Genomic DNA, 1,153,433 nt, shown 5'->3' on the forward strand with positions numbered 1-1,153,433 from the left:
TGGTTTAAGTGATCATATTTAGGTGAGTAATTGGACTTTGGGAAATATTTCTGAGAACAGCTATTTTAAAACACATCACCAGCTAAGAGGTGAACCACTGGATGTCACTGTCTTTCTCCAAGTGCAAACCTCACAGGGTTTTTTGATACTATGGTAAAGTATTAAAGTAGGCAATTACTAGTTTGGACTTCTCTGATAGACATGACTTTACGTAGAAAAGGATTACTAAGAAGGCAATATGGTTAGCAATGGTTACAGACTTTTCAACCGGTAAAATAGTGAAAAAAACATTCATATTGTCTGATCTGAAGCACCCAATGTAAGGAACTTGGCTAGTCTGTATACAAAACAGTGGGACAGGTTCCTGCAGAAAGGCTGAATCCTGAACTGGACCTTACCTTGCTCCATTTCTCATTTGAGTAATCTAAAATTCAAATACAAGTACAATTCTACTTCAGTCTCTCTTGAAAACCTCTTCACATTTTCTGATTAACATATCTTTGCATATCTTCTTTTCATGAGGTTTACATTCATACTTTTTACTTACAGTCGTATCTTTTAATATCTTAGTGTTTATTCTATGTCGGGTACTATTCAAAGGAACTTTTTTATGACAGTTTTGTACTTTGCCTGTAGACTTTATTTCATTCTCTTTTATTATTCAGGGTTGAATGGGAGAAGGACTGTGTTCTGCCTGTGTAGTTCTGTGCTACTCAGCTTTCAGTAACTTCAGAGGGAAGTTTCTCTTAAAATTCTGCATAGATAGCCCATTGATGCAGGTCAAGTTAAATCTTATTTGCCTGAGCAACAAAATTCATGGAACTTGGTTTCCTGTGTATTTCTTTCATGATGGCTTGCAAGCTTTCGCTCTTGTATGTTTGGGATGTACTCTTGTACAGTTCTAGAGCTGTTTTCCTCAGCGATGGCAGGTGCTTTCTCTTACAACTTGCTGCTTGGTTTCATGGAACTTGCAGACTTGATTTTTTTACTGTTCTGCCAGCTGAGGCTGTAGTCAGTAGCTGAGGTGAGGGAAGTAAAGATGCTAGTGCTGTGGTTCTGTGAACAATTTAAGCCAGCAAAAACCTGTGCTGCACGTGAAGGACTTGCTCATTTCTCTTTCCTGTTCCTGCCTGCTTGCTGCTTCAGCAATATCAATAAAAGATTTCTGTGGCTCTTCAGTGAAATGATTTACGTTACCACTTATGGCTGGATTACTTTTAATCATAATACAGTGTCAGGTTCTGTGTAAGGGTATTGGCTTCTTTCTGATTGGATGACTGATTGTGAAGATAATGTTTTTTTCTGGATCATGCCTTTTTAAGCTGTAGCTTCACTGCTATATCATTTACACTTAATTAGATGACTTGTGAGAAATCAGAGTACAGTGCAGGTGATGGGTTTTCATATTAAGTAATCATATACCATGTAAACTTATTAGAAATTTTTCCTTTGACTTTTATATTCTAATGATGTTTTAAGTGAATTCAGGATTCAGCAATGGAAGGGCAAAGCTCTTCTATACAGGATCTTTATTGTCTGTAAATCTGAGATGTGTAGAATAGTAACTTCCCTGAGCAGTACGCCATGGTTTTTTGTGAATTGTGATATGTAAGTATTTTGTGCAAGCTGAGAAATGTTTTGTTAACTGTGGCAGAGCAGAAAATCTCTACGTGCTGTGAGGTTAAAGCTCTTTTATATGAAATCAAACTATGTCTTATCAGTTGAAGAGATTTGTTTATGGTTAAATGTTTGACATGCTAATATACTTGCTCACTCCTTTGAAGTGTAAACAGATGTGGAAGAGAGTTTTACTAAACCAAAGTTGAACCAGATTTTTGTATGAGTGAATTTCTCTGTAGATCAGACCCTCTGAGTTGAATTTGTTGAGCTGTATAGAACTGCAGGTTGTCCAGATTTCTGGAAAGATAAGCCCTTCACTCTTTCCTATTAAGGCAGGAACCCATAAAGCAAAAAATAGAATCTAGTCATGTTCTTACAGAATATTTGAAAACTGTTTATTAATTGACAAATACTTCTCCAGTAGCTAGGCAAACTACTTGCACTACAACTAAATTCCATCCAGATTTCATGGGCCCCAACAGTCAAATAGGCTGTAGTTTTATTGAAATCTAGACTGGCACCGCTGGTCTAGCTTGCGTGTTTGTTTCAGCTGATCAGTATAACACGTTATCCAGTGAGGTTTTTCCTTCTCTTCTGGGAGTAGAAGAGTATTAGACATCAAGTAAAGGGTGCTTGTCTGTGTCAAACCCATTGGAACCAAGCTGATTTAAGATATTGTTCTTACTCCATCCAGCAGTTCGTTATTATAGTAGAGATGGATTCTACAGAGGTAGAAATGATTGCTACAAATATGGTCAAAATAAGAAATGAAGAACACTACCTTAGTCTTCCTCCAGCATCTAGGATGACAGGCTCCACTAGGATAACTTCTCCTTTAAAGCATAGTATCATATTGTCTTGGGGCATTTACCTTATCTCATGAAAACCAATAGGTTTTTATACTTTAAATTTTCCAGCAAGTATGATTAGCCTTAGAGCGAGTATTGAAGTATATGACCGTTTACTTGCCATAAATGTACCTTTATTTATTACTTTAACTATATTATTCAGCATAAAATGGGGCTGGCTGCATCTTTTACCTTGCTGAGTGCAGCTTCCTCCAAGGTGCCAAACTTTGTTTTGACCACACTGGAATGAAATTCATCAGCTTTTTCATGTTTATTTGGACTTTGAACTGCTGTTCACTTGGATAAGAAGCAAAATTACATTGTTAAGCTAACACTTGCGTGCTATAAAATATCTTAATTTTAGTTGTTCCCATATACCCAGCAGAGTAATTTTTGCAAGAGAACACAATAAGGGATCAACTGGGATGTTTTACCCAAGTCTTAATTTTATAAAAGCTTCTGATTCCCAAAGGTTTCCATAAAGCCTTTTTGAATAAAGGCCCTTTCGGATATTACCAGTTCAATTAATGTTTCTAATATCTCATAAAATTTTCCATAGTTACCTTCAGCATTTTATCAACCTCTTCACTCTCAGCAAAAACTACATTCCTATCAGTAATCGGTCGTTTTTAAAATCATATTCTACTTTCTTAGTTATGAATTAATCCCTCTGCTAAGTCTTTGCACATAATCAGTACTTGACCCTTGCTTATTCTTTATCTATAGATCTCTTGATTCTGTAAATTACATGTTGACACAGAAGACTTGTATGACCTTAAATTTAGTGGAAATCTGTTCAGCCATAAAGCTTTATACACACACACACACACACACTGTTTACAGTTTATATGGGTAACTTATCTGCCACCGACTTGTTCCAAAATAAGATCTTCACAGGCTAATGTGATCTTTCTGATCTGTCTTTGGAGTTGCAGGAGCATACAGAAAAGAGGAGAAAGAGGGGAGGAAAAAAGTGTCTCTTCTGTAAAACAATTACCTTTTTTGTCATTTAAAAAATAGTATTGCATAGCAAATCTCGCTTCCAAGGGAAGTAAAGTACTTCTGTTACCTTGAAATCTGTCCAGTGATGTAAATATTACTGTTTTCTTTAGGTGCATAATGAATTAAAAAGCAAGGTTATCAAAATCAAAGATGTAAAGCTTTAATCTTTACAGACCTCAAGCAGGGTCTTTAGTACCCATCTTGTTGTGGTAAGGCATTAGCTGGTTTTTTCCATCTGCTAAGCCACAGGAATGCGGCGTTCAGATCACAGCTAACCCTTGCAGGAGGTTAACCTCCACGGGAAAGAGAGCACAAACGCCGGTATGGTGGATGCTATCTGTTCGGTTTATTAACTGCACAATTGCTTTATATACCCCTTTCTGTACATCGCGAGATCTTTAGTTCCCCGTTCTTTCCGTGCATCACGAGATCTTTTCATGTGCCTCTATTTTTCCCGTACATCACGAGATCTTCCAAGCGCCTCTCCCTACACCATCTCTTGTGAATTTAAGCTCTAACTAGTTTTTTTAGACGTTTGATAAATCCTAAAATATTGTTCTCTGAAACCAGATAGCCTTATGTCAAAAGTTATACTGAAACTGGTTTTAATCTGGAATCTGTAGTAGGAGTGTTCCCAAAAGCCGTTATGCAAAAAGTAGTGGTTACTTCTAAATGATCTCATTATTTCATTGCTATTTAATTGTGCTTCCAAAAAGTACATTTAGAAGAGACATACTTGCAACAGGCATGTACAATGAGCTACTATATTGTTGTTCTGTTGACAAGAGCTTTTGTCAACTGCTGCACTGAGGGGGTTAAGTCTTCTTTGTTTCTTTGGGTTTCGTTGGTATCATACGCTATGCTGTGCACCAACTTTGAAAACAAAAACTAATTAAAACCAGATGTAAAAGAAGAATCATAATCAATTGCCAGGTTTAGATGAAGAGATGATTCATTTGGCTGCTTGCACTACCTGACCTGGAAGCTGCTCATCGGAAAGCTCCCATCACTTCTGGGGGGGAAAGCGTGCAAGTCATGGAGTTAATTAGGGCAGACATCCATTACCTAATGCTGAGGTGGTTTATTTTACACACTTAGTAGATTTTAATATTAAGATTTTAACATCGAGAGGCATAGAGTCTTTACAGTTGACAACATTCATTTACTTAAGCAATTCACTAACAAGACAGTGTGACCTTTGAGTATTGCAATCTGTTATCTAGTTATATGCTATTCACTCTTTTTATAGCTTTGACTACAAGATTTTAAAAACCCATATTTGAGAACAAAAGTTCTTTTGAAACCCTGTGCATTTTATATCTGAATATCTGCTCTGGCTCTCTAATTTAGTATTTGTACCATATTGATGCTCAGTGACTGCAAGAAATCTGAGGCCTGAAGAAACAGACACATTTAAAAAGTTCTTCATACTTAAATTTCTAACAAGAAAATTCAGTCTGGGGGTTTTATCTATGACTTCAGTTACCTTTGCATTAAATTTTGAGCTACATCTCCATGCTATTCTCTTGATCATCATTCATTTTCTTGCTCAGTTTGGTTTCTAGCCGTTATTCTGGAAGATGGACAGCCTAATTTTATCTTTCTGAATTTAACCATATCAATATATATGATACTAAAAATAAATTCTTAGCTATGCTACGCTTGTTCTCAATTTAATGTATGCTGATGGTTCCAAGATTTTCTAATGCTGCTGATTAGCTGGACAATTAATGAAAAGTATAAAGGTGCTTGAACTTAAATTAATAAATTTCTCAGCGCAAAATGTGAAATTCTAATAAAAGAACAGCTATGAACATACATGACGTAACTGAAGTTTTTTAGCTCAAGTTCAAAGTCTTAAAAACCTTTAGAACTAGAAGAGTTACTATGCTTAGAGTTGGCTTGAATTCTGAAAGATTCATGCCTCTGGAAATACAGTGATTTAAATACAGAGATTTGACCAATTGCTCTGCTGACCACTGCTTTGGTTCCCATAGTGAGGGAATAGGATGGTTCTATAGAACCCACGACACTTTCACAAAGTTGGTACCAGGTATATTATTCCTACTTCTGTCCTGTCATATTACGCAAGTAGAGTACGCTCCCAACTAGAAGAATAACGTAAATTACCTAACTCTTAAGTAAAACTTAGGTCCTACCTTACCTAAATTTAACCACTTCCCTGATCTTAGATAATTTCTATAAGGTACTTCTGAAATTTTTAAAAAATTTTTTAATTTCTAGCACTAACCGTTTTGGCAGTCACTTCCCAGTTTGAGAAAGCAAGCCCCAATTAAGGCTTTTCCTTAGGCAAACTTTAAATGTGATGGGAGGAGTAGGAAGACTCATCCACTGAGTCAGTTGTTTACCACAGGTTTTATTTTGAGAGCGCTTGTGCTGACTCCTTATACACCTTTGGAATGATAGGGTTACTTTATTCCTACTTTTCCTTCAGGGGAATAGAATTCAATGTGCTTAATTTTTAGGCAGAAAACTGGCAAAACTTTGTGTTATTAATGCTCCTTCCAACAGAATATGAATTAAAATGAATTGGAGCGCATAGGGTTTAATCTCTTTGGCTGGCATCTTCAAACAAATGAATTGTTTGAAATAGTTACATATTGAGCACCTGCCTCTCCTCAGGAGTCCTGACAATCCCAACCTTTAGTATAGTCATTTAGATCCTGACATATCTTGGCACCAGACGATTTGTTGTTCTCTGACTTTTTTAGCCCATTATGTGCAACTAATCTCCAGCATAGAACTCGCATTGGTTCTTAGAGCTGCCTCCTCTGTCTTTGCATATAGTCATCTTGCTTCTGGAATTACAGGTGAGTGGAGCAAGTTTTAAAAGTACAATGCCGAAAGCAGGCATCAGTAGCTGTTGGACTTAAGCTTCATGAGAGACATATTTTTGTTTTTCTTGGGGATAGAACAGCTGAGGACAGGGACCTAAAACATACTTAATACAGCAGACTTGTCAGTGACAAGTGTTCAGATTATTAGCAATTAGTTTGTAGTGGAGAATGAATGACAGGAGAATTTGTATTTAAATTACCATTCATAATTTGGTATTAGGTACAGAAACTTCTGTTGCTTTAACACAGGTCACAACAGACAGGTATTTGAAATAATCAAGATGTACTTTAGTTTGTAGGCATTTGGGATATGGCTTGGAATGACCGGAATGCATGTACAGGTCTGGTATAATTTTAATACTGAGCTGGGAAATACTGAGTATAAAGCATGTATAGGCAAACCTCGTTCATATTAATATTTTTAATGGCTTGCTATTATGTATTTTTCTGAAGCACACTGTGTTTCTCAAGAATGTTGTTACCAGATGGATAGCTGCAGTTACAAAGGGAAGTGTAGATATACGCACATGCTGAAGCTCAGCTCTCTCTTGAAATTTTGCTTCATGTTTTATTTATACAAGTACTAAAGTATTGGGAATCAGTTTATACTGACAGTTTATGTACAGTCCAGATTTCACTACAATAGTTGGTTGAATGTAAGCACTAAAGGTGGGAAATTTAACTTCTAATTTTCAAGTACTCTAAAATTGAAGATTCTAAATGAAATCCAGGATTTGTGTCCTGGTCTAGTCAAAAGGTTTACTCAGGACTGATGGTGACTTTTCAGACAACGACTTTAAAAATGGGAAGTGAAATGCATATGTTTCCCAGTGAACATGTAAATAGTTACCACCTAAAGCAGCAACTCAGCTCAGAGTCTGTAATTCTACAGAAAGTGGCATGGCTCTAGTAACTAATGTTAAAGTAAAACTCTTGGGGAATTTAATAATTTGATCAAACATTCACAAATTCTTCATGTAAAATCAACTTATTTCTCAACATTAAATGTACAAACAAGGCAGAAGAAACAATATTTAATATCCAGTAGAGTTGTGCTGCCGTTTTGGGGGGTTTTGTTCTGGGTTTTTTGTTATTATTCTTCATCTCCAGTTGAAGTGTATCTTTGTCGGAAACTTGTGTGTGCTGTGCTTTTCCTTGTTTAGCTATGGAAAATAGAATCAAAGCCTGAAGTGAATATTAGATATCCTTTACTATGTGATCACATATTTGCTTTTCACATACTGAATATATAGATTGCATTAAAATATTGTGCTATTACACCGTTTAATTAATATATAGATTGCATTAAAATATTGTGCTATCACACTGTTAAATTTTCTCAGCAAATGAGCTGAATAAAACTGAAATCAAACTGCTCAGAAAGTTATCTGATATCTTTTCCTGTGGACTACATGCTATAAACAGAAATGATAGCAGTCCATCAAATGTGATCTTAGTGTCATGTCACCAAGGTATTTCTTGATCTGAAAACTTCACTATGACCTCATATCTCAGCACGCCACATGCTCAAGTGAGGAATAGGAGTACAGTTGCCACCAAAAAACAGGTTAAATTTGGAAGCAAGCAAGGCAAGCCTAATCTGAGTAATGCTCTGCTTAGCTTTTTCAAATGCAGCAGGTTGCAGAGGGAAGAATATAGGTAAAGCGTTAAGGGGCATATAGAAGTTAAATTTGTAGTAGAGCAAATGTGTTGTGGTGTTACTCCAAGGTGTACTGTGCTAAGGCATATCTTCCCTGGCATTGTCAATTGTAATTTAATGAATGCTTTGAGCTGACAGAGGTCATTTCTGGGCCTGTGCCTTTTAAACCATGAATGTACCATTAACAGAACTTGGTTTTGAAAATAGGCTTTAAACTGCCATCTAGCTTTCTTAGTTTTTGGGCGCAGAGCTGCGTCGCTCTCACCCGGGCTGTGGTGCTCCCCGCTGACGCCGTTCATTCCTGCCGTGTTGCGGGTAACGGGTGCTGGTCAGGCAGGGGGGGTCTCCCCACGGTGCTGTGGGCCCGGGGTGCTGGTACCCCCAGCTGCCCTCTGCCACGCCACAGCTGCAGGCTTTCACTATGCTGCTGATGCTTCCCACTGTTGAGACTGAGACACGTTTGCTGAGCAGTAAAAAAATCTTTCCTGAATTGTTTCCTTTTCTGCCATTCACAATGCATTCAACTAACTTGCGGGTAACGTCCAGCCACACAAGCATGAGACCCACAAAATTTCAAGCATTTGAGTTATGAAGAATTGATGCAAATTAGGGAACCATCCCATAAAGATGCTGTTTGATATTTTTTATTCAGTATTTTCTTAGAAATAAATAGGAATGCAGTGTTTCACTATTAAACATGCCAAATATTTCTACAGCTCAGTCCTCACCATTGTGAGGTGTGTGCAGAATGCAGTTGTTCATTTAACCAGCTTTGTCAAAAGAAGCTCCTATGCAAGAGAGGGAGCATTGTTAGGGATGTTAGTCTCTTCAGGTCCCATCTAAAAACAATGGGCTCCTTCAGAGACTGATTCAGACAATTTTTTATGCTATAAAAATTCTGTTTATAAGTTGCATTCATTCTCTGAATCAGTCTCTGGAGCAGCCTTTCTGCCCACAGATTATAGAAAGACAAGTACCATAACTTTTGTGGACTATCATGATTCAGGATTCTTTAATACAACTTTGAGCTGAAGGTGTCTTTCATCTTGCCCCATGTAACAGTATTGTTATCCGACTGCCATTTTGAAAAAAATGACTACATTGAATATAACACATTTGATTCTTTTAACTTATTCACTTATTGCTGAAGCCTTCAGCAATTCATTTCCACTCTTGTATATACCAGCTTGCTACCAGTTATGCCCTGACATTCTTTCAACTATTAATTGCCAATATAAGATGAGATACTGGTCTCACAGTGGTTAAATATAGGGACCACTCAATCCATACAGCCTGCTTGAAATGCAAAATTACTTTTAACATTACTTTTAACATCTGTACTGTGTATCTGATAATGACTAGTTTAGAATTTTGTGAAGAGTCAGAGGCTTTGCTTGGGCATAATAACCTTATCATCCCTACAGGATTCATCTGCAGTTTGTTATGTTTGGGCTGATTTCCTTGAATATCTGTTCAGTTCTAAATGTTTCAAAATGCAGTGATCAAGTCTGCTTACCCCAGGTTCATGTTCTGCCTTAACCTTTGTGACCAAGTTAAACTAAAACCAGAAAAGGTAGTTTGTTCATACTTGATAAAGCATTCTGGTGTTTCTCAAGGATTTATTAATGACAGATTCAACAAGGAGGATATTAGTTTTGACAGAACTTCTGCAGCTGTAAGTAATGCAAGCTTGATTTTATGTAGCTGCCCACTCTATAAACCACTTTGTGTTTGTACAGTCCATTTCATAGTTAGACCTCTCTCTCTTCCCCATGTTTTTCCTCATTAGCTACTTGATGTGCCAGAATATAGAATTAGAAATGGACACTGTTAGAAGTTTGCTATGGCAGGTAATGAAGGTTATCAATTTATGTTACAAATTAATGCATGTCATGGCATATACACAAATTCACAAAGTCAGTAATCTCAACAAATCAGTCTTAAGGACCCACTGGAACTGTTGCCTATACTTGGATCCTGGGAAAGAATCAGTGCAGTCAATCTTAGGGACGCTGGGAATGACAAATTTATATAATGACAGATAGATACAAAAGTACTCTGAGCCCAGATTTTGGTTTTTATCACTTTGAAATTCACTTGTGATGTATTAACCCTTCCCACGGGGCATGGTTCAATACTTACCTTATGTATTTGTAGGATAAAAAATGAAAATAAGTTCTTTCTTTTCATGAGTGAAGGAACATAGCATCTAGGAATTCTTGTAACTGCACTTGGAACAAGTTCACGGGGGCATCCAGAAGTACATGAAAAAGCAGTCCAAGTCATTTTCCTTCAAGTCTTGATACTATCTCAGTAGCATTGATACTATCTAGACTGGCCTTGACTTTCTTCAGCAAGTGGTAGGAGCAAGAAACTGTATAACCTCTGGCCCAAAGCATCTGAATAGGAAAGAAACGAAGGAATGTAGGATCAGATTGCTCATTAAGTAAATAGGTTGCTTGTGATTTCGACTGAATACAGGTATTTATTACTTAGCAACTCGGGAATATTTGGATGTAATTGCAGAATTGTTGTATGTTATTCAATGAATATATATTGTCAGGGAAGGAGTTGAAACTCAGGGTATGTTTACATCTTACCTTGCCTATTGTTGCACAGTAGGTTAGCCTGCACTGAGCTTTGTGCTGCTGCTATTTTAAATGAACCAATTTAAAGATGGTTTTGAAATATCTCACTGGTTTAACTACATGAATGATCTCATTGGATACACTCCAGGCATCTGCTATTGACTACTGTTAGACACAAATAGGGAGTTACATATCCTTTGGTTGATATGGCACAGCTGTAAGCTATTGCCAGGCATGAGTGAGGCACCTTAAGTTTAAAAAGAAACAAAAGAAAGACCACATGTGGTTAAATTCTAAATTTTCTTTAAGCTACCAGCAAAACTTGTGCTCCGCCACACTGCAGGAATCCTAGAGGTGAGTGAAGAAGGTACTATTGTTCATAGGTTCTGTATAGTGGGCAACACTGGAGGATTAATCAACACCCCAAGATTTCATTTTAGCTGTGTAGTTTTTAAAAAGCCTGAAAACTTTCTCTACAGAACAACACAAGTGAGTCCATTCTTGGAGTGGGAGCAGCAAATGCTGTCAGGTTCTTTTCTCCTCACAGATTTGGGCATTTAGGACTTTCTTGTGCAGTAGTAACCCATGTGCAGCCTTCAGCATTTCAAGAGCTGCTGTGCAGTGAAGCATTGGCCCTGTATTTCTAAAATTCAGGAAAACTGAGGTATTTTGTGTCCACTCATTGCACTTAAGTGACTTGGTAAGCTAAATGAGGTATTTAGGGAGCAGTTACTTGTGACTATCAGCAGCTTCTACAGCACAACCGCCAGCTCAATGCAGTAAAGTGACTTCTCTGACCCTCTGACAGTGTGGGGCCCAGCAAGCACTTTGCAATTCTTTCACGTGTAAGAATATGGATGCATAGTAGTAGTGAATGATTCCGCTGTGCCTGAAATAATGTAATGCTCATTATGGAGAACTGATCACCTCTTCTACCTTTTTTTTAAGGAAAAAAACCCAACAACACTCAAAGCTGTTGTGTGCACACGGTACATTATTTTTCAAATGGATATGTGCTACTTTTTTTTTTTTTTTTTTTCAAAAACTATATAACGCCACAAACAAGGTATTCAATACATTATAGGAAAATGTTTAGCAGGTTGCTTCTTCTGAAGGTCTAATAAAAGTAACATTAAGCTCATTAGCTGAGACTTTTGTTAATGTTTTGTGCTTTTGTCTGGAGGCTAATCTGGAAGAAGGAAAGTGAGAGGAAAAATTAAAGATTTGGGCAAACTGCAGTTATGGTGGACATATGAATTATAGCTTTAGCAGCTGTTGGCCACAGGAGAATGTGTAGCTATTGAAGTTTTTCCAGACAAATACTACTTTTAACGGATTTTTTTTTTTTTTCAATAAAATTGCATTTGGATCAAAAACTCTACAGCTTGGAAAAACTTCTTGATTAAAACAGGATGGTGCTTCACATTCTTCTTGGATGTGATGTTCCTTTGGAGACGGTGTAACTGAAAGGCAGGTCTAATTATTTCACACTTTTTTTTTTTTTTTTTTTTTTTTTTTTTTTGTAAAATCATATTGAAGTCTTGCCAAAAGATTCTGTGAATGAAGAATCCTGGTTACCAGCATCTGCAGTGTAAGCTGCTCTGCACATGGAATGGTGAAATGGAGGCTTAGCATCCTTACTTAAGGGCGGTTTAGTTTATTATCATAGTCATTAGTTTTAATTCCCTCCTCTAGATCTTTTTACTTACAGCTAGTAAATAACTTGGAATTATTCATTCATTCAAATGGATTTAAGTCAAAAAGATGTTTTCAGAAATTCTTTTCAGTGTGAGTAGCCTTCATCAAGACTGTTCTCAACAGGCCATTGACTCTAGGGCTCACTTGAAAAATTTGTTTTCATTTGACTGTATGAAGTGACTGTGCTTTATCTAATAACTTTCAATCAAAACCTTTTTTTTTTTTTTTCTGAATAAGTGTTTGTAACAATGATTTTTGGAGTGAAATTTTATGTAGAACATTTAATGTGAGGTATGTTGTGTTTGCAGTTTTTTAAAGGATAGGGTATGCAATCAAATATGCAGGATGCATCTGACGGTGAAGTATGTTTGCAGTTGACTGATGATGGGATGAAACCTGAAGGCTCAGATAAATCACAAACTATTCTTAGTCCACTTCTGCACTAGACGTTTTCTGAGAAACTTCACCCTCTATTTGAGTAAGGGTCTAGTATGCATAAGAATATACTCAAGAATGCTTATTTTAAACATGTGAAACATTGGATGACTGAGAACCTCAGTTAGGCAGAAATAATTGGCTGTGCTTTTCTTTTCTTTAGGTGTAAATGAAGTTTATGTTCATGGATTATTACGTACCAGTAATAAAAAGAAGCACATGGTATTTTATCAAGTCTTACATATATTCTTAAAAGAATCAGCTGTTAAAATCGTTAATCAAGTGATGGAGGGGAGGTGTCAAACTGAGATGATCAGCCCTTTTTACTTGCTATCAGTACATCCTCCTTTAGCAGTAAAGCATAGTGTATTCACTGAGAGCAGAAACTGGTCATTTGATTTCAGGAAACTGGAAGTGTCCACACTGAGTTTTCAGCTGTAGCTTACAGAAGTTATCAGCCTGCATAGGTCTGCGACAGGGTTCTTTAAGGATGCTGTGAGGCAGATGTGAAAAGATATAGAGGATGGCCTGAAGTCAGAATGAGAACTAAAACATCTAGGTTCAGCAAAGTTCTTGTCAAGATGGGTTGTTTCTAATCCTTAGGCATTTTGAACCACTATGTTCCATGTCACCTGTGGTGTTATTAATTCATTGGCCATTATCAATTCATATAACAGAATGAGTTGCTGTGGTATTAGAGGAAGCATACCTTAATACTTCAGGATGTGCATTTAATTGTGTATGTTCTTAATCCATATACCTGTTGCGAGGCTTTGCATCTCCCGTAGGATAAAACTGTTTTTCCCAAAGTTGTCAGTTACTTCTGGAGATCTATGCAAATATTAGTGTTTCTTTTTTGACTACCTATCTTCAGCAAGAGGCCAAGAGCCAGTGAGTTGTTTGGCACTGATGAATACCTGGCCCACCTAAGTAATGTTAGCCAAGTTCCCATCTCTGTTCAAGTAATCCTCAAAGATAAGCAGCAATTGCTTCCTAAATACACACTTTCAAGCATTTAGTCACAGTAGACAAGCTAGCATTGTCTTTGTGCATCTGATAATAATTTTAACCATAAACCAAGTGGGAAGAGAGGGTGTATCATAGATCATTCCTGAGAATATTCTACTAGAAGTGATGTCTGAGACATGTCTGACTATGACATATCATGGGGAATATGAGAAAAAGCGGTAAAGCCATAGATGTATTCTGTCACAATTGGAGACAAAAATGTAACGGGGAAAAGCTCATGTTTTGCATTACACCATGATGTGATTTCTCCTTGATCCCATGAATTGTTGTAGTTTCCAAGTAGAATGTAATTGGAAAGCATGTGGACTTCCATGTGGTGTAATTGAAAAATATGTTTCGAAAAATAAATCACTAACAGCTAGCTTTTTTAGCTGTTGCTTTGAAATTCTCTAATTGGATTATTAGCAGATGGTGCCATTTCTATTGTCTTGCCTCACAGCAGTCTTTTCTGAAAAAGGAATAAAAAAGTACTCTTTATTCCTAATTAGAGGGCTGTTTCATCTGGAAAGTGTTGCCTTTAGTAATCTGCCTCATAGCTATTGTCAAATAGTGGTAGATGAGATAATTTCACTGATTCATAGATCTTTCCTAGAGAATATGAATTGTAACTTATTTGCAGTGAAAAATAAAACTGTTACTTTGCTGTATTTTTTTCCCTGGTAAGTAAGAGGCACCACTGAGAAATGATGCCTCTCCAACATGTGTTTGTGCTGAAGATCCTTCGACTTACTCCTCTAGAAGCTGAAATGTAATATTAATTTCTTTGGGTTTGGTGAAAATGTATTGTCACAATCTGGTTTATGTACCTTAAATTTTTCCTTTTATCTACTTCACTAATAGGTGAAAGTATTCTTTCATTTGGGACATGTGTGCCACATTCAGTCAGTAAATAGCTTAATTTCTATTCTAATTTGTGTGGAGGTAAAAGTTCTGCTTGTAACTAATTGATTACCTAGTTGATGAATTTTCATGAATGCTATGTAACTAATCATTTGTTGTTTGGGTATAAATAATTAGTCCTAGCAAGTGGAGCATAACTTTGCAACAAGACTTGGGATATATCCTCAGGTGGAGAACTCAGTTTTAGTATGATGGGAGCAAACAAGCAAAAATTTAGTCCTGAAGTAGTTAACTTTAAAGGGTGTGTGAATACACAGTGTACACAGTGATCAACTTCTGCTTACTTTGCCCTTTAAGTCTTGATTTTTAACTGTTTTTTTTAAGTGGGTATATTAAGTCCATTTTCACTGTAAATGTCTAGGCGATAAGGTTTCTGTTAGAGACAGATAAGTTTACCTGTCAACTCTGGGAGGAAAATTATCCCATCCTTGGATAAACTTATGTTGTAGAATGCCACTTTTATGAAAAACTTCATTAAAGTCTTCTTGGTGGAGCAGGAGACTACTGTAACTACGATCTAGAAGAATAGAGAGGACACATAGTTGCCACTTAAGTGGCACATGAAGAGCATACTTCAAGTTTCCCCAAATCTAGAACTGTCAACTTAAATTTTCTGAATGTCAAGGTCTTTAACAGTAAAAATTGCGGGCTGAGTTAGTGTAGATGGATGGAACCTTTGGAGTCTTGACAGCATTTAGCAGTTTACTATCTGTCTTGTCTAAACCATAGCAGGATTTATATATTTTGTTTGCCTCTACCAGCACTGATGCACATGCAGCGTGCCATTATGACACTGAACAGGTTGTGGTAACTCCTCTTGCCAGTTGAAAAATATCTTGGAAGACAATGCAGCTTTTGGATGGTTCTGCTCTAGTTGTTGCTAACTAATCTGGGGACATTTTTGACACACCTATTGTAATACGAAATGTAATATGAAACAGTTAGCCTGTTTCGATTATATTTGCTGACCAAATTGGCCACCAGAGCTGTTAGACAGTAAGTGCAAATACTTGCAAAAATTTATATTTCTCAAATCTAACCATTTGTACTGTTCGCCAGATGGATATAGTGTGTAATTAGATGCACGTAGAACTCCATGCAGGGTTTGAATTTTCTGTATTGGACAGGAAAAACCTCTTTAAATCAACTATTTCTTTTTTGTATCACTTAGATGCGTTTTGCAATGAAAAAGGCAGCATTTCAAACTGCAGTTGTTTACTGAAGTAATACAAACATCTGCAAGAAAGCTGGAGAGGAAAAGTTGTAGGTAAAGTTAACCTTGATAGAAACATATCAAGCAGCTTGCCATTTGTGCTATTGACCAATAAACAATCTCTTTTAGGCTGTGTTACAACTTCCTAACCTCTGTGTCTGGGAATAGTCTCAAAAGGAAATAAATTGATTCCTTTTTCTTTAATGACTGTCCTGTGGACCATGAACTATGGAGTTCCAAAGTCAGTGATTAAATGGTAACCACTGTCTATACACTGGCGTTTACTGTAGAAAGATACGGCTGCCCTGTAACTTTTCTGGTTTGCCTTCTCTGGTGAGACCTTGCAGCAGGAGGTACAACTACTCAGAAACTTTCATACATCCTGTCTTCAGAAGCAGTGGGGTGGTGGGCCTGACCTGTACAGCCTATGCACCGTCTGAATGCTTGACTAAAAGCTTGTTAGCTACAGTGCTGAACATGGGACAAAACAGTGTTCTGAACAGTCGAGGTTCGGTAATGAAATGCCACATGAATTTACTTGAACAAGGCAGCTGGACTTAAGAGTTGGAAACCAAAGGTTTAGAACTTGGATAAAAAGGTAATTTACATTGTTGTGAGTTTTGATTGTTTGGAATGAAGAGCTATCTTACTTTTGCAGTGTCATCTGGTCACTTCTGAAAGAGACATTTATATTTCTGGTTTGGACAGCTGTGGTAGTGACATCATTGCTGCAGCATGTGTTTATACAAATTATCAGGCTTGAAACCTATTATGAGGGTTTTATGCCTTGGTTAGCTATGTCTGGTTTTAGATTTCAAGGTATGTTGTAGGCTCTCTAGGGCTGATGCTGCTTGAAGCTACAACACTGGCTGTATCTATATTGAATCCATATTGTAGATAACTGATGGTTTGGAATATTCCCTATTGTAATGGGTTAAGTAAGAAAAGTAAAAGGAAATTGTAAACTTCTGTTGAATTTCTCTGTATACACTGGCTTTGCTTAATGTGTTTCTTCTAGAGACATGCAAAAAAGGACCTGCATAAAAGCCAAAATTGTACTAGTAGGCATTAAACTGTGAATGCCACTCCAGTTGCGCTTGTATAATCCTGCCCAACAAAGCTTGTGTACACTGATTTCCAAGTGAGTGACTTTTTTTGCAGCCCTCAAGAATCCACTCTAGGCAACAGAATTAAACTGAAAATATACAGAACATACTCAGATTTTCTTTTAGAAAATGTCAAAAGAGCTTGATGGCTGAAGCACAAAAGAGAAAAGCAACCTCTTCTAGGTAGATCCAGGGGATGGGTGGTAGAAGGAAGGGATATGAACATCTGGTGTGAAGTACAAGAATAGAAGACAGCAAAGGGCAGGCTCACAGCCCGGGTAATTCAGATGTCATGCATGAGGCAGGGATTGTGGCTCAAGCAGTTGTCAGTGCAGATTGCTGTACAAGAAATCTGAGAGTTATAAACAGAGGGGGAAAGCGTCTTTTAATCATGTTTGGATTTGCCCTGGTAGTTTCCTTTTTGACTATGTGCTGTTTATTAAATCAATTAATTTATCAATTGCAGTTAGGGAAATTAGTTCGCTCAGAACAATTTATTTTACATCAGCTTTCCCATACTCCAAGGTGGGGGCTTCCCTGACATTTGATAGCCTAAAAAATTTGAAAAATAGACCTTCTTGCTGTCAAATGTAGACCGAAATTTGGGTTGGAATAATGTTTTTGTAATGATAATACAATTAGAATGTTAGTAAATCCTAAATCTCACATTTACTTCTGGAACTTTGGCTGTTACTGGTTGTGTTGGTTTAGGCCCTGACGGGACTGGAGACCACCTTGCCGTTGTCCCTCCCCCACCCTCGGACACAAGTAGGGCACAAACCCCGGGTTAAAATAAGAAGAAATTTAATACAACAGTGTGATAAACAATCTGAACAACAACAGTAGCAATGATAACAACAATAAACAGCAATAACAGTGAAGAAGACAAAAGATATACAGAGAAATACCGCAATGGATACAGACAACCCGCGCGCCTGCTTCCTGCGACCAAAGCCACAAAGGGAAGCTTCCTGACAGCATGGTATGAATAACGGGCTGGAGATCCCTTCCCCCTCTCTGCTGGGGAAACTTAACCCTATCCTAGCTGAAGCAGGACACTGATAGAAGAGCAAACCTTTTCTACAGTCTGATTCTTTGCTGAAGCTGTGTATTTCAGTAAATAGTTAAACTTTCAGTAAATAGTTAAACATCAAGAACTAGTCAAGAAAGTCAGGGCTCTCAGGGCACCAACAGGCTTTAATGGTCCAGACCAGCCTCACCTGGGACCCACACGTAACCCTGCCCGTGTGCTCAGGAGCCTCATCTAAGCTCAGCCTGGGGCCTTCAGTTCCTGCCTAACCTTTATCATAGGAGTGCCTGTCTGGCACCGCCTCTTGCAGGGACCTTGGCCCTATTCTGTAGGTAGTTTGGCTCCTGCACGGACCCCTGGCCATATACTGTAGCCTCATCTCCAGCCCTGTCTTTGGCCTTGTCTCTTTTTGCTCCTGCCTGGGCTCCCAGGCTGGACCCTGGCTCCGGAATATGCTTTTTGCATGACAGGTTCTGCTGCATTGTTTTTGACAGTAAGACTTTACCCCTGTGTGTTGGGAAATTTTTTAAACTTAAATTTTTAAAATATTTTTTAAAAGTGACATAGAAATGTTGAAAAGAAGTGGGTTTTTTTCCTGGCAAGTTCATCAAACTTCCAGAACTGCTTAACAAATTTGTGTTCATGTGATATATGGTCTATGATTAAGTTGACAGACATCAAGTTCCTGGTACATGCAGGAACTGCTTTTGCTGCAACGCCTGCGAAGTAGCCTTCCAATTTCATTAAAGGGTTAAGAAGTGGTACCAAAGCTTGTTTAACACTATGCCTAACTGATCACTAGGACTGAAGACCAGCCTAAAACCTGTTTTGTGAGCATCACTGATAATGTGTGACTGAGTTGAAATAAACTTCTCAGCATCCCAAGCTCTTCAATAGTTGTGTGTGCTGATGTAAATATATGTGTTCTTGGATCTACACATTAATTACCACCGGATGAGGGATTTCTGTTCATTTCTTAACAGCCACTGCAGCAGAAAAAAAATTATTGGTAGAAGAATAACAGAGGTTTAAGTTTCTTATATCTTTATGTTACCAAAAGCCTTAGTGAGTACAGTTTTTGGCATAAATACTGGTACTGGCATCTTATTTCACTCTGGCAGTAATTTGAACAGGAGAACAATGTTAAACTGATATAACGGTGAATGGTTTGCCAAGGTATCTGTGTCAGACCTTAGCTAGTGGGTATCTAGTCTCAGCCACTTCCTTTTCTTACTAGAATAAAATTTTCAAGTGCCTATTTTCTTCTTTATTGCTGGATTAAAACAGTTTACAAAAATACTTGATCCTTTGTATCAGGTGCCATGGGGCTCATCCTAAATCTCCCAAAGTTGTTCCATTGCCTCCACTTTCTGTAGTGGTGTCTGTGCTGGTTCAGGGCTGGTTTAGTTTCCTGGACTAGAGAAAATATAGCTAAATCAGAAGATCATTACCTAGTATGGCCCTAATACTGATACGAAGGGTAGCCAAATAGTGCACAATGATGCCTTAAGCTATTATTGCTGCATAGCTCTTCCTGTGCCATGTAGATGTACCAGTCTATGTGAATCTTCATTCTAGAATCATTAAAAATATTTTCTAAGTCTTTCACCCAGGAGCTTTCAATTATTTGAGTCCTTAATGGGATGGATTTTTTTCAAGCTATCCAAACTATAAGAGCTGAAAGAAATTGTAGTTTGTCTATGATTCACCTCAGACAAAGGCAGGTAAAGATATGGATATGTGCCTGAATGGAAAATTCTGCTGAAAGCTTATCTTCTACCTTCTCTTCTATGAAATTCTGCCAGTAGCTTAAACAATGAAAGCTTTTCTTCCAGCAATGAAGTCATAATACCATCCTCCAGCAAAAACTACTTCTTCCAGGTTCTGAAAGCAATACTCAGTAGTGTACAGCTACATTACTGAAAAGCTGGCATTGCAAAATTAAGGGGTAATAATTGATCAAGCAGTTGCCACGTCCTGAACCAAATAAAAACGTTTGTGAGCTGTTTCTGTAGCTGCCTCAATTACAAAGATCTGCAATCGTGGAGGAGGGGTTAGAGTAGAAAAGTGTGAAGGCATCATCACTAGCATCTATGCTGCTTATCACTGTTCATCTGGTATGTTTGTATGGGATACCAGATAAGTAGCTATATTTTAAAGGAAAACCTACATTGCATTCATACTGCTTAAGTAATTTATGGTGTTGAACAACCAAATATCCCACTTGCCCTGCATTCGATGCTTCTGTGTTAATTTTCACAACTGGGTCTTTTCATTGAAGTGAAATTCAGGGAAAATGTCAGCATAACTAATAACTCAGATATTGTGCTGTTGTTATATTTAACAAACTTCATTTGCCAGATCCCCAAATCAAAAAGCTGGAGTACCGTAATTGTTGAAAGGAGATGTTTAGCATTTCTGGCAAGTTCTACTTTTACTTTTTCAGAGTGTATCCTTGCTTCCTGATCATTTTTTAGTGTGATCAACTCCCATGAGACTGGAACAATTCTTGTGTAGTAAGCAAAAGCCAGTCTGGAGACAACAGGGTCTCATGTGCATCTGAACTTTTGTTTCAAGGCAAGGCCTGATAGATAGCAGTACTTATGCTTTTGAAGCTTAATCTTGCTTAATCAAAATCATGCAAGATCAGAATCTTTTTTTCAGTGCCAGAGATGCACTGACTGACAGATGTCTCTTGATCCTCTAGGGGCCTGGGTGAGTTTTTTTCTTTTTTTGTTGTTTTGTTTTCTCTCACAGACTCTTTAATCATAGCAAGTGTGACTCGGGTCTCAAACACGTAATACAGAAGTGTTCCAATGCTTATGAATTTTTAAGATCTTATCCATCTTATGAAAATGTAATTAGGTCTGCCAACTCCTGAATTTTCCTTCCTTCAAGTTTTCTTTACTGTTAGTGGGGGGTCCACAGCCATTTGCCTTTGTGTATCTGCGGAATGATCCTTTCATCAGAGTTGGTAGGTACTAGTTATGTTTCATGAGACTGAAGTCTGACCATATATATGGAAAACTAATGCCATAGTATGGGCAGGATAGTGATATAAAGCAGAGATTGTAAGGAGCAGTTTAGAGCCTGGAGAGGTAGCCTAGTGATAGTAGGGTGGAGAAAAAATGCTAAAAGTAACAAGATCATGTAAGAGGATAGCATGCATTGTACTAACATCAAAACAGGTACTTCACTCCAGAGTTGTACTAAGAATTTATCATAAATTTTTCAATTTCTGTTCCACACTGGACATGCCCAACAAATAGAGTCAAAACCACTGCAGGTACCACAATACAATTACTTGAAAAAACAACAAAAAATCAGCATCTTCTAATCACGTTACTTTTTTTTCAGGAGTGAAATTGTGCATGGAGAAAGAATTTGCAAATAGGCAACTGGGTGAGGAAATAATTCTGTGCATTATAGCTGTCTTTAAGTCTGGAAAGTTTTGCTAGCATTGCCAGAACTTTACAGACAGATTGTTCAGCAAAATTTAAAGAATAACATAGTCCTTCCAAGATTTCTTTTCCCCAGTTCTTCTGTTTCAGGCTGTGCAATAGATAACCTGCAGTTCTTTTGCAAATATTAAACACTGTGAAGGAACTATAACCTCTTTTCATCTGTTAAAATCTCGCTAGTATCTAACCTACCAGAATTGAAAAGGTTAGGGCTCTCTGCTACTACATATAGCTGTCATAACACGTGAAGTTCAGCATCATGATGGCTGGATGAATCATGTAAGGAAGAGGTCAATATAAGTTGAAATTGTTAAGACTTACTGTTAAGACTTTCAGCTACAATCTTATCATGTTGCTAAGAATCAGTAAGTTGAGCACTGTAAGAATATATTGTAAGAAATAGCAGGTTATTCATAAATGAGGGGAAGAAAATGGGGACACATTTTTATTTCCACTGGATATTATCAAAAAGGGATTATTGATACAATGCATGACACCATTATGATTAATACTTATTACAAATCAAAAGGAAAATGTTGTCATTATGTTAGTACTAATGAGAGAATCGCCAGTGGTTGTAGAATTTAAACAAAGTATGTTAACATTATTCTCTTTTAAAGATTTGATGGCACTACTGAAGTTCTCTCTTTCAACTTGACATGTTTCATGTTCCCTCTGTAGTCCAAGTTATTCCTTATTTTATTTGTATTGAGAAAACTGTTGGTGGAGAGAAGCTAGCTTTTCGTTTGAAAAAGGATGAAAATGCTACAGCTGGTTGGTTTGATTAATGTCTTGCTTCCATTCAAAATCTCTTCAGCTTCACACCATCTTTCCCCTCGTTCTCCCTAACTGTGTCTTGCAGGCAAGGTAACCCATTGCCACAAAAGCTTCTTATGGGTTTTTAAGCAGAATAAAATGAAACCTGATCAGTGATGGTGAAGGCTACTGCCTGCAAGTATTTGAGGGGAAAGAGGGAAGAGGTGTATAAATTCTACATCACATGGATCTACTCATACATTAACTTTGGCTTAAAATTATGAAAAGATTTTGACTAGACCATTCTCTGACCATTTTCCTGTAAGACTGTTGTGAGGTTGCATGGGTTTATGAGATGTAGCTATATGACCTGCTGGTCATCTATGACCTCAGATCTCAGAAAAATGACTCATTGCATTAAAAAAAAAGGACTTAATTTCATTTAAACTCAGTTTTGTGGCTAGTTGCTTCACAATGTTTGTTTTACATAATCTTTCTTCAGCTGTACTGGTGAGTTTCTAAGCTTGCTCTGATATTTCTAAGGTTATTTACCCTAATTCTGCCAATTTCTGCTGCATTGTGTATATGTATAAAAGGAGTTTTGTGGCTTAAATACTGCTGAGTCATGACAAAAACTTGGCTTCTATTAAATGGATTGCACTCTTCTTCTTGCAGCATGCCTACACTGTACTCTTGGCACTGAGGAGGAGCACGGCAAGGCAGTGGCTGTATGTGCTGAGTTGTCTGTACCAGCCAAATGATTCAAATTAAATTGCTTTGTTACAATTAGTAGAGTTACTTTGATCTGAAACTAAGCCATATTTCTAAATGGTCATATTCTTAAATTAAATTACTTTATGCAGACATTTTTTTAAACATAGGCTGATGCATCTCTTCATCCTTTGTCTTACAAAGACATAGACATTATGGCTCACTTAAAGGAGAAACTTCAGTCATGGGGTGGGTCATGGGGTAGGGAGCAGTGCTTATAACCTCTTGCCTTACATTATAGCCTCTTGCCTTACATCTTGCTGATCTTGATAATCTGAGTTTTCCTCTTACCTTGGCACGCTAGTGTGAACATCATTCAAGTGTCATTTTGATCTAAAACTAGAAAGCCACCAAGAAATCTTTGGAAACGTTTATATTGTTCATCTGTAGCTTCTGAAGGTAGAGCTGTTTTATAAAAAACAATGTTGATTGACTGAAATGTAATCAATACATAAAGATATTCAGTTGAACTTGGTAAATTAATAGTCATTAGTTCAGGTTAAAGAAGAATGGGCGTGGATAATATCAATATTCTTTAGTGATACCCAAGCAAATAGTCCAGTACACACTTGAATGATTAAGGCAAACACTCCTCTGAAGAAGCAAAGAGTACATTTTTTGTTTGGGTTTTTTAATCTTAAAGATTAGTCATCCAAATTCAGACAATTTTGTCCCAACATAAGTATTATTGTCTCTTCTCACTTTACACTAATATGTGTCTCTGCTTTCAAGTTCTCACTGACATGACACTTGTTTGGTTGGTTTGTGGTTTTTTATTAAAGTTCAGTAAGAATGAGAACCTGAAACCAACTTCCACACTGGTCAAGTTTTACCTAACAAGTTCTAACATAAATGTGAGGGAAGGAAACAGAGCTCACATCCACCTACAAACATCACGACTAACTCCTCTGTGAATGATAATCCATAAACTTCTCATTTACCAAAAGGAAAGCAAGCCTTTCAGTTGCTTTCAAGCAGCCTACATGTCAGCTTTGTTGTCAACGTGTCATCCCCTTGCTTCCCTGATTCCCTTCCTTTGTGCTGCTATGTCTGGAAAACTTGCCCATGTTGCAATAAAAGGCATGCTACACATATTTGATGCACAGCTATGCTAATGCTATCATGTGAATGACTTGTCTTCAAAATCGCTTGTCCTTAAAGGATAGTACTGGTGATATGAGATGATAAGTATCAATGTTATAATAAGCGTCAGTAATGTAGGAGCTGCTTATGCTGCAAGATGAACTTGTCACAGACAAACTTCCTACCTCTTCATAGCTACTTGGTATGCACTGGTGAATAGTTCACAGTGAATGCCTTTGGAATGACAGAACATGTAGCATGTATGTTTGAGGGTAGTTCCTACCTGCTTGGATATATGTTAACCTTGTGTGACAACAGTGATTTCATAATGAACATTAGCTTATTTGACATTGCATTACTACTTACTCAAGAAACACATCTTTCAAAATAATCTAGGCGACATAAAGCCTGTCATCTTAACTGTGCAGAACTTGTTGACAATGAACAGAAATTTAAACAAAGCACAGACTATCTCAGATCAGGATCTACAAGAAAATGTTTTTGATGGTTACCCTTTATCCAAGATGTTTTTGCCAAATACCAATTAAATTTGACAATAGAGATTACTTAATATACGATATTAGATCTCAATTTTGAACATGAAGTGCTAAGGTCATTTTGTTGTTTATTCTAGTTAACATCTGCAAATCTGTATCTGGAAAATAATCACAGAAGTTAATGTACACATTTAACTGGACTCTGTGGAGGGTTTTGACTGGGATCAATGTTACTTAATATACCAAAGTATGTTCATTTAAACTGCCATATGTTCTACTTCTCAGTTCATAGGCAAACTTGAGATAGTTAATAGCTATTTGCCTTATTTTTACTTGTCCACTAACTTCAATTTTTAAGCACACCCCCCTGCCAAAAAGAAAAAGTGCTCCACTTTAAGCTTCTTGTTTCCAGGAGAGGAGGATTGATCCCAAATTATTTGTAAACATAATTTAATCAAGGGTTGAACTTGTCTAAGGACAAAACAAAACTTAGGGTGTCGTGTTCCAATTGCACTGCTAAGAGGGCTTTAATTCCGAGAAATGTTCTCCTTTAATCTTACTTGCCTCAACATGTGTCCCATTCTTCCTCCCACTAGTTTTTTTTAACCCTGATACACATTTATATGCAATATACTAGGTTGTTAATATGTTAAAGTTCTGATGAAAGGAAATTGTGCATAAAACAATTTGTTTTGGCAGGAGTATGTGCCAAAAGTAGGCCCTTCCTTGATGTGTCAAGCAGAAATAAACACAAGAGGGAGGAAAAATGCTGGAGAAACAAATACAAATAGAGATTGGACATGGCAACACTATAAGTTTACAAATAATATCTATTACGCAAACATTAAGACTGGAAATGTAAATAAAAAGAAGTTCCCCAGATACATGAAAGTCCTCACTAGTAAGCCTTAAAATAAACCAGCAGATATGAAACTGAAGTGATGAGGTGATTGTTTCTCTTCCCAGTTTGCTTTCTCGAAAGGCCTTAATACACGTGAGAGTTCTTCACATTGCAATGGCAGCTTCAGGGATTGCTGATCCCTGTGATTATAGTCTCCCTGTCTCGATCAGCCATGCAGAAGCCTTTTGCTTTGTGGAATACTTGGAGGACATATGTTTTGTCTTGCTACTTCCTAACACATGGGTGTGCTTGCAAATCAAGCTCCATGACCTGTTGCATACATGGCTTCTTGAGAATTACTTTTATGTATTTATTAGGAGTGTCTGGTCATCTGAAGAGAAATAGCTTCCAGAAAAGATAATGTCTTGGATCACATCAGGCTCTCAGTCACCAGAACAATTAATATGCCTGCAGAAATCTTGGAGCAGGAGGTTGGCAGTGAGCTGATCACTTATTAATCTGCAGCAAGCCAGGCTGAACCATAGCCTGAAGGGGCTTTGTCTACTTCATGCTTGACAATTTTCAAGTATATTTTCAGAACTTTTGAGCCTTTTTCTAGCACAGGCTATAGCAGAAAACTGTTTCTCACCATCGCTCATCTTGCATTACAGTGCCCTAAGAACAAGGTGTCAAGGCAGCTGACCAGGTGAACTCCTAATAAAAGTCTGCTTTGAGCTGTAAATAAATCTGAATACCAATTCCAGGCCTTGAAGTGCTTACTAATTCACTATCCATTAATATAAACTATGTGAAAAACACAGAAATTACCCATAATTTAAGCACGACAGATACATAGATTATACCAATAACTGTAAGGCAGATAGTCTAGAGGATCAACAGGTTTATTTCCTTGTTTAGTGGATTAACTCTCTTTCAAGAACTAGAAAGAAAATTCTATTAGTCAGCCAATGATGAAATTGAAGTTATCCTGCAGTAGATACAGCTCTTCCATTCTGAGTTCTGGGAGGGTGCTGACTTGTATAGTGTTAGGAAATGTACTTTTTTTGTCTGAAGTATAGTAACTTCATCTTTGATAAGGATTAGTAAGTCTGGCTGAAAAAAATGGTCATAAAATGCCCATGATAATATTGCATTGGATGATCCCCATAGTCCAGTAATTGATTTGTACTGAAAGCTGCTAAAATATTATTGTATTTAATAAATAAATAAAATCCATGTTCATCTTACTTTAATTAACCCTACTGACTAGGACTACTTGAATTTTGATCTGCGGCTTTCTTGGAGTTGCTGGAATTAAAAGACTGAGAATCAGATTTCAGGGAAAACTGCTGGCCTTTGTGGTTTCTGTTAAAACTAAAACAAAAAACTAGTTTTGTCTGAAGAGACAGAATGAACACAAAACAGTTTTGAAAAACACAATGGTGTCAAATCAGAATATCTTTGTAATTTGAGCACTGAAGTTAATCTTGTGCTTAACGAAGCAGTTAGGGCTAGTGATGATGCTGGGGTTGGTGGCGTGTGTGTAACACAATTTGACGTGACTTGGCAACTGCTGGGTTTTTATGGAGCAATGTGCTGTGTCTTAGCTAATATAGACGATCAGAAGATTTGCTCATGCAGTGGTGACAGTGCTCCAGGATATGCTCAGCATTTGAATTCTTCACTTCTTTCTTTACAGTTCTCGTTCAGCGGAGAGACGAGCTCTTTACCTTCTGTGTTACTGCCAGTGAAAACAATTGAAAGAACATTGCTAAGCAAATCAAAGGGAAGATAAGCAATTTCACCATGATGATCTGTTTTCTCTGCAGAAAGATGTAGTGCATTCACCTGATGCCAGAGAGATGTAGTAAACCTTAACTGGCCAAATGAATATCCTGAAATGTATAGTGTTGTGTCCTATAGAATGTGTATTTCAAGTGATACCAACTTTTCCAGTTTTCACAGAATCACAGAGTGGTTTGGGCTGGAAAGGACCTTGAAGATCACCTAGTTCCACCCCCTGCCATGGGCAGGGACACCTTCCACCAGCCCAGGTTGCTCACAGCCCCGTCCAACCTGGCCTTGAACCCTGCCAGGGAGGGGGCAGCCACAGCTTCTCTGGGCAGCCTGTGCCAGGGCCTCACCACCCTCACAGGAAAGAATTTCTTCCTTCTCTCTAATTTAGATCTTCCCCCTTCCAGTTTAAAACCATTACCCCTTGTCCTGTCCCCACACTCCCTGATCAAGAGTCCCTCCACCTTTCCTGTAGCCCCTTTCAGTACTGGGAGGCCGCTCTAAGGTCTCCCCGGAGCCTTCTCTTCTCCAGCTGAACCCCCCAACTCTCTCAGCCTGTCCTCACAGGGGGTGCTCCAGCCCCTGAGCATCCTCGTGGCCTCCTCTGGCCCCGCTCGAGCAGGTCCGTGTGCTTCTGCTGTTGGTGCCCCCAGAGCTGGACACAGCACTGCAGGGGGGTCTCACGAGAGCGGAGCAGAGGGGGAGAATCCCCTCCCTCGCCCTGCTGCCCACACTGCTCTGGATGCAGCCCAGCACACCGTTGGCTTTCTGGGCTGTGAGTGCATGTTGCTGGCTCATAGTTTTCCATCCACTCATACCCCCAAATCCTTCTCCTTGGGGCTTCCCTCAATCCACTCCTCACCCAGCCTGGATTTGTGCTTGGGATGGCTCCGACCCATGGGCAGGACCTTGCACTTGGCCTTGCTGAAATTCATGAACAACTTTGCACGTCCCACCTCTCCAGCCTGTCCATGTCCCTCTGAATGACACACCCCTGCCCTCCAGCATGTCAACCCCACCACACAGCTCAGTGTCATTGATGAACTTGCTGAGGGTGCCTCGATCCCACTGTCCATGTCTCCAACAGAGATGTTAAACAGTGCTGGTCCCAGCACCGACCCCTGAGGATGCCACTTGTCACGCTCTTTGCTTGGACATCGAGCCACTGACCGCACCTCTTTGAGAGCGACCATCCAGCCAGTTCCTTATCCACTGAGTTGTCCATCTGTCAAATCCATGTCTCTCCAGTTTAGAGACAATGATGTCATGTGGGTAGTGTCAAATTCTTTTTACAAGTCCAGGTAGATAACGTCAGTTGCTCAAACAAATAAATGAACATGAAATTATTGTAAAACATTGAATCTTAGAAGAGAAAGTGCTAATTGCAAATGTTAAGATGAAAAAATAAATGAGGAGCCTGGCTTCTGTCTGTGCGCTGCTTGTCATATGACTGGTTTCGATTTAGCTTACTCAGGTTAAAGGAAAACCTTATGCAAAGATTGAATTTATATTTTTTAAATGCTTTGAACAGTTTTTAACTTGTATTCCAACAAGCGTGGCTTCAGCACATTAGTCTCTGGACAGACAAGTAGTCATGGTTAAGTAGCATGTGACTGCCACAGGACCATCACACATGAGAGCCTGGTTCTTTTCTCTTGTAGATAAAATTTTACAAACCAATTGCAGATGTCTAGTAGGGATTTCTTCACCTCAGTGGTCTGATGAATTTATAGAATTGAGACTGTTTCTTCCCTGAGGCCAGCAGTGTTTGGGGAGGGGGAGTGGAAAAGGGTTTTGTCTTTTGTCCTACATATCTGTTACTGAGATAGCATTTAAGCCACCACTTGTTTATGCTCTTGACAGGAATGCGTAAGATGTTCTCACCTGTATTCCTTCCAGGGTAATTACATGTTTAGGAAATGAAACAGGCTGTTTGGCTAATTTGGATGCATAGCTCCTTGGGTTATTTCTCTTTGAAAGCAACGGCTGGCTTAGATGCATTCTTACCTGGGAAATACTGGTGAAAGTCTTGTCTTGCTTTCCACTGTGTCTGTACAACATGCTAGGAATTACAACAGCAGGAACTTAATCTATGTAAAAAGTCCTGTGCATATACCAAAAAAATTTTAATTGAGCTGTTTTCATCCGGCACAAGAGGGAAACTGTGATACTCTATGGTTTTATACACATTCATATATAACATGCTAAAAGCTGTTAGCATGTCTCTCTCCCTGAAGTAAACTAAATTCAAATGCTTCAATTAGGAGATTGTAACTCCCAAGAGTAGAGCCCTCAAGGAATCTGAGGGAGGGAGACTTGCCTTCTGGGAGGTACTGTATCAACAGAAGAGATGTGAGATCAACAGGAAGAACTGCTGAAGAAAAGGGCCCCAAGGATGGATCAAGCAACCCGTAAATGTACCTTGAGCAAAGCTTTTCAGTGTGATGTTCCATTCCCACCCTCCCACCACTTCTCACTGCCAAAAATAAAGTAAAAGAGCTTTCTGGTTCAAGGTCTTATTAGAAGTGGTTTAGAACTATAAACAAAGATTGCCCTTTTTGATTTCTGCTGTGTTGAGGGAAATACAATAGTGTGCTGTAATTATAAAGAAAAGGATGGCATCAAAGATGCCAGACTCCATTATCTTCCTAGTTGGAACAATATTTAGGCCCCATAGTTTTTGGCTCACTGGGTTGAAAGTGAGATGACTCATATAAAATCTTAGCCTTAGGAGTCTTGTTCATTCTGATAATCTGTAATTTAATTAACTCAAATATCTGAAAACTAATGAAAAGCAAACAGAAATGTATTTGATTTACCACTCCTGTAACTGACTCTAATTGAGTAGAAGTAAGCTTAGTCAGTTCCATTGCAAGATGAAACAAGCTGGCTTGTGCTTTCAGAGAAGGTGGTCATTTACAGTAATGGTGAGAATCTATTAGCATGATAACAGTCCAAAGAATTATCCAGTGATGATAGTGAGAGAAAGAAAGAATGCACCTGTTAGAGCATCTGCTTTCATTTGTTTCTATTATATCTTATGGCTTTATTGGGGCTTTTACAGCAGTTAAAGTAGCTATTGACCTAAAAACTGTCAATAACTGACCAGGCAGATTTACCAGCTACAGCTGAATGGATATTCCCGTAACTGAAATCTTCAACATGCTGGGTGTTGACTTACCCAATTCCCAGGAATTTTCAGTTTCTGATGAAATTAATAGTGGTAGAGATAGGAAGTTCTAGCTATGGAAGAATGTGTTTGAATTACAGCAGTCACCGAAGTTAATGCAAGTTCGATAGAGGTCTTCCTTTTTGTTTTATTTTGAAAGCTGCTGTATTGAAAGTTCTTGATGCTGCACTGTATCTCCACACCTACAAAGGTAGCTTTCAACTATGGAAAGAAAGAGCTATAAACTTTGTACCCTGGGTTTGATAAGTTGATTTTAAATGCTCAAGAATCACTGGGAGACTGAAGTGCATGCTTTTCCATAAGTATCAAGCATAATAAAAATCTAGACAGATGATGTCACAGACAGATAGCAGTTGGATAACTGAAATCATCATACTGGCTCCAGTAGTTGCTTTTTACCTGAGAACTGGCTGTTGATCTTACCATGAGATTTTATTTTTTTTTTTTTAACCCACACCATTTTAACCTTTATTAAGCATTTAAGTATATGGAATACACACAATCTGTGCATATCTCAAGGTGTTAAAATGCACTTTGTGGGAAGTCTGACCCCTCCCCCCCCCAAAAAAAAAAAAAAAAAAAAAAAAAAAAAAAAAAGATGGGGGGAAAAAGAGAAATGCTTTTAGCAGTGGTAGAAGACAGAGGGTAAACCTTACATAATGTGTGGAAAAGGAGCACTGAAAGCCATTTCAGCAATAGTCTATTCTAATGCCTTTTGCTGCTACTTCTGTTACATAGTTTGCACCCATATAAAAACAAGGTAGACACACTGGGCTTAAAACATAGGAAGCTATCTTTGTGTCTTCTGCTGTGCACTTGAGGGATGTACATATTACAGTAGGTAAAATATTACATCTCTTAAATGAATTGTACTTCTTTAGCTTTTAATGTAAGATAGGAAGTATACTAGCTCTGATGCTAAGCCAGAGAATTGTACAAATAATGTGGACTTTTAAAGAATTACCTGCAGATGTTTCTTATGAGGTCTTAGTCCCTGCAAACCATACAACAGTCATCACTTTGCTTAGTTTTTCAAATACCAAAATGTTATCTCTTTTATGGATCCATCCACTGTAGCACTGCCAGAATGCTAATGTTGAGAATTCATTTGCAGAAGTGTTAGAAACAGTCCTGTGTCTCAGGGTTTAGCAAGCTCTTCAACATAAACAGCCCTTCTCTTTCATTATTACTGTTTATCTCCTTTGGATACACAATAAGCTGGGGCTTGGGTCCTGTTATAGAATTCCTGTACCGGAGCAAAATTTTCTCCGTTTGTTTTCTGTCCCCCTAGTTACATCATTACCAAGGTTCATTTGTATTTGTTGAACCTCTGTGCAAGCACTGATAGAGACTTTTTTCCTCCAAACATCAGTTACGCTGAAATAGATGCTGCAGATAGGAATATGAGCTGATGAAAACCAACAAACTACAGGGTAATGCAAAAATTCTTTCTGTGTTTGCTAGGGAGAGTTCATGACTCTTTTGCAGTGTTATTATCAATGCTCATCACTTTTCATGCTAAGAAACTGAGGCTTTTCAGATAAATCAAATTACAGTAGTGGTTAATTTCTTTGGCTCTGATACATTGACTTCAGAGGCTGTGTGTAGCCTTCAGAGTGTTGGAATGGAAATAAGTTGCATTGTCAGAAATTTTCTGAGCATTTTTTCTGAGCTCACCATCTATGTGGGGAAGGAGACACATTCTTTCATCTGAAAAGTCAAAAGTGGATAAAAATGTATGTAAACAGTTGAAAAATATATACCTCGCAATTTAGTTGGAATTAGAGATCATCCTTCAGTGTCCTTAACCCCTCCAAGGTACTTATCCAAGGTACATGGAGTGCTTCCTTTGTTCTTAGTTTCTATGAACTACAAGAATGGGGAAAAAATGCAAAAATTCTCCTTAGGGTAGTCATTTATAGCTTGATGATCAGGAATGTCACAGGAGAGGAGTGGTTTTATGTCATACTAAAACTCTTCAAGAACAGTAAAAATGGAGCTTTTAGCTGCAGAAATTTGAGTATAGGCTGAATATGTTTGGCAGAGTTAAGTCAAATGGACAGAATATAGGTGCTAGTCACTCTGTGGAACTTACTGATTTTCAGTAAGTCCTCCAGGATTGCTCCCCTCCTCCCCCTGTTAGTAAAGGAGTCCAAAAATAACTTGTACCAAGTCTGAGGGACAGTATGCTTCATAACATTAGTGGATATTGCACTTATTGCAGTTAATTCGTAACAGTATAGACAATTCACTTACAGTAGTTTAACATTGAAAAGTTCAGTTGTGAAGCCTTATTCCCAGAAGTCTGAAATTCCTTCAGTGATTCTTGGAATACTCTTGGTGAAATAAATCTATATTAACTCCAGAAATGGATATGTGGATCCAAGTGGCCTCAGAGCTCTGAATGCTGAGCACTTGGTTATCAGTCTTTACTGCTGTTTAGAGTAGCTGAATATTGCAGTTCACGTTGAGAAACTTGAGTTGACTCATTTGTTCTCAGCAAATCAAAACATTTACTATGTGCACTCAATAGGCTCCTAAATGTCATCCTCATGCCCCAAAATGTGCCATTGACTGCAGTGGATATCTTTGCATTACAATACAAAGGTGCATCTTTTTTAACTGTTAAGAATGAACTGATGTACACAATTATAATACAGTTAATTTCTGATGTTAAGTGCAAATAAAATGGAGCTTTATTGACCGCTTCCATTGTATTCACATAACAGAAACTTCTTTATGGAGAGACAGGGAGAGAGTTGAGCTCTTTCAGAACCTACCTTCTTGTCATGTGTGCTGACACATGTTCCTTACCCTTTCCACTTCCCAACCTAGGCACCATCTGTATATGCCCACATACTTCTAGGCTTCCACACAATATTTAACACTGGAACTTTCTGTTTAGCTGTTGCAATATGTGTTTTCATGCCTAAAACTAATAAATACATTTTATTTCTGTGAAAAATGGTGTTGATTTAGAAGCATTTTAAATTTAGTTGATGTGAATCGGAGCTTAAAAATGTTATCACAGGAAGTTCTCCTCTGTAACTAGCAGTACAATTTATGAACTGCTAAGCTTAATTTTTCATATTGAAAGGAATGAGAAACTGTAAGTCTCAACAGCTGCTGAGTTCAAGCAATTGGGTAAAATATCAAAGATTATTTTAATGTATGTTCTGTGGGCAAATATGCCCATATATCCCCATATATTTTTTTCTGAAATTGATTTTCTCAGTTACTGACCAAAATCCCATGCACACTGGTCAGTTTTCAAGGAAGGATTTAGGAACTCTGTCTGCCACATGCACTGTAATGATGATTAGAGTGTTGGCAGCTCCCGTTCAGTAGAAGTATCTGATCAAGTGATCCTCCAAGGAGTCTGCTGCTGCTGACTTTGGGCAATACCCCTGGATTTCAGCACTGAGCTCTAGCTATGCTCCTCTGCAGAAGAGTCATTTGCAATCCTCTCTTCCTTCATCACCTTCAACAAACTAGCCAGTGTTCCAGAATTTTGGCTGTGCTTCATCTTTGTGTCCATTTGTTTTCTTGCAGTCTGCCACTAATGTATAGCAGTTAATAAAATAACAAAAATGTCAGAAAGAAAAATACTGTATGAGAGAGGTAGGTAGACATCCTAGCAAAAGTTGAAAAACTAACTTGAGGAGATTCTAAAACAAACATACATAACTGCCAGCAGTGAATTGAACAAATACTAGGGAATTGGGCTATGTTATTGAAAGCTGAACTTTCTCTTTGGGCATTTCTTAGTGTATTTGAAGCACAGTCATGTTAGATGCAACCAGATATGCTCTTTCTCAACTGCCCGGAACACTGATGAGATGGGGGTGTTGTTGAAACATAAAGGGACTCGGATTTATGGAAATTGGAAAGATCCTAGTTTTCACTGAACACTGTATGTGCTGTGGTTCCTCACAAATGATGGAAGAACTGTGTCTCTGCGGATCTGAGTGCTCAGCAAAGATACTTTCACTTCACCGTTTTTTACCATGTTTAAATCAAAGTTTTCCACAACTTAGAGCATAAGAACAAATTGAATAAATGTTTTAAGCAATTTAAACCAAGTATACCATAAAAATTCCAGGTGATTTCTGACCACTGAAATTCACAAATTCTGTATCTCTTTAAGCAGAGATGGAAGATAATGGGGAAATGGCAATCTTATCTCAGGTTTTTATGGATTATTCTTATCCTGCTTCACTTTGCAAGTCTATCAGAGAAGCAACACCAACCATTTGCTCCTTCACTGTAGCTTCAGAGATACCATGGGGTTTTTATTCCAAAGACAAATGGGGTGGAGTTAAAACTTTCTGTATAATATTAAGACTGCAGAACAATTTTCTGATTGTTTTTTTTGTGGTTGAAAGCATCGGAAAAATTCACTGCAAGGCAATGAAAACTTATTTTCTGCAGAGTTATGCCCCATTCCCATACTCAGAGGTTTTAATAGCACCCCAGATGTAATTTTACATGTTTTGGGGTTGTTTTTTTAAGATGTTTATTACTTCAGTTTCTTGTGTTTTTTATCTTGACGTTTCCACCTGTATAGCAAATGGATTGCTTCTGATTTACAGATCAGCTCTCAATTTTTGTGTCTGTTATGTATATCAAGTGATACAATGTCAAAGCTACTCACAAGAAAAAATATCTTTTTCATTTGTTTTTCTGAGCATAGTATTTTTTAAATAGATGCTTAAAATGAAATTATTAGGAATTTCAAGAAAAGACTGTTTCAAATCTAATCCAAAGTATAATGAGGTCTATCATACTAATTGAAGTTCAGCAATTTTCAGGCAAAGCTAGTAAGGCTTTCTACGGTGATCTGTATTCTTCACTGGTTCATTAGTTTACAGTAGTTTTTATACAGGGGTTATACTTCTGATGCAGTTGTGTTAATTTGTATGATATCATTTCAATTATAAATGATTTTGCAAACTCACTTGGAGGTGCAAGTCACTTGATTGTTCTTCATGTTATTCAAACAAATAAAATCTGTTGGGAAACATCTGTTTCACACTAGTTCCTGCCTTTTTTTATAATGTTATGTACTGTCTCCGCAAGTGGCCTGTGTGTAGCCTCTGAGGGAGCAACTCTGCTGCCTCTGGACTATTCATATTATTTACTGAGTTCTGCAAGGGCAACTAAATATTTAAGCTTAAAGATTTACAAAGTATCATAGGAATTGAATGTGTTATGATTTCATGGTACGTGGGGTCCAATGCTTTTAATAATACATATTCAACTAAAAGTTAAGAAAAAATTGGGACTGGGTGATTGAGGATCACTACTGAGGATAGGTTGAATAAAACACAACTGTAACCACCTATGTGTTACATGTGCATCAAGAAAACAGCTCTCAGAATGCTTACTCTCTTTGGTAGCTGAGATCCTGTTCCTAAGAAGTACTTTTGTAATGAGTATTTGTTTCAGGGAAGGACATTCTTAGATTTCTTCACCAACCCTGTAACAACTTGGATAGATAGCTCCAAATCTTATTCTTTTTTAATCCTTCCAGCTTTTCAGAGTTTAGTCTGTATCAGAGCTATTACTCATAGTTGCTTACCTTCATCTGGGCATTGGTGCTATTATAAAGATCAAGACTCTGCGGTTCTGGATGTTAAGGTTAAATCTTGTCTTTCCTTTACTCTTCCAGATATACTATTACCCATAAATACTGAGGCACATAAACTGTGACTTAAATGCAACAGAGATGATAGGTAGGCTAAGAAATTACTTCAAGATAACTTGGAGGTCAAGAACAGTCTAAAATGTTTGCTGTGGGGGATCAGAAATGGTGATTTATCAGGATACAAACTGATCCAGCTTCAGTTTCTTGAGGCCTCGGTGTATCATAAATGACAACAGACACACACAGCCAAAGTCTGAAAGATGAAGCCCATTTTAGATATTATAGCTGAGATCAAACTTCTCTGTCATATGCTGTGATTATGATCTGCTCAGGGCCTCAGATGAAACTGTTAATTCCTGGGGTTTCCAGCTACTTGCATTAGTGAAAATGGACATCTGCTGTTGCAACTCTTCTCACAGCACTGTCAGATTATCTTGCATATTAAGAAAAGGAACTTGGGTAAGGTGTAGGTGCTGTCTGCTGCTTCATCCACCTTTATAACTAATGATGCTCGGTTATTACTTAAATAAGGCCATCTAGTGGTGAAATTCTAGTAGTAGCTATGTCTGCTGCAGTATTCTAAGTTTTAAAAAACTGTGGATAGATTTGCAAAGATCTACCTCGTTTTCAGTTATATTCTAGTTTGCATTAACTTTCACTTGAAATATTGATTCGGCAACAAGTGTTCAAATTTGGTATTGTTCACCCTCAGATTTAGTATAGGCTATAAATGGATGGAATTATCCAGAACCTAGAGGTTTATATATATATATATATATATATATATATATATATATATATAATAATATATGAGGCTATAAATGGAAGGAATTATCCAGAACCTAGAGGGCAAACAGGCTTTAGACTATGCAGTGGGATTAAAAAACTTCTGTAAGTCCTCTGTAATTTCCTCTGTATATATGCAAACAACTAGTTTATGGTTTATGTGTTCATCTGTTACTTCTGAAACACTCTTTTTTCTTACTTTATTCCTCATGTTCAGCAAGGGCCTCACCTGTAGCCAGGCATGAAGTATTTTAGTGATTTATTCTCTCCCTTCCTTCCTGTATGTTAGAGTTATCTACATGTATGTTCTGGTTCAGCTGAATGATGGCTTAGTCTATCCAGTGACTTTGCACAGATGAAGCAAAATAGGAGAAATACATTCTACAGCCAGAAAACTATTTTATCTGTGAAACAGAAACCATCAGTGTCACACTTCAGCGTGTGTGGTTTAAACTACCCTTCATAATCTCTGCACTAGTGATACAAAGTTGTGGAACTTCACATGCTTGTACTGTCACCAAAATCCGGGATAAAAATAACTTATCGACACCAATTTGATGTAGATAAGCAGACACTTCTTTATTGACGGCTGGACGTGTAGGGGAGTGCTCTCACCAACAACACGTGCCAGGCACCAGAATCATGCACCTTATATAGAACTCACTCATACATATTCATTAAGTCTTCATACATAAGTATACAACTTCCAAGAAATCATTAACATATTCTCCTCCTACTTCCAATTCTGCGCAGTAAAGTTTAGAAATGTCTAGAAATGGGTCTGGGGTGTAATGTGAGTAGGTGGTCCATGAGCCGGTGGTCGCGATCTCCCCCTGCCAGAATTACCTTTTGCGTAAGGACACAGTTTTCTTGGCAGGTACCTGCAAGCTGTTACGGTTACTGCCCTCAGTTCCCATTAATCCTGGACCTTGACAACTACTTGCATTCTTCTAGTCCTATACATGTATTATAAAACAGATTACAAATCACCTCATGTTTTGTTACCTAGGTTCTAACTGTTCCCATTGGACAATTATGACCAATCCCTTCGGCCTTGGTACGGGGCTGTACAGGGGATTTTAGAGTAGCAATCAGTTGCTAGATTCAAAATACAATAAATGTAAAATGATTTTTACTAAAATATCTCTTAATTTTATACTTATATTAAAATCAAACACAATTTACTTTCAGTTGTTAATAAAATCAGTAACAGTACATTATGTAAGAAGAGAAGCAGTGGGAAAGCTGGGAACTGTTTTATTCTGGGAGGTATCAACTGAGAGCATTGTCACCAAGTCACTTAGCAGAATTTGTGTGATTTATTGTTTTGCAAATAAGAAAGATCTCAAGATGCCCCTATGATGTTCTTGTTCTCTAACCTTCTGTTTCCTGGGGGTTTTGCACATGGACATAAGGTTTTAATACTTTGCAGCTCAGGACTCAAGCTTAGATATAAGTACAGGCTTGACTGAGTGAATTAATTCCTTTCTGCTCCAGTCAAACCCAGAGAAAAATATGCCTCACTTCCTGAGACAGAACCAGGAACTGCATTACCCCATACTTCTGGGAAACCTACTTCCAGCTACATTCTGCTACTCTTTACTTGCACAACTGAAATGGAGGTAGGTTAACATCTGAGCAGTAAAAAACTTCTGGGGCAGAGGGAGTTTCCAACAAGTCTCTGATAAAACCACAAATCAAATAAAATAGTGGTTGATGGAGCTTGAGATGGGTAAAAAAAAATCAGTATAGTGTATTCTTTAGCCACAGATAATATGTTGGTAGGTATCCTGTGGCATGTACCCTGTTGCTGTTGCACTGTTGTCACTATACAGACCAGTCAGTCCAGTGTTATGTTTAACTGGAGCCTACAGCTACAGGGGTCAGCTAAGAGCATGCGGCTGATGCAATATGAACATGAAAACACTTTATTTTTTAAAGGAAAACATGCTTTATTGAGGTCACATGGAAAAATGTGGGGTCTACTCTGGCTGTTCTTGGGTTTATAAATGAGCAGTTTTAATGGTGATTTGGGCCTTCAAACTTTTCTGTATGTTAATGGTGTTATAAGTCTTAAGGCTTAGAGGGGAAACAAATAATGAGTGTTGTGGAGGGTCACTGCTGTTTTCAGTAGAGTTCATCTCAGAAAGTCTCCATACAGAAGGCAAAACCAGTGTGTTGTAAAGTCATGTCAAGCACAGTGACCATGCAGTGGGGTTAACCAAATAAATTTCCTGGAGCAGGGAAGAATGACAGGTTTTGTCCAACTTGTAAGAAATGTTCATCATATCAAAGAATGGAGAACTGAACTGAGGGGAGGAAGAGTTGAAATCATTCAGGATTAAGGATTTTGCACACTCCACTCCTTTCAGTAATCTCCAGTGAGCACAAATGTGAAGTGTCACTGTTCTCTGGATGACCATCTAGTACTAAAAGCCATCCATGAGCAGTACTGTTGAAAGAGATTTTTAACAGGAGCAGAATCTCATGATAAGCTAAGAAGTTTCCCTGCAGCCAGATTTTTTAGTAGTTGAGAACTGAAAAGTACCTTTGGTGAATCAATTGAATGAAGCCCACATTACTGATTTGGTGTATGGTGATAATTCTTTGGAATTAACATGAACAGAATTTCCTGAAAGATACTTGGAGACTATCATGCAGGAAATTATGGAAGACAAACTTATTTTCCCCAGATTCTTCATGTGTTCTATTTTGTTACAGTAAATAGTTATTTGCTGTTTTCTACTTTCAGGTAACTGAGTAGTTTGGACTAATTTGTTTAACATAAGCAGCTTATTTCAAGTAAAAGTATTATTTGTTTGAACTATTAGGCTATTTTGCAACAGGATTGTAGAAGTCGCAATGGCACTTTCATCATATATGAGGGGAAATACCTGAAAGAAATAAGATGCTTTTGTACATGTCATGAAGTTAGAGTCAAAACCAGAGTAAAACAGGAATGTAGTTAAGTTGGCAGCACTTTTGTCCCTATGTGTAGCTCTATAGTGCCCTGCTATTGGCTTAGAAGAAACCACTGTTCTGGTGCCAGTGAGTGTGGTGCACATCTCATGGCTATTTACTGCCAAGTGGAGAATAAAGTGGTCAGACTCCAAGTCACACTGTGTAACAGCTGCAGGCAATTCTCTTTGTTGAGCAGAGAGCCTGATCCTATCTTAATAGAAACAGTATTTTATTTCCACATAAACATAACAAAAATACATGTTTCCTTTAAGATTCTTGTGGCAATAAACCATAGCAATTTTTTAAACTGGAATAGTAATTGTTGTGTTGGTAACAGCAATGGCTGCTGTTATCTTTTAGGTCAGACACAACTCAAGGACGACTAAAGTCACTGCGTTTATGATCCCTCATTACTTCAGGGCCACTGTCCTCACAGACATGCAGGTTCTTTAAACTGATACTGCAAAGAGTGGTAATGCGGAGTGAGCCTGCACTGCTCCACCAGCAGGAGATGTAGCTTGACAATTACAGGAGATAAATCTCTCGAGCTTTATTATAGGTGTAATCTCCTAGTTGCTGCTCAAAGCTGCTATTGACTTAAATGGATGTTTGGCACTGGTAAGAGCATCTGGGCCTGGCTTAAGATAAATGTAGCCACTGATGGCATGTTTAATAAAACCTAGCATCCACATTATCTATTCAAATACTTCTCTTGAAGATACTTAATGGTTCTGTTTAAATCTTTGCTTAGAGAAAAGATGCATTTACAGGAGACACATGTAATGGTATGACAATTACTGGAAGGCAGAGAGTGGTTTTTTCCTTACCCCCCAGCAGTGTGTAGTGTCGAATACTAGAAATACTGTCCCCCTTAGGCATACTGAAGGGTTTCTTGAAATATTTAATATTTTATTAGCTAGCATTTTTCGAGTTTGAATGATCACAGAAAGTTCAACCAGGCATCTTCTGAATGTAATTTTGTTAAAGACTTTAACTTTCTTAAATGTCTTTAAATCTGGAAGACTCCATAGATAATGGCAATGCCTTAACAGAAATAGCACCTGGTCTATTAAAATAAGTTGTTTCTATTAAAAAAAAAAAAAAAAAAAAGGTTTGGGCTTCTTAGATTTCTCTGGGAGTAGTAGTGGGAAGCAAGCTGCATCCTCTGAACTTCTGGTTCTTTTAGATGTTCTAAGTTTTTATTTATGGACTAGGGAGAGACTAACTGCTGTAATTGGAAAGTAAAATAATATGCATTCTGCTGTCATAAAATCTGCTGCTTTCCCACTAAACTGACTAATAAGATACCTCCTAGATTTTCCATTTCTCAGTTCTGGTGTGGTATAGTCGTGCTCAGTACAAATGCTATTAAATTTAAAGATATTTCATGCTATTTTCAGTGCTAAAAAATCACCATATACTTTAACAGTTTTGCTTCATGGCTTTGTAGAATTGGATCTCAGTCACTAAATCAGAGATTGCTGAGTAGTTAACAAAATGAAGAGATTATCTGAGAAATTAACTAAGTGAGGATTTATATATATTTATATTTCATGGTCTTCATCTAGCAGAGGCAAACTTACATTTGGATCTTTCACAATATCTGCTTTTAAGCATGGGTACTTACATATAATGCTGAAGACATGGTGAGTTATATAGTAAATGGGTAGAGGGACTTCTATAGAACAAGCGAGAACACAGAAATTAGTCTGAAAATGGATGTGAAGATATCCCTTGGCTTGCTTTCTGAGCAGACACATACAATCTCTCTGGTGTGCTGGATGGAAGCTATGGAGCTGTGGTTAATACAGAGCTGAATTCAAATCAGTTCTGCTGAGAGTTTGGACATGTTAGTTGGGCTCAGTGTTACATTAACTGTGGTTACACAGCTTTTGGTTGGCCCCAAGTGTAAGTTAAACTCAGCAGAAGACTGGGTACGCACTGAAATATTTTGCTCTACTGGGAATGAAATTTCTAAAGAAATTTAAGGACCTGGGACTAATTAAACAGATCGGCAAAGGTATCTAGGTGTCCATAGGGAGTTAGGTTTCTAATTAACTTTATGAATATGGAATTTCCTATACAGTAAGTTAAATGCTTTCAAGAAAACTGTATAGGTACAGTGTCTGACAACTCAGCTGCAGCATGGTGTAATTGTTTTGTATGAGAGCTGACACACTGGTTATATAGGAAGCAAAGTTATTTTAGTAAAATAGCTGTATATGAATGACATCGAACTCTGTTTCTCTGTGGAATGGCAGCCTCAATGACTAATAGATAGAACATAATAGCAAATAGCAAACAGAATTATGAGCTTTAATATTTTTGTAAATACTTTGAAAAGCAAATATAGTACTCCACTGAATATTGGTATTAGTAGCATTACTTTAGATTATCTGCTTTATTGAAGTAGAAAGTGACCAACCTTTTAATCTGTTTATATTACCCTAGCAGAAAAAGTAATATTAACTAATCTTCATCTCCATCTTTTAAATTATCCTTAAGTCAAATAGTTCAGTGCTTTTATGCATGCAGCAGTTCAGTCTTATAAATAAGGTAAATAGAAAGCAGAAATGCTTTTATGAGACTTAGCTGTAATGGTTGGAAGACCCTGAACAATGGTCAATTTAAATGGCACCAACTGAGGCCAAACAGTGTGAAACACCAAAGCAGTATTTGATCATATTTCATTTAACAGAGACCTACACAGATGAAAAGCAATGAAGTACAAGTCTTACTTAGGGTGAAAACGTTGCAGTTGAGAACTTCTCATTGACTGGAAGTTGCAAATGAAGTTATGATTGGGAAAGGAAAATCAAAGGAAAGAACTTAAACCCCAACCATGGTATAGGCAGGACTTCGTCAAATACTAATGCATCTTGTAGCTGCATAGGTGGTGCTGACTGTCTTGAAGATTACTTCACATCCAATTTTTAAGCATCTTGTGCAGAGATTGAATGCCTCAGTAAAGCAGTGTACTGATCTACTCTCAAACTGGGTATATAGGTGTGTGGTTTAAGCCCTGCCACGACCGGAGACCACATTGCTGTTGTCCCTCCCCCACCCTCAGCTGGTCAGGCTGGAAGTGAGGCACAAACCCCGGGTTAAAATAAGAAGAAATTTAATACAACAGTGTGATAAACAATCTGAACAACAACAGTAGCAATGATAACAACAATAAACAGTAATAACAGTAAACAAGACAGAAGATATACAGAGAAATACCGCAATGGTTACAGACAGCTCGCTCACGTGCTCCCTGTCACCAAAGCCACAAAGGAAAAAGTTCCCACACTCCTGCACCCAGACCTGACTTCAGTATGGTATGAATAACCCGGCTGGAGATCCCTTCCCCCTTCTCTGCTGGGGAAACCTAACCCTATCCGAGCTGAACCAGAACATAATCCACCCCTTTATTCTATACCATCTGCGTCATGTCCAGCTGCCATTTAGCAGTTAACAATAACAAAATAACAATTAACAAAGGCACAGCATAATTCACAGCATGTTCTCACCCAGAATCAAGTCCCCCTGTGGTACACGTCGGACCTCTCCATTGTCCTGCATCACCCACCAGGTACACCCAGGTCCTTGGGCAAAAGCAATCCCGTGGATGGGTTTGTCTTTACTGTTGCCTGGCGCAGGACTAAACCAGACCATTTTTCCCAATATATTCCTCATGCGCACCACAGGGACTTTATCCCCATCTACAGCACATGGAGGTTTTGACTGAGCCGGGCCAGCTTGACTGGCAGACCCTCTTGTGTTGACTAACCAGGTGGCCTTTGCTAGATGCATGTCCCAGTCTCTGAAGGTCCCACCTCCCAGTGCTTTCAATGTGGTTTTTAACAGTCCATTGTAGCGCTCGATCTTCCCAGAGGCTGGTGTGTGGTAGGGGATATGGTAGACCCACTCGATGCCATGTTCTTCTGCCCAGGCACTTATGAAGTTGTTTCGGAAGTGGGTCCCGTTGTCTGACTCAATTCTCTCTGGGGTGCCGTGTCGCCACAGGACTTGGGTTGCAAGGCCCAGGATGGTGTTCCAGGTGGTGGCATGGGGTGCTGGATAAGTTTCCAGCCATCCAGTTGTTACTTCCACCATTGTGAGCACGTGGCGCTTCCTGTGGCGGGTCTGTGGCAGTGTGATGCAGTCGATCTGCCAGGCCTCTCCATATCTATATTTCAGCCATCGCTCTCCATTTCGCTGGGGCTTCACCCACTTGGCATGCTTGATTGCAGCACACGTCTCACATCCATGGATGATCTCTGCAATGGTGTCAATGGTGAGGTCCACCCCTCGATCTCAAGCCCACCTGTATGTTGCATCTCTACCTTGGTGGCCCGAGGTCTCATGCGCCCACCGGGCTATGAACAGCTCATCTTTGCGCTGCCAGTCCAAGTCCACCTGAGCCACTCTGATCTTAGCAGCTTGGTCTGCCTGGTGGTTGTCTCGATGTTCATCAGTGGCCCGACTCTTGGGTACATGGGCATCCACATGGCGCACCTTCACAACGAGGTTTTCCACACGGGCTGCAATGTCCTGCCACACTTCAGCAGCCCAGACGGTTTTACCCTTACGTTGCCAGTTGTTCTGCTTCCATTGCTGCAGCCATTTCCACGGGGTATTCGCCACTGCCCACGAGTCGGTGTAGAGGTAGAGCCTCGGCCACTTTTCCCGCTCAGCAATATCCAAAGCAAGCTGGATGGCTTTCACCTCTGCGAACTGGCTGGATTCACCCTGTCCCTCAGCAGCTTCAGTGACCCGTCGTGTGGGACTCCACACAGCAGCCTTCCACCGTCGATGTTTTCCCCCAATACGACAAGACCCATCAGTGAACAGGGCATATCGCTTCTCCTCATCTGGCAGCTCGTTATATGGTGGGGCCTCCTTAGCACGTGTCACCTCCTGTTCTGGTGACAACCCGGAATCTTTGCTCTCTGGCCAGTTCGTAATCACCTCTAGTGTCCCTGGGCGGCTGGGGTTCCCTATTCGAGCCTGTTGTGTTATCAACGCAACCCATTTACTCCACGTGGCATCAGTTGCATGATGCGTGGAGGAGGCCTTTCCTTTGAACATCCACCCCAGCACTGGCAGTCGGGGTGCCAGGAGGAGCTGTGTTTCAGTGCCGACCACTTCTGAGGCAGCCTGAACTCCTTCGTACGCTGCCAGTATCTCCTTCTCAGTTGGTGTGTAATTAGCTTCAGAACCTTTGTATCCCCGGCTCCAAAAGCCCAGAGGTCGGCCTCGGGTCTCCCCAGGTGCTCTCTGCCAGAGTCTCCAGGTAGGGCCATTCTCCCCGTCTGCGGTGTAGAGCATGTTCTTAACCTCCCGCCCTTCCCGGACTGGCCCGAGGGCTACTGCTTGGGCAATCTCCCGTTTAATTTGTTCAAAGGATTGTTGTTGCTCAGGGCCCCATTCAAAATCGTTCTTCTTACGGATTATGTGGTAGAGAGGGCTCACAATCAGGCTGTAGTTGGGGATGTGCATCCTCCAGAACCCCACAGCGCCCAGGAAAGACTGAGTCTCCTTTTTAGAGGTTGGTGGGGCCATGGCTGTTATCTTGTTTATTACCTCCATTGGGATGTGGTGACGCCCATCTTGCTATTTTATTCCTAGGAATTGAATTTCCCTTGCAGTCCCCTTAACTTTCTTTTGCTTACTGGCAAAGCCAGCCTTCAGGAGGATTTCAATTATCTTCTTCCCTTTCTCAAAGACTTCCTCGGCTGTGTTCCCCCATACAATGATGTCATCAATGTACCGCAGGTGTTCTGGAGCCCCACCCTTCTCCAGTGCAGTATGGACCAGTCCATGGCAAATAGTGGAGCTGTGGTTCCACCCCTGGGGCAATCAATTCCAGGTGTACTGGATGCCTCTCCAAGTGAATGCAAACTGTGGCCTGCACTCTGGCGCTATAGGAATGGAGAAGAACGCGTTAGCAATGTCAGTCGTGGCGCACCACTTGGCTGCCTTCGACTCCAGTTCATACTGGAGCTCCAGCATGTCCGGCACTGCAGCACTCATTGCTGGCGTGACTTCATTCAGGCCACGGTAGTCCACAGTTAGCCTCCATTCACCATTGGGCTTTCTCACTGGCCATATAGGGCTGTTGAAGGGTGAGTGAGTTTTGCTGATCACCTTCTGGCTTTCTAGTTGACGGATCAGCTGATGGATGGGGACCAGGGAATCTCGGTTGGTGCGGTACTGCCGCCGGTGCACCGTCCTGGTAGCAATCGGCACTCGCTGCTCCTCAACCTTAAGCCACCCTACCACTGAGGGATCCTCTGAGAGGCCAGGTAAGGTGGACAACTGTCCAACCTCCTCCAGGGCAGCTACATCAAAAGCCCACCGGTACCCTTTTGGGTCTTTGAAGTTCCCTCTCCTGAGATAGTCTATGCCCAGGATGCACGGGGCATCTGGGCCAGTCACAATGGGGTGCTTATGCCAGTCCTTCCCAGTCAGGCTCACTTCAGCTTCCAGTAGGGTCAGCTGCTGGGATCCCCCTGTCACTCCGGAGATGCAGATGGATTCAACCCCACTGTAGCTCGATGGCATCAGGGTGCACTGAGCGCCAGTGTCCACCAAAGCCTTATACTCTTGTGGGTCTGATGGGCCAGGCCATCGGATCCACACTGTCCAGTAAATCCCATTATCCCTTTCCTCCACCTGGCTGGAGGCAGGGCCCCTCTAATCCTGCTCATCATCACTCACTTCTTGTGAGAATGATTTACTGGTCCCCTCAAGAGGGTCAGACATAACGTTCGCCATTCTCTTCTGCCTGGGGGATTTCTGACTGGACACTGGAGCTGCGCTTTTCTTGGAGGACTCCCCTTTTGTGATGGTCTTCCCTTTCAGCTGCTCTACTCGTGCAGCTAGGGCGGCAGTGGGCTGTCCATCCCACCTCCTCATGTTTTCTCCATGGTCGCGGAGGAAAAACCACAGGGTGCCTCGTGGTGTGTGCCTTCTGCTGCCTTTCTCTTGGGTGGGGAAACGTTTACTTCTAATGGCTGAGACATGAGCCCGTGCAGGTGGAACGTAGGACATGTCCTCTTCCATTTTCTGGACCCTCTGAGACAGTTCCTCCACAGCTGAGACCCAGGAATGTTGGGATGACGGGAGATTTCCCTCATATTGCTGGAGCTTGCCAACCACTCCATCCACTGTTAGGGTCTGTGTGTCTGTCCACCAGGACACTATTGCCAATGCTTTTGAGTGTGCTTCTGGTGCACTCTTCAGGAACTTTTGCCACATCAGGTGTGTGCAAGGGGCCTGATCTGGGTCCATGGGTGACTGCTCATCATTCAGATCACCATAGATCATCTCAAACACAGCCAGTTCCCTGAGGTTCTGGATGCCTTTCTCAATGCTGGTCCATTTGCTTAGCTGACATAAGATACCATCCTTGTAGGGGTGCCTCTCCCTTACACTGAGCAGGAGTCGCTTCCAAAGGCTGAGGATTTGAGTCTGTTTCCCTATTTCCCTATCAATGCCAGCCTTGGCCAAAGACCCCAGCTGCCCGGCCTCTCTCCCCTCCATCTCAAAAGCACCGGCTCCATTGTCCCAGCATCGGAGCAGCCAGGTGCAAATCTGCTCGCCTCCCAGGCGGCCGAAATCTCTCCGCACATTTTGCAGCTCAGTCGGGTATAGAGATGGGATGATCACCTCTGGCCCTTCCTCCTGTTCCTGTGCTGGGCCTGGCTCACCCCCATCCCCGACTTTGAGAGCTGACTTTCTGGTATATTTTGTTTTCTGTATTGGGGCGACTGACACCGGCACTGGCTGGCTCTCTGGCTCAGTCGCTGTGCTGGTGGAGGCGACTGAAACAGGTTCTGCCTGTTCCCCCGGCCCAGATTCTGTACCAGTAACTTCACTCTCAGGTTCTGTAGCCTTTTCTCCTCCCTGCGGGCAGTGGGTGGTATTAAAGAGGACACGGTAGGCATGGGCAAGTCCCCAACACATTGCAGCGATTTGTGTCTCCTGGGTTTTGCCCACTTGGTAACACACCCTTCAAGCACTCCATCAGCTTATCAGGGCTCTTCATTTGTTCAGGAGTGAAGTTCCAAAGCATTGGAGGTGCCCACTGACTCAGGCCTTTGCCCATCTTTTCCCACACCCCTTGCCACTCACTATTATCTGACCTCGGGGCAGGTTTCCGGGCACTGCTACTGTTAGAGAAGTGCCGCCTGGCCCAAAACAAGATCTGGCAGACACCCAGAAAAAATTGTGCCGCAATACACTGGCCTGAATGCCCCAAACTCCCAAAAACCGAGAGGATCTCTTCCCCTGGCTCACCCATAGAGGGGGCGAGACCCTTAACAAAAGCCCAGGCAGCAAACAGGTACCGGCCCACCCCCACAAATATCGATACGAACGCATTATAAGCAGTCAGTAGCCAGTATGACAAAACAATCCCCTTTATACATTTTCCACCAATAACAAACACCAGCACTGGGAACACACAGTGGATATAAGGAATAATCCAGCCCCACCACACAAGCAAGTGGGCCAGCATTGCAAACATTTTCTTATTACACAGTACAAATACAAACAGGAAAATTACACCCAACAGATTGCTCTAACACACTCTGGTCAGGGTCTGTCCCTTTTTAAATTCTTATTTCAACCCAATTCATGCCACACATTGGTGCGCCAAAAAGGCTGTGGTGGTTTAAGCCCTGCCGGGACCAGAGAGCACGTTGCCATTGCCCCTCCCCCACCCTCAGCTGGTCAGGCTGGAAGTGAGGCACAAACCCCGGGTTAAAATAAGAAGAAATTTAATACAACAGTGTGATAAACAATCTGAACAACAACAGTAGCAATGATAACAACAATAAACAGTAATAACAGTAAACAAGACAGAAGATATACAGAGAAATACCGCAATGGTTACAGACAGCTCGCTCATGTGCTCCCTGTCACCAAAGCCACAAAGGAAAAAGTTCCCGCACTCCCACGCCCAGACCTGAGGTCAGCATGGTATGAATAACCTGGCTGGAGATCCTTTCCCCCTTTCTGCTGGGGAAACTTAACCCTACCCTAGCTGAAGCAGGACAATAGGAGAACATTTAAACGTATTGCTTAATTTCACATGTACCAGTGCTGCTGCATGAATTGGAAGCTCAGAATTTTCACCTGCACTGTAGGTTTAGGTGTTCCCATTAAACCACCCTCAGTTTTAACCAGTGTATATGCTTAGTTATGTTGATCAAAAAGAAACAACTTCTTGGTTTCTTTGTACTATCTGGCAACTAATTTCAAATACTTCGTTATTATTATTAATTTCTATCTTAATTTCAATAGATGAATTAATTGAATTTTACTATTCTAACAGTGTTATCAGTTCTTCATATTAAATATTTATGCTTTATAAACTACTAAGAAGCTGAAATTATTTTGTAAAGACTGACAGGTTTTTGTAAGGCCTTGTCTATTTTATACCATTTCCTAGATTTCATTTTCCCATGATTATGGAAAATTATTCAGTTCTTTCTAAGGCTGGTATTAAGGGTTTCATCTGCCATGTCACAGTAGCTATATTATGTATAAGTCTCCTTACTTGCATGATGGGCAGTGTGTCATTCCAGGAAAGATGTAAATATGATACTTGAAATCTGGAAAATTATTGCCATTTGGCAAATTAGTTATTAGCGTAGTAAAATGGAACATGAAGTGTAGTAGAGATGAAGTTTCAAAAGATTACCAAAATTCTTGGGATTTGGTAGACCATGTGAATAAGTAGCTAACAATTTCACTTGTCAAGCCCAATGCAATGCTAAATAAAATGTATTTATGTTATTAAAAAATACATCAAAATCTTTGTGTTCTTTATCCAAAGGTTTTACTCATTCTCGTATTTTGCTTATGCAAAAAAGGAAATCTTGCCTCTGGGCAGTGACAAAGCTTTGTGGCAATATTCTCTGAAGTTCTGAGCCTTGAAACTTTGAACAAATGGTTGAGCCAAACTTCCATTTCAAACTTAAGTCTCAAAAAAGATTTTATGGTGATTGTAATTTATGTCAATGGTGCACTAAGAAACTTTGTGGAATGAACATTAGAACTTAAAAGTAAAACATTCATAAAGAGTAACCAAACTCAACCATTTCTGATGGCAAAACCAGGCTCCACTTAAGAGACAACAGATGTTTTTTCATCTACCATAATTTCAGTGTTTAGTAATACCCCAGGAGGAACAAACTACATGTCTAAGGTTTTGTTATCTGCCATATATGAAAAACTGCTTTGAAACTCTGCCAGGAAAATCCAAAATTAGTTTGTATAACACAGATTCCATAGGTAAAAATTACATGGGGCAGCTGTGGTCTCAGCCTTCATTTTATCCAACTTCAGTTCTACTTTTGCAGCTGGGTGTCAATGTACATACTACCACTTGGTAGGTCTCCTTCTGTGTAGTATTGTATCTGTGAAAGTTTAGCTTTTCTGAAAAAATGCAAGCACAAAAATTTTTCGTAAAAAATACAGGGGCACTTCAAATGTTGCCCAGTTTTTCTCATTTTCTCTTTGATAGTATACTCTGGATGTTAGATAACAAGACAAATAATGAATTATTGAACATTTATTAAAATCTTAATTAACTTAATCTGCCCTTATGCAATAATATTTTAAAAAAATAATTGAAGGATGTTGTAGTAGTAGAAATATAATAGCTACAAGTTACAATGTGTCATGTCATGTTCTGAAAATTACTAATAATTTTAATAATTAAATTAATCATAATTTTAAACCATAATCACACATTTCATTAATCATGGAATAGTCACCATTAGCACTCTGTTACATTTGAACATTAATTTCATGTAAAAATATTGTCAGCAACTTATGTTTCACAACAAACCTCTAAAAATGTGAAAGACCATCATTTGACATGCTACCAGTGACCAGGGTGACAAAAATTAAATCTGATGCCTTTAACATGCTTAGAGTACAAGCTTGCTTCCAATTTTCCCCTTTGATATGTTTCCTATGACCATGGTTTTCCATTAGTGTGACCTGGTCAGCTATGTATTCTTCAAGACAGGGAAAAACTCAATATAACAACAAATTTAGTCAGTCATAAGTAATTCAAGCTTTTCTGCAAGCCAGTTTAGAAAGGATCTTTTCTTTCCTGCTGGGTCTTTTGGCTGCTATACGCCAACCCAATGCAAAGAGTTGTCCAGCTGAGATGCTCTAGTGTTATTTCATTTTCGTTCCTTAAGTCAACCAGTTAAGCTAACAAGTTGTTTTGACTAAGAGGTTAACGCTTCAGAGTTAACTTTATTAACCTGCCTACTGTGACTAGAGAATTGCTGTGTGATGGCCAAATGCCACAACCATAAAGCTAGTAGCACCCCCCCCCCCAAAAAAAAAAAAAAAAAAAAAAAAAAGGTCCCTAAAGATTTTGGGCATCTCCAGTTCAGAATAGGTCTGTACTTTATGGTCAGTTTACATCACCTGGTCTACCAGGCATCAAACTAGTTTTCATGTTGGTGTTTTAGTAGGTCTGACTTGTTGCAGTTCTTTCTGTGGAACCACTGACAGTTTCTCTTTTTGTTTGTACTTCTTTTTTAGAAGTATAGTAATAAACAGGAGGGCATTAAAAGACTTTCCTTCAGGACAGGCTACTGTAATATGTAAACTCACCAGGAAATCCAGTGCAGAAATGTTTCTCTAAAAGAGGTTCTGTGTGAAGTCAGCAATACCAGACAGTAGCAAGCCTCTGCTAATAAAATGTTATGTAGATTTGGCAGGTATTTGGACTGTTTAAAACTCTTCGATAAATGCAGTTGAATATTGGTAAAACTTTAGAAGTATTGACATTTGAGTAAGGGTGATTTAATTCATTAGAACTATAATACCTTTCAGAAATGCAAATTACCATGTGGCTTATACAAAATTTGCTAAATGAGGCAAATGCAAAGACTGTTGAAGAATGCTAAATCAGCCTTAACTAAAGTTATGATGACCCTGCTAATAGAAGCTGTTCCATTGTATCACAGAGCTGGAATAGACTGGTCTATGCCTTTTCTATTTCTAAACCATTCCAAAGTTGTTTACTGTGTGTCTAAATACTGTTCCCTAGGGACAAGTAACTACTAGAAGTAATTAGTGTTTCACTACCCATATTAGAAATTTTTTCTCAACATCTGTGCTGGTTTTAGCAGACAAGAATTTCTCGCTGTAGTGGCAGCAAGAAGTAACTGCAAGTCCAGTGTTCATTCTCTCGCCACCAGGCAGAGAAGCAGCTCTTCTGTTCTTTCCTGAAATAAACACTTCTTTCTTTTTCATTTTGTAACCTTTTTGTGTACTTAAGTTTGTCCCTCCTTAACTTTTTTAACTTTAGACTACACTCCAACTCAATGAGTCTTACCTAAGTAATATTTTAATGCCTCAGCTCATTCTCTCTGCCCTTTTTGGGTGTGGTTCTCATTTATCTAATGAGCTTGACTGGACTGTATTTGAGTTTGGGTGTCTGACCGTATTTCAGAAACATCCTAGTTCCTTTGTTGTTTTCTCAAGCGTATTTTCTCAGGGTTTGTAAACCACTGTTGCCCCTAACTATTGTTCCCTTACTTTGCCTTAATTCCTGATTAATGGTCTGCAGGAATCTGGACTCATCATTTCTGATGATGAGACTATTTCTGGACTATCTGATTCATTTTGATTTTTAGTCCTTTTCTCCAGCATTCTTTCACTTAATCCCAGATGTTGCCAGCTGCACGCTTATGAGGTATATTTGGGTACATAATTGGTTGAATGACAATTAAAATAATGACCACATTGAATAATACTGGAACTATTTGGAGTTTAAAAAGATAGAAATAAATAACCTAAGAGTGTTAGTGGAGCAATATGTAGCTAGGTGACTTTTAGGGGCTGTAGGCTTAATTGCACAAGGTCAAAATCCTTAAACTGGGAGAAGAGTCCATAGGAATTACTATCCAAGGTAAGTTTCCCAAGGATATTTTGTGCCTTAGTAGTTTGCAATCTGAAGCCTGGGCTGAATCCTATTAGCTTCTTCCCTACCTTAATACAATTTATTTATCTCTAAAAATATTTTCTCTAGGAATTAAATAGTATTGCAAGAAAGCTATTTTATTTTACAGTTTACAGATTTTTATGTTTTTGAAGGTCTAGTCCACATAGTCTTACTAAGGAATGTGGAGGAGATGCTCCCTAGTAGTATGTAATTTAGCTACAATCCATGAAAGGTGAATTGTCACCATAAAATGTGATAGTAGAAGAGCAGATAAATGATTTTGAGTTTAACAGCTTTGGTTCTCTGAAATCTTTTCCCACTAACAGAATTGGTATACTTCTAGAAAAACATACATGCTTGCTTTGTTGTGACTCGTACAGCTGTTTGTGATGAGGAAAAACTTTTTCTTTTACTTCAAGCTAACGAGTTAATTACATTTTAAAAAATTATTTTCAGCCTGGATCAGTTCATGTCCTGAGGCCATAGGAAGAAGTGCTTAGAAATCAGTATATTGGTTGCTGATTAGCCTACATCTTCAAGTATAAGCAAAGTTTACCTATTTACATGTCAGTTACTTCACTGATTACAGGATAACTTGCTATTCCTCCAACTCATTTTTGTTGCTATTTGAGGATTTAGATAAGTTTTCTTCTGTTATCCTCCCAGTAGGTAAATTCCCAGAATGGAATATTGTGCTTGTACTTCTGATCCTCTTAAGGTGCCTTTTGAAAGAATTGGACTTTTCCTTATCTTTGTTGGTCAAGATGAGCAGTTTAGAATAATGATTGGTTGGGATTTTTTTTCTTGTTCAGTCCCTGTTAAGGTTTACATCTGAAATGTTATCAACCCTCACTATATATCAGTCACTGGCCCTTAAAGTATTCCCTGCCCACCATGTGTTACTGCCTAGTTTTGGTAGTGAGTGACACAATCGGTAACCTAGTCCACATTTCTCTTAAGTATCTATAAATTATTGTATGTGGACAAAATACCTTAAAAAAGGCCATAAAAAGTTTTGAAGCCTTAAATTCTTCTTGATGGATTTTTACTCTAATATTCTAATTATCTAAAACAGTCTACAAGTGTAAACATAAATATAATCCTGTCAGTTCTGACTTCCTGGGATTTTCATGAGCGTGTACTGAGAAGAGAATTGATTACTGGGTCAAATTAAAATGGGTAAGTTAGGATCAGCTGACAAAAAAAATTGAATACAGTCCATGTGGTCTTGAGCTGAGACCAAAAGAGTCAGCTATCTAGGCATACCTTCAGTTGTTTATTTAAAAAAAACCCCAACCAAACAAAACCCTCAGCTTTGTTAATCTTATTTGGTTCTACCAATTAAAAAGAATCCTAAATCAGAAAAGAGAGAAATAAAGGAGAAGATAACTCAAGAATGTCTTATTCTGTTTTCACTGAACAGTGGCCATTTCCTTTCATTTGTATGAAATCATTAGTTTAATATTTTCAGATATCTTGAATTCATTTATGAGAACATTTCAGAGACAACTTGTGACTGTAGGATGATATTGCTGCATGCAGTAGAAATACATGTACTGTTCCCTTGTATATTGAAACAGGTAACTGTCAGGGTGGACGAAAGAGGAAGGCTTGACTAACAGCTGTAAACATGAAATGCATGAAAGAATAGAGTTACTACAGAAAAGGTGGCTAAACAGTTTTGCTACTGAGCAAGAATAGCAGCATATATATCTATATATAGTGTGTTCATATCCCAAAGCAAGCCTTAAACTAAAAAGGGTAGGAAGTTAAGAAAAGCAGAGGTGTTGGAAGACCAAGGAAATTGTTGAAGCAAGCTGTCATTTATCAGGGGAAAAGGAAGCAATTGGAAAGGGATCAAAGTTTCTCAGAAACTGTTAGCCTTAAACTGTCAAAAAGCCACAGAAGAAATAGTGATTGTGAATAGTTTCAGGGTTTAATATTTTGGGATGCGTTTGTCTTTATTGACTTTGCAAATTTAATATCTTGGAATATATATAAAATCAAACTATGCTCATTTGCAGCTACTTTTGGATGTAGGCTTGCTCTATTTCTGGTACAGGAAAAGTCTCTTGGAGTTGGGAAAATGGACTGGAATTTGTGTGTACACCAGTTATAAGACACCATATTTAAGCTGAGTATACGTTAGTAGAAATCTGCTTTCTGTTAACATCTTACACTAAGAAACACTGTATCTTTTTTTTTTTTTTTCCCCCTATCCCCATAGACCATGAGTTTCCTATAGCTGCTTGGAGTAGCAGCTTATGAGCTCAAAGCTGGATAAGAGAAAGTTCTCAAAATTAGACTCCAAATTATAGTCAGAGAGGGCAATAGAAATCTTTACAACATTAAGTGATGATTATTGCTTTGTGACTATTAAGAAAAACAAAAAAGCCTACATCTATTAGAATGAGAAGTCAATTGTTCACAACATAATGTTAGGGAAAAAAATCCCAACACTGACCTCTGAATCATCACTAAGTGTTATTTAGCTGCAATACAGTAGTTAAATTCTCAAGCAGCTAATTAACAGAAACTTCCTTTTTCTGTTCAGTGAGATCTCGGATGCTACCTAGGAAAAAACAAATCAGAACTCAATTCAAGGCTTTATCTTGTTTTAGCTGGTAACTGCATGTCCCAAAATTGGGTCTTGATTGTTTTAATCAAGGTTAATTTTTTGAATTCTACAGGAAATTACTTTTGGTCCTGGTATTAAACTGTCACTGATGTGCTACTTTAGCACTCCATAAAGGAAGTAAACATTTGTCTTGAAATAACTAGTGAGAGTTTGTGAGTGCCAGCTGGCTTTTCTGGGAGTTCCTCAGAAAGGAAAGGGAGCTGGAAAGAAACAAGATTTTTTTTTTAATTTTTTTTTTTAAAAAACCAAGATGTACCAGTAACACATTCATCAGTAATTAAAGAAATGTAATGATCTGAGAACTTCACTGCTTCCCCATGTCACTGAAGCTGACAAGAACACTAGGTATCTTACAGTTATTTCCTGTTTACAGAACAAAGAGTTTAGTGACCAGTTATATTTAAATGTAAATGCTGAAACAGTGAAAAAGAAAATTGCCAGTAATGCACACAGAAAGTAGGAGTCCAAGAGGTGCTCAACTGTCCATGTTTGGTTTGTATTATTGACTAAGATGTTACCAAATGAATGATTTCATCAGTTAGTGCTAAGTGCAGGGCAGTTTGGAGGGGCTATAAATACCTCTTGCCACCTATAGTTTCTGAATTTCTGTAACATTCTGTGTTTACTTGTAATAAAGTAGAAGCAAGTCATGTTTTCCCACTTCCTGAGTGCAGTCTTATTACACACTAAAAATGAGGCAACTTGCACTCCATAATTAAAACAAAGCTGATACATGACAAAAAGCAGGTAAGAGCACAAATGCAGTTAACAGCTACATCATGAATGATGAGCTAAAACAATGCATTAGGCTGCTTTTAAAACTTGCTAGGGTATGCACTGTCAAAGAAAGTGCTTCAAGTTTCTCCAGCGGAATGTGCGAGGATGAGACACAGCCCCCACCATCAGATTATGGTTGTTGGGGACAGTGTGGGTAAACTAGTAATCATCTAGCAGGTACATCTTGGTCTATGTCACAGTAGGATTATAGAGGCATGATCATATATGATTCATAACGGTAAGGCTTGGGGTATAGGGAACTTAATTTTAATTGGAATTTGGTTTAGGAAGTTCAGATATAGTTATGTTTCAACTGCACTAGAAAAAAGGGAGGAGCAGGCAGTGATCGCTTCTCCTTGTCACTGTTAGCAAGTGTGAAACGCCGGACTAAGATCTAAGCACAGCACCTATACGGCCATTGCTTCTAATCCAGCACCCACCTTCCAAAGCTAGTCCTGGTTCTGGGAAGTGAATCAGTCGGTGAAGCTATCTGCAGATCCGTCAGACGTGATGTGAAGCAAGAGGAAGCTGTCCCTCAGGCTGCTGCACAGGCTTAGGCTGAAAACAAAATAAGGTTTCAGCCAAGTGAGCAGTGGAGATATACCTGTGGAGGGACTGTGCCAGTCAGCAATCAACTTTGCATGCAGCAGGTTCTCCGGATGTATTTTGTTAGCAGAAAATTTAGATTCTGCTGGATAAGAGTCAAATTTCATTTTTTGCTAGAAAGTAGAGACTGCCAGACACATGCACAAAAGTGGGATTTCATTAGGAAGCAGGTTGTCAGGCATCTGAATTAGGTACAAACACACAAAAAAGATATTCACAGCATGGAGAACATATCAACAGCTCTAATTGCCGTATTTTGGACCACAGTCACCACCTGTTGTATTCCCCCACTGTTAGTACCAAAGGAATTCTAGGCCCAGCATTTCTGGAGCGTCTTTCATTCCTTACTTTGATTAAGGGTACATTATTCTGATGGAATACTTGCAGATTGAAAGGACAGTAATTTATAATGTTACCAGTAGGAGCTGAATGGCTACTCACGAGCTTGAAGCAATAGCTTTTGCTGTCATTTTCCTCTACAGTCTTTTGGGTTAATTTCTCTTATCCAGACTATTATATAAACATTTTTGATGGAAACACTCATCACTTATTTAGGTGTTACGAGACATCTAAAAAAACCCCCAAATGAGCTATTTTTCCTAGTAATTAATTAGAATCTATTTAAATCTTAAAGCATTGGAAGTTTATTAAGGTTGGTGCATATCCTGCAATGTGACACGATAGCATTGGATTTACAAGCATTTGCCAGTCTATAGTAACCAACAGGTTTGAATTTTAAGCTGAAATTCCACTGTATTAGAACCCTAAAATTATAATGGGGTCCTAAAGATATACTTCAGAATTCATGTAGATGTAATTCCATATGCAAACTATCTCCATAAATGACACCAGTGAAACTATTAAATATTTATATTATATAAAATATATATCATACTTTGGCCCTGAATTTGATAAGCACACAATATATTTTTCAGTGCAGGAAGGGACAAATGTTTTTTATGAACATCTAGCCCAATTTAACTTTAAGAGTGTTCTCCAATCGCATCATTAACAAATGATCACATATTTGTTCAGTAACACAAGAAATATTATGTGTCAACAAGAAAACAGAGGAATAGCATGGGGTTTGGGGGTTTGGGGTTTTTGTTGTTTTTTTCTAGATGATAATTCTAGATGACCGGTTAAGTGTATGATGCTTAGAATTTCAGATAGATAATTATTTTGACTTAGTGTGATGTGTAGAAGCAGTTTAAGGCTAAGACATCTCCAAGATAAGAAATGTTTCCCATCCTTAGTTCTTTTTAATAACAAAACTGAAGACAGTGCAAACACGCTTCCTATTTAAACATACTTCTTGATGACTGGTTTTGAATTAGGTGTTTTAGCGGGTGAAGTCTGATACCTTAGTGGCTTAATAACTGGCTTCAAAAGGAAAGTCAAAATATTCTGACAAGTTTGTCCTCTCTATAGCAAATGTGTGTACCGTTTTCATCCTGTTAATGTGTATTTTCTGTCTGCTTCATGGGGATGTTTCTGGAATGTTTCCAAGTCTTCTCTTTCTGATATGTCTGTGGGTTGTCAGTAACAATTGTTTTAGATTTCATGTATGTATTTAAGCCTCATCAGAAATACAAGTCACGTTTTGATTATGCCAAATATTAATTTCTGACTAAAATAATTCTTATCTGAAATGGGAGGAAAAAAGTCAAGTCAGGAAGCCCATGAAGACAGAACAACAGAACTAATTTTTGGCAGCCAGCTGTTGGCCAGATCCTGGAATATGACAGTGAATTAGCAGGTCCAATTTCTGGTGGCCACAATCAGTATAAAAGGGTGCTGTATACCAGCAGATCAGAGAAGCAGGACTCTTTCAACTCTAATTAGTAGCTTTGGTTTTAAGTGTCAAAACCAGAATGTGTATTTCCCTCGATATATGGCACTAATGCCTCCTAGGGAGGTGACAGGTTGCCGTAAGTCTTTTGAGAATACAAAGTACTTTCCTGTAAAAGTACACATGCTTATAGGTTGCTGAGCTAAAAGAGCCTCTCCTCCCAGGCTTATCACAGCTGCAGGTCTTCCTTCTTGCACAATACTAATCATAGTTTTGTAGGCAGCTGTTAATATGGCATCCAGAAAAGTTGCCATAAGTTGAACTACTGAGATAACTACGGTCAAACAATAGAATAACTTAAAGAATCACAGGAGCTGTTAAAGCTCTCTTTGATTAAATTAACCTGACTCTAAATGAATTGGATAAAAGAAGAAAATAGACCAACCAACTAACCAACCAACCAAAAAAAACCTCCAACCACCTTTGGTATTAATCTTTCTTCCCTGATGGAGATCAGACTTTTTTTCAGGTACCAGTGAATACTCAGGGCATTTTACATAGTGCTGATAGCTCTGTGTGGTAAGGTTCCTGATGGTCTAGCATGTAACTTCTGGTAGACTACTTAGCTGTGTTATAACTTCAGCTCTTTGTGCTACAACTTGCACTTCACAGACTATGCTTGAGATTATTACAGCATGAACTTTTACAACTGCTCTGAAAGACTGCTCAAATCCAACAGTTTCACTGTGTATCTAGTAAGTGAAGAAAGATGGGGGGGGCAGGGGAAGGCATGGTCCAATTTTTAAGTTTATGTCAATAACTGAGCAGGAGGCCTGCTATTGCTATTGATCCAGAACAACAGTAAAACTTTCAAGAGCAAGCAAAAGCTCTCCTTTGAAGTAATTCAAAGTGGTTTAGTTGCTGTTGCCAAAGCATGAACGGTACGCAGATGAAGCTTTCAGTACAGTTCCCCACAGCCTCCTCCTAGAGAACTGATTCCTTACAGTCTAAACAAGTGGTCTGTGTGGTGGGTGGGGAACTGGCTGACAGGCCACACCCGCAGGGTGATGGTAAACAGCTCTTTTTCAAACTGGGAACCTGTCACAAGTGGGGTCCCCAGGGATCGATACTGGGCCCAGTGCTGTTTAACATCTTCATAAGTGATCTGGGTGATGGGAGCAAGTGTTCCCTGATGAAGTCTGCTGCTGATACCAAACTGAGTCAGGAAGCAGACAGTTCAGAAGGGAGAGCCACCCTGCAGGAAGACCTGGATAGACTGGAAGAGTGGGCTAACAAAAACCTCATGAATTTTAACAAGGACAAGTGTAAAGTCTTGCACCTGGGAAAACATAATCCAGGTGTGCAGCACAGGCTGGTATCTACCCAGCTGGGGAGCAGCTCTGTGGAAAGGGACCTGGGGGTCCTGGTGGACGACAAGCTCAGTATGAGTGAGCAGTGTGCTGCAGCAGCAAAGCAAGCCAACGGAACAAACTCCCCAGGGAAGTGGTGGATTCTCCAACACTGGACACTTGAGATTAGCTGGACAGGGTGCTGGGACATCTGGTCTAGAATGTGCTTCTGCCAAGAAAGGTTGGACTATGTGATCCTTGACATCCCTTCCAACCTGATATTCTATGATTCTATAATTGATTTTCCAAGTTGTAAAACATAACGTGCAGCTGGTAAACAGCTTCAGTGCTGTGTGACTGGAACATCTTTCCTCTAGTTCACTGAAGGGTAAACAGATAAACAATTTCTGGTTTATTACACTTTGGGATCTGATTTATAAGGATGTTCTTCAATATCCCTCAGTTCCAATATGTATCATGTGGCAGCAACCAAAACCAATGACAGACGGTGAGCTGTTATGATAGGTCTTTCACATGTATTAATCATTAATAAATAGCTTGTTAAATACAGGTGGATTAATTCCATGCTCAATATGCTTTCATGCTATCTAGCTACCTCAACGTTTTTCCTGTCTTCCTTAGAATTCAACACTAATAATATTATTGTCATTATTTTCAGTTAAATTCATGGTGGCAAGGCCAGTTGTAAATGAAGAAAGTAAAGCTCCATCTGCATGTCTCTGGAGGGTTCATTGCATATATTTTGAATATCAGGATAACGTATTGAAATATGTATTCAAGCAGACATGTCTTAATTTGACAGGAGTATAAATGGGCTACTAATAATCACAAGAAAAAAATGTTTTTGTTAACCTTGACATTTCCAATACCTACTCTGCCAAGTTTAATGTCAGTAAATGAAGGTCTCCTGAATAGCTAGCTCCTTCTCCTGGTAAGTTTTTCTTATAAGGATAAGTAAATACATCTGAAGACGTCAGAGCCTAGGCTGAAGGATGTGTGTGAATAATGAATGTGTAGCATGTATCTACTCTATGTTGAATTGAATGTTTTGAAAGAAAACACTTTACCATAACATTTTTATCCCCAAGAGCAGTTACCTCACGGCAATGTTTAGCCAGTACAAATGTTCATTTTCAGAATACCATTATTATGACTTGGTTTTGGTGGAGTTGCTATTACAGAAGATGTGGCCTTTATTAATATATTCAGTTAATTTTATCCTGGGCCAGGATTTGGTGCTAAAGCTGCGCCTTTCAGTAAAAGTTTTCTGTTTTTCAGCTGTAAGAATCATGTCACTCTGAAGGTCTCTCCTTATATGATAGATTTTCTTTCCAAGGTATTTGCCATGGAGAACCAATGTGCAAAACACCTGCTCTGTGCTTGTTGAATTTCTCATTCTGCATGCATACATTCCACTTCTTCACTTTGAGGCATCTCTGACCGTTTTACAAGTCTCTAACCTTATTGGTGTACTACCTAGGTAAGAAGTGAAAAGACTATTGTGCAGCTTTGATCAGGACAGATTATTTTGGTTTAAACAGCATTTACACACTAAGGCAGTTTAGCATCAGGGTTTTTTTGTATAGCATTTTTCCCCTGAACATGAAATCACATTAAGACTGTATAAAAGAGCTCTGTGTTGTCGTAACATGTGTTGCGCTTCAAGAAGAACCTGGAATGATGTAAGAAGTCATCTGTCAAACAGCTTGTGCCCATGGAGCTGTGACGTTCTTCTGACTGCAGGCTAAAGCTTTATAGATGGGATGCACACAGTAGCACAAATCATAGTCTTTACTTGTGATAGGAAGATACTGAGTTGCTTACATCTGGAAAGTACTTGCCTGTATATTGCAGCATGTTGAGCTGTTAGAGCTAACTTCTAGAAATTTCCTGTTCCAAAAATGGATTTGTAAAATCTGAATTCATGACACAGAGACTAAGTGCTTTGGGTCTGAACTGTGTTAGTATTTGTGCAGATGTAGAGGAGCTGCAGAGGCACAGTGATTCCAAAGCTCTGAGAGACAGATGGGCATGTATGTGCACACTCACACTATGAGCAATAGCTGCATAATGTGTCATAATAACTGAAATTTTATAACTACCTTAGTGGGTGATGACTAACCTTATAATTTCTAAATTCAGAGTGGAGACTCATGTACAGTGAACTGAGTCTCAAAAAGGTTTGTGGCAGTAAGGCTAAAGAATTAGCAAATGTAGGCAGAGAAGAGAAACATGCTGTTGGCAGCATATCAAATGCTGCATTCATTTCTGGATTTTGTGCTAATCAAAATGCTAGAAAGGGAAAAAGCTTGAGCTGGGAGGGACCTCTGTTGTGGTGAGAATAGCTGTTGGGGTCTCAGGATTTGAAAGGAACTGTATTTGAACAATTTTTGGGTTTTTTTCTTAAAATCAGTGAGCATTGTTGATAAGCTGTGATGGATCACTAAGTATCTGTGGAGAGGGGTGCTTGTTGCTTGCTATTATTAGTGTCTTGCCATTCCTTTCCATAAGCCTTTAAAAGCCAGCTATCATCTGCTTTGAGTCTATATAGTTTCCTGAATATTTTGGGTCTTCTAGTGTGAAGAAAAATAATCCTAAAATTCTTACATTGTATTACTGTGATGAGCACTGACCACAAACAGTCTGTACTGAGCACAATGCAACAGTCCAAAATTACCATTATCAGGGCAGTGAGTGCACAGATTCAGAAACAAGTTGATATTTCTGCTTTTCTTCTTTTTTTCTTCCCTCATCATATTGGGCAAAAAAAAATTGGTGGAAAGTGTAAAAATATCTAGTTAAGATACAGATTTATTTTCTCAAAAGTGATGCTTGCTTTTCTTTTTTTTTTTTTTTTTAATTTTACAATTACTCTAGGGGCTTTGGTTTGTACAGTGAATAAATACAACAGTAAATATTTAAAAGGTTATTTAGCGGTAGATAGTGAAAATTACATTAGACTTTTTTCCGTCCACAGAGGCTTTCAAAGCTAATCTTGACGAATGCTTAAATAACTATGCAGACTTATATTGGTTAGTGTATTAAATGGGCTAATAGTGTTCTCTGCAATTCAGCAGACATCCTAAGTGGTTGATACGCAATTCTGGAAAGCACTTTATGATGAATTAATGGTTGAAGTTTTGTTCCTTTTGTGTGTAAAAATAAATCATGTGCACAGGGAGGAATTAATTAGTTTGAGCCTAAAATTTTCAGAGTCAATATACTTATGAAGCAAGTAATTTAGATGCAATGAACTTTTAATATATTGTTCAAGGAATGATTTTGGTATTCATTATCTGAATATGAATTTATAGTAATGCATTTAATTTGACAGATGAACAGTGAGCTGGTAATGAAATGATGATAAAGAAACTGTAATGAAGTAAAATATTACTTCAATAGTTAAAAACCAAAAAAAACTACCACTCCCCACCCCCCTCACCCCCCATGAATCCACAACCCCCCCCACAACTTTTAAAAGCTTTTTTTTACTTCTTAAAAGTATTTACTTTCTGTATAAAGGCAATCTTGTGGATGAAAGAGTTCTTAATATTAATAATTTTAGAGATACTTTATGAAAATCTGTCTCCAAGAGCTGAAAAAGAAGTCAAGTAGTCAATAATTACAACCAAAATGTTTGTATTAAGCAGATCCAGAACACTTAAGAAAGATTTTTGCAATAATTCCATTGAGTGGGTCAGAAGGCCTGCTACAAAATCTGGGTATTTCTGTATCTGTATACAGAAGTAATACTCAAAGCATACATTTTAACATATTTTATCATGGTTTAATTCTTCTTAGACTGTATTTTGTAACTGCTGCTCTCTAAAAACATCCTTTGCGATTTCTTGGAGTAGTTTTATTATTGCCAGGGTGCTTGAGAACTTCAAATGAGACTTTAAAGTGTAGTAACTTTCAACAAGAAGAACAAGTCATTTCCTTGATTATAACACCAGAAACTTTAGGATTAAAAATAATCCTTACAGTTCTAATGCATATTAATTTGGAGGAGTGATTTCATGTTTATTTTACACAAAGTTCTTTCTATAAAGCTTTTTGAGGTGGGGCTAAACAAGCATTAAGATGGTTGAACAATGTTTCCAAACATTGATTATAAATTTAGTCTTCATACAGTTGCCCAGATTTACGGGGGGATTCATCCAGATCCTTCCTTCTCTAGGAGATGATGGTTAGAATAGTAAAAAGAAAACTATGAATCAATGCAATAAATCCTGAGTTTAGCCATAATGTCTCTTGTGCTTGCAGTCTAGATGATTCCTCTTTAATATTTGTGTACATACTGAATATACTGCTCTGTTTTTATCTTTCTGAGTTTTCTCCAAAGGCTAACAAGGCCTGTTATAGTATCAGAATAACATAGGTGGCAAAGGATGCATCGATGTCATCTCATACAACTCCTGTCCAGTGCAGTGGAATTAAATTACCCAGGTTATTATGGAGCAGTGTAGCACTGTGGGCCACCCACATTCCCATAGTCCTGTTCAGGTGCAAGGACATCCCAGGAAAGATCATCAGGGAGAGAGCTGTGGCCTGTATGGATGATGTGCATCGATGACCAGCTGCTCCTGTGCTGCAACTTACTGCTGTTTCATCTTCTATGAACATTCACCAATCATCTATTACTATTTCTTCATTATCTTGCAGCCTATTTTTTGTGTACAAATTACTTTGTATGCCTTGAGCACAACTTGTAAGACATGTGTGTGTTAGCACACAAACAAGTTCACCAGGTCCTTGTGCTCATTTATTATAGTGGGAGAAAACGTAACAATATTCCTGTCACCACAGCAGTGAGCTCAGCAGGCAACAACAGGGGGCTGCTTCACTGGAAACAAGCATATCGCAGGCATGCAGTTAGGCTTTCTTATCCTTTTAATTTCTTCGACATTTTCTACTGCCCCTTAATATTTCCTGCTAATTATGGTTATCTTCTTATGGAAAAACAATGCTGCAAGTTTAATTTACTACTTATAAAAGGATGTACATGAAAGAGAACAGCACTCTGCCATAAAATTAAGCTAAACTGAAGGATTTCATCTAGCATAAAAAAAAAAAAAAATTCTGTACTGTGTAAGACCTGTCTAACAGTCTTACAGTCGCTACAGCTTCAACTTCAGCAACTTTTTTGGTTTTGCATTGCTAGCAGAAGGGTTCTGTAATGGTAAACACTCGCTCTATTACAATGCTAAATTTGGATGAAAGAGATTTAACAGATGAGTAGATTTGCATAAACTGCCCAAATCAGCTATTAAGGAACCATTTCTGAAGACCTGAAAAAACACCTAGTAAATAAACAGTATTCTAAAAATATAGTATTTTCTTCTTTTGCCCAGATGTAACTTAGCAAGATACCATTGTCATGGCATTGCTTTATTCCCAAATCTGTTGACTGCCTTTAGGATTACGGAATAATCTGTGGTTTATTTCATGTTTTTGTTTATGTTGACAAATGGTTCATATAGTCAGAGGAAAACTAACCACTTGGTACTTAGCTTTGCAGCAGCATAGAATAAGGCACTGAAGTTACCTTCAGAGGTGAAAGTTCCAACTCTAACTGCACTGAATTCTGTCTTGCTCTTCTCTTGAAGCTCATCACAAGATGGCTGTCATGAAGCTGTTGAAAAAACTGTACAGATTGGTTCAGAACTGCCCTTACTGATGCTGAAAATTCATTGTGGCCCTGTGTTCTATTGTAAGACATTATTTTCAGTAACTTCTCTATCTAGATTGCAGTTGGCAAAATGTGAAAATGAGCCAGATGTTACAACACTTAAAGCCTGTTCTGGATTTCAGATGAAAAAAAAACCCCACAACTGTATCTTTCTGGATAGCTTAGGGAAAACAGATTTTCAAATACCAAAAAATGGCTTTCTGGCAGCAATGCATGGTAGCAGCATGGCTAACTTCCAGAAAATTTTTAAAAAATACAATAGTTTTAGTTCGCACATGGAGGTTTGAATGTGCATGAGGAGCCCTGTGCTGTGAGCTTTCCCTTCCACCTGGTTTTCCCTGTGTAACTGGTGTAGCCATATTTTGCCCTTTAATGTCTTCTAAGGAAAAGCATGAAGTAAAGCAGGGCATTCTAGTCACCCTATCTCTCTACAAAATGGTTCTAACAGTATGCCTTTCATTTGAGTTTTCAGAAGCCCTTTATTTTTGTCACTCAGTCCAGTCACCAATAACTGTTTCTCAGAAAATCAATCAAATCACAGACATTATAGGACGAAACAACATTGGCAACAGCGCAGAATTAAAGACCAGCTTGTTTTAGTCAGGCACTAATAAGTGTCAGCTAAGGAAAACTGCAAGGGAGCCCCTGACTACTGGGTTGAATCTTTTACTTGATAATGGCTTTAAATACACAGCTTATAAAGAAATAGCAGTGATGGTGCTGGCTGACCTTGCTACCTGAGGTACATTGGCCAAGCTTGGTGAGTGAGCATGCAGAGATGCACTGGCATCGCTGGGAGTGTCCTTCTGTCCCTCTAAATGGCAACATAGCAAGTGCCTTAGAACATGAGTGAGGATAACGGTGAGCACACAGGGAGAAAACCTGGCTGTGTCACTTGCCTGAGTGCTGTCTCAATACATAGATGCCTACAAATGGCATGTTCCCTGCTGTCTTTATGTGGACATGGTAAACTGGACACCACAAAAATGTGATGGTATTAAAATATGATGCTGGATGCTAGGCCCTGCAGAAGAGTTTGTAATCTTAACAGATCAAGCTTGCTTGACTAAAAGCATGCTTAAGAGAAAGCCATCACCATAACAGCAACCAGATTATACAGGAATTTGAATGTGTCTAGCCTAGAGCATAGTTTTGAAATTAGTGGGTATTTTGCATATATTTTAGGAATTAATGTTAGCTGAAAATTGGAAAAGTGACATGGGGAAGGTAAGTAAAGATAATATTGAGTTTTAATAATGGAAGTCAATAACATAATGTTGAAAAGGAACAGCCAGAGTTCTTGGCCTTTTATCCTTGGACAGTAATGATTTATATTCTAAGGAATAGACTTAAAGTGTAAATAACCACTAATGTCCATCATAACTATAGTCAAGGTAAATATTCCAGCTGGATATGTCATTATGATTAAAAACCAAACCCTCTTCTGTTCCATGGGCTAGCCTCTTTCCCTGTATGTTTATTCTGACTAATTATACTGAAAAGATTTCAAATCCAAAAAGCTGTGTCAAAAAAAATATCTTATGTTTGTGTGAAATTGAGAAGTGAAAAGTTTAGAATTCCAGCTGGAACTTAAAAGCTTTTATCTGACAATTGGCTAAATCTGTCTCCTGGCTGTTTTGGCTTCTAAAAATGCTACTTTAATAATTATCTTGTCAGAAAATTTCACACTAGCCAGATAAAATTGCTTGGACTGGGCTTGAGCCCAGTCAAGGTTACATATTTACAAAAGACAATTTCTGTCCTAATTCCTGAAATCCCTTACATTTTGGCACAAGGAATAGTTGTATCACAATTAAATGGTGGAGAAATCTTAATCATAAACTCAATCTGATAAAGAGTGAGCAGGAATCCAGGCTTCCTGCAGCAGCTACTTTCCACCTTCTTAGTTCATTTTATAACATGATAACAGAATAATTTTATTGTTTCCTTTTTTGTGGTCATATATTTTTTATTTTCTACTCAAGTGAAAAGCCATCTTGCTATTGTTCCCTCAAAGCTTCAACTGGTTAATGCTTGTTAGTCACTTGTCCTGATTATAGTTTCCTGCTCAATCTACTTCAGATAGTTAAATATCAAGAACAAATGGACCAGCTGGTATTTTGTACTCACCACCTGGTGCAGAATAAAGGCAAAGCTGTTATGGCACAAACAACCCTAATCCTGGAGCTGTGTAGTATCCTAGTTTGGCTGTTTATCAGTGGTGAGCTATGTTCCCTAAAACACAAAACAGTTGTGGATAAAAGTATGGGAGGCATGTGCAATGAATCCTGCGAAGTGTAACCAAAATTCCCATAGGCTAAGACAAAATGAGAGAGAAGAATAATGAAAAACCAGACTAACGATGCAAATGAAAATAATTGTTTGTAAAATTATGAATATTTGCTTGCATTTGACAGTGATTATGGAGGAATAAGGCTTTTGCCAGACAATAATCAAATTGAAACTTAAAATTCAATACTTGATTGAGCAGCACAAAATGAATTTTTGATTTTACTTTTTTAGGATTAAAATTATTTAGTGCTTAAATGATTCCATAATATCAAGGCTGCCCTCAGTCCAAGTATTCTCTCCAGTTTCCAGAGTGCTAAACAACCTTGTAATGAACCCAGAAAATCACTGGGAAATTACAACAAAACCCAAACCAAAACAAAAAAGTATATGAAGTTCCTCTCAAATAATCTGCATAAAGCCGATGCAAGACTCCTGTTATTAAAAAGTGAGTTTAATATTTAGAGCATAAAAGTAATGAGAAAAAGGTTTCTGTTTAATAAAACTATGGCTTGGAAAAATGATCTTGATAAAGTGCCCTGTGAGTCTGTGCATTGTTTTCCATATTAGCAGTTTTGCATCTATGTGATTTGGGTTTGGGGTTTTTTTGGATCACTTCTTAATTTGTGTCAGTTTGTTGTTTATACGTATATTCCATTTAAAGTAACCAGTAAATACTAATTATAACCTACTGGACTGTATTAACTATTTTCTATTTCTCTATATTTTTCTAGACAAAATCTCTATTTTTATTTTTAAACATACATGGAAACTGAAGCATGACCTTTACCAATGTAATTTCCTATCCTAGCCCTTAATTGTGAGGATGATGTTCTGGCAAAGGAGAAATTTTCTGCACAGTCTTTGGAAAAGAATTCCATCTGTGATGTGAATTTTGCTTTTCCTGGTGCTTAAAGGCATATGATTATATATGACAGCCAGTAAAGAAGGCATGAGGTCCAGTAAAGGACATTTTGAAGAAAGAGAACAATAAAGTAAATTTATTGGACTATTCCTAATGAAAGGGTAACCTACAATAGCACTAGACTTTTTAAAATGGTATATAGTGGGTATTTATTCTGAGTCATGAAACCTCAAGCTTAGAAATCATCCTGGATATAAAGCCAGGTTTTAGAGTCACTTAGGTCAAATTGGTATTTTGGCCTTCAGTGACAATTTTTTAGTAATAATGTAAAGAATTAAAAGGTTAATTGTATAAGGCCTTATTTTGTAATTTGTATTCTGTTTGTGGATTGTTGGTGAATCATAAAATAGTTCAGTACATCTTGATGAGAAAAATGAGAGAAAAAGGAATTAGATTATGAAATCCTTAGATAGTTCATATATAAAATCATGTAATTTCAGGATTTATCTACTATTTCTTCCACAGTGACAGTGAATGAGGTCATATGTGCATGAAATTAGGCCTACTAGATGCATAATAGATGCACACTATCTTTTGGAGTTCTCTGAAAGGTATTTCAAGGGTAGGGTCATGGCACAGGATGATTTGAAAGGTGTTCTACCCTATTTGGGTCCCACAGTACCGTAGGATTTGGGGACTGACTGCAACACTCCTGGGTTACTGGAGGAGTTGAACTTGGACTATCGGTTCACTTAGACGGTGAACCAATGATATGTCGTTTCTTGTAGCGTCATCTCTGTGCCAGACCTTTGCTGACAGGAGTGTCTTTTCTCTTGAGAAAATACAATTATAACAAACAGGGAGACTGGCGAATAATATGGTCAGTCTAGAAATAACTACCTTTTTTGAAAGAGGAATGCTGTTAACATCTAAGGCTTTCATTTATACTTCTAGACTGGTTTCACTCTTTTAAAATTTTGCAAGTCTGAGCAGATTATTTTTTGTGTCTGAAAGTGCAAACAAGTGTGAAGGTAACATTTTTGAGTCTTTTGTGACCATGGAGTTCATTAAATTAACAGCATTTGTCTTTCCAATTAGTAACCATATTGGATAAAGACTGCTTTCATTGCAATGAGTTTAGTAATCTTCTATAGCACAGGAGAGATTAATCTTGAAAAAGTGCAGTTTTCTTTGCTGGCTTGAAAGAAACTCTGCGAGAGAGCCTCTGTGACACAGAAAATCAGACAAACCCTTTTCCCTCTCTGTCCAGTGGGGCTGGTCAGCTCATTGTCCCAATGTTTACAGTTTCGTTGTGAAATTTCTTGGGTGGTGGTTTTTGGGTTTTGTGGGGTTTTTTGTTTTGGTTTTGTTTTTTTTTTTTTTTTTTCTGGGGTTGGGGTGAGGATTAGGAAGCCCAAACAAGCAAACAAACCACAAATGTTATGAATTAGTTATTAGATTTTCCACTTTAAAAGCTTTGCACAAAACATTTTCAGATCTTTCACTCTTTGGTTTTTCTGTCCTTTTTATACAGTATGCAGAATAGATGTTGAAGACTACTGTTAAAAATACCATTCTACAGACATCCAGATCAATATACATACAGTATATAAACACTTACAGGAAAAATTTGAAATTTTCTCTAGTACTTTGCTTTCAATTGCCATATCCATTAAAGACATCCATAAGGGAGAAAAAAAAAATTCAGATGTCAAAGTCCACAAAATGTACACATTAATGAAAATATTGCATATTTACAAAATATTTCTGGTCCTTTAATATAGATTTTAACTTAGACTGAAAATAATACCTGAAACATGCTTTGTAAAGCTCAAACTGCTATATAACCTTGTGTATATTATAAATCTTTATGAACTAGGAAATGGAGGCCAGAAAGCTGACTTGCCAAGGTCAGAGCCTGTAAGTAACACAGAAACAAAATCCAGGTTTTCTGGTTCCTGCTTTAAGCACTAGATATTTCCTTTCTGTAGTCAAGACTTTTTAAGTGTGTTGACATGATGGGGGTCTAGCTGCCTAAGCTTTACACTGAACATATTTTTAAACTTCTGACATGTATTGAAGACTTTTCAACGACAAGGGTTGGGAACTACTACATTGTGAATAGGTGAAGATGTTAACTTCTGGTGCCAGCACATGCTAAATGATATTTTACTTCTACTGCTGCATCTTTGAAGAAAAAATTCTAGGAAGCTACTTATGCTTCAAAACAAGACAGTTCTGTGTTGTCACACTGAGCTATGTGAACCATCCACAGTTGAGATAATGAAATGTTTCACATTCTGGCAATGAGCAATGCCACATTCTATGTGCAAGTGTTAATAATATTCAGACAAAATATCAAAATACAGAAGTTACTAATAACGGCTTTGAATGCTTTATTTTCTCCAAAGCTGACAAGACTTTCAGGTTAACTTTGTTCTCCAAGACAGTGTAAGGTAATAAATACTTTTTCAGTGTGAAAAAGCCTCATTTAGGGCAATAGGTTGTAATTGCCCCATCCTTCTGATTTGGGTTACAAACTGAGGAACTAGTTAAACCTTGAAAACCTCAAATATTTATTTTAGGTTATGAATGTGATAGTCTCTATCTAAAGCATTGCCTTGTCTCAAAGTATGGAGTTGCTAGCTCTTGTCCAAGAGAAGTATTCACTTCTGAACCTACTGCTCTCAAAACTTTTGCATTTAATACACTTCAATGGCTTGAGCTGGAAGCCTGTGTTTGAATTTGGTTTTCCGGGCACCTCCTCTTTTTACTTCTCAAATAACTTTTGGGGGTGAAAAAATGGTTATGACTTCTTTCTGAATGCAAAACAGTTACTCAACAGGAGCTTTTGTTTTGGATCTATGTGCAAGGAGCCTCTAAATGTAAGAAACTATGATGTTTTTTGTGTGGCAAGTTTGTATCGTTATGAAGAGTGCATCTTCAGCATATTCATCCACTAATCTTTCTCCTAAATTGTACTGAGTTTAATCATTTTCCACCATTGAAACTACTGTGCATTGTTACATATGCAACAATGACTGTTAGTATTCTGTATGCTGAAGTACAAAGAGAGAAAGCATGTTTACGCCAGAAACTGGTAATGACTTGTATATGAAAACAGTGTTTCTAGACTCTCTTAATAGTTGATGGTAAAGTGTAGCTATGGTTGTGCCCCTTTAACTAATTTCTTTTTAAACAAATGCTGGTATAGACAGCCATGAATTATGAATTTTTATGCCCCAAATTAAAAAAAAAAAAACACCCTAGACTTCCTCTAATGCAGAATATCTCAAAATTGCTTAATGTCAGATTCTGGCTGAAACAAAACAATACAAAGCTAAGGCAATACTGTTTATTGTTCCATACAGCAGTGAAGGTCATGGATTATACAGTTTGACTCACCAATCTCTCCCGTAACCATTGCTGAAACTTGCTATGCCTTGCATCAGAGTTAACACCCTCAAGCCTGATAGGATGCTGTGCTGTGGCCTCCTTAGCCTTTCATATAGTCCACAAGTATTTAAATTATTTAGATTTTCCAACTCATTCAGTACTTTCTTACAGAAGCTTATATGCCTTGGAAATAAAATTAACTGTATTGACTATTGCCTGCTACATGCAAGCTATTACAGACCTTAACTCCATAACAAAAAGTTCATCTATTAGGTAGCTTTAGTGCACTAAAAGCATGTAATGATAGGCCCTGTTTTGCATTTTTTCCCCTTTTTCTCTAGTATTTACTTAAATGCTGAGTGTAAAGCAGGAAAAGCTATAGAAAGTTGTATGTGAATGTGAACTACGCAAGACAGAGGTAACTTAATAGTTAATACTATGCAGTTGATGGAATATATGGCACAGAAAGCAGCAGAGGGGATATAATGTGGAAGGCTTGCTAGGTTGTTTCTGTTCTATGATACAAATCTAATACAAAAGAACCTAATTTAATTCACTACAATTTGAGTGGAACTACTTTTTTGCTTTCTTCATAAGCTATAATTTCAAATTCTTTAACACATTTAAGACGCTTTCAGCAGCAGTAAAGGTGCATGATCCCTTTTTGACGCCAGTCAATTAGCTCGCTTCTACTTCCCAGTTTGACTTCAACCACCTGAGCAACAGCACATTAGGAGCTAGAATAAGGAGCAGGTAAACTCCATGCCATCCATGATTAGAATTAAACTGACAGAATAAACTATTTGAATTTCAAGGACAGTTGCAATTCTGTCTCTGAATCTAAGCGAGAGCGCAAATAGATGGTTTATTTTCATTCATAATCTTCTGCATAATTACTCTGAATGGAGTGGAAGAAATCCTGTGTAAATGCTTTGCTGCTCCGAGTTACTGCTGTTTGCTGTGTGGTGAATGGCGGGATGCCAGGTGACACAGCGACATAAGCTTTCTTGTGTGGAGTCATCTTCCTTATTACCACACCTCAAAATGGGAATGGGTTTGTGACTGAAGACTGCTAATAGCTGTGGGTTTACAGTGTTTGAGGGGAATACCAGGTACGTTCAGTTGCTGGACTTCCTAATGCACCTGGTGTTTCATACCCAGGCGTAGCCTTCAGCAGTTCTTAGATCTGATGGTTGTTTTCATTTTACAGTTTGAGGATTTTAAGAGCAGCTAGTGCTTATGTCAATAATTGTGTTTAAAGACAAAGGCACGGGTGGTACATGGTTTGCTCTGCCTAACACACTCTTAATGAAAACAAGTGCTGTCTTCTTAGCTAGCCAAAATAATCGAGGTGGAAATACCTTTATAAAAGCCAATATGCGGTGTTTAATCGCTAATTAATTTTCCCCTTGAAAAGGGAGTAGAAAATCCTAGTATCTTCCTGACACCTGTGGCGATCAACGCCCGAGGGCTCAGACACCCGCACAGGGAAAACCCGGCCCGCTCAGCTCCCGCTCAGCTCCCGCTCACACCCTGCTGACACGCCGCGGAGCCACGCCCCCGCCGCGGAGCCACGCCCCCGCCGCGGAGCCACGCCCCCGCCGCGGAGCCACGCCCCCGCCGCGGAGCCACGCCCCCGCCCGCCACCCTCTGCGCACGCGCGGGGCGGCGGGGGCGCGAGGCCGGAGCCGCGCGGGCCGGGGCGCGCGCAGCCACGAGGGGGCGCCGCGAGACAGCGTCGGCTCGGCGCGGGGCGGGGCTGGCGGCGCGTGGCGCGGCGGGGCGGTGAGGCGGCGGGGCGGCAGCGGGGCTGCGCGGTCCCGCCAGAGCTGCGCGCTCCCGCCAGAGCTGCGCGCCCCCGCCGCCCAGCTTCGCGTGAGAGCCCCGCCGCGCTGCTGTCTGTGCAGTCGGGGCAGCGTGCGGCGGCGCTGCGCTGAGCTTGGTGTGCGGCGTTGCTTCCCCAGGGACCTCGAGGCCAGGCGCAGCTTGCACCTACCATGCTTAAGATGCGCACGTCAGCCTGACCGCGTGACAGAGCGTGAAGCGCTGTGGTGGATGTGCCTGAGCGCTCCTCTCAAGAGCTGTTCGGGGAGCTTTGTGTCTCAAGTGATGCCCCTCGAGGCCTGACCCCTTTGAAGTGATCGAAATCGCTCCTTTCCTCTCCACCCTCCAAGTTCTGCTGGTGACGGCCAGGCCTTGTGCTGTTGCACAGGGAGCCCTGCAGTACAGGCTCCAGTGATGGCCGCCTGTTGCCTCAACCGCAGTACCATATGTTTGGATTCCTTAAGACAGGTCTTATTTTTTGCCCATAAACTTTCAGATTTCAGGACTTCAGCCAGCAGACCAGGCCCTGCTACAGCTCCCATCAGGCCTCTAGACAACTGACTATTGTGCATGCAAAAAGTATGAGCACTTGGGAGCCATCTGATTTACTGGACATGTGTGGGCCACATGGACAACACAACTGTGTTTCTCAGACCTGTCACACTTGGTACACAGCCTGTGCGCATGCACAACTGCCCAGCAAGTCCCTGACAAGAAATATGGTGACGTTATGTGTACACACCACATAATTTATCTTGAAATTACAACACTTGTGCTTGCTTGTTTTGTGGGGGCGGTGTTTGAATTCCAAAATTGTCTAGAGAAGTGGTTTTCTTTCACTCACCTCTCCCCAAGCAGCTGCCATGTTCTTCTGTTTCTGCCTACCCTGCCTTTCCCTTGCTCCCAGAACTGAGCTCTCTTGCAGACTGTAAGTGGCACCAAGGGTACTAGTGCAAGGTGGAGGTAGGGGTGGAGTTGGTGAGGATATTGGTAGCGGGTTCAAGAGAGAAGGCAACTCCAGAACTGCTTCGGTGACAGCACTGCTTGAATGTAAACGTACCCTGAACACCTGTTTAGTAAATGTTCTTCCATACTAAGAGAAAAAAGCAAAACTACTTTTTCTTACTTGCAAACAAATAGATTAAGTAAAAATATTTATGTATTAAATAGTTTCCAAATTGATGCAAAGTTGTTCTAAATACGGTGAACCACTCACGTTCTAAGAGAAATGACTGTATTTCTTATTGCAGAAGCAGCAGGCAAGATTCAAATCCCTGCTGAGTAGACAGCACACCTTTGATAATAATCTTGTTTGTAAGGAGTTCTACATATATGGAAGTGTTGTAGTTTCTAATACTTCAGGAAATAGTATGGATAAAAACCATCAAGCTTTAGATAGCTTTATAAAAATAATGTAGTTGTTTAAATAAGTATAAATACAAATAAGAAACCCTTTACAGGTTTAGATTACTCCATAATCTGTTGTTTTGTGCAGTTTTGTGTAACACATGCTGTGCTGACCTCTGCCAACTCCATACTAATGGATGAATAGTGACCCGTTTGCCAGCTTCCAGCCATTGCCAGGAGCCAGAAGCTATAGTAGATGTGTGAAAGAAAAAGAGCAGAGTCAACACTCTGCTTCACTGTGGTGTTTCTCGAGAATATGTGACCATCTTCTTTTAAGAAATATTTTAACTGGAATGTAGGATGACATGCCTCTTAGTTTTTATCAGAATTAAATGTGTTTCAAGGGTAGTCTGGACTTGCGGCTCATCTATTTTTCTGCCATTTTGTTTGGTTCACTTGTCCTTTTCAGGGAAATTTTGTTGTGAGGGATTAGCAGTGAAGCATGGAAAATGCTGACTCCATGGATAACACTGTTGAAGGGGTTTTAGGGTGTTTTTCCAGCATTTCTTAGAATTTGAAGTTCATCATAGCTAAACATTAGTAACTTAAAAAAACCCAAACCATCAGGCTATGATGCTTGCATTACCTGTAATCATATTTATGTAGTATCCAACAGCTTCTGTACTTCCATCCTGAGGTGAGGGGTGTGTGCCTCCCCATATGGCCATTTCTGTAGCTAGGAAGATGCTTGCTAATAAACTGGAACAGGAAAAAAGCCTTTCTTTGGAATGATGTCTGGCTGCCAAGGAAAGTTAGGTTCCAACAAAAGTATTTTCCCTGCTTGAATGAGCTGAGGATGTATACCTTCAGTCTGCATGGAGGAGACTTCAGAGCTTTCAGAGTACTTTGTCTTGCTAAGCAGTGTAATTTCTGTCTTGTCTGGCCTGAGCCAGCTGTTCCTTGTTGGAGAGCTGATCTCTTGTAGCCTAACACTTGATTGAGGGTGCTTGCCTCAGAATAGATAGCGATGAGTGTCACTGACATGCCTGGAGCTGTCCGTGCTTTGGCCCTCTCAAGAGGCTAAAGGAGGGGGATACGGTTCAAGCTCCTACAGTTATCACTGCTGCTCTGGTACTGTAAGGCTGGAGAGGGGTTTGTTGTGGCTTTGCCCCTTACTTGATCTGTTCATGCTGGAGGTTAAAGTGATCTTCCTCTGCCTTTAGCTCCAGGAAAGGAGAGGTTCATTTGGGGATCCAAACAGAATTACACACACCTTCCCAAATTCTTGTTTCTGTAGATTTGGGAGAGGTGGGAGTACAGCATTTTCTAATCTTTTCTGAAGCAGCATAAAGCAGCCACTTAAAGGGGTGACAGCTGAGTCCCTCTGCATTTTCAAACCTTGTGTCATTTGTCACTGAGCCTTCTCACATGGGACACTGCTATATAAGGACCACTGAACGGAGATTTGAGTCTAGTCGCCTAAGCGGTTCAGACTTAACTCTTCATCAAAGTGCTTTCTATATAAAGATTAAATTTCTTATGTAAATAATTCACTATAAAATTAGAAGATTTATTGCTTTTTCAGACAGAGACCAGGAGAGGTGAAGGTTAACTTGTGGTCTTGCATGTGCTCTTTGGCAAATTTATCTTCTCAGGGAAATGCTGTAGAGCATTACCTCTTTGCTTGTTCAGAGGGTGGTAGATACGTAGCTGCTTTGCTGGCTGTAAGGGGGAACATTTCACTGCTTTGGGCACAACCAACTATCAAGGTGGGCAGGAGTGCCTCAGGTAATTACAAATTTCAGTCATCAAACCACGAAGCAAAAGTTCCCAGAAATGAACAGGTATTTAAGAGGTGCTACTGCACCCTGGGATGCCATGTCTGTATCTCACAGTGAACATCTTTCAGTTGTTTTTGTACAAGTCCTTCACTTAAAATACTAAATTTTTATGTTCATGGAAAAAAGTTGAGAACACATTTTGAGCTCACCCTGAGAACTTGAGTCCTAATGTAACTCAGCCCTGTCAAATCTTTGGCGGGGTTGTGAGGGTTTCCGGGTAAAGCTGCCCATCATCCTTGCTGAGTGGTGAAAAGGAGAACTTCTCCCTGCCTGCAGGAACAGAGCCTGGATTGCATGGTCAGGGACCGGGGGGTTGTGATGTAGGTGAAGAACAGATTATCTGTGTTCCCAAGTATGTTACGCATGAATGTGACTTTTGAACTATCTTTAAAGTGTGCAAGCCAAGGAACGAGGTATTTTGGAACAGATGGGTTCTGATAAGGTGCACGCACCAGCTTTGCTGTGGGTCAGGAGGTCGCTGTAGGTGCACGGAGGTGTGCTCCAGGGAGAACCTCCCCGTTAACGGCCTGAGACCTTAGAAAAATGTCTTCTTGGGTGTCTCGCGATTTTCCAAGTAACCTCTAAGCACTATCAGATTTTCAGTGTGTGCTGCTCCTATTTTTGGTGCTTTTTCAGTACAGTCTAGGTGAGGCGTTCCGAGCCTGAACCTACATCGGATCAGAACGGACTCACCCGCGAAGGCAGCCGGCGTTGCCGTATCTCCACAGACGCCGGTGAAGTTCAGCTTCGCACCGGCGCCTCCGGGGGCATCGGCGGCGGCTCCGGGGCGCCGCGCCCGGGTCTCGGGCCGGGCAGGGGGCTCGGCCGGCCCGTCCTTCCCCGCGGGAGCCCCGGCGGAGGAGGGTGACCGTCCCCCCGCCGCCGCCAGAGGGTACTCGGGGAGAGCAAACGCGGGAGACAAAAGGCGGCGAATTCCCCTCCGGGGGGAAACCCGAGACGGTTTCAGGCAGCGCCGGGCGGCGGTTCCCGCGCCGCAGCCCGCACATTCCTCACCGAAACCCGACCCGGGGCCGGGCTCGCCCCGACCGTGGGACCCGCGTCCCCCCGGCGCGGCAGGGAAGGGCGAGGGGCGGGCGTGGGTTGCGGGGAAGGGGCTGCGGGGCGCGGCGGGGGCCGGCGCGGCCCCAAACTTCCACCCTCCCAAAGTTCGGCGGCGGGTGACGTCACGGCCCCGCAGCCAATGGGCGCCGCGGGTGCTATTTTGGGAGGGGGAGGGGCGCCCCGCGCCGCGGGCGCTCGCCCGGCGGCCGTGCCGAGCCGAGCCGTGCCGAGCCGAGCCGTGCCCACTGCGCGGGGAGCGGGCGGGCAGCGCTCCGCTCCGCCGACAGCACCGCTCCGCCGCCCCTCCCGCGCCCGCGGCGGCGGCGGCAGCAGCAGTCGAGCGGCGGGAGGGAGCGCCCCGGCAGAGCGCGGCGGGGCCCCCGCGCCCCCGGTTACCTGCCCGGCCCAGGTGGGGCGATGCGGAGCGGAGGAGGCGGCGTCGGAGGTTGCCGCCGCTTCTGATGGATGTTTTGTGTGCGCTTACCCCCGCTCCCGGTTTCCCTTTCATCTGAGGACGCATCTGGCTCCGGTTCTGTTAAACTCTCTGCCTTCTGGTATCGCTCGCAGATAACAGCAAGAAGCCTGCGCCCGAGAGGCAATCCCCCACCTTCCTCCACCTAGCGTAACCTTCGCCGCCGCCTTTGAAGGTTTCTGCTGCTCCGGCGATGACGGCAGTGGTGGGCTCCCTTGGGCTGTACTAAGAGCCTCTTGTTTTCTTTTCCCTTTCTTCTTAGAGGCATTTCATCTTTAAGGGCCGGCTGCTTGCGCACACTTTTATACCCACCGAAGTGATCGAGAAACCATGTTGTCTGGTGGAAGAAGTGCGTGTCTGTGCCTTGGAATGCTCTTGAGCTTTTGGAGCTCCGCGAGTTGGATGCCTGTTGGAGGATGCCCGCATAAATGCACATGTATTGCTTCCAACGTGGATTGTCATGGACTGGGACTCAAAACTGTACCGAGGGATATTCCCAGGAATGCAGAGAGACTGTAAGTAAACATCGTTAAGGGCTCACAAGTACTTGTAGAAACACCAGGGATGAGTTTCTCCCCACCTGTCTATCAGTGCAGAGTACATACTAACGGTAGTTTCGGTAATCAAACACGGATTAATGTTTTCAGGAGGGAAGGGGAGGAGCTTTTCAGAAGTTACAGCTATCCTGCTGCTGTTCTTGCTTAAAAAAAAAAAAAAAAAAATCTGTTTCAGAGCTTGGCGAGTTTTACCGTCTCAGTTACCATCTGATTGGGCTTTGCACTGACTTGCTTGTAATGCAGTTTAGAGCCGTACCTGGAGTGCTCCCAGCGAGAATCATTGTCAGTGCAAACACCAATTTAATATGCAATTAGAAACCTGGATGTTGTCACCTGGTGACTGGTAGCAGCGTCTCCTTACTCTCTCAGCACGGTGACTTCATCACCATGGAAAAATCGACTGCTGCCATAAACTGCTACAAAGGGATAAGAATTCACGTTAAAGCAGCCTCTCATTTTTGTCTTAAACTGCTCTGGGGAAGCTGGTTGTTTAATTTTTAATCGACTGCAGGGTTTTCGGTAGTGGTGTGGTGTTGCGGGGTGCTTCCAGCCACAGCACGGGAGAGCGGAGCGAGCGTGTTCGTAGTCTTCTGGATCCCAAGTTCTCACTGCTGTTTTCCTTGACTCTTTTTACTTGCTCGATAAGTTTCTCCGGAGAAAGCTAGAAGCGAGCTCGAGCTCTCGGGAGCGGCGGTGGCCGCGGCTGGTTCAGAGGCCGGGCGCGGCTCTGCGCGGGGTCCGCGGGCACCTCGGCCCAGCGCCCCTAGTTAGTTGTGCCTCATGTGGATGAGCTGCTAACTTAAAGTGGTTCGGGGTTTGTAAGCAAACACTGGGGATCGCATGGCCTGACTTCCTAGTCTGTTTCCTTCTGGGTCACAGAGTTGGGGAAACGTCAAACTCTCAAGCAATTTTTTTCCTCCGAGGGAGGAAGCTGGATGAGGTTCCTAAGCAAACAAAGTTTTTGTGCGTAGGGTTCTCTTAAAGGCTAAGTTCTGTCCCAGAATGAACTTTTATAGCATCCTTGAATGTTTCTAAATGCTTTTCGTAGTGCTGAGAGCTCTGAAATAATAGCAATATGCAGATTTCTTACTACACTCTCCTACCCTCTGTAATATTTTGTGGCCATATCAGCCTTTCTTTTAACCCCAGCTGGGTGAGCAATAGTTTTTGGATGTCAGTGTTACAGAAAGCTCAACTTCTGTGCATGAACCTCTGTACTCTCTAGAACTGATGGGTAGCATCCTGGCAGTTTAGAGACAAAAAATAACCAACCCCGGAACAACTAACCCCACAACAAACTACTACCACAGTAGTATACCAAACCAGTCAGAGTAAGTGTGTGTGATAGCATAAATGCTTTGTATGCCTCATTGGTGAGGTGTGTGTCCATGGTTTTAAGAGTCAAAGGCTACAATTAAACTTCGAAATTTCAGGTTAAGATGATTCACAAATGCAAAGTTCATTGGCAACCTGAGAATAATTTAAAAATGGTAATTTGTTATTGCCTAAGTTTTAGGGGGACTGAATTAATTTTGTTACTAAGTTTCATTTATGAGAATGTAGTTAATAGAGATGTCAACTTTCCTTGCCTTCTGTAAGAAGCCAAGCCAAAAAAGTAAGTTTATTTGCCTTAGTATGTTAAGAAGAATGAAGGAGAGTGTAATCACTGTGCTCTTGGTCCTGATAATCTTTGGTGTTATTTACAGATAAAAATTTTAGATTAATGACTTCACGAAGAACAGTAGTAGCTTTTTCACAGTATTCAGTTTGAATTATTAACCTCAGAGACAGACTACTGATAAATATGAAATGTAGCTGTGTTGGATGTTTGGTTTTGAAAACAATGTATTATTGTAGCATTCAGTGGCTGAAACCTTGTGGAAATAGTGTACAGAGGATCACATAGTAACACAGTATTCCATATTTCTAAATACTGTCTTTGCTTTTTATTCTGTAGTCTATCACAAGCCTTTCACTGTTGTCTTCATTACAACTGTGTTTTAAAGCCTGCATCAATTATTTCAAATCTAGATTTCTACTAATTGCACTAACTTGAATTTTCTAATGTAAGCAGTAGAGAGAAAAAGACTCTATATTCCTCTGAGTCTGAATTCTGCTCATAGGTGAAACATCAGTCAGCCACCAGATGTAGCAGAGTATCTCGTTTTTCTCTGTGGTCCATGGTAACCTGTAGCTATGACCTAACACTGGGTTGAAGTGTAGTCTTTAACTAGTTTAACTCATAAAAAACCCTAAATTGATTGTATCTGAAATGACAAGGATATTTTTAATCTCAGAAATCTTTATATGTTGGGAAAATAATTTTAACATGTTTTTTGATGGCCACACACCAAGTGACTTTTTAGACACTTATGCCAGGGAAAGGTCTTCACTTCCTTCTGCATTCTCTTGAGCTAAAAATTCATCGTACCTCTTCAGGTTGGAAACTTTTTACTTTTAATTAATAAGAGATCTAATGGCATCACTTAAAATATTTTGCCACTAAGCTTTTAGAGTTATGTTTGTACAAATGTTACAGATTGCTTGGGCTAGTGGAGCCAAGTTAAATATTATTGTGTTAATATGGAAACTCCAGGAAAACAGAATCTTGGCGGGGGGGGGTGGAATCTCATATTGAGTTCTGCTAAATGAACTAGTGATCATCTTCTGAGATCCCAAGAAATGGATGTCTCCAGAGCTTTGTTTACTGATTCTTTATAAGAAATGCGATGCGTGCTGTCTTTTATTTTTTGAACACTTTGAAGATGTGTTTTTCATAAAGAGCTGTAGTTGTGATTTCTGTCTTGAGGGGAATCCACAAATTAACCAGTGATCACAGAAACAGAGTTGTAAAACTATTCTAAACTTTTTTTTTTACAAAGATTCATCTTTAATTGTAGCTTTACAAATATAGCAAGTAGTATTAGGTTTGTATTGCAGTTTACCTTCTTATTATGTTCTATGATAGTCTTCTAGTTGTGTGGCATAGATTGAAGCTTTTGCTTAGTTACATTTTGTGAAGAGCTAAAAAGAGGTGAATGTTGTATGCTACTGCACAAAAAAATGATTCAGTTTGGAGAAAGTAAGCGTTGGTTGCTTCCCCGAGTAACTTCCATTTGCATGTGTTCTCTAGAAGGAACCCTCAGAACAGCCATCATCTCATACAGGAAGTGAGAGACATGAAATTAGGCCTGGGACTTCTCCCCAAATTACAAGATATGATGCTCCACAGAGAACCTTGTACATGAGCAGGGTGATATGACAAGCCCCAAGGTCAGCTATTAGTATTTACTGATCCTTTCCACATTGCTAAGTAACTTAACTTCCTACCAGAAAAAGACCTTTTGTGTTGGGGAAAAAAACTAATATTAGTTAACTTTTGGGGGTGGGCACAGGGGTTCTTTTATTTAAACTATGCAACAGACAGGAGGTTTTGTGCCAGTAAAGGAAGCAGAAGTTAGGATTTAGAAATTAAGAATGTGTAAATACATCCATAAAAATCTTGAATCTTTTACTTTCTGAAAAGCTCCTTAGGATTGCTTCATGAAACTCCTCTAATCAGACTTATGTGAATCTCTATTTATGTAATTTTCTTTAGTGAAAATCTTTTCTATATATGTAAAATGCTATACCTGTGGCTTTTTATAGCACTTAATGATGATAGTCAAATTGAGTTTGAAATGATTTGTAAATGCAGTGAGCAGATCAAAGCCACCTGCTTGACAGTTGTGTTCTTCAGTTCCATAAGGAACAAGTGATATGGAGAAATGTTCAGAAGTCTTCTGGGTCAGTATCTGCTTTCTGTTTGAATATGAATCATGAACCTTCGTGTTTTTCCTTCCATTCATGTCACTTCCCTGTCTGTTAGCAGCACATTATATATGTGTAAAAGTTTCTTTGGAGAATTTAGCCATGTTTGAGTTACGGATGAATTTATACTTGGTGGCTTGGAATCTTGTTTAATTGATAGCTTGCCTGTGTTTAATTGTTGTTTTGTTTTGACTTGTACTTTGAAGGATTCTTTACCTTGCTGAATTGATAAAGCTTGCAAGGCTAATCTGTTCTGTGCTTTGTCTGAGTAGCTAAATTGAGTGTGTCCACATTTAGGTGCAATTTAGAAGCTTAGTCATCTGCTTACTCTGGAGTTTTCATGTGGTCTGGGGTTTCTGTTATACAAATATATTATTATGGTGTTTTTGGCCTAGGTGCATGCAGCTGCTGAAGTTGCACTGGCTTGTAATAAGTCTTCAACTTCCTCAATTTTGTCTCCAAATTAAATCTAAGCTCCTGTCTTGAATGCTTCCATATTACTGCACAACGCAATGTTAAACACATGCAAATATAATTATACTGACTCTTACACTGACATTTTGTGTTTCTAGAATTCTTCCCACTAGGATTACCACTCATTTGTTTGTGTAGTAATACTCTTCAAAACCTTGCATGGAGCTTTCCTCATCCTCCCTGTCCTAGGTCAAGTGTCAATAAGTAAATATACGTGACTTCAACTTCGAAGAGCTTTCTCTCAGAGATACTGATCCTGGGAAAACTTGACCGAGTTGTTTAATTTGAATACTTCCTATTACTAACAACGCTGACTACTTGTGTTTGACTCGACATTGACATGCACTTGTATAGGATCAGAGTCTTGCTATATTAAATTCGTTACCTGGTTTTGAAGTGATGGAAACAGGAAGGAGGATGATATTAGCTATTCTAATTTGGTAGCTACAGAAGCGAATAGTGGCCATTGCCATGTTGTCTGTGTTCACTTGCACAAATTTGGATTAGATTCTGAGATCAAAGGGACCAGACTACTGCAGAATTTTTTAATGTGTTGCTCTGAGACTATTCACTGTTTTCATATTCTTACTTTCACAGCTGAGTATTGATTCGTGCAAAAGAACTAGGTGAAAGGAAAGTTGCCCCTCTAAAGAACATCTGTTGCCTTTTAGGAAGCCCTAAAATACAGATGATGAGTATTGCTTTTTCCCCGCTGGAATTTGTGTGTGTATGAGTTCGGGGAAGTATATACTGAAGTCAGCATAGCTTACCTATATAGACAGATTGTGAAGACATAAATAAGTAAATCCTAATAATCTTTTATTTGTACCCTGTATAAAAATCCTTCTGTTGTACGCTGTCACTTCTAAGTTGATTGCTATGAACTCCTTTGACCTTCATAGTGAGGTACTATCAGTAATCTTCTGGAATGTCACTGCCAAACATTTTTCATGCTTTTTTTTTTTTTTTTTTTTTTTTTTTTTTTTTTTAGTTCAAGCATTTTCAGTTATGTTTAAAACAAAGATAACCTGTCCTGCATGGACATTAACATCTGATACAGTTTGTTGACTGCATTTCGGTAGTATCTAAGTTATTCCTCAGCTTTCACAGAGTAGAAAGAAAATGGTTTTCCCACAGAAATCACACAAGATGCTTGGGGAGTTATAAGGGTGATAGGGGAAAAGCAATTGGCTCTAATAAGGAAATTCAGTGAGTAAATTTCAGCTATTTTAAGTTAGGAATTGAGCTTGTTTACTGGAGGGACTGTTCAGAAGACATACCAGGATGTGTTCCCTCCCAGGAACTAGTTGCTCAAATGACTCAAAGCTTAATTTTTCTAGAACTCCTGATACAGTTCTTGAGGTGCCCACAGTGCTTTATTTCCCTTGGCTGCCTGTTGTTGCCACTGATCTTTTAAAATGAATAGTTTTTTGTCTGTTGGCGGTCTAGTGCGATCCATTTTTCCTTGATTAGACGATTTAATTATTTCTGAACAAAAATGGAGAAGAGAAGCCATTGGTTAATATTGTAGATATGTTGGCTTATGCTTGATCCCCTAGAAATTAATGGAAAATCATTTTGCTTCAAGTTCAAAGTTGAAATGGGCCAGGATCCGTTCCTAGTCACAACTGTGTTGCTCTGTTTTCCATGTATTACGCCTGCTAAGGATGCTGTAATGTTCAGACAAATTTTCTAAAGACTGAACTTGAATTGAGCTCTTTCACCTTTTGACTGGGGATTGCAGTTGACCACTCAAGTAATTTTTCAAGCAAATGAAATAATTTAATTTGTGGCTTTTTCAAAAAACTATATCTAAATATATCACTCCCCCCCCCAAGTAATTCCTGGTTTCTCTTATCTTTTTAGTTTTTCCTTACTTGGCTCTTTTTCTCTAAATTTGAACCTTCAAAGTATAACTACATCTTGTTACTGAAGTAACACACGTAGCTCTTTCCAATTCAGAATGATTGCGAACTTCAAAGTTCTAGAGCCTCTCTTTTGTCTTCAAAGGTGCCTCCAGCCTTACAAGGTACTGCACTGTAGCAAGCTCCTTGTGATTAAAAGGATGTTTCTTCCTTTCGAAGTTAACCTGAAAGACTCAAATGCCTAATATGAAATGCAGGTCTGCTGCTGGGCTTGACGCTTCACTGTGTCTCCTAATACTATGACTACTGAATTATTTCAAATGTTGTGTTAACATCAGGAAGAGCTTGTGGAATGTTCTTCATAAGTGACTTAGTACCTTTTAGTTCTTTCACTTGTTTGATCTCTGCAACTACAGACAGATAGTGGATCAGGTAAAGAATTTCTGTGGCTCAGTATTGAAACTCGTTTCAGCAGTGGCTGATCTGTGGCTGGGGAGAGGTGTGACTGAGCAAGTATTCTTCTCCGGTGCTAGCAGAATATGCATTTAGTTTTAAGTAGAGCCAGCTTTCTGGTGGAGTCTTGATGATGGCAGCTGTAGGAATCAACACGCATATCCTCTGTCTTGTAGTTCCACAGCTCTCTAAAGGGGCTCCTCTTTGCCTCTTTGGTTTATTTCTTGCTCCCGCAAGACAAAGTGGTGGTGTTTGTCCTCTTCAAGTTGAGACAAGGCAAATTTCTAACTTCAGGTGAGGAACGAAGGCAGAAGTCAAGATAACTTTGAGGGGAAAAAAGCTAAAGTGAGCTTCAGATGGTAAAGCTTTCTGGAGAAAAAGAATGTTGGTGATATCAAGGAGAATGACTAGAAGTAACATGTGGCAAAGATTTCTTCAGGTGACTGTCCATCCCTATGTTCCTGCTACAGGAACATGTAGATGACCAGTGGTGTTCAGAAAATGTTATCAGGATAGATAAATTTCATGCCTTGTCCTCTTGTGAAGTCCTTGAAATATGCTGGTAGAATGTATCCTTGGCTCCTTTAAGCTCCTTGGGTGACAGGGAGTTTCTAATAATTCTTGTTGATTCAAGTGCACTATTACAATGTTACATGGATTTTGGGTTGGGGCTGCTGTTGTCACTCCTATCCCTTTTATGTTCATTAATGGGTTTTGCTTGTTAGTGTAAGGCTGTATCAGTTTGACTTTTTTGTTGGTTTTTAAGTAATTTTCAGGATAAGAATGGGCTGGGTTCTAGTGATTGCAACAAGGCTTAAGCTATTCAGTTTTCAGTGTTGTTAAAGTCTTTTCTCCAGAGATATGTAATGCTCTATTTTCAAATCTGTTTTCAGTGTTGTCCAGTCAAATGTATTAAGATCCTGCCCGGCTCTCATCGGTGACAAGAGCTACTTCTTCCCCATTGAGAAATGGCCTTGTAACTATCTGACAGTATTTCTAGTGGTACTAAACATATAAAAGATTTGTTTACCTATTTGCATAAGGAGAACAGGTCTGTGATCTTGTAGTCAGAGTAGATTTTAGATGAGTTGAGGGCGATCTTCGTAGGAAAGAGAGTTTAAGAGGCTGATCCTTATCTCTCTGCCAGTTATTTTCAGCTCTTTTTTTTTTTCTTACCCCAACTGAATCTGGTCTGTCAGTTGTCTCTGTCAGAATAAATTTGTCTTGTATTTCGGTTTTACACCATCTGTTTGACTGCAATGTATGTTTTTAATCCTATGATTGATAGATTTCTGGAGCTTTTAATTAGGTTTTTACCTTTTTGTCTGTGATTTCCTTCTCTTTGTGAGACCTTAATTTAATTTTGGCCCTCAGGTGGAAATAATTTTAACTGATGCCTGTATTTTTTCCTTTTCTGTCACTGATGAGGGGAGCATTTTCAATAACCATCAGTTCAGATAAAATGAAGAAGAAAACTTTGTGTTTTAAAGCTAGTCTGTCTTAGGTTTCCATCAAGCAATCTGCAGAACCTATCTGAAATTTACTTCTAAATTGATTTCAGAATTTATATTGCTCACCAACTCACTTTTTACCTATGCTTTCCTGAAAACTTGCAGTACTGGTGCAGAAATTATGTTGAAGGGACCTCTTCGGAGAGCCCTCTGTGCTTCCTGCAGGGAGGTCAGTATGACTGCCCACCTACTTCACTTGCGTGGTGAAGAATCAGCTTTGTGGAAGTAGTATCAGCTTACTCATGAAGACCCTCAAACACATATTAAATGTATTTAGAGTCCAAGCAACACTGAGAATTTTGGGAGATAACATTCTTATCACAGATACCTGGCTAGCTGCTGCGTGAACCTGTGTTCATTCCAGTCTGAGGCGCAAGGCTTTTAGCAGTGATGCTATATTTAGGAGTTTAATTGGAGAGACTTCAACCCTCTTCTGCTGTGTGGGGTTACTCAAGTGACATTATGTTGTGGCAGTACATATGGGAAATAACCCAAGAGAACACGACAAATCAGTTGCCTGTAATTTTTCAGAAGGTTTTCTCCACGTACCTTCACAGTTGTTCCTGTCTACACAGACAGAAGATTGGTGGTTCTGTTTCAGCCAGGGCTCCGTGTAAGTGGAGGGATGAAGTGCTCTGGTGGTTAATAATTTGGAGATCAGTAACCCATTTTAACAGCCTGTGAACATGCTTGTAGAAGGTGGAGGGGGTATGGTCATGAACTCCATTTCTGATAGATTTTTTTTTTTTTAATTATTTTTTTTCCTTCCATGTTGATGCTCTTGCTTGGGAGGAGCTGTTCTTATTTAAAAAAAAAAAAAAGGTTGCTTTGCAAAATTTCAAATTTACTGCAATTTTCATGATATCAGTTAAAAATATGTAATCCAAGTTAGGCTACTTCATAGTGGAGTACAGTGCCTGCTGTAGTGATGATCAGTGTTGTTGCATCTGCTTGTCTTCATCCCTTTGCTCTTTTTGTCTTTGCTGAAAGCCCTTTGGCACTTGCTTGTTTGTACGGTGCTTAAGATGAAGAAATCTTGAGCTATTGTAAAGGTGCTCCTAGGCATGAAAACAAACGGTAATAAATTTCATGTTAGTGAATCTGAAGTTCTGACTTGCAAAATAACAGCACTATAAAACACAGGTTTTAATGTCTGGCTTCAACCTCTTTTTTCCACGAGCTAGATTCTGTCAAGGTTGGCTGCTTCACTGGGGCAGTAGAGTGGAGGGGAAGGGTATGTGAATGAACATTCTCATGAAATGTTTCAAAAGATAAGCATTTAACTATTACAGAAATAACATGCTGAAAGCAGAGGCATAGGTGCATTCTTGTGCATACTAATGGCGGACTAATTCTCAATCTTTGTTTTTTCAGTTGGTCTTCCTTTATTCCTGGCTGGTAAGGAATGTGTTAGTTAACTTGTACAGAAGAAATGTATTAGCAGATTGTAAGGTGTTACTGGTGCAGGTTGTTATGGTACCCTTAATAAATAACCTTTGATAGTTTCAAGAGATATAGGCAGTGAGTTGTGAGCTTTATGCACTTTCTCGGGTCATAGTAAAATGAAAAGCTTTAAGTCAGCTCAGCCAAACTGTCCTACTGTATTGTTTTCACTGACATTTTCTCTGGGCATGCAGTGGTGAATAATGAGCAATCCTTCAGATATTTTAGCAGCTTTTAAGTCTGAAGTATTTGGTTGTCTGTCTGGCAAAAATGGTTATTAGCATTAGCAGCAGATATTACGTAGTACTGACCTAATACAAAAACTTGGCTTGGAAAAGCTTTTTCCACAAACAACTTGCCCCAAAGTAGAAAAGGTTCAAGTTGTTAACTTCAGTTTTCCTTTAGAGATTCCAAAAAAACTCATCCTAAAATGAAAGACATTTCCCTTGAATTTTGTAAATATGTTCCTTGGGATATGCTGTCTTGTCAAAGGATGATCAAAAAAATTCTCAGTTGTTACCCAGACTTCTATGTAAGAGTATAATTTAGCTTTACATTAATGATTCCCCCCCCCCCCCCCTTACAATAAGAAAATAGCAAAGAACACATAATCCTTGATTGTCTATTTCTTCTGCTTTAGAATATAATAAGTAGCATGTAAAGCTCATAAGCTCATAACAAATGTGGTCACATGACATCAAGCCTATTGGAGTTAATCACTGCATGTTTGTGTACTGGTCATCCACAGATACAGGGACACTAATGTTTTAATTAAACAGTTGTAGTCTTTAAATATGACTCAGAAATTTTAGCAAGAAAACACTGCATCCTGGAAGTAGTTCAAATGTTTTGTGCCTTCTGTTAGTCATAAAGTATATTTTGCCTCGACTTTAGTGGGACCCTAACATATATATTTTCCTCAAATTTATCTTTTGTTTGTCTGATGGTTTTGTTTAGACTGGGGGGGCATTATGTTAAATACATTTTTTGAAATGCTGGTTTTAGGAAAAACTTGGGTGAAACATCTTTGCTTGGTGAGGGTGGCAGTGGTTACTGTATCATTTAGTGAGGTGGGAACTTCTGGGTCACAAGCTTCTCTGAAATAGTTGTAGAGTGATGAGAAGAGGCTAGTCATCTCATCTTGAAGTGGTAGAGGTTGTGTTTTAAGAATATAGCTGGGGAGCAAAAAGAAGAACTCGTAAGGAAATCATACAGGGAAGCAATTGTGCATTTCTAAAATGTCTAAATAAATGTAGTAGGAAGGAAAGCTGGAGACAAGAATCAAGTGGTGAAACAAGACACAGAAGTAAAATTCTTGAGCAAAGAAAACTAGTTTTCCAGAAATTGAAGTATTGCGAAACAAAGCCCTGAGACAAAGGCTGGTTCTTCAGAATGAGATGAAAACACACATCTGGATATAAGTTTCTCAGATAAGAAAGTCAAAGTATAAGAATCAGCCCAATGAACCTTTGGAGTTGTGAATTTTAATAGAGAACATATGAAAAGGCAGCAAAATATATCAATCAAAAATGTTTTATGGATTTTTTTGGGTTGTTTGGTGGTTTTTTTGCTTTGTTTTTTGGTTGGTTGGGGTTTTTTTTTGTTGTTTGGTGTTTTTTGTTGTTTTCGTTTTTGTTTTTTTTCCCTGGGAAGTTCTTTAGCTGCTTGCTTATGAAGTTTCTTAGAAGTTGAAAATGAATTATTCCCAGTTGGTGTTAACTTCATTTTATAGCATAGATATTTTCCAAGGCTGTTCTTCCATAGTTCTTAGATATATAATAGGCGTAGTGCAAAGTGGTTCTATGAGCATGAGTAGTTTCAGTAACTTGAAATATCAAATATGTGTGCCAAGTCTCATTCAGGAGAACTTGAGTTTTGTGTTTATTTAGCAAACATATTGAAATCAATTCAACTTTACTCCAGCAACTACAGTTGAAAACAAGTTGGAGGAGGACAAGGTGGGACAGAGAAGATGGGAATCTAAATGAGTGAAGAAAATTGCATGTGACATCTGGATGCTAACTTGGTTAAATCCAAGCTATCCACAGCTTGCTTCAGAATTTCATTTTACATATTAAAAAACCTGTCCTACATCTTTTATTGGAACTTCTTGGGTTAATCTGCTCCTTAGTGTCTATGGTAGACATGTACACTCAGTGTGGTGGTACTTGGATGGGATAGAGTTGGTGAAACTGGATACTTGTTAAATTAAAAAAAAGCCCTCCTGAACAACAACACCAAAAACCAAACACAGAGACATCTATTACCTTTTCAGGGAAAGATCTCCTGGGAAGAATTTCTAGTTTGTGCACGTTTGAATGTGAGCAAGGAGATGAAATCAAGGCTTGGTTTTCATGTCAGGCTTCACTAAAATAATGTTTTGGTTGGTAGAACTTTTTTCCAAGTCATCAAGAATTACAGCAGTCAGAAGCAGGAATTTCATGTCCTAAACATCAAATTGTTTGTATTAGTGAAGAGCACCTAAACAACAGTTTCTTCACAGCATTACATTCAGTCATGTACCACATAGTAAAGTGAAATACAGACTTAAATGCAAACATCAGATATTGTCTCTGTGGAATAAAGCAGTGTGAATTTTCCTGAAGTTTACATGCAGTGGTGTTTTTTCCCCTGGTGAGCTGCTTGTGCTTGGTTCTGTACAGAATTAAAAAACCTGAAACTGACAAAAAAGTGTGGAGAAGAGTCAGGGCAAAAAACCAATCTAATGAAAAATAGTAATTTTTTCCGTCCTTGTTTCTTACTATTTATTGCTTTCTCTTCTAGAAGTCCTTAATTAACATTAAATTGTCATTAAACACACTGAAAAAAATTGCTGAAATTTGGGGAATATATAAGTGTTTGCTGTAAATTGTAGTAATGACATTAACTCTGAAGAATGCTCATACTTAGAAGATTTTTCTGAAGTTATCACGGTTATTATGGGTTATATTTTACATTGATTTACAAGGTATACCTATTTGAGATAGTGAATGCAAATTCATTTGGGTAACCTTTAAAAGTCCAGAAGTGATGAAGACTGAAGTGCAGGCATGTATCTATTCATATCCTGATGAGAGTATCCGTTTGATAGTTGAGTGAAAATATGGCCAAAAGAATGTTTGACACTGCCAGATTTCTACCTGTATAACTGCTTGTTCTTCATTGGAACAGCACTGGACCGATGCAACCACCTAATGTCTATACAGTGTGTTGGATATGAAAGATGAGCTACAGATATAGGAGTTTAGTAGGAATAGTTAAAGAAGATCAAGAATTTAAAAGAAATAAGTAAAAAATGAAGTTTTTATACATGCAGATGTTAATTTTTTATTTTTACTATGAATGAAAGTGATACTTGAGCTAGTATGACATATTACTGTACTTCTTTCTCTATAATATGTACAGTCCTGGCTTTGTATTTCTTCACGTTTCTGTAGCAACTGTATTTTAAAGTATTTTCTGTAGTTATCTTAGTGCTTCATATTTAAAGCTTTCTACTAACCCTTCTCATCCCCTCAAAACAAAAACCAACAAACAAACGCTTTACCCTTTTCTTTGTAGAAAATATAGAATTGTAGAATCTTTAAGGTTGGAAGGTACTTCAGGAGGTCTCCTAGTCTGGCCTCTGCTTGGAGCAGGGTCAGCATGGAATTCAGACCAGGTTACACAGGAATTTGTCCAGTTGGGTCTTGAAAACAACTGCACCTTTATGCAACCTGTTCCATAGTTTGACTGTCCAGATAGTAACAAGTTGTTATTTTTTCTTTTTATAAAACAACCAGAATCACTTGTATTTGAATTTATAATCATTGTATCTCTTCTGCCACATACCTCGTTAAAGACTCTCGTTCCATTTTCAGAGCAAACCCTCTGTAGGTATTGGAAGACTGCTCTTCAGTCACTCAAAGCCTGCCCTTCTCCAGACTAAGTAAGCTAATCTTCCTCAGACTTGTCATATGTAGTCAAGTCCCTTGATCATTTCAGTGGTATTTTACTGGACTGGCACAAGTTTATTAGTAGCATCTTCCTTGGACTGAGATGCCCGAAACTGGACACAGTATTCCCCATATAGTTGAGAATGACACTGTTCTTACTTAATCCAGAGATGGTTTTTTTAGCGTAGAAGGCATTCAGGTTGGCCAAGCACAATTTAACTTTGGTAATTCTATTAGTTAATTTCAGTCATCATCTCTTTTGTGTGCCCAGAAGTCACTTGTAAAAGTATTTGCACTGACTTTTCGAGGAACCAAAATGAGGCTGAAGCTGACCAGCCTGCACTTCACCATATACTTCAGCAGTGTGCCCAGGTGGCCAAGAAGGCCAATGGCATCCTGGCTTGTGTCAGCAATAGCGTGGCCAGCAGGGACAGGGAAGGGATCTCGCCCCTTGGTGCTGGTGAGGCCGCACCTCGATTCCTGTGTTCAGTTTTGGGCCCCTCACTACAAAAAGGACATTGAATGACTCGAACATGTCCAGAGAAGGGCTACAAAGCTGCTCAAGGGTCTGGAACACATACCCTGTGAGGAGCGGCTGAGGGAACTGGGATTGTTTAGTCTGGAGAAGAGGAGGCTGAGGGGAGACCTTATCACCCTCTACAACTACCTGAAAGGAAGCTGCAGAGAGCTGGGGATGAGCCTCTTTAGCCTGGTAGAAAGCGACAGGACAAGAGGGAATGGCCTCAAGTTGCGCCAGGGAAAGATCAGACTAGATTTAGGAAGCATTTCTTTACAGAAGGTGGTGTTGGGCGTTGGAATGGGCTGCCCAGGGAGGGGGTGGAGTCCCCATCCCTGGAGGTGTTCAAGAGTAGGATCAATCTAGAGCTTAAGGATATGCTGCAGGTGGGAACTGTGCTAGGAGAATGGTTGGACTAGATGATCTCCAGGGTCTTTTCCAACCTAGATGATTCTAAAAAAAACAACAACAACAAAAAAATTCAACTTTTCTGAAGACAAATGTAGTATATAACTGTATCAGAGATGTCACAGCAAGGCTGCACTTTATCAGCCATCTCTCTCTGCACCAACAGATGCATCCTGTCTGTTTCCACTGGCTTGTATGGGTCAGGATTTCTTAGGAGATGTTTGACAATCATCTGCCACTATTGGCTGTTCCTCTCCTTCTTGAAGCTTGTCTTTAGGCACAAAGACTTGGGAGACTGTGTCAGTGAAGACTGAAAGCAAAGAAGGCATTGAGCACCTCAGTCTGTCACTAAACTATCATATCTTCCTTGTTCTTTTATAGCTAATGTACTGCTAGGAGCTTTTCTTGATGACTCTTGCCAGTTTGAACTCTAGCTGAGCTTTGCCTTTCCCAATACCATCACCTAATGTTTGAGCAATGTTTCTGTGCTCCTGTGTACCAGGAGTACAGAAACTCTTCTGCCCTGGAACTCACTCGTGAGATGCCTGTTTAGCCAAGGTGGTGTTCTGATACACCTGCTTATATTCCTCAGTATCTGGATGGAGTGTTCTTGTGCTAAGGTTATTCTAGACTACCTCTCACAAGATGTCCCCCATCAATCCCCTCAATTCTGAAATACTTCAGAATTCTGCAAAACTGAATTCTGTTCTCCTGAAGTTCAGGGTCTATGCTGTGCTATTTACCCTCTTCGCACCCCTCAGCATTTTTAATGTCATTGTTTCATGATCACTAAACTCAAGGATTCTACTGAATACCTCACCTCCAACCACTTCATCATTTGCGAGTAGCAGATCATGAAAACTTAACCCATGGTTGGCCCATCCAGCATCTATTTTAGGAAGCTATGACACCCTCTGGAAACTTCCTGACTTGTTTGACTGTCCCTGTGCTGCCTTTCCAGCAAATGTCAGGGAGATTCAAATTCCTTATAAAAACCAAGGTCTGTGATCTGAGGCTTCCTCCCATTGCTCTAAGAGGAGTGTTGTTCTGAGTGGGGTGGTTGGTAAGAACTCCTACCATAATGCCACCTTCACTGATCTCTCCTCTGATCCAGACCTGCCTGCTCAGTGGAACCTGTGCCCAGTCCGTAGAGGAGCTCCAGACATTTGAAGTGTTCCTTCACATGAAGGGCAGCCTCTCCTCCTCCTCCTCCTCCTCCTCCTTGCCTGTCTTAACCGAAAATCTTGTATTCAGCCATCACCAAACATATGTATGACTTTAAGAGCTATCCCACCATGTTAGTTATTCCAATGGTGGTGTAATTTTGCACCTGTAGGCAAAACATCAGCTCTTCCTGCTTATCAAACAAGCTTTGTATTTGTGTACTGGCACATGAGCTTGTGCCAGTATAACCTCTCGACCTCTTTTATTCTGCCTGCCTGTTATCTATCACAAGGACACAGATGACACTACTAAGCGAGACCTGGAGCACTTCAAGAGTAATTGCAAAACTTTGGGGACGAAGGTGAAGGGCATGGGAGTGTAAAAGGTACTGGCAGAACATTATACTGCCAGCATAGCATTTCCTTTATATATGATAAAATCTGAAAACTATAATAATTAGTCAGGAGTTCCTGCATGCTGGGACAAACATGTATTTCCTTGGAAGAAACAGAGTACTTGAATTATGGTGCTCTCTGCACGTCTTGGGTACAACTTTCAGTAGCAATCCTCTCAATGGGGAATTCAGCTACTGCACAAGTTGCAAAAGGTAGGGTTTTTTTTTCTTGGTGTTTTAACACCTATAGTTTGCCAAGTAATTTTTCTTGTTTTTATAAGGATGAGGACAGAAGTGTGTTGCCTGCAAGCAGTTCTAGATCATTTGAGCACTTAATGTGGGTTATTAACCAAGCGCTACTGTAATGGGCTTAAGAATGGATAGCTTATTTGCAAAATTAGGGTATTTACCCTCTAAGATCAGTTCTTTCATTGTTCAGATAGAAAGAATACAGTCTGAGTCATACCTGAAAGCCTTCTGTAATCAGAAGGAACAATCTAATTTTTTTGAATTAAAAGGTGTATCGTGTAGGTGTGTTACAAAAGTATGATGGACTGCAGCACAGAATTTGTACATTCCAGCTATTGTGTGGCTATTTAATTACTATTTAAATTATTCTGGAGACTGAAATTATTCAGTGTCATACATGTGGTGCTGTCCAACAACAACAACAACCATTATTAAAATGTTGGTTTGTAAGTTTATTGTTATTCTGATTTAACATGGATAGCAAACAATGTAAAAACTACTGGATCCTGGTACTGCTGTGTTGGTATGCTCTGTGCAGTAGTCATTACTGAAGCTATGCAGATTATTTCTGAATCCTTTCAACAACTGGTGGTTATGGCAGGGCTGCTTTTTTTCCCCTCTACTAATGTTCTTCCACATGTGACTTGATCTTACTGCAAATCAGAGAAGGGGGTCTGCATTCTACCTGCTAGGTAGTTGTAGACTGCCATAAGATCTCCCCTTAACCTCTTATTTAAGTTCAACAAGCCCAGCTCCCCCAGCCTCTGTTAGTATGTCACATGCCACAGTTTCCTGATAGTCTTATCAGGATAGTGGCCCTTTACTTCTCTCCCCAGTGTATCAGTGCCTGCCTTGTGCTGGAGAGCCTGAAACTGGATACAGTACTGCAGGCAAACTGTCACACATCCTGAATACAAGAGATCAGTCAACTCCTGGCTATACTCTTGGTAGTACAGTCTGGTCAAGGGTGGCCTTCACTACTGCTGATGTTTTGTGGTCCAAAGGGACTCCAAGGTCCTCTTCTGCAAAGCAACTCCCTGGTCAGGCAGTGCACCACCTGTAGCTGTTACATGGGCTTATTTTCTCTTAGATGGAGGACTTTTGTTGTTGTTGTTGTTGTTTATGTGTTTCCTATTCAACTAGAGGATGCAAAATGTTCAGAGAATATCAGTAAAAAAAAACCAACCCCCAAATCTCATGCTCCTTTGCAGTCAGCTGTTTGCTTTAAGGAGGAAGAAATAACTTTAAAAGTCTCATATAGATATGGAATGTATAAAATTTTTAAAATGTACTAATTTTTAAGTAAAACTATTTCAGCTATACACAATTTAGAATTTTTTTTTTCTTTTTCTTTACAAGTGATATTCTTAATTGCCCAAGTGATTTGGAAACTAATGGAATTTGTATTTCATAAAATCCTGTCCCAGAACTTTATTTCCTGCATTGCAGAAGTTGAGATGGAAATATGTTAATTCAAAGATATGCAGATTGTGCTGCCAGAGAGCTTCAGGGTACTGTTATAATCGAGTAGTTTGTCACAGTAGCGTTGAAGTTCTTGGATTGAAGGCATAAGAGGATTGCCCATTGCTTCCTATAGGGAATTATAGTCATTTAAGGTTAAGAGGCTAGTAGCAGTCCATGCCTATTAAAGTCAAATTAACTCCCTAGCAGAAATCCTGGAAATGGTTGAAATAGTAAAACAGATACTGGGTGTGTAAAGACTGCAGAGGGTAGCCAAAAGCTGCTCTATGGATACGTTCACACATGGGAATGGATTTTTCTCCTTTTAATGGTTATGGTTGTTAGAGTGTTCGCACAGTAAGAACAGAAGTACTCGTAAAAGACCAGAGGGCTTTACTGACAAACCTTTTGCTCCAATCCTGCAGGTTGCTTTCATAAAAATCAAGAAGGTACTCCTCATGGCTTTACACTTCTGGAGTCCAATAGGTATTCAAGTGAATGGCTAACTTATCTGTGAAAATGCATGTTTCCTTCAGCTCAGGTGTTGTGTGTGTTCATGGTTACCTTGAGTAGTGATTGGGGGCTGGGGAAACAAATAAAGCAAGAAAATTTTAAAGGGAAGACTCTGCTGTTATTCTAGCAGGTGGTTTGGATCAACCAAGTCCTTTAGCAGTGTAATGGCAAAACAATAAAAGCCTCGTTTCCCAAGAAGGCGTGCTGCTTGAGTTATTTAGAATTGGCCTAATGAAGAATATCAGTAACTCTTGAGAACCAGGAATCCGAATTCAGTTGTTACCACGTGAATTTTAGCTCCCACATTTTGAACATTACTGCCCAGTTGATTTATCATTTGAAATAAATTCTTTGGAATGTATTATAAATTAATCATAACAACGAATGTGTGCTATATCCTCAAAACAGTTGCTCTTAAATTTGTGGGTGAAATTATTTTTCTTCTGTTCTTCATCAACTTTTGGCAGTTCTGTCAATCGTGTCCTAGCTGAGAACTCAATTTGTTTTGATGTGAGATCTAGATGGTGTATTGGATCCCAACCTGTTAGGTTCTTAGGGAAGAAGAGAGGTTTTTATTAACTGCTAAGTGCATTGTTTGGTGTGACACAAATTTTATACATCCCTTGTTGGAAAATATCAAAAAATGAGACGAAGAGAAATGTAGCTTACACTGGGTGTTAGTTTAATCGAGATGCTTTTCAGATTATTTTGTTTTGTGCTGATTTGTTTGTCCCAGGTATGACACAAATGCGTATAGGTTTGAGCCTGGTATATGGTAGTCACTTCGAAAACTTATCAGGAACAGAAACTAAATTTTGTGTTTGAGATTTTATGACTAGAAATACATACTTTTAAAGCAGTTGGACAGGAAAGAACCCTAGTGCTGCATAATTTAGGTAAAATCTGTCTCTTGAAATGTATGGCAGTTAATTTTTCTTAAAAATTAAGGTATGCAGTTTCTCTACTGATCTCACTGACTTCTTAGTTTATTAATATTCAAGTCATCAGATGTTTGTTCATTTATGAAGTTGCAACTGGTGCTTTAGAGTCCCTTCTCCTTAGATAACAGGTTATTTTCACTTTGTATGTATTTTAATTTTGTGTAATATCTTCTTAGGTCAAAGACAAATGGATTAATACATATTTTATGAAATACTACCCATCTAGGATGTTTTTGTCATTGAGGTGCAAAATCCGTACTGCTGTGAAATTATTGGACATCAGAGATGATCTTCAGTTTTGTTGTTAGGAATGCCACTGTATTTGCCAGCTTGGCATCTGAGAGTTCTCTGAAAGGGAAGGAAATTTTGTTGCTCCAGAACTCTTACTGACAGTGAATGGTTTTAACCAAATGAAATAACTATGTTTCTTCTAGAAAGAGAACTAAATTTAAGTAACTTCTGACGGAAAGCTAACAGGCTTACACCTGGAGTCTGGTGGTTGTCCAGATCACAATTTGTTCTAACTTTAAAAAATGCATTAAGTAGAAGCTTGTCTTAAAGCAAATAAACCACTTGTGATAAGACCGAGAGACTTTTGTTTGCCTGTGAACTTGTACAGTGCCCATACTGCACAGATTTAAAACCCAACCAAAACCGTTAGGGAGTTGTACTGAGAGCTAACTGTTTTTAAGGCTTTAGTAAGGGCTTTGACTTTGGCTTCTATGTGCCTAGAAGAGTATAACTATGCAACTAGAGTTAGCTCCAAAATGGACAGCTGATTTAAAAAAACCCACTGTAGTCTTGGAAGAGTTTGAGGAGTTAAGTTAGGGATTCACCTGGGTATGATCAAGACTCACAGCTATGATGAGGGCCCAAACTTTGGATTATCTTGGAGACTACAATGCATAGGGGGTTCAGCAGGTAGCAAAATGACATCTGAGTGATCGGAACTTGCTACAATCTAGTAGTGTTGTTCTGAATTTTTGCATCCTTGTATATAAATGGATTTGAATTTTGTGTAAGGATTTTTTATTTATATGCAAGTATTGAATTATTGATTTTAAGACTGTTGCAAGACTTCAGCATCTGATTGCCTTTGTTACTGGCTTTTGTAAGAGTTGTAATGTTTATTGTGGTGGTGGTGTGTTGCCAAATGCAATGCTGATTGCTTTTATTGGAGAAGTATAGGCTTAGGGCTAAGATGTGTGTGTATTTGCCAAAGTACGTGAGTCTAGAAGACAGAAGCACGTAGTGCTAAGTGGCAAGTGGATTTACTTGTCGAGCCATAAACTTAATCTCCACAACTCTTCCTTGAACTATATAGAGAACAGTGTCTGGATGTTTTGGAAGAGTTGAGTATCTGAGCAGAGTAGTTATTAACTGAAATTTAACTAATGTAACAGAAGAAATTTGTGCCCTCTTAGTGCTGTTTGATGCTGCATAATGGTGTGCTCCAGAGATGTTGATGCTTCAAAACATTTAAAAGTCTGTCTTAAGTACACTAGATTGTCTTCAGTGAAGAATGAAAGATGAAGCAATTCAGAAGAATTGCTATGAAGCAGGATTTGCTCCGGTTGCTCAAAGCATCCCTGTTTGTAATAAGTGCGTACATTGTGTGACTTAGTCTTCAACATCTACAAAATATGTATTGAATTAAATTCTTATTAGAACATAGCAGGACATGTTTATGAGTAAACCTCCTCTTAACAGTTCGTCTGAACTCGCTTCTATGATGTCTTGTACCATTCTGGTACAATTTGTGTTTCTATTCCCACTGAAATAATACCTTCCATGTCTGTTTTGTTAAAGTTGCCACTACACCTACATTGTCCTTAACATGTTTTAGGCTTAAAAAAGAAAAAAAAAAAGACAGGAGGGACCTAATACCAAAAGCTGTACTAAAGCTGGTATAGATGACAGTATCAGTTTCTTTTTCAGTTAGTGGTTATCGGCTTTGCTGCTGAGACAACAGAAGGGACCTGTATTGCTTAAGGTAGTTTTCTTCTCTGTTCTTTGACGATGGGACAGTATTATCAGAATGTGAAATGGCAAAGAGTACTAGCTGGGCTAGTGCATACATAGAGTGAGATAGATGTGTTGAGTAAGATCTAAGAGTCACATGGCCCCACATACTATGCAAAATGCTGTAATTCTGCATGGTAAGGATTTTGTGTAGAATGTATGTATCTGTGCACAGGTATTTGTGGAAGCTAAATGTGTTTTAAATTCACCTTTGCAGTATAATTTCCCCTATGTCTTTGACCCAAACAATTTCTTTTCAAAGCTATATTGGCTTCCAACAGTTCTTATGAACACTGATGTTTTTGAAATCCAACCAAGATTAGATGTTAAGGTTTAGCTTTTTGTAGTTGAAACCCACTAGTGAGCCCATAATCAGCTGCCAAACTTTGTAAAGGAAACATAAAATATTATGTTGCCCACAAATACCAGCTGTAAACCACTAATGTCTGCATTAGTTCAGTAACTTCAGTCACAAAGTTTAATTGACAAATGGGGTAACCTGTGGCAATCTGCTGCTTTGCAGCAGCCTTAGACCTCATGTGAACAGGAGGAGGAAGTGTTACATAGTAGTTTATCAAGGTTTTAGTCTGTTTTTCTTCAAATGGCAGATAAGCGTGGAGGGAGGGCATGCTGGAGCAGGCGAATGTTCAGAAGGTAAAGCCCTTTTAAAATGGGGACAGAAGCAGCAGTTATAAGTCAAATCCTAAATGGTTTAAGGAAAGTGACCTTCATGAAGAATGGTTCTCTTAAAGTTGGAACAGTGTCCAAATAAATTTACTTACAGAAATGGAAATCTTCGACTTGGATGCTACCTTCAGAAGGGACTAACAGTGATTGATATAATGTATACAATATAGGCTGTGCCAATCTGCATGAGTAGAGGAAACGGCAATCTCAAGATACGTATTGATCAAGGAATGCTAAAGTCTTTCAGAATAGGGAGCTGCAGATTTCACCAGGGGAAGAATGTTGAATAGCAGGAGTGCTTGGGGCTGAAAGTAAAGAGGAGTGGAGCCGATGTGTGGGCTTGGTCTCACAGACTGGGTGGGAGGGGTGGTGTGGTGGAGAGGTTGCGGTCTGTATGACAGGAATGCAGTTCTGCATACTCTTGTTCAAGCTGAGCAAAACTGAGAATTAAGTCTTATAAAAATGGACAAAAAGTAGGGCCAATGCCACTGTGTTGCTCCGTATACCTTAGCAGGAGAATTTGGACCAGCCTAAGGTTGGTCCTTATATCTCAGACCTTTTCTGAGATACAGGCAAGTGAAAACTTCTGAAGAAATTACATGAATAGCAGATGGGAAACAACATGCAAGTAAAACACAAGCTATTTATACGTTGCTTAGTCCAGACTTAATTCTTTCCAGTGCTTCTTGCAATCAGGTCATACTGGCGCACTAGTTAATGATGCACCAGGGTGGAAGAACTGAACTGAGAACAGAAGAGGAAATTAAGCTGGAAAATCTGAAAAATGTAGGCAGTGATTCAAAGGTATTCTTGGAGAAAAGCACGATTCGATCAACAGGATTAAGGCAAATGGAAGAGAATAGCTGGTACATGCACTGAAAGTGCCCTGTAGTTGTTTTGTAGGTTTTTTTCTTTAATGGACCTTTTAAAAATATAGTTGACATGGGCCAAGCAAGGATGCTGTCTGTTTTGTTCATATAGCTGAAATGTAGGGATTTTTTTTTCCCCTTGTCTCCTTACTGCTATCCTTAGTTCCCATCTGTGCTAAAGAAAAGGGTTTCCTGACAGAAGAATGTGTTTCTTCCATTATTTAAGTATGCCCTGTGCTAAGATGCATAAAGTAACTCTTAAAAGTTTATTCTATCTGTTTTTAAACCATTTTATGACTTAAAAATTTTATTAGTGTTATTTTGACATGTATCAATAACCATCAGAAATAGATTTCAATGTTACACTACAGCACAGAAATGTGTTTTATATCTCTTGTACTGCTTCAGTCCTGTTAATGTCTTTATTATACCTTAGAAAGATTCACTGTAAGATTGATGGAAATGCTTGAAAAAGACATGCAAAAAATATTATGTATTCTGTGCTTATATGGCTTCTATTTTTAATGGCAGAATTCAGTAAAAAGTTTTCATTATGGACAATGTGTAGAATTATTGGTCCAAGTTTTAGGGTTTGGTTTCTTTTAAATAGTCCTTAATCTGTTCGTTCTTCCTGTTGTCTATGGCAAATTAAGTTGCTGCGGAAAAGGTGACAATCCTAAATTGTAGCTGCTCTGTCCCTGGCATGAATCCTGTACAGGTATAGGCTGGGGTTTTTATCAGTATGAACTATGATTTTAATCGTTGTCATTGGAGACTTCTAAGTACCAGACTACCCTCAGTTATGAAGTGGCTCATACTGTATTGAGTTTAGTTCTTTGTGTTGGTTGCTTTTTTTTTTTTTTTTAGCTTTTCAGTTCCAGTAATACCAGTATGTTAAAATGACGTGAAAAGGAGCTTAATTCTATATCTGTTTGCATCTGACATTTAGGGAACACATGAGAAAACAATCATGTATGTTTAGGAATATGAAGAGTTATTTTTTTCAGATGAATGAGTACAGTTACCAGTACTTATCTAAATATTTACTTTTTGATAAGTGGAGGACAGTGTTCATATTAGGAAAAAAGTTTTATTTTCAAGGTTAGAAGCATATGGGGAAGTTAGATACACTAAAAATATGTTCTGTTTCTTCTCTGAATATTGAAAATGTACCTTTTAACGAGCTCTAAGTTCAAAATATGTAATTGCCTTTAATTTGGCAATGCGGTTCACACTAGAAAAATGAAATTTGTTACCATGACAATTGCTTTTCATTTAATGCCTTAGATGAATATTACTTCATGTCAGCAGAAAAAAATTATCTTGATTCAAATGAAATAATAATTCAACACTCATATTTCTTAGTAGTACTTCTATCCTACTTAATAGGATCTCATGTAAGGTGAAAAAAGACTGGCTCAAGTAGCTGTCATATTGGAAGGCTTGAATGGAACTGTATGTATGACAGAAAATTACTGGAAATTGTGCCAGACAGGAGCACTTTTCCCGCTCTGTAGGATGGTGAAAGAATGACTGCAAATGATTGAACTGTTCTGAATACTTCAAGAGCTTTTGCATTTTGTTTGCAGTATTACTTGCTAGGCACGTAGAAGGCATCCTAGACAGCCATCTATGCAGCATTTTTCAGAACACAAACGTGATATTTGAGGCATTCCTGGAAGTTCTGATTTCTTCCTTGAATTCCTTTTTGTACCTATAGAAATAATCAACTTGAAACAGCACTTCAGAACACCCATTTGATTTTCAGAAATTTTCAGAGTCAAGGTTTGTATGGGTGTTAGATGTTTGCCAAATGTACTCAAAATAATACTGTAATCTTGATTTTTGTCATTGAATTTTATGAGAAATAGGAGAGAAATTAAACCTTCTAAATATGAAAGAGATGTACCTCAGTGCACATTAATACAGGAACTATAGTAAAAATTAATTGCATAGTAAAAGCCTCTACTTACTGCTGTGGATTTTTGATCTCATATTCTCTTTCAGAGAATGAATATTTCGCCTCATGACTAATTTTTCATATTAGATTGTTTTCAGTTGATGGCAACAGACAATAACACTTGTCAGAACGTATTGTTTATAATCTCATGATCTTTAGAAAAATACTGAATGCTTTTTTGTCATGAAAACTGTTACCCCAAAGCCTTGTATTTTTCATATTTAGCAGCTTTTGGTAGACATAAAGTGTGACTCAGAAGAAAAAAGTTTACTCCAATATTAGAAAACTTATTTTTCATAAAAGACTTCTTGTATTTAGGGAAATGACACTCAGAACAAATTTGTGGTGGCATGGTGGAGAGTAGATCTAGTTTTATTAATTGTAAGCTTGGTGCATGTTTCTTCTTATGTTAAAATAAGGATGGCTGAAGACCAGGAAGAAAGACTAGCTGTTAGTCTTGTCCCCGTTGGTTAGCACCAGGTCAGGTAGAACAATCAGGACAGGAAAAAAACCAACAACCAAACCTCAAGCAACAAGACATGCTCAAGTGGGAGAACTTCAGGGGTGCCTAGCAAAGGCAAGTCTAGAGGAGAGAAAATAGCAACCAGGACCTATAGCACCAGCAGGTATTTGGTATGCTCTTTAGAAACGAAATGACAGAAAGACTTTATGATGGGAAATTCTGAGAGTTATTCTTGATGCGTGGTGACTCTAAAGGCACCACAGTTCTTGTATGGAGAGCTGTCCTTAAGTGTAGGATCTTGCAAGAAGGATTAGTTTATAATTTCCTTTATTTTTAATTTGACTCAACTTTGAATTAAATAGATTTTGTCTCAAACTAGTGCTTTATTTTGATGTCTGTTCTATTAAGATAGAAGTTTAGACATGAAATTCTGTATTTTTGGTGGGCTCACTCCAAAGAAAAGCTGCAGGAAAGTGGGCAGCTCAAGGTCTGGTTACAGTGGGTTTTCCCTACTGTAGAAAAGATGCCAATTACTTACTAATTTTCCATCTAGAGCATAAATTAGCATGGACTGAAGCAGAGTGCAGGAGGTAATATTTTCATGTGACCGCATGAACAAAATGTCGGCACATGACAGGGGTGTTAGGAAATTGGGTTTAAAGACAGAAAGTAGGAATTTGCAAAGGTTGAACACACATGGGAAACAGGTCAGTGTGATTAACAGTATCTTCTGAAAAATAAGCATTTCCATAAAGCTGGGATCAGGAGGCTGTCCAGTTAGGATGCTTGAAAAAACACCATAAACTGTTCTCTAACTTAGCAAATCTTCCAGTTATCTCGGTAGGACCATGCTTAGGAGTCACCAAAGTCAGTCAGTTCTCTTTTCAAGCTCTATATTGCCGAAGTGTCTGTGGCAGATTAGACTCACTTGGGTTTAGAATAACTCCAGAGTTTGATTTAAATTTTGGGGCCAAGTGCTTTGGTTCAGCTGAATTATACCAATTGGGTCTCAAAGATACTTTGTATTTTACAAGATTGTAGTTTTGAGGGAGAAAGAAGCATGTAGTGAGTACTAATACTAGGTATAAAAATGGAAGAAACCGCTTGTACAAGAGCAGAGGAAGAGGAGGCAAAATGTGTCAGGATTGAAGACTTGCTTTTTGCAATTTGTATAGAAACTTTAGCTGGTACAGTTTGAGTTGCTGGTAGATACTCCAGTGATGGAGGTACTTTCTGCTAACAGAGTCAGTTATAGTGTCTGAATACTGGTTTGTTTTTCTTCTGCAGGGATCTAGAGAAAAATAATATCACAAGAATCACGAAGACGGATTTCACAGGACTGAAGAATCTCCGTGTCTTGTGAGTATAGCACAAAACTTGTCTCTCTTTAAAAGACTATTTTAGGGTGCTAGTACTAAGAATCTCCATAATTCTAGAGATCAAATGCTAGTAATTTTTGTACATTTTTCACTTATTACTATTCTTTTAACCAAGGCAACTGGAACAATCTGTGATGTGAAACAGTAAATTTCAGTTTCATGCTGAAGTCTGAATATCATAGCTGTTTTAATTGTTTGTATCTTATGGCTTTTATTAAATACTGTGGTAAAAGTTTTGGTCCACTTTATAATCACTTCTGCAGAAATCAATTATACTGACACTAGCAAATAGGACTTTCAGATTTTGTTTACTTTAAGATACAGTCCCATTGATAACACTTTCACAGAAGATTAAGTGGAAGTTGATTACGGATAGCTGTAGAAGTTGTACACAAGGAAACCTTGGATTTTTTTTTTTGGTCTAATATGAAGTAACAAAAAAAATTTAGGTGGTGTTGTCTCTTGATCTGAAATTATCAGTCAGGAGCTTAACTATACTTCTAAACAGTCATTGAACATCAGAAGGGGAAATAGCAGTCTACAGCATCTGTCATTCTTTATTTCCTTTTTTTTTTTTTCTATGAACCTCAAATGACACCACTAATTTAGCAATGAAAATTAGGACTACTTCATAGATACTTATTGTAGTTATACATAGCCTTTTCTTTTTTCCGTAAGAAAATAATCTTGAATTAAAAGAACAAGACATAGATTTTGAAGCTATTTCAGTCATTTCAGGAAAAGTTGGAGGTTCCTTCTATTTAAAAATTCATATTTTCCTTTGAAATTTCTCTAACAGTTTTTCTGAATTACATCAAGTAGTTTAGAACCCCTTCACGTCAACACAGAAGCAGACAGAGATACTGATGCCCCTGTCAGAAATACTGTAGGGATCTGGTATTTGCTTTGTGGAAATTAACTCAGTTGCATTATTTTTATATGTAAAATCATATATATAGCTTTAAGTATTTGGGCATGTATTGGAGAGGGGGAGAAAGCCAGATGAGAGAGAAAAGGTATTTTTTTAAATAATGTACTGAATTTGTTGAGGCTAAGCTCTTAGGTTCTTAGCAGTGGTCTCAGTGGAGGTCTCATTTAGAGAAACTGTTGGTTTCTGCCTTCACTGGGCTTGTGTTCGGGCACCAAGTGCTGCTGTAGCAGTGCAAATTCACAAGTGGCTCAGTGCAGTGTTATCGGGGACATCATATGTGCATGTGTGTAGATCTATATGTTTAAAAGTAGTGGCTAAGATGTTTCAGAAATTTTCAATAAAAACATGAAATATATTAATTTGTTAACAGTAACCAATGGATAAAATTCAAATTTCTACTTTTACTTAAAAATTAGAATCTAAATCTGTTAATCAAATGCCATTTACGTAATAGTGACTACATTCTGTGTGTATGTGCCATTTAGTTCACTAGCAGTGTTTTACTAAACTGAGCTTAATTCCAACTTTTAGTGACCAAGACAAAAACCTAATCTTGACCTGGTCCCAGCACTGACAGAGGCAGGTTGGTTTTACTTCTCTGAGGCTTTCTTTTGAAACAAACAGCTATCAGAAGTTAAACACACAAGTAATCTCACCAGCACCTCTGAAAATTCCTTCCTGTAATTCTGAAGATTGCCCTCGGCAGTTGATGTTTTCCTATGAGTATCTTCTAACATAAGCCCTTAAAACTGCAACTGTTGAACTGGTAGTTATTTAGTGACAATTCAATCAATTAATTAATTGAATCCTGCCAATGAAAAGGCAAGTCTTCTGCTACCTTAACACTTTTGCACAAGTTATGATATACTAAGAAACATTTCAAATCTACTGACTTTTCATTCTTGTGGTGTTTCTCTCATCTCTAGAAGTGGAGTCATTACATTTCCTTGGCTCCCATCCCAACTGTCAATACTACTTTGAAAGTCTATTAAAACACATGTACTATACTACCATTAATGTCGGTAGTTGTTTTGGTTTGGTTGGTTTTTTATGGTGTCAGACATTGCCTAATGCTGCTGCAGTCACTTATACTGAATGCCCTTAACAATAAGCACGATGTGCAACTGCCATATTTACATGAATTTTTTGTTCTGTGTTCATTACAGGTTCATGTAACATGTTTGCTTACCCTTTGAGTAGTGTGATGTTTGCCACAGTAGTAATTAGGAATAAAACCAGAATACACCTATTAAAAAAAAAAAAGTTGTTTTTGTCTTCCAATGTATGAAGACCATCTGAAACCCAAGACTTAACGTTTCATTGTCTGTTAATATACCCATTTTTGTTCGTTTTTGTGTATTTCCCTATTCTACATGTTCCTGTCATATCTGGTATCTGTTTGTGGTTTTTTGTATTTTAGTTTGTGCAGCTTTTTTTATTTTCTGCACTTTAGCTCTCTAGAGGTCCTTCAGATTTTTCTTATTTTTTCTTTTGCTTTCTCTTGTGGTCTCTTCATAATTCTGGCTGTTCTGCATTACTGACAGTCTATTTTTTCCTCTTTTTTTTTTCTCTTTTCTTTTCCTTCCCATGTGTGATGGGGTTATAGTGGGAAGCACAGAAATATGAAACCTGCCCCAGAGTTCCTAGAGAGGTTGTTTAGTCCTGTTTTCAGACATCAGAATAAGGACAACAAACAAGTAATCTGGAAACTGGTAGAACAGTACAAGAGGAAGAAAGCTTTCAGACTCAAACTGGTAGAACAGTACAAGAGGAAAAAAGCTTTCAGACTCAAACTAACATACATGAAAAATACTCCTTTGTGCACCTTTTCCTTTTATCCCTTATACCTTCATCTTTTTTCCTTTTCCTCATGCAATTTTTCCTTACCTTCCTTTTAGGAACATGCCCCTCTGGTTCACTTGTATGGGTTTTTTAATTTTATTTTTTCATCTTCATATGTGGTCTTAGCTGTGGAATACTCTCTTCTTGTCTTCTCAACTGCTATCCAGTTGAACAACTCTGAATAACCTCATAGATGCTTGTGGATGAGTGCAGAGGAGTGGCTGTTGAGAAGAGGCAAGAACAGTGCTTTTTCACTAGTTCTTCCTTTCTGTGTTTTAGCTAAAGCCACATAAAATGTTCAGAGAGCTTAGATTTAGTCTGTGCACCTGAGTGCTCTTGCAGAAGCAGAAAAGGGATGTGTGCCGGGAGGTAGCACTGAGAGAGGGAAAAGGTTGGCTTAAATGGGACTATTGGATTCTCTATTCCTCAGCTTCCACTTTACCTATAAAGAACATTTCTGCTTGTAAATGAAAAATCATTTCCTGCACAGGGTAAATCAAAGAGAAGTCAGTCTCCACTGCTTGTAACTTATCCTTGTTTCAGTCTCAGGGATTGAAGGAAAGCAGGGTCAGACACAGTGGTAACGGGACTTTTCCCCTGGGTTTTTGCACCCAGTTGTACAGCAGCTCTGTATAGTCGTCACACGTTGCTGCCATGGCTGTATTTCTGGAGGGATCAGACCCATTTGGAGTGCTTACAAAGGGTTTACTCTGGAGCAAGCCTGAAATCTGCACAACAAAAAAAAAATACATCCATGTTCAGTGGGTTCCTGCTACAGGCTGAAGGAGCCAATCATCTCAGTTACACTAAGAGTAATATACTAAAGATGTAACAACCGTCCTCTAGACCAACACTATGAGCATTGTGGTTATGAAAGGTTAGGAACACAAATGTTTACCAAATCTGAAGGTCAGGAGGCAATTTTTGAGTCAGTTTCCTGTTAGTGACCAAGAGAAACTGCTGTTCTGTCCATACTTTTTTCATAATCTCTAATTATTACTGTTATTGGTACTTATGTGAAACTCAATTTTGTAGCATGTGTGAAGAGAAGTGGGGAAGCTCTGTTGTCTTAAAATTAACTGGTATTTCTGGAATTGCAGACACTTGGAAGAAAATCAGATTAGTGTGATAGAACGTGGAGCATTTCAGGATCTAAAACAACTTGAACGGCTGTAAGTATCTCTATTTATATGCCTATGGAAAATCAACAGTTTTTCTACCTCACGTAGAATGGTCATTCATATTTCATGAATGGTCATTCATATTTCATGATTACACAATGAATTTCTTTAAGAAAAAGAGAGAGATGAATACCTGCCTAAATTAAAGCATGCTCTTAAACATGGTTGGATTTATATTACGTGACAGCTAATACTTGAAATAAAATGTGGAATTGCTTGCCAAGAAAATAGAACTGTTGGTGACACCAACATAACATTCTCAAAAGGACGTTATCTGGGCAACTCTTAAAACTGATACGTAGCTGAGGAAAGATTTGTTAATAATAATTTCATATTTTATATATATTATATATTTGTATTTATTTAGATCTATAAAAACCTATGCTAATGGAATTTGAAGTTGTCTCTTGAGAACCACAGTATTTCTAAAACTGCCTTTAGAATTAATTTTCTGATTATCTTAATTTCCTTTAAAGTTGTGTAATGCTGCTGATACCAGTTGATTCCATGCAAGATGCAGTAGAGAAAAGACTGTAGATTTCCTTTGCTTTTGATAGCGATTACATATTTTCTTTTTTCAAAAAAGTGAATATACAAGGTCTCTAAATCCAGAATCTGATTAATAGGAAGCTACTGGCCCAACAAGAGTATAAACTTAAATATCAAAAAGTACAAAAATAATGGTATATCCAGGTGCTACTCTTAGTTGGGTTTAGTGTTTAGCATTATCGTGAAGCGAGGTTAATTTTGTCTGTTTATGATGGGAGCAAAACAAAATCTCTGTAATAATGAAATATTTATGGGAATTTTTCTTTGTTAGAGGTGGGTGACTAGAAAAAATGTCATGCTGGTTTGGAATGCCTGTTTGTTAAATGAAGGAGCAGGTTTTTTAATGCTTAATTGTTAACTTGGCTATCTGCAAGACATTTGTTGTAGGACTTGGTATTTTCAAATGGATATTTTCTGAAACAGCTTTCAAGAGTTAAGTTCCCGCTAGCAATTGTTCAAGAGAAGTCTGGAGTATTGAGCATATGCTGTTCTAAAACTGTTTCAAATGATTTTGGGATTAGATTTGCATTTACGTTGTTTAACTAGTGTGTTGAAATTTTTAAATTAATTCACTCGGGGTTTTTTGTCTTGAATTACAAAGCTCCTTTCATGGCAATAAGGGCGATTAAGTGTTAAATACGGATTACAACTCATTTTTACCTATATTTAATTAGAAAGCACTCTCAGGATCAGAGTTTTGCAATAGCTGATTTATTTCACATTTCTTGGGCAGTAAATAACCAACTTAAGATTCCAAAATTAAGCATAGCCTGATATTGTAGAAAACAGTGTCATCTTAGCGTATTGTTTTTTCTGTAGAGCCTGCTCTGTTAGGAAATGGGAATAATGTATTTTGTGAAACCAGAAGTTAGGAAATATGATACCTTTAATAGTGTCTATTTAAGTGTGTGATGTTTGAAAGTTTTTTTTTTTTTTTTTTTCCCCGGTGCAAATTCTTAACTTGGCCTGTTGACCATACTGCATCTCTGCTTCTCTTTTAGGATTGCCTGTCATTAAAATATTTCCTAAATGAATGTAGTATGAAAGAGAGGCCTGGAAACTTGCAACTTTTTTGGTATTTTAGCTTAAATCATTTTTAGGACAAAACTATAAATCTGTTTTTTTTTTTTTTTCATTTTGCTATGAGTCAGTAGGCTTTGGAGAATGAACTGTGGAAAGTTTGGCATAACTTATAAAGGCTAAATTGCAACATTTTAGGTAGTATTAAAGCTTTTTTATTAAGTATTGTCAAACATTGCAAAATGTTAATGAAGAAAGTATGCTGGTTGAATATTAAAAAAACTGGCTGTTTTCCATTTAATTTCTTTCAAATAACAAATAAAAATTGCTTATATTGCTTCGATTTTGGAATAAAGTTCTTTTTTGATCTATTGAAGTCGATGCAAAAGTAATCATTACCTTCTTTTTAAACAAAGCAGCTGCATTGGGTCAGACTTTAAAAAACAAGAGTGATTTCTATTTCTGGCAAAATACCATATATAAAGGTCTTTCATTCAAAGTAACAGTGGAAGTATATTGTTCCACTCCCCGCCCCCTCCCCGGGGTAATCATTCAAAGGGCATAGCATCAGGTGAATATTATTTTAGCTCAATGTATTTTCACTTGTCTGGATATTGAAGCAAATCCATCATTATTAACTGAGTGAATTAGCAGAATTTTGTTTGAAATGTCTTGCATAACAGTCGAAGTAAACTTTAAATAAAATATCTGTAGAGCTGTTAGCCACTGCTGCCAGAAGCACCATGATGATGGCATTCCAGTTATTTGGATTTTATTCTAATTTATTTTTTTTGAGAGAGATTAATGATCACAATACCAATGGAGCATCTAAAGGCATTATTTAGGTATAGGGCAGGATATTGTCAAAATTTTGTATTAGCTTAATGAAGTTTGGCAAGTATCAGTTGAAGGAAGCACATAATGCAAGAAACGACAGAGTACAAATTTGAGAAATTATGTGGAAAGTAGAAGCCACTTCTTATTCTGGCGTATTTATATTCAGCTTTCCAAATATGCAGGAATTTTGACCACTGCGTCTTAGCAAAATTCAGTGGCTTTAGTATAAGTTGTTCTGCCAAGTCCTAAGATTCAGAATTTTTGAGTGACCAGTGGTACTCACTATAGTGCAAAAACCAGAAATGCATCACTTATTCCGATGAGTTTCTATAGTTTATTCTACAACATAAAGATTAGTGGTGAGGTAGCTGACCACAGAAAGTCGAGCAGTTAAGAGACAAGAATAGATATAATCAGTGCATACAGCTTACTACCTTCTATATACTTGTTGCTGAGCCTCAGACAAACCAACAGTGACTTGTAAGTCTGAGGTGCCAGAAGGACTGTGGTACATCTCCTCTCAGGCTTGGTGCTTTTCCCAGATGTCTCTCGCTATCTTCTTTCCTTGAGCTCTGAAGTGCTTCTTTGCAAAAAATACTAATTGATGCTGAGTGATAGACTTTGAACAGATGCATATATCTGTCCTGCAATAAGTGTTTAAGAAGCTATGGAAATGTGCTGCTGAAGCTTGAAAGTCAGCTATAAATTTTGATAGTCCGCTCTCCTTGCCAGTAGCAGGGTAACAATTTTAGAACAACACCTGCTCCTGTTGGTGTACAGAAGGTTTACGAAATTGTAGTTTTTTATTTCTAGTTCCCTTCTGCAGTTTTTTCCTAATAGTTAACTTGAAAAGGTCTGACCTTGATCCTGTTTCCTGGTTTTGTTTTCTGTGGTTTGAAGTAGTGTGCATATGCCCATACAAACACAGTGCTATACAAGCACAATATGTTACACCCAAATTTATTTTGGATTTTAGCATGTCAGCTGTATGCTTTGCTATTAACACAGTGTATGATTTTAAGAGGAAATGATTATGAAGTTTCATGTGCAAAGAGGAGCAAGAAGAAAGGCGTACTGGTGGGCCTAAAAGATGAACTGAAGTTTCTTCCAGAGCCAGATGTATGTCACACATTTATGTGAAAAATGAGGCGGGATATAAGACACCAACTGATCCTGACTTTTCCACGGCCAACTGCCAGAAATTGTCACGTAGCTGTATTATCTTCAAAAGACTGGACTTTGGCTGATGGCTGTTCTTTCTACTCAAATTAGTGTCTTTAGCTAACATAAAAGATCTCAACATCTGAAAACACTAAAAATATGTTTTTGTTGTTTAAAGGAGGGGGGAAAAAATGTATAAGCATGGCCAAATCAACTCTCTTCGAAGTTGGGAAAAATAATTAGCTTTAAAAAAAAAAAAAAAAGAAGAAAAATCTAGAATCCAGTTTTTAACCCTAGCATATATATGTATGGTTTTGGGTTTGTGCGTGCTAAAACAGAGGTCAAAATGGAAATTGTAGTTGACCTTTTAACTGCAGGGATGCTCCTGTGCATTGAGTCTTTGTAAGCAGCTTCCTAAATGCTTGATTAAGGTATTAAAGTATATTTATTTGGCCTAGTGTACTGTAAAATTGCTATTAGTGACCAAAGATGCTAAGGAGAAGAATAAATTTTTATGTGATGCTTCACAATCTGGATTTCATAAATTGAGATTGAACAGGCTTTAAATAAATCATGTAATACAAAAAGCATCTTCCATAATTAACATGCTGAGTGGAAAGATTGCTAAGTGCTTCAGAGTAGCGGACAAAACAATAAAAGCATTGGACAGTTCTTTGCTGTTGTAAACAAAAGCTTATTGCAAATCTTTGGTAGCATGGACAAAAATCTATAGTGTTTATACAAGGCTTGCAGCGTGTGCAGTTGAAATGTTTTTCTGGAACTGCATACACTACACATATTTATGAAGCCATATGGATTTGTAAATATGTAAGGCAGTTTGAATGTAACCTTTCAGAAAAGAGCTTCATTGTTTTGTGTCTCCATTTCCCCATGACGTTATGGATAACTTATCTAATTGGAAATCAGTGCTCATAAAATGCTTATCTGGAAATGCTGGAGAACAAAGACATGCTAAAATGGATTTAGAGCTGTGGTCTGATATTTAATCAATTTTTTATTACTTGCATACTTCCCTATTCCTTTAACTGCCATGCATAAATTGGTGTAGTACCAGGTTTGCTACCAAGCTCCCCAGGAACAGGCAATGTTTTAGGAGTGAGCAATGATAGAGCCTTTGGTCTGTATTCTGCTACCAAGACAGCTCTTTATGCTGGCCTTTCTGCTCTAAGGAGGTTGTGAATGGTAAACTGGGGCCTCTAAAGGCATCGTGAAGTTCTGGTGTCTTTGCATTTCAGAGGGATGGATTTCTTTGCATTCATGCTAAAGATGATAGCATCCACCATTGACTCCTGAGGAACTGGGTGTAGCATATATAAAAACTTGTGCTAATCTTTCATATTGGGCCAAATTACTGCTGCAACAATCCACCATCAATAGGGTAAAATGACCTGTGCTGTCTAGTCCCAGATCACAGTCTCTGTGTCAGTGACGTCAGCTTTTATAAATGGGGGAAACCAGTTTCTAACAGAGTTTGCAAAACTTAACCACTCTTTGTGGGAGCTGGCAAAGAATATAAAAAAAACTCAAATTGATTGTGACACTTTGAGGTGTGTTCTTGGGAGTCTGTGTCTTTCAATACACTACACTTGTTCTCCTGATTTGAAGAACAGACTAGTACTTTGTTCTTGTGCTGCCTGCAACTGTGAGCTAGCAGTATGAAGCTCCTTGCTGCATTGGCTGATAACCAACATCAATAAATATTCCTTGTAGTCAGTATTTAATTAATATTGTTAATAATGTTTTCCCCCTATCTTCTGTGAAAATATTCCAGTTTAAGAAAAAAAACAAAGACCAAAAGTAATCCCATAACCAACATCTGAAAAAGCAGTCTCTTTTACTTAGTACTTTCAAGAAAAGTTTAGCATTGCCTTTCAAACGAGTGTCTGTGTGACTGTTAACACTGAGAAGTCCAACATGATGAGCTAGAATTGTTTTGTGTGTGAGTATCTGAAGGGGTGCTAATTGATTTTATTCCTGGATGCCAATGGCACAATCATGGAGAACAGAGCATGCTGTACTGCAGAATCTTCGTAGTATTTGAGTCACTTAATTTCTTTTTACTCTCCAGTTTGGGGTTTGGCCAAGGTTTCCCTCTCAGACAGTCTCTCTGAGAAATACATGGGGAAATGATGAATTTATTTTGAGTGGCTATTTGGTTTCATTTGCATGGATATAGCCTTATTACTTTCTTCAAACTGTGTTTTTGTGTTGTTTCGGTGTGTAGGTCTTCCCTTTCAGGTGGCCATAATGTAGTTTTTACTGCTTGGGCAAGGACCACATTATTGTAAGTACTTCATCTGAATATAATTTATGAACCCTGATAGCAGTAGAATAGCAGCAACACTCTCAAATAGCAGCTTTCAAAGTTCACGAGTTCCTTCATCAACTTAATGCACAAAACAAGTTCCACAGTTTGATCCTGATTCTGACTCAGAACCAGAAGTTTAGAGGAAGAGTAAATCTTTTCTGTCATTTGTACTCTGAAGGAGAGTGCACTTACTTTCTCTAGAGAGTACAGGAAATCATATTCCCTGTCTCTACCTTTTTTTTCTTGGTCTCAGAGAATGGTTATCCCAAAGTGACATCATGGGAGCTGTGTTTGAGTTCTAGTTCATGCTTGGCAGAAGCCAAGCCAAAGCTCTTTGATTTCCACTGTCCATGCAAAGAAAAAAAATTCAGTCCCTAAATGTTCATGTATTGAGGCTGTGTGCAAATTAATCAGTCACAGTGATATGCTGCATCTTCCTGTGGTATCGTGCAGTTCTCTGGGCACGAGAGGTGCCGCCTTGGGTTTCTTTTCTGAGCCTGGATTACTACAGGTTTTCCTGCTCTCTGTCATTACTTCTGCTTTCTCATTATTCCACCATGCTTATTGCACTGTGCAGTGCTAGCCTGAGTGCTGTGATATACTACCTTGAGTTGTCTTTTCATGTTTTGTAAAACCAGGGTGATTTGCTGTTCCCCACACAGCCAGCATCTTACCACAGAGCTGTTCTGCTGTCTTTTGTGTATAGCTAGGTCAGAGCTAGTCTACACCAATGCTTTTCCTTTTTTCTAAGGTGAAAGTGTTTCTGCCTGCTCATGGGCTGGGTATCATCTTCACTTTAAAATGTGATATTTATGACTTGTTCTTGGAGCTGACAGTCTCTTCTCTGAATACAATCTTCGAGCTCTCCATGAAATCTTCCCAGTTATACCAGTTGTCCAAACCATAGGTATCATTTCCAGCCAGATGAAACGTTTTGGAACTGACTTGTCTCATTTGATTGGCTGAACTCTGAGCCAAGACCTCAAGCCTTGTCCCTTCTTTCTGAAAAAGCAACTGGTATGAATTTGTCTCTCGTGCTGTTGGAGTTATCTGTAAAATAACCTGGATGGTAAAAATTACTCTGTTAGCAGAGTGGCTGAGACCCAAGCCACTCCATCTCTCATCACCCTTATATATCCTTCCAGAAAACTGCTTCATGGGCAGTTTTAATCCAGATGCTCACTCTGAGTAGTTGTAGAAGCACCTTATGAGCTTGAGTGACTGCGAGATAATACAGTATGTGCAGTTCAGGGTTGAAGAGGGAAATGGGGAGAGGAGGAGGAATAGGGAAATCCTAAAATGTTGGACCTCGTAAAAGACTAAAATAGAAGTTCACAAATGGTCATCACAAGGCTGACTGTGTTCAGGAAAGAGATATCAATTGAGAGCCACTAAATATGCAAAATCTTCATCCAGTGAAGCAATCTAGCTGGAAAAGGTTGAAAGCTATCAAAGCTGGTAGAGGAGTATCATCATTCTTGCCCTATGATTATGCCTCTGTATATATCCGTGTATTGGCACTGTTGGGAACAGGATGTTGGTCTAGGTGGGCTGTAAGTCATTTCTAGTACTGGATATTCTCTGATTTTTCTTCTGTTGCAAAAAACTAAACCGCTTCTTTAGCATCTCTTCCAAACCTTATTGTGCGTCTATTGAACTAGGTGCCTATAATTTAGATATTAGCGATCTTTTAATGGAGAGAACTAACACTTCAGAAAGTTCCGCTGCTTTTTCATCTCTGGAGCAGAGGTGTTTAATGGACCAGCTGCCCTTCACCCCACAAAGCAGCTCACGCTGGATATCTGACTTTAAGGGAGTGCTGTCAAGTCACCAATAAGTAATCCCTGTTTCCTCTTAAGACTTGTCTAAAAAAACCTAGGCAAAATCAGTAGCTTCCCTGAGAAATATGAATGATAATGAGAAGGTAAAATAATAGGTACAAATTTTAGTCAAGAGTGTGATGGAAACTGCTCTACAAGATGCAAATTGTGGATTACCTGATGTTGATACCTCAGTTTACATTTAAAGTCACGTAGGACAAAAACAGTTGCAAGAACATGGTAGTTCTTGATATATATATGTATGGTGTGTCTGTGTGTTTACAAATAAAAAGCAAAATAGTAAAGTAGATACTGAGTGTGAATAGCACACTTCAGTAAATCATTGAGGATGAATGTAAGTACTACATCTTATCGAGTCACATCTGCTCAAGCTGACGACTCACCTTTATTAATTCTTGGAAGGAAAGAAGGAAGCTCATTAATTTTGTATTGCTTTTGATTCAGCTTTATGTGCTGCTCTTGGCTCCAGCAGCCAAAGTAAATGTTCCCAAGATATGGCTCACATACTTTACTTATCTGTCAGTGCTGTACACTGGCTACTCATGAAGATTTCCCTGAAATATATTTTTCTTAAACTACTTAATTGTCAGTAATTTAATAATTTAACTTTAGTTATTGGTGTAAATGGCATACCAGTTATGGTCAGGATGGTCAGGAAAGACTCTTTTTTTAAAAGAATATAGAATATCTCTCTTTTCACACAATTCAGATATACAGTTAATATAAAATTGTTGTGAGGGGAAGGGAATTCACAACTAATAGTCCAAAAAGTTGTTCTTGCTGGAAAGGAATGTTGTGTAAGATCTCCACTACATACATTTCCATATAGAGTCAAACTTATCACAAGAGTTAAAAACTGAAATTCATGTATGGCCTATTTCATGCAGATACCCAGTTCATATAGTGAATAAGGTATGCTATCATTTATACTAAATTTTCAGGAAAATGTTACTTTATTTTGGATACAGTAGAATGATACTGTCCAGTAACAAGAAATAATTTTTCATATGTAGAGTGAGTAGTAAATGCACATCCCGAAATGAAGTCCACTTAAAGTTTTTAGATCATATTAATATTTTGGAAGTCCAAAATACATGAATTTCCTTTTGCATTTCGTTTATTTTTTAAAATCTAGTTAAATTTTCAGTTTTAGCCTTTCCTTGAGATTGTGCTGCTGTTAAGTGTTACCCGGTAGTCCAGCTGTGTGGGATGTTGATTGCTGTGGCCCTGGCCCATTAAAGCTTTGTAACAACTAGCTGTTGGCCAATTCAGATGCCAGTGCAGCTTTCTTAAAAAGGTGTGCCACTGGGCTGAGGTATCATTATAACTTTGAAACTAAAAAATTCACAGAATTCACAGAATTTTTCAGAAAGACAAAATAGAAAGTTTTTTTGGGGGGGCAAACAACTAAAATCCTAAGAATATATATTATGTTCAAGGTTAGAACTTTATATTATGTAATATAATTGTACAGTAGGATGAGCATGAAATATATACATGCTTCTGTAATGCCTGTGTCTCGGTATCTTAAGATTAATTAATGTTTACTTGTTCATGTCAATAGGGGCTCCAGGTAGAACTTGGTTTTTGGGGGAGACACAGTGGTTCAAGTATAAGTATAGATCACTAATGTAGTAAGACTGTGGAAAAAATAATAAGCATGATACAACTTGTAGAAGCAAGACCTGGTAATTCTGAGAGGCACCCAGTCTGCATTTTGTCTATGCAGAAATTTAGTGTCCTGTTTAGTGTCTTAATAAAGCTGGCTGCATTTCTATTTCAAAGTATTTAAGTAGTTTAAGCCATATTGTGAAAAGGTCAGATAATTTTTAGAAACATCATTGGAAACATAACTCTTCTAGAAGAGTAAGGATAAGCTTTAAAAAAAAATTTGAGGCTTTTTTTTAGGCATATTTTGTCATTCTGTGGGCGCTGCATACTTAAAAAACAGTAATGCTTAGCCTTTTTTTCTGTGACCATGGTATTACCTTGGGTGAGACATCTACAATTTGAACTTTGATATTAGTTTTTTGCCTTATTTTAAAGCATATAACTTTAGCTTTTATTGAAATATGTGTAATTGTCTTTGTACACAGATGAAGCATTGTTTGATGTGCATACACATTATGAGCTTGGAAATAGTTTATGTTTTTTATGATCATTTGAGAAGACAGTAAAAATTGCCTTGTCCTTCTTTTATTACCCTATTAAAAATATGGCAAACTGTCGGTTTGCCACAAAATTCTGTGACTGTTGCATTTGAAGTTTCAGGACTCAAAGTAATTGCAGATTAATTAAAGAAAGAAATCCACAGTGAACTTGGTAAAACTTGCTCCATGTCTATCAACAGTAGATTTGATAATGTGTGTGTCCTTGCTGTCATGGTTTGAGCTCAGAGGACAACTGAGCACCACTCAGCTGCTCACTCTTCCCTTCCCCCCTGTGCTGGGAAGCAGAAAATTAAGCAAAGGCTTGGGATTTGAGGTAAGGACAGAGAGGGATGTCTCATCTGTTATGGTCAGGGGCAAAAGATGGACTCCTTAGGGGAAGGAAAAAAAGAACATGGGTATAATACAGACTGTTAACAGTAAGACCATGTAACAGATGGAGTAGGACCATGATAGAAGCATTACCACATCCTCAGAACACCCCCCCCATCCCTCTCTCCTTCCCAGGCTGAGCTTTGCTCCTGCTCTCTCTGCCTACTCCTCCCGCAGCGGCACAGGGGGCAGGGAATGGGGCTGCAGTCAGTCCTGCTGCTTCTTCCCCCTCGGGGCAGGGCAGGGGACCTGGCATTCCTCCCCTGCCCTGGCGCAGCCCCCCTCTCTCAGGAGAGGGTCCTCCACAACCCAGCTCCAGCACGACCCACTCCCACGGGCGTGTGGTCACCCCCGCGCGTTGCAATCCACAGCAGCGGGGCCTTCTTCCCACGGGGTCCCGGCCTCTCCCGGCGTGGGGCCCCCCCAGGCTGCAAATGGGTCTCTGCTCCACCACAGACCCCTGGGGGTGTCAGGGGGCGGCCCTGTCCTCTTGCCACGGGATGTACAGGGGAGTCTCTGCTCCGGCGACCTCCCCTCCTCCTCCTCCCTTCCACTGGCCTCAGCGTTCACACAGATGTTCTCCTTGCGACTCTTCCTCACAACTCCCACCACTCCTCTCAGGTTCCCTTCTTAAATATGTTATCACAGAGGCGCAGCTAATTGACCCGGCCTTGGTGCAAAGGCGGGTCCGACTTGGAGCCTGGGGAGCTTCAAGAAGCTTCTCCCAGGGGGCCACCGCTGTAGCCCCTTCCCCTGCTAACAGAAAAAACCCACCACTCAAACTAGGACACTTGCACATCGTATAGGCACTTCTTTTGGAACTGTGTTGATGTGACTAGCACAAACATACTTAAATGGTGGAAATTGCATGTTTTGCCTTCTACTGTTAATAAGTACTTTGCATAAATATTGTGCATGCAATTTGGAGATAAAATGGAAGGAATGGGTAAAAAGGAACAAGTGTATGTTTTGATCAACTGATGGTTTGTAAGGCCCCTGCTATCTGCTGCTGCTTTGTGTTTCTATTGGACCATCTTTATTTAGCAAAAAATTTCCTAAGCCTGTAGTAGTGATAAACTAGTTCAAAGATTAATCCCTCCCACTCTCTTGTCCATAAGTCAAGTGAGCAAGAACAATCTTTCTCTGTGCTTATTTTTACAGGACTGTTGCTGGAATAATTTTTTTAATGATACAGTAGCTATCACTTTCTTATCCTTTGGGGACTGTTCAGTGAGCAGAGCAGTTATGAGAAACCACTTAAAATGATTCTTTGAAGATATGTGGGTTTGCAGATGTGTAGTGGTTGTATCTTCTAACTGGGTATATTCATTTAGGAAAATAATAGTGCCTGATAATTGTGTTTGTGTACTGTGGCCTCCTAGAGGGCACTAATATCCTCAGACTTCATAGTTTACTAGGTATGTCTGTAGCACGTAATTATATGGTTACATGTTACTCAGTCATTGCTGGACAGCCAAATTTTTTTTGTTATTGCTGATGCAAGAGTGAGCCTTTTATTTCCTTTGTAAACATTAAAACAAAAAAAAAAATTGGCACTTTTCTGAAGGAAGCCATTAGCAGCTCTGTCAATAGGTCTGCACAGGAGGAATCCAAACACAAGAAAAGTGCAAGAGAGGCAAAGGGCAGCTACCAAGAAAGCAGGATGCATGCTTCAGTGAATTGGATTTGGTTTGCATTAGTACATCTGACCAGGGCTACAAAACAAAGAGGTTTATTTTAACAACATGAAAATAAACGAGCCTGATTTCATCAAAAACATTTTCATAGTAGGTCACTGACCTATAAGAACTCATGGAAAAACAAATTCGGGTCTCATTTATGTAGACAAGAGGTTCTGTAACCTCAGGATTCTTAAGCTTCTGAAAGCTACGGTTACAAAGCCAATGGAATAATGACACTTCCACTACAATGTAACAGTAATTCAGTTGGAATAGCTGCTGAGCATTGAACATTACACCAGAGTTTTTAAACATTATTCTTTTCTGTGGCTTGCTTGTTTGATTTTTAGCAGGTTTTTTTTTATAGCTCATGAAGATTTATGAGAGTATTTGCTTACGCAAAACACTTAAGTATTTAGCAGTCATTTCTCCAGGATCTGTAGGAAATACTTAAAGATATGTGTTAACGTTGGGTAAGAACTGCTGCAGCGCTGGTCTGAAATAATTTCGATGAACTTTGTTTATCTTAAAAAATTCGATCAAAAGGGTTTTGCTTCTTTGAGCTTCCTCATATTAGAAGGATTATACTGCTTGCCATCTTAGAAATGCTATGAATTATTGGCTGTGTTTCATGCTGTCAAACATTAGCAATCCTTAGATAATCTTGTTCTTAAGTGAAATTATGATGAATTCCAAGTACTTAACATCTTTTTTGAGAACCTGTGAATATGTAGCTCTTGAAGCTTTTCCGTCCTTGTTCAGACCAGTACAGTCTTGATCTTGATTTTCACCTGGCACAACTCCATTTTAAATGTGTCTATTGAGATGGAGTTCACCTGAAGCTGCAGTCTTCCATATAGAACAGAAAAAACTATGTTGGCTTATAGTTAACTTAATGCTAGTATTATGTTCTTAGTTGCTTGGAGATGATCTCTTCTCTAGACCTTTCTCTTTGTGTCAAGGTGTTACAGTATGAGGATTGCAGGAAGAGGAGAGGATTCTAGGGTTCATGCTGATGTTATGGATATTATGTACACTTTTAAAATTTTGGTTTTGATAATTGAGTGTGCTAGGTGTATTAGGAATTCAGGAGAAATGGGAACTGCTAGATACTGAAGCACTTCAGAAGAACTGACCCTTCTATTTCATAAGTTGCTGGGAAAGTGGATCAGAGGTAATTATAACAGAAATTGGGTGCACTTAATTTTTAGATGCGAGCTTCTTTAATGACGATGCATTTTTGTGGCTGGTTACCCCTTGTCGTTTCCTAGCGAGAAAATGTCCATTGAATGAGTTGTAATAGGTAATTCCCACATGCTTATGATAAAGCAATTACAAGAGCTGCTTTTTTTGTTCTCAAATTTAAGTCAAGTGCACAGTGTGCTCTTTGTTCCACTTAATTTTTTCCTTATATTCATTCTGTTAGCTTTGGAGGGTGCATCCTTTGTTAAGTATCCAGTTTGATTTCAGGCAGGAGATGATTCTGTTAGTCTTCCTTTTTTAATAGCTCTGTTTGGCATATAGCCCCTGGGAGGAAAGAGTAACCCATTGCCACAGAAGCATTCTTTACTATATATGGAGAGGCGTGGTGAGCCGGGCTGGTATCGAGTTATTAAAACAGATCAAATAGAAACAGTGTTCTACTTATTCTGGTAAAAATTGCAATAGTAGTTGTACTTGCAAGTTTTCTTGCTAATTATTCACAGCTATTTCTGACTTCTGGAAATGGTTAGTTTGATTAATATAAACTTTTAAGACTTGTCAGCAGGGGCAACATGGCTTGGAGATGTGCATGCTAAAATTCACTTTTTGCTTTCTTCATAGGGTTTCAGCCCTGACCTGGAGAGCTTACTCTCTGGTGTAAGAAAACGTTTTCACCATGTCTATTTATATCACTCTCACTGTCTTTATAAAAAATGAAGTATTAGAAATGGTGGACATTTAAGGATACTGCAATAGATTATTTCTGTTCCTTGGATAGAGTCCTATTGTTTTCACATAGTCTGTGGAGGAATAATGATCAGGTAACTACGCTTTTTCTCATTCTGTATTAGGGTCTTGAAGATACAAAAATTGGAAGTTTTTGTGTGAATTCCTAAATTTTTTTTTAGCTTTTAAATAAGACAACTTAGTAAATGCAGAAACTGAGAAGTAGGCAGCTTCTGCAGAGACTGTCTCTATGTTTGAGGGTTTATTGATCAAGTCTTTTTGAATTTATTTGAATGATAGTTAAGAGAAATTGTAAATTCTTGTACACTAAAGGCTAATAAAGGCAGATACAAGCTACACTCCTGCATGAATGTAACAAATTGGTTTTAATAAATATACTGTTGAGTTAAGAAATAGTCCATGTACTTTTGCTTGCTAATTCTGGTTTTACAGAACTCTATTGCTGTTGACATTGTCATTAATAAATGCCTTCTGGTACTTAGGTTTCTCTATTCCCTTGAGTTGAGTTGGTGCTAATGCTTCTGTCCATTTCTCTATGATGTAGGACATCTCTAAGACACATGTGCATGTTATTAGACCTTTTTTGCTTTTTCATGTTGGCTTTGTGAAAATTTTTATATTTAAACCTGTTCCTCATGCTTTTTTTTTGTCTATATTCCTAGTTCATTCCTAGCCAGAGGACATCTGTGTATGCTTATATACTGGCTCTATCCTCCATCTTAATGTCTTTTTTTTTTTATGTGAAGGGGTCCTAAAAAAAAAGGAAGTATTCTTACACTGAAAAATAAAAAGTGTTACAGAGCTACCAGTTCAAATGCTGCTTCTTTGTACAAAGAAATGTAGTCTGTTTCTGACAGAGGGTAGATAATCTTTTTCACTCTAATGAGAAGTTACTAATAAAGGTTATTACTTCTGACAGCTTTGAAAATGTGAACTAGGACCACCCAGTCTGTTATGTTTGTAATAAGGAATCTCTAAGTTGTAGCTATTGTAAACAGTTTTCCTTCAAAAAACAGTCCCTTAGCGACATAAAGGGGCATCTCTCACGGTTTTTGGAAGAGCTTCTGTACTAATACATCACATAAACAAAGAAGTTAATTTATTCCACACCATAATCCTGTAATATGGTTGTACTGAGCTTCCTTATAGCGACCTTACTGAAATTCCATTATATGTTGTCTGGCTTTATTTCCTAGTGTAGTAATATAAAGAGGTGCTGACAAAGTAATGGACAAGGTTGACTTTTTAAACGGGTGCTGTATCTTGACTTTTCTCCCTTACGAAAAGGAAGTGATACAAAGCAAAGGAAGAAGTTACATTAATGACAGCGACATATTTCTTGATGCTAATAGGATTTTCTGGTGAAGCCATTGAATGTGCTCCTGCTTTACTGCTTCCCAAGTCAGTGATGTTTAAAAGAGAAAACTTAGTAACTCCTTAGAGTTCAATAACTCCTGTCTTTCTGTCTAAGTCTCCTGTTATGCATTAATTCATTTTTATTGCTTCTTGGTTATGCCCAAGCTTGTGATGTAACTGCTTCCCCCTTAAAGTCAGTCATAGAAACTACTTCAACTACATCATGTTCCCTGAAGCTGTTCTCCAAGGACAATGCCATAGAGCTCTTAATAACAAAGGAGAAAAAGCTAGCTTGTTTATTGGCAAAAATGAGACCCAGATGTTCTGAGTGTGAAACAAAATAAATGACCAAATTGGGGAGTGAACCCAGAGTTACTTGGATAATTTCTGGATGTTAAAGGCTGGAGTACCAGGACTACTGCCTTAAAGCTATCTGTTTTAAAAATTTAGAAGCACTGTTATTTTGAATTTTTGTTGGAGAACAAGTTGTATAATAGGTAGCAATGCAAACATATATGTTAAAACAAACTTGAAAGTTGTTGAACTTGTGTGGAAAGGAACAGAGTACTACTTACTTCATGACAAACATGCAGTAGTTTGGTTTGGTAGTAAAGCTGTCAATACTCAGTAGAAAAGCAGACACAGAATTTGGAGGCCAATGGGTATCACACACATTCATAGGGTTAAAACTAGATAATTACTATCCTCAAAGAGACAATAATAAAACTGGCAGTTTATATCCTAGCCTGTGTATCAGTTTAAATTTCTGGGTGGAATGTGTTCGGTAATATACAAGAATGGTATTAGTACATATAATACTGCAAGTCATTTTAAATGGAAAGCAAAGATTTATATGAGAGCTTTTTGTTGTGAGATCTTCTAGTAGAAGCCAAGCCCTTCCCTTTTTCTTCTATAGCCATGTAAATTTGGTGATTTTTTACTCATGCTTTGAATTGATTTGCTGTTCGCAGGAAGCATGTTTCATTGATGTTATGGTATACAAAATTTTCAAACCAAGTCAGTAGCATAATGAGAAATTAAATTGCCTTGGAAAATAGCACAATTTCCCAAGTTTGAATAAATAACACTTGCATTGCTTTTACATTGGGCTTTTATATTGATTACATACTCCATTGGAAGGAGTGGAGTACCTCCTGGGGGCTTTGAAGAGAGCGTGGAGGAAATTTCTCATGTGGTTAGTGGGGATCCCCTCACTGTAACTGCAGAAAAGGAGTTTTGGGTTTCCTTGGTTTGCTTCTTAGAGTAAAACGGTTCTGCAGCTGTGAGAACAAAGAATGAAGCTGAAAATACCGCTTCTAAAAATACTGGATTCAATTGCATTTGGTATGATCTGTTAATGTTGCTACTTTGTCAGACTCACACTAGGCATGTATTTGTACACCTTGTGTGTAAATAAATGAGAGAAGTCACTATGAAAATACCTTAAATCTACCTGTGCTATGTTGCAAATTATAAAAAAATATATTCACTCACAGAGAAATAGTGATGTGTGAGCTGAAAAAAAATCAGGGAGTGTAGTTGCATTCAACCCTTTACAAATCAATTGTGTAAGGAATGCATAGGTCTGTGAGATTTAAAATGTTCTTTCACCTGTTTATTTAACTTCTGAACCCTGAAATTCTTCTGAACTTTTTGAAGTCTTCTAATGGTGATACAAGCCTTGGGAAGGAAGGTGTATTTTGCATTACAGTGTAATAAGGGCATTACACTGTGTGATTGTTGAAATTGTCTTCTCCTTCATAACTTGTTGTAGCAAAGAATCAGGTTTTTCTTGGAAAAAAGATTAAAATGGTTGCAAGCTGAGCAAGTTAAATGCTTTAATATGTGTGGCTGAAGAGGTAGATAAAACACCCAGTAATTTTACAATAATGCAAACTGTCTCCTATGGTGGAAAGTGTAAAGACCTGGGAAGTTGCTGTTCCAGTATGTGTCTTGTTATTTCCCATCTATACTGACCATGTCTCTGACATAGATTAGATATAGCTCCTGTTTGCTTTTCTTGTGAGTGGAACTCCATGGGACAACAGTACCCAAACTGGATATGACCCTTCCAATTGTGTAAACATGAAGAACACGGCTGAAGTCAGTACCCCAAAGACAGTTTCTCCTCCAAGAAAACATGGCCTCTGGCTTGAAAACAACTTGAAAATTTACCTATCAAAATTGAAGTTCTTTTCTTGGCTTCTGGATAACTTCTGGATGAGTAAAGGAATAAACCAGAAATATAGTAAAGGTAAAAATAACCCTTTTAAAATGTAGGTCTCTTCTCTCTTTATTTTGTAGAGTGGTCCTGATAAAGGTCTTCAGTCTGCCTCCAGGCTGGTAGCGTTGGCTCTTTCCAAGCTCCAGTGGTTCTTTCTTACTCTTTTCTTTAGTAGTCAGGGGAATCTTAACAGTTAAATTTCTCTCCTATCCCAGCTTCAGACAGAGGAAGAAATAGTATTAGCCTGGTTGGAGCCAGGAAGGCAGGAATTTCACAGTTAATAACTTCTCCTTGTTTTTTTAAGGGCCCTTGATAGTCCATGATTGACATTGATGTTGTTTCCCTCTATCCCTTTGCCTTCAGGACATAGGAGCCCCCAAATGGGCAGTAGGCCGTGGGAGGAAGGGGAGAAACTGGTGCTTGTTATGTATATGAGCAAAATATTTTTGAGAGGTGAGAGGGAGTGTTTGTCCTTTGTTGAAACAGTTTTTGAAACTGTGTGGCTGCGTTAAAGAAAACAATAATAAACTGGAGAACGGTGTTGCATGTGTACCTCTTGTGACTTCTAAAGGTCACAGATTTCTATAAATCTGCAATTTAGGCCATCGGAATCATAAGAATATGCAGTTTGTAACACGATAAAGCTGTGAAGTATAGACATTTAAGGCATCAGCATCCAGTATAACTAGGAGGGGCAAAAGACCTTACTTGGAGGCATGTGAGACTGTTGGAGTTGGGACACAAGGGCTTTTGCTGAGATAAAATGAGAAGGAAATAAAGTTCATAGAGTTGTTTACGCAGATACATGGACATGCCTGTATACACGCGTACACATACACCTATCTCTTGATTGCAGCTGTAGTTACGAATCTTTTACTTTGCTTCTTGATGTTCAAATGGTCTTTTTATGCCTTACGTTGAGAACACACTGAATTTGTGCAACAGGCAAACTTCACAGTCTAAGAGACTTTGTGGAAGTGCTTTGAATAGAGGCTTAAAATCTACACTTGTATTGTTGAGTATAAATTAAAATTTCTAGTAGTGAGTTTAAACTCTTTCCTGATGAAACTGAACAGAAAAAAAAAAAGTAGCAAAAGACAGAAGTTTAATGGCCATACCAGATCAAACCCAAAGTATGAGTAAGCCAGTATCATGTCTTCAGTTGAAACTCTCTTAAGGAAGAGCAAATGAAGAAAAATCAAAAATATAAATTATATTGTGGCAGAGATCACTGGTGTCATTAGTTGGGTCATTGTAATTGATATTAATGTTTTTTCTTGTTTGTCTTCCATTCCTTCTAGCAACTAATAATACACAATCAGTTGTTATGTAATTTAACTGCATGTTGTGTGGGAAAATTAATTCCATTTGTTTTTTGAAGCCACCATCAACAACATTTGATGCTTCAAAGTTTTTTCTTGTATGACAAAAGATGAGAACAACTGTTTCTTACCACCTTCCGTTGCTTCACTGTACAGACCTTTTAGCATTTTCTTCCTCAGCTGTTGTCCTTGTGGGGAGTCTGCCTACTAAATTGTTCACATATGGAAGCTGCTCTGTAGATCCTTGCCATCTTTCTCCAAACCTTATGGAATCCTTTTTGAGGTGGAAATTCCGAGAGTTTTCAGTCTTCAACATGCGAATACACTATAGATATACCCAGAGCAATAATCATGTTATCATTACTCTTATAATGTGACGCTTGCTTTACGAATGGCTACAGAGCAGTGAGTTGATGTTTCATAGGTCTACTTCCTGAGAAGTGATTTTCAGGTTAGAGACTGCTGTTGTATGCATGAACTTAGAAGTATCTTTCCTTGCATATCTGTTACTTTTTACCTGCAATGTGTGTCATATTGCCATTCGGGCACTGAAGACCCTTAGTTCTTTCTGGACTTTGTAATCAGCCTTCATATTGCCAACAAATTGTGTTATCTCCTACACCACCACCTTTTTGGGTCACTTATGAGTACCCTCATAGAACTCCTTTTTTATTTCTGATGCTGACCTTCCTACTCTTTCCAGTTCCAACCACAGTTGATACTTGTATTACAGTCTTCGGCAGATCTAAATATTAGCTGAGTAAAAAATTCAGATCACTCCGGAGAAGTAGAGTTAAGAGGTTAGAAAACAGAGGAAGGGTTAAAAATAGTTGATTTGGTGTGCCTGAGTCCAATTTGCAGCCCAGCTCCTGTAAAAATCTTGAGTGAATTTAGCTGCTATATACAGTCTCTACCAATGCTGTGGAAGACTCTGGCTGTCCTTGAGGAAAACCACACAAATTTCTTGGCTTTTAATGCTTTAAAATGTTTTTATTTATTTTCTGATTTCTTGGTGTGTGGTTGTTTGTTTGTTTTGTTTTTTTTTTCCCCCCTATTTTTAAGTAGTTTAGTACTGTTTCAGAAAAGTAGCCCTTTTAACCAGGCTGTTAACAGCTGGTGAATCTTTTTCAGTGCATAGCTCACCAGTTTTTTAAAGGTCTATTTAGTTATCTTCTAAATAAGGTAAGGTATCATTGTATTTGCTTTTTTCATGGCTTATTTTATTTTACATTTGCCTTGAAAATAATGTCATGTAATATCCAGACTAATAGATAACAATTAACCTGAGGTATATATCTATCAAAATATTGCTGACATGTCTTGCTGTCTGCAGTGTTGAAGGAAGAAATTACTAATTATTTTCTTAAAAACTCATGGTCACATCTAGTAAGCATGAAGTCGTATTACATAAATGTATCACAACTGTTGTGGTGGGCAGAGATATTATGCCTGTACAGGATGTTACGAACGTTATTAGATTTAATGTTAAACATTGTATGGAAGTAAGTGCTCCTGCAGTACCCCAGTACTTCATACTGTGAAGTTTTAACTGTATCCCTGTTGTAAGGTGATTAGAGGAGTTGAACCACTTATATGTCTGGTTCTATATGAGGGATTTTAAGAGGATGAAACCACGTTGTATCCAAACATAGTTAAACTCTAGATAAACTTAGACCCTGGATGGACTTGTTGAGTTGACAAAGCAATCTTAGTTGCTAGAAGTGTGCCACTGAGTTATTAATATAATAATCTCAGAAGAAACTGTAGTTTACTTCCGTAGTGAATTCCTGTGTACAGAAATACAGGTTTTTAACCTCTACCATTTACAGCTCCCTAAACATCTTCTAACAGAAGCATAGGTGAATCTACAGTTGGGCCTAGCCAGGGGACATTGTGCTATTGTGGTGGTCTTACGTGGATGCTTTGGGGGTGATGTATGGACTCCTGGAAGCCCACTGCTTACATGTTGAGAGCTATTGTGGGGAGTTGGTGGTTGGTCAGCTTTTATGGGTCACTTATGGGGACTTGAGGAGCAGACTAACAGAATGTGCAAAGTTCTATTTCCCAAGCGTAGTGGTTAAAGTAATCTGGAAAATGGAGTTGTGTATGGAGATTGTTGACTGTACAGTTAGCCTGTGCCTGTTAGACTTAAGAGGTTTGACTCAATGCAGGTATTGCCAGAGCTGATATGACGCCTGGAGATCATCTCTGCAGCGTTCTTCAGCTTCCAGGAGATTTTATTAGTCTGGACTCCATGCTGTGCACATCCAGAGTTGCTTCTGATCCAGCACTGGAGCTAATCTGTGGCATTAGATGATTATGCATCATTCTGCCCAGTGCTCTGAATTCCTGGAATAGTTTGCAGGTCTTATTAGCTGTAAAACATCCAGTGCAAAATGATTCAGAGACTGAACAGCTGCATTCTCATACAGCGCTCCCAGGTCAAATAACCTGGACCAGATCTTGTCTGGCTCTGCGCTCCAGATTCCTTCCTTCCTCTGGGTGAACCTCGGTGGTGGTATGGTGATGGTTGGTGCTATGTGTCTGCACGCATGTGCATGCACATGTGCTGGTTGCATGGTGGATGTGTTTCTAACATGAGAGGACAGATCAAAGTTTTTAGCTGTAGCATGCTATGAGTCCCAGGTGGCTTTCTCAGTTTGTACAGTGCAAAGGATTTGGTGTGACAATTAAAATTTGACTTGATTTTGCTCATGGGGAAATGTAAATATTTTCTTTAATTCTAGTTTACAGTTGAGATTAACAAAACTGACGTGTCATTCCATCATGATGTAGCTAATTGCAGTTGCAAAAATGGCTTGGCTTTTAAATTCAATTTGCAGATATCATGCCTTGATGTTATTTCTATTTTAAGTTACTAATTTAAAAACAGGAATATCTGTATTTGTTAATACAGTGCAGTCACAAGAACAGTGTCCACAAAATCATTTTATAAGATTTTGACTCATTCTATTTGTGAACTTTTGGCAGACCATTTTTATTTTATTGTAATAATATATGACTACACCTTTTCCAAGGTATTTGTTATAAAACCAGAAGTACAGTTGTAACTAGAATTAAACACGTGACAGGATTAAGAGTTAGGCAGTAACATGATGGTGAAAGGCCGCTCATAGGTAAGAGGCTTAGGCAAGCATAGGGAGTTTCTAAATCACTCTTTGGGTCTTTCCGTGTGTGAAGGGGCTGCTGCACAACAGATTCCTGAACATGTGCTCAGCCTGTGCTTTGAAGTTCCCCTTGGGAACAGCTACATCAGAGCTTGCCCTGCCCTGTGCTGGCATTCCTAATGTTTGCTTCACCTTGCACTTGAAGTTTCCTTATTTGTCTTAGAGCTTACTGATAGATGAGGATAAACTGAAGTTCTTGTCAAATGGGGTGTTAGGAACTATTCCACTACATGTCATTCGTGCTTGGCACTTTTCTGTCAAACTGGAGGAAATGGCACTTATAAATGGCCATTCAGAACATTTGCTTTTTTCATTAAATAATTTTTAAACACTTCTGTGTCTCTTTTATAGGACTTAAAAACATCCTGTCTTGTACTTTGATACATCTGTATTGAGAACTTTCTTAATGGACTTTCTCTAAAGCCCAGGAAGAGAAATAAGAAGTGTAATTGGGATTTTTTTCCTAGGCTATTGGTGGCTTTCTGGCACATAATAAATATAAGCATGTTAAATGTATCCTACATCAAGTATGTCTAAATTTATATGAGGTGATCTAGTGTTATATTTAGGTGAGTATTGCAGTAGAAGTTACTTAAAAACAGTAGGTGATGATCAAGAGAAACAAAACTCTGTTCATTCCCAGAGTTCTCCTGAGAATCAGCTATGGATAAAATTACTTTTGGCAGAAATTCCAACTTGAAGTAAATAAGGGATGTTTGGAGAGTCTTACACCTTGAACCAAGACATCAATAGCCATGGACTCCTCAGATGTTTGTTGTTGCCTTAGATTTCTGATTGACACAGAAGTACTGTGTTCTTACAGTATTTTGAGGACAGTATCCTGTGCAGTACAGTGTGGGAGCACTAACCTGTACTGATGGGTTATTTTGAAACTCGAACTTACCTGAGTTAAGGCAAAGGAAGAATGTAATTAAGTTATTCATCTTGATAGATGGATTTGACTTGCTATAAACTCACTATAAAAAGACCAACACATTATTTATAACAATATAATGTTAAAAATATTAAGTAAGTTTAGACCAATATGAAATCTTCAGTGCAAGTGAACAGCAGGTCAAATTTGTGAGTTTTTCAAAAGCATCCTTGCGGGGACTTTACTTCATATGATGTTTGAAAGAAAATTAGTACTGAGGTAATCTGAAGATGAAATCTTAAAATGCATAGGACAATTTAAAAGCGACTGAGAACTTGGTCCGTTATCCATCTCATGTAAGGCAGTGTTGGCCTATACAAATAATAGGAAATCCATTAAAATATTTGATCTTTAGGATTAATTTGATAATAGAGAATAAATTTTGATGTTGGCTTCCCGCCATCCCTCCCCCCAGTAAGTGGTTTGTGTCTCTGCAAATTGTAAATGTTTGACTTCTCAAACATTGACTTGCAAAACTTCTAACCTTGAAAATACAATTTTTCTATTACTACTTACATTTTCTTATCTGCTTGTTGATGTGGAACCTCCTATTCTAGAAAATTATTAAGATTTTGCTTAGTTTCTGTGGCTTAAAAATATTAAGCATAAACTCAGCATTTGTAAAATCCTTGCAAGTAGAGATAAGAATATATTCTTAAACATATTCCTTAGACGGTGCTTTGAGAAGTCAGATGACTTTGGATTGACAGTGGATAATTGTATGTACATTGTGGGAGCTGAAATGATGATGAGACACCGTAATAAACATTAGACAACTGTGTGGACTAGATGCATTTAATTGGCAGTCTTTTTTTATTCTGATTGATAAATAAGTTCAACATGTTTAGTGTTTCACAGGAACTGGTGGTAGTCTTGATGAATGAGGATGGAACCAAGAAGTATTAAGCCCTGTATTATCCTAAGGAATTTTTTTCATTTTATTTCATCCTTCTAAGTAGATCAGCTGTTCTAGAATATCAACATGCTTAACTGAAAACATGAATTTGGTGAGGATTAAGTAGCATATTACTGTCAACCTTAAATTAAACAGACTATGATTAAGTTTAATTGGGTATAAAAGTGTGAAATTTCACATGGGTAAGGGAATCCAGTTTAAAATCTTCCTATGTACTTTCCCAAATGCAAACTAGTGCTTGGTATATCTCATGTATTTATTTAGTGTTTCATTTACTGCTCTGTTCATTTATCTCAGAAATGTAATTGGGTAGTTGGTAAAAGCACTGTGAAATAACCAGGTTTTGTTTCTGCTTCAGTTAGCATGTGGCATGCGTAATGCATAACGTTTAGGCTCTGTAAGCAAGCCTGCAAAAGCAGCCTTTGATCTGTTCTAGGTGTCAGAAAGAGAAGTTAATATTCCCCTTTTCTCCATCATTCCTTTATCTTGCAAGACATGCTCATATGGATGCCATATGAAAACTGCCATATGAAAAATCCACAACGTTAGTTTGATCTCCGAGGAAAGCCTTTCAATTCAAAAAAATTCTTCAGTTTGGATAGTGAAATTACTCGGTGTGCAAGAAGACTGGAAACCAGATCCTGGGTGCTAAGTATCAGTAGGTTTCTGAAAGTTCCAGGTGTCATCTTAGATCAGAATTTTAGCAAAAGTAGATATTTTAACAAAGGTAACTTTTAAGGTGGATTGGAAACAAAGGAGGCATATATACAGGCTTATATATGAACATATATGAGATGTCAGCTTCCCGTTTAGAACAGTGGAGTTGTATGTAATTAATTTACATCAACTTCATTGTGTAAATAACGTTCATTAGGAGAGTGAGAGCAAGCAACTGCTTTTATTGTCAGTTAGACAATAAAAAAAGGGATTGTAGGGTAAGATTGTTTCTTAGAAGTAAAACTGCTGTTAGAATTTGCAGGGCTGTCACACATTTTACAAAGGAGAGGAGGTTTAGGCTTTTTATAGCTACTAGGCTAGAGTACCTTCTAACAGTCGATTTCTTACAAATTGTGGTCCTCGGTGTAAAACTTCACAGGGAGTGAGTAAAGTGGACTAATGTATGAACATTGAGCTGTTCTCTAAAATGTTTCTGGAAGAATCTGTTAAGATTCTATTTCAAATCACCATATAGTTTTCAGGTTACTTGTATGTTCATATGTTCTACAACACTGCTCATATTTTCAAAGTGAGGTTTTAAGGAAATTCTTTATATATATATATATATCTATCTTGTGTGTATACTGTAAAAATAATAGCTAATCTGGAAATAATCTTAGTTGGTCAAGTTACTTAATTTTATTGTGCCTAGATTTTTAGAAGGAGAGAGAAAATCCAGATACCACCCACTAACTGTTCCTCAGAACGTGCGATCTGGCATGATTTACTGTTAGTAGGCATCCAGAGGAAAATGAAAAAAATATATTTGTGTACTCATCCATATTAAAACATTCAAACTTGGTGGTGACTGTCACTTGACTTCCTACCTCAAGAATGTAGGCAGGTGGCTTACAGATGGCATGATCTCCTTGGCTCGTGTGTGAATAACATACACAATCCATTGTATGCTGAGCTCATAGCATGAGGTTTAATACAACGGGACTCTTGTGTGTTTATGCATAACAGAATAAGCTTCTTAAATTGGAAGATAATCTAATTTTTTTTTTTTTATTCTAATTGTAACTGTTTAGGCGTCTGAACAAGAATAAGTTGCAAGTTCTTCCAGAGCTGCTTTTTCAGAGCACACAGAAGTTAACTAGATTGTAAGTATAATCCGATTTATGTTTCTATTGTCTGTTCTTTATTATGCAGATTTGCATGGTTGTATTTTGACTGAAGTGAGAGGTTTAATTTTTGTATATTAGAACTGCTGTAACTGTTCTTAAGAGATGTGTTATGTTTTCATGTGTGTAGTTGTAATTCAGTAAAGCGAAAATATTAGAGGGAAGAGAAGCCACAAAATTTTCTTTCCCTCATATATGCACCATGATGACTTCGAGGTGAATTGTTTGCAACTCCCTATGTAGAGTTATAGAAACCATGAAATGTGGCAACTTCTGATATCCAGTATAGTCTAGATACCAGCAAAGAGAGATTGCATACTCTTATTTAAAAATTAGCATGTTGACATAATTCAGATAGTTATAACTTTTTTAGTTTTGAAAATGATCTTTTGAACTAACTGCATTGCCAGGTAGACCAGCAAAGTTATGGCTCCTGCCTTGTCAGTCAGGAAGATGAGCAAATACGGAGAAGTATAGAATTTTTCATCTCCTTCAAATATAAGAACTATGTTAGATGATGTTTAGGTGGCATCAAGACCAGTTTGAACAGCAAGAGAAGACTAACATGAGCTTGTCATTATTTTCTGTGGTGGTGGTGGGAGGGATCGTGATGTTAGCACAATGACTGGATGATTTATAAAATATATATTTTTAAAAAACTGAATAGAAATAAAATGGATGAGCAGGCGCCTGCACAGTTACTATCAAGAAAAGAATCATCTGCCTTTTAAAGGAGTAGCCAAAAACCATTTGAAATTGCTTTCTAGATCATGCAAAAGTTAAACTCATGATCCAGACTGTCCTTTTGAAAGATGTGCTATATTGTAAAACTGTCTTTTTAACGTTTGAGTTTGTTTATGGAAGACCAGATAGTAAGACTTATGATTTGACTAGTGAAATTGTAAAGTTACTGCAGTATGGTTGAAAAGCTGCTACACCCATGTGGAGCTTTTATAATTGTTTTAATATCTCTGTATGCAACCAAACAAACCATTTAGACAGTGCAGTAAATTTTTCTTCCTGTGGAAATTTAAAGCATGTGGTGATGGTGAATATTAATTTGGAATCAGTTGATTATTTAAAAAAGTAGAGTCTTTGCTGATGTTTTAGAAGCAGACAAGTTGGACAGTGAGTGATACTGATACAGGTTTGGCAAATTTATGTAATAAATGTGGTTTTGTCCAAACTTGCTCATAAAAACCTGTAAAAGTGAATTACATTGTTCTGGAGATTAAATATGTAAAAAAATAATTATAAACTATAGCTGTCTTTTAGTCTTAAAATCTATTGAAATATCTTTGTTGGACTTGTTTTTGCAAGCTTTGTTGTAGCTTTTCAATGCATTAAAAATATTTGCTCAATGGATTTGCTAGGGCTGAGTAATTTCCTTGTATTTCCTAATGTTCTTTGCATGCTTTTGAAATGTTGTGTCTTGAAACTTCTCTGGAGTATAAAGCATGAGCTGGTACTTACTTGCAGATACCCTCATCTGGTCTCCAGAAGATACCAGTTGTATTTATTTTGTAGAAGAGTCACTTCATGTAGGTTGGTTGTCTAAGGAAATGGTGATGCTTTCAAGATAAATTTTTTTACGGAGTTTACATGTATCCACTAATGCAAATTCCAGTTTAACGTGTTGAAACAGCTCTGTGAGTGCTTTCATTGTATGTGGCTATCATAGGCTGAAAGGAACTTTCGGGTAATTTGTGGTTTTGAGGGAAGGTTGTGTGTGTTGATAACTTGTGTGCATCTGACTTAAGGAACCTTGCGCAGAGAAACTAAGTGGAAATAATTGAGTCTTTTCAATACCAGAGTGTGTATTTTCTAGTAGATCATGTAATCATGATACATTATAGTCCTTAACACAAGGGTAATAATTCTGCTTTTAGAATATAAAGATTGTAAGAAAATTACATAAAATAGAGTGATTAATATGAACGCTGTATGCTGTAATGCCTCCCAACGGATGCTGTTGAAACATTTGTCTTTATTCACTGACATTCGTTCAGAGTCTTGCTTACTGTTTAATAGTGCTTTAGATAGATCACTTTAGCACTGTTTGTCAGTTGAAACTTGCTTTTTCTTTTGAAGATATAAGTGTTATATAAATATAGTGTATATTTTAGGTAAATAAATCTTAGCTAAGTGAACTGTTATGGTTCCAAACAGTTTGGTTGTATGTTTTTCAGTGATGGGATATGAATGAGAAATTTGCTACCTACTAGAATTTGTAAAAATACACACACATATACATATGGGGTGGGGTTTTTTTATACTTTGAGGAAAAACAGAAGTTAGTTTTTCTATTGGTAGTAGTAGATTTCAGAGTTGTTCTTTCTCACTTCTGTTGTGACTTGTCTTAAATCCAGCAGTGCCAGTCTACTTTGTTCACAACTGGCTGTCTGGGTAAAACGCTTCAGTGAAGAGGCATGATGCTTGCATTCCTCTCCTGCAGCTGCTCTGACCTAGCCTTTTGAGAATAAAGCATGGCTGAGAAAGTGATGAAAGGGAATAAAATAAGTGAAGCAGAAATTGATAAAAGAAGGACTGTTACGTGGGTGATGTAGATTCTGTTAAATTTATGAAGAGTGAATTAAAATGAGCATTTAAAAATGTAGATAATACTGATCTTAATTTTAATTTTCCATAGTACAGCTATATTATTTCTGCTGCCATATTTTCAAACTGTTGATTCTGGGCTATGAAGCTATTAGTCAATTATTTTATTTTTTTTTTTTTTAGTAGTTATAATCCTGTTAAACTAGAAAGTCTAAAATAGAATATTTTAATTGTGTGACTTGCTACAGCTCAAATAATGCAAAATTGTAAGACCTAAATATTGCCATGCAGTATGTTCAAAATGTAAAATTTGATTTTATTAATTGAAAACTAAGAGCTCAGTCTTGTCCACATAGCAAATACAGATGAAATCACCAGAGATTCTTGTAGGTGCTCTCTTTACATAGTGAGCCATAACAGACTACAACTTTGTTAATGAAGGTTCAAAGTAATTTTTTTAAAAAAATATAAAACTAAACACAAAGGTGACATTTGAAGTTTGATAACTTGATAATAGTGTGAAAATTGGGCATATTTATTAACATTAGTAGAATTTGATCGAGATGGAGTGACTGATCTGCTTAAACATGCAGGAATTTTGTGTGCTGGAGGGTTTCAGGAAGACCTGTTAATGTTTCAGTAATAGTTAAAGGTTGCAAAACAAATGTGAAGACTTTTCTCAGTGTTCTGTCAGCTGGGCTGAAACCCGCACTGTGAGTTTAGTGGAGGAAAAAAAAATTTTATGTAGTTCAGTATCGGCAGAATCTGTTCAGGTTTGTTGCTGCTGGAAATTAAGATGTAGAACATTGTTTCCTGTCAGTGTTGTACTTGAAAACCTAGAGAACAAACCTGTTTGGCGATGTTGGGTTCTTCTCTTATTTCAGATGCACTCCGTTTGCATATTTTGGGACAGCGATGCTCTTGTCCCTGGAGATTTCCTTGTTTGTCATCATAGCATACACACTTCAGGGCACTGCGCATTTTCACTGAAAATGCAGTCTTTCTGATAAAATCAAATAAAATTTGATTTAGACTGCTACTCAGATTCTAAATACTTATGCAGTTAATCACTGAAACTGCCTTTTTTCTCTTAGCCTCACCCAAAATGCCACACTAGAGGATATCCTTGCATCTTTTACAGTCCTGCTTTTAGACTTCGTTGTCACATCTGGTTGATATTAGAAGCAGGTGTATATATATATATATATATATATGGGAATAAACCTTAGATGGAATGTGAAACGTCCCACAAAATTAGTTTCTTATAAGATTTTTGAACCTTTTCTTCTAGAAAAAGCGTCTTTGAGACTCATGGCTTTTGTTTGCTTTAGTTTAGGTAAGAGGTTTAAGTTGGATGGTGAAAGAACCCTTGATGGCAATTGCATTCTCTAGTGGAAATGTTTGCTGTTGTTCCACTGCCTTGATTTCCTAGGTTTCAAAGCTTCTTAAATGTTTTATTTGGGATAAATAATTAAGTGTCTAATAATTCAAACTTAAGGCACTTTTAATGAGAAAAGTGTATCAAGAAAAAGGCACTTTTAATAAATCAAGGACTGGAAACAAGAAATATATTTTTGCATAGTTTTAGATATTAATTACTAATATGTAGCCATGAAGAAAAGGTAATATTAATCTTAATACAAGTGATTAAATGCACAGAAAAAGTATAGTAAACCAAAACATGTAATATAACAGCTATAAAAACAGGTTTTAGTTCCAAGGTAAGTATTTCCTCATATACAAAGCAACTTGTGAAATTTATTGGCAAAGTTTGTAAACACAGGTTTGTGCGTGCTGGAATCATGAGTTTCCTTTGTGTGCACAGCTGGTATATAAAATGATCATAGCGCATCTGCTTTTCACAAAGGACCAAGTATGCTAGTGGCCTATGAGAAACTTAAAATATCTTTTAAACAAAAGGGGGAAACAGCCCCCCTGCCCTCCAACATGTAAGAATGTATTTGTTTCAGTGTTGAAACTTCCATACATAAAGCCAGCTGCTAAGTACTCAAGGTAAAGTTCCCTTTTGTGGATGAAAAAAAACAACTTAGAAGTGCTCTAAACTATAGTTTTGCAATGAGAATTAAGACCTCCACCAAATTTATAGCCATGAAACATTAGTTGGGTCTATTCACTTTTAATGAACTTAGTTGTCACTTGACAAAACAAACCAGGCTCTGGAAACTTAAAGACGCTGAAATCCAATACCAGAAGTATCCCTTAGACTCTAAAATTAAGTGGTTTTTTTTTTTTAGGGTAGTATCAGAATCTAGAAGTCAGACTACAGCTGAACATTGTAGTGTGAGAGCAGAGCCCTGGGATCCTGAACTCAGCTGGAACCAGTTCATGGCTGTGCATGCATAACACCTTTTGAAATCTCAGGGGTTGTAAACTTTGCAGTTATGCATGTTCCAATATTTTATTGTTTTCATCTAGAATTATTTCCAAAGGAGATTAAAGTAGAAAGATCAACAGAAAGGAGATGTTGTAGACAAATTATTTGTTTTAATGGAATGAGACAGCCTCTTCATATCAGAAATAGCCATTGTATAATGTGTTGCTTGTTGTTAACACAGTATAAGTGTTTGTAGCACAGTGAAATTTGTCAATAAAATTGGACTAGCGGGACTGCTTTATTTCTTGTATAGTGGAATATTTTGAAAAGTGATTATGATGGATGGATGGTAACAGCAGGTAAGTACTTGTAGCATGCAGTACCAGTTATGTGAGTAGTCTTAAAAAGGCACAATACTCGTTTCTAACAGAATTGTGACATGGTTGAGGTTGGAAGGCACTGCTGGAAGTTGTCTTACCCAACCAACTCCCTGCGCAAGCAGGGTCAGCTCGAGCAGGCCGGTGCTGATGTCCTAATGGCTTTCAAATATAAGAATAGTGGTTCCCCAGCCTCCCTGTACAACCTGCACCAGTCTCGGTCACCTTCACAGGACAAAAGTTCTTTTTTTATGTTCAGGCAGAAACAGGAAGATGTTTTGTTGCATACATGTACAATATGTCATGCCAAAAAACTTGTATAGTTAAGAAAACGGAATTTTAGGCAGAGAAAAACATTTTCCAGTAAATACATTATGAACAAAGCTGAGGTGCTGTTACTTGATTTCTTTAGAGTGAGATCATGCAGCTTCAGTCACAAAAAGATTTTTATATTAAGTCTTATAGTTTCCTATTGATGTATGTATCTCTTAATTGTAAATTAATGTTTCCCAGGGTAACGTTAGTGGCAGTCACGGAGAGTCACTGTCTATTAGTAATTATGTTTTGCTTTTTAAAGCACTACTCAAGACATTAATTAGGTAGTACTTAACTGAAACAGATTGGAAAGGGAAACGTATCACTTCACTGTTCAAAGACAGAATAAGAAAGAATGAAATGGTGAAAAGGTGCTATGTAGCTAACTTCTAAAATGATACAGGGAGTCTTGTGCTCAACCCTCTACATCACGCTGTTCCTTTAGGTTCTCAGGAATTGTCTGGCATCTGCCTTCATATAGAACTGCTGCTTTGGGAAGGATGAAGGAGAATAATATGTGGAATTCTGTTAATATGCATTGATCCACTGTCATTTGTTATTAAATTTAAATTGTCTTTTATCTGTTTTACTTTTAATATGTTTTCTTCCTGAAAAACATGTACCTTCTATTTTGTTGATAATTTACTTAAAACACCGATATGGATCTCATCTGCTTTTTATAACCACAGCTATGCATTGTATTAGATCATCTTAAGTTTTCTAGTTTAGTATGCAGTAAATGCATGTTAGTGGCTAATAAGTTATGTATATAACAGTCAAATGAATATAAGTATGATACTTGTAGGAGCACCAGTAAAAATTGAGTATTTGTTTGACCTTCATTGTTAATTTTTAAAGGTGTAGATTAGAAGCAAGAAAGTGCACACATGCAAACACAAACAAACCACACCAAATGTTTCTGAAGACTTTTCAGGCAAAGTTTTATAAGTTTTAGTGGCTTTAATACCTCAATTCCTCAATTTTTCTTCTCAAGCTAGGTGTTAAAACTGCATTAAAACTGCCTGGAAATAATGGTTTATCGTGTAATTTTATGCTGTGAAGGTGCTGCTAAGTGTGTATTATTGTGTCAACGTGCATACTTCAAACCAATTTTAATGATAGATTTATTAGACGCTAAAAATCTATAAAATCTGTTTGTTTGTAATATCTGCTTTTAGTTTTATCCTTACACATTACTATTTGCCATCCCTTTTGTTGATTTGTCTGCTTCCTTCTGATGTTAGAGTTTGTGCAGTGTGTATGTTTGATTTTGTGCAAGTAGTTTGATTAGATAATTCCTAGTAGGAGTAGCTGAAACTACCTAGTTACTGTTTCACTTACGAAGCTGACCCTTGGTAAACTTAAATATAAAGATGTACTTAACTTCTAGATTCACTGTGCAGTATTATGTCACTCTCTTGCACACGGTGCCTGCAGTCAGAAGTTGGCGTGGGTAAGTCAGTGTCTCCTGGTCTGAATTTGACAAGTGTAGTGTGTATTAGATTTTTCCAACGTCTGCTTTCCTTTGAGTGCATTTATAGCAAAGATGTTTATTGTAGCTAGGAGGTTATTTCACATGTGTATGATTTGCCACGAATTTGCTGCTGAAAGCCTTACTAGAACTGTCACTTGTAAACCCTCCTTTCCAGCCTGGTCCTCAGCAAGCTCCAAGTATCAAATCATGACTCTTGATCAAATTCAGAGTTTTTTATCTCATTGATGTCATCAGAAGCTGCGTTTAGAAAAGCAACCAGTTCATAAAGTTTCTTAGTGTCCCCTTTATTTGTCTGTTTGTTCTCTTTCTAGAAAGACAGATTGCTGGTGTGGAGCTCTATTATCATTTCACATTAAAGCAGGATCCTGACAATTCAATTGTTACATGAGTTTGACTTAATGGTGTTGCCATGACAAAACAGCACAGGATTGTAACAGTGTGTTTTTGTGGTTTTATCCACATCCAATAATTGTAGTTTTACTGTGTATAGATCACAGCAGGTCTTTTTAGAAGACAGTAAATAATTACAGTAAGTGTTTGCTGGTCTCTAGGGTGCTTTTCTGGCTTGAGAAAGATGTGCATTAGGTCAGAGGCTTGTGCTGGAGATAGCTGGGTGACATTTACACCATTTATCAAGCTGAAGTCACTTTATATCTTCTTTTTGGCTCTGGTTGTAAATAATGTATGTAGCATTTTTTAAAAATACAAATTCACAAGTTTTCTTTGGAGAGTCTAAGGATTTTTTGCTGTCTAAATTAGTGCAGAAGATCAATTTTAAAAAATATGAATAAAACATTTTTTTTATTGTTGTGAGAGTAGAAAACAAATGAAGACATGTCAAAAAGACAGAAGGCTCCCTCCTCAATGCTACTTTTTCCCCTGTGTGAAGTTGGTTATTTAAAATTACACTGTGCAGATGTCTTGTTTCCCCTCTTAGGGGAAGCAGGCATGATTGGAGAAGAAAGGGCACTCTTTGTGAAAATTATTTCTGGGTTTTAGTGGCATCTTTCTTTTAAGAAGACATCTATTGCCAACTTCTGTGATCAGGTCATCTTATTACTAAGCTATTTTAGTTAGCTTGTGGCAAAGGATTATATATTTCCAGAAGAAATACCACACATGCAGATTAAGTGTACGTCTGCTTTGGAAGTAAGTTGTTTTACTCTGTTAGCTGAGTAACCACTGCCTTCAATTTTCACTATTTTTTTCTTGTGCTATTAGAAAGGTGACGTGGTCTTTCGGTTCGTGTTCAGCTCTGGAAGTCGGGAAGCTCCCAATTTGTGAGATCAATTTGCCACTAAGTTATTTGGTAGCCTTAACCATGTTGTTGGGTGTCAGTTTCCTAAATGTAGGGTTTTTTAAAAGCACTTTCAAACATATTCTAGTTTCAAATCACGTGTCTTAGAGATAACATATTAGAAGTTGTTATTATGCTGTTATAGCCTGCTCAACACAATCCTGAACTGGAAAATGTTTATTTTATTAACACCGATAGCAACCATGTAAACTTACTAAGTCCAGCCCAGGACTTTACATCAACAGGACTGTTGTACATAGTTTCTGATGGTTCTTAAAATTCTTCTTATTCTTAGTATCAAAAAAAGCATATTGATAAAATTCAGTATGTAGTAACTTCATCCATTTAGACATTAATTCTCATCAGAGGTCATTCTTTTCTCCGTAACCCAGGATATTTAAGAACATCCTGGAGATATTTAGCAAAATCAGGCTTTTCTGAACTGCCAGACTGTTTTGCTGCTTTCAGTGAGCTACAGCAAAGACAATTTGATCAGGACTCCATGGTTAGTCATCACCTAGATAGTTGGAGACATGGTTTCTGAGGGTGGTCGTGTATGCTCTGCCAATTCTGAATTGCATCCTTTTTCAGGCTTCACCTTCTTTGTTTAGAGTGACAAGTTAAAACTGGGGGGAAAAATAGTGACTCAACTTCTTGTTATGATGGCTTTCACATGAGTAAGAGCTATTACAGAGTTCTCAAATTACAGTAATTGTGGGTGGGCATTATTGGCTTCCCGTTTTCCTACATTAGTCTCCAGAACTTTGGTCATTTGCTTCTGTTAGCACCAGTCCATGATGTTGTAGCTCCCTACAGTGTTGTATTCTGGTTCTTTTGGCTTGATTTGTGGTGGTGGTGAGGCTGGGGAGGCATTGTTACTGGTGGCCTATGTGGATATGTCTGTTGAAGTCGTGACTGCTTTTGTTGAACTCTGAAGATTGCGTAGCTGTGTAGACTGCAGTCAGAGAATAGCTAGCTTATATCTGCAAGTAGATTATAGGTATGCTGACCTGATGGTTTATAGGTAGTTTCTTTTCTGGAAACTGAATAACCCCGTTAATCTGACTGTGTGCTCTGTGTTTCTCAGTCAGATTTACTGCATCTGCTTTGTTAACATGGCTTTTTGGCCTCGCTGCTAGATCTGCTCTGCAAATGTCGGCACATCATGGTGTACTTGCACATAATTTAGTACTAAATCCATATTGCTTTTCTTGTTGAAAAACTTCCTTTTAATTGGTTAATAAATATGTGAATCTTTTTTGCCCTTTCCCCATTGGCTGTATGTTGAAAGGAGCTAAAAAGTGTTTTGCTGAATGCTCAGTTTAGTAAATGGTCCAGAGCTGCTAGAGTGCTGTTAGAATAAGCAGTGGCAAATTCACTTATAAATTTGCATTACTGCAACAAGGAGACAATACAGAATAAGTATAACTTTTTTTTTTTGGGGGGGGGGGGGGGAAGCGGGGGTGAAAAGGAGATTAGAGTAGGAATGTTTAGCATTGTTTTCACATTTGAGGTTGTTTCCTTACACAAGGTGAATGTAGGAACAGATTGAACTGGTGACCTGAAGCACAGACATCTTATCTTTACAACAGGAAAATTAAAATAATGATAATGTAAGTATTTCCATTGCTTTCCATAATAGGCTGTCATCTGGAGGTTAACGATTAGTTTACGTTTGTTGTTTTGTAAAAGTCCTTTCAAATACTTTGGAAATAAGTTGCAAATAATGGTGTGTGAGTGGCTAATGGAAGTAAGGGATATGATCATTGTTCTGGAGTTCTGTTTCATAGCAGCAGAACTCAGCTTCACCTGCAGAGATTTATTGTGTTTCAGAGTGCCCCCTGAATTAAGGTTTTTGTGGGTAAAATGATGCAAGACCAAATTGTTTTAATTCTCATTTGGTTTTCTTCTTGAGGTCTGCAATGTGTACAATGGGAAGTTTAAGTTAGGCTTTCTGGAACTTTTCAGTGTGTTTCACAGGGGTAATAGGGCATGCCTGTTTGAAGTTTTTCAGACACTTAAAGGTCACCAAAATGAATACAGCTATTACTTCTAAATGCACTACGTTTGCTTTTGAAATACAGTCATAAATGATCCAGGGTTTCATTATGATTCAAATCTCCTTTGGTTGAGAGAAGCCATGGGATTGTAGCCTGAGGCATACGTGTGCCTATCAAAAGGGTCAATGTGGAGCTGAACCAGGAGGTAGTTGATGCACAATCTGAGGCAGTTACATGCAGTCTTGTAGAACTTAAGAGAGTAGAAACTATTTATGAAACAACATAACTTGTGCAAGTCATTAAATGCTATGGCGCTACAAGAATAGATTGGCAAGGGTGGTTTTGTTATCTTACTTCTCTAAGACAAGGATGTCTAAGACAAGGTATGCCTTTGAGCTGCTTTTATTTCTTAACTCACTGTAACATACTGAAAGCAAAGGCTTATAGCACCTTGTGTTATAAAAAGTCTGTGAGCTGATTTTTAATGTTTCCATTACATAATATTTGGAGCTCAGTAAGATTATTCAAATCTACAGTAATCACTACTGTTGAAGTTTGAGATTTTCTAAATGAAAATGCAAATACTATTGAGAAAATTGAACAAAGCGTATTTGGAATTAAGTACTTATGCTTTGCTCTGTTAAGCTCCCGGATGGGCTGTTACTAGAGATATGTCTAGGAAAGATTTTCTTCAGGAAACAGCTGATACGAATTTACTTCATTCCTATTGATATATGAAGGAATTTTTAGTTTAATGTTATGAGTAGTTTATGTGCAAAGTACAATGTCAATGCTTAGTGAACTGGAAAAATGTTGAAAAATAAGGCATTCAATATGAAAGCAAATATTATGTCTATACTGTTAGATTCTTTTGTTGAGAGAATAATCTTGAATCCTACCACACAATAATGTGAATAGAGCTTCCAATTGCATTAGTTCTGATAATCATCACTAAGTCAGTCCTGCCTCAACATCTTTTTCTGTACCACTGGAAGTGAAGAAGGTCGCTGAGTGCACTAGGATGTTACTAATCTCTGAGCCCTAAGCTGTTTTTTTTTACCAGTAGTGTATGCATATAGTAACTGTATCTTTGAAACTATTAGAATGGCATTTTTGCCTTTTTTCTTCAGTCACTTGTACTCATACCATCCTATTCCACTTTTTCCCAATAATTGTTTGATTAACCCCATGCCTTACATTCCCTTATCGAGAGTGGAGCTGATGGGATATTGTGCTAAGTTTTTGTTAGCACTTGAGCTTTTCCTCTAGAAGTGGCAGCTGTTCCAATGTCTGTTCTTGGTTTTATCTGATCTGGGTACTTGTTGGTCAGTAGGAGGTACTTAACTTAAACAACTTCCCTTCCTTTACTCTAGAGGCCTCATATTTTTACTTACGTGTCTGCCAATGACTACACTTGAATACCAATCCCAGGATTCTGCCTTGCAGTAAGACTGGCTACAACGTAAATCTAGCAATGACATTTTACTGGGTTTATTGAGAGGACATAGTGTCACATCTGTGCCTGAGCAAGAGTGTTGTCCCAGAAGGCAATACTCACCTAAAGGAATTATTATCTATTGAAGCTCCATCGTTCTTTTTTTGGTATTCGTTATGTGACTAGTAAATGCATGTGTGTGGTACAGCGTTTCCATTTCTACTAGTCCTTTCTATAATGAGAACACAATTAGACTAACACTGCTCAGATAGACTGTTTAGTTTTGACTTTCAAGGCAACAGTTGTCAAGTATTTTGATAAGGTGTAATTTATATGCATTGGTAATTACAAGCTCCAGAGGGACCATAGCAATAATGGTATTTTTTTTCCTGACATGACAGGAAACAAATTTCCCATAGGCCTGGGGAATGCAGCATGTCACTTGCCCCAGTTGGTGGTGAACTTCAAAAGAAAACAGAGTTTCTTTTTACTGGCCTCGGGTTTTCAGTATTTTATCTTCAAAACTGGTATTTCACTTGCTTGAAGGGAATTATTTTTCTTCATTGCTTGTTACTCTTTTTCCCAAATGGCATAGCTAGTTTTTAGAAACTCTTGCAGCTGCAGCTTATTCCAGCTCCTATTTAATAAGGTAAACCAATTTCATTGTGTTTAAATAAGTGCATGAACAAAGAACCAATCACTAGATTGTCTGGCCTGTGGGTACCAATGGTTTATAACAGGCCTTGTGTCTGATGTCAAACTTTGTGAAAATATGAGCTAGATTGTTTTAAACTTTGTAGTTAAAGTTTGTAAATTGTGTATGTAAATAAATAAAATTTATGGAAAGTGTAAATGATATGCCTTTAAAAGTTGAGACTTACTTGTTACTAGTCTGGTTTTTTATATCTCTTAATCAACTTCGTAGAGTCCTTCCATTCAAATTAATGACATGAAAAGGGGAAAAGGATTTCTCTCTTCCTGTAAGACACACTGAGTGTACCAAGATGTATGGAAAAGTGAGCACTTATGACTCTAGCATGACTCTATAGCTTTGTCCTGAAAATGAGAAAAGTTCAGTTAGTAGAGAATTTCTATAGCTTTATTTTTTGTGTGTGTGTCAGGTTGGAAGGAAGAATGCCAAAGGTGGTGTTTAGGCTTTCAGCCTCACGTCGCCCTTACATAAGGTAACCTGAAAGGATAACACAATTAGAAATTGTAGGGAAGCAATTTTTATTTGTGAAAATTTCAGATGTACATGCTAAAAGAAGCTCTTTCAGTTACCAGTGAGTATTCAAATGCTAGAAGAATGCTAAGGGTGCTAGAGGTATTGGTGACTACATTGAAAATTTCTGCTGAGTTAAATAGCTGGTGGCAATACTTATGTATAACTTTAAACTGTGCTTTTTGAATTATGCAACGGTTAGATACTCGACTGATTTTTTTTATTTTTTATCTTTTTAAACTTTTCATGGAACACAGCTGACTTAATTTGTGCATGTTGTGGGGATTAGTTATGGAAATAGAGGTGGTGGCTTGTCTTGAATGAGCAGTCACTGTGTTGTTTAGGGTTTTTTCCTCACTATTGTGCCTAATTTTTAAGGATTTCATATTTAATGTTACATTGGTAAGCTCATTTGTTTGTTTCTTCTGTAGAAAAGGATTTTTCTGGTTTTCTTGCTGTCACTTAAGAAAGAATGGAGCATATTAATCTCATCTAACTTTGAAGCTGGCTGTGCTTTGAGTGGGGAATTTGGACCATATGACCTCCAGAAGTCCCCTACAACCTGAAATATTCTGTGGTTAAATATATTATTTATAGTATTTAATGCTAGGGTTTGGAAGCTTTTAGCCGGTCTAAGGTTTGGCAATTACTATGGATGGGATACTAGACTGTGTTTTTTGATTTTTCTTCCCCCCCCCTCTGAATTAAAGATTAAATGTAGTAGACAGGATTTTTGTGGGTGCTGGAAGATACTGTGCCTAAGAGGTGCAAGATTGCGCTCATCACCAGGATCTTGGGGGAGTGTGAGATGAGGGTTCTCAACTCCCACAAAATTTGAAAGTCAACAGGAGCCAGAATTGATGAACTGCTGCTAAAGAAAGCAATTTTTAGCTATCTCCTACCCTAAATTGCACTGTTCAGATCTGCTTGTAATGTTGCCTTTGGTATCCTTTTCAGCGATAGGATGTGCCTTGGTGTTCAGTATTTTTACATTTTTTATCTTGTAACATCTCATTGTGGGAGAAAGTTATTTGCTCTATTACTTTCCTGAATGTGACATGATTCTGCTGTGCTTAAAACCCCTTTGTAAAACCAGAATGATTTACACAGTAGGCTGTGTTAGGATTATTATGTAACATATGCACATGGGTGCTTCCCAGTTTCTCCTAGAAAATTTTTAAAAAAAGAGAAAAGGGAGTTGATTATAGAGGGCTCATATCATGCCCTCAGTTTTCCTTTCTGAGAGCCTTTTCAAAGTGGACTTGGCATGGAGGCTTGAAGTGTTCCTATGGGGGCAGACATTTCCAGGGTTTTTTTTATGGAAGACCCATGTTTTCCTGCCTTGTAGAGGAGGAAAAGTCATGAGATCCCCAGAAGGATGTGTTTGGGATTGGTGCTGCTCATACAATTTGTAGCCTCTCTTGTGGGTCTTGCAGTAAAGATGGCAGCTGCAAGTTGGCTACCAGCCCGTTTCAGTTCCTGGCCACAGTCTGAGTGCTCATGGCTGTATCAGTAACATGAGTATGCAGTTTTTTTTAAGAACACACATCACTGATTCTGCAAAGATTTTCAGTTCTGCTCTGTGCCATTTTTGTGTATGTATCTAATGGTAAAATTTGAAAGAAGGGGAAAATTGGTCTCACCCTCACAATATCGAAGAACATAGCTTTTGAATGTAAGTGATATTAACATAGTTTCAGGTTGCAGCTACAGAAATAGGATTGTTCTCTTTCTGATCTTAATCTGATGATCTTAATTTTCAAATTTATTTCCAAACAGCCTCTTGGGTAATGTTACTACAATGTCAGCAGTCTATCTAAGTTACATAAAAATCCCAACTATTTTAAAAGGATGGTTAAAAGGAGATGTTATCTTAAAATCCCCTGTATTATGCTGAATTTCAGACATGTTTTAAGCTACTAGAAAATCATGCCTATGTCACAAGTGGCACTGGTAAGTGAATTAAAAGATGAGAAGATTCAAATAGGCCCAAACTATATATAAAATGAGATGGTGAAATGGCTGAACTGGGATGACCCTGTGGAGACAAATACTGTTGAGTCTGTAATCTTTAATATCATTTGTGCTTATTTAGAAATATAAAGCATATTCCTTGATGTTTTGGAGATAAAGACATTATTTCCACTGTGCATATTTTGAAACCTGTGGTGAAGCTACAGCTAAGGAAAATATAACACTGTTTCTTGCATTGATTATCAGTTCATCTGATACTGAAGGGAATGACTTCTTGGTAGTGCTTCCAGAAAGACTCAACTTCAAGTTAGTTACTCAACTTAATTCAGTTACTGAATTACAGACTTTTACTTAAATATGTAAATCAAAAGATTTTTTTTTTCTCAAGAATTTTTTTGGGAAAAAAAGTACTACTTAGAGAGTTTATGTGAGAGTCATGTGTATATAAAAATCATAAAAAATATTCCAAAACTTTGAACATTTGTGTCATATGGATTTAATAATTAGTTTACAGTTCTGTCAGCTGAAGAAATGAGTTATGCTGCTTAGACTGGTACATCAGTGACAGGTAGTACGTGAATTAATTGTTAACTGTCTGAATCAGACGAGTACTTGGATTTTAGGAAGGTTCATTTTTGAAGAAAAAATTAAATATCTGAAATGGTTTTCTGTTTAAAATTTTTTTTGGTAATAAAAAACAAAGTCAATTTGTGAATTGAATAAAATCATATTATTTAATGTCTCCTCCTTTTACATATTCATGGACTGAAGTTAGGCTTCACCTCACAGCCCTGTAGCTTTCCTCCCCACAAACAGAAATGGATAATTGTCAGGATGGTTGAAAGCTGTGTTGCTTTGCTTTTCTTTAGGGCATATATGTGAACTGCCTTCTTTGGTTTGTTGTGGTGGTTTTCTTTAAACAAAAAACCAAACAAAAATAGAGGTTTAAATTGGTCTACTGTACTTAAAAAATTTTTGCTTACTTTTTATGTTTTCCTGTAACAGAAGTCAATGTCCCTATTTTAGACCTGGGTTAGATCTTAGACAAGTTGTTTTATTGTCAGTATATGAATGACTAGCTATTGAAAATAAAGTGTTGATATTTCAGAAACCAGTCAATGTTAATTTTATCTTAAATAATTCCAGATAGAATAATTATCTTTATTTCTTAAATAGTTCTTTACTTGGTTGCTTGGAAGGAGTGGCAAATAATTGTGTCCTTATTTTACCAAGTAACTTTTCATGATTCTATGCATCTCAGTTTTTAGCATGTACCTATGATACCTTACTGAAAATAGTACATTTAAGTATTACTTAGTATTTCGTAGGGTGATACATATAATGTAAGAGAAAATGTAGAAATGGCATTTGAATTGCAATGCTATTATTTATTTTGAATTACCCCTAGTGCACTCCAGTATTTGAATAAAAGGATGGATAAGTGTATTTTTTGTTCATTGTCAACTATTATCGCTTTATTGAAAAATACATTTAGAGACTTCTTAAGGGATTTTGGGCTCTCTTTGGCAGGACTTTATGCAGGTATGAAAAAACGGTTAGCTTTTATTTTGCTTGTGCCTGAATATTAGAGGACAAAAGGAACCATCTGTGTATTGAAAACAGTAGCCAGAATCAGGGTCTGACAGCCTGGAAGAGGCAATCACAGGAGGATCTCGCGGCAGTGATTTACTTCTAGTATTGCAGTTCTGGTGTCTTCAAACTAAATAATAGCCAGAAGGAGCCAGGTCAAGGACCTGCTGGATTTCTGAGTAGGAGGCACTGTGTAGTGCAAATTTGCATTATTACTGATCTGGGATAGCATCTGCTGATTTACTGCAGCTCCTCGCTTGTGGGTCATGCTGTAAACGAATACAAAAGCATGCCTTACTTAACTTCTTGAAATAAAAAATAGCAAAAAAATGTATCATTATAAAACTTTGAAAGACATGTAGTCCTTTTGAAGCTTTTCCTAACAAACTGTTAAAAACCCACAAACAAAAACCCAAACCTCAGAAAATTTGAAAAGAAAAAAAAGTTTTTACACATCTTGGAGTCCATGTTCTAAATATACCTAGTTACAAAGAGCCAGAAGAGCAGCTGGGGCTTAAATGCTACCATTGTGCAGAGGTACATTTATATTTGCATATTTGATTGCATATTGTTGCACTGAATTTGATTTAGGTGTCTGCACAGTCCATCTACTGTAAATCCACATGTTGTTCTGCTTGGCATTTCTAACTGTGTTAGTTAACTTGGGAAAACAAAAATCTTTCATGGAAAAACTATTTATTTAGAGACTACCAGTTGAATGCTTGGACTGATTTTTTTTTTTTTTTTTTTAATGTCATGTAGGTAAATATTAATTATCAGGTAATAAGGCAAGGAATTACAAGATAAGGGTGAAGAATTTTGGAATGTGGTGAGCAAGACTCAATGTCCTGATTGGAATTTTCAGTTGTTGAAGTAAGGGCATTATTTAAATGGCTTGTGTTCTCAAGAGTTGGATGACATTTTTAATTGAGTAACTTGTGCAGATTAGTTTACTGTTCGATGGTATTGGTGTAATGAGTTTGGGGTTTGAGTTTTTTTTAGGTAGCCAATGATGTTTTTGTGATGGTTATTTCACATATGCTTATATTTTACTGACCCTCTTAGTAGTTCCTTTTTCCATCACTGATGTTGAATGCTGTGCTGATGCTGTGTTGCTGTTGGAAACCATTTCTTAGTATGAACAATCAGACTGGTTTTTAAGAAAATGTAATGCTTAGTGAAAGCGGTGTGTAGTGCAAACACATTATAAATATGCACACATATGTAGATTTCATTAATGTGTTACAATAATGCTACCGTTTGCCTTGGGACTGTTACATTATTGGGATATTACATAAACTGCTAACTCTTGAGATACTTGGGTGTTTTCAAATGAAAGCTTTCATAGGCTTAAAAATTGCTGCTTCTGGTTTTTTAATGGGAACATTAGGAAAACCAGACAGTACGTGAGTTGTCTTAAATTGCTGAAGAATAATTAAATTTTAAGAAGACTGAATTGTGATCATTCTTGTTCCTAAAGTACTGATTTTTTTTTTCATTAGTTGTAAATCTTAATTTTTTACAGTGTTTAAGTACTCTTTTGGTGTGTAGACAGGAAACAAAGGGTTTAGCTGTGCCTTGCCTTGAAGAGTCATGGAATTTTTGTCAAACGCTATGAACTTAAAATGGTGAAACCTTGAATGAGTCATCAAAGCAACTTCAATTTTTGTTGTAATGTTCTTCAGAGCTAGTAGTACTGTCCACTTTTTGTGACATAATAGAAAGACATAGATCAGAAATTGTCTTGTATCTTTCCCATGGTTCTTGGTATTAATAGAAAATAATAAAATGGAGCCATTTTTGTGCATCACTGAAGAGAATGTGTGATAGGTTAAGTGAGCCTGTCTGTTGAATAGAAACAGGCATTAGGTTTATTAAATTGAGAGAGAAATTTTAAACAATTCATTGAAGTATGTGCACAGGGTCTATCTTTTATATTTAAGTTTTAAAATAAAATGTTTGGTTTCCTTTTAAACTGTTTGTCAGATAAGAGCACCTGCTACTTCTGCTGTAATATTGCAGTTTGAAAACCAGGTCTGGAGAAGCTGCTTCCCCGTGGGGTGTTTCTCTCCTGATTGGGGGTCAGGAGTAAGTGTGGAGGGTTGGCACCCTGCCCCGGCGGCCAGAGGCGCCTGTGCTGGTGCGGCGGGGAGCCCAGGGGATGGGCGTTGGGATCGACAGCCTAAGGATATAGCAAATAGTTTCAGTATGGCCTGGCTAGTGAAGTTGAGAGGGCAAGTTTTGGAGAATTTCAGCTATGTCATGGGAAATGGCCACAGCCAGACTTCTGATTAGCAGTAGAGTGCAAATCCTTTGGGTCATTGCCAGGGTTCAGGAGGGCAAAACACTGCTGGGCTATCAAATTGTTGCCATACTTTGTTGAAAACAGAAGGGAAAAAAAAAAAAACAAAACAAAACAGCAGAAAACCAGGTTACTTTTCTGGTGTCAAGCGTGCCATCATTTTAGTGCTGCTGACATGCATATCCTAAGCAATGCACAGGGACAAAAAAGGGCTGGAACAAGGGCATTTAGATACTGTAGATATTGAGGAAATCTGAAAAGTTTATAGCTACTCAGCTGCTTTTTTCTTTGGATTAAAAAGAGTTCTCTCATGAATCAGCACTGATTTTTGTCTTATAAAATGTACCTACAGCAAGGGTAGTTTTCAGGTGTTAGTGATCCCAGAATGGTTTTAAACTGATTTTTCTGAATCTTGAAAAAAATCATGTGGCATATTGAGGGAGTAGGGAAAAGTATTTTACCAAAGTTGGGGGTTTTTGGTTGGGTTTTGTTTTTTTTACAAATATCAAAAGTATACTCTGTAGGACACTAATTATGACTGTAGGCTAAAAGCAAAGTAGAAAAAGGAAACTACACTCAATACATTAAAATGCATTGAATTTTTCTTGTGTGAGGCAAGCTGTTGTAAATACCTGCTATATTGGTCAGACATGCTGTGAGTGTGATTTGTGAGTGCACTCAAGCAGAAGTTTCCTGGTTCTGGGACACTGCAGTTTTCCAAGTCAAACCTTTTTATTCATTCACCTCAGTTAAGTAAACAGAGGCATTTTATTTTGCACTTCTGTGGTTGCTTCCCAAACCACAGTGCCATGGGTCTGGAACAGCTCTTGCAAAGGTGTAAGTGGAGTGGGGTTGCGCCACTGGGCCCTGAGACAGGTGGTGGCTGACCACAGCTCTTGCACAGTCAAAACCATTTACCCCTCATGCCACTTCTCCAAAACTTCTGAATTACTCCAGAGACAGGCTGTCGGTTGACTTGGTTGTACCAGCTTGTTGTGCCAAAGGAACCCCCAGTGTGAGGTGTTAGACAGGCCCTTTCTCCATCACTTCCCTGAGACACATGGGTGCTTTCTGTTAAGCATTCCGAAGAGATACCAGAGCTGTAGATTCACTGGCATTCTTCCTATCTGAAGTTCTAGTGTAAATGGCTGTCTTGGTGCTGCCCTTGCTGTCAGCCGGCCCACTGAGCGATGTGCTGGCTTGTGGTGGCTGTGGCTACTGAAAATCAGGTGCCCACTTGCTCCTCTGCGTGGCTACCAGAGGGAGGAGTTGGGTAGGGGGAGTGAAGTCCTTTTGCCTGGGTTAACTCTTAACTCACCCAGCCTTGTCTCCCAGTCACATGTGCAGGTACTCCTAGCATGCCAGCAGTTGAAATGGTGAAGGCTGATTATGCCAGAACTGCAGCTGAAAGAAATGCTGATCAAGCTGTTTCCAAACAGCCTGTGTGTTAGCCCTTCCATCATACTGTGATTTATTTTCTGATGACTGGACTTCATTTATTTATTTCTTGTTCACTCCCCTCGCAATACTAATGACATTTCCAGTTGATCTTTCTGATTTTTCATTTCCTTACATGTTTCAACTTTCAATAAATACCATTCCATATTCTTCACTGATGTGAAAGTTACAGAAACCTCACCCTAAAAGTGAGTCTCTGCAATTTACATGTCAGTAATTATATTTTGTTGTACTAATCTGATTGTTTGAATTAATCTATCCAGCCTATTTTGTCAGTAATTGCAGAGCACTTACTGGTTAGTGTTTCAAGAATAATACTGTGAATGAGCAGAGGTTTGCAGACTTCTGTACCAAATGCTGTCTAGATCTTGGGAGTCCTTTCCCTCGTCAAGCTGTCCTTTCCCCACTTCTCTGCACAGAGTGATGAGAAGCAGCAGTATTGGCCATGACTCATGACACAGAGCTTAGTATCTGCTGTGGAAGCTCAGAATTCTGTTTGCCACAGCCCCAGCTTTAAACGAGGGATTATTTGCTGACCAGCTGAGCTGTTACATGGAGCAGGAAGCATTTGGCTGGAGGACACACTTCTCAGTCTTCACAGTGATAATACTGATGCATTTGCGTTGCTTAAAAAAACCAAACCTGTGAAAGTTTAAGTAATATATAAAAAGTATTTGGAATGAAACTGTGTTGATTTTCATATAATATTTTTGCAAGGTTACATTGACATAATACCAGTAGTCTAGCAGGCTGTTGTTCGTGGTTGAGATTCATGTGTTGTCTCATCAAACGATGAATTTCCTAAATGAGAATTTTTTCACTGAGAAGTAGCTAAACTAGAAGTTGAAGTAATAGCCAGGACCTGCAGTGAAATACATCTGAGTCTCTGGTTTGGTGGGAGGCTCTGGATTTTGGGCATGTCTCATTCCTAAAGGATGAGTAGAACCGATAAGCATAAAATGCAGATCTGTTCCGTATTGTCACCAATGTCGTCCGTGGTGGACTCTGTTTGCATAGAGTGATATGCAGGATCTGAAAGGTATTTCAGAAGAAATCTTAACATCTTAATAGAGGGATTAAGAGGTCACCACAAGAACAGAATACTGGAGTTAGAGGATGAGGCAGAGCTATGCTGTGGTGATGAGTATGTTCCAGTGTAACCAATGAAATATGCTGGTGCTTCTGGCAAATTTTTAGGGGTGACAACCTTCAAAGAATGGAGAGGTAACAGAGCTGCCTGGCAATATATATTAATAGCTCCAGGTCTTCTGCATTCTTAAAACAAGACGAAAGCATAAAAATGCCCAGATGTGTAAAACAGATTTGTAGTTTAAATGTATGAATACCGTAATGATTGACACACACAATGACTTTGAAGTATGTTTTTAATTACATTGTTTTCATGTAGTACTGTGTGTGAAATATTTTGATCTCACATAGGAAGAAGAGTTAGGTCTATAACAACTGCGTGAATGGTGTGAGAGAGCTTTTCAGTATATTTCTGTGCCTGGAAAAACTGGCATGTTGTTCCCTGTCATCAACTCAGACGCGAAAAGGAAATGTACAACTGCTGAAAGTTGTGCAAAGAATATGGTAAGAAATCTTCCGTCTTTGAAGATCTCCATATGTAGAGTACTCATGCATGTTTTGAGGATGACTTGGTTCTTGGGATCCCTGAAGGTATTGAGGAGGAATGAGAAAATGCATGTAGCAGGCTTGTCTTTGGCAGAAAACAAACCATAAAGCAAATACATAAATGTAGTAACTTACTGTCCCTGTCAAAATTCAGCACAGTTATAAAACTGTCCGACTGCATGTTGTAATCTGTGTGGTCTGTCTTCTGGCAATTAACATACTGGAAGTGTAGAAGCTGATGTTCCAGAAATTTATCTGTAAAGAACTGTCTTAATTCCTGATGGGCGAGGCTTGTGTTGTCAGAGATCAGATCACGTTGTTCTAATAGCATAGCCTAACTGTTTTTCCTATTGGCTGTCTCCTTAAAGTGGGGCTAAATTTCCAGACTAGTGTGTCTCCAAAGTAATGAGATTACTGAAGTTCAGTTGCTGGAGGGAGAGGTGTGCTTGAGGAACTATTTGATGTGAAAATACGTGGCTCGAAACTAGTGAGAAGTTTCAAAAGGGAGAATGGGAAAGAGTGGCTGTAGCTCACACAGAGAGATAGGCTATAAATTGCACCCTTAATGAAAATGCATGCTGGGCTCACAACTAGACCTATAGAAAACAGATAGCGTACTGCTTGAAACTAAGAAAAATCTGCTTCTGTTTAAATACAGTCCTACTTCACTGCAGCTGCCTTGCTGTAACTGTAGCTGCACCGTGCAGTCCTTCCGAGTCCTCTGCTCAGCAGCTTGTTGTCAGCGTCCGTCAGACTCCGCGTGGAAACCCTGCTGCTTTATGGCACATTCATTCCCAATACTCACAATTTCTAATCACTTGGAAACATACACAGCTTCTTGTTGCAGTTCATGACCTACTTCCATATCAAACCCGATAAAGATAATTTTCAATAGCAGTTGCTGCGGATCCTGAGAGCTGTTTTGCATGTGTGGCTTCGAGGAAGTACGCTGAAGCACAGGGCAGTGTGTGATGAAGAGATTCCCCCCCTTTCCCTCCAAGACAACAATATTAAAGATGGAAAGAGGGATCTGAAAAAGAGAGGCTGGAGTCAGCTGCCATTCTGAGATTGGTGGAACAGGACTGTTGAATGAGCATGGAGAAAAGACTGCAATGGTGAGAGAATTAGTGATTTGCACCTGGACAATGTTCATAAGTGCTGGACAAATCAATTTGTAAGGGAAATGTGTTTCTGGAAACAGCATGCACTAGATACTTTTTTTTTTTTTTTTGACATTTACTTGTTTTCTAACCTTGCCTTGATTTTTCTGGGACTTATTTGTTGCTGGTTTTTGCTTTGCACCTTACTCCTTAGGACACAGTTATTTGGTTTCTGTGTAGGTTTTCTGTATTGTTACTGAAACAAGGCAGCCAAGGCTGCCAAATCAGAGCTGCTATCCAAGTAATAGCCAACAGAAAGGGGGGAGCCATTGGTAAGAGCTACTGGGGGGTTGGTATGTAAGTGCCTTTGCCTGCACTTTTATATCATGAATTGCTAGGTAGTTACGTGGGTTTTCAGTGGCTTTATTCTAAACTAACTTGAGCTGTTAGACATGCAGATCAGAGCCTAAATGGTACTTAGCTACAGTGCTTCTGGTGAAGATCTGCTGTTTTGCCACAAAACAGATGGAGCTTTACTAAGGTGTTCATAAAAGTTCTGGGGATGACTTTGACAGACAAGATCAGGAGGAGAATTTAGCACTCATATGGCTCTAAGCTGTCCCATGAAATTCTAACCAGAATTTTCTCTTTCCGGTAATTAAAAAGATTTCCTGAGAATGGGGACTGTGAATATTGAATTCAGAGAAAAGTCTGCCGCTTTTTTAGTAACAAGACATAATCGAACATAGTATTTAATTTACATTAATGTTTTCTGAGTGGTACTTGGGCTGTAGGAAAAGCAAAAGACTATACCAATCCAGGTAGAAATTTTCAGTGGAGTTAATTTGAATTTTCCTTTGATGTAGAGCATAGCGTAGGCCTAGTGGTGAAATGCACTTAAGGTTTTAGTCTTCTGTTCAGACATAGAGAATTCAGTAGCGAGTAAAAATTTGCAAAGAACTGAATAGAATAATATCTAATCCCACTAAGTGATCCTGGTTTTGTAGGAAAGGTTTTTATATAAAGTATATACACTTACAAAACATATAAAATACGTTTTTAATGAGATAATTGACTAAGTTTTGGAAAATAAATTAATTCTACATTAAATAATAAACTAAAATAAATTAATTCTAGATTATTTCTAGGTTTGATTTTATTGATGTAGACTACTAACTCTTATGTCGGTTAGTCTTAACTGATTTATTCTTTGAAAATCTCTTCACACTAGTATTTGGAGATCAAGGTCATATCTGTCTTCATGGAGTGCATTTCTTGCTATAGGAATGAAGACAGTGCAGGTACCATAGAACATAGACATAACAATAACAACAAAATAGCATGCCTGGTTTAAAACCAGAAGTTCATTTTACAATCACATTTTCAGTGTTTATATATAGATACAGTATTAGAGCTTAAGCTCGCTTTCTGGTTCAAGTATGATGTGCTTGCACTCGCACCATACCTTATACGGGTGGTGTACACTGGTCTAGTGCTAACGGTTGTGGAGACAGATAATGTGCACAAGTCCTAGTCTTAGCCAGTCTCTGATGTTTGGTCTGAGAGAAGCCAAGCTGAGTTAAGGTCCTCATTTCAAGCTTTGGAAATCTTTTGGCTACCTTTAAATAAAATGCATGAGTTTGTCAGTTCCTTGACACTTTAGGTATTTTTTTTTTCTTCTAAGTTGACTTCTTGCAAGCAAAGATAGGCTTGTGATCCAATGTCCTATGTCTCAGTAAATGTTCTGTGAAATTAGAGTTTAGTAAGCTCATAGTTTTCTTTGTCTGTTTTGATGTGTTTGGGTAATGAGAATGAGCCACGTGATGATCAGTCTACATGGGGAAAATCTGGTGAAGCAGAACTGTTCCAGCAGATGAGAAAATACTTGTCAGAACATGTAAAATTAAACTAACTGGCAGTATTGGTTAAGTGTGGGACAAATCTTTGGAAATATATGGTGAGTTTGGATGATGAATAATACTGAGCAAGAGGGGTGGATTTTGTGTAGAACTTCCCTTGCCTGGGTTTGGCTGGTAGGACTGACTGCATGCATGCAGATGATTGGGAGGTCCTGTGGGAGCGTTTTCATCTTAGTTACGTTTCATGGCTGTGGTTGCAACATTTAGGGCCAGGATTTTAGTCTTTAAATGGTATATGGTACTCCTTTAAGCTCCACAACTCAAGTATGGAGTGAGGTAGTGACTTCTCAGTGGAGACTGACTGGATGTGTCTGAAGTACTTCTCGAGTCATGTTAGCCTGTTTGTGAAGAGCGCTTTAAAACCTTGATCTTTGCAAAATCATGGACAGGTAGACGGGAATTTGTTTTAACAGACTGATTAAAGCATTAACCTTTGTTGCTTTGGAAATTTAAAATAACTTTAGCGTTTTTTAAACTGCAAAACTAAAATAAAGAAATACTTATATAATGTTAGAAGTGTTAGAATATTGGTTATTAACAGCTTAGAGAGAACCTGTTTTATAAACATTCTCAAATATGAATGGGAAAATGTGAAAATCTGTAAGTGATAAAAAAAGTGCTAATCTATCATGGAGACTGTTCTTACTTTTAAGATGTAAGGTATAAGGCTTTGTCTTTCAAAAGTAAGAAATATGTCTATTGTTTCAATTTGGTATATAAGGGTTAGTTCTGCTTTTTCCATTCTAAGTGTTGTTTATCTTGACTTTGACTTGGTTGTAATATGTGTGTGTTTGTTTTTCCTAATGTTTAGTTTGAACATTGAGATAAAGCTTACATTGACTGTACCACAGAAATGCTGTGCGTGAAGGTGTGCAGTTACCATAGTATCTCACTTCTGGGTTGGGGACTGTGCAACATGTATTTTGACTGCTTAATCTTTAAGTAATCTGTGGCCAGATAAATTTACATATTTACTTCATATTATTTGGAGTAAAGCTATTTTCATGCGTCTATTATATGAATTCTACAGAATATATATAGATCTGTATCAAACAGATTCTGTATACAATGTGTTACTTGATCTGATTTTTTTTTTTTTTCCCCCCCAAAATGATTTTTTAACTGTAATTTCATCTGCTGGAAGAATACATTGGTAATCACTGTATTTTTAGATACAGACTGTATGATAGAAAGCCTGTTAGCTTGATGCAAAAAGAGATTATGCAGAGAAATAGAAAAGTAAATATAAACTTTAAAAGGAGATTAAATCTCGGACATGCTTAGTCATTTAGGAGGAGGACTGCTCATCAGCTTTACTTCAGAATGGATTTACGCTATTAGTGAACTTGTGATGCAAAAGGCTTCAGTCAGTCTTTAAATAGAAAAGAGCATACAGCTGTTTCTTAGGGTTTTTTTTGTTTTGTTTTTTTTTTTTTTTTCTTCTAAAAAGACAGACTTTAAAGCCTAGTTCTGCAGCTTCCCCCTTGTCTGCAGAATTATCAGAGGGACAGATAAGAAAGAGTTTTCTCTGTGCCACTTATCAGTGACCCACACTTCTGTGTAACCCACACTTAACTTATATGCCCTTTTTAAATAGCTGACAGATTGTATTCATGCTGAAATTAAAATGGGAACCTGTACAAGTTATGTACAGTTACAGAATATTTCTGCATATGCCTACAGGCAATGAAGTCTTTGCCTTTGCCAGCTGAACAATGAGAATAAATGAGCTTGTCCTATTAAGTATGGAACAAATGCTTACAGTTGCGTAGAAAAACGAGTATTGTTCAAAGCCAGCAAAGAAGTGCAGAGATGGGTGTAAAATAGTGGCATCCAGGGGTAGTTAAAGTGGAGACCAGTAAGTTAATGACCATTCCTCAGAGGTGAGTAGGGATGTGGAGCCATGTAATGTAAATATTCTGAATACTTGCTGTTGGAAACCTATGTATGTTTTTCTTCTGGGCTTTTTAAAATCCAGTTAGCCAAATAACCCAAACAATCTTCTTGTACTTATTTAGGCAGGAAGCCAGCTGTTAAATTTGCCTATATTAACTCTCTGAGAATTTAGAAGAATAAATATTCTATGTACTTTTCATTCTCTTGAAGTACAAAGTATGTTAAAAACTAATCCCCTTTAAGTGTTAAGTTAGCCTTACTTTTGTCTATAGATCAACAATTTCTAATTGAAAAACTGCCTCATTACAGGATGATTAATTTAGCAGCTCAGAGCAAATCAATGGTAATTGTAACCTTCAGACAAAAGTGCCTGATTACATGTAATTATTTTGTGTGTAAAGATGCACAAACTTTTGCTCATGATGGAGAGCAGAAAAAAAAAAGTGTATTTTGCCTAGACTATTTTTAAAAGCTCTTGGTTCAGTGCATCTTCTTTCCCTGTACAAAAGCTGCTACTTCTGTCATCTTCATGAAAATCTTTCCCAAGTAGAGAGAGTAGAGGTATTTATGTGGAAGGTAAATGTGGTGCTCAAGCTGTTTATTTTTGTGTGCTCCAGAATCTGCTGAAGGACAGGATTTGTTTGTGCTGCCTCTTTGCGTCTGGTGGGGAAGGGGATAAAAAAAGAAGTTCCGAAGTCTGAGGTTGGCATTTGAGAAGTCACAATGTTTCAATCTTAACAGAATTGCTAAAAAGGGGGTGGCTGATTCCGTGAAGTGAAACTTGTTACTTTTGGCTGCATAATCACAGGTATTAACTACAGCTACTTGCTTAATGCGGGGCAGCTGTGTAACCTACACGTACAGTCGTAGTCAAGAAATCCGCTGCAGTTTATAAGCTACAGAACACAGGCACGTTAGAAATCCTGTTTCAAATATAAGAAGTAGCATAGTAGAGAACAGATAAACTGCAGATGCAATAAGTCTTTATCAAAGATTTATTAAATGAACAAGAAAGCAGTTGAAAAAACTTTGTAAAATAATACCCGTTAAGCTAAATATAAGCTTCTTGGTTCAGGTATGGGTAATTTCTGCAAATAAACAGCTGTTTTGCTTATCAGCAGGAGGTGCTGTCATTTAAATAAACTTTTTTCTTTTTTTTTTCCCCCCCATGAAAGATGGCTCCTGCTGCTTGTTTGATAGGCTTACAGGTATAGCACAGTAGTGAGACAATTGCCAGGTTCTTACTCAATTAGCAGAAATAGCAGAGTGCCCACCAGCTTGCTGTTCTCAGTTCTCCTCTGTATCAGGTGGAAGAGTTGCTGGCCATGACTTAATGGCATTCAGGGTTTGGAAAGATTAGGAATGTCCTAGCAAACAAAATGCTAGGAGTAGGTTTTTTGGTGAGAGAAACGCACTTTTTTTTGTTTGCTGTCATACCCGCATTTAGCCAGAGTTTTAGCTGCTGATGTACTGAGCTATGCAGACAAGGTCCATTAAGAAAATTGGGACCTTTCTGTATAACCTCACACAAGCTGGAATGAAAACCATCCACTTTAGCTGATTGTATTCAATTGACGTTAGTTGTTGGGTGTTATGACACCTAAAACATTGACGTATAAAACCCCCTTGTCCTTGGATAAAGCACGAAGAACAATTTATAGTGTGTAACTGTTTGAGCAATCTTTATCTGCTATTATCAGGCAATGGGTATATTTTTAATTTATTGAGTTTGCGTTTTGTTGAATTATTTGTTTGGTTAGAGTGTTGTGAATATTTCAAAAGCTGTGTCTGTGACATTTGACAGACCTGAATTGTCAAGTCAGATATATGTCAGGAATAGCACAGAAGTAATTTTTACATTTCTAAATGCTTGTCAATATTTGTGACCTGTCTTTGTTTCTAAAAAATACAATTATTATAGAATTCAATTAAGTAATTAATAAGATTAGTTCTCAGCTATTCAAAAAGATTTTGCAGGGTCAATTCAGCCATAATGAAAAAAAATCTTCCTTTTACACAAGTTATTACTGAAATTCAAAAACTGACACTAATTCAAAGATGAACTCGTGTATAGGTTTGAGTTGAGAGAAAGTCCCCTTGAAAATTAGGTAGTGAGAATCTGGCTCTGAGAAACTAACTCCTGCATTTAGGAAATAGATAGGAGTGGTAACTAGGCCATTACCTGAATTGAGCACTTGTTTGTAACTAAATTTCGTAATTCCAGTGAAGACTAATTTTTGGTGATTTGTTTTTGGGTTGGGTTTTATTTTTTTTTGTTTGTTTCACAAATAGAATTTGATAACACAGACCTACTTTTGTGTTTTGTAGAATCCTTTTTTGTAAACGGAGAACTTGCAATTTTATTTTTTTTTCTTCCCTCAAAGTATTAGTCATCACTTAAATATTTTAGGTCTGTAAGGTGGAGACTGACCTTCAGGCAATGAGATCTAGAAATACAGCAGTGGGTTTAGAACGTTTGGATAGATGAAAGATGGTGCTTTCCTATGACAGCAGGTTGCATACTGACACTTTTTTCCATGTAGTGCAAGTTCTGGCTATCTGACATGCGCAACAGGACTTGAGTTGAACTCATTTCTGTGTGTTGAACTATTGCTTGGCTGCTTGCTGAGTTATGTGATATTCTGTACTCAATACATGAATAGTTTCAATAACTGCCTTTTCTTTCCTCAGAGGACTGTGAATGTAATACTGTCATTTGCTATCTTTGAAATTTAAATTCTAATTGAGTGAACAAAAATATAGAAGTACTTTGAGGTTTTTTCACTTCACAGTACATTATCCATAAAAGAGTAGAAGGGAGAAAAAGGTAAGGGAGAAAATGATAAATAGATGAATTATATTAGGTTTGTATGCATCCTTTTTGAAATGAAAGTTAGTAATTTGCAAAAGGCTGTTCTTAACCCTTAGAAATAATGCAATAGGGATAGAAGTGGCTAGTGACTTCTCTTATTCAGTATTGTGTTTACAACAGTGAATTAAAATAATTAAAAAACCCAAACAAACCCCAACACAAAGCAAAACAAAACTCCTCACCAAAACCAAAATCCCACAATGGAAAATAATCTCGTAATGACTCTCTGTCATCCAAGCCGTGTGCTGCATGTATTTTCCTAGTATTTTTTAAAAATCTTGCCTATTATATTTATGGATGCTGCAATTTAAGAACACTTAAGAATCTGTGCATTGGTTGGTCTTTAAATCCCCAATACAAGTTTTTGGAAATTAACTATGAGCTATGAAAGTGCATAAGGATGACAAAGTTTCATCTTTCTTTATTCTCCTTCCTTTTTCAAGAGTCATACAATTAACTCCGTGAAGATTCTGAATCTTGATGGAGTTTTAAAATGAATGGAAATCCAGTGTTTGTGAGTACTTGCAAAGAGATTTTGAAAACACTGTGGAACTTCAGCATGTGGATTTTGCCAACTGCAAATCCCCTTCAACAATTTAGTTGAACTCAAATACCTACAACTTCACAAACCTATTCAAAGACATTTGACAGTTAAGTGCTGACAAGAGACCTCTCTTGATTTCTCCTAGACTTTGTATTACATAGTACACAATGGCTTGGGTTTTTTCCAAGTATTACCTGCACTCGTAGAAGGGTACTGTCCAAAGAGAAAAGATAAATACTGAGTAACTAAAATGAACACAAATGAGTGGTGTTGCCTCTGTGTCATAGAGACATGGCAGACTTGGAAGAAGAGTTTGTCTCCCATTTGGAGTTTAGTGTCTGCTCTTCAAGACTTTGCTTATTTGTCCTGATTGTCATAGGAACGGCTTCTGCCAAATCCTTGTCAATTTTAATAATAAAAAACACAGTAAGAGAATATTTGAAAAACATAATGTTACAAATGGTCTTTGAGGGGATAGCAGTAGACTTTTTAACTTCTACTTAAGAAATTTAAGAATGAAGTATTGTTCTCTGCAGGAAAAAATGTTTCTCGCTTTTAGGCTTTTTTATGTTAATGTGTAAGAACCACTACTAAAGAAAATGGTCTTGCAAGCTTTTACTCACATGCGTTGTGATTATTTTGGCATCACAATGACTTACTTGTAACCATGATCTCTTTGATTTGCTTTGCTGATGCATTGTTAGGATGTTCTCAGATGAGCTGTGATTGCATTTGCATGTTTTCTTAGTCTGAATTATTGAAGATAAAATGATTGCATCAGCACCACCGTTTGCACACAGTTAGTAAAGCTGACATGCTCTTTAATGGAAATACCTATATTTAAAAAATCCAAACAAGCAAACTAGAACAAAACCTGCAGACAATGGATCTTTACATAATAATAATACTATTATTATATTTATAGTTAGGTTAATCATGTTTTATTTATAGTACGTTTTTAAGGGAAGTGCTCAAGTTGATAAGTAAGAGGTTTGAAGGAGTCCCAGAGTTTGTCTGTATATGTGGGTCCGTAGAGGCTGTATGTAGTGTTGATATATAGTTTCGTAATGTGCAGGAAATGTCATTTCACTCGGTGTTGTACGATCAGTGGTATAAGGCATTTCACTCACTGTAGCATGATGAGTCAAATAACTATCTAACAAGATCTGCTTCTTGGTACCTCTGCAGAGATGAAATAAAGTCCGAATTCAATGTAAGAATAATACAGTAAAAAATACCTGGAGATGAGAATTAATTTTACTAAAAGAAGTTCATATGTTTAATTTTTAAAGGAATATTTGCTGTGGATAGTTCAATGAATTAATGTTTTCCATATTCTACATTAAAAAAAAAAAAAGCCCCCAGTATGTGTGTTTTAAAGCAGTTTCTTGACAAGGGCTAGTCCCATTTCTGTCATTAACGAAGGATAATGTCTGGAGTGGCAAGTGTCCAGAATAAGCAATCCACTATAAAGGCATATTTACTTCAGTCAGAGAATTTGAGCTGTGGTTAAAATACCAATATTAGCTTAAGAAACTATTTGGCAGAGAGAGAGTCCAAAACACAACTGGTTACCTTGCTTTGCATGTGTGTGTTTAGGTGCTTTTCACTGGTCATCACAAAGTCAGTTTTAAGCATATGGATATATCTTAATTTCTTCAGTCTGCAAGTACTATGTGCGGCTCTAAAGAAGAGGTTTCTTAACAATAATTTTTGCACAGCCCTGGTGTTTAGTGTCTGGTTTATACGCAGTTAGTTTGTACTGCTGTTGTAATTGCCTTATAGATGAAGCTGGGTGAGTGAGGAGGAAGCTGACTTTCATGCCTTTAACAGCACGTGGTTTAGCAATTCCTTCCTGTAATATGAAATCGTTTGAGCAGGCTGTATCATAGAGGTATATACCATGGCACATTCTGAGCATTGGTGACTCTCTGTAACACTCCGATGATTGTGGGTTTCCTGTAAATTCAAGGCTATGACATGAACGGTTTTCTGGAAGAATTCTTTGCCTTTTATGAATGTGCTTGTGTAACCAGTTTCAAGCCATCAACACTCCTTCACACCCTTTCCCCATGTAGATATTTAAAAATGAAAAGTCAGTCTTGAAGTGGGAGGCTTAAGAACCTTTGTGGGTTATTGAAAATGAATGAATATATATGGGGCCTAAGCATGGGTCAGATAGGAAGCCTAATTTCAAATGACTCTTCTGGGAATATCATTCTGGAGGGGAACAGTGCTCTTGATTCAGCTAAGTCACGTTCACTGTCAGCAGTGCTTATTTTCTATAGATGTATTTAAAATTATTTCAATATTTTAGCCAGGTTTTACCTTGGTTACTCAGCTACAAGAGTGTTTATGCATCTTCCATTACAGTAGACTTGAAGTAATTACTTCGTGTTCTGCAATCAGAGCATTTTCTTTCTTCTACAGAAACTGACTGTTTTGACACATCCTGTGATATTTTCTAATTAAAATTTCATAAAATACAAGAATTTTCTCTTGTAAATAGTTTATATAGTCTGATGCAGGCAACATAAGAGTAATTGGAAATGAGCTTTAACAATGCAGGATGCATGAGTGTCATGTGTCAGTTCTCACATTGTAATTCTCAAGAGTTGATTCTGTGGTGAAAAGTCAGGAAAGGTTAATCTTTTCTTAAATGAGATTAAGACTAGGTAGCAACATGATTCAGATTCCAAATATAATTAGTGATAAATACATAAAATGCAGAGTTATGTGCTTTGACTGTGACGAAGAATAAGATTATTTTTTAAAAGTAGAATTGGTGCACATTTGGAATATATTCTGATACAGAAATGGTTTCAGTAAAGTTAAAAATGGGTAAATGCTAATTTGATCACATTTAGCAATAATTAATAAATTTTTCATTTTTTAGGGGTGGATCTTGAAGTTTGGGATGTGTGAGGTTTTTTTGTTTGTTTTTTCTTGAGTGTAAGGATTTCAGATACTGACTAATTTCAAGACCATTGGTACTTAGTGCATCTTCTGTGAAGATAAGGATGGTTATAGTAGTATTTCTTGTTAATTACAGGTATTGGTATGAAATACTTTAGGCTTAAATGTTAGAAAGTTCTCGAATGGCTTGGAGGGAAGAATGATTTAATAATGCAAGAAGGAGGGTATTTGGAACAATATCGAGATGAGCAGATTTTCTTTGTATTTTCCATTTCTATATAGAGAAATACCCCAATCTTTTTTCAATGCAGAAGATTTTGGGTAAACAGATTACATTATTAATTTATTAAGTTTAGAAGTTTATTTGCCTTTTTCATATACTGTTACCTCTCTTTAGGTGATCCTAATAATTGGATACATATTATTACAGTGTTATCTTGACTTGATTATTTTGTGATAATTGGCTCTGGCATTTTCTAGATTCATCCTTCCCAAAGCATTTTGAAAGATTTTGTATTCATAATAAACATCCTATCTGAGAAACTGATAATAAAGGTCTGTTATAAGTAGGAATTAAAAATGTCAATTTGTTTGAACAGCTTGTGTTGTTTTAGTACAAATTGTTTGGTGAGTACACAAGGCTCCAGTTCCATCTGAATGGCACTAAATTATGCTGAACTAATTATATTCTTGCTTTTTATAACCTGACATTTAATTACAGAAATTAAATTCTATGTGCACACCTCACCCCATGAGTGCATGACATGTAGCTCTCCTTCCTTTAGCCAGCTTTCACCTGATTTATCTTCCCATCACCTTCTCATTTGCAATAAAAATGTATTTCCATGACAGCTTTTACCTGAGATGCTGCCTTAAAGTTGCAGATACGTAGTGTAAACAACTGACGTAGATGATGTGTTTTTAAATTACTTTTAAGAGTGAGTATATCAGTCTTAACTGAAAGGGTTGAATTCTTTTCAATAAATTATAATTTGACCTTTTTTTGTTCTCCATGGAAACCATCCTTTTATTAATGCTACCATTCTCCAGCAGCTATTATGAATCCGTAAGCAGGTATTAAACAAAAAATAATCCCCCACAAACACTCCCCCCCCCTTCCCTCAAAGAATATTATTTATATATTGTGTTCTAAATTGTATTTTCAAGTTTGAAAATTCGGATGAAGCATTACATGAATGGTAAATGTATCAGCTGAAACCTTTACCTAAAGCAAGGGCTAGTACGGTGGAGTGGAGCAGTCCGCTAGCAGAGCATTGCTGCGATCATAAAACTTTATGTCACTTTGGCATCCAAACCTGTGAGAGGCAATGCATTACACTGCATAAAGGGCTACTGCCAAATGCTCACAATAAAAAAATCTGTGAGGCATGATTCTTTACAGCTTGACGCTGGTAGCTCTAGAACTGCTTGCTGGGGCTTGCCCCTGCCTTGAGTTCCCACGTGAATAGCGGCTCTGCCTGACTTCCACCTGCGAGGAGCAGTTAAGGGATGAACACTCCAGGACATCCCTGCACAAGAATGAAGCCAGGGCACAACTGTCTAAACGCATGTGATATGATTATGGATTTTTCTTAAGGCTAAAAGAAGGTACTGCTGAGAAATTTTTCATTTTGCTGACAGCTGCTGTGTTCAAGGATTTTTCACTTCAATGTGTGGGGCTGGTTCGTGCCATGCTCCAAGGGTTTACTGCCCGCACAGAGGGAGCCCAGCTCACCTGGGACTGCGAAAGGCACTTTCAGGCAATTCTGAAAGGGGGTGGGAATTATTGCTCAGCACCTTTTCCTAAAGACTCAAAGTGTTTTTAAAGCCAAAAAGCTTCACAGCATAGAAGAAAAATAGCCAACATACTGAGTTTAATGTATATCACACTCAAGTGTGTTAAAATAGAACCGTGTTGTCAGAAGACAAGTTTAAACGTTCAAAACATTACATGTTGTGTACTGGTTTAAACCGTCGTAATCTCTGGCCTGAAAAACCTCTCAGAAAATTAAAGCTCCTAATCTTTGTTATTATGTTGAGTTTTCCTTTGCAATATTTCAGATTAAATATTCTAGCTACAACAAAGCCATAAAGTATATGTGGAGATCTGTGTGGCACATGATGACGTCCTCTGTTTCTACCCAGAGTCATTTTACAATATGATCATAATCTTGTCATGTAAGTATTTCCTGACTTCCCTGATTAGATCTTTTGTCTTTGTTTTTCTGGTTGATGCTGTGTGCTTTTGGAGATGTCTCAGACACTCTGGTAGTCTTTAAACTACTCTCATTATGTAATCATACAAAAAAGGTGATTTGTTGTTTTGTGATTGTAAAGCTAGTCAGAGGATAAATTTAGTATTTTTTGTGAGATACTGATGCTGAAAAAAGCTACTGATGTTCTCTAGCTTTGTGCTAGAGTTGTAGTTGTGGATGAAGTAATTGATGAGAGAATGTATATTGGCATTTCCTCAGGTGTGCATAGTATGTGCAACTTGCTTTTCCAGTGTAGCTCTCCTTTCCTTAATGGTTACATATAAACTAACATAGGAAGTCTGACCTTCAAGTGCCACGCAAACTACATAAAACCAATGTCTGATCTTGAGTCAGTTACTCTGCCACTGAAAGAGTATGTTTTCCTCCTTTGTTGTGATCATTTCAGATCAGTGTCAAAGGGAGTCTAAAACTGATGTTCATGAGAAAGTAGAAATTTGCTTCAGGTTTCTGCTATTTAAGGCATGGGGAGACGGAATAGATTTTTTTTTTTTTCCGAAGTGCTAGTAATTTTGGAGTGAAAAACATTAATGAGGACTGAGTTGTTGGTCTAATCAACTGACCTGTTATTTGTAAATGAAGAAGTAATAAAATTGTCAGAATCATGAGCTATATGTGGTTGTCAGTCAACACATCAGCACATGGTTAGTTAGAAGATGCTGCTCCCGAGTAGAGCTGTAGGTGTCACAGCTATTGCTGTAGGGCATTAGCAGTTGGTTGCAGAGAAGTGAAAACAGAACCTGTGATTTGGATAAAAGCTGAAGCATTTTAGTCTGTTTTAAGTGTTCTTTTATTTCAGAGAAAACCTTTTGACACAGGAGCTGGTCTATTCAAAATCATTCTAATTATGGTCGTTCTGAGGCAAAACACCAGAAGGGATGGAGGGATTTTTTTTTTAATGCTGCTGTAGAATTAACAGCTTTTCCTTTTTGTCTGTTACTTCGAAGAAAACGTACTGTGATCTAACGTAATATATTGCCAATTAAAAACCCGAAACAACTCTGTATCGTGTCAGTGAGTACTTTGGCCAGACATAGTTGTAGAAGACTGTACTATGTCAAAATGTGACTCTTTGGAGTGTATAAAATAATTGAGTGTTTTTCAAGCCTTTTATTTTTAGATAAATAAAAAGGATTCAAGATCTTTTACATTTTGGAATGACTATTGTGCTCTCAGAAGTGAGAAGCCAGTAAAGCACTAGTGTCAAAAGTCTGTTGGCATTAGGTGTAGCAAGTTAGAGAATAACCTGAAAGGTACGGTGTCAGCAAAACCAGAGCAAAGTAATTATGGGCATGGTGAGTTTAATTTGTAACATGCATTGATTAGAACACCTCAACCTGAGGCACAGTGATCTTTTAATTGAGCTGCTCTCTTCCATGTTTACCACTGTTCTTCACATAGGTGTAAAAGACGATGAAGCCTTTTTGTACTTTGCTGATTGGATTGAAGTTCATTTGACAACACTGTACTGTGCAACACAAAACATCAAGAGGTCCTTGAGGTACTGGCATGGGAGCGAAATGTCAAAAGGCAATGATGTTGGGATAGAGGAGTTGAACGTGCTGAGAAAGGCCTCTGTAGCAAGAGAAACAGTTTGTTGAGGGCAACCTTGAGAGCAGCTGAGCACTCAGCGGTATGATTTGATGGTTGCAGGAAACTGGTGGTACACTTGCATAGCTGTCTAGTTAAGTTGTGAAAAAAGCTGAAAGGTGAAGATGGCAATGTATGTTCCTGAAGTGCTGGCTTCTAAATTGTACTATAATTTCTGAGAAGGTACACGTTTAGCTATTGATGAGTTTGTGAAATCAGTGAGGTACTTGTGTACTTGTGTACCTGACTTCATTGCTCCATTCCTCTTGGATATTACAAGGTTCTGTTTCATGTGACTGCTGAAATTCTGCAGAAGAAAAAATGTTCTGCATTTTTGCATAAGACCAACGAAAAAAGTGTAAAATTAGGTGATATTTTGCAGGCAGGTATGAATTTGAGCCACCTATGGTCTAAGCATGGCATGGTGGTTGTCCTGAGCATTGCACTGACTGTACAACTTCTGTAATGGACTTGTTTAAATAGTGATAATTAATTAGTAGCTGTAATTGCATCTACAAATATCACATGCATGTGCCTTTAAAATGTTCTCTAGCTGATTAATCCACTTTATATCAACAAATTATCATGTTTAAGATGAAGTTTAGTGTCTTTTGTGATCGTATTGCTAGGAAGACCTTAGTGATACTGTCTTCAGGTTATTTTCTTACACATGACTTCCAGTATGCCTGTTGCTTGGGATCAAAGTATGGACTATCATTTTAAATCAAAGAAACTGGTAAATAATGAGTGAAGTACTGACTAGCAGAGAAATAGCATAAGTTTAACTAATTTATGAATTTCATTTGATTATAAAGTCTCCTAAAAAACCCCCAAACAAACCCCAAAACCTGCGACATTTGAAAGTCAATAGTATGCTATAACTGTAATCAAATTGAGAATCTGTGTTCTCCTTTTCTGTTCTATGGTCTAGCTTTTAATAAGAGACTCTTACTTTTTTTTTTTCCTCTAATAAGAATGTTTTCTTGTGTTAAAGATTGGTTGTGGGGGATTAGATGACTAGAGCCCTTCAGTTCAAGTTACAAAGCATACAAGGCTGTTCAATAATGGCATTTCCTGGAGCTGCTGCCTGCAGTTGATGAAGAGGTTGCTGTAGACTGGGAAGGACCCTTGAAAACGAGTATCTTGAAATGGTGGCAGTTCAGTGCTGTGTATTGGGAGGGGACTAGCAGAGAATGCTATCTGTTGCAGAGATATGGTGGTTTTATTTTACTGTTTCTAAGGAAAATGTATCCATGCAGTTATAAAATCTCACTGCTGACTTCGAAGGATCATGCCCTTCTTATGTCAGAAACTTCAATTAATATTACAAAAATGAGTGAGAGATGCTAAAAACTTCTCCCAGATATGCTGGGGTACTCGAGAGATAATGGTAATACAGCAGAGCTCTGAGTGAGTTGACATAGCGCAGGAGGGCTTCTGTGCTTAGTATAATGTTAGTAGTGTTACTTCTGTGCACAGGATATCCCAGTTCTGAAGTTACTAAGTTACTATTGAAGTAAGGTTGTGCCAAAAAGCCTTATTCTAAACATTTGCAGCAATTTGAATATAAACTAAATTATTGCAGTATATAGTGTTTTATTTTGTTTGTAACAAGTTTTTCAAGAAATTTGATAAAACTTATGAAAATATTATAGATACTGCTTTTGACAATAATGTGTCCTTAATTCAAAACCAAAATCAGGTTATTTAGGTATGTTCAAGTCAATAGAAATCTTAGCATAATTCCAACAATAGTTAAAAATACCAAGTATAGTCGGTCTGACTTTTGAAAAATAAATGTTCTTTGCCTTACAGCAGAAGGTTTTTAAGTAAGTATCTGTTTGCATTGTTATCACATCAAGAATTTGTAGGCTAAACGTTTTAGCAATAGAGCCCGACTTGGTGCTTAAATGTAGAAGTGCATGATACAGTGTAGTAGTAGATGTAAGTACCAAATCGTACTCCAAGAGGCAGGTGAGAGCAGGGCAGAGGTGAGGATTAAATGCACAGAGTTCTTAATGCTGAAGTTGAAGGAGTTGGTCAAAAGGCCAGGGAAGGTGAAGGATGCCTTGGTAAAAGTTAAGTGGTGAGAGAAACTGCAAAGTGTGCATGAACAAAGAAACAAAGGGACAGAAGTCATTGTTAAAGAGGTCTAGCTAGAGCTGACTATCTGCTTCCTTTTTTTTTTTTTTTTATTAGCTTAGAGGTTTGCAATGGAGTATGTCATCTCTTCTTTTTTTTTTTTAGGAAATAATTTTTGTGAATGAAGTAATGTTTATTGTTGTTATTTGGGTTTGTAAATGTGAGTATACCTCAAATTGGTTCAGAAAATAGACAGAATGCTGAGTGCTTGATCGCTTTTCTTGCCACGGCTTCAAAAAGTCTACTTCTTTTTCTTTAGATCACCGAGACTACCAACTAATTCACTTTGATATCTTTCAAATATCAAACATCCAAAGTATTTTTATTAAATCAAACATACACTTTTCTTATTATTAAACATTTTTATGGTTCTTTAAGTTTCAGAAATTTAAGAATATTGCACTGAATGAGAAAACCTAAGTTTAAATGCTATAAGATAAAAATGTTAGCCACAAAAAGAAACAGTGATACTTTGTGCTCAAGTAGTTTTTACTTGGGATGATTAAATTATGCTATTTAAAAGTGTCAAGGTTTTAGCCTGAAAATGTTTGAAGTATTTCATAACTGAAAGGTGCAGTATCAAAGCATAGGAACAGGATTCAGAGGACATCTCTTTGTGGAGAAAACATGTTTCAGGGTGACTTTTAAAAGCTCAGATGCTAAGAGATAAGAAATGTAACAGAATACATCTTACACGAGAATAACTGTCTCCCAAGAAACACCATTCAGGCTCTGAATGCTTTTTAGTTTTATGGTGCATGAGACCCTGAGGTGCTATTTAACCATCTTTATTTCAATTTATGTATATGCCATGCTGTTGCAGTTCACCCAGATCCCACTTAACTAAACCCTAAGGTGCTGCAGCTGTATGTTTTGTTGATCATGACGAGTAAATTGTATGCCAGGGGCAGAGACCAGTGCAGCACCAGTTTGCAAGCTCTTGTAGCACTATTCATTCTGTCATCCTTGAACTAGTAATGTCTTCAGTTACAGAAGGAGGTAGAATGAAGAATAATCCAGTTCTTATTTACAGGCAGGAAAAGCTGTTCAGAAACATAGCTCACTCTCTCTATGGGAGTAGCTTTACTCTGATCATCTGAGGAGAAAAACATTGTCACACATGTGATCTCAAAGCAGTGATCTACACTTTCTGTTATCCTGCCACTAGTTGTGGCTAATCTGTGATAATTAATAAATAAAAACCCTAAAGATTTAGAATTAAATTCAACTAAATTAATAAAAATTAGTAGACTAAGAAGAAATTAAATCAAGTTGGATCTAATTGGGGTTCAAGAGGAGGAAAAAGTACTTCTCTTCCAGATGACCAACTGAAGCCTTAGAGCATGACATTTTGTTTTAGCCATTGTGTAAGTGTAGGTGAGCAAGTGCTGACAGCTACTTGTAATGCTGAACATTTAACTGTATTGTGCTTCCCCATAGGGCTATTATATGTTAAATAATGGTTTCTGGGTGCTACAAACAAATTGCTGTTCCTGTAGCAATCTTTTAGTATGCAAGAGGAGTATTTACATTTTTATCTTTTTGATCAAATGGAAGAATTAGCTGATTTACGTGGTTGGTAAAATCAACGATATAAAGAAGTCCTCTTCGGTGCCATCTGTTTATATAAACACATCTCAAAGTTGTGTGTCGTCACCCCTCCGCTTTTTTTTTTTTTTTTTTTTAAAAAGCAGGTGTTTATTTTGAAATAGCTAACTTTAGATAGCAGTCCCACTGCAAATGTTAAGGAAAATCATTAAAAAAAAATTAAATCTAGTTCTGTGTTGTGTTCTTTCATACTTTTTGAGAGGCTCTTCCTGCTAGTAATATTGGTGCAGTGATATACTCTAAGGAACCTTGCTGCAGGCTTACATTTAAATGATGATCATTAAAATCCATTACAACACTTAAGGTTGGAAGGGTTTTCTCATGTGGTCTTCGTTTACTCTGAATGCTACTTTGATGCTTTTGAATGTGAAGTGGTAGAAGAAAGCATACAAATCCAAATTTCACTTTACAGGTAGACAGATAGCATGTTGCAGGAAAACTCCTTTGATAAATGTTCTCTACCATGATTTAACTCTGTCATTTTGGGGGAATATTTTATTCTTTGAGGCCGTATGCCTCATGCGCTCTCTCTCCTTTTTTTTTTTTTTTTTTTTTTTAACATGCTATATACCAGTCATCGGATTGTATTCTAGGTGCTGGTTTTACTTTCATTACATGGCAACATGCTTTCTCCATTTATCTTGTTAAGCACTGTTACAGACTGTGAAGAAAGGCTGCTCATGCAAAAACTATGCTGAAGTGCAAATCTGGACACATTCAGAAAGCTGCTGGATTCATTTTGCTCGAGCTTTCAATTGATTTTAAGGTATGAAAACCTGGGCTTTTATCCAACTGGCCAGACCTATTACAACATCTGCTTTTGCAGATATTACACCTTTCTGTGGATCTGCTACTAATATATTTAAGGTATTCACAGACACTGTTGTGATAGGCTCTGTTTTGGCTGTCATTAGTGATGAGGCAGTGGGAAAGCTGACCAGTTAAATTGGATGTGGTGAGGCAAGATGTGGCTGCAATTTATTATAAAGCCCAAAAGAAAAGGCTGTTTTAGTTCCTGTTAAGGATAAATGTCATTAACATAGAGACGCAAGTAGAGAAATTAATTTCCATGTTTCTGTTATATTAGGTTAAACTGATGCTGTTTTACATAAAACAAGTAATGTTTACTAATGAATATGTAAGAATAAAATGTTTTATGATAAAACCCAGGAAGTTAGCCTCTGATTGATATTTAGTTCTTCATTATAGGTCCTCAGGGGAAAAATTCAAACTCTGATTTTGGGCATGTAGATTTCTTCTTGGGCTTCCCACCTTAAAGTTTCGAATGTGGCAGCCTAAGAGGATCCAATTCTGAAGCTATGCTTATAGGTCTGTATGTTATGTGTGCTTTAACAAGGAGGTTACGGTGAATATCATTCTCCCTGGTTTCTTTTCACTTGCCTCATAGTCTCTGCACCAAAATGGTGCCTACTGGAACATTTCAAGGAAAGTACATTTAGACTGATTCCTCTGTAGATAGACATGTGGTTCACATGGTTGCATAATAAAATGTTTTCTTCCAAGGAGTTTTACAGCTGGTAATATAAAGCTATCTTCAAAACATAGCTCTGGTTTATTTGTGTGCAAAATCCCTGTGGAATGAGACTCTGCCCAGCAGGAAAATGTGTGCCAGTTCAGAGATTGGATGCTTGAAACTTTAAGTCATTCAGCGAGCAGCAGGAGAAAGAAACCTACAGGAGACTGGTGCTATTTGGTGACTGATCAACTTGTGTCCAAAGATGAGGTTTCCTGAGATGTTGGCTTGAGTGTGAGAAAGCTACTTGCATACATGGCCACCTTTCCTTTTGGTTTCTCATTTCTGCTAGGTTGGAGCTCTCATCTTTTTGTCGATACACTTGATTGTGGGTCTTACTGAAGTTTTCTGTGTTGTTGATAGACTGTTTTGCAGAACCCAGAAAAGGCTATCAGTCTGATTCTGAGTCCTGTCAGTCTGATTCTGTGAATTAAAGCCGAATCCCCCCGCCCCTCGGTCATACTGGCCCAGCTGAGGCAGTGCTAAGCTGTGGTGCATGGGCAGGAGAAAGCATGAGTGTTCCCTAAGCTCTCTGTGTTTTCTAAGCTGTGCTTAGGAAAGTTCTTTTTGACAATTGGACCACTACCTTCCCTGTGCCCGTGCAATATTTACCGGAGTACCTGATGAATTGCAACTAGAAACTGACTTTACTGTTCCCTTGATAAAATAATAATGAAGCCTACACTTATCTAGTTTACAGCACAGTTCCACAAATGGCAGTGCTGGTACAAGTCCCAGACATTATACCTTGCTGCAAGGGCTGAAACAACCAGTGGAAAACAACGACAAAAGTCCAGTAGAATTTGCCTTGTGTAATGGTTGTGATTTCTCTTGATTTGTTTGAACAGAGTGACTTGGTCAGGTGAAGCCCTTCAGTGGCATGATAAATTTGTCCATCTGTGAGAGCAATGAAGTATGGTGCAGGGAGACTAGCTCCCAGGTGTAGCGAGAGAGGACAGCAAAAAACCAGCAAAAAAGTAAAAGGAATAGCTACTTGCAGTAATTCTTGCCAATTGAATAAAATGCATTTCAAGGAATGAAATCATAGGGAGATTCTAAAATAAGTTTATGAAAAAACTCAACATATTGTCTGTTTGAATTAATATTTAACAAATTATCAGATTATTCTTTTCTCAAGTTTTAAACTGCATGGTTTAAATAGAAAGAAACTGGAAATGCAGACTTTTAAGTTGTATGAAATCAGAGTGCTGTTAAATAGCCTGCACTGAAGGGTCAGTTCTAAGCCAGTGCGCAGCATGCATTTTATCAGTGAACTCTCTGGACTGGAAAGGGTAATAACTGGATGATTATGTAGAAATGAACACGATATATATCAGTTTGAAATAGATGCAAGAGTGATAGGCTTATTAACTGTGGTTTATCAGGCAAACCAAAACTCATACTCTAGTGAGTTGAATTTGTACCATCTAAAATAGCATCCAGTATTAAATACAGACTTAGCAGCAGAGGCCCAAGGTGGCCCATGCTTTGTTGATTTACAGACGTTAACCCCAAATGAGTAAATTAGTTAGCTTGTGCATCTGCAACACCAGTGTGCGTTTTGGTGTGTATGCAGTCAAGCATGATTTGCAGTCTTCCTCAGGTACACACAGACACCTTTGAAAAAGGGGAGTCATAGCATCAGGCCATGCACATGAAGAGCTGAATCACTCCCAAATATGATGAGGTACTTTTGAATTATTTTTTTTTCTTTTGAGAAGAGAGCATTTAGCAAAATGGAGAACACTTAAACTCACACTACAAATAGTTTTGAAAATTACTGCTGTGAGTGGATGGACAATAATTGTGATAGACTTTTGTCAGATTTGGCAAAATGAAATACTCTATGAAATGGGCTTTATTTCACCAACATTTTTTAGCTTCAGAAAGGAATGTTGCTGGACACTTCAGTATTGACACTTGCCTGTGTTTTGACATTCTTATCAGCTGTGTGCTGTTTGGAGGGTTGTTTGCTTTCAAATGGTGTTGCTTTTTGAAGGGGTTTTCTAGTTTAAATGTCCTAAAACTTTGGTTTATAAGAATTTTGGAGGATCTCAAAATATACAGGTTTCACATTTAAACATAAGTTAGTTTTAAGATATTCAAACCCTTTTCTAAATAGAATATCTGCCACAAAATTTCATGATATATCTTCCCCTGTATAATGTGGTTAGCCACCAAGCTAACTCTGCGATTGACAATAGCATGCTGCAAGTGGATTTGAGTAAAATGTAATGTTCTAGAATTGAAATTCCTGTCTTTGAGGTGCATTTTATTTGTGCACATTGACACTTTTCCAGCTAAACTACTATGAACTCTTTAACAATTAATGACTTCTAAAAAGAAGTTCCTTTAGTATTATGCATGTGAAATTATCATAATTTAACATCTATAAATGCTTAAAAATTACTCTTAAAAAAGGAAGATGTTAAAACTTTTCGGAGGAGTGATTGATTAATTAGGAGCATGTATTGTTTTTCACATATGCAGATTTCTTTGAATTTTAGTCTATTCTCTAAACTTTGAGAAAAGCAGGTCTGTTAAATGAGTTTAAGAAACTGATTCCAGGCCTGATTTCTTCAAGCAAGGGATTGGTATGGGAGGAATGCAGTTGTCCTGCATTCTGTGGCCTGGAAGCCATGTGAGGATTATACAGTCAGAGGATGCTGCTTTTTTTTTTTTTTCCCCCCCCCCCCTTTAAATGTTTGTGCACTTATCATTTGGCTTTATGATTAATATGGGGAGAAGTTATTTACTTGCAAATATTAATTTGCTCAGTGCAGTGTTAGTTGATGCCGATGTTTGTGGTTTGCTATGTTAATGGCATGTTTGTGTAAATTCTCATAGCCTTAAATTTCTCTTAAGATTTGTTTCGTTCATCCAAAGCTATGATAATGAACAAAATCTCATTAGAACAACCAATATCTAAGGGGAATCTCTAGGAACCCTAGTTTTTTGCAAAAGTGGGCAGTAAAACATTAGCCAGGTTGTGCTATTGCATTTTGCAAAGGTTACTTACCAAAGAAAGGAAGATGAGTTTTGTGTGCATGTGAGATTTGAGTCTGAAGAAAAGAAGCTCCTCAAAATACTACATTGAACGCTAAAGCAGTCGTCTTTTAATTTCAGTGGTTGCAATAATAACCATGTAAAGAGCATAAAATAGGCAGTCTGAGTTAAGCAGGGAAAATTGTGGGGTGAGATCTCTGCTTCTGTAATCAAAGCATGTAATAGAGCTCGATTGTACACAAATTTATACTTATGACAGCCTTCATTTTGTGTTCTATTTAAGAGGATCTCTGTATCTGAAAATGAGTAACAGGCTAGCCCAAAATAAAACAAACTTCAGATGTGACGCTGTTTTGTAATGCATTCCACAACCAGCCTAATCAGAAGCTATAAATCAATAGGAAAATAGGACATGCCACTAATTAGTTAGCAGAAGGTTCTACCAATCCACTTTCAGCACAGACCCATGTCAGAAAATCTCCCACTTGTTGAAGGCATCTTTTCAACTTCACTGTGTAAAAGACAGATCTGTTCTGAAGAAGTATGTAAATGGTATGAAATTTGGTTCTAACTTGAATAAACCAACATATCAGTAACTGAAATCAAATGTTTGTAAAAGTGTCTCTGGGATAAATCTAATCCAGTCTGATTTCTATTAACTGATTTGTTTTGCAATTTAATGGCTGTCAAATTTGGCCCCGAATGTCAAAATCATATTTAGCCAATGTCATTGCCAAGGCAATCAAACAAGCAGTGTTCTTGGTAAATAAAATTTGGCAGAATATTCACTAGTGCATGTTGTGGCTTAAGCCAGCTCCATTCTATGTATTTCACACATCTGTGTGAATTCTTTAATACATATTACCTTTTATAAAATAAGCATATTGTAGTTAATGATTGCCAAGTTTTATGAAAATTGAAATGTCACCTAGAGTTCAGCTCTGCAGCATGTCGAATGGAGTCCCAAATACCTGCTCTGGTTTTATGCTTGAAAGCATACGTAGGATTTGTAGATGCCAAATATAAATGTAATATTGAAGAATCTACAAAGTAAACAATCCTTTTATTTCACAACTGTTATTTAATTGAAATCTTGTTTTTCTGTGGTATTTTAGTATCTGTGTCTAGCTGTTAATTAGAACTTTTGACATGCGCTGCTGCAGGGGTGATCGTTGAAGAAAATATTTTAGTCTTTCACTTTATAAACACAATTTATGTCTTTCCAGTTTAGATATTTGCATAGAAACTGCTATTCTGATGTACATTCTTTCTGAATTGCTTCATAAGTATTTTAGGTTGTTCCACAAGAATTAATATGTGCAATCTACATAAGAAAACTGATGCGTATGATGAAAAAAATCTGTTGAATGAATGATTTTTTTGGAAAGACCAATCATTAGGAGAAGTAGTAGAAAGTTCTGTGAGAAGTGAATTAATATTAGCATATAATTATCCCTTTTTTTCCTTTTTCTTTTTCTTTTTTTTTTTTTCAGATACAAACATTTAAAATATTCTTCTTTTAGCTCTGTACTGCAAGATTTTTGTTTTGGGGAAGAAGAGTGCACATTGCATCCAAACTTACACAATGTTTTTGAGAAGATGACAGCATCATGCAATACAGGAGAGAGTATCTGTGAAACAGATTGGCATCTGAGTTTTATCTTTACTGATCCTGAGTTCTCCAAGAATTTAGCTGTGTCAAAGAAAGGACATTTCTTAATACTCAATGGAGCCTGAAACTTGTAAAGTAACTGGGTCATTAGAAATCTAACTTTAAGAATATGTGGAGACAGTGTCAAAATGCATTGGAAAATTTTTAAGTTTGCCATTTGGGCTTTTAAAGGTCATGAAAGTTGTCTCTTATGTAATGTCAGGACTATGGATTAAAACCAAACATTCTCACCCAACCCAACAGAAACAAACAAACCAACCCACCAAAAAACTCAAAATCCAACCCAAACCTCAAATCCATGCTAGTGGACTGGCTAGCTCCTCACTCTCCAGTGAACATAGATGTCATTCCAAAAAGCAGAGATAATAGCTTGATTCTTTAATAAGTAATGCGGGTATTTTACTTTCTATTTTACTTTGCTATTTTACTTGCCTGAATGCAACAAAAGATCTTCAGTCAGACATGACTGCAGCACTCTGAAAATCTGTCATGTATTAAAATAATGATTTTTTTTTTTTTTTTTTAAATATGTGAGTTGGAGGTTCTACAACTCCAGGAAGGAAAGTAATTGGTTCAGCAAAAGCCTCTTGCATTTTATTTTTTTTTTTCACTTGTTCCTGCTTAGTCCACCTTCGCTGGCTTCCCTGACACTAGAAGTTGGAGATACGTTCTCCTCTCGTGACTTAGCCGCATGACTTACGGACTGCATCAGCAGGTAGTTCTGGAGTGCTCCTAGTTATTTTTAGAAGTTCTGTGTAAAAGATGTAAAATACTATAAAGTAGGCACTGACATAGAACGTAGTTTGTGTCAGTATATGTTGGTCAGTGTATGCTATTAAGCATTTGAAGTCAGGTGTGCCATCTAAAATGCCCTAGCAGTATGACAGGAGAGGACAGATCCCCATGCAGTCTCACATGCTTATGCTGAGTTCTGCCCCATTCAGTGTCAGTTTAAGTAAAATGCTTGCCCAAGGTATGTAAAAAAAAAGAATCTCCATGCTTGTTTTCCTATAAGTGAGGATTCTTTGAGTGTTTTTGTTCTGCTTTTGATAAAATCATTCTTCAGTTTGTGTAATTGTTATGCAACCCAGGCTTTTGTAAATGGGTTTTGTTTATTATAGGGAAGAAGACAGATGTTTCTTGTAAGCACTTTTTTCAGTGCTCTGTAACACAAAAACACAAAGTTTTTTACTTGGTGCTGTAATCCATGAATAGTTATTCTGTTTATAACTTTGTGCTCTGGTTACTTCACCAGTTGCTTGGACTATTCATTGAGAAAATAAAGAAATAGATACTGTCATTACTGTGAGTGGTGCTCAGGAGTTAGCATAGTGCTATTAGAAACATCTACAGTGACTCCTGAAAGACATCCTGAAGGAGTTTCAACTGCTGCCTTTGGTATGCTCTTGGATATTAATTACTCTCTGCCATTGTTGGTTACTTTATCCTAGAAAACGTAGGAATCATGAATCTTGAGTTGCAAAAATGAAAAAGGATAAATTATGCAGCTGGTTTTCAGAAGAAAAAAAAATTCACAGATGTCTCTTGCAGTATTTGACACCAATATTGCTGAGAGAATGATGAGGGTATTGCAGTGCATCCCTAAAGTGCTGTTACAGGCCTCCTGTCCCCTTCCCATTGAGCCTGTTCTGCTGTCAAGCCTGTTGCACAGACAGTGAGTTGAGTTGCTAAATGTGTACTTGGAGTTGTTAGAGCTGCTTTGGATGGGACAAAGACAATCCTAATCTAGTGAAGTAACCTCTCCACCTAAAATAGGCGATATTTTGGGGTGGATGAAGTTCCCCTAACTGCTTAACTGGGAGAATTTGACTGTAAAATTGCCATATTGCTCTTCTAAAGAGTGCCGGGAGCAGTGGTTGCCAGTTGTTGTGTCAGTGCCTTAATCCGAGTTTTTAATCTCTGTACATCTGGGAGGTGCCCATTTGTTTTTAGTCTCCTTTCCAGGTGGTTAAGCAAGGAACCAAAGCTCCCTGTGATCAGAAACCACACATACGAAAAAGGCTGCAAACATTGAGAGTTTGTTCCCTGGATTGTTCAATGACCAAGCAAGGGTTGTTAGAGGCAAAAACTATTTCTGACATAACAAGGGTATAATTTGGAGGAATAAACTCTTGCTATGTGTTCTAGCCATCTTCTTAAATGCAATTTGATGTTTCCCTTAAATATGAAATGAGATCTTAAGTTCTGGCAGAAGATTAATACTATATTCTTCTAAACAACATCAGATACATATGCATCCCTGGATGCGGTAACACTCAGATTTCCTCCCAAAAATTTCTTCTTAGCAAGCAAATATACGGAGTAGGAAGTGAAAATATCTTCCAGTGATAGATTCCTGACATCTTTCTTGCTACTAGTGCAAAAAACAAATGATCTGCAATCACTGCATTTCATGCTCATACTGTGGTGAACATTTAAGGCAGTGATGCTTTAAGTAACTTCTAGGGGATAAAGAAGAAAAAAGATCCCATATGGTACTGTAAAAAAAAAAAAAAAAGTCTTAAGAACATAGCATCGGAAGGTGTGGAGAGGTGTATTTGGGATTATGAATATAACTTTAAAATATAAAAATAAATAAAACTAGTAACTAGAAATGAAGTGAGAATGTGATCGATTTATCAATCTTATTATAGATTCTGTAATTGCTCAGAATATGATTGATATATTGAAAGTATGTCACAGAACGGGCAGATAGTTTGCTTCGTATTGGTAGTTGTTTCTACTTTCATAGTATTAATTTTAAGCAGTTTAGCGTATCTGTACATTTTGTTTCATCTGTGGTTTTATCACTTCTAATTATTCTGTACAGAAGCAAATCAGCAAAAGACTCAAAGCAAAGAAAAAATTGTAACTCTGTAGAACTGTATAAATTAACCTGTGATAATTGCCCGCTGAAATTTATTGACGTATTTTAGTTGGATTAAGTGTATTTGATATAGCTGACAGTTCTTTTCAGATATTTTGGGAAAGAGAGGATAATTTCTTGAATAATGCAGAGACACCTGCATAACATAAAAGTGAACTTGGTCAAGATTGTCAGGATCTGAAAGCTTAATACGTTTGATTCAGGCTGCCACGCCATCAGCGTTAGAGGTACAGTGTACCAGCGGTGCAGAAATGTTCTGTGTAACACCCCAAACTGTGTAGTCGTATTTCAATGCTTTTAACGTGAAATACATTCAGATGCATTACTTATTATTATTCTGAGGGTGCTCAGCTGGAGTTAAATTCTAAGTTATTATGGACAAGAAGGATGCCTCTTATAAGGCGAAAGTTACCTCCAGCTCTTTGTTAAACTTTCCTTCCAGATAACTATTACTGGTTGTCTAGAAGGAATCCTGGCTGGCATGTCAGTCTGCTTCACAGAGGATCTTACTGCAGTGGGTTGGTAACTGTACATCGGTTTGTTTGCAGCTATCCAGGAGCTAATAAAAACCAGAGTCTGTCTGCTTACCTGCAGCCTCTCTTCAGACCACCTGTGTCAAGCTACTCTAAATTCTTCTTGACAGATTGCTAGGATATGTGTTCATTTTCCATGTATGCTATTTTGCTTCACTTGACTCTAGAGCCAAAGTTGTCCAGCTAGCATTCAGCACTCCTTTTTTGCCTCCTGAAGTGTCATAAAAAGGAAATTTATCATTTGGCTGAGTATTCAGTTATGGAATTTCCGATACTCAGTTACTCATTTTTAATAAAAATTTTAAGAAACGTTTGAACTTAAATCCTCTTGGAGTGAAGGAACAGTTTCTTGGCTCTTAGGTTCTGCAGTCAAGTTGAAAGGCCAGACTTCTGAAATAAATTAAATCAGTGATTTTTTTTTTTGTGTTTTTTTTTTTTTTTTAAATTCATGGACATGTAAATACCTGTGCTGAAATAACTTTGAGGGCCAGTCTAATATGAACTGCCAGTCTTTAAGAACTTTCCCACTGCTTATCTTCACATTTTTATTGAGAAAACAGAGATCATACTTTGAATTGTTGATTTGCCAACATTTGTCTTCAAGCAGTCGAACATAAGTGTCTGTGAGGAATATTTTAAACAACAAAAATCATACAGGGTAGCAATAGACTGCATTGTATTCAACAGTGACTGTGGTTCAGCATTCATCCTGAGATCTTTCATGATCAAGGACCCTGTACTTCTGAATAAGAGAGCTCCAGTGTGCTACAGTAGCAAAGATGTTGACTACAGTCTGCCCTTTGGATTATATCCAGACTTTTAAGATATATGGGATTAGTCTGGAGCTTTTTGAAGGTCAGGACCAAGATTCTGAGCTTCATTCCCAATTCTCTATGAAGGGAATTATCAACTGTAGGACATTGTAATTTTTTCTTTTCTCTTTTTTAGAACAACCCAGTGGTAGGACCAATGAGGATTTGATATTGCTTTGTTCTAGTTTTAGGTTGCATTTAATATGCTAAGGGCAAGCAAAGAAGACAAAATATCTTCTAAGTGTACTACTAGAGAGGTTATTGCGTGGGTCTATGTTTTGTGGAGTGATGCAGCACAGTATGTAGACATATAATGTGTGGTTCTATTTAACTAAAATGAAAAACCCCCATCTTCTGAGGGACATCTTGCCCATGGTAAGTCCAGAGATCTTTCCCTGAAGGAACAGAAGAGGAATGATTGAGAATATCACATCTCTTCAAGACATGTGCTAGCACAAATTTCTGAGATATGTCATGTTTCATAGCAGCTGGAGTTGGTTTTGTTTTTTTCACAGAATATTTCTGTGCTCTTTCCATCTTTATTCTGCTTTTTCTTAATGTTCTCTTCATGTCCCCCTTACAGAATGCAAGTACAGTGAAAGTTAGAATTTAGTTTTCAAAACTACTATATTCAATTGAGTATAAAATTAGGAAGACTTTTTAGCAACTATATTATGAAGTACAACATAGTACAGATTCTGTCCCTTTTAAATGTACTAAGTACAATTGGGAACTTATTTCCACAGATAAATACAGATATCTGATTGAAATCTGCGTGCAAGAGACTTTTAGTTCAACATTAATAGATTTAATAAATGCTTGAAACTTAATGAAAGTGTAATTTCTCACAGCTTTAAAAAAGTTTTTTTTGAAAAGTAAAAATTGTGCAGTGGATGAATAAATAAATAAGATTATTTTAGCAGTATTTAAGTTTTTAAAAAGTTAATAAGCATATTAATATATTGAATTGTTAATTTTATGTTACTTGTCTTTCAGAAATTAAAATAATTATAAGAAGCTCTTACCTATTATGTATTTTTCCCCTCATAGTGAGCCTGGTGCTACAGGAAAACACTTATGTACAGAACAGTAATTCAACAAATTGGATGTTAAAGACTGAAAAATGAATGATGGGAATTCAAAGCATCACTTACAATAGCTGAATTAAGCACAATGCAGGGTTATGTAGTAAGATTAGTGTTATTTTTGGAAGAGTATCTTGGAGAAACAGAATATGTGACAAGTTATGAAAGTCTGTCTTTTCATAATTCAGACTAGACTCTAGGATATCATAAAAATACTGAAGTGTCAGTTGTATCCTGTTCCAAAGACTGTGTACATGGGCTCATAGAAGAAAACTGTTTTTCCCCCATCTTTCTTTTACTGTTTACACCTGTCAGAACTGAACGGGTTCAGCAAAATATATATCTGAAATGTCTTTCATTGGTGTAGCTGAGCACTCCCTTCCAAAATAAATCTAAATTCATGTCTCCTGCAGAAAAGGAGGTAATATGTACACAGCTGGGTCATCTCTGGATTGCACAGTTGGCCATTGAGCTTTGGGCTGAAAACAAAAGCAAAATACAGCAGCCACTCTACCCTGTCCAAATTGCTTCCTAGATTTAGAAGGAAATATTGCTAGAAATGAGATGGGTACAAATATAGTGTTTTCTCTATGGAAAAAAAGTGCCAAACAACGAAGTATGTTGCAGCAATCTTTCTCTCTTTTTTTTGATGGGTGGCATAATGAGGGAGGAACAACACTTCTAGAAATTTCATTCATATTTCAGATGCATTTATGTATTTTTATTTTCACAGCTGTGGACTCTAGGAAGATTCATTTGCTACAAAATTGGGGAATAGTAATCTTGAAAAAACTAACAGTTCTTCAACAATGTACTCTTTAGTAATGAACCAGGAACCCAAGAGACTGGGAACATGCCTGTGTCTTGTGAGGATCTTTGGTTTCTATGGGATTCCTAGGGAAGGATTATGAACTTCCTGCTGTCAGAAGCCTGTAGTTTTATGTTGGAATAAAATCACCCCTCACCCCACCCCCTGCCCGCTGTTTTTATAACAAAATAGCAAGGTATTGGTAGGAAGTGGAGTCTAGGATCTCTTTCAAAGCTGGTTATTTGGTGTGTGTCTGTACTGTCCAGGTAGCTGTTTCCATGCATGAACTTTAATCCTGAGGATCCCTATATAACCCTGATGTTTTTTCGTTCTGTCAGTATGTGGATACGTTTATTCAGTTATGAATTGAGAAGATGTATTGTTCTAGAGAATTTTTGCTGCTTAAAATTTCTTTATAAAAACTGCTCTGAAAGGCAGACAGTCCTTTTGCAATTTCACAATCTCTTAAGCTGCTTGAAAGAATTACCAGAAATAGTGTTTCAGTTTGGCAAGATTTAAATTGTGGTACTGCCACAGAAATTTTTGATAGCTGTATTAAAGTGGCGCTATAAAATACTTATCTCCTTCCAAAACAGTAGTGAAAAGTTCGCCAAACACTGAATGGCAGTTCTTTTGCGAAGTAGTTGTTCTTTACAGTGTGTTCCTTAAAAATATATTTAAATATAGTCAGGAATTGCCAAGTGTAAATTTAGTGGTGATTAAGTGAAATCAGAAGTTATACTTTGTAAGATCTTTCAATCTCTTCTTTTGCTTTCCCTAGGCAGTGGCAGAGGTTTTTTCTAAGGTGCTAAGTTTAGTTTATAAATTAGAAATCTGCAAGGAAAGAATGCTGCTATCTGCCGTGACTCTCTGGTGTCTGGTCTTCATTCCAGACCTTATTGATGACAAAGTATGCTATGAATTTAGAAAATCTACAACCCTGTAGAGATGGCAAACTGCTATGTGGTTTACCTCCTGTGTTTGCATGCGTGTCAAGCTTGCCTCTTGACCTTTTCTCCGCCAGGTTTCTTCTGCACAGCAGAGCAGCGGCACAGGTGTGCTCTTTCAGGCAGGAATGCAGCCTTTCTGGGATATCATTTGGTAAAACTCTCCTGCTTTCCTCCCTTTGTGTTCAAAAGCATGAGTTATCTCTATTTTGATTTTTTTTTCCATTTAGCCGTGAGAGCTTATACAGTTGATAAACCTTTAAAAGACCATCTACAGACTGAAAAAGAAATTGTATGTTTGTGATTTGTTCTTGCTGAATGTAAACTTGGCTGGCTAATCAGAAATCATGCTTGTTGAAATGTGAATGAATATATACTAGCTTCATTTCAGCTTGTGCATTATCAGTCAGTGCAGTCTAACAGGTAGTAAAGCAGGGCTTAAACTATCTGAGTCTGGTGCATATTTCCTATGCGTTGTTAGCTGTGACTCCCAGACATCATGCCCTAAGGACTGTTCAATGGCTGTTGAATAATTATAGTTTTATGTACCTTGTGCTCATCTCGATTATCAAACCTATGAGGTGGTATGCATCTGCAGGTTGTGAAAAAGTTAGATGCCTCAGTGGAATGATTTATAGTTGATTAAAAATAATCGGTCTTTAATCTTAAACTGGGAAGAGAAATAGGAAGAAAAGCCATGTGTGTGCTGTTGCAGCTGGCCTAGTGCTTTATGCCCCCTTCTTCCTTGGGAACCAACCCTTTCATTTCTGTGGGATGTGCATCCCTCTTCCATTGTAGTAGCTTCAGTCACATCTTGAGGTTATTTTAAATGACTGCAAAAACTGGTTTTGTTTGTAAATGAAGTAATAGTTGAGGATACAAATGGAAGGGGGGGGGGGGGGGGGGGGGAAGCCAGGGACTAATAAACTTTGATGGCATCATAGATTTCATAGATTTTTAAACTGTGTTTTTCTTCTCTGTGGTGATTTTTTTTGGTCTTTAATAAATGAATGAGCGAAGGCCTGTTATCCTTAGCACTGTGCTGCAGCTGAGACTGTGTGTAACTTGCCTTGTGCATTGCTACATTTGTGCTCTCTTGCATTCCTTATGTTTGTGACTTCATTCGGTGTGAGTCAATACTGTTCAAACCTTTTTGATTACTCAGTTACCTTTTTTGTGTGTTACCAGTACCTCTGACAAATTTGGCTTCAGCTGCTTTCTGTGTTTCCTTCCGCCAGTAAGCTAATGGACAGCGTGCTAACTTTTGAGGATTCATGCAGCTCCCTGTCCTCACGATACCAGCTTGTGGGGGGAGGAGGCTTTCTGGATCTGTCACTTGATAAGTGCACAGTCTAGTAAGAAAGTTTCCTTCCTTACTCTAAAGCTTTATTTGTCTTATTTGTGCAAGATATTTAGTTTAGTCACCTCCCAATATAGGTGACTTGGGTGTTAGACTCCAAGTAGGTTTTAAAAAAAAAAACCCTCATTTTTTTGTCATGCACAATGATGTGAATAACTGGGATGTATATGGGATTTGGTTATGCCAGATGGTGTATCAATGCCTCTAAGAGCTGTGTAATTAATTTGTTTTGCTTCCTTCATCTCTCTTGACTAGGACAACTAGACAGCAATCACTTCACTGACAGCAGTGAGATTCAGTACTAAATGAAACTCTCCTATTAAACACCTAGGTCAGCAGGTTATTTCCACAACCCTCGACTAGTGCTTTTCTTTTCAGAAGCCAGGTAATGAGTATAGGAGAGGGAAACATCTCTGCAGAGGACCTTCTAACAGCCTTGGTGTCCCTTGTGCACTTTTAGAATTAATAAACTCTCAGCAATAATTCTGTCAATCTTGACCTGAAAACTTGTTTTTATTGCTATATAAATATGGGCTTGGTTTGGAGTTGTCATTATCTTCACTCTGAGTAATTGCCTATAGAGTTATTGAAATCCTTAAAATAGCAATTGATAACATATGGGACATGCTCCTCATTTTTTATTAACCTGAGGTGATGCCACCAAAGTAGTAATTACTTTTCTCTGGGCTGATTCTATAGAACTTGAGTCTGGAGATCTTTTCTTCTTTCACCCTCACCATCTGAATACAGGAAATAATGTTTTAAAGCTTTTAGTAAATTTAATTCTCTTGCTGCTACTTTTTAGGTTAATTTCTCTGTAGATTTGAAAACATTTCTTATCCATAGCAAGCAGTTCAATTGTATGACTTTCCACAAACTTCAGAAAAACTTTTAGGACAATATTTGTTTTTTTTCTAAAATTTTTGTATATTTTTGTCCACTAATACACCTTTGTACTATTGGAGTATTGTTCTCTACCACAAAATTAATCTGTACCATTTTTTGCTAGTCCAATGCAACCATTTTAAAATCATAATTTCTCTTACTGACATGAAATTATGTTGTTACTTTATTGACTAATTTCTGATCTGAAGATCTGCTGCTGCTAATAAAAGAAACCAGAGCTGCTGCTTTGCAAAATCTTCCAGGGTAACAGAGACAGAAGCTTAGTCCAGAAGCTCAGACAGAAGCCTGGCAATTAGTATTTAGAGCTCTCAGGTTAGTAAAATTATAGATACAGGAAATGTTCTTTTCCCTTGCTACGTTTGTTACATAATCAGTTGGCATTCTAATTTTAATGGACATTTTATGGATTTAAGATGAGGAGCATGGTGTCTGGGGCGGAGAGTTCATGGGTATCCGTGGTATAGCAGAGGAATGTGGGCCTGCCCCGTCAGAGCAGGAGGCTCCATCACACAGACTTTGTGTTCTCCAGGAGCCTGTGATATTTCAGTGGGATCTTGACAGTGTTTTGTCTTCCCTGCTGTGCATGGATTGAGTGCATATAGAGGGGTAATTAAACTTTGAACCAATAAACAGATTTGAAGGGCTGGTGCTTTGAAGAACAGGAGATTACAAGAACAATTTCCTGTTAGTTGCTTTACTTCAGATAGAGCTTGATGTGGAGGTTCAACTCTGCTAACTTAGACTGAGCCTTCTCCTAGCATCCAGCAGCAACCTGATTTCTGTGTGATGAGCAAATATCACACTTAAGTACACATTTTCATCCTGTTGTAACTAGAGTCAAATGCATCAAGCATTTTTCCGAAATTTGAGTGATTTATACTACAATGTAATCTATTCCCTTTTCCAATGATCTTTGTTTTGTTTTATGAAAGATTATGAAATAAAATTTGCCTGTGTCACATCATTAGGATTATTGCCTCTGAAGTCATAGTTAGTAGAATCCATACCCTTTCACTGTTTTATCTTCGGATAAAATTAGGAGTATATCAGTCTAAAAATACTAGAATGCAGTCCTACTTTTTGATACTAATGTAACTACTTTAATCATACAAACGAAGCCTTATACATTAAAATATTGCCTAAAAGTCACTTAGCAGGTAACATCATGATCTCTGTCAAAGCAGACGGTCTACCATCCAAAACTCATTACCTCCAATTTTCTAATACTCTTATGGTAATAGAATAATTGTACAGAAGTGATTTTCTGTATAGACAGTAAAGCACACTTTCACACATACGTACACACTGTGCCTATAGATATACCTGATAGCTGTGCACGTGTGTGCACACGCTTTGTAACAACTCTTAACTGAAAATGTCACTACTGAAGGCCAGTCTGCTCAGTGCAAATGCACTATAAATTATTTTTGGATCCGAGTGGATAATTTTTGTTTACTGTTGTGATCTTTGAGGTTATACCAAAGTTCTGTATTTTTCACTGTCAGGAAGATCATTCTCCAAGTAATAAATACATCTGTCAGAAAATTTTCTAATCTCCTTTGTGTTGTAGAAAGAAATATATTTCTATATTAACACATGCTTCCTGCTGACTTTGTAAAGGATTTTGAGGGTACAGTAAAGTTTCATAAAGAATTTATAGTTTCCTGATTTACATTTACTGTGTAGAGATAGGAATGATCTCTTTGTTTTAATGTAGCTCTATTGGCTTGTGTTCTTTTCTCTTTTACCTTCTACTAGGGGTGGGGTGGGGTGGTGTTGGTGTTGTTTTTTTTTTTTCTTCTTCTTTTTTCCAAAAAAGCAACAATATCATTAGTGAGAACTGGAGAGCAGAAGGTAAAGTTCAGAACCAGAAAATTGTTTTCTTGTATGGGACAACACCTGGCTGACCCTTTATTGTTTGAATGTGGCCTGAAATACTTTGTGGTTGAGTGTAAAACCTACCCCTGCCATTGCCCTCTGGCAATTAGCAAGTCAGCACCGAGCTTGAGATATTTTGTTTCAGAAAATGAGCAAGTGGGTGGTGGTGGCTGCAAATGTCCTTAGTATTACCCCTCTGAGAAGTAAGCAGACAGGCAGCATCAAGCAGACAAGAGTGACAACATTAGCAGGCTCAAGATTGTCCAACATGAAATGTCTTGTTCTCTAGAAGTGATTCCAGTAGTGCCCGCTTGCCAGACTGCACCTTCTGTATGCTTCATTTAAAAGATTGATTAAACTGAAAGTATCTCTTACTGCATGATTGAGATAATTATCTAGTGTCTGGGGTGGAATGAATGACTTGCATGGCTTAACCAAGTTGTTGTTTGTTTTTTTTTCTTTTTTTTTCTTCCTTTTTAATTTAAAGGCATGATGTAAACTCCTAATACCAAAAGACTTTAACATCTGACCACTTTTTTGGCTAAAAAGGCAGTTTACTGGCAACCAGTAGTAAACCTGAAGTATAACGCCTCCTTAGGTTTTATTGTGTCTCAGTATATGGGTCAAATTATGAATACTGCAGAAATATCATCCATTGCATTTGAAAATATCAGTAGGAAAAAATCAGCAGACCTAATTTAAAATTAATATATTCAAAGATCTAAATAAGAAAACTCTTTTAATAGAGCAGTGGCATCTTGGATGCTTAAACCTGTTTGGAAGTTTTAAAATAAAATTTTATTCTTTTGAACTGGCAATGGGCATTCAGATGAAGGTTTTGAGTTCTTTAGATTTTTTGCTTCTTGGGTCAGTTTGTGATTTCTGTTTGTAATTCTTCAGAGACAGCTTGTTAGTGTAATATAACTTTCTTCTTTTGTATGTATGAATGGAGGACAAAAATGCTGTTCCTTACAAGGAACAGAAACCCTGAAAAAGTGAATCACTAAATATCTAAAAACCTAAGATTTTCAAAGCCTATTATTTAAGTCTTCAGAGCCACTAACGTACTATCCACTACCTGGCTTTGGGCATAAGAAGTTTGTCTTAAAAGGAAAACAAAATTGTGAATCAGAACATGGAGATTTAGTGAAGCATCTTCTTAGCCTTTACAGTATCAGCTCTTTAACAGCTTGAAATCAAGCACAGGATTTGTAAGGCACAGAACTGGTGCCTCTTTCTGAGGGTGTGTCTAACGTACCCAGTCTATTCTTGGGTTTTGTTCTAAAGTACTTTGAAATCTTCTCTAGTGCACAAGCAGGGTGTCTGAAGATAATAATGAAACAGCAGATCTTTTAAATGACTGATCAGCTATCTAACAGAGAGAGCAAGAAGGAAATGGTCGTGGGAGGGAAGAAAGAAATCTGAATTTCACTCAGTGGTTTTTATTACCTAAGAACACTATCCCAAGCTATTTATAAAATATTAGGTTTGTATTACACAGCTGAAGGAATTCACAAAACATTAAAGCTTTGACTATAACCAGCCTGTTAGGGTTTTTCCTTTTGGTGCTCAGGAGAAATGAGGGTTGAGGGAATTGACAATGAAACATTGCAATTTTTCTGCAGGGGCATAGCTAAGAATTGATTTTTTTTTTTTTTTAAATTTTTTTTTTTTTATAATGAGGCGGAAGGGAGTGAAACCCAAACTCAAACTACAGTGTCATTACCCAGGTAAAATATATGGAATGCATTACTTAGGGAGAACTCCTTCCTTCTTGCCCCCCACCCCATCCTCGAGTCCTGCCACTCTGCAAAGGTGAACTCAGAAAAGCTGGGAAAGACGGTAGGAAAAAGCCAGAGCTGGAAACTCTGAAGAAAGGTCTTTGAAAGGGGATCATATTAATTCTGAAGGCCACACAGCATTAGGAATTTCCATAACAGTAAAAGAATTTACAACGTGCAGCCTATACATAACTAGCTCTTGCAGCCTGTAAAACTCTGCATGTTTTTCCAGTAGTGAGGCTGGTCCACTCTCCTGCAGGTATCCCTGCCTGCCTCAGACAGTGGCTGGGATGCTGCACTACTGTAGTCCTGGCAATTCAGATCCTGGAGTGCTGTGCCCTGGTAGATGTCCCTCTGTTGGTACACAGATTTGAAAATTTTCTGTTGTGAGCTGTGATAGATTAGCAAGGACAGTATGAAATCCTGACTAAATTATTTGCATGTGCACATACATCACCATGTTTCACCCTAACATAAGCCTCCTTCTGAAGCCAAGCATAGCAATGGGATCCAAGTTCACTGTTAGAATGCAGATTTTTTCCTTTTGTTCTAATGCATGGTTACTTTTTGATAACTGAGGAATGTGCTTAGTAGAAAAATGGTTTTTTTACATGTTATTGAGACATCTAAGTAATTGTAGTAGACACAATAATAAATTATACTTTACTGCATGGTGTTTCCAAGAATGAATTAAGGGCAGAAAATACCTGTGGTGAGTGTGTGTCCTTCATTTACAGAACGGAAGAAATTGCGGTCCTGATTTCAGATTTACTATGTGCCCCTCTACTCTTGATGACAATGGTAATGCCAGATGCTCAGGAGATAGGAATGCTTGACCTGGAATGTTGTAAGGGTCACACTAAGATTCACTGACATAACCAGTAATATACCCTGAAATCTTATTTCCAGAGCTCCATTTAACTTTGAGACCAAGGCCTTTTCCTCCTGTCACTACTTATTCCCAGCTGAGTGGATCCTTTTCTTCGTTAGTTCTGTCAAAGAACTCCTGCCTTTCCTCAAATGTCATGTAAGTTGTTCTGACCCTTTAGAAAAATTTCTTCTTTGTCAGCTCTACTATTAGATTTTCAGTTTACTCTTTTTGTTGGACAGGTTTGTTAGAATTCTGAAAGGACCTTCTAAATCCTTTTAATCGGTATTTGTGCTTTCTTGCTGTGCCTTGTCTACAGAAGGCTCAGCTCTTTCCCTAGAAAGTTCCAGTTGAACCAGAATATGGCAGCCAAGACAAGATACACAAGAGATCATGTTTTCTGCTGGCTGGACCCAATTCTCCCCTCTCCTAACAAAACCACCACAAGTAAATAAACAAAAGGGCATAACCCCTTGTCATACACTTCCTGTTTGAGGATGGTAGAAGAAATGATCACAGAACCATCAAGGTTGGATAAAACCTTGAAGCTCCTCCAGTCCAACCATGAACCTCACACTGACAGTTCCCAACTCCACCAGATTCCTCAGCGCTGGGTCACCTCGACTCTTAAACCCCTCCAGGGATGGGGACTCCACCACCTCCCTGGGCAGCCCATTCCAACGCCCAACAACCCCTTCTGGAAAGAAATGCTTCCTAATATCCAGTCTAAACCTGCCCTGGTGCAACTTGAGGCCATTACCTCTTGTCTGTCGCTTGTTACTTGGTTCAAGAGGCTCATCCCCAGCTCTCTGCAGCTTCCTTTCAGATAGTTGTAGAGGGCGATGAGGTCTCCCCTCAGCCTCTTCTTCTCCAGACTAAACCCCCGCAGTTCCCTCAGCTGCTCCTTGTGCTCCAGAACATGTGATCCTTCACTAGCACATGTTGGAGGTGGTAACATACTGCAGAATTATCCATCCATGGGTTTTGTTTGGTGGAAATAGGAAAGATTAGTCGCAAGTAAGTAGCTGCTCACCTTTTGATTAAGGAAACCAAAGCGTTGTTGGTTTGAACACACTATATAACATGGATAGGTCCAAAAGGAAAGCACTAATTATTCAACTCAGCAAAATACAAAGGTCACAATATTATGGAGTTCGTACTGTTCAGTTTTTTAAATGCTTTGTAGTGAGCTGTAACTCTGTGGTTTCAGAACAGAGCAGTTATTCAGGTTTGGTAACATGAAGAGAGTTTTATGAGGTTGAGTATAAGGAAGCATTTCCAAATTACGCTAGGAAGGCATATATAATTATTTCTGAGACTGTTCTCAAAAATAATTCATTTGGATTACCAGATTGATAGACAGATATGACCTTTTTTCCTAAATAACATGCTTCTGAAATAGAAGTGGTCAGTTGTTTCAGTGATTAACTCTCTGAAACCACTTAAAGGCTCTGAAATGACTTTGTATTAGGAAAAAAGTCATGCATGGGTAAGTTCCTCCCTGTTCACAAAGCTTGTTTTGGATTGCTCATATCGATAGCTTCATTAGCTTTACTGTTGATAGTAATTTGACTACAGTACATGCCAATTTGAATGATGTTGAAACTCAAAACCGTAGAGGATATAGACTGCTGAAAGCATTGAGTCAGTTTATGGGATTGAGGTGCTGGTTGTTCAAAATGTGAAAAACTGCTATGTCTGAGAACATTTGGTAAATTGGAAGACACTGGAATGATGGCTATTGTAGGTGAATATATGATCACATGAGTTAAATCAGAGGTGATATTAATATTCTCAAAATGTAATTTTTAATACTGCAGTCTTTGGGGGGTTTCTAATTGCAGAAAGACATCTTGCATATCTTTTTCTTCCCCAGTAATTTTCAAGAGAGCGTATGTCATTGTCCACAGGAAACTTGACTTCAGATATATGACTTCTCCTGTAGTAAGATTAATTAAGAACACAATAATTTTCAGTTATCCCATCCTCACATGAATTCTTCAATGGAACTAGAAACAAAAAATGAGTGATATGAGTGATAACCTGTCACATTTCCTTATGGTGCACAGGAGCGCTAAGAAATTCTATAACATGTAAAAATGATATATATAATTCCATTTCAGCTTTTGGAATGTAAGAGGAATTAAAACTATTGCCATGGAATTATCAGACTGTCTGATTTGAATCAAAGTAGGTCTTATATGCAGTTAAAAGTATGCTGGAAAGAAAAAGGGAGATAAATCTCAGTTAAGAAAAAATCTGATACCTGATCCTGCCTTTAAATGTGCTTAAGTGATGTATTCATCATGAGCATGGTCTTGCTTCTGATAGTTTTTATCCTGTGGTTTATTTTTCAGTTACTAAAGCTATTCCAGATGCTAGAAGTGTCAAACAGACAAAGCAGTGTTTCCAATCAACTTAAATTCAGATTATTGATTTAAGGGGTCAGTAGCAGCATAAAAATACATATTTAATGTGTGAACTTACATATAAAATGTTTGAGTGGCATTATTTTGGTGATGGGCAAATATTTAGCATGATTTGAATTAAAAATCCATCAGTTTTTAAGCTAAGGTAGCTAGAAGTTTTTATGAGTATTAGTTTAAAAAAAATCAGAAAGGAGTATTGATTGTCAGATTTTTGTCAAGGGATTTGGACCATAAGAACCAGTGTGTTCCCCACAAATCAGGTTTTTGGATTTCTGTTCAAGAGAAAGTAAAACATTATTTAGAGGAAACTAGGCCATGAGTGTAGTACAGGCATCACTGATGGCTATGTATTTTGTGGAAAAAGTTTTTCGCCATCACATGTGTACCTTTTCTTGCCAGGTATGTTTAGATGAAGATTATTTTCTTTTGCTTGCCTTTCCTCTTGGATTTTTTTGCCTAGTTTGTATGTTGTCAGATGTAAGGCCATTAGCATTGCTACACACTGTAATGTTAAGGTCTTTGAGGTATAAAAATAAAGTACAAAATGATGACAGTATTTATTTAGAAAAATTTATCTAATTGAACATTGTTATGTCCTGAGAATATATAGCATATGAGTGTATTTTCTACAAGTTGTCTGTGAATTAAAAGCTACAATATATGAGGTTGTCCACCTGAGGATTTATTGATATTAGATTACTTGTAAGCATTGAAGTAAAGGCCTTTGTGTAAGGAATCAACTACCATGGCCATCACAAAGTACAGCTTATACTGAAAGTATCTCTAGTGTTATGCAAAATAGTTTTGAAAATCTACTTTAACATAAGTGGTGGAAGTATTTTAACATTACTATTACTGAGACCTTAAGTCTTTCAATTACATCCCACACCTCCTTGCCACCAAAAGCTTCAGTTAGAATAAAATAAATGTCTTCAGCTTTAAAATACAGAGCTGTAAAACTTGAGTATAATGGTTGAAGACATCCCCTCCCCTCCACCACACACATGTTTAAGTCACTGTGTTGTTTCCAGAAGAGAGAAAAGAGGACTCATTCAGTGTCTTAGAATGATCTCTATTTTGTATTTGAAAAGTAAAAACTAAATTCAAAAGAATGACTTGAAATTGCAGATTAACACCTGCATCATAATTTCATGTACTATGTCAGTTCTCAAACTAAAATAGTTCAATCTGATTTTTTTGGTAAAGTTTAACGTCTGGGGTCCACACCTAACCTTTTAGGTTTAATAAAGTTCTAACCTTCTAAAAGCAGGCTTTTATCATGGACAATGCCTGGCTTCCACCAGAAAGGTGTACTTACACCTTCCAGTACAAATGTAAGATGTGTTAGGAGTCATGAGTCTTAAAATTCAAGTAGGAAGCAACTAGAATCAATATAAGTCACTGTACTGTATTCAGAAAACTTGTTTTGTGTATAGATTTCCTGGTATTTAGCTGTGTGGTCACAGGAAGATTTTTTACTCATATTTGCTGTTGCATCATTACTTACTATTCTTCTATCAAATACTTCAGCGGAGAGCATCTCTTTGGCTTACACAAATTTTAGTTGGAACTTCTACTGTTGGTATAATAAAAATTGTGACTGCTGGCAACAAACACTGAGCATGAAACACTGCAAGTTGCTGCAAAGCTGCAGCTTCTCTAATTGAATACAGAGAAATACCTGGAAGTAAGGATTTGCTTCTGTGAATAGCACAGAATTGACTCTACATGACTGCATAGATTTTTAAAACAAAAAGTTGATGTGTTTGTGGCATCAAAGATGCTGTAGTTACTCAATTCTTTTTTTATTAGAAACGAAGGAAAAGCTTAAAGATTAAAGGCTGTAAAGCAAAAGCTGATTTGTCTTTAATTAAGTTTGAAGGTGGTTAAGCACCTGTGTGAGGTTTGTTGGGTTATTTGACAGTTGCTTATTTGTAAAGTGTAAAAGAATGGCAAAATGCTAAAAGTCCCCATTAGGTGTTATGACTTTGATAGTTGCAGAAAGATGTGTCTCTTAAATTCAGTTTAAAAGAGATGTGTAAAGTGTTTATTGTGCCCTGCAATTTACTTTTTGCATTAGTGATGGTATACTGAACTTCCTTTTCCACACTGTGACTACAGTTATAATAAAAGCTTTAAATAAAACCTTTCAGTTAGTATGTGTTTTTATATGTGTAGCACAGCTTTATTCTTTGACTCCTTGGCCATGTTGCAGCTAAAGGAGCAGGGGGGGATATTTTAGAAAATGATGAATATTTCCTGAGTAAAAATGAGATGTTGTTGGGAATGTATAGAAAGACAGACTAAATCTCCTGTTTCCAGCATACTGTCAACTGGATTGAGTAATAAATTCTTCAGTCAACAGTAGTTCTACAAATGCTAGGAACAGAAATGTTAAATTGTGCCGAGAGTAAAGAGCTGAGACTTGTAAGTGAACTGAAAGGACGATGATTCATTAAAATCTGAGTGGAGTTCCACAGGTGAGAACAATATCCTCTTGTCATGTGCCCTTTCAGCACAGCACAGTAATTCATCATTCTGCTTGTTGCTGTAACCAGTGTGTAAGGAGCTATGTTTTCTTTCTGGGCATCTTTTTTTATTTTTTCTTCACATACCACCCCTTCCCCCCAGCCCAAAATAGCAGTGCAATTTTGTTCAGGTGTTTGCTTCTACTTTTCTTGTTGAATCTTCCATAAATCTTTATCTGTCAGGTCAATTACAAGTCATTACTAAAATAATTAATTATAGACTTCAGTAAAGTTAATATTGTTAAGTTGTGAACAACTGTATGCTGCTTGCATTCTTGAAATTTTGCTTCTGGCTGGCAAAGTGATAGGAATGGGCCTCTGGGGCTGGAGGAAGAGCAGCGCTGAAGTCACAGTGAAAGCGTTGGCTGAGTTCTAACTTAACCCAGTTTGGCATTTACCTTCATTGCTAGTGCAGCACAGATATTCAGCAAGTAAGCACGAGTGCAGTGTGTCATTATATACTCTTAATTACACCTCTCCTATTTTTTTTTTTTAGTCACACATAAAATAGAACAAAATCTTTTCCTGTCTTTTGTTGAAGGTTCCCTTAAAGCAAAATTTATTGTGGTTTTACAGGCACAAGGGGAGTGGTGCTTCCCGGCCTTGCTGGCAGAAACTTTCCAAGTGCACAGTTCCCCAGTTTGTGTGACCTACTAGGGAGAAAAAAAACCTCATGACTCTTCTTAAAGACTTTTAATTAGCTTTGTAATGGGTTCCCATTGACTTCCTCTGCATGAGTACTACTCCATTAGCTCATTACTATGATTTAAAGGCAGCTAATTACAATCATAGCTAAATAGTTGCATTCAGGTATTTCAGCACATTTTGATTCTTGTATTAGCAGTTTCCAGACAATGCATGTCTCGTTTATAGCCTTTTTACAAATGAAGTGATAGTAACTTAAATGTCGTCTTCTCTATAAAATAAAGCTGAAAATCGGTAATGACCTCTATAAAGAAAATAAGTGTACCAGCATTGAAAATGATGTAACGGGTATGAAATTTGTTCTTGTCCATTTCTGAATGAGGATATACTAGTCTTCTATAGCAGTTGAGATCTTCAATTTACTGGAACGAAAACCAAGAAACAAAAGTACGTGGTAGAATTAAATGTCAGTCTCTTGTCTCCCAAAGGCTGTATGGTACATAATGGCAAACCAAGGCAGAGATTAAATGACTGTATTTTCATATAATGGACAACAGATAAATCAGAAGCATTTCGGAAGTGAGCTGATAGTGTTTTTTCTTGGTGTGATTGTTACGAAGAGTTCAGTAATAGATTATTATGTTTGTAGAAGAAACATGGTAACTGAGCAAGGACTCATTTCCTGTCCGGTGGAAAAGACAAGTTTGAGGTTGCAAGAAAAGTTTTTGTTGGTATGGAGAGGAAGCTGATGTTTCATACATAAACTGTGAGATCAGGAAAAAGGGTGTCATCTTAGTTGTGGAAGAGCTGTTTCTGAAGCTTCCCCACTTGCCTGTTACTGTTCTTTCTCTGTGTGTGTGCACGTGTGCAGGCTTGCCGCCTGAAGGTCGAGATTGAGGCTCTTAAACACATTGTTCCTAAATTTTTACTCTGCAGATTTTCTGAGAATTGTTTCCATGTGAAATTTTGTAGTTTCAAGATCTGGTTGGATGTTGCTGATTACTTGAGGTTATAAGTGTTTCCCTATTCCAGCATCCCTGATGTGCCTGAAGATAATGTTATTAGGTGGGTATTGCGTGCTGGTGTTGATGTATTTTGAGTGTGTAGTTCTTTGTGATAGTGGATGTGACAGTGATTTAAATGACACTCAATCTATTTCGTACTCTCCATAATTTTGGTATGGGAGGTTTTCCAGCACAAGTATATGGTGAAAACTAAGAAGGCTTAACTTGGAAAAAACCAAACCATTGCGAACTGTGATTTGACTGAGTTATCAAAACTGTAATATTAAATACACATTCATAGCACAATTTTTTTGTACTATTCATTTATTTTGAGGCTTTGTGCTCTTGAAAAGCTAAATTTATACATGTGAATGCAATATTGCCTTAGAGTGGTATAAGGTAGGTTCATAAATCTAAAACAAACCCCTTCTAGGTTGCAAATGTGTCTTCAAATCATTCTCCATTTATGCAGAATAACAGTTGCTGTAACTGGGGTGTAGTGTGTATCCTAACACTGTACTGAAAATCACTTAGGCTTTTATACAAATTCTACAGATGACAGAGTGAGAGCAAAGGTTTATGAAGTGACTTCTCTCCTGAGTCACTAGAATTAGACTGCACCTGCAGCCCCTTGCCCCTGCTGTCACCCCAAACTACCCTGGAATGCTTCGGTGCTCCCGCGGGAGTGTTGTGATCTTCACCTCTCTCACCCTAGCCTTCCAGGCTGTGATTTACGTGGTTTACTCTGTTCAGAAACTCTCACTATAAAACACTGAAAGAACAGGACAGGGTTTTGTATTTTTGAGAAAGACATTGCGTGCTATAGTCAGCTGCAAGTTCTCACTTGAGTTCTAGTTTATAGTGTGATGATTTCAGGTAAGGAATGAGTGGTTTAGGCTCCCCATTTGGCAGTCTTTCTAACAAACTTTCAGCAAAGAATGATTGTTTTTTTTCCCCAAAAAATCATGCTGCAATGAAGTTGGTAAATAAGAAATAAGGGGGGGGGGGGGGGAATGCAAGTACTCTGGACAGTGGATGAGTTAGTCTGACTAGTGTGACAACAAGGGTATAGCTGATATTAGAACCTGAACTTCCATGTTCATTTAAGTAAGATCTTAAATGAGGAGAAGCAGGATGGTTTGTGGTGCATGTGTGTGTTTTCACCATAATAGAGGAGGCATGCAAGTTCCTTACTATTTCATGTGGGACATATGCTGCAGTTTATTTCCACTGTGGTTTATAAAGGACTGTTTTTCAAAACACGAAACTGTAATGTTGTAGAATATGCCACATGGTTTTGTATTGCAATTGTAGTACAAATGTGCACAACTTTCATTTTTAGTGTATCCATCTATCTGTGGTTGATGTAACGTGTCTCCATTTTGTGAAAAACTTAACTCCTTTACCCCATGTCACATCAACATGAAGGATAAGGTAGTCTTGGAAACTGTTCAATATGTTTTAAAAATTAAGATAATTTTAAATGAAACTTGGATAAATGATGTTTAACTAACTGAATTAATAGTGTTTATTTTCAGAGTAATACTTAGTTTTAATGTTTTTCTTTTCACTGTAGCTTATTAAACCGTATCAGCTAATTTAAAAATTGTCTATATTTTCATATATATAAATTCTTGTACACCTTTTCTTATTTTACAGAACAAGCCGAAGTTAAACCATGATTTCTTATTGCTGTACATCATTATTTATAGTTCTTTTTCTCACTCACTTTTTTTTTTTTCCTATGGCCTTCAGTGGCATATGCAATAGGCACTAAATGAATGAACACGTTGCCTTTTGGTGGTAGATAATCATTAAGAAGGTACCTCAGAGTATTTCTGGAGTTCAATTTCAAGCGATTTTTTTTAATTTTAGCATGCAGTTTTCTATTTTTTGATGAGCTATACAGCCCTGTTCTACTTAAAACACTTAAAGAATGTGGTCTGCTAAGAACAGATGGTGTCATTTAAGTTTTATACTGATTCTACTTAAACTTTTAAATGAAGTCCTTATGCTTTTATATGTTTAGTTAAGACTTACTGATTGTTAGCAAATTGAGAAAAAGTTGGTCACAACTGATTACCTGTTTAGAGACTGAAAGAGGTAATTGTCTCAATTTTTAAAACTTCGTAGTCATTAACATCATTAGTGGATTCCTGTCATCTTCCAAAGGAAACAGCGAAGTTGGTTCATAAGCTGGGAATCGTAGGTAGACTTAGGCTTTTCCAAAAGGCAGGAAGTGGTAAAACACGCATGTGGTTTTCTTTAGTTAGGAAATTAACTCTGATTCTCCACTGGTGAAGCTGATACAAATGAGAAATCACTAATATATGTGTTCTACCATGACACTGTCAAAACAGATTATTTAAAAGTACAAAAGTGGTATGTTTTTGTCAGCTGTTTCACTCCCTTTATGCAGCTACAGAAGCAATTGTTTGTATAAACTGCCTTTCACATATTTCCTGGGTTTCAAAATTACTAAAGGTTGTTCATTGTTTACACTCACTATTGGCTTGACAAGTGCAATAATTCTGTTAGTTTAACTTCTATTTAGATATCTATGAAAATTCTTTAAAAAAAAAAATCCACCAAAAAACAAACCCTCAGAATTCCTGAATATAGAACGCTAGGCGAAAAACTGTCTGCAGAGAGATGAATGAATAATCACAGTATAATACTCCATAGTATCTACATGTTCCCAAATGCAATGCAGTGTACACCCCATTATGTTCCCTGGGAGGTTACTGATAGCAAATCTTGTGATGAAAGGAAAAAGACGACTGCTTGCCGACAGTTGTTCCTGCTTTTCTGATACTGCATAGTGAGAAAGTGTTGTTGGTGTTTTGTTTTTTTTTTCTCCGTCAAAATTTAGCCATTGTGATTAAGACATTGCAATTTCTGATTTCCATGCCAGGCAGGACTTCTTGTGTGTTCCCTACTGTGTTTCAGTGGAAAGTCAGGCAATAAAGGGGACTTGACCAAACCCAATTGTCTGTACAGTGCAAGGGATAATGGAATGCTCCCATGATAATTTTTGCTGTCAGGACTCTAATCTCTGTCAGACTAAAAAGGACAGTATATCTAACTGCTGAAAATTATTTCCAAAGGGATCAGGTGCTCAATCCTTCCCATCATCATGAATTTGTATTTCAACTTCTTTCCTAACTAATAGAACTGCAGAGGAATTTAGGGGTAGTCTAAAAATGTCCTTGGTCAATGAAACGTTATATGTCAGCACAGTTCTGCATGCCCCTAAGTGTAAAGCTGCTGCCTGAAGGCTTTCTGGCTGCAAAATATGTCTGCATTATTTTTTGACAATACCGTTTGAGTACTAGTAAGGAATGCTGCTCTCAAGGTTTTTCTCCACTGTTTGTGGTAGCTTTGGATTAAAAATGCATTAGCAACACCCCTGTGTTTATACTGTGTTGCTAAATACGAACCTGTGTGTTTTGATGTGTTATCTGAGAGGCTTGCCAATTTATGTGCTTCTTGGTATTACCAAAGACTTTACAGCTATGGAGAATTTGCACCTATAGTCATAAATGTAGAGTTTATTTCAGAAAGGGGTAGGAAAAAAATGTTTTGGGTGACAGAATATGGGCCATTGCATTGCCATGGTTTTTCCAATTAAATGGTCTTTGGTTACATGAGTGTACTTAAGTACCCACCAGTATGGTGTGATTACTTGTGGATTAAACTTGGCTCAGCCTGCTAGATGGGAACTGAAGGCTCTGCTGCTAATGAAGAAGTGATTCCACTTAAGGAGATGCAGATGTGCCATGAAGTCTCTGCGAAGCAGCATGTTCAATGTTGTCTGTTTGTTTAAATAGAATATGGTCTCCTTTTGACATGTCTGAATAAACTTAATCAGCTTCAGGAAACTAATGAACTGACACTACAAGAGGGGCAGAAATACTGATTCAATCACTTAATAAGAAAAGCTTAATAATGAAATGTAGCCTTCTATTAATGCGTAAATTAAAAGCAGATGCTGAAGATGAATGAATGCATGGATTAATATTGGTTTTTGTTGTCAGAATTTATGTTGATGGGAAATGGAGGAAATGTACCCTTACAGAAATATTTTGTAGCGGTTGTTAACACCTTATATTCTTTCTAGTGCTTTACTGTTTCATGTACTGTAGTATAAATGTGTAAGCTGTTAACAGCAGGATGAACGTTCAGCAAGTTGTACAACCACCTGCTCCCATAACTGAATCATTATTTAAATTCCCCCTCCATTTCACAGGTTTAAACACTGACAGGGATTCAGATTTACAATGCAAGGCATCACACAAAACTTTCAATGCGGTACTCTCACTAGTTCTTGCATGCCATATGTATCCAGTTTGGCTGCAAGTGGATTGTACTGTAAAACAAGAAGTCCAGGGCAGTGTGTAGTAGGGTTGAGCACCAAAGGGAGGAGAAAGTAACAGTTCTTCTAGAGTAATCAGTAGTGAAGTAGGTGAAATGCATAAGAAACTCCACCCCGTGCTTGCCGCAGCAAAGTGTTTGTAGGAGCAAGAAAACTAAAGAACTTTAAGCAGTAGATAGGCTTAACCTTAATATTCTTAACCCTTCCAGTTTTCATTGTCTCCTAATCTTTGCAGCTGATACTGGTGATCTTTCCAAAATAAAGTGTTCATTACTCTTAAGGAAATATATTGTGCGTATAAGTAGTTTTACCTTTAAAGAATAATAAACATGTGAATAATTAATTGTAGGCTCATTAAAAAGCAACAGAAAAAAAACTCCACCCCTCCACCAAAAAAATCCCAGCACTCAACTGATTTAAAGTATTTCAGTTTGATAGAAAAATTATTTAAAGTTTCAAAAGACTGGAGTCAACAAACTTTTCTTGTCAACAGGTTCTTAGATAAGTGAATTTAATGTAATTTACAGTGTGTAGATACTCACCTTTGCAGCAGGTATCACTCTTTCAAGAGTTCAGCTATTTGGAGCTTCTGTTAATTTGGCTGTTTAAGCATTATCTCTGTTGAGTAGGTCCAAATTTGCTTAGTCGTTTGAGAGAGGGTATGTATTCCATGTTTGTCAGACAAATTTCTGCAGTTGAAAAGCCATAATCTGACTCAAAGAAATAAAATAGCTTTTTGGGCTGTTTTAATGACACTTATCTTAGGCTAGTTGAGATGTTTTCCTCTGTTATGATTTTAAAGTGTTCCAGATTGTTATTTTGTGTCCAGCTCAACCTGCTGTGTCTTGCTTTTTAACTAACTCATCATTGTTAAATTGGTGGGACCAGAGAACAAAAATGAAAGTAGGCAGTAAGTAAAATCTAATATTTAGTTGCACGTTGTCATGAATAACCAGGTAGAGACATGAACAGTTTGTTGTGGTTGAAGTGTAGCTAATAAAATAATGATGTGCATGCAAGAATTCTGTGACTACTTAAGCCACACTGAATTTTTTTTTTTGTTTGTTTTTTTAACCTTCTTTCAGGCCTTTGCATCTAAGTAAGGAGAAGGCATCTGGTTTTGACTGGATGATGAGTGTATCAGTAATCCGATAGCATCATTTTTCTCTGTTAGTTCCTTCTTTAGGCACAAAGTGTAATTATTGTGGTTTTGGCCAAGAAGCTTCTATAAGACATTCATGTCTTGGCTCAAAGGAATCTTAATCCTGGTATTGGAGTTAAACACTTCTCAGCAGTATTCCTATGATGCTCTAGATCAATTTTTGCCATCTATCTTTCACAGAGAAAATGTGCATGTTAAAGGGAACACAACCCTAATGTATGTTATTTCAGGCTGACTGGACTTGGAGATTATTTAGAGATAACAAACCTAGATCTCATTGTCATAGGGCAAGCATTTGTCTGATTTACTAATCCACAGGAGATGAAACACTGTCTAAGCTAGGATTTGTCAGAGCAGAACTGGATTTGCCACATGCACATGATTCTTTTTTGCCTGACAGTTCTCCAGTCTGCGTTTCCAGCAGTTGGCTTCTCTCGTACCAGGTATTGACTCCCCCAACCCTCCCAGTGTCTGTAGGAAAATCTCTGAATTTGGTGCAAAATGGCTGCTCCGTTTTCTTTGTGTTGCCTCAGCATCCTTGCAGGAGCCAAAGCCTCATTGTGGGTGCTGAAGCCATGCCTGTGAGCTCTTGAGAGTGCAGGAAGGTTATCAATTATCATCTGATGTTATGCAGGCAGATTTTATCAATTTTTGTGTTCTTTACTAAGAATTGTTAATTGAGTTTAGGATTGGAATCCTGTTATTTTGCATTTGTGGATTTGTTTCCTAGACAGACTTGAGCTGCTGCTGCTTCTGCTTTCCTTCAGTCTCTGTCTCCTACTAGCTCTCAGTGCAGTCCCAATTAGGTTTTTACGTGGAATACTGCTGTTCCTCATCACTTCTTCCTGCCGGACTCCTTGTTGGAGGCATGTGTCCAGCTTTTACTTTCAGAGGTACCTTACCCTTCCTTGAAAACTGTTTTGTCTAACTCTTGCTACCTGTCTGATGAAATTTCTGTATGTTTTCTTCTCTTTGTAGGCCACTATCACTTCAAGTTGTCTTTCTGTAAAAACTTGGTTTGTAATCTTGATGGGAGAGAAGAGGGTGTAGGAAGACTGATACTGGTGTCTTGTGGCTCGGTCTGTTGTATTCTGGACTGTCAGTTAATGTTCCTTCTTTTAGCTACTGTTAATAAGGGGTAAGGCAAAAATAATTGGGAGAAATTTTTTAATCCCAAAGGAAGAACTAAAGATGGGATTTAATGAAAAGAAAACACACAGGCTGTGAAACACTGACAGTACTTAACTGTTGATTGTTTTACTTTATTTCTAAAGCATATAGGTAACATGTTAATGCTGAGATAAAACCAGATTTTTTTAAAAAAGCAATTTAGGGCGTGTGATCTTTGTGATGCTGATGCACTGTAATCTCTAAAAATGCAAATTGTGTACACTTGAATCCCAGGTAATCCTGTACTTCACAGCTCTTCATACTTGAGCTGCTTTCTCATATATTTCAGAACAACTACAAAAATAATATTTTGGTTTAGTTGTATTGCTTTTGTTAAGATAATATTTAGAGACTCTAATGAAAAATGTAGTACTACCATCTTTATTCAATAAAAATATGGTTTGTGACTCAAGGAAAAAAATTAGGAAATAACCCCCTATGTTCTCAAAGTAAGCCTTCCTATCAGTTGCTTCAATGAGGAGGCTCTTGTTCCTTTTAGCTTTAGACCTCAATCCTGTGTTCATTTTATTGATTAAAAAGGTACTATAATGTTTTTTCAAGTTGCTCAGTTTGAATAAAATGTAGTCTTCTATTATGTGGAACCCCTGAAGAAACAAACACTGCCTGGTTATAGTGCTTAACAGCAGCAACACTTCAACTAAGGAGCATTTGGCAGTTTGCTCGCATGATGCTGGGACCAGCCCTCTTAATGTTTTTCTAGGAAATATCCCGTCCAGGTATGCTCTTTCTAAGAGACTCTGCCCTTATTCAAGTTTACAGCATTTTCTGTATGTGAAATGACTTAGAATAACTTTGCCAATTTTTAATTAAATGTTTAACGTACTTCACATTAGTGGCTGCTGGTACTGTGTGTGGATTTGCTTAATATGAAACATGGCTCATCTAATCGGGTGCTTTTCAACTATTTTTTTGTTGTTATTGTTGAGAGTCAGAATTCCTGCGCTAACTGCTTTTGTGTGATTCCTTATGTCAGTAACAGGCTCAGTTCCTCCAGAATGAAACATCAGTGCAATTATGGGCCAGAGGTGCAAATGCCCCTTGCCTTGGGAGAAACAGGCTTCATCCATCAATTAGAGGCATTTAACAGTTCCCAAGGTAATTTAAATGTTTGCAGCCAGTAATGGCAGCTAATTCTCACTCTTCCAGTCCGAAGGAGCCATGGTACTGCTCCCCCTTAAGTCTCTTCACATCTGTCCAGGTGGTCAAGACCCATAATGCTGACCTAGGCAGTCTCTGTACTATGCCCAGATGTATGTAGTTAAACCCCACTTTGCTGGAACTAGCTTGTCTTCACTGTGGGTAAAACATTCATACTTGAACCTGCTGTAATAATAAAATGCTTTCTATTGATCCTTTCTAGTTAATGTATCCAACTATAGAAACAGTTCTAAGGTTTAGATAAAAACTCCAGGTATGATACAGCTAATATTAAAATGTATATGCTGTCAAAAGAAGACATGATTTTAGTTTGAAACCATTTGTGATGGTGGAACAAAAAACTTTACCATTTTCTATAAGTTGACAAATATCCCTGCAGTTCAAACATTTCTTCTAGAGATGAATCGAAATAGCTTTTTGCTTATTAAAGTATGAAAATGATACAAAAAATATGCTATACTCATACAGATGTCATGTTTCTTTTTGTTTCATCCATGTATACTTTTATTAAAGTATTCCAAGTTCAGAAATAAAATGCCAGAACATTCCATTAGTCTTGATTTGTTTTAAGAGAAGCTTCAGAAGCCAACTGAAATTCATATTATATCTTTAATTTGTTATTTCTGAAGCTAGTAAATTTGACAGTGTATCCCATTCACCTCATCTGTACTGCTGTGCTGTGTCAAGACTACTTCCTTGGTCTCTTTTCTGTTTCTAGTTGATCTGATGTTGTTTGGAACTATTAATGTAAGGCTGTTCAAAAAAGGATCTGTTGTATTTTTTTGTTAACTTGATGCTTGAATTCTTATGGGTCTGAGACTTCACTGTCAATTTAACCCAGAATCATACAGATATTCTCAACTCCCTCAGTTTATACTGAGTTGACTTGACTTGAAGTGGGCGAGCATCATCAGTCAGCCTACCAGTATTAATCGGGAAGTAATGGGATAGACAGGAGGCCTGCATTTGAGCAAATCAAATGTAAATGGAAATTCAGTGGAGTCTGCATCTTGAAAATGTAAGTGTGAGCACAGGGGCTGATAGATGTGAAGGCATTTGATTTTCTTACCAGCATATAGAGTGCTGTTTGCATCCTGGATCCCACATTTACTGTAGGGATTTCAACATGTTCACCCTAGAGTACACTACTTGAATTTTCATACTGTGCTTGATTGTCATGCTTTGCTTTCCCTATCCCTGGGATAAAGAAAGGGTATAGGGTATAGTGTAGTGCTTTGCATGTGGTCCGATTAGAGTGAAATGCTTGAAGATTTTAAATTAGTTAGGCAAATACAAGAAAATAAATCAGCTTTCTACAGGAGGAAAAGATAATTTTTTTCTTCTTTTCTCTCAAGGAGTGCTAGCAATATCAGCCCAGCTACTTTAACTTACCATAGCACTTTCGTTAGTTGATGAAAACAGTTGTTAAACTGAAAGGGTAGAGTAAGTAGTGTGAATATTGAGACTCTTCCACATTAATTTTGTCTGAAAGTGGATTGTTTGTTGAATGCATTTTCATTTAACCAGGGAAAAATCATACCAGCTATGACAGTACTTAACGTTAATCTTGAGAAGTGTCCAACTATTTGCTTTGTTGGAAGTTTAAGACTGTAGTGAGGTGATGAAATGCAGTCAGCATAGTTATATCCTGTACATTCAATGCTGTTCATTAGCCTGTATAGGCAAGTCTCTTGGTTTGACATCTGAGTCTTCCCTTGGCAAGTGATGATTCTGTCTGTTGTTGAGGTAGTTGATGTGGGAATGTGAATAAAATTAAGCTAGATGCCCAAAGAAATACAGTGCTGTAATGTCTGGTTTACATTCAGATATTACTGTTGTGAGGACAGACTTTTTTTTTTTTTGGTAAGATATGTATAAAGTATAGCATTTCTTTTGAAGATTATAAACTTCAAAAAGTATTCAGTTGGGTGTGGTAACTAGTATTTCTATATACAAAGAAACTGAAAGTCAGGAGATAGTACGGGCTTTCAGTAGATCATGTAGTGTGTTATTCTGGCCTTAGCGCTCAGAAACTTGACATCAGGCCAGACACCATGTAATACAGGCCCGGAAACCCTTTTCTGAGGAAGACACGGTGTAACTCCTCATGGGTGTTGGGCCTGCACGGGCTCTGCCACGCTCTGTTTTCTTGTTCTTACTGAAGGTAGAACAGTTTTCAGAAAAACGTACTGACACCTTAAATTAAGCAAATAGGATGATCAAAAAAAAAGCTCAATGCCAGATCTGCTACTTTCATAAAGTGCTGATGGAAGATTAATTCCTAAGAAAAGCCTTGAGAACCCTGAATAGTCCAGTATTTGGCTGGAATGTCTTCTGCATGCATTGGATTTATCTCCCAAGGCTGCTATTCTGATACATAGTTTTTGAGAAACAGAGGACACATTGATGCATACCCCTAGTGAGCTGGGAAATTGTTAGAGTTCTCAAAGGGCAGTAAGATTTCTTTGAAATTAATTTAAAACAAGGTTTCGCTGCCGTTGGCACGTGGCTTTGAGCCTGGTAGCTTGAAAAGGCCACTTGTTCAGTTTGCTATGCAGAGTCTCACCTTCCCTTGATACCAAGTGAGCTTACTGTGGATGGAGTGACACCATCTCCTACAGGAGCAGGACTGTCCCGCTTGATGATGGGGTTGGCATTTTAGCACTGACAGATGGCAGAAACTCAGAAGGCAGGGCTGTGATTTTGAAGGGGAAATCATTGCTGTTTGTTCACTTAAGAGCTCTTTTAATAACTTCGGGCCCTGTAACGTGTTTATTTGCAGAGGGGATGACCAGCTGATATTGACAGTAAAGAATAGGATGCTCTTATTTCCTTTCCTTTTGTTAGCTTTTTCTGATGACTAACGAGGCTGACAGAAAACCTCCCACCTTGAATTGCTTAAGAAGATTTCACAAAGTCTTTGTGTAGGTCTGAGGAGGAAAAAAAAATGGTGATCTTGGTCTGTTCACCTAATTGGTTAGGCTAGGTTAAGTTTAATAGGAAGGATGATAGTATGTAGATGGCTGCAGATTTCATATGAATCTGTTAAATATGATTTGATGCATTTGTAATAACAAATAAAATACCCTGATCCTGTCTTGAGGATATTTGCTGTAGTTCAGAGTATGAAGACATTGCAATAAAACATCTGGCATTCATTTCACTCCCTAAAGGAGTAGAGGAAAGATACAAAAGCCTTTGACCAAAGGTTAATTTGCTCCCTTTTCTATTGTATTGTGTTTTAAAGGCTAAGAAAAAATTGTTTTGTGAAGCTCAAATTCAATGGTGTTTCAAAAGAAATGAAGACACCTTTTCTTACAGGTGCTTTATTTGTTTTGCTGTTGTATTGAAACAGATTTCTCAACTTCATGTGTAAGGTTATTCAGCAAGGATTGACATCTGATGTATCATACCTGTGTGCTAGTACCAAGCCACATTTTGAGGAAGGGTACAGGCAGGAGGATATTTTTCTGCAGGAATTCTTGGTGAGATCCATCCAAGAAGCTTTTCTGTGTATGGCATAATACTTAGATGTGTCTTGTTACAACACCGTGTGTATCAGACTTTGCAAATCTTGCCCTTGAAGATCAAGATAGTGTGCTGGGTGGCAGAGTGGGAGGAAGAAGACATGGTGCTAGACTGTAGATTCAGGAAAGAGAGAGATGCTTAGGATGTGACTTCTAATGGGCATCCCAAGTGATTTCTCATCCAAAGAGTAGAAAATCTTTGGGATTTTATTCCTTTTTCATCTTGTGACATATTACCACTTTTGAAACTGTGCATTGAATTTCAGCCTTAGGTGTACAATAAAAAAGCAGCTGAGCATGATTTCTCCATGGCAGAATTTTAAGACCTTAGCTTCTCTTTTTATTCTGTCTAAAAGTTGGGTCAAGGATTTCCTATAAGCTTTTCTGGGAGCCTAATTTCTCATTTTACTACTTTGATCATTTTAACATTGATTTAATTTGTAATGGCTGTTTCCTTTATTGCTAGATTGTAAGCTAAGTGTTGCCAAATTATCTTTATTTGTGTGTTAAATTGGAATTTTAGAAATGCGTTGCATTCCAATGCAGTGAAGGTTTGTCACATGCCACTGGAAGATGTTAACAGATAGCTTATTTTAAGAACTGATGGGCCTGTTGCCCTGCCTTGCCTGAATATCCCTGTGCCCCCTTAACTGCTGTGTATTGATTCCAATTAACATGACTGACATCCACCACTGAGGGTGAAGTTAATCAACTAGAGGATCTCCTGTTGTGAATTCATTTCCTCCTCTGAGCTTGTCCTGTTCAGTTGAGCATTTAAAGAGACTAAAGCAGACACTGCTCAGACATGTCCAGTCTGTGCAACAAGTCTAAGCCTTGGAAACTAAAATAAATTTTAAAAGCAATCCTGGCCAAATACAGTTGATATACTTTTAAAAGGTCAAACCAACCACCTTTTCCTTCTACTTTGGTTATTGATTACTGGAAGAAGTCATCAGACTTGGTCAGATTCCAGCAAATAAGTTTTTCAGCTAAGTAGCAACTTGAAACAATGGGAGGTTTTGTCAGGGGTGGTGGCATCAATTTTTATATTTGTGCTTTGGATATGAAACATTAATGTCTTAAAAAATTATTTTTGGGGTAGTAGAAACATAAAGGTTACCCAAGTGGAGACTTTCCTTAGTCATTAGTAGGTATGATGGACAAAATGTTTACATTCATAGACTGAAGTTGGTGACTGTAGGTGAAATGAATGAATAGCCTACCAAGTACAGAAGAGGTCTGGCAGCAGTACATGTTCAGCACATGTTCAGATTGTCTGCAACAGCCATCCCAACTTAGATCACTGCATTTGGCCCTAGCTTTAGCTATGAAAATTAGCAACCATGGGCTAAAACATCCACCTAGGTTGGCTTAAATAGTTAAGATAGAAATAGAGAGGAAATGGGAAACCTGGAATAATAAGAGTGAATTGGTATCTATCTTGATTTCCCCTGCCAATTTAGCAATTTGTAGCTGTTAGAATGTAAGCTACCATCTGGCTTCATAGATCTTTATCTCATACTAAATTACCGTGACTAGTCCAGTTCCTTACTGAAAGTTTGTAATTGTGACAAGCAGCAAATAAAGAGAAAACACTGCTGAGCCCGCAGATAAGGCTGATACTCCCCTCTGGAGGTAAAAATTGCTGGGTTTTAATAATTGCCTAGTTAAACACTTAGGAAGCTCAGCTCCTTGTATAAATTGCAAATATGTGCTATTTGTTTTTCTAACTGCGTAGCTCTAGTGTACTCAAAGCAGTGATGCTCACTACTGTAGGACCGATCTGTCAATGAGAATGCTGTTTTCAAGTGATTTTTTTTCCCTTTACCTCACTTAAGCAGTTTTCTAAATCTTCAGCCAAGTGTCACTGTATGAGCAACAAATCGAGAATATACTAATAGCCTAGTTGCCGTTGGTGTGGTTTTATGCATTTTAGATTGGTATGTTTGTTATGTTTTTGTCTTCCCATCACGACATCCACAACAGCAACAAGCACAGTAATTTTACTTGGCTTGTTTTTCCTTCTTGACCATACTTAGTATTTATACCAGGTATATATAAACTATTGTGCAAGTATCATGAGGACTACATTACACAATCTGTCTTCAAATTGAGTCTTGCTAAGTAGTTCCTCTGCTCTGTCTCCCAGTTTCTTACAAAATTGTTATAAATTATGAAAGATTTATTACCCAAAAGGCCATTTGTCTCTCACTCCTATATGAAAACTCTTGGCTGAAAAAAATAGGTTATGGAATTGTCGATTGTGTTTCAAGAGCTAGTAAAATTCAAGGTGAATTGTTTACTTGGACTAAGTGCAGTCTTGCATAAATTTGAAGTTTTGTTATTCCCCTTTCAAAACTAAAGTTAAATTGAGCAAAGACATCATTTATCTTGAAATGAGATTTATGTCTAACCTTGAATGGTTGTTGCATCACCATTCGTGAATTAAATCCTGTGGTGGGAGATAAAAGACTTTCCTCTTCCTGAATGTAGAACTCAGTGTGTGGATATTCACAGCCCATCCTGCAGAAAATATCACTGGCACTTTGGTTGCAATTGTTACTCTTAGCCACTGAGCAGTGAAGGTGTGAATCTTGAAGCATTCGAGCACTCTGTATGTTTAACTGGAAATCTTTATAGTCTAGCTGTTTATTTTCGTTTCTAGCTTATGCCATGGTATTTCACGACAGAAGAACTATCTATAGTACTCTCTATAGTAGGTTATCCAAGCAATGTATTCCATAGTAGTAGCAAATTGAGGATGGGGAGTTAGCCTTTAATTTTTCCTTTCCTTGTTATTTTTGGAGCATGACTACAGTTATTATGGCTAGCAAACTTTGATAACAGATGTTAAAATAAAGGCAGCCTTTATTGGAGCTTTCCAATCCAGACTAGCTACCAGAGAACCAGAACAAACAGGCTGATAATATTTGGAGAAGGAGCTGTTGTTTAATATGAACTTAGGAGAAAATGTCTTTATAAATTAGTAGATATTAACACACTTGTCATTTCTGAGTTTATCTCTGCATACTTATTTGAGGGCCTATATTGCAATTAAAACTATATTCTGTAAAATCTTCAGTCGCCTGTCACTGTTACATTCCTAGCATTTCACTTGTAGCTAGTTATTAGGAAATTCAGTTACCACATCTCCAAATTAGTAAGCCTGAATTTATCAAAGTAGAGGTGCCATTTTGAGTATATGCCTGTTCTATTTTAAAAACAGATGATTTTACATTGTATTGTATGGAAAACTTCAGCTTAATAGTTACTCCCTGTTAAACAACATACATAGCAGGAATTGCCATGGCAAACACTTGTTATTCTGTTCCAGAAATGTCAATGTGTTCTAAATGGAAGGAGAAAGAGACTTCTCTTTTACGATTATTATTTTGAGCAGCTGGTTGGTTTTCTTTTCTGTTTTTGGCTTGATATCAGCAGGTATAATAAATGATCTAACATTGTAACAGTAGGAAATGACATTCTGTTTACTGACTTAGATGCCACAAGCACAATCTCTCTAACTGAAAAGAGGAGTATTTTCTATGTTTTGATGAATGGGTTCAGATTTCATCTGGTTTCCCATAGTTACTGGGAAGTGATAGTGCAGTTAGTGAAGCAGCGAGGGGGGGTTGTCTTCTGTTATTTATAGGTCAAAAACTTCATCATAAAGATTTATATCAGAGTATTTCACAAATAGTAGACTCTCAGAATTGCATCTTTTAAGCAGAGTAAAAATACAGATGGTGGGATATTAAAGGAGCTGGGCAGTCCATTGTTGTGTGCCTCAGTACTAGATGTGCTTTTAAAAGAAGAGAGAAAACTGGAAAGACTTAAATCGAGTGATAGCCTTTTTTAAGCAGAGTCAGAAAACAAGGTAGATACTGTGAGGTAGTATGGTCTTATAAAATAAAGTTGCATTTCTTTATCATGTAGATTACATATAAGCCGAATCCATAGGCCAAATGTCTACATTAATCTTATTATGGTCTAGTCAGGCTGAAAAAAAATAATTCCTTTATTTCTTCCTCCAGTTAGGTATAATTGTTTTAATTTGGCTGTTTTTTTTTTTTTCTTTTTCCTTTAAATTACATTTGACCTCTTATCAGCAGAATACAAGAAGCGAGGGGGGGAGAGAAGTATGGTACTGAGAAGTACAGCTCTGACACCTTCTGATTCTTTGGTTTTCTATATGTTCTTTTGAGAAGAGGCATAGGAATTGGCTTCAGTCCTTAATTATTCTCATTCTTACATGAGCATCGTGCAGAACATGTGGCATTTGTAGGACAGGTTTCCTTCCATGTGGGGGTGAAATTGTTGCTGCTAAGGGGAGAAGTGATTTTTTCACTTTAAGCCCTACCTACCGTATTAGTTTTCTGCAGCCTATCTGAAACTGCTGAAGAGTGTATTTTGATTAAAGCTGTTGGGTATATACAGTTTATTTTGTGTGCTTCAGGTTACAGCTTTTGGCTTAGAATGGGGACTAAATGGAATCTAATGGCTTATATCAAAAGTTTAAAGAAAAATTAACATTATTATAGTTAGGCAAATCATTTGTTGGTATTATCAATCTTGCCACTTTCTGTCTTTAACAGGTTTTGCAGCCATCTTATGTCTACATTTAGATAAAATAGAACCACAAATACATAAAATGATCATAAGCATTGCATTTATAACATGCAGTTATAGCAGACAGGCACTGTGCTTGATAGACTCCTTTTAGATCATGTGTCTTTGATAACTTCTAATGCAGGGAGTCAACCCTTTGAAATAAATAGATCTTTTAAGCAATGATTTTAATAATGCAGTTGAGAACTTTTTTGTTATGTAGAACAGTTCTTCCTAGTCTTAGCTTTGACGATTAAATTCATTTTTCATGAATTCACAATGCTTCAGGCTCCTGTGAAACCTTGCTTAGCTTCAGAGGATTTTTTTTTTTTATGTGTGATGTGAATTGTGTAAAGCCTTTCCATAATCAGAAAGGTAATTTAGGCCTTTTCTGACCCCCCATTACCCCCCCCCCCCCTTTTTTTTTTTTTCTTTCCTTCCTCTGAAGAAGGAAGTTTCAATAGAGTTGGAAATTCTCCAAAGGCTCTTATACAACTGGTACATTCTGCTTTAACATAATGCAATCTTTCCACATTTTCTGTTTTTCCTTAATTAACGGGCGGATGGAAGGGGTGTTAGATTCAGTTTCACAGAAGGATTTTATGCAACCACACAAGACAGTGTGAAAAAAAGAGAAGAAACTTTTGTAGGCAATAGTATTTTTGAAAAGTTGACTGCATTCTAGCACAGTAGTTTACTCCTGCTGCATTTTATACAGTATTGCTTGAAACACTTGTGATTCAGTAATCTTGCTGTTTGTTATGGATTGCCTAAATAAGAAACTTTTCTGTGGTTTATTAAATAGGGCATTCTCTGCTATGTAATGGAATTTGGGCTGCCCCAGTCTCTAGTACTGAGAGAGTACTTTTAGTTTGGGCTGTGATGTTGCTGTACTGCAGCTTTGGATACATGCTTGTGTGAGGAGGAAAACTTCCAGCTCTTGAATTGTAGACTCTTTAGCAGACCAGGTGCAAATGTGGAAAATTCTGCAAGACATACATGCATAAATAGCTTAAAAAGTAAGGTTCTATACATATATAGTGATGCATGGCTGCAAATGTAAGGGAAATGGTTGGAGATTAGAGGCAGTAGGAGTTTGTGAAGTTAGGAAGCATCAGGAAAGGAACAGCTTGAACAAATACTAGCTTTAGAGGAGGACCAAGAAGGAGGGAAGATGAAGACTGGATGGGTGAAATTTTAGGCTGCCTGATTTTAAAAGGAGTCACTAGTTTGTAGACATTAGTTGGGGAATAGGAATACATGTCTGATAATCTTTGTGTTCAGTATAGAGCATACTGTAGCCAGTCATAAAATAAATGTTACCTAGATTACCACTTACCTCTTTCTATGCAAAGCACAAGTCTGTTAGTTGAGTAAATGGATGTTGCTAGATGTAGTTCTTCTGTGTCTATAACAGATATTTCTTCTACAGACAACTGGAAAATGTAAAACAAAAATCCCAGATGGAAGCTAGACCTGAAGGGAGACTTCTCAGTATAATCTTATTCTAGTTATTACACTTCACTTGAGTGGTTATATGAGTGAATTCAAGCTTACGGAAATCTTTGATTTCTTTGAAAGATGTTCTGGTAGTGTGGAAGGGAAATATGCTGAGCTGCAGACTACAGATTTAGTTTTCTTTAACAGAATGTCCCCCTAGTTTGTGCATCTAACTTTGTTTTAGCCTCCAAATTCAGAAGGTGAACATTTCAGGATACAGAACTGAGATAAGTGGTTGATACACCAGATGGTTTTGCTACCGTTCAGAGGGACCTCGCCATCCTAGAGAAGTAGGCCAGTGTGTTCACGAAGCTCAGCAACACCCTTCACCTGGGGGGTTACCTTGCTTGAGAAGGGTGTTGGGCTACATAGTCAGGGGTCCCTTCCAATGTCACCCGCGCCATGACTCTGGAAATTACAAGGATGCCAAACTACAAGAGAAGAGAGAGCATGTGACAAGCACAGCTTCTGAAAGGATACCATTTATTCAAATTTGAGGACGTGCAGATGTTTGGGAAATTTTTGAGAAGGGACTTCAGTATTTCCTGGTGACACAGAGATAGCAGAGACATTTTGCACTTGGGTACCCTTTGTCTTTAGTGTAGAGGGCTGTGTAGATGATTGATGGCTGTGGGATGTTGGGCAGCACAGGTTAAAAAACCTACAGCGTTTGAAAACAGATGTTTTAGTGTCATTTATAATGCACTTATTATAATGCACTTATTTGAGACTGTGAAAGGCTTGTAGTTCTGGGAGACAGAATAAGCTAATTTCTGGTTGAGAACTTTAATTGGGAGTTGTTTCTTCTGTGCTTCTTGAAGTAATTAAATAGGTCCATCCTGTCATTAGTACTCCTTACTGCCACCCTGTGATGCGTACACAAGAGTTGGGTGCTACCAGTTGTTGTTCTGCTGTTTGTGGTGTGGTAGAGTAAATACTGGCACGAAAAGAAACAGAGCTTCCTTGTGCTTTGCTGTGTTACTGCTGAGTTCTGCATGAGGGGGATGTGACTGTGGTGCCTGTTTTCAGAGGATTTTAGTGAGAGGCAGTAAAAACATAGGTATTTGTTTTCATCTTTATAAAACCATATTTTACTGTTTCGGAAAGTTCAGACAAATTATTCTCTCAACTATGAATTAAATACCAAAACATAACAGAGTGTAAAAACTCAGTTCACTTTTAATGAATATTCCTGTAAAAAATAAGTGAGACTGGGCAGAGCCATAACACTTTTCACTTCTTATCCCTTAAAAAGGGGTAACATATTGAGATCATAAGTTTTAGAGGGTCGTTCAGGATTTTTAACCCAACACCTTTCTGCAGAGCTGTGTATATCAATTAGAGGCTTCTCCCATAGGAAAGCGAGGAGCAGTGGAGATGTCCTACCAGCTGGACTACAGATGAAGAATGCACTGGGAGCTTAATCACAGTCATGCCCTACACTAAACATTCATCTTCTGTCTCAAAGAAATGACAGTGTTGAGGGAAAAGAGGTTTTGCATAGAGGGAGAGTGTAGTGTATACCTACAAAAACACAGACTGTGGCAATGTGAGGAGGACCAAACAGCTCAGTTGCAAAGAGTGGGGTTTTTTTCCCAGTTTAATTTATTTTGCAACTTGTACATATTTGTGTCATTCATCATCCATATAGCTTCCAAAATTAAGCGTTTCTGAAACTTGGATGTATTATTTTGAGACAGAAGGCTAACATTCTTATTTAGATTAACTACTGTTTTATTAAACCAATATACAGAGATGGTGGAGGTATACACAAACTAAAAGAAATGTTCTTTTTGTTGAACCAAGCTGACAGGCCATGATTACAGATAATCTATTTTTGTGAAGCAAACTGGAAATTAATATAAACAGTGTGGACCAAACCAGGCTTATGTTTTGCTTGTTTTTGATAGGAGCTGTGTGGAAGGGATGTCTCTGTAAATCAGCTCCAAGATTTATTCAGTGATGTCCTGTGAAAATAGTCCAAGTCAAGTCAGCATTCATTTCTGAAAGTGTAACATTTTACTCTTTAGACTTTTAACTTTGCAGTAGGGAATACTATAGCAGCTTGCATTAATTGTTGAATGTGATGGAGTGTACATGGTGTATAAAATCCAGTGTTCCCTGAACATCATACCAGATAACAGATAAAATTCCAAATATGTAAAGAGTGGGCAAAGTTTCTGACGACAGTATGATAAATCCTGTGGTAGTTAAAGCTAAAACAGGCTGCTAATATGCATCTGAGCTCAGGAGATATTAAACTATATATAGATTCTGCTATTCCTAACAGATTGTTGTTGAGATACCTGACACATTTTTTGATGTTACATGCATTCAGAGGAGCTGATCTTTACATAATTTCTGGTTAGTGTTAGTTATGTGAAAACATATTAAAATGAGTGGCCTAGTTAGGAAACTCTGTCACATATGCAAAAAGGCAGGTTTGAAGATTTTTGCCAAAGATGCAGAAACTCCCAATACATGGCATTCTTCTCTTTACATTTTTTAAAAAATTCAGTATGGTTGCAAACTACAGCAAGAGGGAATCTGTCATAGTGACAATCACTGGAACAGGAGCAACTGAAGTCTGTTACCTGTTCAGCTGATGCTGCCACAGCTCTCGTGGGCACTGGGAAGGAGAGCAGAAGGACTAGGGTCCTGGTAGCTAAACATCAGTCACAGGAGAAACTGTGTTCATTTTAGCAGCCTTTGGCTAAAGACTGCCCAGTGCAAACAACCTTGAGAGCATTCCTCCGACAAACTCCAAACAGATGTGTGAACACATGTATGCTGAGATCTTTTTTGAGGCCCAGCTATTTCTTGTATTTGTTAAGTTTAAAGGCAAAGAGAAAAGATGGTGCTGAGGCAGGAATTCTCTTAGACTTTATGTCCTGGATTCCAACGTGAGGATAAACTTGGATGGGGTAAGGGGGACAGGTCCTAAATGTGGACTGTTAATATGACTGATGCGGTATGTGCTTTTTCTGATATGGTTCTGTTGCTGCTGAGGGTGCACAGGTCCAACTGGTTCGTATCAAAAGAGTTGTAGAAGTGTGTAGAGATGTAGAAGAGTTGTAGAATGTGTCAGATGGGCAAACTATTTCTAACAACCTACTGGGAAACTGTAGAGTCACTTTTGCTGGAATGTTTAGCTTGTTTTGAAAAAAAAAAAAAGCGTAAATGAAAACAGGGTTATCTTATTCAAAATATTGGGCATTGTCCCTTACCTGTTTTGCTGTTAACTTTGTCTATAATTTCCAGTATTTCACAAACCATGGCTTAGTAAAGCTGAAGATTATTGTTAATATTGTCTTTAGAACAGCATATTAGGACTGTGCTTGCAGTCAAAGGATTGCTTTGGATTTTAAACACCTGAAATGTGTCTTAAGTTGACCTTCCTTTACTCTTTGTATATTTAGTTGCATGTCTTTGATAGGTGATGTAATAGGTCATATGCTGTTCAACTATTTCTGGGTCGTTATGTCTATTTATTACCTTCTAAATGCTAGCTTGGTGGTTCTGTTCTCTTTGTCAGGGGCTATTAATCATAGTACTTTAGATCTAACCTTTAGCATAGAGACAAGAATGTTCCATATTTTTCTTACTTGCAGGGAAATACTGGAGGCAAGAGCTCCTGGCCACTAGAGGAGACAGGTTACTGAAGCAGATGGAGCTTTGTTTTTCCTCGTGGGTATCTATGTCTGATAAAAAAGTTTTCAGAGAACTACTGTGATCTATTCCTTGTTTGCTCTGTACACCCATTTACAGTTTTGGGATGCATGGGCTATCCAGTTCCTTACTGAGGCTTCGCTTAGATTAACTACTCCAGTATCCTTTTCACATCTCTTATCTTTTACTCTATAGAGTGGAATAATAAAGTCATTTAACTCTTTGAGAATCACCTGACTTCTGATCACAAAATTGTATGTTCATAATGATGCAACTGTGAAGCAATTTACTGTTGAACATTTTCACAGTGTGGTTAAAGATTCATTTTCAGAGAAAAGCATCTGCAAATAATGCAGTGTAATTATGAAGCCACCAAGTAGCAGCCTACTCTGCTAATCAGCTCCAATCCTTTCCTAGAATATTACAGGAGATTTCTTTGATTTTAGCCACCACAATAACTGAAGTGCCAGAAAATGGTAGTCACAGAAGGTGTTTTTGCCAGAGAATGCTTTTGATTCACTAACACGACTTTTAAGCCAAAAAGCAGTAACTATGAACCTTGACTTTTAGAAACGATTTAAAACAGAAATTGTTCACAAATGTGTAAGATTTGGGAGCAGATGATGCTGAGGCTGGGACACGGCAATTTTTTATCCGAGTTGAACAGAGCTGCTTAAGGAAGCCAATCATAAGGAAGAGTCTTTAACAATAACCATTAAAGCTACTAGAAGGTGTCTGTGTCCAGGGGCAGGCAGCTGTGGCAAGTGCAGGGCTGGGATGCCATGCTGGCTCCTGGCATCAGCTGTCCCTTTGCTGCATGCAGCAAGTCTGCTGTGGCATGGGCTCACCAGAGAAAGGCTTAAACTTTCTCAGAGAACCTCTCTACCTCTTGTGTAGGTGCAGTCACACTCAGGTCAGCAATGTCGTGCTGGGCTTCTCCATCTCCTTAGAGCTGGTGTGTGGATATGCGGGCAGAGAGGAACTGCAGCTGTCAGCACCCCAGGGGGGTCCTGGGTCCTTTGCCTGCCTGATAAATACACCCCTCTGAGGAGACACCTGATGGTGCTCCTAAGGGTGCCTCTTCAGAGGGAAAGATGCTGACAGTGGTTTGATGGTTGACATTAAAGATCCTGAACTACTTTTGTTTACCTGACTGATGGCATTTTTGTGAAGATGCGATTCTTAACAGAAGGGGTGTTTGAGCTTGTAGTGTGTCCCGCCAGTGAACAGCTGGAGGTCTGAGGAAAAAATACTTAGCTTCCTGTTCATTTACTTTGGATTGCCATCTCTAATCTAAAGCCTTTCTTGCACCTATGTTGCCCACTGAAACAACAAGGAAGGAGTGTGAGTTGCAGTTCCATTTTCAGAGTTGGACAATTCATTGATGGGAAGAGTTTTTTCAGAAACTGGTTTAAAGGGTTGTTGAAGAGACTGTAAAATAAAAACATACCTACACAGAGACAGTACACACACACACACACTCCCTCACCCCTGTATCAGTCTGACCTGGGGAAGCTGATGTTAGATCTCGGGGCCAAGAGCAGTTTTTCCCTTGGAGCCCTGAGCCTCCCGCCCCGGTGTTGGGCCAGCCTGTGTCCCAGCGGGGTGGGGAGGCGCAGGATCACCTCCATGCGCTCAGGTGGAGCCCAGCAGAAGCTACCTGCCGATCTGCGGGGTCTGTGCATACCTCTCACAGGCAAAGGAAAACAAAAAACCAAACCAGAACTGGAAGGTGACTTGTTTAAATGCAGCCCCCAGTTCTGTGGTAGCATGTTCACTCACCACAGGAGCCTGAGACTGGGACTGTACCCGCTGCATCTCAGAACAGCCCTTTTGCTCTTACTGTGGCAAGTTAGTGTCCTGCTTAAATTCCTGCTTCCATCTTTTGTCTGGCCTGAATGCACTCATGAAATATTGCTAAGTGTGTTTTTCATGACCATTTTAACAGGAAAAAAACCCAGTTGCTTTGACATCTTGATGTGTGCAGTTAGCAGGGGGTTTGTTTGATGTTCTGTGGTAACAGCAAACTCACTGGAACTATTTTCTACTCGGTTTGTTGATGTGTTTACTTGGGTTGGAGATATACAAATGGTTTGCAGTTCCATTTGTCAGGATCAGCTAAAAGAGCGATACGTGCTCAATACAGACATTAAATCCTGCTTGGATGCACAGTTTTCTACAGAGGCAGCTCACATTATATTTGATGTTGCACTGGGTGTAACTTTGCTTCTGAGAGTATTTTCTCAGAGAAAGAAAAGCTGTGTAAAGACTTATATGACTAAGATGCCTATCTTAATATTAGGACTTTGAATGTGTGGCCTCTGGCACCCTCGGATCTTTTGTGAGAACATGTCATTTAACAGTTCAAAGCTGTGATTTTTGCTGTTTCTGAGTATTGTTCAACTGTACTTCAAGTAGCATTAAAAAGACAGTAATAAACTGAATTTATTTTGAATGACAAAAACTGTGTATAATTAAAGGAACCTGGTTTTGAGGAGGTAACCAAGAAAAAAAACACTCATGCCAAAATATCCCATGATGCTTCAAGAAAACCAAACATAAAATAAGGATTGAGTTATAACCTATTGTATCTTTAATCCCTGCTTAACATTTCAATAAAAAGAACATTACTCTATTGAGAAATTAAATGCTCTATATTTACATTTTCTTTATGAAACGAGAAGGAATGAAGTCATTCCACTGCATTCTCTTTTGCTTGACTGACATTTGATTTCACACTCTTTAGTCAACTCTTGAGTTGTATTTTCCATAATAAAAAGAGATTTGTTTTCCCTTGCATGTTTAAAATCCATTGCTTCCCTTGGATCTTCAGCCAAGAGTTGATTTTTTTTTTTTTCCCCTTTTTAATTTCTGGGGGTTTAATTTCTGTTTTGTTTGGGGGTTTTTGTTTTTGTTTTTTTTTTTTTACTTTTACAGACAACTATTTTCTGTAGGGTTTTTCTTACTTACATAGTCTCTAAAGTTGTGTCAGGCTGTACACTAAATGGAGTTTTCGAGAGCAATCGAGACTGGCATCTTTAAAGTATCAGAGCAGAAAGAGCATAAGCAGATGTTATAAAGCACTTTGATCTCTGTTATGCCAAGAAATTTGGTAGTTGTGATTTAGGCAAGGTCTCCAAGAAGCCTGTGATACATAGTTTTGAAATAGTTTGGAGTACAGACCAGCACTTACATTATCGGAATCTGGGAGGCAACTGCATTTTAGTCTGGGAACCCCCACCCAATTATTTTTTAGCCTCTTCCCCCCCCCCCCCCCCCGGTGTTTTTTCATTTGGTCCTTAAGTTGTGGAGATTTTTCACCGACTGTTTTGGATCAGAACTGGGATGGGCATGACAGTGCACAACGCAAAATTTCTACATCACAGGGCTGCTTTTTAATTTTTTTAATTTTTGTTTTAAAGACCCAAGCACTATATTGCTGAATATTAGAGCCATGCTGTTTCTTCATGTAGATGAGCGTGTTAATTCTTAAGATGTAACAAACATACAGTCTGTAACACCCTGCATTTGATGCTTGAATGATAAAGAGACCAGAAGTGAAAGCACTTAATGCTACTCTGAGCTGTTAATGCCTGTTGATATAAATGAATATTGAGGGTTCTCAGCAGTACTGAGTCCACACCACCACAGCCAAAGGCCACTCTGAACAACTTTATTTTATTCCTACTTATGTCCCAAGCCTGGAATTTGGATAGAAGCTGCTGCTGTTATTTCATAAACAATATTTTTAAAACACTTCCTTGCTTCTGATTTATTTAATCTTTGTGTCTGCTGTCTTCACAAGGGCTTCAGCAAACTGTTCTCTTAGATGATTTTAGAGTAACTTATTGATAGTTCCTCTGGTGAACCAAGAACACAATATTCTTAACCTCTTTGGAGGAACTTTATGCAGCGTAAATGATTCATAGCTCTGCAGAATCATTTCATTAATGTTTCTGTTGCAGAAAGTTACAATTCCCCTATTTTTAGAAATTGCATAAAGAAACTAAGTCTGAAGAGGTTTTCATAGAAGCCTAAAAAAAGAAGGAATAGGTTTGAAAACAATATTCATGCACTAGGAAGGATTATGTCTTTTTTCTTTTCTAAAATTAAATGCTGTGAAATATGTTGAGAATTAAGCGAGTATAAAATCTCTTCCTCTCTATTCAGGTATGTTGGTTAGACTGTAATAATCTATCCCTTTGTGTTCAGATACTTGGAGAATGCTTTAACGCATTGATACCGCTGTAGTGAATGACTTGATTTGCCTCAATGCATCAATCTTTGTAAAAATAGACAGTAGAAGGGATTCTGTGGCATGGGTTCTATTTTCATGGGGAAGGATCCCATGGTCATGCATTTTTATAGAGCTTGCATATAGAAATACAAGAACAGAGAAATGAAGTATTAGTGCTACTCTTTGGACAGGGTCCTCAGTGCAACAGAGTGGCAGAAGTGTAATAGAACAGGAGTGTGGGAAGAAGGAGCCAAAATGTTTGTCAGAGTCTATTGGAGAATCGGGGAGCATTGGGAAGAGATGCTCGAAGTACAATCAACACGAAGCCAGCTGTAAGCTGCTTATGTTTACAGCAGTCAAACAGCAGCTGAAAAAAACACCCGGTTGTTGGATTTGGATCTCTCTGCTTATTTAAATAGCATTTGGCCAGATCAGAGGCTGCTTCTCAAAAAAAGTTAAATGTAGAATATCCAAGAATCTAACTTAATAACAGTACTGTCTTCGCACGGATGAGAATACTTGCATGGCACAGAACTGCTCCTGTTAGAAATGCTGATAAAAGTATAACAGAGCTTTTATATATTTATCTTCTTACCCCTTCTTGATATTGTGAACAGAATGAGTAGGAAATAGATATGAAGGAAGTCTTGCTGTGAAATTTGTTTTTCTGCTGAGGTAGTGCGGATTACCGTCTTGGATTACTTATTTCCTGCAACATTTGAGGAAACTGGGATTTTACAACTTGTGGAGATGGTTATTCTTATCTAAGACAGCCACAAGACAGTGTGATATATATTATCATTTCCTTTCTCCCAGTCTTATTATATTTCTATAAATATATATATATATAATTCTCATAATATATATACACAACTTTCTCATTGCATATATATGTAATGCGGATTTATGTAAGAATTGAATAACTGTTGGAACATATTTTAGATTGGAAAGTACAATTTTGTTATTTGATCAATAAGGGTTAGAAGTCTGAAAAAAAATAACTGCTGTAATATTGGAGGATATTTTAGAAAACTCTAGTTGTTTCTGGGAAATAGGATAAAATGTGCTCCTAGCTTTCTTAACTGTAAGTAGAATGTGATTAATTAGAATGTTGTGTGTATTTCCGCTACTTGTAAAGGTGTCAGTGAATAACCAGCAATGCTTGCAGAAGTATAACTGTATTCTTTACCATGGAATATAAAGGAACAAAGGCTACTAAATAAAAAGGTTCCCATGACAATACACCACAAAAGTAGTGAGAACTAAAGGGCAATTGTTTGTTCTTCCTGTTTGTCTTACGTCACATGTGACCGATAAAAGTTTCTATCATTATCAATACTAAGAATTCTTCACTGTGTATAGACAAATGCTTAAGTGATGACCCCAGGTTTTTCAATGTGTCTGTACACTCAAGTGGATCCCCTGTGTGTTAGCAGTCATCAAAATGTTGTGTGCAATTGCCTAAACTTCTTTTCTCATAGAAAGAAACAAATTTATGTTAGGTTTATGGCTGGATGAGATGATCTTCAAGGTCTTTTCCAACCTAGATGATTCTGTGATTCTGTGAAATTTACCTTTTCCTCCTGCATTTCGAGTCAGAGTCCACAATTTTAAGTACTTTACTTACTTATAAGTAAGGTTTCTTTATTTTCTGTTACGTGGACATTAACAAACGTTTTCAGATTGGTATTTTCTGATTGTGTTCCTCTTGCCGAGAGGTGGTGAATGCTCTTCTTTCCTCTTTCAATTCCAGTTTTGCTTCTCACAGCCTGGGACTTCCCAGAGGTCAGCTGGAATTCTCTCATGGCGAGCCCTTACTCTGGCTCCATACTCTCTGTAAGCGTTATCTGAAATTACAGAATACAGTGCAAAGTAACTGTTTATTACAATTGGTTTTTTTAATTTTTATTTTTAGACAGTGCATAAAATGTACTTCTAAAGTGATGTTCCAGATTTTAAGAAGGTATTTTTTGATCAGTGCCTGATAAACTGGGAGCCCCAAGGTCCTGACAAGGTCAGTGAGCATCATTTTCAGTGGGCAGCTGCAAGTGCTGCAGCATCCCCAGGGTCTGCTGTCACCTAAGCAGGTTTCCAGTGCCTCTGAGACTCTGCCTGGGGCTTCAGAGGCATATCCTTGAACTCAGTGTTTTAAACCGTGAAGTCTGTAACCCGCTACATTTTTCTTTAATAAAGGCTTGTTTTATATGGCAATTTCTGAAGAGCTCCAGTCGAACGGTGTGTGTGTTGGACAGCTGGTTGAACACATACTTCTTCTGCATCAGGTTCGAGTCCTGCTTCCCCAGCTTTTCCTCTATAGCCTTACTGCAGAGGCTTTCTTTGGGGTACTTCGACTTCTTAGCCAAATGGTGTAGAGAGCTTCTAGTCTCATAAAGCAATTGCCACCTTCTCTTTCCTCCAGATATCACTTGTGAATGATACATTAGAATATGTAATTTGATATGCTTTTGACTGAAAATTGCAAGAACTAAGTGCTGAGTCTGAGTTAAGAGATGTAAATGAGTGGAAGATGCTCAGTTTCTGATTTGGTTGCCTGGAAGCATAACAGGGTAAAAAGATCTAGTTTTCTGTGAGAAATTTTCTCATCATTCAGATAACACTGTGGATTATTGCATCCCTCTGAATGTATGGCAGGACACTGGGAATACAGGCATTCAGAGCAAGGTTATATTGCAAGAGGTCAGGCACCACAAGATGATAGAGTGTTTGGCAGAACTATTGCATCTGCAATTCGCAAAGCAGTAGCATTGGGGAATGCTCACTCCTTCAGTGGGCTTTGAAATGAATCTCACCTTTTTTTTCCCCTTGCTATTTTTCTTTGATCATTTCACAGAATTTAGGATATGTGTTCTGATCTCTTAACACAAACCCTCTGCTGTTTTGGCCTTGAGTGTGAAATGGGTGTTTAATTCACATAACCCCAGTTACTCAGCCAAGCCACAATCTTTTAGTTTTCTCTCAGGCAATGCCCTGTTACCCAGCTTTCTCTAGTGGACCATATCCTCTCTTTCCCGAGCAGTGGGGTGGCAAGAACGGTAAGAAGTGTTTTGTAGGAAGTCTCATCAGTATCTTTCCCAACAGCACTCTTGCTCTTGTGCCCATGTAGGGGATCAGTGCAGAAGCTGTAGTCATTTGCTGCAGAGAACGGGATGAGTTCACCCAGTTTCCGTGGTGGGATACAGACATGTGAACCACCACACTTCAGTTGGAACCTTTGGATTTAAGTGTTGAAACAAACTTAAATCCAAATTACACAGCTTATTAGTGAGAGTCTGTAAACAGCAATTTCTCCTCTGAGCCAGTCTAATGTTGTAGGTCCCAGCTGTATCCTAGCCCCTAGTATCCCGAGTCATATTATCACTTATGATTAATAATTTTGTGTTAATCTTACCTTTAAGAAAGCAAGATTTTTTTTAAAGTATTAGTTAAGTAGCATCTAGTACCCATTTATTTCAGAGAAAAAAGCAGACTTCTGAGATTGAATCTAATGTGAACACCTCCGTGTTCAGCAAGCAAAGGAAACCCAGCCCTGTTTCATACTGCCTCTAAGTGAGAGCAGTTGCAATGAAACGAAGATACGTTATTCATTTGGAGCCCTTGTCTGAGGGAAATGTGATAATGTTGCATGGCAGCACACGTTTGGAAAGGGATATTTTGCACATGTTTGACTATCACAGTGTTCACAAGGCGTGCAGAGAACAGTGGAGACAGCAGTGAAGCGGGCGGGACAGCGCGGTTTGTCGGTGCGTGTTTGAGCCCCGACCCGCTGAGGGCAGAGGCTGTTGGCGCCCCGGCCCACCAGCGCCGTCCGTCCTGACGCCCGGGGACCTGCCAGGACCCGCGTGGGTGCTCGGCACTGCCAGGCAGCCCCCAGGGAAAACCAAAGTGAACTGACGGCTTCCCAAGGGAGGGTCTCTCTAGGGTCAGACAGCTGAGCCAGGATTTCACGATGCAACGGTTTGTGATATGTTCTGCAGCTGGATTTTTCTTTTTAAACTTTTTAGATTCTCTTTACAGTCCCAAATAATATCTGGAGTTCAGCATTCGCTCTAGTTTATGTAGCTTAGTGAAGACGTTTCATTTCTCAGATACTCAGCAGGGTGAGTGGGGCTTTGAAGACACCAGAGATGAGAAGCGTTTTTTTTGGGGGAGGGGCTTTTTAATGTTTGTAGCTTTGGGCTCCGGTGCTGGAAATGCTGCAGAATTCTTTTTTTTTTTTCTTAATTTTATCTGTGCGCCAGGCACTCATCCATGCTCTCTGCCCTGCCAAAAAGACTTCAGCATTAATGTGACAGACCACCCTGCCCGTGGGTGAGGTGTGTAATTCTTTCTCAGAGAAGAGATCTTGAGCAGAGGCTGCTTATTATGTTGAAGTGCATGCGGTTTTCTGACAGGAGTTACTTGGCAGTCCAGAGAAAATCTTAAACTCCACTGAACTTGGAAAGAGCAATACGACTTAAATGCATAGTAAAAACTGTCTGTGCTTCATGTCTTCTCCTCTGTCTCTGTATTGGAAAGTCTTGGTGATGGTGAAGAGAGATCTCCCCTTGCTTTGAAGTACATCCTTTTCGAGTGTGCTAATCCATCTGTGTCAGGAACAACCGCTGGCATTTGTGCAAGGATTTAATTTTTTTTCCTCCGTGGTTGCCTATTGAATTTATAAATGGGAATTAAGATGACTGGTATTCAAATGGAAGTAAAACCCCAAACCCAACAATTTGGAGCTGGGAATTTCTGCAGTCCATTCTCCATTTTTGCCAGTGGGTCTTGGGCGTTGCTTGTGCCACGCAACTTCTAAACCCACTTTTAAAAATTTTAAAGTATGGGTTTTTTTCAGCATCAGTATAAGTGTTGTTATGAGAGGGTTATTTTTTCATTTAGTCATTTCCATTTAAGGTCATAGATCAGAGTTTTTGAAGTCTCTTGCCCATTAAAACAAACAAACAACTTTAGGACTTTAAAACACACTTTTAATTATTGGAAATCATTAGTAATTATCTCTTCTAAGGATTTAATTCCTTTAATCAAATTTTCTACTGATAATAATGGAAAACTTTCTTCTTTTGTGGATAGCTGTTTAATGTTAAACGCTGAATATTTACTTTTTAACTTTCTGGTTTTATAATGATATAGATATTAGAACCTTGTTTGAAAAAATGTTTGATTTAGCAGGATTTTTAGACAGAATTGTGCCATTGTGCTCTGAATACTTGTGAGAAAGCAGTGACTGTTGACATTCCCTTTTCTGCCTCTCACCACGCTGCAGCCTGGTAAGAAAGGGCTTGGGGTTTGCAGCTGTGCACACGACTGCCCAGCCCCTGGAGGTGCCACTGGCCAGATGGGTCAGTGATGTTTGTGTGATGGATGTGGGGCAGCCTGGAGGGGTGGTGAGAGAAACTCACTTCACATAGGTGTAAAGTGAAGGAAGGTCCAGGGGAGGGGTCAGGCAGGTCTTCTGACTCTTCAGTACCTCAGCAGCTTCCAAGGAGTTCACAACTACTCACTTAAACACAAATAATTACGGGTGCAATTCTGGCATGTTCTTGCTAGTATTGATTTGGTAGCCTGTTATTCAGCAACTGTTACCTTTCCCAGTGTGTCTGGAAAGCAGTTTTTACATATATCTCCAAATGTTTAGAACAAAATTGCTATGTGGTGCATATACAAAACAAACAAACAATAATCTCTTTGCATTACTGGCTATCAGTAAAATTTCTCAGTAACCAGGCTACCACTCAGTCTCTCTTAAAATGAAATACTTCATGGCTTGATTAGTTTTTTGTACGTTAGAATTGTTTAGAAAGTTCTTCTCTTGCCTGCCGAGTGTTGCAATATTTTCCCGTCTCAGAGCAATAGCAGCCACGGGTAGGACTCTCTGAAACTGGCTTTTGGGGCTCAGTGTTCACAGCTTCGCTGCTGATCAGCATAGCAGCTGCCTTTGTAACACCCCAGGTTACGATACACGGAAGGCTTAAAAAGAGAGAGCTCGTGATCTAAGTGCTGTTGGATTTCAAAGCTCTTTAGAGGCAAACTTAGCAGGGAACTGAATTCTGAATCTCAAGGAGAATGATAGGAAAAACAGCTGCAGAATTTCCTAGCACTTCGTGTATAAGCACTCTTTTTTAAAATGAAAAATTACCATTTCATTGAACTGACAGAAAATTGGCTTGTCAACCACTGAAAATAAAATGTGTTTTTCCTTTATTTCTCATTCCTTTTATTTTTTTATGATTCAGTTCAATTTTCAGCTTTTCCATGTAAAAAAACCAACCCCTCCTAGAATCTTTCTTAAAATGAAAGCCAACAATTTCATGTGAATTCATGACTCCTGAAACTGAAGTTTTAAGTCATCAAATGCTGTGAGACTTGCAGTAGAATTGCTGTATGTAACCAGCAGATCTCAGTGCATGCAGTCTAGCTGTGGGCTCTTCCTACTGTTGATGAATCAATCCTAATCCATTTGAACTGTTAAAAAGCAAACAGCTTCAAGATGCATTATGAAGCCAACACTACATAGCACAGGAATTGCAATGAGTAAATAGCAAGCAGTTCAGCTTTGATGTACCTAGATATGCTTCTAGGAATCTACAACTGCCTCTGAATTCAGTGTTTAATCTACTGTCTGTGTCTGAATTTACGCAACAACTTAAATATTTGGATGTTGTATTTCAGCCATCCTGTTTTCACTGGGTTCTGAAATATACACTTCCCTCTAAAGCATTTGAGCATAAAGTGCGGTCCTGTTCTTGCCATGTTGATTGGAAAATTAATTTATAATCTGGCATAGGAATAATGATGTGTCCAGATGCAGATATCAAATACTGTTGAACTCTGGCTGCATTGTAGCAGCTCAAAACTCAAAAGTGCTGCTACGGAAATGAAAAGCATCATGTTTGGGAACAAGTTATTCCTCCCCCTCTGCCTGCCCAGATTGCGCGGTCAGCGCACGCGTCCTGCCGCATCCTCGCCGCTGCTGTGTTGCCCTGGCAACACGCCGAGGCCACCGCAGCCGCACGGTGCCCGCCGGACGGTCAGCGGGGGACGGCCACCTGGATGCTCGCACCTGGAGATGGGCAGGACGGGAGGCTGGACTGTGGCATGTCGGAGATCACGGTTTGTTACCTGTGCACCTGAAATCACAGCTTGGGCCAGCACTTCATTTCTGACCTCCTCCTCCTCCAAGCAAGCAAAACCCTGTGTTCAGCTTTGGAGTATATACATGTGGAGAAATCCTTAATAAAATACATCCCTCTATAGGGAGCTTTAGTAGTTCTTGTTTCAGAGTGGCTTTACACTTTTTAGAGAGGAGCCAGGTTATTCTGTGGTTGAAGATTTCTTGAGCAAAATTATAATCTTGTAAAGAAGCACATTTTGTGTCATGGAGCATTGTTAACCTGAGTGGATCCCCTGTGGCCATCATGAGCCATAGGCTGCTAGAGTGTCCTCACCTTGAGGCAAACCTGGGAACACCAGTCCTGATCTGTTGCCATCAAAATTAATTTCTAAGTACTTGTTTGCTGCCTTCTTCGTATTAGTATTGATGGGATTTTATACAAGCATTTCCAGAAAATGGGGTGTTGCTCTAACGCTGGGTGGTCTAACAGTGTGACATGTGATTTTTAACTCTTCCTGGGTTTACTGAAGTTGAAAAGGGTGCTATATGCTTTAAAACAATTTTGCTTACGTTAGGCAAAGCTATTGAATTTGTTATGATTCTATTGCTATACAGTGCTAAAGAATTCGAGCCAACTGCTGTGTTTGCAGAGGTGGGTATTTTATTGGTGTAGAATTTTATTAAATTTATAGAATAAATTAAATTAAAAGCTGGTAACTTCTAACATATTTACAGTATACAGATTTCATACATTGATAGTTTTGCATATTTACTTGGCAATTTGTAAAAGTAATTTACTTTGTAATTATTTCATGATTGCTAACTCTTTGGTGCCATGCCATTTTCTGTTAAGTTAAAATTTTGTTGTTGCCTTTGCGGCGCTCTGATCTTTGCAATCTTTGTACTACTTTGTATATGGTAGTACTTCATACCACTCCTCTAATCTTTGACTTTGTTCTAACTTCCTTTGCTCTACTTTTGTCCCTTTCTGACCCATCTGCATGTGACAACATAAGAGAAAAAAGATGCTCATTAAGATGTCCTTTTGCTCCACCAAGACAGAGCAGTGTATGGTCTATTTAGGTGGCCATTATTTCAACGTGTTTTTTACATAGAAATAGTGTTTTGTATGCCATAGCTACTTTCCAACCACATAAAAATATCAGGCTTTTGTCTCCAGAGTGTTCCTAGTCTATAGGATTAACAGAAGTAGAAAGGGTGTCCATGTAGTGTGTCACGTGAGTGATTCAAGCTGCATGTTATGTCTGTATTATGTTGCCTTTTGCCCGTGACAAATGCTGTTCTTCAGCCCTTAACCAATAACTCCCCTCATCTTAATTCCATGTGGATTTTTAACTTCAAATCTGGGCTGCTTTATATAGCAGCAGATTCTGATTTAAACCACAATCGATACTGGATTAGGCATTTTTTTGTGCCTGAAAAGAGAGAAGTGGTGGAAAGGCTTGCACATGTACTCTTAGGGTGAAATGAAGCTGAGATGAAAAGTGAAGTAAGGCCAGGTGGAAGTGCAGTTAAATATCCCTAGTAGCCCACGTCTTAAAAGCTCTGTTTTCTTTGTAAAGCTTTCCTGCTATTCATTCAGTTTGGGGAATGTATCCCACAGGGTTATTTATTGCAGTCACAAGTAACAGATCTGTTTGCAGCAAAAGTCTGGTTATGGCCCATGGGGTTGTGTTCTGGTCCTTGGCAGTAAAATGTTTGTATGTGCTTTTGATGAAGACGTGTCTTCCTGTGTTAGACAAATGAAGAGTGTCATTTGGGCAACCCTGGGACTTTTCAGTGCTTCTTACCTCAGATAGCATTCGTGCTCCAAACCTGTGCTGGATTATGTTTATCTGTTAGCTCACAGGGTGCTTTTTACTACTGTGACTGCTGCTTTTCTTGAAAAGAAAACTTGAACTGGTGTTGCTTGGTTTTCCTTTGGCTCTTGCTTCGTTCTTAGCCTTGTTATTCTTAAACATACTTCAGAAAACTGCTAGAAGACTTTGACAAATCTGAAATGGTTTGTGGGATTATCTGGGATGTGTACTTTAGTTAAGTATGTGAGATTTCTTCTTGCCCATTCTCTGGTAGATTCAAAAGTTATAGCTTAAACGACTGTTGGTAATGGCAATTTATAACAGCCTGTGTCCTGGAGAGTAATTTATGATGAAAAAAGCAGAGGATTTAGCAAGTCTAAAGCCTCCCTGTCTGTTGCTCTGTTTTAAGCATTGTGGGATAATCTAGCATATGCTTAGTTAGTCACTGTTTCAAATGTAGAGGTATTCTAACTTTGATACCTAATGTCTTTTGCAGACAGTTTAGATAATGTTGCTGTGTGAGAGGTGTGGTGTGTTCTTTCATTTGCCATGGCTGCAGAAGAGGAGACGGGTACCTGATGGGATTTTTTTTTTTCTGTGGAACATAGGTTACAGTTTGACTGGTTTTGTTTGGAAACACATACAGGTATCAGATTAAGTGCTGTCTTCTGTCCAGCTTTTTGGTCACTGTGAGGTGGTAGAGTGGATGTGACATCTTGGGGCTGACTTGTTATGCCGCAGTGAGCCCCGCTCTTTTCCATTTTGGTAAAACAATGTCTGGGATAGGTTTGATGTGCAGCCTGGATCCTGCCTGGCCACGCTGGGGACCTTGCTTCTGGCTGTCCTGCTGCATTTTGTCCCTGCACTGAGAGGAGCCTACGGCTAAAGGTCAAGTACTGGCATCATCGTTTGTGACTGCAGCTTTGTCTCCTGCCTTGTGTGTCCTTGCATTTCTTGCCTATCCTTAGGTGTGCTCCTTGTGCCTCCCAGTAATACTGGGTTTTGCATTGCCAGCATCTTTGCGAGGTTGACGGGGTCAGCCTCTCGGGGTGTTGCTGACTGCAGACAGGGAACTGGTTTTGCAGAAGTCATTCCTTTGATAAAATCTGAGAGGAAAGCAAATATGTTTGCATCTCTTTAGTGATCACTGCTGCTGAGAACTGTTGACCTTTACATTAGCCCAGTTTACAATATTGAAATCTCATTCCATGACTTATTGCTTTCCTTTAAATATCATTATAATGTATTAAACACAGAATTGCTGTTGTGGTGATTTGTCCCAAGATAAATTGCAAATATGATACACAGAGATTTAGTTTCCCACTTTATGAATTTGATTATTGCCTGTGCATTAGATTATTACTTTCTCTGAATGGAAGCATCTGAAATGTTTTATTATTTCTTGCACCATTTTGACAGACTTACCAATGTAGTTCAAAGAGTGAAATTTTTATTTAAGTAATACAGATAGAATGATAGAATCACAGAGTGGTTTGGGTTGGAAGGGACCTTAAAGATCATCTAATTCCACCCCCCTGCCACGGGCAGGGACACCTTCCACCAGCCCAGGTTGCTCACAGCCCCGTCCAACCTGGCCTTGAACCCTGCCAGGGAGGGGGCAGCCACAGCTTCTCTGGGCAGCCTGTGCCAGGGCCTCACCACCCTCACAGGGAAGAATTTATTTCTTCTGTCTAATCTAAATCTGCCCTCATTCAGTTTAAAAATGTTACCCTTCATTCTGTCCCTACACCCCCTGATCAAGAGTCCCTCCCCCCTTTCCCGCAGCCCCTTTCAGCCCTGGGAGGCGGCTCTAAGGTCTCCCCGGAGCCTTCTCTTCTCCAGCTGAACCCCCCAACTCTCTCAGCCTGTCCTCACAGGGGGTGCTCCAGCTTCACATCATCCTTCTCTTTGTTCAGTTTTATGTTTAATAGTCCTGCCTTCTTTCAAGTTTGTGACCAGCTTTGCCTCAGATTTAAATGTTTTGTTTTCCAGATGGTGGGAGAGTGAGAGAAAGGCTAAGGGTTTCTGAATTTAGAGGGGTCATAGGACAGAGTGAGCTGGCATGAGCAGAAGCCTTGCTAGGGCTTCCAGAGCAGCACTCCATACCAGATTCCCCATGGTTTAAGAAATTCTGGAAGGCAGTTGGATTTTTCTCAATGTCTGTGCTTTCTCATCCACCCGACAGCTTGATAGTGAGAGAAATAGAAGTTCAGTAAATAGTGTATTGGAAAAAAGATAGATAAATGTTCTCCCCTCCTCCCTCATTTTGAGGTGGAGAAATCCTTTTATTCAGTTTGGGTAATTTTGGTAACAGAGCTAGGATTGACCCGAGGTCAGGGTTATAAAGATGCTCTGATATAGTGGATGCTTCCAACTGACTCCTAATTCTATGAATTAAGTCTATTTATTAGATTTATCCACATTTTTAATTTTTATTCTTCTAGTATAAACATTCTGGTATCCTAATTTCTGTGTAATAATTCCAAGACTTTTCCTCTTGCCCGTGTTTTAATGGACTTCTTGTTAGCTTGTTTTATTGTATTCCTAATCTTATTTCAGAAGTCTTGTGGCATGAGACTTCTTTGGAAAGTTGAATGTTGAGTAAATGGCATCACTTTGTTAATTTAAATGTAATCAATAGAAAATATGCTGTAGCAGGAACACAGAAGAGCCCAACAGTTCCCTGACAGGAGCTGTAAATTTTCATATGGAATTTTGGGACACTGTGTACCAAATGCATGCTTAATATTTGACTGGAGATGGAGTCATATGAATTCTCTGAAGTCAATGATCCATTTTCAGTTAAACTTAATTTAGGTTATGTGCCTGTATGTTTTATTATTCTTGTAGAATTTTTTATTCTTTGTTTTTGCCATGACTTATATGTCATTTTAAATGAAGCTGCTGATGAGTGGAAGCTAGCTTGTAATTGGATTTGGAGAAAGGATGTTAACTTGCCTAACAACTGCAAGCATGGCTTTCACACTCATGAGTGTGAAATGCTCACAAACCAAAGGACAGAAGAGTTACTGAATTTGGCATGATGGTACAAAATGGGGTAGTACCATGGCTTTTATTTGAGATTAGCCATTGCTCTGTAGAGAAAATAAAGGACCTAATATATGGCAGCGTGTAGCTCATTGTTAGCTGCTGGAGTAGATGCATGTGGTCAGGAATTTTGATCTGCTTCTGTAATGTCAGATTACTTTTTGCCTATTTTTGACGTAGTTATTGGTTCCTCTTTAGTGACAATTGAGGAATGGGTATGGTAGGGTGACTGTAAGTATTTGCACTTGAGACAAATTACAATCTAGGAAAAAAACGTGAGTATGAGTAACATATTTCAATTGGTAATGTAGAGAGGAAAGAAATAAGAAGTTATAATGTCCATAAAAATATACAGGAAGAATGCAGGAAAAAAAAAACCTTCTTCTGGTACAGCTTTTGAGGTCTGATATCAATGGGCCTGGATAAAGCACTGTCTGAACTTACATGATATGGTTTCTCAGAGCACATTCCTTTGCAGGAGATTTCATGTCCCTAACATGTAACGGGAGCAGCAAAGGGTATCTAAAGGTACGGTCCAACCATTCCTGAATGCAGCAACTAGCAGGTGATCTTACAAATGGGAAAATGAATCAAAACAAAAGGAAGCTCTCCTGATGTGAGTTTTGCTATGTAATGAACGTGTTATGGGAACATTGTCAGTGGAAGTAACTCTGCAGATTACTTTTATCTCCATGAGTTGGTTTAGCATATGGGAAGGAAGTATGGCTGAGATCATCTCTGAATTTTTCTATTTAAAGGTGTAGATTAAATGAAATGAAGCAAATTAGCTGGTGAACTCAAGAATCACAAGCTCACAGAGCTGATATTTCTTCATTTCAAAGGTTAAAAGAAAAGCAGAAAAGCTGCAGCAGAGGTCCCAAGACTTAATTGTATGAATATAGAAAAGGCTAGAACAGAGCCACTTTAATAGGAGCAGGTGAAGTAAAGATGCTAATATTTTCTGGAAAGTTTTGTATTGAAGTTTATAGGTATTTCTGTACTGAAGAGTGCTAATATAAACTCAAAAAACCAAAGCATAGGAATATGACATTTAAATACATTCTAAAAGAATCTGTTAAGCTTGAAAATACTTCTATTTTCCCTTCTGCTTGTTCTGCCATGAATTTGGCACATTGTTTTATCTTTCTTACAACAAATCTGCCGGTTGGTGTGAAGAAAACTGAATTCTTTATTTGCTGGTCACTAACATCCTTCATAGCATAAGGCTCAACTGGCATAGATTTCCACACTGAGTCATGTATTTAGTAAACATTTAATTCAATTTGGGTATTCACCTAGGGAGGAGATTAAATGAGAGAGGTCAAGCAGCTGCTGAGTGTTGAGTAATTCAATACTTCGGACATGTTGAGATTTTAATAAACATCAAGGTAAATGGTTTGAAATTGGAGCTGGGAGTTGAGACTCCAGAAAGAAAGGGTTTGTCTTTCAGTTTTAATTGCGAAACCAAAGAGACCTCTATCCTTGAGTTTTTCAAGCTGTAGGAGGGTATAATGAGCTGTGCTCGGCTTTGATTCTGTATGTGAGAATATCCTTCAGGTACAGATTAAAAAGACAAATATCTAAAAATATTTTTTAAATCGTTGTTTTGGAGGCTGCTGACCTACTTCTTTAAAGAGCATGCAGCATAAGTAGTACATGTTCAGGATTTAAAGACTCTCTATGTTACCAAGTCAAAAGGGAAGACCAAACAAGACTTGGGTGCCATGCCTATGATATTCTTATGCCAGATTATATGTGTGTGTTATTTCTAAATTCAGCCTGTTATTTAGGTTCAGATTAATAAATACTGATTTGGACTGAAATTTCCATGTTTATTATTGCATCATTCATTTTTCTAGGCTTGAAGAATAGAATTTTGCTTTCTGGTGTCAATCCAGGATGCTGCTGCAAAGGTCATTTTCAAAATCTGTTGCTTCACATGTGACGATTTGTTTTCTGTGACAGGGAGGTGGAGTCCCTGGATGCATGTAATGCAGAAGCTGTTTGTCTTGAATTTTACAACTCATCCTCAAAACTGAGGGTGCATCCCATCATCCACTTAGCTTGCAATACAAGACTTCATCTCCTTCAGTTTTGAAGTTTTTTCCACCCTCACAGTACCCTTATATTGGGAGGGAATTGAATTCCCTGTAAACACCTAGTGACCCCTTCATTTTTGCTCCCCCACATCTGCCCTTTAAGTCCATGTTGAGTTTCCTGGTGAAAAATACATCTGCAGCTGTCTGCAAATATGCTAAAAACTGTCCCACGTCATGACCTGGGCGTGAGTCTGTTGTTTCCCTGAAAGTCCCTCAACTGTCATCTTTGTATGCATTTGATCTGAGTCTTTTTCACTTGTGGTTTGGTTAGTCTTTTGCCATCTGAATATCATCTTTGCCTCTCTTTTTAGCTGCTTGGAGGCTTGGTGTATACTTTACAATTTTTAAGCTGCAGTGATGATGGATAGCTTTGCACCTCAGATCTGAGAGATCAGAATGGTACCATAATAAAAACTGATAATTTATTCTCATTTTCCCCCACATCATGAGATTTATGTGCACTTCTAAGGTGTAACAACATCTGCCTTGTGTAACCTTCAACTGGAAAGTGAGTCTCCTTTGGTGCACAGTTGCATCTGTTTTATTCAGTTCTAGAATATTTTGTATAACTCATCCCATCTTAAAAAAAAGTTTTTGAATGTGAGGTTCCCTCTGCTATGCATTTCTTCTGCTTGTAACTCTACTGTGTAGGTGATTTGCAAGTAAGAAACATCTTAGAGGTTTGTCCTTGCTTTGTGTTACATACAAAATATAAGCAGAAAGTTAGCTTGGTTAAGTCTTCATATGTTTTGGTTTGTTAATAAAACTATTATGGCATCTCAAGAGTAGCTGTTTCAAAGAATAAAGCATTCAAAACACACTTGCCTACACTAACAAAATCTTTTTCAAGTGCTGACTTTGAAGTATTAACCTTAATTATATGTCAAAGTATGCAGTAATCAGCAAGTGATTTGAACTATTTGAACTTTGTTTTGTTTTGCTGAATCGATCCTGTTAAAATAGTGCTATCAGGAGTGATTTGTGTGGCTGAGGCTTTACTGAGCAAACAGAACCGTAAGCATTGTCCGACTGGTCAGACCAGAGATTGTTCTGGTCCAGCAAGTTGAGTGCCATGTGCTTGTGGGGCATGTGAACACTGTCCTTACCCAGCTGGTAGATTTATTGGCATCCACAAGCACGATGCTGAAGATTCTCCATACTCACAAATAGTAGCAGCAAGCTTCATTGTTTTGTTTTGGTTTTTAATTTTCATCGGTATAGTTTTTTTCCTCACAAATACTTGAATTCCTGGTTTTGAGATCTAGTAGTATTTTTTTAATTTTATCTTTGCTAGGTCTTCCAGCAAGAAGTTCCAAGCTACTATATGTGATATCAAAAAGTACATCTTTTTGGTTTCAGATGCACTTCCTGGTAATTTTATTTGACATACTCTAAATCTTTACATTGAGAAGCGGTAAAAACTTTTCTTGTTTTTTGCTTAATGCTTTGTGCAGTTTCAATATATTCACTCTTCAACTCTTTTCCAGGCTGAAAGTCTACAGTTGTCTCTGTCCTTGTTCAGAGAGTGTTCCATGTTTCTGAGCTTTCTTGTCAGGATCTTGTTTTTGGATATGCACTACATTGCACTTCTCAACTTTGATAAACGTATCTTCTACTTTATCCTTTGTCACTTTCTAGAAGGAGGCTTCCTGCAGCCCTCTGCAATTAACTTGTTTTTACAACATTGAAAAAATCTGAATCATCTGAAAACTTTGTTGTCTTGTATACTTTCTTTATTTCATGAATACAATGACGACCATCAGTGCCTTTGGAACCATACTGTGAACTCCCCGTCATTGTGAAAACTGCCCATTTATTTCCATCTTCTGTGCCTTGCTTTTTTAATATTATTAATGCACACAGAGACCCTTTCCTTTTATCCTGTGACTACTTAATCTTTGTAAATGTCTTTGGTCAAGGACATTGCAAAAAGCTTTTCAGAAATTAAAATACGCTGTAACAACAAGGTCATCTTGAATAATATACTTGTTGGCTACTTCAAATAATATTTTTAGTTTAAAGTAAGACTGAATTCAACAGTAGCCTTACTAACAGGTCTGTACTGTATTAGGTCAATATAGGTCTGGTTCATATTAATCCCAGTTAAATATGAAGATTTCAGGAGCCCGTCTTCTTTTCTCCTCTGAGTGGCTTCTGAATATTGTCTTTGTATTTGTTACATTCTCTTTGTTTTCTGCTGGAAGTCAGTAATGTTCTGTAGTTAATCATGGAGAAATTTTATGCTAGTTACAAAGAACTGAAAGCACCTGGGTAAGGTAACATGTGAAGCTTATCCCGAAGTAGCACAAAAAAAGGAAAGACATTTCTCACTTTGACAGAACTGCTGTTTGACTGACACCCATTCCAGGTGATTTTTCTATAAATTTTATCAGTTGTTGTAAAGCCTCTTCCCCTGCCTCTTTCATTTCTGACTGCTCCTCTTACTCTCGCCTAGTTTAAGGAAAAGCTCCAGGGTGGGAACTTACTGAGCTCCAGTGTAATTATTTATACTAAACTTTTCTACTGTCTTAGGGGCATATCTATTGCATCTTTATCATCTTTTTGCCCTTAATTCTCTATGGCAGTTTTCTTGCTTTTGACATCTATGAAAATAAATATATTTTTACTTTTTATACCTTTAGCAAGTTGTTCCTCAATCTGTCTTGGCTTGTCTCATTTTTTATTTATTATTGGAAAGATGGTATTTCTCTTATCTGAGATCCTTGTATGTCTTTAATCGATCCTTATGCTACTTAAAACATCTATTATTTTTAAATTTATGATACCTAAAAATGTATAGTGTCTAAAAAGGATTTCTCATCACAAAATGTAACTTATCTAAATTAGGATAATTTCTACTGCCAGTATACATATTTATATGCTTTTGATTTTGATCTGGTGCCTTGTGGTAATTTTGCGCTTATTAAATGAGTGATTAACTAGTACTTGCCTTCAGTCTGTTGCTTATTCATTTTGGCTATATACTAAATTAAGATGGTGCAGAACTACTAGCTGAAATGTCCCTTGGTCAAAGAAATTGTTTCAGTGGTTGGAAATTTCAGGACCTATTAATTTAGGATGCTTAAAATGTATAATCAATTGAAGGGTGTATAATTATCTATTTAGATAATTTCATGATCATATCTTTGTTATTTCACCAAACAGAATTATCTTAAAAATAGCTCTGTGCAACCTAGTAGTGTCTATAAAGTAATACTTATATGGGCTCTATCAGTGTGGCACATGAATATTTGAGGATCATATGCACGTAAGTGACTAGACCATGTTAGCTGCAAGTTGCAAAGCTTCTTAAAAAGATGTCTGTAAGGATCAGCTTTGTGCTATTCTGCTGCTGATCTCTAGTACCAAGATAAAATATTTTAAAGCAAATTTGAATCAAGTGCCACTGCTTCGTTCAATGCATCCTGTAGATACTTTTGCTTGAAAAATAAACCACAGAGAAGGATTTTCAGCAGTTTTTACCTTTCTCTTGATGTAGTGGATGTAAATTTTAATGAAACTCTTAACAATACTTGAGTATTCTTTTAGCTCTTCATTTAAGAGTTACCTGTTGCTGCCTTGGCTTCTAGCTACAGCTTTTCTCATTCTAGTGCTATATTATTACCTGTTGACCTTTGCTAAGGTCAGATTAGCTTGATCTTTATATCTTCGATGCTGGAGGTTATGTTTGTGTAATACACAGGTAAATGTGTCAACATTTATTTTCAGCTGTGCAAAAAGTAGTTGTTTACCTATCAAATAAATGAGGTCAGCAGTTGAGTTTCATAAGCAGTGTGTAGTTAGAATTTTCCTCTTTATTTACTGAGCTCAGTGTGTTCTCCCATCTGATGCTCAAACCAGCTCCAAGCAACATTTAAAAATAGAAAGCTGTGCTTTCCTATATTTTCATGTTTGTTTTGACCAGTAACTAAAGTACCAAAACCTGGACATGTCTAAGAGCAATAGTCATTTCCTTTTAATCTCAGGTGGGCGACTGGCTGCAGTGACACATGAAGCTGTTGTGTTGTTTTTACAATAGTCATCTCCTGCACAGACCACATGAAATGTCCTTAAAACAGATTTCTATATTTTCATTTTAGAAAGGAATGGTGTTTTCTGCTTCCTACAGGGTTACAGATCTGTCTGTGTGATCCCCTGGTGTGCATATGGCAAATATCTGCTGTGATTGCTAAAACAGTTCTATCAAGATTATTAATTGCATAATTAGAATGTATAAATAAAACTTGTCACATGACTTTGATTCTCTCCCTGAAATTTTAACATATGATGATGTGCTATGGTAGTGTGCCATAGTAAAAGCAATAATTGAACCATCAGACCACAGTTTTTCCTACTAACATATATTCTTTATATTTTTCCATGGCTTACGAGAAAATTCACAAGGGGACAGTCTCACTCTTTGCATGGCTTGCTGCTTCATACATCAGTGTCAGAATTTTAACTTAAGAGTTCGTCAACCAAGTAATATTATTGTCTATTAGCGGGTGTCTGTGGTACAGAAAAAGATAATGAACCAAAAAATAGTGGTCCAACAAGTTATGCATTTTCCAGAAATAACATGGCATGAAGATATTCTAGGGATGTTATGGCTTTGAGCTTTATTTGTGTTTCTGGTTCACTCACCGAGCTTGCACAGTAGAACACTAAGCTTTGTGTAGCGTTAGGTTTCCTAAATTATAAATGTACTGGTTTCGAACTTTAATGTGCAGCCTGTGTTATCAAGAAGGTATCAAATGGAGGCAAGAACTCAGTTACTCTTGGCCTGTGGGAGGTATAGAATCGGTACTGCTTTCTTCAGAATGAAGTCTCCCAGTGGAGGCAGAACTATGATGTCATTGGAATAAATAAGGAGGAGGGTAGCTCATGTGTTTGGTGGTGGATGGATAGAGGGTTCTCAGGAAGGACAGATGGTAAAGGAGAGTTTGCCCTTCAAGTGAAGGAAAGGCTCCAGTGTCTGGAGCTCCTCCATGGACTGGGCGAGAGGGTCATTGGGAGTGTGCAGAGGCCTGAATCAGGGGAGAGGCCATTCCTCTTTAAGCATTTCTAGGTATGTGAAAGAGGAGAAAGTGATTGGGAGTAGCCACCACAGATTCCCCAAGAGTAAATCCCACTTGGCCACCCTGACTGACTGCCTTCTGTGCTAAAGTTACTGGATCTGTGGATGAACGGTGGGAAGTAGACATAGTCCACCTTGATTTTGGCAAGTTGTGCACCCTAGGATGGCATAATGCCCTGCACAGACTGGGGACCGACCGCCTGGGGAGCACTTCTGCTGAAGAACGTGGGGGTCCTGCTGGACACAAGGCTGGATGTGTGCTGTGTGCCCAGCTGGTGGGGGAGGTTGGTACAATATTGAACAGCGTGAAGAGGAGCATAATCAGTGAATTGAGGCGATTCTTGGCCTGTATGTTATGCTTGTTAGACCAAGTGTAATACTGGGTCCAGTTTGTCCTCCTAGTACAAGAAAGGTGTTGCTAAACTAGAGAGAGGCCAGTGGAAGCCCCCAGCATGGCTGAGGCTGGAGCACTTGTCCTGGCAGGAGAAGCTGAGGGAGCCGGGCACATCCAGCCTGGAGAAGAGAGGGCTTCAGAGGCCAGACCACAGCCCGCCAGTTCCCAAAGGGCCAGAGCCAGAGACTTTATTGGGGACATGGGAGGAGAATGAGCTACAACAGGTGTGACCTGAAATGGGGGAAGATTGGAACTAAATATGGGTACAGAAAATGTCACTGTGGGGATAGTTAAGCTGGAACAGCCTGTGCAGAGAGGCAGGAGAATCCCCCAGCTTCAAGGTTTTCCAGACCAAACTGGACCTTGGAGCTGACCATGCTCTGAGCATGAGCTTGGACCTCCTGAGCTTTTAAGTCCAGCTGCAGTGATGCTCTGATACACTGCAATACACTTCTGATGTTGTGTGAGGTTTAATTTATACTGCCAGTACAGAATTCAGTGCCAATCACAGGGCTGATATGAATGAGGAGATAAGGGACACTGCACAGTAAAACCAAAACAAAACAGAAACTGTAAAACAAAGGAAAAAAAAAAAGCAGAACAGGAAAATAAAGGGAAAAAAAAGAAAAAATACAGAAAAAAATGTACAATCTGAAAAAAAAATTTTAAAAAGTGGAAGCAATTTTTTTTTTTAAATTACCACACAAATATCTGATGGCAAGTATTGAATCTGTTAATGATAATATTTCACTGTCCAATCAGTAATAAAAAATACCTTCCACTGCAATTCAGCTTGCAAGCCTCTTAGAATACCAATAGTAAATATTTAATAGTAAAGAAGTGTTATTTCTCTAAATGGTGAATGTCTGTTTTCCCCTTGTTCTGCTTCTGGGAGTAGGTGAGCTGTATTGATCTCACACCAGCTTTAAAGATGAGGACTCTTTTGGATTAAAAATGAATTTAGAATTTTTCAGTATGTAAAAGTACATTGGGGGAGGTTGTGAGAAGGAAATACTGAGTGGAAATGGAAATCATGAGAGAAATCCATGTACATTCCTACCTAAAACAGTCCTTACTTTATTTGATGGAAAATCATTGTAGTATCTGTGATTTGAGTTATAAATTTATCCTGTAAATTGCCATTCATTTTCTGAATGATTCAGTATTTGATACTTAAATCTGAAAAGATGTAATTATTTATTCTCTTTTGTCAAGTTGACAGAAAAAATTATGGTGAATGAAGTCTTGTTTTTTGTGACTTCGTATTTATTAATATTTAGAGTGGAGACCTTTGTTTTGGCCATTCACATCTGTGCCTTTAGGGAAAGATTCTTCTAAAGATCCTCTTTGACTTTGTTGCCACAGCCAGATGAGTCTAGATGCTTTAATGGATAGAGGTATAGAACAAATACAGGGAATGGTAGTTAGTCAGTGAGCAATGCAATTTTTTCTACATAATTTTTAAGTCATCTCAAAGCATTCTGTGAGGGGAAAAAGACAATCATTTGCAGAATTTTTATGCAGAAGTTCTGGCAAATAAATTAACCTTTCATACTTAAATGAGGCTATGCACTATAAAGTGGCTAGAAGCGAGTATGTATGCTGCCTTAAATGAATTCAGAATGAGATGTCTGAAATTGCAGTAATGGCAAGCAACATCTTTGCTCTTAGACCATTAAAACATTTAAATACCAGAATATTCTCTTTAGGTTAATGGACAGGTTGTGATTTATGGAGCCGCTTTTCTGATCAGTGATTTACAAGCAGCAGAGCACACTTGGGTCCAGTAGCAGGTTTTGGCTTTCCAGTCCCAGCCTCTCCCCCCAGGGTCTGCCTGGGGAAAGGCAGTATCTCCCTTACTGATGGGGTAGGAGCTGCCCCAGATCCTAGTGTCAGCTTTCACAGCCCTCAAGACAGCAGAGTTGTCTATAGCAGTGCCTCAAGCAAACTCCAGCAGCTAGTTTGCTCTCCTTTTTTAATTTTCAAGCATCTAAATATAATTCCATGTATTGTGTCTTTTAAATTTTCCGAACAATTATTTTCTACTCCCTTTGACTTTCTGCAGTGCATCTTATCCAGCTCAGCTGTGATGGCAGCACTTTCAGCAGTGTCTGTGAAAGATTTCAGTATTATGCCACTGAAGTAGCCCCTGGTCAAGTATCTGCCTAGGTGACAGTGTGGGATTCGCAAACATCTGGTAGCCTCTTCATACACTTTTAGAGAAGGCAGTTTTACAGACCTTTTTTTCCTTTATATGAGGCTTGAAGACTGAAAGCTTATAGATGATGCTAGGTTTGTTTTGGACCATCCTATAAATGCTGTGTAGTGGCCTCTGAATCTTGTTTGTACAGTGCTAGTCTTTTCAAAGACATCTAATCAGATGCAAAGACATTTGGCTGAAGCAAATTTTTTTGTATCAGTTGGTAATTTCATAGACAATAGAGTTATCATGATGAAAACCTACTTTTGTTTGGTTGTCCTGTCAAAAGATGGTCATTATTAAATCTGAAACCACAATTTCATGAACAAAGATAAAAAGTTTGAATATGAATGTATGGGGAAAAAACTATTTACAAGTACATTTCCTCTTCCTTTCCTTTCCTGCTTCCAGTAGGTCATTTGCCTTATTAAAGAGATCAGTGATTCACTGAGCATATGGCAACAAATCTGTTGAGTTGGTAATCCATGTTAAAGCAGTGGCAATTTCCAAAAGTGAGGTTCAGTGCTTTATGAGGGAAAAACTGTTGCTTTCTCCCTTCTCCAGATACTTACATCAAACTGTATCTGTACAAGAATGCTTCAGTTCATCTTGAACATTTTGAGCCTGTCTTCTTGCAGCGCTAGAGGAGTGAATACATTTAGCAAAAATCAACTCCGGCAACACATGCTTTGCTTGGAGATGAGTAATATGCTCATGGTTCAGACAGTTGTTGCAGTGAAAACGTGTTATCACTCACCCACAACAGACAAAGGTTAGGAATTGGTTTGAGCCATTGTTGCACCTGCTCTCCCATTAGTTCCAGGCATTTTTTTTTCCATCCCATTTCTGAGCAGGTTGCTCAGTTTGGTGGTGGGGAAGATGAGCCGCCTCTCCAGATAAGAGAAATGAGAATCTGTTTATGATTTCCTTTTGAAGTCAGCTCACCTAAATTGTTTAGTAACTTAAACTGGTAAACATGGGTGAGCAGCGACTGTGGTACAGGTACCACATCTTCAGATGATCACATCTTCAGACCAGGGAATACGCATTGCTCAATAGCTTCATTACACTATGTTCGCTGAAGCAGAGGTGTGTTCCAGCTGCCAGGCTGCCACATTTGTTGGTTTTTCATAGCAGTATATCAGTCTCAGCATCTCCTGTGCAGCCTGCTCTTGAGGTCTTCAGCTGGCAAATGCTGTTTATGTGAAAAGTAGTTTAGTTTTGTTTCTGGGGTATGTTTTTTAGAATAATAATAGAAAATCATTGTATGAAGCGTTTGAATTTAAGTATTATTAGAAATATGTGGTCCCTCAGAATTGGTGTGCTCTGAGGTGGGTTTCTTAAAATTTCTTTTATGAATACATATTGCAGTCTTTTAATGGTAAGCCATAAGTGCTGAACTGCAAGACACGGCTTGTACTTCGATAATCACTTTAATGAGCCTTCAGAATTGCAGAATCCTATGTTAACATCATGTGTTTGTGTGTGGTTGAAACAGTCTCAGAGTTAGAGTTGTAAAGTTGTAATTATTTCCAAGTAAAAACAGAGAAAAGCATTTGGGATACTGAGTAACGAAGCCAGAGTCAGAGTTCCTAATGTGATGACTCCCACAGTAAAGGCAGACATGACCATGTTATCACAGTCTCATACCCCTGATTTCAGAAATAATCCCCACTATCTTGCCAGGAGTGCAGCTACGAGACTGTCATCTTCCACTCCTGGCCACAGAAGGAAGAAAGAGCAAGCAAAAGCCAACCAGGTGCTTATGAGTGTTGGGGGCAGTATCTCCTGTGGTCCAAAGTCCATCCTGCTGCCAATGCTGGCTGTGGGACATACATTAGCACGATGAGATTTAGACAGAACTCTCTACGTTAGAGTAGAAAATTATAGTTTTTTTGCTAAAAGCCATTTGGTGATCCTAATTCTAATCTCACAGAAATAGTTTTCATAAAATTACATAAGATTACTTATGAATAAAGCTTTCATTTGGAAGAAAAAATGAAGCTTTAAAGCTCTAATGGATGTAAGAAGCTTGAAAACTTGAATGCTTACATGTGCCAAATTTGAAAAATAATTTGGTGAATAAGATGGTATAAAATCAATAACAAGACTTTTTCTGAGAGCTCTAACTGATCGTTTTTCAGTCCTGGGTTTGATACTGTTGAACTATTGGGTAACTATTATTATCTTTGATAAATAATGCATAAAGCCAAGTCCCATTTGTGGGACTTTGGAGATTCCTAGACCAGGATTTCACATCAGTTGCAAGATGGGATTGGGAGACTATCTAGGAGAAATATTTGCTAAACATGAATATGCAATTACCAGAACTTTTAAATGTAACTTTAATGCATTATTGTCATTTGTTTTGCACTTTATTTCTTCTCTGCATCGTTCATAAAGCTTTATCTAAAATATTGATTGCTTGGCTTGCTGTACTAATTTTGGTTTTATTTTTCTTGTGTGGGGTAAAGAGTAAAAGTGACTTAATCCTCAAAGGCTGCAAGGAATGTTGGATCTGGCACTAAGAAAGAAAACAGTTGGTTTGCAGTGGGAATGGTATGGAAGCCAAATACTTCTAATGCTTCCTAAAAGAAGAAGAATGAGGAGCTGATGCTGATGACTTGCAACTCTCAAACTTCTATCAGAAATAACTTAATAAAAGTGTTTATGTATTTTGTCAGCCATTTTTGAAATAGTTTTGTGCTGTTACTGGAATAACACATCAGCAGATTAACCCACTTTTGCACAGAGAGAACACAATTTGGCAGAGAGTAAAAACACAGATAAAATCTGTCAATAAGTGGCCTCACAATCATGAGTGCATAAGTGGGTGTAATGACACCAAGGTGTCTGTGTATAAACCTACAGTACTGCTTTATGTTCTGGATTGACAGCTGCTGTTCTTCATGCATGGTAGTGCCTCACTGTAAAATGCACATACATGCATCAGTGCAAAAAACCTATGAACATCAGTGCACCAGAACACACAGGTTCTGAGAAAATGGGGATTTTTTTAAACTCCCTCTGTGGAAGGGAACTTTAAAGTTGGGATTGGGTGAATTTGCTATACTTTCAGTTAACTTTCTATAAAATGTAGATGTTCCTATACAAAACTCATTCAGACAGCATCACAAGTCATGTGAACTAAGTTTTATATAAAATTGGACTGGTTTGCTCAAAGTTTTTATACAGTTATGGTAGGATTTGGTTTGGCTTAAACATACATTCGACATTTGCGGTAAATCTAATTGATGGTTACTGTTTTTACGGTAGATATCCCAGCATATTTTAAAGGAAAACTTAATGCTAATAATCCTTTCTAATCTCACTTTTGTACTCCTACAGTATTATGAGGATTATGATTAGGGCGCTTCCCGAAATGAATGCTTAAAGGTTGAATGGAAAGAGATCGATCCCTGCTGTTCTTGCATTATTGTTCAGGTTTCTGCACCATTGACTGTGTAATGTATTAAGTATTTTTCTCCCATAATTATGATGTTTGTATTCCTACTAGAAAAGTAATGAAAATATTTTTTAAATGTATGAAAGCCAATGATTAATGTTATCCTAGTTAAGTATTACTATGCTGTAACTGTGATAGTCTAATAATACAATTTAGGAAGCTATTACCACTGGAAAAAATGAAACTTTTGAGTTTCAGATACTTTGAAGGATAAAAGCTGTTTGGGTTTTTTCCTCAGTTCTGTCAGTTACTAAGTAAAATATTGTCTTTTTCTATAGACATGGCCTCAATGAACTGTTACTATAGGCCATAATTAGAGCTAAGATGTAATGAGCAGGCGCCTTCAAGGCAGTCGATCCTTTGATTGTCACTGTAACTTGTGATATGTGGGAAGCCTTCGGAGAGACAGCAGGCAAAGCCTGCGTAGCATGTTCCCAGCTAGGGAGGGCGTGTTTGGAAGCAGGGAAAGAGATGTATGTTTTCTGAATTGCAGATATGACAGCAATCAAAAGAAATCTATGTAGTATCTGCTTGGTCTTATTTTTTTACTGAGGAGATTCAGTGCTTATAGAAGTGGATCAACTAGTCTGTACCTTATGAAGAAGTAACTATGAAGTAGTTTATTTGCTTAAAATAGGTAAAGTTGCAGTATTTCTGTACTTTGGTGGTAAGGGATATGGATTTCATATCAAACTCCAAGGGAAGTGTAGAGCCCCTGTTAGATTTGTCTAGAAAACTGCTGGGGTTGTAGTCCCTACAGGTGCTAGTCCCTGTGTACCTTACTCCCCTCAGGCTCCTCAAGACCATGTTTTGTTGTTACTCTAACAGGCAAATAAGCTATTTTGTTGTGGTATCACAAAACAGTGCCTGCATCTCATCTCACCATGCTCCCAGGTAATAGATCTCAGAGAGGACTGCCAGCATCATCTAATCCCACTCCCTGTTCTCTGGGATCCTCCTCTGCAGGATTTCCACAGACCAAGATTAAAGAATGTATTCAAATGTATTTGCTCTCTTAAAAATGCATATATCATTAATTGCTGTCGTTTCTGCCTTCCTCCCCACTTTCATATTGCATCTGATTGTGACATATCCTTTGCCCTAGTCTAGTAAGTATTTGCCCTGTGCTACTGTCCTTTAATTGAAAGCTGTGGCAGAGTTGCTGGGAAGGGGTCGTGGACTGAGAATAGCATGTCAGTTGTGGCTAAAGGGTAAATGGCTTCACTGCTAAGAAAATCGTCCTAATGCTTTGATGTGGAGTGATGAAAATCTTTATATAACTTCTGCTTACTCTAAGGTCTTTATTTGGGACCTGAGTATTTGAATGAGACTGTAATTCAATTTAAATGAAAAGAAATTCAGATTTTCAGTTAGAAGAATAGGCCATGAACAAGGAAGGCCACTTACACAGCTCGTCAGAAGCATAGTAGTACTGTCACTGGGCTGCTATCTTTCTGCTTTCACCTTAGTCTCTTACTGGCTTGGGTCCTTTTGCTTTTTTTCCAGATCTATATCAGTTAAATTAGTGGTAACTTTTTACGAGCTATGCTTTTCTTTAAAACTTTGGTTTATTTCTTTCTTGTAATATTTTTCTTTTTTGAAGTTGTCAGACCATTACTTCGAGCAACAGATTAAAAACAAAGCAATTTTTATATGAAGCCTATGAAACCTGTTGTTTTGTTATACATGTTTTATGTCAGTGATTTACAGTAATAGCATTGAGATGAGTGTGGACTGGTGTTGGAACCAAGCAAACTGTAGATGTTAAAGTGAGGGTCAGCCCGGACTCTGAAGCATTGCTGAAAGGTAACTCCTTTGTTAACTGAGTAAGATCACAAAATCTAGGTGCTGCTATCAAAAATAGACCACAGAGCCATTCAGGTTGGAAGGGACTGTGGGGAAGTCATTGGGTCCAACCCCATTTCTCCTCTTCCTTGTACTGGTGACAGTCTCAATATCAAGACTATACTGAAAATAGCATGAGAGCTACAGCGTGAAAAAAAGAAACAAATAAAGGAATTTTACATTGTAAAAAGGAGTCACTCCTTATTATGTTCGTAATCTAGCAGTTTTGTTAAAGCGAGAGGTAGTTACAGGCTGCTATGGCTCTTTGAGTGAGGAATCTCTTCCAGAGAGTAAGTTGTGATAACTCCAGTGGAAGCGGCTTCCAGAGAGAGGTCAGGCTCCTTGGTCCGCCCAGTAGCTCAGAGGCTGACAAGGTCTTGGGTATTTACTGGTTACAGACTTGACACTAGTTCATTCCTGGAATATTAAACTTCCATATTTACTCTTGTTATACCTGGCGAGAGTCCTTAAGAAGTCCCCTGTTGGTGCTGCTTGACTCCAGTATCTTTATAGTTCCTTTCATTGATTTGACAGAGCATTCAGAGGCCTGAGGCTGGACTGAGCTTTTTTCTCTGCAGCAAAACATGAAACTAGGGAAAAAGATTCAGTCAGCTTTTCAGCTGCTTACTTTTTTTCCTAGTCACTATATGTTAATGCGCAAATTAGTGTGCACTGTACACAAAGTGGTGGTGTAAGACCCCACTGAATGTAAATCAAATGTGTCTGTCTTAAAATTTCCTAAATCTTTATAAGTGGAACAAAAATTACACCTTTGCTTTGGTATGATGAAATGGTTTCAAGATGATCTGTAGATAGTATTGGATTATGGTTTGGATATTTATTTCTACTTTCTGTAGAAAAACATGTATGTGTTATCATTATTTTTCCCTCTCCCTTGCCTAAAAGGCAGGCAAGGTTTCTGGCACTTCCTTTCTTGCATCTAATACAATTTAGGAAATGTAAATTGCAAAAGAAAGAAGATATGAAAATTAAATGACACACATGGTTCTCACGTACCTTGTGGCCCAGCTCATTTGGCAGTTCTGGTTTTTGCGGTGTGCTTTGCAGTGCTGAGTTTTTTGTGCATATTGATTTGTAAGATGAGTTGCTGATTGATTTGCACCTCTATCACTGGCTGCAAGGATGTTTACAAAGAAATGGTGTCACCTGCATTCCGTGTATTGGTTGAGAAAAAGCTAGTTGCAAGGAAGAGAGAACACACGGACTTGGTTTGTATAGGAGAAGAAATGCTCCCAACATTCACAATACTCATTCATGGTAGGAAAATATTTCTGCGTTACTTTATTTTTCCATTGATTTTGGACAGTAAAACTCAAGTATTAGTAGTGTTGATTTGGAAATAGAATAATTTGTCAATTCCTGGTTACAAAACCCACAGGAAGATGTCATTCAAATCATATTATCAGTCAAAATCCAGCCAGCTGGATTGTGTTGGCCAAGGTCAGTTTCTCTGTGTAAGAAGGAAGGGTTTGGGGTTTGGTTTTTTTTTTTGGTCCCCTTTTAAGTATTGTGAAATATGTTGAGTGAGCTTTTAACTTCTTAAAATTTTTTTTGTAACTTTTTTCTTTCTGAAGTCAAATGTAAAATTCAACAAATACTTTTCAGTTAATTCTCATCTAAACTGCTAGTTGTTTTAAATACTTCAAGTGAAGTCAAGCTGAATCTCCACTTGAACTTCAAATCTGCATTACTTGGCTGAACCTGTTGTCACCACAATTTTTTGGTTCCTTCTTCCCAGAATCTTCCAACTTTATCTCTGTTCCTGTATTCCATGTTCTCCCTGGATGGGATTTTCAGATGCAGCTGAGGAACACAGATGGCATTAAAAAATAATGGCACTTGGCTACCAAAGCATAAGAGGTTCTTTGCCAGTCCTACCATCTTCTGTTCACTGCATTTCAAGTGTTCTCCTCTATGAAATATTGCCTTCTCTCTGACTTCATGAATCTGTCTTCTTTTACCATCACTTGGAGGGGACCTCCCTCCTCCCACTCGCCTTTAAATGTGGTGTGAAGACACTGAGCATCAGAGGGATTGCAAATGCCAGCCCCTTTTGTACTTGGAGATCTTAGCTGTTCTGAGGTTTCCTATAGTCAGTATAATTTGTATGAACTCGGACTTGCACCACGGTGTCTAAACCTATAGTCACAGTGAGGATACAATGTGTTAACACCTGGAATCCTGAGTAACTGAGAACTGACTTTTGGGTCACGTTTTTATTTGAATCTTCTTACAATATTTGGTTAGCCCTGTTGGGGTTTCTTTAAGAACTAAGGAGGGAAGTGTGTGTGTGTATCTGTAACTATAGATTTAAAGGTTGTGCTAAATTACTTGGCTTGGGATAAAGATTAACTTTGTACATTTTTTGCTATTACTTTATTGTAATGCAACAAGATCATAGGAACATTGAAGTGGTAGTTCTGTCCAGCTTTGGGAGTAGGTAATATAGGGCAGTCTTTGTTAGTGCTTTTTTGCTAACTAAGCCTCTGGTGTGAAGCATATTTCAGAGCAGATAGAAAAGGCTTTAGATACTTTTTTTTTTTTAATCCTTTACAAAGGTTGCCCAGTAAAGTACAAAAAGCAGCAGCAGCCACTCCACTCTAACTTAATGACTGTTATGTAAAAATAGACCAGATCAGAGCAGTGGTTTGTCAAGCTCATCATCGTGTTTCTGCCTGTGGTCATGGTGGGTGCTTGGAGATGCACGTAAGGGCGAGCAGGAGTGCAGTGCCTACAGTCCCTGCCATGCACTGCTGGTCGCCAGCCCTTTCGTGTCCCATGCTCCTGGAGGCAGCAGGTGTCTGTCTTTATAGTTAATAATATTCCAGGAGAATTTTCTTCCATTAGTTTGACCAGTGTCCGTTTGAATTCGTGTTAAATTTTGCATCTAGATATATTTCAGCAAGAAGGTATCACAGCTTCATCATGTTTGAAGAACTGCTTCCATTGTTTATTTTTGCCCTGGCTGCCTTTGGTTTGTTAGATGGCAGCTAGTTCTCTGGATAAGCAGCAGTGAATGTTTATACCCTACCAGTCTGTGTGACACATGAATTTATAGACCTCTGTTATATCCCTTCTCAGTTGCTGCTTTTCTGTCTTAACAGTCCTGGCTCACTTTGTTGTTCTGATGCAGAAGCTCTTTCTTCTCTGTTGCTCTTCTCTGAACCTTTCTCAGATATACCAGCAGGATCTTCCCCAGTTGTTTTTCAGCTCTTTCTGTAGCAAGTATAAAAATACCAAAGGCTGCATTGAAGGTGGAAAGCATACCTGGAATTAAGGAGTAATATAATGACTTATTATTTGTGGTTTACTTTACTCCTGATAACATCTTTTTTTTTCTTTTTAAAAAATAAGATGCTATTGAGATGATGTTTCCATGGCTTTGATTATTTCATCCTAGAAAACAGAATTTTAGGTAGATAACGTCTTATCCTGACAGTATCTTGCTGTTCATTTCATTGACATTTCCAGAGTCTAATGATGCTTCTGAGGCATTCCCCAAACCGGGGTGTCCTGGAATGAGAACTTCTCTTCAAGCAGGAGCATGGATACAAAGAGAGTTTTATTCTGGTTTTGTTCTGGCATTATCTCTGAATGTTGCTTCTATACTTTGATCATCTTATGGTCCTTTAGGCTTTTTGACAGGGTTCTTGCTTTTGATAAATCAGTAAATTACTGGTTTTGAGGACTCTGTGAGTTCTTTTGCAAGTTCTAGTTTTGTGCATTTTTTAACCCCATCTAATTGTGGGTTTGCACTTAATATGTTGGAGTTCATGATCCTTCCTGTGTCATTTGGACCTTTCTGATGATTTTTGAAAAAAGGTGGGGGTTTTTTGTGTTGCCTTTTGCCATATTTTCCAGCTGTGATGGCGTTCTCTTGGTCCTTCCAAAGTTCTTTTTGATAAGTGATATTTTCTCGGAATCTTTAGTGTGGTGTCTTTAAATAGTTTCTATGCTGCCCACCACGGGCTTAGTGTGATGACTGCCTCTTTTAACTCCTTTTTAAGAGTTGAAGAAACTCTTTTTCTTACTTTCCTGCAGTTTCTGCTTTCGAAATTAAACAAAAAAAATCCACTAAGCTACATTTTTGCTGTTCCTACATGGACATTGTGTACACTACGTGTATGCTGTGGTCAATACTGCAGAGTAGTTCTTTGATGCTGGCACTTACCCAGGTACCACGCACTGCTCAGGGTTAAGTGAACTGTTGTTTTTCTGTTTGTGGGTTTCCTGACTAGCTGCAGTGAAGCTGCTGCTAATCATATCCTTGGAAGTAGGCTTTGCAATGCTTCCTGATGTGACGTTATCTAGTTTCCATGGAGGTAATGGAAGGCTCCCATTACTGTTGTGTTTTCATCCTTTGCAACATTTCTGCTTTCTTCCTGTATCTACTTACATGCTTCTATTTCTGTGCTTGCTGTTGCTACCGCTGGCACAGCAATGTCAGATATTTTTAAAAAATATTTAGAAAAACCCATGTATGAATTGAACCTCTGGTGCAACCTCTGGTTGCATTTCAAGGAGCTTTCAAAAGATATAAATTTAAGTAGGAGATGGTGCATATTAGCTAAAGCCAAATTACAGGACATAGTCATACATTTTCCCTAATATAGGAAATAGCAGAATTATCTGATAGTTCATGTCTAAACTGTGGTTGCTGCTGTGCTTCCCCAGTCTCATTCTACTTTTGTTGCATGTCCATGTACACCAAACTTTGAAAAGTTCTGTCACTGCTTGTCAATCAGCATTATCCAGCACTCTGACTGCCAGTAAGTATTTCCTGTAATAGTATCTGCAGTGGTGCTGTGGAGCACAGGCGGGCTTGGGGGAGTTCAGCCTCCTTCCTTTTCGGTCTTGTGTTGGGAGCTGTGGGTGATGTGACGGCAGGCTGGGTATGAGCCACTAAATAAGGCACATTAGAAATCTACAAGCAAGTTCATAGAAGTGCCATGTAGGAAAAACAAGGATGGGTAAGGAGATTAATGGAGGAGGAGGAGAATTTTCCCGAATGTGGTGTGGCGTAGAGCTACCTCCTGTCTGCTGGGCACCCGTGGGTGCACATGTGCAGTATGCACTGGGCAGAGCAGTTTGTACTGCACAGGATATTGTTTAATTGGCACATTATTTAATAAAGGTGATGTTTCCCCTACTTATTTGTGAAAATATTTTATATGTGTAATGCTGCATATGGATTTTGGTTCACCGTTGGTAGCATGGCTTTCTGTGGAAGCCGAGTTTACACTGCCGTGTCCTCACTCGTGTGGGAGGACAGGGGTTGATTCTGATGATCTCCCAGAGGGCTTGACACCTCTAACAGAAAATAGCCTGGAAAACAGGCTTCAGAACTGACCAGAATAATGAGAGGGCTATATCAAGAGCTTGGTTTTCTTAAGCAACAGGGGATCTACTTTTTAAATGCTAGAACTGCTGCGGAAAGTTTATTTGAGTCTGGCTTGCTAACAGCGAAAACAGTCAGTCAGGAGGGACACAGTCATGGCCAAGAGAAGGAGGTGTTTTTACTTCTGTTACTCACAGAAATATGTTGCCTTTGCTTCTGCTTTGCCTTATATTACTGCTTAGAAGATAGGAGTGGTAGTTTACTTGGCTTATTTTTCTCTGCTGTTTGCAACTCTTTCTGAAGTTGGACAAACTTCAAGAGGGACAGACTAGGAAACACAGAATCTGAACACAGGTTTTCTTCCATGGACAGATGAAGGAACTGAAGAATGTAATTTGCAATTAAAACCAGAACAAATTTACACTTTCAGTTCCTGATGAGCTCAGCTTTGTATTTAATGTTGAAATTTTCCCTTAAAAAGAAGACAAATCTAAAATTATGCTTTCCTATAGAGCCTAATTCCTTTTAACTGATTTTACAGAGCAGAGAATTCAGCCCTCTGGTGTAGCCTGGTCAGCAGGGACTGGTTGCTGCCATTACACTTGCCTGTCTTTCCCTAACAGTATGGATGGGAGGGAGCAGTAGATTGCTTTGCTAGTTAGTAAAATCCATATCATGGATCTGAAGTACAAGATCAAAGTTTTATAAGGGGGATGAGAAAACATAAGAAATAAAAGAAGCTGAAGAAGTCTGTACATACTATTTTTTATAATATGAAACCGTTTGTTGTATACTTAGGAATGTTCTTTGCATCGAATTTGTTGCAAAAATTATTTTCCTTTGCCCCACTAATATGTTAAGCTGTTTTCTCAATATAAAATTTATTTCTTTATAATGTTTTTTTCACACATTTTCTTTGTTGAGTAACTTCATAATGCTGTTAATGTAGTTTGTTTGATCTGCTGAGGTAAAAGCAAGATGGAAAAATGAGAAAGAAGGGTTGGTATTTTAATCTTTACTGCTGTGCTTTTATTAAGAAAAGCTGTTCTTGAAAGAAATTATTAGTAACACGAATTTCCTGGAAGCTCCTCTACCTTTTTTAGCTTCTTTATTCTCACTACTTTTTTTTTTTTTTAATTACTAAAGGAACTATTTGTAAACATCAGCAGCTTTTTTTCTACCCATCTAGACCTCTGTTTTTCACATATATCTGTAATAGTCCTTTCTTATTCTTCAGTCTAAGATCTTTTTCTGAAGGTATATTAGTGAATTTGGAGAGAAGAGCTATTTCTAAAGTAGCCAATATCTCCTTGTTTTATTTTTTATGTCTTTTGGAAATGAGTAAATTGTTCATCAGGGCATTCAGGAGCAGTTGCCTGGAAGAAAAGATATTAGAGGAGGAAAAAGAAGGAAAAGTAGCACTGAACGCTGCTTTTTTTTTTTTTTTTTCTGGAGCTGCATATAGCATTTCCTGGGAAATTATTTGTGTTTTCATTCTTTCTTATTTGAATGTTTAGCTGATTTAAGTGTGGAGAAATATTTAATTAGGATTAATGAAAGACCCTTTTGTATTACAAATGAATGTGCCTTCGAGCTAATTTCCTCTGTTTAAAATCCCACATTTCAAACTTTTAATTAAAAGTTCAGCAATAAGTAAAATAAATAAATAAATTTATTTATGAAAAAAAAAAAAATTAAGCTGTTATACATCTCTACATCCCTACCATCCCATTTTAGCAGAGGTAGCACAGTTGTTCCTCAGTGAGTTTTTGCTACATCTAACTTTCCTTTCAACTCCTTGGAGTCAAAATAAGGGTACTCTTACTGTTGAAATGACTATCTTGTTTTGTAAAGTTATTTCTGTAAGCCCAGTTTCCAGTTTAGAAGTCAAGTTTTGTTCATGCTGTCCTCATTGGCCATGCTTATCTCAAATAGCCATTTGGGGGGACCAAAAATTCCAGCTCTCTCCCCAACACTGTGCGCTTTTTTGAGCCAAGGAAGAGCAACACACTATCAAAGCAACAACAGTGAGTAACCATGCATTGATTTCCATTTTGCCAACCTTTACTTGTGATGATAAGAGCAATTGAGAGGGGCTGCGTCATTTACTCTGCTGGCAGGCCAGCTGAAAGTCAGATTTTTCTGTCACACAAATCTTTCCTGTTTTCTCACACATACCTTTCTCTTTATTTGACATTGAACAGCAATGAGAATTTGAGTTCCAGTGAATCCTGTATCACTGAGAAGGAATTTCAGAAGAATTTTTTTATAGTTGAAAGGGCATTCCACAGCATGTGAGCTGTGATTGTACGTATGCGCAAGCACTGTTCACAGCCTTAGTCTTCATAGGTCTCTAGAGGAATATAAGTAAGCCTCAGCAAGCTCATTTGTTAATTCTCTCCATACAAGCATTTATTTTCCCTGCCCCCTTTTCTCTTTCTTTTTTGGTTGGTAGGGAAACCCTAGGATCTATCAGTGAACTTTTGGTCTCAATAAAGCAGTTATACAGGGTTTGGGTGGAATTTCTCTGAACTTCACTAAGAGAGAGAAAATGCGGAAAATGCTTCCTCCAAGCAAAATATGAACAAAATGTTGTGATTCATTAAACTCCTTCCTATTTGCCTGCAAGTGAGAACCTTACAGTTATTCAGCTGAATAGTGCATGGCCCTGAGGGGGCAGAGCCAACAGAAAAAGAGATGGCGTTAGTCCAAAGAGCAAAATGCATGTTTTTAGGAAAATTAGGAAATTTTGCTCCAGGCACATCCCTACTTGCACAGTGAGTTTGTTATATTGGGATTTTATATTGCTGTTTACTTTGGTTTTAAATAAGAAATGCAAGCTGCTTTTTAGTGTCACATGATATCTGGAGGGCGCTCCACAGAGTAGTCCATCCGCTTTAATGGTTTCGTATGCATTTAACTTTCCTAGTTGAAGTGTTTTAAGTTACGCTGGCAGGTCCAAAGGCCAGTTACTTTGGCTGGTTTTGGAGAAAGTTGTATCAATTTCCTACTACTATGTCTTTGTTTCTGGAATACAAAATACTGGTTACGATAGCCTATAAATAATTGCATTGTTTTCACATTGTTTAATATTAGTCTAGGAACCCATTTGTATACTGTTGCTTAGAAAATTCAAATCTTCAACAATTTTAGAAGGAAAAAAGTCTTGAAGACTGATTATAGAAGTTAAGGACATGCAGTTGAGCTGCTTCCAGGAGAGGGCAGTAGTGTCATACACAGCATTGGTGGTAGCCTTCAAGCGCCAGCTGCTTGGTGAGGCATCGTAAGTTCTAGTGTCTGTATTGTCCTCGGCGTAGAGAAGAGGAGATCTGTATGGTCCTTCTCTCTGTAGGGTCCTGTTTGTTACATGCATGTGAAAACAGAAAACCAGCAGGTCCTGCCTTCCAACATAATTAAACCCTTTCAAGGGTAAGATTTGCTTGGGTGCCTTGTAGTTGTACAGAAGTGAGTGTACATTTTGTCTGCACTGTATGAGTAACTTTAATCCTAGCTAAGATGCTGGACTTGTGTTTGCGTGTTCATCTTTGTTGTAACTTGTGTAAAAGTTCTCACTGATAGAACATAGTACTAGAGGTGTTAGCTGGGTGGCAGCGTTCCCTAGAGCCGCGAGAACCTGACCTGGACACGTGCCCATTTCACAGCCTGGAGTAATTCCTGTAGGCTCTTTCTGTGCATTTATTGCATGTATGTTACTATGCAGAGTGTGTTGTTTACAGTGTATTTTTGACAGTATTTCCTTTTAAAGTTGCTGTTGTGTATTTACAAATGCAAATGCAGTTTTGTAAGTGAATTTCTTTTTGGTTTTGGCATAGTACGCTCAGGTGTCCATGTAGTTGCACAGGTCTTCTTGTATTCAGCAGAACTCTCAGAGGAGAAGGCTGTGGGAATGTCTGCCCTCTCCTGGCAAACAGGACAGCTCGTGTTGCCATGTCACTGCCAACTTAAACACCCTGGAAACTTCTTCTGCTCACTGCTTCACTTTATCTGTCCAGATGGCAAATACTGCTGAGCTGTAGCTAGTTTTCAAACCACATAGGATTTGACTGCTTGTACTCAGTGCCATTCAGAGTATTTAGGAGCTTAATATATGGAATACTTTCCAAGATTTCACATCTTACTACCTCATTGTGTATACTGTCTGTGTTATCTATTAGAGAAATAATGGAAATGACAAAATAGTTCCTTTTCCTTTTCCGTCATTTAGTTGTGGTCACAACTGCTTGAATGCAACTGCAGACTAGACTGTAATGGTAAGAGGAAACCTGGGGAATGTGACATGGGGGAGAGATAAGTGGTTAAAAAGATGAACTGTGAGCTTAATGCCTCTAAGTAGCCAACAAGAACAGGACTGTAATAACCCTTTATGTCCTCATCTTGTCCTGGTGTGAGGTCTTGGCTCAGCAGCTGGAGAACCTTGCTGGAGTACCTGTTGAGGAGGCAGTCCCAGTGAATCATGGCCTCTGAAGTAGACACTTGATACTGTGACACTCATTAACTCCTTGTTCTTCACTTTCCTTTCATGACACTGCACTTGTGAGTGAGGTGCCTCAGAGAAGAGCTGTGGCACCTTTATCTCTAGAGCCCTCCTGATAGATCAACCATAGCAGGTCCCCCTTCCTGGACACCCACTGAAAGATGTTATCTGTCTACTAACAAGAGGCACAGGATTGTGTTGGGATAAAGAAAAAAAACACCACAACCAACCAACGCAGTAACCAAGACTGGCCTTATCCTTATGTAAGGAAAGGCTGTTTCTTGAGACTGCCCTGTATTTGTTTTATATACTGTTCTCAGCTGTTTCAAAAATTAAGCTGACCACCTACAGATGTACGTGGTAAATTCCCACAATCATGCACAGAAAAACTCCTGCACATATCACCATATAGAGATTTTACAGAAAAAGTTAGAAAACCAAAGCTACTGGCTGCTGAGAGGAAATGGAAAAAGAAATACTGATGCCACATGGATCAACTCTGCATTGTGGGAAAAATGTTGACTTAGCCCCAAATGGTGAGGAGAAAAAGGCATGAACGCTCCAGGAGCTGCGGTGTCATAGGAAAGAGCTTACAGCAAACCCCAGAGAGGAAGGCAGGGGAAATCTGAGCAGCACACGGCCTGGGAAAAGCTGATCTGCTGTAGCTGGGCGCATGGCTCTTAGGTATGTGACAGAAATTTAAGCCCCTATGAGCCTGCTAGGGTCGTGAAGGAAAAACTGGGCCAACCTGTAGCTACACACAGTATATGATGGAATTTCTGTTGTCTCTCTTCGCCAGGAGACATGTGATGCACACTGTTGGCCTTATACAGCTTCTTTAAGAAACAAATTCATCCTTGTTTTTTCATCACTCCTGTGTCCACAGATGCTGTGAATGGAAGCATCTTTGAGGAGCGTCCATACTCAGGTCATCAGCTTACTCTTAGTCCCAGAAGATGGGATATTTAAACTTTTGTTTCCCTAGACAAAAATAATTGTTCAGCAAGCTGAGCTCAGAGTTTTAGAATTCCTTGCCTTGAGTACATTACAGCACCCACATCCTATTGAATCACACTGTGTGTAGGCTCTTGGCAGGAGTGACTTCACATCTGTTTTAAAATTTTTGAATCTCTCTTAATATAATAAAGATAATGTTTATGAGCCTTTAAAACTGTGGTGTGGGAAAGGGTCGGCTAACTGCTGAAAAGCTGGTGTGATGATGAAATAACAGGAATAGACATGGTCTATATTATAAAAACATGTCTGACATGAAAACAATGGCTTCTTCTAATCCTTTAAGGCTGTGACTATGGTTTGTCCTGTAGATGCTGCCTTCAACTTCATTTAACTTTGGCTTGGAAAGGGAAAGACTGTATAAATACAATAAGTTGATCTTTGGTGGGATAACTTGTGGTGCTATGCTACTATCAAAGGAAACAAGGAACCGAGAGCATAGCTGTAGGGCAACTTCTCAGCACTGCAACTGCTGTTGAGTGTGTGTCTAGACTTTGCTGATTTAGCTGTTAATCAGGTAGTGGAGATGAAGACACAAACCTAGACATTCAGTGAGGGGTGAAATGATAATTCTCAAATAATTTCAATGCAGGTTTTTGAATATAATATCTAAAATTTGTGGATGAAGTGTTATGAATTATCTATGCTGATGTGCATGAAGAAAATGTTAACTGGGTAATGCAAAACAGACAGGTATATTAGCATGCAGCTAGACTTTGTTAAAACATATGTGAAGTAATTATTTAGCTTAGCAAATGAAAACAGTTGTTTGTTCAATAACTGTTTCAACAGTTCTCCTTAACAACAAAACTTCTTTCTCTCCTATGTTACACTTTCAAGAAAATATTGGGAAAACTTAATTTATATTGATTGTCCTCTATGGATGTGCCTATTTGCTGTATTTCACTTGTCATGTGCTGCAAGGTGTCAGTAATGCTTGCTTTCTTGTGAACAAATTAAGTAACAGAGTTGGTTACACCAACACAAAAGGAAGGATTTTTGATTGAAGTCCGTGTTTGGCAAAATAAATGCCCTATACTGATGAGACATCTTTTCTAAAAAGAAGGGAAATCGTGTGTTTTTACTGGGAAGAAACATTCAGTAAAATTGTTTTAACATCCTGATACTTAATTCCAGAATCCATGTAGTTTTTCCAAAGTTGTTTTCAATACTATTTAAAGTGAGTACTGGCTGTAGCAGACTTGGCTATTGAAAATCACTGCCAGACCTCGTTTTAAAGTTTAGAACTTTTAGTCTCAGTTGCTGTCAGTTACCAGGCTGCTGAAGCAACTAAAAGCTGGATTCCAGAGTGGGTTCAGGGATGGTTCTTTACTTTCCAGTGTTTAAGAATCTCTAAAAAAATCTGAAATGTGCAGAATAATCTAATAAAATGTTTTTCTCTGCACCTGTTGGAAGATTTTGATCTCCTCCTTGTGTAAGTAGATTGGCAGATATAGTGGAAGGGTTTTTTCTGAGAGAAGTGGAACTGTTTTCACAAAATTTTAGTTATTTTCTTGCATTTTTGTCTCTGTCTTGCTCTCTGAAAAAGGTGTAACATAGATGCTTTGGTTTTAAGAAAACTGAGTCAGGAAAGCTGTGGTTTGCCAGAATGGTTTCTTTCAGGAGTATGTTTTTTAAATTACATGATATTTTTTTTTCCCCAAAGGAAAAATAAAACATGATTCTGAATATTAAAAAATGGATCATATGAACCATGAAAGTAATTTTGACACTGTGACTTCACATGCTGTGGTGTTGCTGCTCGTGAAGCGTTTTTCTCACTGTTGCACTGGCTTGGCTGTTTGTGCAACCATATATGAGTGCATATCAAGGAATAGATCTGGCATACAAAAACCCCAGGGTTTTCATTCTTTTTAAAAAACTTGTGGAACCAGAGCTGAACATGTTTTATATCAGGTGCTTTCCACAAATGTGGTCCAAGCTTGGATGATATTTTCTTAGCCTTTTGAGATGTTAAGATGGAGTGCTGTAATTATTGTAGTTGTGTAATTATTACAGAGTACTGTAATTATTATAGGCTATAAGGGGTCAAGATTTTGTTATAAACATAATGCAATTGGAAAACTTATTTGTTTATAGCAGATTATCATGAGAAGGATCTTGGATGCATTTAAGGTAAACAAACAAAGATGAATCTCTAAGGTTAGTCTGTGGCTCGGAGTCATCATTTTTCCTTGGGATTGCCCCAGTTGTTTGGTAAATTTAATGTTCTTTCATGTTATTGGCTCAATTGAAAAGTTGAGAAATGTGAAACTAGAAAGATGTTGATGTTCTGGACATAATAAATGCTATAACTCAAAGGCCAAGTCAACGTTGGATAGCAAGTCTGTTCATGTAATTACCAATAGTTTTCTGTTGGACTTGCAAGAAGTTACTTGGTTGTTTTACAGGTCAGCATCAAGTGCCATGTTCTGTTGTGTAGTTTCTAACTTATATGTGAGCATAAATGCCTCACTAATATTTCAAGAATTTTTGGAGCAAAATTTTCTGTTTAAATCATTCTTCCAAATGTATACACTTGCTACAGCCACAGTGTAAGCACCTGAATTTGGTGTCTTCAGGTCCCAACAGTGAGTTAGCAAGACCGGTGTTTGAAACACAGAATAAGCAGAACTAAATAATCATCGGCTTCTGATTCTGATAGAAAAGACACCATCTGTCTTTTCCATGCAAAACATTGCATTTATCAGGAGCAAGCTTGCTCCTTCCAGAGGGGCTCCAGTAGAGAGAGATCCGTAGCTGTCAAGTGATAAATGTTACTAATTAACAGGTGGTCTCCAACATTTGTACTCACTGCTGATCAGATGGTATATTGCCCACGTTGTGTCGTGGACCATGGTGTGCTAGAACAAGGAGGTAAAACCAACAGAAATATATCATTTTTTGCATTCAGTGATTGCAATACCCTTACTAAATAAATATTGAAATAAACCAGACACCAAAACTTCTCTGCATGGAGACCAAAACCTAACATTTTCTTGGTTCAATTCACTTAATAAATAATTCTTGGTCAACTAAGAAAGATAATTCCTTCATCTGGTTGTCATAGAAGTTTCTCTGAAGATCTATACTCCAGTCACTGACCAGAAATTTCCATTGTTTGTGGCCATCACTCATTTTCAGGCTCAAGACATGGAACACCTCCTTCAGAACGTGATGAATGGTGGTGGTGGGGAGGACTGAGTGTTACCCTCAGGGGAGCAGGGCACTCCCCTTGGCAGGACCATGGAGCAGGGCAGTCGAGCAGGCAGATGGTGCTGGCTTGAAAAGGCTGAACACAGGAACCGGTGGCTGCTCCGTTTTATTAACTTGTCATGGGCACTTCAGACTCCTATTAGATTTGGTTAAAGATGAATGCTAGCTCAACTTATCATGCAAAAATCTCAGCAAGCAATGAATGATGATACAGTCCGTTGGCTTTCCTTGGAAGAGCAGTAAAATGGATGGAGGGTCCTATTATGCATGCCTGCATTAGCAAGGAAAATAATCTCTTGAAACCTAAAAAAAAGTACATATCCTGAAAGTCTGCTGAGCCTGTCCACTGCTTGGTTTGTACTGCCTTCTGATGCTCTGTTAAATTTTAGTGAGACAAGAGTGCCATCCAAAATGAAAATAGATTATTTGGCACTATTTTCCTGCTGTATTATTAGCACGTTTTAGTTTTTCTATTGTAAAATGTGTTTCATTTATAGAATACATTGTCTATCTTTAAATAATTTCTCTACGATTAAAATGTGACATAATATCATTACAGGAGCATTTGTGTGATATTTTCATTTAAACCAAACAATTATTTATAGGACTATTTGTAAATTATAGTAGCGGCAGAAAAATCAATTAGATAATTGTTGCAAAAACTGTTACATGAATTGCACTTTATTTTTTCTTTATTTTGCTTAATGCAGTATGAGGATGACAAGAAAATCAAGTTACCTTTCTAATAGTTTCCTCTAGGACTAACAACTATATTTGTTACCGAATTCATAACATTCACAATTTCATTGGAGTACACACAGCCAAATGCAACACCTGTGAGGATTCTGAATTTATGGTCATGGCTTTCTAGAACCTTGCTGTGTTTTAATTATTTTATTTATTAGTTCTAAAATGATGAGTATTTCCAGGTTTTGGTAGCTACTAAAGGTAAAAAAAGAAGAGCTGTTTCATAATTCATTTGGATATCAGATATTTTAGCTTGTCAAAAGTGTTTGAAAGGGAACTGGAATGCTTTTAAATTTTTATTATATAAACAAATATATCTAATATATATGAAATAAATTTATAAACATACGTATAGTTTTATGGGAATAACCACATACCCCTGAATTTCCTTCCCCATCCTTCTCCTTAGTGCTAGTGCAGAATGTGTGTGTTTCTGAATGACTGAAAATGATTTGACATTCATCAGGGAACTCTGCTATTCCTAATGATATTGCGATCTCTTGGGTACATCGATATTTCTTAATCACATACTTAGGGATGGACAAACGTAAGAGGTCTGGGGGTTGTACTCTCAATTAAGATATGTGAAGAGGTCAAGTAGACCCAAATTAACGCTAATTCAGCTCTTACTGCTACACCAACTGTTCTCAATCCTAAATTGCTTCCACTCAAATCTGGCACCCAAAGACTCACATGAGCAGCTTTTCTTGATGTTATCTGCAGAAGACAGATAACACTAACTTTCTGTAAGCAACATAGCATAAATACTGTTAGCTGTTAAGTGAAGTCTTGAGTTTAAAAATCAACTTGTGAATTTAGCTACAAAAATAGACTCATCTTCAGGATGCTTTGATGCTCTGCATGATACACCCTGTATCTTGATACCTGGATATAAGGAAGAACTTGTTTTCCACACAGACAGTTGAGCGGCAGACCCCAAGCTGCCCAGAATGATTGTGCAGATTCTGTCCTTGGAGGTTTTGAAGACCAGACAGGATAAAGCCATGATCATGTCTGACCTCAGAGCTGGCCCTGGTTTAGACTAGGGGCAATCCAGACTTCCAACCGGAATTATCCTGTGACTCTAGGGTCTTGGGTGAAGAGCGGGATGTGACAGAGACCCTATTTCTGCTGTTGTTAGCAGCAGACACACAAGAAGATACTGCTCTGAAGACCCAGACATTTGTTGTGGCATAACTTTTTTTACTGGTCCAAAATAATTTTCCCCTATATTCCTTGTGATTTCATGTTATTTCTGTCCCTGTGAATAGGCTTAGTAGAAAGTCATGCAATTAACTGAGTCATCCACATTAGTCACTCCATTTTTATTGTAAGAGATTTCCTTACATTTTCCTTTGCTTATTTTGTTGTGACCCTTCCGAAATGACACATTTTCATTCTGAGAGAAACAGAGAAATGGCCAGTGAATCTAGGTTTATAATGCACTGGATTTTAAATTAGTTTCTGAACTAATTAGTTTCTGAACTCAGAAACTGATTTCTAAAGCAATCCTTCTCAGTAAGGATTTCTGCCTTGCCTTCTCAGTATGTTTGGCTTTCATTATGAAACTAAAACTCTTAATTTTTTAATCCAAACCTAGTGGGCTGATAACTTTTTTTGGATTATACTTCCAAAATAAATTTCATTTTTTCCATAAGTTGTCTACATCTGTTTTGTGAAATTTTGTTTAAAGAATTACTCAAATACACGATGATTATCTGTTCTGATTGATTGAGTCTGTGTATCAAATGCACAGGCACACAATTAGAAGGAACGCTTGCGCTGGAGATTACAACACTAGAATGGCATGTTTGAGCACTCACACGTAGCACACAAACTTTGTGCTTTATACTGTGATCATTTTGTTGAGGCAGTGCAGTATGTATTGTTTAAAACGTAACCAGTCATTTGGAATTTAAACTAGTATCTAATTAATTGATTGATTATGCTTAAAAGTAGGGAAATAACAACTCCGGGCATTACAATTCTGATTAATTTCTTTACTTGTTTGTACACTCATAATTTCTGGTGGGATTAAATGGAGAGATGTGCAAATTTGTCATATTCAGACCACATTCCTGTGTGTTAATGAGTCACCTTAAATACTTCTGCTGTAATTGCACTCACTGTTAAACTTAAAAACTGGTTTAAACTGGTTGTTACTCGGTATGTTGCAGTCTGGTACAACAGGTGAAGATCAAGAGGAGGCAGTAATATCGAGGTTTGCCTGATGAAAGGGTAGAATGAGTGATTTAAAAATGAGGTTTCGTTGGAGCGGTGGTTTGGTTTGGTTGGGGTTGGGGGGTGTTTTGTTTCCTTCTTCTTGTTTGTGTTTGCTTGGGGTGATGGGGACAGTTCCACAGAAAATCCCATTTGAGTTTTAGTGATGTTAACACGGCATCAAGTCCTCGGCTTTGTTTCAAGCACCTAATTTGAATGATAGCATAACACTACTGATACCAACACCACCCTTGAGAGCAGCCAGTCCCATGAGTGAGACCTTTCAACCTGGTTAGACTAAAGCTTTCCACAGTTTAGATAAGAATACTTCTGGCCACATCTGAACCATCATGCAGTTCTCATTTGAGGGTACAGTTTAATATAGCATAAAAATACTGGCAGTCGTGCATTGTTTATCCTGCATGTGTGAATGATCATTTAGTGTTTAATATAGAATGTATATCCTTTTAAATGCTCAGAACAGATACACTGTAGTATTCATAATGCATATCAATTAGCAGTAGATAACTCTAGTCTGTGTTATACATGAAATTAGACTTCATGAACACAGCAGTACATTCTGGTCTAAAATCTGTGGACAGACTCATTCGGATTCTGGGGTTTTGGATCGTGTCACACATGAATTTTGACTTAAGTAGTTTTAGTGTTTGTTCTCCTTTCTCCTGTCCTTGTAATCTGAGAAGTGTTGCATTAAATGATCAGTTTAGTCAAATATTTATAACACAAGGAAAAAATAGCGTTGTTTGCTTATGTTTAATGGAAATGATGATTCATTTCACAGATTCTGCCATGGAACAGAACTGGGGAATTTGGTTCTGGGAGGTACAGAGAGAGTTGGGCAGGCACTAGGACTGCTGTCCTGTTCTGTCTTTTCCTTTTATATAATTTTTTAGTATTCTACGGTCTTAGATTACTCTTTTAACTGACAAAAAGAAGTATTTCAGCCTTTTTCTTGTTCAGACAGAAATGTGTGATGCTGCTGGATACGTCTGGATAGGGATAGACCCTGTCCTTAATATGCTTCCCCCAAAAGTCCCAGTCGGGTAGCTTGCTTTAGATTTGTATTAATGTCACCTTATTTACATTAACAGTAGATGTGCTCTGAATACCCCTGCATTCTTTGGATGGAGCCTATGTGGCTTTTTCCACTGAACATAGGGCTTACTGGAGGGAATTAGAAATGTGATAAGAGGATCTTGATAAACTTACTCAGTTGATAACCCCAGCAGTGCTGGAGCTTGCTTGATGTGTGTGTGTGCCTTTTTTGTATGTCCCCGTAAAGATTTTTATGCAGATGTAAGCATCTCCTGTATATTGCATTGGGAGTAATTTACTGATGTCTCATAGATGAGTTTACTTTGTAGCCCCATATACTCTTTCACCAGATGACCTGAAGCCTGTTCTCAAAGTGATGCTTGAGTACACAGACCAGAGGGAAGCTGCATGGCTTCTATCAATAGAAAGAATCAAATATATTTTTGGTTGCTTACAAATGCATAACTGTTTGAAGGATGAATTTCCAAGGAAAAGGAAGTTGAGCATATTCATAATGGGCTATTCAGGCTTCTGGCTGGAGACCTTCAGGCTTTGCTATATGTGTATCTCCTTATTTTCATTCAGGTGCAATCAGAGCTTTTTTTTTTTTTTTCTGGAGAGTGATGTTAAGAGTTCATTGAAAATGAATTGTTGTGTAACACTCTATTTGTCTGTCATTGAAATAACACGAAATCTATTCAAGATCAATAGAAACTTTAAAAGGAAGTTATGTATTAAAACAAAACCAAAGAAAATAGAGCAGGATTTTTTGCCTTTTTTTTTTTTTTAAACCTGAACTTGGTCCACAGTGATTGTTTTAATAATAAATTTCCCTAATAAAAATTACCATGCTGTACACTGTGAAAATACAGTGATCTGAAACGGTAGGGTGCAAGTTAAGGGAGTAACCATCTTAGAGTTATTCAGTTTGAGGACAAAATAGTCTAAGCAAGGATAATTTATGGCTAGGAACGGTATCTTAACATTGGTGATATAAAGACTAGCCAAATGTGGTGTTTGTGATTCCCATGCTTTCTCCACCCAGAGTCTAAAGAGAAGTAGAAAAACCCTGAAGTAAATAAGAGAAGCATTTGCAAAGAAACAGTTGTGCAGCTCAGGACTGTACATCATCAGCGATGCAAGACGTAGCCAAGAATGGCATTTTGTAGCAGATGCTGTGAAAATCAACTGTTTTAAGTGGAGATAGCTATTTAAACATCTTATTATAGAAGTATTTGCAGGAGATCTCCAGATAAAACAATTTTTTAAAAAGTCTTTCTTAATGGTGTTGCCCTCAATTTACTAGCGAACTGATAACACACTCTGTTGGTACAACCAAGCTCTTTGCAATTTTTTCTGTGCATAAAGGTGGTGCATCACAGCTCTTCTACATGAAAACATGCAAAGGGCTGAGGTTAAGTACCTGATATAGGAGTATTTTTATAACTTACAGTTAAAGGAAGAAAATGTAAGCATTCTTACAGATTGAGTCAATGAGTTATTCTAGGGGTATTGCATAATGTACTTGTGATCTTTGTGAAATACTTGTCCTCCTTGACAATAGAATCATCTTAGAGCCCTTATAGAAATATTTCTAGCTGCACCACTCTGAAAGCACATCTTGTCTTTGCTATTTTGGTTTCATAATAGTGTGTCTCTTTCATGCAAGTAATTAATACAATTAAATTTCATGCAATTAAAGGGAGGGAAAGGGAGGATGAGGGCAAGACTGCCTTTTTCTACTGGAATTTTTGGGAATCCCTGTCTTTGCAAATAATTTCATGGAGTCTAAAGTTAGACTAAACAATGTATTAGAAATGTATCGTTGTATGGAAGATTGCTTCTGCCTTGGTAAACAAAAAGGGGATAGAGTTGCTCTTTGTTTGATGTGCCTTCTAACTTCGCATAGTACATCTAATTCATCCCAGAAAGTACTCCCATACTAACACAGCTCTTTGGAAGGTTTTTTTTAATGTCTCTATCCAAATTACAAAGTGGTTACTAGGCACACACACACACAAATACACAAAAAGAGCTCACCACCAGGCTTTCTGCTGTTGTTTAAAGCAAGCAAAACATTTATCCTGCTTTTCTCTTCTGCCTAACAATTCAGAACACAGCATGGTTTTATTAGTTGGTTGATTGCAGTTGTAAGTCCTTTCTCTTCTATCACTTCTTGCTTTTCTGTGAGGTTCATGCACTATCAAAGTCCTAGTGGGAATGAGGCCAGAGGGCAATATTGTTGGGGAGCTTTGGGGGTAGGGTCGGAGAGGGAAGGGGATTTAATACTGATAGGGAAGAGGATCTTGGGCAGCAGTTTGGGGGGAGAGTTAAAAGATTAGACAATAAATTTACTTAACAGAGAGTAATCTACTGGGACTGAACTTCATATCCTGTTTTGGGATAATATATTTCCTTCTGTGCTCTGGAATGAATCTGTCATCTCAAGTCTAATAATGAGAGGCAGAGGATTTTTAATCTCTGACCTCCTTCCATATAATTTAATAAAGGCTGGTTATTTTGTTTGGAAGCTAACTTATTAGACTTGTTCTCACTGCTCTTCTGAAAAATACAGTCCAGGATTTTGCATTTTAAGGTTTTTAAAAATATAATTGGATTTTTATTTAATTGGGTACAATAATGTACTTGCAAAGTATTTGTTATAGTCCTCGTTTCAGAGCACAGTTGTTTATCTCTTAGCATCTCTGTTGAAATGCAGAGATGAGAAGCAGAATCAGGCATGCTGCTTGCACATTCTTGGCTTCACATCGTCACCGGATTCCATCTGACTAGGGTAGACAGAGGCGGGAGACCTAAAGCTGGCGTGTGACTTTCTGTAGCAGGGAATGATTGTTATGTGGGAAGTTGAGTGGGGTTTCAAATGTGGAAACCACATGCATAATTAGCTATAAAATCACAAAAGTCGTCCTCCCGCTAACTGGCTGCTTCTCATGTGGCAATGATTACAGCTGCTGTGGACGTGCCACACCACTGACCTGACACGTTCACTTTGCCAAGCCACTCGGTCCTCTGCAATTTGTCATCAAAAGCTGTCCTCAACTCTTGTAGAGTCTGAAAATGTGCTTTGATTATAAATCAGTCTGTGGGCCTGTGAAAAGTTGTTACTCCCAAGGAACATGGTGGCAGGTCACACTGAGATCTCTCTTCTTGCTATATCTGATTAAGAAAAAGTCAGTAAAATATAGCATAGTACGCTGGCCTTCTGACTGCAAATTCAGAAACAAAATACAAAAGGAAAAAAAACCAAGCCCTTTTCTTAAAGATCTGTCTGCAATTTAGGTCTGTGTTGAGGCAGTGTTGAGGACTGGCATCTCCTAAGGACCTCTGTTCAAAGGATGTCTCCAGCAGCAGTCAAGCTCCTTCAGTGCAAACCGACCAGTCTCTGCTCATCACAGACGTGTATCTGTGATACTCAAAGCACTTCTGAGATTCTGCTTCCTACATAAGCCTGTTTATCATGCTCTTTCTATAAAAAGCCTTTTCATATAACTTATTTTTAGCTTCTGAGTTTTACTTTGTTTTTTGTATTGCAAAAGGACCAAACATAACAAAGGATGAATTTCAGATTTGTCATGGTGAATTTTAGAGACTGAATTAGAGACAGTAATGCAGACCTTGCAAGTAGCCATGCAATCAAATTCTTAGATTTCTCTCAAAAATAAATGTATAATCTTGACTGTGATTAAGAATTTATTTTTACACATTCTAGAAGCTCAAATCTAAGCAACCATCTCTTGAAACTGGTTTGAAATGGTTACTTTCTTTTTAATCTTCCAGGTTGCTGTTATCCTGTGTTCAGTTCATGTTCTAGACACTTATGTTTGCTTTGTAGATAACGCTGAGGTGTGGGAGTTTGAGTACCTTGCAGCGTGATTGCATGGTTTATGCAGTATCTTATTCAGTCCTTTTCAAAAAAAGGTGCTTTAGAAAACCTGGTCATAGCCAATACAACACATTATTCTTAGAGTTAAAATTACCAGTATTAACATAGAGAACAGTCCTTTTGTTTTGAAAACAACAGAACTCAAAATTCAGCATATTCATATGTGGGAATCCAGATGCTCATGAAGCTAGTGATGGGTTTGCCGTAGCTGGAGTGGAACTGTGCTACTTGATACTGGCTGTTCAGCCTGCGCTTTGTGTATTGGGCATGCATGAACAAGCATGGCTCTTCTGTGACTTTCTAGATTACTCTTTTGTCGTTGATATTGGATTAGTAAATTAACAAAATCTTGGCTTTAAAAATAGAATTAATTTAGGGATGTCAGTCCTCTAGGGAACATGATTAAAATGTGAATATTTTGCTATAATCACTGATTTCCATAGTAACAGCAAGTCATAGACTCATCAGATTCCCCAGTCTCTTTTATATCCTACTGTTACCTTGTTGTTGAACAGCTTTCCTCTTCAGAGCAAAACCCAATAACTCTCATTTTCCATTAGCTGTAACAGGTCCAGTAATTAGAACAGTAAATTTTGTCCAGTAAATAGAGCATGTACTTAGCTATGATACTGCTGTTTTTACAGCAGAAGAAAAATGGTGACAATGGCAGTTTTAGAACTGATACTATATTTTCTTATAATTTAAACAGCAATTATAAAAAAAAAAAAAATCTGTTTTGCTTCATCTTGATAAATTACATATTATGGATGCCTCTACTATATAGTATTCTGTCTTCAGAGAAACTTTCTTATATACAAAGTATGTTTACTCTTTCAATTTTATTGTGTAAGTGGAAGGAAAAGCAGATAGATGAAAATTGACTGTCCATGAGTGGTAATGGGAACAAAACCTTAGGTTGAAAGAAAGATGGTGGTTTTTCATTGGGAAAGGTGATTTTCTGTAGCGTAGAGACAAGAACAATGGATTAAAACATCTGGAATGTTTGGTTTATCCCCATTAATCTTGAAAAGCAATCTTGTGACTTCTGTGGATTTTTTTTTCCCCCCCTTTTTAGCACTCTGAGTCATTAGATTGTCTGCTTCATTCTACACACTAGTACATCACACTCCATAAATCTAAACAGTAACTGCTATTCTCATGAATGTAGCTATTATTTCTGGGTTTGCTGTCTGTCTGTGTGAATTCATATTCTATATTTTTCTCTTTTTATTTGAAGGTTCTAAACTTATCTGTTTGCTTAGTAACAAAGACTGAAAGCCACCTCAGTGACCTCAGGGAGGTCTGATGATTCAGTCAAAGTAGGCAGACATTTCTGAAGACTTCTTTGAACTGTTGCTAGATGGTAAATTTACTTTTCACACAATCTCTCTTTCTTGGGGGGGGGCCGGGGAAAGTGGGTTGGTGGGAGGGGACGAGGGAGAAAAAGTCACAGGTGAAATGGGAAGCAAGGCACCCTGTTTCACCGCTGCAAGTCGTCTCTCCAGGTCAGGTCCAAAGGGCTTTTAGCTGGGCTCCTGGGGCAGATGCCTTCCTAAGGTTTGCGCTTGTTCTATGAGTAAATAAATGACTTCAGTCTCCAGGACTGTCTCCAGGGCCTTTCAACAATACTATAAATTCTTATTATCCAGACAAAATCAAAACCTGTTTCTAATCGAAAAAGCAGGTATTTTGTTTCCTTTTTTTTTTTTTCTTAAATTCTTTTAAGGCAAAAGAAGTCTAGCAAAATTGCATAAAATATTAAAACCTTCAAGCAGATTTTCTTCTTCTCCCCTGCTTGGTCTTCTGTAATTAATTGGGTAACACACCAAAGCATGCTCAGTTTTTGAAGAGAGAAACAAATGTGAGTGACTCGGCATTCCTGATGCACCCTACAAATACTATGAAGAGCTTAAGAAATGTAGTTTGCAGTGTATTTTCATAAGCTAGGATGTCATTTTGGCATTAAGAGGGTTTTATTTGACTGATTCTACAGCAGGAGGGGAGAGCGAAGTGGTTTATGCTTTATGGTTTTCCCCTTACTAGGAAGTAGAAGAAGCCGGGTAGGCTGATGTCTTCCTGATGCCAGATGTCAGTTTGCAAAGACTTTCTCTGTAAAATACAGTTTTGAGCTATTCTGTTCTAAATTTTTAAGCTAGTGAAACTGTTTAAATAGCAATAAATAATTCCTCAGACTGGCCAGAACTAAAAGAGGTTGTGGGCTAAACTGAAAGTACTGGGATGGTAAATTATTTTGAATAGCTTTACAAACATTTTCTTCCAAAGTTTATATTTGTTGTATCTTGGGTGTGTTACAGCTGAAGAGGTTTTAACATTTTGATCTGTAAGTCTAGAGTTTTAAATAAATCTAAAAATCTGAGAAAGATTGATACTCATTTTGCTAGTGCCACTTGGAAAGGATTTTTTCTAGCGGTACTTAAAATCCACACACTGTAAAATAATACCTGCATTTAGAACAAGAGCTTCTCATTCCCTTTGTCCTTTTTCCTGTGCTGTCCCTGACAGTCACCTGTAAGGAGCACTTTTCTCACCAAGTCCCTTTCATAATTCTCTGGCAATGTGGAGGGATCCTAGTGTAAAAGTAAATTAAGCCTGAAAATTAGGGAGTTTTTTTCTATGCCATGAGAAATTACCACATTTGAACAGATGGCTGCTGAATATTCACTTTCTAGGAATTTAAAAAAAAAAAAAAAAAGTCTTTTCTAGAGAAATGCCTATCTTCAGCAAGGTTTTAAATGTAAAGGTAATCATCAGCTTTTACAGAGAAGTTGATCTCCTTTAGAAGGTCTTCCAGCTTCATCAGGGTAATGTATAGAGCATGACCTGAAACCATATTAAACGTAGGGTTGATTGGCTTTGTGTCAGTTCACATGTGTCTGTGGTGGTATTTGCAGTGCACTGTAAACATGATGAAATCAAAATATAATATTCAGAGTGTGATTTCTTATTTAAATTATAGAATAAATGGTTTGTGGGTTCAATACATAAACGGGGACCATTAGTTTTGTGAGCAACAACTGCTGCATGCAACAGGCTCTTTAATTCTCATGTTCTTTCTTGAACTTCTCATTGCAAGCTGAAGAGCTCTTTTGAGAACTGGGATGGAAGAAGGTAGCTGCAAGTTTTGAAAGTACAGAGATACTAACCTTAGTTTTGCTAATACTCTTAGCCATCCAGTCAATCTTAGCTTTCATCACTGATTTTTTTGCTTTCAAATATTTTATGGGACTTCTGCATGGACTTGATTTAAATTATTTTTGTTAAAACAGTAATGTTTTATAGTAATAATGGGAAATATAGTGCAGAGTGTAATTAATAACTTAGGGAAGGAAAGGACAGAGACGATGGTATGTCCAACAGTGCAAGGTGGGCAGAGAATAAACATTTTCTTGGTGCAAAAAATTTTCGATTAGGGGAAGAAAGAGGAGTAAGCACAAATAGCATGTAACAATGTAGTTGCTGTGGATGTTAGATTCTTTCAGCAGTTAGACTATTTCTGCAGTGAATATATAGTGAGCAGTGAAGCTATACTCTGTGAGAACTGCATGAAAAATACTTGTTGTAACTGTATATTTCAGTTGCTAGCATGTAAAAGATGCTTTTGGTTGCTTTAACATGGGAAAAATATACCTTTGTTTCATACTTTCACAACTACAGTCAATAAATTTCCCCGAAATAACACAGCTGAAAAACTTGATATAAAGTTTCCCATTGTGGTTCACCTTCAAGTATATAAAATATAAATTATAACCAAAGTACTACTTTTCAGCAAGTTTGGAGGATGTGATGTCTCTGCATTATAGGAAATATTGCAGTATGTCCATCTCTGTCACTCAGACTTCTCTGTGTAGTTTTATAGAGTCACAGTTGATCTGTTAAAAACTATAGTTGCTGGAAAAGTTATGAAAACATTGTCTAATATTTTACAGACGAGTTTATTTTTTTCAAGGATTTTACCTTTCATTTATCTCAGAGCCTTTCTTTAACAAACTGGGTGGTGAAAATATCGTATTACATGTGAATGATGGTACATTGGACCCAGCTTTCTTCAAAATGTGTGATGTATGAAGTAGAAGCTTGTGGGCACTGACTCATAAAAGTATAGATGTGTCCGTCATGACCTGAGCTAAGTTTCTTCTCGATGTGTTGGTGTCCCAGCAGGTGTGCTGGGGCTGAGCTTCTGTCGTTGCTGGAGAGGAAGGGGGTGGCATTCTGCTTACTAAACCCTCAATGAACCAATGCCGTAAATTGTATTGTGATGGTTTGATAAAGTGACTTCTGTAGTTAGATCTGAATCAAACATTAACTGTGAGCTTTGGTGGGATAAAGTGTCTCACGGTTGAGAGCTGGAAAAGGCAGGGTGAGGACAGGGTGTTTGTTTTATCTAGCAGAGCAAAGCTGCTTACTTCGCTGACAGAACCTAAAATAATAGAAGATGAATTTAAGTACTATTTTGCATACACATTGTTTTAAATGAATCTCATATATTTATTTGCAAGAAACATTTTTTTTTTCCCTTGGCACAGCAAACCAAATCATTATCTGTGAAATTCCACATACCGTTAATTTTTTCAGGTAGTATAGGTAGGTAAACATAGTGTTTTGTTCAGAGTGAGATTTCTAATAGCAAAATTGTATATTTATTATGATACAGACAATACAGTATACAGTTATACTGTAATCATGCATATTTAGGTGTTCTATTTACAGAAGCAAACCCAGAATATATTAGAATCATATTTTTAACACAACCAGTGGCCAAAACAGTATATGATAGTCTTTTTTTTTTTTAAATGGCTATGACAAAGGATGCATTTGGAATACCTTTCTTGACCACAACCAAAGACATTGTAGAAGCCTTAATTTGAGAGTTAGAAAAAGAAGTTTTGACTTTACACAAGTATTCTTAGACTAAAATTCTTACTGTGAATATTTGTGTGAAGAACAGATGTTAATCCAAATAAGAAAATGCCTGAAGACAAATACTAAAGAATTTATAAATGTTATTATTTGTTCTGAGATCCTAATTTTAAAGGAGATGTTCCATTTTTCACCATAGAGCCATGCACATTCTCCAGCCAAAATGATGTATGGATTAAATTTTTAATATTTGAAGTAGCTGATGAAATGCTTTCAACATTTAACGATGTCAGTGTTAAAACTATTATTTATGGAATGTAATTGGCATTTTTTTTTTCTGTTTGATAATCTGAGCATATAGAAATTAAATGTATCAGGAAATGTATTTGTTGCCAGGGCTGACAGAAACCTATTGCAATGGAACTGTTTGTTGTTGCGAATGAAAGAGTCCAGCCATTGTCAATCATGAGGTCTGAAGAAGCTGCCAATTTAAGAACATGAATACGGTGGTTTGCATTTTGGTTGTTTAGCCTCAGGAAGCAGAATTATCTGTGGAGTAAGAGCTTAAAAATACGTTGGTTTATGGCTTTCGGATTTTGTTATCTTTACTTCGCACCCTGGGTGCCAGTAGGGGCTGTGAGTAATGGGTCTGTCCAATTTCAGTAGTGGATGAAAACTGTGAGCCCTGCATTTGATCAGTTGTCCTCAGCAGTCTACAGGGCTGTACTTTAATGAGACTTCATTTGAGTTCATTACCAGGGAAGGAGCCCCAGCATTTTGCTGCCAGAAAAGAAGTGGCAATACAACAGCAAGTCAGGGTCATTCTTTCTCTAAGTAGCTGCAGGCCAGCGCTGCTCCAGAAATAGGCTGCTCTGCCCGGTAGTTGGAACTGGGCTGCTTTAATCTGCTTTCGCTCAGCAGCATCTGAAAGTGAGGAGGGCTGGTGGGGACTCGCAGGAGGATTGATGCCTGCTGTCTCTGTCTTTCTTGCTTTCTCACTGTGAAAGCAGCAAGTGCACAAGGCTCCGTGGCAGCCAAGTGATGTGGGTGCATACATCTGCACCATTAAAACTTGTTTTAAAAGGGCATCAATTCAGGTCCTGTATCCTTAAAGCAACGAGAATACAATTAGTGGAGTGGACACAGTTATTAGGCTGAAATATTCAGTGAGCAGCAGAGGGCACCATATCCTATCAACACAGCTTACTACCTGTGTGACGGGATGAATTCAGGTTTGCCTTACTACGTTTTAAGAATTGCATTATGACTTTGATCTTCAGCAGAGATTGAAGTTCAATGAACTTAATGCTTTCTACATGCTTTCCTTTAAGGCTTTTGGACCATAAACAGTATTTCAATCTTACAGTATACTGTTAAAAAGAAAATTTTAGGTGAGTAACCTGTTCCTGTATCTCCTTTTCAAAGGCTGTGGGACTCCTAGCTATGTACTCAAAGCATTTGGAAGCACAGCTGATCTGCTCTGTGATTTCAGAGGGAATAAGATTATTCAGTTATGACTTAAGATTGAAAAACCAAGAAAAACACTTTTTTTTCCCTTTTCTTTTTAACAGAGAAAGGTCAAAACAGACCAACAGGACATGACTAGGTTAATGGTTAGACTAGATGATCTTCAAGGTCCTTTCCAACCTAGTTGATTCTATGACTGTTTGCACAGTGAGGATGGTATTATTAATAGTTTCATCTTTCCAGAGTTGCTGCATGAGGAAAGGTATCAGAAAATTAATGAACTAAACTTTTCTAGAAATCACACCAGTTTCTGGCTTGCTTTTCCATAAGAATTGCAAAGAAATGTAAGTTTATTGACATTAACTCCCTCAAGAGCAAGAAAAAAGATTAATGAAAACAAATAGTTTGATTAGGAAAACAGTTATTTAATTAGTGAAATGCTCACAGGTTTTATTGGAAGGTGCCTCCCCTGCAGTGGCACAATCCTTCCTTCCCTCTCATAGGAATGTGCTCAACTCCTTACTATTCCTAAAGACCACACAAGCAATTAACTGACATAAATTACTGTTTTGGTGGAACAAAGTGTTGGAGCTTTTCTAATACAAGAAAGGAAAGAAGAGTAGGCAGTGAAGCTATCTATATCAACTGTGTTTTTCAAACTAAACAAGTTAGCTTTAATGTTTTTACCAGAGTGCATCACTCCACATACTTTCTCAAGCTTTTTATAGCTTAACTAATGATGTTCTCATTTCTTCTATAATCTGTTGCAGTCCTACACATTAGATTCACTGATGACTGTGCAGAAAACATAGAATATGATGTTGGCTGGGATTCCCTTCCCTGGAGGTACAAGACATTTGAGTTAGGTGAGAGAGGGCAAAGAGTTTGCAGTTTTTCCTGGCAGTGGTTCAGTGCATATCTGTATTTGTTGTGACTCTGAAAAAAACTCTTATTTAGTCTTTGCATGAAATGCTTCTTGCCTTTCTTTCTGGAATTGGTGAAAGTTGAGAGCTTTTTATATCCTCAGAGATTTTACATTTTTTACTTGTGTATGTCAATGTGGCAGAAAACTTTGATTAATAATACCTATGGCGGGGTAATACAAGGTCTGAGAGATTTGCAGTTTATTCAGGGAGAGCAAGATTTAGGGTATCAGTTGCTAATCTGGCTACTGCTACAGGAATAGAGCAAACTATATTTAATTCACTTTTTCTGAGGATGATATGAAAAGGAAGAAATTATTTTATATGCCAGACAAATGTGAGTATGTTACTTTGATATGTTGTCATGGAAATGTTTTAAGAGACCAAACTTAGTTAATAATACATAATGTTGTAGATAATGCATTAGTTAAATCAATGAGTTATACAGGTCAATGAACTGAAACTGGTGTTAGAAGGAACGGAACAGAAAATTAATAATTTAAGCTGTACTGTATGTATTTTCTGAAGCTGAAGATAGGCAGAAGAAAAGATAGATAAATACAGTCTGATGGATAGAAGGAAATGGAGAGAGACAGATGATTTGTGTAATTCATCCAGCTGTCACTGACAGTAAATAGGAATATCTGTTTTCTGTCCTAGATCAGCCTCCCTTGCTTATAGGTTAGCTTCTGCTCTGCCTCTTATTTCTCTCAGAAGGTTAAAGCCTCAGGAATTTAAAAAATGCCATATAAACTGGGTGTTTTTAAACAACTTCTGTTTTCAGTTGTGAGAAGTACACATTGTCATCTTCCCTTCCTTCACTGCTGTCACCTAAGGAAGTATTTTTCACCAGAGTGGCATGGACTGAAACAGGTTTTGTTGAGAGTCAAGTTTCACCATGTGGAAGAGCAGGCTGCGTCCTGGCACGGGAGGACATGCTTAATGCATGGCACATGGGCGCTGGAGGTCTAGGGCGAGATGAAGACTACAAAATTTTGCACTGTGTAACACTGGCTGTTAAGCAATCAAGTATGCGGTGTCTGTAGAGCTTCTAGACTTGTCCTAAGCCAGTTCTATTTGTTCCCTGACTGCTTTGAACAGAAATCAGTCAATGACTGAAATCTGTATACAGCTTAAGATACCAGTACATAGCCTCCCCCATTATATAAATAATGTTTAAAAAATAGTACTTGCCTACCTCCAGCAGTCAGATCATTGAAGTCTTCCCCAGTGAAACTAAATAATGATTAAAGTAACTGGAGGACCACAATATTCTTCAGAGTTTCACATGAAACATCAGTAGAGCCACATGGAGCAGGTCAGGTGCTAAATGTTACTCATCAGAAGGGGTCGGTGGAGCAGCTACAGAGTGTTAAGTCTTGCAGACCTTTTTTTATAAACTACTTGTTTAGGTAAGCACTGAGATATTTTCTGCTGTAGTCTGCACAGCAACTCTGAATACCAGAGATCAAATTAGAAACTATTTCCTGCCTTCCCAAAGGAACTAAGTTACCTATAAACCTTGTTTACCTTTAGGCCATTCATGATTAACATTTCCCTGGAAGAAAGGATTTCAGATGGCCTGAAAAGCAAATGCAGCACAGCGACACATGTGGTTATAGTATCAGTGTGAGAAGAGGGAAACAAGGAAAAAACATCTTTAATTTTGTGATTTCCCATTTGCTTTTTTTTTTGTTTGCCACTTATGTAGTAATGGAGAAATGAGAAAAGATGAATGCTGTGATTTTTAGTGGAGAATAGCAATAATAGTCAGGTTTGTACATATTTCCAGTGTATTTTTACTTTTTTCTTAACCCATGTCCTGGTTCATGTGGCAGCAGAGAACATCTATATATGTCAGTTGTTTTTTGAATGTCAGAGCATCCATAACATATGTTTTTCCAACAGGATATTTCCCCCACCCCAGGACATAATTGCCTATTCTGGACTGTAAGTTCCATCTATGGTACTACAGAGATTTTTAAATGTGGTGGTAATGTGAAAGGAAAAAGCAGGTCAGTGAGTGAGGTGGCAAAAAAAAGATCTGTTTGTTCAAAGAGAGTATCATGTAGTGTAGGTATGTAACTCCTAGACTTGAGGAGGAGGCAGTTAAACTTCAAACTTAACTCTAGCCCATGCTGTAGTAATTCACACCGCTACTGCCTGCATGGAGAGGTTTTAACCAAGAGCACCCTTTGCGTGTGTCCAGCTGCTGTGCACGCTTTCTTTCATGGTGATGTGCTGCATTGCCCTCACTTGAGGAGGACAGAGACTGCCCATGACATTTCAGCATCACTGGTCATCTTGGTTTATGAGTTTGGTATAGTGAGTCTGGCATCTTCTCTTTTGCTGTTAAGAGTATAAAAATCTTTACAGATCTGGATTTTCAAAACCAGCAAATACCTCATAACCAGTGTTATGTTAAAGACGTGATTCCGCATTTGTTTAGGATCCCAAAAAATTGTATTATTTACTAAGTGCCCACCATTTAGGTAGTTGAGATGAAGTTAATCATATCTCTCTGTACTGAATTCCAGTGACTCACTAGAAAGAAATGACATCAACAGCTCATAAGCTTGAGCGTACAGTTTAGGATCTGTTCTTGCTTATGGCTTCCCAAAAAATAGCAAAAAATCTACCAGTATTCCAGTTCACTGGGTAAAGCATATGAATAGTGAAAAAATTTTTGCTAAAGGCAAACATTTTAGATTTTGCTAGCAAGCTTGTGCAAATGGCATTAATTAAGAGCATGACCTCTGTGTCATATGACATTTATGAAATTGAAAACTAATAGACAAGGCAATTCATTTTATAAGAAATCAACACCAGTGTTTTAGAACTATTGGATAGGTTAGGTGTTCTTCAACAATAGCATCTTTACCCTTCATTCTCATATGGCTAGCCCATATAAAAAGAAAAAAATGTGAACAAGATACAAATCAGCATAGAATAAGAAATGGGATGGTGTAGTCTTTCTCATAACGAGGTGCCAGAAAATGGAAGAGACTTGATTATCTAGCAAGTGTAATTTAAAACTGTGATCATGTTTTAAATTTAGATTCTAGAAACTTTCTACAGGTGTAGCTTCGAAGTAGTATGTTTTGTAAGTAGAAATACAAGTAGTTCTGCTGAATGTTTTTCTGTCATTTGTGGTTCGTGTACATTTGTATAATGTAAAAATATCCCATGTAAACTGATAGGCCAGTGGTATCAGAACATCACTGGTTGGAATTGAATCAGTTTCTGCATGCGTTTTTTGGAAAGGTTTAAGGAATTTGAAAGTTAGTGGAAACAGCATCTGTCAACTATTATTGTAGTGTTGCTCTTCCTTGTTTAGCAAGCTGTCAAACAGTAAATTGTCAGAAAATTGAGCAAATGTATTTTTGTATACCGGCCTTGTCAAGTGGTGAAGGCCCATTTGTGTCTTTTCCTGGCAATGACATTGTAGGTTCATGTAAAAAAATCTAAGCAACCTATTACTTCACTGAAAGACATCAAGTTACGACAACTGAAAATACTTGCTTTCTGCTATAATAAATATTTAATAACTCTGCTGTAAATAAGAACCAGTTGGAAAACAGAATTTGGTAGCAGGATACTTCAGATTTCTCTGAAGTGAGCTAAATGCTCCTTTTAGCAGCTAAGCCTTTACAGATGTCAGCTGAGGAGAATAAACATCTTCATAATTTATTTATCACAAGTGAAAGCTGATTTGCTACTTGGGTATGTATATGTTACTTTCATTTAACTGTCTCTGTCATGTCTGCTTCAAAGAAAATAGTAAGCTGAGATTCTAAAATAACTTTCTTTACGGATGTGTTTCTTCCCTCAAGGTAGAGCTTATGCAGGAGAATCTAATAAAGGAAAGACAATGTCCATCTGAAAAACTTTACCAGGAAATACTCTGTTTTTCATGAATTTGCATATCATTTTGTTTATGGTAAAGTCACCACAAATACAGTAGAAAGTTAAGTTTGTATATGTGTCATCTTCAGAGATTTCAAACCCCCAATTTTAGAACTAGATGTTCTCAAGAAATTTATTCAGACCTACTGAAGAAGAGGAGTTTAGCCCCAATCTTTTGAATTGACTGTTTTACTACGTCTTTGAAAACTTTTTTTCACGATGTATGACCAAAAAGTATTTTTAAATTCTGGGATTTCAAGTGAAGATTTTATATGATCTGAAAGAAGGATCATAGGAAAGATTGCTTAAAAATTAAAGAGGTGGAGGAAGGAAAAGTCCTGAACTATTACGTACTCTCTTGTTCCCTGCTAAGATTCTGAGTTGATACTGCAGTGAAATTTTTCTTCTGAATGTAATGTTTACTTGAGGAAGATGGTGTTGAAGAAAAAATCCCCCACCTTTATTTTAGCTTTAACGTTCTTAGGATCACTCAGCTGCTAGACTGTTCTGTGTGCTGTTTGAAAAGAAGCAGAAATTGCAAGATAAGATCAACTGCTCACCTGGGGAGACTTACAAAAGTTTCATATTTGAAGCACATGTTCCAAATGCTAGTCAGGGATGGATAGCATTAAATTCCTACATCTGGCACAGAACTGCTTGCTTTTATGTTGGTTTCTTTTCTTGTTTTATTGTTTAAAAGGATAATAAAACCTCACAATAATATCTCATAATCAGTATAGCATATCTCTAGGCACCTTTTGCATGTTGTATTTGCCAAGAAGAACATACGTCGTAGTTTATTTTGCCTACAGAAATGTTGAAGGTTTGCATCTGGATCCCTTTGGAAATAAATTTATGATTTGTACCAGTATAAAAAAGGAAGAGGAAAATATTCTGCACTGGATGAATATATGGTAATTCATTTTGTCTAGGTGGTAAACAGAATTAATTATGCAAGCAAAAAATACACCTTTTGGTCTGGGTTCAGCTGCTGCATGTTGTCACAAATGTTTCAAAGCCAAGGTTCCAGTCATTTTCATTTGGCATTGGTATTTCACTGCAATAAGTTGGTTCTGAGTAAACTGAAGATGATCTAGAGAATAAACTCAAAATCCACCTTAAAATTAACATTAACTCCAACTCTTAGTTTTTCAGTGTATCTTAAAGCAAATTTGTTCTTAGGATTGTAGGGAACGCAGTAAGAGCAAGGAAAAGAGTTGAACAAAGAATGGGCAGGTGTCTTCATGAGACCTCTCTCTTCAGAATCCTTTCCAAATAATCTACTTTGTTTCTGTTAATTCCTTTTTACTCTTAAATCTAATTAAATTAAGTGTTGATGTCAAGAGATTATTTATTTTATGTGTTTTGTTTCTTACTGACAAATGTGTGTTAGCTGAGTATGTATCTAAGTAAGCATGTGTGCCCTGTTTGTACACTCCTCTCCAGACATCGGCTGTGGGCCACTGTAAGGCATGGGTATTTCAGCACACTAAAGCTTCTTCTGACTCTGTACATCCCAGGATGTTCTTATATTTCTGCTTCTGTGGCTTCTGCTCTAGATTTTTTTCACCAGTTCAAATTCCTTTATAGTTTTTGAAAGCAGCTGTTTCATTAGGAACCTGAGGGAATCGATATCCATCCACCTTTGGAAAATCCAAGTCAAAATGCTTCCAGCTGGTGGTTCTAGGGTTTTTTCTTCTCTCCAGTTATGTTAAGATGGCTGAGGTTACTTTTACCTACAGATATTCTTTAATCCTACCCTTAGTCTGATGCAGCTTCTTTTAGCTTTCTCTAAGAAAAAAGTTCTTCTGAAGGTGTCAGTACATTATCCCATGAGTGTCTAGATGGTGTTTCCAGTCAGAGGAAAGCCATGCTTTGACTGGTGATATTTGGTCACATTTACACGTTCTGATATCCTTCTTTACTGGAGCCAGAAACTGGACAGTGATTACATGGACATCTGCATCTTTTTAGGCCTATTCAGTATACGGCTAATGTAAGTGATTTCATGTGACTTGTTTTATCCAGACTTACAGCTCCGTCAGCTTGACTTAATCTTAGATGTTTTGGTCTAACCACCTAGAATAGTTGTGCAGTTTTATTTTTATTAATGCATTGTAAACTTGTCCATATTACTGTGGCTTTTTTACTCTTCCCTTATAGATGAACTGTTCTCTGAAAACATTCTATGAATATGCTGCTTTTCCTTTTTGCCATCAGCAAACTGTCATTCACTTACTAATATAATATATATACATATATATACACTAATATAACCATTTTAAGAGAGTTTGTCTTCTGCTAGTGTTGGTTCTAATCAGTTGTCTGATTCATTCTCAACTCCATGCAAATTGTTCCCATCAAATTATATTGTTAAACTTTGACAGTGCTAAATCCAGTTAATTGTTTATGGAATGTTCTATAGCAGAGTTCTAGAGACAATTCTGATAAATCAGGTTGCTATAACTAAAGCATACAGATACACTACTGCATCACTACACTGCAAAAGTCGTTAGTGTTGCTTTGAAAAGTGCTAGTCTCAGTTAAAAGGCATCAGCAAATTTAAGGGAAAACAGAAAAAATATTTTAGATCGGTTTAATTTAGAAGTTCATGCTGAAAAGTGTACAACTGAAATTTTATTTTCCTTATATTACACCTACTGATGACTGTTACGAGAGCAATAGGCTAGATATGGGATTAAAATTGTGTTAGTTAGGTAATTCACCAACTACTATATTGCAGTTTTACTCTGTTTTAGACTGCTGGCTTGAACTGTAGACTTGAGAATTTTTACATCTTTAAGGTATTTTGCTAAACAAATACTAATTTAATATTAGGAGTTACAGAATGGAAACTATATCCTATACAGTACTTACAGTACTTCAAGGACTGAATTCAATATAAAAGGCAATCTTTCATAGGAACACATCAATTGAATCCTTAAAGAAATACTTTCCTACTAAGTCTTTTGCTGTAGACAGGCATTTTCATCAAACATGCTCTGAGTAGATAATGTGAATGTCAAGGTGTGAACAAGTTTTGAAACAATGCTTTAATTTGCCACAGGAAGTTATTATGCTGACTATAATTTATGTGACTTCCTCATGCTAAATAAATTCAAAATGAAATTCAAACAAGTCATTAAGGAAATAAAGCATTGGTTTAATTCCATTGTATTCCAAGAGTGAAAACTGTTTATTTTTCTGTAGATGCTCAGGTATATCAACTTACACTGAGCTGCCAGCCAGATGCCATGAGGAATGTTTGCATATCAACCAGCCTTTCCTAGATCCCAATCTTGAATGTTCCTGTGATATTATGGATCAGAAGCTCATAATTAGGAAATCTTTCACCAAAACAATGTATGTCGTCCTTCCTGTGGCGTGGTTCCTTCAAGATCCCTGGAGAAACACATCAAGTCCAGTTTGTCTATGATACAGATCTCTACTAGTGTCTGATGTACTTGTAAAGTCTGACCTACTCGTAAAAAAAGAGCTTATGTCAGCCATCTTATTCTTGTACATTAATTTGGTGAATGTACATTCAGGACTTGTGTAAGGACTCATTGAAAGTAAGAGTGTCTAGTATATATTTTTTTAGCTTTGATTGTATTCCCATATCTGATATGTGACTTCCTCACCTAAATTTTAATTGTGCTGGATCAAACAAATAAATGTGGTTCTTTTTAAAACTTAAGGCTGAGATTTTCCCCAAAACTTCTACTCATATTGAAAATGATTGGAGAAAACCAACTTGGAGATGTCATTTGTATCTTTTAAATACTGTGTTGTCTAGTACATTAGTTAGTTTTCTTGAACTTTGCAATTTATAATCAGTGAATGCAAGAAGATTTTGTGAAGTAGAGGCCTCATTTTCATTCCACAACATACATTTGTCTTCTCAAATTGTTCACTAATGAGCAAACTGTGGTCTTGATATTGGAGAAACTTATACTTGGGAGTCCAAATCCTAGCCTATGTATCTCTGATTGAAGAATCATATATGGGAAAGGGAATATCTTTCATTCCTGATAAGTTACTTTTGTTTTAAATATTTTTCAGGGGGGATTTTTTTTTTGGTCATTCACTAGAAAACTTAAAATTGTAAATAAAGTCAGAAAACTCCCTTGTCTTGGGATTCTTGGAGGTTTGTCTCTAAAAAACAGAAGGTAAACACTCATGCCAGATAGAACTGAGCTTCCTAGAATACTTCCACACTGTTATTAACATGTTAGAATAACTTGGCAATTTTGATAGAGTTATTACATAAAAAAGAGGGTCCTCAAATGCTTTACTGATCAATGGTTAACCAGGGCTATGCCATCTGTCATAAAGAAATTTTACAGAGAAATCAAGGAGATCTTATGCCTCTGTCTATTAGGAACCAATTTGAATTGTTTCAGGAAGAGAATCCAGGGTCATTAGCTGCTGTTATGGCTGAAGCACTAATGTGTGCCTCATGCATCAGAGTTAATGATGCCTACAGTTTTGTGTTTGCATCCAAAGTGTCTTCAAAAGTTGGACTTTCTTTTTTCTTCTGTGAAACTGTCTGTTGAAAGGAGAAACTTTATGTGAGCTATTTATCTTTCTTACATATTCAGGAACTAGAGAATGATCTTGATCTTTCTCATTTAAAAAAAAAAAGTAATTCTCAAACCCACCTAATCTTATGAAGCTCAGATGAAGAACAGGAAATTTCTCAGAGCTGGTATTTTTATTTTGCTGTTAGAGACTTTTTGATGACTGGAGTATATCTTTTAGTCAATTTTCTATGACTACTCAAAGAAGAAAGCCCTGAGCTATGTTTTATTTGTCAGATATGACCAACCAAAGCAAGGGTTAAACAGAGTCCTTGAAAAATGTCAAGTTACGTAAAACCACATGCCAAGTGTTTCTAAAGTGACAGGCATGTGAGAAAACAGGTCATAAATCACTGTGTGTCTAGAAGATGAAGTCTCCAGTATTTATTATTTACGCACCATTTTGATTTGCCAGTAAGGAAGCTTCTTGTCGGGATAAATGTTGTAATTTTAGTGATAACATACTCGGAGCTGCAGCATCCACCAGTGGGGCACAGCTAAGAGAACAAGCATCCTTTTAACGTGTTTCCAGTTATGAAGGTGAGCATTTGTCTCATAGTAATTTCTTTCTTGTGGGAGACTATACATAAACCATTGAAGAAAAAAACTAAAGGAAAAGAAGTGAAAGGGAAAGGAAAGAGGACTTGATAAAGTGCCTCAAGAAAAGATGCATAGATTTTTTTCCTCATGTATTCCTTAATAGCAAGGAAGATCAAAGATTTTTTTTTTAAGAGCTTTTTAAAACAGCTTTTAAATTTATTTTCTAAAGATATCATTTCATATGCATCTATATAAAAAACATAGATATCTTTTTTGTAAGTGTATATATGTACGCATTTGAATCTAAATATCTTTATAGCTCTGGCTAGAGCCAGACAATTGAAGGCATACATAATGTGAGCCTTCTCACTATACCTCTGTCTAGACCCACACATGCTTGCCCAGTCCTCCAAATCCTTTGAGGAGAGCCTGCCAGATGGAGCAAAGTGACTCCATATATATACATCTCAATATGTAAAAAATACAGGTTTGATACATATCTAAAAGGTTTCTGAGAGGTTGGAGAATGTATTAAAGGTTTTCATGAGATCACCTGTTTGAATTTAATTTGTTGCAGATATCAGCTTTTTCACTGTAATCTGCTGATGCTGCAGATTAGCTCACTGTGCCGGTTAGTTCTGGTTTAGTCCTCTCTTGTGCTGTATCTTTCTGGCATTGGAAAAAAAAAAAGCTATTCAGGATCATAATAGTCACGGAAGAAGAGACCATTATTTTGTGATGTAAAAGTGTGTGTATCTACCAAGCATGTTCAGCAGTTGGGAAATAGTGGCTGTGTTCTCAGCATGTCTGGACAGTCTATAGAAGGTGACATTTGGGAAGCTGAAATTGTATGACACATTTTTAAAAATTTATGGTTTAAAGAAAGGCTTGAACTATCAGTGTGGAAAGTTTAGGCTTGCTTCTTTTTTTCAATGATGTTTATTCCTTTCTTCTAGTCTGTAAGATGTTGGTATGTTCCCTGGGTCAGTACACTGAACCAACACTCTGGCAGCTTGGGTTTTATCCCTAGTCTATTCTTTTCTGTTTTTCTCCTGAATGAATTGTTTTATCTGCCTGTGTTTCTGTTCATCTCATGTATAAAGTAGGAATAACGATACTGCAACTTCCATTGAAATAAAGTAGAAATTTCTTCCTGAAAATCAATAAGTAAAATCTATGTCTTGGTGAACTAAGGTGCACTCCCATTTTCTTTCTCCAAATAAGTTGTCTTGAGAATTTTCTTCTCAACTTGGATAAGATGCCCGTAGAAGTATCAGATATCTTGTCAAAATAGTAAAAAAGGTGTCTGAACTGAAGGTATTTTGTACATTTCAGAGACAAAAAATGTGGCTTTAAAAGTTTTCCGAGATGTGTGATTTCTCTGATCAGGAAGAGAAGAGATAATTTTATTCTCTGACCACATTCACAGAAGCTGTTTTCCTATATAATTTTTGCTAGCAAACACTTCTCTCTGCCATACTGCCTAATTCTACATCTCATAGACATGGATGGCTTTCTTTGAATAAGCTTTCCCAAAACACGATGTAGCAAACCCTTGGTACAGAAAATTTAGTGTTAGGGATTCATTCTTTGCCATTTCAAATATGTCTCCATTTCCATCTAGTATGGCTCCCTACTGACAGCACAATTCCCATGAACTCTGTCAAAGACGAACTGCAGCAAGTGTGAGTAGCAGAAGACAGGATGAATAGCTCCTGAGGGTGTACAACACACAGGAAGACAAAGGAGATAGCACTTCAGCTAACAGGGAAGAGGCATCATTTCTCAGCATGATAAAGTGCTTCCACAGAGCTGTAGCAGCTACGATAGCACTTACATCTGGTAACTTAGCTTTTATATAATTCCTTTGCCAGATTTTTCAGTATTTCAATGAACATATGTATGTTTATATTGGAGAAAGGAGTTTGCTTTAATGTCATCCCTTCCGAGACACACTTGGTAATAAACAACTCCAGATCACGCCTTTCATTTTTGCATCAGGAGTGAACTCAAAATGTTACGCTGAATTTCAGACTAACACTATTTATCAGTTGAGAATACACCTGGGTTTTTGAAAAAAATGTTTAACCCAGTACAAGGATTAGTGTGTGAAATTCGGGTGCCCTGAGGTTGTTATTTTCTTAATTTTACGTCCCACTGTCTTTTGATTTTTGTCACTGAAGTGATCAGAGTTGAATGAAGCTTCATGCATACAGGTTAGGGAATGTGAGGAATTGGTGCCATGTGTTTCCCATTGTGGGAACCTTTATGATATCATCGTCAAAGAACATGCTCAATATGTCTTCCAGACTTGGCTTGCTCTTTGGATTGCATGAGTGGTTGGGATTGAGTCAGTACAATATTCATATTCCCCTGGGTGCACAAATTTTAAGATATTTAAAATATTTAATCTATAAGAGGAAAGATTTCCGCACCACCACCACCACCTCCCCCCCCCCCCCCCCCCAAAAAAAAAAAAAGAACCCTTATATTCCTGATGAAAACATATACAATATCTCATTTAACATCTTAACCTCATTCCTCATTTTGCCATGAGCACTGGAAGAAACTTCCTGTTCAGTGCACCACTAATTCTTACCTATCCATCCTTAGGTACTCACAGAAAAATAATTTTTGGTCCCAGTTGCTAGAAACAGAGTCCTCCTTCTGTCAGCATATGGATAACAGCTGTCATTACCACTAGCCAGCCATGTTGTCTGGTGTCCTAGTCCTTTATGTGTCCAACTCCAGACACTAATTCAGAAAATAAGAATAAATAATCAAGGCATGTGGAACTGAGGCCAAGCTTTTTCTATTTACAACACCTGTTGCCTTTTATAGGGTTGGCACAGTTAGTCTAAGCCACAAGGCTTTCTAGATTTCATGATAACTGGGCTTTCTGAAAAGTGTCTTTGCAGTTTTTTGGGTAACTCTTACTTTTTATTTTCATTAAAATGTTAGAAGTAAAACAAAAAAATAGCACTGTACATCTACTGCAAAGCAACAGGAAAAACAGTTTGAAGGGGTCAGAACTGTGCACAGTTTTACACTGGAAGCTGAACGATTGCATTTGGCTGTAGTAATGTTAGTTCCTCCGTCTCTGATGATGCCTGTGCTGAGGCAGGAGACATTAAACACCTTACAGAGCAAACTGTCCTAACTATACTCTTCCTCTTTATTCTTTTTTTTTTTTTTTTCTCTTTTACCGATTTGAATATTCACTGCAATTCTCTTTAAATATCTCTGAGTTTTTCTTTCTGTATTTCTAAATGTTAATGTGCTCATGGGGGGGAAGCCTGGCTTCCTATTTCCTCAGTTGCTTCAAAAGTTTCACTTGATTTGTTTCTTCATTTCTCCCTTATGGAACCATGCCAGTTTAAGCTGAGATTTTTTGATGTTTCAAACAAAGCAGAGCTTGCACAGTCAGAATTTTCAGGCAAGATCAGAGTTTGGGATGAGTCCCTCTAATGCGGGGGGGTCACTGGTGTTTTGAAGCATCTGGTCTTTGGTGTTTTGAGATTGTACTGACCCAGAGCTGCTCAAGGCAGACGTGTACTGCTGTGCTTCTTTAGGTGTGGTCTTGGAAATAAGTCCCTTATGTGAGTTTTATAAGGCACACCCTAAGTGTGTTATTTTTAGATTAACTGGTAGAGCTGGATGAAGTAGATAGGCTTTGGAGAACACAGACCTTTCTTCAGGTCAGACAAATTATCCAGATTTCCTGACTGTGCTCATTGGCCTAATGAGTAATATTTTATCTGTATAGAAACTTTGTCTTATCTTTGTCCTTAAACTGTCACAAAAATTAAACCTTGTTTATTTTAGACTAGAATTTGCATCAGTTTTGTGTGTTGAAATTTAGAAAGCTATAAAGAGGAAAAAAGTTTCTAATAATCTTAATTAGAACTTTAGAATAATTTAGGCTGGAAGGGGCCCCTGGAGGTCATGAAGTCCAGTGCCCATCTAAAGCAGTCAATTATAAAAAATTTTTAAAATTTAATACTATCTCCCTTCTGCCACAGGAAAGCCATAATATTGAACCCTGAAAAATGGAACATGTTTCTTGCAAATGTATGTGTCTTGTTCTTAGCATCCAGTTCCAGGCTCTGGACTACACAGTGTCCCCCGTGTGGTATGGCTGGCTTTGCTGCCTGTGTCAGCAGAGGTGGAAAATTAGGTACTTGAGTTCCCAGTAAGGGTGATTTTATGTGCTATTAAAACAAAAATCGCTTTCTTGAGAACTGTACAGGATATAAAGGAGAAATGAGAATGCATCCTCTTGATCAGCTATATGCATATTTTTATCTCAATTTGAAATACTTTCTTGCAGAGCTGCCAATGATTTCTTATTTCTCTGTGTAAACAAAACATTATAGATAGAAAATAGAAAATACATTATGGATAAAAAGGGAGTTAATAAAAATCTTAATCAAAAATAAATTATTTTTGTTGGTTCTAAATAGAACCCCCTTTTCTGCACTTAAAATTTTTGGAGGCTATGTGACATAGCTAATCACGCAGGACTTCAATTCACTTGGGGTTTTTTTCTTCATCATTTTAGCAAGGGTACCATACAACATGTATTATATATATTGTGTATATAGTATTTATCTGTAAACATACATATTATACTCCAACCCAAAATCTATACAACAGACCTTTGAATGTTCAGTCTCTTGGTGAAATGCCTCAGCTGAAAATGAGCACAGCCATAGCTGAAGTGACTTCAGTGCAGTGCAAGACTGATAGCCTGAGCCTGTGCCCACCTCAGTGTTGCCAGGGTGGAAGGTATGCAGGTACAAGGAAGAAAACAAGGAGCTGAAGATGTTGAAGGAGTCTACAACATTTGTTGATTCAGAAGGAAAAGCTGAAAGGCTTGTTTCAGTGCAAAACTTTTTCATAGGTGCACAGTTGCCATTTTCTTAAAACATTCTTTTTTTTAAACCTTGGTACTGGAAAACAAAGTGACCACTATGCCTTATACACCTTCTTTTTCAATATATTGTGCCAAAAAGAATGTTCTTCATAGGTATCAGAGAGCCATACTAGTTTGTGGAGATAAAAGAAAAGGCTTGGAGCTGAATTCTCACCAAATAGGCATAATTATGTTGTACGTAAAGAAAAAAAAACAAACATCATTCTTTGAAATCTGTTGGGTTTTGGCAGCAAACGTCCAACTTTAGAAACCATAGATACCACCAGAGACCATGTCATTCTTATAATTTCTTTTTCTTAAAACCTGCATGTCAAAATGAAATAGAAAACACCTGCTTTTTCTGACATGTCTTTTCAAAGGCCGTGAATGCCTCTAAATGGCAGGAGTAAATAGAATGTTAGAGGTAAAACTTTGTGTAGTGCACTCCAAATGGGATTAAACGTCAACAAATCTGTGCTGAAAAAAATCTCTCCATTTGTAATTTCTTGCATTGGAATTATGAAACTTGGGAGGAAAAAAACCCCAAAAGGAGGCATTGACTGTGACATGAACACAAGGAAATGCTGTGGCTTCCCTATATGGAGTCGTCTTCTCTCCACCATTCATGACTTTCTCAAACATACCTATTTTTAGCAAATCTGTGTAAGGAACCACACCTGTGTTTTTCAGTACCCCTAGAAAAATGCGTATTACTTGACCTTTAAACAGTGTAATAGACTAGAGCAGAATGTATTAACAAAACTGTTAACCTTTTAGTTGTTAAAATTTTTTCTTAATTTATGGTCCTACTCTCCACTCTGTAAATTTTCTGTAATGGGCAACTGATGCGGGAGGTTGGCATTGAAGTCAAGTCCTTGAAAACTTGTGGCCTTGGTAACTGTTAACTTGACAGGGTACGTCTTTGTAGGAGAATGTCTTTGGAACAGGGTCCTTCTGCTTGGTATTTAGCTCACAGTGAAGTCCTTCCCCTTTACCGCAGCTCCAAACGTCCCCTCCGATATAAATACTTAGTTTTGTGATGGGATTACTGATCTCATGTGCTGATGCTATGATTTCATCCATTAACCACCAAATCCAAACTTCTCTAACAATTACAAGTCCAACCCAATGTGACAGTTCTCTTTAGACAGTACAACTGTCCCAGAAGAAAGTGTCCCGTTTTCTGTAGTCGTCTTAGAGAGCATTAGCAGGTTTTTTTTTTCCTACACTGTGGCTTTAACTAGATATCTTCTTCCTTAAAAGAATAAATATCTATTAGCTGCCTACAAGGACAGTAGACAAATAAAATTTTCCAAATTCAGATTTGTTGCCTTCTTAATAGAAACATTTCTTATGCCCTGTCCCTAACAATCCGTTTCGCAGTTATGTAATTTTCATTTTGCTCTATTTCATTTTCCTATATAAATGCTAGTGTGAAACAAATATTTTCTGAGACAGTTTAAACCATTTTAATTTTTTTATCCAGTACTAAACTATATTCTATTATGACAAATTTGATTCCTCCAGTACTAAAAAAATCCAAGACTTTGTTTTTCATTAATAACAGGAGTGAAAGATTCCCTCAGGTTTTAAAACTGTACTTAAGATAAAAATTTATTTTGTATGTTCTCAGTTAGTGTGAAAATGTGCAAATGTCACAGATTGTTAATTACTTGAAGCTAGAAACATGGAAGAAGGAAAGGAGGCTGTGTAGTTTTTCTTTGATATGGATGTGCTTCAGAGTATGGCAGCTTCCCCATAATTCAGTGCTGAATGAAGGAGGGGGTGTCTCCCTGGTGATAAATTTGTACTCTGTAGCCTGAAATTTATTTTAAGCTGTGGAAGCTGAGGTATTGGCCATAGAGTTGGTTTAGGGAAATGCTGCCAGCAAAACAGTTATCTGGGCCTGGTACTACCAGCATGATATAATTAAATATGTTGTTTGGCTAGCAGATCAGAGTGGGAGTTGGAATTAGGGTTATGAGAGTGAAGCTAGCACAGCCAAACAGTCAGGCTGTCAAATCAGCTCTTCTATTTGCATTCTTCTTTATTTAAAAGGAGAAAGGAAAAAAAAAAAAAAAAAAAAGATTTGTTCATGTTGTCATTACCTCCTGAAAGGTCTTAGAAAGTCTGACACTTCAGAGAAGAAGGTAGGAGGGCAAGACAGAGTGCAATGGCAAGACAAGATTGATCCTTGAGAGGCTCAGGGAGCGGGGGGAAACACATTAGAAATGGTAATAGGGCAAGTTAAGAAAAATGATACCAGATGTGGCTGTAATGCCAACAATCAGTAAAAAATGTAAACATATATAAAGCTGTAGTAATAAAGCTGTTACAGCTGTAATGTTTAGGATGGAAAGAAAAATGAGCTCTCTCTTTTTAACTTCAGCTATATCAGGCTCTGGCCTCTACTTATATTTATTTTTCCCCTTGTCCATTTCATCCTTTTAGAATAGTGATCCATCTTCACTAAAATTTGTTAGAGACTGTTTCCAACATTTTGTAGAAAAATAAAATTTTAAAAAAAACCTGCTAACATCTTTCACAATAAATTATTTTATTTATATTGAAGAACACTTTTGAACTCTTCATCATATTTCACAACTAATTAAATTTCTAAGTGCATGGAAGCATTTGAAAATTCATCCCGTTCAATTAAAGAAAATATAAGGCTAAAGACTAGGCTTGTGCACCCCTGCAAAATACACGTGTGTGCGTGTGCTGTTTCTCCTTCTCTACCGATTAACAGTTTCTTTATCTGCAGTGTCCACTAATGCTACTAAAGTAAATGTAGGCCACCCACGAGGCCACAAGTCTGCCAGTGAATCTTGTACCGGTGAATTTGTGGCTCCAGTGGTGTACCTGGCCAAGACTCTAAATTGCTTGTCTTCTATTCAGGATATGCAGTACTCTGCGCTTGAAAACCCTGTAACACCCATTGACAGCAGGGTGACCATTTTAAGGGCAAACCTTATTTTCTCATCAACTGCAGGAATAGGAAGTCTTTATACTTGGTTGGTTAGATGCAGCTCTACCTAACAAATGTAATTTTACAAAAGGCCATTGAATTAGTATAATCCTACTGTGTATGGAATGATCCATGCCTGCAGAAAGCTTTGTTTTTTCACTAGTTATGAATTTAGTGATTCAGTATTTAATGATTAGGGTTTGTTTTCTAGTGATCCCATGACCCTTCCTAGCTTTAATAGTGCAGTAGTGTTTGGATCATTTATTATCAATGATGGAAATTTTCAGAACTTTCAATTGTTCCCTAACCAGTAGCTTTTTGGATCTCCCTAGTAATTACAACACATCAGCCTAGCGAGTTAGTGCAGTCCTAAGACATGCTGAGAGTGACTAAAAAGTCATCTGGCTGTTGTAAGAGCTGTAAATTTTGCATGTAACAGTGCAAAAAAGTTGCCCTTTTATGGTTTGTGGGGTTGATTCACTAAGGTTGCACCACACTTCTCTTACTTTATGTGCTCTTGTATATATGATTAAAGGGAATATTTTTATTTTTTTTTTTAATAAGCTGTTTTGTAAAATTATACTCTGAGCTTACAGGGAGTGGATACATTGTAATAGTGCTTGGAATTTCCAGTCCTGATTATTATACCCTGTTTTTCAATCTTTTCCTTATTTAGCAGGAAAGCTTGTAAGATTGTTATCTGACAGATGTTGTTCCACTCAGCTTCAATATTTCATTCATGTATTCTTCCAGTCCTTATCACATCATAAATACTTCCTATCTTCTTTTTTTTCTGATTTGTTGACTGTATCCTTTATTTGCATTCAAGTGGGAAATATCCTAATGTACAGGCAAAATATTATGATTGTTTCCATCAGGAAGGAATCAGCTTTGGTTTTGGCTATATTAGCTGAGATGACTGTGTACCATTAGCATGACTGCAGCAGGATTTCATTCTTGCAGTACATGACAAGTGTTGCTGTCAAGAAGACATGAAGAGAGCAGCAAGATCATGTCTGCTTGCTTGTCTGTGTGTATGTTAGATGTCGGTTTTGTCTGTGACAGTTTGATTTGCTGCTGCAAGTAATCACGTGGTCACCATTTCTGAGATGTGCTCTTCTTCTAAGATGAAATGAGATCTGAAATTTGTGATTTATACAGGTATATCAAAACATTAATTCAAGTAGGTTTCCTTATTCTATCTTGTCTACACCGATTACATGAAACATGTTCAGTAATTCAAATTTTTGAGTCATGCTTCAGAAACAGACAGTTTTCTTATTAGTGATTTGAGATTCCTTGCTATTACTGCTTCATGCAAAATAAAATCACTAATTCTGTCTGGGAAACTTTTCAACTACCTGCATTGGTTTCTGCTTTATAACCTTATGTATAACCTTATGTATATAGAAGAGGTAGTCTTAAAACAGGAAAATGATCTTCAGGAGGAGGAGGAAAGACTTCTGCATGTAGTTGCTGCTGCAACAAGATGCACAGCATGTCAGGTACTTCCTACTGTGTGTTAGTACTGATCTTTCAGTAGCTTCCTCCTCACACTTCTCTTGCTCATATTCGCTCCTATGCCATGGCCTAGCCTTTCCCCAAGCCCTGTGTGCCATGGGCACCTGTGGTCAGGCTCACCTCCCCTCTGTGTCCAGCTCCCGTGGAGCTGAAGGGAAGAGCTGCAGCACTGTGGTTGTTGCTCTTGGAGGGGTACTCTGCTCAAATCCCTTCTGATGTCATGTAATGCACCTTGAGCAGCACCATAAACCTGCCTTGAAGTGTTGATCTCATGAGTTTGTCTAGAAAGAGTCTAGGTCTGGAGTTGCAGAATAGTGTGTTTCTGCAGAGATGTAATAGCAGAATAGTCATATAAGGGAGAGAAAAGAGGTGTTGGAGGAAAAAAAAATGTTACAGTATTATAATGAGCCACTTCTCTCAAGTGCTTGTACAAAAATATTCTCCAGAAGAGTTTGAGTTGAAAAAAGTAATGGTTCCTAAGAGCCATTTGGTATTCACTTGAAAATAGAAAAAAATTAAATGCTTTATGCAAAACCTCTGAAACAACATAGCTGTGAGCTATGGACAGCAAATTAAGTCAGAGAGAAGGAAACTGCTCTTTTCCAGTTAACTTACTACTGAGAAATAGGCTATGATTTTTGTTAATCAGATTTATAGTAACTCAGGATAAACATTTGAGATGACAATGTGTTATTGCAGGTATCTCTGCAAATCACTGCAATGCTGAAATAGTTATTTGAGATCAACAGCTTATTTTCAGAGAATTAGACCTAACCTTTAGGCCACCCATGGAGTGAAGCAACTCCAGTGACTAACTGGAACTGCTCATTCCCTCTCTTACTTCTAACATGTGTGGGGCCACAGAAGTTGCCACTGCCCCACCAGGCTGCCCAGCCTGCACCAGCCACAGCAGCACTGTGGAGGGAGGATGCTGCTGAGATTCCCACCTTCCAGGCTGCTGAAGCTGCTTCGCTTCTTCCATCACAGTGGAGGGGAGTGGGAGGGATTATTCAGTGCAGGCAGGAACCCGCTCAAGCCCTTTGCCCTGAAGATAAGAATGAATAATAAATAGTGACACTGTGGTCAGGGAGGCAGGTTGTTCAGAAGGGAGGCAAGAAGTCAAGTGTGGGAGTTGACAAACTGGTGCAGACTGGGAAGAGGGAAGAAGAAAGTGTGGGAGGTCATTTATTCCTTTGTGGAGTTCACCGTTAAGTTTGCATTTTCACTCTGTAACACAAACTACAGAGTTTTTCATGGGGAGTTTTAAATCCAAAAAAACTTTTTAAAAAATCTCATTCTTTCTTTGTAAAATCTGATTATTTTAGTCCAAAATGGTACTATAATTCCTCTCACAGCTCCTTATCTCCTTTTATAAGGAAATATAAATGTTTTCATGAAAAGAATCTTACCCCAGTAGTAAGCAAAGCTTAAAATTTGCATTACCAATCATAAGAAATACAAATATTTGCGATTTTCTTATTTTGGGTGTGAAAAGGTGCTGGGTGACCTCAGTGGCTCCTCATGGCAAGCCAATGCCACTCCATGATTGAACTCAAGACACTCAGATCCACTGGCAATAGCCAGAGCTTAACATTTCAGAAGTTAGTTACTTCTGAAAACTGAGTTAGAGCTCAGACTGGGGTGAAAGGCCCCGGGTGGGTGGTCACAGATGATGTGCTGAGCCCCCCACCAGCCGAGGAAGGGCAGTAGGCGCTGCCTCTCCCGCCTCAGTCTCCCCCAGGTGTCACTGTTGGCTCACGTGAGTGGGGTCAGACAGCTCGCCCCGTGCGTCACCCCGGGGGTACCTGTGCCAGTGGCCTAGAGGCAGGTGGTGGTAGAGAACCTGAGGCAGGGCACCTTGTCTTTTAACGTTTTTGGTCAGTATTAGTTGGTGGCCGTGGAAGTATTGCAAGCTATTTTGTTATACATTTGAAACAACTCTCTTACAAGTGTTGTTTTCCATTCCTAAACACTCTCACCAGAGAGTGAACCTCTGACAAAACAGGCGGGAAGATCAAGGAGGCATGGAGAAGTATCTGAGCCTGCGGTGGGATGCCGCATACCTGGCAGTGCCCAGGCTGTCTTTACTCTCCTGCACTGATCCCTGAAGGCGGAGCGGTGGTGTGGCAGTGCCATGCCGGGCTGTGTGCTTCCCTTCCCCAGAGCAGCACCCAGAGGCTTTGCAGCTGCTCCCATGGCTGCTGCATCCCTGCTGGTGCAGCTGGGTCCCTGCGCTGAGCTGCTCCTCCCTGGGGAGGCCCCACTGCCACCCCCTCCCCTCAAGTGCCAGACCCCGGCACGGTGCTGGCTCCCAGCCCACCCAGCACCGAGGCCATGGTGTTCCTCTCCTCCCTGGTGAGGGGACACAGCTGAGAGTAAAGGGACAAAAAGGAGGCAAGGTGAAGTGGGGGGTCCCGGGGCTGCTGAGGAACCAGAGATGGAAGAGATTGAAGAAAACATGAGGGAAGGACAAGTCTTATTGGGATACTGTGTAGTAAGCCAAAGCTGGTAAGGTAAGCTATTTGACTTATAGCTAACAAAAACGTAATGCAAATTAAATTTGTCCTAAATATGGTTTTAATTTCTGCGAGGCCACTGGTGGTGTTCTGCCAGTTGCCCTCAGGAGCGTGGGCAGGGAGGGGCCAAGGGCTGCCGTGGCCCGTTGGTGCTGGTGGGTGTCCCCTGGCTTAAACAGCGTCTGCTGCCCTAATGAAATAATTACAGAATCTCAGGCTGTTATCCAGTTACTCTGACATTTCACTATTCTTTGCCGTTAACTGGATTAAGTTCATTGTAAAAAGATTAGCTGTGGAGGAGAGCTGAGCGCCATGGTGCAGGGCCCACGCCAGGCAGGCCCGGCGGTGGGGACGGACGGCTCCTTGCCGCACCCTGCGGTGGCCGGGCGGAGAAGTCGCTCATTACACAGAACAACGCAAAGGATTTAACATCTGTGACAGTGTAGCGGAAATCTTGTGCTTCCTTGAGACAGACTTCTCTAATAAATAATTCAGGGTAGCGGAAAAGAGAAGTGTTTCTCTGACCATTTTCTCTTTGTAATTGCTGCTTATTGCCATCTACATTGCCACAGTAGTTAATGTCCATTTTCTAGAGTAACGAAACATCCTAAATCTTTCTGTATTTGAAATGTTGGAATTCATTTTACGTAAAATAGTTGGTGCGATGCTGAGCATTCTCTCTGTTTTTAAAAATAATAGACTGATTAGTAATCATTTCAGTTATTTACTTCATAGAAGGTTTGATACTTATAACACAGAGGTTTTCACTTGCATTTTTTTCCCTTTGTTTCTCTATTCTTGTTTTTTGATTTGGATTGGAAAAACATTATGAGTGACGGTTGTTATTAACCAGTCAGACTGTGCAGATTTCCATTTCCAGTTTTACATTTCATTCTCATTAACCACACTGCCACTAAATACAATTATTGCTTTGATTATTACAATTTTCCGTGCGTGGGCCTTGGTGTGTTTTCTCCACACAAAAGCCAGCATTTCCAAGGCTGACGAGAACTGCTTTCTCTAAGTACAGGAACTACAGCAACAACAACAGTAAAAAAAGAGAAGGAAAAAAAAAAGGAAGTGGGTGAAGTGGGCTTGTCAGAATTGAGAATGGAAAACAGTGTATTAAAATTGTTTTGAAACTATTTAATTCTGCTTGTCTCTTTCCTGCCAAATTGTACTCTCATTGAAGTAAATGGGATCTTTGCCACAGAATTAAATAAGGACATAATGGAACATTGCTAACGTCACTGCCCTGGCTTTTCCCCTCCCCTTCCTAAAATGGTTTTCTTTCCTTCTTTCATTTTTATTTTTTTCTTTTGATAAAAGCCGGCATAATAATTATCTGGAGCCATATTTAGTGAGTGTAATTATAGTATCTTTTTCATATGTATTTACTCTAAAATGTTAAATCTGATTTATTTTAGTTCTGAATAAGATTTACTATTCTGGAGGCAATACTAAATGATTTTTAAATTACATTAATTGTTTCAGCATCTTATAAAGTATTATACATTGTAAAAAAGGTTAATAGCTCCACACGAGATTTTTGTGCCTGTAACAGACCCAGGGTCGCCAGCCCGCAACCTTTCTCCCCAGACCTGTGCTGTAACTGGCTTTAGTTCAAAACAATGTTACATGAATGTGAAGTCTGGCTGGGGAAAAAAATGTAGAGGTTTCCTAGGTGGTAGTGTTTGAATTTGATTCACTAGCAAAAATGGCTTGTAAGCTTTCTTTTCTATGAAGTTTAGACAATTCCAAATCTTTAATTTCATGTAATTGGGGGGGGGGAGGAATTTTCTGAGTAGGTTTGAAAAGTGCTTTGTTGTTTAATTAAAACGTTTGTTACAATGAAGCCATTCCTGTTGTATCTGGTTTTTTGGTGGGTTTTTTGTTGTTTTTTTGTTGTTTTTGTTTTTTTGTTGTTGTTGTTGTTTTTTTTAAATGAGAAGGTTATCCTATTAGGAAGATCTCAGATCTATTACATTTAAGTTTTCAAGTTTCTGCTATGGAGACAGGTTTCAAGCTTAACTAAGCATAACCTTTCTAAATGGGGCTGTAGTTCAGTAGTTCAAATTTGGAATTTATAAAATATACTGTGAAAACTGCAGCTCTTACTTATGCTTTAGTAAGGCAAATTCATTTTCTGATCAAAGCCAATGAGCACTGAATTTATCCATTTCTTCTTTTTACTAGATGAACTGCTAAAACACTGAAACTGTACTTTTAACAGCTGTAATAGAATAGGCATAGGAAATAAGACATGCAGAAAGCTTTCTCTTGAAGTTTTCCCAGATTCAGCACCTAATTTTCCTTTAACTTAAACTGCTACTTTTTTCCACTTCATGCAAAATAACGATAAAGTAAAGCAGATTTTGACAAATCCTTCCTCTCAGTGCCAACCCATCGCCAATAACTGTAGTTGGTCCAAGCAGGTTACACTTGACCCTTTTGTAACTTTTTTCCTACCTTTCTCCCTACCTTTCCTCTGCCATCATCTCATGATTTCACGGGTCCTGTCTTCCCCATTTCCTAATTATGTCCGTGGAACTTGATCATTATATGAGTAATTGGAGTTCTGATACAGGCTTACAGCACGCATTACAATGTAATATGAAATGTAGACACTTCTGCTCTAAGTGGAAGTGACAGATCAGAGCTTACAAATTGCATTCATTCACTTAAGAACCGCCTGGGACCTCTAAATTGATCACATGTGTTGTATGGATTATGTAATATTAATTAGGGTGGTATCCAATAGTGCAGCTGTGGTCCTTTGATGGTTCTATTAAATCTCTGTTTTCAGGGGATTGTAATTCAGTTCTGCAAGTCTTTTATTTCAGGGGAGGAAAGCGAATATAATTCTTTCTTCACTGAAATTGAGAAGGGTTAGCATAGGTATACCTAAATTTAAGAGTGAATAAAAGAAAAACAGTAGTCGGGAGATCTCAGAATTCCAGGTACTTTTGCACCTATCCTCAACTTTTATATCTTTACAATGAACACTTTTCACCTCAAAACTATTTTCTGTTTTAATTAAAAGTAATAATGTACTTTATTGCCCTGCTACTATAGCATTAATTTTTTACATAAGCTGATGATACTTTTGTGTTTCTTGAAATATGTTGACAATTTTTACTCTGTATTTATGGCATATGTGTATAACATACAGTATTTGTGATTGATGTATGTGATCATTATTAGAGAAGGATTAAACTAAGGCATAGGTGGTACATTGCTTGTCCAAGGCAGCATTAAAAAAAGTTAAATTTTTAAGAGTAAGGTCACACCTTCCTGATTCCTATGCTCAGTCTTTTTAACTTCAACTTTTCAGCAATATTGACTTGATGTTAAAATATTTTTATGAGGATGTGAACATGCTGCAATATTTTTAGTTGCTCCTCGGCTGGATGCTTATACTGAAGCATATATGATTTTAATGTTTTGAAGTTAATTAGAATTACTCACAAACTTTGCACTAAAAGTTAATTTCTGCTAAAACTCAGAAACAGTACTGTAGGGCTGATTTAAGTTGCAGTATGAGTAGTATGTCTTCTGATTTCACACCTTTAAGCTCCAGTTTTTCTAACATAAACTAATACTGAATAGTCATAAAACAAAGGAATTAAAGGACTGTATTAACTTCCTACAAATTATGTTAAAAATTTTAAAAGTATGTTAGAGCTCTGTAGGCTAATGAGCCTGACTGGGTGTTGGCAATTTCATCTGCAGTGTGACTGATACTGGTGAATTCAGGTGTGTGACCTTTGTCCCTTCGTGTGTAATTTTCAGTTCAGAACAAGCTGCATCAGGCAGGGTGCTCACAGCACTTCCCAGGCTATTGGAGGATTAAGATTTTGGCAGTATAGTTTTACAACATGATTGATTTGTGTTGTTTTCCCTAGATATTATGTGCAAACCTTATTATTTAAGGCCTGCATAAATGCTTTATTATTAAGAAGTTTCCTGTTTTACTATGTAATGATAAATTTTTTTCTTTATGGAGCTATTTGGGATTCCTTGTTTGGTTGGTTGGTTGTTGGTTTTTTTTTATCTCAAAACATACATTGATATTCATGTTGAAATTACATGCTACAAGTAGTGTGTTCCCTTTTGTATCCTCTTTTGGAGGATTAGTAGCCCACGTTCTCTTTCTTGTCCTTTTGAGTTTTTATTCAATACTATGCTTTGAAGATTACAGCAACTTTTTATACAGGAGTTCTTTTCCTTCCAGTTACCTTCAGTATCTTTCGACCCTGAAGAGCTGCACTGCAGTCTCAGCCCACGTGCACATTGCATTTCTCCCATGTGCAGTACTAGTTATTTCCTCAAAGCAATGATGCTTTTTAAGTTTGCAAAAGCTTTGCAAAGCAAGGTTCAAAACTATCTGTATCAACCTTACTCTAGTGGCACAAAAATAATTTCCTTTTTTTTCTGTTTGTATGCCATTTCAGTTTTCAGTATATATAATATAGTTTTAGTATGTACAATATCATGACAAATGTTATTTCACTTTTTCTTTTAAAAATACACAAGAAAAAGTTGGAATGATCCCCTAGAGTGGGAAAAAGGTAAAAGTTTTCCAGTGGGTTCTCTTAATTTTCATCAAGTTCAGAGATATTTGATCACAGGATATCAGAGATGTTCCATAATGTTATAGTTGGTTGATAATCAGTTTTTTTATTAACTGTGAAATAAAAACTACACATGAATACATATGCCTTTTTCTAGGGGATTTTTGTGTTGAGAACTGGATTTATCCTTTGATGCATGTATTTATATTGTCAATCTTTGTAGCTGATACAGAAAGCTAATTTTGTTTTAAACTTTGCTGAATGCAAAAGATCCTTGTATTAGAAGGGGTACCTTGATTCTGAAGTGTGAATTGTATCACCTGCTGAATTAAATTTTAGCTGTATCACAAAAAGTAATTGGCAGTAGAAACGTTACCGTAAAAGCTGGCAGAGGAACTCTAAGACTCTTTGGCATTTTAGAAAGCAGGCATTCTTTATTGCAGTGCTGGGTGCACTGTTTTGGCTTACAGAATGAGTTCTTACCATCCTTTAGTCTTCATATTTTTCTGTATTTATTTTGGCTTGGTTATATTTTAAATATGAACAAATACCACCTTCGGCTTTTAAAAAATAACTTTTTAAAAAAGCGTCCTTGTTGAAAAGGCTTTAAAAAATAGTAATTTAAAATTCTACAGTGATATTGTTGCCAATATGAAAATATCACTTCTGCATGCAAAAACGAAGTATTACCTTATGCTTATTCAGGAGAGCAGTGTTTCTAGGAGTGTTTTTGTTCAAGGATGTACTTAATGGGTTTTATTTAATGGAGTTACTACAGCTCAGTGCTTACCCAGTCAGCTGAAAGTCTGAATTCTGTTGTTACGTCCTGAATATAAAATGTGATTTTTTTTTAATTTTATTTTTTTATAATCCTCTCTTCTGAAAAAACAGATAGTAGCGTTTATTATTCCTAAATTAAATTATAAAATGCCGCCTGGGATAACAGTATTTGGATGTCTCAAGGCTGTGGATTACAAAGCATTCAGAGCAGGATCTCTTCACTTTAATAGTAGCACATGGTTTTCCTCCTTGTTTGAAAAACAGGCTGTTGTCAGGAGGCAGCTGCAGGATGACTGTCACTCCTGCTCCAGGGCCAGGTGTTTGGTAAGAGCCTCCTCCATCCCCATGCCAAGTCATACGAATTTCTGGCGCTTTTGTGCCATGTAACCTTGTTGCTATCGTTTTGTGACTGTGTTACAGGATACTTAAGGGGAATGTAACAGCCCTGCGGCTGGGTGAGGGGCAGTTGGGTAAAGATTTAAGCCTGGAGGGAAACTTGCTCTGCTTCTCTCTGAGCCAGCAGGACACTGCAAGGAAGAGTTGGTCATCCTTAGTAGATAATGGTACAGAATTCAGTTAATTACCTCTCTACTTTTGGGTAAACTTTTCATCTCCATGAGGAATTTTAATTTCTATGAGAAACCAGACCTTTTTTTTTTTTTATTTTTTTTAAGCTATTAGGTGAACAAGCTGGATGGCAGCATTTTCCAGCTATTGGTACGCTGTATGATCTGCAAATGTGTGGAAGACTTTTTCCAGCAGTGAAGAAAGGCGTTAATGAGCAGGTCCTCCTATCTAATATGGTACTTGACCTCACAGGTTCCCAGCATAATATTACCGCAGTATTTGCATTACACCATAATGTTCTATTTTCTGTAACTTTTTTCTAGCCGAACTCATGCCTGAAATGAGTGTAGTTGTGTGCATTCGAAATCCTTCATCTTTTTTTTTTTTTTTTTTTTTCCCCCCAGCTTTTTCTTCTTTTCATTAGTAATGAAGAAATTTTATGTTCACCTCTTCCCTAAATTTCAAAGTAATGAATGAGTAGGGAATATGCCTGTTTGCAGAACGGGCATCTCTGCCTCTTGTTTCACTGTTACCCGGTGTCAGAGCCCCGCCAGCCCGTTGCTCAGGCTGCTCCGCCTCAGCCAGTTGTATGGAGAAGGTTACTTTCTGGGGAGTCATTAAAGCACGTTCTGTAACTGTTCTGTCCAATTCCATTGCTGGTTTTACTGCAGATCCCAAAGCAGCTTTGCCATAAAATCTAGTGGATACATACATATTTTAATCATCTGGCTTAATAGGGTGGCTGTTGTATTAAATATACTGCATGGCTGAATGTTTGAACCATATTGTACTGTTGGAAAATCCATCTCTAATGAGATTTCACTGCAAGTTAACAGAATGATATAAAGAAATGAAGTTAAAGGGCAATTTAACAACCTACTGTTTATATGAAGTCAAAACTTTTTTTGAAAACAAAAGACTTTTAACTTGAAATGCTGAAATCAAAGAAATGATTTAAGTAACCTTTTATAACCAAGAATTTTATTTAATCCTTTTTGGTATCTCAGCAGTTTCATTTTCATAAATTTTTCCTTTATGACTGAGCACTGCATTAAGGCATTTCATGATATTTCTGTATGAGGGACTTCTAGAGTATTTTCGGAAGAGGAAGTGTGTTGATTGTGAGGTGTCGATGGGATTTGCAGTGTATCTTCCTGGTTTGTAGAGATTTTCCTTCAAGATCACATTTTGAAGGATCCCAGAAGCATCTACGTATTTTAGAAGACAAATCTTTATTTTACTTAAAATAACAAAGAAAATTTGATAATTTGATCGATTTACTTCCAGACATTAGTTTGTATTTTTTATACCAACAGCTTCCATTCAATGTAGTTTTAAACTTTATGCATATTGAGAATAAAGTTCCACCATCCAGCATAGATTTAAAACCATAATTTTAGTACTTCAGGCATAGACAAGTTTTAGAGAATGACATAAAGTATTAAGTAATTTTTTGTGTCCCTTCCTAAAGGCAGTAAAGAGGAAATGAAACAGAAGAAACACTGTTATGCATGACAAATAGGTGAGGCAACACTATTAAATAACTAGACCACGGGTAGTTAATAAGCAAGCTACAGTGGATTTTAATATGATAAAGAAAACTATTTTATTAATATTTATTTGCTTTTCTCACTGTAACAGTTTGAGTTTTTAATCCAGGAGTTCATAGGCTGCAGATTATGCTTTACTGTATGTAATAATACCATTTGTTTTGCTGCGTCTCGTTCAGGGTCAGTTCAAATGTTTGCAAGTTTGCCGACCCATTCCTGTGCCTCCAGCTAAATGTCTGACACTGTCATTACTTACTTCTGTTCACTTGCTGAGCATGCTGGAAATGTGGTACAGGTGATTCAGTGGTGTAGCCCCTGGTAGATGTCAAGTTAGTTCTGTTACAGTAGTAAAACCTTTCTTGTGATTCTTGTAAGCCGGTTGCATTAATATGGTGAAAGCCTCATACCTTCAGCCTTTTCCTCTGATGAGTCTCTTGATTTCCTGTAGCTGATACACAGTTTGCATTAGTCAGGACAGTCAGTGCTGTATCAACAGTTTTGATGACATGTCTAAACTCCCTGCTTATACTAATCTTTCTCAAATCAGTAGTACTCAGATAAATACTGAAAAAAGAGACCAACAGTGGAGATTGCTGCTATCATTCCTTGGCTCCCTGATAGAATTTATAGTTTTCTTTGCCATGCTCTTCCTGGCATCATGCTCTGTCTTTTAATTTCCCTGAAATGACAGTACCTAAGCCCAGCATTGCTCCAAGGTGAGCTGGATTCCCTTATTGACAAATCCTACCCGTCCAAACAGTACTGTTTACCTGATGGATTCTTAGCGTACAGACAGCTAAAAAACGTCTGAGATACTGAGAAGTACTAAACTTAATGTGTCTTCTGCTTGAAGAGTCCTTGATTAGGTAGCATTGTGTAAATTACTTAATCAGATACTATACATCATGTAGCTGCTATATAGTACAATTACAATTATATTCTTTTATAATTAGATACAAAACTCCCTTTTCTTTTAAATATGTCAATGTTACACTGTCAACAGCTCTATGAAAAATTTGTAAGCTGTTTGTAAGCTGAGTGACGTTCACCTGACAAAGCTGATATCAGTGATACACAACATCCTTGGATTGGCTCCTACTGTTTCTTGTGTACATTATACCACCACAGTGCCTTTTCAGTCACCAGCTTTATTCAGGTATTTGAAAATACTTGAGAATTCAACTTCATTTTAGCAGAATTTTTCAGACTAGTTCTTCCTTTTAAGCAAAACTCAAATGGCTAGGGCACTAATGTAAGGAGTGGGACTTGCACATCAGACTTCCCTTTGACTGAGCAAGTTTTAAAGCACATCTAACACCAAGGAAAGTGCTCCACTATGAAATGACCTGCAGTCACTCTGCTTGGAGGGACTGCTCCAACCTATGTGAATATCCTAATATAGTTTAGAGATTTCTCAAGTAACACTTGCTAAAGATACATCCCAATCAAACTCCTAGTTTTCTTTGTCCCAGGAGTAATAGTGAGAAAAAAATATTAAATGTTTATGTATCAGTATATGTGGAAACAAATCCAACTTTTTCCTACGTGGACTTGTGTCACATGAAAGTACTTAAAATTATGGAGATGCTGAACCAGGCCTGCAGTAATGGATGGGTTTTCTCTTTTCATCTTTATATTAGGCAGAATCAAGCTGAGTGGAAGGGAGTGATAGCGCTGAAGAATTATGTGGCAGTTGCAAAATGATGTTTTGTGCCCTCTTCTACCCTTTGCAACGTTGCTAAATGTTAGGAAAATTCTTAAGCTGTGGATGTTGGGAAGACAGAATATTTATTGAAACTCTATGGAAATACACTTTCCACCAGACTGTAGTTAAGCTGCATTTTTTAATAATTAAACTAACAAATAGCACTTATCAACTCAGCTGCTAATTATAGTATTTATACTAAATAAAACAAATAGTATTTCTACTATAGTGACAGTATAAATGGAAGTCTTCATCTTGCAATTCGTTGTCTTTTGTAAGCTGGGATCTCCCTGTTTATGTAAATAAAATGAGTATTGCAGACTCTTCTGGTAGGATGAAATCCAGGTTTCTTGGGTACTTGAAAACTGAGACTCAAAGTGAATTCTCAAAATCCTTCCTTCTTTTTAAAACCCACGGACAGCATTACAATATAGGATTGCTGAAACATTTGAGCTTTCACTCTAACCTACACTTTAGCTTTAAACTAAATTAATTAAAGTAATTAAGATTAATAAAATCCTGAGTAAGACAGGGTGTGCAGACTCTGGACTCTTGCTTGTATCTCTAGTTGTCCAGTTTAAGGAATATTAGGAGTACTGCATGGATTCCCAAGAAATAAATGTGTGTAGTTGTATTAACAGTAACTACAATTTTGCTTCTTTTTGAGAGATTTTCTGAGCAGCACAGAATGTTCTAGATAACAGAAATGACTGTGAAGGGCAGGATATTAACGAATGCATTAAAACTGAAAGAATTGTTTGCAAACTGATTATTTTGCAAGACAGTTTTTCAACCTTTAAAAATACATCTTTTCTTTTTACCAAACTGTCAAATGCCTCTTAACATGAATATGAGCCAGCAATGTTGTGCACTCACAGCCCAGAAAGCCAACGGTGTGCTGGGCTGCATCCAGAGCAGTGTGGGCAGCAGGGCGAGGGAGGGGATTCTCCCCCTCTGCTCCGCTCTCGTGAGACCCCCCTGCAGTGCTGTGTCCAGCTCTGGGGGCACCAACAGCAGAAGCACACGGACCTGCTCGAGCGGGGCCAGAGGAGGCCACGAGGATGCTCAGGGGCTGGAGCACCCCCTGTGAGGACAGGCTGAGAGAGTTGGGGGGTTCAGCTGGAGAAGAGAAGGCTCCGGGGAGACCTTAGAGCGGCCTCCCAGGGCTGAAAGGGGCTACAGGAAAGCTGTGGAGGGACTCTTGATCAGGGGGTGTAGGGACAGGATGAAGGGTAACATTTTTAAACTGAAAGAGGGCAGATTTAGATTAGAGAGAAGGAAGAAATTCTTCCCTGTGAGGGGGGTGAGGCCCTGGCACAGGCTGCCCAGAGCAGCTGTGGCTGCCCCCTCCCTGGCAGGGTTCAAGGCCAGGTTGGACGGGGCTGTGAGCAACCTGGGCTGGTGGAAGGTGTCCCTGCCCGTGGCAGGGGGGTGGAACTAGGTGATCTTTATGGTCCCTTCCAACCCAAACCATTCTGTGATTTTATGATGAGCATTTTGTAGTGTTAAGGAGAAATCCAGGCAGGTGGAAGGTTTATTCTTTGCTTGTTAGCTAAAATGTATCCCTTGCCATGGGGGGAAGAGTGCAGGTTGTGACAAATTACATTTCTAGAAAATGTCATGAGTGGAGAGATGGCAGAAAAGTGTGGTGGCATTAAACAAAAGTTTTAGCTAATAAATGAGAAGTTATTTATGAAACTGGTATTTTTAAAATGTTGTTATATGTGAACTGTATGTTAATGCTAATGTTAAAATTGCAGTAGTGTGATTTTTATCTCATGATGCTGCTCATGGAAGTGACTTGTGTGCATGGCACACTGTAGCATGTTATATATGTGATGTTAGAGGGCCCAGGGCTTTCATGTGAGTAAAAATAGTAGCTAGCACATCTTCTGGCTTCTGTAGGATTCAAAACTCCATTGTTTTTTTGAAAATATGTCTCCTTTCAAGTGGGAAGATGAGCAGAAGACAACAATTACAATCCTTTTTTCCTAGGGGGAGCACAGAGCAGTTTTTGCATTCTTGAGAGAGACAGATTAAGGTTCTTACTGAAGAGTTTGGGAGTGCTTTCACAGATACATTATGGAAAGCATGTTTTGCCATGTAAGATTTATAATAACCACCTAAGTGTTTTGTATGATATGGGCCTGTTGGATTTCAACAGCAAATCCCAGCTATAGCAGTGACAGGCAGAGTCCTCCTCTGCTCTGAGGGTTATGTTATCATATCCAGAAGGCTGGAGGTGACACTCAGTGTGTAGAACTGGTCAAAGAGCTCTTAGGATCAGAACATCCACAAAAGGCATATATTCATCCTATCTCCCAGGCAACCCCCAGGCATGCCCCCTGTGAGGAACCCAGCCGGCCATGTGTTTCAGAGAGCCCCTGGGGAACTGCTTGTCATCTCTCAAAGTGAGCATAGATATGGAACGCCTCCCATTTCACCCTCTTCACCAAGCTCAGAAAGTAGAGCACCTCTTTATTATAACTAAGCATTCATGCTCTTTTGAACTCTGAGAAAACAGCTTTTGTTCCAGAATGGAGCTGTAGTTTTTTGCAAAATCTCCTCCATTATATGAGGTACTAAAGGAAAGAAATTAAGAGAAGTAATAAAGTAAAGTGATGATGACTGAACAAATTGTTGGGCTCTGTACTTGCTTTCCTCTCATCTTCAGGCTATTACAAAGTCAATTTAAATGGAAAAGTAAGCACATTGCCAACTGTTATGTATGTTGAGAGAAAACTGTGTGTGTATAATACAGATCACTACAAGAGTGCTTTCCAATTTATGGTGCTTTCAGGAGTGGGATGAATCTATCTTTTCCTGTGAGTGCTGCAGAAGTGCATGTCCTTGGTCAAAGAACAGCCATGTAACTACTTATATGTGTTGGTGTTGCCTGCACACTGTTTTCATTCTCTGCTTTGCCATGGTATTATAGGGAGGGAGGTTCATTTCAAGGTTCTGTTGGGTGTTTGAAATAAACTACTTTTCCAGTGTTGAGCTCACTCTGAGTTACATAGGCACTTAGGATTTTATATCCTGCTTGTCATACTTCATTGTTAAGGACTGTACTGATTCATAAGAAAAATCTGTATTACAGCACAAAAGGGGTATTAAAATAATTTAATATGTGGAGGTCAATTTTTGCCTGGCATTCCTGTCTTGTGGGACCAGGTCGCAGCAAAATCTGTTCCTGGCAACTCAGAAAATTCTGTGTTAGTAGCTGTACTAACTTACTTGCTCCTGAACTAAGATCTTTCAATGTAGGCAATATTTTTTAATTAATACAAGGGGGAGAAAACATTTGAGAAAATCGGTGTTGGATCTTTGGGAGCCAAGAATCCAATGTACTTTTCCTACTTCTGCCAGTGGTTTGGTGTGCTGTCACTGATAATTCAGCATATGTCTCCATGATTTGTGAAGAACAATTCCCATGAATGTCATAAAGTTTACTTTAATATTACTACAATATTTGAATGTCTTAAATTAGTTGCCTAGGAAGGCAAGGTATTATAATTATGGTATTTTTTCTTGCATGTCCATACACTGGAGAAATCCTGATTAACAGGCACAGTCTTGTAGTAAATAGCACTGGAGAATTGCAGAGAGAGTAGATGTGCAATAGCAGGAGTGCCAATGTAATTATATTTTGTTCTTCTGTACAGTTACTCCTAGGGGAGAAGGAAGTCAGTAATTGAAATGATTAGGTACCAATATTATTGTGGTATTAGCTGGCACACAGGCAGTACTCAAAGCTTTGTCACTTTATAGTGGAGCTTTCTATATGATTCACTCAAGGTAGAAGTATTTAGAGTAATTAAGGGAAATAAGAGCATAGCTGTTTAGGGGTAATAATGACTATAGAAGAAGTAGCAATAGTAATGATAATTTGAGACACCTGGTGACAATCTGGCCTTCTTTATTTCTGCAAGGGTATAGATACAGCCCTTGGTAGTTTTGAAAGCAACTGCGTTATTTCTCTAACTGACAGATTTTATGCAATCAAGCGCCTTATGCTTAACCTCTGGTTGTATTTGCCCTTATTTTTGACTGACCTTGAGTAAATGATTGTCATTTTATGTTCTAGCCAAAGTCCTTGAAATGTTCCTCTCCAGAAAAGGACTCAATATCGCTCTTCTGTTCCCAGAAGATTGCTGGGTACTGTGAGGGTGGAAACCATTTGCTATTACTTAATGAAAAAATGTCCTCCATAAATCACCTCTTCAAGTGGAGCCCACAGTGAAACAGCATGAGTCTTTAGCACTGCCAGCACTCTAATAGACTTATATATCCTGGGTACTCATTATTTGCTGGTTGTTAATTATAGAGTGTGTTTAAGACAGGAAATCTGGTGTGCTTCTTAAGGAAAAAGCAGCATGCCCTATCCTACTCTTTAAAGGGAGAGGGAGCAGGCAAAGACGGGGAAGGAAATGTCTTTTGTTTTAATTTAAAGGCATGGACTATATACTTCAGCTGCAGTGAAACATATCTGATGTTTTAATATATGTGTCTGGCTGAGGTCTTTTGCTTTTTAACCCTGAATATTGATGCTAAGGGATTTTAAGAGAGGGTATTGCTGGGGTGATTTGTGTGAATCTTTGGGAGAATTTGTTTGTCATTATGGTAAAAAGTCCCTTTGGGTACATGTGTGAAGGATGTCCCTGGGGGAGGAAAGCTGGAGCTTTAAGATCTTTGTGCAGCTCCCTGCTTATTAGATCAGTTAATCTAATTAAGTGGTTTACTCTGACTTCACGCAGGCATGAATCAGAAGCAATTAATCTTGAAAGTCAGTTGTATGAAATCATTATACTGGTAGTGGGAAGGTGAGGGCAAAATCCTGTGCCTGTCAAACCACCAGCTTCTGCTCTCTGCTTCAGGAGATCACTTCCACATTTTACTTCTGCATGTATGTCACTGGATAAAGTATATAAACAGCTTTACAGCAAGGATTGGCAACCCAGGTTTTCCTTCCTCCAGGCAACTCTTTTAAGTGCTGCTCCCTAGTCCTGCTTCTTTCTGATGCTGGCTTTCTGGAAAGTTTATTTTTCTTTCTGTCAGTGGCACAACTTCAAGAGGGAGGCCAAGAGAGACTGCTCTCTCTGGCATAACCACTAGTTGGATGTTAATGTCCTCTTCTGATGGGGAAAGGCAGGTTTGCAGCCCACTCAAACACAAGACAATGTCTGATCCTAGTTGCCTGCTTTCCAAGCTGTCTTACAGAAGGGAAGAGTGGAAAGCTTCATTTCCTCCTCCTTTGGCTGAAAGAATGATTGCTTCTGTTTGAAAGGGAAGACATGGAGGGTAAACATAAGGGGAAAAGAAAGATGATATGCAGCTGGAATTTGTAACCAGGCTTGGTTTTTATTTGAATGTTGTCAATAACAGTAGAAAGCCATGGATTAGTTATAAATAAGTTCACAGTGATCTTTGAAATAGCGTTACATTTAGATACCCGGCAATGGAAAACTGACTGCTCTAGTTGAGATGTTCTGTGTGAAGCTGTCATACCCATGGGAGCAGAGAAAATAATTGTTAACAACAGAGGTTTCTCTTGATTTCTTGCTAGCTAATGATCCTCATTTGTCAAAACGTGGAGAGAGAGACAGCATTCCTTTTCTCATGAAAAATCTTTTTGTATCTTAATGCCTAATAATGTATATATACATGCATTGTTCAGTGCACATTAACTCAAAATTTTATGCTATATGTTCTTGGCTCCTCTCAGATATCACTGAGAGTGGAAGGTGCTTAAAAACTAACTTTATTCTGTTGAAGTAGTCGTTGAATCCTGTCCAGTACATGTGTTTTGCCTTGCAGCAGAAAGGACCTGACATAAAACTGGTGACAGATAGTCTCTATGGACAGATTCGTGTCTTCCTGCAAGACGAGGACTGTACATAGTCAAACTGTTCTATTAGACCAGGAAATCTTCTGCAGAAGTATGGGTTATGACACAGGAGTGCTAAAGACAGTTAACTTAGTGAGTTTCTTCATATAACAGCTTTATTGTATTATAGATTTTAATAAGGCTAATTACATGCAATTTGTATCAATAATCTGTCAGGCTTTAAGACCAACAATATTAGGGGACCTGTATTAGAAGCATCTATTTCCTTAAGAATACTTGGTGTCTTTGAAGACATTCGTGTTTTGAGTTAATTGGTGTAACCCAGCCATTATATAATTTTTATTGATGTATAAATGTATATTTATATTGATAGGTTATAAACTTTATTAATAATTTTTCAGGAGGTCAGTGACTTTCCAAAGTCTTTTGTAAAGAGGCACTGGCATAGTCTGGGATTAAAGTTGAGACTTGTCTCCACCATAAGTAGTGGAAGAAAAACTTTTCAAATTACAAAGACAAAATCTAACTAAAATAGAATCTTGTTTGGAATGCACATCAGTATCTCTGAATTACAGCATGTGTTTGCTTAAGTACAGACTTGAGCAAGGTTGGTAACACAAGTGCCATACACATACTGTGCTTGTGTACTATGGTGCATTGCACTTGGCATTTTAAGAGAGTATGTTTCCTAAGGCCATACAAACTGGAAAATTGTGTCTGAAATTTATCTGGCTTTTAGAGAAGGGGATTCCCAAAGAATAGTAGGGTCACTGATAGGACACATGTGATAAATATTTCCGCAGCAATGCTTTCTTGATCTTGCTTTCTTGATCTGTAGAGTTGGATGCCTGTGTGGACATCCATACCTGACATAAACATTTATGATTAGAGGACAGCAAAGATACCATGGCCTTTAGTTGTTGGGAGAAAGTGGAGCCTCTGGTTCCATTTAAAAACACACATCCATGTTTAGCATCGGGTCAGCAGACTGGCCATTGCTCTTACCATGTCTTATGAAACTTTGCCCCAATTTTAGAGATCCTAGCATAGGAAAACTAGGTGGTGTTCCTCCCAGTAACAGAATACTATCTTCTGTAACATCCTTCCAGACAAAGCAATGAAGTATGGGCTACAGAATTGGACAGTGAGATACGTGAAAACTGGCTGAACTGCCAGGCTCTCAGCATGAAATCTGTCTGGCAGTGGTCAGCCTGGATCCAGTTATTAGCGGATCCAGTACTGTTTAACATCTGCGTTAGTGAGCTGAAAGGTGGGACAGGATGCACCCCAGCAACCTTGCAGGTGATGCAAGGACTGGTGTAATGCATCAGGAGTACTGGGTCTGGTTCTGGGTGACCCTGTACAGGAGAGACATGGACTTACAGGAGACAGTCCAACAAAGGGCCACAAAGATTATGGACTGGAGCATCTGACTTAAGAGGAGAGGCTGAGAGCTGGGACTGTTCAGCTTAGAACAGAAGGCTCAGAGGGAGATTTTTATCAGTGTATATAAATACTTGATGAGGGGATTAATGACGAGGGAGCCAGGCTCTTTTTGGCAGTGCCCAGGCCAAGGGGCACAAATTGAAATACAGAAAATTTAGCACTTTGGAAACTGAGCAACCTGTTCCTGTTGATGCTACTTTGAGAAGGGAATTTGAACTAGATGATTTCCAAAGGTTCTTCCAAACTCACCTGTGACTGAGATGATTGTTTATCCAGCTTTTTGTAATGAATGCAAGGATACTTGGTAATATTTTTATGTTCCCTTTGTATAATGCCTGTCTGTGTCTTCATCTTTCAGTGCTCTTTTTAGACAAAAACGTGTTGAGGTCATGTTGTGTCCTAAGACTGTAGTAACATGTTGCTATTCAGAGTTCATCTGTATCTCCTGCCCTGAAGGCTTGTGTTTTCAAGGAGTCTTTCTCTAAATATTTTTATTGCTTTGTGGCCTTGATGAAGAGTGGGAAGCTTGGCCTGCCAGTTCAAGAATGGTCCTTCTGTGTTCAGACAGCTGCCAGCTGTGTAACTACTGTTGATTGCCTAAGATTTCTGTAAACAAATAAATCCTGATTTTGTAGCAATTTTATGACCCTTGCTTACTCTTCACCTCAAAGTCTGTTTCCCATTAGGATGTATTCGGATCCATTGGTTAGGCTGGAATTTGTCTATTGCCTGATTCAGCACCATTAGCTTAACCTGCATAAATAATGGCAGTTTCTAACTTGGCTCATTTCAATGGGCACAGGTCTGGGAGAACTTCCCTTGAACCACCCCAGTGGCATTCCAGTAGGGGCAGTAATCTCTGACAGGACAGCAATGGTGAGCAGCACTGCTCCTCTTGAAAAAATGAACCTCACCCTGTGTCCGTCTTCACCACAACAGTAATCACTGCAGAAAAACATCTGCTTACCTGTCTCATAACTAGGTGCAGTGGCTGTGGCAAATTTATGGATGTCAGAATTGTCATAAAGTAAGCTGGAAATTTTTTGACAAACCACAAAGGAAAGGTTCTTAATGCTGAGGTTGGCAGTAGGATGTATATACTATTAATTAGTACCTCTGTATTTGTTAAGTTTCAGTGGGAGTTACTCATACCTATGCCTTTGCAATGATCTTTCATAGTACTAAAAGGCATTGCTCTAAGAAATGCTTCAGTACAGTTACTGTGGGATATCATTATGTTGTGCAAAGGAGACTGCTTAAACCTGTGAACTCCAGCTGTGACTTCAGCACATTAGTTACTGCCAGGAGGTGGTGACAGCCCGGCAAGGTTGTTGTGTGGCCAGGGCTGAGGGTCAGGGGCCACCCCTGTTTGGAAAGCTATGTCTAATAGTTGGCAATGCATAATAGTCTCGTAAAGCAATCCTTCTTATGGTGTTTGTGAAGGGACTGCTATTTGCAGTCATTTCCTGAAGGCATGCTGAAGATAAGGAGACTTGAGTAGTCAGATGGCGTAGGGAGCAGCAAAGAATAAACTCTTCTCTCCAGCGGATGCAAAATATGGGAAGGACAGACCAAGTCAGGACTTGAAAATACACTGCAGGGAGAGAAGGTGGAGAGGAGCCCCATGGCCTGCAAACCCTGCTGGAGGAAAATCTGCTGGTTTACACTGACTGTGATTCTGCCTCATTTCCATTTTACCAACTAGAGAGGAGCTTGCTTCTCATCCCAAAGCAGTATGTTACTATGTTGAAGGGTTTAGAAGAAAATTATTTGGTTTTCAATTTATTTTCTCTCTACAAAAATAGCATCTACGTAAGGATTTATTAGATAATATAATAAAGGTTTAGTAGACAATATAACCCATCTTCTTCCATTTTGCCCTGAATAAAAAAGATTGAAGAAAGCTGTCTTAACGTGTTTAGGATCCAGGCAGTGCTTTGCTATCACCACAAGGAGGCTGAAGGGTCCTTCCCATTTCCCCACACGCAGCCTTTGGAGAAGGAGCAGACACTGGTATGTCTGGTGTGGCGTATACTCCTCTCTGCAAATAGTTTCTTTAGAAAATAATTTGTCGTGTCAAGCCTGTCCTGGCAAACTCGCCACCAGCAAACAAGAAATGTGTATTTTCTAACTAAAACCATACTGAACATCAGCTAAAGTCCAGCAACTCAAGTACCGATTCTCCATTTTAAATTTTCCTCAGAACAAAAATATATCATGAATAATTACTTATTCTGTCTCCCAGTGAAGCAGAGATTAGAAACAAAGTGGTTTTTTTTTCCCATAGATTTTTCCCAAAACACACTTGAAACACTGGAAAAAATCAGTAGATATATGATAAATTGGCCACAAGCCACAGATGCAATAATCTGTGTGCCTTTCTAAAATAACTGTCTTAAGGGGAACTTTTATGTCGTTATTTCTTAGCTACTCTGGTTATCAGAATAGCTTTGCAAAGTGGCATATATCATGCTTTTATTTTAATTAAACATATCTCGAAGAAGAGCTTGTAAAAACTTAGCTAGAGGTATTTTATAGGATTTGAACTTGAGGTCGTTTTGCTCTATCCATCTCATTTGCATTCAGTAGCTTCTTCACATTCACTGTGAGCAAAGGGTTCTAGGGCAAAGGATGTCAGCATGGGTAAAGATGGTTTTTGCAAGGTAGCAGTTTCTAGTTCACTAGACTTCTTTGTAATGTAGCTTCTATATAATACTTTTTTACAGAGGAAGAGCGCCCATTTATTTTAGGAACTTTACTCCTTCATTTTCCAAAACAGGTTAATGTATTTTCTCACACATCTTTGGTCGACAAGGTGTGTCTGTATTGTTCTTCATTACATCCCCAGGCAGCCTTTTCAAACACTAAAGGATACAGTTTTGATTATGCTTAAGCCTTAATATTTCTAGAATCACCTTTTAAAATTTTTTTCTGTTTTACTCCTTAGTAGCAAAGATGCAGATGAGGAAAGTGCCCAGTTCCTAAGAATTATCTGGAAGACAGAGCTGAGGGCAGTAGTTTCAGTACAAGGTAATATTAAGTAGATTGGCACAATGGAGTTTTAGTGGAAAGAGCACGCATAAAGAGATACGTGAGAGAGTATATTAAATGGACTTGTGTCAGGATTCATTTGTTATATATACTAGGGATTTGCCTGCTTGCTACACAAGTACCCTTTATTACTGTATTAAATTTCAACATCATCTAATCCTTGGGAAGATATCTTTTTTCCTTTTGTGTGCTGCAATTTACTTTTTATTATCTTCCATCTAATATCAAAACCACAAATGATATACTTCATTATCAGTGTTGCGGTACTGCAGATTAAAAAGGTATTTTAGTGCAGTGACTTCTATATGGTGTATTCATAATTTGGCTGCTTCCCTTGGAGAAAACCAGGTAACATTTTACGGTAGGATTGTTGGCTGACGTTTGTGGTATGGATTAGCTAGGACAGAAAAGAGTGATTCCATTGGAATTTTCAAATTAATCTTCTAAACCATCTATACTGTGCTGTTATGTAGGACAAAGCCATTTCTGTTGCTAAATTATGTAATCTTTAACAGAGAAACTTCATACAAACCTTCTATTATTTTTTAAAACACTTCTTACAAAAGACAGCAAGTGATTAATGCTGAGGTATGAGCTATCTCTTCTCCATGAGATATTTCTAAGTTCGCTTAAATACAGAGAAGAGATTGTTTCTTCAAACTAGAGCACTGTGCAACCACTGCTTAATTTCACAGGGCTTCTGTGGTAATGTTGAAGGCCAAGAGATCAGCCACTCTATGGAAAAGAAGCCTCATTCTGGCAAATAGATTTTAGTTGATTTCTAAGTTTGCAAGTTAAAAAATGCATATACATATTAAAAACGTTTTGGGTGTAGTTGTACAGTACATGAGCCAAGCTTTTTGTTCCACTACAATCGCAGATATCCTTCCAACCCATATTAGTTTAGTTGGTTAGTATTATGAAATGCAAAACAAATCTGAAAAAAATTGTATTATTCTTATGCGTGAAACATGATTACAAGCGGGATGGTTCAGGAATCAAAATTCTGAATAACCCAGTGGTTCCAATATAGCGGAGCTGAATTTTTACATAAGCATAGTTACAGCTACTCTGAAATTTTACAGTGATGTGATACAATTCTTCCTGATTTGAAAAATTATTCTCCAATGATAGTGATAATTTGAACTTTCATATCATCTTTACATGTAGACCTGCAAAGTTAGTAATGGACTGTTGATTTTTCTAAATAATGATTGTTCCTTCATTAAATATGGCTGTTCCATGCTTATTTTGAGTATGTTATAGGTATGTTTTAGCCCCTCTGCAACTAATTAATCAAATGAGGTCTGTGTTTAGTGATAGCGTTCGAAATATATAGAGTTTATATATGCAATTGAATAGTGAATACTATGCTTATGTGTGCTCACACACATATATATGTTACAGGTAGAGAGGGAAGATGTGGGAGCTGGTGTTACTGAGCTGATCCAGTCCTGACCTGAATTTTAATCATCTTGTCATCATCAAATAATGTTGTAACATACAGTGGAGGGCTCATATTACTGAGTTTTGGTGATTTTGGGGCAGTTTAAATTCTGCTTGCATCTTGTAAAGCAGGAGGAAGTTACATGTTAATGGTATCATTATCTCTGGCATCCCTTTTCTGCTCTTTTCTTGCCTGTATTCAAGAATCCTCTGTAGGCCTGTTTGATTGCAAGCATTAACCACACGGCACTGTAGTTAAATGCAAAATTTTGTCCTAAGAAATGTTATGATAAAATTTTAATTAATCTTGTCATTTATTCTGATCCCTCAACAGAAAATGAATCTTATGTCTGGAATATCTACTTGGGGTATGGATTTATTTAAAGTCCCAGTGCTTCCATGTTAAAATAAATAATTTTTTACTTACTAGAGTGAAATGCATAGGTATAATGAAGGCAGCAATCAGTCTTCATGTTTAGAATCTCTCTTCAACTTGAATGTTGGACTTTTTGTACTTATTTTAATATATCTTAATTTTTCTTTCCTGTCATTACCTGATTCCATGTGAAAATTTCTTCATGTGGTTCTCTTTTTCATAATTCATTAGATTTGGCATGGCTGTTTATTGTATCAGCTTGGCATCTGGCTAATGTAGCACATTTGAAACAAACAATATGCTTGAAGAACAAGCCCCTATAAAATTAACCCTTATGGTCTAAACAGACTGGTACATATACAGTATGACTAGTTCTTGCTCTGTGAAAATTACTTAGCCAAATTAAAACATTTCTGTGTTCTCTTGTTAACCTGTTCCCCTCTGATGTATGATATGTTTAACAACATTTTCAAAACGTTTTTAAATTCAGTATTTTTACATCTTCCAGTACATTCTACTGTCAAAAGAAGTTTCTCTCTTACACTGAAGAAAAAAAAAGGGAACCAAAAAGAACTTTGCAGATCTTCAATATAAATAAAGCAGTTTTGGTCTTGTTTGGAGAAGTTGTGCTATGACTTATGTTCTAGACAAAGTTATAAATCCTTATTTAATTGCTGATGTTCTAAGTATTACCAAAACCCGTCCAACTTCTGAATGTAACGTAGAGGAATATAGTATGTTCATGCAGAAGTGATTAGTGTCATATGAAATTAAGTATTTATACGTATGATCAAAGTTGAGTAGCACAAATGTGCTAGGGCCTCTAATTCCCAACTGCTGTGTGTTCTGGAACAGGACCTCCATTACTCTCTCTGAAGCAACTGACCGCAGGATAAATAAGTATATGTAGTGACGATAATTACTTTTCTTCTTCTGTCAGAAGCACTGGAATTTGACAGATGAGCATTCAGGAACAATTCAGGATTATATTTAATTCAATGTCCATTTACAGCTTTCCTTTTCTTTGTTGTCAGCTAGTTATCACTGTGTCAAGGTAAGTCTCACACCCTGTATTGCGACCTCTGCTAGCAGATTGCTGTTTGGCCTTCAAATGGGCAAAAAGAACTATACCAGAAGTAACTTTATCCTATGGTCAGAGCATAGAAAGTTCTACAGGTGTAATCTTGTGCCCTTTTTATAAATACCTAAAGTAATGTGTCAGCAAATGAATGGCCTACAGCTGGGCATTGGTGTTTTTCCCCATGGAATTCTAGTATGTGCCTCTTTTTTGGGCGGTGTGGGTTTGTTGGGTTGGGGTTTTTTGGGTGTGGTGGGGTTGTGGGGGATGGGGTTGTTGTCTGTTTGTTGGTGGTAGTGTTGTTTTTTGGTTTTGTTTGTTGTAAACTTTTTCTAAACTTGTTTTCTGGTGTTGGTAGGATATCCCTTCTTCATTTGTCCTTGAACTGGCTGTCTGCTGTAATGGACTCATGTACTCCACCAGAAGGTCCACTGTCTAGTGCTTTCTCACTCCTCTGCTTCCCTTTTTCAGAGTTTATAGCCACCTTGTTATTAAAATACTCTTCCTTTATGAATGGAAGATCTGATAGCTACTCTATCACTTCCTGTTTGATACAAAAATTTATTTCCATATTACTTATTTTCAGTGAAGAGGAGAAAACCAATATATAGTTCTGTCCTGCCAACCTGTAACTTTGTTCAGTTCTTCCTTCTTCACCTTCTTCCGGAAAATCATCTCCTCTCTATCATAACAAAAAGTTATTAAATATTTGAGACAGCAGATTATTTTGAATGTCATCAAAATCAGTGCTTGCCAGGAGCTTGGGATGAATTTCCATGTTGCTTAGCACAGAGGATACATTGCTGTATCACTGCTGGTGCTCAAAGTCTGTCCAGTGCAGCAGCTTTCTGAGCAGAAGAGTTGTGGAGGCAGGGGAAATATTTTTGTTTGTTTGTGGGTCTTTTTGTTGATTGGTTGGTTTTTTACTTTCACTGTCAAATCATCTTTTTTCTTCTTTATCTATGAATTCAAACATGTTACTCATCCTGCCCCATGAGAATTTTGGGGTTATTCTTAATGACTTACAGCTGTTCTGTGTGAGAACACATACAAAAGAGATATATTTTTTTAATAACAAAATGCCAAAGAATGTTACGGCACTGTTATAATACCAGTACTCCCACCAGAGGCCTCATACATATGCATGATAGGAGACCACCACGTGGGAGATATACTATGAGCATGGGGGAGAGAAAATGAATATTGATAAAACATGTCACAAACTGTGAACAGCCCACAGGAAATATATAATCTCAGTGGGTACACTTAATTGAAACAGATTAAAATCTAAATCCATGCAGTTGATAATGTTTTTTATCTTGAAAGGTCAGCTGGGTTTTTGACACTCAAGTCTCACTGGAAACCTATGTAAAAGATATTGGGAAGGGTGTCTTCAATACATTTTATTTACAATGGACGTTTATGACTGGTCGTTGACCTTGAGATTCCATTAGCAGTAATGAAGGGCAGTCAGTAATGCTTTGTGCAGAGTACAGTAAATGATGCATATACACAGATGAGAACACGTCCCCCGCTCCATGCTGTGTTGGGATATACCATGGCACTGTCACTGCATCCGTAGTTCCAGTAAGATAAAAGGAAGCAGTGCTAATAACAACAGCGAGACTACTTTGGTAATATTTTTAGTTTACAGTGTGTAAGAGTTACAATTTTTCCATTCCTTTCTTGCCGCCTCTCCCTTTTCTTCCCCTTCTCATTGGTAAAACATAAGCCAACATTTCTAATTCTCTACAGAAAAGAGGACAACCTCTGTTTGCCTAATCGCATAAGGTGTTTAGTTGACCGCTGTCATAAAGAGATATTAACAAGAAACAAAACACAATAAAGTGTTTTAGAGCACCCTTACATGAAAATGTTTTAAACTCCAGTTAACTGAGAAGTTTCAGACTGGCTCTGTATGTCATTTACTATACCAGAAGCACAATGTGTTGATTCAAGGATCATCTCCAAGCTCAACTAGTCTGCCCCAGTGAGCAGGAACTCAAGCAAAGGTGGCAAGGAGGAGCAAAGTTCCTGACAAAACTCAAATGTAAAAAAGAATTATACAAGAGGTGGAAGCAGGGGAAGGTGACCAGAGAGGAATACACAGATACTGTCTGAGCCTGTGGGGATGGGACTAAGAGAGCTGTCCCTGTGGCTCTCTTCATTATTGTTCTTCTGTGGTGGGGTGCAAGGCTGGTTAGAGCCCAGAGAACTTTATAAAAAAATGAAATAAAATTCTTCATTTTATGACTTCCTCAGCCCCATTACATTATTTAGTCTCAAATGTCTATTCTAGGCTGCAGACATTCAATCAATGATAGTGGTCACTGAGAATAAAATATTGCACTCGTTATCGGTCATCATAGTTGGACTGAACCTAAGACAATTTTTTTTTCTTCCTTATTCCTATTAATATATTATTAACATGGCAGGGAGGTTTTGTATGTGCATGGTGCATTGATGCAGTGGTGTTCTTGTTGGTTTCTCATATAATGAAATATTTCTAATCAGTGTGCACCAGAACATGAAATTCCACTTACTTCAGTTTATTATAAAACCATATATGTATAGCTGCATGTACTTCAAATAATATTGACTAGATAACACTTCAGTATAATCTTCCTTGAAGGCATATAAGGACCTAACAAGCACAAGGACGTAAGCTGCTCTTAAAATATGGAGAACAGATGAAGTTGAGTTTCATATTTGAGTGACTTTTATTCATCTGCCTGCACTTGGATAATATTTGACTAGAGAAAATACCTTCAACAAAAAATTGTTTACCCTAAAATACTAGGTAAATACATAGTCCTAACAAATTCACATAAAATCATTGATTATTCTTGCCCTCCTTTCCATCCTTACGATGCAATAGTAATTTAGAATTAGATCATAATTTTTTGATAGATGACTAGAAGATTCAGAGTCACCACTGACAGCAAATTAAACCATAAAGATAGATTCACAGAATCATCCAGGTTGGAAAAGACCTTGAAGATCATCCAGTCCAACCATTGACCTAGCACTGACAGTTCCCAACTTCAACATATCCCTCAGCGCTATGTTGACTCTACTCTTGAACACCTCCAGGGATGGGGACTCCACCACTGCCCTGGGCAGCCCATTCCAACGCCCAACAACCCGTTCTGTAAAGAAATGCTTCCTAATAACCAGTCTAACCCTTCCCTGGTGCAACTTGAGGCCATTACCTCTTGTCTGTCGCTTGTTACTTGGTTCAAGAGGCTCATCCCCAGCTCTCTGCAGCTTCCTTTCAGATAGTTGTAGAGGGTGATGAGGTCTCCCCTCAGCCTCCTCTTCTCCAGACTAAATCCCCCCAGTTCCCTCAGCCGCTTCCCGTACGACCTGTGCTCCAGACCCTGCACCAGCTCCGTTGCCCTTCTCTGGACACGCTCGAGTCATTCAATGTCCTTTTTGTAGTGAGGGGCCCAAAACTGAACACAGGAATCAAGGTGCAGCCTCACCAGTGCCAAGTACAGGGGTAAGATCCCTTCCCTGTCCCTGCTGGCCACGCTATTGCTGACACAAGCCAGGATGCCATTGGCCTTCTTGGCCACCTGGGCACACTGCTGGCTCCTGTTCAGTCGGCTGTCAATCAACACCCCCAGGTCCCTCTCTGACTGGCAGCTCTCCAGTCACTCCTCCCCAAGCCTGTAGCGCTGCTGGGGGTTGTTGTGGCCCAAGGGCAGCCCCCGGCATTTGCCCTTATTGAAGCTCATGCAGTTGGCCTCAGCCCATGGCTCCAGCCTGTCCAGGTCTCTCTGCAGAGCCTCCCTGCCCTCGAGCAGATCAACACTCCCACCCAACTGGGTGTCGTCTGCAAACTGACTGAGGGTGCCCTCGATCCCCTCGTCCAGTCCAGATCATCAATAAAGATGTTAAACAGGAGTGGCCCCAAAACCCAGCCCTGGGGGACACCACTCGTGACCGAATGCCAACCAGATTTAACTCCATTCACCACAACTCTTTGGGCCCAGCCATCCAGCCAGTTTTTTACCCAGCAAAGTGTGTGCCCATCCAAGCCGCAAGCAGTCAGTTTTGCCAGGAGAATGCTGTGGGAAACAGTGTCAAAGGCATTCAGTAGGCATTCAGACTTTAGAAAGTACATGTTTACTTAATAGAGTAGGTTGCAAATAGAAAGAAGAGGTTGACTGCTGAGATATCACTGAGCTGTGGCAATGTTTGCAAAAGGGTGGAGGTTTTAAAGGTAATTTTGGATAAATCTTATTTTAAATGTAAAGTCACCTGAAAATCATCCATTTTCTTGAGAAAAGAAACTTTGCTTTTGGAAATGAGGCTTGCCAACCTTTGTCATTATATCAAGCTGAAAAAGCAATTGTGAACCCCTACAGACTCATATTTTTCCCTTTCAAAACAAAAGGGAGACAGAAAAGAAGAGCTGCCACCACCCAAGCAGCAAACTTTATCTGTCCTCTGTTCTCCAGCAGCTGCCACCAAAAAGATATTTTCCTAAGACATGGGATCATTTCTCTTTCTTTTGGAGGCTTTGTAGCATTCCTGATGTGATGTGCTGCTGCTTAAAGCACACTGTTTGTGTGCAGTAGAGCTGGATGAAGCTGCCTAAGCCTGAGCCGTCTGTAAGACAACAAATCTCAGGACCTTTAAGAACACCATCTTTAAACTAGGCCTGGAGCATATGGAAGTTTCTAGTGTTACGACTGTAGTGTGGGAGACAGCCTTGCCCTTAGAAAAAGCTCATCCTGCTTTAGTGTTGGTTGATTTATAAGCACTGTGAAAGAAAGGGTGAGAAGAATGAAAGAAGTGCAAATGCTGACCTCTTCTTCCCCACCGAAGTGGAACATGGCAGGTCAACCTGCTGTAAAGACTTTTTTTTTTTTAATTAGGTGCACTTTTTTTAATTCTTTCTTTCATGGAAGGACCTGAACCTTTTTTAATTTAGGCTTGCTGAAGTGTCTAAGGGAATCTTTTCTGCCTGTAACCATGAAAAAAAGGACTCTGGTAACCACTAGATGTATCTGTCTAGTATTTTGTAATGTCCTTATTGCATGTTGAAAAAATGATATGTTGAATTTTAAGGTACCCTGATATATACTGCTCTGATACAAGCTGAATAGTACTGGGCTTGCTCTTCTGACTCTGGTGTGAATGCTAGAGTTCCCGTCTGAAGTGGAAACTAAGAAATGCTGTCCAAGTTTTAGATGTGCTGTGCTGCTGTTGTGATGGTAAGACAGAACAGACTTCGCTTTGGCACAGGTGGGCAAGAGTATACCCGTGTTATACATGGAGAAATTCTCTAATGTGTACTGTTACCAGACCCACTAGAAGGCTGGAGCACTCTAGCATACTGGGTAATCTTTCCTTTTTCATTTGTAAGCATTAAGTCAAACCCTTATGCGTTAGACAATGACTGTGTATATCTTCATCTCATATAATCTTAGCTGATTAAAAGTATTTAGTATTACTGTTACACATTAAAAATATTTTCTCAGTTTTAGACAATATTTGTAATACGTTTTCTATTTCACCCTACCGAACACTAGTTAATTGAAAGAATGATTGAGCGTTATATGCTAACAACCTGTATAGTACTGCAGCTTTCTTTTCTGTGTAATAGCACACTTAGATTTGAAGAAACCTCTTTATTATTTTAAAAATAAATATATTCACAAGATACATATTCTCTAATTATTCTCCCTTGGCAAGTATGCTTTAATAATAATTTGGCATTTAAGTAAAATATCCCTCTTCATCTTGTAAAACTTAAAGTAATAACTAATTAAAGCAGTAGTTCTGTTTTATTTGAAGAACAGTTATTTCTTTTGGAATGTGTTGCAAGCCTAGTTTTAAAGTAAATTAACAGTGTTCTCTGTTTATAAAATTGAAGTGTTCCATTCAGAAGTCTTAATTTCAAGCTTACTGCAGCAAAGTTGTTGAGTGGTATGAGCAGTGGTGCACTGGAAAGCCAGAGAGAAAGCCGGGGAGACCTGGGGGGGCACCTTGCAAATGGAGTATCATTTTCTTTTTGAAGGAGTATTTTAATAGAGTTGGATTAGGGTTTTTTTATATATTACTGATGCTTGCAATTGTAAGTTAGAGTACTGTGAAACATCAAAGAACTGGAAGAACTTCTCCAGAAAATATTTTCTGACACTGTTGCACCAAGGACAGTGTATTTTGGTGCTACAACAAAATCTGGTTTTCTGCAGTTTGTCGTTTGAAGAGAATACTGACTTTGAGATACAGGCATAAAATATTGTAACATCTAAGTAGCTGAGTTTCATGTTGCAGTCATGTCTGCCATTTGAACTGTCAAAAAAGCCCTGTAACAACTTCTTTTAATTAAAAAAAAAAAATCCTGAGCAATTTCTTTAGTAATGAGGAAATCTGCTCATTAAGGCATTCCGGCTTTGATTTTGTAGTTTCTGTGATTTGGACTCAGCTACCCAAATCTTTGGTCTCACCAACACTGAGGAAAAAACAATCTTTCAAATGACTCAAATGATTATACCTAAGTATAATCAGTCAAACAGTTAAATAGTCTAATATGACTTTCTGATAAGGATGACTGATGGTTTGGTTCTGCATAAAGTCTTTTGATTAGATGTTTTTCTTTTCTTTGAATACATGTCCCCCTCTGTGCATCCTTTTCCAAGAAGAACACAGCATATTTTATAACAGACTTGTATAGTTGGTTTAGAACAAATACCATGAAGAAAAATTAAATTTACTCTCTCATAACCAATCAAATCCCCCCCATTATTCATAAATGTGGAACACTTCAGTAATTATCAGGGGGTTCAGCTTCACTTTATAGTATTGCTTAAGCTGAAAATAGTGACACTTTTCATTTTTAGTGGAAGAAAAACTTGGGAAATAAATGCCTACTTAAAAGTTACATATAACCTGTCAATTTGTTATATTCAGTTTCTTTGTTTCTTGGGTTTTGACGATCCCTAGGCAAGCTAAAAATTGAAGTAAATTCCGATAATCATGTAGATACTGTTGTCTCCTAATAGCAGTATATTGAAATGTCACATCTGTTGGCCATTTTTAGGTGAAATTATGTTTAGTCTTAAATGAAGTCAAAAGTAAAACTCTAATAGTTTTTATTTAAGTTTAAAATATTACCCTTGTTTCTGCAGTTTCACGAATGACCATGAGAATTGAAATTTAGGCATAAATGAAAGAGGGGAGATATTTCAAGACTGTACCATGAGATAACAAACCAATTTAATGTCATCACTGTAGACAAAGAAAAAAAAATGCAGTTCTGAATATTGATAAAAGAACACATTCATCATCATGGTCTGAGTTTTGGAAGCAGTACTTAATATAGTATATTAGAGCTTCAAGTCAACCATTAATGAAAAGAATGAACTTTTTTCCTTTATAAAGCATGAATTGCATTATATACAAATAGTATGCGAGAGTGCTGTTATTTTTTCATTCTGTAGCTGAAAGCCTCCAGCAACAGCATAGCACATAAACTGTTGCTGCTGTTGACAAATCTAATGACGCTTTGCTCTTCTGTCAATTTTGCATTTAACTAGGGGAGTATCACAAAGCTGCTCTTCATTTGCAGAGAAAGCAGATTCACCTTGAAAGTAAATAACAGTTCTAACACACTCATCTCTGATTTCTGGTTAGTTGTAAAATGGTTGCAGCTATAGACACATTCACACACCAGTTATAATGAAGAGACCCATTATGGAGAGGTCGGAGCATATAAATCAAGTGGAAAAGCTTCAACTTTTTTTTCTGTTGTAACATCTTAGTTAAGCTATCAGCTGGCTGGAATGGGTTATTTTTTCCTGAAATGTAGTTTATTAGATGTAAAATTAGGAATGTATGGTCAATTAGCATTTGGTATTTCTTTAGCCTTACCTGTTGACTCCTGCAGTAAAGGGATAAAAAGCTACACTGAAATGATTAACTGTGTTATTCAAATGTCATTGAATGCTCTAAGTGGAATAATGCCATTTCAACAGAATACAATAGGTTGTGGTTCAACTATATGGAGAAAACAGTCGGTACCCTAATCAAATAAATGATTTTCTATTTTACTAAATAATGGTACTTCGGTATATGAAAAATATTGCTATAAAGACAGCAAATTCTGCTTGTGTTAACCAACTGAAAATTAGTTCAGATCTTAAATATTTGCAAGAACAGTGAAGAGAGGTAGAATGAGACTTAAACAAATTATTTCTTCTCTTCTTTCCTGACATTTTAGCCATCAGTCTTAAGATTTTTTTTAACCTAACAAACTGATTTATATCAAGGAGTTTATTCTTCACTGTCACAGAAGATGCCACTGTGGAATTCAGCTAAAGAAATCGATTTAATGTTTTGACAAAGGAGATAAATTAGATTGGCGTTACAGAGAAACATTTAATAAGGATAAGAAATACAGTGAAATCACAATGCATGTCTCTTATTGTTGTTCAAGTGTATCATCTAAAATACTATTGGTAACTTTGGACTGGAGAAGCCAACCAGAAGTCAGATATTAGTTGACATGAAAAAGCATATAGCTGCTACGTTTCTTAGTTCTGAGTGACCATTATCAGGTCATACTTGGCTTTTAATTACAGTTTAGTAAGGGTTTTTGCAAAATCCAGTACGGATCATAGAAGGGCTGTAAAATAAATACTTCCTTGAAGAATTTGCAGGCAAAATCTCCCAGTTTGAGTATAAAATGGAGAAATCTGGAAACTACATTATGGAAAGGCTTGAGCTGGACATTAGTTTTCTAATAAAATCCAGTAAATCGTTCAGCTGAAAGGGAAGATGAAAAAAATACTAAATGCTCTTATTGTACTTGGGGTTTTTGTACATGAAGGTCCACTGGGACTATTTTTCTATCTTCAGTTTTTCCTGTATTTGTTACTAGGCAATGATAGAATCACATGTAAACTGAACTTTTTCCTAAATGTGTTTTTGGAACAGGAAAAGGCGCTTTGTGTTGTCTGGTCACCTGCAGTCTGCTGGGGGGCGTCTGCTAGCAATTACAGGGAAGACGCTTCTGTAACACTTCTCATTTGTGAATGCATGTGTATTTTTACATGTGAGTCAGGTATTTCTCACCTATAAAGGCACATATTCCTTGTTTTATACTGGAGAACTGAGTCACTGAGATAGACGATTACTTTGTCAAGGTTGCAAAAGTACATTTAGGTTGGAGCTAGGAATTATGCCAGGAAATGCAGCATCTAGTGCTTTTCTTGAACCCTTAGATGAGAATTGTCCATCCTTCTGACTGCAAGAGACATTTGTTTTGTTTCTTTTCTCAAAGGCTCCCTTGTATATTTTTGTACTTCTGAGCTGGCAACATGCGAAATTGGGATACATTGTTCTAGAGTTAGCAATACAACAGGAGTTCCGATCAATGTTACTTCAATTTGATTTTCACTGGGAAGCCAGTAAGGCCAGTGGGAACTGGGGTGGTAGCTTGTAAATGAAATAGCATCTTCTTTTTGGAGATATGTTTTAGTAATAGTGGGTTAGGTTTGTTTGTTCTTTTAAATTTATTTTATTGATGCCTGCAGTATCGTCAGAGCACTGTGTAGCATCAAAGGACTGGAAGAGCTTCTCCAAAATATATTTTCTGACAGTTCTGCACAACTTCTTCAGGTGTGGTCTTGATTTTGGAAAGTTATGTTTGACCAGAGATGGTGGATACAAAATTGAAGCAAGTCCAGGATGGGAGCTGAAGTCCCCGTTGCTGGTGGGGTAAAAAGCAATGCCTCGTAGCTTTGAGGCATTATGCTACCAGTCTTCTGATACAGAAGTCTTTATAGTAACTGCATGTCTAGATAGAAAAGTTTTGCTTCCCTTTTACTTGAAGGAAAGGTATAACAGTGAGCCTCAAAGGGGAAAAAGGCCTATAATCATTTATGTTGAAGTGCCTCTTAATTCAAATGGTGTGGTACTTAGACAAAGAATTTGATAAGAAGAATTAGAACTGGAAAAGAAAGACATTTTTAAAAGCAAAGCTATTACAGGGTTCATTACTTTATTTATATGTTCTCCAAAATCACATGAATGAAGGAAAAAAATGAGAGAAAAAAATACTGGCTTCAGTTCAGAATGTCAATTACTACTTTTTTTAATCCTCTTTTCACAATTTATTTGACATCTTGAACAGTAGCCAAAAAAGCTATTATAACTATAAAACATATTCATTGGTATAAATCTCATTAAGTTGAGCAATTTAATTAAGGTATTGACATGCTTAATTGATACGTGCAAGGAGAGACCATTTTCATATCTAATTTCCATACGTTTTCTGCTGTTAAAAAAACTAGCTTCGTAAAAATGTTATAGATTCAGCTAAGCCCTGTCATCCCAAAGGAGCACTTGCTACCATTTACCTTGATTTAGAGCCAACTACTCTTCTAAGTGGAGCTCCATTAAATGGATCTGATGTATGCCTGACTCAAACATGCGTCAGCTTCTCTTATGATCAATAGTGGAATATTTATATTAATAAAGCACCAAGTTAATTAAATAAAATAGTCTTCTGGGTAAACTTAAGATACTAGGGGATGGGCAGAGAATCAATATATTCTGCCATTTGAACATTAACTATGTGCTCGGAAATTTTATGTTACCTTAGCAAAGACGCTTGCACTGTGGAAGTCTTAGATGCACAGAAACTCCCAGTGCAGAAAGCTCCTGGGCATCCCATGCAGGATTTGCTTCTCAAATTAGAGAAAAACAAATCTGTATCTGTTTGGCTTCCATAACTCCATTCCTACAAACACATTGGAAATAATTTCTTTTGGATTGGGGCTGGACACAGTCAAGTAGGTACTTTCCTAGTTGCCTGAACCATTCCAGCCTTGCCATAGAAGCAACATGGTGAGAAACTTTCCAAGTAAGGGTTTATCAGTGATACTGAAGGGGTCATAGGTCACCTCTTTTTTTTTTTTTTTTTTTTTTTTTTTTAAGAAAATACCCTAAAGATGTAGTGTATTACATGTTTCAGACAAAAGGACAACTGTTCTTCAGCCTTTTCCAGCAGCATGGCCTGCAGCTGCTCCCATGGGCGCAGGGGCAAGTGGTGGAGTGCAGGGGCCGTGCTGCCATGCCTCTGCTGAAACCCCCTCAGACGAGGCTGGGAGAGAGGTTCCTGCGAGAGTGGGTTAATTTTGACCACTATGGAAACCTACCCCTGTTAGCAATGTAATCCTAAGTCTCAGTCACAGATTCGTATCATTATTTTGCTCTGATAAGCAAACTCTGCTGTCCTTGTGGCATTGATGTTATTTCTATAACATGCAGATGGCCTTTGAAGGAAGCAAGTTCCCTCAGGTACTGTTGCAGTGCACTGATACCACTTCATTCTACCTTTTATCTGCACTTGAAGGCTTCAGTACGATAAAGTGAAAAATGTTTCTGTAAATAATACTGCATCTTTAAAAGAATGCCTGACTTCGATAACCATAGGAGATATGTGCAAGGCAAAGAAAACCTTAATTCAATATTAATAGGTTATTCAGTCAGCTTAGAACTTGTTCTGTGTAAATATGCTACCATCTATTTAGACAGGGGCACCATGACATTACTAAAAACGCTGACACCTCTGGTCCAGAGGTGAGCGGCTGGGCACCAAAGGCCTCGGTGAAGGTGGAGAGTAGAGCATTCCTGCTCACAGGCTTCGCTGGCCGGCACTGAGCTCCTTCCTGCTCCCCCCTCACACTTCTTGGGGTTGGTTTAAAGGCAATGAGTTAAAACTGAGAGCATTAGAGCATGTTCATTTGGGCCTTCTCATGTGTAAAAACTCAGATGTGCTGGTCTGAAGAGCAGTCATTGCTGAGCATGGAGTGTTTATTGAGTGTCTCGTGACCATAACCTGGGGTCTGTATCTGAATGGAAGGTTTCAATGAGGCCATTCTTTGGTGAATTCTCTGTGAGAGATGCTGTCTACCATACAAAGTGAACCAAATCATCATGTAAACCCGCAGGGAGGTAGCATATGGGTTAATGTGTAGAACTTATTGAAATAGTCAGTACTAGTATTTCTGGGCTATTGCAGGAAAATGGCACTAATATTTTTCTGTGATGTATGATTTTGACTTGGTTAAAATATTTCTAATTACCAGGCATAGTGGAGAATCTGAAGAAATAGTCTTCTCAGACTTACAGTGAATATTGTCTTCCAGTAGCTAATATCAGCATTTCAGCGTTTACTGAAAATACTTGGTTTTGTTTCTATTTTTGTATAATCTAGAAACTTCTGAAGAATACATATATGTATGGTGTGTTTAATACTTAAAAATGTGCTTCATATATGGAAAAATATACTTTAGCTCTTGGGTAATATTAAAAATCAAAGCATGTATGTTACACGTGAAAATTCAAAATATTTAATGGATGTAAAACTATACTTCTTCTGAATTATTGTGTTTGGTAAAGTGTTGGTAATGCATCCCAACCCTACCATTTAGTATTTGTTTTGCCTTTCTTTTATATCCTTCTTATGCTCTGTGATTTAGAAAGAATGAACAAAGAGTGCAAGCTAGAAACGACATTGGAACCATATGTGTTATAGTTGTATATAATCTGTATCATAATCATATAAATTTAACAGGGTGGGATAGGTTTAGTTAGGAAACCACTTTCTGGGTCAGATATAGTTCCCCCGTATTTAGAGTTCTCTTTTCAGAAATTAACTGTTCAAAAAAAGGGAGAGTGGTTGCATCTGAGCTGGGATAAAAACAGATTCCACCATGAATTACTTTCTGGAACCAAACAAAAACCTTTGTGTATGGATTATGGATCTGTAAAGCCGAAATTGTTTTATGTTTTTTTGACTGACTTTTAGTTTCTGCCTCTTGATTGTTTTGTGTACATCTGGAAGTGATGATGTGAATAAATAATATCAGAATGTAAACTTTCCAAGTTTTATAATGAAGTTAAATTTGGTTTCTTGATAAGATAGAAATATGACACATGACATCCCCTTAGCTAATTGATTTTTCAAAAGCTTTCTGAAGCAGTTGAACAGAGGTGTCACAAATTGAAGAAACTTTTGGGATGACTGAAAGTCAAGTGTTATTGTCAGGCATAGCTTCTCCTGGAGACTCACATAGCTGTAGTGGACTTTGGAGAAAGTCATCATCATTCCTGGCAGTGATGAAATCAAATCACTCTGGAATTTGATATTCTTTGATTTGAGAGTGCTTCAAGAATGAAACAGCAATGTGTAGACTTCTCATTGCTTCCCTTTGGAGTCTGTTGTGCAAGAGGCCTTCCTCCCTCTCCCCAGTCAGCTTCTTTACATTTAATTTAATTTTCTGAGCTGACATTGTCAATCTGAAGTTCAGCAACATGCTTGACAGTGAGTCAGAAGAAAGCCGAGTTCATTTTTGGAAGTGGCTTTATGCAAATAAATCCTTGTGCAGATCACTGAAGCAAGGCATTTGCTGATGAATCAGAGTAGTGCCCTTGTTTCCTTGTCGTCTTCAGGAATAAAGCTCAGAATGTGCCACAAGAATCTTCGAGAGTTACAGTAAACAATTTATGCATGCCCACATCTCCCTGTGAGTAATTTGGGTGTTTAGGGATAAAAAATGAGATTCTATCAAAGTAGAATCTAGTGGTTTTCATAATACAATTTTTGCTTTGCTTCAGGGAATTTAACTCGACTTGTAGCTTATTCAGGCCAGGTTTGTTTGTAAGTGGCAATGAAGTCCTAGGGAGACTGTTAATTCTTGTAAAGTGTCTTGATTTTAGCTTAGTCTTCAGTAAAGTTTTAGCTCCTTGGTAGGCGATCTACCAAAGCATTAAAATAACAAAACACTCAATAGGCTGTGTGACATGATTCAGAGTTTAACTTCTATTTTAGTGGAATTTATCATTTATCTACTACTATACCTAATTTTTATTTTCTGTATTTAAAACCTATCTTCTATTTGGATGCCTTTTTCTAAAGCGTAGCACTATTGAATGATAAACTTTCTGTGTGTGGAGTGGAATGCTTGAAAGGTGCTTTGCCTATCTGGATAGTCATTGAAATAAAAGAAATAATTTGGTTGTGCTTCAGTGAATTTGTTCTTGTATGTTTGGCCAAGGTAGCAGAATGAGGTTTGGAGGTATCATTAAGCTGGTGGACCTGCTCTGAAATAATTGAGTAGCTTGTGGGTTTGTGGAGCCTACCATAAAAAGAAGCAGCTAGTATTACTTATACAGTTGCATCTTGCATTAATATCCCCAATAGAGTTAACCACTTTGTGGTATTACATCTTGGTCTAATAAATCTAGATGTCATATCCACATAGAAAAATGAATTAAAGCAACAAACCAGTCTGAAGTGTATCTTCTTACATCTGCAGTGTTTCACATGGGCTTTCAAGGACTAAACGATTCATAGCAGTAAAGATATATAAAGGTGAAGTTGTGGAAGAAAAATAGAATCTAAAATCTGAAAAAAAGAAGAAGGGTCAAGATGCTAAAATATGAAAGAAAAAAGGGACAAGATGCATAAAACTCTTTTGTCCTTTGTCTAGTGCTTCAGTACCTGTTAATGGAGTACAGACTGCTGAATATCACTGCAATAGATATTACTGGTCCAGTATTATAATTTATTTTTAAAACTTCTATTATAGCTAACACAATAGTGTGCCCCTCTTACACTGGTACACTTTTTACCACAGCATAATAGCCTCTTGATAACCAGGCCTTAGCTATAAACAGAATGTTGGTTTTCTCACTGCGGTGCATTCAAATAATTTGCAATTCATTTTTACCTCACTAGAATAAATGGAATGTCACGCTAATTGTTTTTACTATCCATGGATTCTGTATAATTTTTATTACTTTTATGTAGTCCCAGAAATGCCTACAGTGATGATGCAAACAAATTAATTGGCCTCTTTCAGGAGAATTTTGTAAAAAATAAGGCCTGGATCTTTACACATACAATTGCTACTTACACTTATGACAATGGTCTATTTTCATAGCTAAAGTACAGGATCACAGCCTGAATCAAATAAATACTATTATGACCATAGTTTTCATTCTACTATGCAGTGGTTAGCTGCACAAGAATATAACTGGTCAGGGAGGTACTTTTCTGAATATATCAGTAAAGTGCAAAAAATTATTTACTGTAAAAATATTCATCATTAACAAAAGCAGAATTAGGTCAAGAAAGTTCATTAAAGAGCAAGTATTCCTCCAGATGCTGATCAGTTATCCAGGGATGGTGCAGATTATTAGCTTGTTTCATACTTCATCATTTCACATGTCTATCTCCTAAAATAAAAACTCACCATATTTTTAAAAAGATATAACCAATAAACTGTATATATCTTTTTGCTTAGTAGTCAGGCTGGGCTTAAAACAGGCTCATTTTTGGTCTGTGGAGATTAGAGGAGGGTAATATTGCCTACTGATTTTTAGAATTTGCAGATAAATGGGGTTTCTTTCCAATACAGCTCAGACAAAAGTATGCAGCAGAAGACAGGCCAACAGTATAAAACTTGGATTTTTAAAAAAATAAGCTTAAAATAAAGGAGCCTGCATATAGCTGAATTTCCACTTTAGAAAGTATTAACATTAAGAAGCAGTGAGAGAACTTTCTGAATTCACATTGGTTTGGCAGCAAGCAAGTATTTACAAAAACAGAAAGTCACGGGGAGAATAATTTCCTTCTGCTGATATCAGTGCTTCACTCCTACCTCTTAGAGGTACGTGTTCTACTAAATAATTTTAGTGCCTCTGCGGTTATCTCACTTGGTTGGAGAAGAGTGTAATAGAAATGCGTTGTTAGAATTTGGTATTGTGTAGGAACAACATCACATTGGGATCACTTTGTTTTCTCAGTGATCCAGTAGCAAATGTGTAGTAGCACTGGATAATTCCACAGTAAGATATTTTTCTATCAGAATGAATCTCTTAAATACCTTGTCAGAATTGTGCATGCTGTTTCTCTGCTGGCAGGCCAGTCTCACCACATGCGGTAAGATTTGGTGTATAAATTGCATAAAGTGGAACAGCTAACGTATATGACTTTCAAGGGGTTTTTTTAGTCTCTTCCCACACCCTGCTAGAGTACCTTGCTCTAGTCACATACCTCCTCTTACTGTGTCTTATTGTCCCCTCAATAAAAAGGAAGGATTAATTATATTGATACCATTTTTTAAAGCACTAAAACTCTACATTAAATACTACTAATAAAGAAGCCTTATTATCATTTATTAGTCAGAAGCTTTATCTTATTTCTAGAGGGCTGCTTCTCTTCAAGTGTTTCCTCTCAGTCTACTGTCAGTTACTTTCCAATTCCTGCTCCTGGATATATACAAAGTTGAGTGTAAAGACATTGAGGTAAAATTTAATTTTTGTGCGTATGTTCCAAAAGACAAAACAGATGCTGCTTTCTAAAATGAAAACTGATCTGTCTCAAGATGGGTGTTTTTAAAATAAGAGTCTCCTAAATGCTTTCTGATCACTATTTGTTTGGCATTTTGGAAATGGCAGGAGGAGGGAGGAAGAATTGTAAAAGTCATAAAGACAAATGTTGCCTTTAATTGGGCATTGACACACAGATTATTTTTACAGTTCATTTAAAATAGTATAAACATATTTACTATTCTGGTAAGAGATATTCTGGTAGATTTAATTTTTTTCTGGTTTTGTGTTGAGTGCATTGACAGCCAAATGTTGTAGCACTTGTCTAATTTAGTGAAAGAAAGTGGGATTTGTTTTTTTTGAAGTGACTAAGAAATTTTAAAAACATTTAAACATTTAGAAATACTTCACCATGTACTGAGTGATCCCTGTCCCTGTAGCTGTGTCAGGACAGAAGTCAAGTGTGAAAGTCCATGCAGGTTGGATCCCTTGAAGGGTGATTATTAACAAATATTTTTTAATTTGACCTTGGAGAAGGTGGAAGGTGATGCTAAAATAATTATCTATTGCTGATATCTTTTTCCTCTTTGATTGCTTAGTGAACACCCATCCTTATTCTTTAAGCTCAGCCTCTGTTTAGTGTCCTGTTCTTCAGAATGAAGGTGTGTGGATGTGACTTGGTTTAATTAGACTACACGAATCTTTGAGTGAATGCTGAAGTATAGAGTTAGCATCTATCGCCTTGCAGTAAAACCAGATCAACAAAGAAATTGTGGTGTTTATCTTCTGGAGACTTAGCAGCAGTACTTGTGGAGTAGTGCGTGACTGTGTGAAAACAGCAAGGTCTGGTTTAATGGGAATTTTTGAGCTGAATTCCCTCCCTTAAAACAAATAAAACAAAACTAGAGTTTCTCAAGAGCTGCCCAGAGCATGAACTGTTAGCCAGCTGTATTATATTTACCAAAAGCACAACCACCTTGCATTGTTCAGGGTACAAAACATCTCTAGGACCTGCTCTTGTTTTGGAACTCAGGTGCTGTCAACATTTATAATTTTATTGCAGCAGTAAGTAGTAGGAAGAATTTTTTTTCCTTTTAGAAAATCAGCAGTGACACCGAGTTTCCACAGAATAATGCTATACAATACTATTGTTCTTAAGCTCTTCCTTGTTGTAGCTCATTGGCAACAAGTCTTAGCCACTTTTCCTCTTGGAGAGCTGTAACTGCTACTTTATGGTAAATACCGTATTGTACACTGAACAGAGAGAAAGGGAGAAGCTATTGCTTCACTGAGTGCTAAGGCCCCTCCTGAGTATAGAGGTGCTGATGTGAGTGTCAGACCTGCCACAGCTTGTTCTTATTACTGTTGTAGTGAACTGATTTGGTCTATGCTTTTCCCACCTGAAAGATGATAAATATCTTGAATTTATCTTGGTATGTTTACAAGGCTCAAAGGTACCAAACTGTCCTCAACAGTTCCCTTGGTTATTTGTCAATCCCTCTATAGAACAGGAAAAACTCCAATACTGAATAGTTTTGGAAATACTAGGACAATAGCTCCTAGGTAAGAATAGTATTTATCTGTTGAAAGTGTTAAATATTAATTTTAACAATTAAAAAACTGCCATGCAATTTTGGCATAGCAGGAAAAATTTGTCTTCTGTTTTTTTGCTGTAAATGAAATGCTAGCTTAATGTGATACAAAGACATTTTAAAAATATGGTTGAATATATTTACAGAGTCTGTTTTGATCTGATTTCAACGTCTGCATCCTTGAGATTGTGTGTACTGGCACTTACACCTCCAGATACGTTTACCACGCAAGTAATTTGGATCCATTTCTTGCATACCTCAAGTATGGTGATTACTCTCTTGGCCCAGTCTTCCTCACCCACTTCTGAGGCACAGCAGCCTTTGCAAGTGCGCAGTTATTGCAAAGGAGACAGATCTGCATCCTTCTGCTCTGCTTCCCGGGAGTAAGTGGCTGGAGCTGCATAGGAAGATGTGACCAGATTAACTGTAGTGTCACCTATTTCTTTGAAGGGGCATTGTATTGATGGGCAAGAATAAATTGTAGCAATTGGAAGAGCATCTGCGCTGTAGCCCTTCTGCTGCTGGTTTTATGATCCCAGTTATGCCATGCTTGAGGTTAAGTAGTGTTTGAGGCATTGCAAGTTGTTGTGGATTCTAATAGAAACTCTGGGAGACAGCAAAGCTTCCTTGGGAATGCCAAGCATTTAGTTAAAAGAAAAAGGCACTGTGAAGGTTAATATTCTGTGCTGAAATTGTTACAGATATAATTGAGAAAACTTCTTTTTTTTCCTTTCAATTTCCTTTGGTCTTTCTACCTCTTTGCATGTTACCCCGTTGTGTCTCCCTTTAGTAAGCATTGGTCACTTTGCATTGGTCACTTTGCTCGCTCTCTTCAGTGGCTGTAGAAGTCATTTTCCCTCCAGTTCTTGCTCTGTGGAAAAGCTGACTTGTATCGTTCTGCATTTGATAGACTTCCTTATCTTTTATTATGTGTTACTTAGAGATACCTGTTCTCTTTGGATTATGCTCTCTAATTTTCCCCCATCTTCAACTCCTCAGTTGTGTTATTTAATTCAGTAAAACATTGTAGGGTAGAATTTATGTGTAACATGCTGTACAAATTAAAACTAATTCTAATGAGACAAATTGCAGTGACCAGAATGTGTTAACTATGTGACCTTTTCAGAGTAGTTCAGTTTGGTTTTAGTCCGTGTGTAAAGAAATGCTGGGTTGAAGAATGTAGTCACTGAACTTTAATAGTGCACATAACCTCAAGAACTTTTTATTTGATTTTATTTTGGTAAATGCATAAGACTGAAATGTTTTTAACCCAAAAATCCTATTTGGTAAAAGAATGTAAAGAAGCTACCAACAGGCATTAATCTCATCTAATTCTCATTTTTCTCAGCTGTACATTCTGTAGCTGGAGTGAATCTAGTGGGCAAAGTACTTATTTCTTAACATTGATGACAGTTGACCCTTTCTTAAAATCAGCATCCATACCTTTTCATTAGTTTTAGTTTGCAAAGCAAGGAAGCAACAAAAACTTTCTAGTATTATTGTCTCAGGAGGAGATGCTGGGGAACAATTGGTTATTTTGCACTCAAGCTCCATATGCAGTTGAATCAACCAGGGTTTGTTTTACGGTTTTGTTATCGGCTGCTACAGAGAGAGTTGTGTGTGAGCTCTCCTTTCTTATTCCAAGAAGCAATTAAACTGTGGATAAACTAGAAGGTACTTGAAGAAATCAGGTTAGTTCTTCTGGATTTTTCCTTTATTTTAGCTGAAGATTGGTTCCATTGTGTTAATGGTTAACTCTATGTGTTTACAATTTTATTATGGGATCAACATACAGTAACATACTGGGAAAGATACATGTTTGGCTGTGAAGCATTTGCTCTTGATGACTAGTTTTTTATAGGTCTTTGCATTAAACTTCTTAGACATTAAAGGCAAGTCTAGTTCTTTATTGGATAACACTTAATGGTCATCTCTCTTCCAGCTCAGTTGAGCAAGAGAAATAAGAGTTGTGTTCAACCACAATAAATACTTCTTAATCACACCGCTTTTCAGGCAGTTCTGTGTTTAAAACTAGTATTTTTAAATTTCAGATTCTGTATACCGAAAAAGATCTGGAAAATAACTAGTAAATGCTCAGAGGTTTTTTTGTTGTTGTTTTTGAAAAAGGGAGACAACCTAAGCGTAATGCTATCAGTGTAGAATTTTTATTTTTCATAGAACATATCTTATTTTCTTATTCACTGTAGCTTTGCAAGTTGTATTTAAGTAGCTGGTTTAATGTTTTAGATCTATAGTTAAAATGAAGACTCTTATTTTATGAATGTTCATAGGGTCTGTGCTCCAATTAACTGATTTATGTCCTGTCACTGGTGAAATTAAAAAAAAGAGTCTTAATGTATTTTATTGCTATGCTAGATAGTTGAAATTTTACTTAGGATGCAATAACCAGTGTTAAAACAGGAAGCTAAAACCAGCATTGTAACAAAGACTGCAGAGGCACTTAGAAAATGTCAGCAGTTTTGGGCGGGTTTTTTTCCTTTCCAATCCTTTTATCAGTAAGGCTCTTGCAATTCACATTTGAAGATCAGGAAAGGAGTATTAGACTTGCAGAGGGAGTTAATCTGTGTCTCAAACATTCTAGTTAAATTAAAATAAAAACTAAAAAAAATTTATTGACTTGTGCCAACTTGTTTGAGTCTGAGTTAGACTAATGTGGGGTCTTCTGTGCTGTGAGGCCATGTAAGCACAGCTGCTGGATTTTGTTAGCTCCTGCATCTCTGATCTGTGCAAACTTGAAGTCAAAGTTCTCTACAATTTCTGTGGCTCCGTTTCCCCAGCTCTGAAACGAAAGAGCTGGTTCCTTAGGGGCATTCATCACACGCTGCTGGCTGTGGAAGTTGTTGGTCAAACGTATCCACTATCATTGCCTGCTGTGGTCTTCACACATTTGGTTCCTCTGTGAGCTGTTGCTGAGGCCTTTTCATGTGTGTTTCCATCAGATGGGACCCCCGTATAAGAGATGGGACACCTCCAAAAAAAAGACTGCACTTTATTGAGGCTGTGGCTAGTTGCAGAATCTCTGGGCCATTTGCACTGCTGGAAAGCTGTGTGGCTGATTGAAGTGGATGAAACTTGCCAGTATTTATCAAAATAAGAGGAAGAATGATTTAAGCTAAAAACCCTTGTTTAGCTCAACATGTCTATTTTATCAGGATGCAAATGAACGTGTTTCCATTCTTATTGAGCTTGCTGCTTTCTGTTCAGAGGAACCTTTGTGAAGGAGGATGCACTGGATGAACAAATTTTTTAGTGAGGATTTTTGGAAGTGTATGTTTCTCTAAAGCTGGAATTTTTCTGATATCCTGCTTAGGATCCATCATGCAGCCAGGCATTGGACTTGTCTTCCATTACAGAAATAGGTGACTTGAAACCTCTGTCTAAGAAATAGAAAATGTATTAATAATCACAATTTATTTTTCTTCAGAGTCATCATTTATTCTTCTTGAATAACACAATTTTTTTTGGTCTGTTGTTCTTTAAGGGTTTGTTTGGTTTTGGCCTCACATCAGTTTATCTGGTTTTCCACAGTTACTATCAGTAACTAATATTTATTTTACATACTGTCTGTAAGAGCTTCCCATTTTGTCTGTTATGAGAAGTAGGGAATGAAAAGCTGAAACTTTAAGCTAAACTATGTAGACAAGTTGCTTATTACAAGTTTTGTGAAGTTCACAGGCTGAAGCCTGAGTGGGGTTTGCTCGCTTATGAAAGATGATTAGCAAAAGTTTGTCACAGTGTTAAGCAGCAGACATGAACACTATTCCTAAGCATCTCAAAAAGGGAAGATTATCATTGTGAGAAAACAATTATGGAAAATGAAACATGCATTTGTGAATTTTCTTCCATGCTGCATCACTAATGCCGTGCAGGCTTATCAGACCACTAGAGATATTTATGAAATCAGTCCACAATCCTGGAGATTTAGAGAGGCAGTATTTTTAGCTAGAGGAGAGGGCCTAAATGGAAAATAAAATTAATACAATTTACAAGAAGATTGTCAGAGAAAAAGGATGAATTTCCTACAGTCTCCTGTATTTGCCTGACTGCAAGTGAGAGCTGAGCATAAAGCATAAAGCAAACCCATAAATTGGCCCTTTTAGACCGCAATAATATTAGAAAATAACACTTGAAAACCTAATTTGTTTTTAAACCTGATTTGAAATAATGCACAATAAAATGCCAGAGAAATGCAGCTTGAGGTGTTGGGGGGTTTAGTGTGGTTTTATTTGATCACACAATTCTACTTTTTCAGGCCCTTTTTGTTCTGTGTTGCGTGCCTCTTGCTTTCAATCTTACTAATTTTTGCCTTTCTAAGCCATTTTGTCATGCTTTTACAATTGGCCTGTAGCTGTGCTGCGCCTCACGATCATACCAGTGAGTCCCGGTCATGAAATTGATCTTTAGCATGAGACTTCCTTCTTATAGGTCTGAAATACACTGTACTTTCGACTCTTCTCCGTCCGGGTTGCCTCATCATTTGTCTGGGTTGAAGGTCTGTCTTTAAAGAACTAATATTTTGTTGCTGGTAAAAGAAAGGGGAGGTGAAGGAAGGGTCAGGGTGTGGATCAGTGTTAAACAAATTGTGAAGGTCACAAAGAATTTTAATCTGGCTTGAAAAAGAGACTTGTAGCCAGCAGCACATTTTTGTTTGTGATGGTCTGAATGGACAATTGTGGCTACTCTGAGAATTTGGTGTAGACTGCTTGACTGGTATAAATTGAATTAGTCTCATGACAAGGACATAGTCCCCTTTTTTTCCTATCTGCCTGATGGAAAGCAGAAGAAAGCCCTGCGTGACATGTCTTGACCTGCAGTGTCAATGTGGGCTTTTGTGACAGGCTCTGATTTCTGGCCTCTCATTTGATAAAGCCAATTTGGTGGAGACTAGAAAGGAGGCTTGCTGCAACACAAAATGTACTTACAGAAAAGAGTATCAGGTGGTGAGTACAGATGACTGCCATTCCATCTTAATAGTCATTAGAAAGCCAGAGTTTCTTTCTGAAAATGGAGCAAAGCCTTGGGCTTGTATAACACAGGGACACAGTCACACCAAATGATGCACTGTGTAATATCCTGTGCTGTGGTATCACTTTTTTTTGTCCTTTTCTCCAGCCATCCCCATGCCTTTTGTTTCCTCCATTTGCTTATTTCTTACATCGTCCTTTCCCATTTTTCTGCCTTCCTTTCATCATCTTACATTTTGCTCTTCCCTCCACTTTTTCCCCTAAAGTGGAGTGAAATTCCTTCCTCTTTCCATGCTGAGAGGGCACCAGCAAAGAAATCATTGTGAGTTCTGTTTTCCCTTAGGCTGAAAATATCCCAACTTCATGATTTTTGTGTCCATTTCCGTCCAATTCCTGATGCCCTCCATCCTCCCTCCACTGGCATTGGTAGTGTTGCAAACTTGGAAAATTCCAGTGGAAATATTTATAGTGCATCAAAGGAGAAAGCAACCGAATGCAGGTGGTGTAATGGAAAACTGTAACCTGAGGTGCTCATTGATCTACCCACATTCACAGTGCAGATGTAATGATTTAAATTGAAACTTTTTGTAATGTTTTAAGTACTAGAAAGAAATTTTGAATTGCTGTTGTGGATTTTTTTTATAAACAAAGTTAAAAGTTCTGTCATTCCCATTAATACACAATGCAGTGGATCAAGATCTTTTCACTGAAAATTTACAAAACTCACAAGAGAATGAATGTCATGTTTTTCCTGAATATTAATTTCAAATAAGGGTCTGTAATCTGAGCAGGGGTAGCTGAGTATTTTTGCAGTCAGTAAACAAACAGGACCATGGTGCAAAACTCTACAGCGTTGCAATTTCAAAGCATAAGATTTGGCTGCAGGTATTTTGACAGCAAATCATGGTATTGTGCCAGTGTCGTGACCACATTTGGGTGATGTTTTCTGGGAGTTCTGTCGTTTGCATCATGAATTCTGGTGGTTTTTGTTGGAGAGTCATTTCAGCTCATGCCACAGACCTCTAGAGGAGATAAAGAAAATTGGAAACGTTGTGTGGTGTAACAAATCCAGAAACATATACTTTTCCAAGCATGTGTATGTTCCCATTGTGTCATGTGGATTTGAGAAATGTCTTCTCTTTGTTAATACAACGTGTTTGGTTTTTTTTTTTTCTCCCCTTATTCAGAGACCTGAGTGAAAACCAGATAAAAGGAATCCCTAGAAAGGCCTTTCGAGGAATCATTGATGTGAAGAACTTGTAAGTGACAACTTCATTAATATTTGTTGTGAAAAACATTCTCCCTGGGTTACATTTGACTGTTACTATTTGTCTGAGCACCAGGTGGTTAGTTCTGTGCAACACAAAAGGGAGCTGTGGACCCTGCTGTGTGCAGCAGGTTATTGTCAAGGGCCTGATGTGCTTCTTTGGTCGGCATGTGTGCTGTGCAACACACCTGGGGAAATTTTCAGCACAGAACAAAGGTATACTTAAAGACTTCACCCCTCCCTGCAGTGTTGTTCTGCAAAATCCAGTGAAATCACAGTCCAAGCCTTGAAGAAAGATATGCATAGGAAAAGAACTGGTAGTTTGGGGGTGAAATTGAAATATTTCACTTAGATTAAATTTTCTGTCTCACCATGTGGGTGGGAAGTAAACATGGCAAAACGTGGCACACAGGCACAGTAGTTGAGCACAGATTTTGGAAAATTAAAAAATAATGTGGGAAATTAACTGTGCATGCTTTGAAAGTTTGTATTGAAAATAAAAATATTTTTTAAAAGCCATTAAAGAGAGAAAAGGCGGTTTTGCAGTTTGTGCTAATGAAGCTAGTTTCTCCTATCCATTTTCTATAACATACAGTCTGAAATATGTGTAAATAAGGACTTTGAGCTCTGTATTTCCACTGCTGCTAGAGGCTCTTAAATGTTATATACCAGAAATGCATTTTTGTGTGCACCCCCACACTAACACACTATTGGTATAATTAGAGTCAACACAAGGTGAATTGAAAAAGGAAATAACAGCCAGCAAGTTGGCAGAGTCAGGATTTCCTGAGAAATCTTGCAGTCACTCTCAGAACCGTTTCAGGGCCATTAGTATTAGCACTGTGTTACCACATCAGTAGCTGAAATGTGATACCCCACAGTGTTAAATATTATAAGCATAAATAGTGTGGATTTTTTGGGATTTATTCAGTGGAAGATTCAGCTAAAGGAGATCTAAAAAGAAGCACTTTAAACAGTTTCACAACATACCTGTGCTCTGTTTTAATTTCAACAACCTCTTTAGTGTCCCGACTAGATATTTTTCTATAGGTAGCATTGAAACTGTTAAGGACAGTCACTACGAGTCAAAGCATGACCACACCTGCATCCGAGGGCAAAGCACAATTCTTGTACTTTCTCAGGTGATTGCAGGGAATATCACATCACTTGGGGTTTGTGCAAGGGAGGCAGTACTGCAAAGACCAAAGCAGGACTTCTCCCAAAACTGGAAAGTGTAAACGCATGAACAACACTGTGAGATGCCCCCTGCTCTCTCTGAGCACTGTGCAAGGTAGCCTTTGGGATAGTCAGAATGTGAAGGCTTTTACATGTCATATAACATTTACAGCTGTTTCTGCAGGCGTTCAGCATACTAAGCTTGCATTTCTTCGGTGGTTTGTTACTTACTTCAGTTATTTAACAGTGACTTTAGCTTTTCAGCTTTTTTACCCAAATGTCAGCCTGTGAAAACACATCTTGAGGAGCCAGTTAAACTCATCCAGCCTGTACTTTAATGTTCCCCTTCAGTGGATGAGCATCAGAGAACCTTTGTGAGCACGTCTAGTTTTTAAGACATGGGAGAATACTAGAGGATATTGTTTATAGTGGAAAGAAGTTTGTGGATTTGCAACAGAAGCATGGCTTTTTTGTCACGTTAGCATGAACTTTACTTACATTGTGTAACCTAGAGGAACAATAGATGGTATTTTGTTTTAGAAAATCTAACTTTCCCAGATATAATTCAGTTAGCTGTCTAACTTCATTTAAAATAGCAAAGTTTACAGAGTTGATTTCACCTCCGGCAAGCTGTCAGAAAAATCACAGGCGTTCTCTGATTTATGCACCCAGTCTCAGTGCAGAGGAACCAGGGTCTCACCTTTACATGAGCCAGTATCAAGGGATGTCTGACTGGAGTGCTTACATGAACTCTATAAATGTTGGGATCTAAAGCTTTAAGAAAAAATGGTGATTGTCAAGTTAGGCAGTATCTATTTATTTTGCTGTAAAAGACGCAGTATCAGAAGTGCTTCCCCGTGGCCACTGTTTCTGTCTCAGGAATACTGAATTTATCACAGAATCATAAAATAATTCTGTTTGGAAGTGACCTCTGGAGGTCATCTAGTCTAACCTCTGGCTCAGCAGGAGCACAAAGATTAGTAGTCTAATTAATAGATTTGCTGATGTGACCCACAAGTACTGATTGTTTAGATAAATTGAAGGAGAAGCAGACTTTTCACTCAAATCTATAGTAATTTTTTCTTGGTAAGGAATGGATAAATTTTTGTACCCAGCGTGGTCAGATGACTGTTGCTTCCAGACACAGACTTTAGTGGCCTATGAGTTGCTGAGAAAAATATGACAAAATCTTGAGCCAACTTGCTGCTGAAAAAGCATTAAAATTTATGCAGCAATAAGTATAAGGGTGTGATGCAAGTTGAACCAAGTTAATATTTAAAGCTCTTAAAGCTTTAAGCAGTAAGCTTAAACATGCCAATTCCCATTCTCAGTCTAGATTTGGCAGCCAAATCGCTCCCTCCTGAGTCACAGAAATGACCATGCCAATGAGCATGAGTGTTCAAGCACCTAGAGGAAGAGAATGAATCTTTGCCTTTCAGTGCTGTTCAGCTGTTCAGACACCTGCACTGCTAATCGCTTGGTGACTCTCTTGACACATACGCGCTAACGTGATAGCAGCAGGGTTGGCCGTTTCTATGGTTATCACTTTGCAGATTTATTGTACTATCTCAGAGTTCTTCCACCTTATAAAGCATGTTTTAGAGGGATCTTGGAGATTTTTAGACATAAGAAATAAAGTTACATATTCTCCCACACTTCCTGACCCTGTCCAATTTATCTTTGAAATTCATATAAGGAAAAGCTGGCATGGAATTTTCTCTGTTTTCATGGCTTGACATTTAATATGGCCTCAAATTCTTCAAGTTTGTACATAAAGTGTCCAAATGTCATGGCAAAAATAATAACTTTATAGGTATTATAATAGGGACACAGCAAGTGCTAGACCACGTGAAAGTCTCCAGATTAATGCTGTCTTTAACAGCAGCTTGGAAAGCTTCCCGCAGGAAAAAATGCAGAGAAGATGATGCAATAGACTAAGCCAGGGCACGAATTCCTTTTGGATACAAGCTCTGAAATATGCAGCCTAAGGACTTAATATAAATTACAGTGGGGGCCATTTAGAAACTTGATGAGAGCAACCCTATCTCAGCATGGCCATAGCAGTAAGCAACACAAAATGGCAGGATGTGACCATTTGGAGCATACTGGTGTAAAACAAAAAAATTCCTGAATTTAAGGGAAGAGGTGCTGCTACATGTGCTAAATGATGAGAGTCTTTAGTGCTGCCCCTCAAGCACCAGGGCTGCAGAACTGGCTTGGTACCAATACAATTCTGGTAATTTAAAAAAAAAAATGTTAAGATGATAAGAAATAAAAAAAAGTGTTGTAGAAAGCAGTGTTTCAAGGATATATTTCCCCATGTCTTTCTTTTTAAATGGTAAAAGCTTTCTATCTTTTGTCAATCTCTTAGCAGAGCAGTGAGTCCAAGAAAATGAGCTCTCATAAGGGCTGTGCTAAAGAAGAGCTTTTAAAAGAAAGGGAGGACAGTGTTTTTGCATGAGACAAAGAGAAGCAGAGGCTGGCAAGATGAGGTTTTAAAACTTCCAAGTGGGGCAAATTTTGTTGTGTCAGTTTTCATAAGAAATGTTTTATGTTGTTTGACTGTAAAATCAAAGGAGGAATCTGCATACAATAAGTTAGTAACTCCATTTCTAATTAAAATATAGCAATAATTATGCAGTTTTAGAAAGTTTCATGAACACACCAATAATGAACTTACATGGGAATTTGGTGTAAACTGGCACTTTGAACATGTTGTAGAACAGATGCATAAATGCTATTCAGTGGTCCTAAAGAGTTGAACAAGAAAGGGCAAGAGAGGGCCAGCTTGCAGTGTACATGTGTATTTAATTTCTCTTAGTTATTACTTGGAGAACAGGAAATGTTTCTTGCAGGAATGTAGCCCCAAGTAAGCACGTTTATTTCAAGTACATGGATTTGGGTCTTGTTGAGCTTTGGACTAACTCAGCACTGTCAGCCGTGGCCTTCCATCATAAAAATATATAGAGCTGCGTCTTGGATTTCTTCACATTAACTTTGTATCACATCTTGGCATTCAGATGAGTTTTTCTCGGGTGAGGCATTCCTGCAGTTTCTGTTGAATTAGCCTACCCAGCCCACCTTATTGAGGACAGCCAGATTCCCAGAATAGGAATATGTGGAGGCTGACTCAAATAAAGATCCTGCTACAACAGCAACTGTTCTTTTAAGGCGTTGCTTGTGGTTATTGGCAGTACGCTCCCAGCTCCTTCTCCTGCCATGCTCTCTTCAGGACCGTGGAGCTGAACATAACCGAGCTGTGCATGTATCACAAAGCATTGTAGGAATGTGATTCTTGGAGGCATGATGATAGCAGACTTGTGTTGTGGGGCTCGTTCCCACATAAGAATGCACAGAACAGATTTCAAAGAATTACTCTTACTGGCAAGTTGCTGCCCTGTGTCCTTTTGCCATCTCTTGACAGAAGTTTATTCCTTTGTTTTGCAGCACTGCAGTAAGGAAGTTCAGTAGCCCAAGACCTGCCAGCAAGCAGAGATCTGTCTGAGACTAAAATTACAAGACTGTGGTTGTGTGTTTTCCTAAGCCTTTGCTCCTTTGTCACCCATTCCTGTCTTGCTCCTTTCAGACTGAAGAAAAGGCTAATTCTGAAAGCAGTGAGAGTGCAAACGTACATCTCACATATATGCAGAGTGCAGAGGCTTGGTGTCAGTGCTGCCTCCGTGGCCCACATCAGGGAGCAAGTGCTGGTGGCAGGGCAGGGTGGTAGGAACTGGCACGTGTCCATACTATCTATAGGGTTCAAGCTTTGCTTTGCATGGTCCTCTCTTTCACATCAACACCTCCCAGCCATCTTGTCTAGACTGTGCTTTTTTACAAGAAAGGTTGGACCAGGTGATCTTTGAAGTCCCTTCCAACACGATATTCTATGACTAAATGATTCACCAAAAGGAAAATAATGTAGGTGCATGGGAAGAATGACAGAGCAGCAGAGCAGAGGGAGAGCCAACCTGACAGAGTAGACACCCCGTTTGAACACCACACAGAGCTAAAGCCATGTGAAACTGCACAGTTACTGCTTTTTCTGTGAGGAGTTGCTGCCATTTCTTGTTCTTGATTCACTAGAGCTCAGTCCTGTACATATTCAGCTTCTGTCTTGTTTCCTTTTGTAAGCTTTGACTATAAGGTGGAATTCTGTAGCACTGGGATTCAGAAAAACACAAGCTAACAGATTCATCTGTCATAATAATACAGGCTTATTGCATTTCTGTCTAAATATTTCTCAGCCGCACATAAGGTAATAGCTCATATTACTAGACCTGCAAGCTGCTTTCCTTGTGTCCTGGGGCCACTTAGGAAATCGTGGGTAATATACTTCTTTATAGCCCTAAAGGTTCCTTTGGAGAAGGAATTAAGCATTCAGATTATTTTTTTTTTTAAATGCAGAAATACATTAGCACATATGTAGCACTTCTGTAAGTCAGTACATATTTATTTTCCTAGTAGTTACATTACCTGTGCAATGTAAAAAATCAGAGCTGTGCAAGTACTGTAAAATATTTTTGTGGCTATTAGTTTCAGTTTCTTATTTGTTAGATGGCTTTTCCTGGAAGATAGTCTGACTTTTTCTGCATGCATCTACTATTAGCATTGATCTATGTGACTTTTACAAAAATTAAACATCTAAATTGCACAGTCAGGTTTTGGAAGAAGCTGAACTTGCTCTTTACATTGAGAGGTATTTTCCATTCACCTACACAAAATATAAAAATGTTCCAATATCAGTTTTTATCCATCACAACCAGCACTGCAGAGCATATTTGTAATTTTTACCATTCAGCCATAGAATAGAAATAATTAAACATACCTGTCAAGTTAAAATAATGAGTAAACCCAAAGAAATAATGATTGATTTGTGTGTAGCCATTTCACTAGCAGAAAGAAAGCAAGTGATTGTGAATTATTTGCCGTACATAAATATGCAGTATATCTTAATGAAATGTTACAGTGGAAGACTTAACTCCTTTAGTCTGGGTTCTCAAGGGAAGCTATTATCCAGAGCCCTCTGAAATTCCTGGCCTTAGTTTCTTGACATTTGTGTACAGTATTCACTGTTACTATTGCAATTTGTAGTAAAATAAAAGGAGGAAGATAAACAGCTGGCCACATTTTCCACTTGTTTGGTGTAAAATCTGTAATAAGTCTACTGAAGTCAGTGGTTGGCCTCAAATAAAAGCAATGAAATGGCTAGAGAAGAATTGATTATCACATGTTGGCTTGGATATTTGCTTATGTATCTTTCAATAGACAGAACAATATGTGTCTGTATTTGATGATGTGCATTAAAGACACAGTATATTTAAATATGAATACATGAAAATTTAAAGAAAGGATAAATTGCTATTACGGAACAGACTCCAGGTTGCTTTGATCTCAGCTGGTATTTTTGAGTGTTTTCAGAGCTGGCAAAACAGGTCAGAGGTATTGAAACAGTCAGCTATTTGAAAATACTCATTAGAGATAAGCCTTTTGCACTCTTTAGGGGGTGAAAAGATCGTATTACTTCAACCTTAAAAATCTGTAAACAATTTTCCTCCTTCTTATCCATAATTCACACTGCACTGAATGTATTCCAACAGTGTATTCCTTTCTGTCTCCTGTAATTGGTATTCACTGTGATAGTGACCATAATGAATTCAAGAGATCTCTGTCACCATCACATTTGCTTTCCTAGAAATTCCCCTGTAATGCAGCATTATTATAACATTAAAATAACATGTTACCAACTTGCTACCTTCTATGGAGAAGCATCACCTGCAGTGTAAGTTAATTTTATGAATATATTAGTTTGAGCTTTTGCCATCTGTTCTACACCTTATAATAGATTCAGAAAGCATATTAACTCATTAAAAAGATATGATTGATTGAAATGCACATGCATGTTCCCAACACAATGCAGAATGTGTTTAAGGTGAGATATGCAAAACCAACCAAGCAGAGAGTCTGAGTCTTAGCAGTGGACATTTTGTGATACCATAACGTTTATTTCTTCACATCTTCAGCTGGCCTTATGCAGAGGGCCAGCACACCAAGTGACACAGAATGTGGTTCCTTCCTTTGCTTCTTGAGAGTCGCGCCTCTGCAGGGCCTGGCTGGCTCTGTGTGGCAGGTTTGCTTGGGGAACTGCTGCTGGCTATACTGCCTGAGGATGGTTAGGCATGTATTATCCCTTTGCTTTTCTGTCTTCTAGTTTATTCAGTTCTGAATCACTAACCTTTAAAATCTACCTGCCCTAATCTTTCTAAATAACTTCTCTTGTCTATCTCATAGTAAAAATCGGGGAAAAAAGCAACAAAACCTACATGCTATGCAGCCTGACTTCTGGCAGGCATGTGTAGGGAGGAAATGCATTTTTGTTAGCCCCCAGCTGAAGGTGCCTCCTTACTGCTCACCCTGTCTTTTTCCATCAGGAACAGCGTAGCTGCTGCAGCCACAGCCACAAGTAAACCTGTTAGGAATGTAGTGATTAAAACTTTAAATTTAATTCAGAAACCTCATCCTTTTAATCACAGGTTCTTCTCTGCCTACAGTGAATAGGTATTGCCTTTCTTCTTTTCGTTTGTGCTGCAGTGGGAAGGGTAGGCAACACGTACACACCATCTGTACTTCCTGACAGCCCATGGAAGTACAGCATCTCGGGCACAAGGGCGCGTGCCCTGTCTATAGGGAAGGCTGCCCTTGTATCCGTCCTCTTGCAGAAGAGCCTAGTGCAGGATGGCTCCAGGTGAACAAAATGTCTTGAATAAGGAGTTAATTCTGCATTTTTCTAGAATGTGGTACAGATAGACAGTGCCTTCTGAATAGCTCTGCTCTCTACCAGTTTATCATGATTGTCAAGAAATACTGTGTATTTCAAGTGTCATTACAACCCTGAAACTTTTGCATCTATCTCTTTTAACATCGTAAGGAGTAGTCATTATTCAAAACTACCCTCTTGGGAAGAAAGTTTTGTGGGATTTTTGCCTTGTCCACTGATGCTAAAAGATGCCGGTTCAGCAGTAATCTTGCTAGCTAGTGAGCTAATTTCAGTCTTGATAGCACATTTTTGCAAATGCTCAGCAGTAGTGTTATGTCAGCTCTTCATGTGGTGAACTACAAGGTCTGGTCCCAACCTGCAGGATATTCCTGTATTTTAGGAGAAGAGCTGATAAAGGGAAGGCTGCTTCCTTGCTTTATTCCTGAACAACCTGGGATGGTCCCATATGCATCAGGGAGCAATGGCAGAAACATGTACAGGCTAATAACCTGCAAATTCTGCAACACACATGATAAATACTGGAAAACTCCAGAACCATTTTATGAAGTATTTATATGTATGTCATATTTCGTTGTGTGGTTAGATTATACTTGCATTATTTAAACACATTTTGGTTTATGTAATCCCCCTTCCCTTGTGCCTTGCTAATAAATAAAACAGCAGCTGGACTAACCAACACAGAATGATCTTATATCTGTTGAATGTGCTAAACTACCACTTCTTCTTTACTTGAGATTGATTTCACAGATTGAAAATGCACTGGTGATTTTTTTTTTTTAATGAAAACATCTGCATTAAGTAGAGTGGATGTGTGCTCCTGTCCAGTTGCATTTCAGGAAGTATTTGTTTCATGGATGCCTGTAGTTGTGGGCTTGACTAGCCACAAGGGATCTGTCACCGACAACTCATTAAAAGCTGAACCATCACTCCTGAGAAACAGATTTCCTTACTGTAAAGGTTGCTTTCCCCTGAGTAAAATGTCAGATAAATAAAAGCTGAAATATCTCTTAAGTATGTTCTGCCTATAAAATAGAACTATATAAGCCAGCAGTATTTAGTAGTGGAGGATATATGTTTGGTGGCATTTAATATTCTTAAAATTTTCATTTTTCTGATGCAGATCAGAGCTGACTACCTCCATAATAAGGTTATACGTAATTCTGATTTACCTGATTTCTCTATTCAGTATATCCATGGCAATATGTATTGTTTTCAATGTCATTTTTTGGACAAACCGTAGATTTTTAAATATTTCTTGTAGGCGTAAGACAAACATAATTACCAATTGTTTTTCCTTTTCTGGAAATGTGTTTCAAGCATCATTTAAAGGCTGCACTTTCCTTGTTCATATGGTAAAATCTTAATGATGATAACAAGAACAATGAAATGTAACACATAGGCCTAAGTCATCCTTTCCACCTATTTCAAATTCAGTTCTGATCTTCTCAATGCTTTATATTTCGAATAATTTACTGCCCTCTCCTGCCTAAGAGTGCTTCTTCTACAGCAGCTCTGTAAGTTGGTCATCAGTGGGGGTTTTGAAGAGTGACATGGATGTGCTGTGTCCTTTCAGGAAAACATCACATCTGACAGTGATGTGAACTGTTTACACAAGAGACTGAAAAAGTTCAGTATTTGGGTGTGAAAACCCCAGGCTTGATAGTCGCTTAATATTTTTAGTAGTTTTCTGTTTGATTAGTTGAAAAAATAGTTAAAAAATAGTTTGGGGAATCTAGAGATTCCAGTTGTATGCCATTTCCTTGACTACATGTGACATTGGTGTCAATTTTTAAATGAGGCCACAGGTTTCATGTCATGTCCAGGCTTTGACAAAAGAAAACCTCACCCCTAAGTTTAAATGGGATCTGTTATCTGGGGTTTGAAATTGCTACAAAAAGTCAGGGTGACTATCGGTATTTCCAGAGATTACTTACCTGCTTATTTTGCTGATCTCCTCTCGGTGCTTTCTGGGCTCATTATTCTTTTATCCTAATAAAGCATAGATAAATTTTGATACAGCACCCATGCTGCAACACGGCTTTTGTATGGAATATAATGAATAGCAGATTTGGCCCTTTTCTGTTTTAATAGTCTTACAAAAATCTCTTTGACAGAAACAAACTCCAGAAAACACCATGATTTAAAAACAGGCTATGTGGTATTCTTACTGTCCTTTTGATATAAGACTTGATTAAAATCAGATGTGACATCAGTTGAAAAAGTATGAAAAGCAAATTTTCTTTATTTTGTACTTTTTTAGGCTAACCTATGCCTACAGTTTATATTTGTATAATTTATGTTGTCTTTTTGCTGTACCTTAATTTTGAATACATTTGTTGAAAATTTCCTGTACCATTCATCTATGATTGTCAAAAAGAGCTTTTATTCTGGGGGGGGAAAAAAAAAAAGATAGTACTGGTTTTAATTATAATTCTAAATAGCTTCATAACCACTGTGAACTCTGAATTTACATCATTTTTATGATAGCCACACCATTCCAGGTTTATTGATTTTGTCATTTGCTTCATTACATTTAATGCAAACCTTTTGTATGGAATTATTCCGGTGCTGTGCTGGGCACGGAGGGGTCAGCGTATGCAGTCTCCAGCCAAAACAGCATAGCAATATCATTTTAGTGCAGACTCCATGAATAAAGGGGAGTTGTAAATACTGTCCACCAGCAGAACAAAGTTTGTCTTGTCATCTTGACCTTTCCAGCTGGACAAAGTTAAAACCATGGCTTGAGTTATCTTTTTTTTTTTTTTTTTTTTTTCTTTTCTCTTCCCCTGTCTTTCAGCTCAGCTCTTCAGTGCGTGCAGCACATGTCTTTTAGCTAGAGAAAAAAAGGGTCTTTTGGCAGGAGACCAGGAGTTGGGCAGTGCCTGCTCGTTCCATGGCAAAGCCACGCTTTGCTGCCGGACCTGTCTGGCAGGACCAGTTCTCTGCAAAATGGAGATCTTGGTACAGCGAAGGGATCTGCAGGGAGTGCTGACCTGCTGCTCAGAATCAGTTTTGAAGAGTCAATGTGCTTTTTGGCTTTCAAAGCAGAAAGATACTCTGGGTCTCTGGAGTCTCCAGTTACTTTACTGTTTCACTGAGATTAAGTTTTGACACTTCATTTTATAAATAGGCAACAGTGTTCCTGGATTTGTGGTACCTTTTAAGGTGAATAAAACTTCCTCAGTTCTCAATTAATATTGCATCACTTTTTCTGGATAACACAATTATTATTTTTAATCTGGCTTCATTTTAAAAAAAAAGTGATGAAAACACTGGTAGAAAACAGGTAAGCAAATGAATTCTTGTTTTCTCCAGAAGGCAATGACTTAGGCTCAGAAAATAATTTCAGTAATTGTTTGGGGGACTCGATTGCCTGCACTGCTCTTCCTTGACCACAAAATAAGATGGATGACCCCCCTTCTTGACCCCACCTCAGCAAGGCTGCTGCTTGGCTATTGTGAGTCCTCAACTCAGCTGCAGCTTTCTGTGTGAAAGCAGAACTGGGTATTTAAACCAATGATGACACCGACAAAGCCTGTATAGTTTCTTGCCACGTTTAGAGCACAGAAAGGAATGATTGTGTTTCTCATTCTGTGATGCAGCGTGCTATATGGCTTTGCTATCTTGCAGTTAGGTGGCTCCATGAGATAAAGTGGCTCCACTAAAGTGACCATAGGAAAACGAAGCCACCTGCAATTCAGTTCAATCCAAAATTGTTATGCCTTGAAACGAAAACATTTTTGGAGGAAAAAAGAATTAAACTGTAATGGTATAATTGTATTTTACAGTCTTTTCATCATAAAATGGTTTTATATGAACGTATGTTCACTGTGTTTATACAGCAAGGGATGTTTTACAGTCCTTTTTAAGTGGCTAAATTGCTGCTGCATCATTTGAAAATTTCCTCAAAAGAAGCTCAGATCATGTAAATCCTACATGGATATTAAGAATGTCCTGTGGAGGATCTTCATTTTATTTTAAAAAAATCATGTTTGTACTTCCATCTGCAATGTTTTCTTCCAGTGTAAAGTAAGGATCTGACTCTTAAGTGAAACACAGAGGGAATCCTTACGCACTCAAGTATCTGTTATGAGATTAATAGAAATAGTGTAAAGTTGATTATGTAGGTGCAAACCTGAGAATGGCTTTAGTAAAATAGCTTTGTGGTAGGCAAGAATAAAACTCCTTTTGTTTAAGACCAGATGACATAGGGTGAGTGTGAGATAGCAGCATTGGAAAGGGCCTTTAGATGATGGTCTCATTTGTACAACTGATTTCTGCTACTGAATATAATTTTCATCCACTTTTTTTCCTACCAAAAGCCTGTGGGATCTAATTTTGCTTTTGTTTACACTTTGGTAGTTCCATAAATGTCAAAGAAACAAATGAGAGAATTTTATCTTCATGTGGAAGTACCCTCTGCTCCAGTCTTTTGTCTTTTTTTTCAGAGCTCCTTTTGGAGTTATTTTTCCAAATCATTGAACAGTAGTACAGTAATGCTATGATAATATGCATACACAGCTTGTCCAAGGTGCCATTTTCATGCTTAGAATTCTTCTTCCTTTCTCTTGTTTTACTAGGGAAAGTGAGGAATTCTTAATTGTTCTTCTTAAGAAACATGAGACTTTCAAAAATGATCAAGATTATTTTCCTAGATAAATGTGCCTCAATATCCTGTAAATCTGAAGTTGCTTATGAGGCAGTCATAATATGTTAACACTGGAATATAGAATGATGCTTTAAAAAAAAACCAACAACCAAAACAAACCACAAAACCCTAGAATTTAACTCGTTTAAACAGATAAGCTAATGGGCTATATAATACTGTGATGTGGCTCACAAGATTTCTTAAGGCAAATGGTTTAAATTAAGATCTCTGTAAGCAGTTCTTCCTGCATTTCCAGGTGTACAACATACAAGTCACCACATCCAGTCTACTTCTCAGTGCAGCAAAACGTTATTCCTTTTCATATACATTAAAAATGGCTTGTCTTGATGTGTGGTGGGAAATGGATCTTTCTGGTATGAATGAGAGTGATTTTTAAATTTTTTTTTTCCTTCTTCCTTCTACTTTTTTGTGACCCCTCAGTAGCCCTGTACATGTGTTTCACCCTTGAACCTGCTTTATTTTGTATTTAATTTATATGCTTTATAAGCTGAGGTCATATGCAGCATCAGCTATGGATTAGGTCCTGCTTTTAAAACCAGTCTTACAAGGAAGATGACTGCTGCAAGGAGGTCAAGTGGTTTGCCTGGAATGATTCATTGAGTAAGGGGTCTTGCAGTTATCTGAGCTGTTTTGGTGGGGGTTGTGGTGAGGTTTTTGTTCGGGTTTTAGCTCTCTGCCTTGAGCTCCCGTTGCTTTCGAAGATGTGGTGCTCTCACTTCTTGTGGAGCAGCATAATTAAGGGTTAATGTTCAGGCGGGGGGAATAAGCAGCAAGCTCTTGCCAGTAAGTTAGGCAAGCAGCACTCTCAAGAGAATGACTGAGAAGGATGGGAGGGAGAAATGTGCTGTGAAGCCAGTTGTGCAGGTATCCTCTTTACCTACTTAACAAATGATTTGTTGCTTTGATTGCAAGAAAGAAAACTTTGGGGCAGGGCTTTTCTCTGGCCATTTTGTTGAAGTGTTGTCACATTTCAGTATGAATGAGATATTTGAGATTTTGTTTAAAGGGTCAGGTAAGGTAACTGGTATGCTCTTTTGATCCAAACTCGCTGCCTAATCCTACTAGGGAGTAAAACTTTTCTTGCACATGACTGCCTTTTTGTTATGACAACCCTGGCAGAGGAAGCAGCTGGCTCTGTTATGAATATATTTATGGACTAATGTCAGGAAAAAGTACTAATAAAGAAATACCACCTAGGAAGAAAATTTCAGTCATATGGATTAAGTTAACTTCTAAGATTCTTTGTTAGTGGCTTCAGTTTTGTAAGGCTTGTAGAAGCATTATTCATTGGCTAGTAAGGAAATATGAATGACCAGTTTAGACGTGTAACTATTTATATTTAAGGAATCACAGTGTCTAAGATGACCTGAAGTTTGATATTAATTTCGCAATGAAATATTTTTCTTAAAAAAACCCCCAGCCAAACAATTTAGCAATGTGTGGAGTAAAATATTGAAGTCTATAACTTGTAGGAAATTCTGCATATAAACCTGTCTGCAATATTGCATGTTGATGTTAGATGTAAAGTAAAAATTAGTTAACAATACTAACCATATTTCTCATAATAAGCCATCTTCTATCTATATACCTTTTTTTTTTTTCTTTTTTAAATTAGGGACGTAGTTATTTCATTATGCTGTTATTACCAGTTTTAAATGGAATAATTCTTTCACATTTCTGTTCTTTAGAAGTCTTGCATTTATAGATAAACAGAGACTTTTAACTTACCTTACTCAAGTCTCCCACAAGATGGAATAAATCGCTTTGAAGGTGACCGATCGTCCTGGTTTTGAAATGTGTGTTGTTTTGGAGATTATGGTTGTCCTTTGGGTACTAGAATTTCTAAATTGTGACGTTTCAGATCCAGGGTCAAGTTATCCCTGGTCCAGCAGTTAATCTCGCCAAGCAAATAGTGATTCCAAAGGAAAGCTGAAGGAAAGACTTCAGCACCTGTTAGGTTGCTTTTAAATTCTGCCCAAGAACTAATCTTATGTAAGGATAACAGGTACCAATAGGGGTTTTGATGATATTTTTACTTTCAAGTAAAATTCAGTAATTCAGTAAAACATTAGTGCTGTTAGACATGTTTTATCTATATCTTTATAAATGTACTTTGTGACAATAGTAACATTATCAATAACTATATTGCAGTGAGTGGTGTTCAGAACTTTTGATGTAAACTCTAACTGCTGTGTGTTTTAGTTTGATCCTTTATATGTCCTGAGGCCAGGGAAGCATATTTTAATTTAGAAATGATGTAGGTTAGTGGAAGTGTTGCGTTCAGTTCCTGAAATTTTTGTAAAACCTCATTATGCTGCTGACAGCTGTGCATCCACGGGGTGGATGAATAAATATATTAAAGGGTGAGGGTCTCAAATACTACAGCAATCACATTAATGCTAAAAATGGATGGATGCCATTTGCTTTTATGAATTAAAAAAAGTAGACCTATGGTTTCATGTAGGTGGAAAGAAACCCTCCTTGGGGAATATGTGGAAGAGTTGTCACATATGCTCTGTGCCCTGTTCCTGCAGGATATATAGTAGTGCCACATTGATTTGGTAAAACATTGTTCAGAAAGTTAAAGATCTGCTAACAAAAACTGAATGGAGTGATCCAAACATATTGGATGCTTATGGTTCATATGGGTGTTCACATAGGAACATTTGTTCCAAACTGCTTGTAAACATAAATCTGCAGGATGAATTGCTGTCCTTACCCTGGGTGATAAACATTTCACAGATGACTTGAATTTGGCTGGCTTGAAAACAATAAAACAAATGGCGTTTTTGTCAACTATGATCCAGTTTGCTGTGTATTTCCAGAACACTTTTCAAAGTATTTAAAAATTGATGTAACTGCTAGGTCCCCAGATAACCAAAAGCAACATTAGTTTTGGTTCCCATTGAATGTACCAGGTCATTTATTTGCTTTCCTTTCCTTTAAAGTTCTTTTTTCTGTTTAGAAGCTAGTTATTCTTTCCTAACACTTTTTGTTCTGTAGACGTCCTGTTAAGTGTTTGGGGCTTTCATTTGTTATGTTCAGGTATTTCACTGACAGCATAGGTGAGTTTTGCAAGTGTTCCAGACCTGGTGTAGACTGGGGCAAAGGAGTGGATGGCAGAGAAGGACACGAGTCACAGAGGCATAGTTTTTGTGACATCTTCTTTATGAAATATGTATGAGATGGTTAAGTTCAGTTTGGACAACTACTGGAGGAAGAAGGATGAGTCTCCAAATTCATGTATAACTGCCCAACAAATTTTTTATGTCTATGAGTGGACTTGGGCAATGCTGGCCTGCTCAGAACTCTTGCATGAGGCTCTGAATGCAACAGAAATGAGGTTTCCTTCCCCATGGACCTTATCACATAGCACACAGGACAAGACAACACATATCTGTGAAACAAAAGTTTGCAAGTTTGGAGAAGGGTATTGGTGAAAGTTCCGCAGTTAAAGCTAAGTGTGTACAAGTGTATGGCCCAGAGCAGCCTCCAGTCAAAGGTCTTCCACAGCTCACCCCCTTCCCTACAGAAGCGATCTCCTGATTTTTTGGGGTCTTTGTGACAAAGGTGCTTTCACATCACTGGTGTCCCAGCTCCCAGGTAAGGCAGTGACCCAGCACCCTTCCCGTCCCAAGGTGTCTCTCAGACAGTCACTGCTTTTTCACTGAAGGATCTTCCCTGATTCAAAAGCGCTGGTTTCTTTTTTATACTCTTTGAGTGTTTACTGAGGGTACCCCACTTTGTAAGAGTAACAAAATAGCAGGTTTTGGTGCTTATTTGAACACTTTACCAGTCTTCGCAGATTAACAAGAGTATTATTTGCTTACTCATATATAAGTACTTACATATGTATTTATATAAGAGTAAGCAAATGTACTTGTGTATCCACATAAGTTACATGATAAGCACACAGAGAGCCCAGAGAAGTGCAGAGTACTATTTTTATGAACATAATGCAAATATAGGTATATAAAAGTGCACAGCAAGCATCCACCTTTTCATAAAAGTTTTTGTAGCATAAGTGGGTAATGCAGAAATCCGAAGCACATATTATATTATTTGTTTGAAATCACAGAGGAGAACAAGCAAATTTGGGGCAATGAAGTATAGAGTCAGAGCTGTAACCATAAGAAGTAATTCCAGTGGAAATTTGGATGTGGAACTTGAATTCATTGCCTTGAGTAGAGAGGATGAAGTTTGATGTAAATGCCTTAAAAGCTCGAAAGCTTGAGGGTGAGTTCTAATGTCTCTCCCACCCTTAGCACCAACTAATCTAAGCTTGTCTGTATGCTTATCTAGTATTGATTACAAGTCAACCACAGGACTGACTTACAAAATGAGATGTGTTGCTAAGAAATGAAAATATAAAGACTCCTAAAAACAGAGGATCAGGACATTGTGTGTGCGTTGAAACAATGACTGGAAAGCAAATCTCAAATGTTTTTATAGTATCCATTGCTGGCCTTGTTTTATATCAGTAAGAGGACAACAGCCTTAGGAGCATAGTTACATGATGTACTTGGATCTGCTGCTCTTTTTCAGTAGGCCTGTGAAGTCACGTACCTGGAAAGCAGAGAAACATATAATCAAAGTGAGGAATCAGATTTTGGAGCTGCATGTGGACCTTGGCCATTTAGGAACATTTGTGTGTTAAAAACAAAACCTCTGACTTTGATATTGCCCAGACAGGTAGGCAGTGAACAAGACAAAGCTGTAGCTAAGCCAGATGGCTTCTTGTCTTAATGTAATTGAAAACATTTATTTTTCATTGGTTATTTTTCAGTGGCAGTTTTTACAGCAGAAATTGCTAGTATAGTTTAAATTTCATGTCTCAAAGGCAAGTTGCTGTTGCCTGAACAGTGTAAAAGAAAAGGGGTAAAACCAAAGAAAAAAAACCTGGAAGCAGCTGCCCCCCCACCCCCTTTCATCATCTAGAGTGCCACTTACTCAACCTAGAATTGGAGCCCACAGCTGTGCTAAAGATGAAATGACCTGCTCTTTGGAGACCCATGGAAAAGCTTCTGAGCCTGTGCTAAGCAGGATCAGTACTGGAAACCCATGTCAGATGATTTAAAACTAAGGCAGCATCTTGAAATACATGGTGTTCTCTAACTATGCTCCAGTGACTGTGGGGATTAGTTACTATTTTAGCACTACTTGGATGTTGAGGAACGGAATACAACCATGTTTAAAAAAAAAAAAAAAAAATCACCAAAAATGGAGTACTGAGATATTCAAAACTGTTCTTTCCTCTCCAGCTTTAACTGGCCATTTTTGTTTTTTTAAAACAGTGTCATAAACCAGGATCTGATTGAAAGATTTCTTGGTGTGTTATACTATGATCCTACAGTTTGTAAGTGCAAGATAGTTGAGTATTCATCCAGTAGATACTAATTTTCTAATTTAAAAAAAAAGTCACCAAAACACAAACATCTTTACTGGTTTCCCAAATTTACCAGCCGTGTAACAAGGTTGACACTTTGCTGTGACTTTACTCACAACATTTACTCTTACACTTACACTTACTCTGGTATTATTTCCTCCTAATTTTTGTCTTAAGAGCTAGAAAACATATCTCAAGTCATTGTATGACTCTGGGCAATAGAATTAATCTAAGGTAATATGTGATTTCAAAGGGGTCAGATGTCTGGAGATCGAATGTCAAGATTCCTTTTTGCTCTGTCATCTTCCTAACAGCGTAAAAGGGGTGCTTCTGGTGTCTGGCCCTTGGGCGCGTTTACCTTCGCTTAATTGCTGAGGTCTATTGCATTTGCTCTCTGCCACAGCCTCTATCGCTTCATGTAATTTTCATGTTTGCTGAGAAAGTCTAAGCCTCTTAAAGGCATGAGAGCCCTTGTTTTCCTCTCAAAGCTGAATTTAGTAAACTATTAATAATAAAAATGTGTAAACAATGAAACACCAGAATTAATATGATTTTCGTTAAGCAACCCTGTTAAATAACCACGTTGCTTTGGTACATCCCACCCTTTATCCTGGCAGTACACATGGGCATCACTAACCCCTTCTTCCAGCCAGCTCTGGGCAGCCCTGGCTCCTGAGCTCCCACTGGCAGGAGCTGGGCACATGGGTGGTCCCAGGGAAGCCCTTTGGAGGTGTCCTCGGGCCAGCACTAATGTCACCTGTTTCCAGAATGTCTCCTGTCCAGCGCTGTGGGTAAGAACCAGCAGAGCAACAACCCTGCCTTGTTACATCCCTCTGGAGAGTTTCTTGCAGTCCTCTAGTCATGTTTTAGAAATACTGGTAGCTCCTAACAAATTGCATCTCTCTTTCACAACTGACAGCTGATACAAAGTTTGATATTAAGGGATGAAGCATTCTGTGTCTGTCTTTTTAAATTTTTGGTCCCGTAATGAATTCGTTACTACACAGAATATACAGAATAATGTCCAACGAAAAACCCCAAACCCCAGTTGCATATTGCTGTATTGATCTGCTGTAACAGCTAGCCTGTGGAGGCTTATTTGTTTTTCCTTCAAAATGAGCATGACTTATGTGCTATTAGTTCCATGTAAGCAATACCCTGATGGTACATGAGCCTGTGTAAGCACTGACCTTGCTCCCAGTACACATCCTGACGCCCGCCTCGGGCAGGAGGGCCAGCCCATGGTGCACAGTCAGCGGCGCTGCGCTCCCCGCGGAGGGGTGCCCACACAGGGAGCCTGGTCCCTGCGCTTCCTCTTCCCGTCCTAGAGCACTACACAGGCATGCTGAAGGGGAGGAAGGTGCTCACGGTTTGATGGAAATGATGGTCACAGACATGTAAACAGAGGTCACTTCCACCCATTATTGCAGGTCAGGGGTGGAAAGTAGCAGTGATCCTTTTCCACCTGCAGCAGCTACCTGGATGTTAACTTTCTGCACTTCCTCTACCTCATACTCTTTGTATATTGCAAATTTCTCCTAATTATTTAGATTAAATACCTGCATATTTTTTTCTATGTAAGTGCGTTAGTTCCAGATTTTCCACAGTTCATAGTAACATCCCTAATGATGTGATTTCTTATTAATATTCCTAATGCTATTCCCTAGTATGATTTCCTATTAATAAGGTGAATGATTAGTAACATTTTGGAATTAGGACTTTATATGGGGTATTTGATACTTGTCAACTGAAAATAAAAATAAATAAAACAAAGACTTAAGTAAGCACAAGCCTTCTGAAAATGTAAAAAACACTATAGTAAATAACTTTTATATTCTCTAACACCCATTTTATCTTCCTCATTTCTTCCCCTTTTCCCCTCTGGGGCTATGGCAGAGGAGAACAACAGATGGTTATCAGTCAAGAGTAACTAGGGAAACGGCAAAACCTGCCCCAATTGCTATGGAGACAGCCATTTCTGTGCTTGGTATGCACTATTTGTTACATCAGCAACCAGAGAGAGTTAAAAAAAAAAAAAAAAAAAAAATTGTTCTAAACTCCCTGATGTTGAAAGGAAATCTTGGGTTTGTGTGTATTTATCCTTGTGGAAAGAGGCAGGAGTAGTCTACATGTTCATTTGTCACTTAGGTTTTGCATTAAGCTAATATCATGTCTGGTTTTTGACAGCAACATTTTGAATTGTGGGTTAAAGTAATAAAAAAAATTTGAGTAAATACTTAATACTTGTGAATAGCCTGCAAAGTAATTCTTTATAAGCAACTCTTCCCCTCCAGATCAGATATCCCTCCCTCCGTATTTAACAACCTGGCAACATAGGTCGGGTATGAAAACTGAAGACAGAGAATATGACTCTGCCTAATTATTTCATGCAGATGAGCCATTTCTGCACAGTGCTTCAACTGTAGCTTTTGGCAAAGCCACATCTTCAGGAAACAAACAAAAAACAGGAATTTTGGAACACTTGTAAAAATCCCAGAGGGAGATTGCAGCTTGATCACAGAAGCTATGTCATTTGTGTTTTGCACCACTGATTTACTCCACTTGAGAATTATTTTAATGTTGAATTTTATCTATAAATTCTTTAAATTTTCTAATGTAAACAAGCTCTTACAGAATTATTTTAGTAAAGCATCAATAGAGAGTAGAAATTAAACATGAAAAATGCATTAAAATCTGCTTTGAAAAAACTTTATATTTCAATTTAATTGAATTTAGTGTTACTTCAGAGGACCATCTATTACCATTAATAGTGCTTACTTATCAATTTAAGGATAAGCACTTTAGTTTGCTATGTGAAAAATTTTACATGGATGTATTGGTGTCACTTTCCTTTGAAATGTTAACGTTCTCAAAGTTATATAAGGACTGGTTTGGAGGCTGGACAATAAATATTATAGAGTGTCTATAATTCTTACAGGTTTTTGAAGAGCTTCAGTACTAGGTTGTAAACTTTACAGGAAGGTGATGGCATAGACCCAGCAGTTTGTATTAGGAAGAAAATGGAAAAGGCTTGGGAAAAATGTTGTCCAGACTGAGGTTCTTTTGGAGTTGTAATATAACAAGATTCATTTTTTTCTAACAACAATTCGATAATAAGTCAGAGTAAATCTACCTTCCTGTGAAATGGGTATTGAAAATTCCTTTAAATACTTTAGTAATACGATACCTTTAATACAGATACTTCTAGTTAAATATGTGAGTCTTTGATTAGCAAGGAAATGATTCTTGCTTAATCTTGAATCTCTAACAATAGATATCTATAACAGCAGTAATTTCATATCCGTAAGATAGAACTTTCTTAATTATGCAACTGTTCTATCACTTTTTATGCTAAATATGTAAAATATGAGAAACAAAGGAATCTGGAAAGTATTTATTACAGTAATATTATTTAATTTAATACAGGCTTTTATTTAAATATTTAACTAGATTCTGGACAAAATACAGAAAGAGGTTGTAGTAATTAAACTACTATCACAGTATAATTAGAAACCAGATTAAAACTTGAGCTCTGCAGTGGCCTCGGTAGTGTTTGTAAATGAAAGACAAAGTCTCACTGAAACAAATGAAGTACAAAACACTGATTATATAGTTCATTAGTGTGAGATGTTTATGCTTGAAGAACCTCATCTTCATAAATATGAGTATGGCTAATTGCAGAAAAAATATTGAAAATTTTTATATATGGCATCAGGTTAGTTGCTGTACTATGAATAAACATTGCTAGTGATATAAATGTAGCGGTTTAATCATTAACTTTTAATGTTAGTAAAAGATGATATTGTTTTGGTTTTGTAAAATTCCACTTACGAATTAATTTCTTCAATGTTTTAGAACAGTTTTGGGTTTTTTAAAATTCTTAAATCTAGTAGCATGATAAGAATTATATCAGCTTTGTTGCTGAGGATTTTTATTTCTCAAATGCATTTGAAAGCTAAATATTCCTTGTTGCTGTGAGCAAAACCTCCAAACCTTGGTATTTAGAAGATGATTTCAAATCGCAAAAGAATATCAATATTGTAAATTACTATTCTTTCCAATTGTTATTTGAAATTTAACTCTCATGTATGACAGATAATGTACAAATCTAAATGGATAAGATAGAGTTATTCTCTATTAGGGAAATTGTGTTTAAAACATTTCAAGCAATGTCTTGGCCAAATCATAGACTGTCCAGTGATATAAATCTGTTGGGATGCAGTGTTATTTCTCATTTCATGGAAAGGTCATTTGTTTCAAAGTTTTTTTCTTTAAAACATCAGTTTTAAAGATGGCCAATGATGAATCAGTTGCATATAATTAGTCACATAATTTTCCTGCTTTTTAATAAAAACTTTGTTACTGAGTCATGGTAGAGTCAAATTGTCATAACAGATGTGGGGTTATGTGTTATAGCTCTACCATATGAAAGATCCTTTTTCTCCAAATAGTTTTATAAATTCTTGCATTGTTTATAAGCATTTGTCTGTGTCACACTTCACCTAAATCCCATATACCCATTCAGTATTTTCCTTGCTTGAGTGTTTTGCTCTGTTCTCTGAGATCTTCTGGAATTGCTCTTTCTATCTGTTAGTATTGTCTGGCTGCTAATTGCCTGTCACGGAGATCTTAAATCCCTGGAGCCTCTTAGGTGAGGTCAGCGTAGGTAATTCAATCACACGCTAGCTGCTGGCTTTCCCAGGCTGGGATCTCAGCTCACTGACGTTGGAGCAAGAACCCTTCTGACAACGTCACTGAGCCCTAGCCCTGTGCTTTGTGTCTAACGCATGAGAGATTTGGCATTTAACCATAACACTTGCACCCAAATAGAAGTTAGATACCTATCTAACGTTGAAAAAAATCTTGGAAGTTCAAAGTTTGATGGTGTTTATTTCTTTATGCTGTGGCTTGTAGCTCTTATAACATGCCATACATATTGTATGGCTGTTTCACACAGCTCAGTTTTTGTGGTTTCATTCATCCTTTAGCCTCTCTAAAATACAGAGGCTTACTTTTTTGTGTATGTGAGAACCCTTATTTTCTTTGGGGGCAGTTGAATCACTTGGTAGTTTTAGGTGAAGTCTGAGCTTAGTGCTGTATTCCTTCAAAAGGCAAAAGTAAAGAGAGGTAAAAAAAGTTACTTTGTCCATTTTAAAATTGCATCTTTAATCCGAGTTTGTGTTGTCTGACCTTTTCTCACCATTATATTACACCGTTACCTGTAGGACATCCTCTTTGTAATATTGAGGAGAAAAAGATCTGCTAGAAAGGGTATAAACACTGACAGATGGAGATGGCATTTAAATCTGAATAAATGCTTCTGCTGGCTGAGACCATTTTTAAAATTTACCTCTAAACCTGGAGCAGCTGATCTGTGTCTCAGGTAGCAGTGCTCCATGAGAGTGCTCCGTTCACAAGGCAGTGATGAAGAAATGAGAGCAGTGTCGCATGTTCCTTAAGGAAACGTATGTGCCACCTCTTCTGAAATACTGATTTTTTTCCTTTGTTTTTAAACTAGAATTTTGGCTTTCTCTGCATATTAGTTTTATTCAGGTAAGATGTTCTTCTCAACAAATGTTAGGCATGTCTATTCTGCACACTGAAGAACTGCACATACAGCTTATCTGCTTTGAGTATGTGAGCTGGCTGCTAGCCCACATCACAGGATTTTTATTTTGTTTTCACGGGTATAAAAGGCTGTGTTGAACGCCTGTCTTCGCCATTCTGTAAGGCTTTACCTGAAGTTTTCTCAAAACTTTTAACACATTGTCTTGGAAGGAAGATGTTGTTTAAACTCTCAAATCTCTAGTCTCTGCTTAACCACTCACCAGGTGCTGTACAGATGCAAAGAAAGAGAATTTCTATCTTTACATAGCAAAATAAATGGGAAGGTGAAGGGTCTTAAAAACAGTCATGTCAAATTTTGAGACAGCTAATAGTTCTGTTCCTTTTGAGAAGAAATTCTCATGCTTAGAGTTAAACACAGATGTGAATGTTTTGGCATGATAGATAATCAGGAGGCAAGAGCTCTGTTACAAAGAAGCATTAAATGTGTGGATGTCTCCCAGAGACTGTGCAGATACAGCTTATGGGACACGCAGAATCAGGGTGTATCTCCAATTAATATTTTCCCATTTTACTGACTGTCCTACTAAGTGCATGTCTTCTGAGCATCTAAAGGTTTCCCTTGCTGTGGTCCTGTGGATTAATCACACGGACTAAACTTGGTTGTTAGCACTAGCATGACTGGACCTATTGAAATATGATTAACATTGTCATTATGCTTTTTCAACAAAAATCAGTGGATGAGAGTAGTGTTTTTTAAAAAAAAAACAAATGCACTGCATGTGGAGCCCTTTAATCAGAAAGCTTTGTGAATAGCACACAGGGTTTATTTGCTTATTTTAGTGTATTTGGCAGAGAAATCAATATTATACTATAACTCAAATCAAAATAGGCAATATATAGTACTTCCCGTAGGAGAAGAGAGAGGTGATTCTCAAGTTGCGCCTGCTTTCTCTTCGTCATGCTAGCATGTGCCAACTTTATGCTTAATAAAGCCAACTGAAGTGTAAAGTACTTAGTCATGCAACCAGTGTTATATTTAACTCATTTAAAGTTTATTCTTCCTGAAATGCATGATCCTTTCTGTTTGAGCAATAAATTTTTAACAACCCACACAATTAAACAGGGATCTCAGAAAAAGCCACTCAGCAGCCACTGGTCCTCCCAGTAGTCAAAAATAAGTTTTTAGCATCTTTGCTAGGTGGTGGGAGAAACAAACATAAATATGCATGTATATACCTACATACATATGTATATATCCTATGCATGAACTCTTATGCTGCCGAAGAACCTATTTTGGATGATTGTACACGGCGGTATCTGTCATTAGAGGAGACATCACTGAAGTGTTGCCAAATTGAATGTTCTCCAAAGTTATGAGAGGTATGAGAAACCTTAGCTGGGCTTTATGCTTGCTAAGCTTTTAAATAGACTTTTTAGTGTGTATGTTTTTCGTGGACTTTAAATCATAAGAAATGTGATGTTCATCAAGATCAGACTACATTACAAAGGATGTTTCCCATAGTTGTCAAATATATACATATTTAAGGTGTTCAATGTTAGTAGATCAAACTCAGTCTTTAAAGAGGTGCATAAGATTATCTTTGCTCTCTCTGTTCTTTATTATTGTATAAAAAGAAATTTGTGACGTTTACTTAGACTAAAACCTAGATACAGCAAATAATTGGAAAGAAGTTGGTAAAATTATACAAATATATTATACACAGGTGTGTATATTTGCTATCTCTGCATATATATTTATTATTTTTTAATAGCAACCAGAAACTGCAATGCAGTCTTGATATCTTTGTTCATGGTACTTTACACATACAGGACAAATGGTCCCTGCCTCACCAAATCTAAAGTTTATCCTGTGTCAAGGACAGTATATAATACAGAGTCACAAGCCTGCATCTGTTTTGTTGGGTTTTTTTTATGAAATGCAGCTATTTTACTTACACTTGGGTAGGTACATAATTTTATTTGTCTAAGTGTAAAATTTAAGGGATCAGATGTCAGAAAATATAATCACTGAATTTTAAATTACAACTTACAACTTTAATTTTCTAAGCAGAAGAGACAGATGTAGCTGCACTGCTGTATCTCCATATATTGTAAAATATGTTTAAATCATGCGTATGCAGGGAGACAAATGAGAGAACTCCGCCATCCAAATATTAAATTACACATTTTGAAGCAAAATAGTGTTTTAAGTGTACATGTGTATAATGCTTTCTGTCACCGGATTGCTCTCCCTGATGCAGTTAGACAGAATCTGTATTTAGTCAGAAATATTTCAATAGAACGGGCTACCAGATGGGACCAGTAACAATGCAGAGAGGCATCGAACCACCACAGACATTTGGTGCTTAGAATAATAAAAAGACTATAAAATTAGATTAGTTGAGTCTAATTTGGAATTGGTATATTCCCTATGCACTCTCACAGCTCTTGGGCAGATAAAGCCTGGAGATTTAGTACTGTCAGGACAGAGGACTCCAACTTCCAGTAAAAGAAAAAAAGGCATTCTGGGAGGTCACGGAGGGCAGCACAGTGACCTCCAATGATTTACAGGCCTTTAGCTTAATGAAATTGTTTCAGTGACATGACGGTAAAAGCTCATAATGGATTGGATGCCCTAATGTAATGAAATTACTCCCTTCTGCCTTTAAAAAAAAAAAAAAAAAAAAAAAAAAAGGCGCAATTAATATTTACTGAGACCTGACAGGCTTCAGTGTGCGGTAGCGTGCAGCGCTGTCAGACAGCAGCGAGCAGAGCCAGAGCAGCGTGGCAGCTGAGCAGCCCTGCGCCGGGTGGCGAGCAGGCGCTGCGAGGGGGTGGAGGGACACCTCGGTGACGGGGAAGCCCCCAACCTGGCGCTCCGAGGCAGCTCTGCCCGTACCAGCCAGCCTTCATCCTCTCCCTTCCTTTCTGCAGGCAACTGGACAACAACCAGATCAGCTGCATCGAAGATGGAGCCTTCCGAGCCCTGCGCGACCTGGAGATCCTGTGAGTTGACTTGGTGCTGTGCTGGGGCGGTGGGGGGATGGCTCTCCCCGTGCTGCAGTGCTGGGCAAATCGGGGGGCTTGATATCCTTCCTTCCCACCTCAGACCCGTGGTGTAGGTAGCAAAGTGAAATCTCACACTTCCCCCAGGCTGGGGTTACTGCTAATTAAGCCACAATAGACGACTTGTCTGCTGCCGCTCCTGAGGAGCGGGGGTATTGCCGTGCTTGCTGCTGCGTGGAACAGATGGGGTTCAGCAGTATTCAAAGTGCGTCCGATGTATGCTCTGCAGCCAGAAACCTGCCCAGGTCTGCGTAATGTCGAGTAGCGGATGGGTAACAGGTTCATGGGGAACAATATCAGGAGATATCTGACAATTGCCCTAGACAAAAAGATGTTTAAAAGGTGTTTGGTATGTCAGAGGGAGGAGAGGCGGGTGTTTGGCAGGCTTGTTCAGTGCAGTCATTGGCTTTTGGGGAGGATCCTTCTCTGAGGGCTGAAATAACACCACGTTGTGCTCTTCTTGTACCACAAACTTTACACATTGGCTGTTAAAGCTGCAGCACAGACCAAAAAAAGAAAAGAAAGGTTTGACAGTGAAAGCTGACTCTAACAGAGAAAATGCACGTTAGATTTAGAGCACCGTCATCATAATGTAAAATCCACTATTGCCCAGAACTCAGTATCTGAGCAGGTCATTTGCTTATTACTAATAGTTTCTTGTTCACTTAGAGACCTTTTCTGGAATAGGTTTTGACTATATGAACTGATATAAAGCTTTCCCTGTTACCAGAAAGTTAATACTGAAATCTGAAAGTGTTAATACTTCTGAAAGCACACAGTCCTAAGCCAGAATGGAGAGGGCGTGGCAGGGGGACGACCCCTCCAAAATTCAAACATTCAGCATCTGAACTGGAGTTAATAATGCTGGTCCAGCGCTGAAACAGTATACGCTTAAATACGGCAGGGAAGGCCTGCTCAGACTGCTGAAAAGCTTGCCCTTAAATTACACGGTATGAAACAGCAAATGGTAGATGGCTAAAATTAAGCACCTGTCTCACACAGTCCTGGCACCTGGAGGTTCAGCAGACTCAAGACATGGCCTTTAGTTTCTGAGAACAAGCAAAACAGCTGGCTTTGTAGACAGTGCTGTGCCACGCATGACAGTGGTCTTGAATACACATGTGATAATACAGGGAGTTCTTCCTCAAGGGCTCTACCCACTTTGTACTGATGCTCAAAGGAGTTTTGCCATCAGTTTCAGCAGAAGCAAGTTCAGCTTTCTTAGGGACCTGGACTGGTGGCAGTGCATGTTTGTCTGCCACAGTCAGCCGAGATACCTTTGAGCCCTCACTCTCCTGGGCTGGGATATTGATACTGATCAGATAGTGTGTGTTGCTCATATTGAGCTAACAGCAGGTATCTGCAGAGTTTCTTACCTGGGAACTTACATTATCAAGAGTATTGTTTGAATTCTATATTAATAGCACTTTTCAGGAAAAGTAATGTGTTCTACTTGTCTGTCAGATTGAAAAGTCTACTGTGTAGTGAAAGAAAGGAAGAAAAGGAAAAAATCATGAACTCCTATAAAATTGAGAGGTTTTTTTTTAATGGACTGATCTTCCATATCCGCAGAGAGTGAATCAGTCCTTCACTGACAGTAGACTGTGCTATAACTTTCACTAAAATAGTCTGGGCAATAAATGGAGCCTTTTTTCTGATATTACTGAGTTCTTCAGGCTCCGAAAAAGTTGCTGGTAATGTATTCCTTCTCCCCAGGATGTAGTAAATGTTGAGTTAGTATATTTACCTCTCTGCTTTTAATTGGTTAGTTGTATGCTCATTATTTGTGGGTGGGAGAAGAGGAGGATATATAAAATACATCATAATCAGTTCTGTAATGCATTTTTAATTTTCAGTACAGACATACTGCTACAGGAAAAATCAATCTTAATTCTAAAAGATGAGAAAATAGATTGATCATATCTATTTCTAAAGGTATTTTTCTTGCAGTCACAAAATGTGAGTTTTATACTTCCAGCCTAGACTGAATTTTCTTCCAAGCTTTTCTTCAAAAAAAGTTTGAGCATTTAATCTATCAAAATAAATTTGCTTAATGCGCCAGAGAACATCATATCTTCAGTTGTAAAACAGTCATAAATGTTAAAAAATTAAAGTGATTTAAACGATCAGAGAATATTAACAAGTGAAATCAAATGTCATCCTTTCAGATTCACTATTTATTTTATAGAGATATATTTTAACCTGTAATGCAATATGTAGAAAAATTGGTAAAAATTTATCTAATTGTCTGTTTGAAGAGGTTGCAAGGGTACTAGATAATATATTTCTTCATCTTACTGAGATCTTGTGACCAGAAATGCAAACATTTACATTTCTGCGTCTTTTCTCTGCACATCCGCACATCTACAAAATTCTAAATTCTGTAGATAGGGCAGAGAACAAATGCTTAGCATTGCTAAAAAAATAGGAACACTTTCTTTAAAAGCACTTTGGTTTCTAGATTGCACTTTTCATTAACCTTGAATTCCTCAAAAAACATGAGTGCAAGGAGCCTGGTGATTTGCCAGATGTAGGAAGAGAAGGAAGTTGTGCAGTTATGCTTCAGAATGAAGAGCACTCCATGGTCCATGTTGCTTATTTCTGCTTATCTACAAGCTGTTTTCATTTGCTACTTTTTATTTTCTTTTTCTCTGTTATAAATACATTCCTGTACCAACAAATTGCACAGAGGCAGAGATCAAAACAGGACTGAAATTTGTGACTAGCTTCCATACTTGACATGGTGCAGTGCCTTGCTATCTTCAGCTGAAGCTTGGATCAGATCAAGGCACTGACTGCGGCTCCCGATACAAGCACAGTCTTGATCACTTTATGAGCTTCTGTGTTTCAGATGTCCTAAAAGGTGTCCCTGATCCTATGACCTGACCTGTGTAGACCATAATGCAGGTGCCAAGTGGTGACGCGGAGTTTTGGGTTAAAAAGATGCAAAAATGTGGAGTATAAAGTGCTTTGGTGCCTTCTGTTGATTGTCTTTCCCCCTGCAGCAAGGTGAAAGTAATGTCTGAGAAATTACATGCAGAACTGACATGCTTACTTAAATATCCTTTCTTGGTAGTTTTGCACTGGGGCTGGTTTTGTTCCTTTTTGTGTCAGATTTTCTGTATGGCTTCCCATAAAGGTTTTATTTTTAATCTGTTGGGATTTTTCTTGTTAACATACTTCCTTTCCCCCTTTTTCTAAGACAATAAAGCATATTTCAATGGGCTTGTTCTTGCAGTCCAAGACACAGTAAGGTGTGTGCAACCACTGAAACAGCAGTAAAATGTGAAAGGGGCATGTATTTATAAAGGGGTGGCAAAAGTTATTAACTAATTTATGACCTGAAAAGTTGGAGAAAATTGGTGTGAAACTTTCACTAACTAAAGCGTCATTTTCAGTAGGAGAAGGTTTTCTGTTCTGCTTAATTTTTAGTTATGCCCTGTGGCAATACCTGGCAATAACATTATTATTGAGAAATATGTATTAGTGTAGCTGAAAGTATGTTTAAAGATTATTAAAAAAAACTCACAAAAGAAAACCAAAAAAACCCCGCAAAGAATTCTTCAAGATAATTGTCCAGTATTCCTTATGGTGTGTGGCATTACATATGTAATCATATATAATCGATTGTTTCATATCCTTTGTATATTAGAAATGTTCCTATCCTTTGTATATTAGAAATTAGTCCATAGCTTTATTTCCAAATGTCCAAAACTATGAAGCATAGGAGATAAAACTCTTTCAGAACTCAGAATTTCACCTTCAGCCTCTTAGGATACATGAGTAAAAGGAATTAATTTCAAGGTGGTTCAACAAGCTCAGTCAAACTGGATAAACTAGTGCTACTGAGTGAACGAACATGTATTGTCATTAGACTAAAAGTGCTGAACAATACGTGTGTTTTCAGGATCCATTTCTCAGTAAGATACAGAATTCAATTTAGCGAAAACCCCTTTAAATTTATTTATTTATTGTTTTGCCTCACTGGGGTACCTTGAAAACTGTGTGGTGACATGGCAGTTGTGCCATGTAGACAGGACAGAATGAATTACAAGTCACTGTTGGCAATTTAGGTGGTTTTCTTTGTTTTATATTGTAAAAGCTGTTTTCCCTCCTAGTTTATAATGATAGCCAGAGGGATGGGAGCTTGAACACATTTTGTTCATTGCAGATTTTCTGTAAAAAAAATTCCCAGACCTAGAAGATTTTATCATAGCAGAGGTAATGGTAGGATGTCTGTGGATAGTAATCTATTAGAGAAGGCAGATGAGTTCTTGCTGTACAGAGGAGTGTGGAATGATCTGGGGTTTTGTTTGTTGTTAGACGTGTTAATTGTAGGTCTTTTATGTAGTATCTCTGAGTCTGAAAATCCTCTTTCATCAGCTTCATCTGCTTTTTGAAATGAATGAGCACTGACTCTGCCATTGAGTCTGTAGCAACACACTACACATGCAGGAATCTGCCATTCAACCCTGGGCGCTTTAGTGTGAAAAATTGTGATCATTCACTCACAAGTAATACTGAAGAAGTGCAAGTACAATCAACCAAATATTCACAGCCATTTTAAGCTGTAACTTCAATTCTAAATGAGCCCTAAATATTTGATATTTTTAAAGTTACTTTTTCAGCTTGTAAAATGTAAACATAAATGAAAACACACCACCTCTCCATCCCTGAAATCTTAAAATAATAGGAGTCTTAGAAATTAAAATTGTTCTATCGGTGTTTGTATATATAACTGTTTCTCTCCAAATATTTGTGTCTCACTCTTCTTCCTGCTCCACGACCAGCGCCCAGAAAAGCACACAGCTACAAGTGCCATGCGCTGGTTTCTTTCAAACTCTGATTCGGCGCGGGGTTGTGTTCAGTGGGACATGGCGCGATCTATCAGACCAGTTGCATTCTGCATCCCCCAGTTCTTCTGTACATTGTCTGACACATCCAGTCATTGCAAGGATTTTACAAGGGTTATTCATGCTTTCCTTTTCTCGGTCCAATACGTTCCTGTTATAAAGGATTCCATTTCATAAAAAGTGTAGTAGTCTGTGCAGTTTCTGATACCGATGTTGTATATGAGTGTGCTTATAATACGCACTACCTTTTATCCTAGTGAACTTTTAAGAACTTTTCTGAATATGAATCATTATTTTGTGCTACAACCAGGATTTAATTGTTTCTAGGATTGTATGCTGAACATTCAGTTATCTAGTCAGTCTTACTTATTTGCAAAATGCTATTCTGGGCATGTCTTAACTAGATAGAAGATTTTTATTTGCTTTCCCAACCTGGAGAGTCAGGGAGAGAAAGTCATGACATAATTCTAAATATATGAGATGTCACTGCTTAATGAAAGCCTGAAAATGCCACACAAATGTGATTTCCTCCTCTATTTTGCTGGAAATTATGATCGGTTGAGGCAATCAGGATCAAATTTGAACTCTGTAAATTGTGTTCCTATAATTGATACCAAAATACCCAAATACAATAATGAAAACGAGATTTCTTTTTAAAATGTTGTGCATAGCTGTTATACTTGAGTATAGTAAAAATAAAATGATTGCAATTTTTGGTGGTGTTTTATTTTTTTAACCCAGGATATATGTTAGCTCAAATGTATGCAAATTAATAAAATTAATTTCAAATCTTTAGTTATTTCATCAGTCAGCATGTACATAATGCGTGTCGTAAAAATGAAACTGAAGGGAGGAACCATTGGCAGTATATGAGTAATTGAAGTATCTACCAGTTAGGTGAAATTAGGTGAAAAATGAGGAGTGTGGCTTTTCTAAGAGTATCCTCAGTTTTTCCCATTGAACTTTTGTATTACAGGCAATCAAGTTATGCCAGGGGAAGAACAAAAGTCTGTTTGGCAATTGAGAAATGGTGCACCCAGAGTATAGAGGGATCAGTGGACAAATGATAATTTCCATTTTTCCTTACTCCATTACTTACTAGACTGCTGTAATTTATACCCTTCCCATTCCCCCTGCCTCCTGTATCGCTGTAGGTCTTTAAAGGAAGGAGAAATGTTCCTGAAGAACCTGGCTGCTGTTATTACAGGGCTTCTGTTATATAAATCAGTCGGAGATAAGATTAACTACAGAAATGCCTTTTCCTGGAGAACTTTTAGAAAGGTACTGCACCCCCAATGGACCCTAGTGACATGAGATGCATAATTACACAAAGAATTGACTGAGGAAAGATGGGTTGCTTACATGGTTGCTTGATAAGAAATGTTTTTATTTGCTGATGTATGTCAGCGGGAGATCTGGTGTCATTGCTCAAGGTATGGAAATGAAATCTGAGATAACCTCTGTTCTATAACATATTACAAAATGTGAGGTTGGAAGTACAGTTTAGTGAAAGGAACACTATCCAGATGGCACCGTGGTGACAGGCTTTATATCAAAGACCAGCTGAGATAAAATAAGAGCGGGCAAGAGAGGGCCTCTGAAAATCACTGATGCCTGTTACAGATGTAATGTAACTCTCTCTTTATGGGGAGAATATATTTGCATAAATTCATTGATCAATGATTTTTGCTAATCCTGCAGTATTCGAGGCATGTCCCAGCAAACTGATGAACATTTCTATCAATCCTCAGTGTGGATACCTAATTATATTACATATTTAGAAAAGATGGATTTTTCCCTTCCTGGAGCATATGTAGTACTTGAATGCTGTGCTCATTCTCCTTTCCTGCTCCCATTAGGTTGGAGGGTTTTTTCCCTTTAAGAATAGCCTGGAGCTGTGCAGGCTGCAGAACTTATCAAGATAAGAGCAGTGCCAGGTTAGAATTATTAGTTTCATGAATCACTGACCAATATGCTTTTTGAGGAAGCCCGGTTTTATGGCTTGTGTAGTGAAGCCCTTTACTGGTGCTGCAGTCATTGCTCCGAGAGACTCCAAAGTCAAAACTCCAGGAGACAGAGATTTCTGGCAAACCTTCTCTCCCATGATATTAATTGTTTCATTTGCATGCTCCACTCATCTTGTGACTTGCCCTCCCTCCCCTTTGACTAATATAGTTTCTTCGTCAGTAATATAAAAGATGTAGAACAAGCATTTTGACTGCTGAAAGTCAAATGAATGTGAACGACTTAATCCAGAGGACACTCAACTGTCTATTTAACGGCAGATGTGTGGCTCAACACCTTAACCAAAAGCTGAGTTGAAGACTGTGATGGGAATAAAACTTCTTGCAGATAAAGCTGAGGTGATGACAGAGTTCTGAGGGAAAGTAACAAGTTCAAGGTAGATGAGTAGTCATTTTATGCCATAATTTGCAATTCATTGTTCATATGACTCCCCAAAGCAGCTGGATGACGATACTATGGTAGCTGAATGTAATCCTGTTGGCACGAATCCTCTCTGGCTGGGGCAGGAGACTGCATGCCTGTGTGACACAGGCTTCCATGATACTGATATCAAATATACCAGGATGTCCTCAGCCCTTCTGTGACATTGTTTGGAGTCCAGAACTGGTGGTAAATGCAGGAACTCCTGCTTGCTCTGGGATCTGTCACCACAATACCAAAAAAATTACGATTTCAAAAAATGTTTCAAAACACCTAATGGGTACCTTCTATTTTTCTGTGTGCAATTAAAGGTATTGTTTATGACCTCTAGAGGTGCAAATGGTTTGTCTTTTTCAGAAGTTGCTTTTGTCCCTCTGCTGTGCTGGTAGAACAACATAGACAAAGGCTCTGTGCTGTAGCCAATCTTTATACAGGAGAGGACTCAAAAGCCTTGTCTTTCTCGAAAGAGAGAATAAAATTATGATGGGAGCTCTGCATACCAGAATTATTGGTCTACCACTTCAAGCATTTAACCTTTAACTGTAACTGCTGGGATCAGGGTTCTATGTGTTACTTATTAGCATTATCTAATATTTTTATCTGGGACAATAATATGTATCTATAATAAATTAGAAATCAAAACAGTAATATGTAGATAGTTAGTTTGCAAGTGAAGTAGGGAATTATATCTGCACGTGAAAAATTGCATAGATAGAAGCTTCCCCTGATCTAAAAATCAGTGTCTTTTTTCCCTGCTGTTCACAAGGTTATGCATATGATGTAAGTACATATGTGTGTTAGTATACGTGATAAAAAGAGCATGTATGTTATGTTCAAATCAGGAAAAGTTATTTTTAAAACTTTAAAAAGAAAGGCATATCATTAGTGTAAATTTTACTTCCTTTACATAGCGTATCCAGTTCTGTGTTTAAGACAAAAGAAAATTTAAGAGCTGCATTAAGGGTGGAAGTATGAAACAATTTTAAAGTAATTTGAAGCCAAATAATCACAGTTTCTATGTTAATTTAGTTATCATAAATGAAGCAATTACATGTTAACTGGCTCAATACTTTTGAAGCAGAATTTCTGCTCTGGGGTGAATAATCTGAATGCATTGTTTTGTATGTGCGAGTGATGGATGGCCATGCTTAGGACATCTGCACATCCTTAGAAACAAATTTTAAAACACTGTAAGGTCATCCAGAAACCTTTGTTGTGATATACCATATTGCTCTTGAGTATTTTAGAGATACCTCAGAAAATAGCTCGGTCAGTTGAAAGAGCATCAAATGAGGTGGTTACATAAAGCCATTGAAGGAAACAACAAACAGTAGTGCCATTAATTTTTAGAAATTGCACACAGCCCTCTTGTTTTCACAGTGCTAGGTGATGTGAGATATCTGTGGTTTGCAGGTAGCGGACTGTGGCTGAGACTGGGATTTATTTGAGGGTAAAACAGAAGAGAACATTGTGGAAGACAGGTTGATGGCTATGATAAAAGGATGTAGGAGCCCAATAGGATACTGAACAAGGTCTTTGTTCACTGGATTGGTAATTTAGATTTGCTTTTGCATCTTTTGCCGTTAGAATCCTAGATTGTGTCTGTAACCAAAAGTGCTTTGTTGGGAGAAGGGAGAATGGGAAAGCAGATCTTGTTCATGGCGTTCAGCTTTGGACTTGGCTACTGTGATCGATAAATTGCCGCAATGCAGCATCTCTGCGACGACGCTTGAAGGCCGCTGAGAAGACCCCGTTGGTGCAAGAGGAGGTTGCGGGCTGGGCGGGCTCTGAGGAGGGGGGTAGTCCACTCCGCAAGCACCCAAGCTTCTTACTGGCTCCTTGGGCAATTTCAGTGATGTCTTAAAAGGGTTGGGTCCGTTTTATCTGCAAGACACCCCGTCTTCCCATCCACGGTTAGGGCGTTAGAAATCAGGTGAGGCACTTCAGCTAATACTTAGGCTGAAACAGTTAGGACAGACCATCCACAATGGCAGTTTGATTTTATTTTTTATGCATGTAGATATTACAAAGAAACAACCATGTATGGAGAACAATTGACTCCTTTTATTTAGCTACTTCTTTCGCTTGTAGAATATTCCTGAACAGATCATGAGTGCTTCGAATTTTTTAATGTGTATGTTTTATTTTGCACTTTTTCACTCTGTGGATTGAACGCAAATGAAACACTGTGAGTATTCGCTATTCAAATTGTTATGGTTTCTTAGCTATATTGCATACGCATGCATGAATGTAAGCAGGTATTGCTGCTTCTCATGGGAAGGTTGTGTTTGGGAGAAATTTAAAAACTGGAAAGATAGGTGGTTTTAAACATATTGACCTTTTTCTTGTGTGATGCACACGAGCGCTGTCTAATGTATTATTAAAAGAAAATCCTGATGGAAAGCAGATCCCTTTCCAGCTTCACCAAGAAACATGTAATTGCCCTTGTCTAGGAACTATGTGTTGTCTTTGTTGTTTTGAAACATTTCCTTCCTCTATAAATATAACTTTTCTTTAACAACTGTTCATACATGCAAGTCTAAATTCACTGAATGTGTATATCACACATTCCCTATTTCATTCATGTGGATTTATATTAGCCTATATATTAGCCTTAATTTCTAGCAGGTATGAATTGCAGGTAGGGGCATCACACACTGTTAGAACATAAAATTGTTCCACAAATATAGTCTATGTCTCTTGCATTTTTTGGTGGGGTGGGTGTGGGTGTGCTTTTGGCAGAAAATGTGAAGTTCCCTCTTTAAAGGATTTCTTTTCTTTCCTGTGCTGTCAAAAGCTGAGAACTGCCTTTGTGGTTCTGTGCCGCACCATGCCCATTGTCATGTTGCTGGAGCTCTGAAAGGTCTCTTCCCGCTGCCCTCTCCCAGGGGGAGTGCCAATGGCCTTGGGAGCCGAAGGGCAGCTGAAACACTGGGCTCCTGAAATCAGGGGGACTGTTCTGGCAAGAGGAATAAGGGGCATTGCTTTGTCTGCAGGACCTGGTAGGTTTTCTGTCGGAGGGAAAGGGAAGCCAGGGGTTCTGGCAGCCCACGCCCCATGGATGCCTGCTGCCTGCCTACTAAAAGGCTTTTGTGAAACCCTTTGCACTGACACCCACTCAGGCTAAACTGCTGCCAGTGCCATTTCTGTTTGTTGTTATATTAATACCTCTCAAGGAGCTGCCTGCTGCGTACGTGGGGTCTGCCAGCCTGTCCCTCCAGTGGTCTAGTGGCCAGCATGGGACTTGCAGGAGTGCGCAGTCCCGCAGGCAGTGCCGCATTGCGGCAGTTGAGGAAGTGGCAACAGGCTGGCACAACGACCATCCCAAAGAGATGGAATATTGTCACGTAGCCACTTACAGTGGATGCCGAAGTCCATTTTTTGTCACTTTCTCTAGCTCTGGAAACACACAACTCATTTCTATCTGTGACTTGGAATGGCTTTTCTGTTGCTGGGTGTGTTACCGACAAGTATGAAAAAGATATGTTCATTATGGTAGGGAAGTCTATCAAAATAGAGGCGTTTACCGTAAGGTTATAGCATTAAGGTTGCTGTGTACTCAGGATGGGACAAATTAAAACATGGTTTTAAGGAATGATACTGTTCCTCTCTGATCCAAATTGAATCAGTTTCTTTGGAATTTCTTTTGGTGGAGTCCCGTAAGAAAACCGCAGCACTCAGCTGACTGAATGCTGAAACCTTTCACCATGAAAGCGCCATCATTAAGTAAATGCCTTCAGCCTGAACAAATGGCAAAAGTTGCTGCTCTTTTCAAATTATAGAGTTGGACTGTGTTCATGTGAATTGGTTTATGTTTATAAGACTGCTTCAGCTTCAGAAAGGACTAAACAGAAACAACTGTTCAGGCAGGAACCTGAGAAACCTTTTTAATTTGCTGACGTACTGATGCCTCAAATTTAAGGTTTGTATGATCTGAGTCTGTCATGTTGATTCTTTTTCATCCTTTCCTTAAATACACTCTGGTAGGCTTTCAGACCTCTATGCATTGAGAACCCCATCCAGTTTCCATTGATTTTGACAGGAGTAGCACAGAGTCCATAAACTACAGTACCTGGCATGCATGCAACTGGGTAACACAAAGAGCCATATTTAGTAAGAGAGCTATCAAATTCCTCCCCCCCCCCAATGTATCTATTTAACAAGTGATTTATATAGTTCTATTATTAATTTATATCGTTCTATTATTAATTTAATTATATTAATTCATTGAACACAAGATATTCAGATTAATCTACAAAACAAGTTAAGTGAGTTGAAATTGAATATGATTATATTTTGGATCACTGTGGCTCCTGTGAAAATATGTGCCTAAATGAATCGATTGTAGGGACTAGACTCATTCCCTGCTGAAATCAGCCACAGGATTTGCACTGACTTCAGTGGACACTGGTCTGGGTATTATGATTATTGGACTTTTTCCCAGTGGTTCTAGGCAATAATACCAGCCCTGGAAATTGAGTATCATAGAGAAACATCAAAACCATCCTGAGGAGGATGTAAAACATGTATGCAGTGTTTGCAGAAATACCTTCTTTCTCTCAGCCCAAATACTTAGAGAAAATTATGGATGTAATTGGGAGTTAGAGCCAGAGTAGCCATTCCCAATACAGTGTACTGAAAATTGTGTAGCCTTTGGACAAAGACTTGAGAAAATGTCTTGATTCAAAAAAAAAAGCAAAGGCAGTATTTCTTATACCATTTATGAGTTTAGAAAACCAACTTATTGGAGAACATTTAATTTAAAAATAAAGCAGTGGCAGAATAATTTCAACCTGCATTCTTTTGTCTTTGCACCAATGCTTTTATAACTAAAATTTCTATTCAGACTAGATTGAATTTGTATTTTCTGACTAAAATTAGAATGCCATGTAAAATATTGAAAAGGTGATTGAAATTTCTCTAAAAAGCTTTTTCAAGTCTCACTGGGCATAGGCATTAGAAAGGATTGAGGGATGCAACGGGTATGTGGTAGCTCTATAGCTAATAGAGCTGATTTGATTGTGTGTGAATATAGGTGTGTCTTTCTGTATATAGAAGGAGGAGATTTCCTTAAGGGGAAGTGGTAAGACATTTCATGTAAGACCATGTGATTGACATTCTTGACTAAACATCTGACAAAGTCTACAACCTAATGAACTGTGTACCCTCATGCTCTCTATAACCTTTATTGTATTTTATTTTACCTTTTCTTGTCTTAGTTAATCTGTTTTATTTTATTCTATTCTATTATTCTATTTTCTACTTCATCTTGTTTTAACATATTTTATTTATTTGTGTGTCGGTATAATTCAGGGATAATGATGCACATGTGCGCATACAACATAAATGCAGGGCTAAAGATAACACTAGAAGGGTTTCAGCATCAGTTACCAGACATAAGTCACCAGAATCCTTAATTTTGCTCCCTCTTATATACATCTGACAATGCAATCTTTGATTGTACGGGCCTGTACAATTTTTTTCTGGCCTCTTTTACCTGTTTGCAGTGATTCCTAGCCCCCACTCTCTCCACCCAGATAGCATGTCCAACCATTTTCTTAGTTGGGGGTCCTGTGGATCCTGTGTGTTCCTCTCCTCTGCTCTTCACCTCAGCTCTTGACTTCACTAGTCCCAGGGACTCCAGACAAGGCACAGCCAGTCTCTAGGGAGAGTTAGTGCAGCAGCTACAGGACATAAGTTACCATTCCCTGAAGTTATCGCTATAGGCAAATGTGATCACCATGGTTCTTGCTGGGTGACAAAACAGGCATTTTTAAAAAAGAATTTGTTATTACAATAACCCAGACTCCCCAAAGCCTGATGTTTTTGAAAGTAATCTCACTCCTTCAAGGGAAAAAAAAATCTGCCATAGACATCTGGTCTTTATAATAAGCTTAAATAGTTAAAATCTGGCAGTTGTATGCAAATTAAAATCAGCCACAGAAGGGGAAGAATCGGGCAATTGTAGCAGTAAACACTGCTGGCAGTTTTGTGCATAATTCCATGCTAAGCTTATTTATTTTATTTTTCAATACATTTCTAAAAAGAACATTTTCTTTCCTCTGTATCCTTGAGACTAGTCATATTTCTGAAGTCAACTTCCCAAGTTAACAATGCTAGAGCCTCTTATGTTGCTGTAATGAGAACATTTGTGAACACATTGACAAAAGACTAATACTAGAACAGAAACCACAAATTGGCAACTAGTTATTTTTATTTATTTCAGTGGATTTTACATGTCACCTGGAGACTATTTAGATTATTTGCCTGGGCTAACATTGTGTTTAAAAATAGCGTTGTATAGTGCCAACTCAGAGTTGGGTACAAATATTGAGACAAAAACCCAGCTGTTATTGCTTTTGCTGCTAATTTGAGGTGTCAGATCAGAGCTCTACTGCTGTATGTCAGTGAATAAGGCCCCTTGTGAGATCATTATGTTTTCTAACAGTTGAGAGTAATGGATTAATCAGTGCAGCATCAGTTGCTTTCATTATATGCCCACATGGTAGTTGTGGGCTTTAACTTAAACAGTCTGTGGGGAGATCAAAGGATTGAGTACAAGAGGCACTCAGGACTCACCAAAACTCTGAAGAGATCCAGTTGAGTTTTGGACCTTGCTTAATGAGCAAACCTTGGGTGCCTTGAAAGGCGAGGGTGAGGACTGTGCTCAATGCTTGAGGGATAGAGTGCCAAAGCCATTTTGCTTTTTCATCAGTGGCCGTGAGAAGCAGTAAATATTTAATTTAATGCAAATTCCTTCTGACCTGTGTGAAGAATAGCTCTTTACAGCTACTGAAAATATAGCTCCTTTTACCCTACAGTCACAAAGCTAATTACAAACATTAATTATGGCAGTGTATAAAATTCAAGTCTTGGTTGTATTACTAAAAATAGTTTTAGATTCACGTTTTGGAATTGGTAAAATGCCTACCCCTGCTGTTAGTTACATTAGTTAGTACATAAGGGCTGGAAGGGGTCTGAAGTTGTCATCTATTGTCCCACCCTAAACCTGGACCATCGAGTCCCATGCCATTCCTGCCAAGGATTCATTTAGTATTTTATTACAGGCTTCCACTGCTGTTGGCTACACACTCTGTAATGGCTCTTTTCTGTATTTTCCCTGTTCTTATTGTAAGAAACATTTTCCCTATATGTAATCAAAATTCCCCTTTCTGAAATTTAAACTGGTTACTACTTTGCTTAACCCTTGTTGAATACAAGGAACAGAGAATTTATCTTCCCTTTGCAATGGCTTTTTATGTAGTTGGAGAGAGTAAGAGTAATATTAATCTGCTGCTAACGTACAGGTCTAAGGTTCTGTTGCTGTTAGTGTTGAATTTTGCTGCTAATGAATTCATGTTTCTCCTCTAGTATTTCAGACAGTCCCCAAGATCCTCTTTTTTTTGTGCATAAATACTGATGGAGATGTCTAATCTTGCATGGATCCAACAGTTCCAGTCTACACATACACTGAAAAGATTCCTTCACATTTTTTTATTTACCAGCACTCCACTCCCTCCCACAATCTTTGGGGTCTTGGAGAAGTTGCCTTGATGTCACTGCCAGCCCTGGACTGTTGTGTTCCCTTCTGAGCTCCACCGGCAACTCAGGGGGAGGTGCTCAATCTTTTTTTGCATCAGTTCACCCACTTCTGAACAGAAATAACGTTATCAAGAAAACTATTTACATGAGCGGCTTAATTATAGAGATGCCTTGGTTAAGTCTTAATAAATTTTCCGGTCTCATTTACTGAATGTATAGTTGCACTGGGGAGAGGAAGCCTGGAAGCCCTGGCAGTTGTGGGAGAAGCAGTAATCGGGGAATATGACAGTAATTCACTCCTGGGAACGTCACAAGTCTGCAGATGCACCATTTGTAGCTATCCATTGCATGCACATAGATAATAATCTTGCATTAGGCCCAATTACATGGTGTTATGGACACACAACACATGGATTACATACACGGCCAACGAGCATACTGTGATAAAGCAGTGGTGTAATTGAAGGAGACAGAAGGAAATGTTAGACTTGTTAGTGCTACCAGTGCTGCAGTGCCTGGTACGGCTGTTCCCCACCAGCTTTACCATTTGCTTTGCTGCTCCATTTCAAAGTCTCTCTCTCAAAATACAGGTTTAACAGAGTGGGGTAACTCAGCACCTTGTTCTTTCCACAGTGTGTTGAGAGAATTTTAAACAGGAAAAGGAAATTAACAGCATTGTTCGACTTAGAGTGAAGCGCATAGACACACACAGAAGTATGTGCTGCCAAATGAGGACTGTTATTTGCAGGATTCCTGCTACCAATCATGTGTGTTAGAAGCCTGTATAGAATCTCTAGTCCTCAAACACAAAAGGCATCCAAAACCAGAAATATAATAAATGTGCTGGTGCCTTTTCAGATCTCTTTCTCCATTTACCTATCAGTAAGTGGACCTGAATATTTCTTTCTGACTGAAAATTTTGCAAATGCTGCAGTCCCATGATCAGCTAAATGTGACACAAAAGCCACCTAGCATGTATCAAAAACCTGAATGGCCAGTGCAGCAGACATCTAGTAACTATGCTAGATGCTTATTAAGGCTTGGGGAAAAGTGTTAATCAAAAATTTAATCTACCATATAATTTCTCAATTTGATTAGCTGTTTGTGTTAATCAGCTGCAGAAATGGAATGTGAAAGAAGATCAGTCTGTGTTACTGTCAAAAAACAAAGGACATCTTCAGCATATGACATGTTCTCCCCTTCCCCTTTCATTTTAATCCATTCAGATTGTAAACAAGAAGCATCATTGTGGGTATCATACTGATGCATAGCTAGTAATCTATGTACATTATGAAAATACCTTGTACTTAGAGAAATGGATATTTGCATAGTAGTTTTTCTTTTTGCCAATGATAAAATAGCCTACTTTTTTTAAGCTGGAATGTAGTAGGTCATCTAATAGTGTTATGTCTTTAACAAAAAAAATCAACTCTCCTACATCTTTTCCTGCTTGAAATGTGACTGGAAAATATTAGGACAGTTACTCTTTTACAATGTACTTATTGAAGTACAAATTGAAGAAATTAAACAGTTAATATTTCAGATAATTTTCTTATGTTGCATTACTTTTTCTGATGTCATTGGCAGAAGAGCCTTTTGGTTCCTATCCAGTATTTAACTGGAATAGAGCAGGTAGATATACTGTAATGAAAGTATTATTATTTCAGCTGAATAAGTCACCCGGCATTCTGATATTCATTATATGCTCTTAATTATATCATTAATTGAACTCCAAGTAAGAGAAACAAAATCTCTGTGTACTCTGTAATTTATAGAATTGAGAGTGTTTGACTATTGATCTAACCGTCTAGGATTTCTGCTCTCTGAATTAGTCCAAGGAACATGAAAAGATGCTTAGAGTTCCTGAGGTTTTAAAATAAAATACTTGTATCATTAGTAGCGTTCAGAATTTAAATTCTTTCCTTTTTTTCCCCAAGTAGCTTTCAAAATATTGTGTGATTTCTCCTAGCATTGGGAGTATAATCTTTTTCTGACTCTCATCTAGTCCTGAACACCCGTATTCCTATTCAAGCGGGTGAAGAAACGAGTAAAAAATAATGCAGAAATATTAAAAAAACCCACACACATGACAATCAATTCTACAGGTTAATGATTTTCATGTAATTACATTGAGTCTGGAATTAACAACTCTGTCAGGGAATTAGAGTGTTGTATATGAATTTGGAGCAAGTCAGAAGAGAACAGAAATGCTACTGCATGTAGTTAAATTTGCACAAAAAGTTTGAGGAAGGAGATAATTATTTTCAAATCGTGACAGGGTTGCAGAGTGAATGTTCTTTCCTTTTTAAAAAATCTGATTTGTAGGGTCTATAAATCAGCTTTATTCTTCAGAAGTAAGAAAGCAGTTCCATGCGTGCCTCTAACCAGTTTGGGTAACGGGCAAGAGGAGTGAGTAGAGCAGTTCCTCAGGGGTTGTAAATTGAAGTCAATGAGACTATGACAGTTCATACCAGTGGGGGATGTACCACCTCAAAGATTGCTGACCCTACGTTATGCGTCTTCCAAGTAGTCCTTGGAGGATCCTTAGGACTGCTGCAGTCCCCTTCTGCTTAGCTTGCAAGATCTGACAAGGATCACGGCCCAAGGTGGGAAGTTTGCTGGCATAAATAATATTGTCTGTAACCTCGGTTTCCTGATTCAGCATTTTGAATGTGAATAGTTTACAGGGAGAGGACTTCTAAATGAGAGGACAGTTCTTTTTCAAGGGACAAAGGTATATTCGGCTCTGGAAGGGGTAGGAGAAATAAGAACCCAGCAGAATACATGTTTCCTCATATGATATTGGAGGAGTGAGAAGATTCTGGAAGTTTTCTGTTTCTCACCGCTTCCTGGTGGTTGTGCATCTGTTTCTATGGATTTGAATCTCAGTTGGATCAAAATGAGGCCTTGGAGCAGCTAGCAGACGACTGAAGTAGAATTTATTTTTTCCTCTCACGTGTTAAAAATGCCACTGTAATGTGTGCTTAGCTCTGTCAGGACACGTACTTCTAAAAATCATTGCTGGGAAGGCTTCATGTGCATGACAGAAGGCTTTGCAGAGTGCCTCTAGAGCACGCCTCTACCTGAAAACATCCCTGTTCAAAAGCCAAAGAGTTCCTACTGTGTGGGAGCCATGTGCTCTGCACAACCAGAGCAGCAGGGTTAAATTCCTGCAGCTACAACCGGGCTGTAATGCAGACAGTTCACTGTCAATTAGTGCCCTTTGCAGTGTTTGGCCTTCTTTGTTCTGAAATAATTGCTGTTATCATAGATGTTTTATTCCTTCATTATGGTTAACATTTAAATATCAATGAAATAGTATGCTCTGCACAATAGCTATCTGCTGGAGTTATCCAGGAAATCTGTGTTTAAGGAGTATATTAATTCAGCACTGATTTAGGATTCTTAGAAGGAGGATTATACATTTATTGATGAATTATGGGAAACCTTTGCCTATTAGGGGCAAAACCTGAGACACTCTCATCTGATATTTTGTGAGTAGAAATACTGTGTGATTGGAATAATACTTTGTTAAACAGAAATATTTTAAGAAACTTCAAAGTATTTTTGAATCATCAAATGGGACAGTGGAGGCTGACCTTTCCGCGTCCAGATGAAGAATTGCCCTGGGAGACAGGGAAGTGTTCTCTACCCTCAGTGCAGAAGGAAGCTCGCTGTCACGTCCTGCTCTGCCTGAACCCAACCTGTGTCCTTTTGAAATCAATAGGAAGTCTCCCTTGAATTCCTGTGGCTTCCATTGACTCCTATAGTGCCATGTGTGATATATTCAGACATCAGCTATGTATGTGATTTACTTTTAGTGAGCCGACCTTCCATGTGGCTTTTATTTATCAGCGTATACCTAAAATCTTCCAATCAAATGCACAGCTCATTTTTATGTAACAGGCAGCTGGGGCAGAGAGTGAATTCTATTTTTTATGTTTAAAAAAAAAAAAATGACAGTGCAATTAGAAATTCCATTTGTGATCCCTGTTTGAACTTTCCAACATGCATGTGCAAATGCAAGTAGCAAACAAATATAGATATTCAGGGGTGGGTGTGTTGACGTGTATATATATGTACGCACCTTTAAAAGAGGTTTTGTACATGCTTGTTTTGGCTGACTTTCCACAGAAGACTTTGGTTTGCATCACTGGCTAAATACAGCAATCAAGCAGCAGCAATTGTATGACAGAGAGGTTCATTTTGCATCATACAAACTGCTGCAGTGGGACATTTGTGTTGTCATCATGACATTAATGTCATCAAGAATTCAAAGGTAGAGCTTTTCAGCCCTACAGATGTATGCTGATCCTCACTGTGTTCCCTTCCAGCACTGAAGCCACAGTAAGGCAGTGGCATGTGCAGACTGTGATGCACAGCTGATGAAATGACATGGCTGATGGCTGTAATAGCTTACTTTCAGGTTTACTTCTGAAGTTGACAGTAATTCCCTCTTCATCTTATCAAGTAAATTTATAATAGACTGCATTTGAGTCTTTGCATATTGATAAATTGAATACACAAACTCCCAATTTTGTATACCCACTGATCCCAATACTTAACTATGTGTTTCTTGTCTAATTTTTGGCAGCATCAAGTTTTCCAGAGGATCTGGAATGAATACTATGTATTATACTATAAGTCAGGATGCACTAAGGCCTACAGCTCTTATCAGCTGGGTGTGTGAACGAATGTGTGTGACTTGACTGACACAGATACCTGGCAAGAGATCTCACATGCAGACTCCAGATTTCCAGAACTTTGCTTTTACTGACATAACTCACTCTGCTCACAGATTTGGAAAGGAAGGGAGATTTTGCTCTGTTGGTGCAGTTTGCTGTCATGGGTGCGTCAGCCCCCAGGCTGGCTCCAGATCAATAGTGCATCCATCTGGTGCAGCACTATGCTGAAACACCAGCTACAATACTACTAACAAAGTGATCATGTTCTGTCCTGCTGGGATGCAGTGCAGCAGCAACACAAACACACTGCTGCTGGTGTCAGCCTGCTCACACACCTCTTCTGAGTGTGCCTGCACATAGCTGCGTTACTCTGCAACTTCCTGGCTTTGCCAGTAGGCGTATGTGTCTTCCTGTGTATCAGAAAAACAGTCTTAATAGGGTATGATTTAATTTAGCTTTAATCTGCTGATGTTGTAGATTGTTATGCCAAGAGATGTCTAGGCAGAATTGTAAAAATATTTTTAAATTGGAAGATGACCACGAGGGCTAGTTAGCTTCTGTAAAACTTCAAGAGCTTTAAGTGTCTTATGTAGATGCATAACATTGGCACAACTAAATAGTTCAGGGAAGGGTACTGCGCCTTTAGGCTGCTCCAGCAGGTATTTTCTTCAACACATCCACAAATGCACAAAAGCACTATCTTCTACCCAAGTGGTCCTGTGGAGTCCTGTGCCCATGTACAGAGCCGAGGTTGCTCTGTGCCATGGTGCTGTGGACACCAGACGTTCCACATAGGCAGCTGCAGCCAGCAGCAGGACTGGCCGCTCGGACACGGAGTCATCACCGGCCCCATCAATTCTCATGACAAGCTTGGCTACTATGTTTGCAGATTTGGTGCACTTGGAGCATTGTAATTATGCCCTGTTGGAGTGCTTCCATTTCCTGTGCCATCTTGATAAACTTTATAGCTTCTAATTTGCTAGAGAGTCATTGATATAATTAGGAGCTACATAAATGGGAGCAGCACACTCAGATGTTGATAATCGAGTCAGTTCATTTTTCGTAAGAAGCACTAAGGGGGTCCCTACTAGCAGCTGAGATCCTTTTCTCTTTAAGCTCTGCTTTGACAGAGCAGCAGAAATCCTTACATGCCTGGGTCATGACATGTTTTATTACTGTCCGTTCCATTACCCATATATTTTTTCTAAAGGAAACCCCAGAAAGGGTATCCATCCGTCTGTGTGTTTTCAGAAGGGCAATTTGAGCTGTCTGTCTGTGTAAGTTGGCTGTGTTAACAAGCCTGTGAGAGTCAACAGCTCTCTTTTTGTGTGAGAGTGAGTGCTTTAAGTGCAAAGCTTTCATATTGCGGCATGTGAGTTTGATGTTCCTCCACTCGCATTGCACCAGGTTTTCAAGCCAAGTGTCAGCTAACCAAAAAGTCTGGATCTGTTCCAGTAGTTGATAAAAACTCATCTCCTGTACTCCTTGGTACTCAGACATGGTAAATAATAACCTTCATCCATTCTTATGCAGCTGTTGGTTGCTTTGCCCTAACACTATCTTTCATGATACATTACAAATTATCTGAGGTATCGGTCAGCATGTCTTACTGCTCGCAGTCTGGGAGATTTATTATCAAGAGTTTCAGCAGAGCTTGTTTCTGTAAATAGTGTGTTGGTGAAGAAATGTAAATAATTGATCAATCTATTATTCTCTTTTTTTTTTTTCTCCTAACAGTACTCTCAACAATAACAACATCACCCGCATTCCTGTTACCAGTTTCAATCACATGCCAAAGATCAGGACTCTGTGAGTAATATTTTTGAATACAGTAATAATAATAATAATAATAATGGTGTTAGCCAACTCTCTGGATGTCTGTTGTCTTGTGATAATCTTGTTTCAGTCTCTTCCTGACGTGAACGATTTGCCCTGCTCTCGCGGACGACGGTCACTGGACGTCCTGACCCTGTGAGGGCCGCAGCGGGCAGGGCCGGGCCTTGCAGCGGGGCCTGTCCCACAGGGACCCCCCATGGTGGGGGCAGCCTCGGGCACCTCTGTGGGCCGGGGACAGCTGAGGCCAGGCCCAGACGTCAGCCCAGGCTGGGGACCAGCTCAGCCGGGCCGTGGCCAGGCGGTGTGGGCTGGGGCAGGGGCCGAGCACCCCGTGGGGCTGGGCGGGAGTCCTGGGCCCGGCAGGGTTGGGAGAGCCCAGGGAGCCCCTGGTGAGCCTGCGCTGTAAAGGTGGCTGGTGCCCTCAGGACCCTGACAGTGAGTTCACTGGATTTACCCAGGGTTAACTAAAATTAGTTTTATCAAGATGTTGAATTTACTCAGAAATGAAACTGGTGGGTTTTTCCCATGGGAAAATCCATAATGCGAAAACTGTTCCGGGCTGAAACATCATCAAAACTGTGAAAACTGCTCAGATGGATGAAGTTTTAAAATTTTGTTAATATCCTGTGTTTAAATCCTATCTATTCTTTTCAAGGTCAGAATACTAATTTCTGAAACAAATATTTTAAAGAACTTGAAAAAAAAGCTTCTTTTCCAGATACTTCGTGAAACAAAGTGTCACTGATTCTGATATATTTTTGATAAAAGCTTCTCTTACGTCAAATCCACTTTTCTCTAGCTGGGCACCATTCCACTGGAAAAGCTCTGATCAGCTTTAGTAGACCAAAATACAAAGACTGTGAAATTAGGCTGTGTGCATTTGTATAATTTAGCTATAACCTACCAAAACCATTTTATTTAAATAAATCGCTCCTTTAAATTCCTTTATGGAATATACAACTTCAGGAAAAGTCATGTTTAAATGAAGTCACTCTGTTTTTTCCCTCCAGAATCTCAAACTCAACCAAGATATATTTAGTCCTAAAAGCAAAGAAAGGGAAATAACAGCTAGCCTGAAAATTTTCTATGACACTGAAAAAACAAAATTCTTCAAGCATGCTACATATGCATGTGTAAAATCATATTAAATAAGTTAAAAGAACTGACAAAAAAGGGCTCTTATCTATGTAAAATAACCTCTGATTTAAATTTACATTCTTCATTATGTGGTGACATTCATAGATCTTAATGTAAGTAATTAAATTGAAATTCGATGTTTGTCTTTTAGAAGAGAATGGATAAAGAAGGTAAAGGTAAAGGTTGAGGTTCCTGGAATTTTGCCTTTTCTCATTCAGTCACAGTGGTCCAGAAAATTGGCCTGGCTTCTTCAGATTAGTCAGTCTTGTCTGTTACCAGAGCTCAGTGCCTTCTGCCATTTTCCTTTTAGTTTAATTTCAGAGATGGCTTTGTATGTAGCTCCCTGGAGACTTACACTGACTAATCCCCCTTTGCTGTAATTAAGGGGGAAAAATAAAAAGGAAAAAAAAAAAAAAAAAAGGAAGGAAGTCATAAATAGAATTTATAAAGGGAAGCTTTTATATTGAATTCTGAGAGCCACATTTTATAGATCATGAATGCTGACCCACTCTAAAAGGATTTGCTGGAAATTTAATTTAGGGTCTATGGCTAAAAGGGCACCTTTGCAAACTTGCATTCATATTCATTCACCTCATGTTCTGTAAAGGTAGTTTCATCAATATCAAGTGGCATGTTTCAGTCTCCAAAGACTGCCAAATAACATGCAGTACTCTTCTTAGCAGTTCAATATAGGGATTAAAAAATCCTACATAGACAAGTGGAAATACAGTAAAATGGTTTAGCTTTCTTTATTTCCTTCCATCTATTCCAACAGAGGCAGAAAAGTCATTAAAATAGCAATTAATATAAGATAAATACAGAAATCAAATAGCATTTCATAATTTCTTCTGCTGATACTTCATATTAAAAATTCTTCCTCTATCCCTAAGTCATCTTACCACTTTTCACAATTTATACTTCATTAATTACAATTATTAATAAAGCAAGTTTGCATAGCTACATGTTACTCAATATTTTCTGAATATCTTCTGTTCTCAGTTTAGGCTAATACTGTTTTGATATAAACAAGTTTTGTGTAAATGGATATAATACCCTAACAACTAATATACGCCAGAGCACATGTAAAACTGATCAGTTTTTGTTTACCTATGTAAAATATTTATTTAAAGATACTATTTGGGGGGAGATGTTAATATTGACCCTAGTTTCCTGAGAAACTAGAAACTCTCTAGTTTCACTTGAGAACCTGTTTCTCCTGCATTAATATATAACCTCAGTGAACATTTTGCATGAAAGGAGAAAACTGTCAGAGGCTTAATGTCTGAATAAGAATCTACTATTTAATCTCTTGGTTGTTGATGCAAATTCAGTCCAAACGGATCATGAATGACATTCGTTGCAGTTTTCTGACTGCTTTTTTTCTTAAAACATTATCATCAGTTTGTACACCTTCTCAAATAGCTTCATACTTAGATGTGCTTTTTTTTTTTTTCAGAAGCTTCTGTAGGGAATTCTTGGTCTGAATGTTATTTAAACAAGGACAAACACTTCTTCCCACCCAGCTGAGGCCCAGTGTGTGGAGAGTGTTTTCCCTATGTGTCTCTTACACACTAGTGAGATCCATTAGGGGTTGCTTATGCCACAGCTGCATCTGCTGTGGTAGTTCTGTGGATAAATAGCTTTTTCTTCATGGCTCTCAAAACAATCTGTTCATTTAAGAAGAACAGAGAAGGGACAATAAAGAGCATATTCAACTTGAACATGACCTCTCAGGGGGAAAAAGAAGACAAGTGCTAGTAAAATTTGAAGCACTTGAAGAATTCTTTTTAAAAAGTCAGATCTCCTGTGCTAAACTTTAGTATTTAACTGTCTTTTCTGTTGCTAAGTTTCATGGATCTTTTAGCCTTGATTGGAAGTGACAGGAATGAGGTTTTATTGATCTGCCTTCCATTGCTTGAAACAGCTTTATTTATGTTAAAGCATGTCCACCATACCTATTTGCTTAACGGTAAGTGTCCTGTTGTCTCGGCATGTGTGAGTGGCTGCTGAGATATGGAATTGCATAATTTCTTTTCATTTTTTTTATTAAAGAGTAAACTGAAAATGTGCCAAATCACTTCACTGCTTTTCATGTTCACAGGGAATTTGTGTATTATGCTTTTGAAGTACTGTGAAAAGTCTTTTTGTGGCTGTATTCATTAATGTAATTATCAAAAATATATTCTAATAGTCTGCTTTGTTAAGCTCGATAGGCTCTCTACATGGTGTCCTCTCAAAAGCAAACTGTAGATTATCTGCACAAAAAATTTGAGCAAACAACAAGGTAGGGCTGTGCTGAGGCAGGCAAGCTGGCAAAGAGGTGACAGTTTGCATTACTAAAATGGGAGAACCCAAAAACCAGATATACAAATTCAGTGAGGATAAAAAACAACTCCCAGAACTGAAAAGCCACCTCTTTTTGTGAAATTGTAGTTTTATTACTCTTGACTGTTTACATCCATACAGGGGATGCAGGGAATGGCATGGGATGGGCTCTGTTTCTGTTCCTGAAGGAAGATGATTCTGAGTATCGTTATTAACTGTTGTGGTGGGAAGGGATAATACTTTGAGGATTTCAATGAAATGCTTTCTCTCTAAGTTAAAACAAAGTCTTACTTAGGATGGTTTCTGGATAGATGGTATTTGTTCTCTTTTCTTTGTGAATGTATGTATTTGTTCTTTCAGTCAACAGTGAGTGTTCCAGGCAGGTTAATGGTTCATAATAACAAAACATTTTGCTAGAAATCTAACTTCAATTAAATAGCTTCATAATCCCTAAACACAAGATTTTCTAGCCATCCTTCTAAAACAATTGTTTTACAGTGCTCCCAGGAGACTAGTGTCTTCCATCTCTACAGGCTGAACTCTCAGTTCCAGATTCATGGTCTTTTACTGTTATTGCCCACACCAAACATACAAATCTGGGGACTGTCAGCCAGGGTGCCACTGCTGACCTGCACTGCTGCTATGCAATGGGAGGATTTCACAGATAGACAGTTAATTTCTTTGGTGGATGGACAAGGCTAAATCCTGTGCACACCAATTGTATGGGGTTTTTTTAAATGTAATGCCTGTAATATTAGTGAATAATGCTTCATGTAACCATTTCTGACAGGATTTTCAATCTGTTTTATCATTTTAGCTGTGGTATAACACTGCAAATGTAAGACTCATTACAAGGAATAAAATAATTAATGTGCCAGGCTTTTGTTTGGTCCTGAAGTTTGGTAGCTATTAAAATTACTAGATTCGGTCGATGAACACGTCTTCATTTTGCAGACTTCCCCCTGCAATGCAATAATGCTTCTGCAAGTCTCTAGTGCCAAGCATGAAGCAGGCTGGGAAGGGAGCTGTGTGGCTAGATCTTTCATTGCAGAGAATGGCCACAGCATTGCTGTGTGGCATGACCCTTCTTGATCCCCTTCTTCGTCATGAGTTGAAAATTCCTGTCTAGAACCTGCATATTTGTGTTAAATTGCCACAGTAAAAAGAGCATTGATGAATTTGTACAGGCAACACAGGAATATACAAGGTACCAATAGCCTCTGCTGTGTGGGGTCACCCTCTGTCCACCACTCTCCCTCTCTCTCTCCCAAAGGAGAGAAAAGAGGGAAGAATCACCTATCGTCCTGTTTTTCAGCCCAGCCCTGGTGTTTATGGAAGCCTTCCTTTGAATTCACTTAGAGATACCACATTCATGCAGTTATTTCTGATATGACATCACGGACAAAGTGATTACTTGGAAGAGTCTTAAATTCTGCATGTTATTCTCTCTAGAATGGCCAGCTCATGATTGCCTGTAGATGGGTAATTATTGAACTCCATTCTTCCAAGATATAAATAATATAGACAGTCAAGACCTGACTCAGCTGTAACCACTAACCAGCAATGATCTGACTTGCACTGTAGTGACGAGCCAGACAGACTTGTACTTGATTGCTCTCGTTTGTGTCTTCTGTTTAAAAAACTCCTGGTAACTTCAGGGTTGTTCTGGCTTTTGTAGGCGGCTTCACTCCAACTTCCTGCACTGCGACTGCCACCTGGCTTGGCTGTCTGACTGGCTGCGGCAGAGGCGCACTATCGGGCAGTTCACCTTCTGTTTGGCACCTGTAAACCTGCGGGGTTTTCTTGTGGCGGAGGTTCAGAAGAAGGACTTTGTCTGCTCTGGTAATGATGCCAATTATTCATTTATCTATCAGCTGATGGTTTTACATTGATATTCACATAAAAACAGAGTGGAAAATTACTGTGTTGTGTTTGAATGCCATTCTGTAGCAGTCCTGTTTGGTTTTGTCATTGCTAAACTGTATGGGAGTAGATCAAATTGTTAATTTTTTCAGCTTTATAAGAATTATTGGATTCCAGTTAACATTTCAGTTTTCAAATTATTTTTTCTACTTTAGCATTGCCAATGATATCAACATAAGAAATCAATTAACTGTGGATAATTTGGTATTTCTCAAGGGAAGACCTCTACAGTTGACTGGAATAAGAAAGAAAGGAAATAGAAAATGCTAATCTGAGTCTGTTGATAAATGATTGGACTATAGAACATGAGGAGCAGATTTTATCCCAGGGACTGAAACAGGGTTCTTAGGGAGCCAATGCACTTCACTGTTCTACTAGTTTTCACACTGGTAAATGAGGCTGATGGTACATGGCCAACTCACAAACCATGTGTCGATATGTTGGGCCTGTTCATCAAGTCTCTAGAACAGCACTTGGCTCTTTTGTGATAGAAATGCATTTTCTTAAAAGAACAAGAAGAAGAAAGAACAAAAAAAAAAAGAGAGAAAAATAGAAAAACTGGGAAAAGAAATCTCTGAATTTGGCTGTAAGAAAGAGATCTGGGAGGAGAGAGGCATGGCAGTGTGTATGCTGTGAAGAAAAAAAAAAAAAAAAAAAAAAGAAGATAGCAGACACAAGTTGGGAGATAGTTTTGCAGGCCAAATGGTAAGTAACACAGGGAGCTTGTTATGAAGCCAATGTGAGTCCTAATCTTGATAGACTGAGAGTCTTGTGGTATTGTGTTCTTTCTCTCACAGCCTGTGAGCCCTAAAGCTTTATCCTCTTGGTACATGGATTGACTGATGGAAATACAGTACAAGTGCTCATGCTAGAAGTGTTTGTAGCCTTTTTTTCTGTGGTTTCATTTACATGTGACAAAGTGAGAAACTGTTGTACTTCGAGAAGAAGGGTTTGATCCCCTTAACTCTAGCATGGATGGTAAATGAATGTGCAGCCCTGGAGGTGTGCAAGAAGTGTTTTGGGTGCATGGAAGATGAAGTTGTGCACCAGTAATTTTTCTGACATGACTTTCAAGAGTGCTAAGCAGCGTTGACACAGCTGTGGAGATTTGATAATGCCCAGACTATCTGATAAATTACATTAAAAATTTAACTAAAAAGAAAGTTTAAATATCTCCAAGTCTTGGGAGAGGAAGGATAAAAGAAATGGATAAATGAATTCAGTTATTAGCAGAATTTAATTTTACCAAAAAGGTAACCACAGCATTTTTGTCCTATAAAATGAAGTTTCAGATGGGGCATGAGCTCAGCTATTTGGATTTATGATATAGTGAAGTGAAGGAAAAAGGGTTGTTTAAATCAGGAAGAGAGATAATAATTGCTGAATGAGAAATGTAACATGGCCAGAACTCATCTGAACAGACTTTTCTGTGCAAACTATGACTTCCAAAAATGAAAAGCTTTTTAACAGTTGCCTGCTGGACTAAGAACATATAAGAGAACTCTCAAGATTGGCCTGCTTTTTTATAAAACATAAATTCATAGAAATTAAAGGAAAGAAGCTTCCAGTGAGACAGTCCATCCGCTGTATCCCCTAACCCTCATTTGGGAAATGAAATACACTGAAAAAGAAATTCATTTGAAGAGCTCATTTTAGTGAAGGATTTAGCAGAGAACTCAGCATAGTGCGTGCTAGTTAGACAAAAGCCTACATGGACATCTAGTTTAAAGAGGATATAAATCTTCCCTGCTCCTTATTACAGTTCTTATTCCTGATTTTACAGCATAATTTTTTCATGTTTGACTATGAAGTCAAACTGGGACAGGAGGTGAATAGTGAACTGAACTTGTCCCTCTGCAGAGGAATTTTATATAATTTAAGCTGATATGAATCACAGTAACTAGCCTCAAGCTGGCTGTGAAAGCCATCTTTGCATCATAGTTATGAAGAACCGAAATACAATCTAGTGAACTACTTTGTTTAAGTATAGGCTCAGCATTTCAAGCACTTGTGTTTATATGGCAGTGGGAATATCATCACAGCAAAATAAAACTCAACTTTTCCTCCCCTGTAAAATGGGCTTCATCAGAGCATTCCAGTTCAAAACATGGGCTGTTACACACTTCAAAGCAGAAAAAATAGAATCAGGTAATTTGGGGAAAGAAGAAAAACATCCTTGTAAAAACTGATTTCTGGTTATTTTTTGAACCCTATGCAAAAATAGGTTTTCTAAAATAATTTTATGACAAATGTTCCTTTGGAAACAAATTTTGAATGCTACATAACAAGAAATAGTGTGAATTGGAAAAGAAAAAGTTAAACACCGATAGAGAAGTGCCATAACTGGAACCCAAATGGCTTGATTCCTTCTGGACACAATACTGTACAGAGATGTTTATAAGCATTAGGTGCAAAGTCTCTCAGAATAATGTTGCTGAAGTCAGAGTTCTGTGCAGATGTATCTGTGTAAACTGCATCATACCTCTGTAAACTTAGAGTCAGTCTTTCAGAAATGTTCAGCTTGTGCACATAAATTACAAAGATGGTAATTCAAATGGCACTTGTAGGCAAATTGTGAGCAGCAGAAAAGCTATTCCAGGTTTCACATGTTCATGCCCATGAGCATTAGGCTCAGTACTGTAGGTAAATATGTAGGATTAAATAGTGGGCAGTTGCCTGGAGATAGGTTTGCAAATATGTCTCACTGGATTTGTGTTCATGAGGAGGCAGGGGAAAGGTCATTAACAGAACTGAGCAGGGTTGGGACTAGATGGCCCCTCACCATCGGGCAAGAGCTCTGTGTACTGCTGGCAGTCCTGTCACTCACCAGAGTGTTCTGGCTGTCTTCTTCAGCAAGCTGTCCCCTCCTCTAGAGCTACCCCTGACAGAGCAGCCTTCCTGGGCCTTTGCCTTAAAGCCATCTGTTCCCAGAGAAGTCTCCAAACAGGCTCTTCCTCCCTCACAGCCGCTTACTGAGCTTGGGATGTTTGGTGAGACAGTCTCCTACAAGACAGTATATTGTAGAAGGGAAAACTGTGTGGTAGCAGAGGATGAGTGCCCTGCTGATGTGCTGCACATAGACAGCATGGTGTATTTGTCCTCTCTCTCCACTGTAACCTTGCAATTCACTGCCACATTGCTGTGACAAGAGAAATCCATATGCTAAGCGAAGACATATTGTCAGTTGAAATACTACCTGCGCTCTGATCTTTGGGAAATGTTTACTTCTATATTCCCTTAGCTAGCAGAGAAGCATCTGGGGGTGCTGGCTTATGCTTGGTACCTCTTAGAGCCTTCCAGACTTTGCTTGGATCAAATCCAGCTTCCTTCCGATGTTCAGATGTTTCACTGTTGAACTGGCTTCTCCTTCTCTAAGTCTTGTCTCTCTAACTCTGTCTGTCTTTCTCAAACACACATACTCTCTGCCTATTTGTCTGTCTCTTGTCCTCCTCTGACCTCCTTAGGGTAGTAATTTTATTTCATTTTCCTCTCATATAAGTTTTATTACGGCTCTTTGATTTTTCTTTTACCTGCTCTTTACTTATTGAAGTGGAAATTAATCTACATATTGATCAGTTATGTCGAGTCATAATGTGTTTCCTCACCTGGGTTAGTGTGGCTGTAAAGCTTTGCAAACTGAAGCAGTGTGTTCACGAAGTTGTGACGTGTAGTGTACTTCAGCACTGCTGTCCTCAGCTGGCTGCTGTCAGAACAGTTCTCTACTGGTTGCTTGCAGAGGACACTATCTGGTAGATAAGCAGGCAGAACCTGTAGGTTGATTTCAGTGGGTAGTGGGAGGGAGTTGATTTTTCTCTTGTATTGTTGCTGCTAATCCAGAGTCAGTATGTTAGGACTTGGTGTTGACTCTGAAGGTGCAGGTTGATACAGATTTGTTATAGTTTTGGACAGTAGCTTGAGGTATTTTGCAGTGGACAGAGTTTACAACGGAGTATGAAGATTGGATGAGATTTCTTGGAATAGATCAGAGATTGATATTTCTAACAGTTAATGAATTCATGCTTTTCTCATATAAGAAGCACCAAAGTCTAAAATCTTGACAATGATTTGGAGCGGATGTGTCCTGCATGTCTTGAGATAGGAAATCTAGCAAATTTTAAGTGTAAAATGTGTGAGTTTTAAGTACTTTTCTAAAATAGTTTTATTTAATAATTAAACAGACATTGTAGAGAAGGAAGTTGGACCCATACATCATTCTCTTTCCCATTAGAAACCATTTTCTCTGAATCTTGATCCTTAGTTCCCATTCAGAGGATCTAAAAGAACCTGAAGAAAATCAAGATAGATAATTTGGAATAAATCAGTTAAAATTCAGTCTGAAATTGATGTGAGAGAGAACTCATGGCCTGAGCCAAGTGTCTAGTGATTTCTAGCTAAATAAACTGATACTGATTTTAAGAAAATAGTGGATTGATCCAAATCTCAGTTTAAAATCTAGAGTTTCTGATTCATACAGGGAGACTGCAGCTGAGACATAATAAAGAGGAAAATATGTTAGCTTCCTGCTGCTTAATGCAGACTGGAAGCCCTAATGAGGAAGCAGATTTATTTGTTTAGGCAAGGTCAAATGGTCTTAAAACATAGCTGTTACTCTCTGGCCCAGACCGCAAAACTCAGTAGATTGTCTTGCTCCATTTTTCTCCTAATAACTTCATAGCATATTGTTGAGGAGACAACCAACAACGAGTAGCTAATAAAATAGCACTCCTCAAGCTTAGTATCTTAATGAGAACATTCAGAAGATGCCAAAGGAAAAGTGTGTGGGGAGAGGAACTCCCGCCCATCTGCTCCTGTTTAAAAGCCTGTGCAGTAGTATATCTGTGTAACTAGCAGCAGGTTTGCTGCTTTCAACATGGGAAGTGGAGGTACTGCCAGCAGGCAAGATTGGTGCTCCCTGGAAGCTAAAGAGAGGGGAGGACTATTTGCTACTGATGCAGGTTTTGCTAGTACTGGGCAGCAGCAGTTTCTCCTGAGGGAGCAGTTTCTCTCCATGCAGTCCATCCCAGTTCATGCAGAGAAGGGCTGTTAATGGCCCTCGGTTGTAATGGTCACAGGAAACTGGATAAACAAAGTGGGAGGAGGAGGCCTTTTTCTCTGTGTGCCCGCACGTGAATGGTCACTTTCTGCCATGCTGGATGTCCTCGTTGTACAGCTGTTTTATTGCTTTTAGAAGTGAGTTTAACCATTTCATCTAACTTTGACCTCTTTCCAAAAGAGTGACCTGTGAGTCATATGAGGGGAGACCACTACCTGAAAGAACGTTGTAGAGAGGTTGGTGCTGGTCTCTCCTCACAGGTTACTAGTGACGGAACAAGGGGGAACAGCTTTAAACTCCAACAGGGGAGGTTTAGACTGGATATTAGGAAAAAATTCTTCACAGAAAGAGTGGTCAGACAGTGGAATAGGCTGCCCAGGGAGGTGGTGGAGTCACCATCCCTGGATGTGTTTAAGGGTCGTTTAGCAGAGATGTTGGGGGATATGGTGTAGGGAAGAACTTTGTAGAGTAGGGCTGATGGTTGGACTCGATGATCCCAAGGGTCTTTTCCAACCTGAATGATTCTGTTATTCTATTAGACAAATAACATTTTTTTCTCACTGTTGTTTCGTGTTCTTTGTGACCATCAACAGACTCAGTAAGTGCTCTTACAATGGAGTCTATGCAGGACTTTAAGTGCTGCATGGCTTTTAAAGCCTTTTTGTTGGGATTCTAGAGGACTTTCTGCGAGAGAACAGACATGTGAGCAATCCTGCGTGAGAACAAGACTGATAAGAGCCTCAGCCTGAGCAAGAATGCGATAAGGACGTAACCCTGAGTGAGGGGGGAGAAACAATGAGACAAACAACCCCCGGAAGGGGTTGGGACGGAAGAGGAAGTTCCACAAGGCAGGAAGCCTGGCAAGGCTGATGTGGCACTCTTTATCCAGTCATAAGAAGGTTTAAAGCGCGGGCTAAGTTAACTGTCCAATCTTGAGGACTTGTACTGCATGTTACTCACGTGTGTGGGAGAACATTATAAAAGGGCTTTCTTAGTTGTAATAAACGGGCATTGCTTGATCACATTGGTCGTGTGCGTGCTCAGCTCTCCCGCACCTTTTGGTAAAAATTATGCTTGAAATTTTGTCTTAGAAAATTTTTGTGGAACTCTGATAGAATTTTTACATCCTGTTATAATTTGCTACCACAAAATAACATTGACACTGAGTCTAAAGAAACATTTCAACACTGTGCATTTGTTAGTTGGTTCTCCAGTGGAATCCTATAGAAGGTTTGGAGAGATACTAATCATTATTTATCAGAGTTTGTTTATTTTCTGTTTCCATTAAGTTTCTTATTACAAATTTAAATTTACTCTAGCACTAGCAGTTATGTTGTTTCATACTGTAAGAATTTTCTTCTTGAATTGCTTCTTATGCAAGATGCCACATATGGTGTTTTTTATTTGGGGGACCATCTTGCAAATCTGAGAGATAAATATGTATTTATTAAGGCACTCAATATTTTTTTGAAAACCAAAGCTGAAAATTGGCTTTAAATTACAGTATATTTAGTTTTACTGTCTGAAAATTATGCCTTACCTTTTTAGTATAATTACATTTTTTCTGGAATTCTCTCTCCCCCAAAGCAGTATGTGTAGCTCTTTAATGCTTATTTAATGATGGCAGGTTGGGGTATAATTATTGAGCCACTGAGCTTTTGAACTGTTGCTATAAGAATAATAACGTGGTTGGTTTTTACTTTAATGTCCAAAACCAGTGGCTTGTTTTATTACTAGTGTGTTGGTAGTACTTTGGTGTACACGGAAATGCATCGTGGTGGTCTGTCCTGCTGCAGCTCGGTACCACAGCCTTGTTCTGAGTTCACAGAGAGCAGCAGTGTTAAATATGAAGGAGCAGGGTTGACTTTGAGTATGTGGCCAAGTCTTTGTATGAAATCAGTAGACTTTCTCTGTTCAATACATATATGTGATTGGCAACACATTTATGAATATTTAATTAGTAAGGATAATTTAACAAAGCATAGAACTATTTATCAAATGACTGTAGAATTCCATAAATGAATAGGTGGCGAATACAAAGTTGCATACAGTCAATATCAGATTCATGTGAATTTCTGCTTTATTGACAGTGAAATTTAGTGATGTTATATAGTTGCATTGAAAGTGTGGCTGGTTGACCATGGCCAGCTGCCAGACACTCACCCAGCTGCTCTCACTCCCCCTCCTCAACAGGACTGGGGAGAAGACAAGATCTGCTGCAGCACATCCTCCCCCTCCTTATTCTCTGACTGCTGTTCACAGGGCTGTTTCTCACACCTTTTTCCTCACTCCTTACTGCCTGGCACCGTTTTGTCCTTTCTCGTACACACGCTCCCAGAGGCACTGCCAGCTTCACTGGCAGGCTCAGCTGTGTCCTGCAGCAGGGCTGCCATGGAACCAGCTGTGCCTGGCCTGGGGCAGCCCGGCCTCTCCTCACAGAGGCCCCTGCACCCCCTGCCGCTGCCTGGGCACAGACACCCCATACCAAAACTGAAGGGATCTCCTGGCTTGTTTAATTAATTCCTTGTAATTGCAGGCAGACGTATTCAGGTCAAAAGATACATGAAAAATTTATTCTCTAAGTTCCAGAGACCATTAAGAGCTTGAATGTAACAGAGGTCTCTTGCAAAAGACCAAAGGCAGGAACCTCAGCCAGTGCCAGGAGGAAGGCAAGAAAGGTCGCTATTGCCCAGTGTTCCTTAGCGTGTCCCAAATGCCAGAGAATTTGATCCAAGGAATTCCAAGGTGGCCCTGGGAAGAGATTCTTCAGTCCTTGCCCACTCATCTGAAAAATAGTGTCACCACACTGCAGATCTGACCATTGGGTGAGCTTGGGACGAGGCTGGACCCCTCGGGTGTCATTATCTGGAGAAATGTCACATTCTGCCCAACATCCTCTGAATAGCTGTGTCAATCTGCAGTACTTCTGATTGAGGTGAATCCCATCTTCCTCCTCTTCCTGCGGAGACCAGCTTTTGTGCTGAGGCAGGGAAAGTCCTATGTTAGCTGTGGCAGGATGCGGTGGGGCAGAAGGGCAGAAACCAAGACAAACGTGTAATCAAAATCAAGTTGTATTTAAAACTCCTTTTCAGATACCAGCAAATCAAACCCTAGGGACTCAAAGCATAGTCTTAAACTGTTCCTATCCCTTCCATACCTTTATCAAACTTAATTGTGAAAGAGTTCAGGTTCTTTAATGGATAACCTGTTTAGAAGGCTGTTCCAGAACTATATTCCCTTCATGGGCTTACAGTTGATCATGACCATTATCTATCATTTACCCTTGAACAGGTGGTATCCTTTCAGTTAAATAATTTATCTTCCTCTTCATTTTTATGCTTGAATATATTTATAAGTTCACTGTATTATTTCTGGACCTATTTTTAAATGTCACTTCATATGCACCTTTGAGACTGCTGATACAAATTGTGGAATTGGCATTAATGAGCTTACTGTGCATAGATGCCATTGGAACTGCAAAAGCGCTTCATCTTTTAAGACTTTCTAATAGCATTAGTTTTTTAGTCTTTAGCCTGTTAAGGAAGAGCAAATATACTATATACTATATAAATCCAGAGAACCAAATACATGCTAAAAGCCTTTCCTTATGGTGCAACAGTCAGAAAGTTAAGTTCTGGCTGCTTTTAGGAGAAAATGCCTCTGTTGACAAGGCTGGAGAAAGACCTTCAAAGAAATCAGAGTGGGCATGGGGCATAGGAGATGTTCCAACTCTTAACTTTTCAATCCATCCTATGGAAGACTTAGATGGAATAAATTTCCCTGAGAGAAAAACAACTTTGTCATAGTTTTGAAAGGCCTAAAGTTGTCTCACAGATTCCATTTTATTAATACTTCAGAAAAACAAATCTACCTATTAAACCTCAGTTTTTACAGGTGAGCCTGCTTCTTTGTTCTACTTTCTTCCATTTTGTTTAGAAGTATTCCATACAATTCTGGCACTATTATTGTTAATTAAATAATTGTAGTGTTAGTGCTTTTAAGATAAGATAATGTGAAGTAAGGTCTGATTTACCTACATGTTACTTTACTGATATATTTTGAAACATGCAAAGTAGGTTTTTGTGAATAAAGTAGGCTTTGTTCATTACACCAGACCTTTCTTTCACTGCAGTTGGGTATTTCCTTTATTACTCCTCAATATTTGTTTGTGAACCAATCAGTGTTGACTCCACCTCCAGAACAGTTGTGCTCACGTGCCATGAATTTTTAACAGATAAATTGACTGTTTGGGAATGTTCAGCAAAACAATGAACTTGAATCAAATAATGAATATTCATAGACTAGCAAATTTTTGCATACCATGAACTTGATGGTATTAGCATCACCAATTAGGGGCTGAAGTCACTAATCATAAATACTTAATGCTGTGCTCCACAAAAAGCTGTTGAACAACCATAGATAGAAATATTTGCATAAACTATTTGCTGCACATTCCTGTAGAATAAACACATTTGTACAAATTTTTCTCCATTAGTGGAATATTTTCCATCAATAAGAATGTTAACTTTGCAGATAAGTCAGTTGTGATTGACTTGCCTATATCACTCGGGTATTTTAGTACTGGGATGCAAACACCAATCAGGAGCAATACATCTGCTTTAGGAATCTTTTTGAGATTGTATTACTGGCAGTCTAGTCAAGACTATAGCTCATGTACTAGTAATTGATTTCAGATGTCCCAGCATGGTAAGAAGTTCCAATGAGTTATTTAATTAAACCACAAAAGGTCATAATATATCCACAGATTTGCAATACTTGTAGTGTTTTGTTTATTGATCAATAATTTCATGTCTGCTATACTTAGAACGATTTAAAGTCACCGCAAATTTTTAGCCAGTAAATCCTGTCAGATTTATTTTTAAATCCATTAATATTTTTTACAAATAACTAACATTTGCTGCTGGAAAATAACTGTTGCAAAGACAATTGGATAGGTGAGGAAGTAATAAAGCATACTACTTAGTGGGCTGTAATTGGGTGTCAGTGCAAATGAGATTATTTACTTTATTTAGTTATCGCAAAATTTATTTTAAATGCCTGTGACATTTAAACTGTTCATTTATACACCATAACCATTCTGTTCTAATTGTAATATCAGTCTGTTTGCTGCTCTTAAGAGGCTAGAAGCCAATGAGATGCGTATTTGAAAAAAGCATTTCATTTCTCTGTAAACTGCTGGGTCCTAAGTCTCTCCCCCGTCTCCTCTGTCCCCCTAACCCATAGTCTGTGACTGTAAAATAAAGTGATGCAACCAATGGCACACCAGATATTAACTACAGTAATCATTGAGGCTGTCATTCCATTACATCAGGCACAAACAGCATAGTAATTTTTGTTAATCATGTTCCTATCCTAGCTTCCACATTTTGTTAGTGTTCTTTTTTTATATAACAAAATATATGATAGAGTTGATGATTTTTATCTCTTAAGAGAAGAATATAATTAACATGGTGAACTAGTGCTGCTGTGTAACAGAAAAAGTATGAAATGACAAGATGACAGATAGTAAGAACAACTTCAGAAAGGAAATAATATAAATGCAGCTGGCTTGTCTGTGGCCGTTTCCTTTTGTTGCATCCACGCTGTAAGGAGTTCACTGCACTTGTGAGGACACAAAGAGGAATCCTGAAATATTTTTGCTTTTCCTGTGTCTTTTCTTTTGAAGAACTATTGGCAGCAAAAGAAAAATTCATTTTTAGATTTCAAATATCCTTCTTTAGAGGCTGTATTGCCCTGGGGCCCTTGATCTATCTGTATGCTTATACTCTGCATACCTATGAAAATCATACCCAGATTTTAATTTTAAGAACTTTAAATTCCATTGCCTACTAAGACTTGTTTTCTTGACCTGTCCTGTACCAGCTCTCTACAACTATACAAACATTAAGCTGATTGAACTTTCTGGTATTTCTTGTGCTTTAATTCTGTAGATCTTCTATGGAGCTAACAATAGATCCTCATTTAATTGAAGCAGTTAAATCCAAATCAGATTTGAAATTCTGTTTATAGCATTATTCAAGAAAATTTTACCTTAATAGATGACTGTTTATGTAAGAGCGGATGGAAGATGTGCTAGATGCCTGTTGAGTATTCCTATGTAATACAACATTTTGTTCTTTGCAAAGGAAAAACGTAAGCACAAACGCATTTAATAATGATGATAGCAATTTATGCAGAAAGACTTTTTATGTCATTAAAGTTTACAGAAATCTACAGTCTAGATCTACTTTCACTCATGAAGAAGAAAGGAATTCACCAAATTCAAAGGACTGTATTCACAATGGAATCAAAAGTATTTTTACTCTAAGCACAAAATGTCAGTCAAAAGTTGCAGGAGTACCTGAGAATTCAAGATTATAATAAGAAATTCAGTTTATAAAAATACTCTTTTTCTATCCTATTTTAAGTGAAATGAGAAAACTGATCACTCGTTATAAGTGGAAAATAAAGAGTCCACACAAAGACAGCCTCTCTCTTTTTACTTTACTTACTTTCAGCTTAAGCTGTTATTTTTTCATCCCATTTTGGTTGCATCTGCACTAAGAATAAAGACATTATATTGCTTTGTCTCTCTATTTTAGCATCATGTACCTCCCTGGTTAACTTAACTGGTTATTTGTTTTACTCACTAGCCATAAATCAAAACTCTGTTCACATAAAACTAACTCTTTCGCAGTGGAAAATCACAGGTAAATGATGTTGGTCCAAATTCATAGTAAATAAAAGGACTCCTGTTGGTTTTGGTGAACTGTATATCAAGTGTTTGTTTGGAGAAGATCCAAAAGGTGTAGTGGGCAGTACAAACAATGTTCTGATTTTCCTTCTGGCCTTTTCATTCAAAAAGCTGCTGGAAAGTTCCATATTTAACTGTAGTATGATATTAATTATCACCTTGTTACTGTTGCTACCTGTTTTTTGTGCAAGGAAGACGTATTTTTCCTCTCTTTTCAGAGAGCTTTATATAATAACCTGCTTTAAACCCATCCTTTTAGTGTAGAGTACTCTGCAATACTGTGTCACACAAAATGTGGAGGCAGTGAGCTGAGTTTCACTGAATCTTCTACTGTTGATTTAGATACAGTAGCATCAGGAACAGACTCTTTAAACTCCCAACTGGCAGTACATCAGGTTTTTTGATGTTGTGCCCTAATGAAAAGGGAGTGTATTACCGCTTCTCTAACCCACAGTGATATGTTGTAGTGTTATAACTGTGCAAAATGCATTTTCCCCCTGCTACAAAGCCTCTTCAGAAAGCACATCAGATAGGTGGATGATAAAGGGTGTGTGGAGGATATTTGACCTTGCTTCCTTTTTGCCTCCCAGAGAGCAAGGATCACTCTGACATGTTTCTTCCCATTTTGGTAATTTCTCCCTATCCCTGGAAGCTTGCAATAGCTTGTTGGCACTTTCCTCATTCTTCATTTTCTTTTGGACATTGCACCACAAGGTAGGCAGACAAAGAGAAAATGTAAAATGTATGTGATAAGGTTGTAAGAACAAACATTCTTATGCAAACATAACAGAGGCCTGTGTGCATTCTGAGGCTATATAAGCTATGTTTGGAAGCAGTCACAATTAAAATCTTACAGAAACTTTAGACTCCGTGGAAGGCAGAGCTGGCAGTGCTGTGTTGGTGATAGGCAGCAGAGATCCATTGATTTTGAAGGAATTCTATTAAATCACAATGATGGTATGTCTGCCCATCATTTCTATAGCCAGAACACTGACCCCAAGAGATCTGTTTGTCCTCCCTGTTATACATGTACATATTTAACTAGTGAAGATTTTGTTTTGTTTTGTTTTGTTCAAATAGCTATAACTTAAATACTGTATTACACACATGGTCACATATGTAAACTATGTTAAGACAGTGTCTGATAAGATTTTGAAACTGGCACAAGTCAAAGTTAAAGTTGCCTGATAAGTATGAATTTGATTCCTTGGGCCATATGTGTTAGGATTTAGATTTTAATTATGTTATAGAACAATTCTTTTACAGTAGATTTTTGCCCAGTTGATTCTGTAGAGTGAAGCTACTTTAGTACTGAAACCAGCATTGAGATAAAAAGCTGTTGCTGGTAAAGTCTCTATATGCAACTGTCAGGGAAGTTAGAAAGTGGACTATAAATGAGACAGGACATTTTAGCAAAGAGAAAGGATCACTAGGATCATCTCATGATGAAAGCAGCTGCCTACTCTCATAAAGAATGAATTTGACTCCTACCCATGTCACAAATGTCCTGTGAGATCCGTTTTTTTCAAGATGGTCACTACTTCTGAAAATGTAATTTCTGGATGCCTGAATTGAAGTTCTGAGGTCTGGTCTGCCAAAATACAGTCACTCACAGCCTTGATTAGCATCAATGAAAGCTATATTTAAAACACATACATAACTATGAAACATACGTTTTTCTCCTGCTGTCCTGACAGACAGTCAGGTGATGACGCAATAAAAAAATTTTCAAACCCAATACTTTAATTTGGCAACATTTTGTACACAGTTGATCTTATCCTGAAACTTGACAGTATACTTTAATATAAGGCAGTTCTGTCATCACTGGCTACAAAATAATGTTTAAAGGGGATGACCGCTTGTTTGAACTGAGTGAAATTTGAACAGAGACAAATTCACATCAGAATTCAATCCCTTTTTATCATAAGGCATGGTTTTGCAGTAATTGTCTTTTGCTTTCCAGGAGGGGTCGCTCTGCAAGTGTAAAGTCAGCCTGTAGAAGTTTTCAGCTGACATCTTTTCAAAATGTATTTGCCTTTCAAAATAATGATACTTAGAGGTGCCACTGGGTGTCTTTCTGATGTTGACTTTTCATTGCTGTTTACATGTCTTTGAAAATAGGAACACTTGTAGGCTTGCTATACAAGTTGATGTTGCTGTCCATAGTTAAGGGATAAACCAGAAGGTGTGTGTGCATAAATCAACAGAGAAAAAATTACAAGAATGTTGCAGCATTATAAAATTTTAATTGCCATAATGATACTGGATTGAAAATTGATGCAAACAAATATTTTTCGACTTTTTGTCACCTGCAGTTATAATTTATGAAAGTATCAGTCATGGGTCTTTTCTAAGACAAACCCCAAGAATGTACAGCTTTGTGTATAGTTTTCCATGTTTTCACATCTGTTTGTGATTTGACAATTAACAATGTTTGCATTTTTCCAAACAGAAGACCTAATATGTTTTGTGATTGTAATCTACTACAGTCTAGAAAAATACCCATTTTTCCTGTTTCTATCATGTTTTTGTGACTTCTTACCAACAAAAGCCTTCATATTGAGCCCTCTGTGTCTGGTCAAAAAGATACTTGACATTTCCTGTGTTACATGTGGTTCTCAAGTATGACTCACCATAAGTCAGTAACTACTACATCTTGATAACAACAATTAGTGTAGCAAAACTGCTTTATCTATGTCTAAGTGTACGTATATATCAAAATTTTAAATGTAAGAATCATAACCATTTGAGTAAAATTGACATAATTGCTACAGTTTCAAAAAAACTTAATGCCAATTAAACCTGAACCTAATTGATTGACTAGAATGTGTCTAGAGCAACGTCCTCATGCTCTGTAAGTAGCTTCTTGTCTTTCAGTGGAATTACTAGATTAAGCAAGGATTTGAAGGTTTGAATTCACATTTTTCTAACTTATTTTTGTCTTTCCATTAACTGCATTATCTAATCTTGAAAAACCTAGCTTTACATTTCCAGTTTTTATGCCATAACAGGTTACCTCATTTCAAAAACATAAGTCATCATTGATGACAGTCTTCCCTCAGTATGTAAAACTACTCAAGGAGTATTTGTATAATGGAAACTTCTCCGCAAATATAACTTTTAGAAATACTTTATCTTAAAGCTTATTTTTTAAATCTTTGAATAAATTGATATGGCTGATCATGGAGGGGACCAAAGAAGTGTTCATGAGGTAAAGAGATTGATAGAGTGGAGACTGAGGAAGAACACAGTAGTCTTTAACACATTTTCTCTGCCGTTGATCTATAGCATATGATATTCACTGAATCCAAATAAATTATTACTTAATATAGTAAAAGGGTCTGGAAGACCAAGAGGCTGATGTATTTTGTTGTTAAAATCTCAGGCAATCATTTTTCAAAACTAACTTTTAATGTTCTCATGATTTCACAGGTTCCCAGTCTGAACCTCTGTCGTGCAGTGCCAGTTCCATCACTTGCCCGTCTGCCTGCACCTGCAGCAACAATGTAGTGGATTGTCGAGGAAGGGGCTTAACAGAAATTCCAGCTAACCTACCAGAGGACATTTGGGAAATGTAAGTGCCAGTGTAATGCATCATTCTTTTCCATGTCTATCCATTTTTAGTCCATATCATACCCTCCTGTGTGGAAGAAAGGTGTGTGTTTTGAAAACTCTTCTGAGCTGTTATCAGGTATATTGTAGTTGTCCTCTTTACTTTTGTCCTCTTGCTCTAAGGACTCAACCATTATTCAATGTAAATTAAGATATTGTTTGAAGATGCCCTGCCCCAAAGCAAGACAAAGTTCTTGGCATATTATGTTCAGACTGTGTTTACATCTCACAAATCTGGAATTACAGGTCTGTAGTCAAGAAAATAAATTACACAGTCTTTTATTTTTTTTAAATTGCATTGTTTTACTTTTAGTTGGTGAATTCCCCAAGAGATGCAGGGATTTCTTGTTAGCTTGGCAGGATACATTTGTAATGAAGGATGACATCAGAACACATTGTCCCTGCTGATTTTACCTTCTATTTCTTGTCTCCCACATTTTGTTATTCGCAATTTAATACTTTTGTGACTTTTTCATGTTGTGAAATCAGATGCTGGTTTTACAGACTTTTTGTCTTCACTACCTTTAGGAATTGTAATCTTCTATATTAGTGTCTGTGACTTCATACTACTGAGGTCCTGCGATACTGTTACAGTAAACCAAGTTGCTTTTCATTAGTCCATAGGGAATGCAGATAAATTCTTTTCATATTTAAGTGCTTGTACAGAAGTTACTGACATCCAACCAGCTTTTGCCATCTACATGGTACGGATTCAAGTATTTGTGTAGTCATTGGACTTAGCTTCTCGTTGCTGTAGAAATACTGCTACATAGCAATATTCACTAGGATAAAAAATAAGTTGAATTGCTCCTATGTAGCCTGGCCCACTGTGATATGCCAGAAATGTGACAGTTATGGCCCATGAAGATGATGTGCTATATTGTTTGCTGGTGATCTGCTCTACACCACCACTTCTCTCAGTCACTTTTTCAGTTGCTTTTATAATTTAAGATTCACTTCAGATTTGCTTGGTTTGCTATCTCAGCACAACAGTTTAGCAGTAGCTTATGCTTAATTGTGCATCTCTGCAGAAAAGATGTATTAGAAATGAAAAAAATAGCTCAGTAAATGCACAGAATAAACAACATCTTAAAATTAAGATGATTGAGAATGTATCTAGAACATGTAAAAATGTTTACAGGAAATATAAACTCTTAATGCAAGCTGTTCTGAATGTCCCTTACCTGCTTCCTTGCCTCCTGACAAAGTTCAGAATGTATTGACTGTGTTCATTTCCAGTATATTGTGGCACACAAAATATGCATATAATAGTTGGTTTTCTATGCATGGAAGTTGGTAGAAATTATCCTGAAAATATAAATTGTGTTTGGCATACTATGAATATTCAGTGTTTGGCAGTTTTCTCTATTATGTCAGGTGGAGTACAAATTTTCAGGAGTGGCTGAAGTGCTTCAGTAGTAAGAGACAGAGGATGAAATTGTTCCAACTTGCTCACAAATTAGGGCTGAGCTAGGAGAATTGTAAAATTTTATTTTGTAGTGTTGAAAATGCTAGCAGAAATCAGCTGATCTTTGTGGCTCCATAACGGGGTCACATGGAGAGCAGTATCTGCAGAAAGACTTGAGATTGTTGTGCTCCAGCACTCTCCTAACAGCAGTGTGCCTCAGTGTGAGAAAGCAAGTGAAAATGTTCACCCGTAGTGTGGTTATAATAGCGTCGAGTATCCAAGTCCTGTCTCCGCCTTGGTTGCTCAAACCCACAAACCTAATCCCTGTGACATGTAGTAAGAGCAACTTCGAAGATTTCCTTGGGAGAGCAGAAAGTGAAGGAGGAGTTGGAGAGCCTTAAAGTTAGATAATGAGGTAGTGAGTCAGGATGCATATAAAGTGAGTCAAGATGCATATAACATTTTAAGAAACTTTCATAACCTGGAGGTTATAAACCTTCTAGATCCATAGAACATAACATAAAGCTCTTGGTGCACTTTAATGATTTAAATCTGTCAGACTTCTTGCATTTTAGGCAGTAATTTGAGTCTTTGTAGATAAACATCTTATATCACTCTAATCCTGCACATTCCCTTTGCAATTCATGGGCATTTCAGGTGGGAGTAGTTCTGCAGAACTTCAGAGTGTAACCCTCATGAAAACATTTATTCCTCACTTTCTGTGGGAATCCATCCTGTGAAGATTTCATTTGTATGGAATATGTAAAGAAACTTAAGTAGCTCTATTTACAATGAGGATGGTGAAACACTGGCACAGGTTGCCAAGAGAGGTGGCAGATGCCCCATCCCTGGAAACCTTCAAGGTCTTCAAGATGGGGCACTGAACAACCTGATCTAGCTGAAGATGTTCCTGCTTGTTGCACAGTGGTTGGACTAGATGACCATTAATGGTGCCTTCCAACCCAAACTATTCAATGATTCTATGACTTTTATGAGAATAAGTCTTGGTGAGTGAGATCACTTACATATGTTTTTTCCTACTGGTAAAATAGTGTTTTCATTTTTTAAAAGTACTAGTAAAAAGGAGAATTAACCTTATATTCAAGGGCAAAGTGTTGCATATTCTCACACAGAGTAAAGGATATAGTCACATAGAAAAATGTTTCTGGAAAGATAGAAGAAGCTGCCACAGTTTTTTCCCAAAAAATTCCTGACATAAATTCTTTTGACCAAGATAGCCATTCTGGTTTGTGCAGAAGTCTGTCATACTGCTCAGAAATTCAGTTTGTCTGAGGATGCTCTGGGCTTATTCAATATAAAATCCATCCAGAGGTCTGGTTCCAGCTATACATGGAATAATGACTGTCTTTTGATTCAATATGATAAGCAGAATAATGCTCTTCTGCTGTAATGTTACATGCTGCAACCCACATTTCTTGCTCTCGCACAGCAGTACTGTTGTTTTTTTTCCCTTGGGATTTATCCCCCATGGTGGGCATTTAGTCCGACCCTTTGTATAAAAGGTGGCTATGTAGTGGTGCTGCCTGAACAGTTCTTGCTGGACTCTGTAATCCTGTGATCTGATCCTCATCATCTCTGAGAGATGGTTTACTAGAAATGAGATTCCTCCTATGGAATATGAGGTACTGACAAACTACATGGCTGGGTTTCTATTACATAGAATCCTAAGGGATTTTACTTGAGATGGTGTATTTTTCACTCAGCCATTTCTAACTGGCATTGTAAATACTCATTCCACTAAAATACATTTTTCCCTGTAGACTGTAGTCCATTCATAATATTTATATGATAGTGTTATAACACTGTGCCTTCCTCAGTTCCACTTGGGGCACTTCCAGGTTCCTTATTAGTTGCATTCAGTTACAGCTTTCTAGTTCTTGTATTTCCCCTTAACTTGGTATTTCTTTGTAGGCCAAATTACATCGGATAAGAACCCTTGACTGACAAACTATTCCTCAAAAATGAAACACACAGCTGTTACACTAACGTGGTTATTAAAGGTGACCTACATTTCACTCTGTGGTTCTGTATTAATTAAAGATCTTTTACGCAGCCTTCCTGCCTTTATTCATTAACATGAGTAGGCAGAACCTTCTCTGACAAAGCTGCCAAGTCCTAAATTTGTTTTTGTTGATAAAAACCTATCATAAAACCAGGCAATGCGCTTGTCACAGAACATAAAACAAGCATCATATGGCACTAATTTTCCCTTGCTGCTGAACTCTGCCACATGTGACTTAGAAGTCTGTTGTGTTGCTCTATTACACCTCTCCCTGAGGTGCATTATCCTGAAGGCCTTCATTGCAAGAATGTTTATTATTAAATAAAAGGAATTTAAGAAAGCTAGAAATCTGTATCCCAGCCTTTCTTTTTCATAATTTCATAAAATAGGTAGCTGGAATGTACAAAATACAATTCATTTTTTTTTATAAAATTTCTTGTTCAGTGGGGAGCTGACAGCAGCAGCCAAATTGACTGAGAAAAAATGAGTTACAAGAAATTGAAGCTGAGAAATACAGACTGTGTGTTGAATGTTGTAAAAGATTCCCTGCTTACAAAGTGGTTCTCTTGAATTTTTCAGAGGAGAAATGCACAGTGTATGTTATAGAGAAACACAGGAGAATAAGCACAGAAAAGTTTTGCATGAATACTTGGATCAAAACAAAAGTCATTAAGCACCTGGAGGCTTTTACTGAGAAAGAAATTCTGAAACAAATATGGCTTGATGGTTTGCTGGTAAATGTACAATATAGTTGTTTCACTGCCTTGGAACAGCATCTACAATAAAAAGACAAGTTTGCATTTATTTAGAAAGGGTGTGAGAAAATGAATGCAAGATAACTAGGGAACATGGTGTGAATGCAGAAATGGACTTGGCCTTGGAGAGATATAGGGGGGGAGGGATGACCTACAAACTACTAAGAGACGAAGTCTCCAAAGAATCTGTTTTTCTGATCAGACTTGATGGCAACTTTGCAACTGGTGCCTGTCAGACTGAATGACAGCTCAGCCCGTGAAGACAGCAAAGCCAGGATATAGTAGAGACCTGTTAAATCCAAAGCTACCAGCTGTGCCTCTGAGAGTCACTACCCGGCAGCTTGTGGGAGCTTGGAAGGGTGCTGTGAAAAACACGCTTGCCACAATAGCGAATTTCACTCGGCATGTGCTTTGGGCTGTTGTTGGCTCGGGACATTGGGCTGGATGGATCTGAGCTCTGGAGCTGTTTGCCTTTTCTCATTCATTAATGTTTGGCTGGTTTTATGCCAAGGAGAGGACAGCTTTCCTGCACTTGCAGATGTGGGGCACTGGGAGTAATGGCATTGCTAGCCCTGGCTGTAGTGTTTCAGACAGTGTTTGTGTCAACATGCTGCCTGCCAGGTTCTTTTGATGCCTCCCAGTACTGGTGAGTGATCAGTAACTCCCTATTAATCTTTTTCCTGCCTCACTACCCTTTACTTCTGCCCCTTATTTAGAATGAAGTTTTCATCCTGTTTGTCTATCTCAGACTGATCTACTTCTTTTTTATTTTTTATTGCTGTGAATAAGGCTGTATTTTATGATATTAATTCTGGACAGCTTTTGTCTGGTAATTTTGTACACCTTAAAGCAGTACCGCAGGGACTACTACTTCTGCCTTTGTGTTTTGTAAAAGTTTGTGTAAGACCCTCCTGAGTGAAAGCAGGGAACAGCCCCGCACAGGCTGGCCCTCCTGCTGCTCTCTGGTCGGGTGCGTGGTGCAGGGTGCTGGCGCTGTGTGCCCAGAGGCAGGCAGGCTCCGGGGCTGCCAGACCAGCAGCCACTGGCACCAGCACTGGCACCAGGCGCTGCTTCTCTGAAGGATCTTCAGATTGTGTGAAAGGAGGATTTGATTAATTGCTAGTGCTAAGGGCTGGATTGTGGGTTGGGACAGAGACTTGAGTGAATAAAAACTAGCTGGGCCCAGTATGGAAACTGTTGGGATAAGAAGGATGAGGAAATGAGGAAACAACAAAATATATGATGAGAAAAACTGAGAACAAAGGAAATCAAGACAGGTTGATAAAAGTGCTGTGAGTCTGAGAAAGTGAGGACCCCTTGGTGATAAGGGCTGAGACTGCTGGTGGTGAGCCTGGGACACAAGCTCTGCAGGGTGGGCTTTGTGGATGTGGCAGGAGGGCTGGGACACTGGGTGCCGGGCAGGCTGCGGGGACAGCACCGAGTGGCGCAGGTGGAGGTGAAGGCAAGGAGTCTCTTCCCACCAGGAAACACACATATCTTCCAGACCTTCTCTGCCTTCTCACTGTGTACTTGAGAAACCCAACAACAATTTGCCTGTCTTTGTCCATGTGCACTACTGACCATCTACACAAAGATTGACTATTGGACTACCCAAGGATTTGCTATTTGAACTGCTGCTATTCCAGTTAGACACCAGTGCAGAGGTCTGGGTCACATACTTTTGTTACACGAGTTTCCTTGTGATGGAATTAGTTATTTCAGCTTTTGTTTTTGAATCCACTTATATTATTAAAACAAAGGTAAAAGAAAATTAGAAAATGCCAAAGCTAATGTTTGTGGCTGCAGTCTTCATTCGGTGCTTTCTTACATATTTGTTGTGGTCTGCACTGTAATTACAGCATAGTCATGTTGCTGTTAAAAGGCTGGATTAGTTCTTATCTAGAGGTGTGTAATGGTTGTGTAGTGAGGGAGCCTGTGTATATAGGATCTGTTTATTTGTTGCAGAAATAGGAAAATTCTGAAACGAGGACTGTGGGGAAGATAATCTCATGAATGCTCTTCAGAGAATTGGGTTGTATCTCTTCTTGCCAGTGGTTTTATTAACTGATTCTGGGCAAGTGACTTGCACAAACTTTTCAGGGGTGGTCACTAGTGATGTAATCCTTGGTTTCTGGCTGACTCAGCTGAGATACTCAGAAGTGCTGAGGACTCACAGCTGCAGCAAAAGTCAATAGGAGCTGTGCTTTGAACATGTTGTGCTGTGCAACGCTAATTACTTTGAAAAGCCAAGTCCCAATCATCTGCAGACTTATAAATCAAACTCCCAGATCTAAAGTATATCCTTTATACTAAGTATACCAGTATAAACTGGTTTTAGATTTCAAACCTGTGCTTTTTCATATCAAGCTTGCTTTATCACTGTTACTTAACCTTTACAGTACTCTGTCTGGTGAGATTAAGGGAAGTATAATCGTATAACCCAAGAGTAGTCCTGCATAGGATGTATCTAAATCAGAAAGGAAGACCTTTTGTTTAAATACTGATGTAATTGCTCCAGACAGAGTAAAGAGGCTGACAGCCCCTCAAGGAAAAGTGCTGCTTAGGCACCCATATCGGGTGAGATAATAACCACAGCTTCCTGTCTGGCTTCTGAGCAGAGTAAAATGGGATGGCAGCCCTTCACCAGCATCTAGGTTTGGCTTAAGGTCAGTTTTGAGTCACTTGTCCTACGTTGCCTTAGTTTATCATTCTCACTATGTATAGCTGAATTGGTGGCTGATATTTTGTATGTGGGAGTACTGCTTGGTTTTGGGGCATAATTTCTACTCTTAGAAAAATGCTAGAGTTTGAGCACTAGGAGGAAATCTAATGCACTTAACTGTTAGTTTCCTCATGGTTCTGACAAAATGAAAATGAACCTAATTTTCTGCAAGAGAATCACTTTGAAATGTAATGTCCTACCTGTTCCACCTTTAATTAATGCTTTTCTAACAAATTTAATATTTAAAGTATTGCTGTTTGAGGGTACCACTGTGTTGGGCAGTGTTGCAGACAGACCTGTAGACAGACAAGTTTGTTGCTTTTGTTGCTTCAGTTATTCTTTTGGGGAAGAAATTACCTTCTCTGTTCTTCAGTACCTGTAGGAGTGTGTATTATAGGAGAGTTGGGACTTCAGTTATGAAGCTTTTGTGATTTGAGGAAGGTGAGCAACAAATTCTGGGCATTTAAATTACTGGTATATTCAAAATCCATTTTCCACCAATTAAATTAAGTCAGAAAAGATATTATAAAAAGATTGAGCAGTGGTAGCTCTGTTTAATGTAAAAAAATTAATTCTTTCTTATATAAATTATAAATTAACTGTACCATAACAATTTCATGTATATTAACAATTGGCTTTGAAGTTCTCAGCTTCTTAAAGGAAAGAATTTTTTTCTTTTCTCAAGAATATAAGTGTGTAGAAACTGTAAACCTTGGGGATAGAGGAATGACAGTTCTGCATTTAACATTGTTATTCCTCCTCAAAGAAAATTATAATAATTTTCCCAGGCTTCCAGTAAATACTGCAGCTGAAGCCAGCACAGTATTTTTGAACACTGTAATAAATGTTCCGTAATTGCCTCTGGTGGCAAGTTCTCTGGCTAGGGAATCAGGTTGGCTCCTGTAGTTGAATCATATAATATGATTTTCATTCACTGCTGTAAATTGGCTCCGGACAGCTTCACATGTCAAATTTGACTACTGTTTTCTGGATCTCACTAGGCAAACTGTGTCATTCACTCCGTGCATTCAATATAAAAAAAGAGGTTTCTATTGTCAGGCCAAAAATATGTAGAAAATCTTCTATTCTAGGAGGGCAAGACACAAAAATATTAAAGAAAATATTTTAGATTGAGAGTCAGTGGAGAAAATATAAATAAATGGGAAATGTTAAGACTAAAGGTGTTTTCTGTGGTGAGAGATTAAGGAAAACAGGAAGCTATGTTTCACAATTTTACAAATAAACAGTAATGGCATGGTGTTTCTGCTGTAAGATGAAGGCAGGATTTATTTCTTACATCTTTTAGTTGTAATATTAAGTGTAACTAATGTCATCTGTAGGCATAAGAAGATGGTTTCATTTTGATAAATCTAGATTTCATACACATGATAATTTTCATTTTGGCTGTATCATTTTTTGCCTTCTCTCTATAATTGTGAGATTTCTTTAAAGAAAAAGTGTGCAGGTGAATTTTACTCAGACAGGCTGTGTAGGAGTTAGTAACCTTGCAAGGTTTGTAGGTTTGGGGTTCTTGATTTTTTTGGTTGGGGTTTTTTCTGTGTGTTCTTTTTTCTCCAGGGACATCACTTCAGTCCAGCAGGACCATAAATTTAGCCTTATTAATAAAAATTAATGGTATGGAGAAAAAGGCATATATCTGTTTTATCTAATACAGATGTCACTGAAAAGCTCCTGTTTTGCCAAGCAAAATGAGGAAATTGTGATTTATAGTGAGCATATACATCCTGAAAGCTGATTGTGATAATGTAGAAGGTATCACAGAAAATAAAATAGGGAGCATAAAACCATAACTTTGAAATAAAATACACTAATCAGATTTTTTACTGCATAAAACCCTAATAGTCTTTTGGCTTACATGTGTTCTGTTTATTGGGGGGGGGGGGGGGGGGGGGAAGGGAAAGAACAAAGAATTTGAGGAATGTTTATATTCAAATGACAGAATCTGTTCTGTTGACAAAATATTACAGGTGTCAGAACGTCAACCACCAGAAAGCTATTTAATTTTCCTACTTATTTCTTGTGTTTTATCTTTTTCAGTATTTGTAAATGTGTACTAAAAATAGATGTTACAGAATGTACAGAGGTCTTCACAATGTTAGATTGTAGATAAAACACTTTTTTTCCTTTCTCTCAGTTTACTGCTTCCATTTCCACTAAGTCTAGAAATATATTTTTGTGTTACAACTTGATGAATATAAGGCAAACCAATTTGAAATCCTCAGATCCTTGAGCTAGTTACTGCATTGTTAGAAAATCTGGAAAGTTTCTTGAAGTAATAGGAAGTCAATAGATGTTGGGCAGGTCTGACCTACTAAAGTAATCATGAAATAGTAATGTGATTTGTTAAGGGGTTAGTCTTTCTGGGACCTGACGGAACAAAAACTTACTGTCAGGACATTCCAAGTCTGGTTTGTTAAAAACTGTTTATATTTATGACATGAAATCATAGGCAAACTATCGCTTTCCAGTTGTCACTGGGGAAATTGTGTGTCTCCCAAGTATAGACTTCAAGCTTCAGATTAAAAAATAAAACCAAAACAACCCAAAAAGAACACAACTCCCAAAAAACCCAATCTAAAATATAACAACAGAAGTGGTCAGCAGACGTCTAAGGTTGAGTCAGCCTCCGAGCTGATGCTGTGTTGTTGAATTGAATGCAAGAACCTCATCCTCTGTGTAGCACCCTGCAGGCTGCTCTCCTTGGAGCCTTCTTAACTGGTATCACTGGGTCTGAACTAGAATCACTGGGTGTCACAAAAATCCAGGAGCGGGTTCCATGTTTCTGCTGTGTTTGCTACACCACAACATCTCGGAAACAGGAACACGCATGAACTCATACGTCCTGGTTGAATGAACTATGCAGTTAGGCTGCATTTCAGCAGTAGGGAGCTGGAAATTGCTCAGTCTCTCCAACCTAATGACTCGCAGAATCACAGAATCATCTAGGTTGGAAAAGACCTTGAAGATCATCTAGTCCAACCATTAACCTAACACTGACCATTCTCAACTACACCACATCCCTAAGCGCTTTGTCAGCTCTCTCTTTCCTGGATTTGGGTTCACAGCCACATGCCTGTATGCAGGTAAAATTCTTCCTGCAGACTCTAATCCCAAGTCCATGTGATCCAATGAAGTCTGCTGAGATGGGAAATGATCCCTGTGTAGTCAACCGTAAGAGCAGGGAGACATTATTTTGTGTTCTAACCCAAAACAGCTTCTGCTTAACCTTTAACATCCCCACGGATTGTAACACTGATGGTGGCTCATGGGAGCTCACCTGAAGTTCCCACTTTTAGGTCTGGGCACAGCCCACAAACAGTCCGTGCAATTGGGGCATGGCAGTGAGAGGGAGCCTCAGGCTCTGACAGCATGCTCACTGAATGCCTGCACCCTCCCTCCAGAGATGATGCAATGAAAATAAATGAAGGAGACTGGCAAGAGAAATAACAGTGAAAGTTGAGAAAGGCCAAAAATTCCACCCAGCAATGTGGAGTGGGAGATGGAGAAACCTTGAGGTTTGGCAGTATATTACTGCGTTCTGGCTGTTTATGTTGACAGAGACATTGGTGTTATGTCAAAATCTGTTTTGCAAAATACCAGTCTGCAGATTTCTCTGGGGTCTTCCTGTTTGTCTGTACCTCATTTGATACAAAATTAACATCCTGCAGCAGAGCTGGCGGATTCATAATGTGTCTGCCATTACAAATTCAGCATTTGCCAGCAGATACGGGACCAACTACTCAACTACAGAATTGTGTCAGCTTAAACTAAATTCGCTGTGGTATATGAGAAGATCCATTGTCACTAGCACTACTTTTAGATGAACACCGTGGTACCAGGGCACATATCAAAACATCTGGTTTCATTCTGAAAAATGTCTTTTGGTGAGCAGAATTATCTATGTAGCTTCCTAGGCAGACTTATGTTGAAAAGTCAGTTCATTCTTGATAGGATTTTGTCTGTTGAAGATCTGCCCTTAGGTGAATAATTAAGAGGCAGTTCTTTTTAATACTATAGCAGGAGCTCAACAGCTAGGCTCTGAAAATCAACCACCTAACACTGGAATATGAAGGGAAAATGCTAGTTGTCACTTTGTATTAATATAGGTGGACAGTTTACTGGCTCTCAGCTCTCCAGTTCCTAAGGCAGACCCAATGAGTGGGATTTATAATATGTATTATTAATTTTATTTGGAAGTCATTCAGCTACTGTGATGAAAGGCAGCAGTATAAAAGTCTTGGAGAACTGTATATGTTTAGGGTTTTTATAGTGGTGGTAGAGTTTTTGGCTGAGGTAGAGATTGAAGGCTTTAACTGTGTGTTAAAACAAGCAGTGAGCACGGATATTTAAAATGCTCAATGTCCTGCCATCCTAAAGCACTTTGTTTTCTACCTGTCAGAGAACGGAGGCATTAGAGACTGAGCCACAAAAAGGCTGTTCCTTGGTAACGCAGGTCCATAAACACTTTCTGAACCAACAAGACTGCAGGTTTTTTGCTTTGCACTTTGCAGAGAAGTGCCCTGTGCAGTGCTGCAGTGCCGTGGTGTAAAGGGCAATGTCTGCAGCGCCTGTGTTTTTCACTGCAGAATAAGCCACAGGTTCTGACTGCATAACTGCAGGGCCAGACTCCTTCCTTCTCAACACGAGTGCCTGCTATCCAGGCTCAGTGCAGCCACCCAAGCCTGTTGTGGATGGTAGGAATAAAGCTCGTATTTCAAATGAAGAGGCAAGAAGAGGAGTCAGGGCAGGGATCAGATCTAACCCATGTTTGTAGTAAGACAACCAGATTTTAAGTATGATTTGCTTAATGCTTAAATACTGAAAATGTATCAGTGGAGTTTTCTTCATTAGCGTACAAAATGTTTGATAAGATACATAAGTCCAAAATATGAGATAAATGTAAGATAATGGTCCAAGCAGCTTTTATAATCTGGTTGTTCTCACTCCTTGGCAAGAAGGAGCAGCCTCTCTCTTGATTGTTATGTGCTCTAGAAGTTTCCTCCTTCCTAATATAAGCAGTTCTCCCCAGCCCTGGACTTGGTCACTGGGAGGGGTACATATGCTGCTTATTTCCCCCAAACAGTCCTTACCCAGCTCCCTGCAAATTCCTGCTTGTAGGGCAGGAGAAAAGCGAGGGATTTGCCCCTCCCAACAACCTTCACTCAGGTTGTGTGAATCCTGCCAGGCGCAAGTGTGCTCCAGGTTAGTGCTGCACAGTAATCTGATTTAGGCTTTCTCTCTCTTGGAGATTGCTTTTGGTTAGTGGCTGCCTGAGTGATACAGGCCCAAAAGAGCCCTGGCACTGGGAGCAGAGCAATGCAATCCAGGGAGCAGTCTGGCTTATTCATTCGCTTTCTCTCAGCAGGGAAGTTCATGACTGCCCAGTGCAGAGGGACGTTTCTGACATGTCTCAGACAAGAGCTCTGTGGCACTGTTAATAGAGCATGGCTGTCTCATTTGTAGGCTCTATTCGTCTGACAGCTAAGAATTATCAGTACTGATGCTTCACTCCCTCTCTCTTTTTCTCCAAGCTAGTGATTTGTCTATGTTATGGGTAGGTGAGCTTGACAAAACATTCCACATTAGCAGCTGAGACGGTGTTTGAAATGAGAAAATTGCTAGCAAACTGCTCCATTAGAGACCCAAATAACAAATTCATTCTTTCTCTCAATGAAAGAGAGATAGTTAAGGCCCAAATTAATACATCTGTATCCCCCACTCTGCAGGGGGAATCACTCTTCAAGACAAATGGCTTCGTCACTCCTGAGAGTGTGATCTGGCTTGAGGAAGGCTGCATTAGGCAGAGTTTTTCATCCTTTGTGTTTTGCCATCCTGGTTGTGAGCAGTTCAGGCACCAGATGAGGAGGTGATGAAAAGATTCGCACCTCAGTGAACTTTGAGATGGATTAGCATGGGAATTGCAATGCTTATTCTTTGAGCATTATTCTCTAAGCGATAGTTTTTCCTATTTTACTGCATAGTTTCCTCCTGATTTTTTTCCCTCCTATGTGTTTACTTTTTGCTCTCATCACTGGAAAGCCATTTAAAGAGAGTGGGAAGAAGGACTTTATCCTGTCTAACATCATGTTATTACAAGAAAAATGCATCTGAATCCGTTGGGCCCTCATACTTTCCATTCTCTGATAATATATTAGGGAAGAGAAAGGAAATTGTTCTTGTCCTTTGATGTTGTTGTCAAAGACTCTAAAGTAAAGCTTCAAGAAGCAGACAGAGCATTGCTGCATGTCAAAAGGGGGGAGATATGCTTCAGTTTGTCTAAATGATACAGCTGGCAGCAGGCGACATGCACAGTGAAATGGGTAACTGAAAGGAGGAACAAAAGCCCCTGAGAGGTTTGAACATGGCCAACCTATTTTATCAATTTTGTGAATTCTACTTATGGAGTTTTTTTAACAGATATTATTATGAAATACCTGAGGAAATTCAAGGAAAATTTTGTTGAGTGGTAAGAAATCTTAAATATGGGGGTTAGTAGTTCAGATTATCAAAAATTAGCCTTTAAGGACTGTGTCTCTTGTACAGAGTTCTCAAATGTTTTGTAAAATTCTCTTATAGTATATTCTGGTGATACACACCAACAAAAATGAACTCACTGAGATTGCTGCACTAGCACAGGTGGGTTTATAATGTATGACAGCACTTCATAGTGTGCAGGGATAGAGCAGTTTTCCAGAGGTCATGTTCTAGGTAAACTAGGTAATTTTCTCTAAAATAAAATGTGGCTGTAAAATTCCGATTAGCTTTTCACTGTTTGGAGACAAAAATTACAATACTAGGTAAGAGCTCTGTTTTTTACTTTATTTGAAAGATGGCACCTCTAGCAGCAGTCTCCCATTATGTCATGAATAACACTGGTTTATAATTAAGCCTTCATCACCTTGAAACTGCCAATACCTCTTCTGGCAAAACCTAGTGTTTCCTAGAGATTTTTAATCCTGTACTGTCCTTCACATGTCATTTATGACCTCAGATGAGGTGAAAGCATAAAGTATTAAAACAAATAATACGGTTTTTACTATCTTAGTTGTGTGAATGCATTGTGGTTTTCAGTCTATGCCTGCCAATCTGTGACATGAATTTATGAAAAAATAAATGGAAGTCAGGTTGGTACTTCATAGTTTTAAAATATGTGCTTATTTAATGCTGCACTTTAATGATCCAAGATCAGCTTTATTTTGTGCCCAAGTTGGAATCCACCTGCAAACACACCCTGATGAGCGCACAGGGTACTACTCCTTGTTGTTTCTCTGGTGGCATCTGCAAAACGTAGTGCGCTAAGCATGTGTTATACGTAGTCTTTAGTCATTCATTTACAAAGAGCTTGGTACAATTAAAAAAATGTAAGGTGCCAAGGTGAAAATAAGCAGCAGATGACAACAACCTTGTCCATCTATTTCGGTACAGACCATCTGCTGCAAATTTTGTAGGAAAGGGTGAAGAATTCAGTATTGCTTCAGAAGGTAGCTTTCTGAAACAACTCTTTTTCTTTATTCCTCTCCACCTTTTCTAGAATTTTCATTTTTTCTTAATATTTTGGGATCTGTGGCTATTGCAATTTTGGGTTTGTTTTTTTTTTTCCCTTTGGGGGCAAAATTTCTGTGTATATTTCCACCCTTAAGTCAATAAAATTTCCTTGGGATTTTCAGTGATTATGATAAGGAGCCAGCCATGTTTCCCCCTAGCACTATATTTGATTTTCCCTGTACTGCTATGCTGCACCTATGTGCAGCATGTGTGAACCCCCAATTTCCATTCACAAGGCCAGGGAGTTGGACAGGCATGGCCCTCTTTTGTTCCTAGAAGTGTCTGCATGGAAATACTTGGGAGGAGTTAAACACCAAGCAAGCTAGCTGACAAAAAGCCTTTATGCAAAGAGTATGTGTACTGCTAATTCTGGCGGCAAACATCCAACAATAGTAGCGTGCTGAAGCTTACAACAATTTGCATTTCACTGTGGACTTGCCAGAAATGAAGCAGGTTATATTTAGACCAACTGGGAAGGGAAATCTCAGACACCAATTCAAATCACAAAACAAAGAGTAGAATTAACTCTGATCACAACCTTTAAAATAGACGGCTCCAGAAATAAAAGAGGGCATGCACACTGACTGTACAAGTTGACTGTGCAAGTATCACAGTGTTCATGACTTAAATAGCTTTTTAGAGTATAACCAAGCTGGCAAAATACCTTCTTTTCAAGGGGATTTCTCTTTTGTCTATTGAAAGCACAGATCGACAGAAGGATATGCTGAGCTGATGAGCCTTACGCATTTTCTCTATGTTATTCCCAAGTCCTTTAAAAAACATGATTTAGTTCTTCCTGCATCTCATTTTATATCCATTCCTGGTTTTAAATTTTTTTCTCCACTCTGCATTGCTGCAGCAGCTCTAAATGACTGGTGATTCATTCCATCATTCCAGTATGGTTTTGTATTTCAATTCTAAACCATTTCCAGCCACAGATTTTTGTTATTGAAACTGGGGGGTGGGGGGGTGGGGGGGGGGTGTATGACGTTTTAGAAAAAAAATACACAATGTTTGAGTAATAAGTACGAGCTAGGTAAAATCAAATTTTGCTTTCAGTTCCAACTCTGTAGAATTTTAGCTGCCATGGTCATTTGAGTTTGTTGTATGGGGATCCCCTTTAACATTTCTAATTGAGATGAATATTTAGAGTTCATCTGAGGGGAAGAAAGTCCAGTTAGCAGGAATTTGGAGAACTTGCTGACAAAGACTTGAAAATACTTCTGGGAAGTAACAAAAAATAATCTTAGTGGTTACTGTATGTGGTATCTTAAAGCTGCTTGCATTTTATGTTAGTGATACATGCATTTATGATACGTCATAAAAAATTCTTCTTTCAAACCAAATCTCAGAAATGAAAGCAGCAGCATTTTCATGTAGTCTGGACCATATTTTTGAACACCTTGAGTATTTAGTAGTTAAAATAAGAAGATACAGTCCTTTGCTGTGCTTTAACATAGACTCCTCACCCCCCACCTCCTGCTTTAACATGGACTCCTCACCTCCCCGGTTAAAAATCTGAATTCATATAGCAGTGAGTTCCACTTTGTTTTTCAGCATGTTCCCACAGGTTGTTGCTCCTGAGTTGCTCTGATAGTATTATTAATCTGTTTATTAAGCTGTCACAACATAGCATGGCTTCCAGTTTGGATAGCTGTGTTCTGTTTACAACAGGTAGTCAAGGAAAGCATTTGTATTCCCTTAACTTTGATCAAGTAGTAATAAAATATACCAAATATTTATTATTAATTTTATGAGCTTTAAAGGTGCAATTTCTATAGCATGTGACTTTTTTCTATACAGATTCAGTCTAATCAATGAGATTCTTTTATTTTCTAAGTTATTTTCTCAATATTTTCTCCATTTAGTGGCTTTCAAAAGAAAAATCTGTTTCACATAAAAACTCTATAAAATTGCTTTATATTTATATAAAAATTTGTTATCATGTTTAATGTTATTCCTGTCCTATAACTGTGTAGTTAACATGTTTATTACTTTGTTGGTTTTCAGACGTTTGGAACAAAACCTCATCAAAATCATTCCCCCTGGAGCTTTTACCCAGTACAAGAAGCTTAAGAGAATGTAAGTTTTAATAAGACCAACATGCAAGAGCAATCACGAATCTTCTTGCTTCAAGTTCAGCATCTTTATTTTTGAAACATATTGGCAATTTCTATGTTGAAATCACTGGGGACTGCACAAATAACCTCTTCAAAGTGTAAGCAACAATGGAATTTGGTTCAGGATGCCTAACAGTGCATGAAATCCTTAATAATGCTTAATTTCACTTCCTATTATAAACGGTGTGAGCTAATTAGTTGTTAGTCTGTTCAAACTTCAAATCTGCTTCCTCAGAAAAGATTTTTTCTATTTTTTTTTCCTCATTCGTTCTGATATCTGCTTGCACCACTTCAGTTTAGCTGACCCCAGTTATAGCACCAGTGCATGTTCTCGCAGAGTAGTTAGGATTTTTTTTTGTAGTTCATTCAGTGTCCTGACATTGAAATGGTTTGACTGTTGACAAGAAAACAGAAACCTGCTGGAGCTTGTTTTCTCTGTTTCTTAATCACCAGTGGACACCCAGACAATTCTTTATTAGCTCTTGTGTTTTCTCTCTGATTTAAAAAAAATAATCTTGATTTGTAGCAATGCTCTCATGCAGATAACCTGGGCATTCCCCCTGATCTGTCTGTCTTTTCATTTTTAAGTGATATATGAGAGAAGTTGTGGCAGTAGTACAATGGTACAGGCGGTTGTAAAACAAGTTACTCCTGCTTCGCCATAGTATCAAGGTGCTGATGGGTACCACTGGACCAGTAACTTGCAGAATTCATTCAGGCTTTGTAGCTCAGTGCTAAAACTGTTGAAAAGGTGCCTTTACAGTTCTTGTTTTCTGACGTGAACAGTACTAATTGGAATTAAGAAACTAATTTAACAGAAGGCACTGGATTGTCAGATAGCTAATGCTTTTGGAAACTGAAATGAGCTTGCACTGTACCTTTGGATTTAAGGGTAAAATTACTGTGTTTGCCAGTCCAAACTTAACAAGTTCATAAAGCTGAAGAACTGTAAATATGGATCTTAATATTTAGCAGGTCAAATCATCAATCTTACAGAGTCTCTATTCTTCTGTCTCACTTTCAATATAGCTGTATGTATTTTTAAAGAAGGACTGTATTAGATAGCAAGACAGTAATTTCAGTGAAAAATGATGAATCACTTTTCAGTGACCTAACTTGTAACTTTTTCATTATTAAAGTCACTGCTTAATTCTTTCTGAGGTATGACTAATTTTAGATTTTGGCAATGTTTTACTGCCCTTTCATTTTTCATGATTGGTGGACTCTGGTTTTATGGGAGTTGACCAAAAAACATTCTTTAACTTGACTAGCTGCTCAACCCAATGTGGCACTTATTATGTGAAATGATTAATGTTAGAATTTCACAGCAGAATTCCATTAGCAAGTTGTGTTAACAGCTTTCTAGAGTATAATTGGCATACTCATTGAGATCTGAACATAGTTAAATAGTAAGTTATTGTAGCAGATAATCTGTATCAAAGCTTAATTATCGTGACTGCATTTTGTGGAAGAACTTGGTACGGATAGTTAGACTGCAGAGTGTCCCATAGCTAACATGATGTTTTGCCATTTGGTTATTGACCTGTCTCCTTGTTAAAGTTTTATTCCTGCGGGACAGTGGAATTGGGCATCACTGTTGTTATGTAAAGTTTAATTGAGAATACTTATTCCACCATTTGAAGAGATTATTGACATCATCTTTTCAGTGTGCAAGATTCCCAGTATTGTTAACACAAACATATACTTTGGTCAAAAAATGTTACCTCTTAAAACAAAAGAACTATTCATCCATTCCCTTATAGGGGAAGTACGTGTTCGATACCACTGAAGTCATCAGCCTTTCTTAATTCCTGTCCCTTAGATTTCAGTGAGCAGTGCAATGGATGAAGATCATTGATTTACTTAGTTGATACCCTACCCAGGGTACAAATGAAGATTATTATTATTATGATTATTGCTGCTGTTGTTAAAATTTTTATATAATTCAGAGGATAGTATTAACATAACGCTGGAAATTGTATTTTTCTCCTTTTGTTGAATAAATATACAAGAATGTTAGGGATAATAGACTGCTCACTTGCAGCACTCCCAGTATTTTGATTGTTTATTGAGTATTTCCTGCAAGATTATGCGTTTTCCTTTTCTTAAATAATTGGATATCTGAGATTAATTTTTATGTAAAAGCCAGTTGTCCAAGATAATCTTTGTATGACTTGATATTAGAAGGTCAAGTTGATAGCAGAAGATATATGTATATTAATTCAAGTGTTTTCATCTAGCTGAAATTTGTTGTTTAGTATGTCCCCTCACTAGCTTCCAGGATGGGAGAATTATTTTGGTGATTGGGTTTTAGAAAAGAACTGAAATATTTTGTGCCTTGGACTTCATCATAATTGCCTACATCTCACCCAATTAATTACATGAAGCTAAATGTATCTGTCTCAAAAGGAAGATTTGGCACCTGTAGAATTCAAATATGCAGTTAAATCATATAATCTGGCATGATGGTTCCCCCGATTTTAGGGTGAATATAACAGGTCCTAGCTCTGTGCTTGATTATTCAAGGGCTTCAGAAGAGGTTTGAGGGGCTCAAAGGAGATACATCCCATCTCCAGAGGTAGAAGTTGGCATTATTGCATGAAGTATCCAAGCCCAGGCATGCCATTTTGAATTAATTACGTAGCAGTTGTGCTTGTAGGACAGTTCTTTAACTTCTAGCCTATGAGTTACAAAGTTTATGGCATTACTTCCCATTTTGTCTTTGCTTTTCTGAGGCTTTTAACTAACAAATTTGTAGCACAAGACTAAGAGCTGAGCACACAGAGCTGCTTTGAATGATGTGGTTATACCTCTCTAGCTCTGATGCTTGTAGTGGCATTTCATGTTGTCAAATTAATTTTATCATATATTAGCAGAAAACACAATGAGATTTCACAGTCTTCCCAGTAGCTCTGTGGCATTGCTAATTTTGTTAAGCAGCTTCTAAAAACTAAACCATATATGACATGGATTTTTGCTGAGTACTCTTGTCAAATGAGAACAGTCCATTTTACATGTTACAGATAATCAAGTAATCTGTTTCTAATAATGTTAGTTGACAAAGAGAATATTCATCCAACACTATTAATAGCATTTGGCTGCATCTAAAAATAAATCTGTTTTGTTTCAAAACCTTTTACAGTAAAGACATTTAAGCCATACAGTTACACAATTATTCACAGGGTATCCTTGCTTCCCTGGTGCAAAGTCACAAACAATTTATGTCCCTAACTGGTAATGGAGCACAGCCATCCTCCAAGGTGTGTTCAGCAACCTTTAGAAAGAAGATCTCTACTGTGCTGTCAGAGTGCAGGGAGACTAGTCTGAGGTGACTAATGTATTCCCTGCCTGGGTGGAATCCTGATAAGTTTATTACTTTGCCAACTAAAGAGCCACATTTCCACTGAGTGACTCAGAGATGCCCTAAACTATGATAATGAGCCTTCTGTGATCTGAATTGACTTAGTTTTGCAGGTTAGAAAAACAGAAGCACATAATAGGATGATCTTACCAAAGCAGGCCAAAGGAAGGGAACAAAAGTACAAGGACATAATCGGATCCATTTGCCTCAGTCAAGTCAGAAGGAGATGGAACCTCCTTATCCAACAGCAGTGGAGCTTGAGCTCTAATGGAAAGGAAATAATGTGTCTAATTATCTTCTAATGCTGATTGTAGTGCATCTGCATGAAGTGAGTGAGTGTTATCACCCAGCATGGCATTTATGCACGTTCAGGCACCATTAGTTATACACTCATTAGCATCCAGACATGGGGAGAGAGAAAGGATGGAAATGTTGAAATGTAGCAAATCAATAAAATACTGCTGAAATGTTTCAAAAACTAGATGTCCCTTTTCAGATGCTTGTCATTGTTCAGCAAACTCCTGATTTCATGTAATTGTAATAGGTTTTAATATGTTCCTCAATAAATAGATAGCACAGATTCACGTCAGACTTCTGCTTACATAAGAGTTACTAGATAAAAAGCAGCAAATGCTACCAGGCAGTCTAAACAAGTTTCACAAAAACCTGTATAAAAATAAATTTTCCTACTTTCACTGTCACAAATTTGGCTGCTCTGAGATGAGCTGAAGAACTGGAAACCTTCACTAAATGCTGTCCTTGTAGGCAGGATGTTGTAATAGAAAACATCGGTAGATTGCAGAGCAGTTGTTTCATGAGCCTTATAAAAGAACCAAACCTTATAAAAGAACCAAAGAAAATCCCACTTTATGTGGCTACATTTGAAAACAGTTAGAGGACTTCATTAAACTTTTAATCAACAATTTGTAGCTTGAAACATATAAAGATTAGAAAGCCTTTTTACTTTCTGATTCCTAAGTTCTTGTTCAAGTGGTGTTTATTTAGACTCTGACTGGGATCCTTAGCATGTGTCCCAGTGGAAATAACAGTGAAGATGTACATACAATACTGTATTGCTTCAGCTATCAGTGAAAAGATTTGATACTACTGGTACAAGCTGATACCAACTGTCAGTGAATGCAACAAGGTGGCTGAAAGTTATGCCTGTAGCTAAGCGCCTGGTTGAACTGATTGACAGAAAGATTGGATTGCAGTGACAGTCATGATAAGGCACCCAGTTCTGAGCATCTGCGTCCTAAATGTGGGAAATTTGGCTCCATGTATAAAGAAATTGTGGCATAGTCTATATTTATCTTTGTGTACTTGGTTGGTTATGATTGAAATTGAAGGGTGGTTTCCAAACCAAGAACACACTTTCCCTTGAAAATGTCAGCAGGCTAGAACTGAATTCCACTGACATCACAGCTGGAAGGGTGGAATCTTGATGGGGCTCCCTGACAGGGTCTGCAACACGCTGGTTGTTCCCCGCAGTGCTGCTGGCTTCAAAGGTCCATGACTTCCATTCAGATGCTCAAAGGCTTTCCCTAGTGTCTGAAAACCAGGCCGACCTGCCAGTGCTGTGTCGACCCTCTCCACCAGATCAAGGTCATGGCAGAATTTTGCATTGCTCATTTTCTCTAGGCCATTATAAACCAAGCGCCACTGGTACAGTGCCAAACTCCTCAGTGACACTGGGGCCTGCTTTGGCATCGACAGCTGGGTAGTCCGTTTCCCATCTCCTTTCCCATTGGTGTTAAATAGAGATGGTGTTGGAAGAGTCTTACCTCCAGAGAATGTTATCATCCTAAGAATTATTGACATTATTTGATATAAATTGTGACTAATCCTTAGTGGCATTTCCTAGGGTTTTGATGGGAATTTTATTTGACTATACTACATGTTTCTGTTATTTATGAGTATGTTCTTCGTTACATCTCATTTACCACAAGGTTTATTGTCTTAGGCAAACACAGCCTTGGTGCCTCAGAAGCCATTTGCCTGGTGCCCACACCATGCTGATACCATTAATCCCACAGTCTTCCTTAATGCGTGTCCTGCCAGCCCTTTCCAGCTACCTTAGAACATCTCTTCACCTTCTGTATCATTTTACTTATAATCAAAATATGATTTTCTGGACTCTTACAAAGTTAGCCTTCCATGCCTGCATTTAAACATTCAGACAACCTTTATGCTTTGTCACAGGCTGCTCCTCATGCTTGAGGGCCACCCCACAGAGTCACAATGCAATCTCCGTTGTTAATAGTTCTTAAGATGGTTTTATAACTGTTTTTATTCAATGGGCTACCTCACAGTTGTTCTTCAAAGCTCTTCATAAAACTCTTTGTTTCAATGTCCATAAAATTAAAGATCTTATTAAAAGGGGGGGGCTGCTGATTTATTGAGGCTATGGTTTGTTTTACTGACTGACAGTTTTCTGATCATTCCTGGAATTTGCCTATCTGTGTCATTACATAGTTCATAATTTCTCTGAGATAATATGATCTTTTAGTTCTGTTTTTTTATCAAGTGTGTTCTTCCAATAAACTGCAGCTAAAATATTTTCATCACATTCCTGTTTACAAATATTTTTTTAATCCTCCCTTCTCTTTGCAGAGACATCAGCAAGAATCAAATAACTGACATTGCATCTGATGCGTTCAAAGGCTTGAAATCTCTCATATCGTTGTAAGTAGAAAACAGAACTGAATGGGCATTTGGGGAGAGCTTATGTGTAAGAGAAATAAAAATGATAATGTGCTGTCTGGGAGAACTTAGTTTATGTGTGCAAATGCCAGCTTGCATGAAGCATCTGATCTTTTGTAAATGAAAAATTGGTCATGAAGGTTAGGAGGAGGAGCTGTTCACACATCTCTAGTAAATTCTTTTACAGACGAACAGTCCCAAATTACTGACTTGTTCACTTCTTCAAATCAGTGCCGTAGCTGATCTACTGTGCATGTGCATCTGCAGGCTAATCCATGCCCCCCAACTCATGATGGCACACAAAACTTCATCATAGCTCAGACACTGCTTGATGGTGTTAATCAGGGAGGAGTTAGGGGAAATACTTCCATACTGAATTTGTATTCTGTATTAAAGAACTAAGATTGCACTCTCATGTGAGTTTTTTGGTTTAATTAGTTTTTGGGGTTTTTTCAAACTACTTAGGAAAGAACCTAAGCCCTTAAGAAAATGTTTATATTTCTTAGCTGTAATTAGTACTTTATTAAGTTAAAAGGGGATGAAAATACGACTTCATACAGAAGATAAAAGGAAGGTAGGATCTCTTGACAACCATTCATTTCTCTTTATAGAACACAGACACTGTTTTAGCACCAAGTTGAATTTAAATGCAGCTATATTTCAGTTTAGTTATCCAGAGCACTATTAAAACAGTGGAGCTTTCAATAGGCAAAAGGAGCAATAGAAGGTCAGAAGCTGTATATGGAGAATGAACTAGAATAGAGTGTAGAAAAAGCCCCAGGTTGGGAGAAAAGGGTAAGCTCAACTGTAATGATATTTACCTGTGTTAATTTTAAAAACTTTAGCTCATTATTATACATATAACAAATTTTTATTTTTAAGAGTGTAGTTTATTTCTAAAAGCTGCCATCATTTTTTTCTCTGAATACTGGGTAATTCTAACAACCTGTATAACTTGTTGACTAGTGCTAATATTAGAAGGTTATTCAGTACTGAACTTATAGGTTGCAGTAAATGAGCTAGAATCTAGAAGGATGGGCCTTTTTTTGCACCCTGAATCCAGCTGGGAAAATGCCAGAAATATATATTAAGTGTTTCTATCCTTTGTTGAATAGTTAAGGTGGTGTTATTCAACATGCTGTGGAAATGGTCAAATCCCTCAATGCTGTCTGGAAACGATTGAAAGAGAATGACATTTACTGAACACTACAGTTTTGGCTCAGTATGCTGCAGTGCTACAGCTTTCTGGTCTTGGCAAACTTCCTGGCTAGGAGCAAGCTGGACAGGCAAGACATTTCTACTGGGTTGACTTCCCAGCTCAGAAGTTATTCAGCTTTTGCTATAGCTAATTCAGATACTGCCAAAAGGCCTCAGGAGTGGGACAGGACACATCAGAGTGGACAGAGAGGAAATGAGTATATAAACTGGGCGGGAATTTGTAGTGTTTTGACTTGCACAGAGAAGCAATGATGTTTAAATGTATTTATATCCAAGTGGGTAAAATAGTGCTTAAGTTAATGCTAGGAGGTTACAAAGGGGAAGAGAGAGGGCAGAGAGATGAGATGCAGCACTGAAAGAGCTACAGTAAGGACACTGCCTCTGAGCAGTGCTTTCTTTATTTGGTGCTTGTCTCTGCCTCAGTTCCCTTCTACTGTGGACACACAAAGCTGTTGTAACACACAGTCTGTTTCTGCTCTCTTTGACAGACTGGTTTCTAGGACTGTATTGACTCCAGACTTGAAATTGTCAGTCTCCTCCTTTAGGTTCAGTTGTCCATTGTGCTTGCTATAGGCATTTGCTTTCTTTTGAAAACTTTTGCTGTTCGTTGCAGGTAGATCTTAGAAATGTTTTCCCTATAGCTTACAGGAAAGAGTTAGTTCCCTGATCTTTCATGACCTGTCACCCAGATATCTAGCAGGTTCTTCACTCTGGTCACTTCTCTAGTTGTTTCAGTTTCTGAGCCCTAGCTACCTTTATAGAACAAGATTATTTGCTGTTCTGCAGAATCTGGGTTTCTCTGAAGAAACCTTCCCCAGGTTTCTACTTCTGAGCAGCAGAGGATCTCTTTTGTCTGATCTCTACTATAGCCTCCAGTCCAGTTCTGTCAACCACAGAAAGACAAGTAAGTGCAAGAGAAGATGACTTCTTTGAAGTGCCAGCCCTCCCAATGAAACTACCAAAGGGGAAGGAACAAGGAGGTAGAAATGAAGTATCACAGTTTGCTTACTAGTGTTTTCTCCTTTAAGCAGCTTAGTCTTTATGGTGCCTGAGGCCCCAATAACTTTAGTCAGCTGCGTGCCCTGAAGGAAAACTGCTCAGCATACAATGCTTCAGCTCAGCTGAGGGTAAATTTTATTTTTCATATATGTAAGTCAAATGTGATCAGTGGCATACATTTTAATGAGACACCATTGAGGTTTAATCTGTTCACACAGCAGCTGGACTTTTCAGCTAGCTGAGTTTAAAAAAGAATAAAAGAGAGGAAAAAATGCTCAAATGAAAGTAAGCAACTTTGTTTCCATTAAAAATGAAGTAGTGCTGTAATGCCTAAAGTCCTTGTGTTTTTTTTTTTCCCCCCTGCATTATTCCCATTTTCTGATCCTCCCTTTACTCCCTGCTTGCATGCAATTGCAGTGCTCCCTATGGGTCTAAGAGAGTGAAAGTGCTTATCTGGAAGACAGCCAACATTGTTACGTCTAGCTGGCTGATGGAGGCCTATATATAGTTACTACTCTACTTTCCTCTGAAGTTAACTTAGGTTAGTGTTTCCAGGCAGAACTGTTTTTCAGAGTGCTCTGCCTATTGTACCTATGTAGAGATGGAAGGAAAGATGTGGTATTATACTTTGCAAAATACAGGAATGTTATTACAGAAGAAGTTTTCCCTAAAATGTATGGAACTTAAATCTTCTAAAAGTACTAAGTGATCCATGTGCTAGCAGGTCATAAGTTTTTATTTTGAATCTCTATGTTTTTCTCTAACAAGACATCCACCTATGGGAGTCAAACGGGTCACAAAATCTTAACACTTTAAATAAGTCATTTCTACCTTAGGTTTTTTCTGCATTTAGCAAAAGAAAGGCAAGCTTGTTTTTGTAAGGACTCAAGACTTCTCCATTCCCCACACAGAGGAAAAAAACCTGTTTTCTCCATTCCTGTTTTGCAGTGGGACTTGGTTCCCAATGACTGTGTCAGGAAAAAGGAATTTCTCCTCCATTTTTTTAGAAATGCTTGGGCATGTGCATAACTTCTTTTTTTCCTGCTTGTGACAACAATTAAGGAATCATTATTCTTTAAGAACGTGAGGGGTTTTTTTCCCCCCCGAGTTTTCTGAGTTTTCCTTTTCCCCTTGTGTCTCATTCAGTTGGCACTGTGAGTCACTGATCAGCTTTGGGTCTGTGATCTGTGGATTTAATTCTGCTACAGTGTCTGAAGTTCCCTTTCAGTATTTAGGCACTAGGGCTTAGATCCTTAATATATTTTTGGTCTGAACAAAACTTCAAACCTGTTTAAGGACAAAACTGAAGATACAGTAAGATCCAGCCTCTGGTTTTGAGAGAACAGAGTTGTGGAGAACTTCTTATAAAGCCATTATGGTGAATGGAGGGTGCCGTGGATCAAGGCCTGAGTAAAAGAGTCTTTAGTCTTAAAAGTGCTACTGTGGGATTTGGGAGGAATAAGTTATGTTGCATAATTTCAGTGACAGCTGTTGTACAAATAAACTATTTGTCTATACCAAAGTCTCCCTCTTGAAAAAGTGGAAGTATTTCTTTGTCTCAGTGTGGTGATACAATGGTGCATACATTAAAGGCTGTGAAATATAGTGATACTGCAGTACTTGGGATGATATGAAATATCGAAGATGAAAAAAGAATTATTTGAATCTAAAAAACCTGTAAGCAGCACAAATACAAATAAGTCGTGGTAATGTTGGAGGGATTGGTCTTGCCACTCAGTACTTCTTTCCATATAAACATGAGAGCAAATAGTACCCTTGCATTGAGAAGTGTGTCAAAATTGGTTGATTGCAGAAGGAAGTGTTATCTTAATTTTAAGCAAAAGTTTGAGAAATGCTCTATTTGTAGTACATGGTGTTTACATTACACAGAATTGCACTTTGCTGGAGTTGGAATGGTTAATAACTCAGCACAAACCATGGGGGCTAAGTTATGAATAGTTTCATGTTTCAAGATTGCTGCATGCACTTTCTGAAGTAAATGAATTTTTCATTTAATCAACTCAAAATCTGTCGAATATCAGTGAGAGGCTTGTATAAGCATTTGGTTATTGTTAATAGTATCAAAGATAAATGTTATTCTTGAGGTCAGTAAACTTCCCACAAATGTAGGTTTGGAAGGCCATATCCAGTCTGTCTGGGGACATTTTATGAGATATGACAAAATGGTCTGAGCCTTCAGTGTGTTAAACTGAATGAATAAATTTTAGACCACTGCAGAGGGAGAATTCCTTTGCTTTTGTTCATATACTGAATTAAGCTAGTGAACAATTTAAAAGCTTAGATCAGCCTGGGTGCAAAGACAAGAGACAGCTTAGATTTTGACATAGCAGTCCCATTTAGACCATCATCTCCTGAGTGATGATGTATGTGGTGTCATTCATGGTGATTTGAAATCTGCAATAAAACACTGTCTATTGCAATAACTGCCAAACTTATTTTAAGGTAACAAATTGCTTTGGATAGTTTTACTGTGATTTATTTAGCCTAACTTGTTCTGAAGAAATATGAAATAGTGCAGGGAAAAAAAAAATTACATGTCTAAGTTTCTTTCAGATATTAGAAATTTATTGCTGTTTTTACTCCTATCAATTCCTCCTCTTTTGAAAACTTGAATTCTTATTGAGCCTGTGCCATTGTATGTAGCTTGGGAAATATAATTCTTCCTAGCAAGAATTGTTTTCACAGTCTGAAAGAAAGTTAAAAGCATTCTGAAGACTGAAAAAGACATTGCGTGAAGTCAAAATCTGACACTTCAGTAAGAATGTTTCAGCCAAGCCAAAATAAAGGAACACTTAGCTGGAAACCATATGGTCTAGAGTAAAGGATTCTGTGCTAGGCTTTCAGAAAGTTCTGTGTCACCTTCCAGGGAAAAATCACTATATTCTGGGATCTGGCTTAATGAAGCAGCTAAATTGCAACTGCATTCGCAAGTAAGGTAGTCCAATGACCTGTAAAATAAAGACAACATAGCAGTTATTTTTTCACACCCTTAGAAATTGGTATGCTAAACTTCAGTGCATATGAAAGGCCGTGTTTGGGTAAAGTCTTTTCAAATTCTTTAATTTTAAAATTGTTCAAGAGGTCAAAATGTCTACAGACTGTGAAGAATCAGTGAGATGTTTTATGTTTCAAGATCTGCCCATGAAGGTTTGTTACATTCTCACCTGAGATAATACACTTGTTGCTATGTGTTCTTCCAATACTTGCTTTGCCTGGTATGTCTCAAGCTTTTAAATGAATCTATGCAGTGACTATTTTCACTGTTTAATCTTTATTTTTAGCTACTTAGAACATCAGGTGGATTAATCTGCAAAACTTGAAGTTTTAGTAGTAACAATTGTTTAGTTGGAAGTTAATATTTAATTGTGTCTTGGAGTAGATACATTTTAGGGGGGATATTAAAATACGATGCCAGAATCAGGCTGAAGGAACGTAACGCCTCATTATGACTTTTATATATTTGTATAATTTCTTATTGCAGATCCATGATAACTCTTCAGCTGAATAGGGTGCTTCCTCCAGGGATCTCCTCCAACGTTTGCAGTGCAGCCAGGGGTCTGTGCTTTATGTGTGTTGTCCTTCCCATTGTTTGGAAGGTTGATGGCAGCCTGAAAGCTGCTGCATGTTGTGAGCCAATCTGCCAGGTACTTTTGAAGAACTGCAGTTTGTGGTTTGTGTCCATGCTGAAAGCATTTAGCTGTGAACTGGCAAGCTGATGGCTCTACGTGCTGCTAAGGCTGCAGCCCTCGCATGGCTCAGCTGCACCTGCACCATAACAGCAGCTTGCTGATGTTAGAAAGCCACCTGCAAGAAATTTGGCAAAAGTTTTCTTGAGTTTCTTGAGTAAAAATACATTCTTCACACTGGTCATTCTGGTATTAGACATACCTGCCCTGTGGAAAAGACATGAATAAAACCAATGCACTGTCAAATCTGATGTGTTTGCACATCTTATGACTTTTCGCCATTCAGACTGGTTTCCATCTTTGTAAAAGAGATTCCCATGGGTGGTGATAAGAGAAAGAAAGGAACAGTAAGAAAAAGGATACTTATTGGTCTCTCAGTCAGTTTTGGCTTCGTCTCTAGTTGCTACTTTTAAGCTACAGCTTGCTTTTCTTTTTCTCCCAAAACATACATCACGTTTAGGGTAATATCTTCTCCACCTGACAGTAAATGCTGTTTGTCAGACCTGTGGCTGACTTGTTCTCCCAGCAAAGTTGAGAAGCAAATGCAAAATCAGGAGAACATAATAAAAATTTTACTAATTTTTTTTGTATTCTAATAAATGTCGTACTGATTCACTGTCTATTGGCAGCGATTACCAAGCTGATTTGATTTTTATTACATATTAACTTTGTTAGTGTATTTTTAATAACAAGTATTTGGGGTCTAAAATTTCAGATGCTAGGGGATAGAAGGAGGGTTATATTCCTGTGCCAAGCTTGCATAGTAGCCAGAACACCTGTATGTCCTGCGGCATATGTGAGGAATATTGCAAGTGAACATACAATTTTAGAACTTGTAATGCCATAGGCGAATCTTCTAAAATTTATCTCTATTGCTAAAAAAAATTGGAGGTTTAAATTAAGTTATTGAATTGACTGTGTTTCCTGTTATATGGCCTTTTGAAGTTATTTTTTTGTTTGGGGTTTTTGTTCGGTTTCTTTTTTCCCCAAAGCTGCTCTTCTGGAAACATTGTGGTGCATGCTGGTGAGATGGGCGGAATGATGGGACGTAGAGGAAAGCGGCTGCAATATTGGAGTGTACCTAACCTGGCCAGTTTTTTCTGTTAACTCATTCATAGTACTATTTGGAGTGCAGCAGTTGGTACATTCAGCACAAAAGCATCTTGGATCACGAACCTGACCAATATTCATATTTGTTGATTTGTTTTCCTGTCTTAAACAGAAAAAATGAGAACTCTGAGGAAGTTTCTGTGCTTTTTGTTAGAGTAAATGGAAATGAGGAACTCCAGAAATGAGATGCAATGCACTATGTATCTCCCCTCCCTACTTCTTTGCTCCTTTCTATAGAACTGTTTGACTTCAGCTCTGGCATGGCAAGCAGACAATGGCATTAGCTAATTTGGCTCTGTGTAGTGCTGAACATGAATATGAATTAGAGACAAGTGCCTGAGCTCTCATACTGACTTTTGTTTAGCTGTTAATTTGTTCGAATGTTAATGCGCCACATGCACATAAGCCCAATTAGGTTTGAAAATGGTTATTTTCTTCTCATGGCTTCTAAAAATTGAAGCTTTGTTTTATTTTATAAGCTATTTTAATCTGTTTTATTTCGCTCAAAATAATAAAGAGGATGTATAAACACAGCCAAGATTTAAACTTCAGTAGAACACTGCACTATGATCTCCTGACTCTTAAATTAAAAATAAATTAAAAATTACTCTTTATAAGAGTCTTGTTTTCATATTTGCATTTAGTAGTACCATAGCTAACAACTGCACTGGGTGTGATTGTTGAGATTTCTTTAAGGTTTTGCTTTACATAAGTGTTTTTAGCTCTCCAGCCAGAATAACCCTGAGTCTGGAGTGGGGAATGTGTTTACTTCTTTCCATGGGTGTTTTGTAAAGCCTAGCTTCTGAACAATTTCTTATATGCTATAGTTTTATGCATTGATCAGCACTGATGATCCTGCTACTTCACAAAACTAAGGAAGATGTTGTTCTAACATCACAGAGTTTATAATCTAAACTTTATATGCAGATGATGCACTTGCTAAAGAAATGTTGTTCACAAAGAGTGAAAACTGAGATGGAATATACTGGATTCTGTGGACATTAACTTAATATTTTAACCTTTTATAAATATTTTATTTGCAGAGGTTTTCCTTTTACTTCTGGATACGGGTGCTTACATCACTTACTTTATTCAGAATAAAGTCTAAGTCAGCCATTTGAATGTTGTCTTAGAGCCCAGTGAAATTTAGTGACTTGAATATTATCTCATGTTTAAATGGACCTGCTAGACCTTTCAAAGTTCAGCCATCATTTCTGTCTAGTTTTGGGTAGAGTATAAAAATCTATGTACATTGCATGAAATTTTTCTGAAGTAGGAAATTGTGTGTGCCTTCTGAAACTAAAATTGGGAAACAATTAGAAAAATTTAGTGGTATTAACATTCATTACTCACAAAAAGCCCTAACGGTAACAGCACATTAAAAACCAACCTCCTGACTCTGCAGTAGATAAAGAGAAATTATGTTACATTTGTTTACAGAAAATAAAATGCTAGATGATCATTAGTTTCTTGGGTAGCAGTTCAGTTCCTGATGAACTACAAAAGTAATAAAAAATGAAGTTTCACATTTAGATTTTCATATCTAAGTGGTGTTATTTTATTTAGATTCATTTTATTTAGGCTCAGAAATAAGCTGATCTGGGAACTCTCCCACAGAGGTCATATACTTTCAATGACTGATAAAGAGTAAACTGAAGTGGCAATACTCTGGGAAAGCCAGAGGGTATTGTAAATGGTCCGTCATGCTAAGTGTTTGTTTTTCAGTATGTTCAATTCAGCATAATATTTTAAATGTTGAAAGACAGGGTGAGCCAGAATTTCGGCCAGCATCCAAGCATCACATGGATAGTTGATTCATTGCTAGCATGTTATTCCACGTTAAAAAGTTAGGGAATTAGCCAGTTTAGTGACACATAAGCAACAAAGTTTTGTCATGAGCTGGTTTATAACCATTTACCATGTCCTATGTAGAGCATAGAAAATACTTTTTTTCCCAATTTGAAGTCTATTAAAATGTTTATGTAAGGCATAACATTTTCAGAGGGAGCCTAATCTTCTTCACTTTTACCAGGATCCATGTAAGCTCCCAACTCACTTTCTGGGTTTGAGAAATTTTATCAGCTTGAGGAAATGACATGAGTAAATGCTTTAGCTATGATTGAAATTCAGGTGTGTCTGTCATACACAATTCTGCTCTGATCTCTAGGTAACACAGCATAATGGTGGTTTTGTCTGTTTTTTCCTGTAGTTCAATTTCTGAGAATGCTACATGTTAATTTTTTTCCATAAAAAAGGACATAGTTTTGATACTAAAACTGAATCATGGATATCACGTCATATATATTTATGGTTGTGAATCTCATTTGTGTTATTAAATCTTTACTGATTTTTATAACTAAACTATTTCTATATTATTTTTGAGTTTCTGAAATATAGGTCTATTTCCATTTCAGGCTGAATTTTGTTATATTAGCTAGTTGAAATGGTAACAGCAGCTGATGAAGCCATAATATTTTATTCAATGATGCCTGTGTCACATTTCATGCCAATTATTATGTCTTAAGAGATTCAGTTATATGAAATTTTATCTACAACCAGCTTATGTTCCCTGGCTTTTAATATCAGTATCACTAAGAATTCTAGGGGTTTGCATCAGACAATGTGCCTTTCAGTGGTTAAAATACTTCTAAAAATGGTGCAAAAAAATCCCTCAACAGAATGAAAAATATTTCAGATACGGTTTTTGGATGATGTCCAGTTTCTACATTAAAAATGCTTTCCAACACCAGACGAAGCCTGAATCATAACGACTCATTTAATACCATGTGCTCTTTGAAAAGAAAATGAGATCAGTAGTTAAATGAAATACCCACAGATCCTGGGCATGGTGCACAAGATCAATAAAGATGATAATGTAGAGATGTGGGAGGACACTAAACTGGTCTGTTACTTAAGATTTATTTTGTCTTCCTGAATCTTTCAGAGTGCTATATGGAAACAAGATCACAGAGATTCCCCAAGGCCTTTTTGATGATCTTGTGTCTCTGCAGCTGCTGTGAGTATGATCCCTTCCTCTTCTTTATTTTACAGACTAGCTAGATTTACTGTTTTTTCAGCTTCTGACATTAATATAGTTACCTTTTCCACTGAAAACTCACTGGGACGTGTTGGTCTGTTGTTTCTGTATCAGGCAAGAGAGAGGCAAGGGCTGAAAAAAAAAAAAAAAAAAAAAAGGAAGGTGCCAAGAGTTTTGTTGCACAGTGTGTATAATAGATAATAGACACAGAGGATTTAAGTTTGGGGAGGAAAAGAGAGACCTGATGAAGCCCAAGAAAGGAAATTTGGTCACCAGCTGATGTGAGGGTGGCGATGCCATCTGATGGTTTTTATACATTTCGCATTTGTGGTTGAATATCTAGATCCTTGAAGATCTGTGTTGCAAGTACCTGCACATGCAAGCAAAATGGCATATGAAAGATCTTACTGTTGCGAGCCATGCTCAGTTCCATATTCTTCTTATGCCAAATGTGGCTTAGTTGCACAATAAATTATTTCAGGATATACTGTGTATTTGAGTATTCTATGCCATGTGGGATTTAACACACAGTCATGATATATAAGTAAGATATATATCATACCCTCTTCAGTATTTATTAATGTAGCATAAACAATTTCCTAAGCCAAATGTGAAATTGCAGATTTCACTCACTCTTGTCTCCATAATCATGTTAGGAACGAGAAACTCCTTCAAAGAGAAGAAAATCAGCTACTATTTCAGCCAGTCAGTAGAGGGAGCAGAAGTGAAGTGAGTTTTATATGTATTCCTGACATTCAGATTACCATCGTGGATGATGCACTCAGAAAGTAAATGTGATATATGATAACTTATTCAATTCTGATTTATATCACACACAACCTTCCACACCCAAATGATAAATTATATAAAATATAAAATAAAAAGTAGCTTTTAGACATGTTATTTTAAGCTGTCTTGACTGTCTTGACATAACCAGAAATGAATATCCAAAAGCTGAATATGTCATTCTGTGATTGCAGTCTTTGATGCACTTATATTCTATATAAAAACAAGCATAGATGTAGATTATAAACCCAAAGAACTAAAATATGAAATAGTTGGAATTGCTCTCTATGTTAAGTGAAGGGCTACTCAGATGTGTAATTTATCCATAAGATCTTAACTGCAAACATGAATGACCATATTCTAGAGAAAGACAAACAAGAGCACATATGGTTTGGTTATGACAATCCTTGAGCTGGGCAGTCAGAAGCAGCTCATCTCCTGCACACAGACAATTATTTTGTCTTCACCTTTTGCAAATACTTTCTGTGGCAGCTCCTTTCCTCTATCCTGTCTGGTACCTCACAAGTTTGTTAGCACTTCAGTGTCTTTGTGGCCAGCCTGTGCAGTAAGAGAAGACCCTGTATTTAGGGGGGAGGTAGTTTGCCAGTTGTGAGAACAACAAGCATGAAAAGTGCTTAGAAGGTGGGACTCAGTACATGTTGATATAACTGGCATGTTAGTCATTGCCAGACTCAGGTTGTGTTCAGTACAATGAAGACACTGCAAGCAAAAAGAAGTCTAAAACTTAACTTGTCACTTAGACCTCCGAGAAAGAAACTATATTTTAAAAGTCTGAGCTTTATCACAGTGTCGTCCCCCCCAAATATCTTATGGTTACAAGTTCGAAGTAATACAGGGTTGCTCTGTCTAACCCAGGACACTTTACAGGTAGGATTTGTCCCAGTAGAAAAAAAAAAAAAATTAAAAATGACTCAACACATGGCTCACAGTGTCGTATAAAAATGTGGTTCTAGAACTTTTGCATAAAGCATTAAGCAGATTTCAGCGCCTTTATAATATAGTCCCTGTGTACATGTAGTGCAGGCTTTCAATGAATTACATATTTAAACCCACATGCAGTAATTTTCTAGTCTGAGTTAGCTCAAGTGATGTCTTTTTGTTAAGGGGGCAAAATCTATATGCCAGAGAACCATTAAAAGATGTTGTGCTTCAACCATTTCAACATTCTCAGGCTGAGATGTATGTAGGTTGCCTTGTTATGGGATTCCCAGAGCATTGTGGCTCTGGAGCCTTGCAGGATCTTGAAAGAGTTTGAGTGTAAAGTAGCTTTTGGCAAGGAGAGCATTGAATGATCATGCTTTAAATGCAAAGAAATGCCTGCACACTTTTTTGATCGTAGCCTTGAAGCAGCTCTTATGGGATTGCTTGTTGAATTTTAATGGATACCAAAAAAATAAATGGCATTCACTGGTTTTAGACCTGCTGTTGAACAGTTGGAAGAGTGCCTTATGATTAGATCTAATTTAGTGTTCAGTGGGCTCTAGATTGGATTTCTTCTTATTAGTCTGGAGACACACTGATAAGAACACTCTGATTAAGGTATCCTGGTAGCCAGTATAATTTCTTAAGCTTGAGCTGGAGCATTTTTGAAAATATAGTAGCATTATGGTAAAGCAGGACACAGTTAGAAAAAAGGAGTGGTTGTGAGTCCTGTATAAAATCATGTAATTGTACTTAGAAGGAAAAAATAATTACTGTGAAATTGCAGAGCAGCTAATACTGTTATTTACTGTTTTAGATAAGACTCATCAGAGTTTCTCAGAAATTTCATTAGCCTTCTCTTTAAAAGTACTGTCACAATATAAGCCAAGATTATTGCGCTTTTATTTTGGCAGAATTGTTTTGTGTAAGTGCCTTACATCTGCAAACATTACCACTGATGTCACAAACACTGTAGCTGGGTAAAGTAATGCTCAGCTCGTCATGACAGCATCTTAAGCTGACCCATCTGACTTTGGTGTATGGGAAATGAAGAATTCAGAAGAAATTTTAGACCACCTGTCTAGCATTAGAATTCTGTATTTCTGTCATATAAGACAGAGGTGGATAAGCCAATATTATATTCTCTTTGGCAAGAAAATAACCAAGCATAGTTAGGTAATAAAGGTTTTTTTAGTGAGGGGTGGGAGTGGAGTGGGGATGTCTGTGTGTTGGTTTTGTTGGCTTTTTTTAAACCCTATTGGTTTAATTTACAATGTTGTTTTTGAAGTCATCATTATAATTAGCTACCTTAGGTAGTTAGCATTCCCCACATAAATAATCACAATTAGATGTATGTCAAATTGCTGATTTCACAAATCTTACGTCTTCCTAAATATGCAGTTGTAACCAACACAACAGCAGACATTATTACAAAAGTCCAACAACACATTTGTTCTGTGGAACAGAAGCTTTTCTTGGAACATGTAGTTTTCCTTATCCTGTTTAAAGTTGACAAGAGTGAGGATGCTAGAAAGGTACTGTACCCTATCCTCATGCATTCTTCTTTTCAGCAGGCTGGATCAAGTGTCTTCTGAGAATTTTAGGTCAATTTGGATTTGAGAGCGCTATACTGTTTTCCAGAAAGGGATAACTGGAGTCTGATTTTTTTTATTTTTTTTTTTTTTTTTTACAGCAAATTGAAACTTTTATTTCACTTGGGCAGCAATCTGTCCAAGCTGTGAAATAATGTTTGATTAATGACTGTTGTTTGTGTAACTTGTATTTGAATATCAAATGAATGGAAAAGGTTTCAGTTTAAGGTAGAAGTTTTCAAGTGTCCATTAGTTGTGGCCAGTTTGAACTCCTTTCCAGGAGGCCTTAGACTAACCTTGGTCTGTCTAGAAACTGGAATATATTTAAATGTCCTTCTCACCTGTCTTCCAGTTTTCCTGGAATGTGGACAAGTTCTTTCAGGAGCCCTTGAGTTTGCCAAACTGTCTGCCAGTCACTGCACAGGGGGCACAACATAACACTGTGCAGCTCTTTCTTTTTCAGCAGCTCTGTGACAGCTACACCTGACTGTTGCTCTGCTTCCTCACAGATGAGCAAATGTGCAGAGCCAGTCTGCAGTGAAACAGTGAGTCAAGTGGCTCAAGACAGTGAGCTGTGGATAATGGGCACCAAGTTTGTTAACCAGTATTTTTCGTATCTGTGTAATACACTTTCCTCTCTGCAACCATATTAAACGTTCTGGGAGTTATACACTGTGTGCTTCACAGTGCTCTATTTCCTGGAACAAGAAAGTATCATAAAAACTCTACTGTTTAAAGAGACTGTATAGCAAAATAATATAGGGGGATAAAATCTCGTTTTTAAAATGTCTGGCAAGTATCAGTTTTCAATAAATCCTTTTCCTTGAGGAAATTTACTTTGCATAGTTACTAATCATACAAGTGCTCAGGCATGTTGATCATAAATCCTATGGTTGAGATCCCCATGGCTTGCTGGGCAAGAAAGAATCCCTATAGTGGACTCTGTTTTGATGTTGCCAGAAGTAGATATACTCCTGGGGTACATATATATTGAAATCAGAAGTTTGTTGTATTCCTTCTCATAAAACAAAGCTAAAAGCTTACAGCCTTCTCCTCCTTTTCCTAATGTCTGATCATTCGGGAAAACTCAACACTGTAGTTAGAAAAGACCAATAATCATACTGGTGCCTCAAGTTTGACATATTGACAGATACAGTAACTTCAAAAGTGGTGAAAAATAAGACCTCCAGATCCAGTCATCTAACCTGGGTTAAAATTGGAATTAGATCTAGTAATTATAACTTCAACTGATCCTTATTTAAAATAGACTTGTATGAAGTGACAAGTCATGTGTGTACTTTCAGAAACTGCTATTATCAGTCTTCCCAAAATTCAACCAGTCAGATTTTGCTTTGAGTGATTCTACTTTTTAACCTGATTTTTATGCTGTTTCTCTTTGGATGAATAGTGAAATACTTGGTACTCCCATAGCTCTTCTGGTGAGTTTGCTTGGAAAATATCTCCATGGCAAATTCGCCAAGTTTGAAGTGCTTGTGTTCATTTGTAATTGTAAACTGAATCCCAGTACTTAAGGGCTTAAAATAGGATCTAACAATTATTTATTGTATTTTTTTGGAGCTTGCTGGAATCTCAGAAGAAAATCCAGTGAAGCACTTACCCATACAAAATATTTTAAAAAGAAATACATACAAAATTACTCTAAATAATGTACACCAATTCCAATATTTTGTATTGTATACATTAAACTGTTATATACATAAGCATTGTTAAACAGTGATGCAAACAGTATATAAATGGCAGAATAAAGAAATTTCAGTTTTCCATTTCCAAGTCCCTTATAGCACAGTAGTCTCTCCTCCTCCCTATAGCAATCTACTGAGCTTTAAGTGATGTATAAAATCTTCTTGTTCCATGGAATTCTTAATTTTTTCTCATGGAGAGGAAACAACAGACATTAACAAAAGAGACCTGACTAGATGGAGAAGCATTTTCACAATGACAAGTCGAGCAGTGGAGCAGGCTTCTCAGAAGGTTGTGCATTTGCTGTCCTTGAAGATTTTAAAGACTAGACTGAATAAAACTCTTAAGCAACCTGGTCTGATCTATAAGAGGACAAGAAGCCTCTCAGGCTTCCTGCCATTCTAAATTATCCTGTGATCTGATGAAATAATTATTTCTCAGATAAAGCAAATATCTGTATTATGCTTTTGAGTGGGGTTCAGACCAGATGACCTCTGGAGGTCCTTTGCAACCTATGTAATTTCTGGGTTCCGTGATTCTAAATTCTTAGCAGAATGACATATGAACTTTTCCCTTGATTACTCAAAATATTTCTGACTACAGCAGAGATACTATACAACCCTCATCCTTCCAGTCCAGGACAGAATAGTCTGTTTAATAGCTTTAGAATTGTTTTCAAGCTGTTTGCCTCAAGCTTTTTCCCTCAGATTTCTGCATTTAGGCTGCTATTGTGATAATTTTGCTAAACTAAATAACTGCTGTTAAAGTGAGAGTGCAGCATCTGCCAGACACAGAAATACAATTACAGTCAAGCACTAATGAAAGACTGCAACAGCATCTGCCTTTTCTGTGTCACTTCTGTAGCCTGTCTGCATACAGCTTCCCAAAACAACTGCTAGTTTGTACGTCAGTGTGTAATTCATTAGTTCGTCTGACGCCAGTGCTCCAGGCTGGACTCACCTGACAGAAACTCTCCTTGTTATTATTACACAAGAAATTTAACTTCCTGATAGTGCAGGAAGTTGAGAAAATTAAGTGGTTATCTAAAATCAGCTGTGACCTTATCTGCAGGCGTAAGTTAGACAATATTGAATTTTGAATAACGGAAGTCCAGATGCTACCACAACACGTGCTTATAATTCTCCAGGTAGTAACACAAGTACCACAGGATTGTTTTATGAATGGTGTTCAACTGGGGTTTGCATCTTGTGGATCAGAAATTAAAGGACACCTTTAAAATCTCTCCAAAACAGGCCTGTCTGACTGTGCTCTGTGCTTCCTTCTTGACTCATCATCAGCTCATGACTCTTCCATTTTAATTGACTTTGAATAAATTCGTCATCACCATCATCCAGTTTCCTGAACATGGAGAAACACTTGAAGCTGGTTCAAGCAAGCATGGTGATGATTTCATACGGGGCATTATCAATTGAAGCACTGACAGACTGTTCAGTGGTCAGTCATCACATTAGAAAATGTGAATTTTAGTAGATGTCTAAATATCTTGACTCACTGAGAGGCAATTGGATTTCTCCCCTCTACTCCAGGCCATTTTAAAATGTTCCTGGAACCTAATATAATTATTTTGCCAATAAACAAGCAGAGGCACACACAATTCTGTTGTTAGGCGATGCTTGTCATTGACTGCTGGGATGACAGAGTACTTGACTAGATATATCCATATTGGCACTTCAGCTGTTCTGTGATAAATTGTGTTAAATCAAAGATGACACTTGATTCCCTATAAATTTCAAGAGAAAATGCTGGAAAAAAAGGCCAATTTTTTTTTTTTTTTTAAATTTTGTAACAGGTATTGTATATCCTAAGGAATGCTTTCTGCCAAGAGTCCTATAGGGCTTTGAATGTAGGTGAAGCCTTTAACTAATGATATTTTATAAAAGTCCTGTATATTTAATTTGTAATCTGCTGTTACCCATGCAAAATTGTTACCCCATTCTCCTCTTCCATACAAGCCTCCTATGCATCTTACATCTGCCTTTTTCTGGTGAGTTCTCATTTACCCCAGTGGAGTCTGGCATGTGGGATGTGCCAGCCAGTTCATGGGATACCGAACATTTTCATTCTCATCATGTTGTCATTGCTGTCAAAACACAAAGCTAGTGAAAGAGAAGTTTTCCAGTGGCTCTGTGCAGCTTTTCTCCCTGATGCTTTCCTTTTGGCTCATTAATGTACCTAGGATGATTTCTGGTCCATCATGTAGCAACAGAAATCAGCCTGCAGTCTCCAGCATGTGTTAAGGTTGCTAGGCTGCTCTTTCATTCTCAGAGTTAAGTAGTTATTTGCTGATAGTTTGATTACTTGACTTCACTGACCTGAAAATACAAACATTGCTAAGAGTAAAAGCTATATAAACATCCCCATTTGCTCTTAAAAACCACATTTTTCAATAATTTGGGGTTTGGAGTTCAAAATGTTGTTTAAATGTTAATCACTTGAAACTGTGCTTGGGCATATAATTCAATTATGGGACCATCTTAATTATGCAGATGGTGCTTATGAGCATCTGATACAATTACAGTGCCAATTCAGTACACATTCGTTCAAAGGGCTTAGCTGAGGCACATTATTATTTCAGTGTGCGTGGACAAATCCACTTTTTCAGGAAATAGGTTCATGGAATCGTAATACTGCTCTGCTTTGCTCATTGCTTTCAATGGCGTGTAAACCACAAGGTCTTTAACCATTCTCCTGTATTCTGTGGTGGTCCTAGGCTTGCAAGAGATTTCTTCATGTTTTTTACATATCCAGAGGGATGAAAATGAAGATTTGAGTTAATAATCCATCATCCCTCTGTGTAGCAGGCAGTTTTATTTCCACTTGAATTTTTAACCTCCTTTTGAATGCTGCACCACATCTGGAGGCCGTGTGTAAATCTCATCCAATCAAGCTGATAACAAAATGGGAAAATTAGTGGAATTTACTTTCACCATAAATTGGTGCAAAATAAATACCATGTAATTCTTGTTAAAATCAGACTCAACTCTTAATATTGTCCCTTCTTTTGGTGTGATTCCAGTAAAAGGAATCACTGGTATGTTTTACAGCATGGTTCACTGTTTAAGGAAGATTAGTGTTTCTGCTTCCTAGAAGATGTTTTTCTCATCTGCCTTTGTGTTAGTTAGAGTAAAAATTCTTATAACCACTTTTAACTCCATGTGAAGCCAGCCTCGTATCCCTAATTAATAATTAGATGCCATTAGGGGTCTGTGATAGTGAACAAAGATTAAGCAAAGAATTGGAATTTATATAGGGGAATATCCGTAGAGGGGATATTTTAAAATAACTGAGAGTTTTGAAAGGATTATAACCCTTAATGCTTCTGGCCAAAAGTCATCCTCTAACTCACAGTAAGTAGGAGGAAAAAAAAAATAAGGATGATTTATTCTGCTTTCTCACAGTTTTTTACTCCCCCCCTCCTCCCCTTCTCACTGATTCTGATCAGAAATAGCATATTATTCTATTTATTCACTGAATATGGCCACATCTGTATTACTGTTGAGCACACTATCTGTCCTCTTTAGATTTAGGTACTGCACATATATTGTGTAGGCGATATGCAGAGGTGTCACCTCCAAAAAGCTGTGTAGTACCTGAATTCCCACTTTTAAACACTCTGCACAAGCCCTTTCCTGTTCCAATTTACTTTCTCTGATGCTTAAAGGAGAGAGTGTGCTTCTGTGTTTGTGGCTATATATAGGATCATTTTCTCTCATTTTGGTATTTGGCTCTTACAGAAATGTCACAGATTATATCACCATGAATCTAGTCATTGAAAATTCATGCCAGGAAAACTTGTCACATTGTAAATTCTGATTTCCAGCATGGGGTTTATTCGTGTTTTGTTGAAACTAATCAGAGAATGAATTTGAATCCTGAGTGTTTGCTGCAGCTCTAGGTCAGCTTCGCTCGGAGAGTTTATTAAGTGGGATCAATGGTGGTTAGACTTCAAGCCCACTCTTCACACAGGAGTGAGTAGCATTTGCACAACACAGCTCTGCTGTGCGTGCACTTCTTAAGCATCACAAAAAGACATGCTGGTTGTCCACATAAGCAAATAAAACTGTACTTCAGTTGTAAGTTTTCTTATTACTGGGATTACTTTCATTTCTGCTTTATGCTTTGTTACAAGTACTGCTTGCAACATAAAATATTAATATAGTATTAGAAAAAAATAAATTGATGCACATACTTGCTTTCAGTTTTCTTCCTGTATAACTTAGGTGCCAAGCCTCTGTCATGGAACAACCAATCTAAGCTAATGTGCATTACATAAAACCAATGTGGGACCAGTGGACAAGGACAGGGAGTAGAAACCAAAGGATTTATAATGCCTCAGTGCATGTCTGGAGATATTGTTCAAAACTCAGTAGCTGATTCTGCCTTTTAATAACTTGTTAACCTGTTCTTTACGGAAAAGAGAATGTACAAGCTTGAAAGAGAAATGCATAATGCACAAGAACCAAGAGAATGAAGATTGCTTTGGCTTGGACATACAAATGGTTATAAGAAGCAAGTAGTAAGAGATTACATTGATGTTTGCTGCTGGAGCAAAATCTCAGAAATCAAATGTTCCTGTAGCCTAATATGAAAATTACACTGTTACTTCTGGTGGAATCAACAGGAGTGTGGATTAGGTGTCCCATAATTATCAGTCACAGAAATACAGATACTAGAGGGGTCATACTGATGCTGCTTATGATTTCATAAAATTATTTTAGCTATTAGTTCATGGAAAAATGTAACCTCATTTATCCATCATAGCCTTCTATGGGACTTTCTCTTATCTAATGTCAAACTTCATTTTCCACAACATAAAAGAAGAAAATTCAGGTAAATTGATATTGACTTTTCTGTTGGCTAGAAAGGTGAGTTTTACTCTGACACTCTCTCATTCCAAAGCATTGCAATCCTGTTCTCCTTGTGAAAAGGGTCTACTCAAGTATGTGTCCATCTTTTATGTATCACCATTACTGTAGTCATTTACTGCAGTAGTGAGGCTCTGCCAAAATGACAGTAGGAGCAGAGAGCTGTAATGAGTGTTCCAAAGGTTTCAGCAATGCAAAGACAGGCTGCTATGGAGAGGAAGCACCTTCTGAAGTTGTTTTTTGGAGCAAAAGAAAAGCATCGTGTGCAGCTAACAAGCATGCATTTCTTCCCTGATAGGTTACCCTGTTGTCTGTAGTGGTGTATGTGCAGTTTCTTGAAAATGGAAGCTCCCTTTGTTGTTAGAGGTCTGTTTAAGATGGTATATTTGCTTGTTGAGGATTGGAGGATGTCTTTTCCTTTTTACCTTTAAACATATTTGTCTTCTGATTTAGTATTAGTGTGGAGCTTCATAGAGAGCCACAATTTTGCAATATTTAGCCCTTCAAACTCATTGACAAAGTAGTGAATTTTGTGACCACAAGAACTGAGTTAACAGCATGTATTGTTCGCAGTGTACTATTTTTCTCAGGCTATTTTCCAAGTGTAAAATACCACATATGCAGATGACAATGACAATTTAAGTGTTCTCGTGTTTGATTGTCTCAGAGGGAAATCCAGCTTGTTGTTGAGACTGTATATACTTGTTATACGTGACAGAACTCTGGCTGCATAATCTAAGAAAACTTGCACAAGTACTGTCCAAGATTAGCAGGCAGAACTCATTAGTTCTGCCAGCTGGCTGCTGTGTAGATGTGCAAAATATGCATACATATATATATATATATATATAGGATGTAACTTCTCTTTGTGCTGCTTTTCCACAACTGGAATCTGGTGCAACTGGAATGGAGTAGGTCCATAGAATTGTAGGACAAGGGAGGTTGGAAGAGGCCTCAGGTGACCACTAGCCAATGGGACTGGAGAACGCTTGCTCGAGGCAAGTGTTAGGTCAGAACACGTTGCTCGTGGCTTTATTTGGTATCATCTTGAAAACCACCAAAAATGGAGATTGCACGACTCCTCTGAGCAACCTGGTCCACTGGCTGACTATCCTTAGGTGTAAAGTGAACTTGTATTTCAGTAAGTTTGAGTCCAGACTCTACACTTCCCTCTTTTTGTCTCTGAGGAGAATCATGTTTTATTTCCTTCCATGATCAAATTAACCCTGCAGTGTTTATCCAAAGATGTCAAACCTCCAGAATGTCAGTTAGACTTAAGACAGCTGCTGGTAGAGAAAACTGGGAAAAAAGGTTTCTTCTCACTGTGGACTTTGTGTATGAGTGTGTGCATGGAGTAGCAAGGTGGGGAGTATTTGCCATATCTCTGTATATTAAGCTGAAGACTTCTTTAAATATTTGTGTAGAATTTTGACCAAATGGGAGTGGAGCTGGGCATACCTAAAAAGTTTTTTAAGTATTTTAAGATAACTGGCACTGTTATATGTCTGTATGTTCCCCAGCTATGAAAGTATTAACGTTTTTCACCTTTTTAATATAACAAGCAAATGAAGATCTTTAAATGTGGGTTGGTTCTGGTGACTGGGTTAATATTTTTTAGATTTAACCCCAAAGTTCAGTCTATGTTTATCTGATTATTACAAAATTGACGAATTATAAACCTTTCCTCTTTTTTCAGGCTTCTCAATGCCAATAAGATCAACTGCCTTAGGGTAAACACGTTCCAAGGTCTGCATAATCTCAAACTCCTATCTCTTTATGACAACAAACTGCAGACCATCAGCAAGGGGCTCTTTGCACCTCTCCGATCGATCCAGACTCTGTGAGTATGCAGCCATATCATAAATGACCACCCTCTCTTTTTCCCCCAAAGATGTTGCCTGTCTTTGCAAAGGCTTTGCAGCTGACATTAAGACAATTGGGAAAAGACCCCAAGGTAGTAGCCCCTCCTTTTTTGGCAGAAATAAAAGGAGCAAGAAAAAGAAATATTGCATAAATTCAGCACAGCCAACTATTGATTCAGCCTGCCCACAGTGACATAATGTCGTAAGTGTATTAAGCTCCCAGATTAATTAATTTGTCCTGTTCGTTGGGAAGATAATACATAAATTTGACTTTGTACAATATATGAACAGCAGTTTCTATTAAAACCATTGCCTAACAGTTTTTAACGAGCTGGTGAGTTGTCATCTCTCCTAACTGGATCTGAGTGCTGCTGTACAGTTCATGACTTCTGAAACCGTATTTCAGCTGACATTCCACCTAAGGGAAATGATATGTTGTATTAATTGACCCATTAAGAAAACCCACTAAGCCTTTTCTGAGACTCTTGGAATTGAAGGCATTAGGAGAAGAGGGATCAGAAGCAAAAGTATAGAACTGGCTCAGTATTTTACAGAAGGTTTCGTCCTAAAGCTGTGAGGAGTAAGATAATAAGGTAAATAGTGCTCCTTCAGAATTGGAGTTGGCCGCCTGATATAAATGCAAAACAAGAAAGAACCCCTTCACCCGTTATTGAATATGTGTGTCTATAGATATTTGTGTATGCATATATAGATATAAAGCTCTGTGTATTTATGTAGTATGTAAGTATATACATTTCCCATATTAAAATATATGTGTATGTATACATACACATATTGGACTATATATGCACATTACTTATATATCCACAAATACTCTAGTACTGGAAATATGTATATACACAAACACATACATATTACAGTACTAGAAATGCATTGGCCAAATTTGCTTTAGAAATGTTTTAATTCATAAAAAAATGAAATAATAAGGACTGTCTCTAGCAACATGGTACCTGCTACAAGTATAACCTTAATTTCCAACAGATACCTATCCAGTATGTATTGCTGCAAATTATTAATGCATTAAAATGATCATGTACAACCCCCTCCAGTCCTGCCCCCCACTTTTACTGTGCTTTCTTCTGCTGCAACATGCTATGTACATAGATATGTAGTGCAAACAAAGTCAATAGAGAAGGTTCACTTACAGAGGTATGTAAGATTTGTCAAGTTAAACAACAGGCAACAACACCCTTAAGGTATAAAAATTTCTTCTTGGTTTCCATGGGGTTTTATTGGCACTTCTGGTGGCCGTTACTTAGAATGAACATGTTGCTTCACACTGAGAGACTTTTTCATAAAATGTTTTGATTCGTTCTCCCATTTTTAGTACTCCACATGACTGCCATTTTCTGCCTTTTTTTCTAGAGCTGCAAAACCAGTCCCATATCGTGTCTCTATATGCTTGTTTGTTCTTTGCACCTTTCACACCAGGAATGGCTCTACTACAACACTAATCTCCAGTTTTCTTCAGGCACTTTCTGCTCTGTATGCTTTCACTTCCCACTCCTTGAATGCCCTTGCCCTGCTGTATTTTACACTTATTCTGTTAAGTGACAGTTCATAAATATAACTGCAAAGAGAAAAGAAGTTTATTTAAACATCTGTCTTTTTTAAAACTCTCCTTGCAGTTATTGGAGAGCCTTGTCCTGCTGCCTTGGAAGCTAGAGGGGCTGGTGCAGGTTAGCTTAACTGAGATCAGAATCAGGCCCTGAGAAAGAGCTGACAAACTCTCCTGATACAGTGCTCAACCTTGTCAAGCAGAATGACTCATAACAGCAGCAGAGAAATGCTGTTTCCCTCTAAGATACTCCAGCAAATTTCTATTAACAAAGCCCAAATATCTAGTTAAAATCAATGCTATAATACCTATTTCCCATCATGTGGGAAGTATGTTGTGCAAATTTTGGTGAAGGATAGAGTCGAGTTCTACCTTGGATAAACAATCTCAGACTTTTTCAGTCTCAAAAGTAAAAATTTTTGCTTCAGGAAAAAATACATATAAGGGGAATACTATTATGCATGGTGAATATATGCAAATATCAATTTCACTCTTGAGTAGAGACCTCTGGATCGCTTCTGGCTTTCCCCACAGATCCACAGCACTTTGCTAATTCACACTTTGATCCCTAGGAAACTGAGCTTGCCAATGAAATTTCTTTTAAACCAGGGTACAAAATGCTGTTCAGGTCAGATACCTCTAAAAAGGTGCATTTCTCTCAAAAGACAGCATATCAAGCTCTCAGGAGAAAACATTGGACTTTGTAGACAGGAGGTCTGTGTCCTTTAAAGCAGGCTTTGCTATCTTAATTTTTGTTTCCTCTGTGAACGGACTTGCAGCAGGCTTAATGAGCTACGAAATGTGATAGCTCACAGAATTCTCCCATTCATGTGCAGCTCTGTGTGGTTTCCGCCAGGCCTGGGTTTTTGGAAGCTTATTCAATTACTCTACTCTTCAGGTTTGCGTTTGTGAAAAACAGTGATGGAGTACAGTGTCACAGGTCACTTCTGATTAAACATCCTATCCTTCTCGCAGACATTTAGCTCAGAATCCATTTGTGTGCGACTGCCATTTGAAGTGGCTGGCTGATTACCTGCAGGATAATCCGATAGAAACCAGCGGCGCTCGATGCAGCAATCCGCGTCGCCTTGCCAACAAACGAATCAGCCAGATCAAGAGCAAGAAGTTCCGCTGCTCAGGTAATTCATTTATCCAGGCTGTACTGCACTTTCAATTCAGAAATAAGCAGGTCCAGAGAGCCTACTAATCAAATCTGCAGGACAGTGTTTGCTGTAATGGATATTATGGAGCATCTTTTAAAATTAAATTTGGAAAATTCAGTTAGTTCTCCAGAAAGCAAATTACCTTATGGATTAAAAAAAAAAAAAAAAAAAAAAAAAAAAAGAGGCAGTTTATAGCTGTCTTCTGTGTGTCTCTTAAAAACAAAGAAAAGAAAATAGAGAAAAGCCTGTGACATTTAATTTTAAAGAATTGCTAGTTTATAAAGTGTTTAAGGAAAACAGTGAAGATATATATGAATCCATGTGTCAAATGTCATATTTTGAAGGGGTGGAAGGTGTATGCATCATTATTTGTATTCAGGCAGAACTCTTATTGACCTCAGTGAGAGCTGAGCTCAAGTAAGTTCTCAGACCTAAAAGGCTGAGAACACTATGAGTGAGATTTTTATACAGCTGGCAATTGGCATTTCTGACCTAGGATGTGAGTGAAGTTGGGGGTGAGGGGATGGCATCAATTCACATACTTTCATAGTTTGGGGTTTTTTTTATATCCACAAGTAACATGCACTAATTCAAGTAAAACTGCCATCAAAGTTGGTAAGATTTTTGGTTTTGTAAGTTTTGAATCAAAACTTGCATCATAGTTTAGGCAAAGATTTTGTGTTGTGAGCTGGATGAAAAATACTTCCATCTGAAAATAACCTTCGAAGTACCATAAACACCTTTTTCTCAACCCTGTCCATTCTTTATTTATGGTCCAGCTATTAGTAAAAAGACATTTATTGCCTTACACAGCACAACTAAGCAGACTGCTTCTTCATGTGGTTTTTTTTTACTCATATGTGTCTTAGATTACTGCATTTTTGTATACTGTAAAGACAAGCAGGTTTCAGTAAGAAAATCTGTTAGTGTGTACTGAGAAAAAAAAAAGACTGTTATTGATGGAGTACCTTGCAGTGTTTTCTGTAAAAATTGTTATGATTTTTGTCTTTTTCTTCTGAAAAAAAACCCAGTACCAAAACCCGTGATTAATTGTGTTCCTGGTGGTAAAAGATTAATGACACTAGATGGGGATGCAGCATGAAACTGAATGGCAGCAGCCCAAAACAAGCCGTTGTGCTTTGTGTATCTCTGAGCAATATGCTGTGCTAAACCTTCTCTTTATGGGGAAAATAAAATAAAGATAACTTCATTTGCAGTCAGGTTTTCTTCAGTATGCTTGTTAAAGTCTTCAGTCACTTGTGACTCAAGCCACAAAATTTATAACAAGAACTGAAATTATGACATAGTTTTATCTAGGTTTTTGGATTGTGTCCATCATAGTAACGAGATAATTAGTCAGTAATATTCATATTTAAAGAAACTGGAAATGAAAATGCATAAATATAATTTAGAAAGGAAAGTAGACTGCACAAACAGAACAGTATAAGTCTGTACCCAATTTACCATCGTTATTTTCTTCTGCTTTTATTAATAGGCTAGAGAAATTAATGTTATGTGTGTGCATGCATGCCTTGAACAATGGTACAGGCTATTGGATAAGGCAAACACCATCTGATATCATTTATGAAAGGTCATAGCTAAGAAGAGCAACAATGCAGAACACAGTACCTGGTGATGCTGAGAATAATATTTTGTGTGAGTTCTTATCTTGGGGGTCCTTTCCTTGAGGCATTAGGCTTTTTTTCCCTTGGTCTCCAGTTCTACGAGTATATCAAAACCACATGGAAAAGGCATAAACCTGACTTATGAAGGAGGAGAGCAGGGATTGTGCAGCTTCAGAACAAAGATTTCAGCTGGATGAAGACTAATGCTATTCAAAAGCTCAATAGAGAAGATATCCTTGCCTGTAGAGTTTCCAGATGGCGATGAGATACATTGAACTCGACTCACTGTCTGCTCACATGAGGCAGGGGGAATGTCTAATGGTTTAGAAGAATCTTGGTTTGTAAATCAATCCAGAGAACAGACATCTCTGGCACCTGTTCTGCTCAAGTTGTCCCTTTGAATCATGGCTGCTGCAGACTTGGCATTTAGTGGGAAGTTTCCATGTTTTCATTTTGAGGAATGTGTTTCATCCCAGGATTTAACGCAGCACGTCTCTGTGCAGAAAAGTCCATGAGGTATGAATCTTCATCATTCAAAGTCAGACTGTTGAGCAGTGCTTTATGTTATCCAGGGATGAGCCTGCACAATCCCACTGGGATTTAAATGCTTAGTAACTTGTCAGTGTCCTTGCTGGCTGTGGGATCCTCCCTGTCTAGTTTTTACATTGTTTGCTCAGTGTATGAGAAAATAATTTTTATTTTAAATCCTTTTGTAAATGTGCATCTCTTTTCTCAGAGGGTTCTTGTTTCAGGATCCTGATATTTTCAAGTAGTTTGTTTAATACATATGGTACATGTCAGCAGTGGTTGGTTAAGGAAGCAATGTGAGGGATTTTATCCTGACCTTGGCTTTGACCCTTGAGAAGTGATGAGGGTGCGCAGAAAGTGTGAGCTCTGTGGGAGCAGAGGTACTCAGCCAGTGTCAGGATCACACCCATGAGTAGTTAAGTTTAGGTGAGCTTAGTACTTTGACATCAGGGAAAGGATCAGCTCTGAAGTCATAAAATTCTGAGGTTGTCCTAAAGAAATCTGTGTGTTTTCCACATTCATTTGGATTCTCCAAACTATCATAAAGGGAACTGTCAGGAAGGACCTGGCACAAGGAAGAAGTGTGATTGTTCAGTAAATTAAGAGAAGAAAGCGAAGTACTTTTTGTATGAGGATAGGAGAGAGAGGAGGGGTTAGCAGGAATGCAGAAGAAAAGCTGAGATGTTTGAAGTTTCATTAGTCTGAAATGGTGGAGAAACATCAAGAAGGTAATGTCAAGAGGACACATTCAGAGATGCAGATGAGCTGAATAGAATTGTATTTGATTAATTAAATGAAGCCATGAAGACAAAACTATGCAGCATAATTTTAAAAAACCCCAACCAAATCTAGAAAACTGCATTCTGCATATTGTTTCATCCAGTTTTTATTCCAGCTCCCCACCATCCTTTTAGATAGTACTTAGCAAGAGGAACTTGCTGCCTTCTTTTAATTCATCATCAAGGCACTTTTCCCAGATGCTATTTCCTCCCTGAACGAAATGACTCTGGCTTTTACTGATAATGATGGAGCAACATCTGCAAAGGTTATGAGTGGCCATAGGAAGGAGATTCTGTACAACAGGTAGGTAATGTACATAATTCTTTTTAAAAGGAGAATTGGAAGCATTATAGCATGAAATGAAGGAACAGCAGGGAAAGGGGCATGTTTTTGCCCATGGCTCTGAGACAGGCAAAGCTGTTGAATATACTATCAAATATGTTTAAGCATCAGATTGCCATAGATACTATTTCCCATGTCTTTCTGCCTTCCATTTAATGCAATGCACCAAAATAATAATAAACTTCCCCCTTTCTCAACTCTCTACCCACAGCTATGGAATCTGAGACTAAAAAAAGGGGTTTCTTGAAAGAGAAATTGAAGGAACAGGCTATGACTAATTCTCTCCCTCTTCTGTTAAGAAAAGGAAAGTACTGTCATTTTCAGTGGCAACAGTAAAATTCTAATGATCGTTTTCTTTTTGGCTGCATCTGCCCACTATAACCACCTAAGGATCCAATGGTACTTGCCAGCCTTAGGTCACTGAAGGCTCCAATTCTTAGTAGGAATAGGGGGAAAAAACAGCAAAAATCTTTTGCACATTAGCATTTGATTAAGTTCACTACACAGCAGTTTTGTTTTCTAAAGCAGCACTAGGCTTTAGGAGAAAGGGAAATGAATCTATGAGCAGATTGTGTTGTCTCTGTGGTAGCTTATTGTCACTTCAAGAGTTGGCAGGATCCTTGATTGCTGTGTGACACTGCGTATGAAATAGCTTTTGCAGAGAGCTGCTCTTGTATTCAGTTATATATCTTTTTTGTTTCCCTGTGATATGTTTGTATTTTTCGGTATATTGTGTATTTCAAAAGCAATGAAAGTTCCACCTGCCATACTGATGCAAACCAATTCTGATAATGATCAAAGTTTAGGCATATCTACGAGCATCACATCATGAAAGCTTTTTATCTTCTAATTCTTAGAAGTAAGAATCTTAGAAATAAGGTTACTGTTTGAAATACTATGAAGTAAACCTGTCTTCCTGCTTCCACTTGCATGGGGGCATACGTTGTATCTAACTGACTTTAGTTACTTCAGTTCCAGATTGTGCTGTAAAAATCAAAAGCATGGGAAATAATGGGAGGAGAACAATGAACCATCTGCCAGCACAGTTCTCTCCTTTTTGGACACTGCTTCTTGTTAACCCAGCCCAAATCAAAGTCAGACTCTCTGGTACATACGGATCCAGAGCTTGCATATTGTGTCGTATCTCTTGTGTTATCCCCCTGTTACCAGATAGTAATGTAGTTGCGGGTTTTTCACTCATAATTTTTGAAGGCGCTTGATAAAACCTCTTCTTAGTAATTGCATTTTTCCTTCTAATGCGTTATTGTGTCTTTTACAGTCTCTGTCTTCATACATATTTACCTGTCTTTGATTACCTGTCTACTTTAGAACAGAGTTCCTACTACTTGTCATCCCCTGAAATTTCCTGCTCTCTTCTCTGTGTTGTTTTAGCCTTAGAAGCGTAGAACTGCAATGGATGGAATGTTCCCGCTCAGGACACAGGCTGCACATCGGAGCTTTTGTGCTGTCCTTACAGCAGTTCCCACGTTTCTTGTCTCTTGCTCTCCCTAGTTTATCCCCTTCTCTGCTCTTAGTGACATGTAAACACTATTTAAGCTCTTTGATCTCTCAAAAGGAAAGGTACAATGTATTGTTACTCCTCAACCAGTGTTTGAAAGTCATGAAAGGCAAGTGAATTTAATCCAGAGCTTACATAATTTATCTGATTGAAACACTCTCCAGTTGTTCCTGTAATTTGCTGATCACTGTGATGACAACTTTGCAAATTCCTTCCATTTTAGTAAGTAAATAGTCATTTACAGACTATGCATTCGTATTCCTGCCCTTAGCATTTTCTGTTTGATGAAAAGCACTGTTATCTTGTCTGCCTTGTTACAGTACTGCAGTGACACGTGCTCGGGGATTCACGATTATGCCTGCCCTTAGCATGCTGGTCTCCAGCAGCTCCTGCCTGAGCAGGCACCAAGCCCTGACAGCTTGTAGGTTTCTCCCTGCTGGAGTTGAAGTGCTGGGGGTTGGCAGTCCTGCACACAACTGCCTGTACTCAAGGCCTGGTCACGTTTGAGGAAAATCTTGTCTGGGACCAGGTTCCAGCACTTTTGTTCACCAGGGCTTTTGCTTGAGTGTAGTGATTGTCTATCATGTGGACAACTGGAAAATTAACTGCATTCAGATTTCTATCCGGGAGGGTGTGGGGGGGTGTTTTGCTTTGGTTTTATTCAGTTAAATGCTGTGTGTTCTACTTTTTTTTTTTCCCCCCTGAAAGACAGGAAGACTCAGCAAAAGTATGTTCAGAAACTCTCTGAATATAACAAAACTGAGGATATGTTTGCTGTGTGTAAGAATAATTCTATCTGAATGGAAGTTTTTGTTTAACAGCAGCAAATCACCTACAGATTAAATCCTTGAGTGATTTCATAATTATGTACCTGAAGTCTTCACCATACACCATGATTGAGTATATCTGAGCTTTGGTTTGCATGAAATTTTTCTGAAGTCGAAGTCATTAGAGAACACAACACAACTGCTATGACTAATAGTAATGGAGCTAAATTCCCTTGTACTGTAGGAATGTTCCTGCTGAAAAACTAATTTGATTGTACTGTATATTGATTATAGCTCTCTCTTCCTCTGTAAGTCTTTGATAGCAATTCAGATCTTTGAGTTGATATTTGTGTCAGTTACTCTAATCCTTCACTAACTCATGATGAACACTATGGCGAAGGTTTCCTGCACTGCAGTAGGGGAGAAGTAGGCAGAATGGAAACCATTTTACTCAAGGAAGTGTAAGTTTAACATAGAGCAGGTGGGTCTGGTTGACAGAGAGTATGGTTCTTAATAAGAAAGTCAGCTGATGTGTCCCAGTCAAAAAGCTTGTTCTAAGGCTGTACCTCATTTTATTTTTAAGTTGAATTAGTCTTAAAAAAAAAAAACAAAAAACAAAAAACCACCATCTGAACTGCTTTGTTACCAGCCAACATTCTTATTTGCAATTGTAGTAAAGAGGCAATGAAAAGAGGGAGAATGAATGTTGAGTCACAGACGCATCCATATCACTTAGGCATCCAAATAACATAGTTGTCCTAGATTGCCTACGTAGGCAGAGTACAGAGCTATATAGATTCCTCACTGGAGATCTGAGTTGTCCTCTGGAGATGTCTTCATTAGCTGTGACAGAAATCTGAGTGGTCACTCTTGTAACTCCGTTACCTCAAAAACTAAGGCAGAACAAAGTTTGTTCTCTTCTCTCACATTGCCATTGCATGTGTTGAGATTAAGCTGAGCAGCACCTACCAGAGATGCAAAGATAGCACTTTTTTGTGTGTATAGTGGTCACTTGAATAGGATAAAGAAAATAATTGGAGAGGCATTGGCATGACGAGAGCTAGTCAGCTAAAACCAGTGCAAGAATGTTTGAGCCTGCACTTGGACAATAAATTTTAATCTGACTACTCTGAGACTGCAGAATTCTCCTGAGGTGTTACAGCTTGATGGGACAGTTAAAAATAGGGTCCCGTATACAAATTCTTAGCAAACTTGTGGATTCAGTGACTGATAAACAAACAGATCTTGGGTTACCAGAGGTGAATTAACACTACAAACAAGACATACAGTGCTGCTTGGATGCAGAGCATATCTAAAGGGTAGCATTTTTCATGAAAACTAGCAAATCTCTGGAGATATGATAACTCCTTTTTCAACTTTTTTCTTTCAAACATTTATGCAGAATAATCTCATGTACATCCAGAGGCTTTTGGAATATTTTTTTAAAACATAATTTACAAAATACTGTGCTTTCCTGTTTTTTTCTATTCTATTTGTAAAAAAAAAAAAAAAAAAAAGGGAGGAGGATAGCCTCCTCTGTTCCTGCATATTTTTTCAATCGTCTGCAATAAGCAGAAAGGCCAGAACGTGCCTGTGGAATATTTTGCCTCTCATGTATTCTGGGGACGTAAATTAGGGTTTTGGCAGACTTGTCTTTGTGTGCTGGTACCTCTTGTTCATTGTAGTTGATGATTAGCTTAGGCAGTTATTGTAAGCAGTGTTTAATTAGTGCAGCAGAGGAATAGAGACTTGTTCAAAATATTCTCTAGGGGTTTCTCAGGAAGACGTTTGCAGGGCTCTGACTGCATTTGTTTCTAGTAGGACTGAAAGAGTTCATTGACACTGAAATTACTGATTTATTACAGATACCGCACTTAATACTGAAAATCAGTATGTAATATAAAAGTATTTGGAAGATACGAACTATTATTTCTCATTGCTTAACAGAGTACTGTGGATGAATTTATTTAAAGAGCCCATGACAGAATTGCTGCAATTATTAAACCAGTGCAGGAAAAAGGATATAGAACTCTGCATCCTTCTTCACTAGAGCCATACAAAGTTATTTGCATGAATGTTAGTTATAGGTATAATTTCTAAATAAATGAGGTGTGGATTCTAGAGTTATGCATACTTTGAATGAATCATGGAAGAACATTAATCCCTCTTTGTGCCATGTTGCATGAGTCACAAAAGAAAATTAATAATCTAATTTTTGTATCAGTTAGGACTCTGGCTAATATGGCAGCTTGTGGGGATTGAAGGTTTATTGTGTTAGGTTCCCCTAAAAAGCTGCTTCAGTTTCTTTCTTAGTTTGTAATGATAGACAGTAAATCAAAATGTCTTACTTTCATTGCTGTATGCAAACCCACAGTATGACGTGACTAAGTTAACACTGTACTTATTTTCTGGAGTTCCAAAGTAATTTTGTGCTGGCTTTCTGCATAGTAATGCTGGTTCATAGCAAAGTAGTGAAGCAGAGCCCCTTGCTGTATTATCTGTCATCTCTGCTCAAGTACTTGCATTGTTCTCCATGTAGGCAATGAATAATATGCTTGATGCTGACTTTGTTCTTTGGGCAATGCAAACCCCTTACTAAGGAAAGTGATATTTTTTTTCTAAAAGCACAAGCATTGACCTTCACTGAAGTCCAGCAAAATGTTCTGAGCAGTTGCAGAGGACAGTCTCTTCCTCTCTCATTCATGAAGCCTGCAAGAACATTTGAGATGTGAATTTCAAAAACACTCTTCACTGGCATAGCTCTGCAGACATTAAAGTCAACGGGAGTTTTATTTCAGTGGGAGCAGTCAAGCCAAAACTGAATGCCCTACTTTATATGTCAAAGTTGCAGAAATAAGTTACGAGAAGTAAAGTTTTTGAAATAAAACAGGATTTCAGAAAGAGAGAATGCTTCCATCAGCAAATGCTTCCACCCAACAAATATTATGCCAAGAAACAGAATTACAAAATACTCTTGTTTACCTTAATGTCTGCAGTGTCATGTGTGTCTACCTTGCTGTAAAGTGCAGTTGAAATTAAAAAAAAAAAAAAAAGAGAAAAAAGGAAAGAAAAAGTGAAGCAGTGGTAATTACAGATTGTCAATATAATTGCCAGTAGCATGAAAGGCCACTGGGAGTTGAAATCAGGCTCAAAGCGGGAGCTTGGGGAGCAATACCAGAGCTCAGCCATCACCTCAGAATCTACTATTACTAATATAAGCTGTGGTATTTCTAACATTGCATTTAAATAAATGGAGCAAACCAAAATGGCATTTATACGGAAAAGAAGCACCAGGAGATAGTAAGTAGCTAATAAAGAGCAATGTAGATTGGGCATTCAATATGTGGTGGATATTGCACATCCTTCCTGGAAGGAGCTGTTTGCAGTCCTTTGGCAGTATTTTCTATCATATTAGTTCTGTCTCTGAATTCGCCTGGGCTCTGTTCTTGTCCACTAACCCCAATTGTGCTCCAGGGTGTTCCTGCAGTTGTAGCGTAAAGGATGACTTCTTGTATCCAGCACCTTTTTGCATGGGTGGAGTGGAGAGCAGCTCTCCGTGAACCTTCAGCTTGTGCTTCTCCATGCTGCTTCCTCTCAACGCTCTTCTCTCTTTGGCGCTGCCTAACTCTGACTCTGGCTGTTCATGGGGTTTTCCTTTGTGCTTGATCTAACCATGTGGTAGAACAATACAAATTGAACATGGTTCTGTCAAGCACCATGGAAGGCTGCATACTCCCTGCCGCATGGCATGCTGGGATACTTCTGCTGTTTTCAGAAGCATCAAAAGGTGAGAGATTCCCCTTTTCTCACAGGAAAAATGAAAAAGGTAACGTGTTGATTAACCAGACTCCCGGGCACTGACGGCGGGAGCCCTAATGATGTTTGCAACAGACTTTCCAGAGGGCTTGCATGCAGAATAACCATTTCTAAGTAATTAATCTGTTTAATTGCTCTTAGAATGAAGAAGTTAGGCATCCTGATGATTAATATGATTCAAGGGTCATTCCAGCCATACCTACAAAGATGTAAACCAATTTTTGTCTTCTTACCTTACAATGTAAGTTACCTCTCTCTATTTGAGCCATCCAGCAAGTCCTTCCAACAGAGGTACACTTTGGATGCCATTTCTGTAACAAGATGCCTGCTACTTAATGTAACTTTGGGCCTGATCTGAGCAATCTTAACAGGCTGACATTTCATTATGAAGAAGTATACTGCAAAAGAACTTCAGAAAAGTCTCCAAACCATTATCTTTTATCTCTTGAAATGACATGGGTAGCATGGCCTGTATGAAAAGACTATTATCCAATAGTTACACAGCACAAAGCTGAGCCGGCATACCCAAATAGGCCATTTTAGCTTTGACAGTTTAGATAAAATCTTTAACGTACTTTGGCCTAACTTCCCTCCTATGTAAAGTAGAGATAATTACACCTATTCATAAAGGACTTTGAGAGCCTCATTCAGAAGTTCTTTTATACGGAAATACTGTCTCATCTTGCAAATTTGTTACATATCTGTTGTAGAGCCATCAGAAGAAGGACATCTGAGAAGCTCAGATTTTATCTGTAATTACCGATAAGAATTAATACTAGTGATGTGAAATTATGACGAACAATGTGCCTCATTTTTTTTCCTGAAAACCTATGAGAATTGTGATCTAGTGGTTACATGAAAAAGTGAGTGTCTGGATTCCGGGTTTTGTGTCCCAAGTTTTAGACCAGGTGGTCTCTGTGATCATATTTTTGGTGCCAAATCTGAGGCAGCTGGATCCATCTTTTCTAGAATTAATATATCAGATCAGTATTCAAGCCCCAGTTGCGAGAGCTTGATTTTTTCCAGAACAGATCATCCAGTACTCCTTTTAAGTCCTTTGGGCAAAGTTAAGTTTTAAAAACTGAAATCAGGTTTGCTAAGCAATGCTTAAAAAGAAGAATAGGACAAAAAGGTATTTGTCTCTGTTAATTTCTCTGTATGGGTATTAAAAAGGCATCTAAAATTTTTGAGCCCTTGGAAATGTGATGCTTCTGTATCTCAGTACTGATGTTTTGTAGAATGACATGTGTGTTTGTTTTATGATACTGAAGAACTGCAATACCCTGGTACATGATAGTGGTGTCACATAGGTTGTGAAATGAAAATGTTATCAGACAAACTAGCAATACAGATAAACACAGTTGCCCTTAGTATAAACACAGGCCCTGCTGTTGCTTTGGCTACTCATTTTACAGCAAACAATTATTTTTAATTTTGGAAATTACCAGAAATTCCCAGGTCATGTTTTACATTCAGCCAAGCTTCACAGAGTTCTCAGCTACAGTGCACATGTGCTTTCAGGTGTAATGAAATGACCAAATGGCTGGTCTGGAATAGTGAAATGAAGCCAAGGGTTTCTTCTGTGCCTAACCTGCATCTCTTTTCCATGGCTTTCCACAGGTTATTTTACAGTGTGTAAGAAGTACTACATGTCTGTTATAGTTAATTGTACTTCCTGAATCCTGTCATGTGTCCTCAGAGCCCCACAGTAGTACAGTGATAAAGCCCTGCCTGTAGAAATGGATTTACACACTTAAATAGTTCTGCAAGCAGATGGCTGAATTTTGCATGAGTATCCCAGATGGGAATATCTTAATAGAGCAGCCACCTGTCCAAGTGCTCTCAAGGCTCAGGTCAAATAGTAAATTTTATCTAGTCTTTGGCAGGTGATTCCTGCTGTCTCACAGTCTAACAGATGAGTGAGTGCTTCCTGAGCATATACATGCTATTGATTACGTTCGATTTACTGCTTACCTGGGTAACTCTTATTTACCTCATTTAGAAGGAAAAAAGGAAAAGGAAAAAAAAAGAGAGAAGGAAAGAAAGGTATGAAGGTGATGTTTGCTCCCTTCCTCTCCTGCTGAGCTGAGGGCTTTCCCCTGTTGCAAGCATGGAGGCAGTGGACTGATGCCCAGGCAAGATCATCTTCTTAGAGCTGATGCAATGTGGAAAGTTGTATGTCATCAAGAGACAGAGACTGCCAAGTCAAAATGTTGTAAATATTTATTTACTTTGCCAGAAAGCTTGAGAGAAAGCCAAAAACTGATATTCACCCTCTAATGTTTTATACCCCTTTGTCTCCTTCGTAAAGCATTCCTCTTACTTTCCCATCCTTCATTTTTCCTATAGGAAGATGAATATTGTATCCATCAGTAGACTAAAATAATTATACTTAATAAATTTTTACTCTGTATAACTTCATTGTGGTTGTGATGATTCTTTCAAAGAAAGCTTTTACAATGAAAATTAGAAATGCTCCTTCAAGAGTTAATTTGGGGATTTCCAAGACACTTTCTGATCACTGAAAAATCTTGATGGGTTTTTCAAGGTGTACTGTAATTGTAGCAGTTTTAATAAACTCTGGTCCTGGTAACTGTTCATCTTTGGCATTGTTTCCAAGGAATCATAAACAACCAAATGTATTGTTTCATAGACTTAGCTCTATGTTCTTGTAGTCAAACCAAAATATGCTCATTGCGTGACATTTTAGCCTGGCTGCGAAGGCTGGAATTTTTAGCACTGGAAATCAAATGTGGTTTTTTGAAAGGATAAGAGATTAAATGATAGTGGTGTGGGGAAAGGCTTAGGCTGTATTTTTCTAATACTTTAAAATGACCGGTGGTACTAATATTTTAAGTGTTGTGCTGTTAAGATGAAAAACAGTTGCAAAGTCTCACTTTAGTTGTATAATTTACAATAAGCATGATAATCTGAAAAGTATTTAGCACCACAGAAGTGGCAATGTACAAAGCTGTATGTGATTTTTCTCATAATCTAGTTTGGAATTACAAAACTAACGGAAGTCTGGAATTAAAGTGTTAGATTTCCTGTAGAATTGCTTGCTTTCACTGCATCACCCTGTGGAGGTAATGTGTAACATAAATTAAAGTAATAGTGGGTTTAGGTGACTTCTTTTTTCTTCCAGAAAATAGTATGCAGTCATAAAATGAGCAGTAGTGTATTTATCAGTCTGGAAAGGAGAAGCAGGTGATGAATGTCATCAAGTCTCTAAAAACAAATTTCAGCTTAGGTTTAAGTTTTTATTCAGGTTCTTAAAAACTGAACTTGCTCAGATCATTCCTGAGAAAGCCTTGCAATTAACTTTTAAAACTCTGGAGAAATTTAAATACTTCTTGGTAGTTATCGATCAGTGGGCATTACACAAGGTTCCTGAGACAATTCTGGCCCTTCCGTTACAAAATGTGAAGTGAGTGCACAGGTATTGCCTGGCAGGATCTTGGCAACACTTCGCTTACATTCGCATTTATTAATACTCCTGGTTCCTTGAAGCACAGAGATCAAGTTTCCAACCTGCTGTTATTAAAAGAGAAAAACCAAACCTGAAAAGGACAGATTAGTTCACTGAGCCTAATTGGAAAAGCATTTCATTAGAATGGGTCAAAAACCTAGTCAAAGAGCTCTGGCAATCATGGTATAATGGTACATTAGGGAGTGCTTCTCACTAAGTATGGTCTACCCGTTCCTTAATTAAAATGAAAATGATTTAAACTGCTATTACTTTGCTGTTTGTTTAACATAGTTAATAAAGGTATCTAATTGTTGGAAAATTGACAAGGTTCCCTCTTAAAAGATTGCTCTCAAAAATAACCTTAATAACTGAGGTCTGAAAATTTGAGGCTTTTTATGACGTCTTTAAAAATCCTTTGTCATTTGAATGCACCAACGTAGCTCCTGCTTTCATGAGATCCCTTTTCCTTGTCGCTGGACTAAGTTCCAAATGGGGAAAAGCGACTTTACTGGAGCTCATTTGAAGCAGGCTCCAACAGCTAATTAGATGTGCTTCAAAAAATACCTTAACAGGTAGGCTTGTTAGACAAGGAATTAATCTATCAAGGGAAGAGTGAAAGAACAGAGGCTAGTCTTGGGAGTAATTTAAAAATTGCTGAACAAAAGTCTTTGGCAAGTATTAAAATTATATGCAGGAGCTGGGAGCTGACTGGAGGTGGTGTTGAGAATAGATTCCGTAAAATCTCTGCTGCATTATCGGAAACTGTTTACTGGAATATATTTTCCTTTTATTGCAGGGTCAGAGGATTACAGAAGTAAATTCACCGGGAAGTGTTTCATGGACCTTGTCTGTCCTGAGAAGTGTCGCTGCGAGGGAACAATTGTAGACTGCTCTAACCAAAAACTCACCCGATTACCCAGTCACCTTCCTGAATATACTACTGATCTGTAAGTGCTGACTCTCCAGAATGTGCTCAGCAGGACTTGCTGGTTTTCCTCATTTTTAAAGGCTGTAAAAGGGATGCAGACCAGTTCAAGGCACCTTCTACTCTAATCCCTGTGTGAAAAGGGGGAAGTTAATTGTATTTCAAAGGAGCGCCACAACACTCTCATTTCCTCAGCATTCATGCCAACTGTGGGGCTGAGAAATGAGAAAGACACACACACCTGTGCATCAGCTGTGCATCAGCTGCCTCTGTGTGTGTCTTCTTGAAGTGTTGACCTGTTATAGGGCCCAAGCTGTATGGTTCCTTTCCATTCTACCTGTGAGTCCTTTGTCTTTGCAGCTGGTCATTTTTGTGTAAGAAATTGGTTAACCCTTTTGAGTTAAATGTGTGATCAGGAACTCGTTCCATCTCAGCAGTGCCTGCTACTTGGGTCAGATGACTGTCACTAAAACTAATGTATTGTTAAACCATAAGTGATTTTAAGAAATTTATTTGCTTTTAGAGATTATTGAGAATTATTAACACACTTGTAAAGAGTATGAGAAAATGTGTTTATGACTTAGTAACTGAAGAATCTGGGTTTTTTGTTATATTAGTAGCCACTTCAAACACAATTCTTTTTTTGTGTTGGTATTCTATTTATTGTACTTAAGGTATTCTATTTAAACCCCCATAATAAATTGTTGATCTGAAGTTAAGACAGAAAAATATGAGAGACATCCAGAAACACAGCAACGTCTTTACGTAATAAGATGGAGCATGTTATCAGAGAAAGAATTTTGGATCCCAAGCCTGCCAAGTCAATGGCTATTGCATATAATTTTGAAGACTGATAGAATTTGATGGCAAAGGACCTGAAATCAGATCCCTCCTGTTTATATGGACCACAGCTCCAGCTGCATGTCTTCTGTAGCAGAATGCGTGAGGAAGGTTTAATCATGCGAACAAGGCTGTGTAATGGTTAAAGTTAATAATCCCTTACCCTGTGCATTGGAAAAAGGTGGCATTCTGACACTGTCATTTGGCATTACACTCTTAAAGGCATCCTAAGCTTTTACTATATTCCCTTCCCTTCAAAGCTAAAATCCTTTTACTCTAGGATTCTGGGAGAGATGGCAGATAGTGTCTTGCTTAACAAAGGTCATAGTTCTCTGTGTGGCAGCCCTGTATGTCACAGAGATATGTCTGTAGACATCTGTGAAGTATTAAATGTCTCTTTGTTTGTTCCTATCAGGCGTTTGAATGACAATGATATTTCTGTTTTGGAAGCTATTGGACTCTTCAAGAAATTGCCCAACCTCAGAAAAATGTAAGTCTCAGTCACTTGCTTATTAGAATACATGCTGCCTTGGATTATAGGAAGGAGGAGGGTATGATTTTTTCATAGTTTAGTACTACCATGTCAGAAATCACATTTTTAATGTGAATTTAAGGAAACTGAGTTGCCTGTTAGATGGAAAGGCCCAGTTAAACCACAGTGACAGATGAAGATCCCTAGACTGACAGTTCAGTATTCTTTAGGCTATATTTCTGAAAGTCTTCAATACATGGTGACTGAAAGGAATTCTATCCCAGAATTTATTCAGAGGTATGCTTATTGTTAGAGATGGCTACAGTGTTTAGTTAGCATTTTGGTGTTGTCTTTTGAGTGTATTGTGCGGCTCCAACTAGTGTGATTGTTTCAAATAGTCAAAGGAAAATAATATTACAAGATATAGATAATGGCAGCTTCTTCTGATCATTATTGTTTTAGAGAGGAGAAGCATGTAGCTAATTTAGAGATCAGTCATTCAAATATATCTATATAATTCTGTTGACAACCTGAGTCCTGGCACTGTACAATGTATATATTTAATAAGAGCTGTGTTTTGAGAAGAGGATAATATGTTAGATACCTCCTGATAGTCTTCTAAATGGATCTTTCTGAAGTTATTTATAGTATTAACACTATGGCCCCATTGCTTATGTCTCATCTAACTGTTTACTTTTGGTAAGATTTTATTGGTAGAGTTAAGGTAACTTAGGGAAACCAACTAACCAGGCTTTTAGTTCTGCATTCATTTCATGTAGTTTCTGCTGCCTGGAGCTTCCTAGTCTTTTGAATCCATGTAAGATCTCAGGGTCTTTGAAGACAACTGTAGTGGGATTCTTATGTCAGTTTTATTTCTGCAAAAATTTCAGGTGCAGCGCTGTAGGTCTGGGAGTGGGCGTTGTATTTGTGCAGGTACAAACCACCAGATTTTGGGAATTAATATACATTAGCCTTGTATTTTATGAATGATCCGTAAGTTGTAGGTACAGTGCATTTAGAAAAAGTTGTTGACATTGTTGAAGTGCTCTGTTGTCTATATAAGTAGATAGTAGATGGGAATGAAAAATGATGTGTAAAAGTACACACAGATTGGAAAGCATCTGTCCTCATCAAACCTTCAGGATTTAGGATTTGAAAAATTGAGAGGTGATATAGCTGGAATAATTTCTTTCATTTTATTTAAAACTTACCATAGGCAAGTTATGATGCTGACCTTCCTATTCCCATCAATCACTCAGGTGGGAGGGGTGCCTTGACAGGGCTGTATTGTTATGCATAAATGCAGCATAAAACAGTTATGATAGTTTTTTAAGAGTTTGTTTACTGTGAAGCAAAAAATATTCCTGCTCTGTTCTTGGTAGGTGATGAGAACTGAGGTGTACAGGTGCAGTTCAATAGGGTGGAAAAAAGAAGTTGTGCCCTACACCTCATAAAAATTGTCTCTCATATGGATTTTTAGTGGCACTCTCGAAGGAGAGGCTCTTTAGATAATCTTTGTAGTTAATTTATTTTGTCCTACCTGATGTTGTAAAGAAGTATCTCAATTTGAATAAAGGGATTTTCTGAAATGCGGAGCAACATTTCAACCATAACCTTACTCAGTAGCTTGATCCTTAAAAAGCCAGATTAGACTTCTTTTTTTTCTAATTCTCCTAGTTCCATTTTTGTGAAAGGAACAGGTTAACAGGAAAGAATAAACAAGCCAACAAAACACCCCTTTCTTTCTATGTTATTATTTGGCCTTTACTAAGTGTCTTTCTGCTAATAATAGGCCTATCTCCCTCATGCAAGAAGGGGAATGTAGGGAAGTAACAGTGGATGGCATTGCCGCTGCTGATGTTCCTAATGCAGCAGCTCTGTATGTGTGGCAGGAATGTGATGCGTGTGCTCTTCATTAAGTCTTACTGCTGCTATTAAGTTAAGGAAGAAGAATATTGATCAAACCCCCATTTATCAGTGTGTATAAGGGACAAGAAATTTTACTGTTATTTGATTGGCAATATTGACTCTGTCTCATCATATTCCTTGTCTGTTCAGGTATTAAAGGAAAACAGCAGGTGGAGGAATCTGTCTGGAAACTGGATTGCTTCCTAGGTTTAAGAAAACAGTTCAGAGATTTGCAGTGGGAGACCATTAGCCTAAACCACCTTTTTAGTTTCTTTTTTGTCTTTATTTAATCTGTATAATTCTCTTCCTTCTGAAAAGAATCCAAATATCTGGAATCTGCATATCTGAATGGGCATTTGAATGATTGCCCTCTGATTGTCCTTCATTCACTTTAAGACTAATGACAGATCCATGTCAAGGGAATTTGCAAAGAAACTACTTTAAGAGTATCATGGTTCTACTGTAGATAGTAAAGCTCCAGCATAAATCCAGAGATAGAAGGATTAGCTCTTCCTTCCTTTTGATGGGTGCTTCATCTTGGTGCCTCCTCAGCTTACATTATGCTTAAGGGTAGCTTTGGTTTTATCACATGAATACTGTGAGGTGGTCTGTAAGTTGGACCTTAAAGAGGACTCAGATTTTACTTGCATTCTAGGTGTACACTCACATTTGTCCTTTTGTCACTCAAGCTCTGTCAGTTGTCCATGTCTCTGTGTGTGTTGTGGCATATCACAGCCTCTTGGGTTTTCTAATAAGATTCCAAAGGGAAATAGTCATAGATTTAGCACTGACATATTAGGGTTGCTCTAGTGTGTATATGTGAAAATACTCTTTTAATTATATATTCACATAAAAATTTTTAGTTGGACTCTTGTCCCAGTCCCTTGCTAGGTTCCTCATCTCCTGATTCAGTGTAGTTTCTATTCTCACCATGTTTTACCTCAGTATAAGGCCAGTATCCTGTCCTTTTTCTCTCTACCTCTCTCTAACTACTGACAAAACCCTTATTCTTCTCACTGATGCTCCCTTCCTAGCTCTCACACACGGTTACTCCACTTCATTACCTTGAGCTGGTTTTATAGCTTTCACAGACCTCGCTGGGGCCCCCTCTCCAGCTAAGGACTTTACTTCTTAATACTGTATGGGTTTGGTACAATAGATACTTGGGTAGAGACATGTGCCCAGTCCCAAACTTTGCACAGCCTGTAGCATAGTGTCCTTCACCATCTTGAGAGACATTGGAAGATGAAGCATCTGAAGTGAAAAAATCTCTGGAAAATTAGCTCCTAAAAATCGAATCTTCAAAAAAATATCTCTTGAAGTCTCCTTGGATTGTGGCAGGAATCTCAAGTCTCTGTGTAAAAGTCTAAGAATTCAGCCAAATCCTAACAGCTTTTCACAGAGAAGATGTATCCTTTGAATAAAGCACCTACATAGTAGTTACCAATTAACAAATTTGCAGTCAGAATTTATTGGAGTACTTTGAGCTAGTCACAAAAAGATTATCAGAGTTTTGAGGTATGAGAAAAATGGTGGTTTGGTTAGCTTTATTTCCTGGAATTGGTGACTTCCCTTTTGTTTGAAAATGAAAGAACAATAAAACTAAAAAGTATCTACTTCTAAACATGAAAAGGACATCTGACCGTACATTCTTTTAAATCTTGCCAATGTTATAAAGTGAATATAAAAAAAAAAAAAAAAAAAAAAGGAAAGTGTCCTATGCAATAGGTGGTGCTGCCAGCTCCACCTCTAGTATATAATTAGCTTTTGGGATGTAATTTGTCTGTAAATATTCCTCCTAAGCTGAATCTTATTGTATAATGGGTCAGCCCAGGATTGAATACATTCTAGTGCAAAACAAAAATGAATTCTTGATATAGAAATTTAAAGGTCACAGATCTATAACGCAAAGTTATGCCACATTTTATTTAGGAATTAAATTAAGATTACCCTGCTGATTTTTAAAAGGCTAACATGTCTGCATATGCCTTTTTTTAAAAAAAAAAAAAAAAATCAACTTCAATGATTAGCTGCAAAATCCCCTATACATAATGCTATTTTCATAACCTAAATTTAATCCTTCTTTATGTTTAATGCTTTTTACAGTAGAATAAAAACATTGATGTAGATTCCTATAGACAGATCTAACCTGGTCCAGAAGTAATTTCCTGGGTTCTCCAGTGGGTTTTGCAAAGTGCCCTGAACTCTGTGTTGCTTTCATTGCATTTTTACCATATTACCTCACCTGATCTTGCCAGTGTAAAGGGATGACTTGTCTCTGAAAGTCAAAATCACATTACAGGGATTTCTGGGCTCCAAGAACTGTGTTGCTAGTATTTTACAGGGTGCTTAGAAAAGAGCAATGTGAATCTGCTTGAAGTGCAGGAGAAATACAAGGGTGCATTTCTGAGCTCTGTAAGAGTGGGAGCAGCTCCATGACTTGGGTTTTTGGGGGTATCCTATCCCTGTGAGATAGAAAGGCTCCAGGACCTGCTGCCCTCCAGCCCTGGGAGCTGGAAGCTTTGCCTTTCACAGAGGAAGGAGTATGTTGCCAATGGGAGACCTTCTCTCTCAGCACAGCAAGATCTTGCATCAGGCAGGGGTGAGGGGCAACACTACCATTCACAGAGGTAAGGTTATGACTTTTGTGGAAGGGAGCAGTTCTTTCCTTGCAGCAGCGACCAAATTTAGCATGAAGCAAGCACTGAGGACCCCATGAGTCCCTGGGACTACCTCAAGTTATTAATCAGTGAAAAAACCCCCCAGTGCCTGGGGACTCTCATGGCAGTGGGAGCCTGGAGGGGTCTTCTGGTAGGTTCAAGCTCCAAAACCCCCTTGGTACCTAACTCAATGGGAGCATGGAGATCCACTTGCGTGCTGAAATGGGATGCTGACCCGTAGGGAGAGGCTGCAGCTCCCAGATGTCAGCTCCAGAGCCTGCCCAGTTCCCAGTGCCCATGAGAAATCAGTGGGACTGGCCATTCCCTCTGAGATCCCAGCAGCTGCAGAGAAAAAATTGTCAGTGAGCTTACATTAAAAATAAAAAGGTAAAACTACCATATACTGCTGAGGAGAAAGGGGACTGACCTTTTTTCTCAGAGAACAAGAATAAAAAATATTTACCTCAAAACCTGAAAGAGATATCTAAAATTCATTGTGTTAAGTTTTGCCAAAGTTACAAAGTGAACATAAAATATGGAAGTGTCAAGGTGCCTTGGCAATAGCTGGTACTGCCAACCCCACCTTTCGTATATAATTGCCTTTGTCTATAAATATTTCTCCAACATTAACTTGTATGGAGTGTCAGCCCAAGATTTAACACATTTTACATGCAATGTAAAATTGAATCATGATAAAACTTGCAGACTATAAGTCAGTTTCAAAAACAGAATCTCAAGTTTCTTGGGGAGGTAAAAGTAGTTTGTGTCCTTGGAAACAGCTGTTACCTGCTGTTCTTTCCCCTAAGCTTAAATTTTGCCATGGCAATTGAGGTTGCAGTCATCTGTCACTTGTTATACAGAAGCAGACTTTGTTTTCTGGAAATTATATTGTAGAGAGTGTTGTGGTACATAGCATTTGGGCTCATAATGTGCCTGTCTTTTTTTCCAGTGAGGCCATCAGTCTGCTCTGCTGAATGAATGTAGGAATGTCACTGGGTATACTTCACTGTTCATAGTGTTTAAGACTTTAAATGCCGTCCTACTTCTGAGAACCACTCTCTTAAAAGCTATGGTAAAAGCTGTAAAACCTCAGCATCCTCCAAAATAATGCAACAGCATTGGGATTTTCCTCCTAACATATACTTAAAAATTCCATACACATCACCAACAGAAATATTCTAGGGAAACCCCCACACAGAACAGGCTGTTTGTATGATAAAGCTACAAAGTTCAAGTGAGAGCAAGCAGAGCCTTTGCATTTGGGCTGTGCTCTGGTGGTGGTTCTTGTGGGAAGGAGCGTGGGTAACACAGCGACGGACAGCACGCTGGAATGTTAAAACTGACCCAGCAGGAGGAATGGTTCTGCTAAGTCTGAATAGAATCCAGCTTTGTTCTGTGCTGAAGTTATAAGATCAACAGAAATACTATAAACTTTAGCCATAAAGTAAATAAAATCTGACTGTAAAGTGAGCTGTGTGAACAATGTCACCTTGATAGCTTCTTAGATCTGTTAATTCCCTATTTACAGCCCCACATAAAGTAAACCCAGTCTTTCAAAAAATTTCTTTTGACCTCTTGCCCAAAATAAAAGTCTGGAAATAGGATTCAATGTTATCACCAGCATTAATCAGGGAGTCCTTACGGAAACAGTAACCTTTCTTGAGTGACCAGGCTGACTATAGGTTCCCAGAGGGCATAGGTACCTTGGGAAATACCTAAGACTCATTTTCTTTTCCACTGTCTTCCAGTATTTCAAGAATTCCTTATAGGATCTTAGTGTCGCAAGAGGATGGGGCTTTTTTAATGAGAGTTTGCTGTGAAGTCTGTCAGAACTTTTATTCTGATTAAAAAAATATTCCTTGTTAAATTCTATGATCATATATGAAAGATTCTTATAGCGCTGGGAAGGATGGAGTAGAGCTCTCCTGAGTTGCAGAGCAGACAAAAGTTTCACTGCTTTCATTTTTCAAGGTTTGTATCCACTGATTATTTTTGCTGGTAGACTGAAAAGTATGTAATTTCTCATGTTTATTATTCTAGTAGGTCAGACTTTAAGGAGGACACATTTATTTATTTTTTTTAGTGAATGAGTGCTGTCATCTACATTTTTTTTTGTTGCATTCTTATATGGGATGCTTTAGTTCAGGAAGACAAATAAAGAAATCCAGGTTAGCACAACATCTGCTTTGACAATACTCTAAGCAGAATTGCAGGGCAGTGTCATCTTTTCCTATTTATTATTGTAAAGCTTGTCTTTTCTGTCTTGTAACTTTGATTTCACTGTAGCATTTAGTCATGGATTTTCAAATCTTTTTTGTGGGAAAGGTATATATAATTGGCTTCTTCTGAAACTGCTGGCATATTTTTGGATAACTTTGTGTTGTTGAAATAATTAGACATTATTAACTCAAATGAGTGAAGTTCCCTAAAACAGAAGTTCTTTGGCAGCAAATAAAATTCAGATGATTTGGACTGTATAAATGTGCAAATTCCTCTGCAAATTACGGCCAGTCTTTTTATCCAGTATGTGCTCTTTTTCACCTTGAGTATCTAATCATCTATTAAAATTGCACCCATGTTTTCATATGTGTGACTATCTTTTAGGTGGTAAAAACTAACAAAACTTTTTAACTACAAGTGTAGGTCAGTTTGCAATCTGTGAATTGAAAGTCAAAGTTTTTGTGCATTATAGTAACTCACCCTCCCTTCCCACCACAAATATTTACTTTTTTATTCATTTATTTTTGTGCAAATATGCATCGTGGCATGATCTTTACCAGGAAAGGAATCACTGGGCGCATTTATTTATGCCAGCATTCAAAAGAGATGCTGAGCTATAAACATTTCCACTAGAGAAATAGCTGAGCCCCAAAATTAAATGCATATGTCAGAATATCCTTCCTTGACTTGCTTTGACACTGAACATAAACTCTTCATGTGAGTGTTAGTTAGCACAAAGCACTAAATTTCTGGAAAGCGAAATCTGCATGTAAGTATTTCTGTATGTTTTTGTGTTATTTTTGGCTGATTGCTGGCATACTCCTATTCTTTCTCATCACATAATGTACAAGAGGTGATGGGCCACATGCTGTAGGGTCCACTATCTGACAGTTGTTCAGCAGACATAAACCAGCATACTCAAGTTTCCCACATGAAACGTATCTCCAAGACTCAACTTTTTTTTTTTTTCTTTTTTTTATTAAGTGATGACTTCTGCAAAGAGCAAGACCCACTTTATTTCTATCTGAGGCCAAGCTGTCCTGTTGCCATGTCTTCTGTCAACTTTTATCCCAACAAGATTGCCTGTTCTTCTGAGCAGAGCAGCCCAGGTGTTAATCTGATACCTTGTCATTTGTTTTATATCACCTGGAATTGGATTTTGAAACTATTACTCATGCTGCGTGTGTACTGGGATCATTTCTGGAATAATGTGCTATTCAGTGTGAGTAATAGTGTTAGAATTTGGCATCTTCTTGGGAGTAAGAGCATATCTTTTACTTTCTCTTTTTTCTTTGAGACAGTAAAACAAAGACTAGTATTTCCTGTTATAAACCTAAACAAACATGTTTATTCACCAAAATCTATACAGGACATGATTGAAGGACTGAGGCCCAATGTTTTAATGTGCTTAAGGCCTTTTATATAAATGTTTTAAATAATTAAATGCCATTTATTTTTATGCATCTCTAATGGCATTTTATCATTCAGAAGTTTTCTATTCACTGTTTTTTTACAAATATTAAATATTCAAAAGATTAGTTTTGCATTTCCTCAGAACTTCATTTGACTTAGTAGATTGAAGTTTTCCAATGTTGATCTGTAAGCAAACATCTTGAGACTGTATAGGCAGAGTAAATATTTAGAAAATAATGCTGTATATTGCAGTAGCTGTGAAATGAGAATTAAGTGATACTCATTTCGAGTGGTGGTGTTAAATTTAAGTGCCTGGGAGTTCATGAGTACACATACTAAAATTTGTATCAGATATGCAGTCACACAGTTTTGTATGTTAGTCCAGTGTTGAGTTTAAAAAGAATAAAGGTCCTGGTACACTAAATTAAAGTGGTCCACATTTCATTGTGTGGTACCTATTTCAGTCATAGTAGCATTAACTGATGCTTGCCAGATGAGCACCCAGTCACAAGCATGGTCCCTAACTTCATAGACATAAATCAGATGTTAGAAACCCTCACGTATTGTACCCCTGAAACCCTTATAAGCAAGAAGAACATGAGGTGTAGGAACTGGTGATTCTGTTAATTTAAATACTCTTAATATATCTGGTATAGTTGTGGTTTTGATGAGTGAAGGGGAACTATTTGTAAGTACAGTAGGTATACTTTTGAAATTCTGTATGCTCTCCTTGGTGAATGTCTCTCTAGATAACCACTAAAAGACACATATTCTTCTTATCTTCTTCCTTCCAGTGTGATGACGTATGTTTGGAATAAAACACTAATAATTTTCTTTTTGTGTCCTTCCAGAAATCTAAGCAACAATAAGATCAAGGAGATCCGAGAAGGCACATTTGACGGAGCTTCAGGAGTGCAAGAACTGATTCTGACAGAGAATCAACTAGAATCAGTGCATGGACGCATGTTTAGAGGCCTTACAGGGCTAAAGACATTGTAAGTGCAAAGACCTGTCTTTCTCTGTTCCTCTGTAAGTTGAGTGGGAGTGCTTAAGTTCGGTAATGCCTGCTAAAATACCTGTTACTAGACAACAGGCTCTAAGGCAGGGTCCTCCCTCACTGTCATGAAGTCTTCAGTATATTTCCAGTCCTGGGTATGTTTGAGACTTATCTGCTATTTCTGTGAAAAAACAGACTTTCAAGAATTTCAGGAGTAACATGATGATGAACCTGTCATGGGTCAAATTTGGGCACTTTTAATCATTTAATACTTTCATTATTTTGTTATTTCCTATGGAAACCAGGCATGTGGGAACATTTGCTATCTAATACTTCATCTTCCTACTCTGCCTCCATCCGAATTGGAATTCTTGGTCTGCTTAAACCAAGCCCCAGAGTAAGCTAGGAGCCTAAAAGATTTTTAATATCCTACAAACTATATGAAATCAGTAGGTAGGGAGAGAAGAAAGACTCAAGTTATTGCTGCCACAAAAACAGGTATAGCTAAGCAACTTTAAGGCATGCATAGCCAAACTGTTACATGTCTTGCTGACAGAAGGTAGCTGGCCACTCACTCTGAACATGTAGTCGCCCACAAACACAGGTGTGGCTTTGAACTAGCCACAGCATGCTCTCTTGCCCACACCAAGTACCATAAAAAGTATGCATGGGTATACTATTAATGTGGTTTTGGTTGGTGAGAGTGTGAAGGAGAAATAGAACACAAACACATAAGAAATCAGTTTGGTATTACTTTTGTGCTTAGACAACCTTTGTAATTTATTTCTGAGGACTAACACTTATACATAAACTCATAGTACCTAACACTAATTTCTTTTCATGTTAAAAGTTATGTTGGAAGAAGGATCACAGACCATTTTAGGACAGTGTCTAGTCCAACCCATTCACCATCCTGAGAAGCAGTAAGGGACTAGGCTTCTGGTCACAGCAAAGATTCATGCTAGCTAGATGATATATATGACCTGTACATGAAAAATACCTCTCTTGCATAGTTATCCCTGCTGTAGAAAGAAAGCACTTAACTGTGGGACTGGACGTGAAAGACACTTAACTAGGTGGATGCTGTCAGTAAATAAACTCTATGAATCAAAGTTCAATTTAAAATCTGCAATTTATTCATTAGCAGCGAATACTTCTATGGTACAAAGTATCATGGTACAATTACTTCAATCCTTCCTCAAGTGTAAAAAGAAATTCAGGTTTCACTTTAAGAACTTTGGCCTGTAATAATGAATAGGGAACTTATCTTTTGCTGTTCCTTTAACATTTTCTTCTGTGGTTACAGCCATCTGTTCTTTAATGTATGCACTTTACTAAGGGATTTGAAAATACTGTCCGTAGATACTAAATTAATTTTTATACTGTAAAGCAGCCTGTGGCAGTGCTCCTAAACAAAACTCAGCATTTTTTAATAAAAAGATGCTTAACATTCAAGCTATCCTGCTGACCTGACCTATATTTCCCCCTAGCTGATAAAGCAGTCTAAATATACACAGCATGATATGAGGATCTGTAAATATAAGTTTTCCTTCAGGAAGGAGGGCACACAGTGCATGGTGAACCATGATACAAACCTAAAGGTTTTGGCTTGAGGTACATATATTTCTATCCATTAATTGATTTTCTATGAGCATTAAAATCATTGTCTTTTACAGAAAGGCCACACTGGATGGGGTCATGATCCAGTTTTTAAGACTGTATGTTTTCTGAAGTGTAATAAATTGCTTTGCAAGATATATTGAGATCCGAATTCAATTATCTATCTTGCAGTACTACTGCCTGATACTTCGCATACAGAATTGAGAAGATGTTTCCCACTGCTACTAGGCCACTAAGGGCCTTACTTCTCTTACTACCCTGTTCATCCTAGAATTTATGGTCTTGACCTGGCTTTTCGGGCAGCTTAGTAATCCACATGTAAGGTGTGTGTCTCTGTGCCCTGTGACACTTTTCTGGCACGGTTTCACCTCAGTTGCAATATCAAAACTTGAGACCATAGTGCCTGTAATGGTAACTGTATGTAGAGAATAGTAATGCAAAACCAGTGTAATGTTCAGGTCTTAAACACTGTTTGAGATTACACTGTGGTTTTCTTCCCAGCCATATCTAATTTCTCTTTGGTGTTTTTCGAGTATCTGTTGATGTAGCATCTAAACACCCAACTAGTGGATACCAATCTGAGATTTAAAACCAGAATTGTAAGAGAGTATGAATTTTCATTGTTTACTGCTTGAATGTGATACCAAGGAATTAACCCTCCTCAATTTGGAGGATCAGTTCACTGGAACAGCAGCATGAGCTGTATGTATTTTGTGTATTTTTATTAGTATGCTTTAATTACTAAATAATTTTTCACCTAAGTAGGAATATCACAACTGTGTAGTGATGTTTACAGACCCAGATGTTGATGGGTATGCAGTGTTACAAATACACATGAGGCTTTTTTGCTATGGAGTGAAACAAGATACTACAGTCTTTCAGATTAATTGGGCTTTATCATCGAGTTCATTGTTACCATAACAACTCAGAGAGATGTATTTTCCAAAACCAATGCTGATTCATCCGGTAGAAGCACTGAGCAAAGACCATTTTATAGAATGGTTACTGCTTTCTGTCTTGTCAATTAATGATTATAATGACATTTCAGAGCTTGTGTTAGGTCTGGAAATCTAAACTATTCCTTGATTCTGCTGAGGATGCTGTTTCCTTCCATACTTTTGCAGTGTGGATTACAAAAAACATCCATGATAGGAGTAGAAGTAACGCAGCTAGTATTGCTATTGTCACACATTTCTGGCAGTCTTTCTCAACTGATCTCTGAAATACATCTTCACTTACCCTCAGACATTTACTAAATTAAGACTTCAGTTTTCATTTCAAGATTGCCACTAGTCATAATTTTGATTGCATACTATTTTCAGATGTGGAGCTCCCATCAGCTTCTAATATTGTGTGGAAGAAACGTGTTTTAAAGTCAGATGTTTACACATAGCTGTGTTGTACTTCAGCAATCAATAAAAATTGTAAAAAAAGAGTACAGTGGTTCCAAAGCATTTGTTGATGTCCTAGATAAAGGACCTCCTATCCTGAAATTATACCCCATCTCAGTAGTTCCTAATTCCCTGTTTTAATCCTTGCAGGATGCTGAGGAGCAATTCTATCAGCTGTATAAACAATGACACCTTTGCTGGACTGAGTTCAGTGAGGCTTCTTTCTCTGTATGACAATCACATCAGCACTATCACCCCTGGAGCCTTCAGCACATTAGTCTCTTTGTCTACCATGTAAGTTATCTTTTTATGGTACATGTCACGATGCTGTTATTCTGTGCTTTCCTTTTAAGACAACATTTGAGTTCTAAAATCAAACTACTTACTGTTTACATATGGAAAACCTCATTTAGGGAAATAAAACCCCATCCTACTGAAATCTCAGGTTTGGAGGATGTAGAAAAACATTTGAATTGCTTCAGCTGGAGTGGCTGAAAGAACTTGGAGGTTGACAGCCTCAGGCAAGATGACTGTTTTGCTGTGTCATAACCTAGTGCAGTGCACAGTACACGTCCATGTAAAACTATCTCTGCAGCTTCAGAAGGACAAAGTTTATCATACACTTCAGCTTCCTGAAGCTGCTTTACTTTCAGTAGAGTCTAGTTTTGTAAGAACAGCTTTCTTGGATTCCAGTTAAATTAGCTTCATATCAGAAAAAATCTACTAGCCAATGCTTAGATTTTCAGAAGAGTGTAGGAGGACAAAATACTCAAGTCCTACTGAATGTGAATTTGAAAGTCACAACCTAGGCTTTTCTGATATTTTTCTTACCTTTTTAATCCTTCTTTGAAGTATTTCCCTTGCTTCTTAAATATGTTTACATGCTTTTTTGTAGTGTGTCCATTTTAATGAACTACAGACTGATAAATGTAGAAAGTCTGTTCTTTGTTTCCAGCTGTGAATGGGGACCCTGATGTTGCTGTTAATGGGAGTTGTCTGCTTATTTCCCTTCACACTGCCCTGAAAATACAACCTACTTGTCCAGTCAAAATAAACTATTGGTTCTATTGCATTTCAGGTTTTGAAAGCATTCTCCATCATGTTTGGGGGAAGAAAGAAGTGTTGAATCTCAGCTGTTTTATTCTTCCATTTTGTTGTTCGGACTTTTCACCAGCAAATCAGTTATCATTTTGGCATTAGTTACGCATCATAAAGAACCCAGACTTTTCTTCCATTTACTTTTTGTAGTCCAGAAAGCCTCCTTGAAATTGATGGACAAAGAGAGAAACAGAACAAGATTATTTTATTTTCAAGTCGCTGGTCAAAGCGAGTGGTACTTGCTGAAGGCCGGTTCTCACTGTGCTGAAGCAGGGCCTGCCTGCTTCTCGCGCAGCCTGTCTCTGCGCTTCCATCTGTGGATCCCATAAGAGCTGTGACTCTGAATCAGTCTATAAAGTCCCTACCTTGTTTGCATAGAAGCATCTTTGTCATGTTTTTTAGAAGATAGCCCATTTTCTTCTTTTCTTCATCTGTGGATAAAGATTATGACAATTTTTAGCAACAACAATTAAAGCTGCTGCTAATTACAATGCATTGCTTTGGCACTGACTTATGATCATGTTGGCCGTGGCAAATTTCAAGCTGTGTCTTGATGAAAAAGTTTGTTCTTTGACACCTTTTCACTCTGTGCTTGATCTACAGACAGGCAAAGATGTGCTTTTGACTTCTTTAGACGTCGGTTTAAGGCCATAGTGATATTTCACATATAAATGCAAAATTCAGATATGTCCATTTCCTAGCAGTGCTCACTTGTAGGTGGATATATTAGATGACAACACTACAGAAGATAGATAGTATGACTGCTTTTCCTGTTCAACCCACACTTTGTGAGTTAATCGAGTATTGTAATGACTTATTTTTGCATCCATTAATGTGAGACAGAAATTCATACAAAGTTTAACATGTCCATTTTTTTCTTGGTGTACTTACAGCACTAAAAAAATATTGCTCCTTTTGTTATTACTCTTTGTGAGTCAGCCTCACTGATATTTTCAAAACATGGACAGATCTGAAGATAATGTCCTGACTAATGGTTTTCAATAGAACAATATTTTGTAAGCTATTAGTAAAATAATAGTAGTTTTTTATTTGTTACTAGTCAAACTAGGTACTGTAGCATCCTAATTTGAAGTGTGCTTGCAGTTCTGCATACAGAGAATTCAGTCATGTCTTTCAAGTGGGCATATTTGCAAGCAGAACTGGTTTTCCATGAATTATTATTATTATAATAGCTGCATGGAGCTAATGCCAGAATAATAACTGGTTCATCAGAATAACATGCAACTATTCTAGTATAAACTTAACCTGAATTCCAGGATGTATTTTTAACCTAATTTCAACAATATCCAGATGCATTTCAGCATGTTTTTCTAACAGGTCACTAGAATCCATTTAAATAGTTAATATTCTATGGCTTCTTTGCAGTTTTTAAGAGACACTTGTAGTAGGATATGCATATTTTATTCCTTAAGACTTCTATTCCCTCTTGATTTTAAAAATATGTCAAGGTCCTTGAGTAAACACTTCTGAATTTAATGTTAGTACAATATCTTTGCTTAAACCTTGATTGCTTCATTTCTGTTTGAGTGGTTAAATCACTATCTTATATGTTGGAACTCTGATTAGTAATTATGAATTTTTATAACAATTTGTCTGCCCAACATTACTATTTGTGATTTGAGAGATCCACTTGAATAGACAGGTTCCAAAATAAAGCTTTTGCAAATAATTGGCCTTTCCAGACTTTCAATTGCTTTTCAAGTGAATTAGGGAATCTCTTGTCCCATGTGATACTTTATAGAGAGCCTCACAGTTTTGCCATCACAGTTTTGCCATGGAAAGAGTATGTATGTAGAGACATGTATGAACTTCATACATTAAAGCAAAAAATCACTGCTTCGCAGTTGGACAAATGGCAAAATCTTGATGTTGCTAAAGTGGCAGGAGAAAGTGTGTAATGCATGACAAGATAAATTTGTCCTTTTTTACCCAGAGTTATATGAATTTTGAAGCAGTACATTTGTTTTTTATTAATTTTATATGTATTACCTTACTTCTTTCTTAGTTCCTACAAAAAACATAATCCAAATTCTAATCCAAGGATTTAATAAATTTTAGGTCAAGAAGAAAATGAGGATTTGTGGATAGTTACTGCTGCTGAGCTAGCGAGCAGTAATGCATTAAGTCAAAGCAACCTTCCTTCTGTAGAAGGGAATAATTACTATTTTGATGGGAGCATTCTGTAGATTGAACATTTGAATGTTTGTGAAAGTTTTTTATATGTGCTGTAGGATGCTCTCTAGGTGTGCAGAATTTTCTTTACATTCAGAGCTGCTGGTTTTCTAGAAACCTGATTATATACACCTGCTGTTTGTTTCCAGTTGTGGATTATTTCATTCTAAGGGTTTGTTTCATAGAAGTTTTTCTGTGAATATGATCTCACCCTTTTCCATCAGTGGAACAAATGGCCTTTGAAGCATTGGTTCACTTAGCGTTGGAGCTTTGAACACTCTGTTCATGCCAAAGAATGTCAGTATGGAAAATATACGAGGCATCCTGCATGTGGTCCCATTATGGATTAAAGAAAATGGAAAAGAATTCAGAAGGAAAGTAACTAGAATTAGAATAATGCTTTCAGTGCTTTTCTGCACATTCTGTCTGAAAGCTCCTATGTAACCTGTTTGTTTTCTCACATTATACAGGAAGTTAGCCTTGCCTTTGAATCCTAGTCAGCATGAAGTAGGCTGAGTATTTTCATTATTGAACATTATGCTGAGTTTTCTCCTCCCCCCAGTTCTCCCTCTACACAATGTACAATAGTCTGTGCTAGATCCCCATGTAATTACACGCCCAGAGCTTCAGGCTAGCGCAGTGATTGAAGTATGCTTTTCTACAAAGCAGAGAGCAGCTGTAAATCATATTGTGGGTATGTGATGTTGGCCTAGAACCTATATAATTTAGGAACTGGTTTGGGTTTGTTTTCTTGCTGCCACACCTCAACTGTGCCATATGTTTTTGTCTTCAGCACTATTGTTTTCTGAAGGGATTGCTTGGCTGAAAACCTAGTGTGATTTTGGCTACATGTTTAGGTTTTAGAAGTATGTTGCAAGTGAAGTCTTCAAGCTACTACACCTGTATTTGAAGTGCCTGTTTCTTTAAGGCCTTAAAATTTTTTGGTTTTAAGATATGCTGTATTTTAGAGAAATTTCATTATAATCTTTTTTCTATACTACCGAAATAATAACTCGGATATATACACAGATGATGTGCTAGTTTAGATACTTCATTTTCCATATATGGGGCTCTGACAGCTCATTTTATTTTGATGAGGCAACCTCAGACTGAGGCTATTGAATCTCCCTGTCTTTGTGCATAAGATACTCAGCCTTCTTTTCTTAGAAGGGATATTAGCCTCTTTCCTTCATCTGAAGTTTAATCATAAAAAAGCCTACACACAAATTACAATAGGCGTTTCAGTACAAGATTTAGGGAAAAAAAATTTTTCCAAGATTCTCAGCACTAATTCTAGGTCTCTTAGAAAGATGTTTGCTTTAAAATAACTGTCACCTTACACTCCTTTCACTCAAAGGATCACAACCTATTAAGAAATAGAAATTACTTTTCTATACTGACTATCTATGTTACAGGTGTTCCACTGAGAAATTTCTATACATCTATGTTTTCATGGCTTGACAACAGGACAGATAGGGCTTTCCTTTCTTAAACACTGCTAACCCAAGCTACGTTAAGAATCCATCCCTCTCAGAGAGGCTGTCAAGTGGATGCTTTGGGTACTGTGCACCACAGTACCGCAGTTAGACTGCAACTGTATTTGAAAGATGTTTCGGGAGCTGTAGCAAGATCTGATGCAGACCTCACGAAGTTCACAATGCAGTAGAGCAGATGCTTTTCACTACAGGTACACCGACCTTAGAAAGCTTCATAAGAAGTGGTTCAAGCTTACAGTGCTGCTTTTTATATGTGTATACGTACATACAGAGTGCTATCCTTACTATTTCGGTAGGAAACCCAAATTCAGGTTGCCAGTGGCTCCCACCTGGCACTGGTTTGTAGGGGCCATATACACAGACAAGTGGGAAGCCTGAGCATACTGGGGCAAGGAACAGCATGCTAAGCCAGCCTGGCTGTACACCCAGGGAGTGGTACATGGAGGTCTGTGCTAAGGGCTAGAAGTGCTAAACTTTTCCATGGCATTACCCAAAGTAATTATGCACACATGGGTGCAGTGTGTGAGGTGAGTTTAGACTTGGGTACGAGCTGTAGCTTGGGTTGATACCCACTAGAAATACAGCCCTTGTAGTAATTTAAGTATTCTAAATAATAGTTGTAGCAGTAAGTACTTTGGTTTATAAACAGAGAGATATATATATATATGCTTTTCTTTTTTTTTTTAATTACAACCCTAGTCCTAATATAAAACCTGTATAGAACTTCCGTGATCTGTAGAACAGAGGAGGAGCTCACAGAAACAGATGGCAGGAAAGAGCTTGGACTTGGAACCCATCATCTTTCTGTAGTTATTTCAGTATTTCTGTATGTTCATGTTTGATGCAATTATGTCTTGTTCCGTTTCAGTAATTTGTTGGCGAACTCCTTTAATTGTAACTGCCATTTGGCCTGGCTGGGAAAATGGCTGAGGAAGAAGAGAATTGTCAGTGGAAATCCACGCTGCTTGAAACCCTTTTTCTTAAAGGATATTCCAATCCAAGATGTAGATGTCCAGGACTTCACCTGCGATGGTAAGAAAATCCAATTCAGTTTGGCGTTTATGATAATATTGGCACCTCTGTGAGAACCTCCCTTCCTATCAAGCAATACTGCATGGTAAACATTTCAGTTTAGTGATAAGAAAGACAGCTGTCAAGAGCTGAAGATCACTGTTCCCTATCAGCAGTTTATTTTTATTCTTGCTTTCCAGTTTCGGAAGTTCTACTATCTACGCCTAAATATAAGAATGAATTTATTATAGACAAATACTCTGCTTTGTATAATCCCGGCCCTTCCTCCCATTTCCTTAGTCATACACTTAGTTAACAGTCTGAAGCCAGTGGGAGCAGTTCTTGCTTGGAAAGTCTTTTCGTTTTGAATACTGTTAGTTTCACCAACAACAGGTATGAATACAGGGAAATAAAAACCCTTAGATATAATTTGAAATGACTCAGTGATTCTTAATGCTTTGCTGGGTCCATATAGGTTTTAAAAAAAATATCCTGACATTTCATTCATTCTCCAGGTAGTTCTTTGTCTTCTGATGAAGCAGATTTTAGAGAAAATAGTAAGGATAAAAACTGACTGATGAATGCACTGCTAACTTGACTTGTAGGCTGTGATTGCCTGTTAAGACCAGATACGCTGGAGCTGCAGTTAGTCGTACCTCTAAAGAGACCATGAGTGATAGAAGTTTCCTACTTAGAGTAGAAATTAATTCCTGTCTTAGCTGAGCAATCTGGCAACAGGCCCAGGTGCTTGGGCTTAGAGCTCAAGGGACCCAAGTTTAGTCATTAAAGAATAATTCACTTTTAGTTTGGAAGAAAAAACAAAAAATCCTGGTCCACAAAATGACATTCCATGCTTGGGGACTTTATCAGTCAGTCAGTCAGACAGCCATGGTGAATAGAAGGTAGATGGCAGGGTGTAAAACACAGAACATAGGGGGAAACTGAATCTGCTGAAGAAACATGCTCTTTCTGCATGTTTATGAAAGACTGAATTTTGTTTTCAGTCGTTAAGCTCATTAAGCTCAGCGGGGGAGAAAACGAAAAAAAAATCTTCCCTGTTCTTCTGTAGGCTGGTCATGCTTCTCCATCCCTCTGAATACAAATTATTCCCTACCATGCATTTATGGGTAATTGTGTTATCTTGTATCAGGACTTCCAGTCTTATTCGTTAATATCAATGCTCATGGGTACATCCAGCAGAAAGAAGAAACAAACAGATCTGTCTCAATTAGCCCTTGCATCAGTTTTTTTTTTAAACACGTCAAGACAGCTGGCTGTGTTCTCTTGAATTGCAGCACTGTGTCTCTGTACTGGTCAGCTCAGGCTGCCTGTACTCATAAACAGTTGTGTGGTTCCTCTCACTGTCATCTAGACAATGTGCCACTAAGTGTTTCCTTTCATATATGTCGTGATACTGTAGCGTGCATTTGCCTTGTGTTTTGCAAAGCCTGTTGCTTTTGGGGAAAATCCATGCTTTAATGTTCTTAACTTCAAAGAGTTGGTTTCTTCTGCAGAAACCCTATTGTTCTTCAATTACAAGATGTAATCTGCTGTTTATGGACCTTTGAAACCATTTCTGGAGAAAGTAGATATTTTTATGTGTGCACAGATGGATCATCAGCATTTGGAAGTATGCTGCTCAGTTTGTTGTTTGCCTGGTTATCCTTGTCAAAAACAATGAGGTTTTACAATTCAGATGATAAATGAAGTGCCAGGCTGACTTCAAAAAATAAGAAATTAACATCTAAAAGCTGAATTTAAAAGAAACCTTCCTAAATTGGAGTAGATAGTGAATATCATCTGTCAGGATGAATTTAAGGGCAATGTTCTGGTCAAGTTCTCCATTTCAGCTAGTATGTTGGGTGTGGGGGGCGGGTTTGGTATTCACATAACTGATTTTACTGTAATTTCCAAAATTACGGAGAAGTAGGCACTTCAGAAAAAAAATATATTTTAAAACATTGCTATTCAGTTTTTGAGCTGTTGTTCACGTTGCCTAAAGAACCTGTATGAAGACAGGTTGATCCAAAGCATGGGATCTACTTTAAAATATTGTGATGGTCAGTGATGTCCCTGCTTGGTCCTTGTAAGCAGTTATCTTCAGAGTACATGACTTTGGGCTGTAAAGCTGGCTTCCTAATACTCCATTTCTCTCCCTCTGCAGGTAATGATGAAAGCAGCTGCTTGCTTTCACCTCCTTGTCCTTCCCAGTGTACCTGTGTGGACTCGGTGGTACGCTGCAGCAACAAAGGGCTGCGAATATTGCCCAAAGGAATTCCCAAAGATGTTACTGAGCTGTAAGTTACCTTTTACATAGCTCCTTTCATGAGAAGTTCATGAAATTACTTCATAGTGAGGCTTTGTAGGTCCTTGGGGATTCTGCCTTTGACTTTAGTGACTGGTGCTTTGTGCTTTGGTGCTTTCCATATGTTTTGACTGTTATTTTTATACTTACTTGTCCTTTGACTGAATACTTTGCTCTGTAATGGGAACAGAGTTTATCTATCCTTGTACCCGTTAATTGTGTGTGTAGGGAACAAATGCATATATTAGTATCAAATAATCCTGTAGTGCTTCTGAGAAGCCTAAGCTCAGAACAGGCAGTTTGAACGGATGATGAAAATATGTTCCTGACTTACGCAGCTGTGAGCAAATTATCCTCTGAGGAGATTAAAAAAAAAGAAAAAGAAAGCCAGTGGTGGAAACAAACAATGAATTCTTTTCTTCAGACCTCATGAAATGGCTAAAATAACAGATAATTAGATTAAATTGTAAAGTAAATTCATCCTAGTTGAGAGCCATCTTTCTAGTTGTCTTTTTATCTACCCCTTGCTATAACTTTATACTGGATTTTGGTTCTTTCCATGGAAAGAAAATAGACTTGGCTTAAACAGTTGGCAGAAGTACTGAGCTTTTCCCCTTTAGGTCCTTACTCAAATCTATCCCTGGTAAGTTGTTACTGAAACTTGTTACAGTCTCATCAACATTTCTATATGAAAGTAATTGGTTGAGTTAGTTGGTATGTTCAGTGAATTTTGTAATGAATTAAAATCTGATTCTGCTATTTTTTTGTATCTAGTATTATTTTTACTATTTAGTAACAAGGCAGCTGATGAATGATACACACATTTTTTTACTCCCTTCACAGTGAGAGAATGGGGTTTGCACTGTTCTTATGTGTTGTAGTCAAATAGAAGACTTTGATGCTGAATGAGGAGTGTACTGAAAGTATGTGCGGTAACTCAAATTAACATGGTAATTTTGCATTAATGAATACATCCTTGGAACACTGTTAAACCAGGGCATGGTTAATAGTAGTTTGAATTAAAAGTCAAGTCCTGGCCTGTATTCCTTTATATATTGCCATCAGTGATAAAAAGTCTGCAAGGTGGTTTCTGGTCTGGTTTTGTTCAGGTTTCATGGCATTCAAATATGACTTGCCAACAATAAGATATCACAGATGTTACTTTGATTTCCACTGCCACACTGAGGGAATTTTTATGTTTAAATTTTGCATTTTGAGTTTTACTGATACTATCTGATACCCTGACGACATAACTTTCACAAAAAGAGTGAAATTAATCTCACATTCTTGAAAACTGCTATATTTCTTAAGCTATTTCTTGGCAAATGAAGAAATAGCCTGGAACTGAGCAGTTTGAGTTCATAGGAGTTTACATGACTGTCTTCTTCGGTAGGAGCCTCTTGGCTGTGCAAGCCTCTAGTTTGGCTTTCTGCTTTCAATCCAGAAATGTGTCAGCAGAACACAGTCAGCCATGGACCGGCTGGCTCTGAATATTTCATATTCTGCAAATATAACCTTGAATCTGTCCCAGCTGTCTCAAAATTCAATCCTGATCTCACTCTCCTCTCAACCAACACAAACTGAGCTCCTTATTTGTATGTATAGCAAAAGATGAGCTGCAGGTACTGAAGCTAAAAATTTCATGTGTTTGTGGAAACTGTGACAAGAATGAAATAAATTTTTTAAAAAATAAAATCTTACTTGCCTTCCTTTTGCTTCCAGATTGAGATAAAGGTGTTGCCCATAATCTAGAAGAGACTGTATCATCTAGGTCGCAAGCTGATAGTGTGAACTTCAGTATTTTATTGTTCTCTGTTTGAGAATTGTCATTGCTGCTGTGGTAAACAGCTTCTCCTGTGGAACCCCACCTCTGGCCTCATTTTGAGGACAGCTAAAACTCGACAGAGAGTGCAGTAGTTTTCTGGGCACAGGGTTTCTCTTGTTCAAACTATTTACACTCCTTGAATGAAAATACCCCCATTTCCCTAGAGGAGTCCTAGATCCCATGAACTGTGTCCTAAGGCTGGAGTATCTTCTAAAAGCTGTTTTGTTTCTGTGGTAGCAGTGGATATCTGTTTAGCAGTTGAAACAAGAAAGCACATAAATTACCTGCTGCAGAAGATATCGCAGCACTTGCCTGGCTAGAGAGAGCCACAGCAGTCTCCAGGGCAGGGATGCCTTCACCTTTCTCACTGGTGCGGTGGTCACGCCTGCTCAGATAGATTAAAAACCCTTCCCCCATGTTACTGCAATCCATGCTGCCTTTCTCCCCTTGTACTCCCATGTCAGAGATCTCTGGGCAGCGTGCTGGGGTCTCAGTGCTCCTATCAGGCACTAAGAACCGAGGTCATGCCAAGGAGAAGACAAGGGTGTAAAGAGCCTCTTGTCCTGGTAGCTCACAGCTTCCTCCCTGCCGGAGCCTGGGGGATGATACGATGCAGGCGATCATTTTAGTGGAATTTTTATGAATGCACCAGTCTCACATTTATAAACTTCCATTATTGATGTATTCCTTTACAAGGCACGTTAGCTGTGGTCCTTTTTATTAAAATGCAGTGTGTTTTTATACACCATGGTTTAAGAAAAAGAACTGCCATGTATCTAGATAAAGTAGTCTGTTACAGCTGAATATAGCCTTCTCAGAAGTTTCTTTAAATAGTCTTAAATATAATCTTAAACCAGGAATTCTTTCCTTGTAACAGGTATTGAATAGCAATGTGCAAAAATTAGCATACCTTTTGTGCAGGCACATAGGGAAAATGTTACCCTTCACTGGCTGAAATTTCACTGTACCTAAACTCAGCAAAAAGATCACCAACAAGGTTTTATTATATGGTGGACTGGAGACATAGGCTCACTCATTCCAGCTTTCTTCCTGAGTTTCTGTTTTGGATGTGTATATAGACAAAACATGTGAAAACCATTATCTCCTTTATATTTAGAGCTTGGAATGACAGGAGACATCCCTGTGTTTGCTTTGTACCACCCTTGGGAGGAGGGATTACCTTGGCAGGGAAGGCTTCCATCTAGAATACAGCTGAAAAGATCACTCAGTCTCCTGGCTTTTTAGAGGGATGATGATGTAAGAAATTTCTATTTCCCAGCTATTCCTTCACAAAACCCCATCATCATGGGCAAGACTTCTTTCAGCTTCTTGGGAATAGGGAAGTATGTTGTTTCTTGCAAATTCCTTTGCTGTATATTTACGTACTGCCTGCATTTTTTCCCACTGTTTGCTTGCTCTGAAGAGAAGCCTTGGTTTTTTTGAACATGCTCAGTTTTCTAGTCCAGATGTTCAGAAGTAAAATGTTCATGTAGTGAGCTAGCTTGGAACTTAGCCTTGCTGCTGCTTAGTATTTCAGGCTTTCCTTTTCTTCTTCTTTTTTTTTTTTTTTTTCCCCCCTCAAATCTGCTTGAACTAAGTTTCCCATGGTCTTTTTCCTTTTACATATTACCTCCGTGTATGAACACTAGTTTTTCTTTTTTTCACAAAAGTATAGTCTATTTCTAATAAAGTCTTGACTGACAGCATCCAGCTGCTTTTATGGACCTACAGCAAATAATATTTTGCACTGGGGAAAAACATCAGAGGCAATTACGTGGACAGTGTGTGCATAAGCTGTAGCATAATGAGCATGGTGTATTTTAGAATAAATATGTACTAATCATGTCATCTCTAGTCTCCAAATGTCATGACACTGAGCTATACAATAGCACTGATGGGATTATTAGGAAAACCTGCATCCATACTCATTACTAATTATTTTTCTTTCCATTTATATTAATACTTATTAATATTTGCATTACTTTTGCCATTTCTCTTTCTCTCCTCACAAACCTCTCTCCAATTTGTTTCGTGTTCTGCCTGTTAGGTTCATTTAGTCTGCAAATACATTCAGGACTTGGCACAACAGTTTTCACAAGTGGCTGACCTGCTTACTAGCAGAGGGATAGGGATCCCATTGAACTGTCTTTTAGCTCATTATTCTCCACCTTGAGTTTGCTGCCTGTTGCTGCCTTGACCTTAGCATGGCACATGCAGCTGAATCTCCAGTTGCCAAGACGCTTTTGACAGTTGCTTTCCATACATTTGCTGCCACATCTACTCAACCCTTCTTTCCATCTTCCACTTGTGATTTCTCTTGACTTGTGACTAAAAATAGTGGCTCATACCTGGGTCATGCAAATTGTTGCAATAAATATACTGTAAGCAATTAGTTATGATATATGTAGAATATTGTAGTGCCATTTTTCAGTATGCCTATATTGCTGTTGATCAAAAGGATAACTCTGAAGTGAGATATATAATGAAAATCATCTGCCTGAGAATGCACATGCTTTTGCTCGTCTGACAATCTGCACTATTTTAAACACTGACCCTTAACACAGACTTCAGTGAATTTTCCTTTGATAATAAAGGAGAGAAACAGTTCAGATCAAAGCTTATGCTTACATGGTCCTGTGTCATAAAAGGTTTTACACCCTGCTTAATTCACTGTGGAGGAAAATTCTCCCATTGAGAGAATGGATAGTTCCATAGAAGGATATTTTAGTTACAGCTGCGTTTCATTTAGTTGCTTAAATCTGCACTTCAAATCTGATAGTTTAGAAAAACTAAATATTATCAATGCTATCAAATAATGTGTTCAATAACTGAAGAAGTTTGAGTACCTATCAGAAAGGTGACTTTAGCACTAATAGATACAAGTCAAGTTTAACTTGAGGGCCTTCACTTTACTCTTGAACATGGCCATGTTTCTGTGTCAAACGTATAAATTGTGGTCTGACATACTAATACAGCAAAATCCAGAGTCCAGATTTGCCAAAAACTTTTAAAAGTTCAAGATCCAGATTTGTACCTAGATCCATACTTGATTTTTGTTTCTTCTCAAGAAAGTGTAATTGAAGCTATTAAAATTCGTGCTTTGAGGATGTTTCATCTTTCACAGTCCAATTCAGTTCTAGACCACTCTTTTTAGGAAATGAAACTTGCCTCAAAATTTTAAGACATTGGGTATCTGCATTTAAAAGTTTAGACTATAACTTACTTTTAGAGCTTAATGTTAGAGCTGCATAAAATTTCCAAGTATCTTCTTTTTTTTTTTTTTTTTTTTGTAATGTAACATTCTATATGAAATATTTAAAGGAATTAAAGGAGAGGCTTTGTGCCTTTTCAATTACTGCCTGAGAACTGATTTGTCTCTCCATCTCTCCATTTTCTTCTCTTAGCACAGATTGCCGCTGTGAGCTTGACTTTATGGCTGAATAGACATTTCAGTACAAAAAAGGTTCCAAGTGATTCAAATCGTTACATGATGCTTTGGCACCTTGTGCTGGTTATATCACCTCCAATCCAAGTGGTTTCAGTATAAAAATAGACAAGTTGGAAAATGAACAGCTGTCATCTTTTATGCATAGTTTTAAATTTTTTATGTGTGATGTTAGTGTGTGTGGAAGGTGCTGGATGAGCCCTGGGGCTGCTGCAGGCACTGGGAGCTGAGAGCCAGCATGGTTGGGGCAGGCGTGGAGCGAGGCATGGCCGTGCCCGCAGTGCCAGCCATCCTGGCCAAACAGTTACGTGTCTCCAGCACCCGGTCATGTTTTAGAAGAAGCCTTTCCTCGTAGGTACTTGGTGGCATTTTATGAGAACGTGAACATGGTTTTGGTTTTGTTTTCAATTTTGGCTCTGGTAATTGCTTGTTGGTTACAAGTCATTATTGAGACTTCAGGATTCCCAGCAGCATTCATGAAGTAAAAAACAATTTCCAGTCTGCTATTTAAACTTCATAGTAGAGACTTTAGGAAGCAAATGAGGTTGTTTTGGATACTAGTCAGTGTGTCTGTATTGAGGCAGCTGACACCCACTCTTGACTCTGTATATTAATAACTTGATTCTTAGCATTAAAATTAGACATACATTTTTTCATTCATGACAGAATTTCTTTTCATACCAGATGCCATATACATCATCTTCCTTTGGCTAAGGATTGGAGAGAATGAAAAATACAATTTTCCTTCCACATCATTCTGTTATGGCTTGTTTTGTTATGTTTGGGCAGGGGGTCTGTAGCTTCATCCACGTTTTTTGATTTATATATGTACATAAATACACAGAGTTTTGTAACTAGGCTCTGCCCCTTCACCCTCAGGAGTAATTCAGTTATTCACTACGTCCAGCTTCCAGCCCTCTTGCAGTCCCCATACGTCATCTTGAGCCCAGCAAGGTGCAGAGCTGTTGCCCCCCACATCCCCTCCCTGCTCTGACAGAGGCCTGGCCTGCAGTGAGCAACAGCTCGCCTGCAGCAGTTAGTTTCTTCAAATGTTGCATCTCAGATCCTCCTGACTCTTGGCATGCTCTTATACCCTAAAAGCTCTGGTTATTTCAATTTCATTGCCTTTAAATGTGCTTTCAAAAGGAATGCCTTTTGCTTTGAAAATACCACCATTTTTTGTATAATGTGATGAAAGGTTTTAACAGTGGAAAAATGTTCATATATGAAAAGTATATTATCAGTAATTTTTCAGTGCAAAATTGTGTTGGTTCAGAAGTTATACCATTGGTGTAAGTATTGCAGCTTTCTGCTCACACTTTTATGTAACCATCAAATCGTTTGCAGTACAAATCCAAAGCTATTCAAAGCAGATCTTCTGTAGGAGTTTAACTCCAGGGGTCTGCATGTCTATGTTAGTCTGAATAATGAAGCACTGTATTAAAATGTGCACCCTCGACTTCTGATTGCACCAGAAAGCACATCAGGGAGGGAAAAAACTTGGCTAGCTATCATCAGGTTGTTCAAATTGCAGGCTGCTTCATATTGGGATCAACAAGAGAATATCCTGAAAATACATTTCTGAAGATTTCAACACATCGCAAGAGTTGAGTCTCCTTTTCTAAAGGAAAACCATATATAGCTTCCAAATACATAATACATGACCTGCTTTTGATTTCCTTTGGAAATCCGTTGGATTTTACATTTGAATTAAAGACGGGAACCTTAACCTGTCCTCATGCTTGGGTTTAAGATCTGCAGCTTTCTGGGATGAAGGAGAAAGTGCAGACATCCAGCGGCTTGCTGCATCCATAGCAGACCATGACTGAGGAAATGAGACCTGATTTGCCCTGTTCAAATAGTAACATGCATGGTTGAATACTGAGGATTTTCTGTGTCACAATTTATGGTGAGAATTCACCAAGGAGCTCCATTTTCAAAATAATTTATAACAAATTTAGTCAAAATCATGAAAGTGACTTTACACTTGCTGAATATGAATATTCATGGGAGGTGTAAACATGACATAACTAACCCATACTCTGGTTTGTGATGATCTGTGTCAGAGAGCAGCTGTCACTACTCTATAAGGGCTAACTGTTTACTGTGGAACACTGTCACTCCATGCTTGTGATCTTTGTGAATGGAGAGGTTAATTTGTTCAATAGGTGTTTTTTCATTAAGGAAGGCTTTTCCTTTTGGTTATAAATTCAAAAGCTTGTAGTGCCAGTTGTCCAGCCTAATCCTAGCCAGAGCTAGGTCAGCTCCATTGTGTGCTCTAAGGTGACTCTGCCTTGATGGGAGCCTGTGCACAGGCAGAATGGATAACCATGAGGCTGGAGTAGTTCAGTTGGAGTAGTTGAAAAGAGCTGAAGCAGCAGAAAATGGTGAGAGGGCATTATGCTGAAATAGAAGGCAGGGGCGGAATGTGACAGTTATAAAATATATTATGTAAGAAATTCTGTTAGTATTTATAGATTTTATTTTTAAATGATGTAAAAATAAAGTTTGTGGGAAAATTTTCTTGGATTTAGTTTACACAAATACCTCCATGTTGTTACAGTTAATGTAGAGAGGGAACATATAGCAGAATAATAATCTGTTATTATTGTTGTTTGCTATAGTAAATGCAGAATAAGGAGGTCTGTTGCCAAAGAAAATGAAATTGTATGTGTGGGATAAAAATTCTTAACATAATTATCAGATTGTATTTTCAGCAGTAGAGGCAGCACATTAAGTGTTCTGGTGTCTGGGCTGCATTTCCTGGCTACACTTGATTATCTTTCAAAACATACCACATCAATTGCATTGCCCCATGTCTACCTTAGGAAAAATCCCCCAAAGTGTCTTGTAAGGAAGGGAAATATCATTTCATCTTTTATCCTCACCTGTGGAGGGAGAAATTCTTTCCCTCCTACAATTTTCTGAGAAGGTTGGGTTTGTTTCCTAGGTAGATAGGGCTTCTGGCAGATGCCTGGAGAGTCACCTTGACAGTGTCATGGCACCACAGTGGTCAATTGTCATTGGAGCCTTATTACTTTGGTATCTTCCAGGGATGCAGTTTCACCCAAATGCCAAGGTTAAGGAAAAGAACTCCAGCTCTGTTGTATTATTATTTTGTAATAAACAGGAAAAACCCCACATCCCATTGCTACCACAGATCAGCTGTGGAGTCTCGAGTACCCATGCTCTCTTCTGGGCAAACCTTTGGAAGATATTATATTTGTACAGGCTTTTTCCGTTGGTTACTGAATGTTCAGGTTTCTTCAGTGAAGAAAAACTGCAAAATACAGTCACTGTATGCCTGTATGAGGACATAGGATTATCGAAAAAGACTTTAGTCTTATTGTACATGTGTCTGAATAGAGATGCATTCAGTGGTGTCTCCAACAACTTCCACCCTGGGAACAAGCTATTTTATTAAATACTCTTAGTGCTTGTAGGAGGAGCCTGCATTCAAAGAGAACTTGGTCTTTGGTCTTCAGTTTGTACCAAGTTTTCCTCCTGTACCAGTGTATATTGAAAAGGAAAGGTAAGGAGGGTGTATATGCCATAGTAGGGATTGCTGTAGTGGATGTGTCATCAAACTCATGGATGTTTGTGTTGACAGCAGAATAAGTGAGTCTTTTTGCAACACAGAGACCTGGCAGTGCAGCCATACAAGGACAGTTTTGGCACAAGGAACTTACGCAAGAAAAAAACTTTCTTAACAGGGTCGGTCAGCACTCAGTGTTCTTACAGAAACTTGTTAAAGGTAACTTTAAGATCAGGGCACAAGCCATACAATTTTTCTCCCCTTCTTCAGTTGCTGTCATAGAAGAACCAAATGGTCACTTCTGTTTGCTGTAGGCCAGAGATCCTTTGTTCACTTCCAAGTCTTAAAAAAAAAAAAAAAATCAATAAGCTCTACTGTCATGCTTTGCATGTGGGATAATTTACTTATAAAGGAGAAACTGTTAGAGTTTGCAAGCAATGAATCGAAGATAATTTCTTTAGTGACTGACTTTATATTTTCCTCATTCATGGTGCAGATTGAGTGACAGGAGTTCTTGTTAACATGTTTGTGTAATTGGCAAATCTGACTTTTTTCAGATACCTGGAAGGAAACCATCTGACTGCTGTGCCGAAGGGGCTCTCCACCTTCAGACACCTGACACTGATGTAAGAAACATGTGTTTTCAATGTCAAGAAAATTACATTACTCTTTCTGCACTGTGTTGTAGTTAGAACATAAATAATTAGTATTTGAGGGGAAAAACCCACAAAACCCCAAAACCTTCTGTAATTTGGACTTGGAAAGAATTTCACAGTGGCTACTGCTGCCAATAAGTGCTCATAAAGAGTGGAGAAAGAGTGAGGTGACTGAGAGCACCGGAGACCCTTCCTCTGCAGGAGCTTCGAGCCTCTTCAAAAGGACTAAACTCTCACACAGGCTGCTACAGTTTCACTTGGCAGAGTTATCTGTGCAAAGCTGTAAAGGTCATTAACAGAGGAGATGGCATTAATTTGTTCTAGGTGAGGCAGTATTTATAATGCTAAGGCAATGAAAATTTGCATAGCTGTTTCTGCTATGGAGAGAGACACACCTAGACTTTGTTCAGTAAATTTCTCCCTGAAACATACAGGAGTGAAATTTCTTGACTGAACTATTTATCAGAAATTTTCAAATGCTGTGTGAATCAGCTGTGTAGGTACTCGGAACAACCTCAGACAAAAACAACATGGAGGGAAAACTGGAGTCCTCTGTTAAAAGAGTTTTGTTTGGAAACATCTCTAATTTTGTTTTTCAAGGGATAGCAGCAACAAAACAAAATGTTCTGTTTGAGCCTAAAAGACTTTTTTAAAATGAAATATGAAATGTTCTAGTAACTGTCAATGTAAAGAGCGTGTGGAAATGGTATGTCTGTAATACATTGCAAAGCAAGTTGGTACAGTAAATATTCACCCATGCTTGTATCATTTATTAATTTATCCTTCTTCAAAAATTTTGCTTGTATTCACTGCTTTTTTTTTAATGCTATATGCTTGAAAATATGCCTTAATATTTCGAGTCTGAGGCTTTTTAGAGGAGTCTGATTTGCTTTGGTTTTAGAGCTTATTCAAAGTTGGTTAGAAAAGATATCAATTGATAATATGTGACTTTTCAATTGCTTCAAACATTTTGCTGCACAGATATGTAGTCTTTAAAAAAAGACTTCTCAATTTATACATATACATGATATTTTCTCTGTGTGTTTCTTCAGTGATTTGAGCAACAACAGCATAAGCGTATTGGCCAATTACACCTTCAGCAACATGACTCAGTTATCAACACTGTAAGTAGTCCAAAGTTTTGGTAACAGTTTTAATTGCTTTTCAGACACCATCTTAGGTGTTGAACAATTAGTGTATATCTTGTTACTTAGGCACGTGGCTTTCCATGCTGCTTTGTGGTTGAATGAGTAGTGAAATAATAAAAGAAAATACAATGTTGTAACTCTGTACTCTCATTCTCCCAGCATCTTGAGTTACAATAGACTTCGGTGCATTCCAGTCCACGCGTTCAACGGGCTCAGGTCTCTTCGAGTGTTGTAAGTACTGCTTCTTCGATGCGGCTGAGCTGCGGCTTATTAGAATGCTGTTGATGACATGGAGATTTTTAATGAGCAGATGGCTTTCACTTGATCCAGTAGTCATAAATATTTTCACACAATTAGCTTCAATGTACTTGTACTTGGGTGCAATATGTCCGGTAATGACTAGAGCAGGTGAATGCTAAACTTGGAAAAGAAGCAATTACACATTTGCAGGATGAATGACTCTTCTCTGATAGTTCAGAGACAAGAACTATCATGAAGACAGGCCTCCAAGAGACTGCACAGAGTCTGTCTCTTCTACTTGAACAATGTTTGGGTGCCCCACAGAAGAGGACTTTTTGTCTATAGAAACTTGATCATATTTTAGAGTGTAAGCTTCCATTGGATGCTTCAGCAAAAGTGTTTTGACTGAAAACTGTGCATTTATAATATTTGCTATTAATTTAAATTTCTGCGGGGAGGTTTTTACATAAAAGAATGCAATCTGAAGGAAAGTTAGAAGTGCCTGTACTAAAACAAGGAGTAAGTCAAGCCAGTGACTGGGTGCCAGTAATACTGAGATGCTTGTCTCAAATGTGTTTGAGTTGCAAATGAAATTTCACCTCATGTGGACTGGTGACACACTCAGAGATGTCTATGTGTGGTTTCTTTCTTTTGGAGATCCTTTTCTGCCCTCTTTCTTTTCAGTGTAGCTGCTTTCAGCAGCTTTCTGGATTGAACAATTTGCTTACAGTCTCTTCCGAAAATCTTTATATCGTCTCAGAGTGTGGGCTGTGGGCCTGTTCCTTGCAGCATGTAGACCCCTGCAGTTTTCCTTAGGCATCTGCTAGACCAACTGCTGCTTCAGCCTTATATTTATTGTCTCTTGCTTCCCAATTGCCCTATTAGAAACAAACTCTGAGTTGGGTTTGCTCCGTTGTTTGTGTGGACACATGACCCCATGTACAGTTGTCAGGACAAGATGGAGAAGCCACCTTCCTCCTCATGGCCCAGTAACACAAGTGGGTCATCATTACTTGCCCAGTAAACCAAAAGCAAAAAAATTTAATAGTTTATCTGTGATGAGATTATTCAGTGTGCTGAAGGAAAAAGAGCTTTGAACACTAAAAGTTCGGAACAGAGGAGCTGAATAATATGTCCTGAGCACTTTGAAACTTCACGTTACTATTTTCTATATTTTAAAAAGTTAGATGTCATTCACATGCAGAAGCTTCTGTGAATTTAAAGAGCAGTGGTTGCTGTGCACTGACTCTGTAAGCGTGGAATTGAGGTGTCAACATGGGCAGCACTGCAGCTCTGGCAGCAATGGAGCAATGCGGTTTGGCCAAGCTCTCTCACTGTGATTTGAGTGGTAAAATAGATATGTAGGTTTCAGCCTCCTAACTTAGAAGACAGCTTTAGATTCCCAGTTTTCATTAGTAAAAACAAGAAAGATACGTGATTTGGAATTGTTGTTTTAAGTTTGGCTTGGGACTCTGATTTCTAACGCACTAAGATGGTCACATTTGAGCTGTTACATGAGTCCTGAAATTCAGCCACAAATTAATATATTCTGTTTCATGGCCAAATAAATTATTCCACATGGAGCCGTCTTCTGGCCTGCTTCTGATATGCAAGCTAGCTTGATTAAAGCTAGTTTGGGACTCTCTACCCTGAATTACAGTGTAGATATACCATACCCCACTCTTCCAATAGCTACAATTTGTCTTTTCACTCTCCTTCTTGCAAGCCATGTATGGACAGAAACAAAGAGCAATATTTTAATAACAACCATTATCTTTTGGCTTTTTAAAATGATCTGCTAATCAAATTGAAAAAATATCTTCCTCCTTCAAGGAAGAAGCCCTCCCTGTCTTGCACAGAGCAGCATGAGTGAAACGAAGCCCAAATGGGAATCTCTGCCTCTGCTCCATGCATTTGGAAGCCTCCAGATTGATTTGATTTATTATGGCCCACAAAACTCTGGTATCAGCTACAACTTTTGCCACATGTCATCTATGTTGTTATTAAAAATCAATTCTCCAGAGAATAAATGGCTTCCGAATGACAGTGTGCAATCTGTTATTGTCAGTTATTTATTATCCATATTCTCAGGGGAATTTAAAAGAGAAAACATCAGCAAAACAATTTCCACTTTTTTTTTTAATAAAAAGAATATAGAGATCTCATTACTGTGATGTGCATGCCTTTGAAAGTAGCAGCCCATTCTCATACAGGCTTCTGTGTCTTCCAAATTCCTTATGTTTTCTTTACGTTTTGCCTCTGTATAGTAAATAAAGTAAATACATATTTGAAAATCAGAATAATCATAGATGTATGATGAAGTTGATCTTTGATCTGGTTCTATCCTCTCTTACACTTTTCAGCACAAGCCCAATTGAGAAAACTGCAGAGTCAACATGTTTATGTTTAAGCCTGAATATATATCAGTGTTCACACAACGAGGCCTTTAATCTTCAGTCTTCCCATGGTTTCTCCATAATGGCAGCCAAAGTGTGCTGGGGAGCAATTTCAACATAGAGTCTTGAGAATTTTTTTGATAAGCGAAAGTTGATATCAGTAGGTTTTTGCACCAAAACTATTGCAGTGAAAAATTGTGGGCTTGGTTTTGGGTTTTTTTGTCAAAAGCTAGCCTTTTTAGAAGCTAAATGTAAACACATTAAAAAGATGAGATTGAAACAAAGTAATTATCAACATTAGAACTCTCTGGTGGACCTGACCTGATTATTTTAAAGATTATTTTTACTGTGTGACAATGTCACAACTTCGGATATTTTGTCCTGATTTATTTAAGAGGCAAAGTCCAGAAATAAAAATACTTTCTCAGATCACTAAACAATTTTCCATGTTATAGTTATGAAAAAAATTATAAAATGGTCTACAGAATATTCTTCTGACATGAGATATTGTAGTTTTACTGAAAACTGATGGATATTTAATGCAGTTCAAAGCTCACATCAGCATAGTAGTATGTGTGATGATAAAGGTACCGCTCATATTCTTCAGGTGCAATCTTGGAACCATCTTTTGCAGTATACTTACATTGTTGGATGCTGCAGTGATTTGACCTAACAGAAATATTATTTGGCTTTGTTTCTTTTTTTTTTCCATTGCAGAATGACTACTTGTACTTATCCCATAAATCTGGAAAAGGCACTGTTGTTATGAGCATTGAGCAGTGGCACTGTGGCTGCCCACTTCCCCTGACATCTGAGTTGTGTTGATTCCTGCAGGGTTTGGCATCCTTCAGGGTTCATTGTAGGTGTTTGCCCTTGGTGGGATGTGGCTCTGTAAGCTCAGCCAAGCTTTTAGCCACATTTCTGTCTTTTTACAGGGTAAATCATTGTTTACTGAAAAGTATTCCCTTTATGTTCATAGTAACCCAACGTTATGAGACAGTGGGCAAGGAGGCAGGACTTGAGAATAGTTAGTAAAAGAAAAGACAACCAAAAATCCCCAACCCAAAAGGGTATGTTTAGTTCATTTCCTTACCTGAAGGCAAAGTGATGATAGTGAGATTACATGTATAAGAAAGATTTTATTTAAAGAATTTAAGTGCTTTGTTACTCTGTGCTCTGAGAGGAGATCCACATCACCTTAAATTCATACCCCTACTGTTTACCAATGTTTAGACAAGAGGGTAGCTAGAAGTTGTGTTTCTGAGGGAGAATACACATATCAATGTGTGTGCTTTAACTGTCCAAATGTTTTAAGATTTTATTTGACCATTTACTTATGAGGATTTTTGGTATTAAAATGTGTTCCTGTTGTTGTTCCAAGAGGAAAAGGATTTTATTGCCGTGTTGAATTCTCTTGCCACTATTTATTATTGTAAGTTTTAAGTTTCTTAGCATTTATCATTTCTTTTTAGCTGCATGGGGGATGATGTTGCTGACATGATTTTTTTTTATTAAAATACAGGTATTTGCATCCATGAACATACTTCCATGTCTGAGATATGTAGTCAAGCCATTCATTCCAAAGGGTTTTATACTTTTGATGGTTTTACCTTCTTACAGATAAATAGCTTTGTCATTCTTCAGCTTCTCTTGGAATAAGTTTCCAAGACATCTAGGAAAGAAAATGCACCCCTTCACAGAATAAACACAACTGATGTATAGATGAATACAAGTTCTGCTTTCTCTTCAGAGAGAATCATCTTGCACATCTTTTAGTACTTTAAAAGACCAGGATGTAAGTTCATTATGAGTGGCTGCTTATTTAAATATGCTCATTTCCTTGAAGAAGGGAATATTTTGACAACAAGTTGTTGACTGGGCCTGATCTTGCATCCTCATACCAGCAAAAATACTCCTTATCTAATAGCTGTGGAGTATGTCTCAGTTAGTTGGTCATTCTGTATAGAGTTAGTGAGTGTGCTTTTTCTGGAGTTCCTGTGTGGGAGCTCATATCCTTCCTGTTCCTGTTTGGATTAATTGCTTGGACATCCATCCTTTTATATGCCACGTAGTATTATTAATAGCCAAAGCCTAGGTATGCTTAAAAGAAAATTTGAGAATGAGGATGTTGGAAGGGGAAGTTTTTGATATAATGGTATCAAGAACTGGAGAGAGGTGCCAACAGGATAACTCTGCTGTAGATTTTGTGGTATCACACTCTGTAGAAAAACTTTGTGGTACAGTAAGATAGAAACTGTAGCTGCAGTGAGCAACTGTGAAACGTGATCGTGTTAACTTGTGCACAGCCCCACGGTAGTGCCCAGCCTCATGGAGACAGGACAAGATGTATCTTCCCCTGGCAAGTTTGGCTTTCCTTGCTGTGTGTATGTGGGTGTAAGGCAGTGTGTAAAGGTAGAATGAAGAAGAGTTGTAAGGCATCATGTAGATCCTGGTGAAGCTTATAGTGGTGTTGGGGAGGAAAGGATGCGAAAAGAGGTTCTTTTTTTTTCATCTGGGGCTATTGTGTATTTCCATGAGCCCAGATTTGTGGTTTGCTTTAAATAAACTCAGTGTGCACTGTTTCAAGAATCTGTATGGTCACAGAAATAAAAAATAAGATGTGATTGCTATGTTCCACAAATCACCAAGTAAATTAGAAAATAAGTGACTCGAGGGAAGGAGCTGCTACAAAACTGACACGCAGCAGGTTTCTGTTTTCCACCCTCCTCTGCCACGTCTTGAGCACTGACGGTAATTCCTGGACCTGGGAAAGAGGACATAAAGAATACAGCGCTTTGCTGTAACTGAAGCAGCTCAGGGGAAAAGTGCAAAAGAAAATATAATTTTAAAATATTGATGTACTTTTCCTTTGCAAGTTTTCTACCAACTTTTGTTTAAGAAATGGCTAGTGAAATCCAGCAGAATCAACTCCTGTTGGCTCCTTACAAGTTCTTACTGTATGTTATTATGTGAAGTAGTAAACTGGTATCCAGTGACATGCAAACTAGAAAAGTTAAAATAAACTATGAGTATTTTTCTCTATGCTATTTTTTGCCAGATAATTATTGAGTGAGGCAGAGGATGCAGCAGCTGAATAGCTGATTTTGTTTATTTACAAAATAAATTCTTACATTATTGTGTATCTTCTCTGGTGCATTTTCTGGGTGGTTTTTATGCAGTTGTCGCCCTCAGCATCCTGTGCCCTCCTGCACAGTCATCGGTTGCTGCATGTTTCCCTGTCTACTTGTAGCCTTGGTTCTTCCTCTCTATTTGTCTGTCACAGCCTCTAGTGGTGGTGCCCTACTCTGTGGCAGGGCCTTCAGTTGCAGTTGCAGTGAAAACCACAAGTAATCACAATGATTTTTACTCTTGTATCTGCCACTTCGAATACAAGTATTGTGCTCTACAAGCTGCAAGAAAAATCGTTCCATTTATGCTTGCCTGTGTAACACACACATAAATATATTTCTTAGAAAAGAGATAAAGTGGCTGCTTAAATTGTCCTGGAAACAGTGGAGACCCTTTTGCATGGATCCTGAAAACCCTGCTAGAAAAATGTTAGTTTCTTAGCACAGGGTGAATAATGCCCTAAAGTAACTAATTTCAAGTATTTTCTCTGGTAGCATAAATGTATTTGTCAAAATGATTTTAAAAATACTACATGAAAAGGTATTTCCTACTGTAAAAATGGGAAACTAGAATGTGAAAGTGCAGCTTTATTTGCTGTCATGAACCCTTGTTCTCCCCTAAGATCTCTGAAGTCAGCATTAAATTTAACTTCCACAGTTCCTATTTTCCCTTCTCTGTTTTTTCTGTGTTTCCAGCTAATGGGATTCTTTAAAAAAATACAGGTCTGTATGTGAGGGTCTGCTTGTCATCAATACACTTTTAATAGCATAAATAGTATGTCACCTTTTTAATTTAATACATTAGTCACCAACAATTCTGATTGTATCATTATTTTAAATGCCAACATCTAGATGCAGAAGTAATAAAGCATGGAGGGTCATGAGTTGTGAAGCTCATAGAAACACTCAAAGAAACAAAATTCAATGTCCTTCTTAAGCACCAACTCCTTCACTTGTGGGGAGCAGATAAAACACTGTGGATTGATACCTTCCTGCTTCTCCCCTCTTCTAGGACGCTCCATGGAAACGACATTTCCAGTGTTCCCGAAGGTTCTTTCAATGACCTGGTATCCCTGTCACATCTGTAAGTAATTCTGTCTGGGTTCATCTGACTGACTGACTGTTCAAGATTTATAAACCAGTACATATTCTTACCAGTTAAGATGGTATAGCTTTTCTGGTTTTCCTACTCACTTTCCATGTGCTGCTCTGGATATTCATAGTGCATCTGTTCAAAGGAAATAAAAAAATACTAGAACCTGTTGTTATTAGTTACCAAAATATTTTCTTAAGGAAAACCAAATGAGCAAATGTGACAGTTTCCTTTTCTGTGGACTTTGTGTTTAAGACTTTCTTTCAGCATTGTCTTTGTGAAATGCAGAGTGTGTTATGGTCTGAGAGTGAGACAGGAAACCTCCCACAAAGAGCAAATATTAAGCAAATGTGAATTCTTTGTTTAATAAGTGTCATATGTTTTGCATACTGAAATGTCAGTATATGAACTTGTTGATGAATCACTACTTCAGACATATATTTAATCATATGAAAATTGGTCATTTCACAGCATTAATACTTCATTCCATAATTTGCAAAAATTATTAGACGTTTCAGATATTTCAGGAAATTACTATTGTATTGGTGGAGGTCCAGGATATTTTTAAATGCAGTTCCATTGATGAAAGAACTGTAAAGACAAATAGCTACAGTCATTACAAAATAATCCTGAAGTGTAGCATTTGGTGGCCAAAAGAGTGAACAGAAAACGTTTTTTCACATTATTAGACAATTGATGGAAAGGAAAAGTAATTTTGTGTAGCATGGTTCTTGATTACTGTCCTCAAGTAATCAGGAGGGTTGGGTATGACTTGGTCATTTTGTGAAGTGACTAGTTTCACAAGTTGATACAGAAATTTTCTGCTCTGATGCTGCCCTCATGCACATGATTTGACGTTGATGCATACGCACGTTGAGACATACAAACAGATATGTGTTCATTTAACACATGTTTTATATCTCCGTTTCTCTCATTGCAACCTTCAATATGCCCTCCAGAACACTTACCTGAACACAAGGTTTGGTTCATATATCCATGTTTTCTGGATAGAGAATATGTCCTCAGACTGACTGTTTCTCTGTAACAGCTTTCTGTCTCAGTTTCTCTCTGGACAATAAAAAAATAAAGGTATCTCAGATTGGTAGGGACAGAAATCATATGTGAGCAACTTAAGCAATTTCAGCTTCAGCTGAGAAATAACCTTCCCTGTTTCAAGCTTACACCTTGGTATCTAAGTCAGAGAAGATATTCATTTTGCACAAAATGTTTCTTCTTCATGTTCCCAGTATAGTCAAGTCATTCTGTATGTTGTTTTGGAATGAAAGTCTGACTGAGCTGAAGGCCTGTACCTCCTTGTAGAAGCACAGTGACACCTTCCATACTGGGAATCTGGCTTATGAGGGTATTTTTAGAACTTAAGAGATAAACATATCATACCCCATTTGTTTGGATCTTCCTCAGGGTTTACTTTAAATGAAGTGCAGATGCAATTTTCCTGGGTAAACCATTCACCTTAGGGAGTGATAAAAACCTCTTCGGCCCAATACAATCACTGCAGTCTATCTGTTTAGATATATGTCCTGCCAGAAATGTAAAATACACAAAGCTCAAATGAACAGTAATAAATAGATTCCATAAAATAAATAAGACCTGTCTGGGGTGTAATTTGCACAGTTGAACAATTGAATTTTACAGTGCAATTCTGCTCTCCAGTTTCTTAAAGAGGATTCTGAAACTTTTAGCAACCACAATGATTTTGCTCTTCACATGCCAAAAAGAGCTGTACTTAGTCAAATGAAGTCATACATAATTGAAAATACATTCATTTTCAGCTCTTCCTGATATGTTGATCTTAAAGGAGAAAGCATGCACTTGGAATAATTTTGAAAATGATACAAGAGTTAACTGCTCATCACACTCATAATGCATGGGGAAAAAAAAAAAAGTTAAATTTGCAAGCTGTGTGGCTAAGAATAGTATAGTTATTATGGCTGGAGAAAGCTGACTACCAAGGTGTTGAGCAGGATCATCCGCCTGCATCCATACAGTTTGGGACAGAGGGCACAGGGAAGAGAAAATGTGTCAAATTTACTTTTGCAAAGAATATGCAAAGAATTGCAAAGAGATATTTGTCTAGCATAGAGAAAACTATTGATTTCAGTCAGTCTTTTGTAATAGCTTTAAATGGGTCTGTAATTGGAAGAACAAAACTGAGGTCTAGATACTTCAGTCACTTTTTCCATGGCTGTTTAAAGCCTGCAAGAAAACGTTCACCAAATTTCCTTTACATTGTAAACATCATATTGTTGTAGTGTAACTATCATTACAAACTATGTAGCTGATATACCTCACTACAGAGGAAGGTTTGTGTATGGTATACACACACTGGTTTTGTTTACTATTTATTGCTTTATTTACTTGAATCGTATAATTGTCTATTTAAGCCATGACTCTACCTACTTGTTTAGTCCAGGGCAGTGATAAAAATGTTACAGCACTACTGAAAGATCACATATATTAGTATTTAAAAAGAACTCAAAGTCCATTGGGGTAGAATGAGGCCTTCTCAGTTAGGTCAGTTCCTGCACTTGCTGTCCTCACCGTTCCCTGACACACACGCTCTGTAATTGATTCCGTTGTCCAAAGCCTGCCCACACATCAACTGACCCTTTGGTGCTCCAGGGACTCCGCCAAGAAACCCTTGGTAATGGATGCTGTGTACAGCAGATATTTCTGTCAGACATATTTTTGATAAACAGCTTAGATTCCTAATCCTGTTGAATCATCTCATCTTTACTCAAATTTGTTAGTTACCTATAAAAATAAGCTGTCCCCTCCTCTGTTTCTCCATGTTATCATGGCTAGAGTTATTTTAATTGATGTTACTCTAAGTTGCTAAAAAAAAAAAAAAAAAAAAAAAAAAAAAGTGCATCTGAACAGAAATATCTGCACAACATTTTGAAAATGCTGGTGGTATTTCCTTACAGCACAAGATATTTTTACCTTCTGGAAATATTTTGCTATAATGGGCAAAGAAATAGAGAGAGTATGTTAGAACTCATGAATGAAAATACAAGAATTCACTGTAGTTCCTAGAAATTGAGAAAAAAATCCAGGAAAACTACAAACAAAAGAATGGAAAGATACAAATGATGATTTCTGCAGAGTTACAACAGGATTATTGGTAATAATTTCTAATGTCTATAGAGCAGCTTTATTTCTAATGTAGTTTATAAAGATTAATTAACATGGTAACTAGCTTCCCATTGTGCTCCCACTCCCATTTGATATATGGCAGTTTCTCAATGCTAAAGTTAATTTCTCAGTCCCGCTTTCATTGCTGCATTTTGTTTGACCTTGGACAAGTGAGCCAGTTGATCACAGTTACAGGGTCAAAAAGACAACCTGGTAGGTTTTTTTTCATTGTAAGCAATGGATTTACAGAAGGAATGGATGGATATTTTTAATACTGTGCTGCAGTACACATTTAATTTTGATGAATGAGTCCTAGACAGGGTTTGAACCTATGAACTCTCATTATGAAACTGTCTAGGGCACAGTGGGTTCATTAGTCACTCCAGTAGAAATGTATCAACAAATTTACTGAGGTTTCTATCTTAATATCCTGTCTGATATGTTTTTATTTGAATGAAGCTTGAGTTTAAAATACCATCTTAAAAATACTTTATAACATATGCAGAAATAATAAAGTCTAAAATCCAGTTTGAATTATTGGTTTCTTCAGTATCTTTTCCCTGTGCTAATCTTTATTTAGTTAATTTTCTTCCCATGGCAATTCAGATGTTTTACAGCTAAAGCCTTACATTTACTATCAGCAAAATAAATTCAGACTTCCAATATGCATTTCTTCACACTTTCAGAAATTAATTGTTTTTAAACTGACTTTTCTGAAGTCTGAGCTCTGTCTGTACTTGATTGCCTGAGAAGACACTTTCTTTAAGAGGAAAAAATAGTGTAAATGAGTCAAGGCAGCACCTAAATTTGAGGTAAAAATGTTTGGTTTCCTTTGGATATTCTTAATGAACAATGAAAAAGTTCTGTGAATTACAATTACACTATGTGAATGCATCTACTTCAACCATATGACCTAACTCAAGTTACGGGTTAACCACCAAATGCATTTTCAAAGCCATAAACAAACTTAGCAGACTCCAGGTTGCAGTTTTGCAAACAGGGTTTATCCTCTGTGTTTCTCTTTCATCTAGTGAGGAGACATGAATGTGAGTCATCAGATCCAAACTAAATTACACAATTCAATGTTAGAATATGTTCAGGAAGGCCAAAGACTTAAATAAAAGAAACTAGTGTGATAAATTTGATGAAAGCAATATGTCTGAAGACATTGCTCAAGCACCATTGTTTGAAAAAGTAATTTATAGTTTGAAGAAGTGATTTGTTGTTAGGTATTTATACAACCTCCCTAACTAATGATGGGAAGAAAGGAAGAGTGGGAATACTGGAGGAGATAAATCTAAAAGACTTCATGAATACTCAGAAGGTGTTTCTCACATTTTGAAGGAAAGCATTCCTGTAAAAGTGTAGAGTAAAATGTACTTCAGTGAGATCAGGGATGTTATCTTTGCTTGCAAGCCAAAATAACTGCTGATAATTGTTTTACATCACTAGGGCTTTAGGTACCAACCCTTTGCACTGTGACTGCAACCTCCGCTGGCTTTCCGAGTGGGTGAAGGCGGGGTACAAGGAGCCAGGGATAGCCCGCTGCAGCGGGCCTGACGCCATGGTGGACAGGCTGCTGCTCACAACCCCGACTCACCACTTCCAGTGCAAAGGTAGGAGCAAACAGGGAGGCTCTCTGCTCCATCCCATTGTTTTTCCTTGTATACAATGCTTTATGTTTATACTCGTGGAAGCTGTTTGATTTTAAAGTGAATGGGGGAGGGGGGGGAGTTGGCTTTAGCTTTCATTTTCTGAACCATCACATTGTTGCATTTTCAAGTGTTCTTCCACAGAATGCAGATAACTGCACCGCTGGAAGAAAACCAGTAAACCTCAGAAGAGTTAGTGTTCCCGTTGCTCGGACCAGGTTATTTAATGACAAGTTAGCTTATAGGATGTTGTTAAAGTTTATTTGAGCAAATAAATCGGTTTTGGTCTTTTACCTACTCCAGAAAACTTTGGTAAAATAAGAGTTATTTTAAAAATACAGAGCACTCTAGTTATTATGTACATTTACTTGAAAACTGAGTAACTGAGAATTCTTCTGGAAAGCAAATATTTACCAAGAGTACATTTTCATTTGAAGATCTGAAACTGTCTGCATCAGCTCTCTATTGGAAACTGTAGATTACAGAAAATGTTCCAGGTCTGAATACAGTGTACATTCATTCAGGAGAGAGTTGAGATGCAGCTATTAACGATTAGGGGTACTCAGTGATAGGAGTATGCTGTATTAGAGAGCAGTTAGAAAAATGATAAAGAGCACACCTTTTCGTGGATAAAGTAGGTAGCTTATTACTGAATGTAGATTAAGATATACCTGCATGTTCTTATTGTAAAAAACGTTTTGGAGGTTTGCTTAGGTTACCAGCCAGTAGATGAAGATGAAGCTATATTTGTACTGGAAAAGATGGGTCAGTAGCCTCTTGGAAATGGAAATGAGGGCCTAAAGACTGGTTTTATGTCTCTCGGAGTGCCATGCACATTTACAGTACTGCTTGGCAACATGATTTTATAGAGGCTGAGATTAAACTGCTGACCAACAAATGGTGGTGTCAAGGTGGGTTTAGAACATGGGTTCCCAAGACTGAGCTTTTATGTCCTTTTGGATATATTTTTAATAACTGTAACCCTATAATTTAATTACTTTGAAATGTCAGTCTCAAAACTATCAGAAATCTGACAAAAATTATCAGAACTACAGGCTTTATAATAGTCTCTCAAATGTGAAGTACAAATATACCCTAAACACTAAAAATACCAAATAATGTACTCATTCACACAAAGTGAAACAAAGAAAATGATCGTATTTACGTATTAAAAAACAGGGTCTGAAAACTAATCCAGAAAGAGAAGTTATATGACTTCTTCATTCTGAAACTGATATATCAGTAGTTATGCTCTTTCTCTCAAAAATAAGCAATCAACTCTTAGGCAAGAGATAAGTAAACCTGTGACCCAGACTATTAAAAACAGCTGTATATATTTAATGTAAATATTAGTTTGGTCCATCAGAAAGCTGATGGGCTTTATGCAACACCAGCTGTCTCCGTGGCTTGCTTTATCTGAATAGAAAAGGAGAAGAATAAGTGTTGATTCGGAGGTAGTCTTTGTACAGGTAGAAACTGTTGATGGTCTGGAGGAGTGGCAGTATACACCAGTCCTAGTAAAATTCACCTTTTCTCATCACAATACATATATTTTGAAAAACAATGCCTGATTTGGTAGTCTAACTGAATCGATTTCCTGTGTGCATGTTTAAGATCCAATGCTATTCTGTCTGGACATCAATGATGCTCTTTTATGGTAAAGCAACAGGATTTATTACAGTGTCAAGTGCAGGTTTACCCTTGGGCTGGAGCCACGTGCATGGCCTGTGACAGGGTGTGGTGTGGCCTTGGTTTGTCCTGCAGCTGCATCGCTGAGCTGTAGCTGTGATGTGCCTGTCAGCAGCAGCACAATGAGGCTGTCAGTGGGGTGTCACAGGGTATGACTGTACTTCCACCCGTGTAGATACAGTCCTAGCTCAAGTACTGCTAGTGTGGATGGAGCTCAGGGTGGGCTGAACCCCCCAGCCCCAAAATGCCTGAGTGATTGCTGCAGAATGCTGAGCTTGGTACCTTGAGGAGGTAGTGCATAGATAGCCTCTGTGACCCCCAGTAACTTTTACATTTAAAAAAAGTAGCATTTAACTTATTCTTGTTAAAATTATGTTTTTAGCCTGTGACTGAGCAGAAGGTTATGTCTCAACAGAGCTGAAAAAATAAAAGTATGTAATGTGCAAGTCATGCAAACTCAGCTCTGCTTTTTATTAAATTGCCCTCCTAGTTATGCAGTGGAGGAAAGGAATGTGCTGGGCTGAAGGCATTTTCTATATGGATTTATAGATCAAATCCACAAGGGCAAACTAATGAACTACTCAACTGTTAGGAACTAACACTGTTCTTATTAGCTCCTACATTGATTAACTTTGATATATGCCATAGGAATAAATGGAAAATGAACGTGTGTGTATTATGAAATAAATAAATAATAGAACAAAATCTGGCTTAGTGACCTCTAAATGTAGAAGAGCAGCACTGCTGCCTGTCTCTACCTTCCTATATCCTTTGTATAGTCTGCATTCAAGACAAAAGTATCTCATGTCATATTCCACCAGTGTGGAATTTCAGTGCCAGAAATTCAAATGTTATTTCCTCTTGCTGTCCTAACTCTGCATTAAAACATGTATGGCATTTAAGTAGACATAAACACAAAAATAGAAGAGGACATATTTTCTTTCATTTTTTGGATTTTCTATTTCTTGTGTATTTTTTCCTCATTATCGCATGTTGCACTCTGCAATCAGCGGCCCCGATAACACCACCATCAGTTCAGGACTGGGATATAGCCTTTACATTGCAGGTGCTTTTCAGCTGAGACTCCTTGGTACCTATTTCTGTCATGTTCTTATCCCCTGTTGGTGCTGTGCAAGTATTCAAAGTTAACGAGGGTTTATATCTTATATAGGATGGTCCAAAGCAAATCCTTGACTGGAAGGGATTTTCTCATCCCTAGTTTTGGTAACCTTCTAGAGCTCCACCTTCTCTCTGACATCAAATATAAGCTTCTTTTTTTCACTTCCAGGATGTTTCACAATTTAATCATCCTTATCATTTTTCATGCAATAACAGAAGCTCTGTGCCCACTTCTGATTAGCACAGGACCAATTTTAAGTTATTTTTAAATGCATTACCTTAAAAATGAAATAAAATTATTTTAGGGTCTTTACTGCCTGATATAATTTAAGCCCTTTTAAAGGGTTAGTTTTTATTTTTCACATGTAAAAGCCATTAAGTCATTAATACTCACAATGTAGCCATTTCAAAATCACCATTTATTTAACTGTAAATATAACTGCCTAAATTAGCTTTCTGTAAAATCTCAACAGTAAACTATTGATTGACTTGGTACCCCAGATGTGCCTGGTATTGTTTCAATCTCTGTTCCTTTTCCTGCTCACCCACAAACATCACTACTTCTCTGGAAGAGTTCTGTTAAAAATGTGCCTTATTAAATGATTTAAATATGGCCATGTGTATTTACCTGCTTACGTTTACATCTTTGCACATTTGTCTTTGTTGCATTTTGCTGAAATAGCTGAATGTTGATAATTAGTCTTCTGGGCAGAACAGGAAGAAAGTAAGTTTTAAACTCTGTTAAAATTAAGGATGGTAGAACACTTGGCACCTAAATATTCCCATAAGCCTCTAACTAAATCTTTCTTATGCATGTTTTTTATTTCTGCTGTTGCATCTGCACTTTAATTCTTGTTACCAGCCATAGAAATGTCATGTTAAGTTCCCTAGAGATTGATATTGCAGAATTTTCAGCACTGAGAGAAGGAAAGATTGCTGAAAGCCATATATATAAAAGCCTACTCTCTGGAGATTCTCAACATGTTTTTTCAGAGCTGATGTTTTCATGTCCAGGAGAATATAAGCATCACTGAGACTTGCCTATTACTTGATTTAAATACTTAAAACCTCTCTGATTCCTGGGAGTCCCATGCTGTTGTGTAAAGTTGCACCGGCAGCATGTGTATTTGTGCCAATGCAGGGTGAATACTGCATTAGGAAAAAATTTATGTGTGGGTATGGGAAGTATTAATTCTGTAATACTGTTCTCTATTAATACACTGTGTTTTGCCTTTCCAGAGCCGATAGATATCAGTGTTGTGTCCAAGTGTAACCCCTGCCTCTCCAATCCATGTAAGAACAATGGGACGTGCAACAATGATCCAGTGGAGTTTTATCAATGCACTTGCCCTTTTGGCTTCAAGGTATGGCTACAAATGAACCACATGAAAAGCAATAAAGTGTTCTCCATTCCTTCCGTTTTCTTAATTGTTGTGCCATGAGAAGCCAATTTTACAGGCAACTGAGCTCAAAAGATCCCTTGCTCAGATAGGTTGTGTGTGACCTTTCAACTGCGCCCAGCTACAAATTTTATCCTGTGTGATCAAAAAGGCATTTCTTTCTCACTATGCTGTGACTATACAGATCATCCTGACCAACTTGCCCTAGCTGACCCTGCTCTGAGCAGGGTGGCTGGACTAGATGATCTCCAGAGGTTGCTTCCAACCTTGGACATTTTCTGATTCTGTGAAGTAGACAGCCACATGAAATGGCAAGTTGATTTTATCTTCCTTTTAATTTCTTTTCTTTTGCCAGCAACAAGATCATCATTTCGTAGGCTGCCAGGCCAAAGAGGAGGCTGTTTAGATGAGAATTAAGGGCTAGTTTAGTCTACAGTGGCAGAACATTGATACTGCTAGTTTACATCCATCTTACACAGACTGATTAGCAGAAAGGCAATAACTGATCAGACACGACCACTAGCTCAGCTGTCTCGGACTTCTGAGCACTAATGTCTATAGAGTGATCTGCAGTTGCGAAATCTTGTAGGTGCCAAGCATTGTGAGCATGCAGTTGGTTTCTTGATAACACATCTGAAAATCAGAAAATAATGTCATTGAGTAATGCAGTTTCTTCGATAGTGATATATAACTGCTGTTTGTTAACACTGCATCATGAGAGCTCAAGGCTACCAAGACTTTGTTTCAGAGCTGGTATAACTGGAAACCTAGCTCAGTAGTCAGTAGCTGAAGGATTAAGTGTAAGTAATAAATGAGGCATAAGATCTGTTTAACAACTTGAGGGGGATCAGATGTGATGGCCAAAGAAGTAGGTTTCATCTTGTAGACTTATTTCCCTCACTGGATATTTCTTGCAGAGTCTTGGTCAGCTGAAGCAGATGCTCATGAAACACACAGTAATAAAAACTAAAGGGGGGAAAAAAAAGAAGGGCAAAACCAGACATACATGTGGGAAGTAAGCACAAGTATCCATGTCTTACATTTCAGGTAGGATTTAGGAATTAGTTGGTTGTGATGATATCACCATTTCCTTTCTCTGTTTGCCTAGAATACATCCCCAATGGTAACAGAGTAATGGTGGTAGATCCCTGAAACTTTGGAAAAGAGAAGATGTAAAGCTTATTTCTTCTATTTCACTGCAGTGCCCCCATGCCTAGTACTCAAGAATAATAATAGTTCTTCTAAATAATTGACAAAGCCATTGCAAATTCCCTCTTATTAAAAACCTTTCTAGCCATTGGCTTATCAACCAGCAACTTTTCAGTTGTCAAAAATTCATTTAACTGAAATTAACTACTTAGTAACAATTAATACATCTTTGCAATGAGGGGAAAATATGACTGTTTATCTCCTCAGGTTAATAGAAGAATGGTGATTTTAATTTTATGTTTAACATAAACTAGGTTGAATTATTCTGATGGAACTAGGTGACTGTTAGGGTAACTTGAAAAGTAAGCACTTTCAGAACTAGCAGGAAAATACATAAGTCTTTGTGTATGTCTTACTCTATAAGGCACATATTATGAAACAGGTTATTGAAAGTAGAAATTTGTTGGTTATGAGCATATCTTTTTTGTGCCATTAGGGTTTTGGGGGGGTTTTTTGCAATATTTCTGTATTAGCAAATAATATAGATAGATGCATATATACTGCTAGGAGACATGTTTACAAAGGGAGGCTTTATTAACAAAAATAATCAAGAATAACTCTCTAGTTATATTAGCAATCACTTTCTAGTGTGCACTAGACCTAAGTATGCATCGTTTTATTTAGGTTTGGATAAACTCTTGAAGTGACTCGGTTTAAACATCTTGTAGAGCATCCGGCTTTTCTCACACACTTTCTCAGGTAACATTCAGTGTGTGAATGCAAAACCTAATACCACTTGTGAGCTTGTAAGCACCAAACTGTCATCCAAGCATGGCAAAGAGTGAACAGACCCAGGCATGGCACTTAGAGCAGAATTTTAAAAAACTGACTGGATAACAGTACAGGGAGAATTGGTGGAAATTTAATAAGCAAAAAAGAACTGTGTGTCTTTACCACAGGTTTTTGAATAAAAATGAAATATGACAGGTCCAAATGCAAACCATATGAAAGGAGCACTCTATCTACCATGCAGTTCTCCACCAGAGATTCATGCTAATTCAATAACAATACCTTGCTTCCTTCTCACCAGCCAGCACCAAACAGCTCTATCCATCTGGAAGCTATTTCCCAGACCTTGATAAATTGCCCTAAATCTGCCCTCTCAGCATTTGTTTTTCCTTGTTTGATGTAGATTTTGAAAAAATCCTGTGTGGAGGAGTGCATCAATAAAGTGAAAACCCACCCTTTTTCAAATGTAAGCTCATTCAGATGAGCTGACGGCTTTATAAAGTTCTCTGGAAAGGGACAGACAGTTACAGACTACTTTCTAGGGTTCCTGGCATCATACTGTCCTTCAGAAAAAAAAAAAAAAACAAACCAGTAGTCCAACTGGCAGAAAGCCACCTAAGTTACCAGTTGCCAAACTGGTGCCTGATAGAATCAGGAACTTCTAGCAGTTAACTGTAGTTGCAAAAGCCTATAGTCTTATTTTTTGCTACCACATTGATGATGACTCAATCTCTTATTTTTCACGATCACAGAAGTGGTTTTGCTATCGAATGTATACCTTATGGGGCTTTTAGCAATGTGTAATGCTGCCCATGATGGGTTTGAGTAAACTTAAAAGTGAGGTCACTCATGGACCACCTGAGCTGAGAGGCCAGTGGGCCAAGCAGTTGTGTTTGATGAGGACAGAAATACAGATTGCTCACTTAGGAGTGGGGAAGGCTATGTGCTGATAGCTATCTTTGCTGCTGCTCTTTCCTTAAAATGGGTGATGAATGTGTTTGGTATAGATAAGCCATGGTTGAAACAGTGCTTTTGTAGTTGTTCTCTGGGGACAAAGCCCCAGACAGTGGGAGACGGTGTGAGAGTGCCACCTATGGTGACTGGCAGGCTGCACAAGCTTGAGCTCCAGGGTGCCACCGATGCTGGCGGGAAATGTTTCTTAATGTTATGAAACTTGTGTTTTCATATTAAACACAGACATAGGTGTAATTATCCAGTGGGGTTTTTTTTTTTCTCTTCTCCATAGCATTCTTTGAAAGATTACTTAAATAGTATGTATGGTTTCGATTTTGAAGTATGATTACAAGTAGAGAAATTAAGCTTTCTTCTGCTTTAAATGCTTCTGGCCACCTGCGATGCAAGTGTGTGTGAGTGCTGCTGGTGGCTAGTAAATAGATAATGGTACCATACTAATTCATTTATCCTGCAGAGTCTGTGGCTTTTATGTATTCCCATTGATACTGTAAAGTCAAGTCTATGGGTGTTAGAATTCAAGAGAATAATCAAGCTTGCAATCAATAAGCCATTGAGAAAGGATTTACTTGAATAGCTCTAGTAAAAACTAAGGTGAGTGAAACCAATGCTCAGTGTATTTTGCCATCACTGTATTTTGAAAATGCCCTTTGGGGTTTTTTGGCAGATTTTTGTGTCTTTCATACTATTTTTTTTTTCTTTAAGGTAACAACAAATGAAAGAGAATAATTTTCTGTCTTAAAAATAGAGTTATTTGTAGAACTGTGGAAGGAGAGTTTAAAATACACCTGCACTTTACCTGAAATGAAAGAACATTGCCAACCTGGAATATGAAATGCAGTATCTGCCTAGGCATTGCCACAGCCTCTTTGATTGCTCAGATAAATGGGAGCCTGAGCTGTTGGGCAGCAGGATGTTTGTCAATTCTGGGTTCTGCTGTTACCAAAAGCTGTCTGAAATGGAAAGTGAAGATAGGTAAAATTAGTATAGCACGTATCCCACACTTCAGGCAACAGATGCTGATGCGTGGCTGTGCTAGAGCTGCTCTGTAAATTTTCTCCAACTCTATTCACCTCCCTGTTGAGTTCAGCCAGTGTCCTGACTTTTCTAGCAGCTCTGCAGTATCTTGAGGGTTCAAGCAATTTCACCAGTCATCCAGAATGACAGATACAATTGGAAAAATCCTGGGTAAAGCTCTTGGGCTTTGGAGAGACAGTGTTCTTTGCAGCCAGACTCTTGTGGTGGGAGGCATTATACTGAAGCCAGAATGATATTTAGTGAGGAAGCTGGCTCCAAAGTTCTGCTAGGAATTTGGCTCTTCCTCCTCCCCACCCCATGCGCCAGGTTTTCATCCCTGGAAGCAGGGTTAGAGATGAAGAATCTCAGAGCAGAGTGTCTCTGGGATATGCGGGATTCGTGTCTATCACATGTTGTATGCAGATACAACTAATGTGCCAGTACTCGAGCAGATAGATGTAGCTGAGCAGAAGCTGTGCCTGCTAGCGCAGGGCTGATAAGCAGGTTCTGTCAGTACAGACCCCGTACCATTAGCATGGACTCAGTGCTGCACTAACTGCATCAGTCGCTCATGAGGGGGCACATGGCCTTGCGTTTGCTTGGCGCACAGGGCAAATGAAGTTTGCTCTATTTGCATTTTGCCATGTAGATGTAGTTCTGTAGTGTTATGTGAATAATCTGTTAAGAGTCCTAGAATAATGCATGTTGGAGGAGTATTCAACACAGAACTGATATTAAGACATAGATATGATAGTGTTTGCTCACGTACAGATACTCTGGCCAGCTTTTACAGCTCAAGGCCGAGACAGTGCAAGTTTCTTCCATTGGGCCAGTTTCTCAGTTATGCTGATTTGGGTGGGGTTATATGAGTGTAATGGAGTGTAGAGTTTGGCTGCTGATGCATGCCAGCTGTGTGAGTCCATGCCTAGTTTGTTAGGCTAATACTGTTTGGAAATGTAACTCTGCACTTTAGTTTCTTTGGATCTATTAACATATGCATATAAGTCCCCATATACATCATGCAGTGCACAAATAAATCCCCAAGTTGGAATTGCAAAAGGAGAAATTGGAAAGAATGTTTAAACCAGCCTGTGCACATCCACGTGAGCCAGGAGAGCAAACGTCTCTGCTGTCACGTGTTACGTGGTCTTGGCCTCTTTCCTCTCCCAGTGTCAGGGTCGGGGGGACAGGCAGTGGAATGTAAGCTCAATGCCAAGTTTTCATATGAAGACATCAGTGCAGCAAAATACTGTTTGTGTGAGGTGGTTCTGCCTTGAACTTTCATTCTAATAAATTCTCCTGGAGCGTGTGTTTATGTGATCTGGGGTGTTTTATTTTTTGTTTGTTTGTTTTACCCATACTGAAAGTACTTATTAATTAATGTTGAAGAAACATTTTCCACTCTTAGTAAAATAAAGTAGAAAGCCTTTAGGGATGAGAGGTAATGGGTCGCCACGTAAAATGAGGAGACCTATATTTATGTATGGATTTTTCAGGGCAAACACCAGTGTCAGCAGTCAGTGGTTATTTCATCTAATGCTCCTAGGGCAGAAAAAACATGCAGGAATCACAGTGTTTTCCTGTGTGTGCTTATTCTGTAAAACTTAGCATGCAACAGTCAGATTTGTGTTTCTTTTTGCCCTTTCTGTTATGGCAGGTCTAAAGAAGATGAAGATTTACATCTAGAAGTGCGTAAAAATGAAAGACTTAAGGAGGGATTACCACCACAGTTGCTGGCTGAAGGTGGTGAGGCATGCATACACCCACCACAAACCCTGTAAAAAACATTGTAATGTATTGTGGCATGCCCTAATGAAGGGTCTTAACAATAAAGCCAGCTCTGAAGAGGTATTTCCATTTTTGTTAGGCCAGCAAAAAAGCAGATGCTGAGCAGCTTCAGGCATCTGCTGTGTTTGTTCAGTGCTGCATCAGAAGTGGCTGAGCAGTTAAGGTGAATAGTAAGCCATACCCACAGGTGGGCACCCATCATATTCATTCTTTTGTCAATGTGGATTACTGCCCCTTGCTTTGTTTTTACTACTGTTTTTCTGCTCTACTTCTAAATGCCTTGAGAGACCAGACTTACAATTTTTCTTTTCCCAGGATATAGGAGAAGGTTTTACTGGCATTTATTCTGAATTTCAGGCTCTTGTTTTTGTGTTTGTCTGGTCCTATTACACTAAATAATAGTTGTTCTTCCTCTGTGGTTTGTATGTCTTTCAGGTGATTGCTGGTTGCTGTAACTCTGCTTAATCAAGTTCTGTTTAACCAGCTCTTAATTTTCTGCATCCCACCATTTCCGCATAATTGAATCAGTTGAAGTAGTTGGTCACAGCTGAAAACCCTTATTGTTAGATTTTCTTGTGATTGTCTGTCATCATCTTTGAGGCTATCTTGGCATTGACTGTACTTGATGATATGGCTTTTGGGTTTCTTTTGCTGTCCAAGAACATGAACAGAGATTGTCCTATGAGGTTAATTGCCTTCTTTTCCCTTTTCCTTTGGGGATGATGGAATCAGTGAAGTTGCTGTAAGCAGGCTAAACTGAAAAGAAAACTTTCTTTATCATGTGAGAGTAAACTCTCCTGTTAGCAGAAATGATATAATGCCAGACTAGCTTGAGAATCAGTAGATTACTGTGCAGGTGTAAGTGCACATACACTGGAGGTAAAGTTGTGCCAAAGCTCTTTGTGCTCCGTTGCTGGCAGTCAGGCTCCAACGCTGAGCTGGTGCAGGGCAGGCGCCTCCTGCCATGGCCCCCTGGGGGTTCCCTCCTCGTACTTCTGAGTGCCTCTGAAATAAATGTGCTCTTGCTCATTGTCACAGTGAGCATGTTTGATTTCTTTAGTACTCTGAAAAATTTGTTTGCATGTTTGATTCTGAAAGCATTGCTGCCTGCCTAGGTTACCTGTCACAATTCAACCCATTATCAAATTACAGTCTTAGTTTATGCCAGAAACGACTGTAGGTATCCCTGAACCATCAAGCCTTATAGGGGAAGCTCTGCGGAGCTTCCACAAGCAAAACAGACTGGCATTTTTGCTGATATAAGATGCATTTCAGTGTGAGACCTTTTATAGCACAGAACTCTTCCAAACCAGAAGCCGCATCCTTAACAGACAGGGATACAGCAGCAAAAGTTTCTTCAAATGGACTGTGATTTTTCCAGCATCTTTAACTCAATTTATGTCAGAAATCTAGTGAGTTCTTAAGAAAAATTTTTTTATCTCATAAGCCATGCCTCGTGTTAGGTTTCATTGGGTTCCTGCATGTAATATGTACATCCTCTCTCATGCAGGCTGCATTCAGTACCTTAAGTGTTAGGCATAGGTTAATTGCCTTGAGCAATAAGTTTGTAATACAACAATTACATTTTATTTTGTTTCTTATTAATAGAAATGATGTTTTCTGTTCAAATGTCCAATCTTTATAACTTTCTGTACAGTGTTCATGTTAGAAAATAGACACTGGCTTTTGGTAGCCTGAGAGGAAAAGTTTTGTTGTCGTTGCAACGTGTATTTTAAAAGAAATAGGCCCTTAAGTGTTCTGAAGGCACTGAAAACATGGTTATCATTCATGAGTATTGGTTGAATTAGAGACTACATATAAAATATTCAATGCCCTTTTTACATCAAATATTTGGGGCTGGATTTTATGTACAGGGGCAAGCCTGGGTGAAATCAACTATTTTCAGTGTTCCTGATTTTCTTCTGCGTTTCCCAAAACATTCACACAGTGATCTGCATCAGCCAGTTGATTGAGTAACCTTGGAAGCTCTAGAGTGCCTGCCCCTTCCACTCTGGCACCTCTGGACTCGGTTCAAATATGTGCTATGTGAATTGACTTCGTGATAGATAAATGACATACCTTCTGTCATTGATTAAAAGCTCAAAAGACAATTGAAACCCAAAGTGCTTACGTAAGGATAGGTTTAGAAGGACAATCAGGATTTACATGGTAATGAATATAATTGCAAAATAAACCTCAGATGTCCACTGAGAATTAAATTTCAGACTCAGGAGAAGAACCAGAGTTTTTAAAAAATAATATGATGAATCCTTGCACTTTGACTTTGACAGGCATATTCTTGATTACTAGCTACAGAGGTAATGGAAGGTGTATTATACCCTAGAGGACCATAAATCTTTCTGATTTAAATAAAATGAGGCTTAAGAGAGCAGAGTTCGCCTAATTTGCTATAAATTGACAATTGTGATTTATTAACAAGGACAAGGAAGTCACTAAGAAGTGCTGCTGCCATGCCCAATTATTGTCTAATCAGGTGCCAGATGAAGCTAGACTGGCATAGGAGATAACTATACTGTGCTGAAGATAGTGGGGTATAAATAACTATTACCTGTATTTTTACTTCAAACACTAACACTGTGTAAGTGTATTGGTTTAGGTCCTGCCTGGACTGGAGACCACCTTGCCGTTGTCCCTCCCCCACCCTCGGACACAAGTAGGGCACAAACCCCGGGTTAAAATAAGAAGAAATTTAATACAACAGTGTGATAAACATTCTGAACAACAACAGTAGCAATGATAACAACAGTAAACAGTAATAACAGTAAACAAGACAAAAGATATACAGAGAAATACCACAATGGTTACAGACAGCCCCGTGCTTCCCACGACCAAAGCCACAAAGGAAAAAGTTCCCGCGCTGCTGCGCCCAGACCTGAAGTCAGCATGGTATGAATAACCCGGCTGGAGATCCCTTCCCCCTCTCTGCTGGGGAAACTTAACCCTATCCTAGCTGAACCAGGACAGTAAGTTTTCAGAGGGAGTTGTCAGCCAAGTGGCAGGGGAAGCAGCAATAAAAACAATATCAATGTATCTTCATAATCTAGCTTCTGTGCTATTTAGCAAATAGTATTTCTCATGATGCTTGTGAGCAGTGGGCAACTTTTTTGTTGCATTGTTCTGCCAATGTAAGTACAGCTGTATAAAAGATACTGAACGAAAAAAAAAATCAGAATTGTCTAGGTAAATTCAAATCTATTTTGAACTTTTTTCAAAACTAAATGGCTGAAATTAATTACTTTTTCATGCAAACTTAATTGGCTTGTAAACAGCAATTCTCAGAAGGTACCCCGTTGGGACAGATGACTAAGAGAAATAGTTAATTCATCCCCACTGTGAGTACCCTAACCTGGAGGCATCCAAGGCATGGATGTCTGTAGCAAGGTCTGCATTCAGAAGGAGAAGTCACAGCATTTTTGTGAACAACAGATGATCAAAATCTTTCAACTTCCACCTGGCAATCTAAAAGTAATCTGATCCAAAATTACTGTGATATTATCCATGCCTTGCCAAATAATTTGTATATATGCCTAAGCAGATGGATCTAACATACACCCTGCCAGCTCTTGTAGATATCTGACCTTGCCAGTGAGCGTCATCTACATCTTTTCCAGATTGAGGCTTAGCCATTATGTCCATGGCCAGAAAGAGCATAAATAAGGAAACAGTATCCCCTGGATCTACTGAAGAGAGTCAGGCTACTGTATGTACATATCTGTGTGTAAGATGTCTACATATATCTTAATACCCGTGCAATCAATTAGGAAATCAGTTTCAGATGGTTCCATTGGCAAGATAACAGTGAGGTAGTTCCCAATGCTGTATTTTTTAGCCCTTCCTGCAAAATAATTTAGATTAATTTTGTATTTTAAAGTTAGTTTCGTTCTTCACTCAGTTTGCAACATCTCTAATTATTTGATAACTAAGGTCGAGTAGGTGTGATCACTGAGTGTCCATCAAGTCCTTCATGCTGCAATTAGTATAAGATGGCTTGCTAACTTTCATAACTTGCTTTAAAATTTGCAGAACAGGTAAAAATTTTCCTTTTCACAATCTCATTATAGCAAATACTGGGTATCCTTGCAATGAAAGGTTCAGAAATACACAACCATGAGCAGAACTTGAGAGAATTTTTTCTACCAAACTTGTAACTGGCTGACTGTATTGGCTGTGTACCTGAATTCGTGACATCATGTTTCCCTGGTCAATTTTGTAAAATTTGTCTTGTTTCTCCTTTGTATTTATGGCTGCTAAATGTATTTATTACAGGGAAACTGCTCAATACCTCATTCTTATTTCCTAGCATAATTTTCTAGTGGAGTTGAGGTTTATGGTATAAAACTTTTTTTGTGAGACATCTCTTTCCCTTCCTGGCCTGGGAATATTTCAATGTACCCTCCAATTTCGACTATTTATGACAGACGGATAAAGGTTTCAAATGGTGAAAGATGACACTGGTAAAGATGTCACTAGGTAAAAGACTGTATCTTCAGTTTATACCTTATTGGATAGCTGTATGCCATAACTTCAGGAAAACCTTTGATCATAGCTCTCACTTTACTTGAAAGAAGCAAAGCACAACTAAAAAATCCATTCAAGAGTTCAAACTCTTTCTGTGCTGAGTGTCTGTGTCATCCATATTTCTGGACACTTTTTCCCCCTCTCCTCTCATCCCATCTCATTTCATTCTTTTATGTGAAGCATCGGGAATCACGACTTGTTTACATACCACATTGAGCCCTTTGCTCTGCTATTAGACCTTTGCAGATCTGAATATATGAACGGGTCCCACTGCCACATGCAGATGTAGTTTAATACTCAAGCAATCAGCATTGTTCAGAAAACTGTGTTTAATAAAATACTTCCTAAGCTCTGTAGAAGCAGAGCAAAGCTATACATACTGGCTCTGAGTGTCCATTTTTTCTTAATTTCACAACATTAGGAGGTTAAAAATTTAGAGCTGGCAAGTACTTGTAAGTTTGAATAACATTCCTGGCTACACACTCATAGAACACAGTGTACTTCTCAGTTTATCTTTCTGTGAATTTTCCTTCAAGCCTATCATGAAGTGGAAGATTCACTTAGCCTTTTCCCTTAATGTAATGATTGCTTATTAAGTTCTGACCAGGACACCTGTAAGAAAAGTGTATTAACATTTCTGAGATGGAGAGTTGGATGTGGATGTGTTACTTTGAAATGCTGGGGTTTCAACCCCCAGCCCCAAATGAAGGCTGACATATGGGTGATTCCCACAGCCCTTCACAAAGGGGGGTGAGTTTCCCTTTAGGCTTCCCTCCAGGGTGCGGCCTGGCAGGGAGAGCCATTGGGTAAAGGAGCCCCAGGGGTCCCGCATTAAGTGAACAAAGGTCAGGTGTCCCACTGAGGGATAAAAGCTGGGACCCCTTGCAGGAGGGGCAGTGTCTGTGTGTGAGGTGGATGCCCTGTGCAGAGTTCCCTGTTGGGGAAGGACCTCCCGCCTCCCTGGGACTGGGCTCCAGTCAGGTCTGGCCTTTGTAAATGTGGGCTGTGTAGAGATTCAGTATGTGGCTGCCTTGGTCTTGTGTATTTGGCTTGTTGACTCTCTTGTCTCCTGTCCCTTCTATGGGAGACTGCATTTCACCATTTATTCCACCCATTGTTGGTTGTGTGCTGTCGTTGTTGGGGTCAGTGGGATTGATGTCAATTATGTATAATCTGACTGACTTGTTTGTACCCCCAGTGCTCACCCATGTACTGATCCTTTTGTATCACATACAATTTGGTTATTGGTTCCTCTTTATGCTGGCTGTGTCCCTTATGCTAGGCCTGATAATTGGCAAAACATACTTCCACTATTAGGAATGTAAAGGACTAGGTTTGCAATACAGTATCTTTGTAGCTGGTAGTTCCGTCTGATTGCCCTAAAAGCTTTAACTGTATTTAGAGCTTGATAATTAAGTTGTTTATGAAAATTTCCTAATTCTTAATTTCAAGTCTCTATCAACTATATTTGTCTTCATCTAGTATTGTTACTAAACACATGAACCCTACCATCTGTTCTGTACATACACCATCTAAATAAAATTTATTGTGAACACATTGTATATTGTTAAGAACTCAAATAAACTTAGGTATTTATTTTGTATAGCTCATTTTCTAGCATGCTTTAAAACATTGTAGTCATTGAATAAGGCTGTAATTAGCTGGAAAGAGGTCTCGCTATTCACAAACCATTGATTTTGAGTAGACTTCTGTCTGTCTGCAGGTGTCTTCATCACGGGCTGGATCATGTTTCTGCTGCAGTCCCCAGCGATAGTTTTATACATCAGGAGGTTTCTATGTTGTGCCTGTGGCGGGCTCCATGCTGCCGCTTCTTATCTGTGCCTGCTGCTGTTAGAAATGGGTGAAGGATCACATTAGAATGAAGAGAGGTCAAATCTCTGCCATGCGATCTTGAATGAAGCTTTCAGTCTCCATAGACAACATTAATTTGTAAAAATTCATTTAAAAAAAAAAATCATTGCAGCGATTGAAACAGTTTCAAAGCAAATGAGTGGGTTTTTATCATATTATCATTTGTTCTTCCTGCTGAGGTCTTTATTAGTTTTTGCTACTTGTTCTTGAGTGTTTTACTAATTATGATGTAATGTTTTCCAGTATTGGATACTTGTAATGGCTAGAATTTGGCACAGCAGTACTGAGGAACAGCTTGTATATACACTAATGCCCAGTACAGTTAATTACTGTTCAGTATGAAATGGAGAACTGACACTTTCTAAGTATGGTGGGTTGTTGCTGTTCTCACTCACTGAAATACAGAGCTGGAGCAGCCCAGATAAAATCTGGACCAGCTGAAATACTTCAGATTTAAAAAGGCAGCTGGACTCTGAACATACATGTCTTCTGATTAGTTGCAGAAATTTTATGTTTCAACACCTAATCCTTTTCTCTCCTACAGAAAATGAGAAAAAATATATAAAAGAGTTTTGGATCTGATACTTTCCCATCAGACTAGAAAAAAAAAAAATATTTCAGCTTAAGAAAGCTCTAGAAATAACATATTGCATACTTCATCCTTTTTCTGTGAATTGCCGAGCCAGTCATATCTTCTTGCCTGTCCTTGAAACAAAGTCTGCATCTCTTTTTCTGGTTCAAACTTCATTAAAAGGCTCTTTAGTCTTGAAACAAACATACGATATTCTCCTCCGTAACAATAGTTATTTCCAGGGAATGTAATTCAAAGAGTTTTTCCCAGCCCGCAGATAAATTAATTTTAGTGATGCTTGAGAGCAATTGCCTTTTTCCAGTAAGAACAATCTTTCTGTAAATTGAGACTAGAGAATTGCATTATTCATTTGAAGGATGTTTCTAGAATATCTTTAGGCTCTTCTGGGTAGCGGCAGTCTTACACAGAAATAGTGTCCTTGCTTTGCTGTAGATGTATTAGTACTAATATTTTCTGCAGCTTCTCTCCTTTCAGAATTCTTCATTTTTCATAGTCTTCTGTGTTAGAGAAATCATACTTGTTTTGTGGGTTCTCAGTGTGCTATTGATAAAGTCAACTCAGAGAAGATAATCCCCAAAGAAGGATTAAGTGCTGTTTTCTCATTTATTACAATGAGTAAACTGAGTCAGAGAGACTCTTAATTTTCCTAAAGCCACATAGCAACTTAGTGTTGTAATTAAGTCTGATTCAGCAGCACATACTAATCGGTTTCCATGGTGCCTGAGGCCCAAGAAGCCAATAATTCAGCCATGTTCAGTACAGAAATGAGAGCTAAGTCGTGAGAAATATCATGTGCCATTGAGAGAGACTGAAAATGCCTTGCTCTCATTTTAACACTTATCTTTATTAATTTTTTACAAGAACATTCAAAAGAATCTGAGTAATTACTGTAGAAGTGATGGGACTGTTTTACAGTGTGTTCAACTGTGACAAAAACCTTCAGAAAAACAAGTGTAGTTTCTGTTTTGCTTCTTGCTATGGTTAGCTACAAAGGGTTTAATATTTTGGAGATACAGGGATGAAGAGTTCAAGTGAAACAGAAGTAATTGATGTTAGTGAAGTATCTATAAAATAGTCAATTCTTCAGGGACACGGGAAAGTATTTGTCATCTTAAAAATATAAAAAATGGCATCTTCCAGCTTTAGTAGGCTATCATGGTAAACATGCAGGTTTCACAACACAGATGGACAAAACACAGGCAACGTTGCAGAAGGGTGGCAGCGGATTAGTGTTAATGCTGCATGGCTCGCATCCGTGAAGTGCTGTGGACCACATGGTGCCAAAATAAAACCTGCATGAGCTTCCCTCGGCGCTTTCCCAATTCTTCTCTGAGACATTTGGGGGCTCGGGATTTCAAATGGAGGACAGGCTGTTTGGCAAACGCAGCATGGATGAAGCAGAAACTCTCTCTGCCAGGTCTTGGGTGAGGGCTTCGCATGCTGCCTACACTGCTGTGTTGAGAGAATGAACTCACAGTGAGGCAGGGGGTTGGCCAGGTCTTTCTGTTGTTCTTTGGAAATGTTTTCTGATTCAACCAAGGAAAAGGATGTCCTTGTTTCCTTGTATTTGCACAAATTTTAAAACGCGGAACTGCTTCTCCTCTTGCTGGGGAATGCTGGTGACAGAGCCTCAAAAAATACAGCTTTGTCTCCAATTTCTGCAGCAAAGCTCCTCTGTGGTGTTGGAAAAAGTATAATTACTGTGTGTCTCAGTTCTTCTCACAGTACAGTGGCAGTACGTCCTACCTGACAAAATACGGAATATTTCAGTAATATTTGGAGGATTGAACTGTATGACATGTTAATGGGAGAGCCTAGCTCCATCAATGACCACATCAAATGAACTCTGTAGAGAAATTCACACTTACAAGCTCCTTTGGGTTTTTTAATGCCTTGATTAGGCTTAATTGAAGCTGCACCAATTTCAAGATAAGTGCTCCAGAGACAAATTAAGATTGCTACTATTATTTATACAGTGCTTAAAGCATGAATGGAGCTTGAGCTGTCACAGAACCAGTGCAGTCCTTGTCCTGCTGACTAGTCACCTCCAGGCTGGGCACATTGCTGGAAATAGGTACAGCAGTCAGGAGCTCAGCATGAACTTCTCATCAGTGTAGGATGTAAGAGGGAGGTGGGCAATGATGAACAAGGCTTGGAAAGATGTGACCTGACTATTTGTTCTTTGCTCAAGAGTAAGATTTCCTAAACAGATATGCAGCCATAGACAAACTGATCAAACCCATCCTGGTGTGGTTTACCTGAGAGATTGTTCCATTATAATGCACAAAACCATCTGGTTCTGCAAGGAGAGCCTAGGTTCTTTTGAAAAAAAGGTAGGGGACATATTTCTTGTTGAGAGCCAAATAAGCCTTTCAAACAACTTTGACATAGGAACACAAAAAATGCCATAATGGGTCTGTAGTGCATTTACTGCAGCAGCAAATCTTTATTGTTTGAGGAGGGATGCAAGCCTGGCCACCACTCCTCTCCAGTTCTCCCAGTGCCCACCACCATCCAACTAGGGATGTTGATGCCTGCCTATTGCCCTTCATATCTCACTTGCATCTATTGGACATGAATTTGTCTAATGGCTTTTATACTATCTGACGTCACAACCTCCTGTGGCAAAAACATCCTAGAAGCTCATACTTTAGAAGTTATTTTCTTCTATCTGTATTAAGCTCATCTTTTAACATCAGTAAGGGTCCCTCTACTGCTGAGGGACTTAATGTGTAGCAAATTCTGCATTCACCACCTCCGTGATTTTGTAAACCTCGATCATATAACTGCAATCAATTTTCTTTTCTCCAGACTAAAGAGTCCTAGTCTTTATAGTATCTTCTAAAGTAGTTGTTCCATCTCCTTGAACACTTTGCTCATCCTTTTCCATGCCTTTTCTAACCCCACTGTATCTGTCCTGAAGGAAGCAAATCATTGTCAGGTATCTGCCAAGTACAGTGTTAGGCTTTTCAAAGTCCATTCTTAATTCTAATGTCATAGTATATCTTAAGTGAGAACAACAGTGTCTTAAAGCTAGGTGGACAAACAGCTAACAGTTGATGCTCTCATGTGTGAAGGCTGAAGCATCAAGATGCTTCATTTTGACAACACAACCATCATTAAAAAAAAAAAAAAGAGACTATAGAAACTATCGTAGTGTTCCCTGCTCCAATACATCACACCAGGTATGTAAAGCCTGAAACGGGTTGGAAGCTGTTGCAAATTCTATGGAGAAAGGAATGTCTTCTGATGAGTGTTGTCAGCAAGAAAAGTTGACAGTGTTCAATACTAATATACATAAGTTACAGCTGTTACGAATGAATGTCACGGACTGGCATCTGCCCTCTTTGTTTAGAAACTTACACGTAGATGTACTTCAGAGGAATAACAATGGTATAATGTAAATAATGGTTTTTAAACCAAGGCAAAAAAACCTCCAGCAACCTTGACTGAATTAATGTATCTCCTGAGATATTTTTCTCATCTTGATTGCAGTCATGTATCAGCTTTCCAGTAGATGAGCTGGCAGAGGGCCACTGCTAACGGGATCTTCAGTAGGAAGAGTAGAGCGATCTCTTGAACTTCTTGTGATTGCACAGATCCCTTGAGTATTGAGACTTTCAGGTGTCTTTATTCCACCCTACTGTGTGAGTAACTGAAAAGCAAGACCAAACTCTTTGGTGTATTTGCCAATTTTACAAATAGCTTGTTCTAAGCAGCAGAATATAACAGTCAGAGAAATATGTATATGCCTTGAAGAGCCAATAAAAGTCAGTTGTTAACATGGAGGTTGTTCAAGCTAGTGAAGTTCAGTTGGAACTGATAATTATTTTAGGGCAATCTTTAAGAAGGTAACTGATTCAACAATATCTCAGACAGGATTCGGTGTGTTCTGCACAGAAATTCAAACTCAGCTCCCATCATAGAAATTAATTTTCCCATTTAGGTTTTGACAGTGTGTAGTAACAAGTATGGTGTACTGTTGCAGCGTTTAACTGAGCACTTGGTAAATGTGGTTGAATGAGTGCTGACTCTATGTGGTCTTGTGCTGACCGTGTGTGGCCTTCTGCTTACCTTTGGTCATTATTGATTCTTTTCGTTGTAACCAACATATGAGATTAAAGTGTGTTAGAGTAATGATGAAACCAGCTGTTTTCTTAAAACAGTCAAATGAAAGAGTTAACTAAAATCTTGAAACTGAAATGATACCAAGATGCCCACCAGTCCCATTGGTCAGAACAGTTGCCCTGCCCAAATTCTCACTTTAAGTCACGAATATATCTAACCATCAATAAACAATATTAGGTGATGTGAAGGGTCTGAAGACTGCAGACCTCCTGTAAATGATGCCACACATAGGGTGAGAAAGAGTCATTGATTCAGATGACATGAGTCTTACTAACCTTGTTTCTTTTGAATTTTCCCAAATAGGGTCGAGACTGCAGTATGCCCATTAATTCTTGTATTCAAAATCCATGTCAGAATGGAGGGACCTGCCACCTCACAGAGACAAATAAAGATGGATTCAGGTAACATAAAGTTCATTTAAAATGAAGTGATAAAATTAAATGTGTTTGTTTCTACTTTGCATTAATGAACTATAATGGCTACTTTATAAAAGCTGCTGCATGTGACACTTCTCTTTGCCATACAAAATAATTAATCTGGTTTCATTGGTGTGACATATTGTTTCCTCTGAAACAGGCCTTCTTATTTTTTATTAATGGAATATACTCTTAAGAGCTATTTTGAGCGGTCTCCCTGATCTGCATTGTGTTATTTGTATGCTAATTTTCCTTGGGACATTTCAAACTCACTATACCCTTTTTTTGTATTTGTAAAGTAAGCATCTGTTGTTTGACAACCAGATGCAAAATGTTTTCATACTGAAAAATCTTGTAGACAAACAGGCTTTAAAGAAACAATCAAAAAACATGGAGAGATTGCCACATCTTGAGCATTGTGTCTGTAAGAGAATAACCTTTGCAGTGGACATTGTGGATTTCAGTTTTCTCACAAAAGAAAGGTGTAGCATAAGTGGGTATACTCCAAGAGAAGTCCAGAAATTTTCATGAGGTAACCGGGAGATTTGTGCTGCTACAGGCACTACTTTACAGCTAAGAAAATACAAGTTTGAGGCTTTGGCCACTAGTTGTCATTAAAGTTGATAGAAATTTTTTTTTAGGAAAGAGTTGCCAAAGTTTTCATAAATTTGGTCCTCAGTATTTACGCTATTTCTTGCACAAAATATGTACAAAAGTACACCATACTGTTGTTCCAATTGCATATATGAAAGCCTCACTTCTGAATGTTTTTATACATTACTGAGGCTGCTGCTTTGTCTTCTCTATATATAGCTTCCTATCAACAACAGCTGGAGGGAGACAGAATTGCAAGGTTTATAAATGGTGTAAGCAGGGAGTCAAACCAGTACATTTTTTCAGTGTGATTCCAGTTTGGCTTCAGCTGTGATTAAGACTGTTCCGTGTGAGGTTAACTGTTTGTTAACCAAGTCAGCAAACCCATATCATCTTATGTCAGAAAATAGGGGTTTTTTGAAATAGAAGGGGCCAGGTGAAGGTGACTGACAGGACTTCAGGTGAACTGGGGGTTTAGCACCTCACCTCCTGTTCCCCCACCAATGGTAGGATGCCTTTTATATTTCCAGGAAAGCATTGTGGCTTCCTTTTGACTCCCCAAATCCCTCGTGTGAGAATGAGTGACAGAAGAGCTTCCATTTTGCCCTATGGCTGGGATGAATGGGGAAGCAGAAAACAGAAGAAACACCCCAAAGCTTCTCTCTGTTTCTGTGCCTGCCCACCCTCAAGAATCCCCCCTTACAGAAACAGATCGAGCACATGGTGGACACAGAAGGACACTGATGATATTGCAGTGGAAAAGTGCAGGTTGATGGGGATGAAGGGACACTGTCAGGCTCTGTTACAAATAGTAGCCAGGCTTTCCAGCATGGGAGAACAGGAGTGAAACACATGGCCAGATGAGGGGCAGTTAAAGCTCATCTTGAGCAACTGTGATAAGGCCCTTAGCAGAGCAGAAAGCACATCTCCTGAGTAGCGATGTGTCTCTAGGGTTGTACGGGTGCATACTGGTGGGAAAGGATGAGGATAGCACGTGCAGATGGTCATGCTGCTTTAACAGACCCCTTAGATTTTGATGAAACCACTCCTTTGACCTGAAACACATCTTCTTGATTCAGATTTTATCAGGCCTAGCAATTTTTAGCAACAGTTCAAGTTCAGTTTCTGCTGTAGACTAACAAAAGTTTGGTGGCCTTTGGTTCAGGTTCCCTCTAGTCACCCTTGTGTAATAATGTTTAGATAGCTTTTTCCAGCTTGTGCCAAAGCAAAATTGTACCATATTGGAATATTTGTTTTCTGTCACTCAGTACTCATTTTTCAAAAATCTAGCTGATACTAAAAATGGGCTAGTAAAACATTTTTATAATATCCATAATACTAGAATGAAAGGCTTCAGCTTATATTTTGGATCAGGTTTTTCCTTAGCAGTTTTAGTTTGTTCTGTGGTAGAAAGTAACGAGTTTTGAATGACCTGAAATGAAAGCTACTTCTGAATTTTTCCCATGAAGAATTTTACAATTTCAGAGGCTTTGCCTCAGTTCCAAATTAATGTCGTTTTTGAGATCCTTTATAAAACTGCAGGGGTGGTTTTGATGTTTAACAACATTTGAGGCTTTTTAGGGAAGGTTTCTGCTTTTATAGTTATTTATATAGTTTCAATTGGTCTAATAAAAGACACATAAACCCATATCTTTTCAAAATCTTGCTTCATGAGATTGAATGTTCATCTTATGCATTGTCTGTTTTCTCTCCATGTTTTTAATTCAGTCAGTCCAGAGCCCCAACTGTTCTGGAGAAGATGAGCGTCAGCTTTAGCATATCGTAGAGAAATGTAGTGTGGGGATGGAACAGTCAGTGACAGGGAAGTTAAAGAAACATTTTGAGATTGAATTTGGTTGGTTGATTGGTTTGGGGTTTTTTGGTGGGAAATCTCCTCTCCAGTGGATGGCAGCAGTCAGAGTTACGTGCATATAAGTTGTTTTCATCAAGATGTGAAAATGTTGCCTTAGATTATATGCTGTGAGGAAGTGGATGTCAAAAACATTTTCATGAGAGGCCTCCTTGGATTTTTGTGTTGTGTGGCCTGTAAAAGAAATTATATCTTCTGTATATTCTCTTCCCTAGGGAAATATATTCATACACAAGCTCTGCTGCCAAACTTGTCAAATCTTTACTCTTGTAAAAAGGAAACTTAAGCCAAAGCTCTCTCCCTAAGAAATGCCAAGCAGTTTAACTCTCAAGTTTCTGTAGCCTTAGACAAGAAAATTACCTTTTAAATAATGCTAAGGTGGTGATGTTCCCCAGGCAAAGACAGGAAACTCATAGTTATGACTGAGATTCCAGCCTGACTCGCCCGCTGTGCCTGGTACCCACAAGGGTTCGCAGCAGCAGGGGACTGAGACACTCAGATTTGTTGTAATAGCAGGTCCTGGTGGGGCAGCCAAAGGGCAAAGGTTCAGCTGGAGTTCTTCAGTCCTTCTTGGCATCTTTTATTCTTGCACTATTTCAATTCTAAGTAATTTTAACATTCTCTTTTTTCAGGTAGGGACAACTTCTGTATTAGGGAATAGTTGTGACATCCTGTGGCTCAGGGGATTAGAAACACGAAGTTCTTTCTCCCTTTGAATTGCTCATTCTAATCTAATCTATGTCTTCTTTGACAAAAGGTTGCCAAAAAAGCTGCTTACTGAAACCAATAAAAAAAGATGGTCAGTCAGACATGTCCTGGTCATTTAGCATGCCTCTAAGTGAGACTTTGACAAAGGAGGCAGAGCTGTCAGCTCTGCTTCAGTTAGCCCCAGGCAACCAGCTGATCTTTGATAACCAACAGTGTTGGGAAACAAAGTCTCTGGATTATTTTACCTTTTCTCCAGATAAAATCTCCTCCATTTTCCAGAGGTTTTCTTTAGCATTTTCCACAAACTTTTAAGTTTCCTCATAAATGTAAAATCCTGGAACTGATTAAGTCCCTAGTGTTAATTCTGCCTGGTTTAAGGAAAAACACTCCATTTACAGGCTACTCCATTGGGATGTAGATGTAAAAAGCTCCTTTACCAAGAAACTGTAATATTCCTGAAAGAATTTACTATCTCTATTTAAAAGTTGATTTTTTGAAATGTGATACACCGTGTGTATGCCTGTTTTAATAAACAGATGCTAAACTGTTTCATTAGAGTTTATGGAAAAAAAAAAATCGAATATGGTACATTTACAAAACTGCCAGTATACTTCAGCTCCAAATGTTTACCCCCAAGTTGTTGTCATTAATTCTCTGTTCCTCTGTGTCTTCGTGAGGTTAATGGGGTTTTATTTAGTTCTTTATTTTTAGGAAAACACAACACTAACAGAAAATCCCTAAACTGGAGGAATAGGGAATTTGGACCTTCATGCAATCACAGTGCCTTAGAAAATAGTTTTTTCCTGCATGGCTCCATTCTGAGGTCCAAATGAAATGCTGTTTCACACTGCTTCACTGTTTAGTCAGTACAAAGTTTTCATCGTTGTCTCTGGAATTAATTTTCTCTCTCGGTCAGCTGGAACCAAGTTTGATGACCTTCCAGTCACTCTGCAAACTTCATTTTTCTTCTAAGCTTTTTCTGGGAAAATACATACAAACAGTCCCAAACTGCAACTCTTTCAACATATGGTTCAATCCAGGTCCCAAATTGAATGTTTTATCTTTTAATTTCAGTCCTCATATCTGGCACATTTGAAAGCAAATCAAAATAAAGAATCATACGTAAGCAATAATATAAAGACTCCCTATAATACATAGGGACCAGTAGCCAAATGTCATCAATTATGCTGACATTTCCTTCAGTATGGAATGTGTCCTAATACTGAGCAATTGTATGTTAACAATCCCATATGTATTGTTACTAATGGTAACTCTACTGAGTTGAACCATTACTGTGATAGTATTTAATAATGTCATTTTTAATTGCATGCATCCAAGCTGTCCCAGTCCTTTTGTGGAAGGAAAATGGTGTTATATTCACATAAAAATAACAGCACAAAGCCACTCTTGTTGCTTTTCTTTAAATGGAGAGAAAAATTTGTGCTCCCAAACTGAGACCTTGAATGCCAATTTGCAGTCTGGAGCATATTTTTATGGCTGAGTTATAGATGCCTGAAAATGGGGGTTTGTAATCGAAAATGGAGACATGATGAATGTGCCACTATTTAATTAGATGTCTTTAGCCCCCTCCCCAATACTTGCATTGCCACAAAGGATGGAGTGCCAGCTCTTCTTTCTTATCTGCCTCCTGTGATCCTCTGGATCATTGCAGGGTCAGCAAGAGGACATAATTTTTTAGCAATAATGAACAGGAAAAGAAAATATTCCTTATTGATTTATTGTGTCCTAAATTGGATTTGTTCGAGGAGCTTGGTTTCGGTTATTCATGGTGAAGGTTTTCTAACTCTCATGAACTGTGAATGGTCCCTGCAGAACTGATGAAGATGGCTGTTAGCATGTGACCTATATGCCTGTTCTGTACCCATCTAGAAGATCTTGCTGCTATAGTGGCTCAAGACACATTCCGTTCCATTTTTTCTTCCTCTTTGTTAATCCCTTAGTTTCTGAGCTTGCATATGTCATGAATAATCTAACCTTATCCTCAGGGTCCAACTCAGGACCTACTTAAGGTGGATGCAGAGCTCTGTGCCATCCCTCCCTTGGGAGTCCGTGAGCTCTGCTCCGTCTGTGGCACACAGGAGGAAGAGAAGCAAATGTCATGCTGAGAGCAACAAGCCCAAAAGCACTGCAGTGTTCTCCACAGATTCTGAAGCTCTCCTATTTCTCCAGGGCATACCCCACCTCAACCCCATGATACCTACATGAAGCAGGATGACCACCCCATGTCCGCTTTGTCCAACTGAGCTGGAAAAAAGTACCCTGCAACTATCTCTGCATTGGAAATTCTTCTGGTTGCAGAAAGCAGTGGATGGCAATTAGTGTGACTGCTCTGGTGGTTTCTGTTTTTCATCCTCATCAGTCAGTAGTGCTTTACATTTGCTCAGTTCCTTTTCTGCCACCAGAACTCGCATGGGAAAGGAAATGAACAGCTGAGTGAATGTGCAGTTTGGACTGGGACTCGAAACAACCCTTCCCTTCCACACACACTTTCTGTGACTAGTGAACAGCAACACTGACACTTCAAATATCATTGCTGGCTTCTTAGAAGCCACTGACATGAGTGGAGCACTTAACACATGTTTTTAGACTCTCTTTTAGGAAGCTGTGGCCTCCACCTCTTCATCACTTATAGCTAGTTTAAAATATAAAGGTTCTCTTAGCAACCATAACTTCTAGATCTAGAGAGAAGACAGAGACTGAAAAAAAGTTATTCTTCTTCCACTTATACTTCCTCTAGGGACCATATATCACAGTCTTGTGAGATAAAATATTTAGTGCAATTATTCTTCAGTAGTGTCCACATCCTCAGAGAACCATTACTATCTCTGCCATTGTTTGTTTGTGTTTTTGTTGAATTATCTAGACATCATCAGTTCTTCTACAAATAGATGTTGGACAAGCTGCGGAAGTACTGAAACCTTACTGCACTTGTAAAAGCAATCATTCCCAAACATTTCTTGTTTGGACAAGTGACAAAGTGGTAATGAGAAGAAAATGTTCATGTCTGTAAACTCAATTCAAGCCGTTGTTCTTTAAAGGGAGTGAGCTATCTAAAAGCTGCCAAGTTGCCCTATGATTGTGCAGTACTCAGTAGGCAAGTATCTACATACTCAAAAAATCACTAACAGAGAAGCCAAGGATTTGAATATTGTGATGAGTGCTTACTCTCCTGCCCTGGAGTTGCTTACTCCAATTCAGGGCTAGGTTTATCAACAAAGAAAGCAAAAGGAAGCACAACAGAGGCTGTCTCCTGCTGATGCTTTTATGTCTCATGTAAATAATTCCATGACCCCATGAACCATCAGACTGCATCCTTCACCAAACACATAGGGTTAAAGTGCTCTGTACTTCACAGCAGCAGTTAATTTGGCTCCAGCAACTCATTTTTATATGTTTTAATTTCAGTTTTATAGATCAAACCTCCTGCCCCTTCAGATCCATGCTAACTTTTATTAATTTTTTTTCTTTCTCCCAAGCTGTTCTTGTCTCCTTGGGTATGAGGGGGAGAGGTGTGAAATAAACCCAGATGACTGTGAAGATAATGACTGTGAGAATAACTCTACATGTGTGGATGGGATCAACAACTATGTCTGTCTCTGCCCTCCTAATTACACAGGTAAGAAAGGGCCACAACTAAGAACGGGAATCCATGAGGAGTTCCTTCAGTGCCTGAAGGGAAGGGTCCAAATGCACATTTACTTTGTCTGTGAGTGTGTAATTAACCAAGAATCTAGTCCCGTTTTAAAGCAACCTGGATGTCTTATTGGAAAGATGTTTAGTTCTACCAACATTGCAGTACACGTGCTCACAAACATGGACACTTTTCTGAGTCAAAATGCTGATGCCTCATTGTAAAATGCATTAAAAAATGGTGAAGTTTAAGGTGTCAGAGAAATCTGTACTTCTGCAGGGATATTCTCTAAATGTATTTCAGAAATATTCCCAGTACTGAGCTGAGCCTGATATAAATCTGTTCTGAATCTTGGAAAACAAAAATAGTTCCTGTTTAAATGATGGTAGGAAAATAGCTTTTGGGGCATGGCTTTCACCTGAGATCTCAGAGATCTGCATTTATTAGATAAAATGAGCCTTACAATGTGCTGTTTAAATTCATTATCTCCATTTCACAAGTGGAGAAGCAAAGGCTCTGTAAGAAACTGTAGGCTTTGTTGTAGTCTTCAGTGTGCAGCCGTGGCAGTTAGCCCAGCTCAGCAGATGTGCAGTCACCTGCTGAGTCCACAGTGACAGGTTGCTCTGAGTTAGAAATGGAATTAGTATCTCCAGCACCCATCCTGCATTTCAGATGAATTCCTTCCTCAATCTTCAGCAAGAGCAGAAACCCTCCTAACTGGAATCTAAAAATGCTTTTTCTCAAGTCATTACTGGAGCATACCAGTGACTCATTCAAACTGTGTTAGCGTGGCCTTCCTGGCTCAGCATGGAGTGGTAAGGAAACACCTGCAATAGTTCCTACTTCCATCCTTTGAAATGGGTTTATTACCTTCTAAGCATGGAGAAGTAATGAAGGGCTTCTTGTACACTGGAATATATTACATGTCAGGGGATTTAATGAGGATCAAGCTTGAGTGGCTGAGTAAGGCAGGAGGAAAGCTTCTAGAATTTCCAAACCCTTAAAATACTTTTGTGGCTGATACAAAGGAGGCCCATGTAAATCTTTAGCTAAGAAAAGCCTTATGACTTGAATGTACATTTATTGGAGTTCTAAAATGATCTTTCTGCCAAAAACTGAAAAGCTTCACTTTAGCAAAGAGTTTTGCATATAGGATGTTGAGCCCTTTGTGCTTACTTGTGCACTATTTATGTGAGCTATTCTTGGGTGGTTTCAAACAAAACTCTATACAAGGAGGCAGAGTCTTTACATTTACAAGACAAAATATGTTTGCCCAACCAAGAAAAGATATATCTAGTAAGGAACTGAGTCCAGTATATATGCAAATGCACTTTCCTTTTCATGGGCATATTGCAGATTTTTTTTTTTTTAGACAAAGGTAGGAGAAACTAGATTGGGATTTCCTCTCAAATAGTAGTCTAGATAGGGGCCAGAGAGCTTGTATGATACTTCAGAATCAGTTTTGAAATAGTTTTAATTAACTTCCAGCTTTTTTTTTTTTTTAAACCTGAATATTGCTTGTGCTGCGCTTATACTTATTAGCAGGAGTTTGTCAAATACTAGACCCCAGTCTTGCAATGTGGGAAATGCACAATAAATATTTGTTGTCATAATGCAGGCAGTAGCTTTGACTACAGTTGAAATAAACTGAATTTTTGAAGAAGAGCAGGAAATACTTCTGGAAAATATAATATGAATCATAAGTGAAATAGGGGTGTTGCTTAGATTAGAAATCAGAAGGGTTACAATAGTTCATGTTGCTTAAAAATAGGAAGAGTTTAGTGCACTGTAATAAAAGAATTGCCTTAACGTGCTTTGCCTCTGTTTTGGAGGGGGATATTTCATCAAACCTGACCAGTCACCTGGAAGGACTCACTGCAGTGCACTGGCTGGGCAGAAATATCCCTCAGAGCAGGAAAGCAGGGAACAGCATGAAATGGCTGGGAGAGATGAAGCCATCAGCCAGAGGTTACATACAAGCCAAGCAAATCTGAACCATGGTTTTGAGGGTTCTCTAAGAGTTGAATCCAGATAAAAGAAACCGAGCATCATCTGAATGAACAGCAGCTAAGGAAATGCCATGGAAGCACATAGGCAAGTCATGAAGAAGCACTTTGAAAGGGTTTGTGTGCCTGACCTGAAAAGAGAGGGATCTATTGACCAAAGAGTTTGACTGAAGCCTCCTGTGACATCCAGTGTGTGTTCTCTTTAAATAAACCTTCTTAAACTGAAGCAGTAGCTGAAGCTACTATGGCAGTATCTGTTTTTTTTTAAAAAAAAAGAAGGTTCAGATTACTTTAATATTGTGTTGAAGATGCTAAGAATAATGAATGCTGACATTTCAGAGGGAAAGCAAGTCACTGGAGAAGTCAGGAATACTTATTCCTGTGCTCAGAATTGTGCATTGATGTACCTGCCTCTCTCTCAGGTGCTGACTGTACTACACATTGTCTTAGCAAACTGTGTGCTTCAGAGTTGCCACGTGTATGGATTTCATCTATATTTATATGAACAAAGAATGGATGACGAAGGGTACTTTCCAGGGAAGCAGTTTTTCTGTGAAGTAGTCCGGGGGACAAGTTGCTTGCTCTCAATGTAGTACTTTGCCTAAAAAGGCAGTGATAGCCATAGGCAGGGTGCATCAAGTAGGACAGAAAATGTAGGTAGTTGTGTTCTGCCCAAATATTATACTTAGTTCTGTTGTTCAGAATTCAAGGAGTAAGTTGAGAGATGAGAAAGAGGATTAGATGTGAAATATAAAAAAAGTTGGGGGATTGAGAATAGGTCATGAAGATCTCAAGAAAAATCCTATTTAGCTTAACAGAGTAGGCAGACAGAGCAAGCTGCTTCTTTTTGCTTTTTTTTTCACACACTTGTATGAAGAATAAAAATTTCTTTAAAAGCTTCATTGGCTGGCCTTTGTGGCTGAACAAATCCAGACTATACATTTTTATCAATGTAATTATACAAGAGTTGTTGGTTCTAGATATGAGCTGAATTTCTCAGCAGATCCTGTAGTTAAAACACAAATTAATTCAAGAGTGGCCTATGTTACACTGGAAGTCAGGCTGGATATTTCTGTACTGATCATCTGTGATGTTTTGAGTAATATTCAGGCTGTTGGTTATAGATGCCCGGTTCAGCTATTGCAGATTCCTTCTTTTCTCAACTGTAGAGGCAGGCAGGCTCTGGTAGCTCTGTGAAGTAGGTAGACTGAATCCCTCATCACTCTTGTGGTCTTGGATGCCATAATATGGGTAAGACTGCAATGATATTACAGTAAACACTGCATATATGAAATAAATGTATGTTGTAATACAAAGAATAGTCTGAATACAGGGAGGAAGAAGATCCAAGAGCATGTATGTGTGTTGTGCTGTAAGAAACATTTAGGATCCCCCTTGGTTTAATTGACTAATGGTTAAATCATGATAATAAATCTTATGTTCCTAAATGAAATGCAAATTAAAAATGCATGTGTTGGAAATGTTGATTATTGACAGATTTGCAGTAACCCAGGTTTGGTTTTTTCCATACCTTAGTATTTTCCTGCTTTAGCTTCTGTCTGTCTAGTTTTAATTGTTATAACCTTTTTGGGAAACAATATCCCAAATAACAATGCATAAATTTTGCTTTCATTGGTTGGAATAATGAAGGCCAAATATCTTCCTTCAATTAATAACTTTTTGCAGTGTTTTCCTTTCAAATCCTTTGACAATCTTTTCTCCCACTCAAAGTAGATGAAAAATGGCCAATTTAAGTGAGTGCTGAGGGAAGGAATTTCCCACACTCCAGCCCCATTTCACTTTCATTTAAAAAAAAAGACCCACACTATAAAACAACCCACACTCACGCAATAACATCCTTCCTAGTTTCTTTCCATCTAATAACTTTAAAACAATGTGCAAATACAAATGGATTCAATGAAACAGGTAAACATAAGTTAAGACAAAACTGGGAGGGAGGGTAGCCAGATAGCTGATTGCCATAAAAAAGATTCAAGCTCTTACCTTCACCACCAGGTTTACTCACCATTCCTAAAGTCAGTATTTTCAATGTTTGTTGCCTATATTTACATAACCAAACCAATATGCTTCATAGCAGAGTCCTGATGGCTTTTATTGTCAGTGGATGTCTTATTTTTCCTCTCCCCAGCTGGTTATTTTAATCCTGAAGCTAAATTATAAGCATGTATTTCCTCCAGGATAATTGTGTACCCAAAGTCCATCCAGCTCTAAAGCCTGAGCAGTCTGTGGGCTGGTTTACAACCTGGTTGAACCCCTTGATGGATTACACCTCCTCCTCCTTACAGTTTTGTAGGCTTTCCTCCTCTTCAAAAAGAAACATATATAGGAACATTGAAGGAGGAAGCCATGAATTAGATCAGTTACCCCAGTTCTTCTCCTTTTTGTCTTTCTCTAATTTTTGTCTTTTTGGCTTTCACATGACTTATTATCAGCTATCAATATAAACATTCTGCTGTCTCCCTAGCTTTATGGTTTAGAAATGTAGGACAGAACTCATAGAATTTTTCTCTTCCATTCCTTTTTTCTATTCCCTACTGTGATAGACCCTCTTGAGAGCCGTCTCTGTTTTGCTTATAGTTCTAGATTCAGATAAAAAATGTTATATCTTCAAAAAGAGATCCTCTCCTCAGTCTCACTATCCTCTGTGCTTTCACTTGAGGTGTCCAAACTATGTAAAGGACCAAATGGGCTGTACCAAACATGTACTGTGTTCTTTGAATGGTTTTATGCTTTACTTGCTATTTTATTTTTGGTTTTTTGTTTGCTGTGACTTCCTTCCTCCTATCTGTTTGATTTTAGCCGGAAGCATAAATATGCAGTGCTTACACACAAAAAAATCAGGAAGCATTTCAGTTTTTCCTAAAAATCCTAAAAAACCTCAACAAATAGCCAGGCCACTTTGTTCTGAAACCTAAAAAAAAAAAAAATTAGTGGCTTCTACTACTGAAAATAGGTCTTTACTAAAATACATGGCATCCTATGGTGGGGAGAGGGGGGAGCAAGTGTTTTAAAATAGTTTGTTTCCCTGGGAAAAAGCTGCAAGCGGTTTGTATCAAAGAAAAAAAAAAATGTCTCTCAAAAAAAAAGCTAGAAACTATTTCTGGTTTTATGTGTTTGGAAGAGAAAGCTAAGATCTATTTTACCTTAGGGGACCTTGTGGTGTCCTGTGGTAGATGGTATCTGAGATTTTTGCAGTTATGCTACTTTTAGATGGAACACTGTTCACTGTTAGTGATTATGCCAGAAAAAGGGACCATATCTGATTGTGCTAATGTCGCATGGCTGAAGCCAAGCACTTAGTCAAGCCAAACATCTCTGGAAGAAAGAAGTTGTGTGGTGGCTTGTTGCTGACACTTCTCGCTGAAGCTCTCCAGCCCATTTCCCATCGCTAACCATTGTGAGGCCCATTTGCAGCAATCCCTAAGATGGGCACCAGTGACAGCTGAATGAAGCTGAAATGGATCATTGTACTATAGGTTGTTTTTTTCCCCTTGCAAGCTTTTAACTATGTGTTTGATATAGGAACAGGAAGTTTTAAGGTAGCTTGATTCAGCCTTGGGGTTCCATGAGGATCTGGACAGCCTAATAAACACCGAAGGCTTAAACAAGTACTTGACTATCAGCCTCTTTTAAAACTTTAGAACTTTAGCCATAATTTCCTCGAGACAAGCAGAGAAAAATGTGGACAAAGTTTGGCGTAGTTTCTTACTTTTATTTGAAGGAGTTCTGCCTTACATGAAAGCTTCTCAGTTTTAGTTACTTTGCAAATGTGGTGTGTTTGCTTTCAGTGCAAAAAATAAAAGGCACCCATGTTTCCCACTTGTAGAACTATGAATGAGAAGTGCTGGAAGAATTGGTAGTTTTTAGCTTTGTTCAAAAGCCTAAGCCCACCAGCTCTGTTTTATTAAGAGAGAACCACGTCATTGCTATCAGGTTAGACTCTCTTATCTCATTGTACTGGGGCTGAAGAAGGAAAAAGCACAGGAACTGGCAGTGCTGCAGCCTGACTTTACTCTCAGAATGAGTGTCTTGTCATGTTGCAGCTCTCAGCTCCAGGATTTCTTCTGGTCAGATTCCCATTTGTAAAACATAATGTCATGTTTGGGGAACCAGATATACTGGAGAATTTCTCTTTGTTCATCAGGACCACAACAGTATATCTATCTCTAAAAGAATGTCATCTCAGCCACTACTGTCTTAAAGGGCGGGTGGAGTGAATATCATCCACAGAGGAGATTCATGATTCATTAAATCTAATCTATGAAGAAACACATCAAAGGATTAGAAGTTAACCACAAGCCCATTACTTACCTGCTCACAGGCCAGTGGTGCATACTGCAGTTAATAAAGCTGGGAGGGGCAGAGTCCACCTGTGGACACTCAGTGTATTCAGCACTCCGACACCACAGCGATGGCCATATTAGAACTGCCAGTAGGAAATAAGTAAATCTTTCTCTATATCAAGTATTCTTCAAAGACTTCTATTGGTTCAAAGACTGTATTGGTTTACATGGCAAAGTTTTGGTAGCAGGTGTGGAGGGGGGCTGTAGGAGTGGCTTCTGTGCAAAGATATTGGGAGCTGCTTTCCTGTCAGACCTGCCACTGCCCAAAGCTGAGCTGAGCCCACCAGCAATGCTGATGATAAAATGTGAGAGAAGCAAGTATGCAAATGCCAAGTGAAGTGAAAAAGAAAAGGGAAGATGTACTCCAGGCGCTGGAGCAGAAATTCCCCTGCAGCCCATGGAGAAGACCACAGTGGATTAGGCTGTCCCCCTGCAGCCCCTGAAGTGCCATGTCAGAGCAGATATCCCCGCTGCAGCCTGTGGAGAACCACATGCTGGAGCAAGTGGATATGCCCTGCAAGAAGCTGCAGCCTACAGAGAGCCCGTGCAAGGAGCAGGCCCCTGGCAGGACCTTACAGCCCATGGAGAGGAGCCCATGTAGGATCAGGTTTTCTGGCAGGAGCTGTGTCCCTTCAGTCTGTTCCTGAAGAGCTGTATCCTGTGGGAAGCATGTGTGCTGGAGTAGCATTTGAAGAACTGCAGCCCATGGGAAGGACCAATGTTGGAGAAGTTAATGAAGGATTGTATCCCATGGGAAGGAGCCCATGATGGAGCAGGGAACAGCATGAGGAAGAAGGAGGAGCAGAGATGAAGCATTACGAACAGACTGCAACCCCCATTCCCCTTCCCCCTGTTCAGGCTGGCATGAGTCTACAGTGTGTCCATGTCCTGTCTGCCAGCCCTGAAAGGACATGTCAGAGAATGTATGGGGTCTCAGATGTGACTGGATGCACTGGGTTGTGTGAATAACGGAATTGATCACTAATAGATTCCAGACAAACCACATAACTGGAAAACATCCATATGAAGTAATACAGCTCAGAAACATAGGGGGTCCAGCAAAATTAGGTTCTATTCCAGACACAGTGGTTCTGAGGGATAATGCTATAGGCAGGTTACCACCTTGTAAGAGCACTGCACATTGTCTGGTTCAGTTATTTTTTCATATAATGTGTTGTAGTGGCATTTGTGATGTTGAATATGATTTTTTGTACTTTGATAGTGCCTAGAACTGGAACACATTCCTTCTTCAAGATTCAGAAATAGTGAAATGATGCTCATTCCTCTACCCAGATCTTGTTGTATAATCAGTTATTCCTTTGTTTAACCTCAACATTATAGAGATAATTGCTCCTTAATTCTGAAAAACAAGTCACTCTGGGAATCTCCATGTGGAGTCTAACTTCAGGTTCCCACTTAATAGGCCAAAACCTAATACATGAAAACTCAGCTATGAGGTTTTAAAGCATTAACACAGAATAAAATTCATAAAATAACTTTTAGTTCTTTGCCTACTAAGTATTGTGGACAGTGTTCGTCAAGCAGGAGCAAACTGTATTAATAATGCAGAAAGAGAATTCAATGCATTCCAGGTAATTTCTTTTATGTTTTGGTATCTAACATGGCAGCCAAGTGCATTTGCTACTGAAGGATTTTCACAGAGTTCCTCTTCATCACAAGTTGAAGCAGTTTGGAAGTAAAAAATGCATATTCTAAGATGAGCCTCAAATCTTTTTCATCAAACATCAACAACATTCCTAACTAAATTATCTTCTTGGAGGAACATCGTATGTCTGTTCCACCCAACCATTTTTAGGTTCTCTGTTCTCCTGAAATTTCCACTTGGCACTGACTTCTTTTTAATAACTGAAAAGAAAGAAGGGGAAAACAAAATTTTAAAAAAATTTCTGATACAAGTTATTAGATTTAAAATGAGTAATCTCGTATGAGAAAAACAGTATACTATTTTTTATGAGCAGTAAAGACAAGAGTTCCATTCTGACTTACCTGCCAAAGTTCAGAAAATTGCAACATACTATTTAACCACTCAAATACATACCTTCTCCCTGTGCAGCCTGTAAAAGTTTTCTCTGGGGATGAAGGCCAGGCTTTCTTCATCTGTTCCTCACTGTAAGCACTTTCCTTTTCTCAAGTAATACTGTGACATTCTTGACAGCATTTTTGCTTTTAGTCTTCCAGGCCCTACAAAAGCTTCTCTCACATATAGGATGAGAATATTTTCTATGTTGCTTTATCAATTATTTCATGAATATTCTGAATGAGAGAACAAAGTGTCACCCAACTGACCTATGAAACAAAAGCAAAATCATCAAACACATTGGTTGCAAATTGGTTGTCTAGGTTGTCTTTTCAGAACTGCAGTTTCACTTACAGATAAATAGGTAAAATACCATGCATCCAATCTCCTTTTTACCGATTAAGGAGAAATAGTGTAACTTGGATCCTGGTTTTAAAAGTCTAATGTGGCATGAAATAAATAGCTCTCATGACAGCACAGAACGGAAAAAAGAAAGATGATTATTAGACTGTGTGTAAAAGTCATCTTTATTACTCTATTGTTGTTTTGGCTTCATTCTGAGACGTGTGGAAGGCTACAGAAAAGCCTAAGCATGTTTCCTGGCAGCTCTTCATAAGCAGTGAGCCCTGTGAACAGTGAATGTGGAAAGCCCCATGAAATCAAGGATTTTGCTAATAAAATAAAATCAGCAAAATGTTGCATGAAACAAAAAAAATCTTTTGCTTTTTTTTTTGTAAAAAAACAACAAGCAGTGTTGGTGAAGGGCTACAAAGTTTCAAAGGGCCAGAATACCTTTTCTGTTGTTTGAGGATTTTTTTTCTTTTTTTTTTTTTTTTTTTTAATGCATAAGACAGAAGCAATGAAAGATCCACCTGTCAGTACAACTTGGTTCTGATCTGAAAGTTGCAGGTTTTGTGGCAGATCAGACTGCTTCCTTCATCTGTCTAATGCTTCATTCTCCTAAACAAGCACTAATTACCAGAACATTACCACTGGCCTTAAGAAGTTTGAAATGCAATGCCCACACAGCTGAGCATGTGCCTGTCTTTATAAAGGTGCCCCCTTTATATCATACCTCAGTTCTGCAGACCACAGAACATTATTGACCTAATACTTCCAGCTACTATGAAAATTAAAATCAGATTGGCATAAGTGGTTTTCCTCTTGTAAATCTGACATAGTCTTAACCTGTTCTTCATTGGGGTGCGTTGCATGTTGGCCTGTTCTCTTTGGCTTTGATAAAAGAGAGCAAGTGTGCCTTGATGAAACAAAAAACATTATTTGCGATAAAAGAAATGCTTAACTGATTAGAAAATAAATATAGTTGTTGTTTTCCTGTGTTTTAGAAACTCTTGTGTACCCAAATTGGAGCTCTGATTTGAGAATATATAGGAGAGAAGAAAATGGGGAGGTTGGATTCTTTTCCGTGTTTGGAAAAGCATTGCACTGAAGTTTTCTGTTGTTTTAGCATGATCAAATACGTTCCACAAAGAGAATCAGTGCTGCTAGAAGTTGGCCTAAGATTAATGTCCAGTTTGGTTATAGGTTCACATAGCTATCCAATGAGAAATTTGGATTAGATGTTTAATTGCTGCACAGAGAAGCAGCCCTGTGTCACTCCAGAAAAAGAGGATCAGATTTTTCCTCTGAAACTGACATTAAAGTGGTCAATGAATATTGCACTCTCAGGTCTGAGGGCAGATTTTTTGGCCCAGATATTTTCTGAGTGAATAAAATATGAGAAAGTCTTTGTATAGCTGCTGCCTTGGGTTTTGCTTGTCAGAACGTGTTTTATTTCCCTGGAATGCTTTCTGCAACATCTAGTGAACATTGGTGGAGCCTGAAATAATGTATCAAGAAGATTTTTCTTCCTGAGATGAGGCTGCTCTAGTTGCAAGGCATTCCCAAGTGAGCTTCCTAATGAGTGATAGATGGGGAAAATAACAGGAAGGATCCTTAAATGTTCCAAGTTTTGCATGAAAAATGATAAATTTTTTTGGATGCTATGTTTGGTACCTAGCCTGGAATTCTCCTACATTTTGATAGTGGTGCCTTCAGAATGACACAGTGAGTCATAATATTTGACATTTGGGGAGATTTTTACTGGATCTCTAAGCACTTGTCAAGACTGTTGAGAAGAATACTTTAAGAAGACTTATGATTTCCTTTGAGAGTTTATGAAACTGTTCTTTTTTTTTTAAAGCCCATTTCTTTTTCTTCAAAACAAAACCAAAAAAAAAAAGAAACAGAAACTTCAAAAGCATGTATTGACCATTTTTAGTGAAAGGATAGCTGAAGGCGTCTACCCACACTGTGTTCAGTTATTAAATGGTCTTCCAAAAATATTTCCAGCTTTAGATAATTGAGTTCTTTTAATGTCACTAGTTACTTTTTTTTCATCTTTCCATATAAGATTTGTAGCACACAAGGGACATGAGGAATGCCAAGACGATGAGCTGGCAGTTAGTTATCCAGGCATCGTAGCAAGTTCTGACCTGCTCATCTTCTTGTCTGCCCAAAGGCTGAGGGAGTTGCTTTGCTTGTTAGTATTTGGGAGGGTTGGTGGACTGGATTTGGGGATTGCTTAATAAGCAGACCTATCTCCAGCTCTGCCACCTCAAAAATGTGTTAATAGCTGTCGCCAATGACAGCTGTGTTCATATTTGTAAGACCTGAAAGTCTCTAGTTGCTTTTGAGGAGTAACAGAGTACAATGGCAAACCTCAAGTCCAGTGAACGATCCGTTTCCCTGGTTCCCATGGATATTTGCAGCATGCAGTTTCATTGGCATGTCCCCCCTTCCTGATCTGGATACATTCATTACATTTGCCCAAGATTTGTCTAGGGCAGTAAAAAGTCTTGGTAGTATTTAATAGCAGTGGCTTCCTGGGATTCCTTGGCTCCAGTTGGAATTGGTTGTCTTATAACTGATGCTATGACCACCTATAACCGATACTACGAACACTGTAGATTGCCTGCCAGACTTCTCCAGTATTGCCAAACCCAGCCCACTGAAAGTCATGAGGCTATCTGTGGCACACGAGTACAGGATTTATGCTGGTAGTGCCCACTCTCATGCCTCCAGGGCTGTATTTTTCCTCCACTTTCTCACTTAGGCTTGACAACTCCAAAAAGCAGATATATGTTAGATGTTTTGTGTTTGAAACAAACCAACAAAAAAAAAGAGAAATTTTTGCAAATGCATGTTATACTTCCAATATAATATGAAGAGTCAAATAAAGAGCTAGGTAGCTTCTACTGTAGGGAGGCTGTAGATGTGGGAGAAATAACCTGGAGGAGTGAGCAGGGAGTGTTAACAAACTATACCAGTCACCACTAGAGTCATCCTCAGAATTGTGCTCTCAGTCATCCCTGCCTGATCACAAAACTGATAAAAGACAGGCTGTTCTGATTTTCATTTTCCATCTGAATTTCGGGTTTTGTGGTTTGCTTGGCTTGTGTTTTCAAGTGTTTCTCTGTAACCACTAGAGTTAGCAATGTAAGGATTTTTGAAAATGGAGTTTTTCCCAAGACAGGTGGAGCTGCAGCTTCATGAAAATACTGCTAAAAACCACTGCCAGCCCACCAGTGCCTCCCACGTTATCCTTTTTCCCACACTATCCACATGGCTTGTTGCTCATGTGATGGTATGTATCATGTATAGGCACACAAAATATGCATAACTTTGAAACCCTGCAGATGTGGTCTTCTGATATAGCTGCATAGGGGACTTTGGGACTGTAGCTTTTGGGGGTTTCTGTGTTGAGAGTACCTGACCTTTGCTTTTCCTGCAAGGCTTTGGGAGGTGTGGGGTAGGTTTCTGTTGGTTTCTTGGGAAGGCAAAGATTTCTGTGGTCTTTGGCTGGATCTCAAATTCTGGGGTACTGAAGTGTGACCTAATAATTTAGGACTCAAGAAGGGTGGTATTTAAATAAACTATCTGGGTTTGAACATTCTAGAACTATTAATTATTAAAATTTATACAAATCCAGGGAGGTGCATGGTATGTGACACACCATACCTAGAAACAGCTGAGCTGAGCTTACATATGATGGATTTTTTTCTGAAAAGACATCATCTCCTGTGAGCACAATAGAGCTAGTACTTTTCTTATAAATAGTGAATGTTTTATAATTGCATGCAGTCCTAAAGCTGGTTCCTATTATTGAGAGTCGCAGAGATTTGGGGGGGAGGGTTTGTGGGTTGTTGTTCTTTTCCAGAATTATGTCCAATCAGCTTCTTTGCCAGAGTATTAACTATGGCTAAAATACGTTTCAGTGTGAAAATGTTAGTCTAATGAGCAACTTCGCTTTTGTGTCACTTTCTTGCTTTGATATAAGAGGTTTTGGGTCAGGAACTGCCCATTTGATCCTTAGTCTGTCTCCAAGGGGAGTTTATATGTCAGTACTTTTTATACCAGCCTTTCAAATTCATGTGATAGAAACGGTACAGTCACTACAGGTCAAAGGAGCCCAATTTAATGAAGTCTCATGTGCCCTCACAAGAAATATTGTCACTTCCTGCTGAACTACTGAGCTGTCTCCATTTAGAGAGACTTGCCATCCCTGAACATCATGGTTGGAGCTGCTTCAGGATTGTCCAAGTTGTGTTAACAGCTTTATTGTTTTTCTTTTGCCTCAGGTGAACTGTGTGATGAGGTGATTAACCATTGTGTTCCTGAGCTAAATCCGTGCCAACATGAGTCCAAATGTCTTCCCCTTGACAAAGGAACCAGGTAAGCATGTGTGTGTGCTGGTCTCCACATACTGAGCAGATAAATCCATTGGATTGACTAGGGTTGAACTAGCAGTGAGTTTGGGCTAAAAATCATCAAAATTAATGCAAATAGTGTGGGACTATATATACCTCAGATCATGTCACATTTTAATTTTAATGCAAGCATACATACTTTTCTTGTTTTCTGTGGTTTCCTTGAAAATAATGGACATACCCCCAGAGCAGAGAAATTATTCTGGAACAGAGCATGGCAAAAGGAGTACTTCTGGAACAGTTACTGCAAAGTATTTTATCCCTCATCAGAAACTAAGGACAGTTTCCTTATGTGTTTCTTAGGGTATCCATCAATCCAAGCAGCATAACAGGAGCCTTAACAGATGTAACTCAGCTCTCCTCAGCCAATGCTGCCTCTGTTTAAAATCCAGTCCCCATTCTGACTACTGAGAAGGGAAAGATAAACTTGTGGCCAGAGCATAAAGCTGCAGGTCAGGAGTTTTCTGTTGTATTCCCACTTCAGCTGTTCTCTTCCAGGATGGCTGGCAGTCTTGGAGTGCACTGGCAAAGACTGGCCTTGACCGCAGTGTGGCTCCTCTCCCCACACTTTCTCACCTTGGGCAGCAGCAGAAACAGCTGTACTGGATGGCTCTCACTCGGGAGCCACCGCCTTTGGTTGGCTACAGAGGCGAGCCTCGCTCAGCTCATGTTAGATTTTTGTGAAGTCTGTGTTTGCATTTGCGTATTTGGAATGACACTGACTGTTTCACAGGGCTAAAATAAAGCCTTGTGTTTTAAATGACAGTAAAACAGCTGGAGATTTGGGGGTTGGGGTGTTTTGAGAGGTGCGTAGTAGCAGTGCTCATCACTTGTCTGAAGAGGGAATTTCAGAGCAATTTAGCAAATAGAGACAGTCAATTGAAAAGTCAAGCTCTGTGGAAAGCTTGTCAAGAAAAGATCTTTGAATCAAAGAAATAAGAAAGGAAGGCAAATTCAAGACAGTGCAGCACAGTGTGAGCTGCATTCTGCACCTTCCCCTAAGGCTGTTTTCACAGCCGCAATGCAATCCTGGGTGCTCACCAGTTCCCTGCTGGGAGGGAGGGCTGGGGTTTGGGTGAGGGATGCCCTCACTGAGAGACCCAGCGTGTCGCAGGGGAGAGATGGTAACACTCTTTGGTCTTCCTGATAACTTGCAGTTGGGGTCAGATTGTATCCTGTGAGGCAGCTGACATGTCAAAATAGTGTAAACTTAATACAGAACATTTCAGGATAGTTAAAAGGAAGTGAACCAAAAATTGAGAGATGTTGGCTGTCTTGAGGGGAGCTGAATCTGTGCTAGACAGTCACTCTGTACAACTCAAACCTTCCTTTTGGGTGAAAAACCACCAGACAGAAATGTTTCCAACACTTGAGGAAGATGAAACTATTAAATGATTAGGACAGTTCCTGAAATGATGCACAGGGGCTTCATAAGGAGGTGTCTACTGGTACATAAATAGTCCCTGATGTTCTTTCCGGCTTTCATTCCTAGTTAATCCATCATTCAGCTAATCCAGTAGCTACATCATATTACAAGGTAAAAGCCTGTAACTCATATTACCTTATGTTGCTAGATGTATGAAGGGATGGAGACAGCTGTGGTCCTGAATGGTTTTACCCTTGCTGGAAGCATTTTCAAATAATTTGAGTAAATAAGACACTTTCTCTTGCTTGCTTGCTTCATGGTGGGGCCATTAACCCTTGAGGGGAGCCTAAATAAGTACTTCTAAGTATTTCCTACTACTGTTTGTTGAGTTATTCTTCCCACTGTTCATAGAATGCTACACAAAAATCCAGGATTTACTTCTTCTGTCCCCTTTCGCTTTCTAGCAGGACAGATTTGAGAGGTGAAGGAGCCTGCCCAAGCTTGAACATAGAATTTGTCCAAGTATTGCTTTTTCTTTCATACTTTAGTTGCAGCAAACCATTGAGAAACGGGCTGAGAGCCCTTGACAGCTTTTGCAGTGATGTGTAGTTGCTGCTGGGTCTCACTAAAAACAACCACCTCTGGTCCTGTGCTGTTGCTGATCCCTGGAGCAGTTTGGTCTCCTGACCTGTGAAGTACAATACATGTGGAACATAATGATGTAGTATAATGCCACATGCAGAATGAGTCAGGCTCTTGCACTAGTCCTCCACTCTGCTCATGGAGGCGAGGAATATTAATGGTAGGATTCAGGCTTGTTCCTGGGCTGACCATCCGCTGGTCAGGTTTGTGCCCTGGGCATGTGAATAGGACACACGAGTGAAGGATATCATAGCAGCAAGGACACCAGTCAGTCTGTCTGTCCTGCCTTCAGCTCTAGGTGGTCTGCAGCTCTGCAGAGGGAAGAAAAGATGACAAAGACGGGGAAAAAAAATGGGAAGCCAAGTTATTTATTGATATGGGGAGGGAAATTCCATTCTGGCCTTGCAATAGAAGCCATGATTCACGGCTTTAATACAATAGACATTGAGTGCATACAGATGCAAATCCCCTCGGATAGGCCAACATTTTAAATACCACTAGACATGTTGTTAGGCTCTCTCTGATACTGGGAATGTTGCCATCACTACAAGGCTGTAGCAGAAAACAAGATTTTAACTGTACTGGTGTCAGATGGTCACTGGGAAATGAGATAACTTATCTAATCATGTAAATGACTCTCTTACCAGGATTTGAATATGAAAGATTCTTTGCCACCTTATTTACTGCATCATACTTTTGCTGATAGTCACTTGCTGGAACTGTGTGGGATAGGGATGGAGCTAACATGCCATCATTCCCGGATAGGGGAGGCCTTGGGTTTCTAGGAGGCTGGGTGAGGTACTCATGTGGCTGAGTTTCTCACCCACTGTACTCTAGGCATGCATTTTTTGGTAGCTTCAGCCTAGATGTGACACGCTAAGAGCTCAGAGATGACTGACCCAAAAGGAATTCCATGTGTCTTAAAGGGAAAGCCAAGCTTAGAAGCAAACTGGACTACTTCAGTGTGTGTTTGGCTGCACAGAGCTCTTTGCTTTCTAAGCTAAAATTGCAGGTGGTTTTCCTCACTTCCAGCCTCCACATCTTTATTGTGCTGTTACTATAGAAGAGTAGCTTTCTGTATGCCAGAATACAAAACAAAACAAAAATCAGCAAAAAATACCTTTTAACACAATGAAATTACTTCTAAAAAAATAACTTCAAGAAAGGAGCATGTTTTTCCATTCACTGTATTGATGTTGGAGCATGGTATAAATATACTTTATTATTCTAAAACTTGGAATTATTACCTGACAGCTTAAAATGCTGATTTAATGCAGCCCTGCAGAGAAAAGTGGTGGTTCTGTCATTACTGAGATAGCCAATACACATCATAAAATTGATGCATGGCAGCCCTGAATAAGGAACTGCACATCGTTCATTATTACATCACTTTATATTAGGACTGCAGGGATCAATAAAAAGCAACAGGATTAAATGCTGCCAATTCCCCCCACAAAGTCATTTGATTGACATTATTTGCTTGCAGGTGTGACTAAAATGCTGCCAAAAAATGTTGCCCGCTTCTCATAGATTGCGGAAGGAACACTTTTTGCTTTTTGCTCTGTTTTGTCATCTCTGTTATGTTAATCACAGTATTCCCGGAGCCACCAAGGTGTAGAAAAGCAATTCAGGCGTGCAGAGCTGGAACATCAACCATCCTGTGGCTGCGGAGGGTCATGATGGGGGCCTCTCATGGAGGGAGGATGCAGAAAGAAAGTATATGCATCTACATAGCATTATCCATCCTACAGCCTGCAGCTCCTTTTTTAGCTGGTCACAAGCCATGTTTTGAAATGGAGACTGAAGGTCCCATTCTCCATGCTTGAGCCAGGTGGTTGCTGAAGCCCTGATTCTGTGGCAGCCCCTCACTGGTCATTAGCACACACAGGACCTGCTGTTGTCCTCTGGGAAGTTTCACCCAACTTGCTGCCTTGTCCAGACAAGCTGGGGAACAGCCAGGAGCCAAAACACACTGTCACTTGGAACCAAATTCAGCACAATGACTGTTCCCTGGAAAGTGGAAATATCTTTCCTCATCAGCTCCCATGCGTCCAGTTCCTCTGAAGAGGGTTTCCACAAGGAGCCTCCTCCTGCACTGACCCCACCAGGCTGCTGGCAGGGGGGAGGAGGAGGAAGCCAGCAGAATAGGTTGGTGGAGCAGTAGTTTCTCTCCTGATGCCACCTCCCTCAACTTTATGTTGTCTCTCCCCTTCCAGCTCTCGGTGACAAGCACATTGTGTCCAAACAAGGGGCTCTAGCAAGAGCACAGACCTCTTTTTTATTGCTGAAGTTAACTGTAGCTCTTCTCTTGTTTTAGTTGAAGTGATACGTCTTTTGTTTTCCAGATGTGCAGTAACATTCAGCTGGGAGGAGTAAAACGTGTTTTATGTACTAAACCATGTTCATGACTAAACATTGTCTACACTACAGATTCAGAAAGAAGCTGTTCAGCAATCCCAAAAGATCTGTTCCAAGTCAGAGACGTTGGGATATATTTTCTATTGTCAGGTTATAAACTTCTGCAAGGCTTATAATAGAAATGCTGATGCAGCCTTCGTACAACAAACTTGAGAATTGGATGAAATAAAATAAAAGCCAATGTCTGCAGGTTTGGGTGTATCCCTTCGTGTTGCTCCCATGAATGGTGTTACCCCATAGCAGCAGGTACATGATTTGCCTGAGTGTCACCACGGGAAAGCTTCAAAGACAACTTTTTGTAGTTGCGGCAACATTTGCTATGCCTTGCAAATGAATGGCAAACGGGTGGTGCTCTCGAAACTACCAGTCTTTTTCTTTAAATTTGCTGAGTTTTATGGCTTGCTTGCAGATTGCTTCCATTTGGAAGGTGGAACCTTACTGTGCTCTGTGTAGCTGTGCACAGGACCAACCTCAGACACTCAGCAGTGTGCAGACATTGGCAAAATTATAATCTGAGACATCAGAGCAACTGCCCTTGCAGAATATTGCTCTTCGAGTCTGTAAGGTTAGGGAAGATGTCATCTTTAGCATAATTGGGAGACCTCTATATGATCACCCTTCTCCACACTTGGCTCAGGAAAAGCAGTAGCATGGTATTGCTTTGCTCAGCTTGAATTTAAGCAGATTGCAGAACCTCTGCAAACAGACAGGAGGAACTCAAGCACGTCTGATGGCAGGAATTGTGCTTAATGTTTCCAGGAATAATTGCTAACACCTTTCCATCTCAAATCAGATTGATGCTAGGCTGCCTGTGTGTGCTATTGTTGTGAATGTTGAAACAAGCTATTAACAGCGATCTCCTTGTATTTCAGATGCGAGTGCTTGCCAGGTTACAGTGGAAAACACTGTGAAATAGATGATGATGACTGTGTGGGCCATAAGTGTCGCCATGGAGCTGTCTGCGTAGATGCAGTCAATGGCTACACCTGCATCTGTCCTCAGGGTTTCAGGTACGTGAGAGTCAGCTCCTCCCCCAGACTGTCTTCTGTACATACTGTTGGGGCACTTTCTGTAATTGCTTTCATCCTCAGAGCTAATCAGCCTCTAGATATGGTATTGATCTGTCATTCCTATGTGAGTGGATGGCTCAGTGCTTCAAATCTTGTAGCTGAAGTAGGTCTTAACGAGCTAACTGAATACAGGGGGTTGACGATTCTTGCTTTGAAAACAGCCGTTTGCCTTTTGGGCAGTGCTGTGCTAGTTTGCCTGCCTGCCTGCCCCAGCCTTTCCTGGCAAAACACTAGGTAATACACTCACATAAATTATATGGAGATCAACTCTGCATGTGCGAGAGTGAGTAAAAGATTATAAAATTACATCTATGAACCCTCAGACCTGGCTGCAGGAAAACACAAATCTGAGGATTCTGTACTAGTATCTCTGTGCCTGTTGGTGGATGGGCTCAGTACCATTTGGGCTGTAAATTTACAGTCTCTGATTCTGACAGCTGCCAATATATCTGACTCCTGGAAATCTCTCTGTCTGTCAAAGATAAGTGTGCTGCTCCAAATGGATTCACTAATCACTGCCTGAGGCTGGATACTGGCTTCCTTCCAGCTAAACCTTTTCTGTGTTTGAAGTACACACATGAGACAAAGAAGGAGTACCTGAAAAGATCAGTCTTGACAAAGCAGAAATTGCATGAACACTTATGAATCATTTTCTCTGCTTTGTATCTACAACTGTTTTCATCCTTCTTGCTTTCATCCTTGCTGGTTTGGGGGGTTTTTTGCCTCTCAACACACATTTTTATTGCAAAGCAGACAGCCTTCCCTGAATAGGCATTGATATATAACATGATGTCAGCCTGTGGTTTCACAGAATCAGACTTGTTATTTACAGGATATCAGATATCCTCTGAATTTCAAATTCATACCCTTTTCTCCATGTTACTTTCTCTGTTTCAATCCCTTTGATGGCCTTACGGATCTTGCAAATTGGTGACTGGTAAGGATAACAGGTGGCTGTCCCACAGTGGAATTGTAAATGCTCAGTGTTACCTAATTGTTAGAGTTGAGAAATGAGATTGCAAAACTGTATCTGGAGTCAAGGGTAACTTGAGCCTGTCATCAGATGGTAGTGACCAGGGGACTTCTGCTGCAAGTCCCCTAATTTTTAAGGCATGTCAGTACTAGGCAGTGATGAATGTGAGAGGTTTTTTCCAGGAAAGCAGGATCACAGTGATTGGCAGAGATGTTTGGAGTTGTGACACAGTTGAGCAGAGCAGCAGAAGTAGGTGGGAGACTGGTCTGGGTCTCTTCCTGCGTACCAAGCAGCTCTACTGGCAATTTAGGCAGTGCCCTGGCTTGGCTGATCTCACACCAGGGACTTCAAGAGCAGAACCTGGAACAGCCCAGCCTGCTCACTTGCTCAAATGAGGGGGCTTCACTCCCCTGAAAGTCCTCCAAGAAAATGAAACACCTTTCTACGCAAAGCTCCAAAACTCAACTACTAGCTTAAGACAGCGCTTCATAGCCCAAGGTAGACTTGGGCAAGCAAAGTAATTCTGCTGCCTGTCAACAGCAGAGCCAAGGATTAACTTGAGGTCTCCTGTTTGCTTTCTGTTTGTGCACTAGTCCATGCCACCTCCCTAAATTTCCTGTGGAAGATGCAAGGGAGCAAGGGTCTTACAGGAGAAAACCATCACAGTGGGCACTAACAGGCTCCCTCTGCCAAGGCGGAGAGCAGGCTGAAGCCTCTTGTGTTCTCCATGTAGAATAGTCCCAGATCTTGTTTGATTTCAGGATTAAAATTCTGCTAACAAGATATGATCTCATTATTCTTTCCATGTCTCCAGCCTTTTGTAGTTTGAAGGCCTGCTGCTCTGAAGGGGGTTCTGATTTTTTTTTCCCCTCTTAAAATTGCAATCGCAAAGACTGTGATTGACAGAGTTCAGCCTTCTGATGTTCAGGGTCATAGACTCAACTGTTCCTGAATCATGCCTCAGGTGCTGGGCTGTGTGGCACAGAGATAACTTTGCAAGGATAACAGGCTTCAGGTGTTGATGAAAAGGAGAGAGCACAAGGGGTGGTCTGACAAAGGTAACTAGGAGACATGAGATGATGGTTAATAAAGTTTTTTGGCTAAGTATCAGGAATCATTTTCCATCAGTGAGTTTGCAGAGTGACCTCCCAGATATGTGGAGCTTCTGCTGTTGTAATAAATACATAGACCTGTAACAGTTTAATGGCTGTCACCATGCTGTACGTCAAAGCCACTTGGCGTCACACATGAATAAGGATGTTAAAACTTGCATCCTCGCACAGTTGAACAAATGGCACTCTAGTAATTCTTAACAATGTAGGGCCTCATATGCACAGTGATGCACCTCTGATGGCAGCCCCACAAAGCATTAGTACCAACATGCACACACCTGTTCTCCCATCTTCGGATTTCCTATTCGCTGTTCACCTGTAGTTGTGCTCTAGGCAGCACCTTTCCTTATCATTCAACAGCCTTTAGCAATTACATAATACGCTTTCTTCCTGAAAAGTTTTCAGTGTTTTCTACGCAAAATAACATTTGTTTACCCCCTGCAGCTGAAAACGTTTTTGAGAATTTGTGAACCCCACTGGATAAAACCTAACTTCCCAAACCTTCCCTCTAGCAATCAGCCTCGCAGTAGTGCTGTCCTGATGAGTGTTGCTCTAGTAGGGATGCACACATTAAGGCTGCTAAGCTTGACAGAAAGCACCGTTCCTCCATTGTGTAGATGCTTCAGAGCTCCCCACTGGGATATTTTGCTGCAAGAAAGTCAGCAGCGATTATTTAAATAAATGAGATTGTACCAGGCAGAACGGACTTGGCCAAGCTATGCAAGTCAGGCTGTGCTCCACGTTCCACTGCCAGGGAAATAAATAGTATTAATTATTTCTAAAAATATATTTTTAAAAATATTTTAAAATAAAAAAAGAAAAGGCCTTGACAGACATTGTAGCTAATGTAACTTCTAGATGCCAGTAGCAGGATAGCTGCACTTGTAAAGCCACCCACTGAAGGGCTTTCACAGCAAGGAAGGGCTGTGCAGGAGCCATACTGGGAGCTCAGGGACTCTTTCAGAGCAGCACGATGCACAGACACACTGGCTTCTTGCAACATTTGCTTTCTGTTAGTGGAGGCTGTTGTGGGTTGCATGGATTTTTTATCATTATTATTTTTAACTTCCATTAAATTAGAATTACATACGCTGACTTTCCCCTCTGCTTTCTACTTGTTGCTCGCAGACGAAACAAAATGATTGGCATCAGGTAGAACACAGCTAATGGCTGAGTTAGCAGTGCTCCTTTCTGCTAGTCACCTCGGGAACACAATTACCCCTGACGTCAGGCCAGGGGTGACAGCCATCTGTGGAGCTGACCCTAGTTTGATCCCACTGCTGTCTCTCCTGATGTGTTTGCCAGCCAGCTTCAAAGCCCTGCACTGGAGAGGGAGATCACACACTTAACAAAGCCAGGCTTTGAACAGGAGAGTGCTGCAATTGGACAGTCCACTTCAGTGCCTGGCTAGCAATGGGGACGTGGTGCTGATGTGTCCTCAACTCATCAGCTCTGGCTGGGTCTGACTGCTGTGCTGATAGGCAGCTACTACAGTAACTACATTAAATTGGCAACAATTGCTTTCTCTATATCTATCTTCCCATGAGGTTGTTGCTATTTTTTTAATATGCCCTTTTTCTCCTGGAAAGGGGAATCCAAACCATCTCTTGCTGAGTGATGCTATGCCCCCAGCCTGCTGTGCTCACCCTCCAGGAACAGGGTGGCCTGCGGGGATTTGCCAAGAAGTTGCAGCAAAGGGTCTTGTGCAGGAAGGGAAAGTCTCATAGCCTGTAACTAATTCATAGTTCAGGTGTATTCACAAAGAAATTTTCCCATGGTCAAATTTACTTTGAGAAACATATCAGACTGAGCAAAGACAACCATTTCACACTGTGGTGGGCTGACCCTGGCTGGATGCCAGGTGCCCGCCAAAGCTGCTGTTATCACTCCCCCTGTCCAGCTGGACAGGGGAGAGAAAATGTAATGAAAGGCTCGTGGGTCAAGTTAAGGACAGGGAGAGATCACTCAGCAATTACCGTCACGGGCAAAACAGACTTGACTTGGGGAAATTAATTTATTGCCAATCAAATCAAAGTAGGGTAATGAGAAATAAAAACTGAATCTTAAAACACCTTCCCCCCATCCCTCCCTTTTTCCGGGGCTGAACTTCACTCCTGATTTTCTCGGTCCCCTCAGTGGCACAGCGGGGCAGGGGATGGGGGTTGTGTTCAGTCCATCACTTGTTGTTCCTGCTGTTCTTTCCTCCTCAGGAAGGGCTCCTCACACTCTTGCCCTGCTCCAGTGTGGGGTCCCTCCCACAGGAGACAGTTCTCCACAAACTTCTCCAGCGTGGGTCCCTTCCACACGGTGCAGTCCTTCAGGCACAAACCTGCCCCAGTGTGGGCTCCTCTCCCCCCAGGGCCACAGGCCCTGCCAGGAGCCTGCTCCAGCGTGGGCTTCCCACGGGGTCACAGCCTCCCTCGGGCATCCCCCTGCTCCGGCGTGGGCTCCTCCCGGGGCGGCAGGTGGCACCTGCTCCTCTGGTGACCCCTCTGGGCGCAGGAGAATCTCTGCTCTGCAGCCTGGAGCACCTCCTCCCCGTCCTCCTTCACTGACCTTGGGGTCTGCAGAGTTGTTTCTCTCACATATTCTCACTCCTTTCTCAGGCTGTAATTGCTCCCCTTAGTTTTTGGTTTTTCCCTTCTTAAATATGTTATCACAGAGGTGCTACCGCTGCCACTGATGGGCTCAGTCTTGGCCAGTGGTGGGTCCATCTAGGAGCCAGCTGGCATTGGCTCTACTGGATATTAGGGGAACTTTCTAGCTGCTTCTCACAGAAGCCACCCCTGTAGCCCCCCCGCTACCAAAACCTGGCCACACAAACCCAGTACACCCATATGCAGTTACTCCCCCACACTGCTGCCTGCTGTGCTCCTATTTCCACTGTTGCCCACTGTACTGACCCTGTACATCTCCTCCAGATACTCCTTGGAGCAAAGTAAATGGGGTTTATTTATTGCCAGCAGTATTGCCTGTCAGATTACACTTTTGAGATACATTTGTCTAAATGAATAGAATGGCTTGTTCCTATGTGAGATTGCACTTTTCTGGTAGAGGGTATTTACCACTTGGCTGACAGGGAGTGGTTTGCTCCCTGCCCCCGACCCTTTGCTGATAGTGTTAGCAGCCTGACCGTGGCCACTTACAGCACTGTCAGCCAGGCAGAGGGGGAAGATAAGGGGACCCTGTCAACCACAGCTCACTGCCCTTAGAGCAGCAAGGTAGACTGTGAAACATCACTCCGTTCTTGTGGTGAATAAAGGAAGCTTAGGGCAATGCAGTGAGAAAAGTCTTGAAATGCAGTTTATCCTGAAAAGTACCAAGAGGTGGTTCTGGCTGAGAAGGAAACATCTGTGTGATTGTGTGCATGAGCACTTCCAGCCCCGAGAGACACCAGGACTGGAGCGGGATGGTCCCTGCAGCATGTGCTCACAGGGAGAGACCAGCACAGCTCTGTGCTTCAGGCCTTGGAAATCCCCAGCAGTGTTCTTCACCCTCCTCATGCTTATTCCTGTGGAACCGATTTTTGTTTGCCATACCCACATCACCATGTATGAGGCCACCATATAGATTTGGGCAAAGTTAGGAAGCTGGTTAGGGCATTCCACACTGTATAGTGGCTGTGTGGAAAGGAGAGCTGTTCTGGCCTTCTCCCCAGTGCAAATCCCAAATGTTTGCATATTTCAAGGCGTTCTTCAAGTTTGCCTTTTGTAAAAGTAGTAATGTAAAACCCTGTGTCTTGTCTCAGACATGATAGAGAAGCAGAGCAACTCCATTGCTTTTGGTGCAGTTCAGGATTTAGCCCATCCATGTTTTGTTGTGTAATTCTCTCTCTTTCGTGTTTCTCGGAGGCAGACCAGAGAGTGGTGTGTGTTGGGAGCACAGGGACAGGGAGAGGTTTGGGCTCTCATTCCACACAGTGCTAAAGATAGAGCTGTGGTACTCTGCAAAATTTCACATGAGAAAATGTAAAATGGAAAGCAGTTGTCTCCATTTCCTTCTGTTACAGAGGCAGCAGGTTCTGGTCTCTGTGGCTAAGCAAGATTGGTCTTGAGTACATTGCGGCTGTTTTGTTTGCTGTTCTTGCACATTCTTTATCAGTACTGTTTACTGTAGGGTAATGGCTTGGGTTTCTACTCTAATTGTATCTAGGAAGGTTGCCTAGAAATTCACTGAGCTTCCAAGTCTCACCTGCTTTACTGGCAAGGAGTGAGTTTTTTGGAATTTTTTTTCTTTGTTTTTATAAGAGTGCTATTATTCCACAAAGTGCTCCCTGAACAGCAGGAAATTCCTAGTGGGACAAGTGGGATTTCACTGTTCCAGGACTGGGCTGATGGGTTATTCTCTGCATGAATGGGTCTGCCCCAATCCTCTCCTGGCAAGCCTTCTGCCCCCACCCTGGTGAATTCTCTCTAACACAGAGGGATGGTGCAGGAGCCTGAGCCCACAAGCCCTTGCTGCAGCTATCCCCACAGCGTTCCCCGCAGCACAGCCTGACACACGTTCCCTTCTCACCAGCTACCAATTTTTAATCATTTTATTGTCTACACATTTTCAAGCAGTCATAGAACTCGGTGTAAAGAGTTTATGTTCTCTCATCAGTACAGAAAGGGTTTGTTGGGTTCAGGCAGTGGCTATAATGAGAAATTTGGGGCATAGGTTCGGGGGCATACCATGTGCAGCCAGGCAGAGAGCCTGGCCTGGCCCCTTTTCAGTACCCATTGATTGCACAGGCCCAGTGGGTGTACTGGGCAGAGATTTTTCATTTAACTTTGCAGTTTAGTCTGACACATGACATCACTGAAAGATGACTGCAGCTTTCTGCACTTTCTCCGTTTTCCCTGCTCTCCTATGCTGGTGTCAATGTTTCAGTGTAGCTGAGTCATTCCAGCCAATAACCTGGGAAGTGGGCAGCCACGCTGAATCCAGGAAGGCAGCCAGGGCCCTGAGCCATCACTGCTCCTGGGCAATGTGGCCCAAGCCTCAGAGGTCAGAGGTTCTACATGTGGGTTTTGCTCAGCCTCTCATGTAGTTAAGACAGAACCACAGCCCTTTCCTTCAGATCTGAATAAGATCTGAGTTCACAAGTACTCAGATTTGGCATTTGGATTTCAGCTACCTCTGATTCTGGGCAAGCTCCCTTTCCTTTGCATTTTTCTGATCCAGGACACTGCCAACCACAAACCCAGCTAAAATAAAGTTAGTGATCCTGATGCTGTTAGAAGCAACCAATTCAGGGAAGCTTCCCAGAAAATAGTATGGAATCAGTGCATTGCTTCTGAGACTTTTTAGCAGTTGCCGATCTGTTGATGATACACTCTCTCATATACAGTAAATGAAGTGAGGAGGCTGTAAAAAGCACTAAAAATAGAGGATTTTCCCCTTACATGCCTTACAACAGCAGCAGTAGACTCAAGTCACAAAGTCTACAATGGGAAAATCTCAGGTTTGGGTTTATATAGCTTCCAGTTTTTGCTGGGAACCTCTGCACAGCACAGTGTGGGATGGAAGCCATTTTAGACTGACTGCTGTACCTTGCAGAGCTAAATAACCAGTGCAATGTGCAGTACAAATTGCTTTCGGTGTTTGAACTGGCTCATTCAGACCCAGCATGGGGATTTCTGCGCAGCACGATGCTGTATAGCTTTCACGCAGTAAAGCCCGCACATGGTAGCTGAATCTCAGAGTTGCTGTACCACAATAGTAGTACAACATCAGCATCTGAAAATGTTTTCTTCCTTAAATGGTGATAATTGAGGCCACTTTTTCTTTTCTTTACCTTCTACAGTGGACTTTTCTGTGAAACTCCTCCGCCGATGGTTCTTCTCCAGACAAGCCCATGTGATAACTACGAGTGCCAGAATGGAGCCCAGTGCATCGTCGCTCACCATGAGCCCGTGTGCCGCTGCCTCGCTGGCTTTGCGGGGCAGAAGTGCGAGAAGCTCATCACAGTCAACTTTGTGGGGAAAGATTCCTATGTGGAGCTGCCATCAGCCAAAATTCGCCCTCAGGCAAACATCTCCCTCCAGGTACATCACCCAGAACATCAGCTGCCAGTCTAGTGCACTTTTAAGCAATAATACATATACATGTATGTATCTTTTCATTCTGAAGGAATAGGGTTCACTGGCCAAGATGCTGACCAAGTTCCGAGTCAACTTGTGAGCCAGTTGTCTGCTCTAAAATTATTGAAACGTTAAGGAGCAATTAAGGCACCACTGTGCCTTTGTGGGCACATATCCTGCCTCCAGAATCTCACCACTCTCTTACTCCCAGGCTGACCATGTAACTAGAGATGCTTCAGGAAACCTCCCCGTCTTCCTGCTGATTTATAGCATTAAGTTTCATCCTGTAGAAAACAGTGCTTAATATTAGGACTAAAAAATAAAAGAGGCTGCTCTAAAGGGCCTTTTCAGACAATATTTTGCTTACTCTTTTGCCGTGCACATTCAGTAGATAAAAGGCCTGGGATTTTGTTACAGTCCTGTAGTTACACCTGAATTTGGTTTAAGGTCTAAGGTTCAGAAGGCAATGGAAAATAGATACCAAAGGTGACATGCCACTATTATCATCTTTGTGGTTGTGGATCAAAGGTATTTAAGTCCAATAGTCCAATATGGTATTTAAGTGATTTGAAAGTTACTTGCATTCACAACCTACTAAACACTAAACTTTTTTTTTCCCCCTAATATCCCAAAGTAAATGAGGGAATAATTTCTAGCTTTATATGTTTTCTAATAACGAGATGTGTGGAGCACATCTGTGACATGATACATCTATTTCTTAGTCCACTGATTGTTAATCTGGACTATTTCTATGCTAGATTCATCCTGAAAATGAAGCATAGAATTGCAAAACATGCAAGAAGAAAAATAATTCCTGTATGTTTATTTTATTGCATTTATTTTCTCATTTTGAAAAGATTGTATTCCACACTTGGAAATCACATTCTAGACTTACTTGATCGAGTTTGGTTGTAATTAAAATACAAATGGCAAAACATGGAAAAGAGGACCAAATTTCCTCATTAGGAATAGATTTTTAAAGGGTGGCTCCTGCAAAGTTTATTCTAACAAAAAAATTCTGTAATTAGTATTTATCTTTAATACCTTGAGTGTACAGTTCATATGAAAATTAAGCTGATTCATGTATATTTGAATCTCCATTTTTTTCTTCAAAGTACCCTTTTATTTAATACTACAAAAGAGATTCTAAAATGTGGGCACTCTAAAATATGGCTCCCCAAAGTCTCCAAACACCACAGGTCAACTTTAAAGCTGAAAATGTGGACATTGTCTTCTTAAGTCTACAAAACACGTTACATCAGGCACAGCTTGAGGAATAAAGCTGGTTATTACAGAAAGCACATGCAGTTGATGTTCTCACTTCTTGTTTCCCAGGCTGCATATTATTCTTGCATCCAGTAATTAATCACTAGTAAATTAAAATTAGAATACAACATTGATTATTAAGAACAAATAGAGCAAATCTTATTTAAAAGTGCTCAAGAAAAAAAAATCTTTTAAGGGCAAAAGGATAGTATTTAAATATATATATATAAAAGTGCAAACAAATTTTTAAACTTACTGTTTAGTTTTGGCATTTAACAGCCATTACAAAAAAATAAGCAAGAAATCTTCAGAAATACGTACCATGAAAATAACAGGTAGGTTGTATCCAAAAATCACGTTTTGTATCTTTTTGTTTCCGTTTGTACTATAGGGATATTTGTGAGCGGGAGACCGGGAAAGTGGAGTCCTTGTGTTTTGATTCAGTGTTCAAGACTTTTTTTTTTCTTTGATGTACATCAAAGCTAGAGGGATGAGGGCTACTCTATCCTTCCTCACTCTAAATGTCCCATTTGAAATCAACATGACTTGCTAATACTCAGATTAAGTGAATAACTCATGGTTATGCTAGATGTGGGGTCAGGTTCTTCTTTCCTTCTGTGTTCATAGAAAGTCTGTGAAAAGATCAGTGCCTGCTGAAATCTATTGCTTGTAATTGTGACACACTCCACCTGCTGCCAGAGTTGATTTTCTAAATCTTCACTTCAACCTGGAGTAGTAGCTGAGTAATTCATGTGTCACCAAAAATACAGCAGCAATCTATTGGCAGGGATCAAATAAATTGTAGCTTTCACCTCCTAAAAACTAGTTCTCATCTGAAACAAGGGAACCATCCCTTGGTGGGAGGCTGACCTGTTTCTGTATGAGCTCGCTCAATGTTACCAAGACCTTTTTGTGTCTCGTGGCTCTCGCTCTCATTGTTGCTCATGTGTATGATTTATTAAATAATATTTTAATTGCATATATTATTTTGGTTTGATTTTAATATAGGTTTATTTATTTCTTAATCATTCTCAAGCAATCTTACCTGGTTATTAATGTTTCACAGGTAGCAACAGACAAGGACAATGGCATCTTATTATACAAAGGAGACAATGATCCTTTGGCTCTGGAGTTGTACCAAGGACATGTTAGGCTCATCTATGACACGCTGAATTCTCCACCTACCACAGTATACAGGTAAATAGCTATGCTTTACCAAGACAGTTGCTTTCCAAAAGGATGGAGAGGTAGGATTTTTCTAAGAAATGCGCATGGAAGAAGAACCGTTTATTTTTACTTCAAGGTATTTCTTTTATGTATATAATTCAGTAAAAAAATCAGAATAGACTTAGCTAGAGGCTGCATAGTTAAAAACTGGCATTTATTGGCAATAGCAGTGATACTGTGTCCTACTGTGATTGCAGAAAAATGTGTTTTCTCATCTACTGTAACGATTTCATTTCTGGTGAATGTTGTCCTTTAAATTGTTCCAAATAAGCAGTTTCTTTGATGTTGATATTTAGCATTAATTTACTGTACTAAGACAGAACTGTTACTGTGCAACTGCAGGATTAGACTGTGTCAAATGGGAGGAGAATGGCTAAATTCAGCTACAGGGTGAATATTTTTGGAAGAACTCTCACCTATACTAGCAGTAACTACACAAAACATGAAAAAGCACAAGTTACAAAGGTAATTATAGGGCAATTTGACCTTCAGATACTTGACTTTCAGGGATACCAAACCCACAGTTTTTACTCATCAGTCACAAGAAAGAAAAGGAAATGTAAAAATGAAACCTGTGCACAGACGCGTTTCCCAAGGAATGAGAGATGTGCTGCTCATGTCTTCCACTGCTCCTGTACAGCCCTCTCCCTTCTGATTATTTTTAATCTCTGTTGCACCAGTATAATCAGTGTAAACATGCAGTTGTGACCACATGAAGCCCTTTCAGGTTCAGTGCAGTTTCATGGCCCTGTGTGTGCAGAAGAGCTGAATTTCCCAGCCCACCTCACTCTTTAAAGAGCATCGTACAAGAGCAAGTGAAAGGATGCCACCAAGTATCACTAGCCAGAACAGGCCTTGTACTTTTTCTGGAAAATTTTCTCAGCACTTGGTAAAACTTGTCTTCCAGGGAGTTTCCCATATGGGGAATGGTGACTTGTTTAAGAAAATGAAAAAAATTATTTCTGTATAAAAGCAAAATGAATAATACCAATGCAGGCATGTCACCAGGAAGAGCAATGGCTTGTCCACTGTAGGAATGAAGAAGGTAGTTTGTTAGTGATTTTCACCAGCTGGAGAGGTGTGAAAAATTTCTCTGTGTGTGGCTGCTAATCCTAATTGATTTCATGTTAGACCAAAGCTGAAGTTGTTAAACAGTTTTGTGCCACTAATTAGAACAGAGGGAAAAGCTCATTATGTGTGGGCAGCACAGGGGGTGACCGATCGGCGTGGATGCTTGCTCTCCGTTGTCAAGGGCAGAGCGATGTGGTGACAAGAGCTGTTGCCACCGTCACAACAACACTTTATGGCTCTGCTGCCTTCTGGCAAAGTTGCCAGAGATGGAAAGCAGCAGTGTCCTCATTATTCCTGCACCTTTCATATTGATCAAGGAGGAGGTCTCCATTCAGACTGACACCTCATTACCATAAGATTAATGGCCTGTTCACTACATTTTGTACGGTGTGATCTGTTGAGATGGGAAAGAAGCTGCTTAATACGATGCCCTTTCTGAAATGTCACTCTAATCTTTTATTAGTTTAAGGAGTGGAGCAAAATGGGATTAGCATGGAGCTTGATGGGAAAAGATTAGGTTGATTGAGAAAAACTGCAGCTAAAGAATGTCAAAAAGGGCCTCTAAATAGATTAAAAGACTTGTTTTCCTTAAGGGCTGAGAAAGGGGAGGAAACCCTCTCCTCTCCTTACAATCATAGGATTTAGGGTAAAAGGCATGAGTGGATCTGGTTTGACCTCCCTGTATATCCTGTTTGACTTTTAGCTAAAGCATAAGCTCTCTTTGGCTAAGACGTGACTTCCAGCTTGGCACTGAGTTTTGACAGGAAAACACCAAATAATGGAAAATCCCCCATTTCCTTTAGTAGCTTGGACAATGGTCAAGCATTTCCATTGCTCAGGCATTGGCCATAATTTCTAAATTGTGTCACTAATACCTTCTGGATGTTTTTAGAGGCTTTCTCCAGGGAAATTAAAGTCCTTTTATACCTGGTACTGGCTCCCATGAGTTTATCTGTACTTTTAATTGCATTGTCTCTTAACTTGCATTTTGATGAAATTAATAGCAGATTCAGTGTGGTATATCTTGCCTAAATGTTAAGAATTTGGGGAACTTTTTTCTCCAACTTCTACAATTTTTTATTTTTCATTAAAAATAAGGTTACTAGGAGAACCTGTAGCATCCAGATCTTAGCCTTACCATTGGTAAAACAGTCTGCCTTCTCTATTGCCTACTTCTTGCTGTCTTGTTTAGATGCCTCATTTAAATCTCAATCTCAGCAAATGTGGACTCTTTGCCTTTGAGAAGCTCTGTTGACTATTAGATTAGTTTTCTTGGGCAATATCAGGCTCTGCTATCCTCCAAAGAGGTCCACTTCTCAGAAGAAATGAGCAGTGCTTGGGCTCTTGTTTCTTGTCAGAAGAGTCTGCCAAAAGAGGAGGAGGCCTTAAAATACTGCCTGATGGGAACTGTGCCAGCTACAGCTGCAGGAAATCTAGAACTGATCTGGTCCTGTGTAGTAACTGAGATGTTTAGCTGGCTATCTCAGGTACTCCCATGACGGGATATTGGAAGTCATTGGCACACTATATAATTCTTCATCAGAGTCTTCATGATAAGATATATTAATAGTATTTAAAACCAGTAAAATTAGCAAAGGGCTTGGTTAATACGTGTAATATCCTCTAAGGATAAGATTAAAACTGTTGTCAGACTGGTTGGGAAGCCAGCAGGGGGTAGGGCATACCTGGTGGTAGTTTTCAGCAGTATTCAGCAGAAGGGTACTGGAAGGATGAAGTATACAGTGCATAACATGGCAAAACTCTCCCCCAGCCCCTTAGTATACAGCCAGGGTGAAGGTTTGTACCAGACATGTGGTGTGTGTGCTCTGAACTTACTGTTGCAGTGTATTCTGCGGGTGGCCTCGCTTTGCAAAACTATAGTAGGAGACTGTGGGCAGGGATGTGGCAGAGCGGCAGCTTGCAGGCACAACGGGAAAGAGCAGTTCATTTTGTCTGCTCTGTGAAGACAGGTTGTCTCTGGCTATTGGAGTGGACATGTTCCTGTATGTTAATCGCTTCTTTGAGCAGACTGAAGTAGAACTGCAGTACAAAGCTAGTCTAGAAAAGCCCAAGATTAACTCGCTGTACATTCAGATTTGTTTTACATGTTTTCATTCCTATGGTATGTTTGGATAGAAAGGTTAAAGTTGACATTGGACTTTTCCTTCATTCCGGTCAGATAAAGGTCGGCAAATGTCCAGTGGAAGACTACCTAAAATACATTGTCATTTATCATCAGGTTAGAAAGAAATACACGTTAATGCATGAATATGCAATGATTGTACTCACCCTTTTAAAAGAAAAGCCGATTCTCTGTTATTGGAACTCCTCACTGTAAGCTGCACAATAACGGTTTCGTGGGCATCAAAGCAAATATCTTACAAAAGATCCATTTTTGAAGTGGGATTCCTACTTGTTGTTTCTTTTATTCTACATAATTATTCTGTAGATGCACAAATAAGAACAGAAATCTGTTTCTGAGTGCTTTATTGACCTCCTGGTTTCCGCACTGGTGAGAGTTATTCTTCCATGCCATGACAGTACTTAGTACTGAGACAACAGTGAGTTCATTTAAAGATACCAACTGATGAAGAATGCCTTGCTTTTATTTACCACCATGCTCCAATTGTTAAAGTTTGAATTAACAAAGAGCATGTAATTCTGTAGTTTCAGCAGTCAGCCATTGATACTGATATCTGTTTAACTGTATTCCACAGGGAGAGCTTCCTATTTTCAGTCTTTTTTCCTACATCTGTTTCTTGAACCAGAGATAAGACCTTACTTGTATTTTTTTTTTCTGATAGGTTTTATGTTATTACACAGTCATATTGATTTGGATGCTAAATTTATCCTTCCTAATAGAAAAGAAAAATAGAAATTTGACACAAACTACTGATGTAATTCCCTCCAGAGTTCCTAGATTGCCATGTTGCATACAGACTGTCATACCTGGTAAAGAGCAAGATGCAGATATCGTTGGTGTAAAATCATATGTTTTCATGCAGGCTTCCTGACAGCATTGAAAAAGGAGGCAGTTAGGAAAACATAAGAATTCATTGTATTTGTCTTTCTGCAGAGCCTACACCCAAATTACATTATAATTCCTCTTAAAAGTATCCTTACATAATCTGTTTTCAAAAATGCTATATCATTAAAAATATTTATTACAGATTTTATCATGTAGTTCTCATGGTCTGGCTAATTCTTATATAGCATAGATGGATGTTCTTGTGGCTAAAGCTAATGGCCCGAAATAAGGGACCTTGAATTCTTACTGTATCTGCCTCATAAGTGATGACTGTAGGATGATAAATTAAATCTGTGCACAAAAAGTACAGAAAATAGAAGAAGCATTTCAGAAATGTCCTGCGGGTCTCTGGAGGGTGAGTTTCCTTCTCTCTGCAGGCTGTGGAGCAGCAGAAGGCTCTTGCCCTGGCAGCATTTGCAGGCTGCCTGATCCACTCCACATCCCTCGGCCTCTGCCCTCGGTGGCCGGAGCCGGGAGCCGCTCGCATGGCCACCAGCACTCCCTGTCCACCAACGGCCCCTGGCCGGGCCGCTCCTGAACTTTGGGCCTCTACTCAGATTTCATAGACTTCTCCTCCGCTCTCCTGGTGCTGAGGTTGAACAGTTGCTTTGGTGATGGAAGAACTTCCACATCTTCAAAGTTATAGGAGAGGGGATTTTTGCGTAATCACCTCTCCTTAGCTTCAATTGCTTATCTGCAAAACGCCTGGGAGGCTTCACTATTAATTCACTGCCTTCCAGGGAGGAATGTGCTGGAGGAGTGAAAGCATTAATTATGCTTAGGATCATTATTAGAGCTTGTCAAACCCAGTTTTCACCAAAAGTCTCTTGGTAGAGCTCACTGTATGACTGGCCCTTTTCTTCCTAATACCTTCATGGTCTGTAGCGGTGCTGTGCTGTCCCTGGTGGGATTCCTGTTTGATACTTCTGGTTGGTCCCTAAATAGACTGTTTTGCAGGAATTTCTATGAGACATCACTGAAGCTCTTAACAATTCTGCATATTTGCAATTCATTTTATTCTCTCTATGACACACTCTTATTTTTCAGGTACTCCTTAGGGATTTTGCATCAAATATAATGAAAGAAACCAGTATTAATCTCTGACCTGCACAGTAGAATTTGTAAAATTTGAATGTGCTTATACATCTTGCATGAGCCAAGGCAAAGGACAGAAGAATTATTCTGTGGCTTTATAAAGGGCTCTGGTGTATTCAAATGGGACAAAAAAAGACAAGTCTGTGAGTTCTTGTCACACTACAAGCACTGCATTTCCCTAGTTTTTTCTTGGATTTTTCTGTAGTAGTACAGTGAAAATGTAAGGCCAAGACCTTAAAATATCATCTAACTTTTATCATTAGGTTCAGAACCAAATATTTGCTTTCATGAAATTCAGAAACTTTCTTCTGCTAAGATGAAGCTTAAGAAGGGTAAAGTTTTGTCCTTCAGGCTGCCTGAGGACTTAGCAGGCAAAATCTTGTTAAGCTGAATTATTTTTTTTTCTTTGTAAATCTCTTCGGTATCTCTTGCAAGAATGAATGATAGTTTCTCACCTCTCCTCTCTCTCCTTGCCCAAGCTCATTCTCTTCAGCGTAATATCTGAGTACCCAGAAACACTATGCTGCAGACCCACAGCTTTATTTCTAACCTTACACATATGTGTGGGGTGTTTCACTTTCATAAAGCAAGTTGGTGGTGGTGTGTCTGTGTACCAGGTATGGGCAGTTAGGAATAGGTCATCTGAAGCCACTTGCCCTGTGGTAGTGACAGAAATAGAAGTTACCTTCTCTGAGTCCCAGGTCACCTTCTTCAGGGCCAAAAGTCTGGAGCTGTCGGTTGAAGTTGCACTCAGATGTCCCCAGTCAACAGAGGTTGGGCTGCACCAGCACACACGGGTGCTGCCAGTGGGCACGGGCTGCTGACTTGCCCGAAGACCCGTGACTGAGGCAGGCACATGCTTGACTTTGTCTTCCCCTCAGCACTCACCATTGAATTTTGGAGGACTTATACCACAGTCTGTGAAAGCAATAAACAGTAGCTGCTCCTCTGCCACAAAGGGTTTCATGCCATTTTAACTCATTTTTTGAATTAACTTGGATTATGACCACTTGAAGTCAAAGCAGAGATGTTATTTGTATCCTTTTGATTAGGAATGTGGCCATCTACTCCATCACTGTCACCTTTATCATTGTTTTTAAAAAAGTTATAAATACTGCTGCAGATCAACTTCAAGCAGGTGGCAGAAGACAGTCCTCCTCCCCCCAAATCACTCTTTACACAGACTGTGCTGGCTTTAATGCACAGACAACATACAAGCAAATTGTTAGTAGTCTGTGTATTTTGTTAATTGATTTGATGTTTTCTGAAACAGTCACCCACAAGCTGGTCTGTCCTCTACCCCACTCTACCTCTATCTCCCGCAGCTCTCTCCCAGCTGAAGGGGATTCAAAGGAAGCTGGAACAGATACGCTGTGTCCATCCCCACTAGTTGCTTTGTTGATCAGCAGCCTTTTAGGAAGAGTTTAGCAAAACAGAGGAGTGCAGTACACACATGTACATGTACCTTTACTACAGTAACATTATAATGCCTATTTCTTTCAACACAGAGTAATAATAAAAATGTAATGAAGCCAACAAGATACCAGTATTAATCCCAAGAAGAAATGTGAGGTGATGAGATAGGGATAGTTCATAACTAAACAAAAGCAGGGAGGGGGCAACACACAGAATTAATCACTGTGTTAGTCTGGGTTCAGCCTCTAGTTAGACTCTAACCTCACAGCATACCAGCCCTATGCAGCTCCTCTCTCTCCAGATTGTATTGGACACCTCAGAGGATTATGCCTAAAGATGGAAAGCAAATCCTTCAAAGTTACAACATTTTACTTTACAGTGGGGAGCGTTAACCAGTCATTTAATACCATTATGTATTTTCAAGAGCATTAAGAAGGAAGATGTTTGCTCTTGAAGGTGTGCTGAACTCTAGAAGTAGCTCAGTGCCTTGCAGGTACATGCTGGTTTTCATGTTCAAAGTAGTCTTAGGTTTATGAAAAATGAATGGTGAAGTCAAAAGTTGTTCTCTACAGTGATTTGACTATGACTAAAAATAATATAGCTCTATCATCAAAAGAAAATTGCTGCTGAAAATGCAGAAACTCACATTATAAATGAAGGTTTTTCCCCTGTTTAAGTTAGCAGCTGGGTTGAGTTTTAGTCAGTTCAGCTCAAGCCTTAAACTGCCCAGCCAAACCGAAAGTAACTGAACTAAGAACTATTTCTTCCACCCCAGCAGATAACTTGATTTAGTCATTAGTTTGTCTGTAACATGGCCTCACTGTCTCTTCTAGTGAAAGCATCAGTGAAGCCATGAGAGTGGTCCTGGCAGCTCCTGTACCCCTGTAAATTAGAGCTGATGTTAGTCCACCTTCTGAGCCATCAACTTGGTTTCTGCATGTTGGAAACATGCTCTTGTGCTGAACTCTGTTTCCAGTGAGTAACTAAGAGGAAGGTGTGCAAAGGTATTTTAAAAGGTATTTTCTTGCTTCATTAGTCCATAGTATATTGCCAAAGTCAGTTAATGCTGATTACATCAGAGGAAGATTGAAGTATTCTCATAATAGACAGTGATGGAATAAACCTAATCCTGGTCAAAATGACTTTATAAACTTGTATGCACTAATGACTGACTCATGTCTTGAACTGTGAGGTTTTTTTCCTTACAAATTGTAGCAAGCTAATGTAACATGTTTATTTTTTTCTGCCTGCAAATTTCTTGTAAACATGATGACTAACACAAAGTTCAGATGTGTACCATGTGTGATAGATTAATATCCCATCTATACCAAGCGTCGGGCTCTGGATTCAGTAGATAGGGTCTCTGTTAGAAGTGCTCGCAGAACTGGCACTGAGGGTGGTCACGGAGGTGCGGCAGGGTTCTGGGAACAGTCGTTTCAGAGCTTCTTCCTAGTGTAGAAATTTGACCCACAGCTCTGCATTTGCCAGCATGCCCCAATAAGTTGTCAAATAGCAATAGATCTTGTTTATTTTTGTGGAAGGAGCAGCACTACTGTAGGTATGTTGCCACAGATGAGGTGGAAACAATTTAATTTCCTGACCATGCATCAGGTTTCTAAATAGACACACCTTGTTTTTTCTTGGGGCTTAGCCTCCAATTTCAGATAAAACCCATCATTCTCTGTCATTCTAATTGGAAGCTCTTTTAATTGTATTCTGTAGTGGCCCTGGTTCCTGCTGCTAAATGGCAGATACCTTCATATTTTCCAGAGCTGAAAAGGGGATAGATGGTTTAAAGTCTCCCCCAAATGAAATGACTCTGTGAAGACACTTCATGGATTTCCTCATCAGAACCTGAAATTTGATATCCAGCTGCACGGCAGAGGTGTTTTCAATCTGGTGCTATAAAGTAAACCCGAGCACTATGTCCCGCTCGGAGTCATGGCGGGGCAGGGGGCTGTGCTGCAGCACGTCCCGGTGTGTGCCACGCCGCTGGGCACGCGGGGCCCTGCCCCCTCGCCAGGGAGGGCATGGCACTGGTGCTGTCACCGGCCCTGCGCCAGCGCCTGCCTTCCTCTGTGCTGTTGGCAGTGTCATTTTTTTTTTTGAGAATAACTGATTTACTGAGTCCCAATAGCACTGCAGAATGCTATATGTGTTTGTTTTTACACCCCATATTTGCTGGGTTTGTTATGTTGTATAGTGCATGTTACAGTAAAGACACCGAGACGCAATAGCTCATTGCACCGCAACACGCTGTGTGCCGTGACGTGCAAACTCATGCTGGTGGAGTAAGAAGGGAGGGCAGAAACACTGTGATCTGTCGTTCAGGAGAGGCCCTGGACCTGAAGAGTTCATTCAAGCTGCTCTTACTGCCATGACGTTTGCATTCAACAAATTCTTAGTTAGCAGAATGAAGTACTGAGCTCTGCAGAAACACGGTGATACTGCAGGAGACGAGCAGCAGGGCTGGAGGGAGGTGTCAGACCCCTTGCCCAGAATTCACTGCAAACGAGGAGTGTTTACCCTGGCCATGAATCTGACCCTTTTATGAATAATCTAGGAAAAGGGGTCAGGATTGTGTTAATTGCATGTTGCAGGGGTATAAAAAAGGTCCTTGCTTTTCCCTTAGAAGGTCTGTAATACAATAACTTTCACTGTTGGCAGGGGTGCTGCAGGAATTGAATTATGACTGGAAATTAGATATGCATAGCCTGGCCAAACGATCATTAAGGGAGATACGGTAATCAGCTGCCAGTGTTTAAGGGCTGTAAACACCAAGAAGAGAGAGATGGTTTATCTGGGTGGTCTACAGAGTTGTAAGTAGGAGAAGAGATATAAAACCAAGCAAATGAAAATGGAGGGATCAAGGAAAAAAATCTTAATATCGAGTGCTCTCAAGCCTAGGAGACCTAACGCTTGACTCATGTAAAACAGGATTGAACATAACAAAAGACTGTATATTTTAAGCTGAAAGTGAACTTGAGTGCTTTAATATATCTCTTTCACCTCTTATGTCCCTAGTCTTGTGTTTCATTAGCATTTTGCATACTCTTTTCTCAACATGTGGTTTTTATTTGACGTCTGAAGATGTTAGTGCTTGAAATGATGTGTTATTGTAGAGGTAGCGCAAACACTACTCCAGTTATGATTTTGTCTTTGTTGCCATGGAGAAGTTTAAATCTATTTTAGGCCAAGGACTGATTATAACTGGAACTAAGGGCAGGAGGTAACTATAGCTTGGAAAGGTGATAAAACTTATCACCACTGATTCCTGAAGTCAGCCCGGCACAGTATGGGTTTCACAGCTCCCAAATTGCTAACACCTTGATGCAGTTCCCTGCAGCTCTCACCTTGTGTTTCTTGATTTTGGTACCTCTTGTCTGGTGCTTGCTCTTCCCATGTGCTGTAACCTCCTTAAGCCCTTTTGGACATGTATTTCTGCTTATTCCCTTCTACCTCGAATGTTTTCAAAGATTATATAAGTTCAGTATTCCCCATGGCCTTCACTCCCCAGTCACTTACCATCCTTGTGTTTGCTTTGTTCTGTGCTTCAAATGAGGCATGTCCCCATTAAGACAGAGGTCAGGAAAAGCTGGAGACTGTAGCTAATGAATTGATGTCCTCATTTGCATAATTGATGGTTATATGTTTCCTCAGTGACATGGTTTGCTGTGATACTTAAAGCTATTTTTGTTTTTGACTTCTCTGCCCTGCTGTTCTCTGCTGTCTTCACTAAAGGTATATTACATGTCAGTGAAAAAAACTAAACCCAAAGCCCAAATTTTACAAGTTCAAATTGAACGCTTTAATGCATTTCTGTTCACTGTCATATTTATAGTTTCTCAGCTCTAAATCTCTCATGGGTATTAGAGCAAGGGGAGTCAGTGTTTATAACATCTGTGTGTGCTTGGGGCTGGAGTAGAGGGGAAAGAAAATAGAGGAAAAGACAAGTAGATCAAAAATGAGAGTGGAAATCAGTTCTTTCATATATTTCCTGGGGGTTTATGCTTAATACACATCCCTTTCCTTTCATTTCTTTGTGTTGTGGAGTCTAAGCCCCCAGCAGAGGCCACGTCCATGGCCTGTGTGCAGTGTGCCCTGTGCAGTGGTTCTGTTGGCTCATCTTGCTGAAATTGCTCTGACATTTGAGGCCAGCTCCCTGCAATATGAAATTTTAATGACACTTTCATAGAGCCCTCTCTAGTGACCTCCCTTCCCTGTGAGGGCAGCTCCGAGTTTCCCGCCTGGGCACAGAGGGAACAGAAGGTGCTAGGCCCAGGGCCTTCTCATGAGCTTTGCAAGCTGGGCTCTCTGCACATGCCGAGTGTTTTCCTTTCTTTGGACAAATCTGATCAGATGCCATGGCCAGCTCTCAGTGAGCGTAACCTCGATGAAAGCAATGTAATGGATCGTGCAAGACATGTAACGTGGGCTGTGAAAAGATGAGTGTAATGGAGACGAGAAGGGTGAGGGGTGCTGCTGGTTGGGGAGCAGCGTGGCCCCTTGGCTGGGGAGGCAGGGCACTGCGGGGTGGCGCTGCCCTCCTCTGCACGCGGGGGGCTCCCAGGGCACCCAGCTCCAGCCGGGATCTGTCCCTGCACTGCACCTACAGAGGTCTCCCTGCCAAGCCTCAGCCTGTGGCTGCACGTTGCTTCCTTCCTTTCCCTCGAGCCGCACACTTTGAGGGACCAGAGGTGATTATGCTTGGAAGGGAACTGCAGTGGTTTCTCAGCATCAGGTTTGTAATAAGGCTCAAGCCAAGGTCTGGAGGAGACTGTAAATATATCTATGAGATGTCTGATGGGCAGGCCCTCACCTGACTGCTTAGGGCAGTACCAGAAGCAATTCCTGCGCCCTGAAGAATCTTTCTGTGTAATATAAAGCTGGTCTTTTGAATCCTTTTACTGCTTTTTAGCAAGTTTAGTTATTAAGTTCCTGAAAATTTTTGCTTACACTTCAAATGTTTACACTTCAAACATAATTCCTCCCATTTTTCAAGAAGATTATAAACTATATAATATCCAGTGGTGGTGGCCCTAAACACTGCAGTTGGGAGTGGGCTAAAAATTCATGACTGTCGTGTTTAATAGCTTGGAAAAACCTCCAAAGCCAGGCCTTGGTTTGGTAGTGCCCAGAGGAAAGCAGCTGGCTCAGATCTAGGGGCCCGTTGGCTTCTTCCTTCAGCTCCTTTTCCCTGTCCCTTGCTTTGCTCGGACATACTGTGTTATTTACCATAAAGCACGAAGGCCTGTGCAGAAGGGAAGGCGTTGGGCGCTGCCAGGACAGCTGTCAGGGGTGGGACACGCCGGGTTCCGAGCTGCGAGCCCAAACAAACCTGCGCCGGGGCTCTCGCTCGCGGCCCCGAGCGGGCACAAGGGGCGCAGCGCGGGCTCTGCCCGGAGCGGGGGGCCGGTCCCGGCCCGAGGGGAGCCCCGGCCCGCCGCGCTGGGCCGGGCCGGGCCGGGCCGGGCGCCGCCGGCCCGTCGGTGGTGCTACAGCGCCCCCTGGTGCCCGCCGCTGGCGGTCAGGCCGCTCCGCGGGGCCGGGACGGGCGGGCGGGGCTCGGCGGGGCCGGGACGGGCGGGCGGGGCTCCACGTCCTGGGCTTAACCCGGCGGGCCGAGCTCGCCAGGCCGCTGCCGGCCCGGCCGGCTTGGGGCGCGCAGCCCCGTGCCCGGCGGCACCGCGCGGGGCTGTCGGTGAAACACGTCGGCCGCTGCCTCCGGGGCAGGTATTTCCATGCGGCGGGCGCTCTCAGAAGGAAGAGCTCTGTAAGGCTACCTGATCCCCAGTAAGAATTCAATTAAGGTTTTAATAAAACCCTTGCAGAGAGCTGGGTCAGGAAGAGGCCCCTTGAAGAAAAGCCGAGCACAGCAAGTTTGTGCTGCGAGCTGCGCCGTGATGCGCTGTTCAGCGTCTGTGGCTTTCCTCCCTTCATCTCCCGCCAAGCCACTGTCTCCAGCTGTCTCAGACGATTGCAGAGTCTCCTAAAGGCCCAGCTACATAAGGGCCTCTCAGAAGAGTTCATGTAGCATTTCTCTCACCACTGGTTTCTCCTCCAATGTTGTCTCCATCTCTCTCAAAATCCATAAGGCATCTTTCTGTCAGCAACAGCAGTAAGTGCTTTAACACAAGTATCTGCTGGCTGGGGATTCTCTGCCATCCTGCCTGTCCACGTTCAGCTTTTCTATCATATGTTTGTGTCATCTCAAAAAGCAAACAAGTGCTTTGTTTTGACGTTATCTGCTTTACCAAACAGCAGTGTTTTAGGTGACGGCTGTAAATTACTTTGTTTCTTAAAGTCCAGGCACAGATTACTTTCATTTGGAGTTAAAAAGTGAAAGAGTCGGGACTGAGTAATACTCATCTGGATGTACCTACAAACAGGGACCTCTCCCTTTCCAGCAAAAATGCCAGCCCTGGGTATGCTGAAAGGCCTGAGCCCCACATGGGTGGCTGCTTCCACTGCCAGGACACACAGACTTTTGTTTGCCTGTTAGTCAAGGCTTAATCTGGAAAAAGCACACGCTGCGGAGGAGTAGGTGATTAATGCCTGTGAAATCCTGGCCCAGGGAAGGGCCAGCCTTGCCAGACATGATAGTGTTGTCCTCTGACAAATAGTCGTAGCTTGGCCTTCTTCAGATAACAATGTAGTTTTGTGCGTTAGCTTCAGATACTGATCCCACCAGGGAAGGGTTCCCTGTCGTACATCCATCCATCCCACCTCCTCAGTGCTCAGCTCTTGAGCTGATAGGTTTTGGCTATAATTCTTCCTTTCACTGGCACTTCTGCATCGACTAACAGTTACAAATATGCATTTCCATTTATCTCGCACCTTTCAGCTGGAAGTCTAAGTACTTCACCCATATGAATTAAGCATTGCAACACAACAGTTAGATATGCAGGGAGTACACAGAGATCACCCAGTCGGCGCATTGCTGTAACACAGCTGTTTCTTGTACTGTAGCAGATACTTAGCAGATTTCAAGAATATCTAAACAGAAAGTTTGGACCAGCTGTTTTCAAACTTACTTGAGTTGTCAATCCATAAAGTAGTCTGCTAGAGGTGTGGGCCCCAATGCAGTGGACTGGGGTACAGTGGTGACAGGCTTGTATTTCTGAGGTGCATACACTACGTCACCAGGGGCAGTGAGTGTAGCACAAGTCCTCAGCCTCCTATCCCGGCCCATGCAACTCACTGCCCTTGCAGTGGCCCTGATGCAGCTGTATTTTGAGCCAGACTGTCTGCTGGATCAGCTGGGTCTGGATTTTTGTACAATGTCAAGCTTTCATATTTTTTTCTTCAGAATATTTTAAATGGTACCATCAGCTCCAAGTTCTTGAGACCTGGCTCCCCGCAGCGCTCTCGCTAGCCTGAGGATGGGCAGCACCTGCAGCTGAGCTGCAGGTCAAGAATGAGCGGTTGAGCCAGCAGAGCTTTCCCGGGAGCTGTTCTATGGCAGAACTAACTTACATCACGTTTAGGTAAAGCCACGCAGTAAAGGTGCTCATATACTGCTGTCATCTTATAACCTGCATAGTCTTACGTAAACCTTTAAAGGCATATGTCTTTGTAATTCATCCCAAAAACCTGTGGGGACAGCAGCACATCAGAGACACATTAGCTAAGCTCTGGAAGAGCAGTGCACTCTGAAACCAGCACATCCTCAGAAACACCTGCAGTGCTGAACTCTTGCCTGACATCGCTCATGTATAGTTGGTTATGTCATGTCTACTGTAAAACACTATGAAAACGAAACTTCTTCCAGGAACTGCTGAATTCTGGTAATTCCCAAGTCATGTTTCTGAAGTTGAGGTCCTATCTCCATGCTACAACAGGCATACACATCAGTTATGCAGGACTGGGCGCTAAAGATGGGCAGCATGTCATCTAGGTTGGACACGTCTAAAAGGTGATTCATCCTTAGAGATGAATCACTCCTTAAGTTTGCCTTTCCTCTCCACTGATAGTAAAGAAAATGTGAGTAATCCCAAATTCAGGTTGTTGGCTGAGCAGTATCTCAGGATGCCTAAATCTCACAGTTGGTGTTTTCTGTCTCTGTCCGCATGTAACAGAACCACCACCCAGCTAATGAGCCTGCTGGAAGGAATATGGAAAAGGGTGCTTGCAGGCCAAGCTTAAGATGTGTTGGCAACACTGCGCATGTGGGCAGTTTACATAGCCCAGTCTAATTTCGTCTGTAACTGCTGCTGCTGTTGGATTCTCATTATGCATTGGTGTTTGCACGCAAATGGAACAGAGGCTGTACCATTTAATTACATCTACAGCAGTGGAAAAGTCGCGGCACATCTATAACTACTAGCCTAATTTGAAACCCTCCTTACGCAAGGGCAGGTAATGCCACCCTTGCCCCTCCCTGCTCTTAGGAGTGTGTAAAGCCATTGGGTTGTTTCAGGGAATTTCAACATGCAGCATCAAGGCTTGAGGGCTGAAGCTTCCCTGACAGTAAAATATGATAGTGTGATGCAAATTGAATTGTATCGCTGGACCTTTTAATTTCTGGGAGACTGAAGATGAAGGTGAAGATTGTATGTGGTGCAGACTAGCAAAGAGCTGTTATCTGACTCACTGCAGGCTTCATGCATTTGAAAAATCGGTGTTAAAAACACCTGGGCAATAAATACACAGTGCCTTTAATATCTTGTCTGCCCAAATGGCTACCTGCTCCCTGTCCCCCCCAGAATTCCTGCTGTCTTATTCTCAAGCCTCAATCTACATCTAAATGTTTCTCAAAGAGGAGTAGCAATTTGTCTGTTGTCCTTGCGTTCAGGCAGGACTGTATTGTATTGAACAGAGCACCCCAGCCACTTATAAGCCAAAGCCTCCTGAATTCCTTCTCTGGCTTTAGGAAACTCAGCCTGTCCTTATACCTCAGCGTGAAGTCACAAGATACTGCTGCTGTGAGGAAATGCTGGTTTCAGAGGCCCCTGCTGTCTCTTGCCCCAAACTGCAGCCCCTCCCTGCCCCTGTGAAATAATTTGAGTTTAAACTAACCATACATGAAGAAATTGTTTCAGTGATCCAGGTTGCAGCATGGGCAAGACAGAGGGGCAGCAGGAGCATCAGGCTGTGGCTGAGAGCACAGAACAAGGGATTTTAAGTAATTTGTCACCAAAGCCAATATATCATGTAGCTACACCCTTGTGTTTCTGTCTTGGGAAACACAACCACAGCAGCTACTACCCTGATCAGCTGTCTTCTCAAGTGTTACGTGTGCGTGGGTACTGCCTGCACAGGCACCGGCAATGTTTAAATTTGTACCTGGGAGGCTTATGCTCAAGGAAAATGTTGAGAACATGGTGGCTGTAAAGGAGAATGTAAAGGGAGCTGTGCCTCACAAGGTGTGTTACTGGGACATAGGATGTCACAGAAGGGGAGGCTGTGCGTTGTTAATGTCATCTAATTCTGTCTTCTTTTATTTTTAGTGTGGAAACAGTAAATGATGGGCAGTTTCATAGTGTGGAGCTCATGATGCTGAATCAAACTCTGAACCTGGTGGTGGACAAGGGGACTCCCAAGAGTCTAGGAAAACTCCAGAAACAGTCTTCTGTCAGCCTCAACACACCCCTCTACATTGGAGGTATAGTGAGTTGCTCTGGACTTTGAGAATTTGACAAGTCTTCTCAGAAGGAAATCAGCTTCCATCATATGGAGGGGACACTCCAGGGGGGAGAGGGGGGTGGAACTAGCAGTTTGCCTTTCCTCTCTGCCAGAGGGGGCTTCCCTGGACAGAGAGCCTGGAAACCACAGCTCTGCTGTCCTGCTTCCATAGTCCACTAGCACCCCAGCACACAGCCACACGAGCTCGCAGGCCAGCCCGGGACAGTTAACCTCAGCACAGCACAGGGTAGTCGCTACGTTACACAGCCATGGCAAGAGCAGTTTGTCATTTCTAAGGTTTCAGAACTGGCTGGCACCAAGATGTTGTGGTTGAAGAATAGAATGGAAGTATCACAAACAGTCACAGCTAAAAAGCAAATCAATAGTGAGTGGGTTTAAATATACCATAAATGGTGGTATTTCTGCTGGAAATTTTATAGAGGTCTACAAATTTTTTGGGGAAAAAAAAAGGATTAAAACCTCCAAACCTTATTAACACACAAGCTGACTAAGAACTTCTTGGCTAATAGTTTTCTCATTGCTCAAACTTCAGTTAAGAAGTTTTTTCACATTCAGTACTGAATTTTCAGCGACAGAGGAGCCAAGTGGGGTGGGGAACAGATGCCCAGAATAATGAGTATCCCAGTCGATTTGTTTTTGCCAGAATTGCCCCCCAGCTCTCTTCTGGACTGATGTTGAAATCTCTCCCTTTCAGTGACACGAAGTTCCTGAATTTTAGTCAGCCTATTCTAAAGTCAGCAGAACAATAATAGACTCAGAAGGTATTTGGACTTTTTCTAACAAGATCATTGAAGCCAACAGTAGAAACTTAACAACTTCACTTGCTGCTGGTCAAGCCTTTTGTAAATAATTCCCTTTAATAACACTTTTCTAAAAGAACCCTGAATATTGCCCTTGTAAATCAGAAAACTGGCTACTCTTGCCTTTGTACAGAGCTAAACTTTTGTAATTGGCTCCTATTAAGAATGTCACAGGCTATTAAAGAGCATTATTCATCAAAGATAATCTGCTGGTGAGGCCATCACAATTTCTCCCTCTAGCACAGCATAAAAGATACCAACCCTACAGCAATTTATACACAGGGAACTTGGGAAGTAGCCACATGGAAAAGCTTTGTTAATGGATGAGCATTGTAGATCAATACTAATTCTCAAAAGGTACCTACAAAAGTGCATTCACAGGACAAACCTGAGACCTGACATGAAGAACTAGTGGATACCAGAAGCCATGGGCTCAGTGGAGCCTTCTTTTATTTCCCATTAAAATTCTTCTTGCTTCTTTCTAAAAACCCTGACTGTTCTGCATGTGCGGCCTCTCTGCATGTAGCATTCCCATGAGTGCCACTGCAGACTGTTTAGTTAAAGAAATTGATTCAATTACCCCAGAGAAATTGTTCATGATCTACACTAAGCTTTAAGACAGACCTAAGCCTTCATGTACCCACAATTTTGTCCATCTCTCCAACTACATCGTCTGGTCTAGCAACTTTCCTCGTAACGCACAGTTAAACAAAGATGCCGGTTTTGGTTTAAGACCATCTTTAACAGTGGAGTTACTTCTGGATAGCAAATTCAGAGGCCTTAGGCGGTTGAAAATGGAAGCACTTGCCTATGCTATTGCAGCTACACAGCCCAAGCAGATGTCAGTGAGGAGGGCATAACACAGCATCCAAAAGAATCTGCTGGCCATCCGAGCACATGAACTCTTTCAGGCGCTGGAACAAGATGGCAGGTACTCACCACAGAGATTTGGCCTGGCCTCCCAAGTGATGTTCCCTGTCTCTAGAGTTCTCCTGCAGTAGTTTCGATGAGGTGCACTCTCACCACTCCTGTTTATCTTGCTTATCCCAGAGGTGGTAGCTACCTGCTGGCAAGTAAAGACATTCTTAAATCTTGCAGAAGGATAATTGCTATTAAAGTATAGGCAGAAGGAGCATCATCTAAGGACAAGTACACATGGCCATCAGCCAGAAAACCTGAGCTTTTTTTTTTTTTTTGTCACATACTTCTTGTGTAAGCTTGGGCAAGTGATTCTATTTTTGTTTCTTTCCATTTCCAGAATGAGGACAATGAGACTGTGCTACCTTACAAGGGTCCTATGCAAATTAATTCTTTAAAGATTATAAAGGGCTGTGACAAAAGAAACGTTAGCAATTACAGTTTATGTACCCTCATGGTAACTGTGAGTAAACCTTCCCTTTTTGTTTTTATCCACAGGGATCCCAACCTCTACTGGATTATCTTCACTGCGCCAGGGTGCAGATAAGACACCAAATGGTTTTCATGGGTGTATTCACGATGTCCGCATCAATAATGAGCTGCAGGATTTCAAGGATTTACCACAGCAGTCTCTAGGAGTCCTTCCTGGCTGCAAATCCTGTAACATCTGCAAGCACGGTATTTGCCGGTCCCTGGAGAAAACAAGTGTGATTTGTGAATGTCACCCAGGCTGGACGGGCCCCCTGTGTGACCAGGAAATTGGAGACCCATGTCTTAACCACAAGTAAGCTCAAACAAATGCTGATGGGAGGGTGGAAGCTTTACAGATAATGCATATTTCACATTTCATCTTGTAAAACCACATCTGACTATTTTTGGAGGTGCTGGGTTCCCACATGAAATTATTGACAGTTGTGAGTCAGCATCCATGGCAACTCTCAACTGCCACTCCTTCTTCTGATGTTGCTCACTCTCCAGATGAGCTCTTTGTCCTGGAGGAGCCAAGGTGTTAATACTGCAAGTCTTGTGTTCAGCTGTGATTCTACACATTGAAAGATGAAAACTCCTGTTAATGGGTATGGCTTACCTCCGAGGTGGTGAGTGCCTGCACCTACCCGGAGCAGAGCTACCTGTGAGCGGGAGGTGCACACTTTAGGGATATGCTCACAGCACCATTGGGCCCAGTATTCAAAGTCCCTGAAGACCATTATGCACACCAGTGTGAACAGTTTTAAATTTCCCCAATAGCTGACTTAAATAGTACACTCTGAAACACCCCTTTAAACTGCAAGTTCAGAGGACAGCATGGAGTTGCATGTGAAGGGATCATGAGTGTAAAGCTCTTGCAGTTCAAAGGCTCAATAACCACATGTCATCAGAAATGCTGGATGAATACCTTAGTTATGACAAGTACACAAGGAAGCAGTCCAGCACAGACCAGCGGTCTGCATAGCTCAGAGCTGTTTCATAAGCAGATGGAAGTACTTTTGTTCTAGAAGCTACTTTGGTTGCACTGTCTGTGCAAGGGGCTTTTCACAAGCACATACTTTCGACAGGCAAATTGACACAGTGAATAACCACTCTCTTAAAAGCAGAAATTTCACTTGGCAGAGGCACCGCTTTAAACTTGCTTCTGGGTCTAATTCTGCAAAGTGCTGAACCCTGGAAGGTGTTGAGAAGCACCTGGCAGTTTACAGACCAACAGTATGAAGACCCAAGTGAAGAAACACTCAGAGGCCCAGACATATCCTTGAATTTCCAACATCAACATGAAGCTGTTGTGGTTGGACTGAGAAAAATAAGGGAGTTCCAGATGTTTGTGTGATGGGAGATTGTTTCTCTCATCATCCAGGGAGGGTGATGCAATCATGAACATAGCCCCCTTGCTAAGGGAAGTAGCTGTGTGTATTTTTAATGCTGGCATACTGTCTCCCCTTTCACTAAATCACTTCAGCCTGTTGGAGTTGTCTCCTTAAAGCCAAGCCCTCTGTGTCCAGGGCAGAACTGTGTCTTGCTGGCAGGCGTCTGCTCCAACAGTCACAGATTAATCTCAGTGAGGAAATGCAACTATAAAGAACAGGTAGTTGATGATAGCAAGAATTACTATCCAAGCACACCTTTGGTTAGTGGGGCAGAAAATAATGCTTTATATAGACCGTGACTCCCTTTATTACAGTATTTTGCATGTCTTGTCCTGACTAAAACTGCTTGTATTATTTGTGCTTTTTAGTTCAAAGCTTAAAAATGAAATGTACAAGGCTTCAACAGAAGCAGGGAACAATTATAAAGTACCGGAAAGAAAATAAATAAGAGAAAGGCACGGGTTTATGTCAAGTAGGACCTGATATAGCAAAGGTTTATAAGCCCTGAACAGCTTTTCTTTGGCTGGACAGTGTTGCTTTATTCCCTGTCCTCAGACCATTTCAAGCCTGTTCCTGTCCCAGAAGTAGGGATGGTGTCAGAGAACCTGCTAAGGATCAACACCCCTCCCTGTGGTTTTCCTCAGAAATACCAAAGCTCGCTGCAAACCACATGAGCCAGGGAACCCTTCAACTACAACTGCCCATTGATAAGTCTGTGCATAGCTTTTCCACAAACACCTTCATTTATCACACTTTTTTTCATCACCTGATATTATTTGTAGAGTAATTCTGCTGAGGAAGCCTGGTCATGCGGCTTGATTGTTGGCACTTAGTTCCACATGCTGATGCTGTACATGTGAGCTGTCTTGTGTGGATGCCAAGCATTGGTCCATGCTCACGAGGAGCATGTTTTTCAAAGAGATCACTCAGGAGCACAAATTCTAAATGTATTCTCTGAATGTTATCCAGTATTCACTGAAAACTCACAGTTTCTTCGGCGTGTTTGACACTGAACTGCTGGTTTTGGATTAGTATCCAAATAAAATGAGCAGAAATGCTAAAACCAAACATCCCTGGGAAAAGGAACTGTCATGTCTAACACAGGCCAGCTCTAAATGCTTCTCTTTCTCCAGGTGTCTGCATGGTAAGTGCATGGTGGCCAATGTTGCTTACACCTGTAAGTGCATGGAGGGCTACACAGGCATGTACTGTGACAAGAAGAACAATTCCTCAAATCCCTGCAGGATTTTGAAATGCAACCATGGGCAGTGTAAAATTTCCGAGCATGGGGAACCCTACTGCGAATGTGATCCCAACTATAGTGGAGAACATTGCGACAGAGGTACGCTTGGCTGCAGGGCCCAGGACACTGCTTTTCTGGTTTACACTTTTGTTTTTACCTCTCTTCCATGTGACTCGTATTTGGGGATAAATGGCAAAAAATAGAAGATAAAGCTAAGTCAGGGAGGAGAAAAGAACCACACTACAAACATATGGAAAGGGGGACATCTGTAGTGAAGGGTTTTATTCTCTGTCTCCTGAATCCTCAAGGTTTGCTGCTCCCAGGATTCTGGTGGGATGTTTAAAGGAGAGGTTGTTGTGAGGTTTGCCCTTGGCAAGCAGTGATCAGTTAACTGCAGTGCTGGGAAGGGAGGTCTTGCCCTGCATGCCGAGGGCTTTTGTAGCTGCCCTGCGCAGGCACTGGAGGGCAGGAGGTTCTGATCCTCTGAATGTTCTCAGCTTGCTCCCTCTGATGCAGCCGGCAGGTTTCCTGGGGATCCCATGGATCATGTCAGACTTTGCTGCTAGGTCAGGGGCCCAACTCTTCTGCCCTGACCAGAAAAGACTTGCTGGAAACAGCAAGTTCTAACTTCATCCTTTCTGCCTTTTTGGTTCCTGTACAGAAAGGAGCTGGCTTGTATTATTTTTGTTTAGGTTGTGCCTTTCCTGTGAATGAACCACAGACTTTCCAAATTATACACATACAAAGCCTCACCAAAATGTATCTGGCTGCTGCAGAGTGACTGCAGAACAGCACAGACACTTTCAGGTACCCCAGATTGCTAATATCAGGCAGAGCAGGCTAACCTTTGATCCTGAGAAGCAGACGTAGTAAAACTAATTCATATTTTGCAGGAGTGTTGCAGGATTCAACACTCAGCATCCATTAAAGCACTTCCAGAACTGCTGATCAAAGCCAGCAGGCCTGCTTGGCCTCTGCCTTGTGCCGGATATTACACATTTGTGTAACACAAGCTCTGTTTTGATGGCAGGTACAAAGCAGTAAAAGATTAAGGTCCTGCTCGTGCCATCTGTTTGCCTTGAATATCATTACAAGTGCAGGGCTGTTTGCTGATGTTTGGGGAATATCTGGCCAAATAGTTACCACTTTTTTTTTTTTTTCCCTTTACATCTCTGTTCCCTTACCAGAGAATCTCTGCCAAGGAGAGATCATTCGAGAAGTGGTCCGTAAGCAGCAGGGCTACACGTCGTGTGCCACTGCCTCCAAAGTACCCCGCCTGGAATGCCGTGGCGGCTGCAGCAGCGGGCAGTGCTGCGTTCCTCTCCGGAGCAAAAGGCGGAAATACTTCTTCCAGTGCGTGGATGGCTCCACCTTCACGGAAGAACTGGAGAGACACGTGGAATGCGGCTGCTCAAAATGCTTATAGGCCATTCTCCAGTCTCTTGCCACTTTAATCGACTCAGAAGTGCGATCAAAACGGGACCTATTTACTTTCAGAGTGAAGAAGAAGAAAAGAATTATTAAGTATATTGTAAAATAAACTAAAAATAGAACTTATTTTTATTATGGAAAGTGACTATTTTCATCTTTTATTATATAAAGTATCGCACCACTTTGGGTATATGTATCATATAGTGAGTTATTTTTACCATGAAACTTTTTTAACAGTTGTAAGAAAAAAAAAATCAAAAGTTAAAAGTTAAAAAAAAATATATATAAAGAAAACATAGCCTAACAGGAGAAATGTGGGGGTGACTTTATATGTATGCACAATGAACAAATGTAAAGGTGTTCCAAGGACCTGCCACAGAACTGATACGGGCTGAAGAAGTCTCCAAGGCTCTGGGTAGGTCTCCTAGGAGAGCGGATCCCCACGACTGACAGCCATCTCGCCTGCTCAGGCACCCTGAGAAAGCCTCCCCCTCGGTCCCTTGCTCTGCCTAACACTGCCGACGCTGGTTTGTTCCTGTACAGTGGCTCCGCTTGCTATTCTTGAACTGGTTCCCTATAGCACGTAGGCACTGCCATAGCTTGAGGCTAACTACATTATTTGACTATTGTAATACTATAATACATTTTTTGCTGTGTACGTTGTATTTATCTGTGTTCACATTATATTCTTCAGCAACTGTATCTATAGAGCACAGGCAGCTTTATCCAAAAGAAGGGGACGAAGGGAAAGGAAGTGGGGAAATATATGTTGCTTTGGGAAATTCGGGGGCAAAATGTGAAATAAGTGCTAAGTAATGCCTAATAAATGACCAAGTACTTTTGTGTAAACTCCTCAGCTATGTTATTTCCCAAGTTTGTGCCTTCTTGCTCCCAGCCTTGAGCCCTTTTTTGTATATGAAATGTAAGGAATGCACTGCTACATAGTTTGTCACGCCTTGACACTTTAACTTGCAAAGGTTATAAAGAGCATGAAAATACCGCAGGTGCCAGGAGGTACCTGCCGTGCAATGGCTTGTACTGCCACTGTCACACGAGCCATGGGTGTGAGCTGGGCTGTAGCTGCCTGTTCACCTGCACTCCGGGACTGAGCAGCTGGCTACGTTTCCACAGCTTTTTAACCGAGCAGAAGTTGCACTATATCCGTGTGAAGGTATTCAGCTGACATTTGTCCACCTTAGTGGCACTCTCTTCCCTGCACAAGGAGAGACATCACAGCTCCGTCCCGTCCTGTTCTTGCATTTGGTGCAGACTGACCAATTCAGCCAAAGCTGCTCCATCTGCACTGCTTCATATCCCACACTGGTGTCTCCCAAAGGACCCCCATTAACTTTAGCTGTGTTCGGAGCGAAGGCTGAATAGGAAATGGAAGTCAATGCAGGGATAGATTCTCACTCAATTCAATTCCAATAGAAATGTGAATGTGAGGCAAAAATTGACTGGGAGTGAGCTGGATTTTTGGAGGGTTTTTGGGCAGGGCTACCTTTCAGGGTCAGTGAGTATGTGCAGAGAGTTGACCATGGATACCTTGAAGTTTCTCTTACTATAAGTTTCAAACTTCCCCATCAACAACTGTTCCATTATCAGTGTAATTTCTTTCTTTCCATAATATAGCAAGTATTATAATCCTTTGTTCAATTTTTCTTTCTCTAAGAGAGGTAGAGTCAGAGATGATTCCTAGCAGCCATAAGCTCCTTTTGGGAATGCTCACCGGTCTCACCAAAATTATTTCAGATCAGGGGCTTCAGCAAAGAGTGAGTAGGAAAGCTGAATCAAGGCCAGGTTGGACGGGGCTGTGAGCAACCTGGGCAAGTGGAAGGTGTCCCTGCCCATGGCAGGGGGCTGGAACTAGATGATCTGTAAGGTCCCTTCCAACCCAAACCATCCTGTGATTCTAAGTCAACAGGGCTTTTGTCTGACCGGGGCTTTGGAAAGATGCACAGAATGCAACCCTGCCATGACAACTATGAATGTTTATTTCCCATTAAAGTGACCATCTAGCTATCGTGCAGCCAGAAGGCTCTAACACACTTGGCATTCTTCTGCCACATCCATCACTCCTTAACTGCAGCCGTTCATTCATACTTCTTTGTTACTACCAGAGCACCTTGAGCAGAAGGGACATAACCGACACAATAACCACCTCACAAAATAAGTATCAGTATGTGGAGCCTGCGATCAGTGAAACACCCGTCACTAGTTCGTGTGACAAACTCTGGTTGAAACAGTACAGCTCAGGAGCCAGGGAAAAACTAACCCTGGTTGCAAGTACTATGGGCTACTTTTTTTTTTTTTTTTAATATAAAGTCAGAAGCTCATAGCAGCTGGAGTTTGTGGTGTACAACCTACACCACATAACCTACAGGTTTTAAAAATTTGTGCAAGTAACTGCAGACCCCTGTGCAAATATGTGCCTGGCATACCACTACCATTAATGTTTCATGCCTGCTTAAAACACTTTATTTTCTAAAGAAGCAGCTGCTGTATGGTGCCAGGCAGAAGAAATCCAGGTCAAGCAGTGGCTTACAAGCCCTCTGTGTGCTCTAGTGCACGATTTGTGGCCACTGAACTGTCAAGACCTGCAGAAACACGGCCCCTCTTGAACGCCACCCAAACTGTTCACTTTGTCCCTTGAGCAGCAACACGTATAAGAAGGTGACATTTACTCGTGGTGGCCTCGCACCTGCTGGAGGGCACTTTAAAAGGAATGACCTTGACTGGCAAGGTAAAGGCCATCAACATCTTGTTAGCACATCACTCTGGGATTTATTTTAGCAAAGCCTTGCATCAAAGTGACCAGCAACAACTCAGCAAGGCTGGCCCTGTTCCTGGCCCTTTTCTGTCATGGCACTTCAATGTTAAGCGTTGGGATAAAGAACTAAGAATATCTATTTTGTAACCAAATGATGCAATTTTTGTATGCTTTTAAGCAGCACTTGCCATTGGATAGTGATGCTTTATGTCAATGATTCTCTGACTTGTTATAGAATTATTTTATGTTAAGAAGAAATAAAAAGCATTCAGATGTGCCAAAAATGTGAGGTTAACTGAAGTGTAATTAGCTCTGAAAGTTCCTCTGTAATCTGCCTAATGTTACAATAGATTTCAAGAACTGCGGGTACAATACAGTAGTTTTACCTCTATAAAGTTTTAATATAAAGTGAAGAAAGATGCTTACCCTTAAAAAATGGCAATGCAGACTGGTGTGAACTGATGTATTTTATTAATAGATTCTCATTGTGATGTAAGTTTAAATAAATTGTTGGGTTATGGACGATTGTAACATACTTGTGATGCAGATTATTTCTACGTGTATTTGAGGTGTTGAGTCTGACCTTTTAGAGCACGAGAGGTAGCTCATGGAAAATGGTGGAGAAACACACATTCCTCTTGGACAAATCTAGAGAGAGAACAGCTGTACTTAGACGTAGTGTGAACAGTGGTTGCATGTTTAATGGCATCACAACCTAACCTTTTAAGAGTCTTACACGCACAGATTAAGCCACATAGTTTTTGAGTCTGAGTATTTCACCAATGAAATACTTCATTTGCTTTTTAACTGTTTGAGAAAGGCCTGCAGCAAAAATACACTCATCAACTAATGATAGAATAAATGAAGGAATATTGGGAATTGGGGTCAGAGGAGGTCTGACTGAGGAAATGGAAGTTGCACAGCCTACAGTGGATGAATGCTCTCGTGATGTCCTGACACATGTGTATTCCGAATTTGCTGCTGCCCCTCCGCAGCTGATTATTATTAGTGACCCAGATGTAACAGACCTCTTCTGTTCATTCCACTCCAGCCTTAGCACAGAATAAAATGAAGCTCCCACCTAGTCCTCAGCCTTCCCTCACCCATGCCCCCATGTAACACTCACATATTGCTAATTATACTTCAAACTACAGCCCTTAGAGTTGCCTTTGCCATTCCATGCAGAACTGGTGACAGCACTCAGCCAATAAAAACACCCAACCTTAATGAGCATCATTAAGCCTGAACTATGAAGGTTAATTATATAATTGTAGCAGATGGTAGTATTTTCACCTAAAGCAAACCCAGCCGAGTCCACTAAAAAATCTAGCAGGAACTGTTCAAAAATTTCTGTGTACAGGCTGAAGTAACTGGTTTGCACACCAGTGCAGCACACGGGTTCCCAGCCAGCACTCAACCAGCCGCAGCCCAAGGGTAAAACACTTGTGTTTGTGCTTCTGCTTGTTGCTCTAGGTATTGGTTTTTAGCCATTTGTCGGAGGCAAATAATGCCAAGAAACTGCGTTCCTTTACCTTTGTTCCTTCTAGTCTGCAGGGGACAGTTAGACGGTGTTGCTGTTTGCAGGGTGGCTGTTGCGTTGTTCCCTGGGGTTCTGTCACCTCTGGGCTCTGTGACCTCTTTTATAAGTTACCTCCCAGCTCAGCCGACACGGGAGAGCCCCGCACCGGGCTGGGCCGGGCAGCCTTGGCCTAGCTTTGCCAAGCCCAAGGCGCTCTTCAGAAGTCCCTGCGGCTTGAGGCCGCCGTGCTGCCAGGCGGGACCGATGGGCAGCGGCCCCGTGCCGCTCCGGGGTGAGCTGAGCCTGAACGTGCCCTACGGCTCCCGAGGGCCGCTGGGCTCAACGTCAGATGAGGTGCCCCGGGCCGGCCCTGCCCCCCCGCGCTGAGGCAGGCCGGGACCCCGCGGGGCCGCTGGGAGCCCCCGCGCTGCCGGCCCGGGCCCGCCGGGAACCGACCCCGCCCGGCTGCGCCCCGCGCCGGGGCCGGGCCCTGGCACTGCCGCCGCGCCTAGGGGGTCCGGGCGGAGCCGCGCGGTGCCCCTCCCGCTGCCGGCCCTGCGCGCCCCGGCCCCCCGGCGGGAGCGGCTGCTCCAGGCACAAAGAGCGCGGGGAAAACCCCTGGCCCCGCTCCGGCGCCCTGGCCCCGCTCCGGCCCGCGGCGCTGCGCCGGCTCCGCCCGCAGGTGGCGCCGCTGGGCCGCCGTGGGCGGGGCGGGGCTATCTCAGCGGGAAGGACCCGCCGCGACCCTGGGGTCCCGCAGCCTGGGCAGTGCAGGGCCGAGCGAGTCAAGGCCTGTGGCGAAGGGCCTTCTCCCAGTGCCTCTGTAGCACTGGCGAGCTGGGGGCACCGGCCCCTCTCCAGGAAGCCTGTCCCAGTGTCAGACCGCCCTCTCGGTGGTGGGTGACAGGAACGCTTCCTCCTGCCCGCTCTGAACCTGCTGCCCTGGCGCAGCTTTGAGCCATTCCCAGGTGTCCTGTCCCTGGATGCCAGGGAGAAGGGCTCAGCGCCTCCCTCTCCACGTCCCCTCCTCAGGAAGCTGCAGAGAGCCCCGCGGTCGCCCCTCAGCCTCCTTCTCTCCAAACTACACAAGCCCAAAGTCCTCAGCGGAGCTTATGTATATGTGATACGTGGATTTTCTGGAAACTTTTAAATAATCTGCCGGGTTTCATTGATCCTGTGCCATCGGCTCTCTAGCACTGTCCACACTGGTCCTGCGAGGAAAGGAGCCCCTGCTGTCCCCAAGAGCTGCAACTTGTCATGGGCTCGCTGCCATCGGGAGCCCGCAGGTTTCCCCGGTAATGTGCAGGAACCAGCAGCAGGAGGGCGACTCTGCTGAGCCCCGGGAGGGTGCGTGTGAGACCTGAGGGTGTCCAATGCTCCTTCGGCACCACCCGCCCGTGGCAGGACGATGGCTCCGTGCACTGGCATCCAGGCAGCTGGTGCCCGTGTGCTGCAGCAGCCCCAGGACAGCATCATGAGGCCGCTGCTGATGCTGCCGCCATTACTTTGGTGCTAGCACGTTATGGATTAACACCTGATTTAGCTGTTTCTACCCTAATTCTGCCACTGTTTGCTCACACACACTGAGGCAGAAGCACTGCATGCCTGCAGAGTTTATTACCCAGCAGGGCTCTCCTCTGAGTGGGTAGGTGCACACCCCCATAGCCCACGGTACCACTTGCCTGTGCAAGAAAGCACAGCTGTTCCTCCAACAGCTCCAGCCCTCAGCCCTGCAGGCAGCAAGAACCTCCTCAGGCATGTAACAGAGCACACAGGCAGTACAAGCAATACTTATTAGTATGAGGAAGCTTAAACTTCTACCATGACGCACAGGGCATCCCATAGTCTCATAAGCAGGAGGAACAGAAGTTGCTGCGAGACGCATAGCTTTGCATCTTGTTCATACATGATCTCTTGACCTTCTCCTTTCCCAGGGCCTCTGTGCTTTCAAAGTAAAGTGATGCTCAAGGCAGTGTGGGGATGACACTGCCTTCTCCTACTATCTATGACTCTTGTTCCCATGGCACAAGTATCACTCCTTTACCATAAAAATACTCTTTAACAACTGCTGTGTCTTACCTGTGGAGGAAGAGTACACATCTTACCTCAGAGATGTGTGAAAGAGAGGCAAGGGTTAAATGAGTCTTGCAGGATCAATGGCCTTTTGCTCAGGGGATAGCTCAAAACTCATGGGGAGTCCGTCTGTTACATTTTCAGTGGTTCAGTCTTCCAGCTAACCTTCCACTGGCAACATTTACCGAGGCAGCTCGACCCACATCCTGCACTAGTGTGGGGGATGAACTTCTGCAAAGACAGAAAAAGCTAGAAATTAGGTACAGATTTCACCACCCTGGCAAAACGGCAAGAGGCTTTGGTCCAGCTATTCCCTAGCCTCATCCTTGGAAACTGTTTCATCAGAAACTTAAAAGTATGGCACAAGGCAGGCAATAAATGTGAAATTTTCACTTAAGGGAATTGTATTTCTGTGAAGTGACAAGGAACTGAAGCCATCGTCCTCCACTGAGAAGGGTTGTTGGTGACAGGCAAATGACTCAGCCCTGCCTTAGACACTTTGCATGCAGAGCAAGTTTACAGGAACCAAATACCACAAGGTAATTTACATTGGGCCTTTGTGGCACATGAGATGCTATCATGCTTTCACCTAGCATGTGATAAGAGCATGCACAACAGGCAGTTACTGTAGAGGAGCCTAAAATTCCTTAATTACACAACAGCATATTTTGCATCATTTAAACTGCCCTAGTTTCTCCTGGCTAAAGCACTCACCAAATTGTTGGGGTGATGGGTTTTTTTAGATTTTTTTTTTTTTTTTCTTTTTTTACTATGTTGAGATAAATGCCAAAGGCACTAAGCTCCAGGTAGATCAAGTTGGTCATACCAATAAATAAATGAGAGTCTAATATAGACATAAACCAATTTTAATCTCTTTGTAAGAAAGCATCTTTGTAAGAAATACTGTTTTTAAAAAAAGTTCTTGCCTTCAGGTATATTGTTCATATAGAATCCTCTCACATGGTTTCATCCCACACAGATACACTTTAGGATAGTCGTTAACAACTATTGCTTGGAATCAGTTATATAAGTATATATTTATATATACACACATTTATATTTGTATAGCCAATCATATAGCCACCTTCAGATTTATTTAGTCTTACTTATGGGATATTCAAAGCAGCGTGCTGGCTGACATATAAGTAACTCCAATCTAAAAGTGCTTGTAACCTATAAATCAACTTGATCTGCAAATTAAAGAATGTTCTGAGCCTCTCACAGGCCTGTGTTAAACGTGTAGTTTGAGCTAAACTTCTACTCTGAGACGGACTAAAGATAGCTAGGAGTTGAGCTTGGCCTGTTTTTTCATATATTCTGTTTTATCTGATGATGTTCACCTAAAGTATTTCACCTTCTTGTAAAGCAGCACTTAAACTGAACTTTCAGATTTGCTGATTTTGTTTTTAACTGAACAGCCCTCAGTCCATTAATTATCACACAGCCCTTTATTCCCATTTTTTACAAGGGGAGATGAATTAAGAGGATTTTCTAATGAAATGAAGTAGGCATTCAGTGTATTCAAATTCAGAACTTGCTCGTAAGAAATCTATGCACAAAATACCTATTTTTGTCCCTGACCAAAGCCAGAGGCTAGGAAAGCAATCACTGAATCTGCATTGCTGGAAGGGAAGAATTATAATTTCCTCAGTGAAAGGCTGTGTCAGGAAATTTTCTGTGTGTTTAAAGAGAGCAGCAGTTGGACAGCTGTCAGGCTGTAGGCTAGGTTTTTCTTATTTTTCTGGGTTTCATGTATGTGTTTATTACTGGCTCTTCCCAGAGTTGTTATTTAATTTTCTCTAGAGTTAAAAGTTGTGTAGAAAACACAGTCAGAGTGCAGGCACTGGAAAATATGCCTCAGGACTAAGATGCTAAAAAATCTCACTACAGATCTGTTTTCCCCAACCCCACCAGAGATGCCCACATGACACTGGACAGCTCATTTTACACAAAACATTCCACACTGCATAGTCTGGTGATGGGTAGGAAATTAAAGACACTCTCATATGAGGACAGGCTGAGAGAGTTGGGAGGGTTCAGCTGGAGAAGAGGAGGCTCTGGGGAGACATTAGAGTGGCCTCCCAGTACTTAAAGGGGCTACAGGAAAGCTGGGGAGGGACTCTTGATCAGGGGCTGTGGGGATAGGATGAGGGGTAACAGCTTTCAACTGAAAGAGGGCAGATTTACATTAGATAGAAGGAAGAAATTCTTCCCTGTGAGGGTGGTGAGGCCCTGGCACAGGCTGCCCAGAGAAGCTGTGGCTGCCCCCTCCCTGGCAGGGTTCAAGGCCAGGTTGGACGGGGCTGTGAGCAACCTGGGCTGGTGGAAGGTGTCCCTGCCCATGGCAGGGGGAGTAATCTTCAAGGTCCCTTCCAACCCAAACCATTCTGTGATTCTGTGATCTTATGATCACAGTGTGTATTTATGAAAGGGTAAAAGTTAACTTTCAGGTAGCAGCTAAATTCTTGTATTCCCTAATATGTATGTATATGTTTGTGTTTAAAGTTTCGATAATAAACTACATTGCAGTGAAAAAACCATAAAGCCACACCAAAATTTCCCCTCTTTAAGAATAACACATGGGAATTTCCACAATTACATGCAGTTTACAGGAAGAGAGAAGTTCTGCAGCCTTGTTAATACACTCTTTAACTGGACAAGAAGTAAACATTAAGAAGACTTCAGAGTAAGTTTTCCGATTACAGACATTTCAGAAAGGAAACATAAAAGGGAGATGTCATCCACATGAAACTTTCAGCTTTTTTAAATGTAAGAGTCTGGATGAAAATGAAGAAGAAATCCTTTTATGACAGGTTTTAGAATCTGACCCAAGAAAATACCAATGCTCAAAGCAGACACAGACCCACAAAATGAGGCATCTGCACTCTCTCACGGTGCACAGAGGTGGCCAGTGTGGGGTGCAAACTCCGCTGGACCTGCTGAGCTGGAACTGAGGACAGGTCTACAGCTGAAATCTTTCCTTGTAGTCAGGCTGTAAGCCAGCACTCCTCTTCTGGGACCCAACAGCCAAAATCCTTTCCTGAAGGAAATTAGTGACTAAACACAGGTCACTCAGTTTGGGGTAAAAGGTTTTTTAGTACATGTTTGGGGCAGCGAGGGAATGGAGGAAGGCAGTGGTTCCCGTTTCTGCACCACAGGTTCATGAGTAAACCACTTGCCCAAGAAGTGAAAGATTTAGTCTTCCCTCGGTTTGTGAAGGGTGGCTTCAGCAGAGACTTTTGCTGAAGCAAAACACATCAGGAAACTTCAGCTTCCAAGACAGAGCTGATGCCCAAATCCTCCTTCTGGACCATAGCTTTTGTATGCATCCTAGATCACAGTAATTGATCTAGAATTACATGGCACTTTATCACAAAGGAGGGGGGAAAAAATGGTTGGCTGCCCCATTATGAGAGTTGTGAGCAGTAGGTCAGAGACCTTGTCATGTCCTGCCACTGTCAGGGAGCTTCCCTCCAGCTGCCCTTGGTAAGGAGAGACTCTCCACAAAGCCTCCGAACGGGGCGTTAAATGTCAGCATACCCTTGTACTGAAGAACTTCAAGAGGACTGAAGATAGTCGTGCAGTTATTGGAGTCCAGGCACCAGCAAATAAAAGGAGCCATTTCCTAAACTGCTTCTGGTGTGTAATTGCGTGAGCACTGCCAGTTAGAGTCAGGGGAAATGAAAAGCAAACTTCAGCTTCCTTCTTTATTTACTGCCAAAGAGTGTTCATGTGGTAGGAGCCTCAGGAGCCACGCACAGGACGAACTCGGGCAGCACCAGCTCAGTCTGACATCCCGGTTCCGCGGCGGCGGCGGCTGGGCCCTGTGCCCTTCTTGGGGGAGCCGCTCTCGAGCGTCCCATACCCACCGGCGTGGCCCAGAGAACGCAGCGACGGCAGCGGGTGGCCCCAGACGCCCCGAAGCTGACTGGAACGGCCGGGCGGCCCCCGCGCCGCCCCGCGCCCCTCGGCCCGGCCCCTCGGCCCGGCCCCGCGCCCCTCGGCCCGGCCCCGCGCCCCTCGGCGCCCCCCAGCCCGAGCGCCCAGCCCGGGTCCCGCCCCCCGCGACCCGCACGGCGGCGGCGCCTCCCGATTGGCGGCGGGGCCGTGGGGTGACGGGCGGGCGGCGCGCGGCGCGCCGGGAGCTGTAGGCAGCGCGCGGCGGCGCGGGCAGGGCCGGACTGCGGCTCCCGGCGCGCCTCGCGCCGCCCCGTGACGGGGCGGGGGGCAGCGCTGCGGCAGCGGCGGAGCGGGCGCGCAGGAGCCGCTGCGCTGCCTCGGCCCCATTGTGCGGCGCGGCCGCGGCTCCCCGGTGCCGGCCGCCATCTTGTGCCGGAGGGGCTCCGCGCCGGGCCCCGCCGCGTACCGTCTCGGCCGGGGCCTCCGCAGGGGGCCGGGGCCGCCCTCCTGCCCAGAGGGGGCCGCGGCGGCGACGGGCAGCCCCTGCGGCGCCGGCCGCGCCCGAGCGGGGGCGGGGGGGCGCCTCTCCCGCGCCTCCCGCCCCCAGGGGCCGCCCCGGGCCGCTCTTCCCCCGGCCGCCGCCGTGCCCCGCTAAGGCGGCGGGAAGGGTCTCGCCTTCCGCGGCGCGACGCGGTGGCCCCGGGGCCGATGCTCGGCCCCTCGCAGCGGGACGCAGCCGCCGCGCTGGGCCGGGCGTGAGGGCCGCTCCGCGCCGTCTCCCGCCCCGTCTCCCCGCCCCAGCCCGAAAGCCGATGCCGCCGCCGCTCGCCGAGCTCCTGCCCGGGCCGCGGGCGTAGCGGTGGGCGCTGCCAGCGCCGCTCCCGAGGAGGCGGGTGCCCGCCGCCCACCGGCCTCGGATCAGGAGACCGAGGGCCGGCCCCGAGGAGCCGCTGCCGCCGCTTCCCGCCCCATCAGGCGAGGGGCAGGAGACCCACCCCGAGCGCGGCGCCGCGCCCCGCCCGCTCCGGCCGGCAGGCGAACCGGGCCGCCGCCGCCGCACCATGAAGATCAAGGACGCCAAGAAGCCGTGTAAGGCTGCGGGGCCGCGGCGCCTGCCGCCGCACGGGCCGGGGGAGCCGCGGTCGTGACGGCCGTGGCGGGGGGCGCGGGGCGGGGGGGGCCGGTCCGGCGGGGGGCTCCGACCCGCGGCGCTGGAAGGGGCCGCCGAGACTCTTCTCGCTTCCCTGCGCGCCTCTTGAGCCGGTTCAGGCGGTCTTACAGACCGGGGCTTGCGGTGCGAGAGCTTCTCTTTCTGCTCAGAGTAATAGAATCGGGTTGGGTGCATGGGTGCTATTTTTAACCGGGTTTTAACGGCTAAGCGGCTTTTGATATATTTTTTTTCAGACTATTTGTTAGTATTTGGGTACAAGTCTTTCAGTAAAATGCGCTGAATGCTCCCCTTTAATAAGCCCAGCTCTGTAATAATATTTCTTACTATTTATTGTTTTGGAGTACGATATTTGTTTTGGAGGGCACAAACATGGTTCAGACTCAGGTGAATGCAAACAAAATGTCTAAGACTACGGGCCCTTTTTTTATGGGAAGAGAGAATTGGATTGGGTAAAGTTAGTCTACACACACGCGGTGTTTTCCTGACACAGCTGTGCAAGTCAACACAACTGTCAAGCTGACACAGGGGTACCTTAGCTTAAGGGAATGCAGGTATTACTCTGCTGAGTGAGGCTGTTTTTAATTTGTCATCATATTTAAAGACTTATATTCAAGATGAGATACTGTAGAGAAGAGTTGAGTTTGGCTGTGAAAATACTTTGTTTCTTGTGGTGTGTTAAGGAAACCCGAAATGATGCATATCTCATAGCACCCAGTTAGCCATCACCTCTTACGCCAGTTTGTGGAAACTGCTGAATTGACTGTAATCACGTTTATGAAGAGTACAGTTCAGACAACATTTTTTTTCCCAGGTATAAAATTTAAGGGATGGTATCAAGACTGAAGCAGTAATTGGCTGTAAGATATTACAGTGTTTTGGTAATTTAGAATGGTGAGAGTATGGCTGCTTCTACTGCAGAAACTGCTAAATTTCAGGAGTGTGTCTGCTGGGCCTCAGAGACTTATTTTCTGTAGTGGTGGATTTAGAAGTCATGTTTAGATAACAATGCAAAACGTTATCAAGGAGTTTTAAAATGCTTAGATATGCTAAATTTGTAGTTGCATTTTTCCAGTTCTTGGACCTGAACTTTGATGTTGGTTTTATGATGGGAATCTACTTGTAACTACATTGTTTATTTCATCTTGACTCTTTAACATAGTTTGAAGCTGTTGGCTTTTTTAAAAGGTAATAGCACTTAGTTTCATAGGTAATGAACTTTAGACTCATTCTGCAGATCTCTACTCCGGGTTAGTCACACTGACTGAAGTGGGAGAGCAGCTGGATGTTTGAAGAGGAGCGGATCTGCAAAAGCACTGAAGATGGAAAAGTCTGTTGATGTTTAGGCTTTGGTGCCCAAATACTGCTATCAGTTTGGCTCATATGGTCAAATTCATCTGAAAGCTGAGTTGGGCTCACAGTACCACTTTTAGACTGTCTAGTTACAAATTATTTGGCTAAGACTGTTGTAGACACTTTGGTACAATTGCGGAACAGGTATATGTTTCTTAGGTGAGTATTTAATCATCTGTGCGGGAGCCAAATTTGATGCAGGGGGAAAATGGTTAATCATTATTTAACAAGAGGTCATTAGTCTGTTGTAAGAGCCCGCAAGTGGAATTGAGAAGATTGCTTTAGCCTACCTGTGCTTTTATCTGTGATGTTTAGCATCATGAGAGGAAGCATGGTTCTATGAAGTGCCATGTCTGCCCTAAGAGAGGTGAGGGTGAAATGGGTGAAACATTTAGCATGTTCAGAATTTCTGATGTGGATACACTGCCTAGACATGCTTGTGCAGTCATCCCTCTCAGATCTTCACCTGGCTAGTGCTGTCGCTACTTTGTTGTTTTAAAAGCAGTAAGAAATGCAGCTGAATTTATGGAACATGGCTTCTGAGATTGGCTGTCTGGAAAGAGGCTAGTAAAGGGTCATTTAAATTTCTTCTGCAGGTGATGGGAGGTGATTGGCATTTTAAAGGAGGATAACAGATTCAAATTAGGAAAACCTTGTGCTAAGTAGTTAGTGTAGCAGTGGAAGCTGGAGAGGGTTATGGAGTCTCCATTCTTGGAGGATTCTTGATAAACTTCAGAGGTCTTCAAGCCTTGGCTGGACAAAGCTGTAGTTGACTTTATCCGGTATTGGCAGTTTTCCTGCTAGTGTGACTGAGAGGTTGGGCTAGCTGACCTCCAGAGGACCCTGCCAACCACCAGTTGCGTGATAGCTCTTCTGAGGAAATGCGTATGGGGAAGAGTGGCAATTAGAAGAGAAACTTCCAAAGGTTATTTGAGGGTGAAGATGATAACTGTGAGGGCAAAGAGTCTCACAGAAGCGCTGCTGTGTGAGATCTGTCTAAAGGGAAGAGAGGAGCCACTCATCCAGAGAAAGTTCTTCGTGTTGGTGGGGGAAGGCGAGGCACCCGGGAGGAGGAAGGTGCCAGCATGCTGTGCTTTTCAGGGGGGGTGGAGTCCTTCGTCTTGGCTCTGGAGTGTAGCAGACTGCTGAAGGAAGGCAAAGACTTCTAGTATTTAGTATGCAGTGTATGCTACTTCTTATAGTTTGTTTCTTTTAATTGTTTATTAAAAACAGTTTGAGAACAAATGCCTGCATTTCCCTTGAGGCGATTTGAGACATGTTAATGTATGCAAGTACATAGTAGAGATTAGCAAAATGCTGTATCAATATAAAGAAAAGATGAAAATCTTATTTTCTCTGATGTGGTTCTACAGGCACGTGTAGTCATTGTGGACGTGATGATCCCATGCAGGATTTCTGTAGTAAAATTGATGAAAAATCCATTTAGGTTGCTGGAGAATCTCTTTTAAATTGATTTTTCTGTTCATAGTACTTGCTGCTTAGTCTTGTGGCATTTTCTTCTTAGTCCTTGGAAGGTGGTGATTAGCCCATAGCAAATGTTACAGGCCATCATTTCACTGCAATTGAAAAATGTATTTCTAAGAATGGATTAATACTGCCAGGCTCAGTTTATACTGTGTTTGCATCTGTAAATGTTAGATTATGCCTCTGGATTCTGTATCTCACTGTAATAAAAACACCTATCCCCAAAGGGATTGCTGCTGAAATGGCAACAAAATTAACAGAATGAGCAAGGAGGGAGAAGATGAAAGCAGTGTTATTTTGTCTTGTATTAGCTTTGCATGGTATCCACTTGTAGATCTGATAAACCTAATGAAGAACGTTACAGTAACTGCCGATTACCACCTGTCCTCCCACTGGTGAACATGGCCTTTCTGTAGCGTGAGTAGAGGTGGCTGAGTGGGAAAGTGTGGCGAGCTTACAGAGCCTGATGGAGAAGTTTTCCCATGAGGGAAATGGGAGGATGTGACAGTGCGTGTCAGATCCATTTAATTTGGGTGTTAATTCTGTCCACCCCAAATCTATTTTGAGCTGGATTTGGGATATTTGAACCAAAAACCTGTTACAAAACTAGTTAAGCAGAGAAACTCTCCAGTGACTCAGGGGCTAAGGACACTCGACGTGCAGTTTTGCTCTGTAGAGGCTCGTAGGTACACATCTGTGTAACGGGGTACAGCAAAGGTGCTTTGCTGCTTAGCCGTCAGGTTAATCCTGCTTGATGTAGCGGTTCAACAACCTTTGATGTGTTTTCTCTTAACTTTTCCCATTGGATGTTGGCTACCTTAGACTGCTACCTGATTTTGGCGCTGGAGTTTACCATCAATTTTTACTCTGCTGTATGCAGATGTTTTAGGGAAATACTGGAAGCATTGTAAGAATATATGCATGTACATAGAAGAAAAGGCATTTGGAGAAACTGTAAGATACGTTCTGCTTCTGTGTTTATAAATACTGTGAAACAGTTCAGTATAACTTTTATATAGTTAAGTTGTCAGTAATCAGATAAGAATGAGATCAAGGTTAGTTTTGTTATCAAAGGCTATGTACTGAATTGACTTAGCAGATAAGTTTTGTGCATCAGGCTTGGTCATACCACATACTTTCATAACTGCTGCAGTGCTGACAGAAGTAAACTTAAGTTTTTGTTTGATTTCATGGTCATTTTTTCTTGCATTTTAAGCCAGTATAGAATCATGAACTGCAGCAGGCTTTGGCATTTGTTCCCCAAGCCTCAATTGTACTTGAAGTGCAGCAGTCTTATGTCTTAATAATATGTAAGCTTTCTTACAGAGACAATCTGATAGCTTGTTCTGTCACTGAGAGCTGTGGATTTATTTGGTTTTTATGGTGAAAAGCTCCCTGCTGGAATTAGGAGATAGTGACTCTTCTTCGAAGGTTAGTTCTTTTTAACTTAATGCAGAGTTGACCCAGACTGTTATCTTACAGTGAGAAGGAAGTATTTTAAAGGTATTTGTGTTTCAAAAGTGTCATTACATTGATAGAAAAGAGTTTACCAGTAATCTGTTTCTCAGTCTTTAACACTCTGTTTGTATTTGGCTTTTAAACTCAAGAATCTTATGCTTGACTGAAAAAGGGCAAAGTAGTTAAGTCTGAGTGTGTTTCTCCTGCACCTTGGATCCAAAATGGGTGTACAAAGTCAAAATACTAGTATGTGATCTGGATGAAGAACTTAAAAGGTCCTTTGCTCTGCTGAAGCAGAGCCCATAGAAGAGGAAGACACTTCAACCTTTGTGCTTGTATTGGCATGAGAAAGACTTTACTGTAATTATTTCCTTCTAGCATATAAAGACCTTATACGATAAGATATAAGTAACCTTAAAATTGCTGCCGGAAACTCTGCATGGCAAGAACTAGAGAAGTGCAAACATAAGCAAATGAGGCCTCCTTGTGTAGCTCTAAAGAATAATTAAAAGACAACCAGCAGCCATCAGCATGGGTTTTCTTACTAGTCAGAACGGCTGAATTGTTACTTGACCACAGCACCTTGTGACAGCACTCTTCCACTGCAGGAAGCAGTTCTAGGGAATCCTCTTAAACATTGGGGTTTTTTTTTCACTCTAAGCAGGTTGTCTCTTAAAGCTATCTTCACAACATATATGGAACAATCTGTTGCTTTATAGCAAAGGTTCCTGGCTGCTATGTCTACGTAGGGATCATAGTGGCTCTTGGCAGAGCTGGGGAGTGAAAGAAAATCTGCATTTGGAGCTAAGGAGGTTGGATATTGTGATACTCTTGCTGTCCTGTTCGAGACAGTTCAATTTGGTGTGAAATATCACATTAAACCATATGGGTTTTGACTTTCCAGTTTGTATTCTACTTTGTCTCTTCTCAGATAGTAAAAATATGTATTTTATGTATTCTTAAGTAGAGCCTGAGTTGACTTCCTAAAAGCAGAGTTCCTGAAGCAGGTTTATGTAGTCTATCCAAGGCAATTGGGCTTGTTGAGTAAAAAGCTCAATTCCTGCTTTTCTTTTTTCAAACTACAGCTGACATCTGCAGAGAGGAGCTGAACTTTGAAAAGACAGGGCACTGGATTTGTTCTGTGAATGGCAGTTAAATTCTCAGCAAGAATTAATTCTGAGCTGTGCATCACTTTTTGTAGTCTTCCTAGGAATAAGAACAGTTATAAAGAGGAAGAGAAGAGAGAAATCTTTTAATGAACAAATCCCCATAGAGCTGCAGAAAGAGCCCAGTTTTAATGCAGGTACATTGATTCTCCTTATGAATTGAAGCTGTGGAATGATGGTTACAGTTGTTCAAGTCCTCAAACCTGGTATCTGCAGATCTATAGGCTTGGATTGAAGGTTGTGCAATTGGTACTGGTCTCATCCAGACGTGTTTCTTTAACTAGGACTGCCACAAGGATCAAGTTGTTGTCTGGGGATATTTTTTTTTCAAAAGATTGTGCTGCTGTCATTCTACTCCTAAATCTCTCACTCAAGCATGACCCACAGATAAGAAAATAAAAATACTTTTTATAGAATCATTTATATATTCTCAGTCCAGGCTATGTGCCATGCTATTTTTGTCTTGTTCCAAGACAGCTTTCAAATACAACACTGCCTCAGAATTAATTTTATCCTGGATTTGAGAGCCTATACCAGCTACAGATGCTGGTATGTATGTTGCAGATACCATACGTAGAGTGAAAACTCTCGTGCTTCAAACATGCCTCAAAGGATAGCAACATCACCTTAAGGAGAGTGCTTATGTATGTGGTGTAAAGTAATGGACAGGTCCCTTGTATGTATGGCATGATAAATGAGAGGTGTCATCTTCAGCCATTTCCACAATTAGCCTGGTTGCCCTCTAGAGGGCAGGTCTTGTAGGAAACTCAAGCATGCTCTCCATAATATATTTCCTGAGTAGTCCTCCATCCTGAATCTCTCTGTGGCCTTATTTTAATCCTGCAAATGAAATTATTTCTTTGTTAATTGGAAGAGGAACTGGTGTTTTCACACGAGTTCTTTTCTCCATTCCCCTGCTTCCAGGATCCTGAGCCGAGATCCACCCAAAGCAAACTAATTTGGAGGCTGCAGCAATAGGAGAGTTCACAAGGTTTCCATGTTGTGTCCATGTACAATTACATTCTAACTCTGTAGAATCAGTCTATTTCTAATACTTAAAGGTAGCTCAAGCATGGGTAAGTCTTGTATCCTTGCAGTCCCAAAATTGCAGCTGCGGTTCAACTGATTGTGTGCTTGCCATATATATGTATGTGTGTCCCCTTCTGTGTCTGGAAAATAAAATGGCTTTAATTTTTCTGGCTAGACCTGTATATAAATTAGTCAAGTGGCTTACATACACAAGAATCCTTGTGTAATATCTTCTGGCTTGCTGGTGTAAGGAGTAAGTTAACAGTACGTGGGCCCTGTTCTCTTCAGAACTCCTCCACCTTGCAAATGAAACTTGAGCAATGTACTTACCAGCCAAATTTTGACGAATTTTCAATAGAAGAATGTGAAACTTCTTGGAGTTTGTCACAGAGGTGAAAGCCAACCTATTTCTTCAGTCTCAAAAATTCTTAAATTGCTGTTAAGACCACTTGGTTAACCCAGAAAACTGATATTGTACAGTATGATCCTATTTGTCAAATTAAAATACGTTCTCGTTTGAATTATGGAATATATTTCCTTACAGTTCAACTGTTCTTGTTTTTTACTAGGTAGACAGGATTCATAAACCTTAAGATTTTTAAAGGTGTGACTAATGCTATATTTGCAAAAGTCTATCGGATCATTTAGCATGGGATGCAGTGGATCTTCTGACAAACAGGCATGACTTGCACCAAATCTTCTTCCAGCTCATCACTTGAACTTTCAGCTGTTTACCCCTCTTTCTTTTTCTGGAAGACTAGATCCTAATTATTCAGTAGGCCCACTGAGCAGGAAGAATCCCAAGTAATTTAGGTAGTACTTGGCTTGCTGTGTCCCAGTTAAATTCTGAATGAGTTGGATTGACTCCTACAGACGCTTTCCAGTCTGCTGGGTGAATCAACTTCCCTTCTTTGGGATGGGTCTTGTGACATTGTTTACAATAAGAAGCTGAAACTTAGTGAGATCACTTAAATCATCAGTTAACTGTGGTCAAGACATTAAGATGACAAATTTTCTTATGTCCAGAGTCACAGTGCAAAGAAGTCGGGTATGCAGTTGTAAAGTCAATTCACATGTGACTTTATGCTTAATCTTATCCTTAGATCTCAGATATATAGAACTTATTTAGTCCCACTTGGAGGTAGATTTTACTCACAGAATTTATCCTTGTATTTAAATATTGTTTTTCAGTATAAGTAAGGTTACTGACTCAATCTTTTTTGTTAATACTCTGTGGACATCCTGAAAGTTGAGGCAACTTTTGAGTTTCTTTTCTTTTTAACTTTTGCAGTCATGTTATAAATGAACTGGCACATAGCCAGCCTTGACTAAATACATTAATACAAAATATTTTGGTAGGCCACTCTTCTCAAGGATAGATCCCATCGGTAATGTAAGTCCAACATAACTGCATCTTACTCATGATCATAAAAACCTAGGATGGTTTGGGTTGGAAGGGACCTTAAAGATCATCTAGTTACAACCCAGCCTTGAACACTGTCGGGGAGGGGGCAGCCACAGCTTCTCTGGGAAACCTGTGCTAGGGCCTCACCACCCTCACAGGAAAGAATTTCTTCATTCTCTAATCTAAATCTGCCCCCTTTCAGTTTAAAACAGTTATTCCTTGTCCTATCCCCACACTCCCTGATCAAGAGTCCCTCCCCATCTTTCCTGTAGCCCCTTTAAGTACTGGGAGGCCGCTCTAAGGTCTCCCCGGAGCCTTCTCTTCTCCAGCTGAACCCCCCAACTCTCTCAGCCTGTCCTCACAGGGGGGTGCTCCAGCCCCAGAGCATCCTCGTGGCCTCCTCTGGCCCTGCTCGAGCAGGTCCGTGTGCTTCTGCTGTTGGTGCCCCCAGAGCTGGACACAGCACTGCAGGGGGGTCTCACGAGAGCGGAGCAGAGGGGGAGAATCCCCTCCCTCGCCCTGCTGCCCACACTGCTGAGGATGCAGCCCAGCACACTGTTGGCTTTCTGAGTTGTGAGTGCATGTTGCTGGATCATAGTATTCCATCTGCTAATACCCCCAAGCCTTCCTCTGCAGGGCTGCTCCCAGTTCACTTACTGCCCAGCTTGGATTAATTTATCAGGATGATATTTCCTAATATATCAGTAATCTTAATTTTCTATCTTGCATGTATTTCTTAATAGGACTTTTTATTAGCCCTTTGTAACTTCAAGGGATATGTGAACAGCTCTCTTAAGCTCCATAAATTGGACTTCTTAACTGTGGCAGTTTTTAAAATACATGCAAATACTTTAATACTTTCCTCTCAAAATCAAACATGTTATGTGAGCAAAAGGTAACTGTTAGAGGAGGAATACCTGTCCTGCCACAGTTGCCAGCTGTAATGTGTAACCTACTTTGTTACAAGTCTTTGTGCTAAACTATGCCAAAACTATTATTTTAGGAGTGGAAGTTATTTTAATCTTCTTAAAAAAGGGGGGGGGGGTGTGAATTTTGTTTATGAGTTGGTATAAGAGCTATGGTATGGTTTGGGGAGTTTTTAGTTGGGCTTTCTGAGCACATGTGACAGCACAGAAATGTGTACATAGAGTTGCTTATTTTTCCATTTTACCTGTGGCGAGAGGGATATTTAAAATCATGTAATGGAAATGAGTACTAACTCTTTGTTCCTGTGAGGATTTTTGGTAATGTCTGTCTTGTTGAAAAGTATAGTGTTAATTTAGTCTGAAGTTACAGGTATTGCATTTGCTCTTTAACAAAGCTAATTGATCAATTCTTGTATCTTCACAGCTTTTCCATGGTTTGGCATGGACATTGGGGGAACTCTGGTGAAACTTGCCTATTTTGAACCTATTGATATCACTGCAGAAGAGGAGCAGGAGGAAGTTGAAAGTTTGAAGAGCATCCGCAAATATCTGACTTCCAATGTAGCCTATGGATCCACTGGCATTCGAGATGTCCACCTTGAGCTGAAAGACTTAACGATTTTTGCTCGAAGAGGAAACTTGCACTTTATTCGATTCCCAACTCATGATTTGCCTACTTTTATCCAAATGGGAAGAAATAAAAACTTTTCAACACTACATACGGTGCTCTGTGCCACCGGCGGTGGTGCTTACAAGTTTGAAGAAGACTTTCGCACAGTAGGTAGCCTATCTTTCTTCAGACTGAAGCTGAGCTAAAAGCATTGCTGATGATGGGTTAAAATAAGCAGTATTTTGAAAAACTGTGGAATGCTCAAAGTTTATTAATTATTCATTTGTTTTCCAGTCTTATATTTGATAATCTAGAAATACGCTTTCTGACATTACCATCATAAACTTGGAGATCTGATGCTAACAGCTAATTAGAAACTTCCATTAATACAGTGAAATGCAGGACATCTTTGTGGAAGTTAACCATTTTCTAATCTGTGTTTTCTCTGATGGGAAATGTGCTTAAACTGCTGAGGTGCTTGAGTCACTTCATATTTTCTTTCCTAAGCAGTCTTTCATGATAGGTTTTCAATGTTTGTGGGTGGGATTATCCTCATTAATTTAGTCCAGTGCATTGTAGAGATCTATGACAAAACACTTATCTCAAAGACACTCTTTTTTCAACTTCAGAGTGGTTTGGAATTTTCCTGAGGTGTTTGTGAGGACTGTTCCCTTGACAATCAAAATTGATCATTTGGTTTAGATGCAGTTTCTATCCAAAGATGTTACTCACTGAGAACCTTATCACAGTACCCAGTGTGTAACTGTCCTAGTTTTAAAGTGGCTGCAGACCTCTTATACTCCTAGAGACAAGACTTTCAGTAGCGCACAATGTTTGGTTTCACAGATCTGCTTGTATTTCCATACCTGTGCCAGTCCTGCATTGAGCTGGTTATGACTGTTTGTGGGATAGGGTCACAATCATACAGCAGAACTAATTCATTATCTAAAAGCCCACAGAAATATTTTATGTTGGAACAGTTCCTTGACCTGCTCATCAGTGAAGCTTCACAGTTGTGCCATGTCAAGAAAAGCTGAAGGGCCTGAGGGAAGAAGAGGGGGACTGGCAGTGCTGTGATCTGATACTGATGTCAGTCATCAGTGTGCAATCCAGTCAGATTGTGCAACTTCATAATCTAACTCCAGGCTGCTTTCTAAATGTGAACTCACCTGATCCAGAGATAGACTTTGTGTTTTTTTTTTCTTGGATTAGCTGCCTAATTGGACTTTCTAACCATTGGAACTCCCTGCTACAGTGAGGGAGACAGCATGATCCCTCTCCTTGTGAAAGCCCAGAATTAAATTTAGTATGGTGTGATATTGCAGCCCTCCTGGAATCCACAGCACCTGTGAAATTTTTCTTTCTGCTTTATGAGAGAACTGCAGCTTAAATGTCATATCCAAAACTGAGGAAGAACTCTAACAAGCCTGAAGTCCCGTAGAATTTCTGACCTGTGGTTTTCTTATGATCCTTGGAGTTTTAATAAAGTTGCAAGGATAGTTAGTACAATGCCATTGAGGTTTTTATCTGCTGACATCTTAGAAATGACTGTTTGACTTCTAAGATGGGGGAGGAAACCCACAAACCTTGAAAAGATGTGCAGATGTGTGAGTTTCACCAAGATGATGCTCATTGGGGCCTCTAGGGTATTTGGTGAGCTGTTTTGATTTAGATTAATGAAAAATGTTGCTAATTTTTCAATGAATTAATGTCTGAGTATCTCAAAAGTTACCTTTAGGCTTACCAAAGCAGATATTTATACTGCTTGTCTGTTCTTAATTTCTTAATTTAAGTCTGAGATCTAGATTTGTAGTCAGAGTAATTTGCTAATTAATGTATTCAGAATTGGGTTTATAGTGGGATTGCAGTTCCTAGTCACCTGAGATAGCTTCTTAAAGTTAGGCAGTACAAATATACTTGTAAATTTGTAACAAGTTTGAGTAATGTTAGAACATGCTGACACCATCTTCTTTCTTTTTTAACACAGATTGGAAACCTCCAGCTGCACAAACTGGATGAGCTTGACTGCCTTGTCAAAGGCTTATTGTATATAGACTCTGTCAGCTTCAATGGCCAGGCAGAGTGCTATTATTTTGAAAATGCCTCAGATCCTGAGAGATGCCAAAAGATGCCTTTTAACCTGGATGATCCATACCCATTGCTGGTTGTTAACATTGGTTCAGGAGTCAGTATTTTATCAGTCCATTCCAAAGACAACTATAAAAGAGTAACTGGAACGAGGTAACTTAAAAGCCTAAGTTAGCGTTGCTACTGTATGGAACAGTGAGCCTTCTGTTTTTGAAGTGGTTTCTCCCCATGACTACCCCCACCTATCCGTGCTGTCACTCTGTAATATGGAAGAGGATTTTATCTTTAATATACAGCTGCATTCATTGAAGCCCATTCCATGGTTCTGTTACTGAGGAGGTTTAGCTAGTATCTTATTTATCAGTCAGTGAGTGCCAGAAGTGCTCCATAGTGAGAGTTTTACAGGTTTTACCTTAAGTTTTGATAATGCGTCCAGTCAACCTGTGTTTCTCTTGCTCCATAAGAATAAAGAAGTTCACTCATGTTTTACAGTAAATGATCAAGGGTCAGAGTCAGTGGCTTGATGTGGGTATTTAGGGAGTTTGTCTCTGATTCAGTCTTCTAGCTTACCTTTTCAGAGCTTACTGTATGCTTAGCTTCTTGTAAGGGACTTACATGAATGTTGAATTGATTGACTCTTTGTGTAGTGAACCTTGAGCAAGAAAGCAAACAGCTTGATATCTAAGTTGGAGGGGTTTATTTGTTTATTTTCTTAGAAATAAGAATCTTTGATGTGAGGAAATAATATTTAAAAGCAATTAGTTTTCTTTCTTCTTAGTCTAGGTGGAGGGACCTTTCTTGGTTTATGCAGTTTGTTGACGGGCTGTGAAAGTTTTGAAGAAGCTCTGGAAATGGCATCCAAAGGAGACAGCACACATGCTGACAAGCTGGTTAGAGATATTTATGGAGGAGACTATGAAAGATTTGGCTTGCCAGGATGGGCTGTAGCATCCAGGTAAGCAAGAGATCTTTTTGTTGGTTCTTTTGCTGGTTTGAGGGGGCTTCAAAAACAAGACTTAAGCTATTAATACAGAGAAAACTGTTTTTGCAAACTTTTGTTGTAGTCAAGTTACATTTTTATCTTAAAGTACCTGTACTCAGTTTTCATGAAGATTTAAAGCCACGTGCAACTGCAGGTGCCTTCTAGCTAGGTATTGAAGAAACCTCATGGTATGTCATATACAGCTTTACATGAGTCAGAGAAAATGTGAGGTGATCACAGGAGCAGCAAGAACAAAGTACAGAGGAAAAACAAAACCAATTACTTTCTGTCTTCCTAGAATGTTTTAGTAGGGCAGTTGTCCAGAGGGAAAGTGAGTAGATGATGGTATTCTTGTTGCTCTTAGGCTAATATCTCTTAATTTTTTTGGAAAGAGCTTTTTTGATACATGGTTGTCAGTACAGGTACCTGTACCAGGCATAATGTTTTTACTAATTTTCTTGCTTATGAAGGCTGTTGAACATAAACAGTTTGCACCATGAGATTGAATCTATTTTACTGCCAATGACAGGATTTTTGTCATAACTGCAAGTTCCATTTTCATGGGGGAAGATTATTGGCGATGTTACAGCTTCTCTGCTCTTAAGAAATGTAAGAAGAATAAACTTTGGGAGTGAAACTAATATGTACATAAAAGAATTCTGTAAATCGTGGCTATTATTCAGTAGTAAGAGGTCTCAATTCATGGTAACTTAATTCTTCTTGCTCTCCAGCAAGCTGAGCCCAAACCTCCTGAGAGAGCATACGCTGAGAGGTTTTATTATGTGCACTTTTACTCAATACATCTTAACTTGCTCTGTATATAGGTACCTTTTGTTCTCATTTACTTTTTAAGACACTTAGGATCTTTAATGACTATTTGACTTTTAGAATAATCAGGATTCTGGCTTCCCAAACTGACTTAGATATGGCACAGAGTCCTTAGTGGTAAAATATCATGCATAGCTATGGATTCTTGTCTTTTATTTTTTTACAATTCATAAAAAATTACTGTGTATAGTAATGGAAATACCCTTCTAATCTAGAACTCTTAATTTATACAACCTAAATTGCAGTCTGTCGGCTGTTTATTTTCTGTTTTAGAGGATTGTGTTTCATCATAAAACTATTTGACTCATCTCTGGTTTATTTCTACTTTGAGAACAATATCATCAGAGAGGAAGCACACGTGAGGAGTTGGAAGACTCACCAGTCAGACTCATGCATTGACTTAGCTTACAGTGACTAGATTTGCAGAGTAGTCTTGCCTAAGAATAAGACTGCTTTTTGCTGTAGATGCTTCTTCATGGAAGTCAACAATCTAAACAAAAATATTTTATTGAAGGTCATTATTGTAACAAGATTGACTGTTTTGTGTGGAAGAATAAATATACACGTAGTGACAGTTGTCAAATTGCTGTATTTAATACAGACTTAAAAAGGGAACTCCTTAAGAACAAACATGAGATTTAAGTTCTGTTATAGCATAAAAATTGCATTGCGAAATTACTTCGAATGAATCACTTTGTACTTAATGGACATTTTTCCTGTTCTAGTTTTGGGAATATGATCTACAAAGAGAAGAGAGAGTCTGTTAGTAAAGAAGATCTTGCAAGAGCCATATTGGTCACCATCACCAATAACATTGGGTCTATTGCCCGGATGTGTGCAGTAAATGAGGTAATAACTTCTGACAAGGAAATGATCTATCTATAGGTCTATTATTTGGCTTCAGATTAAATGACTGCTAAAATGATATATCATTTTTAAACCTTTTAGTACATTCTTAAATGAAACAAAGAAATTCATATAGAATTAAAGAACTAGGAATTGGATCAGAATGTTTTTACTGTCTTTGGAGAGGTGGGACAAGGATATCTTTCCCAATGGGGAGTGTAACCTGGTGAGGAGGGCCTCAAACTAGCTTTGTAAGGGAGTGGAGCGCAAAGACTGAAGATAAGCGAGGGAGCAGGGGTGCACAGGATGTTGGATGAAAGGACCTGAAGTCCTCTTGAGAAAGCAGGATGACTGTGGGCCCAATTTAAGTCTTTGTACACAAGCACATGTGGCATGGGAGACGAGGACCTGTAAGCCCTGGTTCTCATGGGAGACTATCCTGACCTCTGCTGAAGGCAGATCACAAGGAATCCATACTTCTCAGTGTGCTGGGGGCAATTTTCTGACACAAGTGCTAGGCAGGCTGACTAGGCAGGCATTGTTCTGGACCTGCTGTTCATGAGTGAAGAACTGGTCAGGGATTTTAGTGACAGCCTTGAAACAGTAGAATTTAAAATCCCAAGGAAAGTGAAGAAGTCTGGTAGCAGGATGGAGACTCTCAATGGACTTGAGTAGAACAGCATTCTGGTTTGGGGGGGCATTTAGGAAGCGAGATCTTGTGGTAGTTGTCCCAACGTCATAAGAAGTCCAGAATAGCTCCTTGATCTTCCAGGATAGCATCCTTCCAGCAAAAGCAAAAGGTGAGATAGGGAGTAGCATTGCAGAAGAGAGGAAGGTGCAGACAGACAAGTTGAGCTGAACATGAATCAGCAGGGTACCTGTGCAGTGGGGAAGGCTGACCTTGTACTGAGATGCATTAGCAAGGACCTAGCCAGCAGGTCAGAGGAGGTGATACTCTGGGTGTGACCTCTTTCCCTGTCTCCTCCCCAACCACCACCATCACCCAGGGAGAAGCACCGACAAACTAAAAGGGGTGTAACAGACAGCTTACCCAGACAGGGCCCTGCCCTGGAGCACGTAACATAGGAGCAGACATGGAGGGATCTGGGTTGAACCTGAGGAAGAAGCTGAAGCGTGGAATGGCTGTCACTGTCTAGTGAGGGTGACAGGGAAGACACTGCCCAGTACAGCTGTGCAGAGCAGGACAGGAAGCAATGGATGCAACTTCTATCAAAGGGAATTCTGATTGGTATAAGGGAGAAGAGATACAATGAGAGTGGTTAAGCCCTGAAATATGGACTCAGAGAAGGACTGTGGACCCGGTGTCCTTAGAGAGTTTCAAAACATGCGACTTGAGCAACTTCAACATTTAAGTTGCTGAAAGACCTGCTTTGAGCTATGCATGGGACCTTATGGCCTCCAGCAGTTTCTTCGCGCTGAAGTTATTCTCTGATTAAAGCTCATAGAAAGCCTTGCTTCTAGTTAAATGTTTTTAATTTTTACCAACTCTTGAGACTTCAAATTGTTTTGACACCTGTCTTTTTACTGGTTGATACGGAGACAATTTCCTGCCATCTTCTATTTCTCAGAGCTCTCCTACACAGGACCAGTACGTGTTCAGTTTCACTATGATTAGCCTGGACAGGCAGGAACCTGTGGAATGATACTGAATTTAGGCCTACCAGATATGGGTGTCAGATCACCAGGGTTTTCCTCATTCATTATCAACAAACTTTGGATAAAGTGAGGCTTCATAGGGAAAACTAAGGGTAACTATATTTAGAGCTCTGCTTAAAATCTATGGATGTGATAGTCTCAGAAATATCAACCTTGTTAGCAGCAGTAACCCTCCTTTTTCTTAGGAGCCAAACTAATTATTGTTGTTGTTGTTGTTGTTTTAATATTGCAAGCTCTCCCTCAATTTCCTTCTCTCTCTCATGTCTGTCTTGGAGAAGAAAGTTAATTTTGTGGGTATTAAGTTAATTTTGGCTTTTTTGCTTTATGGCAAAGCTTGATAACAAAAGAGTTATAGTGAGGGTGAAGTTGAAAGTACATACTAATAGTCTGAATCTGAGGCAAATGTATGCAACGGATATTTAAGAGTGGGGTAAATGAGTACAAATCAGAACTTGTAAACTGCATAGATTAGCTTTATTTGAAATTGGTTTGGTCTAATTCCAACTGTGTCACAGAACTCCAAATCATAAGAAATAGTTAATAGGAATACATGAACTAATGTCTTGAACTGATGTATAAAGATAAAATTAATTTAATTATTTCAGCTTCCTGCTAGAGAGAATTTTGTTTGGGTGCCTTAACAGTGTCTTCACTGTGAACTAATCAAAATGGTGAAAAACAGTTACATGTTAGTCATTTAACTACAGGTTGAATCGTTATACTAGTTTATGTAACAACTTGGATACAAGTATTCATCTAACATAATTAAGAACTTTTTTAAGCACTAACACAACTAAATTTTCTTCTGTTCTTACTCTTATATCATTAAGCCAGTGTTCAATGTTGCTTCCATGTAATGTTGGATTTATTTCAGTGAATGGGGAAGATTAAATGACTTTCACTTCTTTACATTTGACTTGATCAAAATTCACAGCTCACTTCCAGTATTTAAGTCTTAGTTTAATGTTATTCTGAGGTATATTGAAGCCTGAAGATGAAGGGAACATCTGTTATGTCTTACTGTCTTCGGCTTCTTTACAGTGCTGCCTTGTTGCATATGGATCAAGCAGCATTGTACAGGGCTATGAAGGCATTGAGTCTTCTCTACCAAATACAAGTATTTTTCATTTTCATCTTATTTTTATCTAGGCTGTTTCTTCAGCCTAATTACTGAAAATGGCTACTTAATTTGATACACAAATGCTATTTCTCTGTAAATTGAGTCCTTTAATTCTTGGGGCTTGCGCAGTTTTTCTTTTCCCCCAGATATGCTGTGTTTTAAATTTTGGAACCATGTTATACTTGTAGGTTGTTCATTTTTGGTTTTCGGGTTTTTTTCTTGCTCGAGACAGTCTGTTCTTTCATAGCTTCATTTTTCACAACTGTGTTAAAACAGTGAAAAGACTTAATCCTTTGCTGTTTTTCTCTTTTTAGAAAATAAACAGAGTTGTGTTTGTTGGCAATTTTTTACGTGTGAATACTTTGTCAATGAAGCTTCTGGCATATGCACTGGATTACTGGTCAAAAGGCCAGCTGAAGGCCTTGTTCCTAGAACATGAGGTATGCTGTGGTTCATTTATCTGTATGTACTGTTTTACCATAAATCAGAAACGCATGTATTGAGTAGCTCTCATATGTGTGATATCCTGAGATGCCAAGTACTTAGTAAACATTGAAAATAAGAGGTTTGTCGTACTGTATTGGTTCTCTGGGGTCAGCTCACTCTGCCAGGAAGTACTTCAGTCACTTTGGGCTATATCAGTTCACACTACAGATCTTTGGAGAGGGACAAGAAAATGTTAAGCTGTGCACTAAGGTTCAACAGTCTTCCCTTGGTTTTGGGTGGAAACAATAGTAAGTATTGTATTTCAAAAAATTCCAGAGAGATCTAAAGCATGGGGCTTTGAAATACTTACATTGTTCTCAACTGAGCTTGAGCAACATCCTCAAAGTTGAGACTGCTTTTAAGCATTGCTTTCACACCACCACAGAGACATCTTAAAGTTGTTGCAGTGATTTTATGCTCTGAGACTAACCTGCTACTCCAATTTAGATCAGTATGTAATGCTAAGAGAGTTGACCTGTTTTGATTAAAATATAGGCAACCCCTATTAATTACAGGTGCAACAACTAGGAGACTTGCAGCTTCTTGGCAGTGGGCTGGCAATTTTTGTCCTCAGTTTGTTGGTCTGCAAATATTACAGCGTTACTCTGTTCTTCTTCAGTTGATTCTCATAACTTATTCCCTTTATTGCTTATCCAGAGACTGACAGTAGTCTGTCTTGGTGCCAGTGTCTGCAGTAATAGCAGAATGGTTCCTTGTTAGTTCTACCCCCTTCACATTTTTCTTGGATAAATTTTAAATTCTTGCATTTGGTCAAGTGTAGGTTCCAAACACTTCCATATTTCATAGCTATAGGGAGGAGGAACATCTCACTTCCCCAGAGGGGAAAAGTAATCCAACAGGAGAATGTGGTTCTTTGTATGCAGGTAAGTCCAAAAAATGGTGTTGAAGCTTGGGTGTACTTTTTTTTAAAAATGTGAGGTGCAGTTAAAGGATTTTTGACTTGTACCTTAGGAACAGTGTTGCTATGGATGTTGAAGATCCTTTGGCAACCAAAATATGCCACTCCTGTAGGAAAAACAAAGCAAACCTGATTTCTGTGCTTTAGGAGTCACAGATACATGTCTTAGAAGTCCTGCAGTGTATGGAGAGGCTTGGGGTGAGATTTCTTCAAGTTAAGCTAGATAAGAAAGATAAAATGTTTGTTTCACAAAGCTTTAAAAAATTATTATGAAAGATTATGTATTGAAAGTGTACGGTGTTCTCTCTGTAGCATTGGTCCACCAGATGCTTTCTTGTCTTTGAAATGTGATCAGTGCAGAATTCGATACCCTACTTGAACCTGAAATATTTTTTGTTTGTTTTGAACAGGGATACTTTGGAGCTGTTGGTGCTCTTCTTGGGCTGCCAAATTTCAGTTGAGATACCAGATGTCACTACACTGAATTACTTTCCACCTGAATGACACTTGTTTCTATCAATGGGAACTAAATCTGGGGAGGGGAGAAGAAAATAGCAAATTTTCTGTAACTGTTTTTAAGACGTGATTAGCTACTGAATATTGCCATTATAAAGAAGGGGGTTTCACTCTGTTGGGCACTGAAAAATTAACTGTTAGGGGATATTGTTTATGTTCTTTGGTACATGTAGCCAGTCTGGAACTTCTGATATGCAATACACCCTCTGAAAACAAACTTCCAAAAGAAGGAATGCCAAACCTTTGAGTGCTCAGCGTGAAAATATTGCAAGTTTACTCGTGAGGCTTTAGGTCCATCAGTTTTGTGTATAAGTGATCCATGAAGAACGATTTTAATTAATTATACTGTATTATGAGCACAGTTTCCTATGTGTAGTTACAGAAAACAACTTTAAAAACAGTAAGGTACTATCTACAAGGTGAGGAAACTGTAGACAACTGCTTCCCACAGTAAGGATAGTAATTGTTTTATTTTCATGTGTAATAGAAATAATATTAATGTTTTAATTTTCAGTGGGAAGAATAGAAACACAAAAAATCAGCCAAAGCAGCAGATTGAGCAGTTGATGCTTTGAAGGTTTTGTCAAGATATTCACTTGCCCTGTTTTATTTATTTGAAGATGCAGCTGGTATTCTGGGAAGATCCCCTCTGTCCTTGGTTGGATTTGGAAAATGAAGGCATGTTTTGGGCGTTGGGGTTGGTTTGGTTTTTTTGAGGACATGACTTCCAAAATGTCTTCTGGGGTTTTTTTGTGTCTCTTCTCTTATAAATTCTGATGTCATACATCATCATTTGTAAAGGTACCACAAAGCTTGAGAGAATTGACAAAATCCTTATAAAACAGACTAAATATGGGACCTCATAATTCTGATGCTTTGGCTTATTTCTGTGGAAGTTTGGAATATTTCTGCTCCATCCTACTACTCTGAAAATGTGATTTCTCCTTAATTTTATAAGACTTGATCAGAATCTAAGTAAGTGTTGAAAATGAAAGGTTATTAGCCTGCTCTTGGGTTTGGAAGTTTGTTTTTCAAAGTTGAGGATAGCCTCAGAGTTTGTATTGCAGCACCAAATGGACCAATATTTAGTGCACTTGCAATATGGAAACATTTATCATATTGTGGCCTTGGGATAAAATCCACACTCTGGAACCGATCTTTGGGTTTTTCTGTATACTTTTAAAATTTACAGTTGTGATTACTGTAATAAGTTTAGTCCTGAAGCCAGGGCATGAGATCTTAAACTTGTAAGAGTATTATACAGCTATATGACTCTTTGCAGACTAAAGAGCTACCCAATTTTATGATACCATTTTAATGTTAAATATTTCCTATAAGTGCATGAGGAGCAACTAGACTAGAACACATTCATATCTTGGGTTTCAAGGTATTTTTAAAGCTGATTGCTCAAGTATTCCACAGCATGGCTGTGTTGTATTCACAGACACATCCACCTAGTGTGTTAGAAACCCCTACATGCTATTTTCAGTCTTCTCTTTTCTTAAAATTCAAAGCCCCATACTAACATCATATGTGTCTTTTTAAAAAATTTCTGTGGTACTTTAAGAATGCAGTAACTTAGAGTAAGTAGCCAATTCATTAAGCCCAATGCCAATCGCAAATGCAGTTCCATTTATTGTTGCTTTTCCGGGTACTCATACTGCGTTTCCATTGTGCTTGCTTTGATATTTAATTTTAGAAATAAAAAAGCAAACAAAAATTCCACTCACAGTTCAACTGATCTGATGCTAAATCAGAGCACTTCAGAAAATAAGTGAATATGATTTTTATAGAATGTCTTTATAAATGCTGTATGTTGTTTCTTTTAAGTTACAAGTGACTATAGAAAGTAACCTTTATTTGGTTATAAAACTTTCTAAAAACTTCATTTTCTGAATGTTTTGACAGCCTCCTGAAAATTTTGCAAACCAGCTGTGTATTTTTTCTTGCAAAGTAAGGTACTTTAAGACATATACTACTACAGCTTGGATAGAAACAATTCCTTTAGACCATATTTATTGCTACTTCACTTTTCATTTTGTGATACTGAGAGAGAGCTGCTCTTGAAGCAGCAGTTAAAAGTCGTATATTTAACCAGAAGCACACGCAGAAGATGATTACCTAATGACCATGGTTAATTTAAACCATTTGAAGTTGAAAGGACCCAAGATACATTTTTAAAGTAAATTGTACAGAGTTACAAAATAAATTAATGGAGTAATTCTTGAATAGCTGTACTGTATAGAAACTACTGTGAGAATCAAAAAGTATGCCCTACCTCTATTTTACTTCCCTTGAGCTTCTAAAAAAATTGGCTTCCTTTTGCTAGTTTGATCAGCACCGATTGTTACTTCATTACAAGAGCAACCAGAGTTTTCAAGCCCTGCTGTAAAGCCCAGGGGTTCTGTATTTAAGCCACATCTTGGGTTTCATCTCATTTTCTCTCAACTTAGAATTTGTTACTAGAGTCTCCAAAGACTGACTCTACCACCAGTAGAAATGCTAGGCATCACAAATAGTTGCAAGATAAGCCTTAAAAGTCTTTTCATCTAAATTCTCTTCTAAATAGGTTGAAAAGGCTTGTTTCTTTTATGCAAATCACTGATGTAACTTGCTTTTTGTGATCCTCTCTGTTTTTGCTTTCACCCTTGCCATTTGTTTTTCTCAAAGCTAACTAGCTGAAGCAGCTTTAGCGTGAATTGATACAGTGTGTTGTACTACAGTAGAGAAAATTTGGTGTTTTCTCAGGGCTACTGTTGTCTTCTCAAGTGGAACCACTTCTCTAGAGGAAAGTTGTGTGATACTTTTTCTTCTAAAGTAAGGTGTAGAGCTCATTTTGAATGTGTAATTGTTTTCAGCTCAATTGGCCATGTGAGTGCCTTTTAATTTTTTCATATAATGCCAGTATTGCTGGTACTGGGCCTTTATCCATGAGGTTTCCTAACCAGTGTTACTTACCAGAGAAATGGCAGATAATTTTATTGGCCATGGAGATGATCCCTTCAATCCAGTGTAGCTAGAGATGCCAGGAAAAAACCATCAGGTATCTGGCTTCCTATCCCTGTAGCCCTTATTTATCTTGAGGTAATGCTTTTGTGTTTCTTGGTCTCCATCCCTCCAGCTTGGTCTTTTTAAGTATTACACACAGTTTTATTGTATCAGTATCTCTCTAAAAATCATGCACGTTTTTAGTCAGGTAAGTGCAGATTATTTCTGGGCAAAGAAGTTAATTTTCAGATGAAACTATTCCAAGTTGGTATGGCTATTAAACTTAACCACTTTCACCTTTCTAGTTCTATTTTTAGGGCAACTGCAATTTGAATAAGAAAGGGGGTACTTCTACAATACATTCTGAATATTTAGCAAGCTGGGGTGAAGGCATCCTCAGAGTTCTTTACTGAAGCTAGCAGAGGCTAATGTATAAACACCTTTTCTTTTTTATTAAAGCCTCAATAAATTTAACAGTTCAGAGAGAAGCAGCACTGATATACTTTCCTTGTTTAATAGTTTGGTTGAGATTTTCAGAGGGTGTTCAGATGTCTGACCTGCCTTTTGAAGATCTCTCCCTATCCATAGTGTTCTGCAGGCAAGCACCTGTGTGATTCTACCAACACCTCCATTCATAATTTGAGAGTTACAAGAATATGAGACCTTGCTGTTCCACTTACTCTCAGCCCGTATATTAAGAACAGAAGTTCCATTCTGGCTTCTTATAATGGATTAAATATTCCTTCAGTAGTACTGTGAGATTCCTACTTGCATTTGAGTTGTTGGTAGTATACATGCAGGGCGATTATATTGCCTTTAAGGGCTGTAATACTAACTCTTTGTCTCTATCCAGTATAGGTCTTCAGGAAATACCCACTTCCAGAGAAACTGTAATAACTGTTTCTAAATGTTTCAGAATAACAGTGGGATTTTAACATTTGGAACTCATTTAAGTGTCTTTTATCTAGAGAAAATCTGTGCTTCTTGAAGACTAGATGATGTCTTATGCATTCATTCATTAACTTACATTAATGCCTAAATGTGCATTCAACCTATTTTTAAATATGACTTTCACTGTTCACGTTCTGGATACTAGATGGCTATAATCCTGAGGAAACAGTTCATCTGAGTTCAGAACAGAAATGAAGGTCAGTGGGATTCTGTTGAGTTATCTGTGGTCAGCTTTTTATCCTGAGTCCATTTGCACACGTAATGAAACTAGTTCTTTCCCTTGTCAGTGCTTTCCTAGCAGCAGGGCTTTCTACATCCTTTTTTTTTTTTTTTTTTTTTTTTTTATAATGTAGGCTTAAAAAAACAATGTAATCTGTAATAGAGCATTGCTTAGGTTAAAAAGTGAACAAAAACCTGTGGGTCAGATTAGAAGACCTGTGGGTCACAGTGCAGAGCTAGGAATACACTTGACACATACAGTTACTGTTTGGGTTGTATTAATTCTTCCATTTCCCATTAACACACAGTGAGAGCGGGCAGCCTTAACAGCCATGGATAAGATGGGTGAATTAAGTCCTCAGACATGGCCATGGGAGATAAGAAAATGCTTTATCACAGTATAGAGGGATAATTCCCTGCTTACATTCTTTTAAGTTTTACTGATATATTCCAAAGTACATCACCAGTATTCTGTCATCTGTGATAAAATTCCTAATTCTAAGTTTTTAAAAAGTCTGCAAAGAACCTGTTTTGTTAGTTTTGTTTACTTCACACATGTAAAGCATATTAAATATTCTTAAAAATATGCTTTCTGAAAACATCTCAAAAGATGCTGTAATATATTTGTAATTATTAATTGCTAATGGAATATGTTTGAGCAGTCTAGGTTTGTATAACTGAGTGCCGAATCCTGCTTACTTTAGTTAGTCGAGTGGATGATTCTCTTAAATGGGGACTGTTTTAAACTAATGAGAAAGATCTGGCCTCAAGGTCTTCTGCCTGGGGAACACAGTAATGCTACCTTGCATATTCCTGCTGGTGCTAAATCATTTGTTGAAAATAAAGATTCTAAATAGAAATTGTAAATAAAATATATATGGCCTGGTCCTTTTGACATACTTAAATTTTATCATTTACAAATATTTTTGGCCTTATTTCAAGTTTCCTTTTTTTTTTTTTTTTTTTTAGAGTATGTGGACCATGTTTATTAATGTGGCAAGTCATTGGCAGGTTTGGCTCCCTGTGCTGCTTTCTGTAAGGCCCATAACATTCCCGTTGTGCATTATGATACAGATGACTTTTCATTGCTGGATTTCAGTGTTACCCTTCATCTTGTCATTGTAGTTGTTTAAACAAATAGTATCAAGTAGAACACAATTGGCATTTGTTCTCTGCTAAAACTTCAAGAAAATCAGCCGTTACTGTAAGCATTTGGGGAAGTTGCTAAAAATGTAAAAAACAGCCATTTAAAATAATTTTAAAAGCTAAATGTGTTGATTAGTCTTGCCTATAAAATAAACTGGAATATGGTGTCAGTTGCTAATATTTGCTATAAATTGCTAGCATTTCACAATTCTTCTAGCATCAATTTAAAAACATTGTAAATACAAGCTTTGGAAGGAGGTGTATTAGTTTCAGATTGTGATTTACAAAATAATTTAAAGACTAGTGAATTAGTATTTTGAGACATTTTAAATTACAACATCTAGAACATGAAGATTAGCATGTTGATGTTATAGAGATAGGATATAGAGGGCTTTTGATAGTCTGCACTTTTTTACATTCCTGAGTTTTGGTATTTTAACAAATGAGTAATTTTCCATCTACTGTCTCATCATATGCAGGCCTTCTGATCACCAATTGCTGTCTTCAAATGTTTGTTTTAGTTAGCAAAATGGACAGACAAATTTATGAACTGTAAACCCTTGTAGGATGGAAGTTCTCTGAAGAGCCATTTGGTTAAGTTGCCTTATTCTATTACATTGCACTCATGTCTCCACTTTCTTGTTTACTGTTCAGGCACTGAAGATGTGATGTAAAAATATGTGCTACAAATTTTTATTCCTAAATTACTGATTAATACCTTTGTGTCACCTGTTAATACAGCTCTTGTAAATGATACCTTTATGCCATCTGTAATACAGCTCTTGTAAATTGTTTAAATTATTTTTCTTTTTATAGATTCTCGTTATTGAATGTACAGATTAGATCCCTTTAATATGTCACTGAGTAATTTGACTGGGGCGCAAATATGGCCAATGCTGTCATTCATCCCATCAAAATTGTAAATAACTCTTTACTGCTTGTTTGCATGAAGGAAGTTTGGATTTCATTTACTTTGTCATAACCCAACTCCTCTGTGATGGGCCTACTTTTTACAGTTTATTTTCCTGGTTTTATTACCATTTGTTCTGTATGAATGTTGAAACAGTACTTTGTCTTTTCCTAATAAATAATTTGAGATTGTTCATTGTTTGTCTGCATTTGTGGGTTTTGAGGGAGGTTGGGTGTGGCTTTTTCTTTTAGTATCTTAAATTGCTGTGCTACTTGATCCTGGTCATTGTGTAACATTTTATACTAAAGAGACATGACTGGTAGGGTTTTCATGCTGTTTTCTTCCTCTCCTTTAATAAAAGCCTGTACTGCACAGTTCTTAAATTCAGGTCCTGTTTTTAAAAACATCTGATGTCCTAAAGAATGTCAGATTTTGAAGTAGAAAACATGCCATGAAGCTGCCATGAGTTTTTGCCATCCAGATTAGCTTGAGAGCACATGCTGATGCATGCAGGCACGTGACTCAGAGTGATACTTTATTGTTGAATAAAATACTCGATGTATAAACTGCACATTATATACAAACTGCATTACTTCTCTGTTGAAATTATTGTTTGCTTATGTTTTGGAAAAGCCAAAGTACATTGTCCTGAAGTTGCTCTGACAGGATGCCCAACAGACAAGGTGGTGTCAGGAATGAAGTCTGGTGATGTATCTTGTGACAAGCTTGCTGTGTGGAAGACTCTTCTTCAGGGTTCACTGTACAAATATTTTAGCCATCCAAACTACAAATATTTGCCTTAAACTGCCAAAAATGAAACCCTGAAAATTCCATTCTGTGTTGCATCTCCATTGAGTCTGGCAAGGAGGAGCTCTGCTCCACAGTGATGTTTTGCCTAGGGGAGATGAGCTTGTAAGACATAAAAGTTTCTTTACAAGTTTATGGGGTGTTCATTTGTTTGGTTTGCCATTTTTTAAATGCAGAAATATCCTTTCTTTGAGTGGACTAGTAGCCTTCTGTGGGAGCTGATTTGCATTTTAGCTGGGGTCCTTAACTGCTTCCTGGTGCAGCTTGTGTGCAAGCTCAGGGGATGGGGTAAGCTGTGAGCTTCATATAGTTCTATCTTATCTGTGGATCTGATTAAAAAGAATAGTTTGTATGAAACAAGTGACTTCCTCTTACTGTAAGATTATTCAGCCAGCTGTATTTGAATTTTTATTGGACCCAGAAATACAAACCTGTGGTATAATAATTCTTGTAACTTCCCTGGTTTTAGAACTACAGGTTAAAAACAAGTTTTCCTTTTGTCCCAGAGTGAACCCCCCCTGCTCTAAAGGCATTTCTGTCCATCAACAAGTGTTCAATAAGTATATTCAATATCTGCTATTTCAGGCTACAGCACAAAAAAGTGATAACAGTCACCTCGTGTACAGCGTGAGGGAGGTACTGGGGTGGCTGACCATGATGTCCTCTTTCCCACGCGTGGGCCCTGGCAGCTGGGTGCAGGAAGGATGATGATGAGGGTAGCTCTGTTACAGCAGTGTCATAAGCTGTTATGGAAGAAGCAATATCAACTTTATGTACATAAAAGTTTATATTCCGTGGACACAACAAAGCTCTTCAGTTCCTGAAGGTGCCTTTCTTGGGAAGGGCATAAAGTTATGCCATGCAGAAAGGAAATGTGTGCACTGAGAGTGCTTAAGGTCTCAGGAACATGTTTGAGTTGATGAGAACTCTGTGGTGTACTTAGATTCTGGCTGAGCAGTGTTGACTGGGAAGCTTTTGGCCATGGCTTATTGCAGCATTCTGCATTGGTTTTCTTCCTGTAATTGTGAAGGAGATTTATATATTGTTTCTTTGTCCTAAACCAGCTTACACATTGAGCAATGACTAGAGGAAGAAGTGTTCTAGCAGATGTTTGCATGATGAAACCTGGAAGGAAGAGGAATCCAAAATGACGGTGTGTTTCACCTAAGGGGGAAGAAATACAGAGTAAAGATTCATAGCTAAACTCCAGACTCTGCAAGTCCTGAAAGGTAAAGGGCCTGCAGCCTGTGTGATTTTAAGGCAGAGTAAGCACCTGAGAAATTACTTGCAAATTGAGTGGTTTCTGTACTACTTGTCATAGCCCTTTAAGCCTGGTTGGTCAGCCAGTTTTCCTTCTACTCTGCTGTCCACCCATTCACTCTGTATTTCGCCAGTTTGGCTCCAAGTTAGCTATGAGAGATGATGTCAAAGGCCTTGTTAAAGTTGGGATAAACAAGATCAGATGCTCCTCTGTTAGCTACAGAACCAGTCATCGCAGCAAGCAATCAGGCTGGTCAGGCACAACTTACCCTTGGTGAAGCCATGCTGTTCTTAATCACTGCTTCTGCTTTGTGTGCCTGGATGTGTCTCCCAGTACGACTTGCTCCAAAGCCTTCCTGCGCACTGGGTTGAGGCTAACCAGCCTGTAGTACCCCACATAACACCTTCCTGAGGGTGGGGGTGACATTTGCCTTTCTTCCATCATCAGGAACCTTCCTTGGTGGCCATGACCTGCCAGTGGTCAGCTCCATCCTTGCCCTTAGACAGCTTGTCTGGTCCCACAGTATCACATGTGTCCAGCCAGCTCCAGGGCTCCTTAACTGTATTCCTCTCCAGTGGGGAATGCCTTGCTCCCACCACTTCTGCTCTTGAGTGCAAACCTTAGAAGTGAGAACCTGAGGCAAAGAAGGTACCAAGAACTGTAGTCTTCTCTGTGCCTTTTGTTACCAGGGATCACAGTGCTTCACAAACAGAACGGAGTGGTTCTGTCATAGGAAACCAGTATATCGGGGTGAGTGGTGTTGAGGTGAATGGCCCTGAGTTTCGGCCAGAGGCTCATCATCAGAGTCTGGTGGCAGCAGAGGAATGCAAGCCTAGAAGCAGCAAGGGAGCCGGTGTTGCTTGCAAGGTAATGCAAGGAGAGGTGCTTTGCACAGTAAATGCAAAGAGCTAATACCCAACCAGCGGCATTAGAGATGTAGCAGAGGTGTCACCACAGAACGACTGCAGCAATGAACTCTGCTGCTTTTAAAAAAGTACTCTGTGTCATTGACCTGGAAGCAGTGCTAGTTGTTAACTTCAGAACTGATGTCATCTGCAGTATTTGACTGTTTTGAATTTATAGCCCCTTATCACTTTTCTGTTGTGATCAATTTATTATAGCGCATCCCTTCACTTGAATTCCTTGGCAAGGCCCTGCCAGAAGCTTTGTGTCCCTAACAGTCAGCTCAGGACAACAGGAACCAGAGTATTCTGCATTTTCTCATTTTGGGTAGATACACCTCTCTCCAGGACAATCCCTAGAAGTCCTATTACCTACCTGTCTGTAACTTTTCTTACTAGAAAGGATGTTTTGCTTCAGCATCTCAGGCCGGTGGATATACTGGACAATAGGGGAAGTTGAGTAGCTATGTTCAGTTCTGCGTTTAATTTCCATGGAGTTAAATTTCACTTAAGGAGTACTCTGCACTAGAAGAATCTGGCTTAAAATCTTAACCAAGATCTACAGGTTTATGGCTGCTTATTAGCTTGGAGATCAGCCTCCAATCTGTAAGTACTGTAGTGTTCTCACTTTTTTGAAAGGGCTGTATTAAATGTACAAAAGGTTGTGAGTCTTTCCTAACCCAGATGTGTCCAGATATGCAAATTATCAAGTTGTCTCTGAAGTAATCTGTTCATGTACTTTTTATATCACAGGCTTTGGCCTGATTTGCTGTCTGCAGAGTTACTGATGATAGCAGACAATACATTTTCCCAGGGAACATGTAGGAAGTACAAGTAGGTAGAAGCCTTAAGAAAAGCCTTTCAGGTCACCGTTGGAGAGCTTCACGCAGGGCGTGGGGAATGCTGAACTGCCCCTTTGAAGACAGCTCTAGGGCTTCTGGTTTGGCCGGGGCTGGACAACACAAACCTGCTCATGGATGCCCCTCTTCCTTCTTTCCACTGAGTATGCTGCTGTCACTCATTTATCCCCTGCTTAAGCAGAAACTTTAGTAAAGGATTTACTTTTCATAAAAATTATTTATGAATTATTTATTGTAATTGTAATTATACAATTATTACAATTGTAATTGTAATTGTAATTATTTATTGTAATTAGTTGTGGTCTAATGGTGTGCACAAACACCCCAAGAGTAGAGCACACCTGTTCTTACTGGAAAGGATAAGGCAGGAAAAAGCTACAACCCAAACAAAAAAACCCATGGTCGCTAAGACTCCGTACTTTGTAAGTTGGTACCAGGGGAATTGCAAGTGTTCGACATCTAATAACCTGATCTCTTTTCTGCCATTAAATTTATTTATTTTAAAATTGCAATTGATTCATCTTTCAGTTTGGGGTATTTAACGCCAGCCAGTTTTTAAAAGAGCCACCATTCACCATCCTCTGGAAACCAGTCTGCCTTACATTACCCACTTGCCCTTCCAAGCTCATCCTCTCGCAGGTGTTGGTGTGGGTGACCCGCAGCCAAGCCCTTCTGGACAGAGGTCCTGCACTAGCCTGAGGCTTGACACCAGTTTCTGATCTACCGTGAAAGGTGATGAATGTCAACAGCATGAGACCTTTTGCTTATAAACTTATAAATGGGATCAGTTCAGGAGCTTTCCAGGCTCTTTAGCTATCGTTTGTATGAGGTGTAGAGCTGACAGTTGGAGGCCGTAGCTGCTTTTCTCAACTAATCTGTTAGTATCTGTGAGTTAACACCCCAGCTGTCTCTAGCATTTTATGGGTGTTTGTCAGCTCAAACTGAGACCTACATGAGACAGAAAAACACTTTAGTCCTGCAGCTCTCATGTCCTTTAAGGATTAGGGTTTGATTCAGCTACCGCAGGAAAATTGGTGTCATGGAGAAGTATGGACTAAAAAAAACCTTCAGAAAAATAAGTATTAAGTTCTGCTATTTTTAAAAAATAAAAAATGAGTTCCAGCTTCCACCAGGAATGTTTTATAGATGTTATAAGCATATTTCACGCTAAATACTGCTGTTCTTTGCTCTGATGGGGTGAGAACAGGACCTCTGGGGATCTCATAAAGGGTGTGTGATTTCAAGTTCTACATTTTCAGCCACTCTTCTCCCTCGAACTGGGACCTGGCACCGAGAAGGGGGCAGAGTTGCCAATGCAAACATCTCCACTGCCAGACCAAGAGAGATGCTTTAGGCAAACATTGCAGTGTGTGGGAGGCTCCCTTAGCACACGTGTACAGTTACAAAACACTCCACAGCGTGTTCCAGCCTGGGAAGTTAATGCAGCATTAATTTTAAGCTGTTTGGTGACAGTTCACTAGCTGTGGTCGTGCTTCAGCTCCGTGTCCATTTCCTCTGTACCAACTAACAAACCCAAAATTAATCCTGACACAACAGCTCATTTCCCACCCATGGCTCTGCAGGCGCTGCCTCAGTTGTGATTTCCTCCAGCTGGATGCAGCGGGCTGGATGGGTGGGAGTCCCCTCTTGCCTGGAGCCCGTGACAGTGACGCTAGATGCTCACCCCGGTGGTTTTGTACCGTGCAGGTGTGGTGCTTAGGGCCGTGGTTTAGTGGTGGATGTGGCAGTGTTAGGGGTTATGGTTGGACTTAATGATCTTAAAGATCTTATCCACCCTAAATGATTCTATGATTCGGTGTTTTCCATTAACGTCTTCAACTCTTGTGAAATCTGGAAGTAGAGTGTCTTCTGTTGAGTTTTCCCTGTATTCTCAGTGTATATTTTCTAGTTTTCCAGAATTGGCCGCAGTTTCGATGAGGAGAGAAAAGTTTCAGACTCTTCACCAAAAAAAGAGAAAATTTTTTTCTAACTTTTTGGTGTTAGAGATAGATCTTAACTGGGACTCGGCGGGGCGGGGCGGGGCGGGGGCAGCGGGCACGGCCGCGCTCTCCCGGGGGGATCGGGGGGATCCCGGGGGGGGGGGGGGGGTGTCAATCCTGAGGGACCCTCAAAGGACCCGCCGGGTAGGGCGTTCTTCGCTCCTCGTTAGTATAGTGGTGAGTATCCCCGCCTGTCACGCGGGAGACCGGGGTTCGATTCCCCGACGGGGAGACGACAACGTTTTTTCGCAGGCCGCGGCCCTGCCGCTGCGCGCCCGGTTTCTGTCCGTGCGGCGTGGGACGCGGGACAGCGAGCGGCGGTGGGCGGAGCCCCGCGAGGCGGCGAGGAGCTGTCGGTGCGGGCCCGGCCGTGGGGCGAGGAGGGCTCCGGGGGGCTGCAGCGTCCCTGAAAGGAGCTGCTGACCTGCCTGTGGCGCCTGGGCTAGGAGAGCCCTAACAATTTTTAAAATACCCAGTGGTCTGTTACAACCCGTGATAATCTGTGTGAGACCCAAACTGCCCTTATCGTTACAATTTGGTGCCTTATTTCAAGTCTGCATCTCCTCGTCATCATCTCCATTCTTAAATTTATGTGCCAGCCATTTAAACTTTGCATTTAAACATTTAAACAGCATTTAAATTTTGACCAAAACACATTTTTGACGGCAGACTTTCACGTGAGCACTGTGGGGGTTTGTAACCAGCCCAGTAAACATCCGTGACTCCTCACAGTCCCGAGAGGTTCTTAACCGCCCCCCGCCGCGGTAGCCGGGCGGTGGGGAGTGAGGCGCCCCCCGGGAGGGCGGCGGGGCCGCTCTGCTCCCAGGGCGAACCCCGCTCCGAGGCACGCTGGCTTCTGGCAGCTGCTGCTGCAGGCCCAGCGCTGACTTTTATTCCGAGCTAGAGCCTAAAAATACCAATTTAGCGAAAGAGCAGCGGCCCCCGCTGTGCGGGCCAGGCGGTGCTGTAGGCAGACCCGCCGGGGCCAGGCCGCGGGAGCGTGGCACGGGCCTCGGATCTCCTGGTGCCAGGCCCTGTGGGTGCCTCGGGGGTGGCAGTGCCCGCCCGAGGGTTTGGTGGCTGCCAGCATCCACGTGCCCGAGCTAATCCCACTGTCTTTTTAGAGTTTTCTTGCTTTTCCTTCTAGAGTTTTCGTCACCTTTGCAAGTGGTGACTAATACTGGTGTGTGGGACTGAAAATGTTGTAATGGAACTGAAACTGCGACTCCAGGCTGGGCCAGCTGCAGGGGGTCCTGCAGCACACACCCTTTCAGTCACAGGCTTCTTGGCAAATGTCTTTGGTAACTTTGAGGGAGAATTATTAAACATCTTGTACAGAAAGAATACTTACAGTTAAGTTTCTTGATGAGCAAGTGTTCATTTGATTGATTTACTCCAAGCAATGTGTTTGCAATAGGAGTGGCAGCTATAACCCCAGTTCTAGAGCTTCTCCCTGAAAATGTGCATGTTCTTGCAGCGGTTGATCTAGCTCTTCTGGAGCAAGGAAATCCAAACCTGCTTCAATCACCGTGTTAGTGATCATCTGTTAGTTTGTGCTGGATTCTGCAATCCCATCTCATAGAAGTGCTGGCTTGTTCCAGGTGGGCTTTTACTGGGAGGCTGAAGCCACTAAAGAAGTGAACCTATCTCAACTTAGTTTCAAGGTTTTTTTCAAATATTTTTTCTAAGTTTTGTTAAACTGTTTTATCCAACCTTGGCAGCACTCTGGGAGACCTGCCTGATCTGGGAGTGTGTCCATGGGCACCGGGCTTTGGTCATCCCTGGAGTGTGCCCCCAGCCCACCGCAGGGCACAGGGGCTCTGCACCCCTGAGCTGGCCCTGGGCAACTTCGGCCACCAGCACAGGGCGAGCAGCGACAGTTGACAGCAGCACACACTCATGAATGATCCTACTCATGAGCGTATGCTCTGAAACCTGAAGTGACTTCAAGAAATGTGTTTCATTTCTCTTCAGAGAAGGCTCATGCAGCTGCTGCTGGACGTGTAAGTGACTGTGGTGTGTTCGTGGTGTGGTGGCTGTTCGTGTTCCTGCTGTCAGCAAGTTCTGTGTGACCGGAGTATAAACTGACGGGATGGGGCTGGAGGAAAGGTTAAGCCTTTGCTTCTTGAAAGGTGAAATGCTGGCTTAGAGATTGTCTTTCACGAGCAGATGCAATGTTGAAAGTAAAGGGGTTTCACACTTCATGAGTTCTCATGTTTAGGACCTGCAGTTTAACATGAAAAAACATGTTACAATGCGATCTGATGGCACAATAAGGCTTCTGGTCACTCCTGGCAATATTTGAGTAACACATTTCTGGTCTCTAGTTACTTTGGTTACTGAATTGTAGGGTTTAAAACAGATTTTTCCAAATTAAGAGGTTGTCAACAAAATACTAAAAGAAATGTCACACTTAAAAGCCTCCTGCCCAGTCATGCTGATGGAAAGCGTTGCTGGAGAAAAAAAAAAAATCCAGTGCTTTTAGAGAGATTTCTTAACAGCTCTTTCAACAGATATGAAACTAGACATGTTGAAATAACACTTGTCACTTACATGTTTATTTGAAATATGAGTCTAGTTATAGTATCATTCATGATTTCATAGAAATGCCGGTGTTCTCTGAAGAAATACAAGGCTGCTGTCCTACCCTGTCCTATTTTACTTGAAGTGAGTATCTTTTTCAAGATCTAATAACCTGCTTCTCAGCTCTTCATTCTCTGTCTTCAGGGATGTGATCCTCTTGAGCTGTCAATTTTTATCCTGGTATAGGCTTATAAATGTACCATTCTGAGACTATGAAAACTAAAGCTGTGGTTTTTTGGCACAATATTGTCCTTTTAGATAATTTTCTGAGATACTGAGAGCATCTTATTTTTAAAAAAAGTTAATCAGCTCTGGACTCTGCTTTCCCTGATACTTGGCTATAGATAATCTTTGGGTAAATTGCTGGAAAATATGCCCTCATTTTTTAAACATTACTGTTTAATCCCTATTTTTTTAAAAAGGTGTTCATTTTTAAAAAATCAGATTACTCCCTTGTGCCCCTGCAGGGCACAGCCTCTCCCAACGTGTCGCTAATAATTTCACAGCGTGCAGAATTGCTGGTGTGGGTCTGGTGAGCACAACATCTGTTCCAGCTTCTGATCTCTACCTGTAGATGTTCCTGAAAGCCTGAAAAGGCTGGGCACTTGCAGCGCTGCATTTTTCAGCCTGGCCCAGCAGCACACACAACCTGGTGCTCATCATGCCCATAAGCGTTTCACTGAATTCAGATCTGTCCCAGCTGGAGCTCAGCACTTCTCGCAGCATCTGCAGAGGTGCCTGCAGAGCTGGGCTGCAGCCGAGCCTGGGGGTGGGCTGGGATGGCGTGAGCCTGATTTGTAGGTGGGCGAGCTGGTCCAGCCAGGACCAAATGCCCTTTGATGCCCCATGTGCTGTGTTTCTATCACATACAAATGGCTTATTTGTCCAGTGGTGCCAGTAAAAGTGCTTGCGAGCCTGACGTGTTGCACACAAATAGGCTGAAAGAGCAGAGGGATGTGTCATAGATATGTGATGGGTTCTCTGTAACCCTGGCCAGTACGTACCTCTCCTCCCCACAAACCCCGTCCTTGGCAGGGTGATGAAGTGATACTGCTCAAACAAGTTTTCTTTAATGATTTAGGCTTAATAAAATCTTCCTTAAGCCTCTAAATTTTTTCTGCAAAACCTGCCAATGGTCCTTTTAAGTCATCTGTTGTCACCTTCAACCCTGGTGCTATTATTAAAGCAGATCTGTGTTCCTTCACCATAGTGGCACCCTGGCTGTAGCTAATACCTTTCCTTCTAGGGCAGCAGCTCCTGGGTCTCGCCTTCACGCGCATCCAGCGGTTCTGGTTAACACCCGGTTAATGCCTCGTGGCAGCAGCTGAAGGAAATGCCTCCAGCTGGTGCTTACATTTAAATGTTTGCACTAGCATGTTCCCACTAGGCTAGCTGAATAGCAAAATATTGAGTTCAGTGCACTCTCACTACTTGATGTTTTTATCGTTTAAGGCTTGAGACAACTTGTAAATGCTTAAAATAGCGTGAAAATCCCTGTGCTGGCACAGACTCCCAGCCTTATTGGAAGGCTGTCTGCTGTTCTCCTGGTGTAGAAGTTTCATATGTTCCCCAGAACAATTATGGTAAAGCAAAGTTTTAAATAGCCAAACCTATATGACAGTTATAATTTAAAAGGAAATACATAACAAGAGTGTCTGAATAACAAGTTGATTGAAAAATAAGAACTGATGAGCAACCAGCTGTCCATCACGTGAGTACCCTGGCTTCAGTGGGCTCCATTATAGGTGCTCCATTGATTTCCATAATTTTTCCACAAAAGGGGTTTTTTTGTGGAAAAATTATGGAAATCAATGGATTTTTTTCAAAAATAAAAAAACTTTGTTCATATAAACTACAAATAGCTACACTATTTCCAGGTTCTGTATGTTGGAAATGTAATATATAACATAAAGTTTTCTGAGTGAAGGAGGAAGGAAGCAGGGAGAAGGGTTATGAGAAGCAGGGAGCTCCTGACAGCAGCTCAGCTGCGGGAGCAACAGCTTGTCCCAGTGCAAGGAGACAAACCTTGCAAGTTCATCATGCTGACAGGTCTTTCACATGGATGGGCTGAGCTGGCTCCTCATTTTAGCTGCTCTGGCCCGGGGCCTTTTCAGGACTCCATTTTTCCAGCCGTGGATGCTCCAGGCTACATGCTCCTTTGAGTAAAGCTGTTGCAGGTCTGCCCTTTCCCTGCTGTGAAATGTCTTGTCCCTGCAGAGGTACCAGATCTGGGAGGGTTGTGACTGCTTGCAGTCAGTAGCTTGGTTCTCATTAATTTCTCCCTGAAGGTCTCTCGCCTTTGCCAACAGGGAAGCATGTATTTGCTTGGGAAGAAATGGGAACGTTAGTCTGTGTGTGACCATTTGCCTGTTTCTGCCCTCTCTGTGACTCTGACAGTCCTACAGATCTCCACAGGCTCTTTGCTGATGCCTGCTGTCCCCCCCTGGTTTGGCATACAGGTGACAGCATGTACTGGCTTGTGGTTTTTTGAAAGCAACAAGTCCACAATAGGAAACACCTACTTGAGCACCCCAGCTCCCTCTGTCTGGAGGGCAGTAAGTACCCGCGCCTGTAGGACAGCCAGCAGCTGGGGGGGTCAGGGTCACACCCGCAGCGCTGGAGAACATCTATTGGTTTCAGTGTAATAAGCTTACAACAGCTGACTAAAGTCTTCCTATGGATGTTTCAGAATGGTTTAATTAAATGTAATTGCTACTTTAATTCCTCTGTAAAGGCAGTTCTCAGAAGCGACAGCTGACTTGCTCAAGAAAACTTTATATTGCAACTACCAATATATCTGCCTCTGTTCTATAACACAGTGCTGTTTGTTCCTGCCTTGCGTAATTAATCCTACTAATTAAGAGGAGTTGAACACTCCTCTTGAGGAGGAAAGAAGCGACCTCCATGTTGCTATTTGTAATGGGGGAATATGACTGGGACTAGGAGAGATATAGGCTTTTACCACCATGGTACTATAATAATGTTATGGACAACAGATAGCCTGTTTGCTCTTTTTTCTGAGTGTAAACGTTAACTACAGATATCTGATCTAATTATAACCTCCCTCTGATAGTGAACTCTCTGCTTTGGCATGGTCTGTTTTGGGCTATGACAGCTATAGTTGTTAGACTAGAGATGGGAAGGGCATCTCTTACGTTGGTGTCCAGCAGTTGAGATGGCCCAATTTTGTGTGTACAGAAAAATCAGACATCCCACTTACACAAGACTATCAGCATGTTTTGATGCTGATGCCTAGCCCTGCCACTCAGTGCCTGCCTGCTGCAGACAGACACAGGACATTTCTTGGCTCGCTCTGACAGAATGCCTTGAGTGCTGTAAGAGGCCTTTGGCTAAATGATAAGCCACTTATCTTCAAACTGTGTATTTTTTATTTGACAGGGAATAAATACTCCTCTGTGCTGGCTAATAAAGCTGTCTCTTTGGGCAAAAGAATGGCTCAGGTTTAACCTTAGCTGTTAAGTCATTAATTACCTTTTTTAACAGTATGCATATGCTCACACACCCTTTTAAATATTTCTGAGAAAGAGTGGCAGTATCCAAACACATGGTTACCAGCTGCAGCCAGCTCAAGCTAAAACATCACACCCACGGTCTCATTTGGGTGCGGATGAAATCCAGATGCACAAACGTTCAACTTCTCCACAAGGAAGATGCTAAATGGTACATAAAACCATCTGTATCTTGGCCTTTGATACTATGGACAGGTTCAGATTATTTTTGCAGAGACTCTAATGACTACTTGTTGACTTTTTTTTGTTCAAATATGTTGTTTTACTGTTCTGGATAATTTAAAAATGCCAATGTTACTTAAATGCATCTGCTGAGCAAGGATGTTTGCTTCATCTCAAAATGGCCTGATGTTTCAGGAAATGTTTGCACCCTTGCAGGAGTCCCACGGCGGAGATGGGAATGTGAGAATCTTCTAGGAATGTGGAGCGACTTTGCTGCCTTTTCCTAGCCGCAGCTTTATTTTTAACATGTCTCATGTTTAAGGGTCATGGCTGGGAAACAAAAGCAGGTATTTTAGTTCCTTTATGTGAATAGCCTTGGCTGTTCATTCTCTTTTTCTTTTTTTGGCTTTATGAAACAGATTCTCTTCTTTACAGCTGCGATATTTCCATGAAGTTGTAGGTGACTGCTACAGACTCATTAGGCATCAAGTTAAAATGAAATGAAGCAAAACAGGTTTGTGTAGAATGCCAGGAGCATACCAGCACTGCTATGGCTGGGATGGCTTAGAGATGCCAAACCCGAAGGTCATTCTGTGCTCTGGGGAGGACCACGTGCTGTCCTCACACAGGAAGATGTCAGCTCTCCATGGGAGACATCCAAGCAGCACGCAGCCCTCGGTGCAGGCAGCAGCCATGGCCACTGCTGCCCGTGGCACTGCCTGCAGCAGAGGAGCTGCACAGACCTGCTGCCAGCGGTTCGTGGCATGTGATGGGTCTGGGAGAAAAGCCACCGTGGGGAGGAGGCACGGCAGCGATGACCAGTATTCCTCCGCTGGCTTATTCCTGCCCTTTTAAAACTCTCATGACCTTTTCCCATCAGCTGAAGGAAAACTACACTTCCTTGGGATCAGGCTCAAAGCAGAGCTCTGCAAGTGGCACAAAATGCATTTAACAGCTTTTTAATATTAAAAAGCTCTAGGTTTGGTTAGAAGCATTACCAGCATAACTGCAGTGGGACGTGACATTAAATGTATCAAGCAAACAAAAGTGAACATAATTTTGTTACTTTGATGTCTCTATCCCAGCTGCTTGTGATGCTTTTTCCTTCCTATGAGCAGCAGCCGTGTCTAAGGGCTGTGAGATGCTCCCAGCTGCTGTGGGCCTGGTGGCAAGGAGCATCACTTTGCCTTCAGGTGACTTGGGGTATCTCTGTGTCCCCCCACGCAGCTCACCAGGCACCAGGACAGAAACCAGCCTCTTGCACACGTTTCAATATGTGTGTCTGCCGTCTCTCTTCAGGTGGCTGCTTGTATCAGCTTTAAATCTAAAAGCTTTCATCACATTAAGTCTCATCTTCGTGGAAAAGTAATTCCCTGTAACGCATCCCGAATGCAGCCAGGGAGGTGTCTGCAAGGCGTCCTGCGCAGGATGAGCTCCCTGCTCCGAGCATTTCCCTGGCAGGGAGGAGTGGGGGAAAGGGGAATGGCTGCTTGCGTGGCCTGGATACACCTGCAATTATGTCTGGGGATTGCATTTGTCGAAAACCAAAAAACTTTTTGAAATGGGCTTTCTTTTAATCATGATACTAACTTCAAGTGTCTTAGAAATACAGGTCAAAAAATCATCTATGCCTATGAGTTTGTCATATCAAATGCATCACACGTGGCTGAGAACTACTCAGTCAGCTCTGCAGGTCGAATCATGCAGCCGCTCTGAGGAGGGGATGCTTCATGCTGCAACTCACAGCCTCGGAGCAGTCATTGTGCCTGTCATCAGCTGCACCTCCAGTCCTTGGATTTCTTTCCACTGAGGGACATTAATTAAGTTGTCTTATCAGGATGCAGGTTTGCAGCATCAGTCCACAACATAAGGACTCAGCTTTAAAGACTCCCATGGTGCTCTCAGACCTCCCCTGGATGCAGCTGTGTGCTCAGTGAGGAGCATCCATCTGTGGGGGGCTGGTGATTTATCAGCTGAGCTATAGGTGAGCATGCGTGCTGGTGATGTGTGTGCTGGAGCAGCATGGTAAATGTTGCCCTGAGCTGAACTCACTTCAAGAAATACCATTGAAACTCATTCCTCTGAGATATCAAGACCCAAACCTGCCTCCAGAAATAGAAATGGTGGATGAGTGAATCCTGTCCAGCAGTCACAGTCACCTTCCATTCAAGTTATCTTCCCATTAATCACTTTTCTTTTCCAGGACTGTTTTTGCCAAGGAGCTTTATCAGTGCTGAGCTACGTGTCAGGTATTTGCTTTTTGTATATATGCAATGGCTTCCATAGTAAAAGTATTTCATTCTCATGTCCCAGGTGGTGAGGAAACATAAATTTAAGGATTACATGTGCCTCTATGTCTTCCAACATGCTCTTATAAGAACATATTTATGTGGATGCTATTTCCAGGCATGTCACCGAATGGGTATATGGCAGAGGATTTTCATATGACACCATCACTGCTTAGAGAGTGGATATCACAGGAGAGACATGCCTTTGAAGGAGAGTTTCTCTGAGGATATTCCTCAGGCAACTGATTAATGTGAGTCCTAGTCACCTGTTGGAATGGTCTCTGCAGAAAAATTCATGCAGCTTAATCTCATAACACAGGAGAAACATCCCATTTTGCTTTCTAGCCCAGGCTGCTCTGTTCAAAATAAAGATTAAAAAAACCCCAAACAAATCCAACAAAAAACAAAGAACTGCATACTAGTAAAGGAGAAGGCAGGCATGCGATCCACCACACAGACACTGTAAAACAGCAAGCTCAGAGAGGAGGAGGAATTGGTTACACAGGCAGTTAATGCAGCACAGTTGGAAATGCAAAGGTACAGAGATGCATGTAGCCTTGCTCTTTATTTATTACCCTAGGTGGTAGGGAGTGGCTGTGTTTATAGGAGGCAGGAGCTGAGCCTCAGAGCTGGGCCGAGCTCTGTGGCGGGGACCCTGGTGGGGGCTGCTGCCCTGGCTCTGCTCCCCCCACTTGCCAGAGGGGTGTTCATGAACTACCAGCAGATGACTTTTGTGCAGAAACCTTTCCGGTCCAGCTTAAGAGGCAAAAGCTGGGAGAATGGGTTTGCTGTGGTCCTAATGTGCTGCAATTTCTCTCCGAGACACTGGATCTGTACGGGTGAGGATGGAGGTGCCCAGGAAGCCCCGCCTGAGGCGATGCCTCAGCGACCAGCCAGGTGCTCCACCAGCAAGGTATGGGATGGCTTCTGGAAGAGCACAAGGGAAAAACGCCTCACAGGTCAGTCCAAAGGCATGTTTGATCCCAGGCTGGTCTGGATTGAGCATCAGGGCCACAGTCTTGATCAAGGAATGAAAATACCTCAACTTTTTTGGCGTGTGCTCATTTTAATGCCGCTGCGCTGTGTGTTGTGCCGGTGTATCACACCAGAGTACTTGCCTTCACCTGTGCTGCTTTTACCAAGTGGGTTTTTTGAACTGCTGGTTTGTCTATAGATGACAGCCCCGAGGGTACCAGGGTCTGGGGCACTGCGTAGCACAGAGATGAGCAAGCACTGGGCTTGCTAAGCAAAGGGGCTGTGTTGTTCCTCTGCTCCATCACGTGGTCCCTGTTCCCAGCAGGGAGCTGGCAGCATCCCAGACAGGGCAAGAGTAATAAATGTTCTAGTTACTGAAAATGGCTTTCTAGATATTTTCTTTTAAGAAGTTTGGTGGGCTGCGTGCAGCTCGTTCCACCAGTGGCTTGCAGAGCCATGTTACAGAGACAGGAGATTTTGTAGCAGTATTTGCACTCAGCAACCCACCTTGCAAGCGGGATGTCCCTTTCTCCAGCCCTGAGACAGTTCGAGTGTTCGAAGCAAGTCAAAGCTGCAACCACCAAACAGAGATATTCTTTTTTTTCCCCTGAGCCTAGAGGCACTCCACTTTTTATAAGAAGACCTTTCAGATGTGTCAGGGTGCTTGACTGTTATTGCAAACATCCCCATTCCTCTTTCAAAACAAGGAGCAAGTTATTCTTTGGGCTGAGGTTACGTTTTGGTTTGGAAGTTTATTGATGCTGCAAGTGAGGCATGATATGTTCCTCCCCTAGGATGGAGCGAAGAGGCTGTCAGATTAATTGGGGACTTTCAGTGGAGGAATAGGACACTGGGAATTGTATTTTTGTTCATGATCTATAATTTGGGTGTCTCCAAGGCCCTCAAACTGCCTTGAAAATCCTAGCTTTAATTTGTGTGGACTGGTTGTGACTCCAGCATTGGAGCACCAAGGTGTTTGAGCTGGACTGAATGGTAGCACCGAACCACAGTCACTGCTTGCAGCTGTGGAGCCCATCACACCAGACTAGCATTACAGTCCTCTGGAAGCAGTGAGCATTTTATCACGTGTACATACAAGGTATGTTGGTCAGTAGGAGCATCAAGTATGAATGTTAGAGTATGAATGTTACTGAGGAGCAGAAATTGTGTCAGGTGGGTGGTCTCTTGCTTCTGTAAAACCATATCCAGAACTTAAATTGCAACCCTTCCAGGTGGTATGAATAAGGCTCATCATGATCAGGAAAGCCTTTGGAGGAACTCATTGTACAGGCATTTGCTGTCTCTCAGGAAGGCTTGTGTTATCCCTCTGTCCTCAGGTGCTGGAAGGGCACAAACTCCCACTTCTGGTGCAGGAGCATATCTCAAAGATCAGACTTCAGGATCACAGTTTATTACAATTCTGTGTTTCTCAGAAAAAAAGTTGTAAGTCCAATTAATATCAGTCCAGTAGTCCTGATATTAATTGGAATATATGTATGCACATGCATGCACAGACTTTGAGAGAAATGGCATATAAAAATATTTTTACTTTAGAAAATAACACTTCAACAAATAGAAACTCTTTCAATAGTTTCCTATGAAAAAAATCTTACTTCTGATTGAACTTAGCCTGTTCCTTCCCAGGATGACACAATTTAGGTGGTACTTCAAACCCTAAGCTATAGCTATCTTAAAAACCCATAGAGATCGTCTCTTATTCCAAATGCAAGCTAATGGGCTTTTGGCAATCTGGACCTCTGCTCTTTGAGGTATTTTAATTCCATGGAGCCTTTTACAACAGCAGTTCTGGCACTTCGTTTGGACAAAGCTATTCCCTCCTGCCATTTCACGTGCCCCAAAAGCATAGGCCTTCATCCTGAAGTCTGTGCTGGTACATGTGTCACTGTTGGTGATATGGGTTAGAGCTGAGGTTTCTGTAGATATTAAATATGAACTGTTATTTGTCAGAGGAGAAGAATTAATGTAGCATGTTTGATAGACTTGCATTACAGAAAGATGTGGGAAAATTAGGCATGACAAACTCCTTGCATTGTCAGAGTAATTCTTCAAAGTCTAATTGTATTGTTTTCTGTACAGCAACAAAGGCTTTATAATTTATTGTGACTGAGTTCAATCATGCCTGAGATATTATTAGTTCTTCTACTTAATGGTATTAAAAGCAAAGCCAATACCAAGAAAGTAACCATAATCAGTAGAGCAAAAGATATATTTTCTTCTGCCTAGTATTATTGGATCTGTTCTCTTCTAAAAACAATGCTGTGATAAGGCTTTCCAAAGAAGAAATTAGGGAACTCTTCAGTGCTCTTGTATTTCTGAGTCAATGCAGAGAAGAAAATAAAGCCCCAAGAAGGGTATCAGACCAGCTCTTAGCTGCCTCCCTGGATGGTGAGCTCTGCAAGCCCTTCCCAGCATCTGCATTGCCAGCACCTGCGGGATTGGTGTGTGCAGGGTGTTAGAGTGGGCATGGGGATCCTTCAGCCAGAGCGAGAGCCCATCAGGATGCCAAGCGCTGCACTGAGTCAGCTCACACTGTGTGATGCCTCGTTCAGAGCCGCGTTTGGTCCTGGCATCCCTCTGTTGCACCTTGAGGTCTGGGCTGCATTTGGAAGGGAAGAAACTCTTGCAGAGAGCCACACTTTCAACCATTTGTTTCTATTCTGGGACATAATTTAAACCACACTGAGAGCTTTTGAGGGGGAAACAAGCCAGAGCCTTTTGAAACATATCGCTTTGTGCCAGTCCAACCACTGCATAGTGTGAAGGGCTGGGAAGTAAAGATTTAGCTGCTTGGGGCTGTCTTCTCTCCTTTTCTCTGAATGGTTTCCCTGTCTTCTTTCTTCCCCCCCCGCCCCTTTGTGCTCTGTGCCAGGGGTCTCCCAGGCAGCTCCCCCTGAGCAGAGGGACTGAGACACCCACCCACCACACTGGAAAGCAGTGCTGGGGCAGGTGCCTGTGCAGGGGCACCCGCCCCATGAAAGCAGAGCTGCTTGGCTGCTGAGGGGCGGCAGCTCCTGCCTGCCCTTGCTCTCAGGGCCTCGCAGTAACGGCGGCCTTTGGCCAGTGGGAGCCGCTGCTGAGCACAGGCCGGACGGCCTGGGCATAAATGGCGTCCCCTGGGGGAGCCATTGGGAGCTCGTCCCCTGGAGCAGCAGCTGCGGTCAGGACTCTCCCCTGGGGTCGGGACGCTGCCCAAGGAAACTCCTCGAGGGGCTCTGGGTGGGACGCTGCCCTGAGCAGGTCCTCAAGGTTGGGAGCCCTCACTTGTCAGGTGAGTGATAAAGTGTTATGGGTTGCCGTTAAACCCTAGGAAGTTGTTCTGTTCTCCTCTCACAGGCATTCAAACCTGTAATTTATGGAGAGCTAGTTAATTGTGTTAATAATAAATTTTTAATTTTTGGTGGTTGGTGGGAACTCTGTAACAGTTCACCCTTTGTCTCTCCTCCCCCGGTCTGTTGGGGGCTTTTTCCACAACACCAGTTGCCTCGGCAATTATTTGGCAGTGTTGTCACAAGCACCCAGGGAGACAGTGGTCCCTCCTCTTCTGCCCAAAACCAGCAAAGTCATACGTAATCCTAAAAAAATGAAGCATGCTGTAGCCTGTGCTAAATCCCTGCCCTCCACTGGGAGGTGGCTGGGAGGCAGCGCTGGCTGGAGGGGAGGGGTCCCTCCAGTTGTGGGAGGCTTGCCTCCCTCCCCTCCAGCAGCACCAGGCCCATCCCTGGGCTAATGCAGAGACCCTTATCCCCCTGCCCACACTGCCTCTGCACGGAGCACCTGCAGCCCTGAATGCACAACATTCCTCGCCTGGGGTGTGACAGACTCTGTGCATCACCAGGGGTTGCTTTGTCTTCGAGGGAGGTCACCACTGGCTTTATATTTACATTGTGACCAGGTACTTTCTTCTCCTGCCTTGTCTGTACAAAACAGAGGGGGCAGAACACGGGGTTTTGCTGAGCCAGCAGCTCTGTAGTCAGCAGGGCATGCTGCAGAGGCTTAACGTGGAGCTCTGAACGTGGCTGGTGGAAGCAGCAGGGAGGTGAGACCTGGGCTGGGCTGGAGATGCTCGGGGTCTGCAGGAGGCAGCCAGCCATATCTGGGAATGGGACAAGGCTGTCCCCCTGCTTAGCCAGGTCACTGCCGTCTCTCCCAGAAGCTGCTGCTAGGGCTCTCGCTGAGCAGTGCAGAGCTTTGCTGTGGGTGGCTGAGCAAGTGGGGAGAGACACTCACCCCAGGCTGAGCCCGTGTTGTTCTTGCTCATCTCAGCACAGCACCAAGCACTTCTGACCTGCCCAGCTCTCCCTGCAAGAGCATTAGGGCCAGGCCTTCTGAACATATTTTTTAGGGAATCTTGGGTGATTTGGCTCTATATGGGTTGAGATTTCTCCCCTTTCTAGGTTTGCAGTCGCTGCCAGAGACTTGTGTTGGCTCAAGCCTTCTTCCGAGACATCCTTTCCCCTCCTGTATGTATCGGCTGCCCATAGCCCGGCCTCTGCTGGGCTTGCATCTGAGCACACAGCTCTGACCAGCCCTACTTTGAGATGAAACATCTTGTGTTGACTCATCTTGACCCAGCCAACCTTCCAGAACAGACAGTTGCACGGGAGTTTTGCTGGGCTGTGAGAAAGCAGCATGGACGTGTTTTTCCTAAATATAAGAGACAGAGCTGTGGGTAGTATTTACTACCCTGAACCAGATGCAAGAGCTCCAGTATGAACTGCTTCTCTGCTTGACCACCTTCTTCTATGAAGAAGGGTGAGCAGTGTCTAACTGGGATGAGTCTCCCGGCTGCAGAGCACAGCTGGTCTGGTGTGTGCCTGGCTGGAAGCCTGGAGACACGCGTCATTTCGTTTGAGGAGAGGTTCACAGGGTCTGAGGCCAGGGGCAGCAGGGATGTGAGGTGTGATGAACCTCAGCCATAGCTCTGCCACGCACAATCCCAGTCCTTTGCAAACATGGGCAGATGTTATGGGGCTGAAGTGGCATTTGATGAAGGAACTATAATGCTGTCAACACCAAAACCTGCTAACAGGAACAAAAACTTACCATTTTTAAGTGTTGGGAGAAGAGCAAATAGCATGTTAGAACATGAGCTTTAGTGCACTCAACCAGACCAGGAGGCACCTACCTGGCGTCCTCTACCCAGCACTGGCCAGAGGCAGAGGCGGGGACTCCAAGCCTACAGAAGCACACCTGTATGCAAGCGACACATACGACCATGCTGCTCCAATTAAAAAGTATTTAAGATGTAAGGATATGGGCATCACTGACCCTGAAAAGATGTGCCAAAAAAAGGGAAGACGATAACTGCTCTGCATATGACAGGATAGCCAAAACACTAACATGACCTGTGTGCACAAACTCCAGGTGACTTCAAGGAGGAGCTGAAGAAAGTTGGTTACTTTCCTGACAACTGTTGCCAATTCTCCTGTGCTGCTGTGCTTAGCCTAAACATCTCACTTCGAGAAATAAATCAGTAAGGTGGATAATGCTCTCACTGGCGATCACGTAGGAGATGCAGCTACTGGGTCCCTACAGTTCCTTCCAGCCTTGTGGTCTCAGCAGTGGCAAAGGGGAGCAGCAGGAGCCAGTGGTGCTCCCGCACTTCTGCTCCTGCAGAGCTGGGTTACTGGTGGAGGGAAGCTGCAACTCTGCATTTAGAGGAGCCTCAGAAGAAAAAAAGTTTATTAAAGGAAGGGCAAAATGGATCCACCGACTACAGAGCTCATGCTCATCGACTGCAAGCTGCACAGAAACATACTGCTCTGTCTCTGTAAACAGGCTAAAAATATCGTGGTGCTGTTCCTCCGAGGGCCTGGGAGTTCAGAGAGGCTGGGAAGGAAGCTGGGGTCAGGCTGCCTCTGGGGAGCAGGCGCAGGCATCACACGTAGGCGTGGAGCCACGGGACAGTCCCCTCCGGCTCAGCAGAAATAGGGGCTGGCCAGAAGAGACCCAGCGTGTCAGGCACTGCGCTGGTGTTCTGCCGCTCAGCCTTGGTGAGTCAGTGGTGCCAGGTCTCCTTGGCTTAGTGCTAATTCTGAAAGAATGCAGGAGCTGTGACTTGGAAAGCCCAAGAGCTGTGGGAGAAGCACAGTGTGGCAGTGGGGAGCAGCCTGGGACAGTGGGAGAAGGCTTGGCTTTGGTTCTGTTCCTCTTCTGAAGTGTAATTATTCTCTTCTCTGTACCCCTGCCGTGCTGGGTTCAGTGATGCAGGTGCCAGTGTCCTGCAGAACGCTGCCTTCTCCAGGCAGTGCCACCCCCAGTCAATCAAAACCCTTTCCTGAAGGGTGCCCTGTGTGAGGCTTCTGTCTTCATTTCTTCTGATTTCTGGAATCAGAAAAGACTATTCTTTCAGGTATCCTATTTCAGAAGTAATTAAAAGCTAGTTTCTGTTCTCATCACACCAGTGTACCTCATTAAAGAATGTGGCTATCACAACCACATCCCAGTCAGAGTAATCAGGACTTGAGTCTGGATGTCTCCCTCTATAAATGATGCAGAAGTGTGTTCCAACTAGAAACCTCATCAAGAGTTATTTCAGTTTTCTATGTGTGTCTGGCAGCCACAAGGACCTGGAACATTTTTGGATTTTCCTTCATTAGTGTTTAACCTTGTTACCTGGTGTGAGACTGTGTGGCACAGAGTTAATCAATAATGAGCACTGGTGCCCTGTCAGGCATCTGTTGTGTGCTGTGAGCAGCTGAAAGTGGAGACCAGGGATCAGCTCTGGTCTCCTAGCAATAACGGCAGTGATCTCTGCTCTTGTGCACTACCCAATTTCTCCATCTCTCTACTGTACTTGTAAATTTAAATTTCCCTGTACATGAGCTGTGGAGGTGAGAGCTAGGGATCGGCTGCTCTCTGTCTGTGGGAACTGCATGGTGCTGCAGTCTCAAACGAAGAGGGAATAGGTCCAAAACTGAATAAATGCACATGGTAGGCAATAACCACATTAAAGCCCAAATATGCTGCTAGCATCCTCTAGTGTCTACCCACCTGAAAACCCAAGGGGCCCCAAACCACCCAGTGCTCCAGTGGGGTGGTGTGGAGGTGTGTGCTGCCCTCCCTCCCACCTGCTTGCATTTGCCTTTGTGCAGCCCATCTCGCTGTGAGCCCACTGCCCTGGTCAGCGCCACATAAATTCAAACCGGGATCGGCTGCCTCGACTCCAGCCAGAACAAATTCAACAGAGAGATTGTTTTAAAGAAAATAACCTTTGCTATGTAAAGGAGTTTCAGTGTAAAAGCACTAGATTTATCATGCTTTTCCCATTGCCTCTGGCAAAACTAGAGCAGAGTGTCAGGGGTGGTGTCCGTATTATAGCGCTCAGCAGTGTGCTTCGCACTGAGTTCATTCAGCTGGGCCACGCTCCAGTTTATCGAGGATTTCTCACTGTCGTAACTCTAGTGCTTCGAGTACCTCTGCGTGTTTCATTCGTCTCCGTCCTGCAGCTGATTTAAACTGTATGTATCCTGCATTTATGTCCAGACAGTATTTCTTGCTGGGGCCCGTGCCACCCACCTTTGGCACTGTCAAACTCAATCCCCGTTGCAAACTGGGCTGTAGATGCCGATGTGAGCCGGCAGCCGCAGGGGCTGCTGCTGGTACCGAGGGAAAGAGAAAGGAAACGGCATGTCAGAGCCCCGCCGGGATGTGAAGAGCGGCTGGAGGGAGCTGTGACCGAGCTGCTCTTTCCCAGGGAGGATTCTCCACCCCGTCCTGGGTGGGATCTTGGCGGTCCTGCTTAAAGCCGAGCAGAAGGGGTTGGAGTTCAGTTGCCCTGGGCAGGACTTGCTCACTTGCAGGGACACAGGAATAACTTCTGCATAGGACAGTGATACGTTGCAGTTCACTCTCCCCATGGAAGGTAGGAGGAGGTTTATTTTCTTTCCTTGATCATTCTATTTTATTGTTATTGCCAGAAAACAGGGTGTGAGCTGTTTTGGTGTGTGTGTCTGACTGTTTCCTCCTGGGATGTGCTGCTTCTGCCTAGGATAGATGTTGTTTGGGGTTTAGAAAAAACCCTGTAGTTACTAGAAATTTTGCAATCTAATGCCTCAGTGCCTGCGAGTGACACAGGGGGCACGTAATGCGAAGCCTGGTCTCGGAGGGGACGTGGGTGGGTTTTGCGCTCGGCCGAGGTTTCTCCTCTAGAGGGTAGCAGCTACCTGCGCCGCGGCAAACGGGGGGCAGCGGCTGCCCCGCCACGGCCACGGCTCCCCGTGCCCTGCAGCGGCTGAGAGCCCCTGGGAGGACTAGAGACTCCTTTTGGGGGAATGGGCATGAATGTAGGCACATGGGTGTGGTTTATTTTGCTATACTTCTCACCGGTGATTAGTCGTGAAATTCTACGTGGTGGCCAAGAAATGGAGGTTTTCGTTTGTGAGATAAAAAATTCTGCATGTCAGCCTGGGCAGACAGAGCAGCAGAGTAGGGCACTGGAGGCTCCTCACAGGGACCCCCAGGACCCTTAGCCCTTGCCACCAAAGGCTCGTCCCTGCCCCTGCGTGTACAGGCAGGGCAGGGGGAGGCTTCCCCGCAGGGTGCTGAGCAGCATGGGGGACGGCAAAGCGGCAGCAGCAACACGTTGTGGTGGGGAGGTGAATTTTGGCCCTTGGGAAAATGACAGCAGAAGAGAACACCAGTGCCTCTTCCTGAAAAGTAATGGCAAAAGTGATCTGTTCACCAGGAGGAAAGAAGTCAAGAGGAGCACCTTTGGGGTCCCTCAGCTTGCAGCAGCAGGGTGGCTGTCCAGGCACCCAGCATGAGCAGGGACTGGAGAGGGGTGGCAGCAGCCACGCTGGGCTCTGGCGCTCAGCCGCCCTCCCAGGCCCTCCCCACAGTGGGAAGAGGTGTTTGGGTACAGGTCAAGCATGTGTTTGCTGCCTCAGCTGGCTTGACCCCTTGGTTGCTCTCCTGTCTCACTCCTGCTGTGCCCGGGTATCCTTGGCAGGGCTGGCACCTCTCAGCAGCATCCCCAGCCTCTGGGAGCTGGTGCCCCTGTGCTGGGGCAATCCTGGCATTGCTCCGGCAGTCAACTAGGCCAACTTCAGCTCCCGCCTTTGCCAAAGGCTTGCTTTGTAATGCTGGGAAAATCCTACAGTAATTGACAGATCTGTGGGAGGGTATTAAGCGTCTACATGTCAAATGTTGGCTTTTATTTTATCGCTCTGTGTAAAACATTCTGTATTCTCTGGGCAGGAGGTGGAAGTGTTACGGTGAATGTTTTCAGAAAATGAATTAGTGTCATGTCGTCCTTTCCCAGCAACACTCCCCTGACAGACGGCCACTGGGGCCATGGCTGCCCAGCCTCACCGGCAGCTCTGCTTTCGCATGGGCTTTGAGGACTGTTTGGCAGGACCACAGTTGGGAATAACACTGCATTTCTTGTCCTTTGACTCTCCATACAATAAATCAAGCTGAGTTTCCAACCCTCTGTTTGCTGATGCTCTCCAGCTAAGTTTTGAGTCAATTTATTTCTCATTGCTTTGCGTCACCCTGGCAATGTGCCAAGCACAAGAGCTGAGAAGAAACACAATTAGTTTGCTGTATTTGAGGCCAGGGCTGAGCATCCCTCCATTGGTACACACAGGTCTTGAAGGCAGTGGAAAAGGCATATTTTTTAAGTTAGAAAATTACTTGTCTTTTGGAAATGAATAAATTTTTGACATAAGCTAAAAGTCATAAGAGGAGAATGGGTTATGTTGTCAGATATTCACCGTAAGAATGTTATGCTTTTGAGTGCTGATATGATGAACGTGGTGGTAAGTGACTCAGAGGGATGCTGGCAGGAGGGGCCAAACCGCTGGCCATGCCATGCCCAGCAACAGGGAGGGACCCACCTTGCCCCACAGCTGCTGTGCTATAGGGGCACTGGGCATGGAGAAGCCAGCATCTGCTGTCCTCTATGTTGCATTCACTGGTGAAAGCTGCTTGTAAAGGCAGAAGTGCCCAGCACAAAGCACAAGCCTGGGGCAGGCAGTTAGGTGGCCCAGGTTCTGGCAGGTCCTGTGAGGCAGTGAGGAAACCTTGTGGGATGCTGCGAAGGCCCACCAAGCGATCTCAGCTACAGCCATGAGCAAGGGTACCCCCCTGTCCCAGCACTCGCCCTGTCATGGCAGAGCTGTTAAGAGTCAGGGAGGTGGTTCTGGGAGTGTTTTCATGTGGATTTCAGTTCTTTATCATATAAATTTGCAATTCCAGCTTCTGAAGCCCATCATTTAGAAACACTTCCAGGGGTAGCATTAGCTGAGACCTGACAAAATCTTGCCCCTTGTGGTCTGGCAAGACCTGTACAATAGGCACTGAGCGTACACACTGCTCGCTGTACCCATCCCTCCTCTGCCTCTTCCCATTTGCCTTGATGCTCCTGGGAAAAGGCAGGACCTGGAGCTGTTGGAAGGCATGGTTGTGTGAGAAAGGAACTTGGCTTCTCTGGTGAATAAATAAAAGCCACTAAGTAGCTGTTTTATGCATTAAAACAAGGCTTTATGAAAAACAAAAGACAAAGGATAGGCCCTGCTGAGAGCTGGGAAGGTTTTTACTGTGGTGCCTGACATCTTCAGGCTGCTAGAGCCTGGGGACCACTTGTGGGTCTCAGTGTGGTTCAGCAACCTTAAGCATCTGCAGTAGGATTGGTGCTGGCACCCTGGTTTCAGCTTTCCTGGGCTGTGGTACTGCAGACCTTGCTGCTGTTTCCATTGTCTTCCAGAAACAGGGCAGGAGCAGGGTGTGTGCGGGGGAGAGAGGTTTGTGGTGGGTGCACAGAGGTGCTGCACAACAGCTTCCTGCTTTCCTTCCCAGCTCTGAAGTCTCACACAAGAATGAGGATCCTTTGGAAATTTGACCTTTTTTCTCAGTTTTACTCTTCCTATTTGGTAACCCTTCCTTCTTTCACAAAGTAGCACAATAATCAGGTGATGTCCTTGACTCATGCTGCCCAGCCTTGCATGATGGGGCCTTTCCATTTGTTAGGAAAAGCCTATTGATTTAATTTCTGTATCATTATTTAAGCTAATATGGAATATGTCACTGATGATGGTACATGAAATCCAGTAGAGTTTGAAAAAAAGGATGAAGTATTAAATAAACCTTGCCAAAGGACGGGAAGGAGGTAGAGGTGAATGTGCAGTGAGGTTACATGGTACCTTGGCTGCTGCTCCACCTCTCCAGCTCCACACAGACTGTTAGTGCCTTTGACTTCTGGGAAATGTTGGCAGGGCCACCTGAGCTGGTCAAACACCAGCATGAATGGGTTGCTGCTGGGGGACACGGATTGGAAGCCATGTCAAATAACGAGTGGCCAAGCTTGTATCCAACCTCATCTAGCTCCTGTGCCACTGTGCAGCTGTGGCTGTGGCTCTGGAGGTGATGGCGGCAGAGCGGTTCACTTGATGGCTGCCTGGGATGGGAGAAGGATGGGACCTTTCCCACCTAGTGCAGGAAGATGAGAGCTGTCTGCTGAGGTGGATATACTGTCCCTTTCATCAGCACATGGCCTAAGCAGAAATAGCTGTCATACTTGCTGTTACACATAAATATATGATTATGTATAAAGATGCATCTGAAGAGTGCATAAAGCAGACATATCTGGCTGCTTGTCCAGCGACTGTGGAAAGACCTGTCAAACACGGCTTTCTCTGGGCTCTCCGGGTAACTTGCCACTAGATGTCACAGCGTGCTTGAGTTTGCAGCGGGGGACTAGGAGTGCCACCGGCGCTGGGGACCCCCACCCAACCCACCCAGAGTGGGAGTGAAGCTGTTCCTTACAGCCCCTCTGTTGCACTGAAGCAAATAAATAGCATCTTTATGTCTGTTCTTTTCTTTTAGAGTGTTTTGGAAACATTCTTGGATTTCATATGTCATTCAGCAAAGTCAGAGAGACCAGCAGGCAAATAAAGAGGTTCACCTGCTGCCAGCCTGTGGGGGTGACCCTGATGGGACCCCTCCCCCGGCAGGTTCCAGTGGCCCTTCCCTTCCAACCAGCAAATTCTCATTAGCTTCAGTCAATTTAGCAGGAGTACACTATATGTGTTTCAAAAGCTCTTGCTGTAAGTGGGACGCATTTTGCCATCAGTCCCATTCCCTCCAGCATGAGGCAAATGGAGGCCAGAGCTTGTGCAGCTGCCTGGTACTGACCTCTGCCTAAACCATATCAGACAGCTATTTATAGGCGCACAGGAAGCTGCGCTGGACCCTGTGCTTCCTCTCTCATCTGAGCTGAATCTTTAATTAGCGCAGCAGCACAGGGAACATTAATTTTGTGTGTGTTTTCACTGAACATTGTGCTGAGCGGTGGTAGAATATGTATGTAGTCAGGTTTGGGCAGGCTGGTGGTGAGATAGGCAAGTCATCTTATAAACTTGTTACAGTTTTATATAAAAATGAGTATTGTTAAAAGACTGGAAGTAGATTAGAATGTGATGCATTTGCTGAATAAGTAAATGAATGACAGCATTTAAACCTCCTGGTGGAAGGGATTTATGTACAGACCCAGACTGGCGAGGCCATGCCACCGCCTATACCCGGGCGGTTCTTCGGTGAACTGTAGCTATTGACATAATGATGGCATCACTCTGCTGCATTCATTCACCATCAGAAATGGGCATGTTTTTGACTGAACAAATGACACCTCCAGGTGTTACCGGGGATGGACAGTGGTATTCCTTCCTCACGTTCAGTAGCATCGCTGATCTTGAGACTGGGATCTGCTCAGCCTGAGTGGGGATCTGGAGAGGACACTGCTCCCTCCCTGCTCCTCCTTGTGTCCAGGGACATTGAGCAGACATACGCACGCTGTGAGGGGAGGCAGGACTCATGTATGCATGTGTGGGGAAGGGAGATGCTCCCTGTGCCCCCCGGATCACAGTGTACCTGTGCCCTCAGTCTCCTCCTGTCGGGACAGATCTGGGGACCTTCACACATACTGGAGTGCTTACTGGTCTAGAACCCCCAGAGACTGTGGGGGACTACCTAGGGTGGTATGTGCATATGAGTAGTAGTTCAGTGCTTCTGAACAGCAGCTGCACACCTACCCCAGCTCACACACTTTCATGCAGAGGAGGTGCCCTACAACTGACCTTGAAAGACCAAAAGCCCACTCCCAGGCTGGCCATGGTGAGCAAATCCCTGTCAGACACCACTGCCAAAGAGGGAAAAGGCAAAGCAATATTTTACTTTATAAATCACACTTTTTTTGTAGTGTGTGTATGCATGTATCCAATTCTTTTCTTCTCCCCATGTCCAGAAAATAGGACTGTTCCCATGCTGGCTTTACCTTTTATGTCAGCACATGAAGATGCTCTCATAGTGTGCAAGGGTTTTTCAAAAGGGTCCATAATTTAATCAAAACTTTCCTAAAAAGCCTGTTGTTTTCAAAAGTTATCTTGAAACTAATTTTGAACGTCAATGCCCTTAAATCCGTAGCAGATTTGCTCTTGCTGTCACCACTGAGACCATGGACCCAGTGTGTCTCATCAGACCAGCATAGCGGAGGGCTCTGTATGTTCAATGCTTTAACTGATTAGGCTACTAATTACAGAAGCTAGAGAGTTGTTTAAAGCAGCTGGAAGGAGAAATCACAGGAATTTTCCTTGAACAGCTTCCAAACTGATAGGACATTAAACAAAGTAGAACTTGGAGAAATTTAAATTACAGCTTGTGACGTGAATGTCAGACATCATGCTACACATACACCGTGGAGTGTATTCTCTCTGCAACAGTCAGGATGGATGGGTTATAGCTGCAAACCTCTCACTACTATTACTTTGCACCACATGAATCTTTCTGACCAATAGCACATTATCATTTTGCTTTGTCTGTGATTGCCTTTTATTTTCCCCCATGGCACCAGTCCAGAATAAATACAAATCTTATTTAGTCCCAGTTAGTGACTGTGCCTTAATATTAGGAGTCTCCCAAAATACTTACTGTGCTGCTTTCTCCTTGGAGAACAAGACTTGAGCCGCCCTACCATTCCCATCTACCTGCAGTAACTATCACAGCAAAAGGCGCTTTGAGCAGAGCAGGTTGCTCCTCTGGAGAAGGGTTTATTGGTTAGGGGCTACCCTTTGGTGCTGGGAGCTCGAAGTCCAGTTTCAGCTCTGGGGAAATGGCATAGCCTTACGATGTTTCAGAAAAGCATTGCTTCCCTGTTTCAGTGGGAGTGGGAGGATGGATGCTCAGGATACATGCACAGAGGAGAAGAGGTGAGATCCACAAAAACACCAAGAAAACCAGCAAAAGCTTCTCCAGCCTGTCCCACCTGAGTGTCTTAAGGCTGAGCTGGGTCCTTGCAGAGGAGGCAGTAGTGCATCTTCTGTGGCCTGCTGGCAGTTCCCAAGGGCTGTGCATGTCAGGGAAAGAGAAGTTCCTCCCTGGGGCCTTTTTTGCCTTGCTGTTTTCCCTTGCCTGGGAGGAAATACCTCAGTCTGAGGCGCACAGCATCCCTGCAGCAGGTGGGAGCAGCCCAGCACTGGCTCCATGTTGTCACCCAGGTCTGGGCATGGGCAGAGGTGGGAGTACTGGCATCAGCCCACGGGGCGAGAGCCACAGCCTGGCTCCTGCTCTGAGCGGCCAGGGCCCGGTGAGACCCGGTGAGTCACTGCCAGGGCATGAGGAAGGAAGCCTTCTGTGTGGAGATACAGGTGGCATGGGAGGGTGGTTTTGTCTAACAGGTTTACTTCTGTAGGATGGTGCTGGGACTTAGAATAGCAACTCTTTGGAAAAAACCCCCAGCACTTAAAAAATTACCATAAATCTAATTTTATGCAGTTAATCACCAATCACTGCAGATTAATAATCAATGCTGATTAATTCTGCAGCATGACCAAACTGTTGCAAGGCCCTCATCCTAGTATGTTTAATATATACTAGCGTATACATTAAATGTGATTTCCAGACATGTTAGAGCTTCTCGAGGATAGTGTAGATCAGGTGTGGGCTGGAAGGCAGCTGGCCCAAGTGCTCTGCAGGAGGAATGTGTGGGACCAGAAACATGCAGGGCCCTGAGTTTCCTTTCACTTGAGGTTTTTTTTTTCACTCCTGTGCTGTTCTGTCACCCTCAGATGTGTCAGCATTTGCTTTGCATCAGTGAAAGAGCTGAATCTGGTGCCTGGCAATTAAAACTCACCCAGGAAAGCCTGGGCTGTGCTGAAGAGCAGCATGGATAGCAGGGCTCCAGAGCTGGGAGGGGGGCAGTGAGGGGGAGGCCTGGCACTGGGACCTTGCCATCCCAGCAGCTTGTCCTGAGCAGTCATCCGCACAGGCAGATGGTCTGACAGAGGCTGTAGCATTGCTTTACTCCTTTCCTAAGGCTATGTGAATACTCCTGAAAGAGAAATGCATTAGCTTTACCTCCTCCTGAAGTCAGAACCTGATTTTTTCCCATGTCAGCTGGATTGAGAGACCCATGCTGGTTTCCCTGTGGCTGAGTGCAGTGCCCCTGCAGCTGTGATCACCTGGTGCCAGGAGAGTCTGCACTTACTGGTCATGAAGAAACTGCCTCTTCAGTTTGCTTCTAGGGTCTACCTTCAGAGCTGCTCAACTTTTTAACATTTTAATGCAAAGTGCTAGGGAGTTTGCTTAATCTAAATACTCTCATGTGCAGTGTCTGTTGAGGGCTGCACTGCCCTTTGGAGGAAAGGAGCCAGAGCCCGGTGGTGGGCAGTGCCCCCGGGCCCCCCTCCCAGCAGAGGGTCCTGCAGCCTGGCTGGGGCTGGGTTTTGGTGCATGCACAGCTAACAGGGCTTCTGCTTGTGCTGCAGCTCTCGGCACAGCGGCAAGGGATTTCAAGCACAGGTTAAGCTCCTGAGGTGTAGAGCTTGTCCATCTCAGGAAAAGATAAATTCCTCCCTGGGCCTTAAATGGAAGTGGTTGGATGGTGGGGAACACAATGGCTCTGCTTCAGATGAGGAAGCAGTGATGATGCCCCAGAGCCAGCAGGTCTCCAAGTGGAAACAACCCTCAAAGCCATTCTGTGCCCCATGGAAGTGCTCAGGAGAGTATCAGTATCTACCTGAGCTCAGTATCTACCTGAATTAAGTATCTGGCTCAACACCAGAGCAGTTGAGTCAATGGGCATTTTTCCTTTGATTTAAGAGCTGTGAGGTGGTTCCTCCATGACCTGCCAACCAGGCCCTGGGATCCATCTGCAAGGGCAGGCATGGCAGTGAGCTGGAATGAGGGAGGCATGCTGGGCGTGAATAGGAAGGACTTTTGACTGAAATCCCAGGACTGTTGAATGTTTCAAGAGAAGCTGTGCACACTCTTGAGTGCACACAAGCAGAGCCCACGTGCAGTCCCAAGGTATGGGATCCACCCTTCAGTTTGTCCTGGAGTCACAGCAGCAGCTGGCACAGGAGTGATCTTCCGTTGCCAGGAGAAGAGAGCACACAATGTTCAGGGAGGAGAGGTCGGGTCTCTTCCTGTTTAGATGTTTTCAAAAAATGCTCAAGCACTAGTGGAAAAATGACTGAGGGAACCATCCAAATTAGGAAACAGAAAATAATCCACTAGCATAAATATAATTTTGACAGCTGAAATGAGAGGCAAGTGGTTGTCAGGTAGGGCTGGTAGGCAGGTTGCTGGGCCAGCAGCTCGTGACGAAGTTCAGCAGCCAAGGGGCATGTTCTCGCTGCCAGGCGCAGGGACATGCCTACTCAGCAGCTGTTACTAGTGGTGTGCCAGCTTGGGTGTCAGAGCCAAGTCACTGGATGTCTTTCATCTCGGGCTCTCCCAACATAGTGCAAATAGTCAGTGAGATGTGTCCTTCAAGTGGGGGACTCAGTATTTCCAGCAGTGGATAATGAAAACTATGACACTAAAATCAGAAGTTTATGGAATATAAATTATTAGCAGACTTTTCAGAGCCAGGTTACCTGTGTGATGAAATTAGCTGTTCATATCTAATGTCAGCTCTGCTCTTGACTCTTCCTTCCTTCAGCAAATCATTTAACGTCCCCAAACCCCTTTCTAGCCATATGTTAAGTTGATGTAATGCTGCTTTTAAGTCTGTGCAATTACTCAATTACTCCTGCATCTGGTTGCAAGTAATATGCCCTTAGGGCTATGATTCACTTTTGCCCATTGATTTGCTGTGTGACCATGAGTACCACATTAAATATACTTTTAATATTCAAAGGAATTGTGCTTGTGTATGCTGATGAACATGCCATTCAAACTCCTACTCTATACCTGACTTTCCAAGCAGAGTCTGATTGTTATTTATTGTGAAATTTAAAGACAGAAGCTAACCTCTTAAAAAATTGAAAAGAGATTTGGGAGCCTGAGTTCCATTTGAATTCACCTCAAGCAAGTTTCAATGGAGCTTGAAGAGTCTAAGAAAATGTCACCCTTGCTGTACCTCCGGGGTCTGATATTACACAGGCACCTGAATTACTAAGGCAAGTTCCCTTGGCTGATCCAACCTGACTGCTACGGAGCTTGCAAAGCATTAAGTATGCACATATTTAATGTCTGCTAATGCTGGAGGGGGAGGACACCTCAAAGTGAAAACTACTGTGCATTTAAATGTGTTCTTCTTCAAAGCTCATCTCAAACCCAAGCTGAGTAATAGCAGCTCCCTCCAGCTCCTGGGGAGCCATTTTGGAGGGGCTATCTGGTGCTGCTTGCTTTCTTATTTTAGTCACCTGTATGTTCTGTGCATTGGAGAGATGAGCTATTGAATCAAGGAGTGGTGTCTGTTGGAAGAGAGGTCTTCTGGAAGAATGAGTGGCCAAGGGAGAAGTGTGGGTAGCGCTTGTCCCGTCGCTAGGATTGGCCTCTGCTTGTGATGATACAAGGGTTTTGACTGTGTTTTCTCTTGTGCATCTTTGTATAAGGAGCAACTGTGGTTTTCTTTAACTTCATTGGATTATTGCTGTGAAGTAACAAGGACAAGAAGCAAACCTGTTTTCTGAATATTTTAAGACCTTGTACCTTAGTTTTTTGTGTATGTTAATTGAAAGCAAACAAGGCTTGGAAAAGCAGCCAGTATGGGTTTGACCCTGGGACCATTCTGGGAATAACCAAACACAAATAACCCTTTCCTAAAAATGTTCTTTGCAACCGCACCCTTCAGGAGTGATCTTCTCTGCAATGATGTTAGTCTGGACAACGTTGGTAGCCAAGGGCTGAACTTTAGCTCTCATTCATACTCAACAGTTACTCTTATGGTACAAATAGCTCCCTGGAGGTAGGAGGTGAATTGCTGAGAAACCACATACCCATAGGGTGAGGACTGCAGAGTGGCCACTTGTCATCCCAACCCAATGGAAAACCGTGGGCTGGGGGACCAGAGGTTGGAGTGGGACCTCAGTGATGGTGGCAGCAGGATTTCATTGCCGCTCAGTGTTCCTCTCCGTACCTGTATTGCAAAGGATTTAAACTGCAAAGGATTTAAACTGCCAAACCTTTACACTGATTAATGCATTAGTGTTGTGAGCAGGTAGTGTCAGCACACCCGTAAATAGGAGCTCTGTTGTGCAAGTTAGTTCTTGTAATCTGTAAAGTGCTTCATGCTCCTTGACTGTGAAATGACACAGAAATAAGTGTGATGTGTAATTTCTACAAATACTCCATCTTCTACATAGGAAGCTCTCAAACCACTAAAATAGTTTTATGACATCAGTGAAGACAAGGGCAGTGATAGACTTGAATGGTTTAAAAAAGAAAAGCTACCAGACCTCAGCTGTGTTCTGGTTATTTTCTTTGAATTTGCTTCCTTTTCATTGCTTTTTTTATACTGAGACATAAATAATGTTAAATTCCAGATCACCCATGGGTCTGAAATATAGCTGTAATGAGGACTTCTGCCAACTTTTACAAAACCATTTTTCTAACATGAAAGGAAAATAGCTCATACATAATAAACACTCCTCCTGACCCATGTTATCCTCTTGCATTTAAGGTCAAACATGTCTGAAAGGTAAAAAAAAAGATAAAGGGGATGCAGAGAGGCAGCTGCAACAACAACCCAAACTTCTGCGTGAAGGTTCTCCCATCAGAGTTTTGATTTTCAGACTGTTCACAGCTGCCACTACATTTTTTCCTTGGCCTGAATAACATAAATACTGGGATGGTAGTGCTTTCCTTTACACTGGTGTAAATCTAGGTTGGAGCTCAAACTTTGACTCGACCATGTACACACTTTATCCCTGGGATATCAGCAGGACAGCATGTGGTATAAAATTAATCATGGGTGTAAATCTATGCAGGACTTCTCTCCAGTTCTGTGAATTTGACTCCAGACGACCTCAGAGCAGTTCCTCTGGACTTCAGCTAGTGCAACACAGGCCAAATTTGGTTTAGTACATTCTGCTGTACCCACCATGGAGGTTCTAGCCAAAAGCAGCTATTTGGTAATAAACTGATCATTTTGAAAATCTTCCAGTTTTCTTTTTCATAGTAATATGTCTCACTGTCCTGCCAGAGAAAATACCTACAGGTTTCATAATCAGTTTATTCTGCTGCTGAACTGATTATGTATTTTGAATGGCTAAAGTAGATGTTCTTTTTGCAGATACTGAGTAGAATACTTATCCTTATATTAACTCCTTTATCCTAGCCCATGCCCCCATGATTCAAGAAAGACTAGTGAATATTTCAGACGTGGTGGGAGTATGCTGGAGACAAGTAATTATTATTAAATTAAGATTACAATTTCTACTGATGGTTAAGTGAAGATGCTAAGAATGCACTTGAAGGAGGCCTGGCTGTTTAGAAGACTGGCAGCAGGAAAGAGCTTCTGGGCAGCTGGGAGCTGCTCTGAGGTCTGTGTGCTGGGTTGAAGTGTGGCCAGGCTGAGGAGGCCAGGCTGCCTTCTCCCTGCCTCCTTGAGAGCTGCCTGGAGTGCCAGGGCCAGCATCCGTTTTGATGCAAAAGAAGTAAGCAAAATAATAAAAACTACATAGAAAACCATAAAGTAACCAGGCCCTGCAGTACAGCCCACTCATTCATATACATTGGTTTCACCTTGTGTCCAGAAAAATCCACGTTATAATGAGTGGCTGCTTAATTTTGCAGTGAGTTAGGGGGAGGCTGAACTCATGTCATGGTTTGAGCTCGGTGGGAAACTGAGGACCATGCAGCTGCTCACTCCCTGTTTCCTCCCAGCACTAAGAAGGGAAAAATAAGAAAAGGTACTGCTCACTCCTCCCTTTCCCCCCAACACTGGGAAGGAGGAAATAAAGTAAAAGGCCCAGGAAATTGAGATGAGGACAGGGAGGGGTGACTCATCCATTATGTTACAGGCAAAAGACAAATCCGTTAGGGGAATTAAAAAAGAACATAACATTTAATACAGACACTAACAACAACAACAATGCCAGAGTAGGACCGTGATAGAAGCATTATCACTTCCTCAGAACACCCCCCCCAATCCCTCCCTTCTTCCCAGGCTGAGCTTTGCTCCTGCTCTCTCTGCCTACTCCCCCCGCAGCGGCACAGGGGGCAGGGAATGGGGCTGCAGTCAGTCCTGCTGCTTCTTCCCCCTCGGGGCAGGGCAGGGGACCTGGCATTCCTCCCCTGCCCCGGCGCAGCCCCCCTCTCTCAGGAGAGGGTCCTCCACAACCCAGCTCCAGCACGACCCACTCCCACGGGCGTGTGGTCACCCCCGCGCGTTGCAATCCACAGCAGCGGGGCCTTCTTCCCACGGGGTCCCGGCCTCTCCCGGCGTGGGGCCCCCCCAGGCTGCAAACGGGTCTCTGCTCCACCACAGACCCCTGGGGGTGTCGGGGGGCGGCCCTGTCCTCTCGCCACGGGATGTACAGGGGAGTCTCTGCTCTGGTGACCTCCCCTCCTCCTCCTCCCTTCCACTGGCCTCAGCGTTCACACAGATGTTCTCCTTGCGACTCCTCCTCACAACTCCTACCACTCCTCTCAGGTTCCCTTCTTAAATATGTTATCACAGAGGCGCAGCTAATTGACCCGGCCTTGGTGCAAAGGCGGGTCCGACTTGGAGCCTGGGGAGCTTCAAGAAGCTTCTCCCAGGGGGCCACCGCTGTAGCCCCTTCCCCTGCTAACAGAAAAAACCCACCACTCAAACTATGAAAGTATGGTGATCTTCACGAGTTGTGGCATATCCTGACACTGGTTCTCACATGGAGACATCTTTTCTTTACATTTCCTACAGCTGGTGTTTACTGTATTGATCCCTTTAGACTCTGATGCTGCTTAGCTAAACCTCATAGCCAGGGCCCTCGGGGAGCATACAGTGTGTGTCCTGGGAACCACCAGCCATGGCTGAAAAACTGTCATGACAGCAGTGGCTCCTATTCTCATATCCTGAGAGCCAGGGTGAGAACTATTTCTACATTCCAGACTGGTTGACACAATCCTGAGTAGACAAAGAGCACAACCCTCCAGCTGGGAAGCCAAGATGCTTGGGTCTCCCACTGGTCATGGCCCCAACTGAAGGGGTGTCTGTACCCTTGGTAGCCCTCAAGCCCAGTTTCCCTGGGCTTTCTCCATCCGCCCTCTGGTAAGGGGATCTGCTTCCTCAGAGGAGTATGCCACCCTTTGATGCTTGCTGCTGTGTTGACAAAAGAGCTGAATTCCTCTTGTTTCTGGAAATAAACTTGAAAAGCCCTTGACCTTCCTGAGCTGGAGGAATATGTTTACAGATTGTTTAATTCCATTTGTCCTCCTGAGTGTGTGAGAGAGACAGCAGTGTGGTTAAGGGAAGGGGAGCCAGGGAGCAGTGTGACCAGCCCATTTTGAGATCATAGGTAAGACACTAATGAATCCTATCCACTTTGCAGTGTGCAGTCACTCCCATTAATTTTTGGAGGGGCAGGGAAAGGAATTATTTAATGGAATCCCCTGTAATTTTTCCTTTATATAAAGCTCACGACACAGCAGTATGCCAGAAAAAAAAAATCTTTTATGTTATCTATACTTGCAACATCTTCCAGCACACTAGTGCTTGTAGACTTCTAGAAAAATATCAGGAGATAATTCTGCAGCAGCTCTTTTCTAGTTTTACAACACCTAAACTCATCTTTAGGTGGTGTATCTGAATTCAGGGCAGCCAGAAGAAACAAAGCTTATCAGAGGACGAAAGAGGCAAAACACAAGGAGGGAAGGTTACTGGGATACCTAAATTAAAGTGTATAGCTTTATTTAAAGGCCTTAGAAGCTGGAAGAAGCTCTTCAAGACAGAAACCATCTTTGCTCTGAGGCTGTAATGCTAGGAGGTCTCATGGGTGTCATCACCAGGTACTTTTAATAATGTCACCATTTCCAGGACTCAGCACGAGCAGCATGGCAGGAGAAGAATTGCTGAGGGTAGCTGACTGAGGATAATGGATAGTAGGATGAAATTGAGAGGAAAAACTTAATTGGAATTAACTAGCTGAGAAAAGCCTCTTGATCTGTCAGACAGTGAAATTGCCTCCCAAGAGCAATGGTATAGTCCCAACCACGTGGGCATTTAAAGCCAGTCTAATGTCTATGATTCCCCGAGTTAACTGGAGTATCTCAATAATTGGAACTGACACAAAGATTTATCTTCTTTGATTGACTCGCTTTCATAGAGGCTCATCTCTGTGGTACTGCACAGAGCTTTCAGGGCAGCTGTTTGCACTTAAACTGCCAGAAGCTGACAATATGTATCCATTTCAGCTCTTCAAATGTGTTCTTTGAAAAAACACTTAAATCACTGGAATAGACAGTACTAATCAGTCTGCAGGAAAATGGAGCATCCTTACCTGGGGCTCACTGCTATAAATCTTCCTATGCCAAAGCTCAGTTATCATACAGCAGTAGAAAGCCATTTAGGTGCATTACTGCCAAATGTCCAATCAGCCTGAAAAATTGGGCTGATTTTGGCCAAGACAATAAAAGCAAAGGTGTTTTGCCAAATGTATAAAAACAAATGGTTGGTATTTCAGCAGAAACTGAGAAGGATTAATCCCACCAAGATGATGGAAATGGTATCCCATGCTGATTTTAGAAAAGGGAGTGTGTGGCTGCAAGCTGGCTTTAAAGGGTGAGGTTTGTAAGGAAATTTAGCATTCAGCACTGCCCATTCCCCTGCTGTGTGACCCTGTGCAATGACAGCCTATCTCCTCTCTTGCTCTGCCCTCTCCAATTTGGCATAGCTCTTCAGAGCAACACCTTTGCCCTGTGTTTTAGTGCTTTTGACAGTATGCAGATAGGACCTGGGGAACTGAGATGCCTGTTTTGTGATGAAGCACAATGCTTTGGAAATCAGAATATACAGAAACATTAGCTCTCAAGCTGATTAGTGTATGAGATTTACAAGATTCTCCTAAATGCATCAGGTTGGAAGCAGATAGAGGAATAAGATGTGGCTACCAAATGATGAGATTCACTTGGCCTGTTTGCTAATTGCAGCACCTGGACAAGCTTCAGGTAATAGCTTGTGGCTGTTATTTCATGCTTGCAAAGTTGTAGGAGGACTGACTCACATCACAGCCTGACTTCTCAGCTGACAGACACAGCCTCTCGGAAGCACACCAGCCTGTAAGTGTACATTTCTATGGAGAAAAGTTGTGCAACCTCAGTCTACAGGGAGAGAAGCCAGAGCAGTGCTGCTGACTCTCTTGCAGGTTTCCTTTGAGCAAGTCACTTCATCTCTAGCTGTTTCCCAGACTTGTCCATTTGCCAGTCCAAAGGGCAGCTTCACTGTCCTTCCAGTGACTGCCCCACCTGGAAAAAGGAAGCTTTATGCTCTGATGATTTCTCTAATGCTTCCAGCTGGCTAAAGTCTTGCTCTCCCATTATACCTTTAAGGTCACTGATGGGCAGACATCCGTGTTCTCGCTCCTCTGCAGGCTCCTCCACTGGCCACAGCCACTGCTTGCCCGCAGGCTCACATGGAAGGGGTGGGGCTGTGAGATATTTCCTCTGCACCAGGATGGATGTGTGTGTGTGTGAGTGTGTTTATTTTCTTGCTTGCTCTCCCTATTGCTTCTTGGCCTTGCATGGTGAAATGAAGCAAGAGAGCAAAGCAGATGGGAAAACAGGACAACTCCTCCCTGGGGGACAGAGCTGCAGCTCTGGTGGGAGCCTGCGGGTGCCAAGGGGTGTTACAGACTGGGGAGATGGGGCACTACGGCACTGCCCGGCAGAGAGGCACTCTGCTTACCCACCGGGCTGGGAGACGTTGGCTTGCAAGCATGCGAAAGCCGTGTGGAAACTGCTCATCGCATTGTACCAGGTACACCTCGGTTACCGATGCCTGTGGTTTCTGGAAGGAACTCCTCTCTAGTTCCAAGAGTTTCTTCTTCCAAGGTTTCAAGGTCTTCACGTGTGGTGAGCCAGTTTGCCTTTCTGTATGATCAGTTGGACTGTTATGCCTCTGCTCTTCACTGTCTAAATGAGACCTAGTTAGGGAAATGAATGTAAATGAAATATGCTAATGCTGGTAATGCCTGGAATGTTGTCAGGTATGGTACTGTGAGGTTAATATTCTGGTTTAAAGAGTAAATGGTTATAAAGGACTGCATCTCACTGGAGAATTCTTTTTCAAAGTACTGTTTCTTCTGATATGAGGAGGTTGGATTAAATATATCTATACAGATACAGAGAGAAAAAGTTGAAAAGTTAAAGTGAAAATTAAGGAGATTTGATATGAAATGGTTATTTAAAGATTTTTTTTTTTAAAAAAAAGGATAAAAGGAAAAGATTAAAAATACACATTGAGAAATTTAGGTTTTGGGTAATATCTGCAAAGCTAGACCCAATTGGTACATTTATGTTCCTTATTACACTTTCCTATTAAGTTTCTTCATTCCTCTTATTGTTTTTAAAATCTTCTCAGTAGATCGTATATTCTGCTGAGCCTGATTGTCTCTGCGTGCATGTGGGCTCTTGGGTTATCAAGTAAGTACATTTTTCAGAAGAAAAAAGCCCTTCAGTCCAGAATGTCCCCATTGAACCACTGGACATGGACTGGGAAAGGACAGCCCTTTAGGTTACATTCATGGACCAGATCCAGCCAGGGATGACCACCAAAGTGTCCCAGAAAAAGAAAAAGCTGCCATTTCAAACACGCCGCAGTGGGAGCAGCGAGCAGCCTCTGTATTTGCTCTTCACGTGGCTCAGGAGGGTTTTGTTCCTGTCCCACCATTCCCAGGCTGGTTTCCCATACCTGTTCTCCTTCAAAAAGTCCTTGAAGAGTGCTGGCCTGAAACTGTCAGCTTGTGTTACAAGCCACAAATACTGCTACTTCCCATGTTGTGCATGAGTGCAAATAAATATTGGTTGTAAAATTATTCGGTCTTTATGAAATCCAGCTAGACTGCTTGGCTTTTAATAGCATCAGCCCTGAATTACACGTCTGGACTAGACACAGTGCGGAGATGAATTTCCTTTAATTTGTTCCAGAGTAACTCACCACTTAATTTAACTGAGCAGTTCCTTGTTCTCCTATTCTGGAATGATGGATTGTGAAATGCACTCCTTTAAATTAATCCAGATGCTTGATTTCTGTCAGCAGAGTAATCATTCTCCGTGGTATGCTAAGTATGCTTTTAAAAGGTATGGTGAATATGAATGATATGCACTTGGTTGACTATTTAAGTGTTTACACTTTCCAAACATAACAGAAAAAACAAATATGGCTTAGCTGCATTTTTTATAACCTTTCAGAAGTGATCATTCAAATAACATCAAAAGGACTTAAATGGATTTCTAAATTTGATGGTACAAGTGAGGGCAACTCCCCTCTCATCAGAGAACCATCAATTTAAAATGGGGCTGAGCAAAGCTTATAATATTTCTGATTGCAGGGCTTCCATAGATCATCCAGAAAGATTTCTATTGGAGCCATTAATGGTAAAATATTTCATGTGGGTGCTGTCACTGCTTATGCTGGCTTGATATTGCAAGGGAGCAGTGCCCATTTTTTTTTTTTTTTTCTTTTGCTGTTTTTACTTCTTAAAGATGAAGTGGGGCATTTCTGGAAAGGAGAAAAGAGGGAGTATATGAATACTTTGTATTTCTATACTGTCTCCTTTACAAGAACTGCAAAAAGTTATAGTGAAGCTGAGTAAGTGATATTGATGTAAACCAACCCATCAGCTCCTGTCATCCCAGACACTCCCTCACGCTGTGTTATCAGAGCTAAGGACTATCTGAACGCCACAGCTAGACACTGCACACCGTTCCCTGGGTCCAGCTGGAACCTGACAGCAATAGTTATTCTTAAACGTGGGAAGACGAGACAAATCCTCCTGTCACTGAAATACGTGGCAGTGCTCTTTAGTCAAAGGTAAATGTCCCTAAACTTTTAGCAACATATGAACTGCAGTACACACCTGCCTACCCATTCATGCTTAGCAGGTTTACACCTACAGAAAATGGCACATCTAACAACTGACCTTGGCTGAAATCTGGGTTCCTACTTTGTATGTAGGAGCAATGTGTTGGAAAGGGCATTTGGAATCAGCCAGCCTGAATCCTTCTACTTCACCACTGGTGGTAGACATAGAGTTGGTATCTTCTCTGCAAAACAGATTTAGATCTTACTGAGAAATACATAAAAGGCTTATACTATCCAAAATATTAGGTCAAGATGTTTTACAAAAACTAAGAAACTGAGCTCTTCTGCAGGGCACAACTTGAAAGGTGATTGCATGTGCTGACATCTTAGTATTGGCAGGATAATGTACTTTTTTATTGATCCTTCTAAAGCCTTTTACGTATGGAATGCATACTTGACTTGTTACCTTGCCTAGGTAGCTAACATGTGCCTTATACATTCCAAATCTAACTCTCCACCAGCTTGAGACATTTGGGTCAAGTAATTTTGTGGATATTGGGCAAGCACATGCATTTTCTACTATTCTGACTTAGCCACCTTTATCTGCCTTCCTGCTTAAAAGAGAAGGTGAAGAATTGAAGTCTGCTTCATACTTCTTGCCAGCCCTCTCTCAGGACAACACATAGTGTTGTGGCCTGCCAACTCCAGGTTATACAGCCAAGCCATCTAAAGAAAAATTGTTGGGCTCAGTAAGGTAGGAGTTGTGTTCTGCCTGGATACAAACAAGAATGTACACAGCCTTCCATCATAAGTAGGCTGGCACCAACCTTTACTTCAGTCTTAGGCAAGGACTGAGTGCTGCTGAAATCTGAAGTGAGCTAAGGCAAATCAATGTCTTTTGTTCTGAAGTGCTTTTATTAATGAGTCTTAGTGGTTTGGTGTCAGTATTTCATTTCTGAACAGCTTAACAGCAATCTTCTTCCAATTCAAAATGTGTGAAATACTCTTTTGAGTTTTGAAAGTCAGTTATAGCAAAGTAGTTCAATAACCAACCCAAAGTCTTTAAGGACTTAAAACCAAGCTTTAAAGGCCTTGCTGTGTTTCCAAAACAGAAACTGATTATAAAATTGGTTTGCATTTGTGCCTGGATTGCAGATGCCTTTTATACCCATCACTTGAGACCTTCTGGTCAACTAGATTATGTTATGGAAGATACAGCCATCTGTTTTAAATGTATATTTCGTCAGAGTTAAACTGGGCTTTTGTCTTCATGCTGCTATTTGATAGGACCATTGTCTCTGTTGTTAGTCTTCAAACCTAGGATTACAGCCTTTCTTAGAACTAACTGGCAAAGATTTGTTAGCCAGAATGGGCGCTTTCAGCTCCTCTAGGAGAGAAACAGAAAGGTTGAAGGACCTGACAGAGAGCACAGAAGCAAAATTGGGTGTTGATATCTTTGGTAGTGACTTCGAGTTCTTTGCTATCCCCTAAAACACAAATCAGATTAAATCATGATTATGGCCTGGTGTCTTAGATAGTTGCACTGTTCATACCTAACTTGTCTCACAAAAGACTTTTTGCAGGGGTGCTAAGAGCCTCCTAAGCACTTGCCAGGGGCTTTGCATAAACTGGTGTGAGTCACAGGCCACTCCATAAGCTGCTGCAGTGCTGTGCTTGCTTTGGGCCAACCAGCTTGGGTACTGTTGACATTTCTGGATGTCTTCTAAACATGTAATGCTGATAGAAATGTTGTTTAAATATTTGTGAGTTATTTAAAAATAGTGCGTCAAATAAGCAGCCTTGTGACGCCCGACAGATATCTGGCTCAGATGAATGCTTCAGTGAAGAAGGAAGAGGTCAGCACAAGTTATGTACACAAATTCTGACGAGAGACATGTTGGATCCATGAAACAGGGCAAAACTAGTCCCCCATCGGAGAGCCCCACAGCACTTGGGGCCTGAGGCGAGAGCGGTCCGTGGCGCTGAGCAGCCTCAGCTGGCCCCCAGCCCGGCCGGAGGGATGCTCGGTGTTTCGTCATGCCCTGCTGCTTGGTGGCTGGGGAGCATGGGTGTGCGAGGAGAAATGACCTCTGGAGACCTGGGGGACAGGCAGACCAGGGCTGCCAGCCATCCCTGCCCCAGTTCTGAGCTATGTAGACTCTCTTAATATTTCCCTTGCTTGGTGCCCATCTGCATTTTTAGAAAACTAAATTTTAGGAAGCTCGAGGGAATGGGCTTGCAGTCCAACCATGGTTAAGCAGTTTCTTCTCAGTATTATTAGATAGACCATTTTAGGTCAGGACCCATGGGAGCTGGACAGAGGGGAAATGAGATTCCTGTGATAGATGTGGGAGCTACACAGTACCTATTAATTATATTAAATATTTATTTTATGAGCTTTAAAATATTAATAAAAAGTTTTAAAAACAGATTTCATATATGAAGTGTATTCTTTCAGTAAACAATTATTATGTAGAGATTAAAATAAGCTGCTAGGCATTACTGGGACACATTATAGTCAATTAAGGAGGCTGAGCCTACTATAACATTTGAATCCAGTTAATGTTGCCTTTAAATTGATTTGACACCAATTCCAGACCGATTGTAAAAATGAGATACATGATTAGAGCAGCACTGTCATCTTTCCAAGGTTTTTCCACTTTTTGGAATTGCTGCAAAGGAAATTATTTTTAAGCATTCAGAATATTGACCTGTTTCTTGACTTTTGTCACAATCTATATAATGTCTGCAACGGGAGATCCTCTGTACTTACCTGTCTAGACAGCACATTTTGTAGATTTGGAAAATGGATTTAAAAGTTACTACTGCAATTTTACACTTTGCCTTACAGATTCTGATCTGTAGTATCTTTTTTTTTTTTCCCCCTCACTGGTTGCTTTATTCTTGTCCTCTTTGACATCATCTTCTCATTTAAAGTGCCAAAGTGAAAAACTAAAATGAGTCTCAGCTTCTCTGAGATACAAGCTGTTCTGCTTTTCAGATGAAAGTGCTACATCTACTTATGGAATTTATTAAAGCTATTTATGAAATCTTCTGGCTATTATTTCTCCCAAATGACAATTGCATTTTCAGAAGTTTACTATAGGCTTAACATTAGTGATTCAAATTAAAATTTTAAGCATATGTCATAGAAAAGAGTGGATAGAAAAAAATATCACAGAAAAAGAATTGCAGCGTTTTTTGGAACGTTCTCAAAGATTTCAAATAATTATCTATTGATGATAAACTTGAGCCAGGAAAATAGAAAATTACATAAATTGTACCATAAATTCAGTCCATAATCTATAATGATAGATTTGGCTCAAATTAACCACCACACTTTTTTCCTTCTGTCTTGTTGACACATTCCTGGAAATAGATTGGTAAACACTTGTCAAATATCTTTGAAAATAGTTTCAGCCTATGGGGAGAATGCAAATTGATCCAAGCTGCTGTGACTTTAGTCATACCAAACAGCAGATTTGCTAGCTGTAGGTAAAATCTACTGGTCCTCAGTTATTCATCTGAACAAAATTATGGTTTCACAAATGCTTGCACATAATGAAACAAGGATGTGAACGTGGCCAAACTGAACTATTGTGGAGAATTCAAGCAAGTATTTGTTAAATCTGTTTAATCAGTATTCTATTAAAACCTCATTACCTTTCAGATTTTACTATTCTAATAAGCAGTTTCACTAATAAATTATCAAGATTTCCAAAGTTTATATATTCTAGTGCTTGTTACTCATGTGAGCTATCGTACCTAGCTCTCCTGTAATAAAATACGGCCTGTTCCTTTGCATCACATTGCTCACATTGATGGCAGTCCCACATTGATGGTAATAACACTGGACAACCAGTTCCAAAATACTGAAATTCAGATGTCTTTTTAATTCTATGACATTTGTTTAGCTCAAAAGCAAGAAGTTCTTGGAAAAAACCTCAAGCAAACGTGTTCTCAGGAGATTTCCAACCAAGCAAGTCTAACTGCATGTACAGATTAAGCTTGGGATAGTCTTTGATCTAGTATGGCACTTGCCTGTTGCTGCTTTTTAAGACATATAGTTAGAAACCAGCAACTGTCTTTTCATGTGTAAAATCAATCTGCTAAAATTAGGAGGTACTGATTTTGTTTGACAAAAAAATTGACCTGTTCATCTGCTCTGATTTGTTGCTGGAATGAGCATCCACTGGATCTTTAAGGAATCCTCTGTCCAGCCACTTTGTTCATTGGCTTAGATATATTGAAGATAGGAAGAAAAATAAGCACAGGGTAGTATTCTGCTTTTCTGGTGAGGCAAGAAACAGCTGTTTTTGAAGAATGATGTCTGAAAGGATCTGGAGTTTGGATACAGACCCTATTTAACTCAGTCTTGGTTCACAGCAATATCACAGCAGCATCCGAACTCCAGAGGGAAAGACTTGTCTGTCAGTCTGTATGTTACATCACCTGCTTAACAAGGGATGGTGACATGCTGCACTGTCCTGAGGAATTTCCTGTGACACCATTTCCCTATGTACCAAGGCCAAACCCAGGGTCAGTGTCTGTGTGCACTCTCTGCTGCATCAGTGCTGGAGGTGTGCAGCTTGTGCTGCCTCTGGGTTGGGAGGGGAACAGTTTAGAATGGATTTTTGAACAACTTTACACCTTCAGGCCTGGTCTATGTGTCAGAGGGACACAGTGGCATAGAACTGATTCTTCTTTCATTTCCCAAGTGTCAAAGTGTCATTTCTAGGATGGATCATCCATACATGCTTAAGTCTCAGACATTTTGGAGGCATGTTGATAAGACATAGAGTGTGCAGTCTGGTTTTATTTATTTAAATAGATGAAAATGTCCTGGTGAGTTTGTTCTCTTTATATGCTACTGAACTAGCAGTCACTCCAAGTCAAAAAAAATTGCTGTTGGTTGGGTGTCCCTGGGAAGAGCTGGTAGGTGGATAGATTTCAGAATCACTTCAGAGGACATGGGACATTGCAGACTATAGACTGCATCTCAGAGTTGAGACAAAGGTGGGCAGTTTCTTTCCCTAACTTCTTCCTTTATGTAAAATTTGAATGTTGAACAGTGGCAGATTAATGTTGTGTTGTACTCCATCTAGCTCCCCAGAAGCTCTGATTTTTTTTGTTATTCCCATGCCTCAGGTAAATACCATTTGTACCAGTGTGTGTATATTGGGTAATCAAAGTGAATTTGTTCATCTGGGCAGTAATGGGCTGCTGGATTTTCTTCCTCCATGTTTTTTTTTTTTTTGAACTAGTGTCTGGTGGATTCAAATTCATAACCAGCACAAGCAATTTGCACAAGCAGTGGGGCATTATATTGAAAAGCTGAGCAGTCATGCCAAAGACAGGCAACAATACCCATATCTGTTCAGAACTGGCATGCCCAGGTATCTGTAAACCACTTGTCACCACTGTCATGTCAGCATCCCGTCGGGTTTACCTGCCGAAGCAGATGCTGTATCCAAGGAGGTGGTTAGCAGTGGGCAGAGGGGTTGTGAAAGAAGGCTTTGTGAACCAAAGCTAATTACATCTGTTGGCTTCTTATGTGGGAAGAGTTGAAAGAAGATACTTTTCCATATAATTCCACACATATTAAGTAGAGGAGCTTCATGACGTTTTGTTTCCTCCCATGTGATCATCTGACTCTGCCAAAGACATTGTGTAAAATGGGAATGATCGCCACTGTCCAAAGCAGGACACTCTGTTCGCTGATGCCTGAACAGGACCTGGCACACATCTCCAAGGCTATGCCGTGGCTTGCTCTTTTGGATTGGTTTCTCACATCAAACCCTTCTAGGGTTCCCTTCTAGGGAACATGTTACGGCCTCAAAAATGTACTCTGGAGAGTAGCAGATCCCAGCCTGATTGCTTTGCTGGGAAAAACATTTTGTCATTTGTGAAATAATACTGCTTTGAATAAAAACCAAGCATTAATGACAGTGAATCTGTAAGGGCCCATGTGTAGTGCATGAAAAAAAGAGTTGAGAGTCATTTATTGCCAAATATCTCAGGTCCAAATATAAGTAGATGTGATCTAAAAGCTTCCTCAGGACCATTTCAGCAGCTTATTCATTGTACTATGCAGGGCCTCCTCTAGCTGGAGTGTAAATAAACCAAGTACAAGTATTCTTATGATTCTAGAAATGCACTTTAATAACAGATGGCAAAACCTTTCAGAGAGGATACTTTACTGAAAGTAGAAGTAAGAAATTACAAGCAACAACCATATTTTTTCTGCATCCTATGCAAAATTATTTTTTTAAAGCTTCAACAGAAGTTGTTAATTTGAATTCAGTATGCTTTGAAACCAATTCTACTTACCCAAAACATTGACTAAATTTTGGTAAAAAGAACTGAAATTAAGCCTTCAAGACTGAGTTATCAGGTAGCTGAGTGCTTTCCTTCCTCAGACAGATCTGTCTGTGAAGACAGGTTTTGTGGAGCTGTGTTCCTCAGGCATCCAGGCCAATAATTTGTGATGTTAATGCTTTTATGTAGAGAATTTATAAATATTGGTGGCTCTGCCTTTAGTGTCATCTTTGCCTTTGTGATTGAGTCTTGAGGTAGGAGAAAAAGTGATTGAGAAAATCAAAGTGTTCACACTTTTTCTTAGCTGTCAGTGAGTCAGAGCTGTGATTTTGCTCTGGGTACCCTTTTCTCTGCACCAGGCAGTTAAACTCTTCTGTGGGCTGTTCCCAGGCAGGAAGGTTTGACATGGATGTACGTCCCTGGAGGGGAGACTCATCGGGGAACTCCATGGGCCCCCTACAAGCACATTTCTCCTGAGCTTTTTCAAGTTAAATGTTCTCAGTGAATCTGTGAAACAAGATGTTACGTTCTTTACTGCTGCATTGTCTCACCCACATTTTAGGAACTTTACTAGTTCTGGAAGAATTCTTCAATTTGTTTAGTCTAATCATAAAAATTCCTTTAGAAAATCCCTGGTATTCATTGTGATAGCACAGTGTTTGCCTCTTTAAAAAATGCTTTACTTTTAACAACAAAAGACAAAAGCTAAATTCCAGCTTGAGATTTGACCTGCTCTAATGAGAAGCAGATTGCACAATTTTAATGGAAATAAGGTTATAGGGATTTAAAGGAGTGAAGATCAGACCAAGTCATTGTCACCTGCTGATCAAGGCAACACTCCCAACTACTGCTGTCTTCCAGTATCAGCAATTCCACAATATCTCCTTTCATAACAACACAGAGTAGTTGTGATTAATGTAGCAGCAGGTAAACAGCCATAGAAAAGGACTATCTTCTTCTAAGGGATACAGGAATAAGAGAGATGCTTTACCTTTCCCTTTAAAAAAAGCATTTGTGTTTTGTTCTACCTTAGTTCTGGTATCTGATATTAGAAGGGGAATTCCCCCTGGTTTTTATTTTGCAGGGATTTCTAAAATAAGTTAAAGGGTACATTTCCTATTATTGTGGGTTGTTGTGACCTAATTGTTAAAGGCTGATTTTGGAAAAGAAGACATGAAAATGAATGATTACCTGACCTTGTCATGAACCCAAACCCATAGCAGGAATATCTCTAGATTTCAGGTCTGTGTTGCCTCTGTAAGCTTGGAAATGTGAGAGCTTTATCTGCTGCAGGTTTCACTGGAAGGTCCCAGTGAAAGCAGCCAAGCAAAGTTTATTGGGAGATGGAGAAAATACTATGAAAACTATGTAAAATATTTTAATCATGTTTTAGGATTCTGATGATGACTGTAAAAATGAGGTCTGAGTGGTTTTGAATGACTACAGCCTAGACAAACCATGAGGATATGTTTGCTGTAATCCAACAGCTTTTTGACTGACTTGGAGCCAGTATTTTATCTTGATTTTCAGGGAAAAAGCCTGCTGTTAATTTCAGAGGGCCATTGAATGGGCTTATTTTCTCATACTTCTCACACAGATGCTTTCTGACAGAAAGGCCAGAATGAGAACTAGATGCTACTTTTATAATGTGATGGGTTATGTTTTGTCTTCACCTCAACATCACTTTAATGTATCCAAGAATCTATTTTTTAACAATATTCTTTTCCTCTTGATAAGCAAGGTTAAAGACTTTCTCTTGTCCCAAGAGAAGAAGAACGGTGACATAGTCCAGGTTTTCGCTCATACACATTACTCCCTGAAATACACATACCAGCAGTTTGTCTAAGCTGCCTTGCGTCATAGATGATAAAGTTTCAGTCTTTGTCCTTGGGAAAATACTGTTCAATCAATGCATTTCCTTGTCAGGAAGTTTTTGGTTTTGTTAACCTGTTTGTTTTTTGTTTTTTTTTTCTTAAATTTATCTGAATATTTCCTATTTTTAATCCTTTTCTTTTGACCTTATTAATTTTCTTTTTTTGTAGCTGACAATTCTTCCCCACTACCTTTAATATTAATCTCTTTTAACTCTGTCTTAATGCATTGCCTGTGTTTTGTTCTGTGCTTCTCCTCCCAGTTGGTCTAACTCCTTCATCACGCAGCTTTTCCCTGAACAACTTGTTTCCATAGAAATACTTTTCTTGATGCCTACTAGTATAGTCATAGCTGACATTTGATTTCTTGATCTCCTATGTTAACGTGAAATCATCACCAAGCAAAATGGAAAACAATTACTTTGGGATCTTACTAAAAGAAAGTCAGAAATGAAATTCCATTCGGCTTTGATTCCTGAAAAGTGTTTGTTGTGGGAGGCAGTAAAAAGGAGCAATGGAAAGAAAAGAGTGAGGTGATCTCTGGTAAATGTATTTGCATGGGAAATATTCCAGTGACATCAGAATTAAAATATGCAAGAAGCTTGGCTTTAATGAGATGTGACTCCATTTCTTGGCACAGTGCCTGTCTGAAATAACTTCAGGAACTTGGAGGTTTTGTACAGTTTTGGTTAAGTATGAGTGAGGGATTTAGAAGCAGTAGGCTCATTTATAAAAATGATTAATTTTGTTCAAGTTGTTTAAAATGACCCACTCTGGGATTGTCTTTCACCATATTTGAGCAAGCTGGAATGGTTTGGAGACACTGTGTACAGGATCCCTACGTGTGTTGACCTGCAGTAGGCTGATGGCTGGGCTTTTTCTCAAGTTAAGCCAGCTTGTGATGCAACCTGTCAGAAGGGTTCTGGAGAGTCTTCAGCAAGGGTAAGTGGTTTCAGAAAAGAGGTAATCAAGCACTAATGATCATTTGGGGAAAAGATCCTGTTTTCCAGGCTTCAGTCCCTAACAATGGTGTAATATTTGGGGCTTTAGTAATGTTATTGGGTGGTCCTTGGTAAGCTGCAGGGCTGGGAATGGAAAAGCCCAGATGGTCAGGAAATAGATTTTCTTGTCATCTTTCCCTCTGGCATGGGAATGTCCATCAGCAGCTCACAAATCTGTGCCCAGGGAGCTGGGTGCAGAGGGTTTGACACACTGTGAAAATACCCAAAAGCCTCTTCTGAAACCGAAGAAGCATCATTATTTCAGACATCCTTGTGAAAACAGTAATTCCTACTTCAGCTATTGGCACTAAGCTTCTGTAGAGTGTAAACTTAATGTGTGTGGACTGAACCTCCTGTAGTCAGAGGCTGATGCAAGGATCCCCCAGGTTCATTGTACTACAGGATGGGTAAAGTGATCAAGAGAGGGAAATGTGATTCCTTCCTGAAAAGCCTTCAATAATTCTTCACTTAATGCTATGTCATACTAAAGTGGTCCCCCCACAAGATTTTCTGTAGGCCTTTTCTTAATCAGTTACCCATACAACACTAGGAAGCTTGCCATAAGTTTATTGTTAAAGAAGTAACTTAAGTACCTAAAAGAGAGAGAAAATGAGCATTTTAAGGCTGTGCATTGTCATCTCATGGCAAATGCCCAAAGGAAAATGAGTGGGGAAATAAAGCTACATAGTCTAGTTGGGAGCATTTCTATCATGTGGACACAGTCTACTGATGTTATCCCCAGATTTAAATTATACATTCTGTTGCCCTAACCCAAGCACATAGCTGAGAATTTAATCAGTGCAAGGTGTGTACTTTTTATATGGCTATGGGTGGGTCTGGCAAAAAGCATTTTCTTAGCTATTTCTTTTGTATTGTGTAGCCCAGTGCCAATATCAAAGATATTTTTTGTTGTGCCATACGAATCTCCAGTTTAGGAACCAATTGCATGAAAAACAAATCATGTCTGTGCAAATTTTGCATTTGGTTGTTGTATAGAAAAAAAAAATCTAATGATAATGAAACACACCCATAAATTGCAGCTTCATTAGGGTGTGATGATCCTAAACGAGATTGGGGTAAATGAAATGAACAGAAAAATGCATTACTTCTTCACTTCTTAAATCTTCATTTAGAAAAAAAACCCAGGCACATCCAAAAGAATTCATGTTTTAAACAGAAAATTTTTGCTTATCCATTGCATTCAATCTCTCCTCCCCCCCCCCCAAATCTGTGTTTTAAGTTCCAAAGTGTAAGACCCTAAACTTTACAAGAAGCTGTCCTACAGAAGTTTAGAACCTGATCTGGTTATCTGGAATGGCTCATAGAATTCGAATTATCTTTCAACCTCTGTAAACTAGCACAGTATCCCACCTTTATGTTTGTAGTATAGAACTGCAATGCCTAACAGTCCAGCAGATATAAAATTATTAGTGATTCAGAGTTAACTTCCTGGGAAATAATTTTAAAGGTATCAATACCTTTGACATGTTCTTCTGAGACCAGCCTACATGACTGTACCTTGCTGAGTATCACTACACAATGGTAAAGCTGGTAAAGGCTGATCATGTATTTTTATTAGAAATCTACAATTTTGTATTTCTCATCTTGGCTTAAAAATCAGCTCAAAAGTTTATCTTTTTTAAAAAATAAATTTAATGTGAAAAAATAGACCATCTGCATTTAGAGCTTGTGGGGATGGAGCTGTATTAGTTTAGGTCAGTAAAACAGCATCATTAAATGCAGAAAATAAAATCATAGCAGCAATTAACTACAGCAAATGCAAAGAAATCTAGTTAGCTGCAAAGGTCACAAAGCATGCTAATGTTTTTAGCACACAGATTCATTGCTCAACTGCGTATGAATTTTTCAGACCACAAACTATTTTTTGTCTAGACTAAGTCTATATAAGCAAAATAAAAGTAAAGGTTTTGTGTGTTCCATGAACACCAGTGTGGCAAGGGACTTAACTGCAACACAATAACCACATTGTGTGGCTGGCTCACACTCAGTAGTTGGGATCAGGCATTGGTTTTAATCACGGATCCCAGCCCCTATTCTGTTCCATCTAAAGACAAAAAGAAAAAGTCTGCTTCTAGGCACTGTAGCTCCTTTGCAGGATGCAATGCCAGTCTTAATTTTTTGTGTGCAAGGTAGAGGCAACATTGTTCTAAGTATTTGTTAGGAAGGAAGAAATGGAACAGTAGCTAATTTTGTAAAAATTTGAGTAATCCATCAAAAGGCAAAATGTTAAAACATTGAGGTAAACCAGCAACTTAGCCACAAAGTGTTGGTTTGCCTTCAGTCTAAATGAATGCAGGTAATTGGAATGAGATAACAAGTCTGTATAGCTAGATATAGCCTGTCTGCTGGGCTGCATCCAGAGCAGTGTGGGCAGCAGGGCGAGGGAGGGGATTCTCCCCCTCTGCTCCGCTCTCGTGAGACCCCCCTGCAGTGCTGTGTCCAGCTCTGGAGGCACCAACAGCAGAAGGGCACGGACCTGCTCGAGCGGGGCCAGAGGAGGCCACGAGGATGCTCAGGGGCTGGAGCACCCCCTGTGAGGACAGGCTGAGAGAGTTGGGGGGTTCAGCTGGAGAAGAGAAGGCTCCGGGGAGACCTTAGAGCGGCCTCCCAGGGCTGAAAGGGGCTGCAGGAAAGGGGGGAGGGACTCTTGATCAGGGATGTGGGGACAGGACAAGGAATAACTGTTTTAAACTGAAGGAGGGCAGATTTAGATTAGAGAGGAGGAAGAAATTCTTCCCTGTGAGGGGGGTGAGGCCCTGGCACAGGCTGCCCAGAGAAGCTGTGGCTGCCCCCTCCCTGGCAGGGTTCAAGGCCAGGTTGGACGGGGCTGTGAGCAACCTGGGCTGGTGGAAGGTGTCCCTGCCCGTGGCAGGGGGGTGGGACTAGATGATGGTTAAGGTCCCTTCCACCCCAAACCATCCTATGATCTATGATGCCTATCTAGGCAGGTACGGAGGAGGCAGCCCTGCTGCAGCAGAGGCAGGGCAGCAGGGTGCTGTGCAGGGTGCTCACGCTGTGAGGAAAGGTGTGGTCTGGAGCCCCGGGGGTGGCTGTGGGCCAGCCGAGCTGGCTGTGCCATGGGGGAGAGCAGCACCAACGCTGGCACCTGCGCCTGAAGCAGAGGCCCTGCCATCACAGTCCTACAGCCGCCACAGGTCGGAGCGCCAGCTGGCACAGCATGGCCAGCGCGGGCACCCCAACCAGCACCGCGCCCGCGGGGCAGCAGGACAGGGCCTGGCATGAGCACGGACACAGGCAGGAGCATGGTGGAGCTGCCGGCAGGCCAGGGAGGCGTCAGGTAGGGCTGTGGAGAGCAGGGGCTCTGCTCTGGGGCAAGAGGGTCTGGCTGCTCAGGGCTGGGTCCGTACCCAATGGAGTGACCTGCAGTGGTGGGCTCAGCTAGCTAGGCTGTGGTAGGTGACACCATTGGGTGAGAATTCAGGTGGGTGTTGCAGAGACCTTCCATTTCTCTTTCATATTGCTGCTTTATTGGTGTGACTATAGCTCCTGGGCTGTCTACACTTCAGATCATGCTCTTCTAGCAGCTGTTGCTTTTGCTTTGGAGTTTGATGCATGTAGGGAACACTTAGTAGATTTTCAGACTTTGCTGCATATCAACAAACTTTATCGGGGTGTATTGACCAAGTAAAACATTGTCCATTGACCTGGACTCGGCAGCTGTAAGCAGATTCAGCACAGCATACCTGCAGCAGCACTGGTAAATTAGCTTTCTTTTAAATATAATCACTTACTGGCCAGCCTCTATTGGGTTAAATACTTCCTAACATGTAGGTTGAACCTGTATCACACGCAGTAGTATTATTGCCATTTTGTAGAATTAGGGAAAAGTTGATGCTACACCATGAAAGAGCACAGACAATATGCTAGGTTTGGTTTCTGTTACTTCTGTGCTTTAGTTTATTGATATTGGCTCTATTGGAAGAAAGTAGTTACCCTTCCAGTTCCTCCTAGGAATTTTACATCTAATATTTCTCAATAACGTAACAAGAGTCTCCTGCAAAAATACAGCCATAACGAGCTTCTGCATCAGAGAAATGCTGTATCTGTTACTGATTTACAGCCAGCAGGACCAAAGCATGGAGAAGTAACGTATCTGGGTTTAGACTGCAGGGAGATAAATCCTGTCTCTTGCCCTGCTTACTTGGATAGGAATTTTCACATGTGGATTTGGAAATTAGAGTGTTAAACTCTAATTTCTCCTTGAGTTGATATCTAATTCCGTGAACCCTTTTAAATTCTTGTAGAGCCAACACTATGTTCTCTAACTTATGTAGAAACAATTAAAAGATCAGCCAACACTGACTAGCTAGTTAGTCTGGTCTGCAAAGTGAATGCCTTTAAACTTGTCTAGGTCCCAGTAACCAACATGGGAGGCTAAGGACAAGGACATCGAGTAAAGTTCCTAATGTCAGCTTGGGAGTCCTAGTAATCAGCTTGGGAAGCTAATGCCAAGGAGCTGGATAAAGATGCAATTAAGGCTGCCACAAAGTACTGGGATACATTGCAGTTCCCAGCTGTGATAACTGAAGAGTTGGCTGCGGTTCCAAAACACCAGCATGATAGTAAAGTAGGAATGAGAGGACAAATATCTTGGCCTTTTCATTTTCCAGACATTTATATTCACTATCTGCATGGAGCCTAAATTATCCTGGCAAAATTCCAAGCAATAGTCCTTTTTTTTCCCCCTCTGCCTCGAGTGGGTTAATAAAGTACAATTAGGCTTTGCTATTTTGCATTGCACAGGGGACAACAGAATAAACGTTTCCATTTACTTATGATCCATCTCAGCTTTTGGAGAGTTTGACAGTTTTGTAAGTTCCTGACTGCTTACCCTGGTCAGTGCAAACACCCTGCTTTGAAAGCATTACATTTGAGCCTACAACACTGAGTAGACAACATGTTCAGACTCTAAGTAAGAGGAGATAACTTAAGAAAAAACAGTTATTGAAAATCCTGTCACAGGTATAATGCAGTTCTGAACATCCTCAGGAAATGTTCTAGTGCAGCAAATGCATTTTTCACAGAGTGTGTATAAAATGAAATGCCTTATTAGCAGCTGGAAGTCATAGGGAAGTAATACAAATTTTTATAGCCCTGGGAACATACACAGCCCAGAAAGTTGCAATGGGAAACTCATAATTTTATCTTCAAATGGACCCTGAAAAAGCCTTGTCGCTTCCACCACTGCCAGCACAACCAATAAAGACAGGATCTAAGTCCCTGTGTAAAGGACCTGCCAGCTCACAGCCAACAGCTCGTGAGCTGGAGGAAAAATGCATTGCAGAGTTTGACGTGTGGCTGCCAAGCATGCCCTGTACTTGTCGCCTGCAGTTCTGGAGGAGGCTGAGGGGGATGATAGTTTGGGATTGTCAGTGATGAGAGGAGGCAGCAGCATCTTGCTGTGCTGGAAGAGTTGGTTGTGCTGTGCCAACTCAAGCAGGTTTCGAGGTGGGAGCTCTGGGCGTCTGCTTGTCTTGCTGTTGTAGGAGGATTAGTGCCCTGTGGAAAAAAACGCGCTGCCTATATAATGAGTGAGATTGGGAAAGAATGGAATTCTTTGGAATTTTTCCTGTTGCCTTCCAGATTGGTGTAATATGTACTCAAATAAAGTCAGTCCTACCCTCTTTTCTGTTCTCCTGTCTGTACTTGCATGGCATGAGGAGGGGAGGCGGTGTGAGAGCCTCCTAGCTGTGTGGAGAAAAGCTGCTCCTTTTCACTAGCACTGCGCTCCTATCACAGAGTAATACTCTACACAGAGTAATTAATGCAGAGGTGCTGCGAAGAGCAAGAAAACCTCTCGAACTGCTCACTGGCATGGTTTTGGAAGGTGTTCATATTTAAACACAGATCCCTTTAATTATTTAAGACCTGATCACCATGTGATTCTTACCTGTCAAAACTATAAAACTATTTTGGATGAAGAAGTAAAACCAATGCATCTACCATGGGTTTAAAAAATGTGCTAAAAATTTACTTTCAATTACTTGAAATAGAAGATCTACAATGAGACACCTCAGTGAAAAACAATACATTTAGGCTAAGATTTCATACTAGCTGAGCTGCCCTAAGGGGTAGTGGCCACCAATGGGCAGTGGCATGTTCCCATGCCTCTCCCTGCATGTGGCCACCACTGCCCTTGTCTGGCCACTGATGTTCATCTGAACATGTGGTAGATGATTCAGGAAGCATCACAAATCTGATACTGCCAAAAAAAAGTGAATGGTTTCCTATCAGTTTGGCTGACCAGACCTGCTCACACAGGCTCGGCATGTGTCGGTGGGGAGGGGTAGGAACATGCAGTCAGGGGAAAGGTAAGAAACAGGGCCCCTGCTTCGGCAGCAGATCTCTGCAACTGAAAAGTTGTGCTGCATCCTGAGATGATTTGTGGTACTTATGCGTTGAAATAGGGTATCCCCACATTTTATTTAGAGCAAGTATTTTTATAAATTTGAAGTACAATTTGACACTCTTTAGTTGAAGTCTGTGATCATCTTGTAGTAAGACTGACTGCTCTGTTTCATATACAGCTTCTCCATGGTTTCAGTTGCTGCCTCTCCCTTGCTGTTAGGAAAGTGCTTCTTGTGAGGAAAACATCTCAGCACAGATGTCTTTTCATTATTGCAAGTACTCCTGTTAACACTGATGCTTATTCTGATAGGGATTTAGTACACATTGTACCATCTGGTTTCTAACTACCTGAGTCTGGGTTTGCTCTCCAGCCTGCAAACAGGATGGTGCTCAGATGGGGGAATGCAGTCTTTCAGGTTCTAAGCCCAAATGAATGAAGGAGAGGAGATGTCAGCCAAGCTGATGTAGATTCTGGGGCTCTGGAGAGAAGGGGGCAGTGGAGCACAAGTGGCACCACAGTGGAAAAAAAGGGGCAGCAGCCATGGAGGGCAAGGCTGTAGCAGGCTGTGGCAGAGGCATCATTTTCAATGCTGTTTTCAGTGGGACTGGACTGAATCATCATCAGCACAGAACAGACCTGTGTAACATAGTACAGCCAAAGGATGGCACCAGTCACCTGCTCATAAGCATCTGGCAGTAACCTATCACCCAATAGCCCATGGGGAAACAGCTGGCTTGACATTAAAGTTTTGCTGGCTACCTCTAATCTAAGATAGAATATTAAGCTCTGCAGGAAATTTTTTTTTTCATCTGCTTAATTATGAAATCAGTTCATGAGGAAGAGGTGATATGTTTAGGTTACTCTGCTGTTTCAGTTGTGCAGATGGAACCCAAAAGGTTGTTAAAAAGTTGTCACCTTCTTGTATGACATCTGGCTCACAGGTAGATATGCTTGCAATTGCAATAGTATTTGGGGGTGCTGCTCCATACTGGCTTTCTGAAGGCTCCCCTATTTCCAGTTTCTATTCAGGAAGAGCTATTCTATTCAGGAAGCATCTGAGCAGCTATTCTAACATCAAGAACAACTAAGCAGTTGCTATCAGATTGTGTTTATTAGTCATCTATTTTAAAAGTTGATTGGTAAACGTGGAAGGTTGTTTTGTAGTGCAACTATAGAAATGGGAACACAAATTCTATCCAGTCGGTGAGGCTGTCTGGGAAGGTGCATCCCTGCATGGCAAGGCAGAGTAGGCAGGCTGTGAGGCCAAGCCAGAGTCAGAAGGTAGGAATGGGTCTTCTGCACAAATGGCTCATCTGTGCTGTTTGTCTTGCCAAAAAAATAGTGTGGGGTTACGTTCAATAGCCCCAGAGAGCCCTCAGGAAAATTGTCTCTGTTTTTCTTGAAGTAATCTTACACAGGAAACTGAACTTTGGCCGCTTTTAAATGCAAGCCTCAAAGCATCATGCGGGTTGCCAGAACTGTGATTGCTGCTTTAGCACCTCCATTAGGGCAGGATTTATAAGTATCTGTTGCATGTTTATAACAGTTGCTGCCCAAGGTGGGTATGTTAGTGTTAGCTGTTAAGGCTAACTCATGATTATTGCTCTTCTTTTACTTCACTGTGACTTTTATTCTTAGAGCTTTAGAACTCTCCAGGGTCCCTGATGGAGAGCATTGCTGGGATGCTTCATCTGTATTCTGCCATTACTATCTTAACGAGTTTCCACTTGTCCTTCACGCTGCTCATGACATAAAAGCAAAGCAGTCTTGCACGTCAGTACTGAGTGCAGCCCTATGGAGAGCAGTTATTTCCTTTTGAGCAATTATTTCTTATTTCCTTTTTATTTCCTCCTTTCATATTGATCATTATCATAGTAATGCAGGCTGGTCTGGGAATTTCCTTTCATCAGAGTAAAATTCCTAGGCATTCATTTTCTCTTTAGGATTTCAATTTCCAGTAGCACTGGGAGGTTGCAGCATAGACGTCCCTGAAATATAGAGGTATCAATAGGACCTTTTTGGTAGTTATTTTGGCAGTAAAATAATCGCAGCAAATCTAATGGCAAATAATTGTAGACACGCAGGTCAAGAACTTACTAGGACTTCATGTGCTGTCTCCTAACACAGCAGGGGCATTGCAACATGGGACTGTGCAAAGGCATGTTAAAAGGCCTGAAGATTTACATTAGCAAAGAAAATTCCCCCAGCTCTTGTGTCCTCATCCTATGGAAGAGGTCACCTCCAAGTGTGAGAATGCCATTACCATTGTATTTTCAGTCATATTCACTGAAAATGTCATCACTACCTGCAAAATATTGTCTAGCCTGTTCTTATTTGCCTCACTGTTCACGGCTTGGTTTACTCTAAAAATAGAGCTGTACTTTTAATGTGTTGAGAACTGGGGAAGCCTCAACCGCTCCACAGTCACTCTCCTGTCTGAGCTAAGGAAAGCTGTGCACAGGCTCAAGGTGACCAGCTTAAAGTGAGGTCTGGAACGAGGACTGCTATAGTTTCTCCACAGATGAGCTGGTTGAGTGAGTCTACTGGGTTTTTCTAAGTGGAAATTACTTTGTCTTTGTGAAGACTTTTGGTGTTAGACTGGTCTTCCTCCTGGCTCTTTTCTACAGGTTTTTTTCCTTTCCTGTTTTACTCTGTGAGTACAATGCTTGCGTTTTATCAGTTCCTTGTCTTGGTATTCAGTAAATGCTGTGTTATGATAAAGATTATGATAAATTATGGCACTAAGTACAGTAACAAATGTAAGCATAGTGTATATAGGCTATTGTGGAAGAAATTAGTTTCTGTTCTGCAGTTTGGAAAAAAAAAAAAAAAAGGAGTCATGCATCTTTTTATGTAGAAATATCCTTATCATCCTGTGGTATCGCTTTATTCTCGGATGAAAAAGCCATAGAGTTTTGTGCCGGAAAGCCTTTGTTATGGATGGCATTGTCCAAATTAATCAAGTGATAATGGAAATAATTTAAAGTTTAGAAATAGTATAATAACATCATGGAAGTTCTGTAAGTTTTTTGATGAGTTTCTTCAGTCTGTTGCACTGATGATTTACAACTGAGAAGGCAGAGCAAAGCAAGCAGTGAATTTGAATAGGTATGTATGTGAAGTGCCTTGGAATCCTAATCTTTGAGTGCACATGTAAAGAAACTAGTTTTAAGAAACAGGTCTGTTCCGCTAGCCTAGAACACTACATTTTAAGGTACTTTAAAAGCATTTCTCTCTACTGAGCATGCTTGATTTTACAGTAGTTCTAAAATGCTGCTTTCAAAGGAGTCGTTACCTTTTGACTGGTGCTGTTGTAACGTGTCCTGGAGTACACTCACACATACAAAAAGTGTAGTATGGGAATCCTCTCCTCTTCAACAGACCCAGTAATTTCTAGTATTTGAAGAGTTTGGAGCCTACTGGCATGTACTCATGCTGAACATGTTTATGTTTTTGAGGAATCTGGTGAGTGTCCTGTGGTTGTGTGAAGTTGTCTTCAGCTTCTGCTCCTGGGGGACTGTTACAGTATTGGCCATAGGGCTCTATGAATTGTCACAAAATGAGCAGCTAATTCTTGACATCTGCTGTGCTGAAGTGACTGCCAAGTTGCATTGTTAGTTGGCAAGGAAATAAATATTGATAGACCCTAGCAACAGGTAGTCCTGAGAACTCTTGTTCTGGGAATGCTTAGACTGTGTCCAGTGTTATTAATGTTGCGATAGCATTTTAAGTTTATTTATAGGATTTGTTTGTGTCTTATCACCATCTGTCAGAACTGGAATGCATGAATGGGCTTTGCTGTGTGAGGGCATGGACATGTGTATCATATACCCTCCTCTCGTGACTCATTTCAACATAAAACAGATGCTTCAAGGTCCAAATCTCAGGGGTAGTTGATGTATACGGATATATGACATCTCAAGTACGTGCTCATATCTTTCATGTTTGCTATGTTGGAATGACTGCTCCAAAGCTATGCACTTATAAGTGTGTCGCATACAAGAATTTCTTTTTAGTAATATACTAACAAAACATTCATACACATGATCCTCTGAGAATCCACCAGATAAAATTAGCTTGTTTATATTGTGAAAGCACTGACTCTTGTGAGCACTGTAAGTGAACAATTTTTTGTTCTTATTGCAGAAATTGAAGCCAGAGAAGCCTGTGACTGGCTGAGAGCTGCTGGTTTTCCCCAGTATGCTCAGCTATTTGAAGGTATGATTCCTTGGAGTGTTGGGGGTTTTTTACAACTCACTGATTGCAACTAAAACTCATCTAAGCCTGTGGTCTTGAGCAAGATTGTTTTATTGGTATTTTGAAAAAGAATGTTGGAAATATCATCTTGCAATCGTAAGTTTTTAAAACAGATTCTCAGAAGCAGCCAGCCAGTCAAACAATGCAATTTCAGCACGTTTGCATGTTGTTAAAGCTACAGAGTGCTCATTACCTGTGGGGAAGCTATGGATTTGCTGAGAAAGTGTGTAATTTTCAGGCAATACTTGTGCTTCTGCCTTAAAACTGTTCTTCTTTAAAGTATGTTTATTGTTACAAACATTAAATGTAACAAAAACTAATATATTTTTAAGAGCGATTTTATCAAAGAGCTAAGAGCAACTTCTGCCTGCTCTTATTCCCACCTCCCTCATTCACTGCGAAATTAAAAATTGGAAGTCAAGAAACAGAGCCCATTCTGAAAGCTGTATCCTATGAGACATGATGTCTTATGGAACCGTGTCCTGTTTGACCAGCAGATTTCCTTATATAAGCTGTCAGCCTCACAGTTTGTTGGAAAGTTACATTGTCATGCATCTGCAAAATTAATCCTCTGTATTAACTTGCTGTTTATGCAGTGTCCTGACTTGAGTAGGTAAATTAAGCTTAAAAAGTCAGTCAAGAAAATACTGATGGATCTCATAGGTTCCCTCATCTGCAAGGCTAAATCTCAGAAGCTGAACTATTGAACTCCTGAGCTGGTGTATCGATTAGCTTCAAGCACAGCATGATTTGTCTGGCCCACTACACCTCAAAGAGCATATGTCACATGCTGCACTGTACCTTGCCATCAGCAAAAGCTCATGTTTTATACTGTACTTGAAGGCAGAAGGTGCAGAGAACCTAGCTAAAGCAAAACTTTAATTTTGTATTTTTGGCTGTAGTACTTAGTCACTGCAAGCTCCTGGCAGTGCAGCAAATGCTTGTCTACCTGTAACTAAAACCAGCGGGCAGATACCTACATTTATTCTCCCACTTGCTCCTCACTTGAAGGACATTTGTGTGAATATATAGTTATAGCAATTTAGATTTATTTTGTCTATAATATGTTGCAAAATTCAAAGTCTTTGTAATTATAACTCAGATTTCAGATTCAACTTCTTTATTTACAGATATGCAGTTTCCCATTGATGTAAAAACTGTGAGGAAAGATCATGAATTTTTAGATGGAGATGCGATTGAATCGCTATTCAGGTAAACATTAATAATCTTTAATACCTCCAGGCTCCATACTTATTTGCCATTCATCTTTTCATGCCTTAGTTTGTGTCAGAGACTAACAAAGTCACCAATGCTGCAACTGAAGGAAATCACTTAAGCACATACTTCAGTACCACTGAACTTGGTTGTTTTAAGAATTTAAAGGTGAAGTAAGTATGTGTCTGCATGTCTTCTTCAGCCAGGGTCTCAAGCATCAAATCTGTCTTTTCTGCAATGTGAAATGTCTGCAAGCTGAGAAAGAATAATCAGTTCCCTTCAAGCATATGGTAGCATGACAGTTTACTCTTTAGAATTGCATATTACAGAGTGCAGGGATTTCCTCTGACTAGTGAGCTTCCCCAGAGCTGTTCCAGATGATAAACAGAAAAAAGTGATCTGCACAAGAGATATGTCTTCTGTTTTGTTTTCTTGGATTTTTTTTTTTTTTTTGAGTGAGAAGCACAGATATTGATGTAAAATTGTTTTGCCACAGCTGTTCACAGAACAAAAGTGAAATTGCATCATCAGTGCAAAGTCAAACCTATTGCTCTCTGGACTTTCCCCATGTGAGTGGGTGTAAGCCAGGATACTGTAGAGGCATTCTGCTTTACTACTTCCTGCACTTATTGAAGCCTTCTCATGATGAGGTTGTTTAGCAAGTGAAGTGAACTCCAGACTACCCATGCCACACCACCTGGCTGACCCAAGGGACGCAGTGAGAATTTCTGACTGTTAAGGGACTGGAGATTCCTCTTCTGGGAAAGTGGTTCAGTCCTTTTCTGTATTGTTAGGTCATATGAATTAAAATTCTGCTTGTAACAGGAGCATCGGCAGGAGTTGTTTGCATATATGACTCGAGTGCACAGCAGATATTAGCGAACTTTGGATATATTTTGTTTCTTGATATGACTTCTGTCCTGAGTGTTCCTTGAAGGCTGCCAGTGTGCCTCCCTGTTGATGCCACATATTTGTTTGACAGTTAAGTGACTTGACTAGTTTGGGCCCTTATTGATTCCACAAGTTTTAATCAAAAAGACAGATAATACAACCTTTCCAAGGGTACAGGTTAATGTCTTCATTTTTTTCATTATTTTTTAAGAAGTCCACTCAGAGTTTCTTTCATTTTCAAAATCTTAAATCCATGTACAGTTTTTCACAATCATTAAAGCTCATCATATGATTTTGAATTAACTGATTAATTATGGTCCTCTAATTTTAAGACGGCAGAATTGGAACTGTGAACATCATGGGGTTGTTAGTTGTCGCTGGTTTTGGCAAAATATATGGAGAACCTCTAACAGAATGTCAGTCTTTGACACCAATAATGAAGATTCCATGGTAAAAGTTCACAACTAGTTTGGTGCATGTTTGTTTCCAGGAAATAAAATAGTTTAAATTTAAAACTTCTGTTTTCTTATACCCTAGACGGTTGAACACATTGAATAAGTGTGCATCAATGAAAGTGGAAATAAGCCGTCAGAGGAAACGGGTATGCTTTTAAAATATAGTTAATTTTCTCATTAAAAATATGTTTAGCTATTATATCAAAACCCTGTTTTTCAAAGGTGTATGAAGGATTAGCAATTTCTGAACTTTTCTTTCCGTTCTCTTCCACCCTGCAAAGCTCTTCTATTTGCATTTTCCACTGAAAAACGTAGTGATGGAGATTGACATTATGTAATGCTAATTTTGTAACTTTGTAAGGTAGGTTAGAGGTGGGTTTTGAAACAGTTTTAAAAAATAATTTGACACACATTACTGTCCAACAGTTGCACCAAGACTCCACCTCAGCGTGTCTTTTATTACTTTCTTAAGTAGTTTCACATCTTATTTAAGACCTGAATGTGGAATTTCACTCTTACTGACTAAATGAAGGATAAGAAATTAAAATGGACAATCCAAATAGTGTCAGTCAATGCTGAATGTCTAGCCAATAGAAGTTGGATAGGTTTCAGCTGTGCTGGCTTTGTCCTCTGCAGCAAAAACGTACTGTAGCTAAAACAAAGTTAATGCCACATCTTGGCTGGTTAACATCAGGATCGTAAAGCCTCTTAGGTATCATGGATTAACTGCAGCACTAGCAAGAAAATAATGTCATCTTTTGGAAAAACTTCGTTTTTTGGAAATTCCACTCAGGGAAGAATGGGGTGAGAGGGTCCACAGAGAAGAGACAGGTCATTCCCATCTCTCCAACAGTTTGCTGGCCAGGTGCTGACATGGAATGGGGCACCTGCAGCAAATGGCTGGTGAGGCTGAGGGCTCCAAGAGACTGCGCCAGTTATTGGTGCTGCCACAGTCCTGCAGCCAAATGCTTCTTTACCTGAAAATGGATGAGTTTTGGACACAGAAGCATGAAAGAGTGTTTGATGTGTTTGGTCCATGTAAAGCCAATACATTTATCTTTCAAAACCTTTGGATTTGCTGCAGAACAGAATTTTTCATTCTCAGATCAAATCTGTAGTATTTTCCTGTGGTGAACTTACCAGATTTGTCAGCATGCTTGGGAGTGATTTGTCAGGATGTTTTTCAACTAACAGAACAGAGCTCAGGGCAGACCTTCAGTAACTATATGGTTACATTTCCATATGTTGGTCTTGAGAGTTTTGGAGGTAGGCAGACAATTTGCCTCCTTTTTTGTTACATTTTCTTGTAGTTTAAAGTTTGCCAAACATTGCCCCTGATTTTTTTTTCCCCTTCTTAGAGTGATGACTCTGAAGATGATGAACCTTGTGCAATAAGTAACAAATGGGCTTACGAGAGGTGCAGTCAGAGATGGTCTCGTATTGAAAGCCTAGAAGGTGTCCCAGGAGAGGAAGGTGCTAGTGCATCAGTCCCAGGCAGTCCAATACTGAAGAGCATCAGCAGTGAGGATACTGTCTTTCTGGATCATAACGAGAAGCATGATGTGTCCTCAATTCACAGTACTAGCAGCGGTGACAGTGACACTGTTAACTTTCCAAAACCTTTTGAAGATGTGGAAACCAGCATGAGTTCCTCAAGATGTTCCTCAATTAAGGTGGCTTCACTGGACTCTACTTTTAGTTGTTCTCCTCCCCCCAGTGAGTTTTTACATATCACCAGTGAGGGGAAGGTTTTAGATAAGTCACCATATAAAAAGAGGAAGAGCCTTCTAAAGAAAATGGAGAAATTACACTTAAGGAGCTGCAACTTAAGGAGTGGTCAGTCAAAGGCCAAACCCATAATAAGTGAACCTGTTCTTCTGGAAGGACTTAATGAAGAAAAGATGAAGATGCTGAACTGTGTAAATATTTCTGACCTCTCTGGTGTCCAAACAAAGAACAATTCTTCCTTTTCTCCCCAGAGTTGCAATAGCAGTAACCAGTCTGACAATAGCTGCATAGTGAGTAGTCCAAGTCCTCTTATAAAACCACAAAGCCACTGTGAAGGAAGGGGGGTGTATGCAGAGGACTTGGATTCTAACAAGCTCTTGCTGTGGAATGATCTATCTCAGCAAAACCTAAAAAATGACATGAAGTTACGAATGAACCAGATGTTTCAAATACCACAAGGCCATAAACCTGGCACTTTCCCCAAAGCACTTACAAACAGCTCCCTGTCTCCAGGAGACAACTCTTCCATCAGCTGGAGAACTGGGAGTTTTCATGGATGCAGGAGGAGCCGGAGCAGAAGCAGTTCCAAGGACTCCAAAGCCCCCAGGAGCCCCATTTCATGCACAGATAAAAGGCTGAGTGTATATGACAACATGCCCAATATTGAACTTGATCATTTGGAGGCAGCACAAGTTGGTGATGATGATGTTTTTTCAGAACTGAATAATGTTATAGAAGACGTCAAAGGTCTCAAAAAGTTGGTTGATCAGTGGACAGAGAAGTTCTCAGATGATGGGGATTCAGACTTTGCAAGTGACTTGACATCTTTGTATCCATCCTCACCTAAAGAAATCTGTCTTGAAGCAGAGGGCTCAGAAGATAAGCCCGCAGACCTTGCAACCATCGAGGGAGAAGGCAGCTGTGAACTGGGCAAGGAGATCAGTTCTGCAGAACTGGAATACATGACAAACTCCAAAAAGACCAACAGGTCAGGTAGCCTTGGGTCTCCCTAGTAGCCCGCCCCTTTGGGAACCTTTCCCCATTGATTCTCTCCACTCAAAATGTAATTGCTTTTCCAGAACGAAGTATTCTTAAGTAAGTCTGTTCTGGATCTGCACCGCTGGTGCCAGGTACTGCTGGTCTGTAGTCACTCTGGTATCTACATCAGCTCTGTTGAAAGTTGGCCGCTCATGATCTACAGGAGCACTTAGACATTTGGAATCAGGCTTTATGGCTAGCTTGCTGTATTTCTTATTGAAACATTTTGTATTACCAGAGTACCTCCTGGATGAGAAGTACCTTGTTTAAATGCAACTAACAATATGGTGTTTGGCAACTCCGCGTCATTTAGTTTTCTGCATCTGCATCTGTGAAGCACTTAAGGCTCTAACAGGACAATAGAAATGGTCCTAAACTTAAACAATATTTATCCTGTAGGCACAGGAAGCAACACTGGTCTGTGGAGGAGAGCGTGAACTTGGAAAGCCTTTCCATCCATACTGATGGCCAGTCAGCTGCCCAGCTAGCCCGGACACAGAAGCTGGCTTTGTTGAAACTCACTGCTTTAATGGACAGATACTCCCCTTCTAGTAAGCAGGGCTGGAACTGGTAAGTTGTCTAATATTAAAGCAACCTGTGTTGGAAAGAGAGCATTTGATGTAAGCAGGTGAATTGCCTTATCTGCCCAGATTACACATGGTCAAGATGGGGAATTTCATCCTCTTAAATCGCTGGCAGTTTCATGGTTATTTCAATGGCTCCAGGATTTCCTCTGCTATGGACTGCACTTTTGCTCCTCACTGGTGATCATGTTGTTACTGATTTTAGAACATGTTATAGTTTCTCTCTAAATTTGCCCATTTGCAGGGCTTTGTCAGAGGTTCTTCACAGAGATTGCAGGACCTGAGGTGAGATCTGGCTGGGCTGAGAATCCATCTCTTCAGCGTCAAGTCCCTGTTTGAACTAAAACAATGGCAAAATCAGTCATTCAAAGGACTTAAAAATATCCGTTAGCATCTTGTGATAGGCATCTGGTACTTGAATATAGAAAGAAGTGACAAAAGCCTGCAGTGGGATGGAACATATTTCACATGAGGATGCTTTATTAAAGCTAATTTCAGTTTTGAAATGAGGAAGTCATTCCAGTAATTGCCCGTAATGATATTTCTCTCTATCTTATGATGCTATGTGTATAGGTATGTGTTAGAATTTGAGGTTGTGCAAGTATAATAAATCCTTTCCCATGCATCTAACTAAAGCAGCAGGTGGAATTGTGCTGGAGAGCTAATAAGTTTCATGCACTGGTTTTTGTTTTCAGGACTATTCCAAAGTTCATTAAAAAAATAAAAGCCTCTGACTACAAGGACAAAAATGTGTTTGGGGTTCCTTTACTTCTGAATGTTCAGCGAACAAGTCACCCACTGCCTAACGGCATACTGCAAGCACTGGACTATTTAAGAAGCCACTTTCTTGACCAGGTATGAACTTGAGGCAGCTCAGAGCAGCTCTGTTACCTAAACAGATCTGCTCCAGGGAACCAGTCTGCTTCAGATTTTGTGAGGGTCTTTCTTGCCTCCTAAGGCTCTGAATAGGCAGAAAGAGTAGGTCTGAGCAGGGTGGCCTGGGAGGAAATACCAGTGCTGTTTCCTTCTGGGAATAGCATTAGTCCTGTGTTGTATTTTTGTGCCTTGCCTCACTGAGACCATCTTCAGTCAGTTCTCTTGGTGCAGGCAGTCAAACTGTCTTTTTCTGGTGAGGCAGCATGTCTCTGCTCCCTTAGGAAGTAAATCTACCATACAGTGTTGTTATTCCCTCTGTTCCATGGTTGCTGGTAGTGACAGACCTAATGTGATAACCACTAAACAGAGATAAAACATAGTATAGCAGTGCCTGTAACATCTTTTTCTGGATCACAAATCTGTATTTATCCACTAAGTGGAGATGTGTGCATGGCAGTGGAACTGTGTGTTGCATGTGCTATTTTCATAGCATAGTTGCAGAAATGGGAGACCCATGACATATTAGCTAAAGAAAGGTTGGGTTTTCTCCCTGTACTTTGCAATTGTATAGGTGTGTAATATCATGCCAGCGTACAAAAATGTGTGCATCCTGTGAAGTTATGATGCAATTTGATGTCACATACTGGAGTGTGAGCAGTCAGTTTCTTACAAAGGCAGTGTATTTCATTTTGAGGTCATGGTATCTATTAAGTTAATATAAATAAACAAATGAATACAAACACTGTCTCTGGCACACAGTGAAACTTTCAGCAGAAGCTTTGTTGAGGTCAAGTTCATGGGAAACTTCTAAATCTAGGTTTTGTGTGAAACTCAGTTGACATTCATATTAAAATAATTTCCCTCAGAATGGCAATTGCCCTTTGCCAACCTGTAGATGTATTAGATGTATCAGACCTATCAGACGTTAAACCTGAACCTTGCGGATCTCACAGTCTTGGGTTTGCTCCGGCATTGGCGTCAGTGTACATTTGCTTTTGGATGAACACACATTGGTGCATTAGAAACTTGCGTTCTCATGTGTGAACATAGCCTGCTCAAGCAAACTGACAGATGTCAGTAATAATGATTTTAAAAGCCAAAAAGAGTAATTTTGCATTAAATAAAAAGCAAGCAAACAAACATGGAAATTGGTGTGTCTTTCACAGCTGGTTCTGTGGACATCAGTCATGGTTTACCTGGGAGGAATTTCTGTGCTGCTTCTAGCAATACAAAAATATTTTGGTGTTAGGTCCCACTACCATAGGGTCTTAGCTATCAAAAGGAAAGTGAAAAATCAATTATTTGTCAAAGGTTTGATTCCTGATGACTCCTCTGTCTTTAATATTCTCTTTTACCCACAGGTTGGCCTATTCCGAAAATCTGGTGTTAAATCCAGGATTCTATCTTTAAGAGAGATGAATGAAACCAACCCAAACAACGTATGTTATGAAGGGCAGTCAGCATTTGATGTGGCAGATATGGTGAAGCAGTATTTCCGAGACCTTCCTGAGCCTATATTTACTAGCAGGCTCTGTGAATCCTTCCTCCACATCTACCAATGTACGTAACAAAATCTATAGTTTTCCAGTTCCTCAAATATCTTAATATTCAGCTGCACAAGGCAGTGGCCAAACCAGGACTAGTGCCATGTTCCCTTGTAGTCAGAGGAGACAAGTCAGGCAGGACTTTTCTGGAAAGATTAATTCATTGTGGCTCTGGACTTAAGAGCTTCACATCTGCATCCTATGGGCCAGCTGTTTTCTAACATTGTGTCTTTTCTGTTCTCTCTAAGCAGCTCTCCTAAACGTTTTTTTTAAACAGTCATTTCCTTATGCAAAATTAAGACAAAATCTAGTCCCCTTGTTCATGGTATGAAGTAGCTCCTTGTGCAAGAAGTCATGTTATATTATATTGAAATGTCTTTAATAAGGTGTCCAAACACAGTTGCTGTGAAACAGCATCTTTGCCTGGAAATGCCAGCAATTTTCTGTCCATACTCTCACTCACTATCCTTGAATCTCAACCTGAAAAAGAAGGAAATGTGAAGCTGAAATCTAGCACTGAATATAGTTTTAAACAGGCTCTATCTCCAGTACTTTGCCATAAAGAAATTCACTTTCAAAAAGCAGCTGGGTTGGGGAAGGAACTTCCTGTAGGGACTATGATGGTGTTGCTACAGGCAAGTTCCTTCTTTTGAGAAAAGGTTTTGAAAGTCAAAGTACAAGATTTCTGAGTGGACGGATTTCCAGCCTGTTTTATGAGACTTTGATCGACATGAGTAAATGAGCTGCTGCTGACCTGTGTATGGTGTAAGTTTGTGAAAGTTGGGTTGTGTTTTATTTTTTAACCTGACAGGCTTTTAGAATTTTGTCTGAAAATGGTTTGCTTATTTGTTTGAAGCAAGTTTTCTTTTTGCATCCACAAATCCATTTTGAAAGGAGGTCCGCAATTCCTATGTCCACTGGATGTGAAACTGTTTTCTTCCATTTATTATACCGTGGCCACCATCCACCTCTTGTCTCTTGATTTGGGATAGAAACAGTAAATGACTGAATTCTACTTACCCTACTCACTCATCTTGTGCCACATGTGACCTGAGCAAGTGTGCAGGTTAATTTACTATCTTTTGGAGCTAAGAAATGTGCTGCTTTCACCAAGAAGCATGTTTTGTATGTTCTACATATATGCTTCTACTTGAAGGGAAAGATAATTGATCTTCTACCCTTTTCAGTGGTGTAAATTGAAGAACTCCTCATGACAGGGGAATGCATGGCAAGATGAACCATACCTACTCTCCTGCAGGAGCTGTTTGGGCAGACAGTCTCATTGGGTTTTACTGTGAATTAAAATCTGTTGGCAAAACATTGTTTTCTGAATTGAGTTATCTGAGAGCATCTGTTCTCTTCATGCCTGAAGCTGAAAGGAAAAGACAGTAGAGAAGCTTTGAGCTCCAAAAAAATCTTTCTGGAGTAATACTTTATGGGAGGACAAGACTTTAGCTGGCTTGTAACCGGAGCCAGTTCAGGATAAATTCATTAGCACAGTGTTCAAGATAAATTGCAAGTCAAGCACTATCATCACTGGGTGTGAATGTTCATCTTGACAGGCAAGAGGAGAAAAGGGTACTTGTTGGCTGTGACCGTGATAATGACCTTTGCCTTGTCTGTTGTGAGCTAGAGTGGCAGGAAGTGGATGAACCTACAATTTCAGTGCGCTGCCTGGGACTGTCGTGATGGATGCCTCCTCTGCAAGTCATGTGTGATCTTCATCATTTTTTCTGTTTTCAGATGTGCCAAAGGATCAGCAGTTTCAGGCTGTCCAGGCTGCTATTCTCCTTCTCCCAAAGGAAAACCGAGAAGCTTTGAAAATTCTCCTGTTCTTTCTGCGAGATGTGGTTGCTTTTGTTGAGGAAAATCAGATGACTCCAACCAACATTGCTGTCTGTCTTGCACCTTCTTTGTTTCACCTCAACACCCTGAGACGGGATAGTTCTTCTTCCACTAGGTATTAGCATTTAATGCTGGCATTGCTGCTGTCCATGGGGTTCTTTGGTGGAACAATGTCTTTTGTAGCTTGCCTAGGATCAGTCTCTGCTTTTGAGGGGGAAATAGTGCATATGTCTTGGGTTTTGTCCCAGATATGGTTGTTCAGGTCCCGCAGGAGCTGACCACTGTGCATGCAGCGACCCAGCAGCTCACTGTCCAGTGTAGAGAGCAGTGGTAAGGCCCCACTGTTACGCTCCTGACTAGTCTCCATGCGAGATAGCTTGCCCCCTCACAGCTGCTGTACTCTTTGTGGTTGCCCACAGGTCCAGCTGCCCAGGAACCCAGCATGTGGGCCACTGTTTGCATTAAGGTGGTGCTGGCCATTGACAACGTAGCTCCTGCACTGGCAACCCAAGCCCAGGTGCAGCTTTAAGGCCCTCAAATATCTGGCAGATTGTAGCAGTTGCTAGCACCAGTTCTGCTGGGTGATAAGGGGATCGTTCCTGCCAAACTGAGCCACAGGAATTCTGTAAATTTATCTTAATAAGTAAAAGTATCTGGGTTGCATAACATCCCCTGTTTGTACGTGCAGGGAGGAAGGTGCCCTTGGGCCAAAGTAGACAAATAATCTCTGAGAGCATTCATGCCTTATCTGGTCTCCTGAGGCAGGGCTGTTTGCTTTACTCCATGCTACTGCGTATGGACAGACACGTATCAGGGTAGGAAAGGACAGCTGACTGTGATGGAAACATTGTGCACCCATCAGAGTAGGGAGTTCATCACCTCACAGGGGGATCTAAAGATGAGGACTGGTTCCAAAGCAGAGCTGTTAGATGTACTATTGGGATCTTTCAGCATTATAACACAGGCTGTGGATAGCACAGAGGAGGGAAAGAAAACACTAAGGACTTTTCTTTTGAATGGCACAAAACATCCTAAACATCCCAGGGCTGCCCAGCTGAGCCGGCACATGGCCAGGGAGCTGAGTGGTCATGGCGAGGGCAGGTGTGGGGTGTGATGGAACTGTAGTGGCAGCAGGTCCTTCCTGGGTTGCAGTTGTGTTTGAGCTCCTGGGAGTCATACTTTGAGAGCTGTACCTCTTCGGTTAGCATAAATGTTAACTCTGAAATGCTAGGGCCCAAAGTAGAAACTGAGTTTTCTCTTTGTTGTCACTGTTTAGAAGCCGGGATGCTTTGAAGATTTAGCTTTTTTGCAACTGGGCATTAATGCTGTAGTGCAGGGTTCTGACTTCAAAGGGTAGCAGCTGACAGGTCTGACTTTGAGGAGCAGTGCTGAGGACTCTTATCTTCCACCCAATTTTCAAGCCATTTGGCAGGAATGCACATAGATAAAAGTATCAGAAGCCAGGATTAATGATGTCATATAATGATTATGAATTAAAAGAGGGGACTGTTTTGAAATGTGTTTGGTGTGGTTTGGGCCAAAGGATTTAAAAGATTCTACATGGGCTTTGCAGGGTATCAAAGGAGATTGGTATTTGAAGGCTACAACACGAGTCAGTTTGAGGTCATTGCTGTCCTTAGCCAAGTGTGTGTGATGATCTGCTTGGGGAATAAAAAGCCTTGACTTGCCTTTCTTGGGCATATGTTACTGCTGGTCAGGACTGCCCCAGGCACTTTTGGAAGGGAATGTTGTCTATGGCCCTTGCTGCTGTAATGTAACACGAGCACCTATACGGCACACAAGGGTCCCTCAATGCAGTGTTTTTTGCTGAAGCTGCTGGTTTCCAGCCCCAAGGCAGGCCAGCGGAGTAGGCACCTTGTACTTGAGATTCACAGCACCCTGCTCACAGAGCTTTCCTTTCACCTTCCCCTCTCTGTAGATCTAGTCAGAGGAAGTGCAGCTTGGGGAAGCCAGACCAGAGGGAGCTGAGTGAGAACCTGGCAGCAACGCAGGGCTTGGCCCACATGATCATGGAGTGCAACAGACTCTTCCAGGTATGTCACTTGCTGCAGCAAAGCAAAAGCCCTGAGCAGCCTGATGTAGGCAGCCTGCTTTGAGCAGCAGTTTGGGCCAGAGCCCTGCAGAGGTCCCTGCTAGCCCAGCTATTTCTCTGAGCCTGCTGACTCCAGTACAGAGAAAATTAATGTCATTGCAGATTTTGCTGCAACTATTTGTAAGGGCTGTGAGACCATTCTTCCATTTCCCTCTCCATCCCTCAACTGCTATGGGACTTTGACTCCCTGGGCTTAGGACCAGCTCAGAGGCTGCCATATGCCCTTGCGGGGAGGCCCTGGCCAGGCCTGACCATCCCTTCTTGCAGGAGTGGGGTTGAAGTTGAGGTTTTGCTGCTGGAGCCTGGCCAGAGCGACAGCCATGCCTGTGCCTGGCCATGGACCTCACTAATCTGGACCTGGACCTTAACCCACAGACTGACTTCCCGGCTTGACCTCGGCCTTTCCTCGTCATTATGGCTTTGCCTGGCAATCACTAGACTGTGGCTGACCCTGGTTACTGTCACTGGACCTGATCCTGACCTCCTCTGCTGACATCTTCCTGGCTCAACCTCGGACCTCATCACCGTGGATGTGTCTGATGATCCGGACTCTTGGCCGACGCTGGCTGCCACCTCAGGCTGGGCTCAGGCACTGTGGGACCGGGTGGCTGCCCTGCCAGCCCCGTTATCCCACTCGACTCCCAGCCTCTTTCTCTCAGGAGCCACTAGCCCTTGGTGCACCCCAACAGTCAGCTCAGGCCTTCTCATACTCCACTCCAGCACCATGGCCGGGCAGGGGCTGCTGTCCCATGGCTCCCCTGAACTGACACACGGCCCAGCCCCAGGGCTTCCCCCAGCACTGACCCCCACAACCAGCCCCTTGCTTCCCACTGACAGCCACCCCCCCCAGCCCAGCCTGGGGGCTGATCTCTCCATGGCATCAGTCCCCAGCATGGCCAGAGTTCTTAAGTGACCCCCCCCCCTCTGCTGCCAGACCAGGGGGCCCTGACCCCTACTGCCTGCTTCAGACCCTACAGTCAGCCCTGGTGAGATGGGAGCTGGCCCCATCCCGGCCGGCATGGACCCCCAAAATAGCCCCACGGGGACTCCAAGCTGCCCTTGGACCCGCAGACATCCTGCACACTCCTGCTACAGCCAGGGCATCTCACAAGTGCTGCTGCAGGGCTGCCCCTCACCGAGGGGTGCCAGGCCCCTGCTGGTGTGCCCCGAACCCTGCCAGGTCCAGACTGGGGGACCACCTGGAGAAGTCTGTCACCCTTCTGCTGGTGACCAGGAGGAGAGGCTGCAGGCAGCTCTGTGGGGTAGCCTCAGCCATGCCTGTGCCCGGATACGCACCCGCTGCTCTGGACCCAGACTCTCACCCTGACGCCCAGCCCTGCCTGGTGGCCGTGGCCAGCCATCGCTGGACTGCGGCTGATGCCACCACCAGACCTGACCTTGCCTGGCTTGGCCTCAGCCCCTGCGACCGGGACCCTCTGCTGGTTGCCACTGCGGGCCTGCCCGGCCTCTCCCTCAGGTACAGTGGGACAGGGTCCTGGCTTGTGGGGCGCTGCCCAGCCCTACCCCACGGTGCTGCGCTCAGCACCCGCCCTGATGCTCCCCGACTCCATAGTGGGGTGCTCCAGAGGGGCCTGGCCTCCTGCCCGTGCCCGGCCCAGCCTTGGGAGGAGGGAGGGCAGGGCCAGGGCATGGGGTGCGGGTGTGTGTGCATGCACAGGGGATGGACAGGTAGCACACCACGTGGTTTGGGCAGCTGCTTGTGTCGGTGCCAGACCCATGGTGCTAGGCCTGGTCTAGCTGCCACAGCCAAGCCCAGCCCCGCAACTGTCTATATGGGAAAGAACCTGGGACATCAGATAAATAGATACATATATCTTTTGTATCTATATACATCTATACAGATACATAGATACATATAAACACACACATGCTTATTGTCGGCAAGCACCTAAATCAAGTGCAACACCCACTCTCTAATGGTAGCAAAGCCACATTTCTGTGCTGCTTTACCTTACGCAGCAGAGCTTCTGACAAATCCCAAAGCAAAGGCAGGAGCCATGGCCCACCACCTTGTAGTTGGCCTTGTGGTTATGTGAGATTGATATGCAGCCAGCAGAGAGGTTTGCTGACTCTAGGGATTCAAACCATTGCTGCTTTGGGGAAAGGCATTTCCCTTACGGCATACTCTGAGGGAATGTAGTCAGTTGATCTGCACCTCCCCTGGGCTTCCTGCTCCTGCTTGCCTGCCTACACCAGCATTGCAGGCAGCTGATGGTGCTGCTCCCACAGCACGGCCCTTAACACCACTGTCCCGAGGGCCACTGAGGAAGCCACCCCTTTTCTGAGGGCTGGTACAGGCCACCTGCACGGTAGGGCAGCAATGTGGATGTGTGTTACACCCCACAGCCTGCACTCCACTGTCCTGGTAAGTGGTGGTGGTTCACAGCTCCCTGGTGCATTACACTAAAGTTCAGACCTTGAGTATGATGTTTGATCTCTTATGCAGGTACCTTACTGCTGATCAGCTCACTAATAACTTCATGAGAAGCATCCTGAGCGCCAGGGCCTTGTACTGCTGAGCTGGGCTGAGACTGCTTGGCTGCCTCGAGAGCTCCCGTGCTCTGCTGGGGGGTGCCAGAGATGGCATCAAAAGCTGGGTCATCTGCTCACACCTAGCAAATAAGGTAAAGAGGATGGCGGGAGTCATCAGAGTAAGGGTGGCTCTGAGTTCTCAGTCCTTAAACTCTGCAGGCTGAAGCACAGCTGCCCCAGGCATGGGCCTGTGGGGTTTGGTTCCTGCAGAGAATTGCTCTGAGCTGTGCCCACAGCTCCCCTTGTCTGCCTCTGTACCTGCAGCTTCTGAAACCATACTCCTGTTCTCTCCTTTCCTTTTATTCCTTCCTCCCTCCCTGCCTCCCTTCCTTCCTTCTTCCCTTACTTTCTCCTTGCCTTTTACTCCTTCCTCCCTTTCTCTCCTCAGGGAGTGCTGCTCCCCTTGAGCATCCTCCCTTACCACAACCCCACCCCAACAGACACAGATGCCTCCAGCTGTTTAGTCCCTTTATTGTCACCCTACAGGGCACGGCTACATCCTCTGCACAGGCTTGATGCCCAGGATGTCGAACCCTTTGGCCATGACGGTGGCAGTGGCTTCGCACAGCAGCAGCCTCCACATGTTCACCTTCACGATCTGGCCTGCAAAACACCAACACAGGAGCTGAGGCAGCTACTCAGAACAACTAACACCACCTTCCCTTCCCCAGGGGAAGCCCCACCCACAGTCTGGCCCCAGGGCTGGGCATGAGGAGCCCCTTCCAGTTCTCCCCAGGCCAGTCAGACTGGCCAGCCCTCTTTCCAGGTGCCTGGCTGCTCACAACTCGCGGCTCAACCCTCCTGCTTCACAGGCAGATGGCCACACAGGCTGTGCCAGCCACCTTCAGTCCTCCCAGATGGACATCACTGGTTCTGCAGCAGCAAGTAAGGTGACGACAGCCTTCCCAGCACCGGGAAACACCTCACAGATTGCCTGTACTGTGGTATGTGACAATGGCATCTACAACACCCCATGGCCAACACTCACCACTCTGCCTGTCCTTCTCAACGCAGTAGCAGTTGTCGTAGAACTCGGTGAATGTGGTGGCCAGCTCATAAAGGTAGTCACAGAGAGTGTGCAATAACAAGTCATCCAGGATCTTCTGCAGGATCTCAGGGAACCTCAGGATGCATTTGCCCAGTTTCCACTCCTTCTCATGGTCAAGGATGAGCACCTCCTCCCTGGCTGCCTTCCGCAGCATCTGCTCATCAATACTGGCCAGGCGAGCAATGGCCCTGAAACGATCCGACACAGTCGTGAGGGTCCCATGGCTCGCCCTGCCCCAGGGCCAGCCTGCAGCTGGTCACCCACTGGGCCTGTCTCGAGGCTAGCACTGGCTACCTGCTGATCTCTTCGCTTGCCCAGATCTTGTTACCAGGGCAGAAGAGAGCAATTAGCCATGGGAAGGATCTGGGGTGATCTAGCAGGTGCTGCAGTGGAGCGGGGAGGGATGTGCTGGGCACAGGTGCTGGCAAGGACAGCCGATGTTGACAAGCAAACCAGGGCTCAGGGCTGCGTGGGGTACAGCAACAGCGGGGGTGAGCAGCTGCTGGAACACAGGCTCACCCCTCTCCACCACATCAATCCTCTAACGGAATTACCAGAAACTCCCACAGTTCCCTCCCTGCTGGCTAAAAGCCTGGGATGTGTGTCGCACAGAGGAGCCCCACTTCAGAGGACACTATTTCCAATGGCAAATAAAATCTTGCCTATGGCACATACCAGTGTGGCTGGCTTGTCTTAACCAACCACCCCTAACAACGCTGATGCAACTAAGTCACCCCCTTCCTCGCATCTCCCTTTGCGATAAAGATGCAGAGAGCATCAGAGACCAGCTACAAGCAGCTCCCTGCGCACTCAGCCTACCTGATCCGTGTGAAGGCGTACAGCAAATACGCAGCTGTGTTCCCTCGGTCATCCAGCATCTTGTCAAAGGAGAACACATAATCATTTAGGCGGTTGTGGGAGAGATCTGCATATTTAATACATCCAAAAGCGACTGATGTCTGGGCAGCTTTCAGCTCTTCTGCTGTGAGGACCTGTTGCAATTCAAAACAGTTAACAGTCAAGAGGAAGAATGCTACACTGGCATCACCAACCACAGCACGCAGCCCTGGCCACTCAGCACAGCTCAAGAGGAAAGCCCAGGCTGCTGAGGGGATTTTACCCACGTGGTAGGTGAAAGGCTCACACCCATTTTTCCACCTCGAGACACCAGAAAACCCCATATCTGCCCCTCACTTCTCCTGCAATCAAATGGCACTGCAGCCGTGCCCAAGTTAAGGCTGACCCCTCTACTCCTGAAGGCCTGCAGGACTTCTGTATCCCCGAGGCCATACAGGTTTGACACTCATACTGTGCTCCTGCTCCTTACAAACCCTGTGTACATATATCAAACACTTGGCCATCCTACAGAGCATTTTGGGCAGTCCAAACACTCACAAAACCCCTCTTTGGTGGAACAGCGCCCTGGCATGGCAAGGCAAAGCACTTTGTGTCTGACTCATATGAACCCCTGGGAGATTTTCAAGGTGGTTTTCTAATGTGCTTCCTTGTGTTCCTGTTTAAAAAGGGACCTTTCACTCTATGCTCTACAGCACTAAGGAGCTGCACTTCCCAATTTCTCTGCCTCACACAGTGCTTGGACAGATTGGTCCTTCTGTTCCATTCCATGTCCCACACTGTCCAGTTCTCTCCAGGCCATCAGGATCCAACACAGACAGAAAACTCATTAGGCAAAGGGCTTCCAGCAAACTCAGCCACATCCTCCAAGGAAAGGGTGAAGCCTGATGCCCAAATCCCCTGCACATCCCCAATCATCACCAGCAGTCACCACTAGCCCAGCAGGCCAAGGCTGCAACTTGATGTTCTGCCACCACCTCCTGCATCCTGGGGGAGTCACTGCTGCCAACCATCACACCAGCGCGACCCGATGGTACCTGCAAGGCCAGGTACCCTGCCAGGCCCAGCTCTCCACAGTGACTGTGTACACAACCCACGGCATCTCTGGGGCGCTTTGGCAACGTCCATATTCTCAGTTCACATCCAGCATGTGGAAACCATAAGGCTGTGAACAAATCTGGGAAGTTCTCAGGAAAGTTAAGAAATCTGTCACAACTACCTTGTCCCGTTCCTTGTCTCTCAGCTTGTCCATGGCTCGTTTCAGCCCTTCTTCCAGCAGATCTATAAGACGCACTGTATCCCCTGAACGAGTTTTAAACTTCTTCCTGAAAACACACAGCCAGAATGACCACCTGCGTAAGAGGCAAAACACTCCCGCAAAACATGGGAATCTCAGAGAACACCCATGGGGTGCCAGGAGGAGTGACCAGGAAGGCTCCAACAGTCAGAACTGTCCTAGTTCCAGACATTAGGCAGGACACAATACCAGTGCCAGATCTCTGCCCAGCCTAGCAAGTCATCTTTAATTTTGTAAAAAAGCTACAGCAAAGCCACATCTCTGCTGGAGCACACTGGTTTAGCCACACCTTCATAGAAACACAAGAACAACTCTGGAACACAAGGCCTGGCTTGCAGACTAGGACACAGAGGTTCTTTTCCCAACTTTTATTCCATACATCATGAGGCAGGCAGACAAGAATGGAAATAATGGCATTTACTACTGCCACCTCTCAGTATTCACATCAGCTTCCACTGCACTTCACCTGCCATTCCCAGGGTCCCTCCCCAAATGCCAGGCAGAAGAAGCCTGGCCCAGGAGGGACCCTGACCACAGCACCAGTGACTATGTGGATCAAGGACCATGACACACAGTGTGACAGTTACAAGTAACAGCACAGGCTGTGGTGCCCCCCTCCCCCCCCCTTTTTTTTTTCATGCCACATACATACTTGTCAACAAACAAGAGCAAGCCTTCAGCAGCCGCTCAAGTATCCTCTTCAGAACACATATAGAGGTAAAACTACATCCAAAGACTTACTTGTCTTCTCCCAGCACCACTCCGAATGCAGCATGGGCCACTCTGGTTACTTTGGGATCATACCAGCCAATCATCTGTCCAGCTGCAAACACTGTTTGTAAATGCACCGACTGCAAGGAACAAATACCAACAACTGGTTCTTAACCCACTCCTCCAGGTACAGTTTTCTTCCCAGCTTTATCTCCTTTACAATGAGACAAAATTTTTCCAGCCCCACAGACAAATTCCACCTCAGAAAGTTCAATCTTTTCAGAGTTTTCCTGGCTTACAAAAGCAGCAACTAGCAAATTCCCATCACTGCTCAGATATGGAAGTGACAACCTAGCATTTCCTCAGGTAAGAAGAGACCCAAGTGTAACCAGTACAAATCTCAGTCCAGACTCATCTATAGAGATTTAGGCTTCACCCACCTCCAGTGGTAACTGGGTCTCTCCCTAATCAATCAGTTCCACAGGTTCTTCATGGAGACTGCCAGCAACTAAACTAGATTGACCATTACACCAATAAGGACAAGAGCAAATACACCAACCACGCTAAAATCCCCACAGAATTCTACCTACATTACTATTGCATCCGTCATTTAACACATTTTCTGATGATCTGTACCTGCAGTGAGAGCAGAGGTTGGCACACTCACCTGGCCACTATCAACAACATAAATAAGGATATCAGCCTTCTCTTCACACAGCCTGTGTTTAAGAGCAGCTAAGTCAGATGTGTCGTATGTGTAACCTCCGTCTGATTTCATGATCGTCAACGGGACAGGGAAACCTGGGACAAACACGATCTTCCGGCCATCATCAACCTGGACAAATCCTAGAAAACCAATGGAAGACATTCTGTGTGATACTGCACAGGGAGGTCTGTGGGCCAGCACAGGCAGAAACACTTCCCAGATGCCACCAAAAAGAAAAGGCCATGCACTCACATTTTCAAATAACTAATGGCTCAAAATATGAAAAAAAATCTAAATGAGAACTCAGTCGACAACCAAGTCACATTCTGTACTGCACTTCCAGAACTCAAGACTATGCATAAGGAAGCAGATCTACACAGATCTGGTCTTACCAGAAAAGACCTAATTGGATTTTAAAACTCCTGTCACTGGCATCCAGACCCACCTTTACAGCCACAAAAACAGCACCACAAAGTATGGTACTAAAGGCAACAGAAACTCTGCAGAGATACAATGAGGACTTAGCACAAAATCTTTCAGAGATAAGCCTAGTCAGAACACTTCAGATGGTAAGAATCAAGAAGTGCCAAATGCAGACAGGAACACATAAAACCAGAGACCATTTGGCTTCCTGCCAGCCTCAAAGTCAACATGATCCAAAAATGCCACTGTCTTCAAAGAGATTTCTCCAAGTTCTCATACATCACAACACCAAGACTGGGAAGTCTCTCCTTGACTATTTACTACAGATACAAAAATTCCAGTAGTTCCTCATGCCATTGCCTACAAATATCACCAACAAACTGCTTCTGGTGCTGGCAAGAAAGATCCAAGCTTTGTGGAATGATACATGTAAGAATCAATTCCGCTAATGCTTCTCCGGGAGGAAATGCCACAAAAGATCCACTCAGGAAACATGGCTGAGAAAAAGAGGGCGGGGAACACACAACTTCCCAAATATCAGTCCTAAGCCTCACTGAATAGGAGTGAGGTTACCCTGCTCATCCTGACAGCTGCAGAATTTTGTACTCCAATACCAAAAGTCTCACCTTTATCTTCAAATTCTTTCACAATGTCTTTCATCATCTCATGGTAGAACGATTCCCCTCTCTCTATGAGTGTGATGTCCAAGCAGTTGTAGATTTTCTGGAACTCTTGAGGAGGGAAACAGACCAAAATACTTCCATTAAATGCATACAACAGGAATTAGTGGCATACGTTTACCAATGGGCATAGCAAGTCTCTAAGGACATTTTCCATCTCTTTGTCAAGCCATCAGACTAGGACTTCGACTAGACTCAGGAGACAAAATGTAGAGCTGAGAGCCTCCACAGACAGCCCAGTACTTTGGTTGTATAAGCTATTTTCTTTAAGGTTCTCACAGCAGTGATTTTTAAAAGACAACTAGAGGATGGACTCAGACATAAAAGTGAGGAAAGCCACACCGTTCTACTGCTGAGACACATTTCCAAATCTGGCAAAGTCACCTTTCCGCGACACGTCACAGATCAGCTCCCATGCTTTAATGAAGTCTGGGTTTTTGCTCTGCAGCAGCACCACACATTGGTAGGCACGCTTCTTGAATTCCTCCTCTGTGTCAAACCTCCTCTTGGATTCCTATGGTAAAACACACCACATGACAAAGGACTGCCTTCTCCCCCAAAACAAGCGAACATTTGTAACAGGCTCTCCAAAGAGAGGCAGCATGCTTACGAAGTCCGCTGATCCTGCCCCATGCAGACAACTCAACACCAGGTACTCCAATTCATTAGCCAGTGGCAGGTCATTGCAAAAATCTTAATGATTCAATTCTTTCGTCACTCCAAAACTATGCTGCAATTTGTAAAGGTCCTCAATCTGCTTTTCAGATGTTGATATAAATATCACACTTATTTGCTACAAATACCTTGTAAAAAGCTTGGAGATCGCCAATGGGAGGAGAAACAGTTAAGTAATCTGGAAATTTGTCTTGGAGGTGAGCAATAAGCATTCCAAACTGGGTGCCCCAATCTCCTAAATGGTTTAACCTTAAAAAAATTGAAGAGCACAATAATAATGATTGCTCAAGCACAAGCTTTAAAATCCATGCATTTAAAAAATATGTATTCTAAAAGAATATCAGAATATCAGAAAGCAAAACCAGGCAAGCCCCTTGAATTTCACTGCAATGAAGCTGCTGCCCATCTTGTCGCTAACCCTTCTACACTCACTCAGCTTAGTATCCTACTCGACATAAAGGATTATTTGTTATGTGCTTATAAACAAAGACCAGTACAGACCAAAGCAGAGACAGCTATTGCATAAATTTAGTCAAACAAGCCCACCACACCCAAAAATTGACTCTCACCTCAAAACATCATAACCTGCAAATTCAAACAGTCGGCACATACTTTCTCCAATGATGGTCGACCGCAGGTGGCCAACATGCATCTCCTTGGCAATGTTAGGGGATGAAAAATCCACCACCACCTTAGACACAGTACCCAAGGAAAAAATTAATAAAAGGCAGCAGACATTACCACACCTCAGGTGTTCAGTCTGGGTTGTGCTGGGGGGCAGGGGTGAACAAGACTCTGTCGCACTGACCCTCACGCCCTTTGCTGCCGACAGCACACAGCAGAGGGCCCAGTGGGGACTCCAGAGCAGAATTCCAGCCCGGGGCTCTGCTGCACCCTCCCAGCAGCGCGCCGGGGAGCACTCCCAGACTGACCGTGGCGAAGCGCGCTGTCCCCAGGGAGCCCTGTCCCTCCCACCAGAGCACACTGGGTACAGGCGCCCTGCTGTGCCACCCCAGCCCACTCGCTGTGCTCTACGCCCAGCTGACAAGGGCATCTACTCCACAGATCACTCCGTGGGCATTCCAAAGCTACCTGCAGCCCCGCACATTTCATCTCTGTGGGAGTAGGATGCCCATATGCTTGTGCCGTACCTTTTTCCTTTTGCCAACAGCTGGCGGTTGAACTCCATTCATCAACAAACTGCTCAGCTGCTTTGACACAAAATCCTTTCTCAAGTGGACATTGATAAAACCTTTAGAGGAGAAAACCAGCAATGAGCGCTGGGGCTGCACAAGTGCCTCAAACCACTTTTTGTTTCCTTCCCCCCTGGATTTCTATTTCCTCACACCAAGGACAAGAGCATATGAAGTTAGCTTGACAAAACAAAAAAGTTTTTCAGCAAAAGATCAACAAAGCCATCACTAAAAGACGGTTTCTGTTCCCCAGTTACAGGAGTCTGTTTTACACCACTATAGCCTTTACTGCAGAAGATAGATGCTGCAAGCTAGTCCAGTGATGTAACTCCTTTTGGCACACTGTCACTCAGGTGAATTTATGAAAACATATTTTTATGAGAAAATAAACAATCTTGCCACCAAATCCTGCTTTGTCTTCTTTTAAAAAATTAATATCCTAAAACATATAGTTTCACCTGGGATAATCCATGCTTGTGGGACGACACTGTTTTACTTCTCCTGCTTCACAGAGCTAATGAACGAGCTTCTGCCCAAGCACTTGAAGGACGGTGCCATGTGATTTTTGTGTTTATGCTGAAGCCCTAAGGAATATGAGCCCTTGTATTTCTTCCTGGGTCACAGGGACAAAAGAGATGCAGCATTAATAACCTCCATGCTACTCCAGCATCTCAGTGCTGAGAGGACAAGGTCTCCTCACCGTGCAAGCAACAGCAAGAAGGGCGTATCAATTTTTGGTGTGATTTCATGATTGTGGCCTGATACCCACCACCAGTATTCAAAGAGGAAAAGCTGGTCCCTTAAGGAAAAATTGCTAATTAAAGGGCTCAGGGCTGCACTTGCTAACTCTGATGTAGAGCTAGATTTTCTGCTGCTGAACAATCTGAGGGCTACAAAGCTCACCAAGACAGAAGCAGCTAATTCACCCCATAACTGCAGTTTTAAATCACAAAATAGTTGAACCCAACTCACCTTCCCTCATCACCATCCAGTATAAAATCACCTTATCAGCTTTAAAACATACAAAGTGTGTCACACAAAACTATCTTACCAGGACCAGCAATTTCAATCTTCTCAATGCATTCATTGGCAGGAATATTTTTTGATATTTTCTCAGCGATTTCTCTTGGGCTAACCTTCTGTTCCTTGGTTTTGAGCAGTATCTGCAACACAACAAGAAGATAAAGTAAATTTCAATCCTCCAAAACATACCACAGAGTGAAACAGAAAGTATAGATACTGTGGCATTGAAAGACCTTCATGATCCTTTAGCTTCATAACGCAGAGACATACAGAAAGAAATTTTACAGATTAGATCAGCTATCTCTACATAGCAAAAGTCTAACTAGACCAAACATGTTCACTCCCTTCTGCTAAAGGCAATTAAAGGGTAGTCCCCGTATGAGAAGAAAATCTTCTAGGATATTTTTCAAAACCTGTTAAGTGGTTTGGCAAATTTGTATTTCTGTAAGCTAGTAAAAGGGACAAACTCTTTAAAAATCAACATAGTTGGGGCAGTTCTGCACACTTCTTCAAAATCCTTTTTATCAGTCTCACAGCTCTGCCAGCATTCATATTTGAAGTTTTGAACTGTGCCTACAGTAGATGTTATGTGTGGTTTACAAGCAAGTCTGATGATTTATAATTAAAAGCAACCAAAGCAAATGGCCTTCAGTTCTACCTTAGACTCAAACTTAATAAATAAATAAAATCCAACAATTCAAGCAACCAAAGATAATCTTAACATTGCCAAATTTTCTTCAAAGAGCATCATAAGAACTGCTGGTAAAGTAGCTCTCCTTTGGCCTCCAAACATAAGTGGCCCACTGTGAGGAACTCAAATATCATAATGCAAGTTTGTGAATGATAGCATCAGAATGGTTTGGGTTGGAAGGGACCTTCAAAGATCACCTAGTCCAATTCCACAATTTCTCTGTCCATTCCCGAAGCATCTTCTCACACAACTTTTAGCAAATCTTACAAAAGCACACTTCATGAGGACTCTGTGAGCAAGCCCAACCTCCCCTTTGCAAAACACTACATTCACACTGTATAAAATTACCACAACTGTTTGTTTCTCAGCACATGATTTTTTGTTCTTACTGTGATGTGTTTGAAAATAATCTATCACCTCACTCCCATCAAGGCCACAAAGAGCACGCACCTCTCGGTCAACTCAGAATTTACACTCACTACTGCTTGTATTTGCTAACTTGCAGCCTGCTGCAAAATGTGACTTCTTAAGTTTCAGCTTCCTGTTTAACCTGTCATCCAGTTGATCATAAAAGGATCCTTACAAGATGGTAAAGTCTTAGAATGAGCAAGAAAACCTCTGTAGCCTTTAATGCCACTGAAAGTGCAAGACAAGATTACAGGCATGTTATACCAGACTACTGGTGTGTTACCTGAATCATTCCAGAAACAGTCACCATACTCCTGTTACTCTAAGGAGCAAGCAGAGCTCCTGGCTCAAACCCCAGGCATCAGTATGCTAACGAGCTCCCAGGAAAACAATATGCATTTGTGCAGGCTGTTTCCACATGGGCGCACTGCAGGGAGAGGTTGCTGCCTGGCACGTACTAGTGCTGCCTGCCTGGCAGTCACGGTGACCGTGTGTTCCAGCTCTGCACAGTGGACACCCCAGGGGAGCAAGGCTCTATGGGGAGACATGCACTGCAGTCAAGGGCATAAAACTTTGGCCAACAGAAGTACATAACCTGCTGCTCTCAGAGGGACACGACTGCACTGCGTCCCCTGGCCCTGCTGTGCTGATCTGCCCTGAGTGTGCTGCATGTGTGAGCATTGCCAGGCTCAGGCCCAGCTTACATGGCATGCCTTTCCAGGGAACAAACTCTGTAGCCAAGCCCAGTACTAGAAACTCTTATTCACCAGTACAGCTGGCAATCTGGAACTTGAAACCCTGGCTTGAAGGAGACTGTTCAGACACTGAGTTATGCGAACAACGTTGACACTGAGAAGCTGGGACTGCTCGAGAATCCCAACTGCAACTTAATTGGGGTAAAGCAGCGGTCAAAAAAATGGCAAAGCTCTGAAAGCCCATGTCAGTGCAGTCACCCAGGGTGCTCTTCTGGCTGGAGCCCAGTCACAATATGCTAACGAGACCAAGGGAAGATGACACGTATTTGTACGAGCTGTTTCCGCCTTGGCACTTCAGACCACGAGCCTGCTGGCTGGCACGTATCGATGCTGCCTGGGAGCCAAACCCGCTGCAGCAGGACAACAGACAGAGCGGCTGCAGATGACAATCTAGGTGAGCACAATTCCATGCATGTCGATCCAGGTTCAATGTCAAAACTACCAGTCTAATAAATTAATAAAGGTGAATTGACAGCGGAACACTTTAAAAAAAGTTGCTTCTGTTAAGATTGCAAAATGAAAGCTCTGTAAGCACGAAGAGTCTATCTATTCATTCAGAGGCATCAGTGCATTGACAGTTTGGGCGCTTTAGCACCTCAGCTAGGAAGCACTACCTTCTTTCTCCCACACCTCCTGGTTTTACTTCAGCACAATCCCAGCACACTGAGCAACTCCTGAAGTGTCTCTTACTCTGCTTGCGTTCTCTTTAGCCAAATATCTTCTAGAAAGCAGAAATGTCACAATTTTTAAAGTTACTTTTGATACTAGTTAGGCTAAAAAAACCTCACTACTTCTTCTGCACACAATTAACAGGTGTTCTGTAAAGTGGAACCAATTTTACAGTTGCCTGAAAACCTCCAAGACCAGACCACCATAACAAAAAAAACATGTTTCCTGCCTTTTGCTCAGTTAAAAGAAAATATAAATGCCACCAACCACAGATGTGGGGATGGCCACACAGCCAATCCTCAGCAAATGCTCGGGTAACAACAGCCAGTAAGATAGGAACATGTGCACAAAAAGTGTGCGGAACAGCATGTTCAAATCCGTCTGAAAGAGTGTTTGTCACAAAACTGAAAATGGTTAAAGGAATTGTCAGACAAATCCAGTTGTAACCAGGGAATTAACAAGAGACTTTTGCAACAAAGGAGTCAGCTAGAGCAGTAACGATGGTGCCTGAGCAGCAGCCTACACCTGGTTGGACACTGTGAGAAGGTGCTTCAGGCGTAGCGCAGCCTCCGCGCAGCCCAACAGTGACCCACACCACCAGGTGCCGTGAGCGGCCACTGTCGGTGCCCATGGGGGCAGCTCTGGGTGCAGAGGGGAGCGCCTGGGCCCCCCTACTGCCGCCTGTGCTGCTGGGCGGGAGGAAGCTGCAGCGCCCACACCTGCAGGAGATGTGTGCAACAAAGGGAACCCACACTCCTGGAGACGGGGCGCGCATCTGTAACCCCCTGGCCCCGCGAGAAGGGGATGGGTGTGCACATAACTGTGCAGACGTGTGGGGACATTATATTTTTCCTGGCGTTACCAAAGAGCATTTAGAGACTTGTAAATGTTTATCAATGTTTTGTAACTGTCCGGAATTGTGATTTATCGCTTTGCTGATATTGGTTCCAAACATGTATCTCACTAATTGGTAGTTAATTGCACATCATTAGTAAATCAATGCAGCACTTAAATCCTGATTTGATTTAGATCCCATGAACTGAGCAGTTTTTCTGTGTGACACACATATAACTCTCTCAGACCACTCACTTAAACAGAGATTTAAAGGTCTACTCTGTGAAGGTCAATACTTCCCCTCAAATGTTGCTAGAAACTCACTGAATTCTCATCTGAGGCCTGGAAGAAGCCTGAAACAGGTCCAATACTGCAACGCTTTACCGTGCTGTCTATCACTTAGGTTCCAACAGATAAAATCTCCATTTTTTCTTCTCTTTGTAAAATCACTCAGATTTACCTGTGTTATGCCCATGGCACTGTTACACTGGTAATCCCCAAATTTGGGCTGCTGGCTTGGCGTCACCACTAGCGGAGGGTTTTCTAAATCTGGGTAGGCAGCCTGAATAGCAGCTCCAAAGATCTCTTGAAGACAGCTGTTGATATTAATCATGCTTTTTGCTGTTTTACTTCTTTCCTCTTGAAGGCTCTGAAAAAACAAAATCCAGAAGGTTAAATTCACAACATCTGAGGAGCCGTTACATCCCACTTTTTTCCTTGGCTGCCTGGCAAAGCATGGCTCACAGATTTGGCTGACACCTCTAGGCACAGGAGAAACATACACAACATAAAACCCACGTAATTCAAGAGCTGCTTCTCCCTTTGAACCTTCCAGCACAAACACTTCCCCTGCATGCAGGGCTGCATTACTTCTCACATCTTTGTCAGTGATCCCCATAGAGAACTTCACTGGGCTGCCCAATACATGACTAGCCAAGACTTGATGGTGTGGGCCTATTAATCTACTGACATTTTTCATAAAGCAGGTTTCTGTTTAAGGAACCAAGAAATATCTGATGTGCCACCAACAATTAAGGCGTCATAATACAGAGTGAGCACAGTGTCACACATCACTAGCTGTAATAAACTGACATCATTTATTTAGCTTGTCTTAATGAGGACAAAAACCACATGCTACAGCATTAATTCTTTATTCCCTTACCTTCTGAAGGAAATTTAACCTATATTTAAGTTTTGCGTTTTCGTCTCTCAACCCTTCCAAACTTGGGGAGACTCCCAAGCATCCAAAGTTCTTCAGACGCTCAATTTCTGCAGTTAACAACTTGATCTCGTTTTCCTGAAAAGAAAATTAAATTGTCACACAGAAATTCCTGGAGTGGGGGGACAGAAGCTGAGGAGCTGCAAGATCTCAGATACAGTTCTAGTTTTGCCTCATAAAGTTAACAGCAATCATATGTAAATTGAACAACTCCAAATAATTAATGTTTAAAGGTGGTTTCTATTTCTGTCAAAAACAGGGATTCTGAAACTTTCTTAAAAAAAAAAGTCAGTGGGATAATAAATTTCACTAATATCAAGACACAAGTGCAAGAAAGACAATAGGTCACGCTAATAGAACATATTCCCAAAATAAGTACTTTCTCCAGCTTTTTTAATCTAATAAAGATGTCAAATGATTTGACCCAAAATTCCCAAAAGCCTCCTTCAGCCAGTTTCACTATCTCATAGGCCACAGTTTCTCTTCCAGAGGATGAAACCGCAATCACTCACACAGCCCCAGTAAGCTCGAACACCAACTGGACACAGGAATGCCAAGAAGTACAGCATGCTGCTCTGCAGGGGAATTCACAGGGCTGTTTCTGCAGCCTGCACTCACTTCCACCTCACCACACAACCTTTCCTTCCCTACCTCCCACGTGGCTTCTCCCTTAAAACTGACATAAGGCATTCAGGAGCAATCAGGAATTTCAGGTGGACCTCTGTGTTCTAAATAAACAAACTTCCCCATGCCCCTCCAGACTTCGTAGCCGGGGGGACACAGGCAAATGCTTCAACAGGCAGTCTTTACCCACGGGTTGGGAGCTGCTGCAAGAAGCAGTAGTTTTCCTCACCCTATCCCCTAAAAAAACCAAAGAGCTGAAACTTCAACTCTCTTGTCCATCTCTTGTCCTCCCCCATAACAGGTTTTGTGATCATCCGCCACAAACCTGGCTCACAAATATAAGTCTGGAGGCTACTGAAAATTTAAGTGACTCAATGCCACTATGGTGGTAGAGGCAGCTAGAAGAGGCAGTGAGCACTCTGCATCCTCGCTCACCGGGCCCTCACCTGACTCATTCAGGCTCTCCTCTACCAGAACTCCCACAGCAGCAGGCAGATCAGGCTATTATTGTAGTCAAATACACCAAACCTTATCAAAGAGGGCTCATTTACTTCATTGCTCTTGAAACAATCAGAACATTTAATTAAGGTAAAAAATTGGGCCATCAAATCTTCTGGTCTTATACATCCACCAGAACAACAGCTCCCACAGATACCACTATAACTAACTGCAGATGCTCAAAAAACCTAAGATGAGCCAAAATAATCTCAAAATTGACCTATTTGTGGACCAAGTTGAAAATCGGTGCTTTTGAGTCCATGCTTCATTTGGGTTTCAGCTTCCAGCATGCTTCGTTCACTGCCTCAAGGTCTCCTCTGCTACAGAGGAAGAGGATGCTTCCTGCAGATTCAGATGTGAAGAAACAGGACTTTGAGAAAAAAAAAAGTCCTTATCCTTATCCAACAAAATCTCTGGTTTGGCATTTAGCCAGCTAAAATCACTGAACAGCAAACCAGTATCTCAAAAATAACTCACTTCAGTCTACTGCAGCTTTTCCTTTTGCAGCCTATTAATTCTTTTTTTTAACCCAAGGCAGAGCCCCCCACCCTCCTCCAATCAGACTGTTTTTCTCTCACATACATATACATACCTTCCCCCATAAAACCAAAGAAAATCTATTTTATTTCTGACTTTTCTTACTGGCCTGACCTGGTAGCATTTCATATAACTTACAGACCCACTTAAAAAATTTTCAGATTCAACTTCAAGTTTAAAATAGTGCAAGAGAGATTTCATTGCGTTGTTTCACTGTAAGTTTAAGTAACTGTTATTGCTACAAACTGACTTAAAGGAACAGTGGAGCAGTGACATCATCCTCCCCAACCCTAGAACGTGCTTTAAGAAAAGCACAAAGATATCATCTACTCTTAATATCACACTATGTGTAAATTCTCTGTCCAGCCACTATTACCTTCTCTCTAGCAAAGTCACCAGCTTCAGAACAAGTTAGCCAGACCCTTAGAAGAGTCTTGCACTGAGAACAAATATTGTACAGATTCAGAAATTTGCATTCTGCTTTTGAAATGAAAATCACTACATATCCAAGCCAACAAGCAGCTCACATGTATTCCTCCTGCATTAGGATTCTTCCAGAGCTATAGCACTGGCAAGCTTTTCAGAACAGAAATTCAATGTGGATTTTCTTCCATAATTACAGCTGCCTCTGGCCACCCAAGTTAAGACTTGCAGGAGGTGAGATGACCAGTATCTTACTAGAGCTTCTTTCCCAGATTACAAGAAGGCACGGGGAAAGAGGTTTATCCATGTGTGTGGCCAGAACCCAGAACAAGGGTCCTCAGGAATCACTGGCCCTGAGGCAGACATCTGGCATGGACAACTTTTCCCACACAAATACAGGGTGATGATTAGTATCCTAATTGCTTCGCTTTGGCCAGGAGGTAAAAAACCTCTAAACCAATGCCACAGTTCAGTACGTTTCATCTACATCTACTTCTTTCCCATGACTGCACCAAACTCACAGGACAGACACCTGCAGACAGGAGGCGCTCAGGCTGGCCCCACTTCAGATTTGACCAAGCCCAACGCATCAGCCCAGACTGTCACATTTTCGTATCATGTTTTGTGCTTGTCTTCTTCATAAAGTTTCAGTAGCAGCCCTTACGTTACTTGAGTGTGAACTGAAAGCAAAAGGTCTCACCACAGTGGTCTACCTGCCCACTCCAACACAGTTGCTGCCATTTAAGTCTCCCTTTTTGTGCTCATCAACAGCTAATACAGATGCTGAAATGAACTTTTCATTCAAAACCACCCAGCAGAAAAGCCTGAACTCAGCAATGATTACACCGAGTTCCAGAATCGATGGGGTTAAGATCACAACAGCTGGGCTGGGACAGCCACATAGCTGAGTACAGCTAACAGCTCCAAAACTGGACACGGGGCCAGCCTGGTTCACCAGCCAGTTGGGACGGGAATGCCACTCACCACCCTCCTCTCTCTGGTGACCAGCAACAGGACACGAGGAAATGGAACAAGGCTGCATCAGGCTGGACATCAGGAAAAGGCTCCTCACTGAGAGGGTGGTTGGTCACTGGAACAGGCTCCCCAGGGACGTGGTCACGGATGTTTAGGTGCATCTGGACAATGCTCTTAGTCATATGGTTTAGTTTTAGGGAGACCTGTGAGGAGCAGGGAGCTGAACTTGATGATCCTTATGGGTCCCTTCCAACTTGAGATATACTGATTCTATGATCCCCAAACCCATAACCATGTTGCAGAGCTCACCCAGAGAAAGGTCTTTACATGTTCTCAGGTTATAAATACCCCTTAACACGGCAACCTGTGATAAAGCTAATTCTCTAGCAAATCATCTATGAATGCTAGATATTATTGAAGGGATATTATAAATTCTACATTCGTTTGGAAAAACAAACTACTACATTCAACTACAAATGCCTCTTACAACTCCTCTCACAGTACCATCCAAGTGAGGAAGGGAGGCATCGCCAATACAACTCTGATCTACAAAACGTAACAGAGAAGGAAGGAAAAAGCTGCTGTTCAGGACATAAAGTGTCACCCCCTGGATTATCCACCTGCACAGCCCTGAACATATCACAACTTGTCAGTAAAGGGTCATACCTGATGACCACCTCATGAGAAGCTGCGGGAATTACATGAGGCCATGCTGACATCTCCAAAGGCTCTTTGGGCAGCTGAGTACTAGAAATCTTCCCCTCACCTGTGAATACAAGAAAACTATAGCTTTTTCAATAGGACCAAAATCATCCTTACATTTTTCCTTTAGCACATAAGAATGTCTTCCAAAGACCCCACTGAACAAACATGAAACTTGCATAAGCTTCTGTTTCTAGGCTTTAATGTGATAGTGCTTTTCTCCATCATATTTACAAAAAAAAAAAAAAAAAAAAGAGAGAAAATGGCCTGAGAAAGCATGGCAAAGGTGTCACATCACTTCCCTCCCCTCCTTCCTGCCTCCTGCATGGTTTCATCTCTGCTACTAGTCTGCCAAGCCTTTGCTGAGCTGGCACAGTGCAGCAACTCTGCACACACTCTTTGCTCCTTGTTGGATTATTCTCCTGCAAAGCTAAGGATTCCCATGGGCCAGCTCACCAGGGGCTCCATGGGCACCAGGGAGCACATGGCTGGGAGTGAGGCCACAGGCAGATTCAGGTTCAGTAATTCCACACAGCTGCCTTCAGCCTCCTGGAGTTAAAGAGCTGAATGAACACTGTCCCTCTTGCTTTGCTTCAGAGTGACTGGGATTTGTTTATGGACTAAAGACCAGATAGCAGTGATGACAAAGGGAGAACCACCTTACCATAATACCCGAGACGCCCTTTCTCTCCTAGCAGCTACGAAGGAGAAATGCAAAAACAAAGGCAAAAAGGAGTTGAAGAGATTCAACAGACAGATTTATTAACTCAGTATTTGATGACAGTACCTACTGTATATTTGAATGGCTAGTGGAAAACATACTGAAAAGCTGCTTAAGCAACACATGTGTATGGTAGGCAAAACCCCACAAGTTAAATGTCCAAAATCTCTCAGTTGCATGATCTTGGGGCACTATATGAAAAACTAACCAGTAGGATTTGAAGTTTTCCTGAAGCTGTCTCTAGTCTACTGTCAATATCAGCCATTGGCCTGGATAGGCCCGGCAGTCCGGCTTAAATTATTTAAATTATTATTACAGTTACCGAAAAGAAAAAGGGTTGTCACCATCTTCTTTCCCAACCCAAGGCACCTTATCGTTGCAATAACCCTGTGCGAGGAAGCCAGGACCGCCATTAGCATACCTGCCCTCCAAGAGACCCTCTGAGAGGCCTGCCCTGGCGGCCCCAGGCCCCGGACCCGCGGGCCCGGCGCTGCCGCTCCCGAGGGCAGGGCACGCTCCCGCCCATCCCCTGGCCTAGCAGCAGGGCCATCCTTGCACGGTTACCCCTGCGGGCAGCCCGCTAAAGCAACAGCACAAAGCACTGGGGCGGTAACACACAAAACTGCGTCTGACAGCACCCTGTTGCTTTTTTTTTTCGAGAAGTTTTTTGCAGAACTTCATCTTGAACCCTCACCCTCGCCGAAAAGTGCCATGAGCACAACCACACCCCCTGACCTCGTGACGCAGGGTCTCAGGAACGGGAGAGTGCTCTACTCTTTGTCTCAAAGAAAATGAAGGAAGCCGAGGAAGGTGTTCAGCCCCGGCCCAGCCTTCCGCCCCCCCTGCCCCCCCGAGGCGCGGCGAGGCCCCCGACTCTGCCCACAGACCCGCCTCGGACTCCAGGCACGGCCGAGATTTCCCGGCGGCGGTACGCTGGGCGGCCTCCCCGGGCCACGCGGGGCGGCACTGGGCTGCCCGGCGGGCCCGCCCGCCACCGGCGCTCCCCAGAAAGCCCCAGGACCTTCACCGCCTCCCCAGACACAGGCCTCGGGGCCGTGCCGCCAGGCCTCGCTCCGTCTCCGGGCGGGGAGGCCTGCACGGAGCCGGCCCCGCCTGGGAGCGGGTCTCGCCAGGGAGGCGGTGGAGCATGGCCGACCGCGGGCGGCCCCGGCCGGGCGCTGCCGCGCTCCCCCGCCCCGGCCCCGCCCGCACCTGCCGCGCCAGCCGAGCTGCGGACTGCGCCACGCGCGCCTCCATCCTCGAGCGGCCGGAAGCGGAAGTGGCGCGACCGGAAGCGGCAGGCGCAGCAGTGAGGCGGCTCGAGCGCGGCGGCAGCGCCCCCGGGCGGCGGGGGGCCTGGGCAGCGCCCTGCGTCTGACGTCACGCCGGCACGGGCGGCGGCGGGGCCCGCGCGTCCCGGCGGGAATGAGTGGCGGGAGCGGCGGAGCCGGGCCTCCGCGGGAGCGGGAGCCTCCTCCTCCTCCCTCCCTCGGCCACCGCGCCCGGGCCGGCCCCCACACATCGACGCGGAGGAGGGAGGAGCGGTTCCGCACGTCGCTGCAGTGTTGCGGAAGGGCCAGGCTCACCCCGGCCGACCCCCCAACCCCTCGCACGCCCGAAGGTAAAACCTTCCCGAGGCGCTTCCAGGCCCAGCGGGCGGGTAGGAAATGGCCGTCGGAGGGTTGGTGCCTCGTCCGCTCTACGCAGCCGAGGGCTGCCCCGGCCACCTCTGCACACCCCATAAGCCGTTGGCAGGGGCGGGCCGAGCTCCGGGGGAAAGGTGGCAGATGGACGGAGGAAGGGATTAAAAACAACAAACGCTGTGAGTGCAAGTCTTCAGGGGAGGGTGGTGAGGAATGTTCCCCGTGAGAGCCATGAGCACGGCAAGGAGAAGCTTGGCACAAAGATGCTGGGGCTGGGGTTAGCAATGGGTCAAGTGGCTCTTACCCAAGCATGTGCCAAGTAACATTTTTCTGTAACGAACCAGGGAGCGGGTGAGTTACATCTCTAGTGCCTTTGGTGAAACTTAAACAAAAGGGAAACCCAGGGGCTCCCGAATTACTCCAGAGTACATGACTCACCACCTACCTCACAAAAATTCCTGGTCTGAAGGATTTACAGAGCAAGATACATTAAAAGGTATATACTTCCAGCTAGCGACAGGAGAAAAACCAGCCAATTTAGGTGCCAGTTGAAGAGAAGGTTCACACAAGACAAAAAGCAAGAAGGCAGGTTTGTCCAGAAAGGTCACTTTATTGGAAAAACCTAAAATGGACTTAAAACCTGCAGCCCTCCTCCCACAGCAGTGGTTTCAATGGGCTCTCCAAGTTACCTTAACAGACCCATTACAGACATGAGCTGCAGTACAAATGTTAAAAGTGCAAGTATTCTGAACTTCACACCCACTTTTATGACCTGGCAGGAAACACAAATGCTTCACAGCTCACAGAGAATTCGTTCACAGCACTTGGGAGTCAAAACTGGCTCCTTGCATTCCCCACAGGGTACAAAATACACCACTCGGAGGAGAGTCCGATGAAGAACATCATAGAAGGTAGGGGTGAGGTTTCTTCAAATTTATTTTATTGCAGTAAAACCTCTAAAAGGTAGAGCTGTACAAAAAGTCTAAACAGCATTATTTAAGAATAACAGCACCTTACGCTGCATTTGTTCTTATTTAAAATTCTATTTCCCAAAAATACATTCCTAAATATACAAACTATACAATCTTGTCACTTTAATGCTGGTTTCTGTGATGATATAACTTTAACCTAAAAATCTTCAAAACATCCACATACTGACAGAAGCTCTAATGTACAAATGCCTTGGTACCTTCATAATACCACATAAATAACTTCAAAACCCAAACTGCGTTTGTAGAATTGTCCAGAAAGCAAATACTTTATATGGTGATCACACATCGTCCGCAGAGAGTGTCGGAATGTTTATCCTTGGCCGTGTGAAAAATGCCATTTTCTCTCTAAAAAAAGATGATCAGTTGTTAATGCAACAGAATTCTTGCCAGAAATGTCCATCATCCGTGTTAAAATTTATCCCACCAGCTGTCACCACAAGGAGCAGCAGCACGTCCTCTCACAACCTACACCTTTTATTTACGTATCAGACATGAGGCATCCTTACAGTTAAACTTCCAACACTGACGTTATCAAAAAGCCGTTTCAGAAACGCTCAGTTTCTTGGCTTTCTAGGCACATTACTTAAGGAAGCAAAGGGCTGCTTCTGTATGAAACAAAGGGTTTGTGAATTTGTTGCTAGGTGGAGAATGATTTGGAGTGCTGCAGGTTTACTTTGAGGTCACATGCAGTGCTGCAGCTAGTTTCCCTGACTCTCAAACCTTATACCTTTATATAACAACACAGAAGTTTTTGTTTAAGCAGAACAGTTAACTATTTCTACAAAGATTAGCTTTTCTCATCAGTATCTTTGTCATCCACAGAAAAATCATGGTAGCAGTCAATTTTTCCTCTACCTGACCTGTTATTACCTGAATGACTGTACTTCCAGAGGCTCCTTCTGACTCTGCCCTCGCAGCCTGTGGACATCCTTGGCAGCAGCTCTCATCATTTTATCAGCCTTGAGCTCACACTTGTGTTCTGTTTTTTCAACCTAAACAAATAATGGAAAAGAGTTGTTTGTGTTTCCAGGAGGAATCATTTTATCCCAGCTAATCTGCAAATACAGCAGTATTTCAGCTGCAGGTCTAAGGGGTTTGGAAGATGCTGACTCTGGAAATCACGAGCGGCAGAAGCTAAACTGAAGGCTTGTCAGCTAATCATTGTAATAGAGAGTGCTTTTTGTAAGGGCTTCTTCCAGCCCTTTATAATTACGGGTGCCATCTGCACCTTATTTGTATCTTCCTGATATGTTTTTTTAAGCCAGCAGATAAACTCAAGCATGAATGTGGCAACTCATTTTCCAGCTTTGCCCCAAAGAGCACCTTGTACCAACTCGCTCCTACACCCGGTGCCATCATAACTTAGTTTCTGCCTGGTGTCAGCAGAGGTGCCCTGATAAATCACAGCAGCTGAGAAGAAGCCCCATACACAAGGGAGAGCATGATGTAGATAGTGAGGTAAGTGCTAACCATGACACACCAGAGCTACTACAGACTGGGAGGCTGTGCTTGACTTTTCTTAGTTGCACCTGTGCTAAGGCAGGAAATCTCTGTGCTGGTAAATGTTTAGGACTAACAAAACTCTACAGGAAGTTAAAGAGGGGACAAACTCCAGCAAAGAACAAAAAGTCTAAGACGTGAAGATAATTAGCTATGGAATAATACTTTTAAAAAAAAAAAACAAACCAAACATGACTGAAGGCTGCCCACCTTGCTCATCACCTACCCAGGCTTATTCAGACATTTCTGAAGCTTTACCTACCTCATCTGTAAATACATTCCTTTTGAAGCTTATGATTTTTATTTAAACCCTATGCAGAAAAGTGATAATGCAATGAAAGACAACTTTCATAAAAGCAAACTAAATTGTTTAATGAACTGTTTGCTGAAATTCTTGGTAATGAGTTCTGTCTCCTTTTCCATCCCTGCCCTGCAGTCCACCTTTCATAAGCAGAAGGATAGATACTATTAAGCTCTTCAAGCCAGAAAGTCAATCATCTGACTTACATTATCACTTCATATGCATAAGGATCCTATTCTAAAGCCAAGTGTTAGCTCTGCACAAGTTTTATGCAGCCATTATTTCTCTTAGAAGAAGCAAGAGATGTAACTGCTACCTGCCTAACCCTCATGTCTGTGGGAAGGCAGGCAGACTCTGCAGTTTGTAAATACCACACCTAGGAGCAGTCAGACACTCAAGGACTGCAGCTTCCCTTATCAATTGCTTGCTTGATGGAGCTGTAAGTGGAAGACATGAGTGACTGTAGTGCTAAGGCTTCATTTTCTGACTGTCCAAAGTCCCCTGTTTCTCTAATCATATTTCTCAAACATGTTGAATAAAATCCAGAGGCACGTATTACTCACTCGTTTTTCCACTAGACGCAGCAGCAGTCGAAATCTCTCATCATCCTTCACCCACTGCGGCAACTCTTTTTCACCCTGACTTTGAGCTTGTTCCAACTGTTCCTTCAGTTCCCTCAGCACCGAGATCTCCTGAACCAGCCGATCGTGCCAGGTTTTTGAAGCTTGCAGGTCCAGCTCCAGGTCTAGTGAAGTGCGGATCAGGCGCTCTGTACCGAAGGACTTGATTGAAGGCTAGAAAAGAAGGGGTATATGAACACAGCGATGACAACTGTCCCAACCACTCCCCCATGAAGGGCCAACTATATCAAGAGACCCATTTTTCCAACACTTCACACAAAGCATCTGTATTGATCCTGCTTTCCAATCTGTCTGAAGACAGAAAGCACAAACTCAAGGAAGTCTTACAGGTAAGCCTTTTGATTTTTGTGTTTCCACTAAGTTTCTCCCTTGGCAGCTTCTCCAAAACAAGTCTTGCTTGCACACCTTTTTCCTAAGTTTAATGTCTCATCTTCAGATGAATCCACAATGCAGCAGAAAAAACTGTGTTTTTTTCCAGTAACATACTATGTTGCCTTTTGCTAGTTTCAAATACAAGCTGCCTCAAGAAAACCATTTCCTTAGGAGCTCAGCATCAGTATGGGGGAATTTCAGTGATTGCCATCGCAACAGGCACAGGGGTTCATTGTGTGACACAAAGTTGCTACAACAGGGTCACCTGAGCATCTGAGATGTCATTCACCTCACTCTCTTCCCCAGCTCCTCACATTTATTCTAAGTACTTAAGAATCTCGCAACAATAAACATAGCTAAACTGGTTGTGCTACTTCTGCTCTGACAAGATGGAAAATACCAGGAAACATCTTCCTAAATTGTTCTAAGTGAGTTCCAACTTAAACATTCCTGTCATATTTTGATATATGGAAGAAAAGTACCCTTCAGAAACTTCTCACACACAAATAAAAGGTTGTGAATGAAAGCATGTGGCAACTGATTTATGTTTGCAAATTCTTCCTTTAAAACAGTTTTCCATTTTTTGCAAATGTCTATGCTAGAGAAGAAAAAACGTGGTGATGTTTTTACCCGTTTCACTCTGACACTTCGTCTCTCCATTGCGTTTCGAACAAAGGGGGGCTTTTTGGATAGCGTTGAACTGTCACTATCACTGCGATTCAGCTGAAAATGAAAGTGAAACCCATGTATTTTTAATTAAAGAAATAGAAGCAGCATACACACAAGTAAGATCAGAGGGTTCTGTAAATGATTATAAGCGGTGATGTAAGCAGAACTATGAAGTTTTGTGAAAGGCTACAGCAGACAGCTGCCACCCCAGTCCGAGCGCACAACATGCAATCCATTTGGCACAGCCAGGTCCTACCACAAGCCTTGAACTCCGTCCCTTTTTGGGAATAGACTGTGTGGAGAGAGAGACAACTAAGTTAGGGTGTAATATGGGACTCTACCGCACTGCCCTTCTGTGCAAATACCTAGGCTGGGCAAAACAGCCTAGAAAAATATGCTCTAAATAATAAAACTCCCAATTACTCTTCTAGCATCTGTAAAACATGGGACTATTTTATGAGAGATTTTCTTTCAGTCACCTGTATTTTAAGCTAGTAGTGCAAGAGGTAGGTTTACTTGTAAGCTATCCCCCTGGGTTTTTAAACTTAGGAGTTGTCATATTACACACATACAGCCTGCCTTCTTTTGTGATTGTCTCTAGACCCTTAAAAAGAGCTCAACTCAAGTAGGGTTTAATTCCCTTCTCATGTTCCTTCTCAAAGTTGGGGGCAGGGGGAACAGGTGTATGGGATCCACATGTGTTGGGACACAGTACATCCATCACCCAAGCACAGGCCACTGCTGCAAATTAATTAAGGTTTGTTTTTATGGAAGCACCTGCTTCTGAATCAAGAGAAAACCTGCACATCAAATCCGGCTCAGCTGTATTAAGAGCATGCCCACTTAGAACAGGTCATGCATGATAAAACGCAGTGCTTGCTTGTTTGCCAATTCAATTTAAAAGATGAGTTATTTATAGTTTAGGCTGACCCTCAATCCAGGAAATATTTGTTCACAATTATTTCAAAGCAGTGGAAGTGACATCCTGACCCAGTATGTGGCCTGTTCAGTTATCTACAGACAAAGGACACTGGAGACTTTGAAGCTTCCACAATTTTTTTGCTGATGTTATCAGGTACTTACCTTTCCATTTCTATCAGGCTTTCATGTTCACCTCATCTGAAGTCAGGTGGACACAGCTAACTCAGTGCAAGAATAGTCTTAAAGCAGCAGGAAAGGGTTTGATATGCAGCTTATTCATCACTGTCTTACAGCAGCCCTTCCAGGTTAGTTTGGGCATCTCAACATGCTGCATGTACCACAAACATAGGTGTACATATGTATTCTATAAATTTACGCTTAATACCATTCGTTCCAAGGAAAGATACTGTCTAGGAGGTGAGGACAGAGGTGAAGTCAAAGGGGGAGAGAAGAAAGCAGTGTCAGGTCTCTGAAAAATTCAGACTAAGCGAACACTGATATCATGCATTCTTTAATAATTCATCATGCATCATAATTCTATAACCTCAGGATTGCATTTTCCTTACCCGACACACATACTGACTTTGTGGTCCTGGTGAAAATGTTTTTGAGCGGATGATAGTGCTACCTCTGACAAACTGAGTTTGGGGTGGATTTGTTGCTCTTTTGTCTTTTGGACGAACTACAGTAGAAGACTGTGCAAGGCTCTCTGTGTTTGTCTCCTTATCCACCTGAAAGACAGATAGTACAGTGTAAATGCCAGCCTGCCATCTTAGTGATGACACACACCCAGGGCTGTCTGACAGCCACCCATGAGATGTCTCCGCTTTCAGTCCCAGAGGCATCGCATTCAAAACCAGATACTCTTTGGCCCTGTTCATGCAGGGTGTCCTGACAGTTCACTCTTTGAACTCAGTAGCTGCTACATTAACTGTATCGCTCCCTAAGGGCTCCACATCCGTTGATCGCTGCACAACACAATGGATTCCAACCAGCTTTGCCTGTTGATCCGGTACATCAGTGTGACCTGGCAATCTCACACAGAACAGAGGTATGATTTTAAAGACCATTCCTTTACTTGTGCATCCAACAGAGATCCAAATCACTGTATGTACACACACAGAGAGCATGTGTACAGCACGCATTTGTTACAGACTACAACTACACTCAGAAATAAATAAGGTCAAAGCCACCGTCACATTAATGAAAACAGTTTTCATGAGCTCCAAAAAGAAGGCATGAAATGATGCTATATTAGCTGTGGGACAAAATGGTCATGTGAGTTATTTAAAAATATTTCAGGTAGATAAACATTTAAAAATCAATGATGAACTTTCAAATAACTGCTGTAGCCTTGCTCAGCTCAACAGCAACCCAGTCAGCTAAGCAACGGGAAGCTTAACTCATCTTTCTGTTCAAAAGGCCCTTGACTTTACCTTCACTGCTATTTCCACGTGCAGCTGGGAATTCAGACCTTCTTCTGTTTCCCACAGCGATTTTCCAGCACAGAATTCCTCCTCCTCCTCTGCTTCATTTTCACTGATCTCATCCTGTTCTTCCTGATCAGGAACCTCTTCATCTTGCCTGTTAAGAACAGCTTGTTATTGAACTGGCCTATGGTATACAATACTCTGGTGCTGGAGCAGGAGTTACCTCCTGTAAGCTGCTGGACAGAAACATGTCCCCAGGGCAGCCAATTGTACCTGGCAGCTCCTGTAACCACTGAGATCACACAGACACGGGCTTATAAGGGAATAATTGAAACTGGAGTGAATCTGCACCAGAAGGCAACCATTACAGCCAAAAATGTCATACTAATCTTGCTTCAGAAACAACAAGCGGAGGGTTCAGCTATGTGGTCTGAGCTTAAAGCGAGTGCATCTTAAGGGGAGCTCCCATTAATCTTAGTCTAAAAAGTGATGCTGAACAAGGCCTTGTTTTAACATCCTTTTCAGCTCCTTTGAACTCACAGCTGGCTTCTCCATCAAATCCACTGGTCAGGCTTGCTTTTTATTTCAAATGTTAGGCTTCATTAATACAATCTGAATCTAAACCATGTAAGCAACAGCCAAAATTAATGTTCAAGTAAAGCATTCACCATACAGTGGAGCTGTCACGGATGTCCATACAACATTATACAATTAACAAAATTAGCAGAGTACTATTGACTATTTTCAGTGTTTATCAGTTTTGTTCTCATTCCCAAGCACAACCTCCAGAACAGAACACACAGGATTTTTCACCAAAACAGAAAGACACAGAAGCCTCCCACAGCTCTGTATCATCTGCTTTCTTCTCTGCACATGAATCTCCAAATGCTCTGATCATCCCACAACTTTGAGATGGTGGGATGCTACCTACCAGCTCTCTCCACTAGTTAAAGTGCTTCTGCTTTCCTCCAGTTTCTTCTCCACAGCTTCCAGTTCAACAGCTGTCTGCTCTAAGAGTGCTGAGACAGAGTCCTGAGGAGAGCAAGAGGCTTCTTGTGAAGATACAACTCTCACAAACTGCAAAGCGCCCAGCCTTTCTGGTCAGAACAGCCCCAGCCAGCTTTCCTCTGGTGGCCCGAGAGAGTCATAGTCTCTACACCTGCATTGTTCAAGCAGCCTATTGCACAGACAGTGCTCAGTCAAGCCTGTGGAGCATACCTGGCCCACCTCCCCCAGTTACATTGGCGTATGCACGTGTGCAGCTCGAGGCTGAGCATATCACGTGCCATGCACGAGCAAAGGTAAGTCTGTATCTTGACTCGTTCACCAAGTTCACTGCAGGAAGGTGAACTGTCTGGTGGGAAGAAAGGCAAGAGCTCACACATCACTTACACCAGACCACATATCACATCCCTCAGCTTCAGGAGCAGATTTCAGTTAGCATTTAGCCCAGGACAAGGGCATATCTGTAATCGACACGTTAATTATTCTGCTGCACTTAATGACATTTTCAAGTTCTAAATATAAACACACCAGCCTTCACTTCTCCTCTACTGTAACAGTCCTTCAGCCACATAAACCCTCTCATTAGTACTGTTTTGAAGAGACGTGTTTAATTTAAGCAGTTGTTCTTACTGTTTTTTCAGTGCAGGGTACTTCAGAGTGAATGTTTCCTTGTTTATTTTTCCTGTTTTGCTTCTGCAGATACTTATAACTAAGGAGGTTATACCAACGGGTTGATTTCTCTCCGGATCTACATATTTCAGCAAGGCTAATTTGTGCTCCACCCTATTGAGTGCAAAAACACAGTTTTAGTGTAATCTTAAAATGAACCACTGCCATACCAATATGAAGAAGTAAGAGTGAAAATCCAGGACTAATTGACTTTGGCAAGTTTGACAAAAAGAAAAATTGCCCTGTTTATCCCCATTTCACCAGCACTAGTAATGCTTTATGTTTAAACATTTTTAACATTGTCTAGGGCTTCCAATCCAAGTGGTGAGTGTTTCATTACAGCTTCTGCGTACAAGAATCCAGAAGTATGAACAGTGCTACTGTAGCCAGGATAAATTACAGACGGAGCCTCAAAGAAAAAGAGAAAGGAACAGGAGATGAAGACTCCCTTTCAATAAATCTGCAGGGCTGACAAAAATCACTGCCTCAGACCGAGATGCTTTAGCTTTGTATATTCCACTCCTCTTCATCTGCCTTGTCATTTTTTACTGTGTTACATTTAGTAAACATCCTGACATATTCAAAACCAAAGTAAAAGTGATCTGCAATTTATTTAATCTGAGTGGACTGCACTGCACCAGCCCAGTCCAGCAGACTGCATGCTGAGCACACCTCCTGCAAGTCAGCGCACTCCTGCCTGGAGCTCAGGTGCTGTAGGACTGTACATGCTGCCAAAAGAGAAAAAACCCATTTGGAAAACAGATGCTTTCCTGAAACAACCAAAGTGTGCTTTGCCAAGCAAGTGAAGGAAGAAATGCAGAAGCACCATAAAACATGTACCCCTCCAGGCAAAGGAGATGCTCTATAACACATGCAGGACAAAACATCACCTTTTCTGTAACTTAATATCTGCTTATGTCCCAGCTCAAAACACCCTACTCATGTTCTGGAGTACAATACTCCAGAAATAGTTCTATTAAAATCAACTTGCTCAGGTAATACTGAGCAACAAAAAAGCTCTTCTAACAATAGGGGGCAGCTGGCTATGGCAATACTAGCACTCAAAAAACTATACTCCTATAGTGTAGATTAATAGCAGTTTTAAAAAATCCTTTAGAGATATTTAACATTCTACAGTGGCTTCCAAATTCCTGTAAGTCCATTCTCAATTACATTACAACAAATGTTTCCAAAGGAAGAAAAGTAGGTTACATATTAAATCACGAGAGAAGGGACATCTGACAAAGTCACCAGTAGTTCCGTTATAAAACATTTACCTAATAGATTTTATTTTTTTTTTCCCTGATCAGAATTGTTATTGCAAAGAACACTATCTGGGAGAGATCATGTAGCTAAGGATTACCCAGAAAATTTTCACAGAAATTGCCATACTGCAGACCTTAAAATTTTGTCTCATTAAAAAGAAGAAACAAACACAAAGATATTACAATAGAGATTAATACCAACCAAACATTCTTCAAGGTGAGACTTATCTACAGTGCAAACATCGACTCTTAAAGTCTTCTGGCGTAAAGCTGGGTAAGAGATAGAAACCCAAAATACTTCATTGTACACAAGATTGTCTGAAGCTTCCACTGGTCTCGTGCGAAACAAGCAGCTTGTGCTTTCTGAACAGGGCAGGACAGCCACGCGAATGTTCCTATGGAAAAAAGCACTGCAATCAGTACTATCGTACAGGTCTGCAGTTCCCTCCATTGCAACAGCTCCATAAATCTGTAAGTGAAATTCATCCTAAGTGCTCTGGACATTACTGTCCTACCCTATTCTTTGGAATATCAGTCAATTGAGAAAAAAGGAACATCTCATCACAAGATCAGAGACATGAAGTGGCGTGAATTGCCACAGACTTCATCCTTCTGAATCTTGTAATCTAACATCACGGGATTATGTTTTACACGGTTGTTTATGTCTGTGCAACTTGTCACACTGCTAACATACCCTTTTGTAGGTAGAAACAGCTACGCAAGAATGAATCAAATTTTTGTCAGCTTACTTAGCACACAGCTGAATTTAAAAAACTCGTGCCTTGAATGAGTCTAGTAGAAGCTGTACATTTCCCCACACATGCATCTGTGCAGGTGTCCAAGGATGAGCTCTTGTGGCAGAACAAACGCCCCCTCTCCACTCGATGCAGTTGCTCTGGGCACTTGCTAGCTAGTGCTAATTCCAGGCAAGTCTTTTCCTAGCAAATACAGACTTTTGAGGAAAAAAACCTGCACCTTATTTCAGTTTGCGAGTTTATTAGTTCATAAATGTTGCTACACATAACAAAGTGTAGAAGCATTTCAGAAAGGGTAAATTTTGAAGAATGTGAAAAAACAAAACCCAATATCTGTTTAATTCCCACTGGATTCTAATACAAATACTTCAAGCGTGTTTATTTCACCCACTTACACTTTTTGATCTTGTTGTAACAGCAGTGCTGGAACATTATTCAGCTGGATGACCAGTATTGCAAATTGTTTATTTTTGTCATCATATCTGAATTGGAAAGACACAAAAAAGCATTATTATTAGAGAAGTCTGCTGTGGACTCCATGAATGTGTGTTCCACTTGTTTCATTAACACAAACAAACAACATTAAAAATTTACAAAGGAGACAAAACTATAATAAGACCATGGCTTGCCTATAGTTTAAAACAAAACCAGTTTCATATTACATGAAGATGTGCTACCAGTACATGCGTAACTTAGGAATTCAGATACAATGGACTACAGATTTCACCTAACACACATTGCTTTTCCTGAGGTCTAGATAAATTGCTGTATTGTAACTAAAACCTTTTGAAAGGCCTTATATAATGACTGTAATATCACAATGTTACAAGTAGAAATACTTGAGGTACACCAGTGCCGATGTTACAGATTACCATTGTTTTACTGTTGATGGCCATAACAAGAGAGTTTTGTGCTACTTATTTTCCCTCAAATCATAAAAACCCTTCCACTAAGTCATTTAAGGAAGATGTCTCTGTGCCTGCCTTTCTACACCTTACCCACTGCTTGTGGGATTCCGGGCTGGTCAATGATTATGACTGCTATTTACTCTCACACCGTTTCCCCCACAAGCTGCACAGTAAAGGAAACTGCAAGCCAGCAGAAGGCTTTCTCCAACCCAGCGCTGTCAGTGCTCTCCCACTGCTGATTTGCACCTTCATACCAATTGATTTCCACCGACATGGAAGAGGACAACTGGGCCAAGGACCTCCTGGAGTTGAGTGTAATTCTCATTTACACTACAAAGAGGGCATTAGTTAGCCAGTACTAATAGGATGGGGTAAACAGGGTAAGAAAACAACAGAAAGCACTATCTTTTAAATCTCATACATCAGTCTTTGCATTGGAAGGAAAATCCAATAAAAATGTGTGGCACTTACCTCATTGCAATTTGCACTTTAGCTGTCCCTACTGCTTCTGTATCATCACTGTCAAACACCATCAATTCTGACACACATGGTCTGAAAGAAATCAAAGACAATTAAGGACTTGATTTCCCTCTTACTGAAGTGCTAGCATTTAGGTGATACAAGATCTTTTCCTTTCTATTCAGGGGTTGGGTATATGGATTTTGTAAAATTTGCAGCTAAAAGAAAGCCCATTTAAGAAGTAAGTGCAATCATCCTTAGAGGTATGTATTACAGTGCTTATCAGCAGAAAGTCATATGCCTTCCCCCTTTCACTGCCAGAAAAAGCCACAAAAAAAAACGCAAAACAAGGCAGTGGGGGATTTTTAAAGGGTTCCCTTGACTGGATTTTAGTAAAGACAGCTGACTGCCCAGAAACAGAAATAAGACTTAACAACTGCAATCCTGTCCTGCATCGTGACTGCAAAAGTTTTCAAGTTTGATTAGATTTAAGTCACTCCTTTGTTTCTTTAAGAAATCAAATGCCCTAAGCACATTAAAAATGACAGAGTACACTGACTGGTCTTCCTTGAAATGGTTACCTGCATCATGTCCCTTCCAATGTACTCCTCCTCCAAAGTTTTGTGCACTGAAAGTCCCCAAAACTACATTAATTGTCTAATTGACTCAGAGGCTATGCTGCAGCACATGAAGACAGGGTTATCATTCTTCTAAGTATTTTCCATATTACTTACCACTCTTTTGCATTTCATTACATTTCAGTACAGAAGAGAAACATATTGCTCATCTTACCCTCACCGTTTATTAACGACATCGAAGTGACACTGCAGTCATTACAAAGGCTGGTAAGTCAACAACCCAAATAACATGAAGTAACAGTGGACAGGCGAGTGTGCGTGCGATGCCTTCTGTAATTGTCACACACTATCCCTCCTCCCTGCGGCACAGAGCTCCCTGTCCCATTGCGGGGACACCCAACTGTCTGACTGACTGGCTTGAGCCCATGAGGTCTAACTTACAGAAGCATTGCACTTTCTTGTCAAAGTACATCATGCTGTAAACATTAAAAATTACTCATATATCTAGAGACGATGAAGACAGTGATTGAATGAATGAATGGGGGGAATATGAGATGAGCAATTTTTCATCTCTACAGTTGTGTCTTGCAACAAATGACCATGTAACTCATCTGAATGCCAATAAAACCAGCAGGAAAATCCATGGTAGATACAGCCAAACTGGGTATCCGTAAGATCAGTACATTCCAGGGAACTTTTTGTCAAACCACCCTGGATAGTTTTAGCAAGCAGTAAGAGGGGTCCAGAAACCCAGCAAGAGCAGTGACTCCCAGCTCCGGCTACAAGCTATGCACTTAGGGGGAGACGTCCTGCAGAAATCACACACTGGATCAAAGCACTCGGGAACTGCATCGCAGCACGTGTACATCCACGAGGCAGTTCAAGGTGCTTCTGCTACGTTCCTTAAACATCCCGAAGTCCTCTCCCGCTGACTGAGGGCTGTCATTGACAGCAGAACGGCTGACTGACAGGGGGGGAACTTTACCCCTGCCAGATGGCTCTGCTACCCCCATCAAGGCAGCAGTCATGGCTTAGCAGCACCTTCACAAACAGACCGGCTGTTCAAACAGTTCTCTGTGAGCCTGCTTTCAGCTACGTCTATTATGGGAAGCATGGGTCATTTTGATAATCAAATTCAACATGGTCCTAGTTTTTTCAGAAGTTTTAAGAAATCTGAGATTGAGAACTTTAGCCACCAAATTATAAAAAAGATCATAACCAGCAGTATTCCAGCTGACTCCTGTGTGCAAAGCTGAGTCACTGGCTTCTTTCCAGAGAGAGATCTGATGTCTACCTTTGTACAGACGCCTCATATACCCCGCTATCTCCAGCAACAGATTCATCAGACACTGCAGCTGACACACACGCCACCTTCAGTGCCGTCCCTCCAGCTGTATTTATACCTATCAGAAAAGCACAGAGGAAAATAAAAAACAGGTGTTAATGAAAACAAACTGTCTGGATCAGGAGCAGCTTTTTTTCTTATCCTCCCCTTGAATTGCATTTTTTCCCCACCCAAGCGTTGTTAAGCAACAGCACGTTTCTGAAGACAGAGAGGACACAGGTAGAGCAAGCTGTGCTCAGCAGCCACTGTTAAGTTAGTGCTTCAGGTACGTGCCTGACTGTCCTGGAGAACAAAAAGCCCCTGCACAACCAGAGGAACAGCCTGTGTGGTGGAGGGAAATGCAGTGCTTCACTACACACTCGATGCCCATTTAATACTTGGGTCCTGCAGTAGTGTATCCACAGGCTGGGGTTACACCCTGCTTGTGTTGAGAGCATTACAGCTGGTTACCCCTCCCATCTCCATGGGCACAGGTCCTCAAAGGCAATGTGAGGAGAGACTTTCAAAGCCCTGGAAAGGCAGGGAGGTACCCACAACAAGACGGGAAATGTGCAGAAGCAGCAGAACTTCTAAATTCTAGTGAAGTTATACATATGAACCAATAAAATACTTCCTACTGCAAGTCACCCATAAGCAGGTAGGAGGCCTTCTGGTCCTCGCTACCCAGAGATCGGCAGCTGAGCATCGGCTACTGATCAAGCTCTGGCCAAGTATGGATTATGTGGAGGGGTATATCCTGCCTGCAGAGTTTATACCAAGTTTAGCCTCAAGGAGGGGGAACAGCAAAAAACCATCACCCACCTACCCCTAAACCCAAAAGATTAGTGTACACAGGACAGAAGATAGGTCCAGAAAGACCAGGTTAATTAGCTAAACATGGAGAGAAAGAGAGATTATAGGATTTAAAGTAGCAGACATATGCAGGAATGAAGGGAAAAGGAGATAGGGAAGAGAAACCAAGGAAGCAAGGAGTTTTGCACAGAAGTGTTATCTCACGTAGATTTCTTGTGCTACAAAACAGGGAAAGATACACTCTGGAAACTTCTGCAACTTTTCACTTGAACCGTCACATTTCTGTAGAGATATGCTTCAGCTGAGAGTCTGAAGAACTCTCTCTGCCAAGGTGGCTAACAAGCACTGGCACACTCCCAGCTCGTAGCTCTCCCTCACTGTTAGGGCCTTGGGAGACTTGCTCCAAGAGTGAGGAGGTACCACCTAGTCACACTGGGAGCAGCTGTAACCCCATAGCAGAAGTGTGGCAATGCACTCCTCTCCAGAGAGCTTTCATCTTCCAGGAGCGGTGCCTCTTTCCCATAGTCTTAGGAAAGCACACGTGCCCAAACCAATATATGGTTTCTATCCCATGTTTTCTTTATTACAAAGCAAGTTTGGGTGGGGTTTTTTTGTACAGTCTCATAAAGCCACTTAAAGAATTAAAAACAGCTTTGAAAAAACATTGGTGCAAAAAGTGTGCAAGCTCAATACAGGGTTATAGAATAATAGAAGGACTTTTTCTACAGTCAACAGTAGAGGGTGCTACAAGTAACACCAATATATTCAGTGCACAAGTGCGATTTGGGCTCATTTATCCATGTATGTTTTGGCAACACCACTGAATGGTAATTTTTCATCTTGGTATTCCCATGGAACCGCTGAACAGAAATAAATGTCCAGACCTTTTCCCCAGAGGCCAAACCACATGAATAAAAGTTAGCATCTGTAACACAATATATCAGTCATTAACTGAAACAAATGGATCCATTTAATACTGGCATTCACAGTTTAATCCATCCTCCCTCCTGCTGCGTGCAAGGGCCTGGCCCCTGTTGCACTCCTGATCATAGGCTATGCTGGAGGTATGTGGGCAGAGTCAAAACTATGTTTCTTCTTTCCTCAATGCTGCTTTGTACCTCTGTATTCCATGGTTTTAATATGAAAATAATTTCTTCCCCACCAGCTGGCTTTCCAGATCAAGTTGTTTGAGTTTTACACACTGCTTCCAGAAACACCGTGCCAGGAATCCCTTTGTGTGAGGCTTGCTTACTGGGAAGCAAACCACAACTGCAGGTTGGTCTCCACGTGCTTAACCTCTTTTTCTTCTCCAATCACCAATGCTATCTAGTTATTTCAACACAGAAAGCCTTAGTTTTTGCCCACTTCACCCCAGCACCTTGCAGCCAAGGGGGGCAGAAGGTGCACAAAACCCAGCAATGAAGTGGGTATCTGTTTGTACAGCAGAATGCTGAATGCTGAAGTGTAAACCTGGATAAAGATGAACAGTTCCCTGAAAAGGACTCATCATTCAGCTATCTTTTTCCTTACTTTCTTTGCAAAGGACTGGGAAGTTCAGCCCTGCGAGTCTTACACATGGACTGAAATGTAACTTTCTCATGTGGCTAATTAACACAAAATTTGGATTTTCTGTTTTAAGCCGTAAGTTTCTAAAGAGGTATTACACTAAAAAGAAAGTTTATGGAAGAGTTCAGCACTCTCTTCTATATTTCCAATCGGGCAGATAATACTTCCTAGGTTTTTCCACCATTTTTTTCCACTCATATCAAGAATTTAAAGTTTGCTCTTCACTTCCTGCCATCTTGCCTTCCATGGGATCTCCAGGACCCACCATGACAAGGCCTTGAAGAGTCATGTCATGCACTGTCCTCACATCCATGCCATTTCCTCAAAGAATGCCAGACTCTGCCAGATTCCAGGTTTTGCAATTAGTTTCACCTGAATTGTTCAGGTATCACTCAGGTGAGAGAGGAAACCTTATTTCAGCCTCAAAGGTAGCAGAGGTTCTGTTCTAACAGAAACAAAAAGCAAATCCCTCAGATACATACTGTTCATCTCTACTTACAGCAACATGTGAGCATGCTTTGCCCATGAGGCCAAGTAGTGACCACCCCAGATCCCGCCACTGTGTTTCGGGTGTTACACTGAACCGCCCCCAAAATGCCTGAGGAGTAAAATCTCATCTCGTTATTGCCCTGAAATAAACTACTTATGGTGATTATTTTGTCTGCTGACTGGCTAACAGCAATAATCACTTAATCTGCTTAACACCTGAGCTTTCACTTTAACAGCCTTGACAAATCTTGAAGAGCTAAAGAGGTTAAAACTAATCAGCACCCAGTTCTAGTAAGAATAATTAGTGTTTCCTACTCAAATGCGTAATACCTCTTGCTTGGAGGAAAATGGTAGCTCAAAGGGGAAGATCTGTTCTCGTGTCTTCTACTGTATTTTAAACAGTGTCAGCCTTCTTAATGCAGAAGGCAGTGATAACATGGTGCTAGTTCCCTCTATTCACACAGGCTGTTTTATAATCCTATGAAAAACAGAAACAAACTGCATTGCTGGTTCATACCACTATAGCTTACACGTTTATATGGCCTTTAAAGCTCTCCTTCACTGCAGCAACAACTCCAGTCATTTCACTCATCTCCACTGGATTTAACCCAACTACTGTCACAAGGGCTTCAGGCAGGCCCTAGCATGAGTGCCCTGCCTGCTGCCTGTTGCTTTCCATCCACTTCAGCCCAGCCACCATTCTAAAAAAGGATGAACCCTTCCCACCCACCAATAAGCCATATGCATGTATGAGAACATGCACTATCTCTAAATGTCTTATTTTATCATGCTCACAATCTAAACACGTTTTTGTTGCTAAGAGACCATCCCCCTCAAAACAGCAGAAATTCAAGCGCAGCCTTGACATGTCTGCTCAGCTGAAGTTAATAAATTCATTGCCACTGATTTACTGGGAGGAAGAGTAAGACCTTGTGCATGCTGAGGTGATGGGGAAAGATTTTTCTTATCATTTGTTAACTATTAAGCTAAATGGCTTTCCCAGCCTTCCTCAAAAGCTTGGCCAAAAAGTTTATGTCAATATGGCATTATGTGACTCCCAGACCCAAAACACTAGATGACATTCTGAATAGTTTAGCTCCAAATTAAACCTGGAATCCCACAACAACCATTTGTATTTGCACATTAAATCCCTGCTGTATGCAAGTTGTGTACACATGCATATAGGTACACTGAAAACACACCTTGATACAGTCTTCTGCAAGACTCACCAGATCAGCAGTATTTTTTGTGTACGAATTAAAACACCAACCCTTTCTCCCAAGCAAGGTAGAACACACAGTTGAATACACTCTTCAACACAAAGATATCAAGATGACAGACAGGTTTTGAAATATTTGCTTCTCAATGCTTTATAAATGACAATAAAAATAAATGCATGCATGTGCATGCAAACAGTCTGTCACCATACCTTGACCTAGATGTTTATCTCCTGCTCTAGGCTCTTCCAGTCTACAGTTGCCACTCCCAGTGTTTAGGGTGAGTTCTGAGAGATTGGTACTTATCTCTGCATCATCAAAATCCATATGGCTTGAAAATGCATCACCAGTTAGGAGTGGGTCTATCACCAGTGGAGAGCAAGGTGGAGATGGAGAAGAGAGAGATGATCTTGGAGATAGCGATGTCATGGATTTTGGAGTACCAGACAATGATCTCAGAGCCTGTATGCGACTGGTGGTATCTGCTTTGTGAGTTTTCGCTACTTCGTTTTCGTGAATAGTGGTGATACAGCCTGATGGTCTAAATCCAGTGGCTCCTTCTAAGAGCAAGTCAAGCTTGTTTTGATAGTCTGAGTCCAACTGCTCCAACTGCTCCAGGTGCTCGTAGTAGAGGTCAGTGAAACTGGCTGAGGTGGATGAATCCTGGCTGGAAGTGGCAAGGGATCCTCTGCTAGATGCAAGAGAACCAGGGCTGCTGCTCGAGGAGAGGGAAAGCATGCTGGTGGAGAGACTGGAGGAAACAAGTCAGAAAATCATTACACTGTATCTCCTGATTTCTCAGGAAAACACTGCAATGTCACCAAATCTCTAAGCCCATATGGTACATTTTTCTTCGTTAGCTCAGGCCACACACATTAGTCCCCACAACAATCCAGAACCACAGTCTACCCAGCAGAAAAGTTGGGTCACTTTTCAATAAAAATAATATAGTTCATACACATTTTTCTACTCACCATATCAACCTCCTAAGGGTCCTTGTTTAGCCAAAATAACTCTAATGAATAGTTTCAAATCAATTAAAATTAGTGACAACATTCTCCTCCTGCATCCGTCTGGAAAAAAAATCTATGATTCCTGTTAAGCTCTAAAACAGACCACAAAACCCAGCAAGGCCCATGCAAGAAGATGAAGTTACTGCAATGAACTGTCTGACCGTATGGAAATTTTCTTCCATTTGCCTCAATCTTGGACCCAGAGCCAAAAAGGCAGTATCACAGCTGCCTGAAACTGGCCCTCAGAGATCACAACAGCCAGCAGCTACCAGAAAGCTGGCAGGATTTACCTACATGAAAGACTGCTACACGGAATCCAGGGCCAGAAGAGCAAGGGGAAGAGTTGGGGCTGGGCTGTGAAATCAGTTCACACAAATTACTTATTCCTAGAGGTTCAGAACACAACGGACAGCAAAATTAATTTTAAGCAGGTGCTGAATAGAAGTCTGTTCAGATGAGAAAGTCCAGATACCACAGCACACTGTTTACTGCTCAGAAGAACCAACAAATCCTCCAGTACTGACTACAACATACAGCATCCCTAGAAATTCCATTTAAACCAACAGTTCTGCTCTAGATATTAAATACCTTGCTTGCTACTGACTGTTTAAAGACCCTTAACCCTCAACTTCAGGTATGGATTAGCTACTGAAAAATTTCTGCATATGTATAAGTGGCTTAAGTTTCCCCACTGAAAAACAGTGAGGATGTTAATAAATCTAATAATCCCTTGTTTATTATTTATATGGTAAAAGCTAGAAGCTGCATTTGTATAATTATGCCCATGACCTAATGAGAAAAAGGCAAGTACGCAGAATTTAGTGTAATTTTGGCACAAAATGTCTTCTGCATTTGAATAACAGATGTGCACTACACCATGTTTGTTCAAAAAAGCTTTTGGTTGAAATGCAACTGAAACACGATAGATGCTTTTATAGATGTTTTTCCATTTTGGCAGCATATACAGATCTTGTCGAGAACTAATAAATTTACAGCTTTTCAGTGTATTTCACCATGAAAAGGGAGGGGTTTTTAATTAATCTTTTCCCTATCAAGAACTGGGCTCAACTTCATTTTGTGCATACCTTTGAAGGCTAGACATTTTGCATTATGGGGTTAATATAACAAATGCTTATTATTATGAAGGAGCATGCCAAGAACACTGGGCACATAGTTAGGAAGAAATTAGTTTCACATGCTTCTTGGTCACCTCTAAAGATCCCTAATCAGCTAGATGAAATGAAAATAGGATGCATTTCCACTGCACAAGAGCATCACAGATAGCTATTCTCCATGGTGGCTTATTTACATGTCAGTCTTGCACTATGATTTCTTTCCAGTCTTTCCGGTGTCATCTTCACAAAGAAAACAGAATCCAAGTGGAGCAGAAGCTACAAATAGAGTAAATTCAGTACACACTGATAGGAAAAAACCTCAACCAAACAAAAACCCCAGCAAACTCTTCCTAATCAATAAGATAAAACCACAGTTTTAGCTAATGATGATTTGGCCTTAGTGCCCAGAGTAATGCATTTGTCTGGAAACAGTAATCCTACGCTCTTCCAAAATTACAGCCTCAACAACCAGATGACATTACAACTGCAGAAATATTTCTGTGTACCATATGAACCACAACACATTTAGGGATATCTCAATGCATTGTCTATACTGCAAGCAACAGCACACTTGGAATTTATTTACAGAAATATTATCATGACATTCATACATTAACATGTATTACTAAGATTCACTTTACTTGCTGTATGAATGTTAAGCTGTCTTTAACATATTTTATTAATATAATACTTCAGTAATTCAAACATTAGTAAAAAAATGTCAGCTATCTTCAGTCACCTAAATGTTACATGTCCAAAACAGAAGGGATTGTGCAAACTCCTGTTGTCAGGCAGAGGCCCCACCATGAGGTTATTTATCCCCTTCTAAAGCATCCATCTAAAATGAGTGGGACATACAATCCTTGAGGCTTCTCTTTCCATTGACTACACAGGGGTCTTAGATCACCACTATAACTGAAAGACCTTTTAGACCTCTCAGTTGGGAGATGAAATTGTTAGCAGAGAAACGCCGTTACACTGTGTCAGTTAAAGCACCAACAACTTCTCTAAAAGGTTACATACCTTTTCAGCTGGGTGTGTAACATTGCAACTAATCTTGTTGTTTCTTCCAGTTCTCGGACTAGCTGATTTCTTTTGCTATTCAACTTCAATCTAAGAGAAGATAGAAGAAAAAGATGAGCTACAGCAGCATTTACTAATTAAAATGAGGACTAAAGGAAAATCCTCTTTTTTTCTACGAAATTTCATAAAAGTCAGTAAGAATACACAGTAAATGTGGGACATAATTTGTAGCTGTTTACCAACTTTCAATACTCTTAAAATATGGAACTCAATCCTGAAAATATTCACAACAGGGAAAACAATTACAGCTAGTACTATAAAAGTTGATGTTTCTAGGACCAGGCCTCAAAAAAAGTCCATCAGATTTTGCTCGCTATACACTGTTGCATTCCTAAATTTACTCTGCTAATAAAGGTGTAAATGCTTTCATTTGCTTTCAGCAAGGTCTATGAATGACTAAGGTTTACATGATTTCCTTATTAACCATCTCATTATGGCTTTACATGAGTTATGGACCTCAGCAACATCTCAGTTTCATTTCACACCCAAACTGGTTTGAGACTCAAACACGTGCACTTGGGTGCTCATACCCTAACTTAACAGGCCTCTGGACAAAAAATCTTTGTCCAGAAACATGCTGTTTCTTTCACACACTATAACAGGACCATATTCCTAAAAATCACAAACGAAAGTGTTCATCTTACAGCAGGACCAGAAACATTTGTTGAACCACAGATATTTCAGGCTGTTAGAAGTCTTGCAGCTGAAACATCTGAGATGCCTACATTTTTTCCAGCATGATAGAACCATGACAAGACTATACGGAAAACTGGTGTAGTCTGGACACTGAGCATGCAGAAGAGATTAGAGACCCACAGAGAGAGTGAATGCAACACGCCTATTCCATATATATTCAAGAGACTGCAGCTAAAAGTAACATTGCCATAGCCACTGCATTAATACATCCAGATTGTAAAGTGCTTGTAGGCAATGCCTAATGCAGTATTCATCCTCACTGTACATTCCCATGAGATCTCCCCCTGCAACACAAGTGAAATTAGGGAGTATAGTTGGCATTCTTTTCAGCTAGTTTAGATTCACAGGATATTCCATGCAACTCCCACAGCCCTGTCAAATATCAGTTCCTACAGGAATCACATACAAGGATGCTCAGAACAAACAAATTTAAAAAATTTAAAATTCCATCTGTTGACATTTACCAAGTTCCAGACTGCACAGCAACTGTAGAAGCTGCTGTGAGGTGCCAGCTGCATACAGAAACATTATAGTACACTAACATTATACTGTGCCATTTTGAGCATTTCTTACATTCTCATAGAGGATCCATTTGTAGGATCAACAACCTTTCCCCACTTGGGGAGTAAGACTTGCAGGTGGTTTCTTTTGGGAGATGATTTCAGAAACCCTGTAAGTAGAAACAGTCTCCTGGAAATCTGAGGGCACACTGCTATCAGCATTCAGCCAGGGGATGTTGCTTCTTGCTCCCAGTTACCTCTTGTCCAACAAGGCAAGCTCTGTCCTATGCCCACTAACCTACCTCTCAGTTAGAGCTTTGCTCTGAGTGTCTCTAGCAGCCTGAAGATCTTCCTCCAGGCGCCTACGCTCCATCTCCAGTCTCTCCACCTCTCCTCGAGTCCATTTTCTGGGGCTAATAAATCGCATTTCTTTTAAGAGCTCCTCCTTCTCATTAATTAATATTAGACGATCCCGCTCAGAGTCCAGCACGCCAGGCCAGGCCTCGCTGTCAAGCTTAGCCAGTTGTATTTTCAGGTTTGCTATTCTGCAGAAAAAAAAAAAAAGGCAGTTATTCCATGAGGAGTGTCTGAGCTACTGCTCCAGACACACAAAGGTACACCACAACCAACCACATCTTCCACTGCCCTGACGAAGGCTCTCAGCTCAGGGACCCTCACCCTCATGCCCTCCTTACCAGGGCACTGTCAAGGGATGGCAATGCCAGGAGGTTGACACGCAGAAGGAGATTTTAACTCAAGTTTGCTCCCAGTGGTAAGCTAAGTCTCTAGCTAACCCACAGTGTCCACCAGCCAGGGAACAGCATAACAGAAATTCCAGATCTTAAAAAATGCTGTTAACTATACTATAGGGTGTCTCATATGCCTTACAGCTAATGATCTCATGGTACTTGGTGTGGAGAGTATCATGTGGCAAATATCTGATCTTTAGTTAGTTTTATGGAAAAGAACTGTATACTCCTGTATATAATGCAGATAGGCTGATAAAGCTCAGTGGTTACTCAAAGGTTTAGAAACTATTTTTGTCTTTACAATGAGGAAGTTAATCATATGCATACAGGTACTGGAAGAATCCAGCTGTTGACTCAACACTGAGAATTCTGGACACATTAATGAGGTATGGTTCTCCTGGTGCAACAGGCACCTGAAGATGCAAAGAGTCAAAGAGAAAATACAATCCTATCCAAATCCAGAGCCGCTTATTTGCATGAAATTTGGTCTTTTTTCATTAGAGGTATCATTACAGATTTCAGTTAAAATCTGTATCATTAATCCTTCAGCACCATACCACATTATCTCAGGCAGGAAGATGATTATTAAAGGTAACAGCAATACAGATCTGGAATTTAGCAAGATCTTGATTGATAGCAGAGGAGAGCATAGCTCATGGCAGGTGAGGAGGCTGCTCACTCCACCTATCTGCCCATTCCCAATTTCCCAAGTATGTGAGCTGCTCAGTTAGCTTCACAAATGATCAGCTTTGCAATGTAACATGCAGAAGGAAGCAAAAAAACAGCAGCAGGCCAGGAGAGAGAACCAAGGCCAGTAATGTCAGTCTTCCCAAAGGAAGCTGTCTCCTTTGGACTCATTGACCTACAACTCTTCTTGACCAGACATGGTGATCATGGTAGTTTGGTGAGAAACAATAGTACAGATGAAGCCGAATAAGAGTTACCAAAGATTTTCATTTCTGGAACTCGCACAATCAAAAATGATCGAGTGGGAAGCAGGGAATAGGGAGGGAAGAATGGGCTGGGGTGGAAAAATTACAAAAACTTAGTAGCCAAACAAGGAGGAAAAGTATCTTGCAATATAAGGCAAGATAGTCGCAAAAATAATTCACCTGACTGAAGACTAGAGACTCAAGGCATATATGTCCCTTTGTGTGATTAACTCAGGTTAATCTCTCACTCAGGTTTAGTAAATACGTAAGAAATACAAGTGAAATGCTGTACGTGTAAAATGGAAGTCCAATATTCATCTCCCTTTGAAAAGGGATTTGTGATCTGGTGGCAGAATTACTGGACTTAAATTGGGCACAACAAATAGTTGCGGCTACTAAACTGGATTCATCTCTTCCTAGAACTTGGTTTATGCTACACAAGTGCATTGGATGGTGCATGCTTCCTCCAGCAAACCAGCACACATGCAGGCACAGAGCAAATTAAACACTAACTAGCAAAATCAAAGTGTGTGGAGTAAGTAATAAGATGGAGATCTGGGCAGCTACACTGGCTGCTGAGTGGCCTTGAAGAATAAAGCTTTGTCTTCCAAGCTCCGGAGGCCAAGAGGAACTCAAGCCCCAAGAGAGCCTGTGAAGGATTAGACTCACACAGACTGACCTGCCTCCTCCACAACAGGAGACAGACTAGAGATCAGCGTTCTGAAGAGAAGCCTCACTTTCTGTAAACCCAATTCCCACAGCAGGTTGCTTACTCTAATTAAAGTTCCATAATTGATAGATATTCAGTTCAACTATTTTTAGGTCTTCTTTGGAGCTGTTTTGTTTTTGAGTAGCTGATTAAGTGCAATACTGTGCTCCAACGAAGAATTAACAGTGGCATTAATTCATAATCCAAGAATTCCTCTGTGCATTTTGAAGGGATATGAGTTTAAGAGGATTGGTTGGCATTAATCTGATCACTTTTGGCATACATTTGCAGGGATATGGCTTTTCCACTGGAATTTGTTCTCTATGCATTTCCGAGTCTAACAGCTTCGTTAAAGCAACCTCAAGTTTTACCCTTTGTAAAACATCATTCTTTTTTCCCTTCTCAGTGAAAGGAGGTTTATGTATTCTATTTTTCCAATAAACCAGCATTATTACAAAAGAAATGCTTTGCAGGCTGTCCGACATTTGGCTGAAATGCCCAGCTCTTCAGCATCTACTGACTGAGTCTGAACTACATCATTGCTGAGCCATGCTAGGTTTGCACTGCAAAGAAACCAGCAATACTGGGCTCAGGTCATACCATCTTTCTGAATGGCCACTAGCTTGCAAGACTGAACAAAAAACAGAACAGGAAGCCTGAGTTTTATTTAACTGCTTGCTTTTTACCTAGAAAAGGTAGTTAGATGATTTATTCATTGACATATCAAGTCTTTTTTTTACTGGGGAAAGATGGTACTTATCTGTGACACAGGCATAACATATAATATTTTTAGTCTCTTTGGAAATCATTCAGAGCACATGCATCTTCACAGAAATGTGCATTAAGATGTGTATCCATAACCAGTAATTAGGAATTTTTTATCAGATCAGCCTTTTTTCTCCAGAAAAAAAATCAAAGCGGAAGGTGTGGTCTAAAAATTGACCAGTCAAATACGCACCGATGTTGCAATGCTGCTAAATGTGACATTAAAATATTCCATTTTAGGATATTATAAAACATATTTTTAAAATCCCAGAGTTACCACCAGTCACACAAAACCCAAGATGAAAGTATAACTGCTGAAGGAACTAAATCAGTGCACAGAGTGCAAGTGCTACACAACTGAGTTACTACTATACATCTGAAACTGTACAACATAATTTAGTTGCGTCTCTGATAACATTTATGCTGCAGTCGTTATCTCCTTGTTGAGATACAGCACTGCCATCTCTTTTGACATGATACCCATTATCAGTTTCCAATCCAATTAAGCTAAAGGGTTGTCACTGCAGTTGCCCTTTGTTCATTTTTACAGGTTTAGCATTATCTGCTCTAGGGCTCCCGTTGTCTCACTGAGCCGTGAAGGGACAGGACTTAGTGGTGGGTAAGGGAACATGCAGAATTGCACCCTGACAATTCTGGTGTGGTGAAGTTCAGCAAGATACTCACCTATATCTATGCCTTTAGTCTGGCCCACAACAATGGTGTAAACAGTGTCTGCTACAGTACACTCTCAAAATCATCAGTGCCTCATAAATCTAGTAGATCTATCCTAATTAATATGGACTCATCTTGATTTCAGGCCTTAAGTTTTACCTTTCCAGATAACACAGAGCTAATAAGAGAAATATATTTCCACCATTTTGCTCCCTTCATAATATGTGCATGGGCAAAGTATGTGCTCTTCTATTATGTTTCTGGAATATTTTAATATGCTGCTGTGGGGACAGGAAACACTTCTAACATCACACGGAGGAATTTTCACAGGAGCAGAAGGTTCCTTGTGAGTCACTATATCCATAGCACTGTTCCATCTTAAAACCAGTCAAGGTGTTTGTTTCTGCAGCTCTTACTAAAGGCCATGACAAAACCACAGTGCTCTGATAGCTGGAGATCTTTACATTTCAGTGTCAATTATTCATGCCCATTCAGACCCATCTTTCCTCATGGTAAAGTTTTTTAAACTCCGAGAAAATCTACAGATGATCTAAGACAGACATGAGGTATCAAACCTTCTTTAACTGCAAGACTGTGTTTTATGCCCTTCATCGTTACTTCAATAGAACTAATGTGCTACCTCTGTAAGGTTCTGTCTCTTTTTAAAGAGCATATTAATTATCTTCTCAGGTTTGTCATTATTCACTTGCTCCTCCTTGGAAAAGATACAGGCTAAAGTAAGAGTGCTCCACTTCAGTCTGAAGATTTAAAGGCAATGTGAACTAAATTGCAGTCTTCAGCAAAGCTTAGAAGTAAAAATCAATTTTAACACTGAAAAATTAACCACTGCATGTGGAGGATTAATAATTTTAATGTTGTTTTAAAAAGTCACAGTTTGGCAAATCTTCGACTGCCAAAATAGACAGTTCTGATAAAATTGCTCCACCTATGAAGAAAAGTCTAAGTTCATGTCTTATCATCAGCTGTAAATCAGCTGGGCACACACAGTCTCTGACAACTGCCACAGATACAGATCAAATTTTATACCACCGAGAGACACGGTCTACTGGCCATGCCAATATACTAAAATAAGAATGTTGTGAGTAACCTCTGCCTTAGAGCTTTCATCTCTAACCAGAGACTGAAGAAAAATCAGTACAAGTACAGATTGTATCATGCATCTGAAGTTTGTTGTTCTGGAATTGCAAAGTCTCTTTAGAGCAGTTAAAACTGAAGTCACCACCACCAATGGTTACATTGCTGAACAAGGACTAGACCAGTCAAAGTCTAAATAATAATGCTTGGTGGTTTTTCATTTAACTGAACAGTTGAGTTAGGTATTATCTATTAAAAAAAGTAAATCCCAGAAAACTTTTTCTTAAATTGGCTTGTTAAGTAGATATGAATTTTTAAAATCTATTCTTCATTCATCTCAGATAAGAGGGCAAGGGTGAAAACTTATGTTCTTACAGATAAGCAGATAAGCTCTGGAATTGTAGCCATTAACCATATTTTGATATGTTAGGTGTTAATACAATATACATTTCTCCTTATCAGACTTAAAGCCATGCAAACATACATTCCGTTTTGAATACGGTAAGGAGATGCCTTGAGGTACAGTCTCCTTATTAGGAATGGGGAAGCACTGGCAACAGGTAGCAAACCCACTTATGTCCCCACAGGTGTGGCCAGACTGAATTCTTCATGTATTAGTCACTCCTTAGTAATTTCTAGGATGGTTATTTATTTCTTGAATGATAATGTTGGCCCAGAAAGCTGCACTGGCTCAAAAATTACCATGCTTATTTAGCAGCAATGCCAGGTTTCAATGTGAGCGGCACCTTTTCTAGTGAAACATATCTTCAGAATAAGCTGTGTGACAGCCAAAAGGTACAACAGTCCAAAGAATTACCTTCTCTTTGCCTCTTCATATTGAAGGCGTAATCTCACTTTCTCAGCCAACTGGTTATTGCTGCTGGTAATAAACTGAGACACAAAATATAAAATCAGCAACTTAGTAACCACTCCTCTTTTGATAGTCCCTATTGAAAGTGATGATGTTACAAGTTACACCAGCTCTTGTCAAACTCATTTACTAAATAAACAAATCACAGAATAGGATTTGATTAAATGTTTCGTCATTTCTTCAAATAGTTAAAAACTCACAAGATTCAGAGGCTCTTTTTGGCCTAGTTTATCAGAAAAAGAAAATCTACTACATCTATCTGAGGCTTCTATTTTCATGCACACACAAATAGCTTTGTAATCGATATTCTTGAATGCCATTTGAAATCTTTAACTGCTGCACTGCATTTTGTTTTGAATGACATCTTGCTTTGCTTGTCAAGTCTTAAAGACAAGGGACATCACATCATGCCCAAATCTGCAGATCTTTAGTCACATGTGTGGCCCTGACTGAAAGTGGCTGCAAATGTTTAAGTAAAGGTTCACAGGAGAGGCTTCTGTGATGTCCTGTGAGAACCACAGTGCCGACTGAGTCCTTGCTGAGCTGGCACCAACCTGGCAGTTATGATCTTGTTGCCCAAGTGGGACTGAAGGTTTATGAGTACTACACATTTTTGATGGCATCAAAATATCTGCATATATGCTATCTATCTCACTCGTAACACACTAAAAGCCAAATGTACTCTTAAGGGAGGAGTCCTCATTAGAGCTTAGTCCATACGTAGCTGCTGAATGTTTCTTGTCCAGTAGCGTATCAAAGCTATAAAGAGCTAAGGGAATATTTGTATCAAGCAGCTACACCTACAGGCAAAATAAAACTGGATCCCACCTGGATTCTTCTAACAGAGACAGTGTGGGGAAACAGCAGGTTGGCCTTAGATATATTATCACTGCACACAAAAATGAAGGTCATGCTAAAGTTCATACCAGGAGAAGACACCACTTCATAGATACTTGCTCATGCTTGGAAACTTGTACTAAGGCAGTACTGCACATAGTTCAGAGGAATGTCTCCACACGCACTTGGTTTCTCACGCATTACTCACATTTCCTGAAACATCTGTCTGGGAGCTGACATCCAGGTACTGCCGGGGTAACAAAGGGCTGGAGCTTTCCACGGACATGCTGCTGGCCCACAGGTCTGACTGGGATCCTCTGTCATTCACAAAGCTGTCTTTTAACCTGGCTAAGCTCTAAAACCGTAAAAAGTCATGAGGTGAGCTCACTTCTGATCAAAGTACCTCAGCAGCTACATAGCTTTAGCCTAAACTACAAGATTAAGATCTGACCATGTTCACTGTGGGCACTTAGACTCCACAAACCTGAGGCCAGGCAGGGCTGGACTGCACCTCCCTCAGCATGAAGCAGCCTTGCCCAGACAGACAGGCTCTCTGCAGGAGATGGGCCAGAGAGTTTTCATGGCTTCTCCAGGTCTGCTCTTTGACATTCTTGACCAATGAACCCTGAGACAAATACTCATCTCTAAGCAAGTGCTTACTACTGTTAGTTGCTGTATTTTATAGTTATTTACAGGATCTAAAGAACAAAAAGGCTGCAGTCCAACCACAATACAGAACTAATTTATGTTAATAAAAATCTTGTTTACATATCTGAAATACAAAATACTTAAATTACTTCTCAGCAATTCAATCTGATAACAGTGGCAACACAATATACTATAAAGTTATCCTGTTTCAATACCTGAATGAGGTCTTGTTTTTCCTTCTCCCCTGATGTGATGGCCTTCTTGAGAGCTTTCATTTCACTTAAAATGGCTTGTGCCTCATCAAGTTTGTAGCCACCTTGAGTATCAGACATTTTCATGTCAATTCTGCACCGAAATTTAAAAAAAAAAATACAGTAAGCTAACACTTCATAAAGTCCAGTTAATTTAATCATCCTAGATTCAATCCTTGAATGCATCTTGACATTAAGAAAAACACACTCCAAAGTATAACAAAGACAACAGAAGAAACAAAGAACCCCACTCATCACTGCCTAAGCTAATCCAGTCAGAAGTACATTAAGCTTCAGAACTGTGATTTAGCCATATCACCTCTTTGACTCCTCAGGGAGGACAAAGATGCACACGATACCGCCAAAACAGTACGCTTGGGCAGATTGCTGCCAATTACTTTGTTTCTAACCTAGCGAAGATCAGCTTAGCCTTCCACGAGAATTACCACATTTTCAGTCACGATTTCAAAAACCAGGCACAGACCTCACATGTATGGATATATTTGCTCGCACCACCTAATTAAAAGACGCCTCATTCTTCCCTCTTCTCAAAAGAATTCTACCACAGTTGGTTTTTATAATAAATATGATACTAACCAGTGATATTATTTAAAACATGCAAGATATCTAGTCATACAAAGGTAAGTACCTGAAACTTCTCCTCCGCTTCCACTTCCCCCCAAATTTTTCCTCAGTGCCCTAAAACAACAGCTCTTAAGACAACAGGCTGTACTGTGTCACCCATATTGAGCAATACTGAGTAAAACAAGAGTACCATTTAACTGATGAGATCCTGGTTCAAAATCTTTTTGCCATCGTCAGTTTTCATGTGGTCAATCACACATAGGCATTGATTTGAGAGAACTACCCCCATGGCTGTGTACTGCTTGCAGTTGCATATGCCTAAAGATAGCAGCAGCAACATATTTCAGCTTACGTTATTTAGGCAGCTATTTATAAAAGTAGAGGGGGATGCATTACAAGCCAGAGATGTTCTACACTGAAAATAAGATCTTGAGAACAAACTTACTTCTTCAGTGTTTGAAATCCATGCTCTTTGTACTGGAGCTCTTGTTTCATGTGAGCTACTTCTCTCTTGAGTTTATTAACCTGCAGCAAGGTGTCATATTTTTAGAATGGTATTTTATATGAATATTTCGGTACAGCACTACCTGTTCAATTCATAACTTATTCAGTGTAGGCAGTACTCTAAACAAAGTTTCCAGATAACCACTTCATCTCAACAGCAGCTAACAGCCCTGACTGCATCCTAGTCAGGACATCATTAAGGAGTAGGGCTTTATCCAGTACCCAGATATTACACCACGTAATAAGGGGCTCAAGGGAAGTTCCAACACCATAAGCAGAAAAGCTGAGAAAAATTCAAGAGAGATAGGAATGAAACACATGTCGATTTTACTTAGAAATGTTTAAAACCTTCCCAGTCATTAAAAAAACCATTAAGCATCAGGACAGGCGTTGCACTGCAGCGATAGAAGCCATCCTCCAAGATACCAAACTAAAAGGCCCCACTGCATGAGTAACACAGCAGGATGATAATACATATTGTAAATCCACTGACCCTACAGCTTGCTGTTTTATATTCCTCCACAGAGGCCAGACTGACCTACTTTACTTTAGTCCTTTCTTCTTTCCAAACTGAGCTCTGCATGAGAGCGCAGACTGCTGCTGCTAACAACCCGCACTAAGCCCAGGACAAAACAGCTGCCAGTCTCAGGAGAGAACTCACAGCTCTCTGGTGCTGCAGCACACCGAGGAGCCAGCACACAGCTAAATACCCCAGGGCGTATCTGTAGAGCACTATGTACTGCCAGCTTCCACGGAAGTCTAAAGTCTAAGGGAAAAAAAGTGTTTCAAACTCTTAAGATGGCAACGTTTGGAAATTCTGATAAATTATCTCCTAGATTAAGAATGGCAATATTAGCTCTTTCAATTGCTTTGGCATCTCTTTAGTGTTTGCCACGAAGTTTGGAAATATCTGAAGATTACTCGTGGCAAGCAAAGGTCTGTTCATACTACTTACCCTGGATTTTGTAGTAGCAATCTCCGCTTTGAGGATCTCTGGGTCATACTTGGAACTTGATGATGAGCCAGAAAGCACTAGAACAAATACAACACTCAGTTTAGAAGCTTTGCCTTACTCCCTACTCTTCTAGCAGCCCCACCACAAATCAAGAGCTCCCATCACTCCCGCACATCCAGATCTCCACACATTAATGGTCTAGGCCTTTTATCCGTTTTCCAGATCTCTCCTCACACCTCAAAGGTAGGGAAAGGCAATAGTGCAGTCAAGTACTCCACAGCAAGTATATACTAAAGAGGCCAGAGCACATCCTTCATCTCCAAAGACTTGATTTGTTCCAGGTTAACACATTCAACCTAGACTCTCAAACATGTTCAGTCCATCCAACAGTATGGCCTCCTGCACTTCCAAAGGCATTTCATAGAACTGAAGGGACAGGCACTGCATAAAGATTTACTCTGTATATTTTTTTTAGACTTTCTTATTGAGTAAACAATTGAGTGAACATTTAGAAAAAAAGAAAAGCAAAGAATGAGAAGAAACAGAAAAATGTGATGCAAGCCTTTTCACAGCCTTGAGGACATGACCAATCATACAGTGTGTCACACTGGATTAAATCAATGTCCCATTAAGAGCAGAATTCTCTTCTCAGCAGCCGATAAAACCCTTCTGCTTCAGAAGGTACAGAAGCTCCCCAATGTGCAATGTTATTAGAGGTAGCTGTAGGCAAGGGAGATATTTTGATCCTTGCAGCCATCAGTTTATGCACTATAAAACATGAGAAGGCATTTCTAGTCCTTTCTGTTTGGTTGTATTTTTAAAGACAGATCACATCACACCAATGTAATTCATGTTCACAGCATTCTTAGTATACTGCTCTGGTACTTACGTAGAGTGCTCTTAAGAAAAGACCAAAAAAACTGTACTTCAGACATGATGGACGAGACCCTAGTCAAGTAAGAACCCTTGCACTCACAGAAAACTACTTAAATACTTTTTAACATCAGGCACAGGATTAGTCGATGGAATTCACCATCATAAGACATAAATCAGCAAGATAGAAGCAGGGGGAGGTCAGTCCACTGATGTGGCTAGCAAGAACATAAAAAGTCTGGAATACTAAGGATTATAAAAAAAAATAAATTTTGGAAGACTTGCAGGAAATAAATCCTCCTCTGGACATTTTCCATCTCCTAACTAGTAACAATAAGGAGGAAATTTGGCCTTCTATAAACATTTCAGCACCAACTCTTGAAGCAACAGGTACGGATGTTTCCTGTGTGACAAAGGATATGGAGCACAAATAGTGTTCTCCATATGCAGAGAGATAATTCACCAATGTTAGCTTTTACGTGGCATAAAATACAGACCCTTAGCTCCCTGAGACAGTCACTCAACTACCTGGGATGTTAAAGTCCAGAAGGGCCTGGGAATGCTATCTGAGATGAGCCTTCTTACCTTGTTTCTATACTTTGGGCAGCGGAATCAAGGAAAATGCCATTTAACTTATTTTTTTCACATTAAGCCAACCATCACACTTTTTCACATTTGTTGAAGCCCATGCTGAATACAGTGTTTTATAACAATTATCCCTTACCTGATAGGTGCTAGGCAGCTATTGCTTTTAAGACAAACTGAGCAAACACGGAGAGTGACATGGCATAACACATCCCAGTGCTCTATCAGAGGACCAGCTTCAAGCATTTTACTGTCCTAGCAGGTTCATGACTGAGAAAGTCACTGGGTAAGAGTACACTAACTACTCACAGCTCGTCTGAGAGCCCAGTTTGTGCTCCCAAACATCATGCAGCTGCCGATATTCTTGCTGGGCCAATTCAAGCCTCTGCTGTTTCACTTGATAGATCTCCTTCTGTGCAGCAATCGCCTCCTGAGCCAGGACAAGATAGTCCTTCAGCATATGCTCCTGCTCCCGCCGCCATTGCACACGAGGGTCTTCTATCTGTGTAGTTTCTTAGAGACAAAACAGAGGGAGGCAAGCTCAATGGAATGCAGGTTTGTACCACTGCTTGGAGAAGCTCCACCATTTACGGCAATATTTTAAAATAACCCCTTGCTCCATCCCATAATAAAAAAGTAGAATAAGGACATTTTCCTTTTTTCTTAGGAGGTGATCACTGATCCACAATGAACTCCAATGAGCTCTGCCATGCTGAATCACTGTATGGAACTATTCATGATGAAATAGTCAAGCAACTCCCCACATCCTCTGCTGCTGAAGCCATCCTGGTTCTGCCTCTTAAAACATCCATACAAGCATATGCACACACAGGCTCTAAGACACTGACACTGACTGCTAGATATATCTTTACTGCAACTGTTTTACAACATTACTAATAAAATACCTGTACTATTTCACTGATAATAAAAACTTTCAGAAAACATCATTACCACATGACTGCATTATACTGGATCTGACAACATGAAAGCAATTACAACTCTACCCGTCCTCTTTGGCTGCCAAGTGGCTTTTATTAAAAAGGGGAAAGAAAATCTTCTCACTCAGATTCCATGGGTAAGTAAAAATAAAGACACATTAAATCAAAGAATGTATTCATGAAAGCATCTCAAATGATATTATATAAACAGCATCTCAGAAAGGGAGTAAACATTTCCTTCACTGAAAGCAGGCACAGCAGTAAATCACTGCAGAATAGAGGAGGCGGAGTTTAAGAAAAATATTTTTTGGTAACATAGGCAACGCAGTCATGAATACTACACCACTTCCATCTCTGTTACCCCAACACAACCAACACATTGCTTTTCAGGTTTCTAATCATGAAAAAGGCATAAGGTCACAGTCATGCAGCTAGTCCTAATACTAATTAGGCAAATTTATTGTCAGTATTTGTCTTGGTTTTGTGAAGAAGTGTCCAAAATATTTTTCATTTCTCTTTCAAGCCTATTATATGTTCTTGCTTGGAACAGGTTCCAATATTCAGTTGACTAAGTGCTCTAAACTGTCTAAACTATTGTGCTTGAATAAGGATGCCTAGTTACCACATAATGAATAATTAATAAAAAGGAGCTGCTTGAAACTATCAGTAGGAATCTAATCTGCATATCTTAAGAGCCTCTTTAAATATTTAGTAAGAGCTGCCACAGTAGAAGGTATGAGCAGCTCTTAAGCGAGTCAAGCATAAGACTAACACCACAATACACCAGGTGTAGGGAAGAGAACAGCTTCCCAATAACCCTAGGAGTAGAACTAGAAATAAAGAATTTGACCCAAGGGATGGACACTCAACCATTTTCACAAGCTGTCTATGATCATGCTGAGGAGAAAATTAACAGGATACTCCAGCAATAACTTGTTTTAACAGTATCTCAACACCCGAAAGAACACATGGCATTTCAAGTTACATAGCAAAACTTTGAGAAACCGCAAAATGTGATTAAAAACCTCACTTTTAAGACACTAACAGTATAGTTTGTAAAAGCATTTTAACAGAAAATCCTTTATAGGTCCTGCTAGTGGAGGCAACATTTCAGCAGATGTAATATTAAAGCTAAACCTGGACCTGAAAAACCGCCCCAAAATAACCTGAAGAAAAAGCAGCTACTTGTGCCAACCGTAGGTGCTGGTGCTCTCCCAGAGAGCACTATGGTCTCTCTTAGAGGGAGCAAAAGAAACATCAGGAAGACACAGCAGCATATCAACTGTAAAAGTCTGAAAACCTATGGCTCCTGTCTCTATTCTTGTCCCTAAACCCCATCTTCCAGATAACCATTACCCACACCCAGATGGAGTAACTCCCTTTACTCAGTTGAACCAGAAGGGGAACATCTGCTGCGAGTTACGCAGAGAGCTGCCCCCATGCTCCCAGCCATCCAGCTTGCCCGGACCTGACTGCATGAACAAGCACCAGCAACCATGACTTAGGACTCTTAATTTCAAGCTTAATGAGTATGTTGGCAAAGTACCCGTAACTCTAGAAGTTTAATTCAGGACACTGGTTCATAAGTCTACCTGTACCTACGGCTTCTTCAAGCTTGGTTATTTCCAGTTTTCCCTTAAACTAACAGCCCATTCTTCCTATAATTGCAAGAAGGGTGGTGGAAGCTGCTGCAGGGAAATACCACGATTATAAGCAACCAGGAGGAAGACTATAAAAATCTACAATCCTGAACACCTCCGTTAGGTGGTGAAACACTGACACTGCCCTGAGCACATAAACCACCCAGCAAAGTGAATGATTGACAGCCAGCTCATGGAGAGGATGAAAAATGTATTTACATACTGAAATGGCTTTGTTCCCATTTTCCTAAATATTCACCTCAATTTTTTCAGTAATCACAGCACTAACTGTATCCCCTTGATTGCAGCTTTGAGCTCTGATTTTCAAACACATAATAACAATCTATGAAAATGTTGGCCAAGGGCTCTCGATCTGCCCTAGCCACCAAGAAATGCAAAATACATTCAAAAGTCAGGTGAAAGGACTACAGAAATGCAGGCTATTACATCATTTGTTGTCTTGTGAATTTTTAATTTAATGTTGAGCTTGTCAGAAATAAATCTGATTGTTTCATGTTTGAAGAATGTAGTCTTACTATGCCTGCATCAGCATCTGGCCAAAAAATCATCATTTCTTTGTGCAAATCAAATTCCAAAGAGGTTGTCCCAGAGAAAGACACTCAGGGCTATGCATTAATACTGTATTAGGAATATTCTGGGTACTCAATTCAATTTAATTGTATTTATTTTGCCTCAGAGAGGTTAGAAGTGTTCTCCATCTCACTTTTTTAATGGCTCCTGGCTTTAGATTTAATTTAGGTCTGTCCTTGGGCTTGTTTCTGATAATTAGTCTCAAACACTTCAAGTGTGCAGCAAGAACCAACATGCCTCCATCCCCTTCACACCCTCTGATGACAGTTCTTTCCTGCACAGGGAATCTGCAAGAGACCTTGGAAAGGAAGGGGGTTTTGGACACTCTCCAGAGGATACTTCAACATAAACCACAAAGGCAAGTCTCTTGATTAGCTGAAGGTAAGTGGATATGGCTTACTTTATCACGATTTGGATTAGAGCTGGCATAAGAAATAGGGTCATGATTTTGTTTCTCTTCTTTTTAACCTTTTAATTGAAATGCTAGGTCAAGTCTTGTAGCATCTAGCATCCCACAAAAGTGAAACTTTTTAAGAGCAACTGCTATGAAGCAGGTGTCAGCATGGTTTGAAGCCTTTTCTGCACACCCTTGAAGCCTGGGGTGCTTTCAAGTGGCACAGAGCAGGGGTAACTGCCCACACAGCGCTCACATCTGCAACCAGATCTTTGTGCATTCACCCTGGAGCCAACTCAAATGTACAACCTAAGATCATGTCTGGATTGAACCACCTACATGCTGCAGTTTCTGCTACCTGAAACACTCAGGAGGTGTGACAAGCTTCCGTGTCCCACAGCAGGCTTTAGATCACAGTTATTTTCCTGTACCTGAACTGCCCACCTCCAGGACCACAGCGAACTATTCTTGTTTAGGCAAATGCCAGCAGAGTAAGTTAATGCCCCAGTTTTGGCTAGGATAGGCCACAGTGACAAGAAGCTCAGCTTCCTCCAGTGTGGATAGGAAAGGAAGATAAACGAAAAGATAAAAATACATCTCAAATTGAAGAGAAAGTTCAGAGGGGACAAGGAGAGGATCCTTGGAAACAGCCTTTAATTTTACTTGAGCCAAGTTTTTCCTGTGGTCAGAGGTGTCTGTGATGTTCACTTCAGAAGGTGGGATGAATAATATTTCTTTTGGAGACAATGCCAGTTCCCACAGCACCTGCAGACCCTTACATCTACTGCAACATGACACCACCTGATAAACCAGAGGAGGGAATTGATCAAAGGGGAAAAACCACCAAGCCCCACAGATGCTTCACTAGGAAGGGACAGGGAACACACAGCTTCCACAAAAGCACTGCACAGGTAAAACTGAATTGTCAGGAACCTCTTAATCCAACAGTGCTGCTTAACACAGCAAAGCCCTCTGGAGGCACTGGAAGGTGGCATGCCCCTGTCTCTAGGTGTAGAGCACCCTGGTAGGCACCTTCCACATCCCAGCACCTGATACAGCAAACCTTCAAGACCAGAGAGGGGAAGAGAAGTCTAACCATATTTTTGACTCCTCTGGAGAACTTGCCCAGGCTCTTCTCCCTTCCCGGCTGCACAGTCATGAAAACACTAAATCACTGAGAAGAAGGTTAACAAGACTTCAAAACTCATCTCTTGCTCCTTTTATAAGTGTGGTCAGCACAGAATAACTCTGACCCAAGTGAGACTGGAAAAAGCATTAAGATTCAGACAGTCTTTAAAAAGCAACCTCATCACTAACTCTCCAGAGTGTTTTCTTGTGGAAGTGAAATGGACACAAGACATGGTCTTACACACCTACAGGAGACCCCAATTTGTGTCTTCTCAAGCAAAGTTTGCCGGGTCCACTCCCCTCCAGATCTCCCTTGTGTGATCCTGTACACTCGTCTACCCTTTCCTCCCCACTATCCTTTCCTGTAAAAGGAAAAATCAACATCCCCTGACTCACAGAAAAATAATCAGGATAAAACCATTTAACGATGTGTAAATACTGTGATCTTGTGATGACATAAGCTCTAGATAAAAATATTTGTGACACATTCACATCTGGAGACATTCCATCTTTGTATTGCAGAGGGTAGTTTGTGCTTTTTGAGAACAGGATTTTTTCATTCTGCATTTTTAATACCCAAGAGAAGTTGCTAAAACCTGGAATGTGCAGTCTCAGGCCAGGTGAAATGGGCTTTGCTGAAAAAGGAACGGGTGTGAAGATAGTCAAGAAAAAACAAAACAACCAGACTTCCAGAGTTTTATTTTAAAAAAATATCTTGTAACTTGCTCAAAAAAAAAAAATCACTGAAATTCTCAGTTGAAGTCCTAGAAGCAGATTTAAAAACAAAACCCACAACACACCACCACAACTTCAAGGCACTTTTCTCTTTTAAAAGTTTTTCTCTTTGCATGAGTTACAAGCACCCCCAAAAGGGCCTGGGCATGGTTCTGCTGTGAACTTCTGGGCTGCAATTGGAGCTGTTCTGTAAAGAGAACCAAAGTCACTGGTTTATTTTGTTTATTACTTTTCAGACATTTGTTCTAGCACAATCCAATACACACTTCCTAACAATGTATGCAATAACATATCAAATTCTGTACTTTCCTATAATTCATATGAGCTTATGAAGCTTAACATTTCTGTCTAGCAAGCAATCTAACAAAGACAATAAGGCCACAAGTCTGAACTTAACTCTTCCAACTTGCACACCTCTCAGGAGATGGACATCATAAGCCTACTTGAGAGTTTCCTCCGCAGTAAAGATAGTGCAAACTCCTGCAGCAAAGGGAGCTCATGCAGTCATTCAGTTTATCCCTGCCAGCGGAATTAACAGAAGACCTTTGCACTGTTTCTGATGGTCTTGCCACAAGGACAAATTCCAGGCTAAGAACAAACTCCAGATCACTGTGACCTCGTCGGACTCCTCAGTAGAGCCAAATCTTACAGAGGTGTGTCCATAGTATTAGCTTGAATGTGACTACTGATTTGAAGACTGCAAACTAAAAGCTCTCAAATTCCTGTTTTAAAGACGGAAGTAACTTGTACGATGGAGAAGGACAGCATCTGATTTCACGAGCTGCAGACCTCATCTACTCTAAAACATGCTGTTAGCAATTTTGTGGTTTTGCAGTCAGTATATTTTAACACAGGCACAAAATAATCACTCTTCAAAAATACAATATGTCACTTACTGGTGTTGTGGTCTATGTAATAAACTCCAACCTGAGGGTCATAAGCTTCTTCCCATCCTAATGGCAATTCATCACTAATGCAGTCTGCAAAGGTTAGTGGTTTAGTATACCTGAAATGCAAAATAATATTTAGGATGAATAAAAGAACACTCCCATATGTCTATTACAAACAAACAACCAGAAAACAAGTACCACAAGGGCTTCAGTACAGAAAACAAAGGAAGCTGAAAACTGTTCTAAAGCTTTTGTTCTTATCACATAATACTCCACAAACTCTTCCCTTTCTTCATCTGAAGTTACAGCAAGATGAATTCATTCTGACAAAGCTCCCGAGCCTTGCCCAGCTCAGCCAGCACTCGCTCGACAAAGGCACATTAAGAACTTTGCCAGAAACAATCCTCGTCTCTCAAGTGAAAGAACAAGACTGTTTGCAGGCAAGTCCTGTATCAAAAATATGTAGACAAGAAGGAGCAAGATGAGAAATGCAATTTGCATAGCATGAATAATTAAGACTGCACAATCAATAGCAAGTGTTGAGGACTGTGGGACCACTTGTCATGCAACTCCACTCATTTGCATTGCAATATGTTCTGTTTCATTAATGACAAACTAGATTAGTTTCTCAGTATCACAAAAATGTGTAACCCACTCTGTCCAGCTGAGGAAGTATTTCCCCAATATTGCTCTGAGGAGTTTTTCTATTAGAGACCCCATCCAGCAACAATCTGAAGGCTTGTATGGCTAAAAACAAAGCTTAGAATACCCACTACTTAAGACACCCCAGATTTTAGTCACTGGAACCATGCCCCTTTCCTCCTTTCGACTCTGAGCTAACAAGGTTCAGCTTGCACCAGCAAACTACAAACCAAACATAGCACTGCAGGGAGACACAAGCCAGGTGGAATTAAGCTTGCAGGTTCTCTCTCAAATCCAGTTGCCAAAAGCACAATATGCCACAGGTCCACAGATCCATCACACAACCCCAGTGAACTGCATGTGGCATACCTAGAAGGAGAGCCATGACTTCATGTTGGAGCCAACAAGTCTGACCTACCAGAAGAGCCTTTTGGGCAGAAACCACAGGAGACACCATAAAACACCGTAACACCTCTCAAGCAGTTATGCTGCACATGCTAACAGCAACTGGGTCAAAAAGCAGCCATGGAGCTGTACTAAACCCTGCCACACACAAGTGGCATTCCACAGGAAGGCAAGGTGGTTAAGAGAGCAAAGTTTCCAACGCACCGTAAGAGACTGAACAGGTTTGCAGAAAGTCTCTCATATCAATAGGTAACTCATCAAGGGCTGGCAGCTACATAAAGAGTTTCAAGTTTTGAGTGCATTTGAGCATTCTACATCTGGAGGCACTGAGCAACCAACTGGTAGCCCCACATTAAGATCTTACAGTCACTCATTAGTGTAAAGGTGAATTTTAGAAAAAAAGCCTTTGAAAAGGTTCAACAAAATCAACATTTAATAACTAACATAATTTCCCCCCCCCCCCCATTGACCTGGAAGTCTGGAACACAGTAAGAACAAGGCACAAACATTTCTGTAAAAGCTATGTAAGCCACCAAGATGTCTGCCTTACCTACTGTTACATTTCACTTTCAACACATTGCCTTTGCTATCTGAAGCAGTGCTTGAATTGCTATTTTCACAGAAAATTTCAATTTAACTTAAAGCTCTGCAGTGCAAAAAAGAACTCAGAGCTTCACAACATGGAACTGTGAAACTTACTCGAAGTTTCACTGTAAGGTTTATTTTTACTGTTCTTAATATAGACTGTGTACCAAAAGCATGTTTATATAGAAAATAGAGATCACCTGAAAATAAAATAGAATCTCAGTACTTCTGATTGTTATCCCTTTTTCCATGTTTTTCCCCGTGGATCAAGCTGTTTCCTCAGCCCGAGTACCCAAATGCTCCTCTGAGTTGACCAAGTCAGAGGCACAAGTGTAAAAACATGCACACTGCCAACCCTCCCCAGGATGTGGCACACCAAGGGCCTCGCTGTTCCCCTGGCACTCTGACACTAGGGTGGGTGCTCCTGTGGGTGCCTTCTCAAATACAAGCCCATCAAAACAAATGGAAAAAACCCTCAGTGTCTTCAGGATGGTCATGCATTTGCAAAAAAACACACCAAAAGACAATCACAAGAACTGGTTTCCACTTATCTCCTTGTGACTTCAGAATCAAGCTGATTTTTAAAAGCTGTCTAAGGACTGGTCTCAACTTCACACACATCAGGAAAACCAGCATGATGATACTTCAGCCTAACTGCTTAGGACTTGTGTATAGTAATTATTTGATTGCCCTGATAAGCATGACATTGCTCTTCCATGGCCCAACACTTTATTAAAAAAAAATTCAGTGACAAGTTTTCACCTGTAGTCCATGATAAAGCTTAGATTTAATGCTTATTAGATATTATCTGGAACAAGGGAAAGGAAGAAACATTAGTATTTATTTATTTGTAAAAATCTATTTATAGTCAGCAGGGGTAAAGTGTGCCATCTAGGCCATGCAAAATCCAAGCAGTCTTTTCCAGTGCATCATGTGATCAGTAACACTCAAAATATTGCTATGAATTGGTTTTGTGATTACTGTTTTGCTACTTCTACAGAGAGCTTTGTTAGAAGTGGTGTAATTTCATCCTGGGTTTGCATTCTAACCTTGCACACCAGCTTCCATTCAGCCCTACAGACAGATTAAACCAGAAACCATGCATTTCCCATGTCCCAGATACAGTGCTCAATATTTCTGACGAGTGATCCAAGCAAACATCCCTCAACGTGGAGCAGTAATTAAGCACATACTTAAAGTATACTAGGTGAGGGTGTGCTGCAGGTATAAAACATACCTCAGTAGTTTAATTTGTATGACACACTGAGTGGAGTTTTCTGCAGCAGAATTCTGCTCAAGAATCACATCTAAGATTAAAATCAAACTTTTATTTTTTAAAAACAGAACTGGGTTGCACTATCAGCCCCAGGACTTGGGGCTACTTTCATCAAGGAACGGCACTGTAGTGCCAACTTTGATGCTCCAAAGTTTAATACCAAACTCATAAAGCTCCTGCTGAGCTTTTGTTCAGTCCTATTTTGCCAGAAGCAGCTGAATTCCTTCTACTTGTGCTCAGGAACTCGATAGTAAGGCAGGCCCAAGCAACTGAAGGATGCTTATTTCTGTTTTCCATATGAAGTGCAATGCATGAACTACATCCAGTCAGTTCTTTCAGTTGGAGTTTTGGAAAAAAGGGAGAAAAAGCAAGGCAGGATCAGTCTGCTATAGCAATGACATAAGCCAACTGGCAACTTGCCAGTTACTAGGGCTCAGAAACAGATAATAATTTTACCTTTGAGATTCATATTTTCAGTGTATCTCACAAGGAGCACCCACCACCAAGTACGGACTAGTGCTGTTCTCCCTGGCCAACTGCAAGCTTGCAACTATCCTATTTATACAGAAGAGTAAGTATTCATTAAAGGAGAAATCTGTCATTCAACTAGCAAACAGAAGAGTAATTAGTTTTAGAATTAAGAGAGTAATTGCATTTATTACAGACAACATATGTCATATAGCTATTTCCCCAAATAACTGCAGCTTCATAACCAAATTACTTACTCTTCTAAATTCCTTTCCCTTGCTGTTGTGGGAAAAACTGGCACAAATCAAAGCAGCAGTGCTACAATTACTGATGAAAGACATGCAATATGTTGTGTAGCCAGACTATGAATAAAGCATAAAAAGAAAAATAAAATTATTCCCTTGTTTTAAGATATAATTTAAAGGATTGTGATGAAGACCAAAATAAACCAGTTTTCCAGAGGGGTCCAAAATCAAGCAACTCCCTAATCACACTCAAAACATAGCATGACTGATTAAATGAGCAAAAGGTAAAGTTTCTTTCTTGCAGCAAAACATGATTTAATTAGCATATTATTTGTGCATAAAACAGGACTGTTTCTGCATTTGGAAAGTTAAAGCTAGGGCACATCTGCAAAACTATTTCTTTTGAAACATCTCCTTTGCAATTCACAAAGCTTCCTAGCAGCCTTGGAACAGTCTCATCAACTCAGTCAAACCACATTATCATATAATAAATCCTCTCTGTAGCTCAACCAGCAATCTAGAACAATTGATCCCTTTCACCCACTATGCTTATAACTAAGGAAGAAAACCTACAAAATGGTTTATGCATTCCTTACCCTTCCCTCCATTAGGAAGACCTCCAGATATGTTCATCCAGTGTTCAAAAAGCAATGTACCCAAAAGTTCAGAAAAACCTGACTTTGACTTCTGATCTCCAGTCACAAAGAGGGAACCAAGGAATAAAAGTTAAAGTCTGTAGGTATATCATTTTTGTTAAACCTACACTGGCTTAGTTAAAAGAGATGACACTTCCAGATACATGAGTTTGTCTGCATCTTCCAGCCATGCTCGCTTTGCTCTAATGCCCTTTAGAGAATCACTTAGACCAGAACTACTCCTGAAGCTCCTCATTTGCTTCTAAACTGGAGGCTAAACTCAGTGTAGAGTTCCTATAAGAGAAACCAGTCTGAGCTAGAGAAGATATCTGTAAATCATAGCCTAACTCTGGCCTTCTAGCACACCAAAAAGTAACCCACATGCTCATCTCATATCAACTCACCTGTATGTCATGTTCATCCTACCTGTGACTGCCCTCTCCCATTAGACCCATTAATCAGTGTCATTTTTAGGAATATTTAGTATTTTGAAAAAGACACATCAACGTAGATTTACCAAGTTCCATCATAGTTTTAGTTTTCAACGTTGTTTTTTCATTCGATTTCATTCAAGAAATTCAAATTTACTTGAGCAATTGCAATTACTCATTAGGACACCTGAAAACCAGGTACCCTCAGCAACCACCAGACAGAGCAAGTCAAGAACACCATTTCAGAAAATAATCCTAATAAAGAGGTAAAAGATAACAGCATCACCCAACTTCCTAACCTGAGGAGTATCTTACAGTCTTCAGGCAAAGGCAGGCTGAGGGGAAAGCCATTGCCCAGCCACTGGCCAGTGAACACACCAAGACACTTCCATCTTTGTGAAACCTCTGTCCCCAGTAGCTCAAGTATTTGTACAGCGAACAATGTTCAAATCCTGCTCCCACAGTAGGAGACAGAAAGTTAGTTTACTAGCTCTAGTTCAAGTCACATAATTTTTAAATGAGAAGGGTTTCTATATTTCTTATTTCTGATCTATTACCTTCAGCTTCTTTCCCAGATAAAACCAGAAGCCAATGTTATCATGTGCAAACACTATTAAACGGAAACTTGCTCATCTCAGATTCAGAAAGCCTTTCTATAGTCTTTAACGCCACTCTTGTCAATCAAAAACCTCATTACACAGGAAACTGAAGGCAAATAATCCTTGTATAACAAGTTTTTGATTGACATAAGGTTTGTTAAACATGGCTGTAAGATCAGAGGTTCCTGACGGGAACAGGAGATGGGTGAACAGTGCCACTTACAAATCTGGAGTTAATATTACAAGGATAACAGAAATCAATTCTGAACTTCTTAAAACAGGAAATACTATTTTTGTAATAATTGGACTTCAGAGCCAATTGGTAGTCCAGTCTAGCAAAGCTCCACAGAGCTTTTTAGTTCGGCTCATGGCTGTGAGTACATATGTGCATGTATGTATATGCACAGACAGCAAAGAGCACGTTTGGGTCACCAAGACATTAAGCATTTATAAATCAACAGTGGATTGCCAAGCTTCTATGCTGTATGTAAACCCACTTAATCCCTATGTTTGCAGGGTTCCTCAAACCCCCATAACACAGCAAAGCCATTGAAACAGTGGAGCCTTATTTCAATCAGTTCAGTACAGATCACATGGCCTTATACAAAAATCTCTCCTGACACTATATGGATAAAATTAGAGACTGGGGGATTTCCTACAGTTCACTGTACTGACAGCAGTGGCTCACTGCATAAGGAACAAAGGTAGCACCTGGATCATGCACAACCTTTGTGTCAGCCTCTCTTATAGCTAACAGCTCTATTCATTTCTCCCTGTCCCTCCTGCACTCAAGGGTACACAGCAAGTATATATGAGGCATACTGGTTTCATGGGTAAGTCAAGCAAGATAAAATTATGAGTTCTGGCAGATACTTCCACTCATACCATTTATCTTATAAAAGCAAATAGTTTTTTAACCCACCATTTTGTGGGAGAAGCTTGGAGTAAGGTTTTATTTTCAGTGACTTCTACTTCTTTTTTTTTTTTTTCCACAGCATTTCTTCATTTCTCATTTGAATAAAATTCACTGCTCATTATGTGCCAGGATGTGTTACACAGAACAGGACTGCAAAAGGACTAAAAGCACCTCGATTCCAGCTGTGACACTGGAGTAGCTGTACACAAGATCCCCATGGGTCTGAGTTTTGAGGAACCTTTTAATGGGTAGAGCTCTTACTGCAACTCAGAAGGCTGCTGCAAGAATCACTGCCAGGAGGCTCGACACGATGACATACAAGCTTCTTTGTTTTTAATGAGGTCATCCCATTCTCAAGACAGACAATGATTATTTTTAAACTTCAGCATAGAAAAACCTATCACTTTGCAGACAAATTTTCTAGGACTACAGCAATCTCCTCCTCACAAAAGCTTTTAAAAATAGACTCCTACACATTTATTACTCAACTTGGTGATCCAGCCCTCAAACACACCAGGGCTATTCGTCACTATAGTAACTGTTTTCCCTGGGAGCATCTTCTCTCATTGCAGGGAGAATTGCCTTTGGAGGCTGGAGGTGTGGCAGTAAAGAGGCCCTGCTTTACCATCTTGCTAGCAAAGTTTTCCTTGCCCCATCACCACACACCTGGGTACGATGAAACACTCCCCTGGATTCCCACTCCAACTGCAGTTTAGGGAAAAGGTGATGAGAACAGCTCATCCCCAACAGCCAGTATCCTCAACAGTGACTCAACAGGCAGCTCTGGGCCAAACAGAACCCTCCATTGCACCAGAACCTCAGCAATTGCAGTGGGTTTAGAAGGGGAGACCTCCACACTAAGGGGAGCAAGCAGAGAGGAGTAATTCAGGACCACCACAGGCAGATAAAAACTATGAATGGGAAAGTGCTTTCCAGGTAACAAGAGGAAGACTTCAAGAAGTCATCACAGATTTGAGAAGCTTCTTAACTATGTTCCAAGGAGTCTGATAAGAGATCTATATGACACTTCAAACTTTTGGAAAACGGACATTATTCCAAGACCCACACAAAGGCATAGTCACTTCTAGTTACCCCAAACAGATGTCACTCCAATGACTGTCAGTGTGTAATTGCAGCCTGCTCCTGGTCTTGCTGTGATAAAGGATAACTAGGAACAGAACTACACCCCTTACATTAAAAATGGGGTCAAGTCTGAGAAAAACAGCTTATTTACAGTTGTTGCTGTAAACCAAACAAATTTGCTTGAACTACAATGTAAACATCACCAATAACAATGCCTTAAAAAACAACACATCTCAAGTAACTCAGACTGTAGAGCTGTTTTCTTTTCAGAGGTGTTTTCCGTCGTTGCCATGGTTATTGAGCAGCATCTCAGTCTCCCAAAGATCTTTCATCTTGCATCTCCTCTGGTCCCCGATGCTTCATGCACTGGACCACATCTGGGATAAGCAAGCCCAAAATATTATCTTCAGAGCTTATTTTCCAAGCTATCATAATTTTAAACAGTTTTATTTACACTGAAGAACTCGGTGATGTCCTCTACTGCTTTTTGGCCAGGACATGAGAATAACACATGTGCCTCATTCAGGTGATCCTGAGTTGCCTGTAATTTGCCAATTTTTCTTTCACAAGTAACATCCTTATTCTCCTTTTTTCTACAGAAATTAGTCACAGGCTGCCCAAGTAGATTCTACAAAAAGCAGACCAGAAGACACCAGACACCTGAAGTCAGGCAATAGACTATTTCAAGCATTCCAAACACAAATACATTTACACCTTTAATAGTAATACATTTCTACTACTGAAACAGATTCAGAGAAGCATTGAGCTATATAATACACAATTTACCATGCCACCAGCCACAGCCTAGTTACGTATCAATCTAAATCAGCTGCTTGCTTCTTCTACCCACTTCTGAAAAGGCTTGCATGTTTACAAGCTCTACTTTGCACACAGTGACAGTGTTTGCCCATTCATTTCTTTTCAGTACAGATCATTTACCCCTGGAAGCAAAGAACTACCAAGTTATTTGTGAGGTGAAGACTATCAAAAACCACTTACAGATTTTAGATCATTCCCAGAGATTAACAAACTGGTTCTGCTAGAAGGAGAGAAGCAGGAGGTCAGTCATACCTTCTTAATCACTCAAATGAAAAATTCCTGAGATAGTTCAAGGTTAAGAAGTCAGGAAATGGGAGTTGAGGCTTCTCACAACATTAACTTGCCTGCCAACCTGTATATCCTGCATGCTTTCCTGAACTGATTAAGCAGAAAAGATATTAAAAAGGTACAGCTTGATGAGAACAGTGCAACACTACTAAACTAAAAGCATGCAAGAGTTGGAATTTAACTGTGCAAGTAATTAAAATGTCTTCAGTTTTAAATAGTTGAGGTTGTTTTTTAAGTTTGCCTTCAGTTTCAGGATGAGAAGCAGCCTTGCCACCTGCACAGCCTGAATAGATTAACTAAAACCAAGTAAGCTCGCTCTCTCTCCACTCAGAGGTTTGACTGTTCTCAAAGGGGACTGACTGGTCACTTCACAGTAAGGGGTAAATTGTCTACCAAACATCCAGACAGAGTAGTTAGACTAGTTTCTTGACATATTTGGGAGATTATGAATTGGAAGGCTTGTCTCTGTTCTTACAGCCTGCACTCCTACTTCTCTGAAAGGCTGCCTGTAGTGTGGGTGGCAGCAGTTTACATTGGCAAGATGCCTCAAGATAAAGAGGTGTATAGGACAGACTCCCCCCTCTCAGTACAGCTCCTATAGCAGGAAACCAATAGCTACTGTCAGAAAAAAATATATACTTGAGATTTTGGCAACGAGCTAAGTACTGAACAAATGCTGTACCTCAGAGTTCAGGATGGACGGCAGCATGCAGAGACAGGCAGCGACAGCAGAGTAAGCACTGGGCTGACCGTTTGGATGTCTCTAAAGAGGAACAGATTTGTCATTCATTCCACAATCAGACTTCATTAGGCACTGAATTTTCACTTCCTGTATGGTGATTAAAACCCTTAATTCTTTGAGAAGCAATGCATGTTGCTATATTTCTTATCAGCATGTTCTATCTCTACTGTGAAAAAGAGCAGTATGACAGCTAATACCTCCTGCATCACTACCAGCTCCTATGCCCTTTATTCACATGGCATTGAAGTGGGAAAACAGACAGCTCGAGGATGGCATTGATGGACTCTACCCAATGTAGAAACCAAGCACTGCTAGTATGGGAGCTTATTTAGAAAGGGGCAAGGGAAGCACAGGAGGCTGGTTTTACATGCACACAGTTTACATGCTGCTCTCTGGTTCACCTCCTACTAGCACTGTGCTAACTGCTAACTCCATACAGCAGGACTGTCTGCTTGCTATTTCTGCGTTATAAACGTTCATATTGAGTTATATGGCTATTTGATGTTCCCAATCCCAAACAGCAACATTAGCAGGCTCTTTCTTCTGCATCACTTGCAGAACATAGTCTAGGCAAGCAGCAGGGCATCATCACAGCCTCTTCCGCTCTCTTCCCCAAGACAAATCTACTGCAGCCACTTAGCTGTTATGCAATGCCTAGATCAGTTCTGGAAACATTACTTCACTGCTCTCTGATCTGACAGCAGCCTGTCAACTTGGAAATCTTGTCCAGGTCCAGATAGAGCTGTATCTAGCTACACATAGGAAGCTACCAAGTCAAGCAAACCCTAAAGAGGCCCAAGTGCAATCACAGAAGAACATGGGCCCCTTCAATGCTATTGTAAACTCAGCAGTACCAGGTAAGAACAGGAGTATTTCTATCTGCCTGTAAGAATCAGAGGAGATGCCTGGTCAAGATCATCTTGGAGCCATGGAAAACACAGGAGAACAAAAATCCTTCTAGTTGCAAAGCAATTGTGAATTCAGGATACGGAACACATACTTAAGCATAAGCACTGCTCTGCAAACTGTAATCCATGCCATATCCTTTAAGAGGGGCAAACCAAAACTATTTCAACAGACTCAGCCTTGCAGGCTAGCACTGAAGATAACCTGTAGAAATGAAGGCACAGCACCTCACCCCTCCGAAGAGGAGAAAGACCAGGTTACACTGCACTCAGCTCATGGATGCAGCGACTGCTGAAGCAGCTGGAATTCACAATATCAGATTTACTATCTACTACTGGTGCTATTAGTGTTGGTGCAATGCCTTCTCAGTTCCTGAAGAGTCATACTGTATAAAAATAAACAGAAATGTCAAAACAAGAACAGATGTCTAGAACAACCTTGGGAGAGTAAAGCTTTAGGATATGTAAAGAGTAAGTATTTCTTCACAGAAGGGGTTGTTGGGCATTGGAATGGGCTGCCCAGGGAGGTGGTGGAGTCCCCATCCCTGGAGGTGTTCAAGAGTCGGGCTGACTTAGTGCTGAGGGATCTGGTGTAGTTGGGAACTGTTAATGTTGGGTTGATGATTGGACTGGATGATCTTCACGGTCTTTTCCAACCTAGACAATTCTGTGATTCTGTGTGATTCTGAGTTAGAAGCATAAGAGTAGGAAGCTAATAGGTTTAGTAACTTTTTCATCCAAAGTGACAAAGCCTTGATTTACTATGTAGTTAAGCCACAAAAAAATTATTCCAAACTGTGTTTATAGACAGAACTGTACAAAGCACAAAACTTCAGTACTTCACACACTACAAGGGAGTCAATACAAATCAACAGCTACTGAAGTATGCTCACTCATTTGAGGACAGCTGAAAAGAGATTTGCATCATCAAGTGAGTTTAATTGATTTACTCTTACAAACATAATTTATTTTGTATGATCCACTAACAATATATTTTGCCAACAGATTAAATTTGTGTTCACATGGAAATGATAACACCCCTTGCTCTTTGCATTCCCCTTCCTCACCTACCCTGCACAGCTTCAAGCCCCCTTGCAGTCCTTCTGCTGGCTCCAAAGTGGCACAAGCAGCCTGCTGAAGATCTGCAGAACCAGCACTCAGCTCAGGAAGGAAAAAAACAGTCCATCTGCAGAGAGGCACAGGCCCAAGACTCAGGGACCACAGCTCAGATCAAACTGGGAGGACTATGGTTTTGGTACTGTCTACTTTCAAGATGCTGGAACAGTGACACTAAGGTGAAAGCCGCCTTCATCAGGTTCAGGACACACACTTCATCCCAGGCAAAGCTAAACATATCAGCACCATGGTATCTTGAAACTGGGATACTGTCTGCAGCAGCCCTGCAATTCCCAGCTGCCAGGTCCAGGGCGGTGAGCGAGATCCCCGGGAGTCTCCACAGCTGGAACATGTGTGACACCAGGAGAGCTGCTTGGAAACACAGACAACAGTCTCCTCTATGGACACTGTGCTCGTGGAGGACCCTTTCCCCCTCCTTTGCAAAGAATTTACACAGCCACAAGAAAAATAAATGAGTTTTCTTAAAGCACTCTAGATTGGTGCATGAGACTGAGAAAGGGGACAGTCATTCTTGAATTCAACACAAGTTTCATTATACTGAGTTGCCCTGTCTCCTGACCAGGAAGAGCATTTTGGTCTTACTCAAAATTTTTAAAATTTGAGACAAATCCCAGAAGCAACATGTCAATCTTCAGAATTCAAGGGAAACCTCCTTATGAAAAATTCATTTCCCAAGACTGTTTACAACTCAAATATTATTGCAGGGAGTATTATCTTAGGATCTCTGTGAACATAAGCTTATGGATGCAATCAGTATCAACTGCTCCAAGAGGATATAAGTGGAAGGGCTCAGCAGTTAAGTAAAAGCAATAAACGATATCCTGATCACAAATTATAACTGGTTGCCAAAAGAACAAGGTGGTATCTTTAAACGTGTGTGTGCATGTGTGTGAAAGTGTCATCTTTTACCATGGGGTAACTGACAGTTATTTTGCTGTAAAGGCCTTGTGGAAAAGAGACTGCTCTATGTTTAAGTCTGAGGCAGTTAACCAATTTCTACCCAACACAGCACATCATAATTTTTTAAGTGTCCAGTAGACCTCTACAGAGATACCAGGTTATCAAAATCTTTAGTTATTCCACAGTTCAAAATCCACAGGATTTCTTTCCACTAAGCAAAGACTCAGCACAGGTACTGCTTCATCACTGCTGCTCACACTCCTTGCTCTAGGTATGTGTCAGAGAAACACCTTACATAGTTTTACTATTAATATTTAGCTACTATTTTACTTTAGTGTATAAGAAAAGAATACAGGAACCTCATTCCAAAGGAACAGTCTTCCTGTTTCTAATATACTCTGGTGAAGGTGACTAAAATCACCTTAGACTGCTTGTTCTTTTTGATATTGTTCTATTTCTACTTTTCCCATCCCCACTTCTTCCTCATACAACAGATGTGAAAAAGTCATCTGGACCTTGAAAGATTACCAACTCCTGACAGTCAACTACTCTAAATCCTTTTGGAAGGAATAAAACACTTTGAAATATTTCTCATAAGAGAAATTTTCTAAGCAAAAGAAATCAATTGTCAATGGTCTTAGCTTATTACCTTTGGTGTGCTAAAGCTTCTCACTTACCAAAATAATTTTTCTCCACAGTCAGTCTCTTGCTCTTCCAGAGAGTAAACTCTGTTAGCAATGCCTCCAAAGTTTGGGAAAAAATAGCAACCTTATTCCGCATTTTTTAAAAAGGCCAGATTTAGAGCATTCCCTCTCAGGAAAGAGCAAAACATTGCAACTTTTTATAAAACAAAATAAAATCAGACTAGCCCCTGAACAGTAAATTCTGATTTTGGTGATGACACAAGAACCTTGCTGGCATTGATGTGATCGTACAGGAAAGAGTTTTACCTCAACAGTACTGGCCACTCACCGCTGAAAGACACAGAGCTAATAAGGACATACAGGACCTCCTACTCCCGTGCTAAGTGACTGAGTTACAGGTCCTTGGGAGAAGACAACCAGCATTCTGCTAAATCAAGCTAAAATCTGCTAAATCAAACAAAGCCGGTGGTCCTGCAGGCAATTCACTCCTCAGAAACCCAGGTCACAAACACTGCACTGGAAAGATGTAGGTTGCTCGGCATTTAACGATCCACTCCCCTCAATTTATATTGGAACTGAATGCCTGGTAGTTGTTTCATTACTAGTGGTTTCAAGGTTTATGATACCCTGACAAAAAGAGTTAGTTTCAAGTCTCTAAAGGTTCTGTACCTCATTCAAACTCCTGACTCATATGACAGCAGAGACACCAGCTTCAGTACCACCATACTAACTGTTCCACGTTAAGAAGCAACAGAGGTGAATCTGAACAGAACAGACTGCATTTCACCCCAGCCTTACAACACGAATAACTTCAAATGAAAAAACAAAGATGCTACATTCATCTTAAATATCATGGCAAACAAAAGTTGGGCTTATGGTATCAAGCTCGGATGAACAAAGAGGCTGGCCAGCAAGTGCACCAGTTTTGAGAGAAATGGTGTATTTGTGCTATCCCGTGCTTTGCCCTGGAGCAGGCTGTGGACACACAGCATATTCTCTGTAACCCAACCAGATATAGCACATGCCGGCCAACCAATCCTGACAACTCCACCACTCAATAGGACAAAATACTACTTCTATGAGAGCAGAGGCGATGGCAAGACTACTCACTGCACTCCTCAGCAAGCTGACTCAGCTCATTCAACTGAGAGACAACTCTTCACATAATAGAGCAAATGGACTGTCCCAGCCAGCAGGAGCAAGCCAAGCTCAGTCTCCATGAGCAGAAGCCATATCATTCCACAGTAGCTAAGACCAGACTGCCCAAGATCATTAGCACACATCCAAATTCCTAACACACATCCAGATCCTCCAAAACAAAAAAGGATATGAATTTGATAAGCGAGGCAAGATTTTTGCCCAAATGCTCTAAGCTAAGCAATTAGAAAGGAAATTACCTAAAAGACACTGGCAAACACCTGAATTCCTCTATCAAACCACACACAAGACACAAGAGTAAGTTCATCTAGCCATGGAGAAAGAGGATTTTTTATTCTACCTTTGTCAAGACAAAAAAACCCCACAAATTTTAAGTATATGCTCCCAAAGTTGCAGCACAGTCCCAGCAATAAAAGAGCCACAATCACAGTCAAGCTGTCATGATACTTAAGATTTCTTCAGCAATGCAGCATTTATAATTTTGCAGCACATATTCACAGTCATAGTAGTAAGTGTTGATTTCTTTTTTGTACTACAAGGGTTGCTTTTTCTGTGCTGTGACACTTTCCTGGGACATGCTTCAGGATTAAATGCACCCAAAAAAAGCATTTTTAAAAAGGATTAATTTCTAGGCAATGCAGTTTCTTAGCCTGAATCAGCATGTGACTGTACAATGACATGTGCTAGTACAGAGGAGGAAGGGAGAATTGTGTCAGATCTACAGCACAAAAACATCAGCAACTGAGCCAGACTAATGGTTTGTTGCTCCCATAAAAAGCTCTCCCACCCTACGCACCGTTTCTTTGCTCCTCTTCCCAGTCCAGCAGCACTGCTCTCCCCTATCACACCCTACGAGCCCTCCCAGAAACTGGTTCCATTCAGTAACACACAGAAGAGTACCCAGACTTTTCTGCCAAGTGAATTTACAGCTGGGTTAGTGGGACTCAGCAGTCGATAGCATGCCAGCAACAGAGGAGTGTCAGGAACAGAAGCAGCGCTGGGGAAAATCGCACCACCCCCCTCGTTGGTTGTGATGAGCTGTCTGGCTGCTCACCAGATTCCTGGGCACCAAACTCGTAGATGAGCTTCATCTGCCATGGAATCGTAATTAAAACTGGTCCTCTCGAGTGGCCCATCTTCTCCAGCTGCCAGGCTTTGCCTTGCTACTGCCTTCAGAGTCGTAACTACTTATAAAAGAAGTGCATAGGAACAGTCAACTTTAGAAGCTGGTCCCTTAAATTTACACACACCCTCAGATCATGCCAGCCCTGCCAGGGGACCGACAGATGCCCTGCTGCCGACTGCGGGAAGCAATCTCCTGAAGACCTGACAAGGAGCTGTTTGTTGGAGCTCTGTGCAGCCACAGCGCTCGCTCTCAGCCCGGCCACGCAGCACAAACTGCGCAGCACGGCCAGCGGAGGAATGCGCTCACTGACTGCACCTTTTCATCTCGATAAGGATTTTCAAGGTCATGTTCGCTTCCCTGTTGGCTCCTCCCCAGCTCTACTGAAATCCCAAGCACGCAGCCCTGGGCCCTGGTGCACATTCCCACCCTCTGCGTCTCCTGGACACCGGCACAACCTGTCGCATTCCTCCGCAGCAGCAAACCCCAGCCTTGCTCGCAGCCAGCTCCCTGAGGTTCGCAGCATCTCTCTCCCAAGAGCAAACAGGCACAGCACCGCAGCGGCAGCTGCTGCACCAGCAGGCCCAGCAGTTCCCGTGCTGCAGGGTCAGGATAACACTGCAGTGAGGCACGTGACCAGCAGGATTAACATTTCTGAATTAAATATTTCATATAAAAACAGGTTGCAGCCTGGGCCAAAGTCTAATCAAACTCACAGCCCAAGAGGAGGGCTCTAGTTGTTCCTTATGTTGTGCATGCTAAAGCACATGGCTACATGAACCAGTGAGCCTGTCTTTAAGGGTGCTGTGTGGAGGCTGCCTTTGGGGACAGTCTGTCACCCTGTCTCCACACCCCAGAGCAGCCAGCCAAACCAGCCCAGCTCGACAACCAAGGGGAAAGAGCAGCCTGCCAGCCCAGGGCTCAGGGGAAAGGGAGCGGTGATGCTGCTGGGCCCGGGAAGGCCCTCTCCTGCAGGCACAGGGGATGCAGCCCCCTCTCCTCTGCCCAGCAGCCATCACCGCATAGATACAAGAAGCTTAAGGACCCACATACACCCCCTACACCACGTAAGATTTCTACATAACTACTGAAGAATCATACATGCTGCCTGCTCACAAAGCCAGCTAATTATACAATCTGTTAAGCATGTATGCACACACAACAGTGCTTTGAGTCATTAGAGGACGGGATTTATACTTCACTGCACGCATCTTGCTCTTTGTGAGTGCGTGCCTGGATACAGCCAAAATGAACACAAGTATCTGGAATGTCTGCAGCTCGCTGGCCAGCGCATCTGAATACAAAGCTGAGCCCTGCAAGAGTCTGACTGCCTGCATGTGACCCCCAGTTGCACATATTGCTCCCCCAGCGATGTTTAAAATCCTTATTCCCTTTTTACCATGCTGAGTACCTGAAAGCAGACTACGGCATGATGTTTAAGCCGTAAGAGTGATGTTAGCAAGGAAAAAGCAGTGCAGGTGATGGGGTTGTGAAGACAAAGAACTCAACATTGGAGCCAGCAGCTCTGCCTGCCATAATGCAGCTGTCCCGGGTTTAATCCCAGCAGAAGGGCCCTGGCACTCCAGCGGGCAGGGACCTTGGTTCCTATGGCAGCAGCCACTCCTCAAGGGCAAGCCCACGCCAGATGGAGATCCCTGTCCTAGGTGTTTGCCAGACAGATAATGCCATGGCATGTCAGAGACGCCATCTCTTCCCTTCCGTCATTTTATCTTTATCTACTAGTGACTGATTTTGCTCCAGCTGAATTCAGGAAGGTCGACTGCAACACGACAGCTGTCTCCAGAGCAGCCTGGGTCCACAGCGCAGGCTGGGGTCCCCTCACAGCAGTGGCTGGCAAGGTGAATGGCAAGTGGCACTGCACAAAGCCACGGGGCTGCAGGCAGAGAGGATCTACCTGTGCTCAGCACTTCAGTTCGCATCTCCTTTTACTCCTGTACTCATTAACAAAGCATTTGGATGCTTTTTATGTAAAAATTGAGAGCAATAGCTATGTTTTTTCATGGATTATATGATGTTTCTGGCATTTCCGATTTTTAAAAGAATTTCTTCTGCTGAAGATTTCACTTCAGCTTCCCAGGTCTCCAAATATCCAACATTACCTGCAGGAGAGCTCTACCCCCCCCCCCCATGTCAACTGGCTTCATCCCCATAAGATGGGTCCATCCTATGGAGAGCCCTGTCCTAAGGAATCGTATATTTATACCTTATGTTGTACTTTTAAAGTGATGTACTCTACTCCAGATTTTCAGTTTTTACCTTCTATGCATTGCCATTTAGCCTGATTATTTCATATTCAATCATGGGTTGGTATACAGGGCACCTGACCTTTTGACATTAGACAGGATGCACCTGTCCCAGAGAGGGAAGGGGATTTTTGGGCAGGAGTTAGCTGGGCTCATTGACAGAGCTTTAAACTAGATTTGATGGGGAAGGGGGCAAAACATCGGCCCATGTGAAGTGCATGTATACCAATCCACACAGCATGGATAACAAACAGGAGGAGCTTGTAGCCGTGATGAAACAGGAAAATTATGATGTTGTTGCTATTACAGAAACATGGTGGGATGTCTCCCATGACTGGAGTGTGCCAATTGATGGGTACAAGCTCTTTAGGAGGGACAGACAGGGAGAGGTGGTGGGGTGGTGGCTCTGTATGTTAAGGACTGTTATGATTGCTTCGAGCACAGTTGTAGTGAAGACAGGGTATAGAGTCTTTGCATTAGAATCAGGGGGAAGGCCAACAGGGCAGATGTTGTAGTAGGAGTCTACTACAGGCCACCCAACCAGGACAGAGAGATGGACAAGATATTTTATAGGCACTTCGGTGAAATCTCACGATCGCTTGCCCTTGTTCTTGTGGGCGACTAACTTCCCAGACATCTGCTGGAAATACAACACAGCAGAATGAGACCAGTCACGGAAATTCCTAGAATGTGTGGGAGACAACTTCCTGATGTAGCTGGTGAGTAAACCGACCAGAGAAGGTGCCCTGCTGGATCTCCTCTTTGTGAAGAAAGAATGACTGGTGGACGATGTGGAGCTTGGAGGCCGACTAGGGCACAGCGATCATGAAATAATAGAGTTCTCTATTCTTAGAGAGGTCAGGAGAGAGCTAAGCAGGACTGACATCCTGGACTTCAGAAGGGCTGACTTTGTCTTGTTTAGGTACCTGCTTGAAAGGATCCCCTGGGAGACTGTCCTGAAGGGTATAGGGGCTCAGGAAGGCTGGGTGCTCTTTAAGAAGGAAGTGTTAATGGCTCAGGAGCAGGTGGTCCCCGGGTGCTCTAAGAGAAGCCAACACCAGAGAAGACCACCCTGGCTGAACAGGGAGCTTTGGCTGCAACTCAGGGAGAAAAGGAGAGTTTACAGCCTTTGGAAGAAGGGGCTAGCAACTCACAGGGATTACAAAGAGGCTGTGAGGCTATGCAGGGTGGAAATCAGAAAGGGTAAAGCCCAACTGGAAATTAATTTGGCCTCTGCAATCAAGGATAACAAGAAAAGTTTCTATAAGTATGTCAGTAGCAAAAGAAAGTCCAGGGATAGTCTCCATTCCCTGCTAGATGCAGGAGGAAATATGGTAACAAGTGATGAGGAGAAGGCTGAGGTGCTTAATGCCTTCTTTGCCTCAGTCTTTAATAACAAGATTAGTTGTATTGATGAAATCCAGCCTCCACAGCCAGAATACAGAGACTGGAAGAATGACCCCCCTGCAATCCAGGAGACAGTCAGCGACCTGCTGCATCACACAGACATACACAAGTCTATGGGACCAGATGGGATACACCCGAGGGTGCTGAAGGGGCTGGCTGGGGTGCTCGCCAGGCCACTTTCTATCATTTACGAGCAGTCCTGGCTGACCGGGGAGGTCCCGACTGATTGGAAATTGGCCAATGTGACGCCCATCTATAAGAAGGGTCAGAAGGATGATCCGGGAAATTACAGGCCTGTCAGCTTGACTTCGGTGCCTGGGAAGCTGATGGAGCAGCTTATCCTGAGTATCGTCATACAACACATGAGGGACAACCAGATGATCAGGCCCAGTCACCATGGGTTTATGAAAGGCAGGTCCTGCCTGACAAACCTGATCTCCTTCTATGACAGAGCGACCTGCTTATTGGATAAGGGAAAGGCTGTGGATGTAATTTACCTTGACTTTATCAAGGCTTTTCACACTGTTTCCCACAGCATTCTCGTGACAAAAATGGCTGCTCAAGGTTTGGACAATCGCACACTTCGCTGGGTTAAAAACTGGCTGGACAAGTGGGCCCAGAGAGTTGTGGTTAACGGAATTAAATCCAGTTGGCGGCTGGTCATGAGTGGTGTCCCCCAGGGCTCGGTTTTGGGGCCACTCCTGTTTAACATCTTTATTGATGATCTGGACTGGACGAGGGGATCGAGGGCACCCTCAGTCAGTTTGCAGACGACACCCAGTTGGGCGGGAGTGTTGATCTGCTCGAGGGCAGGGAGGCTCTGCAGAGAGACCTGGACAGGCTGGAGCCATGGGCTGAGGCCAACTGCATGAGCTTCAATAAGGGCAAGTGCCGGGGGCTGCCCTTGGGCCACAACAACCCCCAGCAGCGCTACAGGCTTGGGGAGGAGTGGCTGGAGAGCTGCCAGTCAGAGAGGGACCTGGGGGGGTTGATTGACAGCCGGCTGAACAGGAGCCAGCAGTGTGCCCAGGGGGCCAAGAAGGCCAATGGCATCCTGGCTTGTGTCAGCAATAGCGTGGCCAGCAGGGACAGGGAAGGGATCTCGCCCCTGTACTTGGTGCTGGTGAGGACGCACCTTGATTCCTGTGTTCAGTTTTGGGCCCCTCACTACAAAAAGGACATAGAGTTACTTGAACATGTCCAGAGAAGGGCTACAAAGCTGCTCAAGGGTCTGGAACACATGTCCTGTGAGGAGCAGCTGAGGGAACTAAGATTGTTTAGTCTGGAGAAGAGGAGGCTGAGGGGAGACCTTATCACCCTCTACAACTACCTGAGAGGAAGCTGCAGAGAGCTGGGGATGAGCCTCTTTAGCCTGGTAGAAAGCGACAGGACAAGAGGGAATGGCCTCAAGTTGCGCCAGGGAAAGTTCAGACTAGATATTAGGAAGCATTTCTTTCCAGAAGAGGTTGTTGGGCGTTGGAATGGGCTGCCCAGGGAGGGGGTGGAGTCCCCATCCCTGGAGGTGTTCAAGAGTAGGATCAATCTAGAGCTTAAGGATATGCTGCAGGTGGGAACTGTGCTAGGAGAATGGTTGGACTAGATGATCTCCAGGGTCCTTTCCAGCCTAGATGATTCTGTGAACTCCAAAATAGAAGGATTTAAAGCATTTGGTGCATAAGGCACAAAATATTATTTAGGGGCTTTGTAACAAGTCAAGCCAAACCACCTCCATTGCATACATTTATCTTCTCTGTAAGTCAGGGGATGCAGCAGACACCAACTCTGTAATCAGGTTTGTCTTGGAAAAATATGAGTTAGTCAAAATAAGCTTGTAAAATCTAGTAGAGACCACAAAAACCTAACAAGGTACAGTAGGAAATCACATCTTCCTTTATGCCATATCAAGCCTCAGCACCTACTTCTCTGTAACAGGCTATTTTTCTCTCAGTTTTCAACACAGGGGATGTAACCAAGAAAAGCAGATAGTGTAGATATGCCTATGCTCTTCTCACAAAATAAGCCCACTTGTAAAGCAACCTAGCAAACAAGTCACGGGATCTGCAGGTGCTTTAAGGCCCAAGACATTTCACTCCTGAGATTTTCTTGCGGGGCATGAAATGCCCTGAGTCACGAGGGACATCAGCCAAAGCACACCCTGCCTTCCCAGGAGGAATAGGACAAGAGGCAGCATTACTTTCCAAAAAGCCATGTTTAAGACCCAGGTTAATTATCAACTCAGTTGCTATGTGCAATGCTTTTATACATCCACCTTGCTCACACAAGAAAGTACTAATAAATTTGAGTATTTAAATCACCACCACTGGATTTCCAAGCTAACACATCCACAAGGAGATGCTCACATGTCAAGAGATGTCAAATTCCAGAACAGGATGTCTCCACATTTAGGTTGTCCTCATCTCCAGTTCCTTTAAATAGTAACTTTCCTTGAAATTTAAAGAGCTAAATTCTGAAAAACAAATTACTTCAAAGCCAGTCTTCTCCATGCACAATCTAAATCCTGTATAGCTCATACTGTTAGAAAAGAAATCCTTGTCCAGCTCACCTCAGTCACATTTTCCCTTCTTCCACCCACTCAAAAAAGGAAAAAGTCCTGGGATTTTTTCAGACAGTGTAAAATGCTATTTTGTTCCAAGATCCCTCAATAACATTTTTTTTCTCCGTAACTATCATTTTTCGTAGCCAGAGGATAAGAAGCAACTGAATGAGTAAAACCCCATTTTAGGTCTTACTCAGTGAAAACCAGTATTTGTAGCAAGATACTTCAGGTAAAACCAGAGCAGCAGGGAGGTGGGAAGTGTTATCAGACCAGATCTCTGCGGATGCACACACCCCCTGTAAGGGAGCTCAGGGCAGACACCAAGGAGTACAGCCCGCACACACCATGTGTGCTGCTCTCCAAGCAGATTATGCCAGGCACTGTGCAAATTATCAGTTGCCTGATCTTGTCTCAGCTATAACTTGTTTATAATTTACTGAAGCTGTTACAATACAGCCATCACTGTTGCTCAAGGCAATTACCTAAAATATCTCAGCTATTCATTTCCATCCTTCTTTTTAAGTCAAAGCTGTGTTTAATGGATCTGACATTGTGCCTTATAACACCGTACATCTGGTCTTAAGCAAGCCATCACAAGAGCTTACAGGTTTGAAATTTGCTGCTTAACTAAGTACTACTTCACCATCAGCACCTGAATGAAATGCAACTCCCATCCCAGTAATTTTTCCAGCAAATGGTTTCACTGCATTATCCATTTTAATCATTTCTACCCAAATATTAATCTACTTCATCAATGCAGAATTCTGAACGTGTACATTAACTTACTCCTATCAGCTCAGATAAGTAAATCATTATCCACAGTTCAGCTCATCTGCAGAGACCAAGCTGAAATTCTCTGGCAAACAAAATATTCCTGTTGCCCTTGTCCAGTATCTTTAAACTAACCTACAGACTGATCCAGAGAACCAACTTGCTACCAAGTTCCAAAAATCAGTAACTAATCTGCAAAACTATTAAAAACACAGACCTTACTGGCAGACATTTTTGAACAGTCCTCCTTTTCCATTAATAATGTCCTTTATTCAATGTCCTTCTAATAACTGCCAAATCAATGGCATAAACAGATGCTTCTACTGTTCCAGACCAGAGAAGACAAAGGACAGTCATGCTGCAGATACTGAAGTGCTTGGGAGGAACGAAAGATGACACTGAAATTCTCTCTAACAGCATTTCAGAGAAAAATGTTGACTGTTTTGCTAGGCTCCAGAGCAACCACATGCTGAGCAAGGCCAGCATGCAGGTAAAATAGTGCCTCCAGTTATGCATGCTAAAGATACAGGGAGGACATCCAGAAAGAAGCACATACCTTTTTAGGTGTCACCTTCACAATGTCGCAGCAGATGGAATTACAGCCACAGCGCAGCACTGAGAAAGCATCAATCTGATATTGAAGCTCTCTGCTTTGAAAGACAAACTACAAGTGACACGACTGCCTCCCTAACCCATGCTTACTACCCGTGGTGCCAGGCAAGCACAGCACAACTCACCAACTGCAGCTCAGGAGCAAGCCATGACTTCCAGGGGAGTTTTGCAGGAAGGTCACTTCCAGGTGCAGGTCACTGCTGCAAAAGGCAGTCCTTGGGCCATTTCAACTTACTGCAGCAGCAGAAACTGTGCCCAGAAAAACAGGGAGCAGTTTTCTGTGTGCCAGCTAGCTTGGTGAGGAGACAGATGGGCACCAGGGCTGAAGGAATAGCCACCTCCCATGGCAGGAAGGCTCAATTGCTCCCCAGCTTGCTCCAGCCCTGCCAGTGGGGCTTGTGCTCAGGCCCAATCAGACCTACAGCAGCGCAGGAGAGCAAGATTAAATGATGCACTCCAGCCACAACCAAGCTCTAGGGCAAAGCCTTTCACCTTTTCCACCTGCAAAAGTACAAGTTGTTATACTACTGTAAGCAATGGTTCACTGTCCTCTTTTGAGATGAATCCAGAAGCAATCACTTATGGTATAAGAAGGGTGGGGGTGGATGGCAAATTAACATCCCATCCAGCCTTTACCTGAGCAGTCCTCATTTAAAAAGTGAGGTTTATTAATAAATTAATCCCTTTTCTTTTTCCTCATTAACATATAATACATGATACTGACATAACACCAGCTCGTACAGCCTCACAGTAATCAGAAACATCATGCCTCATACATCAGTCATTTCCCTGTCTGCACCTGAACTCTGGGTGTTGTCCACTATATATAAAGCCAAGAAGTCACCTGCTTGGGGTTCAGTTTAACGACTGGGTTTATTTACCCCAATTTTGTCCTTTCTATGGAATTAAACCAATTCATATTCTTCAAGCACCCAGTGCTGCATTTTCATCCCCTTATGTCACTAGCCACCAGCTTAGACATACTGATGCTCTGACACAGCAGACAACAGCAAATTCTCAGTGCTCATTGTAAAAGCAACAACTTTTCACAGTTACCTGGAAACATTATTTCAAATCAACCAAAGTACATCTTTGTACAGCAGAGCCCCTGAGCACCAAAGGGACATCACCTCTGCTACATGCCTCCCTGATCACAACATAAGTCAGCAACAGGGAATCCAGGGTTCTTCTCTGATCACCAAGGAGCAGAACCTACCTGTGACCGAATGAGAAAAACAAGTAAACAGGACTAAAAGGGCAATTTGTTACACCTGTGCAAGACAGAAAAATGCATATATAGTCCTTAGTGAATTGAGTGCATTGCCCTGTTTTCTTGTTCAGTTCAATCAAAGCATCCCAGAAGCGGGCTGTTACAAAACAGAAGCAGGAAAGCTAAATCAAATACAGCTTTCAAAGAGGGACTAACCTCAGTGGGGAGGAAAGAACACAAGAACTTTGCGGGCTTTTCCTGTCCAGCATGGACATAATTTATATTATTCCCAATGCAAAACTGATGCACAAAGGAGAAAGAGCTCAAAGCTACAAAAAAAACCAATTCCAAAATGAGTCATCAGGAACACCAGGAAAGAGCTCAGTAAGTAACACAGCTTACTTTGTGATGGTCCAGATACAAGAATAAACCACAGCTTTCCCAAAGGGTAAACAGGGAATTTAGGTTGATGTAACTGAACGTGCTTACATCCAGTTTTAAGAACTGAGCAAAATTTTAATCCAAAATCAATGTGGTTCTTCAGTAACTGACCATAGCAACACAGAAACACCTGCCATCACAGAAGTCCAATGCTACCTGGCCACCAGTCTGCTGCACAAGCAAAGCAGCTGGTGAATAGAGAGGACACAGATCTGCTACTTCCAGCTGCAAAAGCATCCTGAGGAAGATGATGGCAGGCATGAGGCACAGACCACAGTCACATGGTTCCCAACCTTATTTATCACAGTAGTATTAGAGGCATACGCTAACTCTGTTCTTTCAGCAGGACGCCTGTCAGTTGCTGTCCCATTTGCAGGGTATCATTTAGTCCAATGACTGAAGGCCAAGATAAACCAGTCACATCACCCCGTCACACCCAGAAACTCTGCACTGTCACAGAGCGTGAACCAACCATAACAACCCAAGTTGCAAGAAACAGTTATTCTATATCAGTATTATTCCCCATTCACAACGCTGGAAGGTGCATACTTTGTCTGTAACACTTTAAAGCTTCTGAAAACCAAAAGCATCAGCAACACTGCGTTCATTTTCATTATTTTTCTATTATCTGAAGAACTGAGGGTACATCCTTTAAAGGCTATTTCCTTCACTTGTACAAAGGCTACTTCTTTCAGACATAGGTCCTCCAAGCTCTATTACTAATCTGCCTCCTTCCTTACCTACAGGATATGAAAGTTTAGACAAAGGTATTTGACATTAAAATCAGTTGAGAAAAACAACCTAACAAATTTCCAAGTCTATTTGCTTTTCTTAGCATGATAAGCTTTACAATATTTCTTGCAAGTCTCTGCTTCACATGTTTTTTTTCAAGACTTAGTGATTATCCTAATAAAATAATGCCCAAAGCACACCAAAAATCTTAAGAGTGAAAATTAGAGTATCAGATCTATTACACCAGGCAGCCTTTCCCCTCCACTGGAGAAGCATTAGAGCCTTTGGACATCTCATTTCAACAAGAAGGTTATTTAGTTCTAGAGTTTGGAGTAAAGTATTTAATCGCTAAAGGATTTGCAAATTACACATGAATATGCATGTAGCACTTCTCACCATGACATAAATCCTATTGTATATTTATGAATGGATTGCTTTGCCTCCAGCTTCTACATGTATATAAACACAGGTTTTAATCTTCAATTCCTTCCTCCCTCCCCTCTTTTTAAGGAGTTGCTTAAACAAATTTGCATTTTTGGAATCTATTATCTACAGTGTATTTCTTGCCTTTTTTAAAAACTCTGTAAACCTCCTTCTCTCACCAGGCAAAATGCTTACTTTATGAAAGGCTTTAAAGACCCTGTAAGGATGGCCATAAGAAAACTGAACAACAGTATTATACAGCTTGTGAGCAAAAGTAGAAGCAACAATCACTGGAAAAAAGAATGCTCTAGCATCAGAGCTGGGAACACAAAGGCACGAAATGACAGGTCAACAGCTTGCCTTGGACCGCAAAGACACTAGCTAAGGGAAAGTAAACCCTCGATAAGCATCTAGGAAGCAACATTAAAATAAAACTCTTACTGTAAAATCCTTAATTCATACTGACATAACTCCATAATTCCCTACACCTTTCATCGGGAATCTAGGCTGGTCACAAAACAGCTGGATCTAAGCAACATTTCAGCCTGTCTTCAACAATGTATTTGGTAAGAGGCACTACTGTCATTCAGAGGTGTTGCCATACATCTGTCCAACTACTCTAGGGAGGTAATTCAAACAATGATGCCTTTAAAGGTCATTGTTAAAATGACTTAATCTATTTCACTGCAAAAAAACACCAACATGCAGCACTCCATCAGAAGCAAGTGTCACAAGCAGATTTCCAAGCAGAACGATTAGGGGTGTGAATTACCACTTGGACTGTTCATAGTTTTGTTAAGACACAGCAAAACCCTAAACACCAAGGAGTTAACCGCACCAGCTGCCATCCTCTTTCAAAGACCTGGTGTCACTTGTCTCTGATCAGAAAACAGGAGCAGCCATCGAGCCCCAGCCCCCATCTTGCTGCTTTGCATAGAGAGCACAAGGGCTCTGGCAGCAGCCATGGAGACATAATGGGACACGGCCCAACACAAGACCAAGTCCTCCCACCCCCAGATAGTCACTGTCTGTTCACACATCTAAACCCGGCTGTGAATTGCAGCATGTTCAGCTGCAGTCATGTCTTTCTCCAATAATCGAGGGATCTTTTCCTGATGGGAAGGAAGAACCACCACAGCACCTGACTCAAAACCTACGGTAATCACCAGCCCATCTAAGCTACAGAAGATGCAAACACAACCTGTCAGAACTACCATCTAAACCTGCAGGAGCCTGTGTCTGGGATGCAGATAGAAAACAAACCACAAAGCACTATGGGGTATTAGCTACAGACTACTGGACAAATAGAGAATAAAGATGAGAAAATTCAACACAGAAGATTTGCTTTAGAGATGAGTGGCATTTATAAAGGATGTGTGAAAACATGCCTGAGTGGAGGACTCTGTGTGACCAGTTCAGTTGAAAACTTGTCTTTGCAAACTGAGATTTTTATCCATGCAACCATTTTGCAAATGACCAAACCAGGTTCCTCAGCCACACATTCCTCCCCTTCTACCCACACATTCTTCTACTAAAAAGAAAACTTAAAAAGTGAGGAGTAGTGCCCAAGGAGTATAAGAGATCAGGCAAGCAAATAACGTGCTTTAAGAAAGTATTTACATTCAGGTTAAGCTTCCCTTAGCATCAAGCAAAGACCATGATGGCAGATACCTTCTAAACTGAATTATCAGTGAGCCAGTAGCATCAGAAACTAGCAATGCCATCCAACAGTCTGACTAATTAACAGATTACAAGATATCTACCATTATTCAGAATTACATAGAAATATAGATATCACACCAATATTTGACAGACTAGATTTACATTAAATCTGGAAGTTTCTTCACTGAAATTTTAAAAGCAAAATTTAGAAAAGTTAGGAAGTCTAAGATAACTTGCAAGACCTTAGTGCCACAGAAAGCCATGGGACATGGTAGCAGCCATGACATTTCACTTTCCTGCATATACAGATTAAAGTAAGACAGAATAACACTCACTGAGGACTGTAAGGAGATCTCTTTACCAGCCAAATCTGACTGTCTGAAACACTGGAAAACTTACTTTTTGAGAACCAGCTGTTAAAACAGCCTAAAGCCTTCTATGTATGTGTCCACATAAGAATCAAACAGTCCCATCAAGGCAACAGATTGTTTAACTTTGATGCTTAGATCTTGCAGTGTGAAATACTTACTAGTGACATAAGAAAAGACAAATTGCAAGTCTGGCTTACTGCCTTGCTGCCTGACAAGCTATTTAGGTTAGCTGGATGTAGAGATAACTTCAAGGAATTTCAGAAAAGTCTAAACAAGTGGGTGAACTGACAACTGAAGTAGAGAGAGATCAAATGCTGAGAAACGTTGAGTAATACACTGAACAGAAGAGTTTAACCTCCTTATTCTCTGCAGGGTTAACACACACCACTAATCAAATACACCCAAGCATCATCACATACATGCTCCAACAAAAAAGTCTGTTCAAAGTGCTCATTTGATTTCAAGTTTAACCATGCCAAAACTCTGAAATACAAAAATGTTGTTCATGTTAAGGATTTTTTTTTTTTTAGAAAACCACAATTCAATATGAAAAGCTCATCTGGAATGCCATATACAGTACAGGTCATCCTAATTTAGATAAGCCTTAACATTTTATCTTAAAAATACTTCCTTTTCATACCAAGTTCTCCCTTGAGAAAAGTTTCCATCCCTACTATACAGGAATTCATTCAGAGCAACAGCAGTCAACAAAGCTGAATCATTAGGATCACTCTACTAGTCAGAGGGAGCATCTGGAAGGACCCTAAAAAGAGCACAGAAGCTGCTGCAGTGGAGACCTTTCAAAGAAGGTCTTTTTGGCTGAGCCCCTCCCTTCCCATCAAAACAGCAAAAGTCTAAGTCATAAGCAGCAACCAGAAGACTGAACCAAAGTCACATCAGATGCTGAGGAACAGAAGTGGCACCATTCTGAACAAAGGTCAGGTCTGAACAGCTAAAGCCTGTCTAAAGAGCACTGCAACAATCTAACGGATGTTAAAATCTAGAGCAGCATCAGTAATTGAGGATGGACCTTACCCTGTGTGCACTGTTGCAGTAGAACTCTCGTATCTCCTAGACCTGTACCATGAGATGCAGAAGCACAACACATGCATGCTGCCTCAGACATCCCAATAAACTCCCATGAACCACAGGAGCCCCATGGAGCAGGCAGCAGACAGGCTGAGGATTTCCCTACTCAGGGAAAGCAGCACTGGGACAAGCAGCGGTTTCGGCTTCAGAGCACCAGGGAACACGCAGGGCACTACTGCAGCGCGGGCAGCGAGGAACTCGCCCTCATGTGACGAGCTGCCCTGCTCCTGGGGTGCTGCCTGCCTCCCCGCTCCCCCCACATCTCCTCCCTTGCATTTCAGCAGCTGTGGAGCAAGCCAGTTCTTCCAAATGAGTATCACAAACTGCACCTCCCAAAGGGGGTTACTACGAGCTTCTCTATCCTGAATCAGGCTGACTGACTCAGCACCACCCAAGACAGGCCACCAACCCAAGATACTTCACAGGAAACAGACTGGATAATTTGCAGAGCTGCATCACACATGACAGTCAAATACCTTCCATCATCATCCCCACCCAAATTCCCTTTGAGATAATTTGGATAAGCAGCTCAAAAACACACTCAATCCTGCAAACAGTCCAACTATGAGAAATTCCAGTGTCTAGGATGAAGCTGTCAGCGAGATGACTCTTCCCATTCACTCAGGGGTTAGGTGCCACACATTGCTGCAGCCAACCCATGGTGCCATGCCCAAGACCCTCAAAGGATGTCTCACAGAATTTGTGCACTGGATGGCTTGAAGGCTGCATGAGTAAGGGGACAACATGCACAGCTGGGACACCAGCATGTCTTCTAGCAGCTGCAGAGGCTCAGCTGCCACATGAAATCAAACATTGTGCCTGGCACAAGTAAAATTAACTGCAAAGTTATCCACAGCACAGCTTTACAGAGCAGTTCTGGGGCCACCTACATTTTCCCATGCTGCTCTAAGGGTTCAGAAGATTATTTTGGCCACTGCTGTTCCTCTGGAGCCATCCTCCCTGGGGCAGGTTTGTGAGGGATGAAATAGCAAAGCACCCTTTTCCTTAGCAGGGGACTGCCCTTGTTCTGAGTACAAGCCTATTACGGCAGTTGCACGTCATGTATGAGAAAACTGCAAGTTGTGCAGGGTCATTTAAGCAATAGTTTCACTTACATTTTAGTTCAAAATAGTTATGTGACCATCTTACATCTCAACTCTGCATAAAGCAGATATGAACGAACTGCCCCTTGCAAGTCAATACTGTTTATTGTATGCTTTAAATCAATAAAGCTTTCCTCCACAGAGTAAATTCTTCTAAAACAGCGATTAGGCATTTGAGGAGAACTAAATAGTTTCACTGAACAATACCATTAGTCCTGAAACATCGGCTTGACGTCCCAGCCAGAAAGCACTTTGTCAGGACTAATTAATCCCCACAGCACCTCTGTAAGATTGAGAAAGCAATTCATCTGCTTTTTAAATGTGTTGGGTATTTATGTTGCAGAACATCGTGGCTGGGGTGGAAGCCATAAGTACCAGCATAAACAACAAACAAACCAAGCCAGCAGAACCCATCCAAAAGCATGAAAAAACAGAGAACACCGACAGCTGTAGGATTTGGCTTCTTAGCATCTTCCTGTTACACACCAAACCTCCCGCGACTATCCAGAGAGTCTTCCAGATGTCACTCGACTGGATGAGTGGCAGTGAAAAGCAGTTATTATTCTTTTGGGAGCAGTTTTGTCTGTTGTTTGTTCAGCCAATTATCTATGCATGTAGCTTAAAAGGGAGGGGGGTGCAGTAACCTTAGGCTCCATGAACAAGAACTCTGGCTTTTATTTGAGCAGTCGAAGCAAAGTCTTCATTACCACAAGCAAAGCATGTAACCTTACTAAACAGGTCTCATGAATGGCAACCAGCCAGCATAAAAAACATTTCTCTCCAAGGAAGTGGTCGATCTACATAGCTCTCATGCGTATGTAGTAGCACTAGTCTACATACCTCCACCTGACTGTTCCTAGCTGCTGCCACCCCATTTTTTCAGCTAACGCTTGCCCTGCTGGTGGGGCACTCAAGGCCACTAGGTTCAGGCAGCCAGCCCCTGCAAAGGAAGAACAACAGCAAGGCTTTCCCAAGCCAGCTGCATGATCTCCCCTTTGAGAAAGGCTTGAAGTTCTCCTGTACTTGACAAACCAAGTGTCAAGTCAAGCCCATTTCTGTCCTGGCAGACAATGAGATCAGCAGAGTCTCCATAACACGTGCAGGAACGCACTGTGGGGCGGTGACGCTCCTCGGCATGCTGAGCAGAGTGCAAGGCCAGCCTTGGCAGTGTGCAGTCACCTTCAGGAGAACAGAATATGAATCAATCATTTACTAATAGGTTCCTCCAGTAACTGAGAAAAGAGTCCAGTCTGAAAAGGTACTGTGGCAGGACCACCCTCTGCTGCCTAGCACACATCATTTCTTTATGAACAAGTTATTTCATTAAACTTTTTTTGATAAGTCTTCCCATGTCTTCCAATAAATTTTCTGGCACAAGCTAGAGGAATTTAAATCAGATTCACACATGGAAGTTTGTCGCGTATTCATCTTCCCATAACGGTGCTAGCTATGAAGACACCAGTGCGAATTACACCTTTAGGAGATGCTATACCTACTCCTGGTTTCACCTGGGCTTCAGCGAGTGAAAAATCCATTCTCCCTGTAAAACTCAGTCAGAAAAAGAAGCAAAACACCTCCAGCTCTAGGAACACCTCCTTGGTTGGGCTGTCAGAGAGCCTGACGAGGTCAAGTGCCTGGGGACAGTTTCACAAGTGCACTCTCAGCAGCATTCCTGGGTTGCCACCAGAGCCAGTCCCACTCCCACACCTCCTAGCCTCCTGCTCAGCCCCAACTATGCCAGCACCAATTTCTGCACAAGCATACACAACCTGGATCAACTGTTTCTGTAAAATAAACCCAGACAGTAAAATAACATTTTTCAGCCAGACCAGCTTCTGGACCTCACTCCCTGCAATGATACAAAATTTTACTCTGGCAGGAGCAGCACCTTAACATCCCCCATCACCAACATCACCGAGCATGCGCCCCAGGTGACCAACACAGCAGCCACCTCTTCCCTGCCATACCCACATCTTCTGGAATTTACTAGCCAATTTTCTGCCATTCTACTGGACAAAGATCAAGATAACTACTTTGATATGAAAATACATGACCTACATAGGGATGAAATTGTTGATCTCCTTGCCAAGTTAAGTTTCCAGTCTGTGACAGTGTCACTGACTTCACAAGTCGTCAGTGTTTGAGGCATAATTAAGAGACTGATCTTGTAAACAACATGACTTTGCCAGAGCAGAAGGTGAAGCTCAACCTACATACTTCTAAACAATATGATTTACAGAGATTTCCTCAAAAGCATTTTTGATCTTTTAAGTCTCAGAATTCCCCAAGATGCATTAAAAAGCTGCTGAGCTGGACAAAGCTTCACATTTTTCTTTTTTTTCATGTTCCATAGGGAAGTAAGATAAAAATAATGCTTTTAGTAGTTCTAAAGTCACTGCCAACATCCTCTGTCACTACATACGTGTACCATACCTTTAGCACTGATGCCCTTGTTAAGAAGCATCATTCCTGTTTTTCCAGCTACCCTCCCCAGTTCGAAGTGAGTTTACAGAAGGGAGGAAGCACACGGGCTCTGAAGGCAGTACCTGCAGTCTCCAAAAGGATCAATACATCCTAACACAGAGTTGGTCTGGGGAGTCTCAGGAAAAAAAAAAAAAAACCACAAAAAACATACAACACAAAACCAATACAATAAAGGTTCATTTTTCCTAACTGAAGAGGTCTGATTGATTTCAGCTCCAATCCACTTTTTCCAGTTACAGGTGCAGCCTTTGTTAATTCATCTTGGAAGACTCTTGATAGTAATAAATTTTAAAAATTTCAAGTGTCACAATAATCTTAACTTGCTGTCCTTGTCCCCCTACGTAACAGCACTTACATAAACCAATTAATTTTAATTTACTGTGGAAAAAAAAATGCAAGAACAGCACAAGTCCTACACATTAAGACACCTGTTAGCAAAGATGGCACTTAGATTAAGACTGCATTTCTGTCACTCATTTCTGTACTCATGGAAAACAGTTATCAACAGCTTCTATGGGCACACACTGAACCGTCTGTTCTTTATAAGATAATCAGCTATTTTGGGGAACGTAAGCAGAAGAAAGCAGCAGATTCACATACATATAACAAGGTGTTTGGCTAGCTATCAGTAAAGAAAGGCAACAGCAGGCTTCAAACTAGCAGCCTTCAGCTGCATGACCTACACTGCTGCCGGTGATGAAAGAAAAACCTAGGGAAGAGAAATGCTCCATCTCTGAGAATTTTTCCCTCTTCTTCTTACACTTACTGATTTTCATCTACAGAAAAGCACAGCTCCTTTTATTCTCGCTGCTTTTCATTGCCTTCTCCTAGCCCTTTTATTTTTGAGAACTCCCACATTTAAGTTAGATATATTTAGCTTTATTCCAGTGATTATAGTTATGCTATAGGCAAATAATCCAAGTACTGGACAGTTAAATATGAAATTTTAGCATGATGCTGACATTTCTAAATTTTTAACAGAGGAAGTTTGGAGACCAAGTGTGTAGAGCAGACTGGGGATGAAAAGCTTCAATATCAGAATAATGCAGAGGAGACAAAATACTCTGCACTGTTTCACATCAAGCCTAGAAGGCAGACCTAGAAGGGCACAACTAGATGATTGTGCTCTCTATATGACATGCCTAGCTTTTCTTCAGCAAGATTCTCAGGCTCAGCAAACCTGAACCTTCCTGGGTAAATAGGTGGCCCTAACTATTTTAAATGCACAAGGTCATCTATATGTGACAACACATACATTGGCACATATTGGCCCTGAACCTTGGCAAAACTATTCCCTAATTCTCTTTACCAACACTCTAACATGGAGGTTCAGACCGGAAAAACCTTCATGTGGAGTAGGCAGGGATTTCAGGAAGCAACTACAGACTCTGGGCTTTCCTTTAATATCTCCAACCCTTTGCAACAATAAGAGTTTTCAAGAAATGAAAGGCCATCGACTGCTGCCTCCCAAAACTGAAAACATCTGCTGCTGTTTAATAGCATCACCAAACTTAAGCAAGAAGTGTTGCTATTCCACTAGCTTTCACTCTCAACAGAAGTCCAGTGATTGGGGTAAAATGAGAAGTTCAGTCAGCTCCATCTGAAATAACCTTGAAAAAACCTCCTTACGCCACCAGGCCAGTAGGAAGAATACAACACACAAATATTGAAGAGTGGGACAGGTTATCGGGCATCTAAACATCCTTAGTGCAATCACAAAGCTTCTGGGTTGAAAGGCAAGGAGAAGTGAAAAAAACAATTTTCCTCCAAGACAGTTTGAGGGAGGGCAGAGGTTCCCCTAAACCCGGTGGAAAGAACCCAAGGACAGCACACCCATTGGAACCCTGATACCCATCTCTAACCCTCATATCTGATGAATATCATCCCAGGCACTCTGTTGGTACAATTTCTGATTCACACTGATGTTGAACAGGCAGCGGCTAGCACTAACATTTTAGGACACCATTCTTCTTTTCTCTTTGGTCATGAGCACAGCAGCTTACACCACAGACACACCTCCTGTGTTAAGCAAGCAACTGGGACTACTCTCCGGCATGTTTACCGAACGGTATGTACTGGTGCATACCTGAAAGATCATGCTTGCTGTTAAAACTACAAATGACAAATTTCTTCACCTAGCTCAGTACGGTTTGATCTCCCGTCACACCGTATCCAAGTCCTGAATTATCTAATTTCAAACAAAACTACAAAAAGCTACATGGGCTTCCTTTTACACAAGGAAAAACACTTCCCCCACCTGGTCACTGTGTTACAGCTTTTAACCCAAAATTCTTGCTTACAAGATACCTTGATTCTTTTCTCTTACACCATACTACAGGTACAGTAACAGTTAAATCACAATATTTCTTCAGATTACTTAACCACAGATGATTTCCCAAAATGCTCTAACATCCACAGGCTTCCCAGGAGTACCCTGAAGACTAGTATACCTTTAAAAGCTACAAGGTAGAAGTGCTCTGACATACAGTTGCTTTAATCAAGATTTTAGGCATCTGAGCATCACTCAAGTCTGCTTTATAGGAGAGTGAGATGCCACCAGGTGCCAGTGACTTCCTACTGGCAAAGTCCGATGGCTCCTCTTACCAACAGCCCATCTGCAGGACTGGTGTCATGTGTCACAAGAGCTGGAAAAGCACCAGCCCCACTGGCTTCACCAGCCCAAGGCCAGCTGAGGCCCCACCTTCCCCCCACTGCCCCCCCTCCCTGCTGCTGACTGACACCCTGCTGCGTGCCCACACCCAGGCCCGCTTCCCTAGCAGCCTATGACACCAACCTCAGTGAGCAGGACTACAAACCTGACACCATTGTTGTCACAAAAACAATGGGCAAGCCCATGCCCTGAAGCTAGATGGTATCCCTGCTCATGTTTATTTCCACTAAATTAAGCCAGAATGAAAGATTTAGGGAAGGTTTAAAAACCTGTGTATCCTATCTTTAGCTACCAGTTGTTGCTCCCTCAATAAACTGATCAGATATTAGAAAGGCACAGTCCCACTCACAAGCAACTAGGTTCAGTGAGCCCTAACACATACATCTTCCTCCACATCCCTCAAACTTGCAGTTTTGCAGCCACGTTTCCCAACATCTATTGCTTTTTGCTGAGTAAAAGACAGCATATGTAAGCACAGCACTCAGAGCACTGTAGCAAATATGCAAACCTCTTAGCTGCAGCAATTTTAAAGATGACTTGTAAAAGACTAGGCTTACAAATATTTAAACTTAAAATATGCTGATAAAGTTCAATGATCAGTGTGTAAATCCAAGTTCACTACTGCAGAGAGTAGTTATCTTATGACTTGAGCTGATCAGAAATTCCCCATCAGCTGGTTTTCAGAGATAGTGGTAATTAGTTGAAAAAGAAACTTTTTTCCTGTATGTCAGAGCAGGGCTTCAACTCATACAAGCACACGGTCCCCCAACTGATGGGTAAGTGTTATGTCACATAGATGTTCTAGTGTTGGACCAATAAATGCTTCAAAACCTTGAGGATTTTCAGGAGGAGTGTCCAGTACAGTTTGTTTTCTTGGTAGAACTGCTGGAAGATGACTCAGATGCAAAGCTTGTCAGGGCCATGTGTATTCAGGTGTATTTCTATGTGCACAACAAATATGTCATGTGATACGACTTATCAGTATGTGTTTGAATATTCTCCTTTAACAGCAGTGAGTAGGTAATAGTTCTGTGACAGCTCAGTACACATACATAAGGCACCCATTTAGTCGTTTCTGTAATCTTTGAATTCCTAACCAAGGACATAGGAGAATTGTTATAAGCCAGTATTAGGCCTATTAGATTTCTCCCTTGTCTTCATTCTTTGTAACAAAATAAAAATGCCAGGAAAGCATTCCTAATTTAAGCTTGTACTGACTTTCATGAAGGTTAAAAAACACACCTTGAAACAACTGTGTTACTAGACCTTTTCAATCACATTACTGAAACAGAAGACCCAAAATGAGTTCCAAAGCCCTGGCTGGCAGCAGGTTGCATTTGTGTACAGTACACACAAGCATTATTCCTGGAATGCAGATCACTCCCTGAAGTCTTGTAAAATTGGACAATCATCCACTTCTGCGCTTAAGGAAACCTCTAAGTAGAACTGGAGATAAGACAAAGTACTGACATCCCACCAACAATGGAAGCTCCTTCAAGGAACTGATTGCTGGGGCAAGGGAAGAAAGGAAAACAAATTCAGAAATTACACTAGCTGCCCCACAAGGAGAACACTCACTGTCAGATAGGGGAGGTATGTAAAATTTACCAACCACAAAACGCATATTCAGATTGCTTGAATTTCCAGCTCGTCGGATGGATTTTTTTGAGTTGCCGTGTCTGGGAACTTCAGCTAACAGAGCATTAAATGTAAAATTCAGAAACTTATGATTTCAACAGCAATCCCATAGCTTCCTGCGTGCCCAGGCTGCTGTACCCTGGTTTACTGTAACTGCCTCAAGCATGGAACTAGAACATGCTAGGACAGAGTGCTGCTTGGAAAATGACCTGGGTCTTGAACAGTAGCCTGATTTCTGCTTCTCTTACTTTTTAAAGTGAGCAATATACGGAAAGAGCTCCTCAGAACAAGTAGGAGCAAGAGGAGATTGCTAGCAAGCTGGAGGCAGACGGGGCAATCAGAAACGCACCCTGAAGTCCGTGACCTCTAATCCCCACGCTCACCAAGGCCACAGAGCTGCCTGCGGAGGTGAGCCACGATGCAGGACAGGAGCCACCGACACCTCTGACCCTGTTCTCTCAATCCCTCCCTGCTCCACCGAGCCCCGCCACTGCCGTGGGCTGCACCGGGTGGGCTCCCCACCCCGGCACGGTTCAGGTGGCGGCTCCGATCCCAGCTGCACCACACTCACGCGTTACGGGCAGCGCACAACGCTGCGCTGCAAGATGTCTGGAGAGGGGAAAGGAGGGGGGTAGGAAGATGAGAGGACAAAACAATAAAAAAACCTCACCGCCCCCCCTCCGCCCCTCACCTCCCCAGCAGCAGGCAGGCGCCCAGAGCCCTGCCAGCGCCGCGGGGAACGGAGCGCCCGTCCTGCCCTGCCGCCGAGCCGGGCTGGAGCCGAGCGGCGGCAGCAGTTACCGGCCGGGCAACTCGGGAGCGAGGCGGGAGCGCGCCGAGGAGCCGCGCCGGGCTGCAGACACACCTCCGACCGCGGCCGCCCCCCCGCCCCCGGGAGGGGGAGAGCAGGGCCCCGGCGCGGCGCCCCCCGCCCCGCCCGGCCCCGGCGCCCACCTGTCGCGGGGGTCGACCCAGCTGGTGGTGCGGCTGCCGTGGTCGATGTAGTACACCTTCCCGTCGTAGTCCCGCGCCTCCTCCCAGCCCTCGGGCAGCGGCAGCTCCTTCCGCGGCATCGTCCCCACCGCCGGCCGCGCTGCCCCATCCACCGCTCCGCTCCGGGGCGGCGGCAGGGGCCGGCCGCGGGGCAGGGCCGGGCCGGGCCGGGCCTCCCCTGCCGAGGGCAACGAGGAGCGGTGCGGGGGCCGCGCCGGCCCAGCCGCGCAGGGAGGCGCCGCCGCCGCCGGGCAGCTTCACATGCCGGCCCCGCGGCGGGGGCGGGGCGCGGGGCCGGCCGAGGCGGGCAGGGCCGGGGCGGGGCGGGGCGGGGGCGGTCCGGGGAGGGCAGCGGGCGAGCCCACGGTCAGCCCTGCGGCGCGGGGAGCCCCGGCCCGCCCGGCCCCTCTCGCCTCCACTTCCTGCTCCGCCGGCGGCCGCCACGGCGGCCCCGCCAGTCCCGGGGCGGCTCCGCCCCCGCGGCCCCGCCCCCTCAGCCCCGCCCCCAGCGGCGCCCCGGGCGGGGGGCGCCGGATCTCAACCGCCCCGCCCCGCGCGCGCCAGAGCGCCCCCTGCCGGCGGGGAGGGTGGGGCATCCGCGGCGAGGCGGGGCTGAGGCGCCCCCCAGGGAGCGCGGGGGACGCTCGGCGTCCCGGGGCGCCGGCACCCGCACGGACAGGCGCATGAGCGTGTGTCCTGGGGGGCATCCCCCGGCTGTGAGGTGTCCCAGGACCGCAGGTGCGCTGCCCTCTGGGCCGTGCAGGACCGGGGGCTCCCCGCAGGCCTTGCCGCCCCCGGGCCCTGTGTGCCGGCAGCAGCAGCCAACGGAGCGGCCCAGGCGGTCCCGCCGCGGTGACACTGGTGACTTTTCCATTTACACGGCCTCAAGAGTGAAAGCTTTTTGTGGCTGGGTGTGTAGACAGAGACAGACTGTCACCAGAGGTAGGGTTATAAAACTCAGTTAGGGTGGCACAAGGAATTCCAGGTACAAGCTGTGGGCGATGGTGTCTGCGCGGCATGGCAGTTACCCGTCCCACAGCCGCTGCGGCCAGTGCCTGAGCATGGCCCCGCCACAGCTGCAGTGCCCTGTGAAGGAACTAGGAGGATATGCCCTCCCTGGTGTTCTGCCCCCAGATTTCTGAAATTTAGGCTTGAACAGACGGCCCATGACAAAATGCCACAATCAAAGCTCATGCAGGGGCATGAGATCAGGCCATGAGCTAACGCTGGTGACCTGCCCACCGTGGCCATGAGGGGGGTGCTGTGTGAGGTAGTGCTTTTTTCCCCGGGGAGCACCAGGCAATGCCGGTTTCCTGCTGTCAAGGGTGGGGGAAAAGCAAGAAGTTTTGTAGAGCTCCAGCTATTCAAACAGCAGAATGGAGCGGGAATCCCTGCCAAGCACAGGGGTGGAAAAGGAAACTGGAGGATGGGAAGAGGGGAGCCCTGAAGGGCTGGAGAGGAAAAGTGAAAGCGAGAAAGACAATTAGAAATAACATCTCATTTTTGTGCCAGATTTTGAGGGTAAGATAACTTCTTTCAGGCTTTCTGACAACCTGCTGCGACTCAGAACTGCTAATTCTCTAGAGGCCGAAGCAGAATGCAGTAGCAGTTGGCTGATGAAGTGGTTGAGCAGGGAAGAAAATGAAGACAAGTAAAACTGAAAGTGAGGCATTTGGAAAATAGCCTGATTTAACCCCATTTTATCCAAAGCCAAACTTGGGTGGGGGTGGCCACTAAATGCATTGCTTTTATGAACAGCACTATACCCAAGGCTTTTAAACTAAGAATAAAGCAAGAATAAAGGAATAAACGCTGTATCTGTCCACAACCCTAAATGAAGCTTGTGGTTTCTTTCAGCAGCGAAGACTCGGAGCAGTGGGAGCAGTGCCGCTCCAGCGAGCAGACACCAGGACCGCCGGGAGTCCTGGGCCGACGCCAGTGGTGTGCAGTGGATTTCTGTGGGGCACTGGGCTAGACACTGCGGCCATCATTTTCTCTTTACTGCTTTTAATTTCGCAGATAATGGTGTTTTTTGCTTTGTAAAACACTCAGCAAAGTACTTAAGATGTTTAAAAGGGGGAACTGTAACAGAAAAAAAATCAGCAGCAACTATTGTTTTTAAATATTACAAAAGAAGCAAGTAACAAAGTGATAACAAATTAACGTGCATTTTCATGTTCCTGTATTTGTGATCTTATGTTCAAGCACAAAGATACTTCCAAAAGGCATGTTTCATTTTAAAGTGTTTTTTCAAATTTTCAGAACATGTGTAGATCATACAGAGAAAGGCTATATGTAAGGAAGCTGACCTTTTCTTTTCCAGGTGTCATCAACTGTGTTTATGAAGAAAGTAACTGTGTCATTTTTTTAAACATAAATGCTTTTGAAATAAATACCTTAGAAAATATTTGCAGGTAACTGACTCAAGTCGAAAGATCTTATTTTTCCACTCTTTATTTTTTAACTTGGAAAAAAAAAACCCTCTCATTGAACCACATGAATTTATGAATGCAATCAGGAATGTGCATATGGTAACTTACTCCCTTTTACCACTTACACTCACAACAAAAGAATTCATCGTTATCAGAGTCTGTTTGAACTGTAAAGCAATAAACAAACAGGTGATTGTTTTCTCATGAGCAAAGAAAGGGAATTTTGTTCATAGGTAAGCTCTTACCTATGTGAAAAGGAAGAACAGAGCTGAGAACAAAGTCTGCAGAAACCTCTTTTTTTTCCGCCCTGGGGTCAATGTTTCCAGCATGACCTCATGTGCTGCAGACTGCCGTCCCATCCAGCTTTGCAGAGTCCACAACGGCCTGGGTAACAAATTATTCAGTTACAAGAGCAGCCATTTTCTGTTGGTAATTTCTGTTTCAGAGAAGCCGGTTGCCGGCTGCTTGGGGTTTTTTTTCCTAAGACATTCAGAAGTCTGTATTTTGTACTCAACACTTAAAACTCTATTCTTAATTGACAGTGAATAAAAACCCACAAATGTCAAAAGCTACTAGAGCACAATATTGTTCTCTTACCCAATATCTTCAGGTGACTGAACTGAAATAGGAGGAAAAAGGGGTTTAAATTCAATTGCCAGGGAACAATTACATTTACCTGAAATACCACATTTTGGTTAAAACCTCCAGTGTTGTTCAACTTGAAACAATCATACAGTTTCTGTGGAGGGTTACCTTGTCCTTCTAGAAACCCTCTTCCCCACCCTGCCCACCCGCAAACTGTGTGTCATTTTTTTTTCAATTTTCAAATGGCATTTTAATTTTTTTAAAAAGGCAAAACCAGTTTTGGAAAGACGGTTAATTTTGGCATTAACCCAAAGCCTTCCTGCTGTCAGAAGCCATTTCCAGCCTGGCGGGAAGAGCAGAGGTGCCCAGGAGGCAGGGAAGAGCGCACACAACCTATTGTACTTTCCAGGCCCAACATGAAAGGAACTTTCTGTAAACATTGGCAAAGCCACTTCATTGTTTTCTTTCAAACTGCTCCTTAAAAGACCCATTGCTGGAGTTCTTAAAAAAAAAAAAAAAAAAAAAAAAAGGCAGCTGACATCGGAAGAGCCGTCCTGTTGCTCTGGCAGGTATTGGCTACATCTTGCCCAGTGCCCTGCCGGTCCCTGCACTCCCTGTTCCAGACGAAGCATCTGTTGTTTTGTACTGTATGCACGCAGTGTTTGGTACAGTGCTTCCTCACACAGCGTTGTGTAGCCTGGTGAGATGTGAGGAATGGTGAGATTTTCAGGATTGCCTAGCAAGGTAACTATTACACAGGACCCTGTGGGCCCGCTGGGCTTCCCACTACCCTGGGAAGTCTGCTGGCTGGGTTTCTGCTGTGTTTTGGCCTCTTGCAGGAGGGTCATAAGAAGTCCCTGGGTAGTTTGTGAAACAAGATGCTGCAGAATCATAGAATCGTTTAGGTTGGAAAAGATCATCAAGTCCAACCGTTAGCCAAACACTGCCAAGTCCACCAGCATGTCCCCATTTAACTATGTCCTAACTGGGCACTGTCTGAAACAAAGCATTTCACCTGGCACTTGCTCTTTAGGAAATGTGCTGATCACTCTCTGTAAAGTGCATCAACGCAGGGAGATGCTACTCTGGTCATGTTTGCTACCTGGGCACATCCTTGTGATCCAACAAAGCTACTTAACTCTTTGACTTTGTTATATGGAAAACAAAGCTCTGGGATAGTTTGTCCCTTTAGGCTATAGTTAAGATCTTAATTTCTGACACTTTTATTTTTAATCCTGTTTCCCACCTCACATTACTGAGGGGCAGAGCTGGGATTTCTCTAGTCCTCCAAAGTGTTTTGGGAGAGCCTGCAACCATCCCGCTGTATTAAAAACAAACTCACTTTTAATCTTTTATTATTCTTTCTGATTTCATACCTTCTTAGGTGTCTATGCAGGAAATAAAACACTAAGGTAGTTGTTAGCAAATATTCTTCAACATACCCGAGGTACTCTAGTGTAAAAAGGCTCTTGTATCTGACTTCCAAGCTCACCGTAGAAGGAGAAGCCTAAAATGTAGACAGGCACCAGTTGCACCAGGTGTAGGGAAACCAGGCTGAGAAAGCTTTGTGGTTCCAAAGGGAGGAGTTCATAGTCCTGTTGGTGGCTGGCTTTGGTGGCAGCACATTAACACAGGGTTAGGAAGCTCCTATTCCTCCAGCTTTTATTTCTGTTCACATCTTTACTGACAGCTCCAGCCACCCTAGCACAGCTGTGCAAAGGAAATATTGCTGCTCCCCTAGACAGACCACCCAGGCCCTGATGCCTCCTTATTTTTCCTTTTTTTGATTATTTTTTCTCTTATCCCATCATCGTGGGTCACAGCATGACCTACCAGCCACCTGCACTTGCACAGTGAAGCAGCCAAAAAACTGACTTAAACCATACAGGCTTCTTCAATAGGCTTGTGTCAAAGCTAGCAGAGAGTGGAAGAGAAAAGCAATCAATAAAGGAATATTAAAAACTAAATAAAATAAAAGGGCAGCTGGATAATAAGTATGGGAAGGTTTAAGACCTGCTCGTCATAAGCCAATCAAACTAAATAAAGGTTTCTGACAAAGAGGAAAGCTTAATACAGTCTTCTGTCAAAGCCTCAGGCAGCAGATTATGTATTCCTCATGTTAAATTTCAAGCTACCTTTGTCATACTGTTTATCACGAACAGCATTAGTAAACATAATGCAGTTCTTTATGCTACCCTAAACATTGAAAAAATTGAGAAAAATCTCCCACATTTGTTTATTAAGTAGTAAATCTATTACTTGCTTTTGTGAGTGCATAGGATAAAATTGTGTATCTAAGGGAAAAGTCAAGAAAGGGGAAAGTCACATGGCAGCTAAAACAAGATTGAAAAGTAAAGGCAAGAGACTCAGGGGATGAGTCTGGGAGCTACAGCCTTAAGAAGGCTCAGCCACTGCAAGCCTTATGAAAATACAAGTGCATTTGCAGGACCAAGCCTGCAGCACTCGGTCCAAATTGACTCCTCCCCAACCTTCAAGCCTTGGCTGCCCCATGCGGCACAGGAGGATGCAGGAGTTCTCAGGCTTGCACTGACCAGATGCTCTTTGAGCTGCAGCTGCATCATTGAATACTTGAAGAACAACCTGCTACAGCTGGAATAATTTCTTTTCCAATCCTTTGCTCTGTGTATTTTTTTCTGGATACTGTGTTTAGAAGTAGCTCACAGTAACCAAGAGCTGTAAGCGAGTGTGTGGTGGGGCCGTTAGCCAGAGCTGTTTATGAAACAGGATGAGATACTGCGGTCTGTAGGACAGTCCCCAGCCACTGCTGAATCAGGGTTCTCCCAAGCCACAGGTCAATATTTACACCAGAGCAAATGTTCAGGCCACCCCTGTCACAGGCAAGGCTGGATCTAACACGGAAGCGTTGTTAACACTCAGAGGCAGGAAAACCCTCTGTCAGCTGAGCTCTGCCTCAGAAGAATGGGATGTGTTGCAGGACACCTGTGAGAGAGACAGTCCTCGTGATTCCTGGGGTTGTCAGGGCTGCCACGAGCATGTCACTCAGCCATGGTTTACTCTGTGTCACCTTCACAATCCTTGGCACTTTGTACACCTGCACCAAAGATCTTTATCTTTCAGCAAACAAGCCTGCAGCAAGGGAATAAATTCCTAACTACGACCTTTGGGTGCTCTCAGATTTTCTTCACCTACAAACAAAACAGGATTTATTTTTTTTTCCCCAAACAATCCTTATTCTGTTGGTTTTTTAGACCCTTGTGTGTCCCATTAGAAGCACTGCAATCTTCCCTTGACATTGCTGAGAAGATTGGACCTCTGTCTTCCCCGAGTGCATGCACATCCTTTGCAACATATACCAGGAGCTGAATGTGTGTTTTCTATCTTGCAATACTTGAGAGCTGCTTGACCTAAACGGGAGACCACCCCAGTGAAGCTGGAGCTGCTCTCACAGTGGAGAGTCTCCGATCCCAGCGTGAGCCCCTGTGCCGATCCCCAGGCGCTTGGCTGCCTCCCGTGGGCATCAGCGGTTCTTGGCAGCTGCCACCCACCCAGGCACTCATCATGGGGCTCTGCTGAGCTCAGCAGGAGCTGAGGCCACAGTGCCAGCGCTGAGCTCCTCAGCAAAGGCACAGGCAGGTCTGCCCTTGGCAGCCAGCCCTGGTGCTGCAGGTAGGAGTTAGGAATGGGGCCAATAACTCAGTCACTCTCAGTTATAAGAAAAAAAAGTTTTAAAATTCCCATGTCATGAAGAACACATATGACAGAAAAGGCAGTTGGTTTGGTATCAATTGCTATTTTTACTGGCCCATTATTTGTTCAGAAGTTAGGGAGACCTCCTCCCATAAACACATTTCTCTTGGTCATGTCATCTCACCAGCCACAGAACTGCCACAGCACTCCACCTTTCTGGCCTGAAAATATGAACTTTTGCATTACTGCCAGTGTGGCTTATGACTCCCAAAGCCAGAGTCACCTACAACCCTGTGTGGGTGTCCTTGCAGCAGCAGAGCAAGGCGGTGGCATGTGCACAGGACGTGTCACAGCCAGAGCTCATCCTTACCAAGTGTGACAAGTGCCTTTCACTATGCAAAAGAAAGGAATAGCCTGCACGTGTGCAGCCTTGTAAAAGGAGATGTGTCCATATGCACCGATACAGTAATTGGTCTTGAGCACTGCAGTGCCATCATCATGCCACATCAAAACGAGCTGGCCACACACCACCACAGACTGGAGCTGCTCAGGCACCACTGGGATGGCAACATGTGCCTGACCCAGGGCAAGAGGAACAAAATATATTTAGTTTTGCCAACATTCTAACCTGGAAGATGTGATTTTCTGTTGGGACTCATTTTACACTATGATAGTGACAACAGGGCACTGCGGGTGGGATTTCTGTTGTCTAGCATGAGGTGCTGCAAAACCTTTGCCTGCCGTTAGCTTTAATGAACAGTTTCAGCAGTCAAGTTGGGGGCAGCAGCAATGAATGGTGAAGGCACAGGTGCCATCATCTCAAAGTGGGAAGCAACCAGGGGAGGGACACCAAGGCTGCTCTCAGGAGCCAGCTGCTGCTCAGCAAGGCGACAGTGGGGCAGGAGCCAAGCACCTCAGCAGTCTGTCCTGCCACCTCGGCAGTCTGTCCAGTGGCACGTCTGCAACTGCCAAGTGCAGGAGCAGCACAGGGGTGTGCCCACCACAGGCTACCATTGCTCTCCGTGGCATGGCAGGTCCCAAAGGGGACAAGAGCACAGTGAAGGGCAAAGTACCGCAAAGGCAGAAGCAAATTCTCCAAGGCTTTCCCTTCTCACCCTTGCACATCTCACTTTCTGAGCAGCGCACTGTTTCAGTCAGACATGAATTTGACAGCCAGAGGCTGGTGAGGTGGTGCTGATAACTGCAGCGCAACAGGGAATTATCCCCTGTACTGTGTGGAGCAGGGGGTGAGAGGCTGAACAATGGTGTTGCTGGATGAATACATGACCACAGCCCTGCAGCCAGAGCTTTGCTTCTGTCCAGCACACAGCAGCCTCACAGCTGCAGCAGCAAAGAAAAAAAAAAAACCCAAAACCCACCTAGTTATTTTACTACATAGATCAGAGACACTAAAGAAACAACTGTCCATTTAAAGCAGCTTAGTTTCACTTAGAAAATACTTAACAAGTGGCTAGGGCTCTAAGGAGCACTTATACCAGGCTTTAGAAATCCAAATGCTGCTCTATAGCTCCTCTCACCCCCATCTGGCTGGACACAGCGCTGAGCTTTACTGGTGCTGTGGCTCTCGATCCACCTTCCCTCTCAGGGGCCCCTGTAGTGCTGAACAGAACACATCTTGTGAAGCCACATGAGGCCTGTGACCACAGGGACAGCAGCATTTGTCTCCTAACAGTGGTGAGCGGGTGGCTCATCTCAGACCAGGTGCCGGTGGCTGAACTGAGGTGGATGCGACAGCCCAGCAACCTGCCTGGATGCCCCTGTCCGGGCTGCGGGGGACATCGGGCAGGAGGGGAGGTGGAGGTGGTCAGCGGGCCTGGTGGGAGCACAAACTACAAAGAAGACCCACTTCCTCAGAAAACAGGCCTAAATTTTAAATTACAGTGAGTTTTGCAGTTATGTTATCTGATGTCAAATATGACCGAGAACAATATTTTTCCTTTACCTGTGTCAAACCTTGCAGGGAGTTGTTACGGAGGCTCTCAAATAAACAACCAACCACCAAAAATTAAAAATTTATTATTAACACAATTAACTAGCTCTCCATAAATTACAGGTTTGAATGCCTGTGAGAGAGAACAGAACAACTTCCTAGGGTTTAACGGCAACCCATAACGCTTTATCACTCACCTGACAAGTGAGGGCTCCCAACCTCGAGGACCTGCTCAGGGCAGCGTCCCACCCAGAGCCCCTCGAGGAGTTTCCTTGGGCAGCGTCCCGACCCCAGGGGAGAGTCCTGACCGCAGCTGTTGCTCCAGGGGACGAGCTCCCAATGGCTCCCCCAGGGGACGCCATTTATGCCCAGGCCGTCCGGCCTGTGCTCAGCAGCGGCTCCCACTGGCCAAAGGCCGCCGTTACTGCGAGGCCCTGAGAGCAAGGGCAGGCAGGAGCTGCCGCCCCTCAGCAGCCAAGCAGCTCTGCTTTCATGGGGCGGGTGCCCCTGCCACAAGAGTAACGGGCCAGTAGAAAGCAGAGCTGTGGTGGGGGACTTGGTGATACAGATGGGGCTGAGATACTCTGTGTCTTCACGGCCTCTGGTCTTTTTTGGTATGATCGGTCTGCCTTCAGCTTGCCCAGGGAGAAAGTCTGGAGCAAGGAAGTCTTATCCTTGGTGGAGCAAGATCAGGTAAGGGAGTAACAAATGGGACATGGACAAGTCCCTGGGACTTGCTGGGGTGCACCAGGGAGAGCTGAGGGAGCTGGGTGATGGCACTGCCGGGCCGTTCCCTGCTATCTCTGAAGGGCCATGGCAATTGAGGGAGGTTCTGGGCAGAGTGGCTGATAAACCAGAGGGTCTTCTGCTGTCCAGGGGGACAGGCTGGAGAAAGGGGCTGATGGGAACCTCATGAATTTCAGCAGAGGGAATTGGAGTCCTGCACGTGGGGAGGAACAACCCTAAGCAGCAGTAGAAACTGGGGCCCACCCAGCTAGAAAGCAGCTTTCCAGAAAAGGAGCTGGGGGACACCAAGTTGACCACGAGTCAGCAATGTGCCTTTGTGGCAAAGCAGGCCAACAGCATTGTTGCATTAGGCCAAGCATCACTAGCAGGTCGAGGAGGTGATCCTTCCCCGCTGCTCAGCACTAGCGAGACACAGCTGGAGTGCTGGGTCTGGTTCTGGGCCGACATGGCCGTACTGGAAAGAGTCCAGCAAAGGGCCATAAAGATGATGAAGGGACTGGAGCATCTGATGTAGGGGGAGAGGCTGAGGGAGCTGGGACTGGTAAGCCTGGAGAAGAGGTGGCTTGGGGGGGGATCTTATCAGTGTGTATGAACATCTGAAGGGAAGAGTAACAACAAGGGAACCAGGGTCGTCTCAGTGGTGCCTAGTGACAGGACAAGGGGCAACAGGCACATGTGGAAATACAGAAAATTCTGGTTAAACGTAAGAAATACTGATTTTACTGTGAGGGTGACTGAGCACTGGAACATGTTGCCCAGAGAGGTTGTGGTCTCCATCCTTGAAGATAATAAACCCCAGATGGACATGGTTCTGAGCCCCCGCTCTTAACAGCAGGTTAGCCTCACCTGTCCTGTGACTCTGTGAAATCTTAAGAAAGGAGCTGGACTCCAAGCTCTCCACCAGCCTCCACCCACACCACCCCTGATTTTTAAGAAGGGCCCTATGCTGTGTCTAGTGTGAAAACTCTCAGCTGTTTTGTCATGGGCTTATTAATGGTCTGCCTTCCCCACCTGAGCAGAGGCCAAGGCAGTAAGATGGGGATGTCTTCAAAAAGATGACTACAGTCCACAGAGGCAAACAGGAATCTGATTTTTATCTCTAGGAAGAACTTTTGATAGATGAAAAAGTCTTGATTTATTAAGAAGAGCCTACTGAGTCACTGACTATTGCTGACCACTAGAAACAAGATAGTTGGATTAGTGATTTATAGGATCGAGTAATGTTTCTTGATATTTTACTTTCATTTACATGATTGCTTCAGTTAATGAAGTTTGGGAGGAAGGGTATTTGAAACAGTCACAAGGCCTGGACTTTAGCAGAATAGGCAGTAGTACAGCCAACACAATTCTGCTGGCAGGTTTTCTTTTTATATGCAACCACAAAATTAGACTAAAGCCTGCCAGAAGCTGTCATCTAAAGCTGTAAAACTTCTGTAAATATAATTTGTCCAATAGCAATGCTGTTGAGCTGCTGTAACACAGCATGGACAGCGTTACAGTATACTGCCTACCACCTTCTGTACTCATGATAGCTTAACTGCCACATCCATTGTAAATCCTATTTGTTAAGGATTTATAAATTGGCTGCATTCACTTGCTTCTTTCTGAAAGTTGGCACACTGTTCTCTCCCATGGTGTTTCTACCACATTTTACTTTATTACTTGCTTTTTTTTCTTTTTCCTTGGCTCAGAAGCACCACAGAAGTAGCCTGACTCTAACCCCAAAACCATTAAATCCTCAGTAGAAGCTTAAGACGCTACGGAAGTATTTTAACGAATAAAGAAATAAGGTAACGCCTAACCTGTTATATTAGGTATACGTTTTGAAGAGCTACTGCAGAACTTCTGGAAAGAGGAATGCCCCACTCCTGCATAAGAGGTGTGGGGAAGTGTGGGCAGGACTCAGCTGGTGGCATCTGCTGAGCTGCGTGTGAACTGGAGTACCTGGGTGGGTGCAAGGCATGTGCTGGAGCACTGACCCTTGCCTTGATGCAAACTCCACCCTCCCCAGGTTAAGAAGCAGCTCTTGGGGCTGGTGGTTGCAGACGTTGACTGGCCTGCAATATGCAGGGTGCTTGCAGGCAGCCACTCAAACAACATGTGGGGGAGGCTGGCAGGGTCGAGACCCTGCCTTCTCTGCCAAGCTGTTTCTTTGCCTGCGTCATCTGGGTACATGAGCACATCACACTGGTGATTCCACCTCTCAGTTTTTATTTATTTTTGGTGGTGGTCGTGGGGAGGCTGAGCTAACATAGTGAAGGCCTTGGTCAGCTGAGATTAAAATGACACGTTTAGCCCATTAGTGCGATGGGTCCAGCTGTGAGGGCACTGCAAAACATTTGGTGACTGTTGTGTGGCCTAGTCTTGGCTGCTTGTTCAATACCACTTGCTCTTCCTAGTAGCTCAGGTAATCACCTGTCAGATGTTGTTGTAGACACACGCAGTTCATGACCATGACTCCAGATCTGCCCAGCACTGCTGTGTTGGGTTAGGCAGAAGCAGAAAGGGCTTTACCAACATGGGGGAGTTTGTGCTTTGACACTGGTAATAGTATTTGCCTTTCTAGAGCTCTTGGTTGTGTTCAAGCATTGAATAAAACTTTGTCTATTAGGGAGATGAGAGGTGTACATGGCAAGGGAGAGCGAATTGTTTAGGTATTATGGACCTAAACAAGCAGTTACAGCATTACAATGTATGTATGTACACTGGTACTTACCAACACCAGGAGCTTCCTGTGACAGCCTCTGCCCAGTGGAGCCACCTGCTAGAGCCAGCACACCTTCACTATTTCCCGTGGGCTGAAAGTGACTGTAAGTCCTCTCTGATAAATCCCAAATCTGGTGAGTAAAATGTCTTTTGCAGCTGCCTCAGCAGCTGTATTGTGGTGGATGATGACCCTGTCTTAAACTGGGCATGCAGCCCTCAGCACTTGGTGCCACTGAGACAGAAAAGAGTTTGATTCCGGATTTCAAATGCAGTGTGTAAGAATTGAATTAAGTAATCCTTGTAAATAAGAAACCTTTATGCTGCAGGCTGTACCTGAGGAGGCTGGGAAGGTACCTCTTCATTACCCCACTTAGCTAAAGCCAAGGAGCCTGTTATACTCTACCTCTGGCTAGTAAAGCCCCATTCCTCATTTTCACTTTCAAAATTGTTCAGGGACATCTACCCTTATTTCCTCTTTAGAGAAAAAATTATAGCTATAGCTCTCGTCTTCCAAATAAAAGCTGTATTTCCTGAGATTAAGGGCCTTGTACTTAACATCTGGACAACGTAGGACTTGTAAGGCCTTAGTTTGTAAGGTACAATCTCACCTTTGAACAGGTGCACAGTTAAAATAAAGGCCACCTGAGTATATGACTGACCTTAATGTGGTTCTCCTGCAAGATGACCAGATGAACACAGGACAGTAAGACAGGGTGACAGAAACTTTACCTTTTGAGTTTCCTAGGGCTGTCGCCTCAAAGCTGAATGTTGAGAATATTCCCATGTTCGATCATCACTGAGTGCTTTAGAAGTGTTTGCAAGTCTGTCAGCAAAAGGGTCAACCTGACAGAAATTATAGCAGTTAATGCAAATTATTCAATGGCCCTCGGTTCTGATGTGGTTTCCTTGGGTTCCTGGGGAAGGCTGATGCTTGTTTGCACAGGAAAACTCTCAACCAGCAAACACAAGAGAGCCTTGGGAGGAGGTGCTACAGTCATGTCCAGGGCAGATGAGGGATGTCTAGCTCTTCTGCTCTTACAGCAGTGACGAGCCTGGGCTACGTGAAGATCAGGGGCTCATAGGGTAATATTACAGAGGCAGAATGCTGTTGGCACACTCATTTCTTTTAGAAAACTTCTGAGAGTTGAAAACTAACAGTACCAGAGCCAGGCTCCCATGCAGGTTTCAGACTGGCACTGCACATTCTCAGAGCCCACCACGTGTGTGTGTGTGTGTGTGTGTCAGCCCTTGCACTCCAGGCAGCAAAGAAAAAAGGAAAAAAGGGTCTAAATTCTTCCTTCACCGTATTTGCTCCCATGAGAGAGAATATTGTGGATCCATTGGTCTGGCTCAGGTTTAGGATGAGCTTCTGTTTGTGCCTTTATTGGAGGACTTGTGTGGGCAAGGCAGGGCAAGAAGACAAAGGCTGGTACCTCTGAGTGTCGCTCTCATAGGCAGAACTGCCATCATGTGGCCAACCAAAATGTTGTGGAGTGCAACCTTGAGAGGCAAAACACCAGTGGTGGTGAGGGACAGGGTGTGCTGAGACACGTGCCTACGCTGACAGCCAAGTCCCAGGATTTGGGCTAAGTCAGGAAGCAAAACAGTTTTTTCAGGCTGAAATGCAAGGTTATAAATTCCTTCAGTTACAGCAATACAAGAGGAAAAAGATATGCACTCTAATGCTGATTCTCTATCTGGTTTTAGCTTCAAACAGAATCCTGTTCTTGGGTTTGTGTTCGTGCTGCAGACAGCTTATGTTTGAGTGAGTTAGAAGGACAAACCTACATTTGTAGCTCTTGGGCTGGCTTGGGCTCATGCACTGTGTCTTCCCACAGTGAGGAGCCCTTCTTGGGCCAGGTCCTTGCATGGCTGCCCTCAGCCTGTCCTGATCACAACACTGCTGGGACACAGTCACAATGTCACTGTTAAAGCCACCACTGAACCACTCTCCCATAAGAAGGATCCCAGTTCATGTCTCTTTGGCATTGTTTGAAGTTAATCACATATTCAATATGGGAAAGTGTAGCAAGGAGGAGAGAGGAAAAGCAAGAGCTTTGAGGGGAACAGGAGATACCAATTTGAGGGGACTGAGGAAAGGGAGGGTTGTAGACAGGAAAAGGGAGGAAAAGATACCTCAAGAAAGAGCGGAAACAGATGGGACCACAGAAGAGGAGGCAATAAGTGGCTGGCCACGGCCACATCAGTCCAGTTATCTCCCCCGTTCATGAAGGTGAAAGCTGTTTAGTATGGCCTCTAACAGTCAGCTGTTTTTTTCCAGACATGAGAGCATCTAGCTCTTTGACATAATGACCAAATACAGTAATTCTTTCAATTTCTTTGGCGCACTACACAAGGGTTTTCTAAGTAACTGGACATACTATGGTTTACTTGCCAAAAGGACAGGCAGGTTGAGTTTGCCCACACAGATACGCTGTTAATACAGCAGGGAGTCTGCATGGAAACCAAAGAAAGTGTAGTGGCAGAGCCAAGGGGTAAGGTTGGGAATGACCTTGGTCGGGTCCAGCACAACAGTTAGCTGGATCTGTGAGCTCAAGTGTATTGCTGGGGCTCTCCACAGGACCTGTGCTAAGCTGCACACAGGCTTTGGAAACCATAGATAGCCCTGGATAAAGGGTCTCTGGTGAGTATTTAGCAAGCATGACTGGACCACTTTCAAAAATTGTGTTTAAGAACATCCTGATAATGTATATGTTATTTGCAAAGGAGGTGGGTAGGGAGTGAATCCCCTGCAAATCTGCTACATCTCTTCCTATAGTAAGTAATAAGGGTGCTGCACTTTTAGTTTAAGCAAGTTTCACTTTGAAGTAGCAGAATCTCTAATTCTCAAGAATGTCAGCTCTAGAAGAATGGTAACAGAATAAAGGACATTGGGGACTGTGCAACAAGTTCTCGTTTCAACCCTCTCAACTTCAAGAAATATTCCATTCCAAAAAATGATCTAAGCAGCTTCCCAGTACAGGGCAAGGGTAATCTAGAAAAACTGTGATAATAAAAAGTCTTCACCTTGTGATTTCATGTTTTATGCCTCCATTAAAAAAAGAGTAACAATACTCAAGAGATTTCACTTGTAAAGAACAGTCTGATAACATAGCAGCACTTCAAGTCCACCAGCACAGAAAAACATCTGCAGCGATGGACATACAGGTCTTCATTCAAAAATGTACCCAGATGCACCCTTCAGAGGCTCAGGGTTCCAGTGCATGCACTGCTCAGGGCAAACACAGAGGTGTGACGCTCCCGTCAGAACGGGATGGCTTTTGTTTGCACAGCAAGAATTAGATGTACTTTCTGAGTGCTAGAGGTGTTATACAACACAGGCACTGAACTGTTCTGCTTTAAACATGACCTGGAGTGAATTAATGCCCATAATCAACTTGAGCATATCTGTCAATATCATGAATCATTAAAAGCCCCATTTGCAACCCCAAAAGCAAAACTGTTCTCAAAATTAAGTAGAGCTCCCTAGCTACATACTTAAATGAGATAAAAGCAGCAGGGCTCTGGTTGATGGATGGTTCCCTTTTAACATCATCAGGAGTTACTGTTTGTTTAGGAGAAGGTCTTTGATCTTACCTCCAGTTTTTAAATGTGGTAGAAATAAGCAATTTCCCAAAGAAGACAGATTTCACAGAGACTTTCTGGCTCACAGCATGGCCTTCCATGTTCTATTTAATACTCTGTTACTGCACTTTCAAACTGTTTGGAGGTTACTTTAGTGCAGTTAAACTAATTCCAGGATTGAAACATGGCAGTCTGAGGGTTGCTGGTGTGAGCAGCAGAGAGGGAATTTCTAAAGCATTTACCAATTTTCTCCTGTTTTGGATGATGTGTATGTAGGACTTTGCTTACCCAAAGGACCAGCCCTCTGTAGAATCCACAGTATAACAGCAACTCATTTCAACATACAAGATGCTGTGTGCATTAGGTAACAGTGAGACACTAATGTTTTTTCATTTTTAAAAGATTTCACAATGGAAGACAAGTAATTCACAGGAGTTTTAGAGACTTTATTTATGTATAAACAATTTAAACACTTTGCCATAAATTATCTTTGCCTGTCTCTAGTCTTTGCTTAGCAGCAAATTAAAATTAATATAAAAACTCAATGAACAATTCATACATGTATATTACAAAAAAGTTCTTGTACCAAAGTTCTTATTAGACTTTTTTTTCTTTTTTTTTTTTTTTTTTTTTTTTTTTTTGTGGTGACTGTAATGTGATTGTCTCAGTTTCTCGACCAAACAAACACACTAATAATTTTTAAATCTGAAACAGTGATTGTGCCTTCTGGCTGATGTATGTACAGGGTGATCTGACGTGGTGCCCATTTGCAATAGTGTAACACAATGCCCACAGCTCTACTGGAACTGATACCAACAAACTACTGAATCTAAACAGACTACACCCTGTAACTGTGTTATACTGTCCACAATGGAAATCTTCAAAGACAAACAGAGTATGAAATTTATTTGTAGTGATTTATAGCCACCATTTTGAATGTAACTTTACACTCTGCCCTCTTTGAATAAGTTAAGCTTCAGGCCAGACAAGTGGAGGGTCAGAGTGCAAGTGTGGTTTTGTTACTTTTAAATATATTTTTCTTTACTATTTCCAGTGCGCTCTCACTTGCATTCTCATTGTCCTCCAGTTGCTACACACAAATCACCCCAAAGTCATGTTTTAAATGCACCTGTATTTTGCTTTAAATGAAAACCTCTTGGATATTTATCAAACAAGCAGTCTGAATCATCTGTGTTTCATCAGCTGGTTAGTGAAAGTGGCCCACTTGGATTTCTTAGTTTGCTCACGTGTGAATGGAGTGAGGTAATACAATACGAGGCCTTCTTTTTGTTTTTCTTTAGACCCAGAACAAGTGGGTAATATTTCAGGGGTACTTTTTAATTTGTATGGTTAGTTTTCAGTCTGGCTTTAGTCCACTTCAGGATGTGTTTTTTAATCACTTGAACAGTAGCATTTAACTCAAAAAATATGAGCTTTTTTGCCACTTACTATCCCAGAGTAGCTCAGCCTAGTGCCCCCATTTAGGTCTTCATCTCCTTAGGAGAGGAGATAACAGTTATGACTACTGATTCATCCAGCAAAGGATGACAGCAGGTTAATTTGTTACCTCTTTCCCATTTCATTCTGTCTTAAAAACTGGATGTTGCTGCTACTGTCTGCTAGCTCTGGGTACTGCTCCACGGGCAGGACATAATATCCCTCGTAACCTTGAACCCTTCCCGTGTTCAGAAGCTGCTGCTTCTCTCCGTCTGTCCATACGCGGCTGCCCTCTCGGCCATCCCGTGCCTTCTGCTGCTCTTTGGCCCAGGCTGATACCAGGGCTCGCTGCCGAGCCTGGTCTAACACTCTTGCCTTTTCCTCGTCCAGCGTCTCAGGGGTCAGTCCGTAGCGGATGTTGATCAGCAGAGTGGAATACTGAAACTCAATATTCGTAAACCTTCGAGTCCTGCCGTTGACGAGGAGAGTGGGCTGGGAGACAGTGACATTGACTCCGCTGTCCAGGACCTTCCGCCCGCTGGTCAGTGCAAGGGTGACAAGGTCGCTGTCAGCCGAGCCTATCTTGACAAAGTAGTGCGTATCCTTCCCCTCGATGCTGTAGTGCATTTTTTCCAGGTAGTGAGCACTGTTAAGGACAGAGGCAATCTTTCTGCTATCGTCTGTGGCTATGCTAGAAATGCCAGTGGTTACACGGCCTTCCTTCACAGCAAACATGATTCCTTTCCCAATGATAGGAGTGGTTGTTGCGAACCAGTGACCTGCTTTTTCTCTAATATTGGCATGTAATCTTTTAGATATGACCTGTCCCTCAAGAGCCATGAAAGCTTGGTTGTGTCTTTCTGTTGTCTGCTGAACTCCTGTAATTAGCTGGAGAAAGCAAAACAAAACAAAAAAACAGCAAAGAAGACATAGATCTGAAAATACTTATTTCAGAGACTGATTCTAATGTTTGCTTCGCTTTTTTAAAGGAAAGCCATGCAGTGAAAAATTCTATGCTATGGGAAGACTATCCTGTTACCCCATTCAGAATCAGGTAAATACTCATTTGGCAATTTATTTTGCTATCAGTAATACCAAATAAAATACTTCTCATTAATCACCCTTTATAGCAGGTAAGTACCACAAATCTCAAGTGACAAATTATATAAAGTCCATTACAAGAATAAGTAAAACCCAAGCCTAGCACAATTTTAATCAGATCTGAAAACAAAGAGAATCTATTAAAAGATGTAACATAACTTCTGGACACTTTTGCCCAGATATTTCAACCACTATATATGACTAAAATGCTCAGGAATGTAAGCCTTTTTGAAAATAGATGAAATTTGGGCTCCAAAATACCAAAGCAATTCCTGAAGAGGGGATTTAGACTCTCAAATGACTTGGAAGTCTGTGAAAGCTGTATGTTTAGGTTTATATGATCATTTCTGTTGTATTACCACAAACATAAAGTAAGCCTAGCAAAGGCTAAGTTTGGAATTGGCCTAGTACTCTTTTTAAGTTTATTAAATGAACGTTGTAACTGAAGTGAACTATAGTAACTGGAGTAGCAAACCAAAGCTTCTGACTATGAAAAGCATCAGACAAAAAATGATGAGAAATCCTATTACAGGGTGAGAAGTAGAACCATTTCTTAGCAGTAGAGCAAGTACCAACCTAAGTTTATTGCAACACATATGTTATTAGGATGGTTTTACCAAAGGTACAACAGATGACAAATTACTCTGACAAAGTCTCCTTTTGTCATTGCTAATCAAGTTAATCGAGTTACAACTTGTTAATCAAGGAAGAACTCAATAAAAGACAAACTAATGACACTGTAATTATGATAACAACGAAGGCTGGCAAGAAAGGCATATGTTCATTAGTATAAAATCTAGCTATACTCACTTCATTTTACACTGAAATAAATATTTGGCCTTCTGCTGTAACTACAGAAGAGCCAGCAGTTCTATTCATAGAATGGGGCAAATTTATCAAGAAAAATAACTTCATATTTCTGCCTACCTGTCCATTTTCACATGCTTGACTCTCAGACAACTCGTATGGCGGTGACACAAAGTACATTTTTGCTCTAGGGAAACCAGGAATAATGTTGCTAAGCTGAAATCCAAACATCACCAACCAGCTTTTGACATCTAAAAATCAAAAGTAAGGACATAAGTGAGAAATAAATGTGTGTAATAAATACAAAAAATCAAAAAATTTAGGAGATCCATCCTTGACCTCCTTAATTTCAAGTAGCAGTAGAACTCATAATTTATATTACAGCATGGCACTTTACAGAATTGTAGTAATCCACCGTGAACAGGCATAGGAAATATTGCTTTAAATATACCCTAAATAGTTCATCAGGGATATATATATCACCTCTTTCATTCTTTTTCCATTACAGCACATGGATTATCCAAACATTTTACTGTATGCAATGCTTGTTCCATCTCTGACACCTTCTAACATTGCTACTGTAACCTATAAACTGTATTGTAAAATGATGTTTTATTAGGTTAGTATTCCTAAAAACATCTGCAAAGTCCTCTGGGAAAATACATGGCTTCTCCTCTATGTCCTACTATTAGCTGTCATCTGGTCCCAGGAGGCTCCATTAAATGCAGTGGGAAACTAGACTTGTAACTCAGGTATCTAAATTTAGATGCCATGGCTATCCTCCCCATCCCTTCAGGCCCTGTATGGACAAGTAGGAGCTGCATGGTGGGGTTACAGCTCAGCTCTGGGGTGAGCTTCAGGAAGTTCCAGCTCTGGGTTTGACCAGTAAAACTCTATCTTCATATCTAGCTGAGAAAGCTAAGTAAGAGCATTAATAACAGTAATCCTCACTCAGCAGGTATTAAGAACTGCTGATATATTTTAGTTATCATACTGCTGTTTTTAACAACAACAAAAAAAGCCCGTGACCTTGTTTTACATTTCTGTTTTCTGCTTCTCTTTTCTGGCTGTCATGGGGATAAGAAGCAGAGTGGGAGCTGCTCATTTGATTTGGGTCTATATTCATGACTATTTTCATTTAAAAATCTCTCCTGTCTTTCCCAGTGGCCTTCTCTCCCCAATAGCCTACAATGGCTCCTGATGCTGCTATTGCCATTCTCCATGTGAGCCAAACTCCCTGTTTGAAATGAGACATAACTGTGGCAAGGCACTCTCGTGGGCTGAATTTTGACCCCTCCAAGCGTGGTGTGAGCAGCAGGTATGTGCAGAGCTGGCCCTGCTTGCTGCCCACGAGCACCCAAGGTGCCTGCAGAGCCGTGCCGGCACAGACAGACCTCCAGGACATGCTCAGCCACGGCACGGCACCACTTTCCTGCTGCAAAGACTGTTTTCCCAAAATTTTTAGCAGAGGTAATGTTACATCATAAAAAGCGTAATACTACTTGGTTGTGGATATTTGACAGCAAAAATCTTCTTTTCTTAGCCATTCTGACACTAAAACAAGTAGTAAAATACCCTGCATCTGCAAAGATTACACTGCCTACCATATTTTCCTCTAGCTTTGGGCAGCACAGGGTTACTGCTCCTTTTTAAGGCTTCAGTTTATTTTATGATATAATGGGATCTCCTGAACAATTCATACAGCTGCCCTAATTCCATAAAGAAATGAGGACCTATATCCAAAGTAGTTATTATTTTGCTTAGCTAATGTGCTTTGCAGCACTGTGCTTGCTACAGGAATACCTTTTCAGCAAAACCTGTGAAAAAAGCAGTATCAGGGGTTAACAGTAAGAATGGATTGGGGTGGGGAAGCTTTTTTTTCTTTTTTTTTTTTTTTTTAAACTATGACAACTAAGGTGCCACCATAATCAGTTCTTGTGCAAGATATGCTATTTAGTCCATACAGCAACAAATATTTAAATTACCAATGAAATATTTCTACAGACTACAAACTCTGTGTTATACCAAAACGCAATATATCTTCCTAGGTTTCATCCAGTGGATAGATAAATTAAACAAATGCAATTTCAAAACATAGCAAAATATCCTAAGATGACACTGAAAATCTAATTCAGTGGTGGACGAAAATAGGAATTTTGTTGAATTTAGGACAACAGAATTTGATCACAAGGTAAATTTAGTCACCAATATTTTCACACCATCAGATACAAATAGCACTATTTTCAAATTTCAAAGTACCTACAGTAGAACCTAGAGTGTGTTATGAATACATTTAGGTCCCAATGTACTAATGAAACTTGCTATGATTTTCTTTGAAGGAAATGCACACTTTTCTTGAAATTCAAATTATTGCTAAAATTAAGATAGCTCCTTTTAAAAAATGATATCACTGCTCTAATTATTGTGTACTGCATATTCAGTTCTGAAAAAAGCTTTTCCTGAAGACATTAATTACCTTTCTTTTTAGAAATTGCCAGCAGCTAGTTCAAGCACTATGTGATCTTACTAAGTGAAAAATTATCACCAATTAAGAAGAGGTTATACATTTTACCCAATTCTAACATATGTGATCAAAACTACTTTATTGTTTCTTTTTCTTAGCTCTACACATTCCATAAAATTTCTTAATCTTTCAGGAGGAAATAATTTTTTAAAAATCAAGATTTTTGTTTAAAGACTAAAGAATGTTTGCATATTAAATAGGAAAAAGAAGTTTAATTAAATCCATTCTTGGTGCTAATTCATAATGTGCCCATGGGCTCAGTCAGCAGTTAATTTTCAAAGTAGCCCTGAAGGGAAAGACGCTGAGCAGTTCTGATTCCTGATTCTGTGACTAACCTGCCAGTGATTCTTGTAGGTGACTTCACTTTTCTTTGTATAAAATTAGAATGAACACATCCTCATACAGTACTAGTTCAATAGGAAGAGCACTGTGGCTGTGCTGAAATTGAATATTTAGGCAATTTTTTTTTTTTTAACCTCCATAATTCATTGTGGCTTCTCATTTAGTGCCCTTCATTCAGGGAGGAACATGAAAAAATCAGGACTAGCCAGCTCTTTTCATAGCACAAAAAGGAAAATGGCCCAACCTTGACAGCAAATGGCTAGTAAGAAGTCTGGTTTCTTTCCCAAATCAACTTCCAATCTGTGGTGTTATTTGTAAGAAATGTAATAAAGTCTCACCTGTTACATAATTCTTTAGATCCAGTTCATTGCTGAGAGGGTTGTTACTCTTGAACATGTACAAATTGAAAGGAGCGGGTTCTTTCCCAATGTTTTTCCACATGGTGTAATCAGGAGATGTCCAGCGTCCAGCCAGGACATCATAGTCCCTTTGGGTAAAATGGACGAGTTTGGTTAAAGGATCATACAGCCCTCCATGGAACCCAATAACCAGCTGGAAATCGGGGTTAGAGTCATAATAAATCTCCCCATAGGCTGTGTACTGAAGCTGTTTGATCATGAGGCCATTGATGCTGAACACGGCTAATGGAGTGCCTGTGTTATCAGAGGCAACATAATATTCTTCCCCGCTGCTACTCTCCATTGCAAAGAGGTGGCCTTGCAAATCATAGTACAAAGAGGTAATTTCTGAATTGGAATGATTGTAGACATGAGTTACTCTTGTTGGATTGTGAAGATCAGCATAAAAGTACTGTAGATGATGCCCCAGGTTAGTTTTACAGGAAGCCCTTCGGCCGAGTCCATCGTAACGGTACTGAACACTCCACCCATTTGCTTTGTTGTAAGCTCTTGTTAAGAGTCCTTTGGAGTTGTACTCAAATACATCTGAGCCTCGCTGACACAGGAATCCATCATCATCTATTTTGTATGGTATGTCACCTAAGCGCGTAATCCTGTCTCGTAGGTCATAGCGCAGAGGCATCAGTCGGACACTGTTTCCAGGATTCAAGAGATGGAGGTTTCCATTCAGATCATAACTGTAACGCCAGGTTGGCCTATCATTTACTGCCACGCTTTGCAGTTGCCCATCTCCATCATAATCATAGGTATACTTAGTTGTGTTGGCATATGGGCCAAGTTTCAGTTCTCTTTTAGTTACCCTTCCCATGCTGTCATACTGTACAGTCATCCAGTACATCAGGGATCTGAACATTTCATACTGAACTTCTTTAATGCGTCCATGCGTATCAAAGTGCTTACTCAGTGTCATAACTGCTGTAGTAATGATTTGATTTATATCATAATAAATAACTCCAAATTTGCCAAAATGCTCTACTTTGCCAGAAATCTCATCATAACGGTAAAGATCAACTGGAAGAGGCGTCTCACTTATTATGGGTTTGATACTTGCGATTCGAAAGCTATTATCATGATACGTATAATCGAACCTTGCATTGACCATACCTTCTTCAGAGAATCTGTAGATTTGTTTGTCAACAAGAGGACCGATTTTACGATAGCGGATTGTGCAAGAAAATCCTCCACTTTGCAAATTCACCATTTTTAGGACACCTGCAGTTTCATCATACCCAAAAGTAACTGCAGTGCTGTCATAGACAATTTCAGATAATTTGGATAGCTTTCCATACTTATAGAACACTTGTCGGCCAGTACCTAAAAATGACGTTTTCAAAATCTTCCCATCATCACTGTAGTCAAAAATCACTGATGCATTGCTTTCAGGAGGATTATAAATATTTCTAATGTAGCCAATAGAGGTGTGAGTTGACATGCTGTGCCGAGCAACACTAGGCATGGTAACAGCATGAAGTCGGTCTGAAGAGTCATACTCGAAGATGTACTGTCGTTGACTCTGAAGAAGTAGTACCATTGACTGTAGGGGAAAAAATTAATACACAGTTACTACCTTTCAGCATGTGACCTCTGGGAGGGCATTAGAGAAAAGTTTACTGAAGAGGCACTGATGTTAAGTGAATAAAAAGAGAATTAGGTACATTAGTTAGGGGCACAAAGCTGCTCAGGAACATTGTTGAATTGCCAGATGAGAGGATCTGCTACTTGGAAATCAATATGCTGACACTCCAGAGAAAGTGTAGGTTAACAACCTATTAGCTACCCTCCCTTTAGTAGGATTGGTTTTTTTTTTGTTTGTTTGTTTGTTTTTGTTTGTTTGTTTGTTTTGTTTTTTTTGTTTTCTGAGGGATGCATAAATGATTTGATTCATCTTTCCACTAGCAGTTGTATACACAACTACTGCTGTGAAATATATGTGAGGAACTGAGCAGAGAACATCAGTTCTAGTTTGCTTAAAACAACAGATTCAAAGAAGGGAAAGGGAAAATAATATGCAATTTTGAAGTATTTAAGACATTTTTATGATTGAAGTGTCTTAATTGGGCTAAGTAAAAATGCATTACCATATTTTCGTTTAATAAATAATGATTAGAGATTAATTATCTGTTTCTACCTGAACTCTCTGTCAGGTTTAGTCATGCATTCTTGGTTAATTAAGCGCAGTTCATTGTATTAGTTTATGCCATTATAGGGCAGGCTAAGCGCTTTCAGGAAAAAAATCAAGAGACACAAACCATGAATAAAGTATTTCCCATTAAAAACCAGCCAAATTCAGTTGGCTAATTGAAAAACAAGGAATTTTGAGACCAGGTACAAAGGGATTCTTAACAGCTGGAATACATCAAGTTTTAGATAATTTTTGTGTGTGTGTATGTACACAGCTTAACATGAAGCCAAATGGCACTTTGTCTCTTTGTAGCTAATGTCAGAAGGTAAAACAACATCACCTACTTTTTCTAGATAGGTGTAGCTCCAAACCTTCCCATCAGCAAACATGCGCGATATGATCCTGCCTTGCTTATCGATATCTGTTCTTTCACTCATGGCACCGCGCTGAAGCCCAGCCAGGCGCCCATTGAAGAAATAAGACACATTGACAGCAGCCAGGCCACTGCTAGGTAGCCAAAGGAAAGGCCGTCCTAGCTGATCATAAATTATCCTCAGTGTAAATTTCCGGTGATCATCATAGATTTTTTCTGTGCGTATGTTCCGGTCGTAATCAATGGACAGTAAATTCCTTCCATGTACCTATTGAATGAAAGAAGGCTGCATTCAGTGAGCAGTGGGCACTATGCCTCTGTGGATTTTCAGTGTGAAAACAGCATGCACAATGCAGAACTCAATCTCCTCACATTTTTGAGAAGTGTAGGATGCCTTCCATTTAACTGGATTTTGCTTTCTACTTCTTGGTATATTCAAATACGTAACTTTGAGTGTTTTACTGGGATATTTCCCATTTCCCTGCAACATGGGAACTGTAATCTTACGGAGAAAGGCTTCCCTTGTTAGAACAGACAGAAGTACTGCAAGATTTAAAGTGCAGTGTTAGCACTTAGAAGAAAAATGAATTATTTTGCATTGAAGTAATTTTTCTACTTCTACCATCGGTAGTTTTTAGCCTTTTTCTCTATAACTCATAGAACAATAGAAGAAATTAAAATTTTTTGTTTTCATTCAGGTTTAGCCACTTGGATTCTATAGCTGCAACACCCTGCTTATGAATGAATTCATTTAATGTTTTCTTCATTTACTTTTCAAATATTCAATAGATCCCACAGCAACCCAATTATTTGGGATGGGTTTCATTTCTTCTGATTAAAAATCCTGATCATATGGGCTGGGAAACATGGACTTGTAGTTTTGAGAAACAAAAGTGCTAAATAATTAGTTGGGTGGTTTTTTTCCCCATGTTTTTCAGTTGCATTTCTCGACTCAAAGTATAGCATGAAGTCTCAGTCCCAGATTTCTTTTTTCTTTTTTTTTTTTTTTAAATAAAAGAGTAAAACAGAAACAAAGAAGCATAAGAATGCCAAATGGAGAGGCTTCTAGTGAGAGTGCTATAATGAGAGATACGTAAATATATTCACTGGAGGCTAAGCCACAGAATTCAGGCTAATGCTGTAATCTGATAAAACTTCTCAAGTAATTTAATTGTAGATGCATCATTAATAAAGTAGAAGTCTTTAAATTAGATATAATTTGAGAGCAATGACTACTGAAAAAGTATGCATCAGTTTCTGGGAATTTGTTCTTCAGCTTATATTTTACAGTAACTTTGATTAAGCAATGTTTTCTCTTATCCAAAATTGAACTGCACATCAAACAATATGTAAATTAACCCTGAGCCTTTCTCAAGAACATAAAAGTTATTCTGAGATATTTTCACTGGCAGGGGTAAACCCAATTCCCATCCCAACCAACTCTGTAGGAATTCAGTTATACAGAAAGCAAATTTAAAATTAATATAATTTTGTGTTTGTAAAGCAATAATTATTTCAAATTATCACTCATTATCCTAATTTTTTCCATTAATAAAATTTAGCTCTTTAACAGTTTGCATTTCCTCAGTGGGCAATTATTAGAAAAAGCTCTTTTCTGTAGGTTTTCCCAAAGGTTATCCCAGCAATCACTTCTCCTGTAATTCAAAGAAAAGATAGGATCGGGTTTTTTTAAAACACCTTCACAAAATAAATAATATTCTGCTCTCCCCCTGTAATGGAAACAAAGACAGGGAAGCCAAACTCCACATTGGTACTATCTCAACTGGATACTCTAGTTTTGTTAAGTGTAGGATCAATCCTGGTGACAGAGACATATCAAAACCCTTTTCTTCACAGAGCTCTAGGTGAAGTAGAAGAGAGCTTTCACTCCTGAAAAACATTCAGCTATAACATTAAAGATTTAGTGTATGACTGAAAGATCCTAATTTATTAGGGACAGACAAATTTTCTAAAAAGAAAAAAGTATTTCAGAAAGATTACAAACTGAATTTTAGCTTTTGAGGTTTTGCTTGGTTGGCTGGTTTTTGTTTTGGTTGTTGTGTGGTTTGTTTGTTTGGTTTTTTTTAACTTTTGAAGCTTCATAAAGCAGTTGGGATTTCTGTGGATTCTTCCCTCCATTACAGTAACTCTAATCTGCACATAGGAAAGTCTGACTCCAGGTATCCACCCTTTTCTCAAAAACATTATAAAGTTTATTAGGTTTTTTGCCATAGAAAACTAAAGTATGAGGGTTTTTTTTTAATGATTACACAGTGAAGAACTATGCACACACACAAACATCACTTGGAGAATAAAGAAGCACCTGCTTGGGTAATTCAGTAACTTTATTTTCATTTGTAAAATAAGTAAAACCAAAGAGTGTGATTGTAGTGTCATATTAATTATATAGAAACCCAAACAGAATGACTAACTCCCACTCTTCCTGGGAACACTAATAACACTATTACAAGTATCATGACTGAAGATTACCTAACAAGCTTTTTCGCTTTTGTGCCACTACCTACAGCACATCTGGTTTTCCCTTGGCAGGTGCTGAACAAGTGGCCACAGGGACAAGGCCTTTGTGTCTTGGGTAAAGGTCTTGCAACAAAAATCACTTATGTGATGCTGCACTGTAACAAAAACTCTTCAGAAGGGAATCTTATCAAGACTTTATCTGAAACTACCACAAGACACTGAATGTGTGGTGCATAAAATAGTAGTGGGATAAGTGCAGGTGCAAGCAAGTGGGATAACATAAAGGTGAAGTGCAGGTCTTTGTTTCTCAGCTTAATGAAGTCTGGCCAAGTGTGTTTGCAGAGGCCAACATGTACAAGCTGCAATGCGCCTACAAGCACAGCTGAGCAGAACTGGGGGGCATAGGTAGCAGCACTAACTGAAGAATCATAGAATCATGGAATAGTTTGGGTTGGAAGGGACCTTTAAAGGTCATCTTGTCCAACCCCCCCGCAATGAGCAGGGACACCTTCCACCAGCCCAGGTTGCTCACAGCCCCGTCCAACCTTGGACACTGCCAGGGAGGGGGCAGTCACAGCTTCTCTGGGCAACTGTGCCAGGGCCTCACCACTCTCACAGGGAAAAATTTCTTATATCTAATCTCAATCTACCCTCTTTTAGTTTAAAGCCATTACCCCTTGTCCTATTGCAACAGGTCCTACTAAAAAGTCTGTCTCCATCTTTCTTATAAGCCCTCCTAAGTATTGAAGAAAAGGTGTGTGGGGTCCAGTAGCTACTTGTAAGAGGGAAATCCTCCTCAGTAATACTTGATTCTGAAGTGTGGATTCAGGAGGTGGCTCTGCTCTCTCCCTGGATGTCCTGCAGCAGTGTCCCCCATCTGTACCACAACGTGACACAGCTGTCCCAGCTGCTGCAGCCTACCCTGCCTGCCACCTGCTCCCCCCAATGTTTCCACACACTTGCTCTATTTCATTCACTAAACAATTTATAAAGACGAATTAGAATAAATGAGATGCAAATAAATTCTATGCTTTCTCCCTCATTTTCAAATTTCATTTTCAGTCCACTCAACCTGTTATAATCTCATAGTGATTTTCATTTAAAAGAGCTAAATGGATATGTGATTATTGTTACAGGAACTAACACCAGACAATTAAATGTTGAGGTGTTGCTAGATAAAGCAGTGTTTTGATTTGCATAAACATGATGCAAGAAAACCCATCTCAGGCAAGGTTTCAGCTCTAAGACGTGTTTAACTTCAGCTAATTACCACAAGTACCTCTATTAAATTTTTAGTATTGAGAGTTAGGATTACAGCAATTTCATTTCGGGGTCCTATTTATTTTTATTTTGAACACCTAGTCAAAATGCAGAGCTGATCTATTTTCTACTTATAATCAACTTCTGCAGGTCAACACATCAAAAATCAATTACACAGCCATGAAATTTAGTCATTAAGGATTAGCTGCTAATCTCATTCCATTTTTTGTCTAACCTTCCCCCTCTCCCCAACGGGTGCATTCTGAGCATTTGTGAGAATAAGGACAGACTTGCTAATGCAGCACTGTGAATTAGATATTAAGCAATAGGAAAATACCAAAATTTAACATCCGAGGTTTTTTGTACATTACTATTAATTGTTTACATACATTGCATTTAATATATCATCTTGAACACACAGAACTGTATCTCGTGTCCAGTGATGTCAAAAGAATTATTAAAAGCAACAGGACTTGATCAGGGCTGCATTTGTTTTCTGCCCAGTATCTCAAAGCCCTTCCAAAACTACATATACTGAAGCAGCCAGTGAAAGTTTAGATACTTAAGGGGTGAAAAACTGGCCAGCTAAGCACAGAATGGGATTAATCCGGCTGCAGCAGATCTTTAATTTGGCAGGGGATGGAATACATGACCTGAGTGTCTTTCTTATCCTATGCTTATGACTTTGTAATTATGGCAATTATTTTCCAATTGTGCCATTTGGGAAAGGGAATAAACACAATATGCCTGTCTCAATGAATCTGTAGGGGGATTTTACAGAAGCAGAACATAACTGCTCAAGCTGTAATTGTGTTTGCTCCCCAGGACTAACTGTGGTAAGTGTGCCATAGCATTTTAACAAATGGTGAATGAATGAATCTTTTTTCCTCTCGTCTTCAGAAGCAGAGTGACTTCCAGCAATATTCTGGGTATTTCTACCAACCTCTTCTGGAATACTTTCTAGTAACGAAGCTTCTGTAGCTGATTGCAGCAGATGACCCCATGCAGCTAACTGACCTCTCAAATAAAAAATCGTCATACCAAAGATAATCCCAGAGTTGTACATTTTTAACAAGTAAAAATAGGAAAGACGTGTCCTTCAAAATGGAAAATTAATTTTCTGCCTAGAGAAGAAAAGATCATTATTGTTATGACATTTTCTACTTACCCTGAGCTTTCTTCCAAACACAGTCACTTTGCCTTTAATCTGTTCCTTCCTCAGACGCCATTCAATCGAGTTTAAGCCATTTTCCATTGGTAGAGAAATATTACATCGTCCTATGGTGGGAGTCACAGTCCCAGCCAGGACATGAGGTTCGCTGTGAAAGCTAATGCTCATGCCATTGGCATACATCACTCTCAAAGTACCATTATTACAGAGCTGGTAGCTGTTCCTCACTTGATCTACAGCAATAATGAAAAGAAAATAATTTAGCTACTCCAGTCATAAAGAAAACATATAGCTTAATTTGATTGGTTTTTTATTGCACTCCTGTTGATGTTAAATGAAGTCAGCCTGCAATTACCATTTACGTGGTACTATGGTGGAAATTACAGATGTTACTGATTCATGTAAAGAACAGTAGTGTAACAGTGAGCCTGCAGAGAGATACTATGTTTATTTCATTATGTTTTCCCTTTAGTCTTAATTGTGTATCAAAATGCACAGCACAGTGATATGTATTCAACCACATAATTTATTTCTAATATGAACAAAAACTCCTGAAAACTGAACTGCTGGATAAACAACAAACCATTAAACTCCAGGACAAAAAGAAAATTAAAAAAAAAGATGACCACTGGACTCTTTATGAGTGGGAAGAAATAAGTGCCTCTTCTTTTTCTTTTCCTCTCTTTAAAAACTGTCTCCAAGCAGAAGCTTTGTACAGAATTACAGTTTGGCTTTAAATCCTCAAGGTGAGAGGCATCAGCAACGCAAGCTAGCAGCCACGGTCCTTCACTCGCCTGCCTTCCTGACACCCCATCAAAAGTGCACTAGCCTGCTGTGCACACCCAACCTTCTGGCTGTCGGAGAAGTTAAAAAAATAATCCTGTACTTCTATGGCTGTGCAGTTCTCCAGCTGTTCGACACAGCCAAGTCCATTCTCAGCCAGGATGGAGTGCTACAGTGTGCAACTGTCACCAAAGCATCAATATTTGTCTGACAGAAGGACAGCATCTATGTAATTAATCATCTGGTATAAGAGAAGTGAAGTCTTTGTAACCAGACATGAGACGTTATAACAGTCTGTAAATGTTGACAATTATGTCAGGAGGAGACTATTGTCCAGTGATGATATTCTTATTCTAGTGACATTATATCTTAACTAAAAAAGCCCCCATCACTCACCAAATTCCTTTCAGTCTATCTATGATAACTGACTGTTTTCACTTCATCAGACACAATGCCTGGGCAGTGCTGGAAAGCTCCATGCAAACATTTAACCGCTCTGCTGCTGATCTCTCCTGCCATACTTGGGCTGTAACGTTGTTCTCAGCAGTGCTAACTGTGGCACAAAATCATCCACTGCCTTGATTGTTCTGCATTTTAAGGGTAGTGTATAAATTTGGAAGATTTAATTGCTAATAGTTGGAGGCTACCCGAGCCTCTCTCTCCACAAGGATCTCTACCCAGGCAGCCAACATTTGGCAGTCAGACTGCATCTCTGTGGCACTGAAGTCAGAACCAATTTTGCAGTGAAGTACAGAGAAATATGCGAGTGGGTAAAATGACCCAAGAGGTAATGGCAGGACTAACTTACACCAGCAGATAACGACCATACATATTTGACATAAAGCATGATTGTGAAATGTCTCTTACCTGTCCTGAAGACCTGTCATTTTAGGAATGAGCTTTATGGGAGTTTTTCTTGCAAACCTTAAACGTTTTTCCCCTGCTCATGACTGTACTAATGACACGAATCTTTTGCGAATTGCTTTCTCAAGTTGTGTGTGTGGTTAGGAAGTGTGCTGAGAAGTGTGCTTTGGTACCTTGAACAACTGTATAGGAAGCCTCCACAGAGGAGAGATTTGTGATGACCGTGACATCATCATCCCGATTAGAATTCTCAATGTCGATGGTAATAGACTTTTCCATTTCTCGATGAAGGCTAGTTACCACTCCAGTGGGACGTGTTACATTGGTCAGACGCCCTTCATGATCATAGCTAATAGAAAAGTTAGTGAGAGCAAAAAAGCATGAGGATATATGTTCATTTCAATACCCAGTGTATTAATAATGCACCACATCTGTGCAAAAAACCCAGAATGAAACAGATTTTCAAGAACATCCTGGCCATACCTATTTCTCTGTTCTTGAAAGAGTCTATAATGATGAAATAATAATTTTTAGAGATTCTGATCTCAACTACATCAGTGTAAATCCAGGCTAGCATCTTTTAAATCACTAAATTAATTAATTACATTATTATGGAGATACAGAGTGATATTTGGCTCAAACAATTATAATTGGTAAATGCATCTGTATTTTAGTAGTTGCATTTCATTCTAAGGAAGTGGACTTGTGATGGATGCTACAATATACAATGGCAGACACTGCACGTTTGCAATGGAATACTTAGTGGAAACTACCAAGTATGGTCTTAATTGACATATCAAGCAATAAACTTGCCATAAGAGATTAAAAAAGACATCAGCTTGAGAACATAACAATTTCATTTAGCTCTTATCTGTGGTATTGAACTGCATTTTGGGGTCATTATTTTGACTCATAAAGATGAATGATGAGAAGTTAAAGCACAAGATAGGTTGGAGTTGCACAAAGGGCAGCAGTTAGCACTCAGAATATACCTTAGAAGATGAATTAAGTGCTCCAGAGGCATAAAGATAAAAAAAAAAAATAAAAGAAAAAGGGCTCTCCATGAGTTTATTGAGTTAAATTTATCTAGAGGTATAAAGCCTGAGGAGGGCAGAAGGAAGGAATGCTGCCTGAAATCAAATCATACTGTTTCTCCCTTTCCTTTAGTATGCTATATTTGTGTGCATACGTATGCTAAAGAAGCAATCCCTTGGATCTTAAGGGCAAGAAATGGGGACCTGAAACAAAATCAGTATTCCAGTCTGACACTCTGCTTGCTGCAATTCTCTACTTGTGCAAGAGTCTCTCACCCAGCTGCTACCAAAGCGCACATACTTCTAAACAGCAGAAAGGCAAGAAAAAATGTCCTGTGTAGATAAAGGGAAAAGTTTAGGTAGAGATTGAAACCAACTGGTCATCCTTTGAACGTAGAAATCCAGGGAGCGGGAAGCCTGGAAGAGAACTGGTAAATCCATTGCACTGCCTGAGAGTAACAGAAGAGAAGAGGAGCACATTTAGTATCATGGAGCTAGCTGAGTTCTTTGTACGTTGTGGTTAGCTGTAAAGATGAAAAAAAATCAGTGCTTTCAACATGACTTTTTACAATTAAATCATTCAGAAACCTCAAAGTAGGCCACCTGAACTGTATAGCATATCTCAAAAAATAATACACAAATTGGCTCCTCAGTTGATATCATACAAATACAAAATATGCCTTTCAAATCCATTGCAAATGGTTGCACCCATTCAACTGAATATTGGGGAGGAAGGAAAAAAAATCACCTGTGGAGCAACAAGCCTTACCAGAACCAACGAAAGTATTAGGCAAAGAAATAAATCAAAGCAAGGCATCATGCAACCTAAAAAGGACCAACAATATATTGCATTCATTTAAGCAGTTCAGGATCAAATAAAGATTAAGCAGCATGATTTTTCTTAATAAAAGTCACAAGTTCCTACCTATATATATATATATATACTTTTTTTATTTTTTTTTTTTTTTTTTTACCATATCAACAAGATACTGCATAAAAGATAATATGTTGAGATACTCTGGAAAAGGGGGTTTGTTTAAGTCTATATAAAGGTCTTCACAAAAAAATACTGAGATGTACTAGTAAAGTATCTATCGATGAGGGAAGAACTTAATCCAGTCAAGCATCCATCTAGCAAAGAAAACCAAAATGTACAAAAAATTTAGAGTTTCAAAAATCTAGAAGGCTAATAAGACATGCCCCAAAGTCTATATGTGGACTACTTTGGTATGTTTAGTGATTAGCAGAGTGATGAAGAGGATACCTAGGTGTCAAATACCACAGAAGAGAATGTTATTTAGGACAAACTAGAAAAAGTCTATGAGTGGCTTCAGTGTGACTACGCAGAGCTTGGTGAACATCCAGAAAAATGGTTGGCGAAATTCCCCATCAGCAAATATATTTTAGGCAATGCAAATGAGACATTAATTTAAACTCCTCATTCGCATTGCTGAGTTTTTAATTAACCCAGGAAAAATTCCTGGGGATTGCTGTGGGCTACTAACTGAAAATCTCTGTTTAAAGTGCAAGGGCAGTCTAAAAAGTAAATATGGATGAGGATGTATGGAGACTGAAACAGAAAAATGAAAATATTCTAATGCTATTTCTAGAAATCAGTGTTTTACCCCCTGCCATGGGGCATGTCTCCCAGTGCTGGTCACTATTTTTGAAATCAGCAATGTCAGGAATTAAAAGGGTTTATAAACAACTGACAGTCATGCTTAAAGTGATACATACAAAAGTACTCTCTATGAAGATCTGCAGACCATTTAGTTTACGAGCTAGACATATAAAAAATTCACTACTTAAACGGTATATACACACTGCTATATCAATGTATAAAGAAGGCATTTCTACTTTATCCATTGCATCAATAAAATCCTATTTAAAAAAATACCTTAAAGGTAAAAAATTTAAAATTAATAAACCAGAAACCTTTTATGTACTACAAGATTTAGAAGTGACATATTATTGAGGTGGGTTTTTTTAAATCTATGTATTATGTGAGAGCAAGTGCTTAATAGAATACAACACCCAGACATTTATCTGAATAATAAGAATAAAGCTATATAGGAATTAAATGCTTATATATCTGTCTTCTTCATGTCATGGACCCAGGTCTAATGAAGTGAAAAAAGAAAATTTTGCACTGGAAAATATACTAATTGACCTGGGACTTCTTGGTATCTTCTTCAGAAGCAGCAACTACGTATCATAGTCTATGGCAGAGCGTCAGGCTAGATGAATCAGGCCTGATAAGGCAATCTTTATATCTTCAAACAAGCTGGGTTCTGGATACAGTGAAATTCCTGAGCTTTTGTTACTGACTTCACTTAAAGTTTCATCCCAAGTTTTTCTACTAATAAAATTACAATGGGAGAGATCCTTCCTTAATCCCAGTACTTCAAGAAACCAGCATCTCCCTGCTCCCGCTACTAACTCACTACCATTGCTAATTGGGACCAACTCTGCCTGAGCAGGCACAGGTTTCCAAGACAGCAGTTCCCAGGCCAGCTCTGGGTGAAACCTGTCACCGACACCCTGGGCAGGCACGAGGGCTGTTGCCCAGTTCTGCCTGCAGCCTGGAGATGGTGCCCGACAACCCGGTGGCTGAGCCAGCCACGGCCACCTCGCGCGTGCTGGGTCACCAAACTCAACTACAGCTCTACTGCGACACAGCTGACTGCTTGTTTGTCACCTTCTCAGAGGGCTACAAATACCTGACCTGTGCATTCCTTCAGCGGGCTTGTGATAATGCACTGAAGGCTGTTCTCCCCTGTCCAATATTATGGCACTTCTGTATCTTACGCAGTTCTTTTTGCTAGCGTTCTAGTCTTTGAGGTTCGAGACATGTACTGCTCAACAGCTTGTAGGCAGGAGCAGCTGGGACAGTGCCACATACAGTGCTGCAGAAAGGAGTAACGGCAGCTGTTGACTTAACACAGAGCAGGGCAAGGTGCAGATCCACAGATATTTGCATCTATCCCTATTTTCCTTCCCTTATAAAAACCAAGCTGATTCAAGAAGAAAACTGCAGTATTCTCTTAGGATGCTCCCAAGACCAATTGGAATACCACTGAGGAACACTTCAAAGATCTGTGGTTCATGCCCCAAACCAAGCTTAAATTACCCCATGTGAGCCTATTGGTAGCTGTCAGATTATTTAAAAGCCTTGCTTGTTCCCACGGCAAATGAACTATATATATGTATGGAGTGTGTATACACACACAAAGTGTATACATTTTTTCTGCATATACACATGCATACCTAGATATACTCCACAAATTTAATTCTGTGAGCATTTTCAAGGTACAGATTCAGATAAAAGAAAGGAATATACCCAATAAGATAGCATGGCACTTCAATGTCTGGTTGATATAAATGTACGGAAATAAATTTTGTATAAGAACTGTAGTTCATGTAGTATTTTGCTACTTAAAAGACATTTGTTTTTTTTCAGTTCTGCTGCCATATTAGCAGTTTTGGGTATTGATTATCTCTGTATGAATGCACAAATGTAATGGCACAGAAAACTATTGTTGTCCTTATAAACTCTCACTGGATAAGCATTTCTTTAATTTCCAATTGATATTAACTCATAGATACCAAAATAAATTGCATAATGATGAATAGAGAATTTTCCCCTTGAAGTTGCTTTAAAGAACAAATAGAAACCAGAAACCATGAATGAGTGACTGTAGACTGTGGCTGTTTAGGTTTGTAAATTTGATTTAAGTAATTCTTGTAATATTATTAATAAACCCCTTAACTATGGGGGTACATAATATGACAAAGCATATTAAGGAGTGTAAGTCAGCTGCTTAGGATCAGCCTAAAGGAGATGCCTCTATTTTTCTAGTCTTTTGTAATGAGTATCTCCAGTGCATATATCTAAATTCTCGTCCTCACGTAGGGTTTTTCATGCACATGTAGAGATACATATCTTCTTTTAATGTCTGTATGAATGGCATTTTATGGCTTTTTTTTTTCTAACCTAGATAATAGTCACCATGTATAATTTATTTTATACATGCACTATAAAGTATGAATTTTTAATGTGAAAAATGTCTATACTGTCCTCTCCTCTATGGGCTCTAAGCTTATAAGAAAGTATGTACAAATCTGGGACAAAGTAAGTTATTTCTGCTGCCTCATCAAAGTTACTAATCATCTAAGACAGTACCTCAGGCTGTACTATTTAGACCTAAATATGCTACTTAACTCCCATCGACCTGAGGCAAGGGTTGCACATCTTTTCCTATTTGATCTTGGAAAAAAATACAGTCAACATGTCAGCACTATATACACACTAAATTACAGTTTCAGATGCATCTCAGTAAGACATCAAAGCACCTACCTTCTATATTTATTTAGGAATCATAGTACAATTTTTCTAATAAATCACCCTTAGTACTTCATGTGATTCTCAGACACCAGTTATACCAGCTTATAACTACCAGCTTGTAACTTATAACATTCTGATGACCTTTTTTACTGTTTCATTGATTTTAATCTAGAGTTTTAAATTACCTTGCTATTTAATTTTCTACAATTAATTGCTGGTGTTTTGAGAAATAACTAGTTTATATGACTCCTGATCTGAATTTTGAGTTAGCTATTGAGGAAAAAACAACAACAAAAAAACCTCTCTAGAAAGGCATCCACATCTCATCAGCAATCATGTGAGATTTTACTGTCATCTAGTACAGTGAGCTTTTACTTCATCTTGTAATCAGCAGGTAATACATTCATGTGTTCACATAATTGGATTATTTTTGTAACTAATGTGTGGTTGAGAAATACACTTTGCAAGATATTAAGGAGAAAAAAATCCACATCTTTACCGACAGTCTAGATGAAAAATCAGTGGTTCAATTTCCAGGGCCACATCAGAAGGCGACCACGAGAGGGCAATGTTTTCCTTTTTACGGAAACGAAACACATAGCGGACAAAATACTGATGTGCAATGCTGATTTAGATATATTTTGGGCAGATTGAACACAGTTCTTTTTATTCCTACATTACTTATGTTTTCTCTAAAAAGAAAGCAAACGGTGGCCAAGATGAATGCATTAATAAAGTTTAAAAAAATAGTTGTGCGTCATTGCTAGTCTATAACCTTAAAAATAGGCCTAAAATTCAGAATTAAATATAAAGCCCTATTCATACTTTCGAGCCACTAATTTGAGAAATAGTATTTCATAATCCTTGATTATTTTAAACAAAATATATGGCATCAGACTTGCCATACTTAAAAGTTATATGCATTTTCAATATATCATTTGGCTTCAATTTTTAAAATTGTTTTGATCTATAAATGACAATGAGACTACTAAGAATAGCATAACAAATTTGACTATTTTTTCTAGATTTTTAATATACTTTTGAACTTTGTCTCCGATGAATTTCATTTAAAGAGGAAGGTCTGTCTTTTTAATCTATATGCTCACGAACTCGTGTGCTTTTGGGTTATCTACGAATTATGGAAGTTACACCAGGGGTCTGACAGATAGCTGGGGATCTAATTTCCTCACTTGTCTCAAGAATGAACAATCAGTGAAGTTAATCAACATTTTAACAACCATGAGTAATATATGAGTCTGAACAGAAAGATATATAATTTGAGTTCCAGAAGAAACTGCAGCATTAGGGTTCCTAGAGAGAGGCAGCTCAGTAGGAGCCATAGATTGCTGAGGGCTGGTCTGGATGAGAGTTGCCTTGCTGACAACTAGGAGCAGGGGCCCAATCTGACAAATCAAACATGGGTTTCTGAATGTGGTACACAGTCCTTCGTGCTGGAGGTGGGTGGGCTTTCCCACTGGCCTCAAACCGTGGGCAGGAATTTAGGTGGTTCAGTACCCACCCAAAGGACCTGGCACCACTGATGAAATCAAGAAGCCACTTAATCATTTCCAGTATCATCCTAGACTGAGATGCAACGGCCTTACTTGGTACCAGTGAAAAGCCTACAACAAATTTCAGTAGGGTCAGTTTAGGGCCTACTCACTACTATTTGAAAAATAAATGTACGCTTAATATATCCAAAAACATTCTTACTCATAAAATGTTGTCCATCCTGTTTCATCACTCTTCGTTGCTAAGAGACCACTGTTTCCGTTATATGTCATTAATCCAAGCTCCAGGGTCTGTGTTGAGACTAGCTTGAGTCCACCATTAGTGCCAACAGCCAGCGTGACAATCTGATTATCCGGCATCAGTAAATGGCGGGGCATCCCACTGGCATCCCGACGGACCTTCAAGGAGTTGCCATTGTTGTCCATCACCTCCGTGACATCGTTATCGCTGCTATAGGTGAAATTGTACAAGTACTCCCCGGTAACAAGGCTGAGAGTGTACTGGTGAATCCCATCAGCATTGAAGACATACAGCTCCTGTTCTCCTGGAGATGCAGCTTCATATTGGTTAAAAGAATTAAGAATGGGCCTGTTTTTACTGACAGCCCTAATGCGGATATTTCCAAGATCAGCTATGTAGATGGTACCATCTGGGGCCACAGCTAAGGAAGATGGTGAATTTAAGATGGCATCAGTGGCATACCCATCATCCCCAGAATAGCAATTACAGTTGACATCATTTTTGCAATCACAGTCAGAAGCTGCCCCTGCAAGAAGGCATATTTCTCCATTGGTAGTTACCTGGCGTAGCCGATTAATTTTTTTTTCATCTGTCTCACTGATGTAAAGAACTCCTGTGTGTGAGATGGCAATGGCACTGGCTGATTCAAGTGCAGAATGAATAGCCAGTTTGCTAAGAGAGTAGTCTATACCAGGAACCTGGCAGTGCATGGGGCGTCCAGCAATAATGCTAACTTGATGATTTTCTGTGATCCGTAAAATAACATTGTTCTCTAGGACATAAAGTGAGTTGTCCATGGGATTGACAGCGAGATCAGTAGGCCACTCCAGCCGTACCTATGAGTTGCACAAATTATTACTGTAAAACTCATAACTGAAAAGTACACTTCTAGTGTTTAAAATTCCATGTGTAACAACAGCAAATTAGTGAGGGGTTTATCAGCGTAAATCATGAAACCAACTCATGAACGGCAACTATTTCAAACAATGATTTTGTTTTTCGGAAATATTAAAACTACGTGCAGTGGTAACTTTGGCTAATTGTGTTTCTGTGCAAAGAATGAATGCTACATTGTGGAAGCTCTACAATAATTACAGGAAAACAGGCAATTAAGACAATAACTCCCATTATCTCCACCTTATTTCTCTATAGTTGCATAAATAACTTGTGTTAGCCACAGTAAAAGGGTGGTTCACTCATTTCAGTAATGAATCAAATACGCTATCATCTTGTGCTGCATAATGTATTTCTTAAGTGGCCAGGCAGTCATCCAAAATAGATGCCCATGTCTTCTAAGGCAGAGAAGAAAACAAATGCATTAAGAGTCTACCTGGGTGACATCCATGCTGGAATCACAGCTGAGAGGTCGAACAGCAGTTAGGTCATTGGAGCCCAGCAGGGTTGATATAATTCCATTCTGATCCACTTTTCTAATCATAGTGGCATCAACAAAATACATGAGTCCATACTTATCCACTGCAATTCCTGCAAATATAAAACCCAGGCATCAGTGAAGCTGTGAGGCTCCTAGCTTCAAGGCAGGCTTCATCTTATTAACAGGTTTACAAGATGATGACGCTTCCTCACTTCCCGTGTTCTTTCCTCCCTTCCAACCTGAGCACAGGTCCTGGAACCCTCCAAGTACCTGTAGTTCTGCTGAATAAATAGCATCAAGCAAGTTTGGGACTTTAAAGAGAAGAAAAACACAGAAATCCCCCAAACATGCCAAAGAGCCAGCAGAATGCATCAGCTTATTTCTAAATTCAAACTCTGTACGATGTATCACCTAAACCCAATTAAAAAAAATTATCTCCTAAATTTTAATCTCAGAAATTTGAGGCATGGCTTTTTTCATCTGAAGGATCTAATAAGGATGAAGAATTTTTAGAAATCTTTTTAAATAACTTTAAAATTTTTGAAAAATTAAGAGGGCGTTATATTTTTTCAGTATGTTTTTTAATTCTTTGACCTGTTGCTGTAAGGAATATGGGAAGAACATCTGGTGTTTCCAGATGAAGACACAGGGGTTTCCAGCCTAGAAAAAAAGGAAAGGTTCAATGCCTGTCACATTGGGAGTCCTTAGAGAGTGAAGGCACAGAATGAAAGGGTGTTCCCTTGGAGGAACAGAAGGATGTTGCTGCCTGTTGTAAAGGAGGGCAGGCTTTTTCTCACATGCCTTTCCTGCTTTGATTTGGCACACTGCCTTGTCCGTTTCTTGGGCTAGAATAAAATATTGATCTAAAAATTTTGTTTTCAAATCGCTGCAGTGCTCATCCTATTGAGCAGTGAGAGAAGATAAAACTTTATTTTCTTAACTTCTATATAGAGGGTTAACTTAAAATATGCAAGCAGCTCTGTCCTGTTAATATATTCTGTATGTATTAACTGAAACTATTACCTACACAAAGAAACAGACCTTTCATGTTTATGATCATCTAGTTATTTTCAAACATTGAAATAAAACCCAAAGACATTTGAAACACATGGCAAAACACCTCATTAATTTATCTTTACAATTAAGATGAAACAATGGAAAAAGATTTTTAAAAGAAACACATCCCTGAATTTCCACATCATCTTGAAATCTTTTTGTTAAAAATTAGAAATGGGAAAGGGCAAAAATCCTTTTATTTTTCCTCCACCTCTGAAGAAAACAGGGATACATAGAATAAAAACTCAGAAAAAAGCCACAGCAGGCAGTTTTTCTCCCCAAAGACTGTATCTCAAACAGTAATTTGTTTCCCAGTTTACATGCTTGCTTCTTGGAGTGAGCGGTACCCTGCTAATTTGTGTTCTGTTCTCCTTTTGCAGCGTTCAGTGTTGGGGTAATAAAGTTTGCTTTAACTAAACAAAGCACGAACATTTGCCAATCCACTGTAATTAAAGCCCAGAATAAAAATTACTGAGCAAGGAGTGATTTAATTGCCAGATAATTATTTCCACATCCAGCCTAGCCTCACACAGTCATTTTCTCAAGCTTCTTTTCCTGCTTTACCTCGAGGGCTCATTAGGGTTGCGTCCACTGCCTTCCCTCCATCCCCACATCTGGCTTCGTCAAAGGGCAGGCATTGCTCTCCAGTCCCTGCTACCACTTCAGAGTTACCAGCTAGGTCTTTTGTGCCGGTGAGGGTCTTGACTTTGTATATCCGTCGACTATTGGTGTCCGATACATACAGTGAGCCTGAAACAGGGTCCACGGCCAGATAGTATTTATGAGCAGGATTGTTGCTTTAGAGAAAAAGAAAGCATAAAACAGAAACAGCTGAGCAGTCTAGAAACTTCACAGGCTTTCAGAGCTTGGATACTCATCAGGCACATAGAGATCTGGAAAGAAAGTCTGACACCTTCATACAGAGGTGGGGTCTGAAGGACTACCATCTGAGGACCTAGCTTGATTTGGGCCTGGTCAGTGTTTCAGAAGGATTCCAATTTTAAATCTCTTTCATCCTGCTACACCAAACCTTGCACAGCAGAGCCCAATAAGCCAAAGCTGCACATCAGACTTTCCTCTTGATCTCTTTAGCCCTTTAGATCTGCTCCAGGTCAATTCTCTTTGGCTTATCTCTACCTGTTGCCCCCCCTCTGTGTCACCTTGTTTAACTTCCCTTGAAAGCAGAAGTCATAGGAGTAAGATCAAAGAATCAGCTTTTGAGTTACTTATATTATGCCACAAGATTTGTGAGGTCTTTTATAAATAGGAGGCAAAGGCATAACAAATTTATTCCTAAAGCAAATTTGTTCTCATTCATTCTTATCAAGAATCTCATTTACGGCAGATGAAGTTGGTTATATAACTAAAACCAGAGATCCCAAGTGTCTGACTTTAACTCCAAACCTTCTGTTATTGAAAAACTGGTCCTCAGTTTGTGATTAGAATGGGTGCTCATATGGAAAGCTACTTCTCTTCTGAAATGTATGTTTTTTGACAGCTTGTCACATTTTGGAACTACTTTAGCAAATCATCTGCAAATTGAGAAATGTCAATCTTTGCGATATATATACATTCACACACACAGAACTGCAGTGCGGAAATATTTTCAAAATCTTGCCTGGCTAGTTTAACTCAATTTAGTTGGGTTTTAAGCATGACGTGAATTTTCCAGCCTTTGGAGCCTATGGGTGAGCATAAATAAGGTCAATGGTGGTTTCAAAGCATAGAAGACAAATGAAGACAGGAAGAAAAGAAATGAAGGTTACTTACCAGTAACCAGAGATATTTGCTTTCAAATATCCACACTCCTAGTTTCATGTGGCAAAAGTGCCCATCGCCAAGAGTGAGGATACACAGAGGTAAGTTATGATGGACATAAGCCATTTCTTGATCAGACTCGCTGAAACTATAATAAGGCCACTTTCGGCAGATGGTTTATCAGCAGCACAAAGACAACTGCGTTCATGTGGTCATGACCAGATCTGGAGGAATGAGGAGGCCCAAAAATATCACTTTCTACAGTTATCTTCCTCTATGCCACTCTTTGACATGCCATGATTTTAGGTCAATACCAGTTTGTTCTAAAACTGTAGAAAGTAGGAAGGAGATTGGTTTGATCAAAATTCAGTAGGTAGAGATAATACCATCTGCTGAAGTCTAGGAGTGTAGAAATTAGAGATGAAAAAATACAATAAACAAAAAATACTTGGCAGGTTTATTTCATGCATGGATCTCAAAGTACTTTAAAAAGATGGGTATTACACCCATTTTACAGAGGAGGAAACTGAGGCACAGAGAGGTTAAGTGGTGTAGACAAAGTTATGCAGGGAGACTAGTGACATGCTTGAGATTAGAGCACAATCTCTTTATTCCTCAAATTCTTCTCCTTATCATCATCAGCAGACTGCACCTCTTCCCTAGACCCTTATTCACATTCCTTCTCATCCCTCCAAAACAAAGCTCAATCTTCTTTGCCACACAGAAAAATACTTCTTTCTGCTTACAAGATTTCTCCTGCCTCTCGAGTATCTGAGCCATACAAGCACCTGCATATTTGTCATTGTTTTGATATTCTGCTCTCTTCTTCCACCATGCTTTTCCCTTATACTGTGTAAGGGAAAACTTTTCTGTGACACTAGCCTTGTGCCATACTTCACAAATAAAACCCAAAATTTACTCAAGGCTTTGCAACAGCAGCAGACAAGCCAAAAACTGAGTGCTCCAGCTGCAGGCTAGCTGCTGCTGCCTCTCTGCTGGGCTCTGTCCCAGGGGCTTTTTGCCTGGCACTTCTAAAACATGTGGCACCCCCACCTTGGCCGAACAGGGAGTCATGAGGCAGGTACAAACGGGAGCTGGGCACAGACACAGCTGCTTGCTGCCAGCAGCAGGGGCCTTGCTTGGTCTCAGTGGTGAGAGCTGCTCACAACAGTACCCGGGGGAGCTGCTCTGCTGCCTGACACTGAGCAGCAGCCACTCCGCGAGACTGGAAGGGTATCTCTTCTTTTTGGACATGATTTTGCCAGCCTGTGCCTGCCTTCCTGAATGAGCACACCCCTGCTTTCCTTCTGCCACAGCGAGCCTCACGTATGTCCTACTGTGACCAGGATGGGGTAAGGTAAAGTCGGGGTAAAGAGCAATGGCAGAACATGGGCTTATTTCCCTCTCCTCTCCGCCAGTCATTGGCGCGTCCATGGAGCATATCCAAGGAGCTCGCCCTGCCTTACTCCTCTGGAATCTCCCTCAGGACAGTTTTGCCAGCGAGTCAGTCATGAGCTTTTGTTCCAGATCAGGGAGCAACTCACTGGAGCTGCAGACCTGCTGCACACCCCTTTGCTCTTTCCTGAGCTGGGTAAGGAAACAGATAGTGGAAGATTCTCCACATAAAATATTTGAGGGACTTTGGCAGAAAACGGTTGGTGGAAGGTGATACGCACTCACCATGTACCCAAAGACACTACAAGATTACCTCAAACAAGGAATTATTTGATAAATGAGTAGTAAATAGTTCTTAAACTGGCATCTGAGCCAGTTTGACCTCTGTCTCTCTTTTTTCTGTGCCATTGTAATCTTTTATTCGAATTATAGGAAGCCAAGGAATGGACCTTGTTTTAAAAGATTTTCTGCAACAGTCGGTATTGCTCAGAGGCCTCTGCCAGTAATGTCTCCACCTCTGCCCTCCTGGGTGAATGCAGCCGTTACCACCACGCAGCCTGACTGGTCTGGGAGGGAGCCTGGTGCCTGACAGCAAGTACAGGCGGGATCAGATTGTCCTCCCTATTCTTCTCACATGTGTATCAAATTTGCAACAGTGCAACAGCCCCACAATAGCTTTTCTTTAAATTTAACCAAAAAAGATAAGCTGCCCAGAGCAAATCTCTAAGCACCTGAAAAATTAATTAAACTTAGTTAATGCAAACAAGAAGCCTCCAGCATCACCAGTAATCATTAGCAAATTGTGAATGAATTCATCCAGATAAGGAAATTTAGTGGTGTTACACTTGCTATACCAAAATATCTCATAAAGGGGAAATTATACTGTTTAGTCCAGACCATCTTTTGATCTAACTTCTATTGCAGAAATGGAAAGTATGGTTTTAAAAGGTGATGCACAGTACACTATGGAATAGTTTACAACAGCTCTTCGTTTCTTTCCCTTGATATTCTCCAAGGTGAACATACTCCCCATCCCAGGGTTGGCCTGGAAGAAGGTACAAGTGTTTCCTATGCTGCTGACATCCAGAAGGCCTAGTGCTCAGGTGAGACAATGAGAAATCTTTTCTCCTAATGTCCAGAAAGGTTATGCCTCCCTCATGAATCTTACAGTGACTGCATTTAATGGTTGCATGCAACCAGCCCACAGGTTGACTGACTGTTAACTGTATTTGATGAAAGAAAATAGAAACTAAATTATGAAAAAGGACAGAGGGTTCAGAAAATCATTAATGACCAGGAAATGAGGTTTTGACCTATTTGCAGTCATTAGTGCTTTTGTGAACCTTTCTGGCATTTGTAAAACTGCTGTTGTAGTTTACCTCAACCATTTAGACCAATTATAGACAGCAGGGAGAAGTGTTTATATAGAAGTTAGCTTGGGGTTCATTATACTTGCATTCTACTAGAAATTTCTAATTACTGTCAAAACTTATTTGGTTGCTTTTTGACTGCATTTCATAATTGCTAATGCTTATCAAATTCATAACACACAATTAGCACATAAAAATGTTTCTATATATGGTACATGAAGAACATAACATTACACAAGAAGCACAACACAAAAAGCAAACACAATGAAGCAAACAAACCATATCAAATTATATGGGAAAGAGCTCGTGTCTTACCTATGTTTAAACTCTTTATTTCTTTATAGAAAGGGAACAGAAGAAAAAAGAACAAACAGTTAGCTGAAGAATAGATGGTAAAGCAAACATAGTATTTGTTTTATTTTACAAAAGGACACAGGAGAAGATATCTCTTTTCAGCACTAGCCTTAGCTTGGTTTACAGATGAAGAGCGTCTGGGAGTGATTCAGTTGCACACTAGTTCCCTAGTAGGATACCCCTTCCCCCAACCCCCCACCCCCATATAATTTACATAAATCTTTCTGGACCATAGACATTGTTTTTGCATGGAAATATGTGTAGCTTGTGGGCTAGGAGCAAGAGAAACTGTCAGGTTTCTGAATACAGAACTGGGAAGGGGAAAGCAATGGGCTTAGGATATTCTCTGCCAGTTGGAGGAAACCACTTTAATCAAAATAGTTTTCCAACAGGCTATTTCTAAACAGATTTCTACTACACATTCTATTTTCCTCTCCACCCAGTCTCTAAAATCATTGCTTAAAGCAAGTTTGGATGCTACGTGTGATCTATTTGAGCCTATCAAAGCAAATCCTAGGGCAGAATAAAACCTTCTAAGTGAGCAGTAAGATACTGTGCAATGGGAGATATATGGCATTAACTGATCCCTATTTACTCTCTAGACACGAAGTTAAAGCGTCCTCTACTTCCCAGAAGTAAATGAATACATTCTCCACACCACAGTGATTCACTGTGTTTATGTAACTTCCATTTAGGAATATCCCCTGAATGAAACAGAGATGTGCATGACTCCTGAGCTGCAGCACTCCGTGCACAGCCCCAAACTTGCAATACCAACGTTAAACGTGACATGCAACACTCTTGAGTCAAAATTCCTATTAGCCACGCAGATCAGGCACCTTCATAAGGGACAGTGCAAAGCAAATATGCACACTGGGATATTCTGACTTATAAAGTTACTCAAGATTTGTATTGGCTTACGTAAAACCAAAATGACATCTATTCTGAAATCTAGATAAAATGTTGTATTTGGTTTGTAATACTTATGGACATACTATTTGCAGAGTTCTTCAAGCTAACTGATACTAGCTGAAGACCGCTCTCATTCCTACTTAAATGGCTCAAAGTTTCAAACGCTTACCCGTGTAACTCATATACATTTTAAGATGACCACCATTACTGCTATAGAAGATGTTGGCTGGAATGGACCATAATTCCCTTTAGAGGAACAGGGGACAAAAGACATCATTGCAAATGCTAAAAATCTATGTGTCTAGTCATTTGCAGCTGTCCAACAACACTTAGTGTACAACAGATTTATTGTTCATTGCTAATAGTTGTAACAGAAGCTAAAGAAACTATGCTATGGAAAACAGCCTTTCATAAAAGAAAAGAGAAAGTGGACAAAAGCAAATTAAGAAGGCCATCTTCTGCTTCTTTACTGATGCACTTTCCAATTTTCCCTCACACATGCTGAAAAGCTCAAGTTCTCTCTCGCATAGAGAGAAAATACTTGGATTAACACTGTTGTAAACTTGGAGACATTTTCAAGTATCAGGTGTGCTAGGAAACTTTGTCACTGGCTGATATTAGGAAGTGAGGGGCATATAAATGCCTTATATTAAGTATTCTAATTTGAAAATGTTTCTCTTCACCTATAAAGCTATAGTTCTGTTTACTAGAAAGCTAAATAGAACTGAACAAATTAGAAAAAAAACCCCAGCATATTCTATATAATGCAGAATTATAAGGGTATACTGATATAAATATTTATAGCAGGTCACACATCCATACCAGCTACCTTCTGTGGTTTATACTGAGCTGCTAGCAGAAAGCACTGGATGATCTATGACTATTGTGGGGTTTTTTAAATATAATGAGGCAGCCTGATGGTGTACGAGGTTGGTGTCAGAGAGTGATTTCAGAGTAGAATTGGCCTAAATCAGATCTCTTTTCTCTTATACAAAATCAGAATTCACAATAGTGACATCAACAGAATGACATGAATGGAAGAGAGGTGTAAAATAGAGCTAGGCCTCCTATTCTCCAACAGTCAAATAATTTTGCACTTTTCCCCACTAATTAAAAACTAAAAGTACAGTGGAAGCAGAGGAATTCATTACTGGCCATATCATTAAAAAAAAGGCTAATGACCTAAATTCACTCAATGTGCTTTGCAGCTATACCCAATTTACAAGAGCACTAATACTATTGCCTGAGTGGGCTGCAGAAGTATCAGAAGACAGACAATGCAACCTATTTTTCCTCATTTTTCTGCAAATACTCAACAGTGCTGTAACTATAAGGTCCAGTTACATGAGTTATGTTTGAAGCAATAGCTCTTGCCTCTCCTAGAATGAGAAAAGGAAATGGAACAGAAATGGGTGAAGTGGCACACTCTGCACTCATGCCTTCCCTATTAAGTGACCAAATCTTAATGTTGGAGGGGAGGGGGGGGCGGGTACGGGATGGGAGGACAGAGATACAGTCTTCAAAAAGAGTTCTGATGATGCAAAGTGACTCTGTATGTCAGTCTTAACGGTACTTGTCAACCTACAATAATAGTCTTACAAGTATGGGAAAGAAGTGGGAATCTGTCTCTCAAAACCACTGAAAGGGAAACCTTCCTTCTAATCTTGTAAGATCGTTATACCTTTGCTTATCACTGTGGCTCAATAACTAAGGGCAATCAATTCTGTAGTTTTCAAATAAAACTAAAGGATGTATAGTACTGAGGGGAGATTGTATCACATGATCACCAAGAAGACAGAAGAAGATAGTTTGTACTTTTTGTACAAGTTGGTTTCTACTCTTTAGTCTTTCTCTACAGTCATTGTTCTGACAAGCTACAGACTTTGAACTATGCATTTCTGTGCCCCATTTCTCCACTGGATTTTAAATAGGTTGAAAGTGACAATGTTTTACAAAATTATAAAAAGTAATGGTAAAGGCTGATTTGAGCACAGGCTACAGAAGTTAAGTGCTAGGATTAACACCTTACCTCAGCTCCAATATACTAGTAACATTCCTGGATGGGAAGATACGTCGAATATAGTTAAAATCTCCAACAAAGAGACTTCCATCAATACCCACTGCCAGTGCTACAGGGGCCAAAAGCTTGTTTCCTTCTGCCAGACCATTGCAGCTAGGACAGGATATGCTTCTTCGGCGCCCATTTCCCATAATGCTGGTTATCACAGCTGGCTGCTGAGTTAGAAACTGATTTTCTCCATTGCCTTTGTGCAATATACCTAATAACAAAGAGGAGAAGTAGTGGTTATTATCGTCATTCATTGCAGGGGACTTCAGGTAGTTCTGTTTTCAACAGCTGCTTTTAAGGACTGTACACTGAAATTACTCTAGCATTTGGTTCTTAGTGGTGCAAAAAGAGTGAAAGAGCTTGCAGTATAAAAATAAAGGTGTAATGAAGATTCTCTGTTAAAAAACACACACTTACACAACCACAGACGCAATCCTAAACCCAGAGTACTTTGGTATTCATTACAAAAGAAAACACTGCCATACAACTCTCTGGCCTAGCACAGTGGTTTAGACTGTGTTACTAACTGGGAAGTGAGAAGGTAAACAGCATAGAACATGTGCTCCTTATTTGTGTCTCTGGATCCTCTCACTCCAGTTTCCTGTGTTATGTTTTGTTTGGAATTTCGTGCCAACCTTACTATTCTCTGTCCACCTCTCAGTCTTTCACACTTTTTTCATGAAAAATGAGAAATGGAGATGCCAGAGAAGACAGTAACACAGAAAATAAAAAGATAGGAGAAAGATGAAACTCTTAAAAGGGCTGCTAACGATCAATGATAAAAGGCAAGAGGGAAGCTAGTGGTGAAGATCTTTATTAGGCTTCAAGAAATGCCTTTAAGATAGGACTTATTTTCAAAATATTTTTTCAAAGAGCAGACCCCTGCTCCAAGAAGGGAGTAGATTCTCTACCAGAGTGACCATTTTCAATGTCATCAAAGACTGCAGAAATCTGGCCAAAAACTTTTAGCCTCATGTTCTTTTGGAAATGCAGTTGTATGATCCTAATGTAACTGGCTCCCCACTGGTGACAACAGTGAATATCATGTCTGTCTCAACAGTGATCTGTTGCACAGGACTGTGTGTTCAAATAACCTAATCTTGCCTATTCTGAAGACTACTTTAGATTTCTTGAGCAACAATGTACTTTGTAATTTGTTAATGCAGGGATCAGCAGGAAGGATGTAGAAAACACTTTACAGGGATCAAATGAAATATATGCTCTGTATTCAGTTCCCTAAGAGTCTCTGGTAAAATATGAAGACCAGGAACATTCAGCTTAGGATATGTAAAGACAAAGAGAAGTGAGGAAAAACCAAACAGGTGACAAAAAAGACAAATGAGACTCAGTATCTTGTCACTGACTCATACTCCTTTTAAGCCCCATCTCAGATAAAAGGGAAAAAGATAAAACAAAAGGAACCAGGAATGGGTGTGGTTAATATAAGAAAAACAGGGAAGGAAGACAGAAGAACATTACAGGGAAATAAATGAACAAGACTAGAAAACAAAGATTTGGACTTTAAGAAACTTATGCTGTGAAGAACAGTAAAAAATTTGGTGAAATTCTACAAATTTGTTGAAATTCTGACAACTGAAACATGTTCCATACCTTACTGAGCTAGAGATGAAACAAAAAGAGTAAAGAAACTTCATTTTTAAAAGTGTAAATATGCCAATAAAAAGCATTCACAGACATAATTCCATATAGCACAGAAAACAGATGGAATTAACTAACTTACCACTCTTGACATTAAGTACATGATGTTTATCCAAAGACCATCCTCCTAAATTTGAAGGATCTAGTTCAAATCCTTGCAGCAGTGCTGTCCTCTTCTCCCATAAAATGAGACTGGGGCAAGTCTCATATTCAAAACCCACAGAAACTGAAATAAAATAAAATAAAATCTGATATACTTGCCGAACAAACACTGAATTAGACATCCAGAGCACATTCAAATCATCCAGCATTCTAGTTCCTAAGTCTGCTCAAGAAGATGGAGTGATTATATTCCTCTCTTTTATTCTTCAATATTAAATTCAGATCTTTGACTAGACACAAATTTGAAACTTCATTCACATGTACTCTGCAGGGATCTGATCTCTTTGAATAGCTGGTGTTGGAAAGTGGCTGGTTTGGTGAGGGGAGAGTGAAAAACGTATTTTTTAAAAGATAATAAAATTGTTCTGTCAGATAACAGAGAAGATTAAACTCTTAATTTGCCATATGTTCACAGCATTCATTTAGTGTGTTCATTTCACATACTATATACCAAGAAGCAGTTAAAAATCTGTGTGCTTTTAAGCACACATGAACTGTAAGCATTACTCAGGAAAGAAATGTCCTATTCAATAATGTAAGAAAGAAAAACTATAGCAAAGAAGATTTTAGAAACTATAGAAAAGAAAGGAGGTTTTAAAAATAAGCTGTTCTTTCCACACTAGCACAGCTCTGATGCCCATTTTTAGCACTGGTGTATCAAAATTATTCTGATACTCAAATGAAAACTTAAAAATATTATGATGATCACTCTATTTTTCCCACCCACTAGGACCAAGCGAACTAAAAATAGCCATTCAACTACAAGACTGAACAGCATTAGAAAAATACCATTTTCATTTCAAATGTATTACACCACAAGAGCCTATAATAATGGCATGTATGAAAACCCAAATGCACTGAAGAATGCCAGCCAGTTCAGCATCAGGCTCATTTATTAACTCTAAGAAAATAAAAACATAGTGATGGACTAGGTTTCACCTAAGTTCCTGTAGCCAGTTTTTCCCATTGTCTGGTCTAAACCTTCTAAGTCAGCTACCGATCAGGAAACACGGGCATGTTGATGGAGTTTAGACCCTCTGAATGTGATCTTTAATGTGTAAAAGAAACATAACACAAAGATAAATTGTGTCAAGAAGACAAGAACTGTTCAGTCTGCATTTGCTTTACTATAAGAAATCTTCGCACTTTTCTTATTAAGAATTACAAGTGCTATTTGAAAAGTTTTGGAGCTTATATACACTGACTTACCTACAGCATCTGACAACCCATAAACCTTCTGACCATATGCATCTGTTTTGTCCCAGATAAATGTATACGCCAAGTTGGGAGATGCCTGAAATGATTTTTGAAACAAATGCCCTTCTACCGCTACCATCAAATGAACTTTGATTAGATTCAGCGGCACAAGTGACTGAGTCATGGTGATCTTAAGCAAGGATTTATATCCAGCAGTACGGGAACTCAGGTAGCTGAGCTTTATACTAGAGCCAGGAATCTCGATTTCTTCATGAAGAACCTGAATAGGAAAAAGTTAAAACATTTTACATTACTTCTTTGTTATTTTTTTAGAATAATATTCTTGCACTGCATATTCTTAGGAACTGATGACTTTCTACTACTGGGAGTAGTTATCTTCAAATCAGTGCAGTGATGCAGTTTAGCTGACATTTCTGGACAAATAATTATTTGACATCTGTGTACACTTCTTTTTAAGAGCTCACTGGTGGCAAAAGTGCAAATAAGTACAAGTAGTTTTACTGCAAGTTATATGCAAGGGGAACATAAGAAATACATTAATAGGAACCCACAACTTGTACTAACAGTTAGTATACTGTAAAGACTGAATAAAGTAGTGACACAATAGTACCAGTAGTTTTCATAACAGTAGTTTTCGTAATTTTTTTTGGTCATAAATAACATAGAAGAAAACAGCCTGCAGTTAGCACCACACACAAAGCCTTTGCAAAATTCTCTTGAAATACCTAAGCTGTCAACTGAAATACAGAGATATACTTGATATATTGTATGATAAGGAGAAGGTCCAAGGTAGTCAAAGATAAATGTGTCTATGTGACATAAACCTAGGATATCTCCTGAAAACCTCATTAGAAACCTGGTATCTGTCAGAAATGAATGCAGGTCTACAGAGGCATTTGCTACAGCAATTCCAGGGGACAAATGGTGACTCTGTGGTAAGTGCTCAGGTCAGCACTAGCATCTGACCACAGATTTCTATATCCTTTTCACCCTCAATGTTCTTACCTGAGTTTCTGGTACAATGGGATTCCGGCCAGGAGCATCACTGAAGAAAGTTGAAAGTGGTGATGAAATGATAACTGGGTCAGGACGGACAAAACCACTTAGATCACAGCTGGGAATGGAGTTCTCCTCTGTCTTCATTACAAGAGTGTCCATGGCATAGAAGCTATTCCATGGCAACCATACTGTCCTTTCCTGACTCATAAATGGGGCCCGTTCAAAGTGCAAAGTCAGGGATGCTCCACCATTTGCAACCAAGTCAAACCTAGAAAAATGTGACAAGACTGAATAATTCAAGTAATAGCATTCCTGGCTAATGAAATAGGTACATAGGAATACCTATAGCAATAGGTATATGTCCTGGTTTCAGCTGAGATAGAATTAATTTTCTTCCCAGTAGCTGGTACAGTGCTGTGTTTGGATTTAGGGTGAAAAGAATACTGATAACACACTGATGGTTTAGTTGTTGCTGATCAGTGCTTACACCAAACTAAGGACTTTTCAGGTTTTCATGCTGCCCTGCCAGTGAGCAGGCTGGGCAGGCAAAAGGAGCTGTGAGGGGGCACAGCCAGGACAGTTGACCACAACCAAGAAAAGGGATGTCCAACACCATATGGCATCATGCCCGGTGTATAAACTGGGGAGAAGGTTGGTGGGGGGCAGCTGCTCAGAAACAGGCTTGGCATTGGTTGGTTGGTGGTTATCAAATTTTTTCATTCGCATTGCTTGTTTTCTTGGGTTTTATTTCTCTTTCAGTTATTATCCTTTTAATTATGGTTATTATTGTTGTTGTTATTATTGTTATTATCATTACATTTTAATTATTAAACTGTTCTTATCTCAAGCCACAGTTTTCTTACTTTTACCCTTCTGATTCTCTGCCCCATCCCACTGGAATTGAGTGTGCAAGCAGCTGTGTGGTTCTTAGTTGCTGGCTGGGGTTAAACCATGACAGTATATTTTAAATGTCATGCTTCAAATGATAAGTAATGGGATGTGAACCTTTGACAACTAAACAACTGAAATCCAGCCAAGACAAGCTTTGTCACCTGGGCAAATATTGTTCCTATATATTAAGAAATCTGCATTAAATAATTTTAAAATATCCAATAAACAAACCACCATATTTACTATTACAAGTCACCTTTATATATAGAATCAGCAGACATGCCAAGTTCATACTGAGCTAGACACTGAATTATCCCTTTCCTAAAAGATGCTGTCCATCAAGCACAGAACAGGACACATGGCAGTAAGAGAAAAGTAATGAAAATTTTTGCTGCTTGTGTTCTACAAATAAGAATGCCTGGCCCCAGGACGACTGATCTATATTTTTTCAGAAAGATTAGGTATTTACTCCCAACTCCCTACATAATCATAGCAGTAATGCTGAGCTGTGCAAGCATTTTGAAATCTGGACTAAATAAGTAAAATACTTCCAGGTTGTTCTGACAACAGAAGTAGATATCATGTAAATGCTGGCAATGTAACAAATTACTCAATGATTTCAATAATCTATTCGGATCTAAATATAGTTCAGCTCACCACTTACTGTAGCATTAAATCACTGAAATCAAGAACATTATACTTCTATTATAACAGAATAATATTCTGGGAAATGTGGAAATTAAATACTCCCTATAGTTCAGTTGACTCACAGTAATTATTTCAATTCAATTATTTGCATACAAGATCAAGATAAAATGGCAAATGTTTACAATGCGTGTGTCACAGATATACTTTTTTAGTTACCACAGCCAGTAAACTAGATAAACCATGATACATTGATTTTTGTTTATCTGAATTTGTGTGCATTTCAAATCATCTGATACAAGGGGGAAAAAGCACTTTTTTGCACAGCAGGAAATTGTCTAAATATATTCAATTAGAATCTTTTGATTACATTCTACCCTGAAGAAACTCAAAAGAGAGTGCATCTTCAAAAGGAAAGAGAGGCAGAAGGGAACTTTTAAGAAAATATACTATTCTATAATGATACTACCTTTTTTTCTTCCTAGCAGTGTTAGCCTGCCTTGCATTTAAAATAAAATATTTCTGGTCTCAGCTGGATATTACTGTAGTCCACAAATGTCTTCATAGATACAGAACAATTTCTTGAAAGGAGTCTGCCTGCTAACACATTATTATCAGAAGTCAGCCTTTTCATATTTACTTGCAGTTAGTATTCAAAATGCCACGTGAAAAATTACTTTTGTGTTTACTTAATAGCTCTTTGCCCTGGGAGGAATGCAATGCATGATACCACATGGTTCCATTAGATCACACCATCTGTTAATCAGCAAAGACACTACATACGAAATAGGGACTCAATGAAGCAAGCAAACTCACGTGCCATCCTGACGAGTGATGGTATAGCCGTACTTTGGATACTTGACAAATGACACATTGACCCCAACTAGAGGAGTTCCATCTGTAGTCACCACTTGGCCTCTTATGAGAGACACAAGACTGAAAAGAAAGATAATTGAAGGTATTAAAGTTCGTTACAAAAGCAAAGTTACATTGTTTATAAACTGAGTAGTGGAACACTTGTGCCTCATTTACTCTAAATCTAATTTACTCCAAAGATTTTCAGAATACTGAAGACACCACAATATTGCCCAGCTCCCTCTATATACTTAAATCAAGAAACTGCTTATCTATGCAGTGAGGTCTGTGTACACAGAATGGGAGTTAATGCTTTCCTTGTCTAATGAGGCTTTGTCTCATTGTTTAACGAGGCTTTGCAGAGTAGAAAGCTACCTCACATTCAGCCAAGCCAGAACTGTGACCCCGAAGTCCCACTGAAGCGATGATTGGGCACATCTCAAAAACCTCCCTGGGTAAAACAGTGTGTCTGTGGATGCCTAATACACTTGAAAAATATGGTGCAATGCCACATGTCTTTTTTATACAACCAATTTCCAAACTAAGTTTCATGTTCCTTCATCTGAGGGAGTGGCTGATATTGGTACACTACATTTGGTCCTGATTTGTAACCCTTGCTTTTCACTTTGTCATCAAGAGACAGGATTTAGTTTTAAGGCCAGTTTTACACCCAGGCAAAATAAAGTTTTCTTAGCCAACAGGAGATAAATAAAATAAATAATAAATAAAATAAATAAATAAAATAAATAAACAAAATAAAGTTTTCTTAGCCTAAAGGAGATAAAGATGGGTTATTCCTGTAAGAGGCACAGTCAGTCTAGTCTTTTGAGAGTGTTTTGCTGCTAAGTGCACAGTGGGCAGAAATTGCTGCTGCCTGCCTGGCTGCGTTCTCAGCCCCCTGAGCACTGGAAGTAGCAAGCCCCCCCTTCTCCCCGCTCTTCTGCTCTCCTGCATGGCCTGTCTGTTTCTGCCCCTCTCCTCTCCCAGCTCAAGAGGAGTCTCCATCACCTGGCTCATTTACCTTCCATCTTCTGTGTACCCTGAGAAGCAGGCTGGTGAGTGGGGAAAGCTGCATGGTAAAAAAGAGATGGGAAAGGAGAAGCTCCTTGTAGGTGGCTTCCATTTCTACCTTGGAAATGTGAAAAATGGTTCCTCGGAAGGCGGGAGAGAGTTAAATCCTGCTGCAACCCATAATCTCAGGGATTGCAAAACTGCATTTTACTGTAGTCCTGGGTGAAAAGATTTCTATTTCAGAAGTATGTGTTTCCAGCACGAGCCACCAATTCTCTTCTGTAGCTTTAGAGAGAGCCAGAAAATGTAAAGCCCCGTTTCTGAACTGACTGTGCCGACAGGACTGGGGCTGCCCCTGAACCCGAGCAGGCTTCAGGCACACGAACCGGCAGAGCATCCTGACACCACACATTTCTGAGCTGTAGGACAAGGGGATTAAACTGGGCTGTGTTTTGCTGGACACTGACAAAATGCAGTTGAATTCTGGAACGGCTACAATGCTTGCATCATCCCTATATCAGAGAACACCTATTTTTATTAGAATATCAGAGACTGTCTTTTCTATTAGCTCCAAAATGTTCAAGGTGCTGTGATGTAAATTTCTGACTGTATTACACTGGCTATTTAACAACTACTTCCTCATATTTTTATTCCAAACAAGGTGAAATATTTTCTTCAATACTACATAAAAGAAACTAATGAAAATGAACCATTCCTGTTACTTTTCTTTTAGAACTTTCAACCACTTCCTGACCCTCCAAGTCAAATTTTAATTTTCAAAATCAACATTTTGTAACAGAATATGGAATTTAATAGAAATTGATATCTGTTGAGAAAATCTACTTAGGAATACATTGGACCAAGATAACTGTCACGGCATTATTCATTTTGCTTGAATTATTTTAGGTTACACACAGAAATAGTCGTAGGAAGACAGTCATTCAAGCTTCTATAGGGGAACAGTGCAGAAAGCAGATTTAGAAAGAATTCACAATATGGCAGAAGAGAATTAATAATGTTCATGACAATTCTTTCTATCTTCAATTTTAGTATTTCAAGAAACAATTTGAATAAGAACATTTTGGCCAAAAATCTTCTTTTTTTCTTTCTAAAATGCCAAAATATGGAACACAATGTATAATAAAATTTGTAGCAAAAGTCTGGATTTATAAGAAGTAGTATGTTGACTAACAGTCAGACATAGGACAACTTATTTTTGGTAATCTTTTGGAAATGTAACTGACAAATAAAACTGACTTTTTTTTTTTTTTATTTTAACATGGAAATTAAATTTGTAAAAACACACAGCTATTTTTTTCCTGAAAACTTCATCTCATCTTGTTTCTGCACAGAATCAACCAGTGAGATCTACATAATTTTGCAGTCAATACATTTTGTAATTTATTGCTTTAGCAGGGTAGAAAATAACTTCTTTTTCTTATACTAGTACTGGAAAAAATCATAACCACTATTTTGTACCACTTTTTCATCTTTTTCAATGGAATAAGAGATTGAGCTAAGGAAAGAGAGAAGCCATTATCTTCCATAGCAGCTACTTCTTGAGACTATGGCAGCTTCAGATACGTGAAACTTGGAGTATAACCCTGTGGCACTTTTTAAAAGTAAAAAAACCCTTAGTTTTAATACTTTCGATTTGACACTATAAATTAGATTTACCTAAAGTTGGTACCAAAAATAACAGCTGAGCTGCAGAATTCTCAAAAGCACCTTCACAGCTTAGAAGCTAAGGCCAATTTTAAAATGTCATTAATACACCATTTGCAAAGATATGTGAAAATACCCTATGCACTTCAGATGAATAAAACAAAACTAAGGCTCCTGCCACAAGGAACTTTAGAAAATAATTTTTTTAAAAATTTAAGATTTCAAGTGAGATTTTTTCAAAGGAGCCTCAGGATTGAAGTTCCCAGCTTCTGCTTCATCTAGAGCTCTAACTCAGACTGTTTTGAAGACTCTGAGCCATATCTATACATAAACAGCTTGATTATTTCTAGTATAATTTCTAATGTTTCTTGGGTGGTGCAAGAATGTCTGCATATCACTATATTCATCTAGGAATTTGGAATGATCTGTTTTTGTAAAATACTTCAAGATCCAGGAATAAAGTGTTGGATCATGTTACTAACAACTAAATATTATCAGACGATAGTGGAATACAGATACGGGGAACACACTCATTTTCATTCTGGGTGGCTTAATGAGGCAATGGCTCAAGCACTGATTAGCATACAATATGTAACAGGAAACTGCCTGCTCTTCTTCACTCAAGGAAATTTTGCTGACCATAACATATATAGAGCAGGCTGTGGACTACATGCTTTTTTATGCTGTAGCCTGTTTTCCTTTTTAGACAAATTATTCAGCTTCATCAATTAGTAAGCTTCTCTCTTGTTTTCCTTTTCATGCAACACTGCAGAAAAATTGCTGAGAATTCCCTCATTTTATTTTTGCAGAGCTGATGAGAAAAAAAACCACAACAAATTTAGATGAAAACAGAACAATTTTCTTCCATTTTTCCAAACAACTCCCTGTGTGTACGCATAGGGTATTTTATAGAATAGAATAAAGTCTGTATTATATAGAGTAGTATCCAACAGGGCTTTTCTGATAGAATATGGAAATCATTGTGCAATTTGAGCATCATAGGGATGAATACAATGAGGACCTGCCTGGTGTATTCAGAAACATTATGATCCTCATTTTACAGACAAATATTTAGTGACTTGCTCTACATCACCCAGTAAGCCTGTAATGAAATCCTGACTGAAAAAAACGGTTTCATGTAATGAAGTCCAATCTTTTGGGTGTTATCTCAAATTACGTTCTTTCTTCAGTTTTAACTTTGGCAACATGAACATAATTAACATATTCATCAATTTCTTAGCATCCTTCCATGGAGATCTATTTAAATAATATTGATAAATAGAAACACCACTCTTCTTGTAAGCATACAATGGCATCAAATATCAATTAATGATGTGCTGGCTTTTAGATTCATTATCATTATATAATTAATAATCATAGGAAGAACAGACATAGAAAAAGAAAACTAAGAAGAAAACAAAAACCTAGTCAAATGTATTGATGATGCAAGTAAAACAGTTTTATATAAGGAATAAATAATAACCCCCCCTAATTTTCTATATCTATAAAATAATTTGAAATGTTATTCCGTTACTGAAATTTGTGTTAATGGCACTAAAAAAAATGTCACCTCTTTCTAACTGCAAACAAGTTTGAATTTTCCCTTGTTCTAGATTACAGTCTTAATAAAATATAAACCTTAGAAGCTCCTTCTCAGTGGAAGGAACCTTCTTCTAGGTGTTGCCAATATGTTAAAATGCTAAAAAAACTCAGTGTTATAAAATAAAGGCCACATCATAAATTGCAACAGAGTGCCCTCAATGATGCCCAAGATGCAAATTCGTGAAGCACCTGAAAGCGGCATCTCATTAAAACATGAATAAAATCTCTGGGAGAAATTTTCCCATACAATGTAACTGCACAGATACAGTGTCATATTTATAGCTGCTACCTGCTGTTGAAGGGATTTTCTCCTGGGATGATATGAGTGCTGTCCTTCCCCACTAACAGCTTGATTCGATCATAGAATGACTTCACAGCTGGTGAACCAGAATGGCTCTGTTGTATGATGTCAAGAGGATCACGTGAACCCCGGCACAGCAGGCTATTTTGACAAGTAGACTGGAGGCAGCAGTCTGGGTCTAGGCAGTCAACCAAGCCATCTGAAAGGTAAGAATCATCAGGATTCAGCTGGCTGCACAGTGCTATCAAGCAATAATATCTAATGGACTTCTTAAGGCAGTGTCAAAAAATGTTAATGCTTACTCTTCATAACATCTCTACACCGTAAAACTGGTAATTGAACCAATAATGCAATGAGGATGACACTTTCTCAAGTACACTGGTTAAATACCATTACTGCTACAATTAATTTAAACCAGTGTTGGATGAGAATGAATCCCAAACAAATTTCTGAAGGGTTGAAATTAGGAAGAAGGAATAGTGGAAGGAGTACAGGATTATTTGTTTAGATGTTGTTTGTTTTATGTTTGGGTTTTCTTGAATCTTTACAACTGTTTGCTTTACAAAGTCTTTAGATCTCCTTGCTGGGCTGTAAGAGTCTTGAGAATTATGCTGTTTAATTTCATTTGTTCCATTTGGGGAGATGAGGGAAGGAGATGGGGGTGACAGAGTAAGTTATCATTACCTAAGTAAAATAAAAATTGCATTGTACCCATTTTGGCAATTCATAGGGAAGTGCTGCTGGAGGTCCCACCTCCCATAGATAACTGAACCGGAACTTGTTTGCATGCTTGTATAAGAAAGCATCATTCACAAAGCTGGTGGGTTCAGTCATCATATGACATAATTAGGTTGTCCATCAAGAATATTTCTTAAGAGGTATTTTTAAGAAAAATTGGAATTTAAACACCAGAAATTAAAATGGAATCCTCAATAGGGAGATCAATCTGTACACTTAGATAAATAAATGACTATTTTTAACACATATAGTAACAACTTCTAGCATCATCCTTTCCTTTGCTATCATCATTTAACTGGAATATGTTCTCTCAATGGAGTTCTACTGTAATTTAGAAATTAATAACCATTTACTTTAAAATATTATCATCTCTAACAATTTAGAAACATTTGTTCATCTAGTCTGGCAAGAATCAGGCATTCAATCTGCAATCTACTTAGGTCTGTAAACTTTCAGAGACTCCCCAAGGCATATTAATCTTGATTTTTGAATACAAATATGGCCTGGTCACATACTGAGATCATAAAAAGAAAGAACATTCCAGTAGATTAGTTGACAAAAGTACTTTAGCGTAAGATCATGGCTCATGTATTTTCAAGATTTTCAAACGCACAACAGACCAGCATTACTCTACACAGTGATAATCAGAAAAACAACAAAAGAAAATCCAGCCCAACCCCAAACCTATAAATGTTTTCTTATTTTGCAATTAGTCTTATATTTCCAACAGATTGTGTGTGCCTGAAATGACTGTTTCTAGTTTAAAAGCAAAATTGCCAAGGTATGCTGACAATGTTTCATTCAGCCCTCTGAGGAAATTTAAGTCAGACAAACTACCTTGTTGAGAGAGCTATACATTGCTTTAAGGTCAGTCGCCTGTTCACATTAAGAGCTCTATTCATCTTGAAATCCTTTCCAATGTGGTGGTAGGAATTTTGTTTTTTGCTACAATCCATTTTCCACCCACTTTATATAATCATCGTAAGAACATCATTAGCTTCACATTATAACTCAAGGCAGTTTTCCTATTAAGCTCTGAAAACTTTTTCTCGTCATCCTGCTTTCTTTCGCAGTTTGTGACACTTCTACAACTATGCACTCAAGGCTGCCCACTGTTCAGACCGCTCAGTTCTTTTATTCAGATGACCACCAGTCAAGAGAATCCTATCAACAGATTAGAAATAACAGAAGCAAAACACAGGCTACAAATTACTCCCTTTGACAAATTTACATTTACCTGTTCGAGCTGCATCATCCTTTTGCTATACCTGTTATTAGAGGTGATCATACGTTATGTCTGTAATGACCTCATCATGCAGCAGATTATGGGATGCTGTGACCGAACACTTCTGATGACACCATGAACTTTCAATTGGCATATCAATCTCTCAGCGTCCTGTCAGTCATGCGAATCACATCTTTATGCTTGCAAGCCCCCTTGGATATAGTCTGACACTGCAATCTTCAGTAAATTACCCTGTCACTGCCAATCTCACCGTTATCTCACAAACAATCAAGCAGGCAATCAAACTGCTCTGAATTGTCAGTTCAGGACCTGGGAGGCTAGAAACATCTCCATTCAATACCAGGGAGAAACCTGTGTATGATTCCTTTCACGTAGGAAGGTTTTTATGCAGTTATGTGAATTCAAACTTGCACACTTGCAGATGCTTACAGGAATATTTAGAAAAGACATCTACTGTAACATAAATATACACGATTTACTTGTTTGGAACATTATTACTTATATTTATTCCTAGATGGTAGGATTTGGGAGTTAGGATATTTTAACCTTATGCCAACTAGTTGATACAGCTTGTTGCAATGACAGAACTGAGATATGGATCTGTTCAACATACGCTGCCAGAACTGGGGCACTGCTGCCTGGTGTCAAAGGCTTATACACCGCTACACTGTTTGCTTCCATAGATGCATTGCTGCTATTTACTGTGTTGCTCTGAAAGCTCTGTGTATGAAAGAGTATTCATTACTCTCAGAATACATTTGTTTCAAGTTCGTGTTTACCTAATTTGATATCTGGATGCATTATCAGAGTGGTTGAGGTTGGCAGGGAATTCTGGACGTCATCTGGTCCAACCCCCCTGCTCAAGCAAGGCTAACAAAAGCTGGCTGCCCAGGCCCATGCCCAGGCAGTTTTTGACTATCTCCAAGGAGGGAGATTCCACACCCTCTCCGGGCAACCAGATCCAGTGCTCAGTCACCTTCATGATAAAAAAGTGTTTCCGAACATACATTTGTGGCTGGGGTTGTTCCTCCCCAGACGCAGGTCCTTGCACTTCATGAGGTTCCTATCTGCCCATTTCTCTAGACACATTGTACCATTACATATGAAGTAAATTGTTACAGAATAATTTAGTTGCATTAGACTCAGTTTATTAAAACAAGGGGTAGAAAAAATGTACCTTCTGTAAGAGAAAACTCTGCCATAAGCATGAATTTTAATTAGAATTCAGTACTTTGTTTTTTAATATATATTTCAGAGCTTGTCATCTTCCAGATTTCCTCAGGCACACTGAATTATTTATATGGTTAATTCAATGATAAAACCCTCACCATTAGCCTCACCAAGGTACTGCTGGTTTTCATAGCATACACAGCTGAGTTTAAAGTGGCTATTTAGTAGCTCTCTGACACTGTATGCTAAAGTAAAAAGCCTGTAGAAGGAGTTAAAATGGTGCTGAATGTCCTCCAACAATTTGAGACCAAAGGAAGTCCTGACTTGGCCTTAAATGAGAAGAAAGAAAGAGGAAATTTTGATCTGATCTAAACTGGCAGCACAGGATTAGCTCTCCATTGCTGTTCATGGTTCTTCTGAATTCCCAAATCTTTTCAGAAACAAAGTGAGTGACTTGGTATTCCTCTTGAAGACTTCTGCTAATAGATACACACATTTATTGACTTTCTGTGAAATGTTCCACAAGCTTTTTGGCAGACTTAACTATACAGCAAAAAGAAAATTTAGCGTTACCTGTAAGTAGAATAATCTACTCATGCACACCATACTTTAAGATGGCCTTATTATTGTGTTCCTCTTGAACATCATTACAAGGCCTAAAAAGCACTCATTAGAATAGTGATATATTTTACTGTTAATGCATTTAGATCCTCTCATCATCAGTCTTCCTTCACCACTGAATATATTTCTCATCACATTCAGGTGACTGGATTCAGAATTGTGCCACCCCTTTCAAAAGTTGATGCTTGAGCTATTGTGTTGGGTATTTTTAACTCCTACAAGTAAATTATCTTTAGTTTGCACTCTTCATCAAATACTTGCAAGTTGTGCTTCAGGTTCAATTCACGATGCACGTTAGAATGAGTCAACTTTGACCTGATATCCAGCTGCTTGAGAAAATGCTTTCTGTACCCAGCGGGGGACAATTTTGTTTCCAAAACAAAACTTCTGAGCACATGCTCAGTAGAGGGCATCCTTACACTTCATTAGCTTCAGGAGCTGGTGACTTTCAGAGAGTAATTCCTGGAAATTTTTCTTTCTCCAATAAACATTTTAGACTGATGATTAAAATGGAGGCAGGGAGGGGGGGGAACAGCAGTTACTATGAACCCTGAGGGCAAAAGGGCCTTTGATCACTCTAAGGGCAAATTAGTTAATTTATCATGATCCGATTTTAATTATGTGTAGTATTAATATACCCAAGGTGAAAGAATTAGAGATGCTCTATCAGATTATCAAAAGAGTAGGCCTTCTCTCTGCCAACACAGGAATATTTTAATTGAGCTCTAAAACTTCATGCAGAACTGTTTCCACAGACAGGCTATTCCACAGCCCAGTATATCTTATCATCAGGAAGTTTTATCTAACATTTAATCTGAATTTTCACTTTTGTAGCTTGATCTAATTACTGTTAGCTATATTGGCATACGTCATTCAAATTAATTCCTCAGAATGTGCTAACAAGAAAGGAAATGCTTCTAATCCTGTTGCAGCCTGTTCCTCAATTAGCCAAACTGGAAAACCTCTCTATAAACGGTCAGGATATCTATTACACCACTGGCTTTTATAACAAACTGTGAGCACAGCAGAGTATTTGTGGAACCATAAACCTACACCAAAGCTGCCTTTCAGGAAAAGCTGGACTGTAAATCCCAAATTGTGGCAAAGTGGAATAAACCTGGTTTATGTGTAAGATGGGTGTGCCTTTCAATGCCCAAAAAACTTGCCAAGGAGGTTTTAAAGTACCCTGGAATATGACATTGGAAGAGCAACAGCCTCACTTTCCTTGCCCACTCAGGGTCCCTGTAGTGCCCGGAGTTCTGGCAGTCAGGAAAACCCTCATCCCTAAAAGCACCAGGTGGAAGAAACTATTGCAGGTGCAGCTCCAGCTACACACTGAGGGCTCAGTGATCCTTCGGAACCTGTGAATGCTCCAGCGTCAAACCACACATCACTTAGAGCAGAGCTGACCTAGAAGGCTCCAAGATGAAAACAACCTTGAAAAAAACGTTTGTTCGGTTCCAGTGTACACAGAGATACCTACGCAGCAACTGGTGGCTTTTTAAACCACAGAATTTGCAGTCATTTAATTTCTTGCTTTTTCTTCTCCATGGGTTATGAGAGCATGTATTGTAGTAACATGTCCCGTGAGGGACAATGTAAGGATAAGCTGTCTAATGTGTGTAAAGGCGATTAGAGGCTGACATGAAGTTTTAACAAAATCACATACAAGCACACTCATTAGCTCTTGTCAAACTTACATAATGTCTAGTTCTGATACAGATTTTATACTTGAGCCTACATGACTCACTCTGGCCCCCATCCACAATAGATTTCAACTACTCATTACATTTAATGTTCTAAAACTGACTATTGTACAGGCTCTGGGAAGGTATTTTCTGCACCAAGAGTATTCTGGGTATTTATATTGAGAACTTCATAAAATCTTTTGTCTGTGCTGAATTAGAGACCCCTGCTGAGGCAATGCTTGTTGAGGCAAGCTAAATTACATGATTTGCTTTTGTGCTGTGAAATACTTGTATTATCTTAAATGTCACGAGCCTGATGCAGTATCAAGTCACAGGATTTGTAATTTTCTAAAAGCAATTTTTTTCTAAATGTTTATTGCAGGAAGACACTTCTCTTTTCTTTCTATTTTCTTTCTGTCTAATTTCAGAGATGAGTTTTCTAAGACAACTCAAATAAACAACCTTTCAATCAGTCAAGTACACTGTCCTGACAGTGAACTTCTCTAGAAATGTATTTTTCTTGTGAATTGAAGAAAATTCATACTGGAGCAGATAGCTGGTTTTCTCTCATTCATTATCTTTAATGTATTGTGCCAAACAGAATTACCGCCAACTGTACTTCTTGGCAGGGGTTACAGCTATATAGTAACAAACTGAAGGGCAAAATTTGCCTTCTGAGATATGCACAACTCTCTTTGGAAAGTCAAGTGGAAATAAATTAAAATGTATTTTAAAAAGAATGTCCCACTTTGCATAACAAACAAGGAATTCCTCATTCTATTTAGCTTAGTATTCTATACTGCTATGGATTGCTTCCTTTCCTTCCCCACCCAATTTTAGTCCAGATAATTAAATTTTGAGGAGAAATGTGATCTGTGAAGTGATATAAAAGTGATTGCATTTAAGCTTTTTTTTTTTTTCTTTCAACCTGCCTGCACCTGTCCTCTCCATCCTGATCAAATCTGAAACAAACCAATTGAGCAAAATTTTGGTTATTTTCTGTTTTTCTTTCTCTGAGATTACATAATTTAACTGTTTTGTCAATAAAAATTATAAACATGAGTGGAGTAATTCTTAATAGATGCAAAAAGTAGGAGAAGAGAGAAAGAAGGAAAAGAAAAACCTAGAATGAGCAACCCCAGTGGGCAATACAGGCTCCCGCCAGGCCTGCTTCTGCAGAGACCAGAGTTTTTACGTAATATCTCACTCAAATTATCCCATCAAGTTGGGGACAAATGCCCCTCTAACATGAGCTCCTGGTATCAGCTTATCAACTTCATCCAACACCTAATGAAACTGTTCTATAGAAAAGAAATATGATTTTTGCTATGCATTACATTGTCCATTTTACTTGGTGGCGCTGTAAGGTATAAGGTGAAAACTAGTTAAACCTGCTCAATTTATTAAGACTTTTCCAACATACTAAAAACATTTTTCAATTTAGGAACAAGCAAATTATTATAGAATAGTTATTGTAAAAAATATACAATAGCCCTGTAGTGATTTTCTTGTGCAATATCTCAAAAGAAATATGAACTCAGAAAGTAATGTACCTTCTCACATTCCTCAAAATATCATTTCTAATCCCTTAATTTCCTAAAATAAATCCATGGTGAATTAAATGGGTTATACATGTCTATTGGGGGGATTATACACTGGAATCACAATTATAGGTCTTAAAATAAAGCTATTTCTAATCCCTCCAAAAGATGCTTAATAACTATTAGACTACTGAGGGACTGATTAAGGAAAGGGATTAGATTTAGAAGTGGCCACAGTGAGTAAATTATGAAATCCAAACATGTTTTGGAAAACAGAAGCATCTTCCAATTTAAAGATCTTAAAAGTGAGTCAATGCCAGAAACCTCTTACCTTTCAGTTAGGTTTACTCCTTAAAGATAAGTAAGTAAATAAACAGATAAATAAGAGACTTGCGAGTTTTTTCAGCAAAGTAGCCTATGCACCACAGTGACCCTAAACAGGTTCATAATGAAGATCCAGTTAAGCCCATATCTGGATTTGACATGTGATGGTAAGGACAAACACAGGTGAATTTCCCAGTGCTACCTCGGATCACGCACAACTCTACTTGAACAGCCCTACGAGGAGAAAACTGCTTTGGACACTGTCTCCTCTCCCTGTTCTGGAATCCTGTTTTATTTATGTGAGTAATACACACTGACATCTCATTTAAAATGAAGATTTGTAAATCTCAGCAAGATAGGGACACATCTGCCTCTTCTAGGAATAAACCAACTAAAGGGCATTAATCTAAAATTGAAAGAAAATATTAAGTATAATCTTTCATTTTTCTCTTTTTGAACTATGGTATGGAGTTCACATTGTGGCAGATAATAAGACAAAACAGGACAAATGGGAATCCCTTTGGAGTCAGTGGTAATGCTCTTCCTGACATCCATGAAATAAAGACTTGGCCCAAGGCCTTTGAATCTGATTGTGAGATACAACTGCAATAAGAATGGCTGAACAGTGAAAGAGCTCCAAACTATGTTAAATCTGTTGCCACATGGGGAAGAATGGAAGACAGAAAATGATAGTTCAATTTCAGTGACACTCTGAAGCAACTACATTTTAACAATATGAATAGATGAACAGAAAGAAAGGAGGTTTCTCAAGTTCACTGATGACACCAAGTGTGTGGTGTGGTTGACATGCTGGAGGGCAGGGATGTGCCATCCAGAGGGACCTGGACAGGCTGGAGAGGTGGGACCATGTGAACCTCATGAAGTTCAACAAGGCCAAGTGCAAGGTCCTGCCCATGGGTCGGGGCAATCCCAAGCACAAATCCAGGCTGGGCGAGGAGTGGATTGAGAGCAGCCCCAAGGAGAAGGACTTGGGGGTATGAGTGGATGGAAAACTGACTGTGAGCCAGCAACGTGCACTCACAACTCAGAAAGCCAACGGTGTGCTGGGCTGCATCCAGAGCAGTGTGGGCAGCAGGGTGAGGGAGAGGATTCTCCCCCTCTGCTCCGCTCTCGTGAGACCCCCCTGCAGTGCTGTGTCCAGCTCTGGGGGCACCAACAGCAGAAGCACATGGACCTGCTCGAGCGGGGCCAGAGGAGGCCACGAGGATGCTCAGGGGCTGGAGCACCCCCTGTGAGGACAGGCTGAGAGAGTTGGGGGGGTTCAGCTGGAGAAGAGAAGGCTCCGGGGAGACCTTAGAGCGGCCTCCCAGGGCTGAAAGGGGCTGCAGGAAAGGGAGGAGGGACTCTGGATCAGGGCGTGTGGGGATAGGATGAGGGGTAACAGCTTTCAACTGAAGGAGGGCAGATTTACATTAGATAGAAGGAAGAGATTCTTTCCCATGAGGGTGGTGAGGCCCTGGCACAGGCTGCCCAGAGAAGCTGTGGCTGCCCCCTCCCTGGCAGGGTTCAAGGCCATGTTGGACGGGGCTGTGAGCAATCTGGGCTGGTGGAAGGTGTCCCTGCCCATGGCAGGGGGTGAAACTAGGTGATCTTTAAGGTCCCTTCCAACCATTCTGTGATTCCATGATTCAGCTGTCTAGATAAGGACTTCATTTAGGCAAAAATTTGTATTTTTAGCTACCCTAGTGTCTTTTGAAAGAACAGCTTACATCTTCAGTACTACTCCAAAACTACTTGCTTATGTTAACAGAGCAACATTGGCAATTGAGCAGCAAATGAATTCAATATTTTGCTGCAAATAATCTCAGTTGAGTTTCAAATGAAAAGTTACTGGGAGGAGAGGTGATTTCTTCAGCTTTCAATAACCTTGCACTTTATATGAAACTTGGGGTTCTGGTAACTAGCTGAATCTTTACCATTGATTCCCATAGTAGTTTTCAGCTTTGTCTAACGAGAAAACAGAATTCTATCTGTTCCTTTATATGCACAGTGACAATTACACAAAGGTGCAGCTTGAAGCACATCCCTTTCTTCCTCTCCGTTCCTGCACACTGCTGTGGTCTCCCCGGTGTTACATTAGTAAACATACAGGTTACAGGACATGTTCCTGGCCAGGTGTGTAATGAACCACACACTTAAAGAGTAGTAGTACAGCTTACAGCAAAGGCAGAACGGCACTATAAGATACTAAGTATTAAGTGATTAACGTTATATTCAGTTTTGAGTTTTGCTGTAGGTCTCGTTGACTGACAATGACTCTGCCCTTACAGCACATACTGGAAAGGACTCCATGCCATCTCAAAGAAATCTGAAACGCAAAATTTAATCAAGCAAACTGAAACAGCAAAAATCACCAACCCATGAGAGAGACAGAAGAGTGCTGCAGTGCCACACAGCCTGTGGGTAAGTCTCAGCCTGCACCACCTGTGTCGTGTACAAAATACAGCATGGCTGAATTAAAGCATTTGTCTGTTTGGTTTTTCAGGTATACCTTGTAAGTATGCAGAGAAACAGCAGGTGCTGAACATCACCTCAACTCCCTTATAGAAAAACTCTACAGAAAAGTAATAAGGATGAGACTATCAGAGAGTAGTAATGATTGTCGGATTAAAGTCAGTTAAGGGTCAGAAAATGAGATTCATTGCTGCCTTCAGCATAAAATCCCCATGTGAAAGTATGTGGGTTAGATGGAGTTTTCAGGTTGTTTGGAGCTTGGAAGAGGCATAGATTTTCAAACTATCTGCACTCCCACAAGGAGCAATGAGCAGTAACCTCTCCAGCCTCTGGAAAAAAATTACTTCAGTCTGCAAGCATTGAGAATGTCTGAAGAGTTCTCCCCTTAATCTTTCTAGCCTTCAGCTAGACCAAACAGTTTTCTTTCAGGTGTGACTATGGTAAACCAGAAGCCATGCACCTTGCATGGTAAGGCTGATAAATATTATATGTCTGTTGTATGGCATATCTATTCTATGTATTCTTTGACTTTGATGAACTATTTGCCTTCCATGAGCTAAGATCTAGAATTCTGCAGTTTTAAATTGGGATGAACAGCTGCATGGTCTCACTGGTCATTTTTAATCCTGTTTGCCTATCTGTTTTACAAGTGCAGAATATTGTCTTGGATAGGTAAGTAAACATCTTATTCCAGTTTTTCTAATAACATTTTCCAAACTATTTCCTTGTTTTGAGAAAAAGCTGATGATACATTAATTTTCAAATTTTTCCTTTATAATCATCATCAAAGCCTGTAAAAACTGCAAACCTAAGCAGTTGTTCACCTTTTAGTTTCTTACACTGCATATGAACACAAGTTTACTGTATTTTGTTGTATAGTTAAAATGCCAACTAATGTAATTTGGCAGTTAGATTCTGCTTTTTACAATTCAGTAACAGCTACAAAGCAAGTTCCAGTTTTCTGAAATTGAATCAGCTCTAGCACTTTTAAAATATTTCTGTAAACATGGATCACATGTGAAACCAAGGAACTAACAGAGGATTTGCAGATTAAAACTAGTGGATGATAATTCAGATGTGGTTAATATCATGTATTCAAAACCAATATACCTGTTCCTCAGTTCGGGACTTACAATTTCTACACCCTGAAATTTTATATAAAATGAAAGCACTCATCTTAATGGCAATTTAACCTAGAAGCAGCCATTCAAATAAGCCAAATGGTTCTTTGCTGTTTTAGGAAATGCCACGAGTAAAACATTTATTAATCAGCAAATAACAGATGTGCGCTTTAGATTAATTATTGGCCAAAGAAAAGTGAAGGAGTCTCAAGGAAGAAAGCTGTATCTGATGTTTGATTTTTAATGAAGAGCAGAAGCACGTGAGAAAGAATCTGTGTGACTTACTAAAGACACAGTAATGAAAGGAATAAGAAAGCTATTTCAAATGAAGAAGATGGATTAAGCAACCTTGTTTAGATAGCACAACTTCTCAGAATTGCTTTCAGCCCAGCATAGCCTAATACACCATGGAAGGCTCTACAGAACGAGATAAACTAAAGCCATCTTTGCAGGCAAATGCAAAACACAATTCTATACTTAATAGGGGTATGTCTGATAAAGGAGAGTGAAAATTAAACAGGGATGTCAGAGCCTTACTATATGTGACTGTTCAATGCACCTTGCTCAGCCCTTTAAAGTCTGGCATGTGAACTGTGAAAGCTACAACCCCTTACACAAGTTGTGTACATGAGAGTATGACCCTGGTCTCTGGCACAGAGCTACAAAAATGTTGCTAAATATCCTGCTCAATCAGCTGCTATGCTTGTGCACCCTGGCACAGTAACTTGGTTTGCAATTCACATGCGCCAAGAGCCCACAGGAAAAAGTTCTGGTCTGCTGGGCCATGCTCTCCACCGTGGGCTTCAGTGGGACGTGGGGTGGGACTGAGTCTGCCTGTCCACTCCCGGCGCAGCGCTGTGGGTCACCACGGCTCTCCACGGGCCACAGCTCGCTTGGTCTCATTTGTTTCAAAAGAAATGTAACAACAACATTTGACAACAATGACAGCTGAAGACTTTCTGAAGGAAAATGACTCAGGAAGAAAGCGTGTATAACCCTCTGTTCTTTAGGGACTGGGAATTGAAAGACTTTTGCTCACCTCCCTCATTATCCTTGTTATCGGCACAGGCGGTTTCCATGGCAACGTTGCATCCAGGCCCCCTCCAGCCGGTCTGGCAGACACACTGCCAGCTGTTCTGACCCAGCGTGCATCTCCCATTGCCATTGCACAAATCAGGGCAGCCATCTGGTTGAAGAAATGGAGAAGGTAAGTACAAGACACACTCATTCACACAGCCACTCAGACTTCTGACAGTATTACTGTGCAGACAAAAAGGCTCGTTCCTGCTGGCGGGACAAACACTCTCCTGGCCCAGAGCCACAGCCCTGGGGTGGAGAAGGAGGGTAAAGAAAGGGGGTACCTCAGAGAAATGGGGACTTAAGCCAAAAGGCAGGAGGAGTCCTACCATCAGCTGTAATACACGTTTTAAGAACTCTGTAAAGGTTTAGGTCTTGACTGGATAAAAATTCTGCTGACAGAAGATCACAGCCTCTTATTTTTCCCACTCTGTGTGTGTGTATATGCATATAGGAGCAAGAATGTCTTCTTCAACAAGCATGTCAATGGGCAGAGTGCCCTTTATATTGTGCATTACTTAATTCTCCAGAGCATCTCTAAACACAAAGTTTAAATAAACAGTTTTAAATAAACAGTTCTGAAAATATTTTCCTTTTTCAACAGTCATTTTAAAAGACCTCCTTATTTAACACTGTTTACTTATATTATGATGTAACTTTTCATGCTTTCTGAAAGACATGTTAGAAGAGATATCCCACAAAAAATGTAAATTTAGAATTGACTGCGGATTGACTTATTGCATGGCAAGAGCTGAATTAGGAACAAAAATATTAATTAGCTAAGGAGCTTATATGTTCTAACAAAATGTCCATAGGTAATAGAAAACTGCTTTTTCCTGAAACTAAATGAGTCTCAGGAGGCACTATTGTATCTTACTAAATATTCATTATGAAAAAGGGTAAGAAAGCCAATTTCTAGCTTTGGTATATACAATCAAATCCATCAACACCCAATCCACACAAGCATGTGTATTTGTCTGTGGAGGTGATAGAAGATTTGAGAGTCCTGCAGCAGACCCCTCCTAGCACCTTTTAATTGTTCTGAGCAGAAGGCTGTGTTGCCATACTGACAATAGGCGTTGGGTCCCAATCATTCAAAACTGCTCTCGTTTGAGTTGGAAATACAGTTTAATCCTGCCATCTCTACAACCATCAGAGAACATGGAATAATCAGTATCATTGCTGTTGGTCTTGGGCAGAAAGTTTAATCTCAAAACAGCTCAGAAAGCTTCATGCTCTCTCATTCTCCCCTCCACCAGCAGCGATGGGTCACCGTAGGCTTCAAGATCTGCAGGGACCTGCTGCAGCTCTCTCAGGTCTCACTCAGTGGCTGGGTTAGTCCTTTGCATTTGCCACCATAACCCCAAGCTGTGACTATTAATTAAGTACTCCACTCCCTTCCCCAGGCATTTTAAGAGCACCAAAGAACTAATGGGCACCCTACCAGAGCGTGGATAGTCTTTTCACCAGCTGTGAGCGAGGAAGACAGCTGTGGGAAATATCCTGAAAGCAAATAAAAATGTTTTCTTTGCCTGAGCAGCATCACTTCAGATGTGCAGCACTGGAGAAAGACTAAGATGACAGTATGTCACATTTGTGCCCCTTGGCCTCTGCAGGTGACCAGGAATTGGAGCAACTGTCAAACGAGCAGTTTTCCAGCTAGTGCTGAAAGGCTGAAGAGCCTTCCAGAAATCACTAATTTAGATTGTGATTTTATAAATCTGTTCAGAAAGCCACAGCTTCTGAGTTTTCATCTCTTCCTACTCCTCCCAGCTGCCTTTCTGTAGACAGGTGATGTTAGAGAAAAGTTCCTCTGACCCCATACTGATTTTCACACTGCTGCAGGAGTTTCCCATGCAGGGAAGCAAGCTGCTGTGTATCCCTCGTACTCATGCAACTGGATTCACAATGTGTAAGCATCCACTTTTACTTTTCCTTGTTGGGTTGTTACCTGATACATTCATAGGACTAAACAGCCCACAGCTACATTAATTTCTGATGTAGTTCTGAAAGTTTCCTGTATTATTTTTAAAAAAAAAAGAATCCTGGGCCTGTGAAAGGTGCTGAACTGAGAACTCTGAGACCTCAGCTGTCCCACAGAAAAGGTTCTTTATAGATAACAGCAACCAACATTTCTGTGCATTGCCCTACCAAGGCGCCCAAACCTCCATCCTTCCTAGCACTGACACAGCATCTTGATCTCCACCAAAGCTCTGTGGACTAAGAAACCAGACCTCTGTGAACAGGGCCAAGACCATTCAGTTAATTTTACACAGAAAGCTATCAGCAGATAGAAACAAGTCCTAGAAGCTTTATTTCAATGGTGTTGTGTATTAAAAACATACAGTGCCCCTTTCACTTAAATGTAAGATTATTTTGGCATTACATATCTTAACTATTAAAAACTGCCCTTACTTTTACAGCACAGGTAATATATTTTCAAGGCATTTATTTTATCTCTTTCATTTGTCAGGTTGTTTGAATGACCAAAGTGATAATGTTTGAGGGAAGGCATCATACCATAGGACAAATTATTTGTTTTAAATGAAAAACAAATAGTGACTGTGAATATACACACATGGTTGGCTTTATACTGAGGCACTGAAGAGAATTAAATCACTGAAGCAGTTTGCTTTGCAGCATATGAGCAAGATGAAAACATGAACAGTAGGAAGCTAGCAAAATATCTGAAAAGTTTTACGTGCAGCTGGGGATTAATGGACATGATCTTTGCGTTTAGCTTAAAGAGAGAAGCCAGCATCACTGGTATAGACATGATGTTGCTAGGAAACACTGTGCTACCTCTATAGAGTTTATTTAACTGTGGCCTTCCAAAGACAGACTTTGTGTTTCAATAACATAAATATCAGAAGGAAGAGAGAAAACCAGCAGTAGACTACAGTAAGATCCAAGTACTTTCAGAATAATGTCTTCCTTTAAATATCTATTAAATTAATGATGTATTACCTTCCAAAACAAGAAGTGAACAGTAATAGACAACTGCTTAGATATTTTGCATGGTGATGTGTGTTTCTGTGCATGCATGCGTGCATATATGCATTTCTGTTTATGCTTTTCTTCAAGCAAATACTTAATAGCATCATAGTCTGTTAGACAAAAGTTTGTTCTAATAGCCTGTTGACCAACTAGACAACAGAGCTCCATTATGATCTATTAATAACATTTTCTTTTTACAAAGTTTATATTTAGGCAGTGCATTGAATATCTCTACTTAAATCTTCCTACACATGCTTGTGTGCAATGATTAGTACCAATGAACATCCTCTGCACACACAGCATTTGCATGTGACCAATGGGCCTTGATGTCCTTCAGCGGGTTTTGACAGTAGAGAAGGTCACCAAGTGCCTAACTGAGGAGCCTTCCGAGTCTCAGCAAAAGTGCAGTGCTCACAGCTGGACATCTGGTCTTTGCTGGAAACGCACATTGTATGAAGCATATCCTAACACTAAGTGCTTGCTTTCATTCTGCAGTCCTAGCTCACACCAAGCACTGCATTACCTCCTGACTGTCTTATGAACTCACTCAGAGTAGAGGTAGTCAAAGAGAGTAAGGTAGTCACAGAGAGAAGGGCTATCAACATCTGACCTTAAGAAGTAATCTGCCATGGTATGAAGCTCTCAGTCACAGCACAGAAAAGGGCCCTTCATGCTAAGCAGACAGGTTGCTATTCCTGGTGTGTAGAGAAATTCAACTCATCTTTTCTATTACAGTATGCTTAATGGAAAATGTCAAAAAGCTAGGTTAAAAAAGAAGAAAGTGCTTGTTTAAAGTGCTAGATCGACAACCTATTTATTCACAGAACAGGAAGAGTACGAGCAACAGCAGTTCAAGTGTCTCACACTTTCTAGCAATGTCTGCACAGGCTGCTGCTGCTAGAGGTAAAACACTAATGCAGCTTCTCTTCTCTTTCAGTCTCCAACTTTCCTGTGGAACTGGTAACTGGGAACTTTAATACAGGTACATATGCATTAACAACTAAAAGAGCAAGAAAGATTTCAGTACTTCTGACCATGTAGCATCAGTAATCTATGACAAGCATTGCGAGGGATCATCTGAGTCAGAGGTGGTTTCAAAATCAAAATACTAAAATTCATTCCTCTCCATACCACAGACAGACAAAATGCCCAGCATTCATGTAAAGTGAATGCCAGAAGGCAGCCGTAAAGAAAAAGGAGAAAATAAAGGTATTATACCTCTGGATCTAACAGAGAACTATGTAAACTGGTGTTTTGTACATATGAGATCCCAAAATGCTTTTTAGCATTCTCACTGAGCAGAACAATCTCTATAATCTTGATGTTCTTAAACACTAAGGCTAGTGTTTAATGCCTGAATTTATTTCCTCTCGTAGGATTTTTTTTTCCAACTACCCAACTAAATTGGAGTAATAGAACAAATTCATTAACAGATTTCATGGTGTTTCTTGCTTCTCTTTGTTCAAACAGGTTGTTACATTCTTAATATGCTCATAGTTTAAAAAGCCCATTTCTTGTCAAGTTAATCTCATACCACATCTACAGTGGTAAGTAGCATGAGAACACTGACTCTCATGGATCACAACAAGGGCTTGAAGACAACTCTGAAGTTCTACAATTTGGTAATATGTTTGTGGAGCTCCACATTGCCATAGTCCATGATGGGGCCTAGAAGATGCTATAACAATAGAAATTGAAGTGGTTTTCACAGCAACAACAGAAAAATAAATAGTGAGTCTAGAAAACAACATACATTGGTGTTATCAAGGTTATTACGAGCAAAATTAAGTCTACTGCTTCCTCCAGGCCTATGTAAACTTTATCTATTTCTGTAGTTTCATTTTTTCATAACTTACGGGAGACTTATGAAAAGATGAATTTAACAAGAAAGTCTGCAGAATCATTATGAATAGTAAACAAAATCAATATAGACAGTGCTTGTTTCTAAGAAAGTGATAGTGCTGGATATATTTATAAGAGAATACTCATAGGTTTCCTTTACAATGAAATTATTCTGAGACTAAATTCTAAGATGATTAATTCATTTTTGAACTCAGCAAATTAATTTCCAGTATCTAGCCAGTACATCAAAAATTCTAATCCCATTTTGGGTAAATTCTGCTCAGAGTTCCTTTTCATTCCACTGTTACTCACATACTCCAGGTATACAAATACATACGTACTCAGCTACATATTTGCCTTTGCATAAACTACTTTAAAACGCCAAAACAAACATTTTAAGTAAAATATAAAGACACACTGTCCAATTAATTTGTGGTTTCAGTCTAAACCTTAATAATCATCAGAAATCCCATTTACGGTGAGGCCAGTCATTGTGGAAAAGAAGGAAGGGAAAGGGCAGCCAGTGGAAAGGGCAGCCAGTGAAAGAGAAGTTAGAGAAATTTTGTTCTTTTAAAAGATTTCAGATTTTGAAGGAATAGATAGCCTCTTAGTATAATTAAAGGAAAAGGGGGAATAGGAGAGATGGAGGCAAAAAAGTAAAATCTCTCTAGGTGATATCTCATAAGCACTTAGAGAAGCAGACAATGTTTTTAGCCTCTACTCAGTTTGTACATGGAGAATTAGATGTAAATCAAGAGGTTACACCTCCCGAGTCCTTCTGATTCAAAGCTGTCTATCAGCCATCCATGCTCTAAACTCCTCCAAACAATATCTTCAAGCAGATAAAATGGGTTCCCAGCACCTCTCCCCATTTCATGCACATGTAGTGCAGCTACAGTCCAGAATATAGTACCTCTTGTTTATCTTTTTGCCTAACCTCATTTTACACATCCTTATTCAAAGCCTCCTGGCAGTCAGTGGAGTCTTTTCATTGACTCGAATTGATGTTGGACCAGGTGGTCCTATGGGTGAAGATGCTCTGCAATAAAGAGTATGTTGTACAGCACAGTGTTTTTATGCTCACAGGATACACATGAGTTTCAAGGGGAACATTTAAATTACATTTAAATCCTCCTCTTCTCATTACAGCTGTTAACTACAGAACTGTAGCAAACAGAAGTAGTCTGACATATGATGGTACCTACAGATTATAGAGAAATGACACAATAGCAGTAATCATAATAGCCTGTTTAATTTGGATTTTAGAGGATAATCACTGTTTTCATATTTTCTGTTCATTTCTTTAGTGAGCTGCTGGTATGCCTACGGTTATCTAGCAAATAATAAATGAGGTACATAGAACGAGGTACCTAGCAACATTGAAAATAAAATTATGCTTTTTATTTGCTATTGTTATTTTTTAATCCTTCAATTCCAAAGTCTGCAGGGCTTAGTTAAAGCCAAAGAAAGGGCATACAAATAAAAATAACACATAGTATTATGATAGGCACACACAAGTTATTTTCTACAGAGTAATATTTCAACTAAAATAAACTCAGACCCAAAACATGTAACTAAACAAATGTCAATGCAATATAGTATTGGTTGTGTGGGAGATGAGGCCCCTTTGAGTAAGTTTGGGCAGTTCCAGTACAGGCTAGAGAGCCATGCAGAAGCACTAGCTCAGGTCTTCAAAGCAGAATAGTCACACAAATTGTCAAGAATTAACTCAGCCTTTCAGTGTAATAAAAAGCCTGATTTCACTGCCCAAGTACCACAACAGTGCTGCTTCTGTTTCCAGAGGGTGCTTACACAGAGCAGGAGCTTCTCCGTGGCACTGAAGCATTTGTCACCAAGATGCTCTGACTGGCTTCCTTGGTTTTTTTATTTTTATTTTTTAGAGAAAATATTTTTTTTAAAATTACCCAATACCTTAAATATTTCTTTGAGCTAGATATCAAACAAATGAATGTATAGAATAAATAACTATTTGCAGATGTGTTGGGGGAGATGAATACATGCCTGTGTTAAAACTAATGAATGGGCCGGCTACAATTTTATTTATTGAACAGGCTGAAAAAAATTGAAAGGCCAAGAAGTAAGTTTCAACAATCCTGAATTCCTCCACTATAATACCTTATGTGCAGGCAGACAATTATGAATGTTAAGTAAGGTTCCTTAAATTGCCTGGGATATGTATGTCATAACAGCATTTCCTTCTAAATTCAATCTATTATATATCTACGCAATTTCAGTCTTTCACATGTAGCTTTCCAAACAAAGTAGGAAAATGTGAGAAAAACACGTGTGACTGTTTAGAAGAGAAGTAAGCCCCACACAAAGGGGAACTGCTGGTATTAAAAAGGAAGTCACAAGAAGCATCACTTGAATATTTCTGAAGAAAAAAATATTTTAAAAGATACAGATTAAAAAAAAAAAAGACAGCGGAAAGCTTATGTTGCAATATAGGTCACAAAAATTTGAGATTAAAAAAACCCCCATGAGTGTCAGAGCATCATGCCTTGTTAACAAGGGATTGTTCCCAGCAGTACATTCTGTTTTCTCCAACTTCATTGTAAGCAACTCAAGCATATTGGCTCCATTACTTTCTTGTGGGGAGACACCTTTGAGGTCTCCCTCCTGTACACAACCAACACAGTTCTCTATCACCAGCTTTTGGTGTGACCCCCCTTCAAGCTGCCAACAGCTGGGCAGGGAAAAGAGGGCGACAGTTTGTGCTGCAGTGCCCTGACACTTGAGGCACCGAAACAGATCAATAATCAGAGAATCCATGTCTGCTCAGAAGGTTCAGACTACACAAAGACCTTCAGGTGAGTCCAAGAATTTGGGCTATTTTTATATACAAAAGGCAGTTTTGGGAAGGAAGGGAGACTGCATTGTTGGGAAGTTCAGGCACAGGACTGAAAAGCTTCTGCAATGCTAAGAGACCAAATGCTTTGCTGTAGCCATGAGGCCAGATCCAGCCCTGCAAATGTAGGATCTCCATGATATTTTGCCACCACACAGCCCCCAGTCACTCACAGACTGCAGGCAGGGGTAAGGGATGGTACGAGTGCAGTGCATGGGCAGGGTGCTGTCTGCGTGCCCCCATATTGCTAAACTTAACACAAAGACATGGCACATCCTGCACAGAAACCAACTCCCTGCACGGTGGCTTTACCAATGATTGGGTGACGATGGTTTCGGACGTGTGCCAGCATAAGCAAAGTAGTTATACAAAACATACAGACATAAGTAAAGACAGTGCTGCAGCCCAAAAGCTACAGCATAGCTACATCATTTCTTCTATAGGCTAAACAGATTATTTGCTGAGATTTTGAGCAAGAGCTAAAATTTGATCCTAGCAGCACATTTGAGTTACACAGTGTACTCTTTTCAAACAAGACTCATACTCAACTCATATTCATATACTCAATAAAAAGATACATAAAAGATGCAGTAAAATTTGTATTTAAGATACCTGGTTCTTTCAAATTAATCTTACTGTAACAAAATCCATTTAGAAAATCATTCCAGGTGAAATTGCATTCATAAAACCAGTACCACAACCATAATCTTTTATTGTATTAATGTTTCTGATATCAGATACAAGGGCTGGCATCATCCTTTGTAACACGTAATATCGTTTCTGAGAAAGAAGACTTCTCAAGTTGGATTTATCTCTAAAATAACATCGATATAAATAGTTTAGTGGCAGTGTAATGATAAAGTGACCTATCAGAGGATGTGTAAATTCAGTCAACTGAAGAGTAACAAGCAAAACATTGACCTCATATTTAAAAGAATATATAACCTAATTACAATGTAGTAACTAAAATCCCTACATTAATCACAGTGTTATGGCAGGCAGTTTCAGTCATTTGTTCATAAAAATTACGATTCACACAGTAATTGCTACTCAACCTCCTTGCACACAATGCAATTTGCTTTTTTATTACATGAAAAATGTGGCAGTCATAGCTTTTCAAAAATATGCATTTGAACTTTTTTGAATAAATGTTTTTGGTATACTTTTTGATACACTTATTAACTACAAAGCTTCAAGAATTTCACATATGCTGATGCACAAAGGTGTGTCACATTTCCATACTTTTTACCCATTCCACCCTCTTTGTGTTATAGGGAGATAGAAAGAGGGAAAACCCCAATGTAATTCTTACACTAAGTGGTATCTGTATCTGGCAAAAGGATATTTGATACTGTGCTGTCAAATCCCAGACATTAGATTTCAAAAGCTCAGTTTCATTTGGCTAACTGAAGTTTATAAAATTTGACACGGCCTAATTTTTCCTTGTTTCAGACAGAAAACAACACAAAGCCCTAATTTTACTGTTGTTAACAGCTAAGACAATGTATGAACTCAGAATCATACCCAACTTACTGAAGTACCTGTAGCATTCTGTTCTAACTTCAGAGGAAAGCATGAAGTCATGTGGTTTTAAACGTTTTTCTAGTTTCATGTTCCTTCATGCAGTTTTCATACAGAACCCAGATAACAAAGGGTACTACTACTCCATCCCACACTCCCAGGCAGACTAAGCTTGATGGTGGAGATGGCATAGTGCCATGCTTATCCAAAGTTGAACCTAATTTAACAATGTGAATGCAGCCTGTGTAAAACTAGAGGTAAGCTCTATCCTTCACCTGCTCAGATCTGAACTTCTAAAACCCCTATATACATCAAGCTGCCACAAAGACAGGCCCTAATTTCAAATATTTATGACCTAAGATTCTGCTGATATAAAACATACAAGATCAGACTTGAAAAGGGCAGAATTGCTTGTTCCTGCTAAGGCTTTGTCTTGTAGTACGGATACTACCAGATCTCTCATTTGATTGAAAACCCTCCAGTGAGGCAGATGTACTTTTTCTCTATGAATGCCCCGATGGGTTGGCTGAGGAGACTGCATTGTCACTGGCTAGCTTTTCTCGAGACACAAATGCCACTCAGCATTTCTTCTACTTTAAATTTTAAAGGAAAATCACAGTCTCTAGGCTTTACTACTCAGAAAATATTTTTAAGCAACATCATTTGTTGCAACAAAGTTTGAGTGCAGAGGCAAAGAAGGTAAACACCAAGCCAAGTTAAATCAGACATTTTCTGGTAAGCTCGGTGGGTAGATACATTACATCTACCACATTAAAGTAATTCTTTAGGACTTATGTAGACCTAAAACTAATCTACAAACAGGATATTTGTAATTAAGCATGAAACATGAAACATCGTTCTCTGCTGTGCTCACACGCTTTCATATGAATCTAAGTCTCTAAATCAGATTTGGTAACAATAAAATTATTCCTAGCATTTTGAGAATGATGGCCTAACACAAAACGATTATGAAGCAGGCTTTCAAATTCCAGCCTCTGCAGAAGCAACACACAGAAATAGGTAGAAGAACAAAATCACCAACAGGTATGGTGTGTGGAACACGAAAGGTGACACTACAGACAAGGCCTTGGCATTAGCCCTGTCAAACACAAGGTATACTGCAAATGCTGAAAAGTTTATCTGTCTGAGAAAAACTGACACTCTGTAATGCAAAATTAACAAATCTGAAGTAGCTAGACTTCTTGGGGTCACATCCTTCTTCACTGACCAGACTGACTCTTCATCCTTCTCAGTTGTATCAGCTGAGGACCAGGACATAATTCAACAGAATTACATGGATTTCAATCAGGTACTGTACAGCCTCAAGGTTCATGGCAGTTTGCTGTACCTGGGACATTCATACAACACTTAAAATTAATACAGTGTTTGTTCTCCAGAAAAACATGGGTTTTCTCTGGTTTCTAAAAATTAACTGACTACCGAGCATCCTGAAAACCCTTGGATTATAAACTCCTGCTGGTGGTTTTACAGCCCTTCCTGCCTCCTGAAGGCGTCATGGACAACTAGTGCTTCTGCTGTCTGAAAGGCAAGGAATCACTTGGAAATGAAGAGTTCCCTTCATCAGACTGCCATGAGCCTGACCATTCCACAAAGAAGCAACCCTTGGATGTATCCATTCTAGCCAAATATCACTAGCACCACATCTTCCATTTCCAAACCTTCTTATAAAGTTCTACTAAAACTGAACTAACATTCTAGACCTAATGCAGTTTGGGATTTCTGGGGAAAAGACTCACAGTTCTGTTTAGTCGTTAACTTCAAAATACTTTTATTCACTTCACAAATCCTCCACATAAGGCATACAGGAGTAATGAATTATTTCACTCTATAAATAAGAATTTTTCTCTCTCTCTATTTTTTAAAATAATGTATTACCCACTTCTGCTCCACATACAAATTGCATTTCTTTGACCATAGCTCCTTTAATACACAAACAGCTCTACAAAGCAGAGTTTAAGCCAACCAGAGCGCTCTAGTAAGCTAAGCCAGCATTTACAGTGCCCAGACAGAAGCATTTCCCTTATGCCAGTACTATTTAACAGTAGTTTAGACCAGTATTTCTAATCCTAATCGAATTCAGGGATGTGAGGGAATGGGATGTGTGCACACACACATGCGTACACAAGTAGGGTAGTGTAGTGAGAACAAGCAGATATTATTTACTACTTATGTTGCTCAATACGCTATAGAAGATGCTTAGCTAGGGTGTGGAGTGGTGAGTAACAGCCTATCCAATGTACAGTAAAAAGGGTTGTGGGAAGTCTGCCTTAAGAACTATGGTCCTGAGTCTGTCTGACCTCATAACTAACCCTGCTTTAAGGAAGAAGCTAGACTAGATGGCCTCCTGACATCTCTTCCAAAATGAATTATCTATGATCCCTTCAGTTTTAGAGCTTTATAATTCATCATTCTCAGGGCAGGGAATCCCAGTTTTCTCAGGCAGTATTAAAATATAATTACTTGCTATTCATCAGATATTAATGCCTGCATAGAATTCATAATTTAGCAATTAACTTTCAGATATGCAAATGCAGATCTTGTATAAGTGTGCAGGTTATCTCTAGCAGAAGAATAAATATGAGTCTTAACATAAGTACATATTTTCCTCCACTACTGTGTAACAGATGAGTGTGCTCTATGAGCATCTACCAAATTTGGTACAGAACTTCGGAATCCCTTCAGGACGGAAAGTACTACATAGGCAGATGTATTATATTTTGCAACTCATCTTCTTAAAGTATTAATTACATGGGTTCCAATAAATGGCTGCACACTCCATGGTTTCAGACTAGGGACTCCAAATGTTTCAGCTGTCCCAAAGGAAAATCAAAAGAAAGCACTGAAGAAAAAAATGTTTGTAAGAAGCACTGTGGGATAGTTTGGAATGAAAAAAGCTTTGGTATCATACACTAAATGCTTCTCATACCCTTTCTAGCTTGCAATAATCCTAAATCTCCATGACAGTAAAATAAGATTAGAAGTGACAAAAAAAAATGGATATTTGAATATTAAAATGAATATATTTCACCTGTTTGTTAAAGCTAGAATTTAGGAGTTTCAGTATGTACAAATGTAAAGGATGAAATAATGCCCACGACATAGGAGCAGTATTCTGCCACATAGGTAATGTATGTAAAACAAATTAAAATACATAAACAACGCATTCTGAGTTATGTGAGTGTTTGTGTATGCTAAGCTGTTTGGCAGATGTAGAAGAGAAGATGGATATTTCACTACATGAAATATATTTTATAAACATGCCTTTAATTCTAAAGTTCTAGGCATCTACCCTGCATCCCCTTTCAATATACATAAAACTCATGAATATCATGCAATTTTCCATTTTTTACATCTACCAACTACACAAACAACGAATAAAAGCTACAGAAATAAAAATGTTTTCACAAATAAAGTGTTTTTAATCCTGCAAGCACAGACAAAGCGTAGGATAGCTCTCTCTTTTTTTTTTTTTTTTTTGTTCTTGCTTTATTTGCCTAAGTGGTGAAGGAAAAAACATCATCATTCTTCAAACGCATCCTTGATATTTAAATATGAAATAAATCTGGTAAACTGATATTGATCTACCAGGGAGATCATCTTCATGATTTCACCCCCAAGAAAGCCAAGAGTATTTAATCTGCACTTGGACAAAATCTGAAAGAGGAAGGACTCTTCAAGCTCTGCTTGCTTTACATTAAAGCTATTTACTACCAGGCAACTGTTAGCCCTGCTCCTCCCCTAGCCTCACCAGATGTGACCTTAATTATCAGGAACAAATACTTGAGTCTTTCTGCTTATAGACAGAGAGTTTCCTTTCCATTCTTCTGTTGAAGCCACCAGAAGCACCATCTAAGCTTTTAACTTCATGAACGTGTATCTATATTTGACACTTTTTAAGTCATGCTGGGCCAGGCAGGGTGTTACGGCACTGTTTGCTTGGAGCACTTCTCTTGGGAAGAGAAACACAGAATCTAAACGAGTTGGAGATGCAGCCAAGAAATCTAGAGATCCCTCCACCTCAGCTGCAATAGGACTGGATGATCAATACATTAGATTAATACACTTTACTCACTGATTCATGTCAGGTGAAAAGGCGCACAACTATGTATTGTCATGATATCTGCTTTACCTTTCTGTTTTCTACCCAGGTTATTAATTATCTTAGAAAAGTTCAAGCAAAATTTATGAGAACATGAGACTGCTCTGAAGACTAGCAGCATTATTTACCATCAGTGTTCAAATAAAATTATAACTTAGGTTACCATCCTCTGCCTGTTTCCCATAATTTCAATAGGGTATAGTATCACTTTTCATTTCTTATACATAGCCAAACTGTTACCACATTCTAAGGAACATGTTAGAAACAAATATTAATTAGGCTTTCCCTTAGACAATGACAATTTGTTGTCCTTTCCCACTGCGTAGCAAGATTTCATCGGTTCTCAGCAGAAAGCAAGAAGTACTGCCCTAACTCAAACTGCAGAGGACTTCCCTAATACTCCACTCTCTATTCCATGACTAGCTCACAAAAGAACACCTTGCAACATCAAATGTTAGTTGAAGGTCTCTCACCTGAGGATTGATGCAGTTTGACTCTATTGAGTTTATGAGATCTCCACGGGTCTTAATCAAGCAAAGTGAACTTTGGAACGGCTTTAGGTTTCAGAGTAAATACATATGTGGGAATATGTTTAATCAGGCATAGTGCATATCCAATTTACTGTAATAACTTCTGTAATTGGTTAGGAAGTTTTTGCAAAAATCCTTTTTAACTGGGTATCACTCACTGGAAAAACTATCCTTCAGTTTAATAGCAGCCTTTCTCCTCAAGGTACAAATCAGTAAACTGAAGACCTTTAAGTGCATTTTCAAGCATACATACCTGCTTCTCATTCTGAATTAAACCACTTGCTAATTTTAATTATTTCCTAACCTGGAATGATGTTACCTAATTCAAGTACAGGATCAGTAGTGGTAGCCCGGTGAAAGTTTGCCTTTAACAAACCTGTAACTTTTAATCATAGGACAAAAAAATAGAAGCAATGCTAAAAAGAACAGACATCTTCCTTTTCACTTCACTGTCATTTGTTCACATTTGAATGACATTTCACCTCCCATTTTATAAAATCTTTATCTCAAGCAATAAAATACAGAAAATAAATAATTAAGATCTAGGGGCATATTCTGCAAATAACTTTTAAGAAAGCTCCCATCTAGTATTGATAGGAACATCCACCTTAAGAAATCAGGTACATTATACATACCTTGACAGAAATGTTTAAAAATACAGTGTTTAATCTCAGAAATGCTGAAAAAAATTATTAGTATAGTAGGGGAAACAATAACTATAAAGACTGAATAAACAGATGCAGTCTTAAAGGGAAGGCAAATATGTTAAGTTACCCCAGTTCTGCTGTATCAATATTTCCCTTTACAAAGCATCACATACTTAAAATTTTCCATGCAGTCACAATTTTTTAATTAGGTAATAAGGATTTTAGGAATTTCATGGTAACTAGAAATATAAATACTGGTCAAAAAAGACAGACTTACCAAATTCTCTGTGTATGGAAGATTGAAAGATTAATAGGAATGAGGAAATCATTGGGTTTTAATAAGCACTGTCTGCTTTTTATTTTAACAAAATTTCATGTGGTATTTCAGGAGACACTTCAGTGTATCCACAAAGTTTTCTATCTGAAAGATATTTCATAATTAATTAATTAATCTGTCGATAAAGTATGTGAGCTACTGTTTGAAATTAACAGGGGCTTGACCAATTTTGATTCACTTTTTTCTTCAGCATAGAAGCAATCAAAACTGTTATAGAATATATAACAAAAGGTTCCAAAGAAAAATCATAAAACTGATAACCTCTACAGACCCCTCTGGATCTGAATTAAGGAAGCTGCAACTGCAAGCTAATGCTTAGGCATCTATGTAGATTTTTTCATTTCCCCTTCAGCCTTCTAGCTGCATATGTAAGAGTAACACAGTATATATACATTGTTTAGGCTTCTGGTTCGTAATGACCTCTGTAGACGAACAATGCAGAAACAATGAGTGCAGATCTGTTTACACAGGCTTAACATTTTCTATAGTGTAACACTCAATTTCCTTCAAGCAACTGTTGCCCTCTCAGCCTTCACAAAGTGACCTTGACTCTAATAACCCGTTCTCTAAATATGGAAGGCTTTCTCTCTTCTAAATCAATATTTCTGACTTATTTTGGGAAAAAAAAAAAAGGTTCAAACATTCACAGGACACAATGAAGATATATATGGATTGGCTTCATGATAAAGAATCAATTAATAACGATCCAAGGGAGGCAGTAACAAAAAGCAATTTTACCCCTAGTTTCCAAAGAAGCCAACAAAAAGATGAATTGGATCTAAAAATCTGTGTCACTATACCTCCCTCACCCCCATTCAACCATCTATTAACAATGCTGGATGGTGAGCAATGTCAACTTCCATTTCATATTCCTAACAAACTCCTTTGCAGTGATTTTCTGTCCTACATCTAAAGCATATATATATATATATATATATATATATATTTTTTTTTTTTTAAACAAGGCACATTGCTATTACTTTTCCTATACTGTTATCAAATTACTCTGAAAAAAACCCAAACGTAAGGAGTAGAATTATTCGGAATCTCTTAACATTTTAACAAATTCATATTATGCTTTCACTTTTCAGTAGGAAATAATGATCCATGGCTTCCTGCTTTCAGTAGTACTTTTCTTGTTCAAATGCAAGTGATTTTGCAATTTAAAAGAAAATTGGGTAGAAGGAAAGAAACACCCAACTTCTATAACTGCTTAACTCTGGGCACACTATCTTCCATTGTAAAACCATATGATATAATGCTAATTCCTCTTAATTTCAAAGAGAAGTAATCTGTAACCCAGCATACACATATTTTGCCTTGCTTCATTAAATGGAAAGCAAAGAAGTCAGATCAATTTATATTTAAAATGTGCTGAAAAGTGGATGGCAACATGTTACGTTAGGAACTGAGTTCTACTCTCTGGTATTCACAGTGGTTAACACAAAAAGTCAGTTCTCTCATCTGTACTAATGGTTTTAGAAGAATCAGCATCTTCTGGGACATTTAGGGGTTTGTGTTTGTGCATGCTGAACTTACAAAAATATCTTCAGTGCTATCCTTAAGTAAACTCATTCCACAAGAAGCTCAGCAATCTCTTCTGATTCCAAACAACTGGAAAATCACAGTAGTTATAGCAGTGTTAATTTTAAGATCAATAAATTACCATATTCTAGATAAACATGTTCCTAACTGTCCTAAACTGATCCTTTTTTGTTGTTGTTGTTGTTAATTTGTTCTTTTGGAATAGTAGCATTTCTCAGTAACATTTCTAGCTTAAAATCACAACCTAGTAATATTTTTCACTATAAACTGATTTAGTTTTTAATTAAAAATAATGGGTTTTAATCATTATTACATCCTCTTCCTTTTTTTTTTTTTTTTTTAATAACAAAGCTATTATCACTAGTATTTCTCTTCAGAACAGGAACTGCATCTTGATGCAGTGACTCTTAAGCTCAGTTGTTCAGTGCTCTGAAAAACTATTTGAAGACAAATTAAAACATATGTGGTCTAGATGCATTATGAATCTTACTCATTTGTCATATTCATGAATAACTTTACTCTTTTAACATGTATCTAAAAAAATCTTATCTGCAATTTTATAATTAACTGGAATGAATACAGAAGAGATTCATCTTTACTTTATATGGGTTTCTGCAAAAATATGCTAAAATGTTAAAAGTGTATATACTTTTTAATTATATGAAAGATTAACTATCAGCTCATGTAGTTCAGTCTACCCTGATCACTCCAGAACATTTAAGAATAAATACTTATCCTTTCCTTGCAGCTATTTTGGATGGTATCTTATTGTAAAGCATTTTAAAATCAGGCCAGGGTCTACTGATGCTGAGTTGATTAACCTGCTCTGCGCTGGACTGTTAAAAACTGTGAATGGGATTAGGAAAAAGCAATCTGACACTGATTGGCGGTTTGTCAAATTTATGGCTCCCTATTTACAGAATTCAGGAAACCCACACCCTTTTAAAAGGCATTGTACAACAGAGAAAATACAAATGAGCTGGGTAGGACTTCGATGCCATTATGCAAACCATGTTTGAAAGAATGCAGAAACTGTTTTACACTGAACATCTGGGCCTCACCGCATGGCTCCCAATAACCAATGAGACAGGACAAGAAAAGGCAACAAATCCCAGATGTTAGACATCAGTCATGGGCCATAGAACTGGCAGATTACAGTAAGGCAGGAATAAAAGTATCTTAAGTTTAGTATAATGAGAGGGAGGAAAGCTTTACATGGATAAGCAGACAGCCATGTCTACTCTGCCTAAATTTTCATTAGGGATAACGTTATGATCCATGTCACACTGAAGTCTTTGGAGAGCAAAAGTTACTACTTTTCCATAAAAACTGCTTAACCATTTAAGAGAGATACTTGTTTGGAGTGAAATATTTCGGTTAAGTATGTAGCACCCAGTGCTAAGGGTCACCTCTCAGATTTGGAATTCTTCTCTAATCCTGTTATTCAGTGAAGAGAGAATGAGGATTAATACAGTAACCTTAATTTCTCATGTCCCACTTTTCCTTCGGCTTTTTCTGACTGTGAACTGCTGTTAGATTAATGAGACACCAGTATTGCTTTATCTCTATCTATCCCAGCATGGATGTGTGTTGAATACAGCTGACAGAATGAGATGGACAGTTATATGTCAGTCAATACTATACCACTGAAAACACTACAGTAGTATGTGCTGGAAATTGTAGAAATTTACAGTTACAATTTTCACGGCAGCTATAAATCAGGTAATAATGACCCCAGTATTACTCCAACTATCTGCACTTTCAACATACAGAGATGAACACGGACTGTAACCTCAGACCTGATCCTTTCAAGAACACTCAAGTTTGTATTTAGCTCTTACATTTCAGTTACCTAAATGATGTTTGCAATTTTGGGGGGCAAACGAGATATACTATATTATATGATAATTTCTGTTGGACAGAAAACTTTGCTTCTTTTTATATGTATAGAAAAACTATATCTAAAATGAAATAGACTGAGGCTACCTACAGGAATAATCTCCAGAAGCGACGTTGCCCTCGTAAGCATTTCATAAATAGATCAGAACAGGGATGGAAGGAACAAGAGAAAAGAGCTGAATAACATAAATTTTATAAAAACTTTGTTCAGTAAGAATGGGTCACGATACCTCATAACTGGTACCCTGAACAAGTCCCCATATTTAGTCCTTAAGATCTTTTTAAAAAATTGTTTAAGTAAGGGTTTTTAGTGAAAGCAGGATGTATCAATATTCAACATCAGTGTGTACTTCATCCTCAGTGAGGATGCATATGAAATAACTGACAGTTTAAAGAGAAAGCTTTCAATAGTTTCATTTTTTCCCCAAAGCCCTAAATAGATCACACAGCAAAATCCTGAACTAACACTTCAGAGATGCTACAGACACCATTTTTTCCTTTTTTTTTCTGACATCATTATTTTTAATACAGCATTAAACTAAGAAAATACTGAGTAGATAATTTGAAAAGCATCAAATATCTTAGGAAGACAAGCCTCTAACTTCTAACGCATCCTACTGTTAATTTGATAATACATTGACAAGAAGCTGAAAAGGTAAAGCTTTGTGTCTGAATTGTTACTCCACAGAATTTACAGCAGTCAGGCAAAACACATTTGATTCTATTTGCATCCTCAAGCATGAAAGATTACGTGAAACTGATATTGAAGATACAAGAATTATACCTTGAGAATGTATAAGCAAGAATGCAAGTGATTAAGGAAAAGCTATCTTTAATAAGATCACTAACAGCAGACCTCAAAAGGATGGGAAGGTATTGTTCTCTTTTGCATTTGTTTCTTAGTAAGTATAAATATATGTATGTATATACATAAATATTTCTCAAGATCTGGTACTATTTCTCCATCTCTATACAATCTGTGTCACTGACCTCTCACAAGCATTCCTGTGTCTTTGTTATTTTGTATCCAGCAACACTATGTAATTCACTCACTTGCTGAAGCTGTGCTTGACACCACAGGGTACAAAATAACACAGAAAACATTATGTGTGGAAGAAGAGAAGATTGCCTGATGCTGGGAATACTCCAGCAAAATCAGCTTTGCCCTTTCAAAAGTTAGATCAGCTGTCTGATTGATTGCCCTCCCCCTCTTTTTGTGGTCTTTTAAGAGTTCAAGAATCGGCTAGAAAATCAATATAACTCATGTAGAAGCCCCTCCAAAAGGAGAAAAAAGAAATGCGATTTTAGTTTGGGAAACTATTCACCAGTATCTGCTGGGTGCATCTTTGAAGTACCAGACAAAATGCAGGAAGCTTTGCTGAAAACACACTCATTAAATTTTTGGGGCCAGAAAGGGAAGAAGTAAGGTCATGTTCTGCAAATATCCTATACAAAGAGAAAGAAAAAAGCCACTCAAGTGTTCTGACACTGTGCTGTGACATATTTCAATCATTTACAGGAAGCCCTCAGCAAAGAATGCAAACAGTAAAGTTCTTCCTCATGAATAAGCTTGCCTTTTAGCCAGAAAAGATCCCCAGCTGCCCTGTATAAATTCTGCTAATGAGAAGAAATTCTGTTTCTAAACTCCCTGAAAGTCAAACCACTCTCAGTGTATACAAATCTCTACATAGAATATTTCCTTCCAAATATATATATAACCAGCTATGTTGCTCAGCTATGATAAAGTAAGAGGATGCATATGGTAGTTCTGGATTCCTTAGTGCTACAGAAAATGTTTAGACAGTTTACTCATCCCTGATACACAAAAGTAGCAAAGTATATTTTAGTTACTGGGATAGGAATTTACAAAGTTACAAATCAGAAACAAAAATCCCAAACAGGAGCTATTTACATGAAATGTAATCTGGGGACTACAGCCAAGAGATTTTCTTCAGAAGTTTTGGAGGTGAAATAAAAGATGACACATTCACAGAACCAACAAAGCACCCCAATAACATATGTAGTTTGAAAAGGTAAAAAGCATCATCTTTCCAGGAAGAAATTTCTAAGTGCTCTTTTACTGGGAACTTGAATCTTTACTGAAGCATGGTGATGGTGTAGAAGATGACCACTTGTCTAATTGACTACTACATTTCCTTGGGTTTGTTTATAAAATGTAACATGATATAACGTAACATACATGACAAAATGTCACTTTATAAGGAAAACTTCTATGAGTCTATTAGGAGTCTATGCTTGCATGATAGAAATGAAAATGTAAATTATGTGCAGAGTATGACAGAAATAATTGAGAATCTCTCCGATTACTTCATGAGGTATCTGCTACTATGAAAGCTTGATACCATATACCTAAAAGACTGCATCACAGATGTGCCTTATCAAGAAACCTGCTACCGGGGTAAAGACAATAGAGCAACTGTAGTATAGAGGTGATGAACATGAATCTGCAGATAGAGAAACAGCCAATGTCTCTAATATTTTGGGTCATATCACATATATTACCAACATATTTCTATATCATCAGTAATGAAAAGTGGTCATAACCAAAATATTCTATGCATTTTTCAAATAAAATGAAAAAATGTGTTCCTCTCTCTATAGAGCATGCAATCTAAATTCCTATCATCATTGTTAGAGAGTTTTTTATGCCTTGATAGGTTATAAACTGTTACAGATTAATTTCAAGTTAGAAGCGCATCAGAGAAGTATAATATATCTAGTTCCTTCTAAATTGCTCTTTGTCAGGTACCCTGGCTTTCTGTGGTCTCCTCCCACACATTTTCCATCTCTCCTGAAAATTGCCTCATCTTTGAATCATTACCATTGTAATTACAACAAGAAAAATCAGTAGTAGAAGAAAAAATCTTTGACACAAAGACCATTATCACAGGACAAAAATATCCTGCTGTATCCAAATCATTATTAATGTTTCTATTGATTATTGACTTCATGATAAGGTAAAAATCTAAATCTTTACACTTTATTTGTGATATTCCTTGTGGTCAACAAAAATATAAACATTTCTAAAAGCTGGAAGAAGGCATGGTCATCCCAAAACACTTGGGGGAAAAAAATTCCTAGTAAACAATTTCTAGTAAAAACAGTGGTGGAATGCTATTCATCTATTGTTCAGCTGGGCAAGTCTTGGTGCTTTAAAGTTTGCAGATTTTAAGTATTTACCTACTGGGTGTAATATTTGCTCTTTGTTTGGATTATATACATTGACAAGCCATTGTTCTGCAAATACAGAACACACAGATTAGTCTTCTTGGTTGGATAAATGATCAATTCTACTTCTGAGAGAGGCATTAGATTCTTAAAGGGGGTGACAGTACAAATCTTAATGTAGGCCATTATAAAATAAAGTACTTAGAAGGAATGCTTCCTTTTAAGCTCATTTGAAATCAGACTGGAAGAGAGCTCATATAGTTCAATGACTTTCTAGTCAGCTTGCTGCCCCATGGCAGGATGAATTACCTTTCTGCTGTTCCTGACAGATGTTTGTCTAAATAGTTGTTAAAAGCTCCACTGATGAGGGTTCCACAACTTGCTTAAACAACATACTTCAGTTTTTAATTTAGCGTTACAAGGTTTTTCCTCACACCTAACCCAAATCTCCTGTACTGTAACTTATCTTAATCATCTTGGACACAGGGACTCCTCTCTTTTTCCTGCACATTTTTATGAATCTGAAAATTTTAGGTTATTTTGCACTATGTAGGTGACAGGATCCTGTCTCTTTCAAATCCTTCTTCTTTATTCAAGACCCTGAAAACATGGAAGATAAGGTATAGGGTTAATCCCTTATTTACTAAGGAACATGTTCTACCATTTGACATTTTCAGTAGAAGGACTCAGTGGGGGCAGGACAGTGGCAGATTCCCACCTCTGGAGTTAGATTCCAAAAAGCAGTACCAAGGCCAGGAAGCAGTGTTAGGATTAGTTGGATTCGATGATCTTAAGGGTCTTTTCTGACCTAAATGATTTTAAGCAGAGCCTGCAGAGATGCACACATCACCCCTGTTTGAGCTTTGCCTAACAGCTAAATAGTTAGAAGTTCAACTTCTATGGCTGTCAAGGGGGGTATATCTCATTTGCACTGAAAAATATAAAAATAGGAACAGAAAAGATATGAAATGTCTTGATCATAATATGCAGCAGAGTATTCCTATTACCAAATAGCCTTGATGACAGTCTTTTGCCACTTTTTGTCTGAAAGCAGGAGTGCTTAACCTACATCTAATGTAGGACGTGAGCAGGTAGGAGCAAGGCTTTGGGAATATGACAGGCAGCCACAAAGAAAACCTCATATATTGTCTTCTGGTGAGAGCTCACCTTTTACAGTTTGCAGACTTTTAAATTGTACTTGCAAATATTCAGGATTAAATCCTGACTTAATAACAGTCATATTTCATGCTGCAGATATACGAATTACAAATGGGATGTCACTTTTTAAATGGTATTTTTGATTGTTTCTTAAGATCTCCATATATATCACACTGTCCTTAGTATATTATCCCGACAGTTTATATGGTGAACACCCTCCACAACAGTTTAAAACCAACAGTTTTAAACATTCAAATATTATTTTCAGTGAAAGTAACAGATCTATTTTACAACAGCATGCCGTAACAACATTCAGACGATTCAAGGAAAAGCTAAATCCTCCATCTTAAAATTCTGGCATGAAATTTGATCAAGATTTAGCAACTGCTATATCTTAGTCTTGTGCTTTGTTATTGGTTTTCCAATATTTTTTTCCTCATCTAGATTACCCTCTATTATTTAGTTATAACTTCCTCCATAATTGCAATCAATGAATAGTAATCACTTAATAAACATATCCTGACAGGTCTATTTTTGCACTGGGAAAAGACTAATTTTCTTTATCATAACTTCAGTAAGCAATTTTTCTTCTTACCTGAAGAAGCAAAGTGAAATGTAGTGCCGGGTGTAGAGTTCTGCTTTGCTACGTTCAGCATTTGAGCAAGACCAGACACCACTCCTCTCATTTTTATATTATTTGGATATAGACTTATCAAAATCTGTGTAAGTTGGAATTTGCATTCACTGATTTGTATATGTAATTCTATTGCTGCACATAGGTAAAAGCTGCTCTGCACAAACAGCTTGTTAACACTGAGCTGATAGTACCATTCTGGGAGACTTTGCAGAGTGCTTTTCTTAAAATGCAGGTAATGCAGAGAGAAACTGCATTTTTGTTAACTTTTTTGAGCTTAGATATATCAAAATGCCAAAGAGTGTGCATTCTGTCAACTATGTATAAAGGCCCAATTTGATATTAAATAGAGTAAGATATCCTGAATGAACTTGGCTACCTGCAGGTTGCTGTAATTATTTCTTTTCTACTGCCATGTGAATATAGCACATTAAACTGGTAAAGAAACACAAACAAATGAAAATGTATTTTAGTCTGTATTTTGAAACCTGTTTTTTTTTTTTTTTTCTCACAAATTAGATTGATTTGTTCTAAGTGGGTTTGGTCTAAAGTCACTGGAATCAAAGCAAGTTTTTCTACTGATTAGGTGTAGCCACAAAGGGAAATTCAGAGTAAATAAACTCTCCTAGGGAATTCACATTTTACTGCTTGAAGTCAATATAAAGAAATTATCAAACGTCCTGTGAGGTATACCTGGCCATTCACTGCTCCTGAAGCATAGTATGGGTATTCAAATATTCAGACTACGTACAGGAAGGGAGAGATTCAACCCCTGCTCATATGCTATTTTACTCCAATCTGGACTGGCTTTGCCTTAGCACAAATGGACTGTGCAGTTTGCCAGGAACCTTCCAAACAGGACTAAAAGAATGGCTTTGGATTAAAAAAAGAAAATAAAATAATTTTTAAAACCCTTTAAAAATCAAGGTTTGAATACATCAGATTTGCATTCCTGAATATTATCTTCTTAGGTGGACACTCCTCAGTGAGCAATTCTGACATTAAATGTTCTGTCAATCTTTCAGTTGAAGCCAAAACCGTAAAGGGAGTTCTCTAAATTAGAGTGAATTTCCATATAATTTAAGTACATTTCAGTTCTTCACACTAATGTTTAAAGCATCTTGAGCAACTGATCCTTGTTCCAAAGTATCAATCCACTCTAAGGACAAATTTTCCAGTGGTAACTTCCAGCATTTTTTGTAGAAATACTGACAAAAATTAGTTTTACCATCCTTATCCTCAAAACTCTCTGTTTCAGCCCTGTGTAACATGAACCAGTGGGATCAAGCTGAGCTGTCCCTCTGAACTGAATTCCATTTCTGGCATCACGCTTTGTGCTTTCGTAAATCGCCTCACAATTAGGCCACTTGATACGAGCATACAAAACCTGTTATTAATACAGGCCTGTCACAAGAATGTATATTTGTCTACATACAACAGGAAACTTATGACTGCACAAATGATAACTAGCAAGACAAACCTAAATTTTTTGCCCTAGTCTCATCTTTGCCACAGGCAGACCCCTATTAAGTTTCAAGGAAATCTTTTTAATACATACGGAATGAAAAAAGTTTATGCATATTTTAATCACTTCAGCAGTATCACCCTTTCTCTGAAAAATAAAATTGATTATACACATCAATAATACGAAAAATATTTATTTCACAGCTCTGAAAATGAAAAAAATCTCTCTTCAGAGTTCACTAGTTCAGCTTGTAATTTTCAGAATTCTGAGATATCAGTACAAGGCATCTTTTTGTGTGCACAGTAATGAAGACTTGAAATACACTAATTACCTGTAGACATAGGCATACTACTAAAAGATTATAAAGCAAACCAAATTCTGTGCAAAGCAGCAACTTTTAAAATAAGCAATTATTATACAATTTAATGCAAAAAAAAAAAAAAAGCAATTGTGAAAAAACACTCTGCATCTGTGCTGGTCACAAAGTGTTCAGTCAGAAAAGCTTTGATTTAAATCATATTAGCATAGCGTGGTGGAAGCATGCAGCACCACAACATCAAAGGATATGCCCTAAAAATATGTATCTGTTTTTCCTTTTTTTTTTTTCCTCTTCTCTCCAATAAGAGCATACTTTTAGTTTGCAACTCATGCCTGTATCAGAAATGGTTTGTATATCCAGGGAGATATCAGAGGGGAATGAAAAACAGCTTGAGGGATGCAAGAATCTCACCATACTTTTAAGTAAAGAAATAACAATTCACTTGTAATAGGACTGTCCCATTAGGGTCCCTGATTGCCATGAAAATCTCAATTGACCTATTCCTTTTCTCTGTTAAATTTACCACTTTGAGAAATTAAAACAATATGACCTTAGATTTGGACTCACTAGGTTTCTTTTAAGGTATACCTCACAGTCCTTCAAAAATTCTTTGGAGAAAAGTACACTTCCCCGAATCTCACATTGTCACAGCAGCTGGATTCTCTTGTTCTAGATAATTTTGCTCAGATTTCCCAGAAGAGATGTGATCACTCAGAATTTCCCACTTTTGATTACAGCATAGGGAAAATAACAATTTTTTCCTTTGTTTTCCGTACTTTTCCAAAAGAATCCATATACACTACCTGACTGCTTGTAGAGACAAAATAAAAAACCCCTTCATTTAGGAACAATTAATTCCTCTTCAGAATACATTTTCAAGCACGGTAATTGAGAGGATGGAACATCATTGTTTTGTGTAAGTATAACCTTTTTGAACTTCCCAGGCTGACACATCACAGCTGAGATGCAATCGTGTTAGTCACGGCACTCTGCATGATGCCAATGCTGTGCTGAGCAGCACGCTATTAGGAAAGGGTACAGCAGCATGCTGCACTACCGACGGGGCCCTCTCATGCTGGGATTGTCTATATGCAAACACCATGCCCACTGTCACAGCACAACACAGGAGAATGCTAGGGAGCTATTTCTGTAACACCAGGAACACTTATTTCTCCACAACTTGACCCCTGCTCTGTGTGGTGATGGTGGTGATGTGTTTCAGATGTGATGTATAATAGCAGGAGAGCACTGATGCATCAGACCAGGAAATTAAAAAAGATGCCATTCACACAAAGGAATGTTTAGTTAAGTTTGAAAATCTTGGCTCAGATGATACTGTGACGGACCATTTGTTACATCTTTACTTACTAATGTTCATTTGCTGTGGAATTTGTTGTTGCGTCTTTTTCTCCACAATCAGTTTGTTACTGATTCTAAATGATTTCAAGAGCTCATCTGCATTTCACCCAAGACATTTTGAGTCAGAGATAGTAGCTGAAAGCACTAGGGTCCTTAAAGGAACAGCCCATTACAATACACCACAGTAACTATGTTTCTACGATTTATGAAAAGAAAGCAATATGTGCCTGTTTCGGTGCCTGTCGTTTGCCTACCAATGGTGCAGTGCTCCCCATTCCAGCCCTCTCTGCATTCACATTTCCCATCTTTACAAGTTCCGTGCTCCGTACAACGGGGATGACACACACGCTGGTCACACGCCATTCCTGTCCACCCTTCTTCACAGCGACATGCTCCGCCAATGCACACCCCGTGCGTGCCACAGTCTACAGAGCACACTTCTAGGAGAAGAAAAGGAAAAGATTATAGCTAGCTTATGTCAGCAGCAGTGGGGCAGAACCAGCAACCTAGTCATGAAGGGAAAAGTGAGTAGAACAGATATGCTTTTGCTGAAAACTGTATGTTGTCAAAAGCATATAGTTCATATTCTGATCAACACCAGCATTTAACATTTGCTTAGAAACAAAGTAAATTATATTAAAAGGTTGTTTAAAAAAAATCTGCTAATGTACAGCAGGACAAACTGCTGTAGGGCTCCACCCTCTATTCAGATACAAACAAGTTTCAGAGGCAGCTTCCTCCACACCTGTCAGCAGCGAAGGGGAGCACATTGCTCATTTTATTCAAACCTAGACCTCTGGTGATCTTGATACAGACATTGATTTGCTAAGAATGAGACTGAAACTCACCTAAAACTCATTCAGCAGAGCATGGTGACAATTCAGGGTCACTTAAGACTCTAGGAGTGACAGGTAAAAGACATTTTCAAGGGAGAGATTTTGGAATCCTGCTACTAAAATGGTCAGCTATACGGTGTCTCTCTCCAAAAATTATTCTGCTCTCTGTCAGCTGAAGCTGTAGAAAAGCAGAGGTGTCTTTTGCCTCATGCATCATCAAAGATATTGACAGTGAAACTCTCATTCATGAATTTTTCTAGCTGCTGATGCATGCAGCAGAAAAAACAAATCTTGATATTTATTTCACTGATGGGGTATTCTAAGTCGTTAATTTTAAGAAATAACTGAGTAAGTGTGAAAACCATAAATATTATTTTTAAGAGACTTGCTTAGGGCCTACAGCTTTGTCTCAAGGTTCATATTACAACATAAATGCAAAACTCCCAGTATTTTTTTCTCCACAAATAGAACATTTGTTGTCTTGTCAAAACTGTGTTGTTTTTTTTTTTTCTCTTTATCTCCTTCTGTTAGAATAATCAAGTTTTACAACTGTAGCTCTGAAGAGAATGAAATTTTTTAGCCTAGAGTTTACACTGTTGTGCCTGCTTCTTAGTGTTGCTTACTCTAAAATTATTTTTGGAACATTCCATGTACAACTGAAAAGTGAAAAATATCCTTTACTTGAAAAAAGATTTTTCTGGTTTGTGATTTTTCTTTTTTTTCATAAAATACTAGCATTTTGATGCGCAGTAAAGCAAACCCCAAACCATACTTAATTGTAGTGTTTTCCATTCCTCTAATGTTATAAACACACATAAATTATGGAAGTTTTCATTTACAGTTGGGAGACAGATGCGAAGCACTTAAGTAATATTTTCAGTCCAAACAAGGGTCAGTATTATAGTGAAATGCAAACTCCTAACCTGCATCCCCCTTGTCCCCCAGTTGATAGTCCCAAATTAAGAATGTCACAAAAATAGTATCTAAGTTATATACACACTTCTTCCCAACATAACTAAACAGGACCAAACATGTTCCAAACACAGTTTTCTACAATATTTGCATTTCAAACTTGCCATAGATATTAACATTTTAACAAAACAGGAACATTATTGCAAAATCAGGAAAAAAAATTTTTCTTACCAACAGAGCAGTCAGGCCCCATCCAGTTGGGATCACAGCTACAAAGACCTGTGTCAGACAGGTAGGTACCATGCCCACTGCACTGGTCCGGACACTGGGCTCTGGGAAGCTCACAATTTATTCCACCCCAACCTGGGCTGCAGAGGCATTCTCCATTCACACAGACTCCGTGGTTGGAGCATGTTGGATCTAAGCAATCAACTACAGAAGAAAACAAAAACAGTGTAGAGAAAGGTCAGTTGATATAATATGATGTCTGAAAAACATGTAGATGTGTGCTCTGATAAGTTCATATCTCTGTTTATATCACTTTTATATAAAGCAAATTGATGTAGTTCTTCAAGTCATATTAACACCTGGTCTGAGAATGGGAAAGTGCGAAGTAATTTGTGTGTTACATTAGCTCCAAATAAAACAGGGTGTGACTGAACAATGAAGGCTTACTGCAGGAATGCTGTAGTGAAGAAGCACAAAGACTCAAAATTAACAAACATATATAATAAGAGTTCCACACATAGCCTTCACCTGGTGACGTTTCTTTTGAAATACATATTTTTCTTCAGAGTTATCTTCATCAGTACTGCTATTATTGCTATCGGAATGCTAGAGCATTGTGAGACTAACATTATGATATCCGCTTTCAGTACCTGGAAGTCAAAACATCAGTGGCTTTCAGCTTCATTTAGACTCCTAAATTATTCAGGTACTTCTGAAAATTTGTTTCATGTTCCATTAGTAGCTGAGCTGTGAAACTGAGAGTCCTAGTTACTTCAACCCATAATTCCTCTTAAACAAATAAAGAAAAACATATATATATATGGATTTCATCTTTTCTCAAACCAAAACCAACAGAATAAGAAAGTGAAAACAGTTACGATGGAAAATCATCCAATGAAATTTCAGTTGCTATTTCAATCCTGATAAATAAAGGGATGCTATGAGCTGACTTTCAAATAAAAATCTATCAATAACAGTATGGGTTTCTAAATTTTTATCTTATATCATGAACTCATATAAGTATACTATGCTTTACCACAAATAACAACACAGAGGCTTTACCAACTCCCTTTAGCTGTGGAATTCAGGACCAAGGTCAAATTCATGTCCTAAATAAAATGGATTCATCTCGTGACTGGTATATATTAGCTCACAACAGAAGGACCATGAATGATTGGCATTCTCTCTTGCAGCTCTGGGAAGATCTGAGTTTATAATGAAAGTGATTTATCTCTCATCTTTTCCAAACTGATCCCTCTAAATTAAGGCAAAGACATTTTCATTCTACCTTATGTGAACAATATTTGATCTTTCAAATCTTAACTTTTCAATAAACACAGAGTCTTGTTAAAATATTTTATGTAGTTGCAGAACATTTAAAATAAGTATATAGATTAGATACAACACGGAAGATTGAGGCAGGTACATTTAGAGATGTAATAACATGAGTTATCAAAATAGTTTTGATTTAAATTCAGATTACAGTAGTATGGGAATAAATTACTATAAAATTTATTATAAGATTTTCATTTTAATGATGACACTGTTATAGACTTTGGGTTTGTTTTTTGTTTTTTGTTTGTTTGCTTGTTTGTTTTTTTAAGATTTAATGCTTAGTTAATTGGACATGAAAATATTATAATGCAATTTTGTATTTATAGGTAAACCAAGATTGTTTTGTGGTTCAGCTCAGATAAATTCAATAAATTCATAAATTGTTTTAAAATTATCCAGAATGCTTGTCCTGTTATTCCTTCTTGGTGCTTAGCAAAATTAAAAACTGTCCAAAGTTTAGAATATGTCTTCCTTACTATTTCTGTTGAACCCAATAGACACATAGCTGTGACAAAACATTCTGATTGAATAAAGAAATAAAGAACAGTTTTAGGTCAACTTGAAGGTTACTTTTTTCCCCAAAATTTAGTCTAGTCTATTTTTTTCCAATGATAATATTTTAATGGAAAATTTTAAAGGGTAATATATGTATAACTTTGTATGTGGCAGCACAGCTAACTTTAGGAGATACTGATGAGTCCTAATGTACTCTCCACATCAGAAATGTATCATCTTCCTCCTCAAATAAAAGTACTAATGAAAGCAATGTAGAGCATATGAAAAACACTACCTCCTGCTACCTAAATTAACTCTTTCCTCTATCCTGAATTACAGTATCCATGCAGCTGAGATTTATTTCCACAGCATAAACCTATCAATACCCCTAAGTCCCCAATCTCCCTTGTTATATATAAAAACATGCTTTGTCCTTTGTTCTAGAAAAAAATACTTTATAGCTATTTTGTTCTATTATATGGGTAAGAGCTTTCAAATTTTAAACTGAAGAGAGTTTTTACTTTGAACTCAAATCTTGTTCTATTTTAATACATGCTCTTAGAGTTATTATCTTGGGCCAGATCCTCAGCTGCTAAAATTAGCATAACGTGATTACCTGCAATAGAAGTACACTGACTTATGCTGCAAAGGTTCTGGCCCTGAGTCTTTAGTAGGGTTTACAGTGATATGTAATAAAGAATTATAAATGGAGCTTCTTTGGTGTTTAAACAAAGGAGAACGCGCCTTAGCAAGTAAGTATGTTAGACTTAGAACTCAAAACCCCTTGGCAGCTCAGATCATTAGAGCTCATTTAGTATTGGGCCCTCTGTAGATTTGACAAAAAAGGTACTGAAAGCAATTTATATCCCTAAGGACAAAAAAGGAGGTCAAGGAGTTTTCTGAACAATATGTACCATAAAGCCCCCAAAGAGCCATGAATTACACTTACAAAGTTAAATGTCATTGAGAAATGACTCGACCATGAAACTGACAAGAAAACCACCCTTAACTTAACCTAATTTGGCAATTTCACTTGTCTCCCCCCAAACCAGATTGAATGAAACCTGACAAATATGCCACTTAATCTTGTGTGCAAATTTGTTAATAGAACAACAGTGTTTATGCTGCAAAAATTGTGCATCACAAATATTGATTTTGGTGCCACTTTCATTTCAGGGAAATTGTTTGAACAATATGACCATGATGAATATCAGAAATAAAAAGCTAACGGGAAGACAAAAATGCTGACCCACTTGTTCTAATTCAATATGCTAGTTGGAAAATGGTGAATGAATTGACCTTTGCCATTCCTTTTGGAAGCTCAAATCAATAGAGGATATTTCATATGTTGTATATAAATACAGATATATTTATATCATTCTATCATTAGAACGATGGAATTTTAATTCATGCAAAAGCTAAAGAAGATCAGATTACCTGTAACTGAAGAGACACCACTTCATATTATATCCATTTTCCCATAACTCTTGAATTAATGTGAGAGATATGTACAGAAGAAATGGAATTTTAGAGTAGAAATATGACTGCTGTTCTTACTTACTTGTAAATTAATTTATTCACTTATTTATTGCCCAATGTTGTACGTAAAGGGTTATTTTAACCCTTCTTGTCATGTTATTGGACCATTCCAAGGTGTAGCCGATATCTCCTGCCTTTGTAATCCATTTATCTTTTTAAGAAAAAAACTTACCCTTTCAAGCAGTGTTGATTAAAGAATGTATATCCTTTCACCTCACATAGTAATGCACCTCCCCAAAAACTTTGTTGACTGATTATGGTTTGCAGTGTTTCCAGCTTTGAATGGCATTAACATTAACACCTTTGCAAAAAAGATATGCAGTTGCTTGTTCTAATAAACTCTGGAGTTGGTGATGTGTTTGCTTTACCCATTTCAAGCATTCACCTTAGGATAAGCTGCATTAAGCACTACAGGAGCCTCTTTCTCCTATAGCAGTGTCAGGGCATTCAAGATATCTAGCCCAGATATAACACAGCTATTCTAGAAAAGAAAATAGAGACAGAATTGCATGTAGCTGGATATTACAATCAAGATGAGGGAGGAACTGCTTATGAGGTAAAATTTACAGAATCGAATGAAAGAAAAATATTTTTAGGCCATCTATCATATTCTCTCTAATAATGACAACACAAAACTTAATTTGGCTAAGCAAACAATTGTAGTTAGTACCAGGAATAGAGCTCCTGCTTTCCTGGGGAATAGACCGGATGCTATGGAGCATGCTGAAGACAGTCTTTTCCATCTTTGATTTCGATGAGAATGCCAGCTATAGTCAGGCATTTCAGACAATTTTTGAGTATTTTCTGTGGTCATACACTCATGGTGAATTGAGAACTATCAATTCCACCAGACAAAAAGGACATTACAGAATTTTCTGGATATAGCTTAAAATGTAACCCATTAAAAACAATGGAAAAACTGCCGAATTCAATTGAGTTCTGGATTAGAGCATTAATGACCAGTGTTGTGAAGCTTTCCTGGAAAGAAATATCAGGAATGAACAAACAGTTGCAGTGTTAGTAGTCCCACTAGTGAGAATCCTTGCTTTTTTTGCTTTTAGCAAAGTAAATTCACCCAGACTAATGCAAGGTCTTGCCCTAACAGCAGTGACTGCAGTCCACACCCAAAGAATAAAACCCTTAGTGGTTTAGGTCCCTGTAGTTTTCTTCCCTTTGATTTCTGAGGGAAGAAACAGCTGTTTACTATAGGGTAAGATAAAAATCTATACACACGGTGGACGGCTCTACACCCTACTCAGAGTACTCCATAGAGACTCTTTAGCCCTAAAACCATGCAGCTTCAGTCCTCTCACTTTAGTCCTCAAACTGCTCCTCCTTTTGCAGGATTAATAAACTCTGGAATGTCATCATAAAGTAGCTTGAACTATGCCCGCTCTGAGGATGTGCCAAGGTATGCCGAACTGTCTATTCAGTAATCCAGACAATTAGAGTTAAATTCCCTTTTAAAACCATACTAATGTATTTTAAAAAGAAAAGCAGTCCAACTTATGTTATTCATTCTAACAGAAAACACTGTGAATAAAACCAGTACCGAGCTTAATCTATGACCACATTTTGCATGGGTTGTTTTGGTAAATTTTCTCATTCTACATACACAAGGAATTGGACACTTTCAACATGAAGAGATTTTCTGCATTTAAAGAACAGTTATCATTTCTGTGTGCCATCTACCTTTCTTTAATCCCATATGATTGCAGCTAACAGGAGTAATTTGCTCTACATTACATCTGTAAGTAACATGGATACCTAAGTCTTTCAAATTTGTTTCATCAACTTCTGTCTTAATAGTGACTGATATGTTTGCTTTGTGTGGAGCTGCAGCTATACAATTTTGTCTACTGCTGCTCCTTTTTCCTCTGCATTTCACATCTAAATTGTTCAGTAAACATAATCCATAAGAAAAGATTTATCTTCACTCTTCAGCAAAGGAATTTTTCAGGTTTACTTGTGACAGACATTCTTAATACTGCAAAAGAATGTATATAGCAGGCCAGAAGTTTTGTCTGAACTTTGATAGATCAGTAAAATTGTGATATTTTTACCCCTCTTTTACAATAATCTGCTACAGCAGTTTTACATTTAAATTTTTATTCTGTTCCTTTTTTTTCTAGCCATTAAATAACTACAAAACCCAGCAAAAAACCTCACAACATGGAAAGAAAATGTCCTACCTTCTTCACAGTTTTCTCCTTTATAGCCAACAGAACAGACACAGTTCCCTTCAATGCAGGAACCATGACCTCCACATGAGGGATCAATACACTGGCTGATGGGTACATCACATTCTGGACCTTTCCAGCCACTGTAGCATAAGCAGGTGCCTTTAGAGTATTGACCATTGCCACTGCACAGAACCGGGCAGGCAGCTGGAAAATTGAATGAAAGAAAAACAGCAATACAGGGTCATACATGTAAAAGCGCACTAAAAATCCACTACCAAATACTTAAACATATATTCAAATATGTTAATTTACTGGGGAAAAAAAAAAAATCTAAGATAATTTGTTGTAGTTCAGTTCTTCATTTCCCAAAGAAATCATTTAACTACTATTTAATAAAGCACGCATGTGTTGGGCATTCTGAGAATACTACTATTCTTTATAGATTATTGATGATGTTTGGCATAACTAATGAGGTAATGTGAACAGATTTGAGTCTGACACTACTCTGCTTTGTTCCACTAGGTAACATCCGATTTTCACAGATAGCACAACACCATTCAGTCCCCAGAACATTTTATTATATAGCATCTTTCTTCTTCCATAACACCTTTTTAATGTAATGCCCCCCAAATTTTTTAGACTCTGACTTGTTTTTTTTCAGTGTAATAATCTTGAACACAGGCACAACACAAGCTTTCATCTACAACAAATGCACCTTGCCATCAATATTCCTGCTGAACCTTGTTTTCCCAAATCCCAGAGTGACTGTTTTTACCCTGTGTGTACTGGCAAGAAAGCACCATTAACCCTTATCCCTCCCTCTTGTATCATTAAGGGAGTAAGACACATTCTGAGCAAATATTCATTTATGCAAATGAAGTGAAGCCTGTGAATAATAAAGGTAGCAGGTCTTGGGTGCCAGGAATCAGATGTTGTACATATGCAGAGCGATGGAAAGAAACAAGTGGTTTATTAAAAGCCAGTTGCACAGAAATGTTACACTAAGGCATATTCACACTCCTATATGCCCACGTCTCCCAAGTGAACATGGCAATCTGTGAATTTACATGCCTGCCAAAGATTGAATGTGTGGTCACCAGCCAGAGAAATGGAAAAAATAACCAAGGAATAACAGAAAATGGGAGTAATGAAGTGAATCTTTGTGAAAAGGTACACTTTTGTGCTCTTCTCTCTGATACAGCTTGATAAAGACAGAAAAGTATTTCCCTGCCTTTTCACCCTTCAAAGTAACTAGAAACTAACAGCTAGTTTTACAGTGCCAAAAATATACACTCAAAAGCTACTATTAATCAATAAAAAGTCCTAATGTCTTCTTTCTTCTAGTATCCCTTTAACCTGAATGATCAAGAAGAATCCAAGTATTTGATTTCCTACAAGGAAATGTAAAATTGTCCAGTTATGCAACTTTTCCACTGTTCAGTCCTGTAACCCTTGTTAATCCTAACTGTCCCAGTGATCTGCTACAAAAACAAATTTCAGGATAGATTTTTTCAAGAATTTTATTTGAAATGGGAAAAAATTGATCAGAAAAAAATATGTTCAGATGGTAACCCCAGATGTTAGCTAAAATATAGAGTGCTGAGAATTATTTAAATTAAGACTACAGGTTGATGGGCCACATGTCAAATGAATAATCTTTTTAGCCCATTTTTTTCTACAGTAGAATATTAACAAAATCAGTATGATGAAGTTTGGGGGTTTTTTGCTATCCCTCCTCTATCTTAGGGCCATATTGTCCATCCTTTGGTAGGAACAGGACTTCATTCTATTACATTCCTGGTGTTCTCTGTTACTACTAGTCTTGCTCAATCTTCTTCTTCCTCACTTCAAAAATGAATACAAATATGAATAATAATTTCCAGCAGCAACTTTCTGATTTCAGATGTGACATATGTTCACAAGTGCTTTACTGAGTTCAGTGAAAAAGTTTATGCTAAAATTCTACTGGTTTTGCTTTTTGCAGCTGGTTTCAGAATTAAGGTTACTGAACCAGCTGGACTGAATTACAATACAGACAAATATCTATTGTGTCCATACTGCACTCTAGGAAAGCCTATTTTACATCTTTTTGCATGTCATCATCAAACACCCTTCAATAATATACAACATGCTAAAGGAGCACCTTGAATGCCACATGTCTAAGTATTCCTTCCATTTGCATGCATTACATCACGGAGGCCATCTCAGTTCCTCAGCATGCACTGCTTTTCACTGCCTAGATATGCTAACTGCTGCTGCTGCAAGTCTTATAGGTGAGCCATAAAGAAAGGAATCAAATGAGGACCACTTCCACTCTTCAGGTATAATGACCTGGGGACACAAAAAATTCCTTTGTCCATAGCTCTCCATTTTGCTCCAGTTAAGTCTTGTTTGGGCTGATATTGATACATTTTCCCAAATCACTGTAAGAAAGATAATCACTTCAGTCCTGCTCTCTTTATTTGCCATGGTGTAGAGGATCTAGAGATGAGTGATCAGAAGGCAGCTTCTCCTGAAAATCTGGAGTAATCCTGACATTTTCCACACCCTGACACACTGTAGAGACACTGTCCCTTTATCTGGGCCTCATCTTAACACAAAAATATCTCTCTCTAGAATAAGGCACCTCTCAGCTCCTGCATGTGGTGGTTAAGCTTGCAGTCCCCTTGTTCAAGTCCACCACAGAAGGAAGTAATATTGTTAGATGCAAATTCTCTACATGCTTCTGAGTCATTGCAGAGACTCAGTGTTACAGTTATTAATGGCTGCTCAATGTGCACTCTCCAACTGCACTGGGACGCCAGCATATGGCTTGCTTTTGCTAAACAACATCCTCACGATGCTGTGATATAGCTGCATAGAAAGAAAATGTCCCAGGAAAGCTAAATGAATTAGTAGACAGTTTCTTCAGACAAACCACATTTGTTCCAGTAGTTATAAAAACAAAAAGTTAGAGATGACTTACAAGGTGGATAAAGTGAGGAATAGCTTTTTTGTTTTGTTGTTTTACAGGCTGACATGGCACTCAACACCTGAAAAGACTTCTGTTCTGCAAACCACTCCTCTGGAGTCAAAACTCAAATAAAGGCAATAACTTTATTTGAACAGCACAGTCCCCTGCAAGAGTGACTGAGCAGAAATAAAACCATTATTAAACTAAATTTAAAAAAACCCCAACCAACCAAAAACCAACAAGCAACTTAGATGTGACTGCTCTAGACCTAGCTGGATAATACCATGCCAGACACCTGCTGTAAGATTGCTTCTCTCCTTGTCTTGCCCCTAAGTCTCATTAAGCAATGAGCAATTGTGGTCCAGCTAAGAGGTATGTATATCTGCTCTTCGGAACTTGTCTACAAGAAGGTCATTCTTAGCTCCCACTTGTGATCTGAATTTGCAGGGTTCAACTTCTGGGACACCAGAAACTGGCACATCAAGAAGAAAGATTACTAGATGTTGCTGAGTGTTGGGGTAAAGAGCTCCAACAGTAGTGTTTTTAGTGTTCCCTTACTCTGCTATGGTGCTTCAGGAATTTAAGTAAAACTGAAAGCCATGTCACAGCTTTTCATTCCTGTCTTCAGGTCAGAGGTCTTGCTATGGTTCATAAATCTATTTAGTCCTTGTGAAGCTTGTACGTAAGTTGAACAGTAAACTGGTTTTAGTGGTCTGTCACTGCAGTATGCATTGCCAAGATGTTAGTGACACCAGAACTGACTTTGGATAAATGAGAGAACCTGTCATTTAACCTTAGGGATGAAATGAATACAGTTTAAGATTAAGATACTTGCAACATAAAGCCACAAAGTTTAATCTACAACCCTCTGTTGGGGTCATTCTACAAACTATATGATAGGAATATCACTCCAAGAATAAGAAAAATGACAGGGGTTCTTGGTCAGATTTTGGCATTTCCAAGACTGCTATGTCACTAAGACTGCAGGAGAAACATGTAAGCAAGAATGCAAGCAAGTGTAGGTTATAAAAAGCTGGCTTGTCACTGCTGTAATAAACAGCTCTTTATTACTGTTTCTGCTATGGGTTTATAGACTGTCCTATGTGAGGAACAGAGAGAGAATCAAGCTGCTCTTCCAAGAAAACAGAAGCAGGTAGTCTAAAAAGGGGTCCACTATGTTTATTTCCTATAGACCATACAGCTGCAGGGTAAGACCCACTTTAATTTTACATCCAGATATCTTCAATTAACGTACAAACAACTCAAGAGTAATCTGGAGTTCCTGCTACTTAGGACTGCTTATCTTCCCTGTGTGATGATGTGAAGGATGGCCCCTGTTTCAGGACAGAGTTGACTGTTCAAAGTCTGCTGAAGGAGTGTGAAGGAAGGTTGGTTTATGTAATGGAACAATCAAGCTCCATCTCATTTCTGTGGACAGACAGGTTGCATAAAGACAGCCATGTATCACACACACTAGCACTGACAAAAAGTAGATAGAGGTCTTCAGAAGTAGTTACGGCAACACTCAAGTAAGTTATGCAGGAGGGTGTATCTCCTGAGTGAAGTTTGAATAAGCACAACACGTATTAACCCTAAATGTGGTTGTGGTGATGTGATTCTGCTCTTTACCAGTATTCAAACAAAACCAGACTAAGTTCTTAACATGGGTCTCAGCTGATCAATGGATGCTACAGACCTTTGAGTTCTGTAGGCTGCACACATTTAAGAGCATGAATTGAGCAGGAAAGACCAGCCAAACATCAGTCTAAAAGTTCTCTCTCTAAAGGTTATCTTTGGATAGGTACTTTGGAGTAATGTTAATATTCCCTGATGCATGAGGAAAGGTGATTTGATAACAGCCTCTTATACATGGACTAGGAGGGGAGATGGTAAGGGATAATGCCCAAATGGTCTGGCTTCAAAAGCCACCATTTTGTCCAGTGACAACACACAGGTATCCCAGCTGCAGTCTGTGTACACACTCCTTTCACCCACCCTTATGGTATTCACACGCACATACTCACCAGAGGTGTTCTTCTAGAGCATGGCAAGAAACCAGTAAAGGATATCTGAGGAGTCAAACTCTTGAAGGCTGTTGCAGAACTTGGTTTAGTTACACAGCTGCTTGGTTGAGAGGCTTTCCCCTGCTACTGGAAGTTCCAAACAGGATTTGAAGGCAGAGTTCTGGCTTGGTTCCTCTTGCTGTAGAGCAAACATTACCCTGGTGCAGAGAGAGTCCTGTACCACTAGGATCTAGGCTGTCAGTTCTCTACTGCAGACTTTTTTCATTTCCTCCTCATAAAATAGACAAATTGGTATACTTCTCTTGAAAGTTATTTGAGTTTCTGGACACAAAATATCCAGACTTGAAAGGTTTTTGAACTTGTATCTGCAGTGCTTCCCTGTCCTGGACCATGTCACAAGCAATGCCCTTCCATTGCTCTTATTTTGCAAGCAGTTCAGTTTTACATCCAAATTTAAATTTTTAAATGGACGAAAAGATTAGCTTCCTTTGTACCATCTATAGGCTTCTTCAGAGCCCAGACAGACTGTCAGAAGACACCCCATATCAAGTCAGTATTTTTCAATACCAGTACCACAGAATTTTGTGGTGAGATGCTCATAGCATGTTGGTGAGGGGAGTCACTGGTCTGGATGGACAAAATTGCATCAAGCCTGTTGGGGTCCTGTTTGAGTAAGAACCAGAATGGTTGTATCCATAATGCTTGTAAACCCTAATCTTGCATGTAAACCAGATTCTTACCACAAGTTTGTGCACATAAAAGATAAGCCTGACTATCTATTCACAGTGCAAGCAGTAAGGAAAATTAGGACTTAAGCGCTGAAGTGCAAGTTTAAGGCTGCACTAATAGAGCACTTAGACATCATCTAAAGTGCCCTTACACCCTAAGTACGGCTAACTATTCCATCAACCAGTTTTAACAAGATTATCTGAAAAGTTAAAACTCATGGAAAATCATTCCCTGATTGAACACATAATTAGACAGATTCATGGAATGAAAATCTACAAAGGCTACTACACACAAAGAGACATCATCTACTATAAGAAGTTCTAACACAAATTATCTCTAGAACCAAAAGAATTTACTGAAGAAGCATTAAAGACAGGTACAATTTTTACTCTTCCTCAACTATCTGCTGTATGCCACCATCAGAGCTGAAATCCTGGGTAAAATGGAGTTTTGGTCTGCGCCATTACAAGTTTACTTCCATAATATGACCTCTATACAATTAAACACATTCAGAAAAAAACATTCTGAAAAGACACTATTTATACTCCTATGAAAGATACGTTCAGCCCTTATTGAACTGCACAGAACTTTATCAGACCTAAGAAAAATAAAGATTCTTTTTAGCTGTAGATGTTCCTGTTTAGGAGGAGGAAGCGAGTTTCAGTCCTGAAACTTTTGCTAAAGAAAACAGATTAAAAGAAATGTGCCTGACAGTTTACAGACTGCACAAGGATCACCTATTCTGTACATGTGGTAACTATACTTGTGCATCTGATTTGTCTACCATAACTAGTATGATCCAACAGTGGAGGCTATGTTCTAATATTAGCATGCATAGCAATTGCTGAGGTTTACACAAAGCGCACTTGGGGTCAGACAAAAACTTGGTTCTACTTCCAAATACATGGACACATTTTGAGTCTTCTCATCAAAAAGAATTTCCAAATTTTTTGAGTCTGGTTTGCCAGACAATTCTTTACTATACTCATTAGCACAAGTCAGCTCCATGTCCGTAAGCTTGGGGGAAGTCATTATGTATCACAAAACAGTAAACGTTTTTCAAAAGAGTAAATGTTTTTCAAGTCTTTAATACAATTATATTAACATTCCATAGCTGTCTCCCAGAAATCATCTGAACCTACAGATTGGGCAGTTTTGACAATGCTCTCTGGACAGAGTTGAACAAATTCCTAGTTATATAAAAAAATTAAATGGACGCTAGCATAACAGAAATCAAGTTGTTTCACTGACCACCAGAAATCGTACTGAAGACAGATGTAGGTCAGACTTTTTACCAGTGAACCTTCCCAGTGAGCCTTCTGGGTGAAGTTCCTCTAGGGGATAATTAATTCAGACTGTGTAATAACTCACACTTGGACTTCCTTTTACCAGAGATTAAGTTGCTACTTCTGAGAGATTATGCATGATTTCGCCAGTATATAAAGAAGATGGATTACTGTTTACAACATTCTAATCTGAAACCAATAAATGCATTCCAGGTCAGCTCCAAAATGGAGTAGAAATAAAGGAAAGATCCAAAAATCAATGTTATTTACAACTGTTTCCAAATACCTAAAAATTATGAAGAGGATCTCATTGTGCCAGGCTTTTCTCTTTTTGGTCTTTATCTTGGTGCCACACATGTAGCATTTAGTCTACAAATGCTAATTTCTCTTCAGTGGACAAATTAGATTAAGATGTAAGCAGGTGAAGACGTATTTTACTGATGTTAAGACCTGAATCCTACTACAATTGCATACCAAAGCCCTGAATAATTTTAGATTCACTCCAAAAGCTACAACCAAGTTCTTGCCTACAGACAGCATCCTAAAGTGAAGTTATACCTATTTAGATATAAACAATCTTAATTTCTAAATGGCTTAAAATCCACACAATCAAAGGAATTGCAAATATTTGTGTTTCAGAACATCAGCCCAGTTATTTAAGAAGTTAATTTCTGAAAACCTGATTCAAAATGTTGGCTCTAAACTTTACATTATTATTATTTTAAGCAAGATAGTACTGAAACTTAACAAATTATCACATCCCTTGTTACACCAAGTGTTTGCCCATAAAATATGTCTAAAATTTAGGAGACATTAAATATGAGTATTCTCATTTGCAGTTTAAAAACACAATTGTTTTGTTTGACAACACTTTCCTTCATATTTTATGTGTAAACTTATATTAAACAGCTGGGCGCACATTTCACTGCTTGTCTGCCTGCCTATTAGTTTTAACTGGAGTTGATTTATGGATATGAAAATCTGAAATAGCTTCTAAGACCACTCGCTGGTTTACGCTGTTTCACTTTTACTTGTTTAAACTATTTTTATGTTACTTTTCTGTTAAGAATCTAGCAAACTCAGCCCAAGAAAATAATTCTGGAATGAGAGATTGAATGAATCCAGGACCGTTTTCTTTCATCTGTTCTTTATGCCTCACAGGAAGAATGGTGTTTGACTAGACTGCCTGCTCATCAGAGACACTAACTTCTGTCAGGTTGAAATATTCATAAGAACAGTGACAATTAGGAAGATCTAGAACATCTTTTAGGTTTCTCTAAGACCTTCTCTAAGACCTTGTGCTCTTCCAAGCAGAAATAATTTTGTAGAAATTCACCCAGAAGCAGATGAACGAACAACTGTTACTGACATTAGATGTTTATTATTTACTTGAAGAAACTGTTTACTTTGACTACAGAACATAAAAATAATTTAAATTATTTAATAGTACTGCTACTCTATGCTTGCAGGCACCAGGTTAGTATTAAGATGAAATATACAGCCCTTCTAGTAATCACGCTCTGCATTCCTTACTTCAGTTGCCCAAACCCAAGCCTTACCAAGCTCCGTTGTCTAGCTCTGTCAAACTGCACATTAGTAAGCAAGAAAGAGATTCACAGAAGAATTTCTAGAAGGACAAAAAACCCATCAGGTGTGTCAAATCTTTGACATTCAGAAACCATTTGGGGAAAGCAGCACACGCTGACTTAAGCACTAAAGTATGGATGCTTTAATTAATCCGGGGTGAATTTAATTGCTTTAGTTAAGTGGAAATCGGGTTAAAAATGATGCAGAGCATGCTGGGGTGTGTTAAAAACATGACATATGAGTTGGATGAATCGATAAATTAAAAGCGCACAGATGTTTTAATTAAACCCAGGAAAGTTAACGAAGATCACTAGAGACTTTTAAGCCTATGATTAATTCAATTCATTTAAAATACCTGTAGAGATATGGGGATGCCTCCATTTTGGGAGTTAGAGAAGTTCTCAATCAATAAGTACTTAAGCTGTTCTACAAAAAAAATGGCAGGATTTTTTATAGAAGTGACTGAACAGCATTAATTGCACAATGAATATTTACATTCTTCTGAACACTCAGCAAACTTTTGCTTTGGCCAAAATTTATCAAAAAGGTCATAGTTTCTCTTATTGCCTTCAGTGTGATCTTATCTGTCAAAAAGACAACACTTGCTGTTCCCTTCTCTACCATTCTACAATCTATTTCTATTAGATAACTGCTTTGCTTACAACTATTACAAAAATTCTATGTAAGAAATATGAATATGTCTTCCCACACTATCACCAATTTCCAGAACCATGGCAAATTTTTAAAATTATCTCTTTGGTGTTGGTCACTTGGTACAAAAAAAAAATTGCTTCCTGAATCGACTCTTATATTTTTAATAACAATAACAATGCAGTCTGTAAGAATAGGGACAATGAAAATTAAGCAAATGTCAGATACATCATAACTAATTTAGTGGTACATTGAAAGGGCTGAAGCCTCATTACTGCTAGCATGAAGATGAGCTAAGACAATCTACCTAACCATCAACAAAGATCTAAGTCTTAGTTCTTTAAAGATATTGCAGTCCTGAGAGGGGAGAGAAAAAGCCCACTGTACTGTATCACTGGAAAAGCCATAGCTGAACATAAAAAAGATTTTCAAATGGTATAAAACAAACTACAAATTGGAGACAGAGAGAAAAGATGACATTTGAATTCACCTAGACACTTGAAAAATCAGCTAGATGTGCCACGGTTCAAATGTCTCAGGGACTTCCCCTTCTTAGTACATTCTGGATTCAACATTTTGTCAGCCTGTACGTTCCCCCTTCACTACTGCGCTACCACTGCAGCTATCACTACCTATATTAAAGGAAAGATTGTAGTTCTCCATCCAGTACACTAAGATGATTTGCAAAATGGTAGACTGATTTGCAGCCAACTCAGTTAGCTTCCTTCCTACCTACTGCACTGTTAAAGAGCAGCATGGTTCAACTTAATTTTGATATGCATCAATGCATTCAAGGAAATGGAAGTTACTCTGCACTGGTTCTGGTTTACCACAGGAGAGTGTGACTGTTCTCTTTGCCATATATTTTGTGCCTTAGAAAATAAAGAGGAAGAAAAAAACAAAACAGAGGGAAGAATTCTTTTAACTCTCTCTATCATACATGGGACTGGAGGAAAATGTAGATGGTGGATACAAATGTCCTGAAAACATTGCCTTGCAATCTAAAACTTTTTCTGTGGGAAGTAGTAACACTGAATCAGAGCTGTGAAGTTTCTACTTTAGATATAAGCAGTGAAGTTGAGACAAGAACATGCAGAGAAATAAATTTTACTTTCTACCAACAGATGGAAATAAACAGATGTTGAAATCGACTACTGTCATAGGCAAGCATGTAGATCTTCATTTGTATGTCTTGATAACTTCATCACTGGAAAAACTGAGGAGGAAGGGAAAACTAAACTATTTCAGAGGTTTCAGTAGCTATATCTCAGTGGAAAGAGCCAGTGAGGAATCAAAGAGATGATGCTTCAAGCTCACAAAAAGCTGCAATAAGGAGAAACACCAAATACCAGAATTATCCTTGCAAACATATGTGTTGTGATTCATAACAGAGAAGCACTAACAGCATGAAGTAATTTATGCATCTAGAAAAAGACATTAAAAGTGAAATATTTCTTCAAATACTTTTGGTAAGATTTTACATCATTCCCAGTGAATGGTGTAAAAACTTACTTCTCTGGTAATAGTTTAGCTATGACTAAATAATAAGATTGCACCCACAGGCTGCAGTATCCAGGGTATTTAAAACCCAGACTGCTTTGGTCTCATTTTAGTTACTCCTATTTGCCTTATTAAATTTACCAGAAAAGATTTAAATCATAACATGATTAATTGTACAGGTCCACGTTAGCTACAGATATTTAAATGTTTTTTCTACATTTGAATTAGAAATCTTTTTGTTTGTTTGAGCAAACGAAGGGGGATGACAGCTAACTGAATTTAATATCACCCAGATAGGGTCTAAATATAGGAAAAGATCTAAATTACAGGTTCAAATCTAGATTGTAGATATGAAAAAAGTTATGCATGCTGAAATCTAAAGCTGTGATTTAGGGCTGTTTCTGTTATTCAAGGACAGCAAATGTCTAAGGATCTCTTAACAGCTGTATTTCTATAATGTGATTTACAATACTACTTAATCATAGTTGCTTCAATGACATTTACCATCATTGCAAGGACTCCAAGATGATCCCAACACAACTGCAAAGACAAGCTCTTAGAACTTAATGAAATAAACAAACATCACTACAAGTCCATGGAGACAATGCAATCTAAAAACAAAATGTAGATTGCAACACAATTAAATAAGGTAACCAATTAAAACACAAAAACAAATTACAAAGCATGCATCACAGTGAGCACAATTCAGCTCAGCAGAGTATAGTTAGAGCAGAGAGATTCTTAGTCAGCAATGGAAGTATTATAAGATTGGAAGAAAGATTTTTTTGACTTGCCAGAAACTAAACCCCACAATGGTTTGTGTTCTGCATGTATTTGTATGCATGTCCACCTCCTTGCTGCACTGGGAACCTTTTGAAATATTCTATTTATTGGAATGCCATTGAAACAGAAAATATTTGTGCAAATAGATGTGCTGTTGCTGCGCATATATATGAAGGGAAGAAAGATAAAGTGAAGTAACTGATAATAGAGCAAGCTTTGAAAGCAGCTGTGAGAGATCAAATGAATGTACCCATCTTTTAATAAGTATGAGAATTTAATATAATGCTGTTGAAGAAAAATCCATTAATAAGATTTTACTGTGTTTCCATATATTTTCCATCTTGAACATAAGCAAAGCAAACTTTCTTATCACACTAAGCCAATAAAACTTGGTTCCAGTTTGTAGGCCTCAGCTACGGTACTGTGGCTCTGTCTTTGGTCTCTAAATTTCTACAGGCTGGATAATGAGTGATCAGATAAAGACGCACTAGTGTTCACTGAAATCAGAGACTCATAATTACTTACATGCCCACTTCTTTTTACCTATCATGTTTTGTCCAGCAGTGGCATTAGCAACTTTTCTCAGTTATTCCCCTCCTCCTCCCTTACTGAATTCCTCAGCATTCTTGTTTTTTCTTAATCCTTTTAGCTTTGTCTTCGAAATTTTCTGCTACAGAAATAAGTCTACCTTCTTAGCTGCACCACTATCCTGCAAGCTCTCTGGGAAAAGGAGTCATACATAATTTCAAGTTCATATGCTGCAACATGAATTTAGAAACATATGAAAGGGCAATGCAATCCATGGGCACAAGTTTGGCTGTATGTTTGCTGGCAGTTTAATATAGAAAACAAATGCTAATTAAGTTGCTATACTAGATGCATAAGTATTGGGTATATTTAACAACATTAAATAAATATCTTTAATTTTTTTAAGCATTTTTGCTGCCCTATAAAGGCACAACTATAACAAACAGAAGGAAGGATGTGCTTCTAAAAAACAGGAGCATCCCGACTTGAAACTATTCAGCAAAAGCTCTTCTGAAGGTAAATTCTTCATAAGCCTGAATTAAATGCTGCAATCAGTAGAAGCCATAAAAGCTTTAAGAACAATGAGAAGTTAATATTTTGATTGTCAAAATACATATTTTTAAAGCCCATTTTCTCAAATACTCACAATGTTAAAAGTAGCTCCTGGGTCCTATTTCAATTTCGTAAATATTCACTTTCAAAATATGCAAAGGATATGAAGCACCAATTCTAACCCGGCACAGGCTAGGGAGTAAATTGAGTACTCTTCTGTCACCATCCCATTACTAATAGCACATGCCTTGCAAACATCTGCTAAGCTACACATTTAATCTACAATGTACTATAGGGACAGGTACATATTTTTAAAGAGTAGTGAAATGTTAGGATGCTAAATGACTTGTGTTGTAACAGAATTTTAACAAGATATCTGTTACAGAATTCTGAAGTCCAGACTCTCCACTCCCTCGTTTTTGCCTCTAATCTCCAACAGAGTTCATGAGGATTGATGAGGAAAGCTGCAGACTAGAAATGATGGTTCCTGTATTTTATTCCTTGTCACACTACTGACTGTGTGCCTTGAGCACCTTTTGGAGCCGTGACCGCTAACAATCAGAAAGAATTCAGCCTGTGACCCTTTCAGTTCTTGGCTCCTGTTTAAATTGCCAATTAGAAGAAGTTAAAGTGGTGGATTTTGTGTTGGCTCTACTTGTCTACCTGACACTGGATCAAAGCTACTATCTCATTTTATGCAGGCAAGATAGCAGCTGATAGACGGCAAGGACTGTCAATCACTGTCAAAACAGGTTACATGTCCATTTATTTATTCCGGAATTATTTTAGGCACAGCTGATGTTTGCGCAAAACCCTTTTTAGGGTGTACTGCGGTTCTGTAAAACTAAGAAAACTGAGGGCAGACATGCAAGAACTGCCCTGTACATAGAACTCATTGGAAGGCAAGTGAGGACATGATCTGTTTGCCAGAAATGAAAAATGTCTGCTAGTAAAATATGAGACTGGGAAAACAAGAAGAAAATTTATAACAAAGGCATTTTAAGGCACTGAGTCAGAGAGGTGGAAACTGCTGGAGAGGAACATTGCCAAAGACAGCCTTGTCTGTTCAAGTATCAAAATGATGCTTCCACCCACTGTGAGAAAAGATTTGAGTGACAAGCCAGGGCTGTGCTGCTGCTGCAGCACATACATAAGTTGGCACACATACATACATAAACACACAAAACCCAAAAACAAACCCACCCAGGAAGAGATACTAAGGGAGAAGCTGAACATGCTGAATTTTGTCAACTGCAAGAAAGGATGTGAGATATGTGTGGGTGACAAGTCATGAATGCAGTATTTCTAAAGAAAAACATTTTTTTCTTCCTGACTTTTTTCTTTTTTTTTTTTATGAGTATGGTGTAAGTGATGAGACATGCTATGCTTATGAACACATAAAATGTTTGCCAATGAAGTTTTAATTTCTCTAATTCCTCTTTTATCTCTAACCCATCACTTCTCAAGCCCTCCCCTACATTCTTGCTCTATCACAGTGGACAATACTATTGTTCTACCTGCTATTAAGGTTCATAATCTGGATGTTACTTTTGACTCATCCATTTCCTTTGCCTCACATTCAGGCTTTGACAAGTCTTACAGGTCTGTTCTGCATTGCATCTCTTTGTCATAATTCTTGCCCTAGCTTTCAGTAAATAAAATCTACATCAAATCAACACCTTTTTTTTTTTTTTTTTTTCTTCAGTGTTGATAAATTCAGTCTTCTTCAGTCATGCTCGTGTGCAACAGTGCTGCAAAAATCACATTAATCTGTTAATCTAACCTTCAGCTGTGTGGCTCTTCTTTCCCAGTCCTGTTTCAGGTCCTTTCCTCTTATCACATAGAACATGAACTTAATGATTCAACTTCATATACAGACCTGCTTCACCCAAGACTGCTCACTGCTACAATTCTACCTCAACCTCTCTGTGACTTACAATGCTTTTGAAAGTCAAATTTAGAAAGAGCTTTTTTGAGCTCTTTCCTATGCTTTGTCTCATTTGGAGGCCTCATTTGCCCTCCATTATCCACATGATGTTATCTGTCTGCCCCATTATCCCTCTTTAAAACTGCCTTTTACCACACTGTTCCTCAAAGCTGACACAACAGTCACACTGTTAGTGTTCATAACAGTGCATATCATATTTTTTCCTTATATCTCCACATCTGTCGATTGCTTCCCATTCATTCCCTTTCAGCCTGTATTGACATGGTAAATTCCTGGAGGTGGGTGCCGGTTTTATCTGTTTTGCTTGTAAAGCACTAAGCACAATAGATTAGCTTTAAAGGTACTATTGGTCAAGACAATCTCCTTCTAATACATAAATTGGCATTTTTCCTATACTATTGTTCTTTGCCACTCTTTTCTCTGCCAAACCAATCTGCTTTGGATACTGTCATGTTTAATCCAACCTACTTCACTTGTCTGATCTATAATCTGTTATTGCATAAATTTGTAGTGAGTCACTTTAATAGTACAAGACACACATTCACCAGAAGACGTGAAGTGCTGCCTCATCACGGGCCCCATCTCTTCTGTCAGGCTATGAACATGTGCAGGACAGGCAAAGGAGGAAGGCTATTCAGCATCACCTCTCCCTTTCCCTTCAAAGTCCAGTGAGTTTCAGTCTCCTTGCACTATTTTCAGTTCCTAAAATTTCTAGCCAAGTTATGAAGGCAAATATGGTTTTCTTTACTCACATAGAGAGGAAATACTAACTCCTATACATTACCAGCATATGTGCTCTACAGCAATGAATGGAGTACTGAATTATTCAGCAAGATGCTCTTCAAAATTCATGTTTTACCCACTGTAATCACTTTGAGAACCTCTTATGCCACTGGGAGCATGGCACTAAGAGAATAGCTTCAAGCAGAGTATTCAATGGTCAAAACCCCATTACTTTATGCACTATTGCCCAAGCAATAAGCCTCTGAATAACCTCAGAGCAAGAAGAGTCCCAAACAACTGAAATTTGAATAACAACTGAGAGAAAGCAAAAGTTGCTACTTCTAGCAATTATACCTTACTTACCTAATAATTGACAGCTTTTTACATTCTTATACAGAGATTAACAGTACACACATAACAAAGAAAAAGGCAGTGGTAGGAACTCTTATTGTGGTTCGGGCAATCATCAGAAACAGCAAATCCATTAGAATAAATTTAAAAAGAGATAGACTACACTTTACAGCTTAGTAACTATTTCAAACTAAATAGATGTCGCAAAAGAAATAAAAAGAAATTTTAGAAAACCTACCCTTCTTTTTATACTTATTAAAGTGGCGCCGTCCTTTGCCAGTAAGCCAAAAACAAACAGAATGAAAATAAAATAATGAAAAACCCACACAAGGAGAACAGGAAAAGAAACTGCGAATAACATAAATCTGAATCATTAGAGTTCTTAAAATCAGATTAAAAATTCAACTGATCAAACATGGTACAAATTTCTGGTTTAAAAAATCCAAAAGTCTTCAATCCATTTAAGATTAAAATATTAAACATGTTTCTTATTACATTGCATAATCAACTAAAAGTATCTGCTAAATAGCAACTTCACAGCAGCTGACATGAGCTACTTGACTCAGTGTTTTCCCTTCTTTATAAAACTGAACACCATCTCTTAACAGGCTATGCTCACCATAGCAGTGCAGAAATCCCATGTGATGGCACACTGTTTCACCTTTGCAGATTAGCTAAATATGCTCATGATGCAAATCCTAGTATTTTAAAATGCAAAATTAAAGGAGGCTCTGAGCACATTTGCAGAACAGTACATGACAGTGTCTTTGAAAGTATTTCTGTTAAAGGAGTGGAAGAGTTGCATGCCCTTCAAATATATTATGTGATGAAACAAAATTATAGCGATCTCTGATTCACTTCTAGGAACCCAACTCATTGTAACATTGAACTCTACAAATGGTGAAAAGCAGAACGTGATGAAGGATGCCTGCTTGCAGATTTACCACAGAACTCGGCAGCTGAAAGACCAAACTATTATCAGACATTAACAGTGGAAACACTGAGTAAGAAGGATGTCTTGATATACTTCGGTGGTTATGTCATAGAGGTTGCAGAAAAATAGAGATGAATATTAAAAAGTGACATCACACCAAAATAACATAATCATAGCTGCATGTCTCATTCTTTAATTGATCCTTGGTCTTAGCATCACTTCTCACCAATAACTCCTACAGATGATTGTGGACAGAAGGTTACTCACAAAGCAGTTCAATTTACAGCAAATCTTCCACTGGCTTTAACTATACACATTTTCTTTATCAGGATACATAGCCACCCACTGAATAATCTTCTGATTATCAGACTTGCTTTTTCTTTATATGCCATATTTTATCAACATGACATTAAAATGTATCATTACTTTTTTTGTGTGTTAGAGCGAATCCTTACTTAGGTTAAACTCCAAATGATTTCAAAGGGAATCCTGCCTGAGCAAGGATGGAGTTAATCTGTTGGCTACCTGAGAATAAGTTATTTCCACACGTAAGGGTGAGAAATAAAACCCTGTATTATTGGGCTAGAGTGTTTGAGGGTGTGAAATCTCCTCCACTTCAATCAGGGTATGAAGATGTATTCCGGCCTGTGGGTTGGGCAAAAAGTTCATCTCTTTCTAATAATTTGCGGGGCGTTTTCCTGGAGCTAATGGATCTGAAGTCAAATCTGTGCTGTCTTATAGATTTCTTTCATTTTTATTGTTTAGAATTACATGGATGAAGCAACAGAGGGAGTACCTGTGCACTGTCTGCAAATAGTCTGCAGAAGTCTTGTCTCAAGATTCATTGCTTCTGATGCCCTCAGGACCAGCCTTTTAACAGGGGATTCACTGTTATACGGGATCATGCTTCGTATCTATCAAACTTGGGTTTCACCCAATGTGAAGCTCTTTCATGTGTTATCACATGAATCAAGCTCTGAAACCCATCTTTTCCATATTTTCTCCACATTTCTCTATTTGAATCTTGCCTCAAATTATTTTACAGTGGAGAACTGAGACATTGAAAGATGCGTTGCTAGGGAAATAATAATTTTAAAAAATCAGATGGAAAGAAAATCATTATCCTTCCATACTTGTGACAGCTTAAATATAAATTTAACATTATGGTAAAAGTATATTAAACATGTGTCCATACATTTAATATGCTGCTGCAAAAGATTTAATTCTCTATCCCATTTAACTGTGTTTTACCATGCATACAATCCCAATTTTGATCTGTCTTCTGAAACTGCTCTCACATGAAATCAGCATCCAAGTAATCAGAAAAATCTGTGGACATGAGAACAGGCATGAGAGTGCCTGTGAAATGGGAGAGGCGTACAGCCCTTACACCTTAACTCAGCCGCACACTTCTGGGTATGCCTCATAGTATCAAGATGTGCAGCTCTGTACTTGCACAGAAACACAAGAATTCTGTCAACACACCCATTTTGTCATTTTATGTATTTTTTCAAGCTTTTTTATTCTTTAGAAATACCACGATGTCTGACAAGAAAACAGTAAGAGTTGAAAGAAGCTTCCAAGAAACATTTCTGCTTTTGTGGGGAAAAAGACAACACAGAACGGACAAAGCAGGAAGCAGAGGGAATGTACTGAGGGGCAGGAGAAGCCTGACAGATAGTCTGACAAGTAACCTATAAAAAAGCTATTTATCTGACACAGACTGAACGAAATATTTTCTAGCATTAACACAGAATACAGTGTTACACCGAAGTTCTCTACACAATGCAGGATTACTCCACAACTCAAAATGCAAATGAGTTGATTTAATGGCCATGTATGTGTGAAGAGTGGCAGTGAAGCACACAGTCACTGCATGCATACTTTCACAGGTTAACACCACAGAAATGCATATAGCTGTCAATGTGTATTTATAGCACACATTATCACACCATTTACTTTGTCATATACAGATACCTCCTCTATATATTTGCCAAGCCTCTTAATTTCTCAGGTAATCAAACAGCATGCACGCTATATTTGAAGCATTGCCTAAAATGAGCAGGCTAGCACTGAAAAAACATCATTAGCTTTCCAGGGCCCTTGGGGTTTTTTGGGTTTTTTTGGGGGGGTTTGTTGTTGTTTGTTGTTTTTTTTTTTTTTTTTTTTTGTACTGGGGCACCTTCAAGAGCCAAATATGGAGACACATAATGAAAATTACTCACTCCAGTACAACTGTAACAGCTATTCAATGAGTATTTCATAGACACGCACAGGTATGCTGGATGTCACCCTGCTACACCAGTGAAAGAGGTGGGGTACAACAAACTGTCCTCAGGACTGGATCAGGAGTCTAAGAAGAAATGAGCACATTTCTAAGGCCCTTCAAGGCATTTCAAAAAGCTTTCAAACATCAGATTTCCCCCCTTTGAACACTAACAACCCTATCCCTGTGGAAAACAATAGTAAACATAGGGTATTGATAGTGTGCCTAAAACTCACACAAACTAAGAAGGAAGCAAATTGTAAAATGTTACAGCTGTGCTCAGGAAGAGCAGGGAACACAACCAAGTCATTGAATTTAGACAACTAGCTACAGAGGTCCTCCTTTATGAATCTTTTCCCTATGACAGCTATCCCAAACTCTCAGGAAATCTTAGTAAACTCATACTGCCAATCTATAGATGTCTTTTAAGTTTCTGTTTAATCCTTGATGATCATGCATCTCCCAGTTTTAGTTGTTAAAATTTACAACTGACATTTAAGAAAAGGTTTATTTTAAGACCTTATCAAGTCTTACTTATTCTCCTAAAAAAAGGTGAACTTCCTTTGGTCAAAGAATAACTATATATGCAAGAAAGATGCTACGTACTAGAAGTAAGGCTCAGACAAGCCACAATATACATTACATGCTATCAAGGAAGATAATCAGTATTCTGTTGCAGATCAGTTGATGATTATCAAAAAGCACTGATGATAATTAATCCACTTTTACAGAAAATAAATCTTTTCTGCCATTTCTGCCTACTACCTTTGACACAAAAAAACCTGTAGTCATGCAAGCTCATCAGCAATGTAGCAATACTTCCACTTGATCATATGTAACTAAGAGATCTAAGAAAAAAAAAGCATATTGATCTATTTGAATCTAGCTCAGACCCATGTTAACTAGCAGGCACTGTAGATCCACACATCACAAACACACACTGTGGTCATTTGTAAACACAGGGAAAATGATACCTTTAGCACAATCTGCTCCATGAAATCCTGGAAAACAGTGGCAGACACCTGATACACATTCACCATTCCCATGACAATTACGTGGGCAGTCTTGCACTGAATCTGAAATACAAGCATCACAGGCACATTAGTTGGTTCCTATTTAGACCACAAATTCTTTGCTCAATTTTTCTTCAGTTTATTCTGTCTTCAATACTCAGAAGAACAATCCTTAATAATATTAACACCACAAAGATCTAGTGATATGCTAAAGTCACATATTAAGCCTTTGAGCACCATTAGAACTCAAAGTCTATCGTGCTCAAGTTCTCTGTTCCAACAGGTAGACAGGACTGCCTCTTAAGACCTCTACAACTATGTTTGAATTCATATTATGTAGCAAACAATGCTTTATCAGGAAAATAAACAATCTCCATTTTGCAAGGAGACTGATCTTGCACAACCACTTTTCCAGGTGAGAGTGATTATCCAAAGGAGTGTATCTTCTTTTCCTTCTACAGACATTTAAGGTCTCATTAACTAAACTGACAGAAATATCTGCTGAACATGACAAAGAGGAGCTCTTTTCCTCTGGCAAATATTCTTTATCCTAAAAAAAAAATTAATAAAAAAGGTGCAACTAGCTATGCAAGAAGATGAAGATGGTGTCTGTAAAAACAAAGGACAAGGTTTAACACTAGAGTTTAAGTGACTGACTGAAATGTTGATGACTTCAATAATCTGAGTAAGCACACCATCCTGATGATAACATTTCAGCTGTACCAAAAAACTTACTTTCCACGATTTCTCTTATTATTTGGATAATATAAAAATTACTTTGCATAACAACAACCCAGGAATACAGTTCCAATTTTGAAATTAATTCTTAAAATCACTTTCATTTGAAAACTGTCGGATTTCAATGGAACATATTTTCAACACTGAGTTATTAGAACAAAAATCTAATTGGAATGTTGTTACTCTTCACTATTACTCCCTGTTGTTGTGGGACCTGTAGTCCCAAACTAAATGGCTGTCAGTCCCAGACACCAAACAAATATCAGCTGCACAACACTGAAAATGCATTTTGGAATTGGAACTTGCAGAACCATACAGAGTATTTTTTTTTGTCAAATTGCACTGAAAAGAGGAAAAAGATTCAAGCACAACTTTAAATCTAATTTCACAGCTGCAGGACACTAAATAAAAAAACCTCTAAAGCAAATTTTCAAAGAGATGTCATTAGCCTGGCCTCTTGAAATGATTCACATAAACAATGAAAAGAAAAATTGAAATGTAATGCACAAAGATATGAATTTGTCTCATGAAGAAGCTTGTCTATAGATTTATTCATTATTTTGCTTCATGGCGCACAAAACCATTTTCTATGTATTCAAAATCATGGTAAATTTAGTATTGTCTGGGAGTTAACATCATTTCTGTTATTCTTTCTCCTCTCGCACATCAGAGAAACTTTCAGCTGTCTCAGATCCTTTGATTATGAAATGTCTGACACTAGGTGTGTGTGTAGAATATCCTCTGAACTGGATAAAATACTATACTTTTCTCTACAGTGCAGTTGAACTACTATTATTGCGCTATCAAGTAGTCTACCTGACTATTAGACCTTTGATGCTCTTGAAAGCTGTAGTCTAGACCAGGTAACTTTTTTAAGGACAGCTTATCATACCTGAAGGTTTTCTAAGCACAATAGGGGCATAACAAGATATAAGCACAAATGTTCTTGGTTTTGGACAAGCAGAAAAAGCCTTCTAAAGCAAATATGCAAATACATATATATCTATATCTATCTCAATATATATATCAACATGCATAGCACCTAGCAACTCTTAGAAAGTTATGGAAGAAAAATAATTTTTTCATCTTAACTGAGGTTAATAGAAGCAATTATATTCATACTTAATGACACAGTATTGGCTATCGTCCTACACCCTTTGGGACTTAAGCCAACAAACTGAATTTTATACTAATGTAAAAGGAAAAAATTAAGCTTCATATCATTTATCAGGCAAGACTGGAAAAGACCTCCAACTATTTTCCATCAAGCTTAAAAACTCACTTGGACTTTTTGCAGTTTCTCTTTCTCTAAACTAACAGCAATTAACAGATTTATACAATATAGTGTCATTTAATACTTCATTTAATACTACAGAATACCACAGAGACTATCTCAGAATTTTTTATGCCACTGTGACAAGATACTCAGCAAAGTTTATTAAGTGCTTCAAAGTTCAACAAATCTTCTAACAAAGCTTGGAGAATTTATACTCAGTTTGATTTTTCAACTAAATGCAACCCTATTCTTCTAACAAAACTGCAGGCTTCTCAGATCATAGGCTAGATGTTCTTCTGCTCTTGGTTCCACTGTGTTGAGGAAATGACCCATGATTAGGTGAGTAGTAAGCTGTAAAAACAGCACAGGGATAATTAACCGACTCAGTTAATGTCTGGGGTGGCTGCAAGCAATAACCTCATTGGCAGGTGTCAGTTTCTTGTGCTGTCTATTCCACTTGGGTGTAAAGAAGCTTCTCCAGAGAAGCAAATAAGAAGTATACAAATGACGGAGATATGGAAGAGGAATATTATTAACTGGGGGATGCTTCAACTCAGACTGAACTTATCTGAGTTGTTTTCTAGAAGTAAACTCAAGATCTATGAGAATGCTAAAATCTTAAAAGATAAATCAGCAAATTAAAATCAGCCCCCCATTACAGACTTTTTGACAGAGTAGCATTGAGAAAAAAATGCACAACATAACATAAAGGTTATGAAGACTGCAAGAAAGTATTATGACTTGAAATAAGGGAAGGCATGAACAGAGAGGAAGAATGCTCAGCTTGTGGGGATACCTACCCAAAATAACTGTACTGAAAGAGACTACTTCTTTGTCCTTGCCATCATTGTAAAATGCCAGGTGCCACAGACCCACATCCAAGTACTGAACAAACACAGCCTCATTCTGAACAAGGGTCTGAATACTTCGACGTTCCCGTGGGGACTCCACCACACTCCATTTCTCTTTTCCATCCAAGCGTTCCATGAAATCATACTGCAGGGTAAAAAAAGAAGAAAAAAAAGAAAAAAAAAAAAGAACAGAAACAAACAAAACCCCAAACAAACAGACCTGAATATAAAATGATATTTCAGCTCAAAATCTGACAGCATATTTTCTCTTCTATCTTGTGATAAAATGGTATTTCTGGAAGACATGTAAATGTGAAAGTAATATTTACTAGTCGACTATGGAACACACAGAGATTCTGTGACTCTTATCCTTCCTTAAACAGTGACATAGAATTATGCATCTTTGGCTCTGCATACATGATTAAAAAAAATGTACAAATGGTATTTCTTGACAGCCTGGGTTTTCAGAAAGAAGTTGAAATCAATTATTTGACCCATCAAATTTTAGGTTCCTAACCTGCTTCCAAAGCCAGAAAACTTCAGCCTATGAGAGACACACCATTTTCTAAGCAATCATCCACAATAAATTCTTGCTGCAAGAGGAACAGAAGTCTCAGATGTAGCTCCAGACATATACTTGAATGGAAGCCCCCATAATGTGAAAACAAACAGGAACAGCACAAACGGGAAGTGTATTTGTCTAATGTTGGGTAACTCAGCACCCAATAAAAATACACTGTACAAGTTTTACATCACAGACTAAGAGTTGCTTACCTGAGTTTACGTGGAACAATCAGGGGCAAGTAGGATACAAAAACCAGAGGGAGCATGGAAAGGAATAACACAAATCAAGTGGCTGAAGGAATTGAACATATATTAAGGAAAACCGAATTTCTGGTTGGATGGTTTCCAAGTAAGGTAAAACATTACATTAATCTTTTGAAAAGGGATCAAACAGAGCAAGTGATTATTTAGAGTATAAGAGGGATGGCACCATTAATGGCATGAAACTAAAAAAAGAAAGAAATTTAAGATGAATGTCAGATAAGCTTCCCATCTATTAAGCTCAGTAATAGCCTCCCAATGGAGATGCCACTGCATCACACAATTAAACAGGACTGGAAGAAATATTGGTTAATCTACAACAGGGAATAACTCTGCATAACAAAGCAGCTGGACTAGCTGTCCTAATAGGCTTTTTTTCTGTCTTTAATGTCTGTGATTCTGGAGCTCTCAAGCTGATGCTATGCTCAACTTACTAGCTCTCATAGTTCTATCTAAGGGAAGCCCTTAAGAAACAACAAAAACAATATATCTAATCTTTTGATAGTTGTATAACAAGTCCCCTATGAAAACATATCTTGTTTTAGACACATTTATCTATGTAGGAGTAGATAGAGATAGATAGACATGTCTAAAGAAAGATGTATGTGTTCAATAAAATACAGTAATAGTATGTGCTTGCTTGCCAGTAGTTTCACTGCATTTCCCTCTGTTATCTCTAGCACATACAGTCTGTGCTTGCGACAGCTATGAGAAAACATACACCTTCACTTGCTTTCAGTTTAAATAGAAAACTGTAATCTTGCATCCTAAACAGAATAAACATCCACAGAGGGCTGCCTTGCACGCTGTATTCCACTCATTAGCAGTGAGTTTAACAAATAACACACAATATGCAACAAAATAGTGAAGATTCTCCCTTCTAGTAGAAGAGACAGTCAGATGAACTGATTTGACACTTTACTGCCATACTACACATCTATTTAAAACAGGGATATAAAAGCTAACCTTTATTTGAAGTTCTGTAACAGTTATATATGAGCAATATAGAGTCCTTGATACACTTACCCTTACAACAAAGGGAGAAGTATGGATGTACTATTACTTCATGTTAAACATGTGCATCAATATGCAGTCACAAAGGAAATCCATGACAGGATAGGAATTTGAGCCCAGATCTAATAATGTTGAAAGCTACTGTCACAGTAAGTGCAATATCCACTCTTTCTTATGCCTTTAATTGTGGGAAAGAGTAGAAGTAGAATAAAAAGTTTCATCAAACTGTTAAGATCAAATTGCCATCCACTTGATCCTTTTTTCACACAGGATTTTTGCAGGAGAAGGTAAATCAGGTAAATTAATACATTTAAGCCGACACACACTAGAGATTTAGAGAATTCTGACATGTCAGTAACTTTCAGAGTACCAGAGGTGCCACACACACATCTATCTCTTAAATCAATGACATTTGGAAATATTGCTAAAACCTATCGTCTAACAGTCAGAGGTTAAGGACAGACTCATCACCTCCCTGGGAAATGTTATTACTCGGGCAACATCTTGGGAAAAAGAAATCTTGCTCCTCAGAACAATCTTTCGCAAAGGGTCATCTAAGGAAGTAGCAATAAAAGCTGACATTTCTCACTGGCAACATGCTGTTCGTCTCTGCTTGTGCTGGCAGGTTCCTCTGCCACCCCTCTGTTTGATGCTGATTCTACCTCATATAGTAGAGAAGGCTCAGCAGTTGGCAAGATCGAAGGGGAAGAGTATTCAGGCTGAAACTGTTTGAAGTAGTTTTAGCTGCAGAATCTCTTTTCACAATGATGGGGTGTGACCTAGTGAGAGCAGGTCCCTTGGCACAACTCCCCATAAGGCTACAATTTTAACATCAGTGACGTTAAAACTGGTATTGCCCCTCTTTAATCAGACTATGAAGAACTATTTAATGCTCAGGCAAAAGCAAAATTACTAAACCTGAATAACTTTATGAATTCTGACATGTCGGTGACTTTCAGAGTACTGGAAGTGCCACACAGACATCTACTTACCTCTTAAATCAATGACATTTGGAAATATTGCTAAAACCTATTGTCTCAGTGCAAACTGATACAAAATACGACAAGACATTTTAATCCCTCTTTGGATTACTTAGGACTGAGGAAAAAAGAAGGAATATAATGTATCTCCTGGTGGTTCTTAATGTGTACTAGGTATATGTATCCCAAAAATCTAAAATCCCTGATGAAGGGTCACTGAGACAGTACTGTAAATTCATAACGGGATAAGATTTCTTCACCCAGTTGGCTGAATCGTAATTTTGTTTCCTGTGGTCCTGTTGATTTTCTGATTTACCGCACTTGCATGATTAATTACTTTTATATAATTTTGTGCTGAAGATATCACTCTTCCTTTAAAGTTACTTATTGACAAGTATGCATAGATTACAAGACCGATCTAGGAAAAGAATTAAAGTACTTTCGTGATTATTAAGAAGCAACTGTGGAATTTTTAATCTAACACACACAACTGTTAAGGAAGAAACAACTAAATCACATGAATTAGGGAATGAATCTGTCAAACCAAACTAAATCTCTGAAGCAATCTGGAAGTTTCATTGACTTTTTTTTTTTTTTTATAGGATCCTTTATATTTCATGGCTTCATTCCAAAAGTCACACAAAAATAGCAAAAACTGGTCAGAAACAATATGCACCAGAATTCCCAAATGACTACATCTTCAGAGTTCAATTTTGCAGGGGAGAGTACTTACTATGATTAAAGTTCCATATAAGCAAGTGACTTGCCAGCCTACTTCTCTAAACAAATTCCAAATTCACATTCTCAGTGAGTTTTTTATTTTTACCACATAGCATACCGAAACCCTACTGCATACTTCTATTTACAAACCTAAATCTCCTACTAAGTTCTTTCTGGACCATTTGTTTTAATATTTCTCCATTCAGTGCTTTCAATTCTCAGGTGTGTTTTATTCATAGGCTAATAAGGACTTTCTTTTTCCAGTAACCATGGGGAGTCAGCAAAACAGTTTCGGAACTTTACGTGTAGGGTAGTGACTACACTGCGCAATGCCATCCGTATAGCACAGATCAGCTGAGGCCAATTGCATGCAGGGAGTGAACCAGTTGTGAAAGCACAGCAAATCAAAGAGAGCTTGCAGGGGTCAAGGCTGAAAACGCAGAGAGCCAGCATAATCTTCATTTTTTTTTCTTAGATCTGAAACTATTTGCATCAACACTATCACAAAATCCCGAACAATGTCTGAAATTAGGAATTTTAAAAAAAGATTGCTTAGAGCTCTTGTCTTAATAATGGATGCCTAATCAAATGGAGGTGTGAGAAAAAAAAAAAAAGAAAAAACATGTTTGGTGTTGTGGCTAGCATTTGTCTTTATGCCAAAGCTCTGTAAGACCTAAGCAGCGAAGAAAACATATGTCAGGGAAACTTGTTTGCAAAGTGCTTTAAAATTAGTTTTCCATAAAATCCAATTGGTAATTATTCATTAAAATACACCCATGAAACCTCTGATACCCACAGTGACAGCCAACCGATTTCTTTCAACATTGGAATGTGACATACTATAACCAGTACAATGTAGCACAACATTCAGTAATAACAGCACAGTTGCCATCATATAACATTAAGGCGGTCATAGCACCTAAATGTGTTTGAGCACTGGCTGGAAAACAAGGTAACACTGAAGGTCCCCAGCTATTCAAGTTGTTTCAAGTAAAGTCATTTCCTGTAGTAAATGAAAACAGCTTTCATTTTGACATGAAAAATTTTTAAGTATAAAACACTCTGCTGGAAATTAAAACAATACAACTCCACACATTGCCTTCTCCAGACATTACAGTGATGTTTTTATAAGGTTACCTTATTTCATGCGTCATTTGGAATGTTCCACCAATGTGTAGTAACATCATAATTGCTGTAAGCTCTGCAGTCACTTCATGCATTATTTGACATTTTCAGTTCATTTTCTATACATTATCAATTTATTAATATGACTATCTTTTACTAATTTGCTATTGATCATTCAAGCCTGCAATGCGCATTTTGTTAATTCTACGTATTACTACACAGGGTGGAAGAATTTTGCTTAAAAGTCATTCATTCCTGTTTGTAGTCTGCTTGCCACTCAAAACTGCATTTTTGCCTCTCCCCTAGAGCTCCATTCCCTATGCACATGGCACACAGTGCTGCTTCTAGACAAGTTTACAGCTACATCAGTTTGACTGACTAAACCAGGCATTTGGAATATTTGCTAAACAGTAATACTGAGAAGGTTAAATCTCAGCAGGGCTCTCAGACAGGAACTGCATCTTGTTGTCTCAGGTTAATCATGTACCTAATTTGCTGATTATTGACTTGTTCCCACAAAGGATTTTACTTGGCTTGACATACCAGCACTGATCAGTGATGAACTGTCAAGTGTAGTTGTTCACTGCTTTACAGCTCATGTCCCTAACCTGCAGAAACAATGATTTTAAATTTCAATTTTTGAAATATCGTCTGGTGTCAACTTCAGACTATTTTCATTAATACAAAACCATTCTGCTCCTTTCTGTCAGAACAAGGCTTGTTTTCACTTACTCAGGCCTGTAACAGTGTGCCTTTCTTTTCTAAAATTATTTCTCATGGTAGCAGCTTGGCTGATTTTTGATTGCTGGGCAAAACTGCCAAGCAATCTTCTGCGTACCACCCTGTTGACAAGACCAGGACCCTGCATGAATATGGGAAAGTAATTTGTCAGATTATACTGGTGGATTTCATTAACTCCAGTTATGGAAGAGGGTTGGAACTACTTCATCTAAAGATTGGAAGACAAGTTGTCTGAGGAGGAATCCAGCTCAGTAGGAAATACCATTGATATTTCTCATTATTTAATTTAACAGAAAGGTCATGAAATTTATAACCTAACCATGTAAGGTGGAGTGAGAGAAAAAAAAAAGAGAACCTTTGCCTGATCACAGTCTTCTCACATGAGATCACAATGAAACCTAGAACAAATACATTTGATCACAGTGCAACAGAAATTAAATTTCAGATTGAAATAAAAGAAATAATTTTGTACTACCATCCAACTGGAATTCTTGTAAAAGATACAGGTATACCTCCATCATGTCTTAGTCAGACAATTACAATTAACTTGTATTTGTAACAAACCTTGATGATTGCTTATGAGCTTTTGTTGCCCTAAGTAATTTTCATTTAATGATTTATTCTTTTGTTTGTTTTCAACTAAATTGCGTTTTTTTTTTTCACGGTGGAATGATAGGGGAAGTGAGCACCAAAATTCTGAATTAAATGAGACATGCTTAATGAATTATGCCACGACCTCACTGCAACGGCTAAAGATCAACAGACGTAATTTCACCCTCAAGACAACATATTGAAGCATTACAGCCAATATCAAAACATTCTTAAGAAAGGCTCCCACCCTCAGACATATTATCAGTGGGTATCTTCTGTGTGGCATGTATGTCTAGAAATGGCATAAAATTAGTCCACAGCACTCCACAATTTCCCCAATTTTTCTAGGCTTTGTACAGAACTCCAGGATGCTGTATGCTAACCTCTATCCATATGGAAAAATGACCATTTACCCTCTCCTCCTTGGGTTGTAGACTGCTGATCCTTATTTCTTACCAGTCAGATATAACTATTCTATAACTCACAGAACATTTTAAAACAGCATACCACAGGAAGTTGATGGAGTTTGGATAGTCAAAGCTCCTTGTTCACAAATTCTTAGAAGTAGAGATCATAAACCCATGTAAACCCCTTCCCTCCTTTCCTCCCAACTCTAAAGATTTTGGTCCTCAACTCAGACTCAATTCAGGCAAGAATAAACTCCAAAGAACAAGAGGCAATGCAGAACAGTTCCATAAATTTGTCTCACATGGGGAAGCAGATCCAAAATTCAGTTAATGTAAATGCAGTTTTCCCCTGAAAATTCATTGGTTCACTGTTTGTACCATGAGTTTGTGCATACACATGGATACAGTTCGCTTAGGGTTGATATCTTCTTGCAGGCAATATGAACATACTTTCCCTATATGGCAATATGTAGCAATGCAATTATGTTAAAGCCTCTGGGATTTTAGCTTAGACCATGTATTTTAACCATTTATGTAATTGCAGTTTGCTTCGCCAAATGAAAAAAAATATCAGTAGTTCTTTGTATGTCAGGGCAATGCATTTAGAACTATTAAATGAGGATTTCCAAAAGGGATCATGGAGTTCTACATTTGTTTTTTGGAAATGATATACTAAATAAAGCATTTTAAGTTTAGGTGATAATTTCTGAATGAAGAACCAGTTTTTAGCAGTAAGGATATGCATGATGGAAGGGGTCCTTTCCAAAAGCTGGTTGCTATTTCTGCTTCCCTTGCACTCTAAAGAATGGAGGCTCTTTCCTTTTAGTATGTGTAACTGCAAATATATTATTTCTCATTGCAGTTCTAATCTAAGTAAATGGGAATCCCTCCATTCACATTAATGAGTTTTCAATATAATAAAAACATTTCTCTCTGTAACGGAAAATATAGCTATATCTTCTCACGCAAAAAACCTAAAACACCCACTGCACAGCCCAGAAGAAAAAGATACTTAAATCTGGTCTCACTAACTGTAAAACTATCTTTACTTACAGCTCTTAGCTCTGTACTACAGGGTTACTGTAAAAATGTGGTGTCACTTTTTCATCTTTGAGGCTGGTTAGAAATCAAGAATTGGGTTTCCCAACTGCAAGACTTGCCCCATGTCCGAGTCAGATATTACACCTAAACACCGTCCTTGAAGAAAAAGTAGTAAAATTAAAGCTCTCAAACACTTGGCCACTGTATTATGTTCTCTAATATGGCTGGGTATCAGTGGTGCCGAGGTCTGTTGCATATCCCAACAATGCCATTCCAACAGCCTGTGGAGATTAAAACGTCTATAAAGATAGAAAATCGTATGTGAACATATCTAGCTGTGCATGCATTCCAACCGTATACAGTGCTTTCATACTGTGAGTTTAACCAACACACTCATCATTTTTGAGTGGTATGTAACTGGGATAGGTTTATCCCAATCAGTACCAAGATCTTGACAGAGATTTAAAAGCTTGAGAACAAACTACTAGTTATCTTAAAAACCTGAATGGCAAGAACATCATTGATTACTTCTTTTATCGATGTACTGTTGAGGTATGTAATAACTTAGAAATCTTAATATCAGGGTGTTCAGTTAAATATCACAAATTAAGTTAGTCCCAGGAATCCCTAAACTTGAGCTCCATAAACTCCCACATAAATCTAACACAGATGCTCTAAACTTTTGCATTTTGACATTTAAAGCCAACAAATACATTGATAAAGTACCTGGGCATGTGATGGTGGGAGTCCTCTTCTTATATAAACACCAAAAAGAGCATCCTTCCCTAAGGATATGTTGAACTTCAGGAACTGTGGCTGGCTGATATGGATCTGAGACCGCCAAAAAACTCCAGGGGGCACTTCCTGGGTGACCCTGCGGCCAACTTCAGTTTCTCCACTGTCTATGCTGCTATTCCTAGCAACCCATGGTCCTATAAAATAAAAGCAAATATAAATCAAATGAGACAACTGCTTTTAATACAGGTATTTTTATTTATTCAAGGTGAACATCTGTGGCAGTGCTACCTTTTAAATCAAACTCTAACTTTCTTATTCTGATGCAATCTGCCTGCTGTTTCAATCAGTATGTATGAGTTTGGCCCCTGTATTTGAAGTAAGAAGACTGTGAACCTTTTTCTGTGGTGTATCTGCAATCTTCTAAACTATCCAACCCTTTAATTCTGCAACTGCTCTTTACTGATCAAATATAGTAACAGTAGAAAGTCAATTAAGCACATACAAATCTCCCTGTGCTCTTTTCAGTTGCATCTTGTATGCAATCAGGGTATAAAAAAGTTATCAGAAAGGTGAACCAAAGAGGTAACTTTAATCTAAGTGAACTGATTGAAAATTTTTATTACCATTGTTTTATATAGTAAAGTAGTCCAATAAACTCCAGGTCATAGACAAGAGAGTTGACAGAAGAAATGAAATGCACAGAAAAGGATTTAGAGGACAGCTTCTGTACTCTAACATGCATCTTCTCCTTGAAAGAAAGTTAGTACAACTCAATGTGCTGCCTTTTAAGTTCTCTCTGCCTGAAGCAGGGACTATCTACAAGTCTTTCTCCCCTGTGCTGTGGTTAGTTAAAATCCATCATTCGATGGTTCTTCAGCATGCATTATTGAAGACAAGATACAAGACCTTTCTGGTTGAGTGCTCTGGCTTCCAGCCCATGAAACAGTCGACCTTTAAAACATGGTGCAAATCCCTTCTGTTCTCAGCTGAACAGGATGTTTCTGAGGCTACACATATTTTAAACATGGAGTGCGATACGTGAAGAGATAGCAGTGCTTTCGAGCTACAGTATGTGGCAATGTTTGATTTTGTGTTCCATATTCCCAAACAACATGATGATAAATCCATTTTAAAATTATTGCAATAGACACTATAAAGACCATAAAACCACAGAAAATATCTTTTAACAATCACAGAAATTTAAAGGTACCATTAATATCACTATTAATACACACTGGATGGTAGTGATACCTCTGACACAAGCAGACAGTATTTGTTAAAAGCTCAGTGTTTACTTCATGTTTTTTTCATGGTGTAATGCTATTTCAATAAATGGCAAGTTACTTTTGAAATATATTCCAGCATGGTAAGAATGTAACAGGATGGCACAGAATGACATATAATTCCAGCAGGTAAGTACATAACAGCTTTTCTGTCTTGACTATCTTTAATTGAGAGAGCTGCAATTGGTTTCAATTATAGATGCCAAATTATCTATGTTAGCAGCACTTACACTTGTACATAATGAAACAGATATTATGTTGGCAGTGTTTTGAAATGGTAAAATAATGCTCTGAATACCAACTGCTATACAGTTTTTGGCAACTTATTTGTTTTTTCATTTCCTATGTTAATGGGTCTACAATAACATCACAGCACTAAGAAAAAAAAAGGCAGAAGAAGTTGCAAAGATGGGCTGCAAAGGAAGGAAAAATTGCTGGGAATGTCAAGCAATGTGCCTTGAGAGCCATCCAAGAACACAAATATCAACCAGACTCAAACATATAATGTTTCGTAAGAACCACATGATTTCATTTCTAATATATTACTGCAACAGAGGATACCTCAAAGTTACTACCTCAATGAAGTCGGGCACTATCTCACTAGAATTTAAATTAGTCCTTACCTACACAGATAAGAAAACCAGCTACAGAGCACATAGAATTACCTGTTGAATGCAATACTGGAATCACTGGCAGAGCTGGGAAGCCAGCGTAAGACTGGGGGTTCCTTCATCTCCTTTGAGTACAACATCACACTTCACAATTCCAAGTTATGGTGATAAATGCTGCTTCTAAAGAAATACGTCCTAGCACACTTGTGCTACGAAGTATGTCTTTAGAAGCAAACTGCGCATACTTAAATGAACATTAACCGTATCCAATCTGAGAACAGACTCCTTGACACAATATAAAGAACCTTGTTCTTCAGTATATCCATATTCAAAGTGAAACAGTCAAAGAAAATGCTATTTCCAGGAAGTATTACAGTCGGGATTATTATGATGATGATAAAAGCTGTATAAGTAAAAATATTGGGAAGATTAATAGACCAGTGCCTCTTCCAGTATTCTCTGTCCACAGACTCTTACACTCAATGCTTGCCTGCATTACATATTTTTTTCAGTTTGGTTAATTTCATGCTTACAACCAAGCTGCTCCAGTCCACGGAAGCTAGTGCAAATCTTTTGACATAAAGAATCTTGAAGTTGGTAAGTGTAATCTATTGCTGAAATCCACGTGTAAAATAGGTGAGAATCTGGAGTTCAGGTCTGTTTGAAATCAGTAGCCTCGGTCCATGTTTTCATTTAGTTTCTTTTTAAGCAATACTTTATACTTTTTAATATAGTATATATATAATACTTTATACTTTTTAACACAGTTCTAGAATTCAGTGGAGCAGTGGTCATGTATATTCAGAGATATGGCTTGTATCAGCAGCACAAACCTAATATTCCAATTAGTTAAAAAATAAACAGCTTATAGTCACTTACTTCATGTCATAATCATATATATAACATATGTATATAAATATATATATTGGGCCTATTAAGTCCTGAAATGGCTACTAATAGACATAAATAGCCTATGCTACAAGTTAAGTTTTAGAAAAATTAATCCTTGTCAGAACCCTAAGAGGTGACAGGGTGTTAGAATGTCCTCATGCATACATTTGTTTTACAAATTACTGAGTCACGTGTTTTTCATCTACATCAAATAGATATTACAATGAATATCGGTTCAACTACTGTACCTCACTTTTATCCAGTGCAGCAAGCTTAGTGAGCATGCAAATGGTAAATCCACCATAGTCTCTGTTGGAGATTGTGGTTTCACTGGCTATTAAAGCAGCTTCAAAACACCACCACCACCAATGACTTTTGCTAATTACTTTGCTTCCAAGTCTGCTGAGTTCACTAGATATATAACTTTGCAAATAACTTATATTCTTATGGAAACTCAAGTTTCAGTATTTCTGGTTGAATTTAGCCTTAGCCTCCTCTGGTTTTCCAGAACTGTGTTTTGTATTTCTATCTGGGAAAGGGTATTTTTCAGAAGTCAGGAATCCTTAAATACATCAGTTAAGCTAAAAAGAGAATATTCCAGTCATCAGGAGAAACAGTTACATTCACACTACTTCAGCATGTACCTCAGAGGTAAACAAATACATTGGATGTCAAGCTTTCCCAGCAAAGCATTATTAGAAAAAGACCATTCCTTTATATTTGTTATGAAAATTTTAAAGTTATTAAAAATGGGTAAAAACTGTACATAAGACACTTGAATTTGTGATTATCAGTCAACCTAGAGACATGATTCAGGTTCCCGATACTGAAATGATTCAGTTCAGTTTGGCATTAGCTTTGGGAGCATCTCCCCAGAGATGCTCTTTTTTTTGCTTGACAACATAAATGGCCTGGTTTCTAGTTGTCCAAACCACTCCTAGAACATTTCAGCATCTCAGGAAAATCTACCTAGGAAAAGAGCTGTGACAGCTACAGGGGTTCAACACAGCAGAGGATTTTAAGAACAGGTTAGATGAGCCAAATACCACGTGATCAAGATACGCTTAACCTACAACAAAGAATGGAAAGGATGGATGACCACTTATTTTCAAGTCTGTATTTCTGTAGTGTGGCATGCCTCTGCTCTACATGCAGCTTGTGCCACATCTGTGAGAAACAGCTGCTGCCTCACCTCCAGCATGCTGAAAGGGATCCTTATTTTTGCTTTTAAGACTTTAATACATGACATCCTGCTTTTATGGCTCTACATTGCAGTGCTGAAATAACACAATTGAGAAATGCTTGAAGTTGTACTAAAATATAAGCTTTATACTTGGAAGTTTAACTAACAACTTATAAAGTTTTAAGTCCAGCAAGCTATCAGAGCTCTAAAGACTATGCATTATTGAATCACACTTATAAATCCCTGCTGACTTACTCTTGTTAGTCTGACACAAAACTAGTGAGAGCATCTTGGTCCTACTCCTTGTGTCAACAGCCAGTGCACCTGAGTGGGTCATGATGTTCTCAGATGGCTACTTGTAAAAGAGAAATATTAGCAATGACCTGTCAAAAATTCTCACCTTGAAGCTGAGCAATGCAGAGCAGTCACATAAAAATACTACAGGGGTCTCAACACTGGCCTCTTCATGTTCCTTTCTCCCCAAGTTAGAAATACAAAAATGAAGTGCAAAGTAGATAGGACACCTGAACCTCATTTCTTAGTTAAAAAAAAAAACCAACAAAACCTTAAGCCTATTAAAAACCTGAAAAGCAGAAGATCATCCTAGCTTTATATTTGTAATGCCTTTTTCTGCACTAACAGCTTCACTTATAAGCTCTGTCTCTGGAGACTCAAACTTTTTTTTATACCTCCCTTCAGTCTTCACCTCCTAATGTAGAGAATGTATCTTGCCACCTGAGTCACTCCCCTCCAGCTATTTTTAGAAGTTTTTCCATTTTGATGGACCACTGCAGATCGCGTTCAAACATGCACTGCATTTAAGTGAAGTTACAGATCTGACAAACTGACAAATCTGGGAAGAAAGACTAGCCTAAACAACTCATACTATTGTGAACAAATAAATCCGAACATCATTATCTCTGCTGTGGGTGACTGTTTTAGAGTTTTGTCTGTTTATCTCATAACCCCATGGATACATGATTTTTTTTTTTCCTGTGATTTCCTCTCTAGAAACATCTATAAAAGAGAGTTTTAAAAGCATACTTCTTCATCTTACCCAGGGGAGCCATTTCAATCGCTCAGTCAAACATATATTTATCAACTAAATAACACTTATTCATTTAAACTGCTGTGTTATTTACCCAGTTGAATTACTATTTTGGCATATACATTTGAAAAGACTGCTTTAGAACTCAAGTATATTTGCCTTTGAAGCTATCAAATAGGCAATACATGACAACAGCAATGCAAACTCCCCCTGCTAACTTGTCAGCAGGCCTCATCTTTGAGCTGGAGGTCAGTTTGAAGGTGGCAGCTGATAGGACATGCCCAGTCAGCCTCTAATTTAATGGATGTCAAGCAGTGTCAGCTATGGAGGCAGAACTGTATCTACACCGAAACCAGATATACTTGAGTATTTATTATAGGCTCCTCTCCCATACTAGTTAAAATTAAAAAATAAAAATGAAATCTGGCTACCAGCAGTGTCACGCTACAGACATCACATTTAAATAGCAATTAACTCCAGTGCTTTGACTGTGTGCCTTTGCGACGGTGATGACTGTAAATTGCGTCTTGATAACACTCTTGAAAAATATCTAGCAGAATAACCATTCCAAAGGATCCATAATGAACTACCAAGATAATTTGGACAATTTCAAATTAAATACAAGGAATAAATATCACCAATGTTGGTTAAAGAGAATTCTCTTTCACTTCTCTTCCAGTACCTCTGCATTTCTTATAAATCACTGCTGCAGACATAGCTTTCCTTATCTTTTTATCTAACTTATTTTTCTGTTCTTGTCTGTTATATAGCTAAGGATTTTCACAGATGACTCAGAATTCCAAAGAAATTTATGGTACAGCTGTGTAAAGGAAATCATTCAATATAAAAATACACTCCACTGACTTTTTGGCAGAAAAGAATGCGTGGGAATTACTATGGTTTTCAATGATAGCTTGATTTTTTGCTCAGGTAAATTTGCTACTTATATGATCAGACATTTCTTATTGTTTCAGAAAGGCAAACAAAGAAAGTAGAAAATGTCTTTTCTATACAAATTTCTTCACTGGAAAAATCTGTGCTATGCACTATTACCACATTGATCACTTCATATATGAATTTAGGCTTCAAAATATCTACCACTAATACGTAAGTGCCCTAGGACCCAAGTGAAAACCCATTCTTTTTGAAATGTGTACAATAGATTGACTACTGATACAAAACAAATTCCCACAGCTACAATAAAGCAAAAAGCCAGGAAATGAGAGTTTGTCTGGAGAAGCTGCTATGACACATCTTGAACTTCAGTTATGCTGAAAATGCTGAGGTACTAATGAGCTCTACTTTGTGAAGTGAGGAGGAAGGAAGCTTCTGAATTTGTATGAGCTTTCAGGAGTCCAGTAAAACAGCTTCTGAAACAAAATCGAAATCTCGGGCTTTCTGGTCAGTATCCCATATTTCTGTTGTTGCGAAAGGAAAGAAATTCTGCAAAGAGGGTTTCTGCTTCTGACCACTGCTCTGTCTGAGCTGCAGCCAAACAATCTGGCTCTGCAGGTGAAATTAAGAAACATGCCTTAATTAATACCATGATACACCTAAAATTTAGGCACATCTTTACATTCATGTGGGCATGGCTTCACAAGATCCATTGTTTTCTGAACCAGAAGCAAATTATAACTGAAATAAATTTGAGATGTTAGTTCACTGCATTTCACACAGAACAAATACATAATAGGGTGAATTTCTACATCAACTAACAATCATCTCTGATGGTATATAATATACTTCATCACCTAACTTTAAACACAGTAACTCATACTATCACCATCAACACAATCACAAAAATAAAACTCACGTTCTGTTGAACTTCAGTCAAATACTTTGCTTTTCCTAGGCAGCCCTAGAGGCCGATATATTTTCAGAAGACCACATCTGCAAGCCTTCATAGCGTCCATATTAATACTTCAGCTTGCTAATGTGTTAATTAAGATCTACATTACATTAGCCACATAACTAGTTAATAAGATTAATCCACCTGGAAAATGATGGCATGTCTTGATTAAATTGAACGAAGGTAACGGAAGTGACATTTAAAATACATTGATTGTTATTACATTTTGATCGTCTGTTTCAAAGCATCTGAAAGGAAATAGTAGAAACCAAAAGATTCGTGCTGTTTACATTGTTAATGAGGTATGAATTTTTTATCTTTTGCAACATGACAAAGAGTTCCCACCAGTTGTTCCCAAGGCCTTACACTGTCTGAAAGGTAGAATTAGGTTCCAGCAGGAACACAGCTGGGGTAGCACCAGTGTCTCAGGCAGTCAAGTCAGGGCCTATTCTATTTGCACCTGAACCCAACTCATTCAATACATTAGGTGACAAATCCATGTAATAATTTTGTTATTCCTTTAACATTGCCTGTCTGCTCCACTGATAGTAAAAATAATCACTTCTGTATGCAAACCAAAGATGTGACTCAGAGCTACAGCATCTGGCTGAGTTCTCAACATCACCTGAAGAGAACTGAAGACAACCTATACAGCTTCACAATGACTGCTGCGCTTAGCTTTCTGTATCTAAATTTCTGCTAGATTAGTAGAGAGCTGGTTTTCCCCTCTCTCATCTCAAGCAAGTAAAATGGAGTCAAATTTAACAGCAAATTTAACTTTCTTCATTTCATTATTGCCATTATATTTACAATGCTGAATTTGTTAACTGGAAACAAGTATTCTTCATGATGTGTCAATACTTTACCATTTAATTAACTATAATTGTATTTTCAAAATCCACACACTGTGGTAGATTTAGCAAAATATCTCATAAACTGAGCATGAACCTGGATCAAGCTGTTTGGTCCAAAGAAAAACAAACCCTGGATTACGTGAGTATCAGAACACAAATTCAAATCTACCTTTTCCAATTAGTATATTTATGGTAACTGAAGTGATCTTTCAGGTCCACATTTATTGCACATAACTGTCTTTGGTGTCATAAAATGTGGGTTTCTAGGATCAGAGACAACAATTTCTTACTGTGTTTTTCAGCTTTATAGAACCTTACTGTAGGAAATAATCAAGATAAAAAAATACCAAGCCATTTTTGAATTCATAGAAAATATGCTAAATTTGTGAGCACACCGAAGACAGTATGTCATAAACAAAAAACCCTACACCAAAACATTTTTTACTTGGATCTGCAGCTGGAGTTAGTTTGGATATTTACACACAAATGGCAGTTTATTTTAGGTGTTCTCTGAAATAATTAAAGTTGACTTTTATAGTATATTCTGTCAATTAGAAAGGAAACAGCACATAGATAGTCACATATTTTATGGAGATGTGTGTCTAGCCTACAACGTAAGTTTAAATGTAGAATATATTTTTGTCACAGATTAACAGAATCTAGACAAAGAAAAATCCTTAAACTCATCTAATTTACTTCTTTGTGAAGAAGGAATTATTCCCAAACATGACCCTCCCCCTTTTCCTTATTTCAGGTTTATTACACCAAAATTCTAACATTATCCTTACACAACTGTAACAAACAAATGGGCTTCACTCTCAGAAAGCTGGGTTTACTATCTATCTCATCCCTGTAGCAACTCCACAATTCCATGGCAGTGCTAACTTTTTGGTTTTTATGTATTATGAAGGGATACTACCTTATAATTTGTATTAAGAAAGGTATTTTTCTTTACTTTTGTCTCTTAATCTAAATCCCTACTTCAGCGCAACTTCCAGAGCCTAAAGGCAAAACCAAAAAGCTATCTAGTCCTTTGTTTACAGTCAGAGCATAGTGGACTTCACTTGCAGTTTTACAGCAGTACTGAGGATTTTTCTGCCCATTGCACTTGCCTACCCCTTTCAGATATCCCCACTATTAGCGAGATTCAGTGTGCAATTACAAAAAACCTGCGACTGTGTTATCTTAATAGTGAATTTTGTTTTCATTCAGATAGGAAGCTGCAGTAATAAAGTAATTTACATTCCTCTTAAATGCAGTTTTATTATTTCATACCAGAATTTAGTCTCTTAACAAGGAACAAGCAGATCAAATTGAAATATCTGTTGTTGTTTTTGGTGTTGGTTTTTTTTGTTTTTTTTTTTTTAATCTTTCAAATTGCTCTAGTTTAAAATGCCTTGCTTGCTGAGTAGGCACAGCTTGCGTTTAAGTGGCCGTTGTCAGTCTAGGGGTTAAAGGTTTCTTTGGGAGACCTATGTTTTGAAAAGAATGGCTTCATCCTGAGTTGTGTCAATTATAGAAAGGTCACTCTCCACAGCCAGAGCCCTGAGCCCTGAAATGGTTGTTGTGTTAAAAGCTGTCAGAGGCTTTCCTAAAAACTGCTGGGATAGCAATATTAACTTGGACATAATAAAAGGAAAGGTGAGGTAGAAGAACTTTTCACCCTTTCCTTCTGTAAGAATTTGTCTTTTAGACATTCCTTGTGTTCATCCAAACCTGTCATTTATATTATTCCACTGTGGAAGATTACTTGCCTAAATATTGTTCTCCCCCCCCCTTCTCCCAGATTATCAACATTTCAGCAACCTTCTACAAATGTCAGAAGCACAAGTAAACTTTTCCAACATGCTCTGAGGCAAGCTAACTGCAGCAATTTAAGACACATCTAGCAGTTGTCTCCTTGTCTCCTCTACAGGAGGTTACCACTCCCAAAACAGCCGGCATCTCAGCCTCTTCAAATGTGCAAAGCTAATTAGAGTGGGGATGGGATAAACTGCCAGGATTTGCACTGAAGTGCCCCAGGCAGATGAGCTCATTGCAATTCAACAATTCTGCTGCCCTATATTTGCACGGAGATGGCAACAAAAAGCTGCAGGGGAGGGAATTTGGAAACGTGTTAAGCACTGCAGTTGTCTGCTAAGTGACCATAATTGCAGACCTGAGCTCTTCAGGTTCCTGCCTAAAACCATAGGGTCTCTCACCTGTGCACAATCTGGAAGAGGTTCAGCAGTAATATAAACATTCTGCCTTGTACTTAGGGATGTGCTGGTCATCCGGTTTGACCTACAGTCAGTCAGAGATGAAAGCCAAGCCAACAGCTGTCTGAAAATCTATAGTTTTTTGCCACCATTAGGATGTAGGATTTCATGAAAAGGAGGAAGTCAAAATTAGTCCCTCCAGGGCAAACGTGAAGAAGCTGAGGTGCAGCAGCATCATTTATTGAAAACAGAAGCAAATCCATGAAATGATCAGGCACACCGAAGAACAACTCAGCTTCCTTTCCCAGCTCTATTTTAATTGAATTTTTTCCAACACATCCAACGCAAGCATCTTGTGTTAGCATTTGTTTCTAACACTTGCGTTGGCAATCAGTAAGTTTAACACAAGCCACAGGTCCGCGTAGAGCAAGATGATGCTCAGCTCTGAACAAAACTCTTCTGTTGAGCAATAGCAAGTGCTCTTACTTTTCTGTTTCAGTCACCCCATCCCACTTTCACAGAACACTAACGCCTGTGAGGTGCTTTGACTAATTGAAACACTCTGTTCTGTCTTATCAAACTTTTTGTAATAACCAGGGAAAACCTTATCGTGATGTAGCAAAGAAAACACCTGAATCTCACCAATAAAAAACATTCAATTTAAATTATTAAAATCCTTTTCATAACATGTAATTACTCTGTATTTCTAATATATGCATTCTCAGCTTAAGAAAGTATTCTTGTTTCTCGATTTCCCCTCATTCTCATTGCCCTGTCTCTGTCATCCTCCACTAGAACAAAGTTTTTCTTTAGGAGTAAAAGAATTCACTTGTTGTCTACATTGCTCATACTAATATCACCGGACAGAGTATATAGTATGGGTCAAATTCTGATGTCGTGTATGTTTTCTATTAGAACTGCACCTGAGAAAGAAGAAACAACAGGGATTTCGCCCCACCTGGAAGCCAAAGTTCTTGACTTCTCTCAAGCAGTACAATGTACTTCTACCAAGTCAAGCCTTTTCTTGTCCTTTGAGATGACTAAGCTGTACCTGGAGGCAGGGCACACAGCCAGTAACAGGTACATTTTTTGACCCAGCCCTTCCTCATTAGTGCCTGAGGGCGCACATCTCCGTTAGCAGGTGAGGTCCTAGAAATGACACGGGTTTGTGCATTAACGCATAGAGGGACAGGTAAGAGCAGCCCTACCCGGGCGGCGAAGCAGCAGACAACCACGAGCAGCACACACCCGCGACGGCAAGGGGCGCCCGACGCGAAGGTGCGGCCGGGGGGCGCTGGGCCCGCCCTGGGGAGCGGGACGGAGCGGAGCGCGCGCAGCGCCGCGGGCCCGGCGCCGCCGCCTCACCTCTGCCTCCAGATGGCGCCGCCGCCACGTCCTCCGCGCCCGGCAGGCCCGGCCGCAGCCCGTTGTTGAAGGTGTGTCCGTCCGCCGGCTGGAGCTGCCAGTTCAGCCCCAGGAGGTGCATCGCTGCCAGAGACACAAAGGCGTGGAGAATAAATAAATACGCCGCGCACAGATAAAAAATGTTGGGGGAGAGACTACAGCTAATTTCAGTTAAGCCGCTTTTGGAAAACAGGGTAAAGCAACTTGTCTCAGAGCGTCGTTAATATGCTAAAAAAAGGCAAAAACAACAACAACAAAACCCTAAACCCAAAAGAAAGCCCTGATGACTTACATAAATCTGTCTGACTTTGTTCAGTTATCAGATCTTCTAAATTACTGAAACACAAAAGGAAAATGCTTACAGTCCAGGGTACCGAAAGAGAGGTAAGCATTTTGTTCCGCCTTTGGCATCGCGCACTACCTTTTCGATTCACATAGTACAGGGGGATAATCTTGGAAACAAAGCACTACTGCAAATACTAGCTCTGAGTTTAAATTATATCTGGTAATTTATACACTGATTATAAAATTAGCTCTAGCCCCACGTACACTAATGACATTGTAATCCAATTGTTTTGTGTGTATTACAACTTATTTAAATCAACAACCGCCTCTGTCTTCATTTTGTTGATCCAACTTTCCCAACAAACCCAGGTTTTTGCCAATCCTTTGACCTCACAATTTTTTGCTAACCCAGTGCATAACACTTGGCCACCTGGGCCACACAAGGAGCCGCATCCCCTTTCTGGCAGCAGTGCGGGACCATGGCCTCTCTGGCCCTCCCTGTGCCGAAGGCAGGCCTGGCAGAGGCCACGCAGCTGTGCCCGACATGCAAGATCTGGAGTGGGAGAAAGGCCGTGGCACCGCCTTCGCAAGTGCATGAGTTATAGACACTGTGGTAGGGGCTAATTGAATAAGTCCTGTGCATAATGCATGAGACTTGACAGGTCTGAATCATTCAGCTAGTGGATTTATGTGCAACTTCACCTTGTATAAACAGAAGCTACCTGAATACATCTTCATACTTGTGTCATATTATCTCCATGGCTTCCTCCCAGTATAGAGAGTGGTAAGGGATAGAAAAGCCCACAAAGCTCTTTTTATTCCCTTCCTTTATGTGCACCATCAGCACTCTTCCTGTTTACATAGGATGGATGTAACCCTACATGTTGCAGAGAACAGCATTTTCAGTTATATTCTAAAATGGTGTTTGAGGGGATTCACTGTCTGTTTCGGGCAGAAAATAGATGTGATTATGGGTACCCATATAACTGTTCACTTCTGCAGTGTCAGATCCACTGAAGATATTTTGTGTCTGATTACAAGCAATTGTAGAAGAGCTGATGTGGTCACAAATGGAGCAGCAGCGGCCACACAGCTAAGTGTTCAGAGATTAAACATTAGGGATAGGTAAAGCAAAAGATTTATCACAGGAACTGCAATTTACAGTGCCTGAGACATCACTCAGACACATAATCTTTGAATACAGGGAATCCATTTAGATGTGACTGATTCATATACATATTCCTAAAACCCAAGAAAACAAAACAAAGCACCCCTCACCACCAGAATCCGTCTATCCCAACTCCTGGAAAGCTCTCAGCACACAATTTAGGCAGAGTTTAACTTCCGTATTTTTGACAAAAGCAGCTGAGAAGCAAGACTGCTTTCATATCACTTTCCCCGAGACATACCCACGGACCAAGCCAATGTCTAAGAACAGTAACTAAAATCAGAGGACATTTTGTGTGAAGAGGGCAGATTTTGCACTCATGCTGAATTTGCAAGATTTTTTATATTAGGAAAAAAACCCTGAAAATACACTAAAGCATCTGGTATTTTAAAAAATACCAAGTATGAAGCTGAAAAGGATGTTTCGCTGAGAAACTAGTCAAAATTTATTTCTAGGGAATGTTTAAGAATTCCTGGAAAATACACAAAAATTTTACATGGGATCATATGTTTTATTCAATTACAACTTTTTTGTTTTGCCAAAACAAACCTTTTAAAAGGCTTTTTGGTCTAGTCTCAAGCAACTAATTCACTTTTCAGTATGGCAATGAAACTGAAAAATTATTCACAAAGCTCAAACCACAAACAATTCGCTAGCTTATACAGACTCTCCCCATCAAGTGAGAGACATCATCTCTGGTGTAGACGTGAGGGGGCTGGGGGATGCCAGGTAGCAGGGCAGCTTGTGGCATGTCTGTGCTGTCAGCAGTTCCCACGTGAGGCACACACACCAGGGCTCCAAAGACAGTTCAGCTGGACCACCCCATAAGCATAAAGATTAAATGAATTTCAAAGCCTCAAATGAAAACAAGTGATACAGGAGAATTAGACTTCGGTGTTTTAAACTCTCAGTGTGTCTATTCTAAGTTGCTTGCTTTTTTAAAAAAAAATTTATTGCAAGTGTAACCATAAATGTAGGTCACTTGCAGAGACGAAAATCTGCTGCTTCAAGTGTGAACCATTCCTTACAACAAAGACATAAGAAAATTGTAACTACTAGTCTGTCCAAGAGAATTATAGTTGCTAACTTATAATTACCAGAGATGGTAAATTCAGACAAAGAATTATAAAAGATCTTATTAAAATGGTATTAAGAAAAACTTTGATCCATCTGCTTCCAAGTATGCCATGATTTCATTCATAACTCCATTGCTCTGTGTTTTAATCACAGATGCACATTAGGTAGGAGCAATTAGAGCTTCTTCTTAATGGGGCAGGGATTTACATGTGTACTATAGTCCCTTACAGAGACAGAGAAAAGATGGCAATCTCCTGCACAGCTCATGTATCCATTACGTGATCCGCAAACTTTCACTAAGACAGCTGAAGTCACAAACATGAGGAACGTTCACCTTCTACCAATAATACTTCGATAAAAGTATGTCACAGGGGCCTGCGGGGAAAGCTCCATGTTTGCACTGAATATAGCAAACCTGACTGGCAGCTGAGCAGGGAGAACCTATTCTCTCCTGCTTCAGAACGCCATGAGATAGCAAATTTATATGATTAACCTTTTGTTCTGTTAATCAAACAATAATGCCTCCAGCAAAGGAATAAGTTGAAGCCTGTTTAATTAGAAATACAGAGATCCACTCAGAAGTTGAGTGCATGTATGCCAGAAGAGAAATTTGGGCTAGTAAATTTGTGCCTGTTTTCTATTTTTTCTATTGTGGGCTTTGGGGTTTTTTTGAAACTACAATTAAATAATCTGCGATGCTCTGGCTTTGCCTTCTTCTCCAATGACACGCTTTCATCAGATATTACAGCACTGGCCACATTTTCTCAATAGGATGTTCACCAGGCTGATCATCAAGACGAACGTCAATTTTCCGAAACAGCCCACTTACTTGAACACATTTCCAGAGCTCCACATTTGCTTTATAGATTAACCTTCAGGGACAAACACATCCCTGAAGATTTAAAACACAAAAAAGTGCCATTTTATCTGTTGCATGTATGGTGTATTCATACATTATATTTTACAGAGCATATGTATATTTTGTAGGTATTACTTGGGTTTGTTTCCTTTTTTCCCCCAACATTTAAGCATATTTTCTGAGTTCTTGTCTCTGATACCTGATTTTCAAACACTGAGCTTGTCAGAATTTATCTGGTTCATTTAACACGAACATCTAGTAACACAGGTTAGTAAATTGCGTATTTATACTCTCTAAAAAATTAGACTACGGAAACAATAAATTTTGAAGTAAAACCTTTGGGATTTAGGTAAAAAGTAATAATCAGTCTCTCACTCCCACCCCAGCAACACACACATACACACAAAGCAAAAGCACCTGGAAGCTAAACCTGCATGCCCATCATGAACAAAAGCAGAGAACTAGTTCATCACTCCAGGTGGTTGAGCTGTCAAGGATCAATCTAAGACTTACATAAGATAGAGGTTGCTGGAATGAATCACGTATTATTTTAAGAAATCCCAAAAGGTATACAAATCCACAGAAAAATGACAAAACATATGTGCAAAACTTTCTTGAAGGTTCTCTAAGGCTTAGTAGTGTCCCCACATTCCTCTTTCAGTCTTCTCTCATTCTGGCCCTAAGCCCAAGCTCACTCCATTCAGAGTTGTTCTAATGGACAATGGTTTCCAGGCTCAGAAAGCTGTCTTCCCTTTGTGCTCTCCTGTCACTTTTGACGATGTATTTTTAAAATGAGAGACCTCTGCTGTCTTCATGTGCTAGAGGTCTCCCTGTAGTACAACTCAGGGCAACTACAACAGGTGGGGCAGAATCAGATTTTGCACTTATCCCTTTACTCTGTGGTATTCCTTCTTAAATGGAGAAACATGCAATTTAACAATCCACCATTTTCCCCATTCCTATTGCATCTTCCCAGTGGAGGTCTGGAAGATATGCACTGCTTGACTGTTAGAAAATTCAGTATTCCTTAAGCAACTCAAAAAGACGGGAAGTTTATAAAAGTGAACAGAACTCAGAATGTTTCCATATATTAATTTTCCAAGCTGTCACGCTTACTAAACCTTAAATTATTGTCATCCACAATGAACTCATCACACTAGGATCTCACTTTTTCAGGATATATCTAGTCACATTATGTTTACCTGTAGCAGGCCAGCCTCTTTTCATGTGAAAGAGAAATTGGTTCGTTATATCATGAACATTAGCGAATAAGCACTAAAAGCACATTTGCTCTATGTAGGCTTTTGTATTACAGGGGAGTGGAAACACTAGAAGTTTCCTTTCCATCCACTCATGAGATGAACAATGATGTAACTCTTGTTATTCCAGTATAAATAGTTAGCCTTGAACAACACCAGTGTGATTTCCAAATCAGGCCTAGTGAATCACAGACATGATGAAACAAAAGGTACCTAATAAATCTTAGCAGCATGTATATACATTAGTATATATATTCAAAGAACTAACTGCACATCTGTTTTTTATTTCCTATGGTCTGTATCTTGCTTTAGTGTCCCACAATATTTGTATGAAGCAAAAGAAGTTTAGTGTTTTACACTTCTGGGTTCATATAGATGGGTAACCCAGATAACTTGAAAAGAATAAATGTATCCCTTCAAATTAAAAAATAATTAAACATTATTGTATGTTTATTTTGTATTAAATGTTGTTCAGCTGAGACTCATAGTGCTTTACTAGTTACTACTTCTTGATCATGCAACAGAACTCCAGGAATACCAGAAATTGATATTACTGATCTCAATTATTATTCATAAAATAATTACTTAAAATACTAGAAACATAGTAGTTTAATGTTCTACTACTATTCTCCTGGAGAAATAGGTTCAAGTTCAACCCAAGTCACAAGTGAAATGAGTGTGTTCGGCCAACTCCCTAGTGATTACTTGCCCCCATTACAAATTGAATGCACAATTCATCACAACTGACAACCTCTCCTCAAGAGACACACGAGACAGGAATAGCAGAGGTCTGAAAGTCAGAAAAGAGCAATGGAGGAACTGCATGAGAAAAACTTGCACGGTGCCTGAAAACACTACACTTGATTCTAACTAGTGCTTTCAGATCTTTATCAAATGAGCATGGATTATTGGGTAGCTGTAACAAGAAAAATAAGAAGCTCTTACTTTTTTCTCTTTTCTTTAGCTCCTCTCACATCTGGAGAGGTTACAGGACAGTTCACAAACACACGCACAACCAGAATTTGCTAACTCAATCAGTTGCGATCCACATCTTTCTAACATAACTTTAACAGAAACTCAACACAGAAGACAGGTACGCTTTGTCAGATGGGCAATTCTGCAAGCATTATTTATGTACAAGGTATCTTGTGGACATCATTGCTGACAATCAGTGAAAGTGTTCTCCCACAAAATTTGGACTTGGCAACAAATATGCCTGACAAAGTCAGATTTCAGTAAGTCATAGATGTTTTACTGAGGCTGACACCATCTTTTGCTCACTAATTTTGTTGGCCATCTTTCAGCTGCATTTGCAGCAAGAGGAATACAAGCACCGTCCATGTGCAGCTGGAATGGAATATATTACTGCTTAAACGATGGCTGAGGCAGTTGTCTCAAAGAGAGCTGCTGCATCCAAGGACCTAGACTCACGATTATACCAATGCCCTTTCATATTCTGTTACCAGCAGAAAGGGACAGTGTCTCCAGGAAGTTCTAATCTGCAGCTCCTCCAGTTTGACACTTATATTAAACTGCTTGGAGAATAATTACCAAAGAATATGAGTATTTGTTACTTAAAAGAAGCAGTCCTAAAATAAACAATGTGAACAAGTAGCAGCTTTTCTTGCTAGATAAACAGTGATGTCTCTCCTAAAATTTAGTATTGACTGACAGAACTTTCTATTCTTCCTTGAATACCTAGTGTCACTGTGACTAGGATGCCTGAGTCCTCCTGAGGAGATCCAAGAGATCTCACAAAAATTCATCACATTGCTTTTTCTAAAAGCAAAACAAAAGCCACATAGCTTGATGGGTAGATGTCTGCCATTTTTGCTATATTATCTACAGGAAAGCTTAGAGTAGTATTTTAAAAAAATCCAAACTTATCATATATGACATGATAGAATTCCAAATGGAAAACAGGCTGTGCAGGGTGGTGGCACAGTCTGCTGCTGATACTGCATTATTCAAGAAGAGGGCTGACTGAGAACTGCGTAAGGACATAATGCAACCGAGCAACTGGGCCATAAAATGGCAGATGAAGTTCAAACCTGGTTAAAATAAAATAACATACGCTGGAGAGAAGTAATCTTAACTCCACATATAAAATAATGAGCTCTGAACTGACTATTATCAAACTGAAGGGAAATTTTGGGTTAGATTGTAAAGTTTCCTGAAAATTTCACGTTAAGTCAAACACTGAATCATTATGGGAAGAGCAAACAAAGCACGGAGTATTGTTATGCCACCTCCCCTTATCTCAGAAAACCTAGAAGAACCACAGGTTGAAAGATCAGTAGGGAAAAGCACATGCATAATTTGCCTGTTCTTACAAGACAACCACTTTTGGATACTGGAGGTAAGTAAATGGATTACTTGACTTTTATCTGACCCAACATAGCTGCTCCTACACATAAACAACACTCCTTGGTGTATCCACTAGTCCCAATGCCTCTTGAAGTGTCTGATGCATTTTTATCCCCTACACTGTATCACAGCATGTCCCTACCTATTCACCACCCCAGACAATCTAAGGAATGTTTAGATCAATGCATCAGAGGCAAACCCTTGAATTTTTATGCCATAAACCATTTCCTGGAAGCAGTATGATTTTTAGGTACCTTAGGGCATAAGCTTCAGTGCAGTGCAGCTAAATAGGCTGAGAATGTAGTGTATAAAATGGTGATTGCTGGCATGCCACAGTCAGGTTTCTCAATCTAGTGTAGTTATTCACCATCACAATAATAAATACCCTAATTAATAGTAGAGTCACTTATGATTATGAGAGACATGTTTTCAGAATATCTTGTTGGAGATCTCAGGGACATAGGAGGTAAGAATTTAACTTTTACATTTGATACCAGAGATTAAAGATCAGGTAAAAAACCAATTCCCTGGACTACCAGTACTTAAGAAATTTATGAACTCGTGTTGTAATGTTAATGACTAAGAATCCTACAGATAGCTTACTTTCAAGGTCATTCATTCTCCTTAAATCATCTTAATAATCGGTATGCTATTTGGTATGCACTGTGTTTTCTTAATACATTTAAATTAAAATTTCATTTGGGAACTCCATTTAAAGCATTATGAAAATACACAACCTTAAGAATTAACAGATCACACCATTTTTATTAAAGCAATAGGTATGCCTGTATTATGGCTAGAGCACAAGAGAGAACCATTTTTTCTGTCTTATTTATGCTACATATAACATTGAACAATACCTCTCACTTCTCAGTCACTTTTGTTTAAGTTTACAATGTTGAAAATGGAGAATTCCATTAACTACAATGGCACTGCTGCATATTTTTATATTTTGTAACACGTTTTTTCTCACTTCTCCATCCATTGAATTAAGCTGATACTGTTTCCCACATACAAGCTTCTATATGTTACTCATCTCTAAGTTTATATTCATTAACTGTGCCTGATCTCTTCAATAGTTTTATTTAGAATAACAACAACTTCTTGCAACTTTCTAAAGAGAAAGACAAAGTGTATTTTCTGACTATATGAGGAAAGCTGTGAGGACTGATTACCCAGTAAATTTAAGTAACAATAAATGTAATAAATAGCAGGTTACCATTTGTGCTAGCCTTCTTACAGCTGCAGAGAATACAGCTCCATGCTTCTTTAATCCAAGAGTGATCCTAGAGACACAGTCACAGTAGAACTTGAATTTCAGCACCTCACTTTCTAGGACATAAACCAAGGAAAACAGAGGCAGACCCTTACCTTTGCTTCTGCACTCTGTAAGGACAGTGCTTGCTGTGTAAGAGGGGAAGGCACAGTGCCTCGTTTCTACGGCAGAAATGTCAGGCATGCTCTTTCCACTCACCAGGGAGGCACAGGAGATTTTGTGCCTTTTTGAAAACACAATGGAAAGGAAAGTTGACTTCACACAATCTTAAACATAAGAAAGCAATCTTTAGTCATAATTTCACCCTCAGCATGCAAGCTCTTTTAGACAATGAACACTTTTGCTTTAAAGCATTCAACCCAAGAAACACTTTATAGACATACCATAAGGATCCTATGAATGAGTGTATTGTTATAATCAGCAGCAAAACTTCTGGCTGGGAATTATTAATTGCTTTCTTTTGAATAAATGTTATTAAAGATGAAAAAGGAGTTGGAAGGAGGACTATAAGATTGTTCATTGTCACTGTGTTTATATGGAAGAAGTAGGGGGACCCAAAAAAAGCAAATTTTTTTTTTTTTTTTTAAATTGGTCACACACCCCCTCCAAGCTGACTGATTTCTTTCCCCATGCACGTCAATAAACTGAATGGAATGAATTTTCAAAGCACAGCATGAAAGATATACCCACAAATCCCATTAGTAGTAATGTGATTTGTGTGCTTATCTGCCATGCAGTGCTTTGAAAGTTCATTCCTCTATGTCCAACTTCAGCCTTTCTACTTCCAAAAATACTTGAAAAGCTTACACACACTTGCAGTTACTGTGGGGGTGGGGAAAATTGGAGGATGTGAAAACCTGGCTCCCAATTCCAAGGACAACAACAAGCAAGCAGAATTTCAGCCTGCAGGAATGAGTGTTGCACCTTGGGTGGTTGTTAGTTCCCCAGTCACCATTCTGACTGGGATGGAGAAACAATCCTTGGTTTAGACTTTTTGACTTTTCTTGCTTCAATCCTCTTTACTGAAATATTTTGATTTTGTGCCACTTCTCAAAAGAAGGGTAGCAGCATTGCATGCTACCTTCAGAATCTGGAATCTCACCACAAAGACCTTAAAAGAGAAGCAGAATACAGTGCACTATTCATTTATTCTTGTGACAGTCCTCAGATTGTGCAGAGTGTAGAAAACTGGCACAAGATTAATCAGTTCCTGAGACTGTATAAAATAAACTCACTTATGGCAGTTTTAAGAGTCAAGGCTGCAGTCTTCTTCGTCTTGCATCTGAACTAGATGGCTGTAACTAATAAGAAAAGTGTTTACATTTTTATTTACCTAATAGCGCATCTTTCATCCTGGAAGGTCCCAAATCACATTATACAATATCCACTTTACCAGCCTTGCCAAAATACTGCCACATTTGAAATAGGCTTAGAATAGCAAAAAGGAATGCTCTTGACTAAAACATAATGGAAAACCTCATTTTTTTGAGCAATTGTAAGCATTTAATGTTAATACAAAGCAAATTGAATCCAATTTTAATTTCACACCTAAAAGACACCATTATCATGAACAAATACCCAGCTCGTCTTTATTCTGTTTGCAAGAGGAGGAAGAACCTAGCTGAAACTTAGAACTAGTGTTTCAAGGAATATAGACACAAATAAACGCTCTTAAATCACTGATGCCTGAACTTACAAGAATTAGAATAACTGCTTTACTTTTAATACTGACTGTAACCCTAAGGGATATCATGTCAAACATTTATTCGACTATGTTCATCTTCCAAAACTGTAACTACCCTAATCTCTACAAACATGTTGAACAAGATTTTCATAATGTAACTGCTCCAAAGCATTCAGACCTTGACTCAACCTCTGATTGTTAGCCATATTGATAAGGAAATAGTTTTTACCTTTATTACTCCTTTGCATACACTAAATGAAGTGGAACTGCATGATTATGAATGACCAAATTTCTGTCCACAGTGCAAAAAAGTATAACTTCTAATCACAGAATATATTCTTCCCTTAATAGAAATGATACAGAATAGTTTAATTTAATCACCTCACTGTAAGACCTTGCATGAATGATAAAATTTAAGGCTTTACTCTCTACACAAAGTAATTATTGGAGTTAAAAGTTCATTACAAAGAGGAAATAAATCCAAAGATGAAAAGTAAATATGATTTCTTCTACCAAAGCTTCTCATTAATTTTCAACACTGTAAACTGTTTATACTTCTTTCACAATATGCTTCAAAAGTTATATATAAACATAACCTAAATCATATCTTGATATTGAGATAAAGGTACATTACAGATTATATTTAGCATCTAGGCAGATGTAGACCTTCTATATGCCTTGCAAAGTTGACATTATTAACATATTGTGAATATGGTGTCCTATTGATCCAGAATAGAAAGACATATGAAAATCAAATATACAGATTTTATTTGATAAATATACAACCAGTCAGTTACAGCCTTGTAACTCATAATCCTTTGGGTGTTTTTTTAATGGTAACTTTTTAAAAAATAAACAATTATCAAATTGGACTTTAGTTACATTTTAGCAAAAATTTTTTTCCATTGTCCTTACATGATTTCTCTTAAGCATTTGCCATAATGGATTTACTATAACTGGGATATATTATATTTTTAATCTTATACCTGTCTCATTCTTGGCATGTTTCCAAGTCTGAAGTTTGCTTATTTTGCCTTCATAGGAAAAATAATTTTTCTAAAAAGTAGAGACTGGAAGCTTGCCCTCCTGCATCTGTGCCTTTTCATCTTCCCATCTAGAATTCTAGAGCAGGTAAGGAAGTGCAAGCTGCAAGTGAGGACATGATTTCAGTGTGATCACACCAATATGGAAGTACATTAGAAAATAGAAAAATCAATGAAGGGTTTATATGGTGCCAGGATTTCAGTTTCGGATTGCTGCTTTTTTTGAAGTGGCAGAGTTGCAAATTTTCAGAGTGCAGCAATATATATATTTTACAAGGAATTTCGGTGTGTCTATGTGTGTGTGTTCATATATGATTATCAGTTGCATCACCAAAACATCCTATTATACAATTTCATTAGTCAATATAGGAAAGAAGAAAAGCTTGCATATGCATTTTAAGTCCCAAGAAACATCATGATAGCACACCAATCTCTGTAAGTCCATTTAAAGCACTGCGCACCATGCATCATGGAAGACAATTATATTTAATTTGGATACCTATATCCCAATTCATCTAAGAAACATCATCATAATATACACTGAATTAAATATTGATATGATATTGGTATTACTCTATCTGTCTTAAATTGCCTTTTATAGTAGGGTTTTTAAGACTAGCTACATTTGATCTTCTTGATATAACAACATTCATAGCAGAGATAGTAGAAATCACTGTTACAGATGGAGCTGCTGTCCACAACAGAAAAATGAAGGCAGCTTATTGTACAGAGCATCATGAAGCTTTCTGTCTTGCATACAAAATGGTGCAGAAACCAATTCTACTGTCTGAGGTCAGCAATGCAGAATGCTCATCATCAGTCAGTTTAGAGCTGTTTAAAATCAAGGTCAAAATTGTCACTGACTTGAGTGGCGAGAGCTTCACTTCAGAACTCGTCTATTTATTTTAAGTATTTGAGACTGCAAATATGATAATAATGCCTGAAAAATTAGTGTTTTCTACAGGCAACAGTAAAGCAACCGATAAAAAACTTTACCCTCCAAAGTCAACAGTTTAAATTGCAGGGTGAATTGGACGTGAGTGATAATGCATTAGCATATGCATCACTGTATACAATTAATTAATGAATCCTAGAATAAAATATTATCTATATATTTTATATATATAATGTATATAAATAAATATATTTTTATATTTATATAACATACCCTCAAAACCCTTATATATATATATATATATTTAAAAACCCCTTTGGCTTCGATTACATACACTTTGTAAAGCACAACTGAATTATGTTAAATGGTTAATACAATTAATTTTAACATATGTAACAATATTACTTAATAATACCAATAAATAACTGGGAATTATCCTTCAAAAAGAAGACAACTTACACTACAGGGGGCAAAAAAGAAATATATGGTAGCTAGAACTACAGGTTAGCACTTCATAGCTAATGCTCAAATTCTACTTATTCATGTCTGTAACACCCAGCTGGCCAGCAACCAAACCAGGATTATATATCTTTTTTCTCTGATGGATGAAACAGTAAATACTGTATGTAAAAAAAGCCCCCTAAAACCCCTAAACTGTATTGAAAATCCATCTACCATTTCAGCCTCACTCTTCACTATGAAATTTATTTTCTTGTTTTTTTTTCCTTCCAAGCATTTGCTTCATCTTGGAAGCAGGTATCAAAGCTGCTCCTTGATAACTTAAAAGAAAAATGACTAGAAACTTCTCAGTGTAACTGTATCTGACAAGTTTCTGCAATGTATTTACCTTCTTCTTTCACAACATTACTAACATTTAAGTACGCAGAAAGTGCTAGAGCTGAGATTTTTTTTCATCCATTTCAATTTGAAAAAGATGCATTTGATTTTATGGTCTAATAGAGAAAATCTGCTTCTGTCTACTGGAATTGGCTGTCCATACTAATTAGTGAGAAACAAAATACACACAACCTTTATTTTGCTGGGATATGAACAGAAATTAAAATGAAGATGCTACCAAACCTATTCATAAATCTTTACAAATCTCACCTTCTAGAACAGGTTTGAAAAAAACCCCACCTGTGATAACACCTACAGTTTTTTCACCAATTTTTCCATTTAAATGTGATTTTGACAATTTAATGACTGCATTCTTTCAAAAATAACAATGGTATTATATGACTGTCATGTAAATGTAACTCAGGATTGCTATCAGTTCATAAAATTATTTCAGAAATCTGTTCACATCCCATGCCTTTGCAGTTTACATAAACTGCAGCTCTCACTCCATTCTTGAAAAGTATTTTAACATTTGCATTCAAGTCCTCAGAGGTAAATTTTCATTTCAGGTGCAGGATTAACAAATTTCCATCCCTATACTATCTTATGGACTTCTACGCAAAAACAGTTCTCTTTTTCTAGAGGACCACAGGCCTTTGGGATGAAACTGGCATTTTGCGTTGTTAGCACTCAGGTTGCAGAAAGCACCATGAAAAAAACCTGCTTTCACATTGTACTTTCTAAAACATTATATTACCCAATGCAATAAGTAATGAAGCTGAAATGATCAGATGCTGTCCTGAACAATGTAACTGACTGCACAGTACCAGAGAGGTCTGAGGAAGGAATGCATTATATTCTGCTGTATATTTCTCAGTCAGACCTATGAAGTTCTTTGAACCTTTCCTAACCCAATTTTGTATTTGAAATATTTTCAGAACTTCTTCATTTTAGCAAGCTAGACACAACACACACACTGACTCCTGTCAGGGAACAATGGGAGGGACTGAGCATGCAGTGGCTAAGCACTCTCATTGAAAAAACCAGAGGATGCTGCAGTAATTGTCCTGAGAGGCTAGAAAGGAAACAAGACTCTATGCTGACAGCTTAGCTCAGCGTGAACTCTCATTTTTCACACGGAGCTAATTAAAAACTGAAATTAGTTAAATATGGAAATGACACTTGCAAGCACTTTAGCTGAATTCTGGCAAAATCCCTCTAGAGTGCTGCGACACTACCTGCTGCTTCAAAACTCCCCAATTGAATTTCACAGTTAAAAGGCTGAGCAAAGGGAAAGTTATTACAGAGATTTCCAATTCAAAATGTGCCTGTAAAATTCTAAATTAAATTTCATGGTAGCCCTTTCAGTAACTAGGGACATACTGTGCAGTCCAACGATATGGTGCTCGAATAACATCCCTGCATGTATTCTCTGATTATCTCACCTTTAGGCACTGTGCTGGTTGTGCCAGAACTGTGAAGCTCACAAGGATACCGGCACTACAATGCCACAAAGATAAGCCATGTGCTGCTACTGAGGTAGTTATTTGGAAAGCATGGACACATGGCACATAAAGGAATTACCTCCACAGTTTAACAGCAGAAATCTCAGAAAATCAGAACCCAACAACCAAAATATTTTATGTCTCATGATTTTAATTTATATTTGTAAGTGCTGGATATATATATGCAGAGAAGGGTCTATACTGCAATAAATTACATGGCCTATATATATATCAGTGCTTTACAGGCAAGGTAATAATAAAAAGCACTTCTGCATATTTAAATGGGCATACAGAACCAAGGGACTGGATGTGCATAAAAGGTATGATGACTGACATTAGCTTTTTGACTAAAGCACCATGTGAATTCCATTTTGGTGCACGTGACTTGCCTAGTATGCATAAAAGCAAGGGTATTTGCCCAAGGGCAAATATGATTTCTGAATGCGATTTAACGAAACCCGCCCATGGAGCAGATCATTTTGGATCTATACCAAGGCATTCAGGATAGCCAATCACTTTCAAAACAACTGGAGCGTTTTGATTTTATTGTTTTTCCTACATTCCATCCCTTTACCCTTGAGGCAATCCCCTCCCACTGGCCTGCTGCCACTATTGCACCAACAAATTTCTGTCTAGGAAAGCCAGCAAAAGATGCCACATAGCATGAAAGCCACTGTTACTCCCAAGTCTGCTGGCAGGGGGTATTGCTGCACCCAGCCTGCCAAAACCTCTTCCCTGGCAGCTATCTGTATAATCTGTATATCACACCCAGGTTTTGCTAGTCCAGGGCCTTGAAACATCTCAGCTTACCCAGCTGGAGGGGATATGCTGCAGCTGCACCATCAGACCCTCTTATTTTATTGAATTTTGAATATGCAGTTTCAAAGCAATTCAAATGAATTTGCCCAAGGCCTCAGATCAGTAAAACTACTGATACCATCTGCAGCAGGCTTCCTAAATTTGAAGCATTTAAAAACAGGTGACAGGATAGGAGCTTTCAATGTAAGGACTGACACTCATGAAAGCCTGCTAAACAAACTTGGTTATGCCCCATTTTGGCAAGGAAGGAACTGTATGGCTTTCAGCCCAGTTCTCACAATAGCACTGGTAATAATAGGAAGTTCCATCAAAAAACATTTTTTAAATCATGTATATTTTTCCATGTTAAAAAGAAAGTATTTATTTGATTGCTGAGTTTCATCTATTTTAAGGCACCTGTATAAGTGGATATAAAGAGCAGACTATGATGAACATGAACTCTTAACAAGAGGCTGTATCAAGACATCCAGAAGCTAGGAAATCTAGCAGGCTGAGGCCTCTTTCAAGTTTATGAACTCCAGTGAGGTCATTAAAACACGGGTTGCTCTAAAGCAGGAAATCCAAAGGCAAGATTATAATACCCTTCCCTTCAAGTATATTTTTAAAAATGCCCATTGCTTAATCATATTCAATACCCTTAAACATGCCAGATTATGTTGAAATATATGTATATACAGCATCACTTAAGTCCTGCAGGGATGCAGAGACTAACAGCAAGACTACAGTAAACTGATACTACATTTTGACCAAGGTGCCTTATTTAGAACTCTGCTTTTACAAAACAGTGGAACTGTAAATATTTAGAAAGGGTAGAATAATAAAGAAAAAAAAAAAAAGATCCCTTGATGCCCAGGGACATCTGTAGTTACACTGAGCTGGGTCTCCTACAGGTTCTGCACTGCCAACATAACCCAGATCTGCCAGCTAGGAAACCACTAATGTTTCCCCACACATAATGCCATCCGATTCTTCTTCCAACAAAAGATTAAATTCCCTATCTAGCAGTTGTCCATGCCCACGGTCCATTTAGAATATGCCTGACTGACAGGTACAAGCTTAAAAACTACTGGGACATATACCTGGCTGGCTATCAAACCTGGAGCCAGAGCTTCAGCCAGAGGAAGCAGAGCGTGCCAGCAAAAGTCCTTTGCAAGAACTGTGTTGAGATGGTTGTGGTCCCAGCCTGGCACCTTGCACTTACTCACTTCACACTGAACAGAGAGTCAAGCAAGTGGCGTTATCGGTTTCTGTTGTTTCATTGCCCTGACTGTGTCTGTATACACAATCCTGTCTGCAGTAATGATATGGCAGATAACTAGGACCTACTTCTCTTGTCTGTGAGTTTCAACAGCACCCCTATTATCTGTAAGAGTAACTACCCTATTTGGGGATCAGTATTCTTAAAGAGACAAATTATTTTTGCCTTCTTCCTCTTCTGTTGTCCTACCTGAGTATACTCACAGGAAGATACAGCTTGGTGAGGGAGCTAGAGGCAGAAAAGGGGAAGCTGGGGAAGGGTGCTGTCAGATACAGTCAGGCAGCTTTGAACAGCAATCATAAACTGATGACTTATGCCTTTTAAAAGATCCCTAAGGAATAAACTATAAAGAGCTTGATAGAAAGAACAACATATATTCCAATCAGCTTGTGATTGTACTTCAAATCTGCAATGAACATTCATTCTCCAAAGAGCTTTATGCTATACTCAACACATGACACAAATCTGAGTAAGCACCACTGGGATGAAACCTAAGACATGCTTACAAGGGGGACATCCATGCAGACGACTGCTTTTGTCACCAGAGCTTCTGGGGAAGTATTGACTCAAGAAGAAAATGAACAGTGTCTTAAAGGTGAGAAATTAAGATTGAAGATTTTCATCTTCAGGCACTTAAAGGTATGTAAACATTCTCTTGTTCTTTTCCCTCCTCTTGCACTCAGAATTATCCAATAAAGTTTAAAAACTTGAATCAAGGAAAAAAATCTGAGCCTACAGACTCCCTTTGGGAGGGAGAAAAGAGGAGGGAGCAAAGGTAGCTGACAGACAGAAATACATTATTTATTATTTCCATAACCAATATAGCATAGCGGTGTGAGCCAAGGAATTACATCCACCAAACTTAAATGCTACAGCCATCTTTGCCCTTGTAGGATCTACTTCAGTGATCGGAATATGCAGCATGCACAACCCAGCAATATCATCCTTGTGACACAAACCAACTTCCATATGCAGAAAGCAATGGAATGAAAGTTATTCCCAAAGCTGGGGCCAATAAAGGGCTACTGGTTCCAGGAGACTGGCAAGCCAGGTACCCCAGGAGAGTTTACAAGCTGGTTCTCTGAGCCATAGGTGAGAACAAGACTCCTAAAATCATTCAGCCTCACTCTGAACTGCTGTCTCATACTGATTTTCTTTGTAAAGAGAGCCTAAAATCGTCCCATAAGAGGCAGAGAGTCACTTTCTGACTTTGCCAAATATAGGATCCTCAGTGGGAGCTACATAGGTTTTGCCCCATACAGTGATTCTGGCATTCTAGATAGTCTAAGTCATTAAATGAATTTCTTTGAATTGCAAAACTTTAGTCAAGGTCATTTGCAAATGCAAACCTTGAGTTCAATTATGTTTTACCACTGGATGACACAATTACAAGAAAAAACCTGTTTTTATAACTCAGCAGTCTTTTCCCCTTGGTTATCAATTTTTAAATACAGGGCAAGAAAAAAAAGCGTGCTTTTGAAAAAATTCTGAACACGTAAATGTTTCAGATCAGTTCTACTGCACAGAACAAGAAAATGTTTCTTTTAATAGTGTGATTTGATGTAATTTGCCTTATGATTTTTCTTAAGGTACAGCAAATGCTGTACAGAAAACAGCACATATTTCATTTCAAGATACAGAGCCAAATTCATCCCTGCATCTTTTTCATGCCCCATTGGTCTAAGCCAATTATTTTCAATGTAGCTATATCAGTGTGAAAAAGGAATAATGCAATCATGAATCAAGTCCATACTATTTTTCATGACAATTCCACTTCAGCAAAGCCTCAGATATAACCTAGTGAACCACAGATCACAGTAATATTTTATAAAATTTATTCAACACAATGTATCAAATAAACTTACCTTTCTGCTTGTATCTTAGTAACTTAGCAACCCTTAAAATATCAGAACAGTGGGAAAAAGCCTCCAAAATCTTACCGACAAATGCAGACTTTACATTTGAGAATAGCCGTGCTGGCACTGATGGCCATAATTGTGAGAATAAATTTTGCAGAATGGGGCCATAATGCATACATTTTACCTATATCTTCACCCAGTCCTGAAGGTATCTCTTAATTAGTGGCATCATTTTGTAAGCTATTCACTAGATCTATCACGTAAATTCAATGGCAAGGATATTAAGGTTTTGTTACAGGAGATATCAAAATAAAAGTATCCCTAAATAGCTTAAGTGTTACCTGGCCACTTGTCGCAAGTTTTATGTTTTATACTGATTTCAGTAACAACCCCCAAAATAATCTGAAGGAAAGAACAAACCCTGCGGCACTGCATCTTGGGTTTGGGCATCCTTCACAGCAACAGTTTTATGCTCTGTGACCAACTATGGCCAATGACATACCACATACACGCTATATCTTAATATGAACCCATCACAGAGGGCCAAGAATAGTGCTGTCTCACTGAAGTTCAACAGCTGCACGCAGAACTGGGACATGAAACTTAATTCCTCATGGAAAAATGCAGTGGGACTGTATGAAAACTGCAGGAGCTCGTTCATACCAGTTTTAGTTGTATCTTTTGATGGATGGCAATAAATCCTTAGTGTTTGCAAGGAAAACTGGTTTACACTAAAGCAACCTGCAGTTTTCCCTTGTAAGAGCCAAGAAGCAACTAAACTCTGGACATGAAGGGTACAGCCACTGTCAGTTTTATGAAATGGAGGAGAACACTGGTCACCCCCAGTCCCTCACACACCTCATGGCTTCCTGGTGGGCACAGGGCCAGGGCACGTGGCTCGTGGCTGCCTGGCCCCTCTCAGCTCTCCCTCCGCTGCCCCACCAGCACCCGCATTGCGCGGCTTCCTCTGCGCTGCCTCAAGCCGTGCCCCAGGCTCTGTGTTCCTCAAGAGAAACGGGAAAAACATGGCCCCTGCCACTTCAGAAACGCTGTTAACCAAACCCGCGTATTGTAAGTGTGGGAAGGAGTGCGGGTGATTCAGTAAATGTAAATATCGATGCACTAGACACGCAGGAAATGACTTTAGCAACATCCCCTGTTAAATATCCTCACGTTGGATTTGACAAAAGTACTGTCAAATGCTGTAACTAAAGATCTGAACAGTTCTCAAGTGGCCACAGCAACATTACTTAGGTGTACCTAAGGCACTGGCACCCTGGAGACCGAGTTGGAAAAAAGTTTGAAGAAAAGCATAATACTGCTGGGTCTCCTCCCTTTTTTTCTAAAAGACAAATATGAATTTATCATCACTAAAAAGTTTTCTAGACACAAGCACTGCAAAGGACAACTAGCTGTGACAGGGACGAGAAAGCAACTTGTTGTGAGCTCCTGCCCAGGATCTGCTGGGAGGGCGGTGGGGCAGGAGGTGTGCGCTCCTGGGCCCGGTACCGTGACTAGTCCCAACACAGAAAGAGGCTCCGCTCCATTACCCTTCTTTGACATCTTCCAGTTGCTAGCCATGGCATGCTGCTTAGCTTAGTTTACCTTAAAATTTCCTTGTGGATGGCTGTACTATGCATTCATGTAGGCTGATGATTTAGTGGTTGCCTGCTGGTATCAGAGAGAGAAGCATTTTTCCCTTCAGTGTCTGCTTTGTAAATCAATCACTAAATTATGTGCTACTTCATTCACATTTTTTTGGCCTCTGTCTGACGTAAGACACCTGCTGTGGCGATAACTGACAAAATATATGGAACCTGGGGAGAGGATGAGGAAAAGACAGGAAGGAGGAGGACTCAAGACTATCTCTACACATGCGACCTATTGGCAGAAATGCTCAGGCAGTGGCATAAGAATGCAGTAGATTGAAGCTATTGAATTTTTTAGTAGCACAATACACTGCATACCATTGCCGATGAAGGAGAATACAAGCACTTAAAGAGCAATCTTCAAAGCAGTAAAGTAAGATGTACCCAGCTGTGTTTCAATTCATACATATCAACAAGAAAACTTGTACTTTTCTATACTAATTCCACAGAGAAATCAAAGAATAAAAAGCTATCAAAAAATGGAACAAAATTCTACAGTCAAACTTAACGATCAAGAAAAATAAATCTAGTTTTATTAATCTGTATCATGGAAACACAAGAGATTTCAGGCAGTTTTGCAACATCTATCTTAATTAACCTCTATCAGGTTATTTGCATGAAACCACGATCTTACTGTCAAGATCAAAATATTCACTGTCTTCTCCACAAAACAACTATTAACATTTTTAAAAGCAGTTTGGGAATGTTGACAAACAGAATTGTTGACATTACAAATAGGTACTGCTAACATTCACATCATCTTATATTTTATCTTTCTTTTGCAAGGCCTTATAATTTTTTTTTTGGTAGTAGCATACAAATTAGTTTCCCTGGAATCAGACTCAAGATTCCTGCAGATTCTTAAATGAGAAAACACGTTATCACCGCAAACAGTAACACAAACAAAACAGAACTACTCCTACACCTGATAGCATTGAAAGGAGTGTGTAGTATCAGCATTAGAAGATGGATGAGTAAAACCAGAGGTGGGAAAAGGCAGATTACTGTGCAAGCAGAGTAATTCCGAAAGCTTCGCTAGGTGGTTGGGATCTGCTCCCTCCAAAAGAAAATCAACCAGAAGCAGAAATAACACGCTGCTCTTTTATCTTGTTCCATAAAGTTCTTTTCACCAAGTTGTACAGGAAATAGAATAAAACTTGTCTTCTTCCCTTCAGAACAGAGCATTAATGAAAAATATTTAATTATTATTGTTACAACTTCCACCACATTAGATTGTATTTTAATTCATTTTATTTTTTTAAGATGAATACCTGCTAATAAAAGACACTAGAATGATAGCCCCAGAACCCAGTATTTGTCATTTATTCTCAGAATAGGAGTAGCACTGAAAGATTCCCCAAGTGGTCCAGTTTCACTCCTACTCTGAAGAAACTGGTCCTTTATCATTGTCTATTTTGGAAAAATAATATACCTCAGCTAAAATGGTAAGCAGTGACATAGCACTTAACACAAAATGTTATTTATTCACAAATAAAGGTGTTGAGATGTTAGCTAGAACAAATTATTTTGCCTACTGTAAGGGAAAACAAAAAGCATTGCTCCAGATGTGATGTGGACATCTAGGATTCTTTGGAAAGTGAGTGTAATGAATCTCATATTATCATTGCAGCAACTTGAAGAAGTTGCTTCATTGTCAACAAACATTCATACACACAGATCTCTTCTCCTGAACTACCTGCAAATAGGCATGAATTGTCTATCATACTTTACCACCTTGTGTTATGATTTCTTTCTGAGACCCAATGCTCTTCATTAGATCTAGTTACTACATTACTTTTAAATACCAGAATATTCAGCCTGATACTATGCAAAACAGACACTCAAAATCAGCAGACCAAAGATCGTATTTTTACAGTAATGTAAAGTATATACATTACTGAAACTCAATTTACTCATCTGGAATGTATGGATAGTAACATTTACTTTCCCCACAGTAAAGTGCTAAATTAGCATTTACTATTATTCAGCTCAATTTTAGAAAACACTGAATCATAGCTTTAACTTCAAGCATTATTTTTTTAAAAAATGAATAAGTAATTTCATTGAGCAGGAAATAAAATTTTTGTCTTTCTTTTCAATTCTCTATCATTATTTAGCAGAGGCTAATTTAGCCTATTTACAGAAAAATCAAATCCTTTTTTTGGCTCCTCTGTGCTAGAATTAATCAGAAGCAGCATGATTCCATGTTTAATTTCAATCACAGCAGCTTTTTCTTTACAAATAAATAAAACTTACAAAATTTTTATTGCTCCCAAATAAGATGCTTGTTTTTTCTTAAGGAAAATAACATTTAGAATACTGACGTCTATAGTAGCTTCTGTTTAATTATGAGAGCAACACAGAATATGTGTTTTCCCTTAGTAAAATCCAAGTGCATAATTAAAACTGCATTTTCTTGGAAGACATCAACAATATTTGGGTCATCTAGAAGATGTCCAGACCATAGAGAATTCAAATGCCCCTAAGGAAATACAATTTGTGGGGGGGAAGAAGGAAAAAAAAGGTAAAAAGGTATGATTAAAGGTAATCTATCAACCCTAACTTCAACCACGGAGGCTGTGAGGGTACATGGAAGTCCTTTTGTAGACCTGGGACTTAATTTCAGTTTAAGTTGAAAAAGCTGGTTATCAATTTTCCAGCTAGATTTACTAAGAGGATATTAGAATTTAGCCCCATCTGTTAGTCCTTGGCTAGGACACTAGCGCTATTTGTTTTCCTAGCATGGCATCCCAGCCCATTTCTGACTTGCAAGCTCATAGAACAGATTGATGGTGCCAGAGAGACACTGTGAAGTGGTGCCTGCACCACTGCCAAGGGCAGGGAAGAAACGGATGGTCAAATCCAGATGATCCTACATTAAGAGAGAAGGGAGTGAAAAATCTGCACTGCCCCCGCCCCCCCTTCCCCACCCCCTGCTCAGGAGATTGCATCTAACCTTCAGCCAGTGAAACAGAGAAAACTTTGCTTTAGATTTCAAGGTGCCTAAGAATACTTTCAGTTTGAGTTTTGCCCAAACATGGCTGGTTTTAAATCTATGCTGTCAAAATGAGAGTTAGAGGGATTTTCCCCAAACGGCTTTGACTTAAATGGCTTTTGCCTAAAGACTTTCTCCAGTGCCCTTCTTTCACAAAAGTGTACACAGGGAACAGCAGTTTTCTGCAGACCTAGCTGACATGTAAATCTGTTGGGAAAGTCTAGCTTTAGTGTTCAGTGAAAGTTATGTATGCTATAGTAAATTTATACAAAACATTGCACTGAAACTACAGCCAACCCTGTAGCAATGATGGGTCTAAGTCACATTTCTCATCATAAAATACTACAATTTTATAATTCATTATCAGTAAGTACTGGTTGGCCAATATGTACTAGATTACTCCAAAATATTAAACACTTCAACATACTGTGAATTTCACCAAAGAAAATAAAAGTATTTCCAGTTACTGAATCAGCTATTTTTGTACACTTCTTCCCTGCTGCAGAAAAGCCAGCACATACTGTGATTAATTTTCCCATTCCTGACTTTACTTGTATGTGCATTTCCAACAAACTTCAGGAAGATATATGTGGAATATTTTCAATAATAAGCCTAGGGTAAAATTTTGAAAAATACATAAAATAAGTAAGCTAAAAAATAGGGGCAATATTTTCATCATCTCTGTCAATTTATAGTAATATTAGTTACTACATACATAAAAGTATGTACAGCATAAAAGATTATCTGCATATGACTTAAGTGCCTCTAGTAACACAACAAAAAGCAGCTGAAAGAAATCAGTAAAATACAGAAATCAGTTCAATGTGTACATATCGATACACATAAACACAAACAATAGGCAAACTAGAGACATGTATAATATAATTCTGTCTACTACAAATTTGGCCTTTTCATAATTTGCAGCCCAAATTCTATTATAAGCTTGCCATTTCAATACAGACCTTTGACTTCCAAGAAAAGGCTTTAGGGAAAAACTCTGTTTATATTCAGGAAAAGCTTTAAAAGGTAAAACTATCATAGAATAGTATTATCTTTATCTTACCAGACTAGACAGAGAGTTCAACTGAAATGGCATTTTATACTAAGCAGTAATGTCTCAATTTGTAAATGGCATGCAGGGCATCTATATTACTGAAAACCAGGGATAATAACTGCAGGATTTCCAGTTCCTGAATTGACAAAGGGGATATTTTAATGAAGGTTACACACATGGGTCTCAAAAGCTTCCACCAGTCCACAGCTGGCACTGATAAGGAGCACGAGTTACTAAAGACAACACAGTGCATAGTGCACACGCATGTTGACGTAAATCATATTTATCCCCACAGTCCTACTGACACTTCAAGTGAGAAGAAAGTATCCAGGATTTTGTATTTTCCTTCAGCCAAGAAAGGACATGATTGTGTTTAAATTCCCAGCCAAGGGAAACAAAGATTCACTGTTATCTTCAATGAAATTTTATGCCTTCATCTTTATCTACAAGTACTCGTGTGCCTAACACTATTAATTGAGACTAGCTAAACAGTGATTGTTTAAAAGAATCAACTTACTTTCAAAGCCTTTCTCCTGCCCTCTGATCAAATCAGTAAACCTTTCATCTGAAGATTTTAATGAGTAACCTTACTGAGCAAAGACTGAATTATTGCCAACTCCAAAACCTCCTGTCTTACCCTTGGTATCTGAGGCCTGTTTTGCCTTGTGAGAAATACAGAAGTCTTTTGCCTCTGAAAACAGAAAGGTTTGGGTTCACATAGTAAAACTGAGTATGAAAACTTGCAAATTTTAGCCAAAAGCATCCACACAGAAACTTACTGGTGATCTGCTGTGTTCAGTAATTTACCCATGTGTCAGACCCCTGAATACTGAATTTAGGAAACTGCTTTGTACAACTATAAAAGAAAAAATAAATTCCAAAGTCATGAGTATACTAAAGAAAAAGCAAGGTATGCAATGTATGCAACCATTACCTCTTTTGCAAACTGTTCTGGGACTGTCAGAGGATACAAGCTGTAGCATTCGGCAGCTGTTAATGGAGGACATTTAAAACAATATCTGCTGAAAGTATGTAAAGGATAGTTGACAGCTGAAAAAACCCCGAATCTACATGTTAAAAGAACTAGAATTCATAAAGGTTGGGCCCTGGGCCTTTCTATAAGGAAAACCGAATATGCGTGCTCAGGATAAGGCACCATACAAAAGGTAAAAAATAGGCTGGATTTTATGAAGTCGGCCTAAGGGCATGTGCTGCCCCTTCCCTGCGAAATGACGGAGTGCTCACTGGTCAGAGGTACAGGGCAAAGGCATCCACCACGGGAAGCAACAGTCCATGGTCCTGGCCAGAGGGCTGCCAGCACTTGGCAGGGGAGGATTTGTAGCACAATCCACAACCTGCAGTTCACTCTTTTCCAGTGTCTCTGAGGTCCTTGAAAAAGCCAGTGCCAGAATAAGCCCAGGGGCTGCATGGATTGTTCTCGCAGGCTGCTCCTGCCCAATGACCTAACCTGCTCAGCTGTGCTGTGCTGAGCACTACTCATCAGCAAAACACCACTCTACTAAAAGTAGCTACTAAAAGGTCTCCTACTTCAGACTCTGGTTGAAATGCAGGTTGGGCTGCAGATAGGTTTGAAACTGGTATCCAGGAATTCCAAAATGGTGAATTCCATACTAAATATCCGTTCCTGAAATGATGGAAACCACAGCCAAAACTGGACATTTTCAAATGCCCCCACAGTCAAAGCAAAGCAAATTCCCACTCTTACCATTTACCTGTTGTGTGTCTAGTATTCCAGGAGTTTCAAATCAATATTAAGTAAATTGCACTGTGTTTAAAAGGCTCTTTCTGTTCTAGTTGTTTACAGTTTTTTACTGGTAAATATGGGAGAAAAGATGAATGATTTATGAATTCTCACTTTAAAAAGTCAAACAACATATTAAAACAATACTTCATAGCATGGTGAAATAGAGTTAAGAAGACCATTTTCACAGGGATTTTTATAGAAAGAACATGCATAGATTTTTGACAGGAAAAAAATTTAAAAATTTAAAGATGAAGAGAGCTGCATGTATTAGATGTTGTTAAACCTTTATTTGTCCCAAAGCAAAAGATAAAACTCATTCTGTCACAGATTTGTATAAAATCTAAAAGAAGAGATGAAAATCACATCTTTTCAACCACAGTAATTTCCCTTTACAAATACTCTGAGACTGAGTGAAACTCTTCAACAAACTACATCCTGAAAACCAATACTATTTCCAGTCTCTCTGTTAATATGAGAGTAGGTAGTGCTGATCAAATGACAGAAAACCAATCAAGTAGCAAGATGCATCTTACGCTTTTCTTGAATGTCTATAAATTCACTGCTTTCAGTGACAGTAATACACTTCCTTAGCCACAGGCCTAATTGGTGGCACTTGCCCATGGCTTCTTAGGCAATTGCAATGACCCAGGTTGTGCAAGCAAATAACGAGTCCCTGAATCGACTAAGGAGTATCAGAACGACAGAAGAAAATATTGGCTAAGGGAGCACATCAGCAACTGCATGTGCATCCTCAGGTGGTGCTCAAGGAGAATGTATATTTTAATTTGTAGCCCATTTGCTGCAAAAGGATAGAAGTTTAAGATATGCCATGGAGTACAATATGGCAATCCAAGCAAAGAAAAAGAAAACAACTTTTCTGTATTTCTGAGAACAAATAGCTGTCTCTACCATCACATCATTGTTTTGCTATTACCAGCTAATACAACAGCAGACAGAAAGTGCAGCTGCGGTCCACAGAATATTTGGCATTTCTGGCCCAAGCATAATCCCTCATGTAATGAAAAACCTATTTCTATTTCTGCATCCTCGCTACTCTTCATACTGAAGAGGCTTGCGTCTGTCTCCCATTTATTGAAGCTTATTCTTCATCTAGACAGCCAGGTCTGGTTTGTATTAGAAATCAGGTTTTAAATCACTATTTTTCTATTATTTATTTTAGGATTTTCAGGAAGCCTCCAGAGGTGCAGAAAAATTCTTCTTGTTATAAAAGACCCTAATACTCTTAATGAACCAAGCTCCAAATCCCTGACCCATGTTAACGAACTTTGATAGTTTTAAGGTTCAAAATAAATTCTGTCTATAAAGACAATAACATTATTTTAAGAGTTAAAATGACATAAATATGTTAAAAAAAAAAGTTCAAACTCCCCATGCAAGAGTAAGATTAATCAGATCTCTGAGCTTTTCTTAATGAGCAGGCTCCATTATGGGCTCTTCTTTCTCTTTTCTCATGTGGTTGGAATTTTGCATTTCAGTGATTAATGGAGTCTCAAGATGTAGAAGGGGATATATATGAAGAAAGAAACAACAGGTGAAATAAATTTTTGGCTCAATAAATCTTACAGACCTAAATTGCATCTCTCTTCTCTTTATGCTCTCTGCTGTCTTGTGGCCAGTTTTAACACGATTATCTATTTTCAGGTCCCAGTTCTGCACCACATTCTTATAAGCATGCACAGCTCTCTCCTTGGAAAAGATGTTATATGATATAGGCATACTAACCCTTTATTGTGAGGTAAATGGGACTACAATGTTTAATTGCCTTTCTCTGGAAACAGTCAGTATGCCTGCTGTGAAATTGTTTAACTTCTATTCAGTTTAAACTATTTTGCATTTACCACAGACCAGCAAAGATGTCGCAAGTTCATATCTACCCTTATATTACCTTTGGATACTTGCTATGTACTCCTGACATTTTTCCAACATCTATTAATTTTCTCAGCATCTCAATCACCGTTTTCCTCTCTTTTAAAGACTTTTTAATAACTGAACACAGAAATCCTCTAACAACAGCACATTCTTACAGAAGAAGTAGCTCCTTTCTTCTGCAAAATAAAACATTATCCTCACAAGTCCAATTTAGTTAACACCAGTTCCAACTGTCAGGAGCAAAACCCCAGTTTGCTGATTAACCAGATGCCTTGGATCAAACTGGGTCCCCTAGCATTGCACAGGGGTTTCACAGTTTCCAGATCTGGGAGGCATGGTTGTAGCACAAAGTTCCTGATTTAAAATTGAAAATTTGTAATTTTGCTCTGACTACACAGAAGTATTTCAGCTACGTTGCCAAATCTTTTGATAGTAGCAGGTTGGCTTTGCACTTGCTGGTGGTACAACTGTGCTAAAGTTGGTTTATCCAGCTAAATTGGGATACTGAGAACCAGCAGTTCATGCCTTGCCTCCTCCTGAAGTAGACATGGATAGGGCCTTCTGATAATCTCCTGCCTTCCTCAAATTATTCTTCAGTCTCTGATTACTATGTTAGCTATATGCAATCATCTGCAGCTCACAGAAGATTAGAAGTCTCTTCCAGAAGAGTAAATTGGAAGCAGAAGATGCAAAAAAAAAAAAAAAAAAAAAAAAAAAAATATATATATATATAATGTAACTGCAAGAATAGCGCAGTACCCTCAGATTTAAACAAAACACGGTTAACATGCAGGTACAAGCAGCATATATGCAGTAGACTGGCTGACCTTTCAAAGAGTCTTGTCTAATCCAGATCAATTCCTGCAAGGCAAATAAAGTACTGCAGAAACACAGTACACCACCTCATCCAGCAAATGAGGAACCTATTCTGCCACACTGGCATTAGTATGTGAAAACACCTTCTATTCTGTGGCTTTCCTCGGAAAGTATTTAGTAAGAAAAATGTTGGAAGAAATCAGCTGATCAACCAACCAGCAAATTAAAAAAAGCTTAACATTAAATTAACTGCAGCACTGTTATGCATTATGTATATCACCTTTTAAAAATTAAACATGACACAGCGGGATAAATCTGGACATCCCAGAGAAGAAAACAAACTAAGCCCAGAGCATATTTAAAGTTTTTGGTAAGGTTCTGTAAGATCAACCTAAAAGAATGAAAATAATTTTCCAGGAACTATAATAACACAAATGCTTGTCTTTTCCAGTAATTATTCAGTAATAGCCAAGATAAAGACATTAATAGTGCCTAACAAGTACACAGTAGGGCTCAATACTGATTCTCTCATCAAACCTGCTCAACATACAAGTCAAAGCATGATTTTTCTAACCAACTACATTCTTTTTGGCATTGTAATTCAAGCTTCTGATACCAGAAATCATTATGAGAAATTAAGTAGAACAGAATTCCCTGAATATTAAGAAAATATACACGCATCAGTCAAAAAAGGAGCCTCTCCTTCCTACACCACTTACTCTACTAAATAAAATAGGCTTTGGCTTGCCTTTGCCCAATGTGGTCAAATTCTGTTGTGGAAAACATTCACTCATACTCAGTGAAAGGACTACATGTCTTAGAGTTTAGCACCTTAGTTTAGAGGTGCTAAATGCCTCAATCACTAGAAATGGGAATAACTCCTTGCAGTGCTACAAACTGGGGACGGACTGGCTGTGGAGCAGCTCTGCGTGAAAGGCCCTGGGGTCCTGGGGGACAGAGATTAACATGAGCCAGCAACGTGCCCTGCCAGTAAAGAAGGCCAGCAGAACCCTGGGCCATAGGAACAGAAGCCCAGCCAGGACACGGGGGAGATGATTATCCCCATCTGCTCTCTACTCATTAGTCCAGGGGATGCCACAAGGATGGTTGGGGGCTGGAGCACTTGGCCTGGGAGAAGGGAGCTGCGTTTATCTAGCCTGGGGAAGAGTTAGCTATAGGGTCTCAAAAGCAGCCTGTCAGTACCTACAGGTTGTCAGGCAGATAAAGCCAGGCTCTTCACACTGGTACATGGCAAGTGTATGAGGATATACATTGAAGAAATGTTCAAACTGGATATGAGGAAATTATTTTTCCCCATGAGGACAGTCAAGCAGTGAACAGGTTGCCCAGGAAGGTGGTGAAATCTCTGTTCTTGGAGATCTTCACGACTAGACTGGACTTCAGAGATGACCCAGCAGAAGATTGGACCAGAGAGCTCCAGAGGTCCCTTCCAACCTGAATTATCTTATAACCTTGTAAACCTAAATCTAGAGTGCAAAATTTGTCCCAGGATTCAGATAGGTTGAGGGTTCAGATAGAAGATGTTGTTTTTCCTGATTATAACTACAAGGCTATTATATACAGAATTAATAACAAGGCACAACATAATGTTCATATGGTGTGCTAGGTGTTCAAACTCACTGACCTTGGCAAGTCAATGACTTTATTACTGGACATACAGAATATATAAGATGGCTGGGATTTTTTGTATCTGGGTAGTGATATAAGCAGACAGCTCAAAGTATGATGCAGCAAGCCTGAATAAGCAAAAGCTGAAATGAACCTGAAAACTGTTTTTAAAGCAGTTTTTTAAATTACTGAAAGGAGATAATTTTACCACATCATATTATAAGGTGAGTAAAGTTTTCTGTCATTTCATAGCGATGTGTCATTTCTCTTCCCACTGTTCAACTTCTTTTGCTCCATAATTTCTGTTGTCTGTTACCTTGTCTTATTATTTTCCCAACTGGAATTTATTTCTTATTTTTATATTTTGTCTTCCTGCAACTTTCTTGAATATTCCTTGAATATTCTCTTGTCTCTTTAGTACACAAGTATTTTTTATTTGTGGGTTTTTTCATAACTTTCATAAGAGTATTGGAAGAGCTACATTAGCCACACTCACAAAATCCATGTCACATCTTTCATTCTGTTATTACCCCATGGAGCAATGGTTATATTCTTAAAGGCAAGCAAATACTTCTACACTTAAATGAATAAAATCCATAAGCGTACTAAGTGCAAAACAACACAATGAGTTAACAAAGAAGCACAGCAACAAATAATCAATATAAATAAATAAATTCATAAATGATCAGCTGGTGATCTCAATATAAATAGCTGCTAACAGAGCAATGTTTCCCTGGGAAGAAATTAGACATTTTACACTGATGTTGAACATTGAGTTTTCAGAGAGGATGACCACAGGTTTATTTGATAGGTATCTCTGACTTGGCATTATATTAGCAAAATTTAATCTTCAATATCCCTTATGCTTACTCTTCTTCTGAAAAATGGTCTCATTTCAGTATGTTGGGCTAGGTTATAAAGCATGTCTCACTAAAGTATCTCAAAGCTTTTTTATAATTTTTCTCCCTGACTTCCTACAAGACTTGTTTTCCATCTACTTATCTCTGCTGCTCTTTGCCCTGACAAGACTTCATACATGTGATTCTGGGATTAAATCCTAGACTACTACTACAAAAAAGACCATAATATTCAGTATTTGCACTGATCAAAATGAGAATAGGCTGCATTACATAGCAATTATGAAACCCGGGATATGTTCTAGTTTCTGTATGGTAGGACAATGACAGTGCATGTAAAGCACAGTGCGTACTTCACAACGGGGAGGGGATGAAATGCAAGCATCTCTGAAGAAGCCATTCTTGCAGCTTTGGGAAGAAAAAGACAAAACCTGTACTATATGAATAATAATACAGCTACGAAACTACACATTTGAAACACTATATCTCTAACATTTCCAGGTTAGCCATTGCTATCCTATTTCATCACATGGCTCATTTCTGTGATACTAACTTCTACCACATCACACGTTCCAGTAGTGCAGCATGAGCTAGTGTAGCTAGCATCAGCTAGGCAGTTACATAACTTTACTCAAGTTCGCAGCAATACATTTTAACAGCTTCTGGAGAGCACTACCAGCATATGCGAAAAATGTTTTATCAGACCCATCCTAGACTGTGTTGCACAATATGCATTAAAAACCAAACAAAATTGTGTCCCCCATAACACAACCCCAATAACACAGAAAAGAAAACATCCTCTTGGTCTCCTGTTTCTTGCCAAGGTTTCAGAGTATGTTTTTCGACTTGGTAGCTAAACAGAAACGGCTTTCAGTTTCAAGTGCTAAGAACGAGATCGCACTTTCTGAGTTATGGAAACATTAGTCTCACTCTAGTTTCAAGTGCTGAGGTTTACTGTGTGAAAATCCTCAACAAAGACAAAGAGAATTGAACAGGCTGATAAGACTGCCCCTTCACACGGAAAGATAGCTACTTCCATTATCTCGGAGATCTCTGCTAGGCAAAACAATAGGTACATTGGCCTTTCTTGGAACAAATCTGTAGATCAAGCTTTTACTTTTGACTCTGGAAAAGCACAGGCAAACTACATCCAAGTAATTTCACATTAAAATCCTTCTGTTTGTGGCATTTTGCGTATACAGCAGCTGGTGCATCTTGTCTCTAGGAAAATTGTCTCCACCTAATGAATCTCTCACACCTTTTGACTGTGAAATAAAACACTCGCTAGGGCTAGAAAGACACATCTAAAGTTCCTGGAGTCAGGCTTCACGATTCCCAGCAATAGTGCATAGTTTTCTTATGGAATGGGGCCAGATGCTTTTTCCTGAAAGGCTCAATACCTTTATTTTCAGAAGTGGCAGCAGATAAGCTGACTGAGCTGCTACTACTACTCTTTTTGCTCTCAGATTGACTGATATCAATCAATAAGAATTGTGACTTGTAGAATATGACAGGCATATTCTAAAATTTAATATTTGCCCCTTAACTGACACTATTTTCAATGCAAATTTAAGAACAGAACCTTCTGTCATCATCTTACAAGATGCAGAGCTCCCTCGGTTTACATTGATTTAAAATGAATCTGGTAACAGTGACTGGCAGCCAGATGACCTCTGCCACTCAGAGGTTCCATCTTTGCATGACTTTCCCTTCTTTCAGTCGTGGTTTCCAAAAGGTCTAGCATATCTGATTTCAGTAAAGTCTGGACAAGACAAAGTCAGTGGTTTTCTGACTCTATAAGTGGAAAACAACAAATGCAACATAAGAAATCAAATGAAACATAGGTGGCCATTTGTCAAAAACAACTCAGGGAGAGAAAAAAATAAATTGATATATAAGATAGCCAGTTAAGCAAACTGCTATGATGAATCCCGATCTGTAGAATCAGGGTCAAGAAGACAATTTGATTTAGGAGTGGAGGAAATTACAAATATGAATGAACAAGAAACTTCACACAAGCATTTACAGTAGCAAATATCTGGCTCATTTGTGGGAAGAAAATAATTCAGGTTGATCTCTACACATGAAGAATACAGTTTTATGCAAACTGTGGTATGTACACATATTTAATTCAAAGATGAGACTTCCGAGTCTGATTTTTTCAGAAGTCCCATGAATTTTAATGACTGTCACAGAAACAAAACAAATACTTTCATGGATATGAGGGTTAACCAGAAAAAATAACCATTTATTTGCCTGTGTGTCTTTTATTTGTAAAACACCTACTATGATACTTTCTAATAGCAAGAAATTTACCAAAATATTTGCTCTGTACAGAGGTATTTTTCAGGCTCTAATTTTAAATATATAAAGGGAATAATAATAATAATAATAATAAAGACATTTTCACATCTTCATTTGCTTAATAAACTGCTAGACCTTTTGGCAATTCAGTCCTTTCTATAGCACAAAAGTGAATATATTATTTTATGTGGGAAACTGAAATTTATCTTAAACCTCATGTGTCTTTATGGCCAAATAGTACCAAATAATAAATGAGTAATAACATTTTCATGTGCAATGTATACGCTAAAGATGTAGCGTAAGCATGATATTATAATAATTTCTTTCTGTCACTTTTCTTATATTTTTCCTGTACATTCTTCCAAATGATAGGAGTAGATAAAATAGCATCAATAGTCTAAAAGTTATCAGTATGAGTCTCAAGATACTATTTTCAAGTGAAGCACCTTGTAGCTTTTAATTTCCACAGGAAATAACAGTTGTGGTTTTTTTCCTCAAAGGAAAGTCTAAATACTTCAAATTACCACATTTTTAACATACTGACATGTTGATGGTCAGATGTTCTTTGATGCTCAAAGTTAGATTGGCAGAAATCAGAGCAGTGTAAGGGGTTACAAAAATGTGGTATTTATGTTTGGCAGCAATTACTTTGTGAAAAACACAAGGTGACTCTTTTTCCTCTCCTTGTTTCTTCTTTTTTATGTTTCTTCCCCTCCAAGTTTGGCATGAATCTAAAGAGCTAAAAACTAATTTAACATGACAAATGCTTTCATCACTCCCTTAACCTCTGAAGTGAGCACTCTGACAAAGACAATATGTGTGGTATATGCTTTCCTTTTGACACTTTATAAATTACTTTCTTGTAACTGGGTTTTACCACCAGTCCAATATCTTCAGGATGTCCTAATCTGAATGGCTGGTTTTACATTCTTCATATGTCACCCCAGGATAATAGAAATAACTCCTGGGCTTTGTGAAATTACATGTCTCAGACAGGATTGTAGGACAATTTTATTTACATACTGCATTCTGGAATTTACCAAAACATTTTGCAATACTACCAACTTCTACTTTGCATTTACATCTGGCTATTGAAGAAACAGGGAGAAGAGATAAACCTGGCTTCAAACAAGCAGACAACATTTTGTATACCACGTAAAGAAAAAGTTAACTGAAGTGATTTTTTCCTATTCTTTGCTATTAAAAATAGAATAACATTCATCCATAGAAACATCTAAAAATGCTCTTTTTCATAGAAATGATATGAAATTTTTTTGCCTCTGTCTATTCCTTTAAACAAAAACCCCCAAAGTCGCTTAATTCATTTCAATCTGGTAAATCTTATGTGTGTCAAAGTTTCTGCAGAAACTCCATCAGGGTAAAGGAATTCAGGTATAGAACAGTATGTCTAAAATGGCAAAATGTACACATACAAAAGTAAGCATATTTTGCACATACACATGCCATATCACAGTAGACCAGTGCCATATTGCAGACCTGCAGGAGTTTTTCCCAGACATCAGTCAGGATGAGTTTCAGAAGAACATTTAGGAAAACTCAGATAACAATGGTACTGACTGGCATATAAAGGAAGAGTCTATCTAAATAGCCAGTCTTCAATGGCATTTTATGATCTAAACCATCAATCTGTATATATCTTAAAAAAGAAAAGAAAAAACAAAGCTTCCTTCTAAGGCCATATTGTCATTATTGTGACAAATGTTTAATTTCTTAAAATCTCAGTAGTAACTTTATTTAATATCAATTATGTCGTGTGGCAAAAAGTTCCAAAGGTTATTATGCACTATGAATTTATTTTTAAACGTACTGCATTTTCATTTCATTCATTGCATTTTTATTTGCGTGTTATCGAAAAGCAATAGGAATGCCTAAATAATTTTAAAAGTATTTATTCTTTTCTATTTGTTATGATACTTTTTTTGGTTGTCTCTTTACATCACCCCTCATTAGAAACTTTTTCATGCCACCCATAGTCTTTGGCAGTCCTCTGAAAGTCCCATGTTTAAATGTAGACAGCATGTTTTCAATGATCTGTCTGTATCAATTTCCTCATCTCTTTTATTGTAGGACAATACATTTAGAAATCCTGAAGACTGTGAGAACCTCAAAGTATTCTTTCAATATAATTTACCTCATATTTGCCAACACTGCTTTTTTCATTTAGTCCTGTAATAGTTTTGATTAGCACTGATATGATCATCTTCACATGGCTTAAATATATTGACAAACATAAGTAGCAGAACCATTTGCTGCAAATTTTGATGACTTTTTCCATAACTCTTACTTGTAGCTAATGTAACCCCAGTGATATAACCTCTGCTATGGTGGAGAGCAAGAAATTTTCTTTGTCAGCAAGTACAGTGGAAAAACATTATCAGCACCTTTAAAGCTTCTGTGCTTGATATTCTGGCAGAAAATACATCAGAAAGAGTTACTGCAATATGGAGTATATTGCCCTTCCTCCTGCATGTCTTGGGGGAACTTAACATCTTTCTTCATCCCAAGACTGCCAGCTCTCCTGATAGATTAACAGCTTTCACTTTCTCACTGTCTCAATGATTAGGACAGAATTAGGATTTTGGTCCAATCTGAATATTATTCTGATCACCTGTTTCAAAAACAGAAAAACATGTTTCCTCCTGACAGAGCAAGACAGAGTTATTCTGTCTTCACAGCAGTTCAGAGGTCAGGAGCGCCAAAAGAGCTGTAGAAGAGCAGGACAGCTGGTATTTCTCACTGCTGCTCCTTCCCCAGGAGAGAGGAAATTTGGTTTTCCCAATACCCAAATTCTGCACATACCCAGGAGAAGGAAACCCTCCAGAGAACTGCAGAACAAGGGAAGGTCCTTAAGGTGTTGTTTGTTTGTTTGTTTTTTAAAATAAGGAGATGATTTAGCACCCTAAGTACCAAGTACCTTAAGTCAAACTATTGGAGGACAGAAAGGTCCAGCCTGCTCTTTGTCACATGGAATGAATCACATAAGTTTTTGCTGAGAGTGAGGGAATTAAATTAATGAATGGCCTAACGAAAGCACATCCCTTGTACCTTTCTGTTGTTCTCATGCACCTAAAGCAATGCAACATTTTTCTTGACTTATTTGCTTTTCTCTCTTTTTAATAATTTAAAATTATGATCACAATGGATCTATCAAATGTACTCACAGGATTAATTGCAGCTATTTTCTGGTTTTGACAGCTAGTCTTCAATATACTTATTCTTTACTGTGCATGGCAGGAAGCTTGTCAGGTAACTTCTCATTATTTAATCCTTGAGCCAACAATCTCTTCCTAAAACCTGCCTTCCCATGTTCAGTAGTCAACTCTATTGCGCTCATCATTCTTTAGACAGGGAAGAAGACCTCAAAAACTTATGTCAAAATGGATCACCTATGTCATTACTTGAAATGATAGATCATTCATCAATTATTAAGAGTCAATGCATTCCCTTACATTCTCTCTTGTCTTAGACAGTATGTGAAAATGTATAAAGCAATAACCATGTCGCAAAGCTTTGCTTTAGATTACAGTATCCTAAATACCAAGGAAAAAATACATTTCATAATCCATCACTTCAAAGTTATGCACATGATTAAAATATTCAACTTGCAGTATATCATTTCCCATGTGCGTAATCACTCAGAGAGCTGTTGTATGATAACTGTCAAGTTCAATAAATCATGTGCTTTCCAATTTATTTATTTATATATCAAACTAAGCCTGTTATTCTTCTGAGGTTTTTTACAGAAGAAATAAGACAGTTAGCTCTGTAGTATTGAGTATGCTGGGATGTAGGCCTGGGCTAAAGAGACACCAGCAATAAAATAGCCAGTCAGCTCTCACTAACATATGTGTTAATTACATATGGAAGCTCATTTATAAGAAAAATGGGGTTTCCTTAGAAAACAGTGTCTATCCTGTTGAGTGAGATTATATGGGATCAAAAAAAAAAAAAAAATCTCTTCAAATGGAGAGAGTAAGCAGAAAATTCAGTACATCTTTATAAGTCTTTTGAGCACTATATATGAGAATAGTTTCAGAGATAAACTGAAAACCACACAGAATAGGTCTGGAAAGTATTAACAGAAAATATCAACAAGCTACTGTAATTTAGTAATTTACTCAGAAAAACTAGAGAGTTCGTGCAGCATGTCATCGGTGTCAACATATTGTCAAAGGCACCATAAAAGGTACAAATTCCACAGCTAGTTTGCGTAGACACTTAGAAAAACCTCCAAAACAACAGACAATTAGGGGAATACTGGTGGAGGGAGATGGGGAGAGAATCAGGAATTAATTAAATTAAGCAAGACAAATAACAGAAGCCTGATAAAAAATTCTCAAAAGACCACAGAAAGTATTAGGACGTGGTGTGGTCAGTATTAATACACTAATTACGGGAAATAAACGCAACATTTAGAGTTTCCTTTCTCTATTTTTGCTACAAATTGCTACAGATGTATGGAATACAGAAAATTACAGCATACGAAATAGATCTACCTAACTATTTAGATCTAACACCACCAGGAATTTAGGCACACAGACAGATACAGACTGAGACTTATTAATCAAAATGATTTTGTAGTTCTTATCTAAAAGCAGCATGTGATGATAATATTTGAATTTAAATGCCGGTTTATTCTGTTATATGAATTCACCACATATGACAATGTTTTCCAAATATTTTTAAACACATGGTAGTACATCAAAAAATCATTATATTACCCTTAATTTGGACCATCTATGAGAGATGCACATCTGACACCTAAAGTTAACACTGCACATAGAAAATCCTGCATCGATTTCTTGCTTCCACTGCTCTTATGACAGTGAACAGGACTTGAACATTTTATTTTTCCTCATTAATCAGTATAAAGAATAATAATTTTCTTTGCTCACTAAGAACACAAATTTGAGAAACAGATTGACCATCCTTTATCTGCTAAATTTTCTTTTGCTGACATAGCCATGTTATTTGCCAGAGAAAACACAGCCTTACCTATGAAATATGCTAGCAGGATGGCAAGCAGAACTGCAGCAGCAATTGCAGATAAAGCAGCACATTTCCAGCTACAATACTTGGAGGGTTTTTTCAGCTTGAACGCATTCCTGGAGAATGTATTTCTAGGTAACAGTCTGGGAGGTGGAGTATAAACTGTTCCTGAGGTCAACGGGTAACCAGGGGAAGAACTACTGAACAGCGGAGTAGTTCCAGAAGATGTCTTAAATAAGAAATGCCTGAAAAACATAAAATGGAACACAGTTGAAAATGGCAAGTCTTGTAGTTAAGAACGAACATCTCCTATTCCTATTCCATTACAGCTGCCATAGTGTGTTAAATTCAACTAAAAAGAAAAAGGATTTTGCAGGAAGAAATAAGGAGATGAAAATTCTCATAGTCTTTTTGCTGCCAGACCTTAAGAGCTGTCACTAAAACACAGTGTCAGGATATCTGCTTAATCATTTCTGTAATTAGATGCAGCTTGACCAGATACTAGCTAAAATACCAGCGTGACCGATGAGGTGTCTTTGAGTACCAGTTGAAACTGCCCCTTTAAGAAGTGTGAGCAGTCCAGTAACAAAGAACATATTCAGAAGTGATGTCACTATCCTTTTCTTATGGCCTGTGTTTGAATAAGACAAAGCAACTAATTTCACTACTAAATACCTGTAACAATTATTAGTATAACTGAACACTTAACTTTACAAGAAAACATCCTGAGTTCACAGAACTATCCAACAAGTATTCAGACACAAAAAAACTATGAGTCTTGTTAACAGTCTTGGCAAAAGTTGCCAGCAAAAAACATTAAGAACATACCAAGCAAAAATATATCTCTGTAAGAAAAGATCCTGCAAGAATTACAACTATTTTTTTTAATAGTACACAGGTTAGGTATGAACAACTAAGACAATCACCAAAAGCACATGGCTGAACAGAAAAAAAAAGCGGACTTCAACTGCCCATACATTTGTTAACAAAAAAAAAAAAAAAAAAGGGACAAAATATGTTATCTAACAACATCTCAGAAAGTGCTGCCAACACATTCCGGATAGAGGAAATGGAGAAAGCAAACTAGAAGACTGGCTTCTCTAGATTAACTCCTGACAGTCAGGAAGAACTGACTACAAGCATATTCCCAGTAAATGATAAAAAGAGAAGCACAGAATAAAGGCAGTGGTCTTCAAGAAGGCCACTTGTTTTAAGGCAAAAAAGCTGTGAAGATCTGTTCCATATCCTATCCCTCCACAGCTCTGAAAAAAAAGTGCTTGGAATCAGTGAGAATGAAGATACTCTGTAATCTCTACAACCAAAACCACAGCCTAAAATAATCCAAGTCTTACTTCAAATGTAAAAATATTTAACATTTTTATTCAGATCAGAATCCGGTATGTCACTCTCAAATCACCAGTTAGAACTTTAAAATAAATTTCAATCACTGTTTATTACAACAAAGATTTGGAAGTTTGAAATGGAAATGTGTTTCCTAAGTATGTCTTCCAACTCATCATCATGCATGCCCATACTTCCAAGCATAGAGTTTACTGTATACTTATTATACGGAATGACCAGAGTGATTTTAAAGAGTATTAAAGCATTTGTTTTTAAAAGAAATGCAGAGCATAGTAAATTGCATAGAATCTGCACACAGTAGAAGACAGTAAAAGGAAGGCTGGCTACGTTTCCCAGTTTTGTGATTAAACATTCACATTTGAAGACAGTCTCTGACAACATGGTCTTTTTTTTTTCAGTGTAGTCATTAGTAAACTCTATTAATGAACACAAAAATTCACTTCGTTTGACACTGCCTTATTTTTTTAAAACCCTAAATGACCTAGTACATCCTTAAAACAGTGATCAAGATTTTGTTTGTTTAAGAAAATATTTCAGTCACCTAAGACAGTGGTAATATTCGCTGTCATAACATTTTCTTTGTGCTTTGGAGATACGATAGAAAAAACTTCAGACACACAAGTATACAATCAGAAGTGGCTTTCAAAGCCTGACTATTTCAAGCAGATTACTTCTGTGGTTTTGTTTGTGGTTGGTTTTTTGGTTGTTTTCTTTTTGTTTTTTGTTAATGCAGTATTTGTAAAACAAAGAAAGGAATAGAATAAAAAGGAAATATTCTAACTAGTTACTTAATAGAAACACTGTCATTTTTTCAAATAAAGTTGCCCTTCTTTTTTTCCTTATCAGTGAGGCTCATTAGACATTAGACTTGCTTCTTTTCTGCACATTGTACATGATCTATGAGAAAACACAGTAAAGGCAAATGCAAAAAGGATTTCCCACTCAAAATTACCTAGCCTTTTAAATTAAAAAACACACCTTCCAGTTACAGGAAAGCAAGAAATAATGAAAGTCTGATTTCAGGAACACTTAATTTAAAATGTTTCTTTACTTTGCAACAGTTCAATTAAAGTAACTGTTTGGAAAAATATGTTACCAGGCTGGTTGTGTTATGCTAGATCTATTGACAGTTCTATTCCTTTTGTCTGGTTAAAACCTGATTAACACTTGTTAGCAGAAGCAGGTTTAGTCCTTTCTGCTTGCTCTCTGGTGTTGGGAACACAGTATCACTTCCCTGACAGGAACTAGGGACTGAAGTGATGGAGCATGAGGAAGGAAGGAAGGAAGGACAGAAGGAAGAGAGCTCTGGTAAGGCAAAGGCAGGTAGGAAGGCTTATCTCTCATTCAGGCTAACCCTGCATCTGCCTCAGCCCGGGACCCCCTTCTCCTCCTAAATCCTCATGGCATGAGTGGCCCTTTCAGGTGTGGACCTAAGGGTCTACAGTAAACAGTTCTTACAGTTCTTTCCTTTTTCATGCCCAAAAGCAGATCTCACAGAATCAGACTGGAAATTGCAGTCCACTGTTTTTATCTGAAATGTCAAGGTTTTTAAAACCAGGTATTTTATGTCCTCTTCAGCTGAGAAGGCAGCTACAGTGCCAACAGAAATTTTAATATAAAGCATTGTTAAAGTAAACTCAGATATATAATGAAACTCTGCTCCTATTAAAATTGAATTAAAGAATATCTAGAAATGTTTTAATGGAACATGTCAATCATATACTTTTTCATGTGAAAAGAAAAAAGTAAAATAAAAAAATAGTTCCACTGTAAGCCACTTTGTGATACATAAAGTATATAAAGAAAAACCAAATATTTATCCATGCAAACAAGGTCTCTATTATATAGTCAAAACTGATCAGAACATGATAGATGCAAAAAAGGCCAATTGAAATGGATACATGGAACAGTGTCATTCTCAAAGCAAAACAAAAAAAATGTCATTGGATAAACTCTGAATATTGTAACTCTTGTGAGACCTACTCATATCTTTTAAAAGCTTTATTGTCCCCATATGAGGATTTCTGACAAAAGGGTGACCATTAGAAGATGTTACAGATCTTACATAGAAGTACAGAAATTCTGCCTTCAAAAGTTTTAAAAAGACATTTAACTAAAGATATGTTAAATATCCACCAAGCCATTTTTGAAAATTGTTACTGCATTCAGAAATTGGAGGCCAGATTAGCAGAAATACCTTAAGTTATAGTAAAGCACAACACAAAGATTGAGAACATAACAGACAAAACACTTGGCCTCACAGAGTTTTAAGTCTAGATTCAGCTACTAATGGAAATAAATTGACTTGTCTCAACTCTACCCCTAAACCCAATGATCTATAGCTATATTTTTATGTGGGATTTGACATGCTCTGGTACAACCAATTGTCTGTGGGCCCAAGCTGCACAGAGGGTACATGAGCATTTATCAACATTAATTACAGTCTCACAGCAGTAAGACTGGGACGTATTGTACAATGACTGCTGATGAAAAGAAATGATCTTATTTGTACCCATTCACTTAATTTCAAATACATTCCATATTACAATTAAAAAACCTGTGTATTTTCTGTCTTACCTGTTCAGCTATCAAACACTATGAAGAAAAACACATCTTCTGCCTCACAATTAGCATTATAATTTTACTTAGATTGGGACTAAATTTCTATTTTGGAAAGATGGGAGTAAATTTGCTAAGTCTCGGCCCAGTCTCCCTAATTTCTCTATATCATGAAGACATTCCTATACTGGAAGACTACAAAATACAATTGTCAGTATACTATGATTCAGTAATTTAAGCATCCATGAAAGCTATGGAAGGAACTTGCATGCTGCACATAGAAAAAAAACTTAACCCTGTAGCATGCTCAGTGCCCTCCTCTACTGCTCTACAGCTTTCTGGGCTGCAAAATGCACCCCCTCTTTTGTTTTAAGCAGTGCGTGCTGCTGATGTGCTGGATCACAGATGGGGACCTCATCACCAATGCCAGGGAGAAAGGTGACATCTATGAAAGCTAAGCTTGCAAGAGGACATTTGTCCACAGTTCTGTAGACTAATGGTAAATGGAAAAAGCTATATTTTGCTTTCTTCATTAATTCAGAGCTCTCTATAGCATTTATTTTCCCACAGGTCAAAAGGACCTCTGGTGCTCAGGGAATAGTGGTCTGACAAAGACTGTATTAACTTCCATATTCTTTGAGAGAACAATCTTTTTTTCCCTCCTCCTTTCTGGTCAGATTGTCATGGCAGCACACTGCAAGAAGCAGTTGAGGAAAAAAAAAAAATTGGTTTTTGTGATGAAAAACTGTAATAGAAAGGAAGAACAAGATACTTTCTAACATAAATTGCTTCTTTCCCTCCTCATACTATCCTAAGCTTATCTCTGTGTGAAAAAAGTACAGAGAGCTGTAATGCTTAAATTGCCTTTCTTCATAGTTTTTTCATAGGCTTTTAATAGCAATTAATAAATAGAAAAGATACATATCAAGAAAACAGTAACGGACTTTTAAGTAGGACTTAAAAAATATATTCAAGCTGTGGTAAAATCACATCTGTCTACAATTTTATCAGACATTTATTCTTAGCAGAATAAAACAATGAAATATAGAATGCAACATGCTGTTTTTCACTGGGGAAAAAAATATAATCTTCTGTAGTCTTCTAAATCCTCCAAAAAACTAGCCATCAGTCATTTTATGTCAGTGGAAGCCTTTAAGTGGCTGCCAGATTCAGACAGTGAAGTTTTACAGCAGTTTTCTAACTTTCACAGAAAAAGAAACCAAGATTGAAGAAAACTACAAGCTGTTCTTATGCCTTTTATGCTAAAATGAACTCTGACTGTTAGACTGGTGCAAGCTTTGGTTACCTGTGTAAGGGTCTCTCAGTCCCAAATGAGATTTAATTGCATGTTCTTGCTCTCAGGTTCTTGCAGAGAAACACAGGATTATCAGCCAAGTTTACACAGCCGAGGGCTCTCTCATGTGGTAAAATTGCACAGAAGTTTCTACCATTTTTAGCGTCTAGAACACAGGGACTTAGGTATCCCCCAAATGCATGAAAGTTAGCAATAAAGGTTTAAAATGTTATCTATATGTGTTTAAATTGTATAGTTACAAGAAACGTCTCAATCACAACAAATCTATACACCAAAGTCAGTAAAATCGATTTTTTGGTAGAAAGCTATTTAAAATAGATATGTACATAATGAACCAGCCATTTTACAGAAGTGTGCCTATGGGCACTCTCACACTCAAATGCCTGTTGCAAACAGAGGACAGCCCTCACAACAACACACTATTTCAGTGTTTTTCAGCCTGATGCAGACAATCAATTTGTAACCGACTGTTCATAGCATAGGAACTAAGGACACTCCGTTAGGCACGGAAAGAATAATTCAGAATGAACACATCAATATTGATGGGCCACGTCTATCTACTGTAACATATCTCTGAACCTCGCAGCAGTCACCCAGCTTCCAGCACAGCTCTAATACCAACTTCCCAGCTCTTGAAAGGTTCATGATTCCTTAAAGGCTGGGTTCTTCACATCCCCAGGCAAAGTCTTCGAAAAAATGCAGAGTGTTAAGCAGAGTGTCACGGATGTTGTGTTAAGTATGAAACTAGCCTGTCGCTGCCATCTCCACATTCTTAACAAAGACTCAGTTGGACACAAAAAAGCACAGTAATTGAAAGCCGCCTGACAAGAAGGTAGGGTGTTGTACAAACAGGCAGGTGCCAGCCTTTGGGCACCCTGATCTGTCATATTATTAAACAAAACCAAATAGGCAATGTTCACAAAGCCACAACTGAAAAGAGAGTAGGTAAAAAAAGGCAAAATATCTGTGCTGTAGCACAGCTGCAGCGTTAGCTCTGTACTGAATACCTTTTTACAGGACAACCTGCTTTTCATCTGTAAGATGTTAATTGAGATACTGTTGGATAAACCTTTATAACCTTCTCTCTCTCCCTAATCCCCACCGTAAACTGCGCCCCTGGCGAGCTCTCCCAGGGCTCTCGCTGTTGTGTTCCAGGCCTGGCTCTGGTCCGTCCCGGCGGTGTGGCCTTGGCTCAGCCTGCTCAGAAAGCTGCTGAATTGTGACAAAGAGCTGTGAGAGAGTCTGTAGAAAGATAAGGTGAAAAATATGGAGAGAGGAAGGATTGCCGAGATGGGGAATCATTAACAGCTCAAGAATTTGACAGGGAGAACACCAACATGGAAAGGCATAAAATCTGAAAAGGGAAAACTGGGGAAGGCTAGCAAGGACGCATTGGGTCGAATGGCTGGTGTTGATGGACCTGGCACCACACAGCAGCTCCGTGACCTTGGAGAGCTACAGAGACCCCCCCCCCCCTTACCTTCCTGACAGGTGCCTGTGTGGCTAAAAAATATTCTGGGTGCCCTGCCTCAGGTGATGAGAACACTCACTCAGCCTGTCAGTTTAAATCCTAGTTAGCTTTTGGGTGAGTTAACCAGTAAATAATTGCTTTGCCCTTTAAATTTATGCATAACTTTCTTGCACTATTGTTTAATCTCCAGGAATGCAGCAATGAAACTGCTAGTTAACACATAGTAGAGATTAACAGGGATAGCTGCAGACATAAACACAAAAAATCAGTTACTTTGCATATATACTCACATTAAATGGCAGCAGGGTCAATAATGCAGATATAGGAAGATTTAGGCAGCTCTGAATCAGCTCAAACTATAGGACCTTTCCCTTCCTAAGTGGAAAAATTCACATCTTTTCTTCTGTAAAGTTCTGAGTAGTATGTTGCATAGCACAGTCAAAGTGATGAAATCCAATAATGCCTACATTTGTTATTCCAGTAATGGTGATAATGATAACAGTATTTTGCATTTCAATAGGTCCATTCATTTTTAGCTTTCTCCATCAATCGAACACAATTTCAGTACACTTCCATTTTAAAAGGCATACATGTAAGCTCTTCACTATGTCTTAATTCAACTCTTCACTTAAGAAAAAAAGAAAAAGTTCTAACAGTGCTATTTCAAGTCTGTAAGTAATAGACTATAAATAACAGAATAGAGTAATAAACTCAAATCTCTAAAATGATTTTGGTATCAGTCTACATGTAAACTTAAAAAATAGAAACCTAAATCACATAATTTGAGATTAATTTTTTTGAAAAGTGAAAACTAACACCCTAAACATACCTGCCTCTTTCTGTACAGTCACTTATACTGCCTGTTCACTCCGCAAAACGTAAAAATGCAAACCAACAAGATCATGAAAACATGCAATTATCTGCAATCTGTAAAATCTTCTTCAAGCTTATATGTATGTGAGTGGGAGTACATCTAGACTGATTTTCTGAACCATCATTATGTATCCTGCTTTTGTAGTGCTTTCCTTCACCCTTTTTTCTCTCCGATCAGAGTCTATATCTGTTATGAAAATAATACTACAGTAGCCTACTAAAAATTACCTTCCTACAATGTGTTTGGAATTCCTCCAAGTACATGGCTCAAATGTGTGCAGAGTCCTTGGGGATGCCTTTGACTGTGCTTTACTTGACTCTTTAAAATGCTTTTGATCTTTAAATAGGTCCAGAATCCATCTATGCAGATGCCATTTATTTGGAAAGTCCACACAACCTTGCTGCAACCTTCATGTGCAGGAACAGGGAATGAAGAAGTCAGTTCTGCCCCAGCCCTCAGACTCAGAGAACTAAACTGATGTAGCATTATGTGCCTGTAGCCATATAGTTTAAGTAAGAGTTGAGAGAAAGCCACATAAGACAAAGCAAAATTAGAGTGAGGAGTTATTTCACTGTTGCAAGTAGTTGTTTGTTATGCTGAATATATCCTAGAAATTTGCATTAACAAAAGGAAAAGAAATTTTGTTTCACTATCCTGTTCCAGAACATTTTGCATCATGTACTAAGATATCAAAATATTGAGACATCATTGAAAATAGGCAGACAATTGTGGAGAGTGGCTGTAACTTGGAACTTCTACACATTCAGAATTTCAAGGTTATATAGTCAGTTCAGAAGCTCCGCAGCTGATCTTGACACCCTAACATAGTACAGCATCCGAATGCAGTGTTAACAACATTTCAGATATTTAATTTCTTTCTTAAAAGAAAACTAAAAAAAAAAAACAAAACCAAACCAACCAAACCCCAGAAAAAAATCCCTCAGCGCTAAATCCCAGTCTTCATGTACTCTCTTCTTGGCTTTTCTGCCATAGTGCTGTAGCCTGTTCATAGCACTGTGTACTGCTTTCATTCTTGCGCTGTCTGGAAGGCTGCAGCTACAAAAACGCTGAGCCCAGATGTTTCCCTGTTACAATGCCCCATGATTTTGAGTTCATGCACTGCATTGATGCAGACTGGGCTACAGCTCATGTTGCTACTACACCCATTAATCTCCCATTTCTGCCCCAGCTCTCTCTCCTCAGGCTCACCCAGAGTGACACTGTTGGAATGGGACTGTCAAACTACGAAATACAGCTTGAACCCCAGAAGCAAGCAAATGTTTTGAAGAGAAACATGTGGGTTCTTTTAAGGCTAATTTTCAGATCACTTAGTCTTTAAACTGAACTTTTCTTAAATGGCCCCAAATTTGGACCACTGCTCTTATACTACAGCCCACAAGATCTAAAGAAACTGATTTTTCAGTCACCAGAAGAGTGAGCATCATCCTTCTCCTGAAATACAGGACAAACATTAGTATGTTAGAGTCTTCCTTGAAGCCCAGCAACAGATCCTGTGAGCAAGCTCAAAGACATTATAGACATACATACAAAATTATCTTCATAACTAAAAGGTTTGGTCTAAAAAATATTTCCAATTATGAGACTAATTATAAGTCTAAAGAATAAGACTAATTTCTATTTAATTTTGTCTTTTTTTTCACCTGGATTAAGTATTATTTATTATAATGGTACCAACTAAATTAATATCAATATGCAGTGAACAGCCATTCCTACATTAGGCAATCTCAGTCAAACATCCATCCATGAAAGCTCTTCTGTTATCCTCACTTATGAGTCATTCAATTTTTGGCTGGTGCTTGCAGATGGCCCTGTGTCAGGTTCCCATACCAGATAGGACTCTTACAGTGCAAAGAGTGATGCAAACCTTCCTTGCAAAGCCATATTTTTCTCCCTGTGCCCTCAAAGCATTTCAAGCTTTAAAGCAGAGCACTGACTGCCTCTCTAGCTGTCTGGAAGTAATGAGACCCACACCGGGATGTTCAAAGGTAGTATTTTCATCATTCATCCTCTTCGAAAGCAATGATTAAAGAAGCAATAAAGGAACACCTCTTAACTGGAAAATGTAGAAACCAGCACTTTGGAAAGGAGGAGGAGGAGATGGTTTGAAACAGACTGCGAGAGGACAATAAAAGTTAAAGAGCATTAAACAGCAGTTCCGAGCCTAAAGGTAAAGCAGCTAAGTACTGCAGAAACGAACCATAAAAATAGCACCATAAAAATGCTACAGCAACGCATAACTGCATCCTTAGTTAAAGATATTTCAACCCTCCCATTACAGACCCTTATTTCAAAGATAACAGAATAATTATGTAGCCAGCCTGGGGGCCAGTTGCAGCCATAAAGAAGCAGCAGACTAGGGAAGATATAGTCCATATTTGTTTGCCTTGAACCAAAACCAAGCACACTAAAATCAAGCACCCATCACTGGAAGTGTTCAAGGCCAGGCTGGATGAGGCTTTGAGCAACCTGATCTAGTGAAAGATGTCCCAGACCATCGCAAGGGTGTTAGACTAGATGATCTTTAAATTTCCCTTCCAACTCAAACCATTCTATGATTCTATGGTTCTAAAAAAGCCTAATTAGCAACTGTATAAGCATCTTGCAATCTTGTAGCTCCACTATAAGCAAGAAGCTACTGCAATACAGCTAAGCATAATTATGTTCAAAATACAGAACCACAAAGGGACATGGAGACTTGGGGCATAGTTGCCTCAAGAGGGTACATGAAAACCATGTGTAAACACTAAAACCTTACTTTACACCACAAAGAAAATAAATGTGATTAATATCCCCATCTCCTGCCACCAATACTGAAACAAGAGGTGGAGAAAGGATGTATTTGGAAAATGGGCTGTCTCCAAACAGTCTGAATTTAGCCCAGACTGCCTAAGACAGCAAAGGAAAGGAGGGAAGGGAAAAACATTCTTACAAGAAAAAAAAAACCACCACCATGCAGACACATGTTGTATTATTCAATGATTTCAGTGCTTGGTACTGTTAGATAAAGAGATGTCTGGAATCTAAATTGTGATCTGAGGATCTGAGTTTTGTAGTGCTGACATAAAGCATTCCCTTCAGACAGCTCAGGAATCACTTTTTGTTTCATAATCAGTAATGTGACCACTTGCACATTATTTTCAGTTGAGAGCAGAATCTACTGAAGGTAACTGAAAGGTGAAAACTAAAAGTTGTGAAACTCTTTCCTATAAAGCAGGTGCTGTCAGTGCTGGCTTTGACACCCGAGCACTCCACTACAGAGATTAATAACTGACAACAAGAAAAAAAATTAGAGCAGTGCCCTGTGAAGAGGCAGTATAAGAGGGATCAGTGTTTCACAGCAAAGTAAAGGCTAAACTAAGGAGTTACCAAAAAGGCGTCCTTTTGTTTGGTGGCTACTGGTATGAATGTAGATGAAATACCAGTTTTAAAGTGAAAGAATTACAGGCTAATTCTGAAAGTCTCCAATGATTCTGCAGGCATCAATTTCAGCAAACAAACAAACAAAAAAATCATAATCTTCTGAGTTAATATTCTTGTGATGAAACTTATCATCAAGTCCTGTCAGGTGTGTAATTTCAGAAAAGAAGAAAAATCAATCCTGAAGCAACTCTGGAATAGTCTTAGAACACAGCAATCCTGTCAGGATATTTTCTAATATCTTAATGTTTGCTTGTGACAAACCTATCTATGAAAAAGCTCCGATTAACTGCCGGGTATCTTGCAACCTTCAAAAATAAAGAGTATTCACAGAGTAACCTTTTGTCATCAACATGTATTCACATATATCTTCCCAGAGGTTTTATGATAAATAAAGAAAAGAGGTAGAACCAATGTTAGTAAAATCAGACAGTAAAAGAAAAACAGCCAGGCAAATGTCCACTTCTGGTTCTCAGGGATGCTAGTATTATGGCAAAGAATCCTTTTGTGAACATCCCAAAGAATTCCCTCTGTGTAAAGTGTTTGGTAAATTGGGACAATCTTAAGCCATCAGAAATTACATATTCCAGGTGCTGTTGTACCCAAGAACAGTTTCATATGAAAAGAGAGAGACAGGGCACAGTAAGGGGTCACTACACTAGAATCAAAAGTATGGTATGATCCTGGGCAATCAATCACACAGCAACAACTGACCCAGGCTGAATAGGACCAACATTTTAATCTTGTAGTTCTTAGCAATAAATATGAAATTGAGATGCCAAAATCCAGTTCTAAATAGTAGCAGATGCTCTCACAGAAGCCGCATTTAAGAGCCGAGCTTCACTTAATTTTTTTTTTTTTTGGCCAAAGTTAGTTCCAAGCCTTCAGTAAGTGAGAAACCCTTTCCTTTCTTTTTTTGGACATCTTAAGCTTCGGATAACTTACATTTGCTTTTCAGCCCCCCCACTTCTTCATGGCACCCACGTTACCATTTTAGCAAAGTAGGGCAATGCGAATGACACCCCATGTGAGTGTTCCAAACTGGCACAGGAGCACAGGCTGGGCACAGAGTCCCTGCTCTTTTCAGTCACATTTGCTCCCCATGGTGCTACAATCACTGATTAAGCGCTGAATAACAATGGCCCGGGTGTTACAAGCTTCAATCCCGCTATACCAATTCCTCCCAGATCTCCATACCAGAAGGCAATCTTTAATCAAAGTCTGTGAGGGACTGGGCTGAGACTGCATGGTGGTGTAACTATATGATACGTAGCTACTCTGGGCGTAATCCAGCAGAGCGGCATTAAACTCTCAGAAGTTTGCAGACCAAATGTAGCACCTCAGAAGCTGAGGCAACCAAGCAGCTGAAACAATGGTACGAGCCAATGGTACAAGCAGTCCAGCTCCTCTACCTGTATGCTGTGTTTATAGCTATCTGGGCAAGCAAGAACACTCTACTATTCCAATCACTTTTTTCAGCACCACAATGGCTAATTTTAAATTCTGGGAGACCAGCTCTGCCAGCTCTGCTATTTAAAGCGCAAGTTAAATATGTTTGACATCCCATACCCCAAATGACAACAAACCAGAATACTTAGAACGGCAGCATGTCAGGCATTTATTTATTTATTTATCTGTCAGGCCTAAGTGCTGCACCTTTTCATTTACATGCAACTGTTTGCCCCACGGGCATCAAGCTGTTAACACATACAGAAGAGATTAAAATGAGCTTGCATGCTGGATGAAATATAAATTAAAATTATAGTACTGTCAGTCTTGAATCTGGGATTGTTTCTCAAGGTCTCCCAAAATGGGTAATTTCAAATGAGTCTCTGTTTGTTACTTCAGGAAAGGCAAAATGTATTATTTTTCAGCAACACAGTCAGTATGAATTGTAAGTTGTCCCTGAGCCTGTGAGTAAAATGTGCTGTACTTACACCATGAGTTGTGTACGCAGGGATGGTCCAAACAAACAAAAGTCTTTAAAATGGGATATATGAACAGAAAGACATTCACCTGTCTATCTTCCAAGGCAAAGCAAATCAGAGGCTAGTGGGTATTCTAATGCCACTAACTCCCATTGCCAGCCAAAACCATTGTTGACACAAAGTCAACTAAACCCCGTCTCCGAATGAGCAAAACGGTTTTCTCTGTGCACTTCAGAGAATCGTGCAGTGGCATCCCCCAGGGGTGTCCGTCCACGCGACCCACCTGGTCTCGAGTGGGACGTTGCTGTTGAGCACCCAGCTGTCCTGGAGCTGCACGGACTCGGGGGTGGTGGCCAGGTCGTTGGGCGCCGGGGCAGGTGCGTGGATCTGGTTCCGGCGGTTTGTGAGCGAGTTCCTGTTGAGGGAGTTGGCAGAGGAATGATGATGGGACAGTGAATGGTTGTGAGGAGGAGGGAGAGGTGGCCTCAGCGTTGACTGGCTGTGATGATTTGAAGGGCCTAAAATAGAAGAGAAAAATAAATCACAAATGTGTGTTGATGATATTTTTCTTCTTGGCACTTTCAGGGGACCACTGCCTGGAAAAAAAGCCAAACCTGCAAACAGGAAACTAAACCTGCGTGCATTTTGGACCTGTAGACATTAAAACATGGTTAAATCAGATCAGTGATTTTAGAGATCAGAGATATAAACCAGTGTTTAGAGTCGGGTTGTTCACAAAGACTATATTTAGATTTAAAAATACTTCTTCATGGATTCTCCCTAGAGAAAGGCTCCTCTGTGGAGGAGCCAGGCAGCAGTGTAACTTGACCACTCTGTACATCCACCCAGAGGAACATTTTCCTCCCTGTTTCTATCAGGGACTTAAAGGAGATGAACCTTAATGGACTAAAACCAGCTTTTGAGAATATGGTCTTCAGGCTTCTATAAAAACCTAATCAGAGATCTCAATCTACTTTCCCTCACTGTTATTTTACCAATCAGCTTGAAACAAACAGTATTTGTGCTAGTGAAAGAAGATTAAACTACAAATATGAAAAGAGAGCAACAATGCAATGATGGTATCTTTCACGTTCTTCCATGTGGTCAGGATTTGGCCTGTATTTTTGCTATTTAGCAATGCCACAAACACACACCAAGATTGGAAAATGATGCTACTCTTTCAGCCTCTTTCATTGAAAAATGACAGATGATGTTCTTTAGAGATAAAGAAGGATATAAGCTTTTCTCATTCTTTGTGTACTGACATGTTTGCATTCATAGTGAAAATAAATCTTTCTAATCAATAAGGCAAGTGGATTAAAATAAAAAGCACATGAGAAGAAAATAGAATAAACAGGTATCATTCTAGAATAGTCACTTTTCTAAACTTAAATGCAGAATAGTAAATAAGTTTAAGTGCAATTCCACATGTTGCAATAATTTATTTCTAATAAAAATAGCAAAAGAGATTAAAGAAAACAAACACTGTTATGAACCGCATGCTTTAGTCATTATATATCAAGTTGTAGTTTTCTAGTGAACAATAATCAGAAAAAGTAGTATTAGCAAAATGATAATTATAATGATGTATGTTTGTTTTTAGAAACTGAAGCACATTCTGTACTTAATGAATCAAACAATAAAATAAAACATCACAAGGGGAAACCATTTGCAGCTACACGATTTTTATATGAAACAATGAAGTATAAAATAACTGAACTGATTAATTAACTGGAAGTTAATTAAGGCTAATATTAAAAAAACAAAACAAACACACCCCACACCCCCCCAAAACACCAAACTGTTCAACTGGGGTTAACCACAGTTGAGAATCAGGCCACACAGCCAGGAACTGAAATCAGTGCATCGTTTCAGGCTTTTGAATGCTAAAGTTCTGATCAAAACACCTCCCATAATCAGAGGGATATTTTAGACTCTCACGTTCAGCTACACAAGAGAGGAGAAGTAACCAGTCTCTTTTCTTCTATACAGGGAAACCCACATGATATTGCAGCTCCAACACTGGCAATCAGAGGGGCAAGCTGGCATGACACCCTGAGTCACAGTGGTGACCATGTCCTGCCTGTCCTGAGCGCCCAGCCGGGCTCTTCCTACATGTGTAGATGTGGTGCTTAGGGATGTGTTTTAGTGGTGGACTCGGCAGTGTTACGTTAATGGTTGGACTCAATGATCTCAAGGGTCTTTTCCAACCTAAACAATTCTATGCCACACCCCTGGGACCAGCTCCCCTCCTGGCACTGCTCTGCTGACTGCCTGTCCCAGGGAAAGGGAGAAGCAATGAAAACACATACTCCGAACAGCAATGCAACCGGGGAACAGAAAGAGAACAGAGTTTTTTGGAGAGAGATCATTAACTTTCTTAAGTGTTTCTGTGGCCCTGGGGAAGCACAGTCTGAGGAATAAGAGACAAAGAGGTTTACTGGGACTTGTGCAAGGCAAGTAGAAGTTGTCCTGTGACAAGAAATTTTGAGACGTGAATTATAACAAATTCTGCATCCTTTGCATGTTGCTTTAAATCTACACAGAAGTTTCTTTATCTTTTTTGAATGTCTGTTGCCTGAATGCTCACCTTATGGTAATGTCAACTGCTTTAAATACAAAGTCACCTTTCATGAACACATCCTAAATTTTAGGACCATCATATGTGCTGCTCTCCTCACAGTCCTTGCCTTGGCTATGTTTTACCTAAGCTTGAAAGAGATTGTTTAGCCCAGAAAATTTTTTGTTTAAAACCCCATTTGAACCTCCTAGAACATCAAATGTCTAATCTACGCTAGGTCCTGTGCCAGTCCCCAACAGCACGTGGAGTAAGACACAGCAGGAAGAAAATGTGTTTGGACAATATCCACACGCATAGAAGCTTAAGTGGAATTACTCTCCTAGTCTGTGTTCTGGCATTAAACAAAGAATGTTTGGATTTCAGTAAGTGGATATTTATGTGTGATAGAATACAAACGTGTGCCATTGTGTTAAAAATTACTGCAGAAGATTCATGTGCTTCATGTTTTCTCAACTTACTTTGGGTGCAGCTTTTCGTTTTGGAGGATAAATATGGAAAAGTCATACCCACATAAACAAAAAGTTTTGCTCTGAGAGACACAGTAGTGCCAGCTAAATAAAGACTCTGAATCTTGCAACCACAACATCTTAGAGGCTGTTCTTAAAAGCGAGCCAACTGCACATCAATAAGAATGAACAGAATTTCTTTAAGATTAAGGAAGCAAGAACTGAATGCAAGTTACCACAAATTAATTTAATCTGCCTGAAAACTCAGTTCCCACACAGTAAATAAAATGTACTGTGCAAAATAAGCTGTGCAGAAGTAACTGAATATATACTGCAGCTGCAAAACCTCAGAAATCTAGTGGAAGATGAATGTAGTGTTTAATATAGAATAATAAAACAAATACCAATATGAACATTATATAGATATTATATAGTTTATATTAAAACATATAAAAGCTTACATATATAAAAAGTACTAACTAGGGAGCATGCACACACACTCGTGTATATATGAGAGAGATAAAAGCTTAATATGCTGCTTCTTCATAAACCTGTTTAAATGAATCAAAAGCAGAAGCCGAGCACTATTGAACTTGCCAGGGATATAAAATTGGATTCACATCTGAACATCTGAGCACTTCTTTATGAGCATCTTTGCCTAAATTAAAACTTCAACAGCAGTACCTGCAAATCTGCTGAGCTCTGAAGTTCAGAAAAGTAAATCATTTGTCCCATAATAAAAGATCAGCAACCTAAAGGACTGGCACAACGTATCTTACGACATGACACACTCTGCAGCCTCCTGCAAATTGCTTTTATTTGGAAGCTTAAACACAATAAGTGCCTTGATGCAGTACATCTGGCTTTTTACATCAGGAAAGAGATTTTATTTTTGATATAGCAGATGCCAGTATTGGTTTGAGGAAAAATACTGAGGCAATTACGCCTTTTCTCAATTATTACATCAATCTGGGATTTTACCAGAATACGCTATACCATCTCAGACATCTAGGATTTAAGGAGAAGTCACTTAAAATCACAATGAAAATCAGAAAATTGGAAAGCTGAAGTACTGGTACTATCCATGTTTTGGCTTTTTAAAATTTTTTACTTTCTGATTTAAATTCACAAATAGACAAACATACCTAATTCTAATGAATTTTAGTACACATTGATTGTGCTGAGCACTTCTGAAAAATCAAGCCTGATGACCATATAATCAACATGCAATTCTTCAAGAGATCTTACTCCAGTCAAGCAATGCTCGTTTCAAATTAGAAGCTGAGTGAGGATAAATTGTGTTCTATTTAAGTAGTCTGAGAATACAAAGCCTGATCTACATATCTGTGAAGTAATCATAAGCTATCCAATTAATTTATTTGGGTTTAATCAGAACCAAAATGTTAAGAAAGAAAAAAAAAAATGTTTTGCTCCGTTCATTCTTTTAACCAATGAAACAATCAGGCTAGCACAGAGGTAAAATTCAGCTAAAACAAGATGCAAAACAACACTTGTCTCCTTAAAACCAAACAAAAAACCCCCCACCAATAATCCAACCCTGAGCAAAACTCTGTCACTATGATCTTCCCTTCTTTTGCATACACAAGAGAGAGCAAAGGATCTGCAGCCTAAAGTACAACCCCATGGCCCCTGACCCGGCAGCCCAGGGCAGGGTGAAAGCAGGGCTGCGGCGGGAAGCGCTGTGTTCGGGAGCCTGTGCCCTTGCATCCTAACAGTCTTTTTCTGGCACAAGCCTGGCAACCTCGGGGATGAGGGAAAGCCACTAGATGTCACAGCCTTACAGGTACAACAGTGATGGCTGCATGCTCCTGGGGCCACACTTCCAAACATCACTTCTCTGCTATTTTTGCAGTTCAAATGTTGTCTAGAATATGAAGTGAAACTTCAGGTCTGCTTTAACATGGTCAAATAATTTTTCAAAGTTCTTCCAAGGCTTTGGTACACTCACTTAACATACGCACTAAATCCAAGCAACACAACGATCTGAGGAGAACAAGTTAATCTCCCCCTCAAAGATTAAATTCAAAGCAGAATCAGCAGCATCCCTAATCTAAGAAAAGCAATCACTTCCCTGCATCCCAGTTCTTTGTCAATATTACATCAAAAAAGTAATGTAGATTGTATCTTAGCTGTGCTGAATTATCCTCTGTTCCATGATTAAATGCTAGAGACACATAAACACCTCCTCATCAATCCTTTTCAGAAAAGAACTAAAAGAAAAAACCACACATATATTATTTTTCTGAAATGAACAGTGATGCAGCTATTTCCTTATACTTCTCAACAATACAAATACTGAACACAAAAAGATTAAAAAGCTGATGTATTGAAAGCAAAAATAAATTAAGTAAACCCACAGAAAATCCTTGTTAGCCAGCATTAGAAACCCGGTCTTCAGTGCTCCTAGTCCTTTATTCAAATAACTCTACCATTCTGTTTTCTCAAGGAAACCACATCATCTGCTATCACAATGAGTAACAGGTTTGTCACAGAACTACAGGGCCACCTTCCAAGCTAAATTCATCTTCAAAGGCAGATCACATTACTCAGAGTCAGGAAGAAAAGAAAGCACTGAAACACCCAGGACTATAATACAGTGTCACAAGGAGGTGCCGTCTCCGTGGCCAGCTTTCACCCTGGGATTTCAGCCTTCATTTGAGTTTGGCAGGGTAGGACCAGGGTTCCTTCACAGCAGTTTTATGTTTTATGCTATGTCTGCTTCAGTTCTTCTGTTTGTTTGCTTTAATTCTCTACATTATTTTGTGCAAGGCCATATTTAAATGGAATCTAAATGTTCTGAAAATGTTGTCAACATATGCTGTAAAGAACCAAGTTATCTCACTCATAACCATGGATATCACTGACTCTCTTTCTTGTTGTAAACTCAAAACATTTGCCAGGTATTCTTTCTTTTGTCTGCATGTTTTTACAGTGTTTGAGGCAAGAATAGGTTGAATGACTGGCTGTCATCCCAGACTGTACATTTCAAACTGAAAATTCAGTAAACGTATGGTATAAAATTGTAAGTCACTTATCAGTCTCTGCCAGTGCACTGCAGCCATCTCCTCAGCACAATATTAGAATAGAAAATTAAGTGCTGCTGTGGAAAAAAAAAGGAACAACAAAAAAGAAACAAAAAATACCCCATTGTTTACCTGCAATATCCAGATAATCACAGAAAAGGGGAAAGGTGGTTTAATGGATAAGGTCTGGGACTTTGTCATAGTTTCTATATCCTACTCTGACTGAGCCAACCCTTAAGCGATTGTGGACAAATCACTTGTTATCTATAAGCGTCTTTATCCATATCCTTTGCAGGAGTGCTGAAGGTAAATTACCTTACCACTTACAAGGCAATCAGATACTACTGCGGTAGGAACCAGTCGAATGCTTTGTGTCTGCAGCTCCCAGCCTTCAGGGCAGGAGTTCATCGCATGGGAGGCAGAAGCAGCAGCAACCAAATTAACTCTGCCAGACCTGAGTTGCTGCTGTGTACACAGAGTGCGACTGCTACTCCATCACACTCCCAAAACCAGAGGAGCTGAGATGCTCTGTGTAGACCTCCAAGTGCATCAAGACAGAATCAGCCTGCTTGGAGCAGGAATATTAGCTTCTTCTCAGCATTGCTGGAGCCAAAGAAATAGCAGATTTGGTTTTGTGCTGGATGGGTTGTTTGGTTGTGAAAAAGTGGTGTGTATACCCATGAAAGAGAAGGCAAAGAAGTAGGACCTGTCATCAGGAGTCTACATTCATATAACAAATTTTCTCAAGTGAGGGTCACCTACAAAAAGGTTAAAACCCACTGCCCTACAAAATAAAAACCCGCTGCCCTTTTATAGTAACAGTATTATCTGAGATACCATGTACTAACTATATTTGCTGAGATACATCACTTAAATATTCTTTATCACACTGCATGAGGTGCACTGGATGCATAAAATGATGGCTAGTCAATGACAAAACACATCACTTCAATAATAATGCTTTATGTGGACTCAGTGTCCTGTAGTACTTTTATATGTGTGTGTATACATAAAGGTAGGCATACTATTTCCATCTCTACATATCATAAAAATGAGTCACAGAGAGGATAAAGAAGAGTCTTCTTTCCAACTGAAAAACAATCCACGCATTTCACATATTTTCCAATCAACCTTTTAATTTAATTTTCCAATAATGAAATAGATGTAAAACGTATTTCAGAGAGACTAAGGGTGTATTTATATTCTTCAGTTTATATATATGACTTTTGTCTGAAGGCAGCACTGATGTAAGAACAACTAAAAAGAAAAGCACACATATATATTTCTAAGCAATTAAGTTTATTATCACTGTCATCATTGCCATGGAACATTTTAGTGCAGAATGCTGAATGTTGCTCTACAGACTTGGTTCTGCAGAATGGGAAAGAGTTGAACCCCATCTAAAGGCTTACACAAATCCTCTCCAACGCTTACACAGTCTGATACACTGAGAATCACACCAAAGAGAAAGTGAAGACATACATTTTGCTGAATAACAAACAGAAACTTCTGAACAGAAATATTTAGGCCAGCAGTGTAAGCCTGATAACTTTTTACTGATTGGAGTACAGCTTGAAAACTGCTGTTTCCCTGGATAGTCCAAGGGGGAGCCTGAAAATTTTCATAGTGACATAAGAATAATTGTACTGTAATTACCAGTTCATTGTGAGTCTGGAGTCAGGTGCAACAGAAGTCATCCCCGAAGCTATTACAGCAGTACTTTGGATTCTACACAACCCAGTCAGCTAGCACACAAAGCTGTTTTCCAAGGGGGCAAAAGAAATGCTATTCACAGGTGTTTTAATGCAATACATTATCTTGATTATTTCCGAAATGTCACAGAACGTATGACACTTTGTCCAAAATAACCTTTTCTTTTTGTTAACGTTATTAAAAAATTATAAAAGAAAGAGTCTCTTAAAATAAATTACTGAAAGTAACTGTGTCAGAGAGAAGATCTAATAGGAGACTGAGATCTCAGCAACGCCTAGGTGAGCTTTTTAATAAATCAACCTTCCAGGTACTTCAGATCCTTTAAGAAGGAAAGGTCTATCAGCAGAATAATGATTTTGAATCCTTCTGTTGTTCTAAGATTGTATTGTCAAGTTACACCCCTGAGAAGCTGGGCAGCTGAACTATTAATGAAACTAAATACACTGAACATGGTTTTCAGCATCAAGTAATTTCTCTGTTTCTTGGGCAGTATTATAATCTCTTCCCAGCAGCACTAACTTCTGTCAACTGCTGAATTTTTTTCTTATTCCATCTTATAGTACTGCCTTGGGATGATTCACCATAATGCATACTGCAGACCAATCCAGAATTTTTTCAGTTCAATGGCAGTATTAACAAAAATACACTAGTTTTCTTGTTTAAAACAAAACAAAACAAAAAAAGAGTTCTATCTTACTACAACACTCCATGGGTTTTCAAGGCTAGAGCTTTTTTTTTTCTGAAATATTTACAATATTACCCCTTCAGCCCAAAGAAGGCATGAAAATAAAAATTAAATACAGTTTTTCCTTTAGGCAGAATCACCTGATAATCAAATAGTGGAAATAAACACTGATATATAAGAATTGTTAACATGAAGACTTACTGACATATACCAGTAAATACAAGGTTCCTGGAGGAACTTTCTGAGATAATTCAATTTCACAGCTCCTGGTAAGTCAGTTATTTACTACCTGGACCATCTGTTTCCCAACATGTAGAACAGGTAAAAATAATTTTTGTGGACTATATGGAAAAAGAAAGAGAAATGTTGCATAATGATGTGGCAAAGCAAAGTAAATATAATGCAATATATGTATTGCATTGAATCAGACTTTTCAATAGGTTATTTATCTTTTTAAAAGCAGGCAAGGTACAAATAAGTACAAGAAAGAAACAAGTCCTGGTGGACGACAAGCTCCGTGTGAGTGAGCAGTGTGCTGCAGCAGCAAAGCAAGCCAACGGGGTGCTGGGCTGCACCAACAAGGCATCACCAGCAGAGATAAAGAAGTCGTTATCCCACTCTACTCAGCGCTTGTCAGGTCACACCTGGAATGCTGTGCTCAGTTCTGGTCCCCACTATACAGAAAAGACGTGGCCAGGCTGGAGAGGGCCCAGAGAAGGGACACAAAGCTGATCAAGGGGCTGGGAAGCCTGCCACAGCGGGAAAGGCTGAGAGAACTGGGTTTGTTCAGCCTTGAGAAGAGAAGGCTCAGGGGAGACCTTACCACCATGTTCCAGTATTCAAAGGTGGCTACAGAGAAGATGGAGACTCCCTTTCTACAAGGACTCACATGGAAATGTCGAAGGGTAATGGGTACAAGTTACTCGTGGGGAGATTCTGATTGGACACATGGAAAATTTTTCACAATGAGAACAATCAGCCACTGGAATAATCTTCTCAGGGAAGTGGTGAATTCCCCAACATTGGACAGGGTGCTGAGCCATCTTGTCTAGACCAATCTTTTGCCAAGAAAAGTTGGACCGGATGATCCTTGAGATCCCTTCCAACCTGATATTCTATGATTCTATGTACAGCAAACTGCAATACTACATAACTGGCATTTCTTCCACAGGCAGTAGAATTTGGTTTGAATTATTTATTGGTTGATATCAGACAAAAAAGAAAGTCACAAACCATTCAAATTGGAAGTCCTGTTGAAGTGGCCTGACTTTTCAAGGTTCCAGAGACATTAACTTCAGCTACCATGAACAACAGGCTCTATTATTCAGAAGATGAACCCATTGGGTTAATGAGTAAAAATCCAGGGTATCCTAAGGCGACGTATGAAAGCCCTCACATGGTTTATCATTTGGCAACAAATGAGCTAACATTAAGCCAGCAGTTCTTAAATAAGTTTGTAATTAGAGTTTTTAGAGTGTATGGAGAAAAAATCCCAAACTGAAAAACAGCCATACCCCCACAATCACACATGATAAAACAGAAAATCAATACAAGAGAATTTCAGCTATGAAAATGATTGGTCTTTGTCACTGGGTATTGCAGTTGGGCAAAAACTTCTCGAAATACAATGTCTGATGTGACTGGTGTTCAGGGGCTGATCCCAGTCCCGATCACCTGCAGCCTCGGTCGCCGTGCGGGTGCCTGGCAAACTGCTGTCCTTGACCCTCAAGGTGGTAGAGCTAAGGAAAAGCCAAGCCCCAGTGGATGCCAGCAGGCACTGCCCAGGGATCAAAGGACTTCGAGTGCGGGGCAGAGCAGGGCTGCCAGACAGCCGACCCGAAGCCAGCCCAGCGAGGGGAACAACAACGGCCGTCTGGGAACCATTGCCCTGCACGGACCCCGCTGCTGTGTTCCTGCTAGCACCTGGGGGGCAAGGTGTGCACAGCTCACACCAGCAGTGAAACAGCTTTCCAACTGCAGCTCTTTCGATCAGCTCAGAGACCAGGAAAATTAACTGCCTAACACCATCGTGATGAGGCACCCGCTGAGTTTATGCTGTCCAGCAATTCTCTCAATAATACCATACCAAATACTTAACTACTGCTGCAGTTACCATGAACAAATTTACTGCAAGCTAGAAAAACACTCTCTAGCAAAGAAGAAATGAAGTAGCCCACTGAAAGCTTTGACTAGCTGGAGAAGACTAAGTGTTGCCTTATCTAAATAGCATTACCAGCATCTTGCAGAAACTTAATCCTTAACATTTAAAGATGTTAAACCCCGGTGCAACTCTGTAACATGTGAGCTTGAACAGGCTCTCAGAACAAGGCTATGGGTCTTTTTTTATAAAATAATCTGTCTAATCACTTACAAGCAGTGAAAAAGAAAACACCATCACTACTCAACCCCTGGGATGGTGCTGCTCACTCATCTGACATCCTCTGCCCAGTTTACCCAGCCTGCCTGATACCGTAATTACAATGCAACTGTAAGCTTTGGGCTGCCACTTTAAATATGCACTGTTCTTAATTCTCCAGCATGGAGAAGGCAATCCAATTTACAAACTGAAGAGACTGTGTAATCATACTAGCAGCCACCAAATGCTGAAGTGCTCCCACGTTACCAGAACAAGCACAACACAGGGAACTATGTCTTTTAGCAATGCTTCTTGTTCCCAGTGTCAAGGGGAGAGCGAATAGCACAGTCCTACCCATTATCTATACAGCATAAATTTCTGAAACACAGTTTCACCCCAGGTATTAAGATCAACATCATCTTTACCTGTTTTTCTTTGTCTCAAGGCTATGATTTTATTTTCCTGAGAAGACCAGTGATGCAAAGAGATTCAAGTAAAGAGCCATAGAAATGTGGTATTAATTGAGCAATGAGGGAACAGATTCCATTTTCTATTTAAGGTATAAAAGTAGCTATGATAACTGAATTATAGAGTGTTTCTTCCTTCAGAATGTCTGAGACCACTACAGTATGAGGTGGAGTTTAGTACTGAGAAAAGAAAGAGAGAAAACTGCTCTCAGGTGCAATGCTGTATTCACAATAATGATAGCAGCAGTATTAAAGAAGAATTTAAAGATGGAAAAAGAGAGTGACCAAAATATATTATCCAACTGAAGTCATAGTGTAGTTAAACACCAAGACTGCAGTTTGGCTAAAATCTCTGGATAAACATCTGACACCTTGCAAAAATTGCTAACAACTTTTTCTAATGATGAGAAGTAATCAAACCCTATGTTTGAAATCTCTGCTTTAAAATGCATGTGGATTGCTGGAATCCCTTAGACAGAAAAAGTTCACAGCAGTTATAGACATAATGTGATATATTAATTTCAGAAAACCCACAAATAAAGGGGCAAAACTTTCTGACACTGAAGTTGATTTGTGAAATTATGATGGAGAAGAAAAGGTAATGAGGATTCTGAAGTCAGTCAAAGAATTCTTCTTGGAGACACGGGGGCAAGTCAGCAGAAACAAAGGGAAAAAGACACTAAATAAATATGTCCTATGAGCTCTTAAAGAAACATGATACTAGTTATCTACATAGGAAACTTCATGATGATTGTGTTATATGCATAGGTTATATGCAAATCAGCAAATAATTTGGCACAATACAAACATAAGTTCCCTAGTTTCATCCTGCTCTTTTTCTTACAACAGGTCCTCCTCATCTGGCACATACGTTCCTTCAGTCATAACAAATTAAAACACATGAAATCTAATTTCAGTGGGTGCTAACAGAAAGTAAACCATATTTAACTATTATTTCAGACATGTTTGATTTGTGCCTCTTTTTTTTTTTTCTATGCAGAATATTTGAATAATGTATTAGAGTAAGCAGAAACAAATGGGGCAACTTCTACACTGGATAAAGATCTAGAAATGCAATATTGCTCTGCCTGACTTTTTAGCTAGCTGTTAAAAAGCAACAAAAAACCTCAAACAAAAACCCCACAGCTGATCATTGATTTTCCAAAAGATCCAAAACACAAGTCCTACCCATTGGAGAGGATTACATTTTTAAGCTAATATCTAATTAGTACATTTTAACAGAAATGTAAGAGCAAAAGCTACCCTCTACGGGGGCATGCAAGTCAATCATCATTAAAGCTTAAAGACTGTACCATGCATATTATCTGCATAATAAAAATGTAGTCTGGAATAAAACCCAAACTACACATCTGTGTAGATTGCTGATAGACATCTTGATACGGTTTCACTGTTTCAATTTACTTGCATATTGTTTGATACAAGCTCAGGGAAATATGGCAAGCTGTGCCATGAACGGAGGGGAAGAGAACTAACTCCCCATTGCTGTACATTGTCTTTTTATTGACTGACTCTACAAAACTCTAAATGTATGAAATACTCAAGAAAAAATATTAAATTATTCATCAGTGATAAGACAATTAAGAAGCAAACTAAGGAGCAAGTGGAAGCTTGGTCCTGAGGGAAAACAGCTGGTCCTCTCATTAAAAGTACTTTTTGGCAGCAAAATACCCTCTGAACAGAGGGAACCTGCTGCTAAAGCAGCCTCAGAGTCAAATTTAGGAGCAAGTAGCACAGACTCATGTGTAAGAGGAACATGGATATACTCTGGGTATCACTGTGCTGGTGCAAGCTGCATACCCTCTGCTTTTGGCAAAAAGGTGTCAGGACTTTATTGTACTTTGGAGCCACAGCATTAGATGGCAGTCGCCTCAGCCACTGGGCAACTTTGTGCTGCTGTGCCAAACTAATACAGAATTAGCTTAAAGCTCAACGAAAGATGTGATTTCCACTTGTTGTCTCTCACACACTGAATAAGCCCTTAGCTGAGCATGGAATCTAGTGGTGAGGATGGTGTCTGAGTCACTGAATCACCCTGTGCCCCTGCTCCAGATTCCTTGTTTATCAGGTAGGAAAGCACACTGCGGACCCCAAGGGCCATTGGGTTGGTAAATACAGGAACGTTTCATGAGCAGCACTGAGATCTTCTCAGGAGCAGATACCATGGACGTGCTGAACATGAATATTGTCCATCTGCACGGTGGACAACCACCAACGGTCAGGAAGGGATATTCCACTTTTGTGGTTGTGATGGTGAAGATGCTACTGGAAAGAAAAGGAACTATATGATGTTAGTGGAAAACCCTTCAGAGGTGGAAAAGAGAAAGAAAAGGAATAATAAATGGAAGAGGACAGCACTTTTGTGCAATGCACTTACAAAGTGGAACAGCACATGCAATTATAGCACCACCCTGCTCTAGCAGACTGGTTCACAGTGCCAGAGCATTGAGGGTGTCTGAAAAACTCATCATTAAATACTATTGCTCCACTCCTTTTCATCCCTCTCTTTCTGCTACCTACCGTCCTTAGCTTGTGATTTTTTTTAATACTTTCTTTTTGTAGCTTTTATTTCTTTCCTTGTCCTGCCATCTCTGTCATAGTTCAGGATATTTACCCCTCAGCTCATCATCTCTTACAATCTGTGCTCCAAGATAATCCATCTTAAACTCCTATTAAAAAAAAAAACCAAAACAAAATCCAAACAACAAACCATCTCTCACTCACAGCATCACAAAGGACTTATAATTCCACTGCTGAAATACATAATTAGTGACAAGTATGATTTGTGTTCTTTAGAGACACTATCTATAAACATGTCTACAACAAAAAACCTTCCTGTAGCATCTGCTGAAATGTGAAAATCCCACTCACTGGCACACCTTGTTCTATATATTTGAGAAACTTTTTCAAATAACATATATGTCCATAATTTTTTTGGTGACAAAGAAATGCAAAATCAGATATTTCATCTTACTTTTGTACAATCTTACTTTCTATTTAGATAAACTGCTAAGTATTTTCCTCCTTAAATGCTATCTTCTTCTTTCCCATATTTCCCCATGTGTGTGGAGTATCCTTACAGCTGAAAGTAGAAAGACACAACAGGTTTGTTCCTAATCAAATAATTCTGCTTGAAATTGTTACTCCAGTGCTTGCACAAGATTCAAATATCAGGCATAACTGCCAGGAATTGTGACATCCCTGCATAGCGTCAAGTTAGTCTCAGCCCGTTTCAAAACCTGATTCATCATATAAAATGTAACAATTCCCACTCCAATCTTTCTGCAACTATTTGTTCACTTGAGTCAGCTGGCAAAATAAACACTTTAGCCTTTCCTATGCTCCAGATAAGTCACGCCAAAGTGGGTTTTGCATAGAAAGAAATGGCATGCTACTATCTTTGTAACATTTTTAGAGCCTTAGTTATAAATACCTCAGATGATGCTCTAGACAGGGACTCAAACGATGCAGATTTCAGCTCTTCCCATGAACAGCAGGGAAAGTTACAGATTCAGCTTGAATTGGTCCTATACTAATTTACCCAAGACGATCAACGAAAAAGGAAGAGTGGACAAAGTAGAATTTCTCAAGTGATGGAATTTATACATAACCCGTTAACAATTTATTAGGCAACACTGTTATCTGGGCATATACAGGCACTGGGTATTCAGGAACACTCCCTGACATACAAAAGTGATCCCTAACATACAGAAATGATCCCCACCTGCTCAGGAGCAAACGCTGAGCAGGTGAAGCAGATGAACTCTGCTGGCCCTGAGCTGGGCTCCCAGCAGCAGGAACTGGGCTGCTGGGGCGGAGTACAGGCATACCGCCCCGGCTTGAGACAGTGCCCACCCCACGGCCCAGAGGCACAGGGGCAACAGGGGAGGAAAGAGGAGTTAGTGGGAATGTTGATGGGAGGAGGAGGAGAGGAGTGGGGTGGTGAAGGCAACAGAGGAGCTGCCTCCCCAAGGTGCCAAACATTGCACCCTTCTCAGGTGAGAGGGGGCTACAAGGAGACAGGGAACCTGTAGAGCAGAGTGGGCAGGGTGAAAAAGGAGGAAAAGGTAAAGGTGCAGAGCTCCTCCAAGACAGTTTTCATTTCTCTACAGGCAAGATTCAGTGTAAATTAAGAAAGGGAAACAACCAGGAGAGCTGTCAAGGACAGGCCAAGGGAATTGAGTAGGCAGGAGGAATGCAGTATTGAACAGGGTAAACTGTACTACACGCTTTGGGTATATCTATATAGCTGTATCACATATACCAATATCACATACTGTAGACATAGCTATACCTGTAATTACTTACAAATATTAGGCTGTTCGGAAATTAATTTCCGTTTTGTAATGTGATTTTCATGGTATATATTTCAGGAATAGTACCTTCTCAACTGGTGTACTGTTAGAAAAGCTCATGTTGTGAACTTTCACACTGTATAATTAAATTATAATATAAACTGCGTTTTTGACAAATATTGGAGGTTTAAAGTTCAGATGTCAAAACAGCAATTTTGACAGATCTACTTCTACGAGTTCAAACTTGGACATAATGCAGCGCAAGCTGCTCGAAACATCAATGAGGTATATGGCCAGGGAAGTGTAAACGAACGGACAGTGCGACTTTGGTTCCAAAAATTTCAACATGGTGATTTCGACCTTGAAGATCAAAAAGGTCGCGGACGTCCTTCTGCTATTGACGACAATTAATTGAAGGCTCTGGTGGAAGCAGATACACGCACAACTGTTCGAGAACTTGCAAAAGAACTCGGGGTAAGCATATCAACTGTTTCTGAGCATCTGAAGAAGATTGGAAAGTCGAAGAAGCTTGACCAATGGGTGCTGCACGATTGAATGAGAATCACAGAAATGGCTATTTTGAAGTGTCATTGGCGCTTCTTTTTCGCAACCAGAACGACCCGTTTCTTGACTGTATTGTGACGTGCGATGAGAAATGGATGCTCTACGATAACCGGCGACGATCGGCTCAGTGGTTGGACCGCGATGAAGCTCCGCAGCACTTCCCAAAGCCGAACCTGCACCAAAAGAAGGTCATGCTGACTGTCTGGTGGTCTGCTGCTGGTTTAATCCATCACAGCTTCCTGAATCCGGGTGAAACGATCATGGCGGAGAAGTATGTCCAGCAAATCAATGAAATGCACCAGAAACTTCAACAGCTGTGCCCAGCACTGGTCAACATAAAGGGTCCAATCCTCCACGATAACGCACGGCCACACATTGCACTTTCAACGCTGCAACAGTTGAACGAGCTGGGCTACGAAACTCTGCCTCATCCACTGTACTCACCAGACCTCTCGCCCACCAACTATCACTTCTTCAAGCATCTCTACAGCTTCCTGTGCGGGAGACGCTTCAGAAACCAAGGGGAGGCTGAAACTGCCTTCGATGACTTCATTGCCTGCAGAAGTCCAGAATTTTATGCAACCAGAATAAACATGCTTGTTTCTCGTTGGCAAAAATGTGTTGATTCTAATGTTTTTTATTTTGATTAATAAATTTTATTCTGAGCTGAGATATGCCACTTCAAACATACAGGTTGAAATTGGCAATTAATTTCTGAACAGCCCGTACAGATCCGTCTTTTTTTCATTAGTGCTAGAAAAGGGCAGCAGCTTGTCTAATGTACACTTTTTCCCTTAGTTCTACTAATGCTATCTTGTTTCCAAATCCAGAGATATTATTGGGAAGTCTTATGACATGTGCTTCTTAAACCTCAGTACTTTTTCACAGGATTTTAAAAATAGGGAGCCAATAGCCTGTAGAACAGTAAATTGAAAAGATACTTTCATGGACACATCGTTATTCTTTCAATGCTACATTTTTTGCAAAAATACATTATTTTTAATTCTCAAGAAGTAGTTTTTGCAAAAAATGCTTCTGCTGAGTAAGAAAACAGGCTCATGATCTTAAACCATGTTAAAGAAATTATGTTTAATCCTGCCACTTAGACATACTGTTTGAAGGGTCAGCCTCACCCACAGCAGACTGATAAAGGAATTATTTTAACCCCAACACTTAAAGATACCACCCTCAGAGTGACAAGACAAAATTGATACTTCTATATATTCTATAGTGTTCAAAAAATAGATTGTTATTTCCTAAGCTAACATAAACAGATCTGTCTTTTCTTTATGCATTAACAATTCATATGGATCCTGCTTATAGACATCTGTAATGCTTTGGGCTGTATTTATGGTGTGATAACTGTGTCATTTTGAGACACAGTGCACCAAGATGATAGAAAGACAGAGCTGAACTGTTCACTCATGCTCCTATCTAAGGGACAACACTGTTATCTTGTTACAAAATACTGCCCCAAGCAATGAAAAGTTTCATAAATCTTTTTCTACCAGTGTTGTCAGCTTCTATTTTTGCCTGTGGCTGAATGTGATTATAATCTGTTTTCACCGTACAAGAAAACAAAGTGATCTAGAATATAATGACTGGGGAACGTTTTGGAGCCCTCCTGAGCTGCAGGATATTTCCAGCTGCTAGCATAGCTGATAACAGACTTAATAGAGCTAATGATTTCTAATACCACTAACACAAGGCTATTTTCACAGTGGGTAAATAATGACTCTTTTGTTTTGGAAATAGTTAAGGAGTCATGTAGATGTTTGATAAGTACATGATACAGTATAAATGCAGCAATATTTCGGTAACTAATGGTAGATTACACCATAGCTAGAAGATAATATACTTTTTTTGTTTCCTTTTAAGAACTTAAAAGTTTATAACCCTGTTAACACCACTGTGACAGCAAGGAGATTTCACTGTAAAGAATCACAAGTAATGTTTTAATCTAAGCATAAAAATGCATCCATTTGTTTCAGTGCACTGCATCTTTGTTTTTATGTTGGTAATTAATATCACGAAACTTCACTAGAAATAAAAACTAATTGGATAGTAAAAGAAATTTTCTTGAGGGTTGAATGCAAAAACTGCCATTGATGGGGCAAAATATGAATACTGTATATGCCTACAATATTTTACTTGATCGTGACTGTATGGTTCTGCTGAGGATTAACAACGTTTCCTTAGCTTCCTCCTTTCCTGGTGTGTAACCTGTGCTCCCCATTCAGAGGCATGTTCCCATCAGGGAGAGCTCTGCTCCGCAGGCTAGAAAATTCCTTCCAGTTTTTTGTTTGTATGGCATTATATACAAAAAAATTTCCTACGGTAAAAATGTATTTCTCCTTCCCTCTTCTCTCCAGAAGTTACACATCTATATATGGTACACACGAATGTTCTGTTTTTCCTTAAAGGCATTATTTCACATTAAGTTCATGGTAGCTATAAGGACTGTTCGGGCCTTCTACCACTGCAGTATTCTGCAAACCCGGTGTGTCATGCCTCCCTCCCTTACCCCCAAGTTCTTCCCTTCCAGCATCCCCTGTGCCATGTGTGTGTCTCTGCTTGGAGCCTCCTGCCGTTCTGTGGCCCTGTCGCTGCTGAGCGGGGATGGGGTCCGGCTTTGTGGCAGGGAAATGCAGGCAGGAGCCAGGACCTGCCCCATCTCCCACCTGAGAGGAGCCTCCACGATCTCGCAGGTGGCCCAAGACGCCTGTTGCTCTGTGAAGGGGACATGGTGCGAGGGGCAGGAGGGTTGGGGCCGAAGGGGCACTGGTTTGAAAGCAAAACTTACCGTGAAATACTTCTCTGTTGAAAGCATGGCTGTTAGCAGAGGGGCTTACTGCCATTTGAGTTTTCTGAGCTGTATTCAGTAACAAATGAAATGCCCTAAGTGGGGTTGTATTTCAGCATGCTCTGTGTGTTCCTGTGTTACCCAAAATGGGCGGTATAAATCTGTTTACAATCCCAACTTTTCAACAAGCAGAAGAAGATAAATTATAATTGCGATGAAGGAAACAAAGTAAGTTTTAAATAAAATAATTCAAGCTCCTAAAAAAATGAAAGAAGGACTTATGGTACAGAGAGAGGGTAAAAAATGGTATAACACAACAAAGCAATATCTACCCACTATAAACTTTATAGATTTTAGGAAAGCATATAACCCCCATTGTCATTCATTTTTGCATATCTTGAAATATTACTGGAAGCAAGCAAAGTTAATTAAATTTACCAAACTGTATTTCAAGGTAAGGCTTTTCTAAGGTTAAACAAAATGCAAACTTAAGCAAAGAGTCTAAAACAGTTGCCGGTGTCAAACTGAGAATGCAATCTCTTCTCTTGTTTGTCACTGCCATTGTTTCATTATGAGAAGAAATTGTAGACCTGAACAACAGAAATATTTCATGGTCCAAGAGTTAATAGCAGATTTTGTTTGTGCTGGTGATACAGCATTTCTAAATGACAGGTCAAACATGCAAGGAACACCACGAGATTATTTCACATCACAAGTAAATCAGGTTAAATATTATGAAAAATAAATCTAGCAGGAACTCCAGGTTCCAAATCAGGTTTTGTATGAGAAGGCCAAGAAATACGGGGTTTGTAAATTCGTCTACTTGACAGACAGGAGCAAGTCAATGGATACAAACACAAGGAAACAACACCATGATCAAGTAATGGGACAGCTGCATTCACTAACTTCAGTGACTTGCTCAAATTCCTTCTCCCTTAACATACAGATAGGGAAACAAGAAAGACACTAGACGCAGTTATTTACGCATTCTGAATGCTAACACTTCCAGAAAATATTAGGTATTATATTAATTTAATTCCTAAATGCTAAGATTCAGAATTCAACAATTTTTATTTTTTCAAATAGCATCCAATATAAGACAGAAATTCAAGATACATTAAGAACTAAGCTAGAGCACACTGCATAGCTGGCATACCACTGACAATTTAAGAAGCCTGTCAAAGGGCCTACACATTCTTAAAATGAGAATATTGAGCGAGTTTGAGAACAAGATGGCTAAGCTGCTCAAAGAGGAAGAATTAAGGACTGCATAATTAGAACCAGCTGTAATATCATAGTGCAGAGATATCTTACATGCATTAGCATATAAAAAATGAAAAAGTAGGAATTTTGGAGATCAAGGAACTCTTCTGTATCAATACAGGAGTTGTAATGCCAACTAAAATTACATTTGAACATGTAGATCAGGAATTCTTGATAGGAACAGATGGTTGTTAAAGAAAAAGATAATAATTGGACAGTGAATTGAATATTTTAATTATTTGGAAAATGTTTATGAAATGAAAAAAGTCTAGTAGAGAATACTTAACAAAGAAGGTCTTGAAAATTGAGAAGCTATCTAGGGAACAAATCTCGCTAAGCCTAAAAGTTTTAATATTTTTTTTTAAATTGTTAAATACAATATACTAAATGGTCCTTCAAAAGGAAATAAAGCTATGCAACAGGTGTTGGGATAGTAGACACAATTCAGTGTTGACAAATGCAAGCGTAACTTGAAATTCTTCTACTGATTATGAACTACCTAAATGAGGGGCAAGAAGAAAAAGGTGTGGAGGTATGAATTTTTGTAAACAGACCAATGAAAATAACAGTAATACAGCAGATATTCCAGGATAACATTCTCAATGCATAACAGTGGAAAAAAATAAAAACACAAACTACCTGCTAAGCTCTGACATCAAGTGATTGCATGCTGCATCCTTATAACAGAAGTAAAAGACAATCATCGGCTGACTTAGGACACACCTTGTCTTAACATGCACGAATATGCCAAGTTAGGAAATGCCGCGTTATTCGCTCACATTGTGTGGAAAGTGTTATGTGCTATTCTATATCCATCCTGCCTCATTCATGCTTAGTACTGTGAAAAGAGCAAAAACATTTAAAACAACTGTTCTCTGTAAATTTAGATTAGCATTTAGAATGCGAATCTCACAGCATCCTCTGCTGCAGAGCTGATCCATGCTCACTGGGAGCAGAGGGAACTCAGAACTACTGAGGACCTTAATGCACCCGCCTGGCTGGCACACAGGCTGCTGGTATCCAGGGTCATGGTGCCAAATGTGTTCCCAAAATCTCCTAGAGCTCTCTGCGCTTGCATCTGTCTATTAGTGAACACAAACCCATCACTTTTTAATTGACTATGCTCCTGAAAACTTGTTGTTTTATCTATATAATGTGGACTTAGGTAAGAAATTTTACGGATTTTGTTGGAGAACTAAGAATTGGCAAAACTACAAGATGTGCAGACACATATTTTTGACTCTCAAGTCTCAGCTGAGTGGAGTCAGTAATCTCTTCCAGTGAATTCTAATCGGAGTGTTTTAGTGAGCTGTGTGCCTATCTGACTATGCCGGTTGAGAACAGGAGCTTACTGCAATCACACCATCAGGTGTCAAGCAGAGAATCTGGCTTGGTGAAGTGATATGTCTCGGACTAATAAAGAAACTTACTCAAAGGCTCAGGTAGCCAAAAGGTGGCTTGTGATTGACTCCCCAGACACAGCAGGAAGCCGTGAATACAATCATCTGTTTCAGACCTGACAATAATCAGGTACGCTGCTATTGCTTAGAAGAACATGGGTTCTCTTAGAAGTCATGGCCCAGCATTTCTGTTGTGAGATCGTTTACACTGCCAAAACAGACAGAGCAAAATATTTCTCTAGTGGCATATATTAACCAGTTACACAGGAAACCCAAAAACCTGGTCACAGCAATGGTTAGATCTGTTGAGCAAGCCCAATATATTTTGTATGCATGCAGAGCTGTTTAAAAAATGGTGCATAGACACCTACTGTGCAGAGATCAGATTCCTGGCTGGATGATACTGAACTGAATGTCTCTGCAGATGGTTCAGAAGCAACTTATCTTGGAATGTGTGGCTGTGAAGCACCTATCACTCCTGTGGCCTTTCCAATGCAAGGAGCACGGTCAAGAACCAGTGCCCAGCAGGGAGATCAGAGGCCAGGCTGAGGCACTCCAAGCTCTACGAGTGGCAGACACCTGGTAGTTCAGTGTCCCTCTGGTTCACCCCAAAAGATCCCTAACTTCTCAAAGGGACTGAAGTATCCCCAGCTCCAAACAGAGGAGTCCTGTGCCATAAACTGCATAAATGAAGTTAGAGCTTCCTGTTCAATCCAACTACTTTGCATTATATATATTATTCTTTTCACTTGTGACTCAAGCCAGTCATTGGTATATGTTGCTCAAATGAACTGCAGCATCAACAGAGCAAAATTAAAACAAAGGCATTTGCTTAGGCACAGTCTAACTACTTATATTACTGTTGTGATACATAATAATAAATCGTCTTCAGTTTTCTAACACTTCATAATTCTTCAGTGAAAGAGGCAATACTCTTCTGCTCTCATTTTTTGGTAATTCACAAGACTCATACTAACTAGTTCAGATGTAACTATAACACATTTGTGTTTCAGATATTATTAGTTTACACATCTGATTTTCTCACTCCAAGCAATTAGAAGCCCAGTGCAACTACAAACAAAGCTGCTGGTCAAGGAGACATTGCATAATAAAAACAGAATAAGGCTTCTCTAGATCATAAATTAAAGAGCTACAGTGCTACAGGCATTGTTTATTCACATTTGATAAGACTGTAAGAGGCAGGCATGCTGTCTGCCTCAGTTTTTATGGGGATGTGGGAAAAAAAAAATCTCATGATTCATAAAAGCTAGAAATAGCTCATCATTTATTTGTGGTCCCTGAATTATCTATCTGGCACTGTCACTGTCAGGCTTGTGCAGGCATACTGCTGGGCTGCTTTCACTTCCATCCCACAGAACAGGAGACCTCTGAAAAAGGAAAATCTATTCCCTTTTTATTTTTCTTTACAAACGATGCACTTCCAAAACTGTATTTATTTTCTTGAACTAAAGAAAACAATAACCGTTATGTGAGAGAAGAAAAAAATAAGGGAAATAGAAGTGAGAAACACTGTCACTGACAAGGACAGTGCTGGGGGAAATGCACAAAATGTATTCACTTGCTTTGATGTTTGATGAAGGTAGAGCTTCCAGACCTGAACAAGGCAGGTGATTATTATCTTTGTCTTTATATATATGTAGATTCACATATATTGCTGCTATTACCAAGTAATGTAATACCAGTTTAAATGTACATTGCACTTCCTTATGACATTTCTCTTATTTCTCTATCAAACTTTGACACAGAGATTTTCTCTCCTAAACGTGTTCATCAGTACTGCTTCCTACCAAGCCGGTGATTATCGTCTACAAATCAGTTGGTATTTATCCTGGGATGTACATAAACGCAAACAACATTTTCCTTCCAGACCATGTTCTTCCGTAGGGTGCAGCATGTGTTCCTCCTGAGAAGGCATTGTGCGTCACCATCATAGTTTGTAACAAATGCTGAACTCGTGGTGCATGAAATTTACCCCAAGCAAAACAGAAGGGTCACCGAGGCACTTAAAGGCTGCATAGTGGGTTATGGGCATTGGTCTACAGACACAGAAAAAGAAGCAGACAGGTGCCCTAGACATCTTGCTTCTACATCCTTGCTCACCTCTGATTATTTTATTAGGTTCCCATTATCAGCCTTCATACCAAAATTGATCTATCAAGTATTGCAGAACCCTTTTTTCATGCCTGCTCTCTGCTAGGCTATTCTGATTGCTCTCGTTATTCCTTCTTTCCAGCAGAGAGATATCCGTTACTCAGTACAGAAACCTGACTCGTTTCAAACCTTTGCTTTTAGCTCCAAATCTGTCACCACACACAGATTATGCTAGTATTTCTTACCTACTGAACTATTTCACATGGCAGCTTTTAACTGAACAGATTTAGGGAAGAAATTGAATGCAAACTGTTAAAATGATTATTAGAAAGTAAAAAATCCACAGGAAGCATAACATCTTCTGGAGGGCTCTGGAAATCCAAACATTTCTTGTTTAATTCTCATTTATACCTCAAAGTTTTCAAGGTAGTCATTTAAGAAAATTTTAAAAACTCACATTGTTTACAAAGACAACTCTACCTGTAAAGCAGCCTGTGCTCTACAGCACTCTGGACTTTAATCCCTGCTAAGAATAAGGAATAATGTCTTTAAACCATCATTTGCTTCCATTCCGTGTCTTCCTTTCTATTGCCACAGTATTCCTCTATGTAAATCAGATTTATTTATTCATAGGCATTGGTATACCATTACTTTTGTCAAAACTGGTCTCGCATATAGTGTTGTCTCTGCATTCTTATAAACGAACTGGAAAAGCAATTAAGAATCCCTGGCATTTCAGAGAGGGGAGGGGGCAGCCACCACACTGTTGCTAACACAATCTCGGTAGGCGTACGCAAGTGCAAAATGACTGCATCTCTGTGTACAGGGAGATAAGAGAAGTGACACAGATTAAAACAAATTGTTGATCCATACCAGAGAGGAGCTAGGCAAACAATAGCAGTAAAAGCATAAATGTCAATTTGGGATGATAAAGGATACAATCTAAATGTAATATGAGAGGCCTCCAGACAAAAGGAAGAAATAGAAATTACACATTACTGAAGTACCAGATGCAATAAACAAGCAAATATGTAAACACACACATGAATATGCATATGGAAGAATTCAGATCACAGGGTTGATTGCTCAAGAAACCGGATTTCAAAGTAAAATATAGAACAATTTCAAAAAAGTTTGACTGCTAGATTTGAAGGAAAAATCTTTTAGTCTTGGTAATTTTGTTTTAATTTTGAATAATCCACAAGTATCTCCACACGCTCTCCTCTACATCCTACATTTGCATTTTGATGGCACAACTGTCCATAAAACACTGAAACTAATGCCGGGAGAGTCTTTCTCGCAAGATGGCTTTGTATCTGCTGAAAAGAGCTGTCAAAAGGTTTCTCTAATTGCTTTCAGAATTTCCTCTCCTCTTCCCCTTAACATTTTCTAGTACCCTACAGCAGTTTGCCAGATGAATTAAGGCTTTAAAGCTCATTTAAATAATCTTATACCTATTCTAGACTCAGTGAAAACATCAAATAGTTTCATCCAAACTATGACCTAACAACTAGTCATAGAGATCTGTTAAAAGACCTATCTAAAATTCACCCATCACAGTCATCCTTGGTAGTAATATTGCTACATTCTACCTGATAGCATTGGATGATCCAAAACTTTATTTTGCTATGAGAATATAAGACACCTAAGAAGGTTAAATTTAACTTAACACAAAAAAGTTCACAAATATGAACAAAATTACCAAAAGCTACACGTTAGTAGTCAGTTCTAAAGCACAGTACTGCAACTAAAATTTCCGCGGTACCACCAACTGGGAGATACCTAATTCATGATTTTGACCTATATTTGGGGTTGTCTACAGACACACATCAACCCGTCAAGATCAATTTTTGGATGTGAACAAAAATCATCACAAAACCAAATTAACAAAAAAAATGTGCATATATAGACATACACAGCTACACACAAACGCATTCAGTCAGTGTAATTACACATGATAGCTGTAACTGAATTGCTGCTATATTGAGTTGTGCATTTAAATAATCATATATTCCAGGTGCCTGGAGGTAGTGTCATGCTACAGACTGCAAGACCAAACAATAACAGTGGCTATCTTTACAGTTCCCTGTTGACTCAACTCTCACCTTAATTTAACATTTCAGACTCTTACCTTCAGACATGTAGAGATGAGAGGAAGTGGGCAAGAATGAAGACTTGCAGGCATTTCTTCAAGTCTGAAATGCAACTCCTGTTTGAAATATAGCCTCTAAATATCAGGTGCAAAGTTTTAGAATAATGTAATATGGCATTACTGCTGTTGCATTTGGGTCCTTCAGAAGGCTCTCAAACTAGTGGAAGTTACTCTGTAAAAATTCTGCTATTAGGCAATTCTATTGCCTAACATCTAACATCTTGCAAGCCAAACTCACTTTTGGTTATTAAGAATGAGCTGTGCTAGTCTCAGTATAAAAGACATAATACTGTTGGTTCAAGTGTTCTTTTTAGAAATGTGAGCTTCTGCTGAACCTGCCTTATAGGTTAAGGTTTCTATTCACAACTGTTCTGTATCCTATTAACATAAACTTCCTTTTTGTTTAGAACCAAACAGCACTGATACTTTGCATTTTTAGTATTTTAATTTTTGATTGCTGGGAGAAACAAAATAGAAAGATAGACTTTAAAAAGAGAGTGGAGGAAGAGAGACACATTTGAAGATGCCAGTAAAGGAAGGAGGAACTGAAAACTATTGAGAAAGGAGGGAAAAACCACCCCTCACACAGATTCAGACAAAGGAAAGAGTGGAAGTCAGTTCATAAACACTAGATGATGAGCAAGGAAAATAACAACTAGGGCTGGATAGACAAGCAGACTGTGTACTAAATAAATGGGAAAGCTGGAGAAAGAGCACCATGAGACTGGTGGGAAGAGCACCCTGCTCCCCTGGGGTATATGCCAGGGCTGGCCACAAAGCTGCTGGGGCCGAGGGGACCAGAGTAGTGCTCCAGCTTTCTGTACGCTGCTTTCTAATGTAAAAGACTGGGCAAATTCAGATTGAATAGACAGACTTATTTCTGACAATTAGCAAGCTTCTACATGCTTGATTTTGCAACCTTAAGCTCAAGATCTTTCTAAGTCCTGCGTGCTTTATCTTTCTTTGGCCATTTTATTGTAAAGCAGAAAATTACTAACAGTGAACAGAGCACTACAGCTTCAGCTGGTGAGCAGGAGCTGTAGCTGCTACCAAACAACACAGCTATTAATTTATTTGAGAGGTATCCTTATTATTTCTCATTGAAATAATATTAAATAAGCTATGCACATACAGTGATGGAAAACAGACTTCACAGTTTCTGTCAGCAGTGCTGTATTTGTTATAAGTTTGAATTTTTATTTGAGGTTTCCTGAGCTTCTTTGCTAGCTAGTGAGTTGATCTCAATTTTACATTGACACCAAAGCAGAGCAGATTAACTTGGAAACGATGCCCAGAGCTTGAAGTGCTGCTGGATCATTTGTCCTTATTGAATGAAGGCAGATTTCTGCATTATATTGCACACTGCTACTGGTGCCACAGTTTTAAATATTGTTCATTTCATCACTCTTTGTCAATTATCCTACATTTAGAGGACTTTTTAACTAAATAAATATTCCTGCATGGTGAATGTCAGAATTAGGAGAAAAGTCCTGAAAAGCCAGCTTATAAATGAAATTCTGATTTCAGTAAATTCATTCTTCTCAGATAGCTACATTTCCAGAATAAATTATCATCTCTAACATCATTACCTGAATATAGCAAACCTGTATTGTAAAGGATGTTGGCACTGAATGATGATAGGCATCAGAGGCTTAATGTTTAATTACTGAACAGAGTTTTCTGGAGACTTAAGTGCTAATATCATTCACTTGCTGTTGGCTATGTGGCAGAATATTGTGGTTGTTACGACCTGTCAAGGAGAAGTGATTCATAAACTTTGCTGTGTGCTACTTAAATGCACAGCTGGTGGGAATAAAAAATGGACAGCTATTTATGGCAGTAAATCCCAACAGGAAATGTCTGACTTTAAACATACATGAAAAATAATCAGTCTTAATGAGAAGAGAAACATGCATTCTTGTACATTGTGAAGCACAGAACACAAATTAGTTACTGCTATTTCCCTTCTATTTGTATGTTTTAGGAGCTAAAAGTAATCTCTGATATACAAGGGTTACTGTGACTAAACTAATTTTCATGTTAATTAATGAAGGTACCCTTCCTGCTCAACAAAGAGAGCGAAGCAAGCTGGGCTTGGCATCTTTAATTTAATACCCTTTCAATTTGAACTACGCAGGGACAAAAGAAGGGGGAGATCGAAGAAGATTCAGATGTCTAAATTTTGGTTTGCTGCAAACAGTAGGAACACACAGTTAGTTCATCAAGGAACCGAAGACAAGAACATCCCTATATGTGCTCACAAGGGTTGATAATGTCAGTGACCCACTGGCAACGGTTTCGTGGGGAACAGCAGGTGTAGGTGACTGACTCACAGATCTAATGTGATTGTTTTTTCCCCCAGGCTGTTCTTTTGTTCCAAACCATTGAGTGAACTGAAATATAGTGAGTTAAAAATCCACACCCCCAATATATCAAGAACAAAATACACACGTGAGCATTTTTTTCACTTTGTCCAAAACCGCTACCACGGGAGAATGCAAGAAGGTGGCCACAGTGCTGCGAGCACCTCTGCAGCCACTGTGTCTATCAGGGCTGCTGCTCCCCACCAAAGCAATCTTTCTGCAAATACAAGCTCTCAGCACCACAGTTGATAATGTTCGCTTTCAAAGACAATTTCAAAAGGCAAGAACATGCAAGTCTCATTTCTAGATAAGAACAACTGTTTGTCATGCTGGTAATGAGAGGACCAATTTCTATGTTAGATACAGTCTATTTTTTAAAAAATCTACACTTGTCAGTACTTACATGCTTCTTTGTATGTGTGAATTGTTGCATACCTGTTTAAGAGCAATGGGAAAAAGAATTAAATCCTTCTTTTTCATATAGGAGCCTAAATGGAGATTAATTCCTGAAAACCTAAAGCTTGATTTTGGATATTGAACACAAATTTGAATTTGCCTGTCAGACCTCTGTTCTCCACTCTCATCTGTTTCAATCTAGTTAATGAAATAATGTTTCGTATAATAAATAACAGGGGGATTAAGCTATAGAGTTAACACTAAGCATTAAATAATGAATCAGTGCAAGTCCTGCAAAACATATAGCTTAAAGTTGTTTGCAAAAGAACAGAATTATTAGATATGATTTTTAAAAAGGAAGCAGAACCCTGAGTTGTTTGGGAAAGGTGATCACTCCTATTTTGTACCTGCTGGCAGAAGGCCCTGTGATTCTCCCATGGCTGCAATAAGAAAGAACTGAACTGTTTGCTGATAACTGGTAAGTAGAAGGAAGAATAAGAGGAGGTGGGAAGAAAGAAAAAAACTCCAAAAACCGTGCAAAAAGGCAAAAAAAGAGCTGGAATGAAGTACAAAGTCCTTCATCAGAACAAGGACTAGCAAGAGGCATGGTGCGTTTCTGACACGTGGTCCAGAGAGCTCAGCAATGAGAGTCAGTTTAGACTTACACATTAAAAGACAAATAAGGAGCAGCACCTCTCAGCACAGTAGGACACACTTCCAAATGAGACATTGACAGCAGACCTAAAGCAGAGGTAATTACAAGCTCATCTTTGCACAAATATCTGTAAGAGTGCAGCTTTCCAGCTGGTTTTGACAAAGTCCAGCCTGCTGCCAAAAGTGGCAGCTTGGTCCAAGCTCTTGCACTCAGCCTCTTATCTCTTCTGATGGCAAGTGATAATCATCAGTGTGCTTTGAGTCAAACCAGCCTGATAATCCAAGTGAAAACAAATCTTGCTAGCCAGACTGGCCTAGCTGTCAGTCAGACCACTTTGATGATCCAACTAACTAGATGGTTTCTAGAGCTGGCACAAAGGAAGGCAGAGCGGCAGCAGCGTGAAGCCAGAGGCCAGGGAAAGCAGGGCTGAGGCTTTCACAAGCAGGGCTGAGGCTTTCACAAGCAGGGCTGAGGCTTTTTACAAGCAGGGCTGAGGTTTTCACAAGCAGCAGTCTTCAGCTGGTGGTAACCAACAATGAAAAGGCACCCCAGCAATGAGATTCCCTGGCCAACAGCTGATTAACTTTGGATGGCTACCAAACTCCACCCTCTCCTGCACCATGCTTAACGCTTGTGCAACTGTGTGGGAAACAGGTGCCAGGAACTATCAGCTTGTGAGCTAAGCACTCATTTTTTTCCCTGGAGGTGAGATTAATTTTGCCAATCATCTACACGGGTCAGCCCTTTCTTGGGAGTACTGGTGATGATACAAGGTGGGCATGGTGACAGGAACGCACAGCCCATGGGCAAGCGCATGCCCTGACCACAGCACCAGAGATGCAGGTCCCTGAGCGGCTGTCAAACCACATCCTGACGCCCTGCCAAAACCAGAGGAAAGGCAGCAAGAGGTTCTCAAGCTGCACAGAGGTGCACGGAAAAATACATAGCATCTGATTATGTATAACTAACTGCATGTACTGTTATTTCACTTGCTCTATTAAGTACTATTTACAGAAGACATAGTCTTTTAAATAAATTATTAACAAGAAAAAAGTTTTCTACAGCCCTCCAAAAAAATTCTAAGTCATCTAAATCATAGTCATATGGAGGGGAAAGAACAAAAAAATATTCTAATAAACTTTTTAGTTAGTACATTTAACGCATTTTGGAGGATAAACATTTTGAGGGTGGTCTTATGACTGAAGCACATCTATTAATAAACTCCAATGACAATGTATTTGTACAAGCAGAAAAATAATTTCTGGCACAATGGTGTGCTCACACACATGTGTATGTGCACACACTCAAAGTGTTTGATAGTTTCACTAATTCCTGAGTACCTGAGTTTGCTAAAAAGGGTCATATTTTAATTGGATATTATTTCACTGTGTAGATGATAGAGTCCCTATTTAATAATATAATATAATTAAAATTTATTGCATCAGTAAAGTACTATTTTAGTAGTAAAAGAGTTGGATAATATGTTTCTGTAAGACAGTAAACTAAGACCGAAATAACCTTTATACATGAGCTTTTTCACAGCTGACTATGGCACTCCAAGTGATTATAAAGACTCTTAACTTTACCAAGCATGATATCTGGCCAATATTGTACTGAACTTTAACAGCAGACACACACAGACTACACTTTTTCTGAGATGATTCTATGGAAAAATGAGCTGCACTAGCCAATGCAAAATTTTATCTAATGACGTAAATTCCTTCCAAAAAATCTGTTACACATCTGCAATAATCGCATATATAGATGATAAAAAGTAGCCTCAGTGGTTAATATTAATTTCAGACACAATCACAGAATCATCTAGGTTGGAAAAGACTTTGAAGATCATCTAGTCCAACCATTAACCTAACACTGACCATTCCCAACACCACCATATCCCTAAGAGCTATGTCAACACAAAAAACAAGCAATGTAAGTGTTTCTTAAAACTGTGCCCATTAACAACACTTAAACTAACGGTGTTCCTCTGTATATTTTTGTATGGATTCCAAAATATATTTCAGTAATTTTGAAACAGAGCAAAACCAGGAAAACATTAGTTTCTGCCTGCAAAATTTTATCAGAAATCCACAGAAAAATCTCTTAGATGTCTCTTACTGAAAATTTGATCTTACAGAAAATCAGCACTGCTTCTTATGGCTTGCATACTATCCCCTGCTATATGGGCACTGAAACATTTCTAGCATACAATTGGCATGATAGATTATTTTTCTTTACTTCAGAAAATAATTTCTAATCATATGGGTGAACTTTCATGCTCTGTGTGAAAGTATGTAGCTGTTCTGTAAACAGATAATATATATTTTTTCAGAACATGGTTGTGATGTGTAATGAATGCTTTGTTTAAAGTGCTTCATAATAGCATTTTTGTGTATCTTTTTGCAGAAATTTCTTAAAACACAGTGTGATTTGAGCAGTGCAGCATGACTAACCATCTTTTTTAAGAAAATAAAAAAATCAACAAAAGAAACCTCCAAAAAACCCTAACCAACCCACACCTAAATCTTATCCATTGCTGTCTCACAGGAAATTGTGACAGATCCTGTGAGAAACCTGGGACCTGTGCACATTAGAAATTCTTTCCTGCAGGGTTAGCAGGTGTGGGCTATGTCAAATAAATTTATTGCAGTCTGTGCTAATAACGAAAATTATAGAAAACCTAGATGAAAGTGCTCTGCATCCAGCTAATTTGAAGCTACCTTACGAGACAATAACAAGCTTCTAACAGTTTTTCCCTTTTTTAAAATATACTAATTATGCTTAATGTTCCCTGTCGCATTAGCTTTCATGGTAATTATATTTCAAAACTTTTGCAATTAGGGTACAGTTAATATTGTGGAATATTGCAATTATTTTTCATTGTGACACCTCTATTGAAAACTGGTGGCATAATGATCACATTGTTCAACTAAATCAGAACAGTAGAAATATGGCAAATGAAGCAATTATACATTATTATTTCTAATTACAGGTAGTAGTACACTTTTTCCTTGCTTTTGTCCAGAAGAATTTCTCAAACCCAGACTCATCCTAATTTAAAAAAAAACCCCAAACTAATTCATTCCTCTGTCTTCATTTTTTTTCATACACATGCATGTTTATGTATACTGCACTGTCGTGTAAGCATGGACACGTGTGTATCAGTACATCAACATACAGAGATAATTTACAGTTGATACAGGCTCAGTCCGTGCTAGCTGTAAGTGCAAATACCACTAAATTGTACTCACTCTGTGTAAGGATTTTACTCACTGATCGATCCTCAGAGATAACTTCAAATGCATTAAAAATGCACTCTACACCTTTTCTAATTCAGCCCCATATTGCCCCAAACAACACTTCCTTATTTCTGCTCAACATCCCTCTTCCGTAAACTCCAGGTCTTTGGCTCTCTTTCCATACACCTCTAGTTTTTCTTTCCCTAATTAAACCCAAAGATCAAATCCCCCAAATCTACAGATCTGATTCTCTCTTTATTGATGTTGAATAAGCTCAAGCACTTGATAAATGACAACAGCAGAAGTTTCTAAGAACTAATATATATATAATTGTTAAAATTTGGTGTTCATGCCCAGGTTTTGAAGAGGCTGTTTGTAATTAAGCCATTCCATAATCTGGTAAAAGAGAGCACAGAAGTACACTCTGAGAAACACAATGGAGGAGTCAGAAGGGAATTGCTAAAAAAACCAAGCAGAGAAGTAATAGGACATTCTAAGCATTTTCAGTACTGCAGCAATTCTGAGAGTAATTATCATTTACAAACGTTTAAATTCTTCATATGGAATTTTAATCAAAGCTCACTTAATTAGGTTTTCATTTAAATTACAATAAACCAGTGATAAATAAATCAACGATCAAATCACTGACTTCAAACAGAGAAGACCTTTACCAAAAACACTGGCTTGCCAAACCCTACCATCTGTACATTTCCCAGCCACCAGACTAATGAATTTCAAGGTTATATTACCAAGTGTAAGATATAATTTCTAGCCAACATCAGACAATGGAAATAAAACATGTATAAGATGTCACACCATTTCTGGCATGCAAAAAATCTGGAAATGAGTTTACATGACTCCTTATTCCCCTCAGTAAAGAACAATATAAGATTAAACCAGAACTAGTCCAAAGACTATTTCAGACAGAAATCTGAAAATTGCAAATCTCAGCTTATTCAATATTGTGGAGCAAGGTTTTTTAAGAGTAAAGCCTCTTTTGGTAACCTGAACAATGAGTACATTTTCAAAATGAACTCTCACTCTATCTTCTCTGACCCTCTGAAACTTTAAAAGCTGATTTGAGTGATTAAATGACAGCTGGAAGTCCTGAGAAATCTGGCACAGAATATAATTGTTACGAATGCCTCAAAGTCCTGCCATCGCTACTGTCTCAGTCATCACCCACCTTTCCATCATTTCTTGGCTTGTATTAATTGATTTTTTTTTTTAATGTTTATGTGACTTTATTTTTATGGACATAGTACTATTCATGCAATTTTTGTTTCCATTAACTTACATATACAGTCTCCACCATCTGCTGAGCATTAACAAAATACAGGACAAGTAAACTGAGCAGTAGAGGGTGTTTCTCCCACTCTGGATAACACCGCTTAAGTACATATATATATATATATATATATATATATATATGAAGGAGAGGGTTGCTCACATGGGTTATATGCATATTCTATATGAAATTCACCTATAAACTATATAGGTCTCCAGGCTGGATATGGGCAATAACAAACCACATCTAGCAATATATTTATCTATTAAATAATATCTGCTGAATTATTACTGATAGCAAAATATTATAATAGCTGTGAAATAGTTTAACAATAGGATTATAAATAGTGGTTAGTGGTTTAAAAATAGAGTTTGAGTTATTTTCCCCATTAAAAAAAATAAGGTATTTGAAATAAATAGGTTTTTTCCCTAAACTAATGGCCACATATAAGACCAGTGCTGTTAAGTACACCATATTCGAGAATAAACTCATCTTCAAAGACTCCTCAAACAAAATCTCAACAGGCAAATTCAACAGTGAGAATATTTTAACGCAATAACCATTCTATGGGACACTTAAAGTTGGTTTTTTTTTTCCTACAAAATGATTCTGTCACATTACAGATAAAAGTTTTAAGGTACTGATCACCATAAAAAGTAAGGGTTGTAAGATTTTGAACATTTAAGGAGCAAAGACAATACTTCTGTGCACCTATTTAATTGATAGCTCATCTCCTGCATGGGTATTGTGTTTATTGGATCATTTTTTCTGGAGCAGTGAAGCATGTAAACATAGGTGTTAATTACCCTAATCTGTGTAATGATCATTTTTCCATTGGACAATAATATTTGCTTTACTGACAGTTGTCAGACTATTCCACTAGATCTCCAGAGGATACAAAATTTCATCATGTGATGTACTGGATGATGTAATATTTGAGTGTAGTGATGCCCATCCAAAACATGTGAGTAAATTTCACTTGTGTATTCCATTACCTTTGCAGAAGAAACTTGGATATTCCAAATTCAATTAGAAATGCACTGTTATTGTAATTTGCTTCATTACAGAATGTTTAATATTTTTTAATCAGATGTGTGTTGCTTTAATAATTTCATACTTAATTTCCTGAAATCTTTACTATGCAGTTTTAATTCTATGCAAATTCCTGATGAATTGATTAGCCCCCTAATGCCTATGTGAGGCATAACAATTCTATATAATGACATAGACATTGCTCTGAGCTTCTGATATTTAAGTACTCCCAAAGTGAGTACCAATGGCTTTTTTGGAGCTCTTCCAGTACTCAAAAAAGCAACCTAACTTTATTATCATTAAAAGCAACAGCATTATATTTCTTTTTCTTGTCTCATTTTAGTGAAATTTCAACTTTTTTTTTTCCTAGTGATTTAATTTTCATCAATATCTAATCTCAATGTCTCCTGAAAAGGATTCAACGGAGATAAATGGAAGTGCAGAAACCTGAAGTTTGATTCTAAATTGAAAAACTTCTTCACAGTATTGCTTCTATGTCTTGACTAAACATATAATTTTTGCAGTGGACCAGCCAATAAATCACTATTAAGCTTGATTATCTATTCGTTTTTAAATTCTGCAAGTAAGCTTTTAACACTTTCAGCAAAAGAACTGTGGCATAAAAATTTCTGCAAAAATCCTAAGGTTTACATCAAGACAGCACAAAAACTATCCATATTCTGATATGGAACACTTGTAAAGTGTAAGTGGTTTTAATATCCTTCCTTCAAATTGCTTAGCAATGAAAATTCAGCTATAGAGCATATTCTTTGGTTGATTTACATTTTGTAGCTGTGAAACAGAGATCACCACATGAAAAAGTGCTAAAAGTAGCACTAGGCATTGAGTTAGTGGCTCAAACAAGACTTAAGAACAAATAAAAGCAGAAGAACAGTTTCACTACCTGAATTTTGATTAATACGGTACAAACAAGGAATCATTAGAGAGTCTTTAACCATCATCTAATAACACAGATTAATAAAAAGCAGCTGGGAGAGCAGTAAGAAAATATGTTCTCTTTAATTATTATGAAGCTTGTTAGAGCAGGCAGATTTCTGCCACAGGTTGTTCCATGTTTGAGCAATTTGCTATATGTCTGCTCTAAACATTCTCCATTGCTGTGAATGTTACTCATGGGAATATTTAGTAACATTCACATATTTTTATTATACTATGAAATTAACAATGTCTCATATCTTCAACAGATTTCAAAATGCAAAGTGAAGGTAGAGAAAGCATCAAATCTTATGAAAATATGTTAGACTTTCAGATAGAACTTGGCAATTTCTGTGGAAACATGGTGGCCTGGTGAGCTGAGAATCCTACTCTTGTGGTTGGGTTGCTTTAGGAAGTACTGACTGCTTCCCATCTATGACATCTTCTCTGTGTTGGCTTTGCAGTGAGAAAATGAAAACTTTTATGTGAAAAAAGAAACAGAAGTCTGCTCAGACTGAAGATTAATAGGGGCAGATACACAGAATTTCGGTGTTGAGAAACACATAGTGGGGAACGGAAAAACTATAGAGGAAAGGACTCTTTTACTTTTTTTATTCCTTGATAACACTATGCTTAAACCAAAATTTGAAATTATATAATTTCACTACAGTTATCTCAAACTTTTTTACATGCTTTCTCATAAAACCACTTGAGCATTTTCTCAGAATTAAAAATAATTAAACTGCAGAATTTTTGCACAGACTGAAAACTAATGGTGATATTTCTGTAGATCCTTTTAATATAAGTCAGCATGGAAGAGCATTAATTTCTGAAAAGAACCAACTGCAATGTATTATTTTGTTAATAAAATGAATTTAACAGATTGGTTATTAAAAAACATTGTGATATTAAGATTCCCAGAAAGATGACAAAGTATTTAATGTATATATTTAAAGATCTAGCTAAAAAAAACCAAAAACCAAACCAAAACCACATGCATCCTCCCCTCCACTGCAAAACCAAACAAACAGCAATCACCTAGACAGAACAAACATCAAACCAGCTATCCAGAAACTGAATTTGGGCCTGCAGACCCCTTAGGAATTTAGAAACTGGAATTGAATCTGCCCATTCTATAAAGAAAATGCTATTCTATAAACCCGTCTACACTATCCTATGAAGAAACCATTGAATGCAAAGGCTACTGATTCAGCAGGATCCACCAGTACTAATTTCCTATGAAGAAATTTAAATGTTAAGTATTAAGAAGTTGCTATCATCTGAACTAAACTTTGAATGTTTAACTTCCATGTGACCCATAGAGTCAGCTACACTGTTGGGGTGCTGGGTCTCAATGAGCAATCACTGTAGCTCCCCAGAATAAAACTGCCATGATAAAGAGCTGTGAAACAGTACCAGTTGCTTTGTGACAGCAGGATATTAATGGAAATTGTTCCAAAAAAAGAAAATGAAACAAGACTCTCTAATGCATTTGCGTTTCTGGCATGATCTCAGAGAAACTGAAGAGTGAAGAATGTGGAATCTTTCCAGCTGTCAACAATAAAAAAGAAAAGAAAGATATTTAGAAGAACTGGTGTGTGGTTTGAAATACAAGTAAAGAAATAAGTTTTATGGCCATCTATATACTTCTGGATGATTATTTCTAGTGATTTGTGTTATATAACTTTTTTCTGTAAATGATTTGGAAGAAATGGCTGTGCTACCTGTGTAGGTGGACTGGGCTTTAGTTGCTGACAGTATGCTTTTAAAAGTTTGGTTTCTAGCCAGTCTCCTGCATCTTTTCCTCAGATTAGTTCTGTAAATGCAATCCCTCACCAGCCTTTCTGCATTATCAGAGCCACCAGTTCTCAGTCTGTTCATACACATCAGTCTCCTTAATCTCATCATGCTTTCAAGTCAGCCTCAAATTGGAAACTCAAGAGTCTTGGAAATTCCTCCTCTTCTTCAAGGTGGTCTGATTTTCTCTGCACTCTCTTCTCCAACTGCACAGAGCACTCACAAGAATAATTGACTGGCCTTACCATGTCTACTAAATTCATGATTTTAGAATAAATAGCTATTCTTTAACTGGTTTCTGCCCAGTGCCTGCTTCACACCACAAGGAGACAAACTATTCATGAACATCTAATTAAATTTTACTATGTTTTTAGCTGAAAAAGATAGGGGATCAGAGGAGAATATACTTGGAAAATACAGACACATCTAATTAAAACAAAAATTATTTCATTTTTGAAATCTTGAACCATTTCATTTGGAAGATTTTTAAGGAAATATTTTCATGTTTCATTTTGAGTATTTGTATTTTTTCTATTTTTTACCCTCACTGAAGATAAAAGTTGACACTGAAAATGGAGAAAAAACCCCACATTTTGCTTTAGATTGAAGTAATTCATATTGCTCTTCCTCAATCGAATCAAATTTGCAAATTGAAAATGTCCATATTTCTTCTTTCATTCCACATAAGCCTTGCCCACTGCCTCTTTTTTAGCCCACAGTACTCCCTTTTGCTTTTGTAGCAAGTTTTCAGCTACACTGGAAATGAAGGCACCAGGAGTTGATGAAACTTGTATCGCAGGGTCACTAAAGATTTATATGAACACCTAAACCACCCCAGTCCCAATCCTCATTCTCACTGCTTGATAGAATAATGTGAAGTCATCATTTACCACTTGAGCTCTCCAGACTCTCTTCACCTGACTTTGTAAATTACGTTTTCAGAAACCTGGAGCTCACAAACTTACAAAGATTTTACATCTTTTCATGTTTGCTAGTCCCTATAATTGATAGATTTGTGTCAAGCGAAACAATTATCCACCTGTTCGTGGGAACAAATATTAACAAACATGCTGAAACACTGTGTTTTGTTAGAGAGAACATTTCACACTTCATTACAGTGAGTATTAACTAAGAAGTTAGCTTTGTTTGGTGTGCAAAATTCCCACTGATTCCAGCAGAAAAAGTGATTTGTAAAACTGAAAATAATTACCATAGCCTATACATTACAGATTGAATTAATCCAGTGTACAATATTAAAGTCCAGATTTCTGAGTTCTCCCCAGATCGTGTGAATTAGCAGTTGGGACTTCCCATTTTATGATAAACTAACAACTGTCTCCAGGTTTGGAGAATCAAGACCTAGAAGGGTGTTTCAAAATAACAATGTCATAAATCTTTTTCTTAGGGAGTACTGAGACAATACAGAACACTCCCGTTCTTCTTACAAATGGAAGTTTGGAGGCATGATTGTTCACAGTAAGCCAGTCCCTCTTTAGCAGATTTTGAAACATCCAGCAACATAGAAAGACTCCCCAGCTTTTAGGGGTTTGGTATATATAGGCTTCTATACCCACACATTGCTTTTTATCATTTATAAAAGGTCATTCTAATTTCCTACAGCATTCTAGTCATTGCTCCTAAATTAACAGAGCATCGAAGACAAGGAACCTTCTCAAAACTACAACTTCCTTACTAAGTTGCCAATTCTCTTTCCTTTTGATTTACTGGCTTTTTTCAGATCCCAGATATGCAAGATAAGTACCAGCTATCACTATAATCGTCAAGATGCCATCGTGTTTCTGCTTGTATGTATACATTTATTTATTTATTTCACAAATCATTAGACCTGACCTGAATGAAAGGAGCAAAAAGATCAATTACTGAAAATCACACTGTTACAGCCCTAGGACATCCAACACAAATGCATTAAATAGACAGGAGCTATTGTAAAGGAGCAACATGTAAGGCAAAACCTTGGTGGGGTGAGGCAGGGACTGAAGGAGAACTGAATGACAAATGGCACCCTACGTAGATGGAAAAGGTCACTGCAATAAAAGGAACCTAGGGAACTGGCAGCAAGTGCAGCATTGCTACAGACTGGAAGAAAACACAGTATCCAAACAAACAGAGCAGTGAGAGATGCAATTTTGTTCACATGCGAATGCCACAGATTGAGTTCTGGAAATATTTGGGGAGCTGACAAAATGGAACAGGATTCCCTCTAGGCCATGATGTCAAGATATCTGAAAAAGTAAGCACTTACTCAGGCCAGTAATTAACTTTTACAAACATTCGAAGTCCTCAGCGTTTCTGTGTAAGAATCTGGCAGAAAAATAAATTACATATATTTGTAATGTAATAAAGAAGGAAATGTTTGGTTGATTAGCTTATGTGAGAAAAATAACCCTTTGTCTGTCATTTTAGTATGTAATTACTACAAACAACATAGGAATTGCAAACAACAAAGGAACTGGTCAGTTCAAGACTTGCACTCAAACGCCTTCAGTTTCTGACTCTTTAGAGTGGTGTAAGCCAGCTATCCACAGGTGATACCAGGGTAGACATGATGCAAGTAAAGAGCATCACCACTGACAGAACCAAGCTGAAGTGCCATGCTCAGCTCTGAATGCATCCCACAACCCCAAAGCCACTGAACATTTGCTCGGCCTCCCAGTGTAAACCCCATGGTGTGCAGTTCCATCACAGTCCCTCTACAGGAAACATTTGTAAATCTGCATCAGAATAAAACAGCTGTTTAATGGAGGAACCACATACTTTTGTTACATTTCCACTGTAACAGTGGCTGCACAAGGTTGCTGCTGAAGTTGAAATTGTAAGAAAAACAAAATCCTAATGTACGAAAGCATGCATCAGCAAAACTCAGCAGAAGATGCAGGGATGCAAGCAAAGGAGTCCTTTTTACAATATGGCTTAATGCATTTGAGGAATTGGATTAGGAAGTAACGGGAGAGCATATTTTGCTTGGATGAGCTGTATTTTCAGTGGAGGGTTTCATCAATAAAGCTGTAAGTACAAACCCTTTTGCTGTACATACTCCCAGAGGACAACAGGGCTGTGGCAGGTAAACAGAAAGGGAAAAACATTCAGGGTAAAATGACAGAGTTCAGATTTCTTTCTGTTTATACTGAAGGGATTTAAAAGACATGCATGGGAGAACTGTCAGGCAGAGTCAGGCATGAATGGGGGAAAAAATAACAGTGAGAATAATTAATAACCACTGAGTACTTTCTCCAGCAACACGGTGAGTTCTCCATCTCCTGTAGCTTTTAGAATAAGATTGAACATCTTCTAAAGAAAAAAAGTCCAAACTTCTACTGATGGAATCATGCTTTACATGAAGATAAACTCAGTTTCTAGCAATGTTAATGTGATCAATAGATGACATATTTACAGATTTGCCTGGTAAGATGCTAATATTTATAAGCATATTATATAAATGTAAATCAATCCAAGTAATTCTATAACCAGGAATAATAATTAAGTACTAGATAAATGCACAATTTATCATTTAAATAAAGCAGAAGTGTATGGCTTTGTTTTATCAAAACCAGGAAATCCATAAGACAAGATACTGACTCAGATGAGAAGTGTCTCTTTGCCTTCAGGTGTTTGTATTAGAACTTATTTGGATTTATAGGGAGAAAGAATTAAGTTATTAAACTTTTTATTTCTACTAAACCAACCAACCCACAAATGTACCAATATTGCAAAGAATTCTGAGAAGATGATATCCTAAATTTTACGTTCTTGAAGCACACATGGCTTACATATGCTTGACTCTTCACTTGGAATCAGCTATGAAATTGTGTTGGTGACAGTTAAAAACATGAAATGTTTTCTAAATGTTGCCTTTCCATATAAACAGCAGCAGAATCCACTACAGAAGTTGTTAGATTATGTCATTACTAATGAAAAAGGAGATGTAGTTCAGAAAATTAAGAACTCTGTATCAAATCACAAAAAGCTTGAGCAATTCTTTACACGTAGCACAACTTAGAGCAGACAGCATTAGCTAAACCAGTTCTGGACTTTCCTACACACAAATGAAAAGCACATCTTCATCATCTGGACTCAGCATATGAAAGAATAAAACCCCTGAGTTTTTCTGCATGTAACTGTAATATCCCCACTGCCTTTCAGTTTTCAAGGAAGGAACCAAGTCTACGAACCCATTTTCTTGGCACAACAGCATAGAGCAACAGTATCTAGTCTTTAGGCAAAATACAGATCGGTAATGAAAAAACCCAAGGCCTGACTGGCCATAGTAGCTAAATTGCTTCCCAGCCATTATAGTGGATGTCAGAAAACAGCAGAGCAACATGCTGGAGAAATGGAATCTTGGAAAGTTAGTACCACAGCTGCTTTGCTGTGCTGCTTTTATTGCTACAGCAGCTTCCAGTTCAACACATTCACAAGCCTTAAACTAAAATGATGTAAAAGCAGATAAGAAAAATCTCTCCAGCTCCCAAGCCCATGGTGGGTTTAAGAAAAATACAGAAATATCAGATTTAGAATCCTTTCTCAATTCTATAGCTTTCAGTAATGCATTATCATTTTTATTACCATAGAACCTTCTGTTTGAGATTTGTTTGTCTGTTACGATTATGAATTCATAAATTAATAAATACAATGTTTCTAAAGTATCTTAATATCTAGAATTATGTCTTCTGGCTGAAATTCAGACATCTGCTGGCATTATCAACATATGCTACACAGATTAGCAGCAGCAATAATATCGGTAATAGTTGCAGCAACATGGAGCTAATACTTAAGAAAAAGTACACCCTTCAGTTTCAATGGGAAAACAGTTCATGCTGTTCCCTCCATTTCTAATTCCAGTTCAAAGCTCCAAAATTACACCTAGTGCACAAGATATGCAACAGAATTAGAGTGTGACTGGCCATTATGGATTTAGAGAATTTAAGTATTAAAAACAAAATGGAAAAGAAATAATCTATTTAAAGACTTTGCTGATAAATATGTGCACGGTTTAAAACAATACATGTAGAAACACACTATTGCTTAAAATCTCAAATCTAGGCCAGTGTTCATAGCATAAACACTAGAAATCAACAGGTTTTAGTTTCTATTCAGTCTTATCTGCTGTAATAGAGGAATCTTTACTGGACATTGTCATCTGCTGAAGAGAAGTCTTTAAGAAATATAGGGTGGTTTATGCTTTTCAGCTACATTAAGCATTAAGGATAGGCTTCTTCAAATTAGTGTTGCTTTCTTCTGCTTTCATGGCAGTATTATAACAACCATGGGTGCCAAGGTAGGAAAAAGCCTATAGCATTGAAAGTCTCAATAATAATAACAATGGACCCAGAAGCTAACTCTTTTAATTTGGAAATAGAAATTAAAATGATCAATCTAATTAAAATGATCAATCTGCAACTCTTTTTTACACTGTTGTAAAATGTCATCAGAAAAAAGTTGCTTATGGTATTTCCCTGTGAATATATTGAATAGGAAGTACAGTTCCTCAACATAATTGTATACACAGATGTAATACAGGTCTGCCTTTCGGAGGCAGATATTAGAAAGTATATAAAATAATTTTAAAAAAACAACCCTGGAACCTTAACTGATTTTAACTGTTGCTTATTTAAGCATAACTTATCAAAGTCTAAAATGAAATATTCTGAAAGAGGTTTTGGAAAGAGATTATCACTGAAATCTTAACAAAGGTATACAGCAGTTAGTACAGAAAAGTGACGGTGGAGAAGGCCAAAACTGTTCTTTCTGATTACTGTTCATCCCTAGGGGATGTCAGAAGTCATGCAGAGAGACCAGAATAAAACCAAAAGTAAACAAACACAAGAACAAACAATAAACACTAAAGTAAAACAACACCCCTTCTCCCCGCTCCAACTGTAATATTGACAAGAAGAGGAAAATTTCAAATCCAGTTACAAGGTTTAGAATGAGGACTTCCAATTGAAATTTTAAAAAAAAGTCTTTTTGCAAAAGGAAAAATAAATATTGATCAAGCATTCTATGCTCATCTTCTGTGCAAGTGTGTGGGCAAGATCTTTACTACCTGCAATGACAGTATATGAGCAAGACAAGTTTGATGGTGCCATACTGAGTGGATTGAGAAAAGATGCTGATGGACTCTGAGTCACCCCAAGAAAATATGCTTTGAATCTGAGCAGAATTAAATCTCACCATTTTAATAGTCAACACTGGGAAACTACAAAGCCTCTGAGAGTGTTGAGTGTGTAATGGAGTGATCTGTACCTTCTGCTGGGGCTGCACAAGGAGCTAACACAAACCTGCGCACTAAGTCCTGGCCAGCCTTGTGCCATATAAAGAACCCGCAGCTCTTCCACACCTCTAAGAGCTACTACCTGCTGAAGTTCTCATAGTGGATGGTTTTGAGTATTTCCAAGGACACAGACTCTACAGCCTCTCTGGGTAAACTGTTCCAGTGCTTGATCTTCTTCACAGCAAAAAAAAGTCTTTTCTTATATTTATATTTATCTGTATTTTGACTTAAACCCATTGCCGCTTGTTCTGGGAGTGGACACCACTAAGAAGAGCCTGTCTCCCTTGTCGTTACTCTTACCCATAGGGATAAGACCCCCCCTGAGTCTTTTTTTCTCCAGGCCAAAGAGTCACAGCTCCCACCCGTTCCTGGTGCTCCAGTTGCTCAATACCTTAGTGGCCTTTCACTGGACATGCTCCAGGAAGTTCTTATCTCTCTTGTACTGGGGAGCCCAGCACTGCAGATGTGTGTCACCAGTGCCAAGTGGAGGAGAAGGATCACCTCCCCTGACCTGATGGCAGTGCTTGCCTAATGCAGCCCAGGGTCCTGCTGGCCGCCGTGCCTTTGCCCCAGGGGACACTGCTGGTTCGCAATCAACCAACCTGCTGTCCCCCTTCAGGGTCCCCAGGTGGACTTCTGCATAGCTGCTTCCCAGCTAGTCAGCCCCAGCATGTGCTGGTACAGGGGCTGTTCCTCCCAGGTGCAGGACTTTGCATTTCCCTTTGTTGGACTCCATGAGATTCCGGTCAGAATGTTTAATGCTCTGTATTTAGACTGCTTAACTGTGGAACAGTTCCTCCAGCAACCCAGCAACTGGATCATGCTAGGACAGCTATACATGCCTAGGTTCCTTATCTACAGTTTAAACTCATGTCTTTCTGCCAATAAAATGAAGGTGCTACCTACTGAGATATCCAAACGCTTTTATTTATTCTCTTAAGTAAGCCAAAGTCAATCCTTTATGAGAAAAAAAAAGAGCTTTGGATTCTAGATTTTTCTTGTTGCTACTTTATGGGCAGACACAGAAACTACTTTCTCCATTCAGTAGAGGGTGATACCTAATCATCTGAAGGAGATGTAATTATTTTTCTATAGGATCCATTTATTTCTTAAAGATGACTATCTTCTGTACGGGTTTTCATTATAGATTAGAAACTGAAAATATCTTTTTATCTTGATATATATACAGATGCCAGACTGTAGAGTGTTATAAAACATACACTTCCAAGCACTCCCAGCAGAGGATCTCAGACAGAGCCCCCAGCCTTATATTAATGTAAGTTCTGGCTTCTTTCAGAAAAAAAGATTTTTACATACTGGATTAAGCTGCAAGGAGGTGGTTTTAATTATGCATTAATAATAATAATGAAATCCTACAGACAGGTAATATCTGTTGAACTCAGGAGATCCTTCTAGATATTTATACTCAATATAATGAATATCGATATTTTAGGTATTACTGCATAATTACCAAGAACTAGGGTCATAAGCATAAGGAGTCTTATTCTTTATTTTAGCTGTAGCTCACAGACAACATTAAACAACAATAATTATTTCAGTCAAGCCAACCTATTTCTCCATTCCTCTCTCCTCACTGCCAATGACTGCTTGTGAAAAAATCAAAGCAAACACTGTCTTCTAAGCAGCGTTCAAACTACTCTGTGGGCAAATATTGTTACATTGAGCCAAATGCTTTGTATTATTGTCTCTGAGCCAAAAAGACATGTTAACACTGAATCCCCCTTCCAGTTAAACTTCAGTAACTTCTTGTGAATCGTGACAATATCTAATCCACAGTTGAGAGTTTTCCCAAAATCAAAATACTCTGAAAATTATTCTGCATCTACTTTCTCATTGTTAGAATTGTTGAAGATGATTAATGTATCCAATTACAGATCCATTACACCACAAACTATTGTGCGAGTAGGTATATCCTAGGCCTTTAACTCAGGGTAAAAACTGAACAGTTTTTCTGTTGGGATTCCAAAATTTGGTTTAATAGGAATAAATCCTATATAAAAAAGTAAAGGCAAGGGTGCTGGCAACAAAAACACTTATCTTTTTTTCTATGTAAGATTAAAAAAGAGCCCATTAAATTGTATTATGATTGAAGCCATTAAAATGGCATTCCAACAAGATGAGTAACCTTACATTACCTGAATGATAATATGTACAACATATGCAGGAGGAAAAAAAACCCTTATTCCTACTGTTAACTGTAAGAAACCATCCTAGAAAAATAGTGTGACAGGAACTGATCTTTCTTTTAAAAGGGGGAAAAAAAATCCACTAACTTTTTATGGATAAAAGGTCTCATTTCCTTCTATAATATTTGTGGTTTTCAAAATACTATCAGCAGGTGCACCAGATTTCAAAAACCTCTTGTCCTTCATCACATATAATTGTGCTGCATATTATATTAAGAAATACAAGCAGAGGAATGTAAGTGATGGGAGTTCAATTAAAAACAGCATAATATCTCTTGCATAGAAAATGATTCTGCAACTGAAATCAGGTTCTAATGAGAAAAAAGGAATACATTTTCACATATTTTTAATTACATAGAATTTCCTCAAACATGATTTTTAATAATATATTCCATTAGGTTAACATCATATTTAAAGAAAGTGCATTTTCTGATTTCATTTTAAGTCTGATTTTGAGCAATTATTGTGTCATTGTTCTGCAGTAGAAAGGTTGAATTCATTTACTGTGTGGTTATGCTAGTTATGATTGATGTCGCTTCTCCAAATGATAAACCAATCACCCCGATGATGTAATGTCATTTTAAGAGTGCTATAATCACATTTCTCTCAAACTGGAAGCTCTGATGAGTTCTAACAAAGATTTATTGTAGATTAAAGGCCTTCATAATATCAACAATAGATTGCTCATTTGATGGAAGATTTGATTAGGTAATTTTTTTAGGCAAATGAGTTTTCCAGATATATCAAGGATGGTTATTGTGAAGGGCACAGGGCAGTAGATGTGGATGACTATCAGCCCATATCCAAGAAGACTCATCTTAAACTTGTTGAGGAGTTATCCTGTAATTGTAGAGGTTGAAGCAAGTGTAAGTGTACAATCAGACAAACAAGAGGACACTTATATAATGTAATCAGTATGAGGCTTCTGCAAATATTTCATCTTCAGCATGTACTTTAAAGACTGTGAAAGAAATGTTTAAAAAAGAACGTAGAAAGTGCTAGCAAATATTTATTAAAGATCAAAGATTATCTGGAATCTAAGCCTTAAAACTAAGTATCTACAAATCTTCCTTTTTAACCCAACTTCAAACTTAAACAAAATATTTAAATTTATTTAAACTCTCCCAAATGTCTGGATCTATGTTGCTAAGTTTCCATAAGAACTAAAATTGATTTTAAAAAATATTTTAAAAAAATGATACAAAAACAAACAAAAAAAATCAAAGCATCGTCTACCTTCCCATACCATGTAGATGGTAAAAGCTACTCTGAAGAATCTTTCAAGAATAAGGATAAGCTAGAAAAAAAGGTGAGCTTTTCCAGTTTAAGATATATGTCACAAGAAAATATGTGGTATTTTCTTATAAACTCTCTAAAGGAAACATTGTTGAGAAATACAGGAAAAAATGACAGCATTAGAAAATGCTTATTAGTGTCCAGAGGATATATTAAGTCCAGAAGATCTCAAGGAAAAAAAAAAGACAACAGCTGCTTCTTATACCCTGAAAATTAAAAGTCATTATATATTATATGACTGTTTATTAAAAATTAAATGGGATATTCGGGGAAAAAAAAGTTAAAATGAAAAATGAACAAATCAGCCATTCATAAACAAATCAAAGCATATCTGAGCATGCCAAAAAGGTTCCCTGAATCAGTCCACATTAAGAAGTATGAAACACAAAGGTTTTAAGGATAAAAAGAAACAATTATTATTATTTAAAATGAAACATAAAGAACTCTGCCATCAAATTTTCAGATGGTATTTTGCAACTTCCTTCATTTGACTTCATAAGAAAAGCCATGCTTGTTGCCTCAGTCTCCAATGGTGGTTATAAATACCAAGTATTCAAGTACCCTCCAAGTCTCTTTTTTTTAGTTTACATTCCCCGACCTTGATTTTCTTCTACTTGCAGCCCTCATTGCATCTCTCTCCCATTTCCTTCTTCCATTCCCCTTTAAACCTTAATAAACCGCTTGATCCACCACATCCTTCAGACAATGTTCTCTCCTTTGTTCTTTATTCCTTTCCTCAGCTGACAACCTTCACCTGTTCCTGAGCACTTTATGTTTCTCTGCCCTGAATTTTCTCTGCCATTTTATTGCCCTACTACTTGGTCTTAAAGGTCCTTTTGTGATTCTTCAGTCTGATCTTGCCCTTAGCACTCTGCCACCAGGCACCTTTCTTACCATACAGCTCACTATATTCTCCCAGTATTTCATGTCCCATGAATATTCATTGACGAGCTCCAACTTGTGCTTACCATCTTTCAAGTAACTACTTACCATGCAGGGACCTTCCTTCTTACCCTCTGTTAGTTTAGTTTCCTTAAACGCATTTAGTGACAGATTTTGCTGAGACCCCTTTGAAAATACAAAGACTCTTCATCAGCTAGATCACTCTTACTCAGAAATGGTTGACTCTTTTGTAGAATTCTTAAATGTTTCTAAGGCAGGACTGCTGTTAACAGAAGCTATACTGACTCACCAAAGATAGATCATAGCCACTTTTTTTTTCTTCTCCCATTTCTATGTTTTCTAGTGAGTTGCCTGTTACAGATTTTGAGGTCTGCAGCTCCCCAGATCCCCCTGAACCTCTTAAAAAACCACACAAAACTGTTGTCATATTTTCCACCCTCAAATCTCAAGTAGCAAGGAAGCATGCTCAATCTCTGAATTATTATTTCTTTGTGCAATTATATGTTAACATATCTGAACAGATCATGGAGTTAAAAGTTAATTTAGAATGGAAGGAACCCCAGGGGGAAGCTCTGAGGTCAGACTGAGTAGGTTGGGATTTTAACCAACTTGTTTGTGAAAAGCTCCAAGGACAGAGACTGCACAGGCTCTCTAGGCAGCCTGTTCCAATCCAATGCTTATGGAAGAAGTCTTCCTTCATATCCACTCTGAATCTTACATTTCAAGTGCTGCTCATTGTCTCACCCTCCCACCATGCACCACCAGCCACTGTTTAAAGGGCATCGTTCAATTGTACTGTATGGACCCAGAAAGGCCAAAGTTCCACCCCACATAGTATCTCCAATATGGTTCAGATCTGTATTGTTACAGGAAAGAGAGACCTTAAGCAGATCAGAAACTGCATATAAGATATAAACTTACAGTGCTTAGTTAAATAGACGGAGCTGAACAACAGATAGCTATGTTAAAAGAAAAAAAAAAAGGAAAAAAAAAGGAGCTATAATAGACTTCTTTTGTTTTGCATGCATTTCTAAAAAGGGATTGCATCTTCATTCCTCAATTTTTGGCTGTCAAAATGAAAAGTCAGCATCTGTTAGTAAAAAAAAAAAAAAAGAAAACCCTAAGCACTACAGATTATATGACTGATAACAGAGCTGCAAATGTTTTAAAACAGTGGCCTGAAAGAGAAGAATTAATTTGCTGAAAAATAGCAGTATTTAGTTAAATGTGACATTAGGAGTATAGAATCAGACAGATTCTGAAACAAGAACAGACACAGAATGGCAGAAGCAACACACGTTTTTAGATACAGAACCTCATCACCTACATGAGATATTGGACTAGACTATGCAGAACAAACCACCACTGTGTGAACACCTCTCTTACAAGGTGCATCAAGGAGCAGGAAACCTACTTTGAAAAATCAATCCCTCTGATGACAAGAACTCAATAATATTTTTTACAGTGCTCATAATATTCCTAAAGCTAAAAAGCTCTCTATAGTCCAATGAAGGGAAAACATATATGATGTATGGTGTTTCAAAAAAATTTTCCATGAAGTAAAACAGCAAGATTTTGGTTTGCCTCGTTTCCATAAGATGCTCTCAAGTTTGTGGTGATGCAAGAATACATTTGCAAAAAAAAAAAAAAAGCAGCATAAAACTGGCACAAACATGTCACAAGCTCCATATGTTTGCAATTTTCTTACCACTGCTGGAAGCCTGCTGTGGCCCTGAACACGCTCTCAGCAGATATGAATTGGGAGAGAACTCCTCATCAGGATTGGTGTCCATGATTTGATGGGACGTATTGCTGTCTAGCAATGGCATCTGGCAGCTAACTGGTGGAGGATTATGAGAACTGGGCAGCTGAGCAGATGGGAGAAGGCTAGACGAGGATGTAGGTGGGATGGGACGACCTGGGAAAGAGGACACAGGGATCAAAGATCAGCAATGAATGTAATGAAAAAAAAACAAACAGCCAAGTAATTGCACTGTAACTGTCCATCGTTACATACGATTACTGCTGTGCAGAGCCACAAAATCTCTCCACTGGTACAAACTTATCCCTTTGTATCATATTCAAGGCATTGTGAGCAGCTACGTTGTGAACTCATTCCAAAAATCTCTCCACAGCATCATCTTGTAACTCATCAGGTGAACAGATGCTGGGTGAATGAGAGCAACTGCACACCACTGGATGGGAGGCGGCTGTTCTGTGTGGGCACTGACACACACAGCAGTCAAGCGCTGAAAGGCCCCAAGCTGCATTCTCAGACTCTGCAAAATGCAAGTCCATCAACTACATATTTTTACCAGAAGAATTTTCACAGAAATAGTTTTTTGGCTAAATAAGGCTAATGAGAAAGGCGACTATAATGAGTTGATTCCTGGAATTACAACACGTGTTTGTAATCATCTCTTAAAATAATGGTGGTAGTCGGATTTGTTGGGGGGTTTTTGATTTGGGTTGTGGTTTTTTTTGTTATTTTTTTTTTTTTTTAAAACCAGGGAAATTGCTCCATTAGAGGAATCTATTAAAGGCATGTAACGAGAACCATATGAAGTCTATCTTTAAGCTAAGGTTCTTCCTGGATTGTTGTAGATCTTTCCAAAACCCACCCACAGATGTGACAGGAAGCGTAGGGGACAGCAGGACTGAAAGGGAATTATTCCATTTGTAGAGATGGGCTAAACTGGAATATAGGTTGGAAACTCTAAACTTTCTCTTCCTTTCACTCTCATTTCTTTCTGCACTGGTGCTGTAGGGGCAGAATTTCCTGCCGAGCTCACCAGACAGATTAATTTCAACTCAGAAACATGATTCTTAATGTGTACGGTACAACCCTGCCCACTGTAACAACATATTTTTTGTCAACTAAACTAATGGCATCAAGTCAACAAAAAACCCCTATGCATACTTTATTCTTTGCTTTTTTGAACTTTCCTCTCATAACTTTATATCAATCCATTCCATCAAATGAACTAAAATGAAGACAGGTTTTTGGATTTTTTTTTTTCACATTGCCTATTAGAATATGACCAGATATAGGGATGACAGGAAGGAGAGAAACATGCATTCTGATCTCTGCAAGTTTATCTAGTGCACTGGAGAAATTGTTCATGAATAATTTATACATAGGAAAATATGACCTCTGTGATACTGCCAAAGTCTGTGAGGCAAAGAGAGATCTGCTGCATGCTAGCTACAAATGTTTAAACGCAGGAAAACTACATAAAATGGTGCATCCTTATTTTCATCGTTCTTAAAGAAATGGTAGCAGAGCAAATACACACTGGTTTTCTTATCAGTTACATCTTCATTTTTTGGGACCAAGAACCCCTCACTTTATATGAATTACACTAAGGCTTATACCATTAGGTAATCCTCCAGAGTCACACATCAAATTCCAAAGGAGGAAAAAAAAAAGCAAATCAAGAAAATGAAAAAATTCTGGCCATCACATATAAATTATATTTGGGGAGCAGCAATCAACCAAAGGTACCCATAGATATTAAAACAAGCCTCTTTCACTGCATGGTACCCACAAATAGCATTTTGTCTTACCTTCAAAAAGTTTGAAATAAAATAAATACCTGGAGATAGGCAAGTGACTATTAAGCTTATTTTTTTTATCATATTTTTAGGACTGGATAAATTGATAAGACTAAATGACCAAGTTATCGTGTGACAGAAATGGGTTTAAGCTACTCCCATAGTAACTACCACCTACCATCTTTCATGCTAGAGAAAATTCAATATGCATTGAATATTTTCATTGTGGACTTGCATTTATGAGGAAATAATTCTAATATTGACGATAGGAATAATTACTGTTATTATTCATGATTATGCTATTCTTTTGAAATACTACTGTGAATATCCTAAACATTCAAGGGAAGTGATTGAGCAAAACCAGTATCTAATTATTTCTTTGCAATGTGTTGGAAACAAGCAGAGAGGCTGAGGTTTGACACACCTCAGACAGGAATGTGACACTGTGCCCATTGTGTGCATTTAACTTTCACATGTTCTGGCTCTGCTTCAACATTATGAAATTAAAATTCAAAATCTGCATTTACTGTATCATATGGAAATATTTTACTGTATTATAAAAATGTTGGACATGAGGTTATGAGATGAAGGGAAAAAGATTTTTTCCTTCTGTGTAACTGTGTATGGTATTTCAGAGAAATGTATGTATGTTTTTGCAGAATAGATTGAGAGAAATGAAAAAAACAAGAATTCTTTTGCCAGGAAAGCTGATCGTCTTGTACCTTCATGAAATAATACAGCCCAAATCCCTGAAGACAAGGTAAAATGTCTAATTACTACAGCTCTGTTTGTAGCTTAGAGAAAATGGAAGGTATCAAGTTGTTAAAACGTTGCATTGTTTTGGTGAGAAGCTGGCTCCTGAGGAAGATTTGTCCATAAGCACATGTTAATTGAAAAACATAGATGTCTCTGAGCCACAGAACCCATTGCCAAACTGTCCTGTGGTTAGATTTCCTAATAAGCTGCCAAACTTGATTAAATTTTTTCTTGTGGTTGGGTCATTCTTGATCTTTCTGTCAACTTGATTTTTGGCATTTTGAACATTAAACTCCCACTGCAGCCTTTCGCTCTACAGCAGTGGGGCTCTAGCAGAGCTTCTTCTCTCTGTATGGCTCTCCACCCCCAAGCCCCTGAAATGCATAGAATATCTTAAGACACTCAACCTTTTCTAAAATTTGGTGGGAAGTGAGTTGAAAAATTACTGAAGAGGAACAGAAAGAGACATTATTAAGCTTTGTTGCCTTAGGAAATTAATCTAAAGGGCAACTATCTTCAGTACCACAGTCAAGAGAATGGTTGTGAAACTACCGAAGAGAATTGAATGTATGGAGTTAGGCTATAAAGAGCATGATAAATGCAATTTATTTGTTACCATATACTCTTAAGTTACAAAATAATGGGTTGATTCATACTATTGAATACTAATATCTTGGTCAAATAAGTTTAACGCACACTTTAAAATAACAGACTAAACTTTAGAGGTTTTATAAACCTCAGCTTCTTGCCAGACCCATTCATGAGTCTGCAGATACCTTAACAGTCTTATGTTGAATCTCTTGAAATGATTCTAAATTTCTGTCACTTCACAACGGGACTTTATGAAGTGACAGAATACCCTACAGTATTATAAAACATATTGTGATGTATAGCCACATCAGTATTCTTTTACATTGCTGTTTTCAAAAGTTAAATACATAACGTAAATAGAAGTTTGTACAATTTGTGTCTATTCTTTGTATATTCATATGATAAAGCTTCTATGAATAAGATTTTTATCTAGTTGTGCATTGACAGAAACCCTATCTGATGGATACTTACTTATATTGACAGCAGTAATGTAATTGTGTAACATACCCAAACATAAAACAGATACAAATGCTAGAAAGGGTAACTAAAGTCTTAAAGCTAATATATTACAATTTCAATAGTAGAAATTAATATTAGTTCTTTTTCCAATATTTGTTCATATGCATGTTCATACTGCATATACTCATGCATGGCAGAGACTCATACAGATCCTGAATACAGTGTTTGTAAGGAATTTTTTTTAAAAAGCAAGAAGCAAAGAACAAAAAACCCCCTTTCGTCCCTTCCCTCCTTTCTCCTGTCATTTATCTTATCTTACTAAGAGTGATGGAAGAAACTTGATAACTCTCCTTCTGGAGGGTTTTCTGATTTGGCATAGCCTTGGGTTTCCACGCCACACAGCACCTCATTTTGCAAGGGCCATTTTACCCTCTTTCCCTTAAGATTATATAGCAAACAGCATAGACTTTTTTTTAAAAAAAAAAAATAAATAAAATAATTATTTATTTATTAAAATCATAGTCACATCTTTCTTCATTAGCCCTGGAACTTTTATGAAACCATTCCTCAATTACTGTCCCTAAGGCTTAAAAGCTGCTCTAGAATCTACACTCAAAAACCAAGCCATGCTTGTAGCTAGTAAAGATGCCATAGCTCTGCAACCACCTTCAGGAAGACTTCCACAAAAGCTGAGAATGCAGATCAGACACTGGTGTGAGGAATTCCTTTAATCTCTCTGTTAAGGACAGTTCCACAGCCAGAGACCGAATAAGGTACAAGATTACCAATGTGAGCCTGAGGTTTGTGGTCATGATATAACACATCAGTGGGGTGACAGAGAAGACTGTCTCAAGCCAGACACTTCTAAGACAGCTAATAAGAGTTCTGTTCATCTCAACCACAGTAACACATTTGGGAAGGAGATACTCCAGTTGCTGTTAGCCTAAAAGACCCAAACCCATCACCAGGGGGAAAAGAAAAAAAGAAAAGGAAAGAAGAAAAAAAGAAAACAGAAAAAGAAAACAGAAAAAGAAAAAAAAAAGTAAAAAAGAAAAAAGGATTGCCTGCAATCACTCTTAGCACTGATATACATAAATAAGAGACACAATCAAAGCAGAGAGGCAAGCTGCTTATCAGTTACTGAAGGATTTTTGAGATGCATTTTCCACACTCTTTTTTTCTTCCTGCTCCTGCAAAGGACCTAAGGAGTATGGTGGATGATTAAGCCCATGTGTAGAAAAACCTGGTGTCTATATTTCACCATGGTGCATGACAGGAAGCAGGGAACAAACATGACAAAACCCCCTGGAATTTAAGAATTTTGACACATGAGCAGTTACTGTGTACATCTGCATTACAAAAATACATCTCAAAGAGCTCTTAAGTAGCTTTTCAGCTAACTGTAATATAGCATAGTATTATCACCTAACAAAATTATAAGAAACATAATTGTATATACATTTGTATAATTATTTATGTATTTAAATACATTTACCCCCACACATTTAGACATATATAATATATGAAAACCCCACATTATTTTAAGAGGTCTAAATGATCAATTCAGACTCCTTAAAGGGCCATTTTGCCATTAACTTTGTCAGGAGGGAAGATCACAACCTCTACATTGCCATCCCACACTCCTAAATTATCCATTTCAATATAAAAATTTATCCCATTAGAAAATATCTGAATCCCAGAGGTGATAAATACAGACCTCAAAGCTTATTCTAACCGCAGTGGAATTCTCAAGCTCCTCCCATCAGGAGAATCTCACTTCTAAGGTTAGCACGTGCGTAGCAAAACGTTGTGTAGATTTTCAGCATGTCACACTGAGAATTTCATATACCTAAACAGCATATCTTCATTGATAAATCACATATAAGAAGGCATCTTCCTATGTGTAGACTTTTATAAGCAAAACCAAGTTTCAATAGCTTTAAATAGCTAGCGCAATCTTCATAATCAAGAAGTTATAACTCCTTTGTACTTCTTTCATGTAGGCTACCTGCTATTCATGCAGAAAATAAACATAAATGATAGGTAATAACTACAGTCAGACACATATGTTGCTATCAATAAAGTCACTTATGTCTGCTCTACAGCTCTGGTCACAAGGAGCAGGTCTCAAATAGAAAAGATACAGGCAAACCAAAAACTCACTGTGCAATCCTTGACACATTAGATTGCAGAAAGAAGGGAAGCTTCAAGATAACTGCCTGGGTTTTTTAAAATAACTGTTTTGAAGATGTAGTAGCATTCAAGTATTAGTGCCAGAGGCTAGGGAAGTAAAAGTGAAAGGAGACGGGCTGTTTCTACATAACTGATGGCATCATAAGAGAAACTGTAAAACACTTAACTGGCAATTAAGATTTTGACATTTACTGATTGAAGCTGATATTGACGTCACACCAATATAAAGTACAGAACCCTATATAAAGCCATCCCACAAAATTATGTTAGTGACTTAAGTGCTGGACAGTAGCAGTAGCAGCAGTTGCTGTGTTGCTCATATTTACTAAAATTACACACGGCAGGCTATCCAGTAATGGGACTGGCTGGATGTTAATTAGTGATGACAGAGGAGAAGGATCAGATACCCCCTCCTCTGCTCCGTTACTTCGGGAAGCGGAGCCAGGAAGCTGCATGGAATTGATGCAAGGAACATAGGCAGGGCCCTGCTGTCAGGGCTGACACACACCCTGCCCTCCTCCTCCAGCACATTGTCAGCAATGTTAAATTCACTTTAAAGAGTGAGAAGTGTTGCTAACTATGTCAGGAAACAACTAGATAACGTTAAGATGCATGTTTTTGCAGTGCAAAGCACTATAAATTAAGCAGGCAGCTGATGAAGGGGAAACTTTCCTGAGGTACAGCAAATTCAGCAGACTCTATTATTACTCTCCAGAATAATTGCTTTCTGCAAGAAAAAAACCCCTGTCCTTCAAATACATGTGCAAACATGTCTTGCCAATGGGCTGGGCACTCTCAAGCAGTCATATTTGATCAATTAAATATATATTGTCATCACTGGCATAAGGAATATAAATATTTTGTATTTGATGAAATTACTACAGTTAACTGACAAGAGGAAAAATCATCCATTTTGAGTATAGTAACATCATCTATTATTTTTGTAGCTAAAATGGCATTTGTACTTCAGCACACCAGAGGCCAGCAAGGAGCCCCAGCAGGCAAAGCTTTTTCCCTGGGGGAGAAAGTAATTTTCCTCCAGAGCTAAGGGGCCTGTACACTGCAGCTCTCAGGAGAAAGACAAGACACACCACCTAACATCTAGCAAGTAGCAATACTAATCTATCTATAAAGAGGACTTGGTTAACCCTTTACTCATCAGAGGCATTTCACACTGACAAGACAAAACAAAAGCCCAAAATGAAGGATGCAAGAAAAAGGGGGAAAGAAATCTAACAATTTGTGATCGTTTTCTTCAGCATCAAGTTGCTTTCTGTTGCCTAAACTCCTGTTGTGTTTTTTTCTCTATGGAAAACAAGCTTCAAAACAGCAAAAAAGAAAGATTTAAATCAGGATTTGGATGACAGAGAGTTATCACTGAAAAAAGGTACTTGCAGTGCTTCTGAAGCTCCTATCTCTCCAAAACCAGTGAACAAATGAACAAAACCAGTCAAGCTAAGAAAAAAGGTTTTCACAGCATCTATTTCACCAGAGTGAAAGGAGAAAATAAGGTCTTCCTAAAAGCATGTGGCTCAGATCCCTGCAGAGATGTGCTTATTGGTGGTTTTAGGTATTTGTCTGCATCAGAATGGATAGACAGGGCAACTAAGGATGAAGTTGATACCATCATATCATACCAGGGAAAGACAGAAGGTGGCTTTGAAACAATTAAAAGAGAACACCAAAAAAGAGATCTAGACACAGTAGAACATCACTTGTGATTTACACAATAATGAACCAGTAGAGACGATTCAGTACTATGGGTTTGTATCTTTCCCAATGAACAAAATGAGCAACAGCCTACACTGCCTTGCTTAGTTTTTTCAAAACTTTTATTATGCAATAAAAGCACAAAATCCAAGCAAAAGCATGAACAGTGAAGACGATAATTTAAAAAAATAAAATGATGTAACTACAGTATAGGCAAGAATATACCCCAAAAGGCAATTTCTATCAACGTATAAGAAAAGATTTGGATCTTTTGTAAGTGGCTCCTCTGAGAGCAGAGCCATAACCCTGCATGGTACACTGAGAGCCTGGTTATGCTGTTTTCACCGACAAACTGTAGATTCTGCTCTGTCAGGTAAGAAATGGTGGAGCCGTTTGTGGAGTGCAATAGCCATGTCTACGACTACGTCTTTGTGGACTGCATGGATGACGGGTTGGCTAGTGTCCACTCTGCTCCTTGGGGCTGCCTTCAGAACGCTTCACTTGGGCCTCTGAAGCCCTGAGACCTTTCTTCCTTTTTTTTTTTTTGGTAGTTTTTTCATTTCAAGGCAGCTGAAATGTTGAAAGGCTCATGCTGCAGTTCTCCAGAGCAGCAGGAGTTGAGCGTCAGTGTTCCTGAGGCACAGCTCCATCACATCGTCAACATGAGAACTGTTGCATTCAGGGTGAGTGAAAGCATTTATGTTGGCAAGATCTCCAAAGATAATACTAAAGCCAAGCTTAGTGCGAGCAACATCCATTCCCTCCCCTCTCAAGCAAGCAATGGAACTAACTAACTTACTCTTCTCAACCACACCCAGGTTTCCTAGAGCCTTTCTGTGAAACATCAAAAAGTAAAATCAACTCTCAGGGGACCAAAGCCCGCACAGGAAAAGGACATTGAAGAAATTAACACATACCTGCCAAAATCTCTACTTTCTTTATGAAAATATGAAACACAGTAACGTTGGATGGTCTGATGCAGTATAAAATATAGTTTTGAAAGATTCTTAAATTCACAGTGTACAAGTGAAATAGTGCATTTGTCTGGAAATCATAATGCTAGAAATAATGATCTTACCTGTGTAGGTATAGCATTTTAACAGTCTAGAAGTTAAAACGTTGTTTAAATAAAATGATCCTAAAACTCAAGGCTATTTCTTCTTAGGTAGATGTTACAATTTATATTTTCAAGCAATCCTGGGGGTGTAGGGGGATGTGGGGATGTGTACAGATAGATAAACATAATTTTTAAAAACCATAAATTCTTTGTGACAGTAATGCATAGAGTCTCATTGGTTTAGCAATGTTATAGTTCTAGTTAAATTTTGCTGGCAGGACGAGAAATTGTTCATAAGATATTATATGTAATGGAAAAAATGAAAAATTTTAAAATGGCAACCAGTTTCCATTACCAAAAAAACCCCAACCAATGTTAAAAAATATTAATATTTAAAACATTCCTCCTTCCTGTTCTCTGAAGTAGAACCATTTACTGCACACCCAGAAATACAGTTTGAGAACTCTAGATAATAGAAAAGGGACAAATGAAGAACTAGCAAGTCCTGGTCTCTGTTTTTTATTACAGATACATTCTACAATCATGTCCAAGTTTTGTTATCTTCTTTAAACCATTTGACCTCTATGTGGTTAATATTTCCTGAAGTATTGTGCATGTGCAATCCCTGAATATGAAAATCACTGTACCAATGCAAGATACTATCATTTCTAAAATCTATGCAGAAGAATAAGACTAACTTGGAAATCAATCACTTCTCTTCTGACTTTTAGTGTTAAGTTAATTTTCCTGAGCAATCCATCTACAAAATACATCAGTTATGGAATTTGGATATCAAAACTAAGTAGACAGTCATGACTTAAAAATTATCTAAACCAATTCCATATGTAAAGAAATAATTTGCTGCTGTCAAAAGCTAATGTCACTTAATTCTTGTCTTGTTAAATCACCTGATGCCCCTTTTTTAGTTAAACAAAGATAAATAATAAAAACAATTTACAGCCAGAAGATGTTCAGGTTTTGCAGCTGTTCAATGTCTTTTGGGCAGATTAGATTCTGTAATGAGAAGTTATAAGCCTCATTTTATAAAAGCTGTTGCTGTCTTGGGAAAAACATCAGTGAATAAGATTAGAAAACTCTCTTCCTTCATGAACCTATTACACTAGCAAGCTGATTACTCGGCATATGTTTGATACCTTCCTTCATAGCTGGAAAATAGTAATTTGTTTCAATGATTTTTTCCCATCACTCAAAGTCAGAATGTCTTCTCTAATATTACCACACCTCTGATTTAGCCAGTAAAGAGAGAGACAAATTCACATGAAACATAACTCACACTAACTTGCATTAACTTAACTTCCTTAAAAAAGGTTCTACTGAACTAACTATAACTAACATTAAATTATAACAACTCATCAACTGCCTGTTCTTTGTGGGACAAAAATAACTTTCTAAGATTAGGAATGTATTTAGAAGAAACTTACTGGAAATCACAACCATCATATGTGACTAAAGCTCTACCTTTATAGTAACTTAATATTACATGTAGCTTTTAAAAATTGGGAAGAAAGAAAATTTCCTATTTATCAATCTTATTGGTTAAGCATTTATGCCAGGGAAAATCCACTAATGAAATGGGTGTAACTAGGTAGGTAATTACCAGGCACCCTATGAAATATACCTCCTTATATATCTACAAGTACTTGATTATTCTAGTGACACAGGAGCTCAGACTATGCTGTGCTACAAACTTGTTTCCACTATCCAAAAAATTCCTGATTACCTTCACCTTATTTTATTGGAATTCTAAATACTAAATTCTAAATTCCAAACAACCACTCATGCCATCTCCACTACATAGCCTCCTGAATTATGTTGGCTTTATTTCTATTAGAGAAATTTATTTCCAGGAACATTGCAACACTTAGTGATTCAAGTGCCTGAAGTCACCAATAGGTGGAAAAAATAACAGTACCTTGAACAAACATGAGAAAACTCTGACCTGTAATTATTTAACAAACCTTGTGAAAGTCATACACAGATAGTACTAACTGATGGGAGTTGGATAATGATTAGAGAGTTTGTGTTAACTCTTTGCAACCTACTAAAAAAGCAGCTCTAATTTCTGGTGAACAAATATGAAACTAACACAAGGCTTCACATGATCACTATTACGTAAATGGCTAGATAATTTAAATAATATGTTTAAAATCTGCTCTATCATATAGTGCAGTGCCAGTGCTATACTCTGGCTAATTCTGCTTTAGGCTATTAAAGTCTACTCTTCTTAGTTACACCTCTCGTTTAATATGGTGTTCCTATTTGCTTTCTAAATGCGTGTAGAATGCACTTCCGAATTAGTGCTAAACATCTGCTCTGATACACTCTTGAGATGTTTGTATTTTAGTGCTGGGAAATACTAAGGTGCAGTAAGAAAAGGATCAGTATGATGGGAATTAATCTTCCATTACTCTTGATACTGATACTTACATTTACATGATATTATCTTGATATTTACATTTTTCTTGTTTCATCTGGTTTCTTCTCTCAAGATCCAATCTTGTATTTCTTACACAACCCATACTGATATTAGCAGAAGTTTTGGGTGTACAAGGAAACTAAAGGCTTGACTCTTCAGTCACGTATGTCACTGGCAGGATTTTCCAATGCACAAAAGCATGTAAGCATTTAAATTCCCTGTGTCTTTCTGCATCTTCAGGCACCTAAACTGCTTTTTTTCTTAAACATTTAACAGGTGCTACAAATGTTTAAGACTGTTATGATATTTTACACTGAACATTTGTGTGCCCTGACTAGTTATCAGGCCCCGTAACAGATCCTGCTTCAAGAACAAACATTCCACCATTTAATGGCAAGCCACAGCAAAATCTCAATTCCATATAAGTAAATACAAACTGTTTGCCTTCAGCACAGCTAGGATTTCACCCTAGAGTCCTAAGAAGCTGAAGTCCTAAAATGGAGAGAATCTTCCCCAACAGCAGACTTTTCCTGACTGGAATGCCAGGCTGCTGCTGTTCATTCAATTCAGGATAGTCCACTGTGCTCAGATCTAGGGATACAGCTTGGAGCTAAACTGCGGTTCAAAATCAAAGGGGGAGGTGAAATATGTCACTAATATGGAGCTAGGCCTATGTAGCCCTTTAAAACCTCCCCAACATCTTCTGGTAGAGCCTACTATTCACTGAAGAAGACACGGAATATAGAAAGTACCCAAATACAGGATTATGGACAGCCTAAAAAATCACTTTCATTTAAGCGCAGGTAAAATTGTGTTCACCCCCAGTATTGAATAAGGTTTGAAATATTTCCATCTTTGTAAAGTTGACTTCCAGTTCAGAGTTTGGGAAGCAGACTCAAATAAAGAAACAGAATATAAATTATGGGAAAAAAGAAAGCAGCATTTTTTGTTTGTGGGCCACACCTTAAATGAATACTGTAATCTGCTCACTTTGCTTACATGAAAACTGAAAAATGTTGATTTCTTAAGTGAGAAGACTTATGTCAGATTTCACTTTATGTGAAAAGATTTAGCCAAAATAAAACCTTTCTGAGTGGCAGATTGCAACACAACAGCTATCAGACCATTAACTATTTTACCATTGCTGTGTATCACCATAATTAATGGCACTCTGGGAGAACAGTACAGGAAATTAACAAAATAAAATTTCCTTTTAATGAAAAGAAATCACAGGCATGAAAGACTACTATATGGAAAAGGGAGCTTCACTCTGCAGTCCTAAAAAAACCTGTAGCCTGAGTAAAAGGCACTTGCAAAGCACAAAATTACATGTTAAAAAGGTAAGAAATCTTTTCATTACAGTTAGTTAAAACTGGCAGAACGAAGGAATAAAGAGACATGTTCTTCCCCTAAAACAAATGGGCTCTGTTCCATGTCTTTTGGTAAAGCAAAAGCTCCACTGAAAATCAAACAGGCTACAGAATAGCTGGAATGTACTATTCTGTATTTTAGCATGAACTGTACCTTTAAAATAATGACAGTTTCTCTCATCTTTTCAGTCTTAAAGCACTTTATAACTACAGCTCAGAAATACATGGACAGAGAAGAATTAAAGTAACTGAAGCTGAAATACGCTACTTAGGAATCCAAAGTTTGTTTACACCATTAGAAGGCACTCAAATATATATCCCCATAAATGACAAGGTCCCAGCAGCAAATTAACACGAACAATTTTCCCATCTCAGGAGCTGTCAAGATGGGCTCTGTTAGCCAATTTATCTTACTCTAGCACATCTCTGGTGCTTGTCAATCAATATGTGAAACATTTGGTGCTGATTGCCATTTTTCTATCCACTTCCTTTTGCCTCTCGTACCAGGCAATTTACTGCAAGTCAATCAAGGTTGAAGCAGACCTTGTTTAAATAAAACACTGTTGAGTTCTTTTCACACCAACATTTTCAAAAACAGAACGAGCTGTAGCTTTTCACATTTACATTTATACTACTTTTTCTGTTTTAACCAAATGCCATGCTCAAGCTATAAGTCATAACTAAACTCAGCCGAAGGCTTATAGAGAAAACAGTCAGGGAAGATGAACTGAATATAACTGTATATGCTTTCACTGTCAAAAATGCAGTCTATCAATGGAGACAGAGAACATTAAAAAGTACTTAAGCAATCTGGGATTATTTCTTTTTCACCCTTGCTTAAAGTCAGGTCTCCACACTATAAAAGCAACTTCCAACTTGTCTGAACTTCTTAACTCAGGATGCTTATTTTAAATATTCATTTGCACTGCAATTTTAAGGTAAGAAGGAGAACAACTACTGTATTTATAACTGCATGTCACAAATAAATTATGAAGAAAATCAATTCTCCCACCTAAAGACTTGATCCTACATTAAATACACTAACAGCTTCCTTCTCACATACAGATGAAACAATCCCACAGCAATCCTAGATCACATCACATCACATCTAACTTCAGCACTACCCGGGCATCACCTGTAAGCAGTAAGGTAAAGAAATAAAGCAGAAACTATTTCCTTTGCAATACATAATATTACGTGATGTACAGCTGAAATAACATACACTTATAGCACATAATACTTAGCAAATAACATTTTTAAAATTTTGACTTGTTTCTGCACAGTAAGACTTGGTTTTACAAACTACCTACGTAATTTTCTCCTGTGCACAATGCTATTTCAGTTCTCAGGTTCACCATGGATTGCAACATTAACCATGTGGTCATTCACAACAACAGAGCATAAAGCTGCTGCCTTCTTAGTTAGAACGGCAATTAAATATCTGAAGCATATATTTATGTGCTACAATGATAAAAACTGACAACAATTTATTTAGTTTAATCCTGTAATTTATTAGATCCACATAGATTAGATCAAATGACATACAAAAGCAACAAAAAAAATGCAAGTCAGATGAACCCCTCAGATCGCATAAGTAATGATCTCATAACAGAGGACATATTCCTTTAATAACAAAGGGGCAAAGAAAGTGGCTATGTTACTCTTCTTCTTAATAAGATTGTCCATTCCTCCCCTTTTTAATTTTAAATGATGCAAAGGCGTCAGACATCCCCCCCCAACTCAATAGCATGTACACATGCTAGCAAATATATTGTATATATTATTTTATATATATGATTTTCTAGCGCATATATAGATATGATGGAAAATAAATATATATATATATATATATATGTTAGAAAATGTATGGCTTTTGAAAGAGACAAAAAATTACCAGTTTCTTCTCTAGTCAACAGTTTGCAGCTATCATAAAAATATAGAAAGAGTTTAGATTATTAAAAAGGATTCCTGATGTAAGTCTCTCAAATTTGCTTGTAGTTAACATCTTGTAAAATTTAATGATAGGAACATTCCTGCTCATTTGCTAGTACTTTAATATGAGACTTAATATCTTCTCAATCTATAGCACATATGATAAAATACATAAATCACCTGTAACAAAGACTGACTGAAAAATAATCCAAGCATATTATAAAGCATACATAAACACCAGCCCTATCCTGTTCAGTTTTTAAAAATCCTCACATTATGCCAACATAATGCATGGTACAACACAAAAGGTTTGTATTTCACTATCTTTTGGATAAAGAATGCACTAGTTTAATTATAAAAGAGAAAATGATAAACATTTTAGAATATTAGTCTCATAAGAAGCAAAAGCCTCTTGCTGTTTATCCTCACTAGGGGGGTTACTGCGTGTAAACCTTCTGAGGCAGTTCCCAGTTTAAGGATTTTCCTTTATGCTGCTGCAAGTAATAGAGAAAAAAATGCATGTCGTGTATGAGAGTTAGGTATATACCACAGATGTGGATATTATATAAACACATGCAAACATATACATACACTGACAAGTATACGTGTACGCATACCAGGATATGTGGTGCTGGTATAATCCTAACCCCACCAAGAACTGACCTTTGAGTTACATTCAGAAAAAAATTCTCATTGCTCATGAGAAGGAAGATGTATGCTTGACTTTGTATTGATGTCACTAAAAAAAAAAAAACATAACCAGCAAACTGGAGACAAGAAAAAGTATTTCCTGCAAGGCAATATCCAGTTAGCCTGATTCATGCAAATATGATATAAGTATATGCTTCAGTAACAATAGCCAGTAGCCCACAGTAAAAATTATCATAAAGGTAGTATAACAATTCTAGATTCCTAGTTCAGGCTTAACTAATGACAAGAGATAATGGGTGATTTTCTTGCCTAGTCTTCAGGAAGATGCCTCCTACACTAAAGCACGAAGAATCACACTTATGTAACCTTTACTTTATCATTTTCAATGATAAGGGAACACTTATGTATTAAGAAATTTTCCATTCATTCCACCTCACATATCTAAACTATCCCTGAAGGAAAAAAAAAAAAAAAAAAAAGCAGCCATTTTAATCCTCAGAATACTCTGGACTTATTCAAATCTAAACTTTGCCGCTGGCCATGGCATGCGTGGTATTTTTGCAGTCCTCCCAGCTCCGTGGAAGTTACTCTGAGCTTGCAGAAAGCTCCTTTCTGGAATGTAGATTTACAGCTGGGCTCTGTTAATTCATTGGAAAGGCATTTCCTCCAAACTAAAAACAAACGCAACAAACAAAAACCCCCTACACCTGCGTATGAACTGCCTCTCTTCGGTCATGGCAAAGATTGTCTTTTCATCACTAATATATTTTTCCCAACAGTGACACCAATTTCTTGGTATACGCTTTCTGATTATGAATGTAAAAGGGAATGCAAAATGTTTCTGCCACAGAAAGAAGCAATAAAGGATGGGTGAAGTTATTTGGTACCGGAATGCTGTAAAAAAACAATTGGCTTAGTTAGACTGTGCCTTTTCTGCCTGCCCCCACCTCGAGGTCATCTGTCCCCCAGATCTTCTAAGACTTTCCATTAGGGCCCTAAAAAGACTGAACACAGTATTTGATGGATTTTAGAGGAATGTAGATGAAGTTAGTAGGACAGAGAGGATCAATACAGAGAGAAGCAGTGTACACAGCCTGACATATCGCCTGCCAGAGGGTTACAAAGAAAGAGTTACAATTTTCTCTGAAAAGTTGATCACAGATTTCTCTATCCTTACCATTAGCCAAAAGTCCAGAATTTCTATCTGTTCCTATCATCTTTCTTTTCCACCAATACCAGATTGTTTAAAACCTTAATTTTAACCCGAACCTGCAATTTTAGCTGCTAAGAGAATTGCACTTTCCTGTCTCTCTACAGCCCCAGGGACTAATTGAGACGATTACCTCAAGGCCCGAGGTCTAAATGCTCAGGGAAGAAAAACCTGCTTAAAACGATTTCTACAAAAGAGAATGACAGAAATAGGAACAACTAGGAGATCTTTTTGTCACTGGAGGTTTTTATATTACAAATGACATTATGCTGTATGTGATCATGTGCTGGGAAAATCAGTAATAACACAGTGAGTTTCAGTGATTTCCTTTATTGCAGTACATAGAAATCTAAGGGATAGATAAGGAGCTTGTTTTCACTACAAATCACAGAACTAAAAGGGGGTCTTGATCTAAACATTTTAAATTTTAGCAGGGTTCAAGTTTCTTTTGTCTATGCTAACTTGCCATGGTGAACAGATGAAATGTGTTAAATATATAAGGCTGAAATAGTGCTTCTCTCCAGCTATCATGGAGATCACGTTAAAGTGGTACTGAGGACTAAATTGAGTAGATATGTAAGGAAGAGTCAAAGACAATTTTAAAAGATGCTGTTTCACCCACACTTAATGAAATGAATACTAGAAAATCCACACTCCTCTTCTATCAGAAGTGATGACCCCATCAAAAACTGATGTACAAAACTGTTCCAGTAAGGTCGCTTAATAGAAATAATACATCACAATCCAGTCCATTTGGGGCTTTTGTTCTTAAACACTTCAGTAAATGGGCCTGTTTGTTAACTCCAACAGATAATTATGAAGTGCAATAAAAAATTCAAATTATGTTAATAGGCCAGAGAACAACGGCTGTTTCTGAAATCACTGCCAATTACTAGACATAATGGTTCTCAATTAAGCTGGAGGGTATTTTCAATCGTTCATAATTCACTATTTTAAAAGTATCATAAAAACATATAAATGTGAGCTGTTAATAAAACTTTCAGACTAAAAATATAGCTGTTTGGCACAGAAAGTAATACCTATTTCATTTTTATAGTGTTTTTTCTCTTGTGAATGATATGTGAAGATATTGTTAGTGAAAGGAAGGTAACTACATGGGATTTATTTCTCATAGTGCTCCTAAGTGCAAGAGGAACTATATTCCTTTCTTAAGCAACTTCAGTTTCCCTTAGGAATACAGTCAGCAGTCATGCATGGCTTTACCAATTCTATTTTTAGATACTGCAGCTCGCTATATAAACTTTGATGCATATGTGGATGTGAACCAGGGGACTCACTGCACATCCACTTTCAGATTTTTATGTCAGATATTTTTTAAGGGAATAAAATGGACCAAAAGAAAAAATTAATGCCTAAATTAAGACCAAGAAATCCTATCGATGATCTTTCAATTATAAGCTTGATGCAATGTAGATTTCCGTCAAACCAAATAAAACAAACACTTTAATAAATGAAGCCATTAAGGAAAGATCAATAGGCAATAATTATGATCCACATTTCCACTAAAACTACCACTTACTTATCCACTTCAAGTGGAACCTTGCATTAGGAAAACGGCACATTTAGCAATTGCTAAATTCTCATTATAACTTTACTACATATGATTAATGTTCAATTTACTGGAGACATGCCTGAATACCCTAAGTAGATACATTTAAACACAGATGTGTGTTTTATTTATTTATTTCAAAATCAACCACACCTTAAAAACACTGTCTCTAATCCAAACATTTCAATCTTCCTCCTGCCAAGAAGCAAAACTTCCTTCATTTTTATTCAAATACATCTGCATACATATCCCTGAGAAAGAGTAAATCATTCAAGAATAGTTCCTAACTGTAGAAATTTATATGTTCATATTTAAACAGCAACTCAAAGACTTCAGTACAACACTGTGAATCAGCAGTGGAAGACAGACATTCATCATCCAGACCTGTTGAGATTCTTTATTGCTTTGACCTCATTAAAACGGTGCAAACCATGAGCTAACATAAATGTCTCTCTAAATACTATCCCCTTTAATTTTTTAATAGTTCCACACAAAGCGGAAGGTTAAACCCAATTAAAAGAGATACAAATACCACTACTATTGCCCTGACAAACCGTTAGTTATTGGATTTGGTCATATCACTTTAGAAAACCATTACTCCCGTTTCTGAGTGAATTAGTAATTACACTGTTTATTGAATTTCCTTGGGGTTTTTTGTTTTGTTGGGGGTGTGTGGTGTGTTGGTATTTATTTGATCCCTTCCTTTTTATCCCATTTTCTCTTTCACTACTTACTTTTAGTCTCAAAGCAAAAGTAAATCTCAAGTGTTACAGCTGGACAAGGATCTCCACATAAGGACTGAATTGTAATTCTAATTTCATTGCAAAAGGGACAAAAAGATTCTGAGTTCATTCCTATGCAGTAAAAAACTTGGTATTCTGTCTCATTAAGATCATCATACAGTACAGACAAATGCTTAAAAGCATCTAATGCTGAAGAAACTGTTGATAAAATTGAAAGAAAAGTACTGATGAATGACAGCATAATGTTACTGCAAAGATTTTGCCTTCCTGTGTCATGTCTAGCAAAATACACAATTTCTACCTCACACCCTTCCCTCACAAAAGCCAAACAAATAACCGCATTAAATAGCTACAATTTTTATGGTACTTCATACTGTTTGGCACTATTAGCAGCAGTCGTAATTTTATTTTAAAAAAAGAAAAAAAAAAAAGGTAGGGGTTAAAGTCTCCCAGAATTCCCAATGACCTCAATAGCTGCTATGCACACAGAACTGTGAACAGAATATTACCATTAACATTATAATCATAGTAAACAAGCATCTGGCTGTCATTTAAAATACAGCTTTTCTCTACTGATAATAAGAAGAATTTTCTGCTAATTTCTGTTATCTGTAAATCTCTCTTGGCATTCCAACTCTGCATTTAATGTGCTGTACACGCTTCAGTTTATGCACAATGAACACTTGCATCAAATGTCAGCATGTTTTCTTGTTATCTTAAAGATAGGCAGGGATTCATTCAATAAAACATCTAAAGAAGATAAGGAATAGGAGATATTTACTTATTGTGCCACAGATATTCAACAGAAACACATATATTTATTTTGTTTTACGTTGGGGGAATAATCATAACCTGTTGCAAAAAAGCACTTTTATTTCTTGGCTAGCTCCATTAATTTCATTGCACAATGGGAGCTGAAGTCAAGTTTAGATCAGTTACTTATTGATCGATGTATCGCATCTCTAAATGTGTGAAGTACTACAGTACATCAGCCTGCTCATTTTCAGGTACCACTGATTTGCTGTCTGCTCGCCTGTTCCTCCAGGATACCTGCATAGATGTAAACCAGAAACTGAGTTGCAAGCAGCTGCCACGTTCTGTTTTCATACTTCCTGTTCTGTTACACTACTGGAAAATTAATCTGCAAGTGACCCTTAAAACACACAAACACAGCGCACAGGTAAGAAGCAGCAGCCTTGAAAACTCAAACTTGTGTAACAGATTTATCTCCTTGATTTACTGGTGTAAATCACAAACCCAGTTGACTGAATTCACTAATATGAAGACTACAAGAAATGTCAGAATTCTGACACAGGTTGTGAACTTTCAAATGGACAAAGTGTTTCATATGCATCAGAAATAGCAATATACTTGTTAAATAAAAGAAAAATTTTAAAAATTTAAATTTACTTCAAATCGAGTGCCTATCTTTTTAATTTTTATTAAACTTTGTTTCTCATTCTCCCACTCATTTAGATGCTTGCAAAATAAATATAATTATATCAAACTTTAATAACTTTGGTACCTTGAGCTGCAGGTGCTAGTATGCTGTATCTATTACCATATTTTAAGCCCTTTTAAGAAGATTGCATTAATTTCTATGATAATTTAGAGCCCATAATGCATTCCAAGATGCGAATAGATGTTAATCACCACAGAATTATTTTTCTGTATACTAACGAAGTCATGCTGTAACCAGTAACTACTAACTTTTAAAATTCAATATTGCCACAGAAAGACTTGATTAAAATTTTGTTAGAGTAACGACACCCCTGAGAATGGTTTAAAAAACCCAAACTAATCAACAACTACATGAATTGCTATATCCTTCTTATATAAATTATTAGGACTGAAAATGTTTATAGTATCCATTCCACTCTTTGCCCAGTATTAATAAAAGTTAACCATACATATATATCTTCTGCCACTACCATAGACTTAGTACAGCGGCTAGCTCAAAGACAGCAGGCAGAAAAGAATCTTCATTATTAAAACGATACTACGTTCAGTAGTACAGGTACATCTCTGAGGAAAAGCTGACATCAATGACTGCATCACTATTCTGATATTGGAATATTTAGATTGATAAATATGGCAAGCGTTTGCGTCTGTGATTTAAGTCAAAGCTCAGTTTGTTTCATCAGCTTGAACAACCTCTAACAGAGCAACATTCCAATTTAAGTATCTATACAAAGAAGTGAAAATTGGCAACATTTTTCTGGAACAAGCCCATCTGCAGCTTTTCTGCAACCTAAAAGTAACTAAGGGATGCCTTTTCCGCATTAGCCTGTTCATTGTTGTTGCTTCTTGACAGTTACTTAAAACAGGATGTACTAAAGATACTACACGGCTTTGTCACTACTACAAAGGTGACACAAAATGAAGGAATACTCCTGTCTGTTTTAAAGACGATGCCAAGTGACCCATTATACAGGCTGAGAAAAGCTTCCAGCTTTGCTACAGTTTGCCCTCTGGACACACAGGAACACTGGTTATGTGTTTCATTGCTATGTCCATATGTGTCGTACTGACTGTATTAAACCCCAGATCTGCCTTCAATCACCAAGGAAGAAACAGCAGACATCATTGCTGTGATACACGAATTCAACAGTTTCACTTAACACTGGATGGTTTCAGGCATGTTATTGCATATGAAGATTATAATTCCATCTTCCTAGAGCTAGAGTACTAGTTTCTGGAGAGCTGTTGTCAAAAAACATGCTTTTGGGGAGTTTACCATAAAATTCAGGGTTTTTTGTTTGAGTTAGAATAGACTATTTCAGCTGGAAGGACCTACAACGACCACTGAGTCCCACTGCCTGACCAGTTCAGGGCCAACCAAGCCAAGGCCTGTGGCGAAGGGCCTTCTCCCAGTGCCTCTGTAGCACTGGCGAGCTGGGGGCACCGGCCCCTCTCCAGGAAGCCTGTCCCAGTGTCAGACCGCCCTCTCGGCACAGAACACTGTTACAACACATAGTAACACCACCATCTTTTTGGTGGCCCATGTCCCAGGTGACCTAAACAACAGAATCAAGTTGACATTTCAAACTTCCTATGTGGTTAAAATTTTATATATTGCATTCTTATAAAGGAGAGTTACTGCTTTAACATTTTTTCGCCTGTAGAGCACAAGCAGTTTCAGGCGAGCAGCTGAAAGCTGTTATGACATTGTGATAATTTAAATTGTTGCTCCCTCTGTCAACAATTAACTTACATATAGAGGTTTAAGTGGGTGCTGTGATCCAGTAGTGTGAGGACTACATGTACCACATTGTCATTATAATACGTATTTTTCCCCAAAGTTTCTTCTTACTTCTTCGAAGATTTTAAAACGAGCACTCATTTCAGTGCCATGCTTTAATTCAATTTAAAGTTTTAAAGGTTTCAATTTCTGGGGTCTCTATGATGCTGTCAGCTCAATCATGATGTCAGCACAAAATACATCATGATGTGCTGGAAGCAAATCAGTTCCTATGTGAAATATACCTCAGAAAAAAGAAAAGAAAAAACCTGGGGGGCTTCTAGGTAATTTTTATTGTGACCACTTAAAAGACTTTGCACTCTTTCTGGCATCATGCTTGATACTGTTAAACCCTTTTAAATTCCGCTGCTTTCAACGAAGTTCATTATGCCTTCCCAAAATGTGTCAAAAGGTAGAAGAAAAAATTTGAAAGACAAATTAAAAGGTTCCAAATCCTCTGAAACCCACAAATGTAACATTACTATTCCTGATGAAATCTGAATTTTGAGAGATACATTGAAAGATTCTGTAAGAATCTTTACTCCTTTTACATTTAAGCAATTCACTTTACAAGAATAATATCTAACTGAGAAACGAAGTCTTTAAAGCTGCTTTTTTTTTTTTTTTTAAAGAAATAACAATCTGAGATTTATCATGGTTGTGTATTTTTGTAGCAGCAGTCAATGCCATTTGAACAGTGACAGGATTTAAGCTGCCACCAACACAAATCATTAGCTGTTGCGTGTAGAAAAATTCAGAATCCTGAAGAGGAAGAATTTATTCTCACACGTTTTATATAAATAACCACTTAAATCTGCACATGTTAAGTACAAAATATGTGTTAGCATAACAAAGTATCTGGTTCATACAAATGTGATTCTTGCCTTCCTCATTGAAAGAGAAGAAATTAATAAAAAAAGTAGTAGTATTAAACCAAACAACTGCTTAAGGTATTAAATAACTAAACAAACAAGTGCAGTATATTTACTGGAAAGTATTAGAATGACTGCAGGAATTTTTTTACCTAGAAGTCTTACAGAAGTTTAGTAACAAAGAAGAAACTTTAGGAAGGTGAATACGTAAGCAAGGGGCTTAGGAGAAGCCTCAGATGAAAGAAGATGAGGGGAGTGCATGGCCCCTCATTTCAGCTTGGAAACTCTCCAGTTCCTTATCTCTCCACTAGCTGTCAACAACACTCTGTTCTTCACTGTATTCTCGGGGAAAAGAGACCAGCAAGGGCTCACAAGCACACCGCTGGGTTTCTGCCCCTCTTTCCCTGTGTGAGGTACCACCTCTCCTGCCCTGCAGTCGCATCCCCAAGCTGATCCCTGTAGGTTGGATGAAGGGCCAAGCAGCCAAGGCTTGGAGGGGGGGCAGTGACAGAGCGCCAAACCGGTTCGCACCTTTCCTTGCCACAGGCCATTCCAGGTCACAGCTCTGGAGACCTGGGTTATCTCGAATTATAAAACTTCCCTTGGGGATGGAAGGATGCAAGGGGCACTGGGTGGGGATGTGTGGGAAAGACTTGCAAAACACAATGGTAAAGTTGAAAAGGACAGAAGAAATGCCTGGAGTTGTAAAATCAGTCAAAACACACGACTTTCTACTGTAATAGTAAACATTCTAATAGCATAACCCAAAACAAAAAAGTGTTTCTAAACCAACATAATAAAAACCCTGGACAAGACTTAGTATTTAATGTGCTATAACTTCACTGATTCAATACAATTAAACTCAATATACAGTACTGAAATGAAGATGAAAATCAGACCTATCCATGTATTGGAGTAGGAGACAAGGGAAAATAGTAAAAGTTGATATAGACAACTCTCAATATAGAAAAAGGATTACTGCTACACTTTGTCAGAACATTAATCCTTTACGCAGTTGGAAAAAACCAAAAGGGCGTGAACAGGCATCAAGCATTATGAATGCCTCTGGGAGCTCTGGGGCCTCCAAAGGACAGAGAGGCCCAATAAATGAACACTGTTTAGAGGAACTGAGGAGAGGACCAGGCAGAGCAGGTAACAGAAGTACCTACAATAATTAAGTACATATAGGGACTCTTCTATTTTGGTTCACAAATTCTCCTTCCTATTATCAAGCCACAAACTGGGTAGCTCAGAGAACAAGATAACCAATACAATACAAACCAAAATTTTTTTAAAAATAGAAACAGTTGAATAATGATGATTTGTTTGTTTTCTGTTTTAAACAGGGAACCCTGTAATGTCAGTGACAGCAAATTTATAAGGACTATACAGCCAGACATCTAAAAATATGTTGAGCCCTTGAGTAAAAGGTACATGATAAGTTCAGTGCTTCAAAAAAACAATCATAATAGTTAGAATCCATGGCAGGTTTTTTTTACAAAACGTTTTACTTTAATTGTAAAGTTGAAGAGAAATTTTCTATCATATAATTTATGATGTCAGTCAACCCACAGAAATCTTATGCTAGACTCAGGACGACTTTTTCTATTTACAGCATCATATTACAATATGTGTACACTATCGATATTTTATGACTTATAATAAAGCATTTGCCCTTTGTCACTGTCAAAAATAAGACAATTACTGCAGCTTCCCCTTCAGCCTGTTCTGCTGCGGAGCTGTCTGGTATACCTGAGAAGATTAAAAGTATTTTTAAAAATATTTACACAATGGATGCACCTCAAAAAGACTACTTTGTATACCTTTTCAAAAAGTATTCCCAGATTTCCAGAATAATTAAAAAAAAAAAAAAGTTAAATATAAAAGTGTGTTAAAAGCTTAAGACTTGTTTAAAAGCCAGTGGTGGTGCATAGAAAATGCCATTCTTAAAAAGGGAGCCAGATTTCTTACAGTAACATTTTTTTAGTCAAGTTTCTTTGTCAATGTAACAATTTCCCTAAAACTTCTTTTCCCCATTTAGGCTGTACTACCTAACAAATGGCTTCGATGTCCTTTTCCTCCCTTGAATGGCCATGCATATTTTGCCAGAAACGTGGAAAGTAGGAATGCAATTGCATTTGTGCTGATGCTAAATGTTAATAGATTTGCCTAAATGTCTGCTAATAGCACCCCTAGAATTAGCTAGACTAGTAGTGCATGCCTAATGTGTTGTTTTTGTTGTTGCTGCCTTAGCTGTTTTCTCCTTTTTTTCTCAGTAACAGAAAGAAAGGCATTTTTAGTAAAATGTTTCTATACATCTCCAGCCTGTACAGCAGGCATGCCACTAACATCAAGTAGCACTGACATAGCGTCATTAGGATTATAAATCCCAACATTCTCTGTTTCCTTAAATTAAACATGAAAAGTTTAATGTTTTTTTTTAAATTAAACATGAATCCCTGACTTGCAAGCCAAAATATGTCCTTCTATCACCTCTTCTAATTCCTCCAGGTCACTTCTTTTGTAGGAGGATTTAGCTCCATGCAGTCAGAGGATGATGCTCTTTTGTTGGCGCCTACTTTCAGAATGTTGTAGGTGAACAAAGCCTTTGAAAACCATTTTCTACAGCCAAAACATTTAATAAATATGCCTTATACTCCCAGAACTCCAATTTACTTAAAATTACAAAGCAATTTATGAATGTAAAAGATTTTTAAAATAAAAACTTACAAGTAGCTTCACTGAACAATCATATTTTTTACATTAAATAATCTGTGAAAAGTGGATAATACTTTGTTATGAAAAAAGTCTTTACCAACTTGTGTCTATAGTAGCCGTACAAATGCATCATCTTATCAAAATCTTCTACTGTTTCAAAATATAATAAATGGAAAAATATTTTGGAAAACAATACTTCTTTTAAAATAAGGTCTGCCAATTTTTAGCTGTCACTTGACTAAGCCACCTTGAAATATTTTACCATTATTTTAGTGCAGCATAGAGATTTAGTCCGTTTCTGTTAAAAGTACATTAAAAGTCTGTATTCTACCTTTAGTCTGCAGATAACCCCTGCAGACAGAACATTGACTACTAACAAAAAATGCGTTGAAGAAAAATAAAAGCCAATAGTTGCTTCAGGTTCAAGAAACTAACTTTCAAATCTCTAATTAGAAATTCTGGTCTTGATTCTAACTATGATAAATATTAAACACAAACATACACCCCCAAACTTACAAGTCTTTTAATCTGTGTCAATGGAAACACACTACTGCAAACGGTATGAAAAATAAGAATCAAGTCTCTGATTATATTACCTTTCAGAAAATTTGTTAGCATGTTATTAGCAAAATGTTTATTTGTTAATTATAGTTTTAATTAAGATACAACAATAAATTATCTTTGCAACATTTCTGCAGCTATTTACAACCCCTGAGACTTCGATATCTCATTCTATATCTGTAAGGCTGACTGAAGTAAATTAAAGTTATACCACAATGATTGTACTTTATTCACCCAAAATTCCTCCTGAAACTTGAGAGGAATGCAGTGTTCCTCCAGATGCCTCTGCAAACCACTACAGCATAAACAGAACAACCACTATTCCTATAAAGAATGCCTCAAACCTGGTTTTCAAGAAGGAAAATACTGATTTTAAATTATTTTTTTAAAACTGATTGCTACACTACTTGCATAATCCAGAATCTTGCCAGTCAAAACCAGAGAGGTGGCATGACTGGGAAAGAAAAGCCTGTATATAATGGATCCATTTGCTACCTCACTTTGGTGTCACCTGTTTCCATCATCTCAATAATTTAAGATTATCCTTTACAATAATCCTCCATTAGAGGATATCACATACAGGTTTTCTGCACAACAAAGCATACTCTGTTTGTACCGATAAAGCAGAAATGTCTAAAAAGTCTAGGCATAGGAAGATTCTTCCAAGGTGGATTGGATCATCTATGAGCCATACATTTACGGTGTTAACGTCTGACTTAAGTTTGGTAGCACTGTCTGCATGACCTATGACAGAAAAATACATCCATCTGATTTCACATGAATTTAGAGAATGCCAGACCACTGTGGAGAGTGGTTGTATGTGATAAGATGCACAACAGATAGAAAATACACCCCAAATGTCAACACATTCTAGGTTCAGCAGGAGATGCAGGAACCACCTGCTCCAAGTCTCAGCAATATAAATTTTCAGAATTCTTCAGGTCTGGGGCATTTTTCCAATTACAAATATCAGGCAAAAAAATCTCTCCCCACTGCTGTGATTTGAAAAGTAAGGTATGCCAGATTCAAAAGCAGTGGTTTTTCTTCCTGAAAGCAACAGAGCTTGATATGTCCTTTGAAGAAACAAGTACATTAAATTTTATCTTTCAGTGACAGGTCTATACACGGGGCACAACTTTCATTGTCGTTGCTATCCAAAATGGCAGTGAGCTCCATACACAACATGGGACACTGGGGGTTCCCTCTTCACCCCGTTCAACCCTGAATAGTTAGTTCAATCATCCTATAAACACATTTCTTCAGTTGAAAGAAGACTGTTGAGTTAGTTTCACAGGTATTCCACTGTGACTCTAACAGGAACACTGAGCTGAATTTATTTCTTTTCTGCTTTTTTCCATCTGCCCCTCAGTCTTAATTGAAAAGAAAGAAGAGACACACGGATACCTTTCCATATCACACCTATACATACCACCTTCTTTTCCATGAGTCAGAAAGCACAAAGAAATGCAAAACTGAAACATGAATATTTAAAAGGCAAGTATTTGTTGGATGATGAAAGCTACATGGCAATTCAAAGTCAAATACATAAGATCTGTTTTCTGTGTTTCTGATCTGTGGTTCAAGGACATAGCAATACAATAGCACTAATACAATTGTATTACAACAGGTTTTGGTTTGGTTGGTTTGTTGGGGTTTTTTTTAGCTTTTCCATATGATTTACGCTTTTCTCATTACTTATCAATTATCTGTTTTTTTATGGTCAAAGTGTAACAAGGCCAATATATATCTGCCAGAAAACTTGCAAACAGAAACAGGTTTTATAAACAAAACCAATGATTATTCAGTTTCACAGCACTGATGAGGTCGCTGCTCTGCTGACATAAGCAGTACTTTCTGATGCTGTGCATCATTAGTCCTTAAAAAATTACTAAGGTCTATGTTTCTGTATGTGTAAAATAAAAATTAAACTCTTTAGACTGTATTTACTTAGTATTTCCACACAATTACTAACAAATTAGTTAATACTAGATAAAAGTATTGATTTTGTTCTTTGGAAATACATGGAAATAAAGAAATTTTACAGTATTTTTCAAAATCACGAAGTGCATCTAACTGATGTGGTTCATCATTTTCCAACCAACTCTACTCAAAAAGAATTGCTTTTCTTCCCCCCTTTAAAGAAGACAAATGTTTTTCTTTTCTTCAGCTAAAGTATTGCAGTAGAACTGTGCTTTAGTTAAAAAGGTACCGAAGTTGTTTCCACTCTTCTGCTTTAAAAGTCTTTCAAGTGCTGCTATTTCTGTATCCCGCTGGTAAGTATATTTTGCTCTTAGTTTTGCATAAAAAGGAACAAGACTAGGTCAAGGATGCAAAACAACCCTGTGGCATAATGAGGAAAAGACCTGACCAGTCCTATCTTTCTAAGGCTGTGTTGCTTATTAACATCTTAATTTTTTTCTAATAATATTTCGGTATTAATGTCACACTGCATTTCATAATGACAACTTTTGCTTCATAAATATAGATACACACACTAGAAAAAATAACTGAAAAATATCCCAGAAGAAATGTGTTTTCCTACAGCAATAGCAATTGACAGTAAATAACTGTTACCCTGTTACCTCAAATTTTCAAAGAATGCATTTAGCATCATCATTTCTGCAGCCATGTTATTTAATTTCATTGCAGAGCTGAGGAAAATCTTGCATTTGCAATGTCTTACAGTCAAAAAGCAATTCTTACCTGCTAAGAGTTATATTAAACCCAAGCATGTTCAAAGCTGTAAACCAGGGAAAGATATGATCACAGCCACAGGAAGCTTACACTGAAAGGACGGCATGGAGAACCAAATTTTGGACTGGATATGCTCTGAAGTGTTACATCCTTGCTGTGGCCCCTTCTTATTTTTCCCCATATTATGCAGTGGCACAAGAGCTGAGACTACTTGATTCGAATATCAGGTCTATTATGTAATTAGCATATATGGCAAGGATTTGTTAGAAACATAGTAAAAGGTAAGTGAATTGATACTGGAAAGTGTCCCCAAGGAAGAAAGCCCCTTTCAAAGTACTAAATCAATTATTTTCATTAGGAGATGTATTAATGATAAAGTGCTATTAGTGTCACTAATTAGCAAATGATTCTCCAAACTAAGACAAACTTAAACTTTTGAGAGACTGTAAAAATATTTTGGGAACATGCAAAACCACTCTGAAACAAAGACAGCTCAAACAAGTTACAGTCACCATTACAGAAGGCATCCCTATCATACCTACATCTTGAAGCAGTTCAAACACAGCTCTAAGCTAAAGCAAAAGCTTTAATGGATTCCAAGAAGCAGTAATCTGTTGCATCTAAAAATGCAGTCTTTGTATCATTTGAGACTTAATCAACAAAGCATGTTATCAGCCACCATTATAGTACTTTCTACCTGCAGAAAAGTCTCTGATCTTCCTTGACATTTAGCAGTCAATCCTCATCCTAGTCAGATGGTCAGAAGTACAGCCTTCATACTGTGTTCTTCCAAACGGAGCAAGGAATTTCAAGCCACAAAGATCCAATGACACAAACTGGACTTCTTTACCTGGTTACATGCTTTGTTTGCCTTATAGTGCTTTACAGAGCTGCTGCCCCTTTTGTATGATACTTTCTATTTATCCCCTGACATTGCAGTGCACTGCTGATTACAGTACTGATTCCAGTATTGGATACACCAAAATACTTTAAACCAGTCACAGACTGGATTCCAGTTCTTTAAAACAGTCATAGACTGGATTAGGTAGGAGATTCATTAACATCTTAGCTACCTGTCCCCCCATTATAAAAAAAAAAAAGTGCCTTATATTCAGGCCTTACTCTATGTCTACTAGCATGCTACTAATTTTTTTCTGAAAACTAGATCTTGAATATAATTGTGCTGTATGTTGATGATGCAGATTTCCATTAAGATACTAGTTCTCCATCTCTCTTAAGACGAAACCATGATAAAGAACAAAAGAACCTTCTGGTTGTCAAAGCCCCATCATGACCAGAAGCTAAGTCAGAAAATTGCATCTCTGGTAACATGCAGCACATCCCTAACTTTACTTTGAGAGTGAGGCTTGGTGTTTGCTGGGATCCAGAACCAAGTAGCCTTTTAGGTCCTTTGTTCCAACACATTGTGTTCAGGTGGTGCTTCCCAAGAGTAGTCTCATCTGGAAAGCCCTTATTCCTTTCCCTTACATCAAGCCAGCTTCTGCATCTCTTTATAAAGAAGCTGATACTGTCATTTCAAAGAATGTTCTAAGTGTTCTCAGTGTAAGCCTCAGTTTTATACGGAAATACTTACACACTTCCTCTTGATCTTGCTATTAACGTGTGTGTACCTTTGTAATTTGGGCTTCATTTGTTTTGCTTATCCATGTAATTTCCTGTCTTCATGTTGTCAACTTATGTTTCATTCTTTTAATAGAAAACAGTTTATGATTGAACGCCTGGAGGGATGAATCCTGAATGATGTGTGCTTTTGCACTTGTCAATCTTCTCCAGTCTTTAGCTTAAGATCTTTTGATAATCTTTATATTTTAAATGCCAGCAGCATGTAGTTTAGTACCATTTTGGTTCAGATGAACAATGGTGTTTAGAGAAGAGTGACAGAGAGGATTACGGATTCCTGAGGGTTGCTGTCTGACCTGCATGCCTACATCCACTACTCACATGTGTGAGAGGAAATTGTAAACATGGCACTCACCATAATTAATGCAGCAATTCCTAACCTTCTCAGATCTGCATTTTATTTGGCTTCTAGGGACTTATTCTCTCGCACCTTTCTCAGCTTATGTTTGAGAACTGCCTCCATACTGTAATCTCTCTCTACCAACTCAAAATTTAGTCTCAAAATTTTCCTTATGTGTTTGGTTCCGTATGCACTATAAATTTCCAGCTCAAGTACAAGTTTGTTGCTCTAGTCATAAATTTTTACTTTTGGATAGGCCTAACATTACCTTCCCTGAACAGTTTACAGCTTGCTTCTATAAGAGTACACCTCTGTGTATAACATCATTGCGTGAAAGTGTGTAGCTATGATATACTAACCCATACTAGTGTCTGGCAGCCTGGGAAGGTACAGAACAACCATATTGTTACATTTGCAGTTGGCTATACTCCTGTATTTTAAATATGGCGATTAAATTCGTTTCTGATTTGACTGTTAATGAAATGAAGTTTACTGTTCTAGGCTTAAAAATTAATAATTAGGGTTTCATTTTATTTTAGTACTAATAAATTTGTACTTGGGACTTCTTACCAGTAGCAAATGCTAAGCTGAAATCATCCACCTCTCTCAAAACCCTGAAAACAGAAACCTCTATAAATTTGAATCAGTCCAATTCAGCTCAATATTAAAGTGTTGGAACTACTGTAATATTCATAAGATAATGTTTTAAATGAGGAATGCAACTCCATATTCTTTGTCAATATTGTAACTGCAATTTATGTTTAAAAAACTGGTATTACTCTGCTTCGTAGAAAGCAACTCATGTATTTTGAGAGAAAACTGAATAGTCATTTCTTCCCTTCCGCTGGACCTTAATAATTTGTAACAACTGCTTTTTTTTTTTTTTTTTTTTTTTTTTTAATAACCACTCTGTTCTTCCATTTCTTTTCTATTCCTACAGAAAACAAATTGTTCCTTATATTTGGGATGTTGTCTTGTTTACTCTGTTCAGACATTGGTCTGTTTGGTAGGTGCAAAGTGAGACTGTCTAGTTTGCACAGGCTTTAGTATGCATAACTCACGTTGTACACTGCTGAACAGCACTGAAGTAAAAAAAAAAAACCCTGCACCCTTATGAAATAAAAAAGCTGCATATGGTGAGGTCATATCTATTCAAAAGCAAAATATTTTCTCTTAAACCTTTGTGCCTGACTTCTACTGCCAGACACTAACACAACCGTTTCCAAAAAAATCCCACCAAAACCAAAGAAATGGAGAAACAAATAAAATAACTTCTTTGAACATTTTGTTATAAAACTGAAAATCAGTTATATATGCTCCTAGGTAGTTTGAGAACCTGTCCTATTCCTTGCTGTCCCTATGCCTAATTAGCCCTCAAGCCCATCAGGGCAGGGTTCAGCCACTGAGAAGCAGTTAGTCAATAAATAATGCAACAACTCTCAAGGTCATAAGGTGAAAACAAGACATAGGTGCAAACATTAACATGAACTTGAATCTTAGTTGCCTTTATGAAGTAGAGGTGTTGAAAAAACAGCATGTCAGGATGGAAGTTGGCTGAGTACTGACACCTTTCAGGAGCAATTATTTAAAAAATATTTTTTTAAAATCAATATTTACACTAATACCTATCCCTTAGCTCTTGAATGAGGAATTGTAATGGTTCCATGATTCACTTAGGCCTTTCTGAGCTACTTCACAAACACATCTTATTCCCCAACTGCCTTTTCCTTCAAGTAAGTGTCTATCCTCATAATGTATTTCTCAGCATAAATTGTATGCTGATACTGTTCTCCACGACAGCCATCAGCACTTCACTGGATCAACAAACCAATACACTTGTTCACACATACTTAGTTTAGGAAGGCTGAAGATGCTGTTCAGAACCTGAGGCAGTTAAGATTTCCGGACCTCTTTTGTATGTGCTATCACACAGGTAAGAGGATACATACTTTAGAAAGGTAAGGGAGGATTTTCCATTAGCATTCTGCCATTTGGAAGTTCAGTTGTGTGAAGATGCAAGAAAAATAGGGAGAAGCAGAGAGGAATCAACTGATTTAATGAACTGACCTACAGTATACAATCCAAGCCTAAATGTTAAGTCACAGAGTGACTTTAAGTGTTACAACAAATGTCAATCATTATGCATTGCTTCAAAAGTTACCTGTAGAGCTGATGAAAAATGCTTAGAATGTATTTGAAAGCTGATAGACACAACTGTTCCCATGTCTGTGAATACAGGTGACAGGCAAGCACCTTGTTCACATACCACTAGTTACACTAGAACACTCCAGCACTTATCCAGAGAGACCCAAGCTAATTCCCAAGCTCACAGGCAACACAGAGGAGATTCCCTGGATGATCAGTGAATGCAGCAGAAAAACATTTCTTTACTGAATTTCATTAAGTGGAACGCTGCCCACTCAAAATCACTAGGTGATATTTAAGTATTAACACCATTATGTTCCAATGCAAAGGTAAGTTTAAACTGAGCAAAGCAAAAAGAAAACATCCCTTTGTTGTGACAAGTCTGTTTCATAGACCGATTAATTTTTGATTAAATTTATAAGACTTCTATTACACAAAGTTGAAAGCATGCAGTAGAGATGTTCTCTTTTGCTAAACGTTTACCAAGATAATGAATGAAACCCAGAAGTCATATAGAAGGCATGAGTAAAATAAAAGAAGTAATTCTGAAGTTAAAACGTGACTTAAAATGCAAGTAAAACCTGAAAGCAACAAGAGAACATAACCATCGCTGTTTCGGCTGGTCCAAGAAACCTCCCCAGCGTTTTAGGAAAGCTCACAGCAAATCAATCTATTGGGGGCTGAACTTTACAAATGCACTTCTCACTGGTGACCTAGAAAAACTGTGCATGCTGGTGTATTAGTTCAAGTGTCCCACAAAACTCAAGGTATTTGGCAAGTAATGTACTACTATCCCACAACTGTATGTTAGGATTTAAACGCTGCAAAAGCTGCTGTGAGGTCAAAGTTCCTAGTCATCTTTTGAGCACATTCTCCGTATTAGAAAAACTAAGCAATGCTCTGGAGATATCAACCATTTCTTAAAATGTGTTTAAATATAACCAGTATCTTAGCTTTTGGCTCATGTAACATTTTACAACACTAACTCAATGCAACCTAATAGGCTGGCCTAAATCCATCAGTATCTGCCTTTCACATCCCCAGAGAAACCGATGATAAGAGGTCTCTTGTTTACAAGAAAAATTACTTTGGTAACCACTAGACAAACTTTTCTGACAGGTGCCCATTTCACATAACCTAATAATGGAATTCATTTGAGTGTAATACCCATTTAGGGTACAGATGTTTATGTGAAAGATAATGTGTTACTTAGAAAGACCGTAATTTGACAGAACAATACGCTTATGTCCCTGTAAGAATATTAGCCTTTAACAAAAGTATACTGTGCTGGTATTCTAACTGTACCAAACCTAAACTGAACTGGAATCCAAATGAAATTAAATAACTGATATTCTGACTTCAAAAACTCATCACTGACTTCTCCAATGAACACAAAAAACCTGAGAGATCTGTTTGTTCTCTTACTATTCTTCAAGCATCTCAGTGAAGTACTGAAGTACTTTTTACAATAGCATGCAGATAGTGAGTGGCCAACCCAAGTGCCAGAAAAGGCACTTGTTCTTCAGCTGTCTGCAGGAGATTCACAGAAACATTTGTAACACCAGCAATCCTTGGCTGACCCTAAAACACCTGACCTGAAAAACTACCTTCTTCATGCACTTACAAAATGATGTTGAGAGCCTTGTAGATCCTGTTAAGGAGTGTTTTGTATGCTGGTGCTGAGCACCATGACTGTTGAGTTGCCACATGTATCATGCCATTAGTGATCATGACTAATACACATAGGCAGATGTGGGTAGAAAATTTTATCTTCAGACTCCCAGACAAGTATCTTAATCCTTGAACATCATATCCTCTTAGTTGCAGTGTATCAGAAATCTAATTTTTAAAAAATGGTTTTAAATAGAAAATAAATTATCACTATCAGGCTCAACTGTCTTCGATATATTCAAAGTTTCACTTTAGATGAAAAAAAAACCCCAAACCACTTTTTTTGATACAGAACAAAAATAGGCTATAGATGGAAAACATCCAAAAAAGACAAAAAAGGAAAAGAAATAGACTTCATTTCTTGGGAGTTTAGGATGAATTTTTTCCTTCTTAAGTATCAAATTCAAGAGCAAATGTAGCTTTCAGTCATACTCAGCAAGTATATAAACATTTGTTAAACTTTTGGAATATATTTAAATCACGTTTAAATGTTTCAGTGAATGAGGGCAGCAGTGGCACTAATGAAAATATAACATAAATTATAGGCAATCTCAAAAATAATATTTATAAGGACCAAGATGACAAATTGCTCTTTAGAATGAAGCCAACAAAATCTATTACGGAGACTAGTAGTTTTGTAACAAAAATATTCTAAGGAAAGCTAGAAAATTTGACTGTGAATATGGAAAAAACCCCACAAAATTAATGATGTAATTTAATTTACCTTTTTGATCTACAGTGTTTTCCACTAGATCGTCTCTGTCTCTCAGTCTGTAGAGAGTTAAGGCCTACAACAGAATGGTGACACCACTAATGTGAAAATAACACCACTAAAATCTCTTACCTTGTTTCAGGTAATAGAGTGCACTGGACAGAATAATTTTTACTGAACTCATCAATAACTGCATTTTATCAATTTCTGCTATCAGTTTAATAAACTAATTTGTTTCCTGTTTCTTTTATAGGAGCAGTCCATTTTGACATGGCATCAGTTCTAATTTACCAGAACAAGATCAAAAAACACTAACACCAAGGTAATCAGAATCATTTGATGTTCAGTCCGAGACTAAATAATTTCAAAAGAACACATTCATGCTAAAGGGATCTCCATGTATTTATTTTTTTTTTTTTTTCCCAAAACCCACAGCTACTACCAAAGTATTTTAAATTATCCTAGGGCATCAACAATTTGCAGTTTATCTGCTGGCTTCCAGCTATTACATAATGGGTAATTAGATACTGAAACTTCTAGTGACTTAGAAAAATAGTCTACATGTTAATTGCTTTTATGAGTCCTTTAATGTAATCTGGGGACAGAAAGAATTTTGAACTGTCTCTGAATAACAACATTACTGGCAACCAGCTTAATTTCTTTCCCTTTTTTCCCTCAGACATTTCATAGAGCTTTTCATAGGTTTCCTTCCCTCCTCCTTGTACACCATATTTTTAATATATATTTATATATATATATATATATATTTACCACCACACTAGATTTTCTATTTAATTGCAGCCAGTGGTCACTGACCATTTTCAATGTAGTGTCCTAACTACCACTAGATTTCCATCTGCTTCCATGAAGAGACAAACGTAGTTTCAGCCAGCTATTTGTTTCTGGTAAAAAAGCTTTGTCTCTTCTTTCTTGTTTAGCATCCTTTTTTGTGTGTGTGTGAAATTGTAATTGCAAAAGGGACAATTGCTTTCCTTTCTCCTTCTAAATCCTCCCAGTGATCTTTGACCTTCCTACAGACAGGGAACCATAAGCAATCTCATCTTGCTCTCGATAGGCTGACAGTGGTGAATCTTTTGGCAACAAAGCTACTACTGACACAAAATAGACTGATAGAGGCTTGGCTTAGAACACTGCCTATAAACCCCTCATGAAATGAGGTGAATGTCTAGTGCTGAATTGTCAAAAGCAGAAAGTTTTTGTGATTTAGTTGGGAAAACATTGAGTTAATTTGAGAAAATAGAAAACATAAAAAACCCACAAAAAATTTAAAAAGCACAATATTCGAAATTAGCACAGGAATATACAAACACATGAACTTACAGAACACTACATCAACACTGTATCTTGTCCTCAACAGCAACAAAGTCTAACAATAGGGCAAGTGTATAATTAGGCTTCCCAAAAAATTTTCTCCAGTCTCCACCAGCTGAAGCCTCTTGAGGGAGTAAGAGAGAATTTTGTAGTGAGAAGGGGAAAACAAAAGCACAGCAAGAGAAAGAACTTAATGAAATAAATCACATGGCTTAGGGAAAAGAGTATATAATGGAAATTCATATACATGCTGCTATAAGAATGTAACCTTTTCCTGATGCTCTCCACTTTGGCCCTCCAAATAAACAGAAGAATCCCAGTTCAAAATTTTTATCTCATCCACATGTATCAACTACAGGATAATACAGAAAGTTCACAAGTTCCCATAAATTTATTATATCCCTTAACGATCTACTGTAATTACGATGCTAGTCAATGGCAGGAGAGTGGGGTACAAGAGACAGAAGTTTCAGAGCAGATCAGCCTAAACACTGAGACTCATCAGCACGTGACAGAATAAAAATGATTAAAACGTATTAAAACTTATGAAACTCATTAACAAAAAAAAATCACAAGTGTTGACATTAACTGTTAAAGAGGCTTTTTTCTCTGCTTTGTTACGTTTTTGGGGATGTAACATGGACACATGCATTGAATGACACAATTTTTCTGAAACCTGTACATTGTCCAGTTATTCAAGTATAGAATCCCCTCTTTGAAGCCCTATGCAAATTTGGGCATATTAAGTGCCATTCTCAAATCTTCCTAAAAAAAATTATCTTTAGTCACAGAATTCTTGAAGGGAAGAAAAACTACCAAGAAGCAGTCTGTGCTACTGTGAACAAGAGGCTTCTGGACTGTTAAAGTCTTAGCTCTCAAAAAAACCCTAAAACCAGAAACTGCTTCCAGAACATTCCTAAAAAGCCCAGTTGAAAGTGGCACTTGGATTCTCTTCAGAGAAAATTTAGAAGACGGAAGAAAAAACCAAACCAGTGTTGATGCACAATTTCTGACTCAAGTTTAGCACTTACTGTAATGATAAAACTTCCGTCTTACCAGCGTTTATTCCATCCTGTGCCAAAATGGTTTGACCAAAGCACAAACTAACCTCTACCAAACTCTGTTATGAAGAGTAGAATTACTACCCTCAGGACTATGTAGAAAGAGGTGGAAATGAGTGCTGTGCTTGGAGAGTGTAGGGGGGAATGATAACACAGCTCTTCAGTATAAGAGGAGCTGCAGGAAGGCAGATGCTGGTTGGCATGAGAAAGGAGAACACTTTTGCTCTCAAGAACTCTATAAATGGAGTAAGCAGCCTGAACTCCAGCTCCTGCCCCTAAATGCAACATGACCAAGACTGCAGACATAACTCCTCTTGCTTTTTGGCCTTTTAAAATTCAATTTAGTCTCATTTTCTCAAGATTTCCTGCTCATGATCCTACTATCACCTAGGTACACCTCTGATCTAGTAAAATGAATTGTTATTAGAGAGATATTTAAGTAACAATAAGAAAAACAGAAAAAGCAAATTATCAACATATGTAATTGTCCAAAGGAGGCACACAATTCTTTTGGCAAAAGTGGTCATCAAAATTTAGAGTACAATATGTTACTGTATTACACTACTGGTGAGCTGTAATCAGGCTATGTGCAAGTTAGTAAAAATCAGAACAAGAAAGATTATAATTAAACTAATCAAAATCATACAGGCGGTATAATAAGTACTTCTGAATTTTTGATGTTGCATGCTGATTCTTAAATTTTGAGAACTACAGCTCTACATGATACAAGCACCCTATTGGGCTCCATCAAACAAAAGTCTCATCGTAGAAATCCCAATTCCTTAAAAACAAATCTGGATGTCAGACTATAGAGACTCATGTGTATTGCTGAATGAAAAATTCACCTTTGTGAAAAGAACTTAAGGGCTCTAAGAATGTATTATGATGTTCAGAGTCCTCTGAAATGACAATAATCCATGTGCTTACCCTCCAATGTTTAAGAACACTTTTTTTTTAAACATGCAAACAAAAAAACCTCCACACCCAACAGACTAAAGGGTTTCCAGAAATTTTCTATCAAAATGATTTCTTACAAAAAAATCTACATAAAAAACCACCCCCACAAACTTTTCTTTTGGTAGTTTCATGTCACCTGAGTCTGCTTACTCTTATAGGGTTAAATATACATTCTATAATCTGCCAAAACAAATGAAGTAATATGATATTGTTATAGTTTCAGCTCTACAATTTTGACTTAATTTGGTGGAATTAAGATGTTCTTTCCATTTTAATGTGTACCTGACCTCAGATTCTGACATAAGAATTATTTAGAAGTTAGTATTATCTTCTAGGAAAGCCAGTGTTTCAAACTACTCAGCATACACTCCCTGGCATATGCAAAACTCAGCTGTATATACACAAAATTTTAACTTTTCTAGAAATTCTTCTTAAGTACTTTTTAATTACCTTAGATCTAAAAGCTACACTCCCTCTTCACACAGCAGCATCACTGACTTTGCTTTATCAAACAAGCCTGGGAATAGAGTCGGAAAGAAGGCTGTGCCAACTCTATTGAGGTCAAGTGGATTGAAGTCTGCTTGTGCTATCTGAATCACACATTGGCAGATGAAAAGACATGCCTTTTACCATCTGTAAATTTTTATGTGCCAGATTTTGGCTGCCATGCAACCTAAAGTATTTACTTCACTGAGGTACACAGAAAGGAAAAAGACACAAGAAGTTTTTATCTAGATTTAAACTGAAAAGCACTAGATAAAATCAGTGTATGCCACGGTTTAACCATTTAAACTTAAGCACTGAAGTAAATTTCTCATCCATATAGAGATGTTCTGATGAAAAAAAAATACTTTCTCTTGATGTCTCCACATGCTTCCTTTCTGCATTCTAGAAGAAAACAAATATGTGGATTTTTACAATGGCCTTGAAAATGGCATTTAACTAAAACTGAAGGTACATACAAATGCCTGATCCTTTCAGGGCTTGTAGTCTCAAAAGACCACTGCAAATGCAAATAGCTATAGTTGTTACTGAGGAAACAGAAACAATGAGAAGAATAAGAATGGCAGTGGCTGCGAGGACAAGAAACAAGACAGAAATTTGCGAGGACAAGTAACAAGACAGAAATTATCTTCCTTGCAGCAGGAAAGCTGGAATCTAGTTCTATTTCGCAGTAATAAGTCATGTGGTAGACTAAGGATAACTTCAATCAGCTCTATAAACCTCATAGTCTATACTGAATATCCATGATTTATGCTTTGTCCAGAAATAGTACACAGTGGTGCAGCAAAATACTTTTGGCATATTAATACATTAGCTCCATTGCTTGCCCTTTAGTCTTTAATCCCCTTCATATTAATCCCTTATTTCTCCAAAATTTGTACTGAATAAACTGATATTATATTTTCCCTATATCTGTCAACAATTTTTAAGGAAAATTATTTTTCTCTTGTTGTTGTCAATCAGATGTCTACTGAAACCAGAAGGGTATAACAGTATTTACAGTTTTGCATTGTTGATTTTCTCTTGTCACTAGCACAAATAAGAAGGTAGTTTAAAATTAAAAGTTGGAAAAAAAAACCCCCACACCACTATTTCAGTGAAAACTTACATACACAAAAGGCAGATGTGGAGCCATGTTGTCTGTCTTATTGCTTTCATTCCAGTTTGACCACTCTTTTGTAATTTTTTCTTGTTTTCCCATGTTTAGCTTCAAGAGCCATAAACTACCTGAAGAGCCTACATTAAGTAGGATGAAGGATGCCAAATTTTAGCAAAGTTTAAGAGACTTAGAGGAATTATGTAGATGAGCTGAAATTTTGATCAGTTGTACTCTAAAATGGAGGAAATTCCTTCACAGACACGTCAGACGCAAAATCCCCCATTTCTGCAACAGAAGGAGAAAAGGCAACAAAGCATGTCACAGAGATACTGTGCTCACTGTGGAAAAGCCTTTAAGCAAATTCAGATCTGCAAGAATGGAACTATCTGAATATAGGGAAGAAAGAACAAAACAAGAGATAAACAGATCAGATTTAAAATCATGCTTTTCATCTAGCTGAAGTCCCTTTAATATCTACTGAAAAGAAAGGAGAAATTCCAAACTGTTTTTCTTCTTTCTGTTCTCTGAGCATCTGATGCTGTAAGCAGCATCAAAAATACCAAACATCTAGAAACTTTACAAAATTCCAACACCTTCCAAAACTAGAAAGATTTGAATTGTGAGCTCTGTGGCTATTGAAAAGCACAAGACCCCTTTCCACAAGACCATCCCCATTGAATGACTTTCGCTTTTCTGTTCCAAAAACTGGTTTGATGTTGCAATTCATCTTTACCCTGGAGAAAGTGAAAACACAGGTGCAAACTCAGCCTTCAAAGCCTCTATTGCAGCTCTCCTGGACCACTGCCGGCCACTTTCCCCACTCAGACCTATTCACTTTTGTTACCAGAGACAATGAAAAAAAACCCCAGAATTGTCATACAGGCACCAAATATAGCAATTTGCAAATTACTTCCGCAGGTCAGAGATGCAAATATTGTACAAGATAGACTCTTCAAGGTACCACACACAGATAGGGAGCATCTCGCTGTACTGCATACAATTTCACCTGTTTGCAAATCTCCCCTAGCAGTGACCACTGCAATGCACTCACTGACACTACGAGTCCATTGTGGTAAAGGGAATGGACTACACATCCCAGCTCTGATTTCTACGATTTTTCAATTAAACTTCTTTTCCTGTTGGAACATGGATCACATGCTCCACCATGCATACTTCTGTATTATTAATTTGTTAGCTTGCACGAATCACAGTTGAAAACCTTTCAGCCTTGGTTTGCAGCAATAAATTCAACTGACAGCTGAAATTTGGAACGCTCACTTAATATTGATTCTGAATGTAATAACAAGCGACATGACCTTTTGGAGGGTGTAAAATATGGCTGCCACAACATCTGTGCCACATTTCTTGCTGTTTAGTAATATGCTGTAACAGCATGGAGCTGGCATTGAAGTTAAGCTTTATTATCAAGCAGATCACTTCATCTCTCCAGCTTCATTAAAAAAACCCCACAAAACCTTACTCCTCAACCCACCTCCAAAATGCTTCCCCCATCTAGAACTTGTGCATACATCACTGTTTTTAAGACCTAATTTATCCTGCAGTAAGAGAAGCGATATTGGGCTACTAAAAAGAGACCCCCTCTGTCAGACATGGCAATTCCAGCAGACTGAAAATCAGTACATGTCTTTAGTCAGTAAGGAGAAAGGATTTCACATCTCGTATCTTAACCAAATATCTGTCAAGTTATAATGTTTACAGTTATCTTTCCACATATGAGAAAATACCTTTATATCTTTCCTTCCGTTCTGACAAAAAAAGAGAACACGTTAATACCATTTTTGTGTGCTCTGACACCATGAATGCCATTTTAATTTAGCATTACCCCAGGATACCTTGAACTAATCTTGCTAGGCTGGATACAGGTTGGTTCCTTTCAGTAATTTCCTTTGAAGTGCTGGTATCTTTAAAATATAGTCCAAGTAGGCAGAATATCAATTTCTGTATTTTTTTAAATTCCAATTTAAATAACTCAAATTATCCAAGCAGTCTAACCAAGTTTCAAAAAGAGAATTCTGCTACAGAAACCACACCCCCCACAATGCATTATAAAAAACGTTTTAAGTATCTCCTGATTTTTTTTTCTGCCATAACAAGTAAAAAGAATCAATGAATCCCCTTATGAACAGCACCTCTTTGATCTCTTAATGAATAATAAGCACAGTGAAGCAGATCTTTACCATGACATTTTAATTTTGTATTTTTTTATTTCAGTTTCTACATTGCCAAACACTTGGTAGCAGCTAAAGTTTACTGTTCAAGAAAAATTAAAAAACCTTCATAGTTTACAGTTAAATAAAGCTTATAAACAAAAGACCTGTTTGGCACTCTTAAAAATAGGTATAATATAAAGAATATGAAAATATTTGCTTTAAAAAAAATCTTAGTAGACCATATATTGCAAGCTTTGCCATTATATACATTTGTACTGGCCACGAGGCCAGTAGAGGTGTAGCCTGTATCAAACAGTCTATGAACACCTCACAGTTACACACTGAGAACAAGCAAGCTGCTCTTTTAGTAAATGTTTTATAAAAAGTTACAAAGAACTGAAGTTTATAAAAATATACAAACCATATAAAAGTATTCCTTGTGATGTAACCCTGGGATGGTGGGAAGATATTCCAAGTATGTAAGTTTCAAAAGGCATTAAACACTGTGTACATGTACTGACACATACTAATTCACACATAGTACATTTAATAAATATATGCATATTCGATTATGACTGAAGGCAGAATGAATCTTTAATGATTACTAGATACTTAGAATTTTAAATACATTTAGATCTATTATATACACACACTATCATATTAAAATGGCTAGTTCCTGTCTTTCTCTCCCCTGTTCTGAACATAATTTAATTTAATTATAAGATCAGTACCTGAACAAATCAACTCCCCCATTGTGCTACAATAGATGAAACTGAGACTGTAACAAAACATGATGAAAGACTGCTTGGGCAAGAAGCGAGAGAATGACTAAAAGAAAGAATTGTTAAATTGTTTCAACTACAATGAAGTCTGGGACTCATCTTAAGGAGTTAGAGAATAAAATAAAATACTTTAAAAGCTGTAACTGACCTTTGAGTTCCCTCCAATCTCATAATTAGCTATAATCATAGAGGAATAAATCCCATGAAAGGTGAAAGCAGTGGAAAAAAGTGTTACTGAAAGAACTCGTGGGTTTGGTCTTTACCCAAGCTTCCATGTCATACACAGGATGTCCAGAAACTCCAGCAGATTAATCTCTGTTAAGTATATTTGAAATCTGCACACTTCGACTGCATGACAGTTGTTCTGTTGAAGAGCAGTGTTTAGAAGTCCTACATGATGGAATCAATTGAAGTATCAGAGATAGCCATACACTTATGGCTTTGGAAAACATTTCTCGCTATGTAATTCTATTAGACTTGAGAGTTTAACCGCACAACCAGGCTTTCGAGCTTTAAGTAGTATATACCAAATCCACTGTGATTAGTCTCAATAGTTTCAAACATGTCTTCCTTAGAGGCTTAAATCTACAGCCTCCCTGCACTATGAAACTAGTTGCCCTCCCTACTGAGATGCTGATGTGGCCTTGCTTGCTTGCACCCTTTGAGGCATCAGAAAAAGCAGAGGTAAACAACCACGAATTGGATTACTCCTACATTCACAGCTGAGATAGAATTCAAAACTAATCTGATTAAATGTATATTATGAGCCACTAAGAATCTTTTTGCAGCAATTACCAAGCTTCCACACATAAAAAAGGGCATTTTATTTAGCACTGGGCTAATCTATAAAGTGGTAAGCTTCAAAGGGAATGCTGGGGGAAAAAAAAAAAAACCAAACGAAAACACCCAGAAGTAGGTTTATAAAGTACGGATATTTCTTTTTTATTGAAGTGCAAAGAATTATTTCAGATTCTTAAATGCACTGAAAGACTTTCAAATAAATAACAATTTCTTCTTTGGACTTTCAAAGCTTAATTCCCAGTGAAATAACTTCTGTAAGTTCTAAAAACGCTCCAGAGCAGCAGCTGGAATGCTGTCACTGTTTCTGATACACATCTCAAAACCAAGAGCTCTGGCTGGTTAGAGTGGAGGGAAAGCATGCTAACTAGCAGTGGCTGACACCTGCCTTAAAAATTCATAGCCAAGATTATATTACAATTATATTTATGCTTCTTAATTTCAATTAAAATTTGACAGAGAACCAAATATGAGCTATGTTTTATCTATAAACAGGGCCGAAAATTTTAAAAATGAAGTAATACAGTATAATGTTATACATGCATATATGCTCATGCACATCTGCAAAACTAGATTTTTAACAAAGCTGTCAATGAATATATTAACATAGCTGTAGGAGTACAAGCACACAACATGGAGTAAAATTCCAAAGTAAAGGAGGAGAAGCTGTAAGTGGAGGAGGGGTGCAAGAGGGAACACTACAAGATGGCACTTTCCACATTCCTGCTCAGAAATGAGGGTGTTCAGACAATTTCCTTAGGTGTCTGTCCACTACTGTGCAGTTTGGCCAACAATCAGGGAGAAATTCAAGTTCACTCAGAAATCTGTGACGTGACCATGCTCATGGAGACATAGTAGAAGAGCATACATGACTGGGAAAAGGACCATTGATTTACAGAGGACAAGCAAGGATGAGAAAGAGAGGAGTTACCACTTGACTGCACAGAGTACCACTCTGAAGAGATCATAAAATGACTGGGTTTGGGATCCTGAGAAAGCCTGTGAAGGCAAGTAGCAAAAGTCTGCACTCTGACATGAGTGTAGGCTTCAATACAGTCAAGGGATTGCTAGAGAGAACCTCCTGGGGCACAGCCTTGAAGGCTATGCCCAGAAGGTGTGGCACACAGTGAGTGGGCAGTGAGTCAGGGATGGATGCACAGGATTTTATTTGCCAAGAGTGATGAAAAAACTGATGGATATTGTCATAAGGTGATATTCACTTGTGAAAAATCATTGCCATTGAGTCAAGCCCTTGTTAAGGCTATGATAATCTAAGACAGGCAAGAAAGAGAACCTGGGGAACTATAGGCTGACCAGTCTCACCCAGAATGATGCCTGGAAAGAATCTGAACTATTTATGTTTGGAAACCTGTTCCAAGAACTTCAAGAAGATAATCAGGAATAGTTAATCCAGATTTACCAGAGGGAAAATCATGCTTGACCAAAATAATTACATTCTGCGATGAAATGACTGGCTATGGAGGCAAGGAGAAAGTAATTGATGTTGCACTTAGTTTTTAGTGAACCTTTTGACAGGCACTCCCACAGCATTCTCAACTGGAAGTTGAAGAAATAGTCTTTGCACAAATGGACTTTTTGGTGAGCCAAAACCTGGCAGAATTGCTGAGCTCAAAGGGCAGGAATTAATGACTGTCCAGCTGGCACCCAATAGCAAGCAAAATACTGCAGGGGCACCAGAGTCTGTATCATTCAGTATCTTCATCAGAGACCTGGACAATGAGACAGAGTACACGGTCAGTATATTTTTGGTTCATGTTTAATTGGGACAGTGGCTGACACAACAAATTGCGGTATTTCAATCCAGAGGAACTCAAGGAATGGCTCACAGAGGCCTCATGATATTTTGCAAGGAAACAAGAGTTCTCCAAAGATGGTGGAATCCCAAGAACCAGTACAAGCTGGGAAGTGAACAGCTGAGTGGCAGCACTGCTAAAGTCTACTTTCTTAGTTCTATGAAATTCAGAAACTTTACTCTCTGACCGGAGCCTTCGTAGTCAAGTGAGAATCCTCTTTGCTGCTCTCAGTAAGCTGGGAAAAAAAATAAGAACTACAGCTTTCAAATATCATATTAGGAATATAGTGGTGTACATGTTAGTTTAAAAAAATACTGTATGTCCATTTAATTATTACCCTTTATTAATTAGTAAGTACCAGTTTCAGCAATACCCGGCAGTTGTAATTTTTAAACTGAGTCCAAAGACTGGATGGTTGCCTTGTTAGCTATTTAGAACTAGATGCAATAAAAGACACAAGGACTTGCAGTTAAGCACTGTAGCACTTGCTTCCCGTTAGGCACCTGCAATTCTCCACAGATAATATGTCAAGAATTAGATAACTCAGAAGTGCGAGTAGAAGCAGCAAGAAAAACTGGAGGCTTCTCACAGAACTGCCTTGAGTTAGTCAACAGGAAGCACAGAGCATGCTAAAGCATCCAAATCCCATCCTACCTCTCCTTCCCTGCAAAGCACAGGCACACAAGTCAGCGTTGCAGGACACACGTCTGTTTGTCTAGGATCTAGACTTTCAAATGTTTAAACTTACAAGACTGGAATAGTTAATCCAAAACCCTACCTACAAAAATGGGATATTTAAACAAAATAAAAAGAGCAAATAGGTAGTTAAAGTATAACCATAAATAAAATGTACTAATCATGGAGACTGAGATGAATACTAATCATGAGATATAAAACTATATGTATTTTATAAAAAAGAAATGCTGGCTCTAGAAAACATTCTTTACATTTTCATCAAAACCTATGTGTATATGAATCTAAAATTAACTATACATAATGACAAAGTTAAATTCCATGGATGCCATCAATTCAAACACATCATAACATGTAGTGTCACTTTGTTACAAAAAGTTTTAAATTCATCAAAAGCCAGAGTCAATTACAAAGTAGTTTAAGTGCCACTAATACAGAAAACTGTGGCAGTACACACCAAGCAATATTCTTCCTAACACAACACTACAGTTGCTGTGCCATAGACATTAGTATGCATGATCTCTAAAATCGATTCCAGTAAGGACAGACAGACATCTACTTCAAGTACTGTATTCCCAAAACTGACATCTGTTTTACTAAGAAGTCAGGTACTGACTCTGTCGTAAGGTTTTTTTAAGTGACACAGAAATCCAATAAACTCAAACAACACGTAATATGAGGTCATAACTACAATTTGAATTCTGGACCCAAAAAGTAAACACCTGAAAACCAAAGCAAACCCAAACCACTGAAAATATTTCTTCAAGGAATTCCCAGATAAACTTAAGGATAGTCACCTTCAGATAAACTCAAGAATGTTTTTTTGCCTCTATGTTGTCTTCAAGCTGCAAGAAATTTCTTCAAAAGAACTTACCTGCATTAGCTTCAGCGGTCTTAACTGTGGGAAGTATTACCGAGATATCCACTTCTGTGGTCAAGATTTGCTTCAAAAAAATCTTTAAATGACAACCACAGTAACTGCTGTTGTCCAGAAGTATTTTAATAATGTTTCTTAATTCCTCACTTTTATAACTCCATTTCTAGGTTAGCAATGCCTGTTGTTTTGGAAAGTGTTTATTTGCCATTGTTCAACTTATCTAACATAAAAGCTAAGTTCAGGGAAGATTACAAATAGGGTTACTGTTTCTTATTGAGTTTCCTGAGAATATCTGCAAACCAAGAGAAGTCTTGGGAATATCCGAATTTGGGCTATGTGTCTAAAGGGCCTACAGGTATCAGCAGTTAAAAATTCGTACCTCTGGTCTCCCAGTGCCCCCCGTGGAAAAGCAGGTATCAGCAAGACAGCTAAAGCTAAAGGACAGAGCAGAGTAATTAACTAGTGAGAGAATTTCAAATGAAACACACTCTCCTATCTTAGCTTTAGAAATAATTATCTAACCATAACTAGTCAGGTGGTTACCTCTGCAGTTAATGAACAGATACACACTACAACTGGGAGATTTCTCCCACGCCATCCTAAGATGAAGCATGAAGGAAGGATCACTCTGTAAGTGCCTGTCTTACTTTACTGATGATTAAATTTGATTAATAGCATATCTTTTATATTAGCACAAATTAGACAAGATGAATTCTATCTTTATTTTCTTATTTTCAAGTAGTAAGAAACTTAAGCCTCCAGGGCAGATGTTATTTGGAGCCTGTAGAGTGGTAGAACAATGTAATTTTCCTTACCATGTCACTTATGCCACTTCCCCTTCATCTCTAACATATTAGCATATGCTACTCTTTATTACCCTGTTGAATTTGGTGCTATTTATGTCTACTGAGTCATGTATGTTCTATTCTGTTAATGTGACTAACCTCCTTATTTGGTATTTTGCTTCAAGCTCCCACTCCTAGAAGGAGCTGATTATTTGAAAGCCTCAGCATTGAAATCCTCCTAGCTTCAGGAAAACACTTTTTAAAAAAGGATATGGATGTAGCCTAAGGATTTAAAATAAAAAGGCCTCTAAAAATAATCCATTTATAGAAAATAAGCTCATGATATCATCAGACTTAGCCCATAACCTGCACTTCAAAATTCTCCTTATTTTTAGACCTGTTATTTAACTATACATATATTTTAACCTTGTTGATGGAAAGAAAGATGACAGCCACAGAAACATCTAGACAAAACACCAACATCTAATTTGCATGTTTACTAGTAGTATACATTGAAAGATAGGGCTGCTTCTCCCCAGTAACCTCCCTGCTAGTATGATACCATATTAGTGACTTCTCTGTATATTTTTAGGTCATTCTTTCATTCAATTGCTTTCCTGTATGGGGAAGCTTCTAAAAGGCACAGTTCTATCCACTTGCCTAACTTTACCACAGGCATATTGGCTGTATATAAAGGCTGATCTGCTAAACCAGCAAATACAAAACCAGCTCCTTTCATTATCACCTTTAGAGTTTGGGCATACACATGACATTGCACAAGTGCCAAGATGTTAATCTCAGGCTGTGGGTAAAATTTATCTCCCAAAGCTTTATCATTCTATGTCTGTAGTAGATAAACCTCACTGTGGATGTTTACTGTGAGAGCTGAAGAGTTCATCTACATATCCATTTGCATGTGCATATCAGTCAGTTGCAGAAAAAATTGAAGAGAACAGGATTGGTAGAGCTCTCCATTGACACACAGAGCATGAACATTTATTCAGCAATCATAAATATGTATTCTGACAACGTTCTTCCATCCCAGTATGCAAGTGGAGACCAGAATAGCAAAAAGTAGTGAGACATACTCTCAGAAACCCATGGTTTCCAAATATTTTCCAGGAATATGAAATCACTAAGAACAGACAAACACAGGACATTCTCTGGAACCTCTATAACAATGCTTTTTTTGTACAGGTGAAAACATATTCACACAGTCAAGTGGAAAAATATTCCAAGCAGCTTATTAATCACAAATACAGAACAAACATATCACTGCAACTGAAAATCATCAATGCTAATGTAGAAGGCATCTCTGATTAGAAAATGCTCAAAAATGATTATACAGATGAGCAAGCCTGATTTTTGGGATCATTTTCTTTCTGCATCTGACATGTAAATGTAACTATTCTGATAAATAAGAGTAGGAAGCACCGCAGTATAATACCAAAAGTTGTACTTAAGCTTAAAGTCATTTGACCAACTTTTTAGTAAGGAAGCTGTGATTAACTCTATGTTTATCTGTTGCTCTGCAGACAGGTTGCAAAGTGGAGATGTAAAACATACAAACCATGTTTGGCAGAGTGGGTCAAAAACTCTTCTCTTCATATGAAAAATTCCTAGGACTAGTATGTTTGTAACCTTGGGGAAAGCAAATTATATACATAATTTAAAAGAGAAACAAGAATCGAAAGAGCCAGGGGAGAGGAAAAGGAGTTAAATCTTGAAATAAGTCTAGAAAAAAAAAAAAACAGAAGCCATTTGCCACTAGTTCAAAGGACACTATATGTAAAGAATAGTAAATGCCATCCCTTTCTTGTCCCTGTTTCTCTCCTGAGTCATACTTATGTCATGTTCCATAGAACTGGGAAGTGGGTTGACACACAGGACACATCTCTCAGCTAGGCAGAGATGATGGGACTGTGCTTGCCATCTACTGGTTGGAATACACAAATATCACTACATTCAGTAGTATGCTGTTTGACAGTTGGCCTGTCAAAAAAACACATACAGATTGGCAAGAGGAAGAAAATATGGCCCAAGTAGCACATGCAATACTTCTCAGCCCAACAGACAAGCAAAGAGGAAGCAGCCGTCACTAAGATGAAGGGGTAAAGCAATCTAGGAGAAGAGGGAAAGGAGGGAAAGCTAGTGACACATTGTGCTGGTAGCTTAGAGCCTGCAATATACCTCTGCTGTTTCTGAAGGGTGCATGATACTCAGCTCAATGTCTTCCCCTCTCAGTTTTAGGATATGTTTTCCCAAAATGTCTTGCCAGGTATAAGACAAGCTAATTCCCAGCAAAACTAAAATGCTATTACATGTTAACAGTTCCTAGGGTGATTATATATACGAGCACAAGCAAGTGCTCACACCTGCCCAAGGTAAAAAGTGCACTGATAAGTACATGGAGAACAAAAGCTGGAATGCTGAGGCCTTGTTTCTGTGAATCCCTGACGCTCATGCATTGGCTCTTTCAACCTCTCAGGAATCAATTAAAAAAAGTCACATTCAGAATGCAGCACTTCAATAGCTCTGCTGGCAGCAACACTTTGATTTGTTTGACATTTACTGATCATCTGGTAAGCTGAATGCTGCAAATTCTAAGTTGCAGAAAGACAAAGCTAAGGAAGAAACAAATACCAGCACCATGAGGCTGGAGGAACAGAGAAGACGGGCTAGCGTTCTATTAAATAACTCTACACATAAACATGATCATTAAAGCGAAGGATCAAGCACTAGGGATAAATTATACTCACTGAAGTTCTTTACTCCAGCACTGAATGGCTTAAATGGTAATGTTTCCCACTACAAAAACCTCCATGAAATCTTCAGTGTAAACAATAATTCTCTCTCTCTTGTTTTAATTAGGCCCCTCCTTCCTGCCACACTTAAGGGTAACTTATCAGGCTTTTAACACAATGCCATTAATAAAACATTGTCTGAAAATCAGGATTAAAATAATTACAACACCACAGAATTGCATCTTTAAATCCCATTAACTCAGATTCAGACCATCATTCAAAAACAGTTACAGAAAGCTTCATGAAAATAACACTATTTTGAAACATTAAAGGATTCAAAATACTTTTCCATTTGTTCCTTTTCTTCACTGATGCTCAGTTTCCATTACTAGCATGTAGCCACAGGAGCATTGCAGTGCTGATACATCAGTATGGGAGTTAAAAAGTGGTATTATGGAATTTTAGCAGTTTTGCGTAGCTTTCTAAGCTATGACTGATTCCAAAGTATTTTAATAATTTATTGTAAAAGGAAAACAAATGAAATCATGTAACAACTTGAGCTTTTATCATACCAAGTTGTGATCAGAAGTCGTGGCATTCCATAACTTTGCCCATGTATGCTAAAGATTCTTTAAAGAGAACGACAAGGGCTTTACAGTGGTTTAACAGAACACTTTGTAATTAATAGGAAAAACACAGGCAGCCATGTAGTATTATGGCTGATTTATTAACCATCATTATTGGATGTTTCAAATCTTGGTCAAAGTGAAAACAACGCAGATACCTCTGGTACCACAGAGGCATAAAGTTCCATCAGGAATGTTTGAATATTTCTGATGAAAAAAATATGAAGAGAATAAAAGGAATAAAAGAAGATGACACCTTTTCTTTTTTAAAAAAATCATCTATTACATGAGATTATGGGAGAAATATACCTCCAAGCCACCCCACCTACAAGCTGGTACAGCCTTTGTCTTCAAATGGAGCGCTAGATATTTTTCTCAAAACCAAGAAACGAAAACAATAGAACCAATTACTGAAAAAGGGAAGTCTAATCCTATATATTATCATTTGCTTCTTAACGTGAGCATATTTACACATTGTAACAGATATTGATTCCAGTAAAAAATTTCAACACCAAAATAAAATGGGAAAGATTAGAGGTGTCACTGAAATTCTTCACAAGCATCGCGAAACTATCAAATTATCTTCTCTCTTTTATAACACCAAAGAATAAAGACTTTTCTCTATCCAGAAGTTTAAATGGTCAAAATTACTTTCATTTCCCAACCCAACAGACAGAGTGGGAATCAAAGTATGGTTCAGAGGAACAGTAAGGTCCTCAGGCTAGCCCCAAGCATGCTGAAGAACTACAGCTGTTGAATTTTTTTCCTTGATAAGCACACTAGTTATGGTTGTGCTTAGGTTTCATATGAGAAAGACTATAAACCAAAGTAAAATTGTGCAGTTTAATTTTTTTTTTAAAAGTGTTTTCATGAAACTACAATTTAATAAATAAAAGGCAGTTACTACATTTTTCCCCATATATCCTCCTCTGCTCAATCGCAGTGAAAAAGTTTACAGTCAGAATCTTTAGCTTTATGTTTAATCAAATGTTTACACAACTGAGCTTGAATCATGCAACATCTTCATGTGACAAAAGAATGCAAGGTATTAATAATGATTACTGTTTTCCATTTAAGAAAACTTAAGAATAAGCACAAGGATATTAGTGATATTTTTCAAGCTATCTAATTCATTTAATTCTATACCTAAGTAAGGCTACAAAGAATTATTGTATTACATGGTAAGTGTGTTTGTTTTCAGTTAATAACACAGAGATGTTAAAAGAACTTTTCCTACTTACAAAAAAAAAGAAGTTATTTTTCCTCCAAGTTGAGTGACAGCAGTTAGTCCTTACAGAACAAAAATCCCATGTCTCCCTAATAGGAAACGGACAGTAACATTTCACCATCATTTGAACATTAGAGTTTATCGTCAGCTATTTCACTGTCCTGCATTTTTTTTTTCCTCACTTTCATGCAAATGCATAATGATACAAAACTCCTAGCTGTTCAGAAATCTATGACTGCAACATACTAGATATAACATATATTGTTATTTGCGTCACCTTTGCTTTACAAGGCATACTCACTAGGTAGCCACTTCTGTACGTAAGATGGTAGCAAGATCATGGAATTACAAATCTGGGAAGAAGTGCTGCACAGACTGTACAAAATACAGTAGCATCCTAGGAAGGAGGCGTTCTGATGGGTGAACGCTGATGTGCACCAATCTTAAGAGATACTCAAACTGTGGAATGACAGAGTAGGTTTCACAGGGAGAAGCTGACATAGCAGCTCAATAAACCATCACAATCTGCGTTATCTTCAACGTGTGCTGGTGTAGCAGAGATGGGATCAGGAATATGGGTGTATGGGGACCAGAAGCACTTACAGAAAGGGATTTCAGCTGAAGAAAACATAGCAAACTTTAGTGCTTGACAACACACTGGTGACTTCATAAAGAAAGACAAACATTTTTACTAATATGGACTAACTATGCTGTCTCGGTTGAAAGACAGGGATAATTGAGCTTTTATATCCTTTTTGACAATAATACGTAGTCCACTAAATTAAATATCTTTGAACATATGTTTTGAAAAACCTCTGAAAAAAGACCTTTATCCTTCATCTACTAAAGAACTATTTCTCAAGATTAAAAAAGAGCTTCACTGTCTCCTACTTGTATTTTCCCTATGTAGTTAACTACAGCTAAGGACACAGAAAAAGAGTCTTGCTGCATAACATTTAAAGTCAAATAATGATTACTGCTAAAGATTAAATGTGGTTCAGATTCAAATTCCATTTGCATCTATGTGCTGTCAGTGAAGCTGCAATGCACAGTAATCAGAATTTTGGCCAAATCCTAAAAAAATTAATGGAACAATTGTCCACGAGGGAAAGGTATACATTTTTACTAGAAAATTAAGTCTTAATACACTTTTAAAAATAAATTTAAGGATCTTAAGTTTCAGAAATTTGTGACTTCTTCCTAGAGGAATGAGACAGAATTCTTTTATTTAGATGGAATGAAATGCTGGTGTTTGTTTTTTCTTTTTCTTTCCTTCCATTTTGTCTTCGCTGGATCCATAACAACAGGATGCACTCAGTTACTGCAGTTTATTCACATAAGAAAACATTGTCTTAATGAGAGAAAAATTAATAACAGAACACATCTTGATATCTTGAAAAAGACATTTTTCCAAATCTGGTCAATACACTTTTTATCCACGCAGGGTAAAATTTAAAACTTATCTACTTGAACCAAAGGCATACTTAAAATGCCAAATACAGTTTTTCTGAACATAAACTAGGTCTGTTATTTTTTCATCGCGTTCTGACTGTATTATAAAAGAGTGCACCTATCAGTGGTAATGAAAACTATAGCAAATAACAATAATAAACATGCAACATTTGAAAAAAATGCAATAAGGAGAGGAAACTATTTGCTATGAAACTGACTTTCCACTCAGTGTTGCTCCTCTGTTTAATACTAATGTTAAATTTGGGTAATATTGATTCCAGTGTTCTGAGTTTATAGTCTAAAAGAGGTTAAAAATCATAACTCTATGCATTTGTGGTGTACCTATGAAGCTCTCTATTGGAAACACTGGTGTATAAACTTAAATTATAACTACCCAGTGTATTCATTAATATACTGATTTTATGTGTTACTGTCATGCAGGAGATTTGGTTCTGAGTTTACACTGATAGTTAAATTCCGTTCCCTACCATAGTCTTAAGCCGACATACTATACCAATAGTGTCAAATTAAACATCTGTAGCTGAAATAAACAACTGTAACGTCATCAGTAGTACTGCTGGGATATTGCATGTTGGGGGGGACAACATTTCTATTTAAATTCAATAGTACAACAAACAGGGTTTTTTATTCTGGCAGAACTGAGGGGAGAGAAGGGAAAGTAACTCAAATGGCTAACCCAGGGAAACAATTCCTGCCACCTCATGTCTGAAAAGAGACCCCAATAAAACGGTGTTATACAGGTCCCCCTACAAGAGTCATAATTCACCAGCAGATTATATTTATTAAACACATCTGATCTGCAAGAGAAAAGATTTTTCACCAATTTTATATGTAGCATACTAGTATTTGCCCATTTGTACCTGTAAGACTAGGGAGCTGCACAGTTTGATTCATGTTTTGCATAAACCACAGATTTTATTCCAGCTCCAGAAAATTATCATACAGCATGACTGTCACAACTCGTGGTCTTCCCTTAAAAGAAAAAATTCTGTAATACACCTCCATAAAATAAACAATATATGCTTCTACCCCTAGCCCTACTTCCTCCCTGCAGACAGACTCAGCGTGTGGTTCCTGAGGAATTAGTTGTAGAAGAACTCCCCTGCTGACAGCAAAATGCCAAATGCACGTCCTGCACATGTAATGTGTCTGACATTTCCACATCTCACCAGGTTAACGTTTCTGACAAGTGCTTAAAAATATATGTCTTTTAAAATGTGTGTTTATTGCTGCCTTCCTATCTCTACTTTATAATGTTTTAAAATGTTATTTTACTCATGAAACCACCTCCACATTTGCCTTTTGATTTAAGTAATTGCTTTTTGAGGGTCAAATATCTTTTTGGAATCAATAGGTACATTTCAGTTGATGGATGGTATAAAATGTGCAAATATTACCTTCTTCATCTACAACAGAACTGTTAAAAACTGAAAAGAGTAAACATGATTGACAGATTTAACAGGGGCAGCACTGAAAATGTTTTAAGACCCTATCTTCTTTAATGTTGTAATTCTTTGCAGTAGGAGACCTTGGGAAAATCTGCAAATTTTTCAAGTGTCAAAGCAATTTCTACCCTACTTCTGTTTTTTCCCATTCAAGTACAAATTCCCAGTTGGGACCTTTTACAAACCAAAGAGGGATCTGGCATAGACACAGGATTGGTGCATCAGCTATTGTCGTAATTGAGTCATTATAACAATTTTTCTTAGGGAGCCGTGTATAGTATTTGCAGAAGTGCAGTACTAAAACTAACGGATTTTGTGCGCACCTTCCAAAAGGTCTAATGGTATTACACCCGATGGACGTTAATTTTTCCTCAGAACTTCTAAAATGCTTCTGGATAGTAGGTCAGTCCTCAACTTTAAAATGTGAATCGTGGAAAGTGATTTTATCTAACTCATTCAAAGAGATCCTTGGTTATTTATCTGGCTTCATGTGAAATAATTCTAGTATACATATAAATATCTACACACATTTACATTTATGTTTTATATGCGCTTTGGAATTAATATTTAGAAATAACATTTGAAATATTAAAAAATAAAATTAAAATATTAAAAATATGTTTTTCTCTCAATACTAATGGTATTGTCAATAATAGTAACAGTCACCAATGCTAATTAAACTTTATGATTTTGCAGTGGGATTCTTAAATTACTATAATTTCTTTTAGAATTCAAATAATTAAGCATTCCTCAGTAACATGCTGCACACCATAAAAATTATGAAGTCCAAAAAAACAGAGGCATTTTAAACTCTGCTACAGAATACATGCACCATTCAGTTAAGGCATTTTTTCCTTTCTGTATTCTCAGTCTCCTACTTTTTAACTTTGCCTGCCCCTGATCATGATAAAAATAGATTTCAAGGAAAATTAGAGGGTTTTGAACTTCCCTGGTATTCAGTCAAAGAGGTCATTCCTGTTTCAAAGGAAGACAGACCTCATTGGATGCAACACAGAACACTGAGTTCTCTATAAATTCCTGCTATCTGACCTAGCCACAACTACTCATTTTTCCTTCTAACAGACAATATATATTGACAGTTATAGGAAGGATGGCAAACACTGTCATCAAAATATTTTTTGATTGACCTGAAATCACAATATTTAAAAATATTTCTCAAGAATCAACAAAGGAAATTAAGCTTATCATTCTACTTAAGAGAAGATAATCGAGTTCAATGCCCTTATGCAGAAAAGCTCTACCTCTGGTGCATGAGAATGGCTGAAGGTACAGAGTAAACTTGGGAAAAAGAACTATGACATATTTAGATGCAAGATAGCTGTGTCATATAATTTGCTGAAATACATTAAAACCAATAGAGTATTACAACATATGCACTGCAGATATTTTTTTACTCTGGTTTACTCCGAGTTAACCTCATCAAACATCTATAGAAATAAACTTGGAGTACTCATACACTTCCTTAGTGCCACAGCAGTGGCCGCCTGACATGGGATAAGGTACTATTGAAGCAATATCTTCTTAAATGGCTCCAACCAAATTGACAAAAAATTGTATTTACTCTCTAAATCTGGCATCTAGTGATTCCCTCCATTTTTCTGCATTTCTCTGTATATTTTTTGGAAAGACAAAATTTTCCAACAATCCACTGGAAAGGAATCCTAGAACAGCTCATTTTATTATGCCAGGCATAGTAGGCATACATAGTCACAAGGGCAGCACAGGAGAGGATAGAATAACTTCAGACTGGCCTCACGTTCATGACCAAGATAGCGTTACACTGAAGAGTTGAAGTCCCTTTTTTTCCCCATCGGGATCACGCATTTGGTACCCTGTTCTGAACTGCACACCTTCCAATTTACCAGCTAAACTTCATCAATTACTCTTGGCTATAGATATGAGGACTTGGCCTTCATTATGGATATATTCTGCTCCTGCTTGCTTTCTTCAGAAATACATTCTGGATTAATCTGTTGTAGAAGTTTTCCAAAAGTCATAACTTCAAACAAAATTTTGATAACTGACTGATTCCACGCTCTCTGTCTCATCAGGGACTGTGAATGCCCCTGACTCTGAGACAAAGTTAATAAAGTTTATTTACCTCAATAAATACTTGGTTCTGTCTTGTTAATCTGTTCATGTGCTAAGGAAATGTAATCATGTAACCAACTAATTCTTACGATATCTAAATGATCAAATATTACTCTCAACATGTACTGAAGACATTCACATACTATCACTATGTGAACCGTATACTATACTTGCAGAAGATGAAAAGTGAAGTTATTTTAGAGACTTTTTCTGATAAAGTTTGGCTTCATTAGTCTCCTACTGTGCTTAATACTCCCCGAAGAGCTTCCTGGGTTTTGTAATTAAAAAAAATACATAACATATGAAAAAACCCCCATAGTATTATCATTCCTAACGGTCACAATGTAATCTCAGGCCAGTTAGTAGATTCTATGCTAGTGTTAAAAATATTTGTGTACAGGTGTCATTTTTGCCTTATTTTGCACAGTCCAGTCCCATGGAATGCAGCATGTTATTGCAGCACATGACAGTATAATGTTACAACAGGTATTACAGATACAGAACAGTAACTTTGCACATGACAGGATTCTCAGGAGCTAAAAGAATGGACTCCTCTTTCTCCATTTCCCTCTTTTCTTGTTAATATTAAGGCACATATTTCTTATAAGGCTTAGATGTAACTCTTTGTTTGCAAAGTTTTGTAAGTTTTATCTTTGGTCCTTTACATTGTCATCTCAGTTTGAGTAATATATTTCCTCAGCATATAATTGCATTTTTATTAAAACATTACTGTAAATATTATACTGCATTGTTAACTGCATTACTTCATTTTGTTACAAAGTTCTTAAAGCCCAAAAAATGTCTTAAACTCTTATCTAGCTAACAGATTGAATCATGATTGTGTAACAGATTGAAATCTCCATAATGGGAGATCATATCAAAATTCCTCTGGAAGTCTGCTACTTCTTAAATGAACTATTTAAGATGCAGGGGAATACAATTGTGGGGGAGCGGGAAAGAAAGAAGTGAACTAGTGGATTCAACAAAAGAAAGGAACACAGCGTATAAGATAACTAGGCTTGTGGAAAAGGGAGCTCAAAAGCACAGTGAAGAAACAGCTGTGACTAATTTATTTTTTTTAACCAGAGGATGATAAAGGGTACCTGTCTGCTTGATTTAGGGATCAATGTGAAAAACACAAGCCTGCCTGTCTGAGAAATTGTCTTACATCAGATGCAGCAAACCTGTCTTGCTGTGCCCCTACAAATACCTAACAGCATTCACAGACCTGTTGAAGGGAAGGAGAAAAAAAGAAGGGACAGGAACTTCTATATTTTCATTTTATTCTATTCCCTGTTTTATTTACTAACATCCAGATAACCAATTAGTACAGAGTTAGCATCAGCAGGAATTCAGATGTTAACCTGTCAATGGGCTTTCTTGTGCTTTGTGTTAAAGGCGCTACATAAAGACTGCTCTAGGGACTCATATCCCCTGCGTAACACATACATACTGTATAGTGAAGTGCCATCAGTCAGGCACAGAAATGCGAGTTTCAACAAGAACAGCTGATACATTTTGACATACAGGTTACCAATATCTCCAAGCTATTGTAACTAAAAAGCAGCGCAAGTAAGACAGCTGAATGCCTGCAGTTCGTCAATTAAAATCTAGGCATTCAGCTTGAGGAATCAGGACCAAAGATTATATAAAGGTTTTAGCAACCAACATCTTTAAAAAAGGAAAAGAAAAGCAAATTCATGAGAGCAGTGAAAGGAACATAACACTCAATGCTGAGGGTTCCTTCTGGATATTCTGTGTGACAGCACTGCCCAAGCTGTACAGAATCATAGCACCAAACAATTTGGAAAGAGCTTTTTAAGACCAAAACACTGAAAAACAAACAAAACTTTATTATGCCTGTAACAGACTCGATCCTTTTTCTTGTTTTTCCACATTGAGCAAGACTATTGTACTCTCTCTCTTTGTCTAAACTCCACCAGTGTGATAATGTGATGTTGCTCTAATTTAACCCCATTATTCTTCTGTCTTTCCCGAAGTGAAATGCCACTTCTCTTCTTCCCTTTGAGGTTCATCTCAAACAACTGTCTTTGTTCTTAATGAGACCAATCCATATGTTTGCTCCTGCATATTGTGTTCAGTTAATGGGAAGATTTTCTAACACTATAAAACCCCTTCTATTATTTGTTCCAGTCAGCTTTGTGTTCTTTTCAAAAGCTGTTGTAACGGTTACCTTTGATGAAATGTCCCACATCCAACATGTTCTACTTCTGAATAGTCATCCCTCCCACGAACTCAAGCTTATTTATGTCCCTTCAGCATACGCATATCTCCTTTCTTCAATTTCTGCCCTTCTCATTGTATTGTATGTGTTTAAAAAACCTAAACCAGAATGTACAGTGAAGGTATTGCAGCAAAGTACTACACGTGAACTGATGCACCAAAACCATAATTTAGGTTATATGTCAACAATTATACTTTTAAATATCTGCTTTGCTGATTACCAATAAATCAATAAATAGCCATTATCAGAAAGAAGCAAGTTAATCTCATTGTTTACTTTGGCTGTTTTTTAGCTATTAATCAATGAACAAGAATGAAATTATGTATACTAAATACTCAGCTGTTTTTTTTCAATAAAAATCAGGAATATATATAAATAATAGAAAAGTAACTAGATTAGTGAGAGTTTTGTATGAGTGTACATGCACGGTGTGAAAACATAAAATTCACTGAAATTACTAGCTTCTTCTTTAATGTGAAACAGCTTGATGACTTTCTTGATTCAAATGTAGACTCCTGGGGCTCAAACAAGTTACTCTGGCAGCCAGATATTAACATGATATTGTCAAGTCTCAGATAAACCCTGTATCCATGCCGTGCCACATTACGCCAGAAGCAACAGCAGCACAGAATGGTGTGGCACAGAATGGTGGCCTTACACTCACCATGAGAGAACACGAGTAATCCTGGAAAATATCCAGTGTTATCAGGCACCCCATATGGACGTGAGATGTTTGCTGCTGCTTTGCTCACAAAGCAATGCTGAGGAGCCCTAGTGGTTTAAGTGGTTCTCTTTTAAAATAGATCTCATGGCTCTGTAAACATAAGGCAGGACACAGGAGCTCACACAATTGATTCCAACACTGTTGCATATAGCATGCGTAACAGTTGTATTGCTTTAGGTTACGGTGAACATGAGTCCAACAATTTATGTCCAAATTTATCTTGGTGAATACCTAGTAAACTTATCCAGCACCGAGAAATGTCTCATGGCTACTGTTACTTCATTTTTCTCTTATGTCCTTTCCCCATCAGATATCATCTGAGTTCTACCAAACAGGCTGGCTCGCTGCAGTCTAACCACTACAGCATTTATCTTGAGCAACTTTTCAATTTTTCATAGTAACCTACAACTATGACAGTATTTACTAAAACAGTTTTTCTCTCCATATTCTATTTCCTTGACAAAAAGAATACATGCTCTTCTCAAAAGGCTTAATACCATTATTTAAACATCACCTTTTACCAAATTCTTGTTTCAGGCAGGCTTATGGAACTTCTGTGGTCAAATCTTATTTTCCCAAGAAATAAGAGTTATTTCTTACATATATAAGGGTTGAAAGCTGAAAAATTCTGATTACATTCTGAAAACATACATCATACACAATTAAAAACCCTCACAACCTCACTGCATGGGACTGCAGTAGCCATACAGTAACCATAGCTACTCACTTCAATGAAAATGAAAAGAAATAGCAATGAATAACAATGAAATCATAAAATACATTATGAAGAGCCACACTGAATCCTGAAAGCTAAGAAAACCTTCTTAATATAAGGGTGAAGAGTATGTATAAAACAGACAGCTTTCTGGTTTGATTTCCCATGGACATATTTATCTCTTCAACAACATATTCCAAAGTATATGTAGGCATCCATTTAGACACTTTTGGACAGGACAAGAACGGGAGAATTTACCAGGTGTGTATTGCTGTCTGATAAATAACAAGAAATGTGCAATTTTTGTCATAATCCTGTTCCATTCAGGTATGTAAAGTAACATCTCTAGTAGAGAACTTAATGTGAAGAGAATGAAGAAAACAGATTGTTACAGTCTTGTGAAATCTAGCACAGCACCAGACTCTTCATTGTAAATTTACACAAAACATTCTGAGACTAAAATTTTGATCCAGTGCTGACAGTCTGCCAGTTTGTAAAGCAATTGTTACTGCTGACCTTTCCTTGCACCTTGTAGATTCACTAAATATATGCCATGAAGAAAAAGATCAGGCAATTCTCTCAAATACAACATGGGAGGTACAGGAAGATTTAGATCTTGTTGCTTACTTACAGGGTGATTTCTAGTATTTTAATTCTTATTTATGTATGGAACTGACATCATGTTTCAAGGCAACGAACCTTTTGTTACAAGTAGCAATAGGGCTCCATAACAGGAGTGCCTTTAAACTCTGCGAGTCTAGGAAAAAGCAACTGTTTATCATCTGGCATTCTTATACAATTTAATGTTTAACTAATGTAGAAGTTGAAGTACTACTGTCTCATGTGCAACAGAGAACTCTGCGTTCAGATAAGGGTTTTTGATGATATTTTATAAGATCAATTCTGGGAAATACTGGAAATCTGGGTACTGGTGTCATTTATTTCAGAATGGTTATTCTCTTCTCCTTTGATATTCATGCCACCAGAATAACCCACAGCGGTACAGTGGACCAAGCAATGATCTGGGTTCTGAACAGAGGTGAAACTCCAAAAATGATGTCAAAAGGCTCAGTAGCATAAGTGCCTATACTTAGGTCAAGATTATTATGCTTTCAGGAAACAAATTACAGGGCTCACACAAATTAATTACCTCTTTCTATGCCACAGACATGTAGAAAGATATTAATACAGACCCATAGAACAATTAAGGTCAAAGGAACTTCTCCAGGTCATCCAGTCCAACACACCCAGCTTGAGACACAATTTTAAAGTTAGATAAGCTTAGCTTCTCGCTCATTTTAACTCTTGATAGGAATACCCACATTTTATAACTTCAGATACCTATTTTTGGTGCCTGAAATAGGAGCAGCAAGAGGAAGAGATGAGCTTAGAGCCCTAACCATTGCTATTGACTACATAAGGGGTCTAAAGTTTGTTGGCACAAGCATATGAGACCCTTTCACACAGGCAGACTTAAACAATAAACAATCTTCTACTCTTTCCGTGTATGCTATTTTTCTGTTTAGACAAATTATACAACGTACTTTTGCATGAATAATGGAGATTATTTCCAGAACTTAAAAATTTGCTATTTACCAAAACCTATATGAAATAGATGACATAAAGATGCAGTGTTCAAGTGACTCCAGTGTCAGAGCTTCAGGCATTAGAATAAATGTTTCTCTTTGTCAGATCTGGCAGATTCATAACTTATTTGTAAATTGGGAAGACTGTTTCAAAGCCCCCCCATTCAATGATGAAATCACATTTTCCTGGTAACCCCAAGCATGTAATTTATCTTCGTCAGAAGAAAGCCTTCAATGAACAATAGAGCAAGTGTCACCTCTTTTCATTAACAAGAGATCTGCTAGTAATCCTGACTCTCCCAATCTAGATGGTATATGGATGGGAGGCGGATGATTGGGGAAGCAATGTGAACATATATGAACATGAGCATATATTAAAGAAATAGTTGCTATTTTCATATAACAAAATAACTTTTTAAACTGTCTTTTAAAAATCAGGATTTTCCTTCTTCATTTCTTATGTTTTTAGCAACCCTTGTACGTCAAATAATATCGTCTCCTCAATTTTTTATTGGTATCTAAACGCAAATCTTCCATTTTTTCAAGATGAGTTATGAATAGCAAGCTACATTTACAAGAAATACTGGCATTTCCTTGAGGTCAGATTTTTTTTTCTGCAGAAAGAAACGATGAAACAATAATAAAGTAATTTGTCATATCACTTGACTGAAATATGTGCCACTTACACCAACACGGATCAGCAGGTGCACTGCTGCATGAAGTACTCCCTCCTGCTATTACTTGCACGGTAACATTTATAATATATCAAGATGAAAATTAAAAGTGGGATTGAACAACCTTACGAAGCTGTGGAACTCCAGGGTTGCAGATGTTTAAGTACAGACAAATTTAGAAGAAAGATGATTAAAGTTGCATTTATACAAAACGTATTAATATGTCAAAAGCCAACTGATGCAACCACATAGGAATATTTTAAATAGCAACATCCTAGAAAAAAGTTATTCAAAACGCTGCCTAGGATATGTGAAAGCTCAAAGTATGGTACACAGTCACCAACATAACGGAGTGTATGAATATCTCAGTGCTATATAGGAAATCCCAACTGGGAGCAAAGCAACAATTTGAAGAAGCATAAACTAATGTCTGGGCTGAATTTAAGAAAAATATTTTAGATTAAAACTCTAAACTCAAATATAATTAGTATCATTTTATACATATACACAAAATTTCCTTTATAGAATTTCAGTAACATTTGTTTCAGATGTGTAAGAAAAGTAAAGGTCATGCTACATGTAAAATAATACTTCATCCAATTACTAAGTTACAGAATTTATATCTACACAATAAAACAAAGTCCAAAATCACCACTGCATCTTCTTCTGTATGTACCTGCTATGACACAAAAATCTGAATGGCTAATGCCTTCTTCAACTTTAAGAACAACTGGGATCTCTCTCTCAAAAAATGCCAGTCAAGCTGTTAGAGGTTACCAAGGTGCTGATTGGGTCTAAGATTCTTGTGGAAAAAAGAAAAACCAAACAAACATATGAAAAATCCAGATGGGAAAAGAACCCACCCCAAGAGCTAAATCTACAGAATAAATCATTCTCACTATCAGGAAACGCAGGTCTTAAACTCAAGAGTCTTGTTTTTGAGCAAGCAAATATGACATCCTCTGATTTAACTGTCTAAACAAAAATAGGATATTTGTATTTTAATTATGTACCTTTTAGCTCTTAACCATTGATTAAACAGTTTCCATGCTTTACGGAGATACACTTAAAATAGTTGTCAAAGCTTAACTGGCTTATGAAATAATAGATAGATTAGATAGATAAAATTCTGCCAAGGAAAACCGTATCCTGACCCAGCTTCAGAAACGGGAAACTTTGTGAGAACTTAAGATCTGGCAGACAGCCAAGACTTGGGGGGAACCAAATATCATACGCTTCAGAGGCTTCTGCAACACCAGAAAAACCTCTTCAGATAAAACTATATTAAGCAGCATTATACAGAAAGGGCTGTCCTTAAATGCAGCCAGGAAAAGCCTACTGATTTATGTGCTTTGCTTTTACGCTGAACTAAAAGAACCATGTATATTATATTCCAGCTAAAAATACCCCTAAGTACTGTTTCAATCAATGTATGAACTGCTTTCTTTCAACACAGTTCTGTTAGCTTTTGATTAATTTTCACCTCTAGTGTACTAATTGTTGAGTCCCTTAACTGGCTGATTACAATCCAATAAAAAGTGTATGCTGGACTCCTTTTCAACAAATTCTTCATCTTATTGAAAAAGAAATTATTTTGAAACAGCTGCTAGAGTATGTTTAGTATTTAGTTTACTCATCTACATCTTGTGCATGTTGTGCAAGTTTAGCATAGATTAATTATACATTATGCCTCTTAGCATGGTCACTCAGGAAAGCACAACTTGTGGTGCAGTCCAGATTTACTGTCCTTTGTCTTCACTTGCACATGCATTTTGGAACAATGAACATCTGCTCATGCTACCACTCATGAACTTCTGTATAGTATGAACCACACCTAGCAATGACAATGACAAAACACGGTGAAGGCTGTGGATTTTGTGAGGTATACACAAACAATTCATAAAGTACATGCAGATCTTTATGATTCAAAAATGTAAATTCACTAGCAGGACAACTTAGTTTTCCTTTAATGGAATTTATTTTTCATGTCAGGGTGCTTACAATCTTTTGTATACTAAGTTCATACAGGTTTTCAACTACCAAAAAAGTGCCCACATATGACAGGCATTCTAGTAAAGACAGGGTAGCATGAGCTTACAACAGATTTTTTTTCTCTGCCAGTCTGCAACAAAGTACCTGTTGAACAGTGCAATTTACTTCAAAACTACATTTTTATGATATTCATCAAAGAACACATCAGGAATGTTAAGAACTTGAAAAAAACCTATCTTTCTCACTACCCTGCCCTCTTTAGGAAGCATCCTCTGCTTGTGTCATTGCTTCTGTAAGTTCTCAGTAATCAAACTCTCCATCAGTACCTGTTATTATACGGAAGATGTATATATACATGCAAAGTGTGTCTATCCTACTGGTAGTATAATGCTCTTCCGTGTATTTTTCCCCTAGTTTCTTGACATGTAACTTTTTTTCCATAAATGAAGAAAAATGCTGGGTTTGTATCTCTACCTTATAACAAAACAACAGTTTAAACCAATGTAATTTTACTACTTCTTTCATCACACTTTCTAATGTAATTTGCCTAAGAAGTGATTTACCTTTAAGCTGATAGGTTTGAACATTACTTAAACAAATTAATGATTAAGAATTAACCATGCTGTGAACCACAGCCATGTGCTTGCTGACACTAGTAAGTGTTTGCTTGTGAGATGTACTGCCTGGAGAGGGGTAGACTGCTGAGCTTCACAAGAGAACACCCAGCTGTAAGATGACATAGGGGAATCTAAAAATGCAAGGTGAAATAAAAAAAAAAACCACCACCCTGACTTTTGACAACTTTTGACAACTGGAGTTTACCAAGATGTGTATTATGAAATCAAATTGGGTTTTATTTTTAGCCATTATCCCTCAAAATGAAATGTAACTTAATTACCTTATCATGGCACAGACAGTAATAGTTGCCACATATGAGATACAAAGGAAAAAGAGACATACTGTTACTTTGGACTAAAGAGAAAAAAATAACAGAGATTAAGTTCAAAAGTAACATCAGTCTGGGAGTTCAGAAAGTTAAGTTCTGTGTGGTTTTGTAGCAGAAAAAGCCACCAAAAATGGAACACATGGTATATGTATCTATAAACCAACACTGAAATTATATTACACATTCCCCTCCAACTAAAATAAGCAGTCACCTGTCACTTTCATTAAGTGATATTACTTCAAGAGTACCACATGCATTTTTTACTCTAAGCAGGTAAGGCAAGGAGAGTTGTTCTAGCCACAGGTTCACACAGTACATCTGAATACCAATCAGACTAGCGTTTAAAACAAGACCACCACAAAAGACAATTTATATTATGCTGCTTATACAATCTATCTTCTCTGTGAATGTAAAGAAGGCTCAGACAGAGTCGCACCACAGTGCAACAGATGATAGATGGATATTAAGATAAGAACACAAGGCTATTCAATGCCTGTACATTACAGTAAGCAAGACAAAAATGTCTTCTAAACGTGACACTTCAGAAAATAAATGGATTGAGATGCTACTCTGAAAAGGTTCATTTTATTATATATAAATTATTGTTAAATTTTGCATTTCAATAAGCTTTGTATCCTATCATTATATGACCTATAATCTTTCAACTGCACAAAACATTCATGGGCTATGCTCCTTCAGCTTAATAACGGCTGAAAATTTAAGTAGCCTAAGAACAGAAAGGTTTAAAGAACTCGTTTTGTCTACTGCTCAATCAGAAACCGTGTATTGTTTGTTAAAGGCCTCTTGACTATGCCTGGAATCTCAGACAAGTACCTCTTTAACCACTGTCCTGCAGGCAGCTGGGAAACACTGCTTTGTGTTCATCTCTCACCTTCTACATACGCTGGCGGAAGGGCTGGCCCTGCTGGTCAGCAGGAACTGTGCCACAGAGTTCAGGGACACAGGGATTTACGTATTATTTCACTGTATTTCCCAATTTGGGTATAAATAAAATTCAAGGATATATTTCTGCATATGTAATAATATGTGTTAGATGAAATCACACCTATGCATGTCACCTTCTTGATGCACTACAAATACACACGCACACAGAGCTGTAATTTGCATATACAGAACTTTTTAAATCTATAAATTAAAGAAACTATACAAATGGGAAACGACAAAGTATGCAAAGTTAAAGTTGGGTAGGAAGAGCTCTCATATTGTACTGTTACAAGTTTAAAAGACACATATGTGGTTACCTGAAGTGCTAAAAGTTTGCTAATTTTATGTAGTAGGAACCATGTAGAATATATGTTTGTGGGTTTTTTGTGGGTTTTTGTTTTGTTTTGGTTTTGTTTTTAAAGACAGCCTCAATAGCCAATTAAAATCTAGTCCAAGAACAGATTTTACAAAACACCTGTATATAAACAACAGTTGAAGAAAGCTAAGTAGATAACTTAATAAATTCTAGGATTTCCAGATTAATTTTAGAAGCATGTATCTTTAAGGAGATCAGGTAAATGTAATTATTTTTAATTTTCTGAAATAGATTATATTGTAGGTTTGCCTCAGTTGAGCTCCAAAGGATCAAACAGTGAAATTAAAAGGACTTCTTCCTCTCTATGAAATGGCTTTCTACACAGCTCAAACAAAATAAACTGAAATCAAATAACTAAAAAGAAATCTCAGGCTTTATGAAAAATATTGGTTCCACTCTATCTTCATTTTCAAAAATGTATTGATGTAACTGAAAAAACCAAAACGTCTATGACTGACGACATTGTATCATTATAAATATCAGTTGACCATAAGTCCAGAAATGGTGCTTGTAGGAATAAACTAGGTTTGAACACATATCTATAGTTCTGATGATACAGGCAAAACCACACATGCTGCACTATTCATCTTACTTTGGGAATCAGGTTTAAATATATTTCTAGGCTGCTTATGTTAATGCCAAGAGACTTAACACTTGGGCAGTATAAATTTATGGCAGATATGGGAAAAATAAAAGGCGAATAGGTCACTATGTCAAGAGAAGCAGCACAGTGGTCTGCCCTGCAGTACTCTCTTGGGGGATCTCTGGTATATTGGGTAGGGCACTTGAAAGTAACAGCACCTTGAGGATGACAGTTTCACAGAACCCCATATAACTCCAGAAAACAGCTAACCACAAAGGACTTAGATGTAGGGGAAAAAACTATAATATATCTTTTAAACATATAGAACATGTATAAATAATAACATTCTATTCTATCTTTTAAAGCTATAGAATATATATCAATAACATTCCATAGAATCTTATATACACAGAATCATATGCCTCCTCAAAAAGGAGGCTTAAGTCCTAGTGGCATCAGGGCTTGGAATAAAACCCCCCTACCTTTATTTAGTTTATTTTTGGCAGTTTTAGTGGAAAAACAATAAAAACTATTAAAAACACAGCACAGTTTTCCAGAGCTTGACCACATTCTACATTCCAGTCATCTATCTAGTCAAAGGTTAGGTAAGTATTTATTACCAAGATTCTATGACTACAGCTAATCTTAGCTGGCTAACTCACTGCAAATGAGAAGTCAGGTCTTTGCAACACACTCCAGGGTGACAGAGAAAAAGGCACATTTCAGAAATTTCAGTTTCTCAAGATCCACAATGTAACAGAAAATTAATGGTAAGAGACAACACTTCAAAGGGATCTTGAAAAAGTCTGAGTACCTAATACCATCCAATTCTTCCAGAAAACTTGTATAAAAGAGGAATTCCAGGAACTCTCACTTGGAATTTCTAACTCAAGTTGAGGTTATAAAAAAGTATGAATATTGAAGTAGACATATTTACAAGGAGAATGAAGAAGGTGAAGGAAAGGGAATTTCTAAATGTTAATTTGATTGTCACATAAAATAATGCCCAGAAGCATGACCTGGTCAAGGAACCGAATTTAGAACTACATTTAAATTAATTAAAAACAGACTAAGGAATTCAACTAGGTACACATATTCAGTGTACAGGTTTTAAAAATATTTTTTCTACATTAATTTGACAAGGAAAACAGAGGTAGATGTATTCTATTATTATGCCGCTTCCATCTTTTTAATATAAATTCGGTAAATTTTCTAAGAAAATAATTTAAAATTTACTTAGAAGGCTCAATACCTCAAACTCAGTCCTTTTATATTGTTACAATAAAGCTAAATTATGGAGGAATGATCACATCAGGAAGGTTTGAGGCTACAGTAATGTCTGTACCACAACAATCTACTCCAACAAACTGATCACAGAACTATTCTAGTGCGTTGCCAATCCAAATACTTCTTCCCACCCCAACTTCTCACTCTAGAGAGCTAACCCACTGCAAAGTCTCAGTGAACTGTTGAACTTCATCACTAAAATGCAAAGTTAAAATATCCCCAGTCAAACCAGCTACAACCCAGGTGCTCCTGCTCCAGAATGATTTCACTTAAAATCCCTGAAGGTGAACAGCAGTTGCTGTTTTTATATAACCTTTCTTAATTCATATAAAACAGTTCAACTGCTTAGATTTTATTATTTCAGATTTTGTCTGTATGAATCTCCACATGTATTTCGTGTATCTGTGTGCTCATGCTTAAGAGATATTTCTGTCTTTTCCCATTTAACTTTGTGTGCTGGTTTTGGCTGGACTAAAGTTAATTTTCTTCACAGTAGCTTGCATGGGGCTGTGTTTTGGATTTGTGCTGAAAACATTCTTGATAATTTAGAGACATTTTTATTACCGCTGAGCAGCGCCTGTGTAGAGTCAAGGACATTTCTGCCTCTCACCCTTTCTCATACAGCAAGCAGGCTGGGGGGCACAAGGAACTGGGAGGGGACACAGCCAGGACAGCTGACCCCAACTGACACGAGGGATGTCCCAGATTGTATGGCATCACACTCAGCATATAAAGCTGGGGAAGAAGGAGGAAGGAAGGGACATTTGGAGTGATGGCGTTTGTTTTCCCAAGTCCCCGTAACACATGATGGAGCCCTGCTCTCCTGGAGATGGCTGAACACCTGCCTGTCATGGGAGCTACTGAATGAATTCCTTGGTTTGCCTTGCTTGCATGTGTGGCTTTTGCTTTACCTATAAAACTGTCTTTATCTCAACCCATGAGTCTTCTCACTTTTACTCTTCTGATTATCTCTCCCATCCTACCAGGGGAGACTGAGCAAGTGGCTGCGTGGGGCTTAGTTGCCAGCTGAGGTTGAACCATGATCCTTTCAGACAATTTGATTTCTACTACCACCACAGATTTAGAAGGACATATCTGAAAAAGCACAGTAAAGGAAAACAAATACCACTTATATTTTTTGCAATAATTAGTATTTGCAAATATTAATCTTTCTATTACTACTACTTTATTACTTAACTAGCAGTATTAACTACTCTGGCAACTACGCATGCCTGAAAAGACATTGCTTCCACTGCAGACTTCACCAACTTTAAGCTACCTTAGAAGGTATGTCAATAATGCATAACACAGAAGTGACTTAGAAAATGAAGAAATCAATACATGTCAATCCTATCTATCTTCCTTCAGTTCACCTAAATCTAGCTGAAACATACTTTTCCTATTTCAATTCTGCCTCTGTTTACAGATTTTGAATCTTTTAGACTTTATTACATGTAGCAGTACTGTGCAATCATGGAAGTTCTGGTCTTAATTTCCTGATTTAGTCTTAATTTATTCCTGTATTCAGGAGATTGTTGATACAAACGCTGAATGTAAGCTACAAAAATGCAGGTGTATTGAATACTGCCTTTAAGATATGGTGCTCTCAATTATTTACAAAAGTAACTTCTATTCAGACGTAACGTTCAGAAATCAACCTACAATGAAGTCAGTTCTGAGTTGGATCTATGAAATGAAGGGTCCAAACCTTACTGCTAAGAGTAGAACATGATGAGAAATTTGACTGCAAGTACAGTTCTGTTACTTTTGACAAGGCTTTCTATAAAGAGAATGAGGCCTGACAGTGGCTAAAAAAAGAGATGCCCTTTACTCTGAATATGTCAATTCTAGTGACCAAACCAGGCACTTGGTAAATTAGAACATGTGGCTTTGTAAAATTTGTACTGTGTAATTAGCTGTTAGGAAGATTGCACAAGCTGTTTTTACTATTCAAAAGCAGCATCAATATAAGTTCCTCAAAATGATGGTATTACCACAGGATACACAAAGTCAAATTGCAGAATCAAAACTTGGGCACAAAATCTACAACTAATCCTGACAATTGCCAAATATCCTTTGAGTGGAAAGAGAGAGGGCAGCAGTACAGTTTTCCCTAACAATGAATATATTGTAGTGCTCAAAGAAGGCTGAAGAATTTGCAAGCTAGACAGGTAACAGATGAAGATTTCTGGTATCTAAAGAGAAAGAGGCCATGTGATTTTTTCATTCCATTTCCCAGATCATTTAGTTTTCCAAAATGCACTCAATTTCCCACTTCCACATGCTATTTTATCAAATAAAAATCATGCTTTATTTAAAAAAAAAGATTATGTCAGTAAGTTTCAGTAAGTCCTTCCAGGGGCCTCCTGGCATTAACACCACGTTCAATATTTTCATTAATCAGCACCAGGTAGTTCAATTCATGTGGGATTTGAGGCACAGTATTTTCCTACCCCAGACTTTGACTGAGAAAACAAAGCTTTCATTCTAAATGAAAAAAACCTGAACCAAGTACAGTCAAACATGTCCAGATTCTGAGCATATACACTACAGGAAAATCTGTCTTTGAAGCACATTTACTCTACTGAACCATCACTCAGAATTTAAACAATTATATTGGGATCAAATACTAACTCTTAATGATCCTATTTAAGGAAGTAAGCTTTGAAGAAGCATGAAAACATACTGACAGATATATCTGTAAGTCACTGGCAGGAGAAATACTGTGACATTGGTTGAAAATACTGAACTCACTTGTCCCAGTAAGGAAAGGGATATCAAGAAGTGTATAAGTCCTAGCTTTTCAACTCCGCTTATTATACCAAGCAGATTTAATTCTTCAGATACAATAAGCCCATACACTATCTACATTTCTGTCAAAATGCTTGGCCTTCCACTAACAACTTTTGAATGTAGTTATGCATCAACAATATAAAAATCTTTAATAAGGGGAAGAGTTTGCAAGTAACAGTTTAAAATAATGTACTGTCATCGTTTCCTCATTTTTTCTCTGTATTAAAAAACTGAATGTAATCAATTTTGCTTTTCCTACTATTATGGCATTAGAAACTGTAAAAATTTTGTCCCAGAGGCAGATCCAATTTGGAATAAAGGATATTATATTTCCAGTTCATAATCCAAACAAAAGAAAGTGCTTATAAAAGCAAGCTATGGAAATCATAAAGAAAGCACTGGTCAGGCTCCCTCCACTTTCACCTTAGCAGTGGGTAGAAGTAAACTTAAACTAAGGACTTATGGTACTAGTATAAAAAATATGTATATAATTTATTTTTTTAAAATCAGTTTTTTTGTCTCCCTCCTTATCCAAGTTTCACAGCATACATATGGGTATGAATAAGTAAGGGATTCTTCACCCTAACTTCATGCACAGCAGCTTGAGAACTGATTCAGATTAACATAAATGATAATACACATACATAAGGCTGTCTTTCAAAGAGGTTTGATAATTCGTAAATGCAATGTTTACACAGATCAGGTCAAGTCAAAGGGTTTGTAATATAAGTATTTAACATGTAAATCTGTTTATCACTGCTAAGGAACATGGGATGACTTCAGATGCTCGCTATCTAATATACGCAGTACACATTTAGTGCAACTCGCATGAATTTTCATTCTGATTTTTAATTACTGTGCAGTTTGTAAAGACAAAAATCCACTAAGTGAGATTGCTCTTTTTTTCTTTTATCAGAACAATTAACATTAATTGCATATTACTTCACAGGCACTACTTTTTTTACACACTCATTACTAAATAATAGATTGAATGAAGTTTGAATAGAAGCATTAAAATAAGAAGTACAGACGTTTACCCTTAAACATATTTCTATCAATATTTCTTTAGCCAGTGTTCATTAAGGAAGTAATGTAAAGCTTCATTTACACTCACTATATGTTTCAGTACTTCCATCAAAAAAAAAAAAAAGGCAGTTCCTTTTAAAATTGTTTATATTGTGTTTTTTCCAGATGTAATTTTCTTTTTATACTGTATACAGTTTTATTTGCATAATTTGTCAAAACACTTTGTGAAACCATAAAAGAAGGACAAGGATTTCATACCATTAAATAGACCTTGGTGGCAGGAAGGCAAGACACGGAATTTGCTTTAACTTGAGATTTTTAAAGTTTTAGACAAGAGTCTGAATTCATGTCTCTGTGGCGTCCATCCTGTTTTTTCACCTAATAGAGAATAAAGTAGCTGAAGGGTTTTTTTCTAAGGTTTCCAATTCATGGCTTCAATTTCTATCTCAAAATCTTAAAAAGAAATATCTACCCATCCATATGGAGGTCCAGACATGTATTTTTTAAAATTTATTAAAATCTACTTATACTGATAATAGCATAGGGACATATGATTTGTCATGGTAAACACAGGCTTAACAGCGAATTGCTTGGGTTGTGTATAGTGGATCATTATGTTCATGTCTCTGCAGTAAAGTGCTAAATAGGAATTGCCACAACAAAGACTTCTCAATGCTGACTGAGAAGGAGAAGCTAGGACATGCTGGGGTAATTTGGGAAGAAAGTGCTCTTCAGGGACCCAGGAGAGGAATCTTCAAACCAACAGGACTACCAAGCTCCACCAAAGGGAAGAAAACATGCCACAACACAAAATGCCGTGAATTATGTCTTTGTCTGAATAACCCAGGGACACCAGACGATTACATCTTGTCTTACAGTCTTGCTTGGGAGGAAAGACAGCTTCACAGAGCTTTACAGGATAAAGACATACCCTATAAAAGAAACTCCGCATGTATGTAGAATTTCTTTCTGTAGAGTATTCAACAGAACCTTGAGATAAACCTCATTATTTTGTTCTGCAGTTGCAATGATGGCACTGTACATTATACTCACTTAAATACTTTCTGCCATATAAATAAATCTGACAATGATCCCGCACAACATCTGAACCTGCCCTGTCTTCACAACCCCAATTCATGGACTAAAAACATCATTGTGGAAAGATTTTTGCTTTGGTAAATTAAAGACTAAATGAGAAGTTTTCCATGATAAACAGGCATTTTGAAAGAATGAAATACATGTTTAGCAGCTTTGATCCAATAATAAATTGGATCAAAATAAAAAATAAATAAAAGTCATCAACATAGCTATATATTTTGTAAATTCATATTAGTAGTTTAATATTTTCTTTGGTTTCCTGAAAAACTTCCATTAATGTTTTCCCTAAACTTATGTCCACATTTAATTACTGAAAATGTACCTCTACCACACAGCAGATGTGTCATTAACTATTTCTGAAAAAAAGTGAAATAAAATCACCCAGCATGAGAATACTATGAAATAAGTCAACACTAGCAGATGGTGTTTATTTTGTCACTGCTTGTGTTAAAAATTACCACCTATTTCATCAGTTTCTTTAAGGTAGAAGCTTCATGTAAAAAGTGGAAAAGCTATTTTTTATAAGCTGTCACAGAACTCCTTAAAATATAAGTTCTTGTTTTCATGGCTTCCAGTTTTCTAGGACATGGTGCAATACACAGGAGATTGGTTTGTATAAATCTAACATGATCGAGTATTTTGCTAGCAGCTCAGTCTTTCAACACACAATCTGTTTTGTTTCTCAAGCAAATTTGTAAATTCTTTAGTTCAAATAACGGTGTTTTCAAGACAAATTCTGTAACAAGTGTTAAGTCTGCTCTTAGGAGAGGCACCTGGTAGAACTGTCAGCTTGTTTTCTTCTAGGACACAATATGCAAGAGAGTTTTAGCTCCCCCTCACAATTTCCTACATTCTCATTATTTTATTTTATCATACACTTTTGGCTTTGCAGTTTACATTCTCTGCTTGATTGTTTCTTAACAAATCAGTATGTTGCATGAAGAGCAATTGTACAACCTGGACGCAGCTACTTAAAGAAATCATTCCTAAAATACCTACAATAAAACCAAGTTTTGCTCATGTATTTTTTAATGAATTTCCATTAAAATGGAACACCCCAAAACCTCCCAGAAATTCAAACCCATATAATCCTCAGTAAGGCAAATCCACATTGAAAGCAGCAAAGTGAACTAAATTCCTCAATACTGTAATTTAAACAAAATTATTATAAAAGCTCTATCCACAGTATCCATATACAGTATTTAAATACAATGTAAAATAACTTATTCATATCTGAAGACTATGGAACACCAGCCTACCATTCTCACTGATGACTTTAAACGTCATGCTATAGAGATCATCCTCCTAAATCAAATCCCCATACAATCAGTTGCATTTTGTATCTAAACATCAAAAGCACGGGATAAAATCCAATCCATTGTCTTCCCCCAGAAAAGGCATAATCCCTATTGTCATTAAATTACAGTTTAATTGATAATATCCCAAAATGACTTTAAGAATTTACTTGCACATCACAGATTACCATAGATCTTTGAGATGTATGTTTGCTGCAACAACATATCAAATACATAGCTTATTAACTATAGTCACTCAAATCTTCTTTTGGTACTGACAGGATTATACATGACTTCCAAGACTATGGACTCCGCTACAATGTTCAGACTTGTATGTTCACATTTACTAAAGATCGTCATGTTGAAACAAACAGCAAAGACGCTTGAACTGCACTACAATGGCTGCAAAGTAAACAAATAGATAGGAAATGGTAGAAAAAAAGGCTGCCTGGACTACCACTGTTAGTGCACTGCAATATGTTTTTTAATAACTTGACTCAATCCTTTCTCCCTCCCTGTTATGTCTTCTATTACACTTAATGTTCAGGTTGGCTTGCACACACTATACAGGGAACCAACCCTTTTATCTTTATTTTTTAATGGGAAGCACAGGCCTCTCGGTGTCCAATTCAAATCATACTCTAAGCAGAGCACTGTTATATATAATGCTCAACATTACACTATCTGAATGCTTCAAATGCATTAATTAATGATCTGATACATTTCTGATCTTTTGTTACATTATTTTACAGCTATAAAAAGAAACTCAGGGTGGTTTCATGCTTTTATTTGTTCGGTTTTATTTTTAATTTTGGGTGTTTAGTATGAGATAGATTTATTTGGGGGGTGGGGGGGTGTTGTGCTTTTGTTTTGTTTGGCTGGGGTTTTATAATCTATTAAGAATTCTTCTCCCAGAAAAGAAGAAGTTAGAAAAGGTGAGATTTAGGTCTACTCCAAATACTAGGTAGGGGAGATAGTTTCCTAAAGGATGCTTTTATTCTTTTTCCTTCCAGAGTCTGAACATGGATCTGACAACAGTCCTTCTGCCTGCATTTCTGAAGCACTGACCATTATAATACCCATGTTCAGCACTTAACCTCCTTTTTTCCAATTACCTCTTGGTCTGCACCAGCGGCACCTTTCTCCTTAGCAAAGCAAAGGCTGAATAGATCAAGAAACCTAACATTTTATTAGAACACAGCAAAGCAATCCACTCACTAAATGAGCACACTCAATAACTGGGTACCTTTAAAATGAGAAGTCTGAGGGCTCTACTTATGGTGATACAAAGAGTCCTCTTCTGTTGACACAACATGCACGCTGAAAGCTTTGCAACACTATTTGGATGAATTCTCAGCCAGCTGAGGCTTTAAACCAAGGTTAGTGCCATCTGTCTGGTTTTGGCAGCATCCAGACTGATGTAAAAAAATCCTATGGCACTTTTTAAAAGGAAGAGAGATAAAGTTTGGTTTGGGTCAATTCCCTTGAATTATTAACACAACAGATTTGGCTGACATCAATTCCAGTCAGCAAATTTGGATCTATAAGCTCACTGCACCTTTCTTACCAGATTTAGAGCATGCAACAACCTATTTTACTAGTCATATCATATTTAGTATGTCATTAAAAGTAGTGAGTTTGTCTCAGTTCAATTATTTTCTTACATGCATGTTATTGTCAAGCCAGAGGTGAGAATTAATACTACCACCAAATATTTTTGAGTTTCCATATAGTTATTAATACATTCTCATGTTTTTCTTAACTTCTAGGAACCCTAAACACAGTACCAAAAATTAAAAGCAATATATAAACCAAATTTGTTTGACTGGGGAAGGGTATCAGGTTGCCAGGGAAAAGAACTAAACCAAAAAGAAACAATATTTGATGAAAAGCCTCAAAGCTTCAGATGAGAAATGACATAGTTCAGATGGATGCAATTTGTACAGCAAAACCTTTCTGTGATCCTGGAAAATACAGTCGAGTACTTTTCTTTGAGATTTAGTATGGCCTAAATAGCATAGCCCATTCAATTCACCTGTGCCAAAATCCCTTCTGCAAAACTAATGATCATGAATGGTTCAGGAATGCAGAGATATATAAAGGATCATTTCCATTCTTTATTAATTTCATCTTTATTTCCAACTATACACATGCCACCTTGGGCAATTTTTAGTATTATAGATCAGCATTATGGAAATTTGATTGCTCTACCAAATGCTCGGGCTCCCACTCTTCTAAGAAGCACGGAAATACAAAAAAATCATCCTTATCTCCAGTTTGAAAACACACTGAGCATTTTTGGTCTGCATTAACTATGAAACGGTCACAGATGCTCGGTACTTTCCAGAATTTTATTTAAGAAACTGTCCCAGTATTTGCTCAGACACTGAGATTCAAAGCACAATGCCATTCACTACTTTTTACCATCAAGCAATCATTGAAAGAAATATATCAGAAAATAAAATGGGGTGAACCTTGTTTTTTATTTCTCATTTAAATATTAAGCAAGCAGAATATTATTCCCGGTTAGGGTCCTAATTTTGCAAAGCATTTACTTAAGTGCTTAAATGAAAAGCCCAAGTGGAAAGGTATCTTTCATGTATGTACTGGGTCATGGTTGCAATGAAAGAAAATAATAAAATATCAAAATATGCCTTTCATCTCATTAGGCAGTCAAATACAAGGCAAAAATTGCAGTGTTGAGGACAAAGGACTATAAAAAATTGTCCCTGCTAAATTAGTAAAGGCACATACTGATATTATAGTTAGTACAGGTGTATATATGCAGTGAATGAAAGCCATTTCTTCAGCTGAAGAAACGTCAAGAGAAAGATGTCACTGAATCATTATTTTTGTATCAAAATTCCTTAAGGTGCCTTTGGATTTATATTACTACACCTTGTTCATTTTTTCTTTTGCTAAAAAGTACACTATAAGCTTTTTTCCAGACATCCTCCTCTTCCCAAAGGAGTTTTGCTCTCAGGGAAACAAAAGGTGTGTGTGTGTGTGTGTAGCAGGAGCAAAAAGTCTTTCAGTGAGGTGATTCCCTACAAAACAAAAAAAAAAAAACAGCAAAACCTCCTGATTGTTTTACACAGCCCCTAAGATACAAAACTTCAGTGACTGTCTGATTCTGAAACTCAAAAAACTTCAAATCAAGACTAAAGATGAACTGAGCTATCAGAAAAATCTTTCATTAGAAAGTCAGATTTAAGAATCGTTACAGAAACATGTATCACATACAAGCTTTTACCAATGGGATAAAACAGATGCAACTGCTCTCGTGAAAATACTGCTGAATACAGGTACCGTATTGTTTTTAACTTGTGCCTGTGAATACCCAGATCTGGCATCTCTTCATGTCTTAGCTCTCTTTCTGCCCATGTAATGAGGCCTGTCCCATGAAGCAACATCAGGTCAGGGAAAATGCAGCTCCTTCAGTACTCAGTGATGACTCCCAGTAAAACCCCCACCCTTACTTAATTCAATGAAATTAGGAATGTAATATTCAACAATGAAATAGAAATAAGTAGAAAAGAGAGATCAGATTTATTCAATTGGATATAAATACCCGGGAGGAAAAAGCAAGCAAACAAACAAATCCCACAATACATAACACGCAGAACATAGACTAGATTAATCATTGGAAAACCCCAAATTCTAAACTAGGTTCTAAGTTTACAAAGAATACAGTTTAAGCAAGATAAAAACCTTACGTATTAGAGAGTTCTTTGTCTCAGCCAGCTGCTGCCAGCTTGTCTGTCTGTCTTTCAATTTCTCAGAAAGGTGTGTGTGAAAATCTAAATGAAATAAAACAAATACATTTTAGAGATGGCTCTTTTCCTCCTTTTCTTCCATTCCATTCACCTTTGGTGTAATACAGCCAACAGAATGTTTCACCTCCTCCCACCCAAAGCATTCTTGAATAACAAAAACATACATTACTCACTATTATCTACAGATTGAGAATTCTTTTATCTTTTTATCAGTGACATAAAAAAAGGCATACTGAGTGCAGTAGCACTGGCAAAATCTTGCTTTCCAGGAGGTCCACATATGCACTGTCAGTATCGTTAACCACAAAAAGGACAGAATGCATAAAACTCTGCGTATAATATGTGCACTAGAATTTAACCTGAAGTCCATGAAAGTTTCCATACATGCTGTACAGTAGGTATTTAAGATCATACTAAATTGTTTTCAGTTTATTATCTATTACTCCTATAGCCAAGTATGTATCATTACATCCTTCTAAAAGATAATTTTTATTATCTAAAAATAGACTCAAGATACATTTGGAAAATAGACACTTTCAGCTGTAATAAATCACTTCTTACATGTTTATTACAGCAGCATGATGACTTTTACATTGACTATCAACATAATCAGGCTCATTCTGCTGTATCTCAACTAGACATGAACCAGTGAAACTGCACCATTGAAGGATGGCATTTTTCTTCTTTTTTCTCTTGTAAAAACTCTCCAGCTTTAGGAAGACAGATTTATATATATATATATTTATATTTTTTATATATATATTTTTTATATATATATATAAAATCCCTTAGTTTTGAATAGTTTTTTCTCCTTGACTAAAAAGAAAACAGGTTTCTTTTAGTTGTACAACTAATTAAAATTTAGCTGGATTTTGAAAGCATGAAGTAATGAGGGAGTCCCCTTACATTTGAAAAGCACAAAATCAATTGAAAACTGTTACTGAATTTCATAATAACAATGGGAGACTTTTCAGATGCAGTAAACAGGAAACATAAAATCTATTTATTTACATGAATTTCCTTACACAAACTGATAAGACAAGAAGCCTAATTCACTCTCTTTAAGGCTTCACTGGGAAATTATTTTACTTGGTACATCTCAGGTTCAAATCCTTAATTTTTATAAGACAATAATTTAATCTTGCACCCAAGACTCACCAGAACAAACAATGAAAATGTGTTCTGTATACCACAGCAATTTATTATACGCAAAGAAAAAAAGGCGATGCATTGACACTAAAAGATATAAAAACAGCTGACCAAAACAACAGAAAATAAAGCACTTTGCATGCTAAAGGTGTGAGACAACAAATTAGCTATTTGTTAGGAGCACAAATATTTTGGACCTAAACTGTGTGCAACAGAAATAATGTGAAAGAATGACAGCTCCTAAGTGTTACACTGCTCGTTTTGGGGGTAAAAAGTATTTTTAAGGGACAAGTCATATTTTTACAAACAATAAAAACCAAACAGAGTTTCCTAAACCGACTAAACGTCTCCTTGCCACACATGAAATTCAAGTTTGATTTGGTATGAATATAAGTAATTTTCAGGTATTTGGGTCCATGTCTAATTAGTTCAGCTTTACTTTTTATGATACAGACTTTTGATTGAAAAGCAAGGAAGGAAAAAAGAGATTTTCAGGAATGCTCCACTGAAAGATAATTCTAAGAACAATAAGCAAGTGAAGCAAAGATATGTGAAGTGTGGAGCACAATGACTATCAATATTAAAACTTTTGTGAATAATTTTTTTTTAAAAGTGCAAATTTCTTCCTTTTGGTAATTACCAGCAATTTTCCCAAAAATATAATACTACAAGTTGATGAGATTATTTTAATATTTTTTATATTTCAAAATAATAGACATTAAATATAAGTAAGAATATGTAGATGAAGGAATGTGTCAAAAAGGAAGTCATGGAATTGTTCCATTAAGCTTTTTTTTTCTTTTCTTTTTTATGTGCAAATAGGACCAAATGGGTAAATACAGTGCAGTTTTTATTATATCACACCTTATAATATGCAGATTTTTGAAACCTTTACTGTCTCTTTTTTTTTTTTTAATAGAAGTTTTTCTTTTCATTTATCTTTCAAGAGGAAAAAACAGAATTAATCCATCAACAGCTTATCTATTGACATTTTATCACATTAGCCTTTAAGCCTGTGTATGTTACTGAATCTGCTGTTCTCTCTTTTTACCTGTCTGTGGCGACCCTGGGATATTTGATCCTTACAACTACAAAGGGTACAGATGAGGACAACAAACTGTTCCCCCAAGGAAGCTGAGCCATCTCTCTTTTTGATGTGAAACATCTAAAACTAATGGCTAAAACATAAGTTTCCAAGCTCTGTTTCTCCAACAATTAAAAAAAAAAGTAGTTTGTTATCAGTGCCCAAAGGAAAGAATAATTTAAATGTTGAGACACTTTAAAAATAGTGTCATCTGAAGGGAAGTCTCCATGGGTATTACCTTCCTTTGACACTCACAGGGAGTTAAACCTAATTGCATTTAGGGTTATCTCTAGCAGCTACACTCAGAATCAAACACCCTCATGAGGACTATTGTTCTAACTAATCTACTTATTAGGCTTTTATTCAGATTTAGTACAGTCTTTTATAAAAAACATCTCAAAGGGATAGTAATAGATTTTGCAATTATCAGACAGGAAAGAATAGACTATGACCTACAATCTTTGGCCTTGGCAAAAATTAGGAAAAAAATCTTTTGTAAGCAAATCTTTAGATCATTAAGTTAATTTTAGCCCCTATCAGACACCACACTTTACATCTGGAAAAAGTAAAACCTGTGTGAATTTACTATGCTCTCATCTTATACATTCCTCTAAAACACAAACTCCCCGAAGTCCACAGGTCTGTTTGCTCCTACAGCAACTGACAAAGAAATCTGTTTTCTGTACACTTTCAAAGATGAATGAATAGTAGTTTTCACCTTGCTGTCTCGTCTCAGTTTAAGTTAATAATCAATGCTGATACAGCTAATTTTAAATTATAGTACAAATACTAGCAACACTTTTTGAAAATTGAGAAAACAAATATTGCAATTCCTAAACCACTCTCCTGTGAGGTATACAATATTCAGACTAGCTGCTTGTCTTCTGCACATTATTCAGTGAACTCATTTTCTTCTCCTTTCCTCACAGCAGCCTCTTCAGGAACTGATACTCTGCTTCCACCATTCTGTCGCTTTTTAACATTTATCTAACTTCTTTCACACCCCAACAGTCTCCTCCGAGGCCTAGCACCCCAATGAGACCTACATGATGTTGTCTTGCCGTCTGACAGAAAGGCTGACAAGGCAAGGTTGCAATTACTCTCCCCATTTTCATTCCCTCTCCATTGCTATGCCTTGTAACCAGCCATCAGGAGACACCTCTGAACACCACGCAGTCCGGGGTCCCGCTCGTCAGGATCCCACCACACAGCACTCTTGGGCCCCAAAGGACACGTCTTTCTTACAGCAAAGAGGCTGATCACCAAATATTGTGTTGTTCTTAATTTATGGTTCCTACCTATACAGCAATAAGTATCACTCCTATATCCTCCTGCCCTCCTCCTCCATCCCCAGTTGTTTTCTTCCTTCAGAATTTTCCCCTTCATAGCCCTGTCTGAATGAGAGCTTCCAACTATGCACTATGAATTTTCAACCTTAGTTAAATTGAGTATTCTGGAATTTCACTTTTTAACATTTCTCAACAGGCATCACTTAAAGTTTGCCTACCAATCATCTAGTATATGCTCTACCCTTTAAGATGATAGTACATTGTTTATGTTTGTGGGTTTTGGGTTTTTTTTACAGTATGAAAACTTTTTGCAATTTATATCGCTTGTTTCCTCCACCCATAATTCTTATGCCTCTCAGTCAACATTCATGTAGAAAATAACTGTGGAACTTTAAATATGACCAAAGCCTAAATATCCTCCTAAGCTCTGTTCCCATTTTTCCTCTTCTATTTATCAAAGTGGCATAACCCAATTTTTACTCATAATAAAAAATAAAGAGATGGTTTATGTTTATAAACTATCGCTTCGGAAGCAGTAAATAAAGGTCTTCCAAATAAATACCCTTCATTCTCAAGTTGCTTCCTCTCCCTTTCAATATTTACACAAAAACATCCAGTAACAAACACTTGCTCCACTTCTGTCACACCCATGTGGCTGAGGCTTGTCCCCATTGTCTCTGATTTCCACTCTACTGAGCACCTCCAGTGAGCAGAAGCTGGTCCTCTGTTAGTACCTTAGTACATTTTCATTGCTATTTACTCAGTGTTTATTAATGACCATTATGGTTTTTGAGGAATAGGACAAAAACCGTAACAACTGAGACAGAGAACACTCAGTACTTGGCAGGTCAAAGGTCTATGTTTTCCTCAATCTTTTTTGGTTTTGTTTTTTGTGTTGGGTTTGTGTGGCAAGTTTTTGGTAGCAGGGAAGGGGGCTATACAGGTGGCTCCTGTGAGAAGCTTCCCAAAGCTCTCCCGGCTCCAAGTCAGACCCACCTCTGGCCAAGGCTGAGCCAGTGAGTGATGGTGGCTGTAGCTCTGTGATAACATATTTAAGGAGGGGAACCTGAGAGGAGGAGGAGGGGTGAGGGAGACACCTCTGCAAATACTGAGTTCGGTGGAAGAAAGGAGGGGGGGCAGGGGGGAGGTGTGCCGGAGCAGAGACCCCTGCAGCCCGGGGTGAGAGGGCGGGCTGTGCCCCTGCACCCAGGGAGGTCACGGTGGAGCAGATGCCACCTGCAGCCTGGGGGTGACCCCATGCTGGAGCGGGGGCTGTGCCCAAAGAAGGCAGGACACTGGGGGCAGCCCAAGCTGGAGCACTCTTGCTCGGAGGGCTGCAGCCCATGGGAGGGACCCACTCTGGAGCAGTTTGTGAAGAGCTGCAGCCCATGGAAAAGACTCACACCTTCATGGAGTTCATGGAGGACTGTCTCCTGTGAGAGGGACCCACACCAGAGCTGGGGAAGAGTGTGAGGAGCCCTTCCCCTGAGGAGGAAGGAGCAGCAGAAACACCGTGTGCTGAACTGTCTGCAACCCCCATCCCCTGCACCGCTGGAGGGGAGGAGGTAGAGAAATCAGGAGCAAAGCTGAATCTGGGAAGAAAGGAGGAGGGAGGGAAGGGTTTTTTTAAGATGTGGTTGTATTTCTCACTGTCCTACTCTGATTGGTAAATTAGTGTTGTCAGTTGTGGTGTTCAGATTAAATTGATGTTCTTTTTCTTCCCCAATATAGTCTGCCTTTTACCCATGACTATAATGGGTGTATCATCCCTCCCTGTCCTTGTCCTGATGCCTGAGCCTTTTGTTATATTTTCTTCTCCCCATCCCTGAGGAGGAAGAAGTGAGGAAGTGGCTGCATGATGCTCAGTTGACTTCTGAGCTCAGACAACAACATTTTTTCATCACGTTCTCCCCTAACTTTTGGATCAAGTGTACTGGACAGATGCAACAAATGTGGTACTCTTAATATATATATGTACCATTTCTGGAGGCAAACAATGATTGTGAAGAAATTAGAAAAAACTCAGTAATAAAAGTAATGCACAGAAGTATGGAAATATGAACTCTTCTGCAATAAAAGGGCCACACAATTTTTCTCTTCCTATATTGTCTTGACACAATTACTATCTGCTGGTTCTATTACGTTCTATTGCACATTTTATATACAGTGTTTCGTTTGATCTTTTACGAAAGTTGTGCTCATTTTCTCTCCTCTGAAGTACATTCACTAAGCCAATTAAACTTCTAAGAGTTTTACCTGCATAGTATACTAGAAACTCTCAAGCAGAATTATTCTCCAATACAAGACAAAGACATGACATATTTTATTTTTTGAAAGTATGTGTTAACTATGTTAAATATGTTAAAACACCACCAAATATTCATGGAAGAATGACAAACACTACAAAGGAAAATGCTCTAACATTAGTTCAAGTACATTTGAAAGCTTATTATAGTTCAGTGAGCTCAACAGAAAATACACCATTTCCCCTTTCCTCAGTCTACCAAAGATAAGGTTACAAAATGGGCGTCAGAATTTTTGACTTGCATTGCTATTTATGGTGTCCAAAATATTACCACACTAACCAGCACCAGATCTACTTGTCATGGTTTAACCCCAGCTGGCAATTAAGCACCACACAGCCACTCACTCGCTCTCGCTCTGCCAGTGGGACGAGGGAGAGAATTGAAAAAAAAAGGTAAAAGTCATAGGTTGAGACAAAGACAGTTTAACAGGACAGAAAAGGAAGGGAAAAAAATAAAAAAAACAATAATAGAATATACAGAACAAGTGATGCACGATGCAATTGCTCAACACCTGCTGAGCGATGCCTGGGCAATCCCTGAGCTGTGGTGCACTCCCCGGCCAACTCCCCCCAGTTTATACACTGGGCATGATGCCATATGGTTTGGGATGTCCCTTTGGTCAGCTGCCTCAGCTGTCCTGGCTGTGCCCCCTCTCAGTCTCTTGTGCACCCCCAGCCTCTGCCAGCAGGGCAGCATGAGAAGCTGAAAAGTCCTACATTTAGTATAAACACTACTTAGCAACAATTAAACCATCAGTTTGTTATCAACACTATTCTCACCCTAATTACTAAACACTGCACTGTACCAGCTATTAGGAAGAAAATTAACTTTATACCAGCCAAAACCAGGACACTACTGCACCAGGAGCTGGATTTTTCAAACGCATTGACTATGTCTTTTACACAGAATGAACTAAGCAATTAGCTACATTGGAGACAACAGTACGGGACTTAAAATGACAAATACCTTCAGTATGTATTTTCATTTTCTATATACTAATAAAAGCATCACGATGTACTGGCACTGTAGGAATCACAGGGACATGTATAATTCATATCAGCACTTCATAGAGTGCTTAGACGTGTCTTTGTAGAGAAGTCTGTCTACACTTATGAACTTAAAGTGGACTGAAACTAAACTTCAAGTGGATTTATTTAAGTCAAATTAAATTGTTTCTATTTGTCTTATTTCAAAGAAGAATTACAATACAGGCCCTCCTAAGTCCAAATTAATATGTCTACATAGGAGTTACAATCAATTTCACAATATCACTTTAAAATCATGTCACTAAATCATAGATCATAGGATGGTTTGGGTTGGAAGGGACCTTAAATATCATCTAGTTCCAACCCCCTGCCATGGGCAGGGACACCTTCCACCAGCCCAGGTTGCTCACAGCCCCGTCCAACCTGGCCTTGAACCCTGCCAGGGAGGGGGCAGCCACAGCTTCTCTGGGCAACCTGTGCCAGGGCCTCACCACCCTCACAGGAAAAAATTTCTTCCTTCTATTTGATGTAAATCTGCCCTCCTTCAGTTTAAAGCTGTTACCCCTCATCCTTTCCCTACACTCTCTGATAAAGAGTCCCTCCCCAGCTTTCCTGTAGCCCCTTGAAGTACTGGAAGGTACTTGTAATCAGATTACCAAATCCCCGGTAATTTGGATGAATCTCCTCAAATGCCCCCGAACAGTCAAGTCCCAATACCTAAAATATTGGAAATTGTCTCTTAATCCAATATGTCCATTGACCTGCATAAAGAGAAAAAACTCTAAGTGAAACTTCTTAACATTTTTGCTCTTCCTCATGCTGTTTCCTTCTGGTTTTGTTTTGCTTTGCTTTTTGAAGTCAGGGTCAATTTAACAACTATTACTTCATGCTGTTAGGAATGGGTTAGTAACCCCATACAGGTCAATGACTCAGCTATGGGTCATTATCCCCATAATTTATAAAACCATAAGCCAGAACTCTCATGGGAATAATCTATTAGATGCTAAGAAAAGCTTCAGCCTCAAGTAGCAACTACAGGTTCTTTAAGGTTGCTTTCTCTTTCTTTAACACATCTTCCATTCAAATCTTTCTCCCAAATAACAATTTATTATTAGTTCAGTCTCTGTTCCAATTACTACCTTTTCTGACCAAAAATGTAATGCCTGGAAAGACCAATATCTGAATTGTTAGGCTAATGGGGAGAATTTAAATTAGTGAAGTACAAACTAAATAGATCCTGGTGAAAGTATCACTTTTAAAAATCTAGCTAGTTGAAAAAAAAAAAATCACTAAATTCAGTAGCCTTGCATAAATATGGTGAGAAAATTTGCATTAACCAAGTTTTACAACAAAAGTGGTCATGTACAAAGTTGAAATTTAGAGGGGACTATATGCATTGTACTACAACCAATCAGCACTTCCATTAAAGCACCCACTGCTGTTCTTCATCACTTTTGGCAGCACACAAAACTGCATAAATAAAAACTGTATAAACAAGGCTAAAAAGAATTTAAATACTAAAAAGAATTCTTTAAAATGAATTTTTCTCCTTATTGTGGGATACATATTGTACATCTTGTACTTTTTCAGCTAAAAAGTGTAAAGAAAGAACAAATCAACCAAAATGCCACAGTAAAAATTATCTGCCACGTACTACTTTGCTGCTTCTTTTGTGAGTAAGGGAATAAACCAAAGTTAGCTGCTCCTGGTAAGATTGCACTTTAAATTTATCATCTAACGTCAGCAGGATGGAGCACTGTGACAGCTGTGAAATAAACATTAAGGGATTCATAAAACAATGGAAAGAAGGTTTTCCAGTACAAGCATGCAATTCTAATTGCACTAAATTATTATAACCACGTTGGGTGTTGTAACACCCTGCCCCTCCTCCAAAACAATCAAACAAAAAAGCAAACCACTGAAATAGATTTTTTTCTGTCAAAAGAACAGTGTAAAGCTAAGACATATGGATAAAAAAAGGAAAGGAGGACCAAAGTGCTACCATGTTAGTCCTACTGACATATTGGGCATTTTTTCAATGACCTGAAAATTCCATAGGCCCTACAACATCCTGTATGCCTCTAACACTGTAGCTCATTGCTCATTTAAAATCAAATAAGCCCCTAAAAACACACAGAAACACTAAAACAAATACATACATTTGTCTTCCCAGGGAGCTGATGATTGAGATGAATGTTCTAGCAATAACAATGCCTCACAAAACAAAAGAAAGAAGCTCTTAAAGTAATAACTTCAGCATCTGACTTCCTCATTATTATGTTCTTCGCTGTTGAGAATTATTGTTTTTAAATCGTTACTGCTGCTAATTAATTGATAAGCCTCAACCACCTTTAGACCTACTTTTACTTACTGATCTCTCTTCTGTTTCTACAGCAAGTTCTATTAATGAAAAAAAAAATCAAATTACAGTTTTCAAGTAATTTAGTTGGTAAAATCTAATTTCTCATCTGTGCCTGTAAACAATTCTCACAAACTAAGAACTGACACACAATTCACAAGAAG

General features: G+C 39.3%; 6 protein-coding genes and 1 non-coding gene across 29 annotated transcripts in view; 4 read left to right on the forward strand and 3 right to left on the reverse strand.

The window, feature by feature from the left end:
* Positions 1-78,449: 78,449 nt before the first annotated feature.
* On the forward strand, positions 78,450-609,443 carry SLIT3 (slit guidance ligand 3). Of its 4 annotated transcripts, none has more exons than XM_074915702.1 (37): positions 78,450-79,230; positions 105,699-105,770; positions 109,664-109,735; positions 135,339-135,410; positions 352,246-352,317; positions 378,834-378,905; positions 400,228-400,299; positions 405,467-405,630; positions 420,951-421,092; positions 437,615-437,686; positions 443,699-443,770; positions 453,767-453,838; positions 465,463-465,606; positions 468,183-468,346; positions 482,013-482,163; positions 483,397-483,471; positions 492,506-492,649; positions 495,813-495,956; positions 501,318-501,481; positions 503,625-503,757; positions 513,128-513,196; positions 514,279-514,350; positions 514,534-514,605; positions 521,151-521,222; positions 525,840-526,003; positions 529,841-529,862; positions 530,088-530,211; positions 547,397-547,494; positions 554,179-554,318; positions 567,382-567,475; positions 572,809-572,946; positions 580,880-581,120; positions 583,489-583,619; positions 599,709-599,863; positions 602,121-602,406; positions 604,618-604,826; positions 605,915-609,443. In XM_074915702.1, the coding sequence occupies exons 1-37, from the start codon at positions 79,046-79,048 to the stop codon at positions 606,151-606,153; spliced, it is 4,584 nt and encodes a 1,527-aa protein (XP_074771803.1). In that variant the 5' UTR covers positions 78,450-79,045; the 3' UTR covers positions 606,154-609,443. The 4 variants fall into 4 exon arrangements, with proteins under 4 accessions (XP_074771803.1, XP_074771801.1, XP_074771802.1 ...); XM_074915700.1 differs by lacking the exon at positions 529,841-529,862 and having other exon boundaries at positions 78,450-78,890; positions 78,978-79,230; positions 530,087-530,211; XM_074915701.1 differs by lacking the exon at positions 529,841-529,862 and having other exon boundaries at positions 78,450-78,652; positions 78,978-79,230; positions 530,087-530,211.
* A 7,519-nt stretch (positions 609,444-616,962) lies between these two features.
* On the forward strand, positions 616,963-642,891 carry PANK3 (pantothenate kinase 3). Of its 2 annotated transcripts, XM_074915864.1 has the most exons (7): positions 616,966-617,509; positions 626,835-627,187; positions 629,008-629,261; positions 629,887-630,063; positions 631,644-631,767; positions 634,876-635,001; positions 636,377-642,891. In XM_074915864.1, exons 1-7 carry the CDS (start codon positions 617,482-617,484, stop codon positions 636,425-636,427), a joined length of 1,113 nt encoding a protein of 370 aa, XP_074771965.1. In that variant the 5' UTR covers positions 616,966-617,481; the 3' UTR covers positions 636,428-642,891. The 2 variants fall into 2 exon arrangements, with proteins under 2 accessions (XP_074771966.1, XP_074771965.1); XM_074915865.1 differs by lacking the exon at positions 629,887-630,063 and having other exon boundaries at positions 616,963-617,509.
* A 5,795-nt stretch (positions 642,892-648,686) lies between these two features.
* TRNAD-GUC (transfer RNA aspartic acid (anticodon GUC)) lies at positions 648,687-648,758 on the forward strand. Its single transcript has one exon. It is a non-coding gene; the product is annotated as a tRNA-Asp (tRNA).
* A 17,083-nt stretch (positions 648,759-665,841) lies between these two features.
* On the forward strand, positions 665,842-716,680 carry LOC141964929 (rho GTPase-activating protein 7-like). Of its 2 annotated transcripts, none has more exons than XM_074915857.1 (11): positions 665,842-665,949; positions 704,037-704,108; positions 705,278-705,359; positions 706,791-706,854; positions 708,067-709,424; positions 709,874-710,044; positions 710,754-710,913; positions 712,296-712,494; positions 714,222-714,438; positions 716,263-716,377; positions 716,539-716,680. In XM_074915857.1, exons 1-11 carry the CDS (start codon positions 665,943-665,945, stop codon positions 716,617-716,619), a joined length of 2,526 nt encoding a protein of 841 aa, XP_074771958.1. In that variant the 5' UTR covers positions 665,842-665,942; the 3' UTR covers positions 716,620-716,680. The 2 variants fall into 2 exon arrangements, with proteins under 2 accessions (XP_074771958.1, XP_074771959.1); XM_074915858.1 differs by lacking the exon at positions 665,842-665,949 and adding an exon at positions 702,423-702,543.
* A 2,739-nt stretch (positions 716,681-719,419) lies between these two features.
* Positions 719,420-737,936, reverse strand: RARS1 (arginyl-tRNA synthetase 1). 4 transcript variants are annotated; one of them, XM_074915863.1, is made up of 17 exons: positions 737,869-737,925; positions 735,900-735,999; positions 733,519-733,640; positions 732,120-732,254; positions 731,418-731,606; positions 727,629-727,740; positions 726,536-726,636; positions 725,954-726,075; positions 725,513-725,633; positions 725,094-725,223; positions 724,656-724,760; positions 723,568-723,746; positions 722,931-723,040; positions 722,112-722,217; positions 720,857-721,029; positions 719,978-720,225; positions 719,420-719,592 (listed from the first exon to the last, which is right to left on the reverse strand). In XM_074915863.1, exons 5-17 carry the CDS (start codon positions 731,568-731,570, stop codon positions 719,483-719,485), a joined length of 1,770 nt encoding a protein of 589 aa, XP_074771964.1. In that variant the 5' UTR covers positions 731,571-731,606; positions 732,120-732,254; positions 733,519-733,640; positions 735,900-735,999; positions 737,869-737,925; the 3' UTR covers positions 719,420-719,482. The 4 variants fall into 4 exon arrangements, with proteins under 4 accessions (XP_074771964.1, XP_074771962.1, XP_074771961.1 ...); XM_074915861.1 differs by lacking the exon at positions 733,519-733,640 and adding an exon at positions 735,243-735,436; XM_074915860.1 differs by lacking the exon at positions 733,519-733,640.
* A 965-nt stretch (positions 737,937-738,901) lies between these two features.
* On the reverse strand, positions 738,902-815,617 carry WWC1 (WW and C2 domain containing 1). The gene is made up of 23 exons (XM_074915973.1): positions 815,318-815,617; positions 777,934-778,043; positions 771,921-772,124; positions 770,154-770,230; positions 769,140-769,219; positions 768,074-768,203; positions 767,419-767,565; positions 766,320-766,393; positions 760,883-761,125; positions 759,325-759,414; positions 756,386-756,924; positions 752,059-752,167; positions 750,199-750,279; positions 749,215-749,301; positions 748,267-748,459; positions 746,761-746,913; positions 746,057-746,157; positions 745,132-745,279; positions 744,262-744,426; positions 742,736-742,828; positions 741,656-741,886; positions 740,162-740,283; positions 738,902-739,636 (listed from the first exon to the last, which is right to left on the reverse strand). Exons 1-23 carry the CDS (start codon positions 815,434-815,436, stop codon positions 739,570-739,572), a joined length of 3,363 nt encoding a protein of 1,120 aa, XP_074772074.1. The 5' UTR covers positions 815,437-815,617; the 3' UTR covers positions 738,902-739,569.
* A 15,854-nt stretch (positions 815,618-831,471) lies between these two features.
* Positions 831,472-1,153,433, reverse strand: part of TENM2 (teneurin transmembrane protein 2) — an 808,680-nt gene continuing 486,718 nt past the window's right edge. For 3 of the 15 annotated variants that reach the window (XM_074916390.1, XM_074916391.1, XM_074916392.1), the window contains 29 exons: positions 1,144,037-1,144,120; positions 1,064,414-1,064,623; positions 1,014,686-1,014,920; positions 1,001,462-1,001,700; positions 963,257-963,379; positions 951,963-952,168; positions 943,742-943,937; positions 940,889-940,990; positions 936,953-936,985; positions 921,109-921,303; positions 915,551-915,751; positions 913,799-914,011; positions 887,103-887,249; positions 875,128-875,338; positions 870,522-870,641; positions 868,176-868,437; positions 867,162-867,429; positions 865,873-866,016; positions 864,093-864,342; positions 861,113-861,133; positions 856,839-857,071; positions 855,174-855,328; positions 853,805-854,679; positions 846,886-847,061; positions 845,063-845,298; positions 840,128-840,424; positions 837,581-839,195; positions 834,497-834,627; positions 831,472-833,356 (listed from right to left, as the gene is read on the reverse strand). In XM_074916390.1, the coding sequence (XP_074772491.1) occupies positions 832,595-833,356; positions 834,497-834,627; positions 837,581-839,195; positions 840,128-840,424; positions 845,063-845,298; positions 846,886-847,061; positions 853,805-854,679; positions 855,174-855,328; positions 856,839-857,071; positions 861,113-861,133; positions 864,093-864,342; positions 865,873-866,016; positions 867,162-867,429; positions 868,176-868,437; positions 870,522-870,641; positions 875,128-875,338; positions 887,103-887,249; positions 913,799-914,011; positions 915,551-915,751; positions 921,109-921,303; positions 936,953-936,985; positions 940,889-940,990; positions 943,742-943,937; positions 951,963-952,168; positions 963,257-963,379; positions 1,001,462-1,001,700; positions 1,014,686-1,014,920; positions 1,064,414-1,064,623; positions 1,144,037-1,144,120 (7,940 nt within the window). In that variant the 3' untranslated portion in view covers positions 831,472-832,594. The remainder of the gene's footprint in view (positions 833,357-834,496; positions 834,628-837,580; positions 839,196-840,127; positions 840,425-845,062; positions 845,299-846,885; positions 847,062-853,804; positions 854,680-855,173; positions 855,329-856,838; positions 857,072-861,112; positions 861,134-864,092; positions 864,343-865,872; positions 866,017-867,161; positions 867,430-868,175; positions 868,438-870,521; positions 870,642-875,127; positions 875,339-887,102; positions 887,250-913,798; positions 914,012-915,550; positions 915,752-921,108; positions 921,304-936,952; positions 936,986-940,888; positions 940,991-943,741; positions 943,938-951,962; positions 952,169-963,256; positions 963,380-1,001,461; positions 1,001,701-1,014,685; positions 1,014,921-1,064,413; positions 1,064,624-1,144,036; positions 1,144,121-1,153,433) is intronic. The other 12 variants (XM_074916397.1, XM_074916404.1, XM_074916403.1 and 9 more) reach the window with 10 other exon arrangements.

Source organism: Athene noctua, chromosome 12, assembly GCF_965140245.1.
Source record: "Athene noctua chromosome 12, bAthNoc1.hap1.1, whole genome shotgun sequence".
Lineage (NCBI taxonomy): Eukaryota > Metazoa > Chordata > Aves > Strigiformes > Strigidae > Athene > Athene noctua.

Excerpts from the sequence above, each read along its gene's own strand:
- SLIT3 (XM_074915702.1), top strand. The coding sequence starts at position 79,046 with ATGTTGTCTGGTGGAAGAAGTGCGTGTCTGTGCCTTGGAATGCTCTTG. Across the intron at positions 421,093-437,614 it reads CCAGAGGACATTTGGGAAAT|ACGTTTGGAACAAAACCTCA; the intron begins GTAAGTGCCAGT and ends GTTGGTTTTCAG. Across the intron at positions 501,482-503,624 it reads CCAGGACTTCACCTGCGATG|GTAATGATGAAAGCAGCTGC; the intron begins GTAAGAAAATCC and ends CTCCCTCTGCAG.
- RARS1 (XM_074915859.1), bottom strand. The coding sequence starts at position 737,913 with ATGGAGGCGCGCGTGGCGCAGTCCGCAGCTCGGCTGGCGCGGCAG. Across the intron at positions 723,041-723,567 it reads ATGTTGTTGATAGTGGCCAG|TCGGTGCATTTACAAACAGT; the intron begins GTGAGTGTGCCA and ends TGTTCCTTGCAG. Across the intron at positions 722,218-722,930 it reads GTGGTGCTGGGAGAAGACAA|GAAGAAGTTTAAAACTCGTT; the intron begins GTAAGTCTTTGG and ends GTGTGTTTTCAG.
- LOC141964929 (XM_074915857.1), top strand. Across the intron at positions 709,425-709,873 it reads AACTCCAAAAAGACCAACAG|GCACAGGAAGCAACACTGGT; the intron begins GTCAGGTAGCCT and ends TTTATCCTGTAG. Across the intron at positions 712,495-714,221 it reads CTTCCTCCACATCTACCAAT|ATGTGCCAAAGGATCAGCAG; the intron begins GTACGTAACAAA and ends TTCTGTTTTCAG.
- PANK3 (XM_074915864.1), top strand. The coding sequence starts at position 617,482 with ATGAAGATCAAGGACGCCAAGAAGCCGT. Across the intron at positions 617,510-626,834 it reads CAAGGACGCCAAGAAGCCGT|CTTTTCCATGGTTTGGCATG; the intron begins GTAAGGCTGCGG and ends GTATCTTCACAG. Across the intron at positions 631,768-634,875 it reads GGATGTGTGCAGTAAATGAG|AAAATAAACAGAGTTGTGTT; the intron begins GTAATAACTTCT and ends TTCTCTTTTTAG.
- WWC1 (XM_074915973.1), bottom strand. The coding sequence starts at position 815,436 with ATGCCGCGGAAGGAGCTGCCGCTGCCCGAGGGCTGGGAGGAGGCGCGG. Across the intron at positions 746,914-748,266 it reads CTCACCTTGAAGAATGTTTG|GGTGGAGCACAAATTAGCCT; the intron begins GTTGGTATTAAT and ends TGCACTCAATAG. Across the intron at positions 739,637-740,161 it reads CTGGAAGTACAGTCATTCAG|AGAGAAAATGGCATTTTTCA; the intron begins GTAATAACAGGT and ends ATCTTTTTTTAG.